The following is a 1,124,356-nucleotide window of genomic DNA, read 5'->3' as shown; positions in this document are numbered from 1 at the left end:
AACAAAAACCATAGACTGGGGGCTTAAACAACAAAGATTTCTTTCTCTTGGTTCTGGAGTCTGAAGTCCAAAGTCAAGGTGCTGGCACGATCGGGTTCTGGTGAGAGCCTGCTTCCTGCTTACAGATGTATGAGCTGTGTCTTCACAGGGCAGAGAGAGACCATCTCTCTTCTCATCTCACTCAGCTTCTCAAAGGGCACTAATCCCATTGTGAGGGGCCCACCCTCACAACCTAATCACCTTCCAAAGGCCCCCCCTAATCCATCACACTGGGGATTAGGGCTTCAGCATATGGATTTGGGGGACACATTTAATCCACAGCAGTTTCTAATCTTATTCCAATGACATTAATAACTCTCATAAAACCCCAGAAGCCTGTTCACATGTACACAATCTGCCCCATTTTAGTATACCCAGGTTTTCAAGTCAGAAACCATTCCTTTGCCCCCAAGGACTGCCTGTCGGAGGTCCTAGTTCCACCCTGAAGTATCTCTCTGTATCTCTCCATCTCAGCAGACACCGTCATGGAATTATCCAGATCAGAAAACATCCTGAGAGTGGAAGGTGGCACCCTTACCAATGACCCAGGGACACAGCATACACCTGGCCTGTCCCAGGCAAACTGGACATGTGGTCACCCTGACCATACTCCCTCCACCCTCACCTCTCACCTGGGTGAACCCAGCTTCCCAATCAGCCTTCTTTCCCACTCTCACCTCTGGACCTGTCATTTTTCACAGACAGCCAGAGTGATGCTTTGCAACCATCAGTTGGATCATGTCAAGCCCCCAACAGCACCTTCTATGACACCCTGCTCTCCCCTCTCCCTGCTCCACACAGGATCAGCCTCTGTCCCATACATCACAGCCACGCTGCCTTCCTTCGGCACAAGCCCTCAGCTTTTGCACACACTCTCCTCCCTCCTGGAGTTGGGGGCGTGCTTCTTCTCCAGGCAGGGCTCCTCTCAACCCTCTTGGTTTGGCTCTGAAGTTCCCACCTCAGACAGGCCCCTCTGCTGACTCTAGGAATTTCCCCACCAATGCTCACCCCTGTGTCAGCACATTCTTCTTCTTTTTTTCTTTTTTTCCTAAATCACAGTTTCACTTTGATTTGGGGACATCTTGTATTTTCTCCTTTTAATTTTTTTTTAACTTTTAAATTTATTTTATTGAAGTATAGTTGATTTACAATGTGGTGTTAATTTCTGCTGTGCAGCAAAGTGATTCAGTTATACCCACATGTACATTCTTTTTCATATTCTTTTCCATTATGGTTTATCACAGGATATTGAATATGGTTCCCCAGCACATTCTTCTTATCTGTTTACTGATGCTTTCCCTCCAAGAGGGCTGGCAGTTTTTATAACAGTGCTATGTGACCCATCATTGCAATATTTGGTAACAGGACTGAAGCCCAGAGTTTCTCCTGGTGTCAGTGCTTCTAGAGCAGTGCAGCCCAATAGAACTTTCTGCAAAGCATTCTGTACCCACACTGTCCAGTATGACAGCCACTAGCATTTGAAACATGACAGATGTGACTAGGGAATTAAGTTTTACGTTTTCATTAGTTTAAAGGTCAGTTTAAGTAGCCATGCGTGACAAGCAGCTGCCGATTAGACAGTGCAGACCTGGAAGATTAGAAACTTCCAGTGTCCTGAGCGGAAAGACTGGCTGCTGCAGAAGGCTCAGGACTTGGCATTCTGGCTAGTGGAGTGTCCGTTTGGTGCCTGGTGTGTAGGGTCATTTAGAGTACATTTGCTGAGCCCCCGTCTGTGCCTGGCACTGTCCCGGCTGCTGGAGGTATGCACAGCCAGCCCGTGCCCCCCAGAGCTTACATGCCCACCTGAGCCCCAGCTGTCTCGGGTTCTAAGGAGCTGCCCACCCCAAAGTCCCAAGCCAAGTCCGGCCCCATTCTCCATGCCAGCCTTGGTGTCTGCTAATGGCACCAACCTTCCCGAATTGGCCCCAGACTGGGCCTGTGTCAGGAGTCCCGAGACTGATGGGGCAGGGAGATGTCAGCCTACAGGCCTCCTTTCTGGACCCTTCTCCCCAGGGTAGCTGTGCCTTTTAAGCCACTGAAATCTCAACCCAATGCTTCAGAATTCACTGCTTTGAATGTGAGGAGGAAGAGAGGCTGGCAAATCACACAGCCCGTCCTAGGGTTTGGCTCAGAAGTGACACGTGTCACCACCAGTCAGGCCCATTGGTCAGAGTTAGTCACATGGCTCCACCCAGCTGCAAAGGCATCTGGGAAGCACGGCACCTGTGTGTTGAGAAGGGGAGAAGACCCGCTCTATTGGTGGGCACTCCCAGCTCTACAGCCCAGGCTCCCTGAGGCCTTCTTGTCCCCATGTTCAACCCCCCGTGCCTTCAGTGGCTCTTTCTATGAATCATCAGGAGGCCCCCAGCTGCCCCGGTCACCATCCTCTGCAGATGAGCTGCCCTCATTCATCAGTGCCCAGCTGCCCACCAGCACCACATGGACCCCAGTCCCTCCGAGGCTGTGCCATGTTCTGCACCCCCTCCTTAATGCGCTTTACCCACAAATCACCATGTCCTGCCCATGACCTGCTGCCCCCAGCACAGGTAACCAGACCAAGAATGGCCCCTGAGGCCCCTGCAGAGCAGACTCCCTGGTCACCCTGTGTGACATTTCTTTCCCAGCCCCAGCCCGAGAGGCTCCATTCTACGTGGAGATGGTCCACGCATTCAGCACTCTCTCAGGGAGCCGGACTATGAGATGCGTGAGTCAACCAGGGGGTGGACAGAAGCAGGGGACACCCAGCCAGAGCGCAAGCCAGCAGGGGCCACGCGGTAAAGAGAGGGCGCACAGAGAGGTCGGTCAGAAAAGCAGGAGGGGGAAGCAGGAAGGAGATGGAGCTGGAGTGGCCCGTCACAAGCATGAAGGACATCATGAGTGGCCCTGGGGGCGGCTTGGGGCTGGCCTTAAGCCCACCCACCCCTGCTCTAAGTTCTGAGCCAGGTGAGAACCAACAGGAGACGGATGAGGAACCAGGGACTGTATCAGTTTCCTTAACGCACCAGAGTCAGAAACGCCAACGCAGAGCTTCTGGAACAGCTGAGTTGGAAGACGTTGCTTAGTGTGTTTTAGCTCAGAAAAGTCTGCAAGCATGGTTCACATCCTACCCGACCCGCGCCTGGACCTAAGGTCCCACCGGCTGACAGCTAGTGGCACGGGGGGTGGTAGAAGCATCCTCGCTGGCCAGCACCACCAGGAGGGGGCCCGCCTGTGAGCCCACCTTCCCGGGGAAGCAGAGGGAGAAGGGCCTCCAGGCCCATCCCCAGAACCCAGGCCTGGGACCTGGCTTGGGCACAGCTCCCGCGGGAGGTGAAGAAGTGAATAGCGTCCATTTACAGATCTCACTGTCTGTCCCTCCCTGTTCTGAGCACCTGAGGTCCTCACAATAATACTATAAGGCGGACCCTTCCGTAATCCCCACTTTGCAGATGAGGAAACTGAGGCACAGGGAATGTCAGATAAAAGATCTAAAGCCCACCCTCTGCATTTGGATAAGGACGTTGTCCCAGGTGCCTGCCCCGAGACCCCTGGGCAGAGCTTGGGTGCAGGTCACCCTCAGACCAGGCCCACAGCTGCTCCATCTCACCATCCAGAGAAGCCTCGGTCTTTGTGGACAGTCAGGGACACTCTCCACTGCACCAGTGAGGGCGGTGGCCAGCTGTGTCCTGGATGGGGAAGATGATGTCCCAGGCCAAGAGGGAAGTCACTTCCAGTCACCCTTAGTTTATGAGGATCCCTAGACGGCCCGCCGACCCCGGTCCCAAGGGCACTGAGCGTGCCCTGCTGCTCAGTCTTCGGCAGGTGGAGGGTGGGCTCCTTCTGGCCGAGCCCCAGTTGAACCTCCCACTGCCACTGCCCCCGCCTCTCCCCCCCTCCTCCAAGGCCATCACCCCCACCTTCCTTCTGCTCCTTTCCAGGCCCCCTCCCCTACATATCTCCACCCCTTGCCATTGTCTTTCTTAGTTCCCAGGCTGCCGCTCCAGAGGGAAAGCTGTCTACTAAACAGGTGGAAGCTTGATCATTCCAGAAGCCAGTTCCCCTGGCCCCTTGTCTCCCCCTCCCCGGCCTCCACCTTCCTCACCTTCAAGAGTGGAAGAAACCCTGGTATTGAGTAAGTCATCCACCTGTGCTACGCAAGCCAGGATCTGACCCAGTTCCCAGCCCATGGGCTGAGAGGGCACGTCCCCAAGTGTGAGAGCACTTCTGACAAATTAAATGAGAAAGGAGATCAGTGCCTCCCTGGTGGCCGCCAGAGGCTGCCAGGCTATTACTGAACCAGGTTTCATGAATAATAGAGGCTTCCTTTTCTCCTGTCTGCAGCCTGAGCCCCATGAACCCTCCTCAGCTGCACATCATTTCTGAGTGCTCCACGGAGCAAGCGCCACATCCTGCCCTTGCTTCCCGCCTCCAAAGCCCCGAATCTCTCTGTCCTAATACTTACATGCCGCGTCATTCCTCCAGTCCCCCTTCTGCTCAGGGGCCTGCAGCAATTGGTCTGTAGTGCAGGCTTGACTGTTCCATCTCCTGCCTGGACACCTCACCGCAGGGACCTCTGTGGCTTGTCCTCCGACTCCTTCATGGGCACCATCTGGCCACTGATTCCCTCTCCAGACTCTTCTTTACTCCTCCATTCTGGCAGCCTTATTTCTTGAGCATCATCTTCTCACCTCCCTCCCAAACCTGGTGCCCTTAGCAAGGGCTCTTTGCTTTGCCCCATCTAGCAAACTCCTATTCATCCTTCAATACCCAGCTGAGACGTCATCCTCTCTGCAAAGACTTCCCTCTCCCCAAACTGTTACCACCCTTCCTTCCATTCAGATAACCCTGTTTATGAACAAATATTACTGAGTTGGGCGTGACAAAACAGAGATGAAGAAGATACTGTCCTTGACCTCAAGAACTGATCACAAACCCATGGAAGAGATGTGCTATGGACTAAATTGTGTCTCACACACACACACCCAAATTAATATGTTGAAACCCTAACCCCCAGTGTGACTGTATTTGGAGACGGGCCTATAATGCTGTAATTAAGGTTAAATGAGGTCATAAGGGTGGGACCCTAATCCAATAGGGTCAGTGCCTTATAAGAAGAGGAAGAAAGTTTTCTTGCACAGGCCCTAGAAAAAGGCCATGGGAGAACACAGGAGAAGGTAGCCATCTACAAGCCAGAAAGAGAACTCTCTCCAGGAACTGAATCTGCCAGCACCGTGATCTCGAACTTCCCAGCTTCCAGAACAATGAGAAATAAAATAATGTTGTTTAAGTCCCTGTCTGGGTATTTTGTTATGCAGCCTGACTGACTGGTACAAGGGTCAGAGGAACAGGCAACAGCAGCACAGGTAGAAGTGCTGTGATGGAGGGTCGGGGCATGGGAAGGACCCTAACTGGGAGCGGGGCGGGCATCTGGGAATGTTTCTTACACCCAGCCCCACCACAGCTGAGTTCAGAGGGGTGAGCAGGAGTCGGCCAGTGAAAGCTGGAGTGAGGACGGGTGGAAGAGGCATTCTAGGCTGAGGACACAGCACAGCAAAGGCTTAGGACCGGAAGCTGCCTGGAGCCTCCAGGAGCTGCACAGTATATCTGTGGTTTGGGGCCCTCCCTGCCCTGGGCTCCACAGTAGCCTGGCTGTGCCTGGGATACTTCCCACCTCGGCTCATAATGACCTGTGCACCCTGCCAGGGAGATGCTGCCGGGCCCTGCCTGGAGGCCTGGGGCCAGCAGGATCCATGAATCATCTGGAGGCTCCTATGAGACCATCTGCATCTCTGGCCTTGGGCTCTGCTCAGCCTATGTGAGGGGCAGGCCTGGAGCCCCAGGGAGTTAACCCACCTCCGGGGCAGCCCTTAACCAGTGAGGCTCCCCACACCCTCCCCCATGGGTGGGACATCTCCGAGGCTGTCCACACTGGGCTTGAGTTCCCGCTGCCCACAGCGGCCACCTGCTCCTGGACACGCCTCCCTTGGCACCTTCCTTACCTTCCCCAACCCTTCCCTCCTCCATGCTTAAACCGTTTGTACAGAGTTCTGGTTTCTGGGGCTACTTCTGGGGACACCTGTCTTCCATCAGGCCATCACTGCCGGGGGGCGGGAAAAGAAAGGTGTACTCTTACAGCCAGCCTAGTGCTCTGGCCTTCCCAGGTGTAAGCAGAGCCATGTGGCATAACCGTGCAGGGCCACAGAGGGAGCATGAGTGATTGGCACCGCTGCTGTTGCAGTAGGGCAGGGGCCCTGCACCGTGGCCTCACCCCCACTGCTGATCCCAGACTCGCTAACACATGGAGCTCTTTCTCTCTCTAGCCTACAGAAAACACTTTCCGCATCTCATGATGGATCTTTCTGGAGTACCCACAGGAAGCTTGGTAAACTAGGTAGTAGTATCTCCATTTTACAACTGAGGAAACTGAGGCTCAGAGAAGTTACATAAATGGCCCAAGAGCACACAGCTAGTAATTGGCAGACTGGGATTCAGATCAAAGCCCGTGTCTGTATCCTCCGTAATTGCCGTGTTGGAGAACGAATTGCATGTCAGGTGTGGGGCTAGGAGTGTTACGTACCTTATCATCTAGCTTAACAAGCACCCATTTCACAAATGATCAAACTGAGGCTCAGAAACATTAGGTGACTTATCTACAGTCATATGGCTGCTTAACAGAGGTGCTGGGATTCCGGCCCAGGACCACCGAGCTCTAACCCTCCTCCTTCCCTACCTCCCGCACACAAGGCTCAAATTCAGCAACTTTGAATGATGCCCGTTATGTGCTTATTTTTTTCGATAAAGAGTCCCAAGGGAAAACTACTTATTCGTACAAGTTTCTGTGTGAATCATTTTCTTGTGTAAAGATGCACAACTTACCACCGCAAGAAGATGAACATTGAATGAATGCATGCGTGCACCAATGGGTTCACACTCAATCAATCACATTCAGCCTAGTCCAGAGCAGAGTGATGTTGGTGGTGTAGAGGACCTTGGAGACCAGTCAGTCCCATATGGGGATACATTTAGGGTTTGGGGGACAAGGGCACCCATACCTTTATTTTGTCACTGGTAGGCTGGCTGGTCAGAAATCTATGTATGTACCAACCTGTGACTTAAACTTTTTTAAATAGTAAAATACAGCTTGGTGGCTTTGGTTGAAGTGGCTTAATCCACTTGCTGGGTAAAAGCATGTAAGGTTCTAGAAAATGTGGTGAGGATACTGAGAGATTTAGCAGGTCTCTCCCCTTCTGTACCAGCCCCTTCTCTGGACTCCAAGCTGATGCAGACAGGGACCAGCTCCCACTTTATGAACCAAGACCTCCTCCCACCCCAATTCTGTTCATACAAGGCTAGACTTCCACTGAAGGACAGGGAGAGAGGCCAAGGGATGAGCATCATGCTGTAACCTGGGGTTAGTGGAGGTGCTGGGCAAAGGACTGGCCTCTGGACATCCCTGTTTAAAAAGTCCCAGGCTGACTATGGACAACAGTATGGAGGTTCCTCAGAAAATTAAAAATAGAGCTACCGTATGATCCTGCAATCCCACTCCTGGGCATATACCCAGAGAAGAACATGGTCCAAAAGGATACATGCACCCATATGTTCATCTGTTTTCATTAGCCAAGACATGGAAGCAACCTAAATGTCCATCAGTAGAATGGATGAAGAGGATGTGGTACATATATACAATACTCAGCCATTAAAAAGAATGAAATAATGCCATTTGCAGCAACATGGATGGACCTAGAGATTGTCATACTGAGTGAAGTAAGTCAGACAGAGAAAGAGAAATATTGTATGATATTGCTTATGTGCAGAATCTAAAAATAATGATACAAATGAACTTATTTACAAAACAGAAACAGACTCACAAACTTAGAGAAGGAACTTCTGGTTATCGAGGAGGGAAAGGGTGGGAGGGGAGGGATAGTTAGGGAGTTTGGGCTCAACATGTACACACTGCTATATTTAAAATGGATAACCAACAAGGACCTACTGTATAGCACAGGGGACTCTGCTCAATATTCTGTAACAACCTAAATGGGAAAAGAATTTGAAAAAGAATAGATACATGTATATGTATAACTGAATCACTTTGTTGTACATCTGAAACTCACACAGCATTATTAATCAACTATACTCCAATAGAAAATGGAAAGTTAAAAAAAAAAAAAGTCCCAGGCTGTAACTGCCACTAGACATTTCCCAGCAACCAGCTTCCCGCTACGGCCCCTTTCCTCTTCTCTGCCCGCTGCCCTCACCCCTCTGCCGTCTTCATTTCCCCTTCTCTGGGGGTGCTCCTGGGTGCTCCCAAATGCAGCTGTCCATCCGTTCTTGTCCAGAGCAGTTTAGCTCTCTTTGTTTCTCTGCCTCAGCCCCTCCACTGATGACCACTGGGTCTTTATAATCAAAGCTAACCTTCAAGGTGGCTTCCCATACAAATATATGTGCTTTTCTCCGGGAAAGGAATTTTGAGGTTTGCTCTTAAAGCACTATCCCCGCCCCCTTCCTTTGCCTTGGGCTGCTCCCAGGAGAAGAGGTTGGAGGGGCCAGGCCTTGAGGCAGAGAGACTGATAGGGATGCTTTTGCCATGATGCTGGGGAGAGATGCAGCCTGGGAGGAGGTAGTGGCAGGGAGGCTGGGGTGGAGGATATGAGTTCCAGAAGGAGATTCAGCAGGACCTGCTGGTTGGGCTGGAGGATGAGGGGCCAGGAAGAGTGCAGACTGGACCCTGCTTTCCCACATGGCAATGGGAGAGATGGTGGAGGGGTGAGGAAATGGGGGGGACAGCAGGTTTGGGGTACGTGGAAGAAGACAGTTCTGTCTATTGCATGTCACGCATGAGGTACCCACCTCCACGGGGAGGTGCTCAGGAGAAAGCTGGCCGTGAGGCTCAGTGGATGTCTCAAATGTCCTCACGGATATCTACGAGGGATAAGCAGAGTCACAGGCTTGCGAGAGACTGTCCCGGGACATGGTGCCGAGTAAGCAGAGTGAACATTTCAGAGTTTGGTGGAGAAGAACAGAGTACAGAGGAGAGTAAGGAGGGGCAGCAAGACGTGGGCAGAGAACCAGGAGGGTGTGGTATGACCGAGCTCAAGGGAAGAAAGGGGGTCCAAGGAGGGAGGGATTCAGAGAGCAAATGGCGAGGTGAGGGCAGTCCGGTAGGACCCAAGTGCATCCTTTGGGTTTACTCCCAATGAGTTCGTTGATGACCTTGGCAAGGAGAGTCATGTGAGGTGGGGGGGAGGAGGTGGACAGCAGGCAGAGTGGACTGAGGCTTGGGGGGGAGGCACAGGAGGCACCTTGGGAATACACATCTGAGTCCGTATGGGGGAGAGGCTCGGGGCAGTGGCTGGAATGGTGAAGGGTGAGGCAGAGGGAGGTCCTGTCGGCATGGATGATGGTGTAGGGGATGTGTTCTTCTTTTAATGAGAGAGACGTGAGCATAAAAATACCAACGGGAAAGAGGCAGGGGAGTGATGGAGGGAGAGAGAAAGTGAGAAGAGAAAGAGAAACTAGTATGGACTAGGAGCACATGCCTGCCAGGCAGACTGTAAACGATTTGAATCTCTTCAACCCTATGAGATTAACTGACTAATTCAGCAATTATTGAGTGCTTACTATGTGCCAGGCACTCTTTTGGGATCTCAGGATACAACAGTGAACAGGATAGATAAAAATATGGAGCTTACCTTCTATCTGGGGTGGGAAGAGCAGACAGACAATACATGTGTCAGGAGAGGATAAATACTAAGGAAGAAACAAACAGGATAAAGAGAGAGACAAGAGAGGGTGTTTTTTATACAGGGTGGTCAGTCCTGGGGGAGGGGAAGTCCCTTCTTCCATAGTGACAGGGAAGGAAGGAGGAAAGGAAGGCTGAGACACTGCTTAGTCTGTGTCAGGAATAGGCTCAGCATAAGCACAAGGTCTGGACAACACGTTTTAACCGTAAATTGTTCCAATCAAATAACAAATTTCCATTAAGCACATACAATGGAGCCAGGTGCCTTGTGCGTACCAAGGAGATAAGTATGAATCAAACACACCCTGCCCTGGAGGAGCTTGCTGTTACATGGGAGAGACAGATCTGGAAACACACCATGACGGTGCAGGGTGTTAAATGTAATAATATAGGGCAGGTTGTTCAAGCAGCTGTGGGATCATGGTAGAGGCAAGGAGGCCTTCCTGGGGAGTGGAGGCAGCTTCACAGAGGTGATGACATTTAGCTGGGTCTTAAAGAATGAGTAGGAGTTTGCCAGGTCAGAGCTTGAGCTGGAAAGGAACTTACATCTATAAGGTGCCTACTAGGTGCCAGGCAATTTACATATATGATCTCATTTAATTCCCAGAAAAATCCAGCATGGTAGGTATCATGCATATTTGACTGTTGTGGCTACTGAGGCTCAGAGAAGCTAAGAGCCTTGCCAAGGTCATACAGGTGTTAGAGATGGGTTTCAAGAGATGGTTGTTATTACTCTCAAACTTATTATTTCTCCAAACACCAAGCCACCATAATAACTTGATGGGCCAGTGTTTGCAAAGGCACCAAGCAGAGCAGGAGAATGACATGCTTAGGGACAGCTGGGAAGTGGCTCTTTTCCTATCATGCCATGTGCATGAAGGAGACAGAAAACAGTACATGTAAGTGGTTGTAGCTTTTAGAGGAGACGGATTAACAGTTTTGTTTTTTATTTCAACATTATGAGACTGTTATCCCATTGTCTTTTGACTTCCATTATTTTGGGTAAGAAGTTATCTGTAAGTCTTATTCCCCAGAATATGGTGTTTGTTTTCTATGTCTGCTTTTAAGATTTTATTTTATTTCATTTCATTTCATTATTTTATTTTATTTTCCACCAGGTGGCATGTGGGATCTTAGTTCCCTGACCAGGGATCGAATCTGTGCACCCTGCTGTGGAAGCATGGAGGGTTAACCACCAGACCTCCAGGGAAGTCCCAAGATTTTATTTTAATCATGAGTTTTTAGCAGCTTGGTAGGCAGCCTCTGAGAAGACCCCCAATGATCCCTGCTTCCTGGTGTTCCCACCCTTGTGTGGTCCCCTCCCATTGAGTGCGGGCTGGACCTTCTGACTTGCTTCTGATTGAACACAGTGAAGTTGATGGTAACTTCTGGTAAGCTGTGTAGCTTCCATCTCAGGTGCTCTGGGGAAAGTCAGCTGCTGTGTTGCGAGTGGCCCTGCATAGGCTTCACATCTTGTGAGGAATGTGGCCTGTAAGAAGCCATATGAGTGACTTGGAAACAGATCCGTCCCCCAGTCAAACCTTCACATCAGACCGTGGCCTCAGCTAACAGCTTGGTGGCAACCTTGTCAGAGACCTTGAACAAGAGGCACCCAGTTGAGCTGTGCTAGATTGCTGACCCACTAAAACTGTGAGATAATGCTTATACGTTGTTTTAAGCCTCTAGGTTTTGGGGTAATATGTTATATAGCGATACATGACCAGTGTGGCAGCCCTGTGGGCTTTCAGTGCCTTGGTGAACTCACATCACATCCTAACCTGGGCTTGGATTTCCCACAGGTGCCCAGTTGCCATAGATGATATTTGCTCCCTCTAGGCTCCGGAATCTAGGAAGACTGCATCAACGGTGTCATGGAAATGCACCTTACCTTGTGACATAAATAGTTTGTAATTAATTTTCTTCCTCAAGAGATGTGTTACTGGAAGAATATGGAAGAGATCTCTGGTCACTAACCCTACCTCATAGCCCTTCACAGTATCAAACTAGGTCAGGAACTTCTACAAAGAGTGTTGGCCCAGCTCTTGGATCAATAAACCTTGATTTATTTTCCCATCAAATGAACACTCTCTTTAGATCAGAAGGGCTGTGGTGGCAAAGAGGAATTGGACTTATTTTCTGAGGTTCAAGAGGTCCCCAGATTTCAGTTTTATATAGGGAAAAACTTTCTACTAGTCAGAGCTGTGCAATCATATGCTGACTGGTTTAATGGGTGGTGAGTTTCAAGGGTCAGTGGGAGTTGGCCAGGTAGAGGGAGAAAAGTGTGTCAGGCAGAGGGCAGCATGAGCAAAGAGGCCTGGGACTGGGTGCTGTCCTTTGCAGTAACTACTTCCCTTCCTGAGATTTTTTGTTCCTGATCTCTGAGTACATCCCCCAAATATGGGGCCTGGCTGAAGAGGCATAGGGAAGTTTCTTATCTCCAGGGAGGAATTTGGCAAATCAGACTGGAAACCGGGCTTTCAGTGGTGTGCGTATGTGTGCGCGCGTGTGAGTGTGTGTGTGTGTGTGTGTGTGTGTGTAGGGAGATGGGGATAGGGTCTGCCCCAGTCACTGTCAAGACCTTATCCATGCATCCATTCCTTCTACCAGCAACCCTGAGTGCCTTCAGGGTTCCAGGCTCTGTTCTGCACAAGAAATGACTCAGACACCTGCCTTGTCCTAGAGAGGTCACACTTCATTGGGGGTGGGAGGAAACCACTCAGATGGAAAGCTCCAGCTGGTGCTGTAACTAAGGTGGCCACGGATGCGTGGCGATGCAGAGAAGGCAGGCCGGGGGCGGGGTGGGGGGTGAAGAACGCAGTCCAGGAGGATTTCAGGTTTCAAGCTGAGCACCTGGGCGGATGGTGAGGCCATTTACTGAGAAAGAAGAACGTGGAGGGGCAGGTGGGGGGCATTGAGTAAAGCACTTTGTTTTGATGGTGAGACATTTGAGATTCCTCCTGGGCGCCCAGCTGCGTAGGCAGGGGAGGTCAGGGCTGGAGATACAGAGCTGGCAGTCACCGCAGCCTATGGATGGTTGAAAGCCTGGGAGAGCCTGAGATTCTCGGTAGGAGGGTCCATGCCCGAGCCATGGGCCACCCTAACACCCCCGGCACCGAGAGGTTGGGCAGAGAAGGGGTGTATCCCGGAGACTCCCGGAGGAGGCGCTAGTGATGGGGAGGAAAACTGGGAATGCGGGGTCACAAGACGCCCAAAGATCAAAGACGGAGAGGACAGAGGTTTTATGGATGATTGGTACTTGGATATACGGAGGGTGACAGGTGGGGAGAGGGGAGCATTGCAGATGCGGAACAGCGTAGCCACAAAAGCTTTGAGGTAGGAAAGGGAAACAGCTCTGCTCTGCGCTGCTTTATCGTAGGTTAAAGTGACTCCGAGAAATCTCTGGTCCTGCCTGACGGAGCTCCTTAAGGGAGGGCCAAGTTTGCCTCTATTGCACTCCGACCGCGCACCTTACGGGCTGCGAAAATGTTTGTTTAATGAATAAAAGATAAACGAGTGAATGGGACTTTGTGACGTGGGGGGCAGGTGGTCTCGCTCCTTGGGCCTCAGTTTCCCTTTCTGTAAAGCAGGCCAATCCGATAAACTTGAGTTCCGGGTTTGGGATGAGCACGGCTTGCTGAGCGGATTCCAAGTGGACTTTACGCCCAGCCTCCCCGGGTCGGACCGGGTTGGACCGCGGATCCGGTCGCTCTGGGTCCGGCCCCCGTGGGACCCAGCAGCCCAGCCCTGGAACGGCCCCGCCCCACCTCCCTTTGTTTCTCCAGGCCCCGCCCTCTGCGCGCAGCTCCCTCTCCATTGGTTGGGGGGCGGGCCCCGAGCGCCGGGCGCCGCCGGGGGCGGGGCGGAGGGGCGCGGGCGGGGCGAGTGCGCCTGCGCGTTGTCCGAGCCCAGTTGCAACCTCTCGCCGGCAGCTCCTCCGCGCGGAGCGGGAGCCGGAGCCGGAGCCTGAGCGCGAGAAGGGCTGAGACGGCTGCGAGGCGGCCCCGCCCCGGGGCTCCATTGTTGCGGCGACTCCGGCTCTGCGGGCTGCTCGGCTCCGTCTCGCTCGGCCAGGGCACCTCCGGCAAGGAGTGAGCGCTGCCCGGGAGGCGGCCTGAGGTGAGGCGGCGGGCGGCGGGGCCGGGCCGGGCTGGAGTCCCCGGCGGACATGGGTTCCGGGGCTGGGAGAGGGTCCCACGGCGGAGGTCCCGGGGCCCGACGGGGTCCCAGGCGGCAGGGGTCCCAGCCGGGCGGGGGGTCCTAGCCGGGCGGGGGGTCCTCGGCAGGCAGGGGTCCCGGAGCCGGGCGAGGTTCTGGGCCGGACAGGGGTCTCGGGTCGGGCGGGGGTCCCAGGCTGGGCGGGGGACTCAGGCGACAGGGGTCCCAGGCCGGGCGGGGGTCCCCGAGAGGACCGAGGTCCGCGAGCCGGACGAGGTTGCCGGGCGGAGGTCCCGGGGCTGGACGGGGGTCCCAGGCGGCAGGGGTCCTGGGCCGGGCTGGGGTCCCCGCCGGGTGTGGCAGGTCCGAGAGGGGCGCCGCGAGGTCGCTGCCCGAGTTGGCGGCCGCCGCCCTGAGCGCTTGTGGGTAGGGGACGCAGAGGGGGACTGACCGGGCCGTCGCGCGTCCGGGCGCCGGGCATGGGCTCGGCCACGGGGTGGCACCGAGGGGGCACCGCGCCTGCCGCGACTCCGCGTGGATCCGCGCGTGAAGCCCCGCGCGGGGTCCTGGTGACCCTGAGGGTGGGGGACTGTCTCGGTCCCCACTCACTCCGTGGAGTGACTGGTTCGCTGTGTCACCGAAGGTAGCTCTGCGTGGGCCCTCGCGCGTGGGGATCCTGGACATCCTGAGAGTGGGAGACTGTCTCTGTCCCCCCTTCCCTTCTCCCCTGGTGTGACTGGTTCGCTGTGTCTCCTTGAGGGTGACCGCGTGGACCCTCGATCGTAGGGATCCTGGGCACTCCGAGAGTGGGGGGGGGCTTTTCTCGCTCCCCACCCCCATGATTGGTTCACTGTTTGTGTGTCACTGAGGGTGGCTCTGCGTGGACCCGCGCGCGCGGTCTCCTGGCCACCCTGCGAGTTGGAGGGCTGTGCCCCGTCCCCTCCCCCCGCGGCTCGTCGGGGTGTGATCAGTACCGGGGGCAGGCTCCCCTCTGCCCCACTCGTGCGTGCGTGTGTGTTGGGGGTTTCGTGTGTTTCGGGGTGTCTTTGTGCGGGTAGTGGCGCCCGTCGGGCTGTAGCCGACTGTGCGTGGGGCACGCAGATGGCCTGCGTCTGACAGCTGATCCGCTGTTTTATTTATTGCCTTATTTGCCACTTGAGCAGAAGCGGCTGCACTTCCCCGGAAACCCGCTCCTCTCCCCGGCCCGGTCCCCGGGGAGCGCGGGGCTGTCACCGCGCCTGGGGACCGCGAGTCAGGCCGCCGCGTTTCCTGCTCAGGCGCGAGGCTCGGCCGGCCCGGCGGGAGCCGGCTCTGATTGGAGGGAGCCTGGTCCCTCTGCCCGGCGCTTCTTGATTTCTTCCGTTAGGATTGGGAAGAAAAAAAAAAAAAAAAAAGAAGGTCTGGAAAGCCAGATTTAACTTTGCAGCTCTCTCAGCGCCTGGAGAGTGGAGGAAACTTTCCCAAGAATTTGGCGGGCTGGAAAGTGCATTTGAAGGAGGGGAATCCACACCCACGGAATGAGGCCAAGGCAGTTACAGTTAGAGGTCAGGTTTACAGAAGGCATAGCGGGGGTGAGGTTGTGGATTGGGAGACTTGGATTTCAGCCTGATGGCGAGAAGATCTGCTACTACCCTGCAGGCTGTGTATCTCTCAGCCACTTAAATAAACTGGGGTCATTCACTTACCCTTTTATCAAACTTATGAAAACACCTATTATGTTCCAGGGATGATTCTTTTCCCTGGGGAACGCAAAGTCTAACAAGCCTTGTTAGTCTTGCAAGTCTAACAAGACTCTGAAAAGTCTTTTCAGAGTGTTCTGGTCCAAGACAGAAAAGTGAGCTATAGGCACAAGTAGCTCTAATGCCCAAATGGAAATTCTTTGTGAACAAGATGGTGTATAAATAACAGGAATGCAAGATGAAAACGTGGTCCTAACTGCAGCTGTCGCTGTTATGAAGTCCAGACAGCCTGCAGGCCCTTCACTCTGCCTTCTCTGCCCTCTCTCTTCCATCTGCCCTACGCCCGGCTCCAGACCTTCACCCATTCTTACAGTCTCAGTTTAGGTGACTTCTTTCTGAAGTCTTCCCTGACGTCCTCATGCCCAGCCCTCTGAGAGCTGTGGTCTTCAAGGACAGGGTGGTTTGCTGTAGTACCCAGAGAGGAAGAGGTGTATCTAAATGAGAGGTCCTTCTAAATGAGAGGTCCTTTTTCCGTACCACGGAGCCAAGTCTTTCCTGTGATTTAAAATCTGCAATTCTTCAATTCTCCTAAGGGTTTTTAGATTAACATTTGCTGTTACTTCCTAGTGTTTGTTGCACAGTGTAGAGTACTTGATTCGAGTTTATTTGGTCTGATTCTGGCTCTGGAATAAAGTTGCCATTTTTTCCTGCAGAACCACTAGGCTTCAGTTTCCTCACCTTTGAGGGTTTTTAACTAGGTAAGAACCTTGTCAGCCCTAAACCTTTAAATTCTTTCAACCAAATAAAGCAGAGGAAAGTTCTCTTAGTGGCAGTTGTATAAATAATGGGGATCTTTGAAAATGTAGATTCTAAAGTAGAAGTTCTTTTTCTTTCTTTCCTTTTTTTTTTTTTTTCTTTCCACAGTTGCATGGGTGTATACTTTGTCTCAGAGTTGAAGGAGCAGGTCTATCATGGAAGCTTAGGCAACTTTTTTAAAAAATTAATTAATTAATTAATTTTTTGGGCTGCATTGGGTCTTCGTTGTGTGCAGGCTTTCTCTAGTTGCGGCGAGCAGGGGCTACTCTTTGTTGCGGTGGGTGGGCTTCTCATTGTGGTGGCTTCTCTTTGTTGCAGAGCACAGGCTCTAGGCGTGCGGGCTTCAGTAGTTGTGGCACACGGGCTCAGTAGTTGTGGCACGCAGGCTCAGTAGTTGTGGCTCGTGGGCACTAGAGCACAGGCTCAGTAGTTGTGGCACACAGGCTTTGTTGCTACGCGGCATGTGAGATCTTCCCGGACCAGGGCTCGAACCCATGTCCCCTGCATTGGCAGGTGGAGTCTTAACCACTGTGCCACCAGGGAAGTCCCTAGGCAGCTTTTTGATATTGTCTTGCATCTTCTTCGTAACCACATTTTGCTTGCAGCATCTGTGCTCTATCAAATTGGTTTGAAGTTTTCCTTAATGAAATTGTTGGATGCAGAACTCTTGGCAGGAGCATTTTGCTGATCTTTTGAGTGTCATATGAAGTCGGCCAACTGCAGGCTTTTTTATGCCCCAGTCTCTAACAGAGATTTTAATTTGGAGACTCTGAAATAAGTGAATTTTGGGAGTACCTTGAGTAAGTGTATGTGGCTTTGTATAATGGTTTCAAGCATAGTTTAAAATTATTACTTGCAAAAATTTACATATGTTAAATGACCTATAAGGAAGCTCTACTTCTAAGGACTCTAGTAATAAACCCTTCAAAATATTAATCTCCCAGTTTATCTGTTTGGCAAGATGGGAATTTGGTGTGCTCGATTATTTTAAAGCCACATGTCTGTCAAAAGGATCCACGATTTTCTCTGCTATTCTTTTTGTTTGTTTGTTTGGTTGGTTTTTGGCTGCGCTGCACAGCTTGTGGGATCTTAGTTCCCCGACCAGGGATTGAACCCAGGCCCTCAGCGGTGAGAGCACAGAGTCGTAACCACTGGACCTCCAGGGAATTCCCACTCTGCTATTCTTATTTGGATGATTACAGGGATTAAACATAGGTGGTAGCTGTTTGGTCAAGGAGTGATGCCATCAAATTATATTTTCATGTTAAGTAGGATTTTTGTCCTTATTTTGATTTGTGGTCTTTAATTAATTTAAAAAAAAGCACTCTGTTACATACTCCATGTGGTTTGTTTTGTTAGGGATCTTATTTTTTGGGAGGGGTCTTCAGAAACGCAAATGGATTTTCTTTGTGGTTTCCTTAGATTGTCTTTTTTCTTTGAATTTTTCCTTAGATTGTCTTAATGTTTTCACTGAAAACTAGTTAATACTTGTTCTGCAAGAAGGCCTGATTTTTATATGGATTAAATGAAAAGGGTGTTTCATGGAAGAGAATGCCTGGGGATGGAGAAGATAGCGTTTGAGCTCTGCTTTTCCATGTTGTTCCTCTTGTTCTTTACTGGAGGAAGAGGGTTTACCAGTTCTTCCCTGGTGGCCTAATCAGAGCGCTGAATCCACCCCCACCTTAAAGAACTGATGGTGCTTTCGCCATTTTTTAGATGATGATATTCTATAAGTCATCTTGTTTAAGCATTGTTTGCCTAGAACTAGAAATTCAGTGATAAATTTTTTCTTAGACTATAAATCTTAAGTCTTTGCTGTTACTTCCCCCCCATCCCACATCACCTACCAAAATTTTTTTTTAATTAATTAATTTTTGGCTGCGTTGCGTCTTCGTTGCTGCACGCGGGTTTTCTCTAGTTGCGGCGAGCCGGGGGTAGCTACTCTTTGTTGAGGTGCGCGGGCTTCTCACTGCGGTGGCTTCTCTTGTTGTGGAGCACGGGCTCTAGGCACGTGGGCTCAGTAGTTGTGGCACGAAGGTTCAGTAGTTGTGGCTCGTGGGCTCTGGAGCGCAGGCTCAGTAGTTGTGTCTTGCGGGCTCTAGAGCACAGGCTTAGTGGTTGTGGCGCACGGGCTTAGTTGCTCCGCGGCATGTGGGATCTTCCCGGGCCAGGGCTCGAACCCGTGTCCCCTGCATTGGCAGGCGGATTCTTAACCACTGTGCCACCAGGGAAGCCCTACCAAATGGTTTTTTCTTCTTTCTTTTCCATTTTAAAGATCTTATCATGTACGTGTCTATCATTGCTGGCTACATCAAAACGGTTTTGAATGTTGGTTGACAGGATGTAATATGAATAGTGTAGTAAAGATAACTTACTCCTGTCCTTTTGCACAGGAAACCTGGCCCCAGTAAGGCTTTTGTTAAGTCCAAGTACTTCTCTGAACTGCAGTTCCCTCACTTGTAAAATGGAGTTAATCGTTGGTAGTACCTGCTCTATCTAGCTCAAGAGATTGTTCTGAGGATAAAAAGAAATCATGAATGTAACGTAATTTTGTAAGTTGTAAAATATTATGTTGTCGGGCTTCCCTGGTGGCGCAGTGGTTGAGAGTCTGCCTGCTGATGCAGGGGACACGGGTTCGTGCCCCGGTCCGGGAAGATCCCACATGCCGCGGAGCGGCTGGGCCCATGAGCCATGGCCGCTGGGCCTGTGTGTCCGGAGCCTGTGCTCTGCAACGGGAGAGGCCACAACAGTGAGAGGCCCGCGTACCGAAAAAAAAAAAAAATTATGTTGTCAAGGATTAAAAAAAAGTGCTTCATTAAGAATGTAATGAATCTGGTTTTTTAAAAACTCCAAGTGTTTAATGTACAGATGATCCTTAACTTGAAGGTGTCAGGCAACTTCATTTAGGATTGTTTTCTGTCTTTCATTGGCCAGTGTTGTTTGATATCTTAGCCTTTTGGGGGAACATCAAATTCAAGTTTCAGAGACGTTAATCTTTTGTAATTAAGGCTACTGAATGTGCAGAAATGTAACCTTTAACAGTCTGTCTCATATGTTTGTTCCTATGGACCTTTCTTTCATGAAGCATAATTGCTGGGCACTTTAGTTCCTCAGTGCCCTGTCTTGAGGTTGGGAAAGGCATAGGCAGTGTGAGGCTGTGGTCAGCAAAATGCTGGTCTGTTCACCTCTGAAACTTCCAGCAGAGTGAGCAGCAGGCACCAGGGTGAACCTGACCTCAGCACCACAGTGTCCTTCTCTCCTCAAGCCACCTTGGAAACTGCAGTGCACTTTATACTTTAGATGCAGATAGTACGTTGCACTGTCATATAGTTTGACAGTCATTCAGATAGATTACCCGTGATGTGCCCGAGTATGAGCTACATGCAGAGGTTCGAAGGTGGGACCCAGTGCCTCACTGGGGAATCGCTGGAGGCTCACAGTGTAGCGGGAGAAGCAGACCTGGTATCACTCAGTGCAGGTGGTAGGTGCTGCTAGGGGTATGCAGGAGAGTTTGGGAGCCGGGTTGGTGCACACAATCCAGCATTTATTCTCCTACATGGCACTTAGAGTTTGTCAGGCAAGACAGGCAGTGAAAGGTTTATAAATTAAAGGAAGGGCAGTGAATTACCTGAAGCCTAGAATATGTAGATATTCTGGCCAATTTATAATTCCCCAAATCTGCATTTATCAGAACGAGTCTGTGGTCTGTTGTTTTGGATGGAGTATGGCCGTCCCTGTCTTTTTTTTTTTTTTTTTTTTTTTTTTTTGCTGTACGCGGGCCTCTCACTGCTGTGGCCTCTCCCCTTGCGGAGCACAGGCTCCGGACGCGCAGGCTCAGCGGCCACGGCTCACGGGCCCAGCCGCTCCGCGGCATGTGGGATCTTCCCGGACCGGGGCACGAACCCGCGTCCCCTGCATCGGCAGGCGGACTCTCAACCACTGAGCCAGCAGGGAAGCCCCCGTCCCTGTCTTTTGATTTAAGGAAGTCAGTTGACTCTTGTTGAATGTGGATGATATGACAGACACTGCTGGGTATTTTCACATATATCACCGTATGAGTTTCCTGTTTCTGCTGTAACAAATTGCCCCACACTGAGTGGTTTAAAACACCACAGATTTATTATCTTACAGTCTGTAGGTTAGAAGTCTGGCTCGGGTCTCACCGGGCAAAAATCAAGGTGTCTGCAGGGCCATGTTCCTTACTGGAGAATCTGGAGGAGAACTGCAGGAAAACTCATTCAGAATATATAGATAGCAGCTGGCACTTGTAGGACCGGGGACCCTGTTTCCTTGCTGGCTGCCAGCTGGGAGGCTGCCCCCAGCTCCTAGAGGTGTCTTCCTGGACCTTGCTCGGAACCCCCTGGTTGCCAGAGCCAGCAAGGGCCGGCCAGTCCTGCGCCAGCTGTCTGGTGTCCCCTCTGCTTCATCTCTCTTCTTCTGCCTGGAGAAAGTTCTCTGCTTTTGAGGGCTCATGCAATGAGATTGGGCCCACCTAGAACCCCAGGATAATCCCCCTATCTAATACCCCTGTCTGAGGTCTGTAGCAAAGCCCCTTTAATGTGACAGATGTGACAAATCACAGGTTCCAGGGAATGCACATGGGCCTCCCACAATTACCCAATCCACGTATGACAGCGTCCAGTGACACTGTCATTGTCACCCTCAGTTCACAGAGAAAGAAAAGGCATAGATACTTTAAGCAAATTGACAGGACCGTTAAGATCGCTGTTAAATGGCAAGACAGTTCTTCTGACTCGCCGTGGAGCTGATGGTGGGGTTTATAGCAGCAGGTCAGTCAGAAGCAGAGTAAACTTTGTGTTTTGGAGTACTTAAATGGACCACTCTGATTACAGAAGTTTCGCCAAGAAGTCATCAGAGTAATTCCTTTGTTAGAAAAAACACGCTCATGGGTGATTTGGGACGTGAAGGACTCTTCCTCATGGGGTGAAGAGTGCATAATTCCATGTCCGGTTCTAGAATGGAAACAGCTGAGTCAACCCAACAGGGATTCACATTCCTGAGCTTTAGAGGACCTGTTTCAAGGCTGAAGCAAAGTGCAGTAAACAGAGTTCATACTTTCGTTGATAGTTAGGAATGAGGTGCATCTTGTGGTCAAGGAAACAACAGGTGATGGTCACCAGCATCGAAGATCAAGCATGATCTCATTTGATCGTGTAGGTGTTTTTAATAGTTTTTCATTAGGATTTTTATTTTTTCCTCTATAAGAAAGCAGAATCTAGAAATCCTAAGGCTTTTAACCTGGCCTTCAGGAATTTACCAACTGCCTGATACCCTTTGCAGAAAGGTTGTGTGTCTGTGCCTGTGTGTGTGTTTACTGGGGGGAGGATTTATAGCTTTCTGTTCTTTTTCGAAGGGATTGGATTCCAAAAAGTTTAAGAACACACCGCTTAATCTGATATTCTTGCCGGTCAAGTATCAGATTTTGTTTAAAAATTAAATACCCCATTTTAAACAAAGTTATACAGGCGCATAGTTTTAAGCGTCAAAAGTTCTACAGGATTTAGAACAAAAAACCAGCAGTCACCTACCCCACCCTTCTCCACCCTGATTCCTGCTCCCCCGAGGCTTCCCCTTTCAACATTTTAGCTATTTCTTCCAGATTTTGGGCGAGAGACATCCTGCTAAGGAAGAAGACGATTTAGGTCACCTCCCCACTCCTTGCACTGCCCACTTCTTTTTTCCTCTCTCCTCTCAGTATAATTATGTTAAAGGTTTTGGTTAAATATTCAACGGCACTTATTATGATTATGGAAATAGTATTCACAGCTGAGATATGTAGTCTATTTTGATTACATTTCCCTTCTTCTACAGTTTTTTTTCTTCTTCCTAGAGTTGAGAATTGCCCTGCTTTGTTTTGCTTTGTTTTCTGTGCCCTCCACCCCCCACAGTTGCAGTCTCCTCTTTGTATATTCACGTACCACAGGGCATCATCCAGTTTGTCCTTTTCTTAGGATAATTCTTCCTGAACCGCTCACCAGCCTGCTTTCCTCTAAATTGGTTGCTTCCTAGACCTGCTGCACATTCCCTATCACCCTGAGAATTCCTTTCACCTCTTTCCCAGGTAAGATGCCTCCTTCTAAAGTTTTCTCTCTATTTTGGTTGAGCATGTTCACCATAGCTTTCCAAGAAATACATTTTTTTGCGATCTCGTATAATGTTGGAACATTTTACTCTCGTTTAATTGATAGTTTGGCTGAGAATAGAATCCTGGGTTAGAAATCATTTTCCTGAAGAATTGGGCAGGCACTGCTCAGTTGACTTCCAGGTTCATCGTGACACTTGATGTGTCCAGAGCCATTCCTTGGTATGTGACCCGTGTTTTCTTCTGTGTGAGTTCTTAGGCTCTTCTTGATATTCCTCATGTTGGCAGATGTCGTGGTGGCCGCCCCGTGATGTGGATCTTGTCTCATTCATTGTGATGGGAACTGGGTGGGCCTCTTCCATCTGTAGACTGCTGGTCCTCTGTTCTGATCCTGAATCTCCTTAAATGTCTTCTCTTTTCCCATTTCTTTGTCTTTTTGTTTTCCTTTTTGGGATTTCTCCAACTTCTCCTCTAAACCCTTCTCTGAATTTTGTATTGCTCTGATTATTTTAATTTCAAAGACTCCTTTATAGTCCCTGAAAATATTTTTCAAAAATACCGTCTTTCTGGGCTTCCCTGGTGGCGCAGTGGTTGAGAGTCCGCCTGCCGATGCAGGGACATGGGTTTGTGCCCCGGTCCGGGAAGATCCCACATGCCGCGGAGCGGCTGGGCCCGTGAGCCATGGCCACTGAGCCTGTGTGTCCCGAGCCTGTGCTCCGCAAGGGGAGAGGCCACAACAGTGAGAGGCCCGTGTACCGCAAAAAAAAAACCCAAAAAACCCCGTCTTTCCTTGTTTCGAGGATGTGGTCAGAGGTTTTATTACACCTGTATCCTGGAGGAAAGGTTTATCTTTTCATGGCTTTTCAGCTTGATTATCTAATAAAGCCCGAAGGATTTGAGAGTAGTTTCATGATACTTCCGTAGTTTGAAAGAAAAATTTCTGTTCCACCCATTATCTATTCTTTAATATGGAAAAAAGACTTAATTTTCAGCCCTTGGTGGTATTAGAAGGTAGCTTTTTTTTTTTTTTGGCGGTGCTGAGTGGCATGCAGGGATCTCAGTTCCCAGCCAGGGATCGAACCCGTGCCCCTCTGCAGTGGAAGTGCAGAGTCCTAACCACTGGACCACCAGGGAATTCCCTAGAAGATAGTTTTTGTATGTCCTCAGACACCTCCATTGAAAACACTTCTTTTCCATCCATGTCCACGCTGCAGCTAACTTTGCCTTTTGTTTTGTGTACTTAAGATCGTCCACTCAGTATTCTGTGAGAAGCCGCCACCAGTGAATTCAGGATTTGGAAATCCAGTTTCCTTTTACCTGACCCAGTGTCCATGGTCTATGCAGCGTCTCTGGGGGCAGTAGCATTGAGAAGGCTCCTTTGTGTGGGTTGTACTTTCATCATAAGTTTATCAAGAAAAGGAAAAAGAAGTAGTAAAAATGATGGATTCTTGCTCTGGACGTTAGATAGTGGTGTGACAAAGGAGGGTTTTTTTTTTTGGCCGTGATGCACGGCTTGTGGGATCTTAGTTCCCCGACCAGGGATCAAACCCGGGCCCTTGGCAGTGAAAGCGAGGAATCCTAACCACTGGACCGCCAGGGAATTCCCAAACGAGGGGTATTTTTTGCCATGGTAGGTGGAGCTAGGTTTGGGGACTGTCATCTAGTCTGGACCTTTCTGTCAGAAGGAGTTTATAGAAATGGCTTGTTGGGGGCGGGACACGGTGCCTCCTAGGGGGATATTTGGTGAAGAGGTTTGCGGCGGATGTCTGAAGAGAAAGGAGAATACATCTGAAAACTGTTTTGGAGCCATACTTTTTGAATGACTTTTGAAACCTGTACAGGGTTTTCCCAAACATTGACAGCATGTGATTCCGAGTTACTTTAACTGTGAGAGTCAGGATGGCTCTTGAGGATGTGGGGCATGATGCTTTCTTTTTAAATACCCTCTTCCCATGAATACAAATTTGTGTGTTGGGAGGTCCTAAGTTACGTGAGATTTTTCTCTCCAGATGGGTTGATTATTTGAGTTTTCCTGTGCTTGACGTGTGACCCTCTGTCTTAGTTTGTTCAGGTTGCCATATCAGGATGCCATAGACTGGGTGGCTCGTAAACAACAGAAATTTGTTTCTCACACTTCTGGAGGCTGGAAGTCCGAGATCAAGGTGCTGGCAGGTTTGGTGTCTGGTGAGGACCTGGTCACGACAGCATATTCTTGCCATGTCCTCGCCTGGTGGAAGGGACAACGATGCTGACTGGGGGCTCTTTTTTTTTTTTTCCCCCCGGTACGCGGGCCTCTCACTGTTGTGGCCTCTGCCGTTGCGGATCACAGCTCCGGACGCGCAGGCTCAGCTGCCATGGCTCACGGGCCCAGCTGCTCCGCGGCACGTGGGATCTTCCCGGACCAGGGCATGAACCCACATCCCCTGCATCGGCAGGCGGACTCTCAGCCACTGCGCCACCAGGGAAGTCCTGGGGTCTCTTTTATAAGGGAACTAATCCCATACAGGGGGACTCCACCCTTATGACCTATTCATTTCCCAAAGGCCCCCCTCCAAATACTGAGACACTGGAGATTATTGGAATTTTGAGGGGACACAGACATTCAGTCTGTAGGACCCTCTAAGAAGCTCAGATGTGCTGTGTCTTCACGATAAGGGAGACCAAATGGTTCAAAAAGGCTAATATTTATAGTCTTTTGGAGTTTGTATCACCACCCCCGTCACTACCGGCACTGTTTGCTGAGTGCTTACTATGTCCTAGGCACCGTGCCAGACACTTTACATCTGTATCTCTTCTGGTCTGTTCAGCAACTTCGTGGGGTAGGTAATGTTCTCAATTTGCAGTTGCCAAAATGAGACGGAAGTCTCGTGGTGGCCAGGGTTAACAATACTGTACTGTGTATTTAAAAGTTCCTGAGAGAGTAGATCTTGTGTTCATATCACACACACACACACACACACACACACGCAAAAATTGTAACTACGTGCAGTGATGGATGCTAAGGAGACTTACTGTGATCCTTTCACAGTACACATATATGTCAAATCATTATGTTGTCTGCCTGAAACTAATACAATGTAGTTAGTTACATGGCGATAAAAACAATGAGGAACTTGCTCAAGATCACGTAGTAAGTGGGATCTGACTAGCGTGTGGCACGGCCTCTTTCTCTGTTAGGGTTTTACAGCGACTGACACCAGCTGACTGGTGTGCTCGAGAGCTGTTACAATGCAACCTCTCAGAGCCGGCCAGACCTAGCTGCACAAAGACGGCTGCCACCAGCCCCGAGAGACGTTTCACCTGAAAAGACAAGACCCAGAATATTTAGTGTGTCCCCCGAATGGGATAACCTCCCAGCACGGAAGGGTTTCTACTGATTCCCACCCTGCCTCCTTCCCGAGACTGGACCATCCTTCATACCACAGCAGGAGGCATTTCTGAGGCCCCTGAAATACTGGCCATCTGTCAGCATCCATTGGGCCTTAGGGAGGGTGGCCAGCATCACAGGTCCTGTTGGACCGGGGCTGGCATTCCGGCTCTGCCACCAGTCATCAACAGTGTGGAATCTTGGGCTGGTCCCTTAACCTTCCATGAGCCGCTTCCATAGGAGGGCAGTGCAGTACCTGTCGCCAGAGGAAAAGGCCAGGATGGCTGGGCTGCCTCTCTGAGGGAAGCGGTGGACGTTGGCGGGGGCATCCGGTGAGCACTGACTGGAACGAGGCTGACTGGTGCTGTTGATAGTAGTTACAGCCTTTCCTCATGAGGAAGCTGATGAGGGGTTCTCTTGGCCGGGCCACCTTGAGGTAGGAGCCAGTGAAAGAGCTTAGAAGGTGACTTCGGGGAGAGCCTGTGGAGGAACGAAGGGGGTTTGTTACTATAAATAGGTGAAGGTTGGGCTCTTCACTAGCAGCCAGATGCCTGCTTTATCTCGGGACTCCCTGAGTCGTGCACAGCAGAGCTGGGGGATTGTGTCAGAGTGGGATTGGTGGCAGTTTCAATTTAGCTAAAGCTGCCAGTTGAAAAACGCATCGATATGATGTGAGAAAGCTTGGACTGCAAAGCAGAGCGGAGTCCAAGTTCTGGGCCTGTAACTTGAACTGTGACTTAGTAGGTAAAGGGAGGTCCACAGAACCCAAACATTTTGTATTATGACAGTAAGAAAGGACTTGGAGCGTCTGCATTGGTTGTGTACCAGTTCATTTAAATGACCTCAAAGCATTTACACTGGAACAAGACTTGATTTCTGTAATTTCTATTACTTTACCTTCCTGGAATAATCTCATTATGATTCAGAGATTTTTGGGGGTCAAAATCACATGGTCCAGCTACCTGTCTTGGAGCAAATTTAGGCACACACATTTGTTTAAATATTTCGGGTGATATAGGCATAGACACATAGAGTAAAATGCTGAAGTTTGCACCCCTCCAGGGTAACCACTGTTACTAGTGAAGCTTGTATTCCACACGTTTTTTGTGCATTATAAATATAATGGGAGTATATATATGTATTTAATAATATCTACCGTTTATTCGGTATTCAGGATGTGTCTATGGAGTTCCCTCTCCATGCCAACTCATTTTATTTTTAGAGCAGCCTCTTTTTTTTAAAATTTTTATTTATTTATTTTATTTTTGGCTGCATTGGGTCTTTGTTGCTGCACACGGGCTTTCTCTAGTTGCGGCGAGCGGGGGCTACTCTTCTTTGCGGTGCGTGGGCTTCTCATTGTGGTGGCTTCTCTTATTGCGGAGCATGGGCTCTAGGCACGCGGGCTTCAGTAGTTGTGGTACGCAGGCTTAGTAGTTGTGGCGCACGGGCTTAGCTGCTTGGCGGCATGTGGGATCTTCCCGGACCAGGGCTCGAACCCGTGTCCCCTGCATTGGCAGGCGGATTCTTAACCACTGCGCTACCAAGGAAGTCTCTAGAGCAGCCCTATTACTGTGACTGTTTTACAGTAAGCAAACTGAGGCACAGAGAGGTTGGGGGCCTTGTCCAACATCACACAGCCAGGAAGTGTTGGAGTTGGGGTGTGAGCCCAGGCAGCCTGGCTCCAGAGCTCTGAGCAATCATTCTATATTGCCCATGGAGACCTCAGGCTCGCAAACCTTGCCTCCAGCAAGAGTCCACGTGATATTTGTCAAAGTGGTGTGTCTACCTGAGGTTTCTTTACCTCTTTAAGCCTGAGCCTAGATCTTGGAATTGTTCTAAACACTGGCTGGGACCCCTTGAAGACTGAACAGAGGTACTCTTCAGGTTAGTCTAGCTGGTTGGAAGGTGGAAGGAGAAGGGGTAATATTGCCAGAGAAAGAGGCCAACGTGGCTGGGCTCACGCCTCTGACGAAGAGGCCCTGGAGCAGCCTCATGACTTGGACCACTTGGACAGAAGAGGAAGAAGGAGACCTTTACCGGTGATGGGTGACCTTGACTGCACGAACAACCTGTGTCCTGGTCCTTTTCCTGGAGCAGATGATATGAGGTGCCAATAAACCCAACTTCTGACCCTGCCAGGGCAGGGCAGGTATTTGTTCAGCCCCCTGTGAACATAAGTAATGTTCTCACGTTCTCACAGCCAGCCCAGTGTTCCAGAACTGCTTTCTTTTTTTCTTTGGACAAAAGTTCAGTTTGTCTCATAGGTCCCTTTGTGCTTATAACAGTGTCACAGATTAAAGTTTTGTTTTTGGTTCTGAAGTGGATTTAGAGTTAATAAAGTCTGCTAAAAATACAACTATGGGGTTGTGTAGAAAAATTACTTCCTTATTATGGATCATATAATGTGAGTTAGAAGTGACCCATACCCAGTTGAACAATGGAAACAAATCTTGTCTTTTGGTAGCGCTCTGGATACCACTGCGACTCGTGTGAATAAAAGGTACCCAGGTGCGGGGGTCACCAGTCTTCTCTTGGGGCGTCTTGTGTTTCTCCTTGTGGGGGAAGGTGGGCTGGGAGGAGGGGGCCCACACCTGCTGAGCACCCAATACTCGTCAGCTACCTTACATAAGTGTCCCATTTGATACAATCTTAGAGGTAAATATTTCTATTGAAGATGAAGACGGAGGCTTAGAGATGTTAAGAAAGTTGCTCAAGGTCACATAATTATAAGTGGAAAAATGAAATTCTTGATGAACTCAGGGGTTTGACCTCAAAGCCCTTGATCTTTCCTTAACACTTGGTTACTTCCCTGGACGGCAGGGGAGTGACTGAGAGCTCAAGAAAGTGAGGTTTTGTGGAAGGAGGGCCTGGTGAACAGGAAGTCTCTCCAGACTTGGAATCTGCCTCACTGGGCTTCTAAATTAGGGACTGACCATCTGGAGGGAAGCCCCTGGTTTAAGACTTCTCTTTGTGGAAATAGACAAAGAGCAACCACATGGAAAAGGCAAAAGCTATTTATTCAGAGCTGGCTTGTAGCAAGGGAGTCGGCCACAATCACTTGTGCCTGGCAGAGACCCGGAGGCAGGCAGAGGCGTGGCGAACTTCCCAGTGGAGAAAAGGGGGCTCAGGGTGTCTGCTGGGGCTGGAGGCCTGGGGGGCTGGGGGGGTCTAGAAGGGGGGGCATTCCTTGTGACTGGTCAGGGAGCAGGCGGGGCCTTCTGGGGTTGGTCCTGAGTCGGAAGCAGGACAACGATTAGGGAGGCCGTCAGTATTGATCGAGTCCTGGCCGATTGTCCAGCGGTGGCTGTTTGGCTTCCTGGCTTGTCACTAGAGACAGCAGTCTGCCCTCCTGCAGGTCCGACTCCCAGCAGGCTGGCTCCCAGGGCTGGCGGCTGTGGGCCGAGGGTCAGAGCCCTGCTTTTATATGGTCTGGCCATTGTCATTGTATATTGTCTTTCATCTTTCTCTTGTTGGTAAAAATATTAAATAAAAAATTAGATGTGTTAGGAGTTGTTTGGATGTCACGCCTTCTGGAAGAAGTTCTTCACACTCACATTCAGAGTGACTCAAAACTGTTGGGCTTGATCCTATTTTAAAGACTAGAGAACTGAAGCTAGGAGAGATTAGGCAGAACCCACAGTAGATGGTTAAGCTCAGACCTGAACTTGGCCTTCTAATTTCAAGTTTTGTTTTCTTTGGAAGCAAGCTGGTATGAAATATGTATTGCCTTTGACAAGATAATACTTACTCTCTATTTAGTCCTTCTCCTAAATTATAAGCCTTTTTTGGGGTGGGGATTTTTTGATTTAGAGAATTTTTTATTGAGAGTCTAGGACAGTCCTGAAAAGGCAATGCAGATCATAAAATAATATAGATTTTTCTGCTTTTTACTCTCAAAACATATCTAAATTGTCTTTTGATGTTGCATACCTTCTGCTATAAATATATATTCTAAGGGAGAAGTCCAGGCCACTTGTCTTTTAAGGATTGCAATTTTCTTGGTAAGAGAAAGAGAACTTTGTTAGTAACCCTTTTAATTTGGGAAGGTCTTCTGTGTTCAGTGAACTATATTTTCCATGAGTTAGAAGATTGTCTTGAGACACAAATATAGTTTAGCAATGAAGTTCACTCCCTTGATAATTAAATTATCTTTCCTTCTTTCCTTTATCCATTATAGTGATAGCATAAAATCTGCTTCTAAAGCCACTGGATTTTGCTGTCATCCAGAGAAGGGTGACCCGCAAATATGGAGCATTGAATACCAAATTATAAATTTGGTCCAAAAAGATTGTCCATGGTTATTTTGATATTGTCACACTTCCCACATATATGAACTGAATAATGTAATTCATATATGAATTGATTGTGTGCATATATGACTATAAACATATATTTATTTATTTATGATGTAGGAATCAAATAGCACTGTGTAAATAGCCTTTCTTACAAATTCCAGGTAGCCCTCTTATTCCAAAAATGGGGAAGCTTTGCATTCATCCTTAAAGTGTGCACGCGCGTATCTGATAGCTCTGTATTTTAACAATGGTGTTACTAGTGTCATGGGTCTATTTTGCATCTTTCCTACTCAGGTGGGGTTTCTTTGTTTGGTGTTTGTTTTGGTTATTGAGCTCGTGATAACCTGTGTGAATTCCCTTCCCCATCTTGGCCACATTCTCTTTGTGATGGGTCATCTTTCTATCTCATTGGACTTTACTGTTTTTCTAACAGTGTGAGTTCAGGGCTCTGGGCTGAGCAGTTTCGTGAGAAATCATCCTCATCTTCTATAGTGGTGCATGTTTTCAAGGCAGGAGAAACATCAGCAGTTCTTATGGGGCTGCATATCAACCTGGGAGTCCCGAGACCTGGCTTTGCCCTGCTTCAAGCAGGTAACTAGTTGAGTTGCCAAAAAAAGCCAGGTCCATTCCCTGGTCTGTGTCTCTGTAAGTAGAATGGCAGATGGTGTGTTCCTAAGGTGCCTTCCAGCGTGGTCAGCCTCTGACCTATTCTCTGCACCATGCCAAGTACAGTGGAAACAACAAGGAAACGCCAGGCACATTTGTAACCACTAGGGTTGCAATCTAGTTTCAGACAGAGGACGGAAGCTGACAGCGCTGGGCAGGGGTACAGACCGAAGGCATTTGGAAGGGCAGTTCCAAATCCCCCAGGGCGCTTGATGTGATCTGAGGAAGACACATGCAAAAAGGCACGAGGTGGCTGAGAAAAGTCTCAGTGTCCGTGTCCTGGATTATCTCACCAGCGGGAAGGTGGAGGACGGTGTCCTGAGTTTGCAGAAAGATGTGCTGTGGTTTACAGGGGCTTGCCCAGCCTGGACTCGACACTTAGGTTCATTCAGTTTTGTCCTCTGTTTCCACCTTCCTGATGCACCCCCCTGTTTCTCCAGAAAATTTGCAGTGAATTTTTTGGAAAAACTTTACAGAAGGAATAGATGCTCACTGAAGGTAATTGAAATAGTACATAAGATGAAGAGCAAAGGTAAATCTTTCTTTTCTTGCTGTCTTTGGAGTGACCACTATTTTTTTTTTCTTTTGGCCGTGTTGGGTCTCCATTGCTGCGCGCGGGCTTTCTCTAGTTGCGGCGAGCAGGGGCTACTCCTCGTGGTGTACGGGCCTCTCATTACGATGGCTTCTCTTGTTGCTGAGCACGGGCTCTAGGCGTGCGGGCTTCAGTAGATGCAGCACGCGGGCTCAGTAGTTGCAGCATGTGGGCCCTAGAGCACGTGGGCTTCAGTAGTTGTGGTGCACGGCCTCAGTAGTTGTGGCTCGTGGGCTCTAGAGCGCAGGCTCAGTAGTTGAGACACACGGGCTTAGTTGCTCCGCGGCATGTGGGATCTTCCTGGACCAGGGATCGAACCCGTGTCCCCTGCATTGGCAGGTGGATTCCTAACCACTGTGCCACCAGGGAAGTCTCAGGGTGACCACTATTTAACAACTGCTGTATTTCCTTTCAGATCTTTTCCAGTATACATGCAAATATATATGTACATTTTGGGGATATTTTTAAAAAACAAAATAGTATTTGATACATGCTGTCCCACAGCTCTACCCCAGCAGTACCCAGGGACAGCCTTTTATGATGATACATTTGGATATGATACACTCCTTTTGCCCTTAGAGAGCCAGGTACTAATAGCTCATGACAGCTGGCATTTACTGTGCATTCGCCGTGTGCCAGGTCCTGTTTGCTAAGCTTGCCACACGAATTAGGTCTTATGATTTTTCCCAACAGCCCTATGGATGAACACTGTTATTAAACATTTTACATGATAAAACTGTAGTAGAGAGCAGCTAAGCTGCTTGCTGAAGCTCTTGGCATTATTTCCAAGAGAGACAACACATTTTTAAAAAGTCTTGTTAAATTGAAGTAATTTACATTTGCTCATTTCAGGAAGTATTTATTGAGTGCATCCTGTGTGTTGGGTGCTGTCCTGGAAGCTTTTCCTGAAAGCACATTTGGGATGGGGTAGCAGGGAGATGGTCCACAGGCACGGGGCCCCACTTGTGCAAGGAGGGAGGGGCCCTGTGGGGAGCAGAGGGCACAGGGAGGGGGTCTCTGGACAGTGCTTGTGACATCGATGTTTGTACCAGTCTGGCCCAAGGCCCAGTTCTTGCACAGACGCTTCCAGAGAGACCTGATTTTTTTTTTTTTTCGGTACGCGGGCCTCTCACTGCTGTGGCCTCTCCCGTTGCGGAGCACAGGCTCCGGACGCGCAGGCTCAGCAGCCATGGCTCACAGGCCCAGCCGCTCCACGGCATGTGGGATCTTCCCGGACTGGGGCACAAACCCGTGTCCCCTGCATCGGCAGGCAGACTCTCAACCACTGCGCCACCAGGGAAGCCCCAGAGAGACCTGATTTTGATTTCGATTATGGCTCCCCTGAGACTGAGTGACCGTTGATTTAAAACTGCCTGAATCATGGCCTCAAAGGTTAGTGCTGGTGCCCCTCTAGCTGGCATGCTGTCACCACCCCCCCAACTCCTATGGTAGGGGAATCACCCAGGCACTAGAGTGATGTGCCTGCAAGCAGCTATGTGGGTGTCTCCTAGTAAGTGGATTTGATGGATCACACTTTCCTGCTCTTTCCCACTTGGAAGAAAAATTTTTACTTGTCTTTGGGTTTTGCTGCGGGGCTGCAGGGTTAGAGCAGGGCCTGGCAGTTTGCTGGTTGATACACATGTTCTGCGAGCGCAATCACAGAGCTTTGGGAAATGTGGAAGGAAGTAGCACTCAGGGCAGTGGGGTCATCGGTTATAAATGTTTCTGTAGCAGCGACATCAGACTTGCACACAGTGGCATGGGTTTCTGCTATATGCTTTCCCTGCTATTTTGGCAAGTTTGATTTGGGTGTGTCCCGTACAGAAGCCATGACATCAGCTTCTGCCATCAAGTATTTATAGCAGTTGGCACCTCCTACATGGGTCACTTTTTGTGCTGATTTCTGTAAGGAAGTTGTAGCTCTCCTGTCCAAAGCCTGCTGCCCGTTTCAAGGTGTTCCCGATTTCTGAGCACCTTGGGAGATGGTGCTCTGGATAGAGGAAGTACCCCTTCCGCATTTGGTGGTCTCTGATGACTGTACAAGTCAACAAGGCCTGTAATGAGTGTCGTCCTGGCATTTGCGAGGTGCCAGACCCCTGTCCTTCCTGTGCCTCCTCTTCCTTCTCCCTGTTTTCTTTCTTTCTTTCTTTTTAAAAAACATTTCTTATTAAAACTTGAGCAAGTATTTTGGTTTCCTTCATTTGCTGTTCTTTGCTAATTGCATGTAGAGTGAGCCTGGGACCGTGAAAAAGTTTTTACTTCCTTTCAATGATGATAATAGCTACTCTTTTTTAAAAAAATTATTAATTAATTTATTTATTTTTGCTGTGTTGGGTCTTTGTTTCTGTGCGAGGGCTTTCTCTAGTTGTGGCAAGCGGGGGCCACTCTTCATCGCGGTGCGCGGGCCTCTCACTATCGCGGCCTCTCTTGTTGCAGAGCACAGGCTCCAGACGCGCAGGCTCAGTAGTTGTGGCTCACGGGCCTAGTTGCTCTGCAGCATGTGGGATCCTCCCAGACCAGGGCTCGAACCCATGTCCCCTGCACTGGCAGGCAGATTCTCAACCACTGCACCACCAGGGAAGCCCGCTACTCTTAACTGAGAGGCTGACCTTGTACCAGGCATTGAGAAGTGGCTTTCAGTCCTCACACTCAACCAGCTGGGATAGGTGGTGTTTACCCCCAGTTACTGAGGTGGGTGTTTAGCTCAGAGTGCTTGAGGGGCCCTCCCAAAGTCACACAGCTAGAAAGTGGCAAAGTAGAACTAAACACAGATTGTTTGCGTCAGACAGATGGTCTGATTCCAAAATGGGCTCTTAAATCCTGGGGCCAAAGAGCTGAACTTGAATTGGAATTGCTATGGGCCTATGGAATTGCTAGATGGCCTTTTTGTATCTTTCATATTGACCCTAAACATTTCCTTGAGCTAAACTTTCCTGCCTTCAATAAATACGAAGTATTTGAAAGTGTAAATTTCAGGCCTGAATTTTGCAGTATAGAGAAATAACACTTTAGGTTTGCTTTGGATATAAGTATTTGTTATCCAGTCACAGGGCTTTACAGTGATGACCTTTTCCCCCACAATTAATGGGAAATAAAACCCTAATTAATAGACACACATACTAATCATTTTAATTTTTATACATTTTTAGCTGTTGTTCAGGCTTTGCTTGTGGTACGCATGTCAACAGGATCTGATATCATAGGTAGAAATCAGAATATTTAGGAAAAAATACTTAGAGTTATATTTTTCAAACTTTCAAACTAGACATTTTACATTGTTCAGTATACAGTTGGAATTAAAGCTTCACAAAACAATACTTACCTGTAATATGGATGACGCACTAGCATATTTTTAATTTCATTAAAGAAATGGAGCTCATTGCCTGGAGCAATTGGACATCCACAGACCAAAAAAACAAAACAAAACAAAACAAAACAAAACCTTGACCTAAACCTCACACCTTATAAACAAAAATTAACTCAGAATGGATCACAGACTTAAATGTAAACTATAAAGCTCTGAGGAAACAAAAACATAGAAACTCTTTGAGATTTAGAGCTAGGCAAAGAATTCTTCCTTGGGCTCGACACAGAAAACATAGCCCATAAAAGGAAAAAACTGATAAGTTGGATGTATTGTAGAGCACAGAGAATATAGCCAATATTTTGTGATAACTTTAAATGGAGTATGATCTATAAAACATTGAATCACTATGTTGTACACCTGAAACTAATTTAATATTGTAAATCAACTATACTTTAATAAAAATAAATAAATCAAACATGTCAGTTATCTGTGCAGAGGGAAAAGAAAAGACTGTGTTAAGAGGATGTAAAGACAAGCTACAGACCAGGAGAAAATATTTACAAACCACATGTGCTAAAGGACTAGTATTTAGAATATATATTTAAAAAAACTCGAAATTCAACAGTAAAATAAGCAATCTAATTAGCAAGTGAGTAAAAGACATGGAGACATTTCATCAAAGAGGATGTACAGATGAGAAGTATGCACATGAAAATATTTTCAACATCATTAGCCATCAGGGAAGTGCAAATTAAGACCACAGTGAGGTATCACTACCCACCTACAGGAATGGTTAAAATAAAAAATAGTGACACCACCAAATGCTGGTGAGGGAACATAAAGTGGTGCAGCCACCCTGGAAAACAGTTTGGCAGTTTCTTAAAAAAAACTAAACATGCTGGATAGTTAGGGAGTTTGGGATTGACATGTATGCACTGCTATATTTAAAATGGATAACCAACAAGGACCTACTGTAGAGCACAGGGAACTCTGCTCAATATTATGTTAACAGCTTAAATGGGCAAAGAATTTGAAAAAGAATAGATACATGTATATGTGTAACTGAATCACTTTGCTGTACACCTGAAACTAACACAACATTGTTAATCAACTATGCTCTAATATAAAATAAAAAGTTAAAAAACAAACAAACAAAAAACTAAACATGCAACTACCATAGAGCTCAGTAATTACAATCCGGGCCAGTTTTTCCAGAGAAACGAAGACTGATGTTCACACAGAAACCTGAACGTGAATGTTCATAGCAGCTTTATTCATAATACCCAGAACCTGGAGGCAACCCAGATGTTTTCAGGGGCTGAGTGGGTTTATCCCTGAAGGGCTGTGGCACATCCACTCCCATGGAACACTACTCTGCAATAAAAAGGAACATATTAATACACACAACAACCTGGATGAATCTCCAGAGAATTATACTGAGTGAAAACGAAAGCCAATTCCCAAAGTTTAAATAAGTATAGGAATCCATTTATATATAGCATCCTTGAAATGACAAAATTGTAGAAATGGTGAACAGATTAGTGGGCCAGGGGTTAAGAAGGGGGGAGGAGGTGGGTGGGGAGTGGGAGTGACTATAAAAGGGCAACGTGAGGAATCCTTGTGGTGCTGGAAATGGTCTGTAATTTGACTCTTCTGATGCCAGCATCGTGGTGTGAGATTGTACTATGGTTTTGCAAGATGTTACTACTGGGATAAATTGGGCAAAGAGTATGTGGGCTTACATGTATATGTATAAGTGAATCACTTTGCTATACCCCTGAAACTAATGCAACATTCTAAGTCAACTGTAGTCCAATATAAAATAAAAATTAAAAAGAAAAGTATATGGGATTTCTTCTTCTTTCTTATAACTGCATGTAAATCTACAATTATTTCAAAATAAAAAGTTTAATTATTAAAAACATGCTGGCTGCTAAGCATTCAACTGATTTCATTATTTACCGGAAAACTCCTCTAGAGGAATTTAAATAAGAGCTTTTGGCTTTTTGAAAATCATTAAGGTTCTTCTGAGATTTTATTTGCACATTATAAAGAAATCAAACAATGCAGAAAAGTACACACGTGAATGTTTTAAAAATCGCTCCAATCCCACCCTTCAGAAATTACCATAAATTTGAGAAGTACAATATTTCCTTCCCCACACATTTAATTTGCTTTCCTTCTGAAGGCTATCGTGGCAGTGATTACTCTCATTTTGACATTAGGAAATCAAGGCTTGGAGAATTTAGATGACTTGATCAAGGGCAAATGCTGAGTAAGTGGCCAGGAGCAGAGCTGGCTCCTCTGCGTTAAGACCCTCCCCAGTATCTTGTCTCGGGCCAGCCCTGCCCCTCCCTCTCCTAGTCCCTGGGAACAGTGATTCTCCAAGTGTGGTGCTCCGGCCCGCGCATCTCTGTCACTTGGGAGCTTGTTACAAATGCACCCACCTATGGAATCAGAATTTTTGTTTTGATAAGGCCTCTCAGTGGTTCTGAGGATACTCTGAAGGGTATCGCCTTGGTGATGTTTGAACAGCAGACTGGTGCGTATTAAAAAACAGAAAACGTGAATGAACCTTTGCCACTGCTTCTACTCCTTCACTGCGCTTACTTATGTTGTGATTCATGGATTGTCTGGTCATTTGTGTCTCTTGTTTGGGTCTGAGCTCCAGGTTGTGTAACAGGTTCTGCAGGGTCATCCAGCTCATCCAGGCACTCAGGTAGCTGTTGACTAGATAAAGGAGCCGGTGAACTTGACATTTTGATGACTGCTTAGTTTCTGTCCCAGCCTCCAGCATCTGGAGACTAGCCACCTAATGGTGGCTGCCACTGAGTTCATTTATGTGCCTTCCTTCCCTTCCACAATTTTAAGTGTCCAGTCTGGTCTGTGCTGGACTCGGGAAATCAAACATGATCACATGTGTCCCTCACCTGGAGTTGCTCCTGCATCTCAAATGCAACCTATCCACATCGTTCTTCCAGACCTGCTTCTCCTGCCTGGTTTGTTTTTACTCAGTTTGTGGAATCCTTACTCATCCGTCTCTCTGACTAGAAACCTCCATGTTCTTAATCCCCGTCTTTCACCTCTGGGTCTAATTGGACCTCACCGTACATTTCTTTCAACTGTATTTTTTCCCTCTATCTAGCCTCACGGGTATGACCCCGGGCTAGAACCTCATCGTGTTGCATTTGTTGTAATAAACATTTAATTCCTTCTCTGCCTCATCAGAGAATACTCGCCGCACTGCGTTTCCACATCGCCACTAGAATGATCTTTCCGAAACGCAAACGAGCTCCGCCTATGTAACCATCTCAATAAGTGTATGCTTTTTGTTAGAAATTTTATTACCTATCTTTGGGCATCCCAAGGATTCTAGGGAGACAAACCTGCTCATGTCTAAGATCAGGTAAGAATCCCTGGAGGGACCATGTGGGATGTTGGCAACAGTATTGGTTCTAGAATTGACACATACATACATGCTGCTGTATTGAAAATGGATAACCAACAAGGACCTACTGTAGAACACAGGGAACTCTGCTCAATATTCTGTAACAACCTAATTGGGAAAAGAATTTGAAAAAGAATAGATACATGTATATGTATCAATGTAACTGAATCACTTTGCTGTACACCTGAAACTAACACAACATTGTAAATCAACTATACTCCAATATAAAATAAAAACTTAAAAAAAAAGAAAAGAGAGGCCTCTTGTCCTGGTTCTTGTCCTCTTCGCTGGAAAAGTTACTTGATTTCTGTGAGTTTTGGTTTCATTCTCTGAAAATAGGGGTGTGATGAAACATACTCTGCAGTCACACAGGGCTGCTGGGAGGAGCAGAGGAGATGCAGGGCGGAAGTCCTTTGCAGCCTATAAAGCATTCTGTGCATGTGAGGGGTGGAGCGGTGTAAATAGCATTTCTGGAATAATTGTATGAAACGCTTTAAAGCATGGTCATAGGTCTGTCTGATGACACCCGTGGGTGCCTGCCTGATGACACCCGTGGGTGCCTCCTATGGCAGGGGAGGCCCAGCTCAGCTCAGAGTCTCTCTTGTTGCAGAGTCAGAGATGCCCAAGAGGATGCCCCTCCCCCGCCCTCAGCCTAGAAAAGAGGAGGCTCTTTCCTGCCTATATTTGGTGGCATCAGCTCAGGGCTTTAGGGACGACAGGAATGAGCAGTGGATTGTGGAGAAGAGAGCTCACTGCCCACTAGTCAGTTAGCCTGCACCCCACAGTGATGGGGCGGGGCGGGGAGAACGGGGAGGGGAAGTCTCTTCATGGTAACTTGCCAAAGGCTTTCTGAACCCATCTGCGCACAGGAGTGACCAGCATGAAAAGTAAAAGATCTGTTAGAGGCAGATGGACTGTAATAGTCCCGTACATTTATGGCTTTTGTGGCCTCAAAACAGCCCGTGACAGAGCTGCCAGGACTTGATAGCTTTCTGGGGAATGCTGGGTCAGCCAAGGGGCTGGGGAAGGGAGGGAAGATCGTCCATGCCCTGCTGCTCTGACCTGGCTGTGGTTACTGAAAAGAGACGCCTAAGTGGGATCTCTCAAGTACTTTTCTTAACCTCTTTAGGCTGCAGTAATTTTCATCGGTAACAGCAAAGGGCTTCTCTGACAATTAGATGCGATAATGCAGTAATGTATGTGGAAGTTTAGGAGGCTTGCAGGAAATGAGCTTGAATTAGGGGCAGTGGGGAGCATTTGGCACATAGGAGGTACTTCAGATATTTGAGGAATGAATGAATGAATGCATGAATGAATGTGCAAATGAATGATAATCCCTCAGCTGTTGGGGTGAGAACCAGAGCATGTGTGTCCTGCTGTCCCAGGCTACTAAGTAGGATAGGTGCTTAGTTCTCTGCTTTCCCTTTGGACTTTTTAAGAATGGGAAAAGGTCCTTCCTTGAGTTATTTTTCTGGTCAAAGGCAGAAGCTCCTTTTTATCACCGTTAGACTCTGGAGCTTGAAGTCACACCTGTCTTTTTTTATACTTGACCCTCTCATTTAACTGTTGACCACCCTGAGACCAGAGAGGAGGACAGACTGAACTAAGGTGACATTGCAAATTGGCCCCGGGGCCAGGACTAGAGTCCCCAGCCCCTTGATTCCCAAAAGCTCTGTTTTCTGTATTGTGCTGCTTTTCTGTTTCCATCCTTGACAAGACGGTAAATCTAAATTGTACTGTGCTCTTTTAGCGGGGAGGGTGCACTTTAAGAATGGCAGGTGGCCCAGACCTGACTTTTTCTTTCATGCTGTGTTCTCATGGCTCAGAGTTAATCCCTGGCTACTGACGGGGAAGATAAAGGAAGTTGTTTTGTATGTAAACTTATACAAGAGTATTTTTCCACCTGGGAGTTTATTTGGTTTGGACTGGAATACATCTCTGGCACTGGTTTCTTTATCCTAAAAGCAGAGAGAACTGTAAACACTTTTTTAGGGAGTTGAGCCTGACTTGTCTTACTTGACCTGGGTTTCTAGTGCTTATAGTCTCAATAAGTGTTGGTGAACTGGGCGGAAGTGTGCGAGTGTCAGGGCGGTGGATTGCACCGCCTCTCCTGAAGTGGAGGGTGCACGCTCACTGCACACCTGTTGAAACAGAATGGAGCCTGGGCATCTGTAAGTTTTAAAAGAGCCCCAGGTGACTGTGGTAGACAGTGAGGGTTGAGAACTCCAAGGTGAGTGGGAGTCCTAGGTAACACAGGTGTTTTCTACTTTTTCTACTTTCATCAGCTTAGAAGGGTTTTGGGTGCTTTGGGGTGATTAAAGAACATTGTGCAAATAGATGTGGAACTTACGTAAACGCCATATCCTGCTACCATCTACCATGGATATGTTTACCAGTCCCTCAGTTTATTCTGATGTCTACACATTCTACTTTCTCTTCATGGAATAACAATGTGACAGTTAGTTATGCAGGGCTACTACAAGTCTGGTTTGATTGGCATGGAATGACCTGGGGTGAAGTGCTGTGTAGGTATTTGTTGCACTCCTGTCTGGTCCAGCTCTGTGCCCGGCAGCTGATAAATAGTACCTCTAAGCAAGGGCTGTGGAGTCAGGCTGCCTCGGTCTTGCTGACCAGCCGTGCAATTTGGGGAAAGTTGTTAAACTTGTCTGAACCTCACTTTCTTCCTCTATAAAATGGGAAAACAGGTGTCACTGTCATCTCACAGGATGGTTCAGAGGTTTAAGTGCAAACATGTATATAAGTGCATAGCGTCGCGCCTGTACCTATAGCACATAGTAAGTACTCAGTAAAGTTGTCAAGTTGTCATGATTATGTCATCATCATAGTTTTTCTTTTTTTATTATGTTTTTTTAAATAGCTTAGTTTTTCAAAGTACATATTCAAAGTTAATAAATTTGTCAAAGATAATTCATCCTTAGCCCTTGAACCAAGGATTTCTCTAGTTTTAACTGGTAGGGTTAATTCACCACTTAAACACGGGCTAGCACCTTGTTTCAAATGAGTGTAGCCAAGGGATTTCACAATTGGAACCTTGCGTCTGAAAGCTGCTTTTAATCCGTATGAGTGATCAGTCCTGGAGCTCCATTTGTCTCTTTGGTTTCTTCCTGGACAGTCATCTGCGGTGAGTTCTGGTACTGAGGGGATGGTTTTATTGCGGCTTCATTAGTAACCTTAGGGAATATGATCTAATGCTGTAGGAAGCGCTGAGATGGTGTTATTTATGTGCCATCTGGGCAAAGTTATGTGCTTCCCATGGCTACCTGTGCTTTTTTCTTCTTAGCTGTCTCTCATCAAGCTGATATTTTTTTCATCCGTTCCCCATTAGACTCGAAGTTCTATTTGAACCAGGACTCTGGTTGTTCTTGTCACCGCCAGGTCCTCCGTGCCTAACAATGTCTCACACATAGTAGGTGCTCACTAAATATTTAGCGAATGATAGTCCAGCTGAACACAGGATAAATCCACAAGTTAAGATTTAAGCTGTGTGGTATGAATCCTACATCAACCCAACTTAGTACATCAGTTTTGTTAATGCAAGTTGAAAATGTTTTAGTAGCTAACTTAGTTCAGTAGTCATTTATTGAGTGTCATACAGGCCAGGCACTGGGGATAGAAGGACAATATCTGATCCCTGCCCTCATGAACAAGCAGTCTGGTGAGGTGGATGGACCCACAGCTGTGATGTAAGATGGTACGGGGCACACTGTGTGCCCTTGGAGCAGAGGGTAGAGTTTGTGCTTTATGAACACAGGTGACAAGTCCAAACACAATGGAAGTCACTTGTTACATATTCATGCTTGTATATTTTACAGGAAGCACCTACCTTTAAGTAGGTGCTAAATAAACTCTCTGATGGCTTTAATATGGATTGCATGGCTTTTGGCTGGGTCTCGTTTTTCTTTCCTTCGCTAGGAAAAAAAAACAGGGTAGCATTGCTGCAGGAGCTGTGGACCAGAGGCTAGGCGAGTAGCTTTTGGTTCTGGCTCTGTCACTAAACCAGACTATTTACTTCCATTACCTGGGCACCAGGAGGGCTGGGCCATCTGATGTCGAAGCACCTTTGAGTTCTGACTCTGAGACTGATCCTTTCAATCCATCTTCCTCGGGAGTGGAGAAAGGACAGGGCAATTTGGGAATTGTTTACCTCCGCTCCTGGGACTCTGCAGCCTAATTTTGGGTGAAGGTCGCCATCAGCAAGCTCAGGGAGAAGCATCCGCGAGCTGTCTGCTTGGAGCTCAGCTGCGAGGGGTCCGCAGTGTCTTAACTTTCCTCAGCGTTAGTGGAAGCAGCGTTGAGGTCCGGGCGTTAGCGGATGCTGAACGCATTGAAGCAGAACTCACGGAATCTCTGCCCTGAATATGTTTTCAGGATTCCACCCAGCGTGATGTCTCTGGATTCAGCACAGGAAATTGAATATCATCATGTGACATTCGAATGCTCTTTTACCTTTGCTACAGGAATGTGCAAACACAGCTGTTGAGTCTAGCGGAGGCAAACCCCTTCTCTGCTCAGCCCTGCTCTAAGTTTGGGTGACTTCAAGCCCACAGAGGAGATAAAATGTGGTCTTGTATGTCAGCTTGCTTCTCTCTTGGAGACCTTGGAGGGAGTGACTCAGTGCCAGTTGCGGGCTGTTTGCACCCGAGCCCTAGACCCCAGCTGCATGTTACGTTGGTTTTTGTTGGGAGAAGGCGGGGGTGAGGAGGGGAGGCTCTCGTCTTAACTCGATTTTACATGGTTGTTATTAATAGTAACCATGGTTTCTTACATTTGTGTTTTGCTTCATAGTTCACTAGGAATTTTAAAATCCATTATCTCATTTTATCCTCTCAGCAGTTCTGTGAAAAAGGCAGGTCCGCGTTCATGCCTTCTGTTTTCCAGTGACTTTACCGTGACTTGCAGAAGTTGAGAGCCTTGATCCAGGTCGTGGGCTGAGTTAGCGGCCGGGCTGGGAGTCGATCTCGGACCTCGGGTGACCCCGTTCCTTCCTTGCTGTCACACCGGTGCTCTGCACCCCATAACGGCACACGTTCGGGTTAGTCTTCTGTGGGTCCCTTACGTCTGGGGAGGGGTTCTGGGAGGTTTCAGTTCAGTTCAGAGCCTGTCGATGTCCCGTCCTCTGTCTCCTTCCTCCCGATGCGTGGGCATCCCTGAAGGTCGCAGGCTGACCTTGTGTGTGGGGCTGTGTGAACCTTCTGAATGAGCTGTAGACGGGGGACCCCTTGTGCCCACCTCCACATGCCCGGCTTGGACTGACCTGAACATCACTCTCGTTACAGGAATGGGGTATGGTGTGTGCTAGGTTCTTTTCTTTTTGATTCAAGCTAGTGAGGGCCAAAGTGGAAACCAGTGATGGCAGTTAGCGAGCTGCCTTGAAATCGTGATGTAGAATCTTCCGCTCCCCAGTGTGAGCTACTCAGGGCCACGGCCGGGTCACGTTCTTCTGTGTCATGGCCGCAGTGCTACCTGGTGTCTGGGTCGCAGTCAACGTGTGATCAGTGCTCGCTGTGCCTGAGTGTAAGGCCAGCAAAGATAGTAAGTCTGGAAAACGGCAAGTCAGTTAAAGGAATTTTTACTAAAGACTGTGCAAAAGAAATCTCTTTAGAAAAGTGGACCTGTTTCTCGGTTGGGATTTAATTTCAGCTCCGAAAAGCAGCTGCGTGCCCAGAGGGCTTTGGGGTTTCACTTCTTGACACATGAACTTAATTCGATGTTGTATAACTTTGTTATCCTTTTGTGGCTTTACTGGACCTTTCTCCCAAATGGAGTAGATTTTTTCTATAAAATCACACTTCCTTTTTGAGGAGTCTAAGAGTAGTTTTATGGGATGATCTCCTGCTCGCTCAACCCAAAAGATGACGACCCGCCAAGAACCAGACACACTGCTTTCGGCTCTGGGAATGGGGTCTGGTTTCCGCCTTCGCAGCCGAAGGGAGAGGGATGCTGTCAGAGCTGAAAAACAAGACACGTGTCTGCGTCCTGGTCCTTCCCCATTGCTGTTCCATGTCTCTAAGCTGGCATCTCTTTCAGCCTCTAGGAGCTGAATGGGTGTGTGTACACAGGCTGTAGGAAGTAAGGTGTCCTGGTTTCCTCCCGCCTGGCTCTCTGACTTTGGATAAGTCACATGGGGTCACTGAGTGACCTTCCCTTTCTGTCATGCTTTCCTCGAAGGGTTTTTGGAAGAGTCAGTGAGGTAATATGTGTGAAAGTGCTTTGTACTTAAAAAAAAAATTGAAGTATTGTTGATTTACACAATTATATTAGTTTCAGATGTACAGTATAGTGATTCAGTATTTTTATAGATTACACTTCATTAAAAGTTATTGGAAGAGAATGGCTCTAATTCCCTGTGCTATGTGTACTTTTAAATTTTGGAAAATTTCAAGCCTGTGTGTATTTGTGAAGCATATGTAATTGGCTGGGCTCTGGGCACTTGGATCTCAGGACAGTCCCACCTCCCTACTGGTAAGGGCGCCTCCTGGGCCTTCGCTGTTGTGCAGACAGACAGTATGGTTCGTGCCTCAACACCTGCTTTCCGTCTGGGAGTCTGGAGCTTGACACACCAGGCAGGGGGGGCCCGTGGTACCAGCCCGCAGTGAACTCTGCACTGGGTCTCTGACGAGCTTCCCTGGGGGACAGTACTTCACATGTGTTGTCACTGTGTGACTCCACTGGGAGAGGATTCTGAAGCCTGCGCCTGGTTTCCTCTGAATTTAGCCCCGTGTGCCTTGTCGGTTTGCTGACTCGCTTTGTACCTTCCCACTGTAACAAATCACAGCTCTGAGTGTGCCTGTACACTCTCTTGTGAGTCCTCCTAGCCGACCGTCGACCCTGGGGGTGGTTGACAGAGGGAGGTCCTTTTCTTTTCTAAGCATTAATAAATATGTAGATGTTTTTAGTAAAATGGGTATTGTATCTTTTTTGAGATCTCTTTTATTCAACAAATACCAATGAGCATTTTATCATATCATTAAATATTCTTTCAGAGCATGATTTATAATTATCTCAAATTGTATCTTAAAGGTTTATGCAATGTTAGGAGTTGGAATTTTCCAATTCGTAGCGCTATTATAGGTAATGAAAATCCTTGTTTGTAGAACTTGGCGTTCACCTGTGATTATTTTCCTGGGACAGATTGTTCTTGGAGTGAGAAGGTGACAGGAGGTGATCACGTGTGCGATCTGATAGACACTCTACATTGTTCATCAGAAGGGTGGTCTCCGTCCACACCAATGTGAGCGGTGCACATGGGCAGCCCTCTCCGTGCATCCCCGCTGATACTAAGTATGATCATTTAAAACAGTTATTTGTCCATTTGATAAATAACTGATGGTATATTTTAACTTGCATTTTTGAGTGTCAGCGAGGTTGAGTGGTTTGTCATGTGTTCGTTAGCTCTTTTTTCTAACTCATCTGTTCATATCTTTTGGATCGAGAGTAGTGGGCTTTTCCACCTTTTGCACAGATATCTTCCGCCTCTTATTCTGGGCTGTGGTGGTGATCTCTGAGGCAGAAGGCCCTACAGCCTCCCTCTGCTGTGTCTGCTGTATGCCTGCGCAGCTGGACGTCCACGGCCGGTGCTGGAGAAGTAGGCTTTGGTTAGGATGAGAAGCGTGGCATCTGTCACCCACTGACTCAGCGCATCCTTAAAAAAGAAGGCAGCAAGTATGCATCGCGGTTAGTATCTGCCGTGGGAAGGAGCCGGTGAAATCCCGGGGACGACAGTGATGGCGGTGGCAGCTCTTGGGAAGAGGCTGGACAGGAGGAGGCCCTCCACATGTCACTGTTGCTGTAATGGTGTCAGTATCTCCACCAGGATGGCTCCATGCCTCTATCAGGAAGTATGAAAAAGACCCACAAAGGGAGAACCTGAATAAGTGAACTAATCCTGCAGAATTGTGAAGACAACTCAGGAGATGGTTGAGGGCAGAAGCGAAAAGTCAGTTGTGCTGAGGATGTCTTCAGGGGGAGCATAGATCCCGTTACGGCTGGGTTCTGCGGAGGCATATGTGGCTGCCGGAAGATGTTAGGGTCGGCGGCAAAGTGCGATGCAGGCCTGGACCAGCTGCCAAGGCGCCCCCTTCTGGCTAAAGTGGCCTGGCCTTTTACCTCCTTTTGGGGGACAGGCTGTCCTACTCTGTTCATTTGAGGTGGTCTGGAGGTGCCTCGTGGGTTGTGGGAGTGTCGCAGCTGAAGCCCCCTCAGGCCCCTTGGGTGATGCAGCAGGGATAGCGTGTAGTATTCATCCCACGTGTGTGCAGTTATTCCTGAATGCGAGGAGGAGGACGCTCTGGAGGGACATATGACATACTGTTACCGGGATTGGGATTGGAGATTATAGTGAAGGGGGAGATTTCCCTGTCTTGTATAAGTCTGAATGTTTATTGTGCTGTTTTATTATTCTCTGAGTCTCGACTACTTTTAAGTTTTGATGACATTTGCAACTAAAGCAAGATTTGCTTTTGAAAATTTGAAAAAAAATACTGAATAACCTGTGACCATGGAGAAAATACGTGGTTGCCTCGTATTTTCCTCCTCAGTTTCCTCACCTATAACGTGGCGATGATGTGGTACTGATTTAATAGGGTTGGAGCGTGAGAAAACTCAGAGCCTGGCACCTTGTCAGTGCACAGTAAACGTTGTTATTATTTCAAGTTTTAGAGGAGAAAGTATTGTGGGCTGTTGCCGTGTTGGAAAGAACTTGAACTCAATGCCATATAAATCGTGTGGTGGAGAAAGCGTCACTTCAGGCATCAGGAGACTGCAGCTGTGTAATCCGGGCAGCTTTCTGGATTCCCGGCTCCCCTGTTCTCTCACCTGTAAAAGGGAAGCATGTCTGTGTTACAGGACTGCGGGGGAGGGTTCCAGGACACGCGACAAACCTGGAAGTTGCCTGAGGTGATGGAGCAAGAAAACGCAGGAGGCAGCATTTCTCGGGAGAGCAAAGTGTTGTCTGTGTGGGTGGCGAGCTGCTGCCTCCTGTTTTCCACGTGTCAAGGGAAAAGGGGTGTGGCCTCGTGGAATCCATCTGACAGCCGTCTGATTTGGCCAGTTGTCATTTGCTGTCATCAGAGCCGCAGTTGCTGAAGGGACAGCTTGCCTTGATCTGCATCTTTGGGTGTTTGTGCTATTTATAAACAATTAGAAAAGACGTGGAAGCCTGTGTACGCAAGCTGGCAAAGGCAGCAGAACACGGACCGTCTGTTAGCCCGGGTTGCACGTGCGCGGGCACAAGGCAGTGAAATAAACAAACACATTTGCCCCTATTTAAAAGTTTCTCTTAAAAAGAAAAAAACGCATTCAGCCATCGGCCATATGGTTTAGAGATTTTTCCTTGAAACGTGTGAGTTGGACTATCAGACATCTGAAATCTGAAGCTGTTTTAAAACATTGCCCTGATTTTGATGAGTTCCCCGCCACCGCCTCAGCACACATACGCTTTTTTTTTTCCATTATGAGGAGGGAAGGATGGAGCGGAGGAGAGTGTCAGTTTGCAAAGGCTTTTGTTCCAGTCGGTCTGTCCTGTCCTTCCTCTGGTACCTGTTCCCTGTTTACATTTCATGACGTGAGCCTCTGGGTGCCTTGTCCGGCGGTAGAGACATTCGTTCTCCCCTTTCCTGCTCTTTTTTTTCCTAGAGCATTTCTCACTCTCTAAGGTGTTTTTTGGTTTGTCTGTCTCAACCTCTCTGAAGGCCGAGATTACTGTCTGTTGTGTTCACTGCTTTGTCACCGGTGCCTGGCATGTAGATTAATCAATACTTGTTGAATGAATGGGCTGAAAAAAACCTGTTATTCTTCTTCCTTCTGCCACGTCATGAAAAATGCTTTTGGACAGAGCTGTGTGAAAGGGAACGGGGAGCAGTGTCAGCAATTGGGGTTGTGCAGGTCGCTGCCGGATGGCTTTTCATCCCAAATACTTCACCTGGAGGAAGGTGTGTGGCTGGCGTACAAGCACGGAGAGGGAACCTTTGGGAAATTAGCTCAGTGCCCCAGCTTTTCAGGTAGGGATGTGATGTTGCCGTCTGTGTTATGTGAAGAGCTGCTGGAGCCTAGAATCTCAGGCTTATAAAACCCAGTGCAGATGAAAATCGAGCTTGAGGCACAAGAAGGTGATTTGCCCAAGGTCACCCAGGTAGAGTTGGGACCAGGACCTATGCCTGTCTTCCCAGAACCTTTTAACTGCTCACCACACGCCCTCTTTACTGCTAAAGCCATCCGCCTTGACTCTGAATATGTAATAACAAGGGAGAGAATGTTCTCAGGTGTCCCAGGATGCAGAGAAAAAAAGAACAACCCAGCAGCTTAAAATAATGTTCACAAAACTTGTATCCAGAGTGAGTGGCAGTTTTCCGCAATTCCTTTACATTTCACAATGTGTTTCATTTTCTCGTAAGTTTTATAAAACAAATAAGACCAAAGAAGGAGCTGGGGGAACAGCAACTTTAGAAAAAGGAGAAAAATCAGATCAGAGAGTTACAATTTCTCCTTTATTCCCCATCTAGAACTTGAGGCTTCTGTCTGAGGTACAGCTCGGACCTGATGAGGAGCTACTGTGTGGCTGGTCATTATCCACAATTTTAGAACAACAGATGCGGCTCCGACCCTACCCTCTAATAGTGGTCTTATTAATTTTAAATTGGAAGGACGGGGGAGCAGATGGCGAGGAGGGGTGCGTATTTAGATGTTTGGCCATTGATAGCTTTTACTTGCATGCATTGCATTGGGATTTGAGACTGGCTGAGCCCACGGAGCACTGGTGATTATCTGTCCCCTCACCAGCTGGGTTCTTTTTCATCGCCTACTGGGTCCAGAAGGATTGCTCCTGTAGCAGTTAGTAAAGCTAGATTGCTGATTGTTTTGAAAGCATGAAAGTTTATTTGCACCACCCCAAATTCTGAAGCAGAGCTATCCAAAGGTTGTCTTCTCTAGTGTAGTTCAAATCTGGGTGATTTTTAAAAATTACATTAGCAAACAAAAGTCTTCTTTACTCGTTAATTGTGTATATTATTGATGTGAGTGAGGTATACTCCACTGCAGAGGCCCTGGGACTTTGTTGACACGAAGATGTGAAACTTCCAACATAAACTGGATTTTCTAAACGATTATCCGGGCATGACGCCGTGCACCAGAAACATACGTTTATTAAAGACATCTCCTTCTGTTTTGTCTGTGTTCACAGTTTACGTCAGTGTTTAAAAAACGGCAGTAGAACTAGTCCAGCCCCCTGCTCATACCTCCACAAAATCCAGAGGAGCTTGCAGGGTGGCGCGTTCCCTGCCTCTCAGAGTTGGATGGCTCAGTCATTGAAGGTCCTTTCCCGGCCACGCACCTTTCCCCTCCACCTCTGCTCTCTCAGCATAGGGATGGCCCTGCCACAGTCTTCCGAGGCCCTGCAGGCCTGCGGGGTGAGGCGTGGGGCTGCTGCAGCGCCTGCCGACCCAGCGGAGGTCAGTCTTGCCGCTGCTGCTGCATCTGCTCCTCGTGTAGCACAGTAAGCATATGTCGTTCCGCAAAACGAGATGAAGGTGGTGGGAATGGGATCTCTTCATCACAATGCTCCGGGTATTTTAATCGTGGGTGGAAAGCCATGGAAAAGTCTGTGATACCCGACATTTGATGTCAGAAGGAAGTCAGGGATGTGGAATGAGAATAGAGAAAGTTCCGGTGTAACATGTGTACCAGCTTCATTAGATGAGCCCTTCTTCCACCTCCTACGAGGCAGACACAGATGAATCGCTCCATCTCACATCTTACTTATGAATTTGCCTTATGATCATGTGCAAAGTTAGGTGATTCAGTGATACTTGTAATCATCAAGAATGTCCTTCTTGCAAGTTCTAAGAGGTCAGGATTTATTCAGTGTTAATTTGACATTGAGAGCTTTATTCCTGGTCAGATATGTAAGTTAGACGTTCTCCTGGCAGGGTTGTTGCAGGTGTTTGCTATGGCTCAGACTTAAGGGAAGTACATGAAGATTTGAATACAGTTCAAACCATGAATAACTGAAACACAGCCAGGTGCTTCGGGCCGTATTGTTTACTAATCACTGTTATGCTTCTCAATCAGGCCTAATGAATTCTTTTTTTTTTTTTAACATCTTTTTTGGAGTATAATTGCTTTTGCATTATTGTGTTAGTTGTTGCTGGATAACAAAGTGGATCAGCTATATGTAAACATACATCCCCTTATCTCTTCCTTCTTGCGTCTCCCTCCCACTCTCCCTCTCCCACCCCTCTAGGTGGTCACAAAGCACCGAGCTGATCTCCCTGTGCTATGTGGCTGCTTCCCACTAGCTATCTATTTTATGTTTAGTAGTATATATGTGTCCATGCCACTCTCTCACTTCATCACAGCTTACCCTTCCCCCTCCCCGTGTCCTCAAGTCCATTCTCTATGTCTGCATCTTTATCCCTGTCCTGCCCCTAGGTTCTTCAGAACCATTTTTTTTTCTTAGATTCCATACATATGTGTTAGCATACGGTATTTATTTTTCTCTTTCTGACTTACTTCACTCTGTATGACAGTCTCTAGGACCATCCACCTCGCTACAAATTACTCAGTTTTGTTTCTTTTTATGGCTAACAGGCCTGATGAATTCTTGAGCCCTCCTCCACACACACACACACACACACACACACACACACAAACTTTTTTTAAAAAAGACCATAGCCCGTTAGGTGGCCACTATCATTCAGGCCCCTATTTGCCATCTCTTGTTCAAACGTATCCCAAGACCAGTGTTCCTTCTGTTTCTCTCTCACTTCCCTGGTGTCACCAGTCAGCCTGCCTCTGACATCTGTCCTCAGCTCTTGGAAGCCACGGGGGCTGGGCACACCTTCACGATTACCAGGGTCTTATCCCGCCCTGGGGATGGGAGGGAGTCATCAGAGGCTGGGGCTTGTTAGGTGCATGTGCTATTTGTTAATGATGAGATTTTATTTTCTGCAGGGAACTCATAATGTGCTTAGTAGGGTGGGAAATGTTTTGACTTCTGCCCTTCTTAGGGAGAGAGAGCTTGTGAACCCACCCTTGCTTCCCACAAGAAAAATACGATTTGCATATCAGCACATCCTGTATTCCTGCACATTGACTGACCTTGACCTCGTTGTTCTGACCTTGACCTCGTTGACCTCAAGCTGTTCCTGACCTCGTCATTCACTCAGCCACTGCTTCTTGAGCAGTGCGTGTGGTCCTACCATGGTAGGTACTCCGCTAGGCTCTAGGACCAACCCGTATGAAACCCTCGGTGCAGGGAACTAATATGCATAACGGTTAGATCTTTGTAAGTGCCGTTGTGGGGATGCTGTCAGGTGCAAGACAGCTCAGGTATCACCTCATCGAGGAGGTTACACATCTTATCAGCACGCTTCCATAGCTCTGCACCCACTGTAAAGCGCTCATCACATTGTTTTGAAATTCTCTGCTCATGTATCGCTCCTTTCTGTTCAGTTGAGAACTGTCTAAGGACAGGCTGTGGGCTATGGATCCGGTTTTTTTTTTTTTTTTTTTTTTTATTCACACTGCCTAGCACAGTAGGACAAGATAGGCAAGGGCTTGTTAGTGTTTCATGAAACAATAGATGGGCTTAAGGGAGTTTGTCCCCAGGTTGGCTGGGGGGACACAGGATGGGTTCACAGAGGGAGATAGTGGGTTTTGGTTGTTTCACAAGTCTTCCATTTGAAATAATTCAGACTTATGGAAAAGCTGCAAAAACAGTGCAAAGAATTCTTGTATGCTCTTCACCCAGATTCCCCAAACATTTTACTACACTTGCTCCTTCTCTGTCTGTCTGTCTGTCTCTCTCTCTCTGTCTCTGTTTTTTTCCTGAAATGTTTGAGAGTGGAGAATAAGTTACAGGGGTGGGGTGCAGAGGTGGAAGAGAAGAGGTGAGTTGGGAGCCTTTCCAGATGCAAGAAGGTGATGGCTTGGGCCTGGCTGGGAACAGCAAGGGAAGTGAGAAGTGGTTAGGCCTGGTCCATATTTTGAAGGGAGACCTTGTAAGATTTGCTGATGAGTTGGATGACACGAGTGAGAAAAAGAAGTTCTGAGGATGGCTTCAGGAATTTTGGCCTAAGTAACCAGAAGACCAGAGATGCTGTTACTGGGATGCAGAAGACATGGGGGAGGGGGAGCGGGTTTTGGCAGTTTTTGCGGGGGGCATGCATAATCTGAGGTCCAAGTGCAGAGGCCACGAAGTGTTGGGGAGAGAAAACAGAAAGCAGGACGCCAAAGAACACAAGCAATTCATAAAGATAGAATTAGCTGCTTTTATCATTAGGGAAAACAAATACCCTGCACGTAGAGCGTAGAGCGGCACCAAAGCTGTTGGGTATTTTCAGCTCTGGTTACCTGGGGTGAAGCCTGCCGTCTCTATACATTTTCCCTCTAGTAGTAAACGGCCGGTATTCAGCTTGCATCAGCCATCGCACTGAGCTCGCTCTGACCTCCTGGTTTTCGTAAGTCGCCATCAGTTTCCTCTGGCCTCTTGTTTTCGTGATTCGTTGTCACCAGCGCCTGTCCTTTGCCCCCCACGTGTGATGTGCCATCTCCTTCAGCATCCCGCAGGAAGGTTAGATTCAGTTCAGTTTCCCCGCAGAAGGCGGCTGGAAATATGAGTTTGGAGTTGAGGGCAAGGTCTAAACTGAAGGCAGACATTTAGGGGTGACCACTGTAGTTAAAATCATGGGCTTGGAGGAAATCACCCAGGGAATGTGTATAATTAGGGGAGAAGAAAAGCCCAAACCTGGGTCACTTCAACATTTGGAGATGGGAAAGATGAAAACAGCAGAGGAAGCAAGGTGACAGAAGTAAAGGAAGGGGTGCCCGGAAACCAAGCTAGGAAGTGTTTCCAGAAGGGCGGGTGACGGGTATGCCGTCAGACGCCGCCAGGTGGGTGAAGTGAGGGTGGGGCTTGTGGTGGGTGCCACTGGTGGCTCTACAAGAGCTGTGTCAGGAGGGTGGGGACAGAGGGATGATGGAGCCGGACAGAGAAGGGGAAGTGACGTGGACGTCTCTGTGGAGGTGGTCGGTTTGACTGAGTAAGGCTTATTTTAGATGCTTGGTCACGCTGGCGTGAAGTATGACTTAGTATATCTTTTAACCTCTGACCCTTGCCCTGGGGAACAGATGAGCATCCTTTAGCCAGAAAGCTAAATGTGTATTAAAAAAATCTCTTTTAATTGTGGGTTGGAGGTGTTTTGGGCTTTACAAAGAAAATTATCTCTGTAGAAATGGGGCTCTTTGGATTAATTCTAAAAAGAAATATTTTGCAGGAAGATACACATTTTATTATGTAGATGGTAAGGTGAGAGAGTGGGGTTTTTAATTGAAGCAAAGATTATTGAGCTGGTAATATTTTTGAGAGAGAGACGTTGTTAATGAGATGTCAGTCAGTTATATATTGGTTCTGTGTCCTTAGGTAAGTTATTTATCCTTTGTGAGAGTTTTCTCTTCTACGAAATGACAGTATCTACCCTGCAAATTAGATTGTTATTAAGTTTTTTTTAATGACTTGTTTGGAAGAGCAGCTCTTCTTAGGTTTATTGGTGGTTCATGAAATATACAAGGGAGAGTAGATTTGGTTTCTCTGGGGCAGGAACAGCTATAGTTTATTGAGAGCTTACTATGTGCTGTGAATGCTCTGTATTAGGCAAGCTATTTAAAAAAAAAAAACAAAACCCAAAACCTGTTGACAAGGCTCTGCTCACCCTCATTTTATGGAGGGAGGGATAATCATGTCCCCGTGTACGCAAGGCCGCATCCAGGTAGCGGTGGAGCAGAATTTCACCCCAGTCCCTTCAGCACCAGAGTCGGTGCTCTCTCCCTGCACAGGGACCACGCTGTCCCCACAGTTCAGTGGATCCCTCCCGGATCATGTGCATTCTCTGGGCGCCGCGGCTCCAAACCCTGAAAGCTCTTGTGAGACCACCCGCCTTCCTTAATTGGCTTCCATTAACACATGGACATATGTCACCCAGACGTGGGTGCCCACTCCCTCCCCATCCGCACATCACGGTGCCGGGCCCCACCTGCCAGGGGAGCAGGGGCCGGGAGACAGACGGCCGTCCTGCCGCCTCCCTGGGGGTGAGCCCGGCAGCCCCTCCTTCCCCTCCAGTTTGAGCCTCATTCTGTACCTGCTGTCAGGAGCCCTGGAGGCTTGCCCTCTTCTGCTTTCAGAGAGACCAGGACGGAAGAAGAGCCTGGGGCCTCAGCCTCTCACGCTGGCATGTGGTAGGAACCAGATTAATTCAGAAGCCCAACTTCAGGCTTGTCCATTGGAGGCCTGTCACATAAGGGGGCCGTGAAGGAAAGGATGATGGGCCAGATTTCCATAAGGAGCGGAAACAGTTACGGAGGCTGGTGGATTCAAACACAGATCATACTCTGTCTCCCTGTGATGCAGAGTCAGCGTTAATAGCAGGAAAACGACTGCACTTGGGCAGTGGACTGGGCCTCTCATTTCTAACTGGCATCCCTGTTTTCTAGCTTTTACCGGGCTTGCCTTAAAATACAGTTCTTTTCTCCCCCCCCCCCCCATTTAATGTATGCTTTATTGGTTGTAAGTATTGGTACATATTGAATTTTTAAAATTACTGCACCATGATTTTTAAAATGAGTTTTTTCTTGTCCCTCTTATTGGGCCCGTCACAAGTTGACTGAGCACTTCAATTATGCTGTGTCCCTATCAGGAGAAGCCCCCTAAAATACAACTCTTATCTGTCCCCGAGTTTGCACTGCTCTAGTTGCTTCTGCAATGTTGGAATTGTTTCCAGTGTCTTGGACTTTAGGTTTTCCTTTTCGGAGTTTATTTCCCTGAATACCCAGATCAGAGGTGAAAAAACTTTTTCTATAAAGGGTCACATTATAAATGTTTTGGGCTTTGGGTCACTGTTGCCATCACTTTATTGTGCTCTCCTAGCATGAAAGCAGCCTTAGACAATACATAAATGAAGGGGCGTGGATGTGCCCCAGTAAAACCGTATTTACAGAAATAGGCTTCCGGCCAGATTGGGCAGTTTCCCCTCCACCCCCAACTTAGATGGATGAGGCCAAGGATAAGCTTATACACACACTGAACCGTGTATCCAGTCATCTTAGATCTGGTTGAACCTGACCGTTTGGAGAACATCAGCCAGATGCAAGCACGTCTTTGGGGGTGTTATTCCTTATGGAGCTCTCTCCTCTCCTGCCTGCTTTGCTGGTGGTTTGGATTAGGGTTCTGTTGAGGCCTCTGGTGCTCACGGAGGTTGTGGCAGGAGGGTGAGTGATGCAGCAATGTTTCTTGTCTCTTTAAGGAGCATTGTTGCTCTCCACATCTGCATTGGACACGCCCTTTCCTTGGTGCATCAGACTCAGTGTGGCTTAGGGCCTGGCTTCTCTGAGTGGGACCCGTGGACTGGGAGCTCCTGAGAAATGCAGGCTCTCAGGCCCCACCCCAGACCTGCTGAGTCAGCATCTGCATTTTCACCAGACCGCTCGGTGAGCTGTAGCCCATGAAAGTTTGAGAAGCACCAGTTTACAGTATTCCAGTCTTGAGGACAGAAAGGAAGCATTGAAAAAGACCCTTTTATCTTCAGCTGTTTAATATTGAAAGTGTGATCAACTGTAGAGCTGTGAAGGCTGTCTTATGTCTTTTCAGACATCCTATAAGTGCCATAATTGACTGTTCTTTTCCTGACTGGAAGGGGACGTCACGGCCCACTAGTGGCGTGGTGTAAAAATTCTAGACTAGTTAAGGTTTGAGGCTGCGGCACTGCCTCCCCCCCGCCACAGCATGACTGGGCAAATCCCTCCGCCTCTCTGTGCCTGAGTGTCTCCTGCGTGGTACAAGACAGTTAGGACAGGCTGATGTGTAAAGCTCTTATTGGTTGCAAGTATTCTATTTTATCTTTTACAGGCAGTGTGCTTTGATCCTTCTCCTGCCCCCGCCATCTCGGGGAGATTTGGAGATTTCCATTCCCCGTTCTCATATATGCCCCCCTCCTCCCTTTCCACTTTTGACTGATGCTCTGCAATTTCAGCACAGCTGGCAGGGGTCAAGGGTGAGATCTAAGATGGGTTGTAATTGTAGGGCTTCAGAATTGCTGAAAGGAAAAGCCAGAATGCCGAGGAGTCGCCATTTCCGTTTGTCGTTATGACATAGTGCTGGGGAGTTACAGGCGATTGAGGCTTGCTCACTGGGAAGGTCTAAAGTCTTAGAGGTTTTGTCAGCATCCAGGAAGCCTCTGCCTCGACTTCATCCACCAGATCCAAAGGTTTAGCTTCAGATGACTTAATTAGGGCAGGCTTTTTGATTCAAATAAAGAAGTGTCTGGAGAGATGCTATAATCCAGTTGGAAGTGTGAAATGACGGCGTTTTATAGGAAATACCTATTGCCTCAGTTATGGGAAACACGACATCTTACAGCTGGCAGCGCATCCCAATGACCCTGGGCCTCCCTCTCCTCTCCCCTCAGGGAGCGCAGAGCTCTGTGAGCAGCTTTCTCACCCTGGAACCTCTTGCCGCCCCTTCCTCCACAAAGCCCGCTGTCCCAGTGGTCACTCTGGACATCTGCAGAGCCTTAGGTGTTCCGACGGGGGCAGCTGGTGGCTGCAGCACAGGCTGGCGGGGCAATCTTTCATTCTGAGCAGAGAGGCCTCAGTGTCTTTTTAAACGATGCTTCTCCATTTAGAGGTGGTGCCAGGGCCCCTTTTGTGCCCGAGGGCTTGAATTAGCACCGTCCCCACGGGCTTTAGGGGCAAGCGCACTGTCGGCTCAACCAGACACACACGCGTGTGCCATCAGCTGGGCTGGGGCCTGGAAGTCCCTGTTCCTCTCTGAGCTTCCAGGGCTACATCTGTGAACCCAGAGTTTTAGGTAAGGAGCCCTTGTCGTGTCGGGAGAATTCAGCCAGTAGGATGGCAGACGCTGGGGTTAGCAAATGCTTCAGCCCCTCGCTGCTTCTGTGTGAAATTGACCACAGGAGGGATGTGTGATGGGGGGGTGCAGGGCTGGGGCTGCGAAGCGTCTCCCTCCCTGCACACCTTGCCTGGGTTTCGCTTCCTCGCCGGGTCTTTGGGGACCCAGGGGTGGCACGTGGCCTGTCTCCCTGCCTGGTGGAGAGGGACCGTGAACTCATGTAGCCAGACGTCTCCCCTCCACCTGCCCAGCGGAGAGGCTTGCACTGCAGCAGGGTCTTGTCACCTCTGGATGGAGATAGAACTGGTTGGGGTGAAATTTGTTCCTTCCTCCCAGTGGTGTGGGCTGCGTTCATCCACCTCACCCATAACACGAACATAAAGCCTGTTGTTTCAACGAGACCGTGTTTACACGTGCAGCCTTTTTTCCTTTCCCCTTTGTATTCCTTCTTCTGATTAGAAGGAAAACTCATTCATGAATAAAGATACAATGCAACTTTATGATAATGAAGAGAACTCAGCTCATTAGAGCTTTCTGAGTTTCTGCCTAAGATTAGGAACCCTGCTTTCTTCCTTGTAAACGCAGAATTAGCTCTCCATGTAATAAGCCAGTCCAGTGCTCTTACTCCCTGTTTATTGCTGTTGTGTGGCAGAATCTTTTCTTAAAATTCCATTTACCTAGATTTTCTTAAAATTCCATTTATCCAGCATTATCAGATGAAATATGCAGAGTGTCTTCTGTGTAATTTTACTTCACCTTCACCAGTTAGGTTCTTTTTTCCCTCTGACTCTTAATCCCCACCTCGAATGTACTTACCTTCAGCCCCGAGTCCCCGTCCATGAAGACAGAGGAACGTGTCCATCGCCTGCTCAGACCAAGGCGGCCACTGATCTGCTTTCTGTTAGCGCAGATTAGTTTTACTGGTTCTAGAATTTCATAAAAATGGGATCATACAAGTATGCCTTTTGTGTGTCTAGCTTCTTTCTCTTAGATTCTCTTTTGAGATTCCTCTGAGTTATGCATTGGATAGTTTGTTTCTTTTTATTGCTAAGAAATATTCCATTGTATGAATACTTTGTAATTTGTTACTGGTATGTTTGTTACTGGCTATTTAGGCTTTGTGCAGTTTTGGGCTATGATGAGTAAAGCTGCTAGTGTTTTTGTGTGGACATGTGCAATAATTTCTCCTGGGTAGATACCTGGCAGGGGAATTACTGAATCACATAGTAAACATCCATTTAACTTTGTAAGAAACCGCCAACTTTCCTAAAGTTGTACCTTGTGGACTCCCAGCAGTAGAGTGAGGATTCTGCTGCCCAGGCTTGATAAGAGCAGTCCTTCCCATTCCTGCCATTCTGGCGGATATATAGGGGTACCTCGCGATGTAAATCTGCATTAACCTGATGATTAATGACGTTAGCATCTTCTTATGTGCGTATTGGCCATTTGTGTCTTTTTTCGTGTGTGAAATGTATTTAACTCCTTGGCCTGATTCTTTAGGCAAAGAATTAGGTTGTTTATCTGTATACGTTCTCGGAATTGCGAGTATGTGTTGAATATAGGTGCTCTGTCAGCCACGTGCATTGCAGATATGATTTCTCTTAACGATTTCTCTCAAAAAGTCCAATTTATTAATTATTTTCTTTTATGTGAGTATTTGTGGTGTCCTGAGAAATCTTGGCCTACTCCAAAGTCATAAATAATTTCTCCTATGTTTTCTGCTAGACATTTGAAGTTTTACTTCTTATCTTTAGGTCTCTGGTCCATTGGAGTTAATTTTTGTGTATGGTGTGATGCACGGAGTGAGTTCAGTTTTTCCCACGTTGGGATCCACTCCTTGAGCACTATTTCTTCCAAGACTGTCCTCTCCTGTTGAATTGACATCTTCGTCAGCAGTCATTTGGCCGTTTGTGTGGGGATTTCTTTCAGGACTTTGTTCTGTTCCGCTCATCTGTCCTGACGCCGAACCACACTGGTTGGTTATTGTAGGTTGTACTGAGCCTTGCAACTAGGTGATTTGGGTTCTCCAACATTGTTCTTTTTTCTCCCCAGCGTTTGGCTATTCTAATTTGTTTCATTTTCATGTATTTTAGAATCAGCTGGTCAATGCACTTTTGCAAAAAAAGCTGCTGGGATCTTGACTGGGATTGTGTTGAGTCTATAGATTAATTTGGGGGGAGAACCTCTCAAATCAATGACTATGGTGTCTCTCCTTTTGTTTAGATCTTCACTATATTTTTTCAGCAACGTTTCTTGGTTGTCAGTTTATAGGCATCTCACTTATTTTGTTAAATCTATCCTTAAGTATTTCATGTATTTTAATGCTATTATTATAAGTAGTACTGGATTTTCTTTTTCTTTCACTTTTCAGTTGTCCCTTGCTAGTGAGGAGTTTATTGTTTTATAGACAAATTGAAAAATAAGTAGATAGATGAGGGGCATTCCCTCTCCACTGAGTTGGTTTGGGAAGGCTTTGCAGAAGAGGTGGCATTTGGTTGCACCTACAGAAATCTTGGTTGGTAGAGAAGGTGAGTGCCAGGGCGAGGGTGTTTCAGAAAAGCGTGCACTAAGGTCAGGCGGGAACACAAGGAATGTTCTGAAAATGAGTGGTAGCTGGCTCAGGCCACACCAAAACATGAAAGGTGGAATGTGGCAGGTGATGAGTTTCTAAGGACATTGGGGCCGGATTGACAAGAGGTTTACTGCTGGACAAGGTTAAAACTTTATTCAGTGGGTGATTGGGAGCCCTTGTGTGTTCATGAGCCCAGGAAATAAGCCATTCTTTTTTTTTATTTATTTATAAAAAATCATAGTAAAATATATAACAAAATTTACCATTTTAACCATCTTGAAATATATAGTTCATTGGCGTTAAGTATGTCCATGTTGTTGTGAGACCATCACCACCATCCATCTCCAGGACTTTTCCATCTTACCCAAACTGAAACTCTGCACCCATTAAACAGTAACTCCCCATTCCCCCTCCTCCAGCCCCTGGCATCCACCATCCTACTTTCTGTCTCTAGGAGTTTGACTACTCTGGGGGCCTCATATAAGTGGAATCATACAGTATTTGTCCTTTTGTGGCTGGCTTATTAACTTAGCATTATGTCCTCAAGGTCCACCCCTGTTGTAACATGTGTCAGAAGTTCCTTCCTTTTTAAGGCTGAATCATATTTCATTGTCTGGATAAAACACATTTCATTTACTCATTCATCTACTGATGGACACTCGTGTTGCTTCTACCTTTTGGCTGTTGTGCATACAGAGCCGTTCTTAAAAGCAGAGGACATCTGAGATGAAGTAGGGATTTGGAGCCAGAAACTTTGACACAAAATTGTTGGTGGGTGCTTTTTCATAGTATCCATCATAATTTCTGGCTGTTTTTATTTGCATACTGTTTGTCTCTCTGATGTGTATATAAGATCATGTTTGTCTTGCTTATCATTGTATACCCCACAATTATGCCCTCAGGTATTTTTGCGAGTTTTTTTAGTAAATATTTTAAATATCTTACAATAAATAGAGCATCAATTTGCATTTTTCTTTTCCATCCTCCTATGGCTGTCATTTTCCATATCCTTTTTTTTTTTTAACATCTCTATGGGAGTATAATTGCTTTACAATGGTGTGTTGGTTTCTGCTTTATAATGAAATGAATCATCTATACATATACATATGTCCCCATCTCTCCATATCCTTTTGACTGAGTGTGCCTCTTCCTTCTCAAGCCTCTCACTACTCCAGTTCATCCTTAGTGCCGCTGCCAGAATACATCATCTTTTCAGAGATAGAGCTCCATCAGTGGCACTTCTCCTGACCACCCGTGACTCTGTCTTTCATAGGATAATGGTTCTGTGAGTCCAGATGTTTATCTGCTACTCTAGATTGTGAACCCTTGGATGTCAGAGACTTGCCTTTGAAGACATTGAGTACAGTGTCTTAAACAAGCTCACGTTTAACAACTTGTTACTAAATTAAATTGAACTGATGTAAGTGGAATGAAAATATTTGCTCTTGATATCTTATTTAAAACTATTGTCAGCAACCAGCTTGGTTTTTGTCTTCTTTTTATTTATTTATTTATTAACATCTTTATTGGAGTATAATTGCTTTACAGTGGTATGTTAGCTTCTGTGTCAAGTCTTCTTATAGCAGCCTAGGAATCAGGCTTCATGAATCAGGAAATCTGGTTCCTGTGGTGTTGTCAGGTTACACAGATTATTATGATTAATAAAAAAACATGTCCAGATCTAGGTTTTGTCTTTTACTTTCTACAAAACAATAGCACGATATTTCTATTAAGGCTTGCATCATCCATCCCTGTATTAGTCTGACCTTTGAGAATCATGATAATTTCCGGAAGGAATTTGTTCTGTGGATTTTTATACCAGTGCCTTTGGGGACTTCTTGCTGGCTGTGTATAATCCAGAAGGGAAGAGTCTCAGGACTCAGAATGTACATGTACGCACCTACCCTTTTAAAGACACAGACTTTCCTTTAGGATATTGATAAAGCTTTTAAAGATTCAGAGTCAGTGCTGAAACTAAGCTGTGTTTGTCCTAAGTCCTGTTCAGAAACCTGACAAGTAGAGAAGAGACCTTATTTACTTTCTCTTTTCAGATTCAAATTAAACTAGCCTTGATTGAATGTCCCTGAACTCAGAGGATTTTATTCACAGTGGCTTCTGGATTCTCCACAGCAGTCTTGCTGACACAGAACTGTTATTATCCCCAAGTTACAGACAAGGGCCCCAGGAGTCAAAGAAGCTTAGTGGTTTGTGCTCAGAGTCATCTGGTCTCTCAAACAGCGGTCATCTAGAGTTTGAAGGAATTTTAGATGTAGTCTAGCCGAGGGAAACTTTCCAGCCAGACAGCATCTACAGCTGTGCAGCTTTTCTGAGATTTCTCAGATCAACTTTTAGGCAGCCCATGTGGATTATCTGCGGAGGCTGTGGAAATATTTGGAAGAGTCTGCATGAAGAGTCTTAACTGCAACCCTATAAGGGAAAATACGCAAGTGCTTTGCCTGAGTGTTGGCCGCATGGCTCAGTGCCACACCAGTCCTGCCCCTAAGCCTCTTCCGAGTGCTCTCCTGCGGTGTCTCTGCAACCTTAGCAGAACAGGGCCCTGACCAGGTGCTGGTCAAACTGAGACCGTGAACTTGTCAGAACCATTCTTTTACCACTTTTGATGTGCACGCTCTAAGAATATCCCAGGAGACGCAGTTACTAACTGTTAGAGGACGATCCATGGCATTTTTCTCTGCAACTTTCTCCTCAGAACAAATCTCAGGAACTTTGTCTATTATGGAGATCCAGAAACAAGCAAGTGAATTAATTCACCAAGCACATACTGAGTGTCTGCTGTGTTTGAGCTTCCGTGTCAGGCGGTGTGCTCAGCGTTCTAGGTACAGAGAGAAGTCAAACGTGGTCCCCGACTTCAGCCTGCCTCGTGACGGGTGGAGGGAGGGACAGATTAACCCGTCGTTACAGCATGAGGTGAGAACAGCAATGCAGGTGGCCTAGAGTCTCCAAGGGTCACCAGGTAAGAGGTCACTGGTAAAAGACGTGTGTGGGGTGTATTGGGGACGAGACAGGGACGCACTGGGTTAAGGCACAGCGCAGAGAGCAGCCGTGCGAGCCGAGGTCCAGGGCAAAAGCAAGCCTGGTGAATGTGGGAAACTGAGTCATTCAGAAGAGCTGTGGGTGGGAGGTGGAAAGAGGGGTCTGGAAAAATAAGCAAGGGCGAGTTAAGATTCTGCTGCAAGGTCAGGAGAAGTCATTGAAAAGAAGAATGAATGTAGGAGTCAGGGCAATTTTCTGAGGCGCCTGCAGCGTAGCCCAGTGGTCCTCAGTGAGAGGGATGAGATGGGATTTTATGAAACCAGTTCTCCAGGGTCCTGACCCTGGACCCAGCCTCTGGAGACAGTCAGCATAAAGTGCAGGTGCATGGCAGGCCAGGGATTTTCCATTGGCCCCAGGAGTTTATGGGATGCACTGTCTGTGTGAGTTCTGTGCAGGGCGGGTGTAGGCGATGCAGTCCGTAATTCAGTCCTTATTCTAGGCGCTTAGACTTTTATTTTCTTATAGTCTCATCAGTCAGTCTTGTCTTTTACGTCTGATTTTGAGTCAGAGTTAAAAAATCTTTTCCCATACCAAGGTTACAAAGGAGTTCACCTACTCTTTTTTCTAGGACTGGAATGGTTTCATTTACATTCTCAGGTATCTTTGGTGTTTTTTTTCTGGTGTAAGATGTACTTAATTTTATCTTTTTTTTCCCCCCCAAATGGCTACCAATTGTCCCGACCCCAATCATCAAGAGGTCCATCTTTTCCCCACAGATTTGAGATACTAGCTTTATCATAGGCTATATTTCTATATGTATTTGGGTCTATATCTGGACTTTCTATTCTATACTATTGATCTTACTGGGAATTTATGTATTAATATAACACCATTTAAATGATAGAACCTTTATATTATGTTTTAATAGAGGATATGGCTGGATCCTCTTCATTGTTCTTAGGCATCCCTTATTTTTCCCTATGAACCTTTTAGAATTAATTTGTCTAGTTCGAGACACAAAACAAAACAAAATTTGTTATATATTTATTGGACTTGCATTAGATTTAGCTGTTACCTCGGAAAGAGTTGCCATCTTTTGGATGTTAAGTTGTTCTGTTAAAGGCAAGGGGTACTTTCCGTTTGTTCAAGTTTCCTTCTTTGTCTTTCAGGAGTGTTTGAAAATTTTTCTTCTGTAAGTTTTACATGTTTCTTGCTAAATTATTTTAAGTATTTCACTTTTAATTGCTTTTTTAAATGGAATTTTCTCTTCCATTTATACCTTCTGTTTATTGTTTGGTATAAACATCACGTGCAAAGGCAATAGTTTTTTTGTTTGTTTTTTTTTTTGCGGTACGCAGGCCTCTCACTGTTGTGGCCTCTCCCGTTGCGGAGCCAGACGCGCAGGCTCAGCGGCCATGGCTCACAGGCCCAGCCGCTCCGTGGCATGTGGGATCCTCCCGGACCGGGGCACGAACCCGTGTCCCCTGCATCGGCAGGCGGACTCTCAACCACTGTGCCACCAGGGAAGCCCTAAAGCAATAGTTTTTATATATCCTACTTTATTAACATTTTTCTGGTAGTAGTTTTATCATTGATTCTCTTGGGTTTTCTAGGTATAATTTCACATCAGCTGCACATAGAGATAACTTTATTCTTTTCTATTCTGAAGTTTCTAATTGCATTGGCTAATACTTCCAGTGCAGTGTTAGAAGTGGTGGGGGAAATGGGCTTCCCTGACTTGTTTGCGACCTTACTGGGAATGCCTGCAGTGTTTCCTCATTAAGTAAGATGCAGTTTTTTGGTTTTTTTTTTTTTGCGGTACATGGGCCTCTCACTGTTGTGGCCTCTCCCGTTGCGGAGCACAGGCTCCGGACGCGCAGGCTCAGCGGCCATGGCTCACGGGCCCAGCCGCTCCGCGGCATGTGGGATCCTCCCGGACCGGGGCACAAACCCATGTCCCCTGCATCGGCAGGTGGACTCTCAACCACTGCGCCACCAGGGAAGCCCCAAGATGCAGTTTTTGTTTTATGTTAATGTCTTAGTCTGTTTGGGCTGCGGTAACAAAATACCACAGACAGGGTGGCTTATAGACAACAGAAGTGCATTTCTCACGGTTCTGGAGGCTGGATGTCCAAGGTCAGGGTGCCATCATGGTCCAAGCTCTGTTGAAGGCCCTCTTCTAGGTTGCAGACGACTGTCTTTTCGTTGTGTCCTCACATGTAGAAGGGGTGAGAGCGCTTTCTTGGGCCTCTTTTGTAAGGACACTGATCCTGGTCATGGGGACTGCACCCTCATGACCTGGTCACCTCCCAGAGGCCCCCCTCCTGACGCCGTCACACTGGGGGTTGGGATTCAACAGAATGGCAGAGGGGATGCAAGCACTCAGCCTATAACAGTTAGTGCATGTATTTCATCAAACTAAAGAAGTACATATCAGTTCCCATTGTGTTGACTTAAAAAAATCAGGAATGGGTATTGAATTTTCTTGAAGGCTTTTTCATCATTTGTGGATGATGAGAATCATATGATCTTCCTGTTAGATCTATTAATATGGTGAATGTATATTAGTAGATCTTTTGTTTGTTTGTTTTTGTTTTTGTTTTTGTTTTTTTATTAGTAGATCTTGTAATGTGGAGTCATCCTTGTATTTCTGGAATGAATTTCATTTGGTCATGTGTGCTATTAAGGTTTTCTGTTTGCTAATATTTTATTTAGGGGTTTTGCACTGATATAAGTAAGATTGGTCTTTGGTTTTCTTTTTTGTGCTATCTCTACTAGGTTTAGGCATCATTTTTTTTTTTTTTTTTTTTTTTTTTTTTGCGGTAGGCGGGCCTCTCACTGTTGTGGCCTCTCCCCTTGCAGAGCACAGGCTCCGGACGCGCAGGCTCAGCAGCCATGGCTCACGGGCCCAGCCGCTCCGCGGCACGTGGGATCCTCCCAGACCGGGGCACGAACCCGTGTCCCCTGCATCGGCAGGCGGACTCTCAACCACTGCGCCACCAGGGAAGCCCTAGGCATCATTTTTTAAAAATTATTTTATTTATTTATTTTTGGCTTCTTTGGGTCTTCGTTGCTGCGCAGGCTTTCTCTAGTTGCAGTGAGCGGGGGCTACTCTACATTGCGGTGCGCGGGCTTCTCAGTGCAGTGGCTTCTCTTGTTGTGGGGCACGGGCTCTAGGTGCGCGGGCTTCAGTAGTTGCGACACGCAGGCTCAGTAGTTGTGGCGCACGGGCGTAGTTGCTCCGCGGCATGTGGGATCTTTCCAGACCAGGGCTCAAACCTGTGTCCCCTGCATTGGCAGACGGATTCTTAACCACTGCGCCACCAGGGAAGCCCCTAGGCATCATTTTTATACCTACTCCTAAAAAAGAAAGAATTGGGCTTCCCTGGTGGCGCAGTGGTTGAGGGTACACCTGCCGATGCAGGGGACACGGGTTCGTGCCCTGGTCCGGGAAGATCCCGCATGCCGTGGAGCGGCTGGGCCCGTGGGTCATGGCCGCTGAGCCTGCGCGTCCGGTGCCTGTGCTCCGCAACGGGAGAGGCCATAGCGGTGAGAGGCCCGCGTACCTCAAAAAAAAAAAAAAGAAAGAATTGGAAAATTGTTTATCTGTTTCCATCTTCTGGAACAATTTATGTATTGATAGTAGTCTTGATGTTTAAGGTTTGGTACAATTCCCCTGTAAAACCATCTGGGTCTGGTACTTTTTTTGTGAGGACAATTCTTTGATAACTTTCTTTGCTTTCTCTGTGTAAGCTTTCTGTAATTTGGTAAATAGAGTTTGGTAAATTATATTCTTTTCTGTGAAATTGTCTATTTCACCTAGTTTCAAATGTATTTGCATAGAGTTGGACAGAATAGTCTTTCATGACTTTTCTTAAGGCGGAGGTAGATATTTAAGGACCTCCTAGTTTTAGAAGACAAGTAGTCATGGGTCATGTCCACTTGCTGTGTTTGTGGATCCCAAGGCTTAAAGTAAAGTTCTAATAGGATGAGCATATGCTATAATCATGGTAATAGCTACCATTTGTGAAGTGCTTGCCTCTGTATGGATTTCAGACTCATTACAATCCTGAGATACCTAATAATCATCTCATTTTAAGGATGATGTAATTCGGGGGAGTTACCCACTCTTCCAAAACAGAAATAGACTCACAGACAGAGAAAACAAACTTATGGTTACCAAAGGGGAAAGGGAGGGGGGAGGGATAAATTAGTAGTTTGGGGATTAAAATGTATACACTACTCTATATAAAATAGATAACCAACAAGGACCTACTGTATAGCACAGAGAACTATATATAATCTACATTTCAATAAAAATTTTTTTAAAATGCCCATAGCCACTCACCAGGCCAGTGTTATCTCAACGTAATCCATGGAGTGATTATCATGAAATAGTCAAAGCAGGGCCTTTGGAGTCAGAACTGCATTCAGATTCGTTCTGTTGCGTTCCAGCCCCGTGTGGCTCTGAGCAAGCATATTATTACCTGGAGAGGCTCAGCCACTTATTTGCTTAGCAACCTTAGGCAACCTCTCTGAGCCTCAGTTTCTTCGCCTGTAAAATGGGGATAAGACCAGTTTCTACCTCCTGGGGTTGTTGGGAACACACATGAAGTCATACGTGTAAAGGGACTAGAAATGTCCCATGCCTGTGATTGCCGTGTAAACATTTGTTTAAAGCAAGCAAACAAATGGGCCGTGGCTTCTAATTCCCCCATGTAGGGGGCCGATCACGTCTTTGCAGCATTATTGTGAGAATTAAATAAAGTGTCATGTGTAGATGCCTAGGACAATGCCTTTCACACGACAGATTCTCAGAAAATATTAATTCTCTTACTTTATTAATTTGCTCATCAAAAATCCTCGCATGCTTTCTACGTGGCTTGTACCGCTAGGCTGCTGTAAGGTACTCGCAGACAAGTAAAGCATAAAGCCTACTCTTAATGAGCCGGCTAGCTATATTGAGAAAAGAAAAAAAAAACACCTTAAGGTCACTCAGTACCCGGTTATCAGTACAGCTGGTAAGAGACAAAAGAATTCAATTACTTGGGAGGATTTTTTTGGGGAGGAGCTTGTGGAGGATGTTGACTTAGAGAAAGCTAGGAGAGAAGGGGTGTGAGTTTAGGTGTTTGAAGGGCCTGTTGAGGGTAAAATGTGGTTTGTTTAGTCCATGCAGGTCCTAGAAAGGAGGAACTTTTCTAACAACTTCATCTCTCTGATTTGGGGATGTTTTGCTTTCTGAGGTGCAAAGAGCTTTGTTTGACAATCTTTGGGGTGCAGTTTCAGGTGAATAGAAAAGCACACAGTAGCTTAATAAACAATGAAATGAAAATTCATTAGAAGGATGCAGATACTTCAGGGAATTCAGTGCAGCCCAGGTTCACAGGTAACTGAGAAAAGTCCAGGAAGGTCTCAGGAATCCATCCAGTGCCCTGTATGTGCGGCGCTTCCTCTCTCTTGCCTCTGAGTATCTGTGTGCGCTCATGAGGGTGTTAACTTCGTTCTTTCTTCCTCTATTAATGACTTTGCCCCACTGGCACATACATGCCGAAACATGGCAGCTCCGTAGCTCCGGAGTTTACTCGTCTTCAGTTCAAGAGATCCCAACTGACTAAGAGTTCCTGTCCCAGGCAGATATACAGGAAGGAGACTCTGATGGACCAGTTTGGGTTAAGGTGGTCCAATTATGACCTGGGAGCAGGAGGTGGCCTGCAGGGCTCGGTGGTGTAGATGTAGCTGCCGAGAGTCCAGCCTGTAGCTTAGGGCGCTGCTCTATGAGGAGCATGGGCCGGGCAGGAACCTGACTGGTTATGATAAACTCCCAGCCCAGAGGGGTCTGCATAAAATCCCCGATGGGAGCTCTGTAAGGGAAGCTCAGGTTGAAGACGAGATAGGACAGATGCGTGCAGTCTTTGGTCCTCTTCAGATATTTTGATGCTGCTAAGTGAAACCCAAGTGAAATCCTGCAGGATAAATATGATTTGGCTACATGCAAGAGAAGCATTTTTGATGAGTATACGAATGGGGATGGAGAATGGGTTCTGGAAGTTTAACATAGACCCATAAGCATTTTTAACATTTTTGCTTATAGCTTTTAGTAGCCCTTCCATTTTTGGACAAGGTTGATTTTGTTTTTATTGTGGTAAAATATACATAGCATAAAATTTACCATTTTAAACCTTTTTGAGTATACACTTCAGTGTCATTAAGTACATTCACATCACCACCATCCGTCACCAGAACTTTTATCGTCCCCAACTGCAACTCTGTCCCTAGCAAACACTCATTCCCCATTCCCGGCCCTGCCCCAGCACCTGGCACCTATGATTCTACTTTCTCTATGAGTTTGATGACTCTAGGGACCTCATAGAATTGGAAGCATACAGTATTTGTCCTTCTGTGTCTGGCTTATTTCACTCAGCATAATGCCCTCAAGGTTCATCCGTGGTGTGGCATGTGTCAGGATTTTCTTCCTTTTTAAGACGGAATAATATATCACTGTATGGATAGACCACATTTTATTTATTCATTCATCCATCAGTGGACATTTGGGTTGTTTCCACATTTTGGCTATTATGAATAACACTAGCAGCCCATCATTTTTAAAGTATAGATGAGATTGTTTTCTACTTAGAATCATTGGGAAATTGTTCTCCTAATGAAAAAGACCCTAAAGACTAACTTAATCCAGCCCCTTCATTGCATAGAGGGGAAATTAGGAAATTGCCCAATTAGGAAAAGTGAACAGCCTCGGACACATCTCGCCTACTCTGAACTCATTTGCAATTTCTCTGCCCACTTGTCTAAAATTATGAGAGCTTTGGTAATTATAAAAGGGTGGCCTCAGTTAGGATCTTGTATTCTGGAGTGTGTTGTAGACTTGTGGAATTGTAAATTTGGGAAGAATTTCATAGACCGGTCGTTCTTGAACTTTTTTGCTTAGGACTTTTTGGTCTCAAAATATATATTGAGGACCCTCAAGAGCTTTTATTTATGTGGTTATATCTGTAGATAGTTATCATATTAGAATTTAAACCTGACAGATTTTTAAGATATTTATTAATATATTTATGAAAAGTAACTGCATTACGAGATAATTTGTGAAAGAGTGGCATTGTTTATATTTCTACAAGTATCTTCAGTATCTGGCTTAACAGAAGAAAGCTGGATGCTCATATCTATTTCTGCATTCTGACTGTGATGAACCGCTGTTTTGGTGGAAGTACCTAAAGACGATCTGGCCTCACAAAGCTATGTACTTGGAAAAGACAAGAGTATTTTAGTGCCTTTTCAGAAAATTGTGAATATTCTTTGATACTACACCAAAACTCAACAAGTGGTAGTTTCTTAAGGTTAGTTGCAATGTGGAATCTGGCGCTGTATCAAAGAACACTTCCTTTTCTGTTACATGAAGATATTTCAGCTTATTTTTACACATTAGATGGACCTTTACCCACGTGTGCTTTTATGACATCATGGTTTCCTGAGTTGAGTAGAGCTTCCAAATGTCAACACACTGCTTTATGCACCAGGAGATGAGGTACCTCAATGTCGTTCCTGATCTCATTGGAAAAGTCTCTGTTGAGAAGCTGTCATGTTCCTAGTGGTGGATACACGTGTTCAAAATTCTGTTTTCCCGCGGAAGCTCAAATTGTGTCATTGGCGATAAATGCTGTTATTGTTTACCTGGGCATGATAAGCTCACTTTGTTCATTTTTGAGAAAATGTCACTCACATACTCAAGTCTGAATAATCGCGGTTTGTCTATCATTTCTTCTTTGGTGCTGCATGAAAAAAGTGGCTTAGTGTAACTCACAGCTCAGAAGGTTGTACACATGCTTCTTCTCTAGACAACCGTGGTACTTGAGTCCGCAAGAGAGGTGTTTCATGCGTACTTCCCACCTCACCACACAGCACGTGATAGAGGTGTATCCTCCAGGGTTGAGATCTAATGAAAGCAATGATTTTTACTGCTTCATCAAAGACACTCTTAAGTGAAAGTAGCATTTTAAAACTTTTATTTATTTACTTATTTTTACTGCTAGTGTGTAAGTGAGGGATACAGTATAGTATAGTTTGGTGTCACTGCTTTGATTTGCACTAAGATGCCAGAAGTTTAACCACCCCTTCATTTGCACCATTAGCGCAGGAAAAAGTGAATAATGTCATATATTATGAAAATAGTTTGACCTCGTGGACACCCTCAAAGGGCGTTGGCATCACTCAGAGGTTCACATCATGGGGTAAAAATTGCTGACACCAGCCCCATGGTGCAGTCTTGTGGGTGTCAGAGGGGAAGTCTGCTGTAGTCCCAGAAAGAAAAGACACGATGGAAGTCAGGATCTGAACTTATATCGAGGTCCTTCCCGGCACCCAGCATCGTTGTTGTAACTGTAAAGCGCTCACAGTCTTCCTGGGGAGGGAGCCAGCCCTGCAAAACACAGAGTTGGGTGTTGAGTTCCCATGTCCTAGTAGTTGTCTGAAGACTATTTGGCATTTTAAACTCCCGTCTCCTTCCTGACACTGAAATTTAATATCATGCAGTTGCCAGCAGATGATGCTGTCAGGCTCTCGGGTCGTGACTCCATCTGTTGGCAGTGTGGCTTCAGGGCTTCTCCCAGCCGAACACCTCTGCCTCAGAGCAGAAGTGGTGGAGGAGCACATTGGTCTAGAAGATGAGGCGTGAATCTTTCTGACGCCCCGGTTTCAGCTAACTTGTGTTTCCTGTTGGAAAACAATATTCAGCCATCAAGCTAAAAATGAAATACTTCGAGTAAAATTTAGCATTCGTGTTTTGACACCTGCAAATTGGTGGGTCTCATAGTACCTTTCCTCTCTCCTTTGTTTTCAGCAATGGAAGAGTTAATCGTTGAACTTCGTCTCTTTCTTGAACTCCTGGACCATGAATACCTAACCTCAACTGTCAGGGAGAAAAAGGCAGTTATCACAGACATCCTGCTGAGGATACAGGCATCCAAAGGTATGTCTCATTCAAACTGCTAGTCTTTCTTCTTCCAGTCTCTTTTTGCCTCTAAGCCGTCTTTAATTCTCATCTTTCCAAAACACATTCATGAATGAATGAATGTATTCATTCATCGAGTTGTCATGGAAGGCCTTACTACGTGCCAGGTACTGTGTTAGCCTCTGCGTTTAGAAAGATAAAGACCTTAGGGGTTAGGCTTAAAGTAGGTGTGTTGGGCGGGTCCCTAAGAGCGCCCCAACACTGGGGGATTCGCTAGCAGGACTCAGCATGGAGTTGTACTTTCTCATGCCTGGGATTCATCACACAGGTAGTAAGGATACAAGGCCAGATCATAAGGGCAAGAGACTCAGGCCAAGTCTGGAGGGGCCATGTGCAGGCTACTTATGCTCCTCCTCCCACGAGGGTCCCACAGATCACACTCTTTCCTCAGCAACAAAAATGCAGCAGCCTGTGTGCAATGTTTCTGTTCAGGGAAGCTCACCGGAGACTCAGTGCCTAAGGACTTTACTGGGGGCGGGTCACATAAGCACCCTCCGCCTGGCACGTACCAAAATCCCAGACACCCAGGAAAGCAGGTGTATTAGTCAGGGTTCCCCAGAGAAAGAGAACCGATAGGACAGAGAGATATAGATAGAGATAAAAGAGGAGATTTGCTGTAGGGATTGGCTTCTGTGATTACAGAGCCTCAGAAGTCCCACAGTCTGCCCTCTGCAGACTTGAGACTGAGGAAAGCCAGTTCTGTAATTCAGTTCGAGTCCAAAGGCCTGAGCATTAGGGGGGACTCATGGTTCAAGTCCTGGTCAGAGAGCTAAGAAGGCCAGCGTCCGAGGGTGGGAGAAGATGGGCGACTTGGCTCAAGCAGAGAGAGTGCACCCGCCCTTCCTCGGCCTGTTTGTTCTGTTCAGGTCCTCCATGGGTTGGATGATGTCCACCCACACTGGGGAGGACCATCCCCTTTTGAGCTCTGCAACGCAAATGCTAATCTCTTCCAGAAACATTCTCACAGATACACCCAGAAATGACGTTCTCCCAGCTCTCTGAGCATCGCTGAGCCCGGTCAGGCTGGCACACAGAATTCGCCATCACAGCAGGTGTTTGGCGTGAGATCGTGTTGTTTGCCCAAACAGTCTAGGCAGAGTAGACCAACCTTATCGATTAGGGAATGGTGGGAACACTTCTGAAAGCCGCAGCCTCAGGCCTGCTGTGTTAACTCTTTTGTTCACAGTGGGTAAGACAGAATAGCAGGGAGAGGGCATCAGTGTTAAGAGAACACCCAAGAGGAGGGTCCAAACCAATTTAGTGAGAGAGAGAGCGGGGGTCTGGGGCGGGGAGGGGCTGGGGGCCGTTCTTGGAGGATATGGTGTTAGAATCCTGACGGCTGGGTAGGAGATACCTGGATGAGATATAGAGGTTTATTGTAAACAGCTTCACTGAGATATAATTCACATACCATGCACTTCACCCATTTGAATGTACAAGTCATTGATTTTTAGCGTACGAAGCCATGATTTGACACAGTTAGATTTGCGTTCCAGAAAGCTCACCTTGTCAGTCTGGGCAGTGGGTTCAGAGATCTGGCTGCAGATTGAATGAGAGCTCTGTGAGGCCCTGGGTGGATGGTGGGACCAGTTCCTGAGGTAGGAGTGCAGGATGAGGACCATGTCTGAGGGGCAGTAGGATAGAGAGAACCAGTAGGATAGATAGAGACAGTGACAGAGATAGAGATAAAGACAGAGATGAAAGTTCACTTTGAAATGATGTTGCTGCTTCCCTGCCTTTCAGTATCTTCCGTTGCCCGTGGATGAACCCCAGGCCCCTTATGACGTGTGGTCACGCCTGTCTACTATACAGTCAAAGGGGCTTTGATTTCTGTCTCTACCTGTTACCCAGTCTGTAACCTCGAGCAAGTTACTTAATCCCTAGATGCTTCAGCTTCCTCACCTGTAAGAAGGGCGGACAGTAGCACCTACCTCGGAGGGATGTGGTACGGATTGACGAGATCATATAAAACATTTCCAAGCAGTGCCTGACACACGACAGACACTCAGCAACTATTGACTGTTATTTCCTACTGTTGATTTTACTAGTAGAAGTAGCATTTCTTTCGACCTCATCTCCTCTGCATACACCTGTTTCCCAGCCACTTCAGACTAACGGTCTGAACACACTGCTGTTTGGGCCTCCTGCCTCTGGTGTTGCTGTTTGCTTTCTCTTGATTTCCCTTCCTCTCTTGCTCTGCCCAATGAGTTTCAACCCCTTTTCTCTCCGTGCTTTGTTCTGGATGTTATTTTCCAATTCATTGATTTTTCTCTTCAGCTCTTTAATTTGCTTAAAACTCAGCCACTGATTGTTTGATGGTAGAGTTTCCACTTGTTCTTTTTCTTTCTTTCTTTCTTTTTTTTAATAAAGAATAATTCTTTATTTTATTTATTTATTTTTGGCTGTGTTGGGTCTTCGTTTCTGTGCGAGGGCTTTCTCCAGTTGCAGCAAGAAGGGGCCACTCTTCATCGCGGTGCGCGGGCCTCTTCATTATCGCGGCCTCTCTTGTTGTGAAGCACGGGCTCCAGATGCGCAGGCTCAGTAGTTGTGGCTCACGGGCCTAGTTGCTCCGCGGCATGTGGGATCTTCCCAGACTAGGGCTCGAACCTGTGTCCCCTGCATTGGTAGGCAGATTCTCAACCACTGCGCCACCAGGGAAGCCCTCTTCTCTTTTTTTATTGTTTCCAGGCCTCTGCCAAAATTCCGGTCTTGTTGTGGCTTCCGCAGGTCAGAGTCTTTGTCTTTTCCCAGCCTGCAACGTCATGCTTGACCCATCATAGGTGATCATTGTTGAGCAGTTATTTTTCTAGATCTAGAAAGGTGAGTCCTTCGCATGTAAATACCACTGTGCCCAGATTAAAGTAGTTTCCTCCTCTTTCCTGCCTTCACTGGTACAGTGCTCACCATGGTTTCTGAGAGTCTGTTGTATGTATGTTTGTCTTCCCAACTTGAATATGATGCCCTGAGGGTACGAGCTTATTATCAACCTTGTCAACAATGAGTGTGTCTGTTACAGCATCGGACCTTAGGAGGGTACTTGATGCAGACTTAATGATTCCCAGGAAAGCGTCTGCCCCCTTGGTACGTGGGTAAGTATCAGTACTAACCTGAGTGGAAGTTCGGGAGAGGCAGCTTGCCTTTGAGAGGCTGCCTGGCATTGGAAAGGATGTCGACTTTGGTGCCTGCTCCATCATTTCTACCTGTCAGGTGTTCCAATTAAGTACTTCAACCTTTTTTTTCCAGCCATAGATCCTTCACCTGTAGAATGGAGAAGAAGAATACCTACCCTGCAGGACTGTTGTAAAGGATTAGAGAGAATAAATATGTATTTGCAATGTATTCAGTATGGGGCCAAGGAGGTGATAGCTGCCAGCAGTGCCATCTTTATCTTCCTTCTCCTCCTCATCCAGTTCTGTGGTTCTGGTTGGTACAGGTTTTGAAGTGAAAGATCATGCTACGAAGCCAGAGACCCCCAACAGCCTGCCGGCCCCTCCCCAGATGCCTCTGCCAGAGATCCCGCAGCCGTGGCTGGTGAGTTAAAGCCCCACCATCACAAGAATCACCAGACGTCTGTGTTACTTTTGGTTCCAGGGGCAGGTGATAAAAGCCCAATTCTGGAAGAAAGGAAGGCCACGTTTTGCCCAAGGCACTCCTTTGAGTGTGTTTTTTGGATGCTAGTAATGGCTAAGTGGGAGGCTATAAATGTAGCCTTCTCTTAGGAGGCTGACGGTTCTTTGAAAATTGCTGGAGCTACAGGTCCATGGAAATCTGTTCTTAAGTTGGATTTTAAAAAACTCAGATGATTTAGCAGGCAAAACAATGAGAGTAGAGCCTAGGGACTTGCCCCTCTTTCTGGGTTAACTCTGAATGTGAATACCTTAGCCTGAAACTTTAATGCTCATTGCTATGCTTCTTCTGGGAGTAAGTATTCTTTTTTTCCCCCCAAGAAGAAAAATATGCACATAGTCCAGGGACGTGTGTTTTATTTGATTTTCTGCATTCAGAATTGGTTTTGGAGTTCTTTTACTCTTTTTGCAATCTGGGGATACTCACGTATGCCATTTTTCATGGACCATTCAGCTTTTTCTGCCTTTTGCTATTTTCTAATTTGCTTACTCAGGGAAATTAGGCTTTTATTCAAAATTAGAGCAAAATCAGTTATGTAGCAACTCTCTTCTTAACATTTGCTTTCTCTGTGAATCAGCTGATTATCTCTCTACCAGGAAAGGCACTGCAGGGAAGCCGGCCCCATCTCATTTGTTTCTGTTCTGCCTGGGCCCCAGCACATGGCTGAGGTCCAGTGAGTACTCAGTAATTATCATTGTAAAGGAGATGGAAGGAAATCAGTGCTTACTGGGTCCCTACCACCTGTCACAGATCATGCTTGCTCTTTTTTCACTTATAATTTCATTTAATCCTTACAACCTGACCTCAGGGAACCCCTAAAATACCCCTAAACATGTGAATAGTGTGTATTTCCATTTTCCAGAAAAGGAGGTGTGGGTCCAGTGAAGATGTGATTGCTCAAGGGCAGTAGGAAAGGTAAAAATACAGTTTTTTGTAACGTATTCTTTTGATTTCGAATCCAGCCTTTTCTCAGCAATACTATTTGGGGAGGCATGGCAACAAAGCCGATGCCAGCATGACTCACTGACGGGAGAAGGTTTTCTCAGGAACCTAAGCCTGTTCCCGAGCTGGGCTCTGGGGAGGCCGCGGGGTCCAGGGTGTGGATGGGAGCACGGTTCCTGCGTCCAAGCACCAGCTCTGACACTTACTGTGTGAGTTCAGACTGTGGCTTTCATGTCTCTGTGCCTGAGATGCCTCATTCTGAAACGAGTGTAGTAATAGTGCCCACTTAGTGTGATTCTTGTGAAGATGAAAAGAGTTGATGGAACTCAAGCGCTTGGAATATATGCCTTGCATCTGTTAAGCCCCGTGCAAGAGCCAGCTATTACTTTGTAGGGCTGTGCTTCTCAGACTTCCGGGGAGCGTGTTAAAAATGGACATTCTGATATGCTGATAACGTGAATTATATTTTAGTTATATTGAGTTAAAGAAGATGTATTAATAAAACCAATTTCATCAATTTCTATGGCTACTAGAAAAATTTAAATTACATATGTAGCTCACTTTTGTAGCTTGCTTTATTTTTCTTTTGTTTTATACATTTAATCTTTCCACTGTGGAAAGCATATTGAATATATGATTTTTATATGCTGTTTTTATTTTTTTAACATTATGTATTATGTATTTTTCCTTTATAAACTTATTTTTAGTAATTGTTTTCCTTTTTTAAAAATTTCTTCCTGTTTCTTGTAGAAACTGTGACTCAATTATAGCTCTTTTTCATTGTCTCATTTGATGTTTTTAGATATAATACAGAATCATAGTATTAATCCTGTTTACTGATATATTGTTTGTCTACAAGATAAAGAACTAGATGTGAGAAATCAGTAGTTCATGAAGCTCCTGGTTTTTGTGCTCTGGTTTACTTTTATTTTTCTTTCTAAACTGACTTTATGATCTGTCTCAATACGCTGTGTCTTGTATTTCATCAGCACAGTGCAGGTTGGGAAAGGCGTTTCAAGACTGAAGGTGAAATGCAGACCTCTCGAAGCAGCCAGAACAGTAGTGATGGTTATAGGAATTTCATGGATTGTTCTTTAGTGGTACATGAAGTGCCATCCAGCCGGCCTGGACTAAAATGCTTGTCTTTGATGTGCCAGGCCAGGAGGAGTGAATCTCAGTTTCAATGGCAATTTCAAACAGAGTAGTCATTGGATGGTCAACATTTTGTACCATTTTTGACGGTTGAATAGTCAATCCCTTTCTATGGATTTTTCCTCGAATGCAGTTTATTCTTCATCCACTATTTTCTCTCCCTCTTCTCTCCTTGTCTCCTGCCCATCTTTGGCTGCAGCGCGGCAAACTGCTGTGATTTAAGGTGGTCGAGAAGCTGTCCTACCAGTGAAGTTGGAACTGGTAGCTGGTTAATTAAAAATGTTGGTTAAATGGAGGAATTCTAAAAGGGGTATCATGTGCTTTAAACATTTCAAATTTAAGCCAATCTTTTTTTTTTTTTTTTTTGTGGTGCACGGGCCTCTCACTGTTGTGGCCTCTCCCGTTGCGGAGCACAGGCTCCAGACGCACAGGCTCAGCGGCCATGGCTCATGGGCCCAGCCGCTCCGCAGCATGTGGGATCTTCCCGGACCGGGGCACGAACCCGTGTCCCCTGCATCGGCAGGCGGACTCTCAACCACTGCGCCACCAGGGAAGCCCTAAACCAATCATTTTTGAGTAGGAGTTTGACCAGTGGGTAATTCCTCACTACTGGTTCCTAACATGGGTGTCAAGAGAGTTTTCCAAACTCAGCCTCTAAGCCAATGCTGTTTCTTGATATAAATCTCCTAAGACCTTGATGTAGGGCCAAGAGCTGCATCCTTTGAGTGTGGGGCTATGGGTTGTCTTTTCTACATAATCCATACTTGTGATATAGGACTAATAATTCCCAGTTTTTGTTTCCTAAAGTGGAGTTAAGTTCAGACACTTGCGAAACGATCTGATTTTGAGAGTCCCTAGAATTTTACCAGGGCTGCTCTTTTACAGCTGACTGGACCACTCCTAATTGAATAACTGTGTCTTTTCTTTTGTTGCCGTTTGTCTTGACTGAACCTTTCTAAAGCATCTCAGAGAATCATCAACTCTCCTTTTGCACTTGTTTTTTCCCTGATTTATTTATGTAGTAGCTAACCAAATAAAGCAAAATAAATAATTATAAGTGTAAGAATTTAAAGAACAAAGCTGACTGTTGGCGATAGTGCAGACTTAGCAGATGGCACTGTTTTGTAGGCACTCTGGACAGGAGCCCGTTGGCCACGAAGGGTGAGCATTTTATGGATATCCGTCAGGGCATTTTACAGACAGAATGAAGAACATCTGTCAGCTCAGTGAGTCAGTGAAGTGGAGAGGGGTTAAGACAGCTCGGCTGTATTTTCCTGGTAGTTTATCAGGGAATTCATTATTCAGCAAGTAAGCCTGTCATTCAGTAAATTGCCTTTGATGAGGTGGCTTTTGTCCAGTTGGTCATTCGCTGCTGGCACTCTGACTTCCAGGAGAATTAGCTGGTAGTGGACTAGAAGTGGGATTGGGTAGGAGGCTATGCCGGGCAGAGGGAGTACCACAAATTAAGGCACAGACCCGAGAGAGACCCCGATGGACTAGAGCATTACAAGCCCCTCTGCATGTCTGAATAATAGGATTTGGATGAGTTGTCCGCGGATGAGGCCAGAACACCCTGCAGGAGTTAAACCTCGAGGGGCCCGTGGGCCTGCAGAGCAGTTCGGAATGGTCCTCAAGGCAACTATGAATGACCGAAGGATTTGTTTTTAGTGTAAGACTTAGGATGCTCCAACCGGGTATTATTTCTTACTCATTTGAGCCACGATTGCATCTTTTACTCTTTCGTGGCATGTATTGAAGGAACACTGCCTTTTATCACAGCCATGTGTGTTACAATCTCTGAGAAATGAGTCCGCTTCTATCTTTTTATCCCTTTTAGTGCTGAACAGTGCTTTATGCAGTTATTGTTAACTATCTCTTGACATCCTTTTTTTTTCTGGACCCTCGAGGGGCTGGGCAGGAGGGTGGGGTCACACTGGCCACTTTCCCGAGTACGCTCGGCACCCTTCACCCCCCATTTCGGGCCTGGCGCACCCCTGGCTGAGGGCCCTCACCCGGCTCTCTGCGGCTCCCTCAGGCATCAGCGCTCCCCTCTCGCTGGCTGACACCCAGGTGGGCCCCCCACCACAGGTGTGGCAGAGACTGGACGGGTCTCTGTGCCCCGGTTGGCTGGTGAATTACACTCAGGTGGTAACAGTAAAAGAAAAAAAAAGGGGATCCAGTGGATCTCTAAAATGTGTCCATTTTGCATAACTGAAACTTTATACCCATTGATCAGCAATGCCTCATTTTGGCATTCTCTTAATTAAACTAAACTTTAACCTTTTGAAGATGATGCTTGTTTCTCTCCTTCTTTGTGTTCCTCATAATCACAAAGCAGAAGACACCGACGGCCGCTCAAGGTCAGGAGCCACATCAAAAAGTCCGTCTTGTAACGTTGATGACACTTCTGTACAGGAAGTTTCTGTTTCTGTTTCTGCACGTTTCTGTTTTGCTCTTGGAGTCAATGCGGCTGCAGCCCAGGGTCCTGGGCGAACCGGCGACCCCTTCAGTGTGGCCGGTGGAGCTTGGGCCGGGCGGCGGGAGTGTGGGTATGCGCGCCGTGGAATTCAGAACTTCCCTTGACCTTTGAGAGCGAGGTACGGTGTGCAGCGTGTTTACAGACCCATCCGCCTCCCTTGCTTTCCAGGGGAGACTGGAGCGGGCCAAAATATGCATATGCATAATGAAAACATTTCCGGGAAGGGCTGTGCTTCTCAACAGATTTTGGTTTTTGTTTCACACCGAGAGTTGTGCAGCTATCAAAGGGACGGTACGTAGTTAGCATTGCAGCCCGTGCTGAGGGAGCATTTGCGAAGGCGGCCGGTTCATCCGGAAATGGGTCCCATCTGTGTTGACACTGGCCGCCAGGCCCCACCGCCCAGCCCACCAGCCGGCTCTGATCCAGACAGTCGGGAATTGTGCTTTCTGCCCTCCCCTCCTCCGCTTAGAGGAACAGTGGGTCTACGGGACAGGGAGACTTCAGACCTTCCTAGCTGAGAGCAGAGAGCAAGGAGACCCCTTTGGGGGCTGTATATGATCTGTATGATACCCCATCAAGGCATTTTCTAGAAATATCTTTGTTGGATCATTTAAACGGCAGAGGGTTGCACTGTGTTTAGATGGGGTAGAAGACGCAAATTAGTGTTGTGCTATTTTAAGGCTAGACCTGATGTAAATGTGATGCCTTATTATACCAGCAGATAACAGCAAGGTCGTTTTTTAAAAAAATATTTATTTATTTATTTATTTAGTCTGTGCTAGGTCTTAGTTGCGGCATGCGGGATCTTTAGTTGCAGCATGTGGACTTCTCAGTTTCGGCATGCGGACTCTTAGTTGCAGCACACAGACTCCTTAGTTGCGGCATGCATGTGGGATCTAGTTCCCTGACTAAGGATCTAACCCAGACCCCTTGCACTGGGAGTGCAGAGTCTTAACCCACTGGACCACCAGGGAAGCCCCAGGTCGTTTTTTTATTGTGGTAAAATACACATAACACAGACTTTACCATTTTAACCACTTGTAAGTATCCAGTTTAGTGGTGTAAAGTACATACGTTGTTGTGCAACCATTGCCACGATCCATCTCCAGAACTGTTCATCTTTCCAAACTGAAACTCTGTCCGAAGTAAGCAATGCCTTGCACCCCTCTAGCCCCTGGTAACCAGCATCCTACTTCCTGTCTCTAGGAAACAATGATGTTTTGGTCCCAGCCCTTACCACCTGCCTGCTGATGGCATTTTATCCTTCCTAAAGTACTTTCACAGCAACTTCATTATCTCCATTTGACAGATGGGATTACGAGATTCTTTGAGATTGTATGACAAAGTCCGGTATTTTATCAGTTGCAGAGTTTTGACTAAAGCCCAAGATTTAAAACAACAAAACCATTTTATTTTCCGGAGAAGTCAGATGTGATCCTTTTAGTGGCTGTGAACCATCCTGTTCCTTTTTTCCTTGTCTTTCGAAAAATCGCAGCGTTTAGTGTCACGTCTCATTCCTGTGGCATCTTCATCTTGGATTTATTCCGTGTCCCGTTGGCACTGCTGTTGCACTGTCCTGCCTTCCCTGTGGGAGCCCGCCTCCTGCTAGAGAAGGAAGGGAAGAAGATGTGCCCCATGGACTCTCATTCTTAGTCGTGTATAAATAAAACTTGAGAAAATATGTGTGAATAATTTCCCAGTGTTTACTCAAGTGCTGTTGGCATGCAAATTAAATAGTGATCAGAATGGAAGGGGGTGTCATTTGGATAAAAACTTTTATTTTGCCAAGAAGAGTGTCTGCTCAAAATTCTTGATGTTAGGATTGAAACCATGTTTTGCACTTGAGGCCATAAACTTTTGTTATCCGTTGACAATCCCTCCCTTCCGGTCCTCGGGAAGCTTAGGTGATGCTGTGGAGTGCTGCTACCGTATTCTCGTCAGCCAAGAAGGGTTTTGCTGATATGTGGCAGAGCTAGAGCATGAACCCTTCTTGTCTTCTGTCAGGTCATATCGTTTTTAGCTGCTACTCTTAACAGATTTTAATCACTGTAACCAGAAAGATAGAATCTGGATGTATCACTGTATGTATAGAATTAAAGTCAGAAAGCCATTCCAAAGTCTAGGCTGGTGTTTTTCTCTGCTAAAATTAGGTCTCAGGGTTCATTGGTGTGTCTGGTGCAGAGGACTGAGTGATTAATGGGGGCCGGAGGAGGGGAAGGTGGGGGGCAGCAGCAGAGAGGAGAGGGAGGAAGGGCAGAGTGGGCACGGAGGTAGAGCCGCCGTGGACGTGCCTTCCTCAGGAACGCACGGATCCCGCCGTGCTGCAGGAGCCGGGAGCGTCGGGTTGGATCCAGTGGCCTTGGTGGGTTGCACGGTTCCTTCCCTGCATCCTGTCTGGCTCGACCGCCGCAGCAGTAAGCGCTCGTCTGTGCCCACCCGGCCGACTCCTGGCTTCTCCACTAAGCAGCTCTGCAGCACGGGGGTGCTGGGCAGGGTCTTGCATCCCCCTCAGTTTCCTCGTTTGTAAAATCAGAATCAGAATACCAATCTCTCAGCGTTGTTTTCTCAACAAGAGAAAAAATATATAAAGTGTTCCAGAACAATGCGTGACACACGGAAGGCAGACCGTAAATAGTCATTATTATTATTTTGTTGGAATAATAGCAATAACAATAATAATCATTGTATTTATGCCATATAATTAGATCTTAATATTTATTATTATTAATGGAAAAAATTTTCTACGAGGCTTTTCCTTTAAGTAGCAAAGACAAATACTGTGTTGGCCAAAAAGTTCGTTTGGGTTACGTGAATGAACTTTTTGGGCCAACCCAATACTAACGGGCTTTTCTTAACAAAAAGGTAGAAATTAAATTATGGCCAGTATTGTGAGCCAAGCAAGCCTCTCGATTATATTCCTGTCCAGTTGTAAGTATTGGTTTTCTCTAATAAGATGCTGACACCTTAAACGAGAAATTTACAATGCCTAAGGCAGATAAGATTTCCGGAAAAAAGTCACATTCACTTAAGCATTCATTCGTGGGAGAAATATTTCAGTGAATTTAAAGGTTATCTAGGAACTGGTACCATGCCATCTCTACTTTCCTGTCTAGGACGCAGCACAGATCAGTCATTCCTTGAGGAAAACAGTTTCTCATCCTTCTTTGTCAGTATCTGAGAAGGCTGTGAGGGTTAGACTTGAGTCCCTTATTCTATTAGTGTGTGTTTTCTGAGAGCCAGTCCAGGAAGACTCTGGTGACCAGTGCAAGATGGTGGCAGACCTTTGTGCACGGACTGGGTCTCTTCTAGCATTGAAGGGAAGCCGCCAGATCCAAAGTAGCATGATGCCACGTTGGTGTGTAGCCTTACTGTCAGAAGGTACATTTGAGTACGTGCTCTGGCCAGAGATTACAGTGTCATCAATCAGGTAGTGAGGACCCAAAGTCAACTCTCACTACAGTTTTGAAATGTGTAAAGTTGGCTTTATTGACTGATGACCTGCAACCTTATAAGGAGGCTACAGCTGGAATCTTAGAGCCGGGATGGACATCAGAGGTTATATGATCCCACGCCCTCATTTACAGGGAGGAGATTGGTACCCAGATTTAGAAGAAGGTTGCATAAACCAAGGCTGAGGCTGGAGCTAGGCCTGCCACGTGCCAAGTACTGGAACATTGGTCTTCTTCACCCTACACGCTAGTTTACTGCCTGTGCTCTGGTTTCCATGACCCCCTTTGGAAACTTGCCTTCCTCATTTTGTACTGTTTAAAATTCCTGTGAATTGTGATTTCAGCGAATTCTGACCTACTGGAAAGGATCTGACAAGTTTTTCCTCTGAAAGCAACGGTGCTAAATAGTGGTTCTGATCCACCCATGGCCTCTGTTCTCTTCCATTCTCAGCGACATCTTTCCTATTCGTTTATAGGATATAGGTGGTGTGAACTAGTTATGAAAGGGAAAACATTTTTTCTGTCTCTCCCTCATTTGCCCTTTAACAAACCATCAGACCTCTGCCCATGTCTGGAACCCCTGTGGCAGAATTTCAAGGACAAATGGCATTTGGGAGTGGAGTGTGAGATCCTTTTTGGAGAAAGAGAGTGCTTCTCTATAAGTTTTATTTTTTGAGGGGTATTACTTCAAATGAAAGTCATTTTTTTTCCTGATTTTAAAAACAATATTATGTAGAAAATGCAAGCTATATGGATGTGCATAAAAAAGCAGTAACCTCGTGTTAACATTTTGGTGAGTGACCTGCCCTTGTATAGATGTGAGCATAAGCGCAGCTCTGATAGAAAGACTAATAGGGTACCTGTTTCCTTTACTTGGCAGTATCTAGTAGAGATTTTTCAAGTAAATGACTGCAGATGTGCACTGTCCTTTTACATGTCTGCACCTGGCTGTGTCAGGATACCTAAGCATTCTTCTCTCAGGGAATGTTTAGATTGTTTTTAACTTGGGAGGGAAAAAACTTCTATTGAACATCCTTATACGTTTTTGCTTGTATGACCAGTTGACCTTCTTGGCATATATTTCTAGAAGTGGAATTGTGGATTTAAGGGCATACGTATCAAGTGGTTGTGTCGAATGCACGACCACCAGCAGGGTCTGAAAGTCTGCTAAGTCCCATCAGCTGAGAGTCAGCGCCTGGCCTTACACACCTTTGCAGCACTAGAAAGGGGCCTGTGCTAATTCGTAAACATTCGTTCGATCCAGCCACTTGTAATGCTTTTCTAGAACGTGAATAATCTGACTGTTTCAACATACTAAGGGGAAGTTGAAACACCCTCATTTCATGAGTAAAAACACTCAGGGAATCAAACAGCCCCCTTCCAAAAGCGGAGGCTTTAACCCTGGCGTAGACTCCTGTTCAGACCTCACCCGGGGAGGACAGTGTGTCAGGTTACATTGTAGGCACCACCTCTCCTCTCCAGATGATAGGAGTGGAGGATGTGGTACAGTGTGAGAGCACAGGGTGATGGCGGGCGGGCCTCAGACTGGGGAGGGGAGTGCAAGGGAATCAGGGCCCGGGAGTGGGAGGGAGATAACTGCCTTCAAGGATGGGAAGGAATACTGCGCAGATGACCTGGAGTAAATTATCTTTCTTCATCTGGCGAGAGGAAGGAGTGGGTTGAGTGCACAGTGGAGATTAGTCATTCGCAGAGGACTTCTTGGCTTCAGACTTGAGTTACAGGAAAAGTGGTGGAGTTTCACATTCTATGGAGCATTGTTCTCCTTGGAAACTGCACTTGGTCGATCTTCAGTTTGGGGCCTCTGTTCTCTTCCGTTCTCAGCGACATCTTTCCCATTAGCTTATAGGATATAGGTGGTGTGAACTAGTTATGAAAGGGAAAGAGAGAGAGAAACAGAGAATATGAATATGAAAAAGCTCTTTACTGGGCAGATCTGGTGCTTGAAAACCCCAGCTGTGTCATGGACCAGTGTCTGAACTTGAGCAGGAGGATTTAGACTACGAGCCTCACTTCCCATATCTGTAAAACATCAGGTGATGTAATATCGACCTTGAAGGATCCCTGGATGGATGCCTGATGTAGCTTGTAACTAGTGCAGAGGCTGCTTAGGACAGTGCCAGGCAGATAGCAGGTGTTGGGAGGATGTTGGCTTTCCTGCCCTTCAGCTGTTTCTGTTGACCTAAGGGCAAGTGAGGGATGGAACAAGCAGATCCCATACGTGTTCATGGAAAGAAGAGGTGGGTCTGCCTTAGAGTCATCAGGGACTTCTGAAAGAATGGTGCTTCAGCTGGTCTTGCTCGAATCTGGATGGTCCTGAGCCTGCCAGCTCTCCATGCTCTGAAGTTATGGCTTCAAAATCAGGGTGCCTCCGTCTCAGATTCCTTCTCCAGAGAATAATTTGCAGTTTCTTTTAGAGGTGGGCTCATAGGTGATTTCCTCTTCTCTTTTTTTAAACGTTTCCCTGGCACACACGAGGAGTGTGGTAAGATTGTGGGCAAACATACTCATGTGTTCAGTCTCTGTGTCATTAGTGCTTGCTCTGTGATGAGCATGGGTGGATCTGAGCCATCTCTGTGCCCCTCAGGGGTCTCCAGTGTGGGACGCAGGCCGTGAAGGGGAAAGTCAGCTTGGGCATCTGGGAGGGCAGTGGCGTGGGGTAGAGGGGAGGAGAGACGCCTGTCTCTGCTCTTGGTGGGGGGGGGGTCTGCGAGGGCCAGCGCGCGTCTGGTGACAGCCAGCAGGTCGTGTGGGTTGAGTGGCGTGGCCAGGGCTGGGCTGAGGGTGGCCGTGAGCGGGTGAGCAGCGGAGATCCTGCCAAGAGCCGAACTTTGGAGCTCTTTGGATGATGTTCTTTTTCTGCAGGGACTCTACAAAGGAGGGAGGAAAATGCCCATCGACACCTGTTAGGTGCAAATCCAGAATTTCCTGCTAATGATTGTGCTCTGTTGTTTTTTCCTTTCTTCGCTCAGCCGCCTGACAGCGGGCCACCACCGCTACCGACATCCTCTCTCCCAGAAGGCTACTATGAGGAGGCCGTGCCACTGAGTCCCGGGAAGGCTCCAGAATACATCACCTCAAGTGAGTGGCCCCCCGACCTGCCGGGCTGTTGGGGAGCCCTCCTGCTTTTCGGGTGAAGGGGAGTAGGGGCATTACACAACACCATGGAAATGTGGACTTCAGGAAATTCTGAACCCAAGGAGGGAGATACAGAAAGGGTTTTGAAAGTCTAAGGTGTCCACCAAGTACCTTCGGTAATTTCAGATTGTTGTCTTTCTTGTGACTCAGAATTAGTGAAATCTTGTTGCTGTGGGAGCATGCATCAGCCAGTGAAACGTGTTCCCTGTGGTCAGAAGAGAATGACGTTTTGAGGCATGTTTTCATGGGGTCCCTCCCCGCCACCTTGACCAGGGCACGTCCCTCTTAGGCTGCATTCATGGTGCCACCAAGAAAGCGTGTCTATAAAATAAATACAGAGCAAGCAGGCATCTCATCGTAGCTGTTTGTTTGTTTTTCAATTTATTTTTTATTGAAGTATAGTTGAATTACAATGTTGTGTTAATTATTGCTGTACAGCAAAGTGACTCAGTTATACGTATATATACATCCTTTTTCATATTCTTTTCCATTAGGGTTTATCCCAGGATATTGAACCTAGTTCCCTGTGCTGTACAGTAGGACCTTGTTGTTTATCTGTTCTGTATACACCAGTTTCCATCTACTAATCACAAAACCCCACTGCAACCCTCCCCCACCCCCCTCCCCCTTGGCAACCACCAGTCTGTTCTCTATGTCCCTGTTTCTGTTTCATAGATAGGTTCATCTGTGTCATATATTAGATTCTACATGTAAGTGATATCACATGGTATTTGTCTTTCTGACTTACTTCACTTAGTATGATCATCTCTAGCTGCATCCACGTTGCTGCAAATGGCATTATTTTGCCCTTTTTTATGGCTGAGTCATATTCCATTATGTATATGTACCACATCTTCTTTATCCATTCATCTGTCGATGGACATTTAGGTTGTTTCCTGTTTCTTTTTTTGTTCCCCATTCATACAGGTTTTACAAGAATGCTTTGGCCTACGTTAGGGCTGTCATGACATGATCGTTAGCTGCCTGCTCGCACTCAGAAGTGCCCCTTTGTAGGCAGCCGGCTTTCACAGTCACAGAAGAAGGGCAGTGGCATTGAACACCTTTTGTAACTACCTCTGGAGTTTGTTTTTAGATCTTTGCCTTTGCTTTTGCTCCCGATACTCTGGCAGCAGGCAGCGTGCTTTGTCTCATAATGAGGCAGATGTGGCCTATCTGAGTGTGCTGCCTTAGGGAATCCAGCTTGCCTTTCCTGTAAAACACGCGTAAAATGGGGAGTGAAATAGTGATCTGCTCGTGTCATGGAGAGGCTTCCGTGTCTTCGCATCTTGTGTCCCGTTCTCCCACCTCCTCCCTCTGCTCACGGAAACACTTTCCATTGTCGCCGTCTGCCTGTCCCCTGAAGTCTCTGCTTCATGTAGACTTGGAATTTTCTGATCTTTCTCTCCCCTGGCAGCAAACAAGCAGGGCCATTTCAGCAAAGCGGAATCTAACTTGACCGTTCCAGGAAATACCCCCAGGATATTTTCTGACCGTGAAGAGGGACACACAGAAGCCAGGTGAGCGGGACCTTAGGCCCTGGAGGGCAGTGGCCTTTCCCGCTCACTCGTGCCTGTTTGCTCTGGAGCAGGCCGACACAGCCTCAGCCCAGCATCAATAGATACTTGAGGGCCTCTTAGTGAATTCTGAGTGAGAGAAGGGACAGTTCTGACAGGAAGGCTGTGAAATACTGGGTTTTGAGGTCCAAATATTAAATATTTAAATTTCTCTTTCATTTTAGAACCATTTGGGAAAAACGCATTCAAGTAATTTCTGTGTCCACTGTTTCAGAAGATAGTAAATTAATTAGAAAACACAAAAAATTAAACGGCTTGATATAATTCAAAACTTCAGTGGATTCCTCTCTTTCTGAAAACAATGAATAAAGGAAAAAAAGCTGCTGATGAGTGTATTTCCCACCATTGGGAATGCTGGGTCCCAGCCTTCTCCCACCTTCCTTGTCCCGCTCCAACATACTTTCAAGACTAGAAACCGAGAGTAATTTTGTTTGACTTGCGGGGACCTTTGGTCATCTTCGGTCCGAGAAGGCCCACGCGACCACTGTGTCGTGTCCCTACGTGCTGAGGTAGGGCCCCTTTGGTTGAGCTAAGCCCGGAGGGAGGGCCGTGGAAGGGCTGCTGCCTGGGGAGGGGCAGTGGGTCCGCAGTGCCAGCACTTTGCTCAGACGTCTGTGCCTGAGCCTCGGCTGCCGGCCAGGACCCTCCGCGTGGGGAGCCGTGGCGGGGGTCTGCGGCCGGGTCGGGCCAGGGTCGCGCCGCCTTCTCTTACTCATGGGCTTCTGGCAGCTTTGTCAAGCCCCGAGTCAGGCCCGGTTTACTGAAGAAGCAGAACCACGTCGTGGGGCAGGGGCGTGTTGTAGACGCAAGACCCTGTGGGGTCGTGGGAACCGGGCTAGAGGCGTGCCGGGGGCCGGCCGGCATCAAGGGGAGCTGCACGAGGCCTGGGGGCGAGGAAGGATGCTGGGAACCCCCCTGCCTCTCACTCCTGGATGCGGGGCCCCGTGCGGGAGGCCGGAATGTGGCTCCGTGGAGCCGCACGCACCTGGCCAGGACCCAGAGGCGGCCGGGCATGGGACCCTGTGGAGCGCCGACGAGGAAGGCCTGCAGCCCAGCACCCGCGAGCGCAAGCTGCAGCACCTGACACCCTCCCGACCGGTAGCCGCTTCCCGTCGGCCGTGCAGGTTGCTCACAGCCTTCTCTTGTAGCCAGTCCTAACCCAGAAGCATCCAGCAAAGGGCATCTGGAGACATGTGTTCCAGCCTTGCTGAGTTGATACAGAATACAAGCACCACCATTGCTCCTGGGTTGGTTTGGCTTCCACGCACCTCTCTTTACACACAGAGGATTTGCAAACGAAGACGGGAGCAGAGTCGTGGTTCAGCGTAACATGGTCCAACCATGACTGGTGTGACGGAAACTCCCTGACTCCCCAGAGGGTATGACATCCTCTGTCCACTTCGGGATGACCTCGTTCTCTCCTGGCCAAGTCACACGCTCCCCTTTGGGGGCCTGCCACTAGAATATGAATCCAGGGTCAACTGCTGTTAGCACTTCTCTGTTAGATGGCAGGGGATGTGAGAGGGGAAGAAGAGGATTCGATTATACGTACACAGGTAGAGCCCTATCAAAATATGGACAAAAACCTCGTAAACGGTTCAGTCCTCGTTTCCACAAGCGGTCCATGGTCCTAACTGGTATTTATAACTTCCTGCATGTCCTCTTTGCCTTCAGCAAGCACCTTGGTTGATGGTCCAATACAGTGGCTCAGCTTTCCTTCCTGAAAGGTCGGGCCTCCAGCAGGACTACCTGTACTGGACAGTTGCCGTGTCCCGCTGACTCGAGTGCTAAGGACGTCCCAGGGATCTCCTGGACCTGGCCGTGCTCTCCTCCCCATGTGTGCTCACATCTTCTTGGTGGGCGGGACCAGTCACCCAGTCAGTGCAGTGACCACTAGTTTGTCTGTTGTCTCCACTTCTGGGTCCGTGGAGCCATCACTGCGTCCCTTAGAGGGGACATTCTGCCCCTAGAGAGTAAGACCCATGGCCAGCAGAGCCCAAATTTCCAGGAATGGAAGCAGAATTTTCGTGAGCAGATGTCTAGGGGTAATAGTGAGTGGAGTCACTACCATTTCACCCCTGGGTTCCCAGACCTGTGTTTGGAGATATTCTTGAAGATCCCCACCCCCCAGCCCCACAGGTGTGACCAATCAAGCTGGGCCTGAAACGGAGTATTCCGAAGGGATTGCACTGGTCTGCTGCGTTGGCTGCTTCAGGGTGATGAGGACAGGGCAAGACCAGTGAACTGCGTGAGCACAAACCCATTGCTGTCAACTTCAGTTGCTGTAAAATGAGTTCCCTGGTCAGAAGCAAGGCTTCAAGCCCATGGATGGCACTTTGTGCAGGAGTATCGTGGACAGCGGGTTTACTTTATCCCCTCCACTGAGAATAAGGTGCTGCCCCTTCCATGGTGCACGTGGTCCAGGGATAACCTGTGAGTAGGCGGCTGGCTGACAGCCCAGGGAACAGTGTCATGTGCAGGCAGGACACTCAGAAGTGCCGGGAGTCAGCTGGACCTTGCTGAGAGGAAGTCCATGTTGCTGAGTTCCGTGTGTCAGCTCCACCCCTGACACCAGCTGCCTGTGCAGGAGTCCATTCGGACAAGAAATCTGGGCAAAGAAGCTCACTGATGTCTGAATAGTGAGTCGTGTGGTTACCTGATTGTGATTCGGGCGAGGTTGCCCTTTGCTAAGCATTCACCTGATATGCAGGTGCTCACCTTCTGAGCCCTATTCACAGCCCCTTGCACAGACCTCCTTGCTGCCAGTCCCTCTCAAGTCTTGACCGTCCAAGCAAATGCCAGGCATGCTCACGAACCAGTGAGAGGCAGTGCAGAGAGAATAGGGGCACAGGCTCCTGAGCCACTTGCTTATGCCCCTCGCTTATGTCTTCAGGGCCTGATGGAGCCCAGTGGACACGCGCCTGCTTTGATGCAACGCCACGTGCTCCTCGGTGGGTTGGATGACCCGGAGCCCTTGCGGGGCAGCTCAGGTTGATGATCGTAACCTGGTGCTCCACAATCAAGCATTTAGACTGTACTAGGGCGGCGGCGGCGCGCCGAAGGCCATTTCTCAAAATGAAGTGGTTCTCATCAGAGGCTGCCAAAGCTGCGCTCTGCAATCCTGCGGGTCGGCCCTGAGCTTCACCTGTGAGAACCTGCCACAGGCTTCTGTTTCCAGTTTATAGAGCAGGGTTTGAGCAGAGGAGAAGAAGCACCACGATGTGGAATAGGAGATTTATTTCAGGGGTTCGACCTCACACGATAGCGGAGCTGTTGAAGGTGTTCCCCGAGCACCTGCCCAGAACGGCCGCCGGGAAGGAGAGCTGGAGGAGCTAAGGACACGCCGTCGGTGATTCTCTGCTCTCCTCCCCAGCTCTCTGTCTTTCTTAGCTTTCCACAGGGCCCTCGTTACCTCCTAACGAAATCCCGACCCCAGCCCTGACACTGGACCCCTTGACATCCTGTTACAGCCCCCAGGAGGAACCCTGGACTCTGTTGGGTGACTGCCCAAGAGACTTGCCAGTGAGTGGGTCGTCCTGTGGGCTCAGACTGCTGCTCCCGCCTGCTTGGTTTGCTGCTAAGTTGGCTGACGTTCTTCTAACGCGATTCCATCAGTCCTGCTCTCTCAGAAGAAGGTGGGCCATGAACTTACTGTCTTTTCCAGCCGTGGATCTCAACCCCCCGGTAGCCAGGGGCACGGTCTACTCTTTCAGTTCAGAATCAGGTTTTGACTTCATCCTTCATCAGGGTGAGGTCTCAGATGAGTCACCTGATCTCTCAGCATCCTTGTTCCTTTCCTCTGAGATAAGGATACTGCTCTGTGCCCGCCTCTGGGCGGCTAAGAGGACCAGCAAGGCAGGGGGTGTAAGTGCAGAGCTGGCTTCCTCTTTTCACAGCCTTATCCCACAGCGTACAGATACAAGTATAAAAAATACTGCCTGACACATAGTGAGCGCTCAATAAATATTTGTTGCATGAATGAAATGAAATGTTCCCATTTCTGACTGATTTAGTCATTAATTCTTTTGTTCATTTGTTCATTCAGTGTTTACTGAATTTGATGTTCTAGAAAATGAGCGAAGCACTGAGGGGTTCGTGGTCCCACAAGCTGCTGTGAGCATGATCTTTCTAGGATAAATTCGGACTTGTCCACCGTCCGTCTGAAATCTCTCAGCGAACCTTGGGCCGTGGAGCAGCACGTGGTCTTTCATAGTTTCATACTTCCTTCCCTGTGTACTACGTGCCCACTGTGCTAAACTTAAAAAAACTTTTATTATAAAATACATTTATCAAAAAGTGCATAAAATATGACTTGCCAGAGTTACCTCTTCGGTCATCCTAGTCTCTTGCTTAAAATCTTTCCTTGACTACTTTATCAGGATTTAAAATTCAACCTAAACTACCAGTCTTTCCATTCCCCCCCACCACCTTAGTAAATAAGTCTTTGTGGGGAAATTAACATGCAAGTGTGACCACGGAGTACAAATCACAGTCCAGTTTCCAGTGAGTTCTGCTCTGTGCAAGGTCAGCCTTTTCTACCACTTCTCCCGTTGTGTGCAACCGGTTGCTTCATCCATGGTTTCTCCTTATCTGTCGCTCATTCCTCGTTTAGGTGTTCATTCCTCACGTGTGTTATGAAAGCAAATGTATTCCAGATGTGTCCGGGGGTTGAGGGGAGTGCAAAGATGAATCAGACACGGCCTCCAGGACCTTATGATCCAGCCGGGCTGAAACTAATATCACTCGTAGTCACTAGTATTTATTCATCACTTTTAAGATGCCAGCCATCCTTCTGAGGGCTTTGCATTGAATTTCAGTCGATCTAACTGTTCTCCCTTCTATAAATATTTGTTACTTGCCCTGTGCCAGGTAGTTTGTTAAGTGCTGGGACAAGCACATCCAACAGGGTGGCCTCCCTTCCTGCAGGGGACTTATAGCCTGATGTGGGACAGGCAGACAAACAGAGGTGACAATACAGTGAGATAAGTTTTGTGTTGGGTAGTGTGGAAGCAGAGGGGAGGGGCATTCCACCTGGTGTCTTAGCTCAGGCTGCCGTAACAAAATAGCATAGACTGGGTGGTAAAACAGTAGGCATTTATTTTCTCAGAGTTCTAGAGCCTGGAAGTCCACGATCAGGGCTCTGGCATGGTCAGCTTGTGGTGAGGGCTCTCTTCCTGGCTTATGTACATCTGCCTTCTCCCCATGTCCTCATGTCAGGGAGAGAGCACGGGATCTCCCTCTTTCTTTTCTTCTAAGTGGATTACGACCTCATTTAACCGTAATTACCTCCTAAAAGTCCTGTTGCCAAATACAGTCATTTTGGGGTTTGAGCTTCAACACGTGAATTTGGGGGGCACCCAATTCAGTCTGTAGCAGTCAGTGCGGGTGATCCAGGGAGGGCTTCAGGGAGGAGGTGCTGTGAGTTAAATCCTGAGTGATGAGAGCACGTGTCCAGGCAAAGGCAGGAGACTGAGGGGGATGAGCGCGAAGCCTGGGTGAGAGCAGCGTGTGAGACCCCGAGGTAAGGGAAAGTGGGATCTAGCTGGGAGACTACAGACAACCCGGTATTTAAGTGTTGGTGCACGGCAGAGCCAGAAGGAGGTGTGAACCTTTCTGAAAATCCACGGATGACCTGAAGGAGAGGGGTGGCCTTGGGTTGGATCTCGAACCTTAGGAAGGGTTTGTGCGTGTGGCGATGCCAAGAAGGAAGAGGGCCTTGCAGACTTGAAAGGACTTTAACATGAAGGTGTGGGTGGGAGTTTTCTTTGGCGAAACTCTCTGCAAGATGGGGGTCATGGTGCCCGGCAAGAACGCAGCAAGGATTCGACAATGTAGGGTCTGCAGGTGCTGGGCCCGTATAGAACAGTCCAGAAGTGGTTTTTATAAATACAGCCTTCTTAGTCACTTCAGTTGAAAACTCTTCGTTGAGTTTCCGTTGCCCAAGCCTTAGTTATTTTTTTCCCTGTTTTTGCTAACTAGCGTTTCCCCAGTTACTCGAAGGCAGAAGCCTCTTTCTCATTTATGAATATAATAATTTGCCCTGGAGCCCATAGGTGGTCCTCAAGATAAGGCTTTTGTAACCAGGTTTATTACTTTTATTTCTTACTTTTGACAGATTATGACTCAGATGCAATGAGTAGCTCTTACGAATCATACGATGAAGAGGAAGAGGATGGAAAGGGGAAGAAAACACGGCACCAGTGGCCCTCAGAGGAGGCCTCCATGGACCTGGTAAAGGATGCCAAGATCTGTGCCTTCCTGCTACGGAAGAAACGCTTCGGGCAGTGGACCAAGTTACTCTGCGTCATCAAAGACACCAAACTACTGGTAAAGCCTTGCGACTTGGTTGCTCTTGTGTAGAGTCGGTAAGATGTGGTCGGCCGTCTAACTGGGTGGAATGTACACCCAGGCGGGTGGCGGTAACATCGGCGGGAGGGAGCGGGAACAGCGGTCAAGGGCTGGCCCGTGACAGGCCGTCAGCGAGCCCTGGCCGAGGCTACCATGGCTTTAACGCTGTGGGTTTCGCCAGCCCCCCTAAAGCAACCAGCGGGCAAAACCATCCCCATCTCGAGCCAGCGTCTGCGGTTCAGTGGAAATGCACACTGCTTTAACTTGCCAGAGGTCGCAGGATGGATTTTCTCATTTGTAGTGAGTCAGTGAATTCCTCAAAGCCAGGTCATCGAAGTGGGCCTGGCAGGCCAGGCGAGGTCTGGGGGAGAGTGCCCAGGAAAGGAAATTCTTTTGGAAAGCAAAAGGCTGACTCTTTTTTTTCTTTTCTTGTAACTCAGAGAGGCAGAATAGAAAGATAGAGCAAGTAACAGAGGAACGGAGACAGGAGAACAGAGACCCTTTGCTGTAGGCGTTAGTCTACTAGGGAACCCAGTAAGGAAGCAAGAGCCTTTGAGACACACCGTTTGTCCCTCCTCCTTTCTTCCCAGCTTCAGAAACCATGGCTGGTTATTGGCATTGTGAATGTTAAGAGTGTGTTATTGTATTTTGTTTTTCCTTCAAATTAACCCTGGGGAAAAAAATCACTCAAAAGTATATCATTAAAACAACACATGAGAATGTATGATTCTGTAACTCACTTTACAGTGGAGCAGATAACCCCCTTTTTAAAAAATAGTCTCATCTGTGAATTATGGGAATCTGATTTACTAGATTCTTAGGACATCATATGTTTTTTAATTAATGGTTTTGTTAAAAAAAATTTTTTTTAAACAGTGCAAGTACATGTTTTTTCCACATGTGTGGCCTGAATTTCTCCCAAATTTAGAATATGCCAAAAGTGATGATGCCGTGGGGGAATTTTAAAGTAAAGAACGAAAGAAAAAAAAGATGAAAAAGATTAATATGGTCCGTATTTACAATCTGACATAATGGCTGCAAGCAGTGGATATATTATATAAACATTTTAAAACTACACAGTCAACTCTCATGTAAAACGCACTATGGGAAGCTTGTGGTGGAGGGTAGGGTCAGCGGACGTCGGACCCTCTGCCCCGGCCCTGGCTCCACCCACCCCCGCTCTCGTCTCCTCCCTCCCTCCCTCCTCATCTTCTGTTTCTTGCATCACCTACCCGGTTTCCCATCTTCCAAACCGGGATGATAATGCCTACCATTTAGAGGAGTCGTAAATATTTAAGAAGAGATTAATGGAAAACCATGTGAAAGCACCGTCTTTGATGAAACGCAGAATCAAAGTTTCATTACGAAGCATTTTTTTGTTCAAAAATGACCCATGATCCAGCCGCCCGAATGACCCCTGTTGATGGTGAAAAAAAAAAAAAATTGACAGAACAGAAAGCTATGAACAGAAAACAAAACACCAGCCTCTTCCCCTAAGTGCTCCCGGCCTGTCTTCACACAGGCACCACCATGACCAGCTGTTTTGAGTAGCCTTCCAGAACCTGCCCAGGCAGCTCTCTGGTGGACACTATTGTGTGCCCAGACCCCTTCGGTTCCCTCACTTGGCGGGGTGGGGGCTGCCGGCAGACAGCTACCCAAGGTCACGTCCCTTCCCAGGGCGTCTGCATCCCCTGTGATGCCTGAGTGTGAATGCCCCGCCTTGTGGGACCAGCCTGCAGGCGCGGTCCAGTTCCAGAACTCCCGTGGGGTTCATCAGGGCCTGTATTTGAACTGCACTGAAGCTTACCTTCTTCCTCTGCCCAGTCCTCCTCCTCCTCCTACAGGTATAGCTCTTAAATAAATGCCCCTTAATAAATATCCCGTGTGCTGCTCTGTTTTAGAGTCATCTTCCCTGGGAATCCAACCTGCAGGGAGCTCCAGATGTTACTATATGGTATTACTGATAACATCCATTTTGAAGTGTTTAACTTAAGGAGAAATATAAGCTATAAAATTTCCTGGGACTTCCCTGGTGGTGCAGTGGTTAAGAATCCACCTGCCAATGCAGGAGACACGGGTTCGAGCCCTGGTCCAGGAGGATCCCACGTGCCATGGAGCAACTAAGCCCACGCGCCGCAACTACTGAGCCTGTGCTCTAGAGCCCGTGAGCCACAACTACTGAAGCCCAAGTGCCACAACTATTGAAACCTGTGAGCCTAGAGCCCGTGCGCCCCAACAAGAGAAGCCACTGCAATGAGAAGCCTGCACACCACAATGAAGAGGAGTCCCCGCTCGCCACAGCTAGAGAAAGCCTGCGTGCAGCAACGAAGACCCAACGCAGCCAAAAATAAATAAATAAATTCATTAATTAAAAAAAAAATTTCCTTTCCAATTCCTTCTACTGTTAGTTTCCTTTTCACTTTTTTTTTTTTGCACATACCGAGAATGTGAAAAGTCTGGTAAATGGTAAACATTCATAGCAACCTGAGATTAGTTGTTTTTGGTGTATTTTTTTCTTCGTTTTTAGGCAGGGTGGCCATCAGTTTTACTTCTTAAAAAAGTGGGTATCTTCCATACCCGTGCCATTTAGGAGCCAAGGTCTTAGAACTGTAAAACAGGAAAGGGCTCTAGAAATCATTTCTGAAAAGAAGTATCTGTTCATTCATTCCTTCATCAGTAGATGGATTAGGGTCCTGGGTGCAGGCTCTGCACTCACAAAGTTTGGGGCTAGAGCCCTGGCTGTGCCACTGTTCAGGATGCCTGATTTTGGACTAGTTTCCCAACCACCGGAACCTCAATTTCCTAATCTGCAAAATGGACAAGCGTGATGATTAAATGAGATGTATGAAATGCCTCATATAAGGTAGACACTCAATATTTGGTAGCCGCTGTTATTGTTGCTAATTATTTAATAATAATGTAATTCAATAAAATAATAATAAAAACAGCAATACATCATTTCACAAAAAAGGAAGCAGGCTCAGAAAGCTTAAACAACTTGTGGGAACCCAGATTAAATTAGTAACAGAGCTGGGACCCAGATACCTGAACTCTTAGCCCATGTATTGCCATTACGGGGTGTGCTTTTGGTCCCCAGTAATGCAGTGAACCCAAGGCAGGAGGGGAAGCCTTTAGACAAAGATCTGGTGTGAGAGGTCTAGATCAAGCGAGAGTGATAGGAACTCAGTGTCAGTGTCGCCACAGCACTGAAAGCTCTAGGGCGAATGTCAGTGATGCAAACGGAGCAGCATGCATTTTGGACCCTCTACTCAACCAGAAAGCACAGCTTTGCAGACATTTTTGGCCGTTATATGTTGATACGTATACTCTTCATAAAGTCATTCACCTGTCTTTCAGAAGGAGGATAGGGATGGGATAGGAGGACACCAAACAACATAGGTTGTGGAGTAAAGTATCCAAGGTCCTGTCTGCCCACATTAGGGTGGCAGCGCCATTTCAGCAAATCTAGTATATTCGTGTCGCTTAATGGGGAAGCTCCACTAGAACATAAGCTCCATCAGAGCAGGGACTTTGTTTCCCACCGAGTCATCTCCTGGGCGCTTGGTAAATTCTGCTGAATTAATGAGCAGATGTTTTTGCACGCACGTGGAGGGGAGGTGTCGGTGTGGAGCGGTGCTCTGTATGTGAGTCTCAGTGTGTGCAGGTCGCTCTTCCAGTCTCTGAGTATCTCCACCCTTCAGTCGGACCTCCAGGTGCTTCGCCAGTACTCCTGTTTTCATTGTGCTGGAGTTTTATCAGTGTTTCTGCTTGGGCTTCCTTACAGCCTAACTTTGATTTCTCCTGTTCAATGCAGTGCTACAAAAGTTCCAAGGACCAGCAGCCCCAGATGGAACTGCCGCTCCAAGGCTGCAACATTACATACATCCCAAAAGACAGCAAAAAGAAGAAGCACGAATTGAAAATTACTCAGCAGGGCACAGACCCACTAGTTCTTGCTGTCCAGAGCAAGGAGCAGGCCGAACAGTGGCTGAAGGTAACTTGTTGCTTTTGTTTCTGAGACATTTTCTTTCCGAAACCTCTTTCTGAGATCTGTTTTATTGAGTTTGTAATTTTTTCCAAGCGTAGGCAAACAATGGATTAACCTGAATAGTTTTGTCTTTGATAGCGGAAAATTCTGATTACTTTGAGGTTAATCACTTTAAATTTTCTCTTCAAAAGGCAATATACCCCCTGTTTACAGGCTGCTTCTAGAGCTTTCTCTTTTTTATTTTTTAACATCTTTATTGGAATATAATTGCTTTACATTGTTTTGTTAGTTGCTGCTGTATAACACAGTGAATCAGCTATACGTATACATATATCCCCATATCTCCTCCCTCTTGCGTCTCCCTCCCACCCGCCCCATCCCACCCCTCTAGGTGGTCACAAAGCACCAAGCTGATCTCCCTGTGCTATGCGGCTGCTTCCCACTAGCTATCTATTTTACATTTGGCGCTGTGTATATGTCCATGCCACTCTCTCACTTCGTCACAGCTTACCCTTCCTCCTCCCTATGCCCTCAAGTCCATTCTCTACGTCTGCATCTTTATTCCTGTCCTGCCCCTAGGTTCTTCAGAACCCTTTTTTTTTTTTAGGTTCCATATGTATGTGTTAGCAGACGGTATTTGTTTTTCTCTTTCTGACTTACTTCACTCTGTATGACAGACTCTAGGTCTATCCACCTCACTACAAATAAATCAGTTTCGTTTCTTTTTATGGCTGAGTAATATTCCATTGTATATACGTGCCACATCTTCTTTATCCATTCATCTGTCGATGGACACTTAGGTTGCTTCCATGTCCTGGATATTGTAAATAGTGCTACAATGAACAATGTGGTATGTGACTTTTTAAATTATGGTTTTCTCATGGTATATGCCCAGCAGTGGGATTGCTGGGTCATATGGTAGTTCTATTTTTAGTTTTTTAAGGAACCTCCATACTGTTCTCCATAGTGGCTGTATCAGTTTACATTCCCAGTGCAAGAGGGTTCCCTTTTCTCCACACCCTCTCCAGCATTTATTGTTTGTAGAGTTTTTGATGATGACCATTCTGGCCAGTGTGATGTGATACCTCATTGTAGTTTTGATTTGCATTTCCCTAATGACTAGTGATGTTGAGCATCCTTTCATGTGTTTGTTGGCAATCTGTGTATCTTCTTTGGAGAAATGTCTACAAAGCTACAGTAATCAAGACAGTATGGTACTGGCACAAAAACAGAAGTATAGATCAATGGAACAGGATAGAAAGCCCAGAGATAAACCCACGCACATATGGTCACCTTATCTTTGATAAAGGAGGCAAGAATATACAACAGAGAAAAGACAGCCTCTTCAATAAGTGGTGCTGGGAAAACTGGACAGCTACATGTGAAAGAATGAAATTAGAACACTCCCTAACACCATATACAAAAATAAACTCAAAATGGATTAAAGGCCTAAATGTAAGGCTAGACACTATAAAACTCTTAGAGGAAGACACAGGCAGAACACTCTATGACATAGATCACAGCAAGATCCTTTTTATTTTTTAATTTTTATTTATTTATTTATTTATTTATTTTTGTTTTTTTTGCGGTACGCGGGCCTCTCACTGTAGTGGCCTCTCCCGTTGCGGAGCACAGGCTCCGGATGCGCAGGCTTAGCGGCCATGGCTCACAGGCCCAGCTGCTCCGCGGCACGTGGGATCTTCCCAGACCGGGGCACGAACCCGTGTCCCCTGCATCGGCAGGCGGACTCTCAACCACTGCGCCACCAGGGAAGCCCGCAAGATCCTTTTTGATCCACCTCCTAGAGAAATGGAAATAAAAACAAAAATAAACAAATGGGACCTAATGAAACTTAAAAGCTTTTGCACAGCAAAGGAAACCATAACCAAGACGAAAAGACAACCCTCAGAATGGGAGGAAATATTTGCAAACGAAGCAGCCGACAAATGATTAATCTCCAAAGTATACAAGCAGCTCATGTAGGTCAATATCAAAAAAACAAACAACCCAATCCAAAAATGGGCAGAAGACCTAAATAGACATTTCTCCAAGGAGGATAGAGCTTTCTCTTTTTTTTTTTTGCGGTACGTGAGCCTCTCACTGTTGTGGCCTCTCCCATTGCGGAGCACAGGCTCTGGACGCGCAGGCTCAGCGGCTCTGCGGCATGTGGGATCCTCCCGGACCGGGGCACGAACCCGCGTCCCCTGCATCGGCAGGCGGACTCTCAACCACTGCGCCACCAGGGAAGCCCGTCAATTCTTTTTTATTTATTCTGCTTGGGATTCCCTGGGATTTTTAAATCTGTGGATTGGTATTTTTCTGTTTTAGAAAAAATTTTCAGCCATTTCCCTTAAAATATAACTTTGCCTCATTTCCTCCTCTCCCCCAACTAATTTAAATATATGTTAGACTTTTTCACTATATTCCACTTTCATCTTCTCTTTGTGTTTTACTATCCTTTTCTTCCCTTTAGTCTGGTTAATTTTTTCTTGTTACTTTCCAGCTCACTATGTCTCTCTTTAGCTGTATCTAATCTGCTGTTAAGTTTGTTCCCGTTCACTGGATCCTTAATTTTGTTTGTGGTAGTTTCCAGTTCTTGAATTTCTAGTTGTTTCTCCTTAGGAATGTTTGTTTGGCTTTTCTCTCCAATAACAAGCACATAACAGACATAATTGTTTTTTTGTTTTTTTGGTTTTTTTGTGTGGTACGCGGGCCTCTCACTGTTGTGACCTCTCCCATTGCAGAGCATAGGCTCCGGACGCGCAGGCTCAGCGGCCATGGCTCATGGGCCCAGCCGCTCCGCGGCATGTGGGATCCTCCCGGACCGGGGCACGAACCCACGTCCCCTGCATCGGCAGGCGGACTCTCAACCACTGCGCCACCAGGGAAGCCCGACATAATTGTTTTGACAGTGGTTTTGGTTGAGTTTGGACCTGGTTCTATTATCTGTTGTGCCTTTTCTTGTTCATGTCATTTTGTCTTCTTGCATGCCAGGTTATCTAATGATCATGCTGGGGCATTATATTTGAAAAAAAATTATTATAATTATTTTTAATAACAGCTTATTGAAGTATAATTCACATTTCATGCGATTCATCCTTTTAACATATGATTCAGTGGTTTTTAGTATATTCACGGAGTTGTGCAACTATCACCATAATCTAATTTTAGAACATTTTCATGAACCTAAAGAGAAAAACTGTCCTCACTATGCTAGCAGTCATTTCCCCTACCCCCAGCCCCAGACAACCACTCATCTGCTTTCTGTCCCTACAGATTTGCCAACACACTCGTACAACATATGTCCTTTTGTGACTGTCTTCTTTTACTTAGCATAATGTTCTCAAGGTTCATCCATGTTGTATATGTATTAATATCTCATTCCTTTTTATGGCTTTTTGTGTCATTTCTAAGAAACCATTGTTTAATCCTAGGCCTTAAGATTTACACCTATATTTTCTTGTAATAGCTTTATAGTGTTAGCTCATAAATTTAGTCTGTGATCCATTTTGATGTAGTCTTTGCTTGTAGTGTGAGGTAGGGGTCCAATTTCATTCTTTTTCTTGTGGGTAGCTAGTTGTCCCTATAGAAATAATTTGATTCTCAGCACAGTGCTTTTTCCTATCCAAGAGCATTTGCCTATGCCACATGCTTGAGGGGGCAGTAGGTCTCCAAAATCAGTTTAATTTAACTTCAGAGCTTGAGATTTTCAGAGCCATCCAGGTGACTTGAAGTCAGCCTGCAGTCCATTCAACAGCAGGCTTATTTTTATTTCAGTCTTCCTCTAGCTCCTAATCTTGGGGCCCTAATATTAAGTGTGAGGGTTTTGCCAGGGGCCTCATCCTTGGTGAGCCCTGGCCTCCAGCTTTCGGTCCCTATTCTGCCAGAGCTGTCAGAGTGCTACCTGGCTTCTTGGCTACCTCCTCTGGGGGGTATCAAAGGCAGTCCTGGCTGCTGGGCTACTTCTCCGGATTCCCATAGACTTTTGGATCATGACCAGGTAATTCCACACTATGATAATAGCTCTTTCTTGCTCTTAGGAAGATGCTGTGTATATTTCATCTTGCTTTCCTCATTGTCTTTATCAGGAGAACTGGTCCAAACCTTCTAGTCCATCATTGCCTGCTAGTACGTGCTTTGAAAAACCGGTTGGGAGTGGGTGGGAAAGCCTGATGAGATATTTTATAACAATGGTTCTTGTAACATGCCAGCATCCTTTAAACTTTGAGCCTCACTTCCCTCTCATCCCCCAGGAAAGTATAAGGGTCAGACTCTGTGATGACAACAATGATTGTTTCTGTTGGGGCAGAACACGTAGATGTGGCTTTTCTCATCTCTGTAATTTGGGAAATGGAGCAGAGCATTTTTTTTTTTTTTTTTTTTTTTTTTTTTGCTGTACGCGGGCCTCTCACTGCTGTGGCCTCTCCCGTTGCGGAGCAAAGGCTCCGGACGCGCAGGCTCAGCGGCCATGGCTCACGGGCCCAGCCGCTCCACGGCATGTGGGATCTTCCCGGACCGGGGCACGAACCCGTGTGCCCTGCATCGGCAGGCGGACTCTCAACCACTGGGCCACCAGGGAAGCCCGAGCATTTTTTTTTAATGGGAGTCCTGTGATCCGGAGTTTCTGCTGCTGAGCTTGCTTAGCCTTCCAGACACAGAATCTTAATACGTTACATGTCAACCACTGGTGTTACCAAAGTACTTTTCCATCATTATTATCTCTTAATTCTCAAAACAGCTGCCTGAAAAAGGTGTTACTATTGGCCATTTCATTTTACAGGTGAGATACCAAGTCCTAGGTAGACGGGATGTCACAGTGATCAACCAGTGATGGAGCCAGGAGTCGACCTCTGAATTTCCTGGCTTCCTTTTCATTTTCATTCTGCTGGGCCATCTTGACAATTTGCCATTTTCTCTTTTTATTCCTCACTTCTAGGTTCTTAGCACCATTCCTTCAGTAAGGAGGGAAAGAATGAGGAAATAAACGAGGAGCCTTATATATGATTCTGTTTTCTTCACCTGGTCCCACTCTTGGTTACCTGTATCTGGCCTTCTGCATTTTTGTGTTTACCTGTTCCCTAGTGGAGAACCCAAGAAAGGACACTCTGAAACCTAAGCTTTCTTCTCTTTTCCGTCTGTTCTCACAGTTTGTTGAGTATTTTATGTATACTAAAGAGTAGCTCCCTTGTTAATGATATTGGTCTAACATGAAGTTATCTAGCGTTCACTGGGTTTTACTGTTTCATTGGGAAATAGCAATAAGCGGACAGTGCAGCTCACAAATAGACAAAGACAAAACTTTTTCAAGATGTCAGGTGCTGATGGAGTGAAATAGTCTTACACCTTATTTCAGCAGATGTGAGATACAGATCACAGGCACTTAGCTAATTATAGAATGATGACTCTGTCAATGGGAGCTTAACTGCAAAAACTTTTTAGCATTTGCTGATATTGCTTTAAAAAGAAGTAAATACTTGGTAAATTATCTTTTTCTAAAGGGTTTAAATTGATTAATTACTCCACTTAATGTTTGTGCTTTACTTCCATTGCATATTGTAATACAAGAACCTAAGAAGTCTTGATTAGAAATGGAAGTCTGATGACAAAACTACTTTCAATCAATCAGTTACAGAATTTTAGTTTTTTAAAATCAGCAGAGACCTGAGATGTTTTAGTTTAGTTTCATCCAGATATTGTTGTTAGATTGGCTGCCTTATCAGAATCAACTGGAAATTAAAAAAAAAAAAAAACACCAAAAAACAGTCCTAATCCTAATCCCTAATGATTAGATTCATTTGGGACCTAAGAATTTTTTTCCTTTTTCCTTTATATCTTTTACCCTTTTTAAGATCCAAAAGGCCACAGATGTAATTGAAACATGCCTGCCCTATTAATTCTCTCTCCCTCGATTGTGTCTTTTTATTCTTTTTGAACCATTTAAAGGGCTTTATCATTAGTAAAGATGTTAATCATTAAAAATAAAAATTCTCTCCCTCTTCCAAGGTTACTTGTATCTTGAATTTGTATCTTGAATTTATTGGATTATTTATTGTATTATTGTTACTTGTATCTTGAATTTATTATTATCTAGGTATACTTTAGAAATACTTTTTACTTACAATGTCTGTACTCATAAACAAGAAATGATATTATTTTTCATGTTTAAAATTTCCATGTAAATGGCTTCAAACTGCACATGTTCTGCAGCCTGCTTTTTTCACTCACTCATTTGCTTGCACCCTCTCGCTGTCGTGGGCAGTGTTCAGTGAGCATTCTCGTGCGGGTCACCTGGTCTCGGTGTCCTGGTTTCTCTAGGATGGAGACCGTATATTGGAATTGCTGGTGTTGATATGTGCACATCTTCAACATTACTAGAGCCTCACAAATTGTTCTCCAGGGTTGTTTGTACAGTTGTCCTTCTACCAGCAATGTGTGAGAGCAATCACTTTGTATGTCTCCTTTGAGTTTCTTTGTACCTATGCAGCAAATAGAAATGCAAATTTCAATACCCATCCCCCCACCCTCATAAAAATTCTGCATCTTGTTTTTTTTTCCTAAATAGAGTATCTTGGAGATTTTTTTTCTCCAAGTTAGAGAATAGAGCACTTTTTCTCTTTTACAATACATAGCATTTCATTTTATAAATAGAATGTACTTTTTAAAAATCTTCTATTTTTGGATATTGGGTTGTTGTCATTCTTTTGATGTGACAGGGAGTTCTATAATGTTAATCCTGTGCCCGCATCATCTCACAGTTTTGCTAGTCTGTAGAGTGCATTTCCAAATAGAGGAATTGTTTGCATGAAGGTTATAAGCAATTGTAATTTTGAGATACAGTTGAATCACTTTGTAGGTTTACCAGTTTACCTTCCCACCAACAGTATGTGAGTGCGTTTCCCCCCAACAGTGTGTGAGTGCCTTTTCCTCCCAAAAGCATGTGAGTGCCTTTTCCCGCTACTGTCCTGCCAGCAGCTTGTGTTATCAACTTTTGAATTTTTGCCAGCCTGATAAGGGAAAATGATATCTCATCTAGTTTTAATCTGCATTTCTCTCATTATGAGTGACATTGAGCATCTTTTTATAGGGTTCAAGAGCCTATGGCTGTATTACTGTTTCCGTGAACTGTCTGTTTATATCCTTTGCCCTTTTTGTAGATATTCTGCTCAGAAATCTATTTTTAAGGAACTTCCCAATGCCCGAGGCCAAACCAGGTTTGGTAATCACAGCTCTAGCTCAGCCTGCTCATTTCCACTTGGATAAAAGTCCTCATGGAAGAGAGCATTTGAGAGCAAGTAAGTGTTTCTGCAGGCAGATAGGCTGTTAAGGTAAATGGCATTCCACAGCCATTTTCACTAAAGTTTTATTTGACTCTTATAACTGCTTCTGAAATTCATTATAATAATTATAAAGGAGCCGGGAAGGAGAAGGTGGTGAGCCAGCACTGTGTAGAAAGACAGTGTCGCTAGAGCTCAGACTGGAGTCCGATGCTGGGTTCTGACCACAGCCCCGCCAGTCACTCGCTGAGTGTCTTAGATGAGCTACTTGACTTCTCCGTGCCTCAGTTTTCTCATCTATGAAAATGCGAGGGGTTGAAAGTAGTGTCTGCTTTTTAGAGTTGTTGTGAGGCTGCAACCATGTTAAGATATAAAGTGTTTAGAAGAGCACCTCACCTGTATGAGCACGTATGTAAGTGCAAGCTGCTATTATTGGTGGTGTTAATAAACATACAAGCTCCTGTTGAAATCTGTTTGGAAATCAAGATGACAGCAGGATGTTTTTAGGGGCCAGAGCTACGAGTGTTCACATCCCTTCCTCCCACCCTCCTTTGCCCAGACCTGCAAGGAGTCTGGGAAACATCTTCCTGTGTGCCCATAGAGAGGAAACCATGTGCCAATCATCTGCCATATACCCTATTGCAAATAAATTAATAAACATCCCAAAACAACGCTTAAAGGTCTATACCAAAGAGAATGTTTAAGGGAAATTGGCTGCACTGTAGACACCACTGTCCTTTTCTAATGAGAATCCGTGAGAGTCCTAATGCTGACCTTGGTAAATTGCATCCGTCCTTTTCTTGCTTTTTTCCCCCCACTCCCTGCTGGGTAATGTAGGGGTTTTACAGCACCTCCTGGTTTCAAGCAGTTTTAGAGGAATACAGTTGAAAAGAGTTTTCACCATGATTTAATGTGCTAGGAGAGTATCGTTGTGGTTTTGCCAGACTTCTCAAGGAGGATCACAAACAAGTTTATTGTATACTTTAGCTCATAGAACCTGACCCTGTGTGTCCTTGAAAAAAGGTTGATCTTAGTTCCCTGACCAGGGATCAAACCTGTTCCCCCTGCAGTGGAAGAGTCTTAACCACTGGACTGCCAGGCAAGTCCCAAGAAAGGTCTTTCGTATTCTCCCAGGCATCTCCCCTTACTTTGTTTCTTCCTGAAGAAGGGCCTCCATGTAGTGTCATCATTTCCTTTCACCCTAAAGAAATTATTAAAATAAAATGATTTCTTATAGAGCAGACCTTCTAGAAATAACTCCTTTCAGCTTTTTTGTTTGTTTTTTTCTTCTCCTTTCAGCTTTGACTAGAAATGTCTTTATTTCACCTTAACTTGTGGTGAGAAGTTAGCCATCACTTGTATCAATTGTGCCTTTGAATGTGATGTGTCATTTTTTTTTGTGTGTGGCTCCCTTTAAGATTTGCTTTTTTAATCTTTGGTTTTCAGCAGTTGACTGTGAGGTGTCTGGGTGTGGCTCTATAGGTTTTTATCTTTCTCAGAGTCTTTTTTGGTTCTGTGGGTTGATGTCTTTCATCAGTTTTGGACCGTTTTTGGCCATTATCTCTTCAAATATTTTTCTGGCTCACTTTTTCTCTCCTCTCCTTTTAAAATTTGTTGGTACATGTTAGGTCATTTGGAATATCCCATGGATTTTGGATTCTCTGTTCTGTTTTTCTTCACTCTTCCGTGTGTTTCAGTTTGGGTGGATACTTTAGATTTACCCATCCTCAAGTTTACTGGTCCTTTCCTCCTCTGTGTCCAGTGTGCCCTTAAGCCCATCTTATGAATTATTCTTTTGTGACATCCTATTTTTCATTTCTAGCATTTTTCTTTTGCTTTTAAAAAAAAAATAGTTTCTGTCTCTCTTCTGATATTCCCTATCTCTTCACACATGTCTTAATGCCTTTTTCACAATCTGTTTTGACTTCCTATCATAGTTATTTTAAAGTCTTTTGTAATGCTGATGTTTGGATCATCTCTAGGACTGTTTCTATTGAATTTGTCTCATGAGTTTACATTGTATTCCATCTGCTTTGTGTAAAAGAACAGTAGAGACTGAAGTAATTACTGTTTCCTCCAGAAAAAGGTGTGCCGCTTCTCCCGTCTGCTGCTCATAGGTGGGCTGCCTCTGTCTCACTAGTTGAGGCAGATCTGGACTGGGCTGCAGCTTTACTTTGATTCACTTTGCTATTGCCTTCACATGGTTTCAGGGCTGGATCTGGAATTTTCCGTCAACGTGGCTCAGGTTCTGAGCTGTGGTGGAAGTCTGGAGGTCTCTGTGTGCTACAGACACATGGTAGCTTTCTGGACCAGCTTGGTTTTCTTTTTGGCCTGATGCTGGCCAGCTCTTTGGTTTGCTGGGGTATTCTCTCTGTTCTCTCTGAAAAATTCTCTCTGAATTTTTTTTTAGAGCTCACCCACCTTGTTTTAGTTGTCAAGGTGAGAGTGGTGGCCTGCGTGCCTTTCTATGTGGCAACCAGAAGTCAAGATGCCATGTGCTGCCCTTTTTTCTTCATCAGTCTTGCCAGAAGTTTATCCATCTTATTAGTTCTTCCAAAAAAACGAAATTTTTCCTCTGTTGATTTTTCTCTATAGTACTACTGTTTTCTATTTTATTAAGTTCTCCTCTTCTTTCACTTTGTTTTGGCTTAATTTTCTGTAATTATCCCAACTTCTTGAATTGTGTACTTAGATAATTGATTGTTAGCCCTTTCCATATGTGTGTGTGTGTGTGTGTGTGTGTGTGTGTGTATGGATTTAAAGCTATGCATTTCCCTCTAAGTACAGTTTTAGCTGCATCCTCTATTTTGATTTTTTGTGTGTGTGTTTTTATCATTCAGTTTAATGGGTTTTTGTTTTGTTTTTTGGCTGCAGTGGGTCTTTGTTACTGAGCGTGGGCTTTCTCTAGTTGCAGCGAGTGGGGACTGCTCTTCGTGGTGGTGTGTGGGCTTCTCATTGCAGTGGCTTCTCTTATTGCAGAGCACAGGCTCTAGGCGCACGGGCTTCAGTAGTTGTGGCACGTGGGCTCTAGAGCATAGGCGCAGTAGCTGTGGCACACAGGTTTAGTTGCTCCACAGCACATGGGATCTTCCCAGACCAGGAATTGAATCCGTGTCCCCTGCATTGGCAGGTGGATTCTTAACCACTGCACCACCAGGGAAGTCCCCTATCATTCAATTTGAAATATTTCCTAATTTCTGTTGTGATTCCCTTTTTAACTAATGGTTTATTTGGGAATATATTGCTTAGTTTCCAAGTATTCAGTGATTTTTAAAAAAATTATCTGATTGTTTTACATTTCTAGTTTAATTCCACTCTAGTCACAGAACTTTATATGGTTTCACAAAGTAGAAATTTATAGACTTGATTTATTGCTCAACATGTAGTCAGTTTTGGTAAGTGTTCAGTGTCTACTTGTAAGGAATGTGTATTATGCATGTGCTTGGTGTACTCTTCTATATGTGGTTGTTAGATCACAGTCATTAATTGTCATGTTCAAATCTTCTATATCCTTACTAATTTATTTATTTGTTTTATCAGTTACTCAAAGGGAGAGATGTGGGAATATCTACCACTTTGATTATGAATTTATCTATGTCTTTTTTATTTCTGTTAGTTTTTGCTTAATATTTTTGAGTCTATGTTATTTGTTGCATACAAAATTTAAATGGTTATGTTTACTGGTAGTTAAAACCTGAAATGTCCCTCTTCCTCTCAGTGTTTCTTGCCTTAAAGACTTACTCTCTGATTAATCTGTAGATTAATTATCTTCCTTAATGGTACCTTTTGATGAACAGGAATTGTTAAATCTGAAATCTGGTGTATCAGTCTTTACTTCTGTAGTCAGTACTTTCTGCATCCTGCCCACGCCGCCCCCCCCGCAAATTTTAGCATATTCCAAGTCACCAAGATAGAACCTGTATTTTCTTCCAGAATTTTACTGGCTCAGTCTTTACATTTAGGTCTCTGATTCATGCATATTGGTTTTCATGTACAGGATGAGATATGGGAGTCAAGATTCATTTCCTTCCATATGCATAGTCAGTTGTTTTAGTACCATTGAAATGAACTTAATTGCCGCAGTTGGAAATCAGTTGATTGTGTTACGTGTGGGTCCTTTTCTGGGCTCCTTCTTCTGTTTCATTCGTCTGTTTGTATATCCTCATGTCAACGCCACATTGTCTTGATTGCTGCAGCTTTAGAGACAGCCTTGAAATCAGCTAGTATGTGGCTTCCAACTTTTTTTTCCTAAATGATTAAAAACTTTGAAATCATAGTTTTATGTGGAAGAAGTCAATGCTGTCATCATGTTTTTTTTTTTATTTCACCTTGTCAAGGCCACATCTTTATGACTGAAGTAGATTCTTCTTCTTAAAGAACTATCATAAAAGAAACAACCCTTCTTTACCTTGATGATAGCGTGTTAGAGTGACAGAAGATTGAATGAAAAGTCTGGAAATCTGGAGTGTATTCTGAGAATGCCTTTAACTCATTATGATATTTTTGGTCAGAAAACTCTTTCCCATTTATCTATCAAGTGGAAATAATACTGTTCAGAATGGTCAAAAAGCTAGAATGAAAAAGTTCTATAAATGCACTCTTAGAACTGTAACAAACAGTTGAAATTTGTGATTTATTAGTATCACATCTTAGGATTCCTTCTGTGAAAATTCTAACGACTCTCTGTCATGAATTGCTTTGTGAAACAGATGCCAAGTCTTTTATTCATATAAACTCCTCTTCTCCCATACTGTCCTAAACCTATTATCCAGGTGTTCAGTATTTCGAAACGTGGCTTCCGTGTAACGATTAAAGACCTTTTTGGTAAGTCACACACACTCCCGCTGTCAGGTATGAGAAGCCTGGGGCCTTTGTTGGGCCAGTACAGGACTGGACAGACACTTCTTCAAGGATTGTTACCAAATTTGTTTCTGTCCTTTTAGTCTGCAACTTCCATTACCAGCAGCTCTTGCCAAAGTTCACTCTCAGTGTGTGTGTGTGTACAGATGCTGAAAACATGAGCCATCTTGTTGGGGTCACTCGGAAGACAAGAGTCAATATTCCCAGAAATGGAGTGGTCAGATTTCCTTAAAAAATGTGCAGAGATTGTGTTTCTGGAGATGCAGGCTGAAGTTAAAAGCAAACAAAAATACCACAGAACATATAACAATTTGTATTTTGAGGGATTTGTGATTCTGAATTTGGATCCAGTTCTCTTAAATACGTATTAAACTTCTCACAGAACATGGCTCTTTCAAAAGAAGTATATTAGTATAAAAATCTCATTTGCAGCTATTTGAGAAATCGGGTGATAAACCTTTTATTTACTACTTCTGAATGAACTCTGCAGGGGCAATATGGCAATAAACAGCAATCAGAGAAGAAAGACAGTTCCATGAAGATAACCTGAAATAATCCAACCGTTTGATAAAACCCATGGAAAGAAAGACTGGTTTCTTTCATTGATCTTTTCAGCAGTGCCTTTCTCTGTACCTGGGATGTAATTACTATTATTAAATAGTCTCATGTTGCTGGGATACCATGAATAAGCCCACCTGGCCCCAGGCGTGCTGGGTCTCCTCTGGTCTACCGAATCCACCTCATTCTATTCTCTCCACGAGGAATTTCAGTTCTAGAAGGGAGAAACTAATAGGGAGGAAGGGGTATAGTTGATCTGTGTACAGCCTTGTAAGCATGCAGATATTTGGGTTGGCTTCATCAGGAAAGGCTTCTCAGAAGGGTGATTGCATTTCGTGAGTTGGCTTTGACGGCTCGGTAAGCTCCCCTGGCTTCAGAGCTTCAGAGATTCCTCAGTTCCCCAAACGTTTGTTTGCGGGAAAAACAGGACCTGATATGGGATGGGGGAGAGTGGAGGGAACAGTCCAGTGACCAGGACAGTGGGAGGAAGTTGGTGAGGCTGGGGTGTGTTGGTGCTGCAGGCATGGCTTTTAGCTGATGCTCTTTTTCTTTCTCTCTCTCTGTTTTTTTTTTTTTAATTATTAATTAATTAGTTAAATTTTTGGCTGCGTTGGGTCTTCGTTGCTGTGCACTGGCTTTCTCTAGTTGTGGCGAGCGGGGGCTACTCCTCATTGCTGCGCGCGGGCTTCTCATTGTGGTGGCTTCTCTTGTTGCGGAGCACGGGCTCCAGGTGCGTGGGCACAGCAGTTGTGGCTCTCGAGCGCTAGAGCGCAGGCTCAGTCAGTAGTTATGGCGCACGGGCTTAGTTGCTCCACGGCATGTGGGATCTTCCCGGACAGGGCTCGAACCCGTATCCCCTGCATTGGCAGGCGGATTCTTAACCACTGCACCACCAGGGAAGCCCTCTCTCTCTTTTATTTTTTAAAACTTCCCCATCCCTGAGGATTTTAGGAATCTATGCAGAGGACTAGGGAAACTGTCACAAGGCTTTACTTTTCTCATTTGATGGCCTAGTCTCTTTCCTTCTGTTTTTCATTCACACCTTTTTTTTTTTTTTTCTCATAGGGAATTTCAGGTCGAATTTATCTCTTCACTCCCTCCTCTTTTTCTTTCATCAAACTTTTTTTAGTCGCTGTTATGTGCTAGACATTGGGGATACCAGCCTAAGTGAGACAGAGTCCCTTCTCTCAAAATGAGCCCGGCTTGATAGAAGAAGCAGACCTGCAGGTCCAGGATGCCCGTGACCAGGGCCTGAGTGCAGTGTGTGGCCCGTGGAGGGGCAGCCGCGTTGTGTCCCATGCGGGAGGGTCCGAGCAGGCTTCCTGGTCACGGGGGGCCCAGGCTGCTCATGAAGGATGAGTCCCGTCCAGCCGAGAGGGGAGCACACCTTCTCCAGAAGATACCTGAGATCTGACTGGAGCTTCGTAGATCCTTCCCCCTTTGGAAAAGAGAAAAAAAAAAAAAGGAAAGAAAAAAGACAACTGTGTTTTGCATAAAAGCTTTTGCCAGAGATAGGTTTCTGCAGGTAGTGTTTTGTGGGGTTTAGCCTTCTAGTGTGAAACAAGGACCTCGAGAGCCTTAGCGGTGTGTGTACAATTGAACGCATTTTCACGGGAAGAGAGCACACGTTGGCATCCTCGTTGAGCTGTCCCAGTGGGCGTCGCTTTCACACGTTCTGGGCAGAGATGGAGGCTCACAGCCTGGGTGGCTCAGCCATGCCTCTGGAGCTGGTGGTGGGACTGGGGTTTCAGCCCCAGCTCCCGTCAGATGCAAAAGCCCAGGAGTTTTCCATTGCATTATACTCGTTTCCAAGAGGGAAGAAAAAGTCTCATCCTTAGGTCAGATAAAAGTGTGCCTTGTCAACTGAAGGTTTGATAAACACAGGGGAGATGAGGGAATAAAGACCTGCTGCAAAAAAAGCAGCAGTGAAATTAGCATGAAACGCAAAACTGAGGGAACCTTTTCTGCTCGGAGACATTCAGGAGGTGCAGGTCACCTGGTTGGTATCACCTTTGCTTACGTTTTCACACCTCAGACTCAACAAGGAGAGGAACATTGCAGCAAGCTCTCTGGGTTTCTTCTTTTCCTTTTTTTCCTGTTTTATTCTGCAACGTGGACCTCACTCTGTTGCTTTTTCGTAAAGCAGCTGAGCAGCGGGACGGCTGGAAATACTGTCCCAGCCTCCTGTCCGTTCCTGGCTCCCATCCCAATCCCAGAGCAAGCCAAGGGAATCTGGATGTGTCTGCTGAGATCATATTGCAAAGTTACTACACAGATAGCTGGGGCTTTGGCATTGCTTTTTTATTTTTTTCTCAGAAGGCACTTGGGTTGAACCCAAATTGCAGCTTAGTTCCAAAAAGAATAGAAGACATTTTGAAAGCTTTGCCTGCTAGCTCTTCATTCACCAGAGTGTAAGTTGCACCAACCCGGGAGCTTGTCTGTCTTATTTGCTGCATGTCCCCAGTGATCAGAACCACGCCCAGCTCCTTGCAGGAGCTCAGGAAGGACGGAAGGGACAGTGGGTGGCCGCAGGGGTGGCCGTGATTGCCAGTAGCGCTGCAAGATGGTCCTGACGCCTGCGGGTCTGGACCAGGATCCCCTTCTGAGCTCTCAGCATAAACCGTACAGGTGCTGGCAGTGATGACGGTGCTGGTGACAGCAGCCACCATGACTTCAGTGTACATGTGCAGGTGCTGGCTGAGGCATCTTGCATACAGGGTCATGTTTTCTCTTCACTCAGCCATAAATACAAGGCAGGTCATGCTGATACACCTTCCTTTGCAGTGAGGACGCTGAGGTCAGAGAGGTGATGCCTCTTAGCCAGTACTGATGTGCTTGCCTCACAAAGCAGTCAGGCGCCTTCTCGGACTCCTACTGACACCTGCGCCGGCCTTCCTGCATCCTCCCCTGCTTCTCTAGAGCCCAGCCCCCTCCTGTCTCTGCAGAGTCCTTCCTCTGCTCAGCTCCTCCCTAGGTGTCCCCTCCGGCCATGCCCACCCCCTCCCTCCCTCCTGCTCCCTCTTCTTGGAGGTGAGCTCTTCTGGTTTGCTTCTGACTTCCCTGTCCATTGCAACTCTTCCAGCCGCTTCTCTCCTTTGGCTCCACCCCGTGTACTGACTGGCTCGAAGTCTTCTCCTGGGTCTCCGTCCTGCTTTGTCTCACCCTTCCCCCATTGGCTTATTCCATCCACGGCCATAAGCATCAGCCTGTTGACAGTGATCCCCTGGCTCCTGCTGGCCTCTGCCAGCCCATCTCCTGGCCTGTGGTACTCTGGGTCTTCCGTAAACTCTTCACATCCACCACAGGGCCTTGCACCTTGTCCCCTCTGCCTAGAACCCTTTCCGCCGGTTCTTCATGTGGCTGCATCCTTCTGGTCATTGAGCTCAGCTCTCAGCTTACGTGTCATCCCAGGAAGGCCTCTCTTGATCTAAATCAGCCACCCCTTTTTGTTAAAGACCCTCTTCTATTCTTTGTAGCGCTGACTGCTGTCTTACCTCCATTTTTTGGTGATATTCATTGTTTATCGTGGTATCTAACTTTTACTGGAGCTGAAGCCCCATGAGGGCAGGACTCTTACGTACACCGTTCTCTTCTGTATCCCAGAACCTCTGTCGGTACCAGGATGGGATAGACGTTTGGTGAATGATGAGTGAAAGAATGAACAAACGAGTGCCTGGCATCCTGGAGCTTAAATCCAGATGCCTCTGACCCCTCGGAACTTTCCTACCGCACCTCCTGCCTCGGCTTGGACCCTTGTGTAACCATCTCTGCCCTTGTGCACTCACCACAGGTGGTCAGAGAGATCTACAGCGGCTGCAGTGGGCCAGCAGACTCAGAATGTCCTCCCCCCTCCAGCTCCCCGGTGCACAAGGCAGAACTGGAGAAGGTAAGGGGCGTGTTTCTTTTTAGGAATTAACCTTACAGTTAACTTGGGCCTTCCTCGAAGTTTTCATAACACCTCTGATATTTCAGCACTTATGGTTGAAAGAAGAAAAAAGGAAAAAAATAATGCAGCCCTGCTTCCTCTCTGCCTGCTCTGTACGAAGCTCAAGTTAGCTGTTTTACAGATGGCATGGTTAGTTTTATTCTTCCCAGCTGTAGATGCAGGAATGGCTGTAAAGGTGGCACAGGATTTAAGGTGATCAAGGTCACCTGCTGTTACACAGCGGCATGAGATCCACAGGCAGCTCTGTGTTCTTCTGGAATACAGCAGGCACTTCGTCAGTGCACCTTCCCAGAGGTTTCTTCCCAACAGACGGGTAACACTTCCTGTCCTTCTCTGCTCTGTACTTGGGTGCCGTGAGCACACAGCAGGTGGGCAGGGCTAGCCCTTCCTGCCAGAGCGCGTGAACCCGCCACTCCTGCTGTCTGTCCCTGACGGAGCTCTGTTTGCCTGTATGTGCAGAGATCTCGTTTCCATGGAGATCCCTGGCTTCATGCCCCACCGTGTTCTGTCGGTAGCCTCTGTCTCAGGAACTTTCTGAGCTCTCCCTGTTTGGCCCCTGCCCTACCAGTGATCAGATCCTTTTTTGTCTATTCTTGTTTTAGTCAGGGTTCTCCAGAGAAACAGAACCAGTGGGGTGTGTATGTATGTATGTGTACACAAACTTTATATATATTATAAAATATACATAAAATTTCAATAAAAATAAAATTCTACATATAAAATTATATATGTAATATATATATGTAATATATATATGTAATCTCTCATATATACTGAGAGATTTATTATGAGGAATTGGCTCACAAGGTTATGGAGACAGGTGAGTCTAAAATCTGCATCGTGGGGCCTTAGGCTGGAGACCTAGGAGAGCTGATGGCGCAGGTGAAGTCTTCGGGAGGACTGCCCCCCACCACCCCTGGCTTGAGAGGCCCATTTTTTATTTTTTTAATTCAGACCTTCAACTGCTTGGGTGAGACCCACCTACACTGTGGAGGGCAATCTGCTTACTCAAAGTTCACCAATTTATATTTTTATTTTTTAAAATTTATTTTATTTATTTATCTATTTATTTAGTTTTGGCTGTGTTGGGTCTTTGTTGCGGCGCGCGGGCTCTCTCTAGTTGCGGCGAGCCAGGGCTACTCTTTGTTGTGGTGCGCGGGCTTCTCATTGCAGTGGCTTCTCTTGTTGCAGAGCACGGACTCTAGGCACGCGGGCTTCAGTAGTTGTGGCACGTGGGCTCAGTAGTTGTGGCTTGCGGGCTCTAGAGCGCAGGCTTAGTAGTTGGGGTGCACGGGCTTAGTTGCTTCACGGCATGTGAGATCTTCCCGGACCAGGGCTCGAACCCATGTCCCCTGAATTGGCAGGCGGATTCTTAACCACTGCACCACCAGGGAAGCCCCAAAGTTCACCAGTTCAAATGTTAGTTTCATCCACAAACACCCCCCAAGTTGACATATAAAGTTAACCTCACAACCCTTACCCTGATATTGTGACATAGCAGGCCTATTTCTCTTTTTTCCTGATTGCAAAACTAATGCCTGCTCACTGCAGAAAATTTAGAAAGTAAAGAACCAGAAATAGGATGGATAAAGTCACTTAGGAGTCTAGAGCTCCTCTCAAAGCTCTGCATGTTTTTAAACCAGTTTTTTTCTATTCATGTGTTTCTTTTACAGTTTGGATAATCTGATGCATAAAATTTCTTATGCTGCTTTTTTCTTTTCAGTTAACCTTTATACTATTAGCAGTTTTCCAGGTTTTTGAAAACACATAACATGCAACAAGCATGTTTGCATTTTCCTCACCTGAATAATATCGAATTCATATAACTCTATTATTTATATACCCCCCCGACTAGGCTCTTTTTTTTCTTTTTTGAGTCGTGTAAAACAACCTGACACTTTTGTGTAAATCTTTGCTGCTTCTCTGTTACCTGAGAAAAGATTCCTAGAAGCTGGCTTACTAGACCAAAGGATAGAATTTTTAAAGATTTTGATTCATGGGACTAAACAAGTTACTTTCTAAAAGTTTGATCCTATTCTGTTTCTCATCAGCAATATGTCAGGGTTCTTCTTTCACCCGTGCACACGGGAATTGGCAGTTCTCTTTTACTATCTTGGTTTCTAAGGTGGTATTGTTAGTGCCTGGCTGGACCTGTTGACCCAGATCCCAGGGGTGCTTCATGGCCTGAGAGCTGTGCTTTTAGTCCTTCAGTCACTGGAATGTGGCACATACTAGGGTCCCACTAAAGCCATAATCCTTTTACTTTGGCTCTTGCCGTTACTACTGGGGTTTACTGGCACCTGCCTGCCATCTTGGCCCAGCACTGCCTGGACCTCTTATCACTAGGTGAGCGTGTGTGTCCCTGTGTTCTGGTATCATCTGGATATTTTGATTATCTCCCCACTGGCCAGTCTCTGTGGCCCTGGGGTGTAATTTGAGGCTCTGAGGAGGGGTGTTCTGGAGCCATTTCCTTCACTGTGACTCCACAGGGTCTCTGGTTGGAATGGAAGAGGTTCTGCTCAGAACTATGTTTCTTCTCCTGATACTAACCTAGAGTCCTAATTATGCTTCTCAAATCCATGTATTAGGATTAAAATAATTACAGGTATCCCTGTGCCCTTTGATGGCTTTGATAGTAACTCATCTCTCTGTGTATATTCTGACTGTATTGTTATGAGCAGATACTTGACACTCGCCCAGTTACTGGTGAATGCTGGGAGGAAATTAAATGAATGGTGTAGGATTTATTTCTGGAAGGATAATGTGGCTTGGTGAGGGGGAATATTTTATGTACTCCTAATATTTGGTTGGCCGAAAAGTTAGTTCGGGTTTTTCCATAAGATGTTATGGAAAAACCCGAACAAATTTTTTGGCCAACCCAATATTTTTTTCAAAATTATTTGCAAGAAAAAGTGATTTGATTGAAACAAGCTTGGTACTATATATAGCGTGTGTTAGTATAACCTCAGCAACTTTTTTCTTTTTTCTTTCGATGTTTTTAAAGCTGTTGTAGCAAACCAACCAGATAGTCCGTGTTATAGTTGAGTCCTGTCTCCAGATTATTAGGAATATGGCCCACATTTTCTTTTGCTTTTGAGATGACTTTTGATTGATCCATGATGCATCACTTGGTCAGTGTGGCCATTGTAACAATAACTTAATCTTTTGATCCTCACAGAAACTGTCTTCAGAGAGACCAAGCTCAGACGGGGAGGGTGTTACAGAAAATGGAATTGCTGTGTGTAACGGAAAAGAACAAGGTGAGTTCTGTTCGTGCCAAAAATATATAAACCAAAAAAAAAAAAAAAACCCCAAAAAAACCCCAAAACAAAAGCACTGCAGCCAGGTCTGTAAACTCTGTATGGAAAATGTCCCCGGTAATTCAGTTATGCAGATGTTATCATTCTGTGTTACACTCACACAAATCCAGAGAAACCCCTTTTGTTGATACTCCTCTTCCATGTCTTTCTTTCAGTCCTACCAAACGCTGGCCTAGGTTTTCTCCTACTGTTTTGATATAGGCCCTGCGTATATTTTAATTTATGACTTACAGCAGGTTACTTCCTTACCTGATTTATCACTGAGACAAATTTGCACTGAGGGGCCGCCAGCATCTTGCTGGGAGATGTGATTTTCAGGGAAAAGAGCTTTGGATGATGAGACCAGGAACCCACGTGCCCATCCCAACGCTGCCTTTGCTGGAGAGCGAGATTGTGAGCAAGATTTTCCTCTTTGGTGAGCCTCAGTTTCTCCATCCTTAAAATGAGGAGGCCAGACTCACAGATTTCTGATCTTTTTAAAAAAAATTGTCTGGGGCTTTCCTGGTGGTGCAGTGGTTGAGAGTCCCCCTGCCGTTGCAGGGGACATGGGTTTGTGCCCCCGTCCGGGAGGATCCCACGTGCCGCAGAGCGGCTGGGCCCGTGAGCCATGGCCGCTGAGCCTGTGCGTCCGGGGCCTGTGCTCTGCAATGGGAGAGGCCACAACAGTGAGAGGCCTGCGTACCAAAAAAAAAAAAAAATCTTTTTTAATTGTGGTAAAATACAGATAACATGGAATTTACTGTCTTAACCATTTTTAAGCCCAGTTCAGTGGCATTAAGTATCTTTACAGTGTTGTGCAGCCGTCCCCACCATGGGTCTCTAGAACTTTTCTCATCTTGTAAACTGCAGCTCTGTCCCCACGAAACACTAGCTCCCCATTCTCCCCTCCCCCAACTCCTGGCAACTGCCATTCTACTTTCTGTCTCTATAATTTTTGATGACTCTAGGGACCTTATATAAATGGAATCCTGTAGTATTTGCCTTTTTCGTGACTGGCTAATGTCACGTATTTCACTTGGCATACTGTCCTCAATGTTCATCTATATTGTAGCACGTGATAGGATTTCCTTCCTTTTTAAGGCTGAATATTATTCCCTTGTGTGGATGGACCACATTTCGTTTCTTTGTTTATCCAGTCATCCATTGATGGACACTTAGGTTGCTTCCACCTTTTGGCTATGGTGAATAGTGTTGCTATGGACATGGGGGTAAAAATACTGAATTCTTTTTTTTTTTTTAAGTCAGCTTTATAAAGGTGTAAATTACTTAGAGTAATACACCCTTTTTGGTGTACGGTTCTTTGACAAACACAGGCATGCAACCTTCATCACAATCGAGATGTAGAACATTTCTGTCTCCCCAAAATGTTCCCTGGCAACCACTGGCCTGTTTTCTGTCCTGTAAGTGGAATCATACAGGGTGCAACCTTCTGGGTCTGGCTTCTCTCACTCAGTGTATTGCATTTGAGGTGCGTCCACGTGGTGGGTCAGTAGTCTGTCCCTTTTCTAGGCTGAGAGCATTCCAGTGTGGATGGACCAGTTAGTTTATCCACTCTCCGACTGAAGAACAGCTGGGCTGCTTCCAGGTTTGAGTGGTTTACAAGTAAAGCCGTCGTAGACATCCACAAACAGGCTTTTGCATGAACACGTTTTCATTTCTCTCGGCTGATAACTACGGAGTGGGACTCTTGCGGTCACAGGCATTCATGTGCCTTCTCACCAGCCTTTTATTGTCATCTTTGTTTTGTTCTTTTCTTTTTCTTTTAGCCATTTTAATAGGTGTGTAGTGCTGTGTAGTTATGACTTTAGAACACATTTCCCTATGACTAACAATGTTGAACATTTTTTAGTGTGCTTTTTTGCCAGCCATTTATTCTCTTTGCATATTCTTATTGGATTTTTTTTGTTCATACTGATTTCTGAGAATTCTTTATCTATTCTGAATGCAAGTCCTCTGTCACAGCGGTCCCCAGCCTTTTGGGCACCAGGGACCAGTTTCATGGAAAACAATTTTTCCACAGACAGGGCCGGGCCGGGGGATGATCCAGGTGGTAACGCGAGTGATGGAGAGCAGCTGTAGATACAGATGAAGCTTCGCTTGTTGCCCACCGCTCACCTTCTCCTCTGCAGCCTGGTTCCCAACAGGCTGCGGACCGGTGCTGGCCCGCGGCCTGGGGGTTGGGGACCCCTGCTCTATCAGATGTCTTTTGCACACATCTTTTCCCAGTCTGTGGCTTGACTTCTAGTTTCCTGTGCAGCGTGTGGGCCCAGAGGAGGGGTGGAGTTAGTGGGTGGTGAGGAAGTTTTCCCTGTGCAAGGCCAGAAGCCTCTGTGCTTCCCAGGTGAGTAGTTCTGTCTGCTCAGCTCAATTGCACTCAGTCACCGGGGTGGTGCAGGCGTCTTCTGGCTCAGAGACACACAGAGGTCTCCTGGCCTTAATCTGAATAGCAATCCCGGCCGCTAAGAATCTTGGAGCCTAAATCATCTGGGCTATTGTGATATTTCAAGGTTCACGCCAGAGGGTCGTGATCTCTGCCTTGGCCCATGTGATTTTCTAACCCGGTTGTATCTTGAGTGTAATTTTAGTTCTTTCCATTGGAAGTTATTCAGTGGAAGGTATCATCTGTGTCTTCACAGGGCACATTATGTGTAATCAAAGCCAGGAAAGCTATCTTTAAGTTTTGCCCTGAAACAGAACAGCATACAATCTGAGGGTTCCTGCTCAGATGCCGAGGCTCAGTGGGCATTGCTTTGGCTGGTCTCTTTTCTTGTTTGTGATTTCCTCTCCCAGTGTCCCTGCATGAAATTAGGTTCTACAGAATGATATATATATGTCTAGATATACAGGTAAGTGAATATGTCTGCATCTGATATTCTTCTGTTTCCTTTTAACAAGAGCAGCCTTCTGTGCTTTGTAAAGGTGACCTTGGTTCAAACACTTTTTGCCTGGCAATGGTGCTTTGCCTATAGTAGACCCCCAATGAATAGTCACTGAAAGAAGCTAACAGCTTAAATACATTCTGACCGTCTACCTTAGCTTTTATCCTTGCTGCGCTCTCTTGATTAGTTTGCAGTTGAGAAGTTCTAGTAAAGCTCCCTTGATCCCAGCCATGTCGTGACTCAGACAGATTTCTCTGCTGGCTGCATGGAAGAAATCCCCAACTCCTGCAGTTTCTCCTAAATGTTAGACTGTCAACTGTACATGGACACGATCCAGATTCTGTGACCAAAGCCACAGGCAATGACTCTAAAACTCTGGTTTCTTCTTTCAAGGTGTCAGACCCTGGCACGCAATGAGCCAGTATGGTGTGATTTGGGGTGAATTTAGTAGAGTTGCTACGGATACTGCAGCTGACATGAGCAAAGAGAAGTCCCTAGGGCTGATCTGTGTGGAAGTGACCGTTGTCCCCAACTAGCATTGAGCACGTGTACCATTTAATCACAGGTTAACGGGTCTGTTGGTAGACTTAGCATATCAGTAGTCTGATGATATTCCTCCCACCTGCCTAAATACCAAAACACATAGACTCCCATTTATGTAGGATAAGAGGGAACCATCTGGGTTTATGACATTTACGGCTTTAAATGCTGCGAATTAGCTTTGCTTCAGTGCCTGTCAACACCGCCTCCACCCCAGCATGCCACGTTGACAGTGATGCCATGTAAACTCTGCAGTCTTTCTATTGTACAGCTTCAGTGAGTTGAGAGTTCTGAGTTTTTAGGTTTTCCTTCATAATTCTATTATATGTGCTAAATTTTGACTTTTGTTTACTGAATAGCATCAACATATTCTTGTGATTTCTTTCTCATGTTCCTACATCCTTTGGCTTTTTCTTCCAAGGATAGCCTCACTTTTGCTTTTGCAAAAAAGCAGTGGACATTCAAGGAATTAGAAGTCTTTATTATGTCCTTTCTTTGTAGCCAGAGTCCAGCAAGTACTTTCCCAACAGGAGCAAATCCTAGTAAAATTGGAAGTAAATCTAACAACCTGGCTTTCTCACTTGTCACTTTGAGATGCAGGGAAGGAACTGATTCGTGCTGCTGAGCTTTGCAGAACGTCCCTTCCGGACACTGACTGTCCTCGCTGAGAGGATCTTCTTTTCTTAAAGCTTATTAGCTTGAGTGGGGTTCTGGTCAAAGATCAACTTCAGGCTCTTTAGAAACAGCTAAGAAAGGTCATCCACTGCTGCTTTCACTGTGGGTTTGGTTGAACTGAAATCAATGATACAGGTATTCCAACCTCGGACTCCATGTCTGATGGCAGCTGGGGAGGACATGTGCCTTCAGACCAAGAGATTAAAGTGGTTTCTTGGTGCTTTATTTTACAAGGGGTTGCGTGTGGTGGGAGAGTGTCAGGAGTGGGTGGGAGTGACAGTCCTGTGTTCTGTGTTTCTAATATGACCTGATTTGTTTAAAATAACATAGAAGTGCTTGTACTAGTCAACTCAGGCTTCCATAACAAGATACCCCAGACTGGGTGGCTTTAACAACAGAAGTTTATTTCTCACAGTTCTGGAGGCCAGAAGCCCGAGATCAAGGTACCGTCAGTGTTGGGTGCTGGTGAGGGCCCCCTTCCTGGCTTGCAGACGGCCATCCGTCACTGTGTCCTCATGTGGCCTTTCCCCACGAGTACACCAATCCTGTCGGATCAGGGCCCCACCCTTAAGACCTCATTTAACCTTCAGTGCTTCCTTAGGGACCCCATCTCCAAATACAGCCACACTATGGGGTTAGGGCTTCAGCATGTGAATTCTGGGGAGATGCAAACATTCAGTCCGTAGTGCTGATTACCCTGAAATTTAGTGCGGCTTCTTTTTAAAACTATAATGTAGCACCTCCTGCCTCAGACATTGTTAACTGTCATTTCTTTCTAGAGAGGAAATAAGTGTTCAAGCACAGTGACTGGCCTCACGGGACCTCACTGAGTCTGGGGGGTGGGGTGGGGGGAAGAAGATCTGCAGAGCCCAGATGAGGCAGACCCGGGTGAGGGTGGATGCACGCTGGCCTCGTTCCATGGGCGTGGGGCGGGTGGCAGAGTGGAACTAGAGAAGGGGACAGCTTCCCCTCACCCCACTGAGAGCAGCTGATGTGGTAGAAAGGATGGGGGAGGGTGTACGCTTTTAGAGGGTAGGTTTAGGAATGAGGCCCATAGTTTATAATCTCACATCCCTGAATCCTCTTCCTCTGAAATTATCCTGTGTGATGTTCATGCATGTTCCGTGTCCACAGGGAGAGGGGTGGGGAAGGAATTCTTGACTTTCATTACATTTTCCGAAAGGTCCGTGCCACCCTCTGAGTTACAGAGGGGTGAGGGGTCCTCCTGGAGAGGACCGAGCAGGGGCTGTTGGGGGTCTCGGGGGTTCAGGTGATGGTGCCTGGCCTTGATGCTGTGGGTCCCTCCAGGGCCTTCCCAGCCCATCCACACTGAGCGAGGCCCTTGGCCCCAGCACCAGGCACAGAACAGCCCTCAGGTGACAGCTCACCTGCCCAGAAGTGCTCTTGCGGGAAGGGTCTTGTCCCTCAGTCCTGGGCCATCCTTAGCATCCACTCTGGTTCTGCGCCTGGTCCCCACCCCTGTGATTCTGTCGGAGGTCGTAGACAAAGCGCACAGGAGCTGGAGAGAGCAGATCACCGCCACAGGTCAGGCACAGGATAGCAGCCGGCCGCTGACGCTCAATCGGCTGGGGTCCGGGGACTGTCATCAGCTGGGCACGTAGATCCTTACGCACAGCTGTGGCTTCTCAGGCCCTGTCCCCACCCGCTGTCGCTTACCAAAATGTGGGTTCAGAGTTGCCAGACCTTCCCGTTTTCCAAGGGAAGCCAGAAGTCATTCATCTTCATGCAAAACATTCATGAGTTTTGTGCATACGGTTTAGCACTGCAGGCCAAACAGAACACACGGGGCTGGAATGCAGGCTGCTGGTCTAACAGCTCCGGATGGGGCGGAATCCCATGTGAGTCTGACAGGTCAGTGAGGGGCTGGTGGAGGCTCGCTGAGTCCCCCTGTCCCCTCACCTGCCGGACCCCTCCCTGTGCAGGCCAGGTTGCAGCTCCCCGAGCCTGTCTTGTGTTTCTAGACTCCTTCCAGCGTCACAGGCTCTGTGTTGGCTGATGCTCTTCTTGCCCGGACGGCTCTCCCCTCGGGTTTCTGCACAAATGCTGCCCTTGTACTGATACTTAGCTCCTCTGCTTCCTGACGGCCCGGTCACTGTACCACGTAACCCTGGTTTAGGTCTACAAAGGCCTTTCCATCATCCGACCTCCCTCAGGGGTGTGTGTGGGTATGTGTGTGTGTGTGCGAGCACATGTGTACATGTGTGTGCATGTGCATGTGTGTGTTCTCAGCCTGCTGTGGAACACAAGCTTCCTGGGAGCGCCTGTTTTCTGCTTTGTTCTCTTGTATCTAGACGAGTAGCTGATGCACGGCAGGTGCTCAGTAAGTAGAAATTTGGGGAAAGAAAATCGGCCATGAGTCATGCTTTATTTTGATGTTTCTTTTCAGTTAAAGTCTATTGTTGAAACATGCTTTTTTGTCGTCACCTTTCTTCACAGTTAAGAGGAAAAAAAGTTCCAAATCAGAGGCTAAGGGAACTGTGTCTAAAGTCACTGGGAAAAAAATCACCAAGATCATCGGTTTGGGAAAGAAAAAGCCATCAACAGATGAACAGACCTCCTCAGCGGAGGAAGATGTGCCTACTTGTGGTAAGACAGGGGTGTGTGGGGTTGCCAGACCTGCATCCTCTCCCCGAGCACGTGGAGACCCTCTCTGGGGAGACCTCTGTATCATGTTCTTCTAAGTCTCACTGATTGGGCTCTTTTGCATTGGGCTTGTGATCAGTTAAATTGTGGAGAACGGATTACATTCTACTGCTTATTAATGAAGGCCTTGCAAGGGTTTGAGATGATCTCTGAAGTTCTCTCAAAACAAAAAACAAATTCTCTCTTTGATCTCATGAGGTTCTTCCAAATCCCTTTTTTTTTAAACTTTATCTTTTGTTGTTTGTTTATTTATTTATTTATTTATTTGGTTGCGCCGGGTCTTAGTTGCGGCAAGCGGGCTCCTTAGTTGTGGCTCAAGGGCTCCTTAGTTGCGTCATGGGAACTCTTGGTCGCGGCATGCATGCGGAATCTAGTTCCCGGACCAGGGATCGAAGCCGGGCCCCCTGCCTTGGGAGCACGGGGTCTTCACCACCGGACCGCCAGGGAAGCCCCCAAATTCCTTTTAAGTGTCTTTAAAGGGAAACGTACGCATGAGCGGTTGGCCAGCGGAGGCGGGTGTGTAACTTGTGTAAGAGCATTTACAGGGTCCCTGGCAGCCCCTTCCCTTGGCCTGACGTCACACAACTCAGCTTTCTGGGGCTGCTCCACTTCTCAAGCTTCCGCCTCAAGTCCAGTCGGGCCGGCTGACCCCTCCCCTCATGGGTCTTCGTCCAGTAAGTGTTCTCTGGGCAGCTGCTGGCGGTGGGGCTGCGTCAGCGGGGCAGGGGGCATGATGACCAGATGGCTCCTGCGATCCCACTGCATCCAGTCTAGTGCCCACAGGGCGGCCTGAGGCAAGGGGTCACAGAGACAAACGTGTGGTGACTGACTGTGATCACGAACACGGCGGGGATACGAGAGGGGCAGCGGGAGAGTCTGGCGGGGATGTGACTTACATGGAGGCACCTCAGGGAACACCTCCCTGGAGAAGTGAGACCGCACATGCGCAGTGTTTCCTAGGCAACCGCGTTTACGAGGACCGTGCGACCCCTTTAAGGAGAAACGCTTTAGAGGCTGAAAGATGGATATTTACCCTTTCAGAAAAATAAGAATGGGCTGTACTTTCCCTTGCGGACCACAGGGCGCATCCCACGTCAGTCCCGTAATGCCTTTTATGTGTGCTCGCTGTTTACCTCTCTCTCTCTCTTTTTTCCCTCTCTCATTGAGCATCTCTTCTGTCCACGGTTCTGGGTTACTGAGGATGCCAAAAGACAACAGCATTTAGATGCTGCCCGTTAGTGCCTCAGTAGGGCCACACACGCAAAAATGCATTTATTCAGCCGATATCACGTCCCAGGGTGTGGCTTGTGCTGAAAGGGCGCGGTGAGCTCAGAGCTATGCCGGTGGGCAGGAAGTGCATCTTGTGGAGTGCAGGGCAGGTAGACTTAGGGTGGGGGGCCTCCCGAGGGGAGGGCAGGGTGGACTCGCAGCTCCTCACAGGTGTGATCCCAGGAAGTCGTGATAGACTTTTGGTGACACAGTAACCCCCCTGGGGTGCTGTGCAGAAGTGCTTGTGGAGTGGAAGATGGCTGGGCGGGCAGTGGTCGAGGCCTCTCGGGGTTGAGGTGTCATCCCAGGGAGACCCCCATGAAGCGGCCGCCTGTGGGTTGAGCTGAGAGGGAAGATGGTGGCCTCAAATGGAGGCCAGCGGTCTGGGAACCCCCGTGCATGCAGAGATTGTGAACTTGCCCCGGGTCCGACGGCAGTGGGGTCACAGAAGCACGCTGACTGATGCTCTTTCCACTGAGAACAACCACCCTGCGGAAGCTGAGCCAGCTGGACAGAGCCCTGGCGGGAGGGCCGCTGCAGGGGAGCTGTGGATGCCAGGGGCCTGTGGCCCTCTGCCTTTCCTGGAGCGGCTCACAGCACTGGGAGATCTGCGGTTGTTTCCCTCTGGCATTAGCCCTGGAGAGGAGATAGGAGTCAGGGGTTAGAAATGGAAAGAGGGAATTAGCCAACAAAAAGGGAACTCCTGTTTTAGTTTTTTTGGGTTTTTTTTCTTAAAACTGCCCCAGGTCAGCGAAGGAAATAGAGGTTCTTTCATGAAAAACAATTAAACATTCATATGGAAGGCAACTTAGCAACTGTGGTCCAGACCCCTCATTTTACAGTGAGGACACCGAACTCGGGGAGGTCGTGGAACTTGCCCTGAGTCACATGGCCAGCTGGGGACAGGGCCAGGCCCGCTGGCCAACCCTGTCGCTGTCCTGAAACACAGGTCTCCCCCATCCCCCTCCCGTCCCCCAGGGCTCGCGACTCCTAATAAACAGCTGTGTGGGCACTTGGCTGGAAGGCACAGTGGAATTGCTCAGAGAGCAGGCCTGCTGGAGCTGCAGCCCCACATCACCACCTGAGGGTTTCTGCCAGGCTGTCGGTGGGCGTCTTTCGCCTCCACTAAGAGAACATCCTCTGTCCACAAGCTTTTAAAATTGTCATCTAGTTCCTTGCTGGTCCAAGGGACGGGGGAGGAGTCTGTGGAGAAATCGAGGGGGAGAATGACTGTCTTCCGTTATGTTAGGACAGCTGCAAAGTCTCAGGCAGGAAAAGTAGCTGGATGAAGGCCCAAGACCCCCATCCTGCCCAGAATGCCAAGCGGACGGGGCACAGATGAGAGCGTCCCCAGGGCAACTAGGAGCTGAGTCCAAATCCCAGCTTTTCTGGGAGATGCATCCAGGTCAGCTGGGGCTCTGGGTGTGCAGGAGAAATGCAGGCAGGTAGGAGAGGGTTCTCTGCAGTTTTCCTGCAGGTGGGGTGGAAAGAGGCGCCCACACCAGCCCCCCGCTCCGCCTCTCCTGCCTGGCTCTCACCCCTCTCTCGGGCCGTCAGCCAGCGGGTGCTGTGCTTAGCACCAGCCGGGTCCACTCCACAAACAGCCACTTGCACAGGATGATCCGAGACTTGCACACAAACCCCTAAGCAAAGATGGGTCCTTTATTTTCCCATCTCCAGTGCTCAGGAGTTCTGGAAGTATTGTCACTGTATAAAGGCATCAGGAGATGCCTTTCACGTTTTTCTCACTTCCCCAGCCCGTTTCTGTCTGTTGTTTGGACTCGTCCACAAGCCTCTCGACTGTCCACCTTCTTCTCCTCTGGATCCCTGCAGGCTACCCCATGGGAATTTTGAAACCTTGGACCAATCGTATCATCCTGTGCTCAGTCAGTTCAGGGCCTCTAACAATCTTGTCTCACTGAATTTTCCAGCTTGTTCCTCTCATTACTGGATTAAGATGCAGGTCGAATTCACCCACCACTTGTGTTCCCAGCACCACGCACACAGCCTGGTGGATAATAGCAGCTCAGTAAACACTTGTTAATTGAATGAATTAACTTAAGCAAGTCGCACACTTCTCTGAGCCTCAGGTTCCCCACCTGTGAAATAGGCTTATACTTAAACTACTTTCTTTTCCTTAGAATTGAGGATAAAATCATGAAACATTAAGCTCATTGCCTACTTCATAATTTATGCTCAGTAAATGGTCGCTATTATCATTCATTTGTTCACCTGAAAAAAGCCTAAGCATACGAGACATAGTCAAGCCGACATGAGGGCAATGCCAGATGAGTGGCATTGATAATATCGATAATAGAAATACAGAAGCTGAGTGAAAGGAATGGTCCCAGTTGCTAGGATGGAGGGCTTCCCGAGGCAGGGTAACCTGGGCTAGTTGGAAGGACCTTCTGGTTATTTCTGGGGCCCATTCTGGCTCTAATGGTCAGTGACTTTGTGAAGTTTTCAGCAGTAGTATTTTTGGTGGATGTGCAGGAAAGTTATATGCCTCTCAGTTTCTATTGTAATCCACCCGACAAAAGGTCAGGTGACATTTAATCAAGGGGGAGGGACGCGTTCTTGACGTCAGTCACCACGTCAGGGGTGTCTCGGGTTCTTTGGGTGCCCGCTGGAGGGCGCGTGCCTCTGGTGGAAGGGAGGGTTTTGGCGTCGCGGGGCGGGAATCAGCTCTCGGCAGCCCCTTTCCTCTGAGACGATCACAGTCTGAGGCTGGCTAAGATGAGACGAGCAATTCAGTGAAAGTCCTCACAAAAGTGTGACCAGAGCACAGGAGACGCTGCCCTTCCCGTCCTAGAGAAGAAGTCAGTGGACGTGGGCCCCCCTTAGGCCAGGCGGCCCTGTCTGCTCGTCTGCAGCTGCTGGACCGGAGGCGCCAGGTCCCCACGCAGCTGACCGCGAGAGCGTTCACATCTGTCCCCTCCTCCTGTGGTTGCGTGTGTTTGGTCAGCCTCAGGCCGTCCTCATGAAACCTCACACGCACTTGTCACCAAGCTTTTGCAAGAGGCCTTAGAGTTCTTTCTTTAGAATTCGGAGCAAAGATAACCTCAGAACATCAAACCGAAATTCCCAGATGGTTACAATACCGTAACGTCTCACCAGAACATGATAGGCGGGAACAGACAAACAAAAAATCAAATGATATTGGAGTCGCCTTATTAGCAGGGCGCTGACCTGACCCAGGCGAGCCTGCGAAGGGGCCCGGCTGCTCTTTGGTGCCACCTGGTGGTGGGTGTCTGCTCAGGCTGATCGTCTCGGGGCTGATGGGGTCCTGTGTCGGCAGGGATTCCATCACAGCCTAGCCGTGTCGTGACGGGGAGAAAGAATATTAGGGGACATGGGACCTGCCCTCTGAGTCCAGGGTACTTTGGTGAGCTGCCTGCCACGTCCCTGTGTGGTCTCTCCCTCATCCGGGGTCCCTACACAGAAAGTAGGAATTTCGGCCACCTCTTTGGAGAAGGCGGTGAGCCTGCCGGGGGAGGCCAAATGCCAGATGTGGGCTTGTTTCCGTGGCGTTTGCTGTTTACAGAAACAGGTGATTCTCGTTTTGCTTTTCCCTTTTGGGCAACTGTAACTCATTATGAGGAAGGCAATAAAATATGGTAATTTCCTTTGAAGTCGTGCTCTAACTAAAGTGTGGATCTGTCCAATATAATCATTCCTTTTGTGACTCACATGTCAAGAAACCCATGGTATTTGGTGACTCGGTCAGGGAAGAAAACCTGATGAGCACCTTCCCCTCTTCAGGAGATGCATCATTCACGTGGCTGGCCGAGCCGTACTCAGAAGCTGCGGCCCCCCTGTGCTGGGAACAGGTGCACCCACGTGGTGAACTCTAAGATGCAGAAGCCCTGTGGAAGTTTAGAGGAATCCCCTCACTGTTACTGAGAAGGCAGATGGGCTTAAATTCCTCAGTAAACATTTTGGCATCTCCTTCCCCATTGTGACCCCCGCCATCTTCTGCAACAAGGACAGGCCCCTCCAGTAGCTTCCGAGGTTTTCTGTGACCAGGTCGCTAGATGTCTCAGGTCTTAGTTCACCACGCTCCCCGCTTCTCCAGGCCTGAAGGGATTCCCCCCACCCCTTAAGGCCCAGGTGAGGACCCACCCCAGAGCACACGTAAGCCTCCACTCTGCCAGCCCCAGTGGTCACGTCCATCAGTGCTCTGGGCCTTAGTGCTTCCTTCTACAAACTGTTCACTCGCCTGTCGACTTTGTGTGCCCAAGAAGACTAAGTTAGTTGAAAGCCATCCCATGCTTCTATTTATTTCTTCTTAATTATATGCCATCATACCGTCCATAGACCACGTGTGTCCATTCATGCTCGGAGCATACTTACGATGGATCTGGTTGCCAGCTATTTCAAAAAAATCCAAAGATGTGGGCCTTCAGCGTGATTAATGACTTATAGATGGAGATATTAAATAGTTCTAATAGCTGTTACTCAGATGTTCAGATATTATATTTGACTATATGTTTTAAGTTGAGCTTAAAAAAATAAGTGTATCAGAACTATGTCATTTACAAATAGTATTTTCCAGAATGAAAACAGCAGCTCTTTCTCTTCCGTCTTTAACTGTCAAAAGGGCTTCAGGTCGGTCTTCGCTGGGTAGCCGTGAACAAGAAGGAAGAAGACCAGGGTGTGAGCCTCCTCCTTTTTTTAAAAATGAGGACAGTTCTTGTAATTCCATCACATTCCATCCGTAATGCACCGAGGATGTAGTGCAGCCTCAGAGACATGGGTGATGAAATTCCACATGCATCAGACTCAGGCCTTTAGACTTCAGCAGTCAGACAGAATCCTCCAGTCAGAGGGCACTGAGGAAGGGCATCTCTGGCCTCTGGGCAGGAATCTCATCCCGAGGATTTGCCGTCACCTGCTGGAATACTTCCAGTGGTGGGGAACTTATCACCTCCCAAGGCTGCCTGTTTTGTGGAAAGCTTTCATTTTCAGATAGTTTTATTCCTCATGTTAAGCCAAAATCTGCCTGTCTTGTCACTTTTGCCCTGGTGGTGTCATTTGCAGCTACTCAGAATGAACCCGAACCCTTTCCTGGGTGAAGTCCCTTCGGCTATTTGAGGACAGCAGTGTGTCCTCACAGCCTCTCTCCTGCCCACCCCTGATGGCTCAGTGACCTCTCGTACACCGGGCAAGCTCCAGGTTCCCATAGACGGTCCTCAGCACGCATCACACAGTGCATGCGGGCTCCTGGGTGGTCTGTCCTGTCTCAGCCCCCAGAGCTGATGGAGGTCAGTCATCTCGCAGTGGTGGCTCTTGTTGCTCCCAGGAGCCTGCACTTGCAGACGTGCTGTGTGCGGGGTTCGTTCCGTCTTCGTGGCCTCCCGGGGCGCATCCTTCCTGGGGAGGCTGACGGGCCTGCTCTCGTTGCAGGCTACCTGAACGTGCTCTCCAACAGCCGCTGGCGGGAGCGCTGGTGCCGCGTCAAGGAAAACAAGCTCATCCTCCACAAGGACAGGGCCGACCTGAAGGCCCACATCGTCTCCATCCCGCTCCGCGGCTGCGAGGTCATCCCAGGGCTGGACTCCAAACACCCCCTGACGTTCCGGCTGCTTCGCAACGGCCAGGAGGTGGCTGTGTTGGAGGTGGGAGCCACGGGGCATTCGCTCGCGGTGGTTTGCCTTCTAGGGTCCGGCCTGGACGCCCCGTCAGGTCCTCACAGCCGGCTGACGGCAGCTTTGGTTCTGTCCCGTCCCACGTGTCCTGCTTTTCTTCTCTGAGGGGCCCCAGCCGTGTGGACGGCACAGCCAGTTCTCTGCACAGTGTCCACGGCAGACTGCCTGCCAGGTCACCTCCTTGTCTGATATCCCCTCTGTTCGTGTTTGCGTGGAAGTTCAGTACACAATTCCAGGCAGTAGATTGCTTTCTAAAAGTGGCCACAAAACAACTTGTTTTAAAATTTCCAGTAAAGCTTCTCCCCTAACCGTGGTCTGCCTCTGAATTGGTGGCATTTCCTTCAAGCTGTCCTTTGGAATGTTCTGGGCTTCTTCACAGATGGAGCAGGTGTTTTTTGACTACCAGTTGCCTATCGACAGTGGCCAGAGAGCCAGATTACAAAAGAACAAAAAGAACACCTTTGGTTTTTAAGAACCCTTGGCTTTGCATGCATTTTATTGTTTGGCTGCTTTTTCAGACCTTATTCACGAAAGCGAAAAAGAGCAATTAAAACTAATTTCTTAGCTACACACTTAAAACTTTCTTTTTTGAAATTTAAGATTTTTATTTATAGTCTTATTATTAATTTATTTCTACCCAATATTCAGACCTTTTTTCCTTTGTCTTTTTTTTTCACTTAGCATTATCATGATTAAGATACAAAGACACACACGCATACATATGTATATCCATGCATACACAAATATCAGAATGTAGAATTTCCGGAGTACATGTAAGTATATTTATGCTATACAGTTGATAGAAATGAGGATATTTTGGGTTTGGTGGCATGGCTGATGTGTGTTCTGAATTAATCAGATGCAGAGCCTAATCTAAATGACTGCAGTGTTACTACCAGTGAAGGAAAGGACATGGGCTTGTGACCAAGATCAAAGGGGCCCCGTTAACCAACCTAGAAGGTCTTGGTAGGAGATAGGAGTTAGTTTCAGAGACTGATTTTTTTTGATGGAGACAAAAAGAGATTAACAACATAGTTCTTTCTCACACAGGGCTCCTTGCCTGATGGTTTGGATGGTTTGAGATAACAGGTCGAAGGGCTGAGCCTGCCCTAGTGGCTGACTTCCCAGAAGGGAGGCCAGGCCTGGCTGGGATCAGGATATCTGGGCCCCAGTCCTAGTTCTGTTGCAGACTTTGATCACAACCCAGTCTGTTTTCCTCTCTCGGCTTCTTTATTTGTCTGTAAAACAGAGCATTGGGCTAGAGTCCGTGTGCTTTGTAAGCATTTATGAGGGCTGAAAGCTGTAGGGTGGATGAGAGTGGAAAAAAGCCAAAAACGTAAATGAGGAAACTGTACTCTTGATGCAAACAACTCAGGTGTCACGTGAGAGCTCTGGCAGCAGATCTGAGAGAGGCTGCGAGGACAGGAAGGCACACGCTGTGGGTTGGCACACGCTGGATTTGGGGGTGAAAAGTGAGACATTGGCCTGGACACCGGGTGGTGACAGGAGCCCCCGTGGGGAGGGCAGGGGCAGGGGCAGGGGAGGAGCTGGGTGAGAAGGGCCCTGTCCTGTCTTTGCTCCCAGCCCTGTAGGTGCAGCCTCATGTCCCCCAAAAATGGTGGTTGTGTTTCATTGCCTTTTCCCTATTCCAGTTATTGAATCAAACATGCACACACGTGCACACACACACACATACGTAACCACACTCAGTGTTCCAACATAAGCAAAGAGTTTGCCTGAATCAGTTAGGAAATGCAGTGATCCGACCAGTAAAGTTGTATTCTGTACTTTTTCTAAGACCATTTTATCTTAACTTTTGAGATAATTTCAGAATTACAGAAAAGTTGTGAAACTAGTACAAATAATTCCATATACCCTTCACCCATATTCCCCAAATACTAACATTTTACCATGTTTGATATCTCTTGCATGGTCTCTTCCCCTCTCTCTCCCTCTCTCTCTTTCTCTCTCTCTGACTCTGTGTAAATTTTTTCAGAACCTTTTACAGACGTGTTGCCCCTTTATCCCTAAACACTTCAGTGTGAAGTTGCTCAAAATGAGGGTATTTCTTTACTAAAACCACTGTATAATTATCAAAATCGGGAAATTCACACTCATGCAATACAATTTTCTGACTTACAGATTTTAATCAGATTTTCCCAGTTATCCCAATAATGTCCCTTGTCAGCGGAAGGAAACCCCAGGTGGTATGTTTCATTCAGCTGCAGTCTCTTTGGCTTTCTCTGTCTGGTTTCATGACATTGATACTTGGGACGGGTACAGACCATTACTGTGTAGACGGTCCCTCAGTTTGGGCATATCTTCCATTTCCTTGAAATTCGAATCTGGGGTAGGCATGCTTGGCAGGGGCCCGTGGAAGCAGTGGCGTGTTTGACACAGCATCACTTAAGCAGGTACGCCGTCAGTTTGTCCCACGACTGGTGATGTTAACTCTGATCTCTCATGTGGGATGTCTGCACGGCTTCCCCACTGCAAAGTTACTGTGTTTACCATTTGTCTTTAATAAGCTTCATGTGGGAAGATTCTTTGAGACTCTTTCAATATCCGCTCACTCACAATTTCACCCACTAATTCTTAGCATCCGTGAATGACTCTTGCCTGATACAGTTATTAAAATGACAGCTGCTAAATGGGGACTTGCTAATTCCATTATTCCTCTACACTTATTAGTTAGTATCTACTATAAGGAAGATTTCCCTTTCTCTCAATTAATTATTCATTCATTTATATATATATATGTATATCAGCAGGGGTTCATAGATTATTGTTTTAATCAGTGATTATAATCCTTTATTGTCATGATTTATCCTGGTCAAATGAACAGAGTTGGTCAGCAGAAAGCCCTTCGAGCCATGTGGCCTTTGCTATGTCCCTGTAATAAAGACACCACAGTCTGCGGTCCCCTGCATTCTTTGAGCTCTTTCCTCATGTTGTGATGCAACAAGATGTTCCAGGCTCATCTTGTGCTTTTCTCTGCCCCAGGCCTCTTGAAATCAGCCATGTTCCGAAGAGCTTTTAGTGGACAATTCCTAGTGGATAATGGTATTTAGAAACCAGGATCTGGGTAGAGGTGTGCTCAGAGTTACTGGGGCGTCACTGCGCCTAGGCCTTTTCAGTAGTCATAGGAAATTGTGTGTATGTGTATGTTTGTACATACATATATTCAGGCATGTTTCTATGTTATACATATTACACACATATATATGCATATATACATGTATACACCTGCATGTATACCTATCTATATACTAAAGCCACAAGATCGTAACTAATACTTCTAATTTTAGTCCAACACCACAGAGTTATTATTTTTTAAAAGCCTATGAGGAAATTTCTTAAACAATGAAGAAAACAGTTAACAGTGTAATAGTATCAACCACATCTTAGATATTATGTTAACATACTTTTAAAAATGCTTAAATGAAATAGTTATAGATACATGGATATAGATTCAGTCGTAGATACATTCTTGACATAGATTTCGTTTGGGGGAGGACAAAAGACCAGTGAAGAGAACATATTTGTGATTTTTTTATTATCCAAGCACTCAAATCAATTCATTTCAATTTAGCAAACATTGATTATTACATTCTTACTCTCCGTAAGGCATGTAATTGGAATCCATTCACTTTGTCCATGGCCGCATGTGATACTGTTGCTTGTACAGTATCAGTAGCCAGTTCTATCAGCACACAAAAAACAACTTCTTCCTCATCAATGGCTCTTCCTCCCGAGAGCTTTTTGTGCCTGCCATGGGGTATATGTGATTACTTGTATTCTGATCTGTGTTCAACTCATCAAGGTTATAATGATGAAACCCAGTTTTCTTTAAGTCTTGAAGCTAAACTTACAGATCTTTCTTTATATAAAAAATTTGTAATTTTTGCAAAAAGCTAAATATTTTTTTTCTTTGACATTCAGTTAACTCACACATTTGATAGCTCAGTTTCCCCTAAACTTTAAATATGACTTACATAGTTGATTAGCCAATAGTATTTAGACATTGGAAGTACCATTATGAATGTAATGTAATTGATTTTCTAAATCACATAAGAAGGACGGCTTAAAATTTTAATGAACCAAATCTTAAAGATATATTTCAGACTTGCAAATTAGGCAGATGACATCCGGGGAGCATTTCAAACATCTTAAAAAATAACATGCACAAAGCAGCCCAACGATTATAAACATTACACCTATATAAACACAACTAATATGAAAGTGAAAGTAGGTTAATATTCTGTACCATCTAATCAGGAAAATAAAAGTGCCCTTTCAGGCCCATTCAGGAGACCACAGCAAGGGCTCCTGGTCACCAGAGTTGGTGACCTACAGGGGCCGTGGCCTGGTGTGGTTTCCAGGTTAAGCAGCTGTGGTTGGAGGGGCTCTTTCTGCTCCCCAGATTTTGTTGCCAAATTAAGGAGCCTTTCTAAACGGCCTCTTTTAGCTGAGATTTAAATAATCCCATTAATTTCCATGTCTTCCACCCTAGTGCCTTTCCCCAAAATAATTGGGAGGCATCTTAGGACCTCGGGTTTTTATTTCCTTGGGAATAACCGTTATGCAGCTTCCGCATTAAGGCTTAGAGTGAACGCGGTGTTAATCCCATGGCTCAGGCAGTGGCTGCCTCCTTGTCGTCGTCTACATCCTCAGGTGCTTCATGTTCCACCGCCTTTCCTGTTATGTTGTCTCTTTTTGGACATTTTAATGAAAATGTTAAAACTCTTTACTGTTACTTAAGTAAAATTCACTTTTCCCCCCTTCACCTCAACAGGCATCTTCTTCTGAAGACATGGGCAGGTGGATTGGTATTTTGCTGGCTGAGACGGGGTCCTCCACAGACCCTGGGGCCCTGCACTATGACTACATAGACGTGGAGATGTCGGCGAATGTCATTCAGACGGCCAAGCAAACCTTCTGGTAAGATCCACTGCCATGCGAAACGGCACTGAAATTAAACAACTTTATTTTTTCCCTAATTTTCTTTTCCTTTTATGTAAGTGTACAGCCTTCAAGGGGAAAAAAAAAAAAAACAGCTGAAGACTCTCCTTTTTGTATAATATTAACCCAAATTTTGCTGAAATGTTTGTCATTTCAACCATCTGTGTTTTCTTTTAAAACGGGTTGGCAAACTTTTTCTGCAAAAGGCAAAATAGTAATATTTTTGGCTTTGTGGACCAAATGTTCCCTGTTAAAACTACTCAGCTCTGCCACTGCAGTCACATACGTAAATGAATGGACATGGCTGTGTGCCAATAAAACTTTATTTGCAAACACAGGCAGTGGGCCAGATTTGACCCATGGGCTGTACTTTGCTGACCCCTGTATTAGGGGAACAGTTCTATAAAGCATAAATAATTCGACATATTGCTGTAGTGACGACTGAGTTTTCAAAGCCATCAACCATATACTTTTAAAACTTAAATGTGATTTTTTTTAAAGTGCTGTTATGTGCAAAAACGTTCTTTTAAACTATGAATATTTCCTTAACATAATGATGGCAAAGAAAATTATAGCAGCAGTCCTCAAAGTATGGTCCACAGACCCCTGGGGGTATTCAAGACCCTTTCAGGCAGTCCCAAAGGTCAAAACTATTCTCATAATAATGCTAAGAAATTATTTTTTTTCTTCGCTGTAGTGACATTTGCATCGATGGTGCAAAAGCAACAGCAGGGCCGGGGGACGGGGATAGATTGGCAGGAGCCTTAGGACCATCAGTGGTCATTCCATACTGTGCTGTGACCATTGCCACTGCCACTCGCTTGTAGTAAAAGGATATGCTGTGTTCACTTAAGATGTCCGTGATGGGGACTTCCCTGGCGGTTCGGGGGTTAAGACACCACGCTTTCACTGCAGGGGGTACGGGTTTGATCCTTGGCCAGGAAACTAAGATCCTGCAAGCCGTGCAGCGCGGCCAGAAGGAAAAAAAAGAAAAAAAGATGTCTGTGATGAAGCAGTACAATCATTACTTTTTCTGTAAAGGGCCAGATAGTATATATATATATATATATATATATATATATATATATATATATATTTTTTTTTTTTTTTTTTTTTTTTTTTTTTGCTGTACGCGGGCCTCTCACTGCTGTGGCCTCTCCCGTTGCGGAGCACAGGCTCCGGACGCGCAGGCTCCGCGGCCATGGCTCGCGGGCCCAGCCGCTCCGCGGCATGTGGGATCTTCCGAGATCGGGGCACGAACCCGTGTCCCCTGCATCGGCAGGCGGACTGTCAACCACTGCGCCACCAGGGAAGCCCGATAGTAGATATTTTTATTAAATCTCTCAAGTACGTGTCTTTTTAACATTTACGTAGTGGGCAGGACACACAAAGCACTTACGTTGACTGAACTGTCATGTTGTCTTGAGGAAATGCTCTTGTAAGACTGAGTTGCTAACTCAACTAGCCGCTCCCTAACCCCACCACCATTTTTTCACTTTTATTTGAAAGAACAATTAACAGGTGAACTGTGGTTATTCAGACGTAGGTATTTGCAGACACTTTTTCAGACATGAAGCTAGTGAGCCCCTCCCCTCGAGGAAAACGGTTGGCAGTGTTTGTTGCCTGCAGTGGAGTTGAGCTTGCACTCAGAAATGAGAATTTGGGGAGATTTGTATCTGCCACTGTGAGCTGACAGCTTCCCAGTACTCAGACGTTTCTGATCAGGTTGGTGGTGATATTGAGTGTGGGTTTTTTTTGATACAGTATAGTGAAGTGTGTGCATTTGACAGGTACGCGTAAGTCATGCACGGGTAAAAGGTCCCTCCCACGAGCAAGAGAAACTAATGGGTTTTCAGGTAAAAGAGGACTGAAAGTTCATTGATACAGTTTGAGATTCTACATGGCATTAATCATTAAGAAATTACCACTTATCGAGTTTTGGTGTAGCATCAAAGAATATCTACCATGACCTGGAGAAGCTATGAAAATACACCTCACTTTTACAACTGGATATCTGCGGGAGGCTAGATTTTCTTCATATGCTTCAACCAAAACAACTTGTTGCAACCGGTTGAACGTTGAAGCACGTGTGAGAATCCCGCTCTCTTCTCTTAAGCCAAACATTGAATAGATTTACAAACATGTATAACTACCACTTTTCTCACCATTTTTTTTTTATTTTGGAAAATATAGTTAACTTTTATAGAAATATGTTTAAATATGGTGGATTTATTCCCATTATTTTTAAATGAATAAAAATGAATACATTTCTGAGTTTCAATGTCAAATACAGTCAACACTGACAGCAAACACCCACATAAACCAAAGCTCTTTGGGAGTCTTCAGTAACTGCGAAGGATGTAAAGACTAAAAACACTTGACGATTGCTGCTTTGTAGGAATGGATCTGTGAAATTAAGAAGTGGCTGGTTCCTATTTCATGCTGTCCACTGTCTAAAGCAGGGGTTGGTCATACTTTTCTGTGAAGGGCAAGATGGTGAACATTTTCAGCTTTGCAGAATGTTTATTTAATGATTGCCTGGGACATTCTGGGGCTGAGTAAAATGAAGATAACGTTTGCCCATATTAGGAATCAAGCCACCATGTTACACCCAATTAAGGTCAATGGCCTTGACAAAATGAATTAATCTTGTACGACTTTACTGGGAAATCTCCAGTAATGCTGGAGGATTTCTGAAGTACACACTGCTTCTTCTCACTACTGTTCTTTTGTGCGAAAACCAGGGTGACATAGTCAAGTGCTGACTGTTCATCCTCGTTATTTTTTCCATAATAACATTCTATCTAATCAGCAAGGTGTAGGTAAATTACAGTGAAACTCCTAATTGTGCAGTAAATAGAGCACACTTAAAGTAGCTTTTTAAGAAATGTAATATCCTTAAGTCCAGTTTTGCAAAATCTACACATCTAGAGTGACATAAAAGAAAGGATCTTATGGTTGTTAACTGTACTATTTTGGACCTTATTAGTTTCCAAAAAGCCTCTCCTAAGTCCACGTGTAACTTCATCAATAATAAGCAAACTGATGAAAACACTTAAGAGAAACCCTGACTAAAAATATTCCCCCTAGAACACAAATGAGTGTGGAATATTCATCTAAACCAAATGTGGGAAGGTCCCATTTTTGAGAAAGGAATGTAGATTGCAATGCTGAAAACTGATTTATTAAAAATATGCATGTAATGAGTTTGTGGCTGCAGGAGTCTTTGCTACCCCATTAAAACCTTTATAGGAAAAACCTTTATAGGAGATGTCACTTAGCAATAAAGTTGATTTTTATTTATTAGTTTTCTGCCAAACCTTCTGTAAAAATTGAGAGAAGAGATTTAACAAGGAAACAGCGTTCAAACTATAAAATATGGTAGCTTGCCAATGTGATAATCTGAGGTTGAATTAATTTTTGCCTTTATGTAAATTGTCAGCCAGCTAATGAATCTTCCCAGGGTTATTAGGGGAAATTTTTGTACATTGGATTATGTCTGAGGGAGAAAGGTCAATGATATATTTTGGGAAGAGGACAGTAAAAGAAATAATAGTAATGTAAAGTCTCCCAGAAAAAGTGGTCTATTTAAGAGTATTAATAATGGTAAACATTTGAAACATACTTTCCTGCGGCCTATTTTTAAATGAGATGTATATAGATGATAGGATACAGGGCAAATATTCTGAAATTTTCTTCTGGAACTCTTTTCAAGTCATGCTGGGTTGGAGCCCCATAAGAAAGCTGTGACAACATTGATGGTGATAAAAGCAGTAGATCACGGTGGACACAGAGAGGGGAGCAGGCAGACTGACAGGAAACTTTCACCTTGAGTCACCCTCTCATCTGAATCCCTGGGAGGTTTTATTCTAAAATATACTTCCTGAAAACATGAATGAACCTTGAAGGTATTAACGCTAAGTGAAATAAGCCAGACACAAGAGGACACATACTGGATGATCCACTTAGGTGAGGTACCAGAGTAGGCAAATCCATAGAGGCAGGAAGTGGGGTGCTGGGTGCTGGGTGCCAGCGCTGGGGGTGGGGGAGACAGCGCTTCAGCTTTTGGGGAAGATGACAAGTTTTGGAGATGGGTGGTGGTGATGGCTGTACAGCAGTGTGAATGTACTTAGCGCCCCAGACCTGTACACTTAAAAGTGGTTAAGATGGTAGGGACTTCCCTGGTGGTCCAGTGGTTAAGACTCTGTGCTCCCAATGCGGGGCGCTGGGGTTCGATCCCTGGTCGGGGAACTAGATCCCACATGCCGCAACTAAGACCCGGTGCAGCCAAATAAATAAATAAATAAAATGTTTAAAGAAATGTTAAGATGGTGACATTTCTGTTATGTATATTTTACCTATATATATATATTTTTTTTCTGTCTTATGATTTTGGTTTAACAAGTGGCATATGGTCTGTTATCTCATTTCCACTTTCCTATTTGGCTAAAAATCCTATTTTAGGAAGAGTGCCAGGCCAGAAGGTGAGGGGCCTCTTACTCGGTCTTGGATCCACTTGCTGTTTTGGGCCCAGAGACTTGGTTTGGGGGCCCAGGTCCCTCTCTGTGAGATGAGGGGCAGCCCAGCTGGTGGCCGAGGTCTCATCCAGCTGGGACAGGACATCCTGTGTGTCTGTGACCTCCCCTTATGTTCCATGGGTCAGAAGCATCCTGCTGGTGTCTGTTCCAAGTGAGTGAGCATCCATCCTGCCCCTTCATGGTCCACGCTCCTTCCTGGCATCTGTGTCCCAGTGTGAGTGCCAGGCTGGGCGCCAGAAACCAGAGACACAGACCAGGCAGGAGACAGTCCCTGGGCAGGGGGTCCGTTTGCCAGGACGTGGAACAGATCCAGGTATCAGTGCTCACGGGCTGTGGAGCGTCCTGGGACCACAGGCATGGGGAGGGCGTGGTCATCCCATGTCCTGCCTCTCACATGACCAAACCCTCACCCCCCAAATACCCTCAAACGGGATGTTTAGACCAGAAAACTTCAAATATGTATCTAAAAACATGGAGAATCTTTCTTTCTTGTATTCTTTCTTTTCTATACATTTTCTTTTCCTAAATATATGTTAATATATTTTAAGTATAGAATAATGATATACATTTTTGTATCAGAAAAAAGCAAGAAGAGTTATTTTATAAATTAAAGAGAATACCGTGTCCAGGGTGGGACTCGCTGTGCGTGCCGTGTGGTCCCAGCAGAGGGACACCTGAGCCGCCTTCCTGCAGCCAGGGCTGGGTGAGTGGAAACTGCAGCTTGAGCCTGCAGGCTGACCCTTCATAGCCCCTTCCTCTCATTCTCTTCAGAACCAGAAATCCCAGTGTAGTTTTATTGCAAGACCTCTTGTCAGAGAGGCAGTTCTCACCTCCCCTCTTACTGCCTTCACTTTTTCTCATTTGCTCTCTTTTTTATTCATCTAGTTACCATAGAAATGTAAGATCCCAAGAAGAAGCAAAATTGGAAAAAAACCCAAAAAACTATTTTTTTCATTTCAGGCTGCTTTAGTTTTCCCAGTTAGGAGAAAAATGTTATCTAGGTTGTTTCTTCCCTAGGCATTGAGGTTTTTCTCTTATAAAATCTCGAGCAAACCATTCACGCATTCCTTCCTTCATTCATTCCCGTGTTCATTCATTCGTGCAGCTCGTATTTGCCAAGCACCTTTTGTGTGCTGGATGAACAGAATTGGCAAAAGCCATGTCCTCCTGAAGCTCATGTTCCAGTGAGGAAAGCAGACAGTAGACACATGATCGTGCAACACGTTAGGTGGTGATTAGTGGTAGGAAGGAGTAGGGGACAGGACAGGGATGCAGAGGTGGGAGGTTGGGGTGATCGGGAAGTTCCCACTGAGACTGAAAGAAGGAGGGGTCTCAGAGAAGCGCTGTGGGCAGAGGGGGTGCCCTTGGCCAGCGAGCGAGAGCTACCAGGAGCCTGGGGTGAAGGCAGCGGACGTGGCGCTCGGAGCCTCGCAGGCCATGCAGCACTGGATTGTTCTTGGAGCCACCGGGGCTTTGAGCAGAGCCATGACACGAGGGACGGAGGTGGCCACTGTCAGAGGCTCCCAGAAGTTCAGGGCCGTGCAGGGCAGAGGGGAAGGTGGGTAGTGACGCTGAACAAACACTGAGAACTCAAGAAGTGCTGTGGGATAGACGTTCTAAAACGCTTATAGAACAGGTCCGTGGACTTTTCCTGAAAAAAGCCAGAGAGCAAATATTGATACTTCAGTTTTGCAGGCCAGATGGTCTCTGCCTTTGAAAATTAACAGGCTCATGAAAGAGGCATGTGAAAAAAAAAAGCAGCCACAGACGATTCGTCAACGAGTCCAGGTAAAGAAAGGTGTTCCAGTAAAGCTTTGGTGACAGAAGCAGGCTGCTAACACAAATGGGGGTTATTTGCTGAGTGCCAGGTACGTGCAGGCCTTGCTCTGGGTACCCGGCAGGGTCATCATGGGTCCGGGCCGCAGTCCTGCGGGCGGGTGGTGTCCTGTCCTACAGGTGAGGAGTCTGCCCCGTGGCTGTAGGAACAGCCGATTCTGCCGGGCTCCTGTGCTAACACTTCTGTACCCTGCGGCCTCGGACAGAGCCTGAGCATCCATCAGAGCTCCTGCAAGCCTTGGTGATCAATTGGAGGGTTGTAACTCGTTTCCTCTCTTTCAGTTTCATGAACAGGCGTGTTCTGTCCACTAACCCGTATGTGGGGAGTACCGCCAACGGCTACGCTCACCCCAGCGGGACGGCTCTACACTACGACGACGTCCCCTGCATCAGCGGCTCGGTGAGTGCGCCGCGTGCAGAGCGAGGTCAGCCGTGCGGGAAGGCGGGGGTCTGCGGGTCTCCGTGACTTACACCCCTGCTTTCTGTCCAAACGAGAGAAAGCTTTCTTATGCTCTGAGGCAAGATGAAAACTCCACCCCATCTCTCTCCTTTTTGACACCCTGTTCATCTTAATCCGCATCTGAACACACAGGTAATCAGGCACCAGTAGACAGTTTGTCATTCCTGTCAATGCCATTAAGCACCGTCAGAACTCACCATCGGAAAGGAGACGCCACAGAGTAATGACTGTACTGCCAGCTCCAGACACCGTCCTGCATCCTCCGGGTGGGGTGCGCTTGTAGCTGGGGCCCCCGTCCGGTGGAGAAGAAGGGGAGAGGGGAGGAAGGAGCGCGATCAAGCGCAGATTAACGTGAAAGGGGCTCATGTCAGGACTTGGGTGTCGGGGCGCGGGCGCACATTGAAATCCCGTCCCAGCTGCAAAGCCCATGGGATGGTGTCCCCTCTGAGTCCGGGGTGGTCTGGGGTGACTGGGACAAGGGTCCTGTCCCACAGCAAGAACACGTTAGGCCCAGTCGGTCTCCTCCTTGCCCCTCCCCATTCCCACCACCACCTTCGCCTCGGGGTCTGCAGGGCTGGAGGGGCTCTGGTGCCCACTGTGGCCGTAGCCGTCCACCCTGCAGAGAGTCTCGTGGGAGCCACACACTCGGGGAAAGCCTGCGGTGGCCCGACAGGAGCAGGTCCCAGTTCAGTCTCTTCGCCCCTGCATCCTGGTCGCTGTGCCCTTTCCAAGAGGGCCTGGCTCTCGGTCTCTGCTTGCTGGTCTTGGTGGCACCTGCCCTCATCGTAGACCCGACTGCCACCTCATCCTCGTGGGACAGTTTGCTCCTCTGAGCCTTGATCTCAGTGCCAGCTTTTTTGGAAAGATAAAACACGCAAACCGGTCTCTGAATCTTCCTGCCCGACGGCCCCCTCGTGTACCTTTCCCCAGAAGGGTTTCTCCCCGTGCCGTGGTTTAGAGAAACCGTGGACCTACACAAACGCTGGTCTAGTTCCCCCATCCCTTCATTCCTGTTAATACTACGCAGGTTCAGGCACCCCCAGGAATGAGCTCTCTTTAAGTCATGCACAGCTTAAGCTGGTTTAGAAATGAGAAGCTGCCCTTCTCCAAGGCTCTGCATTTAGGAATCGTTTCTGTGTGTACATCACTGGGCGGGCGACATAGGTGATTAAGACAGAACGTCCAGTGCGCAGTGTTTGTGGCTCATTTGCTCGTTAAGGGCTTCCTTGACGTTCAGGCCTCTCTTTAAACTGTTGCTCTACTTGCTGGGCTCTGTGACCAGACCCTTTGTTTTGCGAGAGCCTGCACTTCTCAGTTTTACAAGGTTCATACTTTTGAGCCAACACCTGACATTTTAGCAATGTTTCAACTTCAGTAATTCTTACCCATTCAGCATTCCCCCTGAGGCCTAGATGAAAGTGAATCTCAAAAAGAATCTTCTGACAGGCACACACACACTTTTAATCTAGAAGTTCTCTGGTGTTTGTTTTCTAAGTCTTCCATGTGACTTAATCCTTTGGTATTTTAGGAAAATGATGGTCTGGTCTAGACCATTTTAATAACCCTGGACAAATATATGCTAGGTTGTCATTATGAAACTCACATCCACGCTTATCTACTTGTACCATTATTTTTAGTTTGTAGATGGGTCCCCGGCATCACAAAAATAGACACACTGAAGTGATTTCAAAGGAATAAAAAACACTCTTACTATGAAATTTTAAACCTTTTCTATGTTTATAACAAAAGGCTGTAATTACATCCTGGCAGAAAGGAACTCTGCAAGAAGGATATAAAAATAGAGTAAGATAAGTATAGTATATGAATTAATATTTTCTCTTTTTTAAAAACAAAGCAATTCCTTTAAAACTTAAAAGAATCTGGCTGTGGTTATAAATTTGGGTTTTAATTTATACTTTAATGTCCATGTTCTAAAGTGGCTTGTAGCTATTTTAATCCTTTTGTAAAAAGGTTTTCCACTAAAGTAATGCCATTCTATCATTCATAGTTTGAAACATCCTATTTTCTATGATTATTCGATTTCTTTCTTTTAACAGCCTGTGTTTTTGGTTACTGCACTTTCTTCAGGCATAACCAAGTGTGGAGCAGGGGTGACGCTGACAGTCACCCATAGAACTTAAATCCCCGATGCCTGCATAGCAGGCTTGGAAGGGTCCAGAGGTGTTCTGGCATCGAGCCCCTCATCCTATCCTGGAGGAGCCTGAGGTTCAGACCCCAAGCAGTGTGTAGTTACGAGCACAGCTCTAACCCAGCTCTGCCTCTTACAGCTGTGTGACCTCTCTGCCTCAGTTTCCCCCTACTTCATAAGATTCCTGTGAGAATTATGTGAGTCATTTTTACTGTGAAATAAGATAAGGTGCTTTGGGGACTTCCCTGGTGGTCCAGTGGTTGAGAATCCGCCTTCCAATGCAGGGGATGAGGGTTTGATCCTTGGTCTGGGAACTAAGGTCCCACATGCCACAGGGCAACTAAGCCCGTGCACTGCAACTACGGAGCCCACACGTCACAACTAGAGAGCCCATGTGCCGCAACTAGAGAGAAGCCTACACGCCGCAATGAAGAGCCCGCGTGCCACAACTAAGACCCAACGCAGCCAAAAAAATAATAATAGTAGTAAAATACAGATAATAATATCTGTCAGTATTTTTTTTAAAAAAAGGTAAAGTGCTTTGCTGGGATCTTAACGTGTTTTCTCAGTAGAATCAGAGCCCCCGGTCTCCGGATGGACCCCAGTCCAGCATTCCTTTCGTCACATCACATTGCTTCAGCTTTCTGGGTCAGGAGGACTTCCGAGTTCCAGTTCTTTAAAGAAATGTCAAATATATATATATATATATATATATATATATATATGTATAATTTTTTTGCCTGCTTTAACAAACAAAACAAAAAAAATTATCATAAGCCAATGGCCCTGGGAATGATTTAAGGAAAAAAAGAATCCTTAAGTCCCCAAAGGTAGAAAAGTTCTTCTGAATCAGTCCACCTAGTTGAGTGTGTGTGTTTTATTGGGGGTACGTGCACATGTTTTGGGGTGCTTGCTAATAACATCTCAGTGTGCTTTGCTTCCTGTGGCCGAGGCTCTAACGACAAGCTGTGTGTGTTACAGTGGGGACCCGACGGTGGCTTTCCCGCCCCCTGTGGCCGAGGCCTGGGAGAAGAGGCGCTCTATGATAACGCGGTCCTGTACGATAACTTGCCGTCTCCGAAAATCTTTGCTCGCTACCCTCCTGCTGACAGGAAGGCCGCTAGGCCATCTCCTGACAAGCTGTCCTGTAACCACTACAAACACCCTGCCTCTTCCGGTCCGCCGTCCTCCCCGTCTGTCACTAACACCTCTTCTCTGGGGAGGGCATCTCTCGGGCTCAGCTCACAGGTACAGCATCTCATTCTGTCTTCTAGAATCGCCTTAAGTCATGGTCCTCCCTCAGGGCTTTGCAGTGAGAGTCTGTTCATCAGCTTGTGGGCAGTGAGCCCCATCAAGGGTAAAGCGCAGTTTTTTCCCTCAACTAGAATATAATCTGCAAGTACACAACGTTTGGCCACCCAGGAACGGATTAAATACAGTAAGTCCCCTACATACGAACCTTCAAGTTGTAAACTTTTCAAAAATGCGAACATGCCCCTGTATGCCAGCTGTTGTACTGGGCTACTCTACTTTTCAAGGTACTGTACTGTAAGATGAAAAATGTTTTCTTTATTTTTTGTGTTTGTTTTTTATGTGTTATTTGTGTGATTATAAACCTATTATATAAACCTATACAAGTATTACTAACCTATTATATAAACCTATACAAGTATTATAAACCTATTACAGTACAGTAGTATTTAGCCAGTTGTGTTACTTGGGTACCCAGGCTAACTTTACAAACAAATTGGACTTACGAACATGCTCTTGAAACAGAACTCATTCGTATGTAGGGGACTTACTGTACACCTAACTAGTTCATGGTTTACGTTCTGTATTTCTTTGCCTGTGCCTGGCTCTCTTTCCATTCTTGGGAAGTTCCCCAGTGAATTTTGTGAATTACAGCAATTAAAGGCAAAGATGTTAAAGAGGACAGGGACAGTGGGACAGTAAAAGTTTTCAGAAGATTTTTGAGCTGCAAGTTCCTTTCCTGTGTTTCCATAACATGTAAGTGAGGAATGGTGGGCTTCACATGGCAATTGCTTTTCGATCTTTAAACATTAAATAGGATTATTCCAAGAACTACAATATTTTCCCATAATGTACTCCCCAAAAGTGTACTCCCTAAAACCAAGTAGATAATAAGGATTTTGGATTATAATTGAATGGTCAGCAACCTTGATATTGAACTATTGTCCATCTCACACCTCGTATTTGTGGCAAACGGTAACATTTCAGTGTAAATATAATTTTGTGTTTTCATGCATGTCAACCTAAGATTTTTTTATGCTTTGAGTAAAGATCTAAGCGCCACATGGAAGAATATTCTACAAACATAAAGCAGAGCAGCACATTTTTAATTATTTTCTTTTCCTTCTATTTTTGGAGTAATCTTAAGAAAATGATGAATGCCAAGTAAGATTCTAGAATTTCAGAGAGTTATAGCAGTTCTTCGAAACCAATTCTTTTCATCAAAGTCACGTGAGAAGATTTTTGTTTGTTTTTTATTTATAACAACTGTTAGAGATTCTCATTCACTGAATCTGAGTGGCCCGGGCTGATGTATGGTCAGACATGGGAGCCGTTGGCTTCTAGTTTTTTTAAATATTTACCGAAAAGTCTGGTAGGTCATGTGCTTCACCCACTAAGTGAACGTGTCTCTGGCGATGTATTTATCTGTCTTTTTATTGGTATTAGAGTTCCCTTGGGTAAAAATTATGGGACAAAATATACTATCTTATACATTTGGATTGTCCCCAGATTAGTTTGGAATCAGTCATTCGATACGTGGTTCATGTATGTTTGTATTTTGTTCATTTTTATTTTAAGTAGGAAACACATTTGCAAGCCGTTTACCTTTAGCTTTCGTGTCCTCATTTGGCCGTTTGAATGGGGGACCTACTCTTTAATGGAGAGAGCTCACACTCCCTACACACCTACCGTATGTGTGCTGTAGGTGTGTGTGCTGTGTCAATTAACCTTCTGAGGAACCGTGTGGGAGACATCAGTATCTTTATATTTTTAAATGAGCACACGGAGGCTCAGAAAGCGTTACTGATGTGCTCAGCGTCTCCTATGACGGAGCGGGAATTTGAAGCTTCCAAAACCCAGGCCCACAACAGTAAGAAACGTGGTGCAGCAGAGAAGCTCGGGCTTGGACGTGTACAGTCAGCCTTTGCCGTTCGGCTGAGCTTGTGACCCAGCCAAGGTACACGTGCATCACTTAAGCAAAATGCAGCATGGGTCGGCTTGCAGCCATCAAAGAAGTTAGGGGTATGTTGAATTTTTTTAAAAACCCTGTGGTTAGTTAAAATTTAGTTCATGCTGTTTCTATATTTTGCCTCTTTTGCTTCCTTCCTCAGACCCTGTCAGTGAATCAAAAGGTAGTTTTTTATCCAATTAGGACATCAGTATAGAAACCCTGGAAGTTGAACTCTTAAGTGCACGGTCATGCTACTTCCCCGAACCACCAAAATTAAAGCTGTTTATCTTTGGAAACACAGACTTTTAGTAATGTCAACCAAATGCTCTCAGATACCCACTGTCTGTGCCTGTGTCTTGATCGGCGTGTGTGATCTCCTGGTCGAAATAGGTGACTTTCGGTGCGTTCCAGCTGAAGACATCCTAGTGTACCTCGTTTCTTTTGAACCTCGGTGCTAGAACCTTCTTAGCTGCTCTGGGAAAGTCACAGCAGTGCAGTGTTGGGAAACCAGATTGGTTTTCTACTACCTGCCTTTTTTTCTGCCTAAGCTACGTTCTACTTGAAGAGCTAGGGACTGAAACAATTTACTGCAAAAACCCCAAGGTTTTTGTCTGTTTGTTTTTAATTCTCTCATTTGTTTATTTCAACAGTTGAAGGGTAAAAAGCCGCCCCCCGTGGCATCCAACGGGGTTACGGGAAAAGGCAAGGCTCTGAGCAGTCAGCAAAAAAAAGCTGATTCAGCGGCTGGCGTGAAGCGAACACCTTCAAGTAAGTTGATCCTTCGATTTCCCACGTTCTAGCTTTGGGTGCAGTGTGCAGTGTCAGAGCTGTCTAGCCACCTTCCTCCCTCACCTGATCAGGTGGAGAATGCCAGGTTGGGGGGCCAGCTGGAGAGAGGGCACCATTTGCATCCGCATCCTTCCTCGTTTGCTGGATTGAGGAATGACCACGATTTTTAACCCAGCTTTTATTTTATAACTGTTGCATATACCAGGAAAGAGAAAGCTGGCTTAACTGTAGAATTGGCTACGCGTATTTCTGTTTGAGGCAGTTTGTGGGTGCAGCTGGCAGTGCTGCTGTGAGTGGCCCTGGACGGTGGGTCGGGACACCTCGGTTTGTGTCCTTGATCTGCTGAGTGAGTGACTTGGGTTGGGTCACATAGACTCTCTGAAGCCAGCCTCTGTGTATTAGAGGTGTAGACAGGTGGCTGCCGTGGTTTCTGTGGCTGAGATAGTTGGGGTAATTCGTGTACCTCAGAGCACAGGAGACTATCAGGGTCTGTAAGGAATTCTTGTCCCCGCTGAGCCTCCTAGCCTTCAACCAGCTGTGATTTCTCTCCTCCTGTGTCATTCTCCTGGCCACTTGATCAGGGCGGTGGCATAATCTACCCCACTGGGCAGATGTAGACATAAGCTCAGAGAGATGGCGTGGCTTCCCCGAGGTCTCACCGCTGGCAGATGACAGAACCAGCGTGAGGACCAGGTTTTTAGGTTCCAGACCTGGCAGGGGCTGGACCGGGCAGAGGAGCAGCGAGACTCCAGTGAAAGGCAGCCCTTCAGCGCGCTCAGCTTCCTTCCCTATGTGCAGATACATGACTCTAGGGGTACTGTTATCGCATGTGTTTGCATTTACTTCAGCCCTGGATGTGTTGGGTGGATTCCTCTTCAGCCAGCCAGCCCGACAGTGTCTGTTCATTCCAGCCCTCTGCTTGCTGAGGGGACTGCAAAGATAATATAGTAGAGCAGCGGCTGGGTCCCCCATGCAGATGCAGGCTACGGGCCTCAGCACAGGCTCTTACCAGGCTCAGAAGCTCCTCAGCGGGTGTGGGCCTGTTGGGGACGGTTTCCAGGAGAGGAAGATGGGAGTTAGCCTCGAGCGCGAGTTTGATGTGAACACCTGGGAAGCTGTGTTGACACTTTCTGAACCTGGTTCAGTGTATCTGGTGGACCAGCCTCCCTCCAGGTGGTAACCCTACAGCAGGTGACAGGTCACCTAACTGCTGAGCTCCCTGTGTGCACGGCGATTGGATTTCAGAGTCTGGATTTCAGAGTCAGCACAGGGGCTGGTGAGAGGTGGCTTTGTCCTTAGCCTCACGCATGGATGAGCCCACCATTGTTCCCTGGGGCTCCTGCTTCTGCCCCGAGGAAGCGTGTGCTTTCTTTTTTTTTTTACATCTTTATTGGAGTATAATTGCTTTACAATGGTGTGTTAGTTTCTGCTGTATAACAAAATGAATCAGCTATATGTATACATATATCCCCATATGTCTTCCCTCTTGTATCTCCCTCCCTCCCACCCTCCCTATCCCACCCCTCTAGGTGGTCACAAACCACCGAGCTGATCTCCCTGTGCTATGTGGCTGCTTCCCACTAGCTATCTGTTTTACGTTTGGTAATGTATATATGTCCATGCCACTCTCTCACTTTGTCCCAGCTTACCCTTCCCCCTCCGCATATCCTCAAGTCCATTCTCTAGTAGGTCTGCGTCTTTATTCCCGTCTTGCCCCTAGGTTCTTCATGACTTTTTTTTTCTCTTAGATTCCATATATATGTGTTAGCATATGGTATTTGTTTTTCTCTTTCTGACTTACTTCACTCTGTATGACAGACTCTAGGTCCATCCACCTCACTACAAATAACTCAATTTCGTTTCTTTTTATGGCTGAGTAATATTTCATTGTATATATGTGCCACATCTTTTTTATCCATTCATCTGTTGATGGACACTTAGGTTGCTTCCATGTCCTGGCTATTGTAAACAGAGCTGCAATGAACATTGTGGTACATGTCTCTTTTTGAATTATGGTTCTCTCAGGGTATATGCTCAGTAGTGGGATTGCTGGGTCATATGGTAGTTCTATTTTTAGTTATTTAAGGAACCTCCATACTGTTCTCCATAGTGGCTGTATCAACTTACATTCCCACCAACAGTGCAAGAGGGTTCCCTTTTCTCCACACCCTCTCCAGCATTTATTGTTTCTAGATTTTTTGTTGATGGCCATTCTGACTGGTGTGAGATGATACCTCATTGTAGTTTTGATTTGCATTTCTCTAATGATGAGTGATGTTGAGCATCCTTTCATATGTTTATTGGCCATCTGTATACCTTCTTTGGAGAAATGTCTGTTTAGGTCTTCTGCCCATTTTTGGATTGGGTTGTTTGTTTTTTTGATATTGAGCTGCATGAGCTGCTTGTAAGTTTTGGAGATTAGTCCTTTGTCAGTTGCTTCATTTGCAAATATTTTCTCCCATCCTGAGGGTTGTCTTTTGGCCTTGCTTTCTTGACATCAGCTCACCTGCGCTTCCCTTCTCCTCGGACACACACTCAAGCAGCCAGTTGGGCCAGACCCTCCTCATCATCATTCATTTACTGTGCTTCTTTTTTCACCTTATTTTTCTGGCAAATCTTACTTCCCTCACGCAGTTGGGTGTATTTATATTCACTTAAAATTTGAGTGTTGTCCACTTGGGGAGGGGCAGGTGGGGGAGGGAGTAACGTGTCTGAAAAGCTTTGTTGTGTGAGACCTGAACCGCAGGAAATCTCTGTCTGCATAACATCCCTCTCTCTCTCAGCACCTGTGCTTATTTTATCTCTTAGATGATGCATTCCTGTATTTTATGAGGGCTTCTGTAGGGAATTTTTATTAACTTTGGTGACATCCAATGACAAAAAAAAGGAAACATAATTGTGCTCTGTGTTTTTTGCTGAATTCAGGCAGTTGCATTATAGCCTGGATGGGGTTTATTGCATGGGGACCAAATGATGTGGAAGGTGGTAAGTGATTGCGTACAGGTTTGTCAGGGAAGCATCTTAGATCAGAAATGGGTGGACAGAGTTTGGACTGTGCTCTGTTTATAGAACATGTGGTTACCCAGGCCACTCAGAGCAGTGCTTTCGTTTCAAGTTGTTGATTTGGTCATCCTCATGCTGCGATCCTTTTAATATCGTTCTGTGGGGGGGGTGGGTTGGTTTTTAGAGAGGGGAAGATGGAGCGGGGAGTGATGACTTTGTACCTGCCTTCATAAATGCAGTTTTCATGCAGTCACGATGGTTTGCATTGTAAGAATCGGCGAATTCGGTGTTTAGGACAGGCGCTAGAAATCGTTAGAAATGGCTCACCATTGTCTGGCAGAGTGGACAGGGTTCCGGGGGCTCCGTTATCACTGCCAGGGATGAGAGCTGCCAGGGAGTGTCCACCACGGCCCAGGCATCACATGATTCTGTTAGGTGGGTTTTAGTACATGTATCGAATTTTTTTTTTTTTAACCCCACAAGTTAGGCCTTAGCACTTCTGCTTTCTAGAGGGTGAAGCTGAGCCTTCGGGGGATTAATTGCTTGTCCACAATCATGGTCTCTTCCCTGGTCAACTGCCTTTATTATTAACCATTACACCACCCTCCATGGCTTCTCCCCAGAAGTCATTTCTAGTCTACTAAGGGAGTCAGACATGCAAATAAACCAGCATGGTATATCATGGAATGTGAGCTCACAGGTGCAGGAGGTGCAGGAGGCCTTGGGTCGTCATCAGGTTTGAGTCGTTCGCTGTCAGGGGCCGTTGGGAGGCCACAGAAGCTGCAGAATCGTGAGCCCTTATTGCTATTGAAAGGCCAGAATGATTTGAGGACAAGAGCGTTGGGTCAGGATTTTAACGCACTATTAACTAGTAGTGTGATGTTGGCCAAATCTCTACATTTTCCTTAAGGCTGGTTTCCTTTTCATTCCTTTATCCACTCACTTTATTTAATGAGCATTTACACAGTGCCCATTCTGTGCTTGCTGAGAGTTCTGTATAAGTGTTACTTTAATCCTCATAACAACCCTGTGAAGTACCTGCTCTTATTACCCCCATTGCACAGATGAGGAAACTGAGACATGGAGAGATGAAGTGCCTTGTTGAAGGTCACACAGCTCAAGTGGCAAGCTGGGATTCCCACCTAGGCGGTCGGGCTCCAGACACTGCTCTGGGTGCCCCTTCATTTTCTAATTTGCTCAGTCACTCACTCAGCGGATATTTATCGTGTGCTCTGTTCATGCCACGTACCCACCCCACTGGAGGTGGGGATAGTGCCGTCAGGTCAGCAAAAGAGTCGGACAGCACAGCTGTAAGGATCCAACGTGACAGTGTAATGGAAGTGTTCTGAAAAATACAGAGAACTACACACATCAAGAGATTATTTGTGATGTTGGTAGACCCTCTCTTTTCAGATTACAGAATGTTTTGTTCACTCTCCACCTTGCCGAAGATTATATGTTGCGTGCCTCAAAGGGAGGCGTTAAAGGAATTTCCTGACATTCTATTTTCATTTTAAAAATTTGTTTCAAAGGGGCTTCCCTGGTGGCGCAGTGGTTGGGAGTCCGCCTGCCGATGCAGGGGACGCGGGTTCGTGCCCCGGTCCAGGAAGATCCCACATGCCGCGGAGCAGGTGGGCCTGTGAGCCATGGCCGCTGAGCCTGCGCGTCCGGAGCCTGTGCTCCGCGACGGGAGAGGCCACGGCAGTGAGAGGCCCGCGTACCGCAAAAAAAAAAAAAAAAAAATTATTTCAAAGAATATTGGATAATCTGAACTGGTCACTTTTCTGTTTGGTTCAAACCTGTCCTGTTGTCTTTCTTGTTGAATTAGCAAAATGACTAGCTTTGAGTTTATTTCACTGAGTAGGCTGATTAAACAGGCTTTATGAATTACCCTATCATCTACTTGGTTAAACCTAGTTTCCTGTTGATGCTTTTTCTTTTCAAGATGCTGACCAGTACAAATATGGCAAGAACCGGGTGGAAGCAGATGCCAAGAGGCTGCAGGCCAAAGAGGAGGAGCTGCTGAAGAGGCGGGAAGGCCTGCGGGACAGGCTGGCCCAGCTGCGGAAGGAGAGGAAGGGCCTGAGGGCCGCCATCGAAGTGAACGCCGGTACGAGGGGCCTGCTTCTGCTGGCGCCAGAGTCTAGGCTTATCCTCTTGCGCCCTTGGGGTCTGGACCTCGCGAGGCTCTCCTCTTAGTAAGACCGTGTCATTCCATGCAGTGCTTCTTGCAGTTTGGAAGCCTTGGTGGTAAGCCCAGGGCAGGTGCCACAATGTGGAATAATGGACCAGGCAGGAGGAGGCCGGGCCTGGACCTCAACTCGCTGGCTGAGGCTGGGTAGGTGCCGGGGAGCTGTCCCAGCCTTGGGGGCTGATGGCAGAGCTCGTTGGCAGCACAAGCCTCCGGACTCAGAAGTTATGGTCACTGTGTGTGAGGGGTGGTATCTCAGCAGGAGGATGGGTAATACTCAGAAGCCCAGCTGAGAGGTCTTTGCGTGGATAGAAGGAGCCCTCCGTTCCCTGAGGAGGGACTGGTGAGGGCCAGACCGTGATGGATTTGTGGAAGGGACCAGGGGAGGGGGAACAACCCCAGAGAGGAAAGAAGAGGGAGACACGGGTGAGGACCACAGCAGTGTCTCTGGATCAGCCCATCTGTCCTCGTTGGCAGGAGCTGGCCATGTGGTTCCTGGCTCCGATGCTGGGGCTGCTGAAATGTATGTCTCCTCAGCTCAAGACTGAGTTGGATCCTGGGGCAAGGCTGACTCTCTAGATTTCAGTTTCTGGCCTTGGGGGGTGAGGGGGAGGAATGTAGAGACCAGGATGATCCCGAGAGGAAGAACCTGCTTTCCAGCAGCTTCTGTGCCAGAGGAGTTGGCGTGTATATAGCAGTTAGTCATCAGGTCCAGCCTTTCCTGACTTCGTGCCTATATGGTTTTTTGGGGTTTGTTTTGTTTTGTTTTGTTTTGTTTTGTTTTGTTTTGCGGTACACGGGCCTCTCACTGTTGTGGCCTCTCCCGTTGCGGAGCACAGGCTCCGGATGCGCAGGCCCAGCAGCCATGGCTCACGGTCCCACCCGCTCCACGGCAAGTGGGATCCTCCCGGACCGGGGCACGAACTCGCGTCCCCTGCATTGGCAGGCAGACTCTCTGCACCACCAGGGAAGCCCCTTATATGGTTTTTAAGAAAGAAAGTGCTTTCAGAGTTTAAAGAATGCAAGGCTGGGTGTGGGCTGAGCCTGTTCGAGACAGCCTGTAGGAGGGGCAGGAGGTGGCATCTCCCATGAGGCCCCCCGGGGGATCACAGGCTCCGTCAGAGAACTGGACGGGAGCCTCCAGGTCAGCAGGACAGGAGGAGAATTTCTTCCCGCTGTTGTTTCCAGTTTGTAGGACAGTGAAGATGCAGAAAGATGAGACCAGCTTTGGGCCTTGAAAAAGAGATTGTCATGTGCTACCAAGCAGTCGGCCAGGGCCGTGCTCACAAGTCGGTTAACCCTCAGGATCGCTTTCCTTATCTGTCCGGTGGGCAAATTGCCTGCCTTCCTGTGCCACTGTAACACATTTCAAATAAGATGAATAAAGCGAATGTGCTATGTGCTATGGAGATGCAAGCTCTACTGTATTCTGGCCATAGGGGCAAGTAAGATGACTCAGAGTAGAGAAACATATTCGGACTTTTCAAGTCAGTGGCACCTTTGGAAGGCACCTAGTCAAAGTTCCTCATTTTGAAATGAGTGTATTCATATATACAATGGAATATTACTCAGCCATAAAAAAGAAATGAAATTGAGTTATTTGTAGTGAGGTGGATGGACCTGGAGTCTGTCATACAGAGTGAAGTAAGTCAGAAAGAGAAAAACAAATACCATATGCTAACACATATATGGAATCTAAAAAAAAAAATGGTTCTGAAGAACCTAGGGGCAGGACAGGAATAAAGATGCAGATGTAGAGGATGGACTTGAGGATATGGGGAGGGGGAAGGGTAAACTGGGACGAAGTGAGAGAGTGACAGGGACATATATACACTACTAAATGTAAAATAGATAGTGGGAAGCAGCCACATAGCACAGGGAGATCAGCTCAGTGCTCTGTGACCACCTAGAGGGGTGGGGTAGGGAGGGTGGGAGTGAGACACAAGAGGGAGGGGACATGGGGATATATGTATACGTATAGCTGATTCACTATGTTATAAAGCAGAAACTAACACACCATTGTAAAGCATTTATACTCCAATAAAGATGTTTTAAAAAAAATTTTTTTAATGAAATGAGGGGCTTCCCTGGTGGCGCAGTGGTTGAGAGTCCGCCTGCCGATGCAGGGGACACAGGTTCATGCCCCGGTCCGGGAGGATCCCACATGCCGCGGAGCGGCTGGGCCCGTGAGCCATGGCCGCTGAGCCTGTGTGTCCGGAGCCTGTGCTCCGCAACGGGAGAGGCCACAACAGGGAGAGGCCACAACAGGGAGAGGCCCACGTACCGCAGGAAAAAAAAAAATTTGAAATGAGTGTTTTGGGGCCCAGACCCCAAACTCCTGGCATCTGTGAGAATCAAGATCCCGTGCTTCCTGGTCCATATTCTTCTGGCTGCAGCAAGAGAGCAGTTAGGAAGGGACCCTGCTCCTTTCAGGAAGAACTGGGTTTGAGTTTTGTGGGAAGGACCCTAGGCAGGGGAGCTCAACCCCCAGGTAGTGCGGAGCTCCTTTCAGGGGCACCGCATGTCCGTCCTCTGTTATCTTGAAACCTTTGCCTTCGGCTGGAGCAGTCGTGTTTCTCTGGGATTTCAGGCAAGAAGACCCAGGTGATCCTGGAAGAGAAGCTGAAGAAGCTGGAGGAGGAGTGCAAGCAGAGGGAGACGGAGCGCGTCAACTTGGAGCTGGAGCTGACAGAGGTCAAGGAGAGCCTCAAGAAAGCCCTGGCCGGCGGGGTCACCCTGGGGCTGGCCATCGAGCCCCGGCCGGGGACGTCGAGTCCGCAGGTAACGCCTGCCGCTCCCCGGGAGAGAGATGGGGGTTGCTTTCTCAGGTCACTGCTCCTCCGTCGTCCCCAGCATCAGCACCACAGAGACTCAGCTCCCGTGTCCATTTCAAACACTCTTCTTTCTTGACTGTGTTTTAAGTTCATGGACACGGAATTTTCTTATGTCTTTCACTGAACTTTTTCAAAGGTGGTGGAAACACTGAGTCTTTTTTTTCCCCCCTTGTGCAAAATCTGAGTGTAATGAGTACAGTTCTTTTTATCTCTTCGGAGCCATGTCCTCATTTGATGGCAGTTCATTAGATAGAAACCTTTGTTCAGTGTGGCAGAGTTTTCTAACATGTCTAGCATGTCTGTCCTGAGAACGATGCCAGGTGCTGGGGACACGGAAATGAGTGAAACCGTCTATAACCTCGGAATCTAACAGAATGAACGAATTAGACACGAATTAGCACCTCGAGTGATTTGCTGCCCACTGTCATTGGAGAACTTGCTCTTTTCCATGAGCTGTTCCGTCGAGTCAGACGTGATGGCTTCTGTTTTCCAGATGAGGAGCTGGAGGCCCAGAGAGCTTCTCTAAGAGCACAGCCCTGGGCCAGCTCCTGCCGCGTCCTGGGGCTTGGGGGGACCCACAGGCAAGGTTTCTGGGTTACGGGTGCGTGGCACCACCGAGTTCCTGTCGCCCACCCTCACCGCCGCCCCCCCCCCGCAAGCAGTGGTCACCTCATTCTCCCATTGTCTGCAGAGACCATCTCAAAACTTCTCCAGTCGCTGGTCCCTCTCCAGCGACCACCCCTCACTTTCAGAGGATTCCCCCCTCCACACCCAGACCGCTTGGCAGAGCAGATTCCAGCAGCCAAGTGCAGGCTTCCAGCACCAAAACCATGACATCAACGGAGCCACCCGTCCTCTGGGGCACGGCGTAGCAGGGTGTTGAGGAAAGCAGGCTCTGTGAGCGCAGAGGCCAGAGCTCGAGATGACTTCCCTTCTGTAGGCCTCGATTTTCCATCTGTGAAATGGGGATGGTTCTGTCGCCTCCCGCGTGGGCTCGTGTGTGCGAAAGCTCTGGGCGTGGTGCCTGGCCTACGAAAGTATCCATCCACTCATTGCGTGTTCACCAGCTCGTTGATATGTATTCACTCATTCAACAAATTAGATACACGTGTGCTGTGCCCCCTCTGTGAGCTGGAAGTGGTTCCGGGCGCAGCAGTGGACCTCGTGGATGAGAACCTCTCTTTCCGTGGAGCTCGTATTGTAGCAAGGGGGGACCGCTAGGCCAGGGGAAGACACTCACATCAGTCACGGAAAGGTGCAGGGGGGAGCAGCCCAGCAGCGGAAGGGGCTTTTCAGCATCCGGCCGAACCGGGGACCGAGGGTGTAGTAAGGTGGCCAGTTCTACCCGAAGAGTGGTGGCAGGGCTGTGAGTGCTGGCCCATGAGGGGCAGGGGGCTGTCCCAGGGGCCCCCGGGGACCCGTGTCGGAGGCAGACTGGAGGCAGGAAAGCCTCTTGACCTCCCAGGAGGGGCCTGAGGATTCGCCGGCGTCGCCGTCCTTGGTCCCATTGGATGGAGATGTGGCTCCAGATCCACCCCTCAGGCATCTGCCATGCCCTCCTGCTGTATCTTCACCTTTCCTCCCTCCTCGCTTCCTTCAGAGCATCAACAGAGTCTGTAGTGTGTCCCATCTTACAAAACAGATTCTGCCCCAGCCCCACGTCCCCTGCAGACACTGTCCTGTGTGCCCAGGTGTCCACTCACCCACCTGCTGTGGTTCGGCTGCCCTGGAGCTGCCTTCCCTGACGTGACCTCCGCCCTCACCTCCCCAGGTCTGGACGTCTCCAGGCACCGCTGGGTGACCCCGCATTCTCTGGGGCTCTCCCTCCCCCTTGAGGGTCTCCCCCTGGGCCCCCTCTTGTCAGCTCTCCTTCCTTTTGCCCTGTGCTCTTGAGGGTGCAGGCCCGGCTTGATAAAGCTCCTGCTCTCAGGCCATGGGGCTGCTGCTCCCTTCGGAGGGCCCCTCCTCGGACCTCGTGCCATGCTCTGCCTTCTCCCCACCCTGACCGCATCCTTGGGCCAGCAGCTCATTAGCCATCCTAGGGGAGCGCCATGGGCCGCCCTCCTCGGAGCCCAGCTTAGCCCCCCGGGGATGGGTGGTGTGGTCCTCTCCTTCCCACCGGCCATGGCACCCACAGCCCAGCTGGCGTGGCCTTTGGAGGCATTTCCAAGTGAGCGAGCACGTGCGGAAAGCTGGCTGCTGGGGACCCGTGGTTAGTCGCCCCCAGAGGGGTTCTAAGCAGCCCATTTCGTTCCATGTCATCTAACCGGTATTTTAAGTCACAGTTAACACAGCCAGAGCAGGGAGAGGTCAGTCCGCGGAGACCTCCTTTGGAGAGGGGGAAGTACAGCAAGTTGTCGACTTTTTCCCCAAAGAGCAGCTTGTAATCTCACCTGGAGACTTGGCGACTGCAGATTCACTTTGTTCCATCTTAAGTCTTGCTTTGACCTGCGGAGACCGTGCTGTAAACAGCTGGGAATCCGTGGTATCGATGTGTTTGGTCACTGCAGGGAGCCCCACCCTGAGGAACTGGATCCCGTGAGCTTGTGCTCCCCCATCCTGGTCACCGGTGGTTTCTGCTCCTGGTGCTATAGCCTAGGAGCTCCTTGAAATCAGAAAGGTCTTTACAGGCCTTCACGTGAGAGGCTGCCCCGCAGGACTGGGAGAGCCCGCGCTGAGTGCAGGGCAGAGCGTCCTTCAGAGCCTCAGTCTCTCCAGCTGTAAAATGCATATTTTAAAGGTGCTTTTAGAGTGGGGCTCTGTGAGGTGGTCCTATTACTGCTGTTATCATTTTTGCCTATTTCCAGAACTTGTTTTATTCTTTAAGCCATTTTCCTAGGGGAAAATACTGATGACGTGGAAACCATACCTCACCCAACGTCTTCTCTTTCCATTAACAGTCTCCAGTTTTTAGGCACCGGACTCTGGAGAACTCGCCCATGTCCAGCTGTGAGACCAGTGATGCAGAGGGCCCAGTGCCCGTGAACAGTGCGGCCATCCTGAAGAAGAACCAGCCGGCCCCCGCCAGCTCCCCCTGCCGGGGACACGTGCTTCGGAAGGCCAAGGTGAGCTCCCGCCCCTCCTGCTTGCGGGGGAACGCCAGCACTGCTGGGGAACAGGCATCCCGGGGCGGGTGGGGAACGCCAGCACTGATGGGGAACAGGCATCCCTGTTCTGGCTGGAATGCCAGCACTGGCACAGGCAAGGTGTGGTGGAGGCACTTCAGCCTCAGAGTTTGTGGGTGGGGTGCAGGAGCTCAGTGTGGCCTCCTGTTCCAGTTCTGCGGCTTCTATATTAGATGCCATTTCACGAGTATCTACCCCGTTTTTTCTAAAGTCAGACCCTCTTACAGAAATCCTCCTTTTCAAAGGCAAAAAAGACCAGAACTTGTCTCTAGGCCTGGACCATCTGTTTTCAGGAAAACCAGCAGCATGGTTCTGAGTCCTGGCTTCTCCTGACCTGTTCTTTCATTGGTGAAGTAGAGATTGGCCAGTGACCGCTGAGATCCTTTAAAAAAATCAAAAGTCGAGGCAGACTCTTCTCCATACCCTCTGCTTCCCAGCCCCGCCGCAGCCTGTAATCCTGTACCCGAGGGGCCATTCTGTAGTACCTTCCAGTCTTCTGATGGGATTGGCCACTAACGATTTTTGATGCTAAGCTTAAAAATCCCAGAAAATTTTAAAAAACTATAGTTTACCAAAGCAAACAGTTCCTGACGGTTTAACTGAAAGTGTGTGGTATGAAAAAATCCTACTTGGTACAGTCAGGCTAATGCATCCAGATGAGTTTAATTTGTTGTGATGAATGTGGAGGCCAGACATCCTCCCTTCACTGTCTCTGGGACCCTCTCTTGCTGTCCTTACCTTTGTTCTTTGGCAGCTTTGGAACCCATTCCAAATTGGCTAGAAATCTGTTGTTTTCTGAAAAGCGGATGTGGTGTCAGATGAGAATGTGAGTGTTAACCTCTGGCTGCTGTGTTCACGGAGGGTCCCTGTCAATGGTGGTTAGAAACAGCATCCTGGAATATCTGTCTTCGTAGCACGTGCATTTGACTGAGCCTGTGTGTTGATAAATTCGGGGAAAAGAAGAATTACTGTGCATCATTTGTTACTTTCCTTGGCACGCGTCAAGTGTTCTTCGTTTGCAGAGGAGTATGTTTTGCCTTGAAAGATGTTTAGAATAGAGCTGTCCCATAAAGTCCCCCTAATTATTTGCAGAAGGGAAATGCAGTAAAAATATTTCATTTATTTCTCTGCTGTCAAAGAAATCAGTTTCCAGTTCTGTCAGTCCAACCTCTGAAAGGGCTACATTTTCCATGCCTGCTCTCACCGTCCCAAGGCTCAGTACTCTGCACTTCCTGCCCCCTTTTCACGATAAATGTAAAACGTGTGGTTTTTGGCCGGTTCAGATGCACAGCTGGCCGTTCAGACCGGACCACATGCTCCCTGAAGGCATGGGATCGAGCAGGGGTTTCCCAGGATTCCTGAGAATAGTGGCAGGGGACCCACGGCTGGAGGGCGGGGTGGTGGCCTGGCCTTTTGCCTCTGGGAGCGTCCGTCCGCCTGTAGGTGCATCACACATGTGGCCTCTTTTACCCTGGCCTTTTTTCTGAGGACCTTTCTGAGTCTGACTCGTTCTGGGCTTGGAAACCGTTATCCCAGGCTGTATTCCTAGCATAATTTCCCATTCCCGATGAGGGATGCTCTGGAGTGTAAGAGAGCGTGCTCCTGAAACTCAGAGGGTTTCAAGTCACCTGTCACGGGGTTTCCCAGCCGAGAAGGGGGCTGAAGGGCCCCAACGTCCAGCTCCAGGCCCAGCATTGTCCCCGCAGCCTGGGAGCTCCGGGTGCCAAGGGATGTTCTGGGAGGCGGGGCTTGGTGGCTGCAGTGCATTCAGAGCTTACACACGTGCCCCAGGTCCCAGTGTACCAGGACTGGGCCACCCCGAGCACGGGACACCGGCCTTCGTGCAGCCTTTTCAGTGAAACACACGGCGGCCTTGGGTCCTCCCCACGTCCCTCTGGCTGGGCGTGTCCGTGGAGCTCCCTGCTTGGTGGCCAGCGTGACCTGTGCTTGGTCACACGATTACACACATAATCGTGCGTGTGAGCCTTTGGCAGCGTGTGCAGGCACATGCACATGACTTCTCTCCAAGTCGGCGCCGCTCCGGAGGCTGGCGGCTGTGGAGGGAGGCTTGCCGGGGCGCTGGGCTCCCTGCCGCCCGGAGAATCAGCTTTGCACAGAGCAGCTGAGCATCCTCTCTGGGGAGCCCGGAATTGGGGGTGGGGCTGTGGGAGAGGTCACGAGGTCATCCACACCTCTGTAGGACCAGCGCCTGCACGTGCTCACGAGGTGCAGGTGGCTCAGTTTTGGTTTTGTTTCTGCCACGTTGGCTAACGCCATGCTTTTAAACATTAATGAAGCTTGTACATTCGATGCTAGAAAAAAGGTGAGAAATTCCTAATTTGCTACAATATGAGAAGGTGTGCAGTGTACTCACGGCCCAGTTAATGACCCCCTGGGGATACAGTAGGAGTCAGGCACTTGCATCAGACCAGCACTGCCGTGCTCGGTGCCCCCAGGGCAGGCGGGAGAGCCCTGCTTGGTGCCAGGCCCTGTGTGGGGACTGCCACGCCACGCACACGTTCTCTAGATTTGCCCAGAGTCCTTAGTGGGACTCAGGCCCATCTCGGTTTGGGCCGTGTGGTGATTCTCAGCCTGTTGCCGGGGAACCTCGGCGCTGTTTCCATGGCAGCTGAGCCCTCACCCTCTAGGGCACAGGTGTGGATGGGGTGCAGCCTGACGTGTCTCAGCCCCACATGTGCCCTTTTGATCTGTACACGCTTCCTCTTGCCTCACTTGGCAGGAGTGGGAGCTGAAGAACGGGACATAGAGCTCGCGGACGCCCAGCTCGCACAGCGTCGTCCCATCGAGTGACCGCAGGGAGCTGGCCCGGGGGCTCCAGCAGCAGGACTCGGGGTTTGCGGCTGGACCAGGACCCAGGACCTGGGTGCCAGGACCTGGACCTGCCTGCTGTATCCTCTCTACTGTATAATGGTTCCCTTTAAAGAGATTTACTTGTAACACTTTGGCTTCCAACTTCATTTGTTTAAAGTCAGAAAAGGGACGGAAGGTATTGTGAGAGCCTCCCCTGGCGGATGGAGAAGCTGCATCTTCCCACCCAGGTAAATGATTGTTTTCACCAGTCTCAGCACTCCCACCCCAGACTGAAGATGAACGGCCAACGGGCCCTGGACGTGCTCCGCGCGCCCGGCAGGGGTGTGAGTGTGTGGCGTGGGCATTGGGCATTGGGCTGCCCGCCCCTCGGCCAGGAAGATCCAGGGATGTCGCTGCAGCGTGAACAGCAGGAACTCGCACCCCAAGTCTCCACGTCCCTCTCCCCACATGCCCGGCCCCCTCATCACTAAGGGTAATGGTGCGACAGAATTGTGCTGTGAAGCATTTTTTACCTTTTTAAAAAAAATTTTCTGGACAGACGCTTCTGTCACCAGGATATGAAAAGCTGCCACTCTTCTTTAAACTTTAAAAAATTTTCTCTTTTTCTCCTGTGTCACGCTTAGCTCCAAGGGTTTTTCAGAGATTCTGTATCATATTGTGTTATTTGTACTGCTTTTGAAAGGCAGCAGAGTGTTTTTGATATTTCACGCATATGTGTCCTTTCCCAGCATCCAAATCCCTTCAAAGCCAGCGGGTGGTCCTCAGAGACCTGGTCGGCCCTGGGGTGACGGTCACACTCATTCCCGAGGGGCGCGTATGCCCTTTGAAAGGCAGCACGTTCTGGGAACTGTGCAGCTTTAGGGCAAAAGAAGGACCCCCGAGAGTTTCTCTCCCACCCCCGCCCCTGTGACCTGCCTCGGGACTTGGTTTACTGTTTCCCTCAGGGCGCGGCCGCCAGGTAGGGCCTCTCTGAGTTTCCCCGTTTGCCTCCAGAGGGATGTTTCTCGAAGCTTTCAGACACTAAGGCGTGAACGGGACAGGCCAGTTCACAGGTAGAGGTAATGTGGGTCCAAGAACCAGGCCGGCTCTCCTCTGTCTGCAGAGGGACCTCTCAGGAATTCTCCTTGTGCAGCCACTGCCCAGAAAATATATCTGCCACCCCGGAGCCCTCTGCAGACTGACCGATGGGACCAAATCACACACGCAGGGATGGGCTCTTTCTGCCTGCAGTTGGTGCAGGCCTGCCGTCCTCTGCTTCTCATCAGATACAGGAGCAGGAAGCAAGAAAACCGTGCACCTGCGAGCACATCTCGGGGCGCCCACGGCTTCCGCAGGCCTTGACAGTCAGGGTTGGAGTGGCCCTCGAGGCCAGCACAGGCCCTGTTTGGTTTCACTGACCAGAGCCAGAGTGCAGTCTCGGCGGCTAAGAAAGTTCTGCAGCAGGACCTTCAGGCTGTTTAGCTGGAGTCCACCTGAAACCTGGATTTGTTGCGAAGCCATCTGCCAGGTCCGTGGGCTGCCCGCTGGCGGCCTCGCGCGCAAGCTCCTCCCCCGCTGTTTACAGGATGGGGGCGGGGGGGGTTGCGTCTCACCTGCACGTAGCACGTTGGGCCCCCCAACCCTGACCCCGGGAAATCCAAGTAGGAAGCGGGGAGCGAGGGGCCTCCCCAAGCCTCAGGCCCATCTTCCCGGCCCTGCTGGGGAGGAGGAGCCCCTCTCCCCTTGTTCTTCCATCAGCGTAGGAAGCTGGCATCATAGGAAGCTAACTTTCTGTAAAGGGGAAAAGTGTGATCTTTGCTGCCTTCCGGTCAAATGAATGTTCTCCAAATAAGGCTCTCAGGCTATTCTGGTTGGCAGCCAACTTGGCCCACGACAGCAGCCAGATTTTGATTGTTGCTCAGAAGGGAAGACATGACCTTAGCCCGGGAGCAGATGGGCACAGGTGGGTGGGCCGTTAGCAGAGGTCACTGCAAATGTCACCTTGACCATCGCTGTGGGTCACGCCCAAGGACACAGCCAACTGGTGCCAGAGCCAGGATTTGGACCCTGGCCTTAAGACTCCTGGTGTACATATTTTGTGTTTAAAAACACCAGGTTTTTAAATTCACTTTCACAACCATAAACCTTTTAAAGAGGATGGTGGATTCAATCCTGCTACGTCCCCCGGAGCCATTTAAAACAGCCCCGCGGAAGCCGAGGCCGCTAGCATCGGGCTCCTTTGATGCCCTTGAGATGTTCCCCTCGATGTCTTTAGATTTGATCAGAAAGTTTGTTTAAAGCGTTTGCTTCAAAATAAGTTATTTATTTGTATATGTTCAATAAATATAGTTTTTAATTTATATCTGTACATATTAGACACACCATGGACATCCTGCCAGCACCCTGACAGAGATCTCATTGCCCCCCTATCTCAGGGCAGCTGGGAGACAGCAGTGACAGAGCCAGGCTGTGGGGGTGGCCTGGCCTCGGCCCTCGCTCCAGGGTGCAGGTCACCATCCCCTGGGAGAAGTGGATTCTTGAGAAATGTCCCCATTCCTCTGACAGACAGTCATGGTCACAGAGTGCTGGCCAAACTGTAACAGGATCCTAACCGAAATGAGACACATGTGGTGGCCAGACCGGGGGCTGGCGTGAGGCTGCCACCCTCTGCGGGCCACGGGGCCCTTTCCTTAGAACAGAGGCCACCGTCAGCCTCAGGCTTCTGCTTCTGGCTTTGGTAAGGGGTCATCAACTTCAAAGTCCTCTCCATTTTTATATTTTTATAATGTTTTTCATTCACTCACCAGCCTTTTGCACAGAGATACATTGATGGTGAGAGGGCGCGCTGTGTCACCCCCGACGTGGGCTCAGGTGCAGGTGACCACCCCCTGCCCAGAGGCCACAGACAGTCGGCCAGGGCCGGGGAGCCAGCAGCCATCCCACCCGGCCTGGGACGGTCCTCTGCGGGGACCCGGTGGGTCTGGGGATGCTCCCAGCTTCTGGGGCTCTGCACAACGGTCTCCCAGGGGCTCTTGGCTGCATGTGTAGAGCTAGTCGTGGCCCCTCGGTTCAGACATCTTGGCGTTGTCCAGCTTGACCGTCCACCTTATTCATCTCGCTGGTCCCTGAGTCATTTTGGGCTCCTTCTGAAAACCCGAGACGACTCTGATCGGTTGGAATGTGCCACCTTTGAAAAGTGTCTCAAAAACTGTGTGTCCTGGGCCCTAAAGACCGCCCCCAGGGAGGGGCAACAGTTTGGAATTTGTGTACAGGTTTCCAAGGGGACAGCTTTGTAGCTGGGGTAGGCCCGATGGCCGTGGGCAGAACTCCTTTGTTGGCCGTCCCATTTATTCTTTCCAGAAGAGTAACTCTATCAGCACACTATTTTGAAGGAAATGTCAATTTTGCCTACGGACCTACTTCACCAGGCGGCATTCTCTGGTTATTCACCATATCCTGCAACAGGAACCTTCCCAGGCTGGGCACGAGGGTGGGCACTCGGGCAGGACCTCTCCCGCCAGAGCAATCAGGCGTCTGCGGCGGCTGCATCCCAGTCCGGCCCCTGCACAGCCCAGCAGATGCCTTTTCCAGGAGCAGGAGGCCTGTCCGTCTCCACTGTGGCTCACGTAAAGGTCACGGCAACACCTCAGTGTTAAACTATTGCCTTCCTCTTTTCTTTCTAAATTAAGTTCTTTAAATAATTTCAGATCGTGGCATAGTTTTAAAGAGGGTAATTTTATTGTTCTTGTTGTCATTACTGTCTTATTACTATCCCCACGATGGGCTGGGTTGATACTGTGAAATAAACTAAAAATAAATAAACTAACATTTTCGTGCCCCCCACACGCACACGGTGCAGCATCACAGAAAGCCTCTCAGTGACCCCGGAGCCATAGCGGGATAGCGTGTCATTCGTGAAGATGAGGGAGCTTCACGCCCAGGGAATTGGCCTCACGTGCACCCTCTTGCCAATCTTTTGTGAAATAATTCACTTACGTCCTTCCAGAAGAGCCCAACTTGACAGCATACAAGTATCACCAGGTATTTCTATTAGTTGCCATGGAAGAAATTTTTGAGACGGGGTCATCAGACCATAATTCTTAGGGACCAAAGGTGTTTTTAATAAGATAATCTTTGTATTTGATTTTTTTAACGAGAAAGGAAATATTAACTTTAAACTTTAGCATCAACTTTTAAATTATAGAGATTCAGCATTAATTGACCATGGCTATAAGTTGTAAAATGTTTTCATATTAAGAATGTAATTATTTCCTTATTGTATTTTTTAAAAACTAAAGTCATATTTAAAATACTCTGAAAGAAACAGGCAAGAAACAGGAAAGATTTTTTTAAATTAAATATGTTGGCAGTGTCCATTTTAAATAACTGTAAATATATTTTCACTGTGTTTCGCAATGTATTTAATTCATAAAGTAAAAAATTTTATCAGAAGAAACTTGCATTGGAAATATTCGTTTTCAGTCCATTTGCCCGGATTTTGTAGTAGCCTCACCTGAATTTTCTGCTTTACTAATGGATTTTTCTACAGTTTTGCACGGTGTAGCCCACAGACTGGCGCCCTCGGGCGTGCCTCATTTGTGTATTGCTAATAAACTTGCTGTTCCAACTCGGCCTCTGCGTCTTGACCAGCTAGGTTTGTGGGCAGACGGGAGGACTTTCGGATGAACGGAGGCATTTTGCTGACAAGGCATTTTGCTTGCCAGGTAGGGAGGGATGTAAGAGGGATCAAGGTGGGGCAAGTGTTTTATTTCTTTGGCAAGAATCTTCTTTCATGAAAGAAACGTGCATTTTATTTTATTTATTTATTTAATTTTTGGCTGCACTGTGCAGCACGCGGGATCTTAGTTCCCCAACCAGGGATCGAGTTCGTGCCCCTGCATTGGGAGCGCAGAGTCTGAACCACTGGACCGCCAGGGAAGTCTCAAGCATAGTGTTTTTTAAAAAGTTGCTTTTAGTCCAAGGACCCGAATATCTGGGTCAGGGAGCATCTGTGCTCCTGCTGAGTGCAGCTCTATGCCTGGTGCCCAAAACAGGACCAGATGGGATGTGACTCTGCTCTCAGGACATTCACTCCAGCCAGGGATGCAGACGTGTCAACAGGTAACTCTGAGTGTGGGACTGGAGGGTTCTGGAACCACAGGAGAAAGAGCAGCTGCCTTTCAGGCGGTTAGCGGTGGGGTTTGCGGGTATGGGTTTTTGAGCTGGGCCATGCTGTTTAAATAGGAGTTCAGCAGGGAGAGAAGCAGGGGAGGCGCAGCAGGAGCCCGCGGTGGAGGGTGAGAACATGAGCCGCAGTGGCAGGTGGCTCTAGAAGAGCGGGCTGGATCAGCTGGAGGCCTGTCTGCAGATGGAGGAGGACTCTGTGGAGTGCATGCAAGGCTTCTCTTGGGAGGGGGGTGGGTTGGCCAGGTTTCTGGTTTTAGAAAGACCACTGCCAGCGGGACGGGAGTGAGTCACACTGAGACCCAGGCAGGCATATGTGGCCACACTGGCTGGGAGCAGAAAGGCCGCCGCGGATGCACAGCCCACCCGAGGGCTAATGGAGATGCAGACGGCAGAGCCCCGAGGAGCTGGCCCCGCCGCTAGCCAATCTGTCGCCAACATAGGATACAGGGGAGTTGAGCTTGGCCAGAGCGGCAAGGGTAAGGTGTCACCTTGGGCCCCGCAGGACACCTGTGTCGACAAACGGGAGGCCAGGTCTGAGAGCGGGAGGCGTGGCCTGTGTGTGTGACTTGGGGACGTCCAGGTGACACATTATGCACCTGGACCCACCTTTCAGCGGTCGAGGACCAGGTGAGTGGGTGGTGCCTCCTTCACCCCCATTTTCCTCTCCCTGGGGATGGGGTGGTCATTGGCTGGCCGTGTCCCAGATAATGAGGGGCCTCTTCCATTGCCAGAGTGAAGCAACCGCCCTGAGTCGGAGGTGAGGTCATTTCTCCAGCCCACCTTAGATGACAGGAAAGTCACTGTCCGCGTGCTCTCAGCTTGCCTCAGTGCCCTACGAGCAGTCCTCAAAGGCGGTCCTCTGCCCCAGTATTCGCTGTCCAGTGACGGGTCATTCATCTCAGTGGTGGGCCTGGTTAAGCTTCATTAGACCTGTTTTTTGTTTGTTTGTTTCTTTCTTTCTCTGTGGTACGCGGGCCTCTCACTGTTGTGGCCTCTCCCGTTGCGGAGCACAGGCTCCGGACGCGCAGGCTCAGCGGCCATGGCTCACGGGCCCAGCCTCCCCGCGGCATGTGGGATCTTCCCGGACCGGGGCACGAACCCGTGTCCCCTGCATCGGCAGGCGGACCCTCAACCACTGCGCTACCAGGGAAGCCCAGACTTGTTTTTAATTGATGCTCCTCCTTGGGCTTGAACATGGGTCACGTCCTGGTGGCTGCCAAAGGAAAAGGAAGTGCCTCTTTAATTTCTTTTAAAACTTAGCAAAAGGACACCAGAGCTCTCGGTTTTGCTTTTTAGAACCATGGAGATGACTCAGGGATATCACGCAAGTTATAATTTTGGGAGCAGGCAATACAGAGCCTCGCTGGCATAAATCAGGAGCCCAGCTCTTTAATGGGAAGCAGGGAAAACATTAGCTGATGTCTGTGATCCAGAAATTTTATGATGGAAACTTCATCAATTTTATGATACTGTTTAAAATGGCTGGCTTTTCACACAAAGGGACCAATTAGTTAGAAAACAGGGTAGGAAACATAGCAGAGATGAAGTGGGTCAGGTATACTCATCTCCCCACCTGGGGGGCTATTTTGAGCTGATCCTGGACACTGAGAAGTTGGTCTGTCCTGGAACCACCCCCAGGGCTGGGTGGGCAGTGCAGCAGAGCTGAGAGCTAGCCGCTTCCTTCCTCAGGGAGGCTGGCCTCCGGCTGGGGGGCGGGGGGTCTGCCCGTGTGCTGAGCATCTCTTCTTTTTCTGATGCTTTGACACCTGGGACCTTGCTGACCATGAAGGGACAGCCCTTCCCAGGGCCACCCAGTTCCTGGAGACGTCAAGGACTTGCCTGCAAACAGGCCTTTCATATGTGAACCAACCAATGCAGAGTCCACACCCTAGCCAACTCCTTTATGAGGTTCACACATGCTGGACCACTATCCCCTGCCCTAATCATCCCTGGGCCAGGTGCCTGACAGCTGGGGCAGCCCCTGGTCCCAGAGCTTTTACTGAAATTATTCAGACCAGCCCATCCTCAGCCTGTTTGCCCTCCCTCACCCATTCCTTCCTGTGAAAACCACAATAAAGGCTCTTGTTCCCATTTTTCCCCCTCCCTCCACCTCTTGACCTGCCCTGGTGCTTCCCCATGTGGCCCTGTGTGACCTGGCGTGGCCTGTTGTGGTGTGGCATTATGGGGAACGGGGAGTGTGATAAACTTTCCTGCTCAATGGCAGTCATCTGCTGATCTGTTGGCCCTCCCTCCATACTGCGGGATAATAAAGCCTACAGTTTAAAACCCCCTGCTCCTGTGGAAAGGGCATGGGCTGAGTTTCATGTGTATCAAGTGATGGGAGATGACCCATCCGTGAAATATCCTGCAACACCTGTAAGACTCTAATTGAGCTGAAATCCTTTTCTCTGTGGGTTGTCTTTCCAGCAGGATAAACACTGCCATTTTCTTCAACTAATCATTCATTCATTTATTCATTCAGGGACTACTTATTGAACACCTACTGTGCTTGGGGCACTGGAGGCACAAAACTGTAAACAAAACTGTCGGCACCAGTTCCTTACTGCTGCTGGCGATCGACACGCACCTGGCACAGGCGACCTGGCTAATAAACACGTCATTATAAATTGTGAAAAGCTACGAAGAGCGACACCCGGCTTCTGGTGGTGACAGATTCGAGCCATGGGCAGCCCTCCATGGGACACAAGGAGAAGAAGTCTCCCTGGGGCGTTATCGTGCTCATTCCCATCCCTCTGCATCAGGGACCTTGCAGGTCCCAGGAACACTTCTGCACCAGTGTTGGGATAAGGTCCCTGGCACAGGGGGTGTTCTTCAAATGCTCCGTGGTGGCTGCTTTTTGCAAATCCGAGCTGAGAGTAGGAGCTCTCACCCCTGAACTTGGGTCCCTGAATTCCGTGGGATGAAGAAGATTCTGGAGGAGGAGGGCCCAGGTGATGTCAGGGTGACTCATTGATCGTAGTGTCCCTAGGATTGGGATCCACGGACATCCCTCTAAGTTCCCAACTTGACTGCTACAGAGACAACTGCAAACACACTCTGGACCTAGTGCTTCAAGACCAACTTGAGTCACCACAACAGTTGGGACCGTTAACACCTCCCAGACCTGGATGGTCACACACCTGGAGCCCCGGGAGTCCAGGGGAGGTTGCATCCCCTTGAAGCCTGATGCCGAGCTGGATCTGTAACGTGCATCCCCTCCTAACCCTCCCCACGGGTGCGCACATCGGGGGAGATTGCACTGGGGGTTGGGGGAGAGCCTGAACACTCTGGGGGTGTTGGTGGACACTGGTTCCCGTCCGAGGCAGGTTCCTGGGGATTTCCAGTTCCATTGAGACCCTCCGGCCAGAGCAGAGTTTGCGGGGGTCGGGTTCTTGGTGGAGCTTTGGCCCCTGCCTGGGCCACAGGCGGTCTGGTGTGATGATTCCCCTGGTTCCTGAAAGTGTGGGTGGAATACAGCCTGGGCCACGGGAAGAATCCCCTCTTGGTTTCCAGACACAGTCGGTTCCTGTGGTAGAAAGTGCGCCCCCCCCCACCGAAGTCCTCTTCCTCCTAAAACAGTAAACAAAGCAATCTTTCGACCCTAGAGGAACTGCAGACAGTCCTGCCCTCCGGGACCTGAAAGGTCACAGGGCAGTGACTTCGCCCACATCCCCATCCAATTGTCCATTTTCCGTGTGAGAGACGATGGTGAGCACATTGCAGCTGCTGATGCAGATGTGGCCCCTTTTACGGGAGTGTGCACAGCTCCCAGTGTCTGGGATGCAGCTGACCCTGTTGGTTCCGTGCCTGTTGGTGAAGTTGCTCCCACCTGGAGGGAAACAGTGCATCTCACAGGTCTAAGCAAACGCTTCAGCTCTTTCTAAGCGGCGAGGGAGGCTGGCATCTTCTTCTTCAGAACCTCAGCAGCATCAATCAAGCTGACTGGGTCTGGTGAGGAGAAAACAGCAAGTTCTCTCCAAGCCTTCGTGGGACACAGATGACCAGCGGCTCTGGGCATTGCACACTTGGATTTCGGAAAGGGAGCTGGAGGCTTGTGCAACTATGAGAAGGGCTGGTGGCAAGCAAGTCAGGAATCACCTTTGATTCCCTAAGTCACTGGCGCTTAAGAGGGCAGCTCTCGAGAACCAGAAGCTACTGCAAATCTCAGGAACCTCTTGGAAATTCTCAGTAACTGCCCGAATCTATGGCAGCAAAGCAAACGTTCCCAATCTCGTGTCCACCCGTACATCTACCTGTATCCAACTCCTGGGATAACGGGGCCCCAGTCTGTCCAAATCCACACACGTGTCTCTTGTCGGGCAGATGCCACCTCTGTCCCAGTTTCTCAGGAGACCTTCCAAGGGGATGTTAGTGATGCTGGGTGGGTGACAGTGCAGCACATGGAACAGTGGAACAAGTAAAGGTAGCGATGCATCACATCGTGGGCCATTCCTGTCACGACGCCAAAACAGAAGGCGCAGGAACCAGTCTAAGCACCCACATCTCACCCTGCAGTTGTCCTCAGTCTCACACCAAACCTTGGGTCTCAGGCAAGTGCACAGGGATCTTTGAGCTTCTTGCTCTCTTTTGTTTGCACATTTATTACAATGAATATTGTCACGTGGTACTGATGCCACCACCATCCCCTTCTGCCTCCTAAATGGCCCACAAGGGGAGTGCTTGCTTTTGAACCACGCCTTGGTTGATAAAAGGGTGTCTTTGAGATTTTTTTCCTTTGGAAGGTGCACAAATGATACATTTTTGAACACTTCAAATCTACGTGTGCCCTACTTCCTTTACAACGGAGTAAAACCCAGACGGAGCTGAGTCATCACAACCCTCCCAATATCTCCCGGCCTCCGGAACAGTAGAGGAGCCTCAGCCCTACTCATTCCCCCTGGTAAGTATTCTGTTTATTCTGTTTAGAACTTTGTAGGACTTTTTAATCTTTATGGTTCAAATTCTGAAATTCTTACAGGATGGACTTTGGCCCAATACTACATAGGCCTTTTGATCTGCGGGCTCGGAATTTTTCCAGCTCCGCTGTGTGCCCTGATTCCCAAGGAAGCCTGTGCTTCATGGAGACCTCCTTCCCTCTGTCTCTTACAAGGCTTTTATTTACTCTATTTCTCATTCCCTTGTTATTTTTAGAGATTTGTAATCCGTTCTCTTCCGTGGTGACATTGTCTTCCGCCTTCTTCTCTTTATTATCCTTTTTTTTTTTTTTTTTGCAGTACCCGGGCCTCTCACTGTTGTGGCCTCTCCCGTTGCGGAGCACAGGCTCCGGACGCGCAGGCTCAGTGGCCATGGCTCACGGGCCCAGCCGCTCCGCAGCATGTGGGATCTTCCCAGACTGGGGCACGAACCCGTGTCCCCTGCATCGGCAGGCAGACTCTCAACCACTGCGCCACCGCCACCGGGGAAGCCGTCTCTTTATTATCTTTAATGCAAATAAATGCTAATTCCGCTCCTGCCCTTTCACTTTCCTTCTCACTCCGATGACTCCCCTCCTACTCAGCCTGTGAACTTCTACTATCTGGTTTCAAAGAGGGCATATTTTTCTGGCATTCATATCGAGACACAATGCATACAATTTTGAGCTGTGGTTGTGTTTCTCTTCAGTTACTTATCCTTGAATGAGGAGCACTCCCTCCAGGCCAAGTGTTTTCTGGTTCACGAGCTGTGTCCTGTCTCCTCCTTGCTGCATTCTTAGCTGCTGGTGGAATCCTTCTTTTCCACGTTAATCTCAAAGGCAGCATGATGTGCACCCCAGACAAATTGTGGGTATCTAGCAGGGCATCGCTGTGTGTGCACCTCTGGAATTGACCCCGTGGTCTGGGGTTAAGACTGCAGTCGAGCGTTTACATCGGCATCGTCATCAGCCCGCTGCAGTGGTTCCTTGTCCCAAATGCAGGGATACGTGGTGACCCCATCTCTGGCTCGGGGTGAGGGTGGGGGAGCATGTAGCTCAAGATTAAGACAGTGAGCTACAGGGATTCCTCCAGGATGACCATGTGACCTGACCAGAGCCTCTAGACTTTATGAGAGGAAGATGCCCAGGCTGGAACTGCCATAGCCATTTTGTGACCTGAGGACACCTACATGGCTCTGTACCCGAGCGGTGGACTGTGGCTTGGAGAAACAGAGCCATACCAAAGATCTCCGTGTAACACTGTGATGCAAATCTTCAGTGGGGCCTCCGCACTGCTGGCAATTTTAACAACTTCCTTAGCCAATCCACTTTCTCACTCTCCTGATAAAATTTCACACCTTTGGGACTTCCCTGGTGGCGCAATGGTTAAGAATCCGCCTGCCAGTGCTGGGGACATGGGTTTGAACCCTGGTCCGGGAAGATCCCACATTCCACGGAGCAACTAAGCCCGAGCGCCACAACTACTGAGCCTGCACCCTAGAGCCCGCGAGCCACAACTACTGAGCCCACGTGCCACAACTACTGAAGCCTATGCGCCTAGAGCCCATGCCACTCGCTGCAACTAGAGAAAGCCCGCGTGCCACAACGAAGACCCAACGCAACCAAAAATAAATAATTAATTAATTAATTTAAAAAATTTCACACCTTCTCCTGTTTCCCTGGCCCCTTTCCCTCTTCTCCCTTTCAGGGATGACCTTACCTGTAACTTCCCTGAGAACACAAAGCAGCTGAAAGAGAAGCTCCCACCCCACGTGCTTCTAAGCCCTCCAGTTCTCCAGGGTCAGTGGTCCCTGCTCCCACCTGACCTGGCCCCTCAGCTCATGCTTGGGCTCTATCCCAATCACCCCTTGAGGACTTGCTGCTGGGCATTCCCTCCTCTCCCTCCTGTACCTTCTGTCTCTCCACGTCTATTAGCTCATTCTCGTCCACATGCCCCCTTAGCTGCTGCCCCAATTCTCTGCCCTTGAGTCGCCAGAAAATTCCAGAAAGCATTATTACGGGCACTGGCTGTCCAGTTCCTCACCTCCCGTGATTCCCTCGACTAGCCCCCAGGAGGGGTCTGTCCTTATGCCTGCCTGTGCTCTGTCCTCACGACTTGCCCTCTTGGCAGCCCCGGGCCTGCTGACCCAGCCCTGCTCTGAAGCATCCTTCACGTCCCAACACGGGGTCCTCCCTCTGCCTGCAGAAGTGCTGTGGTCAGCAGAGGGCCTGGGCTGCCCAGGGATGTCTGCCTGAATCCCAACTCTAGATTGCTTTGCACCTCGCTTCCCTCAACTCTGGGGCACCTTTCTGGTGGGCTTGCTGTCAGCGCGGTTTACGGGCCCGTGCTTGGAAGTTGCCCACATCGGACTTGATACACGGCGGAGACTAAGTGGGAACTGCCGTCACCACTGTGGTCACCTCGGCTTGTGGCTCTGCTGGCGGCATGGCCCCTCCCGCGCCTCCGCAGGCAGGTACTGCTGGGCCGTTGACAGGGCTGAGCACCGGGGCCTCAATCTGTGAGCTGCAAATGATGAGAACGGTGCTGCGTCCCAGCGTGGAGCCAGGGAGGGTTTTGGAACGAAGTGCCATCTGCCCAGCCCGGTACTGTCGGAGATTAACAACCTAATTATAACATCATGTGAATGCCAGTGGGTTATGAGCACAGGCTATTAAAACACCTGGGCTGGTGCACTTAGTGCCTGCAACGGGCAAGTCTGAGCTCGATGGGCTGCCAAAGCCCCTGGGCCTCGCGGGCCCCGGTCGTGGAGATGAGGCAACAATGGGCCACGCGCAGCCAGGAGAGGCTGGGAGTGGCAGGGCCGGCCCTGGGCATCGCTCCCTGGTGGAAACAGCAGCGCGTGGTGATTGTTCTAGCAGGCTGGGGCTTGTGAAGTGTTTTCACGTCTGATGGAATCGGGCTGAGCAGGGCCTGGGCTGTAGTGGCCAGAGCCCCGCCCAGCCTTACTCTCACCGCATAAGCCGGATGGGCGCACCTGGCCGCTCTCCTTGGAGCTGAGCTCGGGGGACGTGGGTCTCTCCTCTGGTTGGTCCTGCTGAGTGGACAGCAACTGCCACACAGAGACTGCTCACCCCCCAGGGCCACCCCTGTCTCTTTAGAACCAAGGATGCTGCCGCGGGCACACCTGTGGCTGGACAGCCTGGGCTGGTCCTCATGAAGCGGGGGGACCATGCACCACCGAGGCCCAGGGGCGGGTGGGGGTCCCAGAGATGCTGGGAAGGCCTGGCCGAGGGTGGGCCTGGGGAGGGGATTTGGAGAGGATGGAAGAAGCCGGATGCCTTGATGTCGGGAAGCGGGGCCACGCGGTGACTGGGCGGGTCGGTGACCTGGTCTGGAAGGAGTGGGCTCGGGGCCTGAGCCGTGATGGTGAAGGAGCCGCCCCCGCATGCTCAGCTGGACGGCGCGAGGTCATCAAGATCATCGCCGGCTGGTCTGTGTGCAGATGTGATCGCGGCTGGCTCTCAGCTCTGTCGCAGAGGCCTGGTCTGCTGCTGGTGACCCTGTCTGTGTCGGATGGGGGAAGGCCCAGGCCCGGTGCGCCCGGTGGGGCCAGAGGTCAGGGGCCGCCGTGCTCTCTCTCAACTCAGTGGGATCCTTCTTGAAAGGGTCCTGATCCTGACTTTACACGAATCCCCACCAGAATGGATGTTGGCCTTGACACAAGCCTTGGCGCCTTCCGGGGGAAGCGTCACCGTGTGCCGGGGTGTCTTCTGCAGGGGTCCCTGGGCCGTGCCACACAGGAAGGAGGTGGCCACTTCCCCTTGGGGATCCGCCGTGGGCAGGGGGTGCTCCTCCGGCCCACAGAGTCACCCGCTGGCCTTGCAGCTGCTCCCTGGCTGGAAGGAGGCCCCCAGGTCCTTGGAGGGGGACCCTCTGTTATTGACGATGTGAAACTGGTTGGGTTTCCGTTTTAGCGACAGAGCTGGAGGGACGAGCCCAGCGGATATTTGAGGAAGTATTTCTGCTCCTCTGATTCCAGTTTGTCAAGGGCATTGCACGTTTCCGTCTGCTCCTTTGAGATTCGTTGTTACCTGATGACTCTGGACGCCAAACTTGGGTGTCTTGGGTGAAAACCAGCTTGAGTCTGCCTGGGATTTGGGGTGTCTCTGGAGCTTTAGAGCAATGCCTCTTATTTGGGCTAAAAATAACTTCCCCCTCCAAGCACCTCAGTCTCCTCTGTGAACAGGGCACACTCATACCTGCCCCGCTCACAGGAAGCTCAAGAGTGATCACAGCGCCTGCACTTTGTAGCCGGCCACGTGGGCATGTTTGTGTCCTCGACGTCCTACCACGAAGCTGTCACTGACTGCGACGTGGGGCATCCTGAGAGCCAAGGCTCCCTGGCCCCAGTCTGGCCCATCATTCAGGAAAGTGTTCCAGATGGATCGACATGGGAACAGCAAACATCTTCTCACACCCACCAGCCTCTTCCAGGGAGAAGACCCCCGACAGAGCCGCCATGCACGGAAGTGGGAATCAAGATCATCCACCAGAGGGGGAAGGAATTCTCCCTGCCTCACTGCCCCAAGGCCTGGCAGTTATGACAGGAGAGGAAATGGCCAGTTTCTGAAGCTCTCCAGACGCACCGCGGGTGCCAGCTCCCAGGTTCTGTCTCTATCTCTCCACGCACACCACACAGGCACACACACACCACACACATGCCTAGACACACACACCTAGACACCCCCCCAGATACACACACACACACACACCCCTAGATGCACACACACACCACACACACCTAGACACACACACACACCCCTAGGTGCACACACACACACCTGGACACAAACACACCACACACACCTAGACACACACACGCCTAGACACACACCCCTAGACACACACACACACACATCTAGACACACACACTTAGACACACACACACCTAGACACACACACACACCTAGATGCACACACACACACCTAGACACACACATCACACATCACACACCACACAGACACACACATACCACACATCACACACCACACAGACACACACATACCACACATCACACACACACCACACACACACATCACAGGTACATGCATAGACACACACACCACACATCACACACAGACACACACACACCACACGTCACACACACGCAGAGACACACGCACACACACACACACCACCCTGGCCTCGGCACAGCACCCTCGCCCTGGATGGTCCCACACACCCCCTCCTTCTCGTCCAGCTGGCCCCACTCAAACATGGCCTCCGATGGAAGGGCTGGTTGGGGTCACTGCCCCTGGCCCTCACCTTCCTGTTGGATCCTGTGGTCACTGTCAGCTTCCCCGCCGGCCCGGGGCCTCCTTCAGGCCCAGGGACTTCGTCTCGTGTGCTCACGGCCCTGGTCCAGGGCCTGGCACGGTTTGGAGGGGCATGAGATCTGGCAGGAAGTTTTTGACGTTGTTGATACTGAACTCCACATATTATGATCCAGAGAAGGAGGGGGGTATCTGTATTTGTGTGACTCTAAGTGTGTGAGTGTGAGTGTGTGTGTGCACGGGGGTGGTGAGCTGCCCATGTCCGGCCTTCTCCTATCTGCTCCTGGCTCCTCTGTCTCCTCAAAGACAAGCGGACGGCATTTCAGGGACAAGGGGCTTCCGTCCGGCTGGGGTGCACCTGCCAGGCTCTCAACCCCTGGCCTCTGCGCCTCACCTGGCAAATGGGCTGTGCTCCAGGACCCCTCAGCCGGCCATCAGGGGAGAAGTGAGGTGACACGGGTGTGAGGATGTGGTGACATCACTGCTTTGGGGTGGCACGTCCTGATCCCATGGTGGAGATGGTCAGTGTCCCGGCACCTGGCCCACAAACTGCGAGAATTCCTCCCGGCCTCTCCCTGTGTCCCTGACACTGAAATTCTAGGGCCCTGGGTGAGTGTTTAGGGAAATGTTGACAAATAGCTTCATAATAAGGCAAACGCTGATCATATTCATTTAATCTTTGTTAAAAGCATCACAAATGATTTATTGTTTTTTAAAAAGGAAAAATAAGAAAGAATCAATCGCATCTCTGTTATGTGCATATACGAAGTATGGGCTCAACCCGGCTGAATGAAACGTTAGCTGCCCAAGCCCAGCCCGTTATTCCCAGGTGCCTGCGTGTACCTGTACACCAAATACACAGAACCTCAAATGTAGAACCAGATAAATCCATAGACCTATGTGTTGATTGATACGATTATGGGAATGGGAAAGTATCGTTATAGGTGCCGACTTATTCCCAGGTTCTTGGGTCCATTCACCCAAAATGCTCTTAATAGAAATAATGACATAAAATACATGAAAAACACAAATAGCAAAAGCGAAAACCCTACCCCAACAGAGAGAATGAAGCTGAGGGTCAAGGAAGGGCAAAGGGCTCGTCACCCGCAGGCACTGCTGAGCTGGGGGCTGTGTCCTTGCTGACCTTGACCTTGGACCTGGACAGTGCTGACACATGTCTGACCCTGGTTCTGACACTCACAGGACGGGCCGGGTGCGGGTGGACAGCAAGACACAGGGTTCCTAAGCCGTCTTTGGTGAACTCGGGCAGGCTGCGGGGAGGCAAAAGTCCCGGAGAACCCAGCCTCTCCCACACAGCCCCCCAGCTCCAGTCTGGGGTCCACTGCCCCAGCCCTTCCCCAAGGAGGGTCTTGAGGACGGCTTGCAGGGCGAGCTCTGCGGGGCTGGACCAGGAGCTCCAGGCGGTGGGCTGGCAGGGTGGGAAAAGGGATGCCTCTGTCGCCTGCCCCGTGACCTGCAGTGACCCCTTCTGAGTTGGTTTCGGGTGGTCTGAGTCCCCACAAGGAGCTGGACTCCAGGGGTCCCCCACTCCACAAGGATTCAGGGCCTCCCACGTGTTCTGGGCGTGAGGATGCATCCCTGGCCTCCCTCCCGCAGGCCACGTTTCTTTTCTGGGCAAGTGGGCTAATGCCCCCCAGTCTTCATTCTGGACTTCCCACGGCCAGCGAGTTCCTAGCCTGGGCTGTGGTGTCCCCACCTCTGAGGGGAAGGCCCCGGCCACCTGAGAGCCCAGCCTGGGGTGTGGGTAGGGGGAGGAGGGAGAGGATGGGGAGGGGATACTGATTTCCAGTTTCAAGGCAAAAGGTGAAAATCTGCCCCCATATATCCCTAGTGTCCCTGATTCTAGGCATCTGTGAGTGAGTGGAATCACACTGCACAGGGAGCAGGGGGCTGGCTCCTGGGCGCCTCTGCTGCCGTCTTGCTGTGTGACCTTGGGAAAATCATTCCCTCTCTGGGCCTCAGTTTCTCCGTCTTCAAAACGAGGAGCACACTACTTGGCGGCCCTTCGGGCTCTGCCATTCAAAACCCCGCCTGGTTCCCGGTTCCTACGTGCGTCCCTCAAGCTATGAGGAGGCACAGAACACTCTGGGCATCTAGAGGCCGTTCCCACCGCGGCCACTAAGACGGGATCTCGCAGGCGGGAACCCGTGCGAGGGCGCCGCCTGCTGGCTTCCTTCGGAAGTGCAGGCGCTGGATCCCTAGGACCCTGCGAGGGGCTGGGGCGAGCCGGCGTCGGGGGGAAGCCAGGGAGAGCCTTTGCCTTGTGGGCCGCAGGAGAGAAGGCTGCCAGAAGGGGCAGAGGAGCATCCCTGGGCATTCTGGAAAAGGGGTTCCCGAGAATGGGGCTACTGCCTGGCAATAAAAATAGGAAGTTGAACCCTCCCACCCAAAAAACGCAAACAGCTACCTAGAGAGGTATTTACATTATCTGAAGTTTAAAAAGAGGAAGGACAGCGGGAGGTGTGGAAGGCGGTATTGGGAGGGCCTACCACTGGCTTTCTGGATTCTGGCGGGGCGGTGGATACCCCTGCAGAGGGACGACCCTGCGGTGGGATCTGCCTTCCTGGAGTTTATGAGGAAGGAAGCAGGGCCCCGCTGTCCCTCTGCTGGGACGGGAGCCCGCCGCACAGGTGATGGGGCAGGTCAGCGGTGCTGAGAGCCTGGTCTCTCCCAGCCTCAGGGGGACCAGCCTCGGCCACGAGAAGTCAGGCCCGGCTGCGGTGACCAGCCGTGGGCAGCCAGGGTGGCCGTGTGAGGTCCAGAGAAGTGCCCAGAGTCTGGGAGGGCGGGCGGCTCAGCGGGTGGCACGTGGGCCTGGTGTCCGGGGGGTTGGGTGGGAGCTGGTGGGTCTCCTGGGCGGCCGTGGGCTGGGTGGGCTTGAGCTGGACAGAGGCGCATCTGTCGCCTTGCGTGGACACAGCTGGAGGAGGAGGCTTTTCCGAGGTCTTTGAGGGGACGCCGGTCCCAGCCTCGTGCCAGTGGCACGTGTAGTCCTGTGCCCTCCATGGGGGATGAAGCGGCGGAGAGGAGCGAGCTCTGGGCGCGGCCTCCAGCGGCATCAGCCCACCAGGTAGCTGTGCATCTCTCGGGAGTTGACGCTCAGGACCACGCCAGAGTGATTCCCTGGAGGCACAGAGATGCCAGGCGTGAGCACACGCCCGGCCGAGGGGCAGAGAGAGGACGGAGGGCCATGAGGGACACGGTGTGGCCTCAACCGGCGTGCAGGGCATCCTGCGCTTCCTGCAGCCCTGCAGGTCGTGCCTGGACACAGGTGCAGAGAGGTGGGCGTCTCTAGGTTTCCTGGGGGAGGTGACTGAGGGTGGGCTCTCCTGGTGCCAGCACAAGCAGTGGACCCAGGGGGCCTCCGGGGGTGAGGCCATGCCCGCCAGCAGCCACCATACTCACTGCCCTGCAGTGGCCGGCCCGGCGTCGGTGGCAGGGGGATGTAGGAGGGGCTCTGTGCCCTCCAGGCAGGGGGCACTGCAGGGTGGCGAGGCAAGGCCCCGGGAGGCAGCCGGAGGGAGAAGGGCACAGTGACGGTCAGAAGGGAAGGGGTCTGCCGGGGTCCTGGGCGGGGCTGTGTTCTGAGCCTGAGGGCCGGAGGCGTGGCCGGTGGAAGGAGCCGGCTTGGGCGGCCTGGAGCCCCCCAGACCCCCGGGCACGTGGGGAGGAAGCGGCCCAGAGCTTCCAGTGGGGCCACCGGGGGGCATGGGGTGGTGAGCCCCGCGTGCCGGGGGAGACCTCATCAAGGCGTGTCACCTCATGGCCTCGGTTTTGTCATCTGTAACTTGGGGATGATAATATGGCCTCCCCTAAAGGATGGTAGTGGGGTCCCGAAGGGACTGCCCATGAGGATTTGGGCAGGGCCTGGCACACACTAAGTGCTCCATTAAAAGAATCCCTTATTATTACGCTATCATTGCTCTTCGGGGCTTGACGGCAGAGCTGCGGAGGCAGGAGGGCCGCTCTCTCATCTCCCTGGGACGCCCACCCCTCTGTCTGAGCTTGGGAAGCCCGGGTCCACTGGGAGCCTCTGCCACCACCTTTCATGTGGGGTGTGACACCACCTGATGAAGATGGGGGTGACCACCCGGGAGGCCGCATGGGGCCCCGACACTCTCCAACCACCGCTGGCCTGGGCTGAGGGGTCTTGGGGCACACGGGGGAGCTGGCCCCGAGCCTGGGCTGCAGCGTGGGGGAGGGACACAGAATCGGCTGCGCCTCTTATCGGCTAAGTGACTTGGGAGACTGAGTGGCTGCTGTGAACCTCAGCTGTCCCATCTGTCAAGTGGACACACGGCCAGGGCCTGCCTCCCAGGCTGGCTGCAAGACTGTGTCGGGAAGCACTGGGCCTGGTGAGAAGCAAGTGCCCAGGAAATCGGAGCTATTGTCACCGTCCCGGGAGGCTGTGGACCACGGCCCTGAGAGGAACCCGGCCGTGGGAGACTGTGGGGCTGCGAGGTCAGGGAGCTGTGGAGGACGGGAGTGGTCAGCTCCCGACCACTCCAGGGAGAAAAGAGAGATGCGGGCTTTGGGGTCCGGCCGGCCCGCGTCTGGATCCCAGGCCAGCCACTTGTCCGTTGTGCTGCCTGGGTGAGCAACGTCACCTCTCTGAGCCTCACCTCCAATCATTTAAAAGGTGAGGACAGCGATTCCACCTCCCACAGCTCTGGGGACACAGTGGATACGGGTGGGAGGGGATAAAGGGGTGGTGAAAACACAACCCACGACGGTGACACGTTTCTGGAGTGTCCTCCTGGCTGCTTGTCTGAGGGTCTCACAGCAACCCAGGGGTGGGGCGGTCGCCGTGTAGAGGGTGCAGAGAGCGGCTGTTAAGGGTGGGGAGGGCCAGCGGAGGTGGGGGGCAGGTGGCGAGGGAAGGGGAGGGGGTTTTCGGGGTGGGCGTTACCTAGAGTCTGTGAGTGGAGCTCATCGTCTATAAACTCCTCACCCTGGATGGCACTCTGCACGTCCTGGCTGTGGCTCACGGGGCTCGTCATTTCCTGTTCCTTCTCGTTGTGCATCTGGGCGTACACGGTCCTGCCGGGGCGTTTCCTGCGGGACGGAGGTGGGGACTCAGGGCTCTGCCCAGGATGCCCGTCCCCAGAAGCCCCCAGCGGAGCCCTGGGCCATCCCTCTGTGTGGTGCTGACATCGCTCCTGGGTCTGCCTCCTGCCCTGCCTCTGCTCCAAGCCACCTCCTCCAGGAAGCCCTCCCTCCTGTGAGCTCCCGCAGCCCTGGGTTTCCCTCTGCCCCCGCACACGGGGTACTCGCTGTCCATCCGTCTCCCTTCAGGCATGTTGCAGGGAGAGGCTGTTTTATTTTCTTTCAGGTCCCTGTCACCTTGCACTTCAGGGCTCTGGCTGGGTTGGCATGCGTTCCCACACGGCACGTGATGTTGACCGGCTCTGAGAGGTGCTTGCTGAGCCCTGCATGGGGTTCTGGGGCTGGCTGCACCGTCCTCAAGTTCCCATACCCTCCAGGGCAGAGGGAGAGGAGAGCAAGGGCACAGCCCCCTCTGCCTCAGCTGGGACTGGGCTCAGGGCCCCTGGACCAGGCTCCTTCATGTTCAACACCCCAGTTAGTTGGAGCAAAACCCCAAAAGAGCCCATGGTCCCAATTTACAGAAGAGGGAACTAGACTCAGGGGGAGAGTGGGCTTCCTCAGAGCCACTCACCGACACTGGCAGTTCTCTGGAAATATTGAGATGGCAGGATGCACATTCAGGGCCGAGAGCAGGTTGGCCCATGTGGCCAGACCCAGTGGACTGTAGCACTTGATGGCTGTGAGCCTCTGAGACTTAGGAGCTTTTGTTACGCAGCCGGGCCCAGCCCACGCTGACTGCTGCATCAGCCAGGAGAGCCCAGCTCCCTGGGCTCACAGAGCTTAAAGCCTCTGGACAAATGGGGCATTTCTCTCTGCTGCTGCAAGTTCCTCCCCTTCCTCCTCCCTCCCCCTCCTCTGGGGACAAGGTAGTAGGTTCCTTCTGGGCCATTTACACTGTGTGTGATAAATCTGGAGCAATTTGTGGAAACTGCAATCTAGCCTTCAGGAGGTCTGAAGAAGGCAATTGAAAGAGACTGGAATTCTGCCCCTTTCACTCCCGACCTGCCAGGCCTGCCTTCTGCCCACCCCCAGGCAATCCTGCCGCCCTGCAATTCTCAAGTGCCCTGAGAAAAGCCCAAATGGGTGCACCCAAACTGTGGTCCAAGGGGTAAGAGAAAGGGGTGGGGGCAGGTCCCGACTCCAGCCATTGCCTCCAACTCGGCTCTGACTTGGGAGGCGGCGTCTAAATCGTTTTCTCATTCAGCCTCTCAGGACTCACACCCCATGGCCTGCCTCAGCCAGGCCTGAGCCGGGCGGTTTTCACAAGGTCCCAATTAAACACGGCGTTATGGCAACAAGGGAGACGGGCACAGGAGGTCTGCAGGAGCTGGGGGCCTGCGTCTGTGCCTGCCCACCCCCCTCCCCTCCCCATCTTCCCCTCCCTGCCCCCTGCCCCTCTTCCCCACCTCCTCCCCCTCTTCTTCTTCCCTCGTCCTACCCTCCTCCTGCTTAGTCTCCTTTTACAGATGAGGAAACTGAGGCTCAGGGAGGGGAAGAGACTGGCCAGGACCACAGAGCTGGTCAGCAGCCTGGTCTCCGAGGCTGACTCAGCCCTGCTGCCATCTGGGCTGCCCTGCAGGTTGGGGGGCTGCCACCCAGTGTGAACGGTGCTGGAGGACTGGGACCCAGAAATGTCCAGGGCTCGGGGGAGGAAGGACCCTCAGCCTCAGAGGAGCAGGGAGGGGAGGGTCAGCTTCGTCTCTGGTCTGTTCCCAAGGGCGACCCCAACCAGGGAGACCCCAAGGCCACTGGAGCCAAACCAGCAAGACGGGGAGAGACAATGGGCTCAGATCTGGCAGCTGCGTTTTGCAGGAAATGAGTCCGGTGACACTTTCTGGTCATTTTGCTCATTCCCAGGCCCTCGAGGGTGCCCACGAGTAACCCCAGCACCGAGGGTTATTAAACCCATTTCACAGCTGAGGACTAAGGTCAGAGGGGGAGGGAGGCACAACAACCCCTCCCGATGACCTCACGGTGTGCTTGCCACCCACCCAACCTCGGCTCAAGCCCCCACCCGCTCCCACCCTGGGTGTCAGCCGCCCCCCGCTCCGGCCCTGGGTGTCCCGTGCAGCCGCTCCATCTGGAGGCTGGAGCCCCCTCGCTGTGGAGTGCCTGGCACACGGCAGCTCTGGATCATGCTTGCAGAGGGAAGGGGTGGATGAGTGCTGGGGGAAGCATGGGGGTTGGCCACAGCCTGGGGTCAGAGCCCCACTCCTCACTCCTCAGCTGTGTGGCCCTGGGAAAATCACTTAACCTCTCTGAGCCTGGGTTTCCTCATCTGTAAAATGGGTGGGTGGAGCAGAAAGGAGGATGGGGGTGGAAGAGGCTCCTTGGGTTGTGAGCGGTCGGCTGTCTCCCTCTGGGATCAAGGTGACTCAGAACCAGGCTGTGGGTCCAGACAAGCCCACTCCCCACCCCAGGACCCATTGCAGGCACAGCCACAACTCTCCAAGAACCTGCTGGGAAGCTGCACACCCCCCAACACCAGGCCCTGCCCTCACGCCCGGTTAGCCCAGGGAGGCCGGGTGACCTTGCCTTTTGAACTTGTAGAGGATGAAGGCTCCCACCGCGAACAGCCCGATGAGAAGGAGGACTGCCACTGCCCAGTAGCCGCCACCTCCTCCCAGGCTTGGAGAATCTGTGAGCAAAGCAGCCTGTGAGTGGTCAGTGTGGGCACTGGCCAGCCTCCTGGCACCCAGGACCCCCACTGAGTAAATCCCGGCCCTGGTCCTTCCTCCTGGAAAGTGGACAGAACTCCTCCGTCCGGATTGATGCTGGCGTGGACACGTGGCTGCACAGAGCAGAATGCAGCTCTTCAGCTCCTGCAAAGATCCTTGCCCAAAGTGGGGAGGATAGTCCACGGTGGGGGGTGGGGACAGAGTCACCTGAGACTCTAAATGACATAATTAAAGCAAGAGCTCTGTGCTGTGTCCGTGGAGAGCACCGTGAGGCCCTTGGTGTGACTGGGTTTTAACCGGAGGCAACCACCCGTCCAGGAGGAGCGCGTGTGCAGGCGGCAGAGGGGTCCCTCTGACCCCAGTAATGGGTGTTGTCTGAGGGGCCTGGACACACGCCCACCCCACCCTACAGAGGTGAGCTCAGGCCAGGCCTCTCACCTGTGTCCACGTCCCTCATGGCCACCAGCACCCGGACCCCACCACGCAGGAGGAAGCTGATCTTCTGTGCGTTCAGCACCTGCTGGATGGCCATGAGCCTCTGAAAGCACAGAGCGGGGAGTGAGGGGGTCCTCGGGGACCTAGCAGAGGGAGCGGGAGAGCTGGGCAGATGTCCACCCTGACCCTCCAGAGCCATGGAGCTCAGCCTCCCTGGGCCTCAGTCGCCTCCTCTGTAAAATGGGAATACTAGCCACCAATGAACTCTCACCAAGAACCTACAATGGGACACAAGGTGACCCAAATGTGGCCCTGCCCTCAGAGCGCTCTAGTTTTAGTCAGAACCATGGAGTGTGGTAAAGTTGGGGAAACCCAGGGATGCTCCAGGAAGCCCCCAACCCCAGAAGTAATCAGGGGAGGCTTCTTGGAGGTGGAAGACCAGGAAGAAGACAAGACAGGGACAGGAGAGGTGACCCAGGCAGTCGAGTGAGCCTACACCTGAGGCAGAGAAATCCCAGGAGGTGATGTTGCTGGATCATGGTGGGGGGGAGGGGGCAGCTGGCCTCTGGGGCGCCCAGCTGGTTTGGCAGTTCAGGAGGGGGTGGTTTTCCTGGTGTTCAGAAGGGAACCACTCAGCCCACAGGGGTGTCAGTTGTCACCCTCTGCACAGGTGGGTGCGGATGGGTTGGGGGAGGGGTCCCCCTCAGGGATGGGGGCCCCGTGGCTCTGCTCCCTGGGCCTCGGGGGGATATACCCTGGGGACTCTGCTGGCTGCTTCCCTGAGCAGCGTTTCAGCACCTGGGACTCCACGAGGCCCGTTCCCTGCTCATGGAACGAGGGTCCTGAGTCGGGAACTGTGTAAACGACAGGCCAACAGCCCCAGACCTGAAGGGTCCGGGAAGACACCTGGCTCTGCCCCTTGATCTCATGGCCTGGAGGGGTCACTGCACCTTTCCGTTCTCAGGTCGACGTGAGGATTCGTAGGAGCATCGGGGGTGGCGCCCTGAGCCCCGCGCTCTGCACGCAGCAAGGCAAGCCTGCTGTCAGTGGCCGTGGCGTGTGGCTAAGTTTTCTCGCTGACTTCGGGCATGTGGCAGACTCTGAGCACTCAGGACAGTGAGGGTGGAGTCCCCCCGTCTCTCACCTCCTTCCCTTCCAGCCCTCACTCGGAAGCGCCCCGAGTGGGTGCAGCCCCTGAGCCCCATGCTGGCACCTGGGACCCCCGCAGCCTTCCCCTCTGCCCTCAGCTCCTCGTCTGAGAAGTGGGTCGATGCCTCTCAACCCGCCACTGACCCACCTCCAGAGACACCGCATCAGCGGGGGCTGGGGGCTTGGCCGGGAGCCCCCAGGTGCAGATGTGTACGCCCTTTGGGACGGGCTGTGGGTCAGGCTGACACAGGCACAGGTCCACCAGGAGGCTGCCCGGGAGTGGCTCGAGCACAGTTTGGCAGCCAGAGTGACAGTGGGGCTCCACGCCCGTGCTGTGCTTCCTGGTGGGGGCCTCAATGATCCTCACTTCCCTCGTCTGTAAAATGGGACGCTACCACCCACCCACAGGGGTCCTGCTGGTCTTGCTGTATCTGTGCCTCCGTGCGGGTCACTCTTTCCAGACCGTCTGCATGAGCATCTGTCTTCTCGATTAGCTCAGAGCTTGGCTGCGGCTCTGATTCATCTTTTTTTGAGATAACATTTACTTTCTTCAAGTGTACAATTCAATGGTTTTTAGTATATTCAGTCATGCCCATCACCACTATCTAATTCCAGAACATTTTCTTCCTCCCAAAGGAAACCCCTAAAACTGTGAGCAGTCACTCCCCAGCCCCCAGCCCCCAGCCCCCAGCAACCAGCAACCAGCAATGCACTGTCTCTGTGGATTTGCCTAATCTGGACTTTTCATATAAATGGAATCACACAATCCATGGCTTTTTGTGACCATCTTCTTTCACTTTACATCATGTTTCCAATGTTCAACCAAGTTGCAGCCTGGATCAGAATCTCATCCCTTTTGATGGCTGAATAATATTCCACTGTGTGGATGGACCACCTTCTGCTCATCCACTCATCTGTGGGTGGACATTTGGGTTGTTTCCACTTTGGGGCCGTGAACATTCAGGCACACATGTGTGTGTTCACATACATTTTCAGTTCTCTTTGGGACACTCCTGGGGGTGGGGCTGCTGCATCATTTGTTAACTCCGCATTTAACTGTTTAAAGAACCACCAGACTGTTTCCACGGTGGCTGCACCATTTTCCACTCCCCCCAGCAGTGAAGGAGGGGTCTGTTTCTCCATATCCTCGTCCACACTCATTACTGTCTGCTTGGTACGGAATTACAGCTGCCCTAGATGGCGTGAAGTTCTTCCCATTCATCTTTTTTCTTTTTTGATGTGGACCATTTTTAAAGTCTTTATTGAATTTGTTACAATGTTGCTTCTGTCTTATGTTTTGCCTTTTTGGCCGTGAGGCATGTGGGATCTTAACTCCCCGACCAGAAATCAAACCCCCAACCCCTGCATTGGAAGGTGAAGTCTTAACCGCTGGATCACGAGGGAAGTACCCCCCACATTTATCTTTTGATTCCCCATCCTAGTTGGATGTTCTGAAACTGTCGCCCAGGATCCCCTGGCCGGTGCTCACCCCTCGCAGTGAGGCTGGGGCGGTGTGACAAGCTCTAGCCAATGAAATGGGAGTGAAAGTGGAGTGTCCCCCTGAGGGGGTGGTCCTGCCCAATGCCCTGGTCCCCCCCACTCCCCCACCATTGTGACCTTGGGGTAGCCACAAGGGGGAGGAGGGACAGTGATCGGTGAGAGATAAGCCTTTACGTGATGAGGAGAGACTGAGGTCCCCGTGCTTGTCGGGAATCATCACCAAAACCTCAGCGGCGTGGGGAGGACCCGGCCCAGTGGCCGCAGGAGATACCTTGTCACTTGTGAGGCTCCTCTTCTTCGTGGGCCTGGGAGGGGGCAGGAGCACGTGCAGGTCGGCCAAGGTGGGCAGCCCTGGCTTTACAACGGTCACCAGCAGCTCCTGGGGGATGCTGGTCTCCTACGGGGACACAGACAGCCACTCTGATCCACTGGCCTTCTCTGTCCCCTGCCACACTCCAGGGGCCCAGGAATAGCCTCTCTCCCTGAGTGGCCTGAGTCTTGGCCATTCCTGACCCCTCTACACCTGGAGTTATGGCCCCAGCAGCTTATGGCACTGCCTTCTACCTACTGCAGCCTAGCACTCCTGGTCCCTCAGCCTTTGGCCTCCGCTCAGCCAGGCCTGCCCCCTTCAGCTCATTCCTCCCACCATGCTCAGGTGAGAAGACCCCTCCCTGGCTACTGTCCTCCCAAGTGTCAGGGCTCCTGGCCATGCACCTCCCTCAACCCACAAAGCTCTGTCTCCTGAAAGTCCCACTCCATGCATGTTCATCTGGCAAACTCCTATTCATCCTTCAACACCCAGGACAATATTGCCCAAATTATTAATGGGCCAAAGGGAGGCATGGCCAGGGTGGGCCTCAGTCTGTGACAGCCTTGGATGACTCTAGAGGGCTGGGTTTTCTCCCACTGGGGGCCCAAGGGCCTCAAGTGCCCTATGCCCATCCTGATGCATTGCCTTTGCTTTCTGTGAGCTCCCTGAGGGCAGCCATCACACTGACTCATCTCTCTGTCTCCAGTATCCAGCCCAGAAGAGAAACATAGTGAATAAATGAAAATCCCTTTAGATTCTGTTGTAGGACAGCAACTGTGTCTTGTGCAAACAGCTGGTGCTCACTAGATGTGCATGGAAGATGCAGTCCTGTCCCTCCTCTGCAAGGTGACAGTCTGGCTGCATGTCCCCCAGGGCCAGGTAAGAGGACCCTACATGGCTTCCAAGCACCACTGTCAGCCGACGTGAAGGACAGAGCATCAGGACTGCAGGGCAGCCCGCCTGCCCTCTCCTGGGGGCTTCACAGGCCCCGCTTCTCTGGGGGCACCCACAACCCAGAGGTGGGAAGGTGGTTTTGCCAGTGGTGGGCTGGGGGCACCTTGGAGAGGAGCCGGGACACCACGAGGCCAATGTCCTCCCTCCACTCGGGGGTGTTGGGGTTGTGAGCGTCCAGGTCCTTGGAAAACTGCAGAGGCATGACCTGAAATTGATCTGGAAAGAGGCAGAGATGGGAGAGTGGGTCAGTCCTGCGTGCCTGGCCCCGCTTCCTCTGCGGATGGTGGCCACAGCCCCTGGATGGTCCAGGGCTGGCCCTGGGTGTGGATCCTGAGGCCCACTTTCAGAAAACAAGATTCTTCCCAGTCTGTGTGCCAGCAGCTGTCCCGGGCAGGCCCACTACACTGGCTGCCATTTAATAAAAATAATAACAACAACAAAGATGACAATGACGAAGACAGCAGTGCTGCCCTGGAGGGAGGGCCAAGCCTGCTGTGTGATTTGCCCCATCAACTCACAAGGACATACACACCCTACGACGTTGACTTCTCGTCCCCCAGGGATCCATGGACTTTGACTGGGCTGGTCCCCCCACCAGAGTAAGAGTCCCTGGAGAGCAGAGTCCCCACCTTCTCTGTCTCTCACATTTCCCAGGGTCCGCAACTCAGAAACCTATTCTAGAGCCACAAGCAGCAGGGGGTAAAAAAGACCTGGCACCAGGAGTCTCAGAGTGAACTGCAATCTCTCCGTTTACCTCCCGAGCCTTGGTTTCTTGATTTGTAAAATGGGAGGAGGTTTTGCAGGGATGAGGAGCTCAAGGGACAAGTGCCTTGTGAACTGTGAGCATGCAGTGCAGGTGGAGATGACTGTTTCAAGGCTCTGGGCTCAGGGCCTGGTGCCCACATACTCGTGAATGAAGGAATGGCTGAGGGCAGTCCCCTAAATATTTAACTGATGGCTGCTGTCCACAGGAGAGGCTGTTCTTTAAGCAAAATGAGAGTTTATCAGTGTGGTGATGAGGGCAACATGGTGCTGGGGGGGGTCTCTTCCATTCTTAGGACTAATTTTCTATCGTAAATGTCTCCTGGGGGGCTCAGAGCCCCCAGTGAGCACCAATAAATGGGACACGGATTCAGAGCAGGACTCTCAACAAAATTGATATAATCACATGACAATCCTCAGATAACGGGGATGCTGAGGACAGGCACCCGCTGGGCAGGCAGAGCCGGTGCCCGATCCCAGCTCTGTTGCTGCTGGGTGACCTTGTCAAGCTCCTCAGCCGTGTCCTCATTTGTGCCATGTGGAGCCTGTGAATGCCATGGACATAGGAGTTGTCGGTATTTATTTTACAGATGGGGAAATGGAGGCCAGCAAGGCCAGGGGCATCAGAGCTGCGTTTGCTGGCCCCTCTGCCCCGCTGGGCCCTGCCTGGGATGACCAGGACATCGGTGGCATGTACACTGCCTGCCCCCGACCCTGAGCTCCTGAAAAGGAGGAGCTGTGCTGCCTGTCCCGGGGGGCAGGAGGGGGGAAACTCACCCAGCACACGGACCACCTTGGAGTCCTGCAGCACAGAGGTCCCACAGGCAGCCTGCACCGTCACACGCACGTCCCCTGTGTCCCCAAACCGCGTTGTCACAGAGTTCTCCAGGGACAGCAGGGGCTGTGGGCACGAGAGGGGGTCAGGGTTGGGCCGGAGAGCTGGCCCCAGTGTGTGGCCAGGGCTGCACTGAGAGCCCCCGGGGGATATGGAGAGAGCCCTCCAGAGACGCCCGGTCCTGAGCCCCAGCACGGACACCGTCTCCCAGTGCCCCTTCTCTCCAGAGGCTCCGAGCCCCCCTCTGTGGATGGTGTCGAAGGCACATGGTGGCTGCCAGGCAGGGCCTCCACCCTGATCCCTTTAACCTTCTCACCCCCTCCACGCTCAGCTGGGCTATGGGACCTTCATCCTTGGACCCCAGCAGCCGGCTCAGCACCCACCCTGTGGGGTGGGCACACACATCCGATTGGGCCTCACTATTACCTCGGACCTTGTAGACGGGGAGGCAGAGGCTTGGGGAGGTGCAGCGACCGGCCCCAAGAGCTCGGCTGCAAGGGGCTGGGTCGCCATTCGAACCCGGAGCCCGAGCACCTTCCTCGACCCTCCCCGACCCTCCCCATGCCAGGGAAACACAGTCTGGAGCCCAGGGCCCCTCCGGTCTGGGCCCTCAGCCGTTGTTTGGGGCTTTCTGCTTGGCGATGAAGGGCTGTCGTTTGCTGAATAAATGAAGGATCCCCCTTTGGGTCTTGAGGCACCCCCCAGCCTAAGAGTGGGCAGCTTCACCTGCAAAGGCCCTCAGGGTCTCCTACCAGGCATCTTCCCTTGGCTCCCCACTGCCCACATGATACAACCCACAGCCCTGGGTGAGGCTTCTGAGGTGGGGTCCAGCCCCAGGGACCCCCTCCTCCATGAAGGCTTCCCTGACTACTCCCGTGCTATAACTAGAAATGGCCTGATCTCTTCTGGAACTTTCAGACGTGTCACCTGACTCCTTCCTGTGACACCTGTCACACACTAACTTAGGTCACCTACTATGTTCCCACATCTTTCCCTAGGAAAAGGCAGGGTCTGATCCGATTCATCCCCCGTCCACCACACTCAGACATGGCCGGACCCCGAACAGATGCTCAGGGTGAAGGAAGAGTCGGTGTGTGCTCTCCTCACCTCCATGGTGTCACACACTGTGTCCTGCCCAGTATGGAGGGTGGGGCCTGCCCCACTCTCCACCCCAGATGGGAGCCTGTGGGAAGGAGGGACTGCCAGGGGCCTGGGGCCAGCGTACCTGCAGGCTGTGACCAATCCACCAGTAGAAGACGGTGAGGTTGGGGTTCAGGGGCAGCAGCACAGCTGTGAGGGTCACGTCCTGGTTGATGCCAACGACAGGAACCACTTCGAGGTAGAGTGCCTGCAGGGGGGCTGCAGGGGCCAGGAAAAGGTTAGGGGTTAGAGGGCATCAGGGCGCTGGCCATGTCACAGGCTGCTATCAGTCAGTGTCATAATCAACCTCATCACCACCATCACCACCATCACCATCACCATCATTACCATCATCACCACCATTACCATCAACTCTATCATCATCACCATTACCACCACCATCACCACCACCATCACAACCACCATCACCACCATCACCACCACCATCATCACCATCACCTCTATCATCACCACCATCACCACCATCATCAACACCACCACCACCATCATCACCATCATCACCACCATCACCTCTATTATCATCACCATCACCATCACCACCACCATCATCACCATCACCTCTATCATCACCACCATCACCATCACCACCACCACCATCACCACCATCATTACCATCATCTCTATCATCATCACCACCATCATCATCACCATCACCACCACCACCACCATCACCATCACCACTACCACCACCATCACCACCACCATCACCATCATCACCACCACCATTATCATCACCATCACCACCACCATCACCGTCATCACCACCACCATCATCATCACCATCACCACCATCACCACCACCATCACCATCATCCCCACCACCACCACCACCATCACCATCATCATCACCACTACCATCCCCACCACCATCACCGTCATCATCACCATCACCATCACCACTATCCCCACTGCTGCACAGACCACCATGGGTGTGGACTCGAGCCAGCCTGCCTGCCTCTCTGCCCTTGGGCTCCCTGTGCTTCCCCAAGAACCAGGTCTCTGTCACAGGGAGATACACTTGGCCTCAAAGGGACGACGGACTTACAGTTGACCTGGACAAACAGCACTGCTTCATCGTGTCCTGCCATGTTCTCCGCCCTGACAGACACGCGGTAGACACCAGGGCTCTCATAGCGGTGCCGGATGGGCTCCCCGGTCAACGTGAGGTTCACATACATGGCCTTGAAGCCGTCCCCCAGGTCCACCTGGTACTTGGTGGTCAGGACATCGCCCTGCGGGAAACACCACAGGGCCACTTAGGAGTGGCTGCAAAGCTGGGGGCCAGCGATGCGGCATTCACTCATTCATTTAATTGTTCATTCCCTCACTCCTTTCCTCAAAGTGAGTGGCCTGGGGACCCCAGGGAACCCCAGGGAACCAGATCTGTTCTGCCCTTGGGGCTCCCAGCCTGGAGGGCTGGGCTGAGAGCTGTAGGAGGTGCGTGGAAGCAGGGGCCAGGGCCAGGTTTGCATTAGAAAGATCACCCAGCTGCAGAGAGGGAGAGGGGTCAGGGCTCACGGGTGAGGGCAGGGAGGCAGTGCAGGGGTGGGGATAGGGGCCAGGGAGACCCACCGAGGCCTCAGCCAGGAGCCAGGAGGGCGGGAAGGGGCCTAGCACATGCTGGTTGGTTTCAGTAACATGTCTAGGAAGATGTGTGTGTGTAGGAAGACGCTTAGTCTCCCAGGAAATTAAGAAAACATTATTTTTCCCTCTCTGATGCTGCGATTCCTGCATTTTTCTTTTATCTCATTCTATGCAGTGCCAGGAGTGATGCTCGTATGCACGGGCTCTGTGCAGGAAGGGGCTCCCACCCACCACTGCCTCTTCCAGGCATTTCCCCACCCACACAAGCTGTCCAATCATCCGTATACTCCCGCCACGAGCCTTATCCTTCCAATAACCGTATTTTCCTCATAGAGTCGTGGGGAGGAAACTGAGTGAAGGGAACAATAACTTTTTCAAATTTCTGACAAGAAGTTCTCATATTCAGTCTCATGTTCTCCCTCCCTCCCCCACCCCGCATCGTCCCTTCCTGCCATCCCTCCCCCTGCTGCAGGAACACCCAGAAAACCATTTCCTAGTGATCCAGAACGAAGCAGGGTCATCACTAACTGTTTAGCAATCCTCTTATTTTACCCCTGCCAAACCTTAAAACTTGATAGAATACTTTTAAGTAAATTATGTTCATCTAACTTTCTTCACAAATATGGTGTAATAGGTTAAATAGTGTCCATCCCTGCCCCCGCTCCAATTCAGTCCACTTGAAACCCCAGAATGTACCTTTTTTGGAAATAGGGTGTTTACAGATGTAATTAGTTAAGATGAGGTCACACCGGATTAGAATAGGACCTAAATCCAATGACTGGGGTCTTTATAAGAAAAAGAAAGGGGATTTGAGACACAGGGGAAGCCATGTGAAGACAGAGGCTGGAGGGAATGCGGCCACAGCCCAGGGATGCCTGGAGCCCCCAGAAGCTGCAGAGACAAGGGAAGATCCTCCAGAGGGAGCCCAGACCTGCTGACACTATGATTTTGGATTTCTAGCCTCCAAAACTGTGAGAGGAGAAATGTGTGTTGTTTCAAGCCACCCAGTTTGTGGCCACTGTTGTGATGGCCTCAGGGACCTTATACAAGTACGTTCTATTATCCCCATTTTATAGGTTGGAAGACTGAGGCTCTGTGAGCCCAGAACCTGCAGGCTGACCCATGGGCCGGTGCTCTCTCTCCTTTTAAAGGCAGTCTCGTGGGGGCCGGGTGTCTCAAGTCCAATTTGTTCCGAGAGGGAGTGGTTTCCTGTATTGCATCCTGGGAGAGGAAGGTGCTTCTGACTGAGTTGGGACCTGCAGCTTTGATGGGCAGGTGCCACCCCCCTCCTGGGGACCCTGAGTCCTGCCTGCAAGCAACTAAGACAGGTGCAAGTTTAACTATTGAAACATTTCCTTGTTTAAAACACCTTGTCATAATCAGGAAAGTAATACAGTATCAATGTAGGACAAGGAGAGAATACAAAAGGCAAAGCGAAGGAGCTAGAAAGGAAAAACGGTAACATCACTGCAACACCCGCCACCCACACCATGGTGTTTCCAGGCAGATGTGTGTGTGTTTATTACTGAGTGCTTCAAAAACATTCAGATGTTTCATGCTGAGCCAACTGCCAATTCACATGTAATTGTAACGGATAATACAGAGGAGCCCCACGTCCCTGGTACCCAGTTCCCCCTGTGCTAACATCCACATCACAGATAGGGAATCCACACTGATTCAGTCACCACTGAGGTCCCTCCTGCTGCCCTTTCACAGTCATACCCGCCCTTCCATCACATCCCTGACTCCATGGGATTAGAACCTGTTCTCCATTTCTATAATTTTGTCATTTTGAGAATGTTCTAGAAATGAAATCAGAAAGTATGCAGTCATTGGGATTAGCTTTTGCATTCAGTATAGTTCTCTGGAGATTCACCCAGCTTGTGGTGTGTAGTCTGTTCCTTTTGATTTTGGAGTACCACCCACGGGATGGACGTGCCACCATGTATTATCCACTTGTCCACCCAGGACATCTGGTTGTCTGCAGATTCTGGCTGTTATGAATAAAGCTGCTGTGAACCTTGATGTATAGGTTTCCCTGTGAATGTAAGTCTTTATTTCTCAGGAGTGTAATTGCTGATTCCTATGGTAGTTGCCATGTTTAGCTTTTAAACAAACGACTAACTTTTCCAGAATGGCTATAAATTTTACGTTCCCATCAGCCATGTAGGAGGGACCCAGTTTCTCTGCATCCTCGCCTGCATTTGGTGGTGTCACTATTTTCTAGTTTGGCCGTTCCCGGAGGTGTGCAGTGACACCTCTTTGAGGGTCTGATTTGCATTTCCCTGATGGCTAATGACGGTGAACATGGTTTCATGTGCTTATTTGCCATCTGTACATCCTCTTCAGTGAAATGTCTCTCCATGTCTTTTGCCCATTTTCTGACTAGATTGTTTGTCTTCTTACTGCTGAGTTCTGAGTGTTCTTCATGTATTCTGGGTACTAGTCCTTGTTGGATGTGGTTTGTAAATATTTTCTTTTGTGGCTGCCTTTTCATCTTCTTAGGGTCTGTCGCAGAGCAAAATGTCGCCTTTTGACGAAGTCCAATTTATCAGATTTCCTTCATGGATGGGGCTTGTGGTGTCAAGTCTGAGAACTCTGTGTCTAGCCCTAGGTTCCGGCTATTTTCCTCTGTCTTTTTTCTAAAAGGTTTATAGTTTTCCATTTTCCATTTAAGTCTGTGATCCACTTTGAGCTGATTCTGCATCAGGTGTGAGGTTCATTTTTACCGGCTCTTCATGTGCTAAAGCCCATCCTCCCTCCACTGAGGTGCTTTTGCTCCTGGGCCAAAATCAGCCGGGCCTGCTTGTGTGGGTCTGTTTCTGGGTTCTCCATCAGATTTATTTTCAGTGCTTAAATATTTACAGAACTTGGGTTCCCCTAAATCCAAAGCTGTTTCCACACCTGGGTTGGGTGTGTGCGTCTGTGGCTGCGTCACAAATGTGAATGCGTGAACACGTATGTGTGTGTGTGAGTGTCTGTGTGTGTGAGAACGAGTGTGCAACAGTGTGTGTACCCACCTCAACCCTGCACCCACTCCTTCCCAAGGCTCCGACAAGGGAGCCAGCGGCCTCTTCTGGACAGCGGCGTGCACTGGACTCTCTCTCCCAAGAGCATCTTTGTGCTGCCCCCTCACCTCCACCTGCTGCAGCCGAGAGTGCCAGCCCCCTGGGGCGGTGGGCTGCCAGGCGTATCCTGTCCTGGCTCTGGATGGAGCACCGCAGGTGTGACTTAGCTGCTGGGACTCCAGGCTCTAGGGGGCAGCAGGCGGCCGTTTTTCTTGCAAATCTGTCCTGGAGCTCCGGGAGGCAGCTGGGTCCCCTCTGAGGGTCCGGGTGGTCCCAAGCCGGGCTGGGGGCTGCATCGTCCTCTGCTGTGAACAGGGTCCCCCACCACCCCAGGGCTGCCCGAGGCTGCAGCGTGACTCTCAGGACTAGGCTCAGTCGTCACGGGGACGGGGACAGGTGGGAAAGGGAGGCCACCCCAGGATCAGCTCATTTCTGGGGGCCGTGAACCAGGCGCTGTCCACACGGAGCCCCAGGCCTGGACCCAACGCCAGCTCTGTCACTGTTACTGTGTGGCCTCAGGTGAGTGGCTGCACCTGTCTGAGGCTGGGTGTCCCCAGCTACAAAGCCGGCTGATGGGAGCACAGCCCTTAGGCACGGGGAGGGATGACACACAGGCGCCCACAAGTACAGCTCTTTGCTCTGGACCAGAGCCCCCGCTTTCCAACATCAAAGACCTCTGTCAGCATCACCCTACCCCACCTGGGCACATTTTGAAGGACATCTTCTAAACGAAGCACATGCAGTTACAAAGCCCCACTCATTTCATGCTACATATTTGTTAACCGAAGACCCAAATGCGCAAGAGAGCCATGCGCCGGGAGAGGCTGGGACCCTGGGGTGGGAACAGGGGGTTCTGACCTCCCCTTTGTGATTTTCTGTCATTTTGAATTTCCTGCACGTTTGTAAGTTTTTCTAATTTCTGCTTTTGAATGTTCTATAATGAGCATTTGTTATTTCTATAATCAGAAAAATAAGCATGCTGCATATTAGTTTAAATAGACTAGAAGGAAATTTTAAAAATTAACAGTGTCTACCTTAGGAGAATAGGATTTTGGGTGATACATTCTTATGTTTTTAATGTGATTTTCCAGCGTTCTACAATGAGTATATACTGTTTTTAAAATCAGAAAAAAATGTAACACTTGTACTAAAGAAAAAAAAAGAAAGACTAGGAGGTGGGGAGGAAATTTATATATTTATATATAGGTATGTGTATATATATATTTGTGTGTATGTATATATGTGTGTATATATATATACAGACACAAAATATTTCTATATCCATCCATCTGTATTTGTATCTATGTCTATCCATTATCTATCAATCTATCATCTATCTATATGTGTTTATCATCGATATCTGTCTCTCCACTTACCTATCCATCTATCTATCATCTATTAAGGAATTTGTCTTTGGCTATGAGATTATAAGTAACGGTGGGTTTTTTGTTTTTTTGTGTTTTGGTTTGCATCATCGCATTTATTTATTTATTTATTTTTACAGTTTTTTTAAAAAAACTTCCTGCTTTTCTTATGATTCCAAAATTAACTAACTCAGTATAAGGAGAGGTTCAAAAAGTTTACGGCCGCCCACAGGAAGGCAGAAATCTGACGTCACCGCGCGGTGAACACACACACACAGAGATGTTTGAAGCCACACCCCCCTGGGCCTGTGCTTGCTGCACGCTGCTCCGTCCCCTCCCTGCCTCTGCCCTCTCTTCCGACTTTTCTGTTTCATTGTTTCAGTGCTGGTCTGGACCTGGGAAGGGGCCCCCGGCCCCTCCCGGCCCCTCCCGGCCCCCCGGCCCCCCGGCCCGCCGGCCCACTCTCTCCTCCCGCAGTTCGGGAACCGCTGGTCCAAAGACGCTGCCCTAACCGACGTTGAGGCGGAGAGAGCGCCGTCCGACACCCCGTGTGCCCGGTTGAAGCGGCGCCTCACCTGTTCCTGCCGTACCACGAACAGCACGTCCTCCCCCGGCCGCACGGCCACCGCCTCGCCGCGGATGCTGACCTGCAGGCCCCGCGGCGGCAGGAGGGGGCACTGCAGCTGCGCCGGGCTCTGCTGCGGGTCCACGCCACCTTCGCACACGTTGGACACCACCTTCCGGTACCTGCAGCCAGACAACGAGTCAGACAGGCGGCGGTGGGGCGGGCCCTGCTGCCCCACCGGACCTGCTTGTCGCCAAGAGGTGGCTCTTGGCTTGGCGAACTCCATTCTTCAACTCCCTCCCTTTTCCCGACTCCACCTGTTTGCTATTTCTACCCCATTTTGGAGATGGGAAAACTGAGGCTCAGGGGAGGGAATGACCAGTAATGGCAGGCCCTGCTTCCGTCACTGGACGTTTCCTTGGTCTGCTCGTATTCTTACAATAATGGTAACAGCTGTTGTTGCTGAGGGGAGGATTGAAGGAGTCAGTCGGAATTTTGTGGCTTTGCTGGGAAATAGGGTCCTGGGAGGACAGAGTGCCCGGGGGGGGGCGGGCCTTACCGCTGATGCACCACATGGCTGTGAGCAAACGTGCTCCCAGGGGGCTCCTCTCCCTATTACATCAAGAGAGTGGGACCAGATGACACCTGATTCACCAGCTCATTCACACAACACGAATTTACTGAGCATCTGCTACGTGCGAGGTGCTGGGGTACGAGGTCATCACTCACAGCCCTGCCCTTGCAGAGAGGACTGTCTAGTGAGGGAGGGAGCCCTCACCAAACCATCCCCCACATCAAGGCAACATCGCAACTGGGACAGGTGCTGGGGAGGGGCAGCACCTGGGAATCTGGTCCCTGAGAAAGGGGCTTTCAGCTAAGACCAGAAGGGTGAACAGGAGAGGGAAGAGCATCCTGGGCAGCGGGAACAGCATGTGCAAAGGCCCTGTGGTGGTGGTGGGGGAGCCAAAGCCCAGAGTGGGCAGCAGGTGTGGGATGAGAGTGGGGAGGGGTTGGTGGGCAGAGCCCGATGGGGTCTAGTAAATATTTAGGAGGTGACAGGAAAACCACTGCTCGAGTGGCATCTTCAGACTTGCCACTTGTGATGCTCCCTTAGGCGACACCGGGATTCTGGGTCTGCAAAACTCACATTACTGCCAAAGTGCCTGAATCTGCCCACCTCCTGTGCCTAGTGCCCCGCCTGCCCTCACGGCTCTGCCGCTGAATGAACATTCAGAAGTTTATCATGCGAAGACGCGTGTGATTAGTTTGGAAGAGAATACACTCCCTACGAGCTACCCAGCCACAGCCCCTTCACACCCGGAGTGTGCAGATGGTATGAAATGAAACCCTCTGCCCTTGATATGGGTCCTGGCTCTGCCATTTCAGACAAGAGTTCCTGCTTGCCAAGCCCTGGTGGGTGCCCTGGAGCAGCTGCTGTGGCTCCCTGAGGGAGGGAGGGAGGGATGGATGGACGATAGACGGATGATGGATGAACGGTTGGAGGGATGGGAGGATGGATGGATGATGGATGGGTGGGTGGACGGATGAATGGATGATGGATGGATGGAGGAATAAACGGATAGATGGTTGGATGACTGGATGGATGGATGGATGATGGGATTTATGCCGCTGAGGTCCAAGACTGCTTTTCTGCTTCAGCTTCTTTCTTCTCAGGCTTTGACCTTCCCCCATCCCCAGGGGCAGTAATGAGGATTTTCTAATAAGTCCATTGGCGGTTTACTCCCTCTCAAAACTTCCCAAAGGGAAGCAGAGACTTTTAGATAAAGCTTGTTTAGGGCCTCTGGAGCGGCAGGTTCACAGCCTTTACACACCTAACTTTTTTTTTTTTTTTTTTTTTGCGGTACGCGGGCCTCTCACTATTGTGGCCTCTCCCGTTGCGGAGCACAGGCACCGGACGCGCAGGCTTAGTGGCCATGGCTCACGGGCCCAGCCGCTCCGCGGCATGTGGGATCTTCCCGGACCGGGACACGAACCCATGTCCCCTGCATCGGCAGGCGGACTCTCAACCACTGCGCAACCAGGGAAGCCCCACACCTAACATTTTTATATGACATTCATCCTTGACACGCAATGTGGTCAGCCTCTGGTGGAGGAAAAGTGTCCTAACGGCTCACACCTGTGGAGCACTTAACCCTCACGTACAGCGTGAGTCCACTACACCACACACTGAGGGACCCGCTCTGTGTCGTGGAGCTAACTGTCCAGTCGGGGGGACGACTGAGTGAGTGTGACAATAACTGAGATATGTGCCCTCACAGGGTAAGCTCAGGGCCCAGGGTGAGTCAGGGAAGCCTTCCTGGAGGAGGCATCATTCAAGCTGAGACCTAAAGGGAGTGTGAGCACCTCTGGCCCAGCTCAGGCCTGCCTCACTCAGTGTTGGTAAATGGGGAAGGGTCCCAGCACTGCAGGGGCTCAGAAGGACTAGGCGAGGGGTGTTACTTCTCTGGAAGGGCTCAGCCTCTGCAGCAGGTGTGAGCTACAGAGCCCTTGGACCTTCTCTGCCTGTTGTTCTCTGTTCGGAGCCAGCTCAAGGCACCTCTTCTCCCTGACGCTGACCCACATGGGCTCTGATTGGAGAGCCCCGAGGGCTCAGTGCCTGGGGTGGCTCTCAGGAACCCCGGCACACAGGGCATTCAGCCCCGACTTCTCTTTCCCTGACTCCATGCGGGGAGCCATGGGCACCAGGCAGAAAAGCAAGGGGTCACCCTGGTTCTGCCCCGTGCTACTCACCCGAGACTGCTGGTGTAGGTCTGGCCCAGGACACAGTCGTCAGGCGGGGACAGGGGGTTAAACCAGAAGTTGGCAAAGCACTTGTCGGCATCGGACTCGGAGGAGGGGGTGCGCTCAAATCCGTAGTCACTGGGAGGAGGGAAAAACGGCCATCAGGAGACAGCATGGGTCAGGGGCCTCATGCTGAGGACGCAGAAGCGGATCCACAGGGCCCTGTCCCAGAGGGAAGACAGGACTGAAGGCCGACAGTTACGTTCCAGGTGAGAAGGGATGCAAAGGGGATTCCAGCAAATCACAGGAGAGCACTGAGCCCAGCCTGGTTGTCCTGGAGGGCTGCCTGGAGGAGGTGGGCTGAATCTCAATGGAAGATCAAGAGGCAGTCAGGGGAAGAGGGGGGGAAGGGCACTGCAGGTAGGGAATGGCCCCTTCAACACTGGTGTAGGGAGACAGTGGTGAAGGTGGCTGACGGAGAGGGGTGAGGACGGCTGGGGAGGGAGGCAGGTTCCAGAACTCAGACGGCCTCCTGTGGGCAGCAGGTGGCCACGGGAGTCCTTGAGCAGAGGCAGGGGAGTGGTCAGGGGGCTTTCGGCAGAGTCTCTGGACAGAGGAGAAGGGGCTGGGTGGTACAGCCGGCCCCCGGGATGCCCTCCCTGTTCCTCAGTTTCCCCTCCCACCTGTGAGCAGTGCCACGTGCCCTGGTTTTGAAACGAGGCCCACAAGTTCTTTAATGCAGGCTGGACCCAGTGGCTGGGTCCTAAGGCACAGAGTAAGGGGGAAGTGATGGAGTGTGACTCTTGAGACCTCCCCCGGCATCACCTGCGGGGACAGCGGCTGCCGGGTCACCAGGCTACTCAGGCAGCCCCAGGGGCCCGTGGCAGAGTGGGACCCTCACCAGAGGAAGTCCGAGTCGCGGCATTGGCACACGCGGGCCGTGAGCGCCGCCGTGAAGCTCCGACCCTTGATGCACCAGGACGTAGGCTTCCTCCTCCGGAAACTCCTCTGCTGGCCCAGGACGCAGCGGTCGCCCTGTGCAGGAAGACCAGGGTGAGGGGCCACGCTGCATGGGCTCCCACCGCTCCTGCTGCCGGGTCCTCACTCGCCCGCCAGCCGTAGGGGCTGGGAAGCCGGGGCCCGGGGGAGGGGTGTGCGTGCCTGAGGCCAACTTAGGGCAGCCTGGCTCCCATCCCACCCGCCCTAGCATTCACTGCGCTCCCACTGTGTACAGGCTCCCGTCTGGGCCCTGAGGGGTGGCAGGGCTGCTGGAAGAGGCCCCTTGCATTCACTCCTCAGTCCTGAGGGTGCCAGGTGGGCCCTGTGCAGCTGGGGTGAGCCGCAGCCTCCAGGACACACAGTAGGTCCTCAGCCAATGATCAGAAGAGGCCACACCTGTGTGAACGGGAGCCGTGGTGCAGGGTCCCCCCAGCAATTCCAGAGCCCCCCTCGCTCTGAAATCCTGTCCTGTGGCCACACCACCTGCTCTGAACTGCACTGGGAGGCCATTTCGAGTCCTCATTTATTCCTCTCTGTGTGAATATGACACATTTTGCTGTAGAAACATGTATGTGTTTGAGATTATGGGGTGGGGCTGCCCCAGTCCCACTGGGGTGTTACCTAATATATGATACACATGCCCTGTTACCTTCCCTCGATCTGAAAACTCCTGGACCCCGAGCACGCCTGTCTTCAGGCTGGCTGGGGCCCTGTGCACCTGTTCCCCTGAGTATGGCTGCAGACTCTGGCCCAGGCAGCCCCAGGCCCCAGAGGGGGCCAGAACACCCCGAAGAAGGAGTGGGCATCTGAGGGGGGCCCTCGGTCCCGCAGGACGGGGACTTTGTCTGGCAGAAGGGGCCCTGCGTGCTGCCCACCCCCAGCCTGCGGCCAGGCCCACCTGCAGGTTGGTGAGGTCCCAGGAGCTGTAGTCCTCCTCGCTGCACTGCCTGGAGAACCAGGGCCGGAAGTCCACCTTGACCAGCTCCCAGTCCGAGCGGAAGCTGATGTGGCCGAAGACGCTGGGGAGGGGAGAGGGGGAGGGGCGGGAAATCACCTTAGTCTAGCCCGTCCCCCAGGTGCCCACCGCTTCCCCTGCAGGCCTCTGTTCCCACCTGCACAGCGGGCCCCGCGGTCCCTCCCCTGCCCCCGCTGGGCTGCCCTGGGACCAGGCACCTGCCCTGGGCCTGGCTGGCCACGAGCATTTGGGCATTGGCATTAGTATTCCCACAGTCATCACATGTAATCTATGGCTCGTTGATGGCGTTGGTGCGGATCATCCCACCTGGCCCCCCGATGGACAAGGAAGCCAGCACGGTAGGGTCAGGAGCCTGGACCCTCCCACAGCCCCTATGCTAGTCCTTGCAGAATTGTTTTGCAGAATGATTCGTGGTCAGGTGTCTGCGTCCTGTGCTCACTGGCTTCTCCTCGCCTTTCTTCCCACCTGACCACTCCAGGAGGCCTGCTCTGCAGAAAGCCAGCTCTGCCTAGCTGGGCCAGAGCCTTTTGACCCCAAGCAGAACCGACAATCCAAAGAGAAGTAACGAGTCATCACACCGGCTCAGAGCGGCGGGGTGGAAAGGATCTCAGTGTGGTCCTTGCTGCGTGGCCCCAGCATCGGTGGGTGGAAGAAGCAGGGGGCGGAGCACCATGGGGGCTCTGCAAAAGCCAGTCCTCTGTGGAGCACAGGTAGTGTGCTGGGAGCCCTGATCTAATCCTCACCACAGCCCACTCTACAGAAAGGAAAACTGAGGCACAGAGAGGTTGAGTAACTTGCTCAAGGCCACACCGCTTGTTTGTGCCATTTCTTCTCCCTCAACAGGCATTGGTGGAGTGCCTACATGTACCCAGATCCCTCGCTCTCTGGGAAGGCTGCTGCTTAAGGGATTTCCACCTGATCCTCCCAACACCTCACATGTGGGCTCCAAATACCACCACAGAAGAGGAGACCAGTCTGTACTTCTCTTGTCCTTCTCCAGTCCACCCTATAGTACCCAGGCCATATTATCAGAGGTCAAGCATCTGGATGGAGGAGGTGAAGCACCCACTCTGGTCTTGGTCCCCTTCCACGCACACCGACAGGAGATACTTGGGGGAAGCCAGTCATGGTCTGAAAGGGTGCAAACCCCGTTCTAGGAGAGTAGTTGAGAAGGCTCTTGGAGTGTTTTCTGGGGGATATGATGGCTGGCTCTGAACGTTTGAGGCTGATATTTGAAGAGGAGTTTTGGAGTTTTGGCTCCATAGGGCACCTCTGAGCCAGGTAGGCCTGGGCTGATACCCATTTACTATGTCTGTGACCTTGGGCAGGTCCATTCTTCTCTGTACCTCAGTTTCCTTGGCTTTAAAATGGGGACAATAACACTGGCCTTTCAGGATCGATGGTGGATTAGCAATGGTTTGTGTAGGGTGCTTGGCACTTAGTAGGAGATTTATACACACATGCACAACACACACTCACTTGTGCACATACACCCGTGCACACGCACATGCTCACACATTCTCACGTGCACACACATTACCTCTACTGCCCAGAACAGTCCCCCAAAGCAGATACCATGATCTTTATTTTACAGACAAGACCCCGAGCCTCTGCAGGGGCTTCCTCTGATCCGAGCGGCCCCGGAGCCTCCCTCCGTCTCGGCCTTGACCTGCCTCTGTGGTCCGCCTCTCCGTCCTCCAGTCCTGGGCTCTGAGATCACTCTTCCTCCCCAATCGCCGGCAGCCCTGGCCTCTCGCCCGCTCGTGTTTGGTTGTGAATAATCCATCCTGCTTTTCTCCTGCCCGAGGTGCAAGTCGGAGCCCCTGCCGCTGTTTCTCAGCCCAGGGCCTCTCCTGATGCTGATGGACGTGGCCCAGCGAGGACCGGACGGCCCGCTTCTCCTCCGCCGGGTCCAGCGGCTCCCCCAGGTGCTGTTTCCGATAGCGAGGTTGTAGGAGGCCCGGATGGTGGCGACCGTGACCATGAAGGTGTGAAGGTGTCGTGCCGGTCCTCTGTCCCGACTCCCATCCTGACACGGACAGCCCTCTCCCTGGGAGTGTCACCACGTGGGGATTTTCTTTGTCACAGTGTCCCCTTCTCCCAAGCAACGCCTGCTGGGTTGGTTACTGAGAAAGAGAGGGTCTTAGGTCCCTGAAGGGACGTCTCTAAGGGACAATTTCCTGGTCCTCACACAGCCTGAGCTGCGTCTCTCGCTCTTCTGGAAGCCACGTTACACTGGAGGTGCCAACAGCAGTAACTGCTGGCCTGTCCTCTGCACCTGCTACGCGCTCGACCTTCCATCCTCTCCTCGCCAACCCCGTGCGGAACGTACCGTTAACGTTCCCACCTTACGGACGAGAAGACTGAGGCGAGGGAACCCCTCAGGATGGCACGGCAGCCACCCACCTCCCGGGGGAGCCAGGGTCGGTCCCCGGGTTGGCGACCACGGGGCTGGGATGCTTTGCCCGGGAAACACGCACTGGCCCGAGCGTGACCTCCACGCAGCCTCCCCGGCTGGCGGCACAGGCCCCGCCGGGCAAGTCCCTGAAAAGAGGCTGGCTTGCTTGATCTAACTAATCCCCTCCGTGTCTTTGAAGTCCTGCCTTTTATGAAACCCAAAAGCTCAGCTGATACTTCGAGAAATTTCTGTCATCTGGCTGATTCTGAGTTTTAGGAAGGAAAGGCCAGAGGGAGGCTATTTATTGCTTCACGATTAATAAGGAAAATGTGGGCCAGCCTCTGCAGGTTAAGGAGGAGCCCCACGCCCTTCAAGGAGCTCACTCCCCTCCCCTAGTGCAGCCCGGGCAGGATCTGGGAGCCCCACTATCCCGCCCCAGGCCTGGGGGGCCCTCACCCCTCTGGTGGGGACGGGAGGGTGAGCAAGGGTGATCCAAGCTGAGGGAAACATCCCTAAAGGTGACTACGGTCAGCTTGGACGTGACCTTTGGGCAAAGAACCATCTGGGGAAATGCTCTCAACTGTGCAGGAAATAGGACAGCGGGGGATAGAGAGAGAGAGAGGCAGAGAGACAGAGGATGGGGAAGGGAGGGAGAGACAGAGAGACACAGAGAGAGGGAGAGAAGGAGAGAGACAGGAAGGGAAGGAGGGGGAGTGGAGAGGATGCTAGGTCTGAGTGGGACCACTTCCAGCAGTCTGGAGAGATGAACCTTGATTCTAACATGCCAGCATGTTCCGTCTTTCAGAGTTTGAATTATTTCTGTGTCAACCGGAATTTGAAAGTGGTCTGATGATGTGGCACAGTGAAGTAGGAGGCCTGTGGGAACAGTTCTGATGCTTTAAAAAAAAAAAAAACTTGAGGTTATAGCATCTGGCTCTGAATTCTGCCAAGAGTGTTCCAGGAATAAAATGCCCCATCTGTTGATGAGTGCTGAAAACCGGGCTGTTTCTGGGGCCAAACCCAGCACTGATGCGGTGACAAAGGGCTTGACGTCCTGAAACTCCTAGGTCAATGCCCTGGGGTAGAAAGTGCTCCTATTTCTCAGCTGGGGAAGCTGAGGCCTCAGACCCAGCTGACTTGTTCAACCTCTGCAAAACCAGCACAGGCCAGCCGTCTCCTCTGGTGTTTCTGATGCTTCCCTTCTGCTCCGTGGACTCTGGTCCTGGAAAACTGGTCAACCAGCAAAGGGTCCAGGCTGAGCCCAGCCGCCACACCACAGAGAGCCCTGCATCAGCCCAGGCTGGGGTCTTCCTCCCTCCCCTGCCCACCCCAGACTGAAACCTCCAAGAGCATGAGGGGAGCATAAATACGTGATGTCCTGAAGGATTTAACTCATTCCAGGGCCAGGGAGGAGAAGAACTAGGTGTGCAGGGAGAAGCACAAGTGGGGCGTTTAGGGAATTAGAAAGGTGATGATTCCTGACCCAGTTTTTATAGGACAGCCTCTGGGGTCCCCCTTCCAGCTCTGGCTCTCCAGGAACCATGCAGAGCTAATGTGAGGGGTCCCCCTTTCCCACCACTCCCTCGGTGCAGAATTATTGAGATTTTTAGCACTTCTAGATGAAGGGGGAATAAATCCTCCCTGGAGATTTCCTATGAGAACAAAATGAGATAACGTTAAAAAAAATGGACCCATAACATATAGTATGTGCTCAATACAGCCTCATTACAGAACTTGTTGCAAGAGGCCATACTGGGAAAGATGTAGGGAGGATGCCAGGCTGCCTCAGTCCTGGTGGCAGAGGAGGCCCCCTGGAGGAGTCACTGAAGCCAGATTTAGGTCTGGCAGGAACTTAGATGGCTCTCCTGTCTCAAACGTCCTAAGAAAGGAGTCCGCACTACCGTTTCCACGTCCCTTTGCTCCATCTTCCGTTCCCAGAAGCCTGGGCGGTGGGCACACAGGCGGCCGTGGTCCCTGGTGGCCCGCGGTGGGGAGCTTACCAGAGCTGTGCTCCCAGCCCCCATCCCAGGCAGCCAGAGGAGCCTGGCGAGGGGGCGTTCACATGAGCACCCACAGGAGCCCCAGGGCAGAGGCGGGCCTGGAAGGGCAATGTCCACCCTGGGCGGTTTCCTTCCAGTTCAGGCCTCGGGCTGGGGGCCAGGCACCCCTGGGGGCTTATCCGAGTGGCCCCTCTGGGCCATTCAGAAGGGTGAGGAACTGGCTCTTCACAGGCGATGGGGAGCCGGCCGGAGCAGGGGCGTGAAAGCCATCGTGAGCTGGAAGGGCAGACAGGAGGGCATGAGTTGTTCTCTCACCAGGGACTCACTCCCAGGCAATGACTCCAGCTGGGCACACAGACCTGGGCATGATCTCCAGGCCGAGTGGGCAGGGTGAGGGGTCCTAGCACCCAGCCACTCCGCTGGGAATGGACGGAACCGGCCCGTCTGCTTCAGAAGGGCTGAGCCAGAGCTGGGGCACAGTTCCAATTCTCACGTGGAAAAGCATCAATCCTTCTGTACCCACAGCTCGTCCTTGGGCCTGGGTCTCACTGGCCCAGTCCCAGTTCAAAGGTCAGCTGCTCCGAGACTCCTTGATCACCACCCACCCCAAAAGCGACCCTTCAGCCTCCAGCCCCTCGGCTGGCTGGCCCTTTTGTATCAGCATCTTTCACGTTATCAAGGAACCATGTCACTCTTGGTTATATTTGATCTGTCTGCCTGGGCCACCAGCTCTGTGGGTCCTTGGGGTCCCTGGTGCCCAGACAGAGGGTGGCACGTGGCAGGCCAGGCTGGAATGACTGGAGAAGGGCTGGCCTTGAGATAGGCTGGGACCTGGGACCTGGGACCCTTTGCTGCAGTGCTGGCACCTGGATAAACGTCTCCTTGAGCGACAAAATACAAAGAAACTCTAAGGGACTAAAAATAACTGTGTGTATGCCCAGTTGGGGCAAATTATGGACAACAAGATACAAAAAGACCAAAACCGCAACTGCCACTTCTGAAGAGCCAGGAGCAAAAGCAGGATCCTGCGCATGCCCCCTGCATACAACCCCACCTAAGGGGTGGGCAGACCTCCTAAGCCACCCCTCCAGCTGACCCCAGGACACACCTCTACCCTCACCCCATATAAGGAAGCAGCTCGCCGCCTCCCTCCGCTGTCCTCGAGGATCAAGCAAGGGAACCTTACTTGTTTTCACTCCCTACTTCTACAGCAGGAGCCTTCCTGGGCTGGGGACTCAGACCCAGCCCTGCCCTCTGGAAGCTTCCTCAAAGTCTGCTAGGGGGAGAGAGGAAGTAACTTGGGAGGCCAACCAGAGACCGAGGTGTCCAAAGTGCCGGGTCCCCTCCCAGCATCAGTGGCCCTGGCCTACATCGGGCTATCATGAGGGGAAGAGTCATGGGGCCTTGGGTGGCTTCCTGTGGCCATCTTAACTCATTTCCACAAACTCATGCTTCAAACAATGGAACCGTATCTCCTCACTGTTCTGGAGGCCAGAAATCTGCGATGTGGGTGTTCACAGAGCGGGCTTCCTCTGCAGGCCCCAGGGGAGGCTCCTTCCTGCCTCTTCCAGCTCCTGGGGCTCCAGGCGTGCCTGGGCTGTGGTCGCATCACGCTGGCCTCTGCCACGTCTTCACATGACGTTGTGGCTGTGTATCTAACCCTAACCCTCCTCGTATAAGACACGAATCATTGGATTAGGGCCCACCCTCCTCCTGTGTGACCTCATCTCAACTAAGCATGTTGGCAAAGGCCCTGCTCCCAAGTAAGGTCACATCCACAGGTTCCGGGTGGACGTGGATTTTGGGGGACACTGCTCTCCCCAGTACAAGCATCATCAATAAAAGCCAAGCAGAGTGCACAGGGCCGGATCTCCTGCATCCAGTGCAGCCAGGCATGCACAGCATCGGCGGGACTGTTAGAAATGCAGAGTTTTAGGCCCCACCCTGGCTTGTGAATCAGCCCTGCCTGAACAAGTGCCTAGATGGGCGAATCACCCAGGAAGGAGGCTTCCAAAGGTGGACCCTCATTTCGTGGTTTCTGGGTGAGCGCCTTGTCTCCCCAGCAGGGCCATAGGGCACAGTCAAGCCCTGTGTGCCTTTTTCAATCCCCGCTTGCTCGGGCTCTGCTCCTGGGCTGTGAGCCACTCTGAACAGGGATGCGCTTGACCTAAGCCAGGGTCAAGGGGCTGGGTTCACAGCCTGGATCTGCCCTTCACTGGCCCATTTGGGTCTTAGGTCCCCTCTGTGCCATGTGCCTACAAGTTCTTCACAGGTGCCAATAGCCAATAATCATCACTACCATTATCACCCTCACCATCAGCATCACCTTCATGATCACCATCATGATCACCATCATGATCACCATCATCACCACCATCATCATCATCACCATTATCACCACCATCGCCATCATCACCATCACCACCATCACCATCATCACCACCATCACCATCAACACCATCATCACCACCATCATCACCATCAACACCATCATCACCACCATCATCACCATCAACACCATCATCACCATCATCATCCTCACCATCAGCATCACCATCATCACCATCATCCACACCATCATCATCACCATCATCACCATCAACACCATCATCACCATCATCACCACCATCACCATCATCACCATCATCATCCTCACCATCATCCTCACCACCATCACCATCAACACCACCACCACCATCATCACCATCACCATCATCACCATCAACACCATCATCACCATCATCATCACCATCATCACCATCATCACCACCATCACCACCATCACCACTATCACCACCATCATCACGATCATCACCATCATCACCATCATCGTCATCACCATCATCACATTATCATCACCACCACCACCATCATCATCAACATCTGAAAGGTTAAATGGACAGTGATCCAGAGCTGACCCTTGACTGTTGGTTCCACCCCTCACCAGCAGGTGATCATGGACAGGTGACAAATGTCCCTGACTAGGGACAGAGTGGCCACTTCCCAGTGGCTGAGGATGAGAGGAAACAGTAGATGGTAAGAGATAAGGAAGCAGGTGTGAAGATGGAGGTCAAAGCGAGGAGGATGGGGAGGAAGGCTGGGGGGTCAGTGTTGAACCTGCCTAGAGCAGCAAGGCCCACGGTGGCCCTCCGCCACGGCCCGCCTGGGGTTCGGCTCTGACCTGCCTGCCCACCTCCCGTGGGCACTCACGTCATGACCAGCGTCTCGTCCCCCGGTTCACTCAGCAGCCCGTCCACAAACACGGAGGTGCTGGTGAAATTGTGCGTGCTCCAGGTGAGGCCCTCGTCCACACTGAACCTGCCGAGAGAAGGGGAGTCACCACCTCGGGGCAGGTGGGAACACATCCTGTGTCCAGGACGAGCTGCCTCACTGGACCCAGCCCTGCCCATGCCCAGGGATCAGAGCTGTCCAGCTGAGGTGGCTGGGAAAACAGGCAAGAGCAGTGGCCAACCACAGGGCCAGTCCAGTGTCTCGGCCACAACAGGATCCCTGACCTCACGCTCTCCTGGGAGGTCACAGCAGCCACCCACCACCAGCAGATGGCATCCACATCTGCTTGGTGACACCACAGCCAAGGAGTCCTGGGTGTGTGGTCTGGGTCCCAAGCTGCTTTGTACCCCTTGAATTGCAGTTATCCAGGCCTTGGAAACATCCAGGTCAGCCCCACCCAATGCCCGAGCCCAGCCCAGGGTTTGCCGGGTCATTGATGGGAGCTTACTCTCTCTCGGTGAGGCATAACAGTATAGCCAGCTGCAGTGCAGAAAGATCTTTTTCAGACTAAAGTGATATTGGCTTCCTGGCAGCTCCCCAGCTCTGCCTTCCAAATCCAGAGTTCATATCTGCCCTCACTTCCCCACAATAAACCTTCACCTGTCTGAAGCTGATGCCAACCCCACTCTCACCTGGGCACACGCTGCTGGCTTCCTTCTCTGACCCCACCTCCTCCACTGAGCTAATTCCTGTCCATGCATAAAAGTCACCTCCTCTGAGAAGCCCTCCCTGCTCCCCCAGGATGGGGTGGGTGGGGGCCTCCTCACAGCCCCAGGCTTCCCTCTGGCCCACCCGACCATGCTGGGTCATCATTCCCCATTTCCTCACCTCTCCAGGCCTGGCCAGAAGCAGCTGTTGGGTGGGAGGACTGGGGACTGTTCTGAGGGGTTCCCAGGTGGGGAGAAAGAGCCCCTACCATCCCGCACCCAGTGTTGGGTCCCGATGGCCTTACTTGAGGATTTTCAAGGGGATGGAGGTGTCCTTGATGGCCACGATCACACCGCCGTGGTCCAGGTAGAGGATGTGATGCTCCTCCTCAAATACCTGCAGAAGACAGCAGCCGGGGGTCTCAGGGCGGGACCCTGAGGAGGGTCGGAGGTTGTTCAGGGTCTGGGGTCGCTCTCCAGTGGGGCAGAACTGCCGACCCGCTGCCTGGGGGGCAGCAGCAGAGTCCGGTTCCCTGAGGCGGGGCCGGCCTGAGGCTCCCGGTGTCCCCAGGCCATCCCCATGCTCCCCCAACCACCCAGACTCAGTACGTGTGGGATGAATGGATGCAGATGGTGATTTCTAGACCACTGACAAGAGAGAAAAATGCAAATAAACACTGCAGGTGGTCCTGCCTGAAGGAAAAACGTATGCACCAAAAAGGCCGACACATGAGGATGAGAAATAGTGGAATTTAGAAAAGCATTTAGGATAAGCATCACCAGCAAAAGCAAACCTCTATTTGACATTAAGATAGTCCACGTGCCACCTCCTTCAGGAAGCCCTCCCTGATGCCAGGTTGCGTGGGGAGCATCTCTGGGCCCCCTCTCCCAGCACTTACTGCACTAATTTGTCATTGTTTCCTCCAGCCAGGGAGCTCCTCAAAGGCCGTTCCTGCCTCTGAACCCTTTCTGTGGCCCGGCACATGCCTCAGCTCACAGCTGGGGGATGAATGAATGAGTGAATCTCCACCAAGTCCTCAGGGGACAAAAGGTCGAGTGGCCTGGACAGGGCTCTTGCAGGAGGAAATACCTCTGGTGACGTCGCTTGTCTGCAAACAGCCCTAGGATGGGGTCCCATTTTACAGATGAGCAAGCTGACGCTTGGAGCTATGGGGGCCAAGCCAAGGCCTCAGAGCTGGTGGGTGGCAGAGCCGGGTGTGGCTCTTTAGTCCTGCCAGGACACCGGGTGTCCCCTCTAGATCTTCCATGAACACAGATACCTAGACAGCCAGCCTGTGTCTTGACTCCACACAGAGGAGGGCACCAATGTCCCCTGCCACATCCCCTGCAACCCTGTACCTCGCCTACAGGAAGTGGCCCCATCACGACCACCTGCAGTGGGCCAGGGCCCCATTCACCTCCCACCCTGTCTGACCGTCTCAGGGCCTGTGGGTTCTGTAGCAGGGTTGCAGGGAAACTCAGGGGGAGACGGGATGGAGCCAGGACCCCACACCCACAGCCCCTCGCCAGGGGCTGCACGCTCACGGGTGTCAGCCGCTCCGCACAGGGGCCTGGCTAGGCCTTTGTGCCTGTGGCTCTGGGGCCCCTCCTGGGCCGGGGAGGCAGCTGCTGCAGAGCTTGGTGCCGAGCGAGGCCGGAATAAGTGCATCTCCAAGCAGATGTTGACCCAAACGTCGCTGCCTCTGCACTTGCCCTGGCAGAAAGAGCCCCGAAAGCTCCCACAACCCGGGGACCCTGTTCTAGAGCAATGAGCGAGCAGGAACGGGGAAATCATTTTTTTAAAAAACCACACACACCCACATAACTATTAACTAGCATCTTCCCCCCGATCTTCTATCTTGAGTCTTCCGTTGTTTGAATGTCTGTTTTTCCAGAGCCGGCAGGAGGCACTTGGGGAGGACCCGGAGCAGAGGCCTCACCTCTTAGGAACAGGAACTTCAGCAGAGCTGGTGGTGCCTCCAGGCCAAGCCCTCAGCCCTGACATCCCATTACCCCCACATCCCCTAACCCCACCAGAACCTTCCAATGGCCCCCATGGCCCTTAGAATCGCATCCAAACCCTTCCCTGGTCATTGGGGCTCTGTATGAGAGGCCCTTGCCCACTCTCTCCCACCTCCCGTATACCAGTCACCCTGGTCTCCTTTCCCTGAACACGTCTCAGGCCCTTTGCACATGCTGTTCCCTGCCTGCAAAGCTCTTCCCCAGATAGTTCCACCTTCTCATCATCTTGCTGGCTTTCCCGCTGCTCACAGGAACTCTCTAGGAAACCCTTCTGGCTTGACTAAAGAGGAGAGGTCCCTTACGAAGAATGGTGGAAGAGACCTGGATACCTGTGAACTGCGCCCTTAAACATGTCTGATGCGGGGGAGGGGAGAACTGGGTGACTGGCACGGGGGCGTCTGCTGCACGTACAGAGCCTTGTTTAATAGCAACCACGCTCAGAGGTCATCTCCCCATTTTCCAAAGAGAGACCAGAGGCTCAGAGACACACAGCGACTTGCCTGCAGCCACATAGCTAGCAACTGGCAGCGCTAGGGTAGACCCCGGGTCTCTGATGGACCGCCTGCCGCATCCACCAGGAGCCGCTGTCACCACGAGCAGGACATTCTCAGCAGGAGGAGGATCTGTGTCCTGCGAGTGACGAGGTCGCAGGGTGGGGTGAGGGCCCAGAGCACTAGCTTGGGGCCTCCGGGATCCACCCCTGCATCTCCCTCCCCCCAGATTCCATGGCCGCGCCTGCCGGGGTCAGAGGAGTCCCTGGGCCTGGGTGTCCTAAGCTCTGGCAGGTGCTCTGGGTGGCACTCTGGATACGTGTGCTGCCTGCGGCTACACTAACCCAGAGAGCACCTCCTGGATGAGGGAGGTGATGTCATGTGGACTTAGGTGCTGTGGGGAAGAACTTTGCACAATTCCCCTCCTCGTCTCTCCACCCGTCAGACACACCCAGTGTTTCAGGTCCTCTGTCTGGGTCCTGGGATCCAGAGGTAGAAATGAAAGCTTAACGCTCCAGAAATTCATAGCCCAGGGAAACACCCCCCGCCCCCTGCAAGGAGACAGACCACCTCCACCCAGTGACTCGCCCACTCAGATTCCAACAACAAGCAGCCCATCGAACCCACCCTCTCTGCCCAGCCCAGGTTCTGCCACAGTACAGGGCTCCCAGCCCGTGTTCTGGGGGTGAATGATGTGCTCCAGTTAAACTCGAGACCTGAGCCAGCGGGCACCCCGGGGTGGGGGGTGCGGGTCACAGCGCATCGGGCGGGGCACGAGCCACTTGCTGGGGCTGGAACTGCGGGCAGGTGGAGAGGCCCGTGGATGGGCCGGGCAGCAGGGCTCGTGGGTCAGCTGATGGTTGGGACTTCCTCCCTGCCGTAGGTGGTTGGGGACACCCGAGGTTTGCTTGGGGAGTGGGGAGAGCAGATTCCCCTTTTAGAAGCTTCCTGGGGGAGGGACGCTGAGGGGGGAGGGGGAGGTGCAGCAAGCAGACAGTCTTCTCCTCCAGGAAATAGTGAGCTCTCTGTCCTGGGGGTTATTCAAGGAGAAGCTAGGCTGCCTCCTGGGGCCTCCGGGCTGCCAGGCAGGGTGGTGGAAACCACGCTGGGTCCTGTGACATGGTCCTAGAGGCACACTGCATGCCCCAAGCACATCCGTCTCTGCCTTTGAACTTGCAGAGGCCTCTGCCCACCCGCCCGGTGGGAGCCCTCCTTCCCACTCCACTGGGGGCCTAACCCGCTTCCTTTCCTGGGGAGATCCGCAGGGTTGGTATAGTGAAAGGTAAGCCGGAAGTGGGTCCTCGGATTGCTCCCAAACAGGATTTAGCTCCGGGGCATGGCCCCGAACGTGTGCACAACCCTCACTTGCACTCAGACCCCACATCATTTGCACCCTCCTCCCGCAAGGACAGGCAGGGGGGCGTTTGTCCTGTCCATCCACTGAGGAGATGGGGTGCCTCCCAGCCATCCCAGGGGACCCCCACGGGCAATTCCACTCTCGTTAGCTTGGGACTCAGGAACAAGGGGGCTCCAACACCCACCACTGGATCACAGGGTCTTTGTACATCCGTTGCTATGGTTTTCTGTGCCTTGACCATCGCCTAGGCAGGGGTCCCCCAATCCTTTCTCTCCCACACCCTGAGTTCTAGAGGGGGCTCCTTAAACGTGTTCTGGTTATTTTTTGATCATTCCAGGGAAGTCATGTTTTTAAAATGATAAATCTCCTCCCCCAAAAATAAATAAAATAAAATGATACATCCCTTAAGCATCATGCACAGTGTTATTTGTAATTCACATTCTAAGAGTTTTCCTGTAGAGACAGCTCATTGCATCCTTGACAAACCGGCCTGAGCTCACCTGGTCGTCTGGCCTTCGTGCCTTTGTCCCACCCTGGCCTCTGCCTACTGCCCCCCACCAGTAAACGCCTTCCCTCTGACACGCACGCGCACACATGGGCATCCCCCGCTCCTCTGCCAGGCACTCGAGCCCCCCATTCCCCCACCCCTCCCCCATCACTGGGGAAGAAATGGGTACCTCAGCTCAATCTTGAACAGACATTCTCCCATTTAATTCTGACAAGTTCCCAAGTTTGAAGTCTAAGCAAATTGCTTGACAAAAGTGGCCACCGTGAATACCTTTCTCTTCTGTTTCACCTGGTCTATTAAGTCTAACAAGCCGGAAGCAGGGGGGCGATTTCTCTGATAAGTGGACAGGTGGTGACCTTTAAGAAAGTTGAGACATGTTTCACTAGTTTTAGTGAAATAGGAATATTATAACACAATAAATCTCTTGGGCCCTTTTCAAAATTCCTTGTTTCTTGCATATTATTAAAAAACACCAGGGCTTTAAACCCAGGGTACAGGTGAGCTTCACACTTTGGGGGTTAACATATTTGTCCAGAGTGGTACCTGGGCAGGGGGCTCTAAGTGGGATACTCAGGGGTGCAAAAAATTGACCTGAAAACAGAGCTTCTTACATCCACCGAAAGAGGAGATGCACACGAAAATTTAATGCATTTTCTTAAGCAGTTAAAGTAGAAACTGTCACTCCATGAAGCTGGCAGACCAGATGAGGCTTTTTTTTTGCTGGAAAGAAATAGCAAGCGTAGAGGGAGACGGGGCCTCTCCTGGGGCGGAGCGCGTGGGTTCGGCTCCTGGGCTGCCTGACTGCACAGGGCTCTGGACCGTCAGCCTTCGCTCCCCACCCGCCCTGCTCTGCGTGACGCCCACTGGCCTGCAGCATCCCGCCCTCCAGTCTGAGAATTTGAGCCGCATGTGGGCATAGCAGGGAGGGGTCCTCACAGTGTGACCCCCAGTGCTGGGGGCCGTTCCCTGCATCACTGCTTTCTCCTGTTTCTTCTCCCTTTCCTGCTTTTTCTTTTCTCGGGCCACACATCCATCATCCCATGGATGTGTCCCTGGAGGCCCAACCCAGACTCTCCGTGGCCCCCCAAAACCTGCTCTTCCCTATTTTCTCTTTCTCTCCCAAGTCTGTGCCATCCACTCAGCAGCTGTCCCTGCCAGGAACCCGGAGGTTGTCCTCGGGGCCCCCACTTCCTGGCCTTTGGGCTCAGCCAAGCTTCTGAGTCCCCGTGTGGCTTCCTGCCGGAAAGCACCTCCAGCCCGTCCCTGGCATTGATCCCCATTGCTTCGATGTTCACGGTAACCTGTCTGACCGTGGGAAGATGCGTCAGATCTGGAATTCTCCAGCAGTGGCTGCTGAAAGAACAGCAGCGGTGGCGGCAGCCTGGCCTGGGCTCTCTTTTCACAGATGGTGATGTAACATCTGCTAAAAGGAGCTGTGTGCAGCCCCTCAGGTCGGGGAAGATGAAGAAGCGTGTCTCAGAACTCCTCTGGGAGGGAGGGGATGAGAGAACAGACTCTCCCAGGAGCCTCGGCGGAGTGAGCATGGTGGGCTCCAGGCCCCTCCCTGCCACCTTACCTGCCTCCAGGTGTGCCCACAGTCTGATGTGATGTACATTTCTTCTTTATATTCCACCAGCTGGGAGCCCAGGTTACCTGGTCCAGAAGCAAAGTGGCAGGGTTGCTCTTAGGATCGGCCACTCTCCCCCTTACCAAGGTCTGAGTGTAGCCAGATCCCCAAACAAGGTTGGTGTTTGATGTGCTCTGGGTCTACACCTCCCAGCCCCAAAGCCACCCGGCGGATGCCCCTCTCTGCCCTCCTCGTATAATGATGGGCCTGCCGTCACCACTACGGGTCCTAGTCTGAGCAGTAAAAGATGAACTTTGCCCAGAGAAAGCCAGCCTCAGGCAGCTCCGGCTGAGCCCAGGTGCAGGCAGAGCTTGGGGGCTTCAGGGGGACCCACGGTGATGAGTGTGATTCAGGAATAAAAAGCGTGGAGTGGGGGTCAGGGACAGGCTAGAGAGGATGCTGGCCATGTGGCCAATGTGGGGACACGGCAGCCCCTGACGGGCTTTAAACTGCGGCTAGACATGGCTGGGCTTGCATCTGGAGGCCCCCTGGGGGCCGGGTGCAGGAGAGGCCAGAGGCAGGTCCAGGGCAGTCCGGAGCAGTCCAGGTAAGAGGCAGGGTGAGCACAAAGTAGGTGCTCATTAAATATCTGTTGAGGGGATGTTTGGGAGGATGGTGAGGTAGGCACCAAACCAGCTGGGCAGCCAGGAGGCTCCTCCTTGTTCGTGGTTCACTTGAACCCATACCAGCCTGGCAGGTGGGTCACCAGCCTTGAAGGCCACTCTGAGGGGCTGGAACTTAATCCTGGGGCTGCTGCCAGAGGGGGAAGAATCCCCACTTAGCATCCAAGGTGACTCCAGCTTACAGATAGGAAACTGAGCCTAAGTGGACCCCTACAGAAAGAACGGTGGCCACCTAGAGGACGCAGCTGTGGGACAGTCTCAGTGGTCTCTGAGCTGGGCTGGATGGCCCTAAACAGCCTCCTCGGAAGGGTCTCGGACAGTGGGATTTTCTGATGGGTCAGATTGGGCAGGTTTCTGCTGTGACCACATGAGGATGGCAAGGACCAGGGGCCTGAGCTTCCAGGATGAAGGGGACCTGTTATGAGGACACTGAAGCCGTTCTGGACTCTCTCCTGGAGCCCCTGACCTGGGCAACTTGTGCACCACTTGCACTTTGGAGACTTATTCATGTGGTGCTGTCAGAAGTCTCTCTTCCAGAGCCAAGTTTAGATGTCACTGGAAAATCCCAAAGGAGATGGATTATCCTCAAATAGATGAGGCAAAGTGAGTTCAAGTAGAGTGGCAGAGGGTTTGTGTGCCCGCCTTTTTTTGAGGTCCAACCAACCACCAAATCTTCCATCCATCCATCCATCCATCCATCCACCATCCCTCCATCCTTCATTAATTTATCATCCATCCATCCATCCATCCACCATCCATCCATCCACACATCTGTCTCTTTTTCATCAATTCCACCCACTCACCCACTGCTGCACTCATTCATCAGCATTTGCTGAGTGCCTGCTCTCTGCCCAGCCTTGTGCTGAGCCGTGGGGAATCCAAGCTGAGTAACCATGTGCCTGCTCCCAGGGAGCTCTCAACCTAGTCGAAGAAGGATGCCCTGCAGCTGTGCACAGAGCCAGGATGCCTGCGAGTTCAGGGAACTGTGAAAGCAGAGAAGGGAAAGCTAACGGACCCATGCAGGAGGGGCATCAAGGAGAGATTCCCGCAGGAAGTGACCTCTGCACTGTGCCTCAAAAGACAAATGCCACTGGCCAAGGGAAAGGGGCAGGTGTGCCAGGCAGAGGGACTGGCCCTTGGCGACAGCATGGAGGTGGGAGGCGAGGTCAGTCAGGGGAGGTGGGGCAGAGGGTCAGCTGCTGAGCTGGGTTCCCTTCTACCCGCCCGGCCACCAAAAGGTGCTGAGGAAAGGCTGCTGAATGAAAAGAGGGAGATGAGTGAGTGAACGCAACAGCTGGGCGGGGGAGAGGAAGGAAGGGGAGCCCTTTATCCCCCCATCCTTCCAGATGCCAGCAGAGACGCCAGGACCCGCGCATCAAATACAGAAGCCATGCAGCAAAGGATGCGGCGTCAGCTCAACTTCCCAGGCAAATTTGCAGTCGGTGATTTCAGGGGTACAATGTCTGTCTTTTAAGTGACGCAATCTGTTTTCCTTGTTCCGTCTACCAAGGCTGTCAGGCTGCCAGTCACCTAACAGGCACCGGGGAAAATTAAGGGGAAATTCACAGAACGCATCCACAGGCCACCAGAGTGGGAGGCTCTGCAGGAACACTGGGGCTGGTGCCCTCACTTTACAGAGGGGAAACTGAGGCCCGGGGATGAGACTAAGAAAGGCCTCCCTCTACGTCCCCTCCGGGCTGTTCTGGGGTCTCCTTGGGCCTCCTCCCCCGACAGCCCGACCTCTCCACCCCGCTTCTGTGCTCTCAGGGCCTGGTATACAGTAAGCGCTCACTGAATGTGCATTTCCTCTCCCTGCTTCCTCGATCTCAGGTTTCAGAGTGGCTCAGGCCTTAGGGCCAGAACAGAGCAAAGGGACAGCACAAGATCCACCCCAGCCCACAGCTGGCAGAGGGGGAAGGTGGCCTGGACCCCTCACTGTGGCCCCCAACGTGGCAGAGCCCTGCGGCAGCTGGAACAGGAGCAAGGGGACCGCCCCTCGGGTCCTCTGGTTGCTGCCAAGTCCCCAGCTCCAGAGGGCCCGAGTGACCCCCGCCTGGCTGATGGGCCTCAGGTCAGCTCTTGACCTGCTCACGCCCCTCGGCCTCTCACCTGGGATTGATGAGATTGATTGATGGGGATGATGGGTCCCCGACTGGCTGAGTCACAGAGGAAGGGACTCTGCAGGAGGGCTGGGAGGCAGGGCTCCTCCTGGGAGCCCCGGGGGTCTTCCTGGCACAGAGCGGGCAGGGGTGCTCCGAGCTCCCCGTCACGGCCCCTCAAGGTTTTTTCAGCCATGTGACTGTCAGAGCCAGCATCCGGGAAGCGTTTGCAGCCTGTGCTCTGTGTGGTCCTGAGGATTCACGTCCGGATGAGGAGCCAGAAGCAGCGTGTGCTGCGTGGTGGCCCAGGACGGGTGCAGGGCATTGGGGCAGAGAGGGCCTTCGACCTGCATCAGACCTTTCAGTGCCCCCAAGTCCGAGATGATTATCCTCATTTCACAGATGAAGAAACTGAGGCTCAGGGAGGTGTAGAGCCCCAGAGCAAGAGCTCAGAAAGGCCCAAGTCAGAATTGGGCCCAGCGCCCTCTGTCTCAACCATCCGTCTGTGATTTGCTACCTCTGCAGGACACATCCCCTTGACACGCCCAGTCAGGAAGAACATTCCAGCTGGCAGTCTCGGCCCGCTGGGTTTATTTCTGGGTTCACTATGGCTGTTTCTAGACCCTGGGAGTTAGAAGCTCGAGTTCCGGTCTTTGCTTCTTGAACCATCCTTTTCCCTTCCTCATTGGATTCATGGCTCCATTTTCTACATCCATCTGTGGGTCTGGCCTCTGTCCGCCGAACCGGAGGGCAGGTCCCCAGTAGAAGGGCCCTGGCATGCAGCCCGGCACAAGGGCAGTGGTGTCCAGCCACTGTTCAAATGACAGGGCCACCTGTGGAAACACACCTGGTGTTGATGCTTTCTACCTGATCCCCAAATCAGCCTTATGATGGAGGTTTCATCCTCTTTTTGCAGGTGAGGAAACTGAGGTTCAGAGGGTCCAATAAATGCCCAAGGCCCAGCAGCTGGAGGCGGTAGAACCTGGGGCTTGTAACTCCCACCTGCCTGCCTCAGGGTGGAATGAGGGATGGATGGCGGGGAGATCAGGAGAGAGACTCCCTGGAAACAGGCAGCCATCGCCCATGGCTGCCTCGGGAAGCTCAGCCAGGCACAGGCCGTCACGTGGCCCCATTGCTCCTGCCACATCGTCCAGCCCACTGTGGGGGCTGCTAGTGGGAAACTGGTCCCTGCTCAGCGGCTGCGGCGGTGCCCGAGGGAGCCCAGCTCATTCCACCTTCCCCTCTGTTCCCAGCAGACGCTCAGGGCTGGAGTGGAGGATGTAAAACACTTACACCTTAATTGGCCTACATTGCACGGATGGATCCATCTCAGAAAAGCCACGGCGAGATGAAAAAGCAGCAGAATGAAATATAAATGTAGCATCCTGCCCTTGCCAGGGACAGTGAGAGGGAGGGAGGCTGCCAGCTCGCCGTTCTCCGTGTGACTTGCATACAATGAAGTGAACTTCCTGCAGCTCCTCACAGCATCCCTGGGGGCCTGGAATGGTCGTCCAGAGCTTTCAAGGCCTTTGAGCAGTGGAAACATTTGAAATTCCGCCTTTTGTACTTTGGACAAGAATTTGGGGTTTCAACCCCTCACGAACAAGCATTTTAAATACACCATTGAGCTGGTCTCCCTGTGCGATGCGGCTGCTTCCCACTAGCTATCTATTTTACATTTGGTAGTGTATATATGTCCATGCCGGGTGGGATAGGGAGGGTGGGAGGGAGACGCAAGAGGGAGGGGATATGGGGATATATATATATACGTATAGTTGATTCACTTTGTGATACAGCAGAAACTAACACACCATTGTAAAGCAATTATACTCCAATAAAGACGTTTAAAAAAAAATACACCATCGCCCTCAGGTCCAGGGAATAGAGTCCACAAGACAGGGGGTGCCCGACATGGGCGAGCCAGCCTGTCCCTGCATGGGACCTGGAGCCCCATGAGCTGCACTGAAATCGAGGCTGATGTGTGATTTTTCATTGATTGACACACGTCCATCATTGAAGCGGGCAGACCCCGCCCCAATCACAGTCATTGACTAAGACCCCCAGGGCCGTAGATGAACAGAAGGACGCTCAGAAGATGAAAGGTTTTACTTGCAGTCTTCTCTGTCTGGTTGTGTCGCTCGCTCCCCTACTGGAAAGCCACCCTCTCCAGAATAACGTGAGACGCCCCTCGGATAACCAAGGTCTCCCGCCATCAGAGGCCCACAGAGCGGACAGGGGATCTCACCTCCTGGCCCCTTCATGGGCTCTGATTCGGTCGTTCTGAAAAACCCGTTCCCGCCTCTGCCTGGAAGGCCATTCCTGCCATCTCAGCATGGCCACTCATTTATTCATACACTCATTCACTCATTCATTCATTCATTCATTCACCCTCTCACACACAGCCAGGCCCGGGCCTCAGTGCTGGGATACGTCTGCTGAAGGGGCGGATGTGTCATCCAGCTCAGGGTCTGGGGCGCAAATCCTCCGGGTCACAGATGGTGCTGGAGTAGACAGAGGGAGGGAGCCCCTGATTCAGGAAGCTGTGAGACCCGGCCCAGGCCTTGGTGGTTCCCCCTGTGTGATGGGCAGAGACACTCTCTCTCCGACTGCCACTCGCCCCATCTGCACCCTGGCTGTGCAGAGCCTCAGCCTGGCCGTTCCACAGCCCAGAAGAGTGGCGGGCCTGATGGGCCCGCCCCAGAGCCTTGCCTTCTGCAGGTTCAAGGGGCACAGCAGCCCCTCCTGGGGCTGGGGCTTCCCTTCCCTGAGGAGCCTGGGGTGGGTCTCAAGCTTCCTGATGGAACCTTGCAAGTTGCGGGCAAGTCTTCCCTCTCCTTGGGCTCGTTTCCTCCTCCATAAAGTAGGGGCACTGACGTCTCAGGGTTGTCATGGTGATTAGAAGAGTTCAGGGACTGGCCAGGGAGAAAGGGCCACCATAGCAACTGTGGACACGATGGACACGGTCCTGCCCTCCCCGCCTTTGTCTCCATGGCGTCAGGGACCCTTCCCTGGACTTAGCTGCTGAGAGCTGGTGAGGCTATCCCCACGCTGATGGGTAAAGGGAAAACCAGATGCCAGCCGCTACCTGGCAATGGACTTGTAAAACATGTGATTTTATTTGGAATGATTCTTCTAACTCACATAAACCTTATTTTAGAGTTTTATTAGATCGGCACACATTTAGTGATCCCTGAAGAAGGTTCTAGTTTAATGGGGTAGACAGACACAATCACAATGTATACTTCTTTTGTTTCCCCTTATGTTAGTTGTATATGTGTCTCTCTCTCCCCACTAAACTAGAACCTTCTTTAGGGACCAATAGTCAACCATGATGCAAGTTGTTCTCCCGTCCATCTATCCATCCACCCATCCATCCATCCTTCTATGTATTCATTCACCATTTTGTTATCCATTCTTCCATCGGGCCATCTGACTATCCATTCTTTCAACTATCCAATTTTCCTTTCACCCATCCTCCCACCCATCCATCTATCCATCCATCCATCCTTCCTTCCATCCATCCATCCATCCATCCATCCATCCATCCATCCATCCTTCCATCCATCACCCATCCACCTTTCATTTAGTCAACGCATATCAGGTGCCCACTCTGGGCTATGCAATTACCCCTCAGGGTGATGTGCCAGGTGAGCTGGCTTCCTAGAGGTGCTGTGGCACTGCCCCCAGTGGATACACCATAGCCCCAGGCCCGTGACCATCAAGTTCTATCCTTGAAACTGGAGCATCCTGCAGGCAGTGATGGCTCCTGACCGTGATGGCAGCCTCTTACCTGCACCCATGATGAGGCCGGGGGCAGTGTCCTTGGTGTGCACAGTGCCTGACACGTAGGGGTTGTCTGCCCAGCGCAGGTGCAGGTGCAGGTGGCAGTCCGGCTGTGGGGGGGTAGAGAAGGAGCCATGGTCAGCACTTGGGAGGGAGAAGTGACCTGAGAAAAGTAAGGCTGATGTTGAATCCAGCCCTGTGGCTTTTTGGCTGTGAAGGGGGGATCAGGAGTGCTTCAGAGGGGTCGGGGGAAGGCAGACAGGAGGCTTGGAGGCTGACAGCCAGCTGAAGGCTGTCAGGTCAGGACCAGTGGAGGGTTCTCCCAGCCTGGGTGCTGGAGGGCGGGCTCCCCAACGTGGCTCCTGAGTGCAGAGCTGGGCTGCAGAACGGGACTCCGGGAGGGAGAGCGCACGGTCCATGCCCACGTTCATTCATTCATTCATCCGCCCAGAACATTTACTGGGGGTCTCTTAGGTGGGCATCAGGCGACAGCTGCGGGACACCCCGTAAGCCCTGCGCCCTATGGGAGAGGCAGGGGGTAAGGTGGGCACGCTAGAGCCCAGTTTACTCACGAGCATCAGTGCAACCTTGACACAGCCCCGGCTGGTGCCCTGGCTGGAGGGGCAGAAACACTGGTTGTATTAAGACAGCCAACGGCAACTCACAGTGCTGTTCGGCTGCCTCTGGGCCAGCGCCAGTACTTTACAAGGTGCGCATCACTGAATGCTCTCAACATCTGTACCGTCATCCCTGCTGCGCTGATGGGGAAACTGAGGCAGAGTGCATTTAAGCAACTTGCCAGGGCAGTGGTGGGGCTGGGTCCACGGCTGAGGCTGCCTGGTTCCAGAGTCCACGCTCTGAGCCCCGTGGAGGGTCTGGTACTTCCAGGCACACTGGGCCAGCAGCCCCCAGAAGGAGGACAAGTACCAGCTGTTTCCTGCCCGGAGCTGCCAGATCCGTCGTCTGTCTCCACCCCAGCTGCCTGCATCCCCACCCTCTGCTGAGACGGCAGAGGCCACAGCCAGCTCCCCTGGCCAGGGCTGGGGGATGCCGGGGGAACAGACGAGCTGAGAATGATGTGTCCTCTGGACTGACCTTCCCGAGTCTCCTCTCCCCTGGCCTCGGTGACTCAAGGCCACAATCCTTCTGTCACATCCACAATAGACCAAAAGACCACAGGGCATGGGACAAGGCCCAAGGTTTCTGCACAGCTCCCTCCAGGCCACCGGACACGGCACCGGGCAGCGACCCGCCAGCCATTAGCCGGGGCTGCCTGTCACCCACACCTCCAGGGTCATTGCTATATTCTACTGTCTACCGAAATCCACCGAGACATGTTTTTTCTCTACGGTTTATGTTTCTTTAACACTTTCTTCTGGTCCATGAACTGAGTATGTTTGATACAGATTATCTGAAGTTAAAAATAAAACCGATAGTAGGTTGGATATGGATCTGGGTCAGATGCCACCAGGGCCCGATCCAGTGGGAGATGGGCTCTATTTGTCTGTACCAGAGTTTATAAAAATGTATTTGTTGCATCACATACTGTATGGTTCCACTGACAGGATATGTCCAGAGCAGGGAAATCTATAGAGACAGAAAGTGGATTAGTGGTTGCTCAGGGCAGGGGGTGGGATGGGAGATGGGGGGTGGTGACTAAAGGGTACAGGGTTTCCTTTTGAGGTGATGAAAATGGTCTAAAATGGACTACGGTGGTGGTTGCACAGCTCATGAAGATACTAGAAACCACTGAATTGCACACTTTAAATGGGTGCATTGTATGGGATGTGATTGGTACCTCAGTCAAGCTACTAAAAACAAACAAAATAAGAGGTGGCAAAATGAGCTGAAAGAGACCCCCTCCTGAAGCAGACTTGGTAGGCTAGAGGCCCTCCCCGGCGCAGCCTGGGGAGCCCCAGGCTGAAGATGGCAGGGCTCTGTGGACCGGGGAGCCTGGTCACGGAATCACCCCGGAGGAGAGTCCCCATCCAGGAACACCTGGATTGCACAGGACAAACTTGACCCACTGTGGAAGGTGAAGCTGTCCCCCCTTCTGGATTTCTCCTGGTTTCTTACAGCTGACAAGCAGGTTGGTGAACTAATACCTGTGGTGACACCCTTCGGCCCCCTCACCCATCCAACGACCAGGAACTAACGAGGAGGGCGTGTCCAGGGGGAGGGGTGCCCGTGACCTCTCTGAGCAGGGCCAGTCTCTACCTGCAGAAGGAAGCTCTACAGCAGGAGGAATAGGACCCTCGGCAGGGACGTGGCCCGCCCTCCTGTGTCCCACTGGCACGCTCCCGGTCTGAGAAGGTCCGGCCCAGGCATGACCCTGCTCTGGTGCCCCAGAGGTCCTGGGGGGCCAGGCGGGGCCTGGAGTGGCCAAGCTTCTGGGCTGGTCTCCCCAGGCTGCAACTAGCCTTTTCCACATTCCCTGATGTGTTGTGCACACAATATCACTGTCTCTGTGTGCAGTGAACAGAGCAAGTCAGAGGCTGTGGCTCATAGAACCTGGCTGCCCCTCCCCCTCCCCAGCCCACTGCTGCTCTGTGCTGACTGCTGGTTGCCTGTTGGGGCCAGAAGTGGAACACTCCTCAGGGTTCCCTGCGGTCGGCAGTGGCCCACAGACACAGCTGCAGTCCCCTTTGGCGCCATGGAGGGCCACACAGATGCCTTCCAGCCGGTCCTGGAGCTGTGTAGCGGGTGCTCTGCTGGTATCTGACAAGCTGACGCAAGGCCCAGCCGACTGAGCTGAGCTGATAAAGGGCGTGGAAGGCCAGGCAGGCCTGGAGAGGCCGACCCCCAGGGCACTGGGCACCTGCACATGTGATGGGACGGGAAGCATTGAGTGCCAGGTTGCTTTTGGGGTGTACAGTCAGACACGGCAGGGTCCCCCGAGGACACCCAGGCCAAGGGTGGGAAGACCTCAAGGACAGGCTGGTGCCAGGGCAGTCGGTGCTGAATGCCTCGTCCTGGTGGGGTGGCCCGGGTACCTGCAGGGCTTGGATGGATGTGACGCGGACTGAGCTGGGAGGCCCACACCGTCCCAAGGCTCCCCCTTCTCGGCCCCTCTCCATGCAGGAGCTGGCTGGTGCTCTCAAGAGGCGTCCAGCAAAGACTGCCGGAGGGCTGGAGGGCCACACTGTCAGCCGTCCCTGCCGGACACCCCACTGCTAGGCTCAGTCCGGTTGCTGAGAAGAGTTGCCACAGGCAGCAAAACGAATGGGTTTTCATTCTGAATCCAGATGTCAACAGATACAAAACAGTCTTCCAACGGCCATTTCTCATCCTAAAACAGGTCTGATCCACACTCATCTATTCCCTGTCACTGGAAGGAAATCTCCCCAGCCAGAGAACTGGTCAAATGGCCCGGGAAAACCTTCATGACCCAGAGTTAAGAGAAAAATGGAAGACGCAGAAATCACACACGTGTCAGGATCCCAAAGATGACTTTTTAACGTGAATATGAGCCAAAGGATTGACCAGAAAAATGCCCGATTACCATTACTTCTGGGTGACGTGGTTACAGGTGTAACTTATTCCCCTTTTTATACATTTCTGCTTTTTCCAAGTATTCTGCAATAAGCAGGAATCACATTTCTGATGAGGAATAAACACTCAAGTGTAGCTTGCCCTGTGCAGTTGGAGGCTGTGTGGCTGAGTGGACACAGAGAAGAAACCCAGGAGAAGGGCCACGCTTGCTCACGCGGCATGCCCCCCACCCGCTGCTGCCAGGTCTGCACACACAGGGTAATGGGCCTCGCAGCCAAGGCTGTGATTTCTGTCTTTTGTGCCCAGCTGGGTGTCCCGATACTTGTCCTCTGTCCACTGTGCTCATCGGGCTCTCTGCGTGCCTGCCTGCAGCCACACACTTACCAGCTGACCCCTACTTTTATTATTTTAAGGCCAGGGCACAAATCTTGAAAGGTTATCTACTCGCTGAGCTGCATAATTGCAGACAAGAATCTATTCTTAGCGAAAACTTGCTTTGACAGATTAATATGGCTTACCTTTGTCGATGATGATACAAAAATAAGCCCTTTCACGGCAATTTTTTTCTCAGAAGAGCTTTTACAAGGGGCAGGTGCTTAATTCTCCCCGGTGGTCGACAGGTGTTATTATCCCGTTATTAGCGGGAGGGGGGCTTGCGTAGAGGCCAAGCACAGGCCCCTAGTCGGTGAGGTCAGGGAGCGAGGGACTGACACTGCCCAGGCCGAGGCTCTGCCCGGAGAGCACAGAGCCCCACCCTGGCCCTGGAGAGTGGTCAGTGGCTGTCCAGGCAGGGTGCCTACCATCTTCAGGGGCCCTGCAGAGATCCAGGCAGATCTCAAGAGGGCAGGATTGTTTGCTATTTTGTGTACTGATGTATTCCCAACACCCAGAACAGTGTTTTGCACATATAGGTCCCCTTACGTGTTTGTTGAATGACTATCCCTGTGAAATAGGCACTGTTATTCTTTCTAGTTACAGAGGCACAGCAGTGATGGGGGTCCTTGACTGTGAGGGGCTTCCGATCGAAGCCAGGGGGAAATAGAAGTAAGTGTGCCCAGTGAAGCCTTCTCAGTGGAGGGGATATCTAGACAGGGTTTTCAGGTGTCAGTAGGAGTTCACTGAATAAGAAGAAAAGGGCATTCCAGCCCTCTCCACCCTCAAGGCAGTGAAGACACTGGGGCAGCCTATACTCATATTCATGTAGAAAGGCACCCTTGGAATAGCTGGACTGGCTTAGGGCTCATGACATTTGGGCTGTGTCCTGGCTCCCCCTCACTTATCCAGCCCCTCACTTCCACAGAGTGTACTTCCTGGCCCTTGACATTGGCCAACAGGGCTTAACAGATGCACAGGCGGGCTTGCAGTGTTCTTGCAATGTTTCTGCTCACTCTCTTGCACCTCTGCTATTGCCTGAGAATGTGTCATTCTCTGGGCTGGTCCCAGAGGAGGATACTAGATCCCTTCCTAAATCGACCAACCCCCAAGGTGCATGAACGAGCCCAGCCTCTCACAGATCTCGAGAAGAGTGATTGCTGTTTGGGGTGGCTTGTTACACAGCGCTGTTGTGACAGGAGCTGACTGATACACTCCCCTCTCTGACTTGCAGTTAACTCTTCTGTAAAGCAAGGAGTTTCATGTGGCCCTCTCCACCACACCCAGAGAAATAGGTGGTTCATGTCTCCCAGATGGCCCTTCTCAGACATCAGCATCTCTGACCCCTAGGGCCTGAGGTAACGTCTAGTGCCCACCCTGGGGAAGGTGTATGCAGTGAGCAGGGCACTTACAGGCTTGCAGTTGGTTGGTTTCCCGTTCATGTCCATGCTGGGAGGCCTCAGGTAATCCCAGTCTCGGCCCTTGCTGTAGGTTATAAGCGTCACCACCTTCCCGTCGACTTTTTGGTTCGCCAGAAAGACTCCTTTCACCCCTCGGACCTGGGACAGAAGTACAAGAAGGATGGCAAAAGCCTGCCCAGCCCCTTGCTAAGAGCTCTGTGTGCACGGCCTCATTTCACCCCAAGAACAGCCCAGAGCTGAAGCTGACTATACACCCTGGAGGCAAGTGGGTCTGTGGGGAAAAGGGACCAGAGACGCTGGCCTGAGCTTTGACTGGGAGCCGGTACTGTCTGACCCTAAATTCTGAGTGCATTTCACAACACTGAGCTGTCCTCCCAGATCCAGACCCCGGCTGTTGGACGGCGAGCAGAGCCCTGGTCCCCGAGGTGCCTGTGCATTTCGGTCACGCTGTCTTTAGCTGGGGCTCCTGATTCAGAGCCCTAGCCCCTCGCCTCCCTCCCAGTGGACCCACAGGGCCTGGACCCATGGAGTCGCTCTGGGCTTTCCTCCGGGGACTGCCTCAGCTCAGCCCCACATGCAGATGCCAGACTGTGAGGACAGGGTCCGTGCTGGCCCCAGCCTGCCCTGTGCCCCCTTTCTCAGGGTTTCTTGAGGGGCCAGGGCAGTGAACACACACATCCTATCATTAGTTACTGAGTTCGCGCACAAGAAAGGGTCAGATATCAGCAATTCCCAATTGTTCAACCTCCTGGTCCCACAGAAATGAACATTTTCGGCAAGTTCCTTGGGCACGGAAGACTTGGCCCCAGTAACCGAGGCCCGCTGGTGTGGTCTGAGTTCCTCGGGGCCCCTGTGTGCCCGAAGCAGCTTTGTTTTTGTTTGTTTGTTTGTTTGTTTTTGCGGTATGCGGGCCTCTCACTGCTGTGGCCTCTCCCGTTGTGGAGCACAGGCCCTGGACGTGCAGTCTCAGCGGCCATGGCTCACGGGCCTAGCCGCTCCGCAGCATGTGGGATACTCCCGGACCGGGGCACGAACCTGTGTCCCCTGCACCGAAGCAGCTTTTGCTGCTCTATAAATAGCATGAAGCCAAGGCAACTGAGGCTGAGTTGTGGGATTTACCTGAAGTTCCATGGCCAAGTGTGATGCTTAGGCTGAGAGTGATAAAACACAGTTGTTAAGTGCCTTCTACGTGGTGGGCAAGGGAATTAATGTCCGTCTCATTAAATTATCAGACTCCAGGAGGTTGGTGCTTTCCTAAGCCTCCATACCAAATGTCTGACAGGTGGGGAGCAGGCCAGGGTGGATCCCAGAGGTTCGGATGCACAGTGAACCGTGTATGAGCTTCCTGTGGCCGCGACAACAGGTAACAGACAGAGGGGCTTAAACTACACACATTGATCATGCTATAGCTCTGGAGGCCGGAAGTCCAACACAGGTCCCATCGGGCTGAAAGCAACTGGTGTCTCCGGGGGAGACGTGTGTCCTTGCCTTTCCCCCGTGTCTAGAGGTGCTGGGGTGCTTGGTTTGCGGCCCCTCCTGCTTCTTCAAAGCCAGCGGTACAGCATCTCCCTGGCCATTCTTCCATGATTCTGTGTGTTTTTCTGCCTTTCCTTTCTGCCCCTCCTTCCACATGTGAGGACCCTAGAGATTGCAGTGGGCCTCACGGAGAATTCTGGAAAACCTTCCCATCTGCCAGTTGCTAACCTGAATCCCCCTTTGCCTGTGTCTTCCGCTAGGATGCTTCTCTCTGGGTTGGAGACCAGGGGTCTGGCCCTCATCTCCACAGACGAGGATTAGGGGATGGTCCTTCTGGGGTCAGCCCCAGGGGCAGGAGGACCGCAGCCCCTTCTCTCACTCATGGTGACATCACTGTCTCTGGCTCACCTGAGGCATCACCAGGGGGCGGGCACCTGGCCTGCTCGGTGCTGAGTCTAGATGCCTCCCCTGATGTCCTAGGGGCAGATAGGTTGCTGATTTGCCCAGTGATGGCTTGCTTTATTTGGAAAGCGCCCTTTTATATCCCCACTGGTCTCCGTGAAAACACTCAGCAGTAAATAACATGGACCCTCCCATCCCAGAAGAGGTAGTAACAGGCCGAGTTTCCCTGGGGAGGGTGTGATCAGCTGAGTGCTGGCTCCCAGTATTGATGTGCCCACTTCACATAACTGCCCTCTTCATGGCTGTGCTCACTTCCTGGGGGCTGCCGTAACAAAGCATCACAAACTGGCGGCTGGAGGGAGGGCTTAAAACAACAGAAATTTGTTCTCTCACAGTCTGGAAGCCAGAGGTCCAAAATCAAGGCGTTGGCAGGGCTGCCCTCCCTCTGAAGTTTCTCAGGGAGGATCCTTCCTGCTTCAAGTGGCTGCAGGTGTTCCTGGGCTGCGGCCACACCACCCCACTCTCTGCTCTGTCTTCACAGGGCCCTCTTTCCTGTGTGTCTGTGTCTCCTCTTCTGATCCTTACCAGGACACTTGTCATTGGTTTAGGGTCCAGCATGAGCTCATCTCAAGATCCTTCAGTTAATGACAGCTGCAAAGATCCTCTTTCCAAATTAACTCACGGTCACAGGTTCCAGGGATTCGATGTGGCTGTAGCTTTTGTGGGCCCCCATTTAGCCCACTACAATGACGGTCTCCCAGCTGTGGCCAGGGTTCCTCAGGGTCAGGGCACAAGACTGGAAGCCCCCTCAACCCCCTTCCTAACCCAAGCTCCAACACAAAGAGGCCCCCGGAAAAGGGTTGCCGTCTTGTCTGGAACCAGGACCCATCCTGCAGAGGTCAGAGCTCATAGGCCCTTGAAAGCTCAGGCCTCTCGGGGCAGTATTTGCCTGTGACGTCTGGGATAAGACATTTTTCCTGGATCTGACATGGGATGAACGATAACCATGACAGTAATGGAACTGGGGCACGTGTAGAACCTCTAGGCCAGGCCCCTCCCATGCACTATCTCAAATCCACAGAGAAGGCACCTGCAGTGAAAACTGTCGAGAGCCTGCTGAGCACTGAGTTGGCATCAGGTGCTGCTGTATGTGTTTAACGGAAACGAATTCACACAGCAACCCTCTGAGGAAGGTACTACTGTCGTCTTCATTTTGCAATGGGGACACTGAAGCACAGAGTGGTTAAGTAATGTGCCTAAGGTCACACAGCAAATACATACCAGAACTGGGATTTGAACCCCAGCAGTGGGGCTCCACAGTTGTGCTTGTAACCACTACCTGTGATCCTCATTAAGTGGATTTCAGAGAAGCACAGTCACTTGCAAGGGGGTCCAGCTTTGGATCTGGCCACTGTGAACTCCCTCCCATCCCCACGGCCTCTCACTGCCTGATCTTTGGCGTGAATCACTGTTCCCTGGCTGCTCAGCTGGCTAACTTCTGCTCAGCCTCAATTCAGTCTGCACCCCTTCCTCCAGGAAGTACTCCCTGACTTCCACCCTGGGCTGGCCGACTGCCCCTCATGGTGTCTTCTAGAGGCTGACACACCAGGTGGGAGCTGGTCTTCCTGTGGAGTCCGGAGCCCTGTGAGAGGTTGTCTACTCCTCCTTGTGTCCCGGGGGTAGGGCCTGGAGCCTGGCGTGCGGTACAGGAGCTACATATACCCGCAGTGGGCCATGGACGTTCCTGTCTGAGGTGCCCTCCTTACGTGTTGGTTACACGCCTGTCCTGTGTGTAACTTTCAGCAAGCAGCAGTGAGCCACAGGCTGTCCAGCTCGGGAAGTAAACCCTGACAAATGGGTTCTCATTGTAAACAAATGATTACATTCATTACTCCCTTGCTTCTGCTCAGCTGATGACAACTCAAAGAGGAAGGCTGCAGCTCTGGCTCTGTCCAGGAGGACGCCTCCCACCCGGATTGACCCGCACTGATGCCCAAGGCTCGGCTCGCCGCCCACGGGACACCCTCCCCAGCTCCGCAGGACAGCAGAGCCTGGCAGGACCGCCACTGGCGTTTACCATGAGAACGCATGGCCCCTGCAGGTGAGCCCACTGGCTGGGGGCTCCCTGAGGCCAGGGCATGACGGAGGAATTTAAGGGTGAATGACCTACTGAGGGAGTGCTAGCCAGGAAGATGGATGGAGCTTGGACCGACACCCCTGGGCTGCTTCTGGTTTTTCGCTGACTTCTGGTCTACCTGGGCAGGTGGCTTGCCCTTTCTGAGCCTCAGGTTCCTTACCTGTAAAGCGGCTGAGGGACCCCCTGCCCGGCTCTGGTGTGGACAAGAACAGAGGAGGTGACCGTGAAAGGCCAGGTCCAGGCTGGGCCCACGGTGGGTGAAGGATTGACATTTGCGGAATCCAAGTACAGGATGGTGCGTGGGTGTTTTCTTGGGGGAGGGAGCCTGGCGTGGGAGCCGGAAGCCCCAGTTCAGAGCCTCTGATCTGCCCCTCGGTGTCACGTGACAAGAGCAAGTGGCTTAAATGGGACACAGATGGGGGCGGGACCCCAGGGAGGGCACAGGGAGGTCTGAGGACTGCAGGCAGGGAGGCCTCAACCCCCAACCTCAGAGAGAGGAGCTGCAGGGCCAAGGGAGAGACAGAGGGAGCAAGAGACAGCCAGACGGACATGGGATACACAGAGGGGAGGGACAAGGAGACCAGGGCTGGGGCCGGGGAGGCCGTGAGGCCGGAGATGGACAGGGGAGGGTCCCAGCTTCTGTCACCTGCCTGTTTCATGCAGTGGCGTTCAGGGCAGGAACGGCTTTACAGATAACAGATGGTGATCGAGTGGATGATGGGGACCACTAACCTGAACCCCAACTCAGCAGAATGTTATCCCCCCCAATTCCATTCTTCTCATTAGCAGACCTGTATCACAAGGTACTCCATTACTGTTACTTGAATTTCATCAGAAAGAGCAAGTTTTCTCTCCTGTTCTAAAAGTACCTGCGTTGTACCCTTTTGACCGGCAGTCTAAAACATTTGGCCCTTGACAGAATTTTGGCAGGTCCCCGGGATGGAGCAGTGGAGATGGGGAGGGAAGAGGGGGGAAGCCGGGACAGGGGTGCCACCTGGCCCACCACAGACTGCACTGAGGGTCCCACCTCGAGGATATCGATGACCACGCTCTCCTCCGCTTGGCGCGAGCTGCGCACGTCCCCCAGCACCAGCGAGTAGCGTACGCCGCGCGGGTCCGACTGGTAGAGGTTGTAGGTGTCGGTCTGGTACCACTCCTGCACGGCCACGAACACCTGGCTCTCGTCTGTGCTGATGACCTGCAGATCCTGGGGACGGCGGGGGAGCCGGGGTCAGAGGCGGGCTGGGGGCCCAAGTGGGAGAGGGAAGCTGGCCTGGGGGGAGGGGGAACGGGGGGAGGGGTGAGCAGGCCTTGGGGGCGGGGCAGGCCTCAGGCCTGGCGGGAGTGAGGGGCTTGGCCACAGCCCTCTTGGAGTCAGGCTGACCTAGACTTTCATCCTGGCTCTGCCCTCTCAGCTCTATGACCTTGGCCAAGTCCCTTTACCTCCCTGGGCCTCCGTTTTCCCACCTCCGAAATGGGGATGACGTTCCCACCCTCTATACTGGGCAGGGGGAGGGATGCCCGGGCACTGGGTGGGGCGCAGTGACACCTCCTCCCATCTGCCCCTGCAGCGAGGAGGGGGAGCTTTCCTCCATGCACCCCCAGACCATCAGAATGCACCCCAGACCATCACCTCTGGGAGGCAGGGAGGCGTCTCCTCCCGGGCCCCTCCCCCATCCCATCCTGAGGATCAGGCAGGTCATCTGTCCGTTCATTCATTCAACACGTGTTCATTAAGCGCCTACTGTGTGCCAGGCACTGTTCTAGGCCCAGGGCTACACCAGGGAGCCCCACTGGCCTCTGCCCTCTGGGAACGTACGCTGGTGGGAGGGATGGATTAATTCACTCCAGCCTCACGCCCAGGACCACATCACCAGCCTGCTACGGGAGCTGCCCTTTGCCCACAGCTCCTCCTGGCCAGGCCACCGTCACCCTTGGCCCCCACCAGGCACACAGCCAACAAGGCCCCCTCCCCCAGGGCAGCGGGCTGCCCAGGACCCTATGGGAGCCGAGGGCAGGCGCCTGGCCAGTAGGCAGGCGGGGGGCTGCCCTGAGCAGGTGAGCAGCCAAGGCCAAGGCCCAGAGCCTGGGTTCCACCTGCAGCAGAAGGCCAGGCAGCACCTGAGTGGGCCGGGCAGCCGTCTGGGGCTTCAGCGCCAGATTTTACAATTCAGAATTAAAAAAAAAAAACCAACCAATTGAATAAAAAGGAAGAAGAAACCCAGGGCTAACCTTACTTTCTTGTTTTTCTTTTCATTCCCAGCCAGCACCAACTACTGCATGGGAGGCACGTGAAAAGGCATCTGAACAGGCCCATTTCAAAACCATAAGGAGCTCTTATTCTGCAGCCTCTACTGTTTGCCTTCTATCACTCCGAGACTTTTATTGCCCCTCTGGCAGTAGAGCTGCCAAGATCCAGGAGCAGAAGACGGATGGCAGAGGGAGGGGGCTGGCTACAACCCTCCGTCCCGCCCACTGCAGGTGGTGCAGTTTGGAGGTACACTTCCTTTTGCATTTCTCACCTGATGTTAGGGCACAGAGACAGGAAATGTTTCTCTTTCTCTAATAGCAGATTGGGTCCCTATTCTGTCTAGCCGAGCAAGACCTTCAATTGCGAGAAGAAGAGGCTGCCTGGGCAGGGCACAGGCTGGTGAAGGCCCCTTCCCCTCCTGCCTGCGCCACCCCCCCAAGTTGTGCAGCCAAAAGAAGGGGCTCTGCAGAAAAGGGATGCAGTGCCATGAAACACCTGCGATGCACCTCCCAACCAGGGAGAACCCTGCAGCACGAGCGGGGCGTTGGTCCGTGGCTGTAAATCTAACACACAGACATGGGTGGACCAAGCAGCTCACAGCCAGGGAGGGGTTACAGAGTCAGGGGTCACAGGCCTGGCGGTCCCAATCTGTGAAATGGGACAGTAGGGTGGCAGGGCGTCTGAGAAGATGCCTGTGAAACCCGGGAAGTGAGGTCATCTCTGTTTCTCTTGCTCACCTCCCCTCCTATTTCTCCATGCTTGGCCACAGGCCAGGCTGCACTGTGTCCATTGGGGTACTGGTCATTCTGCGGCCTCAGCAGGAAAAAGCCTTCCATTGGCCCGAGTTTCTGACCTCACGCAGTGCCCGGCATTAATCACACGAGAAGCAATCAGTATTTACTGTTATTGCATTAATTCCGACTTTGCCTCCCCCACACCTGAGTAAATGTTTACTATAATCTGGGAAACAATGAAAAATGTGTAAAGGAGCAAAAGTTTCCTGTAGTGCTACCCCTAGAGAGACCTGACATTAGCATTTAAAAATGTTTACTTCTGGTTTTTTTCCCAAGTGGGATTCATATACTTTTTCATGTATGGTTTGCAGCTTGCTTTTTCACATTATATGGGGAGCATTTTCCTCTGTCATTAACATTATTTATAAACACCACTTTTATGACTGCATGGTATTCCCTTTTGTGGATGTACCGTATTTCATTGAATATTTCCCCACTAGTGAGCTTTTAGCATCTCCAACGTTATGTGCAAGACAGTCATAAACATTCCCAAACATAGATCTCTGCACCTCTGTATTTCCTCAACATAAATCTAAGAAGGGAAATTGCTGCGTCGGAGAGTAGGAACATTTTTAAAGCTCTTGTTACATGTTGTTCAATCATCGTCCTGAGAGTATACGTTCCTTCCCCACCAGCAGGACTAGAGGGCGCTCATTTTACTTCATGCATTGAAACAGTCTTTTAAAAATCTTTGCTGATTAGAGAGTGATAAATAATATGCAATTTTTCCCTTAAATTTGCCTTTACATTATTCTTTTTTAAAAAAAGTTAGAAGCAGAGACATTTGTTGACTCCATTTTTAAACAAAAGACATTAAAAAAATTACACATATGTCTATGTGTTTGCATGTATATATAGCTATATGGCCTAGAGAAATACGTGGAGAGAAACACCAGAGTTGCCAATGTTTGTTATCAGGTAGAATTAGGTTTGATTGTAAGTAACAGAAACTGGAAAAAAAAAAGTGACTCAAGTGAGATAGAAACTCATTTCTCACGAATGTAAAAGAAGTCCAGAGATAGACATTCCAGGGTGGAAGCTGGAATCACCAGGGACAGAGGCTCCTTCTGGGTCACCATTCCACTGTCCCATGATATGGCCTATGTCCTTATGGTTCAAGATGATTGCTAGAGCTCCAGCCATCTTGTCATCATGCAAGGCAACAGGAGGGAGGGAGGAAAGAGGGAGAGAAAGGCTTGCCTTTAAAAGAGAACTCTGAGAAGTCTCCCAGATGCGACAATTCCACTTAATCTCACTGACCAGATTCTAGAAACAACCACATGTAGCTGCAAGGGAAGCTGGGAGATATAGTCCTAGCTGGAAAGCAATGCACCAGCTAAAATTTGGGGTTTGTTAAACTAAGATGAAGAAGAAAAACGAATATTGAGATGTCTCTAAGAGTTCCTACAACAGTTACTCTGAGGAATGAAGACGTGAGATTGTCATGGAAAGGAGGAATGGAGAGGTAAGCGGGTAGAAATGGTATATATTTGCATTATTCCATTAGTTGTAGTGAAAACATTTTAAAGAAGTAACTTTGGAAAGTTTAAAAACATTTTTAGCGAGCATGATAGGGGAAATTTCCCCAGAGATTTTTACATAAAATCCAGGGAACAGCCAAATGAACGAACACCTTCATCAAATTCTTTCAGCACTTTGAATATAGCAACTCACTGCCTTCTGGCCTCCAAGGTTTCTGATGAGACATCTGCTCATAATCTTCCTGATGATCCCTTGTATGTGACAAGTGGCTTCTCTTTTACTGCTTTCAAGATTCTTTCTTTGTCTTTCTACAGTTTGATTATAACGTGTCTTGGTGTGGAACTCTTAGTGTTTATACTACTTGGAGCTCACCAAGCTTTTAAAGATATTTACAGTCATGTCTTTCATCAATTTTAAGGAAGTTTTGGGCCACTATTTTTTCAAATAATTTTTCTGCTCCTTTCTCTCTCTCCTCTCCTTCTGGGACACGCATTATGGAATGCGTGTATTGGTCCACTTGATGGTGTCCCACAGGTCTCTTAGATGGTGTTCACTTTTCTTCAATCTTTTTTCTTTCTGTTCCTCAGATTTTGTAATTTCAGTTGTCTTATCTCAGGTTCTCTGACTCTTTCTTCTGTCTGCTCAAATCTGTTTTTGAATCTCTCTAGTGGAGTTTCCATTTCAATGATTGTTCCTTTTCGCTCCGGAATTTCTTCTTGGCTCCATTTCTGTTTTCTATCTATTTTTTGCTACAGGCATACCTTGGAGATACGTGCTTTCAGTTCCAGACCTCCACAATAAAGCAAATATCACAATCAAGTGAGTCACATAGAGTTTCTGGTTTCTCAGTGTATATCAAAGTGATGTTTACACTATACTGTAGTCGATTAAGTGTACAATGGCATTATGTCTTATGAAATGTACACACCTTAGTTAAAAAGTACTTTATTGCTAAAAAATGCTGACCATCATCTGAGCCTTCAGTGAGTCATAATCTTTTTTGCTAGTGGGGGGTCTTACCTCTCGATGTTGACGGCTGCCCACTGATCAGGGTGGTGGGTGCTGAAGGATGGGGTGCCTGTGGGAATTTCTTTAAAGAAGACAACAATGAAGTTTGCTGCAACAATTGACCCTTCCTTTTATGAACACTTTCTCTGTAGCAGCAGTGCTGTTTGATAGCATTTTATCCACAGTAGAACTTCCTTCAAAATTGGAGTCAGTCCTCTCAAACCCTGCCACTGCTTTACCAGCTAAGCTTATGTAATATTCTAAATCCTTTGTTGTCATTTCAGGAATCTTCACACCATCTTCACCAGGACTAGATTCCATCTCAAGAAACCACTTTCTTTGCTCATCCATAAGTAACACGTCCTCATTCCTTAAAGTTTTCTCACGAGGTTGCAGCAATTCAGTCCCATCTTCAGGCTCCACTTCCAGTTCTAGTTCTCTTGCTCTTTCCACCACATCTGCAGTGACATTCTCCATGAAGTCTTGAGCCCCTCAACGTCATCCATAAGGGTTGGACTCAACTTCTTCCAAACTCCTGTTGATATTGATACTTTGACCTCTTCCCAAGAATCACACATGTTCTTAATGGCATTTAGGATGGTGTATCCTTTCCAGAAGGTTTTCAATTGACTGCTCAAATCCATGAGAGGAATCACTGTCTATAGCAGCTATAGCCTTATGAAATGCATGTATTAAATCATAAGACTTGAAAGTCAAAATTACCCCTTGATCCATGGGCTGCCGAATGGATATTGTGTTAGCAGACATGAAAACAACGTTAATCTCATTGTATGTCTCCATTAGAGCTCTTGGGTGGCCAGGTGCATTGTCAAATGAGCAGTAATATTTTGAAAGGAATCTTTTTCTGAGCAGTAGGTCTCAACAGTGGGCAGTAAATATGCAGTAAACCATGTTGTAAACAGATGTGCTGTCATTCAGGCTTTGTTCCATTTACAGAACACAGGCAGTGTAGATTTAGCATAATTCTTAAGAGCTCTAAGAATTTGGGCATGGTAAATGAGTACTGGCTTCAACTTAAAGCCACCAGCTGCATTAGCCCTTAACAAGAGAGTCAGCCTGTCCTTTGAACCTCTGAAGCCAGGCACTGACTTCTCCTCTCTATCTATGAAAGTCCTAGATGGTATCTTCTTCCAGTGGAAGGTTTTTGTTTACATTGAAAATCTGTTGTTTAGTGTAGCCACCTTCATTAATGATCTTAGCTGGATCTTTTGGATAACCTATGGGAGATTCTACATCAGCACTTGCTGCTTCACCTTGCACTTTGATGTCATGGAGGTTGCTTCTTTCCTTAAACCTCGTGAACTGACCCCTGCTGGCTTCAAACTTTCTTCTGCAGCTTCCTCACCTCTCTCAGCCTTCATAGAATTGAAGAGAGTTACAGCCTTGCTCTGATTAGGCTTTGGTTTAAGGGAATGTTGTGGCTGATTTGATCTTCTATCCAGACGACTCAGACTTTCTCCATATAAGCAATAAGGCTGTTTTGCTTTCTTATCATTTGTGTTTTCACTGGAGTAGCACTTTTAATTTCTTTCAAGAACTTTTCCTTTGCATTCACAACCTGGCTGTTTGGTGCAAGAGGTCTAGCTCTTGGCCTGTCTTGGCTTTCAATATGCCTTCCTCACTAGGCATAATCATTTCTAGGTTTTAATACAAAGTGAAACAAGTGTGACTTATCCTTCCACTGGGACACTTAGAGGCCATTGTAAGGGTATTAATTGGCCTAATTTCAATGTTGCTGTGTCTCAGGGAATAAGGAGGTCCAAGGAGAGGGAGAGAGATGAGGGAATGGTCGGTTGGAGGAGCAGTCAGAACACACACGACATTTATCAATTAAGTTGGCCCCAAACAATTATAGTAGTAACTCCGAAGATCACTGATCAGAGTTCACCATAACAAATATGGTAATAATGAAAAATGTGAAATATTGTGAGATTTACCAAATGTGACACAAAGACACAAAGTGAGCAAATGCTGTTGGGAAAATGGCACCAATAGACTTGCTCCATGCAGGGCTAGGGTTGCCATAAACTTATAATTTGTAAAAAAAAAAAAAAAAAAAAAAAATCTGCAAGGCACAATAAAGTGAGATATGCCTATATTTCTAATTTGTTTGAACATTGTTTTCTTGACTTTCTCCACATTTCCTTTAGCTCTTTGAGCATCTTGAAGACAGTTGTATTAAAGTCTTTGTCTAGTAGAGCTGCCATCTGGTCTTTCTCAGAGACAACTTCTGTTGGTATTTTCCCCTTTGAATGGATTGTACTTTCTTTGTTTGCCTTGTGGTTTCTTTGTTATTGAAAACTGGATGTTGGAATCTAATAATGGGGTAACTCTGGAAATCAGATTCTCTCCCTTCCTCAGGGTTTGCTATTTTTTTTCATTTTTTATTTAGATTTTATTGCTGCAGGCTATCTGCATGTCAGCAATCAGCCTGAGGTGTAAACAAGTCCTCAGGTCTTCTCTGAGCCTGAGCTTTTTCCTGGGCATGCTTGGTGACTTTCTAAATTCCTCCATATGTGTGGTTGCTTTTGAATGTCCTAGTCCTTAAATGATGGCTCCCAAAAGGAAAAGAAGGAAAATAAATGTGGGGTGGCAGTGGAAACAGGTTCTGGCTGTAACTGAGCAGGACCCTGTGGGGACTTCCCAGGACAGACCCCTCCTCCATATGCTCTGCTTTAGCTCCTCTCTAAAGGACATAGATAATAGTATCTGATACACATTTTCTGAGTTGTTTTGCAGATGCTAATACCACCACCAAGTGGGAGAAGTTAACTACTTGATCATGAGCATGTTGCCCCATCCTTACCGGTGCCCAAGGATTAATAATGTTAATCCCTATGACCCTGACCTGTTACCTCACCATCAACCACGAGAATTGCACACGAGCTGATCACATACCCTGGGATGCCCCTCCCTCACCTTGCCTTTAAAAATGTTTTGCTGAAACCTGTCAGGAGTTCGGGTATTTTGAGCACTAGCTGCCTGGACTCCTTGCTTGGTGCCCTGTAATAAACACTGCACTTTCCCTCACCACAACCTGGCGTCAGTGGGTTGGCTTTGCTGCATGTGGGCGAGTAGACCCAAGTTTGGCTTGGTAACATGGCCCTTTAAATCCCTTGGAAGCTGCTTCAGCTGGTGGTGGCTGCAATAATAGCTGTGTGCCTGGGTGTCTGCATGCATGATCAGAAGCAACAATCAACAATCAGAGCACAGACTCCCAATATTGGGGGCAAGTTCCAATATTTAAGGACAAGGTCCTATGCCCATCCTGGCTCCGGCAAGCTGTGTGCCTGCTGCTCTAGGAATATGCAGCTGCGGGGCAGGAGTGGGAGATGGGTAGCTGCTTCCTTGGGAAGAACTAAAACTGTGGATATTAACCTTGATTTATGGTGCAAACCTTCCCCTGGAAGCTGCAAGCCTTTGAATAGACTCCGGAGTTCCAAAACAATTACATCAGGCAGATTCTGCCAGTGGATTGTTGTCTAAGTGAGAAGACAGACTCCTGTGCTTTCCACTCCACCCTCTCCCCTGATGTCACTTCTTCCTTTATTCTTATGCTTTATGGGTTTTATTTTATTTTATGTAAACATATTACAGATAAAAGACTATTTTTTTACTTTAATGTAAATTTGCATTTACTTTTTGCTTATGAATGTTTTTCTATAATCAATAGTTACTTGGGTATCCAAACACTGGCCAAGTTCTTAAATTGAAAGTGTTTGGATACCTTTGAACAAAGAAAAAAAAGAAATACAATTTTTATTACGCACATGCTATGTATCAATCCCTGACTTATATTTTGACGCATATAAACATGGGAAATATTGCACCTTGTAACTGAGACAATGAAGATGAGTGAGGTAGCTGGTTTTGACACTAGAGGCTGAGAAAACCATCAGCTCATAATTGTTAGAAGTCTGAAGTCGGAGGAAAAGAATCAAGAGGAAATAGTGGTAAGTGCCAGGAGCTTCTGGAAACTACATCAGAGATGAAGACTCCAGGATTGTTGAGCTTTCTAAGAGTCCCAATAACTCAGATAAAAACAGAGGGCTTAAAACTGAATCCTGGGGATATATGTATGCATATAGCTGATTCACTTTGTTACACAGCAGAAACTAACACAACACTGTAAAGCAATTATACTCCAATAAAGATGTAAAAAAAAAAAATAGTTACTTGGATTTTTCCCCTCTTTTGTCTGTTTATAGCCTTTGCCTATTTTTTTTTCTGTTAGGGAACATGAGTAATTTTTTTTTTTAATCTCTACAAGTAAACAATTTAAGCAAAGGATGCTGGCAAATATAATAAAAGCTGTTTACCCATTATAGGTTTCAGAGATAGGTGAATTAAAACAGCAGAATGGTACCTTTTATACCTTTTTAAGTATAAGGAAAATAGAATTGATACAACACAAAATTTGGCAAAGCTGTGTTGAAACTGGTCTATTCTAACTTTGCTGGTGGAACCCTTTTAGAAAGCAACTAAGCTCCACAAATATTTATATCCTTTGTCCAGAAGTTTTTCTTAGACTGACTTGAGAAAATAAAAAAAGAAATACCTGTGGGTACAAATATATTCATGGCAGCACTGTTTATAATTATGAAATATGGAAACAACCCAAATGTCTAAACAACAGGAGTTTGGCTTAGCTAAACAAGGTACAGTCTCCTGAGTTGAAAGTTTTGCAGTTGTTTAAGGTGGATATCATGTATCATTTGGGAAAAATTCTCCTGAGACATCATCATGTGAAAGCCAGGCTGTAGACAGAGTGTCTGCAATGATACAGCTACAGCAGTGTCGCCTTGGCTTGGGGCCCAGGACCGAGGGAAACCAAACAGGGCTCGGGAGGGAGGGAGGGAGGGAGAGAGGGAGGCTGTGGTGAGCTCCCCTCTGCTCTGATTTCTATTGTTTCCATGATGTTACTTGGGCAATTAAAGAAAAAAAGAAAAGATGGGGGCGGTTTGGGGGGAGGAAACAGGCAGGAGTTACAAATTCACCTTATAATAACAAAATCTGATTAGGAAATTCAATTAGCTAGCTCTCCTGTTGTTGGGGGAACACTGGGGTCTGGCTGCTCTCCTGAATTTGGTGGAGATGAAGCAGCCAGCTCCCTGGATGGGCAAGGTTCTCAGCAAAGACCAAATGTGGTCTTGAGGACCCTTCAGGACTCGGGGTGGGGGTGGGTGATCCCTGAGAGCAGCCTGACTTGTGCACGGTCCTCCACTGCCTGTCACTGGGTCCCGGGGAAGGACGCCCGAGTGAGGACACGTAGTGCCAATGCAAATGCCACCGATATAAGTGGGTTCCTGGTCATCCCTTGAAACTGGATGACAGGAGGGGCATGTCTGTTTCTGTCATCACTTATGATGCGGGGGCAGTACTAGCGTCACAGTCTCACGACTCTTTTCAATGACCCCTGATGTCCGCAGAAACGGGAAGCTAGAAGGTAGCACGTGCTGTCAAGGGCCTGCAGCGGGACTCACAATGGTGCTTCCTGCAAACGCCCCCAAAGACCAAGAACACTCACTGCCATCTCAGCCACGGACCAGGGAGGTGCAGCCAGGGCTCAAGGTCACAGAGGTCATGATTTGTGGCTGCAGTCTCCTCAGAAGACCCTCAGATGGCCTGGCCGCTGGTCCAGCCTCCCCCGTCCCAGGAAAGGGGCAGCATCTGCCCAGGTCCCAGTGCCAGAGGGGAGCAGGGAGAGACCCAAGGGTCCACTCAACCCACCCCCACCAACAGTAGGACAAAGGATGCTGCTGATGCTGCAGCCCCCAGTGGCGGAGGAAGAGCCTCTCAGAAGCTGAAAGGCCCCCCACCCTCCAGAGATGCCAAAGGCATTTGCCATAAATGAAACCATTAGCTTTTCATTTATTTACTCAGCCAACACTAGAAGGACTTTATTAAGATTTCTTCTTTTCTTTCTTTCCTTTCCTTTCCATCTTTTCCCCCTCTTCCTTTTCTTTTTCTATAGAGATGCTTTTAAAAGGTTTTAAAAGTCTCAGGAACTTTTCCCATTTCTGGCTCAGGAGGGGTCTGATGTCCCGAGCAGCGGCTCCTGCATCCAAGTCCTTTCCAGCAAGCCACAGCCCCCGGGCCTGCAGGGGCCAGGGCATCCACCTCCTCTCCACCCTCCAGCCAGGTCTCTCCTACCCCAGGGCCTTTGCACCTGCACTGTCCTACACCTGAACAGCTTTCCCCCAACCTCTGGGCTTCAGATGAAACATCCCCTTTAGGGAAGCTTCCCCCACCCTCCATCACTCTCTGCCTCGGCCTCTCATTTCCTTCGCAGTACAAATCACAGCTTGCAATTATTTCACACATTTGTCTATTTGCTTGACTTTCTGCCTGTTTCCTCTGAAAACCCAGCCAGGGCAGGAAACCGGGGTGTCTGACTCACAGCTGTAGCGTCTGTTCCTAGCTTACATTTCATGCTCGATAAGTATGTGGGGGAGAAGGGCTGCTTCAATCTGTGTTTCTGAATTATGTACATGGGATGGAGACCGTCCTCTGGAGGGAGATCTGGCAGAAGACTGGTCTCAGACTCACCTGGACCTTGGACCTCTGTTTGAAACCTGCTTTGGTTTCTTACAAGCTGTGTGACCTCAGACGAGATATTCAGCCTCTCTGAACATCAATCACCTCCTTTGTAAAGTTGGAATAAAGTATCAGTAGGGAGGGGGCTGTGGAGTTCACCCTGAGGCAGGGCAGGGGCAGGGTCTGGACAGCCTCCACGTCCCCCTTCTTTGCCTGCCAGGCAAGGGGAAGGAAGTAGCATTAATTGAACACCTACTATCTACCAGGCACTATGCTATGCAGCTGGAATGCTGAGGTGAATAAAACAGAAACTGCCCCCCAGCCCTGGAAACTCCAGTTGAAAGCAGGACGGACACAGGGGGTTCCCAGCACCCTGAGTGTCAGGAAGGAGAAAGGTCGGGTGTGAGCAGGAAACCGAGGCCTGGACCAGCCTGGAGGGTCAGTGGGAAGAGACATTTGTCTGAAACATCACATGCGCAGGAGTCTGGGGAAAAGAAAGACCAGGCAGAGGGAAGGGACATGGCAGAGGCGCTAAGACAGAATGAAGCTGGCACATGTGAGGATGGAGTGGAGGGGGAGGGGGCAGTAGCTGGAGGGGGAGGGGGGAGTAACTTGCTCTTATCCATCCTGACCTGGCCACCACCAAGCACAGGTGCAAAAGCCCTGCAGCCCCACGACTCAGGGCAGGCTCAGCACCCGGCTCAGGGCCCAGTGGAATGGGGAACCCACTCATACCTTTGGCAACGCATACTTCGGCAGCTTCATCGGGACAAATTCATTGCGACGATAAGAGATGTAGTATTTGGTCTGGTTTGTTGAGGTTGCCTAACAGGAGGGGAAAAATAAGTTTTTAAGGGACTAGGTTTCTTTTTTTTCTTTTTTTTTTTTGCCGTACGCGGGCCTCTCACTGTTGTGGCCTCTCCCGTTGCGGAGCACAGGCTCTGGACGCGCAGGCTCAGCAGCCATGGCTCACGGGCCCAGCCGCTCCACGGCATGTGGGATCTTCCCGGACCGGGGCACGAACCCGTGTCCCCTGCATCGGCAGGCAGACTCTCAACCACTGCGCCACCAGGGAAGCCCGGGACTAGGTTTCTTGTCGAGACAAATCCTGGTGAAAATGCCCTTTTACTTTGCTTATACATGCTCTGCCTGAAATGGGCAGACTCCTATTCATCCTTCAGAGCCCCACACCAAATGCCCCACCTCTGGGAAGTCTTCCTCCACCTCCCTCAGTTAGAACTAACCTCCTTCCCCATGCTCTCTCAGCACCTGGCTTCCCTACGTCTGAGTTACAGACAAGGTGAAGAAAATTCTGTTCCCCAGAACTCCTCTTAGGGAGAGTACTTGGTGAGCCACTGACTGGAGGAAGAGACAGGCCAAAGGTAAGCTGAAGCCACAAAAGATGACCACCAGACCACGAGGCAAGAGAAACAATACGGGAGGCAACACTCCTGAGACAGTCATGTGGCCAGCACTGCCCCAAACAGCTCATCGGTATCAAAACCAACAACTCCACAACCTGTGATCATTTCCATTTTAAAGATGAGAAAAGTGAGGCCCAGAGATGGAGTAACTTGTCTCTCACGGGATATAATAGAAGACCCAGCAAAAGAGCAGCATGTGCTTCTTTGGGGCAGAAGCAAGGAGGAGGGGGTGAGAAGGGAAGATGAGGAACAAGGGGGCAAACGGGTGATGGGAGAGGGGGTGGGCTGGGAGCTGGACAGGGCACGGCGGTCCCTGACCTCTGGCCCCGGCCGGGCATGCACTGCGGGCTGCGCCTTCCCCCGTCGGACACAGACAGTGTCACCAGCGGCAGACCAGGCCTCTGTGACAGAGCTGAGAGCCAGCCGTTATCACATCTGCACACAGACCAGCCAGCGATGACCACGCACCGTCCAGGCTGAGCGTGCGGGGGCGGCTCCTTCACCATCACGGCTCAGCCTCCTGAGCCCCCTCCTTCCAGACCAGGTCACTGAGCAGCCCAGTTACAGCGTGGCCCCACTTCCGACAGCACCCGATCCGGCATCTTCCATCCTCCCCGATCCCCCTCCCATGGCCCACCCTCAGCCAGGCCTTCCCAGCACCTCTAACTGAGCCCTGCACCCCATCCTGGGGCCCCGTGGTGCATGGTGCCTACTGCTGCACGAGGACCAGCCCAACCTGTCTAGCCACAGCTGTGCCCCCGGGGTCTCAGGCTTGGGGCGCTGGCAGACCAGACAATCACAACATTTAGAAAACACTCAACGTGAGATACAGTTGTCAGAGAAGCCAATGTTGTCATTGCTCCAAACCTTGGTAGGTATTTGCAGAAACACAATGGAAGGTGCTGGGAAGACAGCGGTGTTGAGAACAGACCCGGAGCCCCCACCCGCACCGGACTGCAGGGTCTACAGTAAACAGTAAAGGACGACAGTGTGGCTTGGCTGTGACAGAGGAAGGCACAGAGCTGGGGGCGCTCCAAAGAGGCAACCTGTGGGCCTGAAGTAGAGTGGAAGTCAGGGAAGGCTTCCTGGAGGAGGTGGTGCACGACAGTGTTGGGGGAGGAGGTGGAGAAGGGGGCGCAAGCGGTCCACGCCCAGGGAACAGTTGGTGCAAACACACAGAAGGGATGGGAAGCCGTGGGGCTGGGCACCAGCAGAGGGTGAAGGAGAATGGGGGTGGGGCTGGGAGTCGGGGGCGGGGCTGGGAATCAGGGCCGATGGTGGCAGGAGCCTCTTGCCTTGCCTGCTCTAATGGGGGCCGTGACGCACCCTGCCAGTTCCAGCCCCCAAATCCACAGGAGGCCCTGGTACACTCTGCGTGTGGAGAAGGGCACCTGGGGTGATGAAATGTCCCTGAGACGGGGGAGCCTTCGGGGGAGAGAACACCAGCGGCTGCCCCTAAGGGGCCATCTTCATAGGAGCCTTTGTATTTGTCTCATGGGGTCCTAGAGGGCGGAGCAGGGGTCACTGGATGAGAGTAGAGGAAACACTTTGTCTCAGTGCTGGAATGACATTTCCAAAAGATTTGAGCTATCCAGGAGAGGGGTAGGCTGTTTTAGAAGGAGTGAGCTCCTCATCGGTGGAAGTAATCAAGAAGTGGTATGACCAGCTGCTTCCTGGAGTGTCTGAACGGTCAGACCACATGGTGGTCCCAACTGTGATCTGAGTACCCGTGTGTACAGGCAGCAGGGCTTGGTCCCTGGGCTGTGGATAGCTGATGCCTGGTGGCCAAGAGAAATGACCAGAGACAACAGGTTTGAATATCATTTCAAAGTCACTGGAACCAGATGGAACAAAACGGGTCTGGGCTTGGGGGCCCTGGGCTGTGGGAAGTTCATAGTGGGCAGAAGGAGGGAGCAGGTGGCATCCCTGTGTTTTGGCCTTATGGGGTTTGGGGGGTGCCTTCCACCACCATCACAGGGGCAGGGGAAACTGAATTAAGTAGCACTTGAAAGTAAAATAGCCATTTTATTGCTTCCTGTTTGAGTGATTCCATTTTCCCCCAAGTGGCTTATATTCCACACCTATTGCCAATTTCCAAGAGCCCCAGCAGGAACCTCACCTTAACAAAGATGTAATCGTCCTGCACGGTCAGAGAACTGTGGTCAATGGGGCCCGCGAACGGCACTGCCAGCGTCTTATCGGAGCAATTGTGGATCTGGCAGGTGACGTACCGAAAACCTGCGGGAGATAAGAGCCAGCCACGCGGTGCATGAAATCTCAAAGACTCAGACTCTAGCTGAAGGAGTCAGACACAGTCTCAGACATGATTAAGTGCTGAACCTTTTTGTCTCGGTCTGCGTTCCGACACCACTGCCGCCGGTTTTGTTTGTGGGTCTGAATTTTAAACGGTGCGCCCTGTGATTACAGCTGCTGCTGAGCGGGGGCAGCTCTGTGCCAGGCGCTCTACTGAGAGGAGTTCTTTTAATACTCAGGACCATGCAGCGATGGTCCCATCTTCCAGATGTGGAAATTGTGGCTGAGCAAGGTTAGGAGACTTGTCTACCTCAGGGCCACCCGGATTGCCTCCAGCTCTTCCTAAGGGAAGTTTCACTGGAACACAGCAGTGCCTGCTGGTTTACGCGTCACCCACGGTGCCTTCACCATACAATGGCAGTCACTGGCAGCAGAGACCACACGGCCAGCCAAGCTAAACCATTTACTAGCTGGCCTTGACGGAAAGCGTTTGCTGACCCCAGGCTAAAGTCGTGCAGGGGGGCACTGCCGTGTGAGTGAAGGACTTGATCCACATTCTGTCCCATGCGCCCTCTGCCCCTGGCTTAGGGTTAGGGTTAGGGTTAGGGTTAGGCATGGCACCTGCACATCCGTGGCCACCTGTATCCTCTGTCTGGGAGAGGGACCTCGGAGCAATCCGGAGAGATGGTGGGCAGGAGACCCCCACACACACATCTCCCACCCACCAGCCTTCCCTGGGCAAGCTGGGTGCATGTGGTCACCCAGGGAAGGGACAGTGCAGGGCCATGGCAGGCATCCATGGCACCCATCATGACTCGGGATCCCTCCCACCCTCCTGGAGTCTCTCCAACTTAAACGGGTGGGTGTGGGTAGGACTCAGGGGTTCTTTCCCCTCTAACTTTAGGCAAACACTTTCATCCCTTTAGAAATATCTACGATCAAGCAAGTTGAACCCCTGTTTTGCCAGGCAGCCGCTGCTCTTACGTCAAGCCCTCTGTTTCCCGGGTTGGGGGCCCCAGCGGACTTGCGCAAAAGCCTGGAGCCTGCGCCCCGGGGGAGCTCGTCTCTACCGCTTTTGGGCAGGAGCGGCATTTAACCATGGGGACCAAATGGAGCCCAGCCAGGGCGCTCAGAGACATCAGCGCTTTCGGAGCACATCCTGCCCGCAGCCTTGGGTGGCCGGGCAGCACGGAGAGTGCCAGGGGGCGGGGCTGGGGGCCGGAGGACCTGCCCTAACTCACCGGCAGGGTCCCCTGGGTCTCAGCTCCTCCACGGTAACGTGGGTATTAATGCCCACGTCAAAAGAGCAGGTGAGCGTCTAGGAGACCGTGTGCACAGTCGGCCCGCAATCAGCCACAGCTGTGCCATGGCCCCTCCTGCACCACTCCATCTCTCCTCTGAACGGCCTGGTCACTCCCTGTGGTCAACACTGAATTTCCTGTCGTGGGCTTGCCTGGCTGGGCACGCCGTGGAGTTGAGCCCAGGCCAGACTCAAAGTGGGCCATCTGCTCACTCACCCATTCATTCATTCATTCATTTACTCACTTGCCCACTCATTCATGCATGCACGCATTCATTCATTCATTTGTTCACTCATCCCTCCCTATTCCAGCTCTACTGCCAACGAGACAGACAAAGACCCCCTTTCACAGGGCTGAAGGTTTGTGCAGTGGGAGAAATGCCGATTCACAGCGCTTGCCAATTCCTCTGGTGTAAACCACCGCCCCACCCCGGGAGGGGGGCATTCTCAAGCTGCCGAGATGAAGTTTCTGGCCACGGGGCTGAGTAGGGAGGTGGACGCTTGGCTCTCATGAACCGGCACCAGCTGCAGCTCTGGGGAGAGGCAGACGGACCGACAGTGACAACGTGGTGTGACAGGCGGTGAGCGTCCTCGTGTCCACGGCACGGATTGTGGCCGCAGGGTCCTGCCACGTTAGCGCAGGGGCCCAGCATCTGCTCAGGGCGACTGGCACCTGGTCATGTGCTTATTCATTTGGTGGCTCTACTGGGGACACAGAGGTGAATCGATCAGGCCCTGCCCTGTCCCCAAGGAGCTCCAGGCCCGGGGAAGTGTGCAGAGATGTGACAGGGCAGTCCGGGTGCTGTGGAGCCCAGGGGAGGTGGTGGGCAGCCCAAGAAAGACGTTCAAGGTGGACAGATGGGGAGCAGCCTTCCCGCAGGGGCGAGGACAGGTGTAAGGTGACCTTGGGGAATGGCCCATAGCTCAGGCTGGCCGGAGGGTAGGTGGGGCCGGTGAGTGGGGTGGGTCCTAAAGGCCCGGATGCTGTGCCACCAAGCTTGGCTGGACTGGGTTCTAACAGGGCTCTCGGGCTGGGGTGGCTGGAGGTAGGGGAGACGGGGGAGGGACACTGCTCCATCCTGGGGGCCCTTCACATGCACATCACAGCTGCTAGGCTCAGGGTCCCTCCTCCCCCGGGGTAGGTGGGCTATGTGGAATCATCGCTGGGTGAAAACGGAGCCCCTTGTTGAGGATGGAGGCCTGGCCTTCCTCCTCGCTGGAGGTGGGAGATCACGAGACATCACCCGCCTCTGCTGCATTGAGCCCTGCTGGGGATCAGGTCGCCATGAGTATGGCCTGGATGCTTTTGGATTTGTGTGTGGAGGATGATGGGGCTGTGGTCTGTACCAGCCCGTGACCCTGTGATTTGGGGCAAGCCTGGAGCCTCTGTGAGCTCTCTGCTCCTGGTCAGTGAAGCTGAAGCAACAGTGACATCCCCGCAGGATGGGGGTTGGTCCAGGGAAGAGTCGGGGGCTTGGACGTGGTAAAGGGACCCAGCACACGTTGACACACGACGTCCCCAGGCTGAGCACCACGTATGGGGCCCATTTCACAGACAAGGAGTCCGAGGTGCAGGGTCACTTCCAGGGTCGTGTGGCTGGCACGTGGCGGGCAGGGAGCTAACGCCAGCGCCTCTGTCGCCAGCCAGGACTCCGGTGCCTGGCACCACTGAACCTATGCTCTACACAGTATGGCCCAGCCAGGGGACAGCTGTTTGCACTTGTCAGCTCCCACTGTCGGTTAGGTGTGACCCTGCCCGGGTCTCCACTCCGAGAGAAACCACCAGGACGCCCCACCAGGCAAGGAGCAGGGCTGTGTCTTGTTCTTGACCCTGCTGGGGACCCTGCTGCATCCCCAGCACAGTCAGCCCTGGACCTGGTCCACAGGGGACTCAGTGAGTGTTTGTTGAATGAAGGCACAATCTACAGGTCCTCTCGGCTCTGATGTTCTAGAACATTCCGTGGTTCTGCCTCCAGTGCCACTCCTTCAGGAGCACAGAGGACACTTCTCATAGCATGCGCGGCCCCTGGGCTCATCGGCCACGACGTTCCTTGCCCCACTGGACGGGGGGAGCCATCGGAGGCCCTGCCCTACCTCAGCACTCAGCAAGCTTGGTGGGGGGCAGGGTGGGCGCTGAGAGATGGGGAAACACTCAATGCTCAGGGGCCAGAACAAGTCGTCCTCTCAATAGACTTTGCCACTGGAGTGGAGCTCCTTGACTTCAGTTTATCCCCACTTGGAAAACAAGCACATTTAAAATTATGCCACATCGTAACACAGCAAGGTCAGCCGTGCAGGGCCAGCCACGAAGGGCAAGGGCAGCCGAGCCGGCCACGGGGCGAGCAGACATGGGGTGCCTGGCTCCTGTACCCTCCCGGCTTACCTCCTCCAAGCTCCTGGGCTTCCACGTGGACCAAGTCGGGGTCAGTGTCCACTCCAGAGACAGCCCTGGAAAAGAATGGCTGAGGTTGGCGTCGGGAATGGAGCCCCCAAGCCCTTCTCGCACGGCCTGTGTGGTCCCCGAGCCCCAGGCAACCACGTGGCCTCCAGGATCTGGGGCTCAGAGGACACAGTCCTTCCCGAGAGCCCACGTGCTCCTGGGAGGCCGATGGAGCCCCGGCCTCTGTCTTGCAGGGCCCAGGGTTTGCTGGGCATTCTTCCGTTTAGAGTAGTTTAGAGAAGACTTTTACATCCGTGCGCGGAGGTGTGTGTAGGTGTGTGTGCGTGCACATGTGTGTTAGTGATCAGAACTCCCCAGAGGACGCAGACCCGGATTCACACCAGGGTCCTTCTCCCTTGTCCCTGCTCCCCTTCGAGCCCCCTTCACAGTACATCCTTGGGAAGGCACTGTTCTCAGCCACTGGCCCCTCCCTTGACCACACTGCTCCAGGGGTTCGGGCAGTGCATGGAGCACAGGGGGACCATGGCTGCCCACGATGGAGCATTCAACAAGGCCCGAGAAGAACGGGACAAAGACACACCCGGCGGGGGGGGGCAGGGACTGGGCTGCACCCTCCAGGGGAGCTGGGGACGGCGCTGACCCCCGTCAGCCCAGCACAGGGCCTGGCACCCAGGAGGTGAAGTGCAGGTTTTTCAACGGATGATGTGATGGGGTCCAGGGTTTCCCAGATTTTACCGGTTCCAGGTATCGACTGGACTTTCATCTCCTGCCATGTTCTGATGTCAGCTCCCTTTAGAACCTTCTATCTACTTCGGCCATCTCCTGAGCAAGAACACCCGGGACGTCATGGGTGTGGGGAGCTGATTATATGTGTTATAACGCACATTCCAGCCGGTGTGACTATTAAACTCCATCCACCAAGCCGACCCTCTCACGGACAGTGATCTGAGGCAGCACATTGACTTTGCCAAACAGCAAACTGAGAGTCTGATGCAGAGGTCAATTCCCACGGCCGCTCAGCACCCAGGACAGGCATCCCCGTGGCCCCTCCAGGCCAATGAGACGTCCCTGCCACTGAGTGCTCAGTCCCCACCACTGACAGCCCCCGGAGTTGGCCTCTCTCAGTTCTCAGCCCGATTCCTAACGGGCTTGGCACCAGGGTGCCTGTTTGCTTCACCTCCTCCAGGGGCCAGGTGGTCCCAGGGGGACAGGGGAAATCCACAATGCTCCCCGTGGCGGGATGTGCCGTCTGTGATGTTTCAAACCTGGCTGCCAGCATAAATCACTCTGACTTTCCATAGAGTCTCCATCGCAAGGTGAAGTGTTGATTTCGGTTTTGTGAATAAACCATTTGTAAGCTCCTTGGAAGGAGGTCCCCTGCCTGACATTTTCCTCTCTTTTCTGAATAAAGAGAGACATTGTTCCCTTTACCAGGAGCACTGACCGGTCCTCCGCTGGGCAGATGGAATTTTAGTTCGACCATCCATCATCTGTAAATGGGGTCATGACACTCGGCCTGTCACTCATCCACTCACTCACTCTCTCATTCCCTCTCTCTCTCACTCTCCATCGGAGCCTCTCCCCTGCCACTTCCCAGCACGCCCACACCAGGCCCTGCACCAGGCAGGGAACACAGTGGGCCTGAGGTCCCTGCCCCAGAAACCCTTGGTCACGGGTTTTGAAGACCACGTGAAACTCTGCATTTACACACCTCAGATGAAGCCTGGCTCCCTGTGGGAAATGACAAGCATTGAGCCCTGGGCCTTCTTGTTTGTCAAGGTCCCCAAAGATAGTATTTGGGGAAGGCCCTTGGTCTATTGTTTAGAAACAGCAGTCACACGAGAAGACCTGTGGCCATGCAGGCTCAACAAAGAGCACGGGGCGTTGATTGCTACTCCTTTGGATGCTAAGGGAAGCTCTGACGCAAACAGTTTTGGTAAACCCTCTAAGACACCACCACCAGGGCTGTTGTGGGATGAACTCTGTCTTCCCCTCACCTCCCTTCAGGACAGAAGTACTGCCACTTGCCTCACACCTGGGCAGGCACTGGAGCTCATGGAAGAGGAAGGCTGAGGCTTTACGGGTGAGGTTGGGTTCGAGGTGGGAGGAAGAATTGGAAACGCCTGGGGAAGTGCAGGCGGCCAGACTGCCCGGCAGAGAGGCCAAGGGCAAGGTCACTGGCTACGGACAGAGGCAGCCATGGCCCATGACCTAGGACAAATGCCCTGGCCTCTCTGGGCCACCGTTTCCCCCTCTGTAACGTAAGGGGAAGACAGTTGGGTGCCGTTGTGTGGATCTCATAAGAGGATGCACTCGGACCCGAGGTCTGGTGCCTGGTGCACAGTCAGTGTTCACAATGTGGCTGCTGCTGGGCGGTCCTTATAATTTTGTCCCAGTGCCATTGAGAGACTAGCAGGGAGGCGACGTGTCAGGGCATTCATGGGCCCAGAACATAGTAGGTCTCCCAGCCCCCGGCCATGGCCCCATGAGGCCAGTCTAAGGAGCTCACTTGTTTAAGCTTCTCAAAACATTAAGGGTCTGAGTCTCAGACAGAACACGGGACATCAGCGATTCCCGCTGTCAGTTCAAGGACAGAGAGCGCCTTGGAAGTGCTGTCAAAACAGCATTATTCACTGTTTACAAGAGGCGCCCGTCCCTGTGTTGTCACCACGTTCCCAGGGAGACTCCTGGGCCTCGAGCAGACAAGTGTCTGGCGTGATTATTCCTCTCGCATAACGACTTGGAGCAATTTGAGAAACCTGAGGGAAGACATAATTTGATTTGCCCGTGATAACAACGTGTCTGAATGAGCACCAACTTGGCTTTCAGTGTCTGCGGGCTGTTTCTCTCTGTGGCCCCAGGGGTCTCCAGTCTCAGAAACCCCACCTCCTGGCCCCCCTCCCCACCTCCTTGAGCCCCTGCGGGCTAACAGTTGACAAGAATGACAGGGCCTGTGATTGATGCCGCGCTCCAGTTTCTGAGGAAGGACCCGGGACCTCTCGAGGGCGGCCAGGCGGCCACGTGGAGGGAGCCCTCACACTCCCCCACCCCCTGCCCCGCGGCGGAAGGCACAGCCCCAGGCCGTTGTTCCAGAGGCGAGACCAAAGCTTCCCTTCAGGCTGTGGCCCTAAGTCTGCAAACTAGTTGCTAGCCCCGATTAGCATGAAGATGCAGAAGGAACAGGACGGGATGGGAAGCTCTTCCCACAGTGTTTGTCATGGGGACGCAGGGCTGTGCCTGGCTGGGAGGCCTGGGCATACGTGTGCAGCCCAAATGAGATAAGAAAGGAGAGGATGTGAGTGTGTGTCATTTTCACACTCAGGAAAACGCAATTTGGTGGAAAGAGCACGTGTGTCACTGCATGCATCTCCAGAGGTGGTTCAGGCCGGGGGTGGGTGGCAGCCGGGTCAGGGGCGCCAGCGTGGGCTCTGAGCCCTGCCTTTGGCTTCTGCTCCCTCTGCAAAAGCCCTGGACCTAGTCCATGTCTCATGCTCGCGGGCCTCACTCGCTTATCCAACAGGTGTTTCCTGAGCACCGGAGCCTCTCGCTGGGGCAGTGAGACTAGAGCTCCGCGCAAATCGATCGTTGAGTGGCTCCCAAGAGATGACACCAAGGCGGAGGGGGTCCGGGCACCGGCTGGGGCAGGAATGAGGGTCCAAGACCGGCAGGGGCCGAGCAAGCCATGGGGCAGGAGAGGCTGCACCGCTGGGCTGTCAGCGGGGGGCTGAGTCGGGACCAGGACAGGAGAGGCAGGGGCAGGGGGGGAGGGGGAGGGGTGTCCGTGGGGAGGGGGACAGTGGGCCTGCTGTGTGTCGGGCACTGGGCCAGCTCTATGTGCATTAGTGCCTCTCCCTACTATGGGGGAATCGGAGGTCCAGAGAGGGAGATTCACGTGTGCGAAACTGCACAGCTGGTTCGTGGGTGCGCATGTGGTCTGAGTGACACCAAGCCCCAGCTCTCAACCCTTTCCTATGCTGTCCCAGCAGAGCAGAGAGGACGCCCCGGAGGCCCCCCTGGGATGAGGAGGGCAGGGCTGGGGCAGAGAGGAGAAGGTGGGGGACCTGAGCTGGGGGCTGAGGGGGCTGACTTGGCCTCTCCGGGGCTCCCTGGGTCCTGGCAGGGCCATACTCACCAGAACACATGGTCTTTGGTCACTCGCTCCTGAAGAAGAGTCCACTTCTTCCCCAGGTCAGACGATACGTAGAGCTTTAGGGTAGAAGGAGGAGAGAGAAAAGTTTGGTCATGACATGAGGAGTGAGCCTCTTCTGAGAGCTGCATCACCCCTGGATGATGACTGCCCCAGTGGAGGCTGGCCGGTCCTGTCCAACCTGGCGAGGACCTGTTGGGGTCAGGCCCTGTACTCCAGGTGGGTGCAGACCAGCCTCCAAGCGGCAGAAGGTCAGGCACGGGGGCTCCATAAAAGGCCAGTCTCGACCCCAGGCCAGCTGGTAGGAGCCCAGAGACAGGGGCAGAGGTCCCCGGAGGAGGTGTGTCTGAGTGCAGGCACCCAGGAGGGACCTGAATGTCCTTTATGCGGTGGGGCGGAGGGAGGGCGCTCTGGAGGAGGGAGCAGGAAAGGTGAGACGGTCAGGTCAGGACACAGCAGAGACCTCTGAAGCCTGGTTGGGGCCTTGACTGCTACGGTAGCCCAGGGCCTGTGCTTGGGGTTTAATGCTCTGCGGTCGCTAACTTGAAGAACCTAATAATTTTATCTCTGAACTCAAGATCTGTGAGCAGAGCCGGACGGAGCAACGAGCCGGTGTGGGGCTCAGAGCCCAGGTTCCTGCGGCTCTGCCAGCGCCTCCAGGGCCGCTGCCGCCTTCCACCCCTGGGGGAGGCCTGGGCCTGGGGAGGGTCAAGGTTGGGTGGCTGTGCACTGAGTCCTGAGGCCCTGGGAGCCTGAGAGGTCTGCGTCAACCCTGCCTGCGTCCCTATGCACAGGGAGTATGACATTAGTAGCTCATAAAGACACCGTGACAGCTAGAGAGAGACCATGGAAGAAAGGGTTTGTCCCAATATTTAAATGTTTCTCATTTTGCACTGGACCCTGTAAAGTACACAGCCAGCCTTGTCTGAGACCACCAGGCCGCTGGACAAGATGAGGCTCTCAGGAGGGCTGAGGCCAGCTGCCATGGGGCAGAGGCAGGGAGGCCCCAAGGAGGCCAGGCCTCAGTCCGGTCCTGAGCTGCAGGCTCATGGAGAGGAGGAAAGGACTCCGGAAGGGGCCTGTTTAGAGAGCTGAACAGGTCCTAGGAGGAGGGAAGGGGGAGGCGGCGTCTAGGGCTCTGACCTGGGGACCGAGCCTCAAGCAAGCAGAGTGGGCTTGGGAAACGCCTGCAGGGGCCACAGGGCAAGACCTGAAGGGGAGGGAGGGGACAGCTCTCTGGGGATCACAGGACAGGGTGGGGTGGGGGAGCACGCACACTGGAGCGTCCGCTCCATCCTGCACCAACCTCCACTGGGACTCAATAGCTCCATTTCTTTTCTTTTCTTTTCTTTTTTTATAAATTTATTAATTAAATTAAATTAATTTATTTATTTTTGGCTGCGTTGGGTCTTCGTTGTTGAATGTGGGCTTTCCCTAGTTGCCGCAAGCAGGGGCTACTCTTTGTTGAGGTGTGCGGGCTTCTCATTGTGGTGGCTTCTCTTGTTGGGAGCACGGGCTCTAGGCGCGCGGGCTCAGTAGTTGTGGCGCACGGGCTTTGTTTCTCCGTGGCATATGGGATCTTCCCAGACCAGGGCTCGATCCTGTGTCTCCTGCATCGGCAGGTGGATTCTTAACCACTGCGCCTCCAGGGAAGCCCCTCAATAGCTGCATTTCTTAAACCAAGGCCCTGGGAGCCAGTGTGATGTGCAAGAGGTGGCCATGATGGGTGTGAGCTTCCCCATCACAGCCCTGGTGCTTTCCCAGATGCGTCTCCACACCCTGGAGGCCAAGAGAAGCCAAGTACAGCACAGGCTCCCCAGCCCAGAGCTCCGGGGCTGAGCCACAGCCGGTCCTGCGTCTGCAAAGCTCGTGGTCCAGGAGGAGAAACGACAGACCCGAAGGCAAAGGATTGTCCCTGAGCACAGACACCTGCCAGATGCTGGGGGAGCAGGAGGGAGGATGGTGCCCAGGGCCCTGGGGCAGCTCACACAGAAACACGTGTGCGAGCACCCCTACAATGCATACCTGTACTCACAGACATGCACACATGGAGACAGACACACAGAAGCCCACATGTGCACAGATACACGTATACACGCAAGCTCACACACTCAAGCATATATACACAGGGAGACACACAAGCGCATGTGCCACCCGGCCCCCAGACACAGAAGTGCACGTGCTTATACACATGCACACACGTGTGAACACACACAAACACAGAGACACAACTACGCATGCACACACCCACAGACACATACGCACACACACGAGCAAACACGTACTTTCACTTGCCCCCTGAACCTTCCAGTCCTCACTGGGGCCTGGTGGTAGGAGGGGAGCCGGGGCCTGTGGGGTCCTGGCCCCATGGGGCTGGAGCGTGCATACACACACATACACACACGCGAGCGCATGTGGGACCCTGGCCCCCACATACCCCTCCCCTCCCCTCCAGCCCAGGGGTGGCGGGGATGTCTGCAGCCTCTGTTCTGGGGGTAAACCGCCATCCTGTTTTGCTCCTGTTGCCCTTCCGATGCCTTTGTGACCAGCTCCCTGTGTTAGGGTCCCTCCGTGAGCCATCTGGAGGTTCCTTGTTCCTCCCTGGACACTGCCTGTTGCCTGGCATCAGTGCATCACTGGGGTCGTGGGGATGTCTGCAGGCAGAGGAGGGCAGAGGCCCTTCCAGGGGGAGGGAGTTCCCGAGCACAGGCCTGGGAGCAGGATGTAGGGGGGTGGGAGGTGCTCAGCAAACAGCAAGTCGGCCTCCAGGTGCTGGGCCTCAGTCTGTGCAAAAGTAAGGCTCACAGCCAGATGCTGAGGATGTGGCAGAGCTGTGACTTCATCTCTCAGGGGTGGGGAGTCAGAGAAGAGTTAAGCAGGTGGTGGCAGCTCTGCTCACGTGGTGGCCCTCTGTCTGCTCTATTTGGGAGGCTAATGGGATGGGGAGTGGTCCCTCTCCTGCTGGAGGAGGCCTGGCCTCCTCCTTCCTCTCCAGAATGGCTGGGCAGTCCCCAACGGCAACACGGAAACCCAGGCCCCTGTCTCCCAAGTTTGGGGCCGGCACACCTGGGCTCAGATCCCTGCCCTCCCTTTCTGGAGTCACCCAGGTGAACCTCGGCTTTTCTCAGTTGTAAAATGGGTGACATCCTCCTTAAGGAGGTCAGGAGGGTTCAAGCGGGTCCCGCATGTCAGGACCTCACACAGGCAAGGCGTGCGCTGAACTGGGGCTCTGAAGCCCCCGGACTGAGCGTCATGCCCACCGTCCTCCTAGACAGAGCTGCCCGGGGCGAGACGGAGACTGCAGACGTGAGCGTAACACTCCCTCTTGGCCCTGCGATCCTGTTCAGTCCTGCTCCTGCCCACAATGTCACTCTGGGGTGTCCGAATCGCCTTTCCCCCTTGCCAACAGCAGCCCTGAAAACTACAGATTCCCCGACTGCCTAGGAGAGAAATTTCAGGAAAACGTTCTCTCCCTCTTCCCCGCAGCTGCAGGATTGCAGACCGCCCCCTGCGTGAGTGATTCCTCCTTGCAAAGGTCATCTCCTAACCTCGGGGTCTTGTGAGAAGACGCCCCACTTCAGGATGGCTGTCCCTACCCGTAAAAATCACCGAGAAAGAAAGTCACTCTGAATAGTTGTCTGACTGACACTTTGTGACCTGGTGACAACTGTATAACAGTTGTCCCTTTTTCTTAAACTTGGGAGTTTTCTTTGTTAAGCTCCTCTCCTCTGCTCTCATCTGCAGGGAGAAAACACTCAGGCTGCGAGATTTTCTTACTCAAAGAGACTGAGAGTCTGCATCTTAGTCTGTCTTCCACCCGGTGCCAGCTGCTGCCCCCAGCTACCCCTCCAGGGCTCCCCAAACCCTGGCTACTTAGAGCCAGTGTCCCCTCCCCAAATTCCTCAAGCCCCAGGCTCCTGCTGTATTCAACTCTTGCTGTTTTCTGGACCCACCTTTTCTCTCTCTCTTGCCTCTAGGCCCTTTGCACGTGTTGTTCCCTCTGCCTGGAACACCCCTCTTCCCCTCTCCCACCACCCGGTGGACTCCTTCCTCTCAGGACAGTCTCACTTTACCCATCTGCCAATCGGGAGAGCACAGCTCCTATCCTCAGGCAATAAGTGAATAAAAAGGAGTCTGAGGCCATCAGTCTCAGGATTATGTAACCTCCGGATTAATGGATGGCGTTATCATTGTCATCACCACCGACGCACTTGCATTTATGATATCTGCCCCAGAACTTTATGAAGCCTTTCCAATTTGCTCTCGTGGGAGGTGATTGCATAACACACAACCAACTGCTGCAGAAATAGAACATTTCTGCTGAATAAAGGACAAACACCGGCAAATAAACACATCAGGGACATCCTAGTTACTGCAGCTAAAACCCGCACAGCCATGTCCTGGGGAAGGGTTGACTTTCTCTAGACCACTCCTCTAAGAAAAATAAAATGATCAGAAGATATTCTGATCTGATGTAAAGGTAAAATGATCAGAAGTGAGAACGAGGGAGAAATAAAGGAAAAGGAGGAGGAGGAAGTCAGAGGAAAGGTGCATTCCATTCACAGACACGTGTGCTAGTAAGTCTCACACAATTATTAGAAGCATTGCAATTCCACCCGGCTTTCAGTGGTAGGTTGGGTATGATGGTTGGAACTCAGCATCCTTCCTTCCCTTCCTGTAGGGCACCTGGGCATACTGCAAAGGCTGAAAAGCTGAGATCCAACATTGCTCAGACTCCCTTGCAGCTAGAATTCTGGGTCAGATAGATGCACGCATGCGAGGTTTGGAAGGGGACAGTGCCACGGAGGCAGTTTCCTGCTGCCTTGGGCCATTTATTTTATTTTATTATATTGAAGTACAGTTGATGTACAATGTTGTGTTAGTTTCAGGTGTACAGCACAGTGATTCAGTTTTATATATATACATAGGTATATATGTATATATATATATTCTTTTTCAGACTCTTTTCCCTTAGAAGGGAATAGATTACAAAATATTGAGTATAGTTCCCTGTGCCATACAGTAGGACCTTGTTGTTTATCTATTTTATATATAGTAGTGTGTATATGTTAATCCCAGCCTCCTAACATATCCATAGGTTTGTTTTCTATGTCTGTAGTTCTGTTTCTGTTTTGTAAATAAGTTTATTTGTATCTATTTTTTTTTTAGATTCCACATATGAGTGATGTCACATGGTATATGTCTTTCTCTGTCTGACTTACTTCACTTAGTATGATAATCTCCAGGTCCATGCATGTTGCTGCAAATGGCATTCTTTTATTCTTTTTTATGGCTGAGTAATACTCCATCATATTGTATATATTGTATATATGTACCACATCTTCTTTATCCATTCATCTGTCGATGGACATTTAGGTTGCTTCCATGTCTTGGCTATTGTGAATAATACTGCTATGAACATGGAGGGTGTATGTATCTTTTCGAGTAACAGTTTTCTCTGGATATACGCCCAGGAGTGGGATTGCTGGATCATATAGTAACTCTGTTTTGCTGGCCAGCAAGTTCCTGGGTTTGTGCTCGGCATCCATCTTCCACCTCTGTGGGGTGGAGGGGCAGATGTGGTGGGGGCGGCATCTGGACAAATCTCTGTCTTTGTGGACGTTCCCAGGCAGTGTGGGCTGCAGCAGAGGTGATTTCAGATGCCTGGACCCCGGCTTCAGCTGCATGTTCTTGACCTTGGTGACCCCAGTGGAGCTCTCAATCCCCCACCTTCCCATGCTGGTCCAGCTTCACAGGCTTCTGGGAGGATCCTTGGGAGTCTGGCCTGAAGCCGTACCTCTAGCCCTCCCAACAGTTTAGAGAGCACCCAACGCCCCACGCTAAATCCTTTTTCTGCTTAAAATATCCAGAGTGAGTTCTCTTTCCTGCCCTGAGCCTTGTCGGACACAACAGTCAGAGCAAAAAGGAACACACTCTGAGCTGTGAGATTCTCGCTGCTCACAAAGCTGTTCTCATGATGACAGCACCCTCTACTCATCCCTTTTTTTAAAAAAAGTTATTTTTAAATTAATTTATCTATTTTTTAAGATTTATTTTACTTTTGGCTGCCTTGAGTCTTTGTTGCTGTGCACAGGTTTTCTCTAGTTGCGGCGAGCGGGGGCTACTCTTGGTTGTGCTGTGTGGGCTTCTCACTGCGGTGGCTTCTCTTGCTGCCAAGCATGGGCTCTAGGCGTGCAGGCTTCAGTAGTTGTGGCACACGGGCTCAGTAGTTGTGGCTCGCAGGCTCTAGAGCACAGGCTCAGTAGTTGTGGCACACGGGCTTAATTGCTCTGTGGCATGTGGGATCTTCCCAGACCAGTGCTCGAACCCATGTCCCCTGCATTGGCAGGCTGATTCTTAACCACTGCGCCACCAGGGAAGCCCCAGACTCATCCCTTCTTAACAGAGCTTTTGCCCGCCCCACCCCACCCCCTTGATAGCACTCCTCCTCCTTTTCAAACGCAAACACGGCTTCATTTGGGCTGGAGGATTGCAGGGGTTCATTTTCTTTCTTTTCTCGTGCGACCATCTTTGTGGTTCTGAAGTTGTATTAAAAAGTAAACTTACATCCTGACTCATTCTCTAAGCCCCTGTTCAACCCCCCTCCTCCAGGAAGGTTTCCCTGATTGGCCATCCAAGGTGTCTTGTCTCCTCTACTAAGTTTCTGGAAGACAGTCTCAGGCTCAGACCAATTTCTCACAGTGCTGGGAAGCAGAGGAGGTTCTCGATGGGAAGCAGAATAAAACATGAGTGGGTCTATTGATGTTTTAGAGGTTAAGTGCCCTGGACTCTGCCTGTGAGCAGGTCTGAGGTCTGAGCAGAGGGGAACAGGCCGGTCAGTTTCGTGCCAGGGGTCCCCAGCGAGCTGGCGTGGGGAGGGACTGCCCAGCTCTCACATCCTTTTGATCCCAGGAGCCTAATGCAATTTGCTGAGCCTTGAAAGAAAAAAAAAAAACCACTGCATTCAGCTCTCACCCAAGGAGGCTGTCCAGGCTCCAAATAAGGTAGCCTCAGAGCACCCCAAATTCTAATGACACAGTAAAGGAGAGAACTAGAAGTAGGGAGACAGGGCAGTCTGAGGGGTGGAAGGACAGTCTTTGCTAGAGGAAGGGGCAGGCATCTGGGAGGAAAAGGAAGGGGAGGGAATAGAAGAGAGCGTTTGCTTTTGTAAAAATCTGCAAGTCCTTGTGAGCGAGATATTTACGTCCAGCCTGTGGACTCTGGGTTTGGCATATGACTTGCTTTGTCCAGCGGGAAAGGATGTGATGTTTTCCAGGTCAAAGCAGACACGTGGAGGTTCTCATGTGGTTTCCTCTGCCCCTCGGAGCCTCTGCCCTCCACCATGAGAACGGCATGTCTGCAAGTAACCGCTGGTTCCGGAACAAGAGACCTGAACCCTGCCAGGAGGCATGCCTGTCTAGTCAGTCCCAAGCTAGCCCGGCAGGACCCCCGCTGACTCGCACATGCAAGAATAAGAAAGAATGCTTGCTGTTGTGAGCCACTGAGGTTTGGGGCTGTGTGTTGCTCAGCATTATAGCAGCAGACGCCTACCTAACACACCAGGTCTGTTGGTATCAAAGTCAGTGTTGTCCGACCAGCCATCCTGCTGAAACCATAATGCCTAAAAAAACAGCCCTGCTCTCATTGTTATTAATGTCCTCAAATTCCTCATTCCTTTTACAACCACAGTGAAGCCTTTCTTCCCTCCTTTTTCTTTCCTCATAGTCACAGAAAAGACCCAAAGAAAATAACTGAGATTTCAGCTCCATTAATTTTTCAGGGCACCATAAATTAAAGAGCAATTGCAATGCAGTCAATCTCTGTGGGAAAATAAGTCTCTGTGATTGTGCTTTAGTCTAAATACATGGAAGGCTAAGTAGCACTATTAATACCCAGAATACACGCTGTTCCAAAGGAAAGCACCCAGAGCAGAGGCAGCCGGTGAGGCCAGGGAATTTCAGGGACATCCTGAAATTCAGTCAGTTAGCAAGGACCAGATCTTGGCACAAGACTTGCTTTGGCCAGTGATGTGTGAGTGGGTGTGATGTATTCCAGGTCAAAGCAGATACACTAAACTGAGGACCAGCAAGGAGGCCAGGTCCTGTAGACAGCCATGGATCAGGCCAGCCAGGAGTCTCCATGTGGAGGTCCCTGACCTGATTCATCCATCCATCCCCCCATGCATCCATCCATCCACCCATCCAGCCACCATCCATCCACCCCTTATCCATGCATCCATCCACACATCCATCCACCATCCTTCCATCCATCCATTCAATATTTTCAGCCAGGTACTTGAGGTAAAATGGTGAAAAAACACAGGCATAGCCCTTACCCTCAAAGAGCTTACCCCAGGTGTGTGTGTACGGTGCAGACAATAATCAAATAGTGGCACAAATACATAATTACAGTCCTGGGAAAGAGAGGCACTGGAATCTGGGAGAGCGTGGAACAGTGGGTCCCATGCAGGCCTGGGGGCTGCCAAGGAGGCTCCTGATCTAGACAGCTTCCATCTGCTCCAGACCCAGGCTCTGCCTTCTCCACCTTTATCCAACCCTGGGGGCTTGCCCTGTGTAGACGGCATCCACAGGCTCCTTCTCTCTGGCTTCTGGTGGGATTCAGACCATGGGAGGCACCAGCAGAAGACCGGAGGGCGGGAAGGGAGAGAGCTGGGTACTATGACTCCTGTTCTCCAACTGCCCAGTAGCAGTTCCTAGGGGCTGAGTGACCCTCTCCTGGACCAGCCTCCTCCTCGCCCTTTCCTTATGGCTCGGGGGATCTGGCCTCCTACTGGGCATGGTGGTTGGCTGAAAAAGGCCCCCCAAAATATCCATGTCATAATCCCTGGAACCTGTGCATGGGACCAGATGGAAGAAAAAAAGACTCTGCAGGTGTGATTCAGTGAAGACGTTTAGTTGGGAAGATTATCCTGGATCATCCGGGTGGGGCAGAGGGAACTTTCGCACACACGCGCACACGCGCGTGCACACACCCATGAGGCAACGTGAAGATGGAGCCGGAAGGGTTGAAGACACTGCCTTTGAAGATCCGAGTGACCCCTCCACACACCACAGAATTCCAGAGACTGGGAGAGGCGAGGGAGGGATCCCCCCCAGAGCCTCCAGAGGGAGTGGGGGCCCACAGGCACCTTGGTGTTCGCCCCATGAAACTGATTTTGGGCCTTTGGTCTCCGAAACTGTGAGAGAATACATTTCTATTGTTTTAAGCTATCAAGTTTGTGGTCATTTCTTACAGTGGCCGCAGGAAACTGACAGGCCTTTCCTACAGTCAGGGTGGCCCCTCCTCCACGGGCCCTTAGCAGGCTCCCTCCTCAGCCCCAGGGTCTCTCCTAGCCCACCCACAGTGGCCCTGGAGAGAGACCCCTGTTACGCTCTCCTCTGTCGCCCTGTGAAGGTGCCCTGTGTTCCTGGGGCCCTGCTGCTCAGCCCCTCAGAGCGGGGGACGCTGATCTGGGGTCTGAAGGACGATTCACTCTCGTGGTGGTGGAAGAGGCCTCCAGGCTGAGGGAAGGGCCTGGCGTGGGAGGGTGCGTGGAATGTTCTGGAAGTAGAGGAAGGCCCTGTGGCTGGAGTGCAGAGAGAGGGGGACAGAGTGGAAGGGTCCTCATAATTATCCACTATCTATCGACCAGCTCTCGGGCCCATTTGTGCCAAGCTCGGTTCTCCTGCAAAGCCTAGGGCTCCTGGTGGCATCCAACCACATGGCCCAGGGGAGAAGGGGGTGATGGGGGTTCCCAGGCCCCACATGATGGAGAGGCTCTAAGCCTGCTTACCTTGCCCTCCCGGGTGTAGGCCAGCACCTTGTCCTCCACCCGGGGGTGGAAGATGAACGTTTCCACGGAGAAGGGGATGAGCTGCTTCTGGAAGGTGGCGCCCTCGTCTGTGCTGAGGAACAGGCTCTGGTCCCGGTCGGCGAGAGAGGAGCTCACGAGGATGATCTGAAACACACAGTGGGGCGTGAGGCCTCCCCGTGGAGATCAGGCGATGCGTCTACAAGCCAAGGGCTGCTGGAGCTTCCAGAAGCCGGGAGGGGGCCTGGAATGGGTTCCCCACAGCCCCTAGAGGGAACCAGCCCTGCCGACACCTGACTTCGGACATCCGGCCTCCAGAACTGAGACAACAGATTCCTGTGGTTCGAAGCCTCATCTGCGGTACTTTGGTATGGCCACCCAAGGACACTGACCTGCCCGGCCGACAGCTCTACAGTGGGGAGGGCTTACTGTCAAGTACACCCAGGAGGTAGGGGCCATTTGGGAGGCTGCCTCGCCTTGCGGTCACTTGGTGGAATGGCAGGGCCCCTCGGAGGGACGCACGAGAGCTCCTGTGTCCCTGGTGCCAGAGAAGGTCGACCAGCCGGGTGGGCTGCGACAGTGCCAGGAGCACCGGCACGCGGGGTGGAGGGGCCGCGAGCCGCGTGGTTCACCCTCCAGCGCTGTGGCCCTGACTCCCACCTCCAGCATCATCAGAAGGTCCGTTCCCCACACAGGAAGCCCGGGGGTCTCCTACACACGGACCTTGTAGAAACTTCATGGTTCCTGGGAGCCCCAAGGAGGCACCAACCCTCCTATCAGGGTCCCCAGACCCCTCCTGGACCGGCCTCCCTCCCAGCCTCCACTTGCACCCTGGCCATGCCCAGCATGGGCCACAGCCCCACCCTGGGGTGGGCCTTCCTCACCCCAGGCTGGGTTGAGCTCCTGCCACAAGGCTGCTGGGGACCCAGGACTTGCCCATCACATGCTCACCCCATTTCATGGAAGTGGCCTCCTCCCCAGGGACTGAGGCCCTGTTGGGCCAGGGGCCGTGTCTGTGGAGGTCACTACTGACCCCCTCCCCAGCCCACCCCTGCAAGGCCTGGGCACTCCACCAGTCAGATGAACTAATGAGGGAATGAGGGGATGAATGAATGAACCATGTGTGCTGGTGGAGTAGGGGGCTGGGGGCACACACTCCGTCTCCAGATAACCCAGCTCAAATCCATGTCTCTGTGACCAAACACCCTGTGCCTCAGTTTCCTTGTCTACAAAATGGGTGGCTTTCCCCGGGAGGGCGTGGGGCAATGAGATGCCCCCCAGGATGGCCTTCCTCAACCTCGGACACTGCTCTAGAAGACAGTTAAACACACAGAGCACAAATCAATGAACTGCACAAAACTCCTGTCTCATGTGAACAAATGATAACCCAATGTGTTCTTTCTTTCCAGGGAAACATAATGAGCTCCCCAGGGGCAGTCATTCATCTCCTCCAGCACAAAAGCCTTCTGTCCCCAGCAAACGGAGGGTCGTGGAGCCTGATTCCTGCAAAGATGTGCTCGGAGATGTTCCTCATGGTGTGATTTCCATGCAGGAAAAATGGGGCAGGGGAGAATGGTCAGGGGAGCCAGAGAGCGTGTACAAATGTTTACAGAGAATGTTTAGTGACAAGAGAGCTCATGCATACGTGACATTTAAAAAGCAGGGCACAGGGCTTCCCTGGTGGTGGAATGGTTGTGAGTCCGGCTGCCGATGCAGGGGACACGGGTTCGTGCCCCGGTCCGGGAAGATCCCACATGCCGCGGAGCGGCTAGGCCCGTGAGCCATGGCCACTGCGCCTGTGCGTCCAGAGCCTGTGCTCCGCAACGGGAGAGGCCACAACAGTGAGAGACCCGCGTACCGCAAAAAAAAAAAAAAAAAAAGCAGAGCACAAAATTATAAGCGAGTCTAATTTCTGTACATTTCACATTGACAAAATTGTAAGGAAGTATATTATAATTTTGTCAATGGTAGGTGTATAAAGGTAAGTATAATTTTATCAGTGGAAAATGCATAGAAAGAAGAATGGAAGGATTATTGTTTCACCATAAAAAAAGAATGAAACTTGCCATTTGTGACAACATGGATGGGCGTTAAGGATGTTATGCTAAGTAAAATGAATCAGAAGGAGAAAGGAAGTACCATATGATCTCACTTATATATGGAATCTAAAAGGAAAAAGGGAAAAAAGAAAACAAGCTCCTAGATACAGAGAACAGACTGGTGGGGGGAGGAGGGCGGGCAAAACGGGTGAAGGGGATCAAAAGGTACAAACGTCCAGTTATAAGATAAATAAGTACGGCATGGTGAGTATAATCAATAAAACTATACTGCATATTTGAAAGTGGCTATAAGAGTAGATCTTAAAAGTTCTCATCCGAAGAAAAAACATTCTGTAACTATGTATGGTGACAGATGTCAACTGGACTTACTGTGATCATTTCACAAGACAAACATCAAATTGTTATGTTGCACGCCTGAAACTAATATAATGTTGTATTGTCAATTACATCTTCATTTCGGAAAAGAATGGAAAGAAACACAGGGGGATGTTAATCGTGGTGGGTTTAGAAGGATTTTTTAAAAATTTTAAATAAACTTTTTAGTTTAGAATAGTTCTAGATTTACGTAAAAGTTGCAAAGATAGTACAGAGAGTTCCCACATGATACACACCCCGCTTCCTCTTTCATGACTAGCTGACATCAGGATCATACATCTGTCACCACTAAGGACCCAACAGTGACGCACTGGTCTTATCTACACTACACACTACAGTTCACCCGTTGTTCCACCAGCGTCTTTTTCTGTCCCTGCTCCATGTTCCCACGTGACATTTAGTTGTCAGGTCTCCTCCGGCTCTTCTGGGCTATGACAGTTTCTCAGGCTTTCCTTGCTGTTGATGACCTTGGCAGTTTTGAGGAGGACTGGCCGGCTGTTTTGTAGTACTTACCTCCCCATTTGGGTCTGTCTGATATTTTTCTTGTGCTGATGCCGTGGTTCTGGGTTTTAGGGGGGAAAGGAGCAAAATGAGGGGTGCCTCCCTCATTGTAGTGGGCGTGCAGTGGATGTGACCTGTCACTGATGATGCTGCCCTCGCTGGCCAGGTGGCACTGGCCAGGCGTCTCCCTGTAACGTTACTCCATTCCTCCCCGCTTCCATCCTGTCCCTTTGGGAGGAAGTAGCCTTGCGCAGCCCACACCTTGGGGTGGGGAGGGGAGAGGCAGGTGGCCCTCCTGGAGGGTGGAGTAGCTACATACATTATATGGAATTCTTCTGCCTGGGAGATTTGTCTTTTCTCCCCCATTTGTTTACTTATTCAATCATGTATTTATATCACTATGAACCCACAAATATTTAGTTTATGCTTTGAGTTGTATTTCAATAATATTTTCTTATTTTGCTGCCCAAATAGGTCCAGCTCTGGCTACTGGGAAGTCTTTTGGGGTCCTGTGTCTCCTCTGGCATCGTCCTTCAACTCCTAAGTATTCTACACAGCACCTGGTTTCCCTGGATACTGAGGAAAAATGAAATAAATCACCAAGACTCCTACCACATCTTTCCCGGATACAGCACCGTTCATTCAGTATCCACTGGACACTCTCGGCCTGGCTCCACGCCCCACCCCAGGGCAGCAACTCTCACGCCCGGCTCCATCTGGGCCGTCTGGTCAGGGAAGCTCATTAAAGCCTTTTGCTCGTGATGCATTTTCCACAATGTTTTTACAATACAACTATTTGCTTATGTACCTCCCCCACTAGACTGTGCCCCCTGATCTCAGGGGTAGGGAATCTTTTGGTTTCTCCAGCACCCTGCACAGGCCTGACCCCAAGCTGTCGGTCAACCAAGCCCTGCTGGATACACGAAGGAATGCATGCATGTGTACATGCATGAATGAGCAATTCCAGCTCAGTTTGTGACTCTAAGAAAACTGTTCGTTTGTTTTTCTCCTCTGGGAGAAAACCATCCTTAGGGATATTTAAGTAGCCTGGAGAGCAGAAGGCATAAGTAATCTCATTCACTTATTCCTGTTCACCACTCGTTTCACACAGCAATGAAGGCTCATTCGTTCGTTCATTCATTCATTCTTCCACAGTTGCTAAAACTGCAAGGTCGAGCAAGGATTTAGGTATGCACAAGGCTTTCTGGGGGCAGAGCAGGGGGAAAATATCATCCAGGTGCAGAGCAAAAGGAAGGGCTTCCTGGAGGAGGTGATACCCAGATGAGACTTGAAGAATGAATGGAAATTTGATCCAGACCCAGGGGAGGGTGTTTCAGGCAGAGAGGACAGCATAACCAAAGGCAAACAGGCGGCATCCCAGCTGACACCGTTCACATCCTGACCACCTTTGTGTGTCTTGTTCCCTTTGGCTGGAATGCACAGCAGGATCAAGACACCCCCCACATCACCACTGGTAATTCAAAATCAGATTTTAAAATCTCAAAATGTCACAAAATCCAAGTGTGATAAAATGAAAATGGTTTCTTTGAAATTTTCTGAGCCCTGAATTCTGGGCAACTTCAACAAAGCTGAACGTTTCTCATTTATTTTTGGCGTCCCTGCTTTGCCAGTGCCCCCAGCATGAGTTTAGCCTGTTTTTTTATGATGGGACATCTTCCCCCTTTTATCTGCTTATCAAACGCCTCCACATCCACTGAGGCACCTTTAGAAGGTCACCTCCTCCAGGAAGCCTTCTGTGATACACATCCTCCAACAGAGTTTTTCTCATGCCTCCTCTGCCCCTTCCCCCAGCATCTTGTACATTCATTTGCTCCAGCCCAACATTCCTAGGGTTCTCCGCAGGGAACCCTCAGAGAGCCTGCCTTTCCCTCCAGGTGCGGAGGCTGTGCAGCCTGGCAGGGCCCAGGTCCTCATCATCGCCATCCAGCCCGGAGCACGGGACCTGGTCCAAGAAATGGGTGTTGGTTTTCCCACACAGAATGAGGGCTCTAGGTACCGGGTCACCTCTCCACGACAGCCCTCAGTTACAGCCAAGGCCCTACCCATGGTGGCAACTGAGGCGGAAGGAAAAAGAACCTGAGGAAGTGATTCTGGCCGGGGGCCCAGCAATCTGTGGTTGTGGGCTATTTTTGGCCTCAGAGTAGGACAAGCCAGGAAAGACGGGGGAAGGAAAAAGTGCTGACAAGGAAAGGATTATTGGAGCAAAGAAAACAAAGCAATTAGCATCGTGCAGAGAGGAGGCTAGCAGATTGTTCTTCCAAATTGGGAACCTGACTATTCTAAATGATGTATTTTCACTGCTTACTATTCTGGGGAAACATATGGCACCCGAGCTAGGTTCTGGGGGCCCTTAAGGCTGGGTGTCTCAAAATCAGAGGCAACACAGTTGAAGACAAATATTTGATAGCTTCATTGGACTAACGGCCAGCCCACCTGAAGCATGAGTTCCAGGGTTTAATTTGCCAGGCCAAGTACAAAGTGCAAAGGTGGGGCTCCTTGTTCAAAAGGAATTAGGAATTTCAAGATGGTACCAGTAGAGCATCAAACCAAGCACAGATCCTCCTGCGAATGCCTAGGTCACACACCCATAAAATGGGCTCTTTCCAAAGCTACTCAGTTAATAAACTCTGGGACCAGGCATAGCAGCCTCCCTGGCGCCTATTATGAACACTGTCTTGGCCCCATCCGGACCTGCGGGATCAGGGTCTGCATTTTCTCATGGCCCCTGGTGAGTTCTGAGCGCCCTCCCCTTGTCGGCGGGGGAGCTGCTTTAGGCCGCAGCTCCTGCTGGGTTCAGCCCCGTGTCCATTAGCTGTGCAACTCTGAGCACGCTGGTGGACCTGACTTCTGCTCCCCACCAAGTGACGAGGAGATAACCATTGTGAACTAGAGCCCCGTTCTCGGGATTTTACTCCTCCCGGCCCTGCTCTCAGCCACGCTGATGGTGTCTTGCAGGATGGGGGTGCCCATGATGGCCCCGGGAGCCTAGGCCGTGCAGCTCGTGGAACATGGAGCCCACAGCAGAGGCCTGGTTGGATGGGAGCAGTGCAGGCTCTGGAGGCCCATGGAGCTGGGCTTCAGCCCTCCTTTGCTCCTGTGAGCTGTGCAACCTTGGGAAAATTACTTCACGTCTCTGAGCTGCAATGTCCTCCTCTGTAAAATGAAGATAGGAATTACCATGGCAGAAGCGAGTTGAGAGTTAAAGGAAACAAAGTATATAACAGACTCTCCCCCAGCAGTCTGGTGGTTAAGACTCCGAGCTTCCACTGCAGGGGGCAGGGGTTTGATCCCTGGTCAGGGAACGAAGATCCTGCATGCCATGCAGTGGGGCAAAAAAAAAAAAAAACCCACAGAGGGCTTCCCTGGTGGCGTAGTGGTTGAGAGTCCGCCTGCCGATGCAGGGGACACGGGTTCGTGCCCCGGTCTGGGAAGATCCCACATGCCGCGGAGCGGCTGGGCCCATGAACCATGGCCGCTGAGCCTGCGCGTCCGGAGCCTGTGCTCCGCAATGGGAGAGGCCACAACAGTGAGAGGCCCGCGTACCGCAAAAAAACAAACAAACAAACAAAAACCAGACTTAGCATAGTCCTGGGCCATGGCGAACCTGCCGTAGATGACAGTGGGTTTATTATTGCAGCATTCTTCAAAGAAGTTTGGTTCACCAAACACCTCCGTGGTTCAGGGTCCCGGTGATGAGGCAGCTCAAAGGTGGTGGTGAGAGAGACAGTACAGGGAGCATGTGATTCCCTCGCACCAGGAAACCCCAGGACAGACGAGGACAGAAGGCAAAGAAACTGTCCCCAGGGTGAGTGCGCCGTCTCTCTGGGGGGTGAGAGGTGGGCCAGGGCACCTGAGTTTGAGTGCCTCCCTAACTGTATACCTTAGAGCCTCCCTTGCCTCGCCCTAGGCCTGACCTTGGGCTGGGGGCTTCCTGGAGGGGGTGGCACCTGAGCCAAAAGGAGTTCGCTAGGGGAAGCCAGTGACGGTGGAGCTCAGTGGGGCCGGCACATGGATTCTAAGCGGGAGTGGCAGGGCGCTTCTTCTGAAGAAAGTCACCGGCTTGGGGATTTTTTTCTTTTCAGATCACATTATTGACATGTGTTTTATTGGATATGCTTCCCCAACCACCAAAGTGTATCGGCAGGTCCGTAGATGAGATTTGCTTCCCGCTATGCAGGACTCATGGTAGAAATGGGCAGTGGAGGCCTGACACCGGGCAGCGGGCACAGAGGAGGGCCAGCCCAGTGCAGGACACAAACGTGGTACAAGTCACCGTGACACAGAGTGACAGGAGCCTCCATCGAGCTGGCATGCAGCACGGATGCGGGCAGAGAGAGAGAGAGAGCTCCCCAAGGTCCCCTCCCGCTGAGGACGGGGCAGGGGTGCTCGACTTCCCGAAGGCCGAGCTCCCCGGGCCAGTCTGCAGGTGGCTGGGCAGACAGGCCCTGTCTTCCCCCAGCCTCTGCATCACCCACACGGAACCCGTGTTAAAAACAGATCTGCTTAGCTCTCTCAGCCGGGATGCGCTGGGTGGGAAGCCTGCAAAGTGGCCGGGGCTCGGATGCGTGGTAATTAACAACCCTTCTGTTATTTCCCATCCAAGCCTGGCAGCCAGCCCCAGGGCCCTGTCAGCATCTGGTTGGAGAGATGCAGGAAGTACTAGCAGGGCAGCTCTGAGGCAGTGTAGAGATGATGGGCAGGGGCAGGTGAGGGGTGGAGTGCATCACTTCCTGCACTTAATACTCACAGCACACCTGCTAAGTAGGTGTGACCACCCCCATTTCTCAGATGGGGAAGCTGAGGCCAGACAGCCCTTGTGGGTTCACACCCAGCTCTTTGCTGTGTCACTCATCGGCACCACATCATGGCCAGTGATGTGACTACATCAGCCCGGAATGTAGCAAAAACACGGGGGTCAGCAGGCTTGGGAGAGTCCAGACAGATTCCCCCCGCTCCCATCCCAAAGACTATTAGGCATGGCTTCCAGACGTCTGCAGGTCCGTCCCGAGTTTTGGGGACGATTTCTGACCACATGAAGGGGCAGAGGAGGGCGGGGGCCGCGGGGGGAGGGCCTTTCTGTTCCTCTTCACCTTTGCTTCCTCTCCTTGGTCCACCATCCTATTCTTTAAGACTATTCACTGACTCATGCAGCTGTGCCTCGGGCCCCAGGCTGGGAGATGAACCTCACAGGATCCTTGCCCCGGAGGAGCTAATAGCAGACAAGGGAAGTCATTTACTGGTGTGAGCAGTGCCCTGGGACAGGGGACCCCGAGAAGGGAGGCCCCTCCCCCAGGTGGGACTGGAGGAGAGGACAGGCCATCTGGAAAGTTTCCCCAAAGGTGAGCTACATGCTCAGGAAGACGGCGGGAAGACTGCGTGAGATGCCCACGTGGGCCTCTTGTCTCCCTCTTGGCCAGGTCAGGAGACCTACCTGAACCTGCCACCCTGGATGCCCTAATGGGACCCTTCAACACGGGCCCGTCCCTCCCTGCGTGCCCGGATCACGTGTACCTGGCCTCCTGCTCGGACCTGCCTGCCTGAACCACCCCTGCACGAACCGGGTGCCAATTCACCTTCCCTGGTCCCCTGCTGGGCTTCTAACCCATCTCCTCCAAAAGGTGGTGCCAACGTGCCAGTCTGCCTCGCAGCAAAGCTCATGCAAATCATAGCTGTCGAACCTCCGAGTTCAAAAAGGAAAACCAACGGCATCCAGAAACCACTTCTCACGTCCGCCAGAGCTCTGGCTGGACGCGCCACAGATCTCCGGTTTCCATTCAGACTCTTTATCAAGGAGAGGATTTGTTTTTAATCTTCTCTTTACCAAGTGGAGCCCTAAAAGGGTTCCCTCCCCACCCCCGGGGCTGGGTGTCATCTGGAATTACCTTTCTATTTGAAATCCAATCGCCCAGTCTATTCCTTGCCAGACAGATGTGCCCAGCTGGGGACACAGAAAACTTGGCTTTGACGCCAGGAGAGGCAGACAGTGGAGACAAACAAATACAGCAGCATCCACCCCCGGGTCTCAAATTAGAATCTGGGCAGAGCGTCTTATACACGCCGGTGTGAGTCATGATGAGCAAAAATAACTCTCCTACCCGGTGCTTCATTCTTGTGGATGAATGCATCTTGCTGGGCTACTCAGCACAAACGCAGATGAGCTACCCAGAGTTTTAGGAGAAAATCACTCCATGCGATGGTTTTTGGTCTGAGTAGCCATAAGCAGAGGAGAAGCCACAGGATATGAGTCTGACGGAGATGCGGCTTTGCTCAGTGACCTTGGGCTAGTCACTCTCCTCACCTTGAAACTGGAGGCAATCATCTCTCTGGGCAGAGGTTCCAAATTAGGCACAACATGTGAAACTGCTGCAGAAACAGAAGGGCTCTTCACTACTTTTGTGCTTCCTTAAACCAGAAAGGTCTATCCTTGAAGAACTTATGGAGAATTGGGATTTACGTACACGCAAGCGTGCGGTATCATGTCCCTGCTTGAAACACCTCAGGGCCTCTCCTGCCCCTGCTCCGGAGACTGGCGTTCATGCCCCCCTCCCATGACCTCACCCTGCTGACCTTACCTCCACACGGCCCGGGGCCAGCCACCCCGGCCTGCTTCCAAGTCCCCAAATGTCTGCAGCAGCCTCACACTCCCTCTGCCTGGATGCCCTGGCTGTCTCCCTCTGACTGCAATGAGGAATAGGGCCTGGAGGGGGCAGGCCAGAGGCTGATTTGGAGGCCACGGGGCTCACCCAGGTGAGAGAACCTGGTGACCTGGACTGGGGCAGAGGTCGTGGAGAGGAGAGGGCGGGTGTCCATGACATTTCATAGTCAGAGTTCAGTGGGTTTGGTGAGGAGGAAAGAGACGGAGAAATAAGGGGAACACACCTAAGTTTTGAGCTCGGGCAAGTGTGGGGAGGGAGGTACCGTGGATGGAGATGAAGACACAGGAGGGAGAGCGGCTTAGGGGAGATGAAGAGGAGGCCAGTTCGAGCCTCACGCTGGAGCTGAGCCTCCTGAGGGTCACGCAGATGGAGGGAGGGGTTCGGGAGGTTGGGATATGGGGTGAGCTCTGCAGAGAAATCTGCACTGGGGTAGGTATTCGGGGTAGGTGCACAGACATGTGACTCGTGGTCCTGGGAGTGGATGAGCCCCCCTAGGGGCTGCGTAAAGTGAGAAAAGAACTGACCTGGGCTGGGGACCAGAAGGAACCCCACAGAGAGTGCGGAGGGGCAGCTGGAGGGGGGGATCTCCTGAGGGCCAGGGGGTGGGCAGGGAGAGTCCGTCTGCCACTGCCCCATCCCCTCCTCCTGCAGTCTCACCTGGGGCCGCCAGCACCCACAGATCTCCCTGCTTGTCCCCCTCGGCCCTCAGTCCCGTGTGACTGGCCCTGATGGGCTTTGCTTCACACCTGCCATCCCTCTGTCACTTGACTCCGGCCAGCCTGGCCTCGGACTGTTCCCGTTCCACGGTCTGGCTCCAGGGGGGGCCCTTTCCAGAGGCTTCGGGGCCACTTCCTTCTTCACTCAGCTCCAAGACCACCTTCTAAATCGGCTTTTCCTGATCCCACGGTCTAAATAGGCCCTGACACCAAGGTACTCTTTTACTGTCTTAAAAGCAATTATTAACACTTTCCAGAAACATCCATTTGCATTATTTTTTAAATTGTGGCAAATATACAGAACATGAAATTTATTATGTTAACTCTCTTGAGCAGACAGTTCAGTGACATTTGCATCGTTTACACTGTTGTACAATCGTCACCACGTTCCGTCTCCAGAACTTTTCCATCATCCCAAACAGAAACTCTGTCCCCACGAAACACTAACTCCCCACCCTCTCCTTCCACATTCTGTGTCCGCTTTCTTCCCGGCCAGGTCCCACACACATTCTGCCGTCAGGGAACACACGCGTCTTGCTCATTGCTGAGTCCCAGGCCCTCACGTGGCACAGAGTAGGTGCTCTGACGTTTTTGCTGAGTCCCAGGCCCTCACGTGGCACAGAGTAGGTGCTCTGACATTTTTGCTGAGTCCCAGGCCCTCACGTGGCACAGAGTAGGTGCTCTGACATTTTTGCTGAGTCCCAGGCCCTCATGTGGCACAGAGTAGGTGCTCTGACATTATCTCTTGAACACTGTGGATGGAATGTATTTAAGTCTCATTTTGGGCAAAAGTTTAACGTATAAGGGAAGGGCATTCTATCTGTGCTGATATTCAGGCCATCTCAGCCCTGCTCAGCCACCCCTGAGCCCAGGAGCTGGACGCGTGGAGACCACATTCCCAGCCTCCCCAGCGGGCGGCTTGCACATGACAGCCAGTAAGACGAGGAAGCCGTAGGCCTCCAGCAGCGTCTGCAGGCAGGCGCAGGCCCGAAGTTGTCTCCAGCATACCCTGGACTACCCACTCGGCTGCAGCGGGCAGCTGACGTCGCTGGCAGCGGTTCCCCAAGGTTCCTGGGCTCCTGACCTTCTGACGTCAGCAGCGCCCCCCTGACCTCCACCCGCAGCCTCCCATCAAGTGCGTCAGCCTCCACGTGTCTGCATTAAATCCCTCCCCACTCCAGTTGCCTCGAGTGTTCCCAATCAAGCTCTGACTGGTGATGTATATAGAACCCTTTTCCCGAATACAAGTTGATCCCAGTTCCCCTTCCCATACCCACCGGCGGCAGGCCTTCCCGTCAGCCGTTGTGTCTTCTGAACTTTTCTTTGGCTCACTCCTGCAAAAGGTCTTGAGACTTCTCAGCTCAAGGGCCAGGAGCTTTGCTAAGACCCTCCAGTGCTTCCTCAACCAACAGAAGCACATCATGAGTTACAGCGCACTTCATTGCCAACTAAAATATTAATATGATCTCTTGGTGAACTATACATCAGGACAAGAGAGACCTCCATTTGTTCAAAACATGGATCCTAAAAGAGCCTTGCAAAATATATTGAAATAGGAAGGCGAGCCCCCTGCCCCCCGTGGTATGCTCGTCTGTGGACACCTCTTGGAAACTTATTAGAAGCTCAGCAGACTGACGTCAGGGCTTAGGTGGGTGGTCTTGCCCATCCATCCTGGAGCAGGGATATTTAGAGCCTGCCATTCTGAGCAAGATGCCCCCCACTGCCCTCCGCTTAGCTGAGGGCATCTGTAAGAACCCAGGGAGCAGGAAGTTCAGGAGAAATATGCCCCAAAGACCAATATCACCGAGGAGGAGGAAAGACATACATGTGATATGCCTATTTTTCAATTTGTTGATTATGTCAACATATATTTATTGAGCACCAGTGCTGAAGAGGTGATGGTGAACAGGACAGGACAAAATCCCCCTCCCATGGGCCTTATGTCTGAGTGGGAGAGACAGGGAGGAAAACAAATGCAGGAATACGATGATTTCAGATAGTGAGAAGTACTATGAGAAAAATAAAATCAGGTGATCGAATGACTATATGCATATATGTGTGTCTATGCATACAGACACATAAACTTGCAGTATATATGACACACAAGCTTCCATATATGTATGTGTAAAGAGGTATACATATGCATGAATATATAGAAAAAGAATGAATGAAACAGTCCAGAAGGATAAAAGCACTGTGTGTTTCTGGCTGATGACACTTTGGGTATTAAGTTTTTTCTTTCTTAGAGTATGTTTCTGGTTCCATTCTTAGTATGTAATATCTGTAATCTAAGATGGGAGAGGTACTCAATACATATTTTTGGAGTGAATAAATACATTTTATAAATAAATATTTTAAGATGAAAATGTGTTAAATGTGTAATCAGAAAATAACAATAGTATACTTTTACGAAAAGAAGAATTTGTTTGTGGGCAAAAGCCTAAGAATGTGTATTCAGTTCTCTATTGAGTAGACAAGATGGGAAGAGAATTTTTTAAAAATGAAGGTTTACTTCTAGATAATCCATGAACAGTTATTAATATTTTAGTTCAACTGTATTTCCTTCCCTCTCTCTCCCCAATATCCAACCACCCATCCACCCATCCATCCATCCATCCATCCGTCCATCATCCATCCATCATCCATCATCCATTCATCATCCACTTAGCCATCCATCCAATCTTCCTTCCTTCCTTCCTTCCTTCCTTCCTCCCTTCCTTCCTCCTTCCTTCCCTCCCTCCCTCTCTCTCCCTCCTTCCCTACTCCAATTCACAATTCATCCTCCATCCATCAACCCATTGAAAATTGCTGTGGGAAGTGACTGTAAAAGCTCACAGGAAGGGAAGTTGCACACTCTGAGCCCTGTGCACACTTTAGTTACCAGCTGTAACCATCACCATGCAGCCAGCCCTGAATCCACCCTTCTTGGTGTGGGCACCAGTAGCTTGTGCCTCCCAGTCTTGTCTCTGCATAAACTTGAACTGCATCAAGTAGGGGTGGGGAAGTAAGAGGGAAATAACATTTACTGAGCACCTACTGTGTACCTGGCCCTGCACTAGGCACTGGCATTTTATCATTTTATTTTCACAACAGCAACAAGGTGGGTGTTTTTGTTTCTACTGTATAGACAGAAAACCCAGAAGCTCGGAGGCGTGAGATGACCCGCTCCAGCCCACACAGTCTGTGTGCCTTGGCCCCGGCATGGACCCGACTCTGATGCTGAGAGCACTCGTCCTGCCTCTGTGTCGAGACCGACAAGCATCCAACACGATTTAGTAAAACATCGACTCAAACACAATCATGGAACTGATTGTCAGGAAAGGATTGGTTCAGTTTTAATTACCAGCTTAACAATCACTGAAATGCCAGGAAATATCCCTGAGAACATTTGTAAATTGAACGGAGAGGCAAACCTTTTCCCTTTGGCCGGAGGCTGATTTGGAAGATCTTGTGTCTGATCGATAGTAACCAGATGAAGCAAACATATTTCAGGACATGTAAAAACAATTCATCACCAATATTTTAGAGCCTTGACTTTATTAATAATCTTGTCTGTAGCATTTGTGAAATGAGAGGCCCCCGCCTCCCCCATAATTATTGATGATCTGAGTTCTCTAAAGGGGTTTACGCTGAGGCTTTGGTGTGAGTCCAGTGTAATTGTGTTCTGTTTGGCTGTCTGAGGACATTTTGCAGACAAAGTTAATAAGCCTTCTTGCTTGGGCAGAGGGTGGCGCGGACAGTTAATTTTCTGGAGTGACTGTGTTTGGGGAGACTGTCTTTTATCAGGACAGTTGTATTAACAATGCATGATTAGATCTGTGAACAATTTATTCATTCATCTGCCCCTAATTGAACAGCAGAAAGCAAGGGACTGGATCTCAGTACCTTCGCAAGGTGCCTTTTCCATGCTGGCTTGCTTGGGCAGCCTCCTGGGTCAAGAGGGTAGCATTTGGAAATGGCTGTGGAATCTCCAAAGGCTCTCTCTTCAAACCGTTGTGATTACAGACCAAGATATTATTGCCATGTTGGTTTGGCAAAGCATGGCCAAGGCCACGGTCATCAGTGCAGGGACTGGATATTCTGTGCTCGTAGGATCAAGTAAGGACACAGCTGAAAGGCGCGTTATTGCGGCTTCCTGGTATCTGGGGGAGGAAATTGACTCTCTACCTGGGGGACTCCCAGTCAATGTCCCATAGCTGAAATCACCTGTATGATGGTTTTCCTGAATGAAACACTCCTGAATCATGTGAAACGGATAACAGCATTGGTAATAAAGTAATCTATGTGGCATTAATTGAGCACTTACTGTATGCCAGGCAGTGTACTGAATGCTTGACTCCTGTTTTCAACAGCCCTCTGATGAGGTGGTTGCTGTAATTATCCTTGTTTGACAGATGAAGCAAATGAGTCCCAGAGAGGGCAGTGACTTCCCAAGTCACACGGTGGGAGCTGAGGCCAGGATGCGGCCAAGGCAACTTCCTCCTCGCACACTGCAGAGATGGGCAGGGGTGCACGCTGCCCTTCCCTTGCTCTTTACTTGTGCATCACGGAACCGATGTCGGCTGGTGATGGGGACACAGTGAGCACAGCCTAGCTGTCCTTGGCTTCAAGGAGCACACAGTGCAGTGGCAAGACAATGACCAAAGAAGCATATAACTGGGCGATCATGGACTCTGGGGAAGGCCCAGCCACTTAACAATGGTGGGGAGCAGGGAGGGCCCTGGCAAGACCACAGAGAGAGTGAGGTGGGCCGGTTTCCAGCAGGAAGGGGATGGGGAGGCCGAAGGTGGGGAAGGGAGGACCGCGGGAGACGTGGAGAAGGTAGACCTGGGGGACTGGACACCCACTGGTTGGGGAAACAGGGAGCCTGGATGGAACCCCTGCTCCTGCCTGGGATGCTGGGAGGAAAGCAGTGAACCAAGTCGACCTGGTGCCTCGCCGGTGGCACTGACAGTCTCCCCGGTGGAAGAAGTGTTGGAGGAAAGCTGAACCAGAGAAGGAGACAGAGAAGAAGTGGGCACAGAGGTGACAGGAGGACCAGAGAGCACAGGGCCAGGGGAGCCACGGGCCAGAGGTGACGGGCACATGGCAGTGCCACGAAGAGCTCAGACATGGGGAGGATCCAGCAAGCACCATGATTGTCAAAGGTGGGGCACTTCTGTCCCCAGGCACCACTGACCGTCACAGGTGGGGCATTTGTGTCCCCAGAGGAGGGATGGTGTAGGGATGGTGCCATCTGCCATCCCTTTTTCCTGTCCTGTTAACCACGTGCCATCAGTCACCAGTGAGTCCTGTGGCTTCTACTCCTTAGGGACAAGGAGTGGCCCTGGGGTCTGGCCCACGGCCCATGTCAGAACAAATGCCTCATAAGTGAATGAATTGGACAAACATGCGGCGATAACAGGAGAGATGAGAAGTCTGTCTAGTCAATTTCTTCTCATCCGTTGGACCGCAAATGAATGATGATTTAATTAAAGTTCCTGGGGAAGGAGCTCTGCAGCAGGAGATTCCCGGGGGCTCGAGATCATGTGGAGACTGAGGTGAACACAGGCTCTGGTCTCCTGTGAGAACCATCAGTGTTGATGTTTCTGGATCGAGAAGTATGGACATTCATCCTGCATGAAGACTCCCGGGACCTCTCCCCACAGCCCTCCAGCTGGGGGCCTGGCCTTCCCCCCACCAAAGGCACAGACCGAAGAGACAGTGGTGGGTGGGAGGTGGGATGGGGCAGATCCAGCCCCTCTTGTCACTCAAGACACAGTGACGCCCAGAAATAGGTGGTCGGCCGAGTCACAGAGCCTCAGAGGTGGGCGCAGTCCCAGCCAGACTGGCACAATCTCTGACGCTGGAATGGCTGTGATACGGTCCCTGTCCCTCTGCTGGACACCCTGTGACAAGGGGCCCCTCACCTCACTCACCGGACCATACTGCATTTGCCACAATAGCATCCCTGCCCCTTTGCTTGGTTACCTCCGGTGACGAGGGGCTCCCTACTTTACTGAGCGTGTGTGTGTCTTTGAAACAAGCTCAACGCTGCAAGACACAGAACAAAGGGCTTTGCAGTCCAGCAGACCTACACTGAGTTCTGGCCCTGCTCATACAGCAGTGTGACCTTGAGTCAGTTCAGTGGACCCGGGATCCCAGACACCACCCTTTAAGAAGGAGGGGGACACCCTCCACCCTTCTTGCTCCCCTGTCGGTCTTGTTCTTCTACCCAAGCCTCAGGATGAGGTGGGAGAGTGGGTGATGGGAGATGGCCCCTGGGATGAGCACAGTGGTCCTGAACTTCCCCCACAGCTATTCTGTTGGCATCTTTCTCGGGAGCTGACCTGGGTTAGGGGTTGCCCTCTGGGGGGGCTGCGGGCATTTCTGGGCCCTGCTCAGAGCAGCACGTCATTAAAATCCCACACCATCCCTGATTATGCTGATTATTAACTCACAGGCTTGCTGTCACAGTGTGCAGAGGTGACAATGTACAGAACTCACCAAGCCAGGCAATAATCATAGCAATAACTAACAATAATAGTAACAGCACAGTGGGCACTCATTCTGGGCAGATGCTGCTCTGAGTGCTTTATTTGTGTCCAGTCACTGGCTCCTCCCGAGAAGCTGTTCTGTTATTGTCCCCACTTTCCAGAGAGGATAACCCCGTGACCAGAGGTCCCCCAGCTCACAAGAGGCTGAGCTGGTGACAGGGACTCTCCAGGCCAGCAGCCGAGCCACCTTCTCTGATCGGATTTTGCTCAGCAAAAGGTATTGATGTTAAAAAAAAAAAAAAGACATAGTTCACCACATTGATTTTGTCCAATCACCATCACGCAACACACACTCACACATACACACACCCCACATTTTACAAATGAGGGGAAGGAGTGTTTAAGAAAAGCTTCTTCAGGAGAACCGAGGAGAAGATTCCTCTCCTTCTGTGTGCTGGGCGCCACCCACGGGCCGGCTCTGGGCTGGGCAGGCTGCCCACATCCCCACTGGCCCTGAGCACACGGCCCAGGGTGGACCCACCTTCTCCCCATAGGGGACGTGTCTGAGATTCAGAGGACCCGGGGGTCCCTTCACCACGGTGGCCAGAGCTGGATGGGACCCAGACCTGTGTACCTGTCTAACCCACAGCCAGTTACCTCTCCTCTCCACTGGTCACTGCCTCCAGGGGTCTCAGGCTGGTGGATTAACTATGGGGGTGGCAGACAGGAGAAGGACTGTGGGAGGTGGACCACTCAGGGTGGCCTGGAATCCTCAGGGCGGGCCTCTTGGCCAAGAAGCAGGAGAGCCAGGGAAGAGACCCCTGCCTGGGGACCCTCAGTCTTGGCCTTCCAACTCGCCAACCCCCAGGCCCGCGCTTCAGTGTCTCATCTGTAAGAAGAGGGCAGATAACTCCCACCTTGCCAACCTGCAGGCTGGCCTATGGGAACTGAGACAAAGCCAGCTTTGTCACAGTATCAAGCTTGTAACAAACGCCCACCTTGACGGTGCCCTGAGCCTCATGGCTGATGCTGCGCTGAGTCCCAGACCTGTTAGCCGCCAGCCCCTTCCCAGAAAACTGCCCTCAGCTGATGAGAGCCCCAGCCTAGGAATTTGTACCATCCCCCGGAGGACCCCAGACAGTGCTGCATGGATGGGGAAAAGGCTACCCCTGCCTCAAGGAGGGGCAGCTCTGTGGTTCATGCTCCTGAACAGATCATGGACAGGGCCTGGGCAGACTCTGCTTGAGAGCACATCCTCCTTCGGCCACTTCTTCCCTCAGGTCCCTCCCCAGAGCTCCCCCTGAGTACACTATGTGCACCAAACCCCTGCCTCAGGCTCTGCTTCTGGGGAACCTGACTTAAGCCTGCTGCATTCTCTCCAAGCCGTGGTCTCCCAAGGCAGGGCCATGTCCTGAACAGCGGGGACCTCAGCCACACTGTCCTCATGGGCCTGGCACATGGCAGGTAGGACTCCATTAGCATGGGCTGCAGAAGTGAACGAGGACCCACTGTGAAGACTCAGGTCCATAAAAGGCTGAGAAGCCCCAGAGACCAGCGGCCACACACTGAACCACGACACAGGATCAAGCAAGCCTCTGCTCTCAGCAAAATCCCAGGACGATTGCCTCATGTTTTTAAGATGGAGGAAAACAATAAAGAGTGATACTGTGGCACGGGCTGGTCCAGGAAAGGTCTTCTCCAACCGGAACAGAGCCTTCAGTAGCTGAAGAGGTTTGGGGGTGAGAAGCGCCCAGTGGTCCCCAGCACTGGGGCTGGAAGGTGGGGCAGGCAAGAGACTCCATGGGGCCGAGCTGGGGCCCCAGCTGCATGATGCTGATGGCGGGACAGGAGACTCTCCCCTGTCCCTGAGCGTGGACTGCAGAGGCGGCTGGGCGGAGTAAGTTACTGCTGGCCTGAAGCTTCCAGGCCAGTCTAAGAAAAATGCCTGCTGGGAGGACATGGAGGCATGGGGGTGGCTTGGGCCAGGGTGCTGACCGTGGGGTGGGAAGTGGACAGGGCGGTGCAGTTTGGACACATCAGCATGGAAGTTGCCGATGTACTTGATGTAGGTGGTGGGGCAGAGGGGTGACCCCGAAGCTCTTGGCACACCTGGGGGTGGCCCGTTGGTCCGGCAAGGCAATGGGAGGAGTTCTGGCTGCAGTTGACAGCTTTGAGATGCCTGTTAGCGATGCCCTGCAGGAGTCGTGGAGACTGTGGTAGATCTGAGCATGGAGTCTGAGGGGGACACTGGGGCTGGGGGTAACTGGGGGGCATACGTGGTACGTGAAGCCATTAGACTGAGTGGGATCAGGAAATGAAAGGGAAAAGCAGGGGGATCTGGGAACATTCCATGCCCACCGCTGTGAATCCCAGAGGGAAAGTGAGCTGAGAAAGTGAAGCAGAGCTGGCATGGAGGCCAGTGAGAGGTGAGTCTCCCCTTTTACAAGTGAGGAGATGACTCCGTTCCAGAAACACAGCCAGGGATGGCAGAGCCAGAGTTTGAACTCAAGATCCTTGATCTTAAACTTCAGAATTAAAAGTTTTGCTTAGAATGCCCTTCCCTCTTCCACATGGTCAACACCTATACATCCTTCAAAGGCCAACTCAAATGTCCCCTCTTCTATGAAACACTCCTTGTTCCCTTCTGGTGCCCAATCCCCCATCGTAGTTCCATAGAAACTTAGACACACCTCCACTTCAGAACTTAGTCTACCTCAGGATCGTGGTTCATGAGCCCCCTGGGCCGTGAGCTCCTTGGGGTCAGGGAATGGGTTCTGTTCCCACCCCTCTCCCTCCATTTGCCCAGAAACTCAAATGCAAGGAGTTCTATGAAGACCTGTTGAATGGGTGGATGGATAAAGGGATGGATGGATGGGTGGGTGGGTGAAAGAGTGGGTTGGTGTGCAGGTGGATAAATGGGTGGATTTAATGGTGGGTGAACATATGGGTACGTGGCTAGATGAATGGATGGGTGAGTGGATGATGGATACATGGATGGATGGATGGAGGGATGGATGGATGGATGGATGGATAGATGACTGTATAGATAAATGGCCCATGGATGGGTGGATGGATGGATATATGGGTGAGTGTGTATCTGTATATATATATGGATGGATGGATGGATGGACATATGGATGGGTGGGTAGTTGTATGGGTGGATGGGACCATCAATGGATAGATAAATGTACAGACAAATGGCACTTGGTTCGGTGGTTGGATGGATGGGTGGATGGGTGGATGGATAGATGGTTGGATGGGTGGATGGGTGGATGGGTGGATGGGTGGATGGGTGGATGGGTGGGTGGATGGGTGGATGGGTGGATGGGTGGATGGGTGGGTGGATGGGTGGATGGGTGGATGGATGGATGGATGGATGGTTGGTTGGATGGATGGATGGAGGGATGGCAGGCATGGTAGAAAGACAACAAGATTTGTAGGCAAAATATTAAGAATTTTGTCCTGGCCTCACTCTTATGAGCTGCCTGGCAAGCATCACAAAGTTCCTGTTGCTGGTCCCTCTGCTCCGCACATTTCCTGTGGAGAGGGGTGACAAGTTGTCTGCCGGCTGGGACTCTGTGAGAGCAGCTTGGGATGGTCTGGGCCATGTACATGTGAGGCAGCCTGGCATGGTCTGCATCACCACAGAGTTCCCTTTGCCAGAAATCACCTCCAGAACGTACATCAAGGGAACATACTTTCCACATGGCTGGTTTTAAAACCAAGTAATTAAGTGGTTTTACAGTTAGTTTTTAAAACAAGCTCTTTAAGTCATGAGTATAAAGCATGTCCCTGTAATAGCCAAGTTGTTCTGTTTTGTGATTTCTGCTGCAATGGATTTTATAATTAGGCAGAAAGAAAAATCTATCCAGGGCCAAGGCCACTTTACTGAACTCCCATTTTGGCATGGTGTGATCTAACCAACCCACAGAGATGGGACTCCCTCAGGACTTGGCCCACGTGGAGGCTTGTTAGGGGATTTGAGGTGTAGAGGGTGACTGACAAGGACAAAGGACAGCCCAGCTAGGACGGAGGGAAGCCAGGGGCTGTGGCTCTGTGTGTATGTGTACATATGTATGTGTGTGCACGTAGGTGTGCATGGGGGTGCTCAAAGGAGGGGGGCATTCAAGGAAGCCTCCAGATGAAGGCTCTATCTCCAGCACCTACAGCAGTGCCAGGTAAATCTCTGATAAATTAGTATTGAGAGGGTGAGGGTGAGTAGATGGATGGATGAACGGGTGGATGGATAGATAAGTGCATGGATGGATGTATGGATGGATGCATGGGTGGATGAAGAGGTGGATGGATGGATGGATGGATGGATGGATGGATGGATGGATGAATGGATGGGTAGATGGGTGGATAGATGAATAGATGAATTGCAAGTTTCAGGATGGCAGGGCCCAGACCTTCCACCTGAATGGATTGAAGCCTCCTCCCTCCCCCTCCTCCTCCTGCTCTTCCTCCTTTTCTTCCCTCTCCCCGCCGCTTCTTCCCCCTCTTAGAGTCACAGCTATCATTTTTTCAGGTGCCTACTGTGGGTCAGGCCTGCACCAGCACTTAACTTGTATTATCTCCCTTGTCCTGGCAGCTACCCGCGGGGCAGGATTAAAGGCATCCTGGATGTGAAAGGACACGGCAAATTGGAAATTGCTGCAGTGATGTGAGGGGTTATTACTGATATTGCTTTCTGCCAACATAAGAGGCCCTTGATGGAGAGGTAAGGTGTGGAGAGGGGGCGCACCTGCAGGGACCTAACTCACCGGCCCAGCCACTCCTTTGCAGGGTTCATGGAAGGGAGGACGGGGACAGCAGAGCAGGCCTGGTTCTTGGGGGATTCAGGTGGAAGCTCCAGGGGCTGCAGACGTCACCCCCCTCCCCAGCCCAGCGGCATGCCTGGTGCGGGGCCACACTCCTGGGGACACCGAGGTGACTCAGGCAGAGGAGATAGATAGCCAAGTCTGCTCCCCTAACACTGGCGTGGACTAGGCAGGGGGGCAGCAGGAGGGCACGGCTGGCAGAGCCCTAGGGATGTGCAGGAGGGGAGTGTCTCTGCCCAAGTCGCTGGCTCCACGCCCCTCTCTTCCCTCCCAGGCCTGAGCCACCTTGCCTTCACCCCTCGGCCTCCACGAAACCATCTTGGATTCCTGTTCTGTCCTGTCCGGGTGATCTCATTGTTTTATGAAAAAACTCCAACATCCTGGCTGTAGCCACTCAGGTGGGCCTCCAGCCCAGCCTTCTCCTGAGTGCTGGACAGGAGTCTGCCAGCCCTCAGGCACAGGGAGAGACTCCTGCCCCGGACAATATGTAGTAAGCAGCCCAGGACCAGGCTTGGTGACCCTGCTCTGAAAGGACCAGAGAGTCACCCTTTTAGCCTGCAGGCTGCACAGCCTCGGTCCTAACTACTCAACTCTGCCGTGTAGCGAACATGGCCCGGAGAAGCCACGGGCAGCAGGTTGACAAACGGGGGTGGTGTGTGCCCGTAAAGCTTCACAGCTGTGCTGACACCGGACATGACATCAGCTCATGTGTTGGGAAAGATGATCATTCTTTTGATTTTTTTCAACCACTTAAATTTTGGTCCAACCGTTTGTAGAAAAAACATGCATGTCTCGATTTCCTGGGGCTGGCCCTCTGGAGGGACATGGACGGGCAGGGCGGTGATGCCTCTGATCCAGAAGTTTACGTGAATGAGTGAAAAAACCATGGATGGAGAACTTCTCCCGAGCGCTTCCTGGCTCAGCACAGCTGGGTGCTTCCATCCTGCTGGCCCAGCTGATTCCCTAAAGGGACCTGGGCGGTGGGAGGGACCCCATACGCAGGCAGTCCGGGGCTCCTCCCCCGCCACCTCAGCCCAGACTTGCCCCCGGTTGCTCTGGCTCCGAGGCCCAAGTTCCTCTGGATCTTGCTGACTTCCAAGTTCCCGGCTTCATTCAAGACTCCTTCCAATGCTAGGAAGCAGTGGTCCCACTCAGCCTACATGCAGGGTGCCAGGTGGTCACAGTTTCTTTCTTGAGATGCGTAGTCCTTTGGAGAGAACTGTCCCTCAGCCCCAGGGTGTCTGCATTTTTCACGGCACCAGCAGTTGCTAGGAGTGGGGCACTTTGTATGTGCCAGGCGCTGCGCTGCTTAGGGCCCACCCCCCCATTTCTCCTGCAACCACGTGTGTGCACAGTTGCGGGGGAGTGAGTGGGTGTGAGTGGACGGCCAGGTGCCCATTGACTAGAAATCTTCATGAACCGCTAGTAACCAAAGGATTGCATGAAATAACACATCAAAAAGGCCCAGCTCCAGGCCCTGCATACCCCTGGGGATTAAGTGCTTGTGAGTCCTTCCCTGCTTCTCCCTCCCCCTCTGCCTCTCTTCCCACAGGACAGGTGTCAATCACAGCACCAGCCATGTCGGAACATTTATTATATCTTCACTTGGTAGAGCCTTTGTTAGGTCAGGAATTCCCCACCTTTTATGGTTCTAAACCCTGAGAGAATCTGCTGGGAGTGATGGATTGGATGCCTAGGAAAAGTGAGCATCCAATATGCCCCTACACACACACCTCACACACATTACACAACACACACACACTCACACACATCATACAACACACACCACATACACACACATCACACACACATTACATACACACACACACCATACACTACACACCACACACACACACCATACAACACACACCACATACACACACACCATACAACACAAACCACATACACACACACACACCATACATCATACACCACACACCACATACACACACACACAAACACACCATACACTACACACCACCTACACACACATCACACACACACATTACATACACACACACACTATACACTACACACCACATACACACACACCATACACCACACACCACATACACACACACACACACCATACACCACATACACACACACACACACCATACACCACACACCAAGTAATACACATCACACACACATTACCTACACACACATACCATACAACACCCACCACATACACACACACACACCATACACCACACACCATACACACAACACACCACAGACACCACACACCTCACATACACACCACACACACATCACACACACACACTCCACTTGGTCTGCATTTTTAAGGCACTTGAGGACCCTAGGGACCCCCACTCACCCAACCGCAGGAGAAAGGACCTCACTGCGGACTGGGTGTTGTGTGTTTTTTTTTTTTTGCGTTACGCGGGCTTCTCACCGTTGTGGCCTCTCCCGTTGCGGAGCACACGCTCCGGACGCGCAGGCTCAGTGGTCATGGCTCACGGGCCCAGCTGCTCCGCGGCATGTGGGATCTTCCCGGACCGGGGCACGAACCCGTGTCCCCTGCATCGGCAGGCGGACTCTCAACCACTGCGCCACCAGGGAAGCCCCAGACTGGGTGTTTTTAAGACAAGAACCCGCTGCTGGTCTTGGGGACCCCAGCCAGCACAAGAGAAGAGTCAGCTTCCACTCTGCAAACAAGTCACGGAATGAAGCACGTGGGGCCTCGTTCTGAGCGCCATCCAAGCAACGGCAGAGGCGGGTGCAGACACGGGGACAGACAGTCCCGAGAGAGGACGAAGTCCGCAGCCTCTAGGGCCCAGCCCCACACGCTCACCCCCAAAGTATACCCTCCTGTAACGGGCCGCTCGGTACGACCCACCCCGTGTTTGGGGAGGGCCCACGGGGGTCTGGGCAGTGGGGTGGCTGTGAGCCCGACTCCCAAACTTCCCTTTTCCAACAAGTCCCCACTCGACACAGCTAATTGCATCTTCTGAACGCACTGACACTCAGTAATTGCACAGCTTACCAGAAAGATTTCCAAAATTCCCCGACACCGTGAACTTGACTTAGCACGTCTTGCAATAATTAGTCTGGCGGCCCCAAGGAGGCAGTCCAGGGAGAGGGCATTAGTGGGCTGATCTTCAGTCTCGTGATTGAAAAACAGGCCCGTGGATGATTATGGCCAAAAATTCACTGGAAAAACAAAATTCACTGGAGCTGTTCGCCCAGAGCACAGTTGCTAAGTAATGAAGGAAAATAAGATGCCAGGTTGCATTAGCCAAAAATAAAATACAAAGCGAGAAGCAGATAGCTTTTGTGTTTGGAGTCTGGTGGACCCCATCCAAACAGGCTGGGGCTGGGGGCACTGACCAATGATGCTCAAAAGACATGTCACTGAGGGGGTGACCAGCAGAGCCCCTCGCCCTCCTGGCTCGGCCCCATCTCACCTCCCAAAGCTTATCCTGAGCTGATGGGGTGGGGTGTGACTTGAACAGCTCCCATTCCATCCTCTGGGGCCCGTGTCAATGCTCACGGCCCCTCTGGGCCTGATGCTTCCATTCTGATCATTTATCTGCCAGGCTCTGGGCCAAGGACACAGAGCAGGACATGGTCCGTGCCCTCCGGAAGCTCAGGGTCTAGAGGAGGAAAGCCCTTTATAGCACGGTGGGGAAAGGGCGAGGGAAGGAAGCCCAGGGGTCGAGGAAGAGCCCAGAAAGGGGAGTATTTAAGTCTGTAGGGCGTATCTGGGAGGCTTTCTGGAGGTGGTGACAGCTGTGGGGGATGCCGAAGACTAAGACCTCACCAGGGAGAGCAGAGGATGGGGGAAATGGGAGTATCCTGCCGGGATGACTGGTGACCTGGCAGTAGGAAGACACGCACAGAGCATTGTAGGCACACCTGCAAGTCTGCAGGCTGAAGGGGCTCTGTTCCCACGCTTTTAGGTTCTGTGGACTGGCCATCACATTCTATGAGAACAGAAGCGTTGTTTGGGAAGCACTGGGGTGGGGTGTTTGGGGATGGCAGAGACAGGGGAGGCTGAGAAGGGGCAGGGCCAGTGGGTTTGAAGCAGGGCAGGGTGTGGTCAGATCTGGTTCTGAAGCAGGGCTGACACCTAGAGGGTGGATTAGAGGCCGGCTGCTGGCCCAGGGTGCAAGACCTCCCTGCCTGCACCCAGGAGCGGGCTGGCAGGCTCAAGCCTTGACCTTCTCATCAACAGAATGAGCAGGGGGATGGATGCTGCCCTGAGATCCCATCTGCTCTGAAATCCTGGTGATGCAGGGTGGCCCAGAGGAGAGAACCAAAGGGACTTTGCTGGAATCTCAGATCCACCAATGATTGGATGGAGTTGCCTTGAGAAAAAGTCACTTCTTTCTCTGAGCCCCAATCTTGTCTGTAAGGCCGGGATATGGATTCTTGGCACATAGAGATGTCGTAAGGATGAGATGAGGTTATCCCTGCAACAGCAGGCATCCAGAAGGCACTTGTAACCAAAGCAGGAGGGGCGGCGGGAGGATGGAGGGCTTCACGGAGGAAGAGTGACACGGGCCGAACTGGGAGGAGGGGACAGTCCATAAAATAAGAATTCTCCCAGGTGACTTCTCCACCTCACCCCGAGGACCCTGCCTCCAGAGCAGAGCACGTCTCCACAAACTCACTCATTTAAATGCTGGACACAAATTTCTTTTCATTATTGCAAGGCCAGTGAAAGATGCAAATTAACTAACACCAGAAACACAGAGAGATCACTTTCAAGGATGGCAATGCAGGTCTTCCCAAGTGTGAATCCGTGGCCAGACCACCCAGTCAATTAAAATACCCAAAGTCAAAAGCTATCAGCAAGGCTTTTCATCAATAAACAGGTGACAGGAAGATGGATCCTGGTCTTGGGGCTCTCAGGCGTTAAGCTCAACGCTCACAGTTAAATAGCTTCAAAGGAAAAGCTCAGTACGGGGGGTTATGATTCAGCAGCCCCAGCCGCAGCCCCACCCCGTTTATTCAGGAAGGCAGTCGAGGGGTCCCCAACAGCCTCGGGGGCCCCCATAACATTTTCACAGAGGATATGTGATTGCAGACGCTAATTATGCGCAGTGGATGCTATGCTTGGGGTTGCGATCAGCCACTCAGCCCTCACCATCCTGGCAGCATCGCCACGTGCCATGCCTGCTCTGCAGAACACAAGATGAAGCAGGTGCGAGTGGGGCAGGTCCAGTGGAGCCCGAAGTGACAGCCCCGAGGACACATGTCCCTGTTCTGGAGAAGGTGCAGAAGCTAACGCCTTCTTAGAAGCCTGCCACCAGAAAGGCACCTTGGAAAATTCTGAGAGGGGCGAATGAATCTTCAGGTCTGGGACGCAACCATTCCCAGCAAAAAGCCAAGAGTCAGAACGAGATGCCACAATGCCAGGGAACCGTTTCAGTGCTTGAATTACAATCGCTGGAGTCTTAAGGCCACAGAGACAATCCTTTAATAAATACCAAAAAAGTGCAATCCACAGTCAAACGGGTTTGAATGGATATTATCCATCGCTAAAAAGACCCAAGCCTCTCTTCTCCAACAGGCCATAAAGTGCAAATTGTTCTGTGATTTAAAGCAGCTCCTCATTGGAATAACTCTACCGCAGCTCAGCTTAAAGAGTCATAAGATCTTTATATCCAAGGCATTGAAACTCAGCTTTAAAGAGTAAATTATTATCAAGAAAGGATGGCTCATGGGAATGGAAATGGACTGGTCCAAGTTCAAGGGCTAGGAATTAAAGAAGCAGTGCTGTACCCCATCTCATACAGCTGGCGCCCCCTCTCTGGCACCAGGGCACCCCACTCTCCACACCCTGGGTGCCCCATGTGTGTTCTTTCAGCATCTGTGACTTTGCTGATGCCGGTCCCCCGACCATCTCCACCAAGACCACCTCTGGAGGATTGTTCGTGGGCTTTCGAGGCTGTTCTGCTGCCTGATCGCCTACTCGCAGCAGCCTACCACCCCAGGCGGGCCTATGCGACCCAGCTGTGCCTTTCCCACCCCCAACCCCAACTTAGGCCCCACCAGGATCGACATGGAGATGCACATGTGTTTGACCACTGTGTGAGGAACGGAACAGAACAGAGAGTAGAGCCAGCTGTGAAATAGCAAGTTTTCCCAAAAAAGTCCACCTGGGGAGAATTCCTTTTATGGGCGAGATGGCAGACTAAATAGCGTCGAATTCCTTACCACACAAACAAGAACCAAGCTTAATTAAATGTACCTTAAAATATTTTAAAGTGCATTGTTGAGCTGGGAAACATAGGAAACTTTAGAGGTCAAAACCCAAAGTAGTCGCAGAGCTAGCTTTGAGCCAGCTTTCCTTCGGTGTATCCACCACATCCTGGAGTGGCAGGCTCCAAAACTGCAGCCATCCTCCTCTTCTTCCTAACAACAGAACTGTCAACTTTCAGCTGGACATACGACCACACAGAATAGAGGCCACACTTCTCAGAATCCCCTGAAACTTGGGGTGACTATATAACTAAGTTTGACCCAAGAACATGAGTAGCAGTGCTGTGTGAAGTATCTAGGGAGCATCCTTAAAATGACAGCACGTTGTTCTGCACCCCCTTTCTCCTTCCCAATAACTGGAATATGGACACAATGGCTGGTATTGCAGCAGCCATTCTGGGCTGTGAGGGACCTTGAGTGAAGCATAAAGAAGAAACCTTGATCCCTTATGCTGAGGATCAGCAAACCAGCCCTGCACTGACCACTGCCAGATTTATTGGTCATAAGAGAGAAACAGACTAGTAAACATCTATCCTAAGTAAAGCGAACTGGTTTGGGTTTGTGTGCTATTATTCATGCCCGAAATGAATCCTAATACAATGGGAGATCTTGGATCTCTGTTTTGATGGCTGCATGAAAGGTGGGGGTCAGGAGACAAAGCCAAGAAAGGGAACCCAGTAAGAAGACCTCTGCTCAAAGCTGGGACCCCAGAGGGCTATATCTTTGATGTAAGGGTGAACTAGAGAGAAAATTGTGATGTAGAAGGAAACCTGCCCATCTCTACCTTGTCCCTGGGAAGAGGAGTAAAGTACATACAAACACACACACACGTGAGTCACACACACACACACACTCCAGGCAAAATCATTGCCAGATGGATGAAAGTTCACTAATTTAATGATAAAAGGTTCAATTTAAAAGAAAGATATAACAGTATATAATATTCTAACCTCAGAATATAGCCTCAAAATAAATAAATCAAAAGTTGACATAACTACAAGCAAAAAAGTCACAAATCTGCATTCAGTGTAGAAATTTTAATACATCTCTCTCAACAATCAGTAGTCAAGCAGACAAAAATCAGTGAGACTACAGGAGATTTGAATGACAGTTTAAACAAGCTTGATCAAAGGATATGTTTGGGGCACTCTAACCAGTTCTTTCGGACACTTAGGGAACAGGCAGCATAATAGACCACACACTATGTCAAAAGGCAAGTTTCTTCTGATTTAAAGGACTCATGCAGGCCACATTCTCTATTTGGCCACCTGGGGGGCTGGCAGAATAATGCCCCTACCCCCAGAGAACCTGCATCCTTGGAATGCAGGATCCTTGGAACCTGTGAGGATGTTACCTTCCATGGCCAAAGGGACTTTGCAGATGTGATTAAATTAAAGATCTTGAGAAGTGAAATTATCCTGGATTATCTGGGTGGACCCCATGTAATCACAAGGGTCCTTGTAAGAGGGAGGCAGGAGGGTCAGAGTGAGAAGAGGAGGTGTGACAATGGAAGCAGAGGGACTGAGTCAGAGAGACAGACTGAAGATGCTTTGCTGCTGGCTTTGAAGGTGAGGAAGGAGCCACAAGCCTAGGAATGCAACTAGAGGCTGGAAAAGGCCAGGAACAGAGTCCTCGCCTAGAACCTGTGCAAGGAGCATGGCCCCGTCCGCTCACTGAAACCCATTTCAGATTTCTGGCCTCCAGGCTGTAAAAGAATAGTTTTCTGCTGTTTCAAGCCACCACCTTTGTATTCATGTGTCATAGCAGCTACTGGAAACTAGTACAACATGCCATCAAATTAGAAACTGACTAAAGAAAGGTTACATAAAGACCCTCATACCTTTAAACACTCAGAAAGCCTTCCCTGGCCCTTGCTGCTGTTCTTAGAATGATGTCTAAGCTCTAGAGCAAAGACCCCGCTCTCCCCATAACCCGGCCCACACCCATCGGGCCCTCTCATCTCTCCCAGCCCTTCCCCATTAATGCCTTGCTCCAGCCAAGCTCCTCAGAGGGAGGAGGGAGCTGCCCCTGGACTGTACCAGAATCACAGTGAGAGTTGCCAAATGGAACTGTGCACGTAAGCCATGTGTGCAATTTGTGGGGCGGCCTGGGGGCAGATGCTAGAGCAGCAAAGGAATCCATGCCCTGGGGAAGCTTCGTGGTACACGGCTTGGGGCCCGGGGTGGCCCAGTTTTCTATTTGAAGGCCCCCGTGGCACACCTGTCTTCACCTGGTGCCTGCCAGCACCTTCTGCACATGGTCCCTTCCTCCGAGATCCACATCCGGGTGCAGGTGGGCAGGCTGGCATGAGGATGGGCATTTCTAAGGCTGCCAAAGAAACCACCTGTGCCAAGTGCTAAGTGCCTGGCCTGGTGCCTGGCGCGTGGACAGTGGTCACTTCCATCGTCACAGTTGCTGCTCCAAGGCCACACCAATCCCCTCCCAGCCCCAGCTGGCTAGGCTGGCAGTGGCTGAAGGCCAAGGGGAGTGCATTCTGGAGTCGGGCTGACTCTGCTCAGCCGCACGAGAGCCCTGAGGACCTGGGGGAGCCAGAACCCAGGCTTCCAGGCTGCTGTGGGTATTACTTTGCAGAAGAAAGCTTTGTCCTCTCCTGGCTTAACAGCCGGTGTCCCTGGAGGACGGGTCTCAGCAAGGCTCCCGTGTGTCAGCAGCCTCTCCTGGCCCCTCTTCTCTCGGCTGCCTTCCAGGAGAGCCTGTGCTTCAGTCCTGCAAGAGCATCACTGCCAGGCAACATCAAAGCCAAGGAGGCGGCTGCGGTACCCCACGTGGCAGGGGCTCCACGTGCTGCAACAATGGTGCCTTCGTGGCGGGACCCAGAGCAGCTCAACACTAACCCGGCTTGAGGAGATCGCCCCCACCCCTCGCAAGGTGCTCAAGGCCAGGGCAGGCTCGCTCTGGCTTCCACACTCCACTTCTGAGAAATGTGAGAATACCGTGTATTAGAAGAAACCGCTGCAGGAGGTTCTTAGGGACAGAGGTCAAGCGAGCTTGGCAGGAAGAATGTTCCAGTCGCAGAAAGACGGCGGGGGGAGGAACGTCAGCCCCAGTCTGCCTCGCCTTCTGCCATGCTTCTCCCCACCCCTCCAGGAGCCTGCCTGCGAGCGCGCCCTGCGCACAGTAGGTGCATCCCTGGCACATTTACCCACCCGCCCATTTCTGCACGTCCAGGCTGTGCCAGGCTTGGTGTGGGCTGGCCTGATGTGTGATCACAAGTGCAGATGGCTAACCCGTTCCAGATGCAGAGGGTGGCTCGGATGCAGAGCCCCTCGTCGCATTGGACCAGCTGCACCCTGAGCCCCTTGGAACCCCCTTCCCGACAGACGTACAGAACTCAGAGGGGTTTGGGCGGATGGTGGCAGAGCCGACACCTGCCCCAACCCCAGGTGAGGAAACTCTTCCTCTGACCCCGCGAAGCAGCTTGACCATGAGTCAGATCAGCGGCCCTGCGGCCTCCTCTGAGGTGACAGCGTTGAACTTGACCTGAGCCTGTGCTGCCAGAAACGCCGATGGTGAAACCCCTGCCATCTGCGCTCCAGAGAACAGCTACTGCAAGAAGCCCTGCCCGTGTGACTTAGAGGAGATGCGGGTGCCCCCTCGTGTGCTTGTGACACAGACCCCCAAGCTCCCATCCTCTGCTCATAAAAGAATTGCCAACCTGCGGACCCCACCGACCGAGCTGGACAAAATGCCGACAACGCGCCTTGACTGGCTTCTGGCAGGCCTCTCTCCCGCCTACAGGCTGGAAGTGACACCCGTTGAGGTTAGCAAACTCGGGGGCCCAGAACACCCTCTCTTCCACAGCCCTTCCTGAGAGTCAGCTGACCGCAGAGCAGACCACCACCTGCTCACGCAGCCCCATTCCACTCCTTCCGCCCCATTTACTCCTCCCCAAAAAGAAACCCTCTCCCCTCACCTGTGGGATGCTCTGGGTCTCACAGTCAGAGCCCTCGCCCAATTGTAACAGCCCCACCTTATTGTAACAGCCCCTACCCTTATTGGGATAGGCCCTCCCCCACTGTAATAGCCCTGCCCTATTGTAATAGCCCCACCTTATTGTAACAGCCCCTCCCCTTATTGGGATAGGCCCTCCCCCTATTTTAATAGCCTCTGCCCTGTTGTAATAACCTCTCCTCCTGTTGCAATAGCCCCTCCCCCTACTGCATCAGCCCCATCCCCTGACTGAGACAGTCTTTTCAAATCAAGTCTCTCCTAAGTCTGGACTTATTTTTTATTTGACAGAGGAAATCCACCCCCAGGCACAGCGTAGTGTCTCTTTTGCTGTGTGACACTGTGTCATGACTCCTTGAGGTTTCCTACTGGGATTTTCCAAATTCAAAGAGCTGAGTCCCTTACTCTTTGAAAATTCCCGGGCGTCCGGTGAGCCTGGCACCACCTGAATAGGGGTTGAGTGCCACCCTTCCACCACAGGAAGGGTTGGACTGGCCTCTAGGGTCCCCCGACACATGTCCACTCAGCTGCCCTGGGGTGGTGCATGCCGCCGGGTGCCAGGACATTTCCTGTAACTCCGGGTCGAGTGTGTGTGGACAGCAAAGACCCCAGCGCAGCGCCAAACCAGTGGAAGCTGGGAGGCCTGGGCAGAGACGCATCCATTCCCTAGAGCCATGAGGTACCAGAGCAGCTGTGCCTCAACTGCTCCCCAAAGGAAGGCGGCTTCCTCCTAGAATGTTCCTTTTATTTATTTATTTATTTATTTATTTACAACTTTATTGGAGTATAATTGCTTCACAATGGTGTATTAGTTTCTGCTTTATAACAAAGTGAATCAGTTATACATATACATCTGTTCCCATATCCCTTCCCTCTTGCGTCTCCCCCCCACCCTCCCTATCCCACCCCTCCAGGAGGTCACAAAGCACCGAGCTGATCTCCCTGTGCTATGCGGCTGCTTCCCACTAGCTATCTATTTTACATTTGGGAGTGTATATATGTCCATGCCTCTCTCTCACTTTGTCACAGCTTACCCTTCCTCCTCCCCATATCCTCAAGTCCATTCTCTAGTAGGTCTGTGTCTTTATTCCTATTTTACCCCTAGGTTCTTCAGAACCATTTTTTTTCTTAAATTCCATATATATGTGTTAGCATACGGTATTTGGCTTTCTCTTTCTGACTTACTTCACTCTGTATGACAGACTCTAGGTCTATCCACTTCATTACAAATAGCTCAATTTCGTTTCTTTTTATGGCCGAGTAATATTCCATTGTATATATGTGCCACATCTTCTTTATCCGTTCATCCGATGATGGACATTTAGGTTGTTTCCATCTCCGGACTATTGTAAATACTGCTGCAATGAACATTTTGGTACATGAGTCTTTTTGAATTATGGTTTTCTCAGGGTATATGCCCAGTAGTGGGATTGCTGGGTTATATGGTAGTTCTATTTGTAGTTTTTTAAGGAACCTCCATGCTGTTCTCCATAGTGGCTGTACCAATTCACATTCCCACCAGCAGTGCAAGAGTGTTCCCTTTTCTCCACACCCTCTCCAGCATTTATTGTTTCTAGATTTTTTGATGATGGCCATTCTGACTGGTGTGAGATGATATCTCATTGTAGTTTTGATTTGCATTTCTCTAACGATTAATGATGTTGAGCATTCTTTCATGTGTTTGTTGGCAGTCTGTATATCTTCTTTGGAGAAATGTCTATTTAGGTCTTCTGCCCATTTTTGGATTGGGTTGTTTGTTTTTTTGCTATTGAGCTGCATGAGCTGCTTATAAATTTTGGAGATTAATCCTTTGTCAGTTGCTTCATTTGCTAATATTTTCTCCCATTCTGAGGGTTGTCTTTTGGTCTTGTTTATGGTTTCCTTTGCTGTGCAAAAGCTTTGAAGTTTCATTAAGTCCCACTTGTTTATTTTTGTTTTTATTTCCATTTCTCTAGGAGGTGGGTCCAGAAGGATCTTGCTGTGATTTATGTCATAGAGTGTTCTGCCTATGTTTTCCTCTAAGAGTTTGATAGTTTCTGGCCTTACATTTAGGTCTTTAATCCATTTTGAGCTTATTTTTGTGTATGGTGTTACGGAGTGATCTAACCTCATACTTTTACATGTAGCTGTCCAGTTTTCCCAGCACCACTTATTGAAGAGGCTGTCCTTTCTCCACCATACATTCCTGCCTCCTTTATCAAAGATAAGGTGACCATATGTGCGTGGGTTTATCTCTGGGCTTTCTATCCTGTTCCATTGATCTATCTTTCTGTTTTTGTGCCAGTACCATACTGTCTTGATTACTGTAGCTATACATAAGGCAAATACTAACAGACATAAAAGGGGAAATCGATAGAACGTTCCTTTTAAATTACATTTAAAAATTAACGAGCTTGTCAGAGGGAGGATGGAAACTTGTTACTGCACAAAAGGAGAGAACATCTGAAAGAACAGGTTCTTCCAGGCCAATTTACCTAGAATTGGCTATCTTTTTGACCCTGCCAATTAAACAGCGCTTTCCCTGAGTCAAAGAGCTGAGTCTTGGCACCAAAGACACTCTGCAGACAGAATCTGACACGCAGGTCTGGCAAGCCCCTATAAAAAGCCACCTGAGCAGAGAGCACTGTCTGTGCGTCAACCAGGAGAGGAAGCTGCCCTCACGCGGGGGAGGCGTTAACCACGCCCTCTGCCTTTAGCATCTCACGGATCCCTCTGCCTCCTCTTTCCTCGCAGAAGGTCCTTGAACATCCCCCGTTGCACATTTCTGCGCCAGGCTCACAAATCCACTCTTTAATATGCTTGGTTTCTGCTAATCCAACGTAGAGTTTTTTTTATGTCTTCTGAAAGCAGCAGAACCGACTAAAAGGTGCAAAATGCTGCTGAGTCAAATCTGTGAGGAGGGGCCCTGCTCAGGCCAATGAAAGCCTCATTTGCAGTCATGCAGACTTAAGAGACACCTGCCAGTTCCTGTAGCAGTAACGCAGGATGGGGGAGATGGAGAGAGCAGTGCTGGGCACTTGTGCATCCCCACAGGCCCAGGGCAACGCAGACGCCAGACCGTGACCCCCGAGGGCAGTCACTGACCTCTGCTCCTGGTGCACCATGAAATATCCAGGTGCATCCCGGCACCTGGCACCTAGTAAGCATTCAGTGAGCACCTGTGAGAGCACGGACACTAGAATAAACAGACCCACTGCTCACCTATACCGCTGTACAGGACAGCGAAGAGATAAGGAAGCCACAGAATCCTGGCATCTGGGTACTGTGGCAGAATAAGAAGTCTCTACTTGGTCCTTGTCCGGGTTCCTGCCACACAAGTCCTAAAATGTTGGGAATCTCCGGAGTGATAAGAGCTTTTTTCATATGCTAATGAGAGGATTGGGGGTTGGGGCCCTCTGGATAGTTTCAGGATGAGGGCTGGTCACCAGCAAGACCAAGGCGAGATTAGAGGGTCTGAACTGTCAACCTCCCCCCACCCTTCTCTCCAGCAAAGCGAGAAGGGCTGGAGCTTGAGTTCAATCACCAAGGGCCAAAGATGTAAGCAGTCGTGCCTATGTAATGAAGCCTCCATACAATCCCCAAACAGTGGGTTCCAGAGCTTCTTGGTTGGCGAACACATCCAGGTGCTGGGAGGCCCCTACCCGACTCCCCCAGAGCCCACCTTGCCCTGGGCAGCTCTTCACCTGCCTGTCCTGATTTGTGTCCTTTATAACAAACCAGCAGGAGTAAGTGATGCTCTATTCTAGCTCTGTAAGTTGTTCTAGCAAATGGTCAGCCCTGGGGAAGGGGGTGTGGGAAGCCCCTGAATTAGTAGCAGATCTGTCAGAAGCACAGGTGATAACCTGGGACTTGGAACCGTTGCCTGAAGTGGGGCAGCTTTCTGCAACGGAGCCCTTAACCTGCGGGGTCTGCACTGACCCCAGGTGACAGTGTCAGAACTGAACGGAGAGTTGAGAGGCAGTGCTGGGGAGCGCGCCACGCATTTGGCCTCACGTGTTGATCCGCTACAGCTCACGTCCCATCTCCTTTAGTCCTTGAAACAGTTTCTCGAAGTTGCCACTGTCATTGTCCTGATTTTGCAGATGAGGAAGCTGAGGCACCCAGACGACGCATCCCTTGAAGCATCAGCGGCTAATGAGGGAGCATCAGACCGCAGGGCACACCTCTTAGATGCTCAGAACTCCACCTGGAACCCCCGTGTAGGGCTGGTGTTGACGAGGAAAGCCTCCAACACCCCAAATCAGCACCCCCTCTGTGACCCACGAGAGAGATGGGCAGGCCTCCATTCATTCTGTAATTTCTGAAAGTGCATTCATTTTATTTCCCACTCAAGGCCACGTGCAGATCCTGCGGCAGGCGATGACCATTTGCGTTCGTGAACCCCACCGACACCGAGGGAGACAATTGCACCTGTTTTACTAATGGCGAAACGGAGGCAAAGGGCGACTGAAGCTCAGGGGCCAAGGTGCTTCCCCAAGGCACACAGCTGTCGGCATCCGCACTGGGATGGGGGCCCAGCACCCTCACTCTGGACAATCCATCCCATCCCTCTCTGTCCTTGTTTTATTAATATTTCCCTAGAGACCAGGGACATCTGAAGCCAGGAATTGAGTGTCTTTATTTCGGTATCACCTGATCTTTCCCAGGTCCAGGCAGACAAACGTGCTCAAGAAAAGCCTAATAAATGAACAAACGGAAAACTGCCTCGAAGTGGAAAATGTCAGGATGGTTCCAATAAACGCCCATTTGGTCTGCCTTCTGTGCTTTATGAGCAGTGATTCTCCGCGTGCCATCCTCTCCTGCACAGGCTCCCAAGAGGGGCAGAGGTGTCGCTGCAGTTGACGAGTCTACCCATAATGACAGTATTATTCGTTTAAAATTAGGCAATTTCTGTACAATAAGTTACAACGGCTCAGCTGCAGGCTCCTGTATTAATTGGCGAATGGCATCTCCGCCTGCTACTGCAGAGTCTGGCCTTGTTTTCACTGTCCACCTGGGGCCGCCCCTGCCTCACAGGCGCCCTCGGTGTGGCCTGCTCTCTGCAGGGTTCTGAGCAGCAGCATCACTTGGAACTGATCTGGTCTTTAAAGGGCTGTGAGGCCCGGCCAGAGGCGAAGATGGCAGAGCCAACACTTGGAGAGTGCAAGGCGGGGGACAAGGAAGGAAGGCCTGGAAGGGGACCAGGACAGCTGGGTGAACTTATGCCCCCCGCCCCCACAGGATGAGTCCATCTGTGATGACATCAACAGGTGTTCTTGCCCCTTGATTACAGGCACCTACAGCAGACTGCATTTTCCAACAACGACTGCTGTGGTATCTCCCATCTCACCTGCTCTTGTGAGGCATGACCTGGCTGCTCCCCGACTAAGTGGCAGAGTCTCTTTCCCCTCCCCTGATTCTGGGCTGGTCTTGTTGACTTCCTTGGCCAAAGGAATGCAGCAGAAGTGATGTTCCAGGGCTTCTGAGGCTTGATCATAAGAAGTCTTTCACGTCTGTGTGGGCCTCTTGAGATGCTTAGAAATGTTCCCTCTCAGAACTCAGCCACCAGGACACCCAAGTCAATGCAGAGGTCACATATAGGTGTATAGGTGCTCCAGTGGAAGTCCAAATGAGCCCTCAGCCAACTGCTGATATCAACTGAGGGAGCAACGTCGTCCAGCCCAGTCGAGCCTTCAGATGAGAGCAGCCCAGCCAACATTCAACCAAAACTACATGGGATACTCAAGCAAGAGCCTCTCAGCTGAGCCCAGACAACCCATAGAACCCTGGGAGATAAGAACAAATTGGTGTTTTAAGCCAGTAAGTTTGGTGCTTTGTTATGCAGTGGTACAGAACCAGAGCCACCCCTGTAAACTGGCATTTACTTTCAAGTGGGGAAATTTCTAGCATTTATGGTACACCTACCAGGAGCCAGACATTCTGCTTGGTGGTTTATGTCATTAATTCATTCATTCAACAAATCCTCACAATATTATGAAATAAGGATTATATTTTAGAAAGGATAGGCTAGGTTTGGCTGCAAATTCAGGCTGCGGTCCCAGCGACCTGACACATCAAAGGTTTCTGTGTTGTTTGTGCCACGTGTCAGTCGAGGGCTGACAAAGGCTCTGCTCTAGGCAGCCATGCCGGGATCCAGGCCAGCAGAGGCTCTGCTCTCTGGACCCTTGCCCTTCCCAGTCGTTAGATGGGGAGGGGTATTGGAGATTTGCACGTGGGCTTTTTATGGTGCTCCCCTGGAAGAGACCCCCATGACTTCCCCTCCCACATGGCCACACCTGCTGTGAGGGGCTGGGGAGCTCCGATGTCCATGCAGCCGAAGGAAAGGTGAACCGGAGGTGGGGGAAGCGCTAGAAACATCGGCCCCTCTGTTCTCCTGCTTTATTCAAGGGGCGGGGGATGCCCGGGCGGGGGAGCCCAAGTTCATTACTGTGGTCACAGGATTAGTGAGCTGGTTGTAGAACTGACCTGTTTGGCTCCAGATACACCAGTGTATCCCAGTGCAGCCTGCACTTAAAAAAAAAAAAAAAAAAAAGATAATCATTAGAGTAGCAACAGAGGGCTGAAAGCGGCCAGTTGGTGGAGCCCACAAAAATAATGAACAGGACCAGCGTTATAAACAACAGAGCCCTGGAGAAAATGAAAGGGGCTTTGTTGAGAGGTCTAAACCAGAGGCTGGTCTTTTCAAACTATAAAGAAGAGAAGCTCAAGGCTGCATGTGGTGTTGAAAAACCTCAAGCCTGACAGCCTGGCGGCTTCCTGGTTGCTTTGCCAATGTAAAGGAGGCTTTTTTCCCTCACCCTCAGCCTGCTGGGGTTTTCTGTTTGTCCGCTGAAATGGCCCCATATAAACCTTTGAGGAGGTCTTGAATGTCCCTCAGAGGCTGACACAGAAGCCCAGAGAAATGGAACTGCTGATCCGAGTGCCCCAGATAAAAGTAGACACGGCCGGAGGAGGGCAGCGGGCGTTTGTAGGAAACCCACCCACCCGTCTGTGGGGTAGGCACCCCTGACCAGAGACCCGCAGGGCTGCAGGCCTGCACCGGGATTCCAGGGCCTTGGGGCTGCTTCGGGAAGCCCCGGGGTAGGGTGGGGGTGGAATAGGATTTGCATCTAATCTAACACCGCCTACCCCAATACCTCTTCAGTTCTCGAGAGCAGCTTCCAGAGCGCTGCTGGTAGGAACCTATGAGCGGCCGGGGGCTGATGGGGCTGGAGGCTCAGCCCCACGAACGCACCCCAGCCCTCCAATCCCCCACCCGCCGAGTTGGGACGAGTGTCCGCACCTCCCGGGCCCAGGGCTGGAGTTTCCTGTATTAATGGCTGAATTTGGGCCTCACTAGCTGTGCCGAAAACCACCCCCCAAAAGCCTTCCGGAGGCTCCTCCGGAGATCCCCCCGCTGGACCAGATGGAGGAGAGGGGCTGCCAGTCTTGGAGGGACTCCAGACAGCTCCCAGGCTGGGCTGCCAAATGGGGTGACAGCTCTATGTGTTGGTGGCTTAGGCTGTGGACACACCCACAGGAAGAGGGAGGCGGGAAGGAGATGGGGAGGGAAGAAACAAACGTAGGTGGTTTGGAAGAGGGAGGGAAGAGGAAGTGGAAGCAGGGGTGGGAGAGCCGTTTTGGAAGGACAGAGGGATGGAAGACAGAGAGAGTGTGTGGCTGGGTCCAGTCCCGGCTTTGCTGCCATGTGCCTGGGGGCTCTTTCAACTTGTCTCCCCGACAGAGAGCCGGCCTCTAGACAGGATACATCACCGAGCGGCCTGGGGTCAGATAACATGGCCACGCTAACATCATGTCTGCAAAACCACTTTTGGATTTAAACTGCCAGCAAGCTGCAAAGAAGATATTTCCTACATTTCAAAGATAAGAAAGTTAACTCATTTAAATACAGCGATGCCTTAGTGTTCTATTGCTCCCATGACAAATGACCACAAGCCGAGTGGCTTAAGACAAGACACTTTTATTATTTTACGGTCCTGAAGGTCAGAAGTTGAACATTAGCTCGCTGAGCTAATGTCAAGGTGTGGGCAGGGCTGAGCTCCTTCCGGAAGCTCCAGGGAGAATCTGTTTCCTTGCCTTTTCCAGCTCCCAGGGGCACCTGCACTCCTTGTATTTCTTGGCTTATGGCCCCCACCTCCATCTTCGAATCCAGTAACGCGCACCAGCTCTGCCATTCTTACAAGTCACGTCTCCCTCAACCAGGCCCAGGAACGATCTCTGCTTTCAAGGACCGGTGTGAGAGGATGGGGCCACCAGGATCCTCTGGGATCATCCTTCTGCCACGTCAGGTGACACAGGTACAGGTTCCAGGAAAGAGGGGCCATGACTCTGCCTTCCAAAGTGGGCTCTACCAACAGTGTGTAAATATGAAGCCAAATCAAACAGCTGTGCTCATGCTTAGGCTGGTTTTCTGCTCATAAGCTGTCAGGCGGGAAAGGGGTGTGGGACCCAGTTTATCCAGGGCAGCCTCTCCCATGGGCAGAGCATGAGACTAAGAGCTCAGTTCAAATCCACTCAACTCACTTCCACAGGTATTTGCCGTGAGCCTCCTATGCTGGGGGCACTGTTAGGCAACAATTGTCCTGTGCCCCTGGTGGGAGCTCGGTGACTTCTGTGGATTGGACGAGTGAATGGAGGTCTCCAGGGCAGTAAAGGGTCACAGGATGAGGTGATGCTGAGCCCAGCCCCATTCCCTATTAGCAGCGTGTCTTTGCCAGTTTCTCTCCCGCCTCAGTTTCCACATCTCAAAAATGGGTACGTTTATCTACCTCCCTCATGCACTGTGTTTGGATGTGATAAAGCATGTGAAAATGATTCACAGTTTACCCAGCGCCCCACTCCCAGCTCCTGTGAGGAGAGTCAAGCCCTGGGACTCACAAGCCCATGGAGACTGTTCACAAGCCCTTTCCTTCTTAGAGTTAGCAAATAACAAAGAGAATCCAATTGGCAAGATGAAAGCGCAGCCGTGAATATGCATGCCTCATTGAGTAATCAAACACCCCGAGTCCCTTCCAGAAGAAGGGATCACAGCGTAATTTTCCGCCACATACTTAAATTCAAATTAGTCGTTATTTAATATTGGGACAAATCGCGGGGGAAGGTCGAGCTTTCAGTTTAACGTTTCTTAATAAGCAAGGCTGACTCCCCAGCAGGGTACACATACCCCAGTAATGCCGTGTTTCCTTCTCTTGTTCTACTCATGCTGAAGAGATGCACCCTGGAAACAGTGGTAAACGGCCACCGCCATTCCCGTCTTCCTTTTCTCAACGTCCTGCCAGTCCTTTCCCTCCACGTCTCCTGGCTCCTCCAGTGGCATCATCTCTCCCCCCGACCCACCCTGGTTCACACACAGATCTGCCGAATCTTCCTGTTTGTCTCCAGACAAATCCAGACCATCTGGGTTCAAATCCTGCTCGGCCATTTCCCAGCTGTGTGACCTCAGCTATATTACTTAACCTCTCTGAGCCTCAGTTTCCTCATCTGTCAAAGGAGGATAATAGTAGTTCCTATTGCTTAGGTCACTGTGAGGATTACTATATACAACATGCTTAGAAAGGTGCTTATCCAAGGGTCACACCCATAAATGTCACCTATTACCACATGCTAGTATTGTTGCTATTACTAATACAGCCAGCCATCAATACAAATATTCCATGCCCTAAGTCTCTCCCAACCTCTCCGCCCTTATTGGCAATGTCAGATTTCACCCCTGGGCTATTGCAATGGCCTAACTGGCCTCCCACATGGAATTTGTGGGCTCTGACCAGGACAAAGAGCCCACCAGACTCTCTGACGCAGCATTCAGGGCCCTCATAATCTCACCCTGTCCTTCTGGATGCTTCATCCCATCCCTCCCCCTCCTGCCAGGGCACTAGGCTTACTGAGAGGCTCCCCATCTCCCAAACAGGCTACACTCTTTCAGTCCTCTGTGTCTTCGCACATGCTGTTCCCTGGGCCCACAATGCTTATCCACTTATCTCTGAATTGCCAGTGATCCCCCCAGAGAAGCAACTTCATTTTCAGGTCCTCTGTGAAGTGTCCCAACCCAGGCTGTGTTAGTAGCCAGCTCCTCTGTGCTCAGAGAGAAAAGGAACAGAACAAAATGAAAGCAAAATAATACAGAAATCTTTCCCACACCACTGTCTGAGCATTCACCGCACTGTATTGTGGATGGATGGGTGGATGCATGGATGCATGGATGGATGCATGGATGCATGGTTGCATGGACATGTGTCCATCTTCTCTACCAGCTCCTCCTCCTCCAAGGCAGGAGTCCTGACTAGTTTCTCCCTGAAGGCACGTCTGACACCAATTTTCCAAGATGGAAAATAAATGCCTTTACAAGGACTTTTACATCAACTACTGTCTGTGGACAAGGCAAGCCCTCGCAAGTCCCCTGAAATGCAGTCAGAAGGGGGTCTTCAACCACAGACAAACCTTGGTCCTCTGGGTATCATTCAGCAGATTCCAAACTGGGTTCCCAGCTGCAGCTCCCTTAGGACCAGGTCGACCCTAAAAGCTCTGGAAAGCTGATTCCTCGGGTCCTCAAATGTGCAGGGACCAGAGCGAACCCCAGGGCCTGCTCCCTGAGCCCAGCGACCCCAGGACACATGGAGAGATTTCCATGTATAAGAGGCCACCTACTCAGAGTCCAAGTTAAAATACAGCCTTTCCTTCTAATACAAAACAAACCAGCAGTCACATGTTTCATCAACCTATAGAAACCCAAGGCCAGCTTCGCCCAAGACATTGCACAGCCCCAAGCTGCCTCTGGCATGACACTTGAGAGATGGGACGTCACTGTGGCTTGGATGCTGAAACAAAAGAAAGGATTTGCTGACCCCGGAGGACGCTCACTTGTCAGCCAGTTCCTTATGTAGAGAGACCAGATGGGCGGCCATTCTCATGCCTGCTTGCTCCTCTCCCTGGGGACCCCGGATGGAGGACAGAGGACATTGTAGGCTGTCAGACAGACAGGAAAACTCTGTCTCTGGGAGCTGTGACAAATCCTCAGGGCCACCATTTACAGTTAAAGAAACTGGTTTTAAAGGCCTGAAAAAGTGCATTCTGTTGTCACAGAAAAGCAATTCATCTTTTTCCATTGTTGGCACTGAGATGACAAATTGATTCTTTAAAAAAGATGTCAGCTCCGTGTCCCTGAGGACAGTCCAGCTCGTAAGACACAGCACTCGAGGGAGAGGGTGCTGGAACTCTCCCAGCACAGGCCAGATCTGCTCGGAGGACCCCGCCAACCCGGGCAGGGGTGGGGCCAGCTGAGCCGCTGTCATCCTGATAGCCCCACGGGCAGGAAGTGGAGGTGGCAGGACATCTCCCTGACTGGCCACTTCCTATTCTCCAAGTGATGGGGAGACAGGCAAACAGGCTGAAGCCAGACTGAAGTGGTACCCACCTTCTCCCCTGCTGCGAGCGCCAGACTGGGGTGCCTGGGGTGGGGGGTGACTCTAGGCAGAGTGGGTCTCTATGGAAACCCTGCAGGAAACCGCCTTGGGCCTCACCAACCCACCGCCCCATGGACCAAGTACCTGCTTGAGCATGGTCCCCACCGTCAGAGAGGAGACCAGGGCTCACCCCAAGGTCACAGCGCAGGTGAGCAGGTGGCGGTTACCCACAACCCAGAAACCCTCGGCCCACCTCCTCTTCCAACCCAGACCAGCACCACAATCCAGAGACCCGACATCTGAGAGCCGAAGGAAGTCCGGCCACCATCCAAGACCAGACACATTTCCACGATATTGTTCCAAGGGGGTGCCTGGCCTCTGCTTGTATACCTCTCGAGACAGGGCATTCACCCCCTCCCGACACTGCACGTCCCATCTCTGAACACCTGTAGCTGCTAAGGGGCTGTTCTTCATTTCCGGCTGAGGTCTTGCTTCTCTGTTGCTCCCAGGCATCTGTCCCCAGTTCAGAATAGAGTGGCCTGTGGAGGGAAGAGCATGGGCCCTGGATGCCTCGTGCTGGGTTCAAATCCCCCTCTGCCATTTATTGGTTGAATGAGCTCAGGTGAGTTACTCAATATCCCTGGGCCTCAGTTTCCTCTTCCTGGGACAGGGATAATAGTGGTCTTTGCCTTGAAGGGCTGCCCTGAGGGTTGAAAGTACTCCTGTGGGTGTCCAGAACTGGACCTAGGTACTGACATCCATCACAGAGGCCCCTGGCATCACACGGAGGCTCACAGGCCTTCAACATTGTTAAAGAATAATGTTTATCTGAGATATAAATCCCCAAAGAATTAAAAACAAACAAATACACGCACATGCACATTTAGAGCAGCACTGTTTACAAGAGCCCAAAGGTGAAACAACCCACGTGTCCATCAGTGGATTAGTGGATACACAAAATGCAGCATATTCGTGCAATGGAATATTACTCGGTCGTAACAAGAAGTGAAGTTGTGACACTTGCTACAATATGGGAGAGGCTCAAAAACCGGAGGCTAAATGAAAGAAACCAGATGCCCAAGGCTACATATTCTGTGACCCCATTTCTATGCAAAGTCCAGAACAGGCAAATCCAGACAGACAGAAAGCAGATGACTGGTTGCTGGCGATGGGAGAGGTTGCTTACTGGGTGCAGAGTGTTCTTCCAGGGAGATGAACGTTTCTTGGAACTAAATACAAGTGGTGATTGCACAACACCGAGAACGCACTAAATGCCACAGAACTGTTCACTTGAAATGGTTAATTGTATGTTAAGTGAATTTCACCTCAATTAAAAAAAAAGAATATTATAGAGAGAGTGATAGAAATATAGGTCTAGTGCTTTCTCTCCAATTAGAAGAGACACGTTAATTATTGATGATATAAGAAAAAATGTAAAGTGGAAAATGAAAATAAGATATATTCATATATTGAGGCATTTTGTCTTTTTCTTGGCACACATATCTTACTTTTGGTAAATTAGGAGACGGACATGCATACTTTCAATTCCAGCTTTTTCACTCAGGTATGTTCCTGGGGTCTTAAACATTCTTTGAAACATGCTTCTAAGCAACTGGACACTTAGCCCTCGTGTGGACTCAGCACAACTATTTAACTTGGCCTGTGTTTATCTTCAGAGGGGCTAAGATAGAGCCCCTCTGAAGCGGCCACGTGGAGAAACATGGTGCCGTGTGATGAGCCCGACACCACGCTTCTCCACGGCAGTGCCCAGCACAGGATGCAGGCCACACTGTCATCCACTGGTGACCTGCAAAGGAGGGAGGGGACAGCAGGAGCAGCGCTGGCGTCAGCCAGTACAGACCTGGGTCTGCTGAGCTGTCCCTCTTCACAGTCAAGGATGCTTTTCTGAGAAAGGGACCTCAAATCCGCTCACTGAGACTCTAGACAAACTACTCACCTGCCTTTCATTGCATCTCTCATCCCTCCCGAGATCTGGGGGAAGGAGTGGGGTCTGAATCTCTGAGTACTTCTTGCTTGTCTCTGAGGGCTGAGTGTCACTTGCTGTTTTTATTATTTTTAGCTCTGAGCATGGCCTGGCCGGCTTTGGGGATGTCAGCCGAGCAGCCAGTGGAGGACTGGGGATGGGGTGTCCGTTGTCGCTTTCCCTCTGAGGCGTGTGAGGAGGGTGAGGGAGGCCCTACTACGCACCCAGCAGAGCTGGGGAAGAGATTTCTGCCCTTGCACTGGGTTGTAAGAAATGATTACGCCTAATAATACTGGTCTTATTTTTTTTTTTTTTTTTTTTGCGGTACGCGGGCCTCTCACTGCTGTGGCCTCTCCCGTTGCAGAGCACAAGTTCCGGACACACAGGCTCAGCGGCCATGGCTCACGGGCCCAACCGCTCCGCAGCATGTGGGATCTTCCCGGACCGGGGCACGAACCCGTGTTCCCTGCATCGGCAGGTGGACTCTCAACCACTGCGCCACCAGGGAAGCCCAATACTGGTCTTTATACATGAAGTACTGGAGGTGTTTGAGCTTTGTTCTAAGGGATTAGCCAATATAATTCCCATCACAACACTGGGAAGAAGCAACCATCATCATCCTCATTTTACAGACGAGGAAACTGAGGCACAGAGAGGTGAAGTGACTTGCCCAAGGTCACACAGCAGAGCCAGAGCTCACACGAACCCATCTGGCTGCATTGCCGTCCTTGACTCTCCACTGCATAGCCCTAACCCTGTGGGACCAGGGATTCCTGAGGTCCAGCCTTCCCCCACCCCATGAGTACTGACGGCCACCATGGGAATCACAGCAGAAGTCCACAGAAAACGAGCCCATTGCTGCATTTTGAACACCGCTTGAGCTCAGATACTGCCAGATAAGCTTCCTGGCTGTCAGTGGGCGCCCCTGTCCCACAGTCTCCCCATCCTCGTCCTTGCTGTTGTGACGGGAGCATGTTATGTGGAAAGGAAAGCTTGGGGACTTGTTAATTGCCTGCAATTAATTATCTGTGGGACAGCACAAAACAACAAGCAGAGAGAGGCAGATGGAGAGATGTTGGTCGTATTTTTCCTTCTTTTTTGGCAGGAAAAGAGCAAGGATCAAGAATTGGATACTCTTGGCTTCCAGCCCCTGGCTGGCCACTTGTATAGGTGTGACCGTCTCCGAGGATCCATCTCTTTATGGAGAAATGGGATCAAGAAGACGGCCCACCTTGCCAGCTCCAAGGTCCCAGTGTTATCTTCAGCATCGGGGGCTTGGCTGCCGTGCTCTGTGGGCAGATCTGAGCCTGTACACAGACGGGGCCTCGGAACACTCCAGCCTTTCAAATTCATCCCCGTCAGGAACGGCAGGGCCCGTTTGGACGTGGCTCGAGTGCTGCCCCAGACCCTCCCATCAGACTCTCTCTTGCTAAATCTCCTGGGTGACAAAAGCTCTCCAGGAGCAGGTGACAGGAGCCGGGGGGCTCTGGTAAGGGGCCCGTCGCATCCTGGCAAGAGGCAGATGTCACCGTAGGGGCAGGGCACGCTGGGTCTGTAACTTCTCGTGAATTCTCCAAGACCAGAGAGGGGGAAACACATCAAGGAGAGATGACCTCGGCCAGCGGAACTGTAGGTGCCATGGAGCACACGGAACAAGGGTCCAAATGCTGAAACTCCCTGACAGGGCCCCGAGGACCGGAATGGTTCAGACCCAAGTGGATAGCGGGTGGGGCTAAGCAAACCCACACCTCCCTTCTGCTATGGGTAACGTTCTCCTTTGTCAAAGATGGGTAAATAGAAAAATAGAAGAAAAAACTAGCATGGCACTTGTGAAAGAATGCCACAGCCGAGTTAAAGGAACATTATCCTGAAAATTCAGAGAAAGACATTCTCTCTGAAAAGGACTTACCTCCAAAACCTGGGTAACATGTAAGGAAACTTCCAGCTGGCATCCTCAGGAGGATGTGAGAACATAACAGGCTTTCAGAAAGAGGAGACTGAAAGGAAAACCTCAGGGTAAGAGTGGGATTTAAATTGTCAAGGGGGGCAGGCAGGGAAGGTAGATGTCAAAAGAGAATCAGGGATATTCAGAAATGCATGTGAAACTCTCCCAGAAGGTAGCAGAAGAAGACAGACAAATAAAATTAACAGGAGAGAAAAATGGCCTTAAAGATTAGAGCCGGGGGTCCATCCTCAAAATCGTAAGTGTTCCTGAGTAAGCAGCCAGAACAATTGTAAAGGAGAGGTCACCAAAGACGAAGAAGGAATCTTACAGGTCGGAGAAGCTCAGCTCAGCTCAGCCAGGACAAAGAGAGGAAACAAATGTCAGACCCATCCTTGTGGATGAAGACAGTTTACCATAAGGAGGGGGAACATCAGACAAAATAAATGAACAATCAGATTGGTGAAAGGCGCCTCTACAGTGCTAAGAATCAAGCAAGCCGAGCACCCCCTTTGGGTGCTTGGGACAAAAGGGGTGACTCAAAAATCTATATTGGGGGCTTCCCTGGTGGTTCAGTCGTTAAGAATCCGCCTGCCAATGCAGGGGACACAGCTTCGAGCCCTGGTCCGGGAAGATCCCACGTGCCGTGGAGCAACTAAGCCCGTGCGCCACAACTACTGAGCCTGTGCTCTAGAGCCCGTGCGCAGCAAGGAAGACCCAACGCAGCCAAAAAAGAAAATAAATAAGTAAATTTATATAAAAAAGCTATATCTTCTACATTAAAAAACAAAATCTATATTCACAAGTTGTCATTCAGTGGAGTCATTAAAAGAAACTCCCAGAATGCACGGCCAACCCACAAAGTCAGAACAAGCTGACTTCGTCACCACTGCTGTCACTGTGCCTTGTCACGGCACGATCCACGCACTCATCCTAACACAGACTTCAGGATGAATTCCAGCCAATCCAAAGGTGATTCACGACTACCTCCAGAGTGGGAGGGACTGGAATAAAAACCACTGTGAAAAGCCATTCACCTATACGGCTGCCTTCACGATGGTAGCAAATACAATTATAAAACACTGAAAATGCTGCAAGTAATTCTCGAATGCAAAGATGTATGATGAAAAAGGAATAATTCCATGACCATAATCTGTAGATTGCGTCTGCAACCCCCGGGGTCCCGTGATAGCGCAGTTATCTGTTCTGGAGTTTCAGCCACACTGGGACACAAGAGAGACACACAGAAAGATGGGGGAAGTGATTTGCCTGACGTGGGGAGGAGCACTGCCCATGAGGGTTTGCCTTCTCTGGCTGCTTCTGTGACCAGCGCTCCCCTCCCATGAGCTGGTCCAAGCCCTTCCTTTGAAGTCCGATGGCTGCTGCAGGGATGCGACCCCATTAGGGGTGAAAGTTCAGCCAAACCCTCCATCTTCCTGAGAGAAGCCACGACCCCACATCAGGGAGATGCAAGAGCCTCCACAGCCCATTATGTCCGTTTTCTGCTGCGGAATATATGGCCCAAAAGGGGAAATTACATTCTTCATTTTCATACTCTCAGATCTTTGCTTTCCTCTCCCTGATCTTCTTGTGCATCCAACAAAGCAATTTTGAGGACTTGTGACATATCGGACGAGAAGGATGTCACTTCTCTCTCCCTCAGTGTGGGGATGTGGAGAAATGAAGTGGCACCAAGAATCGCAACGAGACATGGACGACACAGGTGCACCTCCCTTTGTGTTTTGCAACGTGCTTTCCTTATTTTGACATCCCTTAGCGCCTGGCATTGGAGGCTATAAACAGAGTCCACATCATTAGGCAAATGACATTGACATTCTCAGTTCAGCTGGGCGACGGCAGCGTTTATTTCAGTTTGGAAACCTCATGTGCACTCTGTTGAGGGCTGCAGAGCTATGGCGCTCTCGGAACTCTGCCTGCAAACCTACCCAGGCTTGGATTCACTGCCTCCAGGGGAGCCCGGCTGTGGTTTCGTGGTTTCGGCCCTGGGTTGGGGAGGGGAGGTAGGCACTTGATCTCACTGGCACTTTTTGTGGCCGTGGAGGCAGCCTTATTCCCTGCAGTAGGAGCGGCAGAGGGACCGACTTGTTACCCCCAGAGCCTGAATTATCCTCATTTCTGTCACTGTACAACCTTGAGCAAGTCCCTTACGTTCTCCAGACCTCAGCGTGCCTCCTCTAAGGTGAGGGCTGGCAAGGGAGCATCTAAGTTCCTGACTAGGACTAAATGTCTATGAAGCATCTCTCTCTCAGCCTGCCGTGGCGTGGAGGCATCTTTTTCTGAAATGTACTCTCCGTTTCCAAAGCGTGACGGGTGTTGGACACAGACCTAGTTGTAGGGTCGGGAGACGGTGTCTCCAGACTCCTAACTCCACTTTACCCATGCTCCCTCCCTGCCCAGCTCAGAGGCCACTGGAATTCCCATTCTCTTGTCACTGATAAGAAGGAATTCCTACTCCTTATCAGTGACAATGATTTGTTACTACTAATAATAACGGTTTATTCCACTGGCATTTCCGGAACACCTGCCATGGGACAGACACCACGTTAGGAGCCAGCATATGGATTGTGAATGAAGAAGACGAAGACACTGCTGTAATACAAACACTTGTATGTCAGAGTCTGCAAAGCATGGCCACAGACACTGTCTCAGTCCTCCAAACATCTGTCTCTGGAGCAGGTCTTATGGATCCTATTTTACAAATGAACAAGTGAGGACATCGAGACGTCGGGGCTGCACGTAAGACACAGCATATCAGAGGCGGAATCTGGGTCTTCTGGCCCCAGACCCTGTGCTCTCTGCACTGTCCTGAGGCTGGTGATGAAATTGACCACATATGAGCCTCAAGGGGACAAGGACCCCTGGGCTGAGCGTGACGCCCAGGGTGTAGCTCTGCTTTGCTCTTACATGGTGGGTGACGTGTGCGAATCGAGTCCACGTTTTAACCTGTTTAAAAGTCCTCTAGAGAGTGGAGAGAGGGGTTGGAATTCATAATAATCTCTTATCCAGAGCAAACCACTGTGTTGCCTGCCCACTCCCGAAAGCAAGCTCTCCAGTGGCGCCCCTCACATCAGATGGAAAGGAAGACTCGACACTTGGGAATCAGATGCACCTAGGACCCTAGGACGCACCTGAGGTGGGGTCAGGATGGTGACAGGCAGGTGTGCTGGGCCCTTCCACAACCCCTGCATCTTCGCACAGGGCAGCTGCTGTCTGAGGCTGACCCGCCCTTGATCTGCCTGTTGTCCCAGGCAGAGGTGTTTCTGGGCAATTCTCTGGAGCTGGGTTAATTTTGCCAATTGTCTTCATGTCAACAAATGTGTATCGAGCATCTGCTCTGTGCCAGGTGCTGGGAAGCCACAGCCCCATGTTCAATGGATGAGCCCAGGGTGGGCGGGGACCTGACCTGAGGGGAGCCCATGCATAGGAAGGACAGTGAAGTAGGATGTGGTTGGCCGTGATCGAATGGACCACTCAGACTGCTTCTAGGCTAAAACCACAGCTGTAGTTGCTAATGGAACTGACTGGTCTAGGCAGCGGATTCAGTGGGAAGGGGGCATTCAAGCAGGGCTGCACACTCTCTTGCTGGATGTGGCATACTCATAGAGGGGGAAGGGGAAAGACTTCAATCATGCCTCGGGGTCTCCAAATCTCAAACTTCTGTGACCCTTTCATCTTTAACAATATTCTATGTGACAACACAAAGCCATCTAGATGTCCAACCACCCAGTGATGGGTAAGTGAATTATCATATATGGATGGTTTATTTAACCACTTTATGTAAAGGATTGCTGAAGGCAATTGTGTGGTGCAATGGCAAGGTCATGGCCTTTGTCATCAGACATCTACTGATTCAAAACCATCTCTTCCCCTTACTGAGCTGTGTGATCCAGGGCAATTTACTTACCCTCTCTGAGCTTCAGTTTCACGATCTGTAAAGTTGGGAATAATAACACTTTCACTTCGAAGTTCTTTTGTGTATTAGAATTAATGTTTGTAAATACCTTAAGGTCATGCTGAGAACATAAAACGTCTCCAGTAAATGGCAGCTAACTGTAAAAATGGCTACATCATCATTATCTAAATCACAGACTATTTTGAAGCCATTAAAAGGATGCTTACAAAGCATTCTTAATAATATGGGGAAAAACTCATATGATGAAAATTCAGAGTATAAAAGTGTCTCAATGACATACTAAAGATTCCTAGAAAAAAGACAAGAAGGAAATATATCAAAATATTACAGGAGACCACCTCTAGGTGGTGGATTTACAGGTATAATACTATTTTCAGTGTTTGAGTTGTCTTCAGTAAGCAAGCGACATGCAGGACTCAGGTTCAGGGTAGGTTTCTGGCAGCAGGAGTCCATGCTCAGCACAGGAGAACCTGGCTGGGGCTCCTAAGGGCACCAACCAAGTGGCATAGAGGCTTAGCTGGGTCAGCACCATGGACAGCGCCCAGGGCAGGCCCAAGCACTGGTCAGCATGGCGCTCCTGGCCCTGGCTGGGGAGGTTTTATGGGCCTCAAATGACCAGGTCCAGCCACCGTTAGGCAGGCTCCCCCTCACAGCAAGTGCTTCTGTGCCCCAGATGTCATGCCAGCCAAGAAGACGACAGATGCCTTGTTTCTTCTTTAGGACAGAGTCTGCTATGGTCTTTGATTGAAAGATCATCGACTTTGGTTCAACATTCTGTTTTAAACATAACAATAAGGTGAGGAGAAGCACATACTGCCAGAACTTCTATTTCCTCATATCCTGGTCAAAAGGGATATTATCATTGGTGGTACCTCAGTTTATTACCAACTAAAAAAAAAGTTCATCAGCTGTTTGGTTTGCTTTTCATTAAGAGGCTGAACATTTTTTCATGTTATTAAAATCTGTATTAAATTTGTTATTTTTCTGTACAATGCTTTTTTTTTTTTTTTTTTTTTTGCGGTACGCAGGCCTCTCACTGTTGTGGCCTCTCCCGTTGCGGAGCACAGGCTCCGGATGCGCAGGCTCAGCGGCCATGGCTCACGGGCCCAGCCGCTCCGCGGCATATGGGATCCTCCCAGACCGGGGCACGAACCCGTGTCCCCTGCATCGGCAGGCGGACTCTCAACCACTGCGCCACCAGGAAGGCCCTGTACAATGCTTTTTAAATGTCTTTTTCCTTAAAAAATTCTTATTGTAACTTTTTTAAAAAAATTAAGGACACGGGAAGGCCAGAAGTCTTTGGTGTTAGATCTGGGTTCAGGTCTACCCGCTCTCGCTGGATAAACTTGGGCAAATCTCTTCTCTGAGCCTCAGTTTCCTCATCTGTAAACGGATGATAGGTCTTCCTTGTAAGGCTGTTGTAAGGATTTGTGTATAAAGCAAAGAATATACAGCCCAGCACATAGGTAATAGTGACATTTGGGAATGATCCCCACTGTCCTGCACCTCCTAAAACTGGCCCACAGGTCTCTAACTTCTACACGATGCAAGAAATCCACCCTCCTCAGGTGTTTGGGAATCGTGCTTTTGTCATGCTTGGCTCCTGCCCCAGACACTGTTCCAACTCTTCCCCCATCTCCCCAAGCCCCACCATTAGGCAGGGACGTTCACTGATGCCCCAAATAGCTCCCAAACAGGTAGATATTAGAGACAATTGGCTCCTCCCTTGAGACTTTCCGTGGGAGAAATTTAAAAGATCAAGAAATAACTTTGTAAAGAAGTGGATAAATACGCAAAGCAATTTCTATCGGCTGAAGAAAAGGACTGCTTGTCGATGTGCATAGGAAGTGACAAGTTAAACCTACCTGCCATAAAATTGGAAGAGTTTGCATTAAGCCTGGGTTTTGGAAGCCCAGCCGACAGGGTGCACTGGTTTAACAACACCCGTTTACATACCTTCATATGCACATACATCTAACTGCATGAAAAAATCATGCCCAAATCTTACTATGAACACAGCTGCCTCCTCTTCCAGGAAGCCTTCCTGGGTCCCTCCAGGTGAAAGGGATCTTTATCTAAGCTCCCCTGGTACTTTGTGTCTCCATGTTCTGGGAGTCCCAGCACATGCATCGGTTTGTCTCCCTGACTAGAAGGTGAGCTCCCTAAGACAGGCCATGCCTCATTCACCTCCACACATTCAATGCTTCACACAGGGCCCAGGGCAGAGCAAGAGCTCTCCGAGTGCATTCTACTGAGAGCCAAGATGATGCAGAAGATGTAACGAGAAGCCTGGCTCATTTCTTACTGGCCCTGTGGCCTCAAGGATACTTGAGGGAGTCCTAAAAGATGAGTAGGGTTCAGGAGAGCTTGAGGAGTTTAAAAGAACCAAGCCTCGTGTCTTAATCCTGGCTCCCCCATGTACTGCTACACGGGGAAAATAAGTTCTTATCTTATGTGGGTGTAGGTGTAGAGGTGGCCTAGGAATTTTGTAGGGACTCAGCAGGTGCTGACTATTATAAAATTTAAAAATATAATGATACAAGTAAACTTTAAAACCAGCCATGCGTCATTATTCATGGATGGGAAAAGTAAAGAAAGATGGGAATTCCTCACTGAGGGATGTCGTCTGGGATCCGGGAAGCCCTGGGTGGTGTGGGTCTGAGGGGTTGGTGGATTCATGTTGGAGCCGAGAGGGGGCTACCTGGGCTTGGTCGGGCTCCATGAGATGGGCTTATATGCAGTAAATAGAAATGTGAGGTTTAAATCATCAACCTTTTCCAGGAAGTATGAAACTGAGTACGATTCCAGGACTGGGGGAAGCTTTGAGGCCAAATACTCCACTTCGTCCACTTTATAGATGGTGAAAGTAAGTCCCACAGAGGTTATGTGTCTTGGCCAAGGTCACTGGCCAGTCACGGAGCTGGAACTGGAACCCAGCTGGTCTGGCTGGCTCTGAGGCACTCAGCACTCACTCTCAGCTCTGTTTGCCTTTGACACACTTCAGAGGCACGGGGACTAAACACTCCCTTGAGCATACAATCAAAATGAAGAAAACTCCTCGACTGGCTCAAGCTGAGCCGCACAAGTTAACTGGAAGTAACTGTGATAGATAATTTGGTCGCGATTCACAGGCATGAACGTGAGCTGCTGCCAGTTCAGTGTAAACCTTTCAACGTACTTTCGATCAAGTGCCCCTTCATTTGTCTGCTCACCTGGCTTCACCTGTCTGCCATCCTACTTCATCCATATGCCCCCCTGAATTCACCTTATGCCACCTGACTTCGCCTGTTTGTTCACCTCGGTTCATCTCTATGTTCACCTGACTTCACCTGATTTCACCTGTCTGCCCAGCTGACTTCACCTGTCTGCCCACTGGAAAGCTGGTACCGGCAGATGCAAGGTGCCCTGCCTTTAAGGCACCCAGTCCTCCTTACTTACACCTGTCACCTCCCTTCTCCCCTCCCTGCTCTGGAAAAATGCTGTGATCTCCTACTTGGACCCACCTGCAGCTCATACCCTCCACGTGAGCCTTCTCGCCGCAGTGGCGGGCATCTCTCCAAAGCAGGAGCCCGACTTGATCAGGCTCCGTGAAACCTAACAGACACAGCAGACGGGCTGCCAGGTGACCCCATCTGTGCTCACGGAGTTTCAGCAATTGTGAAATTTCATATGAATATCCCCAATTCTGATCTCTCTTGTAATCTCAGAAGATAGTGGCAACGGGGCTCCATTCCCAGATGGTAAAAACTGAATGGACCTGAGTAGCTGCTGCCCTCTCTGGCGGGGCACACACAGTCCCCTGCCGCAGTCCCAGCTGGTGCCATGAGCCAGGCCAGCTCCATTTACCACCCCTGTGGCCACCGGTGCTGGCATCCTCTAGCTCTCCTGCACAGAGTCTCAACCCCTTACCTGGCTGTTCCAGCCCCTTCCTCTCTGATGCTTGCTCCATTTTCCAGATTCTGCTCTCTCTCTCCACCCCTCCTTGGCCACACCTTACAAATGTGTCCCTCTGTCACCACTTTTCAAATAAGCATACCTTTGAACACAACTTCTTTGGATCTTTTTCTGGTCAACCCTCAAAGCCCAGTATAAACGTCACCTCTGTAGTAAGATGCACGCCAGGCTGGATTCGACCTCTTCTCAGTTACACAGAGCTTGACACCCAGCAGGCAATTATCTGGTTGGCCCTTTCCTACTGCTTTCTTTTGTTAAATCCAAGGAGATGCTCATATTAATTGATTTCATCAATTCATTTTTTTAAGGTCTTCCAAAAAATGATTACTGAAAGTAAGCTCCCATTTTTAGAAGGAGATTACTCAATAACAGATTCCTACTGACTTGTTACTACGTGCAGGCAACCAGTTCCTCCCAGCCACTCACGGGGCCTGGACACACAGTTTCTCTTCGCTGCTTTGACATTTTAGCTGAGCTTGTGGCTTTGGTCAGAAAGGAGAATGTGGTGTGGAGCTCTCCCTCGTGCCTACTAACCCTCTTTCCAGGGAGAACATCCTGCTGTGGGAGCTCAAACTTGTCCGTCCTATGTCACCACATCCTAACACACAGCTGTGCACCAGTCATTAAAATCTTGTCTGTTCATTGAGATGTGACACCCCACCCCGAACGCCGAAGTGGGACAGTCTCAACTTCATCAATTCACGAACAAATGGAGTTCTGCAAAAAACTAATTTCTCAATTATGAACTCAGAGCATTCATTTGTCAACTTACCGGACAGAAGCAGAAACAACAGAGAGTTTACCTTTCTCACCGCACGGCAAACACGGGACCATAAACACCTCAGCAGTCAGACATGGATGCCTGCTTGATTCAGCTTGGAAAATGCAAAACAAGGGCAGCAGGAGTAAACACACTGGCTAATTCACTGGATAAAAAAGAGCGAGCATGGTGCCCTCCAATTGGATGCGCCCGTATGACTGAGGAACTGCCATTTTAATTTAATTTAATTTAATTTAATTTAATTTAAATTTAATTTTTTAAACTGACATTTGCTTGGGTTATCGGAAAACTCAAGTGTCTTTGGAGCAACTCGGGCATGCGAATCCACCTTTTCAACAGCGAATTCTATGAACTCTAAATGTAGATCAAGTCCTTCTAATGAAAATTTAGAAGCTGAATTAAGATGCGCTGTCAGAATAAAATATAAACTGGATTTCAAAGACTTAGTGTGAGAAAAAGAGTGTAAAAGATCTCCTTGGTTATTTTTACTTCCATTATTCATTGACCTGATAATCCTGCCTTAAATAAAATATACTCTTAAAATCGACTTCACTGTTTCTCCTTACTTTTCAAGTGTGGCTATCAGAAAATTTGAAATTTCGTATGTGGCTCGTATGGAATGTCTATGGACTGAGCTGGCATGGAACTGGGATGGAAAAGGTGGACGGAGATCTTCCTTTAACAGGAGAGCGCCTGAGGCAGGCTCTAGGGCCCGGCTCCCTCTCCTGGGGTCTCCAGTGGAGGCCCGAGCTCCCGACTCCAGCCCCAGGACCTCCTCGGTGGGCCATCACACCAGGACCCCTCTGTCGTCTGACTTTGTCTCACTGTCTACTCCGCTTGAAGGTCAGACAGCAGGACTCTCAAACCTCGGAAATGTGCACGGCGGTTAGCGCAGGCCAGAAAAGAGCCGCCCACGGTCAGGAGACAGCCATTTCTCCATCTTTAGGAGAAGAGCTAGCAAGAAAGCCTTGCAAGACTGAAACTCACTCCAGGTGTCCTGGAGCACAGCCGGCACCAGCACAGCCCCCTGCATCTTTCACCCGAACACTGCCACCTCCTGGGTTTCAGGCAACGAAGCTACAGGTTCTCCTGCTGTTGTGGGCTGACCTTTATGAGTCCTGAGCTGGGGGAAAAGGGCCTCCTCAGTAAGTGACCGCCCTCCCTCCCATTTCTCTCTCTCCTCTAACAAGACATGGTCCCAGCTGCTGCCCCACCCCGGGCATCTGCATCACACGTGTGGTCAGGGCTGGCAGGAACTGTCATGACAAGCTTGCAGCCAGGGCAGAGGAGTTGGAGAATTTCATCTCCCCTTTCAGACCTGAATATCAACAGCTCCCTGTTCTCTAAGCAAAGACACGTATTTGGCTCTAAACATGCAAACGTGCTTCTGCTCCCGGGGAAGAACCCTCCTCCCTCAGTCCATCTCTGCGATGGGCAGACGGGTCACCAAGGTCATCCATGGGGAGAAGGGCAGAAGAGCCACCAGTTACATCTTGTCACTGGGGCCTTGAAGGAACACAGGACAGAGCCCACCTGAGCTTGGCTCACACCTGAGCTTCGGGGAAAACCGGCTGAGAACAAGGAAACACGCGAACAAGATCCAGTCAGCCCTCTGTAGCCGTGAATGTGGAACCCACGGATACGCGACCCGTGGATGCGGAGGGCCGACGGTAAGGGAGTTGAGCATCCGTGGATGGTCCTGGAACCAATCCCCCATGGATACCGAGGGACAACTGTGACTTCCAAACATGACGAGAGCTTTGAAGAAAATGGAGCAATGGAAAAGGGCTGGAGAGAACCTGGGGGAGAGATGGGGGCCATTGCAGACAGCTTTCTGCAAAGGTGATGCTTGGGAAGAGACAGGAGGAGGGCCGAGGAGGGGGGGCCTGTGAGGACCTTTGAGACGATGTGCCCTGGGCAGAGGGAGGTGAGTCCCAGAAGCAAGTCTGTGCTTTCCAGGCACAGCCAGGAGGCCACAGGACCCTAGTGAGCATGGGGCGCATGGCCCTGGGGACCAGGATAGCAGTTTGAAATTAATCCAGTGTGTGTCAGTTGAGGATTCAGAAGCCTGAAGCCACCGGGGCAACTCTTTATCCAAAAGAGACCAGGAAGCTTGAAGCCTGGCAGGGGCACTGACATGTAGCTTCTGATCAGACGCTTTGCAGGAAGACTTTCCTTTGTCCTTGGAATTCCTTGAGGCCGGGGGAGGGTTATGCAACAAGAAACTAGCAGAACTCTGTTTATGCTTATTTGATCTGAAAAGTAAGGAAGAAATTGGCTTTCCTTTGAACTGGATTGACAATGGTGCCACCACTCTACCTGCCTTGTCACATGCAGTGACCAAGGTCTTACTACTGCGACCTGTTGACACTGACCTGCTAAGAGGTGTCCCAGAATTTAATTTTATAAAGACAACACCCTTCAATAGAAGACTTATTTTTTCTTTTTTGGCCATGACGCACGGCATGTGGGATCTCAGTTCCCTGACCAGGGATCGAACCGTTGTCCCCTGCAGTGGAAGCGCGGAGTCTCAACCAGTGGACCTCCAGGGAAGTCCCAGACTTTTGTAACGAGATGTGCATGGCCGCAGAGAGCGTGTGAACTTGCCAAAGTCAGGTGAGTATCTCACAAACAAGGAGCTTTCAAGAGCTGTTGAACTTGAGATGAATTCCGCATTTTTTTTTTTTTACTGAAAGACACAAGTTCCAAATGGAAACTGAATGCAGGCTGTTATCACCTGTGGGCTACTTAGATCACATTTTCAAAAAGAATCAACACAGGGCTTCCCTGGTGGCGCAGTGGTTGAGAGTCCGCCTGCCGATGCAGGGGATGCGGGTTCGTGCCCCGGTCTGGGAGGATCCCACATGCCGCGGAGCGGCTGGGCCCGTGAGCCATGGCCGCTGGGCCTGCGCGTCCGGGGCCTGTGCTCCGCGATGGGAAAGGCCACAGCAGTGAGAGGCCCGCATACCGAAAAAAAAAAAAAAAAAAAATCAACACAGGCAACTTATCCCCTCAAATCAAAGGCTACTTTAATAATAAGTGAGAAAATCCCTCTTTTCCAAAGAGATTCAGGCTGTAGTAGGAGTACTTTGAAAATGGATGTTTAGCAGTATTTCCAATGTTATGAAATGATGTCTATTGCTTATCAAATCTCTCAAAGGTGCCACCTTAAATTCTTGGAAACAAAAATATCTAGCCTGTTTCAAAATGTTCCAAAGGGGCTCAGTATGTGTATTAGCCCACTTGTTAAAAAATATTAACAATGCAGCACTTCTCAGTGAGTTTGCTGTGCAGAGGGAGGGAAGGATGTCCGCCCCCTGCTCTGGGGGGAATTCTCCTCTGCTCTCCCTCGCTGTTAGGATGATCACCCACCCCCCAGCACCAGGGGAGGACGCCCATCCCCTCCACCATCCACCCATTCAGCCTGCAGTCACTGGGTGGACAGGTGTAAAGCCACACAGCCTCTGACAAGGCACTGACAAGGACGGGACCAGCTGTGAACCAGACCAACACGGGCCCTGATCTCAGGGAGCAAATGGGCTGGAAGAAGACACAGGAAAGGGCCTCACTGTCCCGTCAACAGGTGGAACAGGAGCACGCAGGGCCCCACCGGTGCGGGGGGTGGTCAGGCTGGTCAGGCTCTGGAAGGCTGCCTGGAGGAAGTGGTTGGTTCTGAGAGCTGAAGGTGAGAAGAGGGGGTTAAGAGGGGAGCACACAGGGCTTCTCGCCCCCATGCTGGCCTGATGCAGTCAAGGCCCTTACTGAAGGGCAGAGACTGGAGCCCAGAAGGAGGTGGCGGTGGGGGGATGAGGTTTCAGAGAGGATGGGGCTCAAGGTTGGTTCTGGGGAGAAACAGGTGGCCCCTGCAGGGTCTCCAGCCCGGGAGGAACAGACAATCAGACCTGCATTTGGACCTGTGAACACACACTGCCGAGTCCTCCCACTGTGGCCAGACCACATCCAGTGCCTGACGGTACTTGGCTTGCGACGCACCCTCGCTGCATTGAGTGAAGGAGGCTGAGAAATGCTCCAAAGAGCAATTAAGTGATGTCTCATCACAGTACAGGGGTTGGTGGGTCCCAGGAAGCCAACTAGCCACACTTGTTAATAGGATAAACTTGTCCTTTCCATCACTGATGACAATCCACACTATTTTGTTGTTGTTGTTGTTGTTTTGCAGTACGTGGGCCTCTCACTGCCGTGGCCTCTCCTGTTGTGGAGCACAGGCTCCGGACGCATAGGCTCAGCGGCCATGGCTCACGGGCCCAGCCGCTCTGTGGCATGTGGGATCTTCCCGGACCGGGGCATGAACCCACGTCCCCTGCATCGGCAGGCGGACCCTCAACCACTGTGCCACCAGGGAAGCCCAATCGGCACTATTAACATGGAGTGAGGCTCATAACTTAATGCTGTGCCTCCTCTGGGGCTGAGGCTTGGAAGTGGCCTGCCTGGGGGCCGTTTTCCCCATGACACATCCTGCTGGCTTGCACAGACCCCCAGTCTCAGTCCAGCCCCCTCCTGCAGCTCTGCACCACCACCACCCCCCGGCCCCTGCTCACTCTGACCGCCTCTTGCCATTCCCCGTCGCCTCTTTCTCCTTTGCAACACACACTGGGCTGCTCTGATGGGTCCCAGTTCTCCTGTCTCATTCATCTCAGACTCCACCGCAGCTACCCACACGGGCCTGGCACAGAGCTGCAATCAGCAACCCTGGGATGAGCGGAAGTTCCCATCCAGGAACTGGTCCAGGGACCAGCTCTGTGCCTTTGCCCAGGCCGTGCCGACCCCTGGGAGGCCTTCTGCTTACTCCCCACCTGGCTCAAGTCTCCCCCTTCATGGTCCAGCTTAAAGGCTATCTTTCACGGTTTCTCCAGCCAGCAAAGACCTCTTCCCTTATCTACCTCTCCTGAGGCTGGGCCTGCATCTGCTCCACTTCCATGTCCGTGGCACACAGCTCTAGGCAGAGGTCAAGCACAGAGAGCATTTGATGAAAAAAACTAAAAGAACAAACATTGCAACAGCTCCTTGCCATTCTCTCTGCTTCTTGAACAAACAGGATTCATTATTCTAATAAACACGGGATGCTCCAGCTCGGGAGATGTGGACAGCTTGGCAAGATGCTCATTAAAGCTGCAAGCACAGATTTCCATGGAAAGCAGCTCCCTCTGAAGTCTCTCTGGGCTGCCTGGGGATGAAAAGAGGCGGCCAGCAGCCGGGGACGCAGCCCTCCCCTCAAGTCAGACTGCACACACCGTAAATAAACTTACCACATCGTTTTCTCAAAATAATACCTCTCAGGAATTTTGTTCTCATATCACTGCTCCCCCGACCCTGCCCACATTTGAATGCTGGACCATGGCTTCCTGTGCTGATGAAAACCCCCTCTTCTGGAAGAAAGCTGGAGCTTCCCAGAGACCAGAGGTTTGGTGCCAAAGCACGGCAGATGTAGTCTGGCATGAAGGAAAGGACTAAATCAGTGCCATGAAGCCACTTTCCAAGTCACGGCACCTCTCTGCATGTCCTCCCCCCGCCAGCATCCCCAGGGTCCCCGCTGGCCACATGTCCTCATTAAGGGGGGCTGGTCCACAGGGCAGTGTGGGAGGCTCATGGGATCAGATTCGCTTCCCTCTGAGAACAGTGAGAAATGGGGGATGTGGAAGGGCCACTGGCTTTCTGGTGGCATCTCCAGCCTGCACAGGAGGGTGGGTCTCAGAGGAGGGGACCAGTGTGGGCATTGAGTGGGGACGAGCAGCCTCCATCAGTGGGCGCTGAAGGATCTGAGTCACCTGCAGTGCCTGGAGTTGGGCCAGGGCTCCCCCTCCCCCACCACAGACACGCACGTTCGGTGCCCGCCTGCCCCCCGGCTCCACCCGCTGCTTTATGGGCCCATAAATCGGGACTCCACAGGAGGCAGGCCGCTTCTAATCCATTACTCACTGCCATCCCCTCCGCAGCCATCGAAACCCAAAATAATGAATTTCCTCGCTCCCTCTGGCTGGCTTTATCAATTACACCTTAGACCAGGCAATTAGCATTTAGAGCCAGGGTCAGATCTGGCCGGGGTGGCCGTTGGCGGCGGGTGTGTGTGTGTGTGTGTGTGTGTGTGTGTGTGGCCTGGTCTCATCCCCTGTAGCAGCGGATTGCGCCCCTCCCTCCTAGAAACAGGCTGTTTGCTCCTGTTTCTGCCGGCAGGGCTGGAGAACAAAGCACCTTGTGCCCCACTAACAGATCACCCCAATTGTCTTTTTTTTTAACATCTTTATTGGAGTATAATTGCTTTACAATGGTATGTTAGTTTCTGCTTTATAACAAAGTGAATCAGTTATACATATACATATGTTCCCATATCTCTTCCCTCTTGTGTCTCCCTCCCACCCTCCCTATCCCACCCCTCTAGGTGGACACAAAGCACCGAGCTGATCTCCCTGTGCTATGCGGCTGCTTCCCACTAGCTATCTACCTTACGTTTGGTAGTGTATATATGTCCATGCCACGCTCTCACTTTGTACCAGCTTCCCCTTCCCCTTCCCCGTATCCTCAAGTACATTCTCTAGTAGGTGTGTGTCTTTATTCCCATATTGCCCCCAGGTTTTTCATGACCTTTTTTTTTTTTTTTTTTAGATTCCATATATATGTGTTAGCATACGGTATTTGTTTTTCTCTTTCTGACTTACTTCACTCTGTATGCAGACTCTAGGTCCATCCACCTCACTACAAATAACTCAATTTCTTTTCTTTTTATGGCTGAGTAATATGGAATATTACCCAATTGTCTTTAAAAGCCCATCGATCCGGGTGGGGAATAGGAGGTTCCAGAGTGGCTGCATCCATCCCGTGGCTCAGAAAGGACAATTTACTTGGGCTGAGAGCAGTTAAACTGTGCCTCGCTGTTTTCAAGATACTCTGTGTCCTATATCACCCAGCCTCCCCCGGACCACTGCCCTGGGGTAGAGGGGAGTGCCTTGCCGTCCCCCACGAGGTGGGCTTGAGAAAGTCAAATTGACCTTGAGGAGGCTTTAAAAATCTCCGCAAAAGAAGGACCATCCTGTTGTGTGTGCAAGACACACACGTTTTACAAGTGGAATATTACATCTATGTGTCTATGTGTCCCTGTGCTCCAGACACATATAATACTATATGCATGGACACACATGCCCGTGCATGACATGTGCAGTGATGGACAGGATGAAATGTACATTTTTTTGCAAAATAGAACCTTACAGCCTTCGTTCTTTAAAGCTCCAGCATCACACTCAGCAGGCGGGGGCGGCCCGTGTGATAGTCACGCTGGGGAGGCTCCAAGGGCAGAGGCTCAGGGTGGGGCACTTCACCACATGCCTGGCACCTGTCCCCTGGGGCCGTGGCGAGCAGAAGCCGTGAGGTGCCGCACCTGCACCCACGTCCCTTCCCACGGGCACACGCTTGAGTTCTTGTGGGTTAAACACATGGATAAGGCCACTCGCCTGTATTGTCACACTTCTGCCCATCTTGCAGAGAAGTAAACTGAGGCTCAGTGGGCCTGGGTAGCCGCCTTGCCCAAAGTCACACAGTTAGAGAGTGGCAGAGCCCAGCCCTAATGGAGGGCTCCATGTCTGCTTCTCCCCCAGCTCCCAGCTCCTTTCAATGACGACATGCTCCCCGCGGTGGCCTCTGGGCTCAGCCACTACCCCAGGACTTGACCTGGAAGCACTAGGTGGAGGAATCGAGGGAGGTGGTGTATGACCAGGATGTGAGTCCAAGGTCTGAGAAGGTGTGCAGTGCCCAGCAGGTGCACGCACCCCATCAGCAAGTAATGGTGGAAAAAGAATGAAATAATGCCATTTGCAGCAACATGGATGGACCTAGAGATGGTCATACTAAGTGAAGTCAGACAGAGAAAGACAAATATCATATGATATCACTTATATGTGGAACCTAAAAAAAAATGATACAAATGAACTTATATACAAAACCAAAATAGACCCACAGACATAGAAAACAAACTTATAGTTACCAAAGGGGAAAAGAGGGGTAGGGATAAATTGAGAGTATGGGATTAACAGATACACACTACTATATATAAGATAGATAAATAACAAGGACCTACTGTACAGCACAGGGAATTATACTCAATATTTTGTAATAACCTATAAGGGAAAATAATCTGAAAAAATATATATATATGTATAGCTGAATCACTTTGCTGTACACCTGAAACTAACACAACATTGTAAACCAAATATACTTTAATTAAAAATTAATTAATTAATTAAAAGTAAAAATAACAGAAAATTTAAAAGTAAGTCATGGGGAAGGATGAAATGAAAATATTATATTTTCTTTCAATTTATGTGTATTTAAAAAACTGATTACTATGTTATTAGGACATATACTTATTAAGTTGTTTGGCCCTAACTACTTAATAAATAGTACTTTTAGGGTTATGGGGGTTTTGCTTTGGTCTAGGCATGCTGTGAAAAAATTACTGAGGCATTAAGTACACCATGAACTGGGAAAATCTAGGAACCTCTGGTATAGTGGGGAAAAATCACAGGTGTTGCCTAGCACTCTAATCTTGGTTTCTAACATCATTCTTCAATAAAAGGAACCAGGATTTCCTGGAGAAATGGCTGATTCTAGAACTGGGGTGGGAAATATATAAGGTGAGCCTGGAGCATCCTGTAGGACCAGAAAGTGCGGGAGTGCTGAGCACAAAAATCACAATGATGGGTAATGATGGGAGTGTGTCGAAGGGACACGGGAGCCATCTGAAAGAGCCCCCGAGGACCACAGCTGGGACAGTCTGAGCCACAAAATAACGCAGTACTGCATTATAACCCAGAGGATAAAATAAATATTCATGTTCCATCCTCATATAAATAATCGATGGAATAAATAAGTGGGGGAAAAGTCACAAATCTTTGTGAAGAAGAATTCTAAATAATTCGTGTAGACCTTCTGCCCTCAAGGAGGGGGGCATAAGTCCCCACCCCCTTAGGTGTGGGCTGCCCACAGTGACTCCATCCAAGCACGGGGAACTATACTCGATATTTTGTAATAACCTATAAGGGAAAAGAATCTGAAAAAGAATATAACTGAATTATTGTGCTGTACACCTGAAACGAACACAACATTGTAAATCAACTCTACTTCAGTTTTAAAAAATTGAATTGTTAACAATAAACCTGCATCACCTATGTAAAGAAAAAAAAAAGACAGGATGGAAAGAGAGCAAAAAAGAACTAAAGAGGAAATTAAAAAAAAAAAGTTAAGAGGAAATTTACTGTTGAGAAACCTAAAAAACAGCACCTCAGCCAGGTGATCAAGGTCAATGTCCACAGTGATAGGTCATGTTGACAGTATCTACCTTGACATGATGTGATGAAAAGGGCACTTTACCTCTGTGGGCTTCCTCCAAAAAGGCATAACTCAAGTCTAACAATAGAAAAACGTCAAACAAATCCTAATTGAGGGACATTCTTAAAAACAAAACCTGACCAGTACTCTTCAGAAATGTCAAGGTCACCAAAAACAAGGAAAGTCCTAGACCCTGTCACACTCTAGAAGAATGTAAGGAGACATGACAACTAAATATGATGTGGTATCCTGGGTGGGATCCTGGACAGAATAAGGACATAAGGTAAAAACTAAGGAAATCTGAATACAGTGTGGAGTTTCATTAATAACAGTGCATCAGTGTTGGTTCCTTATTTGTGACAGATGTACCATACTAATAAAAGATATTAATAATAGAGGAAACTCTCTATACTAGCTTTACAATTTTTCTGTAAATTTAAAACTGTTACAAAATTTAAAACTCAAAAAAAAATACACTTGAAAAATAACTATGGGTGTTGAAGTCAGCAGGCCTGGGTCCAACTCTAAGCTCAGGTGCTTCCTAGCTGGGGGGGAAGGGGAGGAACCAAGAAAGTTAGCATCCACCAGCCATCCACGGGCCCACGGCCCCCAGTCTCCCTCAGGTCAAGCTGGGCCGCGTGACTGGCTCTAGCCAATTGGCTAAGAGACAGCATGCATGTCACTTCCTGACCAAGGGAGCTAAGAACTGAGTGGCCTCAGGCTTCCTGAGTGAGAAACGGATTTGTGTTGAACAACTGGGATTTGGGGGTTGGTCTGCACGGCAGCTGGTGTAAATTACCCCAACTCTGCCCAGCTGTGAGACTTCTGCTGGTCGTTTTCCTCTCCCTTAAAATGGTGATAAAGATGAGAACATTAGGGGGCACACAGGAGGCTCAGTAAATGATAAGGGTGATGGCTATCACCATGATCATCATCTCCATCATCACCATCATCATCATCTCCATCATCATCATCACCATCATCGTTATCATCACCATCTTCATCATCATCATCTTCTTCTTCTTCTCCATCATCATCATCATCACAAGTCCCTCATCATCACCATCATCATCTCTGTCACCACCATCATCACTTTTTGATGAAGATGCGGCCCATAGCCTTTATCCCAAGGACAGGGCAAACCTCTCACCTCTCACCTTTCTGTCAGCCCGAGAGAAGGGTGGGAGTTCCCGTCTTGGGGGCAAGCCAGGAATCCGTTGTAAAACTCTTCTTCCTCAGGGACTAGTTTTTCATTTTTAAAATCGTGTCTCATCGATCCTCAGTCAGGAGAAACAAATGCGGCCTGAGCAAGCGGAGTCCCCACAGAATCCAGCGGATGTCAGGCAGCCCCTGCTCCGTCCTCCCTCCGAGCTCGTGGCAGCGAACAAATAAGCCATCAGAGTGATGTGAGGAGGAGTATCAGAGGAGGGACATTAATATCCAAAGCCTGCCGGGGCACTGCGTCGTGTCAGAGAGAGCCGAGGGCCACTCCCCAAGGTCGGCTCTTATGATAAAAAAAGAGTGGGGATGCAGGAGCAAGCCAGACATCTTCCAGAGAACTGGGGGGTCCACTCTTAATTATTGGGACCATTTGCTTCTTCTTTCTAGAACACTCAGTGTAATAGTTGCTGTGGTCCTGGCTTTCCTTCTCCAAAGAGCTTTGTGCAGCCCACTGCTGCGGAGACCAGCACAGGGTGAAGGCCTCGTGGGGCCTCTCCCCATCTCAGCAGCCTCTTCCCAGCCGTGAGCTCAGACAGCCTTCTCACCTTCTGGGGCCGTGGTGTCCTCATTCGTGAAGTGGGAAGCCCACAATCCAGGACCAACGACCCTGGGAGTGATATGCCCAAATTCCTGTGTCGGAGTCCTAACCCCCAGCACCCCAGAATGTGGCCTGATGTGGAAACAAGGTCTTTACAGAAGGAACCAAGTTGAAATGAAGTCATTGAGGCGGGTCCTGATCTAACATGACTGGTGTCCTCAATAAAAAGAGGCAGTTTGGACACAGACAGGCACACGGTGGGCAGGCCATGTGAAGATGGAGGAACAGATGGGGGTGATGCCAGCTCTGCAGGCCGGCAGCCTTCCTTCTCTCCCTCCCTCTCTCCTGCCCGCCCCCCCACTCCTTCTTCCTTTTTCTCCCTACCATGACTATTCCTATGTCCAGGCAGCAATGCAGGGGTGGGGTGCCTCAGCCGACACGACAGACGCGGGGACAGAACAAATGATCCATTCACTGCCTAGCTGTGTGTTCGCCCTCCTCGGGGAATAGAGCCCAGGGACGCAGACCCACGGACACGCGGTAGGCCTCAGGGTCCCGAGTGTTCTGGCAGAAAGAGGCTTTCCTGGAGACGGTGGAGGAGGCCACAGGGCAAAGCGCAGGAGACAGGCAGGGGGAGGGGCCTGAGGGAAGGAGCAGAGAGCCATGGGTTCTGGAGCCCTGAGGATGCCAGTGCTGGACCCCGAGGGGGTGGGGGTATTGAGGGGCTGGAGAAGGTCTCAGGAGCCAGTCCTCGGGGCCTTGGGAGAGCCAGAGAAGGAGTCCCAGGACCAGAGCCAAACTCTAGGGAGGTGAGAGGAAGCAGAAGGCCTGTGCAATTGTCCCCTGATGCGTCCCCTCCAGCCCCAGCCCTTCTGCAGGATGCAGCCCCTTCTCTCTGGAGGGAGCCACTGAGGGCCCAAGCTTCATCCTTTGAATGAGGCTATTTTCAGGGCAGAGGGAGTGGCGGCATCCCTGAAGTTAGAGGGAGGTGTGCAGCAGTAAGAGGCAGCTGCTAGCAGGGGCTGGCAGGACAGAGCATCCCCTGAGATTCGAGGAGGAAGATGGATGACAAAGACATGGGTGGGATCTGGGAACCAGGAAACAGGCTGAAAGAGTTGGCCATCCCGGGCTCAAGAAAGAGATGCAAAAGGGAGATTCTATCTTGAAACGGAGTGGATAGCCACTGGGTCCAGGAATCCAGGTTCCTGAGACCCTGCCCTGCAGCATGGGCAGGCAGGGGGAGAGGGCCTGAGGTCTGGGGCTGGAGGCGCTCGGCTCGGCACGACCCCCACGTGGGGCGGGAGCTGGTGGGTGGTCTCTGTGGGCAACAGGATGTGGAAAGCTCCTCCCCCACACACGCCCCGAGATGCAGCCACACGTGGGATTCGTGGCCGCCTGGCTGCTCCCTGCCGCTCGTGCTGGTCCCGTGTCTCATTCCTTCTCTTTCACACTCACCTAAGCGGCTCTGCCTGGGGATGCCTCCCTGTCTCTATCTGGGGTTCCTTTCTCTGACCCTCATGGGGCTGCATCACCACCCAGGGTCCCGGCTTTGTTACTGACTGGAGGCCTCACAGAACTCCCGTTCTGGGAGGTCCCTGCTTCTCTTGGTGACAAACAAGCCCTTTTCTGCTCTGACCGCCAGGGACCCACTGAGAGCCCTGGGGTGAACAGGGCTGGGGAGGGCTGGTGGGGGGAGACTCTGTTCTAGCCAGGGGTTGGGGCAGGGGACTGTCCCCTTGATGGGGGCTTCCCCAGATGGGAAACATCCATGAGCTTCTCTCTTGGGGACCCCACACCCCAGGTTCTAGGCACCCATTGGCAGGAGCTGCCTCAGAAGGTGCAGACTAGGGCAGGGGCGTGAGTTGAGGCTCTGTCACTTTCTAGCTGTGTGGCTTTGGGCCGATCACTTGACCTCTCTGAGCCCCTACTTCCTCATCTGAACGGTGAAGAGGTGAGCAGACGTGGGGAGCACCAGGCCACGTAGGTGTGGGCACCCCTCCTCAAGAAGACCCCAGAGAGGGCTCTGCACGTGGCACCTGGCTCATTGTCATGGGCTGTCAGCTCAGAGACAGGGAGGGAATGGGGGCTGGGGCTTCCCGGAGGAGGACATGGCTGTCCATGGTCCCTCCCCTTCAACGTGGCAGAGTGCCTCCTCCGACTGCGGCCCACCCCAGGGTGGTGAGGGTCGGCAGGGATTTGGTCTAGTCACTCAGAGGATGCTTGGCCAAAGCAAGTGAGGGCTGTGCAAACGGTCCTCCTTGTTTCTGAGCACCCCGAATTTTCCAGAATGCTCTGACGGATGAGGCTGCGTTCATTCATCAGGTATGTGTTGAGTGCCTCCTTCCTGCTAAAGGCAGCTCCCCGTTCCAGAGACGCAGGAATGAAAAATATCATTGTTCTTCCCATTCGAAGGTAATAATCCACAAAAACAAATGTTTTTAAGGAGAGAATTTGCTGAGCGCCAACTCCGTTTAAGGAGACACAGTGCAGTTTCACATATAATCATCTCTTTTCATCCTTGAACCGCCCAGAGAAGAGGCAGAAAAATCTCCTTTTCACAGATGGGCAGCCTCGGTTGTGAGACTCACCGACTCCTCCGCCACCAGCCGGACAGAGGACGGACAGCAGAGATTTGCAGCCGGGTCTGCGCCCCACAGCCCTCCCCGTGCAGGACATGGCCCGGCCAACAAGTACTCAGCAAAGCAGGGAGATGAAATTCTCCCCATGCCCGCCGAGAAGTATCCTTCGAGCTTAAGCTAAAGTCTTATGCCATTGCCCTGGCAGGTTTCTTTCTGCTAAAGCAAAAACACCCAACTTGGAAGAAAAGCAAAGGAGAAACATGTCATCAAATAAATTAAGCTGACATTTTATGTTTCATAAAGTAGTCTCTAACAAGTACTGTTTCACTGGAATTAGGTGGTTTACATTTTAGCCAAATTGTTCCCACTTGCCTTGCTTAGCGATAGTCAAAAGCAATAAAGCCCTCTGTACCGACAACAGTTTAAAAAATGACAAGACTGTTTTGGATTCTAGAACACGTAAGTGCACATCAGATAAACAGGCATGAATGTGTGCTGGTGTGGGGAGAGGGAATAAGCTCTCTCTTTGTAAACTAGAATGTGCAGGACTGAGCTTCCCAGCTGAGCAGTGCGTTAGAGGCAGTGAGTCCCCCGTCAGTGGAAGTATGTAAGCAAAGGAAAATGGCATCTGTTCAAGGGGAGTCCTTCTAGGAGGCGGCTGGGGTTGGTCAGACTCCCTTCCAAACCCTGGGGTTCTGGGAGCGTGCTTCCCATCCCAGTCAGCGGTGATGCCCACCCAGCAGGAAGAGAAGAGCTCCACCTGCAGAGGAAATAATCCCCCCAAAGACTTTGCTCTGCATGAAGATGGTGAGGCCTGGCCAGTGGGGAGATGGTGTAGGGTAGTTGAGACAAGGTGTGTGGACTCAGTAACAGTCGGAACTGGGGCCAGTTCAAGCCACCTCCTGTACTGCCTGCTGTACCTTGCTTGCCCTGGACAGGTCACTCACTCCCCTGAGACTCAACTTTCTTGTTGGTAAAATGGAAGAAAAGGATGGAGGCTCCAAGAGGGACTATTGTGCACAGTGTTGACTGCTCTGTTCCCAGTCCAGAGGGCAGGCCTATGGCGACACATGGTCCCCATCTGCAAGCCCATCCCTTGGCCCCTCGGTCAGCAGAGAAGGGAGGACACCCATTCTCGGCTTCTGTTCCTCTAAACCAGGGGTTGGCAAACTGCCACCTGCTGGATGAATCTTGCCTGTGGCCTGTTTTTATACAGCTGGGGAGCTAAGAATTCTTTTTACATTTTTAAAGGGTTTTGTAGTGGGTTAAATAGTGTTCCCCTCAATTCATATCCTTTCCATAACCTCAGAATGGGACCTTATTTGGAAATAAGGTCTCCACAGACATGATTCGTTAAGATGAGGTTATATTGGAGCAGGCTGAGCCCTACATCCAATGATCGTGACCTTATAAGAGGAGGTGGATTGGGACACAGACATACACGGAGGAAGAGAAGCCATGTGATGACAAAGCAGAGATTGGAAGGGTGCAGCCACAAGCCAAGGTTTGCTGACACCACCAGAAGCTGGAAGAGGCAAAGAAGGATTCTTCCCTAGAGTGTTTGGAAGGCGCATGGTCCTGCCAACACCTTGATTCCAGACTTCTGGCCTCCAGAACTGTGCAAGCATAAACTTCTGTTGTTTCAAGCCACCCAGTTTATGGGACTTTGTTACATGGTACTTTGTTACAGCAGCCGCAGGAAACAAATACAGGTTATATATTAAAAATATATAAATCAAAACAAAAAATAAAAGAAAAATATGCAACAGAGACAGTGTGTGCCCCACAAAGCCATTACTATCCAGCCTTTCATGGGAAAATGTTTGCCCACGCCTGTTCTTGAGGAAAACCAAACTCGCTATCACCACCACAGCCTCAGAGCTCACTGACCTCCCAGCCCCATCCCAGGTGTCTCCACCTCTCTGCACCCATCTCTCTGGCCCCAGGGCCTTTGCACATGCTATGATCACAGACCACACACTTCCTCAGCATAGCCCTCTCTCCCCAGCTGCTCCCAAAGTGGGTCAAGTGCTTTGCTATATGGTCACAAGGATAATTAAGTACAATTAACAGTGAGGGATAATTAGTTAAAATCGATAGTTAATTGTAATTAATCAGGCAGTTATTCAGTCAATGCTTGCTCTCACACTAGGCTCTCAACTCCATGGGGTAGAAGCTAAGTCACTGGTGTCCACCACAGTGTGCTCTGCAGATCAACTAAGCTCTTTAGAAACAGTTGAGGAAGGAGAGAAGGAAGGGAGGAAGGAAGGAAGGAGGGAAGGAAAGAAGGAAGAAAGGAAAGGAGAAAGGAAGGGAGGGAGGAAGGAAGGAAGGAAGGAAGGAAGGAAAGGGGAAAGGAAGGGAGGAAGGGAGGGGCTTACTTCCAGGAGCTCCATGTCTTCAGGCCTAATCCTGGGTTCCTACCTGGCTGGAGACTCACCTGAACCTCAGATTCGGCAGCTACGTGGGGCTCGAGTTCCCAAGCCCTGGTGGCCCTGTATGACTATATACAAAACATCACAGGTTCCAACAAAGTGACAGGAGATGCCCGCTCTGTTCCAGGCTCCCACTGGGCCCCCATCACCAAGATGAAACGTTTGCTGGACACCAGCTCTTCTCTTGGGAGACGCGTCTTAAATCACCCTGACCTGGGCAAGATCTGCTGGATGGGGGGAATGAGGGTGTGGCTAAAACTGCCTGAGGCAAGGATTTAGGGAGGAAGTGACATTCAAAGTGTTCACCGGGTGAGCTGGGAAGAAGGCTCGACTTGGAGTCAGAGTCTGGGTTCCAGCCTAGGTGTCTGCGCCTGTCGCCCATTCACCACCGTCCCCGAAAACAGCAGCCAAATCCGTCTCGCTTCTCGCAGCCACTAACTAGAAGGCTTTGCTTCCATCTCGCTTGGCAAAGCTCAGTCTCTCTAACTACCAAGCCTGCATTTTAAGCCACACCAGCCTCTGTGGATAGGGAAACAAGTGTCTATCGACAAGGGAAACAAGTGTCTCAGAGATGATCAACATGCTAAAAAGGACTCATTATTGGTCCTAAAAGGACTAACATCAAAAGAAGAAGGAAATGCTGCACAAGTATTCCCTCTCCACTACAGCAGGCGTGCAGAAAAGCCATAGAAAGGTGACAGCTTGAGGGTCTCGGCGGCCGGGCTGCCCATGCCCTGAGCCGGCTTCCTTTCCCTCCTTTGAGCCTGGCTGTGCCCAGGCAGGGGCGGGGAGAGCCCCGTGATTTGGGGGCTGTGCACGGCATGCTGGGCAGCACCTTGGATGCTGTACGTGAATCCTCTCCTTCCCTCCTCCCAGTGGCTCAGGGAATGAGCCCTGGGATCCCCTCCTCCCCTCTTGATGGCTGAGGTGCCTGCCATCGAGGAGGGGAGGCACAACCCCCGTCTGCCCAGCAGCTGGGTCCACCTTCTTCCTTCCCACGACCACCCTGCCTCCAGCCAAAGAATTCCTCAGAAATTACCTTTCGGGTGAATAACAACCAGCCCTCACTCTCCCCTTCCACCCACAATCCCACCCTCACCCTAAGATGCTGTGTTCTTTGTGGCTCCTTAGACCGTTGAGTAAATAAAGACAACCAAACCCGGACAGTCTGCCCGAAGCTCCCCAACCCCGGCCAGCCGGATAGGGATGAACGAAACAGAACAAACAGATCAATAAAGGTAATTACCAGCTCTTTCAGTGGGCTCGGCGGCCAGCATTTTTCCTGCACTTCTCAGCTGCCAGGATGGGAGCGTTTGTCAGAGCATTACATGTCCCCGGAGTCCCGGCCAGGTTTCAGCAGTTCAGCCAGCCTGATACCAACAGGCATGGAAAGGACAGTCGGTCCTGTGCCTGCTTCCCAACCAGAAGGGCAGGGAACAATGCCCCAGCTCCACAGCGTCTGTGGTATGACCGAGGGTCGCACCTCCTGACCACAGATGATAGCAGATGTGGATGTCTGTGAGTGGTCGCTGGGTACCAGCCACCGGGCTAAGCCCGTGTCGGGGCAGTTCATTCCTCTTGTACAACTACCTGGGGCACGGTACTGCTGTCATCCCCATTTTACAGATGAGGAGGCTGAGGCACAGGGCAGGTGGGAACTTGTCCGAGATTGCACCGTGGGTTCCAACCCAGGCCCTTCATGCTGTGCCACCTCCTGCAGCGCCTCGGCCCCAGCCAGGGGCTCAGGCAGCTGGAGTCCCTGGTGCAGGTGGTGACCACCTACTTGGGCCTTCCCTGATGCCATCCTCGGGACCTCTGCCTGTCCAGACTGCCTGCCCCACCATTCCGGGCCTTGAAGTCCTGCATGAGTCCTTGGCTGGGAGGGCTCTGGCATCCTCGGGGCATGCGCTGCCCTCCGTCTGTCCCTCACAAGGTGCCCATGTCACCGTTGGTCCCCTACAGTGGCTTGGGGTGTCCACCGGGCCATCTGCAGCTTCAGTGCACTTCAGTCCAGCTTTGCAGAGCCGGCCTGGGACCTGGACCATCTCACTGGGGTCAGAGATGAACCAGGCCTGGCCGGGTCTGTGCGGAGCTCACAGGGGCTGCAGGAGGGGCTCAGGGGACACTGGTGGGCGTAGGGACTGTGAGCTCTCATGGAGGAGGGGCACACAGGCTGGGCTTTGAGGGAAGAGCAGAGTCCAGCACAGGAGGGAGGGCTGGGAGCAGAGTGCCCCAGAAAGGCCCACTTCCCCGCTGCGCTGCTGGAACAGCAAAAGACACAGAGGAGACCTAGTTCCGAATGTGCAGAGAACAAGGAAACCTGGCGCCAGGGTCAGGGAAGGAGTGACATTTGGTGGATCAAAGGTTAAGGGCAAGGTGGGCCAGAGGAGGACAGAGAGGACCCCTGGGGTTAGGCCACGTCGGGGCCGGGGAAGGTCAACCCAGGATCCCAGGGGACGGGCTGGAGTCGGGAGGAGATGAGGCACGGGGCCAGAGGACTCCTCTGGGAGTCTGCGAGCCAGCCCCATCTGCCCAGGGAAGACACCAATCGTCCCTGCAGACCCGGCTGGCAGGGCGAAGGGCAGGGCACAGGCGGGGCCACACTTAACGTTAGCTCGTTCCCACATCACGTTGTCAAACGCCCAAGGTCACGGCCCAGCCCAGGGAGCTGGGATTCCCCCTGTAGCTCTGCTCTGAGAGCCGGGGTCTTGTCCTGTCACCTGGGAGAGGGGTCCCCATCAACTGGGAGGGGGACAGTTCATCTGGGTCTTCCTCAGTCTAAAGCAGTGGCTCAACTGCAGGGACTTTTACCTCCAGGGGTCAATTGGCAATCTTTGGAGACATTTTTGGTTGTCACCCGGGGAGGTGGGTACTGCTGGCATCTAGTGGGGAGAAGCCAGGGTTGCTGCTAAACACCTCCCAGCGCACAGATCAGCACCCTGCCCACGTCACAGAATGACCCAGCCCCAACGTCAACAGTGCCAAGGTTGAGAGAGCCAGACTGGCCCTAAGGACATGCCTCCAAATGGAGCTGTTTATTCATCCTTCCCCCATTTAAGTGTCTCTGGTCACCTTGGCCAGCTGAAGGCAGAGTGTTCCAGCACCCCAAGGCAGCCTTGGGAGGAGGGGACCCCTCCTCCTTCCACAGACACCCCCTGCTCTTCTGCTGCAGGAAAACCAGAAGCTTTACCAGGGAAGCCACCTGGCTGGACCCCAGCCCCATTGCTTATCTTCTCTGTGTCTGTAGGCAACTCACCCTACAGACTCCCCGAGCCTCACTTTCCTTATCTTGTTGTAGCATGAAATGTGCCAATGGATACAAAGCGCTTAGAACGTGGCTGTTGGGAGCTGCTCTTCATCCGACGCCAGCCGCTGTGCTCCCAGCTCCACTCCTTCTCCAGCGAAGGCATCGCCCAGACAGGGGGCAGCATTCCGTGGACTGAGGCTCAGCTCCAACCACTACGTTCTCCAGAGGAGCCCTGGTACCCCCCGTGCTTTTCCCAGAGGCATTTGTAAAGCAAGATGCTTCAAATGGCTCATCCATAGGAGGACGGACCCTTTTTAAAGGCACTTGACACAGGAAAAGCACTTGGTAAATATTCACTGGGTGAACAAATGATTATCATTATGATAATAGAATCTAGCCCAGAGCAGTTAACCCAATTCTCAGGCGTCATGCTTGGCTATTAATCTCTATCTACTTAATCAGTGTGATGAAGAGTCCTTGCATTGCCAGGACGCTGTACAGTCTATAAAGCACAGACAGTCTTCAAAGCCTTTTCTTACCTGTATGTCATTTGTATCACACAACAGGCAGAAGCCGGAACAGTGCCACCCACCCCAATTTACAGATGAATTAATGGAGGCTCAGGTACGAGAAGAGATATGCCTCCTCCCCATCCCCATCCTCTGCCCAGTTGGGTGATGAATCTGAGAGCAGTGTAAGAGGAAGGAACATGGAAAGACCTCAGGTTCTTTCTAGGAAGAATGACTAACTGATTGAGTGATTGATTAATTGAACTAAATGAGTGAATTCAGTGACTCTAGGCAGGTAAATGATAATTTAATATACAGACAGTTTCAAGTCCCTGCAAACACTTTAGAAGCACCAGTTGGCTCATAAACAATTGATAAGCTAATGGCAGACTCTTCTTATCTAGTTCTTGCCAATCGCCAGCCCTAAGGTGAGCCAGACCCAACCTGGGCATTCATTCTCCGAGCTGTCACACATGCAGTTCTCTCCAGGATACTGAGTACCCTTTCTCCTTTTTGGTCTCTGACAGATCCTTCACAATCCTGAGGAGTTGTCCCTCATCCAATCCCTTACCCCTACAGACAAGGCAGATTAAACTGCCCCTCCTCTGTGTCCCCACGGGAGGACTACATGGTGACAACTGCCCTCCTTGTATGTGATGTTTGCACACTTGTCTCTCCATTGAGCAGAGAGTGTCTCCGTGGTGTACCTGGCTCAGGTGAAATGGGAGAAAGGGTGGATGGATGGGATGGATGGATGGAAACAAAGAAGGAAGGGAGGGAGGGAGGGAGGGAAAGTGGATGGGTGGATGGTAGGTGGGTGGCGGATGGATGGATGGATGGATGGAAAAGTCAATGGATGGATGAATGGTGGATGGATGGGTGGATGGGTGGATGGATGGGTGGGTGGATGGCTGGATGGCTGGCTGGATGGCTGGCTGGCTGGATGGATGGATAATGGATGGGTGGGTTGATGAATGGATGGGTGGATGGATGGATGGGTGGATGAACAGCAAATTCTGGAGCCTAGTTCTGTGACTGCATCTTCTTGCAACTCTTCTTCTTGTGCAGAATGGACTTGTGTATATTTCCCACCAGCCTAGGACTGGGTCTGGGTCTCTTTTGTCTTTGCACGGTGTCTAGCTCAGCCCGTCAGCTCTGGGGCCAGGCCTCTTCCTCTCTGGCTCTCCGCATCCCCTCTGGGAGAATTCCTCAGTGCCCAAGTTCTAGCTGACACATGCTGCACAGGGTTCTCCAGCCCAGCGCTTCCTCCAAGCTCCTCACTCACACATCCAAATGTCTGCTTCCCACTCAGATGTCTCAAGGTTCTCCAAAATCAACATGCTCCGGAGAAAATTCATTATTTTCACCCACAAACCCACTCTTCCCCCAGCATCTCCCCCTTCAGAGGGGTGACCCCACTGTTCCCATTGCTGAAACCCAACTACCACAGTCCATACCTCTATCACCCCTCACCTGGATGATGGCAGTGGCCTCCAGCTGGGTCTCCTCCTACCCCACCATAGGAGACCTTTTCAAATACAACCCCAGTGTTGTCATTCTCTGTTTAACATCCTTTACTAGCTTCCATCTCTCTTGGGAGTCAATGACTGTTAAGATGTTAGTGGAGTGTGTAATACAGACTGTTTCCAGAACTCTTAACCACTTTAGATGAACCTTCTACTAGTGGGAAATTGCTATGTTAATTGCAAACCATCTCATCTATTCCTTTTGAACAATTTCCCCAGACGGCTCTGCAACCATGCTGGCTTTCCTCCAGCTCTCTCAGCCTCAGGACCTTTGCACCTGTTGTTTCCTCCCCACCTTTCACCTATGTAACTCCTGCCTTCGGATTTTGGCTCAAGTGCCACTTTTGCATGGAGAACTCCCCACAACCCTCTACCAGAGTGACTTTTAAAGCAATGTGCTCTCTTAACACTTGTGCATTTCCTCCACCACCAGAGTTTGCTTGAGTCAATGCCACTTTCCCTCAGGGGAAGGAGAGCATGCGTGCTGTCTGTTTTGTTCCTTTTCTTATCTCCAACACTAAATAATGAATGGATGAGTGAGAACGGGGTGCTTTTCCCAAATGCTGGCTTTGGGTGGAGAGATTCCCAGGGCACCACTGAGTGGACCCCACTTTGGGTCCTCCTCACCCACCTGCCTGCACAGGCTGGTGAGGATGCTGGCGTTTTCCTCTGGGTTCCACCAGCCCACGCAGGTGGGCGGGGAGTTGTGTGTCTCTGCTAGAAAGCACCATCAGAATGCTGCCCGCTGTAAGTCATTCCCAGACAATTTCGGAGGGGGTTGTACCTAACTGCTCCTCGGGAAAGTGGCCATTAAAACGAGGCAGGTTAATAGCGACCCACTCACACAGCTGGAGGTTCTGGAATGATCCTTCTCATGCAATTACCATCACGTTCATGCACAGGGTGTGTTTATCCTGAAGGGGTCCCAGCAGGTCATCTGCGTGTTTTGGATCTGAACTCCAGCTTCCAGGAGAGGCCTAAACAGGACACGCACCTGGACGATGCTTCTCCATCCTCCTCCTGTGATCAGCCCCGTGATCCGCCAGGCCAGGTGGAGGATTCCAGGCAGAGTTATGCCTGTGATGACTTCTCTTCATTTTCCCCTGAGCCTCAGCACCTCAGCCTCCAAGCACTTAGCTTGCATCCCTCACCCCTATCCATACACACCCGTCCCTACACACCTGTCTCTACACACCAGGACATTTATGTCATCAAGCCTCTCTCAAGTGCCCTGCTCACCCTGCTTTCCCTCGCATGGCCAGCTCAGCCCACGTGGCATTTCTCTCAGGGAGCTGGCCTTCCTTGAGGCTCCCACAAATCTCAACGTTGCAAAGCTCGACGTTAGCGCTTAATTCTGTGTCTCTGCCCGGTATCCAAATGCCCTGCGGTATCCACAAGCATACGTAAGCATTCAAGTTTTCCATCTCCTTCAAGATTTGAGCTTTGTCTTGTTGGAGAAATCCTTCCTTATACCAAGGTCAGGAAAATATTCTCCTGCTTCATCTTCTAAGAGATTTATGGGTTTGTCTTTCATGTACAAGTGTCTATTTCACCAGAAATGGATGTTACATAGTGAGGATGGGGGTTCAGTCTCACTTATTTTCAAGGGCATCACCAGTTACCCTGCCACCATTTTAAATACTCCATCCCTTCCCTGCCAGCCAGCAGGGCCTAAGGTTTCTGGACATATCTGGGTCTGTCTCTGGGCACTTGATTTGGTCCCATCGGTCAATTTGTCTTTCCAAAGTATGCCAATCGTTGTGATAATTCTGGGTGTTTTCAGTAAAGCAAGGCACCTGCTTCTCTCTTCAGGGGTGTTGAGTCTTCCTTGGCTATTCTTGGTCCTTTGCTCTTTGATATTCATTTCCAAATCCGCTTGCTAAGTTCAAACAAAACGAAACGACCCCAAACCTATTGGTGTTTTAACGCAGAACTGCATTGTCTACAGATACATTTGAGAAGAACTGACTTCTGTGCTAAGTTGGTTTCCCCCCCCACCCATCAACACAGTAGAGTCTTCCTTTACTGGCATCTTCTTAAATGTGTTTAAATAACTTTCTATAATTTTGTCCACAAAAAAACATGTCCTGAGGACAGTGCAGGCACCTTTTTCACCTTTCTATTTCCACATATTCTAAATAGTTTACCTCTAACTACTTCAAAGGTGTTTGTTAAGTCTACTTGGGGACTTGAAACTTTAATGGTGGTACATCTAGCACCAGAGTCACCTCCCAGGGAAGATGTTCTCAGAAAGAGGGCTGGGGTGAGTCAGCATGGAGAGGATATGGGGGGGGGGAGGGTGGTCCTTCTCTAGTCCCTCAAATAGTATCATAATGTCATTCACTGGTGTCATCTACCCATCCGTGATAAGAAACACCTTTCACACTTCACAGCTTGCAAAGCATCTTCCAGTTCACAGTATTCAATCCTCCAGCATCAGAAGTGCATCAGGTGAGACCGCCGGAAGTATTTTAAAGCAGGTGAGGTTCCCCCTTCAGCGTCCTGTGTCCCTGGTCCAGCCCTCCCAGGAGGCTGAGTGCTCAAGGGCAAGGAGTCAACATCTACTTCACGGTCATGAGTGATGTGTGACTTGTATCAGCTACGTTGTTCTAAACACTTCCTTGACATGTCAGGCACTCCTGTCTTTTGCCACGTGGTTGTTTTACTTGCATTTATCTTCTCCAGGGATGTGGGCAATGAACTTCCTGATTGGATTCAACTAAAGATTATTTAAAGTTTCTAAAAAATATTCTTCAGTTTATGTTTTTTCCAAAATAAGGAATGAAGCGTGGCTTTGACTTCCCTCAATGTCTGGAAAGGAGTCTGGAAGCTTCTCTCCCACCTTCATCTTCCTCCTCCCCATTTCCCAACATCACAGTCCTTATTAGTATTAACCAGATTTTGGATGAAAGCTTTTCCTTTCCAAAAAAAAAAAAGTATATATATATATATATATATATATATATATATATATATATATATACACACTTTTTTTTTTTTTTTGCGGTACGTGGGCCTCTCCCTGTTGTGGCCTCTCCCGTTGCAGAGCACAGGCTCTGGACGCGCAGGCTCAGCGGCCATGGCTCACGGGCCCAGCCGCTCCGCAGCATGTGGGATCTTCCTGGACCAGGGCACGAACCCACGTCCCCTGAATTGGCAGGCGGACTCTCAACCACCGTGCCACAAGGGAAGCCCCCCCCAAAAATATTTTTGACATGTGCATTTGGTTTCTATCCATTGTTACAACACCTGTTTGAGCTGCATCTGGTGTTTACCTGGCCTCAGTCCTCCCCTGCTTCCACGCCAGACCTTCTCGGCCTTCAGCTGCCCTCAGCTTAACCCATCTCTCTGCTGCCAGAAGATCTCTTCAAGGCATTTCCCTTTCAAGACTGATGCCTGGCCATATAAGTTAGATGCCTTGGTATTCCCTAAACCTACACATGACAGCTGAGATGGGGATTAAATTTTGAGATCACAGCTTTCCCGTACTTATCTGCAGACCTCGAAATCCATTCTATTATTTTGAAATTTAATACTGAAAACATGTCTGTAGTGGCCTGGCTTTTATTCTTTTATAAACAATTTTTCTCTTTTGAGAAAAAAGACATTTTCCCCTCATAATTAAAGAAAACAATTCAGAATGTGAGGGAGGCTTAACAAGGCTTTTTTATTTCACTGAAGAACTCACCCACTCCCCAAACCCCACCCCCCAATCTTTGATCACTGCTTCCGGTCCCATCGCTCCAGATTCTTAATTGGATACGCCTGTGGTTCTCAGGCAGGCCCTTTCTCTCCTTCCCAGTGTAGCATCTTCCTTCTTATGACCCTGTTGTCTCGAGCCTCTTTTTTTTTTTTTTTTTTTGCAGTACGCGGGCCTCTCACTGTTGTGGCCTCTCCTGTTGCAGAGCACAGGCTCTGGACACGCAGGCTCAGTGGCCATGGTTCACGGGCCCAGCCGCTCCGTGGCATGTGGGATCTTCCCGGACCGGGGCACGAACCCGTGTCTCCTGCATCGGCAGGCGGACTCTCAACCACTGCGCCACCAGGGAAGCCCCTCGAGCCTCTTTATTTGTGAGAACTTCCGCAGTTTCTCCTCCGCATCACTGATTCATTTTCCCCACGGTGTCCATCCTGCTTTCTCACGCCTCTGAGATGCCCTTGGTCTGTCATTGATATTTTGGTGTCTTAAAAGTGTTCCTTAACCCCCTCGCTCTCTTTCCACTTCTTCCTTCTCTCTGGGAGACGCATTTCATCACTGTCCTTTCTCCTAAACTTCCACCTTCCACCCACACTGACTGTCCTGTGGGGACTGCGAACCACAGGACATAATCTCCCCACAGAGGTACCCACACCCCACTCCTGCCTTATAGGCTGTGCAAGTACAGAGGCTCGGGGTGTAGGTGGGGCAGAGGGAGGGAGCAGCATGCCTTCGCCGAGAGGCCCACCCAGCTGGGTCTTTGATGGAGGGTTTCCCAGCCTCTTGCTGGCGGGCAGGGCTGCTCTGGTTCATTAGCGTTCTGCTAAGTGGAAGGTCTCAGGTCCCAGCTTGGTCTCTGTTTCTGGCATTTTATCTATGCTCCTTCTTCCTAGTCAGTTTAGAGGGAATTTGAGGGAGCCTGGGGCAGGGGCTGACACTGTTTTGTCTGAGAAATCAGTGCCATGGTCTAGAGATACCCCTACCCTGGCAGCCTTCCTGTCCCCATCCAGGGTTTTTTTTTTTTTTTTTTTGGCCACTCCACACAGCGTGGGGGATCTTAGTTCCCCTTCCAGGGATCGAACCCGCGCCCCCCTGCATTGGAAGCACAGAGTCTTAACCACTGGACCACCAGGGAAGTCCCAACCACCACCCAGGTTTTAGCACAGGATCACCCTCTATGCCTCGGTGAAAGTGCTGGTGCCCAGGGGGGCAAAGACCCCTTCCTGGGGATCTTTATCTTCCATGCAAAGGCTAGGAAAACGACTGGTCAGCTCAGAAAACAAAAACCCCAGTGACGTCACACACACCACTGAGGGCCCTTAGACACTTCCTCGGCTCACGAGGGCCCTCGCTCTAGGGGAGAAAAGGTGTTTATTTCCCTGCCGGTGAGGGAGATGGCCACATTTTGCTAAAAGTATCACAGGACTTTGGAGGACATAAAATGGTTAATTTATGTGGGACAAATAACTATTTAATAGCTTTCTAATTACATGACAATTAGAATTCCTATCTGGCTGTGTCCTTAGGTATCTATTTATGGGCTGTGCGGAGCAGTTATGGCGCCTGCAACCATTAAGAATACCAGGATCCGTGGGGCGGGCAGCACTGACAGCTACAGAGCATGATTCCCTGGGTAATTATTCTCCTGTATCTGAGTGATTACATGGTGGTATTATTTGTGTGGTATTACAATTTATTCATATACCTAATCACAGTCTCCTTTCACAAACTGGGACCCAGCCCAGGAGGTGCTGATCAATTTTTTAAAATAACATAAAAGTCATCTGACGAGCAGCTTGGCTACCAGGCTGCCTTGTGTTCACACGGAGAGGCGGCCAAGGTCTGGGGGGAGGGAGCTGGGAATTCACACCAGACACCAAGTTCATGGCGGCAAAGCCCACCCAACCCGACCGTGAGACATGAGACAGGAGGACGGCTGCCCTTGGCACTGTGCCCACTTGGGTGGGCTCTTCGCTGCTACGTGGCGCCGTGGTCTCTGCTTGGTGCCTCTCTGCAGGTCCCAGCCCTCAGCCACCCTCTGGCCCAGCATGCATGACCCACCTGTGTTAGGACCTCCCGTTTCCTTGTCTGTCGGCTCTCCTGGACTTTGAGACTCACCCTGGCAGGGCCTTAGGAGGATCCTTATTTTTTTCGGTAGCGCATAGAGTAGGGGGTCACCGTGTACCACCAAACCAGGCTGGAAGGACAGGTCCCACCGAGCTCTGGCCCGAGAATCCCATTTATAAAAGCAATCCTTTCTTGGGGTAGGAACGGGGGGAGGATGGGCTGAGAGGTTCAGACCAGCGATAGCAAAGTTATTTTCCCTTAAGAATTTCAATCACATTTTTTATAGCTCCATCCAGCATCTCTTGCATGGCAAGCTAAGCAATCAAGGGGGTGGCCAAAAAACTTCAGGAACAGAGTAGCAGGAAGGAGAGGCCAAGTCCCTGGCAGTCGCTACACCTGTTAGTGCAATTATCAAAGCTCAACTTTGAATCAGACACCCCAGGTAGAAAACAAAGGCTGAGACAGAAGCTGGGCAGGTGGCCCCCTGGTCCCCAGCAGCCCTGTCCCCACCCTGGGGCCCTCTTGCCGGTCCAGGGCGCTAGATCTTTTTTTTTTTTTTTTTTTTTTTTGCAGTATGCGGGCCTCTCACTGTTGTGGCCTCTCCCGTTGCGGAGCACAGGCTCCGGACGCGCAGGCTCAGCGGCCATGGCTCACGGGCCCAGCCGCTCCGCGGCATGTGGGATCTTCCCGGACCGGGGCACGAACCCGCGTCCCCTGCATCGGCAGGCGGACTCTCGACCACTGCGCCACCAGGGAAGCCCGGCGCTAGATCTTTGACCTGAACAAGGATGACCGCCCGCAGCCTGGGAAGTGCGGGTCACGGCTCCCCATTTAGCAGGCGCACCGCTCTCTCCAGACTGCAGCAGGAAGGGCCCCTCCAAAGACGGTGAGTGGCAAGAGTGTGCCAAAGGTCAGAACTTTCTCAACGTGACAGCACCAAGGATGGTGGGTCTCAGGTCTGCAGTCTTTGCCTCACGGGTGGGAGCCTCTGTGGCCACAGCACCTCGAGGCCTCCCTCGTATGGGGAAAGGGTGGAGGGAGGTGACGTTGGTTGGGAACCTGCTATGGGGCGTCTCTCCCACTGAAATGCTAGGGAAGGTGACAGCAGGTGCCGGGAGCGTGTGATATTTCCTGTACCTGCTGTAACAAAGCGTCACAAACTTAGTGGCTGTAAACAACCCCGATGTATTACCTTACCGTTCTGGAATCAGACGTCTGAAATGAAGCTTATGGGGCTCAAATCAAAATGTCAAAGTGTCAAAATGTCAGTGAGGGGCTTCCCTGGTGGCGCAGTGGTTGAGAGTCCGCCTGCCGATGCAGGCGGTGCGGGTTCGTGCCCCGGTCCGGGAGGATCCCACATGCTGTGGAGCGGCTGGGCCCGTGAGCCATGGCCGCTGATTCTGCGCATCTGGAGCCTGTGCTCCGCAACGGGAGAGGCCACAGCAGTGAGAGGCCAGCGTACCGCAAAAATAAAAAATAATAAAAAATTAAAAATATATCAGTGAGGCTGGTTCCTTCTGGAGGCCCCAGAGGAGAATCTATTTCCTTCCTTCTCCAGCTTCTCGAGGAGCCCGCATTCCCTGGCTCGTGGCCCCTCCTCTGTCTTCAAGCCAGCAGCGCAGTGTCTTCAGTCTCTCACTCGGACCCTCTGATAGGACCCTTGTGTTGACACTGGGTCCACCTGGATAATCCAGGATAATCTCCCATCTCAAGACCCTTAACCTAATCCCGTCTGCAAAATCCCTGTTCCCACCCTTTATGGTAACATTCGTAGGTTGTGGGGATTAGGATGGGGACGTCTTTAGGGGACCTTATTCAGCCCCCAGCAGTGCACAGCGGCTATGCCCCCGTGGGCCTGCTGTCATCCGTCAGTGTCACAGAGGAACCAGGAGGCCCAGACGTTACGTAACAGGTCCAAGGGCACCCTGGCTGACAAATAGGAGGGTCACATTGGAACCAACTTTGTCTTTTACCATACCCTGTGGTCCCCTGTCAGAAAGATGGACAGCAGAGGGGCTCGGACACTTGGACATTTTATTTCCCCCTTATGACAAAGGACGTGTGGTCACAGGCACCCACTCCAGTTTATTTGGAAAGACTCTCCCACCTTCCACGGCAGACTATCACACTGGGACCATCCATCAAGGTCCCTGCCTTCGCAAGTGGCAAGTCCATGATCTCTTGGAGACACGGGGGTGGGTGACACTGGGTTCTTTGTCCCTGCAGCCTCCCTGCCCTTCACCAGCCACTTTCTTGTGGTTCTAATTCCATCTGACATCTTTCCAGTAAAGATCCCTCTGCTGCTGCCTGCTTGCACTGGTTTCCGCTGACTGCCACCAAAGCCCCGCAGCCACATAAAGCTGCAGTGCTGGGGGGCCGTGGACTTGCAGGAGACTGACATTCCTCTTGCAGGTGCAGAAACTGAGGCCCAGAGAGATGCTATCCTCTGCAGGCAGCCCTGGAGAACAAGGCAGGGGCAGGCCCGGAACTCAGGTCCTCACTGACTCCCAGTCTTTACCTTCCACAGCACAGTCTTAGGGTTGCTCAGGACCAGGGAGCCCCCCTGGTACACACACACACACACACACACACACACACACACACACACGAGGAACAAAAAGACGCTGTCTCCCTGCATTGTAAACAGAAGCGGCCTTGCAAACAGGTTCATCTGTATCATTTTTCTAGATTCCACATATATGCGTTAATATACAATATTTGTTTTTCTCTTTCTGACTTACTTCACTCTCTATGACAGTCTCTAGGTCCATCCACATCTCTAAAAATGACCCAGTTTTGCTCCTTTTTATAGCTGAGTAATATTCCATTGTATATATGTACCACATCTTCTTTATAGAGACACAGACATAGAGAACAAACATAGGGACACCACCAAGCGGGGAAAGGTGGGGGTGGGATGAATTGCAGGTTGGGATTGACATATACACTAACTAATAGTATAAAATAGATAACTAATGAGAACCTGCTGTATAGCATAGGGAACTCTACTTCACTTTGCTGTACAGTAGAAACAAACACAACATTGTAAAACCACTATACCCCAATAAAAAAATAAAAAGAGGAGTGGCTATCTCCAGTCGCCACCAGCCCTCCCCCAGCCCTGCTCACCAGCAGATTTGTGTCTTAGCTATGTGGGACTCATTCCAGTCTTTGGGAACAAACGCTAGGGCTCACTCCATCTCCTGATCCCATCCCCTTGTCCCCATGCCCCCAGCACTGGGAGCTGATGTGGTACATTCTAGTCAGTTCCCAGAGGCCCATGATGTGGTCGTCCTGAATGGGCCTGGGCAGTAAAGTTGGATAAGACGTGGTGCTGGCCCAGGAGGAGCCTCCACTGGTCTGGAGAGAATGGATGAGATGGACCCTGACAACAAGCCATGTGCAAACAGTGGGCTGTGGGTGCTCATGGGAGGGAACAGGTGTTAACTGAGCACCTACTACATGCTCAGGTGGGTGCTGGGCCCTTCATAAGCTTTGACATATTTTTTCTTTCCTGTGCAGAGCACATGATGTCACATTGAGGACACAGGGTCTCGAGAGGCCAGTGGCTGCCAAAGTTCACCCCACCCCAGTAAGAGCAGGGGAAGTGACCAGTGACAGGTAGATTATCAGTGCCCCAGGTCCTGGCCTGCTGGCATGGGGAACCCCCCCCCGCCACAGCTCCTCACACAAAGCCCCCCCCCACCCCCACTGGGGTCCACATCTGGAACACTGTGAGGGGAGGGCACCTCCACGGGAAAGCAAGTTGGCTGAAAAGGCTGGCTGTGGGTCTTTCTTTCAAGCTAAAAATATACACTTATTGCTGAGTTGAAAGAGGCAAGAAGAGGGAGTTTGAGGTTTGAAAGAAAAATTCCTCAAATAAGGAATGATTTTTTTTTTAACAGTATAGTTAGAAGAAAGTCAACAGAAGCAATGTCAGTAAACGCTGGTTGACGTGGGCACATGGGCTGTTCTTTCTTCCACCTGCTCTTGTTCACAAAACCTTGCTTGCCTGGCTTGGGGACCCATCTTCCCTTTACTATATTCCACTTGGGTGGGCTGACCCTGCCCCCGCAGAGAACAGATGACCAGACCTGGCCAATCAGAGCACCAGCTCCCTCTGGCCACACCCACTGCTTCAGGAACAGGTCACATGATCCCAGCCCAGCCAATGGGAGTCTTCCTTGGGATCTGTGCTGAAACTACTGGGAAAGGACCCCTGCTCCTTCTGAGATCATGGTGCCAAGGATCACATGTGCCTGGGGCTGCCAGAGGTCATCTTTTCCACCAAACAACCCAATTGTGCCTGAAACTGAAGCCTAAGCTCAGGAGAGCAGAGCCAAGAGGTGGGGAGAGACAGACTGATCCCTGATGTCTGTCACTGTTAGAGGCCCTGGATCAAGCTGTGCCTGAAGGAAGCCCTACCCCTGGTCTTCACAGTTACATAAGCCAATGTATTACTCTTCTTGTTTGAGTGACTTCATATTACTTGCAATCAAATGAGTCAGCATGGGGGGGTATTTATTTGGTGGCTGGTTTGTCAAAGGAAGACAAGTAGAACAGAAAACACTAGAAATAGGAGGCCCCACAAAGATCACATGTGCAGACAGCTGCTATGTGACATGGGTGCTGCCACTCTATCCCTTTCACACCCAAGCCTGACACCACTGACCAATCAGGCCTCCTTCCCACTGCACTAACACGGCCCCAAGTCCTTCCCATAAAGACCTGCAGAGAATGACACAGGTAGGTGCTGATATACCTATTTCCAACCAACGTCTAGTTCAGAGAGAGGTGAAGTGGCTTGTCCCAGTCTCCTCACTAATCAAATCCATGTAGTACATTTTGTTCCCTTGATTTATATTTTTCCTGTCTGACAATTTCTCCTAGTGTGGGCAGCCACCAGATAAACCACACAACTTGCCAAATTCCCGGAAACCAGGGGTATCTGTACATGAGGGGAGGAGAGGCATGATCAGTTCCTTTGTGAATTATAGAATGCAACTGCCAAAGCTGGGTGACAGACACATACTGAAAACATGCATACAAAGCACTTTGCCTGGGCTTCCCTCTGCCTCACCATGGATTTGCCCTGTACCCCCGACAGAGCCTGGGTGGCAGGGAGGGCACAGTAAGAACCCCCGCCCAGACGGGGGTCCAGCTCCTCCACACCTCCCACACTGCCCTGACCCCGAAGAATTGCTTCATCTCTCTGAGCTGCAGGCTGCTCACCTGTAGGCGGAGGGCACCTGTGGCTCAGTTGCTGTGTGGCTTCAGTGGATAATGACCAATGTCATCTCAGCACTGCTCACGGAACGGCAATGGCTCGGTGCCCGACCCCTGCCCAGGACCCCGGAAAGCACCCCGCTCAACCTTTACAGAAACCCTGTGATGAGGAAGCCCATTTTACCAACAAGGCTCAGAGGGGCTTAGGAAATATCCCCAAGTCCCAGTTCTTCCTAGATCCAGGACCTGCGTCTCCACTGCTGGGATGTAGAGGAGCCGCACCCTCCTCTCGCCGGGGCTGCTGTCAACCCCCCACCCCGCCTGAGCCAGCATCACCAGGCCCACCAGTGTCATCCACGGGCACACGCCTGCCCACTGTTTTCCGTCCAGGCCCTCACATTACAAAGCTCCTTCTATTCCGAGGAGAAGCCCTTCAACCCTCGCCCCAGATGGCAATGGGACCAAAAGCGTGTGGGACGACCTCGACCCCGGTGGAACCCGATGGTGCCTGGCTCTCCACGGGCTCAGACACTGCGGTATTCTCAGGTCCCTGGCAGCCTGGGGACCCTGGGACTCTGGGTAATGCATGAGTTTCTTATGGTTGCTGTGGTAAATTACTACAGCTTCAGGGCTACAATAACACAGGTGTATTGTCTTACAGTTCTCCAGGTCTGAGTCCCAGATCAGTGTCGCTGGGCTGAAGCCCAGGTTGTGGGCAGGGCTGCTTCCTTTCTGAAGGCTCCAGGGGAGAATCCACTCCCAGCCTTTCCCACCTCCTAGAGCTGCCCGCATTCCTTGGCACGTGGCCCCTCCCGTCTTTAAAGCCAGCAGCGCAGCATCTTCCAGTCTCCCCACTCCCTTCTCTCCCCGACTCCCCCTACCACCCTGTGACCTTCTGCTTCCAATGTCACATCTCCTTCCCTGATCCCCCTGCCTCCTCTTACAAGAATTATTGTGACAACGGTGGGCCCAGGGGATAATCCAGGATAATCTCCCCATCTCAAGATTCTTAGCTTAATCACATCTGCACGGTCCTCTTTGCCATGAGAGGTAACATATTAACAGGTTCTGAGGATTTGGATGTAGACATCTTTGGGGGTCATTATTTGGCCCTAGCAAGGGGATGAAGAGGTGTCGTCTGTCCTAACTGCTTTGGGGGAGGTGTGGCCCAGGGAGGGTGTACCCTGAACTGGAGGAACATGGGGAAGGGCCTGAGCTGGAAGGGAGCACCACTTCTGATGGCCAGCTGGTCAGAGGGCACGGGCCTGTGGGCTGGGGAGGTGGGCAATTTGGGCTTCACACGAAGAACAACAGAAGGCCAGGCGGCCCAGGCAGAGCTGAGCTCTGGAAGCTGAGTGATGCAGGGTTAGGGGGGACTGGGGTGATGGTGGGAGGTCACTGGGCTGAGCCAGGTCAGAGGAAGGGTAGCTTGGGCGGGGGTGGCAGAGGACATGGAGAGGGGCCTAGGGCACTGGCAGGAGTCCACAATGGGTGGGGTGTGGAGGGTGAGGAATTTGGCAGCGCAGAGGCCCACGCTTGGGGTTCTGCCCGTGTGCCCACGGGGATGTGGCGCCAGCTGTGGATAAAGGCCTGGAGAAGACCAGCTTACACGTCAGGATAGGAGTTGATCTTGCAGCCTCGGGGTGGAGCCGTGGGGAAAAAAATTCAACAAAGGTGCTGATGCAAAAAAAAAGAAAAAAAAGATGCCAGAAGCTGGAGGTGCTCTTAACCTATCAAGGGCCTCCTCGCGGTGACTGGGCTTCCCCCATTGTGGAAATCACTTTCAATTTTAAGTCGTTTTTTACCAGGCTATGGTCCATCAAGCCTCCTAAGAGCCTCCACTGCACAAAGACAAACACATTATCTGCCACTCTTTTCTGAGCACTTGTCTTTGAAGGGAAGAGGGGTGAAATTCGGGCTGCAGCCAACAGCTGATCACAGGCAGTTTTCTTAAGTCCCGCCCTCCCTTAATGGGGATGCTGGACAGGGATACCGTGGGAAACTAGGCTGGGGCCTGTGCTCTTCAGGAAGCTTGTGTCAGTGTCCTCAGCCTGGAGGCAGCATCCCTTCCCACACCGGCTGCACAGGACACAGTCGATGACCTTCAGTGCCACGCGGCGTGGTCACCCTGTGTTCGTGGGTCCCCCTGGCGGCCCTCAGGCACGAGGGAAATAAACCCATCACCTGTTCTCCCATCCAGAAGACAGCACCATCCATTATTTACCTTGTATTGAGCCAGCCAGGGCTTCTGTCACTGCGATGGAGGCCACGTCTGATATAGAGATGGGGCCACGATGGGCCAGGAGGGGGGTCCACACTACAGGTGAGGAGGAAAGAGCTTTCCCATTCTGGGGTCCCCCTCTGGGCAGGCCGGCGATGCAGCTGAGCAAGCACCTCACCCCCCAGCCATCCGGGGCGGGGGAGAAAGAGCAGGACCGAGGGGGAGGAGGGGACTGGGTTCAGTGTCCACTCGCTTTCGGCTGACCTGGAGACCAAACCCGAGCCCTTCAAAGTGTCTGAGCTCCTCAGGATGGCGATCCCCCACCTCCCCGGTCTCTGTGATGCAGCAAAGGTGGTTCTGGGCCAAGGACACACACCCTGGTTTGCCCTGAAGACAGAGCCAGCCAAAGCCTTCAATTTATGGGTCAAGAGAGGGCAGCAGGTCTGGCAAACACCAGGGCCTCCCAGGGCCTGCAGCAACAGAAGAGTGGACTCATGTGACGTGGGGCCCCGAGGGACACGTCCATGTCCCGCTCACCACCCCATTGCCTCACTCCGTGAGCCTCTGTTTTCTCATCTCTAACATGTCAGCTGCAGACACTGCCTTGGGGTGCCACTGTGCCCCTGGGTGACTCCCCATTGCTCTCGCCTCCCCGGCCCCAGCCTGGCCTCTCTCCCTCTCACTCCACCCGGCCCGGATGGATGGACACGTGCACACACAGAGCACTGAGTAGAGCACAGTAGGTGTGCATCAGGGGGTCCCTGGGATCCCGTGAAAGAGGATGAAGTCCCTGACACACAGGTGGGTGGCCCTGAGACGCCCCCGGGGTGGCCTTTTTACATTCTACTTGATTTTGTGGTTGTGGTCTTTGGGGTTTCAGAATCTGCACCACCTGCAGAAGACAGAGTAAATCCAGAGTCTCTTTCCCTCTCTGTTTATTAGTTCCAGAGGCCAGAGCCCAGGAGACGTGTTTTCTGAGAAGTAAGACTTTTTCCCTTTCTCTCCTCTCTCCTGCAACAACCTACTGGCTTTAAGAGGGCATCATTTTCCAAACATGAGCTGAAGTTTCGAGAGTTTCGCTCTATTTCTGAAACAGAAGCTCTGTGTACCGACAGGCCCAATTGAGCCATTTTTCTCATGGACAGAAGAGGACACTCAGTGTTCTGGGGAAATGGAGCACATCGCTGACTGGAAGCGAAGGCCCGTGCAGCACTAGGTCTACTCCCCAGCCCCCACAGGCCCCCACAATCGGGCTTGTCTTCCCACTGGGCAGGGGCTCCCACCCCTGGTAACTGATCTCAGGGCATCTGGCCATGCCCTGAGCGCCAATCTGGGGAAGGGGGTGACACCTGGGGACCGTGCGGGCGGGGTTCGGGAGTCCTGGCTTTACCCTCAGAGAGCTGGGGGTGCTGGGGATCAGACTCCACCCCATCTGCCTCATCCATCTGCCTCGTCCTGTGTGCCGAGGCTGACCAGAGAACTCCAGAACAGGAAAGAGGCCTGTCCAGGCTGAGGGGAGTCCCCTGAGAGCCCACCCCATGGAATCAGAACAGCAGTAGGCACACACAGCTCTTCTGTACTGCCAGTCCTGACTTGTCTCCTACTCTGGCCTGGCCACCCTGAGGGCCTCCTGGGCATCACCTCTGGATGCTGCAGGCCAATGCACACAGTGTATCCCATCCTGGGTTCTTCATGCTCCCCCTAAGGTCTACCGCTTCTCTAGGGCCCCCCGTATCAGGAAACAGCACCCCCATTCATCCACTGCTCATACCAGAAGACTGGGGGCATCATCTAATCACAACATGTCTCCTGACTGTGTCCCTGCCCTCCCCGTGAACCTGCCCACCCAGGATCAGCCTCATCATTGCTCACCTGGACCCCACAGGTGTTGGAGCCACACAGATGCCCATGAGATGGCTAAATGAGTGGATGGATGGGTGGGTGGATGGGTGGGTGGATGGGTGGGTGGATGGATGGAAGGGTGGATGGATGGATGGATGGAAGGAAGGGTGGATGGATGGGTGGGTGGATGGATGGATGGAAGGGTGGATGGTTGGAAGGGTGGATGGATGGGTGGGTGGATGGATGGCTAGATGGGTGGGTGGGTGGATGGACAGGTCGATGGATGGATGGGTGGATGGACGGGTCAATGAATGGATGGGTGGATGGACGGGTCAATGGATGGATGGGTGGATGGACGGGTCAATGGATGGATGGATGGAAGGGTGGATGGATGGGTGGGTGGATGGAAGGGTGGATGGATGGGTGGGTGGGTGGATGGGTGGGTGGATGGAGGGCTAGATGGGTGGGTGGGTGGGTGGATGGGTGGATGGATGGATGGATGGATGGATGGATGTAAGGGTGGATGGATGGGTGGGTGGGTGGATGGGTGGGTGGGTGGATGGATGGATGGATGGGTGATTGGAAGGGTGGATGGATGGGTGGGTGGGTGGAGGGCTAGATGGGTGGTTGGGTGGAGGGATGGATGGGTGGGTAGATGGATGGGTGGTTGGGGTGTGGATGGATGGGTGAATGGGATGTGGATGGATGGGTGGATGGGGTGTGGATGGATGGCTGGATGGGTGTGTGGGTGGGTGGGTGGATGGATGGATGGATGCGCGGGTGAAGAGTGGACTCTCCTTCAGTCCACGCCAGTCTCTTCACCACAACAAAAGAACTTTCTTAAAAGATAAGCAAACCAGCACATCTGATCTCATCCCATGGACCCTTCCAGCCTCGTCCTTGAGAACAGCCCACTCAGGGCTCCCAGGAAGGCCTGGGTCCCCCCACCAACAGCCTGCATGCATCATGCCTGGAGAGTGTCATCCAGGCATGACTTCAATTTGCAAGCATGCAGGAGCACAGGGTGCCATGAATGCTCCCTGGCAGGCAAAAATCTACAGCAGAAACAAAAATCAACAAGACCCGCCCACCTTCCATCCCAGAGAACTAATGCTGTGGGTGCCCACCCTCTCCTCACGTCAATGGAGCACACACCAAGAGGGGGCATCTGGCGTCTCCTCGAGGTGTTTCACATTCAGGTGGCAGCCCCGCCCGGTCCAGGCCCAGGTCCCAGGGTCTGGCGACGTGTCCTGAGCGTAAGCACTACATGTGAGGGCACCACACCAGGGTGCCCATGTCCCTGTGCCATGGAAAGCCACAGATACAGATGTGGCCAGCTCTGCAGCAGCCCAGATCAGATATGGACTCCCCTGAGCTTGCTGCCTTAAGTTCAATGTGCATCTCAAGCCCATTTTCTGACAATAGGGAGAAGGTGGGTCCTCTCAGGGTGACGGGAGGACAGAGCAGGGGTCCAGGCTCAGGCCTGATGGCACTGTTAGTCCTGGGAAAGATGCGCAGTGGCAAGGTTGGTCCTCTCAGAGTCCCCGCTGTGTGCCAGGCACTGTGCCTGCAGGCCCATGCACTGGCCTGGCCCAGAGGTGGGGCACTAGCCCCCTGATGCTGTACAGCACAGACACTGCACCTTCGACACGGGGGCCAGGCGCTTTGGTACATCGTGCATCATCTCATTTACTCCCCAAATTACACCTCAGAGAACCAGGAAGGGGAGACACCAGGATGCGAACCCCCTCAAAGCTGGGTTCCCACCACTCTGTGCCTCGGTCCCTTCCTCATGGCACGTTCTTGGTCAGATGTTTGGGCCAGAACAGGGGAATGCTGGTCAACCCTCGGGAAGAAGATTTCAAAGCAAAATATAACACAATTGCACAAGCATCTCAATGAGAGGAGAAACAAACAAAACGAAGTCCTTGCTGCTTGGAACACTTTTTAAACACACAAGCAGATCCTGGGCTTCCAAGCTCCTGGAAACAGGGTCTGGGGATCCTGCAGGACACAGCGGGCAGCAAGTCTGCCAGGGGCTGCTAACTCTCCTTGTGAGGGGAACGGACAGAGACTGCCCCACCGAGCAGTCCTCTGAGCAACAGGAGGGTCTGCAGGTGGCCATGTCCATGGGACGGAGCTAACCTCGGCTCCCTCCCGAGGGCCGACCACCACCATGCACCACTGGGGCCAAAACAGGAAACAAGACAGGGACTGATCCAAGAGGTCAGCTGACAGGGAAGAGGGGGTGGGGACTCCACCCAGAAAGGGGTGGAGCCTCCACAGCAGGGTGGGGCCTATGCACTAGAGAGGAGGGGCCTCCACAGCAGGGAAGGGAAGGTGCCTCCATACTAGAAAGGGGCGGGGCCTCTATACCAGGGAAGGGGCAGGGAGGGCGTGAGGCCTCCACACTGAAGGGGAGGGGCTGCCAGGTAAGGGGCGGGGCCTCCATACCAGGAAGCGGTGGGGCGTCTATACCAGGGAAGGGGTAGGGCCTCCACAGCAGGGAGGGCCTGGAGGGGCCTCTATACTAGTGAGGGGGCTCAGGGTTGGAGACCAGGTTTAGGATAAAAGGCAGGGGAACTGAGTAGAGGAGAGAGAGACAGAGGCAGAGATGGAGAGACAGAGAGTGCCTAGGACCTGTTCTACACCTGGAACAGAAAAGACATCCAGAGACAAAGAGTGGAAGAAAGTGCTTACTTTCATGTTTTCACACACTGAGAGTCCCACGGAAGCAGACATGCCATGGGCTGTAGACTAATTCACAAGCCCTGGCCTCATCTCAGCTGCAGGACACAGTTGCACCAATGGGGCAGCAGGGGCGGGAGGCAGCGCCACCCGTCTCCCCAGGAAGAGCTCTGAGGTCCAGAGAGCTTGGTTAAACTGCTGCACTGGGATCTGAACTCGGCTCCCAGGCCTGTGCCCTCTCCCTTAGGCTTCCCGCCGCCTGGAGGGGGCGGCCTCGGTGACCCTGAGGACAGGCTGTTAGGTGTGGGAACAGAGCTGCTCAAAGGTGGACCTGGCAGTGGGAAGGACAGTGACAGTAGGGCCCCCTGGGCAGGGTGCAAACCCTGACTTGGCTGTCCACTGGCGTGTGGCCTCGGAGAAGCTCCAGGACCTGTCTGGCCTCGGTTCCTTCTCCTGTGAGATGGCGCACAAGTCCTGACTTTGCCAGGGGTTGCAAGGATCAGAGATAACGTACAAAACGCTCCTAATACAGAGCCTGATACATAAAGAGGCTTTGGAACTTGGGCTGTTCCTCATCACGACCAGTGCCGCCTCTTCCCAGCCGTGGTTTTCTCTCTGCGACGCTGAGTTTCTCAAAGGCAAGATTATGATCGGACTCATTTTTCGATCCTGAGTGCTCGGCGTGTGGCAGTTTCTCAAAATGTCTCAGGTGAGTGAGCAGAATGAATGAATAGATGAATTGATGGAGATCTTGTCCTGACCCTGTGCTTCTCAAATTAGGAGTCATGTACCCAAGAGGGTCCACGCTGGTGGCTGGGCCAGGGGTCCTGAGGCTTAAAACAAGAGCATTCTCCTGGGTCATCAGGTTAACAAAGACTTTTTGTTGAATGTGTGTGTGTGTGTGTGTGTGTGTGTGAGATTTTAGTATTCAAACCAACACCGATATATCATGAAGTAAAGTGAAAATTCACATGACACTTGAAAGCAATTCCATGCCGCGGCCAGCTCCCCGGGCTGTGCCTTCACACCCTCTCCCCGTGCCATGGGGTTCTCGTGCTGAGTCAGAAATGTGCTGCTAGTTCAAAGCCAAATCGGGTACTCAGACAGCATGGAAGGCATACGGGGGATGTTGAGGGATCCTCAGGGCCCCCAGGGTCTCAGGTCATGCCATGACAATGGTAGAATGCCTCGCCCATGGGCATCAAGGCGGGAGCTCTGATTATACTACAGGCAAGACAAAAATAAAAGGGAATTCATTTTGTAAGACAGGTTGCAAAGTGGTCTCTTAAGAAGCTATAAAGTACTGCTTAGACTGTAATTGTTGTTAAATGGACTCCTAATAGCATTCACATCTTCCTGCAAAACCTATCCATTACCGATAACTGGAGAGGTAGACCCTCTGCTCACGCTCAAGCAGGCGCCCCTGCAAATAAGGAACCCCATCTTTTCCCAGATCACACTCACTCTGGGGTAAACCTGTCCTGCTAGAGGCCAACTTTGGCCCCTTTTCTTATTCTTCCCACAAAAATGCAGCAGGAGAGGTTTGGTTTCCCAGGGCTCCACCAGAGCCTCAAAGGTTCAAGAAGGATCAAGTTGCTTGTCCAGTTCACCTTCACATCCCAGCGCCCAGCAAAGGACCCGAGCACATAGTAGGTGCTTAATGTGCAACTGATATTTACAAGATTGGACTGAGGGTTCTCACCCTCCAGCACCAAGCATGCAGCCTGGCACACAGTAGGACCCTGACCCACATCTGCTGAATGGATGGGGGTCGGAGTTGAGACAGAGCTTGGACATCTGGTGAAACCTGCCCTCTTGCGGAGGAGAAGCCAAGACACGTGGTAAACAGAGCAGAGTCTGGCCTCTGCCCACGTGCATCTCATTCCTCAGCTGCTGCTCTTCCCCTGGGAGGAGACCAGGAGAGTCCAGAATGCTGGAGATGGAAGGGGCTTTGGAGAACCCCCAGTTCAACCTCCTGATCTTATGGAGGGGGACACTGAGGCCTGGAGAAGAAACAGGATCTGCCCTGAGTCACACAACTCAGCTGTGGTCAGATTGAGCCCTGTCCAGCCACAGCGGGTTATACACTCCCCACTTCCAGCACAGCAGGCTGCGCTGGGCTTACACAGACATGGGAGACCCCATCTGCTCCCTGAAACTTTTCTGCAGAGTGCCTGGTGAGCTCAAAGGTATGACAGAGGGTGCTCTGGCATCTAGCAGAACTGGATTTAAACCCCTGATCAGTGCTAAGTACAGAGACACAATATGTTTAATGCATTGGTGACAGCTTTGCTACCTACCAGCTGGGTGACCTGGACTATTCTCCCAGCTTCCCCCGAGCCTCTGTTTTCTCATCTGGGCAATGCAGGTGATGATGTCAACCCCCAAGTCATGCCCCACCTCCACACAAATAAATGACTATGATTGACATCTGGTTCTGGCCTAGGGCCTGGCATACTGAGAATGATCGCCAGAGGGTGGCTTAGGAATTGAGAAGCTACAGATGAGCGAATAAATGAATGCAATGACAAGGGGAAATTTTTCCTTTAATTAAATGGAAATCTCTTTCCCTGAAGGGGTCCCACCCCATCTCCAGTCCAGCCCATTGCACCCGTATTTCCTGAGTGTTGGCTGAGTGCTATGGGCTGTGCACAGTTGAGGAGATGGACCTGAGTAAAATCCAGTCTCCACCAAGCAGTCTGCCTGGACTGCTTCCCGATCCCTAGGACCGCCCTTCAGAAGTTGGAAGACCAGCCCGTGGCCCCCAAATCTCCCCTCTACCTTCACCAGCCCCCGTGGCTTCCGGTTCTTTACTTGACATGGTCTCACATCAGCTTTTTCTGTGATAGGGACTGTGGCCTTTCTGCTCCTACATGCATTTAAAACATAAGGTGACATTCACAGGTGCCAGAGATTGGAAAGGGGACACACTTGGGAGCCGTGATTCAGCGGATATCTTAAGTGGCAGTAATGAGTGAGGTTCTTTCAGAATTCACCTGTCAATCTCCCCTCCATCATTGCCCCCGTTAAGAGATGAGACACCTTGGGACCTCCCTGATGTCCCCTCACTGGAGGGTCATGGCAGAACTGGACTGAGGACAGGGCTCCCCGGCCTGAGTGCTGTCCCCCAGACCACCCTACAAATGCAGGGTGCCCCACACAACCCTGGGAAGGAGCCTCGGGCTCCACGCCTACAGGCCCCATCCAGGTGCAGGGGGAGTCTGCGGATCAGGTGGGCGACTCGGCAATAGCATCCATTCGGCGGGACCGGCTGCTGCTTGTGGCACTCGCTCCTTCCTTCCTTCATTCATTCATGCATTCATTCATGCATGCATTCATCCTTTAACATTGGCTGAGTGCTTGTGCTGGGCACAGGGGCCGACCAGACCCAGCCTCTATCCCCAGCGATATTTCCAGGCTAAACGTCCAAATTATCAAATAACCTCTCACAGGCATCACCGATCAGTGTCCTATCTTTTTTTAAAGATGCACACGTCTCCCTGCCTGCATCCCTATCCCAATGTTGCCTGCAGAGGAGGTTCTGCTGAGCACCCCAATCAGAGCCCCCAGCTCTCCATCTGCCCCGAGCCCCCAGGTAACCAAAACTGATGCTTCACTCCTGGTGCCCTTTGCCTGCCCGGATGCCCTACGTGACCTAGAAGCCCCTTGGCTGAGCCCCCGCCCATCATCTCATTAACCCCCAGCCACCAGCTTTACAGCAGGACACAGGCTCAGCAACAGCTGCTTTGCACAGGACCAGGGTCTGTCTGGCCTCACTGCTGGCAGCCTGGCAGCCTTCTCTGACCTCACGCCTCAGAGACTCCCCGTTCTGTGGCTGCCACTGTTGCCTCTGCCTTTCTCGTTTCCAAAGGAGGACATGGCGTTTGGGGCCGGCCCTGGAGCCACCGTCACATCTGGGCACCTGTGGGTCCTCCCAGCTGGTGAGGGACGGCAGGGTCAGCTTGGAGGAAGCTTCCAGGACCGGGCTGGCTAGACAGACAGAAATTGGAGGACGTGCAGGAGATGGGCGGCGTGGCCTCCCATGTCCACTGCCGGCTGGAGTTTGGGGGTGATGGGGGAGCCTCTGGCTTGGGTCAGCACCAGCCCGCAGCAGCCCTCCCTTGTCTCACATCCAAATCACAGTGGCCCCAGGGAGAGAGATGACAGCGGGCAGGGAAGCAGGATGTCTGTCCTTGCCCCTTCCAAGCACTCAGCTCTCCTGGCCAACGAAGGTCTCTGTGCTATGCACATGCTGCTGCACCCAGGCCTGGGCTAGGGTGCTGCCTAGGCATTTCCCTTGCTGACCCACCCCCCGCCCCCCAAGAGAACCCTGTGGCTCAGAGGGCGGGGACGGCACGCAGGAAAAGCACTGAGCTCCCAGCAGAGCAAGGGCTGCATTCCAGCTCTGACTCCTCACCAGCCCGGGCTGGGGCCGACCAGACACGGGACGAGGACAGCTCGGGGAGCACGTGGGCTGAGCTGTGGGGAGTCAGGGTGGGGTGGTAGTTGGGGGGTCATTTCCCCGTACTTGCTCTCACTCCTGCACAAGAAAACCCCTCAGCTCTGGACCCACATGAGGCTGGGGTCAAATCCAGGCCTCCCACCACCAGCCGCGTGATTAAGTGCTAAGTCTCACCTTCCTATGCCTCAGTTTTCTGCCCTGGAAAATGGGATAATAACACCTCCTTCCTCGGCCCCCATGGGACAGAGTGAGATCGTGCACATGAAGTCCCCGAGCAGGGCCCAGGGAGACCCGGGCACCGGCAAAACCTGCCTCTCTCCGTTCAGTCCCGAGTCCCTCTGGGCAGGCACCGGTGTCCCTGTGAAGTTCCCCCCTCTCCAGCAGCCCTCCCCACCTCTGCATTCTAATTCTGTCCATCAGGAAGCTTTTACAGCAGTAAAAGTCAAGGAAGGGTGTTGGCAGAGAGGGGAGACCTGCTTTAGAAAGCCGACATCCCATTAAAAAGTGCCATCAAGACTCCCTGGACAGCTCCCAGTAAATGGCAATGCACACCAGTCCTCATGTTCTGTAAACTCTACGATGGGGCCTTGGTCCCTGCAGAACCTGCCAAGTTCACGCACACACCGACTCCCCTGAGCCCAATAATCCGCAGTCAGCGTGACCGGCAAACCCTCCAGTGCCCTCCGCATCTAGCCATCTGGCAACGATGACTCTTTTCCCGGGATGCTCATCAGTTTACAGAGGTTTTCTGGGCTCTACGTCGTGTCAGAGCATCTATCGGTGCCCGTGGGCTGGGCTCTGGGTTCTAATCCCCAATGTCACAATTCTCTGGGGTGACATCCCATTTCCCAGGAGGAACCTGATCTCCGTGACAATGACCTACTTCCCTGCATGGAGTCAAGTGCGCAGGACTGCTCTGCCCTGGGTGCTTCCTCTGACCTCAGTCTGGGGTCCCGAGGTGGCTAGGAGGCAACCATGGCTTTGCAAAAGTGTCTCCTCATGGAACCTGGTGGAGGTGGCCGTAGCCTGGAAATGACAAAGTTCCCTGAGCCACAGTCAGGCAGAGAGCAGAGTCAGAAGACACGCTCAGACCAAGAAAACAGAAAGTAAAATTCAGATGAGACACCAAAGCCAAATCAAAACCAAATCAACGAATAAAAAACCCTGCAGGAGATCGGGACTGCTCTTCAATGCTTTCCAAGGATGCCAAACCAAAAAGAGATATTCTTTCTCGCCTCCAGAGTGGCCACCCCTGCTCCTACCCCGCTTTACCTGGATGGATGCTGGCCCAGGGCAGGGGAAAACAAACGCACCAGGACAACCTTTTTCCCAAGGCCCAGCTGCTGCTTTATAACTTAATTCATCCAAATGAATTAAGGCGGAAGCGGGAAGGGTGACGCAGAGAGCTGGGAGGTAAACACCTCCGCCCCGCTCTCAGGATCCTGGAGAAGCAAGGCAGCAGCGGCTCCCGCTGCGCAGAGCCTACCTTTCTCTTGTTGGTCGGGCAGATGTAGAAGTTGTCGATGACGGTAGTGACGCCAGGCTGAAGGGTAAGCTTGGTGTAGGAGGTCCCAAAGTCCGATGACCTGGGAGGACAGGAAGACAGCTGTCAGTGACAGGCCCCTCCATGTGCAGAGTTATCCAGCCCACACAGTGTCCCCTGCCAGTGTGGGTGCAGCGCCCAGGACACCCTCAGGTGTATCTTCTCCCTTTCCCTGGAGCAGCATGCCCCAGGGGACCAGGAGGAGACTGGCGCTCCCTCGGGGACACCCAGCACTAGCCCAGGTCTGGAGCTGCGAATGCCAGCCAGTCTTCCCACGAGCCACCTGCCCTGGGCAGTCCACAGTACTCTGGCCTGTCCACAGTCTATGTTAGCTTTACTGTATCTGCGTCTCACTGGTTACGAAGGGTCTCACACGTACTGGCCGTGTCTAGGTCCTTCCATCTTTTTTTTTTTTTTTTCTTTTTGCGGTATGCGGGCCTCTCACTCTTGTGGCCCCTCCCGTTGCGGAGCACAGGCTCCGGATGCACAGGCCCAGCGGCCATGGCTCACGGGCCCAGCCGCTCCGCGGCATATGGGATCCTCCCAGACCGGGGCACGAACCCGTATCCCCTGCATCGGCAGGCGGACTCTCAACCACTGCGCCACCAGGGAGGCCCCCTTCCATCTTTTTGATTCCTCGGAAAACCTGGACAGATTACGTCACTACGTCCATCTCGAAGGTGACTAGAGGAGGAGGCTCGGAGGGGATACATTCTGGCCTGAAATCACTCAGCTAACAGGTGGCCGACTCAGGATGCGAGCACGGGCCCCCCACGAACAGCTGGAGTCCTGTTTGCTCTCTAGAAGTTCCCCGCTGCCCTGAGGCCTGTCTGCTTGTCTGTTTCCCTCTCTGGACCCTGAGTTCTTCCAGCGAGCTGCACCCTCCGCCCTGACCATGTGCACCCACAGGGCTGCAGGGGCGGCGCAGGTACCCAAGCCCCAGAGCTGCTGGGAATCAGACCCCAATCCCTGTGCCGGCCAGTGGGTGTCAGCATCCACTCGCCACAGCCGGGCCGGGGCCAGTCACTCCCGCCCAGGGGGTTGCCCACTTTCCTGTCTGTAAGGCAAGGGCTGCAGGAGAGAATCTCTGAGATCTAACCTCCGCCCAGAGCGGCCACAGCAGTGAGAGGGAGATAAGGCATCACAGGCAATTTCACAGCAACCAACACATCGGGACATGGGATGAATTCCATGCTGAAGCTCAGCCCCCTCCGCTGAGCTCAGCTCAGTGACCCTGGGCCCAGCACTCCTTGTGACCAGCTGGTTAAAACGTGCTGTGGCCGCAGAGAGCTGGAGACATGGTCAGGCCTAGGCCATACTTTGCCTCCAGTCCTTAAACCAACGTGCATTATTCCAGAGACCTCAGCTTCTCCCAGGGTGTCCTGTCTTCTGACCAGTCAGGAGACTCACCCCAAGGCGGGGCCGGGGCCAGGAATGGGAGCCCAAGGCTACTGAGGCCTGCCGGGCTGGAGCCCCTCGGGCCCATCCATCTTTCTGATCACCACTGGGACTGGCCTGCATGGAGCTGAGCTCCAGGGCCAAGGGCGGCCGATCCCAGCTGATGGGAGGTGGAAGGGGGGTGGGGCAGTCACCTGGATTCCTGTCCTTGTAGCACCGTGTGGAGCCCGGCCTGCAGGCGGCCCAAGCAGCCCCTTCCCTCTCTGGGCTCACGGAGGGGCTGGACCGGGCCGTGAGTGTCAGACTTGCCCAGTGTAGCCTGGGCTCCCGGAGCAGCTCAGCGCAGACACTGCACCCCACTGGCAGTGTTTCAATTCCATCCCATAGTACATCCTCAGCACCTTCTACAGGGATGTACTTCCTCCCTACTTCTTCCCCAAGCCTTCTGTTTCACTGAGGCTCCAGGAAGATGGGCTGTGTTTGTGGCCTTTGTGCTCAGTGGCCCCATGTCCCTGGAAGTCCTCAGGCCCCAGGGTCCTTCCCAGGCCAGGACAGAAGGCAGCCCCTGCCCTCTGACTCCCAGGGAACTCCAGCAGGGGCCACCCCGCCGGACCCCCAGCAGGGTCCCCTGGGCCTCTGCCCGCCCCTGGCCTCCCCGGGGAGGGCCGGCTGGAGAGAACAAAGCAGCCCCACTGGAGGTGTAATTGGGGAAGCACTTACTCTCAAAACCTCTGAGAATTGATTTTCTTTGGGAAGGAGGGAGTCAGAGGCCCATTAGCAGAGGACTGATCCAGAGACCCAGGAAATTCTAGAACCTCCCCCGCCCCCGACACGAATAGCTGTGCTTGGAGCTCGGTGCCTGGTAACCTCTGAGCCTCTTGGCCTCTCACCTCACACCAACAAGCATCTCTAAGACCTGCGATTGATTCTGCCTTCCAGACACCGGGCAGTCCACTCCTTCCCTCCATCCTGTTTCCCGCCCCGGCCCAGCTGCCTCCCCAGGGTCCAGCCTCCTCCCTAGTCCCCCGCCTGTGGCCACAGCAGCCTGTTCGCACCTGCTCACTCAAGGGCACCTGCTGGTGTGGGCCCACAGCAGGGAGCCAGTGGGATCTAGGCCCTGCTGCCCGGGAACCTACATTCTAGTGGGGCCCGGAGAAGGGTGATAAATAGATAAGCAAAACTATAGCCATGTCAAAGGAGACGAGGCCTGGGAAGAAGAATAAACAGGGTAGGGGGATGGAGGGGGCAGTGGAGTGCTGTCTCAGAGAGCGTGGCAGGGAAGGGCCCTCAGACCGGTGATGTCTGGGCTGAGACGGGAAGGAAGGAAGAGAAAGTGCTATGTGCCTGGCTGCGGGAAAGCCACCTGTACTGGGTTAGGTAATGTCTCCCCCAAACTTTTGTCTACCCACAACCCATGAATGTGACCTTTATTTGCAAAGAGGGCCTTTGCAGATGGAATTAAGTTAAGATGAGATCATACTAGAGTAGGATGGGCCACAATCTAATGACTGGTGTCATTCAAAGAAGGAAATGACAGACACACAGGGAGAACGTCATGTGACCATGGAGACAGGCAAGGATACCAAGGATTGCCAGCCACCCCCAGAAGATTGGAGAGGGGCATGGAGCAGATTTCCCCTAGATCCTCCAGAAGGAACCAACCCTGCTGACACCTGGATCCCAGACTTCCAGCCTCTAGACCGCAGACAACAATTTCCATTGTGTAAAGGCAGCCAGTGTGTGGTACTTTGTATGGCAGCCCGAGGAACTAGTGCAGCATCGCAGGTAGAGGGAAGGGCAGGTACAAGGGCCCTGAGGACAGGGAAGGAGGGATCTGTTTAAAGCAAAGTCTTGCCACTGCATCACCAGCAATGGCAGCGTCCGAAACACCTCACTCTGCCGGACAACGCAAATCCAATTCCTCAGAGAGCCATTAGCCCCAAGTTCCAGGCCACCTGCCAGAGACTGGGACATCAGTTCATTCATTCATTCACTCTTTCATTCAACATTTGTTCAGTTCTTTTTTTTTTTGCGGTACACGGGCCTCTCACTGCCGTGGCCTCTCCCGTTGCGGAGCACAGGCTCCGGACGCACAGGCTCAGCGGCCATGGCTCACGGGCCCAGCCGCTCCGCGGCATGTGGGATCCTCCCAGACCGGGGCACGAACCCGTGTCCCCTGCATCGGCAGACGGACTCTCAACCACTGCGCCACCAGGGAAGCCCTGTTCAGTTCTTATATGCTTTAAGCAATCACACTGGGACTGGGAATTCAGATTTCTTTATTTGTTCAGATTCATTCCTGTCACATATGTTTATTGAGTACCTACGATGCGCCAGTCACTTCATCCCCTGGTGAGTAGGACAGACACTGTGGGACAGAGAGAGCAGACAGATGGACACATCCAGAGAACCTTGGGAGACTCTAAGGGGGACGTCACACCGCCCGGGGCCAGGGGCCATCCTTGGCTGTCCCGCCCCCATACTGCCCCCACTGCCCAGCTAATCCATCTTGCTGACTCTTCCTCCTAAATCATTTACATTGCATCCCAACACCTCCATTGCCCCATCCCAGGTCCTCTTCATCTCGCACCGTCCTTGAGGGGTTCCTGGTGGACGACAGGCTCCGAGGAGAGGGAGGCCAATTTTGGCTGGGGGGCCGTCACCAAAGAGGGGACTGCAGAGTTTCCAGTGGGGGCTGGGACAAATTACCACAAACTCAGCGACTTAAAATAAGGCACATGCATTCTCATACGGTTCTGGCGGTCAGAAGTCCAAAATGGTCTTATGCGCTAAAATCAAGGCCTCTGCACCTTCTGGGAGCTTCAGGGGAAAATCTGTTTCCTTGCCTTTTCCAGCTTCCAGAGGTGCCTGCATTCTGTGGCTTGCGGCCCATCCTCTATCTTCGAAGCAAATCCTCCAGTCTCTGCTTCCATTGTCACATCTCTTTCACTTGTAGCCAAATCTCCCTTGGACTCCTCCTGTGAGGACCCTTGTGATTACACAGGGCCCACAGGGCTAATCTAGCATCATCTCCACTTTGCCCCGTCTTTTTTTTTTTTTTTTTTTTTGGCCTCGCCGCGCACGTCACAGGATCTTAGTTCCTCTAGGGCCACGGCACTGAAAGTGCGGAGTCCTAACCCCTGGACCACCAGGGATCTCCCTCCCAATCTCCCCATCTTAATCACACCTGCAAAGTCCCCTTTGCCACGTGACATATTCACAGGCTCCAGGGATTAGGATGTGCTATCTTTGGGGGGTATTATTCCTCCTTCCACAGGTGGGCTTTGGAGCCAGGTCTAAGGTAGGGCTTTGGAGCAAGAGTGGCTACAGTGAACTGTGAGAGAGATGACAGGGCCAGAGGCTGGCAAGGTGGACAGGGGCAGGTGTGAACGATCCCAGATGCCACAGAGATATCTGGATCACAGCCCCCACTAGTAGATAAAAAAGAATGTAAACTATTTTGGACTTCCCTGGTGGTGCAGTGGTTAGGAATCCACCTGCCAATGAAGGGGACATGGGTTCGAGCCCTGGTCAGGGAAGATCCTACAGGCTGTGGAGCAACTAAACCTGTGCGCCACAACTAGTGAGCCCGTGTGCCACAACTACTGAGCCCATGTGCCACAACTACTGAGCCTTCATGCCACAAGCACTGAAGCCCAAGCACCTAGAGCCCGTGCTCTGCAAGAAGAGAAGCCACCGCAATGAGAAGCCCGTGCACTGCAACAAAGAGTAGCCCCTGCTCACCGTATCTAGAGAAAGCCCACGTGCAGCAATGAAGACCCAACGGCCAAAATTAAATAAATATTTTTTTTTAAAAAAGAATGTAAACTATTTCATTACAGTGTTATATTGATTGCATGTTGACATAATATTGTGGATATACTGAGTTTAAAAGTCTATTATTAAGATTAATTGCACCTGTTTCTTTAACTAATAGAGTTAAATTTCTAAGAGCAGTTTGGGGTTCACAGCTAAACAGAGGAGGTGCAGAGATTTCCCGTGTCCCCCCTGCCCCCAAACGTGCATAATCTCCATCACATCATGCACCTCCCTCCCCCGCCAGAGCAGCATGTGTGTTAGAGCTGATGAACTGATATTGACACACCATCATTACCCAGAGTCTATAGCTTATGTGAGGGGTCACTCTTGGGTTGACATTCTATGGACAAGTGTACAGTGACATGTGTCCACCATTATAGTGTCATACAGAGTAGTGTCACTGCCCTAAAATGCCCCAGGCTCGCCTATGCACCCTCCCTCCCTGCCCACTCCCATAACCACTGATCTTTTCACCGTCTCCATAGTTCTGCCTTTTCTAGAATGTCATCTATTGGTCTGTAGCCTTTTCAGACTGGCTTTTCTCACTTAGTAAAATGCCTTTAAGGTTCCTCCAGCTCTTTTCAGGTCCCCGGTTTCTACTTTTTAATGACAATCCATGCGTGGCTTGCATCCTATTCCTACTGGACTCGCTGGTCTGGACACAGGCTGAGGCTGTGGGTGGAGTCTGCAGGGTGTTAGCGGGGTTCTGCAGGGTCTGGTCTGTGCCCCCATCTGGAAGGGGATGAGTGGAGTGCCCACGGGAAAAGTGTTCGACGGTGTCTCAAAGCCTGCATGGTAGTAGCTTGTCATCGCTACTATTTTAGGAAGACTGGGGTGACCGCGGGTGGGACAGGTGACTGAGGCAGAGGGAGTGGCAGGAGAAGAAAGGAAGGACAGGGCACACGCCCGGGAGCTGGGGATGGCAAGGTGTAAGGTCGAGGGAGGAGACGGAAGGTGACCCGGGTAACACGGAGGATGGAGGATGCTGCTTCAGATGGGGTGTGGCTCGGGGAAGTCAGGACAGCCCCTGGGTGAGGCTCACTCACCGGCACCCACTAAGCCTGCAGGACACGATGGGGCTCGAAGATGGGCAAGTTCAGAGCAGCACGTGTTTCCCTGTGTCCACAGCCTGGGCCACCTCCTTGCCTGACACTAGTCAGGGGAGTCCTGAGATCCCGTGAAGCCAAGAAGAAGGGGTCTGGCGGTCAGGGGTCTGGCCATGCCCCCTCGCTGCTACTGAGAGTGAGCTCCCGGGCACACACTCAGGATGGGGCATCGGTTTCCCCTCGAGGCATCAGAGAGTTGGAGTCAGGGGTCCCGGGGTCCCCATGAGTGGAAAAGGCAGTGGTCACATGCCCTTCACCGCAGTGTCCTTGCCTGTCCCCTGTGCTCCCAGCCTCCCCCACCCCGAGGCCAGTGCTTGGGGAAACCCTTGCCCAGGCAGACCTCATTGCCTGGGGCCACGCAGGTATCCATATTTCACTTCATTATTTCCCAAGACCCCTTGTTTCTCAAAGACTTCAAGTGAAGGAACAAGTCTAGCAGTGATGGTATCCGTGTTATGAAGAGTTATTCCAAGAAAGGAAAGTAGAAAGTGACAGAGTGTTATGTGGTCCCTGCCTCGCCCTGTGTGTCTGAGGGCTGCTGAAAACAAGCACCACTCAGGATGCAAACTGGAGATGCCCAGGGACGCTCAAGATGCCCGATGTTGGAGGATCCTGTCTCTTTCCCAGAGTGCGCAGATCTCTGTTATGAGCTCACCAAGCTTGAGACAAGGATGACTCAATTAAATGTCTTACATTCCTGACACTTATCTAAATCCCCCACAGCCCCAGGGCACCAACCCTGAATCTAATGCCGCATCCTCCTGAAGTCCCTACAGATCACCCAGTTGGAGCAAGGACAGCGGTCACCAAGATCATCGAAGTATCCACAGGTCAGGCATGCAGCCAGCACTCAGTAAATGCTTGTTGGATTCCTATGGAGGTGCACCAGGTACCAGACCCGAAGGCTGTGTGACCTTGGGTGAGAGGGTGTCCCACTCTGGGCAAATTTTCCATAGAAACTGTGGGGATTGGATTTGATTAATGTCTGAGCACCAGCCAAAAGTGACCCTTGGGGCTTCCCTGGTGGCGCAGTGGTTGAGAGTCCACCTGATGCAGGGGACACGGGTCCGGGAAGATCCCACATGCCGCGGAGCGGCTGGGCCCGTGAGCCATGGCCGCTGAGCCTGCACATCCAAAGCCTGTGTTCCGCAATGGGAGCGGCCACAACAGTGAGAGGCCCACGTACTGAAAAAAAAAAAAAAAGTGACCCTTGAACTTGCCTGTTGGGGAGAGACTCCCCTTCTCATCTCAGGATCGAGAAAATGCCTGTGAGAGCTCTCCATGCACAGAAGGAAGGATAGAAGGGAGGAAGGAGAGGAGGGATAAAGGAGGGTGGGGGAAGGGAAGAGGAGGGGGGAGGAGGGCGAAGTGAAGTGGGAGGAACAGCGCTCACCCTGGGTCTCCTCTGGGCCAGGCTTCCTCCCCACACCCACCCCAAACTTCCCCAGCACTAATACCACCTCCAAGTTCTTCTAACTGCACCTCAGAAAGCAATCATCCAATCTAGATTTATTCAAATTAAAAATTTTGGAAAAAACAAAACAGACTCTAAAATCGGGCAAATAGATACATGGAAGACCAGCGCAGTTGGAAAATTGCTATTTGAAAATCGGCTGCTTAATTGCTGAGTGTCTGTACATATTCACTTTAAAAAAATTATTTAATTAAGCCATTTTCATACTCTATAATTATTTCATGGGCAGGGACATAAGTTCAGCTCTGGCCCCTCCCCCTGTGCAGATGAGCCCCCAGCTCCCACGGTCTCCCGGCTACTTTGGGAAACCACACAGGTGGGAAAGGGGGCACCCCCTGCGTGGCTGGTACCACCTGCAAGCATGTGGCCTTGGGCAAGGCCTGGACCTCTGCGAGATTCAGTTTGTTTATTTGTAAAAGGGGTCAATGGCACAGACCTCAGATACCCACCGTGAGACTGGAGCCGGTGTGAGGAGGGAGAGCACAAGGCGGGCTCGTGGTCATGGGCAGGTGACAGGTCCCCACATCATGGAGCCTCCTGAGGGGCACTGATGCCACACCGTACCCATGTGGACCTCTCTCTGGCCAGAGGCATGGCTGTGTGGACTCTCCTCGTGCGCCCTGATGATTACCCAGAGGACCGGCACTAGCCCTGCACCGTCGGTGTGCAAAGCAGCCGGGCAGACCCCAAAGCCACACCAGGGATGGGAACTCCCACCTGCGCTTTTCATGTGGGGAAACCAAGGCCCGGCAAGGAAGGGATGTGTGCAGAGTCCCCTGGGGATCCATGGCACAGCTAGGACTCAGTCTTGGTCTCCGGGCATCCATCCCGGGCCCTCCCACCAGAGGAGGTAACGTGTGTTAGGATGGTCTCCCAGCTGACCGCCCTGCCAAACTTTAGTCTGTGATGTGAGATGAGAAAGGACGGATGTCGAGAGGCCACCACCCAGGGTCCACCCTTGTCCTCAGGAACCGACAACTCCAGGGGCCCTGGAAAGACGAGGCTTTGATCCGCTGCCCGGGACTGACAAATAAACCCTCTTGGGATCAGCCAGTGAGAGAGAATTAAGGTGGCCCGGGGCACTGATAGGCCGGTCAAGTCATTCAAGAAAATTCCGTGACGTGGCTTGACATTCTGAGTGTGAAACGGGGAGTCGGGCACCAGCCAGGTGGGTGAGCCGAGGGAAGGAGTCTCAGCCTGCCCTCAAAGGGGCATGATGGTAGTAGTGGGGCGACGCCAGGCAAGTTGCCCCGAGGATCTGAGAGCGTGGTCTCCCTGCAACGGGAAAGGCCTCTTGGGGGGATTAATAGACACAGGGGCTCACACGCTCTGGACACCAGGCCAAGGGCGGAGCTTGGCCTCCCAGGAACAGGACGATAGCATTGACCATGCCATGGGAGCATGCCTCCCCATTTTACAGGTGAGGAAACTGAGGCTCAAGGCGTATCATGTGCCTTGCTCAGGGTCACACGGCAACTACAGGAAACTCAGTTTAAGCCCAAGCTGTTGGCTCAAGTCTGCCTTCTCTGCTGTACCCCAGGCCGTCCCCCAGGCATGCACTCCTGTCCCTGGGGATGCTCATAGGTCCAGGCACCCACCCTGCGTGTCTGGACTTTCTGACTCTATTTCTTCCTCTCGCAGAGCCTGGCGGGTGATGGTCTCTGCCGTGTCAGCATTTGCACACTGACTACAGCCCTTCCCCGCTCAGTAGCCCTGTTAGTATTACTTGTGGGTTTTCTCCCTGGCTTAGGGCTTCTCCTTAACTCAAGCCCAGTCTTTTTTTTTTTTAATTTATTTTACTGAAGTATTGTTGATTTACAATGTTGTGTTAATTTCTGCTATACAGCAAAGTGATTCAGTTATGCATATATATACATTCTTTTTCATATTCTTTTCCATTTTGGTTTATCTCAGGATATTGAATATATTTCTCTGTGCTGTACAGTAGGACCTTGTTGTTTATCCATTCTCTATATAATAGCTTGCATCTGCTCATCCCAAATTCCCACTCCATCCCTCCCTCAACCCCCTCCCCCTTGGCAACCACAAGTCTGTTCTGTGAGTCTGTTTCTGTTTCATAGATAGGTTCATTTGTGTCGTATTTTAGATTCCACATGTAAGTGATATCACATGATATTTGTCTTTCTCTGCCTGACTTACTTCACTCAGTATGATCATCTCTAGGTCCATCCATGTTGCTGCAAATGGCATTATTTCATTCTTTTTTATGGCTGAGTAGTATTCCACTGCATATATGTATCACATCTTCTTTATCCATTCATCTGTCGATGGCCATTGAGGTTGTTTCCATGTCTTGAACTCAAGCCCAATCCTAAAAGAGCCCAGGCAGTGTTTTGTGCCAGCCCAGAGGAGCACCCTAGCAGGGGCCCCAGATTTTCCATGCTCGAACTCACAGTCACACTCCAGTGCCCACCTCTCTCAGTCCATCCCAGGAGCTCGTCTCCCAACCAGCCCTTCCACATGTGGTTTCTAGCCCCCCTTCCATGGCTCTGCTGAGGCTCTGTGCCCACATGTGTTAGGTGCTGTGAAGTCAGTGGATCTTTCCAGAATGTAGCTGGGCTGGGCAGGGCCTGGACCCAGGGATGGCCTCAGTATCCCTGCCTGCAGCTCTACCAACAACTTAGGGATGGAAATTGGTGCAGAGCCAGGGACCAGGCCACCCTGCAAGGCGGCTTGCAGGACGCTCTGCTCAAGCTGGCTCCCAGCCAGCTGCGTCTCCTTACTCCACAGTAAGGGTCACCTTCCTTTCAATGAATCCCTGAGATGAGTGATTCCCTCAGCTCAAGAATGCCTTCCAACACACCTTTCCCCAACGCCTATTCCGTGCCGGCTTTGTGCCAAGCGTGGAGTGCAGAGTGGGTGGGCGGGCGTTTCTGCGGCTGGCGCTGCCAGCGCAACTGTACTTCCTGTTCAGATCCTGAAATAATTCCACACCCGTCAGTCAGCAGACACTGCTCACACCCTCCTCCTGGATGCTGTCCCTCCCAAGACCTTCTCACAGGCCAGGAGGAAAGGGCTTACACCCAGCTTAGCAGGGGCCCACCAGGAGCCTGCTCTGGGCTGTGCCAGCGCCCACACTGAAGGAGCAATGCTCCTGCTACATCTGGTGTGGGGCAGGGCAGGGCAGCCGCCTCCGGGGAGCCCCAGGTCCTGGGGGCGGGGCTGAAGCACAAGAAAAGGACCTTGGATATGCAGCCAAAGAGGAGGTCAGAGCCCGGAAACGTGCCAGGAGCTCTCAAAGACTGGGGAAGGTGCCAGGAGCTCCCAGGGAAACTGGGGAGGGTGCTAGATGCTCCCAGGGAACCTGGCGAAGGCTCTGTATGTGCCTGGGGGTCTGGGGAGGCCTGGGGGAGGAGCTGGCAGGAACTGAGGAGGGAAGGGGAGGAAGAGGGTACTGGACAAAGGGGTGGGAGTGTTTCCTGAAGCGTCCCTGACAATCAGCCTCAGGTGCTGCTGGGAAGCTGGCTGCTCCATGCAGCTGTAACGAAGCAATGAGGACCCAAGTCCCAGGCAGAGGCTATGGAGTAGCCAAGGCCCAGAGCCCAGAGGAGACACAAATAACGCATGGGGACCTCAGCCCCGACCAGGCAGCCAGGGCTGAGGCTGCTCCAGGCCCAGGATAAAGACGCTGGGTGGGTGACCTCATCTAATCTCCATTCCAACCAACGATTCTCAAGGCACAAATGAAGAAACTGAGATGCAAGCAGATGGAGTCTCTTGCTCGGCTCATAAGGGACAAAGTGAGACTGTGTCCTACTCGGGCTCTAAACTGGGCACCTTCTACCAGCTTCCAGTTCTATGAATGGCTCTGTTGGTTTTATTTCCGGAGGTTTTAAGCTGACCCGAGGTGGGACCTTTGCGATGGCTCTTTTCCCAGCTGGTGGGGTCTTTAGAACTGGGTTGCAACCATCGGGACTAAATGATGTCCTGTGTCCCCGGAAGTGTCCCTGGGCACTGTCCTGGGGTGGGCAGGGCTCGCCTGGCACAAGCAGGGCTGCCTACTGCTCACCTTGACACACAGGCCTCATCAAACCCCAGCAGATGTCCCTGCTTTTACAGCCGCTCTGCAAACCCTCAGCCGGGCACACTTGCAAAGGCCAAGGCAAGTCTGGAGACCCTGACGCAGAGGGGGCGTGGAGAGGCTGGGAGAGCGGTGTTTGTCGCTTTGGATTTTGTCGGGAAGGACACACAAGCACGTCCTACAAACGGGACAGGCCAGTTGCTACCCAGGAACAGGCCCTGCCATGTCCAGCTTCTTTCCCCTGCTACCCAGGGTGAAGTGCACTGATGCACCTGATCTCCCAGGGAACCCGCCGATTTGGGAGGATGCCAGGCCCTGCTAAAGCCCAGAAGGGTCATTTCAAATAGGAAGCACCCAAATATAATGAGACAAATAATAACACAAAATGACCTGCTGCAGACCAGATACCGCAGCTGCAAAGGGTTTCCCAATCCAGCAGCTGCCTCATTGTGGAACTGGGGGTGCAGCTAGGAATTCCCAGCAGGAATGGGGAGGGCAGAGGAGCTGGAAGAAAGCTCAAGGTGGGGGAGTGGGAGCCACAAAACCTGGAACCGAGGCTTAGCATCAAAGCTGGTTGGGGGCTGGCCTGGGTTATGCTTCCCTTGTGAACTGGAATCTATCCTGAGGAAAATTCCTAAAATTTAGCAATCCACACCCAATAAAATTTCCTTCCCTCATATGCTGATACACCCTCCACTCTTCTTGGAATCATTTAAAAAATAATAGAATAAGAACAACAGAAGGCAGCTACAACAATAAGATGAAAAGAAGCTTCTATTTCAACCATCAGCTGGGTCCCGTTAATTCTCTGTACCTGTCCAGCCCTTGTCCACAGGTGAACATATTTCTAGTACGGCCATTACAACATGTGCCCAAATTTTGGTCTGATTTTATAACTAAATGGTCAGCATTTCCTGCCCGCTGTGTAATACTCCGTCCAGTGCTTGTGACATTACTGACAGGCCATTGGTTAGGATGAACTTTTTTAAAGGCTCTCTAAAAATACTGAGAGCCTAATATGTGCTGTGCATTTTGGAAACTGACTTCTTTCTATTTTCCTGTTATTTCTATTGCAAGCCCCTCTGCCCTTTATAAAAATTTTCATTGCTTTAGCACATCCTGGATCACTCCCTAGGATCAAGTCCCAGGAGTGGGGCTCTAGCTTCTGCATGGATTTTCAAAAGTGTATTCTCAGATCCAAGAAACTGTTACAAGGGCTTCCCTGGTGGCGCAGTGGTTGACAGTCTGCCTGCTGATGCAGGGGACGCGGGTTCATGCCCCAGTCCAGGAAGATCCCACATGCTGCGGAGCGGCTGGGCCTGTGAGCCATGGCCTCTGAGCCCGCACGTCCGGAGCCTGTGCTCCGCAATGGGAGAGGCCACAACAGTGAGAGGGCCGAGTACCGCAAAACAAAAAAGAAAAAAAGAAACTCTTACAAGTCAATATTTTAAAAACAAGGGTCCTCATTTATTCTCAGGGTGTCCTGGCATAAAATGGTAACATTTTTATATGCCAATTCCCGAGTTATAGAATCTGACACTCTAAATTGATTTTTTTGAGTAACTGTTGACTCTATCCAGTTTCTATTAAAGGCAGTGCAAATTATATACTGAACATTTTTAAAGAGGAAAAAGAATGTAAAGAGACATTAGCAGATGAGTATGGGCAATCTGGAAGGAAATTCTACGTTTGAATGTTCAGAGGAATATTTCAATACAAAGTCCAAAAACTGAGCAGGAAATAAGACAGGTTGAACACAACTCGGGATCTCAGTAAACATCAAAGGAATGCTGTAAGTCATGAAATTGGGGGCATTCGATTGACACTTTTTAATGGCAAAAAGATCAGGGAATACAAAACGAAGATTGATTCAATGACAAAACTGAATAGTTAAGTCAGTAACCTACAGATTTCCATTTCCAAACTGTGTCCTTAAAGACACACTCTCCCACACCTGCCCCTGGGTTTCTGCAGGCCCTTGGCCTCTCATTCCTCAGCAGGAGCCCCCTTGACCCGCTCTGGGTTGAAGGTTTGAGATCTGGGCTTGCAGATGCCCCCATCCTTTTCTAATCCTGGACCTTGGACAAGTCAACCAACATCTCTGAGACTTAACTTGCTTGTGACATCAGGTGGCAGTAATAAGAATAATGGTAATCATCATTAATTAATACTCATCAATAATTATTCCCCCCATACGTCAAGTTCCATGCTGAGTGCTTTGGATGGACCAGCTCTCTTAATCTTCCCAGCCCTCTACAAGGTAAGGACAAGGCACCATCCCATTTTCCAGAGGAGGAGACTGAGGCACAGAGAGGTGAAGTAGTAAGTGGCAGAGCTGAGTTTGAACCCCAGCGGTCTGGCCCTGAGCCCATGAACTTCAACCCCACCACATGTAGCCCCCCAGTCCTCACCAGGAACCACTTTCCAGGATGGAGGTTGTGAAAGGAGAGGCCTATCCAACCTGTACCTGCACACGTGGCTGTAGATGGGGGAGTCGAACAGGGAGACCGAAGCACCAGAGGAGAAGGTGGAGGCTCCTTGCGAATTGGGAATTTCCCTTTCCTGGTCCAGCTGGGGGCAGGAGGTGAGCCTGGCCCAGTTCCATCGGGGGTGGGGGGCACGCCGTCTCCCCAGGAAGCACCCTGTCCTCCCACTCACGCAGTCCTGCGGGGGCCCTGTGTGCATCAACCGTATGCAAGGACAGGGCCCTCCACGGAGGTAAGAGGCACCTCTGAGTTCACACCCACATGGCCTATGTTTTCCCGGCTGACAGGACCTGCAGACGTGCCAGTCAGAGGCCCACAGGGCTCTCTGTCCCTTCAACCTGCGCTGGTCTCCTCTTCTCCCAAATCAGGCAAATCACCCTCTGAGCAACCTCCAGCGTGTCCCTAGCGCCTTCAGGATGGAGCCGGAGTCCCTAACAATAGCAGGCCCCGGAAAAGCACATGAAGTGGACTCTGTCAGCTACCCATTCTGCACAGGAAGGAAGCGAGGCTCAGAGAGGAGAACCTTCCTCATGGCAGAGCCTTCGGCAGGGGAAGACAGAACGCACGAAGCCCTTGGACCCTCCCTTCCCTCCCACGCGGGTCCCCTCGCCGCTCGTCTGCATCCCACAGCCCCCATGACACCTGCTCCACCATAAATGGATTTCCTGTTTCCTTGATCCACCTGAATGCTCTTTAATGGCCAGGACAGCATCTGGCCAGCTCTCTGGCCCAACACCTCGCATGAAGTGAGTGCCAGTAAACGTTGGTTGAACGAGTGCATAAATGAATGAATGAGTGAATGAATGAATGACACACCTCTCAACCAGACGCCATCAGAGTTACTGCCGACGCCCCACATAAGCTCTCAGCACCCAACCCCGCTGTAAGAGCCAAGAGGGTCCTCGAAACCTCTGGGCCTCCGACCACACCCCTCCCATGAATACGACACAGGACCAGAGAAGAGCAGTCACTTGTTCAAGTTCACACAGCAGCTGAGCAGCCAAGGGGGTGACTCTGACTGAGGTCTCCTGGCCCCGAGGTCAGTGTTTCTTTTTTTTTTTAATATTTATTTATTTATTCATTTGGCTGTGCCGTGTCTTAGTTGCGGCATGTGGGACCTTCAGTTGCGGCATGCGAACTCTTAGTTGTGGCATGCGGGATCCAATGCCCTGACCAGGGATCGAACCCAGGCCCCCTGCATTGGGAGTGCGGAGTCTTAGCCACTGGACCACCAGTGACGTCCCCGCCAAGGTCAGCCAAGACTCCAGGCTGTCTTGGGCAGACAGCTACAGAGCGGATGTTAGAGTCATTCCCCGCTCCTGCCTACAGTCAAGAAGACAAGACAGACCCAACCCCTCACACCATCAAACTCCAGAGGCTTTTTCAAAATTCATCAGGCGAGTGATTCGGAAACAGAGCACAAGCAGTTTGCAGCAGTGCATCTGTCCCTGCAGCCCCGGGGAGTCGGCAGGACAGACAGGCATCCAGACATCTTTCTCTGAATGTGCAGAGGAGACAGCTCTGTGTCCACTGGGCAAATGCCCGAGCCTGTGCACCAGGTGCCCTGGGAGAGGGTGAGAAGGTGAGAAGCTCAGCCGAGGCCATGCAGCAGAGCAGGCCCTGCAGAGCTCCCTACCCCATCCAGGCACTTTCCTGCCTGAGCCGGCGGCCAGCCCAGGAGAGGGCCACATCTTCCCCAGAGCCAATCTCCTGCAGCCACCTCCATGGTTAAAGCATCATTTGAAGAGAGCACCCGTGGTCCACGTCATGCTCACGTGGAGGGGGCGTGGTGACAGTCTGACACCACAGGCTGTGTGACCTGGAGCTGGTCACAGGAGTTACTGGACCTCAGGTGTTCCTTCTGTACAATGGGCACACGCCTTCCACCCTAGGGTCGTCACAAGGGTTAAAGGAGGTGACAAACCTGAACCTCCCAACACAGTAACTGGCCTGGGATGCAGCCCTTCCCTTCCTCCCCGTCTGCTCCCTGCCTGGGAGCAGAAGGTACGTGATGATGGTGCAGTAAGGGGGTTAACTCAGCAGGTCTGGGTTGTCTAAACCCCGCACACTCCCAAGAAAAGTTTGGCCCTTGACTGGCACCGGGAAGGTCACATCTAAGCCTTGGAAGGTCCTGCCTGTTAAGGGTGCCTCTGTGTCCTGAGGCCTTGGGCCGACCAGTTAGTCTATGCTCACAATATGATTCCTGGCGGGGTCTTGGGTCAGCGGGTCTCAGCTTTATCTCTGGAGGGGCTGGAGACTAAGGCCAGCCACAAGGCTACATGACCGACCCCCAGTAAAAACTCTGGATACCAAGACTCGGGTGAGTTTCCCGGGTTGGGGTCCTTCCTATGTGCTGTCACATGTCATTGCTCAGAGAATGAAGCCCGGTCCACATGGCCCAGGGCCTTTGCACGTGCCGCTCTCCATCCCAGATGCCCACAGGGACTGACTCGGGACTGACTCCTCACTGCATTCCAGGCCCTACTCAAATGTTACCTCACCGAGGAGAACGCCCTGCCCCTCCTACCCCAGTAACTCTCCCGCTTGGCTTTTGTTCACGGTGCATATTGCTACCCGACACTGCACAAGCATCTTGCTGATTTACTGTCTGTCTCCCTTTAGGACATCAGCTCCTGGGAGGAGAGTGCTGGTGTCTGGTTTCCCTCCACCCTGGGAAGCTGCAGCAACATCTCCCTGCCCTGGGGGCCCCATCACTGATGCTGTCTTGGGGTTTTATTTCATGTGTGATCGAGGGTCAAGTTCTGTTTTCCCCCAAGGGCTGCTGCACTTACTGAAAATCCTCTTTCCCTCACTGCCCTGTGTAGCAACCTTTCTTGTAAGTCAGGGCTGGTCTGAGCTCACTCTGGGCCCGTAGAGCCACCGGCCCCAGGTTTGCCGCCTGTGGGTCTGTCCCCCAGCTCCTGTGACCCTGTGAAAGCTGCAGGACCACGGCCCTCACCTCTGTGTCCCCTGTTCCCAGCCGAGCAGACAGTGAAAGTTTGCTGAAGTGAATGAAGGATGCCCACACTATTTCCATCATGGCACTAAATGACAGTAAAAGTGCAGCATGGAGTCAGCAGCGTGCCCCCTCCCTTAGGCCCTCTCTCTGCAGAGGGGCCCCCTTGTTCCACCTCCACCCACGGGCGCCCTGTAATAACTTAATGCACTTGGTTCTCCAGGCAAGGAAACCAAAGTGGGTGGAAATTGGCAGAAAGTATTTCTCCAATTCCTAAGAATCCCATTTGAGAGTTAAATAATGACAAGATGCCTTTAAGCCCTTGAAAATTTTGAGCTAATGCATTCTCAGGGAAGGTGCGTCATCCAGCAAGAATTGATGGTCTGCAGGAGGGGTGGGCGGGGAGGGAAGGCTGTAAACAGGACGTCGGTCAGGCTGCGATCCGGCTCCTCCGAAGCACGCAGGCGTCACCCGGACCCGGGAATCCCACCCCACCAGCAGGACCTGCTGCCCCTGCACTGCATCGCCCTGGCTGCCTGCCAGCCTCTCTGTGCCCAGGGGCGCTAGCCAGATGGTGCCGGCAGTCCCTGGCTCTGGCCAAGGTCCTGGCAGACCCCCTAAACTCCAAGTCCTGTGAATGGAGAATGTGGCCCTTCATCCACACCTCACTCCTAGAACGAGGCTGAAACCGGGTTCCCCCTTCCAGGCGAGCTTCTGCTAGCAGTGCCATCTCAGCGGGGTGGGGTGTGAGGGCTTCTGCCGCTGGGGCTGGAACGCCCACTCATCCACAGCAAAACTATTTTTAAAAGTCATGCAACTTATATCTGTGTGCACGTCCTACTTTTTCAAAGTGCCCTCCTGCTTTGTGACCACATAGGGTCCCATTTTAGAGACTAGAAAATCAAAATCAGAGAGGTTAAGTCACTTGCTCAGGAACCCACAGCGAGCAGGTGGAGAGGCAGGGTGGACCCAGGCCTGTCGCATCCTACAGCCCTCGACCTTCCCCTTCTGCTGGCAGAGAAAACAGCGGCTATGGTCCTCCGAGCACCTGTGTTCCAGAAACAGTGCCGCGGGCTTTACCTGCAGACTCTCATCTCACCTTGCAGCCCGGAGGGAGGTGTGAGAATCTGCCATGAAAAAGGAAGAAACAAAACAGAGGTTCTGGGACCAGAAGCAGCGTGGCCAAGGCCCCATGGTCACTGACGCCCTCGGGGACAGGCTCCGATTTGGAAGAAAAGCTCCCACCACCTGGGGTTCTGCCTTGTAGAGATGCAGGGGTGCGGCTCACAGAAGGACAGCCACACCTGCATGTGCCCATCGATAGAGGGTGCGACTCCTCCCATGGTAACATGGAAAAGGAGGTGAACATGGGCCTGAGTGGGTCCTGGGAGGTGGGGATGGGGAGGGAGGGAGCCGACTTTCTCTCACGTTCTGCCCTTAAAAAGCCTGAGAGGTAGGTAGATGGTGGTGAGGATGGAGTCTGAGGGGCAGAGTTCTGGGGAGGGACCAATCCCGTGGATCCGAGCTGTAGACCAGTGAGCCATGCCTCATGGTATTCTGGGTTTGCTTTTGGTTGGACACCCCCAGCCCTCTAGGGACACTTCTGATCTGCTTCCCTTAATGACTGTCCATCCACCCAATCACCCGTCCATCCATCCATCCCCCCCTCCATCCATCCACCTCTTCATCCACCCATGCATCCATCCAGGCATCCATCCATCCACCCATCCATCCATCCATCCATCCATCCTTCCATCCTTCTGTCTGCCACCCACCTGTCCATCTACTCTTCCTTCCTTCTTTCCTCCCTTCTCTCCTTCCCTCCTCCCTCATTCCCTCCCTCCCCCTCCTCCCTACCCCCTCCCTGCCCCCCTCCCCCAGCTCACACACCACACATTACTGGGTCCCTGCCCTGTGCTTGGCCCCAGCCTGGGCTTTCAGATGGGGACACAGAACTGCCCTGGAGAGGCTCTTCCTCCAGGAGCACGGGGGTCATCTGACTGGTGACTGGGGGAGCCTTTAGGATGCTCTCCCGGTCACCGCCTGCCTGAAAGGTCATCACTGGTGCTCGTTTACTCCATCATTCTGTCCCCTGTATCCCAGGACCTGCTCCTGGACTGATTCCAGAATGTGACTCCACTTTTCTATTTTAAAGGCACCAATGTGCCACCCGTGGTGTCCTTTGGAGGGAGTGCGTGAGTGAATCTGAGGGGCCCACATTGCTGCCCAGGTTGGGGGCACCACATATCTTCAACAACAGTGTGCCACCTCCCAGGACCTGCTAAAGAAGAATGCGTGTGATTTGGGCCCGGGGTGATGTCAGTTCTGTTTTCCTCCCCATTAAGGAGATTTTCTCCCGAGGACAGATTCTTTCCTGGAAACGGGCCAGGCCAAACCTCGTCTGAATTTTCTGCGTCTGAGTGTCTGGGGGAGTGGCAGACAGCTGACGCTGGAATACCAGACACAGTGAAGGAGAGGCACTGGTTTTTCAGCGCCGTGAAGAAACATCCATTCCGGCCTTTGCCCGGCCCCGTTGGCTCATGCCTCCCAGCCCCCAGGGGTACCTCCGGCCTTCACCAGGTGCGCCTGGACCGTGTCTGCAGAGACACTCCCCAGAGCCCGCCTCTCCGTCTGTCTCTCTGGGCGTGGACCTCTGGTTCTCTTTCTGCACCTATAAATCTGTCTGTGTGTCTCTCTGTTGGTATCTCTGTCTCTCTGAGGCTCTCCTCACAGGTGCAGCTCTGTCCTTGCCTCTCTTGATCTGTCTCACTCTCTCTCCACGTGTCTCTACTTTTCTGTGTGAGCCATTCTCTCCTCCATTCACCCCTTCCACCTCCCCGTTCCCTTTCCCCTAAGGCCATCTCAAGAGCAGACGTCCCATGACAGAAAGGTCTGGGGACAACACATGGCATCTCCACTCGGCCACAGGAAAGCAGGAGATCTCCCTGCAGCGCTCTTCATCCCAGGGAGCTGACTGATGCCTTGGAGGAGCAGGCGAACGATAAATAAACAAATAAAGTGAATTCTAGTGTTGGGTACATTGTGTACTATGAATGAAAGAAAAAGGAGTGGAGATTTGGGGCAGGGGGGTGCTAGTTCAGGCAAAGTGGCCTCTCCTCAGTGAAGGGACCTTTGAACAGAGACGGGAACGCATCCAGGAGTCAGTCAATGTGGGTATCTGGAAAAGAGATGAGCACGTGCAAAGGCCCTGAGGTGGGACTCCACACCTAGGCTGCATTTCCTGGGCATGTTGCCTCTGGAACAGGACATGTCCTCTCCCTGGCTCCTTGCTCATGGTCATTGCATTCCAGGGACCTGGAGTTGGCCTGTATCATGAAGCCAGGGCCCTTTAGATTTCAACCTCAGCTGGTCTGGCCAACATGGTGACTGAGGTGCAGGAGATGGGGCTGGCGGCCGCCACACACACAGGAGCTCTGACAGCTGGGGGGCAGGGGCACCCTCTGCTCTCCAGGACAGGACTCCAGAACATTCAGCAGGGGCAGCCTCAGCCCCTGTCCACCTGCTCAACCTCCCCTGCCAGCCCGGCACTCAGGTAGGGTCCTACAAGCCCTTGGGAGGGAAGCCATTGTGTCCATGTCAGCCTCAACCCGGGGCTATGAACACAGCAAGGCCGCTGAACTGATCAGACCGCTGGTCGAAACCCGCTTCACAAGACATCCTCACACTTTCTTCAGACATCATATCCACGCTAATAAGGCAAATAAACATGGCATTTAAAGATCAGAGGCACCGCAGCTACAGTCTATTAAATTAAATTCAGCGTCAAGGGTGAAAGAGAAGACAGACTGGAATTATTCTAGTCATGGCAATGCAGACAAAAAAAAAAAAAAAAGGAAGAAAGGGGTGTTTTGAGAGATGTAATTTCGCAGTCCCTGAAGCAGTGCCGGCGGCTGCCTTGCTGCAGTCTGTGCTTGGGAGGGCGGGGCTGGAGTGGGGGGTCTCCTCTCCCTACATTCTGGCTCCACACGCCCGGTCAGGGCTCCCTCCTGAGACACAGCCTCATCCGGGGCCCCCAGGACACAGCCCGTCAGGGTGGGGAGGACGAGCCTTCTCCCCAGAGCCCAGTGTGTTCCTTGCCAAGCTGCAAGCATGGCTCTCCCGGCCTCCCCACAAGGCTGTGTCCTCTTCTCGTCCTACACAGCCTTCCTCAGCCGGCAAAGCCTTCTCCTGGTGGTTTCTCCAGCCCTCTTGAAGCTTCGCGTTTCCCATCCATGAAATGGGAATGATAAGGGTGCCCTCGGTGTCTACTTCAGAGTCCTCCTGTTTATGCGGACAAGCAGAAAGGACTTGGAAAGGTCTTTCCTGGCTGTGCCGGCCACCATCCTGTTTCCCTCCAAGTGCATTCCCTGACCCCACTCCGCTCTGAGCCATGGGAGCCCCACCCCTATCCCAGCCTGTCCATTCCCCAGCCGACTTCCTGTTGGGCTCAGCCAATGGGAGGCTCTGGTGGGAGGCTGGAGGGCGGGAGGAGGGAGAAGCTGGGGTATTTCTCCCTCTGCCCTCAACCTCGAGTGTGTGTGTCTCCAGTGTGTCTCCAGCAGAGGCTGCGTCTGCTTCTGCTCCAGCCCCTGCTGGGCCCTGGCTTCTGAGCTGCAGGAACACCACCCTCTCTCTTCATCCTGCTCCAGAGGAAGCAGCGAACCCCGCAGTCCTCATCTCCAGCTGTCTCCCTGTACCTCACCACCACCATGTAACCCACTCTCTGCCCCACGTACTTCAAGCAGGTGCTGATTTCCTGTTTGGGCCTTGACATATGCTATCTCCACCGAAATTAACAGTGACTGATGATGCTACCGTATGTACTCAGCGTGTCCACTGTCGTCCCGGGCTCCTTCACTGCCCTGCTCAGTGTGACACGCATTCCCAGGGAACGTGGTTCCCTGACGGTTCACGTCCAGACTTCCTGTTAGCCCTGCCATACTCTAGCCCTTTCCTCCTTTTTCTATTTCGTTTTCTTTCTATGATATTCTCTGTCACTTTTTTTTTAAATCAATATCAGGTTTAATTTCAATCCTTTGGGTCTCTCCTCGGAGCTCTGACACATGGTATAGTCTTTTATTCATGCAACGAAAATAGCTTTGTTGTTTAATTTCTGGTTATATCAATCACACTTGGGCATTGTAGAAACCTGAGTAATGCACACACATATAAGAAAAGAAGGATAAATAGTCTGAAATCCCACTGCCCTGATGTAACCACAATTGTAGGCGAGCTGGCAAGTGAGGACTAGGATCCACCCTTTATGCTCCTCTCTCCCTCCTTCCCTCCCTTTCTACACCTTTTATAAAATTCAGTGCCCCCACCCACTGGCCCCTGCCTATAGAGTTTCCCTCCACCCACTCCCAGATAAGCAAGTCAAAACAAATATCCCAGTAAGGACCCCTCTGCATCTTTCTACAAGCTCACATATACGTACACATAAATGTCAACACCTGGGTGGCTGTCTTTGTTTGTTTCTTTTCTCACTTAATAACGCAAAGTAGAAGCCCCTCCACGTCGCCTGAGAACACCCCCTCCATGGCTGCCTAAGGCCCCCTGATGTGGATGCACTCCCCGTGGTGTCCTGTTTATCCACCTTGTTCCCTGTTGTCCATGCTTGTTTTTGTCACTGTCAACCATGCTGGATGTAAGAAACATCCCCACCGGTAGAACCTTAAAAGCTGCTGCTTTCGCTGCTCTAGGAGAGACAGCAGGAGTGGGACTGAAGAATATGTGTCTTTCCTGGTGGCAGATGTTGCTAGCTGGCTCGCCCCACCAGGAACACGAGGGACACTCGCCTGCTCCACTCACACTGTTTCCAGAAGCTCACTGAGAAGAGGATTCCTCTCTCTCTCTCTCTCTCTCTGTCTCTCTCTCTCATTCTGTCCCCCTTATTAGTGCCTCTGTGATGGGCAAGTAGACAGTGGCAAAATCCTCTCTTTACTTTGCATCTCCCTGCCTGCTGGAGACTGAGCATCTTTCCCCTGGTAATTGTCTTTCACCAGGTAATCCTGCTGTCCTGTGACTATCTAGCCACCTCCCATCCTTCTGCCCCTCTTCCCATCCTTCTGCTATCCCCTTATAAGAGCTCTCTAGAAACACATCAGAGCTAGTTATCATTCGCTATTAAGCCTGTCCTCGTCAGGAGCGTTGAGTTTCTCATTAATCCTTTTTTTTTTTTTTTTGCGGTACGCGGGCCTCTCACTGCTGTGGCCTCTCCCGCTGCGTAGCACAGCCTCCGGACACGCAGGCTCAGTGGCCATGGCTCACAGGCCCAGCCGCTCTGCGGCATGTGGGATCCTCCCAGACCGGGGCACGAACCCGCGTCCCCTGCATCGGCAGGCGGACTCCCAACCACTGCGCCACCAGGGAAGCCCTCATTAATCCATTTTATCTGTGGATTTTAGTTTCAGTGTTTTTGTCTTACACGCAATTATGTTTTATATATCAAATGTGTCTAGATTTTCTCTTATAAATTCTGGGTTCCCTGTCTTGCTTAAATGACTGTATGTATTCTCCTTTCCTTACAGTATTTCTTTACAGTGTCTTCCTTACAATAGTCTCCAAATCCTTACAATATTTGGATTTTCTTACTTTAATTTCACTGATGTGTCTGAAGTTTTTTGGGGCACGTGGCTTCAAGCTGGACACACTACCCCATGTTCCCACCTAGTCCCTCGTCAAAAACAGGGCACAAAGTTTACCCCCGTTGGAAATGCCAAATGGGCCGGTGACATTTTTCCCCACTGACTTGATAAACCACCTTCCTTGTTAATTCTTGTCTGTCAGTGTGAGTATGTCCATTGGAGTCTATTTCAGGGTTGCTTATTCACCCACTGATAGAATATTTCTGAAGGCAGCTACTTTATGGTAAGTTTTAACAGCTTCTAAACGAGTTCCCTTTCTTTGGTATCTTTTTCTATTTTCAGAAATTTTTGCTATTCTTGAATAGTTACCCTTCCACATAAACTTTAAGAGAATTTTATCCACATTCATTTGTATACAGTAAAACATCTAAGCCTGTGGTTAAATAAATGTTGGGTTTAAAATGCCACAATCTTTGATTAAGCCAGAAATTCTCAGAAACACACTTAATTCTAATAGTCACAACCTCCTGCCAATTATCACGGATTTTGAGGGGTTTTTGGACAATTAGATGCTGGTGCTTTCATTGGTTCAAGTAAAAACCAGCTAATGTGGAGGAAATATTCCTAAACTCTCGATACAGTAGATTAATGTAGTTTTCAATCTACGGCACTTGTACTGCTTTGTTTTCTAACTATGTATTAAGGAACAAGTGTCTATCTATCTCCTAAGATCTGTCTCAGGCTTTGCTGCTCCAGGAAGCCCTCCCTGACCACCCCAAGCCTCAGGTGATGTTTATGAAGCTCCTACTACATGCACAGTCCATGCACTTTATCGAGGTTGTTCCATTCACACCTCCCAACAGCCCCACGAGGTCAGAAATAAGGACTCACCCTTTAGAGTAGGAGCACTGAGGCTCAGAGAGGGGAAGTGACCAGCCCGGGGACACACAGCCGGTTTGTAGCTCCCTCACACCACTGGTCATCTTGCTGCCCCAACAGACTAAGATCTCAGTAATGTCCACTGAGGAGTGAATGGATGAATGGATGGACGGTCACACAGGTAAAACAATTCTGTCTGCAGCTTCTGGAAACCGCCAAGTGGAAAAATACAAATCCCTTGCCGTGGGAAACAGGGAGTTAATTTTTCCCCCCCAGTGGAGCAAATATAACCATGCCAAACGCAGCTGGATGCCAAATATTTACCACCAGCCACAGCGTCCACTGTTGACATCTTCAGGCCTCATTAGGCTCAGACCATAGCCGCCTCCTGCGCTTTGGTGGAAGCAGTTTATTCAGATTTTAAAAAGTTCCTTTTCCCACACGCTGTTTCCTGAGGCTCAGGCAAGTAAGTCACCATGGCTGACAGCAGATGTAGCCCCCGGGCTGTCCCCGACTGTCCCTGCTGGCTCCCTGCAGCCTCCCCTGAAAATTAACGCCTGACTAGAGAGTGGGGATTTAACCCTTAGCTGGGCGCTGCATGACTGTTTCCTTTGCCTGGCATCCTTGCAACAACTAGGGGAGTTAGGCGCTGTTACCCCGATTTTACAGACGGGGAAGTGGAAGCAGAGAGGACTCAGGGGTTCATAATGTTCCCCGGCACATCTATTCTAAGTGTCGTTCTCGCGCCACCACCGAATCCTCACTCTGGTTCTGGGAGGACTGTTCAGCAATCACCCTATTTTTCCTATGAGAAAACTGAGGCTCTTGAGGTTCATTCACTCATGAAGGTCGCACAGCAGAAGCGGGCTTCTAACTCGAGCAGCCTGCAGCTAACCCCTCACTGTGCACCTGCTGGGAGAGATGACCTCACGTGCCAAGCTCTGGGTGCTAACTGCTTCCATGCAGGACTTTTTCTTCCTCTCTGCAACCCCAGCAAAGTGGGCTGGTCTACACAGACCGTTCAAGTGTCCTGGGCCTGGTCAGGGACAACCTAGGTGGCAATGCAGAAGGTAGGGTGGCCTGCCAGCCTGGGGGTCAGTCAGGTGAGCAGGGGAGGGGAAGAGTGCGTCGTCCCACAGCAGGGCCAGGAGCACTTTGGGGCCAGGAGCTGCCTTTGGGAACTAGCATGAAATGGGTGGGGAGATTCTGAGGACAGCGATGCTATAGCGTCTGAGCCATGGAGGGACAGAAAGAGGCTGAGACTCCCGAAGAGAAGAGGCTAGACCTAGGTCCAGCGTGGGGCAGGGTGGCTAGGGTCCCTCCTGGTGGACTAAGCTGTCTTCACGGGCACACGGGGTAGACATGGCCTGTTTTGGGGGAGGTGGCTGATGAGACAATTCACGGTGGACCGGCCCCAGGCCAGTGCCTGGCCCCCAGCAGGCGGGATAAATGGCAGCTCTCACGTCCCTGCCCCACCCCCGTGGACCCTCCCCCGCCGCGACGTTGGCTTCCCTGCACACCTTTCATGGAAAGTCGTCTGGCCCGCTGATGCAATCATACTTTCTTTTAAAATTAAGTAGGTCTCAGTGGAGGGAAACCTGTTCATCAGTTTTTCACCTTAAAGTTTCCGTAATATTTGTCGATTCATCCAGTTTTTGCCATGGGATCCATAATCATGACTCCAGTTCCCACTTTCACTCCAGATTCCTGCTTTGGTGGACCCTGTTTACTTTGCTTTACAGGTGAGAGGCCAGGGCTTTGATCCTTTGATTGGCTCTGGGGTGGAATCTCTCCACTTCTAGAAGGAGCGTGTACAACAGGTTGCCAGGAGAACCTGAGTCCCAGGCCCATCAGATGGCCCCAGGACTTTCCTTCTCACCACTGGTCTCTCCCGGTCCCTGATGGTCAGGCTCCAGCTTGACCAGAGCAAGAAGGTGACAAGTGGTGAGAGAAACATCACACATTCAGGCAGGACTGGCCCAGGGCAAAGTGACAATGCCGGCCCCTTGGTCAAAAGTTACCAGGAATTTCAGGACGGCAGCAGGAGAGCATTTAACATCGTGGATCGCGCTGAGTGTGCGGTGCTCCGGACCCCACAGGTCACCAGCCCCGGGGCCGGGAGTCATCGGAGGGGTGTGGGTTCAAATCCCAGCACAGCCACTTATTAACTGAATGATGGTAGCAGTGACTTAACCTCTCCGAGTCTGGTTGCCTAGTTTATAAAATGAACAAGGATTGGTACTAAAGTGAAATAAATTGATTTATGTCAAAGGACTTAGTGCAATCCCAACACCCGACAGATAACTAATATCGATACGTCTCTGAGCCTTCTACTCTGTACCCCCAACAAAGTCACAGGAACAAGAGAAGAACTGAGCTGAGTGCCAAAACCACTTGAAAATACTCCAGGTTCTGCACTGGGCTCTAGGTTCACCAAAGGCACGTGGGTTTGAATTTATGTTGACGAAGAGCTGAACAGCTACTTCAACAGCACATGCAGTAAAAGGAGCCCTGGGCAGGAGCCAGGACCCCCCCCCTCCCCCGCGTCATTCCCAACTCCAACCTGATGGCTGAGCTTCAGAGAGCTTAGGCTGAGACCACGACAGGCTGCATTGCAATGAGGTCCTGCCCCTCAGCCCTGGCACTTGGGCAGCAGTGAGATGACCTAGGCAGAACCAAGGTGAGGTCTGCAAGGGCTCAAGGCCAGTGGCAGAAGCTGATAACAGCACCAGCTCCTTCTCTCTGCCCAGGGCCTGGGGGATGGGGGGAGCACCACACAGTTCCGAGTCAGAGGGGAGGGGTCGGCAAAGGGAAGACTCTCTCTTCTAGGGCCCCAGAACAAGCTTCTGAGGGGCCTCAGAACCATCCCCCATGGCAACCAAGAAGCCCCTTGCACCTGGCCTCCAGCCTATGGTGCTCGGTGGAGTTTAAAATGAGAAATATTGAAATATGATATCCAGCCAGCCAGGGGTCAGGTCAGTCTGCTTAGTTCAAAGCATGCTGCATGAGCATCTCTTCTGGGCTTGGGCCTGTGTTAGCCCCTGGAGAACACATGGTCATTTCCATCTGTATCTGTACCTGCATCTATGCCCATCTGCATCTCCGACTCCATCTTCATCTGTATCTCTCCCTGTACCGCCATCTATACCCATCTCCATCTGTTACTGAATGTGTAGGTGTGTCTGTGTCTGTGTCTGTATCTGTATCATCTGTATCTGTATCGGTATCTATATCTCCATCTCATCTTCTTGTGGTTAGGGTTGAGGAATCTGCGTGGACTAGATTCAAGTCAAAGTCACCACCAACTTTGTATTTCTGAAAGATAATAAAATTTGTACCAAAAACTGTTACTTTATTTCTAAGCAAGTAGTCTCACTACTTTCTTTCAATAGGCCAGGAATCCCAAGGCCCTGAATATGAGTGACATATGTCTGTGCATTTTTTTCCCCCATTGAGTTTGGATTTCCTTGTTCTATGAAGGAATAGTTTTCCTATTTGGGGCTTCTGAAAAGATGACAAAGATAATATATATAAGTTTATGTAAAACATACATTTTTAAAAAAAAATTATTATTAGTTTTTGAATCCCCAAACCCTCAGCTGACTTTGGGCTCATGCACAGAGAAAGGCCTATGATCTAAATGCCAGGATGCTATTATGGGCAGAGCCTCTCTGCACGGCTGTTTAAGTTTAAAACATGAAATCGGGTGGAACTTGTCCAGTTAATGCACTGAGAGATAAAGAAGTAGCCAGATTCTTTTTAAAAACATGAAATAGCATTTAAATAAGTTGTGCTTCCCGTGGGTCACTCCTAATCTAATGGTTTTCTAATATTCTTTTCTCTCTCAGTTGCTGAGGCTGAAGAAATAAACCTTGCAGCAAAGCGTATCAATGGGCTGCCTCAGAGGGAAGGGCCAGCCTCTCTCTCCTGCACAGCGCATCTGAGTACAAGGGTCATATCGGTAACATGGCTTTAAATTCCAGCTTTACTCCTTCCGGCCGAGTGGCCTTGGGCAAGTCATTTCCATTCTCTGCATCTCACCTGTGCTCCCTGCCCTCAAGGTGGTGTGGGCCAGAGGGGAGACAGACCTGTAAGCAGGAGTCATGGGGAGGGACGAGGTGATCGTGGGCTCTGTGACCAAAGAGGAGAAGCAAGAAAGGCTGCCAGTGGTGGTCCCACAGACAGACCAACTGAGTCCACACATCTCCTCTTTATAAACGGTAGTAACTATTCTGATCACACCCCCGACCATCCCATTTCCACATTTTGATGGCTTTCATTTGCATTCACACAAATTATCCCTTTGAGAACAGAGACCGCTAACCAGCTCAGGGTTCAGAATTGTTGATCAACCTCATGGGGATCACTATGACCACAGGATCCTCTTCCCAGACCGGGGAGAAGTCATCCTCAGACAGAGGTGCTAGGTATGGTTTGCTGAGCCCTGCAAGGCCTTGTTCTGACCTCCCAAGAAACTTTTCCCTGGTAAGCCCCTCTGGTTCTAATCTCACACATTCCTTGTTTTGATGGACAGTTAGACCTTGAGAGCCAGAGACGGCCTACAGGCCATCTCCTCACTTCTGATGGTGCTACTCATGAAATGGGACAAGGACAACCCCAGCCACTCCGGGCTGCCTCATGAGGGACGGAGCAAGGACACCCTTAGCGCATTTGGGCCAAGCGTCTGTCTCGAGTCCACAGACAGATTTCAGGCTCCTCAGACACCCATGTTTGCTCCTGGAGCCCATGCTTCCTTCCTGGGAGATCAGGGGTGACTGTTCTTCCAATGTAATTACAGTGGAAATTAAGAAAATCACCAACCCTACTGTCAGGTGCATAATTAACTTGAGAAACTTAATTGTGTCTTAGCAGGGGAGGATCTCCCTGGTCGAGATGTACTTGAAAAAGAGAAAGAGGAAGAAGGGAAAATACACCTCCAGATTCCTTCAGTCTCAAGGCATAGAGACACAGTCAGACAACAAAAATGTCCCCTTTGTAGGTGGGGATGCCGGGGTGCAGAGAAGTCTGCTGCCTTGCCCTGTGCCCAGTTTTGGCATATTTGCCATGGAGGAAAGCGTCCAAGCCACAGTGCCCCACGAGCCTCGCCTTCAGTCCTGGCCACTAGCGCCAGCCCAATGCCCGAAAGCCAGATGGTCAAACTGCACAAAGATCCCACTGAAAACCAGGATTCCAGGAGGGTGGCGATGGCTGGCCCCCTACCCACCCCAGGCTGTCCCCTGCTAGAACAATCCAGGGCACCCCTCCCACCTCCCTGTCTTAATCCACGCACCGCCCAGGCCAGGTGGGAACCACAGCAGAAAACCATCTCTCAAAACTGTTTCTCCCATGTGCATTTGTTTCCCATTTCTACAAAGTTCCTGGCGGCCCTCTGGCTTCTGTATTTCATGGCAAGGAATTTTCTGGACAGACGATAGAACAGGTCTCCCGATTCTGAAAGTTTGTTGTATGCCACTCCGCTTTTACAAAAGATCTACATTAGTACCTGTTTTCGCTAACCGAAAGAAGTTGATTTTCATTTTTATGGAAAAAATGGTGAAAAGAGAAAATAACATTCAACATGTGTTTGCAGCTAGCTTTTAGAGAGGCGGTGCACCCCTCCAAGCAGCAAGAGCGGCACCCCCAAGCCCCTTCCCCGGCAATTGCACTCAGCATCTCAGCATCCAGCCGCCAGAGCTGAGAACCGCGTCTGTGAGCCTCTGTGCTTTATCTCGATGTGCATCCGTCAGCGAGACGCGTCCTAAGGTAATTGTTATTTCACTTTATGCCATTTTGGCTTAGGAAAGGTTTCGTAGCCAGGCTCCACTTTGGATTAGCAGGGAAACCTGTATGGGGTCTGGACCTAGCTCTCCCACTAGGCCGTGACCTGGGGCAAGCCACTTCCCCTCATGATCCTCAGTATTCCGCTCTGTGCAATGGGATCATGGAAGCACCTGCCTCCATGGGTCATGTGGGAATGAAATGTCTCAGTTCCCAAGTGCAGGGCCCAACACAGAGCGCACCCTCACTGCGGCAGGGACGGTGACTATGAACTAATGGAAAAATCCAAGCTGGGATTCTTTGGAGATGATGGTGTGACTTTTGTGACCCTCAGCTGGGACCCAGCCAGGCAACGAGCCACTGGGGTCAGGCTCTTGCTGAGGAGCTGGGATGCTCCCGGCACGTAGGGCAGCAAGACGGCCTTGTCCTCCACTCGGTGTGAGCCAGAGCCTGGCAGAGGGAGGAGCTCCGTTTAGTTTACGAAGTTGCACAGCCCTGGGCAAGTCCTGGACCTTCCAGACCCTCTGTCTCCTCATCTGACAATAGCAGCAATCCCACAGCACTGTGGGGGGAACTGGAAAAAGACCCTCCTCGTGGGAGACAGGGCTGGGTGAGAGGTACAGCAGGCCTTCCCCATCCTCCTTTCTCTCCATTCTACAGGGACAAACAGTCTGACCAAAGGATGAAGGCACGTCAGAGCATGGCAGGGGGAGGGGAAGACAGTGGGATGTGGCGCCCTCAAGCCTGAGGCCTTAGCCACTGAAACCAGCCACGTGATGCTGCTGTCCCTCTACCACTCTGACCCTCAGTGTCCTCTTCTACAGAACGCCGATAGTCATTCACAGTGTTGATGTTTGCAGTAAATGAGGTCACGTGTGTAACGATAAGGGCCCCCACCTTATCTGGTCCTCCTACTACGTGCAGGTAACTGCACAATCCAAACCGATGAGCAGGCACTGGGTACCGAGGTGCCGAGCCTGGCACTGCTGGAGTGGCAGCCCTGGCCTCTCTGATAGAGCTCAGCTGTGTTTGCAGCCACGGGATGTCCACAGCCCCTCGGCCCGCTTCCCTGATCAGCAGGTCCCTCCCCGTGGCCACGTCCCCCTGCCGGGCTCCCTGTCGAGGCCCCCTTTTCAGCCGCAGCCCTTCCACTCACGCCCACTTCCTTTCTGTGGCTTTGGCCTTTTCAAATGTGGCCCATGAATAATGAATCCCTGTTATAAATTTAGAAAACGTCCTTTCTCCCTGCAACTAGGCCTTTCTCTTTATTTTTATCATGCTGGTTTGTAAGAAAAAGAATCTCTTGAAAACATTTTTCCCTCAACTGATTTCCTGACAACCAAAATTAAGTTGCTAATTTTACAGCATCTGTGTGGAGCTCCACTGGCTTACTGCCCCGAGTCGGGGGTCAGGCAAGGGGTAGGGAGGGTCCCAATAGCTTTCCAGAAAGTTCTAATTCCTGGGGGCAGGGTGGTGCGGTGGGAAGGGCATGGGCCTTGGAGTCAGACCCAGATGGGAATCCTCGCTCCCTACTCCCTGGGCGGCCTGGGCAAGCGCCCCATTTCTCTGAGCTTTGGGTATCTTATCTGAGCGACAGGGAGAAGAGGATGTTCTTTGCAGGCTAGGGAAGTGATGATGGTGACGATGATGGTAGTGATGGTGATGACGCTGGTGGCGATAGTGCTGCTGTGATGTGTTGGGGGAAGGTAAAGGGAGCCACCGCTACGAAGGACGTCTTCGTGCCAGATGCTGTACCGGCTGCTTTACAATCATATATCAAAGCTCTGAACTTAGTGATGCCCTGATTCACTGGGTGGCCCCAGTAAAGGGCCCAAGCCCTCTGGGTCTCCGTTTCTTTCCTGGGTCCTCTGGTCTGAAATTCCTTCACAGGGTTGCCATGCAGCTCAGATAAGGAAGCAGAGTGTCAAGTGCAAAGGGTTCCTGTCGAGCCAGAGTCTGGGCCCAGGCATCAGGACTGCAGACACCAGAGGCCACTCCCCTCCCTCCTGAGTCTCAGTTTCCCATCTGCACAATGAGGCGGCTGATGTCCACGATCTGCCAGGCCCTCCTGCTGAGAGATGCCATGAGCCAGTGGTCCTCAGGGCAACTATTTATTTCCAAGATGAACGGGGGATACTGAGGCTTGGGTGGGTGGGGATATCAAGGAGGGAATCTTCATGGGTGCCACCTGTGCTGGGGACAACACGACCTCACGACAGCTGCTGTTCCCATTTAACAGATGAGGAAACTGAGGCCCAGAGAACAGGGGAGAGCTGCCCAAGGACACACAGCTGGTTGGGACAGAATCTGCCTGCAGGTCTTCCTCGGCTCATGTAGATTAAGGAGGATGTTTGAAAGGCAATCCCGGAATGTGACCAGCTCCCCCCTCACGGCCCCACGCCTGCCTGTCCTGACTTCCAAGGCCTGTGCTTCTCATTTTGTGCATTTTCGATTCCAGCCTGTTGGGTCCACCCCGTGCAATCATGTGTGATACTGGTAAGGGGAGGGGGAGGGCCTCTCCCAACAAACCACTGTGGGCTGGCTGCGAGGCCCGGCGCCCGGAGTGTATGTGCGGGGCGGGTGCTCCGGGCTCTCTCCACTCCCAGCACAGTGAGGGCAGCCTCCTCTCTTCTTCTGTTTCTTCTGGATGCTAAGCAGCTGCGTGTGCTGGCTGCCTGCACTCAGGAGCCTCAAAGGAAGCAGAAGGCCATCTCGCATCATTAACGGCCTGGCCTGAGCAGGCAGCCTGGGGTCCTGGGACTAGCGCCACACTGCAGCCAGACAGACCACAATTTGATTCCCAGTTCTGCAGCGAGGCAGCTGTGTGACCTGGGGCAAGTCACACACCCTCTCTGAGTTCCCCACTGCCGATGGGGCTCCATCACAGCACAGCCTCATGAGACTGCCTTGAGGCTGAAGGCAGAGGGCACACTTCAGGGCTTAGCGTGCCCTAGGTTCCCAGCAAACGAGAGTGCCCTTCCCCGACTCCTCAAGGGGCCACTTCCAGGGCTAAAACATGATCACTTCTGGACAGTGCTTGGCACAGACTAGGGGCTCAGGGAAGGGTACGGCCCGCAGCATCTACCATCCTTCTGAAGCCTGTTTCCTTTGTCAGCATCAGAAGTGGAGGAGGTCCCCTGCAGGGTGGGTACACCACTGTGGTCACCAGGGCCCCCCACTTTCCAGTCCACGTGATGCATCCACACACACCACCTCTCCTGTGTGAAAGGCAAGGACAGCCCAATCATTCCTGCTTTACAAATGAAGATTCTGAGATTCCAAGAGGAGCAGTGACTTGCCCAGGCTCCCAACAGGTCAGGACTGGAGCAAGGCTTGGGCTTGGGTCTGGGGAAGTCCAAACACCAAGCTCGGCCATCTCTCCAGGGTCAGTGGGCACATCCCAGTGACAGCCGGAGCCAGGGAGGGCACCAGGAGGGAGGAAAGGGTGGCCGAAGCGGGCAGCCACAGAGAAAGCTGGAGGAGGCCACAGCTCGACAGAGACCTGGCCCAGACCTGCCATGCCCGTCCCACTAGGAAGCAGGTCATGGAGGCCAGTGCCAGCCTGGAAGTCCTTCCCCCCAGACCTCAGCTGACTGCAGCCCCACCCCTGACCTGGGAGAAGATTAGCTTTAAAAGACACGAGTGCAGGGCAGTGTGTTTGCATGTGAAGGGGATAAGAAGTAACATCTACGGAGCCCAAACCACATGCTGGCCATCCCCCCATGGGCACTCACACCTCTCTGCAAGCAAGACGCGAGGGTCCCCATTTTACAGATGACGAAACTGAGTCTCAGAGAAGCGTGGAGACTTACAGGGTCACACAGTTGGAAAGAAGTAGGTGACCATTCGAGCTCAGCCTTGCTTCACTCCCAAGTCCTCGCTTTCTGCTGCGTTCTCCTTTACTCCAGTGGACGCAAGACACCCTGGGGCCTGAATCACTGCAGGTCCAAGTGGAGACAGATTCCCAGTAGTTTCCGCTGCATCCAGCATCTTATCTGGGCAAGCGAAGGCACGGCACTGAGGCTGGATTACAGTCTAAGAGCCCACACACAATCTCCAAGCCCACTGCCCTTGGCCTGTGGGACCCTGAGCCAGCTCAGTCTCCCTGGCCTCCCTAACCTTAACCGACAAACAGGGATAACTGCTGCCCCGGATGATGGCTGTGAGGTATAAATGAGTGTACCGTGCATGCAGAAAGGGCTCAGAGGAGCATGTGACACAAGGACTTAATAAATGCTTAATAAACACCACCTGCTATTGCCAAAGGAGGGTTCCTTGTACAGATGCAAACACGCAAGCTCAGAGAGGTTAGGTGATGTGCCCAAGGTCACACAGTTAGTATCAGGAAGAGTTAAATCCAAATAGATCTTTTTTTTTTTTTTTTTTTTTTTTTGTGGTACGCGGGCCTCTCACCACTGTGGCCTCTCCCGTTGTGGAGCACAGGCTCCGGACGCGCAGGCTCAGCGGCCATGGCTCACGGACCCAGCCGCTCCGCGGCATGTGGGATCTTCCCGGACCGGGGCATGAACCCACGTCCCCTGCATCGGCAGGCGGACTCTCAACCACTGCGCCACCAGGGAAGCCCCCAAATAGATCTTAATCACAGCAGTCCCTCTGCATTAATTCAGTCAACAAGCATGAGATGAGCACTTGCTATATGCCACACCCTGTGCCAGCGCCTGGGTATCTGGGGACACCAACGTGCAAAGTACAGCTGCTGTGTCTGCTCTCAGGGAGGACGTGGTTTTATAGGGACCCGGGGACAGAAGCTGCAGGTGTAATTCCTAGTCAAGTGCAGGAAACCTCGTGACCAGGGTACAGAGCTGCTGTAGGAGCAGAGGCGAGGGGGGCCCACACTGACACGGCCTCAGGGGCCACCTAGCCCCACGGACAGCCTCCTGGGGGACAGGATATCCACGCAGGACTGGACGGTGAGTACAGGTTACTCAGGTGAGAGGGTACAGGGAACAGCATGTGCTGAGGTCTGGAAAAGAAAGCCAGCATTGTGTGCTCAGAGGACGTTGAGGAGGTTCAGGATATGGGAGGAACTCAGAAGTGGGGAGGTGGAGAGCTTGGGGAAGGATTTTGTTTATACCCACATGAGGGCAGAGGGAAACCAATGAAAGGATTCACTGTCAAGAGAGGCAGCACGGTAAGGACGAGTGGAAAGGGAGGACGGGCAGCTGGTAAGGAAGGGGACAAGCAGCCTGTCCCCCATTTCACTGGGTCCCTCCGATGGAGCGGGCAGATGGGTAGGGAGTGGAAGGAAGCACTCCAGGGGCTGTGATGCTCGTGGAGCTGTCTGTCTGTCTTTCCTCTGCATGTTTGCCATCCCCACTCCTGCTGGGCATGCTCCCTGCCTCTTTTAGGGAAAGGCAGTCTCTAAGCTGGGTTCTCTGGGCTGCAGTGGCTCTGAGGCTGGTCCCCTGACAGTGGCTGTCCAGAGATGCCAGCATGGCCCCTAGGACGGATGCTTTAGAAAGCCAACCCAGGGGGCAGGGGCATTTCTGCAAGCGAGCTCTGTGGCCTCCTCAGAGGGCACCCCTGGGCTCTGCCCATCCCAGGAGGAGGGCTGCCCATGAAGGTCTCGCCCCCTCTCTTGGCCTTCACTGCCCAGGCCGGGCAGAGGGACACACACGTGGGCCCTCACCCGGCCCTGAGCTGAGTCGGGTTCCCCACACAGAATCAGAAGGGAAACCGTCGTTTCCACGATGAGGGGAGGCCGGCGCAGCTTCCGGGACCCCCAGGCAGGCAGGCGGACGGGGCCCAGAGAATAAATAACCAGTGCGGAGAACTGCAGGTCCCTCTGCAGAGCCCGGCAGTGGTCAGCACCCCTTCCCCAGCTCAGTCTCGGGCTCAAAGCCCCTCTCTGTCCCACAGCCCCTCTCTGTCCCACCCCTGCTGCCCGAGTGTGGCCCTTGGGGGTCTGGGCTCCGGGACCCAGACCCTCTCGGTCTGCCCTCCCAGGGCCCGATCTTGCCCCCTTGCATCGTGCCCTGCTGCTGCCTTGCGCTCACCACCCCTTCACACCACCCCTACCCCTCTGACCCCCTCCATGAGGCTCAAGAGCCCTTGCTGAGCTCACCCTGCCCAGTCCACGCACCTACCAGCAGGACTTCTGAGGGCTCGAGAGCCCGAGCAGGGGAACAACTTACAAGTGTTTCCCTGAAGAGGAAGGTTTTTCACTGGGCTTTGATGGGGCACCTGTGTTTCCCCAAACACAGACTCTGAACATCAGAGATGGGGCATTGATCCAAACCACGCGTGATTATTTTGATTCTGAAATTCCATGCCTCACTTCTTGTGTACAGACAGAATTTTCAAACCTGAAATAACAGGGTTCTCATTGCCTTGTTGGCATGGAACACCAAATCAACCACAAGACACCATGGGCGAGGTCCAGGGAGGCCGGCGACACATCGTGTGGATTGTTTGCCACCAGGAGGAAGGCAATGTCTTAAGAAAGAATTCCCACGTGTGTAAGACCCTCCAAAATCGTAACGCTGCCTGGAGAGCCGCAGTGGTCGGCAACGGGGGCTCCTGAAATGAGGGTGCTTAGAAATAGCAGCGTCTGATAGACACACTACTATGTAAAAGATAGATAACGAATGAGAACCTGCTGTAGAGCTCAGGGAACTCTACTCAATGTTCTATGGTGACCTAAATGGGAAGGAAACCCCAAAAAGAGGGGATATATGTATACGCAGAGCTGATTCACTTTGCTGTACAGCAGAAACCAACACAGCATTGTAAAAAGCAACTATACTCCAATAAAAATTAATTTCAAAAAGTTAAGACACGTTGAAGACTTTGACATCGTCACTTGTTCGATTTTTAAGAGAAGGCATTTTAGTCAATTGTATGAATATTCTAAACTAGTAATTAAGATTTTAAAAATGTGTTCTGGCTGGTCATGGTAGTCAGATCGCACATAGGTGTCAATCTCAGTTAATTAGGGTTGGGGGGGAGGGGGTGGGGGAGGGATGGTGTGGGAGTTTGGGATGAGCAGATGCAAGCTATCATATAGAGAATGGATAAAGAACGAGGTCCTACTGTAGAACACAGGGAACGATACTCAATATCTTGTGACAAACCATAACGGGAAGGAATTTTTTTAAATGTATATATATACATATATATGTATATATATATGTAACTGAAGCACTTTGCTGTATAGAAGAAATGAACACAACATTGTAAATCAACTATACTGCAATTAAAAATACAAAGAAAAAAAAAAGAAACAGCAGTGTCCAGAAGGGCAAATTCGGGGAGGCCAACCTGAGTGCAGGACTCCAGGCAACACACCCCTGCCAACTGGTTACTGGAGAGAAAGTCAAGGAGCTGCAGGGTCCAGAAAGACGGCTTCCGGCTCCAGCACTGCAGGAGTCTGAGGCTCCTTCTTACTGTCTCTGCAATGATTTCAAATAATTACTGAATGAATGAATGAATGAATGAGAAATGCATGGATACATGAAAGAAGCCAGTGACCCGGTGACCCTTTACCCTGAAAGTAAGTATGGGCCTGTGGGAAGACAAAGGTGGACCTACCTGCCTAGGATGTTTTAACCATGGAATTCTGTGCTCATTTATGTGGCAACTTTATGAACTGATGCCAGATTGTGATTTATAATGAGAAATATATATTCTCCCTCCATTCCTGGCACGGAGCTCCTAAAACCCTGGGAATTTCCCACATGACAGAGTCATAACTGTGTTTTCTGTTATGTCAATGAGGTGACTTTTGGAAAGACCCTAGGTCACCTAAGGATGGGAGTTGCTAGTCAGTGGAGATGACAGGTGATTGGAGGGTTGGAATTTTCAGTCCCCCCAACCCAACCTACTCCCTCCTGGGAGCAGAGAGCGGCTGGAGGTTGAATCAATCAGCCAATGGCCAATGATTTGACCAATCATGCCTGTGTAAGGAAGTCTCTATAAAAACCCCAAAAGGACAGTGTCCTAAGAGCTTCCAGTTGGTGAACCTGCAGAGGTGCAGGGCTAGTGGTGCCTGGGGGGCATGGCAGCTCCGGCCCCTTCCCCAGGCCTTGTCCTGTGCATCTCTTCCATCTGGCCACTCCTGAGTTATACCCTTTATGATAAACTGGTGATCTAGTAAGTAAAACGTTTCTCTAAGTTCTGTGAGCCATCCCAGCAAATTACTCAAACCCAAGGAGCGGGTGTTTGGAACCCCTGATCTGTAACTGGTCGGTCAGAAGCTGGTGTCTGAAGTGGGGCACAGGGGGCAGTCTTGTGGGTCTCAGCCCTCCCCCTGTGGGGTCTGACGCTCTCTCCAGGTAGACAGGGTCAGAACTGAGCTAGACTGTAGGATACCCAGCTGGGGTCGAGAACTGTTTGGTGCTGGAAAGAACCCACACATCAGAACTGTCAGAATAGCAACTACTTTGCAAGGGTCTAAGGCGCAAGGGTCTCCTCTCATCTCCTAGGTGCTCAGAAGACAGAAGAACAGGCAGCAGTCAGGACTGATTACACGTCCACAAACAGAGTGTGACGCTTTGACATGAAGTGGCAATGACGTGGGTGCTACTGGTGGTCCCTTTGTAAAAGGAGCAGGGTTCTATGGGCCCTTCCCAGGACAGACCTGCCCCCGACCATGTCCTACACCTGCCTCTTGTCTATAGAGAAACTTTAGCCAAAGAATAAATTTGATCGGAGAAGTGAGAAAATGCAGAAGAAAAGGAAAATAGTCGAACAAGAAAAAATAATAAGAGTTTAGTCATAAAACAAAGTCAAGGACCTTTAGTTCCTCCTCAAGGGCTCTAGATAATATTCTGAGCCATGTCCTATGAGCTGTCTTGTAGATACTAAAACCCCCATCAGGTGGAAGAAGTTAACTACACGCTGACCAGACTGTAGCCATGACATAAGCGGCCATAATTCTGAGAACTGGCCTCAAGAAAATGGGAACAAACCGACCCAGGAACTAAAGATTAACAGTACTTAAAACAATCAAGATGATACTGAGCAGACTACCAACAACAAATTTCAAGATGACTGTCAGAGCTGACTGTGCTGTTTCTGCATGTAGATCCCCTCCTCTGCATGTGCACCCCTGAAACTCCCCTTAAAAGCTCTTGGTCCTGTCAGCAATGGGGAGTTAGTTCTTTGGGACATGAGTCCACTTTCTTTCCAGGACTGCCAGCTTCCTCAATAAAGCTATCTTTCCTTTTACCCAACATTTGTCTCTCAATATTGGATTCTTGAGCAATGAGGAGCCAAAGCTGAGTTTGGTAACACCTTTGCTGAGCCTGTAAACAAGCAGCCACCCCTGTCCTGTGAGTCTCAGGGGATGTGGAGCCCTAGGCAGGGAGGTCTGGGAGGTGCTGTATAAGGGGTGGGGGAACACTGGGGAAATCAGGCAGACAGTCTGCAGGAGGCCGGGTCTACACCAGAGTGGGTCTGGGGCCCTATATAGGTGAGGGCGTCTATACCACATGGAGTGGCGGGGAAAGCAGGGCACGTGGGGACAACTGCCCGTTCTTTCCAACCTGATTTCCCAAACTCTGAGACTGAAGCTGACCCATGGGGCCCCAATCAGAGCCCCATGATCCACTCTGGACCCTAGCTGTGGGACCCTCCCAAAGACTGCACAGCTGTGGCCACCACTGTGGGTCTCAGTGAGCTCTGGCGGTGCTGGAAACACTCCCTTGGTGACAGCAAACCAGGGGACCAAACCTGAAGGACTTGGCCACAAAGGTAAATCGATGACGCACAAACCCCACAGCCCTCTTCCTGAGACTATGGCAGAAGTCACTAACTAATCACCATGCTGTCGCTGAGACTTCCTTAATTTCAGAATCTCTCCCAGCACCAAGTCCAGGCACCAGACGAGCTGAATTACCTTCACTGCCAAAAACTCTTACCCCCTCTAGGCTAAACTTCTGGGGAAGAAAGCTCACAACTTGCCCGTGAGCAAACCTCTCTGCCCTGGATTCTTTCTCCTTTGTCCCTAGGTGGAATCGGGCTGTGCCTGATGTCTACAAAGAGGAATTTTAATAGAATCGTGGCAAGCCTGGGAAATACTACCATTCGCCGTGACCCCTAGTTAAGACTCAGAGGGCACACAGCCAGCGTCGCTCGGTGCCTTAGCCGCTGGGGCTTAATTGAGGGAAAGAGAAGCGCAGATGTAGGTGGCCAGGCAGCATGGGGCTGGGGCGGGTAGCTGAGCCCCTCCAAGGCAGCTCTGAGCTCCTGAAATGGGGCCGGACCATCACACTGAGTCTCCTGGAAGCTGATATTAATACACGGTCTCCCCGCAGGCTGGTAATCCCCAGACAGCAGGAAGGGCAGAGGCCAGCGGAATGCTGCTTGGTGCCTCCAATACAGGCGGGTGAGAGAGAATTTTAACAGCTCCATTTTCAAAATTTTCCACACAATTTAGATCATAGCCAACAAGCCACCACCCAAGTGTCAATGCTGGCGGTGATTTTCGGGCAGCCTGGACAAGGGGCAAGGGCCTCAGGTTCAAGGCCATGCTCTGCCTCTCCCCATGGGGATCCTGGGCACGTCCCGGCCCCTCTAGCTTCCATCCCTTCCCCTGACAGATGGGGCAGCTGGACCCACAAGTGAAGGTCCTTCTGATGATGGAATGTCACAGGGACCTCAGGAAAGCAGAGCTTCGATTCACTCCTGAGATGACTCCTGCTGCTTCTGATGTCATGGGCTCCTTTGTTCAGGGAAGAGGTCACACTGAGGCCGCTCGTGCACACACGTGGAGGGTGAGTCATCCAACCCCACCTGAGAGGGGAGGGCAATGGGGCTTTTTGCCCTCTGAGCAGGCCCCTGGGGAGACAGAAGAGGGGTAACACTGGGACCAGGGAGCATCCTGGACAGGGAGGGATTGGAACCTCAGCCTCTTCCCTTTGGGATTTGTAGGGGGTTGAATAGTGACCTCCAAAAGATACGTTTTATCCTAACCCCCAGAACCTGTGAATGTGACCTTATTTGGGAAAAAAGGTCTTTGCAGATATAAGCAAGTTAAGCATCTCACAAGATCATCCTGGATTATCTGAGTGGGTCTTAAACCCAGTGACAAGTGTTCTTATAAAGAGGCAGAAAACGGGACACACAGACACACAAGGAGGAGGCCTGTGAAGACGGAAGCAGAGACTAGAGTGATGCGGCCACAAGCCAAGGAATGCCTGGGGCCACCAGAAGCTGGAAGAAGTAAGGAAGGATCCTCCACTAAAGCCTTCGGAGGCAGCACAGCCCTGCTGACACCTCGATTTTAGATGTCTGGCCTCCAGACCTAGAGAGAAGTCTGTTAATTTAAGGCCCCAATTTGTGGTAACTTGTTACAGCAGACCCAGGACACTGACCAGGCTCCAAGTTACCGGGGTGGGGGTGGGGGTCTCAGCTGGGCCAGGGGGGGATGGCTCAGCCCCAGGTGCCCCCGAATGGGACCTCCTCGTGAGAAAAGGGGCTCCATTCTGGTGACCCTGCCTGGGGCCCGGGGGTCCCGGAGGAGGAAGCTGAGTCCAGCCCCGTGTACAGCTGGGTCTGGAAGACCCTCTGCCCCCAGCCACCCTGCAGGCCTGTGTGGACTCAGGGCAGCATGTTGGGGGTCCCTCAGACTGGACAGGGCTCGTTTTCAACCGCTGAGGAGAACATTGGGAAAAAGCCTCAAGAATGCTAGAGACCCTGCTGTTATGGGCACGCAGAGCTCCAAGCAATTCAGTGGAACAGTTAAGAGATGTTTCTTCCCGCGAGCGGGAATCCAAGGCGGTGACGATGGTGACCTCGATGGGCCTTGTGGCGCCTGGTACCCGGCACGAGCTATCGGACAGCGGCCAGGATGGTGACCGTGATGCAGGCCATGGTGATGGGGCTGTGGGTGCTGGCTGGGTTTAAGGAACTCCCGGGGGCGAGCGGCCACACCCCAGTCCAGGTCCGGAGCCACCTGACGCCCAGCTCCGAGCCTCACTCCTGTCTCTTCCAGTTCCCAGGCTCTCAAGCCAGCATCTCGTCCTCCTCCTCCTCCGGGCCTTACCCAAGCCGGCTCCCCTGAGCCCAGGGCAGGCTCCCTCCTGGAGGTCCCTCCCTCCTCTCCCTCCATCTCACAAGCCGTCCCCATGGAAACCGTCCTCCCCAGAGAAGCCAGCCCTGGAGCCCCCGGCTGTGCCCCAGCTACCCACTGCCACTGCTGTGTCCACACCAAGGCCTGATCAGTAGGACCTGGAGGCCAGCCGACCCCATGACCTCTGTCTCCCCTCTCGTGTTTTCCATGGTGAGGAAAAGTAAAGAGGGTGCTGGGACGTTTAAGAGAAGAGCTGCACTCTGTATGACAGACTCTAGGTCTATCCACCTCATTACAGAGTGAAGTTAGTCAGAAAGAGAAAGACAAATACCGTATGCTAACACATATATACGGAATTAAAAAAAAAAAATGTCATGAAGAACCTAGGGGCAAAACGGGAATGAAGACGCAGACCTACTTGAGAATGGACTTGAGGATATGGGGAGGGGGAAGGGTGGGCTGTGACAAGGCGAAAGAGAGGCATGGACGTGTATACACTACCAAACGTAAGGTAGATAGATAGTGGGAAGCAGCCGCAGAGCACAGGGAGATCAGCTCGGTGCTTTGTGACCGCCTGGAGGGGTGGGATGGGGAGGGTGGGAGGGAGGGAGATGCATGAGGGAAGGGATGTGGGAACAGATGTATATGTATGACTGATTCACTTTGTTATAAAGCAGAAACTAATTTAAAAAATAAATAAATAAACTTTAAAAAAAAAAAAAAAAAAAAAAAAGAGAAGAGCTGCAGGAGGCGGCTGGCTTCCCGTCGGGCTCAGGAGGCGGACAGGAGGCGGTGTGGCGAAGAGGTCTGCAGAACCAGCCTGCTGTGGATGAAGGGGTCTCTGAAGGGCCAGGCTGGAGCCCCGTGTGATGGGGAAGTCAGGGGGGCAGCCCCCAAGGCTCCAGGCTGGGATGACCCTGGTGCTCTGCCCAGAGCCCGTCCTGCCCAAAGCAGCCATGTTCCCCATAACCTGGAACATGTGACAGTGGGACCCCACTGTCCACGGCAATAAAAGGGGCGAGCAGGTCTCCCCTGGAGATCAGGACTGCGGGTAGGCTCAGGAGGGCTGTGAGGACCCCCGGAAAGGGAATGAGGGTATGCGGGTTTCTGGCAGGATGCTCCGGGAGCCTGTGCCCCCAGGGAGGTCCTGCCTGGGGCTAGAGCCCTGCATCGCTCTCGCTCACTCATTCATTCAGCAAATGTCCCCTGAGGGACTTCCCTGGCAGTCCGCAGTGCAGTGGTTAAGACTTGGCCTTCCAATGCAGGGGATGTGGGTTCGATCCCTGGTCGGGGAGTTAAGATCCCACATGCCTCGCGGCCAAAAAACCAAAACATAAAACAGAAGCAACACTGGAACAAATTCAATAAAGACTTTAAAAATGGTCCCCATCAAAAAAAATCTTAAAACAAACAAACAAACAAACAAAAAAGCTAGCAGTCTCAGGGCTGTTATGTTAAAAAACAAAACAAAACAAAAATGCCCCTTGTGCACCCACCTCCAGCCCCTGCAGGAACCAGCCAGCCAGCCTCCACACTTGGGGAGGGGCCCCCCTTGCAGCAGGGGTGGCAGGCAACACACACACACACACACACACACACACACACACACACAGACGCACACAGGAGAAAGGAAGAGGGGACTGGCCAGAGGGACAGGGTCAGGTGCAGTGAAGGCGGTTCTCAGGAGGTGACATTTAATCTATAACATCCCTTCCAGCTCAGCATTCTCGTTTAAAGATAGCGTCATTTTGTTTTTTCCTTTTAAGTAAGATCAGAGTGGAAAAAGGAGAGGAAAACCCCCGCGGTGGTTTGAGTGAGCCACCCTGTTCTTTCCACATTATCATCAGCACTTTCTGGCCAAAGCCTTTTAGATCCTTTTGGGGCCCGCACCCCTGTTTGTTCCACAAATCTCACTAAAGCAGGCTTCGCTGCAATAGTATTCCTTCTCACGGCAATGCTACCGTAATCCCCAGCCGGCCACTACGTCCTGGCTCCATCAGAAAGAGAATCCATAAAATATCCCATCAGAAAGAGAATCCATAAAATATCCCATCAGAAAGAGAATCCATAAAATATGAAGAAGATAAACTTGATACGGTACAGGTCACTTTGGTTCCTGACTTGAGAAATATGCGAGTGTGTGAGCCGGATGACAGGCGCGGTGGCCTTTCGTAGGGAAGACAGAGATATAATTCTCAGCGCACCTAAATCAGTCACCTTGGAAAACACACTTGGATGCAGCAGGCGGCAGGTGAGTTCCCGCGAGTAGATGATGGGGGCTTCGGGGGTAGATAACTCTAAGATGCCTCTCATCACATGTTGATTTTTACTGCATGATATTTTCTAGGAAACACCGGCAAAGCAAAGAAAGGTAAAGCACCTGAGTGCTTGGAAAAAAGAAAAAAAAAAGCTGAGAAATAACATTTGTAGATATAGAACAGCCCGGCTTTCTGACTTCCAGAATTGCTACTTTCTAAGTCAGCGGGGTTTCAACCATTTTGGTTTCCATTTCCCAGGTATGGAGACTCAGTGATACCCCCTTTTTTAAGGGGCTGACAAGGGGTGCTGTCAGCCCCTAAAAAGAGAATATATTCGGGAGGCGGTTGGCCTGTGACCTGGCACGTAGTAAGTGCTCAATAAACGTGAGTTTCCCCTCTCTCTTCCCTGTAAGCCCCACCTCTGATAGATGAAAGATTTGCATTAGATTATCTCAAAGTTCCCAAATTCTAAGAATCCAGGTGGAAAAAGTTCTGCTTAGACTTGATCTCAAAGTTATTTTCCTATTTATCTTAGTGGAAAATGTTACAAAAATGCCTTATCTTTCATTCACTCATTTATTTAAAAAAACACACACGTGCACACACACATCAGGGGCTTACTGTGAGCCAGGTACTATTCAACTTTGGTTCACTGGCCCTTTCTAGCAAAGCCATGAGGCTGGCAGGGCAGCTGATACAATGACAAGAGGCGCTGAAAACCCTGAGGCCATATGGCAAATTGGTGGGAGGCAAAGATGGGCCATCCCCTACTTGAGCACCCCATGCTTGTATTGGGTTGGCCAAAAAAATTCTTTCGGGTCTTATGGGAAAACCAGAACAAACGTTTTGGCCAGCCCAATATTTCCTGCTGGGACAGCACACTGTTGGGAGGACTGTGACAGAAAACCGACATGACATGCAGGGGATTCCAAGTGCTTTTCACTGTGTTGATGCTTTAACAGAGTATCTCATTTTCCTCCATCAGCCCCCGCAAGAGGGAGTTCTAAATACCCATCCCTGTGTTTCACAGACAAGAAACTGAGGCTTGGAGCTCTCCAGGTCCACACCTAAGTCCAGCGGAGATGCACGTGATTTTCTCCAGTCCTTTCCCCTTGATGAGACTGTCCCCCACTCCCCAAGGAGGACTCTAGCCGAGTGAGCACATGCTACAGGACCCTGACCATCTGGCCACAGCTGGCTGTGCCAGGCCTGGACACTGGCCCTTGGTGAGTGTGTCATAGTCTCTTTCCTGCCCACCTGGAACTAGGTCTGAAGAAGCTGGCCGAGTGAGTCCTTGAGCTGCTCCGTGACATGGACACTTGGTCCAAGGCTGCCGTGTTGGACGGGGCATCTGTGGGGCAGGTCGAGAGTGCCCGGATGCGGGGGCCAGCGGGAAGAGTTAGTTCCCCAAGGGGAAGAGGGAGAAGCAGCCGTTTGATGAGGGAGAGAGAGCGGACAGGTCCCACCCCGCTTTCCAAGCCCCCGCACACACGCCACAGTGCTTGTCCCCCAGGGCTGTCGGCCCGTGGGTTTAGGAGCGTCTGACTTCCTGCTAGAGTCAGTTTGTTTTGCAACCTGCAGAGCCCTAACTAGGACGCGAAGTGTGGCTCCATGGTTCAACCTCGGCTCTTTCTGCTCCCAGATGCTGCAGGATTACACATCAGGAGAGAGACAGAGAGCGGGGGGAGGTCACAGAGGGGCATCCTGGCTTTGGCCGTGGCCTCAGGGTGGGTGGCATGTTTGCCTCCTTTCCCGCCCCGGTGCCCAGTATTCTATGTGTCCCTCTTCAGAGTTACCTGATTTCACACCTGCTAAGGGACAAGTCCAAGTTGTGATAAGCCTGTCATTACGTGGTCACTCCTATGCGCCCCTGTGACTGCCTGGCTAGGCTCCTCCTCCCTCAATCCCAGGGACAGGCATCAGCAAACCCAGACCAGCTCTCACATCCTGCCCTGCTCTGCGCAGGATTCAGTGCTGGCCCAGACCTCGGAGCTTCCCACCCGGGTCAGAGCTGGGATCCAGATGCCTGCGTGCCCTCACCCCTCCACGCTGGGGCTGCCCACCTGACCATGTGTCACTCTCCAGCTTGCACACTTCCTCACCACCTTGGGATCAACTCCAACTCCCTCCACAGGAATGCAGGCCTCTCTTAATGTGACCCCAACCTGACATTCAGGCCTCACCTCCTTCAGCCACCACCACGCCCAAACAGCACACCAACCGCTGGCCCAGCATTTTCCAGCCTCCCTGCCCCTGCATGTTTTGTTTTCTGTTTCCAAAGATGATGTCCTCCAGGTTGGCCTGGAAAACTCCTACACATCCCCCAAAACCCTTCTCAAATGTCACCTCCTCTTTGTGGTTCTCTCTGAAGCTCCCCAGCACACAATCCCGGCCAATATCGATTGCTCTTTCATCTTTTCTACGACGTCTCACTCTAAAGCATGGTGACAGTGCATAAGACTTCTTGGCATGTGCGTCATCCCCTCACTAGACTGTGAGCTCCTGGAGGACCGAGGACAAGTCTCTTGTCTGTGTTGGGATTCCCCAGGACTAGCGAGCCCCGGAATGTCACAGGCACTCCAAAAGTGCTGTTTGAACTAGATTAAATTACTCTGTGGGCTCCTGCCCAGCAGATAACTTTGAGTTTCGTTACCCCAGGGCTGGCTTTGAATTAGCTGAGGTGATCACTACATCAGCCTCCACAATTCCAGGAAAGCATCAGGGCAGGAAGAGAAGACAAGGTCCAAAGCCCGAGTCCTGGGTCCAGCACACCTTTCCCAGGAAGGGCGGGGGTCAGGGCAGAGCATGTGGTTTGGGGGTTACCTCCCTGCCCACCTCCCCCCAGCACGTGCTTCACCCCCGATCTCATGCTTTCACCATCCTCCCCGCTCCAGTAACCCCCTGGCAAGGCCATCTCTGACTCTATGACACGGCAAAGGTGGGGCAGCGTCTTCTATCCAACACGAAGCGAAGCAGACCCAGCGTCCAAGAATATCAAACAACAGGTTCTAACCAAGCCGACCCATTTCTGAGGCCACCCCTCCCCCGACAAAGATGGGGAGCCGACTCGGCCTGCCGGGCGGGATGGTACCAATACTTACTTACCCACGTGGTGTGACCAGCCCAGGCCACCGGCCTTGGACCCCGTGAACAGGGCAGCCCCCTCCCAGCACACACCACCGAACACTTTGCAATCCCACTTGGGCAAATTCTCGATGGAGGACCTCCAGCAAGTCTTTCTAACAGGACGGGGTTTGGGGGTAGCGTTGGGAGTGCATTCATTGAGGAAAAGTAGGCCGGGCTGGCCTCACTGCCTGCCCCTCGCATCGGGGTCAGGGGTTTAGCACAGTCGAGTTCAATAACGGCCACATGTCAGGAAGAAACCGGGTTCCTGGTACAGGCACCGACCCAGGTGACAGTGCCCGTGACAGCTCGGCCTCTGCAACAAGCCAGGCTGCTGCAGCCAAGGGCCACACGTTGGGGCTTCAAACGACACACATTTATCCCCTCACAGTCTGGGGCCGCAAGTCTATCAAGGTGTCCCCAGGGCCACACTCCCTCCGGAGGCTCCAGGGGAGGGTCCTTCCTGCCTCTCCCAGATGCTGGCGGTCCTCGGCTTGTAGACGCGCCCGTCCAACCTGCCTCCGTTGTCCCCTGGCCTCAGCCTCTGGGTCTCCTCTGTGCGCCCCTCCCCTTCTTATCAGGACCCCAGTCACTGGGTTCAGGGCCCACCTCGCTCCAGTGGGGTCTCATCTAAGTTACCTCTGCAAGGACCCCATTTCCAAATACGGTCACGTTTGGAGGTTCTGGGTGGGCAGGAATTTGGGGTGAACTATGCACCCTAGTGCAACACGCTAAGTGCGTTCTTAGGGAAGGAGGTGTGAACAGAAGCTGATGGAGGAGAGAGAGGAGGAATCCAGCAAGACTCCCGGGCACGGCCGGGTGACACGGCTGCTGACACTCTCCCGTCTTCACTGTGCACACCCTTCTCCCTTCGGACGGTCTCTAACACTGGCCTGGGCTCTGTCCACCCGGGGCACCCACTCTATTTTCCCACAAAGACCCAAGTATCCCAACAGCACATTCCCCGCCACAGGGGCTCGGAAAGCCCTTCCCTTAAGGTTCCAGAGAAGCACCTGAACCGTGGCCCGAAGTGAACTTTCACATGTTGAAACCCAGCATCTCAGCATCCCCAGTGGGCTCAGGGGTGGGTCCTGACCAGGCCGGCCATGGCGACGGTAACTCACATTCAGGACCGCCCTCAGGTCCCCCAACCTCCCCCAACCTTCAGGCTGGGGATGCCGGCCCCGACTCTGCATCTCTAATCTTGCCAGGCCCCCCCTGCCGCTCGGGCCTCCAGGACCGCGGCCTCACAGAATCCCCATGCCTGGTGTTGTCCCTCCCTGACCACAGAGCCCACCCGCCTGGCACTCGTTCTGTGCCCTCGCTCCCCTGTGTGCTCTGATGTCCCCAGGGGAGAGGACGGTAGGATGAGGTCTAGGTGCAGTGAAGACCCGTGTGCTGAATAAAATGAATAGAATCACCATGGCGGTGTAGACTCTTTTCAAGGTTGCAGACACCCTGGGCTCCGTACTCTTCCCTGCAGACATAGCTCCAGGGAGCTCACGCCCCAGCTCACAGCTGAGCCTTGGCGAGATGGGCCCGTGAACTGGCCTTTCTGCCGAGCCAGGGTCAGGTGGGGGGCGGGGCGCTCAGCATCTTCCCTGCGGCTGGACCACCAGGAGAATCACAACAGCGGCAGTAAGAGCACACCTCCGAGGGCCACTCTGCTCTGCATCGGTCACATGCAGTCCCACTTTAACTGAGCAGTCACTGATAGACAGGGAAGCCAGGGCCCCAGCAGGGCCACCATCGGCCAACACGTGGCCTCGGGGGAGTGTGGCTAATCCGTCCCCACAGCCCCGTGGCTGGCCCCGGCCTCAGAGCTTCGGGTCCCCGCCAGGTGGCTCTGGGTCCACTGGGGCAGGCTGTCTCTGTTTTGTGTAGCAGCTGTGGGGAGGGGAGCAGGACTTCACCTGGGCTGAGCGCCTAAAACACACCTGGCATGTGCCCCTGCCCCCTCTGTCTCTTCTGTACTGGTCACAGGCAGCGGGGACCGCCAGACCACTTCCTCCACATCCTGGTCACTGACCGAAGGGTCATCAGGCACCCACAGCCGGGAAGCCCTGTGGCACATGCACTGGGGGTGCAGCAGTGACTGGAGTGGACCTGTCCCCCCGCAGGGAGAGGCCCTGACACATGTGTTGGGGACCTGCCAGGTGTTTGGTCCTCACACGGGGGAGAGAACAGGACAGACGCAGCCCCTGCCTCCTGGGAAGGACAGGAGACATGCAATGAACAGCTAGATCACAGGGTCCAGAGGTGGCCGGTGCTGAGGAGGGGAAGGGATGGGTGATGAGTGCTGGACAAGGATGGTAGCAGCTGGGCCGGGGATGCCTTTTTAAAGAAGGGGGCATGGAAGGCCTCACCCAGAAGGACATTTCAACACAGACCTCAAGGAGGTGGGGCAAGTCACACAGAGCCGGGGGAAGGTCTCCTGGGCTGGTCACAGCACCCAGGAGGGAGCCCTCGATGTAAAGTTTCCTTGGCCATCACTGAGTCTTTCACCATTTCTTTCTGCTTGTTACTCACATGTTACTGCACACCTACTATGCACCGGGGCTCTTCTCAAACGGCCTCACTGAGCAGACATTCATGCCTGCACACTAATCAGGGCTCACAGGACAGGCTGACCTGCCGCCAAGGCCCTGAGCCTCTCATAGGCAGGCTGCTTAGTATGCTGCCCCTTCGCTGCGCCCCTGAACCCATCCACCTGAGGGCTAGAGGGCCCTGGGGGCCTAAGGGCAGGGATGTGGGTCCCAGGGCTCGAGGTCACGTACACGGCTGCAGGCCGGCCTCCTCCGCAGCTGACACTGAATCTCTGCACCCAGTGCCACTCTGGGAAGGGTGGTGGCTACACCCTCTGCCGGGGGTGGGGGGACTCTGTGTGGAAGTGTACTGGGGCCTCTCTGGTATCCCGGATCAAAAGCCCCCTCCACTTGGTCATCCCCAGTCACTCCACCGTCACCCAGGGGAGGCAGCGGTGCTGCCTAGCCTCAGCCTCCCTGGGGCCCAGAACCACACTTGGCTGAGCCCTCACCCAGCACGGACAAGGGATTTGCTTGCTTAGCCGCTCTGCTCTCCCTGCTGGGAGCCCTGGGCCTCCATCAGCCTGCGGGGCCATAGGGGTCACCACCCGTCTCCCCTACAAGCCCCCCCATGGCCACCAGGATCGCCCAGTGGCCTTGGCTCTGACCGACGCCCACCAGAGACTCATCCAAAGACTATGTCTCATACAGACTCACTCCTGAACACCAGTCCTGACTCTGACCCAGCCGGCTGAGCCCCTCCCCAGGGCCCAGAGGGGACCCTGAGGGCTGTTTCCAATCCTTGGTGGTCACTGATGGCCGTAAGGCCTCGCGTCGGGGGTGTCGGCACCCCAGCTATGTCCCCAGCTGGGCGCTGGGGTTCTGGCGTGGCTAAAAGGAGACAGGTAAGTTCACAGCATCTTAGGGAATTCTTTTAGATGCCAGGAGAGCCAAGCAAGTATGTGTCTCTCTGACCCAGCCCTAAGACAGGCTCTCTGAGCTGGCTACTTGAGGAAAACCTGCCCTTCCATTAAGGGAAGCGGACAATAGGCCAACGCCCGGGAATAGGATGTGAAGCCGTGACCAGGGTCACGGGGACAAGGGCAGTGCAGTGAAAGCTTGGAGTGGGTGCTGGATGGAGCTCTTCAGGGAGGGGCCGGGGGTGGGAGGAGGGGCCCGCCTGGGGACCTGTGTGCCGTGGGCCAGCATCCTGGCTTCTCTGGGGCATTTTCCACTTTGCTTTTCCCCAGGTCCATGTCCCCACTGCTTGTTGTCAGGGAAAGTGGCAGGCCACCTGTGACAGTTCATTGTCAACTGGACAAGGGCACAGCCCCAGTGATTCTATCAAACATGCGACCAGGCATTGCTGTGAAGGTATTGTTACCGACCAGGGTCCCTGGCCTCCTGTTTCAGTATTGTGTCGACATGGTTCACATCTATGGTCAGTGAGGAGATTATCCTTTATCCTGTGGAGGCCCCTTATCCAGTCTGCTCAAGGCCTTAAGAGCAAGTTTCCCAAAAAAGAAATTCTGCCTCAGGACGGCACCATAAACTCCTGCCTGAGTGTCCAGCCTGCAGACCTGCCCTACAGCTTTCTGACTCACCAATCCCCAATTACAGGGACCAAGTCCTTAAAATAAATCTATTAACCTAGCTTTGCCTATGGGTGTAGCTATCTATCTATCTTTCTATCATCTATCTATCCATCCATCCATCCATCTACCTATCTACCGGCCCATCCATCTCCTATTGCTTTTGTTTCTCTGGAGAGTCCTGGCTGACACGCCGCCTGGGCCCCATCCACCTGCGGAGCCTCTCAAGAAAGAGAACCCACTGGACGCCCACCAGAGCCTGCCCTCAGCCTCTGCCTGCTCCCCACTGGGCGTTGGCACGGTGCCCTTCTGCAGTGCCCCGTTCACTCCCCCCAGACAGCCACAGAGCCCCTGATCCTAGCCACGGAGGCCAGGGTCCTTTGTCCTAGCCCTGTGTGAGGGGCAAGAACGTGAAAATGGCAGTGGCGCCCAGGGCCAGGGACACAGTCTCTCCTTCTGATCAGTGTTTTCAGATGCTGAGCCCCTGCCTGACCTCCCTGAGTAGTGGAGGAGAGTCAGTCACTGTACTGTTTTCCGAAAGCCAAGGCCAGGCCCGTAACTGCGGCACCGCAGTCCAAGCCTGAAGCTGGGTGTGTGTGTGTGTGTGTGTGTGTGCGTGCGTGCTCGCACACGCGTACATGTGCATTCAGGGCACTTTGTGAACCCATCCCTTGTTCCAGCCTCATCCCACCAGGATCCCTATAGTATGACCCCTAGACTTCCGCCTACCCACCTACTAGAAGGTTCCAGGCACACCCGCCTCTGAACCTTTGCACCTGCTGTCACCTCTGCTCGGAGCAGCCACCCTCCAGCCCGACCTGAGCCCACGGGTCGACCCCCATCTCTGAAGCCAGCCCCAGTCAAGGCAGGCTCTTCCCCACATGTGCCTCCTGACACACCCAACCCCTTGTTGGACATCGTTGTCCCTTTAGGTATCTGAGCCACCCCACCGGCCGCTGGGCTCCAGGGGGTCACACCCTGTCCCTTGCACCTGGGTATGCCCAGCGTGGAGCAGACCTTCCCCCCTCTCCCCTGGGGCTGCGGACCCTGTCCCTCACACTCCATTTAGCAAACACATATCTGTTGATGTTTTATTGATGGGATATTTGCCCTAGAAACAGTTTTTCATGTTTACTCATTAGCTTTGGCGTTCCTAGTAACATTCCTCCTTCAGATACTTTAATACCAAAAAATTAAGAATCCATGTCCAGAACAAAGGTTGGCTGACATCGCGAGCCTAAAGGTGTTAGTTTAGCAAATTCCTCCGTGTCCAGCATTCAAAACCACACACGCCAGGGGCTCATACAATTTTTGTGAAAGAAATCAATGAAACGAAGTATCTAATGGACAATTACGGTCTCGAGGAGGAAGAGTCTTTTTTTCTTATTAACCCTTTCACCCCACGCAAGTCGTGCTTTCCTCCACAATCTGAGCTGATGACGTTTTGGCAACGAAGTTAATCCTGTCCCGCTTCCCAATCGAACCGGTTCCAGAGGGCGGGAGCCCCCCAGCGGGATGTTAACTACAAACATGATGAAGTCCCGCCCGTCCCGTCTCAGGGAGCCCTTTCCTAATGGGGTCGGCGGGACGCGTGGCCGGACACCCTCTCTGCCTCTCCGCACAGCTCCCGGCTCCTTCCGAGACGTGTGCGCACGTGGGGAGGGGCTGAGGGATGGGCGGAGGGTCTCTGTCCACCCTTCACTCCCCTCACGGGCCCCTCCTGGGGGGCAGCGACTGAGCACTTGGGTTTGGCACCAACGTGCAAGGTCCTTCGAGACCTGGGCTCGTCCTTGCCACCTGCTCCCACATGCCTGCCCCCCAACCCAGTGTGGGCTCTCTGGAGGCTCCACGTCCCCTCGTCTCCCTAAGGCGGGGAGCCCACCTAACTCGGCCCCCTCTCCTTGACCCTTCCCCACCCAGTGAATTCCCACTTGGCCACAGCCCCTCCTAACCCCTTCCCTGAATCTTCCCCAACCAGCAGGTGAGGGAGGTCCCTCTGTGCAGCCAGCCGCCGGCCCTTCCCTCTGTCCCAGCACATCCCGGGCCCGTCCATCCCCTGTAGGTTGCGGGCTCTCTGGACATGTGTCCGAGGCCCCTTTGCTGCCAGCAGCCAGCCCGGGGGCGCCGGAAACAGCAGTGGCAGCAGGAGAATCCTTGTGTGCCCTGGGCTACCTGCTGGTGTCCCAGCAACCCAGGGTGGGGATGCTCATCCCTGCTCTGTAGACAAGGAAATGGAACCCCAGCCGTCAGGGTCCGGGAGCTAGTGAAGAGCCAAGCAGACTCGGATGCCCAGGTCTTCCACAAGAGCCCGGGCTTCTACACCTTAAGTTTCAAGGCCTGGAAACCCGTGGGCAGGGGACAGGGCCGACACAGCTTGGACCTTGGCCTGCAGCAAAGCTTGTGTAAAGGCCGCCCATCGAGGGTCATTCTGCAAAGCAAGACTTGTTTCTAGACCCAGAGGAAGGAGCCTCACTGCTGACCTGGCCAGCAGCACCAAGGGCCTGCCTCGTCTGCACATGCCTGCCCGGGGAACGGCCTCCTCCCAGCACCCACACACATGCAAGGGGATGAGACCCGCTCAGGCCTCCTGTAGGTGCCCGGTCTGCTTGCTGCATGACGGTGGGGGAGGGAGCCCAGCAAGCCTCTCCTAGGAGCACTGTTGCCCCTTCCCTAGAAGGAAGGTGACGGTGATGTGGCCAGGATGCCCAGCCCGGTCCGATCACTTACAAGTGCCATTTAGAACAAATTAGGGCCCGGGTGGCAGCCACGGGTCTGAGGCTTTTCATATGAATTCATGAATGGAGCCCTGGCAGCGTCCAGGGTTTAACTGAAAAGATAATCACGGGGAAGCACAGAAGCTCCGTACTCACGAAGGGAGAAGGCATGGAACTGCTCTCTGGAATCTGAAGTGGGCTCCGTGAATCTGAAGAAGGTCTCTTCCGAGCTGCCTCTGACCCTGCAGGACCCCAACCTAGAGCTACAGAAATTCGCCCCCAGGTCCCCAGCCTTTGTCTCAGCTGTCCCCTGGCCTGGAACTCTCTCCCCTTTGGCCCCTCCAGGGCTGACAGCCTCCCTCATCGAGGGCCAGCTCAAATGTCTCCTCCTGGGGAGGAATCCCTGACCGCCTGTCTGAAACACCACCTCTTGTCCCCTCCACCGTGGTCACCTGCCTTCTCCACTCGCCACGCTGACGCCGTGGATGTTCACACTCGAAATATCTACCCGGCACCGAGCACAGCCGAGGGCTCGGGGTGAAGCATCAGTATCTCTTCTTTCAATGGGCTGTGTCTCCTGCATGGGCTCGGGAGCTCCGAGGGGCCGGGGCGCCCTGTTCAAGCGCTCAGCCCTGATGGTCCTCCTCCCGGCTCAGAGCCCGGCGCATGTGTCCCCAAGCCTCTCTCCAGGAACGTGACAACAGGCCCTCCCTCTGAAGCATCCTGTGGCTCCCTCAGCCCCAGGCAGACCAACTTCCCGCCCGGCTCGAGCCAAGGCCACCACAGCATGCCCACGCACCTGTCCAGCCGGCCCCTACTTGCGCCTCCACTCCCACCGCCCTCTGGACTCAGGACGGCCCCAAACACTCCTGCCTTCTCTTTCCTGCCCAGGCTGTCCCTCCCCCCCAGACGCCCCTTCTGCAAACCTATCCAGAGACTTAATTCAGGTGCCACCTACCTACGGTGACCTCTGAGATCAGTGCAGGCAGAATCACTTAAAAAGCTCAGCTGCCATTTAATTAGCACCTAAAATAATCACGCCCTCTCCGAATACCCCAGGGATGTACCCTCACGATGGCTCCAGTGAAGTACGAGGCAGCACCTCAGTGTGCAATTGAGGAAGAGGAGGCCCAGAGAGGTTGCGGTTTGTGTCCTGAGCCACACAGCCCTGAGCCGCTCTTCTGAAAGCTGTCTGCTCCCAGCCTCACTCCCAGCCCCGGCTCCCTGCCTGGATGCCTTCTGCTGTGCATCTCAGACAACCCTGATCACACCCCGCTGTGTCTGTCACTTGGTGTCTGCTCTTTCCCAGACACAGGTATAAGCCCCTTGAGGGCTGCACCCTGTCTTAGTCTCCTTTTAAATCCCAGCACTGCCTGGTCCACGGGCCAGGAAAGAGCACACGTGCCAATGAATGGGATGCCCCCAGGGGACTAGAACACAGGGTGCCTCCTACTCAGACTAGAACTCCTGCATTTTCTCCTCTTATAACAAGACTGGGGTGGGAAAGTGGATGGATAAGAGAATCGGAAAGTGGATGGATGGATGGATGGATGGATAGATGGATGGGAGAATGAATGGATGGGTGGTGAATGAGTGGATGGGTGGGTGGGAAGGTAGATGCAGAGATACGGTAACTTGCTGTGTGACCCTGAGCCACTCCCTTAGCCAATCTGAGTCCCATGTATTCATTTGGGGAAAAGAGATGATGAGGCCCAGGAGAAGGAAAGGTTTTTCCCTTGGCCACAAACCTGCCTGGGGAAGACTGGCCCCCCCTGGTCCTGTGACTTCAGTTCACCTGTCCCCCTCCTTTGTGACCTCTGACCTCCTCTATTTTTCTTTTCAATATGGTGAGGACCACTGTCTGATAATAGCTGCCTCCCTTTCTCTGATCACAAACTCTGGCTGGGACACTATTCTCACCTCCCTGCCAGACACCAGGTGGGAGATTGTTTTTTAAAAGCGCAGTAGTGTGAAAGAATGAAATTCCTTGAAGGGTTCTCAGCCTTGGCTGCATATGGGATCACCTGGGGAGCTTTTTAAACAGACAGGAGGGCTCCACGGCAATCTAATTTACTCAGAATCTCTGCGGGTTGGGGTCCAGGCTCGTAATTTTTAAAGCATCCCCAGAGACTGGGGACCAATTGGCTAGAGACTCAGCAGCCCTCAGCAGCTGGAAGAAAGCGACAAACTAGACAGGCATTTTGAGAGCAGAATGTGTCTGGATAAACAAGATTCTTCCTGGAGCTTCTGATCCATCACCTCCTGCTCTCCCATGAGTCATCCAGGGAGCCCGAGGGAAGAGACATGAACCACACAGTTTACACTCATGGTCTGTGCCAAGCCAGCTGTGGCTTCTCAGAGTGCTGAAGCTCTAGGAGAAACAATCCTCGTCCGGGAGATTAATCACATGATCTCTGTCTCTGTCATCCTCTTTTCAGTTCCTTGCTGTGACCTTCATTATCTTCATCACCATCACCTTCACCATCATTACCATCATCATCGGTGACATCACTGCCATGTCTAACATTCACTGTCAAACTCTGTGCTGAATGCTTCCTTGTTGTTTCTCACATCTGCCCTCACAACAACTCTTCAAGATACTGCAGTTTATTTCCCCTATTTTTCAAATGAACACATGGTAGTTCAGAGAGGTTAATCAAATTGCTCAAGGTCACACAGCCACGGGATGGTGAGGTGGGGATTTGGATGCAGGTTTGCCTGACACCCAATTTGGTGCTTTTAATGGGAAGGGGAAGATGTCAAGACCCAAACTCCTGAATGCCCAGGAACGGTCTTGTCTTTCCCTAATCGAATCCCCCCACAGGGCTGACAGTGAGAATCTCCCAAGGTAGAAGAGACAATTAGAATTCAAACAACCAACTGGGACTAGGCAGTGCATTTCAACCGAGGAAGATGAAGTTGGGTGAGGAGAAAAGCAAGGCCGTGCTCTTGTGTTGTGTAAGTTCATTCATGCATTCATTCATTCATGTATTCATGCATTCCTGCATTCCACAAACCTTCCCAAGTGCCCCCCACCCCTGCATCCAGAACCATGAGGCCGCTCCGGCTCTCACATGGGCATAGGGTAACTCCAACCCCTGATGCTTATACATGGTCTTTTTGCAGAGCAGACTCCTAAAGTCGTTCTGGAACACCTGCTCTATTCCAGTCCCCAGGCTGGTCCCAGGGATACTGACATGACTGGAAGCAGTTTAGGGACGGCCATGCGCAAAAGGCTTTGGGCGCCATGGGGCAGTGAGGCCAGTGCAATGCAGTGCAGGACTTGGCCACCGTACACAGGGCTGCAACCCGAGGCTACGTTAACAGACACAGCTCTGTAGCTAGAAGGAGTGTGGGTCATCCCACTGGGACCTGGGCTATTCACACAGAAGCCTCGTGACCAGTGACTGGGGAGAAACGGAACTGGAGCATGTTCACAAGAGGGTGACAGAGTTATCTGGGGACAGGGATCCATGCCCTGCGGTTGAGATGGAGTCAGGCGTGGAAGCTGGGTGGGGGTAGCATGAGGGGCACAGACTCGCTTCTGAAGCCAGGAGGGCGGAGCCTTAGACAGGAGCCCACCCTTAACGAACTCTGTAGGCATCTCCAATGTTGAGCACCACTGGGCTGGAGCAGCCAGGGCCCCATTAGTGGGACAGACAGCCAAGTGATGGAGTCACCCAGGGAGGATGCTCAAGGGTCCCTGTGCTGGCAAAGGTCCCGAGGCCATGGCAGCCAGGGTGTGGTGGTCTCCTCATCTCAGGGGGTTGAGAAAAAAAGAATGATGCATCCAAATGTTCCTGGGGGAAAATCCCAGTCTGCTATTGCCATCCCTGGCAAGGTCCATGCAGATGATGGTGGCAGTGTGGGGTGACAAGTCACTCGGCCACACTTGGCAGCTTCTAACATCAGCACGCAGGCCCTGTGGATAACCCAGACTGTTGTCGGATGCCCAGGGGCCTGTGTCACCTGATGCAGCCCAGAGAGCTGCAGCTGCCGGCACCTGGACAGGAGCCAGGCTGGCTGAGGCAGGGACCCCAGATGCTGGGGTGACACTAAACCATGCCACCACGTCATCCATCCATGAAGCCTTGGGCACCCACAAGCCTCACACGTCTCCAGAGCGAAAGGCAACATGTGTTCCCCGCGCCCCCTGCACCTTTCAGACCCTTCCCAGTCGGCGCTCTGTCCAGACACACCCCAAAGAGAAGCCAAGTGATGGTGTCTGGCCAGGGTCCTGGGCCCTCCTAGGGTATCTGCCTCACCAGACCCACAGCCCCCCCAGGGGATGGCTTCAGGAGTCTGCCCAGAGCCCCCTGCCCAGAACTGTGCTTCCAGATTCTCCCCACAAGCTTTTGTCCACCAGCAGCCAGAGGGATTTTACAGACATGATTCCACTTTGGGAAATGGGGTGAGTGTAGGTGGGCGGGTAGGTGTATCAGAGAAGATGCAATTTCCCTAAACTGTTCACTAAGCTGCCCCCCACCTCCCCTGCCCCCCCCCACAGTCCCAGACCACATCTCCCAGACCCCCTTGCATGAGGTATGGCCAAGTGACTGAGCCCTGGCCAGGGGGATGGGTGCCACTCTGGACTGGGCCATTAAGTCCCCCACCCTCGCCCCCTTCCCCAGGGCCTCGAGGACCTCGAGCAGGGCAGAGGAGCCACAAGATGGAAGGAGCCTGGGTCCCTGAATGACCACAGGGAGTAGAGCCCAAGGCCCCACCCACCCCACAGGCCACGCCAGGCTGGGCAAGGCCAGGAAGACACCTCCAGGTTGGGGGTTGTTGGTTAGAGCAGGTAACACCCTGAGACAATGTTTGGCTTCATGACCCTGTGCATGGAAAATAACTGGAGGAAGGCTCCCCACGTGGAGAATGGCAGTCTCCCACCAGTGAGATTTGGGGCCATTTGGTTTTAATTTCTAACAAACCGGACTCTGCAGTCTGACTTCCAGCCCTGGCCCTACCCTGGCCTCTCTGAATCTCAGTTTTCCTCATCTGCAAAATGGGAACAAGAGAGAACCCCTCCCATCCTCAGGACTATCGTGCAGTGACCCTGTGACTGTTTAGTTCCAGAACAGGCACTGCTAGTAAGTCATGCTTTCTGCTTGACTTGTTTTCTATCTTTGTCTACAGAGATCATATATTAGCCCTATTTAAAAATGCATAACTGTTAGAAGGAGCGAAGCCTCTATCTTTGGCAAGTGCGATTAAAGGTGAATCTTTTTCTTGTCAACATTTCTTACATTTTCTATAAAGACTCTGTCTTTATAAAGGAGAAAAAAACAAACTTAAAAAAAAATGATGAATGCATCTGTAGCACAGCCCGCTGGGTAGGGGAGACGTGTCACTACAAACATCAAAATCAGCAGAAACAAGAACACGTCATGCAGCCCAGCTCCTCCCACTGGCTCCCCACCCCCCAGCGGACTCACCGCCTCCCTGTACTTGACCCCATGTTCCACCTGGCTGCAGAATGAAGCCACATCACCACGCATTTTACACTGTAAAGAAACCCGCAAGATTTGTGCTGTTCTGCTAAATTAAAAAGAAAAAGAGTATTAGCAGCTCAAAGGAGAATCGCAACCACGAAAATTAAATATTTATGCCCTGGGGACTCTTTGGGGCTAAATGTAGGAGAACATTCCAGACACTGGGAAAGCTGAAACTAGCCTCATTTCAACTTCGCAAAAGTCCTGTGAGGGGGCGCTTTTAGTCCTCCTTTTACAGAGAGGTCAGGTAACTTGGCCAGGACCCCCAGGACCTGGGGCAAAGCCCCCAAGGGCCCCCTGGACCTCAGCCCGAAGTGAGGGGGAGCCAGGGGATGCCCAGGGTGCTGTGGGACCGGCTGCCCACCTCTCCCCTCCCCAGGCGCACGCTTGGGTTCCTCCCCGCTCTGCACCAGGCCCTACACCTGCCGGAGTTCCAGAAAGTCTGGGTACCGGAGGAAGTTTAGGGTGGGCTTTCATTCTGTTTTTCATTTTTCATTGATTTCAATGGAAGTGGTCCCAGCACACTGTTTCTTGGGGTCCCTATGAATGTGCGTCCCCCCAGTTCTACCTCTCACCACCACTGAATGGATACAAACACCCTCAAATAATCCATTCTTGAGGCAACACATACCTTCCCAGATGAGAAATCTAACCACAGCCCTCCTCTGCTTAAAATCCTGCTGAGCCTCCCCCTGCGGTCAGGACTCGGCCTCGGCTCATGTACCTCAGCATTCAAGGCCTCTCATCGGCTGCTCTCTCTTTATTTCTCTCTCCACTCCATCCAGCCTACTCCTTACCCACATGCCTCTCCCATTTCCCTGAATAGACCATAGTCCCTCAGGCACCCTGAGCTCAGGCTGCGCCATCTCCTATAGCACCCGATTTTCCCCCCAGTGAACTTCTATTCATCCTTCAATGCCCATCACAAAAGACCCAACCCGTCCCACTTCCATGGCGGCTTCTCTGACCCCCTCAGCTAGTCAGCAGCTCACACACGACGGTTTGGGCAGGTTCTGTGGCTGGATCCCAGCACTATGACATCACATGATAGTGAAGCTGTCTGGGTTCATTTCTCTCCTCTAGACTGGAAAGTTCTGGATTGTAAGGATTTATCCCATTCACTGTGACATCTCCAGCTCTTAGCTTACTTCTGGCCAGAGGAGATGCTCAACACATGCTTCTTGAGTGCAATAATCAAATTAATTAATACTGTGATTCACGACTGGTTCCAAAAGCCAAATCAAGAAATAAGACCCTCTTGCCGCTTCTCATTCTGCGTCCTGAGACCTGCCGGCACGGGGGTTCAGGGTGGCTCGTTTGGAATCACAGCCGCCCCACATCCTGCTCTCTGCTGCTGTACCTAGGCTCTCAGCGTGTCCACTGGGAAACCAACGTCACGCCAGTCTGGTGCGCATCAGTATGCAGGCGGCGCAGGCCTCCTGCTGAGCAATTAATCAGTCCATCTGTATGCGCTGCGCTGTGCTCTGGGACTGCGAACTAGCGGCACTGCCGTCTCCCCCAATCCACCCAACTTTCCACCCCACTATTTCCAAATTCAATAAGCACAAATCACTGATCTAACTTTTTCCCAAAGTTAAAGAGCAAATTGTTTTGCCGGCTCCAATGTCTACTGTCTTAACAGGACGTGGGGAGACAGCAAAGCATTTATGAGTGGATCAGGGTTTGTCCCCAGAGGCCCTTGAGCCGGGCCCCCCACCCAGGGAGACCAGATAAAACTCACACCTCCACTCTGGGAAGGAAACATTTACTAAGCACCTACTATGTGCCGGTGTCTCTTTTTAAAATACATGAGTGGGGCTCCAGGGAAGCCAAGTGACTGTCCCCCCTCCCACCCCCAAAGCTGGACACATGGAATATGTCCAGGATTCAGATCTAGGGCTCTGACATCAGGGCCCCATTTGCTTTCCACTAACAGGCCAGGTGGCAAATCCTATCAACGTGGGACTGAATTCCCCGGAGCCCGCGTTGATTCCTGCCGTCACTCACTCAGAAGGGCTCCCCAGCCCCAGTGTGGCAGTCAGAGCTGGCCTGGGGGCCCCACCCCTGCTCCTCACTCCCTGGGTTATATAAGGTCAGCGACTCAGTTTCCTCGCCTGTGCAACAGGGCTAAAGACAACAGGACCTCCCGGGAAGGGTGGTGGTGAGTGCTGCATGAGAAGCACTTAGAAGCGTGCCTGGCACAGAGTGAGTGCCCGGTACATGCCATCATTATCTATCCACTGGACAATCACCAGGCAGCTGCAAGGTGCTAAGCAAAGTAGGCACCGGGGACCAGCCAACCTCCCTTATTCATTTAGCTCCTCCTATGTGCCAGACCCAGAGCTGGGTCCTGAGGTCACCGAGTCCTGTCCTTGGAGAAGGTCATGCAGGGCAGCAGAGGGCACCCTGGAAACAGACCCCAGTCACACGCATGCCGAGAATGTACGTGACCTCCCCAGTGGGGCCACGAGCCCAGGATTTTGATCCAATCATCAACACAACATTTCTGGAGTGTAGACCACGTGCTAGGTGCTCTGCTTGCTGTCACCTGGTCTCCTGAACGTCAGGGATCCCCAACCTACCAATCAGCCTGGAAGAAGCACAGAGAACACTGCAGCACTCTTAGTCCTACCCCTGCCCCCCAAGCCCATCTTTAGATCTCGTGCTGCCCTTCTCCCCATTCCACAGGTGAAACAACTGAGGCTCACAAATGAAACTAATTTGCTCACAGCCCTAAACTGACTCCAAATATTCCCCACCCGCCTGCCCTTCATAGGGCACCTGGTGGGAGAGCTGGCCCCTGGTACAGCCTCAGCAAATGCCAGTCCCTGCCCTTCCTGTGGTTTCACAGTTTTCACCTGAAAACATAGGGCGCCAGCAGAGAGGGAGCCAGTGAACACACTCTCTGAGTGTCACACCGGGCATCCTCTCCGTGGCACTCGTGCTGTGGCTTTTCTTGAAGGTTTGGTTTTTATTCCTCGGAGTTTTGGGCCTGGAGACAGCCGGGCCTGATGCGGTGACTGTCAGACTCGAGCTGCGTCTGGAGGCCACAGGACAGCCGGGGATCCGAGTGATGAGACCCCAGCTTGTGCCATCAAGAACAGGGAGAGTCAGACTGGGCTTGTCTGGCAAGAAGCCACAGTCCAACTGGTGCTCGTAGCCCGACAGAAGTGCTACTTTGGCCATCCTCCCTGGCACACACACCCACCCCTCTGAGAACACACAGGCTGCTGGCTGGGCATCACCTCTTTCCTCCTGGAAACCCAGGTGACCTTTGTGTCACTGATTCATGGAGCCCCTCCCAGGAAGTCCATCTCCACGCTGTCTCCGCAAAGGACCAACATTAAAAATCCAAGCCCCTCTTCCTGAACGTGCCCCACCCCCCCTCCGCGGAAGAGGAGTGAGCACGGCAATGTTCTGGAATGTTCTCAGTGCCCTGCTCAGAAGCCTGTGTCTTTGCTCACTGCCACTCTTCCTCTCTCGGAGGAAGCACGAGGTGGACTCTCCCTGCACCGTCCTGGCCTCTAGCCCTTGGCCCAGAGCCTGGCCATGGAGGATTGGTGAGCAGAACCGACCACCTGTACATGCAAGCCCAACACTGGGCTCTTTCACAGCCACCGGTGACGTAATCCACAGATCTCTCTGGCTAGACGGGTGTCAACAACCCCACTTTACAAATACAAAAACAGATGCTTTAGGAAAATACAACACATTCTGATAATGAGTGCAGGTGCAGTGTTCATACCACAGTGCGGCAGGTCGTGAAAACACCCGCACCTTTGCCACACGACATCACTGCCCCTCCATAAGGGCAAGTCTCTTCCTCCACCTGCATTCTGCATCTGGGAGGCACGCAGCCCGGTCTTGCCCGCTCCCCAGGGACAGAGCCACTTAGCTGATCAGCAACTGACCGCAGATGCCTGGGTGAGCTCAGCCCAGAGTGCTAACCTCCAAGGTCAGCTATAGAAAGGGTTGTTTTTAAAGCCCCTAAATTTGGGAGTGGTTTGTTACACAGCAAAAGCTAACCAGCACACACAATTTTCTCATTCCAAAGCCCCCTCTTTGTACTACACCATGCTGTTTCCTGACAACCCCAAAGCAACAGGAGGCCGAGAAAGCAGCTTTATTCACATCCACCAAATGTGCATTCCTCTCCCTTTGTTTGTAAGTGGCTTTGCATATTACTGCCTGCACTCCACATGGAAACCCTCTTTCCTGCGAGTTTGTGAGGCCCCACTTCACAGATGAGGAAACTGAGGCTTGGGAGGGGTCCACATTAGCAAGTGGCAGAGTCAAGATTTGGCTTCAACCACTAACCTCACACCCCAGGATCCCCTCGCGTATCTTCCCTCCCCCCAACCAAGGCCCAGCCTCTGAGCGTCTAATTCAGGAGAACCAGGGGTGGGGATGGACACCAAAACCACAAAGGGTTAGGGCCACAGTCTAGGAGATTTCTAGCTGGTCCCACTTGTCTTGAGGACACATTGGGTGTTGTTGGTGATCCCAGCCATCTGTAATGATCTGGTAAACCTATAACACCTGCCACTTACACCACCCAGTACTCGTGCCAGGGCGAGGTCCCCTCCCTCCCGGGGAGGACACTGGGCTAATGGCCCCTCGGTTCTCACTCAGCTGAGACAGGAGGAATCCAGGCCCAGTGCATGTGAGGAAGGCGCCCTGAGCTCCGAGCCTCTGCAGCTTACTGAGGTGTGCGACCCCAAGCAAGGTGCTTCACCCCTGGCTGGGCGCCCTCACCTGTGAAATGGGAACCAGAATCTCTTGCCCTGTCTCCATGCAAATCAGACGAGGATGTAGATAGCCTTTTATATACCATCAAGTGTTGTTCTCCAACAACAGAAAAACAAACAATCTGATTAAAAAATGGACAAAGGACTTGAATAGACATTTCTCCAAAGAATATATACGAATGGCCAATAAGCACACGAAAAAGTGCTCGACATCACTAATCATCAGGGAAAGGAAAAACAAAACCACAATATGATACCACCTCACTGCTGTTAGGATGCCTCCTGTTTTAAAAAAAAAGAAAAAAGAAAACAATAAGTGCTGGCAAGGATGTGGAGAAACTGGAACCTTCGTGCACTCTTGTGAGAATAGAAAGATATTCCCTGGATATATACCCAAAAGAATTGAAAGTGGGGTCTTAAAGAGACATTTGCACACTCGTGTTCATAGCAGCATTGTTCACCATAGCTGAAACATGGAAGAAACCCAGGTGTCCACTGATGTATGGATAAGCAAAATGTGCTCTATGCATACAATGAAATATTATTCAGCCTTAACAAGGAAGGAAAGCCTGTCACATGCTACAACACGAATGAAACCTTGAGGACACTGTGATCAGTGAAGGAAGCCAGTCACAAAAAGTCAAATATGATTCCATTTATATGAGGTCCCTGGCGGAGTCAAACTCAGAAAGTAGGACGGTGGGGACTGGGGGCTGGGCAAGGGGGTGGAGAGTGAGTGAGTGATGGGGACAGAGATCACTCACTCACTCCCCAAAAGAGTTCTAGAGATGGATGACCATCCATCAGGGAAGCTTCCAGAGAGAGAGGCCTGGCTTGTGATTGGAGGAGACTTGGGGAGGGTCGGGCCGTGGGACTGGATGGACAACGCAGCCAGGGCCGGTGGCCAGGACTGGAGGGCGGGGCTGCCTGGCAGAGGCAGGGTGAGGAGAGACCCCTGGGGCCCTTAGAGCAGAGCCGCTCACCAGGCGGGGTGTCCGGACTCACCCGAGGGTCTTGTGCAAAGGTGGACTCCAACGGGGCAGGTGTGGGCAGGTTCTCAGACCACATTTGGGGTAGCAGGGGTTTGGAGAGTTAAGCAGGGGTAGGGGCGCTGCAACCAGAATGCCCTGCCCAGCTTTTGGCTCCGACCCCAGAGGAGGCCAGCGGGCCCTGGAAGGGCCTCAGCAAAGACATCTGATCACTGACTGGGTTAGCTCCTCCACCAGCGGGGTCGCCAGTAGGAGTCTCGGGCGTGTGAAACTATTAGAACTCCATTTCACATTTTATCTTGCCTTTGAAAATTTCTATTCTGTGCACAGTTTCATCACATCCATAAAATCCTAGTTCATGAATTAGAGTCCATCTCCGTAGTGGATGTTCCACCTTTTTTTTTTTTTTTTTTTTTTTTGCAGTACGTGAGCCTCTCACTGTCGCAGCCTCTCTCGTTGCGGAGCACAGGCTCCGGATGCGCAGGCTCAGTGGCCATGGCTCGTGGGCCCAGCCGCTCCGTGGCACGTGGGATCTTCCCGGACCGGGGCACAAGCCCGTGTCCCCTGCATCGGCAGGCAGACTCTCAACCACTGCGCCACCAGGGAAGCCCTGGATGTTCCACCTTTTTCCTAGTGATCACGTAGAGTCTGCGGCCACCATGCAGAGAAGGAATGGCCGGGCCGGCGGCTCAGAGGCCAAGGGGAAGCTAGGCCACTTAGGGGTGGTGGGTGAGGCTGAATCCAGGCAGAGAAAGTCAAGGTGTAGGGGGCGCAGAACTGGCCCTAGTTCTTGGCTTTAACCACTTCTTTCACATTCAGACGTGAAGTAAGTCCCTTTAGAGTAGGGGAAAAAAACAACGGCAGTAATTATTTTATTAAGGACCAGGGAATAATGAATAATTTACTTTGCAGAAAGGGTTACACCACTGATTGAACCTCCACGTCCTCAGGCCTGACATTACCTCCTTCTCTCCGGTTTCTTTTGACATTTCTGGGGGTGGGGGGGTCGGCGGGGCTCTCAGAAGCTTCCCTGCACACTGTAGCTCCGCCTCAGGGTGGGCACTCCTGACACTCCCCTGGCGGGAGGTGGCCAGAAGGGAGAAGAGGAGGCTGGAGAGGGCGGAGTGGGGAGAGAAACAAAGTCTTTACTTGAAACGTGGTGCCTTTCTCAAGCATGGGGACGTGAAACATTTCAATAACTCAGCCACGTATACTGAATGCACCGCCCTAGGCCTCAGGAAGGCCAAGACGAGTTCTTAGCAGGGTCGAGGCTGGCCACAGTCAAAATACAGCATCAGCTGGACCAGGATGGGGGTTGCAGGATGGGGGATGCGTCAGTTACTCCCAGATCCGAACATCCAGCCAAGTGGTCTTACCTCTCCCACCAAATTCCCGCTCACGAGAAACGAAATCTTGCCCAATCTCGATTACACAGCTCTCCGCGTGTAATTCTGACACGCCTGCGGTTGTTCCCACGGACACGGAAATTCATTGTGTCGCTGAGCTGCCCAGATTGCCGCGAAGGGCTCTGGATGCGGGGACACGACAGGGCTCGTTAAAGCCAAAAGGGAAAAGTGCTTTTGACGTCGCATGTAATTTAATATAAATCGGACCCTTTATGGGAGTCTGGGATTCAAGCTGCAACTTCAGGCTGCTTTTCCACCATGGGGCAGCTCTGAAGGGTGGGGCTGGCCCCCAGCCGTCTGGGCCTCAGATGGTGCATGGGGGTCTCGCGGCTGCACTGGCCACAGACTGGGGGCTGCTGCTTAGTGCCCAGGTGGGTCCCAGCGGAATTCAGTGCATGAAGTGCCCTGGGATGCGTGTGCTGTGCCTCCCTCCCTCTGGGGGTCTGTGATTAATCAGCCCCCACCGGGTAGGGGGGAAGCTGGGCTCCAAAGACAAGAATGATGCAGCATGGGAAGTGTCAACACCCACCCCTGCTCTGGAAAGCCAGCGGAAGGGGGTGGGGCACGCTTTTGGAGAGAGGATATTCACGCAGCTCAGTGCAGACAGAAAGCAAAGGCCAGAGCCACCGGCCTTTCTTTCCACCTTCCTGCACAGGTGAGGGAGCCCCTCCGAGCCTCAGTTCCCCCCTCTGTAACCTGGGGGTGATAAGCATGTGTCCTCCTTGCTTCTGGCGCCCAGCGCAGTGCCTGGCACACAGCAGACCCACGGGAGATGTTTGTTGAATGAATGAACGCCTGTTGGATGGATTGAAGAGGCTCGCTTACAAATGAGCCTGACTCGGGGGAGTCCAACGAGGGCAGCTCTGGGTCGCTGAGGTGAAAGGGTCCTAGAAAAAGCCCTTGAAATCGCATGGTCAGCCTCGCGGCGGGGGGTGGTTTCCTATCAAGGATGGCAGTGAAGCCAGAACCGGAGCATGGATCCGAGAGAGCGCTTTACACACCGGAATGGTCCACACGGGGGAGCCTGGGGTCCCTGCTGTCACAGCGGGAGTGTTGCTGCTGAAACAGGCCCAGGAGCACTAAGGCGTGTGCTTGACCCCTTGCTGGACACGGGGACCCACTCACAACAATGATTCGGGCTGGACAAGGAGCCCTGGACATCCAGGAGGAAGGGCCGTCTCTGGCCCATGGACCTTGGTCTCCCCGCTCAGGGTCTTTCTGGGCACCTGCTCGGTGCGTGTTTGCTGAGCAAGGGGGCAGGGGGATGGGAGGTGGTCTTTCCCGTCTGGCTGAACACGGATGTGGAAAGCTGGCTGGGGACAGGCCACTGGGGAACTTCAACAGGACTGTCTGTACAGATTCATCCTTCCTCAGGAATCTCTCCTGCTTCTCTGAGGCCGGATGCCCTGAGGGGTGAGAGGCTGGTGAGGTAACAAGGGTGCCGGTTCCAAAGGGCAGGGCCCCACCAGGTGGTCTGTGTGAGTCTCTGGGTGTTTGTACGTCTGCGATGCATGCCCGTCTTCCTTTTGGTCAATTTTATACAGACCAAATACAGATAAGACACAGACCAAAGGAGACTGGATAAGTCGGCCTAAAATACAAATTGCACGTGTGTTGGACCTTTCCCAAGCACGCCCACACAGAGACAACAGTGCTTTAGCCTCGTGCAGTGGGAGGTTCTGGGAGCTGGTGGTTCAGCTGAGAGGCCTCTGGGGAACATGTTAGCGTAGACTCCAGACTCCCCATGGACATCCAGGTAAGAAAATCCGTCTCAGTCTCAAAGGTAGGTCCCGGGCGAGCAGTGTACAGTCAAGGAGCCTCTGGGGCGGCCCCGGGCTGGGACTCAGGCTGGGGGCATGACTGCAGTCCCCTGATGCCAGCCTGCAGTAGGGACCCCAAGGAGGAGGGCCAGGCCTGGAGGGCAGTGATGTTGGCAGCCCAGCGGGGGAGCCTCGTGCTCCTGGGGATGGGCAGGAGCTCAAGGTCAGCCCAGTGTGTGGGCTGGAACGGGAGGTCCTGGTCCTGCCTCCCTGACGCTGAGAAGACAAGACCCCTTGAGCGTCCATCCCCATCTCAGAGTCGGGCGAGTTAGGCCAAGCTTCTTGCCACGTGAGGGCCCTCAGGGACGGCATGTCCCTCACGAGCTGCAGAGATGCAGGACAGGAATTGTGTGCCACAGGTCCTCTTGGATTCTGGCACTGTGCTCCTCAGCATGGGGACCCCAAGATGCCACTGCCCCAGCTCCCACGGGCCAGCCCAGGAGTCTGCTTGCTAGCAGAGGGCACTGGCGCCCCAGCAGGCTGCTCAGACCATCCTCCCCCAAACTCACTGAGCACCCAGGAGGGAGAATCCTCAGGGCCCCTGGGTCACAGCTGACGAGGTGGAGGAGTGCTGAGCACTGCGCCCGGCACCCCACAGCATCATGGCCTCCCTCCACACCCCCCCACTAGCTGGGACGTGGAGGACACCAGACCCTGCATGGCGGCCCCGAGCAGTGGCATCGACACAGATGGAGGACATGGTCCTCCGCTCTGTCTGCTCTGCCCAGGTTCCTGGCTGCTGCTCAGCCCCCTCCATCCCCGCCAACCCAGAGGCAGAGGCGGCCTGCCCCGGCACTTCTTCCCAAGTGGCTGGCCACTGGCTAATATCCTTGATGTGACCAGTTGGCATCTCACAAGCCCCAAGGCTCTTGAACCCAGCCAGGTCATGTCCCTGGATACCCCAGCCCTGTCCTGTCCCCTCTACTGCCCCAGAGGGTGACAGAAAAGGGGCTGGCCCTGGGGAGGCTCATCCAGAGGTGGGATACTTGAGGCCATGCTGGGAAGTCAGATGCCCCAGGACAGGGTGGGACAGCTGCCCCCAGGGAACTCAGAGCACAGAGCCTTGTCCCAGGGGCCAGGTGGCACTGCAAAGGGAAGGCTCGGATCTGACCCCGGTGTGGCCCAGTCCAATGTCACACAGTCTGCACTGCACATCTTGAGGTGGGACCCTGGAGGGCGTCCACTTTCAAGACAATGCTGAGGAACAGCAGGCTCGCTGCCTAGACAGTGGAGAAGCTTCCAGGGCTTTGCCTTAGAGCCCCCCCAGACTCGTTGCCAGCCCCTCCATATACCCCCTACTAATCCATTACTCGGACCCTGTACTCCACAGGCCAGAACCTGTGTCCTCCCCCAGCAGGCTGGTCTGTCCATCTCCAAGCCTTTGTACATGCAGTCCCACCTCCATCTCCTGCTCATTCTTCAGGGCTTTGGGTAAGCATCACTTCCACCAAGAAGCCTCCCAGGCAGGGCCCATTGTACTGGTGCTGGGGCTCCCCTTGGCCCAGCCCTGAGTCCTGGGGCTGCCCCACAAGACGGTGGGCTCCCCTTGGGCCAGGACCACATCTTGGCCATCTGACCCAGCATTGCCCAGCCCAAACCTTGGAGGGAGGAGGCTCAGGTCACATGTGATGAATGAATAAGTGAAAATGGAATCATACCACATCAGTCTTGCTTATCAAAGGATTTTAACAACTTTTAAGCTGTAGGACTCTTTGTCCCAAATAAAGTCTTACCCAGAAGCTCGTGTATCAGAAATGAAATAGATGAAAGTGAGCTGCTTGGCTCGAGGACAAAAGGGACATGAGCAGAATTCAACCTGGCTTCCCCTCATCCTGCTCAGCTCAGTGGCCCCCAAAGGGCTCAGGGGAGCACAGCTGGGGAACTACTATGGGAACGTGTAAGACTGGCTCGATAGGCAGCCTTCCCTCGCGCAACATTCAATATCTCCCCAGTACCCACAGTGCCTTGTCCTCGCCTGTTGTCCACAGCTCCCACCCTCCGACCTCAAACTTCCCTACCAGCCCAGCACTGCAGCCCCACACGCTCTGCCCGCAGCAAGGCTTCCGTGGGACCCCCGCCTTCACACAGGCTGGTCTCTATCCTCTCTTCCTGAAATGGTCTTCCCTCCCTCAGATTTTTCGCAGCAGTACTGTGCCACCCACGGTGCCCCGAGGTGGGTAGGGTACCACCCACCCAGATCAATGGCCAGGTTTGCTTCAGGGTATCCTCTTCTCCAAGACACCCCAGCCCACAGGCCAGAGATCCCCTGCCCTGCCCTGGAGCTCAGGCCCTCTCTGCAGAGGCCCAGCAGGCAACCGGAGCACGTCAGCTCAGAACTGAAGCCCAGGAACCTTCCAGTCTCCATTCCTGGCCTTTCCCCGAGGCCAAGAAATCATGTCAGGCGGAGACACGTAGACACACAAAAGGAAAATGCATTTGGTGCAGCCCCTGCTGAGTCAGGCCCCCTGCCCCAGGCCCATGTCTGTCACTTGGGATGACACTTGGGGCACTTAGCTGGCTTGCTGGCTGAAAGCTGCTTGGGGCCATGGTGTTGCTGTTCCCTCCCCACCCATGGCTGGGCCTCCGCCTCCTGTCCTTCCTGGAATGAAGTCACCGGCTCTGAGGCCAAACAGCGCTGAGATGAGAGGCCAGAATTCAGGCCGAACAAACAGGATGCTCGGGAAGAGAAAATGCCCTCGGGGAGGGCCGGGGTGGGCAGGAAATCTGTCTGCAGACCTATTAGGTGCTACACTTGTTGAGCACCTACTGTGTGTTGGGCCCCGGGAAGACCTGGGGATGCCACAGAGAGGGATGGACTGGAAGACTGCGTCTACATGGGGCTGAAATGCTGGGCGCAGGGCTTGGGCCTTCACGCTGACCCCACAGTTCAGCAGCAGGCACCCCTTCTCTTCTTCGGGGACAAAATGGAGACAGAGCAGTGGAGGGGCCAGCCTAGGTCAACACCCAGGAAACACCAGGGGGGAGCGGGCAGTGAGGTTGGAGGCCCCGTGCCCAGCGTTACCAGGTGTGAGCGTGGCGATGTGGCCAGGCACCCCGGGTCTGGGCCGCTGGGTATCAGGTTTCTCCATTTCTGCAGACCCAGAGTTGAAAAGTCTTCCATTCACGTCGGCGAAGATCCAAGCATTTGCAGCAAGAAGCTCCCTTCCTGCTTCCCTCTTCACATCCCAGGCAGAGACGGAGCTGGTGGTCACAGGAACCAAATCCTCCAGGGAAAAAGTGCTTCCCCCCCAAAACTAAAGTGGCTGCATCTCTCCTATCAAGCTTTCTCTCCTGCAAGGAGGCCCCTCCCACCCACATACACAAGCTTAGGGGTGGGAAACAGAGTGGAAAAAATACATGTAAAGACATTTGTAACTCGCCCCGAATGTAGAACAGAGACAAGCTCCTTGGTGCCTCTGATTTCAAAAAAGGAAGTATCTCATTCATTCATTCACCTCACGAACAGCAAGGGAGCACCTGTGATGGGCTGACTCGTGTCCCTACCAAAATCCATTATGTTGAAGTCCTAACCCCCAGCCCTTCAGAAAGTGGCTGTAATTAGAGATCAGGTCGTTGAAGAGGTGATTAAGATTAAATGAGGTCATTAGGGTGGGAACCAATCCAGTCTGACTGGCGTCCTTATGAGAAGAGGTGATTAGGACACAGACGTGCACAGAGGGACAACCACGTGGGGACAAAGGGAGAAGGTGAAGACGTCCGTCTACACGACACAGAGAGAGGGCTCAGGAGAACCAACCTGTTCCCACCTTGATCTCAGATTTCCAGCCTCCAGGACTGTAAAGAGATAAGTTTCTGTGCCACCCAGTCTACATACTGTTATAGTGGCCCCAGAAAAATGATGCAGCACCTGAAGTGCGTGTGTTGAGCGCCTACACCATCAGGTGCTGCTCTGATTGCTTTACCTGTGTTCCCTCATTTCATCCTCCTGGCAATCCTATGAAATAGGGCCTGTTATTAACCCATTTTGCAGAAGCAGAGACTGAGGCACCGAGCAAGTGAGTCACTGGCTAGGCACCGAGGATAAAGAGGTGGCCGTGACATTGCCCTGCCCTCAAGGACCTCGATGTCCCATCCAGGAGTCTGGGGTGTGGCTCAGGGCTGGGTCAGAAACTGCACAGGTGGGGCCACTGTTTGGGCTGAACCTAGAAAAGCATTTTAGTTTTTGGCAGGCAGGGGTCGGGGGTGGAGCCTTCCAGATGGAGGCACAGCAGTGCTGGGTGCATGGCGTGTTAAGAAAAAGATGCCAGAAGGAGCCCAAGGAATAGACTCTTGGGGTCAACCCAGAGGGGCCCGCAATGCCACGGCCAAGTGTGCACACGCCGAGAGCTTTGGGAGAATCCCCTCTCGTGAGGGAGGAGGAGGTGCCATGATGTCCAGGCGGGGAGTGTGGGTGAGGTCTCAGCTGTGTCGATGTCATGGGGGGTGGGGAAAAAGGGGTGGGTGCAGGGGTGCTGAGTTGAGCAGGAATGACAGGGGAGGGCAGGGGAGGGGCAAGTTCCGGGGGGTGGAGCAGACTGTTAGAGCAGGGCCTGCAGGCGGCACCTTCCACCCAGCTCCTCTAAGGTGGAGAAATGGGAGGCTCAGAGAGGCTGAGTCACACAGCACTGGTGGCAGGGCCTTCCCATGGATGCCTGGGTAAGCCTCTTCTCTCCAAAGGAAGGAAGGAGAGCGCCCTCAACAGGCCCCACACCAGCCACGCTGCCCAGTTCAGCTCTCTCTAGGACCTGTGCCCATTCCCCACCCACAACGGCCCACCCCAAACCCCACCTTCTGGCTTGGAATGTTCTCCGCCTTGAGGGGGAGAATGGCTCACCTTGTCACCTGCCCTTCAACCCTTGCTGCCATGCTGCTGGCTCCTTGGGGAGAGCAAAGGGAGGTGGTACATGCCAATCTGAGGGAGGCGGGGGTGTGAGCAAAGGGGAAAATTGATCCAATGGCCTGTCTGCCACTGAGGCTACCTACATGTCCAGAGGACACAAGGAATTCCTACCTGGCGGCTCTGGGGGGTGGGGGGGAAGCTTAGACACCTTGTTCCTCGGGGCCCAACTAGAAACAGAGCATCTCCTTTTGCTGTCCCTCGAGAAGCCTTGAGCTTCCTGGGAAAGCACGCTTTGTGTCCCAATTCCTAGGACTTGGGATAACTAAGATGCAGGAGGAATCAGTTTAGGCAAACCAAAGGTCAAACCAGCTGGTCTGGGCTGACTCTGGCCCCAGAAGGGGAGTTCTGAGGGGGCTGCCTGTGTGTTGGGGGACACCTGGGCTGACCATCTGGCCAGGGCCTGCGGTAGGCCAGACTCTGGGCTTCCCACAAATGCCCTGCAAGGAGCACATTGGCCCCATTTACACATGAGGAGAGTGAGGCCCAGCGTGACCAGGGGCCTTGATTAAAACCCACTGGTTGTTCAGAGCAGAGAGCGGGAGGAGAGAGGAAAACAATCCAAGTCAGGAGACAGACTCTGAATTCCAGCTCTGCCAGAAAGTCACCTGCTTCCCGGGCCTCAGTATCTTCACCTGTAAAATGGGGCTAATAACATCACCACGGCACAAGGCAGCTGCAAGGATGAAGGGGGCGCTGGTCAGCGGGGCCAGCACCAGGTAAACCCAGAGGAGAACTGGCTGGCCGCTTTTCCCAGGTTCTGTGCCAGGCATTTGACCTGTTCTACTTTACTTCCTCCCTGCCACAAACCTGCCTCTGAAGAAACGGAAGCTCAGAGGGATCGGGGTTCTCCTGAGGCCACGCAAGGAGGGAAGGAAGACAGAGAGAAGGAGAGAGAGCTGAGAGAAGCCGAGGGGCCTCACGGCCTCCCCTCTGCCGGTCAGCTGGGCTGGTGGGCCACCCCTCTGGGCTCCATTCCTTGGTCTGGTCCCCTCACGCCCTGCACTCCTGCAGAGGTTGGGCCTGGGACTCACAAGGCCAACCCCACCTGCTCCTGCCTTCAGCCCCTCCGTGGCTCCCACTGCCCTGGAGACAAAGCCCAAGCTCCCCTCAGGGGCCGTCCAGGCTCGTCCCGACCCAGCCTGGTCACAGCAGCTGTGTGCACCACTTAGCCGTCCACATCTCAGAGCCCGGCCTGTACTCTAAGGGGTGGGGACAGGCGGGCCTGGGGGCTGGGGATTCCTAACGCTCCATGGTGGGTCCCACACAGGGGTGCCCTGTGGCTATTTGTGAGAGGGTAGAATCTGGAAACTACCTTCCCTGTGCCTTAAGGGTAAACTGAGGCCCAGTGTGGGCCGTGGCTTGGCCTCGGGGCTCCAGGCTGGTCTGTGGTGGAGCCTCCCAGCCGCCAGGCCAGGCTACATCTCCTGCTGAGACCTGGGTCTGGGCCCAGGTCACTTCATTCATTCACCTACTCACCTGGTCATTCATTCATTCATTCACTCACTCACTCGTTCTGTGGCTGATGGACACCTCCCAGGTACCGGGCCCCCTCCAGGTACTGGACACCCGAGAGGAGAGCCCTGCATGATGGGGCCGCATGTGTTGCGAGGAGCGGCGATGGATTGGATCATTAAGCAAACAGCTTGCAAACGTGGTGAGCGCTACCCAGCTGGGTACAGGGCCTCCCGCTTGTGTAACTAGCTGTGGGGGTGCTGGGGGCCCCTCACGTGGTGCGGGAGAGCTTGGTGTGCAAGAACCAGGCTGCTTCTGAGCAGGAATGAAGAGGAGATTGTCTCAGCTGAAGCCTTGTTAATGAAGCCCGACCCTGCTGGGAACCGCAGGGTCCCAGGCAAGGGCGGGGGAGCGGGAGGCCAGGGCCGCTCCCCCTGTTCCAGCCATGGTGCCTCTGGTTTCTCTAGTTCTTCCCCTTGGCTGGGGAGGTGGTCTGGCACCCACCAGCGGGACACCGGGGAGCCCAGCTTCACCAGGCGGACCTCACGAGTCAGAGAAGACCCTTCGCCAAATCCCCCAGACACAGATGAGAAAACAGAGGCCAGGGAGGGCAGAGAGGCCTGGGTTCACAGCCGGTCCGCAGGCCGGGAACCAGAGCCCAGATTCGTGGCTCTGCAGGCCCCACCCACATCCATGTGAGACCCTCCATCACCACGAGCAGGAAGATGCAGCCCCCCAGTGCGTCCCGTGGGCCCTATTCTTCAGGTTGTTTGAAGGGTAAAACGAAGAGCAAATGGTATTTGTTTAAGGAATTTCAAGGATCAAGAATTTCCAGATGTTTCCCCAGGTCCCACCCCTCTGCCTGGCCCCAGGTGCCTCCCTCACAGAGGCTCCTCTGGGGGAGAAGGGGCGGCTCCCTTGGGACCCCTCGGCGTGGCGGAATTTCTGGCTGTCGAAACTCCACAGGGAGGAGGCCGTCAGATTCCTGGAAAACTGGAGTGATTTTCCAGGCCAAAGACCGCCAGAGACAACACAGAATCCACCTGAGAAGCTTGACCTCGGGGCCCAGCGGGGGGAGGGGATGTGCAGGAGGCTCCAGGGAGACTGGCGGGCAGCCAGCCCCCCAACGTGAGCAATGAAGCCTCAGGGAGTAGGTGGATGGATGGATGGGTGAATCAATGAACGAACAAATGACACCGCCGACATCTACTGAAAGCCGTGCCCTACGCATCACCCATCTGAGCGAGACTCCGGGTCCCAGGGGGAATTATCACCCCACCTTACTTACAGGCAAGAGACAGAGGCACAGCACCACGTGGAAACTTGCCTCAGTTCACCCACCAGTGGGTGGCAAAGCAAGGATTTGCATCCTGGTCAGTCTGTATGAATTCTACGCTGCACTATTGTGCAGGTGCCGGGGAGGGGTCAAGGGAAGGAAGGAAGAAAGGGGGGAAGGGAGGGAGGCAAGCAAAAATCTTCCTTTGAATACATGAACTGGAAGTCCAATCTTTGTCTCTGCCGGGCTGGCACAGGGCTCTGGAGCACACCTTGGCCACATCCAGTGACTCAGGAGATGCTCTGTGCTCCGAGCAGCAGTCCACCTCCAGAGGACCACACCTACGATCCTGGCTGGCTCCCCACGCAGGTGCGCCAGGAGACCCACACAAGGCTGTTGGCTGTGGAACTGGCCAAAATAGCAAAAAAAAGTGGGAGGAACAAAACACAGTGTCCCCCTGAAGGGAAACAGATCGACTGTGGGTTATCCATACAACGGAATCCCACCTATCAACAGGGATCCATTTCATAAACACAGCACTGAGTGAAGAAGAACAAGCCACAGGCAGAGACATCCAGCATGGGACCACTTGTGCAGATTTAAGGCGCACGATGCAACGGCATCCTTTGTTTATGGACACAGACAGATGTGGTGAAACCATGAAAACACGGGTGAGGATGGAACACATCAGAGTGAGTGCAGGGGTCACGTGGGCGGGGGACGGAATGCCTTGGCTGTGTCTGCAATGCTTCACTGCTCTCAACAATCTGCAACACGTATACAAGACGTTAACATCTGCCTAATGTCCACGGACGTACAGGGGTCAGTGACTTGGTTTCCCATGGCCTGAACTGTTTCATAACTGCAATGTTTTAATGTTAGGATCCATCTTTGATGGCAGCAGCGTCTTCCTGGCAGGTGGTAGAAGCCGGGATTCCTGTCCTGAGCCTGCTTCACTGGATGTGGAGCCAGGAGGACCCCAGATGCTGGCTCCGACTGCCATGGTTTGAAGTCCACATTCCCAACATGTGGAATCATTTACTTGTCAACTGTGCCTCTATCCCTCCATGAAAAATAGAACATTTTCCAAGATGGGATTAACAAACAAATTAGAAGTGACAGGATCCAAGATGATGGCTGAACCTGAGGAGAGTGGTTTGACCTCTCCAAGCCTCAGTTTTCCCATCTGTGAAATGGGTGAGAATGGACACTGCGATACTGCCCCACAAGGTCGTCCTGGAGAAGCGGTGACCGTATTCAAGGGGTGAACAGCTAGCACAGGGCCCTGCATGTCCTAAGTGACCAATTAAGGGGAGGACAAGGCACTGTGAGGTGGGTCCCATGAGCCGGAGCCCTGGGGACATCAGGCCCCAACAGTGAGCACTGTCCATCCGACAGCCCCTCTGGGGGCCCAGAAAGGGGGCTCTCAGCCAGGCGTCTCCATCCAGGCTTGTCAGTTGTTTCACAGACCCACCCTCTCCTCCCAGAACGAAAGGGAAGCTCCTCCTGCGGCATCGGGGCTGCTTGGGAGGGGGCAGGGACAGTGGCTGGCGGCCCTTCTACCAGTAGAGGAAGTGCCTTGGCCCCTCCTCTAAGGAGGGGTCTTCTGGTCATGCCCTGGTGAGCAGGGCCTGTATGCTCCCAGCCAGCCAGTCTCCCAGCAGAGCCCGGGACCTGTCTAGCCCCACCCCACCCCAGAGCAAGGCCCTCCTGTGCTCAGTAGCTCCCATGGCTCCCCAGTGCCCTGCCAGGCCCTTCTGGATGGAAGAAGGAGAGAACGACCTGGATCAGGAAGGCTGGGGCCCGTGCCTGCGAGCGTTCGGCCCCGGTTTCCTCAGCGGGAAGACCAGGATAACCCTAATCTCTGCTCCGCTCCCCCGGCTGCCACGGGATCCAAAGAACCCAGTGTGTGGAGAGAGGAGGAAGGCAGAGGGGCCCCAGGGAGTCAAGGCCGCGGGGCCTGGGGACTCAGAGGGCGGCTGCCTGGTGCAAACCTTGGTCGCAGCTGTCTCTGTGACCTGCAGGCTCTTAAACCGCCAGATCTCACCTTAAAATGGGGCAGGCACACGCCTCCCTCCGGGCTGAGGGGAGGACTACCCAGGGGCGTACCTGGGCAGGCTCAGCACAGCACCTGGAGCAGGTAGGCCCTACACAACCCCGTGGGCAGGACGGCAATCCCACAATCCTACATATGGAACTGGCAACAGCCCTAGAATAGACAAAACGATTTTACAAAAGGAGAACTTTAGAGGACTTATACTGCTTGCTTTCAAGGTCTACTATAATCAAGACAGTATGGTATAGACGGGAGAATTGACATATGGATCCGTGGACAGAACAGATAGTCCAGAAGTAGAGCCACCCATATATGGTCAATTGAGTTTTTGACAAAGCTGCAAAGGTAATTCAATGAGGAAATGTTAAAATGAGGTCATGCTGGAATAGGGTGAGCCCCTATCCAATATGACTGGTGTCCTTCTAAAAAGGAAGAAATGTGGGTAGACAGGCACACAGGGAGGAGGCCATGTGAAGATGGAGGAAGAGATGGGGGTGATGCTTCTAGAAAGCAAAGATCGCCAGCAAACCCCCCAGAGGCCAGGGCAGAGGCCCGGAACAGAGGCTCCCTCACAGCCTCAGAAGGAACCAACCTTGCAGACACCCTGATCTTGGCCTTCTGGCCTCCACAACTGAAGACAATAAACTTCTGTCGCTCAAGCCCCCAGCTTGCTTTGTTATGCAGCCCAGGAAACTAACACAAGGAAGGATGGAGAGGATGCCACAGGCTGGGTTCCGAGGAGAGAAATTGGGTCCTCCTGGGAGGTGGTCTGGAGAGCTGGGCGGAAGTGCAGCCACGCCACAGTCGAAGTCTTCAGATCCCTTCCACGCCCCCCTCCCCCATCAACCGTGGCTCCTCTCCACCAGTTGCCTGGTATTCTCAACCTCGGAACCTCAAAGACCACCCAGAGGCTGCGAAGCCCACACTTTCATGCCGGCCTGGACCTCCCCGCTGAGCCCCGACTGCCTGTCCCAAAGCCGCTCTCACCCTCGTCACCTCCATCCAGAGGTCACCATTTGCCGTCCCCCAACCCACCCCTCTCCTCCTGGGAGGAAGGCCTCCCACCATCCCCTCCTCCCCTGTCTCACCACCCTGGGCGAAGTTCCCATCCTCAGTGTCCCTTCCCTGTCCTCCACACCATGCCCTGGGTCAGGCACCTGCCTCTCACCTAGATGTCACAACAACAGTCCGACAGGTGTGCCTGCCTGGATCCGCCTCCCCCAGACCAGCTCCCAGCTGCTCAGGTCAAACATGTGGCTGGTCCCTGGCTCCTCCCACTCACGTTTCACATTCAAACCGGCAGCACATCCTGTTGGCACGGCCGCCACCCACCCCTGCCACTCAGACCCTCAACTGGATCTCACCTGGGTCACTGCAGCGACCTCCAACTCTTCCTGACTGGCGTAGTCTCCTGGTTGTTCCTGTACCCACCTGCCACAGGGACTTTGCACAGTCCCTCTGGAGCATGCTTTCCCCAGACACCCACCTGGTTCTCAGCCACACCTTCTCAAGGTTTGACCCTGATATTGTTGAATCACTGATCACCCCCGCTCTGACCCCCCCATGTAATTTCCCTCTCTCTCACTCATCACCTCTTTCCATCTTACAACACCTCCTTATATATTATAACTGCTGTTTAATTTCTGCTTCTTCCCACTAGTTCCAGGAACATGGGGTTTTTCTGTCTGTTTCATTCATTCAAATGTCCCCAGTACTTAGAACAGCAGCACTGAGCCCATAGTAGGGGCTCAGTACACAATTGCTGAATATGCACATGAAAGTAAAGCAAAATAGACATGGTGTGGCCCGTCCGCCCTTAGGATCTTCTTATTTTCCCTCTTCTAACAGAGTAAGAGGAACTCTGCCCACATCACCAGCCTTCTGCCTGCGCCTGTGAGGATGAGATGACCTACTTCACCTGCCGGGAAGGCCCCGTCAACTCCAACATAAATACAGAGGAAAGATGGGGTTAGCAAATGATCAGTGATGCTAACAGTGGATAAACATTTGGTGAGAACAGAATAGTTACATACTCTCAAAGTACCTTTCTAAATATTATTAATTACAAAAAGAAACAGTAACTTCACAGAGGAAGAAACAGGCAGATCTTCAGCAAGTGACCCCAGACCAGCAGTACTGTGCCAGCTCACAACCATCCTCCTCACGTGGCACACAGGGATCCTGCCACATCTGCCTGCGAGGAAACCCGGGCAGACCCAAGGGGAGGGCTTTCTGCAAAATAACCCGCCTGGACTCCGGTGTCCCAAAAGACACATGAAAGCTGACCAAGGAGCCGTGGCGAGCATGCACAGCCCGTGACCCTGGAGCTGGGACACGGACACAGCAGACCTGGGGCCACTGTGCAGTTTGAACATGGGCTACAGGTTAAACAATAGCGCTGTGTCAACGTTACAGTCCTTGATATTGATAAATGCACTGTGATTATCTGAGAAAATGTGCTTGTCCTCAGGAAACACACTGGTAGTTGGTTGTAATGGGCCACTACGTCTCCATACTCTCAACAGGTTAGGAAAAAAGTATCTGTACATATAAATGCATGAGGACGGATGGGTGGATGAGAGGAAAGCGAGCAGGGGAAACCACAAAGCCAATGGGGCAAACATGCCTCAGTGACGGGTGGCCAGCAGTTCCTTGCTCTATTTTTGCAATGGTTCTCTAAGTTTGAAATTACGCCAGGATAAAACATAGCCTCCTCCAAACAAAGCACATGTGGAGCAACCAGAACTCTCCAAACACTGCTGAGTGAGGACTGGTACAAACACCATGGGAATTTCCATATGCCGTGGAAATCCGGCATCTACTGGACGTCTGCCCGCTGACCCCCGCAATTCCGCTCCTTGAGAATATCCAGCAGAGATGGGGAAACACGCGCCCCTAGATGTGCACAGAAACATTCGGAGCGGCACCATCCATGCCAGCCCCAAACTGGACATGAGTCAAATGCCCACGAGGGTAGACTAGATTAATAAATTGTGAATTCACCCAACAGATTCTGCACAGAAATGAGGACCCGCCCAGCAGCATGGATGGATCTCATAGGCGCAATATTGCAACTTGGAAGCCAGACACGAAACAGTCCAGTTCCAGGCAGGGGTCGGGGCAAGGGTGGCCGGAAGGTGCACTGGGGGCTGCCTGGAATTGATACTCTGCTGGATCTGTGTGCTGGCTCGGTTTGTGGATCTTCACTGAGCTGAACACTTAGAATCTGTGCCTTCTCTTGTATACATGCAATTTTTTAATAAAAAGTTAAAAATTAGAGGGAATTCCCTGGTGGTCCAGTGGTTAGGACTCTGCACTTTCACTGCCTGTGGCCCAGGTTCGATCCCTGGTCAGGGAACTAAGATCCCGCAAGCCGCACTGCACGGCCGTAAATCAATCAATCAATCAATCAATCAATCAATAAAAATTAAAAAAATTAGAAAGCCCAAGAGAAAAGTCTCCTATATACTTCTTTTAACTAAAAAACAATTCTGTGTTTCATCAGTGAGAAGGTTCTGGGCCTCTGGGAAGGGCAGCACTGGGGGAAGGAGACCAAGGCAGCAGTGGTAAGGGCTGAGCAGGAGGTCAGGGGCTGTCTGGCCAGGGTCCTGGCACAGGCTGGTCCAGGCCACGGGGCAGGGCCTCCTGCCTGCCGGTTCCAGTGTCCACAGTCCTCGTAGGATGCCAGTGGGTGCTCTGGAATCTCAGGCGATGCACTGAATGAAGAGCAGGCACCCGGAAAGTGTGTTGAAGTGCCTGTCCCAGGGAACAGGAGATGGGGCACCCGCACCTCCAGCCCCACCTTTTCGGGTGAAACCCAGGAGCCGGGCAGCCACTCGCCTAGGCTCACTTCATCCCAAAGGCCATCCGTCCTCTCGTCCAAAGGAAGCACAGTCCTGGGGCCGGTGGGAAGAGCTCAGCAGATCCTGTTTTCCATATGTTCCTCTCAGCCCCGCACCCCAAAGGAAGGCAAATGGAACCAACCGGCCACATTCCTCCACCGAGGCTGCTGCAGTCTCAGGCCCCAAGGCCTGACCCACATAGCTGGGGGTGCGGAATGCCCCCTCTGAACACTCAGAGCCCCAGAATCTGAGAGATGGCACCACGCAGGGGGCTCACACCCACCGAGGGACTTGGGCGGCCCCAGGGGAGCTCCTACCCCCAGGCCCCTGACCCGTCCACCCCTGGGAAGGCCCCATGGGAGCGCTGAGCTGTGTGGAAATCAGGCCAAAGGCAAGGCTAGCTCCGGAATTCTGCATTTTAATGAACAGGTCCAAATCGGGACACCTGTGTGTATCTCCCCAGCGTTGACTCTCTTGCTTGATAATTCATTGAAAAACTAAGGAAGAAAAATGATAAAATAAAGAGTGACACAGGAATGAAAGAAATTCCTTTCGTGTATGTGTACTTTCAACCAGCACTTTCATATCAACCGTGGACCAGCCCACATTCAGCCAAGTTTCCAGAAGGAAGAAACTGACTGGGCCCAGGGGCCCATTTTCTGGTGCCTTCCTCACACGTGGCTATCCTGGGTGGCCGATGGGTGCTCTCATCACCCACCACCCACAGGGCTAGCACACAGTAGGTGCTGAAACATTCGTGGGACACACACATGAGTGTTTCAGTTGAGGCCTGGCCTGGAGAGACCCAGTGGTCACTTTCAGATGAATTCCTCTGGAGGAAGAGGGGTGCCCAGGCCTGGGTTAAGAGACCTGAGTGGGCGCTCTTTTCTGAGAAGGCACACCTGAGCTCTTAGGTTAAGTCTCCTGGGCCCCAGCCATCGCCCCAGGAAGACAGGTGCACTCGGCCTGAGTTTCCAGACTCTATGCTGATGCCTGTTGGCTGGTGCTGGGCCCACTGGTCAGCCCTGTCCAAGTCCAAGAGGAAGACCCCGTCCAAGATGGTGATCATACTGGCCCACTGACCTCGGGGCCCGGACATGGGCAGGAGAAGGCAGCTCATGCCAGGTTCCCAAACATGGATGCCTTGGGTTGGAGAGACTTGGAAATTGCTGGACTGTGCGTGAATCACATCTCTGGGAATAGCCCTAGAGGCTGTTGGTCTACTGGTGCATGTCCCCTCTCTGGGACAGGATGGGACGGCAGCCCCTCCTCTGACCTGGCTGGGGGACACCTGCTGACAGTTGTACGGCAGATTTCAGCTTCCTGGGACATCACTGGCCACACATGGCAACCTGTGAGAGCCCAGGAGGGGTGAGCACCACGTCTCACAGGTGCCCCATCCATGCAGAGCTGAGATGCCATCCCATCGCCGTCCCCCCAACCCAAAGCGACCTGAAGTGGGCAGTCAGGGCAGGGTCTCCACATGCCCCTCCCTCTGCCTGCCCCACACCCAGGTCTGGGAACTATCTGCTCCCACCAACCCACTTCAGAGCTGTGACTGCACATAAGCCCAGCCACATACCCGGGCATGCTGGTCATCCAAGGACAGTGACCAGCGATCACCTACCGAGGGCTTCCCACCTGCCCCTGCGGGGGCACTGCCCCGAGAGCTCTGCCTGGCTTCACTCCTCACCCTCCACAACCACCTTGAGGAAGGCACCATTATCACCCCATTTCATAGAGGCAGAAACAGGAACCAGAGAGGTTCAGTAACTGGCCCAAGGTCACACAGCCAGTAGGCAATGAAGCCGGGAGTCCAGCCCAGGCAGAAGCAGGCTCCAGGGCCTGTGTTCCTGACCCTCACACCCGCTGGTGGAGTTCAAGGCCTGACTCCACCAGTCCATGGCCTCTGCCTCCGTGTCCCATTCCTGAATGGATGCTCCCACCTCCAGGGTCCTCAGCAGGACCACTGACAGTGCAGGAGAAGGGTCGGCTTGATGGCTGCACCGCCAAGGATGGGGGCTTTAAAACCTCTTCCTCCCACTGGGCATGTCTTTCTGCGTTTCTAGGTTGCCTCTTAAAATGTGTTTCATTGTTTTCTTTTTGCAAATCCTCCTCCTAAGACGCATTGAGATTTCTCTGTCGGATATGGCTGATTTACTTTCCCCGAATAAGCATCTTAGCCACTCTCTGCTGTTTTCTTATAGTTTCCCTCATCAAATTTCTTTTTGATTAGAAAGCTGGGGGCCGGGTAAATTAGCTGATTCCTGCTGCTGAGGCCATGAGAGCGAGCGCGCAGGGGCGCCAGGATGCCTGGCGGTGGGGAGCCCGCCAAGGTCTCTGCCGGGAGGATGGAGGGCACCAGGGGAGTACTCGCTCAGCCTGGGCACTCGTGACCTCACCATCACCCCCAGACCTCTAGGCACAGTGTGTGTTGTAGGCGTGTGTCTGTGCACACACTCACGTGTGCACAGACGGTTTGTGCAGAGCCCTGAGTCAGGGCTGGGCCAGCCCCATCTCACCACACCCTGGGGGGATGGGGGGAGCAGTCCAGCCCTTCATGCTCCTTCCTCTGCCTTAATCTCCTTGTCTGGGAAATGGCCCCAGCAACCTCAAAAACGAATCCCGGCAGCGGAAGTGCGTCACAAGCCAGCCCCCTGGCTCACTGGGACCAGTGCAGTAGACACCACCAACCCGGGTCTTGGTCTTGCTTCCTCCATGGCTCCACCTCACCCTATCTGTCCTCACCCTCATCTCACTGACCCAGGCCTCTGCTAGGGTCCCTTCTTCCTGTGGACCTCCATCCCCATGTCACCTCCCAGTGAGGTCAGGTCTGGTCTGGTCCCCAGCTCGACACTTCCTAGCCCTGCTTGCAGCTCAGCTTCTACCTTAGCTGTTACCACCCTGGGACCGCCTGTTGATTTCACTTGCCTATATCGACTGCGGTTTGTCTCCCCTTGGGCAACATGACCCCCCGGGGGGCAGGGATTTTTTGCCTCAGTGGTCCTCAATGTGTTCCCCTCTCCCAAGACAGAGCCAGCTTAGAACCGGGCCCCGTGTTTGTCAGGTGAATTAATGAACGCTGCGTGACCACCATCTTCAGGCTAAACCTCCCTCTGCCCTGCCCTTTCTGGGCAGGGACCACCAGGGCTGAGCATCTCCATGAAGTCAGGTGGTCCTGAAAAGGCCCAGCCATGGCCAGACCCCTCAGGTATAAAATATGGACAGTCCATCCTTCAGTTAATGAAAGTGAATCAGTTCTACTCAATCCCAGCTGCCTTTCCAGGGACGCTATGAAAACAAGAGCATCCTCCATGGCCTGGGGGGAGGCCATGGCCAGATGGGCTGCATCCCAAGGACCCACGGCTGACAGCTGGCCTGGGCCTGGGTGTGCACAGGAGCGTACTTCCTTCCCAAACAGCCCTCCAAGCAGAGCCCCAGGCGAGTGTGCCCTTGCCACTCTACCAGCATCCATACTCACCCCCAGCATCATGGTCACTGTCAAAGGCTGCTGGGTCCCTGAATCCGGACACACTCCAACTCCTGGACCCTCCCCACCTTCCCACCCCACTGCTATCCCCACTTGTCCTCACTTAGACACTCTGGCCCATCCCACCCCCACAGGAGCTCAGGGGTAGTGACAGATGGTGGGCCAGGACCAGAGGCTACCCTGGACTTGAGTCACTGTTAGTTTTGCTTCACTCCCTGCCAGGTTCGAACGCTGCTAAGGGAGGGATGTTACAGATTCCCAGCCCAGCAGGCTCAAATCTCTGTGGCCCAGAAAGGGATGGGGTTCTATCTGGGCCCCACCATGGGATTCAGGCCCCAAGTTTAAGCTTCGACTGCATTTAGGGTCTGGCTCCGATGCAGGGGCTGGGGTGAGAAACAGCTGCATCTGATCCATCAAAGACCTGCAGGGGCCTGAGTGCCCCCCTCCATACACACGAGGATTTGCCCTTCCCTTCCCAAGAGGCCCCTGACACTGACACAGTTGCCTGTAACACTACCCTGGAGACCCAGTCTGTGCCAGAACTCGCCTCAGGACAGCCAGGACTCTCCAAACCCAGGCGCTACTGTAGAGGCCGTGCTGGCAGCAGGCAGCATCTGTCATGCCAGGCCCAGAAATGGCCCCATTTCCCCCATCTCCTATCACCATGGAGACCTCCCTTGTCTGGACGGCCCAGCTTCCATGGACCAACCCCGCCACCCTGGGAAGGCTGCCCTCATCACCTCGTTGCTCTGAAACCCCCCAGATTCACCGTGTCCCCACTGTCATTGGGGCTGGGCCTGATTTAGCACAATGGGACATTTCTGGAACAGTCACGGAGTCTTTGGGGCCACTTGGCAGAGCAGAGAGAGCTCAGGCTGTGCAGAGGGGCCCGTTCAAGCCTGGCTTCACCACTCACTGCTGTGTGACCTTGGGCAAGTTCCTTAACAAGTCTGAGCCTCAGTTTCCCTGTGCATACAACTTGTATAATAAAGGTACCCCTCCCGTGGCATCTGCTGGAGGATTTATCGAGGTACCACACTGGAGCTGGGCACACATGGCTGCAGATGCCTGTGTCACCCCATCGAGCTATGACACCAGCCCCTGCCTGAGCCGAACGTTTGCAAGTCCTTGCAGCTTGGAGAACACTGGAACTCGGGCCAAGGCACGCCGCCCAGAGGGAAACCCGGGTCCGAGTTCACCAGGTTGGCCTTAGAGAATCTGTTGGTCAGATGTCCTGGCCACTCCCAGAAATCCGTTCCACTGACTCAAGTCTAAATGCTGAGGTTGGCTGGGAGATTCTGACGGACACAGGAATGGTGGGTAGTGGGTAAAGAGAGAGAGGAAGTGAAGGAGACAGAGAGACAAAGAAGGAATCTTCCCGTCTCCGTGAAGTAGCCTGTTTTCCCTCCAGAAAGTGGCATCTGCAACACTTTGAAAACATATGCTTGATAACTGACCCCCAAGGGCCTCGCCCAGGTCAGCCGTGTGTGCTGGGAAGGTTCTTTCCAGAGGAAACCCCAGTGGCAAGGCCCGCACAGCCCTCCCAGTTCTCCACTGGCCCGGGGGCACCCACCAGCCGGCCCCAGGATCCAAGCACGTGCTCGCTGGCTGTGGGAAAAGATGCCCCGGGAATAACAGGGTCGACCCTGAGATCTCTCCCTGAGATAAACTGGGCCCTGGTCCCCAGCTGCAGCTCCTCAGCCATCTTCCCGGGTCTGCAGCCAGACAAGTGAGATGCTTCCTGCTGAGGAGTAAAAGCTACAGCTCTGAAAACCACCAGGCTATCCCTTCCTGGGTCCCGCGGGGAAAGGGCAGGGTTGCCCCACTGTGGACCTGGGCTGTGGGCCCGACTCTCGGGACCGGACCACCGCTCCTCTGTACCTCAGTTTCCCTTCTGTAACCGGAAGAGGTTGGATGAGATGGGGACCGAGCACAAACACCCCAGGGCCAGGGGGTGGTGGACAACAGCCGAAGCTAGGCCCCTTGTAGGGGGCAGCCCCACGGTCCTGGGAGGACGCGGCCCATTCCTCCAGAGGTCAGAACGCCAGGCTGCCTGTGGGAGATCTCTAAATGCTTAAAGACTGAAAGCTCAAGAGTCTTATTTTAAAGGCCTCTTCTGGCCAAAGCAAACATGCCTGAAGAGGAGGCCTGGCCCATAGGGCCCCAGCACGTGACCTCCACAGGCCAAGGATCTCCTGCTGGAATTCAGCACCCGGGCCTCCTGACAACTCGGTGATGCTCAGAAGCCAGCCTGTTTCTTTCTTTTTTTTAATTGAAGTTGAGTTGATTTACAATGTTGTGTTTAATCTCTGCTGTACAGCAAAGTGACTCAGTTATACACATATAGACATTCTTTTTTTAATATATTCTTTTCCATTATATTCGATATCCAGCCTGTTTCTTTCTGATTCCTCATCCAGTCCCTGAAGGCACTGGAACCCCTCTGGTGTCAGGTTGCTGATGGGAGGGGATTACGTTTCATGCAGCCATTTATTTAGGACAATGGGAGTGATCACAAAGGAAGGGAAAGCTTCATCCTCCCAAACCAGTTTCTCAGGTTGACCTTCCCAGGGGAGGGGCTAGATTAGAGAACCAGGGACAGAAGAAAGGGAGACAGGGGCCTTCCAGGGGCTGTCTTACCTAAATGTCACAGGGATGGGATGGAGAAGCTATGTACGTCGCCCAAGGCCACTCTGGCCAGTACTGGGGGTGTCCACACTGTCACTCCACAGCCGTCCAGGGACAGGGATTGGGGACACCCAGACAACACAAGGCTCCAGCATCACCCTGCTGGTTGCAGGCAATGTTAGTTTAGCAGAACCTGATGCTCTGGAACGTGACCCAATGAAGAAAGCAGAAGAGGGGTCACGGAGGGCCTTGGACTCCTCCACACAGGACTCCACCCTCACCTGTGCCCCCAGCCCCCAGGCTCCTGGGCTCAGCCCACACAGGGCCAAGGGCAGGGGCAGGGAGAGGTCTCTTCCACCCTCCTGCTGATCCCACACCCCACGTGGGCCAGAGAGCGCCCCCTCCAGCTGTCCCCAGAGCCAGCACCTGCACCTTCCGGAGGCAGGGAGCACAGGGGCTGCGGTCTGAGGTCACTTACACCCCAACTTTGGCGCTGGCTGTGATGGGCACTGGCCGGGGACCTTCCTGGGACAGGTGGGAGCCACTTACCAGGTCTCGTGTGCACCCCTTAGAGATGACGAAGCAGTGGTCCCTTGCCCTGCTTCTCCTGCTGAGACCCTCCTGGGAAAAGCCATCACCCACAGGGGCTGTGAACCGAGAAGCTGCCAGGAGCCAGCCCCGCTGGGGTGAGGAAGGGGCAGCCAAGAGGAGGGGCTGCTACAGACGTGCTGGCGGACTTTGGGCAAGCCGCTGGATCGCTCTGTTCCCCACCTAGTTCAGAGGGCTGTGTAGACCTGGGTTCTACAGCCAAGAGGCAGCCCCAGCCTCCACACTGTGCAGACAGCGGCAGTGAAGCCAAGAGAGGGAAAGGGACATCTCAGGGAACCATGGCACTCAGGCCAGGATCACCCAGGAGCTCCCCAATCCTTTCTGCCCTTGGCACTCCTGCTGGCAGAGGGTTTTCTGAAGAGGGGTGCGATTATTACCCCATTGTTCAGAAGAGGAAGAGGAACCAGAGGCAGGGTTGAGTCCCCACCACCTCCTCCTCACACACAGCTGGGAAAAATGTGAGGCACCAGGGTTACTGGCCAGGGCAAGGGGGACCAAGTCTCCTGGGAAAAGCCAGCAACATCCCGTCTGCTCAGCTGGGACAGCAGCATCCTCCCAGCCAGCTGTAATGGTAGACCTACAGACTCCTAGAAGGCTGGAGGGGTCCAGAATCTTCCCAAATGACAGTGTGCTGGTGCCAGCTCACACCAGCATCACCAGCACACATCAGCTCACACCAGCACCACCAGCTCACACCAGCTCACACCAGCTCACATCAGCACCACCAGCTCACGCCAGCTCACACCAGCTCCACTGGCACCACCAGCTCACACCAGCTCACACCAGCACCACCCGCTCACACCAGCTCACACCAGCTCCACCAGCTCACACCAGCACCACCTGCTCACACCAGCAGCACCAGCACACATCAGCTCACACCAGCACACACCAGCTCACACCAGCTCACACCAGCTCACAGCAGCACCACCAGCTCACACCAGTGAACCAGAGCTGATGGAGCTCATCTCCTCCCAAGGCTGTGTTCAGTGACTTCCTCCTGGAAGCCTGAAATCGACCGTGGTGGGAAATTTTACACCATGGACACCAGCAAGAACTTCACATTAGGTGGATTTTTGTTTTGTTTTGTTTTTTGTCTTCCTGGAGTGATGACTGTTAAACACTTACCACTGTTCCTAAAGCTCAAGAATTCAAGAACCAAAGCCAGCCTCACACCCCTGCAATACCTGCCAGGCCTCTCCAGCCTTCCTGACTACGGACTCTGCCCGACACTGGGAGAGCGTGGGCGCTGGTCCCAGGCCCAAGGCAGACCTGCCCCTCCCTCCCAGAGCAGCTCCGAGACCAGCCAAACAGAATTGCCAGTCTCTCTGCTTTCAAGTCCGCGGGTGGACCTCCTGTGTGCCAGGCACTGTTCTAGGCACTGGGACACATGCGTGAACCCCACAGGCAAGGCTGCTGCTCCCTAAGGCTGCTGCTTCCTAAGGCTGCCGCCTGATGGGGGCAGACAGACAAGCCATCTATGAAAAGATAATACCAACGTTTGGAAATGGAAATTTCATTAAAATAATATCATCACAAATAATGCATTGAAACCCTGAGAGATTATGATAAATGCAATGCAGAGAAGAGAGTGTGGAGTAACAGCATCTAACGGGAAGAGCTACTTAAGAGAGGGGTGTCAGGGACGGTGGCTCTGAGCAGGTGGCACTGAGCTAACATCTGGCTAATGGGAGCCTGCTATGTCCAGGGAAGGGTTTCCGGGAGAGGGATGAGCTGGGGCAAAGGTTGGGGAGCGGGAGAGCGGGGCGGGAAGGTGGGTGTGGCTGGAGTGAGCACCAGGGCCACGGGAGAAGTGACCCAAGAGGTAAGAGGCGTTCCTTGGGGATCCCCGTGGGATGCAGGGAGAGGCTGCAAGGACCTCCAGGTGTGATGGAAAGCCGTGGGTCGGTTATAAGCTGGGCAGTGATGGATCCCCTTTGCTCTGTGAAGTTCACGTTGGTGGCAGGTGGACCCTAAGGGGGAAGGGAAGGAGCAGGGGGGCCAGAGCAGTGGCGGGTGCGGGTGTCCAGGTGCTGGAGGTGCCATGGGGACGGAGAGGGCAGGGGTCCAGGTTCGGGATATATCCTGGAGGAAGAGCCAACAGGGCTTGCTGGTGGCTTCGATGGGGAAGAGATTTCAGAGGATGTGAGTCTGAGAAAGGGTATACAGTATGGTCCGAGTCCTAACACATCCTTCTCCCAACATACAAAGGGCCTGGGGCAGGAGCACAGATGGGGGTTGGGGGCCACCCACTTCTCCCCCCACCCAGCTCTGCCCTGCACCGTGAGGGACCTTGGGCACGTGTGCGGACTGCAGCCCGAGCTTCCCCTCTGCATCCAGACACAGCCACTGCAGCCCCCTTCCCTCAGGAAGGCCAGGGGAAGGGCCTGCCCTGGCTGTGGAAGGGGGCGGGGCCCCCACTCTCCCAGGGCTGCAGGCTCTGGGAGCAGTACATCCCCTTGGCCCGTGGGACCCTCATCCTGTGGCCAGAGGAGGCCCCGAGAAGGGTGCTCTGAAGTGAAGGGGGCCCTGGCCGCCAGGTCTAGTGGGGGGACTAGAGGTGGCACAGTCCACGGCGATGAGGAGGTGCAGGGCTGAGCGCAGGTCGTGGGATGGGGGGCAATGGGGTTCGGTTCAGACACGTCGAACCGAGGTCGCCTGTCTGATCAACCTGCACAGTTTGGCGGGCTCCGTCTCCAAAACGAGGGGTGCAGGAAAAATGACGGAAGGCACCATCGGCCAGGTTGGTCCGTCATTTCACAAGTGAGGGGTCGGGGGTCAGTGAAGGCAGTGAGTGGTTGAAGGTCACACGGAAGGAGAGAGTGACCTTTGGGTCCAGCCCTCTGCCTCTGGCCGCCCTCTCACGCAAGCCAGCCCTGCCCTCTGGATGTCCTTCTCAGAGCAGCAGGAGGACTCAGGCCATGATCTAACCTGCACAAATACCCAGGGGACTGGAGGAGGCCAAAGTGGAGACAGACTCAAAGTGAGGCCTCAGCAGTCGTCCAGCGGAGAGATGATGATGGCACAGACGAGGTGGGGACACAAGAGATGGTGACAGAGCCTCCGGACCCCTCGAGAGCCATGGCTGTGGCTAGTCACCCCACTAGCCCCAGGACCTGGTGGGCAGAGATGCTGGGCTGGTGGCTTTGGAGACCACATTCACTGCATAAAGGGACTGTCAACAACAAATTGGCACTCGCCACTGGCACTTGCCGTGTACCTCTACAAGGATTAAACTATGTGCGGAGGCAGCTGCTGACTTTCAACACCCGCTGAAAGGAGTTTAGGGTGGAGAGCAGGAAGGAGGCCCTCTGTGCTCTGGGAAAAACTGGCAGAACAGGTCTTCAGATAGTTAGATATTCTCAGGAGATGACTTTATGAGCCCAGTTCTTGTATCTCCTCATATCTAGAAAAGCACTAAATTCCTTCATGGTGACGTCTGTTCCTCATGACTAGCAGAAACCTTGTGCAAAAAATATGTGCTTGATTGCATGTATTCCCCCTTCACCAAAATCACAGATATACTGACCTTCCCCCCTACCTCTTTGGAGCAGTTTCTCAGAGCTATCTGAAATGCTGTCCCCCCGGCTATAGTCCTCATTTTGCCCCAAATACAACTTAACTCACAACTCTCACGTTGTGCTTTTTTTTTAAAGTCGACAGGACTCAGGCCTGATTCAGTAACATCCCCTCCACACTGCCTCAGCCAAGGGCAACAGTGCTGCTTAAAAAAGGACAATAATGACATAACAGCCAACGCTTCCAAGGAGCCAGGCACTGGGTTACATATTTTCCATCCCTTACCTCAATGGACCCATTTTACAGAGGGGGTAACCTGGGCTCAGAGAGGGGAAGTGACTTTCCCAAGGCCACACAGCTAATAAGACAGAGCCAGGAGGAACTCATCTCAGGCCTGAAAGCCTGGGCTTTAGCACCTCTCGTGCAGTCTTCAGGGGAGAGAAAGCTGCAGAGGAGCTGTGAGAACAGGACGTCTCTTGGGAAACGCGTGACATAGTGGCGCAGGGCAGGGGCTGTTCCCTCTGACACACCACTGAGCCCAGAGCTCTCTGGGTGCCTGCAGCCAGCATCCTGCATGGGGACCCAGGCAGAATTTCAACTTCACATACTGTGTAGGCCAGGGAAGGAGCAAAGCAGTGGCAGGGTCCCCAGTCTCCAAGGGGCTCTGTGTCCAAGGAGGAAGTAAAGCCTAGCAGAAGTGATAGCAAACATCAGCTGGGCACCCTGGGCACGGTGCCCGCCTCTCCCACGGCAGCGTGCAGCTCGGTGCCAAGCCGCAGACCCACTTAAGCTCTGTTTGGCACTGTGCATGCCATGCGGGCTCTGGCTGGCGGCGTATGACAGATGGGGTCTGAGAAGAAGCCCCAGGATCACTCCTGGGTCCCACCAACCCCCCTGAGGGATGCTCAGCACTGTGATCTCAGAGGGCACTGCTACCCTAGCACCTGGGCCCGCCACTTCCTCCCCAACAAGGCGTACACATCTTTCCTGATACTCACCCCCTCCCCCCGTGTCCGAGGTCACCCAGTCCACATGGGGGCCTCCACCATAGAAAGGCCCCCCAGGATGGAACCCCAGATCCTAGCTCTGCCTTCTGGATCCCCCAGCACTGCCCACTTCCTGGGCCCCAGGACAGCACTTGGTAGTGTGGAAACAGCCATCATGCCCTCTTTAAACCTTCTCGTCTCCAGACCAAGCCCCCCTCTTGCCAGAAATGGCCTGCATGCATGCCCCTTTGCAATGGCCCTCCCCTCCAGAGATGGAGTTATTTCCCTAACCCTTGAACGGAAGCTGGTCTTGCCCCTGCTTTGGTCAATACAACGTGCGGAAGTGATGTCATATGAGATTCAAGCCCAGGCCTGCAGCCCCATGTATTTCCCTTCTTTCTCAAATCTCTGTCCAGCTGCCATGTGTGCAAGCCAGGGCCAGCATGCTGGAGGACAAGAGGGATAAGTGGACCAGTAGCCCCTCTGTCCCAAGCACCGGCCAGTGAAGCCCCGGAAGCAGAGCTGCAGACACATGAGGGAGCCTGGCCGAGAACAGAAGCCCCACCAGGTTCACCCACCCACACTGTCCAACCACAGAAGCATAAGCCAAATGGACGGTTGTTATTTTAAGCCACTAATGTGGGGGGCCAGTCGTTACGCAGCAAAAGCTAACCCATATACCTCACCAGCCCTGCTCTGTCAGTGGTTTGTCCTGCAGAGGGCACGGCTTCCAGCTCCCTCAAGGTCTGAGCTAGACATCTTTGAGACGTGACATCATTTTTATAAGGTCCCCTGCAGAGTGGAGACCATGGCCTCTGCTGGCCTCCACACACCTGCCTCCCTGCTAGCACCAGCTGGCACAGTGTCCTTCCCACCCTGTTTCTCCAATTCTCCCCACTCTCTCCCGTTCCAGGACTTGATGTGGGTGGTCCGAATCCCCCCCAGCTGCTCGCTCACTTGGGTTCAACCCGAAGTCTCAGTTGGATGCTGCTTCCTCCAGGAAGCCCATCTAACCTCTGGTCTAGTGTCGCTCCCCTCCTCTGCACCCCACACACTTCCTCTGTGACAGACAGCATCCTGGCCACCCGTCTGCCTCCCCCTCGAATGGAAGCCCCGGGAGGGCAGGGGCCAGATGTCTCCTGGAACTCTGAGTGCCCCAGGTCTAGGAAAGAACCTGGAGCGGGTAAGTGTCCAGAAAAACTAGCTGAGGGAGGGAGGGGGCATGGAGAGGAGGCACGGGTGACAATGTCTTAGGTTGGTAAGGGCTTCGGGCTGATGGCACCTAGTAGGTGCTTCACAATCAGGTCTGACTGTGTGAAACCAGTCCAGAAACTCAACCTCATTCGGGATCCTTCCAACCCTCCGCGGGCTTTTTCCCGTATGTTCCCGCGTCGTCAGCTGCAGGTGCGCCAGCACCAGAGCCCCTTGAGGGGCTGCTCCCCCCAATCTCCTCCCATGGGCTCGTGGGGAGCCTCGCTGACCCTCCCACCCAAGGCAACAGGGCGGTCCTCGACCCACTCCCCATGAACCTGACCAAGGCTCTCGCCCCTCCCAATCCTCCAGCACTGGCATCGGCCTGAGCGCCGGGACTAGATGTCCAGAGTCAAGACATAGGTAAAGGGTCATGCCTGGCAAGGGCAGCTTCCTGGAGAAGCGTCCCCCCAGTAACCGCCGCCCCTGCTCTGCAGAGCTGGGGGAGGGAACAGACCCATCTTACAGGTGGGCAAACAGGTTGAGAAACGGTGCGCCGCTTGCCTGAGGCCAATCATGAAGGGCAGAGCTGGGACCTCCAGAATTAGGTGCCACAACAAACATTAGTTTTTAACCCAAAACAAAGTAACATTCCTAGCGTCATAAAAATGGCTCTGTGGGATGAAGTGAGAGAGTGGCATGAAGATATACATACTACGAAATGTAAAATAGATAGCTAGTGGGAAGCAGCCACATAGCACAGCGAGATCAGCTCGGTGCTTTGTGACCACCTAGAGGGGTGGGATAGGGAGGGTGGGAGGGAGACTCAAGAGGGAAGAGATACAGGGATACATGTATATGTATAGCTGATTCACTTTGTTATACAGCAGAAACTAACACACCACTGTAAGGCAATTATGCTCCAATAAAGAGGTTTAAAAAAAACAGCTCCGCATCTTGGACCCTGTACTAAGCAAACTTTACCAAGAGTATCTCGCACTCCACCCCAGCAGGTCCCTTTTTGTAGAAGAGGCAGCCAGGGCTCAGGGAGATGGACTGACTATCCCCAGCACCGACTGGTCAACGGCAGAGCTGGCCAAGCCCCTTGATGCCATTCGGCCGCTGGCACATTCCCTGGACGCTGCTTGGCCCGTAAACAGGTTTATGGCTCCATCCTTCAAAGCACACTCAGGCGAGGTTTATTACATAATAGAAAACAAAGATAGTTTTTTTCATGTTTCCCACTCAGGGAGTTTTATTAAAATGCAATAAATCTCCAGGACAGAGTGTGACTTTAATGCAAAGGGCAGGAGATGCAGCTCTGCTCTTCTGCAGACTGCAGGGAAAGGCGAGGTGGGGAGGGTGCAGGATGTGAGTGGGGGGAAGGAATGCAACATTCTGGTTCCTGCCCATCCCAGGCTCAGCCCCCCGCAAGAACCACAAGGAATGGGACTTTGTACTCAACTGGGTCCTGGAGGACAAGGAAAATGAGACTTTGTGGTCCAAGCACCTTGTCAAATACCACCTCCCTACTCCATGGCTCTGCTAAACCATGCCCCCCTACACCCTGCAGTCTTGCTGTCCCATCTCGCTGTCCCCTCCGAACGCTGCAGCCCTGTGCTCGCTCTAATCCACAAGCCCCCGCGTAGCACCCCACCGCCTATAAGACAGAGTTCAATGCTCTTGGGCTGGCACACAAGGTGTCCTTGGTCCAACCCCTGCTGGACTCCCCAGCGTGGTCTCCCACCCTCCTCTGCCCACCTCACATTTTCACCACTCCAGACTTCTTAGGATTCCTCTCACACCAGGCTGGTTCGTGCCTCTGTGCTTTTGCATATAATGTTTCCTCTGTCTCGAAGGGTCTTCCTCTGCCTGACTGCCTGGAAAACTCCTGTTCATCCTTCAAAGCCCAGTTCAGATATCACCTCCTCTGAAATGTCCAGTCACCCTCTCCCCTGGGTTCCTAAACAGTAGATAGATGTTGGTCCCTCCTTCAGCTCCTTCCTCTCTGACAAGGTTGGTGTCTCATTCATGGCCAATCCTAAGGCCTGGCAAAGTGGCCTAGAGAAAAAGAAGATGCTCAAGAAATATTTACAGAATTCGATTATCTGAAAATAGTCTTACTATCTCATGTTCAATCTTGGTGTCCCAGCCAGGCCTTCAAGTGACCAGAAACAGAGACAACCTAAGGGCCATCACCTGTGGATGCCTTCATGCCCTGTGTGGTCAAAAGAATAATGAATCCCCAAACGTGTCCACATCCTGAAGCCTGGAGCTTGTGTGTTACCTTGTAGGCAAAAGGGACTTTGATGTGTAAATTAAGGACTTTGAGATGGGGAGATTATCTTGGATTATGCAAAAGAACCTAATCGAATCACATGGGTCCTTAAAAGGGAGAAACTTTCCAAGCTATGGCTAGAGAAAGAGATGGGGAAACAAAAGAAGGAGCGGAGGGAGGCAACACAGAGGAAAAGACCACAAGCCAAGGAAGGCAGGCAGCCTCTAGCAGCTGGTAAAGGCAAGGAAAAGAGCTGCCCCTAAAGTCTCAGGAAGTCAGAGACTTAAGGAAGTCAGCCCTATTCGCACTTTCATTTTAGCCAGCGAGACCCACATCAGACTTCGCCCTCCAGAACTGTATGATAATAAATTTGTGTTGTTTTGAGCCACTACGTTTGTGGTAATTTGTTACAGCAGCACGAAAAAAACAATGCATCCTGTGCACCAGCCTGGCTGTTTACCATGGGGTTCTCCCAATCCCTGGGCATTGCCCAGCCTCTGCACCATTGCCCCACTGCCTAGATTGCCTGCTCACCCCCCCACACTTCACCTGTCCTTTTCTGCCTAGTGAACTCCTATTCATCCTTCAGAATCCACTTCCCAGGTCCCTCTGATGGGACCCTGTGCCCTGGGGTAGGCCTGGACACCGCATCCCCTGAGGCTCAGCCGTGCCTCCCACTGCACACACTGTAGGGCACCATCTTGGATTCTCTGCTCTCCCACTGGTTGGCCAGATCCTGGATGGCAAGGGCCTGTGCTCTGTTGATTCTGCATCTTTGGTGCCAAAGCAGTTCCTGACACATCGTAGGACCTCGGGAAGCAACTGGTAAGTGACCAGGGCTTGGGGTGGTCAGGGTCAGAGGCCTCCACCCATTTGTGGAATTTGTAGAACAATAAGGAGGACCTCACCTTGCTGTCGAAGCTTTCCTTTAGCTGGAGGTACACTCCCGCCAGGAAAGAAGGCACATTTATCTTATTTCCTCTTGCCTAAATGGCTCTTTAATTTCTCTGCTCCCAGTACAATCAGTAACAGCCTCAGGGACAGAATCTCCATACACTCAAATATACGGCGGAATCCCAATACCCTGTAATCCGATAGGCAGAAAAGAAAGTCCACGCTTAAAATTCATCCTAAGAAAATAATCAGAAACGTGGAATAATGTATGTACCAGGCCAAGAACACAGCTTTCTTTACATCTTTACGTTAGTGAAAACTGAAAATGACGCAGATGTCTAAAAATGAGGATTTGGCTAAATAAATAATACCTCTTTCATCTGAGGGTATATTACATGGTCACTAAAAATAGTGGTTTTGAAAATATGTGGGAGCATAAGAAAGTGTTTAATACATAATATTAAATTGGGATTCAAAATTTATAAAACATGTATATATTTATATCTTAAAAAGACTGGTGAGGGGACTTCCCTGGTGGTGCAGTGGTTAAGAATCCGCCTGCCAATGCAGGGGACACGGGTTTGAGCCCTGGTCCAGGAAGATCCAACATGCCGCAGAGCAACTAAGCCCGTGCGTCACAACTAGTGAACCTGTGCTCTAGAGCCCGCGAGCCACAACTACTGAGCCCCTGTGCTACAACTACTGAAGCCCACGCACCTAGAGCCCATGCTCCACAATGAGAGAAGCCACCGCAATGAAAAGCCGGCGCATCGCAACGAAGAGTAGCCCCCGCTCGCTGCAACTAGAGAAAGCCCGCACGCAGCAACGAAAACTCAACACTGCCAAAAATAAATAAATAATAATTTTAAAAAAAGACTGGTGAGAATATTCATCTTAAACATTAACATTTGTAATCTCATAAGGTGGCTTAACACGGGATTGTTTTTATGCTTCATTTATTTTAGTTTCTAAAATTTCTGTGATGATCACGTACTATTTTTAAAAAGGAGATTTCTTTCTCTCTTTTTTTTTTTTGCGGTACGCGGGCCTCTTACTGTTGTGGCCTCTCCCGTTGCGGAGCACAGGCTCAGGACGCGCAGGCTCAGCGGCCATGGCTCACGGGCCCAGCCGCTCCGCGGCATGTGGGATCTTCCCAGACCGGGGCATGAACCCGTGTCCCCTGCATCGGCAGGCAGACTCTCAACTACTGCGCCACCAGGGAAGCCCTAAAAAGGAGATTTTTTCAGGGAGAATTTTCTGGAAAGGAATTTAGCAACACCCTTACCAAGAATATCTTTTAAAACGTTTAATGGCATTATACAGCGGCCTATTTTGAGGAAATGGTAGGTGGTTACCACTGAATTCACCGTAGATTTCAATCAAGCTCAGTAAATCCCTGGGCACATCTCTGTTGCGAGTTTCTGCCAGGTGCAGAAACCACAGGAAACCCAGATCCCAGAAGAGATGGGGAGGCGGCTGTGGGATAGGGTCTGGGAGAGCCCAGAGAAGGGGACCGACCCAGCCAGGGCGGGGGTGGGGATGGGGGACTTGGGAAGGAGAGAGGGGGAGGGGACACCTGGGCACAGAGGGATGCGGAGACAGGGAAAGCAAGAGGGGTCCTTCAGGGGGCCGCTGCCGAAGCCTGGGGGGGCGGGCTGCTGCCCTGCCGGAGGGGTGAAGGTGAGGGTGGGGGAAGAACCCCAGAGGGAGAAGCTGCAGTGTCAATAGGACCCACAAGATGGTTCTTAGCTAAACGCAGGCCCGAGAAACAGAGCATCACCTCAAAACTCATAGGCCGCCCCTCCCCATGGAGCATCTGTCTCCCATTTCTCAAAAAAGCGTCTGGGATGATCGTATGGATTGGGAAGCTGTGCTGTGCACTCAGCATGTACAGGGTCGCCTGCGTGGGCCACGCTGTCATCATCGCTGCAAGAGAAACCAGATGCCCCTGCAAACCATCAGAAAGCTAAGTTCAGAACCAACACTCTGCTCGGGGCCATCCTGAAGAACCCGGAACCTGTATGCTTTCTGATCTTGTCTGCTCTGTCCCTGAGAACTCTTCTAGAGTCCAAGGAAGGCCTTTCCAGCCTTCAGGAATGGGGTTGGGGGAGCAGGATGTAGGAGAGGGAGAGAGGAAACCACAGATGCACACGGCACGCAGGTGAGCCCAGGTGGGCAGGGGCTCCCTAGAGGTAGGTACCACACGGGAAGCTGGGACTCGGGCCTGACTGGGATAGAGGAGGCCAGATGTTCCCATCACCTCCCAAGGCCAGCAGCTGCACTCCTATGATGCAGCCTTGGGTGCAGAAGGAGTTCTGATATGTGTTGCATGTGGATCTGGCAGAGCTTGGCAGGCTGGGTGCTGGGGAAGGTGAGAGGAGCACACATGAGATGCCACTGTGGCCATAGCAACATGGAAGGCACTGTGTAGTAGGGAGAGCTGCCCCGGAAGAGCAGGGAGCCAGTGGTGCCCGAGGACCGGGGATGAATCTTCTTCCAGGAAGTCTTCCCTGACTACCACTTCCTCTGCTCAACAGAGTGGGGCTGTCCAGCGCTCCCCTGGTTCTCTGAGCCCCATCACAGTGCGGACTACCTGCATAACCATGGGTCATTTGCTTATCTGTTAACGCTACTAAACTATGAGTCTTGGAGGGCATTACTGTACCTTACTCAAATACAGAGGCTGGACGGAAGGATGGGTGGACCCATGATGGATGCGTGGGTGAATGGGCATGCACAGATGGAGAGATAGGGGATGGATGCACCAATGGATGGATGGATGATGGATGGGAGAGAAGAGGGGAGGGAGGCAGATGGAGAGATAGGGGATGGATGCACCAATGGATGGATGGACGATGGATGGGAGAGAAGAGGGAAGGGAGGCAGATGGAGAGATAGGGGATGGATGCACCAATGGATGGATGGATGATGGATGGGAGAGAAGAGGGGAGGGAGGCAAGGGGGCTGAGGAAGAGAGGAAAGAGGCAGAAAAGGAGGGAAAGCCAGTCGGCAGAGAAGACAATCAGTTCTAGTGACTGGTGGCGGTCCTTGGAGCTGGGACAGAGGAGCCAGGACCTGAGGAAGGCCAGGTGCTGGGGTCAAGACGCAGGAAGAAGAGGCCTGGGGGTTTTGGGGATACTGAGGGATTTCCTCAAACTTTCTGTGACCTCTCGGCCACCCCAGACCTGCCCCAGAGTATTGTGCAGGCACCTCGAGGCCTTGGAGGCTGACCTCATCCAACTGTTGATTCCAATTGCATTATTTATTGAATAGACTCAAATCCTGGAAGCTTTCAAGTCAGCACCTCCCTCGATTCCTATCTGCTCTGAGTCTTGTTTAAATCAAACTCAGATCTCCATGGTGATGCTCAAGCAAACACAGAGAGAGACTGGCCCAGGGGTGGAGCACGGTTGGTGGAAAGCCAGCCGGACATTTCAGGGGAAGAGGCCGAGGCAGGAAGCAGCCCCCTGACACCTCCTAGGTGCCAAGCGTCGTACACGCAGGACCTGTTGTCATGCTCATGGCCACCGCGAGGTCTGTGCCATCAGGCTCATGATACAGATGACGCCTGGGGAGGGAAGGCACAGAGCCAGAATGGAAACCGGATCTGTCTGGGGACACTGACCACGCAGCCACCCAGACCACAAAGTAATCCCAGCACCTGGCGTCAGCCTACTGTCTAAGACTTTCTCTCTAAAATAAGGCCCGCTCTTCCCGGGCCACAAAGGGCAGGGCTTATCACCTGTTTAACGTTCCTTACGAACACTCAGCACTGTCCACCTGTAAGGACCGTAACAGCACAACAGCTCTTTGCCCAGACACTCGGGGCCCCTAAGACACAGGCTGTGATGACCGAGGCTGCCCATGGGCTTCTGGAACGCTCTGCACATGGCTTGGCTCCGCCCACCTCACCCTCAGGACAGCCCAGCTAGGCAGACGTCCCCACCCCCAGGCCATCATCCGCCTCCGCAGAGAAGAACCTTGATGCTTCTTTATGTTAGTGAATGTCAAGAGGTCATCGTCTGGGGACTTCCCTGGCGGTCCAGTAGTTAAGACTTCACCTTCCAATGCAAGGGGTACAGGTTCGATCCTTGGTCGGGAAGCTAAGACCCCACATGCCTTGCAGACAAAAAACCAAAACATAAAACAGAAGCAATGTTGGAACAAATTCAATAAAGACTTTAAAAATGGTCCACATCCAAAAAAAATCTTAAAAAAAAAGAAGTCATCGTCTAGCTGTGGTTTGATGGCTCAAATTCCCTAGACTCTGTACTCTCAACACATAACCCTAAAATTCTCTATGTTAAAAAAATGGAGAGAGAGGGAGATACCCTAGGACCGTAGAACCAAATCTGGTTTGAAACGAAATGGTATCAAAACACATTACAGGTAAAGAGAAGTGGTCTGGAAATCTCAAAGGCCAGCTCGTCTGGAATATAAAGTCTATACAGCAGAGCTTCCCAAAGCTTGTTCTGTGGAAAACCAACCCCAGGAAATGCTCAGCAGAACAAAAATAAAATAATACGTAAAAATTAAAGTGTATAAATAAAACAAAATTTAAACAATTGACACAAATAAAAATTAAATTAAAATTTAAAATCAAATTTAAAGAAAATGAAAGCTTATGGAATCAGTTGGGACGGAGAAATGCCATACGACCTTCTCCTGGAGATGTACGACGCCCATTGGTGTGTTAGAGACTCCAGTACATCCTACTGCAAAGGACCCTGATTGGTTTTCTTCCACCTAAGTAAGTTTACCTGATTTATACCACAAAACATGTATTTTCTGGAAACACCTATGACCACCTGTGATACTTCTGACTGTCATTCAGCAAACATTCACTTCACTCCCCTCCCCTCCCCCACTGGTGTTGGGTTTGACCTGTGACTTGCACTGGCTAATGGAATTTAGCAAATGTGAGTGAACAGAAGCCTTATATGTTCTTGGGGGGTGGGGAGGGCTTGACTCTCTTGCTCCCATGTTGTGCATGGGAAGAACGGGTCCTGATGGCCTTTGGCCAGTCAGCTGGGCTCCCAGCACAAATGCAGATGTAGCAGAGCCAAGCCCACCAACCTGCAGCTCAGGTGGAGCTGCCCGGCCACCCCAGCCTAAGGCAACCAAACCACAGTTGCCCCAGGGGGAGAGAAGTTCCTGGTGTTTGCCACCGAGTTTGGGGTGACTTGTTACACAGCATCATTGTCACTGCGGCTGACTAATCCACCAGCCTACAGAAATGCTCTTCTAAGAAACGCACTTCTAAGAATCGCATATTAAAAAATATGACATAGAGGAACATTCTTAGGAGGAAACATTCTTAGAAGGTGTATGGAAAGAATGAATGGCACATAGTAGGAGCTCAGGACACAGTTGGAGGACACCCATCTTAAAATTAAGGGTCCTGGAGAGGACTTGTGTTATTCACAGTGGAGAGGCAGCGTTGAAGAAAAAATTAAGCAATAGATGGGCATGAGATATGAACAGGTTAAGTCCCAGGGGAGGAGACTTGAATAGTCAATAAACAAAGGACAGTATGTTCAATCCCATGAAAAATCATGCAATTGCAAAATAAAATAATATTGAACTACGCTCTCACGTCTGCTTGAATGCAGACATATAAAGTCATGATTCCAGAGATGTGGGGCTGGAATCACTCTGCAAACAGATTGCCAAAGGCAGAGAAAAAGGAAGGTGGAGACATGGACAGATAGTCTCTGCAGCCCTGATGAGAACAGCTAAATCCGGGGGATAAAAATCCTCACGTTCCCACAGCAGGGGAAGGCTTAGCTCAACCAGCTTACGTGGCCTCCAGGGATAAATTACCAATTACTCAGCGGGAGTATCAATCACACTTCTAAAGGCAGTACGATGCCATTTACATTAATTTTTAAAACACAGTAAACCGTAGAACATATTGATTGTGGATAGACTCGTACTTGTGTACTTAACACATGATGCCCCCGTGGGGATGATCCAGGCAAGGTTACTTCTGGGATGGGGATGGTGGGGCATGGGGGAGGTGGAAGGAGGGAGGAGAGAGCTGGGCTGGATCAGGATCTGGAGCAGTGTGTTTCTTTAAGAGCTGGAGGTACCAGAAAGAAAAAAAAATTGGGCTTCCCTGGTGGCGCAGTGGTTGAGAGTCCGCCTGCCGATGCAGGGGACATGGGTTCGTGCCCCGGTCCGGGAAGATCCCACATGCCACGGAGCGGCTGGGCCCGTGAGCCATGGCCTCTGAGCCTGCGCGTCCGGAGCCTGTGCTCCGCAGGGGGAGAGGCCACAACAGTGAGAGGCCTGCGTACCGCAGGAAAAAAAAAAAAAATTTACATCTATCATAGCTAGGGAACCGGTATTGGGCTAGACTAGTCTCTGCTGCGGTAACAGCTGAAGCCCTAAATTCCAGTGACTTAACCCATATTATTCCTGTTCACCATCCACTGGCTCAAACAAATGATATGACCCCAAAATAGCCACAAGGGAGACCAGGGAAGGGAGGAAACGCTTGGATTATTTGGTGAGCACGTAGTTGTCTCTGGCACGTGGGTACCCAGGAAAGCTGGTACATCACATTCTGCGCTTTCTGTGCGTGTTAAAGATTTCATGATTAAAGTGAGGACGGCGGGAGAGAATCGCCCTCCCCCCACCCCAATAAAAGGGTGGGAGCTCCACCAAGTCACTCAGAGAAAACCTGAGACCCGCCCCATGGGTATTCCCGAGGTTGCCCCCAGCTGAAGGTCCTGCCCAAGGTCACAGGTGCGGGTAGAAGGGCAGGGCTGGCACAGCCTTCACACCGTCCAGGCACAGTGTGAACGGGGCCATGGACCAGGGGCTGCATCACAGCAGAGGGAAGGTGGGCCGAGGTCCACTTTCTCTCTGGCTCAGAATGCTCCCAGCCCCTCTTGTTCTGTCTGACGGTATCGGGGCCAACTCTGTGCTTCTGGCTCCTACACCACCTGCAGGGATGGCCTCATAGATGCGAAGGGTCTTGTAGGTCCCGGTGGTGTTTCCCAAGGACCTCATCCCCATACTTCCATCCATTGAGCCATCTGTCATCTGTCCATCCATCCCTCCATCTTCTCAGTCGTATGTTTATCGGTACATCTATCCCTACATCTGTCCACCCATCCACCCATCTGTATATGCATCCATCCATCCATCCACCCAATGTCCAACATCACCTTCCGTGCCAGATCTGATCTAGGTTCTGAGTATCGGGAGACCATCAAGGTGGACCCCACAGGTCTCCATCCTCAATCAGTGTATGTTCTGCCAGGCAGGTGGAGGAGGGAGTGGGGAGCACGGAGAGACAAACTATACACAGGAACCCCTACACTCAAGGAGTGATGAGATAAGGAATGCCTGGGGACTGCTTTACGCTGAGTAGTGGGGTGGCTTTTTTGAGGAAACAAGGTTTATGCTGAGATTGAATGTCTACAAGGAGCAGTACCTGAGAGTCAGCGCAAAGTGTACGCTGTACCAGCTGCCACAGAAGGGACGGGCCCTTGCACGGTCAAGTTTCAGCCAGCAGGCCGGGTGGCTGGAGACCAAGAAATAGGGGGGGAAGTGGAGGAGTTGGGGTGGGGGATGGGATAGGAGTCAGGGGCTCAGCGTCTCTGCAGGGAATGTGACTTGGATGCTAGTCCAAGTGCCCTGGGAAGCCGGCAGGATGCTAAGCCTCACTCCTAGCCAGCCCAGCCCCTGGCTACTCAACGTGTGGTCCCTGGACCAGCAGCCCGGGCCCATCCAGGAGCCTGTTAGAAATGCAGACCAGGGAAGTCTGAGGTGCACTGCTCTGGACCAGCCCTTCCTGGGGCTGTCTTCCCCTGGGGCACTTCTGAGACATGCCCACACTGAGTCCACATCTTCCAAGGCAGGGCCTGAGTGGTGGTAGTTTATAAGAGCTTTTTAAGTGACTTTTACATACCTCCCGCTAAGGGCCCACTGTCTACCCACTGGCCATTGCTCAGCTCTCGAGGGCTTGCGTTTACCATGTTAGAAGCATTTATGAGGCAGCCGAGTCCCACTGGCCATTTGGGATCCAGCTTCGGAGACACAAAATGGGCCTCTCAGGACCCCAGCCCGGGTTGGCCAGCAGCAATCTGGGCTCTTGAAGCTTGACCCTGCAGTTGCCCAGACCAAGTAATGCGAGCCGTGAGCATTGTCCAGCACTGCTCAGAGTTTGCCTAGCAGCCCAGCAAGCTCAGTGTCACCTGAAACTTGTTAAAAAATTGTGGAGCGTCAGGCCCCGCCCAGACCTGGGAATCAGAGTCTGAATTTCAGCCAGACCCCAGGTGATTCACACGCCCCTGAAAGTGGGAGAAGCCCTTCTTTGGGAGATGGATTTTTCACCTGGGGACAATATCGCCCCCAAGGGGGCACAAATTGGTTCTTGAGGGGTGTGAAGATTCTTCTATACACGTTCATGTATAAAGCACATATCCCACATAGAACTTAAACAGAAATACAGTGATGGGCAGAGGAGGGAAGGGGCAATCATGGAAAAACAGTGGGTCCCCATTTTCACACTGAAAGGCCGGCCTCCTGGAGCCCCCTCAGTGCCTGTCTGTCACCCACTCTGCCTGAACTCCCTCGGCACCTAGCAGAGAGCCCTGAACCACGGGAAGAACCTCTGACGTCCTCCTGCAAGACGGGGTGCAGGAATATAGGGGGACACGTACAGATCATTTCGTTCTCATTTTCATATTTCTAAGACTATGTATCCTGATCTTAAAATCGTTACAGTTCTATCATGGAGGAGATACAAATTGCACATGAGGCCTTTAGATGCTCCACGAGCATCCTTGTTCTATACTTGCCACTGCAGCTTCTGGCTCTGCCCACCAAAATCCCCCTGCCCGGACCTGGATGGGGAGTGGTGGCGATGCACGGGTGTTGGCCACGGGGGCTACCAGGGCAAGTAAGCAGGACAAGACGTGGGCGTGTGTGCATGTCAAGTCCCTAAGGCCTTGCAAGGAGAGGGGCTGGGGGGTGGAGGCAGTGAGGTGAGCTGGGATCCCCTGAGGATGCAGAGGGAAGTGTGGCTGAGGGGACAGAGGACAGGGACAGGTGCAGAAGCCATCGAGGCAAACAGATCCAGGTGTGATCCCAGAGCTTGGCGATGGACTGTGTACTGGGCTGAATGGTAGCACCAGAAAGATCTGTCCTCATCCTAACCCCCAGAGACTGTGTGCGACCTTATTTGGAAAAGAGGCCTTTGCAGATGCAATTAAGTTAGAGATCTGGAGATGAGATCACCCTGGATTACCTGGCTGTGTCGTAAATCCAAAGATAAGTGTCCTTATAAGGAACGCACAGAGGAGAGACACACGCGGTGCTGGGGGGAGGCCAGGTGAAGATGGAGGCAGAGGTGGGAGAGATTCGGCCACTAGGAGCCCCACCAGGAGCTGGAAGAGGCAGCAGAGCTCCTCCCCCAGAGCCTCCAGCGGGAGCCCGGCCCGGCCCGCATCTCGATTTCGGACTTCTGGCCTATAGGACTGTGAGAGAACAAATTCTTCCTGCTGTAAGCCCCCAGTGTTCAGTCATTTGTCCCAGCAGCCCCAGGACATTTGCACAGACTGGACATGCAGGCCGGGGCAGGGTCAGCCGGCTCCTCTAGTTACCATTCGCCTCAGGAGGCTCCAGGAGGGGAGGTGGACCAGCTCTTTCCTCATCCAACCCCTGAGGCCAACCAGCAGCTTTCTCAGTGGTGCGGGGCTCCCTCCCTCCCTCCCACCCACGCTTGCACTGATGCAAAGGGGCCCGGAGGCTGAACAGAGAACAGCACCCACGCAGAAGGAAGGGCAGAGTGCTAGACCACTGAGCCAGCCAATGAGAGACACTCCTGACAAGTGGCCCATGAAATGCAGGACAATTAAAAATGCATTCAGCTTAGATTTCGGAGAGCCATTTCCAGAATGTAAATACCACACCTGTCATTAAAAATGCATTTATTGCAATTACACAGGAGAATTCTTGGGAGGCTGGGTGCGTGTTCAATAAGTGTGTCTTTAATAACCCCACTGAATACGTGTTGCCAGGCACTGGCACCCTTAACCTCCCTCCATGTGCACCCTAAACGGCAGACAGAGGGCAGTGGCATCCCCAAAAATGACCGATGCCAATCTTTCCCCTTCCAAACAAACTCGCACAAGTCTCAAAATAGAGAGGACATGAGTAGATGATGCTCACAAGAGAGAATGCGACTAAACACAGAAACTGCCCACCCTTGCTAGGAATCACAGGCATGCAAATGAAAATGGCACTGCAGTCCCTTTGGGCCAGTAGGTTAGCAAGTTTTAGAAAAGCTGTCAGCCTTTAGCTGGCCAGGAGGCAGGGCACTGCCCCAGGTGGAGAGTTGCTTTCCTCCTGAAAAAGAATTTGGCACTTCAGCATGCCAGCCGTAAATCTGGTCAGTAAAGACGCGTCCCAGGGAACAAAATGGAAAGGAAAGCGCCATGCTGAAACTTCTTACAGCAGCAGCAGGGCTAAGTACTAGAATGAATCAATTCAAGGGGCGAGTGCAGGGCCATAAAAAATTGTGACGCGGCCCGTGGTACAACATTGAAAAACAGGAAACATCTTGTATGTGTGAAAGAAAGAAGATTCACAACTTTATTCTACGTCTCACTGTACAACTATCTCAGCATAAGAGGGATGAGATAAAGAAAGTAATTGGGCCTGACGCGTGGGGATGTGGGTGAACTTTCTTGAAATGACTGATGCTTCTGCATGTATTTTTAATAAAGGAGAGAAAACGTCTGAGCCTAGAGACAGTAATGAGAAAGGAATGTGGAAAACTAAAATCTGTTGATTTGCTTTGGAGAAAAACTAACTTTAGAAGGTGTGCTGTCCTGAGGACGATTCACAGGTAATCTCCTTCAGCTGCACAACCTCCCATCCAGGGATATTTTATCCCCATTTTTTTTTTTTTTTTTTTAATTTATTTATTTATTTATTTATTTTTGGCTGCGTTGGGTCTTCGTTTCTGTGCGAGGGCTTTCTCTAGTTGTGGCAAGTGGGGGCCACTCTTCATCGCAGTGCGCGGGCCTCTCACTGTCATGGCCTCTCTTGTTGCGGAGCACAGGCTCCAGATGCGCAGGCTCAGTAGTTGTGGCTCACGGGCCCAGTTGCTCTGCGGCATGTGGGATCTTCCCAGACCAGGGCTTGAACCCGTGTCCCCTGCATTGGCAGGCAGATTCTCAACCACTGCGCCACCAGGGAAGCCCCTATCCCCATTTTACAGACAAGGAGACTGAGGCTCTCGGGAAGAAAAAGAGGCCCCTGTGGAGCAGCTCTGAGGCGAGTGGTTTGGCCTCCTTGAGACAGGCTGGGACCTGGGACCCTTTGCTGCAGCGCTTGCACCTGGACAAACTTCTCCTGGAGCAACAAAATACAAAGAAACTATAAGGGACTAAAAATAACCGCGAGCACCTGCAGTTGGGGCAAATTATGGACAACATGGATACAAACAGACCAAAAACCCAACTGCCACTTCTGAAGAGCCTGCAGCAGAAACAGGGTGTCGGGAGCAAAAGCAGGGTCCTGAGCATGCCCCCTGCCCCCCTGCACTCAACCCCACCGAAGAGGTGGTCAAACCACTTAAGCTGCCCCTTCCCTGGGACCTGCCCCTCCCCTCACCCCATGTAAGAAACCAGCTCGCTGCCCTCAGGGAAGGAGCAAGGGAACCTGTTGTTTGTTTTCGCTCCCCCCTGCTGCAGCAGGGGCCCCAGTAAAGCCTTGCCTGAATTTCTTGTCTGGCCTCTGATCAATTTCTATTGATTAAGGAGGCCAAGAACCCTGGTCGTTCACATCCTGGTTTCCCTACCTGCTTCTGAAGATTTCTGAGTCTGGAGGCCTGGTCCCCATGCTGTGGGGCTGGCCAAGGTCCGTTCCACCCGCCACGCTACCCCGACGAGGACTCGCAGCAAATTTTAACTACATCCAGCAACTCTGTCTGAATCAGCACATATTACACCAGGAAGGCCCGTTGACTACCCGAAGCAACATTTCTGATAATTTCACTTTCTCCGTCCCCAGCGGTGCTGAGATGCTGCGAGAGAAGAGGGAAGCTGGTACCCACACTCAGGGTAGATTAGTGAACATTCATGAAGATATGGGCTGACAGGCAGGAGTTGGGGAATGCGTTCATTAGTCGAGGAATTCCGCTTGGAGGAAGAGAAGACAAGTGCCTCTCTCCACTTTGCAGCCAAGGGGACCTGTCCTTGGACCATCCACCTGGCAGGAGGGAGCCCTCTAGGGGCCGGCCCTTCCCAAGGAGACTGGCCCTGAAACCGATCCTCAAATGTGAATCTTCAAAGGGCAGCCGATGAGACGTCACTGGAACTTTAATGGTCTCACCACTTCCCGGCTCTCCTCCCAAACAATGAACGGCCTTATCGGACCCTGGAGGGGCATTTTTGAAAGCAACCTCCTTGGTGGGCGAGTTGCTTCCAGGCACGAGATCAGAACGTACCAACACATAAAGAAGCTGGGGGTCGCAGCAGGAAAACGTCTGTCGCAGACTGCTTGTCCTGAGGCCGGCGATGGAATTAGAAAGCAGGCTGGTGAGTTTGGGAGGCAAATCCACGGCTGAGAGGGGCAGGCTAGGAAAGGTGCTTCTGTTGGAAAGGGGAAGGCAAACACACAGCTCCCCAAACCCCACATCAGCACCAGGGCGACCCAGCCGGCTGGTCCAAGGCGACACTGCTCCTCATTTAGCAAAGAAAGCACCCAACTCAAGGGTCATTTCGGCAACTGGCCAAAGCATTACGGAATTCCCTCCATAAGAACCAACAATGAATCATGGAGCGCCTTCACTAAAAGCAAAGCCAAAAGTCAAAAATAAATCAACTCAAGGTGGTTGCACATAAATCAGGAGTCCCGATCAGCAGGTTTCGGAGTTTTTAATGGATTTCAAATTTAAAAACCAATTACTTATTACTCAAGAAACACATCTTGGAAAGCAAAACAATTCAACACCCAGAGAACATGGGAATGGCGCACAGGGCCCGGAGGACACAGCATCCTTGCCTGAAAGAAGCTTTGAAACCACAGCCCAAGATGCTGGGAAACTTCCTTCCCCTTCCTGGGTGAGCAGACGTAAATACAAAGGTGCTCATAACCCAAATGACTTCTCAAGGCCTCCTTCTCTCCCACCTCATTCAAAACAACAAAGAGGCTGCCTAATTCTGGGGCTGAATATTACATTTCACACATAAAGAGATAGTACCATCGTTGGCCAGGGGCTTTATTTATTTACCAAGCTCTCTGGGCTGAGCCAGGAAGAAAGAATGACACCCGGGCCGTGAGGATAATCTGCGTGTTCGGGGGACTCCAGGAGCCGTGTCGGAAGCTGAGAGCACAAGCAGAGGAAATTGTGAACTGACCTGAATTCACAATGCAAACCCCCTTCCCCAGGGGAGGAAAAAAAGCGAGGGGAGAAGAACACAGACAGAAAGGAAAGAAAGCAAAGGAGCTTTCTGAACGGTTTTCTGGTCTCCAGCCCTGTCTGTGTCACTGACGAAACACTTTATTAGCTTTCAACTTCTGAATGTATTTTCCAGCCAAAGAAAAGTCGAGAGGCCGCCAGCAAATGGGGTCTGCTCCAGCCGGGCCTTGGGATCTCAGACCCCGGCCTTGGAGACGCACAGGTATGGGAGGAGAAAAGGCCCACCCTCGGGCTGACTTACCGCCACAGAGAACTTTCCAGAACCTTCCCCATGTCTGCATGGTAATACTTCGTCAGGATCAAGATCACCTGTGGCGGCAACAAAGACAAAGGCAGAAATCAGTGGATTTCAAGGTTCTGAACGGGAAATATAATATATAATGACACTTCCCCCACCCAGGATTTGGGGTCTCTCTAGTTGACCCCGGAGTCCCGGCCACCTTGCCCCAGAGCGCTCAGACCCGGCGCTGGTTTCTGCTCCTCAGAATGATTTGGGGAACATCCCAGTCCTGTGAGGTCCACCCAGTAGCTGCCACTGGGCAGGAATCACTCCAGCTCGGGCCTGGACTATCTCAAACTGTGGTCCAAGGGATGCTGAGGTGGTGGTTCTGGTGGGCACAGAACGCATGGGGCAAGGCTTCCGAAGAGGGGCTTAGTCCCCACCAGCGCCTTCGAGAATGACCAGCAGCTGGCCAGCATGCAAGACAAGACAAGGGCATCCCCGGAAGTACATGGTGTCATTACGTTCCCCGGAGTGGCAGCTGATGACAGAGCCAGCGACAGCGGGCTGGGAAGGTGGGCGAGGACAGCTGGGACAGCGGGAGGGGCCCATAAATCATCAACGGCACACACACATTTTATTGGTGCTAAACTGTTCACTGCACACACTGGGCCCTACTTGACAAGACATCTTCATTTCATGCCTGTGCAGGAAATGCAACTGTTTATAAAAATGAAAATAAATGTGTGTAAGAACACCCCAAAACTCTCCCCTCAAAAATGTAACAATCACAAGGAAACGAGGCTTCATTCACCTGCCGGGCAGGAAAAGAGCCCCCTCCCCAATTACTTCACGAGCCACTGCATTTTCCTGTACATCAAATTTCATTTCACTCACTGCCAGACCCTATTAGCTGCTCCTAACATTCCCGTTGCCATGGGAACCCCGGGAGGTAAAGTGGGAACAGCCCCTGGGTCCCAGCGGTGCCACTGGCCTGGTTAATTTAGGGTCACCACACTGGCCATCCCCAAGTTTGGTTCCTTCTCACGAGCAGGACTTTCTCTGCTCTCTGTCCTTGGGGGCGTAGCCGCTGCAGCAGTTTGGCTGGTCTTTCTTTCCCTGGTGATTAAACCAGGGAAGATACAAGGAAGGGATGTCAAGTGAAACAGGACAGTGTGCATTTTAGAGGCAGCGATGATTAAAAAAAAAAAAAAAAACCAGAGGTCTTGTCACTGGAGGCGCGATCAGCCTGCCTTGCTCGGGAACAAAGCTATTTTCTCCTGCAGCGCTCTCAGGCTGCCCTAGTCAAGCAGGAATCCTCTGAAGATTGGGGGAAGGCAGCAGAATGACAGGCCCTGGACGCGCAGGAGACAAGCATATTTTTAACCTATTGATTTATATTTTATACTCTTGCTGTTCCCAGAGGGGGTTTCAAGAAGCGGGAGTATGACAGCTGGAAGGGACCTCAAAGTCTGTTTAATCCGGCCCCAGCCAGGGTGAAATCCTCACCCCCACAGCCTTCTTGAGCACCTGCCATCTGGGCTCTGCTCTCACACCTGGAGGGGCGGGGGGCTCAGCCCCTACCGTGGTGCCCGGGCCCCTGCGTGGGCTGAGCCCAGTCTCCCGGTAACTTCTGCCCCTGTGGACTAGTTCTGCCACTGTGGACAATCACCAAGGGGTTCCCCCTCCCACTCCCTTCTGGGTGACATTCCCCACTCATGCCCACCCCCTTCATCCTAAGCTCCAGCCATTCCTGGCCTTTGCACAAGCTGTTTCTCATCTTGGGACCCTCTTCCCCCCACCACCTCTAATGCCTTGGTTAAATGCTACTCAGCTTTCAGATCTCAGGCTAATTGACACTGCCTCCAGGAAGCCCCCCAGGCCCCTCCCCTGGATTCAATGTCCCCTCCAAAATCCTTCAGACCCTGCGCTTCCCACTCCCCCAGCACAGCTCACGGGGTCTGTTACCAACACTGGGTAATGAGCCCTTTAGGGAGGGGACTGTGTCTTGTTTTATGCCCCAGCACTGGGCATAGCGCCTGCTGTATTATGAGCACTCAAACCGCTCACTGGAAGAAACAGAGGTGGCATTTCCCAAAGTGATGATAAATAAGGCAATGAAGCCAGGCAGAGGCGATGCCCTGGGCATGCATTCACAAGCCACCCTCTTCTGTCAAGAGGGCACCATCCCTCTTCGTGCAGGGGGACGGACTCGCTCTCCTGGCACCACCCTGACCTGCTAAGCCTGAGAAGAGTCTGGGGTCCTGAGGGCAGGACCCCGGTCGTGCCTGCTCGGGGCTGACACAAGGAGCTGCCCAGCTGGTCAGCCTGGGGGATAGAGAGAGCAGGGCAGCCCCAGCCGGAACCTCTGACTCTGCAGTTGGCAGCGGGAAGGACCCCTCTGCTTTGGGGGCAGAACCTTCAAGCTCCAGGCACCTCGGTTTCTGGATCTACAATGAGGAAATAATACCCAGCATCCCCTGGGAGGATAAGGATAAAGTTGTCAGCTGCACCTGGGAAGTGACCAACACACACCTTGTTAACACTCACCAACGTCAGCTTTGTCACCGACGTGTGGGCACCAGGGCACGCGGTTCACCCACATCAACTCTACCCCTGGGAATCCTATGGGGCCACCGTGTTATGATCCCCATTTGACAGATGAAGCAACTACAGCAGAGAAAGCTTAAATACTGCGCCAAAAATGACTCATCCAGGAAACAGATGAGTGGGATGTCTGCTTCCTGGATGCAGAAACTATGGGACTTCAGAGCTTAACTGCCAGGCTAAACCCATGTTCCAGAAGAGACGTCTATTCAACGTTGTTTCCAAGAACTAAAATGTATGACATGCCTTCTGGGGCCCTCAGCTAGTGGGTCTGGAAATGAAATATCCCAGGAGCTATTTTTCCAGCAGCTGGTGTGTTACTGCAGCTCTGGGGTGCTTTGATCTGGGCGGGAGACAAATCCAGAATGTGAGTTGGGGCTTCTGTGTTCGGGCCGTTGCCAAGGGTCTCCTCCCCGCCCCAGGGGCTGCCTGAGCCCACAGCCCACTGGAGTCTCAGGACGGTAGGAAATCCAAGGAGAAGACAAGGATTGTGAGCTGCCCCTGTCCGCGGGAGGACAAGCCACAGCAGCACTATCACCACGCTATTCCGCATCACCCCCGTGTCCTGCTTTCTGCCTTCCGGCCCTCTGGGCCCTGGGGGTGGACAGGCTCATGATGGGGGTGCTGGGGGCTTACGCTGTGCCGGCTCAGCACGTTTATCATCGGGTCCTCACTCGGCCCCCCAGGGAGGGGTGGCTACTATTGTTCCCATTTTACTGATGAGGAAACCGAGTCACAGAGCTGACAACTCGCTCATCTGACATTGTACACAACAGAAGCAAGGTCTCTTGTGGTCAATCCAGGGCTTTCATTGGCTCTGTTTCCATCCCCCGACTTCTCCGTGATGTCCGCCTTCCCAGCATGGGATGCAGAGATGTCCCTGGCTGCGCCCTCACCAAGGTCCAGCCAGCAGCCCTCCGCCCCGAGAGACCAAGCCGTGACCCCAGAGGAGCCAACCTCTCTGGACTTCCCCCTGAGGGAAAAGTCCTGTCCCTGAGGCCGCTGGGCCAGAAATTCTGTGAAGGCAGAGGTTAGGGTTAGTGCTCCTTTGATCCCCGCTAAATTCCCAGAGCTTAGCTCAGAGCAAAAGCTCACCAAGGTTTGTTGAGTGAGTGAATGAATGAGTAAAGGAATGTATATCCTCGGACAGAAGCTGATGACGAGAGGAACCAGAATCTGTCCTTCAGGCCAAGCCACAGCCAACCCCACTACCCCGATGTCTGGGTTCCCTCCAGAGCCCGTCTGCCTGGACCACCCCTCCTTCCGACCCCAGCAGACACCACCCGAGGGTTCAGAGCACGCCCTGTCCTTGAGCCCTGAGGCTCACTCACAGCAATGCCCAGCCCGACCTCAGGGCAGGAAGCTCAGGAAGCCTGGTGGGCGTGAGATCCCCCAACCCCCTTACCCAGCGAGAGTGTCCCCGGCAGCCGGGCCCCGGTGGGCAGGCACCGACCTGTGCAGATATTCGGGCCTGAGCTCAGGAGGCCCTGCGCTTGGTTTAATTCTCTGCCGTCACGTCTTGAAATTCTTCAAAAGCTTGAACAGGGGCCCTAGGTTTTCACGATGCAAGGGACCCTGTGAGCAACGTAGCTGGTCCCCAGGCAGCTGCCCGCTCCTCTGACGTTCCCAAGTTCAGTGCCTCTCCGTGCCCTGGAGAGAGCGTGTCTACTGGACGCCCAGTTGTACCACGCCTGCTGAGCCCTGTATCCCTAGTCGGGGAAGCAAGGAGGGCAGGTCAAGGTCAGGGGCTGGAAGGAGGCCCACATGGGCATCAGATTAAACACCAGAGCCCATGGGAACCTGGGACAGTTTCCTCCAGTGCCTCACTCTAGAAGCGGGGAGAGTGAGGCTCAGAGAGGGAAAGGGGCTCAGTGGGGACAGACGCTGGTCCCCAGAGATCCCGGTCCGGAGCCCAGCCACGCACCCACTGCCCCTCACATTAATCCAGGGCCCGTGCCAGCCTGCTCCCTCACTGTGGGTGGCCAAGGGCTCTCTCTCTAAGAAGGAAAGGAAACCCTGGCATCCACGATCAGCTCATGCAGAGACCCCCAGCTCCATCACCACAGGCCTGTCTCTGGCCCCCACTCCACAGTTCAATTGCAAACCCCAGAGTGAGTCATTCAATGTGCTCTTCTCTCTTCTGTCCGCTGAGCCTGTTATATTCACTTTGAAACAGGGCACCGGGCCTGTGTCTCAAAGCGCCTGAAAGGGGCTTATGGTAACAGGCCGGTAGGTGGAGGAAGCCCCGCCCACCAGCCGAGGACCCTGATGTGTCATGAATGGATCTCTTGCTCTGAGGGCAGGCTGGTGTGGGGGAGTCTCGGTGCCCAGGGCTGATGGAGGCCAGTCCCACCTGGAAACAGCATCCACAGCGCTGTTTCTATTTTCTCCATCAGGTCTCGCTGGCACTCCTGGCACCGCTTCTCAGATGCATGAGAATAAAATGAGGTGGGGGCAGTGCAGTTGGACCACCCTGGCCAGTCAGTTAAACCCTCTAAGCCCCAGTTTCCTCATCTGTGACATGGAACTGATTCACATAGGACTTCATAAGGCTGCTGGGAGTGTGATGTCTATGCACACGAGCTTACACCAGAAATCAGAACACAGATGCCGGGGTTAAGGCCCCGCCCCCTGAGCGGCCACTAGCACGTTTCCAGGTCAATTATTTCTGGAGTCCTGGGGTTGGATTTACAAGAACATCACCACTGATGGAAAGTTGCTGGAGCCTCTTCCTCTCAGTCGGTACCCATCTGGGTCGGAGTCAGCAAGGCGGTGATGGCTCGAGGCACGGGCTCTCTGAGGGGCAGAGCGCTGAGCTGTGAGCTGGTCTAACCCCGGCACTGGCGTGGGTTTCACCACGCTTCATCTTCACCAAGTTTGCCATTAGGAGTGCTCAGCGCCGCCACCCAAAATGTGCCCATCTCAGAATGAGAAACATCCAGATCACCTCCAACTTAGGGCCCTGAGCCTTCTAAACAGTCAATAGGAATAGACTTTCAAGCCTCCATACACTTGTGGGCCTTCCAAGAGGTCAAGAATAATCAGAAAAAAATAACAAATACTCAGGCTCAATTCTGCTGTCAATCAATAAGCACGTTGCAAAAAAAAAAAAAGAGAGAGAGAGGGAGCAGCAAGAGCTCAGGGCTAATTGTGAACTCTGAAATCAACTTCCCATCAGAAAAAGGGAAAACTTAGAGTTGGCCCGTGAGGCCCCAGGAGGCCCCCCTGCGTCACTGATGTCCTCCAGGCCAAGCAGACAGAGCCAGCCATGGTGTGGACTAGTCTGGGGCCTCGCTACTCACAGTGGGGCCTGGACCAGACATACTGGCTCCCCAGGAGACCCTAGAAGTGCAGAGTCTGGGTGAGGTCCCACCCCAGACTTGCTGATTCAGAATCTGTGCTTTAATATTTGAGAAGCTGCACTGGCAGGTCCTCACCTCTCCAGGCCTGGATCCCCATCTGCTCACCTACATGAGAAGCTGGGTCTCCTCATATCACTCAAGAGGGCCCTGTCCTCTCCATTCTCATGCTGCTGACCTGTTCCTATTGACCTGGCAGGAAACACACTCTACCCTCAGGCATGCACTCACTGCCATGACTTTCAGTCACCCCAGAGCCTTTGCATATGCTGATACCTGTATGTAGAGCACTTCTCTGCCCCTCTGCACTATCTCCCTCCCACTGTTCAGTGAATTAATCAGTTGAAAACTGGCTCCAAAAAGCCAAGACCATCTCCTAGTGTGGCCTTTCCCCACGCCCACCCCACCTGTCCACTTGCCCAGGTGTGGAAGTTGACTCTGGAATGTGTATGACATTCCATCATCTTGGAACAATCTTGTGGGTTTAGAAGCCCACCTGAGGACTGAGGCCAGAAAGGGGAAGTATCCAGCCCAGGGTCACCTGGTAGATACGTCCTCTGGCAGAAACCCACTCCTGGCTCTCTGCACTGTGATGCACTGCTCCCTATAGGAGAGATGCTGAGGGTGGGAAGGAGGTAAGGGTCTTTCACCAAAACCTCCAGTGATGACAGCAAATGCTTATACACCACCCACTCCACACCTTATATGCACCAACTATTCCATTACACAGATGAACAAACTGAGGAACAGAGAGATAAAACAATGACCCCAAGATCATAACAACTTGTATCAATACGTGGTGGGCCTTGGATGTGGCAACAAGTACAACAAATCAGGAATCAAACATTAGCAAGAGAAAACAGAGGTCAAAAAAGAAGACAGAAAATAAGATTTTTTTATGGTGACTTCGAGTATTCATTCAGCAAACAGTCTAATCTCTCAACATGCCAGGCATGAAGATCCACAGAGAAGAAAGTAGCCAAGGACCCAGGGCCCATTGATAATGACATCGCCTCTGCACATATGCTTCCGGGATGCTCGGAAGAGCACTGCCCAGGTGTAGGTATGTTTTTCACTCTCTGTAAACATGTGTTCATGTATAGAAAGTGTGGGAGGCCAACCACATGCGGGGATTTTTACATATGATATTATGGAGGGACTGTGGATCACACCCCCACACAAAGGGATGCTTTCTGGACCGAGCGGTAAGCTAAAGGCATACCCCCCGCCCCCAGGTGAGCCTTTGTGGAGGCCTGATCCAGCCATGGCATCTTACACCCTGTTCCAAAGAAGATGAGAGTCTCAGAGAGGCCGTGGGGGCCTTCCTGGGCCCCAGCAGGGGGACCCTCACGATAAGAGGGGTTTCATCTGTCCCACTGCTGGTCATGCCCCACCGGTTGGGCATATTCTCTGTTCCCTTGAGTCTCAGTTTACTCATCTAAAAAATGGGAACAAAAGTCCCTGCTCTATCCACCCTAACCTCGTTGAAAGGTGATGGTGCATTGGAGAACGGACAGATATCAAAGGACTGTAAAAACTGTAAAGCACTCATTTACAATAGCCAAGACAATGGAAGCAACCTAAATGTCCATCAACAGAGGAATGGATAAAGATGTGGTACATATATACAATGGGATACTACTTAGCCATGAAAAAGAATGCAATAATGCCATTTGCAGCAACATGGATGGACCTAGAGATTGTCATACTGAGTGAAGTAAGTCAGACAGAGAAAGAGAAGTATCGTATGATATTGCTTATATGCGGAATCTAAAAAAAATTATACAAATGAACTTATTTACAAAACAGAAACAAACTCACAGATTTAGAAAACGAACTTATGGTTACTGGGGGAAGGGTGTGAGGGAGGGATAGTTAGGGAGTTTGGGACTGACATGTACACACTGCTGTATTTAAAATGGATAACCAACAAGGACCTACTGTAGAGCACAGGGAACTCTGCTCAATATTCTGTAACAACCTAAATGGGAAAAGCATTTGAAAAAGAATAGATACATGTATACATATAACTGCAAAAAAAAAGACTAAATAAAGAAGATTCACACTTGGTCATAATCAGGTAACCACTTTACTAGATTCCTATTTTTAAAAATAAAAGTTATTTACAAAAAAAAGAAAAGAAAACTGTAAAGCACCATCCCAGGGGAACGGGCTGATTATCAAAACCCAGGAGGGGAGATTTTCATATCGTTGACTGAAAAGAAAAATCACCCAAATATTCACAATGAATTGGGAACTGGACCAGTTTCGTGAGAGACCTGCATCTGCCCACCCTGCACTGGGCAAGGAGGCTGATCTACAATTGGTGGACGTCGGGTGGCCTCCCTCCTGTGCAAAGTCCCTCCTGGAGAAGGGGCTGCAGCCTTGGCCCAGTCAGGGCATGTCTGGGGTTGGCAGCTTGCTGGCTGACCTGGTGTGAGGCCCGAGGGCACCTTCCTGCCTTAGGTACCCATTGTCAGAGCCTGAGACCTGCCTCGTGTCACCACGTCCCTTGGCCTCTCTGAGCCCAGTGTCCTACTCTGTCTGCCCTGGGGGATGGCGCAGGACTCGGTAGATTCCTCACCCAACAGCAGAGCTGTTCCTGGGCCCACGTCTTGAGGATGAAGACGTCCTACCAGACAAGCGCCGGCTGGCCCCGGTGTCCTCGCTACCTGCACTTAGAAGGATGCCAGTCCAGGGAGGGAAAGGCTGGACCAGGACAAGGGAAAGAGCTGCAGGCAGGAGGGGCAGGAACCAAACTCGCTCACGATGGAGCCTCTTTCCAGGCCCCTGGGACCAAACAGCCAACAGAATCACAGCCCATCTACCCTGTGGCCCGGCAATTCCACTCCAGGGAGCACTTCTGTAGATGTCCTTGTGCACATGAACTGAGGGATGTCCAAAGATATTGTCCCCGATACTGTTTATAATAGCCGGAGACCAGAAACACCGTGCAGATCCACCAACAGGCCCCGCCCACTCGCCAGGGCACAGCTGCCCATGGGAACACCATGCAGCCGTCCAAGAGCAAAGATTTCCCTACGGACAAGGCAGAAATGGCCCCAGGATGGTGAGCTCAGTGAGAGGAGGTGGGGGGGTGGGGAACAGCACAGTGTGGCTTCTGTGTTAAAAACAGGAGAGGCAAAGCCACTGAATTGTACGCTTCAAAACGGTTAAAATGGTGGATTTTATGTTACTTGAATTTTACCTCAATTAAAAAAGTGAGGGTGGGGAATAAGGATGGATATTCATTTCCTCTTGAGGATGCATGATGACACGCTGGAAGGGAATATAAGAAACTTTTTAACGTGGTGGCCTTTGGAGGGGGAGGGGTGGCAGGAGGGAGGGGAGGTTTTCACTGGGGACCTTTTACTATCTGCAACCCTTTGAACCGTTGGCCTATCACCTCTTCCATCTGCACACATCAGGGGTGTGCATGCACGTCGTGCATAGGTGTGCGTGTGTGTGTGTGTGTATGTGTGTGTCACTACGGGCCGCAGGGCCACTCCTGTGCCTGTCACCTGTGATGAACGAGGCCCTCATGTCTGGCCGCAGTCTTTCTCCCTCCTGACCTCAAAACATGAGAACGATGCTCATTTTCATGCCGGTGTTGCTGGCACACGCGGCGGACAAAGACTAGACCCCGATGAAAGCATGCAGTTGGCGCTCAATAATTGTTTGCTTCCACTCCCCCAGTGAAGACCACTGAGAAATCCCTTCCTAAATGAGCAGGCTGCCTGGGCCCTGGAGCAGCCCTGCTCCCTCTGGGGCAGCGAGGTGTTGGACCAGGTGACGAAAAACTGAGGGAGGGTGCCCCCCACCGCCACGCAGACATGGCTACGAATCACGACGCAGGGGAGGGCACGGACCCCTGCCCCCGCAGAAGCACAGGGCTCTTCCCCAAGAGCTTGCCCACAGGGGTCCAGGAGAGAATGATGCACATTTTCCCATCATTTGGTTCCCTCAATAGCCCTGTAAATGGGCATCGTCGTTCCCACATCCCAGATCAGAAGCTGAGGTGGGAGGAGGGCAGTGGCCACCCCAGAGGTGCACTCGAGAGAGAGCAGAGCTGGAACCAGACAGGTCGGCCTGAGGCCAAGACCATGGCTCTTTCTAGAACCGCCCCCCTGCGGAGTTCTCCCCAGCCTGAGCAAAAGAGGAGGGGGCTTCCTGCTGACCCACAAGCTGGATGGACAGCCCACTCCCCACTTCCCCAGGAAGGCTGCCAGGCTCAGCACTGGGCGCCTTCACCCCAGAGGCATCCTCTGCAGAGGATTCCTAAGGGAATCCCTTAGGCTCAGAAAACTGCGCAGCAGGTGCTTGTTCTCCAAAGTCGGGCCTCAGTCAATCCCAGAGCCACCCGGCAGACACCCAGGGCTGCTGGCAACGGCTGCCAACCCACCTGGCTCAGTGCCGCCACCCCAGGAGCCTCACCCACCCTCTCCCCCTGCTCCTCGAAGCCCTCCTTGATGTTCCAAGCTGGGGGGGGGATCCCCACATGCTCCGGGAGCCTCCCTGGAGGTTCTCACTCCCAGTGGGCCAAGAAAGTACTTGTCAAAGCTGTTGATGTCACCAGACACGCTCCACCAAAAGAATCTTCTGCAGCGCAGAGAGCCTGGGTCCCCCCACCTGCCAGACCCTTCCTCCTGATTCAGTGCCCGGGCCCCCCTGGCTCCAGGCTCCTCTGCAGAGCCTGGAGGACTTCACAAGGGGACGACCATGTTCCTGGAGCCCGAAGAGTCTTGTCTGAATCCTGGCCCCATAGTGTACGAGCCGTGTACTCCCGGGCTTAACCTCTCGGGGGCTCAGTGTCCTCATCTGTGACACAGGGATGATGCTGCCGGCTCCCAGAGCTGAAGCAGAGATGAAATGAGTGTGGCGGGTCCATGGTGAGCTAGGGTTAGGGTCTAGGATTAGAGTTAGGACTAAAGTTAGAGTTAGTGTGAGGTTTAGGGTTAAGGACAGAGCTAGGGTTGGGTTTAAAGTGTGGGTACAAATAGGGTTACAGTAAGCGCTAGATTCGGGGGTGGGGTAGGGACTAGAGTCGGCATGGGCTCTCTCTGTGAAATACCATTCTGCAGCTGGTGGTTTGGGCAGTACTCGTTTAGTGATATTTATGAGAAATACTGTGTGTAGCAGTGTAGGTGAGGTGCTATTGTGTACAATGAAATACTCGGGGAGAAGTTTGTTAAATAAATAAATCAATGAATGGTCAGACCTACCTACTCACCACCATAGGCTCATCTGCCCACCTCTGTGCCCATCCTCCTTTCTCCCCTGGCCCAGATCCCTGCACCTTTCCACCTCCTGGGCCGGCGTAGCTGCCACCTCCTCCAGGAAGCTTTCCAGGATGTCTCCAGACTAGGTTGCTGATTTGATTACATCTGATTTTCCGGCAGGAGGCGTGAGCTCAAGCATGATGTTTTCAGGGCTGGGCCCCATCCCCTCCCTATCTGCTCTGCCCTGCAGCCCAGCACCAGGGTGAGGCTCATTGCAGGGGAAGGTGCACAGCCTTGGACCAGGCCCAGCCCAGCCCACATGCGAACCCTCAGTGCTGTGTGGCATCCCTCCCCGTTCTAGTGTCACCTGCCTGTCAGCAGCACTGGAGGATAAAGGCCACACGTCTCCGTCTCCGAGTGGCTGTGATGATGTAGTGTGATAACGTGTGTGGAGGGCCTGGCACCCCGCTGACTCGACCAAGGGGGGCGGGGCACTGATTGTCCCTTCCCTCCTCAACAACTAGCGTGAGCACAGGCAAGCTGACCTCAGTGATGCCTTGCTGCGCTCTGAGTCACCCGACCCCAAACAGGATCCCTTTCTTCCCACAGAGCTGGGACCTCATCCGGCCATTCTGTCTTGGGTGCTGGGGGCCTGGCAGCAGCCCAGCTGCAGGAACAGACGTCAGAGGCCACCCAGCAAGTCCTGAGTTGGACCTTGATCCCTCTCGCTGCTGGTGATGTGCCACCTCCCCCCACCCCCACCAACAGGCTTAGGAGAGGCGGGAGGGAGCAGCTGGTGCTTCCAGGAGCAGGGGAGGACCTGGGAGGATCTGGGAGGTCCTGGGAAAGCGAGACTGCCACTCTCTGTAGATGCAGAAGGCAGATGACCCAACGCAAGGCCCCTAGTTCCAGAAGCTTTGGCCAAGACAATGAAGCAACCCAAGGACGGCATTTTGGTGGCTTGGGGAGGGCAGAGGAGGATTTCTGATGAGGGTCTGGGGTGGGAGGGCGCTGGTTCCTCTCCCTTCTAGGAGGAATGACGTATATGCACTTAGAGGATGTTGACCAAACAAGGCATACAGGGCAGTCTGGATCTGAGCACCAGCTTTAACCCAAATGCAGGATTCCCTGCAAAATAAGCTTGACGTCAGCTTCCTGGTTCTGACAGTGGGTACATAAAGTAACGTCATCGCTGGGTGAAGGATACATGGCTCTCTGCACTATTTCTGTAACTTCTTGTTATTTTTAAATAAAATGGTGTAATAAAGAGGGAGGCTTGAGAGACAGACCAACTAGCTGCAAACAAAAATAAACGGTTTGCAACTATGCAAGCCCCCCACCTCCCCCCACCCCGAGGACCTCAGGACGTGCCCGCCTGGAGGGCCCCCTGAGACACGGCCGGGCCTGTGGCCACGCTCGAGCCTGCTGTCCAGCCGGCCCCGTGTTGGAGACCAAGGCCCATCACAAATGCCCGTCGGGGAACAGCAGCAACGGTGGGGTCCCTCCGCATGATGGGAAGGCCCTACCCAGGTGTCCCCAGCACGTGGGGTCCAGACACTGCCTGGGATCTAAGAAGTAAAAGCGGAAGTTGGAGGCAAGAAAGAGAACAACGCACAGGAGCCATGGCCTTGAACCCATTCCCGCCCCCACTGGTGGCCAGGGCCCCTTCTCCCTAGGGGAGACAGTAAAAGATGCACGGTCCCCAGCATAGGGTCCTGGGGGGGCCTTCTCCTGGCCCCTACGGTGTCCACACTGGCAGCTGAAGTGCAGTCGTCTGCAGAGGCACATGTGTTCCCCTGATGCCGCTTCCTGACGCAGCTGCCTGGCCTCCCTGGGAAGCAGGCATGGCTTTTGACTACCTTCCGGCCCACAGGGTACACAGCACACGGGCAGCAGCGTGTGTGTCTCCTGCGTGCCTGAGCCACAAAAACCTCTTTATCATCACGAGCGTTAAAATCATATGGGTTTACGCTGTCCTGGCCCCGTGCTAAGCACTTTACAGACGTTAGTTCATTTAACCCTCCCAGGAGCCCTGGTTGCTGGGAACCCCTTTGTCCCCATTTTGCAGGGGGGAACATGGAGGCACACAGAGCGAGGCTGCTATGACTCCAGAGCACAGCCACCCCGAGGCCTCTGGGGGCCCGGCTGGGAGAAAAGGCGCCCTTCGCCCTGTGCGTCCCAGTGGAACATGCCAGAGTGGAGCCAGAGGGCGGCGAAGCATGCTTCACACTGGAACCAAACTCCCGTCCCAAGCTTTGGCCTCCGGATGTGCCCAGTAAAGCAGGCTCAGGGCCACCTCCCTCACAGTGGTGCCCGGGGCTCATGGACCCCAGCGCTGCCCGATGGCCGACACACTCACTGGTTCAGTGCTGGACGCCCCATGCTGATGGGCTTTCCTTGACCTTAGTGTGTCAGGCCCCAGGAGCCAGGCTGGGCTCAGGGATTCCCAGGGACCCCAGCACCCCTCCCACCCCAGCCCGCCACGAGCTCGCTGTGACCCGGCCAGGTCCCCAGTAGGCCCTCCACCGGCTTTGCTCGGTATGTTTTACAGCTCCAATTTCAGACTGCGGCGTGGCTGTCTTTCACCACTCCTCCGAGAGCCCTCATCCAAACAAAATGCTGCATTAACGTTGATTTATTCATAAGGCCTTGATACCACCGCACAAACAGGCTGACTCCAAGTGCCTCTGGAGCCGGGGCCGGGTCTCCAGCCTTGCCTTTGTGGCAGCACTTGGCAGGGTTTGGGGAATGAATGACCTAACGAATGAACAAGAGTAGGCACAGGTGGACAGCACGCGCCAATCAGGCAGGACGGACAGCCGCCCACCTGGAACAGGCCCCGCCCCCTCGCACCTGTAGTTCTTCACCTTCACCCCGCTCTCCTCCACCCAGCCTTCAGCCCGCTGTTCCTAAACATCCTTGCCCCCCACCGCCCGTCCTCCTCCCCTCACCGGGCACATCCCCACTCCTACCAGGAGCTCACCGCAGGCACATCTGTCCGGAAAGGCTTCCTCTGCCCAACTCCAGCTCTGAGCCCCCTCAGACCCTGGACGTGGTGGTTTGGATGCAGCCCCCCAAAGGATGTCCACCTGTGAATGTGCCCTTATTTGAGAAAAGGGCCTTTGAGGATGTATCAGTGCTTGGAGGCCTCAAGATCATTCTGGATTATGTGAGTGGTCCCTAAACCCAGTGACAAGAGTTCTTATGAAGAGGAGGAGAAACGATACACAGGGAGAAGGCGATGTGAAGATGAAGGCAGAGATTGGGGTGATGCATCTACCAGCCAAGGAACTCCAAGAATGGCCAGCAAACCCTCAGGAGCTGGGGGAGACGCCTGGGACAGAGTCTCCCTCACGGCCTCGGAAGGAACCAACCCTGCCAACTCCTTGACCTTGGACTTCAGGCCTCTACACTGTGGGAGAATAAATTTCTGCTGTTTAACTGCTCAGTTTGTGGTACTTTGTTATGGCGGCCCCAGGACACTGATACAGGCACTCGCCCATTTTCCAGACGGGGACACTGAGGCTCAGCTTGTTGGAGGTGACAGCAGGGAACAGGCAGGGCTGGGGTCTCCACCAGGGGTTGCCTGACTCCAGTTAGGGACCACTCCCACTGCCCCAGGTGCCCCTTCACGCAGAGAGCTGGTCCCAGACAGAAGGGGGAATTGGGAGGCTCCACACAGCAGCCCAGCTCCCCAGGGGTCCCTACTCCCTCCCTCCCCGAGTTCCCCTCGGGAGATGCTGGGCTCCTGCCATGGGCTGTGCCCGAACAGAGAGCAAGTGAGAGAGAGCTCAGCTCCGCCATCAATCAGCTGCCTTCACAGGCACGAAGCCCAATGTTTAAAAAAAGAGTTGAGAACTAAGCTTTGAAAGCCTCCCTATAAATCGAAATCAGCCAGCAGAAAATAAATGTAGGAACATTACTGATCTGTGGAGAATGGCATTTTTCCATCAAATCTGTTTGAGGGATAAAGTATATTTTAATACGTGGGTCTTCGTAGACGTTTCCACTTCGGCTGTCTTAAAAATATTATTTACTGTCCATTTCTCATGACCCGATTGAATTTTAATTTCAGCCACCCCTCCTTTTTAATAATCACTGTAAGTAAAAATGTTTTATGAAATTACAGGATTTTTTTTCTCTTTTGGCCGTCATTATTCAAAATGATGCTCTGTCTTTCTACCTGGAAGTGTTGGCATTTTTCAGATCTATTTATGGTCATGAAAGGTAATTGGAGAAGCTGTTATGCTGCTGGTGCCGCACTTCTCTCAACATAAAAAGTGCCCGGGGTATCTCCTGGAGGTGGGTGGAAAGTGCTTATCCTGTTTTTAAAACAGAAGTCCTTCCCCGGGCTCCAGTGCCCTCCCCCTTCTCCCCACCAGTCTCCAGCCAGGAAACCACAGGTTCATTTACGTCCAAGAATTTCTCTGTGGAAATGATATTGTCGCATCAGAATAGAGAAGCCCGGAACAAAGGACACGTAGGTGATGGGATAGTGAAGCCTTTGGCTGCATCCAACTGGGAAGGCTGAGATTTGGGCCACAGCAGCCTCTGAACAAGCTCCCTTGACCTTACAGAGTCCGGACAGGCTGGTCACCCCCAAAGCCCTGTCCCTCAGGAGTGTCAGGAAAGCAGGGGGATTGGTGGATCAGTTACCAGCTTGGGAAGAAGTCACCGGGGCGCATCTGAGCCCTGCAAAGACTAATTTATCTTCTGAGAAAGCCAGGGGGAGAGACCAACAATGGATTCTGTCCTGGTTTCCAGAATCTGCTCCTCTGAGCCATCTGGGGTGCAAAATGACTTCTGGGGGCCTGAGGCATTTGGGCCTCTGTGGACCACTTCCTCCATAAAAAAAATTAACATTTCTATTTTACAGCTACACTGGTGTAAAAAAAAAAAAAGAATATATTCCTCTTATACATCAAAACATTTCCTTGACCTAAAACTTTATCTTCTTCTGATTTGAAAGGAAATTAAAACATTTTTGCGGGTCTCTAAAGGTCTTGCGCGCCCTGGCACGCAGCCCTGTTCTGCAGGAGACCCCCACTGGCCCACCACAGTCCAACCCGTCTTTCCCTCCCTGGACCCCATCCCCGCTCTCCAGGCCTGTGGCCTGCCCCCCAGCCCTCCTTGCCTGCTGGTTCTCAAGGGCAGATGCATCAGTGATACCCGTCCCCTCACCTAGGAGGACAGTTCCTTTCACATTTCCTCTGGAAGGGCACCCTGCTAAGAATCTCAGGAAATCTATAAACATATAGGCATGTAAGCACAATTTTCCACCCCATTTCAGGGTTTACAGACCAGTCTGGGACCCAATCAATCTATGGGGACAATAAGCCCTTTCCATTTCCCCCACAGGGCAGGCAGGAAATCAATTCCAAACTCATCTCAGTGGCCGTGACCTGCCTTGGGGCCCTCTCCAGAGGCGCCTGGTCTCTGTGCCTCATGGGGCCATTAAGCGTAGGGACAACCTGGAGATGTCACTTGGGAACTCGCTTTACAACCAGTGAAGCTACATCAATGCAAATGAGGATGACGAGGCCTCCACTCCCAGGTGTAAGCACCACCGGTGTCTCCCGCTGCCCAGACCCCTCACCTGCAGTCAAGACCTGCGGGACAAGACCCCCCCATCACTCCCCCACTCAGCTCCAGGCACCAGCTTTACCCCACTCCTCACCCTGAAATGCCTTCCCCAACCCAAGTGACACCACCCACCCTTCAGGGGCCTCTGGAGACCTTGGTGCCTCTCCCGTCTAGGGCTTTCCCGGTGATGCCGTGTCTTCTAACCTGTGTCACTTGCTTTCGTATCCCACCCTTGTGCACTGGCCCGTTTTCTCCCTGGAGGCTCCTCGAGGGTGGGCTTTGTGCCCACCGGCCTGGCATCAGGAGGGGCTGGTGCCATCAAGGGGGTTTGTTCCTCACCATTGCTACCGACTGCATGGCATCCTACCTCCTCTGATGGTTCACAGGTGGGATCCATCCCTCCTGGAGCACAAGGACCAAGGGCTTGCCTGTCCTGCTTCCCTAGCGCCTGGCACACAGTAGGTCCTCCCGCTGTGGGTGGCTGCAGGCCAGGGTTGCTGCACCAGAGTCTTGGGCTGTCACGGCAGAAGGGGGCGGGAATGGCCCTGCCCCTCCCACTGGGACATCTAGGGAGGCTTGGGATTAGACGTGTCCACTAGTCTAGGACATTTTTTCAAAGAAGGTTTCAATCGTACTTTGAGTAAGAAACGGTGGAGTGGGTGGGGCAGCTGGAGGAGCCTTTCCTTCTGCACCGAGATCCCTCACGCTCCCCACCCTCCATCAACAACGCCATGCTTGTGGGGAATCAGCCTGCCCCAGGGAGGAGGAGAAAGCGGAGGAGGATAGCTTTGGGAAAGTGGGCTTTCTGTGGAAAGGGGCCAGGGTGGGGTGGGGGGCAGGAGGGCCCTTTGATGTCACCTCCTGGGGAAGGCTGTCCCTAATTCGGGGTGGCCTTGAGCGCAGCCTGCTCCCCCTGGGGCTCATCTCCCAACTCTGGGCTCCCTGTCTCTCTGGCAACACCTAAGCCCGAACGCTCTCTCGGCTGGGCTGCAGGTCAAGGTGGCCACCCTGCCCCACTCCAACAGGGCCAGGAATCCTTGTCAGTGTCGGGCAGCTGAACGGCTCAAGAAACCCATGTCTGGTCATTCAGGGGCCCCTTCAGCATGTGCACCAGAATCACCTCCCATCAGGAGGGCACCTTATGAAATTTTTTTAAATCAACCCACTGCTTTTACTTAAACGGGAAACTTTCACACCATTTCTATGAGTGGAAAAGTGAGCATGTCTGACACGGAAGTCAGTGGAAAGTAACCACAAATACAACTTCAGCTTCTGTAAAACCAGGCTGAAAACAAAAGCCCATTCCCTACAAATGTTATTTCTGTAAACCCAAAAAGCTGTGGGAGCTCGCAGACAAGATCCGTATTCGTGGGCAGAGATTCTCTTCAAATAGAGCCAGGCTTGCATGGTGGCTCAGGGTAAGCCCCAAATCCCAGGATGGTGTTGAGTACGTCTTTGAGAACGGTGACCCGGCCTCTGTCGGCCCTTATCGGGGCTTTCTTTCTGCCACACAAGCACCATCACCAAGGCGGCCTCTGAAAGACTGTGCCCCTTGGGAGGAGACTCTCCTGGTGACATCCCCAGAAACCGCTTCCCTGGACAATCTCAGATGCTCACACCTTTTCTGGAAGTGGCTGCTACTGAGAAATCTTCGGGGGCCTGCGACCAGAGATGTCCCACATCTCCTAACTGTGTCCCGTATCTCCTAACCCTGGCTCGGGGCAGGTGGGAAGGCAGAATGTAGCCAGCAGACTGGATGTAGGGGGGACCAGCTCCAGGAAGAGGCAAATCATCACAGTCATGCCTTGAACATCTGAGACTAAGTATTTTAAGAAAAGCATTTTTTAAATAACATTTGGTCGTCTCTAAAAAGCAAATGTGTACAGCTGTCTTCACCGTATTTTCTAAGCATACCACAGCCTAAAAGAACACGGGACGTTCTTAGTGGTCTTAGTATAAATCCTCCAAACAAAGTGACATATTTCTACTGAGTCCCTTGCCTCTGCTTAGAAAAAGAGTCGCAGAAAATCTCAGGGTCTACAAGGTTCTGTCCCATTCTAGCTAAGCAGTCTTGGCAAGTTGTCCATCACTCGGAGCCTCGGGCATACCATCTGTAAAATGGGACTCCGATAATATCTGCACGCCTATTGTGAGAAGAATGTTTAGTGAGGAGACTAATACCATGTAAGTCTCACCTGTGGCTGGAGACGCCTCATTCATACGCCGTTATAACTGCAGCACCCCAGCCAGTGGCCTTTTAGCTTGCATACCTCATATGATGGGATGCTCCCCGCTTCCCAAAGCCCCTCCTCATCTTTAGCTGAACCTGTTTCCCCGAGTTTCTACCCATCAGTCCCAGCTCTGCCTCACGGGACCACACAGGTTGCACCTGCTGCCTGAAGTCACTCTACAGACACTGAACAGCAATCCTGACTGAGGCTCGAGCAGCCCAGCTCCCACTGAACTTGCCACAAACCAATAAACTAGGGAGTAAACCACAGCCTGCATGTGATTTCTAAAAGAGTCCTTATTTTCAAAGCAAGTCCACATGGAGAGGTGGTCCAATCTCCAATTTGCCTCTCTCCAACCCGGGCATCCTCAGCCACCCTCCCAGGCACAGGGTCCGGGGCAACAGAATTCCATGATAGCTGCCCACTTCCATTTCAAATGTGTGATTGACATACTGATTACACCAGATCAAACAAAGATGGGCTATGTATGATACTGGAAAACTGAGAGGGATCTGACAAAAGGCTCTGTTTTGCTCCCTATCTCAGCCAAAGTCAATTACAAATGCCAATAATTAATCTGAATCCATGCTGGACAATGGGACCAGAAGAGAAATATGACCCTTCCTCTAACTGAGACAGTCACAGAAGGGACCCAAGCTTGGGTGGGATGCCATGGGCAAAGCCTGGCACACGGGGTTCTCTGAGCAGCGGGGAAGGGAAGGTGTCCCATACAGGTGCTTTAAGTTATCTGAATGACCCCCTCTCCCCAATAATAAACATTAGCCAGGAGAGAAGCGATCAAGTAAACTTCAGCAGAGATGTTGGTTTCATTCAAGGTCACTTTCATCAACCAAATTGGTTTCATTTTCATGGCCAAGAAAAGCCACCATCTTCCTACATTTGTATTTGATATAAATATACCTGTAATAAATAAACATGACTCTGCTTCTTTAAATACTTCAGGTTAGCCTAAAGAATTCTAGCTAAAAGCAGAGGAAAAAAAATTATATATATATATATATATATATATATATATATATATATATATATATATATATATATATATATATAATTGAAGGATATATATATATATATTGATGAAGGATATATATATATATATCCTTCATTGTGAAAACTGGCATATATTGGTAACTTGTTTGAAGAGAAGAAAATGTTGGAAGGGTTGGGTTTCTGAACACAAAAAAAGATCTTCATTTTTGAAATCTAATTTACAAGCTCTCCCCAGGGTGAAGTCACTGTATCTTCCTCCAAAGGACGAGGCTGGGAACAATTCTGTTGAGACTCAAACATCTGGCTGAAGTGTACCTTATGTACGTGAGACAGAATGCTCCCTTCGCAGGAGTGACTTGTTATAAAGCAGGCCTGTCAAATCCAGTTCCACATGTAAACTTCCTGAGCTGATTTAGCTAAATCACAAGCCTGGGAACAATCACAAGCTATGTTGGAGGGCGTTCTACCATCCTGAGTGAAGGAGCACCCTGCCACCATCACACCAGGGCTCAAAACAGACCCATCTCCATCAGCTTGACAAAGACAAAAAAACTTGAATTAAGAGCCCTGTCTAAAATTAACAGTGATTGAAAGTTAATGATGGGGCAAATTTGGCCAGAATGATTTCAACATGCATCAAGATGTGGTCTTGGCTTTCAGACCGGAAGCTGAAGTGGTAAATGTCGCTGGAGCTCCAGCTGAGACCTCGGCCGTGTGGCTTTGTGAGATCCTTCCTTCCACTAGAATCAGACCCTCGGCTGAAGGTCTGATCTGTCAGCCCATCACCGCCCTCAGCTCTGGCGCTGGGCTAACACATCTGCTTGTCAAACATTCAAAGCTGTGTCTGCGTGTCACCTCGGCACTATTGACTTAGAATAGCAAGCCAGGAGCAGTGTCTATTGGGTGAATAAACTGTAGCGTAACCATTTAACTTAATCAGCAAACACAAATCACGGGAACAAAGTCAAACAACGGTCCGAGAAAATACTCATACGCGGTATCACGAGAGTTATTTGAGATTCTATACACAGCAGGTCCTCTCTACACTTTCACAAACACGTTGAAAATCTCTGTGTGTGTCTGTTTCCTCCATGAGACTATAAACGCTTGGAAGGTAACCACCATGACCCACATCCATGTTCCAGTCCCAGCCCTGGTGCAGGGCCAGTACCCCGTGGAGGAACCACAAACTCTTGATAAACTAACTGGGAATGTTGCTCCTTGTAACTGTTAAAAACTTCATACACGCACACCTACGTGCGAACCCACAAAGACATGGGCACGTACACACACAGATGCAGAAAACGAGCCAGATGGAAATGTGTCTGAGTGGAAGAATGGGTGTTAGTGAATTGTTTTCTTTTCTCTTTTGCACACTTGCAGGTTTTTCTGTAATAAGCATGCTTTGTAGTTACAACCTGGCGGGACATTCTGTGACAGCAGAGGTCGTGCTTGGTACAGCTGCGCACACTTACAGAGCTCTGTCCAGATGGGCTTTAAGGTGGCCAGAGGTGCAGACTCAACTAATCCAACTGCACCCCTATTACATACCAAGAATCTTCTCCACATCTTCATGCATTGAATTCACCCAGCTCTTGTGTTTATATCAAAGGCACTTATCTAGAACTTTCTAAGCTATAAGCATTCACCCAAACTAATCTTCATAACAACCCTATGATTAGGTACTATTATTCCCATTCACAGCTGATGCTCCGAGAATTTAAGTAACTTGCACACAGATACCACACAGCAGATGGTAGAGAAAGGGGCTTGAATGAGAGCGACGGACCTGCCAGGTCTACTGGACGAGAAATCAGACCCATTTGTTCCTACCCCTACCCTCATGCCGTGGACACTCACAGTTCTGTTCGCCCGAGAGCCTCACAGACACCTCTAAGGATTCTTGGGCTGGTGGAGGTTTATTTCAGCGCAGCCGAAATATGCAAACGTGCGTGCTGCTTTGTTTGTGTTTTTGTTTGACTGCTATTACCATTTCCGCTGGGCCAGCCCAGGCTGGCTCTGGGTGGCCACGCCTGAACTGAGACACTCCTCCATGCAAACCGATGTAGTGGGGTTTGGGGTCCCCTCATGCTCACCACCACTGTTCTCAAGAACTGGATGAATGAGACAAGGATCCCCACCTGCTGGCCCTGGCAAGCCCCACCCCGCTTCAGAAATCCCACAGCAGTGCACTAACCGCCAGCCCCGGAAACAGATCTCTTACCCAGCCCAAGAAGTGGAAACGTGGGAATTTTCACGCCCTGAGACACAGGTCCATGGAGCTGGCCTTGACGCTTCTGGAATTTTTCCATTTATCATCTGAATGAGACGCTGATACAGACACCCAGCACCCCTTTTCCATGATTCCACATCCCCAGCCTTGACTCGGGGGTAGGAAAAGACACAGGCGTCCCATCTGAGGCTGAGTGTCCCCTTGATCAGAGCAGTGAGCTCCTCATCACCAGGGGCGAGCAAGCAGGCACCTAGGCAGGACCTGGACGAGGTGTCCAGGGTGTTCACACAAGCTAGAGCTGGACCAGGCAGCCTCACAGGGCCTCCCCCGTCTCAGGAGCCCATCCTGCACATCTCCTTTCCTCATGGCAACACCAGGAGCCCAGTGAGGGATGGACTTGGTCAGACATTTCCCTTTGAGGCTCCCCCCAATTCCAGTCCAGATTAGCGACCTGTCGATTTGCCTGCAGCAAAATCCCAATCGAAGCACAAAGGCCCACTGTAAGGTGAGCTGTGGCTGGGATGTCCCAGCTCAAGGCCTTTCTTCCTTGAGCATTGTCCATCCAGGCAGAGATGCGGACAGGAGAACGCGGCCACTGCGTTCCTGTCGGGGAAGGGACGCGGTGCCACCAGGGCCCCTTCTGAGCACTACCCACAAAGTGTGGTCTGCTCAGTGACTGGAGGCCTCAGGCGGTGATGGCCACCAAGACGCCGGCCTTGGGCCCAGGAGGCACTAGACCACACAGGGTCAGGGGCGAATTTGGCCAGAAAATGTGACTAGAAAGGTAGAAAATGGGCAGGTCAGGACATTTCATCCAAAAAACCAGTGCCCAGGGGTCTGGGGGGTGTCCCATTACTGCTGCCTATGTGGCAACCAATTTCCACGGGAGAAACTCAGCAGAAACAAGCTACCGAGTGACGAGTGGGGACAGAACCCACGGCGAGCTGACGGGCCCCCCACCTCCGTGGCTCCTGGGGCCTGCGTGTAGGCAACCCCACGGAGGCTCAGTTCATCTACACGTCATTACAACCTACAGCTCCCGAGCCCTTGGCACACGCCAGGAATTCCAAATTGCCCACCAGCATCTCACGGTGTCCGGGCTCCTTTTCGAACACAGCGATCCTCGGTCCCCGGGGAGAAGGAAATAACTCCAGCTCTGACTCAATCCGCGTTTTCTACCAGATAATAAGTGAATACAGTCCTACCAAGACATGGAAACCTGGAGGCTGAAGAAGAAGTGCCAGACCTAATATGCAATAATGAGTTTATAATCCCTCTCAAGAGCAGTCAGAATGGAAACTGACATCGCCATGGAAACCAGGGAAGTGTCATGAGGTTCTCCCGGAGTACAGAGAAGGGCTCTTCAGATGTGCTCCAGGCTGGAAGGGGTGAGTGAGCAGCCCTTGGGCCAGGGCATCGCCGGCCTCGCCGGCCTCAGATTCTGATTGGCATCCACCCGCCAGGGTGCGAATGGGCAGCTTCTCAAACCAGGATTGGGGGGGGGGGGGCTTGTGCCCTCAGAATCTGCAGTCGGTACACAGGTGGGCACAGCCCCTTGCAAACCTCCACAGAAATGCAGCAGAAGGGTCCTCGGGACACCGTGGACCTTGGGACAAACAGCCCGGCTCTGTGCATGAGGTTCCGAGAACGTTTGGCAAATGCCCAGCTCTACTTGGTGCCGGGGAAGCCTCTCTCTGTCTTCAGGAGCCCATGGAGTAGGGAGAGAGCCCTGAGTCAGACGGAGGCCTGGGGCAGGTTCCTGGAGCGGAGACACCCGGGAGAGGCTTGACCCAGCAGCAGAGCTTCCTGGGGGACGGGGTGGGGATGCTCCGGGCAGATGGACTCAGGAAGGAGGAACAAAGCACATGGTGATGAGCAGAGGAAGTGACAGGCCATGAGCACAAAGGCAGGGACTTAGCTGGGATAAAGCATAGAAGAGAGCATAAAAGCTCTTAGAGCATAAAAGCAAGCAACTCCAGGCTGCAGCCAAAAGGCAACGGGCAAACGGAATACAGTCGATTTGCCCAGAGAAATACCACCTCAGCTGGTCATGAGGATGGTGACTGGGGCTGCAGAACAGCATGGGGTGGGTGCAGTGAAAGATGAATGGGCAGGAGACGGCCCAGGAGTTCCAACTGCAGCCCTGCAAACCGGCTGCGTTTGCACGCAGGCCATTGGAAGAGGAAAATAGTTGCCTGATGATGATGGGCGAACTTGTTTCTTTTTGGAAAAGCTTTGATAGTGTTGATGTATAATTTTTCAATAAAAATTAGTCAGCCAAACTGCCAAGGACCCTAATTTTAAATAGTTTTACTCGAGTTGTTAATCCTATTCTCAGCTTCCTTATAATTAATTATCGAGAACTGTAATGACGAAGCTCCCAGATGGCCCATCTGTCCTCTGAATACAAACTTCTCCCCTCCTCCTCGTCTTTGCCCAGCGCCAACGTGCACACGCACAGCAGGTAACTGGGGGGCCCAATGCTACCCCTCCCCCTGCCCCGGCTCATACATCAGAATAGAAGAACAACTCTGCGGCAATCCTAAGTGTTTCTCGGCCCTTTTGGTGCCATGAGCACAGCTCTGGCTGGAGGTCAGGGACTCCTACCCCAGCTCAGACGTTAGAAGCTGGTGACCTCGAGTGAGGCCTATGCCCTCTCTGGGCAACACAGTCTCCCCCAGGCCCTTCCTGGGCGTTGAAGTGGATGATCTGAAAGGAAACTCCAAGCCTGACTGTCCTGGGCGCCCAGCACAGGCCGGGCACACAGCAGACACTCCACGACACGACTTGCTCATGCTGAGTGTGCTGAGGCTTTCTGTGCATTATCTCAGCACTTCTGTTTTTATTACTGTCATCATTATCCCAATTTTATAGACGAGAAAACCAGGGCTTAGAGAGGGGGATTCACTTGCACTTGGTCGATTTCATCCTTAAACGCTGCTTCGGGGACCAAGAGTCACATCTTTCAAACCATCTGGGGGACATAACTTGGCCTGTCATTAAGGACAAAGGGGTGGTCCTCAGTGGAGGAGACATTCCAGGGGCTGCACCCGAGGTGGGTCAGGACCGAGCCCTGAAGGTGAGGCTGAAATCTCCCCTAGGCGGCCAGGCCCTGCTGTAGAATAGAGCCCCCTGCTTGCTCTCCCCTCCCCCGACACGTGAAAAGGGGACACGTAATCTGGGGTAGGTGGTGATGTCTGGAAAGCCCTTTGTAAGAAGAGGGATCCTTCAGTATTTAAGCTGCCCTCCAGTCCCCCGTAAATCTTGATGCAGCCCAGAGCAGAGGATTTAGGTCCATAGGAAGCTCAGCCATTCAGAGGCAAAGCTGAAAATGCAGCTGACACACTGCTCCCGCCCTGGGCGTTGTGGGAAGGCGGGCAGGCGGGGGCGTCTGTCACCAGCTTGAGCTCTAGAGCTGGGATCTGGGGTCAGGTTTTGGGGCGCTGCCAAAGCCTTCATTATGCTTGGAGAATGTTCTTTTTAAATTGTCTCTTTTTGTTTTCCCACTCCCCCAAATTTATTTAAAAATAAACGGCGTGAATTCAATGCACGCTTTCACAGCCCCATAATAAGCAATTTCCTAGTGAGTGTCAGAGCCAACGCCACCTCCTGAGCGCACAAGCACCCGGGCCTGTCAGCGATTTGCAGACCTGAACAACCAGCCCCCAAGGCCAGAAGGGTGACAGGGGTCCACTCGGAGGACTCACTTGGAAAACACCATTTTCTGTTGTGTCCTATCCACTCTTACTGTGCTAGCCACCTCCACACAGATGCTATTGTTTAATTCTCCAACAACTCCGAAGCATAGATAAGATCATTCCTATTTTACAGATGAGGAACTCGAGGCTCAGAGAGGTTAATGAACTCACCCAAGGTCACACAGCTAGCAGGTGGCAGAGCAGAAACTCAAGCCCAGGTTGTCCGAGTCCAACGCTCTGTGCCTCACAGCTGTGTATATGAAATTGCTGGTTCCCCATTCTGGCCACTGTGTTCTGGACACCCTGAAGATTGTCGTCACCCCTCTTAAAGTGTGACCTCACCTGAACGGTACTCAAGGTGTAGTCAGGTCATTGAAAAGTACAACAGACTATCCCTCCCTTGCCATAGACCCTATACTTCTGTTAATGCGGCCTGGGGTGGAAGTGTCACATGACTCCCCTTTGGGGAGCTTGTACTCCGTGGAGACCACGGGGCTCTTCTAAATTTCTGCTGCAGCTTGGAAAGTATTGCCACCTGCTTCTGGGACAGCTGGATTGGGAACCTGGATGCACAAATTACATCCATCCTCATAAGATTGCTTCTGTGACTTTAAGTCCCTCCAGCCAGGTCAGGCTCTGCCATTAACCTGTGCATGGACTTGAGGCAGGGCCTCCCCTCCTCTCCCAATAGCCTGGGCCATGGTTTCCTCAGCTATTAAAAGGGATCCGAAGGCTCAACCGAGTGGCTGCCCAACCGTGGCCTCTCAGGGGCAGGTGCTCAATCAGTGCTTCAGAGAATAAGTGAACAAATGAATGAAGGAATGCTTTCATCCGACAACTATATCCTGAGGACCTGCCCTGTGCCCGGCTCTGTCATGAACCGACCCCGCAGAGCAGACTGTCTCTCAGGAGGGAGGTAGACAAGCACACAGACTAGGGAGCACACAGCCTGCCGATGGCGACAAAGTCCGTGGAGGTGCCAGGGTGAGGGGCACGGACAGCGTCTCAGGGGAGGGGGAAGGGGAGGGGGGAGGGGAGGAAGGAAGAGAAGAAGGAGAGAAAGATCATGGCGGGGGGTGCCCCACCTTTCTTTCCTTGTCCACAGAAGGACAGGAGATGCAGGACACGCCGAGGAGGACAAGGGTGCTGTGCAGGGATGCTCAGAGAGCCCCACCTGGGCCCAACCCTCTGCATTTGCCTCTGGCACAGGCTTGCGTGTCCACGGTGATGGACGCTGCTGTGACACACAGAACAAGGGACACAGAGCCCACTTCCCGTACCTGTCGGTGGCAAATTGCACACACTGACAGCCCTGGGCTTGTCTGGTCTGATGGTAGGGGCAGAGGCGGCCCTGGCAGTGGCGTCTATGGTCCCTGCCAAGCGAGGCAGATGGGCAGGCCGGGGGGTGGCTGTGAATGTATGTGACACTCTGCAGATAAAGTGCCCAGTTTTCTCTCCTGGAGAGTCCCAGTGGAGCGGTCCACATGTCGCTCATCATCACTAGAGCAGCCCTGGCTGCAGCGAGTGTAATAATGAGCAGCAGGTACATGTCGGGTTCCCAGGGCCACAAAGCTGCCCCCAGTACACACGGGATCCCCACTGCTGCCCCGGGAGGCCTGGGGCTCCACACGACACCCACGGGCAGGGCCGGCTGGTAGACACAAGATCTGTTTTGCGTATCAGGCTCTGTTTGAGATCCTTTTTTACAACAAACAAAAAAGGTAAAAGAATTTTCTTTATTATTTTTTATTTTTTGGCCGTGCCGCGTGGCATGTGGGATCTTAGCTCCCCAGTCAGGGATCAAACCCACACCCCCTGCACTGGAAGCGCGGAGTCTCAACCACTGGACCGCCAGGAGAGTCCCTGAGATCCTTTTTGAAGGAATGGCTTTGGACCTGAAAAACATTTGAAAGCCGCTGAGCACCGTGTCCAAAATGGACCTCCTAACCTCACCAGATATCCCAAGCCCAGCCCTCATCCGGGTCCCCATCTCAGGCTGCAGTACCATCCACCCAGGCACCCCGAAACAGAAGCCTGGGGATGCTCTGACACCCCCTCCTCCCCCACCTCCTGCCCAAGTTACCACCAGCCCCCATCCATTCTCATTTCCCCCGCACCCTCCACTTCCCGCCTGCTCTGCTGAGGTCACCCTAGGGGATCCCCCACCCTCTCTCTCCTAGACCACTGTAGCTCTCCCGGGTCCTCACAGGCACACTTGGGCCCCCTCTCTTCCCATCTCCCACGCTGCGGCCAGGGCCATGTTTCCAAACATGTCAGTCTGATCAGGGCCCCCTTCCGTGGCCCCTCACAGCTTTCATCCCAGCTCCTAAAGCTCTACCCGCCTGGTTCCACCGACCTCTCTCCCCGCTGCGGTGACAACACAGATCACGGCTGACGTTGCTGAGCTACTGAATTACTCACAAAGCCTGACAGCATCTCTGCCAAGCAGGGCGAGCTCCAGCCCACTCCACCGATGAGATGTGAGAGGCACAGAAAGATTATGAAGCGTGCAGCTCGGATGTGGTAGAGCTGGGATTGGAACCCAGACCAGCGGGCTCCAGAGCGGGCTTCTTCCAGGCTCCTTCTGCCCAGGGACTTCAAAGCAGAGGAGGTAGAAGCGCCATGGGTGTGAACGCTGGTGAACCCATGTTCTGTCACTTATGTACTGTGTGACATCGGGTAAGGTTGTTAAGCCCCGTGCCCTAAGGTTTCTCTTCTGTAAACCGGAACTAACAACGCTGGCCTCAGCAGTCACTGCCCGGTCTAAGGAACCAACATGAATGCCGTCTGCACAACAGGGTCTGGCACATAGCAGGCACTCCAGCCAAGCTTAGTTCACCATATTTCATTCTGTTTTGTAAAGGGAAGTAAGCAAAAGCCATTCTCAAAGGGGGAGAAAACGTTATTGCCAAGATTTCTTCTCTGCCTGACCCTTTGCTAAATCGCTGTGTATCACCCTGAGCGGGAGATGGTGACAGCCCAGCAAATGGAGCACCTGTAGGCGGACACCATGAGAGGTCCTCCCCAGGCCCTCAGCAGCGGGCCGCCTGACAGCACACCTTGGGGACAAGTGGTGACCTCCAGGGACTCTGGAGCCAGCCCAGAGAAAAGGTCAGTCACATGGCTTTTATCACATTGAGAGAAATAAGAACAAAATGTCACCATGAAGACAGGTGCCTTTCCCTGTCCAAGGACAACCCAGAATATTCCCACATGGAAAGAAAGATGCTCACAAATAAACTCGACTGATCTAAGATCAGCCAGGGTGTATGAGGCACCTACTGCTAACAAGACCTGTGCCGGATCTGGATTCTAACCCCCAGCCTGTGCATAAGACTTTACAAGTTACGTAGGTGCTGGTGATGGTGGCGGTGGTAATGGTGATGGTGATGGTGATGAGGATGGTCACGATGACGACGGTGATGGTGATGGTGACGGTGGTGATGTTGATGCCGTGGTGCTGGTGGTGGTGATTAAGATGATGACTATGGTGACGTTGATGGTGGTGGTGGACGTGATGATGGTGGTGATGGTGATGACGATGCTGACCGCTAACAATTATTGAACTCTCTGCACTGTACAAAGTGCAGTAAATGCTTTGTTCCACTCAACTCTCACAACAACCCTGTGAGGGGGTAGATACTACTATTATTCCCACTTCACAGATGGACACACAAGCCCCAAAGGACTAGGTGTGTTTCTCAAGGTCACATCCCTATTCACTGGCAGAGTTGACACTTGTCCACAGGTCCGTCTGACCCCTGACTACCTGAATGTAACTGTGGGGCCCTGCCGGTTGAAGAGGCGGGCCGAGGAGCTGCAACCAGGTGAGAATTACATTTACAAGGAGTCACAAAAAGTCCCAATGTGTTAGGAGAGCCTCAGGAAGGTCCCCGAGCTGGGCGTTAGTATGGGGGCTCCTGGGCAGAAGATGTGGCTAGAGTTGGCCAGGAGAGCCTTGAAGGCCAGGCCAGGGGGCTCAGCTATCATGGCCGGGCAGTGGGGTGTCAGCAGAGGAGGCCAGCAGTTGGCACAGCCTGCACCCTGTCACGGCAAGGTTGGCCTCAGTGGTCATCCTCCACCCGGAGCTGCAGCTCTGCAGGGCAGGACCCTCTTCCTTGGCCCCAGGTCTTTGCCCCCAGCAGAGACAAGCTTGCCCCAGAAGCCCAGAAGCTGGACCAGTGGCTGGATGGGTGATGAGCGCATAGAACCAGCTCAGTGAGTACCTACAAATTAATCCATCATGAAAAGCCAAATAAAGCAAAAAACGCCAGTGGCAGCTTCTCCAGGGCCCGGGGCCAGGTCTCTGATCTTCAACTTGGCGGGTAAAATGATCTACCTGGAAGAGGTGTGAGGCAGAGGGGGATTCGTTGTGAGGACACCATTTCTTAGCAAGCCTTGAGCTCATTTGTTAAAATGCCAGGGCCCCTTACCATGCCTGCCTGAGATGCACATTCAGAGGGTACCAATCCACATCAGGCCGGCAGGTTCTGATATCTGGGATACAGGTTCGTTCACCTCAAGTCGCATCCTCCCACCGGTTCTCTCAGAGCCCCTCTGCCCTTCCACGTTCTGTCTCCCTGGACCAAGATCACAGAGCCGGTCCTGGGGTGAGGACCCAGATCCAGGCTTCCCGACTCCAAGTCCAGTGCCCTTTTAGTCCCACGCCTCCACCTGTCAGACAGGTGACATGGGGAGCTCGTGTCACAGACCAGGTCAGCACCAAGAGGACGCATGCATGCCACTTCCGGGCAGGGTCAAGCCCTGCTGGCTGTGCTGCACGCTTGCACGCCTGCCCCTCAGGGCTGCCTCAGGAGAGCACGGGGTTCCTGGAGGGCCTGGGCGTCTGCGTCAGCCTCAGCATTCAAGCGAGGTTTCCGTCATTAGCATTCAACGTGCAGCGGCTCATCAGTTTCTCTTTCCCTCCTTAGCCATCGTGTGAAGGGCAGTTTAATAAAACTTACAGCTGCCAGCAGCAGGACCCCCAGCACCCGGATGCTCCAACACCCCCTCTCTCCACATGGGGACAGCTCCTATTGTTTTGGAGTCAGGCAAGCAGGTTCTGTATTTTTTCTTTATAAAATAATGTTATTCATAATCACTGACTCCCTGGGATTGTAATCACAGAAGCAGGGGGCCAATGCTGCTACTGTGTGGTCCAGCCCACGTCAGGCAGCCAATCGTGAGACTGCACCAAGGGCCTGGCAGCCAGGTCGTGCTCCCGGTGAGAAGCTGCTAATTTGGGCAACGGCAGTAGGCGTTCACTTCCAAATGAACGCGCTAAACCCAAATCAGATCCCGCTACCTTGCCTCTCTGCTTCCTGGCAAGGGGTGACATTAATGGGGGAAGCAGTCACTGGAGACACACGCTCATTTCCAAAATCATTGTGTTGACAGTATTTCCATGAGGAAACTCATAAGCGATCATCATTTTTAAAAACTGCTTGGCATCTACGTGCCATAGGTATAATGAAGTTACCTCCCAATTATGTATTTTGTTCAGTAAAATAATGATGCTACTGACGGGGAATATGGGGGGCAGATGGGGAAGGGGTGGGGCCACCACGAAGAGTCTGATAAAAACATGAAGGAGAATCTGTAAATCCCCGTGTGGCTGCGAGGAAGCCGAAGGAAGGGGGGTGATGGGCATGGAGCCCGGGGCTGGGACACGGGAAGGGGACAGAGAAGCAGAAACCAGGGACCAAGGTCTGTCCTCTCCAAACTAGGGGACAGTTATCATCCCCAAAAGCAGAAAGATGCATGAAGAAGGGACCAGGATGGGGTTTGTGGAACCAACCCGGCTCCATCAGTCTGGCACCAAGGTCTTCCAGCAGGAAGACAAAACAGTGACCGTCTAGAACCTTCAGCCTCCAGGGACAGGGACTCGCCCCAATGGGCTGGGATAACATGGAAGAACCACCACGAACCCACGTCGGGAAGAGGGAGACGGTGGGAGGGAACCAGCGTTTGGGAGCTCTCCGTTCCCCAGACATTCACCCACATGACTCTATGAATGCTCACCCTCCACCCTTGGAGGTGGGCACCGTCATACCCATTTCACAGATGGGGAAACTGAGCCTCGGGCTCTTGGTCCAAACTCAGACGACCGGTGGCGGATCTGGGACTCCGACTGGATCCAGCTGACTCTCTGGGCCGTGTCACCTGCTCCCAGTGAGATTGGGGGGCTGCCAGAGGCCTAGAGAGGGGTAAATGTCCCCATTTCTTTAAAAGAGAGGAAATATCTGAATCCAGAAATAATAGCCTAGTGAGCTTAGCATCAATCCCAGCATAATAATGGAATCAACGTAAAACAGAGAGTTTTGAGAACTCAGAGAGAGAGACACCATCGGGACTCAAAAATATGGACTCACCAAGAACATATGGTGCCCTTGGGAGTCAGTCGGGGGACACAGGCTGAGTGGTCCATGGACTCAGAGATGCTGTGGGCCCAGAACCATGCTCAAAGGACCTGCACGTGGCCTGAGCTGTGACCATTTAGACCTGTCCTCACGGCTCTTGCATCTCTGTCTATCTCACCTAGCCCTCATGCAACACAAGGGTCCCAGCAAAGTCCCTTAAACTGAGTGCTGCCTTAGAGGGAAGACGCAGAAAGATGCACCTGAAGGTGAACAAGACAGAGCTCAGGGGTCACTGTGGCTTCCTGTCCATGTGGCCCACGGGAACGCCCATATCTGCCGCTTGACAGTCAGAGGCAGGACCCAAAAGCATATGCAACTCAGCAGGCGGGGACTCTGAAGCCAGACACAGATGAGTTCAAATCCCAGCTTTACAACCTCCTTCACTGGCCCATTCATCCACTCACCCCTTATTAGCTGGGTGACCTTGAGTAAACCACTTAACTTCTCTGAGCCGCCAATTCCTCATCTTAAAAGGGAGATAAAAACATCACCTAGTACATAGTCAGGTGTGTCGTAAATGCTCAAACATTTTTAATTTCTTTCCCCTCCTTTTGCTGTTTTTATAATCCACAAACAACTTGTGAAACGTAGCCTCACGGTCAAGTTTCAGAGGGGAGTGTCTGCCCCCGTGCCTGAGGCCTGCCTGTACAGACCCCATGGGGCCTGACCGCATCCCTGTGGTACCCAGCCTGCACAGCGCTGGCCTAAAGTCTCGCTCAACACATCAGACGTGGGAAGTTTCAGTGTCTTGTGGTCTGACACCTTCCATCCAACTGCCAAGTGAAGGGATTCCCTCCCACCAGGCTGCAGACCACACCCAAAGCAAAAGGGCGGCTGCCATGTGCTTCCTACTCCAGAGCTGGCAGTGGAAGACGCGGGCCCTCCAGGATGAGGGACAGCTCATCCCTGGCACCATGCTGCCCCCATGGGCCACAGCGCCATCTGTCTGGCCTTGGGAGGACACAGAGGGCCCATGCCCATCCTCTTAGGAGGAGACAGGAGGAAATGTATCACATACCCTCCCCCCAGGAGCCCCATCCATCCAGGCAGGTTGGAGCTGATCCTTGAGGGTGATGTCAACCTGGTCCCTGTTCCAACCACAGGCCAGGGCGGGACTGCATGGCCCTGTTGTGGGTATGAGGATGGGTCAGTCATCAGACAGTGTGATGGGCCACTTCCTGTGGCCTCCAGGAGCGGTGATGCTCACAAAGGCTTGGCGATGCACGAAGTAGGGAAGGAATGGCTCCGCTCCTCTTGGTCTGGTCGGACCACCCCTTGGAAGGGGGCCCTTCCAAGCTGGGCTTGCCCTCCAAAGGTGTCCAGGGGAGGATGCCTGGATGGTGAGGGCAAGGATGAAAGGGGCCAGGGAGGGGTGACCACAGTCAGCAGACCTCGATGCTGTCCTGGGGAAAAGGACATGGATGGCTCTACAAGACTCCAGGGGGCCCTGGGCAGGAGCTAGAGAGAGAGCCGCCCAGGATGGAATGGGCCTTGCAGGGGATGGGAGGCCACACTGGACCACCCAGCAGAAAGGGCGGGGGATGGGGGGATGATGTCAGACAAGGGTGGATCCTTTCCCTGCCGCTGTCCTGCTGTGACATGTGGGCCATGTCACCTCACCTCTCTGAGCCTCAGCTTCCTTGTCTGTAAAATGGAAATAAAGCAATACGACAGTGATATCATGAAGACTGCATAAGCTAATGCAGAAACAATGCCGTGTGTTGTCAGGCAAACAGCAGGCAGATCAATGGCATTTAATACTGATCAATGGCAGGAATATTAAAAAGATAATTATCCACCTCATGGGACATTAGCTAAAATAATAAAATACTGTGAGGATTAATTAAAATAATGCCTGTGATCCTTTTAATATGCTGGCCGTTACAGGGCACACTCTCAAAGTGATAGCTACTATTACGACCGCTCTGCGTAATTATTATACTCGCTGGCTCCTTCCCCAGTGACAGCCACAACAGCAAGCCTCCTGTGCCCCAGGTTGCCTTCCTCACTGTCCCTCTGTCACCTTCTGCAGCGGAGTCCCTTGGGGACACCATCTTGACCTCAGAAGAGCTGCCTCTCTGGCAAGGCTGGCCCCTTGGTGGCCCATTTGTATTCTTCAGGTTAAAGGGCTATTTATTCTCAATCCTCTTGACCTGGTTTTAATCCCAGGTACATTAATGTCTACAGCCACCGAATGGAATACATGCCATGGAAAAATAAATCATTCTCACAGAATGACTCTCTAACAGCAGCCGGCAAAGGTCAAAGACAGAATGCATTTTCTACCAGCTGTCAGTATCTCCAGCGTCGATCTTTAGAAACTCGATGGGCCCTTTCGAAGCGGGAGCATAGATGAGGAACTCGGCTGGGATATTTTTAGATCCTGCCATGGCCCCTGCTTACACAAAGCCAATTAAACAAACAGCGGCATCCCTGAGCACTTTTCCTGAGTGGTTTTTCCTAAAAATAAATTACCCGGAGTCACTGAGCCCGGCGTCCGCGAGTGCTAGCAATTGTCAGATAAAATATCTTGGTGGAGAAGCTTCAACACATGCATTTGCAAACGGGGACCCGTCAGTGGGGTGTGCTGAGTCTGAGCTTGACCCCGATTCTCCAGCCCCACCGGGGACTAGACATACTATTATTATCAATGATAAAGAAGACGGCCCGTCGAGGGGAGACTGTGTGCACAACCCAAGGTTCAACCGCATTAGGTCACGTGCTCCCCACCACAGCCCCAAGAGTGGAGACCGTGTGAACATGACGGACACAGCAACAAGCCTTCGGAAGGTTCTGTGACTCGCTCGAGGTCACTCAGCTGTGACGTGGGTCAGTTGGGATTTGAATCTAGGTCTGCCGGACCACACAGCCTGTGTCTGCAACCAGTGTCCCAAAGGTCACACAGTGATGCATGGGGGGGTGCAGGAAGACCCCACAGGCGAGGTGGCCGGGGTGCAGGGCCGGTGACAGCTCTGAGATGGTGCCCAATGTGGCTGGACTCTCCAGATTTTCAAGAGAACCTGAACGTCCGGACTCTGAAGCAATAGCTCCCACTTTTTAAAGGTTAGTAACTATTATGAATTGAACTGTGTCTCCCCTCAAAATTCATATCTTGATGCCCTAACCTCCCAGCACCTCAGAATGTGACCTTATCTGGAATAAGACTGTTACAGATGAAATGAGTACAATGAGGTCATGCTGGTGTAGGGTGGCCCTAACCCACTCTGACCAACAAGAGTAGGCGTGTGAAGAGACAGAGGGCAGACTGCGTCTCCAGCCAAGGAGGGAGGCCTGGAACAGACCCTCCTCCATAGCCTTGAGGAAACCAGCCCTGCTGACACCTTGGTCTTGGACTTGCAGCCTCCAGAGCTGGGAGAGAATGAGTTTCTGCTGTTTAAGCCACCAGGCTGAGGTTCTTTGTCCTGGCAGCCCTAGCAAACTGATAAAGTTGCTCATTCTCAAATGTTTGAAGTGCTGTGGGTGACAGACAGCAGCACCGTGGTCCACGGCTTTGCAGCCTCTGTCCTGTTCTGACCTGAGTGGAGTCCTGGCATAATGAGTGACGTCACCTTTACAGGGTGACAAAAAAGACTTGCAGGGCTTCCCTGGTGGCGCAGTGGTTAAGAATCCTCCTGCCAACGCAGGGGACACAGGTTCGAGCCCTGGTGCAGGAAGGTCCCACATGCCGCGGACCAACTAAGCCCGTGAGCCACAACTACTGAGCCCTCACGCCACAACCATCGAAGCCCGTGTGCCTAGAGCCCATACTCCGCAACAAGAGAAGCCACCACAATGAGAAGCCCGCACACCGCAACAAAGAGTAGCCCCCTCTCGCCGCAACTAGAGAAAGCCCGCGTGCAGCAACGAAGACCCAACGCAGCCAAAAATAAATAAATAAATAAATAAATAAGACTTTCAGAGAACAAAGCCAAGCCCCTGGTTGGGGCCTCATCAACCCCATACCTCAGATGCTTAAACCTGCAAAGTCCTGAGTCGAAGGCCCTCCCGAGTTCCAGGCCTCTCTGGAGCTGGAAAGGCCACTTAACCTCTCTGAGCTCAGATGCATCCTCTTCCTTTATAATGAAGGGCGACACCTACACCCTTGTAGGATTGTGACCACCATCCCAAGACATAGATGCATCTATTTTATTTCATGCACCTGTATGCATTTTCCAGATGTTCTGCAGCGTGTACCACTTCTACATCCAGAAAACAAGCACCAAGCCCAGCGCCTGGCCCATCGTAGGCACTTGGTAAATGCACTGCACGACGCCAACACTGTGATTCACGAGGACGGTGCGACAGTTATAAGAATTTTATCACCAAATCACATAGCATCAACATGCACTGAGCAGAAACTACAACAGATGCCAGGAGAAAGAAACCTGAGGAGATCGCGAAATTCGTGTGGGACCTTTTAATTTCCTGCTCTCAGTTCTGGTCAGAGGAGAGAAGAAAAATTAGGGCAGGACCCAAAAGACCTAAAAGATATTATTAAAAACACAGTGTTGGGACTTCCCTGGTGGTGCAGTGGTTAAGAATCTGCCTGCCAATGCAGGGGACATGGGTTTGAGCCCTGGTCCGGGAAGATCCCACATGCCGCGGAGCAACTAAGCCCGTGCACCACAACTACTGAGCCTGCGCTCTAGAGCCCGCGAGCCACAACTACTGAGCCAGTAGGCCACAACTACTGAAGCCCACGTGCCTAGAGCCCGTGCTCCACAACAAGAGAAGCCATGGCGATGAGAAACCCGCGACCACAACAAAGAGTAGCCCCTGCTCGCTGCAACTAGAGAAAGCCCACACGCAGCAACAAAAGACCCAACGCAGCCAAAAAATCGAAAACAACAACAAAAAAGAAAACCATAGTGTTAACTGATAACTTAAAGCAAAAAAAACAGCATCTTTTCTATTGCCCATCAGACAGCCACAAAAATTGACGCAATATGGGCCACGAAGAAAACCTCGATACGTTCCAAAAATTCCTTCCAGAAAAACGAATGTTGCTGTTATCAAGCTCACCCCTCTACTCATCAGATGGTCAGACTGAAATCTACATCTGTAACTACAGGTGCCTCTTAGAGGGTGTGAATCAATGCACACTGGTGTAAAGGCTTAATATTTAAAAGCCAATAGTTCAAAATTAAATAGAAAGTCAACCTCATAAAGAGGAAAGAACACAGCCTCAGTTTACTATGGGTGGACCCAGAAAATCCATTACTTTCCATGCCTCAGTCTCCTCTCCCATGAAATGGGAATAATTATAACCATAATAACAGAAGGGCTAGCCAGCCCTCAGGATTGTGACCTCTATGGGTCTCAGCCCCCTTTTCTGTGAAATGAGAATAAAGAGAATATAATCATAATGACAATACTGCCAGCCTCTCAGGATCGTGACCTTGGGAAAGGTAACCTCTCTGAGCCTCTGTGTTGTCATCTGTAAAACAGGGTTAATGGAAGTACTAACATCAACCCAGGTGGCTATTGCAGAGATAACGTAAACCAAGTGCCCAGTATGCAGCAGGTGCTCACGGATGTCAACCAGTGACCCCTCTCCTTAACCAGGTCACACCAGCTGGTCTCCTCGCCCACGCTGTCGCCACACGCTCCCGGCAGATCTGAAGTTGCACCGATGTTAAGAAAACTTGTCTCTCTGGGACCCTTCCGAAGAGAACAGATCCCACATCAGCGACACCTGGTGTAGTATTTCCTTTCCGACCTGCTGAGGAAATCCGAGCCTGCTCACTCCCTTCCTTGGGAACAGGAGATATGCAAATATTTTTCCATTGGCAGCTTGTGTGGAAGCAGAGTCCCAAGGGGCCCACCTGGAAATTGGTCCCTAACTGGAAGAACCACATTCCTCCCTGAGTAGCCATCTGAAGCCGATGCTGGCAGACAGCACTGTCCACAGACGCCCCATGCCCAGCCCCAGAAGGTAGAGCAAGCCAGGGGGTAGGGCCCGGGATCTCCCTCAGCCCCCAGCCCAGCCTGCAGCTGAAGGCCTGGACGGCAGGCGTCACGCCAAAATTAAACGTCTCATTCCAAACCAAGAAAGGATTTGTATTTCTCTATTTTCCCCCAACAGAGCTCACATTGTATTATCTCATGGAATCTTCTCAAAAACCCTCCCCTCTAAAAGGTTAAGTCACCTCGAAAGAACAAAATTATCACTCAATTAGCAGGATTAGCGATTATTATCACTTTAAGTGTGCAATTAGCACCTCCTTCAATCCAGTTCCTTAGCTAAGTGTCCCAGCCCCTGGAGTCTGGCAGGAGTCTGGCAGGAGCCGGGCCACTCAGAAAGCCACTTCAGGAACCTAGTAGCACACGTCACCGTCAGCTGACGTTTTAGACAAACTTTCAGAGACAGCAGCCTGTTATCTGCTCTCTCCCTTCATTAAGCAATCCAAATTTTCACATCTGGGATTAGGAACCAATAGTCATGCCAATATGCGAATGTTTTATACTTTTTAATTAGATTTTTCAAATAAAAGAGCAAAGGCTGAGCCCTGAAGGCAGATTTGAGCTGGAACCTTCCCAAGTCCCAGGGGCAGGCGGTCAGAGACAGGGCTGGAGATGTCCAAGTGGAAGGGACAGAAGTACACGCAAGGTCACGGGCAGAGCAGCCAGGGCTCCCGCCAGGCCCGGGGGCCGAGGGAGGAGGCAGGGCTCCGGTGAGTTCCAGCCCTCCCCCAGTTTCCTCACCTCTACAACGGGGCTCAGAATACCTTCTTCTCAGTTCATTGGGAAGATTCCATGAGATAATGGTTATAAAATGTCCAGCCCGCCTTGGGGCAGAGAAGGTGGCTGGCTGGTCGCCTCCAGGATGAACCTGGGCCCATTCAGCAGGGCAGGACCGGAGGTGTCTTCTGAAACCCTGGGATCATTCATTCACGGACACATCGGCTCATTCAGCAAACATTCCTGAGGGGCCACTAGGTGCCAGGGGCTGCCTTAGTCCCTGAAGACGTAGCTTTGAGCAGAACCAACTGGCCTCTCCCCTCTTGTCCACATTGCAGTGTGCACAGAGGGGGCCGCTATGGACTGAATGTTTGTGTCTCCCTAAAATACATCTGCTGAAGCCCTAACCCCGCATGTGGTGGATGAGGAGGTGGGGCCTTTGGGGGTGATTAGGTTTAGATGAGGTTATAAGGGTGGGGCCTACATGCCTGCTGGGGTTAGTGTCCTTATAAGAAGAGGAAGACAGAGAGATAGCTCCCTCTATGTGATGAGGGGAGGCTCTGTCAGCAAACAGCAGGACAACAGCTGTTAACAAGCCAGGAAGAGGGTCCTCCCCTAGAACTAAAACACCTCGAACCCCGTCTTCCAGCCTCCAGAACTGCGAGAAATAAATATCTGTTGTTTAAGCCCCTCTGTCTGTGGTATTTTGCTATAGCAGCCCGAGTAAACTAAGACTGGGGCCAAGACAAAAACAAACCAAATAAATAAGCCAGATACATACTATGTCAGATGGTGATAAGCTATGGGGGGAAACAGCAGAGAAGGGGCCAGCCCTGCAGGGTGACTGGCCCTGAGGGCCAGGGGACAGCCCTACTCTGGGTGGTCTGATGAGAAACCTGCTGAAGAACCGACACTCTAGACCTACAGGAAGGAGCCAGCCACATGCAGGCTGTTCCAATCAGGGGAAGTCAGTGCAAAGGCCCTGAGGCAGCTACATCCAAACTTGGGCAACCCAATGGACAGAAAGAAGGCTGGAGTGGTGGGGGCCGGGAGACCAGGGGGAGGGTGGGAGAAAGGGAGGTCAGAGAGAGTGTGGGGTTCGGAGGGATCCCAGGGCAGGACGCATCAGCTCCTGCTGGCTGGCCTAGGCCCCTTGATTTCTTCATCTCACTCAGGCAAGAAGAACTGGCTGCAAATAAAGTGTTAGGTGTTTCCCAGAGGTCATTCCCTCCTCCCCAGGACTCACACAAGACCACATTTCAGTCTCCCCGGAAGTTGAGTTGAGCCCTGGGGCAGAAAGAACGGGAGGGTGGTTTCCCCAACATTCAGCCCGAGGCTCCCTGCGATGGGAGGGCCCCCCAACAGGTTTCATTCATAATTGCTTCCGCTGGACCTTCACTCCCTTGCTACGAGCCCCCGCAGCCCTGTGCGACCCCTCCTTCCCACCCACGCGGGGGGAATGGCGGACACAGCAGAGACGCAGGGTGAAGGCACCTGGGTCCCTGCATCCCCACCTGCAGGAGCCCCAGCCCCCCAGGACCACCCCACTTGGTTGCTGCATGAACAGAAAAGTAAGCACGTCGTGTGTAAAGTTGTTAACTTTGAGGGGGATTTTTGTTACAGCAGCAAGCCTCCGCTGGCTGATAGAGATTGTGGGGCAGAGTTATTTGTCCAAAGATGTTCTAAGATTGTCCTAAACCAGAGGGATGTGCCCTGAGGCCCGGGACGGCCCCGGGGAGACCCGGGGGACACCATCAAGCCAGAGGAGCAGGAACGGGTTACCTGGAAGGTCTGTCTGAGGCGGACAGGGGAGAGGGAAGAGGGGCCTCACATTAGTGTGGCTCCCGGGCCCAGCTCGGGGTCCCTCCAAGCGAGCCCAGGGTCCCTCCCACAACTCAGGAATTATGCAAACCAATAAAACATCATTAGCTGGACAGATAAACAGAACAGATTGAGTACAGTAAAATGTGGGGTTTCTTTTCTGTGTGTATGTTTGTGTTTTTCTAGCACTTGATATTGGTTGGAAACAAAAGATGAGGTTGAGATAAACAAAATATTAATAAAAGCCACATCGTATTTAATACGGAGGTAACAGACATCCCCGACAATAAACCTCCCCATTGTGTAAAAAGGGTCAATCAGTGGTTTGGCTGATTAATGAGGTCGAATCTGGTTTTCAGGTACTTTGGAGTTCAGATTTTCCAAGTGAGCCCCAGGATCCACGGGCTGTGGGTCCACGGGGTCATTCACCCCCTTGCTCCTTCCATCGCTTGCCTTTTAACCCACGTCAGGCATGCTTTCTTATTTAATTGGTGCAGGTTTCCTCCCTGCTCTGGTTTGTAAAATGCCCTTGGAGCCCTCTGAGGAGGTCACACGAATAGAAACCAGGCCTCGCTTTATCGTGGGTGGATGGGTTCAAGGTCTGCCTTCCGATCAAGAGGTGTGCGTGTCCTCCAGCTGCCCGCCTCACTCCAGGCGGCTGGGCTGTCCCCTCGCTGCTGCCCAGCACTGCCCAGGCCTGCAGCGACTGTAGGAACTCTGGCCCCCGCTCACATGGCACGGAGCTGCCACTAGAAGCATGTTGTCACCTGAAGAGCAGAGACGTGGCTGCTCAAAACTGAAGATTCCAGAAATGGACAGAGAGAGGGCTGGGCTTCGGGTAAGGCCTGTGCACGCTTCCAGGGCTGTCCGCACAGAGATTCCCAGGCACGTGCCACTCCCAGACCCCCCAGATCCCGAGCACAGACGTCTACACACCAGAATTTACGGAAAGCTGTGATATGCCAGGTACCTCTGTATTAGGTGCTGGGCATTAGGACATAGAAAAAGACCCAGCCCAAGCTCTGGAAGCATTCAAAGTCTGGCGAGAGAGGCGGAGCTGCACAAAATATTTCACAATTTAAAAGTGATTAGGGGGCTTCCCTGGTGGCGCAGTGGTTGAGAGTCCGCCTGCCGATGCAGGGGACATGGGTTCGAGCCCTGGTCCGGGGAGATCCCACATGCCGCAGAGCAACTAAGCCCATGCGCCACAACTACTGAGCCTGTGCTCTAGAGCCCATGACCCACAACTACTGAGCCTGCGTGCCACAACTACTGAGCCCACGCGCCCTAGAGCCCATGCTCTGCAACAAGAGAACATGCTCCGCAGTGAGAAGCCCTCGCACCACTACGAAGAGTAGCCCCCACTCGCCGCAACTAGAGAAAGCCTGTGCGCAGCAACGAAGACACAGCGCAGCCAAAAATCAATCAATCAATCAATCAATAAGAGCAGTGCCAATTAAAATATATATGGAATCTAAAAAAAAAATCGTTCTGAAGAACCTAGGGGCAGGACAGGGATTAAGACGCAGACATAGAGAATGGACTTGAGGACACGGGGAGGGTGAAGGGTAAGCTGGGACGGAGTGAGAGAGTGGCATGGACATATATACACTACCAAATGTAAAACTGATAGCTAGTGGGAAGCAGCCGCATAGCACAGGGAGATCAGCTCGGTGCTTTGTGTCCACCTAGAGGGGTGGGATAGGGAGGGTGGGAGGGAGGGAGACGCAAGAGGGAAGAGATATGGGAACATATGTATATGTATAGCTGATTCACTTTGTTATATAGCAGAAACTGACACACTATTGTAAAGCAATTATACTCCAATAAAGATGTTACAAAAAAAAGAAAAAAGCAATTGTGGCCAATAGACTTATGTGTGGCCTTGGTGAAAATCTCTACCACCCAGCCCTCCCGGTGGACCTGGCCATGCCAGGCACAGGCTCCCCCCCACCTGCCTCCCCAGGTCTGGCCTTCGGGATCCCCCGGAGCATCCGCTGGGTCCAGCCAGCAGCCAGCGTGCTCCTTTGAAACACACCTACCTAACGTCCTGGGCGGCTCCGTCATCCTAGCATGCTCTCACGGAGCCCAGTCGCACCCTGGTACTCAGCTGGCCGCCAAGAATCTAGGTCCAGCCATGCCACCCTTCAGCAGCGCACAGCCTGCCAGGGGTGGGGGCCTGCAGCCCAACATCGGGGGTCAAAATTCCTAAGCACGGCATCCGACACCCTACTGAACCCGCACAAGGACACACCCCGTTATCCATGTATCATAAGCTCTTTTTCCATTGTATGGTCTTCAAAGGATCATTTGAAATTATTTAACACCAGTCATCCCCAGAAGTCAACAGATTTACTTAAGGACAGCCCCACGGTAGGGCATCGACATTGCCTCCTAATCGTCGATGCTGTAAATAACACTGATGTGAACATCTTCACGCGGAGTGTCTTCCTGATTGTGAATGATCCATTGTCTTCAGAGAAATTCCCAGAGTGGGATTCTCCAGTCACAGGGTGAGTGCGCTTCTTAAAGAGGCTGCGTCAATTTACAGCAGTGCAGAAAAATGCGTGAAAATACCCTTTCCACTGTACTTTTGCTAGCTCTAGGTACTACCTTTGGTTCACGTGATCCCAGCCCCTTTTTAAAAACTTGCCATACATTTCTGCCGCCAAGGCATCCAAGAAAATGATAACGTGTTGATTAAATGCATGTGGGGAAGGCAAAGGGATGTGCAGTGGGTTTGCAAAGGGCCCCCCCTCAGGGTGTTTAAAATAGAAAGGCTGAGACCCCTGCGCAGGTGATCTGCAATCGTCCAGAACAGTCACCGAGGCAGAGCGGCCCTCGGTCCCCCAGGCACAGAGGAAAGGGCAAGAGAGTTGGAGACGGACGAGGACTTAAATCCCAGCAACTCTGCTCAGCTGTGCCACCCCTGGGCCTCAGCTTCCCCGCATAACAACTTCTCTCTCAAAAGCTTGTTGTCAGGATGAAGCATCTCCCGTATTCGGAGCGCTAGCTTATTAACTGGCACAGGAGGTAGGTGTTCCATGAAATTGAGTTTCTCCTTTGTAGGGTAGGTAAATTACATGTATGGAGAGGTGTGTGATCTCTGCATCCTCTGTCTAGAACCGAGGAGAATGTTAGCATCATATTCCAGATGTGATTCCAGCAATGTAAACCCTGTCCTTTAATAATAGCTCACTTTCTGATAGCACAAAGGCAGAAAAAGATAACTGTTAAAAACACAGGATTCAAAACTGGTCCCAACCAGCCATGTGACTTGGTCCAGTTACTCTGCATCTGGAAACCTCAGTTTCATCAACTGCAAAGTAGGGGTTGATAAAGGAGCCAGGCTACTGGGGTCGGGGGAGCTGAATACAAGAATGCACCACGAACATCTGATTTCAGTGCCTGACATACTGTCAGAACGCAAGAAATACGAGTTATTTTTATTATTCCTCAAGTTCACAGAAGAACTTCCTCACACGATTTGCTTTCTTGGAATGAACTCCAATTTCCTAATTCTTGCAAGAGAGCCAGCAGCGTTGGAAGAATGAGCTGCCTGACGGACACTCAGTTAATGGTGAATAATTCCCCCAAGAATTCCAAAAAGGGCAACCCAGGGAGGCAAGCTGATCTCACGTCAGCTGCTTGGTCTTACACGCAGGACTCTCTCAACTAACTCCATCTTTACGGCTAATCTTAGGACATCATTAGACAATTGCAGAAACCATCCTCACTCCAGTTCGTCAAAACTGCTTGCCTGTTCATCTCACGTGATTCACAAAAAGTTGTCCTTTTGAACTAGCATGGTTTCTTGGTGTTAACTGCAAGTCTATTAGCACAGACACTGTAATAATGAATTGAAATTTACATCGTGTGTAATCTCATTAATTGTGCAGTCATATCGGGTTTGACAGTTTTAATGAATTACTAAGGGAAAACAGTCTAATACATGACATTAAAGATCTTATCAAGGTTAATTTGCCTTAAAATGTTGTTACTACATAATTTTTCATCTCCATTTTAGATGCTGTGGTTTAACACACACAGCACTTTGATGTGGGAGGAAAGTATCCACACACACCCACAGAATCAGAGTGGCGTTCCTCACCTCTCAGGGGAGAAGGGAAGAGTGGAAATAAGCATGGGATTTGGAACCACTCTGGTGAGTTTTTCAGCTCTGCACTTATGTGCTGTGTGACTTCGGGCAAAATGCTGAACCTCCCTGGGCCTTGAATTCCTCATCTGCAAAGGGCTGCAGGAATCCCTATTTCACTGGATTGTCATGAGGCTGAAACAGGTACAGAGAAGGCCCAGCAGAATACCTGGCACATAGTAGGTACTTTTTATTCTTATTCACCATCGCATTGTCAATAGCTGATACAAGGCATGGCACATGGGAAGTCCACTTTAAATGGATCCAGGGTTGCTAAGGAGACCACGTGCAAAGAGACAGATGGACAACATCAACAGACAAGCCAATGACAAGTCAAATCCAAAGAGAGAGTGGGGAAGACTGGGGCAGGTGCCCCACCTCAGACAGGTGACACTGAGTGGTCCCAAACACAGGAGACCTGGAGGAGCTGCCCTGACAGCTTCCCTCGGGACAAAGGCTTTATCCTAACTCAATTCTGTTCAAGAAGCATTTATGGGGCACCTAGGTGGACTAGGTCACATCTGTCCTCAAGCACTAATTTTTTTCACATGTTTGTAGGTGAAGACAATGCTGCATGACAGGAATAAAAATAACCAATATTAATAAAATATTCCTCATAGACATGATCTTATTCATTTGATCAGCAAATATTCACAGAGCTCCTATGACTATGTACAGGCTCTATGTTAGGTGCTGGGCATGAAGAACTGAATAGGTCTGACATTCTCGCTGGCCCCATGGATCTTTCAAGCAATTATAATACAGTTTGGTGAATGTTATTATGATGGGGAAAATACAAGAAGTCATAGGAAATCATGGCAGAGGAAACTGGTGCCATCAGATCTGGGAAGACCTCTCCGGAAAAGGGACATTTAAGTTAGGCTGAAGGATAAGAAGCGTCAATCCTTGAGGAAGATATAACAAGTACAAATGTATATGTGCCTAAAAACACAGCCCCAATATACATAAAGCAAAACTGTCAGAATTGAAAGGAGAAAAAGTAAATTCAACCATCACAGTTAGAGATTTCAATACTCCATTTTCAGTAACAGAACAACTAGACAGAAGATCAGTACAGACATAGAAGACCTGAACAACACTATCAATCAACTTGACCTAATTGGCATTTATCCAACCCTCTACCCAAAAACAGCAGGAAAAAACAGTCTTTTCTAGGGCACAGGGAACATTCTCTCATATGCTAGGCTGTAAAACAAGCTTCAATAAGTATAAAAGGGTTGCAACCATACAAGATATGTTCTCTGACCACAATGGGACTAAATTAGAGATCACAACAGAAGGAAATTTAGGAGACCCTCAAATATTGCAAAGTAAATAACATACTTCTAAACACCAATGGATCAAAGAGGAAATCACAAGGGAAATTAGAAAAGATCTTGAACTGAATGAAGATGAAGCACAACACATCATAATGTATGGGATGCAGCTAAAGCAATGTGAAAAGGAAAATTTTTAGCTTTAACTGCTTATATTAGAAAGGAAGAAAACTCTAAAATCAACCATCTAAGCTCCACCTCAAGAAGCTAGAAAAAGAAGAGAAAATCAAACCCAAAATAAGAAGAAGGAAGGAAATAATAAAGATGGGGGCAGAAATAAATGAAATAGATGACAGAAAAGCAATAGAAAGAAATCAATGAAACTTGAAGAAAATAAATTCTTGAAGAAAATAAATAGAAATGATAAACTTTTAGCTAGATTGACCTTGAAGAAAGAGAAGGAACTGGGCAGAGAAAAGATAGCAGGAAGAAGATGAAGAAAGAAGGAGGAAGAAAGTGTTCCAGGCAGAGGAACCAGCTAGAGTAAAAACCCAGAGACGAGAGAGGATGGGGGATGTGGTGACGCTCCAGAACTGAAGCATGGGGTAAGGGAGAAGGCTGAGTCTTGTGGCTTTGTCAATGTGCTTAGGTTCACCTCAAATACAATAAGCCATCACTTGAAGGTTTTAAGCAGAAAAGAGACACAGTCAGAGGTTTTTTTGGTCATTGCATCTCAAAGATGGGAAACTGAGATGCGGAGAGGTCTTGGGACTTGCCTAAGGGCACACAGCTGGCCAGTGGCATTGCTGGAGCACACAGCAATTTCCAACAAATCATCCTGGACAGAGTACTGGCGGGGCAGTCAGGATAGCCCCAAGTCGCCAGCCATCACTGGGGAGGACTGTAAGTTGATGGAGCCACTGGCAAAGCTCCTGCAGTTCCTTCCAGCAACGTCATGCACGATTCTAAATAAAGAGACAAGTTCTGCTGTCCTGAAATCATATTTAATCTGTTTTGCAGGCTTTATATTGGTCTTATGAGCACAGCACAACTCAACTTTTCCTGTGCCACACACTATGAAGTTTTAAGATTTCAAAACAGACACCAAGCAGAAATAAATACCACAGTCTCTGCTCTCTGGAACATGCTTCTGCAGCTCCCAAGTTCTCCTCGGAAAATCAGGCCCCAACGCGGTATAAGGGACATTTTTATCACAAGATAAAATCCCCATCCATCCCCATCGAATCCATCCAAATCCCTGGAGAAGAGTCACGGCCTACTCTCCCAGCCAGGGACACAAAGGAGGGCAGAGGAGGCCCCAGGCCGCACCCCCCCCACCCGCCCCGGGAGCCAAGAGCAGCTTGGAGGGGCCTCAGGAAGGAGGACCACCATGCCGTCCCCTCCCACAGTGTCGGCGTGATGTGGGCTCTGCGTGGCCCTCGGAGCTGGAAGGCAGAGCCTAAAGCTTCCAAAGCCCTCGACCCCCCCAGAATCCTGGGCCTCACCCCGGTTCAGCCGGGCTCCTCATAGAAAATGGTCCTGAACGGCTGTTTGTGCAGCTAAACGATGAGTCGGGATGCGGGGAGTCGGGTGTAAGCAGAAGGGGCTTTTTTATCAGCTTTGCAGCGTCTGCCTCACTTCCAAACCAGAACCCATTCTCCCAACTTCTCATCCGGCACGGTGCCCCCTCCCTACCTCCTGCCCCCGTCTGGAAAGGCTGGCTGGGCAAGGGCACATTTCTGCCCCTCATTTCATGCTTCCCCCTCGGCCCGAAGGGTGGCAGGGACCACCCAGACTGCTCCGCCTTTTCCCGGTGCAAGGAGAGTTGAGGGGGGATACCTGTCTCAGTCGCCTGCCCCCTCCTTGCTGCCCCCAGCCCTGCGGGAGGGGTGCTGCCATCTGGTGCATCCACTAGGGCTGTTCTGACCCCCAGATGACTAGGGCGGACCCCTGCTATAACAGAACAGCACCCTAACCCTGACCCTGACCCTGACCCTGACCCTGTCTAACCTTCTCCTTCCAGCCAGCAGCAGCAGTAAAGGCCTGGGGGTGCTGGGCAAGTCACCTGGTTTTCCTCCATTTCTACAAGGTTCCATGCGATAAGCCAGGCCCAGCCTCCTGGGGGCCCAGTGTCCCCTGGAGGACACTCAGCCTCTACTCTGAGGGCCCGACGACTGCGGACTCAGCAGAGAGAGCTCACCGAGACCCCCAGGTTGGGGGTGGGTGGGAGCAATCTCACTGGCCTGATCATTGACCAAGTCCCAGCGACTGTTCAGGTACAGACTTTACAGATGGCCACTCGGAGGTTCCTGGCAGTGCCACTTCCCAGCGGCAGGCCTTGAACCAGTCACTGCTCCTGGAAACCTCACGATCCCCCTAACAAGACCTGTCTGCCCCTCTCGGGGACACAGGTGTGACAAGGCAAGGTGCTTTGTAAGTGGAGAGAAGCTTCTATTTTGAATATTCTGTGCACTGACTCACTGAATCCTCCAAACACGATGGACATAGGTACCAGTATTATTAGCCCTATTTTCCAGATGGGGAAACTGAGGCAGGAAGGTTGGGAAACGTGCCCAGGGTCACTCAGGTAGAAATAGCCACTCCGGGCTCTGCAGCCGGAGCCGGAGGCCTCATGCTCTGTGCTGTACTGCCTGCCACTGATGGAGGTCAAGTCTTTCTGCAGAGGGAGCAAGGAAGAAGGACTCCTGGGCACCCTTCCCGTGCCAGGCACAGGGCTGTGGTGGCCACATGCCAGATTACACCTGCCCCGTCCCAGGTGTTGGGACTACTACGTCTACCTTACGTACACCAAGGCTGAGGCTCAGCTGTGTCGCCTGCTTCAATCTGTGTCACTCAGCTGAGCGAGTGGACATGCTGGGAGCCAAACCGAGACCCTCTGGTTGCAAAGTCCCAGGTGCAGCATCACACTGCCCATTGCCACTCAGAACTGCCCAGACCGTCTGAATCCCTTTGAAACCTGCACTCTCGACCATGCTCTCCACCGACCCTGCAAACGGCACAGTCCAACCGGGCCCACGCCTGGCGCTATCCTTTTAGCCGGGCAATCCTGGGCCGGACCCTTAGCTTTCTCAGGTGCAGTGTCACTTTGTCCTAACGGCAGAGTCACATGACGGGAAGAGCCTCAGTGGAGGATGCACACAGTGGTGGTCAAACGCCCTTCCATTCCCATCCCCACCTTCGCTTTCCCACACCTGTCCACACCTGTCCGCAGCCTCCACCTCACGTGACTACGGGCCCCTCCACCGCCAGGCTGGCACCCCAGGCAGCAGGCGTCTCCATCTTCAAGGTCACTGCGTCTTCTTCCTGCCTTGGCAACTGCAATTTACAACTGAACATGTCACATCGGCTCCGTCTTCCTGCTCACAGCTCCGAGGGTTAGTTAACAAGCGTTATCGTTCCTGCCCACAACAGCGGTCCATTACCCAGCTCGGGCCATTCTTTAAGGCAGATTACTTTATATGAAATTTTATAGGGGGCACTTCATTACCCAGGCTTTAGAAATCCGGCAGGGAGGGAAGTCTGGAAAAGGGAGGATGAGAAAAGCCTCGCAAGGCCTGCTCTGGGTGCTCCACTCTGGAATGCTGAGGGGGTCCTTGCAGGCACCCCGCACTGCCCTTTCAGACCCACATCTCCAAGGAACCGGGACACAGCTTGGCCTGCAAGACAGCCTCTTCCACGCATCACCACCACGCACTGCGCTTGGCTCTTGTTCGCCGAAGGAAGACCAAAGAAGTGAAGGCAGTCACACAGCCCCATTGGATCCATCCAGGGCCGGCTGCATAGCCTGTGAGGCCAAATATAAAATGAAGATGTGGGGCCTCTTGTTAAAAAATGATTAAGAACATCAAGATGGCAACAGCAGTGTAAACTAAACGCTGGGCCCTCCCACGTGTGGGGCTCCCCTGAGTGTGCAGCCCAGAGCAGGGGCCTGAGTGCAGGGACCTGCAGGACAGCCCAGTCTGCAGGTGGAGCAGCCCTGACAGGGGAACAGAAAGTACTGCCTAGAGTCTGGGGCACCCAGAGCGACAAGCTTTGGGTCACAGTGCTCTGGCCACAGGCCACTTTTGAAAGATGGCCACTTGGTTCTGCCCATCCCCAGCCCAGAGAAAGCTTTCTGAAAGTCATAGATGCTCAGACACAGAACTACCTGCAGAACCAGGAAGGCTTCCTGGAGGAGGGGCCTTGGAGCTGGGCTTTGGACAGGTAGAGGGGAAAGGACACTCCAGAGGGAAGGAACAGCTAGAGGCTGGAAGAATTCACAGATGCTCTCAGGGGTCAACCCCATGCCACTGACATGTTTCCATTCAACAAACATTTCCTGTGCACAGATGGCTGTGCCAGGCAAGGAGCTAGGGTCTGTGATGCAACAGTCACCAAGACCATCCCTCCCAGGCCGTGCATGACTTTCCTTTCTGAGGGGTAGGACCACTTCCTCCTTGCTCTTCACGCTCCCTTTGCTGCTCATGGCTGTGGCCTACAGGCTGGGTTTGTTCCAGCTGCTCTGGCCATGCAGGAGGGTTGAGGGCGGCCACAGTCCAGTGACAGGGCTCAGGGGTGAGAGAGGAGCAAGTCCTCTTGGCTACAGACCTAAAACCGCATCCTCGCAGCCACATTTGACAATAATAAAGCTGCCATTTGATCTCTGATGTCTGCCTCCTGCGTCTTGGTACTCAACTGGTCCTGAGCTCAGGATGGGAATAGGGGGTGTCACTGAATGTCCGTGGGACCCCACTTTTCCTGTTGAGGGACACATTCGCCTCTTCCTTGCCTGGCCTCTACCTCGCTTTTGGCCCCGAGTTGGGCCTGCAGCCAGGCCCCGTGGCGTTGACACCCACAGGGCTGGCGGGGAAAGGTGTGCAGGTACCACGGGCCTGAGAGCGAGCCTGCAGAGGAATAATCACATAATCGGGAAGACGTCGCCTTCAGACCCAGCAGGGAGTGAGGAAGGCCGCAGAGACTGAGCAGATTCATGAAACCCACGCGGAGGAACCTTTCCAAGGGGGAAACCTGGCACCTTTCAGGTCAGGCGCAGGCTGAGAGCCGGGCCTCTCCCACAAACACGAGGAGAGGCAGAAATGCTGCCGCAGCTCAGGCGACTGTCCCTGTCCACCTGGGGCCTGAGAACCACGCAGTCCCGGCAAACCGCCCCCGCCCAGCCTCCCTGACCATGACAGCACCGCTGAGCACGTTCACACTCCACTGCAGGAAGCGCCATGCGGGTCTCGGGTTCGAGTCCTGACCCAGCCTCTTACTAACCGTGGGGCCCCGGGCATTGGCGATCTGCCTCCCAGCCCCAGTCTCCACGCCTATTGGATGAAGATAGGGGCACCGATCAATCTTGCAGGCATTTCTGGGTCATAGAGACGCAGCGTGGCAGGGCTGACACGGTTCCTGGCGCCCCATGGGCCTGTTGTAGGTGGCAGCCTAACCTACAGCCCAACGGGCAACTCTGCTCCGAAGGCCCCCCCTTGCACCCGTGACCACCCAGGTCTGTCTCAGTCCTAAGCTGCTCCATGGGTCCCGCCCTGCTCCTCCCTCCTTCAGCCCTGTTACCAGCTGCCCCTCATGCTCATGTCCAAGTCAGAACCGGGTTAGAATCCGGGTTGTGTCATCTCTGGCCCTGGCCAGGCCCTTCGCCTCACCGAGCCTCAGGCTGCTCATCTGTAGAATGGGGGTAACTGCCCCTGGCAGCTGCTAGCTGCAACTTGGCCTCAGCCCAGGGCGGCTCCTCCCTCCAAATCTTTGTTCTTAGACCCTTGGCCTTTAGGAGACATTCATCCCCAGACTTCCCAACCCCCAAATTTACAAATATGGAAAAGTCTGAGCTGGTTTTTGGCTTTCTCCTGTTATGGGTTGAAACTCATTTTAGGGCCCTAGCCCCCGGTTCCACAGAACGTGACCTAATTTGGAGACAGGGTCTTTACCAAGGTGATCAAGTTAAAATAAGGTCATTAGGGTGGGTCCTAATCCAATATGACTGGTGTCCTTATAAAAAGGGGACGTTTAGACACAGGCACACAGGGAGAAGGCCACATGAAGATGAAGGCAGACACCAGGGCGATGAGTGTACAAGCCAAGGAACCCCAACGTTTGCCAGCAAACCCCCGTCAGCTCGGGGAGAGGCTGGGACAGATTCTTCTAGCCTCCAAAGGAGCCCGCTCAGCCCCGCCACTGATCTCAGACTTCTGCCTCCAGAGCCAGGAGGCAGTAAATGTCTGTAGTTTAAACCAGGGGTCCCCAACCCCTGAGCTATGGACCGATACCAGTCCGCGGCCTGTTGGGAACCGGGCCGCACAGCAGGAGATGAGAAGCAGGTGAGCGAGTGAAGCTTCATCTGCAGCTCCCCATGGCTCCCCGTCGCCCCCATTACCACCTGAACCATCGCTCGCAACCCGTGGAAAAACTGTCTTCCATGGAACCGGTCCCTGGTGCCAAAAAGGTTGAGGACCACTGGTTTATACCACCCAGTCTGAGGCACTTTGTTACCCAGCCCTGGCAGATGGATACACACCCCCGGTCACACTCCGGTTGGGAGTCGTGCTCCTGGGTCATGTGACAGCTGCCTGGTCAGCTGCACAGACCTCCTTCCCCGTGGGATGGCTGCTTCTCGAGGACAAAGCTGCTGACCGTGCGAGGAGAGGCTCAGGCAGTTGGCACCGGCACAGCGGTGGCTGGACTTTCTCCCCAGCAGATGGACACGCCATCTCCCAGCCCCTCTGGGCTGCACCCCAAATCCAGGCTGCAGCAACATGACAGGTGACCCCCAGGGTCACGCATGAAGCATCCAAGTCGCAAAGTTCAACCTGCTGGGAAGCCCTCAAGTGGGCCGAGGGAACCTGGGAGGCCCCTCTCAGACGGGGTCTTCATGGGGGTGGCCGACGGGCGCCGCAGTGTCCCCGCAGACTCTGCCCTGAGGCATCGCGTCTGGTCTTGGTGGATCTCCGCGTGTCTTCCATGGAGGCAATGGCTGCTGCTGTGGGAAGGGCTTCGGGGAGGCACGGGCCACGGAGGAGGAGCTGCAGACCCACCTCCAGCAGCCACTCCGAAAAAGCTCGTGGGGTCCCAGGAATTGTAACCCATCACGGCAGCTGTCTGGTGCCCTGCCACTTGGGATTAAATAAATGGCTTCCAACTGTGATTGAGGCAGTGCACAAAATTAATTTTTAAAGAATAAGTGAGGGTATTAACACTTTATGTGCGAGCTGAGAGATGGGGACAGCAGCATGGGGGGAGGGGTGGACAGGAAAGTGCTACAGAAAGAGCACTGGACCAGGAGTCCCAGAGGCTCCCTTGCGCCCCCCCCCAGGTCCTGCGGGGTGACCCTGGGCCTCGATTTCCACACCAGTTCAGAGACGCTTAGACCAGATGGCGTCTTAGTCCATGAGCTCTGTTCACACTATTCCTTCAACCTTGCAACCTTCCTTCCTTCATTCATTCAACCAGCATGCACGGTGCCCCTCCCAGGTGCCAGGCTCCGTGCTACTGCCAGGGAACTCAGATCCCAACAGGGACCCAACTACAGGGTGGGGTGGGGTATAAAGGCAGCTGCAGAACATCTGCAGGGACCCACACACCCGACCCCATGGAGAGCTCACAGGTCAGGGAAGGGTGTTTACAGTGGAGGAACAGCATGTGCAAATGCAGACACGCGGAGAGTATGCTTGCTCTGGAAACTCGAAAGAGCCCTCGGTGCCTGGAGGGGAAGACGGGAGGGAAGGCTGCAGGGCCAGCTCTCGGGCAGCCACAGACCCCCTGCTAAGGAGTGCGGACCTCACCATACACGCTGGCTGAGGGCGCTCAGACCCTGATCTTCCATCAGGCTTTACGCCCTTGCAACCGTTCTCCGCGCTGCAGCCAGGCTGCAAAGCCGGCCCTGTCGCGACACGAGGAGCCCTTCAGGGGCTGCACGCCATCTTCAAAGTCCGAGCCCCTTACTGTGGCTGCAGGGCACACTGCATGGCCTGCCTGCCACCCCCCTGGCCAGCCAGCTGACCTCCTGCCAGTGCCTCCAACAAGCCAGGTTTCCCGACCACAGGGCCTTTGCACTTGTAGTCCTGCTGCCTAGAATGCTCCTCTCCTGACTCTGCTTGAACTTCTAGCATGTATCTGTCCACAGGTCACCTTCCCAGGAAAGCCCTCCCTGTCCAGCTCCTGCCCCCCCACTTCATCCTCTCCTTCCTCCGAGCACCAATCCCTATGTCACCAATTACCTGCACAAGTAAGTACCTGCTTAGGTTCCCTCCCGGCCACCAGACTGCACTTTCCAGACAGGCAGGGACACACGCCTTCCCACCAGTACTGTGTGAGGGCCCCTCCCACCAGGCCCTGCACAGAGCAGGTATCTACTAAATCCTTGTGAGTGAATGAACGCATGGACGAAATGAATGGATTAATGGAAACCCCTCTGGTCCCAACATTCTGAGATTCTGTGACACAATGTCTGTCATACAGTAATCCTCAGGCAGATGGGGCTCTGATGTGTAGAACTGGATCTTGTCAAACTAAGCCTTCCTCCCACTTCAACCAGGAGTATTTATTAAACTCCTCGTGTATGCTCAAGCCCTTTGACACATCATCTCAATAATCCCTACCACCGCGCCGGCCGTAACAGCCATGATTCCTGTTTCTCAGGTGGACACAGGGGCTCAGGGCAGCTTCGCGACGGGTCCGGGTCCCGGGCGGTCTACCCCCAGCGCCAGGCTCTTTCTGCCTCAGCCGGCGCGGCCCTGAGTCCAAAGCACAATGATCGTCTGAACTCTGAAAGCTGCCTCAATCTCAGGCTTCGGAACAGCACCTGGGGCCCGGCTCACTCGAGCTGCTCCTGGCGGCTCTGCGAGGACCTGGGAGAACATCCTGTGACCCGAGAAACCCCATCCTGGGAGACAAGAGCCCTTCAGCCGCCTGCTCGCCGGATCCTCTTGGCCCAGGACAAAGCCCTGCAAACACCCCTCCCTCCCCAGCGCCGAGGAGGGATTACGAGAGGTTAGGGTCTCCCCCCACCCGGTCGGAGCCAGTATCACTGGACTATCTGCCAGATACACTGTCACCTCCCTGCCTTCAGCAGAGCAGGGGGTTCACAAAAGGGTGGGTAGGGGCCCACCTAGCTCATCTAGCTTCTTCCCTGGGGAAGCGGGGCAGTCCATCCCCTCCAGGACAGGAGGGCCTTTAGCTCCCAAGGCCGCTGTCCACGCCCTCGGATGACGGCACAGATCGGGGCACGGAACGAGGCGATTGTCCCCTGTCTGAGACTCCAAGTTAAAAAGTGGACCTGAGTGCACAGGCGGGGTGGGGAAGAAGTGGGTTATCAGTTACCATCCCCCAAATCGCACATGAGGAAGCCAGGCCAACCCCAGCCAGTAGGGGGCAGAGCTGAGACATGAGTCAGGCAGCCCCTAAACCCAGCGGCTGAGGTCCCTCCCCAGGCCCCAGCCTGTCCTCCGCCCCCTGCACCACCCCAGGCATCCCGACCTGCAGGAAGAGCCGCTCGGCCGCGCCCACCCAGCTGGGAACCTGGATCTTCTGACCTCACCAAGCCTCAACCTGCTTACAGGTGAATGGGCTAACGCAGCCCACAGGGCGGGCGGCTTAGAAAGATGGGAGGCGCTGCGTGCCTTTAAGGATGAGGGTTGCTGATGAAGAGCCCTGGAAATTCCACCTCCCACCAGCCTCTGGCAAGACACACCTGCCGTCCTGAAACAGCCACCTCCTGTTTGCAGGAAGATGAGAAAGTGGCGAGAGGAGAGGGAAGCGAGCGTAAGGCCCACGAGGGGGAGAGAAGCGTCCCCCGGGAGGCGGTCTCAGCAGGTCTGGGGTCTGAGGGAGGAGCTGCTCTCACGGGTTTTGGTTCTCTGCAAAATGTTCGGGGTTATCAAAGCATCCTCCCACCGTTTAAAATTCCCTTCACTCCCAGGGGAGGGTGCAGAACAAAAGCAGGTTTCTTTCTCTTTTCTTCACCCCCCTTTCCCAGACTAAGTGGAGACCTGTATAAAAACCACTAAAAACAAGACATCTCTTGCCCTGTTGTTGGGATTCAGGGGCTAAAACTCAAAGAGCAAGGAGGTGAGAACTAGAGAGGTAGGGGTGAGGAGTGTCCTGGACCAGAATTTCCAGGAATTTGGGAATTTCAATCATGAACTTGGATCTGCCTTTGCACTGTTTACCAGCTCTGGGCTGGGTGAAGGAATGTAGATGCCCTCTGTGTAAAACCCTCCATGGCTCCCCACTGCCGCCAAAATCTAGTTCAAAGTCCTTAAGCTGGTAGATTGCATCTCACTTCACCTCCTTAGCTTTATTTCCTCCTAACCTCCAGCCACAGAGCTCTCCTCTCTGTTCGGAAAATGCCTGGTACCCTGACCCACACTGTTCTCTCTGCCAAGAATTCCCACACCCACCAGCTTCACCAGCCAACACCTACTCATCCTACAAAGCCTGCTCAAATGTCACCTCTTCCGTGAAGCCTTCCTCAGCATGTCCTGAAAAATAGGTCCCTCCCTCTCTGTGTCCCACGGCACTTTATCTACCACCACTACCACCTGATCACAGTGGGCTACCATGATCTTGCCTCGTCCCACCTTCCACAATGGACGGTGAGCTCCAAGAGGGCAGGCACTGTGTCCAGCTCTGCTCTGTATCCCCAGGCCTTGGACACATCTCCTCAGCTTTGATGCTCTGTTTGTGGCCCAGGGCCACGTGGCCTCCTACAACAATCAACGAGGTCCAGGTCGCCTACCTGGCTAAGCCCAGGATTCATGTGCATCTATGAAGGGCTTCAAATTACTCACAAATAAAGCTCAGCCATGAGACTGTCCACTCACTCACCTACCCATCCAACCATCTATCCACCTATCCAGCCAGCCAGCCAGCCAGCCAGCCAGCCAGCCAGCCAACAACCCATCCACCTTCCATCCATCCATCTGTCCACCCACCCACCCACCCATCCATCCATCCATCCATCTATCCAACACGTTTCTTGAGCAACTACTATGTGCCAGGCCCTGTGCTAGGCCTGGGGAATAAACACAAGAGGCAAGTCCTGGCCCTCACAGAATTCACAGCCTCAAGGGTCTGACAGACAACAAAGAATCAAAGGGTGCGATGAGCACCCGACAGGACCACCTGGGGGCTTCGGGTGCCTGGTGGGGTCTGGGGAATCAGGAGTAGCAGCCATGACTGGCTAAGGGAAAGGGGAGGAGGGGGTTCCAGGTGAAGGAGCCAGCACAGAAGAAAGCGGGGCAAGAAAGGGACCCCAGGATGGCTGAGCTAGGGAGGGGAGGGTTGGTGGGAAAGAAGCAGGACCAGGACCAGGGCCAGGACAGCGAGGCAGCAAGGGTGCAGCGTTCTGAGGGGAACCTTTGCTCGCAGGCTCCATCCCTGAGTGAGGACCTCCTCGCATTCTGTGCCCCAGATGCCTCACCCCGGGCAGGCTTTCAGGGGGCAGGGGGTGTCAACAGGAACAAGATGATGGGCGATTCAGACGTCAGTCCAAAACAGTGGGGAGCCACATAAGGCTCTGGCACCGGACCATGTCCGGTCAGCTCTGGTTTTAGGAAACCCCCCTTGGCTGTGTGGAGGCGGCACTGAAGGGGCAGAGATGGGGGATGTTAGCTCAAAGGCCAGCCCTGCCGTCTCCCGCCCCATGAAATGCGAAGCTGGCTTCTCTCTGCCAGTTTCAGGCCCACAGTTTCCCGGGCCCCCCTCCCCAGCCCAGCTCAGCGAGGAGAAATGTTTTGACAGAAAGAAATGCTGACCACAAGATACAACTTCATGTTAAAGGTATTTCATCTGTAAGCTGCTTCCTATTACTTTCAGATGGTTTAAAATAACTGTCTTGGAGCCTTCGGTGGGGAAACCTGGGCCGTGGGGCAGGGGGCCAAGAGGCGGAGGCTGGATCTGGGTCTCAGAGAAGCACAGGCACAGGGGTCTGGGCCCTGGCTCAGCCCCAAGGGCCAGGGTCATGCGTGACCATGGGGACTCCGTTCCCCATCATGAACGGAGAGGTCTCCAAGATCAGCCCCTACGACGTGCCAGGCCCTACACAGTCCAGCAAGCGCCTCCCACCCAGACAGGTGGGGGTCCCAGCAGCCCCCAACAGAGCAGAGGAGGACTTCCTGTCCCTGGGCTGGAGCACCAGCCGGTTGTTAGAGGCCCTGCAACCAGGGAAGCTGGCATCACACGGAGGAACCCACCACCTTCTGCAACTGCATCGGTAACAGGCAGGCCCTGCAGGCCAGCCAGCCAGCAGGGCAGTTTCCTTTGGTGTGAGATGAAAGAATAAGCAGAGGACAGTGGGGGACCCAGACATTAAATTAACTCCACCCTCCACGGGCAGAGGGAGCCGACAGGCCATCCAGGGGCAGGTGTGGGCGCAGGGTCCTGGCCTGGCTTTTCCTTCCAGTCCCAAGGCAAGTCGGAAACGGGAGCCCTGGTGGGAGTCCTGGGTTGGGGGCCGTGGGCCAAGCTGCCCTCCTGCCTGCGTGGCCTCGGCCAGCACATTCCCTCTGCCTCCCGTCCTGGTGTGATGACCTCACAGTCAGGACGATGCACCGCGTGAAGGACGACACTTCCCGGCATGACCCCACGTGGGTCACTCCTGCCCTCGGTGCCACACTGCTGCCAAGCCCGACCTTCTCCTCACCTTGCTGATATAGAAGCTGAGCCTGGCCCAAGGGCTGAGTTCGGGAAAAGGCAGCGCTGGCACCTGAACCAGGTGCATCAGAACCCAGAGCCTCTCCTTGTTCTGCCTCCCCCTCCCCCAGCTCTCCCCTCCCCCGTGGCCGGGCCCCTGTGCCTAGGGCCACAGGCAACCAGAGAGGCCGAGGGCCTGGCAATTAGGCTGTGCTCCTGACGGCACGTTCGGTTAGAAGTTCTAGCCCCACCCATGGCACACTTTCCCCATCCGCCTCTGTCCAGCTGGGCCTGGTGGGTGGAGTGAGGATTAAGTCCTTCACAGTGGGCCCTCCCCATGTCCTTCCAGAACCTTTGCGGGGCTGAAAGCTGCCCCAGAGGAGGTGCCCGGCCAGGAGAGCCACTGCGACATCACCGAGGTGCGTACTCCAGTCACCCGGCCCCGGGGCCGGGAGCAGGCGGGGAAGGCGAGTTCTCGAGGCTCCTTGTGACCCCCTAGCTCTCCCCTTAAGCCCAAGTGGAGGCAAGTTTAGTGTGACAGCCGGCCGACCCACTCCCCTGCGACACCACCATTTCATCTGGAAAACAGCCACCAGCTGCAGGAGACCACGGGCGCCCGGGCGGTACTGATCCTCAGGAAGCAAACGGCCTCAGAGAAGCCGGGAGGCACACGAAGCATCTGACAAAGTCACCCGGGCTGCTGGCACGTCCAGCAGGTGCTTCTGGCCATATCATGGGCCTGGCTGGGAGATGCCCCGTCATCGTGACCTTTCCTGAGCACCTACTGTGTGCTGGATGCTGCAGGAGCCAAGAGAAAGCTGCTGTTCCTGTAACAAGGATCAACAAGGTAACACACAAGGGGCCTGGCACGTAGTAGGTGCTCATTAAACACGGATCTCTTCCCGCTTCTCCAGAGCCATGGTAAGCCTGTGGATGTTGGTTCATTCAAAAGCTACACCCTGCAAGCCATCCCCCGCCACCGTAAGAGCCTTTGCTGGGCTTCCCACCTGCCCCCCTGGACTGACCAGGCGACTTGGGCAGGCACCCTCTCTTACGATGGCCTGGTGGGGGTGGACGTTGGAGACGGTCCTGCATTCAAGCCCCCACCCCACCCCTTCCTGTGAGATCTCCAACAACTCACTTCCCCTCTCAGAGCCTCCGTGTCCCCATCCGTCACATGGGGCTCCAGAGGTCCACCCAGCAGGGTCTGGAGGTTTACACCAGATGAAGGACTGAAGCCGCTTGACCCTCGGCCTCTCACAGAGCCCCACGGAGCAGCCTCACCGGTCACCTGGGAGCTCATCAGAAACAGAATCTGGCCTCACCCAGACCCACTGAATCAGAACCTGCATTTTAACAAGATCCCAGGGGATGGTGGGTGTATGAAAATCTGAGAAGTGCTGCTAGGAAGACCCAAAAGGGTGGGCCCTTCCCTCTCACACCACGCTTGGGTTTGAAATCAATCCCCGACTCGCTCCAGCTCCTAAGCCCTTTCCTCCCACCTGTGGCTGGATTCCGCCTCAGCTCTACGAGCACCTCTCAATTCCCCAAGCCCCTCACGTGTGGGTCCCCTCACTCCTAGCTTCGCAAAGACACACACTGTCACCCACCAGGCACCGGCCCCAGATCCCAGCTGCCTTGACCGAGCTTCACGCCACCAGCCCTGGGCTCGGAGAGCAAGACCTTGCCCCAGCCCTGCCCAAAGAACCTTCTCAAGCCCGAGGCTGGCGGCGTGAATGGGCTTGGGTCACACGAGTCCCACACTGACCACGCCCCCCCCCCGGCGGTTTCCAGACCAAGGAGAAAGAAACCCAGACTCCTCCATGTGGACAAAGCCTCCACCGTGTGCCCCGACCTTCCCCCCTCCTCCACCTTGTCCCCCAGCATCCGGGCTCTGGAACACACCAAGCACAGACTCCCTCGGGCCTCTGATCTGCTGTCCCCTCTGGGTCCCACTTGTGGAATAAACATGGTGGGAGAAACCCAGCCAGCATGGGCTCACCAGGGGGCTCTGAGAACGTTCCTTCTCTCTGAGGCTGTTTCCTCCATATCATGAGCAAAACGAAACTTGCTTCTCAGGGCAGGGGCAGGGCTCCCAGGTTGGCATGGATGCGAACTGCACTGCAGGGACCAGAGGCCTGTCCACGGCGGCATTGATTTTCACTTTCAAATTCTACATTTTATTTCTAAATTCTTATTTTGCTTCTAAATTCTGGGGGCACTATACCAAGTAGAAGGAGGCCGAAGACCCGAATCCAAGGCCTGGCTGGGACACTACGTGCTGTTTCCCCATCGGGGAGACGGTGTTGGACTGGGTGTGTCCAACACGGATGCCCCACAGGCCAAGGGTGCAAGTGGTGGTGGAATCAGAGTCCCATCCTCCAGGGGGAAATGCAGACACTTTTGGCACAGCTGCCCTGACCTGGAGCTGGCCAAGAGGCTCTTTGCGGCCAGCTAATGGCCCCCAAAGATGTCCACATCCTAATCCCCTAAACCTTGAATATGTCACCTCACACGGCAAAAGGGATTTTGCAGATGCGGTTAAGGATCTTGAGATGGGGAATTATCCTGGATGATCCACGTTGGCCCCAAATGCAGTCACAGTGTCCTTATAAGAGTGAGGCTGAGGGAGATTTGACCACCAAGGAGAAAACTGGACATGTGACAATGGAGTTCGGGATGGAAGCAGTGTAAGGGAGGGGCCAAGGAATGCAGGCGTCGCCAGAGGCTGGACAAGGCAAGGCTCTGCCCTGGAGCCTCCAGAAGAAGCGGGCCCTGCACCACCTACATTTAGCTCCTTAAGACTCAATGCAGACTCCTGGCCTCCAGAACTGCAGGAGAAGAGATCTGTGTTGTTTTCAGTCACTAAATTTGGGGTCACTTATTACAGCAGCCACAGGAAACTCATATACTCTTCTTCACGTTTCCCTCCTGAACGGACTTTGGCACCAGATTTTGGGTTGAAGGTTTTCACTAAAGAAACCTGGCTGGGGATTGACACAGACACACTACCATATAGAAAATCGATAATTAATGAGAACCTACTGTCTAGCACAGGGAACTCTACTCAGTACTCTGTAATGGCCTATATGGGAAAAGAATCTAAACAGGAGTGGACATGTGTATATGTATAATTGATTCACTTTGCTGTACACCTGAAACTAACACAACATTGTATCATAAATCAACTATACCCCAATAAAAAATTTTTTTAATTAAAAAAGAAAGAGAACTGGATGTGAACTGGGCTCTCCCACAGGCTAAACTCCTGTGTTCACAGTGGGGGCGTGCCATGACCAGTGGTTCAGATGACCCCTCAGCTGCATGCATGACCAGCAGCGCAGACTCTAACCGTCTTCACGCGGCTCCGTGCGGCTGGCGGGAGCTGTCCTCGGTGGGTGGCGGACTTTCCTTTTGACATTTGGCTCTGCCCCAAGCTCGTCCCCCTCCCTCAATTCCCAGACCCCCCATGGGTCTTCCCAGGTAAGCCAAGCATTAACTCTGCTTTCCCTGTGGGGCCCGCGGACAGATTGCCCTCCCAGCAGCCGGGTCCCAGCGCAGGCGAGTTCTCAAAGCCCCTATTGAGTGCTAGAGCTTGACCCAGTGGCCTTGCTGGGGAGCTCTGAGTCACAGGACTTGGAAAGAGCCTACAGATTCTTTCCCAGAGCCAGGACACAGGCCCGGAGGGATTCAAAAGCCACTTTTGCTCCAACTTGGCCTTTGTGCATGAGGTTTCTGAGTCTGCCAGGGACTCAGGGAGAATGCACCCCACCTGACCACTGTTGTCGGCCAGCATCAGTCTGTCTGGAGCCTCTCAGGATACAGGACTCCAGTCCTGCCTGAGCTAAAGGACAGGGTGGATGCAGCGAGCAGGGCTGCTGGATGCAGAAGGCTCATTCTCAGGCCGAAAGGGCCCATAGGGATCAGCTGGCTACATGTGGGGAAACCAAGGTCCCCAGAGGGGCTGCCCTTGGCCAAGGTCACAGAAGGGGTCAGTGGCAAAATCAGTGCCCTTCACAGTGTGGTTAATGATAAGGCATTTTGTCTTTCCATCTTCACAGACCGTAAGTCCATGAGGGCAGGATAGGGGCTGCCAGCTGCCCGCTAGGTCCCTAATGCAGAGCTCACGGAAGGCGCTCAAAAAACAATTTTTGAATAAATGAACCAATTCCAGACTCTCTGCCTGGGGCTAGTCCTAAGACAGCCCACGAAGGTCACTCACTGATGGAGCTGAACAGACCTGAGTGTCAAACCAGCTAGCCTCAACCCCACTAGGCAAGTGATAACCTCTCAGAGCCTCACTTTCTTCATCTGTAAAATGGGAAGGACAATAGCCCTGCCTCCTGGGGTGGCCACGAGGACTCAACACTGAACATACGTCAGAAGCCTGTTTCAATGCCCGGCTAAGAGCAGGTGCTGGACCTGTGCGGATGGGGAGAAGAAGGAAGTTACTGAGAATGTCAGGGTGCGTCCCCAGCCTCAGGAGCCCGTGGTCCAGAGGGAGACAAGAGAAACCTTTGCATGCCTTCAACGGGGCAGAGTGTGGGCGGCGGCCCCATAGATGCCAGAGTGAGATCCGGGGCATTCACACATGAAGGGTCCACCCTCACATGCCTGAGAAAGGAAAGAGGCTTCACAGAGGAGGCCACGTGAAGACTGAGCCTCAAAGGACAGGAAAGCTTCCGACGGGCCACCTGAGGGAGAAAGCGAGAACCCACGGGTGGTTCCAGGGCAGAAAGCCGTCTGGGGCAGAAGGAGCAGTGATGCCGCCGGGCCTGGGTCTGGACGCTGAGTGTCTACCCGGGACCTCAGAACAGGAGCTTTTTCAGAAATGGCATCTTTGCAGATGTGACCACATTAAGATGGGTCCGTGCTAGATTAGGGTGGGCCCTGAATCCAATGACTGGAGTCTCATAAGAGCAAGGACGGTGGTGGCGGTGGGGGGGGTCTGGAACACAGGCCCTGGGGGAGGAAGGCCATGACGCAGCTGCAGGACAAGGAAGCCCAGGACGGCCGGGAGCCACAGAAGCCGGACAAGGCACGGAGGGATGCTTCCCAGAGCCTCCGAGGGAGCGCGGTTCAGACAGCGCATCTCAGACGTCTCCCCAGACTGTGCAAAACAAATTCTGCTGTCTTGAGCCCCCAGCTGTGGGGTTGTTCATACGGGCCGCCGGCTCTCACGTGAACCAGGTCGGAGCAGGAACAGGATGGTTGGGGCCACGGCGAGGGGACGCAGCCCCGGGAGCCCTGGCCAAGCAGCTGTGAGCAGGGCGGAGGCCCAGAGGCCCCTGAACTGCGGGGGATGGAGGACAGCAGGAAGGCCGCCGTGTCCCCACTCCCACCGCCCACCCATCAATGGGGCCCTTCACGAGCGGTCCGCTGGCCCCGCTCCAGCACCCTGCCCTTCCACCTCCGCAGCCCGTGCTTCCTGCCCAGTGCTGCCCGGGGAAGCAAGGCTGGCCTCCGGCCAGACCCAGTGGGACCACACTTCAACGTCCCTCCTGTCCGAGGCCAGGAGGTTGACAAGGACATGAGCCTGTCATCACTGTCGTCACCAGCCTGCCTGGGTGCCTTGAGGGTCTAGAGGGGCCTGGTGGGGAAAAGTGAATTAGGCTGGGGTCAGGCCTCGGGCAGGCAGTGTAGTGGGCCCCAGGCCTCAGTTTCCTCCCCTGTGGAATGGGGAGAATTCCTCTGTCCAGGGTTTGCCAGGATCAGAAAAGGCAGCATAGACTCAGGGCCTCCCAAGCCCCACACGCAGGGTGTCTAGTTCTTTTGTCACCATGTGCCTCGGTTTCTTTATTTGTAAAACCCAAGTGGAGGGGCCTGGATGATGGCTCCACGGTTCCCGAGGACACAAGCTTATGGCTCCAGAGGACACAAGCTCACACGCTATGGAGCCGACCTTCGCTGTCCAGAAAGCGGATGCCGGATGCCGAGAACCATGACGTCTCTGTTTGGGAAGAAACCTCCACCATGAGATCCCCCATCCTGGCCACTCAGAGCACGTGGATCCTACTTGGGGCCTGGCCTTGTGTCCAGCAAAGGACACAAAAGTCCCTGTGTCTCACGCCCTGGGGAAAAGGCACAGGGGCGACTGTGGGCACCCAGCTCTGTGGCCTTGGATGCCGAGCCGAGCCTTTCCGGGAGCCCCACAGCCCAGCGTGGAGTTGGCACCCCAATACTCAGCCCCCCAGTAGAGGCAGAGTGAATGCACCTTTCAAGCTCACACATTGCATCTCGGAGCTGGGGGCCCTGGGGCTGGGCTGGGAGGTCCATGCCGGCACCCAGCTCAGGGCAGCAGGTCCCTCTGAGCCCCAGTGCCCCTCAGGTGACTGACAGCAGCTCCACTTTGACGGAGACAAGAGATTCAGCTCAAGTGACCAAGTTGCCCAAGAAAAAGACCTGCGCAAAGGCCAGTGTACGTGTTGGTTTCAGCAGCAGTGACGTCACAAGCTCAAGCAGAGGAAGGGAGAAAAGTCAACGGCCATCGGCTCAGGGCCACGCACCCTGGGCTCCACTGGTACCTCACAACAGGGGGGGCCCTGCTGTCCCCAATTGGCGGGAGAGGAAACTAAAATAAATCCCAGGGTCTGCTCAGGAGTCACTCAGTGAAACAGATCCTGACACCCCTCTGCTCAAGGAGTGTCCTGATGGACACTCCTGCCTGCAGGACAAGGTCTCTTTATTTTAGGCCCCCAGGGACCTGGCCCTAACCTGCCTGAAGCCTTGCGGCTCCCACTACTCAGCTTGTGATTCGGTCAAACGCTGCTCCAGAAACTGCGGGACACAGACTCCCATCACCTGCCTCTGAGCCTCTGCAAATGCCAGTCCTTCTACCCAGAACCTTCCCTTGCTTCGACATCCCATGAAGGCCAACTGGCTCTCAAACAATGCTTCCTCTGAGAAGCACTCCCTTCTCACTCCCATGCCTCTCCTTGGGGGTGTTGGGGCTCCCATCCTCACCTGCCACCCCCAGGGGTGGACCCCCGAGGGCAGCGCCTGGCACACAGTAGGCGCACAGCACATGCTGGCTGAATGGTGATGGGTGTCATTGCAGGACGATCCGCATCTGTGTGCCTGACAAGCAGGAAAACACAGGGGAAAGCCCCAGAGCTCAGGCTGGGAGGAAACAGGTGGTCACTCAATCCCCCGATCTGAGAAGGACTGTGCCTGAGAAGCCTTGCCAAGGGTGCTTCCAGAGCTGTTTGCATAATCCCAGGGATGGTGAGATCACTCCCTCTCCAGGAAAGCTTAGTCCATATCCATAGAGTTAAAATTGTAAAATCACTGTTCAATGGAGCGGCTCCTCTCAGCCCCACCCTGGCTCTCAGGGCACCCAGCAGAGACCCCTGTGTAGATCTGTGAGGCCAACAGGATTCCCTAAACTTCTCCCTTCCGAGATATAGAAAACAAGTTACTTTCTTTGGCTGTTCCTTCCTGCCCACTTTCATTCATTCATTCATTCATTCCCTGGGGGCTAGGGACCACAAGAGGTGTCTTCACCCACATCATCTAATTTAAACCTTATAATGGCAACAAGCCCCATTTTACAGATGGACACACTGAGGCCTGTGGGGGTAGGTAGGTGTTAGAGCCACACCTGCCTCACCTGCTACTCCCATCTCACCCCCGCGCTCCACCCCATCCTCCCAGCATCTGCTGGCTTTTGTCCCAGTGGAAAAGCCCCTCTACCAGGCCCCGGGCCCCCTGTGCCTCCTCGTCTATAAGTGGAGCTCACACCCATCCCACCCAAGGGCTGAGAGGGTCCAGGAGATGGTGCCAGCAAGCCCAGCCCCACCCCCGGGGACCACACCTGTGAGCCAGCCAGTCCTGGCTTCACTTACACCAACCCACTTCCTCTGATGGGGTAGGAACCCACCCCATCCGCTTTGCCGCCTTCAGAGAGGTTAACCCACTCCTCCCTGGACAGGCAGCTCAGCAGAACCAGATTCAAACCCAGGAGCAGGACACCAGCACCCAGAGCTCAGCCACTGCACCGCGCTGCCACCAAACAGGGACAAAGGCCTAGGCCCAGGGAAGGGCAAACCCCCATCCCATCTGTTTCGGAGGAAGACAACAGCTCTTGCTGTCACTCACACGTGGCAAGTCTGTGACTTTCTAAACCCTGGTTCCCACCCCCATACCCTCACTCTGAGGCTGCCTTTAAAAGCAAATGGAACTCAAGATGGGTTTGTTTAGGAACGGGAAGGAGGGGAGCTCCTGGCAACCAGCCAGTCACACCCCTGATGCCAGGGCACCCAGGCTGGAGTGGCCCAGAGGGCAGGGGAGCACTCCTGTCCTGTCCTGTCCTGTCCTACTTCACCGTTGCTATGCTTTGCTGAGAGAATGAGGCAGCTGGGGGGAGGTGGGAACGGGGAGAGAGAGAAGGGGAAAGAGAAGAGAAAGAGGGAAAGAAGGGAGATCCCACTTCAAGGGCTCAGCTGCAGCTCCGAGCTGATATCCTCTCTGACGGCTGGGGTGGGGGGGTGGCGCTGGGAGAGCATTTAGGCCCCACAAGGATCCAGCACCTCTGAATCCCTCCCCGCTCTGCAGCCCTGCCTCACCCCTGTCATATGACAGGCCATCAGTGCAGTGACACCCCTGGGTGGCGGGGGACGGGAGAGGGACCAGAGCAAAACCCAAAGCTGTCTCGCCGAGGACTCTGCCAAGGCAGCCTGGCTTAGTGGAAAGGGAGAGGGCTTTAGAGCCAGACTGCCTGGGTTTGAATCCCAGCCCTGCCACCTGCTGGCTGTGGGGTCTGGGCACCCACCTCTCTGAGTCTGGAGCACCCCATCCATCACACAGGAGATCCCCAAGGGAGGCACCCCACCCAAGGTCGGTGTGAGCCTCCAACAACAAGTGGCACACAGTGGGCCCCTAGCAAAAGTCAGTCCTGTCCTCTCCCACAGGATGTGTGGTGCACATCTATGTCAAGAGCACAGTCCATCAAACAACAAGCACTTAAGCCGAATGATGCTTTCAGTCTCCTTGACCTTTGAAGACAATTGTCCCATCCTGGGAGGAGAAGGGGGTTCTGCTCCCACTTCCCAGATAGGGAGGATCTGGGGGGGAATTCACCTGCAAGTAGCAGATCAGGACCGGGCAACAGTGGGGAGAGGGCTGACTCCCCCGGCCCCTGGCAGTGGGCTCCCTTGTGACTGTTGGGATTCCTAGGCAGGAATCCAGGAATCAACCTGAGATGGAGTTATTAATGACCCTGCCCCTCCTTCGTGGGCTGGGGCACACTGCCTCCTCAAAGGAGCCTCCCCAGCTCCTCCCAGCCACCCTGATATTCTGCTCTCCTCACCTGCCTTCAGCTCCAGAGCCATGTGTGTGGGAGTCTGAACCTGCCTCTTGAAAGTCAAGAGCTACCTCTTAATTAATCCCTTGGGCTAACGGTGCATCACTGAGCTATTTCACACTGCGCCCCATCAGGAGGACCACAGGCTACATTTCACTCAAGCCCAGTGTCCAAAAAAGCTATGATTCTCCTGGACAGTCTGCTTGCTTTATCTATGGGCCCCAGGATGTTGTAACCAATCCTGTTACCCTTTTTGCTTTGGTTGTTAGGATGCTCATCTTACATTTGGTTTTTGTTCTTTTCCTACCATTACATGCCCTTCGTACTAATTCCCTCAACTACTTGCTATTTTCAAGTATAAATGCATATTTTAAGTAAGCCCCCTAAAGCCATTTGTGGAACTAGGCAGTTATGAATACATAAATAATATTCAGTATCATTGCAAACTGTGTAATGATGCAAAATTTACAAAGACTTTTGCTACATGTTACGACATCCAGCAAATGCACAGTTATAGGAACTAGAACTATCAGAACATCGTGTAAGAAAAAGGTCGAGGGGGTCTCAAGGACGTGGCAGATTTCAAGGGCAACAGAGCCCTTGGCCGCAGGGTGGAGTGGGGCTAGCAGGCAGGCTCCAGGCGGGCAGGGGCTGCTTGGCGCCCCCCAAGCCTTGGTGCTCTGTTCCAGACTTCCTTTCAGCACCTCATTTGAAAGTCAAAACAGGTCCTCCTCTATCTGAACCCAAAGCACAAGTTCTCCAAGAAAAAATTCTCTGCAAAGCTTAACAGAGTACATGCAGACTGGGGAGGGCCCAGGGGCTGTGACTTTTGAGGGGCTGGACCAGCGGGAGTGGGGTGTCATGGTCTCTCCCAGGACATCCCTGCCCCCTCCTTGCATTTCCAATTTCCTTTCCCTGTTAGTCATTTGATGACGTCCATCCAGCGGTCCTTGAGGGCACAACTCCCAAGACCCTGGCAAAGCCGAGATGATCCAGACACGGGCTACCCTGGAGGAAGCCACCATGCAGTGGGGAGCTGGGCACAGCACAGACACCGAGGTCATGAGGCTGAGGGGGCGGGGGCAGGGCCGACAGGAGACAGGAGTGAGGAACACGCCTAGCCACGTGCAGCCAGGCGGAGAGAGGGAGGGAGGGAACACGTTTTGTCCAGAGGAAGAGCCTGTGCTAGGGCCCAGGACAGAGGAGGGGGCCATGGGGCACCGAACAGGGCAGCGGGGAGGCGGGCTGCTCCCTGGGACCGCAGCTTCATTCCGCAAGCGGCAGAGAACCACACTTCAGGCAAATAAAGGACGTGGTCTGAATTACTCCCAGTCATGTCCAGTTATGAAAAGGCCTGGCCTCGAGGGCTCGCCTCCCAGGGCCCCTCGCTGTGCCCCCCCCAGAGTCCCTCCGCATTGCCTACTGCCCTCTGTTACATGCGTCCCCTTCCCTGCTGCCCGTTTGGACACTGCCCTCTGGCCACCCACTCAATGTCCATCACACCCGCTTCCTCGTCCTCATTGTCCTCTCTGCTCCTGAGGACCAAGCGTCGGGTCACTTGTCTGGCCATCAGATCTCATCCCCTCCGGTCAAGCAGCCTCTGGTCTGACCAGCCCACCACGGGCCCAGCCCGTCAGATGGCAGGGACGTGCTATGTGGCTCACAGCTCAGGGGACCATGACCTGTTTCTTGGTGAAATCTCACCAGGAATGAGCCAAGTGGCCCCGACGGCTTTGTCATTTTCACCCAAGAACAAAGGTCAACAGAGTCACCCAAGTGAAAAGCACTTAAGTCATGCTACTGCTCCACTGCCTCCTCTCGCACTTAGAGTAAAATCGAGCACCTTCCACATGATGAAACCCCCCTCACACCCTGACTCACCCCGGACACTCACCCTGGCACTGAACATACACAGCATGCTCCTGCCACAGGGCCTTTGCCCCAGCAGTGCCCCCACCTGGACAGTCTTGCCCCACATCCGCGGTGCTGGCTGCGCTTCATCCGGGTCTGAGGGAATCACAGACCCCCTCCTTACCCCGCCCTGCTGGTCACCCTTCAGCTCCCTGATCTGCTCCTCGGTTGCTACAGCACTTATGTCCACGTGAAATTACCTGTTCACTGACTTGTGTGCCTCCTTGTTTTGTTTCCCCTGTTAGAACATGAGCTCCATGGGAGCAGGGACTTTGCTCTGTTCACCATTATGTAAGAACAGTAAGGACGGGGAGCTTTCTTTAAGTGAATGCGCGAACGGAGTGCACGGGGGTGACCGGACGGCACAAGTGGACTGGTGCTCACATCCCTCCACCCAATCCACCCCTGACCCTTTCCAGCCTTCCATGGGCAAGTGACAGTGACATGGGGGCCCCATCTCCACGGTGTTCAGAGTAACTCTGGCCAACATCATCAAAGAACCACACGCTCTGCCCTTCCTTCCAGAAACAGCGGCTCATCCAAACACGCGGATGTGTTTGCGTTTCTAAATCCCCCACGAGTAGCCGTCTGGCATCCGTCAGCTGTCTCTCCAGCCATCTGGCAGCAGACTCAGAAAGCTGCGTCCTCTAAATAAACTGTAAGATGTGAGTCTTCCCAGCAGGTAATAACACACACCTCAGGTGGAGGTGGAAAGCCTGGGCTTTTCCGTGTTCTTTGTTTCCAGACGTCAGTAAAAAGCCTTCTCTTCTGTGGGGATCAGTGTCCATCCCTAAACCCTCAGCTCAGGTGGCAGAGGGTGTGCGATCACCTGTGCTCTGCACCGAGCCGACCCAGAGGGAATCAAGAAAGTGAGGCTTCCCTTGAGCCTCCACTGTATGGAAAGAAGGGCTCCCTGAAGTTGAGTTTTCTAAAACCTCCAGCATAAACCTCTCTAATTATTGCTTTAATTCTATCCAATGTGGTGGAAATCTATTTTTAAGTGATGCATATATTTCCCTTTCTTTTTTAGAAGAGTACACTGAATATCATTCAGTATCTGACACCACAAACCCAACCATCTGTGAGAACCAGGAAGATAGTATAGAGGAGAAGCAGGGTGGGAGTGCACCTTAGGGAGTAGGGGGGCCTGCAGCAAAGCAGAGAGCACAGGCCCTGCCCAATGTGGGGTGGCCACTATGCTGCAGAAGCTGACATGTGGTAATGAAGGACCAGTGCTACGAAACACTTGACTTACCAGTCTCTTGATTTTTCAAGAGAAACCAGAATTCCAAATTTTTATGTTAACGTTCATGCTTTTTAAAAGCTGGAAAATGCCACACTAGCTGGACAGGATGAGTCAGAGGGTCCAGTCTGGTCCTTAAGCAACAAAACTCAAACCCAGCTCAATTCCTAACTAGAAGGACTGAACCCTCCACACTAGCAGCCTGATAAAGGAGGAGGCAGGCTCATTTCCAGGCATAATACTATTTACCTCCAGTATACAAACAACGACTAGCACTCAATCAAAAATTACAAGACACGTTTTTGTGTTTTTTTTAAATAGAAACAATCCAAATGGTGAATGGAAAAGCACAAACTGTGGTCTCTCAGTACAATGGAACACTGTTCAGAAATGAAAAGGAAAAAACAACAGATACATACTACAGCATGGATGCATCTCAGAGGCATTGTATTAAGTGAGGGAAGCTAGACTCAAAGGCTACATGCCATAGATTCCACTTACATGACATCTGGAAAAGGCAAAACTATAGACAAAAACCAAATCAGCAGTTGTGTGCCTGGTTGTATCTGGCACACAGTAGGTGATCCACACCTACTTGGCTGAAGACATGGCTGGTCTCCCAGCTTCTGTATTTGGAGTCATTGGATGTTTATGCCAACCTAGCCTCCTGAACTTTGTACGGACAGAAAATTCCAAATAACTGAAGCCCAAGGCCCTACAACATCAAAGACTTAGTCAGGGACAGAGGGTTAACTTCCCATAAGGGCTAAAGCAGGAGAGAATTCACAGGGCAGTCAACACAGTCATGCTAGATGGCCATGACCTTTCATCCTGAGCAACACCACCACCTGCATCAATTATCCCAGACAGGCAAGCCACGTGCAGCCTTGTGTGTTGGTGAACTTAGAAATAATGACCTGTGCCCCCTCCCCTCCCCAAGTCCCGAGGGCTGAGGCTCCCGCAAGACCACTCGTGCTGGGCTGGTGGGTGGATGCGAGACACATACAGGGTGTGCCAGAACCCCTCCTCCACCAGCTACCTGGGCCTCCCCCTACACCCGGAGCTTGTCTGAACCTCTGTGTGAATCCCACTTGTGTCATTTACAGACTCCAGAAGCCCCATCCTGAAGGTGAAAGGACTGTCGTGCACCCATGGAGTGCCCCCCTGAGGCACCTGAGCCAGGAACAAAGTGTTGGGGGCCTTCTGCTCACCCATATTCCCATCACAGTGTACAAGAAGTGGGGAGGGGCTTCCCTGGTGGCGCAGTGGTTGAGAGTCCGCCTGCCGATGCAGGGGACACGGGTTCGTGCCCCGGTCCGGGAGGATCCCATGTGCAGTGGAGCAGCTGGGCCCATGAGCCATGGCCACTGAGCCTGCGCATCCGGAGCCTGTGCTCCGCAACGGGAGAGGCCACAACAGTGAGAGGCCTGCGTACCGAAGAATAAAAAGAAAAAAAGAAGTGGGGAGGCCCCGGGCTCTCAAAGGAGGGTCTTGGTATGGGGGTGTCACATCACGCCCACCCTGAGGGCCAGGCCGTCTTGGACTCAGGAGTGTAGACTGGGTAGCAGGCTCCAATCCTGGCTCCCCTGCCCACCGGCTAGGTAGCCTGGGGCAAGTGGCTCAGCGTCTCTGTGCCTCAGTTTCTCCAGCAGAAGATGGAGAGAATCCTGGCGAAGGTCTTAGGAGAGAGGGGAGCACAGTGAGGGAGCATTAACCGCCAGCAGCTACCAGCAGGTGCATTTCAGGCCCAGGTAAACTGTGCTCCGGCCCAGTTGTCATCGGAGAACATTGGGGCCCAGGGGTATCAGTTTGCCGGAGCTGCCGTAACAAAGTACCACAGACCAGGTGGCTCCCACAACAGGAATTGATACTCTTGATTCTGGAGTCTGAAAGCCCAAGGTCAAGGTGTGGGTAGGAACGATTTCCTCGGGCCTCTCGCCCTGGCCTGGAGATAACCACCCTCTCCCCAGGTCCTCACATGGAATTCCCTGTGTGTGTGTCTGTGTCCTGATCTCCTGGACCGGTCATACGGCAGGGTGGATCAGGTCCCACCCTAGTGACAAATTTTACCTCAATCGCCCCATAAAGGCCCTCACTTCAAATAAAGTCACATTCTGAGGTGCCAGGGGTTAGGGCTTCAGCACATGGATTTGGAAGGAAGCACTTCAGCCCATACACCTGGGCACTTGCTCAGCATTTAATCGGCTATTCCTGGGGCCCCCACCGCGTTCTCAAGCTTTTGCCTGTTTGTTTAATCCACTGAGCCCTGGGAGGTGGGCAGGGGGATGGTCCCATGACTGGGAACCCCTTCTCGCCTTCAGAACATGCACCTGGGGACCTGGAAGGGACATGGGTGAAACCCACATTTCACTGCCTCCCAGCCGGTTTAAGACAAGGGGGAGACTTAGGTCCCCGAAGTCCTAACCTTCAGCCCTGGAAAAACAGGACGGAAGAAGCCATGATCCCTACAGTGTGTCGGGGAGACAGACAGACCCCAAGAGGCACCCCCTGCTTATGCGGAAGAGGAAGGGCTGGTGCAGAGGGCGCTGGAAGCCAGGGCTGCAATCAGGCTGGGGGCGAAAGTGCTGGGTGATGCCAGGCCTCGTGGACACACGGACACCATGCAGCTGCACCCACCCCAATAGTGGTCGCCACCCAGGCCTGGAGAAGACATGAGATATGTGAGCATGCCCAGCCTCCGTGCATGCTGGTCACCCCAGCACTCGCAGGAGCCATCCCCTGCCCCAGCCCGCTTCCCAGTGCCTTACTCATCCATCTAGTCTTAGTTCAGAGGCCCCCAGGCTGGGTCCCTCCTCCGGGCTCCCCCACCCCACATGCATCCGTCACTCCTGGTGTTACTACTGCCACAGGCAGCTCTGACATTGCTGAGCCCGCGGCCCACAGCACGGCACCAGGCACGTCGTAGCTGTGCTAATATTTATTGAATGAGCAAGCTGCTGATCTGTAAACACTGTTTTCTCAGGGCACTGGAGACCCCTGAAGCTTTGCTCTGGTGCCCTTAAGGGTCTCTGATGTCGTGGCTGCTCGGGGAGAGGGACAAGGACTCAATCTGTGAAAGCTCCTGACCCGGGGGTCTCCTGTGAAGGGCTTGTGGAAGTCTGTCTGCTTCAGAAGGAGCCAGTTCCAGGGATGAAAATGGAAGCCTGAAGAGACCCCAGTTCCCTCATTCAAAAGCTCCAGAGCCTGAGGGGTCACCAGCCTCAGGGGTCTCACCTCCCTTCCACACGAGGTGGACGCCCCTCTTACCCAGCTGTGTGTCCTGCACAGGGGACTGGGGCTGGGACTTCCCGTACCGTGTTCAGAATGGCCGGGAACTATTCAGGGACACTGCTCAGAAGACACAGATAGGACTCGTGGGAGTAGAGGGCAGAAGAAGCTGAGGGACGTAAGGAAATGAAGAGCCAAGGGCCTTCAGAGGTGAGACCTCATCACTAGGAGAAAGAAAGGCTTCCTGGAAGAGGTGGCATTTGGGCTGCACCTATAAAAGTTACTGTGAGAGATCTAGGGGAAGGATCCTCCTGGAAGGAAGGAAGACATGAGCAAGGTGACAGGGTGGGAGAGAGGTGACATGCACCTTGGAGTCACCAGCCTCCTCACCTGGCTCCCTCCCCCAGCCCTGAGCCCTGTAGGTCAAGGTCCCGTCACGTCCCTCTCCTCCAGCAGCACCAGTGCTGGCCTGACCCAGGGAGTGCGCTGACAGGTGGTGTGGACTTACTGCTCCGACAGGTTCAGCTCATGCTGCGTGTCCATGTGGCCAGAGCCCAGGATGTGATAACATGAATGAACATAGAAACGACCTGGTCATGCTTACAAATGGGAGACTGGCCTGCCCTGGGTCACACAGCCAGGGGCTGGCAGAGGCTGGAAGCCCCCGACCATCTACACTGGGAGCAGGAGAGGAATAGGGTGAGCGGTGAGGCCCGAGCACAGCTACACACTGGCCTTCACGCCCATCCCTGTGCGGCACAGCAACGTCAATTTACAAGATCTCCGGGGCCCTGCTCCCTCTCCACTTAACATTTCCTAACGATTCATCAGGACGCATTAAGAAAATCCATAATTGTCTTAGGAATGCTGGAGGAAGGAGCTGTGTGAATACCGAGCCATGCATCCCGTTCTGCTGCCCCATCCTGCATCAGTGCAGAGCCGTGGACGAGGCCAGCCTGCCTGGCCTTCCCTCTCACCAGGCGGGCTGGCTCAGCCACTATCACCCCTGTCACCGCACTGTGGCCACATGAAGGAGTCAGACTCCAGGTAGAAAAGAGAAGGTGGCTGTGCAGCTGAAAGGACCACTCCTATGGGGAGAAGAGGGGCTCTGAGGTCTCCAGCCTCCACATGAGTTTCTGGAATCTTCCTGGACAGAATCCCAGCTGCTACCCAGGTGTGTCCCCTGCATGTCACTCCTGCATTCCCTGAGCGCCTGCTGGGGTAGACTCTGGGGTCTGGAGGAGGTGAACATGCTGCCATTCCTGCTTTCAAGAAGATGTCTTAGTCTGTTTGAGCTGCTACAACAAAAATTCCATCACTGTGTGGCTTAAACAACAATCATTTATTTCTCACAGCTCCAGAGGCTGGAAGTCCACAATCAGGGTACCTGCAGACCCAGCCTCTGGTGAGGACCTGCTTCCTTCTCACTGTGTCCTCACATGGTGGAACTGGGCAAGCAAGCTCTCTGGGGTCTCTTTCGTAAGGGCATGAATCCCATTCACGAGGGCCCCATCCTCATGACCTAATCACCTCCCAAAGGCTCCACCTCCCAACATCATCACATTGGAGGTTGGGATTTCAACACACGAACTGGAAGGACACAAATGTTGAGTCTGTGGAAGAGGTCCAGGTCTCTGAGGGGTCAGAGACCTTTGGATGGCCCAGGTGACAGGTGTGTGGACTCATCGCTGTGGACCAGGGAGAGGATCCAGCTTTGTGGGAGGGCCCAGGATGCCCCACAGAGGAGGCAATGCTGGAGTTTGCTGAACTGAGGAGGAAAAGCAGGGCCTTCCAGGCTAAGGGGACAGTGCATCAAAGGCAGGCTTGTGGGGAACGACCAGGGGAACTTGGTGCCTAGGAAGGACTGAGGGGGGAGATGTCCTGAAAGCAGGGCAGGGCCCAGACTGGATCCCATAAGCACTGGGGAGCCACTGAAGGCCTTGGAGCAAAGGAGTGACACCGTCAGAGCCATCTTTGGAAACATCACCCAGGACAGTGTGAATGTCGGGGAGGCTGGAACAGCAAAGTCAGTGGTGATGAGGCAGGAGATAGATGGGTGCCAGGCTGAGCAGCTGCCACTGGTCTCCTGCTGAATAAGGTACCAGCAGGAGCATTGGGCCCTGATTAGGTGAAAGACAAAGCCACCACAACTTCCCCATTCTTGTGGTCAAGGGGATTACCCCGCCCGACGCATGTGCAGAAGAGGTCCTCAGTCTAGGGGAAGGACCAAAGGAGGGAGGAGACGCCAGCCCATAATACGTCCTGCCAACCTCCCAGACACATTCACGCTGGAATCCATCTTGGCTGAGAGATGTGCATGCACCCACCAGGAAGGACCCTGAGTCAGACCAAACGTGGGCATAAGCGAGATGACTGGCCAGAGACAACCCAGAAAACTGCCCCCATATGAGCAACCTAAGCCGCCCCTATTGCACACAGCTCGCTGCAAGTTTGCCCATGTGCTTTTCCACACAGGCTTTGCTTCTAATAAACACTGTCTCTATTTCACAATTGTGGTTTCTTTGCTGAATTCTTTCTTCAAAGAAGACAAGGACCGAGGTCAGGAAATCCCCGGTCAGGGAACTAAGATCCCGCAAGCCGTGCAGTACAGCCAAAAAAAAAAAAACAAAAACACAAGGACAAGTACCGAGGTCCTTCTTCTAGCCATTCCATTACAGAATCAGTGAGGATGCTGCAAACAAACAGACAAAGCCATGCATGTGTCCAGAAAGAGCTCTCTGGGGTCTCTTTGGTAAGGGTACTAATCCCACTCATGAGGGCTGCATCCTCATGACCTAATCACCTCTCAAAGACTGCCCTTAGTGACCTCCAGCTTGGGCCAAAGGGGTCTTTCTCTCCCCAAGGCTCCCCCCCTCCTTCCTCTCCATCTTACCCCAGCCATCTCCCTGCCAGGCATCCTCTCCCAACCTCCACTCCCTGCCCGCCCCAGGCTCAGCTCCTCTGCCCTTCATCCTCAAGTACTTCTCTCTCCTGTGCTGTTCTCCTCCCTGAAAAAGGAGGGCTGTGTCCTCCTTTGCTCCCTTTGTATTCCCAGGGCCCAGCACACAGTAGGTGCTCCGCGATTTCCCAATGACTGAATGGGTGATATATGAGCATTCCACCCAGTTGGTGCCACGTGGTGTATTGATCTGAACCAACTGTGTTTACACCATTGCTTTCCCACATACTGGAGTTTAATCAGTGTGTCGGACATGGAATCCATCATCAGGCACCTCATTTGCTTGAGAGAGATTAACCATCCTGTCCTCCCCCAGTCTGGGTGCTGCACACAGTAGGGTTCCACAATTACAGGGTGGCCTGGCGGCCGCAGCACCCTAAAAAAAACCACACTGAGGCCCCTCAGGCCCCAGCAGGACTCCACCTGGCTGCACAGCCCATTCATGAGGCTTGGGGAGGTCGGCCGCCCCAGAGCCCAGCTGTGCAGGACACGTACTGCTCAGCAGGCTCTGGCTCAGCCCAGAGGCCTGGGGATTCACGGGGACACCTGGCGCTGATGCTGGAGCCTCGCAATGTCCAATTAGGCAGAACCCGTGTCATGATGCAGAGAAGGGCCCCTGATCAGTAGAGTGGACAGCTAGAGGTCTGGGGCTTCAGCCGGGACCGTGCGAGAGCTGAGCAGGGTTGTGACTTTGTCCCATCAGGCCCCCAAGTGGGCAGCAGAGTGTCTGGCGCACAGTAGGACATCTGTTCATCCCCCACCAACTCAGAAAAGTCCAAGGGCAGGACACCAGCGTGGGCTGAGCACCAACCACCTCCTCTGTCTGTGTAGCTCGTTTGATCCTTACAGCGTCTGCATGGGGTTGGTATCGTGATCCCAACGTCAGGAAACTGAGGCTCAGAACCTGGAAGCCGCCTGCCCAGGGACACGCAGACAAGAAGTGGCTGCTGCACATGTGGCTTTAGGCACCATTACAGCTTCCTGAGGCTCTTGTACCAAAATACCACAAACTAGGGGCTTAAAACAACCGAATGTGTTCTCTCACAGTCTGGAAGCCAGAAGTCCCAAATCAAGGTGCTGGCAGGGCCAGGCTGCCAGTGCCGGTTCTCGGGGAGGATCTTTCCTGCCTCTTCCAGCTTCCGGGGGCTCCAGGCATCCCTGGGCTTGTGGCCACATCACCCCAACCTCTGCCCCCATCTTCACACAGCTTCCCCTCTGCGTCTACGTCCAAATCTCCCTCTTCTTATAAAGTCATCAGATTAGGGCTCCCCCTACTGCAGCCTGTCCCCCTCTTAACTAGATCACATCTGCAAAGGCCCTACTGCTAAATAAGGTCAATTCACAGGTTCCGGGTGGACATGAACTTGGGGGAAACACTGTTTGCTACTGTGAGCAAACACTGTTGCCCGCCCTGGTCCCCGCTGGACCATTCACGTGGAAGACAGAGGCTTCTCCGCGGCTGGGGAGCTTATTTCGGTCACACCGCCAGCCTCCCCACAGAGATCTTCCGTCCATCCCCTCCCAGAGCTCAGAGCTCCAAGGCCTCCTTTCCAGAGTTCAGGTGGGCTCACGTGGGGAGCTGGTGACTCTCCAGCTCCACTGGGGTCCCCACGTATCTGGACCTTTCCGGGACATCTGGAGGGGAGGCTCCTGGCCAAGGAGGAAGCTGTTCACATCCATCACTGTCCTCGGGGAGCTGCACCTCGTGGCCGTGGCCAGACCAACTCTGCGAGGCCACGTGAGATCCCAGCTGTGGTCTCTGGCTGACCTTTCCGTGGCCCCTGTAGACGCGAAGGTTTCAGTGTCCCCAAGCGGGCCCAGGGTTTTGGGGGGAATTCATCAGCACCTCCACACAGACAGGGCCCATAAGCTCAGTTCCAGCAAGTTCTTCCTGTGAAGGATTGACAGGTGCTGTGTGGAAATGGGAAGACCACCCCCCCGCCCCGGGCCACAGGTTGCAACAAGGAGCACAGAGATGCTCCCTGAGATAAAGGGTGGGGACCCCCTCTGCATAACCTGGCTCTACAGACACCCTGCCCAGAACCGCAGCAGCAGGTGGCAGCACAAGCTCCAGGGATGGTGGCCCAGGCTGGGCACTGTGAGACGCAGGAAAGAAGGCCTGGGTCTTGCTAACACCTGAGGCAGGTACAGACAGGAGGAGGAGGTGGGATGGGAAAGAGGACAGAGGGCCCAAGGCAGAGACGGGCAGAGGGCTAATCCTCCCCCTCCCAGGGAAAAGCCACGTGGGTCCCCCAGCTCTGGCGGGGCATGAGGACAAGATTTCTTGGTTACTCCACCAAAAGCACGATGCAGAAAAGAGCAACCAAAATACAACACATAGGGCTTCCCTGGTGGCGCAGTGGTTGAGAGTCCACCTGCCAAGGCAGGGGACATGGGTTCATGCCCCGGTCTGGGAGGATCCCACATGCCGCGGAGTGGCTGGGCCCGTGAGCCATGGCCACTGAGCCTGCGCGTCCGGAGCCTGTGCTCCGCAACGGGAGAGGCCACAACAGTGAGAGGCCCGCGTACCGCAAAAAAATATATATATATAACACATAAAATTGATGGATCGCACTTCATCAAAATTGAATGCTTCTGTCTTTCAAAAGACACTGTTCTCTTCAAAAGAAGAGAAGGAAAAAGACAAGCCACAGACTGGGAGAAAGTATTTGCAAATCACACATATGATAAAGGACTCGTATCCTGCATGTATAGAGAACTCTCAAAACACAGCAACAATGACGAAATCAACAACTTCAAAGATGGACAAAGGATTCTAGCAGACGCTTCACCAAAGAAGACAGAAAGACAGATGGCAAATAAGCACAAAAAGAGATGCAGACATCATCGGTCATCAGGAAAATGCAAATCTACACCATAGTGATCCTGCCACACACCTACTAGAATGGCTGAAATCAAAAAGACAGAGCATACCAAGTGCAGACGAGGCTGGGGAGGAACTGGGATCTCATTCATTTTCATCACTGGTGGGAATGTGAAATGGTACAGTTGGCAGCTTTCTCAGAAGCTCAACCTGCTTCAGCCATCCCATCCAAGCCTAGATATTTACCCAAGAGAAAGGATGGCATGTGTCCCCCCCCCCACCAACTTGTACAGGAATGCTCGTGGCGGCTGTATTTGTAACAGCAAAAAACTAGAAACAAACCAAATGTCCATCAACAGGCTAGTGGATCAACAAATTGTGGGATGTCCAAATAGTGGGATGAAAGGAACAAACCATCGATGGATGGATATGGCAACATGGATGCATCTCAAAACAACTACGGGGAGTGAAGGGGGACAAACAAGAGGCTGATACTATATGATTCCACTTACGGAACGGTCGAGAAAGGCAAACTGATTGACGGTGATGGAGCAGTGGTTATCTGGAGAGCAGGTGGGGGGATCGTAAGAGGACACAAGGAAACCTTGGGGGTGACAGTTACCTTCCCTGATGTGACGGTGGCTTCACAGGTGTACCCGTGTGTCCAAATTTAGCAAATTGTACATTTTAAATATGCACCATTAACTGCATATCAATTAAACCTCAATAAAACTTTTTTTTAAGACCCTGATGAAGGCTGGCCGGTCCCTCTAGCTCACGCTGGGCATTTCACTCTGGACCATGTTGAGCAGCATCCCAGATGCACAGAGTGGGGGTTCCATTCACAGATTTCTCTTTGTAGATTTGCCAAGGTTTCCTGTTAAAATCCATCTTTGCAGCCTAAAATCGTCACAGACCAGGGCAGGACAAACTCACATAGAAGGTGGAGGCCATGGAGGGAAGACCCCTCCTCTTCTGACCCAGCTTCTGTCTGCCTTTTGCCCCCGACCTAGGGTGAGCCTATTGGAGGCCCAGGACGTCCCAGGGGCCACGTCCTTGCGTTTCTGGAGTTGGGGCCTGCTCAAGTCTCCTACAGGTTTCTAGCTCAGGTGGCTCACAAACCATTGTCAGAATGAAATCTGTTTGCAAAAGCCAACTTATAAAGTGGACTGAAGTACTTTATCAATATGCAAGTTTATTTAATAAATTCAGCTTTTAAGGCCAATCCACGTGGATAGGGAGGCTGCCCCCAAGAACATGCATCTCCTGGGACTGCCCCGTCCCTGCCCGTGTCCACACTGCATCCCGAGCCACCTCTGTTTTGTGGGAAACCCTGATCCAGACAGAAAAGGTGCATCACTTATGGAATCCTCCCCAAGAGACACACTCAGGCCTGAAATCTATAATCTATTTGCGGGGGCTCAGACACATGCACACTGCTGGCCGGCGGAGCTTTCTTGCATGGTCCCTACAAACACAAGGTGTCCGGGCCCAGTGGTCAGGGTATGCACATGTCTTCATTAGTGTTTAAATAGTCAAATGCCTATAAACTGACATCTGAATCAAATGTTTGTGGCACCCCTGAAGTCTGCCCCAAGGAACCCCAATCTTCAGAATCCACGTTTCATGTACACATCCATCCCATTTCGTCAATGGGCAGCTAGGGCCTGGAGGCTGCCTTCCCCAGAGACCTACTGGATGTCTTGGACACAGGAAAGGAACCTGGCCCTGGAACGATGCCTCGGGCCCTTCCTTCTTCTCCCAACTTAGCACCTCTTGTAAATGAATCAAGAGGCCAGGGCTCAAATCTCAGTCTACCACTTAGTAGCTGTGTGACCTCAGAGAACTGACTTAATCTCTCTGTGACTCAGTTTCCATGAGTTGTTGAGGAGATTAAATGTGATGCTGCAGGTGCAGGGCTTGGCAGAGACCAGGCCAGGGGTGGGGCTGGATAACCATTAGTTCTGCACGTCAACATCCCTCTGGCCCTCCCACGTCCTGCTGTCGTCCACGCTGCTCCCTGTTCCGCCAATGCCTCTCTCCCTGCTCCAAGCTCCCCAAATCCACCCATCCTTAAGCCTTCTTTAGGAAGCCTTCCCCACGCCATAGAGTGGAAAATCCACCATTTCACAATGCTGGGATCTTGGCCAATTCAGCCGCCTCCCTGAAGCCCCATTCCCTCCTCTGCCCCTTGGGGTGACACCCCAGGCTTGCAGAGCTGCTGCAGAGAGGGAATAAGCAGACACACAAAACCACCTGCCTGGTGTCCACCAAGCACATATGCCGGCGGTGCTCCCTGGATGATCTGATCTTGGCCACGTTACACAGCTCCGTCCCTCTGCCCACGACGGAGCTACACAAGGTGGGGCTGAGTCCCTGCCTCCCCCTGGAACCCAGCCCAGAGCCGAGAGGAGAGAAGATGCATTCGTAACCACTGATTGAACAGAATTCAATTCCCACAGCTTTGCAGCTCCACTTCAGAACTCAAATAAAGGAAAATATCTCAAAAACATTTAGCAGCAAGCAGAAGCAACGCGCCTGTGTGGAAGGTTCAGTTCATGCTCCCCTTACAAATGCTTCAGAAAGAGAGCCCCACCATCTCTGCTCTCCTGGTGTCAATGAGAAGTTCAAGCTGGCCCCTGACTGGGGCATCGTACAAGGAAGAGGCCTGACCTTTGGCTGTCAGGAGGGTCGAAGCCCTTGTGTGGTTTTCAGGTGCATAAAAAGCGCTCTGAATCCCTGAGTCCCCCGTTGCTAGGAAACAGACCCAGAAGTCAGAGCCCTAAACTCCATCACCTACATGCCTCCTATTTGCTGGGCCACCTAAGCAAGTCACTTGACTTCTCTGGGCTGCTTGCACATTTGTACACAGGAGATAAAGCACCCACAGTTCAAGGGAGTTCATGGCCATGCATTAAAGTGCACACAGTGCCTTAGACCCTACCAGGTGCTAGTGACCACACCATCAAGGGCCTCCAGGCTGGTGGGATGCTAGACCTGGAAGCCCACCACCCAACGTGCAGGGCCGGGATGGGTGGAAGGTGGCAGAGGGAGGGGTGATTCGCCGGGGGCTCCAGGAATGCTCCAGAACAGGGGAGGCCACCAGGTGAGCCTTGCAAAGGAGGAGAAAGCACAGGGTCCTGTGAACAGTGGGCGCCGGGATTCAGGAGGAGCCTTGGGGGCAGGAGGCCTTGGCATAGAAGGTGAAAGGTCATGGGCATGTGGACAGAGCCGCTCGCGTGGACCAGGCCAGGGTCTGCGGGTTTATCCTGGAGAGACGGGAGGAAGGGCAGAGAGAGGAGGGCGGGGCAGGGGGAGGGCGAGGGGTGGTGCATGAGGACCAGAGGTGCTGGGGTCCAGCAGGAGCTGGGGGCAGGCGGGAAAGCCAACTGACTCCTTTAGGGACAGAGATGCATCCAGCCCTGAGGTTGCTGGTGTGTCTGCAGCGTAAACCCAACTCCATCACCCTCCGCAGAAAGTCCCCAACTCTCCAGTGCTCCGGGTAGCAAGCCAGTCCAATGTTGTTCTACAGACGAGCAGGTGCTCACCCCAAATGCAGAACCCAGCGCCCCCCTTTGGCCTCCATGGCGGGGTGAGGTGGGTGGAGCTCAACCCCATTAACCCCAAGTATGCGGGTCGGTGGGAAGAACACCCAGCTGCCCCCTGGTGCCCACAAAGGTCACCAGTGACCAGGAGGCGGCTGACCAGCAGGGGAGGCTGCTCAGGCACAGCCCAAGGTCTCCAGGTGAGGCCGGCACAGAGGAAGGGAGAGGGGAGGTGGGGGGCAGGTTCCCACCGTGAGGCCAGCCAAGCATCCACCATCCTGGAGCGGGAGAGCCACCTGGGCCAGAGATGAGGAAGCGCCCCTGAATGGGGGTGGGTGAGAGGGGCCAGAGGGGCGGCTCCCCTGACACCCCGACTTGGAGCAGGGTCCACACGTCCTACCTGCACCAGAGGCATGAACAGAAGGGCTAGAGGGGAGCCACAGACAGCTGGTGAAAAAACAAAAAGGCAGAAGCCCACACCCTCACAGTAAGCTAGCCCGCACATGCACACACGCACGCACACGCACACACACACGCACACACACACGCACACACACGCGCACACACTGGTCTCAGCTCCGTGCCTGCCCGTCCAGCCCGGCTGAAGCTCTGCTCTCCTCCCCCGGTGTTTACAGAGCAGCTGTCAGCACCCACCCGCAGACATTCCCTCCCTGCGAGGAAAATGCGGAAACAATGAACAGCTCGGCACAGAGGGAAGGAGTCGGGCAAAGCCTGGCGGGAGCCATGGCCGAGGCCCAGCCCCGCATTCCGGGGTGGCCCGCGTGTCCTGGCAGGCACCTGGCCCCCGAGCCTCCACTTCCTCACTGGCAACGTGAGGGGACGCTCCCCGATGGGAGTGGTGTGAGGGCATGCACAGGAAGTTGTGCACATCCAAGCTGGCTGCTTTTCTTCTTTTCTGGATGAATTAGTTACGGAAGGTACTTCCAGGCTGCTTGGAAGTGAAGGAGAGGTGAGTTTTGCATGGAATCTTCTAGAATCCTCTCCCGGGGCCTGTGCGCGTCCTTCCAGCACAGCCCGGTCTCAGTCTGGCTCTGAGAGCAGTCGGGGGCCGGGAAAGAAGGCGTCTGCACAGCGAAAGGCCCTCGGACGTGGTCAGCCAGCTGCTCTGCCCATTCCTGGGAATCTTTTTTTTTTTTTTTGCGGTACACGGGCCTCACACTATTGTGGCCTCTCCCGTTGTGGAGCACAGGATCCGGATGCGCAAGCTCAGCGGCCATGGCCCACGGGCCCAGCCACTCCGCGGTATGTGGGATCCTCTCGGACCGGGGCACGAACCCGCGTCCCCTGCATCGGCAGGCAGACTCTCAACCACTGCGCCACCAGGGAAGCCCCATTCCTGGGAATCTTTGGTCAGACCCTGCGCCCTACCGCAGCCTCAGCCTCCCCAGAACAGAGCAGACCCTCGAGAACTGGATTGTCTCAGGAAACCCGGAGGTGGACAGCGTGACCTCCAGGCACCAAAATAGCTCTGACCCCCCAGGGGGTGAGGGTCAGACAGACCCCTCCATTGTCAAAGAACTAACTCTAGGTGCTGGCGTTGGAAAGGCGCCCCCCCCTGCATATTATGGGTCCCCTACAAGTTCTCCAGCCCACCGTCCCACTGACCTGACATCAGACCTGGTTGTCTGCACTGTGCCTGCTCCCTCCAGGGATCAGGCCACCCCTGGCCTCCAAGCAGCTCTGCACATCACCCTGAGCAGAGATCCTGTCTGCACGAATGACTCCCAGAGCAGCACAGAACACGTCTGACCTCCCCCTTCTCCTGGAACAGAGAGTGACCCCCCATGCACACGCCCAGCCCCGGGAGCCCTCCCTCCTGTGGGCCCACCGGGAATCCCGGCCCTGCTCTCCTCCAGCGTCTCTGCTCTCTACCCAGCCCAGGTCCAGCTCTTTGGAAAAGAAACCTGAGAGGGGGCCAGCCTCCACTGAATACTCACGGTGCATCACAAACACCATATCGCTCGCACAATCCTGAGGACAGGAACAGGGCCCGTGGACAACGTAGCCTCAAGAACCATCTGTTCAATGAGCGCACTGCATGGATGGGAGGAAGGCAGGCCACCCATCCACCCACATCCCACCTCTTCCCCATCAATCCTCCCACCGGCAGAGCCTGGAAGAGATGCTAAACAGGTGTTTGTGAATCAACGAATGAAGGAAGGAAGGAAGGGAGAGAAGAGAGAGGGACGGAGAAAGGACGACTTCTCTCCCCAGAGTTTCGACCATAAACCGTCCCTATTCCTAACAAGGGGGAGGGTTTTGAGTCCAACAGGTCCACCTGTCTAGCTGTTGATTGTTTCTTTATTGCCTTTGGTCTTTTATCTCTGTCCTCCATCCCCAGATGAGAATATAAGGCCAAAAAAAAGAGGAAAGGTTTGGTCTTTTGCCCTTCGCTGCATCTCCAGCACTGAGACCATGCCTGGCATACGGTAGGTGCTCTATAAGTATGTGGTGAATGAGTGAATGAACGATATGGAGTCTTAGTAAACAAACTGTGCATTGGTTTCCAGCTATAAATTGAGACTGACAATTGCATTTCCTCCCTAGAGTTCTTAGGAGAAGCCCCCAAAATCACTGTGCACAGGGCCTAGCTAACCGGGAGTACCCAGCCACTGTGACCTTTCACCCTCCTGCCTCCGGCCTCCTTCCCCCAGAGTGCTCTCACAGCGGGTCCCACAGTGGATGTCACCATCACCTGCCAGGGTGGTAAGCTCTGCTGAGTTCTGTGCCCAGCGCTTGGCTGGTTTTACATGGTGTTTTTCTTCGTCCGTGATTCAGCAAATGATGGTTAAGCACCTACTGTGTGCTGGCCCCATTCAAGGCCCAGAAACGAGGAGCAGGTGGTGGATGATGAAAAGATACTCAGAATTCAGTACCACAAATCCTCAGCTCCCCAAAGAGTTTGTGGGATACGAAGGCCACCCCAAATGCCAAAATGAACTCTTCTTCAAAAAGTTTCGTTAAACTTGGCAGTGGCACTAGGTCACCGCAGCCTAGATAAAAAAAAACAAATGCAAAGAAGAACGAACGAGAAGGGACCAAGAGGATTTGATTGCATCCTGGGATGGCGCAAATTCACACCTAACGCATTTCAAGGACCAGCAAGAGGCGTGGAGGAATCTTAAAGCAACAGAAAGCGATGAGATGGCTTTCTTTTTAGAAGAGGAAGAACGGGAGAATGGAAAAGAGAAAAAGCATGAAAGACATCATCATCACCAAAGATAAGATCCATTAACAACTCCTTAAAATCGAGTTCCCAACACAACTTAAAAGTTGCAAGAGGTGGGGCTTCCCTAGTGGCGCAGTGGTTGAGAGTCCGCCTGCCGATGCAGGGGACACAGGTTCGTGCCCCGGTCCGGGAGGATCCCACATGCCGTGGAGCGGCTGGGCCCGTGAGCCATGGCCGCTGAGCCTGCGCGTCCAGAGCCTGTGCTCCGCAACAGGAGAGGCCACAACAGGGAGAGGCCCATGTACTGCAAAAAAAATAAATAAATAATAATTTTTTAAAAGTTGCAAGAGGGAAGAGATATGGGAACATATGTATATGTATAACTGATTCACTTTGTTATAAAGCAAAACCGAACACACCATTGTAAGGCAATTATACTCCAATAAAGATGTTAAAAAAAAAAAAAAGCTGCCATCTTTACTTAATGAAGGTGGGGAAGTCTCATTGGTTTGGATATTGTGTGTCCCTGGGGAGGTGCCTCCCCTGTTCTGGCCGTCTTCTCTGACCCACCGCACCAGCTCCTTCTTGAAAAGGTCCTCCAGGGCACTAATTTTGGAAAACTGAATTAGATTTGCTTTCCATTACTCTGTCTGAGCTCTGTTCTGCACGCGGGAAGGAGGGCCACGAGCACCTGCCGTGTTAATATTTCATCATGAACATGGCACCCAGCCCACAGACACCCTCAGCCACAGAGGTTTGCTGGTGAAATCACTGCCTGGCTGAGACCCTCACACAGCCAGGGATACAAACCTAAGCTATTAATGCATGATTAGGGAAGCTCTGAAGTGCTAATCAGATGATAGTCTTATATTTATTGACACCATAAAATGCTATTTGATATCCTTATTATAGCGTATAAAAAGAGACACACATATATACACACACCACACACGTGGATTGATTGCCCACTGTGTGCTAGACATTACTGTAGAAGCTGTGGGTACGACAGCAGACAAAATGGACAAATGAGCTTTTGTCCACTGGGGGAGACAGACGGTAAACAAACAAACAGGACATGGTTATGTGTAACTGGCAAACGCATGGAGAAAAACCGAACAGAGGAGGGGCCCAGAGCAGGTGGGGTGGGCCCTGGGTTGTGATCCTAAATAAGGAGATAGGGAGGGCTCACTGAGGAGTGACGCCTGTACAGCGCCTGAAGGAGAAGGCAGCCCCGGGCAGACATTTGGCTGCAGGAAGGGCATTTGGGTGGAGGAAATGGCAAGTGCAAAGGCCCTGAGGCAGGAGTGTGCTCAGCAGGAGGCCCGTGTGCTGGAGCAGGTTGTCATAGGAGATGAGGTGGAGGAGGGGGCGGTGTGGATCTCAGAGGCCCGGTAATGAGCTTGGCTTTCTGAGATGGGAGCCCCTGCACAGAGATTACAGTCATTTATGCATCTTTTCTCCAGCCACGTGCAAGCTCTTTGAGGGAAGGGACCACGACTGACTCCACCTGCAACCAGCATCCTTGCAAATGCCTGCCCCATACATCCCGGGGAAAGGAGATGGTACCTGCAATCAGGCCCCAGGGACAAGACCAGGGACAGGAAATAGTGAACAAAATGCCACGTAATTGAGTTCTGAGCCGGGAAAGATGTTCTGCAGGTGTAGACAGTGCAGTGTAGAAGGCTGGCCCACCCACCCACTTTCTGTGCTGCCTGTGGTTCCCAGGTGGGCCACAGAGGCCCCCGCAGGGGCGACAGGAGAGGCCGGCGAGGGAAGGTGAGGACGGGGACCACGGCACATATGTGGTGCTGTGTCCGTCGGGTTTGCCCAAGAAGGAAATGAATAATGCAGGAAGAAGGGTCCTAGGTGTTAACCACATCCTTCCAGATCAACGACAGCGCAATCCAGAAACATGTGCCGAGTGACAAACCATTTGGGAGGTCAGCTCAGCTAATGGAAAAAGAGCGGAAACTGCCCATTGTCACCTCGTTTTGTTTATTTCAGAAAACACTCTCCCCTGCGCCCCCCCCACCCACCCAGGATTCACAGCACGCAGAGCAGGCGGAGGAGACAGCTGGGTGGATTTCAACCAGCCCCTGGGCTCCAGCGGCAGCGAGGGCAGCCTAGGCCTTTGCCCTGGGGGGTGGAGGGGTCAGCGAGCTCTGTCCACAGGGCTCCCCAGGCCAGGCCAGTGTGCATCTTTGCCACAGCTGGGACCACAAGCCGGGTGTCAGCCTGGCCCCCCGAGCCCTGGACTCATCCCTCTGGGATGTAGAGACCAGCTTCTGAGCACCCTGTGTGACACTGATCCGAGGCCCATTCACTCGTTCGTTTGTTCATTCTCGGGGGTGTGTGATCACCCCATTTCCATACCCCTTGTCACCCCGTAGAGGATGAAGCATTCAGCACCGGCCCCCTGACTCCCCCACCACAAGGTGTGCGCCATGAGAGTGGGGGGGTTCTCTGTTTTGATCGCTGCTGTATCTTTGATGCCTGGCACATAGTAGGTGCTAAACAAATATTCGTGGAATGAACGAATAAGGTAGGTGAAAGGACACTGAAGGCCAAGCTCTGGGCTATGTCGTAGGACCCAGAGGTGAGCCAGACAGTGCCCACCCCCTGCCCCCACTCCCACCCAGAGTGCCTCCTGCTCCATCCCTTGGAGAGGACCCTCTCCTCCCTCAGGCCCTCCCACTCCTGGGCCCCCTCCTCCAGGAAGATCTCCAGGCTCCCACACCACAAGAACCCAGCTCAGCTCCTGATCAACCCACTAGTCAGTGGCTCTGAAGGAAGGGACAATGCCTTTCCCATCTCCCAGCCGACGGGGACCAGCAGAGGGCAGGTCGTTCTCGCTTGACCCAAATCTGCCAGCCTTAGTTGTCTTATCAGCTTCCAATGAGAAAAGCCAGTTCCATCTGACCCACCCTCCTGCCCTTCTAGCTCAGAGGGGTCTCTAGAATCTACCTTGCCGCCCCTGCCCTATACTCTTGCCTCAGCTCGGAGGGCAGCCAGAGTCAGGGCAGGGTTGGTGTCTGGCGTCTCTGGGGAAAGGATGAGTCAAGGTCAAGGCCAGCTCTCTGGCTCACGTGCCTGGCTAAGTGGTGAGATGGGATCACGGAGGGCTCAGAGGTGGGTGTGCCGAGCTGGAGCCCAGGCAACAGAAACGGACCGCAGGCAGCCGGACCGGCCCATCGGGCCCCAGGGGATCAGATGAAGTGCTCGAATCACGGGTGCCCACAAGCAGAAGCCCTGGGCCACGGGGTTCCCGATTCCACGTTTTCAGACAATTGGACAACCAGGGCTGTCTAAAGGCCCTCGGCACCTTTCCCATATACCTTTAAGAAGAAAGAACAACAATAATCAACCAGGTAGGGGCTTCCCTGGTGGTGCAGTGGTTGAGAGTCCGTCTGCCGATGCAGGGGATGCGGGTTCGTGCTCCGGTCCGGTAGGATCCCACATGCCACGGAGCGGCTGGGCCCGTGAGCCATGGCCGCTAAGCCTGAGCGTCCGGAGCCTTGTGCTCCGCAACGGGAGAGGCCACAACAGTGAGAGGCCCGCGTACCGCAAAAAAAAAAAAAAAATCAACCGGGTAGAAAATTCTCCAGGCTCTAACACACTCTCACTTCACAGAAGTGTGGGTGCTTTCGCCTTGTTTTAAAAGCAAGGGAATAACATTATCTCCAGCTGTTCTTTGATGTTCCAGGCCAGATGGTCTCGGAGAGATTTACCCGGGGGCTGCGCAATCCATACCGAAAGGAACTTAGCCTTGCTCAGAGGGAGAGGCAGCTGAGGCGAACCTCTCTAAGGGGAAGGTGGTGAGTTGATTGGGGCGCGGGGCTCATCACCGACTGCTCATCACGGCCCAGCCCGCCAGCCACTCAGATGCACCCGGCGCCCACCTCCCGGGGGCTCCCAGCTGCCAGGGCAGCCCCTGCCCCCCACCAGGCCCCCCACTTTGTCTGAAAGTCCCTATTCATCTCTGCAAACCAAAACACAGTGAATCCCACCACCACAGGGCTCAATCCTCCTGCCCTCTTTTCTGCTTACCTCCCCACCGGCTCACCACCGTTCGGCTTTATGTGCTGAGCTGGGGTTTGGGGGCTGGGAGGGGTGGCAGGGCCAGGGTGGCCCTTTTGTGAGGCTTCCCGCTAATGCCCCGTTAATCCCGCAATTTGCACAACTCTGCAGTGCTGGGTCACTTTTAATTATCTTCCCACCAGGCCCTGTCCGTCCGGGAGGAGGACAAACGCCTGTGGGAAGGGAGGCCATTGGCTCTGAGAAACACACTGCCCACAGAGGCCCAGCTCCAACACATGGGGCTTCCAGGCCACTGGTACTGACGCTGGCCCAGGCCGCTCATCCCTCCGGGAGCTGGAGAAGGCTCTGGCCACCCTCCCCAGAAACGTGTGCTTTGTTGCCCGCGATTTCCGGGCATCCTGGCCTCAATGTTCATCCCAGAAGCCAGATGCGACCCCAGGAGAGACCCAGCCTGACCTCTGGCCTCCCATAACTCCCTTTCCAGCACCCCATCTCTTCCTTGTTCACCCCTGCTGGGGCTCCTCTGTGCCCGGAACTCACCCCTGCCTCCCCCAAACACGGGGAGAGCCCCGGATTCGAGGACAAGTGGATGCCCCCAAACCCCCGCTCTCTCTTCCCTCCACAGCCCCGTCCTGGACCCCGAGCGGCCTTGCACACACGGGTGTGGACACCGGCATGGACCCCAGCTCCATTCCCCTGTGCACCCATCTGTAACCTCCCTCGGCCAGACCCCGGGCTGCAGGGGCACTCACTAGCTGCACAGCCTACTCTGGGAGGACAGACCCAGAGAATAGGTTTCTCAGGCCCTGGAAGCTAGCTCGGGCCATCTGGGCACAGAATCACAGGGTCCCAGGTACCCCAGCTGTGGCCTGGAAGAGGGACCATCTCCAGGAGTCCCATTCTCCAGGCTCCCACCGACTCTTTGGCCCTCGGAGAGGTCACGGCTCGAGGAAAGGCAGAGCTGGGCCCCCCAAGTGGCATTATGGGTCCCCAGCAACTCCTTAGACAGGGCCTAAGTCTGGGGCTGGCCTGGCCCTTGGGTTCACAGAAAATATGTCTCACACTCTCTCCTCAGTGGGTCTTCTATCGCTGGGTTGGAAACACAGATTCTAAGCCTCCAGAAGCTCAGACAGGGACCTGGAAAAATGGGCCCCGTGAACACCAGACCCAGAAGGGAACTTAAAGTCACTCAGCACAACCTCTGCCTGCGACTCAGCCAGTGGCAGCAGCTGACCCAGGGCCCCAGAGCCTTAGTGGGCAGCAGGGCCAGAGTCGGGATCCCCCTCCCAAGCCAGCACACCCCACCCAGCAACATCCCCGGGGAGAACAAATACAAAAGCAGCATTCATGCACGGACGGGGCTGCAGCCTGATGACGAGAGAGGCGGGCGGATGGCCGGCTTCTCCTCCCAGCCCGATCCGCTGGCTCCTCCCGCAGCAATTGAGCACCACGTGGGACCCCGAGACGGGCAGTGGGAGTGCGGGGGTGACTCAGCTGGGGTGTCCGCCCTCCAGGAAGTAGGGAGCATGCATGAGGAATCCCTGCCCCCTCCACCAGGCACAGAGCGGAGGCCCGGAGAGCGAGCCCGCAGGCATCCGGGGAGGTGGGGAGGACACCCCCAGAGAAGGAGAGAGGTCAGCTGAGTCTTGAAGGCAGGAGACAGCGGAGCAGGGGCGCGCCAGAGGGGCACCTGCACGTGTGAATCCAGGGCCTTGAAGACACTGATGTCTGGGGAGCCAGCAGCCACAAAGCTGGTTCCGGGCATCTCAGATGCGGCCAGGCACATGGACTTTACCCAGTGGTGGCCGAGAAGTAGAGGCACCCATGTCCCACCTGTCCCCAACAGACAGGGGCTGCCGAGTGATACGAAGGCCGCTGCGGGCTCTGCCTTCTAGACAGAGTTTGCTGTTTTCGGCTGCTGACCTGCAGGAGGGAGCTTGGCCTTGTCTAATGTTTGCAGGTATTAACACATTCACCGCCTCCCCACAGCCCTGAGTGGCTGTGATACTGATTCCCATTTGACAGGTGGGGACACTGAGGCTCAGAGAGATCCAATCACCTGCCCAAGGTCCCCACTCCACCAGTGCAGAGTGTCCTCAGTGGCAAAAGAGAGGGGGCCACTCAGGGTCCCAGGGGGGTCTTTGGAGGGCCTTTGGAAAAGAGGCCACACACAAGGCTCACCACTGTCACCACTGGAGAGGAAACAGTGTCCACCAGAGAGGAAGAGACTTCCGGCTCCTAGTGGCCATGAGAGGGCAGGGGTTCAGCGGGGGTTTCCTGGGCGGCCGGCCAGACGGTGGGGGCGGGCACCAGACGGAGGAGCCCCGGCGACGGGGTCAGCCCGGGGCCGGCCAGCAGGTGGCACTGCAGCCACAGTGCTGGGCGCTGGGTTCCAATTCCCCCATGGATGCCCCGTCCATCCCATGGGGATCAGACCCGTGCTGACCTCAGGGGAGGCTGGGAGCTGCTTCCCGTCTGCAAGACAGAACTGCCCCAGCCACGGGAGGGTTGTCAGCTTTGCCTTCAAGTGTTGTAACAGAGCACCTGCCATGTGCTCGGTCCCTTGTGTCCACCACCCGGGTGGGCATACCTCAGCCCATCTGGGGAGGTCTTAGGAGGCCCGTCTGGTAGGTGAGGAAACTGAGGCTCGGGCGCAGGAAGTGTTCGCTTGCACAGCGGGGGCACCACACTTACGCTGGGCACGTCCCACCACCTCCCCGCCGCCACCATGACAAATCAGGGTGATGGAATGGTCCTGTCCACACGCGTGTACCGGGGCCGCCCTGCGGGTGCCCCCACGCACAGGACCAGAGCAGGCGGAGTCTCAAACCAGAGCGTGCAGTGCTTCTCCAACACCTCCCACCCGCAGACCCCTGCCCCGGGCTCCGGCCCCTGCGGTCCACTCCCACGGCGGGGCGGCTCAGCCTCCGCTGGGCATCCAGCCCCCACTGCCAAGGCAACATGGCACCCGGCCAGGGCTCTTCATCCGCAGACAAAGCCCCAGAGCAAACCACCCGGCCGGCCGCCCCAGCTCAGGTTGCCGCCCGCAATGGCCCTGGCCGGGACTCCGCTTGTTCATGGAAATCAGGCCTCCACCATGTTCCTGGGGTTTCTGTGGGGCTGGATTCACAATTGCCTCTTTGTGTGGGTGGCCATAATGGTGTCTCTGGAGGGGAAGAAGGAGGGAAGGAGAGGAGGAGGAGGGAGGGGAGATGGGGGAGAGGGGGGAGGAAAGGAGGGGGACTGAGGGGGGATGGACAGGAGGGAGGGGAGGGGGATGGAGGAGGGGGAGGGGTGGGGAGGGGAGGAGAGGGGAGGGGAGGAGAGGGGGAGTAAGGGAAGGGAGGAGGGGAGGGGAGGGGACAGGGAGGGGGAGGAGGGACAGGAGGAAGAGAAGGAAGATGGAGGAGGCGGGGAGAGCCAGCAGCCGGGTGAGGGCGTTCCCCTTTCCCATGGCATTTAGATACTGGCTGGGCCAGAGGGCAGAGCAGACTCTCCCCTCCACAGTTCCAGAGCCTGCACCCACACCACCAACAAGGCTGGGGTGACAGTGCTCCCTGACAAAGGTGCTCCCTGGATGCTGTCAGAAGCCACGCTGGTGATCTGAAGGTCTCCATGACCCCTCCCAGAAGGCCTCAGATGTACCTCCCAGGGTCTCCATTCTGGGGGAACGACGGCTGTGGGAGACCTGGTTCTGACCCTTGTGGGCTTTATGTGCAAGCAACATAGTCCAGGACGGCTCGACAGTTAAAGACCAGAACAACTCCCATTCATCCAGAATCCGGACGGCCAGGAAGCCCAAAGAACCAGAGTGGTTATAGAGGATAAATAACAAAGAAACGGGGTGGGGGCTTATTTTTTTTTCAAATGAACTTCTGGGAAATGAAGTCAAATTAGGCCAGAGAGCACACTGAGAGCGTGTTTGACATCTGCAGTCGAAGTCAGAGACATCTCTATCCAGAAACCGTCAACAGCTCTGCATTACCTACAGGATAAAATCCAAACCCTCACCTTAGCTGTTCAACACCTGCGAGGCTCTTCAAGTCTGGTTCTGACCCACCCCCCGCCTCATCTTCCCTCCCTCCTTCTCTTCACCTCCCAGCCCCATCCCACCTGCTCCAGAGAATGCACTGTTCTCAAGTTTATCGCCCCTCACATCCCGTCCCAGACCTTTGCTTCAGATTTTCTCTCTATAAGAAACCCACCCCATATCTGTCCATCCACACGGCTTCCAAGAAGCGCCCCCAGATCACCCCTTCTCCACTTCCCCAGCACCACTTCTTGGATCTCTCTTAGTTGCCACAGATGAGTGAGCTGTGTGTGTGCATGTATGTGATGCTCAGAACCTCTCGATTAATGAGGATGCAAATGAACCACAGCCACAGCCTTCCTCAACGGCTGCGTGGATTTGAAGGCGATAGCCGGGCCTGGCAGGAAGGCAGCACTGCGGCCTCGGAGCATGTGAAACCATGAACAAAAACAAAGTGGACAATCAGCATCAGTAATGAGGATATGCTGACTGCCTTTGGAAGGAAGGAAAGATCCCAGCAGGCCAGGCCGTACAACGCGACCTGCAGAAGGAGGCCTCGGCATGGTTAAGACCTGAGACGTTTACACCAGCAGTGCTAAGGAGAGCCGCTCGTGGGAAATGAGCCCTGTTGTCCTTCTCGGCCAAAGAAAGTATCGCATCTCGACCTCAGGGGGCCGTCCAGGGAGCAGCTCCTGGAAGGAGGGTGCCTGCACCAGCATCAGAAACATAGGCCCATGTGCGGCAGCCCGGGTGTGAGAGAGAGCCCTCCAGGGAGTGAGAGGTGGGCTTTACACACATCCCCCAGATGGTCACACCTGTGACGGGTGGTTCCACTTCTAGGAATCTCTCCTAAGGAAAGAGTCTTAAATTCCAAAAGTGGTATATCCATACTCGTGGAGAACTAAAAATAACCAACAGCGAAGGAACAGTGGAAAAAATTGGGGAATATCCACTTGATGGACATTTAGGTCGCTGTCATAAATAGTATCTGCAAGGACTGTGGAGGGACGTGGGGACTGTATATGATACAAAGTGAAGTGAAAAATAAGTCAGGACACAAATGCCTGCGGTCAGGAAAGTCTCAACCCCCAGACTCCTGAAAGGAAGAAAGACTGGAAGGAAATTTACCAAAGATAACCCGCCAGGGGGCTGTCTGCATGCGGTTGCCATGGCCACCCTCATTCTTCCTGCTTTTCTGTATTTCCTAATGAGCACACAGCGTTTTTCTTTTTTAATTACTAAGTGTCTTCTGGACAAACACATCCAGCACGCTACCAAGTTTCATAGCAACTTCATCTTCATTTCCGGCACCATTACAACTTTTCCAGGGAGCACTGGAGATTGCCGGCCCACCAGGACCACCACGCAGCCCACTCCCAGCTCTGGCCAGCCCAGAAGGATGCAACTGGGTGGCAGACAGATGTCACGGAAGTCCGCAAACCCCTCCTTTCGTTAGCTCATTTCCTCGGTGGCCCACCTCCTCTCCCTTCACGAGCTACATGGGATGATAACAGAGAAAATAAACAAGGACAACCTCAGACACACACAGCCTTTTTCTCCTGCGCATCCTGAAGACACAGTGATTGTCCCTCCCAGGTGCAGCCGGGTCCCCGTGAGTCTGTCTGTAATCGTGGCCTCCACAGTGGCCTGCTTGGGAAACGCAGGAGACAGTGGCCTCGGTACATCTCCTGTGAGGGGAGGAGGGACTCAGCTCGCCTGTCTCTGCGGGAGATGGGGGCACCCAGAGCACACTGGGTGTGCGAAAGCCAAGTCCTGGCATCCCTCAGCCTGCAAGGTTGGTCCGGTTCTCCAGGCAAGTCCCGGCCCTGAGGGACGTCCTCCCCAGACCACACACCACCTCCCCACACAGTCTCCTGCCCCTTTCCTCGGCGCTGTGGGACCAGTGTGGACACGTCCCCAACCCGGCTGCGGAGGCATTTAGGTGAAGTTGGACAAGCCGAGTGGCCTTCCTCTCTGGACATCAGCTTCCTCATCCATAAAGACAGAATTTATGCTTCATTCTCTGGGCCCTGGTGAGAATCACATGCAAAGGCCTGACCGTGATGGGGACACAGCAACTGCAGCATCTCAGTGACCTTCCTCCATTTCTCCATCCTCGGAGATTCTGATACATCAGCTCTTAGCCCTCCCCAGACTCAGTTCACTGACCCTTTCCACTCACGCTGAGGAATTTCCGCTGCTCTAGAAGAGATGCTGGCCTGGATACCCCGGGGCCCGGTCCTCAATCTCCACGAGACTTTTCTCTCCCAGGAAGGGGGCCACTATGCACCCGGGGTCCAGCCAGAAACCTGAAAGCCGTCCTGGAAGCCTCCTCCTTCGGGGGGCCCCCCGCCCATCGCCAGTCCCGTGGATTCTCCACCCCGTCCTTCTCTCCCCATACCCCCAGCCTCCAGGCTGGCCCAAGCCCCAGGCCTGGCTGGACAGCAGTGGTTGCCTCACGCCCAGGGCTCCGGCCTCCTCCCGAGGCCTCACTTCACCGGTTGTGCACCTGCAGCCAGAGAGATCGTATGGAAAGCAAGCCTGATCATATGTCCGTCCAGCTGTTCAACCCTCTCCCCCTACTTTTTACTGCTTTTGCTTAAAACTCCTCTCACTGGCTACGTGACCCTCGTGCTCTGCGCTCCTTCTCCCGCCCCATCTGCTTCTATTCTATTCCAGCCACCTCTGCCTTGAACAGCCATGGTCGTTCCCACCTCAGGACCTTTGCACATGTCACGCCCTCTGCCTGGAACACTCCTCCATGTGCAGCTTCACTCAGCCATCTCTCATCCGTCCCTGGGGAGTCTCTGCTAACACGGCCCCTCCTCAGAGAGGTCTCCTGACCCCCAGGTGAACTGCTATCCCAGCACCGTGCTCCTTTGCAGCAGTGCTCAAGGCTGGCGTAATTAAATCACTAACCGTGAAATTAGTTCTTTAATGTCAGCATCCCCTACCAAGCAGGCCTGGCCGGGACCACGTCTGCCTTGCTCCTCCTCATCTGCTCAGCAGTGCCAGGCTCAGGGCAGGCCCTCAACCTTCATTCACTGAACAAATGAATGAAGAATAAATGCTGGCTTGTACAGCCACTTCAGTCAACAAATCAACTCAGAGACCAGCCCCTGCCCCCAATCCCCCGCACGCGCACATGCACGCGCACACACACGCGCTCACACGTGACGGCACGGGAGGGACACCGGCTGGGAGTCCATAGACCTGGATTCCAGGCTCCATCCTCTCACTGAGTCTCTGTGGTTCGCAGCAAGCCCTTGGCCTTTCCAGGCCTCAGTTTCCCCATCTGGCCAATGGGTTTGTGGGACCAGGGGATCCCTAAGGGCCTCTAAGCACTAAGCTTCCATCGACGATGCTAAAACCCCTGTGGAATGCACAGGGGACCCAGCAGTGTGGAAGACGCACCCTGCCCTCGGGAGCTTAGAGCTCAGCAGTCCGTGCAGGAAGTAGGCACAGGTGGGGACGGCCCAGAGGAGCAGCCGTGGAGAAGCCTTAGTGAGGAGAGCCCGCTGGCTGTAAGGTGAGCATGGAAAGGTGAGCATTTCACAAGTGAGGAAATTGAGGTCTGAGCAGAGGCAGCAGCCACGTCTCCCCTCTCCAGGCCCCTCTGCCCCCTGGGCCCTGGCTCATGGAGCCCAGGCACAGAAGAGCAGGGAGGGTGGGACCAGAGGAAATGAAGGGAGGACCTGTCCACAGAGCAGAGAAGGGGAAAAAAAGATCTCCCAGAAGTGAGAAATGAACCCAGGAGCAGGGCTTTGTCCGCAGGTGAAGGGAGGTGTGTAAGCCCCGGCAGGTCCCCCTCACAGCCCTGGGATCACATGACAGTCAACACTCTGCACAACCAGGTAATGGTCTGTCCTCCTTCCCTCCTGTCTAAAGGGCTGAAGTCAAGGCCACGAGGTTCTGGAGCCACACAATGGAGGGGCCCAGGTCACCGGTCACTCCCCACCTGCACGAGAGCAAAGTCAACAGTCACCGTGTCAGCACACGGAGATGCTTGTTACAGCAGCCAGTGCTGGTTGTCCTGACTAGTACACAACAGACGGCAGTAATCCTAACCCCCAAGGGCCCTTCCTGTGGGCCTGCCATGCACCGTGGCCTGTGTTTTACAGCCGCTGCTGTACTTAACCCTCACAACCGCAATAGACAGTAGGGAGTATTGTCTCCATCCTACAAATGGAGAAGCTGAGGCCTGGAGAGGTTCAGTGGCTCAGCCAAGGCCACGTGGTAAGCGTGGACGTTCTCCTCCGTTGTCCCCTGACTCTGCCATCCATGGGGAGGCGGATGAGGGACCATATTCAGTGTATGAAACAAGCACAGAGAAGAAGTCCAAGTTCACAAGGATGAAAGGTTCAAAGAAAGCTGGAAATGGCAGTGGCTGTCACACCCGCCCCACGCCAATGCCCCACTCTAACCCGACCACAGCCGGTGAGGGAGGGGCAGGCCTCAGCCCCTCCCCATCACCCCAATATCAAAAATCCTGTGACAAACATAGAGAAGAGAATGGTGGTTGCCAAGGAGGAGGGAGGTTGGGGAGGGATGGGGTGGGAGTCTGGGGTTAGCAGATGTAAGCTTTCACATAGAGAACAGACAGACAACAAAGTCCTACTGTACAGCACAGGGAACTACATCCAATATCCTGTGATAAACCATAATGGAAAAGAATATATCTTTTAAAAAAGGAATATATATATATACACACACACACACACACACACACACACACACACATACATATAATTGAATCACTTTGCTGTACAGCAATAATTAACACAGCACTGTAAATCAACGATATTTCAATAAAATAAAAAAGGAAATTAATGCAAAAATACACAAAAAGTGTGTCATTAACGAGTGATGCATATCCCGTAAATCTAAGATTACTTTAATGTTTGAAAAACAAACTTATGTAATTCACACACAGACAGAACAAAGGAAAATAAATAAAATTTTCTCAATAGAGACAGAAAAAAGAGTCCTGTGACAACCTAAAAGTCTGGCCCAAGTTTGGAGCAGCAAAGTCTGACACACACCCTCCCACCCCCCCAAAATAGGAAAGGGCTGGGAGAAAGGGGGAAATGCCAAGATGGTAACAGGGGTTGCCTCAGCCTTAAAGGGACAGCTGCTCTGTGAGCTGCACTGTGCTATTCTTCTACAGCGAGCATATACAATTATTCTAACAACAGCAGGAAATTAGACAAAGAGAAGGCCACTCGGTGGGGTCTGGGGACAGGGCTAAGTCTTCGAGCTCATTCCCCAGAGCTGCGGTTCTGTGGTCCTGCTGATCTTGCTCTCAGTGACAGTGGGGATGAAAGCCTTGTGGGACTCCCCAGTAATTCCCACCAAATCCCAGACATCTTGGGGCTCACAAAGCTGGGCCATAATGGAGTTGACCGGCCTCCCCTGGGGCCGTCAGGATCCTGCAGCACGGGGTCACGCAGCTGCCTACAGCCCACCCCCATGCAGTGCCCTCCCCCAGATCCCCAGGAGGGTCAGGAGCCGACTCTGGGGGCTTCTGTTCTGGCAGTCGGAAGGGGACTCTTGTCCTTCTCCTCCAGTAGCAATCAGGTTATGTGTTAAAGGTCCTTTACAGGCCTGAGCATGGGCGGGGCCTCACCGCATCTCAGGGGAGGGCCGGCTGTGTGCCGACTTCCATCTCTATGTGGGATGTGCAAATAGCGCGTGTTTGTTCTCTGACACCAGCCTTCTGCAGCTCACAGCTTTCATCCTTGAAGAGCTGCTGATAAGAGAGTCTGAAAAATGCTAATACCAGAGGAAACTCCCTGCAGAGTTATAATGAAAAGCTTTACATAAATTGTGATATTTTACTAATGTCCCAGGTCTGGGAGGGCTTTATTAACTGCAGCTCTATCTTTTTGGCGGTTGCCACTGATCCACGTTGCCGACTTCAATGAATCCAATTCATCAAATACGTACTGAGTGCCCACTAGGTGTCAGGCACAGGTCCAGGCGTGAGAGGACGCTTCCTTCCATCAACAAATATTTACCCAGCACCCACTCGGTGGTAGACACTGAACAACAACGGGGAGGAGAGCCAGACCTTGTCTGCAAGGCACTGAAGACAGATAAGTGACTGCTCAAAGGCAGCATGGTGGGCTCTGAGCCGTGCACTCTGGAAGACTTCATGGAGGAAGAGACATGAGGCTGAGTCCCAAGGAGATGTGGGCCAAAGGGAGGGGAAAGAGGGCATTCCAGGCAGACAGACAAAGGCCCAGAGGCATGAAGCCTCACAGTGTGTCCAGAGAGTCACAGAACCAGATTAGCTCAATCACTAATCCTGAAAGCACCCAAATCTCCAGGAATACTCCCCAAACTGCATCTGGGTTCTCTGGATGGGAGATACTGGTGTACCATCCACCCTAGATAGATGGTGATTTCCAACTGTTAGCCCCTCGGGGTCTAACATTAGTGCCAAGCCCAGAGGGTGAAGGACTAATTGACCAATAAAGTCAACACAGAAGGCCACAACCCAGGACAGCACAGGGCACCCCGGAAACCTAGAGGAGAGAAGGGAAGGCTTCTTGGAGGTGGTGGTGCCTGGGCTGTAGAGCAGCCACCTCAAGCAAGGAGGGTCTCATACCCACAACTCTGCTATGGACTGAACTGTGTCCCCCCCAAATTCACAAGCTGAAGACTTAACCCCCAACGTGACTGAGGTAATTAAGGTTAAATGAGGCCACTCGGGTGGGACCCTAAACCAATAGGACTGTGTCCTTGCAAGAGGAAGAGAGAGATCTCTCTCCACCATGTGAGCACACAGTGAGAAGGCGGCGTCCGCAAATCAGGGCGCAGACTCTCACCAGCTACAGAATCGGCAGGCACCTTGATCTTGGATGTCCAGGCCCCAGAACCGTGAGAAATAACTGTCTGTGGTTGAACCCCAGTTATGGTCACAGCAGCCCGAGCAGACTGAGGCCGACCCCCTCAGCCCCCTCTCTGCCTCCAGGGGCCTCCAACACAAAAGCAGGCTGGAAAAAGAGGGGGACCATGAGGCCAGGGTCCCCGGCAGGGCACCTGCTTGCAGTGGAAGAGGCGCCTCCAGGGCCGGGTGGAAGGTTCAGGTTCTCACGGTCCAGTCGGCCTTTTCCTTCAGGTGCTGGTCTGAGAACACGGGTGACGATTCTGGCTCATTCATCGAGCTTTTCCGCGGATTAACTGGTTAATTAATATACTGCACTTTTGAATTTTTAAGCGGCGCATCAGAGCCCCAGGGACAGCTGTCTGAAACCATCGGATGCAGCTGAATGGCATGAATTGGTTTTCATAAAGGCCCCCTGCCTCCCTGAGCTGGATTAGTGGGCCAACAACCCGGGATCCTCCTCCGCACGTCCAGAGCAGCCACAACAAAGCCATCAGGAAAGGCTCCGGAGGGGGATCTGATGGGGCTTTCAATGGACAGTTTAATGCTTTCCTCCAAACAAGACACCATTTTTAAAAGAGCAGAGGAAGCGGCCTTACCTTCAAAGCGAAAACCACCTTAAATAAATCTACTGTGTCCTTCGCTCTTTTATGCCCTAAGACGGGAAACCCACCTCCGCCTGCAACATGGATCAATACTCTGAATTCCTAAGATGGTATTTTTTTCTCTCAGTCAAGTGGCAAATTAAAGACAGTCAATACTAGTATTGTAGTGTCTTTCTTTAAAAAAAAAAAAAGAAAGAAAGAGAAGACAAATAATCTTATTGGATGAACTCTAAACCTGTAAAATTAGACTTTTTCCCCAGAGGCTGGCGGGAAGCAGCTGGTGTCCGGGCCCGTGCGCTCCTTCTGTGGATGCCATGGACGTGCAGCGGGGCTCCAGCACTGGCCTTCCCACGGTAGCAGAGAAACCTGGGGACCCCCACAGACACCCCCATTCCTGCCCTCAGGGAGTGTGCAGATCAAGTCAACACAGAGGGCTGGGACCCAGGGCAGCACAGGCAGCTCGCCACCCAGAGGAGAAGGGAAGCCTTCATGGAGGAGGAGGCCCCCAGGCTGGGCCATAGCCACTGCCAGCAAGAAGGGCCCATAGCAACGCCCCCGGACTCCCATCTCTGCCCACAGTGACCAGTCCTTCCTCAATCAGACCCAGGTGCAGCGCCAAGTTCACCTTCCCGAAGCTTCCTCACAACATTCGCCTCTCACAGCCTGTGTGGATCCTGATGCCTGAGATGCCCCGTCTCTGCAGCCTGGGACCCAAGGCCCCTCTCCCAGTCTGCCTCCGTTAGCATCCTCTCTGCCCGGGCCTGCTCTGCTCTGGTCAGCCGAGGCCCATGAACACTCAGAGACCTGAGTTCCAGTCCCGACTCTGTCCAGACCTTTGTGCCCATGAGCAAGGCTCTCTCCGGGCCTGCGTTCTCCACCTCTGCAACTGGGGGCTGGCCTGGGACCAGTGGCAGCCACGCCCCCTTCTGGCCCTGGAACCAGCCCAGCTCCAGGCCAGACCAGCCTGCCACCCTTTGTCCTGCCTGGCCCCCTCGGACCTGCAAGAGGAGAAAGGAAACGGCCTGGGCAGACGGCGCAGCTCAAACTTCAGGCCTCTCCAGGACCCCTCCTTTTTCATGTACCCCCTTCCTCTCTGTTTCCCACAGCACCCGCCTTTCTGGCCAAGCCCAAGTGGGCGGCTGCCTCGCCTGCCCCCCCCGGGCACAGGCTGCTTCCACAGCTGTCCTGGCCTGTTTTCTCCTACAGCATCTCCTGTCCCGGTGCCTCCCAGGAGGCAGGGCGATGTTGCCCCCTTCACACAGGAGAAAACTGAGGGCCCGAGCGGTACAGTGAGAACAAGCACAGGCCTGGGGACCCGCTGGTGACTCTAGGAAATTGTTTACAAGCTCACGGGCTAGGGGAGGGGTGGACAGTAACACCTACCCAGGAGGGGACCCAGGAGGATGGATGCGGGACAGTAGGAGGGCAGCTGGCCCTCAGCAGGGCACAGGAAGGGCACCTGCTCATGGTGACAGTTAATGGGGGGCCAGTCCCAGCACCAGGACCCCCAGGTCTGTATCCTGGGAGCCTCGCCTGAGCCACCCAGGCTCATCAGGGCCTCACTATACATCTGAGAAACTCACCACCTCAGCAGGAGAATCTTTAATTTGCTCTCAGTTTTGCTTTAATAGCCAGTGGCCCATGTGCTCCCGGCCCCCCGGGACTCCGGAGCCTGAGCCAGACCAAAAGAAAAAGGGGTTTGACTCGGGCTGGGACTGCTCTAGAAGGCTCTGCTGGCGGTCTTGTCTCCCTGAGAGGAAGGAAGGGCTGAGCCCCCAGGCAAACAGCCCCCACCCACCCCTCCTGGGCTTCCCCGTCCCCGCTTGGCCAGCTGTCAGGACCTGGAGGGCTGGCTGCAAAGCACAGGGAAAGCCTGGGAAGGCAGGGCTCCAAGTCGCGGCTCCCGGCAGCCGTGTCTCTGGGGAGGGAAGCTGCAGAAAATTCAAATCGATCCCCCACTACGGCCAGGCTGTTGCAGCGTGGAGCTCCTGCAGAGTGTGTGAGACGGCAGGCAGGTGTGGTGGGCCGAACGGTGTCCCCTCAAAGATACGTCCACGTCCCAATACCCAGACCCTGGCCATGTGACCCGAAGTGGACAAAGGGTCTTTGCAGATGTTAAGATGTTAGTAGAAAACCAAATATGGTATAGTAACTCATATATGTGGAATCTAGAAAAATGGTACAGATGATCTTAGTTGCAAAGCAAAAATAGAGACAGAGACACAGAGAACAAATGTATGGATACCGATGGGGAAGTGCGGGGAGTGGGATGAATTGAGAGATTGGGATTGACATATATAAACTATTGATACTCTGTATAAAATAGACAATCAGTGAGAACCTACTGTACAGCACACGGAACTCTACTCAGTGCTCTCCAGTGAGCTAAGTGGGAAGGAAATCCAAAAAAGAAGGGATATATGTATACGTATAACTGATTCACTTTGCTGTACAGTAGAAACGTAACACAACATTGTAAAGCAACTATAGACCAATAAAAAATAAATAAATAAATAAATAAATAAGATGTTAGTGAAGGATCTCGAGGTGCAAGCACCCTGGCTTATCAGGTGGGCCCTAAATCCAGTGACAAGTGTCATTGGTGGGGGGGCACTGTCCTGCCCCCTTCCTGTAGCTGTTCACAGGCCACCCAGGCAGAACTGTACAAGGCAACCGTTTCACTTTGAGATGGCTCACCAGCACCTCGGGTCTCCCCAGCTTAGAGCAAACAAGCCGCGCTCTACTGGACCCCATCAGGGCGGCCAGTGAAGGAACCTACAAACAGATCCCTGGAGGCCAAAGGATGAGGCCCACAGTGCAAAGGATCCCCTCACTTCCGTGGCCCAAGTCCTTCCACGGCTCCCCAGCTCCAGCAGGAGGAGCCATAACTGGCCTCCAAGGCTCCCCACATCCCTGCCCTGCCCGCTTCTCCCACCTCCCTCTCCCCGGACTCCTCACCCTGGATGCTCCAGCCAGACTGGGCTCCTCCCAGCTCCCAAGGGTGCCTGCCCCGCATTTGGTGGCAATCGTAGGAGAGACGGATGGGCATAAATCGCCCACCTGAGCCCCTGTGCTTCAAAACCTGCCTTTGACTTAACTTCAGCCCACAGGGGCGGGCACGGCCGAAAGGGAAGGAGGCCACTCTGCAAACCTCCAGGCGACGGCCCAAACGAAATGAGCCTAGAGAAGGGAGGCCTTCCCTAGGTGGATGCCCGAGAGACGACCCATCTGGGAGTTGGGAAACTTGGATCATCATTCCAGCCCCTCCACTGCCACCCCGAGCCCGGGTGGCTTGGCTTCAGAGTGCCCTCCACTCATTCATCCATTCACCGTGCCCTTCACTCACACATTCATTCGTTCACCCGTTCATTCCTCACGGCCTCCGTGCATCCATTCATCACACCCTTCATTCGTTCATTCATTCGTTCACCCATTCTTTCCTCATGCCCTCCGTTCATCCATTCATCACAGCCTTCATTCGTTCACCCGTTCATTCCTCACACCCTCGGTTCCTCCATTCACCTTGCCCTTCATTCGTTCATTCATTCGTTCACCCGTTCCATTCCTCATGCCCTCCGTTCATCCATTCATCACACCCTTCATTCATTCATTCATTCGTTCACCCATTCTTTCCTCATGCCCTCCGTTCATCCATTCATCACACCCTTCATTCGTTCACCCGTTCATTCCTCACACCCTCGGTTCCTCCATTCACCTTGCCCTTCATTCGTTCATTCATTCGTTCACCCGTTCCATTCCTCATGCCCTCCGTTCATCCATTCATCACACTCTTCATTCATTCATTCGTTCACCCATTCTTTCCTCATGCCCTCCGTTCATCCATTCATCACAGCCTTCATTCGTTCACACGTTCATTCCTCACACCCTCGGTTCCTCCATTCACCTTGCCCTTCGTTCCTCCACTCTTTCATTCACCCATTCATTCCTCACGGCCTCCGTTCATCCATTCATCACACCCTTCATTCGCTCATTCATTCATTCACCCATTCATCCCTCACGCCCTCCATTCATCCATTCACTGTGCCTACTGTGGTGTGAAGGTCTGTGCCTCCCCCAACCCAAATTCACATGTTAAGATCTAATCCCCAATGTGACGGTGTTAAGAGGTGGGACCCGGGGAGGGGGGCGCCGTTAGTGAGGTCATGAGGATGGAGCCCTCACGAATGGGATTAACACCCTTATAAGAGGAGGCCAGACAGCCAGCTCGCCCCTTTTCCGCCACGTGAGGATACAAGGAGAAGGCAGCTGTCTGCAACCCGGAAGAGGGTTCTCACCAGAACTGGGCCATGCTGGCACCACGCTGTGGGACTCACAGCCTCCGTGACTGGGAACAAGTATGTTTCTGTTGTTGATAAGCCGCCACGCCTGTCGTATTTCGTTACGTGGCCCAAACAGATGAACACAGTGCCTCCGCTTCACTCACTCAGCACAGACTCCACTCAGTCAACACAAACACATGCACTAAGTGCCAGACATTTGTCCCACCTCCCCTCCCAGCCAACGGCCACTCCAGATGAGAACTCCACTGCCGGCTCCACCTCTCACTCCACTTTCTCCCCCATCCTCTCCCGCTGGGCGTTTGTACTCGCACTCCCTACAGCCCACAGCTGCCCTACACCATCTCCCCCGTGTTCCTGTCCATTATCTGTCCTCCCCACTAGGACACAAAGCCCAAAGCAGCAGGGACCTGGTCTGGTTCATCACGGTGTCCTAGCACAGTGCCTGGTACACAGCGGATACCCCACTTACTGAGGCAGTGAGCGAATGAGTGAGTGAAGGAATCCACGCATCAGTGAATGAATCCTCACCTTGACTTTCCACCGCAGATGTTCACACCCTCCCTCCCCGGGGCCGGCAGGGACAGACGAGCTTAGTGAGTGGTGTTTGCTGATGGAGGCCCTGCCTGCCATGTAGCCAGGGGCTGGGAACAGAGGCCTCAGGACAGACCACCTGGTTTTGATCCCAACTCCACAACCTGCTGCTGGGTGAGCCTGGCAGTGAGATTATTTCACCTCTCTCGGCCTCAGTTTCCTCATCTGTATACTGGGGACATCCAATCTGGGGGCCTAAGGCCCTGATATGACTGTCACCACACACAGACAAGCACTGCTGCCCTTAACCTCCAGCTCTTGCCAGGCTTGCCACACGATTAGTGGAGGAGCTGAGAATAGACTCTGTGATCCAGGCTGCTTTGGTGTCCCCTATAATATACAGCCACATCCTCATTAAGTCAAAATAGTATATGGCACCAAACAGTCCAGTAATACAAACTGAGTTAGTTTATACCTTGTAATCCCAAGTCCTTTGCATTCAGAATTAACAAGGTATATGGGCTTATGCATTCAAACCTTGATATTTTTCCCCAAATGTCAGTGCATGATCTACTTTGTAAGGGGTGGAGGGGGGACATTCTTTCATAAACATGTCCATAGCTCTGACAAAGCTCTAAGCCCTCCAGAAAGCGCTTGAATAATTGTATGTTGATATTTAAACATGCACTGGGAGGCAAAGGCCCCCCTGGCCAGACACAGATGCGGCAGCAACCTGCGGTGATAACATCACCCTGTCAGCAACATCAACCTTCATCTCTGGGCCACTGGCCAGGCCTGGGCATGGGGCCAGGAGGGTGCCCCAGGGCTGAGTAACATGGGAAGAACTGGAGTGAAACCAGACTCTATGGTGAGAGGGAGTGCAGAGCGAAAGGAGAGCCCGATCAGGTTCCCTTCCTGAAGGAGCCCCTGGGCAGAGCAGCTGCCCCAGTTCTGAGAAGAGCAGCTGCCCCAGATCTGAGCAAAGGAGGGACTGTCAGAATTGGATGTGTTTGTGAGGCCTGGAGCGAATGCAGCCACTGAGGCACAATGAGTACTTGAAGATGAGGATCCTCTGCATTGATTTCTGGCCCGATAAGGGATAAGAAGGAACCAGATGCCTCAGTCCCCACCAGCGGACAGCACTGAACCTCAGAGGCCCCTGCCATTATAGCACATGAGGACTCACGTCACAAGGGAGGGGACAGGAGGTGAGAGGAGGGAGGAACCGACACAATTATTCCCAACAGAATAGCCCACCAGGCTGCATCACCACGGTCTGGACACACTGCCCACCCAAATGGCCCAATGGAGGCTTGAAAGTTCTCCAGGTTTGCAAGAACCTGTTGGCATGAAATGAGCGTTCGTGACACGGGCCTGTGAGGAAGGGAGGATGGAAAGTTCTAGAATAAGAGCAAGATGACCAGATCCACGAACAGCCCAGAGCTGGAGAGTCCAGAGAAAGCCCTTGTGCTCAGAGGCTGAGGGGAAGGGGGGCAAGGGCAGGACAGGGGGACCTGGGTTTCCAGCAGGCAGCCACTGAATTCAGACCTTCAGGAGTCAAATGACACCCCAAATCCAAACGAGGGGGCTACAAAGAAATTAGGTTTGCAAACATGTCAGGCAGTACTCGGCTGAGAAGCAGAGACAGGCGAACCGGTCCACTCGAAAGATAATGATTTCTCGCCGAAACAGCATTCCCATCTCAGGAGCAGGGCGGCAGCTGTCACAAGAGTGACCCTCACACTCCGACTCCATCAGCAAGACTGACAAGTAAAAATAGTTCTGTGCAGCATGTAGAAGGCGGAAGGCCTCTGATTGTCCTCTGCTGGGTTTTACCACGTGCCTGCTTTCCCAGCGCTGTGTTTCTGCAATTCGGGGACATTCTGGATGGGGGCACAGTTCTAAGAGTGACTTGATTTGTGGTGTGGCAGGGCCATCCTGTTTTCATGGAACTAATTAAGCTCTCGCACCAGGCTCTGCAGGAGATGGGACGAACGGCCTCGATTATTCAGTCACAGGTTAATTCATTTACGTAGCTCTCTTCAGATGCCTGCTGCACGCCTGCTAGTGACTCTTCCTGGGTACCAGGCGCTGGGCGAGTGCTGTATTCGGGTTAAATCCCTCCTTCCTCACTACAATGGGACAGGGTCAGTACCGGTCATCTCTGCATTTTACAAAGGGGAGGCTGAGGCACCGAGACTTAGTCAAGTTAACTGAATCCCAGCACCTGCCCTCCTAACACATCCCAATCCACCTCCACCCACATCGCCACGTTGAATCAGACCCAAATATCCCACTAAACACTGGCCCTCCCAGAATTAGAAGCAAGGTTCCCTCCCATTTAGGACAAAAGAGAGACAATGAGTGAAAGATGGTGTTATCCTGCTTTAAGAAGGAAAAGAGGGGGGTTTCCAAATACCCATTCTGCCACAGTTTAAGAATAAAGACACTCTTTCATATAAATTCTGGAAATGCCAACCACGGTTCCAAAACCCAGGGATTTTTCAAAGGTTGACTTTGGTCTAATCCGTCCATCTTCACCTCTTGAGAATGCAATTGTTTAAAGGTGTGTCAGCACCATCATCCTTCTTCCTAAAGGGGCACAGAAATAAGAAGGTGACCTCGCGCACGTGGAGTCCCTATTGTTCTGTGGGTGCCTGACATGAAACTGCGGCGGGGGGTGTGGCCAGGCATGCTCGTTGGTCTCCACCCGAGTCCTGACTTCTTAGTCCTTAGGAATATGAGTGACATCACCCAAAGAGGAGGACAGAGGCCTGAATTCCAGGTAACTTCCTAGTACCCAGAATGTCCCAAACATGTCAGAAGCTGCAGCAGATGGCCATTTGATCTGTGTGCAGCCAGTTTTCAGAAAGGTTTGAGGTTCTAAGGTTAAGGGCAGCTCATAGTTGGGTGTAAAGACAATGTGTCTCCTGGGCAGTGATCACACATTGGAGCTGAAAGTTGCAGAAATGCAACACGGAGGACTAATCGGGCAGGAGGCAAGTTGGAGGCGAGGGGGAGTTCCAGAAATCAACACTTTTAAACCAAATTTTATTTTGAGTTTGTCCTACTAGCTATAAATACAAACGGAACCCACGACAGGTTGATGAGCATAGAGAATGCTCTCTTCATCCATGTCTCGAAATGCAGCAGATCCGTATCCCTGGATACGGGCTCTCGCAGCACCTATCCCCCGACCCTTCCGGTATGTCTCTCTGTGGTGCGAGGCTGGACAGCTACCACCTACGTTTCCTACACCACATGGAGTGGAATGCCTTCACTGTCCCTTGACAATGCAGAGACTGCTGCCTTTCAACTTGTTGTCCTGGTTTCTGGCAGAGCCACCCTGGTAAACTGGGGTTGGGGATTAAGCCACCAAACTGCATTTTGAGCCTTTATAGGTAATAACTGAATGAAACTGACCATTGCATTTTCTTCAAGGATATGGGATCAGCCCAACAGCCACTGGTATCACCATTCAGTTCAGAAAAGCTCTCCTGAGCAACGGGTTTACGTGCATCTGTTCTACTTTCCCTCTTTACTCTCACTGCTAGGAAGCTCAGAGCCACACCTTTGGCCCCCCTTTAGCAATACGGCAAGTATTTTATGCACTGAGCCTGTCCCTAGCTCTATCTTTTTTTTTTTTTTTTTTTTTTTTGCAGTACGCGGTCCTCTCACTGTTGTGGCCTCTCCTGTTGCGGAGCAAGGCTCCGGACGCACAGGCTCAGCGGCCATGGCTCACAGGCCTAGCTACTCCGCGGCATGTGGGATCTTCCCGGACCGGGGCACGAAACCGTGTCCCCTGCATCAGCAGGCGGACTCTCAACCACTGCACCACCAGGGAAGTCCCCCTAGCTCCATCTTTTTTTCTTGTTTCTTCCTTGCTTAGTTTAATTTTATGTTGCTTTTACATTTTTGTAAGCTACCTCAATTCTTCTTTTCGAAAAACAACCAGAAAAAGAGAAGGTACATTAGTAAACAGAAACACTTAAAATACATTTCTAGGACCCCCCCTTACAGCTAGGGTCACAGCCGGGATGTCAGTTCTCAGAAGCACTTCAGCAAAACTTAAATTAGTGGCTCAGTTGGGTGCGGGGGGAGGTGGTGTGTGGAGGCAGCTGCTTTGCAGGGGTGGATGGTGACCCGTGAGGGTGGCTCCACAGATGGGCTTACTGACCACTGGCTTCCTGACCACGGGCCAGGAAGGGGGTTTTCTAGAAGCTTCATCTTGGAGATCCAAGCTTTGGCTTGCTCTTCAAGCCTTTCCACGGGTTTTGAGAGCAGGTAATCCCTGAGTTAGATATCCTTTCAGGAAGTCGGATAGAAGGGTCTCCTTTCTCTGCAGCTGCATCCCGACTGATCCATTTGGTGTGAAAAGAGGGAACCTTTGGTAGCAGCAAAGGCAAAGCATAATGCCAGGCTGCTCTCTGTGCTCTAATGCCCCATCCCTGGTGGGCAGAGCTGCCCCAGGGATGTGAATACAGGTCCACACAGCAGAGACACTCCATAACGCCTGTTGAAGGAGGGGAGGGAGGGATGTCCCTGGATCTATAAACAGCTGTACTCTGGAACCTCTAACATCACAAGCCCAGCACCTTGCCCTGTTTCAAACATTATCCGAAAGGTTAGACCCATGGAAGGAAGGGCTAGGAGGCCCGTGGGTGGCTGGCATCTCTCAGAAACCGCCTTCCTCGTGGACAGCTCTCTTGGGGCATCGCAATAGTCCTGGCCTCTCTCTCTCTTTAAAAATAAATGCAGGGCCTCCCTGGTGGCGCAGTGGTTGAGAGTCCGCCTGCCGATGCAGGGGATACGGGTTCGTGCCCCGGTCTGGGAGGATCCCATATGCCGCGGAGCGGCTGGGCCCGTGAGCCATGGCCGCTGGGCCTGCGCATCCGGAGCCTGTGCTCCGCAACGGGAGAGGCCACAACAGTGAGAGGCCCGCGTACCGCAAAAAGAAAAAAAAAAAATAAATAAATAAATGCAAAGCCAGCATGATGCCCGAGAAGATGATGATTATGGAGACCCCGTCACGTTCAGGGAATTAATTCCCACCAGATAAATGCCAGTTTTGGCAAAGCACTGAGACTCCAGGTTGCTCAGGGGAGGGAGGGCTGCAGCAGGGGGCTGCAGGGGAAGGAGACATGAGCCCAGGAGCGCCCAGATGCGAGCCCGGCTCTCCCACTCCTGCACACCCTTCAGCGGGTTGCTGAGCCTCCCCGGCCCCAGTTGCTTCACCTGTCACATGCACATAATGACAGGGCTTCCTCCCCAAGGGTGAGGGACAAGCGAGCCACCCTGAGGTGTGCACAGAGGCATCCAGGGTGCAGGTGCGGCCCCCCATAGCCTCGCTCCACAAACACTTCAGAGGCCAGAAAGCCAGCGTTCAGCTCTCAGCCCTCTTTGGGCCAGAGCCCCAGGGCACAGATGAGCACAGGTGGGCCCCGGAGGAACCGCCATGCCGCTGCCCTGCGGGAGGACGGGCCATCCGGCTGCAGATCTGGCCCAGAGGATGACACGCCCGAGCCTTCCCACAAGCCAGGGCAGGGGGACATCCCACCAAGACGCTAGTCGGCATCACCCAGGAGGGGGCCTGATTGGATTCGGGGCTCAGTCAGCACCTCTGCCAGGATGCCAGGATGCCAGGGGGCCAGTGCTCACAGGAGGTGAGAACTCGGAGGCTGCAGGGGCGAGAGTGGGTCCTGAGCAGGATGGCACCACTGCCACCTTCAAGCTGAGCGACGCTTGTCAAGCCTCAGTCCCCTCACCAGTAAAGTGGGGCTGTGTCGCTCTCCCAGAGGCCACCGTGAGAATGAACATGACCTTGGACGCGAGGAGAGGCTCATAAAGTGCTGTGTACGTCCAGGGAAGTTTCGGGAGCAGCCCCCAAGCACAAGGCGCTGCCTGCAGCACATCCTGCCGTTACATTTACTTCCTGGTGACCTCAGGCAAAGCCATTTAACGCCCAGGCCTCGGTCTCCTCATCCGTGAAATGGGGAGGATGCCAGAACCCAGGCCAGTGAGTGTGCCGACAGGCCCGGCGGGATCTTAATGAGACACGTTTTGCTCACAGTAATGTTCAGTCCAGCCTCCAGATCAGAGAGCAATCTTCTACAAAACAGAAAATCCCAGAGCAAACTCTACTCCAGGAGAGGATTTATTTATGGTGCCAGGAAGGCTGTAAGGATCTTGGGTTAGAGAAGGGGGGCTGGAGGGTCCAACAGGCTGGGACCTGACTCTGGCACTGCCCAGCCCGGCCCCTTGGCCTGGCACCATGGGCTTCCACTCCAGTTTATGTGGTGGGCAGTGTGGGCTCCCTGGTGGGTGGGGTAGGGGGCATGGGTGGACAGGGACTTTTCTGCTTCCAGAAGTTCAGCTGAGAGTTGGGGAGAGCGGAGTCCAGAGTCCAGGCAGCAACTCATTTCTCTAATCTAATCTAATGATCTTTCCTTCTGACCTTCGAGCAAATCAACAGTTTCATCAACAGTTTCGTGGGCAGATAATGAGACCTTGGTTTGCCCCAGGAATTCCGAAACACAAAGGGCATGTCAGATCCTCAAAGCTCTACATTCTTCCTGGGACTCCTGGTTACCTTTTCAGGGCTGTTTTTCTTGTCTTCCTCATTTTTTTCTTGTCAAACCTGTCTGCATTCGGCAGGCAGGGCTGCACCCACGTATGAATCTGCTGCCATTTGGGGGCAACGCAGCAGCCATCAGCTGGTGACGGAACGCCTTCAGCCCAGGTCACAGAAACCTTCGGTTTTAAAGCGTCCTCCCCTCGATGGTACATTTGTATGTCAGAAAATCTACCCCCGCCCTGGCCCCTCTTCACCTCTGCTTCCCTCCTCAATCCCCTGCCTCTGCAGTCAAGTTTAAGCTGGGCTTTTTTTCTTTTTTTTTCTTTTTAACATTTTTATTGGAGTATAATTGCTTTACAGTGGTGTGTTAGTTTCTGCTGTAAAACAAGTGAATCCGCTATACACATACATATGTTCCCATACCTCTTCCCTCTTGCATCTCCCTCCCTCCCACCCTCCCTATCCCGCCCCCTTAGGTGGTCACAAAGCATGGAGCTGATCTCCTTGTGCTATGCGGCTGCTTCCCACCATAAGCTGAGCTTTTGGAAGCCAAAAGAGGCCTCCACCCACCCATGCACTAACCACTCACCGGCTATCCACCCTCCACTCAGCTGAGGGAGCCTGGGGAAGCCCTCGCCATGCCTGGGGGGCAGAGGAAGATTCCTGAGGGAGATGCCGCTGAGCTGGGTCTGGAGGGGAGCTATTAACAGAGCCCAGATGTTTAAAGGCCCAAAGCAGGTACCAGGCACTTGGTCATTCCGGTGTGGAAAGTACACCCAGAGGTCATGGGATGCGGGGCTGGAAGGTCCCGAGCAGGGAGGTGGTTTTTAGAAGCTCCCTGGGTGCAGGGTAAGTTCTGTGGGTGAGAACCAGGCCTACCTGAGTCCTCCAGGTTCCTGGAGGGAGGGGAGGCTGGGAACCAGTGGGGGGCCTGGGGCAGAAGCCCTTCACCAGATGCTGGGCCAAGGGGCTGGCGGGTAGGAGACGGCTTTGATAAACAGGAGGTTATCAGAAGTGACTGGTCTGGGGAACGACCCAGGACCAACAGACATAAAGTCCCTTCGGGTGGGTGCAGGGATTCCTGCTCTGAGCTGGAGCTGGGAGCTCAGCCCCACCCGTGTCTGCCGGCTGGGGCGGCACCGGATGCGGGGCCCGGGGCCCCTTGCACCCCAGGGTCTCCTGCACGCAGTGTAGGGGGGGCTGCCTTTCGAGCCAGGGGGTAACAGCAGTCTTTCCAATGTCCTAGGACATCTCAGCGGCATTCTGGACGATTCTCCACACCCCCAGCAAAGTGGGGCTTGCCTCTGGGAGTAACAGAGGCCACGGGTGTCCAGCGGCTGGAAGGCAACCTGGACAGTCAGTGCTCAGCTCACACGGGGCAGGGCAAGGGGAGTGTTAACTTCCAGTAATTGACAGAAATCCCCTGGTTATGCGGTTGGAGCAGCGGTACACCTCCCTCACCGGGGGTTTTGCACCTGGCACATCACATTCTCCAAGCCGAGGGTTCGGGCACTTGTGTGGATGCACTTGGCCTTGCATTCTTGCATTGGGGTGCTCAGTGCAAGTATGAGGAATAGAGAATGAGGAAATAAATAAGACAGGACACAGCAGCCAGACCCTGGAGGGAAGCCCGACGCATGTCACAGGAAACGTCACATCACTCCACCCAAAACTCACCTACCTCCATCACAGGAGAACTACCTCAAACCCTCAAACCCTCCCTCAGAGCCTATGTACTCTTAATTTGCTCACAAAGCTAGTAAATTTAGCAGCGTAGGTTTCCAGACCACAGGAGACCAGAAGCACAAAATGGGAAGGGGAAGGAATTCCAGAGGCCGCAGGAAGTGAGCGCTGAAAGCCTGGCCACTTCATTCTAAAGGAAAGGCGACCTGTGAACTTGATCCACAGAGAAACACAAGACTCCAACCTGATGAGATTTGCTTCCCGGGCACCAGGCTACATGGCCCACCTAACGCTCACAACAGCCTAGAGATGCTTACCCCCACTTTACAGATGAGGAAACTGTGACTCGCATGAGAGAATAGCCAGGACGCACTTGGCAGGCGACAGAGCTGCCCCGTGACTCCCAGAAAAGCACATAAGGCCTACTGAAAATACTGTCATCAAAAGTCATTAAAAGAAAAGAAGCACTGGCACTGAAAGTTTGCGCTTAGAGAGCCAGGGTTCATAGGCACGCCCCGCTCACCTCAAGGCCCCAGGCACCCCGAGAAATGCACACCAGCACACCCGTTCTAGGGAAGAAGAAGCCGCGCTCAGCGAGGGGCGGATGTGGTGCCGAGTGGTGTGGCCGGGACACGGACCCAAGGCTCTGAGCCCAGTGCGAGCATCTCGGTCGGGCCGGCCCACCCCTCACACTCCGAAGAACACTGACTCGTGCCGCGTGGAGCAGACTCTGTACGTAAAATTTTAGGATGAACAAATGAATGAACGAACAAGCCCTCCCTCCCCGTGACAGAGAAGTGAAGTGGAACCATATTCAATTCAAAACGCCTCCAACCTTCAAAACTTCACAGCCACTGGCCACGGGGAAAGGACACCGAGAAACGAAGCTGTTTTCAGGCTGACTGGGCAGTGACCGGACGCCAGGGAGACAGCAGAGAGGGGGTGAAAGGTCATAGGAGGGAAGATTGCAGTTAATAAAGCCCAGGCCTCAGGGCAGCCAGGGAAGATCCAATTTCGTTCGGAAACTTGCAGTGCTGGATATTAAAACACGGTGTCTGAAGCACGGTGGCTGGGCGTCTGTTCTTCCAGGAGGGGTCTACTGTAGGCCAGGCCTGTGAGCAGTGGAGACCAGGGTGCTCCCCCGGTCCCTTGGGCTCCCTCACTACCGGGCACCCAGCTTTCCTACGACCAAGCACCCAATCTTCCCAAACAGCCTGGGAAGGAGGACTGTGCCAGAACTCTGTTCACAGACGGGACACTGAGGTCCGGTTCAGAGAGGCTGGGACGGTGCCCAGAGTCACACAGCTTTCAAATGATGGAGCCAGATTTTACCCCCCAGCTGTCCTATTCCAAAGCCCTTTGATAAAGGGCCCCCTGCTCCTTGCCTGGCACACGCAGTAAACCCTGGAGATCCAGGGACTGCCTGACTTTCAATCAGATGCCAGAGGGAACAGTTCAGCAGGGCAACTTGGCCACCCTATCCCCCAGGTCCCGTTTGGTGGCTTCTGAGGTCCTAAGAGCTTTGACCTCCAAATGTGCACACACACCTGGGTCTTCCCCGCAGCACCCTGCAGCCCGGCACACACCGGGAGGTGAGCGAGGCATCCTCTGGGGCTAACACTCCCCTTTTCCGTGTGCTGCCCCCCACCATTCCCACAAAGCCCTCTCACCTCACGGTCACGGTCAGCGTTGAATTGAATCTCCCCATTTCGCAGATGTGGAAGAGGGGTATGCAGGAGGCCAGGCAGGGACCCGACTGCTCCAGTCATAGTTACAACAGTGTCAGCAAATGTGATACTCACAAGCGATGTCTTTTTTTAAAAAAACATTTTACTTTATATTGGAGGATAGCCGATTAACAATGTGTGACAGCCTCATGTGCACAGCAAAGGGACTCAGCCACACATATACACGTATTCATTCTCCCCCAGACTCCCCTCCCATCCAGGCTGCAGAGTTGAGCAGGGTTCCCCGTGCTCTACAGTAGGTCCTCGTCGGTTATCCATTTTAAATACAGCAGCGTGTACCTGTTGATCTCAAACTCCCTGACTATCCCTCCCCTATCCTCCCCCACCCCCAACCGTAAGTTCCTTCTCTAAATCTGTGAGTCTGTTTCTGTTTTGTAAATAGGTCCATTTGTATCATTTCTTTTTAGATTCCCCATTATCGTACCGTATTTCTCTTTCTCTGCCTGACTTAACTTCACTCAGTATGACAGTCTCTAGGTCCATCCATGTTGCTGCAAAAGGCATTATTTCAACGTCTTACACTTTCAAAGTTTGTGCATCTACACGCCTCAGAGGGGAGACGCCGAGACTAAGGACCGAGCACTTGGCATCCCCCTCACGTCCCCCTCCACCTCACCTCACACACTGAGGCTGCCAACCAGACATACCTGAGACCCCCGATGTGTGTTCCGCCCCGTCTCCCCAAGTCCCCGAAGGGACTGAGCCCCAGTGCCCGCAGCAGAGGCCGTGTGGCCGTGCATGCTGCTCACTCCCCGCTCCCCTAAATTCTGGGGGAAGTGAACCACAATGGGGGAAGAGACAGGACTGGCAGGCCGTTGTCCGCCAAGTCTCCATGTGGGTCCCTGGGGCAGGGGAGGACGGGGTGGAGGGCAGGACATGCTTCCACAGTCCCAGCAGGCAGAGAGCACCCGTTTTTCTTCTCTCCACCCACCTCCCCAGCCTTTCCCAGACAGGTCACATCCCCTGGTCCTGGAGACACTGCCTGCTGGTCTTCGTTTTCATTGTTGTGCTTTTGCATCTGCTTTGTGTCCTCCTAACTACTCCTAAGGGTATTGGGAGATTACATCGCAAGTTGCTGGCCAGATGCCCTTTGGAACAACTCCCGTCCCCACCTCTGGAAGCTCAGGTTCTAACAGCCACTTAAGACAACAGCGAGCTCGTCCTGTATCCCTGGATGGAAGCCCGGCACCTCCCACTCCACGCGGCTCCCCTCACCCCGCGCTTAGCCATGTCGGTCCAGGGCTCGCTGGATGGGAAATACCAGCCCCCAGGGGGATGAGTAGAAATGATGACAGAGAAAAGGGGGTGGGGGGAGTCTCGCAGAGCCCGGGCCAGTGTGGGAAGATGGAGCAGAAATGCTCTGGAAACTTTTGCTTCTCTGAACAACCTTCCGGCCTCCTTGCGAGTTCAGCTTACGCCCCGGAGCACAGGATCTGACAGGCCCCCTGCTGCAGATAGGATTATTCCATCTCAAATGGCCCGTCCCTGGGAAATCCCAAGCCCGCTTCATACAGGAGGAGTGCCCCACTCCTCCCTGCCAGGTTTCACCCGGAGGAAGCCTGCACACATGTACCCAGTGTTTTAGGGCTCATCCTAGCTTGTCTGGTTTGGTTTACCAGAACATCAGTTTGACTGGATGCATTTACAAAAGGAAACTGGCGCGCTACCCCGCATATCTGTACATTCCATTACTACCGTATCTCATAGATGCTAAGACCTGTGGGCTTTTTTTTGTTTTTCCACATTTTAACTTCTTTGGAGTTGCAATGTAGCTTATAATCAATGCCATTCCTTAGTGGTGAATAAAATAATGATGCAATTTAGAGAGCATCTAAGAGAGTTTTTAAATTGTGTGAAATACAGCAGCTGAAATGTTTAAATATAGCAAGGCTAAGATTGCACCTCTTTTTCTTGCTGACACCCTACCTTGCCGTATCCAGATCAAATCACGGCAGGGCTTTCATACCATCCGTGGTCACAAGAATGGAGTCCTTTAAAATGGACTTGCACTGGAGGTAGAAATAGTTAATAAAAGTGGCGAAGGTGACCCTGGCGAATCATAGAGACACCCCCCAACCCCATCCACGTGACCTCAGCACATGTTCACACACTTCCCCACGCCAATCTTGCTGCCTCCATGCTTAAATGCCCCAGAAGCCACCCGTTGCCCCTGGGTAAAGTCAAGACTTCTTACCAAACTCCCAGAGCCCATCCCCCTTCTGAGCTGGCTCTGCAACCTCAATCTCCCATCCAGGGCCCACCCCCTGCTTCCCTGAACACACACACTCTTTCTTGCCTCAGTCCCTTTGCACATGCTGTCCTCTCAGCTCTTCTCCAGCTGGGAAACTCCTATTCATCCTTCAAGACCTCAGGCTACTCATCACGCAATCATCATTTATTCAGCACCTGCTACATGCCAAGCCCCGTCCCAGGCACTGAGGAAGCCACAGCAAACAAAACAAGCAGAGTCCTGCCCTCCTGGAGTTTGCATTCTAGAGGGGGGGAGCCACAAGAAAAACAAGTGCTCTGGAGTGAAGCCATTGGGAAGAAGCATAAGAAGGGTTGGGGTGTTGACATCTTAGATAGAGCAGCTAGGGAAGGCTCCCTGAGAAGGTAACTTTGGAGTATAGACCTGAAGGAGGGGGGGAGGGGAGGCGTGTGGCCATCAGGGGAAGGCATTCCAGGCTGGGAGAACTGCAAGTGCAAAGGTCTGAGATGGGATCATGCCTGGAACGTTCAAGTAGTAGCGAGGAGGCCAGTGTGTTTGGGCAGGAGAGAAGCAGGAGACGAGATTGAATAGGAATGGAGACTGGACCCAGTAGAGCCTTGTGGTCCACTGAGATCATGTGACTCTTTCTCTGACAGAACTGGGGAGACCAGGGAAAGCTCAGAGCATTGCCATCCTCAGAGCTCAGGGTGATATTTTCATAGGATCCCTGAGTGCAGAGCAAACCAAAGGGACCAGGGCAGGAGCACGGAGACCAGCTGGAAGGTTGTCGCAGTAACACCTACTTCCATCATAAAGCTTCCTGCAAAAGCCTCAGCATTTGGAGTTTGGCCTGTTGTCGTCATGGAAACACCCGGTTCCCTTAGCAAGAACTGTGCTTCACCCTTCCAAGTGTCTGCCCAGTGCATGCGACCGCGACAGGCGCAGGTGTGAATGAATGAATGAACTGATGAACAGATGAAGGAATGCCTGAGAGGACATTATTATAACCAACGCTCTGCTGTCTCTCGGTGCCCAAGAGGAAGGCCAGCTCAGCTGGGGGTGGTGCGTGGCTAGTGCAGAGGGGCTGGGTTTCTAACCATGAACTTCATTCCTCGGTGGGGTGTACGGTTCTAGCTCAGAAAATAGAGGGTTTTTTCCCTTGACGTCCTGAAGCTTCTTTCTACTTATTTTACATTTGGTAAAATGCTTCACAAAAAGAACACTAAAGCTCTCTTTTGGTCCTCACCTCCTTGACAGTGGCTTTAAGGAGAACTGTTGGATCTAGGCAAGATCGTTTTTTTCATGGAAAGGCACATTTTCATTTTAGGTTAAGTTTTCTAAGCAACACTTTTCATAACAACTATTAGTCCCCAGACGTGACTTTAAAAACATCCACTTGGCAGAGATGTGGCAGTGGAATCTGTAAGTAACTGGGCTGGACCACCACGCTCCAGGTCAGAGGGACGGAGGGAGGGGTCGGGGTCCCACGCTGGAGGGGCCGGGACACGGGCCATGCCGTCATCACGGCACCGCGTGTCATGGACAGAGGGACAGGCACGGCGGCTGCCAGGCCCTCCTCCTGCTGGAGTTTAGATCAAACCCGCTCAGCGAGCCCTGTCAGGGTGAAGGCGCCAGGAGGGAGCCGGGATATTTTGGAACACAACGTGCTTGCACGGCACGCCCGCCCACGGGCGCGCACTCTGCTCCCAGGCAGCCTGCTATGCCTCCACTGTTCATCTGCAACCCGGCGCCCACAGATGTCCCTGGATGGGATGACGAGGCTTGAAGCCCACATCATGTTAATTTCCCGCGGCTGCCGTACAAATGACCACAGACCGGGGGGCTTAGAACAACAAAAATTTCTTTTCCTCGCAGTCCTGGAGACCAGAAGTCTGAAAGCAGCATCCCTGGGCAGAATCCAGGTGTGGGCAGGGCCGGGTCCCCTGGGGGAGAAGGAGCTCTAAGCCCCTTCTTATCTTTGGTGGCGTCCAGCAATTCCGGTGCTTCTGGCTTCATCCTTCCCATCTCCACCTCCGTCTCCACATGACCTTCTCCCTCTGCACGTCCCTGTGTCTCAAATCTCCTACTCCTTTCCCAGGTAAGGACACCAGTCATTGGAGTTAAGGCCTGGATGATGTCCCCCCTTAATGTGATTAATTCCTCAAGGACCCTGTTTCCAAACAAGCACACGTTCGCAGGTACCGGGGTTGGGACGTGAACACATCTCTGTGGGGGACACTATTCAACTCACTACACCCACCATCAGGCCAAGGGGACATGAGCCCCGGTCAACACTGCAACCCTACCCCCGCCGAGCGTAGGTGCCTTGCACCGACCCCCAATCTCCCTCTGCCACTGGCTGCTCGCCTATCTCACCCACTCCAGACCTCTGCTGTTTCAGAGAATGACAATGCCATCTTCCCAGGACACCACCAGCAAGCACCCTGGTGTCATCAGGTCCTCGCCCCAGCACTCAGACATCAGCTCCACCAGGCAGTGGCCCTGGGACTGTCGCCGAGCCCAACACAGGGCCTGGAAGAGGCGGTGCTCCGTGCGGCCAATGCTGAATCAATGGCCAGTGTAGCTCCTGGACCCTGCTCCCCTCCACCGCCACCTCCCCTCCGCCAACCACCAGGTCCCGACCCCTTTGCCTCCAAAAGTCTCCCTGCCAGGCCAGGCTTCCTCTCCCAGGATCCCGGCACTTGCCCCTCCCTGGAGCCCCAGCCTCAGTCCTGTCTCCTCTCTCCTTCCCTCACTAAACCCGCTCCATCCTAGAATGCCCTGATTCCCCTGCCCCTCTCCCCACTGACATTCTAACTCAGCCATCATTTGTCACCCCTCCCCCCATGCCCCAGACTGGGGTCTCCTCCAGACCCTTCCTCACACTGACCCCTCTCCCTGGAAAGCCACGGGCTTGCTACCCTCTGCATATGCTTTAAGACACATTTCCAGCGCCGCCTCCTCCAGGAAGACTTCCCTGATTCTTTTCCGTCCCCCCAGGCTGGATTCGTACCTCCTCAGTGCTCCTGCCATCTTCCCAGCTTCCTTCACTCACAGCCGGGTCCCCACTTGTCCATCAGGGAGCCCCGGAGGAGAGTGCTGAGCCTCATTCTCTGCAGAGCCCCGCCGATAAGCAGCAAGGCCGTGCCTGCCTCGGGCCCTCAGCGATCGCTGTTATTGCTACGAACGATAGTACTCAACCCTGTCTGCTCTGGGTGCCAATGCCTTCCATTAGTTGGCGGCCATTGCTTGACAGGTGGGCCATAAGGGGAGGGTGACTGACAGATTGGTATGCGGATGAACCGGGAGCTGTCTGCTTGAGCGCATTATCATCTCCTTCCAGAGAAAGCACCTTCACCAACTCTCCCAGGAGCCCCCACTAAGGGAAGGGGTTGCACAAAAGAAAGGAAGCTTTAAACAACTCGGCAGGATCCCCAGCCTGCGTCAGCGGACCCCTCCCCCTTTCAGCTCCCCTCCCTCCACAGACATGCGGACACAAGACACGTGGACCTTGCCCCGTCCAGGGGCCTGAGTCTCGGGGTCCTTCAAGGATATGGACCGGGGCTTCCCTGGTGGCGCAGTGGTTGGGAGTCTGCCTGCCAATGCAGGAGACACGGGTTCGTGCCCTGGTCTGGGAAGATCCCACATGCCGCGGAGCGGCTGGGCCCGTGAGCCATGGCCGCTGAGCCTGCGCATCCGGAGCCTGTGCTCCGCAACGGGAGAGGCCACAACAGTGAGAGGCCCGCGTACCGCAAAAAAAAAAAAAAAAAAAAAAAAAGGATATGGACCACCCCGCAGCAGAAGACCTGAGGGGTATGAGGCTCACTCTGGGGGCCTTGCAGGGGTCCAGGCCCGCTAGTCAGATCACGTTTCAGGCCGTGTAGACGGCCAACCGGGTTCCCTCCCGGAAAGCCCCTTCTCCACACGGCTGGCGCCAGCTGGCTCCAACATGCCCGAGGCAGGTGGTTTGCCAAGTTGCTTGAGCATAAAGGTCACCTACCTGTGGAGCTGTCACAAAGGCAGACCTTCACCAGCAGCAGCTGTTCCTATTACTTACTGACAGATGGACTGACAGCCCCCCACCCGCAGTGTCCAAGACAAGACCATCTTTTCAACCTTTCCCTCCTTTATCCAACAAGCAGGGCCACGGGGGCTGCCAGGACCAGATGCGGGGAAGCATATCCCCAGTCGGCTCCAAAGCGGGGGAGACAGATCCCCCCTCTGGAACGGGACCCTCAGAGCTGGAACCACCTGCCGGAGCTTCTCCAAGGACCCCAGGCTCTGCCCTTGGTTAAGCAGGTGTCTTGTGCAAAGAATTGAAATAAACATCTATGAATTTACACACCACTCTTAGGTGAAAAGGGGAAAAAAAGTTAGCGGCCGTAGTAATACTAAAAAAACAATGAAACTTTAAAGGCTTGGGGGAAAGGAAATACTTACTCGTTTCTAACAATCCCTGCGTCTGTCCCTTGTGGTAGTAATTTTCCAGCTAAACTAGGGAGGAGGTGCTTGTTTACCCCATTCATTCAATCAGTACACATTTACTGAGAAACTATCAATACTAAGTGCTTGGAGGGGGCTACAGCCCTGCGGCGGCCCTGATACCAGCCGCGCCCACTGGCAGTCCCAGGGATGCCCCAGCCTGCCACGCCTCTTCCCACCGAAACTTCAGGACACCCCGCGAGCCAGCCACAGCGAGGGGGGCACTGCGGCTCGGAGGGGGTCATGACCTTGCCTAACGCCCCCACCACAAGTGGTCAAGCTGGGACTTGAGTGCAGGCAGCCTGGCTCTGGCGTTTCAGGCTGAGCACGGCAACGCTGGACAACTGAGGCAGAAGGTGACCCGTGTCTTTACTGACATCCAAAGCAGCAGAGCCTGAGCGGCCGCTCCTATAGGTCCCAGGCAAACAGGGAAGGCCTCCTGGAAGAGCTGGCCCTGAGAACGCGGGAGGTGAGACCTGCTGAGGGACAGGCCTGCTCGTCTCCATACCCTGGTAACCAGGCCGGAGCCTGACACACCGGAGCCCAGGGAGGGTCTGTTGAATGAATGAATGAATGAATCACAGCAGACTGGTGTGGAGACAAAGAAAGAGGTCCTAATGCTGTTTTGGGTAGGAATCGCTGTTTCTGTGTCACCTTAGACACATCCCAGGAGACGATGGGAGGTCATCCTGAGCAAGCTCAGAGCACAGTGTGCATGGAAGGTCTGAGCAGAGGTCCCCTGAAGGAAGGAAAGAATGAGGGAGGGAGGGGGCGGGAGGAGGAGTCCTCAGCCTCCCATTCATTCACAGCCATTCCCCCAATCAAGGCCAGATCTCAGATATTTCAGCCACTGAGTCCACAGCCTTCCCCCGACTTCCACTGAGAAACCCTGAGCCACCAAGCTGTGCGCCCAGGCCAGGCCACCAGCTCCTCTGCAGCCCTGGTGGTGACGAGCACAGGCTTTGGGCCGAGACCCCAACTCGCGGGTGGCAAGAAAGCCCCCCCCAACACACACACACACACAGCTCTGCAGCAGCTCGGAGGGTGGGGTGCAGGACCCCAGTAAAGGGGAAAAATGCAGGGTGGGTCTGCTGAGACCACTGCCCTGTGGAAGTGGGGCTGTGGGGGAGGAAGGGGAGGAGTCTGGTGTTCCACAAACGACTGCAGCCTTGGCCCTGGTCCTGGGCTGAAGACAAAGATAGAACAGAGCCAGCCCCCTGCCCTTGGGGGAGAGAATGAGGCCCTGTGGTGGGCAAGTGCCCCCCACTCAACATACGTCCACATCCTAGTACCCCAATCCTGCCACGTGACCCGATTTGGACAAAGGGTCTTTGCAGATGTTAAGACTTAGTGAAGGATCTCGAGGTGAGATCATCCTGGACTACCCAGGTGGGCCCTAAATCCAGTGACAAGTGTCCTATGAGAGACAGAAGAGGAAAAGGAAGAGTAGCAGGCCACACGGGGACAGAGGCAGAGACTGCGGTGATGCGGCCACAAGCCAAGGAACACCTGGAGACACAGAAGCTGGAAGAGACAGGAAAGAGCCTCCCCTGGAGCCTCCTGAGGGAGCCCAGCCCTGCTGACACACCGACCTTGGACTTCTGGCCTCCAGAACGGCGAGAATAAATTCCTGCTGTTTAAGTCACCCAGTGTGTGGTACTTTGTTACAGTGTTTGAGAAAAGAACACAGTCAGGCTGGACCCTGCCATGGGAGAGCGAGACCAGAACCAAACAGAACCGGGCCACCCCCGAGGCTGGGGTCTACCTGTGGGCAGGGGCCTCCTGTCCCAGCCGGGCAGCCCGGCCTGGCGGTCCTCACCCTGGGGCACCGAAGGGCAGGACGGCAGGAAGCAGACCGCTGGCCTGTGGAAAAGGTTCCCTCGTCAGAGGGGCCCTGCTGCGCCCGCCCCCAACCCCAGTGTCTGAGGGCCTGGGAGAGACCGGCCTATTTTCAGTCACAGGAGAAAACAAACACCCTCAAACAAATGTGCCGCGTGGCACTTTACCGAGAACCACACGGCCTCGCCATCTGTAAACATGAAGCGTGCCCACTTCCCAGGGAGGGAGGATGCTCCCCTCGCTCTGTGCACAGCCGGTCGGCACGAGCCACCGCAAAGGGCTGGAGGAGGAGACAGAGGGGTCCAGGTGGCAGCGGCTTGTGCTCTGGGGACACCCGAGGCCAGGCCAGTGGGGGAGCCCGGCACCCACACCTGCAGAGTCGCACACCCCACGCCCGTGGCCAAGGGTGCGGGCAGCGGCCTGCCACCTCTTTCTCACCCGCTCACTGAACAACGTCAGCTCCAAGGTCACCTCCAACGCCCCTCCCTGGGCAGGAGAGCTCCGGCTCCCCTTCCGCATCCCGCAGCCCCACCGCTATCCTCATCTCAGCGTGGGGCCCCAGGCTGTCTCTGTGTTTACCTGTCTGCTCCCTGACCTGTCCGGGCCCCCAAGGACGCTGCCTTAGACCTGGCACACACAGGTCCTCAGGACACTTGCAGAGGATGAGTGAATGAGAGTGTGAGCGCACGAATGAAGTTCTCGGCCGGCTCCCAACATCCCCGGCGTCCCCGACGTCCCCGGCGTCCCCGACACGCCTGACGTCCCCGGCGTCCCTGACACCCCTGACGTCCCCGGCGTCACCGACATCCCCGGCGTCCCCAACGTCCCCACACCCCGGATGTCCCCGGCGTCCCCCACGTCCCCGGCATCCCCGACGTCCCCGGCGTCCCCAACGTCCCCACACCCCGGACGTCCCTGGCGCCCCAGACGTCCCCGGCATCCCCGACACGCCTGACGTCCCCGGCATCCCCAACGTCCCCGGAGTTCCCGACAACCCCGACGTCCCCCGGCGTCCCCAACACACCTGATGTCCTCGGCGTCCCCGACACCCCCGATGTCCCCGACGTCCCCGGCCAACAGCGGGGAGGAGACACAGGCCGCGGCAGGTTCGCTGAGCGACCCGCATCAATGCCAAGTAGAGCCTGGCCGCAGGCCCCTCGCCCAGCCCGGTCCTGAGGAACCCCAGGAGGTGGGTGTCCACTGTGCACCCTGCCACTCCCGCAACCCCAGCACGGAGGAGGGGCAGCCCCAGGATATTCACCGGCCTCCCGGCCATGGCCGCCTCGAAGCAGCGTGAGTGGTGAAAATGGGTTTAGTGACAGCCTCTGCCCACAAGGCTGCTCGGCCGAATGCAACAAGAGAATCCCCGAGCCGGGAGGGGACCACGCGAAATCCACGCCGAGGTCACACACACACAGCAGGTTAAACCAGGTCAAGACGTGCCTGGCTCCTTCCTGGGACAATGGGGAAGATGACAAAGCCCAGGGCGGGTGTCCTGCCCAACTTCTAACACAGTGGGCACAGAAGCAGAACTACGGGGCCTCCCTTGCAGGATCCTGCCAACCTCTCAAAGCCAGGCTTTCCACAGGTGAGGACACGGCAACCAGGGCAGAGACAGGGCTCCCCGAGGCCCGTCGGGGTGAAGCTCGACTGTGCCCTGTCTCCCGATTCCTGGCCCACGTTTCCCTCCTACCCCACGTGGCTGGCCTCACTATTGATTCCAAAGATGACTGGAACCTCTCTCATCGCTAATCCGCACAGCTGACACCGAGTATTTACCACAGTCTGGGTATTCTGCACACACACATCTGCCCCTCTCGGGGTCACTGGGCCCATTTCCCAGATACGGAAACTAAGGCTCAGTAGGGTGACATGATTCAACCCAGTTCAATCCTGGGTCTGGAACCTCTGGTTCCCTCTGCAGTGTTCTGGGAACAGCAGGTAAACATGTCAACTGTTGGGACGGGTCCCTGGAACCCCATGGGACAAAGATTCCAGCCACAGACTGCCCAGAATTCCTCCAACCCGGATGACAAAGTCCCACACTGGCTAGCTAAGTGCCGCAGTTATTTCGCCAAGAACTTCTGGGTCTGAAGACAGGCCCAGACTCCCTTCACCTCCCCGACAGCCAGGCAAGGAGAGCAATGCCCCAATCCTGGCTGGAAGGCAGGACAAGACCCCAAATGCCCAGGCCGGAGTCACCTTTGTCCCCACGGGACGAAGCCTTCCTGGTGGCCAAGGCTTTCCCAGGAAGGGAGTAGGCCAGGGCAAAAGGCCTTTTCAGTTCACCCTCAGGTGCCCAGACACTGACCCCCAGACGTCCCTGCAGGTGGAGGTCACGCGGCACTGCACAGGCTTCCTGGGAGATGCTGAGAGCAAACCGTACCCACTGAGCTCCTGGGTCTCCTGGGAAGCCCCTGGGACCCTGCAGCCTGGAAGCCTGTGTCCTGGGCCCAGCCCTTCTGCCTGCAGCCTGCATCAGCTGGGCCTCAAGCTCCCCGCCTGTGAAATGGGGGTGCTCTGCAATCCTGTCCTGCCGTCTCACGGGGAGTGAAGGGAGAACGTGGGGCACGGGCTCAGCACAGAGTCGCCATGTGTGACTCTTCGTATACCATCTAAGGGTGAAGACCCCAAAGCCCAGGGAAGGTCGGCCAGGTAGCCCCCCGACTGCCGTGGTCCACCGCTCGCCGCTCTCCTGGTTTGCAACTCAGCCCCCCAACAGCCCAGCCACGCCTGCTTCGAGGAGACAGTCCCCACCGGCGCGGGACCCGGGCACCTGACTGCAGGCGGGATCCTCTCTCGCAGATCGAGAAGAAAATTCAGTGAACTGGCTGCTGTTGAGGGGGACAGGGTTGGGGGAGCCCCGGGTGGCCCCCCTATTTCAGGCTGGGGGTGATGGCAATCACTCACTCACGTCCCAGGAAGCCAGCACAGGGAGGCTGGGTCACGGGACCGGCAGCAGAGGGGCTGGGGGAGTGGAGTGTGGTGGCAGAAGGGGCCCACGGCTGGGCAGGGAGAGGAGGAGGCCATGGGGACAAGCATGCCTGATCCACCATCTGAGTCCTTGGAGCATCTCCCCAAAAAGGAAGTTAAGGCTCAGGAAGGTTCCAGAACACATCCAAGGTCACTGGTCAGTGGAGAGGCTGGCGGCAGACGGTCCTTCCTCCACACCGCCTGGCCTCGAGGGTCAGCACTCGGGGGAGAGACAGTGCCCACCCGCATGAGGACAATCCAGAGCCTTCTTCTTGGCCAGGGGATCCAAGCGGATCCTGGCAGCCACAGTCCCTGGGGGCACTGCCCCCACTGCAGATCCGCCCGGCCTCGGCCAGCCCCACACACCACGTGCAACTGGACTCTCTCTGCTGCTCCCTCGATTCACTGTGCAGACACTCAGCCAATCCACCCATCAGAGGGACGTGATAAGCCACAGCCATGCGGTTTCCACGGCCACAGTTGCTAAGGGATACCCTGGAGGTCAGTACCACACTGTGCCCAGTGGTCCCCTCATGAGAACCCTCAGGAGGGTGGCCACGTGCTCTCAGGGGCCCCCCTTGGCCACCTCAACAAAGAGCCCCAGTCACCATCCAGCCTGACTCCTTGCATATACAGCTGACCCTTGAACAATGCGGGGTTTGGGTGCCAACCCTTTGCACAGTCAAAAATCCATGTGTACCTTATAGCCAGCCCTGCACATCCACAGTTCTGCATCGGCAGATTCGACCAACTGCAGATCTGTTATTAGCACTTCGTATTTACTATTGAAAATAACCTGCATGTAAGTGGACCCACGAAGTTCAAACCTGTGTTGCTCATGGTTCAACTGTATTTCCTTAGTAAGACCTACCCCTACCAGCAGTTACCTGGGAATCCTATTTGTTGATTTGTTTCTTGTTTTGTGTCCCTCATACCAGACTGAAAGCTCTGAGAGGACAGGGACCTATAACAGTCTTGTTATTTCTCTATCCCAGAGCTTAGACAGTGGCCTGTAGGGGGAGGCCCTCAGTGCACTGTGGATGGATGGATGGATGGATGGCCAGGTGGATGACAGATTCGTGGATGGATAGATAGGTGGGTGTGTGGATGGATGAATGGGTGGATGGGTTGGTGGTTGGGTGAATGAATGGATGGTAGCATGAGTGGATGGGTGGGTGGATAGAAAAATGGGTAGATGGGACAGACGGATGGATGGATGGGTGGATGGATAGAAGCATGAATAGAAAGAACAAAAGTCAGGAAGAAAGGAAGGAAGGATAGAAGACAGGAAGGGAGTATCAGCATCTCCTGCCACTCTTGGCAAAGAATAACAATGGAGTGCTGCACAGTTTCAAAAGGAAGAAAGGGAAATCCGGAGAGCTTCTTGGAGGAGGTGGCCTCTGAGATAACCCCTGAATGCTGGGCACAGGTTGGCTGGATGGAGAAGGGGAAGGTGCAATCAGGTTCTGCATTTCAGTTGAGGCCCTTTGGAGTTTTCATTATCACCTTCCCACTGCATTAACACCACTTTTATAAAGCTAATTTCCTAATGCACCTCCACCCGCAGGACTCCTATATCTTGCTCAAATCTATCTTGTATACACATAAAATGTATTTATCAATATTGTTTGGGTTTTTTTCCCTGGAATGGAATGTAAATTGCATTTCATATATGATGTAAATTCTCCAATCCACGCAAATCAAATGAAAAGGACCTTGGATGGCTGGTTCGCCCGTTTCTTTACAATGTCAGGACACATAGAGGGCCACATTCAGGGAACCCTGGCCTGCGCATAGCCTCTGTGCCCTCTGTCACCACCAGGTAATGCTGCTGTAAAGGGTGTTTCTTCCTTTTATTTTTTCTCAACCCAGTGTCTCAGGCAGTTTGCTGAAGAGTCAGATTCCCAATCCACTGTAATTGAATAATCAATTGCTGCTTCCTTAATAACTGAATTTATTAAATGCAGAATATATACAGCTGATCATTCAAGTAACTAATTTGCAAGTCAGAGCTTTTGAGGGATTGTTTAAAGAGATGATCCATATGTTTCATAAATCTGGAATGTGGAGGAAAGAGGGAGTAACAGCAAGACAGGGAAATAAATTTCCATGGCGTGATTTGCGTTCGATAAATATAATCTCATGCCTTGGCCCTGGGGGTCTTGGCAGACAAACGGCACACTTACTAACAAAGCAGCACGGACTGCCTGGACCAAAAGTCAAGACGTGGTGCATTGGGGCACTCACGGAGCCCCACCTGAGCTGCCTGGATCCAGACCCTCCCTTTGAGGGACCTCCGAATTTCAGCACCTAAAATCCTCTACATGGGAATTGCCAGCCCCCACGGCCTTCAAGGGCTGGACCAAATGCCTGCCTTAAAAATGTAATGTTAGGGCTTCCCTGGTGGCGCAGTGGTTGAGAGTCCGCCTGCCGATGCAGGGGACACGGGTTCGTGCCCCGGTCTGGGAAGATCCCACATGCCGCGGAGCGGCTGGGCCCGTGAGCCATGGCCGCTGAGCCTGTGCATCCAGAGCCTGTGCTCCGCAGCGGGGGAGGCCACAACAGTGAGAGGCCCGCGTACCGCAAAAAAAAAAAAAAAAGTAATGTTAGAGGGACTTCCCTGGTGGTCCAGTAGTTAAGAGTCTGTGCTTCCACTGCAGGGGGCACAGGTTCGATCCCTGGTCGGGGAACTGAGATCCCACATGTCATGTGGCCAAAAAAAAAAGAAAAACCAAACCAACAACAAGAAAAAAACACATAAGGGGAGAGAGTGTAAGAGAACCCCCAGGCATCCCAGCACCTGTCACAGTGCCCGGCATTCACAGAGGGACACAGGCAGTGAAGGAAAGTTAGGACTCTATTCTGTGAGTCAGCCTTTCGCAATCTGGTGTGTCCTACAGATGTCACAGGTGTCCTGGGGTGGGGGGAAAAACCAGGGTTTCATGATCAAGTAAGTTTGGGGACACTCTGTTAAAGTTAATACATTTCTCCACTACAGGACTTGTCAGAGCCTTTAAAGGCAGCTGGGCAAGCTGAGGCTATAGGACACTCTCCCAGCTCCTCCCAACACCTATTAGGAGAAACTAGAAACTAGACCTGCTGTTCCCTGGCACTCAGCTCAGGAAATGCTACTGAAAGAAACTGAGAGCCACCGAAGACTCATCTCCCTGACCCAAAGGATGCCTCCCATCATGAACTCTCCTTTGCTTAGAGCAGCGGCAACACTGGGCAGGCAGTCACACCAACTGGACCCAAGCACATGCGTGTTCTCCAAGAACGAAGGCACCCAGACGAGGCCAAGCCAGGAAGCTCCGTCTCCCACTGACCCAGCCAACCTGGGTCCTGGGGCAGGTCTGGGCATCACACGGCTGACATGAGCTAGGAGGTCACACATGAAGCCAGCCTCTCTGGAGGGTGGCAAGGGCACGTGGTCACTAATCCTGGAAACCCCCAATAGGTGCAGAAATGAAGAGCCAGCCCAGGGCTCCCTTGCTGGGGAGGTCACGCTCCGGGCCAACCAAGGGAGCCCACCCATGGCCAGCCTGGGCTGGATGCTGCCAACACCCTAACTGGACCACCTATGGCCTCCCCCATGGGATTCCTGGTATAAGGAGTGCCAGACAAGCCCAGAGGCAGTGATCATGCTCACAGAGCTGGGAGCAGGGCTAGGAGGGGCAAAGGGGGCAGAGACAGAGGCTGTGGGAGCTCAGAGGCTGGGCCTGATCCAGGCATGTAACCCAGGGAGGCTTCCTGGAGGCTGCATGGGGGGCAGAGGTGAGGAACTCGAAAGATCCTGGCCTGAGAGGAGCCCACGGTCCAGCTGTGGAGACATGAGAGCAGAATCGATGTCAGGCCTCGGGAATTCTGGGGCAAGTCCTGGTACCCTTCAGCTCTTTGCCAGATGAGAGGCAAACAAGGGGGCCCTGACACCGGGTATCCCCTATTTCCATCCCAGACCCCGAGACCAGAGCCCAGCCAGGCACTGGCTCACACAATCATCTGGTTTAGTCTCCCACTCTGCTTCAACCTTGGTCCAGGCCCAGGTCCCACTGCCCCCTCACACCCCACCCCACCCCACCCCTGCACATGGCCCAGCAAAGCAAGCTGCCTGTCACTCTCCCATGCTCACTTTTGCTGTTGCCTCAGCAGGGAATGCAACTCCACACATCTTAAGCCTTCAAGGACCTGCTGAAATGCCACTTTCTCCAGGAAGCCTTCCTGGTTCTCGTCTCCTCACCACACTGTTCCTTCATTCTGAGCTGGAGCAACCTCCCTTTCCCCAAAACCCTCCTGACTCTCTCTCTCTCTCTGCATCTCTCGTAGGGGGCAGAGGGCTTTCCTGCCTGGTTTAGGGTTACTACGTTGGTGCATCATCCCCAGAACAGCCCGTGAGCGTTTTGGGTAGTAATCATCTTAGCTCTCACCCACCCATTCATTCACTCCTTCCACAATCACCTGTTGAAGACCCGCTGGTGCTGGGGACACAGTGGTGAAGGCCAGGTGGGCAAATGGTGACACGCTTCTCCTCATGTTGCCCCTTCTGTCCTCATGATGCAGCGACGTGAAGGAGGAGAGGCAGCCTCCCATGGGTGGTGGGCCCGGAGGTCCTGGGGCATCCAGAGGGGCAGCCCTCATTGCTCATTTCCCTCACGCTCACAGGCAATGATAACTTCCTGCATACGGGGCTCTGTGTGTGCCGAGTCTTGGAGGAAACAAGCAGGAGGGGCTCCATCCTACCCCTCCCATCTGAGCCTTCTGGGGCCAGGAGAGGGGCAGTGGGGGTAGGAGGCGGCAGCAGCAGCAATCACAGATGGGGGAGCCTTCTGCTTTTCCCCCCAAATACCCCTCAACACCTGCCAGCTCCAGCCTGGGCATCAGGGGAAACCCTTGCCCCACCCAGCAGGCTGGGTGGTCCAATGGTGAACACTCAGGGCTTCTAGTCAGCCCAATATGGGAGCAAATCTCTGCTCCATCCTCAGTGATGCAGGGAGCTGGCTGCTCCTCTCTGAGTCTTGGGTCCTCGCCTGCAAAACAGGGAAGATGCTACAAATACCAAGGGAGGTGAAGAGTGCAAGAGATGATGACTAGGAGAGAACCAGGAATCACAAGACAGCTGGGCATGCAATCATCTCCTTAGATGCTGCAGGAGTGAACCTCTACCCCAAAGACTGGACAGGCCTGGGCAGGGCACGGGAAGCAAGAGGGGTTCTGGGAGGGGCAGCACCAAGGACTCAGGCCACTGCTGGGCCATGCAAGGACAGCTCCTGTCCCTGGGCAGCTCCACTGCTCTCACGGAGAAGCACACAACAGAGCATCCTTCCCTGAGCTCCTCCTGCAGGCTGCGAGCCTGGGAATATAACCCCTTTGAGCCCCCACGACCTCACCGGCGGGTGTGCACATGGGCCCTAAGGATGTCCTGAGTTCAAATCCCCCAGGAAAGTAACTTCACTGCCTGGCCTTCAGAGTCCACATCTAAAAGATGGGTAATAATGGTGCTTTTGCACTGGGAAGAGATACTGTGAAGATTAAACAGATAACAGGTCTGTGTCAGCTGGGTCTGTGCAAGAAACCGCAGGCCCATCAAAAGTTGATGGCAGGGGCTTCCCTGGTGGCGCAGTGGTTAAGAATCCGCCTGCCAATGCAGGGAACATGGGTTCGAGCCCTGGTCTGGGAAGCTCCCACGTGCCGCAGAGCAACTAAGCCCGTGCGCCACAATTACTGAGCCTGCGCTCTAGAGCCCATGAGCCACAACTACTGAGCCCATGTGCCACAACTACTGAGCCCGCGTGCCTAGAGCCCGTGCTCTGCAACAAGAGAAGCCACCGCAATGAGAAGCCCGTGCGCCGCGACGAAGAGTAGCCCCCGCTCACCCCAACTAGAGAAAACCCGAGCACAGCAACAAAGACCCAACACAGCCAAAAAAAAAATATATATATATATAAAGGTTAATGGCAGAGGATCTGCAGCCCGAGGACTCACAGGGATGTGGGTGGCGCTGGGGCAAAGAGCGGGGCTACTGAAGCACCCTGAGCCCACAGCCCGAAGCCTCACCACCCAACACGGAAGGGGGAAGATGCCCGAGCAGAAGATAAGGGGGCCCAGGTAAGCAAGGCCGCAAGCGCCCAGGGCACAGATCAGGATGGAGACGGGCAAGTAGCTCTGGGGGAGACCAGGGGAGCTTGAGCCCCAGAGTGTAGAGTGCCTGGCACCTCACAGGAGCCCCAAACGTGTCCAATCAAGGAGGTTAAGAGACTTGCTCGCAGACACACCCCCTCCCGGTCAGTGAAGGAGCCGGACGCCAGCCCAGGCCCTGCTCCTTGGACAGCACCGAGCAAGGCAGCCTCTTCCGGATAAGGGTTCTTACTGGCAGGTGCCCCGAGCCCAGGCATGCAAGCCTGACCCCCGGATCCATCCTGCAGGTTAGGTTACTGCCCTGCGTAAGGGAAGTGGGAGATCACTCCTCTGCATGAAAATATCACTTCTGTCCTCTGGCCAGCTGCCCACCTCCAGGGCCGGAGGGAGAGGGCCGATGATTTGCACATTCTCATCATGCCCTGCCCCCTCTCCCACCCTGTGGGCCCCAGATGTGAAAATATCAAAACCTGCTCTGTTCAAGAAGGACTGAGAAATTCCCACTGAATTTCTCAAATCACCAGCAAATGCCCCAGAGCCGTAAATTAATGATGATGCCATGTGATGGGTGACAGACTGTCTCCATGGCACCCCTGACGCCCACGTCTGCAGGGCACGGGAATGAGTGGTGCCCACACCCTGCCAGTGAGCGCCGAGTGACAGCGTGCAATGTAGACAGTATTTGGGGAGGAGCAGCAAGCAAGGATGAGGGAGATCTCCCAGGTAAGAGCGCAGCCCCTCTCACAGCGGGGCCCTTTCCTCCGTCCCCTGCCCCGCTGCAGGTGGAGGGCCCTGTGAAGCAGCATCTGCCCACAGCGACTCACAGGAGGCCTCAGTGCTCCTGAAGGAAAGGCCACTGGCACACTGGGTACAACCATGCCCTCTGGAACTGGACGGCCTGGGTTCAAAGCTCAGCTCAGCCACTTGTTAGCTGTGTGACTTGAGGCAAGCTGCTTAACCTCTCTATGCCTTGGTTTCCCCACCTGTACAATGAACCTAATAATTATAGCACCTGTCCCACTGAGGAGGTGTGAGGATGAAATGAGTCAGTTCACCGTAAGGCCTGGCACACAATACACACTCAACAAATGTGAGTCATCTGTATCATCTTCCCCCTAAGCTGCTTATAATTTGCAAGCAAGGCAGAGTCTGCTGGAAAGATTCAGTTGCTGGTACGGACCTGTCAGCACTTAGGTGCTTCTCAGCCAAGACCAGAAGTCAGCCTGCATGGCATCCTTCTAGAACAAGAGTCCTCAACTTCAGCACTACTGACATTTGGATCCAGATCATTCTTTGTCGTGGGCATGCATTGTGGGATGTTTAGCAGCATCCCTGGCCTCCACCCACTGGATGCCAGAAGCACACCCTGCCAGTCGTGACAACAGAAAACTGCCCTCGATTGAGAAGCCCTCCCTGATCTAGATGGAGGAAGGATTCCAGTGTGTCTGCGTCTAGGGGGAGAGAAGCGGGGGGGGGGGGCGGGGGAGGAGGATGGGGGGAGGGGAGAGAGAACGTCTGCCAGGAGCCACATCTCCATTCACAAAAGCCAAGTTCAAATCCTACGACCATCCTCGGGGCTGGTTCTGCAGGGGGGGGCTATGAGGGGCTCTGATACAGCGGGGACTTTGCTTTGCCCCTGGACCAAGCATGGGAAGGGATTGATCTGGGGTGTTTTGTTTTAAATAAACTTTTTTATATTAGGTGGTTTTGGAGTTATAGGAAAGTTGCAAAAATAGTGCAGAGAATTCCCGAGTCCCAAGCACCCAGTTTCCCCCAGTGTTAGCATTCTACATTTCCACAGTACATTTGTCACAGCTAGTGAGGCAAGATTGATACATTATAATTAACGAAAGCCCACACTTCATTCAGATTTCACCCGTTTTCCCCTCACGTCCCTTTTGTATCTGAGGATCCGTCCAGGACACCAGGCGACACTGGTCCTCATGCGTCCTCAGGCTCCCCTGGGCTGTGACCGTTTCTCAGACTCTCCTTGCGTTTCACGGCCTTGGCAGTTTTGAGAAGTGCTGGTCGGTGTTCCGCAGACTGTCCCTCGGCTGGGGTTCGTCGGATGCTTTTCTCATGATTGGACAGGGGTTACGGTTTGGGAGGAAGAGCACAGAGGGGACGCGCCCCCCTCCCATCACGTCAGGGGCACTGCCATCCACGTGGCTGACCACTGCGATTGACCTTGACCCCGCGGCCGAGGTCGTGCTGGCCAGGATTCTCCCCGTCCAGCTCCTCCCACACCCCCACTCTGTGCTCTTTGGGAGGGGGCCGCCATGCACAGCCCACACCCGACACGGGGCGGGGGGCCCCTCCTGGAGGGTGGAGGGTCTGCGTGAATTACTGGGGATTCTGCCTGGTTTGTCTCTTCCCTGGTCTGGGTGTTTCTGAGTTGAGTCTCTCAGGACGACCAGCCTGGCTGAGCACCGACCTCCCAAGCCCCAGACCAAGGACCCTGAGTCCCTTCTGACAAGGAGAGGGGTCACTGTGGCTGGCCCACGCCCAGGCTGGAAGCCACTCGACGAAGAAGTGGGTCCGAGCTCTTCAGCAGCTCATCACGGCCTCTGGTCACGTTCCCAGCACCGCCGATCCGCTCTGACCCCGCCTTGCCACTGCCCCAGCCCCTCCAGCCAGACAGGGCTCCCTGGCCTCCCCCACAGAGACCCCCGCTTCCCACCACTGTGCTGACTCGCCTCTCTCCCGCCACCCCTTTCTGCCAGATCCCACCGGCTCTGGGATGAGCTCGGGACCCTGGTGAGGACGGGACGGCCTGGTACCACTGCTCAGTGTAAACTGAACGTGTCATTTCCAGGGGGTGGAAGAGGCAGGATGCGGCCATGGATTCAGGATGGAACCTCGGGGCCTTCGCACCCAGAGCCAGCCTGGGGTCCCTCCTCCCGCAAAGCCTGAGCGTAGCAAACCTCGGTGGGGAGGACTCCTGGGGACGAGGGACTTGGATGGGGGGATGGTAACAGGCTGCCCAGGAAGCTCACAGGTGGGGAAGGCCGGCGGATTCACTATTTAAATGCCTAACTGCCGTCACGACCCCCCAGGTCTTTCAGATGTCTCTTGGCTGGGAGAAACCTGGCCAGGGGGGTCTGAGTCCAGCTGGGTGAGGCGGGGGCTGAATCCGAGCAGTGCAGGGGGGTTCAAGCTGGGGTGTCCACCCAAAACGCTGGCGCTGAATTGGGTCCAGCCACGCGGCTCCCCAAGGCTCCATCTGGCCAACAGAGATGATGCCGCCCGGCCCAGTGATCTGCTGGGGGGATTTTCCATTCGACTGCTCCGAATATTTCAAAACGAAATACAGCAACGATTTCGGAAGCCACCCTTGAGGACCCAGCCCGGCTGGAGATTTCTGTCTGTAATAAGTTGTAGAATTGCTCATCTACTTGGAGTTCAGCGCGGGAAGAACCAGTCGTCCCTGCACTGGTCCCTGTTTACGTCTAAAGTTCCACCGACACAGGAACATTTTAAAAAGGGGGGTGAGGAACACCCTCCTGACCCAGCCCCCCAGAGTGGACATTTCACCCCAGACACATGCACTTCTGGGCCCAGTGCCCTGAGCTCTGCCCTGCCCCATCCAGGCCCCACCCGTACTACGGCTGCGTCTCTCTATATATCCCAGCCACACCCGCGAGCTCCCCAGAGCTGCCTAGCACGGGGCCTCGGCTCAGGCAGCACACTTGCCCGGAAGGCCCTGGTCCCACCCACCCTCCTGCCTCAGCCCTCCCCTGGCCAGCCCTTCCAACCGCTCCGGAGCAGTAGTTTTCAAACTCCAGGAGCGTCAGCACCCCCCAGATGGCATGAAAACACACTGCTGGGCCGCACCCTGGAGTTCCTGATTCAGCAGGTCAGGGGGCAGGGCCGAGAGGCTGCACGGCCCAGTCGCAGGTGATGCTGCCGCTACAGCTGGTCCAGGGAACCCCATTTGAGAACCACTGTCCTAGAAGGTTTCCCCCACACCCTCCCCACCTCTGTCTCACAACAGAGGAGGCCCCGAGATGGGCCTCAGGGCCCACGCACCCCTCCACTCTGCCAGGCCACGGTGGTAACTCATCAGTTGCCCGGGGGCACTGGGCGGCCTGGGCTGTGTCTCTCCTGGTCACTGCTAGTGTCTGCAGATCTGGGCACAGTGCCTGGCAGTGGAGGTCAGTACGTATCTGCTGAGTGGAGCAGAACTTCTCAGAGTATGTTCCATGAGGGGGAACCGTCGACGGGTGATTGGAAAAGTGTCCCATCATCACGTAAGCCTGGGAGACAGCGGGTTAAGTGGAGTAAACTGCTTCTTTACAGGACTTGTCAGGGCCTTTACGGTCACTGGACAATGCGCCTCTCGAAGAGGGCACAGGACCCAATCCCCACACTTGCCTGACCGTGGATCCCTTTTTACACAGAGCAGCTTATGGGGTTCCCGTCCCAGGTAACCTGTTGTTTGGGAGGGCTGATGGCACACGCTCACTCACACACACATACACACAAGCACAATGCAATTTTACATACAAAACCAAACTAAACCGACGCCTGTGCATCAGCTTCACACTCACTACCACACGCTGGCGCCCGTTCCCGGGGCAGAAAGACACATGCTATATCCATGGCTGCAGAGACCTCATTTCTTTAACCAACCCCGTGCAGGAGACTGTGTGGGTCGTTACCAGTTTTTCACCATCATAAACAATTACAAGAGGCGTCTTCTTATCTGCGTGCATCTGGTTACTTGCCCAAGTGTCTGGGTTGCTTTGCAGAACTTCATTACACTGTAAAAAAGTTCTGTCCGAGTATGCGTGGTAGGTCTGGATACAAACAATAAAACACACGTGCCCTGGAGTCGCGGGTTCATCAACGGGCCTCGAAGTGTCCCCGGACCCCTGACGCGGTACGTGGAACTGCAGGAGGGAGCTGCCGCTTCCAGAGAATTCTTGAGGGAATGCGGAGCCCCCAGCAGGGAAGGCTTGCCCCACAGTCTGCCCTGGAGCCCATGGACGCCCCCCTCACTTCCCAGTCATGCTCCCGCCCGGCCACCATCCGGCCAGCCTGCCCACACAGACAAGGGATAGGTGACGACATCTCAGCCTCGACGGCCCCTGTGTGCCCGAGACCGACGCTGGGTGTGCCTGTGCGGCTCAGAGGACCCGGGCCTGCCCCAGGGGCAGTAACCCCACCCTCTCGCCCTCGCTGCTGGGCGTCTCATGGGGCCCCCTCCTGGGGAAGCATCTTGGGCAGCACCCCCTCCTCACCCACTTCGTCTCGGAAGGGGCCCCTGCACGCGGTGGGGCCTTTCCCTGCCCTGTTCCTCCTCCGCTGCCCCCTCTTCTGTGATGAACCTGCCCAATTCCACCCCCTTGGCGACCTGCCACGGAAGCAGCTCTGACGGAATTTCACGGATGTGCTCAAGGCTGCAGGGGCTTGGGAAAGGAGCTCTTAGCAGAGCGTGGCCTCTGGACCCCAAGTCTCTGACTAACTGGCAACCGGCTAAATTGCACACACACCCCAGTCCCTCCCCATTGCACAGATGGGGAAACTGAGGTCTGCAGATGTCCTCCTTGCCGACCTAACCCTGTTCTGTCCTGGGAAGCAACGTGCTCAGCTGAGACCCCAGCCTCCCCAGCCTCTGTGGCTCTGGGGGTGGCCGTGTGACCCAGTTCTGACCCACAAGACAGAAGCGAAAGTCACTGGGTGGGGCTCCTCAGATAGCTCTTTTAAAAGGTAAGGCTCTCTGAAGGCTTCCCTTTACTCCTCACCTCCCTACCTGCTCCTTCCTGCTTAGAATACAGACGTGATGCCTGGAGGTATGACAGCTGCCTTGTAAACCTAAGGATGAAGCCACAGGCCAAGCCAGCAGAGCAGGAAGGAGAAGGAGCCTGGGACAGAAGCTGCCACCCCAGCACTAGCTGGCTCACCCCAGACATTTTCTAGTGTGGGACAAATATACTCCTAACCAGTTTAACCACCAGTGGCCAACTGCCCCTCAGAGCAAGGGGCTGAACTAAATTCCAATCAGATGGATAAGAGGTAGCTAGAAACTGAGGCCAAAGGGACCAAGAGAGCTTTGAAGCACACAGATGTCAGGGACAGAGGTGACATTTGGGGAGCACCTGCCACACCCCAAGCACCAGTCTAAGTTATTCCTTCACAACTACCCAATCAAGGCACCAATAGATAGTATTCTATCAATTATGCAAAGAACAGGCTTAAGGAGAGAGCTCTCCCACCTGGAGTCTCAGACGCTGTGAAAATACCAGAGCAAAGCTCAACATCCTGGTCATCTTGGCCCAAAACTTTCTTCCCCACTGCGTTATAACCACCCCTTGTCCAAGAACAGCATCTTATGACTTATAGTGAGGCCTCCTGTACACCATGAGGTGAGATCCTCTAACAACTGGACAAGGCAAAATGTATCCCTGGTCCCCCAACCCATCCTCCATGTTGTTAATATACGTGTGTATATTTCTTAAAAAACAAACAAAACTACTGTTTGTTCAATTCCTTAGGAAAATTTTATGGTGACTCCTCACAAAACAAATTCCTCTAGAATTGGTTCCTTCACTTAGCAGAGACAGAACAAGAGAAAAAGACAGAGCTCAGAAGACATTGTTTGAGCCCCTGGATCAAGCCATACCTGAAGCTAAAGCTCTACGCAAATAAAAAGATATTACCCTAATGCACCCACTTTAGAGATGAAGAGACTGAGGTCCAAAGAGCTCTATCTTACCCTGAGTCAGTCAGCTTTTTGGTGGCAGAGAAGGGACTCCGCTCTAACTCCTGCTCCAGGGTCCTCACCGTCTTCCACGCCGCCTGGGGCTGCTGCCCTCCGCCGACTGGCCAGCGCCCTGGTGCTGCCGCGGCTCAGGCAACCAGTCTCTACTAAAAGGCCCAGTTCTTTTTTGGCTTCAGTGAAAGCCTGAGCTCCTCTTATTAGGCGGCAAAGCAGAAGGGAACCTGCTGTTCTTGGCAGACATACACCAACATCTAAACAGCCCCAACTGCAGATGCGACAGCCCCACGTGCCCAGATATTTCGCACCTTTTTGTACCCAACATCTCGCCTTCTCAAGTACACGAAAGACCTCAGGCTGGCTACGTCCACCCTGTCTTTATTTCATTCCCAAATATCCCCAACATCTGCCTCTCGGCCGGGGAGACCTGCAGAATATCAGGGGACGTCTGGAAGATAATTATCCCATGGGATCCAAAGATACATCTCGCAGACATAAATCGGGAAGTCTCTATGGAAACACACAAAAATGCACGTTATTTTATTAATACTCACAACGAACTGTCTCTGGAATACGCTGCTCATTTAAAACCACACCAGAAGAGCCGGCGTGTTTCTCATTAAAGAGGATCTGTGGGGTTTTTTAAATTATAGATGGAGCAGCCTACAGAGAAAAGAAATCGTGCAAGTCCAGGAGGCCCAGGTGATGGGATAACTGCTAGGTTGAAGTAGACTGTCATCCCTTTCTTACATAAGACACGTTCTTGCCTGAGCCTGCCAAGGGCAGAGTCCTGCACGCGGGGCCAGCTCGGGGCCGCTCAGGATAAACGTCCGTTCATAAATCAGCTCTTAGCGGAGAAGAGGAATCTGCAGTCCCCAGTACCTTCTTTGTTATTGTTCACACACATCTGTGCTGCAGCAGGAAGGGAGCCTGGTTCGACTCCGACTCCCCCACGTGAGGCCTTGAGCAGGTTACATCCCCCTCCACCCTTTATTTCCTCATCCATAAAATGGGCATCTCATAGTACCTATCTCTTGGAAACTTTGAGGCTTAAATGAGGTGAAAAGCCTTTGATGGGTATCTGGTCCAGGGTAAACTCTCACAGATGGTGGCCATGGAGGAATAAAAAAGGCCACAAACACTCTGGCATCACTCCCATCAAGAGGCGAAATCCATATCCCCCTCCCCTTGAACCTGGGCCGGCTCTGTACCTTCTCCAAGAACACAGCGGAAGTGACGCTGTGCCAGGGTCTGGCTTCAGGTCTTAGGAGACTAGCAGCTTCTGCTTTTTGCCTTTTGGGACACTGGCTCTTGGGACCGCCATGGTGTGAGGAAGTCCAAACCCATGAAGAGGCTGCACGGAGAGAGAGCGACACCAGCCTGCCCCAAGCTGTCCTGGCCGTTCCAGCCCAGGTACCCAAAACAAGAGTGAGGAAGCCACTGTGCACGTCCAACCCAGTCATGCCTTCAGACAGCTCCAGCCCCACCATCATCTGACTGCAACCAAGCAACACCCATGCAGGTGAGTCCAGTCTACCCGTATAACTGTAATAATAAGTGACTGTCTTAAGACAAGGAGATGGGGGGCTGTTAGTTTCTAAAGCATTGTCTAGATACCCTTGACTGATGAAACCTCATCACCCACATACCACTGCCAAAGTGACTTACAACAACAGGTAAGGGGACTGAGATGCTTCAGAAGCAGACGGTTAAATTCTGCTGGCCTGGGGACTTCCCTGGTGGTCCAGTGGTTAAGAATCTGCCTTCCAATGCACAGGACACGGGTTCGATCCCTGGTCGGGGAACTAAGATCCCACATGCCGCGGGGCAACTAAGCCCATGCGCCGCAACTACTGAGCCTGCGTGCCGCAACGAAAGTTCCCGCGTGCCGCAATGAAAGATCCTGCATGCCGCAACCAAGACCCGACACAGCCAAAAGTAAATAAATGCTTTGTAAATAAATAAATAAATAAACTCTGCTGGCCCACCAAGTCATCAGCCCCAGACACAAGCTCTCGCGGGTCCCGCCCCCTCCGTTCTCTTCAGGTCCTGACCTAACCCAGAGGCCAGCCTTTCCCACTAAGACCACGAGTGGAATGCTCCATCTCTGCAACACTGGCCCTTTTAAGGTACTGACGTATTTTTGCAAAACTCTGATTAAAGCATAGGGCTTCAAATACTATAAATGCTACAGAAGAATTATATACCTGGGAAGAGAAATAAAATTAAATAAAGGACAGAGACCTTCAAAACTCAAGTCAAGGTGAGAACACTGAGAATGAGACATGCCAGGTGCCCAGCCAAGGTCACAGAGAGTGATACTGATAATCGCCACCATTTCCAAAATGCTTTCACACGCCAGGCACTTCAGGAGGCAGTCTCTAATTCTCATCAGAAATCGTCCAGAAAAGGCTGTCATCCTCTTTTTTAGAGATAAGGAACCAGAGACCCAGAGAGGTTAAGCAACTTGCCCAAAGTCAAACAGCGAGGCCACATACCTGGTGTTTGGGTGTAAAGTCTGATTCCAGCCCACTGCCCCACGCTGCCCTGTACCTCACGAGAACGAGGGGTATGACCTGTAACCTCAGTTAACATAGGTAGAGCGCCTTCCAACTGGTAAAACCTCCGCCGTGCACCATCTCTCCATCCAGCCCTACCAGTGGGTCACGGAAGGCCCCAATTTACAGATGAGCATCCTGGGCTGGGGAAGGCCCCGTTGCCTGTGGCCACACACGGTGAGCAGCTGAGCTGGCGTTTGATCTCGGGCCGGGCGACTCTCTCCAACGCAGCCTGGGGCCCCCCAGCTATGTAAGTGCTGGGCTCAGATCTCAGGTCCTGACAACCCTGCCCAGGGCTCCCCTTCCTCAGGGCACCTCTTCACGTAACACAGGGAGTGAGGAGTCTGGCTTTTTAGGTGACTGGAGCGCACGGGGGTAGGGGTTTGGGGCAAGAAGGAATGGCACCCTCCAAGGATTTGGATTCTGGCTACAAGAAGGGTTTACAAAGCACTTCCCCGCCCCTACCGTTGTATCTGACCCCTGATGGTCCTCAAGGTGGACTCCCAGTTGACAACACTGGTGAAGAGGAGACTGAGGGCCAGCGAGGGAGGAACCTTGGCCATGACACGGCAAGGCCAGCCCTCCCTGGGCCTCAGTTTTTACAGCTGTCAAGAGAGAGTCGCCAGCCCTCCGGCTCTTCTAAGACTCTCTATGTTTACGCCCCAGATCCTCCAAAGAAAACATATAGGAAACATCCCCATGAAGGCTAATAAATTTGCCTCTTCGTTTTGTTTTACGACACCATTTAGGGCCGGCCAAACAACCAAAACGCTCCAAGTGTCGAAGAAATGTTTTTCATTATATTTTAAAGGAATGTTTGGGTACAAATATTGCATTGTTTATTCATTCCAATAATTTTCTCTTCCAAGTATTCCACTGAAAACCGGATAATGGATTTCATTACCCAGAAACATTAAAGCTTCCAATGAGCGCAAAAAACCCACTGAAGACAACATCGTCCGCCTGGAGTATGTAATTCTCACTCAGCCACATCAGCTCCACTAGAAACAGAGCCTTCCCGGCTCTGCACTCAAGCTGTGCCCTCTGCCGTGCACACCTGCTGGCCCCGGGGGCGTGGGGTTTCGCTAGAGACCAGTGCCCTCAGGGAGCACACACCAAGTCGGGGCCAGGGCAGCACGCCACCCCCCATCCCACCAAGTGCCTCTGGCCTTCAGAGCAAGGTTCTCACCTCTGCTTGCTTTGCACACAGCTCCTGAGCACTGGCTGTGTGTCCCGTGGAGAAGGCTGGGACGGGGGACATCAGAGCAGGCTCCCTGGAAGAGAAGGGAGTGGGCAGCACATGGCAGGATCGGGGTCCTGCCCATGGAGATGGCGGGGTCGCGGGTGGACAGCACTGCTGTCGGAAGGAACAGCAGGGTCATGGGGAGAGAGCGCTGGACGCTCATCACTGTCTCCTTGTGGACATTCACCTCCATGCCCGAGACGCAGGGACGGGGTAACACCGCCCTGCAGGCATCTCTTGCAGGTGAGGCGGGGCTCTGCAGGGGAGCTCAGAACAGCAGCCAAGGACTCCCCTCTGGCCCTCACCAACCCTGCCCGGTGCCGTCCATCCACAGGTACCATGGGACCCAGAGGTATTTGGTGCCAAAGAGGACAGGAAAGAGCCAGGTGGGCGGTGTGGTGCCATGTGACCTGTAACCTCTGAACCCTGAAACCTACAGATTAGACACAAGAATGCAGCTTCCGGTGAAGAAAAAAGGACAAGATAGGGTACAGGTTCCTGAGTGGATGTGGCCAAGTACCCCAAACACAGACTCAGGGGCACATGCTGGGGCACAGAGGACCCAGGCCATGGAACCTTTCGGCGCTCTCTCCTGGTGTTTTCTACACAGCTGTGGCTTTCAGTATTAGCCCAGGACTGAAACTATACAGTGTGGAATTGCTGATGGGCAGCTTGGTGGCCCCTTAAAAGGGACTTCAGGAACTCCTGGTAGCCAGGCCTTGACGCTATCCACTGAGCTGGAGCATCCAAGCCCCTGTGCAGAAAACCAGGGTGGGGTCAGCATCACGGACCTCGGCCAACACTTGGGCACTAAGTGCAGCCCGTGGTCCCCAGAACTGGGAGTCAGGCCCCACGTCCCAGCCCCGGCCTCCCCAGCACCTTTGGAAAAGTCCCGTAACTTCCCTAGGGCTCACTTTACTCATCTGTACAGTGGGACACTGGTGCCCCTTGGCCAGCCTCTCAGCACTGTTGGGTGGAGGCTGCCTCCATGCCTGCCTTGCCACCCCTCCAGGAGACGGTGTCCACCTACCGTGTCACCTTGGAAGGAGGAACAGCTGCCCTTCTCGGAGCACGTACTGCACGCCAGGCTGGCACATCTCCTGTGCCCTGTCACCCACCATGACCGGCAAAGGAGAGCTGTTGGTCATGGGGGGTGACAGGGCACAGCAGATGTGCAGGTCCGACTCCCACCTTCCAGACAAAGACAGAGTCCCGGGTGCACAAGACTCGAACCCTGGTGCCTCTGACCCGGACCTGGGCTCTCTTGCAGCATCATTGGAAGCCACTACTTTTCCATCTCTCTGATATTTGGAGGCAAAATATCCCTGACAGACCTCAGATCGCTGCAGGGAGAGCAGAAGCAAAGCTGACTGTGGCCAAACTGGGGTTCAGTGTCCTGCTTTCAGCAGATTCTCCCCATCCCACTCCCAGCTCAAGGCCCTAATGGGGTCTCCCAGGGGCCAGAGGTCTCCCCAACAGTCAGAGGTCACAAACCAGGATCCCAGGCCAAAGCTGGCCGAAAGTCAGGTTTTTTTTGACAAATCCATGGTCTTAAATCCTTTTAGGTTTGAATACCTTCAGACAGGGGGTTCTGTCCAGTTTGCCCTGCTCCCCACCACTCTCTATTGTCTCCCCCAGCCCCCTTCTCTCATTTACATGACCCGCCAGCATCTCAAGGGCAACCCCTCATCTATGACCCCTGCCCAATACTGGCATTTTTTAGAGGACTGTGGGGTGCTGTGGATGGGGAAGCTAGGGAGAGAGTGGCTGCAGCATCCCCTGCAGCTGGCAGAAGGGACCACGGGGCAGAAGCAGAGGGGTCCCGGCCTCGGGACAAGGTCCTTTTCCCTGATGTGCTGGTGGTGGTTTCACTTTGCAATCAGAGCTCAGAGGATAGAGAGGTTCCTCTGTACTCTCTACACACCCTCAAAAGCTGGAGAAAACGCCCTGATCACGTCCTGAGTTCAAGTCCTGGCTCCCTGCTTGTTTGGAGCCTCTACATTTGCGTGTTTGGTCAAGTGAGCCCCAGTTTCCACATGTGTAAAACAGGGACACCAGTAGTTCCTGTAGTGCTGGGTTACTGTGAAAATAAGTGAGTTCATGCTCATGCTGCTGTTAGAGCTGCACCCGTCCCGGAGGAACAGGTGAGCATCCTCTGAGAGGCGGCCGTTTATGGTAACACTACACCAGGATGCAAGCCCCAGGACAGCAGGATCTTCACCTCCAGGAAGTCTTCCCTGACTGCCCCGGCCCTTCCTGACGTCCATGTAACATGGATGGTCCAGCTTGTGTGACCCTGCCTTGGGACTTCACCTCTCAGGGCCTCGGCTTCTTCGTTGGTAAATGGGGGACAGCTCTTCCCCCCACGCATTGCCATGAGGACCAAACGAGATCCTGTGTCCATGTCGAGTGGCCTGTGCTGAGCACACAGTGAGGGGTCAGAGCACATTTCCAGGTTGATTTCCCAGAGTCTGCTTACAGTGAGGGACTTGAAGCTCCCACCCTCCCTGGAGCCCCCAGCAGCCCCACGTGGATCTCTAAGTGAGGCTCTTGGTCTTGGCCAAAGACAGCAAGCTCAACAGCCGGGAGGGTGCAGCGGGCCCGCGGTCAGGGCCGGGCTTGGAGCCCATGCTCGGCGTCTTCCTGTGCTCTGGCCCCGCTCTGGGCACCAGGGAACTCAGGAGTCAGAGAAATTCTACCAGGCAGACCTGCCCCCGCTACAGAAGCATCGTAATCCTACTCCCTCACTGGGGCCTCCAGCCCTGTCCCCAGAAACACATCAGAGTCTCTGAACTCACTCACTTCCTTTGCTGTGGCATCTCCCAGGCCCCGTAACGGGTCCACGTGTTAATGGGCTCCACTCCGGGGAGTTCGGCGGGCACTTCACCTCCCCTTGTTTCCGAATTAAGTCTCCTATTTCTGGAGCCAACTGTGCCCTCTCCAAGCCACCCCATCCTCTGATCCCTCGGCCCACCGAGTTTCAGGGTTCAGCCAGAGGCAGCGAAAGCCAGGGTCTTAACACAGGAGCACCTGACCTCTTTAGCGCTGCCACACCAGGAACCTGGTGGCTGTGGGCACATCTTCCAGAGCAACAAGGAAAATATCCACCCACGGGAGACTCCATCGCGGGATGTCAAGGGCTCCTGAGTTTCTGGGATTTGAGGAGAACCTCAGAAACGAGGGTTCAAGGGGCCACTGGGCCTGCAGGGCTGTGCACAGATGGCAGGGTCACCCCAAGACTCCCTGAGTGCCTCGAGGGCCCAAAGGGATCCTCCATCTCAATGCTGGGTCGCCTCCGAGCTGAATCCCAGCCCCAGGCCCCTCCATCTACCTGTCTGGGTCAGAACCAGCCCTCCTGGCCTCACTCGCAGCCCTCAGGCCTTTCTCAACCCCTCAGGCTGGAGCAGCTGGGACTCCGTGGTGACCCCAGAGCCTGGACTTCAGTGCCTCTCCCCACCTGTGAGACTGTCACTGTCCCACACCCTCCTGTGCATAGAAAACGCTCCAGCCTCACTGCAGGCCAGACACGGATCTGTGGTTTCTGTTAAGCTGACAGGTGCAAATGGTTTCCAAAGGCTAGAGAAGGCCATCCCGGCTACAGACGTAAAGTCTGAGCCCAGCTCGGAGGCAGTGCCTTTTAGGGATCCTAACTACGCTGCTTCATACGCCCCATCCATGGTCGCTCAATCCCGCGGGAGTGTCCCTCAGCCATGCCAGCAATAACTGTGACAGTCCACTCTGTCACTTACTGAATATTTGCTGAGCACACACTCTGGTGCCAACGCCGCAGCCCTGCACATTTAACCCTGAGCATTGGGAGCCTGGTTGGGAGCCCTGCACAAGTAAGTCACTCACTGTTTCCTCATCTGGAAAGCAGGGTAGTCCTGCCTACCCTTCAGGCCCCCCAACAGGGGCCATGTCCAGGCCCCCAACCCCTGGCGGAGACGTATGTGTCCACGCAGCACAGGGCCAGTCACCTGTTCCAGCCCCACGCTGACTGAGCACTTGTCCACCCCAGCCTTGCTCTGGCACCGGGGGATGGGGAGGAAATAGAACACGACCACCAATAGGGCCAGACCCTCATCCAGCCAAAGCCAGGTGCTCCCTCAGTACCCCGTGCACACTTGAAACGCTCCCCACAGGCCTGTGCGGAGGCACTGTTCCCATTTTACAGATGAAGAAACAGAGGCTCAGGGGAATAAACCGAAGCCACATGTGCAGTCAGAGCCAGAGCTGAATCCGGGTCTTTCTGAGCCTAAAGCCCGAATTATTGCAGAGAGAGACGAAATCAGGCAGGACTAATGGATCTGTCCTACAGCCAAAATCCCACATTGGTCCTAAAGCAGGTACTTAGAGCAACGCCGGGCGCATCCAACACACTACGGTAGCAAGAGTAAGGGTGTTTACTGGGCGCCAGGCCTGGCTATGCCAAGTGTTCTCCCCACAACCCGGGCGGTCGGGGTGGGGTGTGGGCACTACTGTGATTCTGCCCATTTTCTGGTCAAGGAGACCCTGTGTGTACAGGTTCCCAGCTGGTAAGAGTTGGGTGGCGATGGGGATGAAAGGGGCTTATTCCAGGCTCCTGCAGAACTCAGGTTAGGGGTGGAGATGGCCTGACCTCCCCCGCTACTCCCCCTGTCCCTACACCCTGGTACCTCCAGAGCACAGGGGGACCCATGCCATCCACACCTGCTGGAGCCTGAGCACACCTGGGCCCGGGGCGGGGAGGGCGGCCACCTTAGGTCCCAGTGGCTGCTTCCTCCCCTCCCCGCTTCCCACACAAGGACAGGCCCAGGGGCCTGGCTGACTTGCATATTAAGGCGCTATGGCTCCCTCCCCAACATTCTGGAACCTTCCGCTGGGCAGAACAATACAGTCAGAGGAGCCTGTTTGGGCTGCAACTGCCTTTTCCTAATTGCCTCAAAAGGGTTTCCCCTAGTGGTTTAAACAAGAGTCTGGGGGGTAGGCAGGGGTCGGGGTGGGAGTGGGTGGAGGTGCCAGGGGCAGCAGCTCAGAGGCAGGTCTGCCAGGGCTTACGGGCTGCCCAGCTGGTTGAACGGGGCCTTGGTGCTCAGAACCGGGGCTGCAGTGCCAAGGCCCAACTCGCACTCGCCTGCTCCAGGCTTTCCTCGCCTCTGAGAACACACGGGCCCTGAGAAGGGCCCTGGCAGGTCTGCCAGAACACACTTCACATGCAGGGCAGGTGCCAGAGGGGGCGGGGAGAGCTGCAGGGACGTCACGCCCAGGGTGGATGTCATCAGCTCCTAGAGGGACGACATCGTGTTCAACCGGCAGCCGGCAGCAGCAGCAAAAGCCAAGGCCACATAAAGCCTCACACATGAATCTTGAGAATCATCTTAGAGATAAATCACCATGTGGGTTAGCGCCTGACTCTGGCTGCCCACAGAGGATGGACGGAGAGCCAGGCTGAACCAATATGGCAGCTGGGTGGGTCTGGGAGGCCGAAGCCGACCAGGTGATGAAATAACCGAGAGAGACATCCCAGCAGGTAACTTCCTCATCAGCCAAAGTGGCAGCCTCTCCCTGGTGCTGCTGTGGTCTCTGCCAGTGTGTTTGTATCCCCAAGAGAGGACACACAACATGGTCAAGAGAGCCAAGAGGGGGCGTCCCAAAATTAACCAAACATGCAGGAAGACTTCCATTCCTCTGTCCACCCACTCTCCCATTTCCTCTGCAGCCCCATGATATCAGCAAGCAGATTCGGAGAATACAGAGAGATGTGTCCAAAATGGCGAGTGGAAGATAAAATAAAGAGGCCTGACCAGGACCACGCAGAGAGTCTGTGGTCACCAGAGGACAACCAGCCCCAACTCCTGGGCCGTCGTTGTCCAGTCCCTTCCCCATGGTGCTGGCCAGGGTCCAAGAGGGACATGGAGCAGCAAGGCCTGGACTGAGGGGAGAAGCCGGGACTTTACAAAACTTGGTGCCCTCGGCCCACCAGCCGGGCCCCCAAGAACGCCTCTTTACCTACCCCGCAGCATGAGATGGGAATCTCTGGAAGGAGCTCTGAGGCTGACAAGGGCTCATGGGGTAGATGGGACAGCAAGGTGGGCATTTACAGATGTGTGCTGGGTCACACTGCCTCACTGCTTCCAGCCACCCTGGGGAGTAAGTGCAGCAGGAATTATCACCCGCCCTCCCCTGCGTGCAGAAAGGCAGAGACCCGGCGGTTATGCAACCAGCCAAGGTCCCAGGCTACTAAGGGTACGTTGTAGATTGCAAATAAAAATATAGGACCCACAGTTAAATTTGGATTTCAGATAAACTACAGAATATTCAAGTAGCTTCTTAGTGTAAGTATGTCCCTTGCAAGATTTGAAGTTTGAATAAACATTTTTTAGTATAAGCACATCCCAAATATGACATGGGACACACTTACACTAAAAAAGTATGCATTGTTTATTTGAAATTCAAATTTAACTGAGCATCCTGTATTTTATCTGGCAACCCCAACTGAAGGTCAAGCCAGATCTGAAACCCGTGTCTCCTGCTACAGCTGCTGTCTTTAAGAACAGAGTCTGGTGTGCAGGGTCTATGATGGCTGATGTCGTGGTCACCACCGCCTCTCCAGGGAGAAGTCTATCAGTTACAGCCATAGGATTCTAACAGGAACCAGGGCTGAGAAGGTTAAATCCTCTTTAAAAGACAGCACCCCATTATCCAGCCCAGGAAACAAGAACAGGACAGAACTCATCAGGCAGCAAAGCCTCAGAGCAGGGCCCAGGGTGGCCAACCTCTGCTCCATTCCAACCTGGAGAACCAGGAATGGAGAAGTGATTTGGCAGAATCAGGGGCAGATAATCACTTCTAATTACCATCTCTCCAGCCCCCATGCTCCCCAGCAAATTAGAGTTTATCTTTCATTCCAGCTGACACCCTGATGGCTCCCCATTCTGTATCAAACAAATTACGAATCCCCAGGAAGGGCTCCTCACGGTGATTTCTGGTAAAACATTTTTTGCAGAAGTAAACCCTGATTAGAACAAAGCTTGCCCTTGTGCACCTCCCCTCCGTCCTCCAGAGCAGCTGAAATGTGAGTTGCCACTGTCGGGGCCCAGCGCTGGGTGACCAGGGCCCTCCCCAGGGAACGAAGGCTCCTCCCATCAGGGACGATGATGATTGCAGACACCTGAACGCACCCAGAGCATACCTGTGACGCCATCCCCTGTGGCCCTGGGATCACTGCCCCAGCCTTGAGCTGTGAGGTCAGGCCACTGGTCCAGTCTCCACACCTTGCAGGGGCTGAAGCTGAAATGAGAACCCACGTCCAATGTGGAGACCAGACTCCTTCCCGTGACCAGAACAGCCATCCTGCCCACAGACGGGAGACCAGCATGGTAGCTCTCCGCTAATGGTTCCACAGCAGTGTCTGTCTTCCCAGAGCAGTTCACCAGATGGATGGATGAAGGCAGCATCGCCCCCATTAACCCTCTTTGACAAATACTTGGGTTTTTATCTTCAAAGACAAAGGAATCAAAGAGTTGTTTCTTTTCCCTTTTATTCCCTTTGGTAACATCTGAAAGGGCGAGGCGGGCTTCTCAGGCCTTCCCACCCAGAACCTCTGGTTTCTAGTTCACAGGAAGGAAACAGCATGCAAAGGGCTTGACCCACTGCCAAGGTCAGGTCTTGCCCAGAGACCAGTCAGGCCCTGCCCAGCTCCTGGAAGGCCGTCCTCTCGAAGTCCCTTCCCCCAGGAGATCAGCAGCCCAGGGCCCACTTACATCTGGGGGAGGGTACAGGGAACAGGAAGATTCCAAATGGGAAACTGAAGCCCCCCCCACCCCAGGAAGCCATCAGGGCAGAGGCAGAAAGAGAAGCGCAGCTTCACGAGGGTCACTCGTTAGGGCCTTTCGGGTTCCAATTAGACTCCAATTAGACACACTGTATCAGCAAGGCAGCTATTCTCCGCAGAGAGCGTCCCCTGCCCACAGGAGGCCGGGTCACCTCGTGGCCACGGCCATACCCCAGTCCCTCGTTCCTGGCCTGCGTGGCCTCTGCGGAGGCCCAGACGCTGCTACTGTGTCCATGCGGGGCCCTGCCAGTGGGGATAAGGGCTCCCTGACACTGACCACGGGTCGAGCACAAGGAAATGCCCCGCAGGGAGTGGGGGGCAGAAGACCAGAGCGAGAAGAAGGAAATGAGGGACAGGACACGGAGAAAGACTCTCCAGGAGGCAAAGGACAGGGCCCCAGACGCAGAGAGGAGGACAAGGAGGCCCCTGGGAGGAACGGGGGCAGCTGTGTCCCGGCTCCCGGAGCAGCGGGATCCGGAGTGGCAGGTGCCCGCCCGCCGAGAGAAGCCCAGGATCGGGAGAGCACGGGTGGGTGGCAGAGGGGGGTAGGAAACAGGCCACACCACCTGCTCGGCTCCAACCAGGCGGCTGGGGGAGAGGGGGCCACGCACTCCAGACAGTGCAGGAGGCAGAAGACGGACAGCACCATGCGCGGGTCACGGGAACAGCTGGATTCATGCGCTGACGCCACGCGGGGCGGACAGCACAGCCCACACGCCTCACCACGCCACCAACACAAACCCCTGAGGACACGTGCTCCGCCCCAGCTCCGCCCTCCCCCTTCCACGCACGCACACACACGCACACGCCGGCCCCCTTCCTCCCGAGAGCAACCAAGCTGTTCTGGGCGGACAACGCCACTCAGTGGTCCACAGAAGAACTGCCTGCCCTGCCGCTCTCGGACCCCAGCCGGCCTCCTAACAGCTGCGTGGGGATATACCTTATTTCTTTAAAAAAAAGGTCGACTCAGTCTGGATTTGGTTTTATACACAGTAAAGAACATCGCCGGCAGCATCTATAGCCCTTGCAGTTCCCAGGGAGCCCCGTCGTATCCTTCGCAAATCCTCCCACTACCCCTACCACCTCTTCTAATTAAATCTGTTTTTCCTCAAGCCCCAGCATCCACAATTAATAAACCCGTTGTTTACTCTTTTGAGTACATCTGGGCCACTGAACAGTCCTGTTCTAATCATTTCATTTTGCCTCTGCAAACGCAGCCTCTTCATTCCCACCATGAGTTAAACAGAATCTTGTCTACATTGCCTTTGCATCAGAAAGAGAGCACTGTTTCTGAGAGAAAATGCATTTCACGTTTCAGATGACAGACATTCAACAATACCCTTGGTCCACAGTCCGTTAGTATCTTTAAAACCCATGAATGTTTGTTTTGGCACCGTGTTCTTTCACTTGCGTTCTCTAATTCAGAAGCAAAAGAGACCCCAAAAAATCACGTCAGGTGGATCGTGGTGCAGATCTTAGAGAAATTCAGCTCAACAAAATGTCCACAATGGAGCAACTGAAGGAAAAGGAGGAACCAAAACTCCCCATCCTTGGGACCAGCACCCTACTGCTTCCAAAGGGCTTTCTTATGTGTGATGTGAGGCGAACCCTCGAAACTCCCCTCCCCAGCCCCGCGATGGGTATTATTCTTCCCACTTTACAGTTGGAACGCCAGAGGCTCAGAGACACAAGACTGACCAAACACTCCAGGATACAGACTCATCTCTGCTCTCCTCACAACGGCATCCGTGGCACCAAGCACGATACCTGGTCTGCAGGAAGGACTCGATAAAATTGCTGAATAAATACGTGAATAAATGAAAACAGAAAACCGCTAACACCAGAGTCAGACCCCAGTCCTGGGACTCCCGGGTTCACTCCATTTGTTCCCTGGCTCCACTCTGTTGAGACAGATGGGTGGGGTCCCATCAGAGGAACAGCCGGTGCCACTGTTGACGCCTGTGAGTCAAGAGGCGTCTCTTCTGAAGAGGAGTTCGTGGGCAAGACTGGAAAGCCATCAGAAGAATGAGTGAGGTCTTTTCCCTAACCCGATAAAAATTGTTTTAAGCGGGAATCCCTTTGCATGATGAGCTTTCACTGGGCATTTTGAAAAGGCCATCTATTTTTATTGCCATCAATTTTGTTAAAGTTGGATTTCCTAAAGAAGAAGAGGGAAATTGCCCACGTTATCTGCTGCTTGTCAGAAACCACATTTCTATTTCCATTCGCGCTGTACTCGAGGCCCCTGCACCTCCGCCTGTGACTAAAAATAGCCGCCTGCCACCGAGTGGCCAGCCACAGAGGCCCATGTCGTCAGATGGCTGAAACGGAGCTCGGTGGGGGCGGGGGGAGGCCCTGCTCACCCCCAGGGGAGCCGTCCAACTCCCCGAAAGCTCAGGATCTCCATCTAGAAAATGACACCTGCTTCTCACTCCTGTGAGCTGTGAGCCTGCGTCAGAAAGTTAAAACCACAGTTAACGAGCTGTTCACAGTAACTGCAGGGCGACACGCTGAGGGGGCTGAGAACACAGCCTTCAGCCCCCCTCACCTCCTGGCCTTGTCTCCTACCACGCTCAGTCCCTCACTCACTCCCCTTCACCGACTGGAACTCCACTGGTCCTCACACAGACGGACACATTCCTGCCCCAGGGCCTTTGCACTTGCTCCCGGCCTGGGTGCTCAGGCTGCAGACACCCCTGCGGCTCATTCCCTCACTTCCCCACAGGGATGGCTCCTCTGGCCACCCTCCCTAAAGTGTCACCTGCACTTCCAGACACTTCCTTCCCCTCCCCCTCCCTTCCCCCTCCTCCTCCCCCGTCCATTTTATTTTTTCCATGGCACATTACACACCTTCACACGGGTGAATGCATGTACATGTGTGTGTGACTGTATGTAGGCACGTGTTTTCTCGTTCCTGTGATTGCAGCAGGCCCCTTCTCCACGAGGATGCCAGGAGAGAGGGAGTTTCAGCTATTTGGTTTCCTGCTTTGTTGCTTGCACCTAGGACAGTGCCTGCACGCAATCAGTGCTCAGTAAGACTTGTGGAGGTGTGCACACTCCATCAGGGCTGGGCAGTACTTACAGCTGATACTCCACAGGTGCTCATGTCCATCTGCAAATCAAATTTTGGCGCTAGCCACGTGACCAAAAGGGCTCGCCCAGCCCGAGAAGCTGCCCGTGGAATCCAGAGAGGTGCCTCACACTTGCTGTGAACTCTAAGTGTCTCCGCCCCTGAGCGCTCATCAGCATGGCCCCAGTGGACCCCAAGGGACAAGGTCAGTCCCTGCAGCAACCAGGACCTGGTTTCTCAACAGTCACTCAAGCAGCCAGGATGGATCCCAGTGGGGGCTCAGCCAGGGTCTCAACAGCACCTCCCCAGGAAGCTGTGCCCTCAGGAGCCTGGCTGCCCAAACACTTCCCTCTAATCACCCCCAGGGAGCGGTTCTCATCCACCCGCCTCCAGAGCCAAGGCACAGGCTTTGAGGCCAAAGGAACCACAACAGGACCTTCTGTGTGACCTTGGGTGAGTGGCCACACCTCTCTCACCCTGCTCTGCCCATCCTGCGGGTAAACTCCCACCTCTGTCTCTACGAGCCTCCACCCGTCTCCTCTGCAAGGCTTCCCCAGCCTCCAGCCCACAGCAGTCACTGCCGCTGACCCGTGGCTGCCGTGACAGGCTGCCTCGCGGCCGGAGCCTCGGTGGTCCTCTGTCAGGCAGCTGGAGGGGCGGCAAGCTGTACCAACAGTACCCAGAGCTTAGGGAGTCTGGATGGACCTAGCACCACCTGTGTGCTGGGCACCGTGACAACCAGACACGGGACCCTGCCCTGAGGGGCCCAGGTGGCGCCTGGGGGACAGATCACAAAGGACAGCGGCAGAGGGCAGCTCCTGGACCTCAAGCCCATAGCCGGGGTGAAGCTGGGGTTTCCTCATGCTCCGGAGGCTCCCCAGGGAGGGTGGTTGTCTGACTCTCTGGCTGTACTGCCCACGGATGCCCCAGAGCCGTCACCATGCAGGGTCACCAGGATGAGCCCCCCTGGAAATCCTCAGGCCAACAGCCCTCTGAAGGCACAGGATATAATTCAAAGTCATGCTCTCTTCCTAAAAAGAAAGACCAAGAAATTGACAATGGCTGTCAACTCCTTGGGAGCTCAGCACCGCCCTGACTCCCTTCCCCCCTGCTACTCGAAATCAGTTCAAGCCATCAAAGGAATGGGTACATTCGAGGGTGATGGACAAACCTGCCACCTTAGTGACGGTCCAAATCCTGGGTCACCATCGAGAACCCCAGCGCCTGGGGAGACTGGGCCGCCAGGCTGGGGGCTCAGTGAGGGTGACTGATCCGGCATCTGCAGCTCTCTCTTCCCCAAGTCCAGGACCACAAGGCACCCGGGCCTGCCCGCCGCAGCACGTGGCCCTTGCAGAGGCTCACGTAGCCCTCTCCCACCACTTCCAACCTGTCCCTCAGGTCCAACTGCCCCATTCTAGGAATGAGGAAACCGAGGCCTAAGAAGGGGACAGGACAGTGCATTACTCAAGTCACTCTCTGAATGTTCTCATAACCACCCTCTGATGTGTGCACGGTGATGACATCCATTTTACAGATGGGGAAACTGAGGAACGAGGGGCAGGGACTCGCCTGAGGCCCCAACAGGCAGAGCCAGGGACAGGACTCAAATGCAGGAAGGATGGCTCTGACTGACCTGGAAGGTGCCTCACGGTACAAAACAGGGGGGCCTTGTCAACGCCATCTGGGGACTTTACAATGCCCTGAGAAGCGCTCCACCATGCGGTAACCACCGGCCTCGTCTGGAGTCTTCCTCTGGGCCGCGGGAGTCTGCTGCGCTCTGAACCCCTCGAGGCGTGGTCCGCCGAGACCGAGTCCTGGCTGCAGGTGTGAGGGGTCGGGCTCCAGGTGATGCACTTAGGGCCTCTGTCCGCCATGGAGTTGGAGCTCAGCAACGGCCAGAAGACACGGTCACGGTCACCCCGACTGTGCTCATGGGGCTCCCGTCCCCTCCTAGCTTCTGCAGATCAAAGCCACAGTGGGCAGGGCGGCCCCTGGACCATTCCCCCAGCTCTCCAGGCCGGCCTGCACTTCTCCCTGCTCCAACACATCCCTGGGGCGCCTCACCTCTTGCAGCACGGGGGTGGGACCACATCTGCCTCTGGCCCATCTACCTCCACCACTGGCGGGCTACGGCATCAGACTCCTGGGTTCAAAGCCCAGCCCTGCCACTCTCATAGGTGTGACAAACCCTCTCAGTTCCTCAGCTTCCCCACTTATAAACAGGTGGTGATACAGTAATGCCGGCCCCATGGGGCTGTAATCGTAACGGATGAACTGACCTGAACCACGGGAGTCCCAGAGCGGGGCCTGGTGGAGCAGCCGTGAGGTTTGGCTACCACAGTGCTGTACCCATCACTCTGCCCCGCCATGCCTCACCGTGGCCGTGCAGCCCTGTCCCCGTGGGACCCCACGATCCCCAGGGGCAGGCATGTTCAGAGCTTTGCCCAGCCTTGCCCTTGACACCTGGTGCCTGTTGGTGCCTGACCGTCCATTAAGTGGAATTAAACTGAGCACCTGGGCTCCTCCACCGCATCTCCCACAGGTGGGAGGGGACTCACGGCATCCCTCCCACGGAGGGGGCCCACGGTGGCCCAGCCCAGGAGGGGGGATGGCAGGCGTCTGCACAGCATGGCGCCTCCCGCGGAAATGGCTGCAGCTGGCCCAGCGGGAGCCCACACCTCCTGCAAAGGCCGGCGGGCTACCGAGGCCTCCACTGAAATGTCGGAATGTTGGAGCTGAGCGGGAGTCTGAAGGTCACAGACCACGAGGCTCAGCAGGGAAGCAGACTAAGCGCTCGGGACCCGAACCCTGGAGGGCTTCAGAGATGATGAAGAATGAATCCGCCGTCCTGGGCACCGTGGGTACTGGCTTAGTGAGGCCGCGCACCATGCCTCGCTTGCTAACTGGAGCTGTCCGGTGACCAAGCGCTGGGCCAGGGCCTCAGGGCCTGGACGCCCTGGGCAGCTCACCCGGGAAGGGAAGGGGCACCGCACCATGATCCAACCACAGCAGCCTCCCAGGACGGAGGCCACGGCATCATCGGGGTTCCACCTTCCTCCCCCCTGCCAGAGCGGCCTTCCCACCTGTCCCTCCCTCCTCCTCGCTGGCCTGGCTCCAGGGGTGACAGGGCTGGCGGAGGCTCTGCCCCCGCTGCCATGCTACCAAGGGGGAACTGGGCTCCCGACCTGAGCGTGTCACACAGGGTGACGTCGAGTGCCCTCTGCCACCTCCCACCAGTAAGGGCCACCTCACTCTCAGGCCCCGCGAAACGCGGTTTCCTAGAGAAACTGAGAACCACGTGGGGTTTCTCGTCCCAGTCTCTGCAGCCGGGGCAAAGCCAGGGCCGCAGAGCGGAACGCAGAGCCAGCGGTGACCAGAGCTCCAGGCGCCCCGACGTGCACGGAAACCACGGAGGCCTCCCGCCCGCAAGGCGGTTTGAGCCGGTCTCGTCTAGATGTCAGGAGGCAGGAAAGCCACAGCCGCCGTCTGGCTTGCATCTCAGGATTGCTCAAGTAGCGGGGAGACCCGCTGGCCGGTTTCCTGAGCGTGTGTGAGTGTGCACGGGTGGTGGAGGCGTGTGTGGGCGATGAGGACACACTCATCCCAGCCCGCGATGCCCGGCCCGCTTCCAGCTACAGCCCCATGAGTCGCAGAACTAACTTGCTAGCAAAGAGCACGTCATTCAGTTTAGATGCTCGTGATCATGGCAGTAAGGAGGCCCAGAAGTGAGAAAACAAAAACAGGAAAAGCCAGCGGGCGCCCTGGCTCTTCCTGGGGGTCCTCGAAGACACAGAACAGCTGTGCCACCCATCCCCCCACCCCAGAACAGAGCAGGGCCTGGCCATGAACTCTTGACCAGCGAGACTCCCTGCCACAGTGGAGCCACTGTATCTTAACCTGAACGGTGACACTGAACAGGAGGTAGCCTGTGAAAGCGGGGACAGATGGCAGTCTGGATTAGTGGGTCTCGGGGGAGGGGCCAGTGCATTCCTTGTCTTGCACGGCATGTAGCAGTCTGTTAGGGCCTGCAGAACCACGGCCCTGCGCCCTCCACCTGTTAGGAATAAATCCGGTCATAAATATCCCCTTGCTGGGTCCGTCGCAGACATCAGGACTTAACCCTCCAGCACACAGGATGGCACCAGCCACAGCTATGGGGCACATTCAACACAGCTCCGTCACCTCCTACCCTGGACCCCCGCTGCTGGAGGGGCGTGTGGGAGCTGAGCAAGGCCGGGCTGGGGGTCAGGTGGGCTCAGGTTCAAATCCAGGCTCTGCTCCTTAGGCTTTGAGACCTCAGGCCAGCGACGTGGGCTCCCCCAGCCTCGGCCGTAAAGGAGGTGAGTGATGCCCACCTCCCTGGGTCCGGAGCAGAGATGGTCGTGCCTGCACAGCCGTGCTCCAGCACACAGGCAGAGACATACATGACCCGAGGCCTCTGACCCTCCCGGCGCGATGGAAAGCCATTACAGGAGATCAGAGGTTGGGCTTCCCTGGTGGCGCAGTGGTTGAGAGTCCGCCTGCCGATGCAGGGGACACAGGTTCGTGCCCCGGTCCGGGAAGATCCCACGTGCCACGGAGCGGCTGGGCCCGTGAGCCATGGCCGCTGAGCCTGCGCGTCCGGAGCCTGTGCTCCGCAATGGGAGAGGCCACAGCAGTGAGAGGCCCGCGTGCCGCAAAAAAAAAAAAAAAAAAAAAAGATGAGAGGCCCCTGGGCTGGGGATGGGAGGGGGTTGCAGGGGAGCTTCAGACCTGCCACAGCTGCGATTTCTCACCCTGGTAGTTTGAAAACACAGCTCCAAAAGCTAATTTTGCTCCCATGGCCTATGTTCCCTCCCCTGAACCTGGACAGGCTTGTGGCAGGTTGGTGGTGGAGGTGACACTTTGTGACTTCCAAGGCTGCGTCCCAAAACGCCACGGGGCCTCCACTTCTCTGCAGGAGCCCCGCAGTGGGGCCCAGGACAGCCACGCGCGCACTCCACTGCTCTGAGGCCACTGTGCCAAGAGGAAGCTCAAACTGGTGGGTGGGCAAAGCCCTGAGAACCCTGAGAGCTCGTGAAGAAAGGGGCGTCTACACCGACCCCAGGGACCCCCTCCAGCCCCCAACTGTGGGAGCTCAAGCCGAGGCTGCCCTGCTTGACAGACTGGGACCACAGGGGGGTGCCAGGGTCTCTGCCGCTTCCCAGGACTGGACCCAGCACACACATCGTTCCATCCTGACAACTGCCAGGCTGGCTGAGTTCAAACAACTAAGAGGAGAAAAGAGGAAGAGTTCAGTAAACAATGCAACAAGTATCCCTGCCGTGCTCTGTGTCTGGCCAAAGGCTGTTGTCAGTATTCCTTTCCATTCAACAGTGGTTGTGGCCCATTCTTAGCCAAGAGCAGTGCTGCACAAAGATGAAGATGCAGTGGTCCCTGACGTCCAGAGCTCCCGGTCCAGCAGGCCAGACCCAGACACCCAGGAACCGTAATGACGGTTGGGTATGACCCAACAATGATAAAACTGTGTGTGCAGCAAAGCACCGGTGTGAGCAATCAGTGTGACTCTGTCCAGGGGAATCAGGAAAGGCTTCATAGAGAAGGCAATACCTCGTTAGGGTTTTGAAGGATGAACAGGAGTCTGCCAACATATTTTATATAATTGGATCCTACCCTCAATCACTCCCTCTTCCTCCCTCTCTCCTCCCTCACCCACCTTCTTTGAAGCATTTTATGGGACATAACATTTGCACATCACTCCTCCATCACTAAGGTGGAGGGAAGACTGGTCTGTTTACCATCATGTAGACGAAACACCCAAGCAAAGAGGGCAAATGTCTTCCCTAAATAAAATGCATAATGAAGCTCAGAATCCTCGGATCGGCCCATGTGGCCCCCAGCAAGCTGGTGGGACAGGTCACAGCCTCAGGACTGCCCTGGAGGGGAAGGGAGGGCAGGCAGGGGAGGGGAGGGGAAGAGGATGACCTCCAGCCCCTCCCTGATTTCATGCTTCCACCGCCCCCAGCCAGGACCACCAGGATCACGAGGTGTGGGCAGAAGAAGGAGGTGACCAAAGCAAAAGACCAAAAGGCAGGGTTTTTAAGGACAGAAAAGACAGCTGCCTAGTGCCTACGGATGCAGATCCCGTGGATCTGGGATCACAGCTCTGCCTTCCAGTCACCCCACCCCCATCACAGATTATTAAAAAGTAATTCCGAGACGCCTGTTTGGCGCCTTAATGGTGCATCCGCCTCACACTAGAGGATTTGGCCAAAGGAGGCAGATTTAGAGGACAAAGTTAAACGCTGTCAAACCTGCCTTCCCCAGCCTGCTCAGCCGGGCTCCGGGGGCCGTGCCCTGCGGGGCTCCTGGCTCACCCGGCCAGGGCTGAGCTTCTCGGGAGCTTCCGTCCTCCCAGCAGGTGGGTCAGACTCGGCCTCCTACCCGCGGTGCCTGGGGGGCCCTGGAAACCAGCACGCCAGGCCACCGCAGACTTTCCCAACCAGCCCAGGGGTCCACCCCCACCTCCTGTGGCAGCCACACTCTCGTTGCACATCTCGATTCATTTGCTGATACAATTACCAATAATAAGATCGAACAGCCATCGAGCTCCTACGCTGTGCCTGGGAGGTATCAGTAACCCCGCTGAACACATGAGAAAACTGAGGCCCAGAGAAATCACCCACCTCACAGCTGCTTAAGAACATGGATTCTGGAGTGAGGCGGCCAGGTTCAAATTCCAGGGCTGCCACTGAGCTGCAATTTACTTAACTCCTTTGTGCCTTGGCTCTTCTATCTGCAAATGGGGTGAGAGCAGCACCCGCCTCGTGGGACTGCTGCAAGGACTGAATGAGTTCACTCACGTAAAGCCCGAGCACGGATCTGGAGCGACAAAGCACTGGGTGAGCACGTGTTGGGGGTTGGGAGACCCCAGCCCAGCCGGGCCACCCCCATCACCCCTGGAGCCCTGGTCTGCCTCCTTCCTTGGGTCCCTCACAGCAGCCGGGCAGCAGCGGCTCAGATCTAGGCTGAGGGTGGGCCGAGAAGAGGCTCCCCCTGCTCTTCACAACAAGCCCCTTCTCGGTGGATCCCAACCTGCACTCCAGCAAGCCTTTCAAGCAGGGGCCTCCCAGTTCAAGAGCTTGTCCTGTCCAAGGTCACACCTGGAATCAGACACACGGCAGCCTAGCCCGACCCCCAGGCCGCCACTGCCTTCCGGGGCCGTCATCCCCCTCTCCCAGCAGGCGTGTACATACCAGCGCTCCCCAGGGGCACCTATGTTTGTGCTCAATTGCAATCCATCCATGTCTCTTACCACCCATCAACTCGAGTCATTTATCTGTGGAAACCAGAGGCCCACGTGGGGGACCTCCATCTTCCCGGGACACTGGAGTGACCGCTGCCCGCTGGAGCGGCAGCTGAGAGCCACGGTCCGAGCACTGGTTGGGGGGCTGTGTGTGGGTGCATGTCCAGGGGCGCCTGGAACCTTCTCGGTAACCCAGCACCCTCCTGTGATGAGCACACCCGCCAGACCAGGCTCTGACCAATGAATGACTCCAGGAATATGCAGGTCGCTGGTGAATGGAACCAGGATGCCTTGCTGACCGGCACTCAGAACACTTCCAAACACTGAAGGAAACAGTCCGAAGGCTCAGCTATGAAAGTCATAAAAGCCTTCATTAAGTAAAGATTCCTGGATTTCTTTTTTAATCTTCCAATAAAACTTCAGCAAGACTTGGGCAGAGAGGGACTGTAGGGTAACCACAGCCACGATGAGATCACAGGAGAAACACTTCTGGGCTGGCTTCACTTCCCCAAAGTGAAGAGGCCAAACAGCCTGTAATAAGTGCAGGCCAAGGCTGACGGGTTTCACCCACATGTGAAAATAACTGGGGAATCCAGGCTCAGCGGGAGACCAGAGGCCAGCCTCGGCAGCCACGCCCACAAGAGGCTGGAGGTTGAGTCGGGGTGCTGGGCAGGGAGAAGTGAGCGGCCGGCTTCCCGGCCTGTCCATCGCTGGGGGACCACTCAGCTTTGGACCCTCAGCTCCCTCACTCCCTCCCCCAGAAAAAGGTGTGTGTTCCAGCCATGGAGACTTTGCACAAGCTGGTCCCCACTGAACCATCCCACAGTGGGCCTCGCCGGACCATGCAGCCTCCAAGAAGCCCTTCCCAAGCCCAGCCCTTCGCAGGAAGGGACCAGAGAGCCCGTGTGACACCTGCACTTGGAGCCACACTGTGACTCTGGGTCACATCAGCGGATCTTTCCAGAAAACATCTGCATAACGGCAGCTGGTGTGTTCAAGGTTCATGACCTTTGACTAGTGACCCTTTCAGGAATTTGTCCTAGGAAACTGTCAGACACATGGATAAAGAGTTGCCTCGAAAGGTGTTGATTTGGTTAGTGATTGTCAATACCATTGTTCATAATGAAAACTGAGCTTCCTTCCAAGAATACAACTATAGGAAAACAATAAAGAAATGACAGTTCTTAAGAGGTACAAACTTCCAGTTGCAAAATAAATGTCACAGGCATGAAATGTACAGTGTGGGGAATACAGTCAGTCATTATGTAATATCTTTGAACGGTGACAGATCGAATCTAGAATTATCATGGTGATGATTTTGAAATGCACAGAAATATCCAATCACTATGTTGTATAACAGGAACTAACACAGAGTTGTGGGTCAATTATACTTCAAAAACAAGCAAACAAACTCAGAGGAGAAGAGATCAGATTTGTGGCTACCATAGGTGGGGTTAGGGGGACAGGGAATTGGATGAAGGCAGTCAAAAGGTACAAACTTGCAGCTTCAAGATAAATAAGTACTAGAGATGTAATGTACAACGTGATAAATATCACTAACACTGCTGTATGTTTCACATGAAAGTTGTTAAGGGAATAAATCCTAAGAGTTCTTAGCACAAGGGAAAAGGGCGCTTTTTTTCTATTTCTTTACTGTTGTATCTATACAAGAGGACAGATGTTCACTATACTTATTGTGGTCATAATCTCACGATGTATGCAAGTCCAATCGTCACGCTGTACACCTTAAACTCATACAGCGCTGTATGTCAATTACATCTCAATAAAACTGGAAGAAAAAAAGTCTACTAAAGCTCTAAGACAACAACAACAGAAGAAGTGACAGTTCATTCACTGCAGTTTGCAAAGGGGTCCAACGACGGAGGACAACGCTAACAGCAACATACTGCTAAGTGTACCAAGAATTCCAAACTGTATCACCGGGTTCTAATCTTTGCTCAGAAAGGGAACGATCAAAAGGTTGCACGCTGTTATTTTCTGAGGGTCATCGGGAATTTCAGGTTTCCTTTTTCTTAGGACTTTCTTCTGGCAAGGTCTAAGATGAGCACGGGTTACATCCTTAATCTATCGTAACATGAGTCCGGATTTTCTGCTGTTCGGTGGGTCGTTGGTTTCTTTGTTTTGTTTTCTTTGGGCAGTACGCAGGCCTCTCACTGTTGTGGCCTCTCCCGTTGTGGAGCACAGGCTCCGGATGCGCAGGCTCAGCGGCCGTGGCTCACGGGCCCAGCCGCTCCGCGGTGTGTGGGATCTTCCCGGACCGGGGCACGAACCCGTGTCCCCTGCATCGGCAGGCGGACTCTCAACCACTGCGCCACCAGGGAAGCCCAGGTCATTGGTTTTTAATGAACTACACACCTTGGTCAATTCAGGGCTCCGGAGGTCTGAGATGTCAGCATCTGGGTGCCCCATGAGGGAGCAGGACCAAAGCAGAGGAGCCCTCCCTCCACTGTCCTGGCAGGGGTCTGCCTGAATAAGAGACAGAAGAAGGTCCTGCAGGGTAACTAGTGGATTAACTGAGGCAGAGTGGTGAAAGAAGAGCAATGGTTTTCCAGCCTCCATTTGTTTCCTCTGCAGCGAATCTCTCCAGGCCTGCCCTGTGACCACACCTGCTGTGCCTGGTCCCGCCCACCTGTGCACATCCACACCCACCTCTGCCATCCCAAGCCTCTCCAACTGTTTCCTGAGGCTCCAGCTCTCTCTAGCCACTGCCCGGGGTGCCCTTTCTCACCCAGTCTGTTCTCCCTGCCTAACCACAGCACCTGCCCCCCCATCTGCTCCAGCCATGCCACCTTCTTTTTAACAGCTTTGTTGAGATAAAATTCACACACCGTAAATGTGTCTATTTAAGGGGTACAAGTCAATGGTTCTTAGTGCATTCACAGAGTTGTGAAAACATCACCATATTCATTTAGAATATTTTCGTCATCTCAAAAAGAAACCCCAGGGCTTCCCTGGTGGTGCAGTGGTTGAGAGTTCGCCTGCCAATGCAGGGAACACGGGTTCGTGCCCCGGTCCGGGAAGATCCCACATGCCGCGGAGCGGCTGGGCCCGTGAGCCATGGCCGCTGAGCCTGCGCGTCTGGAGCCTGTGCTCCGCAGCGGGAGAGGCCACAACAAGGAGAGGCCCGAGTACCGCCAAAAAAAAAAAAAAAAAAAAGAAACCCCATACCTTTAGTTATCACTCCCCATCCCTCCATCCCTCCATCCCCCTGGCCCCTGGCAATCACTTCCCTACCTTCTGTCTCTATGGATTTGCCTATTCTGGACATTCCACACAAACGAGACCACACAATACGTGGTCTTGTGTGTCTGGCTTCCTTCACTCTGCATCGTGTTTCCAAAGTTCATCCATTCCGTGTGTCAGTACTTCATTTCTTTTAATGGCCAAATAACATTCCATTTACGGGTATAGCACATTGCTAATACATTCATCAGTTGATGGGCATTTGGGTTGTTTCCACTTTGGGCTATTGTGAATAACGCTACAATGAACAATCACGTACACATTTCTATGTGGACACAGGTTTTTACTTCTCTTGAGTAAAAACATACATATACATATATCTAGGGGTGAGATTGCTGAGTTGCGAGGCACTGCCCTTCTTTCTGTCCCCCAAACCTGCCAAGCCCATTCCCAGCTCAGACCCTGGTCTTGCATGCAGGCTCCTAAGCCATCCCTGATCACCGCAGGTCATTGTTAGTTTGATTTTCTCCGTAGCATTTACCACCATCTGAACTTACTTTGCTGGCTTTAGGTTATGTGTCTCTCTCCTCTGATAAAATGCAAGCTCCACAAAGGGTATTTGTCTGATTTGGTCATTACTGAATCTCTACCACCTAGCACAGGGCTGGAGACTCAGACGATACTCAATGCATATGGGCTTAATTTAATGTAATTTAATTTAATTCCCCACGTCTCAGTGAAGGGCCTCCTCTTCCAGGAAGCCTGCCCTGATCCTGCCCCAGCAGCCCTGGTCACTGCTTACTTGTCCATCCGCTCACTGGACTCGGGGAGGCTGGAGGGAAGGGCTTACGTGTTTTCTTTCTCTGTCTCACACGTGCCCATGCGGGCCTGGCACATAGCAGGCGTAGGTGAGTTTTGCCAGATCACGGGTCCCCCTGACACCACTCCACCTTGCGATGGTTCATACCGCTCAGAGAACTGGGTGATTTTCTCACCTGTCCCCCAATTCAATTCGCCCTCTTGCACACCTCAAATTGGAAGGACACGGAGTATAACCTCAGCCACTGAGGAAGTCCCGACCGAGTTCTCTGATCCTGCTGGCCACTGCCTGAGAGACAGCGCCCCATGGAGGGGTACAGCCCAAGAGCTCGTGGAAATCCAGGCACTGGGCCCGCCCGTCGACTCCCACTCAGGACATTGGAGGTGAGTTCTGGCCTCTGTCTTTATAACAAGCTCCCCCAGGAGAGTCTGATACACACCAGTTTGGAAATAAGTTTTCGAGGACATCAGTTCAGCAATCCGTGGGGAAAACATAAACAAAAAAGGTGAGGGCTTCCCTGGTGGCGCAGTGGTTGAGAGTCCGCTTGCCGATGCAGGGGACACGGGTTCGTGCCCCGGTCCAGGAAGATCCCACATGCCGTGGAGTGGCTGGGCCCATGAGCCATGGCCGCTGAGCCTGCGCGTCCGGAGCCTGTGCTCCGCGATGGGAGAGGCCACAACAGTGAGAGGCCCGCGTACCGCAAAAAAAAAAAAAAAGGTGATATTATTTGCCCACCAGAACGTGGGGACATCTGGTCAACCCCAGGGGTGGGGAGCCGGCTCTGTCAGTGTGAAGGAGAAAGTCAACGTGATTAAGTGCTTAATTGGGCACCTCCCTGAGCTGGTACATTTGCCCACGTAAGTAATTATGATTTCTTAAACAGCTTTCTGCTTATTAAAGCCTTCTTTCCTCTCTCTGACAAATCAGTGGGGCTTTGCTTCATTTTGGAAAATCATTCCTTTTTTAAAAAACTGTGTGGGTGCTGCTTAACTAATCATTTACTTTCTATAGCAACTTGGAAACAAACTGAATGTGCTGTGTGCTGAAATCGTTTCTTGGAAGGTTCACTCAAGCTCACCCCCTAAATCCCTTCCCACTGCACAGTACCCAGCAAGCACTTGGGAAGGGACTAAGAACAGCAGTGTCTGAGCACCAGCCTGGGGAGGGCACCCCACAGCGCTGGACACAGCATAAGGGCACCTCCCCTCTGAGCCAGGCAGCAGCCCTAGCCTTTGCCTGAATCAATCCCACCCACTGAAATGAACACTGAGCAGATAGATATGTCCAGAAAATCAGTTTGAAGGGACACCGACATGTAGGCCTGCCTGAGACACACCCACGGCCCCACTTGGGTGTAGGAATCAGGAAAGCAGGCCCCTTCCTTTTCTTCTTCCTCTCCTCCATCCATGTATTTCTATACTCCAATTATTTTCTGAGGTCCTACTATGCACCAAGCCTTAACTTAGGTATTAGGGTGCAGAGGTGAATTGGAGGCCCCTGTTCCAACACTGCACCCTCCAGTGGTGGAAGGTCACACCAACACCAATATGTACTACACACCAGGAGAGCATGACCCGGTCTCCTCTCATCCCGAGCCTCCGCCTCTGCTTCAGGAGCTGGGAAAACAGCACGGAGCTGGCCCTCCTCACTCCAGGGCAGCCTCCCCACATCAGGGCTGCAGCCAGGGCTTGATGACAAAGCCAGACTCAGAATCTGCAGCCTCAGCCCAACGCCAGCGATGCTAAGCCCGCTGGGCTGGGTGGCCAGTACCGGCTGCTGTTTTAATGCCGTGAATGCTTTTCATGGAACTAGTACTAAAATCCATTCCACAAATCTCTGGCTTCTTACACCGAGTGAGCCAAACACTCCTTTATTTTCACACGGACACGGAGGCGTGACTCTGAGGCCGCGTGGTGGCCCCGAGGGGCCTGGGCTGGGGCTGCTCCTGGCTCCACATCGGGGTCCCATCTGTCCTGCAGGGCCTCCCGCGTGCCCGCCAAGTTCCCAACCCGTGACAGCAGTTCTCAAACATGGCTGCAGGTTAGAATCATCCAGGTGCCCAGGCCTCACCCCAGTCCCACGAAACCAGGCTCCCTGGAGTGGGGCCCAGGCAGCAGAAACTCTAAAGCCAAGTTAGGGACCCCCGGATCCGGAGGACTTCGGCACCTGGGACACCTCAAACTCAGCGTGGCCCCGAAGTCTGACACTGTCCCACGTGGCACATCAAACTCAACGTGGCCCCAAAGTCTGACACCGTCCCTGTATTCAGGAAACTATTTCTGATAGAGACAGAAAAACAGACAGACAGACATGCAGACAAAAAGATAAATCAAATAGAGTTTTCACAGTGTAATTAAGGAAAAGGGTGGAGACTAAAAGAACACGTTTAAGGAGACTGATGGGAAGTCTTTGCTGAAAAGATCCCCAAAGTGAGACGGCGGGAATCGCGGGAACACGGAGGCTGAGGTGGGGAGGGCCTGCCATGTTCCAGAAGCTGAAAGAACAGGGCTCTACAGAGTGCAGAGGGCAGGGTGAGTGGAGGCCAGGCAAAGAGTCTGGATTTTATCCCAAGAACAGTGGGAAGCCCCAGGATGGCTGTCCACATGCAAACGTGGATGGAAGGATGCGTATTAGAAACAAGACATGACATCCCCATCAGGATCCATTGTCACAATATTAAAGGGTTGCCTTCTCAACCTTTATCATCAAATTCCCACCAGCTTCAGAGACTTGAAAACACACATGGAGTATGGAATCAACCATTAGTTAAATACAGGAAAGGTATCAAATCATTTTTAAATTCCCTAATCTCCTATTTCCATCCCATATGCCGAGCAGAAATAGAGAAAAAGAATACGCATTATGTTTAACAAGGCACAGCATTTTAAATGTCTTTAATCTCTGGAGAGAGGAATTATTTCAGTGGGCTGAAGCCGATACCTATAATTAATATCTATGAAAAGTTGAACCCAAGAAAAAACTTTTTCAGGCTAAAAACCCTCATGTGATTTCTAGGTAATTAACAGTTTGGTCTCCACCACGGTAAAAATAGGCTTCCACCTGAAACTAATTCCCTTCTTGGCTACCAAGGCCATTCTTTGAGTGATGGAGGAGAAGAAAGCTATTTGAATCCATTTACGCAGCACAAATAGGAAGTGACACCTGGTCGAATGGGAGGTGAGCCGGCCAAGTGCAATTTGGAGCACAGAATCTCCTTGTTTGGGTTTCTTTCACTGTTTAGCACAACCTTCTACTTCAGCCAAGTCCGACGGCTCACAAACCTCCGAAGGTGAGCTTCTGCTTCTGGAGGGGCCCTCCTGAGTCCTGGCCCATCCAGTGGCTCAGCCCACCCTGGCCATTCACCCTGGTCTGCAGGGAGAGCTCCACATCACACGTGGGGCAGCCAGGCCACCAAGAGGTACGATGGTCCGCCCAAGGTCACAGATAACCAGCAGACGGCACAGGCCTGGGACCCTGTTGCCCAAGTTCACCATGACCCCAGCTCAGCTTAGCTGTCCCTTCTCCAGGGCTCTCAACTGTCCCCCAGATCCCTCAACCCTCGCCACCCTAAAATCCAGGCATCCATTCAAGACCCCGGCCCTGCAGAAGGAGCCGCCCACCTCCCCGCCTCGAGGCTTCCTTTCCTGCTTATTCTTTAACCACTGGGTGCTTCTCCGTTTCATCCATTTGTGCACTGTTGTCACACACACATCCACACACAACTAAACAATAAGTAACTTGAGAGTAGAAGGCACAGGCCTTGGGCACTTTTGTTGTGGGTATGAGGGCCACACCCTTTCACCCACCCCGAGGGATCTGCCTTCTGTTTGCAAATATTCAACAAATATTTGCTGATTCGGTATCATTCAAAGTGGGCCATGGGACCTCCCTGGCGGTCTAGTGGTTAGGACTCCGTGTTTTCACTGCTGAGGATGCCGGTTCGATCCCTGGTCAGGGAACTAAGATCCCGTAAGCCGCGCAGCGTGGCCAAATTAAAAAGAAAAAAAACAAAGTTGGCCAAATTTTAACTCCAAGCGGCTTAAAAACCTTCACCTTAAGTAAAAGCATGCAGACTCAGGCCCCTGGTAGGGGCTGTTTGTCCCATGGACCCCCAAGCAGGTCTACAGGCAGAACGACGGACCCAAGAGGCCAAGAAGCAGCCAAGTCAGTTAAATGCGCTTTAAAAATAACTTTCATTTACCTGCAACTCACTACAACTCTTCCACTCGCCCGTCTGTTCCACAAACATTCACTAAGACCCGCTATGCCCGAGGGCTCTGGCACCTGCAAGGCCACGGGGTCCTCGGGCCCCAGGCGGGGCCATGGTGTCCCGGGGAGATGAGAGAGGGCACAGCATTATGGTCTTGAGTGTGAGCTCTGATGGGGGCAAAGCAGGGGAGGCCAGCAGTTAGGAGCCCAGGCTGGAAGGTTCCAGGTTGAGGAGACGCAGTCACAGGGGCAAAGGCCAAGAGAGAAGGGGAGGGAGGGACCTGAGAACAGTCGGTGGCAGCTGCAGCATAAAGGCCAGGCAAGGCTGGTGAGAGAAGAGGGTGGTGACAGGCTGATAACAGCCCCCAAAGATGCCCACATCCTAATGCCCAGAACTGGTACCTATGCTACCTCGTAAGGGATTTTGCAGATGTGATGAGGGATCCTGAGATGGGCAGGTTGCCCTGGACTATCCAGGTGGGCCCACTGTACTCACGAAGGTCCTTGTAAGAGGGAGGCGGACTGGACTTCAGCCCGATGAGGCTGACTGTGGACTTCTGACCTCCAGAACTGTAAGAAAATACATCTGTGCTGTTCTCAGCCACCAAGTTTGTGTTGTTTGTTACAGCAGCCAAAGGAGGAATCAGTGCAGAGAAACGTGGCCTTGGGAGAATGACCCTAGCCACAGACCCCACCCGTCTGTCCACCATTGCTGGCCCCAGGTAGACCAGTCCTGGGCTGGGTTTCCACTGGGGGCGGTGCTCACCATTCACAAAGACAAGGCAAGCTGATCTCGCCTTCGCCTCTGCTTTCTAATGTATGCCTTCACCTGACAGCAAAGCTGGGGTCACTCAGCGGTGCTGTGCATCACCCTGCTTTCCCTGAAGCTCACGAGTCAACAAGACTTACAGCCCAGAAAGCCAACCAGCAAAGACAGACATCCTTCGCATCCATCCGGATGACACACCCAGCTTGCAGCACCGCCTTCTAACACAACCTCAACTCGGTGCTGACCTCAGCTGCTCTCAGCAAGCCCAGACACCCTGGAATGTGCCGTCCCGGGAAGGGGGTGAGCCTCCCATCACTGGAAAGATCCCAGCTGGGACTCGGTGGCCTCTGAGCACCCTGGAAACTCTGAGACCTCTGAGTCCACCCCAGGACTCCTCCTTGGCAGCCATCCTGCGCACATTAGGTGCCCACGTGGCATCTGCTGAATGAATCTGCCCCGAGGGCCTTCCCACCCAACAGCTGTCCTTTCGGTAGAAGAAGCTGACTTCCTTCTCAAAGACAAGCGGAGACCCATCTGTGATTCACCTTCTCCCACGAGTCCTGTCAGACACCCAGGGCTGGAGAATGGAGGCAAAGACACCAAAACAAAGACTCGAAGCCAACTTCCTGCCAGAGGGGAGCCAAGCCCTGCCCACGGCTTGCTCACCGCAGGGAACTTCTCCCTGCAGCTCAGGGTAGAGACGGGAAATAAAAGGCTGGGAAGGCTGCTGCAGCCACCCCAATCCCTGGAGGCTCAACCAGGGCTGCTCGGGCATCTGAGAGCCTTTCCCAGGGTCCCCCCCCCAGGCCCGCTGGGTCTCCATCTGGAAAGGGCCCTGGCCCGGGACCCTGCAGACCTGGTCTAGCGCCACTCTGCCACCCGCAGCTTTGGACTCTGTTCAAACCACTCGACTTCCCAGGGCCTCAGTTTTCTCATCTGTAAAATAAGGCCACGGGGCTCTGAGATGCCTTACGACACCCACAGCCCTGCTTGAACTCAGTGGCTCTTGACTTCTTTGGGTTGAGATTTTGGCAGCACAGGGATGGAGAGACTCAAATCACAGCCGAATGACGGTAGCGCGGGGCCCCTCGGATCCAGGCCAGGATGACCACACCAAACATGGCCCACTTCCCTGACCGAATCTGTCCATGTCACCATCTGAGAGGGCCGACTCCAGCCTGCCTGGGCTGTCCTGTGGTCCACGTCCAGGGCGCCAAGACCTCGGGTGTCCCAGGAAACGCCTGCTCCTGCCCGGGGTGGCATTGGCTGCCCCATGCACTTCACCCCACATCCAGCCACCGCCACTAGGCCCCAGTGGACCTACGGTGTGCACTGACCAAAAGACAGCACAGGTAGCCTGCAAAGGAGCATCCAGGCCAGCGTGAGATGCAGTGAATGCCACATACCAGGAGTCTCCTCTACTCTGAGCTATGTGGACGTGGGCATGGCCCCTGGCAGAGCCAAGGGGCTCTGGCCAACAGGCCTGGGGCTTCACCGCTCAGCACACCATAAAAAGCAGAAGTGTGGGGCTGTCTTGGCCTTGACCATGTGGAAACCACGCAGCCCATAACTGACCCCTCTAGGAGTGCAGGGCATTGGGGGAGGGAGTGGGGTGTCATCGGCGGCCATGGGTATTCTCCCAATGTGGGAGGATGACCCTCCAACGACAAAGCCAGGAGAGACGCGAAGCTGCTGCTGGGCTCCCAACTCACAACAATGCCCTCTGCAGGGTCCTACCCAAAACTATGCTCTCGGTCTAGTCTGAGTAGGTCCAGGGTTGGGGCCCTGGCCTGACAATCAGCATGTCAGCCCTCTGGCCAGATGATGGGTCGGGGTGGGCATGTGACCCATGCCGGCCAGTGGGTCTCTGTTCTGGACTTCCATTGGGAAGCACTGGCAGACAGCAGCATTCTCTAGCCTCAGGTTCTCAGGGAGCCGTGACCCAGGTGGGCTGTCGAAGAAGGAGGCCAACACACAGGGAAGCTGAGCCCAGAGACAGAGACACAGGCTGAGGGACAAAGGCTGAGAGACTGCACCTGGGGCCCCTGGAGCCAACCATACCTGAAGCCAGAACCCTGGACTTTCCGGACCTGTGAGCCTACGAGTCCACTTTTTCACTTAGGCTAGTTGGAGTCAGGTTTCTGTGACTTGTGACCAAGTATCTTGCTTAACACACCCCCTTCTGTGCACAGCCTTACAGAAGCCATGGGAATGGCGGGAAATAAGAACACACACCACACCCTTCAGTAACCTTAGACCAAACCAGGAAGACCTGACCAGTCGGCCCAAACACACCAGGTGGGGACACAGGGTGTGACCAATACTGCCCATTAGAGGCTGGGGGAGAGGAAGACCCCGGAGGGCCGAGTGACAGGAGCCAGCTCTCACTCCTGGGCCCCCTGCACTCTGTGCTTTCTCTTCTTTCCACAAGAATTCCTCTCCCCGCTGCGGGGACGGGAACTCCACCAGGGCAGCCACGGAGTTTCAGGGCACTAAAGGAGATTTAACCACACATACTGCTGGGAACGTTCTTCAAAGAATTAGACAGAAACAGACACCAGATAATGTTCATTATATACTTGCACTACTATAGAAAATGGACATTACATTTTCCTCCAGGTGGAGCAAGAATAAAAGGGATTAAGGATTAGCTGACAGAGTCTTCGCCACTCGCCCAGGCCCCCTCCACCTCATCACACCCACTTCCCTCCTAATGATCTGGGGACGTGTACGCACTTGGTAGATGATCCACGCCTGCTAAAAGGCACCATGACATACAAAGTAACCTATCTACATAACAGAAACAGACTCACAGACATAGACAACAGACCTGTGGTTGCCAAGGCAGGGGAGGGATGGACTGGGAGTTTGGGGTTGATAGATGCAAACAATTACATTTAAAATGGATAAACAGGGCTTCCCTGGTGGCGCAGTGGTTGAGAGTCCACCTACCGATGCAGGGGACACGGGTTCGTGCCCCGGTCCGGGAAGATCCCACATGCCGCAGAGCGGCTGGGCCCGTGAGCCATGGCCACTGAGCCTGCGCGTCCAGAGCCTGTGCTCCACAAAGGGAGAGGACACAACAGTGAGAGCCCCGCGTACCGCAAAAAAAAAAAAAGTTAGAAAGATACACTGTTTATAGTAAATATTCACAAGTGATTGTTGCTGCTGTGCTTACTATCCTATTAAAGGTGTAAAATCCATAAAACACTTTAAGTTCAAAATTAAATATGAATTTTTACCTTTAAAAAAAATAAAATAAAATAAATAAAATAAAATGGATAAACAACAAGGTCCTATTGTAGAGCACAGGGAGCTATACTGAATATCCTGTGATAAACCATAATGGAAAAGAATATAAGAAAAGAATGTCTCTATGTGTATAACTGAGTCACTCTGCTGTACAGCAGAAAGTAACAGCATTGTAAATCAACTATATTTCAATTAAAAATTTATTTTTAATTAAAAAAAAACAAAGAGGGCTTTCACTAGTTAGAATTTCTGTTGTCTCTTTGTTAAAACTCTGGGAACTTTATTTGATTTCTTTGATATAGCACAGATGAAAAACAAACAAACAAAAATAAAAGGCACCATGACAAATGTTAGGTAAGTGACCCTCCCAGTGTCACCGCCTGGCTCCTCCCAGGGACCCTCCCTTCTGGGTTCTCCTTCCCCCACCCCACCCCAAATTCCCAAACCCACCAAGCTGCAACAACGGGCCCGGCCTTTGCCCTGCTGTTCCCACTACCTGGATGCCCTCCTTCCTCCCACCCTCCTTTCCCAGCCACCACCTCTGGGAAGCCTTCCCAGATTTCTCCAGGAAGGGAAGTTCAGGGGGAAGTTTTGTTCCCTGCAGTAGGATGAAGACTCAAACTCAGAATTTACTGACTTCAAGAAAAAAATGCAGACACATGAAATTTCTTGCACAGTGAGTTTGTGGCCCCGACTCAGCCCTGCTGTAAACTTTCAGGCGTTCTGAGGAGCAGAGGGAGCTCCTGGAAGAGCCCTGTGGGCACAGAGGTGCTGGCAGCTAGCAGGCCACCACCACCTCCCCCAAAATGCCTCTCTCGTAGGCTCAGGAATGGCTGATGCCCCTCAGCAGGTGGCAGATCCTTGTACCCCCTTTCTGGAATAAGAGGGGTGCCAGGCTCCGTGGGGTCTTGACTGGGAGAGGACAGGCGGCCCTGAGCACCACAGCCACCGTCCCAGGCACCCCCAGGTCCAGAGAGGACGTCGGACAGAGAGAGGGAGGGAGTAAGCGCCAAGGACAAGGGCAGCCTGGCTGCTTTCTCTGAGCGCTCCCCACTGCAGCCCTGCACAGCACTGCCCAGGTCAGCCTCCAGACCTCCTGGAAATGCCACCCCCTCCTTGGGACCCCTCCCTGACCACTAGCTCAAACGGGCCTTTGCTTCCCCTACCCCAGTTACAGACCCCATCACCTGTGCCTTCCTCCATAGCATCCCTCCCACCTGCCCCTGCCCTTGTGTCCCCAGGTCATCAGGTCATTGTCTGCCCCTCTCACCAGGCAGGGACCATGCTTCATCCTGGCCACGTCACCCCTTCCACCTGGCAGAGGGTCTGGCCCATAACTCAGTATCAATGAACGAATCAACCACTGCAAAAGCCTCTCTGAAACACTCTGGGGCAAATGCAAACTCAGGCCAAACCCCATGGGCATCAACAAAAGCTCTGGATTCGCTGGTGAGTGGGGTCATCTGGAGCTCTGCCCTCCTCCATCGCGCTGAAAACAAGCTGAAGATGGCATCGGGGTGAGTTAAGAGGGATGGCAAACACCAGACTAGAAACGCTGACCTGTGAGTTTGGGATCACCTGCACGTCAGGCCAGCTGCCACAGTTAGGGAGTTCTGCCTGCCCCGTACCCAAACACGCAACCCATCAGGGACCGAGCTTACCCACAGCATCCCAGCAGAGGGGCACGTCCCGGCGCCTCCAGCCAGCCTCACCGCTGGCGGGCCACCTTCCAGCGGGGAAGGTCCAAGGGCTTCCTACCGAGCAGGGGCATCTGGCCCAATGGTCCACACAGGCCCCCCCCAGTCCTCCCACCCACCCCAGGATGGGCCAGCCAAGCCCAGAAGGATGGGGTGGCATGGAGGGGCCGAGCAGAAGCTGGCCGCCCAGCATGGAGCCGAGCCCTAACACGCACCGGCCTTCAGTTCACAAGGCCCAAGTGGGCCTCGTCACCCGTTTTAGGATGAGAAAGACAAAGCTCCACAGGATTAGGAGCTGGCCAGGGCCACATGTGGCCGAGAGGTGACAGAGCAGAGTGGACACCCCGGTGGAGGGCGGTGGGCGTGAAGAGGGCCTGAGTGTGGTCGGGGGCAGCTGGGTGAGGCAGACAGGACCACCCTCCAGGCTCTGCCAGTCCCAAGCCAGGGCAGGGGAGCCAGGCGGCTCGCAGACCCAGCCAGCATCTCGGAGCTCCTTCCCGTGCTCACGAGACCCAGACTGGGGCATGGCTGCAGGCTCATCCAAGAGGCTAGAGAAGATTCATCCCCACAGAAGACCCCGGGGACCCTGAGGGAGACACAGCACGGCAACCCCAGCCCGGGGGTCCTGCTCGGCCCCAACTGAGGCAGAGAGGGGACAGAACCACAGCCCCTCATCCTTATAAAAGGCTGCGTGGGCCCTGCTCGCGGGCTGCGGGGCTCAGGGGCTAACGCTGCACGGGCTCTGCACTGGGCACAGGGCAGGCAGGGCTGGGGCCCCATCACGTGACAGGAGCCTCAGCCAGAGCCCCGCCTCCGGTCCCCTCCCACCAAGACCCTGCCCTGGCGATAATTCCCCATCACTCCAGTGGACAGCGTCGCTTGGATATGCTCCAGAAAATAGGACTCCCAGGAGCCCTGGAGAACTGAGGGCAATCTGCTTCCTTCCCCCATGTGCCGTGTGGATGGCCCCCAGCCCCACCCTTCTCCCAGGTCAGAGGTCAAGGTGGCCAGCACCAAAGTCGGCCAAGTCTCCACATCCCAGAAGAGTGAGGTGCCAGGTCAGGCAGGGCAGGGCAAGGCCACCTCAGTGTCCAGGGTCCGTCTGCTTGCTCCTCTGTGCCAGGGAGGGCACATGTGACTGTAGGGCCGGCTCCCCTCCCTGGGGCAGGGGAAGCTGCGGGATCTTGGGGAAGCAAGTCCCAAAGGGCCCTTCCCACCAGACCCCACCCGGAAGGCCATGGGTTTCGGGTTTTCCCTTGGCTGCCTGCCGGGCCTCTGCTCCGTGAGATGGAAAGAAAGTCTGACTTGACCTTAGGAGGTGAGCATTCCAGGCGATAATTCGTATCAGGAAACTCGCAAAAAATAACATACGTCAACGAGAAATACTCCCTTTAAAAGTGGGCTCTTGGAGCCAACACTGCTGGGCTTGACTCTGCTTTAGCAAACTACTCAGGAAATGGGACGAAAATGGAACCACATAGAACTCCGTGGTGGATGCCACCCCCAGCACATCAGCGGGGCCCTGGCCAGATGCTGGGGTGAGCTCCGAGCCCACGCATCCCTCAGCCCCCCAGGGTGTAAGGGGAAGGTGCAAGCACGCAGCCACAGCCTCCAAAGGTGGCACTTTCTCAAGCTTTAAAAAGGTAACATGCTGGGACTTCCCTGGTGGTCCAGTGGCTCCCAATGCAAGGGGCCTGGGTTCGATCCCTGGTCAGGAAACTAGATCCCCCATGCCACAGCTGAAGATTCCACACGTGGCAGCGAAGATCCCACATGCCACAATTAAGACCCGGCACAGCCAAATAAATAAATAAATAAATAAATAATTTTTTTTAAGGTAACTTGCTGATGCGACTTTAAAGAAAAGACAGAGGCAAACACAGAACGAAGGTGACAAGGACCAAAAACATTTTCGGGGGCTCCCCCCACCCCAGGGCTGATATCAGAAGCTGGTTATCCCCGTGAGGCTGGCCCAGAGGAAACGCTCAACGCAGGTCTGATGGATGGATGAATGAACGAGTGACCAAGCGAGTGACACTTAGAAAGACACCCATCAGAAAGCCAACCTTCCCAGTTTCCCCCAAGGTGGCCCTCCAGGAAAGCTCCTCCGTGTTTAAACCCACCCAAATTTGCTTATCTTTGTTGAAAAGCTAAGCCAACCATCTCCTGGGTGCTGTGTTTTGTTTTATGTGAATGAAATGAGGCTGGGAGCAGAGAAGCGATTTAAAAGCGCCAACTTAATTTTGGGACTGATGCTCTCTCCCCACTAAGCACCCTGGCTCCTGGCTGACCCACCCCAGCCAAAGGGCAGAGGCCCAGGCAGGGGGAGGCACAGGGCGCCGTGGCCTGGCTGCACGGCCACTGCTGCCAGTCGAAGCTTCTGGGCAGAAAGTTTGGGGCAAGAAGCAGTCTCTCCATCTCCCCCAAAGTGCTCTTCCCTACGGGGAAGGCTCAGGATCCTCACTGAACACAGGTGGGGACAAATTAGTGCTTTACAGAGCTTCAGAGGTCACATGGGGAGCAGGCAACTGAACAGGGAGGCCAGCCCTGTCACCCATCGGCCATGGGGTCCTTCCCAGATCCTCAGCAGAGAAGGAGGTGGGCCGGGCCTCTGAACTGATAGCCCTTCAGGACCAATGAGCCCCTTCTATCCTACTCGTCTGGTAAGTTGCCAATGTTTACTGAGCATCTGCTAAGCACCTAGCACTGGGAGACGGTAGATAACAGACAGACCAAAGCTCCGCCCTCCCGGGGTCCACACCCTTAGGGGCCTGGGGGAGACAGGACACTGGGACAGGCACTGGGGTGGGGGGTGGAGAAGAGAATCATCCCCACGGGGTGCGTCTGTCCCCTCTCTTTCCCAGGAGCCACGTCCTACCTGGCATTACCTTCACTTCTATTCACTTCACTTCTACTCACCTGTGATTCCCCGCCAGCTCTTCAGGGACCACAGAATCCAGGGACCCATGAACTTGGGTGGAGAAACAAGAACTTGGTTTATTTTCACCAACTCCAACTGAAATTGGGTGTTTCCTTCATCATGAAGTAGGCAACAAGTCACAATGTTGTCATTAGTACCTGGGACTTTGTCACCAACAGAAATCACAGGTGTTTTCCCGGGCACGTTGACAGCTGTTGCCGACCCCGAAATATCGTTTACGTTCATCACAACTTCAAAACTGTGGTACTTACCACACTTGCTGCTAACTCTTGTTGATGTGTTACTAAAGAAATTAGTTTTAGTATTCTGGTAACTTTATTGCCATAGAATTTATTTTTTAATAATCATCCTTTAATCCTATCTATTTTATGTTATGCTGGTTATAAAAACTACATTATGAGAAGCTTCATGGGCTTCTCCAGACTTGGGGTGGGGGGAGTCTATGGCACAGAAAGAGCTGAGAACCCCTGTGCCAGGATGGGGGGGTCCTTGGAGCCGGGAAGCCCCTCCACGTGTGTCCCGGGGCAGCCCGTGGTGTGACACCCAGCAAGGCACCCAGCAGCCACCTCAAACGACTGAGAGAGAACGGCTGCAGGAATTAAATAAAAACCCCGAAGCCCCTCAACGGTCAAGTGATAAATCAGAACATAAACTTGGATGGGGTGAAGCAGTATCGATGGGAATAAATTGAGAAAAACATAAGATTTTTTATTGAGTGTTTCATTTTTATGGAGTGAAAATTGTATTATTTAACTGGTCAATGAGCTAGTCAATAGGGAAAAGGGCCTAAAAGCAGGGAGGAAGTGAAATGCATGTGAACCTGAAATACAAACAGCAGGAGCTCCAGAACACGCCCCCCTGGACCATTTCCTACCCCCCGCAGGCCCCCCACCACCAGACCAGTCAGCCTATTTCTGACTTTCCAACGTTGATAGATCTGGATGTCCTGGGCTCCAAGCAACAGCCCCTCCCCTTGCGTCACACATAGCAGAATGGGGGGTTATCAGAAGAAACCAGAAACAACACCACTCCCACCCACTGTACTGTCTCCCTGCTGTGTCCTTTCCAGGTACGGGATGGCCCTTAGTGCTGTGAATATTTCTCCCCCAAAACCACAGGGCGACAGATTTCTTTGGGGATTGCAACCATGCAACTAATTAGCAAGTGGGCAAAAACTCAAAGCAGACACAAGAATGATGTCTGCTATAGTTAAGACCTCAGGCTCAATCCAAAAACTAACACAGAATTCCATAATCCCACTTCTGAGTATACACCCAGAAGAGGAGAAAGCAGGGATTTGAACAGACATTTGTACCCCAATGTCCACAGCAGCATTGTTCACAATAGCCCAGAGATGGGAGCAGCCCAAATGTCCACGGATGAATGAACAAGAAAACAAATGTGGTCCATCCACACAGTGAAATGTGATTCAGCTTTAAAAAGGAAGGCAATTCTGACACAGGCTACAACATGGATGAAGCTCGAGGATATTATGCCCAGTGACATAAGCCAGTCACATAAGGACAAACACTGTATCACTCCACTTATATAAGGTCCCTAGAAAAAACAGCCAAATCCACAAACAGAAGTAGAATGGTGGTTTGCAGGGAAAGGGGGAGACAGACAGGAGGCGATGGGGGGCTACTGTTTAATGGGGACAGAGTTTCCATCTGGGAAGATGAAAAAGTTCTGGAGATGGACGGTGGTGATGGTTGCGTAACAATGTGAATGTACTTCATGCCACTCAACTGTACACTTAAAATGGTTAAGAGGGTAAATTTTATTTGTATTTTATCACCATTAAAAAATAACAATAAAGAAAAAAAGAGTAAAAATATTTCTTGCACTAAAAAAATAGCACTCAGGGACTTCCCTGGTGGCACAGTGGTTGATAATCTGCCTGCCAAGGCAGGGGACATGGGTTCGAGCCCTGGTCCGGGAAGATCCCACATGTCACGGAGCAACTAAGCCCACACGCCACAACTACTGAGCCTGTGCTCTAGAGCCTGCGAGCCACAACTATTGAGCCCACGTGCCACAACTACTGAAGCCCGTGTGCCTAGAGCCTGTGCTCCGCAATGAGAAGCCCGCACACCGCAACGAAGAGTAGCCCCTGCTCGCCACAACTAGAGAAAAGCCCGCAGGCAGCAACGAAGACCCAACGTAGGCAAAAACAAATAAATAAATAAATTTATTTGGAAAAAAATAGCACTCCGGCTCAAGAGTGAAGGACGAAATCACATCTCAGACCCTTTTTAGCTGTGTGACTTTGGGCAAGTCCCCTGGATGCTGTGAACCTTTCTTTTCTCGTCTGTAAAATGAATATAATAATCGTATCTATTTTTTTAGGACTGTCTCCAGGACTAAATGAGTTAATGCCTGTGATGAGCTCGGCACAGCCATGGACACAGAAAAGGGGACTGTACTTATTAACTTCATTATTACTAATCAGAAGCAATATGTAAATAATGAGAAATTGTTATTATAAGATAAAATTACCTCCGAAGGAGAAGCAGGGAGGCGATCCTAAATGCCATCTCTGCAGCTAAGGCCTGGAAGATGGTATCTCTACCTCTGACGCCTCAGAAATATGCACGGCACAGAAAGCTCATAAAGAGCCCTTTCTGAATTAAAAGTGATCTGAATAGAAGCAGCCACACTTGGCCTGGCTCTTTTCTTACTTTAATTTGAACTTAATTTATCTCTGAGCATCAGGAAACGGCGTCATGCAAGAGATGTGCCCTGTCGGAGTCAAGGCAAGCTCAACATTGCAGGAAATTATCTGCTTTTGCAAGAAAATCACGAAGGAAGGAGGGTGCTGTTATTTTAAGATCTTCGAGCTGGTGTGAGAAGAAACTAATTAAATGATTGTAATTTCCTGTGCAAATGCAGTAGCTTGACTACTGCAGAGATGCAAAATAAGAAGGAACTTTTCCACCTCAAAAGAACATCGGAGTCTTAATTTTTTTTTTCTTTCCGGTTCTCCAGTGAGAGCTCACATTCAAGTACTCCTATTAAACGTTTAAAACAACAAACAGAGCTTAAGCGGGACAAAGATGATGCGCACACTGTGTGCTCTGGGAAGTGTCCTGGAATCACGGGGCTGGAGTAGAAACGGTTTTGTTGCTGCCCTCAGTGGGCTGCCTGTCAGTCGCCAGCTCACAGCGAGACTGGGAACAGGTTGCAAGAGTCTGTGCTCTGCAACCCACCGGAGCAGGTCAGGGATGGCTGCACCGTGGGAACCTGCGTGGGGCAGAAGCAGGGTCTTCGCCATCCCCACCATCCACTGGGCAGAACCAGAAGGGCCACAGGTGCATGTTTCCATGGCAGTTCTATGCCCAGCATCCAAGCTCACATCCAGAATGAGGCTTTCAAAGGGCTCCCACAGCAAAAGCAGGCTGGGGACAGACCCACACGCATGCTTCACCCTCCAGATGCTGGGATGGAGACCTTGTCGTGACCACGACGAGAGCCAGAGTTCCCCTGCTCCCTGAGCTTCCACACCTGGGCACACGCTGGCCAGGAACAGGGCTGCAGTAACAGCTGGCTTCACGGGTCATCACATCCCTCCATACTCCATAAAGCACCCGTGCAAACTCGGGAATTAGGAGCGCGAGGGCGAAACAGGCCATTGGTAAGAATCTATAAATAACTCACTCTTTGGATGCTAAAAAAAAAAAAAAAGAAAAATGAGGAAGCTCCCAAACAGAAGGCAGTTTACAAGCTCGCCCTCCGGGTCTTCCCAAAATGGAAACGCTCAGGGATGCTCAGCGTGTTGCCAGTGCGTGTTCTCATGGCTCCAGCTCTGCACTCCCACGGTGTCAGCCTTGGGGGCTTAGTCTGCCTCTGACAAATTATAATAAAGTAACATGTTAAAACAACAGGAACTCTAAAGAAGGCCTATGCAAGCACTGGGCTGCCTTCTAATCTGAAGGGGCGTGCAGAAGAATGAAGTTAATTTATGACCTCTTTAAAACACTCTCAGGAACCCTCATGCAACCACAAATTAAATAGCCACTTCATTAAAGTAAAAGTAGATTTGTGCAATGTGTTCGGGAACATTATTAACAGGGCTGTTTTTATGCCTTTGAGCCAAGCTTCTTGATTGATGGACCTGTTCTTTCTCTGCCCGGTGCTCCGGGCTTTTCAGGACCCCAGGCCTCTCCCTCAGCCTGCAGAGTCTCGCCATCCCAACCTCCTCCTCAGCCCAGGTGACACTGACTCTACCCACCCTTCAGAGCTGCTCGATCATCACCTCCTCCAGGAAGTCCTCTCTGACCTCCCCAGCACAGATCCTTAAAGCACCAGAATTCTGTAATGAATTCCTGTCCAGTCCCAATGTCCTGCCAGGACAGGGGCCATGAGTGATTTCACTTGTCACTGTACCCCGGTACCTAACAGACCCTCTTAGAAAGCAGCTGCTTTGAAGGCTAATATGAGGTCTCTTCTCACCTGGGGCTCTCAAACTTTGTGTGATCTCTCCAGGCACAGACAGAATGCAGAAGACCCTAGGTGGTCCTGGGCACAGGGCAAGCATACCCCCAAGTACAACACTGCCGCCTTGCATGCCAAGACTTCCCCAGGCTCTGCCCACAGAGCAGACGTGTCCACTGAGCATCACCTGTCCCACAACACACGTTGCCCTCGCTCTCTCATCATTCTTGGTCCAGCCGCCAGGCCCAGGGTCCCCGACAGGTGGCACAGCTGGCTTCCTGACAACAAATGTGACAGGCACTCAGTGCTGGTCACAGCATCCTGTGACCTCTGTCTGCCTCTGTCCCTCTCTGGGTGGCCACTGGCCGCCCTTGGTGAAGCTGCCACGACAGAGAAGTGCTTCATCTGGGGGCAGAGGCCCACCAGCCAAGCACTGAGCAGTCACAACTCAGCCACCCATGAACCAGACCACTCTATCCAATGGAGTCCCCACCCCAAAACGCTGGGAGGCCCGCACTGTGGTGGCCTGGAATCCCAAAATTTCTCACGGAAAGTTCATCAGACTTGGAGCCACCAAGCCTGCCCACAAGAGCAGAGTGGAGCTGTCACCACGAAACCACAGCCTTCAGACTCAAGGCTACAAATCAGCTTTGTCACTGGATTCATTCAAGAACCCAAAGGGCTTTCCACGAAGGCCTTCAGGGTCTCTGGACGCTGGAGCCTGGCCGTGAGCCGTGAGGCCTCCGTGGGGGGTTGGGGAGCCACGTCCTGTCCATCCTCACCTGAACCCTCTCTCAGACCTGCTCTTCCCTCCCTCTGTCCCCTCCAGGGCCCTGGGCCAGGCCTCACCATCACAGCAGCCTCCTCGCTGAGTCTCTGTACAGGTCTCACCTCCATGGCCCCTCACCAAGCCCACCCTGCACACTGCCCCCGGGTCACTGGTTGAAACTCGGCCCAGCCCTGCTATCACTCCCTGAGCACTTGCTGCAGGCCAGACCCTGTCCGAGCACTTTCCGTGGATTATCCTACTGAACCTGCACCACAGACAGACCTATGAGCCTTCACGTCCCCCAAATCTAAGACACTGAGGCCCAGAGAGGTCAGTCCATCCACCCCAAATCTCAGAGCCAGAAAGGAGCGGGGCCGGGTACAAACCCAGGCAGGCTGAAGCTCAAGCACCAATAACCACCACTCCCGCACTGCCATGCTAGGCTGTTCAGCCTCATATTTGGGACCCATTAGGAGTGGACTTCAACCAGTTTTTTCCAAACTTCTTTCCTCTGATTCCTCTCCACGCACAATGCACTGTCTCCGTGTATGACACAGACATACCTTCAGATTCCCACCTCCCAGATCTTGCTCAAGCAGTTCCTCCCCCAGAATGTTCCTCTCCATCTCCCATATGCTCCCCCTACTCGTTCCATAAGTCCACCCTGATGCCACCTCTTCCATGCAGTCTTCCCTGATTTCCCCACTGGGGAAGATGGTGCTCACCCCTCGTATCCCAACTGTTCACGTCCATCCCTTTTTTCCCCCACAGGACTACTCTGAGCTTCCCTGCGTTAAGCTCAGGGGATGCAAAAGTAATTGAGGCCCCTTCCCTGCTGTTACGAGCTGAACTGTGCCCCCCTCACCGCCCCCCACAAATCATATATTTAAGCCCTAACCCCCAGGACCTGAGGATGTGACTATATTTGGAGATATGGTCTTTAAAGAGGGGATTAGGGTAAAATCAGGCCATTGGAGTGGGCCCTGATTCAATATGGTTGGTGTCCTTATAAGAAGAGATTAGGACACAAACACAAAGAGAAGACAGCCATCTATAGGCCAAGGAGAGAGGCCTCAGGAGGAACCAACCCTACTGATCCCTTGATCTTGGACATCCAGCCTCTAAAATGGAGAATGCATTCTGCTATTAAAGCTGTCCAGTCTGTGGCACTTTGTTGTGGAGGCTAATACACCTGCCCACATCTGACAGCTGTGTTAGATGTGACCCATTTCACACCTTCAGAAGCTCCATGCTTCTGATTTGGAGCTCTGGCTCTCTGGGTATAAAATATGTACAGATATCAGGTTCCTGAAGATCCCTGAGCAGAGAGCATGAATAGTCAGGGCAGAAGTACCTCTGCATATGGCTCCCCTCGACATCCTCAACCCTGCAGAACAGCACAGAGCAGATGTGGAGCAGGGGTGGGGGACATGCCAATCTGCTGACCACCAGTGACAAAACTGAACCAACTGGGCCTGGCTGCAGGAAGCTCACACTCTAGTCCACTGACGCATCAAAGCTGACGTTCCAGTGCCATGAGGGAAGGCGTACAGGTGAGTTGTACTTAAGTATAACAAGCACGCAATTTCCCAGAAATGGTAAAATTGGGACAGGACACAGCACCATCCCATTGGGGTAGCATGAAACCCTGACCTCGGAGGCAGGGACCTGCATTCTGTCATACTTGTCATACTTGTCTCCAAATCACACCTCTGCCTCTGAGGGCAGCTCGGGAGACCCAGAACCTGGAGCCTCTGTGCATGACCCATTCTGGATCCACTGAAGGTAACACCAGTTGGTTTCAATGAAACATTCATTTCACACCTAACAATTCATTTCTACAGCTAAACGGCAGACAGAAAGGCAGTGTTTGAACTTCCAATCAAGTCCCCTTCTGTATCTCCATGGGAGCGGGAAGAAACCAAGCCTTTGGAAGGAAAACGCACATATGTTCTCAGTGCTACAGCGACGGGGCCTGTCCTGGAATAAGCTCGAATCCTGCCATTCCTTTCTGCAGATGCTCTAAAATACCATTTTAAAAAGTCTATCCCTCTCCAAATGCTTTTTTTAACTTTGTAAAACACCTGACATGGTAAAGCAAACACCATCTCTGCTCTCGTAGAGCACATCTGCAGAGCGTAGCTCCTTGGGTTCGGATGCCTGTGCAAATCAGATGACATAAAATTTTTAAAAGACTCTGCTCAGCAAATCAGCCTCAAGTTAGTTTCTTTTCCGTTTTAGCTTTCAAAGATGGTGCTTTCCAGCGGAGGTGAACCAAGTGCAGAATCCTGGCTAAAATCCTTAGCCCTGTGGCTGCCAGAGGGACCAAAGCGCATTTCTGAGACACTTCACGTGCGGAGAAAAGAATGCAACGCATGCGCGGAGTGCTGAGAAAATAATGGTTAGAAAAAAGGGTTTTACTTGGCTCTCGGTTGCAGCTTTCACTCCTCTTGAGTTCTTCCCAGGCAAGTGAAACTCTTAAAGCATCACCTGCTCCCCAAGTCAAAGGATGATGCGCTTTTCCAGCGAGAACTCCCGTCTCCCCGACTTCCCAAGCCTGAGAATGGGTGGGTGGCGGGGGAGGGCTGGCAAGCGAAGTGGGAGGTGCTTGAGCCAAACGCCGGGTCAGCATCTCCAGAACCACAGCCGGTAACAGTGATGAGTACTCGGGCTTCGCCTCCTGTCTGCTGAGTGCCAGGCCACGCCCTGCTCTCCACAGCCACCACTGCCCCCCATTTCCCAGCGGCCAGGGGAGAGCTGCATCTCTCAAAGCTCCTCCCCGGATCTGGACTTCCCGCTAAAGAGAAGTCAGCACCTCCCCACATTCCCACTCCCCACTCCCAAGCCCCCACTCCAGGCGTTCAGCTGCCAGCAGCCAGGAAACAGTCACACAGGAGTCACTCAACTCAGCCACTGTCCCCAAGCAGCAAAGCCAGGTGGGCTCCTCTGCCAGGCTCTGCCCCAGGGCCCCCGCCCCACTGGTCCAGACTCCTCCTCAGTCTCTCCAGGGGAGCTCTGCTCTCAGGATGGGGGTGGGCGGGCTGGGTGACAGTGAGCCCTGAAGGTGCTGGTCCCACCTGGGAAGCTGCTCTCCACCCCTCTGTGTCTCTCCCTAACTTCTTTCACCCCTACCGCCCCCCACCACGAAGCTGAAAAGAGTGAGCTTCTGGAGGAACAACCTGGAGGGAGGGGGCTTGGTTTGGATGTTCTGGCTCCACTGGTCTGACTGTTAATGTTTACTGGTTCCTTTGAGTTACTGGTGTCCGGGTTACCTTGCAGTCCCTGAGTTACAGCTTACGGTACATAGGACACGATTTGCTCCCGAGTATTGCGAAGGAAGGAAGGAAGGGAGGGAGGGAGGGAGGGAGGAAGGAAGGAAGGAAGGAAGGAAGACGGGATCCAGCTGCACGGCTGGGGTCTGACCCCTCTCTCCAGATGTACGTGGGGACGGCCCCCCAAGGGCTCTTCGAGGGAGGGGCACCTGGTCCCCTCCCTAAAGTACCGCCCCTCAGGGCCCTGCCTGCCCCCTGCTGGCCGGCGGAGCGCAGGGGGTCAGCGCCGACCCGTCCCTCCCCCAGGGCTTCCAGTCTGACTGGAGATGGCTGAAGTGACCAAGGACCAGAGACCCGGCACATGCGTGAGAAGCTGGTTGGGGAGGGGGTCCGGCAGGGCAGCGTGCTCTGGACCAATCAGGCCCATCCAGTGCTGCCCCTGCCCCAACAAGCTCATCCACCCGCCCCATCCCTTCTCCCGCAGAGTTCCCCAGCAAGCGGGGCTAGACAGAGGAGGTGGGTAAAAGTGCCGCCCAGCCCAGGCTACACCCCTGCGGTGACTAGAGAAGCACCTGCATCCCTGCCCCTCCACTCCCAATGGATGCAGGGGCCCTGGCCCAGCGCGGCTTCCCCAGAACTTTGGGAAGCCTCGGTCAAGGAAAAGGGTCGGGGGTCAGCCATTGGACAGTGAGTGGACATTGATGGAAAGGAGTGAGGAGGGGCTCCCATCTCTTCTCCCCATAACCGCGCGCACACACACACACACACACACACATACAGCTGCCACCTCCCTCCACCACTCCCTCTCCCAAAACTAGAGATGATCCACGTGGGGGTGCTGGCAGGTGACCCCAAGATAGATGACCACGGGTTATCTGCTCCGGAGGGAATAGAGCGGGGTGGGAGGGAAACGACGCTGTGGCACCCCCCGGGGAAGAATATGAGGGTATCCCCATGCCCGGGACACACCACCAAAAAGGAAGAGGCAGGATCCAAGAGGGGGCAGGACCTACAGAGCTGGTGGAAGGAGGCACCGGAGGACCTTAACAGAAGTGTGTTTGCAGGGCAAGGGGTGTCGAACTTCCCGCTGGAGCGAGGCCGAAGTAGCGGCCAAGGTGGGGGAGGGCAGGGAGTGCAAGGAGCTGGCCGCTGTGCCCTAGCCCCGCGGGTAAGCAGATCCCGGCGCATCCAGGTGCGTCCGCGGCGGGTCCTAAAGGTAGCCGCGGGTCGCACTACGGGAACGCGGGGAGAGCGATGGCCCCAGAATCGAGGGTTCCAGAATCGGACGCCGGGCTGACCGGGGAGGTCCTAGAGCCCGTGGAGGTGCCACGAGCGGGGTCCCGGGTAGACCAGGGTGGAGTGGGTCCTGGAACCAAAGCAACGCTGGGTGGACCGGGTGGAGTCTGAACGCGATAGAGGCGCAACACCGAGTCGTGAGTGATCTGAAAGGGTCTGGGGGCGTCCCAAGGTGGCCGGGGTCCCGAAACCTCCGGAGACACCCGCCCCCCAACCTGCGACCTGGAGGCCAGTGGGGCCGCCCGTGAGGTGGCTTAGGGTCCCGGAAATCAGCGGAAATGCCCCCCGAGGTGAGGCAGGGCGCTCACGTATCTGGTTCCCAAGTAACCAGTGGCCAGGGGCCAGCAGGGGCGCCGCCGAGGTGACTCGCGTCCCCAAGTCTCCGAGAATGCCCGGCGTGACCGCGGGGCCGTCCGGAAGTGGGGGCTCCGAGGTGTCCGGGGCAGGGCCCGGGGGGGACGCGCGGAGGTCACTTACGCTGCTGTTCTCGCCCGTCCAGTGCACCATCGCCTGGTTGTGCGTCGCGTCCCCCTTGAGCACGAACGACGTACTGATGAGTGAGACCTGCGCTCGCGAAGCCGCTCCGGCCACCGGCGCCGCCCGTGCCCAGCGCCCCTGGCCCGCGGCGGGGGCGCCGTCCTCGCCGGGACCCGGAGCCGGACCGGGACCCGGGGCGCCGGGCTCCGCGCCACGCGCCTGCCTGTCCTCGCCGCCGCCGGGCAGCGCGCGCCCCGCAGGCGGGCTTGGCGGAGCCCGGGTCAGCCGGGCGCGGAGACCCAGGCGCCAGGACTCGGGGGAGCGCCCCGCCGCCCCGCAGGCGGCCAGCAGCAGCAGCAGCAGCAGCAGGAGCGGCCGCGAGCGCGGCGAGCGCGGCGGCGGCGGCGCCCGGGGGCCAGGGGCTCGGGCAGCGGGGCCGGGGCCCTTCGGGGCGCGCGGGAGTCCCCGATGCGCCATGGTCGCCGAGGGGCGGCGGCGGGGCCGGCGGCGGGGCGGCGCGGGCGAGGGAGACCGCGGCCGGGAGAGCGGAGAGCGCTGGGGAGCGCGAGCGAGAGCGCAGAGAAAGGAGCCGGAGAGGGGAGGGAGCCGGCGGGAGGAGGGGACTCGCCGCTCCGCCGCCGCCACCCGCGCAGCCGAGGGCGCACCGCCACCTGCCGGCCGGCGCCGTGCCCGCCCGTGCGAGCGCCAGCCGCTCAGGAACCAGGGGCCGGAGGTCCTGGGGCAGGCCGCTACCCTCCAGGGCCACAGGCCACAGACCCCTCTCCTCCCTTCCTTGCTTCTTCCTTGCTCCTTCCCTCCTCTCCCGCCCTCTTGCCTTCCTTCCGCCCTTTCTTCTTGTATTTACTGACCACATACTCTGGGCCAGCCGAGTTCCAGGCAGTGGGGACACAGGGGTAAACACAGCCAGGTGCCTGTTCCCGCTGCTGAGAGTCTGATGTGGGAGAAAGACCACACCTAAGTGGACACGTTCACGGACAAAATCACCCCAGAGAACCAGAATGAAGCCAGACCGTAAGTGGGGAGGTGGTCTCCGGTAGGAGCCTCTGAAGGAGTAACAGTGGAGACAGGACCTAGTTCCTTCAGGGTGAGGAGGAGACCTTCTAGGCAGCCGGAGGGCCCTGTGAAGATGCTAAGGCAGCTTCCAGATGACCTACGGGTGCAGCCACTCCTGTGGCTTAGGCTTCAGGACTTGCAGACAGTGGCTTTATGGCCCAACCCCGGGGGCCACCAAGGGGGCAGCCCCTGAACATAAGGACAGACGCCTGGGTGAGGAGAGGGTGTGGGGCAAGGTCCCATTCAGAGCCTAGCAGGCCACGGTGAAGAGTTGGGGAAACAGAGGCTCAGCGCACCAAGTCCCCACCCAAGGTCATGAACCTACTATAGGTAGATTTCAATATAACTTCATTGAGCACCCACCATGTGCTCCGCACTGGCCTCAGGGAAAAGACACAGGAGCAGGAGATTCTCCGAGGCAAGGCCAGGGTCAGAGTAGCTGTGCATCCTCAGCCAGGGGCCACCCCGCCTCCTCCTTCCCCAGTGGCCCCCGCATTAGATAAAAATCCTCAGGCTTGGGCTTCCCTTGTGGCAGCGCAGTGGTTAAGAATCCACCTGCCAGTGCAGGGGACACGGGTTCTAGCCCTGGTCCAGGAAGATCCCACATGCCACGGAGCAACTAAGCCCGTGCGCCACAACTACTGAGCCTGCGCTCTAGAGCCCACGAGCCACAACTACTGAGCCCGTGTGCCACAACTACTGAAGCCCACCCACCTAGAGCTCGTGCTCCGCAGCAAGAGAAGCCACTGCAATGAGAAGCCCGCGCACCACAATGAAGAGTAGCTGCCACTCACCGCAACTAGAGAAAGCCTGTGCACAGCAACGAAGACCCAATGCAGCCAAAAATAAATAAATAAATTTTTTTAAAAAATCCTCAGGCTCAGCATCCCTGTCACACTCACCTCCCAGTTGGGTCTCTTTGCTCCAGAGAGAGAGAGAGAGCAGAGTGAGAGAGCCTAACGGGGCAAAGGAGCAAAGGCTCAAACGTTTGCGAAAGATAGACAGTGGGGCTTCCCGCTGGCCCCCAAAGAGTTGAAGCACCCAGCACCCTGTCTTCTGCTTGCTCACCCAGGCTCATCCGGAATTCATAGCCAATAACAGACTGGGCTTGCCCTCTGCCCAGCGCTGGGGTGGGGGGCGGGGCTTGGCTGGATACCTATGAAGTCTCCTACCTTGGAATGTGCCCTCGCCCCCTCCATGGTATAAATTCCCAATCTGTCAGAGTCTAAATCTCCAGCTCAGGCCCAGAGTCAGGAGAGAAGGGGGAGCCAGCAGCTGTGGGAACATCTGGTCTAGCACAGGGAGCAGAGAACAGAACAGGGTCAGTGCAGGGCTGAAGGGAGGGGAGACAAAACAAAGTGGCAGGTGGGCACTAAAAAGACGCTTACAAGCAAACCAGCACTGCAGACAGTAGCTGGCGGGAAGGTGCTCGCTGCACAGCGGTCAGAAGAGAGCTGGGTCTGTCCCGCCTTAGACTCAAATTCACCAAGAGGCTCCCTGATGCTGGCTGAGCCTCCATCTCCCCAGCTGTGAAGGAAAGGGGGCTGCACAGTCTCTAAGGTCTCTTCCAGTTGTTTGTTGGTTTGTTTTGTCTTGTTTTTAAATAAAGGAAGGCCTCCAAGTACTGTCCTCAAGAAAATTTGACAGTGATACATCGTAGAGCACCTACTGTGTGCTGGGCACTTTCCTAGGGACTGGCTGCATCCTGGAAAAGAAGATGGGGGCCTCTGCTCTTGGGGTGGGTGATGTTGCAGGTTATCATATTTAACTCTCACCATCAGGCTGTCCCCATCTTACAGACACGGAAACAGACTCAGAGTGATGACTCCCCAAGGTCACCTGGACAGAGTCAGAGGCCAGACTCCAGGCACGTTTTCTGGCCCCAAGGTAGCGCTCTTTCCACCCCACCCCGGTTACTTGCCATCTGTGCATGTTACCCCTCTGAGGCTTGGAGAGCTCAGCCAGGCAGGGAGGTAATGTGAACACACATCACCCCCAGGCTCAGACCGAGGCCACATCATTAGTGATTTGGTTAATGTCCCAACAAACTGGGGAGAGGGTCCAGGTCTGGAATGCAGATGCCATGATGCCTCACCAGTGCTCTTTCCAGAACAACTGGCTGTCTCTGCCGTAAAAAGGCCACAAGGCATTCGGAAGAGCAGGACTGATTCATCCCTTTTCTGAATCCAAATCCAGAGATGTTGTGATTCCCCAGATCTCTCAGCTCACAAACATTACTGGACCCCCAGGAACACAGTGATGAGGGAGACAGACAAGTTCCCTGTGCTGGGGAGGAGCGTCCGTCCTCATGCAGCTAGACAGATCCGGGGGAAAACCTAGACAGTGCTGCGTACCCAGGAGAAAATAAGGCAGGTGTGCGATGGCGATGAGGAGGTGCTGGGGGCCGGGTAACTTGGAGCTGAGAGGCAGAGGGCCCGGCATGAGCCTGGCGGAAAGAGCCATCCCAGCAGAGGAGGAGCACATGAGCCCCCGCCCGGCCCAGAGCAACTGGGTATTCAGAGGAGGAACTGCCGGGCTTGATTTGTATTCACAGACCGCTGCAAAGCCTCTGGAGGGTTTCAGGCAGGACAGTGAGACCAGCGGCGTTCTTACAGCATCACTCTGGCCACCAGGAGGACAGGTGCAGGAAGGCACTTAGGACACGACTGTGCAGGACAAGAGAGAAGCTGTGGCAGCTGGGCACAGGCAGCGGGCAGCGACGGAGGAGGGGGGAGTGGAGGGAAGCCCGCTTCCGGGTGCCTCCCTCACCCCAGTCTCACTCCCCCTACCCCCGCGCTCACCCTCCTTAGTGATTCACATCAGGGACTCAGGGATGCAGATGCAGGAGAAAGATGCAGGCAAGTGTAGAAAGCGAAGGAGAGCTTCGATCAGGCATCCTGTCCGACACCCCCGGTGCAGTGGGGTCTCCGGAGGCCACAGAGGCAGTGTCTGCGGCGCCCACCGAGGTGGCCGACAGCTCAGCAGGTGTCTGGGCATGAACACATGCGGGCAGGCCACGTGCAGGAGCTGGGGTTCAGCACCTGGCATCGGGGTGCATGCGTGAAATAAATATTAAACCCTCTCCAGCTCTGTAACACCTGATTCTTCACAACAGCAAGATCCTAAGACGGGGAAACCAGCCCCAGTCATCCTCTCTCTTCGCCTCCATGCAGGGCACCGGGCTCCAGACCAAGTCAGGCCTGGTCCTGCTCCTGGAAAGCTCATAGTCTGATGGGGGAGGTGCACAGGTGAATAGTGATGTCAGGGAAGCAGGCGATCCCAGGGAGGTGTCTGGGGGCCTAAAGGAAGGGGGAGCCGCCATCTGGCCTTCTGCTCAGAGGGGGTGCTCTTCCACTCATCCTTCCAGGTAACGGTAACAATAACAACTGAGACTGCCACTCGAGCAGAGGAGGCGCTGTTCCTGATGGAAGAACCCAGTGCACCTCTGACTCCCCTAGAGGGTAAGTACTGTTTTCCCCAATTTAAAGGTGAGGAAGGTGAAAGCACACAGGGGGCAGTAATTTACCCAAAGGATTCAAAGACCCACGTCCTCATGTACCAACTGGGTGTCCTGAGCGTGGTCCACCTTCACCTCTCTGTTTCATAAATTGCCTCACCTGTGAAATGGGGCCAGCACGGCCCTGACTCGGTGGCTCTCAATGTGTCATCCCTGGACCCGCAGCATCTGCATTAATGGGTTGATTCTGGGCCCACCCCAGACCTACGGAACCAGAAACTCCGGGGTGGGGACCCGATCTGTGTCCAACACGCTCTCTGGGTGGTTCTGATGCACCCAGCGGTTCTGGGCCCAGGCTGCACAATTGGCATCACTTGGAGGACTTTAGAAAAATACCGATGCCCAAGCTGCACTCCTGACCGCACCGTCTCTGTGGGGCATCGCTAAGCTCCCAGGTGATGCAAATGTGCAGCCAGCCGTGAGCCCCTGGCCTGCAGCACAGCTTTTTATAAGGGTTCGTGAGAGGACAGAGGCCAAGTGCCTGGCATACGGCTGGACCACAGTAAATGGTGCCTTTCCTGACAGGTAAGTGGGGGCCCCTGGAACCCCAGGCCAAATCTTTTAGTTTCAAGATCCAGCCTTGCTTCCCCATTCCATGACAGTGTTCTCATCCAGAAAGCAGAAGAAATACTTTGTCACTCCAACTTTTAATCAGACTGCTTGCTCATTAAAAGTCTCAAGCTTTTTTAAATGATCAAAGGTCTCTAGTGATAATATTTTAATTTCTCTTTATAATCGTGACAAAGCTCAACAGATGCGGCTCCCCGAGCAGACCCGTCTCAGAGACAGTCAAGGAATCATGAGCGATACTCACCAGGGACACTGGGGGACCCAGCAGGAGGGAGACTGAGGGAACAGGCTTTCAGGGTGCTGGTGGGGTGCTGGGCTCCACAGAGGGGAGCCCCGGCCACTCCCTCAGATGCCCAGCTCGGCCTCCAGCGACACTGAGAAGCTCTGACTGCTCCGGGCCAGGAGGGCAGCAGTGACTTGCAGACAAGTCTCCTAATGACTGTCAGGGAACAACAAGGGTTAGAGGTACCGGCTTTGAGGAGAAGGATCGACCAACGCTACAGTCTCATTACCAGGTTGGCCGGGGAGAAGGCAGCGGGGACAGCTGGTCAGGACATTAACTTGGACCAGGACAAAAGTCTGCTCCCGCAACGGCAGGGAAATACCTCCAGACGGAGGAGGAAGACGAGGCCCCACAGCAAGACAGACAGTGCGCAGGCTGCCCCAAGCCAGAGAGGGTGGGGAGACAGGGAGGAAACGGCGGCAGCTCCTTGGTGGTGCCTCTTAGGGGTGCATTATAGGCGGTGGTGATGGTGGTTGCTTTTTGGTGGTGGCAGGGATTTCCATCCCCGGAGCACCAGCACTGTGGGCCACCAAAGCCCTGACGTGTGAGAGGCTAGCCAGGCAGTAGGCCCGAACTGGACAGAGAGCAGATGACAATTGGCCATTTCCCGGCCATCAGGGCTCTCTTTAATCACAGACACCGCACAGTTAGTGCCTGCAAACAGCTTGGTTCATTTCTTCCACTCATCAAATGTTTACTTAGCACCTACTGTGTGCCTGGCATGAGTCTAGGCCCCAGGGAGAGAACAGGGAATGAACCAGACCAAATCCCTGGAGGCATAAACAGGAACTGGTGGTGAGACTGGGAAGAGTGGTCCTGGCAGAGGGACCAGCGTGTGGCACGAGCTGGAAGAAGACAGCGCAGGGACCTTAGAGGAACCAGTGGGCGAACAGCTCCAGGGAAGCTGAGTGCAGGGCAGGGCGGGCAGGGCCAGTGAGAGTGGAGGCTCCACGGTCCCTCAAGCATCCACCACAGTGTCGGGGGACCAGGCGATGACCAGAACCAGTGCCCAGCCTCAGGAAGGTCAGCGCCAGCAATGGGGACGAGGAGGTCAAAGACACTGCAGCAGAGACGTAGATACCTCCGCAGCATGGGGCACCAGCCCTGCTCCAGGCCTTTGCAGGGTTACCTTGCTCCCTGCCTCGTAGCTGGGGGGAGGGGTCCATCACCATCTCCTTTTCACACAGCAAGAAACTGCGGCACAGCATAACCAAGCAGAGGGGCTCGCCCAAGTTTACATCAGCAGCAAGAGGGTGGCAGTGGGCCATGAACCCATGCTTCCACATGTGCCAACGAGCTCTGGGGAGTGGGGTGGGCCTGGGGTGCCCCACCTCTCCCCATGCCAGGCTCTTCTGCCTCAGCTTTCATTTCTGTAATCCTCCCGACCCTGTAGGGCTGGGTTGACTGTCAGCTCCACTGATACCCCGTGAGACCAAGGCTCTCAGCGTGACAGTGACCAGGCTACCCTGTGCAGCAGGGAAGCACAGGCAGTGGGGCTTGAGCCTGGGCCACCCACAGCCCTGCTGCTGCCCACTCTCCACGTGACACAGAACACTGTGGAGACAGAGCAGAGGCAGTGACCACGCTGGCCAGTGCAGGGAGGGGGGCCACCCGATACCCCGCTCTTACTGGGTTGGAATGTGGCTCAGAAGTGAGCCCTCAGGGCCTCGGGGCACTACAGTACCTGACCATCTCCTGATGGGCACCAGGGAAGGCTGGGAAAGTAGCCCCCACGGGCCCAGGGAAGTGGGATCCCCTGTCGGTCCATCTGGGGCCAGAGCCCAGTTTGGTCACCGTACTGGGCAGGGCAGAGAGGAGGAGGGCTGGACCTGGGAGTGACATACAACCAAACAGAAACCATCCTTGGGGAAGATGGCAGAGGCTGGAGTCTTACCACTGAAGCCAAATGCACAGGCCCTGGGCTGCAGTAGGAGCTCAGTGAATGTCTAGGGACCAAAGCAGGGAGGCGGGAAACGGGGGGCACACAGCCAGCCCCGGGGGGCACAGACTCCCTCAGCCCCACCCACACGGCTGAAGGCAAGTTCCCCCACCCACCCCCCGCCCCCCACACACCAGGGTTCACCAGAAGTGGGGAGGGGGCAGAACTTGCCAATTGCCTCCCATGTGCCAGTGTTTGGGTGCATCGTTATTTTGATGTTAGAAACGGAGGAGGAAACAGAGAGGCCCAGAGAGGCTAAGTCACCTGCCTTGGATCACACAGCTGGAGAGCAGCGGCCCTTGGGACAAGGACGCTGATGGTAATGTTTCAGGTGCCGCTGTGAGGACACTGGCAACACCTGCCTCACAGGTGGGTGTCCTGCGTCTGAAAGCGCCCACCTCATCAGTGTGTAATTAGCGTGCACTGGGGGGAAATGAGCTCAGAGTGCGGGCAGGAAGCGAGGCTGGAGCTGAACCCCGTCCCAGCCCTGCAGGGCTCCGGGTGAGTCACTGAATGTCTTTGTGCCCCTGTCTCCTCATGTGTTCAATAAGAATGGTCATCGGTCGTTGTGCGGATAAATGAGTGTCTGTAAGATGCTCAGAAGGGCATTTCTGCAGAGTGTGCTGCAGAGAGAAGGCCTTCACGGGGGACAGTGACAGAACGACCCACAGTAAGTCCCGTCTGTGTCACACACACCTCATCTATGGTCTGTGACAGTCCACTCTGAAGACTCAGTCCAGACACCCAAAAGCCCCGTCTGGGATGCAGCGCATATTCATTCATAACGGAAACGTTCCCCGAGGCCGGGGTGGAGCAGTAAGTCTCACAGATGCTCAGTGGGTGGGGGTCCCTAACTCAAGGGGCCCCCCTTGGCCCGCAGGGCAGCCCCCTGGGAAGCCAGCTGCCTCAGTCTGGCCACTCAGAGCTGTGTGCCCGGGGCCTCAGTCTCCCAACGGGTGAAACGAGGGGGTGAGCCACATAAGAACTTCAGCAGGACACGAGCCCAATGAGACACCCTCCAGAAATGTACCTGTGGTTTAGGAAATGCCTCTGAATCTATCCCGTGACATGTACGTATTAAGGATGGAAAAGTTCTGCAGTTTAAAAATCTGTTTGATTTTGATTACTTCAGTTTTTCCCCCAACTTTCTGACCCTGTAGTTCTTTACTTCTATTTAACAGCATGAACAACCCAGAGAACACGGGCTATTATGGAAATATGAGCACAGAGGAAGAAATGGAGGGAAGAATGTATTCTGCCTGAAGTGTTGGTGTCAGAAAAAAATACATTTGAGCAGGTCTTGAATGATGAGTCGGGACCCAGCTGGAGTAAAAGAGAGGGTACAGTGCATACAAGGGACAAAGGAATCAGGGTGCCTGGTCCACACAGGGTGGGCACACGGGCCTGGCCCTGCAGGACGGAGCTGTGGCTACCAGACTGGAGGAGAAAGTGGGCCCAGGAGCTATGGGCTTGCGCCTTCTCCTGAGATCAAAGAGAACCTTCTGGGGTTTTCAGAAAAGGAGCAACAAGATCAGATTTGTGTTGCGGAAAGCTAATTCTGGCAGCTTCTGAAAGCTGGAGCTTGGAAGACAGACAGAGACACCAGCTGGGGGGCCACGGCATTGGTCCAGGAGAGCAATGACGAGACCTGACCAAGATCATGGGAAGTCATGGAGAAGAAGAGGTAGAGACAGGTCCCCAGAACCTCTGATTATGCAAGAGGAGAAAGGGGGAGGAGTCAAAGAGGTGCTGAGATATTTGGGAAAACAAGGATGCCATGTTCCTCATTAGGGAACAAATCTGAAGGAGAAGGTGTCTGTGGGGCACCCTGAAGGTATCAGTCAGGTGAGGCCAGGCGGCGCTGCAGTTAACGAAGAACTCCAAATCTCAGAGGGGTAACCCAAGAAAGGTGTATCTCACCCATTCACAAAGTCTTATGCAGGTCGACTGGGCCCCCTCCATCCTGTGGCCCCGCGGTCTGCAACACGTGACCTCCAGGGTCACTGAGGCAGAGGAGAAAGAAGCACACAAGATGTTTTGTGGGGGTCAGACCTGGGAGGTGCTCCATCACTCACATCCTATTGGCCAGAGTCTGAGTTCATGGCCTCCACCTACCTGCAGGGGAGGCTGCAGATATAGGAGCACATGGACATTTGGCGAGCCCTACTCAACACTGTCACACTGGCAGGGAGGCTCCAGAGGCCCTTGGAAATGGTGATCAGCAGAGAATCAGAGCCTGAGATGTAGATTTGGGCATGATTGTTGAATGAGATCACCCAGGGGAAAAAAAAAAAAAGGAAAAGAGGGCTTCCCTGGTGGCGCAGTGGTTGAGAGTCCACCTGCCGATGCAGGGGACACGGGTTTGCGCCCCAGTCCGGGAAGATCCCACATACCGCGGAGCGGCTGGGCCCGTGAGCCATGGCCGCTGAGCCTGTGCATCCGGAACCTGTGCTCCGCAACGGGAGAAGCCACAACAGTGAGAGGCCCGCGTACCGCAAAAAAAAAAAAAAAAAAGGAAAAGAGAACAGTGGGGTAAAATAGGTAACACCTCCAAGGTTGTATTTCGGAATTCCCAGAGGATGACAAGATTTAGTCCAAAGTCTCTTGTTTCCAAATATCTGATTATTTGTTGTCACATAGACAAGGCATCCAGAATTTTTCCTGAATTTTTCCGTTTCCATATGGTTCCTTGGCATCGCACAGGCAGCCAAAAGCAGCTGGCAAGTGTTTGAGTACCACACCACTCCATTAATGCTCTCTCTGTGTAAGGCCAACGGCCTCACGATGACAGATTTGTCTGGAGCAGAGGTTTTCAAAGCCTTCAATTTCAATAAACGTTTTGAAAGAGACCTCACCGTATTCTTGCCTTTAAGATTCACTTCAGAAATCAAAACTTTTGCTACAAAATTAATGAATATGAAACCGATTTTTTTTATTTAAATGCTTTGTACACTTAACATTATTTTCAAAAATAAAATTGTCCACAAATAAAATTTTGGTTGAAAATCATGGTTTGAGGGAAAACTCACTGTTTTCCTTGGAAAGTGCTCCTGCCTTAATCAAGACTACCAGAGAAGCAGGGGATGCTTCACCCAAATGGCTCCTGCAAAGCCTTTTCCTGAGGCTAGGGTCCCCACTCGGAGACCATAAGCTTCATGAGCCCTGGGACTGTGTCAGTGTTTGTTCTCCACTTATCCTCACTGTTCAGCACCGAGCTGGGCACAGAGTAGGTGCTCAGTCCATATTGGGTAGAGGGCTGGAGGGCTGGAGGGATGGATGGGCCTTACATTGAAAACCCCTAGACATTCCAATTTCTAAACTACAACTGCTAAAATGAACAGCAATTTGCTGGAAGGGAAAAGCATTGGACTAGGAGTCAGGAGACCCAGGTCCCGTGTCAGCACTCCAAGGACTGAGCTTTGGGAACTTGGGAAAATCCCTTTCCCTGTGGATACTACTCTTTTCCTCCTCTACTAAATGAGGTCTCACCACTCAAGCCAACCTTTATACCCTCATATCCCGTCACTTCTCCCCTACCCACATCCTTCCAAGGGCCCTGAACTGTGCCCCAACATTCCTAGTCGAAAATGCACTTCAGGGAGGCAGAACTTCCACTTACAGCCAAGTGAAGAAGTTGGCAAATCCTCTCTCCAAAAGTCAATTATGAAACTGCACAAATTGACAAAAACAAGCATTTCCACACTCTGGAAGTCAGCCAAGAGCATGCAACCATGGGAGAAGTGTTTATGCTTGAAAACTGCTGAACTTCAGGTACCAACACTGAGAGTCTGCAGCATTCTGGCCCAGGGCTGCTCCCATACCACCGTCCCAGCTGGGGTGACTCAGAGATCCTGCAAGGTGGGGCAGACCCTGAGGACCAGCAGCTGCCGTGCCACGGGTGAAGGGAAATCACACAGTTTGGAACAGTGGGTGATGGCCATGCCCAACAGCATTGTCCATGGCAATTACCATCTTGGAGGTTGTGTAGAACGACTGAGGCTATGTGACTCTGGAAAGGGCCCAAGCCAGCCACAGACTCCTAGCTGACCCTAAGGCCATGTATATGCACATAAGAAACATCCAAGGCCTAGTGAAAAGGAAAAGCCAGGCAGACTTGAAAATGCCTGAATTTTGAATGTGCTCCTCTTCTCTCCACACACAGGTCTTTGACCTGTGTCAGATAGTAGATAAAGGCTGACTAGATCAAGGTGTTTCAGAATGACGTCTGATCAAAAACCAGCTGACCTCTAAGCTATGCAGAAACAGGGGCTCAAAAGCCGGACTTAAAAATAAAAATTAGAAACTTAAAAAAAAAAAATCGCAACAGCAACTGCACACAGCAAGGGAGATGAAGTTCACAGATTTAACCCAGACATGTTACTAAACAAACAAACAAATGAACAAGCAAAAAATAGCAACAACCTTCTGGAGGAAATCAAAATCCAGAGTTGCTACAGTATATAACCTAAAATGGTCAGTTTCAACAACAACAAAAAATATTATAAAAAATGCAAAGAAACAGGAAAATATGAGCAATATCTGGGGGTGGGCAGTCTTTAGAGGTCTCCAGAAACTGGATTTGGTAGTGAAAGACTTCAAAGCAGCTATTAGAAATATGATCAAAGAATTAAAGGAAAGTATGACAATAATCAGTCAACAAGAGTCTCAATAAGGAGGAGAAATAATGTAAAAGAACCAATGGCAGATTTGAGATAGCAGGAGAATCAGTGAACTCGTAGAGTAATGCAAATTATCAATATGAAGAACAGAAAGAAATAAAACATTGATGAAAAATGAACAGAGCCTCAGAGACCCATAGAACAACATCAAGCACACCTATGTGTACTGTGGGTCCTAGTGGATAGGAGAGAGAGAATGGGGCTGAAAAAACACTTGAGAAATAATAGCCAAAAAGTTCTGAAGACTGATGAAAATCCTTAAACATCCAAGAAACTCAAGAAACTCCAAGTAGGTTAAATACAAAGAGATGTGCACCTAGGCACATCATAACCTGTTGAAAGACAAAGAGAAAAGCATGAAAGAAGAGAAAACCAACTTACTAGGTATTGAGGAACAATATGATCAACAGGAATTAAAACAGGACAGACACTGTGGAATGACATATTCAAAATGCTAAACGAAAAATAGCTGTCACTAAGAATTCTATATCCAGCAAGACTATCCTCCAAAAAAAGGTAGAGGAAATCAAGATATTCCCAGATAAACAAAGAGTGACAGAATTCATTGCTAACAGACTTGCCTTACAAGAAATACTGAAGGAAGTCCCTCAGGCTGAAAAGAAATAACACCAGATGGTAAATGAAATCGATAAGAAGACATAAAAAGCACCAGAAATGGTAAATATGAGGGTTAATATAAAATACTCTACAAATACTCTCTTAAATTCTTTAAAAGACATTCATAATAATCACAACTCTTGTTATTTGATTTATAACATTAAAAATGTAATATATATGTGATAATCATACCACAAAGAGGGGGAAAATTGAAACTACATTAGAGCAAAGTTTCCACATTTGATTGGAAGTAAGTTAGTATTAATCTGAAGTAGATTGTGACAAATTAAAATGTATTTTGCAGTCTCTAGAGCAACCACTAAGAAAATAATTTAAAATATATATATTTTTAAAGGGATTAAAATGGGACATTAAAAATATTTCTTTGACACAAAATAAAACAATAAAGGAAGAAGAGAAGAACCAGACAACAATAGCAACAACAAAACCCACAGGAGAAATAGAGAAAACAGCAAAATGGCCAGTGAAATGACATATATATATAAATTACATTAAATGTGAATTAGACTAGGGAACTTCCCTGGTGGCACAGTGGTTAAGAATCTGCCTGCCAATGCAGGGAACATGGGTTCGAGCCCTGGTCCAGGAAGATCCCATGTGCTGCAGAGCGACTAAGCTCATGTGCCACAACTACTGAGCCTGTGTACCTAGAGCCCGTGCTCTGCGACAAGAGAAGCCACCACAATGAGAAGCCCGCGCATTACAACAAAGAGTAGCCCCTGCTCGCCACAACTAGAGAAAGCCCGTGGGCAGCAATGCAGCCAATGCAGCCAAAAATAAATAAATAAATAATAAAAATAATAATTAAAAAAAAAACAGAAAAGCAATAGAGAAAATCAATGAAACTAAAAGCTGGTTCTTTACAAAATTAAGAAAAATTGATGAAGTTTTAGCTAGATGAACAAAAGAAAACAAAAGAGAAAAAGAGGCACAAATTACCAAAATCAAGCATGACCAATAATAGAGAAATTAATGCCAACAAATTATGCTACTTAGATAAATGGACACATTCCTAGAAATACACAAATTACCAAAACTGACACAAAATCTGAATAGACCTGCAACAAAGAACCTGAGTTAATAATTTTTTGTTTTTGGTTTGTTTTTTTTTTTTGCGGTATGCGGGCCTCTCACTGTTGTGGCCTCTCCCGTTGCGGAGCACAGGCTCCAGACGTGCAGGCTCAGCAGCCATGACTCACGGGCCCAGTCGCTCCGCGGCATGTGGGATCTTCCCGGACCAGGGCACGAACCCGTGTCCCCTGCATCAGCAGGCAGACTCTCAACCACTGCGCCACCAGGGAAGCCCCTGAGTTAATAATTTTAAATCTTCCTACAAGAAAAGCCCAGACCCACACAGCTTCACTGGTGAATTCTATCAAATATTTAAAGAAGAAATTATCAATCCTTCACAAACTCTTTCAGAAAATAGAGGAGGGAACACTTTTCAATTCATTTATTCCTCAATTTATCCCTTATTAAACTGATACCAAAACCCTTAATAAAATAGCAACAAACTGAATCCAGCAACATGCAAAAAGGATTCTACACCATGACCCAGTGGGATTTATCCTAGGAATACAAGGTTAGTTTACATCCAAATATCAATTAATGTAATACAGTGTATCAACAGAATAAAGGAAAAAATCACATGATTATCGTACAGAAAAAGCAGTTGAAAAAATTCAGTACCCACTGATGATAAAAACTCTCAGCAAAGTAGAAATAAAAGGGAATTCTTCCGCCTGATAAAGGACATCTACAAAAGTCCACGGCCAATATTACACTTAATGATGAAAACAAACAAACAACAACAACAACAAAAAAAAAACCTGAATGCTTTCCCCTCAAAGATCTGGACTAAGGCAAGGACATCTGCCTGTACCACGTTTATTCAATATTTTACTGGAGGTTCTAACCAGAGCAATAAAACAAATAATCAAAAGCGTCCAGATTCAAAATGAAAACATTAAATTATCTTTATTCACAGATGACTCGATCCTTTAGGTAGAAAATCCCCACAGATCCATAAAAACTCTATTAGAACTAACAAACAAGGTTAGCAAGGCTGCACAATACAAGATCAATATACAAAAAACAACTGTATTTCTATATACTAGCAACAAACAATCCAAAAAAGAAATTAAGAAAACAATTCCATTTATAATAACATCAAAAAGAATAAAGTGCTTAGGAATAAATTTCACAAAAGAACTGCAATACCTACACTGAAATCTACCAAACATTGCGGAGAGGGAGAAACTAAACATGCTCTAAATAAATCGAGAAATATTCCATGTTCATGGATTGGAAGACTCAATATTGTCAAGATGGTAACTCTCCACAAATTGATCAATAAATCCCATGCAATCCCTGTCAAAATCTCATTAGACTTCTTAATGGAAATTCATAAGCTGATCTTAATTTTATATGAAAATGCAAAAAGACCTAAAATTGCCAAAACAATTTTTAAAAAGAGCAAAGTTGGAAGACTTATTCTACCTTTCAGACTTCCTTTTAAGCCTCAGTAGTGAACACATTGGGGCGTTCATGGAAGGACAGATGTATAAATCAATGGAACAGAATTAAGAGTCCAGAAATAAAGCCTTACATTAGGTAACTGATTTTTGGCAAAGGTGCCAAGAGAATTCAATGGGGAGTAAAGGATAGCCTTGGATCCAGAACATATGGACTCTTAAAACTTGAGAAGACCCCCCCAAAAATAAAAAGCAATTTAAACATGGACAAAAGAATTGAATAGACATTCCACCAAAGGAGATATGCAAATGGATAATAAGCACATAAAAAAGCATTCAATACCATTAGTCATTAGGGAAATGCACATTAAAACCACAATGAGATCCTACTACATACCCACTAAAGTGACCATCATAAAAAAGACAGACGTTGGGGCCTCCCTGGTGGCGCAGTGGTTGAGAGTCCGCCTGCCGATGCAGGGGATACGGGTTCGTGCCCCGGTCCGGGAGGATCCCATATGCCGCGGAGCGGCTGGGCCCGTGAGCCATGGCCGCTGGGCCTGCGCATCCGGAGCCTGTGCTCCGCAACGGGAGAGGCCACGACAGTGAGAGGCCCGCATACCGCAAAAAGAAAAAAAAAAAAAAAAAAAAAAAAGACAGACGTGAAAAAGATATGGGAGAACTAGAGCTGCACACGTTGCTGGGGAGGGAATGTACAATGGCACAGCCACTTGGGGAAAAAAGCTGACAGTTTCTTTAAAAGTTAACATGGACTTTGCATAACACACTCAATGCCCCGGAGCCTTACTCTCCTCATCTGTAAAATGGGGGTGACTATAAGCATGCCCACCTCGCAGGGATGTGAGAGCAATTTCACTCCTAAGAATCCAACCGAGAGAAATAAAACATCCACCCACACAAAGAACATACGTGAATATTCACAGCAACATCATCCATAATAGCCCCAAACTAGAAACAACCCAAATGCCCATCAAATGAGCGGTGGATAAACAAGATATGGCAGATGCATCCAAGGAAATGCTTCTTTATCAATGAAAGGGAATGGATGAATATCTGATGCCTGCTACACCACGGACAAATCTCAGAAACATCATGCCAAGTGCAAGAAAGCCAGACTCCAAATATGACATAATGTATGATTCCAATTATTTCAAATGTGCAGACAAGGCCAACTTGTAGGAACAGAAAGCAGACCAGTGGTTGCCTGGGGCTGGGGGTGGGGACGGGGACTGATTGCAAATGGGCACAGGCTGGGGTGGTGGCCTTGCTCCAAAGCTGGATTGAGGGATGACTGCACAAATGTAGGAACGTACTGAAAGTCGCCGGATGGTACACTTAAAATGGTGGATTTTATGATGTGTACATTGTACCTCAATAAAGCTGTTTTTTAAAAAGAAAGAAAAGTGCTTCGGGCTTTCATCCTTCACTTGTTTAACCACCATTTCTTGAGTGTTTCCCCCATGTGGCCTCTGCTGGCTGCTGGGCACACGGGGTAAATTATAGTACAAGTAGCTAATGGAGACGAAAAGGCCACTGCTTATCTTAACTTGCCTCTCATCCCTCACAAGGGCCCCGTGAGGTGGGCCCTGTGACCCTCACCCCCAATTTACAGATGGGGAGAGTGAGGCTCCCAGCAGGAGTGTTGTGCAAAGAAACCCGATAACTGTCAGCGCCAAGGTTTGAACTCTCGCAGCCCGCAGCCCGGCCCTCACTCCCACCCGCTTCACCTCCCCCTTGGTCCTCACACTTGCCCCTGTTCTGATCCAGCACAGCACCACAGAGGCAGCCTGAGAGCCTTCACCCTGGGAGCTGGCCTCCGCCCCTCTGTGGGACGACCTCCCCTTGCTCCTCTGTACCTTTGCTCACACCCCTCCCACCCTGCCGCGGCCTCCGCTGGCTGCCGCCCCGAGTCCCCATCTGCCCTTCAGGACCTGCTCTCGTGTCCCGCCCATCCTGAACTTCGTCCTCCTGCAGCAGGGCATCCCACTCAGGGGGCACACCTCCTCGACTCGGCCTGACATTGGGGTCCCTGTCTTCCCCACCCCTCCCCAGACCTTGGGGGCTGGTCTAGGGGGTGAAGGTCTGTAGTGAGTTGACTTCTGTCCCCCAAGAAGATCCATCCAAATCCTAACCCCCAGAACCTGTCAATGTGACCTTATTTGGAAATAGGATCTTTGCAGATGGAATTATTTAAGGATCTGGAGGTGAGATCATCCTCGTGGTTCTAAATCTAACCACCAATCTCCTTATAAGAGACAGAAAAAAAGACAAAGAAGGGGACGGCCACGTGGAGACAGAAGCAGAGATCGCAGTGATGTGCCTACAAGCCAGGAAATGCCGCAGATTGCCAGCAACCGCCAGAAGCCAGGAGAGAGGCCTGGAACAGGTTCCCTTCAGAGCCTCCAGAAGGAACCAACTCTGCCCACCCCTCGACCTTGGCCTTCTGGCCCCTCAACTGTGAGAGAATAGCTTCCTGTTGTTTTCACACATGCAGTCTGTGGTCATCTGTTACGGCAGCACCAGGAAACTCAGACAGGGTCCATGCCCAGTGCGTGTCTGCACTGCCAGCCCTGACACAGCGCTGGCCCCATCTGGGAGAACCAGAAACGTGTTTGAGTCTAAACCTCCTTGTCCCTCTGGTTCATCAATTGGAGTTTCCTCCCTGAGACAGTCAGAGCTGCTCCAAGGATGGTTTTGTCTTTTCTAGAAAATCGGATACTGCATCCGTGATCCGCCGCCCTGCCCATCTTCACTGTGAGCTCCTCACCACTTCAGAGCAAGAGGCTCTGTCCTCACAGCAAAACCAGTCCAGGACAAAGGCCACTGAGAATGAGAACAGAAATCAGCATGTCATGGTGAAGGGCGGGGGGCGGGCACGTAAGTTACAAAGGAAAGAACAAAGAAGCTCAAGGGGGCTCCTGGAGCAGACTGCTCTCCTTCCTGCTCTGGCTGCTGGGACACAGGTGTGCTCAGCCAGGGAAATCACAGAGCTGTTTCCTCATGATACCTGCCCTTTGCAGGCTGTATACTTTACTTCCATGAAACGTTTTACAAATGGAGCCAAGAATTATGAACATGAACTTATTCTGCCCTCTATGTAACAAAACTGTAGATATAATTGGACTAAAGGGCTGATTTTTAGGACCAGTCAAATAGAAGTCAAAGCTTGCAGCGGGGTATTTTCCAGTGTAATTTTTTTTCTAAGAAAGTTCTATGATAGCGAAATACAACATCCTTCACTTTGGTTTTTTTTGTTATGACTGGCCCACTTGACACCCAGAGAGCGGGTAGAACATTACTTCTGGGTGTCTCTGTGAGGGTGTTTCCAGAAGAAATTAGCATTTGCAGCAATGGACAAAGGTAGATGGTCCCCCTGGATACAGGTGGGCCTCACCCCATCCACTGAGGGCCTGAACAGAGCTAAAGGTGGAGGGAGGGGGAATTTGCTCTCTGTCTGGCTGCTTGAGCTGGGACATTGATCTGCCCTCGGTGGACTGGTTCTCATGCCTTCAGACCCGGACTAGAATCTACACCTCCGCTCTCTGGTGCCCAGGCCTTCAAGCTACACCACCAGTTTTCCTGAGTCTCTAGCAGCAGACAGCAAGTTGTAGGGCTTCTCAGCCTCCATAATTGTGTGAGCCAACACCGAGAATGAGATTTATTATAAGATACAATATATATTCTACTTGTTCTGTTTCTCTGGAGAACCCCAATAGAACAACAGTGAAAGCAGGTCCTTTCTCCAGCATAATTGAGGGCTTCACCATATCAGAGTGTTCTTTTGGGAGCATCTTGCCGATTCCCTGTTCTTCTGTCACTTGCTGTCTAATAGCACCAGGCTCTCCTTCGCCACTTGCTTGTGACCGAAGCAGTTCCCTGACCTCACCTGCAGGACTTCATGAAACTCCGCACCTTTGCCGAGAGTCACAGCTTGCCTTTGCTGTTGGTCTGCATTGTGTTTGCCTGACTCTGGAGAAGGTCCAGAGTCCAGATATCAGAGAGACACGAGCCATGCTGACTTGGCAGGTGAGAGTGACTCCCACAGTCAGACACAGGGTGGTGATCAGGGACTAACTTATAAGTGGTCAGGTCAAAGTACCAGAAACTTGGGGCTTAAAACAACAAATTTTATTCTCTCACAGTTCTGGGGACCAGAAGTCCAAAATCAAGGTGTTGACAAGGTGGGTTCCGTCTGAAAGCTCTAGAGGAGAATCCATTTCCTTGCCTTTTCCAGCTTCTAGAGGCACCCACATTCCTTGGCTCGTGGCCCCCTCCTCCCTCTTCAAAGCCAGAAGCCTGGCATCTTCCCATCTGTCTCTGTCTGACCTCTCATTCATCATCACATCTCCTTCTCAGACCTCTTGCCTCCCTCTCAGAAGGACCCTGGTGATTACCTTAGGCCACCTGGATAATCCAGGACAATCTCTCTGTCTAAAGATCCTTAACTTTTTCATACCTGCAAAGTCCCTTTTGCCATATGAGGCAACATCATCACAGGTTCTGGGGTTTAGGGTCGGATATCCTTGTAGGGGGGAATATTCCATATTATCAGCCACCTTCACCACCCCCCAAACCCAGCCACCCCCTGCTCCTTGCTCTCCCCTAACTGCCCAGAGCCCACCCCATGCCTTCCTCCTTCTCTGGCCAACCAGCCGCCCGTGCCCTGCAGCCCCGTGCCCTGCTCGGGGATGAGTTTATCCGCGCTGAGGACTGGATGATTTCCACCACCAGTCCGTTGCCTACTCCCTGGGTGACTCAGGAGGAGGTCACTGAACATCCAAATCTCCACCCCAGTCTCTCAAAGACAAGTCTCATCTGCCTGCCATGTCCACGGCGTGCTAAGGGACATTTTCCTCTGTTCAGCCCCTCCTTAACCGCACCCCCCATTAGTCAAGGTCCAGGCAGGTGACAGGGTCATGTGGACCGGTGGGCAGGGCCCGGACATCAGTTGTGCAAATCTGCCTGCTGCTTCTGCTGTCCAGGTGGCGGGTGGGTAAATGCTCGGGACGGGGCTTCCCGTGTCCGCCTTCTCCAGCAGCATCCACAGTGTGGTGAGTCCGTGACTTAGAATCAGGAGGAGAAGGTCTCACAGCGGTTTCAACCCCAGACACATCCACTGCCCCGGCACTCACGGGAAACCCCACGTTCCGGCGCTGGACATTCATGTTGAGATGGTGAAGTGGGCTCAGCCCCCTCAGGAGCCCCAGGAGGAGGAGAAGGGCGTGGCAAGCCCCAAATTGTGAATTTCTGGGGCCCTGACTATTCAATAGCATCAAAACCAGAAACTGCTACTCCTGTATCTGCCCACCAGGGCTGTTGTGGGACTAAATGAGACTGAGGGGGGCTTAAACAAAGTACAAAGCCATGATGGACCAAGTGTCCGCCGAACGATGGATGGATAAGCAAAATGTGGTCTGTTCATACGATGGAATATTATTCAGGTTTAAAAAGGAAAGAAATCCTGATGCAGGCTGCACCCTGAGTCAAGCTGGAGGACGTGTGCTTGGACAAACAAGCCAGTCACACAAAGACAGATACTGTATGAGTCCACTTGCATGAGGGACTTGAAACAGCCAAGTCCACAGGGACAGACACTGTAAAGGTGGTTGCCAGGGGCTGGGGAAGGGGCGTGGGGAGTTGTTCACTGGATACAGTTTCAGTTTTGCAAGATGAAAAGAGTTCTGGAAATAGATGGGGGTGATGATCTCACAACAACGTGAACATGCTTACGATTTTCAACTATACACTTAAAAATGGTTAAGATGGTAAATTTTATGTTATATGTATTTTACCACAATTTTTTAAAAAACATAATGAATTACCACCACCACCTCCATCCTCTTCCCCATCTTCCTCATCCTCATCTTCATTCCCCACCGTGGATTCAGGCTGGGACGGCTAACAGTCTCCACCCACTTGCTGTCTGTGATCCAATGGGAGCGCCTGCCTGGAGCTCCCCCCTGAGATTAAGGCTTAACAGGACCTTGTGCCTGATCGATGAGTGATGTCTGCTAGGGGATTGTCAGCAGCTGTGTGGTTCATCCTTCTTGGTTTAAGGTGTTGTGCCTCCCGGGGCATTTCACTTTAACAGGAGGATTTGAGGGCTGTATGTTCAAGGGTGGCATCTGTAGCACATGTATAATGAGAGGAGCCATTTGGGGGAGGGAACTTTCCTAGGAGCTCCCACCCACCGGCGAAACTACAGAGTGATTTCCAATTCCATGGAGAGGTCAGGTCTGCCATGGAAGCTTCCACCATCCTGCAGGACACCTGATTTTCCGTGCCAAGTTGTGGGTGATTTTCCCAGCTTCCTTTTCAAATCGATGAAATCAGATATGGTTTGACTAGAGAAAGATTTGCAGGGCCGTCAAGGCAAAAGTCAATTTCCGTAATCACATGGAGATCCTGATAGGTAAGTGTGCCAACAGGTGAGTGACCGTGTGATTGAAACACATTTGTACTAAAAATATTCTAAAAGCCCTTCTCTTGATTTATACCCAAAAGAAAATATTGCAAAGGAGAATGAGTTTTCAACTCAAGTAGCACTTATGCTTGATCTAACTAAATTAAGCTCTTTTGAACAGGTGGTTTTGCTCTGTTGCCTGTAATAAAAATAACAATAATGTGCATTCAGAGGGTGTTGCATCCTCTCCAAAGCACAGATCTTTTGCAGTGTACAGTCCCTCTCATCCGTGGGGATGATCAGCAGGGTGACAGGCAAGGTGGATGGGGGTTTGAGGGCATGAGTTAACAGTAGCTGATCACATTTGGTAAAATCAGCAAATTTCAAATACACAGGAAAGCCAGTGTCACAGTGCTCTGAGGCCTGGCAGTAAAGAGGCCAGAAGGCGGGAAGTTATGGACTAAATCATTTTCCCCCCAAAATTCATACGCTGATGGTATTTGGAGGTGGGGCCTTGGAGAGGTGTTAGGTTACATGAGGTCATGAGAGTGGGGCCCACAGGATGGAATTAGTGTCCTTATAAGAAGAGGAAGAGGGACTTCCCTGGTGGCGCAGTGGTTAAGAATCCACTTTCCAATGCAGGAAACACAGGTTTGATCCCTGGTCGGGGAACTAAGATCCCACCTGCTGCAGGGCAACTAAGCCTGCACACCACAACTAGAGAGAAGCCCGTGCACCACAACAAAAGATCCCACATGCCGCAACTAAGACCTGATGCAGCCAAAAATAAAAATAAATAATTATTTTTAAAAAAGAAGAAGAGGAAGAGACATGGCCCTTCCTCTCTCCTGCAGCCATGTGATGATACCGTGAGAAGGCACCCCCCGCCAGACACTGGAACTTCTAGTAATCTTAGACCTTGACCTTGTACTCCCCAACTTCCAGAACTGTGAGAAATAAATGTCTGCTGTTCAAGGCCCCTAGTCTGCAATGCCCTGTTTTGGCAGCCTGAGCTGACCAAGACACCACCTTTTCTCTGAAGTTTGAGCTTGGGGCCCTGGTGTAGAGACGTCAGGAGGTGTAGTTTTTTTTTTTTTTTTTTTTTTTTTTCTTTTTGTGGTATGCGGGCCTCTCACTGTTGTGGCCTCTCCCGTTGCGGAGCACAGGCTCCGGACGCGCAGGCCCAGCGGCCATGGCTCACGGGCCCAGCCGCTCCGCGGCATATGGGATCCTCCCAGACCAGGGCACGAACCCGTATCCCCTGCATCGGCAGGCGGACTCTCAACCACTGCGCCACCAGGGAGGCCCAGGAGGTGTAGTTTTGAGTCTCAGGCCTGAGCTGACCCAGAGCAGCCTCGGGACACATCCCCTCCCACATGGAGAGCGCTGCCCTCCCTGTGGCTGGCCCACCCAGAAGTCGCACGGGTAAAAGGCAGGGACTGGCCCGACACCAAGCTGCTTGCAGTTCCCACCACTCCTCTCCCGTGACCCACACGTTGCTGCCTGATTTCAGGTGGTTCCTATGCACACATTCCCCGGTCCCTTCACCCCGGTTAATTCCTTCTTACTTAGCTTTTAAAACGGATGCTCATTCAATACCACCTCCTCCAAGAAGCCTGTCCTGACCAGCCACCCCTCAGAAGAGTGACGACTCCCTGCCCTCCTGCAGATCCCAGCACTCACGGTTGTCACTGTCTTTTGCACATCAGCCTCCCCCCCTGGAGCAGGAGCCGTCTGGGGCAGAGCATGGGAGTTATCCCCGTAACCGGCACAGAACAGGCTCGACAGATGCTTTGAGACCTCAGTTTAACGTGAGGCTCGCTGGTCCCCACCTGCAAGCTCAGTCCTGTCACAGGTCTGGGGGGACTTGAGGAGCCTGAAATCTACGCCAAGTGGCTTGTCATTAGTCCACAGCCCAGCCTGCAGTTCAAGGACCTACTATCGTGACTGTAAAACAAGCCCCCAATCCAAACTCAGCCCAAGACAGGGACCGGGATCCAGCTCTGCCCCTGAATACCAGCCCTAAATCACAGCCAGGACCATCTGTGGAGTGAGTCCTATGTGCCAGCCCATGTGCCAGCTCTTTACATGAGTCACCTCCCTCCATCTTGTATGACAAGCATCATCACCCCATTTCCCAGATGAAGAAACTGAGGCTCCTGGAGGGACCTGTTTGGGCTCCCATTGCTGGCAAGTGGCTGGGCTGGGATTGAATCCCACCTGACTCCACAGCCAGAGGTCCTCACCCAGTGTCTGGACCACCACAGGGGCAGCTGGGTCCAGGGGAAGAAGGGGGTGGGGCCCCTGCCAGAAAGAGTCCAGAATGTTCTACTGCTCTGGAATGCATGCTCTCCTTGCAGACACTCTCACTCATCACAAAGGAGCGAGCTCTTCTCTCCTTACCCTTGACATTTTTCTTTGTATTGAGATTATTTTGATCGCAAGCAAGGGCATCCCAGCCAGAGTGCACAGCATGGGCAAAGGCATGGAGGTGTGACACGGGATAACAGATTTAGGAAGCTATGAATCATTCAGGGCGGGGCTGCCAGCAGTGGGCACGAGGCTGGAGAGGCAAGCCCAGGCAGAGTAGTGAAGGGCTTCAGATACTATTCCCCAGGTCGCAGGAGACCCAGTGGGTCCGACACGTTGCCCTTCAGGAAGTGCCCCCTGGTGGCTGCTCAGCAAGGGGGTTGGTGGGTGATTCTGTGCCATCCCTAAATTACTCACCCAGACCTCTCCTCCAAGGAGTGTCAGCCCCAGGGCGATGCCAGTAGTAGCTGACCACAGCCCGGCCCACCACAGCATCTGGGGACCCCAAACCTGGACTCACCACCCTTCCCCTGGGTTTCCAGGCTTTCTTACCCTCAGACAGCCTCTCTCCCCACCCTCCCCATTCAATGCAGTGATAACGGAAAACACAGGTAAAGAAAACACAGGCTGGGACATGAAAGGGCATCAGCTTTCATTACAGAAAACAAACGAGGCCCCAGAATGCCAGGGAGCTTACGCTGCAGAAATTCCGAGGCTCCGTGGATGAATAATATATGAATAATCATATAACTTTGCACTTTTAAAATGCTTTAATCCAAGGGTTTCAGGCACTTTGAAAATCACACATTTGATTCAGGGAACATCCTCCAAACACCTCCTCTCTAAGCTGGGCACTGGGTAATCCGGAATCATCCATGCATTCAGGAAAGACCCAGGGGTGCTGCCTGGGTGCCTCACTCAGAGAGGTGATGACAATGGTTCAGTGAAAGGGCTTTCACACAGGCATGGGCTGGGGTTGAGGGATCCCCACAGGAAGATGTAGCTCTCCAGGGTCAACAGCAGGCAGTGTCCCACTCCTAGGCCTGAAGGAGCAAAGGGGCTGATTGTGGACACAGTGACATCTGTAGCCATGAGCGGGACCTCCGGACAGGAGAGCACAGCCTCTTCTAGGACCAAGTGCAGGCAGGTAGGAATGAAGGAGGAAATACTCTGGCCTCTCTCTCACCGGGCCTTCCAGCCTCCCGCTGGTGAATCCCATTGGCTGAACACAACAGGAAGTCAGAGCCGACTGCCTGGATGGGCACATCCATAGAGGTCAGCTTTTGGGGCTGCAGCAGGGTTGGGAAGGGGGATTGAGGGGGTCTGAGGGTGGCAAACAGACGATGGCCTGAACACTGGGAAGGTACAAGCACTCAGAGGTACAAGGGCTGCTGCTGGTCCTTGTGACATCACTAAGAGATGGATATAATTCTTACTGTCATTTTACAGTTGTAAAGGATGTTATCGGCTGAACTGTGTCCCTCCAAAATCCACATGTTGAAGTCCTAAAACCCCAGCACCTCAGAATGTGACTGTATTTGGAGACAGTGCCCATAAAGAGGTGATTAAGGTAAATGAGATGATATGGGTGGGCCCTGATCCCACATGACTGGTGTCCTTATAGGGAGAGACTAGGACACAGACACACAGGGATGACCATGTGAGGACACAGGGAGAAGACGACCGTCTACAGGCAAGGAGAGAGGCCTCAGAATAAACCAACCTGCCTTCACCTTGATTTGAGACTTCTGGCCCCCAGAACTGTGAGGAAATAAGTTTCTGTTGTTAAGTCAGTGGTCCTTTGTTATGGTGGCCCCGGGAAATGTCCTACAGAGGAACTCACCAAAAGCAGCACAGCCAGAGAGTGGGATCTAGGAGGGCAGCCAGGCCTCGCTGCCTCCAGACCCTCAGGCCAGTCCTCATCACCATGCTGCCTCCCCCCGCATCACCTCCCTCCCCCACATCCTACGTTAAGGACCTGACGTACCTCCTTCCTGCTGAACCCAGGGTGCCTCATTCCCAGTACTCCATAAAAGGCCCTTATTAGGAATGATGTCTGATACCTCTCCTGACACCACTGATGCTAAGCAGACATGCCTTATTTCTCTGGGGCGTGGTACCAGAGCAGTCTCTGCTCCCCCAGGTCAGAATTCCAGGGGAGTGGGTGACCCTGAACCAGGAATCACCAATGAGGGCTCCTCTCTAAACCCACAATGGCCCTTCTGTGGAGAACAAAGGTCTGTTTGGGGCCTCTCCCACCCAAAGGGGTGGTGAGAGCAACCCAAGGAACTGGAGCTGGGGGCACAGGTTCCATTGCTCAGCCTAACTTATATGAATCGCAGTACCCAGCCCGAGACCTGAACACCAGCCGTCTTCCTCTTAACGTCTCTGCTGTGCAGCACTTATTACTTTCCCAGGGCTGCTGGCACAAAGTATCACAAATCGAGTGGCTTAAACAGCAGAAATGTATTGTCTCCCGGATCTGGAGGTTAGAAGTTGGGGATCAGGTGTCAACAGGCTGGGTCCTTCCGAGCCAGAGGGAGGATCTGTTCTAGGACCCTCTCCTGGTTTCTGGGGGTTTGCTGGCCATCCTTGGTGTTCTTTGGCCTATAGATTTCTGCCTTCACCATCACATGGCTTTCTGTGTGTGTGTGTGACCCCATATCCAAATGTCCCCACTTTTAAAAGGACACAGTCATGTTGGATTAGGGCCCATCCTAATGACCTCACTTTAATTTGATCATCTGTAGAGACCTTGTCTCCAAATAAGGTCACATTCTGAGATCCTGGGGGTTAGGACTCCAGCATATGAATTGGTTGTGGCGGGGGGGGGGGGGTGCGGGAACCACAATTAAACCCACAGCACAGTCTAATATACACACAGAAGAGTACATGAAACGGAAATCTCCAGCTTCACCAGGACTCTCACCCAAGTGACCACAACCCAGGACAAGAAGCAGACCATGGTGGTCCCAGAGGCCCCTGTGCCTTTCCCGAGGTAGCCAGGATCTGACTGGGATGTCACGGCAGCCTTGCCGTGCTGTGTGATTCTGCACCCACAACCCATGTGCATCTAGACCCAGAGCTCAGCTGTTATGACATCACATAAATGGAGTCACACACAGAGGCTAGCTTCTTTTGCTCATCATGTTCGTCAGGTCCACCCTCTCACCGAGCATGGCTTCCCGCTGCAGGAGACTCACCCAGGGCCCCGTCGTGGGAACACAGCACTGTCTGCATCCATTTCCACTGTGTGGACACAGCACCATCCCCTCGGGCTGTCCGTGCATCCCTGTCCGTACATCCCTGCCCACGGAACGTCAGGGTGGATCTACTGGATCCGAGGAGACGAGCATCTTGACTTCCCTGGAGAACGGCAAACTGTCTTCCCAAGTGGTGGCACTGCCCGAGGGCAAGTTTCAGGGGAAGAATGGTGCACGGCATCCAGAGGAATTCGAATGTCTCTTCTCCAGAGCTGGGTTGCCGGTGCTCTCGGGAGGGGGGCCTTTTCTGGGTACCAGCTCTGGGCCAGGCATCCGTCCGCTTTGTCTGGAATCATCTCCTAACGGCCCTGGAAGGTGTGGTCCACACGTCCCCACTTCCCAGGTGAGAAGTGAGAGGGCTGAGTGACTGGTCCAGGGTCACATGGCAGATCTGAGTTTGGATCCCAGACCTGTCCGCGCACATGTGAACGTGAGGGAACGCACAGAAGGCAGTCAGGAAGAGAGAAGCTTTCAGATCTAACACCCTCATGCCAGGCGTAAGCTGAGAAGCACAGAACAGGATATGACATCTCTAAACAGGCACAATATCGCTTAATTCTCCCCGGCCCCAAATCCCTCACATTATTAGCTCCTGGACATTCGGGAGCCCGTGCTCTGACTCCAACAAGCTGCCCTAGACGTGTTCAAACCTCAGGGTGATTTAAATGTGCTTTGTGCTTCACGATTTATAGATGAAGCCCTGGAGAAAGCCTGCTCAGGTGGCCACAGCGCGCATGTTCGTAGAACAGCAGTCACGTGAGTTATTTCTGGTGTGCTGAGCGGGAGGACCACACTTCTCGCTTCTGCAAGCCTTGGAGGATCTGTCCTGACCAGGGAAATCTCAGAGAATTTATTCTTAGGTAGAATCTGGGCTTTGCTCCCAGCTTTCCTAATCATCTCTCATGCAGTTAATTTTCAACCGTTCAGAGCAGTGAGACGTGCCAGTGATTAATCTGAAACATTAATTCTCTGGAGTCCCGTTTTCAGCCCATCTTGGCACCCTGGTGAAATCGTCAACATCAGCTAAGTCTGTCCTCATAGCTCTGGGCCTCTCCTTCCCCGGGATCAGGACCTGTCCCCCAAGCACCATGGTGGCTTCCAACCCAGGATAAGTTACCCTCGGTCTGCACTTTTCAGGTTACAAAGCCCATTCACGGCGGGCGGACATGTGGGTCACCCCTTGGCGAGGAGACAACGGGTAGCCCCGTTTTACCAGATGAGGAAACTGCGTGTCTGGGAAACAAGCCGCCCGGCACAGAGCTAACATCAGGGCCGGAGCCGGGACCACACTGCTCTCCCCCACGGCTCATCTGAGCGCTGTGGTCACGGGACTATGGATATCACAGTTTCCAATCTCCTGGGAGACTGACATGGGCGGAACAACTATCGAAGCGGCAAGGTTAACAGTGCTAACTGCCTGGGATGATTTGAATTGCGTCCTTCCAGAATTCATACACTGAAGTCCCAAACCCTGTGCCTCAGAACATGACCTTATTTGGAAATAATAAGTTCCACTGCGAGAGTAATTAATTAAGATGAAGTCATGCTGGAGTTGGATGGACCTAATCCAACACCGACTGGTGTCCTTCTAATAAGGGGATATTTGGACACAGGCACTCAGGGAGGAGGCCACGTGATGATGCTGTCAGAGATTGGGGTGACGCTTCTAGAAACCAAAGATCCCCAGCAAACCCCAGAAGCCAGGGCAGAGGCCTGAGACGGAGGCGCCCTCTCGGCCTCAGAAGGAACCAACCCTGATGATACTTTGATCTCGGACTTCTGGCCTCGGGAACGTGGTGTAGGCCCCCAGTCTGTGGACCTCGTTATAGCAGGACACCAGGGCCCCGCCTCTTAGCAGGACGTGCAGGATCTTGAGGCTGGAGTCCAAACTTGGGCCCTGCGCTGCCGGCCGGGTGCCCTGGGCTGCGCCTCCCACCCCCTCGGAGCTTCAGAGTCTTTAGGAGTTAAGGTTGCCTTTGACAGCAGATTCTTAAATCTCACCCCCAAATGGCTTAAACAATAAGGAAAAGGTACTATCCTCACGTCACAAGAGGTCTGGAGGAGGGGTCACTCGGGGGCCCTAAGTGGAGACCCAGCTCACCCCGTGCAACCCCCTGGCCCTCAGAACCGGGACATAACAAGTGTGCACGGTTTTAGGCTGCTGAGTGCGGGGCTGTATGTTACGGAGCAACGGGAAGCTCATACAATGCGGAACAAGGTGAAAACGGAAGCTGGCTTGCGGTCCCTCCTCGTGGGAGCCGGGAAAGCTCATTCAGACAGGAGAACACAATTGAAATGAACTAGACCCATGTGTATCAACACAGAAAAATCTCCAGAAACATGGCGTGCAGTGAGCTGGGTGAGTTGCTAAGGGGATAACTGTGCGGCCCTCTATGTAAATGTGGGGGACAGCATGCATCACTACAGCTAAAATGCCCTTCGGTGCAAGCGCCAAGCCGCCCTGCGAATGGCAGCATCACCCTGGGAACAGGGGTTGCTTCTGGGGATGGGAGGAGGGGCAGGAGGGATCAGTACCCACGCTGTATCGGCAACATTCAGGTCCATCGATGGATCTGGAGAGAAAGAAATCTAAAACTGTAAACAGTGTCAATGGTGGGTACATGGGTGCTTTTTGGTTGTTTTCTGAATTTTTCTGCATGTGTTAAGAGTTTTAAAAACATTTACATTGGGCTTCCCTGGTGGCGCAGTGGTTGAGAGTCCGCCTGCCGATGCAGGGGACACGGGTTCGTGCCCTGGTCCGGGAAGATCCCACGTGCCGCGGAGCGGCTGGGCCCGTGGGCCGTGGCCGTTGGGCCTGCGCGTCCGGAGCCTGTGCTCCGCAACGGGAGAGGCCACGACAGTGAGAGGCCCGCATACCGCAAAAAAAAAAAAAAAACATTTACATTGGTTCTAGTACCTGGGCCTGCCACTTACAATCCAAGGATTTGGCCAAACTTGGAGAAAATCTCCAAATGTCTTGTAAACCTATGGGTGGACCCATCCCTCCATCCCTTGGCCAGCACCGTCGCCCCCGCCCCTTGCCCCCGAAGCCCTCTCACGGGTCACTGTGGTGCCCTGGCTCCTCCTCATGGAGAATCGGAGCCCTAGATCTCCCTGGGGTTGGCACTGGGTGTGAGGCAGCTCGAGGATGCACAATGCCGCCTCCTGGGGTTGTGCAAGGTTCACACGGCACAGCTTACAGGGCAGCCCAGCCCGTTAAGATCTGTGTCCAGCGCTAGCAGTTCTAATGGATGAAGGTGGAGGGCCTACGTCATCAAGGCTGTCCGAGGGGCAAGATCAAGCCCCAACCCTCCCACCAGGGGATGGGACTCCGTGTCCTGAGCCCCACCACAGGCCAGCTTCTCCTTGTGTTGTCTGTTTACCCTCCCCACTCCTCCCACCCGGGCAGAGATTAAGCTGCCCCTTACTCACAGCCTCCCCTCTGCCTCTGGAACACCTCCTAAACTGCTCCACCCCACTCCCCTTCTCCCCCATCTGCCTGGCTAAGGCCTCGAAGACTCAGCTCTGGAACCACCTCCTCCAGGAAGCCTGCCCTGATCCCTGAGTGCAGGACTCTGGGCCCCTCCCCTCTCCAGCAGGGCTTACATGTCACCCACATGGAATGAAGGATGTCAGTGTGTGTGTCGTCTTCTCCACTAGCCTGTGGGCTCCCTGAGGGCAGTGGCCACGTCTCATTCCTCACACCCAGGGCCCAGTGCAAAGTAGCCCTCCAGGGGATGATGAATGAACGAGTGAGCGAAGTGACTTGCCCAAGGTCGCACACACAGTTAATGGGTGACCCTGTACCCCTGATGCCAAGCACACCCTCCACCCTCACAGTGACAGCTCAGTAAACACGCCAGCCCCACTGGAGCAGGCGTCCTGAGCTGTCTACACGCGGCCCTCCACAAGATGCCCGTTCCAGAAGGAACCAGAGCTCCACTCCAGCCAGCCTCCCCGGGCCAGGACACCCAGGGCCCCAGAGGGCCAGTGCTCCCCAGGAGGGGCCAGCCTGGCCATGCTGCCCAGGGTTCCTCTGACCCCCGGGGCCTGAGCTGAACTCAGACTGACGGTCATTCTCCCAGAGCCTCAAGTTGGACTTCTTTCTTAAATTTAGAAATAAATTGTTGAATGTAGAAGGAATGCATTCCTGTTGAAAAAGAACCTCAGCGTTCAGATGCATGTAAATAAGCACATAAAGAGTAAGTGTGCCCTCCCCTCCCCCGCCCAGCCATTGTGAACAAGTAGGTGTGGATCCTTCCAGATGTTTGCTCCCTCCCCCCTCCACACACACACACCAGTGTTTACTTCACGACGCCTAGATTTCAACATTGACATTCTGCCCTCTAACTCCAACGAAGCCTTGTATGCTTTGTCTAAAAGTAGATTCTAAAACACAGCGTCCAACACAGAGTCTTCGTAAAGATGTGGTTAAATAAATATTATCCGCTGCCCAGAATCAAGAAAGCATTTAAGACACATAGAGAAAAAATGTAATCCAACGTCATTAAAACCACCACTCAAAAGAGACTCTTCTTTGGGTCAATGAGAGAGAATCTTCTTTCATTCTTTCACTGAACAAACATTTATTGAATGCCTATCACGGAGCGGATGCTCCTCTAACTGCTGGGCACACGGCAGGAATCCCTGCCTTCTTGAGCTTATTTTCTAGTGGAGGGAGGGAGACCATAAACAGAGAAATAAACAAAACTCTATAGTGTGTCAGACACTATGTTCCAAGGGAAAAAACAAAGGCAGGAAAGGGAGCCGGGGGTGCAGCGGGGGTCTGACCACAGATTTTGGGCACCGCTCCAATCACTGGCCCGTCTCCTGCCCCCCTCTCTGTTGGCACCCACCTGTGCCCAGGGCCCAGGCACTTTCAGATTGGGAGAAAACATCACACCCTGAGCCTGGCATCTGGGTCCCTGAATGGCCAGGGAGGGCTGGATGAAACAACACAGACCTGTGAGTGGATTAACTTCCTGGGCGTGAACCTTAACCTGTGAGAAACGGGATGGAGAGAAAAGGTAGGCAGACCCATCCCACCTCTGTGCTCTCACCTGCGGACTCCTCCAAAACACGACCCCTTCCTGCAAACTTTCTGGAGAATTCCTGTGCACTAAGCGGCCTCCTGTGCATCGTCATGGTTCACCGTGAAACCCGTGACACGGTGGTCCCTTTCCCCATCCTCGCTGGTTCCCTTTCCCCTCATCCTCCCCAGCCTGGACTGGCACCTCCCAAATGAAGCACGAACACCGCAATCCTAGCCTCAGGCTCTGCTTTCTTTAGGACCACAAGATGCAGTTTAAAACATTCCAAAAGGCACTATCCTCACTAAGAAAGGACATTTGCCAAAAGCCTCAAAGAGGAGAAAGCAGCAGCCACGCGGATATTTGGGAAAAGAGCATTCTAAGCAGAGGAAACAGCAAGTGCAAAGGCCCTGAGGCAGGAGCATTTCTGGTGGTTTCTAGAGATAGCAAGGAGGTCAGTGTGGAGGGAACACGTGAGCAGGCAGGAGAAGAAGCGGGGGTGACGTCTGAGTGAAGCAGGAACCAGCTGGAGGTCTCTGACCACGGGGTGACTTGATACAGCTCAAAGTTTTAAAAAGGTCACTCTGGCTGCTGAGTTGAAAACAGACTTAGGGGGATGCAGGGGGGAGGCAGGGAGACCTGATAATTCAATAATCCAGGTGTCAGAGGGTGGAGTTTTGAATCAGGATGGAAGTGGCAAGAAGAGGAGAGACTAGAAGAGGGATTCTGGATATATTTGGTTGGTAGAGTGAACAGGCTGTGCTGACGTATTGAAGATGGGGCATAGGAGGAAGATAAGATTCAAGGATGAGCCCCAAGACTTCCTGTCTGAGCAGGGGAAGGATGGAGTCACCATCAACTAAGATGCAAAAAAAAGAGGGAGGAGCAGTATGTGGGAAAGGACAGAAGTCTGTGTTTGGACATGTTAAGTTTGAGCATCAGTTATACTTCCAAGGTGGGAAATCATATAGGCAGCCGGACATACAAGATTTGAGCTGAGGGAGGCAAATGAGGATGGCAATGGATATGTGATAGCCTGTGTTCATGTTAGTGCTTTGAGACTAGATGAGATCACAGGGTAAAAAACATAGATTAATAAGAAAAGAGTCCGAGATGGGTGGGTGGAGGAATGGATGGATGGATGGACTGATGGGTGGGTGGAGAGATGCATGAGTGGATGAGTGGGTGGGTGGATAGGTAGATGGGTGGGTAGATATTAGAATGGATGGATATCTGCTGGGTAGATGTATAAACAAGATAGGTAGATTGATGAATGGATGTTATGATAGATGGGTATTTGTTGAATGGATGTTATGATAGATGGGTATTTGTTAGATGGATGGATGCATGGATAGGTGTTAAAATAAATGGGTTTTGTTGGATAAAGTTTGAATGAAGATATTTGTTGGGTAAATGGCTGGTTGGGTGCATGCCTGAGTAGGCGAATGAGTGGTTCCTCTTGGGATGTTTAAAATGCTTTAAGTTCTTAAAATGCAAGTGTTCAAGAAAGTTCACTGGTCAGCCTCATTTCTCTCAATGAAAATGTCTCATGGTTCGGTAGTTATTTGTGAAAAGAGCGAGCACTGGGTTAGGAGTACAGGACTGCTCTCAGGGAGTGGGCCAGGTGGCAGGTAGATGGTTCAGAAGCCTACGTGAACTGAGCACTAACTGTATGCAAGTGTCATGCAAAAGATACACATTACATTGCTGATCTTCCCAAAGCCCCTATGATTAGGATGACGGTGAAATTTATTGTCCAAACCCAGCAGGGACACCGTTGAGATGAAAGTGAGCACTCTCAGTAATTATGCCGTGATGGCATGCACACACCAGGACTGTCTCAGGCAACAGGACACATGGTCACCTATCTGTGCTGTAATATTTGTCACCCCCAATTTAAAGATGAGGAAACTGAAACTCGGGGACATCAAGCAGCATTAGAAGGTCCCCTCCTTCTCAATGGCCCCCTTCACATCATTCCCAGCACTAAATGCACCCACCTGACTGGGCAAGCCCCTCAGGGCCATCACCACTGACCTCAGACACCACTGCCCATTCGGGGGGCTCGCCCACCACCCTTGTGCAGGCACAGACATACTTCTCCACGTGACCCTCCATGGCGCTGAGACCCTCACTTCCACTGGCCCTCAGCTTGGAGAAGGCTAATCCATGCTGCTCCCCCTTCTGTTCTCAGCCACACTCTTCCCAATGCCTGTGTCTGATCCGGGGGATGGAGGATGTCCTGATGGGGGTCCCTAGCCACCCTCAGGCCCCCCACTCTGGGAGCAGCTAAGAAGGGAACTGAACAGACATCTCTTTTCCAACACCATAACCTTACTTCTTCTCTTTTTTGAAGAATAATTTATCATGAGTTGAATAATCTGTCAAAAATTTATCACAAAGTGAACAACATTCATGTAACCACCACGCAGGTCAAGAAATGGGTCATTGCCAAGTCCTCCAGCACCCCTCCTTGAGCCAGGCCCCCCCTCCTGATATAACCCCTATCAAAAGGTAACACACTGGGAACTCCCAGGCGGTCCAGTGGTTGGGACTCCGCGCTTCCTCTTCTGGGGGGCCAGGTTCGATTCCTGGTCAGGGGGCTAGGATCCCACAAGCACACGGCCAAAACAAAATTTTTTTAAACACTTCTCTTCTTTATAGATTTCTATCTAAGCCAGCATTCCAAGACACTATATATTTTAACAGCCTTATTGCAGTATAATTGACAGATGATAAACTGTACTTATTTAAGGTGTAAAATCTGATAAGTTTTGACCCTGTACAGCTCGTGAAACTATCATAATCAAGAAAATAAATCCATCACCCCAAATGTTCCCTGGTGCCCTTTGTAATCCTCTCTCCACCGCTCCCTCCTCCCCACCGCCCTAATCCCTGGGACACCACTGACTTCCTCCCTACACACCCCTGAGGTTCCCCACCAAGCCTCTGCTCCCTCTGCAGCCCCCATGCAGCTCACCTGAGCCCCAGACACCACCTTCTCTGTGCGGCAACACCGTCTGTGTTATCACTGTGTCCTAACTGCTGCCTGCTCGCCCAAAGGCTCCAGACCGGCTCTAGGTTAGGAAACCCAGCCGAGTTCTCTGCTGTCGGGTAGGCTGAGCCACATCCCCTCCAAGGCCCAAACTCGGCTCCGGTGGGAGACGGGCCCTTCCAATTCTTCTTCCTGGTTTCTCTCTCAGCCCTAAGCTACAATAATGAGTTCCCCTATACCTATGGGCAATCTTCCATCAGAATTTAACTGTTCTTTACATTCAACTTCTCTGTTTGATGCACTGTGTGGTTTTCATCTCCTGACTGGACCCAGACTGCTGCAGTGACCTTGCCCTGAAATTGGAAGGATGTTCTCTCTTGTTATAAAAGTCTAGGTTGCTGTTTATTGCTGCCAGCTCTTCAGGGATATCGTTCGCTGTCTCATGGCTTCCACTGTTTCTGTTGACAAGTCAGCTGATGCTCTAACCATTGTTCCTTGGAAGGAAAACTGTCTTTTATTGCTGGCTCTTTAAGAGTTTCTCTTTACCTTTAGTTTTTGGCAGTTTTTACCATGGGGTGGAGAGATGTGGTTTTCTTTTATTTATCCTGCTTGAGGTTCACAGAGATTCCTGAATCTATGGTGTACTGTCTTTGTTATGGCTGAACTGTGTGTCCCCCACCCCCCAAAAAAATTCCTGTGTTAAAGCTCTAATCCCTGGTACCTCCAAATATGACTGTATTTGGAGACAGGATCTTTGAAGAGGTGATTAAGTCACAATGAGGCTGTCAGGGTGGCCCTCATCTAATATGACTGTTGTTCTTATGAAAATAGGACAGTTTGACACAGACACACACAGAGGAAAGGCCATGTGAAGACACAGTGAGAAGGCGGCTGTCTGCAAACCAACAAGAGAGGCCTCAGGAGAAACCGCCCCCGCCAACACCTTGGTCTTGGACTTCCAGCCTCCAGAACCATGATAAAATAAAGTTCTGTTGCTTAAGCAATGCCCTCCTCCAAATCTGGCACTTTGTTATGGCGGCTCAAGCAAACTAATATAGTCTTCCATCAGTTCTCAGCCATTCTCTCTTCAAACATTGTTTCTACCCCATTTCTTTCCTTTTCTCCTGGAATTTCAGTTACATGTATGATAGATTTCTAACCGTATCTTATCCTCTGTTTCTTACTCTCTTCTAGTTTCTGTCCTTTGACTCTGTGCTTCATTCTGGTTATTTTCTTTCAAGCCTTCTTATGTCACCAATTCTCTCTTCAGCTGTGTCCAATCTGCAGTTAAACCCGTCCACTGGGTTCCCAACTTCATTGAGTATATTTTTGAGTTCTACAATTTCCAGTGAGCTCCTTTTTTTGTGTGTGTGTGTGGTATGCGGGCCTCTCACTGTTGTGGCCTCTCCTGTTGTGGAGCACAGGCTCCGGACGCGCAGGCTCAGCGGCCATGGCTCACGGGCTTAGTTGCTCCGCGGCACGTAGGATCTTCCCAGGCCGGGGCATGAACTCGTGTCCCCTGCATCGGCAGGCGGACTCTCAACCACTGCGCCACCAGAGAAGCCCCCAGTGAGCTCCTTTTTATAGTTTCCAGCTCTTCACTGAAATCCTCAATCCTGTTTTTTATCCCTTTGAATGCAGGAAACAGTTATTTTAAAGCTCATATCTGATAACCACTTTATCTGCATTCCCTGTGGGTCTGCTTCTTCAGTCTGTTGTTTCTGTAGCTTTTGTCATACTGCCTTGTCTCCTTACATGCCTGGTGATCTGTTATTGTGTCTAAACACTGTATTTACCGAATTGAGGTTTAGGATGATGTCATCTCTGTCCAGAAAGGATTTACATGTGTATGCTGGTTGTCTAGGGCAGCAGCTATCCCGGATGATCTCAGCACAATTTCAGGGATTAGGATTATGTGAAGTTGGTGTGAAGTGAAGTCCTGCAAGGGTCTGTCTACTCCTGTTCACCGTCACTTATGAGGTGCAGCCCTTTGGGGTCCTAACTCAAAATGAGGTGGGCTGACCAGGTCAGGTTGCCTTGGAGGGTCCCTGTACTCATTTCCTGTGGCAGCTGTAACAAATTACACACAAATTTGGTGGCTCAAGACAACATACATCTATTTTCTTACAATTCTCAAGGCCAGAAGTCTGAAATCAGTTTCTCTGGGAAAAAATCAAGGTGTAGACAGGCTTGTGCACCCTCTGGAGGCTCTGGGGAGAATCTGCTTCCTTGCCTTTTCCAGCCTCTGACATCTTCCCACATCCCTCAGCTCATGGCCCCTTCCTGCGTCTTCCAAGCCATCAGTGTGGCATCATCCTTCAGTGGCCACATGGCCTCACCTTCTGTCTCTGTCTTCTCCCTCTGCCTGCCTCTTATAAGGCAAGTGTTAGCACTTAGGGCCCAGTCAGATAATTCAGGACAATCTCCCCATCTCAAGATCCTTACTCACATCTTTAAAGCCCCTTTGCCATGGAAGGTAACACTTACAGGTTCCAGAGATTGAGACCTGATGTCTTTGGGGGCAGGGGCATTACTCAGCCGACTAGAGCCCTGGACTCCCAGTCCTGTCCCGGCACCGCATGTAGCTGTTGAGGCATCACTCAACATCTCAGAAAGCATGCTCCAGGATAACTGTGGCCCCGATGCCATGTCCCCTCCCTGAGCCTGTATCTCCCAAGGCCCTGCCCCATTGTTAGTATTGCTCCATTTTCTAGTTATCCTTCGTGGGAGGGAGAGTCCCCCTAACCCTTCTAGGAAACAGAAGTTCACCACGCTCTCTCCATGATAAAGTGACAGTGGGCAGGCGTCAGGCCCAAGTGAGATCTCCCTGAGGGCTGGGAGTTAGGTTTTCCTATGTGCCAGCCTTGGTAGTAGATCATAAGGACCCTGACTTTTATGTTTAAATTATCAACGCTTTCTAAGTATAGAGCACTTTAGGGTTCACATTAGTTACTCCATTTAGTAATATTTATAGCACTATTTATTAACTACAAGCTATGTGCCAGATTCTGGGCAAGCACTTTCCCAATTATTCTCACTTTCAACGCTCACACTGAGCCTGCAGCGTGAGGACAACGGTCATCCCTATGAGATGGAGAAACTGAGGCTCAGTGGGCATGGATAGACTGCCCAGTCTTGCACAGCCAGTGAGCAGCAAAGGGACGCTTTGGACACAAATATTTCTGACTTGAAACCCTTATGCTTCCTTATGTTGCGCCTAGGAACACAAACACGTGAGAGGCTTGAGCAATGCAGCAAAGCAAATTCCTCACTTCAAATCCTTCTCCTTCCTGTTTTTAAAAATGCTTTCTCTGGCCCAGGTGAGTCAGGGAGGGGGTCCTAGAACTTGGAAACAAGACCAGTTTGACCTACTTTGAGAGAAAATTGTACCTCCTAAGAGTTTCCAGAAAACATGGCTCACATAAGCCCCGAGCCTCAATTAAGGGGAGGTGACCCTCCCCGGGACAGAGACAAGGTGGGAGTCTTGGAAGCCTCCAGGGGCCCCAGGCAAGGAGGTAAGTCTTGAAAGCTTGTGGCCTAACCCAGGACAGTCTCTGCTTGCTGGGGACACCAGAGAGAGGAGCCGATGGGGACCAATGAGGGATTAGACTGTGTTTAATCCAGCAACATCTCTGCCAGGACAAGGGGGATCTGCTTTCAGAAAGAATCCCTGGGGGAAAGAGAAGGGTTATTCCTTGGGGGTTTCAGCCTGATAGAAGTAGCTGTTGAGAATAACTAAATCCGTGTGTCTCATTCCAAGGCTCTCCTGTGAGAAAGGAGGAATCAGTCAATAACAGATCAATCATTGTAGCTCGAAACCTTTTGATAAATGAGTTCAGCTAATACCAAGACACTGATTTCTAAAAACCACCCTCTAAAAGGTACCAAAGCTCCTAGGAAAAATGGCTAACTTCAGGTCTGGGGCAAAGAAGGTACGCTGTGGGTCTGCAACATCTTGCTGGTATGATAAAGAGTAACTAACAAAGAATCCAAAAATCATGGGGACACGTCCAAAGGACAGGACGGGCTCCCACCACTCAAATCTGGGATAGTCTGAACATTAAAAAAAATTAATGACAATGATAGATGGTAGCACACTGCAGGGGGAAAAGGGATATATACATTAGGTGTGGAGTGGGGGAGGGAACACTCTTTTCAGAAGAATGGACACGATTAAATGGAGACAGAAAAATACAACTAGAAAATCACCACTTTTGGGCCATCATTGTACTCATTGATTGAGGCAAGGACCACCGATGCATGCTGAAGCCACTGGTGAAGGGATGCTGGGTCATGAACTATTCCCACAGTCTCAGAACATTACCTGCTGGGTTACTGATGAATTACCAAGGTAAAGGCATCTTTATACCAGAGAAACCAGGTGGAGACCACCTTAACCGGGTGACCACAGGGGACAAAATGACTTCATGTGCCTCCCGGCATGACATACAGGGAAAGACACAACAAATGTTTGATCTGAATCTACAGTGAGAAAAAATCAGCTAATCCAAAGCGAGAGACACTCTGCGAAATAAGTGGCCTGAATTCTTCTAAAGCGTCAAGTTATAAACCTTTTATTGGGGGGGGGGGGGGCTGTGCTAGGTTAAAGCAGAGCAGGAGGCATGGCGACTAAACACAACCTGTGATCCCTGACTGGATCCTGGCTTAAAAAAAGAGCCATAAAGAATATTACTGGGGGGCTTCCCTGGTGGTGCAGTGGTTAGGAATCCGCCTGCCAATGAAGGGGACACGGGTTCGAGCCCTAGTCTGTGAAGATCCCACAGGCCGCGGAGCAACTAAGCCCGTGCGCCACAACTACTGAGCCTGCGCTCTAGAGCCCACAAGCCACAACTATTGAGCCCGTGAGCCACAACTACTGAGCCTGCACTCTAGAGCCCACAAGCCACAACTACTGAGCCCACGTGCCACAACTACTGAAGCCTGCACGCCTAGAGTCCATGCTCCCAACAAGAGAAGTCACCGCAACGAGAAGCCCGTGCACTGCAACGAAGAGTAGCCCCCGCTCGCCGCAACTAGAGAAAGCCCGCGCACAGCAACAAAGATCCAATACAGCCAAAAATAAATTAAATAAATAATAATAAATTTTTTTTAAAAAAGACTATTATTGAGTGGGGAAATCTGAATATGGATTTATTCTAGAAAATAATACTGTATCAATGTTAAATTTCTGGAAGGTGATCACTGTTGTGATGGTTAACTTTATGTGTCACCTTGGAGAGTGTTTTTGGATAAGATTAACATTTATATTGTTCAGTTTGGGGTAAAGTACGTTGCCCTGCATAATGGGGGTGGGGTGCATGCAATCAGTTGAAGGCCTGAATAGAACAAAAGCAGGTCTCCCCAGGGACCAGGGGATCCTCCAGCAGATGGCCTTCAGGCTCCATCTGTACCACTGACTCTCCTAGGTCTCCAGCCTGTGGGCCCACACTGCAGACTTTGGACTTGCCAGTCCCCATAATCACATGAGCCAGTTCCCTATAAAAAAAATCACGTTAGATAGATAGATAGATAGATAGATCGATCGATCCCCTTCCAATTGCTTCTGTTTCTCTGGAGAACCCTGGCTAATACAATCATGCTGTGGTTGTGCTGGAAAACATCCTTGCTCCTAGGAGATGTGGGCTAAAGGATTTAGGAGTGAAGTGTCATATGTCTGCAACTTGCTCTCAAATCGCTCAGCAAACAAGAAAGTGTGTGCAGGATGTTAGGGGGTAGGAGATGTGTGTGTGTGTGTGCGTGTGTGTGTGTGCGTGTGTGTGTGTGTGTGGAGAGAGCACGAAGGCAGCTGTGGTTCAATATTAACCATCACTAGCTCTAGGGAAGAGCACACAGAGTTACATTGTTCTATTCTTCCCATGTTTCTAGAGGTTCTAAATGTTTCAAAATAAAAAGCAGGCGGGGAGGGGGACTCCTTTGATGCCTTCCTATTTCCTTTGAGTCTAGTTAAGACTCAGCACCTTCTGGGAGGCTGCTGGGTGTTGGGGACCCAATAAGTGGCATCCCACTTCCCTGTCCTGGTGCTGAGCCAACTGAGAAAGAAGGCAAAGGAGTCAGCAGATAGGAAGCAAAATATCAGCTCGGCTATGGACAGCTGATGATGCTGGCATGGAGGAATGACCTGGTGAGAGCAGCTGGGCCCCCTGCTGTCGCCTGGCCTGGAAGCAGCCCCCCAAGGAGACGGAGTCTGCAGAGGAGAGCTGCCTTCCTGGGCTCTGGTCCAGGCGGGGGAGGGAGGGCAGGTCCAAAGAAACCGCCCCCCCCCCCAGACCTTTGATGGCAAGAAAGGTAGACCAGAGAGTCAGCCAACTGGCAGGGCAGCCCTCCTCCTCCCGGGGAGCCGAGGACGAGGCCAGGTATGGGTGCCCTGCAACAAGGGCCTCGGTCCCCCTCACGCTGCCCGTGCCCACCTGTGCTCCACAGCCTGCTCTTCCTGGGCTTCTCGTGGCCCAGAGCCACCCTGGCCTTTTTACTCAACCACTGTGGCTTCCCCCGCCTCTCCCTGCATCTCCCTGGGGGCTGCGAGCCCCCTGCACAGTGCTGCGTCCCTCCCCCGCAGTCCCCACCCCTCCCCAGTCGCTGCTGCTGTTGCTGCCCTTGCCTGCGGACATCTGTCTTGGTAAGGGGACCAGGGAGGTGGCTCGAGCCTGGTCGCCCTCCACGGTGTCCACATGGGCACAGAAAACTCACCACTTTGGCACTGCAAATCCCAACCCCGCCCCCGTGACGCTGGCTAAACCAAGCACTAGAGGCAGCTGTGACGTGGGTGTATATAAATCTGGGTATGAAATTGACCTTAGGGCCAAGTCAGCACATCTGCTGTGGGAGGGGCTCTTTCCCTCCAGGTGAGGCCTGGGGTGTACCATGTGTCTGTCCCTGTCCCTAAATTCTTCTGGTCTCTGGCCTCCTCTTGGAGCCCCAGTTCTGACTCTGGGGCAAGGGGAGACACCCTGGGTAGCACCTGGGCCCAGGTGGTGGACCACCCCGTGTACGGATGCTCACTGAAGCCACCAGAACCTCTGGATGGTTCGAAGCAGACAAGGGGGCTACTCTGTGACCAGCAATCCATCCCTGGTCATGTGGGCCAAAGAAATCCCCACACGGCTCATGAGGGGATGGTGCAAGCCTCCTCCCTCGGCGCTGCCAGGGTGCTGGGAGCTGGGGGAGACCTGCAGGCCTCCGAGGGCTCCGTGGCGGCTTAGGCCACAGAGCACGATGCAGAGTGAGGGGGAGCAGAGTAAGCACCGGGAATGCATATATGGACAAGGGCCAGAGCACGTGCGAAAGCAGGGCCTCGGCCTGCAGCCGCCAGCCCCGGGAGCCAGCCTGCTGGGAGTCGGACCTGCAGGAGGGCAGACAGCTGTCTCTAGTGACAAGCCAGGAAGCCAAACAGCCACCGCTGGACAATCGGCCAAGACTCGATCAATACTGATGGCCTCCCTAATCGTTGTCCTGCTTCCGACTCAGGACCAACCCCAGAAGGCCCCGCTTGCCCCCTGACCAGTCACCCGGGATGCACCCGCTTCAGTCACCCTGAAGACCCCTCCCCCCAGGCCCCCAGCAGGGCACCCTGAGCCCCCTTTTCTCCACTGGGAAGCTCGCCCACGCCTCTGCCTGCCGCCGGGTCTCCACCAAACACAAGTGACAGTGGCCGACCCCCTGTTCAGCCAGCTCCAAGCAAACAGACTTCACTTTTCTCCTTTGGCTGCTCTTTGTTTATTTCCTCAATGAACAGAGTAATAGGGACAAAGCTTTAAAAACACAGAACTTGGAACTTCCCTAGTGGCACAGTGGTTAAGAATCCGTCTGCCAATGCAGGGGACACAGGTTCGAGCCCTGGTCCGTGAAGATCCCACGTGCTGCGGAGCAACTAAGCCCGTGCACCACAACTACTGAGCCCGCACGCCTAGAGCCCGAGCTCCGCAACAAGAGAAGCCACCGCAGTGAGAAGCCCCCGTTCGCCGCAACTAGAGAAAGCCCGTGTGCAGCAGCGAAGACCCAACGCAACCAAAAATAAGTAAGTAAAATAACTTTTATAAATGAATGAATGAATTAATTAATTAATTAAAACCCAGAACTTAGTGAAACCACGTGAGCCATGCATCACAACTTCGCTGGCATGAATTCAACTTACACGCACACACATGTGCTCACCAGAAGCCCCAGCAAACCAGAAGCAACCCACAGACCAGCCCCTGTAGAATATGGAGGGGAACAAAGGGGCTTTGGGGGACGGTGTCATTCTGTTTCTTGACCTGGGTGCTGATCACACAGGTTTAGTAAATACGGTGAAAATCCTTCTAGCTCTACACTTAGGATCTGTGTACTTTTCTGTGTGGATTTTCTATGTGTGTGATTTTTCAATTAAAAGTTTATTCAAAATCCATGCCCAGAAAAAACCTGTGCACACTTTATAAAAATGAAGATGTGCATTAAACACTTACAACAGTCCTCTGGTGGGGAGGGGGGCAGGAAGGCGAGAGCGGGGAATGGGGATAGGGGATCATGGGCCATGAAGTGAGGACAAGCCCAACCCGGGGCCCCTCCGGACGGAGCAGAGGAACCAAGGGGTTGAAGCAGAAAAGGAGATTCACGCCGTATCACGACGTCCTGGGTTGTATTAAGAGCCTTCACTCCTCAGACAATGAGAATTGTAAAAGCTGCCAACACTCAGAGCCGTGAAAGTGTGGCTCGACCCTAACTGGGGGGTGATTTTTTGATCTCCATCAAAGCTTTAAACACGTGACTTTTTTGACCCAGCAATTCGTTCCACTTCTAGCAAGACACGTGGTTGAGAACCGGCGGGCAGGCGCTAGCAGGCAGGCACCGCGGCACCGCTGCGGCGATGTGTGTCAGCCAGGACACTGGGAAACACCGAAGTGTCTCTCAGCATCAGCCTCATGATGTGCATGGGGGACAGTCAGACCCAGACCCAGCCAGCTCCCGGCCACTGCGGAATGAGGTGGCCTCCCACCCACAGGGCAAAGGCCCAGGACAGAGCGAGCACGGAGAGCAGGTGAACAGGAGGCACCAAGTTCTGCTTCTGGAACACAGTTCGACATTCATATATGTACTGAAAAAATCACAGCAAATCTGAAAGTCCCCACCAAGCTGTGGGGTGGTCACCTCGGGGCAGCTCTGGGCGGCCGGGGAGGGTCCCCCTGTACCCTCCGATGCTCATGTTCCTCATGGCAGATGCACCGCTTCTGCAGTTTTTAGATGAAACCCGGGTGGGAAGGGACAGGGTAGCTGAACGCGACACCAGGTTCCTTGTCGTGAGAAGGGCCTGGAAGAAACACGTCCTGACTCCGTTTTGTCCTGTGCTTGCAGAAGACCCAGGCCAGGAGCAGGGAGCTGGGTTCTCGACCGCAGTGGGAACTTGACCAGGCCCCTGCTCTCCGGGCCAGGGCTCACTGGCAGATCGCAATCCCGGGAGCTGAGCAAGATCATTTCCTGCTGCCCATCAGAAGCTGCTCCCACAGTTGCCCTCTCCCCTGGCCACCTGCGTCCAGCCTCAGAAAGGCCTGTGGTTGCCCACCTGCCTGCAGGCCATCAGCCACCATGAGGACAGCAGCGGGTGGGGAGACACTGGCCTGGCCAAGCTCACCCATGCTGAGCTCGGAGCATCCGGCTCTTGGCTTCTCACTTCTGACCCTGCCCAGGCGGTTCCCTCTGGGTCCAGAGCAACCTGCCCCACCTCCTGCCCTTTCTTGCCTGGTGGGTCACCCTCACCTGCTGCCGTGCACGGACCAGCCCTCCAGCCTTCATGCGTCTGGCTCATCATCCAGGTACTTGTCAGCCAGGCCCGTGGGTCTGGAGGCCACGCTGGTGTAAGGGTGTCGACGCACCTCCTTATCCCTGGGGTTCAGATGTGGTTACTGAAGCAGGGAAGGGCCTGCAGGTCCCGACCCCAACACATCCCTGCGAACGGTGCCCTCATTAGCCCCTGTCCAGTCACTCCCCTCTGGAGAGGGGTTAAATGGGGGCCCCAGAAAGATATGCCCACATCCTCACCCCCAGAACCTGCGATTATGGCCTTATTTGGAAATAGCAGATGTAATTCAGGCTCTTGACACGAGACCATCCTGGATTTAAAATGGGCCCTAATCCAATGACCGGTGTCCTCATATGAGAAAGGAGGGAGACTGGAAACACACAGAGGAGACCGTGTGGGGACAGAGGGAGAGCCAAGCCACCCCGAGGACTGCTGGAAACGGCTGGGAGCTGGGAGAGGGGCCCGGAACAGACCCTCGATCGACGTCACCAGAGAAGCCACCCTGTAACAACCTTGCTGTGAGACTCCTGGCCTCCTGGACTGTGAGAGCAAATCTCTGTTATTTTAAGGCCCTTAGTTTGTGGCAACTTGTTCCAACAGCTCTAGGACACGGACACACCCTCTGGGGCCCCGGTGAACACATGGCCACAGAAGAGGGGCTGCGGCCCCCTCTGCTCTGGGCCCTGCACCCCAGAGAAATCACAGCACATCCAGCATCCAGCATCCAGCGGGTCTCACTTTCCCAAAGCTGATGCCACTGGGACAGATGACAGAACACAAAGCTCAACGGACCCTCTCTCCAAGGGGACCCGAAAATCTGTCTCAGAGGTGTCCCCACTCTGCATGGTGTGTGACAAGCCGACTTCATCTGTCGACAGCGCTGCTCAAGCCGCCTTTGGGGGAGGCCCACAGAATCGCGTGGCCAAGAGCGGGGCCAGTCCCACCAGCCCCACCCCACTGGCTCCCAGCGGCTTCTCCCTGCAGCTCTTGGGCTCGTGGACATGGCCAGAACTCGGCCTGCAGGGCGGATCCGGGGCCTCGTGCCAAGACATCAATCTCCGCGGCTGCAGTTTTCCCTTGTCCTTTACTGGCTCAGAACAGTGTGAAATCGCATCTGGAGATGGACACTGTTATTTAGCAAAAGCGAATGTTCTGCAGGGTCTTTCTTGTCAGGAGAAAACACAGCTGAAGCCTCTGGGTTTGGCCAATTTCATGTTCTTTCTCCTTCCTGTCAGTCTGTCATTAGTCACTGTCTGAGTCAGCTCGGCCTGTCACGTAACAAAATACCACAGATCAAGTGGATTAAATAACAGAGATATATTTTCTCACAGTTCCGGAGGCCAGAGGTCCAAGATCAAGGTGTTGTCAGGGGCAGTTTCTGGCGAGGGCCCTCTTCCTGGGGTGCAGACGTCCATCTTCTCGCTGTGACCTCACATGGTGGAGAGGGAGTGAGCTCGGGTGCCCCTTTTTATAAGGACACTAACCCCAGAGGGTCGGGGCCCCACCCTCATGGCCTCATTTAACCTTAATCAGCTCCTTAAAGCTCCCATCTCCAAATACAATCATACTGGGGGTTGTGGCTTCAACATGTGAACTTGGGGGACACAATTCAGCCCATAGCAGGTGTCTTTATCCTCTTGGGATTTCATCTTTTGCATTTGGTCCAGTACACAGGTCTCTGCAGATGGAGACAAAGGCGGGCTCTGCTGTGGACAGAAGCCCCCTCCTCCATGGAGGCTCACCCCCCCGAGAATCCCAAATCCCCACCTGGCTGGTGAAAAAGATGCCCTCCTCGATCCAACTCAAGACAGCCATCACAGAGCCCTTTCTCAGGCCTCAACCTGGGCCGGCAAAGACTTGACCAAACACCACTGTAGTTTCCAACAGCTCAAGGCAGCCTCCCTAGGAGGACCCTAGGCCCCCTTGAAGAGCCTGCTTGGGAAGCTGAAGGCTGACAAGAACTGACTGTTTTTTCCAGCCCATACCTGAGGTGGGCGTGTGTCCCGGCCTCCATGGGAGGGGAGGACCTAACTCCACAAGCACAGTCAGCAAATCCAGATGGGCGTCACATGGACCCATGCCCCGTTCCACTCGTTGTAACTTTCAGCTCCCCAACTCCACCAAGCCCCCATCTCCCTACTCCCTCTAAGACGCTCAGTCACCTCTGCACAAATCCAAGTGAAGCTCGGGACACACTGGACTCTTCCCTACTGTGACAGTTATCACTGGTTGAAATCTGTCCTTGACACTGTGGCCAATGGCCAGCTTTGTTATCTTTGACACTGGCCACCAACCCAGCGCACATGGGGTCTCCACAGTTAAGCCTCATTCTCATGCCAAACAGCAGGTCAGAGCATGAAGAATCATCCACTCGCCTATCCCTTTAACAACCCTGCCTCCTACTGTGTGCTGGCATTCGCAGTGGACACGCTTGAACTTGAACTGCTTACACTGGCAGTCCAAGGCAGTGGGTGCTGTTAGGAGGGGGCCAGCCAGCAGGGGGCTGGGGTCCCAACGGGTGCAGAGAGCCAGGCTGAGCACGGCATGTGGCGGGTGACACATGGTGTGTGGAGGTCCCCGTGCACACACACTGCTCCTGCCATGCTGACTGGCCTCTCCCCTGACATGCCATCAGAGTTCCAAAGTTCTTCCCCCACTGGAGAAGCTGCCCTCCTCACCATAGTCAGGAATCCTGACTGGCTCCCGAAAGGTCCAGGATGCCTCCCAGGGCAGCAGCCCACACCCGTGAGCAGACTGTGACCGTGGACATGACATGAGCCTTTGCAACAGGGACACGCCATGTCCACTGCCACGCCCCATGAGGGGCTCCCATGTTTCTGGACGACAGCACCACCCAGAACTGCCTGCTTCCCTAGGCGCCAAGCTGGGGGACGTGTGTTAGGGCCAGGAGCTGGGGAGAGGGCAGGTGGAAAGCCCGGCCCCAGGCCTGCATCCCCAGCACAGCGTGTCTGGGGCTCTGCCCCCATGGCTGTGTGCCCTGGGCAGGTTACTCAGCCTCTCTGAGCCAATCCACACAGAGGAGCGAACACCTGCCCTACGAGCCAGTGTGGACACACGTGCTGGGTGACAATCAGTGCACCCGGGCCCTAGGTGGAAACTATGTTCACCTTTCAAGGGACAGGAGCTACTTCTCTGAAACCCAGTGGGCTGGCTGTGGCTCATGTGGAAGGGGTGCCCCAGGGATGATGTAAGAGTTGTCTCTCTTTCCTCACAGGCTGAATATATTAACCCACCAAGGCCACTATCACTATTGCTACTATTTTATTATAAGCTGAAACCTGAACCAGGAAAGGAAGCATCATGTGCAAAGGCCCAGAGGCAAGAGAGAGGGGCTTCACCCTCAGAACCACCGGCGCAGGACCCGGCTGGAGCAGGGGCGCATGGGTGAGTGTGCCAGACAGGCCTCCAGAGTCAGGTCAGGACAGGGCCTCACGACTGCAATGGGGTTTGAACAGACATGGCAGAGTCAGATTTCCCTGTGAGCGGACTTGCTCTTGCTAAAGTGTGAAAGACACACCGGGGTGTATGAGGCCAAGGAGGAAAGAGAAGGCTCTGAGGATTCAGGTATGAGATGGTGGGTGTCCAGGCCTGGGCAGGGCCAGAGGGAGGATGCCACAGAGACCAGAGCTATCTAAGAGGAAGAAACAGCAAGGCTGGCACGTGTCAAGGTGGGTGTGGTGCGGCTGAGGGGACTGGAAGCATAGGTACCATCTTTCATCATCCATGGCACCTGGAGCCCCAGCCTTGGCTAGACAGAGCGCTCAACTCCAATTGGCCAAGGACACTGGGAATGGGTGTTGGGAGACAGACTCCCACACCACGGAGCTCCCAAATCCTACAGGGCCCCGCCTGCACTCACGGCACAGTAATTCTCATCTCCCTGTACACAAGTGAAGATAATCAGTCTCCATCTGGGGTAGGAAAAGGGGATAAGCATTGTTACCCACATGAGAGAAGTAAAAAGACCGCTCTGAGAGACAACTATGATTAATAGCAGGGGTTTTGATTTATGAGGGGAGATTAAAGGAACCCAATCTGGATTGCTAGAGGGGGTAAGATGGGCCAGAGCTGAGGGACATGCAGCAGAGGAACATCAGCCCTGAGAAATTCCATTTCAGGGCTGATCTGTGGGGTAAGACCGGCAGAAAAGCTGACAGATGAACACGCAGTTTGAAAGTACGAAATGACTTTCCAATTTTTTTTTTTTTTTTTTTTGCTGTACGCAGGCCTCTCACTGTTGTGGCCTCTCCCATTGCAGAGCACAGGCTCCAGACGCGCAGGCCCAGCGGCCATGGCTCACGGGCCCAGCCACTCCACGGTATGTGGGATCCTCCTGGACCAGGGCACGAACCCGTGTCCCCCGCATCGGTAGGCGGACTCCCAACCACTGCGCCACCAGGGAAGCCCGACTTTCCAATATTGAGAGGGGATTTCCTGCCAGGAGTGGAGAATCGCCCCACAAGCAGCAGAGAGCAGCAGCTCCCTCTCTGGACATGCAGTTAACACAGGACTGCCCACACGTCTCTCTGGTATGGAAGCCAGGCCCTTGGTGTCCAGAAGTCACTCATCCAGGGGGCCATGCAGGACTCAGGTCCTAACAGAGGTGACAGGAGGTTCTCTGACCTGGCCCTTGAAGGGGTCTGTAGCCGTCAGGGCTCTCCAGAGACACAGAACCAGCAGAGTGAATGTGCGTGTGTGTGGAGAGAGAGAGAGAGAGAGATTTATTTTAAGGAATTGGCTCGTGTAATGGTGAGGGCTGGCAAATCCAAAATCTTCAGGGCAGGCCAACGAGCTGGAGACCCTGGGAAGAGCTGAAGGCCATCTGCTGGCAGACCTCCCTCTTCCTTGGGGACTTCAGTCCTTTTCTCACTAAAGCCTTCACCTGATTGGGCAAGGCCCACCCATGCCACAGAGTGTCGTCTGCTTTACTGCAAGTCTACTGATTTAAATGTTACTTTCATCTGAAAAATACCTTCACGGTGACACCTGGACTGGCGTTTGACCAAATATCTGGGCGCCGCAGCCCAGACAAATTAACACGGCAGGCAGACTCTAGCACATGCAGGGAGTGGCCAGTCTGGGCTCCAATGTCGGGGCAGGTCACCTGACAGCTCTCTCTCCTTGACACTGGGTTGGGGCCCCAGCTCTGCCACTTACAGATGTGTGACCTAGGGCGAATCACTGAACTCCTCCGGGCCTCAGTGTCCTCATCTGTAAATGGGGACAATCACAGTGCCGACCAACAGGGATGGCTCAAATGAGATCAACACACACAAAGCACTTAGAGCTCACCTGGCTGGAAATGAGGTACCGCTCGCTGCTCCATTACCAGGCTGCCCTGTGGCACAGTTTTTCTGTTCTTAAATCAGATCTAAACTCTTACACTTTGGGAAATAAAAACCAGCTGGAGACGTCCCTGATAACATTCTGGATATTTTGAATTTATTTTTCTTCCCACACACGTATCATATGGTATAAATAATTTTGCTTTTTTCACTTAAAATGAAACCATAAGCGTTTTCCTATATTATTAAAATCTTTCATCAGCCCCATTATTATGAAAATGATATAAAATCTTCTAGCACACAAATATATAATAACTTATTTATTATCATCTATTGTTTCCAAATTTTTACTATTGTAAATGATTTTCATAAACATCTTCTCACCTCTTTATTTCTCTGTCCAAATTCTTTTTCCTCCCTTAATTCCCCAAAGTGGAATCCCTAAACCAAAGAGGAAGGCTCTTGAGAAGCAGTGATGAATCACTTCCCAAAGACTTGTTTTAATTCAGCTGCCTAAAAGCTGGGTAGTGGCCTCCTCTGCAGCTGCTCAGACCCCACAATGTGCATTTTAGGGGCTACTCTCTGGCATTGTCTTAATCTCTTTTCTTTCTTTTCCCTTTAATGCCCACAAAGTTCTAGTTGTGAAAACTTTCAATCTCAGGCAGAGCAAGGTGGCACACACGTGGGTGGGTATTCATCATTCAGAACTCACAAATGATAGATTTTTCTTACAGTTTAAGAAAGTTCTTATAGTTTCTTAAATTCTTATAGTTTCTTACAGTTCTTACTGTCATTGCTTGAGGTCTTTTTATTATAAGGAACAAAATACTGCAGACACAGGCCTCCTTCACATCCCTGGGGCCTGTCCTCCCTCCTCTCCCAGGGCAACAATTACAGTGAAGTTGGCACATGGACAGCTAGTCTACACTTTCACTACTATGTGTCCATAGAGAAATTAGAAATTGTTTTGGGGTTTTTGAAATGTATGTAAACGATGTAAAGCGTTAATTCTGCACCTTGCTCCTCCCTAAATGTTGCATTAAAACAAACTAAAACACAAAATAAACAAAAAACGCCTCTTAAGGACCCTGGCAGGACCTATATCACCTGTGCTAATAACATCAGGTCTCACCATTTCCTCTCTTCCAGAAAACAAAGCTCATCATGAGTCCAGTAAAAAACATACAGATGTTTTTAATTTCCAGAATCACATGGTAATGAAAATGCTACATATCAGAACTTGTAGAGAACAGCTAAAGTTGTTCTTACAGGGAAATGTGTAACCTTAACAGTTTACACTGGAAAAGAATGACTGAAAACCAATGAGCTTTAAGCATCTAACTTAAGACATAAAAGTAACAGCTGAATAAACCCCAAAAAAGTAGAAGGAAGAGGATAAATAAGTGAAACAGAAAACAAAGAAAAATATGAATAACCAACGTCCATTATTTGGGAAGGCTAATGAAATACATATACTAATCTCTGGCAAGAATGATCAAGAAAAAAACACATAAACAAACAATATTTGGAATTAAATGGATACAACTATAGATATATTAGAGATTAACATACTAATAAAATAATATGATAAGAATCTTCATGACAATACATTTTAAATTTAAAATAAAATAGACAGGACTTCTCTGATGGCACAATGGTTAAGAATCCCCCTGCCAATGCAGGGAACACGGGTTCGAGTCCTGGTCTGGGAAGATACCACGCGCCACGGAGCAACTAAGCCTGTGCACCACAACTACTGAGCCTGCACTCCAGAGCCTGCGAGCCACAACTACTGAGCCCACATGCCACAACTACAGAAGCCCACGCACCTAGAGCCCGTGCACTGCTACTAAGAGTAGCCCCCACTCGCCACAACTAGAGAAAGCCCACACGCAGCAACAAAGACCCAGTGCAGCCAAAAATTAATTAATTAATTAATTAATTAAAATAAATAAAATAAAATAGACAAATTCCTAACAAGAACTATGACAACTGAACTTACTGAGGAAAAAAATTAAAATTTGAAGAGCCCCATGATTTAAAGTAGGATAACTGGGGCTTCCCCAGTGGCACAGTGGTTAAAAATCCGCCTACCAATACAGCAGACATGGATTCAAGCCCTGGTCCAGGAAGATCCCACATGCCGCGGAGCAACTAAGCCCCTGAGCCACAACTACTGAGCCTGTGCTCTAGAGCCCGCGAGCCACAACTACTAAGCCTGCATGCCTAGAGCCCGTGCTCCACAACAAGAGAAGCCACTGCAATGAGAAGCCCACACACCGCAATGAAGAGTAGCCCCCGCTCGCCACAACTAAAGAAAGCCCAAACACAACAATGAAGACCCAACACAGCCAAAAATAAAATAAATAAATTTTTTTTTTTCGGTACGCGGGCCTCTCACTGTTGTGGCCTCTCCCGTTGCGGAGCACAGGCTCCGGACGTGCAGGCTCAGTGGCCGTGGCTCATGGGCCCAGCCGCTCTGCGGCATGTGGACCTTCCCGGACCGGGGCACGAACCCGTGTCCCCTGCATCGGCAGGCGGACTCTCAACCACTGTGCCACCAAGGAAGCCCCTAAAATTTTTTTAAAATAGGATAACTGAATCAATAGTTTCTTATAAAGAAAGCACCAAGCTTGAATGGTACCAAACTTTCAAGGAACAGATCATTCCAGTCTTATCCAAACTCTCCCATTCTGTGAGACTGGTATAACAATGGATGCCAAAACCAGAGACAAAATGCATGAGAAAGAAAAATTTAGCTTATTTCATTCATAAACAAAGATGGAAAAATCCTAAACAAAACATCAGCGAGCAGAATCCAGCCTTATACACAAAATAAAGGTAAAAGTGAAATGTGAATACACCATGACCAAGATGGGTTTATCCTGGTAATGCAAAGATGATGTAACATTAGAAATTCTGAAGTGTGGTTCACCATATGATCAGATTAAAGGGAAACATGATCATCTCAATAATGCATAAAAAGATTTTGATAAAACCCAACCACCATGATGTTAAATAAAACAAAAAAACATTTAGTAAATGAGAAACGGAAAGACATTTTCTTAACTTGAGAAGTATATCTACCAAAACCTAAAACAAATGTAATCTTTCCTGGGAGAAAACTTTAGAAGTGCATTCTCACTGCTTCTATTTAACACTGTACTAGAGATCCCAGCTACTCCAGTAAGGCAAGGAGAATAAATACAAGAGTAAGAAAGTAATAACGACTCTCATTCACAAACAACATATCTACATAAAGAACACAAAAGAGGCCTACCATCAAATCATTAGAAGTGCTAAGAGAATCCAGAAAGCTTTTTGGACGTAAGCTTTACAGAGAAGACTCAATTCCATTTCTATACACCAACAACAAACAGAAAATGTAATTTAAAAAATATACCATGTAGGGCTTCCCTGGTGGCGCAGTCGTTGAGAGTCCGCCTGCCGATGCAGGGGATGCGGGTTCGTGCTCCGGTCTGGGAAGATCCCACATGCCGCGGAGCGGCTGGGCCCGTGAGCCATGGCCGCTGAGCCTGCGCATCCGGAGCCTGTGCTCTGCAACGGGAGAGGCCACAACAGTGAGAGGCCCATGTACCGCAAATAAATAAATAAATAAATAAATAAATAAATAAATAAAAATAAAAATATACCATGTAGAATATCAATACAAAATATTAACTACCTAGAAATAAATCTAATAACTATGTGCCAGACTTTTATGGAAAAATACTTTTGAGATATAATGCATATACAGTTAAGTCCCCCCTTTTTGGTGTACAGTTCTGAGCCTTCATCTAACCACCAGCACAATCAGGATGGAGAGCATTTCCATCACCCCAAAAAGTTCCCTTGTGCCCCTGAAGCTGTCCTCTTGGGCCCAGTGTCCTGTGTACCCAGTGGAGTGTGTATGGTACTTAGGACAACACCATCCAATACCAAGGGGCTGAGCTAGGGAAGGCTGAGTGGTAACAAAGAACAGGATAGACAGGAATGTTCCATTACTGTGACCCTACTGGACAAAAACTAACAGGTTCTTAGGCACAAAGCAGTTGGATGTTTTTGTTCAGTGGGACAACAGCTTTCCCCACACCCATAGGTTTCTCCAACCTCTAGCCCTGAAGCCCAGAGAGGTTAAGTCATGAACCCAGAGTCACAAAGCACCTGGGTGGCAGAAGTCCCAAACTCTCTGCCCCTCCACGGCCGCAGACACCTTGCTGTCCCCCGCACAATCACAACCTCCCCACCATGAACTCTTCTTCCTGGCCTTTCTCTTCAGCCCAGAGGCCCAAGGCATAACAAGAGGAGGCAAGTGCAAACACCACGAGCTTCACACTGACTTTTTTTTTTTTTTTTTTTTTGCGGTATGCGGGCCTCTCACCGCTGTGACCCCCCCCGCTGCGGAGCACAGGCTCCGGACGCGCAGGCTCAGCGGCCATGGCTCACGGGCCCAGCCGCTCCGCGGCACATGGGACCCTCCCAGACCGGGGCCCGAACCCGCATCCCCTGCATCGGCAGGCGGACTCTCAACCACTGCGCCACCAGGGAGGCCCCACACTGACTTCTAAATGGTTTGCTGAAACAAGGCCTCTAAAGGCAGGTTTAAATTCTACCAGATGAGGTCAGGAGGGTGGCGACTTCTCAGTGGCTGCAGGGAGCGGGGTGGGAGGGACTCGGCTGCCTCTGGGCCTCGGCGCCAGGTCCACCACCAAAGCCCTTACGTCCCCAACAGAAGGGGTACCTGGCTTCCCGGCCCACCCCACCTGGAGATCAGGTGGGCCTCAGAGGAGTGGAGGACTCCATGCCCCATGCTCCTCCGGGGCTCAGCACCAAGTCTTTGGCAGTGGGCCTGCCCTTCCCACTGCCCTGGTCCCGGAAGAGCCCCCAGAGGGCAGGAGCCAACTCCATTCAGGCCGTGTGCCCAGCTCTCAGCACAGTAACCACAGGGCATGTCTGCAGGTGAGTGGGTGGCGGGTGGAGACAGGGCACCCTCAGGCCTCCCCACGTAGACCTTCCCCTCTCCCCTCCAGGATGGCCGCCCCTCCACGCATCGGCCTGCCAGGTTCCCACCTGGGTTCAGACTCCTCAGTGTTCCCCGGCGATCCCGTGGCCCATGGTGATGGACGGACTAGACCATGAACACCTCCAAGGCAGGACACAGCTGGGCTCCAACCCTGTCTTCCCCACTTATTTGCTGTGTGACCTTAAGCAAGTCACTTAACGCCCCTGTGCCTATTCCTCATTTGTAAAATGAGGTTAATAAGAGCACCTAACTTACCATCTCACACCAGTCAGAATGGCCTTCATTAAAAAGTCTACAAATAACAAATGCTGGAGAGGGTGTGGAGAAAAGGGAACCCTCCTACACTGTTGGTGGGAATATAAGTTGGTGCAGCCACTATGGAGAACAGTATGGAGGTTCCTCAGAAAACTAAAAATAGAACTACCATATGATCCAGCAATCCCACTCCTGGGCATATATCCAGACAAAACTATAATTCAAAAAGATACATGCACCGTTACGCTCATAGCAGCACTATTCACAATAGCCAAGACATGGAAACAACCTAAATGTCCATCTACAGATGAATGGGTAAAGAAGATGTGGTACATATATACAATGAAGTACTACTCAGCCATAAAAAAGAATGAAATAATGCATTTGCAGCAACATGGATGCAGCTAGAGATGATCATACTAAGTGAAGTAAATTAGAAGGAGAAAGACAAATAGCATATGATATCACTTATATGTGGAACCTAAAATATGACACAAATGAACATATTTACGAAACAGAAACAGACTCACAGACACAGAGGACAGACTTGTGGTTGCCGAGGGGGGGGTGGGGGAGGGATGGAGTGGGAGTTTGGGATGAGCAGCTGCAAACTATTACACAGAGAACGGATAAACAACAAGGTCCTACTGTATAGCACAAGGAACTATATTCAATATCCTGGGATAAACCCTACTGGAAAAGAATAATAACAATAGCACCTAACTTGCATGCATTTTACTTTAGCAAATTAAATGAGCGAATACATATAAAACGTTTTTGACATTTATCATCTGTGTCCCCAGTGCCCAGGTCTCAGAAACACTTGTTGACTGACTCACTTACTGGGCAAACAACTTTGCCCCAGTCACCTCGCCACGGCCTCTTTCTGGTAATAATGCTGCAGGTGCCCAGCAGTGATGTGGAGGCCACAGAGTATAGACTCTGGAGCCAGGCTGCCAGGTTCCAATCCCAGTCCCACCAACTTCTCGCTGTGTGACACCAGGTGGCCCCTCAACCTCTCTGTTTCTGGGCTGTAAATGGAGGTGGTCATGTTTGTGCCCTGAAGAACAGCCGGGAGACGGCACAGAGGATGCGTAAAAGGTGCACGGTGAGCCTCAAGAAGTCACTGTCGTTAGGACCATTAGTAAGGATACCTTTCCTTGCCCTCTGCCCCTCCTCCTCCCTGGAAAGGCTGGGAAAGGGAGGCGGGGAAGCGAGGACAGGAGAGTGATGAGGCCGTGATCACCCCGTCAGAAGGGGCTGATAAATGAAGCCGAATCCAGAAAGGATTTCGCAAGCCCCTCAAGTTGGCCGTAAATAAGGTGCTGGAGCCCAGGAAGGGGCTGCCTCGGCAGAGATAAATAGAGACAGACGGCCCGCCATCCGCCGCCAGCAACCCCACCGGAGGCCCCAGCTCCGGGGCTGGCGTGTCAGTGGGCTTCAGGAGGCTCAGCAATTACCCCCCTTTCAGTGGGTGCCCCCTGAAGATGGGGGGCAGGGACAAGCCAGGCTGGAGGGGACAAGCAGAGAGACTCGGCAAACAGTGGAGGGGCCTGCAGCCCCCGAACATCCCCCAAGTCCCAGCCCGGGGCCAGGCTCTGCGCTTAGCAGCAGACACGGTGGAGATGAATATGGCCCAGCCCCGTCCCCAGGGAGCCCACAGCCTGTGAGAGCCCAGCCCTGGAGCGGCTGATCCAGGGCCGGGACGCTGCCTGGAAGGAGAGCCCCTGACAGATCTCAGGCAGACCGGGTGGAGGAGCAGGTGCTGAGCATGGGGAAGGGGCCTTGGCGGGGTCCCTGGTCCTGTCCAGAGGGGGAGGTGGGGCAGGCGGACAGGCCCAGGTCATGCCCACACTGCCCTAGGGCCTCACACATTCGCTGACCTGACCCTACATCACCCTGGGGGCTGCTCTTATCCCCATGTACAGATGAGGAGACTGAGGCACAGAGAGGCTAAGAAACTTGCCCAAGGCCGCTTGGCTAATAGCTGACTGAGCCAGGATGTGACCCCACCCCCAACCCCCCAGGTGCCTTAATGCCTCTCGGGCAATAGGGAGCCACCGAAGGTTACTGAGTGAGGGAGGGGCCTGGCTGCCCTACAAGGGGCTGGGGGGAGGGGGAACAGAGGATGAGGCTGGAGGTGGAGGCCTGAGCACAATCCAGTCCGTGGCAGCGAGGAGCAGCACTGGGGCCACGTCAGAGTTTGGCAGTGATGGCAGCAGATCTGCCAACCCTGAGGGAGGGAGTGGCAGGTCTGCAAGCCTCCTCTGATTGGCATTTCCCACCCCTTCCTCACGAGGTCAAGGACAGGTGACGCACAAGTCCACTTCCCAGCTCTGCTGCCAGGCCCAGCTGGTGCCCACTTCCTCTCTCTTCCCAGAACCCACATCCCCGGTCCAAGGCCGGGGCCTTCTGGCTGCTCTGAAACACAGCGATATTGATGATGTGGCGTGGGACACCCCATTTTCAAAAGTCCCCACTTTACCTTTGCTGGGGGAGGCTGGCCCCAGTCTTTGCTGTTCTGCCTTGTTGTTCACCTGCAGCTGAACTATCCAAAAAAGAGAGAAGTTGTTTCCCTCCATCGGGTCTGCGATGGGGGCAGGGAGGACAGGTGGGTGGCGTCCTCCCAGCGAAGTCTACGCAGCCCCGCCCTGCCTGGCACAGACACAGCTGGGTCTGCAAGAGTAACAAAACATGAAATTCAGATTAATGTTCTGTTTAGTCAGGATGTGACTTCCAAATCAGGCCCCGAGTCCATTCAGATTGACTGTAAGCCATTTCCCAGAGCCCATCAATCAGCGCCTGGTCCCCACACGGCCCACCAGCCCCTTTGGCATCCAAGGAAGCGGCTTCCACAGAGAAGCCCAGCGCACCGAGACAGGCGGGCGGGGGGCTTTGTGCCAAGACAGGCTGGTTGACACGTCCCAGGCCCTGCCTTCCAAGGTCAGGGTTCCCCCACCACCCCGACCCGGGCTTCCACACCAGCCTTCCCCCATAACCTCCGGTTGATGTGGGCTCTTCCAGCTTTACTGAGGTACAACTGACAAATGTGTAAGATATTTAACGTGTATGTCATGGTGATTTGATATACGGATACACGGTGGGAAGATTCCGCCCATCTAGTTAATTAACACAGCCGTCACATCACACATTTATCATTTTTGCCTTTCTTTCTTTTTTTTTTCTTTCTTTTTTTTTTTTTTGCTGAGAACATTTAAGTTCTACTCTTTTAGCAAAGTTCAGTTATACAATACAATGTTATCAACCACAGTTACCATGTTTTATGTTAGATCCTCACCCCTTCTTCGTCCTACAGCTGAAAGTTTGTAACCTCTCACTACCTCTCCCTCTTCCCCTATTCCCCCACCCCCCCAAGCCCTATTGCCCTGGCAACAACTTTTCTACTCTCCGTTTCTAGGAATTTGACTTTTTTTTAAGATTCTGCATATAAGTGATACCAGGCAGTATTTGTCTTTCTCTGTCTGACTTATCTCACTTAGCATGGTGCCCTCAAGGTCCAGCCATGTTGTCACAAATGGCAGGATGTCCTTTCCCGTGGCTGGATGATATTTTGGTTGTTTTTTTCCCATTAATTTTGCTGCACTTTGCCATCTGCTACCATTGGTCCACATGAGAGCCAAGAGAAGATGCAGTCACTGGCCCCTGCGATGCATTCACCTTTCCATGTGGCCCCTCCGGGCCTGGCACTGGCCAGCTGAAGGCTGTCCCTGCGCTGGGACACCAAAGACACTGTGACCTGACGGTGTGCCCTGTTCCTGGAACCTCCTATCTCACGTTCACCTTTGGCAGGTGCTCGACTCTTCTGACAGCCATTTCCGCACCTGAGAAATGGGGCAACACCACCTCCTGCAGAGACCTGGCCGTGCCTGCATGTGATCGGCTCAGTGACGCTCAGCAAGTATTTATTCAGGCCTCCCATGTCCCAGGCCCCATCCTGGGCGGGTAGGGGGGTCAGGGGTGGACACTAGAGTGAACATTTGGACCAAACTTTCTGCCCTCACGCAGCTGACGTTCCAGGCAGTGGTTCTTAACAGGGATGGGTTTCTTCCCCCAGAGGCCACTTGACAATGTTGAGATGTGTCTGGTATTCACAAACCTGGGGGTGGGGCTGCTCCTGGCCCCGGGTGGGTGGAGGACACAGATGCTGCTCAACGTCCTCTAATGGACAGGGCAGGCGCCCCACAGAGGGTGACGCAGCCCAAAACAGCAAGAGTGCTAAAGCTGAGGAGCACTGTTCTAGGGCGAGAGACAGAAAACAAGACAAACGAAGAAAACGAACAGATTGCTGGAAAGTGCTAAGAGCTAAAAAGTCAGCCCCACGCATGGAAGCAAGAGCCAGGCTCCATCTTTCCCAGCACAGCAAGAATGAGATTTCGCAGGCAGGAAGTGCCCCCAAGCCTGAGACCCAGAGGCAGGCTGCCCACCTGGCACTGAACCAGGCTGGAGATGGCCCATGGTGGCTGCTGGTGGACACGCCTGGGCCCCCAGAAGCCCCGCTGCAGCCTTTACAGCAGGCCCCGGGACCCAGAAGTGAATGGGGCCAGGCCCCTGCCCCCCGAGACCACCAGACTAGGAAACACACACACCGTGCCCAGTGCCCTGGCCACCTGTGGGCTGTGTGCTCTTCAGCAGGTGGCCTGACCTCTCTCTCAGCCTCAGTTCTCCCATATGTAAAATGGGGACAGTGGTGAGACTATTTTAGAGTCAAATGGGACCTAGTCATAGGAGTTGCTCAGTCAAGGGTCACTGGTGTCATGGTACACAGTGGGGGTGGGGGGGAGGTGCTGGAACACTGAGAGGAGGGAATGGTGAGTATGCCATCGGGACACAGAGGAGCTCAGAGAGGCTTCCCTGGGAAGGGACACCCACCTGGGGTCTCAAATGCAGAAGTTCACCAGGTAGTTAGATCATGAAGGAAAGTAAGACAAAGGGACCCACTGGGTGGGTGTCACTGGGGCGTACATGTGTGTGTTTGGGAAGAAACTGGGGGACAGGGAGGGACAGGGCAGGAGATGACACTGCAGCCCAGCACCTGCAAGGCCGTGATTGTCATACCCAGGACTTGACTTTACTTCATCCTCACCTCCTAACTGCCCCTGACAGTCTGCTCTCGACTCAGCAGCCAGAGGTTCCCTTGAAACCCAAAGTCTGACCTTTCTGTCCCATCACAGGCAGTGTGCAAGCCACTTCCTTACAAAACACCACAACCTATTGGGACTGACATGCACACACCGCTGTATTTAACTTAATATTAATTCTTTAAAAAAAAAAAAAAAAAAAGCCCATCAGGGCCAAACGCCTTGCCCCACCTCCAACCCAAGGTAACCCTGTCTGGATCCAGCTGCATCACTCCCTTGCTTTCCTTCACAGGTAAGTCGGCATCATTGCCAAAAGCTCCGTATTTTGTTTTTAGATTTGTAAGTTATGGCACTTATTGACTCTATAATCTTTTAAACGTACCTTCCCTCGCAATATCATATCGTTAATTAAGATCATCTGTTTCGTCGCACACAACTGCGGCTGTTCATTTTGCCGGCTGTGTGGCATTCCACTGGGTGACTATTCCGTAGCTGACTCGTCCAATCTCCGGGTGACATACACCGGGCTGGTTCCCAGGCTCTGCGAGGGAACAAAGAGCTGCTGAAAACACTCTGCTGCGTGGCTCCTTCTGTGCAGGTGGAACTGCTGGTCCTGAGGCACTGAAGGCCCACCTTTAGGAGCTCCTACCAAGCCTGTTTCCAAAAGGGTGGCACCAACTCGCACTCCCACCTGCTACGGACAAGCCTCCCGATTGGTCCACATGCCTGCCAATGATTGGTCGGGGCATAGGCACGTAACATCCATCTGGCCAATGAGATTGAGGAGAGGGCTGCCCCAGGGGATGCCGGGAGATTCCCTTAATTCCAGGAACGACTCAGAGGCGGGGAGCGCCTCTCCTCTTCGTCTGGACGTCCTTATGTCCGGATGTGATTCTCCAGCCACCTTGTGACCACCAGGAACGCCCAGCAGAGCAGAGAAATGGAAAGATCTGGATCTTAGCGTCCATCAAGGAGCCCCTGAATTAACCACCCCTGGAGCTGCCCTGCCTTTGGATTTCCGCTTGTTACAGGGAACTGTGAATTTCTTTGTTGTTTTTAGTCATTCTGAGCCGAGTTTGCTATTACTTTCCGTTGAATGTGCCCCAGCTGCCTCCCCACCTCGCTGTCCAGCAATTCCGTGGTGACTCACTCTCCTTTGTAGCAAATTCTTTTTCTGCTTAAATCAGCCAGAGTTGATTTCGGTTACTTACAGCTTAGAACCCTGATGATACAGAGCAGAGTCTGAACGCAGGCCTGTCTGCCAACGAGCAATGGCGTTGAGACAGAAATGAGGGAGTGTGCTCGGAGGTGGAGATGAGAGAAGGTGGAGTTCCGAGGGTGAACCACCCCCTCTCAGGTGGGAACCTGGGAGGTCACAGGGCAGGAAAACAGCAGGGGGCAGATCCTGGAAGGACTTGAACACCGAGCAGAAGAATATTGAGTTTATTCTTAAGGTCATGAGATTTTGACCAAAAGGGTCACCTACTGGAATTGACATTTCAGGGAATTTGCCTGGACTTAGGGGCCTTGGGGAGGGGCCTCTGGCATCCTCTGAGCTCCTCCAGAGCCTCCAGAGCCAGTCAGGTCCCCACACCATCTCAGCGAATCCACACAGCTCCCTTCTGAGGGAGAGATTAATCTCTTTTCCAGATGAGAGGTCTGGGGTGCAAATCGGGAAGCGACCTGCCCACGCTGGCCAGCTTGGTAGGGGCACAGTGAGAATTGACAGGCACCAAACCTAGGCTCTTTCAATCACATCCTGCTGCAACCCCATGCATTAGAAGAGAGTTTGCACTCCAGGTCTGATCCTGCCAAAATCATCTGTGCTGCTCCAGGAAGGGAGAAACCTCTACACCGATCAGCAAAATGTTTCTGTAACTCTTAAGAGCCAGTGACCAGGTCACTAGCTTTAAGGCCGTCTCGTCACGCGGCTGCCAAGGCCAATAAGTGATATTTCATCTTTTTATGCAACATTAGTTTAAACAAAGCCTTTGCCAGATGACGATGCTTGTTTGTGTGTAATAAAGGCAGTTGAAGACATCTTAGAGCAACGCAGGAGCACTGAAGGAGAAAGGTCGAACTTTGTCAGGGTCTCAGGGCAACCAGGGGTAGCTCTTAGACCCTGGCCTGGGAGGCAGAGTCCAGAAGCTGTACTGCTTCTGCAGGCAGCTACAGAGAGAGGAGTCTGCCAGGAAACCCCAAGCTGAGCTCTCTGCCAGCCTCTTCCCAGCCTGAACAGGGTGCACAGGGCATGGGAGCTGTAAGCTTTTGCAGAAACTCAGGGACAGTGATGAAGAGACAGCAATTCCTGCCATCTGCAGGGACCGGGCACTCTGGGGATAGATGCTGTTTGATTCTCTCAGTCACCCCTAAGGTAAGTGCTGCCCTTACCCTCCTCATTGTATAGGTGGGAAACTGAGGTCCAGGGTTACTGGGGGACTTGCTCAAGCTCACACAGCTGACAGGGCCTGGACCCGAGCCCAGGGCTGTCTGATTCTGAGTCCAGTCCATTCACCTGCCCCTCACTGTGTGAGCACAGAATGACCAGGGAGGCTTTGTGGAGGAGGCGGCATTTGTGCTGAGCCCTGAAGGGTAAGTAAGAGCCAGAGCGGTTTAGGGCAGGAAAAGGCCTTTCCCAGAAAGGGGAGAAGGCTGAGCTTAGGCACAGAGGTAAGCAGCCAGGAGGTAAAGCTGCAGGTCAAAACAGAGTCCTTTCAACACTCCATGGTTCTCCCTTTTAAATTCATCTCAAGATGAGGAGCTGGGCTTCCCTGGTGGCGCAGTGGTTGAGAGTCCGCCTGCCGAAGCAGGGGACATGGGTTCATGCCCAGGCCCGGGAAGATCCCACATGCCGTGGAGCGGCTGGGCCCGTGAGGCATGGCCGGTGAGCCTGCGTTTCCGGAGTCTGTACTCCGCAGCGGGAGAGGCCACAACGGTGAGAGGCCCACATACCGCAAAAAAAAAAAAAAAAAAAAAAAAAGATGGGGAGCTGGAAGAAGCTACGTCCCAAAGGAAGATTTGGGGTTCACTTTCTCCCTGGAACAAAACTCATAGGCCAAAAAAAATTTTTTTTCATTTATCTATTTTTGGCTGCGTTGGGTCTTCGTTGCTGCGTGTGGGCTTTTTCTAGTTGCGGCGAGCGGGGGCTACTCTTCGTTGCGGTACGCGGGCTTCTCATTGCAGTGGCTTCTCTTGTTGCGGAGCACGGGCTCCAGGCGCGCAGGCTCAGTAGTTGTGGCACGCGGGCTTATTTGCTCCGCAGCATGTGGGATCTTCCCAGACCAGGGCTTGAACCCATGTTCCCTGCATTGACAGGCGGATACTTAACCACTGCGCCACCAGGGAAGTCCCAAGGCCAAGATTTTAAAATTCTTTTTCCTCTTGGAAAAACATCTCTGGTTTCAAGCCTGAATTTTTGGCAACCTCATTCCCAGAGCCTCTCGCCATTCAGGAGAAACAATGCACTCAGACGGAAGGCACACAGCGTGCAATGGGGAAAGAAGCCTGGGAGGCCGTGAACAGACAGGGTGGGTGCAGAGAAGGAAAAGGAAGAAAGGAGGCCTGGGAGGGGTTCTGATCCGGAGGGGGTGCCACCCAACAGGGGGAAGGAAAGGAGCACTCACTGAGCACCTACTACTATGTGCCAGCACCGCCGCCAGTACTGCTGCTCACGCCTGCCTGGCAGCCTGCTTGACCTGGATGACACCCCAAATCCCAGTCCACCTTCTGGCCAGCCAACTTTTAAAAAGCACCTGCTGGGTGCATGATGCCACTGTGTATCCGAGGCAAAGAACTCAGCCTCTGTGACTCCTTCCCCATCAGGAGAATGAATTTACTTCCTATATTAGAAGGAACTAACATAATCAATAAGATAAGTGAGGAATAGGAGACATTCATTAATTGAAGACATCCTCAATGGAAGGAGGACTTGTGTGGACAGACCTAGCAGCTGGTGAGGACAGCAACAGGCAAGCAGGTGGCCCCAGGTGGTGGGGTCAGCTCTTCAAGGACGCTGGGCACCCACTCTTCACTGGCGCTGGGACCACGTGAGACTCAGGCACAGGCCATGAGAAGCTCACAGTCCAGTGGAGGAGCCAACACATCAGCAACATGTGTGGGGGATACTTCTCTGCCCTACCAGGTTTGGCTTGGGGCCGTGGCGTGTTAGAGGACGGGATGCAAACAGAGGCTTTAAATGCACCTGTATTGCGAGACTTGGCCTCTTGTGCTCTGGTGATCCACCACAAGCCTGGTCCCCAGAATGAGACATGTGTAGGAAACCTGAAACCAACCCAAGGCTGGGAACCAAGCCCTACTGACCCGCAGCCTTGGCCAGACTTGCTGCGGCCATCCTGAAGGCCCATGAGTGAGAAAATAAGTACTTCCTGTAATAAACCACCTAATTTGGGGATAATTTTATGCAGCATTATTGTAGCCATAACTGAGTGATACATAATGACATGGTACAATCAGTGCTTAGTTAGAAGTATACCCAGGTGAGCTCAGGGGAAGCCCTGAGCAGTTAGAGAAGACTCTGGGAGGAGGTGACATGTGGACTGAGCCTTGAAGGATAAGCATGAAAAGAAAATAAGAAGTCTTTCCAGGCCAATAGAGTAACCACAGAAAAGGAACAAAGGCAGGGAAGAACATGGGCTCAGTAGGGAAGCTGCACTACAAGATGCTCGGTGTAACCAGAGCACGTGGGACATGATCAGCACAATAACAGCCCAGCTGGACATGGCAGAACAGGAAACCCACACGGTCCCTGGCAGCTGTCAAGCCTGAGCAGTAACTCTTCCTTGGTGAGCCAATGGCCACTCTCATACTGCACCTGGGAGATGTTCTGTTGCCCACTGTTCTCCACAGCCATGGCTCAGTGCTCGGTGGGGAGGGAACCTGCTGGCCCCTGGGTCTCCATGGCCACCTCTGAGATGGTCATTGGAGAGAATGCCATCATTCCTGGGGGCCAACCCCTTCACAGCCCACCTGTTTCTGGTGCAACTTGGTTGGGGAGCCCAGGGACAGCCTTAGGGGTTCAATAGCCTCAAGCCCAGACAGATCTAAGGCTGCTTTAGTAACAGAATCCCCTCAAAGAAAGCTTCCAGTCCATTCCATGTGCACACGTCCACAGTCTCGCTTAGGCTCAAAGCATGAAGACTCTAGTGTGTCCACCCTGTGCTCTGCCCAGGGCCCCAGCCTTAGCCCAGCTGTCGTCATCTTGAGGTCATTCAAGACACCAAGCTCCAGAGAGAAACACCGCCCTCAGCTGGATTATTACTGGGTTGTTCTCTCAAGAGTATGTGCTGGCAGGAGGATTAGGGTATCAGGCCCATTTCCTGCTACACCGGTGCCCCACCCCCAAGTCTGCCCACATCACTTTCAGTTTGGGGTAGAAGAGCACTGACCCTTTCACCTCTGGGAGGCCTGAGCTGGTCAACATAAACGGCGGGCACGGCCTCATACTCACTGTGTCCTCCTCCATCCCTCCTTATAGGTGGGCTGGCTCTAGTCTCAGCTTACATGTCTCTTGAGGGACCTTTCCAAAAGCCCCGAGGAACCAGCCCATGCCAACATTCTGAAACTTTCCCTCCATCTTCCTCACGCTACGACCAGACAGAACGTGGCCTTTGTCCAAAGCAGAGCAGAGAACCCTCAGATAAAATATTTCTCCACCGCATCGCATGGATCACCAGCTTTCCAACCTGTGATGAGTCTGCACTAACATCCCCTCCCGCCCTTTTCCATTCAAGCAAGTCCACACTTCCAGTGTGGTTACTCATGGCATCCGCTTCTGGGCACCAGAGTCCGCTTCGGCCAGGATTCCATTCAGCTGCTTGTAACGGCAGCCTCCTTTCCACAGCCAGAGCTCCAAGGCAGGGCTGGGCTGCATGGGACACTGACTGCACCCATGGGCACTCAGGAGCCTCCCTGGGAGGAGGACAGGCCCTCGGAATGGTACTGGTTGGGGGGATGGTGGGGGGGCGTGGACTTCCTTCTTTCACCAGAGGGTAAATTTTCAAGAACCACATCGGGGGAACTGACCCTCTAGGGTAGAATGGAGATCACCCCCCAGACTCCCCGTCGAGGAAGGAGGGAGCCAGCCTTCAATCCCCACCCCCTCAGGAAAGTCCTTGGCTGTCCGTCTCTGTGCCCAAGGCCACGCCCTTGCAGGGCAGCCCACATTCAAGGATGGTCCAGGCTGGAGTAGAAGGCCCTGACCATTCTGACCCAACATTTAACAACTCTGAAGGGCCTTTTAGCTCTAGAGCCCTCCATTAGGCTAGACAGGGCTGCCCCTGGGCCTGAGCTTAGCTGGACTTCTGCCGAATCCTGCTTCCCTCCCCTCCCTTTCCCGGGGCTTGGTTCCCAAGGGCACTCCCTGATACAACCCCGCACAATAACACCACCTCGGAGTCAGCTTCCCGGGATGCCCCGCCTGGGACACCAAGGAGTAGCATGTGCATCCCCAGAGGCGTGGTAGACACTCTCAGATACAGCACTGGAGGAACAGCGGAGTCCTGACAGCGGACCCAGGAGGAAAGATAAGGGCGCCCGCACGTCTCAGGGGCCAGAGCTGCAAAGCCCCTCCAGCATCCAGGAAGGACAGGTCCTGGAGCCGAGGGTCCTATGAGCAAGCCCAGCAGTGCAGCGGTGGGAGAGTAGGGGGTGGGCGGCAGGGGCAGGGCCTGACAATCCCAGCCTCGTAGGCAGAGCACGCACATGTGCACACACACACACACCTGTGGCTGCCGTGATGTCCCTCCAAACCTGGAGAATCAGGACAATCCTGTCTGTGTGCAGGAATGAGACACGCAAGAAGGCTGCCCAGGAAGGTGGTGCTGGGCACGGTATTTCAGTCATCAGGTGTTTGAACAGCCATGCAGTCTGGAGAGGTGCAGCAAACCATCACCCCCACCTGCCTGGATCACAGCTCCTGGCCAGGAGGAGTCGGTGGGCCGCCTGGGATGCTGGGAGCCTGTGAACCCTGCTGCCACGTTATAAATGCTCAACCCCCCTTCTCTGTGCAGCTGCGGTGTCCTGGGTCCAGGAGCCTGTGCCCTGGGACTGAGAGCCCGGCAAACTTGGGCAGCAGCCTGGGGTGGCAGAGGCTTTGCCTCCAGCTGGGGAAGAAGAAAGAACTCAGGTGGGGGGTTTCAGGGTCATCATGGAGGTGAAGGGGCCCTCAAGGACACAGAGGGGCTGAAGTTGGAGGTGAGGGCTGGGAACAGGAGGAGGGTGAGGCTGGTCTCTCCTGAGTTCATCCTGGGATGCTCCATCAGGGATAGCAAGAGCCAGAGGAAACAGGGCAGACTGCCTCAGGCAAAGAGCCCAGAAGACTTGGGGATGCATTCCATAGCTGGACTCTCCAGCTATGTTCTTATCTCCATTCCTTGGAACAGGCTGTTTTCTTTCACTGTAAGGCTTTAGAAGGCTCTCTCCCATCACCTTTTCTCAGATAACAAGCAGGCTAGATAGCAGCAGTCCAGGGATCGTCGGGAAGTTCCAGAACTTGTTCAGGGACCCAGACTCTCTGTCTCTAGGATCCTTGGGATGGTGTCTCTCCTTATGGTCACAAGATGGCTGCCAGAATACCAGGCATCCCATTGCCATTCCAGGCAGGAGGGTAGAGAACAGACTAAGTGCAAAAGGTGTTCCAGAAGCCCCACCCAGGAACTTCCACATCTCATGGCCAGCACTCAGTCCCATGGCCACCCAAACTGCAACAGAGCCTGGGGAATCTGCATTTTATCCGGACACAATGCTGCCCCCACACAAAATCAGGGTTCTGCATGATGTAAAGAGGGAAGGGACTCATCGCTGGGTAGGCAACTCATCGTCTTCCAGCTGTGTGGAGGGTGGGCGGGAAGGTTCAGAATGGAGGTGGGAGCCCAGGGGGGGGCTGGGCAATGGTCCAGAAGAGAGCTGAGAAGGCCATGGGGCAGGAGGAGAGGGCAGCATGCCACACAGCAAGGCCACCTCCCACTGGTCCATGGGAGGAGCAAGCTGGCGGGGTCTGAGCCAGCATGCAGGTGCCCCAAAGCCCGTGACCTTGCAAAGCTGGTGGTTTGGGGCCATGAACACATTCCCATAGCAGCCTGGCCCAGGCCCCCTCTCGCAAGCCCCCACCCTGGGCCCTTCCATCCTCCTCACCCCAGTTACCCTCCTGGCTTTTCCCTGGCATCCTCGTCCTGGGTGCTCAGCCCAGGCCCGGAGGAGGGGCGGGCAGGGGGGAGGTTGGCAGGACAGTCCCAGGGAGGTGCTGTTGGCCCTGCACTTGGGGCTGGGAACAGTCCTTTTCTAGAAATTCCCGAGTCAACTCCTTTCCCTGTGCGGCAGCGGGCACGTGTTAAAGCCGCCTTAGACTGGAGGGCTGTGGGTGTGGGTTGTTTGGGTGGTTTTCTTAACATCCTCCCAGGTTTTAATTCTGCGGCGTTTGCCAAAACCTCTGCCTCGGAAGCCGCTGGCTTGGGAGATCTGCGGGGGCTGTGGCAGAAGGCAGCTCAGCTTTCTTCCCGGCCCTGGTGGGACCGCCCGTGGCCACCGACCACCGGCAGAGGGAGCGGAGCGGCCTGGCCCGGGGACCTGAGCCGGGCCTTCTCCCTGCAGGGCCCTGTTCCGACCCCCCTCACCACCCCCAAGTCAACCTGTCTCAGTTTCCCTCAGCTGCCATCATCCCTTCCCTGGCATCTGCCCTGCAGCCCCACCAGCGGTGCCTCTACCTCTGCCGCCTCCACGTGCCCCAGCCCTGAGAGGACACACGTTCACACACAACTTGCACACACGTGCATGTGTACACATACACTATGCATACGTGTGTACGTGTACACACATACGCACAGGTACTCGCTCACGCGTGCGCGTGTACACACGTGCATGTGTACACACACCACACATTCCCACACGTGTGTGCACACATGCACTCATACACGCTCATGTGCACGTGTACACATACAGGTACACGCTCATGTGCATGTGTACACACACTGCACACATTCCCGCATGTGTATGCACACGTACATGCTCACGTGCACGTGTACACACATACGCACAGGTACATGCTCACATGCGCACTTGTGTACACACACCACACATTCCTACACGTGTGTGCGCACACATATGCACGTGTACACACTCTCTCATACGTCTGCATACTCACATATTCATACACACCCTCTTCTCCACATGCTGGCATGCCCATCACAGCCCATACTCACCCTGCCAGGACCATCCTGGCTCTGGCCCAGTGGCCCTGCTGCGGCCCCGACACACAGCCGGACTTCTCTCCCTCCCCCTCCTTCAGGGCAGTGCAGGGGGCCCTCACGCCTCCTCCAGCTGCGCTGCCTCCCTGGGCTCCTTTCCTCGTGCAGGCGCCGTGGTCCTGGCCCGTGACTCCAGCAGACTCCCCAGGCAGTAACTCTGTTCCAGCCATCCCAACATAGCCAAGACCCTCCACGGGCTGGTGGAGGAACTGTCTGGCTGCCTCTGTCTCCGTCAGAAAGTTCTGGTTGTGTTTGGGGGTCCCACTGTGGCCCCCCCATCTCCCACCCCAGGGCCCTTCTTAGGTCAGGGTCAGAACTGCACCATCACTCCCTCCCTGCTGGTGGTGCCAGGGTTCAGCCTCCTGCCCCTCCCTTGTAGGTGCCACAGCCTTGGGGGCCTCTCTGGTTCTGGTCCAGCTGTGTGTCTTAAGGCAGGTCACTTAACCTCTCTGAACCTCAATCTTAGACCAGGGATACTGGACTCTGCTTCAGTCCTGCGTTCAGCTTTGGCCCAATCATTGCATGTGGGGTACAGGCCACTCTGACCTGCCTGTTGAGGTCTTGTGCCCACCCTGTGGCAGGGAGGTCACGGCCCCTCCCTGACAGTCCCACTGGAGCCACACGGAAGCGTGGGGGAGTTCCCAAAACTCAGGGGTGCTGGACAGACGGATGTGCCTCTGTCTCTCCAGCATGGGGGTCATGAGGATCATTGGTTCGGTGCCCATGTAAGGCTTTCTACCTCTAAAGGGAGATTTAGCTCGTCCACTTTTCTGAGAGAAAAACAGCCACCCCTCCCAAATAAAAGCTCTTCCCGTGGCCCCAGGCTGGCTGCTGGCTGGAAACCTCTTGGTTTTAACTTAGTCCCCAGAAGGTCTGTTTTCTGGACTTGGGTCTGGAAGGAAGTGTGGACCAGATGGAGGGAAATGGGCCTGGACGGAAACTTGCTGGTCTGCAGAAGGTGCAGGCAGGGCCCCAAAGCAGGAGACACACCATAAAATTCCCACTTGGCTGAGTTACTGCCAAATTCTCATTTCCCCACAAACGGTCCCTCTCATGTGTGTGTACACACACACACACACACACACACACACACACACACTTCAAGGTGACGTTTGCATTGCCAGGTTCCAGCTGGAAACACACCCAGTGGTCAGGGTGCTCAGGGCATGGAGCAGCGTCCTTGCCAAGGAGAATCAGGCAGTCTTGTGTCGTCCTCATGCGCCCCATCAGGGCTGGGGCCTTGGTCCCTGTTACCTTTTCTATGTGCACAGAATTCACCGTACACATGGGGAGGCACCACGCAAAGTCACACACTCCTTACACACATAGAGAAGCATCACTCTGGCTCCTCCTCCCTGCCCGGCCTTTCTGGTCCACAGACCTCACAAAGTTGCAGCGAAGGCTTGCCTTCAGCATCCCAGCCCCCAGCTCGCAGGTGGACGCCACATGGAGACCAGGGAAGCAGGGGAGGGGCAGGGGGAAGGTGGGGAGAACCCGGGAGATATAAAGCTTACAGGGGTCCCCAGGATAACACATTTGCCTGGAAGAGATTCCGGAATGCCCAGGCACAGCAATGAAATTGAGCTGTTTTCCTGGGCAGTAATTGAAAGGTGCAAACTAGCAGAAACCCATTTTCCTGCAAGTATTTCCTATGAAATGACCCAAGCAAGGGGTGCTTTGAATTTAATGACATGCCCCCATCGCCATGCTGAGTTTCCCATGATTGTTAATGCTTGGGGCCCATTTTCAGAGTCATTCACCTAACAAATATACTGATTGAAAGCTTTGCTCTGTCCTTAGGCCCTGGTCTGGGCACTGGTGATACAGCAGTGACCGAGACACGCAGGACCCCTGGTCTCATGGGGCTGATGTTTTAGAGGAAAACAGTGAAGGACATGTCAGGGGAGGATGCTGTTATTGTATCTGTTCTCTCAGCAGCTTGGGAAGAGCAGCTGTGGGGCTCGGCATCTGCCTTTACTACGCTACGGCCCTCATGCAGTAGGTGTCTTGGTTGAATGAATGAATAAACAAATGGAAAATAAAATGAGATCTGTAGGACCAATTTGCTAGATAGGAATAAAGTAACCCAAACATAAGTCATCAGGAGCACAGCTGTGGCCCAGAAGTAGCTGATCCACCCCAGCCCTTGTTTTATTCCCCACGCTGAATCTCTCTCTCTCTCATGGGCCTCTTTCTCTCCTTGGCAGGCTTGCAGTTTTAGCAAATAAAAATACAGGACCTTCAGCGAGATTTGAATTTCAGATTAAGCAATGAATGATTTTTAGTAATAAGTATGTCCCATACATTGTTTGGGATATATTTATACTAAAAACGATTCCCTGGGAATTCCCTGGCTGTCCAGCGGTTAGGACTCCACGCTTCCACTGCCAGGGACCTGGGTTCAATCCCTGGTCAGGGAACTAAGATCCCACAAGCGCAGCCAACATAAAGAGTCTACAACTCAGTAAAGTAGTCATTGGAAGAAGCTAGAAACCATCAAAATAAAAATCCTACTTTGAAAAAAATACACATTAAAAAAATTAAATAAAAATGATTCACTGTTTATCTGGAATTCAAGTTTAACTGGGCGTCCTGTGTTTTACCTGGCGACCCTATTCCCCGGCCAGGGCAGGAGGTGCTGGGCTGGTGACCGTAGGGTCAGCTGAGGATGGGCTGGCAGCTCAGAGGGAGATGGATTTCTCAGGACATACCTTTTGTACATTTTGAGTCTTGTACTGTATACGTGAGTTATTTAATTTTTTTTTTTTTTTTTTTTTTTTTTTTGCGGTACGCGGGCCTCTCACTGTTGTGGCCTCTCCCATTGCGGAGCACAGGCTCCGGACGCACAGGCTCAGCGGCCATGGCTCAGGGCCCAGCCGCTCCGCGGCATGTGGGATTTTCCCGGACCAGGGCATGAACCCATGTCCCCTGCATCGACAGGCGGACTCTCAACCACTGTGCCACCAGGGAAGCCCCAGTTACTTAATTATTAAAATAATTATTCTGATACATTGTAATGAGACTCACAGTTAACATTAGGGGACGTTGATGTTCGGCTCTTTGGAAATTATCTCAAAGATAAACGTAAAGAGAGAGAGGGAGAGGGAAATTCCCTGGTGGTCCAGTGGTTAGGACTCTGTGCTTCCACTGCAGGGAGTTCAATCCCTGGTCGGGGGAACTAAGATCCTGCAAGCCAGGTGAAGCTGCCAAAAGAAAAAAAATCCCAGAGAGAGGGGGAGACTCAGCCAGGATCAGATGCACCTGAACCCACACCTCCAGCTAAGGCAGGGCTAGAAGGGAAGCTCCTCCAGCCATGGGGGCCCCCTGGTTTCCCCCGTTTTCCATTTAGGGCTGACACTCCCTATTTCTCCTTCACCAGAGTGAGGAAGATATGAACTTGAGCAGGAACTTCTGATGTGCACTGGGGCGTGACTCTCCTGCGCTCAAAATGCTGCCACCCATGAGAGCGTGTCCACACGGTACCTTGCACACGCATGTTCACAGCGGTACCACCCACAGTCGCCAAAGGTCAGGAACCAGACGCATCCACGTGGGACAAAGGGTGAACCTAATGTAGTCCAGCCACACAGCAGGATATTATTCAGCCAGAAAAAGGAATGAGGTTTACGCAGGCTACAACAGGGAGGCACCTGGAGGCCATACATGGTGCTCTGCCAGACACAAAAGGCCACACCCTATGGGATGCCATTCATAGGAAATGTTCAGAACAGGGCAGTCTACGGAGACAGAAAGCAGGTTAGTAGCTGCCCAGGGCCTGGGCCGGGGAATGGGAGGGACGGAGGCCATGGCTAAATGGTACAGGGTTTCTTTTCGAGGTGATGAAAATGTCCTGTAATTGACTGTGGTGATGGTTGCACAGCCGTCGAATGTATTAAATCTAATTGTCTATTAAACGGGTGGATTACATGGTCCGAGAATTATATCTCAATAAAACTGTTAAATCTTTTTTAAAAGACGCCGTGGCCCCTGTTCTCCTCGGAGAAAAGGCAGAAGACCTGTGTGGTCTGGCCTCCTCTCACTGCCCTCCCCACCCCCCGCCACCGCCCCTCCCCCTCCTGGAACATTCTCCCCCAGACGCAGCTCCCTCACCCCGTCCATGGGGCCTGCCCCAGCTCCCCATCTCGTCCGGCACACACCCTCAGCTCACATTCGGTGCAACCTGCTTACTTGCTTTGTTTCTTGTTTGCGGCCACTGCTCCCCACTGGACTCAGGGGAGGGGGGCTATGTCTATGTCGTTCCCAGCTGTATCCCCAGCTCCTAGGACAGGGCCCAAAACCCAGTCGGAGCTTAAAACATATCTGGGAAATGGCGAAGTTCGGGGTGGGTCGGAGGGAACAGAAGTGAGGTTCCTGAGCCCTCCAAAAGAAGCAATGACTAGAAATGTCTAAGAACTCCAGAAATAAAGCAGAGGGACTTGTAAATCCAATGGTCCCCTGGATTCCCACAGGCATCCAAACTCGGCACTTGCAGATCCAAAGGGCAGTCTTTGTCCCTCCCTGCACCCGTCTCCCTTCCCTTCCACTCATCTCAGCAAATAGACCCACTGCCCACCCAGGTTCTGCCTCATTCCCCACTCCGAGCCATGGCAACCCTGTGACGCAGCATCCCCCCCGTGGGACCTCCCTCCATGCACTCCCCATCTCACTGCCACCTCCCCAGTCCAGACCTCCAAGCATTGTCTGTCTGATGAGTAGGGTTTTTTTTTGTTTTTTGTTTTTTTGCTGTACGCGGGCCTCTCACTGCTGTGGCCTCTCCCGTTGCGGAGCACAGGCTCCGGACGCGCAGGCTCAGCGGCCATGGCTCACGGGCCCAGCCGCTCCGCAGCATGCGGGATCCTCCAGGACCGGGGCACGAACCCATGTCCCCTGCATCGGCAGGCGGACTCTCAACCACTGTGCCACCAGGGAAGCCCTGATGAGTAGGTTTTGAAGACGCCAAGGGAAGGCCCCAACAGGCAACAGCTCCACAGAAAGTCCCAGCTTTGTGGGGAGGGGTGGCCACGGGCATCCTGCCTCCCTGCTGGAAGAGTGGGTGTAGAAAACCAAAAGGTGATTTGATTCCTCCTCATTCGCTTCGTCTTCCTAGGTTGTAAAGCATCCTCGTCCAAGTTGTTTTTATTTAAACCTTACCCAGGGAGTTGTGCATAATGAGTTCCTCGTCAGAGGCCAGTGTGGACACAGAACAGGGGCCAGGTGTCCGGCTGGGGTCTCGCACTCTCCGGCCCCAGGCAGCAGGTTTGCTGGGATGGACATGGCCAGCTCAGCCTGTGGGAAACACTCAGGAAAGGAATTGGAGGAGCTCTTCTGCTTGGGAGAAAAAGTTGGCACAAGTCTGTATCTGCACATTGAAGGACCAAAGTTAAAATATTGTATCAAAAAACAAGAAAGGTTTTCATACAAGAATCCCTTTGGATGATCAACTTCCGTGAGGTGCTTGGAAAGGCAGCTATTTTTACTTCAATCCGTCCTCAGAGTGGGCTCACACATAACGAAGATAAAAAGCACGTGGGGCCTGGGACGCCCACAGTCGATGTTTCGTTTCCATCCTTGTTTGGGCTCTGCCATCAAAGCCCTCCCCGCCCTGTGAGGACTCCGTGCCTTGCCAGCCTGCCTGCCTCTCCTCCCTTAAGCGTGAGGTCTGCTGGACCTGCCAATCCAAAATCTATCTTCCTGACACATGCCTAGCTTGATCGAGCCCAGGCCTGGGAACCAAACTAGGCCCCAGAAGGTCTCCAAAGATTGGCCCCCTGGGCCAGGAGGTCTGGGGAAGCTCTCTCTTACTGTGGGATCTGAGTTCTGGGAACCATGGAAACCTGGATTTTGGGCAGTCAGCTTCCCCAGCTGCCCGGAAGAACTGCTCAATAAAGTCGAGGCCCAGTGGAAGGCAGACCCAGGAGGTGGAGAGAGAAGCACACACAGCCCTCAGCAGAGACGGGGCCAGCCCAACACCTGGCCTTGTTAATTACATGAGCCATCAACTCCCTCACTGGAGCCAGTGTGAGCTGGGTTTCTGTCACCTGCAAGTGCAGCCAAAAATTCTAAAACTAGCTGCATGGGGGATATTGTTTTTGAGAACAGCTTGGTGAATTGGGCTCCATTTACCTGAATTCTGGCACTAGCTTCACTACTAACCAGGTGATCCCAGCCAAGGCATTGCATCTTCCCACGACTCAGCTTCCCACCTATAAAATGGAGCTGATGTTCATAGCTGCTTCTCGGCACGCATGAGCAAGTGATGAAACAACAGATGTGAGAGGACGCTAGAAAGTCAAAGTGCTGCTCAGAGGAATGGTTGGCGTCTCCCACCCAGTGGCATTACCTGTCCACTTCTGCTTCCCCCTCCAGACCACAGCTCCCTGACAACAGAAGCCTCAATCTCCTCACCTCTTTGCCCCCGACACCTGGCACCAGACCTGGAAAGTGTTAAAAACCTGGGTGGGTTTACAGCCAAAGAACCAAAAGCAGGGACTAGGACAGATATTTGCACACCCATGTCCACAGCAGCATTGTTCACAACAGCCAAGAGGTAGAAGCAGCCCTGGTGTCCCTGGATGGATGAATGGATAAGCAAAATGTGGTCCATCCACACAGCAGAATAACATTCAATCTTAAAAAGGAAGGAAGTTCTGACACAGGCTACAACATGGATGATCATTGAGGACATTATGCCCAGTGAAATGTCAACCACAAAAGATAAATCCACTTATATGATTCCACTTATATAAATCCCCAGAGCAGTCAAATTCCTGGAGACAGAAAGTAGAATGGTGGGGGCCAGAGGCTGGGGGCGGGAGGATGGGGAGTTGTTGTTTAATGGGGACAGAGTTTGGGAAGATGGAAAAATTCTGGGGATGGATGGTGGTGATGGCTGCACCATCATGCCAAGAACATGCAGCAGTGAGGCCAGCACGACTTCTGTGGCTGAGCAGTCATCGTCCAACTAGAAAGGAATGTGAGCCCAGGGGCAGCCCAGCACCTGCACTTCACAATTCCAGGAGCCAGACCTTTTCTCGTCTCCTGGCTGCCTCTCACCTTCCCGACCTCTGACCTCTGTGCTCCTTTCACGCCTGTGTCATGTGAATGCACTTGATGTCACTGAACTGCACACTTAATGGTTGAGATGGTTTTATGTTATGTGTATTTTATCACAACTTTTTTAAAAACCTGGAAAGCAGGACTTGAAACACACTGAATGGGAGGCATTAAGTAACTTCAGCAAGCAAAATAGGGAAGCCCAGTGCAACTTGTTTGCCATGAAAATCGCTCTTGGAATCGTAACAGGAGTCACGATGTTTTGGGCCTTTGCAGAACGCCAGTCAAGAATCACGCCTGCTCAGTAAATGCGTCTCAGGGCTTTGAAACCACAGTTGTGGAACAAGCCGACACTGCCTGTGACAAAGCTGTGCCTAAAAAAGATCATTCGATCCCCGCACAAAAGGTAGAGACGATTCTCCTCCCCAGAGTAAACTTGGCAAAGCCGAGGCTCGGAGAGCGTCTGGAACACGCCAAGAACATGCAGCAGTGAGGCCAACACGACTTCTGTGGCTGAGCCTTCATACTTTCTAGATGTTTCTGCGTTTACCGCATGAACAAACAATGTTAACAGTGGTGAATCTTGGGATTTGGAGAGAAACCTTTTCCATTTTGTTTACCAGCTTGCATGTGGCTCAACTTTTTTCAATCCACATGTTTTAGTTTTGCAATTAAAAAAAAAACTTTAAACAAGAAAATTTCATTTACTTGGGAAGGTAGAATTCCATAAATCAAAAATGGGTGCAGCCTTTGTTATTTACAGAGACCTCATACAGCCACTGCTTTATTTGGTCTCCAAAACGACCTGGGTGGAAGGATTAGCCCATGTTAGAGATGGGGGCGGGATGGTGATAAGATTTCAGTCATCGTCCAACTAGAAAGGAATGAATTTGGCTGAGCCCAGGGCCAGCCCAGCACCTGCACTTCACAGTTCCAGGAACCAGACCTTTTCTTGTCACCTGGCTGCCTCTCACCTTCCCGACCTCTGACCTCCGTGCTCCTTTCACGCCTGTGTCATCACACCACCTTTGATGCCTGCTTTGGAGAGAATTGGAATAACCCGTAAGACCGTAACAGAAGAGCAGGCGGGTAGCCCATTCACCCCTGAACCCTGAGCACCTAACATCAAAATCAGGGACTTACAGAATGGCCATCATCAAGAAATCTAGAAACAATAAATGTTGGAGAGGGTGTGGAGAAAAGGGAACACTCTTGCACTGCTGGTGGGAATGTGAATTGGCACAGCCACTATGGAGAACAGTATGGAGGTTCCTTAAAAAACTAAAAATAGAACTACCATATGACCCAGCAATCCCACTACTAGGCATATACCCTGAGAAAACCATAATTCAAAAAGAGACATGTACCAAAATGTTCATTGCAGCTCTATTCACAATAGCCCAGAGATGGAAACAACCTAAGTGTCCATCATCGGATGAATAGATAAAGAAGATGTGGCACATATATACAATGGAATATTACTCAGCCATAAAAAGAAACGAAACTGAGCTATTTGTAATGAGGTGGATAGACCTAGAGTCTGTCATACAGAGTGAAGTAAGTCAGAAAGAGAAAGACAAATACCGTATGCTAACACATATATATAGAATTTAAGAAAAAAAAATGTCATGAAGAACCTAGGGGTAAAACGGGAATAAAGACACAGACCTACTTGAGAATGGACTTGAGGATATGGGGAGGGGGAAGGGTAAGCTGTGACAAAGCGAAAGAGAGGCATGGACATATATACACTCCCAAACGTAAAATAGATAGCTAGTGGGAAGCAGCTGCATAGCACAGGGGTGGGATAGGGAGGGTGGGAGGGAGGGAGATGCAAGAGGGAAGGGATGTGGGAACAGATGTATATGTGTGACTGATTCACTTTGTTATAAAGCAGAAACTAATAAAAAAATAAAAAACTTAAAAAAAAATCAGGGACTTAAATAAATATGGAAGGATGGGAGGGAGGGAGTGAGGAGGGAAGAGGGGGGAGGAGGAGGGCAGATGCGGGGGAGGAAAGAGAAGGAGGGATGAAGGGAGGGGGAGGGGGGGAGATTAAAGGGGCAACTGCCAGCCTGGTATTGACCCAGCAGGGGCTTTGCACATAAATCTCTAACTGCCAGTCTTTTAGGCAAAATAAAGTAGTCAAATCTGAGTCACAGGAGCATGGAAAGGAGCCAAGGTGTCTTTACACCTTTACAGGAATTCCACACTCCAAGGACCAGGCAGCTAGCGGACAGCACGGTTTCTGACCCTTCAGCACGTGCTGTCCGAGCCCTGGCTCTGGCCAACCCATGGGGTGGACGAATCACAGCTTTGCCTTCAGGGAGCCCGTGTCTGTACGATCAGAGGACAGACTGCCTGCGAGCTTCCTTGATTGCCTACAGAGCCAGCCCGGCTCACACTGCGGACACTCCTGGAGCTACCGCGGGGGACATCCGAGAATCACTAATCCTCACAAGCTCCCCATCAGGTGGGGGGTGCTGAAAGGAGGCAGAAGCGGAGGATGGGCATGGGAGAAACCTGCCAGGTCTCCAGGCAGGGCTGCGGAGGAGTTGGGATGTGAACGGAGGCAGCCCAGCTCCGGATCCCCGCGTGGTGCTGACCTGCCTCTGCCGGGGCGGGGTGGGTGTGAGCCCAGGACACTCAGGAGCCCCAGCATGGAGGGCCCTGACCCAGCCTGGGTGGGAGGGGCTGGGGAGGCTGCCAGGTGGCTGGGGCCTGAGTCAGAGAAGCAGAGGGGGGGAGGGAGGAGACAAGCTCTCAACTGGAGTGCAGCCAGGGGCCAGAGCCAAAATCCATTCCATTGGCCTGGTGTTTAGGGAATTGGGCAGGGAAGAGGTGATCTCACAGAGGAAAATGAGGACCAGACCCTGGGCCCCTGAGACTGTGTGAAGCAGAGGTATTTTACCCTAAAGGCAGTGAGGCGGCATGGCAGGGTTGAGGCAGCTCGTTGCCAGGGTCAGATCTGCCTTTTGGAAAGATGCCTCTGGATACCGCACGGAAGGTGGGTTTGAGGAGAGAGGCGAGGCTGAGGCCGGTAGAAGCCATCTAGACCACCAGGACAGTGGCCGTGAGGCTGGACAGAAGTGGACACACTCAGGTGGACCATTCTGGAGACTTCCTGGTGACTGTAGAAACTGCACTGCACATGCCCATAGCAGGCTCTGGCCTTGCCTCTGCCCCTTAAGCCATCACCAGTAAAGAAAAAATCACCCATTGCTTCCCACCAGCAGGAAAAACAAAAATAGAATGTGTTTCCGGTAAACCAACAAAAGCAAGAGAGGGCTTGCTTGGCACTCGGTACTGAGCCCGGAAAGAAGGGGGGGTCTCCTGTGGACTGAATATGTCCCCCCCAAATTCATATGATGAAGCCCTAACCCCCTCCCTTCCCCACTCCCCTCCAGCATGAGATGGTATTTGGTGGTGGGCCTTTGGGGTGATTAGGTCACGAGGTCATGAGGGTGGATCCCCTGATGGGGTTAGTGCCCTCCTAAGAGGAGGAGACACCAGTGCTCTCTTGTGAGGACACAGGGAGGAGGTGGCCATCCTCAGGTCAGGAAGAGAAACCCACCAGGAGCCCGACCATGCTGGCACCCTGATCTTGGACTTGTTGTCTCCAGAACTGTGAGAAATAAGCCTCTGCTGTCTGAGCCCCCCAGTCTGTGGTATTTTGTTCGGGCAGCTGAGCAAAAACAGGCATGACCACAGCAGCCTGGGATGTCAGCAGAGGGCCTTCTGGTCCAGGCTCACCTTCTCATTTTGAGATGCACAGCCCTGGGGGCCTGTCCCCATTTGCAGATGAGGAACTGAGAAGAGGAAAGTGACCTGTGCAAAGTCACACATTTACTGAGGGGCAGAGACACCCCTCTAGGAGATACTTGTCATAGAATACGAGACCCAGGCTCAAATCCTGAGTCACCCTCTAAAGGCATCACCCTGGGAAATTGACTTAACCTTGAGCCTCAGTTTTATTCATCCATAAAATGGGGATAATAATATTTACCACAAAGAATCATTTCAACATATAAGTGAAATTACATATAAGAAATACTGTTGTAAACCACAAAGTTCTAGGCATCCATGAGTTGTGATGCATTTTACTTCCTGAGGAAGGATGACTTTTTTATTTAGACGTCTTCTCCACTGGAAGAGCTCTTAGCCCTCTTTCAAAGCCCCTCCCCAACATCCCCCCTCTAGGATGTTTATTGTGACTCTACCCTGTGGTATTCCGGGGTACAGACCCCAGACCCAGCTTTCCCCCAGCACTGCGATGATGTGCCAACGTAGCTGTCCTCGCCAGTCCAAACTCATGGAGGGCAGGGACTGGCACCAGCTCCATGCTTGGCCCCCAGAGGGGCTCAGAAGGGCAGGGACTGGCACCAGCTCTGTGCCTGATCCCCCAGAGGGGCTCAGAAAGGTTTGCTGAATTAATGCAAAATAAAGAAATTCACATTTACCAAGCGCCTACGTGGCATAGTCCCTTAAGCTACATGCTTACTTGCTTGCTATCAGACTTGAAAGAGTCCTCCCCCACCCCCAGGTGAGGACTATCATCCCCACCCAAGAGGGCGTCTTGCAGGGCCCTCATCTGGCCACTGAGGGGCATGGGATTTGAGCAGGAAACAAGCCTTTGCTTCAAGCCCCTGGGATTGGGGAGCCATTTGTTACGGCAGCAAAACTCAGCCGAGCCAGGAACCATGAGCCAGGTTGGAGATGCAGACGTAAGGCTCAGGGAGCGAGTGGCAGAGGAGGATCAGCTCACAGCAGTGTCCCACTCCAGGGCAGGAGCCCTTAGCCACCTACCAGTGTAGGAGGAGGCGGGGAGGGAGGTGACTCCTCCCAGCCTGCAGGACCCACAGGGCCCAGGGCTCCTGGCTTCACTGTGAGCAACCAAGGCTCTGCAACTGGTCCATGCAATCCTGCATCCTGTGGCCGCTGCTCTCCTCCCCACCAGAGGCCGCTTCTGCTCTTCAACCAGACCTTGCAGACCAGCACACACGCTGGCCCAGGGTCTGGAAAAGATGACAGTCTCCTCTGGTGTTCATATTCTCCCCCTCAACAGAGCAGTATCCCCTTTCTCATCCACCTGGGGGAACGCCCACCAGCCTCTACACACAGGCACCCCACTGAGATCGGCCTTGGTGCCCCTACTTTGGACCCTCCTGGGGACAGGGTTCTGTCTCTGGTGGGGAGTTTGGAGGGAGGTTGAGGGTGAATCTTTCTTCAGACCCTCCTTGGTCGGGCCCAAGGATCATTGCCAACTCTTTGTTTTCCAGAGTCTGCAGTTTCCTGGCAGCTCTGTGCTGGCTCTGGAAATTCTCAAGGTGTTTTTTGTTAAGTACTCTTTTAGCTTTAGTGAGAGAGGAGAGAGAAGAGGGGCGAGACACAGAGACAGAGAGACAGAGAGGGAGACATCCGAAGACCCACTTGGATCTGGTTCATCTCTCACAGCCATGGGCACAAGGGCAAACCTGAGGCTGGGAGGAGGGCTACAGAGACCTGCTTAACAACTTGAAAGCCAGGGGCTGGACAAGTCCACCCCCAACCCCTGGGCCTGACTTGAAGGCTGCACTTTTACAGGCTCTTTCTCTAGACACCATGGCCAGAGTGCAGATAATGCATAAAACTTTCCTGGCTGAGTTTCCATCGTCTGTTTGTTTTCCGGCCTCCTCAGGGACTGAGAGGTTCTCCCTGTTCTCACAGTGCTTGGCCAGAGCCGCCTGGCCTGGGCTGGTGGAGAGCTCCCCGTCGCTGGAGGCGTGCAAGCCAGGGATGCCTCCGATGGAGACGGCTTCCAGGCACCCAGCTGGATGTAACCCTGCCTAAGTAACTTCTCACAGGGGACACTCCCTGCCAGAGTCTCAGCTCCAGCATCTGCCAGGGGAACGTGATCAGGAGTGGACAGTGGTGGCTTGGGGCAAGTCCCCACCAGGTGTGACCTTGCACATGGGACTGTGTCACCTGTCCTCTTTTCTCCATCTTTACAAGGGACAGGGGCGGCTCCTGCCTGGGTAAGGCCACGTGTGCCCAGACTTTGCACTGCCTCTCCGCCCCGGCCACCACCAGGCTGCAGGCAGCACCTGGAGCCTTCAGGATCTCAGAAAAGGCAGGTCCGCCCGAGAAAGGGGTGAGTCATGATTGGTCCACACCAGTCCTGGCATCACATTCCTCTGGCCTGCGATTGCTTAAAGGGTGGGCATGTATGACCCAGTGGTGACCAATGAGATAGAAGGGGACTCTGATGGAGGAGCTTCCCTTCTTGACCCCAAAAGCAAAGACCACGGAGGGAAAAGGTCTTCCTGTCCTCCATCTTCCTGCCTGGGATGTGGATGTGATGTCTGGAGACACAGCAGCCTCATCCCTGGCAGCGTGATGCAGCAGCCGAAATCATGCCAGGGGCCACTCCCTCCAGACTTCTTGTTCTTTTCCTTACAGGAGGAACATAAACTCCTATATGTTCAAGTCCCTGCTGGTCAGGTTTTCAGACTTGCAGCTAAACTCGTTCCTAACTGACCTGCTAAGGGCCTCCCCAGACCCAGTGACTACTGAGGCAGAAAGCCCAACGTTCTCACTTTCTGGGGGCCACTCAGCCTCAGCCCTGGGAAGATCAGGGAAGTGAACTTCCCAAAGAAGAGACCCAGCCTTTAGAAAAGCCCCATCTCCCTCCACCACGGGGAGCAGTGTCCCTCACACATCACTGCCCACCATCCACCCTCCTCTATCTAACCTCAAGATCACGCCCTCTTACAGATGAGGACACTGAGGCTCAGAGTGATTAAGCAATTTGTCCAAGGCCACACAGTTAGGAAGGGACAGAGCCTGTTTCAAGTAAACTAACCCAGCCAGCCTTCTCTCCCTCTCCTGCCTCCCCAGAGAGGCTAGCTGCAGGGTCTGGATCAGAGGCCAGTTCCTGGGCTTCTCAGGGGGTGCACATTTCTGGAGCATGTGGCCACGTCTTCATCCCTGTACACTGTCCTTCAGGGCCAATATCAATAGTGACTGCTGTTCTGTCTCGAGCACTTGCTCTGAGCCCCGTGCAGTGCTGAGACCTTTCATCTCCCTGAACCTGCACAGCACCCTGTGGGGCTGGTGCTGCTTCCCCTGTGTTTCTAGGGGAAGAAGTGGATGCTCGGCGTGGGGAATTACTAGCCAGGGAGGGGTGGAGGTGGGCTAAAACTTGAGTCCATCAAACTCCAACACTCATGCCCTCGCCCTACCTCAGACATCCCCAGAGAAGTTCCTGCAGGTAACGGAGCCCGGGGTGCACCCTACAGTGGCAGCGAGGGGCAGGAACCCGTCTGGGTCACCGAGAGGGCAGAGGGGAGAAGCAGGGCGGCCCCTGCCCCAGCTCCTCTCCCTGCCGTTTCCTCAAGACTTTTCAACACCTCCACTGGGCACACACGCAGCCAGCGGAAGGCTGCACTGGCTGCAGCGGGCAGCCCACTGCGTCCGCCCCTGACTGCGTGGAAGCCAGTTTTTATTAAGTTAGTTCAACTTGACACTCGTGCACCTATACCTTCCAGGTGACTGGCCCCGTGCTGGATGTTGGGGATACACAGGGCACAAGACAGAGTCCTTGGCCTCAAGGAGCTTGTAGTCCAGGGGCCAGGGTGGGGGGATGAACCCGCAAAAAGGGCTGTCACTGCACGTGGCAGGTGACTCTGCAGAGAAGGTCCTAGGGAAGGGTTCTGACTTACACATCACTTTTCTTTTTTTTTTTTTTTGCAGTACGCGGGCCTCTCACTGCTGTGGCCTCTCCCGTTGCAGAGCACAGGCTCTGGATGCGCAAGCTCAGCGGCCATGGCTCACGGGCCCAGCCGCTCTGCAGCATGTGGGATCTTCCCGGACCGGGGCACGAACCCGTGTCCCCTGCCTGTCTCACCTGGGGCACTTTGAGAGCAGGTGCGGGGCATCTCACCACCTCCTCCAGTGCTGATACCCACAGCCATGCCCGGCACAGGGCGGATACCAGTCGTGTTTGTTGAACAGGCGTCGGCCCTGGGATGGGCCAGTTCCCAGGCACTGGTGTACATGGACGGTTGGTCCCGGGAGCCCAAAGCGGACCGGGCAAAGAGAAGCAGGTACCGGGAGCTCCAAGTCAGGCCGGCACATGGGCCACAGCCCGGCCCAGGGCTTACAGGCGCCGCCCACTGCTCCACGCCCCAAGCAGCTCCCAAAACAAAGGCCCTCCACTGCACTCCGCGATTTTCTGTAAGTTAGAATTCTGCCACGTAAATTACCCTGTATGTTGCCTTTTTGAAAATCATAACCTGCGTTGTGATCGAATACAGAATATTCCCTCTCAGAGCTGCAGGAGGCACTTAGCTGCTTTTCTCTGCCTGACGATCAGGTGTTGTGTTTTGTTTTGCTTTGTTCCCGCCATACAGGCATTCCTGCTGAGGTAGCTTCGTGACACAGGGGCACGTCCCAAGCTCGGGATTCTGCAGGGAGGGCCATTCTGAGGGCATATTGTCACGTTGTTCACTCAAAACCCTCATGAGCCCAGAGGTACAAATAATACTTCCCCGGCTGCACAAAGCAACCAGAATGCCTGCTCCCCCTCAGCTCTCTGAAGACAGATTCCAAACGCCTGCAGTCATTCTCGTGGTGGACATTCATCAGCCCAGATGCCTCCCCTGCTGGCAGAAATAGGAATGCACCGGCAGAAGGAAGTCCACCTTTCCCAGCTAAGGAGTGTATTTAACATCACTTGTTGCGTGGATTTTTCAAAACATAAATAGTGTGTGTAAGATATTTCCAGGAACAAAGAAAAATTGGGGGCCACTTATTTAAATCATCCCTCTGGGCTGAACTCTTGGCAGAGCTGGGAGTGGCGGGGTGGAAGCAGCAAGGCGGCTCGGGACTGACCCGGCAACCACAGCTGGGCTGAGGCCCATTGGGCCACATTTATCACCTGCCCATGGAGCCACGTTTATCACCTTGAAGCAAATCGCTTGCCTCTAGACAGGACCCGGCAAACGGCCCGGCCCGTCCAGTAAATCAAGGCTGGTGTGGAACTGAAGGCAGGGGCAGCCCGGAGAGAAGGCTGGACTCCCAGAGGAGGTGTCAGGGGCGCGGAAGGAGGCCGCTTGCAGCTCTGTCATTATCCCGGCAGGCTAGGGAAACAACACAGTGAAGGAGGACCAGGTGAAGTTGAGGAGGAAGGAAGGGACCAGGAGGGGGCAGTGATGGGAGAAGGACGGGAGGAAAGACAGTTCCTTCTGTTCAGCTCAACGCCCTGAGAGGAGTCAAGCTGAACCCACAGCCTCAGCCAAGACAAGAGCAAAGACGCCCACACATGCACACACCCCTTTGTGGCCAGGGCCCCGATGGAGGAAGACACAGAGGAGAAACCTAAAGCAGCCTGGGCAATCTGGGCAAGCCTTCCTGGAGGAGGTGACAGCCAGGTTGGGACCTGAGTCAAAAGATAGCTATCAGCCAGGCAAAGGGATCTTGGAGTGGGGTGTTCAAGAGAGGAAGGAATGCTCCAGGCTGAGGCTCTAGAGACCAGAGGGTCTGCAAGACGTCAGTTCAGTGTGCTGATGGGGTCTGGAGGGGCACGCAGGGAGTTGAGGCTGGCCATCCTAGGGATGTGAGCTTCATCCCAGTGGCAGCAGGGAGCCGCCTGTGGGTGGCAAAAAAGAACCAGGTGATCAGATGTTCCCAGGGGCCCAGCCAATGGCTCCTCTCCTATGTTTTCAATAAGAAAAGATGTCAGGAAAATGACATGGCAGATAGAAACCAAAATAGGAAACCTCTGTTGCTGGGGAAGTTGATTTTGGAGAATGTGGCTTCTATCTGCGGGCCAGTGGGTCTCCTGACAGCGGGCCCCAGGCCTCCCCAGTGTGGGCAGGCATCCTTCATCGGGCCAAGAGAAGTGTGCTCGGTCTCTGCTGCCAGGCTTCATGTACTAGGACAGCCACCTGTCACTGGCTCAGAGCCCAGAAGCAGAGGTCTGAGTTAGTGCTAGTCAGGGTTCTCCAAAGAAACAGAAGCAGGGATAGAGAGAGATTTATATAAGAAGAGGTTTATTATAGGACTCAGCTCACGGGGTTATGGAGGCCGAGAAGACCCACAGTCTGCTGTCTGCAAGCTGGAGACCCAGGAAAGCCAATGGTGTAATTCAGTCCAAGGCCAAAGGCCTGAGAAACAGGTGGGTGTCAGGTGTAAGTCCTGGTCTGAATCCAAGAGCTGGAGACACAGGAGCCGGTGCCTGAGGGCAGGAGAAGATGGACGTCTCAGCTCAAGCACAGAGATCGAATTCCTCCTTTCTCCACCTTTTGTTTGGAATATTCTGGAATATTATTCAGCCATATAAAAGAATGCAATACTGGGACTTCCCTGGCGGTCCAGTGGGTAAGACTCTGTGCTTCCACTGCAGGGGTTCGATCCCTGGTCGGGGAACTAAGATTCCCACATGACACAGGGTACAGCCGAAAGTAAATAAATAAATAATAATAAAATAAAACAAACTTTTTTTTAAAAAGGAGGCTTTAAAAAATTGTTTTAAATAAAAGAATGCAATACTGATACATGCTACAATACAGATGAACCTTTAAAACATTCTGCTAAGTGAAAGAAACCAGTCACAAAAGACTTCATATTATATGATTCCATTTTAGGAAATGTCCCGAATAGGAAATTTTACAGAGACAGAAAGTAGATTATCAGTTGCCGGAAGCGGGAAGAGGAGGAAATGCAGAATGACAGCTAATGGGCACAGGTTTCTCTTTGCAGCGATGAAAATGTTCTAAAACTAATTGTGGTAATTGTTGTATACGTATCTATGAATATACTAAAACCACTGAATCGTAGACTTTAAAAGAGTGAATTGTATGGTATATGAATTATATCTCAATAAAGCTGTTTTTAATCTTTTAAAGAAAGGAAGGAAAGTGAAATATTGACCTCAGCTTCTACCATAAGAAACCAGAAATATAGGAAAACTGAAACCCAAAATAAACAGAAGAAAAGGAATAATAATAAAAATAAAAATCAGAGTAGAAATCAATTGAAATAGAAAACAGAAAGCAATAGAGAAAATCAAACGTTGCTTCTTTGAAAAGGTTGATAAAATTTATAACCTCTAGTTAAACTAATCAGTAAAAGAAAGAAAAAAAAACGACATAAATTACCAATATCAGGAATGACAGGTAACGTCATTACAGATCCTACAGATACTTTTAAAAAATTTTTTGCTCAGTTTGTGCCCAAACCACAAGCTTCTAATGAAAAACACTTTTCAGTTCTAAGAGATGTAAAATCTCAGGAAGAAGAAACAAAAATTCAGTGGAAACCATTTTGCTTTGTTTTACAAAATGCAACCTTGTGCATTTTTTAGATTGTTTCAGATAAATAATTATAAAACAGTGTGATAAGCATTGTGATAGAAGAAGCCAAGTATTACATTTTATTCAGATTATGTATTAATGTGTTAATTTTCCCCATCAGACTCAGGGATTCTGTCTGATTTATCTCAGGATCCCCAGGACCAGCCCACAGTAGGTGTGCCATGAACAGTGAGCGAGTGAATGAATGGGTGTGGAGGTACCCATTTCCTGAGCACCACCTCCGTGCCAGGTCTGGGACACAGAGAGGAGCACAGATTTGGGACTTTGACTTGATGGTATTTAGATGAGATTTTGGACTTAGAATTGATGCAGGAATGGTTTAGACTTGGGGGGATATTTGGATAGTGTGAACGCATTTTGCATGTGGGAAAGACGTGAATTTTGGGCAGCCAGAGGGCAGACTGTCGTGGGTTGAATTGTGTCCCCTCCAAAGATAGGTTGAACTCCTAACCCTCCCCCCACCCCATGCCCATCAATGTGACCTTACTTGGGAATGAGGTCTTTGCAGACGAATTAGTTAAGATGGAGTGGGGTGGGCCCTGATCCCATTTGACTGGTGTCCTTTAAGAAGAGGGAAATTTGAACACAGTCACAGAGGGAAGAAAAAATTTCTGTTGTTTTAAGCCACCTGTATTAGTTCCCCAGGGCTGCCATAACAAAGTATCACAGACTGGCTGGCTTAAACAATAGAAATTTATTGCTTCACAGTTCTGGAGGCCAGAAGTCCAAGGTCAAGGTGTCATCAGGGTGGTGCCTTCCAAGCTTGAGGGGAAATCTGTTCTCTGCCTCTCTCTCCCGGCTTCTGGGGGTTTGCTTGCAATGTTTGGTGTTCCTTGGCTTGTAGAAGCATCACCCCAATTTCTGCTTTCATCTTCACATGACATCTCCCTGTGTGTCTGTGTCCAAATTTCCCCTTTTTATAAGAACACCAGTCATATTGGATTACAGCCCACCCTGATGACCTCGTTTTAACTTGATTACTCTGTAAAGACCCTGTTTCCAAATAAGGTCACATCCTGAAGCACTGGGGATTAAGACTTCAACATATAAATTTTGAGGGGGGGAGACACAATTTAATTCATAACACCTGTTCAAGGCTGGTTTATTTCTCATCTTTTTTTTTTTTTTTTTGTGGTACGTGGGCCTCTCACCGTTGTGGCCTCTCCCGTTGCGGAGCACAGGCTCCGGACCCGGACGCACAGGCTCAGCGGCCATGGCTCACGGGCCCAGGCACTCCGCGGCATGTGGGATCTTCCCAGACCGGGGCACGAACCCGTGTCCCCTGCATCGGCAGGCAGACTCTCAACCACTGTGCCACCAGGGAAGCCCCTATTTCTCATCTTAATTGAAGATTTACAATGTAAATGGGCCATACAATTTATCAATCCTGTTTTTGTGAAAAGCATTTATGTTGTTGGTCTTGTATGTTTTGCTACTTAGAAGAAATTGAAATTGACTAAGCAAGAGGTCTCAAAGAGGTTTAATTTGCTTCCATTCCTCCTGATACTCTGCCAGGATTTTCCCAAGCATGTCTATGCCCATGTCTAGTAACATTTTTCCAAACCCATCCTAGGTTTTATTTTTTCTTACATTATTAATTGTTTTTGACTGTGGTAAAATATAGATAACAACATTTTCCATTTTAACCATTTTCAAGTACATAGTTCAGTGGCATTAAGTGCATTCACTTTGTTGTGTAACCGTCACCACCATCCATCTCCAGAACTTTTCGAAACAGAAACTCTGTCCCTGTTAAATAATCACTCTCCATTCTCTCTCCCCTCTCAGCCCCTGGGAACCACTATTCTATTTCTGTCTCTATGGATTTGCCTATCCTGGATATTTTCTGTAAGTGGAATCATACAGTGTTTGTCCTTTTGTGTCTGGCTTATTTCACTTAGCATAATGTTTCCAAGTTTCATCCCTGTTGTAGCATGTGTCAGAATTTTCTTCCTTTTCAAGGCTGAATAATATTCCATTGTATATACATAACACATTTTGTTTAGCCATTTATTTGCCAATGAACATTTGGGCTGTTTCCACCTTTTGGCTATTGGGAGTAACGCTGTTATTAACATGACTGTGCAAATATCTCTTTGAGTCCCAGCTTTCAATTCTTTCGGGTGAATAGCTAGGAGTGGAATTGCTCATCCCAGATGTTTAACTGTCAAAAATCTTTAGGTCTGTGCACTTGGGTCTTACCTGATAGTCTAATAAATTAGTAGAAACCAAACAGTTCCCCAGGGATTTCTACTCTGAAACTCTGGGAAACTCACCGTATCCCCTGGAAGGAAGGATGTGAGGACTGACCTCTGACGCCCCTCCTGGCATCTCTGCACAGCTTGACTCAGCTTTGATCCCTCAAGGAGGCGGGGGTAAAGTGGTAACCACCTGGGTGACTCCAGACTGGTTTGGGGTGGACTTGAGGATTTCCACACAGTTTACAATGAGCACAGATTGAATTCAGTTGGGATAAAAGCCCTGCAGGAGTGCTGTTAGGTAAAAGATCCTGGGTTGAGTAACGGGCAGCAAAAATCACAGGGGAAGTCAGACGTCTGTTATATTTGAAAAGTAAGATAACACCGGGATTAAGGCTACCAGAGCCAGAACACACACACACAGACAAGACGCACACAGACAAGACACACAGACACATAGAGGTACACACAGATACACACACAGAGATACACACACACACACACACACTCTCAGGAGGGGCCCCTGTGTGGAGCGCCCAGTGTGAAGTGAGCATCAGAGCCATCGAGGCGAGTGAGAGAAACCAGAGGCTCCTCTGTGGCCTGGGAGGGACCAGGTGGGCGGGTGGTGACAGGCATGACGGAGCAGAGACAAGGGAGAGGCCAAGGTGCCCAGAGGCGGGAGCAGCAAACACAGCTGCACAAACCAGAGGCCCGGTCACTGCCTTCACCCACTTGCTCTTCTGCTCATTCCGGTCACCCCCGAACCTGCCCCTGAGTGCCACCACCGGCTGGCCGGAGTCTGGGTGCTGGCGGGAGGGCTGAGGGTGCCCGCAGGGGAAACACCTGGTCCAGAGGCCACACCTGGGGACCCCGAGGCAGTCAGCGGGGCCCAGCCCGTCTGGTGGGAGGACTGTGCAAAGCCGCCAGGGAGGCCACACGGCCCAGATGGTGCCACAGCCCGACGGCAGGCCCTTGTCCCTGGGCTTCTGGAGCCCCCGCCCCTAGACACGGGCCGTGAGCACAGAATCCCCCTCACCACCTCATGGTAGTGATAAAAGAAATATTCACATGTTGAGGTCTGGGGAAGTCATTCTGGCTTATCCGTGAGTCACCTTGAATTTCATGCTAACTCAGCCTGTTTGTGGCCTGTCAAACATACATTGTCCATCTGTTTAATTACTGAAGAAAAGGGCACATTGACCAGATGTAAAGAATGTCCACCTTAAAAATAAAGGTTAAATGCCTCTGTTCCTGGGACGCCAACACTGGTCCTCCTTCTGTAATAGGGAAGAACATTTTTGTACTCAATTACAAGTTAATCAATAAAGGGATGTTGCCAATAAGCTTAAATTACACGTAATCGTCCATTTCTGGAAATCCTGCTTCCCAGGTAATGAGCATTAAGCTAAAATACCTTTATTCTGCTCACAGGAAACATCCTGACCGGGCCCACCTGTGAATGACTGCAGGGGGAAGAAATTAACACATCCCCTCCGGAGGCTGATGGGAACCAGGAAGTGTTTGACTTTGCTCCCTCTTCTTTTAGTATAAAAGGAGACTGAACTCTAATTCAGACAAGCTGGTTCTCTGGGGCACGAGCCCACCGTCTTCTCGGTCAGCTGGCTTCTGAATAAAGCCACACTATTCTTTGTCCCAACAACTCCATCTATTGGCCTGTCTTGCAGCAAGCAATACAAGCTTGGCCCCGGTAACAAAATGAGACATAAATAACAGAAAGGAGGATATAGAGAAGTCATAGCTGACTATACAGTTACTTGAAAAATAACGCTAATCAACTGAAAACAACTTAAATAACAATTCAGTAAGTTGTAGTGAGTTTGTAGTGAGTTTGAGGATTTCAGTTCAAGGAAAAAGATCTGACCTCAAGGTGGCAGGAGAGTGGGACGAGCATCATTTGGGCTGCCTTTTATCGTGGCTGGATGGGGGAGGGGGAAGTCCCTCACAGTGTGAAACCTTCCGGGGACTGCAGCCCAGGGCCACCAGCCAGAGAGGGAGGAGGGCACAGGAACTTCCGGGGGAATCACTGATGTCTCTCAGTACAATGTGGGACATCTCTGGGCCAGAGGGCTCTGAAGAGCGGCAGCCACCTGGAATCTTTCACAGGCCCCATTTGCTGGCAAATTTCACATGTGCAAAGGAGGCAGGCACCAAATGGCAAAAATATGCTTATATGGCGTATATTTAAAGTAACTGGATGTGTAAAAATTTGAGCTTGGGGCCAGCAGGCTTTGAGCTAACGGTCCAGGCTGCCGTGAGGAAGTAAGGAACCCAGGGCCAATATGGGGCCATCTTCAATCCATTTACATAACATGAGGTCAACATATGAACACCATAGGCTCCCTACACACCAGTGGCCAATTTGCAAGGTCATAGAACAGCTCTTTCACACAAGCAGCAAAACCTGTACAACGCCTAGGAAAACTCTACCACAATATATGTGCGAGAAAACAACAAAACCCTTCCTAAAGAAAAATTTAAGGGGATCTGAATAAAATAATTGTATCATTTTTCTGAAAGAGACAGTTTAATATTATAAAGATGCCAGTTTTCCCCCAATTAATCTATACATTTAAACCTAAATATTCCAGTTCACGGGACTAAGAAGCTGACCCTAAAGTTCACCTGAAAGAGAAAAAGAGTAAGTATAACCAAAAAATGTGGCTTTGATGATGAAAAAAAAGAAACAACCTAAATACAATATACTCATCATTAGGGAAATGGTTACATAATCAGCAGTCGCCAGTAAAGAATATATTTACCGGCATGGAAATCAGTCTTTTTATTTAAAAAAAAAAAACGCAAGTGTAGAACATAGAAATAACATGAGGAACCCATCTTTATAAAACCAAATGTATTAGCTAGTGGGAAGCAGCCGCATAGCACAGGGAGATCAGCTCGGTGCTTTTTGACCACCTAGAGGGGTGGGAGGGAGATGCAAGAGGGAGGAGATATGGGGATATATATATACATAGAGCTGATTCACTTTTTTATACAGCAGAAACTAACACAATATTGTAAAGCAATTATACTCCAATAAAGATGTTAAAATAAATAAATACATAAAATAAAGAGACGCAGTGAAGACGGAAAAAAAAATTCTATGCATTTACCTATATATCTACCTACCTATCACCTACACACATATGTAAATGGCAAGGAATGTATCTGGAAGACTACATGACGACCTTTAAAAGTAGTTGACCATTTCAGGCATGCAGACTTTCATTCTGAGTTGTTTGGATTTTCACAAGAAAGTATTCATTGACCACTTGTGTAATCAAAAAAGAAAATGTCTTTGATAATGCAGAGGATTTTACCCTCTGCCCCTGATGTGGTGGGTCCTTCTACTGCCCTGAGCACTGGGTCAGAGGGACGTGGTTCTCCCCGCCACCTCTTCACACCAATCACTCGATGAAGCCCCGCCTTGCAGAGCTGCTTCGTGCTGAGACCAAGGATGCCCTGCCCAGAGCCCAGCACGCGGCTGGTAGGTGACGTAAGCAGGAGAGGGCACGGAGGCCCCTCTTCTCATCAGTGCCATTGCTGTTGCTGAAGTTACAATCATCACACCAATAAGATGATAGTGAGAATTTCAGTGGAAGTAGATCACAGGCAGTGCCATCACTCGGGGCAGGTTTGTGGGTGTTCTGATCTCTGTCACTGCACATCACGCTCGGCCACTCACACACCTGCTGAGGTCCTCCTGCTGGCGTTATGTGTAGCATGGGGCAGTGGGTGGCACCGTGCGGGGGGCAGCCCAACCTCTGCCCCACAACTGTGCGTCGTCTGGCTCTGAGCCTCGGGTTCTTCATCTAGAAAACCCTCGCAGGGCTATGATGAAGCTGTCACACTGAGGTTGTCATGATGTAATGACACAAGAGACAGTGTGTGCTGGAAAGAGCACGAGGTCCAGAGCGAGCGAGATTGCATCTGGATCCTGGATGCACCACCTGCTCTGTCCATTGGGCTTACAGCCTTGGAAGTGACTGTCAACATGAATGTTAGGACCATCAGTTCTAAGGGACAGAAGACCAACTCAAACCAACTTAAGCAAACGGGGCTAATTCGTAGTTGGTTCTCAAGGCTGGGACAAATGCTGAAATACCTCAGGAGTGAGGAAGGGGCTGCCAGAAGTGAGGATTTGGACACTGGAACAGGGACTCAGGCTCTCAGACCTCAGTCTCTCCACCTCCCCTCTCTACTTGTCTCTGCTGGTTCCCTCTGGGAGGGGGGCGGGCAGGGATCACAGGGTCCAGATCTGTCTCCCAGCATGAAAACCCTGGCAGTGAGAGAGCTTCCTCCAGCTTCCATATAGCATTGCCAGGGAAGGATCTGATTGGCCCTGCCTGGGTCACATGGCCAGTGCCTGGACCAACCACAGTTGCCAAAAGGATGGGCATCTATAAAAGCCTGGGTCTCAGGTACAGCCTTCTGCTCAGTCTGTCACAAAAAGAAGGGAATTGAAACACATGCTGGGAAGTTCAAACAAAACAAAAAAAGCCAGTTGTAATTGTTGATTACAAAACAAGAGAAAACAACCACAGGGGCCACAGGATTCAATGAGTGAAAGTTCCTGATGCACTGGAAGAGGCCCTGGCACACAGTAGGTCCTCAACATGGGACAGAGAACATGCAAATGAGGTTCCCTTCCCCCAGCTGTCACCGCCACCCCCCACCAGCAGAAAATCCTCCTCAAAAAACACTTTAAAACATTGTGCATGTTTTTTGAACCCAGTTTTTGAGAAACAGTATCTGGACCGAGGCATGTTTGCTTTGTACTCAAGATGCTTCTTGTTCAGAAATGAAACTCAGAACCGGCCATCTGTAGAATATGAAACTGGGCAGATGGGCCGAGGCCCAGCAGGAGGGCAGGGAAGCCGGCCGGGAGTGGACGGGCTTCTCCTTGGGGTCCCAGCCCCAGCCAGGCTCCGATCAGCTTTTCTACTGCCTTGGAACGCTGGTCTTGTCTCTGTTGAAAGGAAAATCTTCAGTTTTGAAAACTCACCTTAGAGAAAGTGCTTTCTGGGGTTCCACACCTAAGGGAAAAGCAGTCAAATCCGTGAAGCAGCTATAACTTTAATCATATCATGGAGAGGGAAACAATTCTTATGTGGTCATGAAAGGGAAGTTTTCTCCCCAGACTTCATGAAGCCCTTATTCATACATCCACTCACCTACGGGCACTTGCACTGAGCCCCAGGGGCTGTCATGAGCTGTTGAGATCCACTGAACATAAAACAGACCCCTCCTGCCCTCATGGAGCTTCCGTTCTGGTCAAGAGAGGCCCACGGAGGATGAGATGAATAAGCAAGACAGATCTGCAGCGGGATGGACTGGTGGGGCGGGGGGATGTGGACAGGGGGAGCAAATGCTGGAAGAACCAGGCTGTCTGGCCAGGCGCATAGTGACCCAGTGTCCCAGCTTGCAGCCCCTTCCATGGCCCGCTGAGGACAAAAGGGGGCTGAGCTTGGGGCTGGGCTCCCCCGCCAAGCCCTGCAAGCCACGTCCTCATGGAGAGCACCTCTTTCTAACTGGCACAAAGACATCCCAGGGGCTAATGGTGGCCACCATGCCTGCTATGAGCTAGTGGACGTCAGAGGGCACAGGGGAGAGGGCAGGTGGGTCCCAACGTGGGGCTGGCCTTGTAGCCGGGACTGCGCGGGCTGGGAGCACTCTGTGCAGCGAGGGCTGGAACAGAATAGACTGGGTGGTACCACCGGGGGGGTGTGGTGGCAGGGGCTGGAGGTGGACCTGTCCCCAAGGCCGAGCAGCAGGACCTGCTGACAGATGGGGTGTCGGGGGTGAGAGTGGGAGGACCCCAGGGGTTTGGGCCAGAGATGGGGGCTGTGGTCAAGCGGGGTTGAGGCATTAGGGGTGGGGTGTGGGCCCGGGACAGACCCGGGCTCAAACCCTGGCTCCAGCACGCATTGGCTATGGACTTCACCTCTCTGGGCCTCAGTTTATCAATCAGTGGGGTGGGGAGAACGAGCAGAGCCTAGAACTCGGGGGTGTTGAATGAGAGGATGAAGAACCCACCCTCGCGGCCTGGTGAGAGCATGGACCTGGCTCGTAGGAGGGGTTTGCTCCAATCCCTGGGATGTCAGGGAGGGGGTCCCCCATACCCAGAGGGAGTGGAGGGTCACAGAAGACCCCAGGTGGAGCTGTTGCTGGTGTCCCCAAGCATCCTTTCTCCTCTGCGGGACTAGAATTTTAAGCTGGGAAGGGATCACTAGGAACAAAGACCTCCTTCCCAGACTCCCTTGCAGCTAGGTGTGGCCATGTGACTAAGGCCAATAGGGAATGAGCTGATATGGTACCTGGCACCCTGGCAACCTCCTTAGAAGACTCCTGCAGTGCGGCCTTTCCCTCCCCTCACCTCTGCCAGCCTGCTGTTTGAGATATCGCTGTCAGGACCAGAGATCCATCCTCACCGTGAGGGCGAGGGCCTTGCCCTGGGGAGGGCAGAGCTGCGAGCAGGAAGGAGCCTGGGCCCCTGAGGACCTGGAGCCACAGAGCCACCCGGACTTTTGCAGATGGGGGAAATAAACTTTTCTGGTTTGCTTTGGTTCCTGATCCAGGAGGGCTTAGGGATAAGAGCAGGGGCAGATGTGCCCGCTGCTTCCGTGGCTGCCCTGTGTGCACCCTGCATCCATGTCCATGTTTCCTGACAGGCACCTGAGGCCACTAGTGGCAGGGGAAGGAGGTTCCTAAGCACCCTGGGTTCAGCCACAGCTCCTGGGAGCCCCTCTGCCCTCGAGCCCTGCTCGTGGGAAGCCCGGGCTTTTCCCAGTAAGTCATTAGCCTCGTGATACAGGCAAGGGACCCAATCATCTCTGCTCATCACAGGGTCATGGCTGTCACCTCAAGATGCCTCTGGCTCTAGTTCTGGGTTTGTGATCAATCCAAGGTCAGGGTCAAGAGGAGACAGAGAGTGCAGGTGCCCAAGGTCCCAACAGGGATGAGAAAGAGGAACTCAGGAGGGAAAGGCTAATAGTCCTACACTCTCCTACCATCTACATTTTGTAACATTTCTATGATGAGCATCCATTATTTTTATAATGAGAAACTGTCCCTCCTGCCAACCCCCAGCCTTTGCACCCTTCTGACTTTTCTTCTGGCTAATGGCTGATTCGACGGACACACAGGAGAGTTCCAATTACAGTGGGCTTGTGATGAACAATTTAATCAGCCTCGGATTCAAACTCCCTCTGATGTCCAAGGGCTCTTTAAGACACTCTCCTCGGGATTGGGGAGTTTGCCGCTGCTCTCTCCTTCCCTGACCTTCTAGTGTCTCTGTGGGAGGAACTGATGGTGCTGAGGGCTGCACCTGAGCCATACCTGGAGGCCACTAGTTCCAGGCGGCTGCTCTCGGGGAAGCGGCTGCTAGTTAACGTGTTTGCTCGTTCCTCATGCAACTGATCGGGCTATTTCTACAGGAAGTCATTTCAGCTTGAACGTCTGTGGCCCCTTCTGGTGGCATTTTCTTACCAAGAACATGCATTTCAGTTTGGAGCCCGTGTGCTTGGGAGGAATGTCGGTGAAATCTGCTGCCGGTTTCAGGTCCCTCTTCCAGGAAAGTCTCTTAACTGGGGAGCCCCTGTTTCCTCCAGGTGAAGGTTTTTATTTGGTGGGGGTCTCCTGTAGCATGGAAACAAATGAACAAAAAAACAAAAGTGGGCCAAGAATAAGACCCCATGACGGCAATGGGAACAAGGTTTATGGTTACTCCGTTCTGTGTACTGAGATCCCAAAAACAGATAAAGTGGAGAGGAGAGAAGTAATGCCCCTCAAAAGGCTGGGCTGGGCTGTGGTCTGGGGACCCACGCAGATGGCCTGTGGAGTCCAGTGCCCTGAGAGAGCAGATCTGAGGCCCTCATGTCGTCACTGGTGGCCAGAGGGGGGCCGCCGTCTGCTCCCTGAGGCCACCTTCTCACTCCCCCATCCATCTTCGCACCAGCAGCAGTGATTCGAGTCTTTCTCATGCTGTGAAGCTCTCTGCCTCGGCCTCCTGGAGGAAACTCTCTGCTTTGAAAGGGCTCACCAAGGTCAAGCCCACCAGATACTCTCCATGAAGGTCACTGACTTGACACGCCAACTACATCTGCAAAGCCTCTTCACAGCAGCATCTAGATTAGTGTTTGACTGAATAACCAGAGGATAGGTATCTTGGGCCCATCTTTAGAATTCTGTCCACCACACCCATCATAGCCATATATATATACTTTAATTTGCTTATTTCAGAGTTAAAGGATGAAATTCCATGCTCCAGCTGAGGGACAATAATAATAATAATAATAAAGATGACAATACACCTTATGGCAGCAGCCAACATTCTGATGAGGGTTCTGGCCCTGATGGTCACATGGGCTGGGATTAGTCGGGAAAAACAGGCAAGAGCTCTGCCTTTTTCCAAGTGTGTGACGAACCTGGCCCATCCCCTGTCCCCCCATCACCGCAGGGCAGGCTGGTCCAGAAGAGGACACCTGCACGGAGCCTGGCACTTGCGGGCACTCAGCTGTCATGAGCATCACACCCACAGCCCACATGCTGTTGTGCCTTCTGCACAACCTTCTCCTGAGGACATTTTCTTTTAAACATAACCCCATCCTTTTTGGGGGCACCATGGGCTGTTTAGCTTGCTCTTCCTGCACCCCCTGTCCGGACCACCCACTCTCTTTGCTAGAAATTCGCTCCAAGGGCTGATGCAGGAGTCTTCCACACAGGCAGCTTCATCTCTGCGTGCTGATGACTTGCAATGAGGTGACAAAGAAGTTCCAGACTTCAGGGAACTACCCGAGCAGGCTCCCAAGGGCGTAGTTCCCAATGCTGCCACAAGGTGGCAGCACAGACAGGCCTCTGTTGCGGAAAATCTGCCGTTTTGGATGTAATAGTAGATCTGGGGCCTGGCCTCTTGGCTGTCCTGTACGGACCAGGGATTCAGTGTCCCAGAAACATCGCCACTGCAACAGCCAGTGCTTGTCTCTGTCTCAGGACACAGCGGTTACCACTGTTGATCGTCCCCATGCTGCACTGTGAGCTATTTACAGCAGGATTCCCATCTGATTCCCTTGAGCCCTAAGAGTTAGGAAATGAATAGTTGTACCTCTTTTAAATCTCACAATAAATGATATAATCCCAGGTCTACAGGGAGGGAATCAATGCTGAGAGCAATTAAATGACTTGCCCAAGGTCACAGCCAATGAGAAACATGACATGTTTTAAATTAAAAAAAAATTTTTTTGGAGCATAGTTGATTTACAATGTTGTGTTACTTTCAGGTGTACAGCAACGTGATTCAGTTATACATACACCTGTATTCATTCTTTTTCAGAGTCTTTTCCCATATAGGTTATTACAGAATATTGAGCAGAGTTCCCTGTGCTCTACAGTAGGTCCTTGTTGGTTATCTGTTTTATACATAGTAGTGTCTGTATGCTAATCCCAAGCTCCTAATTTCTCTCTCCCCCTGACATGTTTTACATTTTATTACAGAAAACTTCGGGGCTTCCCTGGTGGCACAGTGGTTAAGAATCCGCCTGCCAATGCAGGGGACAGGGGTTCGAGCCCTGGTCCGGGAAGACCCCACATGCCGCGGTGCAACTAAGCCCGTGCGCCACAACTACTGAGACTGCGCTCTAGAGCCCACGAGCCACAACTAGTGAAGCCGGCGTGCCTCAACTACTGAAGCCCACGCGCCTAGAGCCCATGCTCCGAAACGAGAAGCCACCCCAATGAGAAGCCTGCGTATCGCAACGAAGAGTAGCCCCCGCTCGCCGCAACTAGAGAAAACCCGCGCTTAGCAACGAAGACCCAATGCAGCCAAAAATTAATTAATTTAAAGAAAAAACAAAAAAACCCCAAATATGACATGCAGTGCATGCAGGCAGCACTGCACTTGGGACACCACGGGCTCCAGCCCCGGGATCTCAGGGACGCCGCAGGCTCCAGTCCTCCATCCCGGCGGAGAGACAGCAGGCCAGGCAGTGCTGAAGCAGGGGCCAGGCCAGAGCTCCCAGGGCGCCTCGCTGCAGGGACAGCAGCTGAGGGACACCTCCTCTTCCAGCACCTCGGCTCCTTCGTGGCACATGATACGGTAGCACTGACCTTTGATAGATTAACGAAAACATTTGGATTTATGAGCTTTGGCTGTGTCCCCAGAGCCTTCTTCGGTGCTGTTCGCATCTTGTTATGCTTTGTGCTTTACTCTGATAAAACTGAAGAAGAGCGCAAAGAGAAATCAACACACACCCAATTCCCCTCACCCAACACCAACGCCGCCGTGCTGTGTCACATCTGCCTCCTGGGTTTTGGTTTTCGCGTTAATAAAACTGACAGGTAGGGCTTCCCTGGTGGCGCATTGGTTGAGAGTCCGCCTGCCGATGCAGGGGACACGGGTAGATCCCACATGCCGCGGAGCGGCTGGGCCCGTGAGCCATGGCTGCTGAGCCTGCGCGTCCGGAGCCTGTGCTCCGCAACGGGAGAGGCCAAAACAGTGAGGGGCCCGCGTACCGCAAAAAAAACCCAAAAAACAAAAAAAAACCTGACAGGTAGCGATGGAGTCCCCTCCGGCCACCAGCCCTCGCCCCTTCCCCCTCCTCCGCCGCCGCGGAGCCGCAGGAAGGACGGGCGGTGCTCCCCTAACACTGTTTTAACCGACATTTTTAAAGTCCTGCGGTTGCCCGTGGACGTGCTTTTGTCGTTGGCCTATTTGCATTTAGCCCACACTGAGTGCCCGGTGCCCGGCAGGGTTCCAGGAGCTCGCGCTGCAAGGGAGAACGGGACAAATGCAAGCCCCGGCGCATCGCTGACCCCCAAAAGAAAGGGCGGCCCGAGGCGTGCAACGCGCGACCAGACAGGAAAGTCGACTACCCCTTCTCTGCGCTCCCTAGTCCGCACTTCCGGCGCCCCACCCCATGCTCCCTCCCTATTGGTTCTTCCTTTGACCTCGCCCCTCCGCGGAGAGTCTCCTCCCACGGTTTCCTTCACCTTTCACCTCCTCACCTTCTCGGGCTTGGAAGGCCTCAGACCCCGCCCACCGGGGGAGGGGAGAGTACGCCTCCAAGACCGGCAGTTAGTGGTGAGTATGATCTGTCCATCAGAGGAGAAGCGGTGGTGAATTGGCTGAGGGGAAGTAGTTGGGAGGGGGAAGGAAGCACAGAGTCTGCGCGAGTGGCCTGGTGGCCAAGGGAACGCGCCAGCCGCCTCCGCGCATGCTCCCTGCGCGCGCAGGCCCGGCGGCAGTGATGGCGGCTCGGTGCGTGAGGCTGGCGCGGCACAGCCTCCCGGCTTTGGCGTTGTCTCTCAGGTATGGGGCGCTGGCTGCCCGGGCTGAGGAAGGGCGCGGTGCGCGTGCCGCCCCCGTCCGCTCCGACCCGAGCCCTGCCCGGCTCCGGCCCGGGCGCTGTGGGCGGCGGTTCCCCCACGCGGGGCGCGGACACCGCGGGGCTGCCCTGCGGCCTCGCTGCCCGTGCTGCCCGCGCGGCGGGCCCGGGGAGGGTGGGACGGCGCCCCGCGCGAGCCCGAGGCCGCGCCGAGCCGCCCGCGAGCCCAGGCCGGCGCGAGGCGGCCGCGTGTGCGGGTCCCCGGAGCGCGGGGCGGGGGTGCGCTGGCTCCTTCCGCTCGGCCCGAGTCCTCGTCAACCTCCGCGTGCCCCGGAGCCTGAGGTCAGAAGGGCAGCGGCGCCTGCCCCGCCGTGGGGACAGCGGCTTATTTAGACAAGAGCGGCGACTCCGCGGCGGGAGTCACGAGGCAGTGCCCTCACCTTGGCTTTTCTTCTTCGTGTTTTTTTTTAAACCTGCGGTTTCTGCTTTTTCAAAGTCTAGCCTCATAAGTTAGTTTAGCGAGTGCTTAGCACCTTCTGCGTTGGGGGAGCTTCCCAGAACCCGGTTATCTGGTAGAAGACAGATTGGGTAGAAGCTGCGCAGAGCAGGAGCCGGGCTTTCCTCGCAGGAGCTGCTTGAGTGATGGGGAGACCGGGCCGGGCAGCGTGGACTACGGTAGTGCGCGGGGATGCAGCTGCGATTCCAGCCCGATACATGGTGTAGAACTGTGTGGGAACAAGCCCACCTGGAAAGCCCGAGTGAAAAGGCCTCTTTGCTCAAGTAATTTGTGATTTTTGTATCTGGAATTAATTGCCAGGACAGCGTGAATTTCTGCTCTGAGAACTGGGTTTGTGGCAAGAGGCTCAAGTTGGGGAGTCTAGAGAACTGAATTGTATGCGTAGCTTTCGGAGTAACTGAGCCCCCGGAGCCTCCGTCTCCCTCCCTGCAATGCAAAGCAAAGCAAGACTTGCTCTGGCTGCTGCGGGAGCCTCTGGAGCTCCAGGACGGCGTCGGCAGAGCTGAGGTGAACTGCAGAATGGCGGTGACTGTCGCACCCAGAGGTCAGAATATCTAGGAAGAAAGGCAGGCCTCACAACAGCACACTCAGTTTTCAGATTAACAGTTTTTTTCATCACGAAAGTAGAAATAACAGTAAAAAGATTATTGCATCTCACCCTCAGGGTAATAGAGTAATGTAATGAATTCTCTTACTGCTCTCTGCGGGCCTCAGACACATGTACCTACACAGGATTTCTGGTTTGAGTTTATAAAAGCGGGGTCGTGTTTTGTGCATTTCTCTAAGTTGCATTTCTTCCTGCACAGTACACCCGTGGTGTAGCCAAACGATGGCAGTTTAACATATTCTATTTGGTAGCTGCTCAGTATTCCAGATCATGGAAGTAACAGCTTGTTCAGCCATCTCCTTCTGACCAGCGATCTGTTTCCAGTTGCTGTAAACATCCTTGTACATATGTTCTGTGTACTTCTAGCTTTCCTGTTCATTGAGGCAGTTTTTTTTAATCTGGGAAGAAACTGCATGTAGTTTATTTTCAGGTTGGACTGTGGCATAATTAAGAGCTCCACTGGACTTGGTGCAGAGATGTGTATCATTCCTTAATGGCTTTGTGGCCTTGAGTTTATCACTTAACCTTTTTCACGTGGGGATCAGATTGGCTAATACTTTAAGTTCCTTGCAGCATTAGTTTTAGAGCTCTTTGTATTTCCCCTGTACATACCATCCCCATGCTTTCCAACCTCCATGCCTTTGTCCAAGCCCTTCCCTCTTCCTGAAGTCCATCTGTCTCATCCATTCCTGACTCTGTATGTGAACTCTTACTTATCCTTCAAAATCCCGCTGCACAAACCCTTTCATTGCCTTCCATTTCCCCAAAGCTAGAAATATTCTACTCTGAGCCTCCTGAAGTGCATGGTTCCTCTTTTATCACTTTCAAACCCCACATTATGGTTCTTTGTGTGTAGATATCTTTTTTGCATGACCGAAGTACCCTGTGGGCAAGATCTCTGCCCCTCCAGCTTTGTAATCAGCATCAGCACTGGGTCTCACCTCCAGTAGCAGCTACTGCATTGCTATGTGGTGGGGCTGGGTGACCATATCTCAGAAGGAGATGTTTAAAGTGGGGAGAAGAGGAGGTTAGTACCATAGCCTTGGTACACTGACATATTAGTTTAGGCATGTGTTGCGGAAGACTTTATGTCAGCAAACAGCTTCTATACATCATATGCAGTTTGCCTTTATTGGGTCTAAAATAAATCCTTTCTCCCCCATGAGTCAGTAGCAAACAGTTTTAAGTTCTTTGATTTCTGAAGTCATACATCTGACTTTACGAAGCAAAAAAACCATGATGTTAATTTCTAGCGTGTGGACTTGTCTTTAGGTCCTCTCCTCGGCTGCTGTGCACAGCTACAAAACAGAAGAACAATGGCCAGAACTTGGAAGAGGACATGGGTCAGAATGAACAGAAGACAGATCTGCCCTCTGCAGAGAAGACACTGATGGAAGAGAAGGTCAAGCTGGAAGAGCAGCTAAAGGAGACCATGGTAAGGTTGCGGGCTCTCGTGGGGAGCGTGGGCTTTCGAACTCCAGGTGAGTGTTTTCCGAGGACGTCTGGCCAGCCTCCGTGACAACAGAGACAGAGGCCAGACAAATCGCATCATTGTCCAAGGACTGCGGCTGGGTCCTACAACAAGTTATTACCGGAGAAGGGATAGAACCCAAAGCCTGTGTGGCTCTGGTTGTCATGAGGGTCATCTCTATGTGCTACCTAGATTATATTGAATTAAGGCTTAAAACGGTCTTTACAGGTGATTCAGTAGGGCCCTTTAAGCTGGTCTTAGGGAAGGACAAGGGTGGGGGGCAGAGGTACGGCCACATGGTGCTCTCCTAGGGAGGTAGGAGTTCTGTGAACTGATGAGTGATATGGATTAGGACCCCATGTGGAGAAGCATGAGTGGCACAAATGGAGCTCTGTAAGCATTTAAGAATGATAATATCAAATACCGTGTGCCGGGGCTGTTCTGACCCCTTTATTTATGTTAATTCTCACAACAGCCCTGTGAGTCAACCGTTAATATCCCTGTTTATAGATGAGGAAACTGAGGTCCAGGACGGTTTGGTAAACTTCCCAAGGTCACCTGGCCACTGAGTGGCAGGGCGAGGGCCTGAGCCTGGGAGGCCTTGCTCTTAACCACGGCTCTGGAATCGCCTGAAGGCTGAACACAGTAACCTGGGGCACACGAGAAATAGAAATTCCAGGAGATGGATGAGATTACAGGAAAAGTTGGTGCAAAATGAGGAAGATACCAGAATTCAGATGATTAGTACACAATAAATGTTTCAACTGAATCATATCTGGGCAATGTTAACAATACCAGAGGTTCATTGATGGGGTTTTTCCTCTTCTGTGGCGTAGAGGCCAAAGCTGTCCACTCAGGTTCGTTGTTCTCCTAGACGTCTCTTCAGGGTGTGGGAACTGAGGCGGGTCAGCCCCTAACCGGGGTTCTAGGATTCCCTTAAGTGGGAGATTCTTCTGAGAAAGGAATGAATGGTCCTTCCTTGAGGAGAACCATTGAACCGCGAGAAACTAGAAGCTTCTCCTTGTCCTTTCCCAGCTATACACTGCGTGAGAGTGGCCTTGTGGGCTGTATGAATATGTGACACCTGGCCATCTTATTCCCCACGTGGTGGAAATAGTGACACAGGTTAATTTGTTTTCTGTTTATTAAGCAGCAGCTGTCTGTAACCCAAAATCTCCAACGTGATGATAGCTGTTATTTGTGTTTTGACTTGGAGTTTGTTACATCAGATATGCTTTCCTATGAATTTGTTCCATATTTAATTCATGTGAATCAGTCTTTCTCTCTCCCTTTCTTTTTTTTAAGGAAAAGTATAAGCGAGCTTTAGCAGATACTGAGAACTTGCGGCAGAGGAGCCAAAAGTTGGTGGAGGAGGCGAAACTCTACGGTAACTTTCAACGTTACATCGACCGTGGGGAAACACGGGGCAAGGGAGGGGGTATCAGAGTGCCAGGCAAAGTGGCCAGCCCCATGGGGAGCCAGCTGGTTGCACTCCCTCCAGTTTTTGAGATGGGTCAGCCGTTGTCCAGAAGGAGCAAAATTGCCCTTAAGACTCGCACTCGGAGTGGTGAGCGTCATTCCTTCAGTGAGGAGTGTGTGCATTGCTCTTCCACACAAAGACCTCAGTGTGAGCCTGCAGGTAACTAGCATGTCGGCTCTGTGAGGTTCGGTTCCTTAGCTGGAGCAGCCCTAGCATTGGTCTCACTTAGGACCTCCTCAGATTCTGTCTGCATTGTCATCTTTGTATGTTTCCGTCATCATCCTTCCCGTTTTTACAGTTGAGATCAGTGAGGCTGAAATGACTTGCCGTTCAGCACAAACCTGGTAATGGCGCTGGCACTGAGGCCCATCTCCCAACCCCAGATGTGTTGTGTTGATTACCCAAAAGGCTACCATTTGAGTACCTGTGGGGACGGAGCTTTCAGTGCCCCTGTTGTAGATGCAGAACCTCAGGTTCGACCTTGGGTGCTCACAGTGGAAAGTATTGATAAGAGACGAGTTCAACACAGAGAACAAATCTCTTTTTTTTTTTAAATTTTATTGAAGCATAGTTGATGTACAATGTTGTGTTAATTTCTGCTGTACAGCAGAGTGATTCAGTTATACATGTATATATTCCCCCCCCGCCCTTTTTTTTTTTGGCGGTACGTGGGCCTCTCACTGTTGTGGCCTCTCCCGTTGCGGAGCACAGGCTCTGGCCGTGCAGACTCAGCGGCCACGGCTCACGGGCCTAGCCGCTCCGCGGCATGTGGGATCCTCCCGGACCGGGGCACGAACCCGTGTCCCCTCATTGGCAGGCGGACCCTCAACCACTGCGCCACCAGGGAAGCCCTATATTCCCTTTTTTATATTCTTTTTTTTTTAAATAAATTTATTTATTTATTTTTGGCTGTGTTGGGTCCTCGGTTTTGTGCGAGGGCCTTCTCCAGTTGCGGCAAGCGGGGGCCACTCTTCATTGCGGTGCGCGGGCCCCTCACTGTTGTGACCTCTCTTGTTGCGGAGCACAGGCTCCAGATGTGCAGGTTCAGTAGTTGTGGCTCACAGGCCAAGTCACTCCATGGCATGTGGGATCTTCCAAGACCAGGACTCGAACCCGTGTCCCCCACATTGGTAGGCAGACTCTCAACCACTGCACCACCAGGGAAGCCCTCCCTTTTTTATATTCTTTTCCATTATGGTTTATCACAGGATATTGAATGTAATTCCCTGTGCTCTACAGTAGGATCTTGTTGTTTATCCATTCCATATATAATAGTTTGCATCTGCTCATTTTAAACTCCCACTCCTTCCCTTCCCCACCCCCCTGCCTTGTCCACCACAAGTCTGTTCTCTCTGATTCTGTTTCTGTTTCATAGATAGGTTCATTTGTGCCATACTTTAGATTCCACATATAAGTGATATCATATGGTATTTGTCTTCCTCTTTCTGACTTACTTCACTTGGTATGATAATCTCTAGTTGCATCTGTGTTGCTGCAAATAGCATAATTTCGTTCTTTTTTTTATGGCTGAGTCATATTCCATTGAATATACATATATACCACATCTTCTTTATCCATTCATCTGTCATTGAACATTTCCATGTTTCCATGTCTTGGCTATTGTAAGTGGTGCAGCTGTGAACATAGGAGTGCATGTATCGTTTTGAATTATGGTTTTGTCTGGATGTATGCCCACGAGTGGGATTGCTGGGTCATATGGTAATTCTAGTTTTAGTTTTTTGAGGAGCCTCCATACTGTTCTCCATAGTAGCTGTACCAATTTACATTCCCACCAACAGTATAGGAGGGTTCCCTTTTCTCCACACCCTCTCCAGCATTTGTTATTTGTAGACTTTTTTTTTTTTTTTTTTTTTGCTGTATGCGGGCCTCTCACTGTTGTGGCCTCTCCCGTTGCGGAGCACAGGCTCCGGACGCGCAGGCTCAGCGGCCATGGCTCACGGGCCCAGCCGCTCCGCGGCATGTGGGATCTTCCCGGACCGGGGCACGAACCCGTGTCCCCTGCATCGGCAGGTGGACTCTGAACCACTGTGCCACCAGGGAAGCCCTATTTGTAGACTTTTTAATGGTGGCCATTCTGATTGGTGTGAAGTGGTACCTCATTGTAGTTTTGATTTGCATTTCTCTAGTAATTAGTGATGTTGAGCATCTTTTCATGTGCTTATTGGCCATCTGTGTGTCTTTGGAGAAATGTCTATTTCGGTTTTCTGCCCATTTTTTGATTGAGTTGTTTGGTTTTTTGTTATTGAGTTTTATGAGCTGTTTGTATATTTTGGAGATTAAGCCCTTGTAGGTTGCATCATTTGCAAATATTTTCTTCCAGTCTGTATGTTGTCTTTTTGTTTTGTTTTTAGTTTCCTTTGCTGTGCTAAAGCTTGTAAGTTTGATAGGACCCATTTGTTTATTTTTGCTTTTATCTCTGTTGCCTTGGGAGTCTGACATGAGAAAACATTGGTACAATTTATGTCAGAAAATGTTGCCTGGGCTTCCCTGGTGGCGCAGTGGTTGAGAGTCTGCCTGCCGATGCAGGGGATACGGGTTCACGTCCCGGTCTGGGAAGATCCCACATGCCGCGGAGCGGCTGGGCCTGTGAGCCATGGCCGCTGAGCCTGCGCGTCCGGAGCCTGTGCTCCGCAACGGGAGAGGCCACAGCAGTGAGAGGCCCGCGTACCGCAAAAAAAAAAAAAAAAAAAGAAAATGTTGCCTGTGTTCTTTTGTAGTTTTACGGTGTCTTGTCTTATATTTAGGTCTTTATTTAAGTCAATTTGAGTTTATTTGTGTGTATGGTGAGAGGGTGTGTTCTAACTTCATTGATTGACCTGTGGCTGTCCAACTCTAACACTACTTGCTATAGAGACTGTCTTTTCTCCATTGAATATTCTTGCCTCCTTTGTCAAAGATTAATTGACCATAGGTGTGTGGGTTTATTGCTGGGCTCTCTATTCTGTTCCATTGATCTATATGTTTGTCGTTGTGCCAGTACCATGCTGTTTTGATTACTGTAGCTTTGTAGTATTGTCTTAAGTCTGGGAGGGTTATGCCTCCAGCTTTGTTCTTTTTCCTCAGGATTGCTTTGGCAGTTCTGAGTCTTGTGGTTCCATATAAATTTTATGATTATTTGTTCTAGTTCTGTGGAAAATGTCATGGGTAATTTGATAGGGATCACGTTAAATCTGTAGATTGCTTTGGGTAGTATGGCGGTTTTAACAATGTTAATTTTTCCAGTCCAAGAGCACGGGATATCTTTCCATTTCTTTGAATCATCTTCAGTTTCCTTTACTAATGGTTTATAGTTCTCAGCATGTAAGTCTTTCACCTCCTTGTCAGGTTTATTCCTAAGTATTATTTGATGGGATTTAAGAGGTATTGTTTTTTTTACTTTCCTTTTCTGATATTTCATTGTTAATGTGAAGAAATGTAGCCAGTTTCTGTATTTTTTTTTTTTTTTTTTTTTTTTTTTTTTTTTTTTTTTTTTTGCGGTAGGCGGGCCTCTCACTGTTGTGGCCTCTCCCCTTGCGGAGCACAGGCTCCGGACGCACAGGCTCAGCGGCCATGGCTCACGGGCCTAGCCGCTCTGCGGCATGTGGGATCTTCCCAGACCGGGGCACGAACCCGTGTCCCCTGCATCGGCAGGCGGACTCTCAACCACTGCGCCACCAGGGAAGCCCTCAGTTTCTGTATTTTAATCTTGTATCCTGCTACCTTGCTGAATACCTTTATCAGTTTTTTTTTTTTTTTTTTTTTGCGATACGCAGGCCTCTCACTGTTGTGGCCTCTCCCGTTGTGGAGCACAGGCTCCGGATGCTCAGGCTCAGCGGCCATGGCTCACGGGCCCAGCTGCTCCGTGGCATGTGGGATCCTCCCGGACCAGGGCACGAACCTGTGTCCCCTGCATCGGCAGGCAGACTCTCAACCACTGCGCCAGCAGGGAAGCCCAGTTCTAGTAGTTTTTGTGTGGAGTCGTTAGGGTTTTCAAAATATAGTATCATGTCATCTGCATATAATGACAATTCTATCTCTTCCCTACCATTTTGGATACCTTTTGTTTCTTTTTCTTGTGTGATTCCTGTGGCTAGGACTTCCAATACTATGTTGAATGGAAGTGAAAGTGGGCGTCCTTGTCTTGTTCCAGATTTTAGAGGGAAGGCTTTCAGCTTTTCACCATTGAGTATTATGTTGGCTGTTTGTCGTAAATAGCTTTAATTATGTTGAGGTGTTTTCTCTATACCTACTTTCATAAGAGTTTTTATCATGAATGGTTGTTGGATTTTATCAGATGCTTTTTCTGCATCTACTGAGATGATCATGTGGTTTTTGTCTTCTCTTTTGTTGATGGGGTGTATCGCATTGATTGATTTGCATATGTTGAACCATTCTTATGACCCTGGGGTGAATCCAACTTGGTCATGGTATATGATCTTTTTTTACGTGTTGTTGGATTCGGTTTGCTAACATTTTGTTGCGAATTTTTGCATCTGTATTCATCAAAGATATTGGCCTGTAATTTTCTTTTTTGGTAGTGTCTTTGTCTGGTTTTGGTATCAGGGTGATGGTGGCTTCATAGTGTCCTTCCTCTTCAGTCTTTTGGAAGAGTTTAAGAAGTGGTATAGTTTCTTTGTGTGTTTGGTAGAATTCGCCTGTGAAGCCACCTGGTCCTGGACTTCTGTTTGTAGTGAGTTTTTTATTTTGTTTTATTTTATTTATTTTTGGCTGCATTGGGTCTTTGTTGCTGCACACGGGCTTTCTCTAGTTGTGGCTAGTGGGGGCTACTCTTTGTCATGGTGCGCGGGCTTCTCATTGTGGTGGCTTCTCTTGTTGTGGAGCACAGGCTCTAGGCGTGTGGGCTCAGTAGTTGTGGCACACGGGCTCTAGAGCATAGGCTCAGTAGTTGTGGCACATGGGCTTAGTTGCTCCGCAGCATGTGGGATCTTCCCAGACCAGGGCTCGAACCCGTGTCCCCTGCGTTGGCGGGCGGATTCTTAACCACTGCGCCACCAGGGAAGGCCCAAGGCCTGTTTTTAGTGTGGATGCCTGCCATCTCTTTCCTCATCGTGTCCTGGGCATTATCCCCTTGACAGGAGGTGTGACTGGTGGTGTGGTGACAGCGTCTGCACTCGATTTGAGCGGGGCCTCCTCTCTGCTCTGTGGTTGTCACAGCCCTGTTGGGGGCAGGTCCTGCTCCCTAGTTGTTGGAATAGAGGCCCCCAGATCCGTTTCTGAGCTGCCTTGTGGGGCAGGCAGGATTGGAGCACTCCCGCTGGAAGGGAAGCCACTCAGTATCCCTCCGCCAGAGCCATCTACCAGGGAGTGTGCTCTGTGGTGCCATCTGTCACCTGTTGTGCGGGCTCACAAAGTGCGCTGTTGTCACACTGCCCTCGGCCCCGCCTGCACTGTGGGAATGCAGGCAGTCGGCCCTGGGGTCCCTCAGGTGCTGTGTGCACAAAACCACCAGCATAGATCCACTGAGGTCAGGTACCAGGACCGGAGTAGTCGTGCGCCTGGACCTGCCGTAGGAGCCGTGGGAGCAGCCCAGACCCCGGCCCTGCCTCTGTGCGTGCCCACAAAGCCCACAGCTGCAAAGGCCGGACCCGTCCCAGCTGCGGGAGCACCCTTTCCCCTTGGATGTCCCGCACGTGCTGCTGAGTTGACAAGAGTCGGCGGCAGTGGCGTGGATCACACAGCTGCAGGGAGGGGGCTCTGTTTTCAGTCTCACCTCCGCGTGTGGGCAGCCCCCTGGCACTGGCACCTGGCGCTCCCAGAGCTCATAAAGGTGGCACCCAGCAAGAGGCTGCCGTGGCGGGCCCCACCCTTCCCCTCGCGGGCCCCTTAACAACGGTGCTTCACTTCTTCTGGGAACGCTCTTCGTTCCTGGATGCAGTCACCTCACCTCCTGTCCTTCTTCCTCTTTCTGGTCATCCCCTGCACTGGCTGTGTGTCTGTCGTGCTCCACGTGTCTGGGTTCTTCAGGGCTAGGAGCAGGCCTCCCCTCCTCCTCTCGCCGTCCCCCCGGCTGACTTGCCCTCCCACAGGTCTGAATGGCATCCACGCCCAGGTTCTCTTTGCAGTTCAGACATTTCTTCTGCGTTCTAGTCCTGTATGTCTTTACCTGGACGTCTCAGGGGTGTTTTAAACTGGATTCTCCCCTCTGCCTGTGCTTCCTCTCTTCCTCATTTGAGTAAATGCTACTGTTGCCCACCGGGTGTTTAGGTCAGGCAGGGAACTACCCTCTCCTCCCTCAAGCTCACTCCCCTCCCATCCAGTGAGTGGTGATGCCTGGACTCTCGTTCATCCACTTGTCTCTGCTGCTTCCGCTGTGGTCCAGGCCAGCTTCAGCTCTTGCAGCCCTGCTCCACACCCCAGGCAGTGTGGCCACAGCAGACCTCTACCCATTCCACTGCCCCATCTGGAACCTGCAGCTACTCCGGGTCTGCATCTTCCTGGTAGGCTGGCCGCCCTCAGTTCCTCCAGTGTGTGGCTCCCTCCCGACCCTCCAGGCCTCAGTCCCCGGAACCCTCCTCCGCCTGCCCTGCCGATCCACGTCCCTTAGGTTAATAGGTCCTCAGCACTCAGAGTGCGCCTTGTGTAAGTATCGTTGTGATTGTACTTGCCACTTGTGTGACCATTTCCTACGTGTCTCAGAAACCATATGGGAACTAGCACAGGGTTCATCCTTAATAGACGCTCCCATCTTTATCGGATAGGTGGAATTTTAATTTCATTTTAAAGCAGTGGGGTGAAAACCCTGTGTGAAAGAGGAAAGCCTAAAACGAGCGCTGCCTCCTTCGAAGCGCACAGCCTTCAAGATCCGAGAAGACTTGAGTGGGCCGCGCTAGAGCCTCACGGTTGCCGCGCTGCCGGGGCCAGGGTGGGGCGGGCCGGGGGAGCTGTCCCCGTGTGCGCTTCTCATCCGCCCTGACCGCCTTCGTTCAGCAGCTGAAGCGTTGTCTTGGAACCACAAACGTTTGTATTTATGCGAAGTTTTTTAACACGTTATTTCTTCTGTTAGATAAAGGTTAAGGCTTGGGGTGTGTCCCGGTCACTTTTACCCACGGGGCCAAATAATTGCTAACGTGTATTGAGTACTTAGTGTTCTAGGTGCTCTGAGTGTGTGTGGTTTTGTCCTCATAACCTCACTGTGTTAGGTACTGTTATCCCTGTTTTATAACCAAAGAAGCTGAGACCCAGAGGGGTTAACCGGATCACATGGGCAGTTCGGTGACAGCCAGGGATGTGGCCCCGGGCCCCATGCTCTTCAGCTGAGGCGGCCACCTGCGCCCCTTCCCGGCTCTACTGTCTGCGGGAACAACGTGCTCCGGGGTTTGCACGTTTTCTTAGCCTGGAGCAGGACTGATGGTGGTTCTGCAGGTTTTAAGTTGCTGGTCTTTATACCTCATTAGCTTTTGTCTAAACCCCAAAAAGGTATGTCTGTTTTTTAATCCAGCATTGAAATTCTAGGGCAAACTAGTGATTTGAAAAGGTGTCATTAAATACCCCGCGTGTGACGTAAACGGGGCTTACAGTGTTGAGTTGCCCATGCAGTTGATATAGAATGCAAATGCTGTTCTTCTTTAACTTTGTGTAGGCATTCAGGGCTTCTGCAAGGACTTGCTGGAGGTGGCGGACATTCTGGAGAAGGCAACACAGTGTGTCCCGAAGGAGGAGATTAGAGACGATAACCCGCACCTGAAGAACCTCTACGAGGGGCTCGTGATGACTGAGGTGCAGATCCAGAAGGTGTTCAGGAAGCACGGCTTACTCCAGCTGAACCCCGTGGGGGCCAAGTTCGACCCCTACGAGCACGAGGCCTTGTTCCACACGCCGGTTGAGGGCAAGGAGCCGGGCACGGTGGCGCTCGTTAACAAAGTGGGGTACAAGCTGCACGGGCGCACCCTGAGACCCGCCCTGGTTGGGGTGGTGAAGGAGGCTTAGCAGCCCTCACGGGCTCCAGGGCTTTGTTACGATCACTCGCTGACTCGGGCCGCTTCATCTTTTCTCAGCTGTGGGCGCGTGCGACCTTTTCCTAAACCTTGTTGCCAGGCTTTAGTGACCAGTGGCTGGACAGGAAGTAAGCCAGTTGCACAGCTGTGTTAATGAACATTCGGGAGTTACTAGTTCCACGTGCTCACAGGACAGGCCGGCGGGATGCTATCGGACCCTAGGGTATCAGGAAAAACACCGTGTCTGCTCAAACTCTGGTGACGTCAGAGTATTTCAAATGAATAAAAGGTCTTCGGGAATCCTGCTGTTTGCTAGCTGGCTGCGCCGGCTGCACCGCGTCCTCTGCGTCTCACTGTAGCACGCGAGTTCCTGGACTGCTTAGCCCACCACCCGTCACTCAGTGAAGGCAAGGCAAGAGTTTAAACATTTTTCTTGCTAAGAAAAATTGTACAACACCCTTGGTGAAGAACGTGTTTGAGTTCGTTTATGATCAGTTACTGTCTCGCTGCTAAGAGCGATCGTCTTCTGGCTTTGGGACATGTGAGACCAGTGGGCACACCCTAACGTCCTCACCTCATTTTGCCAGTAACTGAATTTGACACACTCAGTTACTTTTGTCCTGTTTTGTTCATCTCTTTATAGAAAGGTTTAAATCTATACCCGACTAGTTACTAATGACCAGAAGGTACTTTCCCTAGTAAGATGGACTTTCTTAGAAATCTGAGGACTGTGTGCTTGGTATGTTTTAAATGTTAAATTTAAAATTTTATTTCAGAGGATTAAAGCCCTGTTGTTTATTTTCCTATGTTCTGCTAGCTATGTGCTTTGGTGGAGGAGATCCCCTTACTAAGCAAAGAAGTGTGGCTTAGCTTTCCGGGTCTTTGCTCAAATCCTGCAGCTGTGCGCCTGACACGTGCAAACGTGTTGGCTTCTGTCCCGGAAGGGGACCGTGGACACTCAGAAGCAGCAGCAAGGACACATGACCGGCAAGCGCTGGCCCTGTGACTCGCCGCCGGACCCTCCGTTCCTTACGTGAGGGGAAAAGTTGAATGACTGAGGTACTCGTATAAACGAGGGAAAAAAATAACCTTCCACTAGCTTTGCTTCTAAGAGATACTTCTAGCATTAAAGGTCAATACTGTTACTTCGATTTACTGCATAAAAAAGGTGGGCAGTCGATTTGAAAGGTGTAGGTGATACTCCCATAATTAAAATTCCAATTTATACCATTTCAAGAAAAAACCCCCCTTTCGGAACTTTTTATAAATTTATTTTACTTATTTTTGGCTGCGTCGTATCTTCGTTACTGTGCACGGGCTTTCTCTAGTTGTGGCGAGCAGAGGCTGCTCTTCATTGTGGTGCGTGGGCTTCTCATTGCGGTGGCTTCTCCTGTTGCGAAGCACGGGCTCTAGGTGCGCCGGCTTCAGTAGTTGTGGCGCACGGGCTCAGTAGTTGTGGCGCACGGGCTCTAGAGCGCAGGCTCAGTAGTTGTGGCGCACAGGTTTAGTTGGTACACAGCACGTGGGATCTTCCTGGTCCCCTGCATTGGCAGGCGGATTCTTAACCACTGCACCACCAGGGAAGCCCATCCCCCTTTTCTCTTAAGCTGCTTTAAATAACTTCGTCAAGAGCATAGCCCAGAACTAAAGGTAGCAGTACAGCATTATTGAGAAACAGCCGAGAGTTATGCCTGCTCTTTACACTGTGGCTGTGAGCACAGCCTTTCGCCTCCCTGGACTCATCTGTAAAATGTGGGTGAATAAGAAAAGTAACTTCGAAACTAATTTCTTGGAACGTGTGCAGTGCAGTCCCCTCCCATCCCTTTTCACCTAGAGCTGCGCCTGCAAAAAGGTGCTAAACCTAGAGATGGTCTCGCTTAAAGGTGATCAGCTATTTGTTCACTGTTTCACTCATCCACAGTCACCGCTAACGGGAAAACATTTAATTTTGTACACACTGACACTGGCAATTAAAGACCTGTGGGCCACACTCTCGTTGAGTTCCTGGGTTTTGCGTAATCGTGGCCTGGATTCTATCTAGCACGTGTAGGTGACAGAGGCAGCACTGTCTACTCACCATAGGCTCTCCCGGCCTGGCTCCACGAGAGCTCTAGCTATTCCGCTTCTTTCAGGGAAGGAGAGTGGCGTGAAGGGGTTTCTGCTTAACTGAAATCTATTTTAACTCCCCCCAGTTTGGAGGAAAAACTGGTGTGACACGGAAGTGCCACACTAAGACGTCACGGGCTGTCCCCCATCCTGATTTTGAAGGCTGGCTCATACCATCTATGAGACTAAAAAGCTAAGGCTCCAGGGGCAGGCGGTTAAAAGCAAGCAGTGACACTATTTGGTTCTCAACCTGTTTAATATGTAAAAGGGAAATAAGAACAGTAGGCAGAATTTCAGTTTTAATACATTCTCGGAATGTTGGCCACCCAGAGCATTATTCTGAATAGCTGATTATCTTTTGTAACTCAAAGAGTTTAAATTCTGAAAAGACCTAATTAACTCCATGGGATTATGGTGACTAATTTATCATGAGAATTAAATATAGAAATTTAAAGGCTCCAAGGTAACAGCAGGGTAAGGACTAATGTGACAGTAATAGCTGGAGTTGATGGGATAAGAGGCAACCAATCATAAAATTACATTTCCCTTGTAATGAAGCATTAATACTCTAACATAAATTATACATTCATTATGGTGTTTGTTTAAAAACAGTCAAGCCTAAATAAATTCTTCATACCATCAAAAAGATACACATACTGAAAACCTGCTTAAACACAAAAGTTTTTCATTTGACAGCTCTCAGCCAGGGCCACGCACATTTACAGGGAGCTTTTGCTTCTCAAGCTTAATGAAAGTCTGGCAATCATTTTATATAAAAATAAGACTAAAGTTAAAACCTCATCAAACTAGGAATCTGATGTAGAAAATTAATGACATCAGAGTAGCTAAAGCTAGTAGTTCTCCAACTTCAGCCTGCATCCCGGTCACCTGGAAGGCCAGTAAAAACACAGCTCCACGGGCCCCACCCCTAGAGTTTCTGAGGACTGGGGCAGGGCCTGAGTACCTGAATTTCTAGCAGGTTCCCAGGGGATGCTGATGCTGCCAGTCCAGGAACCCCAGGTGAGAACCACTGGCTGGAACACCTGTGGGAACGTAGCACTGTCTCCATCTCTGCTCAGCGGTAGACAGGACCCGCTTTGCCAGCCGTCATTATCCTGGGGGGCGCCGGGAGCAACAGCACTGCCGCTCCCGCGTGCTCACAGAGACACCCTGGACTCCTCGTTAGGTCACAGGGAGCGCTTCTCTGCCAGCGAGCCCTGCAGCTTACAACTAAAGCCGTATACAGTGTATCTGAAGGGCTTATTTAATGCTGAAGATTTTACCCCTAGAGGACAGAAGAACGTAAGAAGAAAGGAAAAGGCACCGTAATTAAGTCTTTCTTGGAAATGATGAGGTTTCTTCCTTTTTCTTTCAAATGACTTCACTTTAATGTAACTTCAAGCCCAAACACTCTGGGAGGTAAACAGTCTTGGTAACTATGATGGAGGAGAGGCAGGACGTGCCCCGGGAGGAACCGACCGCTGGGCTCTGGCCACTCCACCGACTCTAAAGCAGGGCCTTGGACACAGGAGCCCTGAGCAGCGGGAAGAGGAGGGACTCCTCAGGTTCCAGAAGGAAGGTACCGTCCAGGTCCACGAAAGAGCGCCCCTGGGAGCATCTCTATAAACAGGGCCGGGCAGAAGCCACCTCTGTGGTTCAAGACGGTGACCCAGAGAAGCAGTGCCCAGGCGTCGCCCTCGCCAAGCTGAGCGCCTGACGCCACCCCAAGTAAGATGCAGGGCGAGAGTCCCAGCGAAAGAGGTACCTGCAACTGGGGTGAAAACCCTGGGGGGAGCTAACGCCAGAACCCAGAGAACTCTCAGCCGTGAACCTTCTAAAACGAGTTCTTCCAAGTAAAACGCACGCAAGTTCTCAGAGCAGCAAAAAGCAGCCCCAGCATTCTGGCAGTCTGTGCTGGGCCCGGTGTCCCCTGAGACCCAAGGAAGCCTGCCAAGGGCCGCTGCTCCTCCCTCGGTGACCCCCCCGGGAACAAGCCGGGGCGGTCGGACTCGGGAGCTATGGACGCTCCATTTGGCCCACTTGTTCCACACCAGATTCCTCCTTTCCAGTCCCTACGGACGCCCTGTCCTGTCCTTCCCCGGCCTCTCTTCCACCTGCCCTGCCTGGCCCCCATCTAAAGTGCCACGTGCCGGGCTGTGCCGGGGTGTCAGGTCACAGGGCGAAGCTGGCGGCCCGGCAGGGCAAGGCGTACCTCTGCCCACAGCACAACAGTCATGTACCAAAGGGAAGAAACTCACAAAGGGAAATTACCCAATCTCGTAATATTCTCCAAACTGAACACTTAAAGGCAAATCGTCATCTTAAAGTATTACTTTCAGGACTAAGTTAAAATAGATACTTGTCTCCCTCACGATCTGATATGAGCGTTACTATTGCTTCTAAAGAGGACCATAAAAAGAATTTATATCCCCAAAAGAACTCAATTTGTTTAAAAAAGAGCAACGGGAAAAAAGCGTTTCCTCGCCCCTCCCCTACCCCCCCCCTCCCCGTCATTTTGGCTCACAAGCTCTTTAGCATCATTCCAGGTCTCACAGCGACTCGCCTTCAGGAAGCATCCCTGGAAATCCAACCACTCTCTGTGAGGAAGTTTAAAATCCTTTTCTTCAGGACCTTGTCCAGGTAGCTGGGCAGGCGGCTTTTGGAGGGGATGCCCTGCCGCTTCTGGAGGTGGTCCTTGATGATGATGGTCTTCACGGTCACGTAGCGAGCGGGGCTCAGGTTCACGGAGCTACAGAGCACCTTCTCGCGGTCCGATAGCAGTTCGAAGCCGGGCAGGTTCTCGATGGCGGCGAACTCGCCGTCCTTGCCGTCCTCCTTCCCCCGCTTGGAGCCGGCCGTGTTCTTGTTCTCCTTCCGCTTCTCCCGCTTGTGCCGGGCTGCCTCGTACTCGGCCGACTCCTCCATCTTGGTGATGCCGTTGCGCCGGTACCGCTGCAGCTCCCGGATCTTGGCGCGCAACATCTTCTCCTTGTGCATGTTTTCAAAGAGGTCGTCGAACTCCTTGCAGGACATGAACTGGTAGAGCGGCCGCAGCTTCAGCCGCAGCTCCTTCTCCTCCTTGGTGACCTTGCGCCTGGCCGTCTTCTCTTTCTCCTTCTTGTCCTTGCCCAGGAAGGCGGGCACCAGGTTGTAGTCGCGCGCGATGTTCTTGCGCCGCTGCCGCTCCTTGAGCTTCCGCACGTACATGTCCACGTGCGCGCGTTTCAGCTCGATCTCCACGTCGTCGTCGTCGTAGTTGACCGAGAGCCCGCTGATGAGCGTCTCGGCGTCCTGGTCGTACTCGATCTCGTAGTCGTCCCGCAGCGGCATGTAGCCCAGCTGCTGCTGCTCGGCCACCGAGATGTCTAGGGGAGGTAAGGGGGTGGTGAGGCTGGGAGACAGGGGGCCTCCACTGGGGCAGGTGTGGTCTGTCACCCGATTGGGGATGGTGTCGGGGATGCAGGCTTTCCCCAGGTTTCCGTGGATGTACATGCTTACATAATGCTCCATCACTTCCTGGGGAGTCCGGGAAGCGCCAACGTGAGCAGCCATATCCTCCTGCAACGGCAAAGGTCAGAGGTCATTTCCAAAGTCAGAGTTTCAGACTCAGGGTTCGCGCGATTCCCTTACCGCTTTCACAAAGGTTCACCTGAACTACTTATTATGGCATCATTATGGTCCCCTCCCCAGAGACACTCCTCCTGCACGTTCTCTTGGGCTGGGCTGATCACGTGGAAGTCAGCGCTAGAGGGAACCTTCGAGGATTCCGCCCGTGAGAAAGGACCCAGAGAGGCGCCAACGTGCGCGGGGTCACGGTAACGTGCGCAGGTTCACGGTGCGAGCTGGCGGCTGAGTGGGGCTGGAACCCACGTCTGAGACCCCGACTCTCCTCCGGGCTCCCCAAGGGCTAGCAGAGGCCCCCGGCACGGGCCGATCTGCCCGCCGCGCACCCCGCGCTTGGGGCGGCTGTCTGGCTGAGGGGCTCACGGGACGCGGGCACACAGCCAGAGCCCTGGGGCGCCCGCCTCATCCCATCCCACCTCTCCATTCCCAGACCAGACAACAGACGCGCCCGGGTCTCCAGCGTGCTGCCCGCCTCCCAACAGAAAGGGCCGAGGCCCGGTCTTTGACACCCCGGCCCCGAGGGTCCGCCTGTCCCTTTCCTAGGGGGCGGTCGGGTTGAGTGGGAAAGAGCCTTTCAAAGGGGAAGGCGGGCCATCACTTCTGACAGCCCCCGTGGTCTGGCGGCTGGAAACGCCCGGGCTGCAAGCAGGCGTTCATTCCTACAGAAGGTAACTGCCCGCGAACACAGGATTATTAATGGGAGGAAATCGTACAACTCCCTCAATCTTTTCCTTCTGCCAAGAGGCCTCTTCCTCAAAGTCAACCGCTAAAGCCACTTCAGAAAGTAACTGCCCAGAATGCGCACTCATTCACCGGCAGCCACTCAGCACCCCGCCGGCCTCGCTCACCCCGCGCGCTGCCCTCCCAGCTCTGGCAGCCGCCGGGGCGCCGCACAGGCTGCCTTCCGCCCCCGAAACACGCGCCCCCCCCGCCCCCCCGAGATCGGGATGCTCCCTGCACCCCCAAAGGCCAAACTGGAACCCAAGAAAACAGCCGGTCCCCTCGGGCTGACGCTGCTGACAAACTGGGCGGGGAGGGGAGGGGAGGGGAGCATTAGGAAGGATCCCTGGCACAGTGACCAGACATGGCGACCCTCCCAGAGGAGCCGCGCAGAGGGCGGGGCTGAAGGGCACCGGAACAAAGGACCAGGACCAGGACCTAACTGCAAGGCCTCTTTCTGAGCACCATGCAGGGAAAAGGGAGGACCACAGCTAAAGCTAGACTCTGTCTCATGGAGAAACTACATGGTTTCTTCTTTAAAAATCACTCTTAGCGGGCTTCCCTGGTGGCACAGTGGTTGGGAATCTGCCTGCCAATGCAGGGGACACGGGTTCGAGCCCTGGTCCAGGAAGATCCCACATGCCGTGGAGCAACTAAGCCCGTGCGCCACAACTACTGAGCCCGCGCTCTAGAGCCCGTGCTCCTCAACAAGAGAAGCCACAGCAATGAGAAGCCCGCGCACGGCAACAAAGAGTAGCCCCCGCTCGCTGCAACTAGAGAAAGCCCGTGCACAGCAATGAAGACCCAACACTGCCAAAAATAAATAAATAAATTTATATATTAAAAAAAGGACACACACACACAAAAATCACTCACTCTTAGCATCAACTCTGTCATTATCCTTCCCCAGGAAGCATTTCATCCAAAAAACAAAACAAGTCACAACCATTCCCAACAGCTACTGTCACTGACCCAGGCTGGCCCCGCCCTCCTCGGAGCCTTGAGTCCCACAGTAAAGGAGCAGGAGGCCCCCCTCAGCGGCCAGTGAGGCTCTCGTGGACGGTAACGGTCTTCCCCTCACCCCACCTTGGGGCCCAGGAGCCCCTGAGACACACTGGGAAGACACTGTCCCTGACCCACGCCCTTTCGGGAGCATGTCACCCTGGTGAGCATGTCTGGGGAGCGGGATTGCCCGCCTGCGCCTGGTCTGAGCTGCCAGCTCCGGGAGCCGTGCCCCTCAGCCTCTCCCCCTCACCGCAGCTTCCACCCAGGCTGCGTGGGTAGGAACTTGGGCACCAGATCTGGGCTCCGTGCCTGGGCCGGTGCAGACCTGCTGTGAGAGCTCTGCCCTCCGGCAAGTCTGCTGTCCACCCTGAACCCCAGCGACCTGCCTCCCAGAAAGCATCAGATGCTCAGAGCACCACACTGAGGGTAAAATTTAAACCCTGAAAGAACAGAAGGGTTCTCGGCAGTAAAGTTGTATCTGACCAAACCAAGGTATTTTTATTGACCTGAGGTTCTCTCCGTCAATCCCAACACTCTGGGAACAGAGAGCAGAGGCTGTGGAGGCAGCAAGGAAGCCTGGGGGCCGCAGGCCAGGGATGCACAGTGCGTCCTCCCGGTGAGGGCTCCCGGGGCCTCACCCACGTTCGCTCCCACATGGGGCAGCTGAAAACGCACGCAGCAGAAGGGTGTGTTCACGCTGCTGCCCTCGTGCCCTCATGCCAAAACGGCTGGGAGACAGAAAGCTCTCCGCCTGTGGTGCATCAGACACCTTCTAAGGACACACGACTCCAGCCCCGTCCCCCAGGGCATCGGGTGGGGTTGGCAGGGGGCCACTTCACTGCACACCTTCTTACGACTTAGCGTTTTCAACGTTATGAGTGTACTGCCCATTTGTAAAACTAAGGAAAAGCCCCAAGCAGAGGGAAGCATCAGGAGAGGGGACCCTGGTCGGCTCTGTTCACCACTGTGAGGCCAGGGCCCGGCAGCCAACCCCGAATTGCAGACGCCCCACAAGCACTGGGCCAGCACTCCCCACAGGTGTCCCGGGCCCAGAGACTCAGAAAGAAGTGTGCAGACCCAGAGCGGATGAGACGTGGCAGCTACCTCAACGCAGGTGCTGGTGGGACCCCGGGCCGGTCTGTGCGTGAGCTAATGGCTCTGGGCCAATGCTGGCTTCCTGCACTGAGCAGATGCAACATGCTCACATTTCGCGAGGGATTCTGTGTGCTAGTTTTTCACTTCTTTTGAATAAAACTACAAGTATTTTTTAAGTAAAGTTAAATTCTGCCTCAATTCTCTGTTTACACAGGTCTAAGATTTTCATCCAAAATGTTTAAAGGAAAAACAGAGAGAGCCCTTAAAAGACACGGCTCTTGTGTTCCAGGGGGCGACACCCCAACACTTCCGTGGCTCCATGCCTTGCTCTGCAAATATCCACACTCCTGCGGCTGCGTGGAGGCCAGGCAGTTCCCAGCCTCGCCGGGCAAGAGGGCCACACACCTGTGGGCCCTGCACTGACACCTCAGTTATCCAGCTCCTCTTCAGGTAACAAAGGGGTTCTCTGGCTCCAGATGGACCCGGGGGGTTGGGTTATTTACGAAGCCACAGATCAGTGGGGCTAGCGCCCTGTCACCAGGAGCCCAGGAGCCCCCATCAGCAATGTCAGCCACTGCCTAAGACAGCCCACTGCTAGGAGAGACACTGGCCACCAGCTACTGCTGAAGAGACTTGCCTCCCCCCAGGGGCCACCACATTGCTTCATGAACATTGAGAAAGGCCCAGGAAAGCACGAAGATCCTAGTTTCCAAGGACCCTCAAACAGTGAGGGTCATAATGGAACAGTCTAAATGACGGCGATGACCCAGCTCTGATTCTAACAGGAGTCCACAGAAGGTAGACAGGTTCAGGGAAGCGAAACCATAGTAACGAACATATTTTAAAAGATGATGGTTAAAAACAGCAACAGCACTCCTACCACAGGCCGAGCACCCTGCTCATCACACCCTTCAATCTTCACATGTCAGTGTTCACACAAGACCAGCCCACACAAGTGAGAGAAGTGTCCCATCGCCAAGTTACAGCGTCCCATGTGACAGCAGGAGAGTGAATGGGAGGGAAGTTCTTTCCCTCACATGTTCAAGGTCAAAGTTGTTGCTTAATCCGTATGGATGGATAGACAGATGGATAGATAGATGGACAGAGGATGGATGGATGGATAGATGAACAGAAGGATGGATGGACAGACTGATGGCTGGGCAGGCAGAAGCAACAAAAGTGAGTTTGAGGGGAAGAGATTTGAAGAGAAAGTTCACTTCAAGTGCAACTAGGACTAAACAAGGAACACAACCGTACCCTGCGGTTGGTTCTGCTCCCACCGCAGCACACAGAAACACACCGGTGAGTAGCCCAAAGTCTAACGCTAAACGCTTAGAAAAAGAGACTCCCATCTGCAAAAAGGTAAGGAGAGTTAGGTATGCTGCTTCCTTAAGTCCTCCGAAAAATAAAGGAATACGTGTCTCTCAGACACTGGACTGGGCCCGTGAGGTCTACTTTCCAAGGTCACTAGACCCAGGCCAGGATGCAGCCTCTCCAGGAGAGGAAGGAGGCCCCAGTGGGCAACAGCTCCACTGGGCTCTCTGGCTGCTCCTGCACGCCCTCCAGCCTTTCCAGGCGCACTCGTGCCAGCCTCCAGCACCTGAGCAGGGAAAGGAAGAAAGAACAGTCCAGAACACCGTCAGCACTGCGGGCCAGCCTGCTCCGGCCAGCGGGGCTGCCTCGGGGTCTCTCCCCTCCGTGCTGGCCACTCTCGCCCGAGGCGGCCTCTGGCCCTCCTGACCTGAAGGTCTGCTCGCCGGGCTGCGGCGCCCACCTCCTCCAGACAAATGCCAACTATTCTCCACGTGCACAGGCTGGGGCCGGGCTTCGCGACCCACTCCTGGCTCCGCCCCTTCACTGCTCAGTAACTCAGACGAATGACGTCTCTGTGCCTCAGTCTCCGTGTCTGAATTACGGAGGTAATGCCACCACCTCCTTCACGGGACAGAAGGGGGAGTTAACGAGGTAATACACGCACACTGCTTAGCCCAGTGCCGGGCACAGTTTGCCCCCATGGATGTTGGCTGTTGTTACTACTACAAAGCTGTCAGCGTCACTTCCGCAACCTGTGTTTATTCTCAAGACCCAAATCATCTCCTCCAGGGAGGCTTCGATGATCCCCAGAACTAGGTTTGGATTCCGGCTCTATTACTTACTAGCGTGGGATCCTTATCCTCTCAACTTCTGCTTCGTGATCTGTAATTCCTCCTCTTAAAGGGTTTGGTCAGGATAAGACAAAAATCATCATGAATAGTAACAGTTAACGTGTACGAGCCTTTACATCTGTCACCTCATGTCATCCTCCTAGCGGTTTCCACGAGGTACCATGACTTTCACTCCCCACGTTTTACAGACTGGGAGAATAACCCCAGGTGAAGCTACCCCCGGGCACCGGCCAGCACTCATCCACCCAGTGGTGCAGGGCACACCAAGAGCAGGCCGGGCAGTCAACTGCTTTCTGAGACGCTCAAAAGGCAGCGCAAGGCCCCGCCGCCGGGCTCCCGCTCTCCTTTCCAGTCGGACCACGTCACAGAAGTGCGGCCACGGCTCCCTCTCTGACCTCCAGGATGTGTGAGGGCACTGCACGACCTACTTCTTCCCGGGTAGAGAATTCAGTCCAATCGTTGTGTACAAACCAGTGCCTTTAACAGAACGACTATCTTTAGTGTCACAGAGCATCCTTCCTGTGCAGATTGGCGGTGCTGCTCTAGAGCATCCTGAAGAGCGCACATCCTTTCTCGGCAGCAGCGTCTGCCTGGGAGGCGGAGGTCCGGAGGCTGGCTTCGCTCCGGCGGCTCAGGGGCCAGGCCTGGGGCGTGCGTGCGCTGTATCTCCCCAGAGAGGCACGGCTCCAGCTTCCTTTCTCTTTAAGGGAAGAAGCCTCAAGGGGACAGAAGCAACCCGGCAGCCCCGGGGGCTGGGGCAGAGACCCCGGGAGCAGCCAGGACGCTGCAGGGGCCCCGGGTCAGCAGAGAGCGAGTGGCCTTCGGGGCCGGGAGAGAGCGGGGTCCAGGGCCGAGGGGGGAGCCTCAGAGCCGCCGGCCCAGGAGGGCAGACTCAGAGCCCGGAGGGCGCTCCGCTCCGGAGCCGGCTCCCCCCACGGCTCTCCTCGCGCCCAGAGGAGCACCCGGGCCGCCCGCCACCGGGACGAAGGGCCGGAGCCTGTGACATGGACGCGAGCAGGAGCCCGGGCACCGGCCTCCCTCAGTCACTCCTTACACTCGTCCGCCTGCCCCATGGACTAAACCTGGGCTTCGGACCCAGACCTGCAGCCCCACCTGGGCCTCCACGCCCCCGTGTGCGCATGCGCCCTTCTCCCCGGACCGGCTGCGAGGACCCCAGGCCGGGCCAGCCCCCTGCGCCGGAGCCCCGCGCGCTCACACGGGGCCCCGGATGCGGCCATTGCCTCCTCCAGCCCCGGCCGGTCACCTTTCACAGTGAAGAAAACAGCCCGCCTGCCTCTGGGGGCTGGGAGGACGCCCTGGGTCGCCCACCCCGCATCGTAGGCCCCAGAACCTTCCCTTGCCTTCCAGCCCGACTCCTCCTCCGGGATGCACCGCTGTCCGGGTCAGGGCCGCCTCCGACCGCAGAGGTCAGTGACTAACACGGGTCTCTCGTCTGTGCTTCCAGGTCATCAGCCACTCCAGGGCCCCTGTTTCCCTGGGCCACCAATCCTGTCTGCTAGGTTTTTTAGCTGGAAAGTTCTGTAAGCCTCCCCCCAGTTCCAGGTTCCCTGTCTGCCTCCCTAAACTCACTCAGGATTCACCAGCTCACACAGGGGACTGGCCCTCAAGGGGACTAAAGCCTCTCAGGTCAAATCAGGCTACCTGTGAAAGAGCTTGAAAAAGCTGTGTGCCCCACTGCAAAAAAACAGCATGGCAGGTCCTCAAAAAAATTACACAGATCCAGCAATTCCACCTCCTGGCATTTACCCCAAATAATAAGGACTCCAACAGATATTTGCACACCTATGTTCACTGCAGCATCATTCCCAACAGCCGAAAGTGGAAGCAACCCAAGTGCCCATCGACGGAAGACTGGATGAACAAAAGGGGGTCCATCCACACAATGGAGTATCATTCAGCCTTAAAGAGGAAGGAAGGCCTGACACCTGCTACAACCCTGACGGACCTGGGGAACATCATCCTAAGTGAAACAAGCCAGTCACAAAAGCTCAAACATTATTACATGAACCCACTTACGTGAGGTCCCTAGAACAGGCAAACCCACAGGGACACAAAGTAGAAGAGCAACTACGAGGGGCTGGGGGAGGTGGAAACGGGGGACAGAGTTTCTGTCTGTGAAGATGTTCTGGGGACCATGGTGGTGATGGCTGCCCAACGTGAATGTACTAATGCTGCCGAACTGGACACTTATAAATGGTTAAAATGGCAAAGTTTACGTTATGTATGTTTCACCACAATAAAAATATATACTTTTAAAAAAATAATACAAGTTTTAAAAGTCACATGCCATACTCCACATCAGTGGTTTTTAAGTAGGGTCCCTGGGCCAGCAGCAGCTTTACCGGTGAAGTGGTCAGAAATGCAGACTCTCACACCAAGCCTCAGACCTGTGACTTCAGAACCCGGAGCGGGAGGGGGGCAGGACTCGCGTTTAACAAGCCGACCAGGGCACTCTCAGTCACACTGCTCTGCATAACCGTGCCCATTCTGGCTGGTTTCTCCATCCAGGCTCTTCCTCCCGCCGCCTCCTCCCCATCCGCAGTGACGACTGAGGACCCCGCCGTCGGGAGACTCACGGGATGGACTTACGTGCTCCCACCAACACACAGAAGGGACCTGCGCCTGGTTGAGAAGGTGACCGTTCTCATGGTCCCCAAACGAGGCTCTGCTGACCCACCGCATTAGGACTCCCGGAGAACGTCTGTAAACACCTATTTCCAGACCTCACCCAGGGGCTAATCTGTGCACCTAGCACAGGGGCTGACATAAAATGGGCCCCAAGTAAGTGCCGGATGAACAAATGAACCAACGACTGCACAGCGCAGCAACCACCTACATATCCGGCATCACCCAGGCTGCCGGATGCCCACTGTCATCTACAAGAGTGAAACTCCTTGCTCAGGACATTCCACCTGCCTCCGATAATCAGGCCGAATGTATGTGCACAAGCACAAGCCCCCGCAGAGTCCACAGAGAACTTCGCATCCTTTTCCAATTTGAAATCTAGCTTCAAGGCCAGCTTGAACCCCACCTCCTCCTGGAGTCCTCCTGACCACCGTCTGCCGGAGCCCGGGCCTCCCTCAAACTGTTCGATGCTCCAGCAACCAATCAACAAACGGAGACTATTTCACCCTTGTGTTTACATCTGTGTCTGCGCTCCTGCAGGATCCGTGTCTCATTCTGAATCTGCACAGCATCCACCACACGACCGGCTGCCCTTGGGGGAGGAGGTCTCAATACCCACGGTGATGAGACCCTGTGGGCCCACCCGCTAGTCCTTCCCCGGTCTCGCCGTCACAGCTGTGTGTCCCCCCCGGCCCCCTCGGCTCGTCCCCAAACCAACCCGGCCTTCCTGCCGGCACCCCTCGGCCGGGCCCGCAGCCCCGGGACACGGCGTGAGCAGATGACCCGGGCTTCACGGCAGCCTGTCCCCACGAAGTCCCCACGACCCCGAGCTCACACGAACCATCGGAGAAATAGGAATGAAGGCTGTCACCTTCCTCCAAGCCACCGTCCCCACTGCCTTTCTCCACACTCCACACTCAGCCCGTGAAAGCCGGTTCCTGCGCCCGCCATCACCGTCGCCCCGCCCCGTCCCACCCACTCACCTCCCGCCCCTCGCGCGTCGCTCTTTACCCCGGGAGGTTAAGGCCCAGGCTCCGGGGCCCGGGGTCAGGCCTGTGTCTAAACCCTGGCTCCACCGCGTGGAAGGCTGGGGCATCCTGCACGAGCACTTTAAGTTCTCGGAGTCGCTGTTCTTCAGCTGTAAACTAAGAGCCACCCCACAGGGCCGCTGGGAGGAGCGTCACCCAGAACCGGTGCTTGCCAACGACGGCAAACGTGGGACACGCCGCTTACGAGCACACACCGAGCGCACACCTGGAAACGACACACATCTCAGAGGAGCTTCTGATGACGCACAATGAAGCTCAGGGTAAAGCAGCCCCAAAGAGCACAGCTACAGACACTAGAGCCGGCGCCTCGGCATGGCCTGTGGGCCTCCAGGCCTGGCTACCCTCCCCCAGAAACCCACCGGCAGGGAGAAGCACCCGGCTCTGTCTGTCTCTCGTAACAGCCGAGCCTGCTGCCGGCCAGGAGTCGGAATCGCATTTTTAACAAGCTCCCCAGGTGATTCATGTGCAAGTTAAAGTTTGAAAAGTACTGCTTTCCAGAACGCCCTCCCAGCTTCCTCCAATACACTACAAATGTTTTAGTCCCCGGCTTGTTTTTCGAGTATTTTCCACAGTGCTGCAGGGCAGGCAGTGTAGACAGTGCAGCTAGGTGCACTGACTCTGAAGTCAAACTATTCAGTTTAAAACCTGCTGCTCTGGGCTGCTGGGAAGATCTCACAAGAAACTCAGGAGAGCTCAGCACGGTGCCCGGCACCCAGCAAGGCTCTCAGTCCACACTAGCTATTTTGAGCTGCTACTGTAGAGATAAGAGCTGCAAGAATGAAGTGGGGAAGGGAAGGCTCTCTAAGGCACTGATATATAAGAAGAAAGACCAGTCACGAGCCATGATCTGGGGGAAGAACTCTCTAAGCAGAAGAACTAAAAAATGATCAAGGAGGATAGCAGCTGGGATCCCAGGAGTAGGTAGGTAATGTAAGGCCTGCAGGCCCTGAAGTTTCATCTCCAGAGAACTGGAAGCCACTGAAAGCTGATGTGACGTGACGTGTCCTCAAAGATCACTCTGATCCTGTTGCCTGGAATGGGCTGCAGGGCACAAGCATGAAGCAGAGAGGCCAGTAAGGAGGCTCCCGAAGTGCTCGGGCGAGAGATAAACATCAGCCTGGACTGAGGCTGTGACAAGTGGTTCGATTCTGGAAATATTCTGAAGACAGGGCTGCTACTGAACTGGACCCAGAAGGCCCTGAGGATGGTTCTTCATGTGCAGCCCGAACAACTGCTCGAGGTGTGAGATCTGGGTCAGGGAACGTCGAGATGTCCGGGAGACAAGCACGAGGATGTCAGGGATGGGTTCGCGATCGAAGGCTGGAGCTCAGGGCAGAACTCCAGGCTCGGGAGCAACTGCTCACAACACTGTAAGCCCCTGAAGACCTGGGTGAAGCCCTTCTGTGACATGCACAGAGCAGATGCTCAATACACATCAATAAACAGCACTTCAGGACAAAGTGAGAAGGAAGGTTTTGGCGGGTGGCAATCATGATGCTGCTGCCTAGGTGAGAATTTGTACAGCAGTGTCTCTAAGGAGTTGGGGAGAAGAGTAAAGATTCCAGGGCTGTGTAACGGGTACTGGTCCCTGAAGACTGGCTCACTTTATAGAAAGAAAAGCAGACAAATAAAGGCAGGGTGTGTTTGGGAATGTGGGGAAAAGTGTGGAATGTCTTCCAGTAAGCCCAGGACGAGGGGCGTACGGTCGGCTCTTGGTATCCATGGGTTCAACCCCGCTTCGCCATTTTATACAAGGGACTGAGTACTGGAGGACTTTGGTGGCCTGGGAGGGCTCTGAAACGCATCCCTCATGGATACTGAGGGCCGGCTGTACTGCTGGAGAAGTGGCAGCAAGATGAAATACTGGTTCGGGGAAGCCAGGGGACCATCAAGTGCAAGGGTCTGGAAAGATGGGGAGCTGGGGTCAGGTCTCTTCTCCCTACTTCTCACAATGCCTGGAGGTGGCCGCACATCCTTGGCGGTTGCGGCCCAGAGTACAGCCAGGCTTTCCCCTTCTAATAGGGATGAGAGCTTCCTCTTGCAGAACGAAAAGAGCGTTCCTCAGGGACCACCTAGAGAAGCGCCGCCACGTCTCTCTCTCTCAAGGAGCCCGATGTAAACGAATCCAGTCCAGCTCTCGCCTTTTCCTCTCAGATAAGTGTCCCCATAGAAACCTCCTGACAGAGGAAGAGACCAAAACCCAGGACGGGACGTTCCTGTGGCGGAACCCACTGAGTCCTCCTCACACGAGGTCCTGGTGTCGGAGGGACGCCAGGATGAACAAGTGCCTGGCAGTGGACACAGGCCACAAAGCGAGCGGGGCCATGAAGGCAAGGTGAGCTCCTGCGAGGCGGTGGGAGAGGCCGCGGGTCCGTGTGGAGCTCGTCTGGCCTTCACCGCCACTGTCCTCCAGGCAAAACCAACTCCTTCCTCGGGAGCCTACTGCTGTCAAAAGTCTGCGGACCTGCCTGTGTCCCCCGACTCCCACTCCGTCCGGTGTCTCGCCCAAGGGGTGCACTCGGCAGACACCTACGGAAGGAATCCCAAAGGCGGGGAAAACGGCTCTGGTGTCAGACAGCCACGGTCCGAATCCCCGCTCCGCTACTTCCTGCTGTGTGACCTTGGGCGGGTGGCTTAACCTCTCTGCGCCGGGTATGGGGTGTGAACTGGCCCTGTCCCCCCGGCCCTCCGCGGCCGCGCCGAACCCGCAGGTGCGCTGGCCACCCGGCCCACTGCTCACCCAGTTTCCGAAGCCGAACTGCTCGATGGCATCCAGCAAAAGCTGCTCCTCGCGGCTGGTCCATCCGCCCTCGGCCTCGGGCCCCCACAGCGTGAAGCGCCCGCCGTCCACCAGCTGGTAGCCGTGGTAGCGGCGGTGGTGGCCGATCTCGGCGCCGGCCGAGAAGCACTCGGGGCACAGCTCGATGTCCTGGCACTCGGTGCAGCGGAAACGCAGCGGGCTCACCTCGGCCAGGCAGTACACGCAGTACTTCTTACCGAGCTCCGCCATCTTCCCCCGCCCGCCGCCCGCGCCCGCCGCCGCCGCGCCCGCCGTCAGCGCGCCGCCGCCCGGGCCCGCCGCCGCGCTCCAGCAACCGTCGCCCGCCGCCGCGGCCGCCGCCACCGCGCCGCCCCGCCCAGGCGCCGCCGGAGCCGGCCTGCCGGGCCGCGTCCCGCCTCAACACGCAGGCGCCCTCCGGCCGGCCCGGCCGCCGCCGCCGCCGTCGCCCCGCTGCACCGCGCAGGCGCCCCGCGCGCGCCACCGCGCGGGGGCCCGGCCCGCGGCTCTGCGCCTGCGCGTCCCTAGCGCCGGCCGCCCGCCGCTCCCAGAGTCTCCCCGACGCCCCGCCCCAGGCCGGGCGCGGGGAAAAGGGCGGAAAGGAAGCGCGACGGACGCGCCACGCCCCTCGTGGAGCGAGCCTACGCCCTCCCCCAATCAACGCTACCCGTCGTCCGCTCGCGGCCTCCCATTGGCCTGCTCTTGCCAGGAGGCGGGGGAAAGGGGCAGGGCGTCAGGAGGACGTCCAGCCAATCGCCGGGCCCACCGCGCGCGCCCCTGGTTGCCCCTGGAAACTTAGCCTGCAGCCGGGGTCCGCAGCGCCGGCCCGGCGGGAGGGACATGGACGACCGCTCCGACCACACTGGGGACCCCGAGAAGGAAGCTGGAGATGTGGAGAGCCTGGCTTCACGGCTGTCTGGGATCAAAACCAGCTCTGGCCTCCAGTCCCCGGCCGAACCCGCGGAGCCGGAGCCGGAGACCGTAGAGGCTTCAGAGGGAGGCGCCGATCCGGCCGAGTCCCAGGAACGGCCGGCGGCCACCGAGGTTGCTGGCGAGAAGGGGCCCGGAGAGCCGGAGTGGACGGCCGAGGCCGAGCCAGGGGACCTGGCGGAGACCGGGCCTGAGGAGCCAGCCAAGCCGGAGCCCGAAGGCGGCCCCGAGGAACCAGAGGAGGAGTGGAAGGAGGAGGACGAGGACGAGGAGGAGGCGGAGGTGGCGCCGGAGCCGAGGAGGAAGGAAATCCCGTCGCAGGTCTCTCTGCAGCAGGCCACGGCCGCCAAGGAAGAGGCTGCGCCAGACCGAGAGGCTGAGCGGGAAGGACAGCTGGCGGAAGAAGGAGAAGAGAGCGAGGAGAGCGAGAAGCAGCTTGTGCAAGGAGGCCTGGGGAAAACCGAGGGCGAGCTGGGGGATTTGGACGAGGGACTCGAGCTTGAGAGCTGCGACTGGACTGAGGAGGTGCAGAAGCAGCAGGACAAGCAGCTGCGCGCCGAGCTCCTGGAACAGTTCCGCTCCCTGACGGCGGAGCGGGAGCGCTACCAGCGCTATAGCGTCTACCTGCAGTACAGGATCTCCGAGGAGCTGCGCAAGAAGAAGGGCCTGGATGCAGCCGAGGTGCCCGAGAAGGGCGCGGAGCCTGAGGCCCCCGAGAAAGAGCAAGCGTACCTACGCCATCTGGCCCTGCTGGAGGAACTGAGGAAGCAGCGGTCAGACGACCTGCGCTGGTACCACCGCGAGCTGGACCAGCTGAGGCGGCAGTGCGAAGAGAAGCTCTCCCGGGTGGAGGAGGAATGGCGACGCTTGCAGGCACTCAAGAAGCAGGTGGTGATGCAGGCCATGGGCAGCTGCCGGATGAGGGGTGGTCGCCAGGCCGCCCTGCGAGAGGTGGAGCAGATCCAGGCGTTGGAGGATAAGAAGGAGAAGGCGATACGCGCTGTGAGGCTAGAGAACGTGCAGCTGAAGCAGAGTTTGGTGCACTTTGAAAACAGGATGAGGGCCCAGGAGGACCCGACAGAGGGCCTGCTCCTGATAGATTTTGAACAGCTTAAGACTGAGAACCAGACCTTCCATGAGAAAGTCAAGGAGCGAAATGAGGAGCTTTTGAAACTGCGCAGCAAGGTGACCAACAACGTGCAAATCATAACCCATGTGAAGGAGAAGTTATACTTTGTGGACACAGAAAATGCGTGTAAAAAGTCAGAGCTTATGAAGATTGAGGCTCAGGTGGCCCTAAAGAGGGACATCTTGACCAAGACCAAGCAAGCCCGGGAAAGCCTGCGGATTGACAACATCAAGCTGAATCAGAAGTGCGGGCTTCTGGGCAAGGAAGCACTCCTTCGGGACATGGAAGAGAAGGTGGACAGGACTGAAGAACTCAGCCAGCGCTTGGAAGCCCTGAAGCACCATCACGCTGGGCTTATCCTGTCCTGCAGAGGCGTGAAGCAGAAGATCAGGGCGGCCAAAGCCTTTCTGCCTTCTTGACAGGAAGAGTCAGCAGAGCGTCTTCAATCTCAGCAAACTTAATCCTTCGTTAACTCTTATTCTCCATTTCTCGCCATTCTTAAAAAGGCCTGTGATGTTTGGGATGGAATTGTGTTTTGTATTCTTAATTTTTCAGCTTCCCAATTAGTGCTGCGCACAAAACTGAATTAGCGCTCAGTTCATACAGCGTTAAGTAAAATAGGTACAGAGGAACAAACAGGGATGACTTACTCCTCATAAAAAGCTGTCAAAAGCCCTTTTATATCTGAGCAATTCCATAATTTCAGTGTCCTGACACTGAGAAGAACTGTTCTTCCTCCACGTGTGAGAGGGTTCGACAAATGGGCAGGGTGGCAACAACGTTCCTGTGCATGAAGCTCAGTGTGAAATCCCCTTTGAACGCATTGAACTGTGTGGTCCTGAGTCGCTGGCTCAGTTCGAACCTCACTGATTCCCTTACTCTAAAATTGTTTTGCATGTAAGTAGCACTAGCTTCTGGGGTAATAAAAAAATACTCAGGAACAGGAGGAATGAGAACCAGGGAAAGGAGCTGACGTTCCTTCGTCTCTCCTTTTCCAATGAAAGCAGGCTCTGTCTGTCTGCTTAACTGTGAATGTTTGTTTCTGGCTCAACGAGTCTTCAATTCTAATGAAACGTTTTCTTGGATCCACGAAAGAAATGCATTGATCTGTACCAAAAAAATGAAATTTTGTTTTCCAGTGAAGACAGAATGGTGACTGTATTGTGTATTTTGCCAGGTGCAAAATATATGGGCTGGTGACTGCCGACTGTCCGTAAGCCTTTTGTTTTCAGCGAGATATTTTCGGATCTTGGACCCTCACTGTGCACATGATTTTACTCTGTATCAAATATTAAAATGTCTCTCATTCCTTGAGTTCATGTAAGAAACACTGATAGATCTATCTCCTTAACCTGGAATCAGTGATGAATATTTTCCGGTTTCTTTGATGCTTTGGGGAGCTAGGGGCTTGGTTTTATTTCTTCTTAATCTTAGCTTGAATTTTGAGATGTGCAGATTTGGGATTAACAGTATTCTCCCATCCCTAAACTTAAAAATAAGAAAGATCATAAGAAGGGTGATCTCTTTTTTGGTGCTAAACACCTTTAGAAACCCTTCTCTAGGCAGATGACTCAGCTGGTCGTGAGAAAATCAAAATAACTTTCATCTTTTGATGACATGATTTTGTTTTCTAAAGTGTGTTCCCTTTAAAATTCCTTTTCTTGAGCACACTTATATGCTTTTTTATAACATTGTACTTATCAGAGCACACAACGTAACGAGGGGAGTAAAAAGCTTTGCCTTCCTACTTCCCTTCTCATCCTCTATAATTTCTGTCTTCTCTCCACCCTATTCATCAAGACCAAAGTGAAGTAGTGAATCACTGACAAATAGAACTTGGTTTTCCCGGTGCCTCAAACTGAAAGCGACACAGGCGCACTAGGTTCTGTTGTGGCTGAGGAGGCTTGAAGGTCAAACTGGCAACAGGCTCGGTGCCTTCACCAAGCGAGCAGCTTTCATTATCAGAGTGTCCAGCCCCTTGGTTCACTAGAGAGAATAGGCATTTTCAGCTGACTCTGAACCACTGGCAGTTACCCAGGTGGATCCAAACCTTTCCTCATAAGCCTTCAACCCAGTGACTAGCAGGTCTCTGAACACACAAAGATACAAAATAGACTGATGAGGCTGGCCTTGCTTTAAGCAGCAAAGCTGCCGATGGTCTCTCAAATTACATGACCTGTGCTGGAGATGTTCCAATTGACTAGAAGATAAATAATCTTCTGTTGATTGTTTCATAACGAAGTTCTTTCTAATTAGATTATAGGAGAACGCTTGATCATGAAACAGCAACACATTCATAAACTGTTTTTGATAGATTGCTGTCCGAGGAAGAATGCCAGGACCCTAAAGCATCCTCTCCCTCGTCTTACTGACAGCCCTCTGCACCCCACAGCAGCCTGCGTTTAGCCCCATGCCAGCCTTTGACCCACCGCTTTGTGACTGCTTTGTCCTCTGTGCCCCCGAGACAAAGGCCCCGGAAGACAAGGACTGTTGGCTTACCATCCTCCTTAGTGGCCAAGCACAGTGCCAAGCACACAATCAATGTTGAATAAATTTGTTGGGCTAATGCATGATGTCAGTCTCATTTTCTGAAAATAAGGGTTACTTGAATGCCTATTATATGTCAGGCACCAAGTTCTATGTCAGATTCAGAAAGAATTACAGGTAGAAAAGAGGATTTCTCACGAAGTAGAACCACTGAAGAAAATGACAGGGCAGCAGGCTTGCAGCCACAGAAGAAGGACATACACAGAGTTGTCCATTCCAGCAGAGACCCTGCCTTCCATGAGGGGAAAGTTAAAGAGTAGTGACTGAGTTTGGACTAGAAACCCCGAAAACTAAGATTATTTTTATGAACACTAAAAGGCTAAAGAGTTTTTTTTCATCTCTTTGTCAAAAAGTACAGGGCCTGGGACTTCCCTGGTGGCGCAGTGGTTAAGAATCCGCCTGCCAATGCAGGGGACATGGGTTCGAGCCCTGGTCCAGTAAGATCCCACATGCCGCAGAGCAACTAAGCCCGTGCGCCTGCGCTCTAGAGCCCGCGAGCACATCTACTGAAGCCCGCGTGAACCTCAACGAAGAGTAGCCCCCGCTCTCCGCAACTAGAGAAAGCCCACACGCACAGCAATGAAGACCCAACGCAGCCAAAAAAAAAGTACAGGGAGGGCCTGAAAAATGCAGGCACGAGAAAATTTGAATGAGGTGTTACATGAAACTAGCCTTCTGGGTTTTTCTTGTTTTCAACCCTTTATTCTAATTTCGAAATACAAATGCACAACCACTTCTTACCTTCAGGTAGACAGCCAAGGCCTTCCCTTAAGGGTAGATTCTTTGATTCTCAAATGACTGCACCCATTTTGAATTGTCTATGAATTTCAGAAACTTAAGTTTCTTGTAAAATAATCTCAGCACAGACTCCATTATTATTTTCTTTCAAAATCCTGGCCACACCACTTCCTAAATCAGGCAAGTTGCTCAGCCTCTCTGTGCCTTGGTTCTCTCAGCACCCATTTCAGGGTTACTGTGAGGGTCAAACAGATATTTTATATAAAGGCTTAACATAGCGACTGACACACAGTGAACACCCAACAGATGTTAACTATTTTCCAGTTGTCTCACCCACACCCAATTCAATAGCATTTTAAAGAGATTTGCCTTTATTGAGACTTTTCAAAGCTTTTAGTGTTCTCAGAAACAACAATTTCTTTTTGCACCATCGGTTCACATAACATTAAATTATGTAAATACAGTAACTACTACCATTGGCAAAAACAAACTTTGGAACAAGAATCACAGTGACTTACACTCAACTTGTAGATGTGGACATGCCAGAGAGCAGCCTACTGGGCCAGGAACATTCAGGGTGAACTAGCCTTTTTAAAAAAATTGGTCTGAGTTGGACGTGTCCACTGTTAGAGAGGGTTTTTTCTTTGGTTTTGGCAGCAGTTGGCAGGAGTGAAGCAGGCACTATCTGGATAGAGCTCCAGGCATCTGAAAAAGAAACACTTTTTTATTGGTAAATGAAAATCATTTTTTGGTGACATCACATTGGAAATTTTTTACTACATAAGTGGAAATACACGTTCATCTGCAGCCATAATTTAGATTTTTGCCTCTCAACAGGGGTGCCTGTCTATAAAAAGAGTTAATGCACCCCAATTTGGTACTGTTTATGTTTTAAACTTTCGGGTAAGTCTTAAGTCAGAGTGATGAAGCACGCAAATGCTATGAGTGAAAAGGACTCCAGGAGCGTACCTCCGCCGCTTCCCACCTGAGGACTTCCTTGGCTCTAAGTTCCCTCCGCTGGCCGCGCCCTTCCTCTGGTCCACCTGGTGACCAACAGCTCACCCCAAGGCCCCACTGGGTGGCCGGCACCTCCCCACCCAACTGGTAGCACCTCGTTCCCTCTCCTGCCTTCTCAGCAGGCTGCACACTGCAGGGGGTGGTTTTTGAACTGTCAGCCCCCCAGTTTCTCTCAGGAAAACGGTCCCCAACTTCCGCTCCCACCCACGGCTCGCACGTTGCAAGGGGGTCCTCCCCCCGGGGCCGGCCGTCGGGCATGTCTCTACCTCCTCCGAGCTGAGGTCAGAGGTCCCAGAGGAAAGCTTCCGAAGGCCCCAGAGCAACGTGTTCTCTGGGGAGGGGTGTTTCTGAGCAAGGGCTAGGGAGCCACAAGGCCAGAGTCTGAACCCCAGCTCTGCCACCAACTGGCTGTAGGGGCCCAAGCAGATCACTTCTGAGCCACACCTCAGAAATGGGGCAGTGACAGAGCCGCCGTGGACAGGAATGAGGTCAGCCACGGAGCACTCAGCCCAGAGCCCAGCGTGGGTGGAGCAGTGAGCGAGCCCCCGGCAGTCAACCCTCAAGCACCCTCGGCCTGCGGAGGACGGAGACCACAGGGCAGTGGCCCAGAGCCGTGAGGCAGGCCACTCGTGGAGAGAGGGCACCGTTTCTGAGCACCGTGTGAGGGCCCGAACACCCCACGAGCCGCGCGTCTCCGAGCACTGGAAGGAAGAGCGCACGAAACGTGGGCATCGCTCTGCCCAGCTCTGCGGGACCTGGTGGCCTGCTCCTTGCCCACCGCCACCACGGGCGGCACTGCTGGTCTCCACCCCAGATGGGAAGGGGCCACGGCCTCCCGCTGACGTTACGAGGCTCCCAGCAGGGTCGAGGTAGTGTCGAGAGCCCGGCGGCTGGCCCAGAAAGCCCGATGACCTGCTCGCATGGGCGGCAGGCTCAGGGATGTGAGCAGGTGAGTGTGGCAAGACACTTGGAGACGAGGGGCTAAAGCCATGGGCACTCAGGCTCGAGGGGCAGCAAGGCTGGGGCTCCCCTCCGCCTAGAAGGGGTGCAGCGCTAACTTTCCAGCCCTTGACTAAATTACCATAACTGTACCATCTTCTTTATTTAACTGAGACTAGTAAGTGGATTTTAAAATACTCAGACAGCATGATACTCAGATTTTACCATACTTCAGGGTGAGAACTCCAACTTTAAACCAAACTGCCGTGAACATAAGTAACAATTTTACATGACTTTTATTTAATAAAACCACATATTTACAATTGAAAAAGTCCTAGTTTGATACACTTTACTAAATAAAATTAAAGGTTAACTGTACAAGCAATTAAAACATGATATGTAGCAAGTGTTATCAGGGGTTTTCTATCAGCAAACTATTTAAAATAGTCCAAAACTGAGCAGTTAAAAAGTACCCTTTAAAGTGAACGTTTTTCCAGATGGGATTTCAATGACTGGTGGGGGACACAGCATCCGCCTCTGAAGTGTCAGCTGCACAGAGGTCCCAAAACCTGAAGTCTCACATCCTGAACATCAGTGGCACGGGAAGTGGAGAGGGCAGGCTTCCAGGGGCTGCACTTAAACTTCTGCTTCCAGTTTTCCTAAACGAGAACGTCAAGCAGAGAAGCACAGCCCTGTGCTGCCCGGCAGCCTTCTGCGGAAAGGAGCAAAGTGACCCTAGACTGGGACTTAGAACTTCCCGGCCTCTGAAGTGGACGCATCAAACCAGCAAGAGCTCGTGTGGTCCCTGGACAGGTCAGGAAAACCTCCTCTGAACTAAAGATGTGGAAGTATTCCAGATTGGCCTGGAATCCTGTTTAAAAATGTAATGCATATATGGTGCTATCCAAAGAGATTTATGTCAAAGGGTCTGACAATAATGTTGAGGGCTGGGGTCTGACTACACATGAAGTTGCACAAACGCATTCTCAATAACTTGCCCACGCCCCTTGCTGCGTCACGTTCTGTCACCACTTAAGGAACATCTTTATGTACAGTAAGAAAATATATACATCTTTCAAGAACAGAAAGCCCATGTCATGGAACAAAACCAAGTAGATCCGTGAGGAACGGCGTGACAGGGCTCGCGGCCCATTTCCCAGGCCGGGCTCAGCCTGGGTTATACTCAGCCGCATGAAGTCAGGGAACGGCTGTGTCTGGAAGGCTGCCGAGAGCTGGGTGGAGACAGAACACCTCCTCCAAGAGGTCAGGCAAGTCAGTGTTTAAAGGCTGAGGCAGACAGTGTACGCAAGATGCTCTGCAACCTCCCTGGAGAGTTCAGCCAGGAACACAAGGGAAAACATGACACACGGAACAGAGCTGGGACGGAGGGCATGAGGATGGCCACTGGCTCGGCACCTTGCTTTGTACCTGAAGTGTCATCGGCGGATATGGCAGATATAGAAAACCTATAAAAATAATGCCGTAGTTAGGCTCTACCCCAACCCGTGTCTCCCTGCCGCACGCTATGCTTTCAGAGCCGAGGGCGCTCCTGACATCAGGAACTAGGTCAGCTGGGGGCACTCCCTGGGGGTGGGACAGGTGGCTGAGAAGGGCTGCAGGGAAGCAGGTGCCCTTGAACCTGGCCTACTGAGCGCGCCAGAGACCAACATGCCAACGCATTAGCATGGAACCGGTTTCCATGGAGACTGGCCTGTCCTTTGGACTCTTCTGTGCCAAAACTCTTCACGTCTTTGAATTTGGATAACTGAAGTTCTCAATACAAAGTTCTCCAAATTAGTCAAGGAAAAGCTAGAACAAAAAAGTTGCTAACGAACTTGGGGAAAACCAGCTATGCGGGGGAAAGGCTGCCAGCACGGACACTGAGAATCCTGACAAGATGTGCGGGCTGCTGGATTCTCAGTCCTTACAACCGTCCGTCCGTCCGTAAGTCAAATGCGTAAGGCGGGATCACCGCACACGGGACAGCGCCTGCCATCTAGGGGACAAGGGGAGTGCGCTGCCAGAGCAAGGGAGCAGCCCCCGACCCCGCCATGCTGCACCGGCCTCCAGAGGAGCCAGGAGGGTGCACGAGGGGGCGCGTCTTAACACCCTCTTGCCTCCCCTCCGGCTCAGAGGGGCCGCCGCCGTCCGTTTCCCACCAGCGTGAAGCCCGTCTCAACTTTCGCAGCGTCTCCGTGCACACCCCCTCCTGCTTGGACCCGTCGCCACCGCTGGACAAACGTGGGCGCAGCCTCTGGGACAGCAGGGCTCCCACTGCAACCTAAGCACGCACTGTCAGCCCTCCTGCTGGAATTCTGTCAAGGCAACGTGGTGGAAGGTCGACCTGAAGGTCAGATCGTGTCCCGGGGAGCCCACGCGCACTCGTCAGCGGCTGTCCTGTGAGAACCTATTTTCCTGTAATGTTATCTTTGGTAGTTGGGCTTTAAAAACATGACCGGCGGCCCTCGAAAGATTATCTCGGTAACTAAATCAGCAATCCCTTTCTGACGAAAATATGTAAATATGAGCCAATAACATCTCTGAGGTCTCTCTCCCAAATAACATTTCTCATGCACCCTGGCTATGAAAAATTGTAATGTACTTTCCAGTAGTTGACATAAAGGCATTACAATTTAATTAACTTTTGCTGAAATGAGGGGAGGGGATTAGCCACTGCCCTATTTTTAAACCATGCAGAATATGCAGTGGTTGGCCATGGCCATCATTCCACTGAGCTTCTTAAGGCTTAGCCTTGGTTTAATTCTTTTAAAAGTTTTGTTTGCTTTGTTTTGTTTAAGGCCAACTCCAGCATTAGGAATCAAACGTGAAAATAGCCCCTGTCCTTCGGAGCTGCCAGTATGTCCGCCTGAAACAACACAGGTGCCACTTGGAGAACTGCTTCAGTGCCGAGCACAAGTCCACCTGCCGCCTCAGTGTCTGAGAGACGGGCTTCCTTTCTCCATTTCCCGGCTGTCCTTCTGCAAGGCGGTCAGTACCTGGGAATCACAGGAAGACATCAGTGGGTGATCTGCAATACACACTGAACACAGGTCCTGACAGCCTCCTATCACCCGCCACTTCTGCCTCCCCACCAGCCACTTCTCTGGTCCGTCTGCCACGCCTGCATCCAGATCCACCCTTCACCATGGAAATCCGACCACGCTGTCGCCGGGCTAACGTCTACAACCACTTCCCACCAGCCAGCAGGTACCCATGTCAAGGCAGGGCTACAGGGCTCCGCTCCTTCCACAGTCTGGCTCCAGCGCCCCACTCTAGAATGCCAACGCCCTATGGGGCCCTCACACGCAGCTGCCCCCGCTGCCCCGCCCCTCTCTCTCCACCAGCAAACGATGCAGCCTTCCAAGGCCTAAGAGACATCAGCTCCTCCTTCCAAGGCCTAAGAGGCATCAGTTCCTCGCACGGCTCCCTGGGAGTTCCCAAGGCAACTGGGCTCCTCCGACTGGGTGCTCAGCTGTTAGTTACCACCTTTGTTTTTAAAAACATTACCTTCCACCCTGATTGCTTAACAACAGCCGGGACATAACAATAGGCCCCACTTATCTCATGCCCACTCTAGGCAAGCAGGGCCCTCACCAGGCACCTCCAGCACAGCAGATGTTTAATCCACACAACACTGTAAGTCACCTGAATAACAGACACTCATACAAGTGACCTGCTAAAAGCCAAACAGCTCATATGGACTCAACCCAGATCTGTCTGATTTCAAAACCAAGGGACTCTCTGTAGCACCTGTGCTGAACTACTGGGGCCAGGCACTATGCCACTTTAATTGAATTACAAAGTACAGGGGGAAAGCAGAAACATTTTATGTGGGTTTCAAGTAAATTGTGCAGAAGGGCTAAGGGTAAAGTCCCCCTCTCTACCTCTAAGTAAATGACACTTTCAACCAAACATAAACATTTAACTGTTTTGTAAAGCTCACCAGGATCTTAACCTTAAGCACAGTGTTTAAGAGAAACGTCCATAAAGCACAATTCCCATGGGCCCTGGAACTAAATAAACTCGCTGGTGCCTACCATCAGGCTAACGCCTATTACTGTCCCACCGTTAGAAAATGTCCTACTATTTAATAACCTTTGACCTGGTTTTAACCAATAATTTTCACCTAAAATGCAAGGAGCAAAATGACAGATCTGGATTCAGTCCGTTTCTCTTTGCGTGTCTCTGTGGGTATGCGGGTGAGGGTGGGGATAGAGGGAAGGACCAGTGAAATACTGGGGTGGCCAAGAAGTTCCTTTGGGTTTTTCCGTAATCTTACAGAAAAATACTAATACTAATTAAGGATATTTCTTTTCTTTTTTTTTTTTTTTTTTTTTGCAGTACGCGGGCCTCTCACTGTTGTGGCCTCTCCCATTGCGGAGCCTAGGCTCCAGACGCGCAGGCTCAGCGCCCATGGCTCATGGGCCCAGCCGCTCCACGGTACGTGGGATCCTCCCAGACTGGGGCACGAACCCATGTCCCCTGCATCGGCAGGCGGACTCCCAACCACTGCGCCACCAGGGAGGCCCCATGTGTTTCTTAATCAGAGAAAGGCTCTTCTTCCCTCTCGCCAGATCCCTGATAATTATATAGCCAGTCCTGCTCACACTTGAGCTGAGTTGTTTTAACGGCTTTGCTGAGATACAGTTCACATACCACACAATTCACCCATTTGAAGTGCACAATTCAGTGGCTTTTAGTATATTCGTAGATATGTGCAACCCTCTCCACAGTCAATTTTAGAACATTTTCATCACCCCATCCTCCAGCTATCACAGCCCTGCCCCCCACCTCGCCCATTCCCTTGGCAACCACTAATCTACTTCCTGTCTCTACAGATTTCCCTTTCTGAAATTGCATAGAGTGGAACCACAGAGTATGTGGTCTTTAGTGTCTGGCTTTTTCACTTAACATAATGTTTTGAAGGTGCATCCATGCTGTAGCATGAGTCAGTACTTCATTCCTTTTTATAAACTGAACGTATTTATTTCAGAAATGCAACTCATGTCACACTAAGCACAAAACAGTGCCCACCCCGCCCTGTAAAACCAGGGGAGCATTTCACAGTATCACCCAAGGGCCCACTATAGCAGCTGTGCTCCTTCCCAAAAGACCCAGATAGGAAGGAAGACCACCAGCCAGAGAGCATCATATAACAGGACAAGGAAGTGAAGAAGGACCAGCCGGGAGGCAGACCAAAGGGCCCAGGTGAGAGGGGAACCTCGCTCTGGTTAATAAATAAACAGGAACTGAATTGTACACTGTTAAGAAGGTGAATTTTATGGTATGTAAATTAATAAAGCTGTTATAAAAATAAAGAGGCTGCTAACTAAGATCAAAGGGGAGAGTCTAATCACCTATGAAGTAATCTAGCCAAACATAAAAACTGACTGGGCCTTCAGATCTGTCAGTTTACAGGAAATACAGAGGAGAAGGACCGCATTAAACACCACCACAGGGGACTTCCCCGGTGGTCCAGTAGTTAAGACTCTGCGCTTTCACCGCGGGGGGAACGGGTTCAGTCCCTGATCGGGGAACTAAGATCCGCATGCTGCGCTGCGTGGCAGGTGTGAATGAATGAATGAATGAATGAATTTTTAAAACACCAGAGGGATAGAACCAGCAAAATCCAGATGGTGGGAACTGCTATTGGACAAATGACCTCGTTTCCTCAATAAATAAAGGGGGAAGGGAGAAGCGGAAAGGTGGGTAGCCTATACACTAAAAAAAAGACTTAAAAGACCTTTCAACCAACTGCAATGTGTAGACCTTATTTGGATCTTGACTTAAGCAAACTATAAAGCTACTGCTGACATTTGAAAACAGAAATCTGAAACTGACTGGATATTTGACAGGCACATGGGGGTTCGTTATTCTATTTTATTCTATTTTTGAATGTACTTTAAGTCTTCTACTAATAAAAAAGATGAATCAGGAACCAGCACTGTATGGCATACTCGAGCAAGTACAAGCCTCCCCTAGGACCTGATGCTCAGGCAGACTGAGCATATGCAGGGTCAGGAAGCAAGGTTTTATTTTTTCCCTTTCAGAATAATCAAGACTGGAACCAGACAACAACAGCCAATCCCACAGGGGATGAAACCTAAGAGGGGTGTGTCCAGAGGAGAAGAGGGGAACCTAGAAGCAGCAGGCCCGGGGTGGACGCGCGCCCGGGGTGGACGCGCGCCCGGGGTGGACGCGCGCCCGGGGTGGACGCGCGCCCGTGCCATCAGCTCAGCTGCCCCACTAACAGCTGCTAGAACCGGAGCAACATATATCCCCACATCCAGGGAAGCCCTCCTCCCGCCCTCCGCCCTCCCCCCTCCCCCTCCTCCGCCCACCCTCCTCTGCCTCTGCACCTACTGAGAACACACAGTTCACCTCTTTGGGCCTCCTTTGTTTATCAGTGAGATGGGGACAAGTTAGTTCCTTTTGTTTACTGTCTCTGACATTTAAAAAAAGGGGGGAAGGCTTGTTTTACAAAATACTATCTAACACGCAGAGAGTACTGCAACGGCAAACCAGAAGTTCTGACCTCCCAGCGCCACTGCAGAATGAGGGGGAAGGCTTTTATTCTCCAGCCCCTTCTTCTGGCAGAGACCCAGAGAGGAAACGCCTGCCCAAGACCCCCCTGTGGCAGAGCCGAGCCTCAAGCCCAGGTCACCTCACTTCCAGCCCAAGAACTACTCCAGAGAGGGCTGTTTCCTCAAAGGGCACTGGGCATAACTCACTTCCTGAATCAGACTACTGAGCCATCGCTCTAGAGAACAAAAGACCCGCTTACCTGAGCCCACTTCTTGTTTCGACTTTGCATCTGAACTGTAGCTATGGAAGCAAAAAGTTCCTCTGCAGGCAAGTCCTCGGGCAGCCTCGTTAGGAACTGAGCTATGTGAATGAAGTCCATGTGGGTCAGGATGTCCTCGAACAGCTTCAGGAGGCCCAGGGCCGTGCGGAACAGAAACTGCTCCCCGTCACGACAGAACACATCCCACACGCGGCAGGCCAGATCCAGGGGCAAAGATTTGCTATATAAAGTAAAGATCCTGGAAAAAAAGTTTGAGTTGTTCACATTCTGGATGGCACAAAGAAAGAGCTCTGAATTCAGGTCAAATCCGTTAAAATGCTCCCTGAGTTAGTCACTTTCATACTTACACCGCGGGGCAGGTGTGGGGGGAGGAGAAGCCCTAGGCCTGCAGTCACTCTGACGGTCAATTTAAACATTTTATAGAACAGCATTATCAGGGAGCTTCCCTGGTGGTGCAGGGGTTAAGACTCCGTGCTCCCAATGCAGGGGGCCTGCATTCAACCCCTGGTCAGGGAACTAGATCCCACATGCATGCCGCAACTAAGGAGCCCCTGAGCCACAACTAAGGGGCCCCCCTGCCACAACTAAGACCTGGCGCAACCAAATAAATAAATTAAAAACAGAAAACAGAAAACAGCTTTATCAGCTTTCACAGAGAATCTCAAACACCGTACAGTTTCTGAATTAGACATCAATTACTTCTACGTGCAACACATATTTACCGTGCACCTACTATGTGCTTATTACTCTGAGGTAAGTGCTAGATATAAGGTTAATAAGGCAGACAGAGCTTAGAGTCTGGTGGGGAGTAAAAACAGTAAACGGAAATGTGTAATTCAGGGACTTCCCTGGTGGTCCAGTGGTTAAGACTCCATGCCTCCACTGCAGGGGGCACAGGTTCGACCCCTGGTCAGGGAACTAAGATGCTATGTGCCACGCAGTGTGGCCACAAAAAATACACACACACACACACACACACACAATTCAGCATACACAAGTACCCATTACTTCTGAAGAGTACCATACATTTTTCTCCCAGTAGGGGTCAGCAAAGGAACAGAGTAAATTTTTCCAAATAAATCTGACAGTGGAGTACAAGAAATTGATCTTATATTTAGCAATGCAAACCATCAGATGAAAAAAATAAGTGAAACACAGATATGTATTCCCTTAAAAAACTGTGATGATCACAATTCAAACTACCAAACAATACAGTCTTAGGTGAGCAAACAGGTCTCATCATCTCTGCCCTGGACTTGGGCCTGTGTCACAAAGCAAGGCGAGTCCAGGTTGAGATGCAGGCCAAGCTGAATCTCTGTGAATCCGCCCTCCTCCCGCAGCTGTGAGACGCAGCCCGGGTGCCATCTCCGGGTGCCTCCTGACCCCCCACCCACTCCGGGCCCCGCTCTGCCCCCGTGCTTTGACCGCGAGCTGTTTGCTCCTGTCTTCCCCACGGACACTGCCCAAGAGTAGGGACCCCAGCCACTGCATCTCCATCTGCAGCATCTGGCGCAGCACCAGGCAATCTCTGCTGAGGAAGTGTGTCCACGAACCCCCAGCCCGCTTCAGGATGTCACAGGTGTTAGTGGTTCTCACTGCCTTCTTCCAGTACTAGTCCTCATCACAAGTGGGGACGTTCTCCAGCCCTCCTGGAAAATCACTTTCCCACAGGTTTCAGTATTTCCTTAGTGCCCATGCTGACTCGAGACCCACAGGGCCCGTGAAGGCAGCTGAGCTCAGGTGCTGGAGTCAGACGGCGGGGCCGCCTTGGTCAAGAGGTCATGTCACCAGGCCTTTAACAGCAGGACTCTCACTCTCCTACAACAGATCCTACCAGAAACATTACACCGGGACTTCACTGGTGGTCCAGCGGTAAAGAATCCTCCTTATAATGCAGCGGACGCGGGTTCGATCCCTGGTCAGGGAACTAAGATCTCACATGCTGTGGGTCAACTAAGCCCACGTGCGGCAACTACTGAGCCTGCGCGCCTCAACAAGAGCCCGCGAGCCACAACTAAGACCCGACGGGGCCAAAAGTAATGAATAAAGTAAATAAATAAATAAGTAATAAATCTTAAAAAAAAAAAAAGAAATGCCACCCCATGCTGGCAGACCTGCTCACAGGTTTCACAGGCACGGGCTTTCTGTCTGCCGCGAGCTCCAGGGTGCAATCTACTCTGCCTCTCTCCCCCTGGCAGGATGCTCTGCGGAGGAGCATTCACACAGCGTGCTAACTGAGACCCAGTAACCTTCAGGGCTACTACCCCCGTCAGTGCTTTACAAGGTTCAAGAAAGGCATAATAATTTAGACTTCAACTCAGATGATGGAAGAGGGAGACAGATGTCAGAGAAAAATCAGCCCAGCTCCCACCACCAGTAACAGAACCAGACCCTGAACCCATGCCCTGAATGTCCACAGTGGGCCACGTGCCCTCAGGCAACATGCTGAGGAGGACAACCTACCTTTAAAAGGTACAACAAACCTTCAGCCTGAGGGTCTTACTGTCTCAATAGACAGAAAACCATCTCATTACTCAGTCTAGAAAACACAGTTCAAGGGACACAGCCAAGAGACCTTTGTTTCGCCTCTCAGTCTAAACACTCTCAATTCTATCTAGAAGACACTTTATTCTTAAAAAATGAAAAAGAACTGACCTAATCCCCAGTACTACTTACATGCCAATTCATCAGTGGAAATCAAACCTTTACATCTTAAAAGCAGAGTCTTGAGCAAAAAAAAGATGGAAAAATTGAGTAGCTATAGGCAAAGAGGGAGAAAAACAACAAAAGAAATTTCTCAAACATAATATTCTTGAGTTCAGATTTGTGTGTGGGTCTTCATAAACTACTTCAGATATATTTTGAACTTTACAAAATTAAGCCAACATCCAAATGATGAAGAATGCCACATTCATCTGGGACACAGTAAGTTCTATACAAGTGATATTTATTATTACATTTTTTAAGAATGTATACCAAAAATGATATATATTAAACACATTCGAAGTACTGTCTATAAGGAATGGAGTGGGGATGGGACAAAAAAGATTAACGACAGACAAACAAGAGTAGCCTTGGGCTTCCCTGGTGGCACAGTGGTTGAGAGTCCGCCTGCCGATGCAGGGGACATGGGTTCGTGCCCCGGTCCGGGAGGATCCCACATGCCGCGGAGCGGCTGGGCCCGTGAGCCATGGCTGCTGAGCCTGCGCGTCCGGAGCCTGTGCTCCGCAACGGGAGAGGCCACAACAGCGAGAGGCCCGCATACCACAAAAAAACAAACAAAACAAAACAAAAAAAACAAGAGTAGCCTTGCATGAAATAGTGACACTAGTTTACCATGAACTCATTAGTATGATTAATTTAATCTTCTTCAATTTACATTTTTAAAAAAATTCACAAGAATTTACCAATCAAGCTGTTATCAACCATTTGCTTTACTGAGTTGGCAAATACGGACTATTTGCAGGTAGCATTTGTGGTAAGTCAATGGTTCAAAGTTCAAAAAACTCACCCTGAACTTAGGATGAACTTAAGATATAAAAACTGGACTTCCATGGTGGCACAGTGGTTAAGAATCCGCCTGCCAGTGCAGGGGACATGGGTTCAAGCCCTGCTCTGGGAAGATCCCACATGCCGTGGAGCAACCAAGCCCATGCGCCATGACTACTGAGACTGTGCTCTAGAGCCCGTGAGCCACAACTACTGAAGCCCACGCACCTAAAGCCCGTGCTCTGCAACAAGAGAAGCTACCACAATGAGAAGCCCACGCACCGCAACAAAGAGTAGCCCTTGCTCGCCACAACTAGAGAAAGTCCACACGCAGCAACGAAGACCCAACACAGCCAAATAAATAAATAAATAAGATATAAAAACTACAGCCATGCCCAGCCCACCCCAAAAAGAAGAAAAAAAAAAAAAAAGGGAATGCCACCCTTAATGCTTGTGATGCCCATCTGCTCAATCCTGCCAACCATCCTAGGCATTCCCATTACTCCATGAGGTAACTTCTGAGATCTGAGCCCTGCTGATTCTCATCAGGTCAGTCCATTCATCATAAATATTTTTCAAAGCCTGCTCTATGCCAGTCCCTGTTCTTTGTGCTGAGGCTATACAGCACAGAACAAAACAGACAAGTTTCCCGGCCCTCAGGGGTGGAAAGGATATGCATAGAATGTCAGATGTTGATTTAAATAAAAGCAGTGGTGGGAGATATGGACTGCCAGTTTGGGTGTGTAAACAGGATGGTCAAGGAGAGTGTGTCACTGAAAAGTGACACTTCCATAAAGCCCTGAAGAGGAAGAGGCAAGGCAGGAGAAAGGGTCAGGGAAGTACCCAGACAGAGGAAGTGGTGAGCTCACGAGCTCTGAGGCACGAGGAAACCCAGCAACATCCAAAGAAGAGCAAGGAGGCCACTGGGCTGAAGCCAAAAGCAGCCAAGGGGAGAACACGAGGATGCCTGTGGGGCCCAGGGGCCCAGCACACGGGACCTTACAGGCTGTTACCAGGCCTGCAGGTTTTATTCTATGAGTGGAGCATCTGACCAGGGGAGGGGCCTGTCCCCTGTGCTGAGAAGCGCCTGCAGGGGAACGCAGGCTTCACTGGGCGACCACTGAAACGATCAGGCAGGTCAGCACAGCACGGCAGCAGTGGAGGTGGCCTGAAGCAGAGAGACTGTGGACAGACTCTGTGATGGGTGTGTCTCACGGGAAATGCAATGGAGGGGTGGGTCTAAGATGCAATTCAAAGGATGGAGTTCTCGTTAAGGAGATGTGGGATCGCTGGTTTGGACAGGAAGGTGAAGAGTTGAGTCGGAGGCGTGTTACGTTGGTAAGCCAGACATCCAAGTGGATAAATAAATTAATCTGGAGTTCAGAGGGCTCTGGGCTGGTGACAGTTTGTGTATAGATGGTATCAGATAAAGGAAGTATTCTAGAATCAGAGAGTGAAGAATGTCAAATGCTGCTGAAAAGTCAAATAAGACTGAGAACTGATCACCAAGCACATACTTCATGCAGAAAAGTGTGATATGATACATTGTATGATATGATACAAAAGTATGATATGAAATGATACACTGTTATCATTTACTATTTTTTATGTACTGAAATGGAATTATTAAGGCCTTGAATGTACTATATCTTAAATAAAATGTGCCTTTCAAAGAAAAGCATTTAAAAATTTTCTCCTGGCAAATGTCTACTCATCCACAGCTCAGCCTAGATGACCCTCTCTGGGAAGGCTGTTTCCTGGCCCCTGGGCTAGGCTGGGTCTCTCCCGTTAGATGTTCACACTGCACCTCATACATCCCTTTTGTAACATTCATCGAATGGGGATGGACCTCCCACCCCAGCTACCTTCCATGCTCTGAGCCTCATAGGCTCTGGCAGGCCTTCCAGCAGTCAGCTGCCGGCCCCTGGGATCCAGCCCGGGCCACCTCCTGCTCAACACCAAGAGTCCAGGGTCACTGCCTCCCGGTCTCCTGCTCTGGACGGCCAGCCTCTGAGCAGGGAGGTTGTTCTCCTCCCCTCTCCCCTTCAAGCAGGGCTGCTCAGAGCACATCCGCAGGCTCCCTCCCTCTCCTCCCATCTCCCCTTTCACTGGAAAACCATTCATTACCAGCAGCTTTCAAATGCTTGACTGTATTCTAAACCACATTTAGACTCAGAACCAGCTGTGAATAGGACACTGAAACAATGCTCTCCTGGTTTCCTCTCAGAAGAGTGGTTAATCAGACTCCATTCCTGCGGGTGAAGAGCCACTCAGCTCCCGTGGGGCTGAGGTGAGCCGCACCAGCCCACAGCCCACAGCCCACAGCCCAGGAACACGAGGGCTGCTGTGTGCACAGGGCCCTCTCTGTCTGCAGTCCTGCAAGTCTGCTCCCCAAGGGGGACTCTGGGCTTCACCCTGCTCCAGCCAGGATGCGTGTGGAAGAAACAGGGGCGGACGGCGAAAGCCCCACGGGCCTTCCCGGGACTGCTGGTGGTGTTCTCCCATGGAGGAAGAGAGAATTCGAGGATTTCTCCCCCAGGACACGTTTGCTTTTCTCCCCTGGACCACTGCATATTACTGCACTGTATATGAAAGATGATAGTTTCAGGTACCGATTCAACTAATGCAAAAAAATGTCTTTTTATATTGCTAAGCTAATGAAGTGGCTATAGGCTCATAAAAGACAACAAACACAAATTGTGTGTATCTATTTCCCCCTTAATGTATGTAAGAGGAACAGTTTCTTCCCTGTCAAGCCTTCACAATTTCCAGAAAACATTCTTATCTGGCGATGCCTAATCTAACTGCTTGCCTGCAAACAGGGAGCACAGTCAGGGAAGGGAGATGGGGAGGGAGTCCACCACTTCCAAAGCCGGGCATGGAGGTAAAGCTCCTTCTCAGGAACCAGTGGTGGGAGAACGGACACCCACCCTGGTCTGCTTCTCAAAGGCCCTGGCTGCAGGTAAAACAGAGCCGCCAGGAAGCACATACTTCCCGGGGCTGGGTGCTGCTTTATAAGCTCCTACATGGATTATCCAGCTTATTCCTTGAGGAAGTACAACCATCATCTCCATTTTGCAGGTGAAGAAACCAAAAATAAAGGGAGGCTGTGGAAACACAGACTTAGCCTGAGGTAAAAGGGCAAAGGTCACCTAGCAGTCTCCCTCATGGAGAAGCCACCGTCAGAGACGTGGACCTTCATGGCCTGACATCACCGATTTCCAGCTGTGCCCACATTTTCCCATCCTGACCAGTTCCTAAGAATGAGCCTTTGTCCCCAGAGCTGGCTTAGGAAGTGGCCCTGAACCCCACTCCCAAGCCCACCATGGTGCTCCAGAAACTCAGACAAGCAGGGAAGACGCTGCTAGATAACTACCTAGCCTCCTTAGATTTTGTGAGGATTAAATAAAACAACATTAAACACCCAACGCACAGCTGCATTCATTAAAAAATTGAAGACAGCTGTATGTGTCTCGGTTCAAACTTAATTAATAAGCCCAACCCCTGACCCAATCCTGGAAGCCATCAGCCGGATCCACCTCTGAGCCCCCAGAGCACCCTCCAACTTGAGCCAAAGGTGTTCTCACCTTAGGTGCCAGCACCAAGCAGCAGGTAAATAATGTGACCCCTGCATTAGCACCTAGGCTCCATCTCAGCCAGGCTGCGGTGCGCTGGTGACCACAGGCTGTGCAGGCCCTTCCTGCAAGCAGCTTTCCCACCTGTGGGCTTGGAACCCTCCTCCAGCCCTCCATACGCGCTGAGGAAGCCCCCGCGTGGGCCAGATGCTACTTCGGATGCCGGGAGCTCAGTGAGACAACCCCACCCTGGAGGAGTTCTCAGGCAGACCTGGAAGTTAGAAGCTAATGGTAAGGGGCTTCCCTGGTGGTGCAGTGGTTAAGAATCCACCTGCCAATGCAGGGGACACGAGTTCGAGCCCTGGTCCAGAAAGACCCCACATGCCGCGGAGCAACTAAGCCCATGCGCCACAACTACTGAGCCTGCGCTCTAGAGCCCGCGAGCCACAACTACTGAGCCCATGTGCCACAACTACTGAAACCCACACACCTAGAGCCCGTGCTCCGCAACAAGAGAAGCCACCGCAATGAGAAGCCCGCGCACCGCAACAAACAGTAGCCCCTGCTCGCGGCAACTAGAGAAAGCCCGTGGCAACAACGAAGACCCAACGCAGACAAAAATAAAATGAATAAATTAATTTAAAAATAAATAAATAAAAGCTAATGGTGAAATGTATGCAAGATGCGATGGAAACTAAAATCTTCCGACGGTAATTTCACCTTCAACCTGCCTTTAAGGTAGAGACTGAGTGTAATGACAGGATCTCCAAGTATCACCAAACGTCATTCAAGAAACATTAATCAGGATAGAGAAAGTTCTGCTTGACTCTTTTATTAATTCAGGATTATATATTACAAAACCTACTCACGCCTCTGAATAATTCTGCCGTTTGACAGCAGTGGGAAATGTTTTGGTAAGTTAAATGACCACATGTCAGTCCTCTGCCTGAACACTGAAAACTCTGTAGGAAGATGAGCACAGCGGGCGAGATCCTGTTGTGACCCTCCCGTCTCCGTGTGAGCAAAGAAGAGCGACAAGCACACTAAATAAAGACCCCTTGCCAGGAAGGCGGCATCGGCAAGTGAATCTAAGTCTCAGCTGTGAAGTCTCTGTAACACTGGGCAGACGGCAGCCCCCAGTCCACGTGGGGAGGCTAGCACCCGAGTGAGCCTCGGGCTGGACTCCATGGATTTTAAACCCAGGAAGGGCCCCTCAGGAACAGATGCATTCTTGGCTCTAGGACTCTGAGCCCAGCACGGGGCCAGGCACTAGGGACACAGAGGGGACTGACAAAGCTCAGTTTGTTACCGGAGCAGCAAGAAACCAGCGATGCTCTCAGTGGGTCGGCGCCGTGATGGACGGAAGCATCAACTGCTGGGGTGGAGGGGAGAGAAAAGAGGATTCTGGAAGAATAACTCTTAAACTGGGCAAGACAATGTCCTATAAAGCTACAATGTTATAATCCAGGGGGTGGAGAAACTGTCCTGGGAGTGAAGAAGGACAACTCCTAGATGGCCTCTGGTGGGCAGACGGCGGGGCAGGAGAGGAGATTTTGTCATCTAATCTGAGCACCTACACAGCTCACCCAGGACACTCGGCGGCCAAACCACAGGGGCTCCACGACCCTCCGACATGGACAAGGAGAGTCAGCTACTGGCACCCTCTGCAGACCACACACACAGTGCAGCTCCACCAGGCGTGTGCAACTCAGGCAGGCCCTGATGTCAGGGGTGTAGACATGGCTTTGGGAAAGTGATGTGATGTAGCAGAAGAAGCAAAAGCTCTGGAAAGAGATCGATTTGGACTGCTCACTACGGGTGTGACACTGGGTAAGGGGCCTCAGTGGCTTCCTCTGTGCTAAGACGGACCTGCTCCAGATGCTGTGAAGGTGAAACAAAGCAATGAATGTATCTGAAATGCCAGCTTCTAGGGCAGGTCCTGAGCAACACCTGCTCTTTCCCTGGGCCTCCTTCCCATTGCCCACCCTGTTTCTGATCTGAGCTTTTACCAAGAGCCTGAATCACTGCAGACCATCTATAAATGTGGACTGCAAGGAATAATTCATGAATGCATTCAACTCAAATAGTTACTAAGGCCTGCGCTAGGACTGCAGATACAGGCAATGTTCTACTTGGTCCTAATTCTAGAAAGTAGTCAAGCACCTCACCAAGAATAAGCCAACACCAGCAGAGGCCTAGGCATCAAAGCACAGCGGGCGGCATTCACGAGGCATCAGGCACCGACTACATCACATCACACAGGTCTCAGGAGGGGACTCCTTGGCACTCCCTTTCCTTCAGACACCCAGTGCCCTGCTCCACGTTCACTGCCCACGTGTCTGACGCACACTGTACACTCTCTCATCAGAGTGCTGATGCATCTTTGGAGCCTGAGCTCTGGGACCCACCTCGTGGGTTATGCTGCCTTATAACTAAATCCCTTAGAGAGGACTCTGTGGGGAAGCGCACAGGCTCTGGAGCAGGCGGCTTGTGCCTGAACACCAGCGGTGCCAGCCAGCTAGCCATATGACCTTGGGCAGGTCACTCTGCCTCTCCGGGCCTCAATTTCCTCACATGTAAGACAGAGGTGTTACAATTCACTCCAAGGGCTTGTTCTAAGGGTTAAATGAGATCATGTGAGAAGCACTGGAGTCAATCAGTGCGAGTCCCCTTGGCCTCTGCCCCCACTGGATTATAGCCATCTTCGGCCTAGAAAAAAAACAGATAAGCACTCTCCAGGACAGCACGCTTCACACTGCCCGTCGTGACCATCACTGATCTCTTGCACTGTGACATCATCAGAGTGGATCAGCACCAGCTCTTTTTTTGCAAAGAAAATAGGAAATTTCAGAGCATTCTGCACATAGTAAAGGCTAGGTACTGTTTCAAAAAACCTGTCTCAGTCATATATATATATATATATTACATTGCTGCACACATGGCCACACACCAGGTCACAACATAAAGTTTATTTCCTTTTGCAAGTCAGGGTGAAAAAAGTTTGAGAGACACTATTCCAAGGCAGTGTTTTCCAAACCTCCCTTTTACCTGGAATCTTAAGAATCTAACTTGGGGGCCTAAAACAGATAAGGTAGAAGCTGAAGACTCTGGTCCCATGTGATCCTCTCCTAACAACCTCCCCGAGGGGTCACAGGCCCCAGGCCTGGGAATCTGTGAGGCCAGGGTTCATAGTCAAATTACAGCACAGGTGCACCAACAGGTGTGCAGAGGCACAGCCTATGCAGAAGTTGACTGTTCACGGGGTAGAGAAATCATTTGTTGGTTAAATTAAGGTGGCCTTTTAGGCAGGCCCCAAACACTCCCACCCGGAACAGCCAGACAGGTGAGCCCAGCACCCCAGTAGTGGCCACTTCATGGCCTGATGTCTATACTATTCTGTAGTGACGCCAGCACTTGTGGCCTCAGCTACGAGCTTTGACCTCGAAACCCTTGTTCCCAGCAAGAATTCAGCGGAGTCAGAACAGTCTCAGGGTTTAGAACAGAAGCAATGAAACGCCAAGAGTCCCAAAGGCTCACTCCCATGGGTGCAGACAAATCAGCTTTATTTAAGGGACTGAGCCTCGTTTCACATGACATTCGGACTTTACCTTCTAGAAGTAAGCCTTTTGTCTCCTGAAAAAAGTGAGCAAAAAAAAAAAAAAAAAAAGTCAAACCAGCTACACGTTCCCAGCAGTTTTAGATTCACTGCACAAATTAGTGCTGGAGCCCAAACGGGCCTTTCAGTCGAAGTACGTCTTTCCTTCTGCAGAGCCCCTTCTGCACGGTGGGGCAGGGGGATGTAGGGTGATCACCTTACAAGGCCCTGAAAGGCTAACCATCTGGGTAGACAGATGAGAAAACAGGCTCAGAGAGGCTCCATGGCCCTTGTTCAGGCCACAGCTAAGTAACGAGAGAGACCGGGGGTCGGGCGGGACTGCAGGATCCCGGAGCTGACACTCCTCCCACAGTGGGGGCCTGAGGCACTGCTCCTTCTGTGCCCCCGGCTACCGCCAGCCTTCTCAACTGGCCCTCTGCGGGTGACATCCCAGCCTTTCCCCAGGCCACCACATCCACTGTGTGAGAAGACTTGCCGGTCTACCGCTCCACCCCGGAACTCTCTGGAAGCCTGTAAGTATACTCCGACGTCCGACAGGTTCCCTAAAGCTGCCGTGTTGCCGCATCCGGCCCCTCCATGCTCTGATCTCAGCTGGTCCCGCAGCACTTGCCCTGGGACCACAGCCTGCCCTCGCCAGCGCCTCTCCCTCACCACTCTCCACCCACTTCTGCAGCCTCGGCTCAGGCCCTGCTCTTTCTGCCTTCGTCTGTCCCTGCCTCCAGGCTCCCCCGCCTCCCCTAACCTAAAAGTCACTTCCAACAGAACTCACCTCCATCCTCACCCCAAGCAAAGGCCTTCAACTGCTCCCTCTGGCCCCGGTAATCCTGCCCGAGCTCCTCAGCTTGGCATCCAAGGTGCACCAGACTCGGCCTCCCGGGCTCTCGCCTGCCATTCTCTGCCCTGTACTTTAGGCTCCCACACCACCACACCAACTTCTGCAGCCCTGATGATGCTGCAGCACCGCATGCTCACGTCATGTCTTGCTCAAATTCCCGTGTTACCTTGTGTACCCTGACCCCTCGGCCTGTCTCCAGGCCTCGGTCCTCCCCTTGTCCCAGAAACAGCATTCATCACATGCTGCGCAGCCTTGCTGTGCACGGACAGCCTCTCCCCCTGGACAGAAGCTCCAGAGAGGCAAGCGCCTGCCTGTCTCCGATCCCAGCGGAAAGCCCGCACAGACCTGGTGCTTAGTGACGCCTCGCGGAAGGAATGGGTAAACAGCACCTTGGAAACTGAGAGTCCAAGACCCCCTTCTCCCCTGGAGGGAGTTCAGGAGGACCAGTCAGAGTCACAGGCAGCGCTCAAGAGAGCAGCAGAGCCGAGCAGGCGGCCAGCAGCACGGGGCTGAGACACAGGCGCATCGTGCTCAGGGCGCTGGGGAGACTGTAAGGCAGGACGCGGGGCTCAGCTGAGCCCTGAGAGAAGCCGGCAGTGAGGAAAGAAAAATGGGGGCACGGAGATGAGAAAACACTCTGAAAACACATAAAAATGCAGTCTTACCAATCGATTAGGTAGATGTCTGGAGTTAAGTTGTTTTTCTTGAAATGAGCAAATAATTTCGGCAAATTTTCTTCAAAGAATACCTCAAATGCAGCAAAATAAGTCAACATCTAGGGAGATAATGTGAAATACACTAATAAACTCATTATCAGCACACATTTCCAATCTACCAAAAAAAGTCAATATACTTACACCTTTAGAATCTAACAATCATCTTCGTATGTAAATTCTCACACCCCTTCGTCGGCAACCCAAAACTAGGCACTACACAGGCAATTTCTAAATAAGCTCACTCTCTAACCTCATATAACGTTACCGACTACATCTTATTATTTCTTCCACTTGTAGACAACTGAAACCCAGAGCAGTTACGTAGCTTGCCTAATGAGGTCACATCACCAGCGTGTGGCAAGGCAGGGCCCTGAACCCATGCCTGTCCCGCAGGCTAGGTTGACTCCTGATGGCCTCAGTCTTTTCTAAGAACCAGGAGCGAATTAACTGTCGAAAATGATCTCAAAAAACACGTCTGCCTGCCTGCCTGCCGACCCGCAGCGTTTCCAGAGGGCACATAATGCTAATACTGAGGCAGGGCAACAGCGCTCTGGCTCAAAAGTGCAGCTCTTTTGAGGCACCGAGGGAGAAAACACTGAAGGGAAAGGAAGCGGCCACAGCCTGTTTCATGAGCACATGCTTTTCAACTTCTTACAGGGTTTGCAGGGAAACGAAACGCACAGAGCAACGGTGCGGTGCTGAAACAGAAAGAACAGCTACAAGTGGATGGGAGCGATACGAATCTGAGAGGCTGGATGCACGTGGGCAGATGGCAACTCCCGGATGCTGTCTGCACATCTTAATGAAGGCATGTACAGTAAACGAGGGGTTCCCAACTGGGGGCAATCTGCCTCCCGGAGGACACTGGGCTGTGCCTCGGGACATTTCTGGTTGCTCCATCTAGAATGGAGGTGCTACTGCATCTGGTGGGTAGAGGCCAAGGATTCTGCTAAACAGCCTCGATGCACAGGACAGCCTCCACCATCGCTATCCGGCCCCAAATGTCCACAGCGCTGCTGCAAAGAAACCCTGCTGGAAATGCAGGTCCCACTCAACGTTATGATTCTGTGATTTTTCCTTAATAATACAAGCTAAATTTTTTCAGCACAGTTTTTATCATGTATTTCCAAAGAGGAAGCTGGGATCTTATCTTCAAAATGAGGAGGTATTTAGATGTAAATCATTTTATTATATATAAAGAGTTTTTTCCTGACTACGAAAGTAGTATCTATAAAATGCTCACTGTGGAAAACTTATGAAGTACAGAAATGAATAAAGATCATCCATAAACACTGTTACTATTGTGGTATATTTCCTTTTATTGTTAAATATGGTAGCTATTTATTATGGAATACGTTCTGTTTTACATGCTTTTGAAAAAATTAGCATTTTATCTTAAATATTTCTCCAATACAATTCTTTGCAATCAGTACTGCGCTGGATATATTTCCAGATTTTAAGGAACCATTCTGCATTCCCTTAAATCCCCATTTTTAAATGTTTTCATTTTTTACAATGAAAAATAATTTTAAATTTTATTGAATAATTACAACCAACCATGTAACAACCACCTTTGTGCAGAGTGCCTTGCCCACACTTGAACTTTCTTAGAACCTATTCTTACAAGCAGAATTATATACCAACGCCATTTACTGCTACTGACATCTAACACCAAACTGTCTTCTAAAAGGACTCTGGGGCTTCCCTGGTGGCGCAGTGGTTGAGAGTCTGCCTGCCGATGCAGGGGACATGGGTTCGTGCCCCGGTCTGGGAGGATCCCACATGCCGCGGAGCGGCTGGGCCCGTGAGCCATGGCCGCTGAGCCTGCGCTCTGCAACGGGAGAGGCCACAGCAGTGAGAGGCCCGCGTACCGCTAAATAAATAAATAAATAAATAAATAAATAAATAAAAGGACTCTGCCGATTTACATTTCCCTTCACAGCCAGCATTCAGCAGCAGCTTTAAAACACTTCTTTAAAAAAAAAAACATATGTACGGCCTGAGCAAGAAATACTCAGGAGTCCTTAAGGTATCAAGGAGAAAAATTGCCTAGCTGATCTAAACTGTTAGATCGCTTTGGTCCTAAAGTACTGACGATAAATTAATTATCAGTGAACTATCAACAAATGATCAGCAAATCAAGACGTTAATTAAAAAGCTGATGATCTGTTGAACTGGTGACTCCTCGTCTGGGCTACTGGAAGCAGAGGGGCTCCGATGCCGGCTGCTCGCGGACCAGCTATGCGCCTCGATGGAACCCCGTCACTCCCGAGCCTCGCTTCCTCACCACACCAGGAGCAGGTGGGGCCTCCCCAGGGCAAGGACTGCCAACTCCTTCCTGAACAAGCCGCCGCCCATGGAGACGCTGGTCTCGAACGCGTCTCCCCTCCTGCGTACCAGCCCATCGCGTGAAGCAGAGCCCCACGTGGCAGCGGGCAGCCACGGGACCCCACTATGCGACAGGCTATTTGACAGACCCTAACGTGGGGCCTGCTCCTGAGCTTCTGCTTGGACACAAAGTGTGTACGTTTGTGCAGGAATCTCCCTCCTCCCTCACTTGAAGAATGTATTTTCAGAAATACTTTCTGAAAGAAGGTACTAAGAAATTCATGCGTATGGCTATTGACCACGTTTTTAAAGTCCAACACAACGCCCCAGGTGAGCCGCCATGTTACCTAGGGTGACTTATTCTAAGTATCTTAGTGGAGGGAGAATGCATTCTTTTTCCCGCTGAAGAGAATGATTAGGCAACGCTTGCTGTGTGTGGACGCAGCACCCAGGGCACAACACACACAGGGAATACTTACAAGGCCGTGGTCCACTCGGAAAAATGCCATTTGACAGGGTTTATTCAAGAGATTAGAAAAAGCAATGAAGGCATCTGCAGTATCTAAGTTCAAGATCAACACGGCCGCTATGAAGGACATGCCCTGAACCTGAGAGGAGAAGAGAAAGGGGCATTAAACAAATGGCAGCCACCACAGTCAGAGCAGCTCTTCCATCTTACTGAAAGAGGAACCCAAGCACCCTCACGCTGGAAGGTCCCACACTGCGCCCACCCATCGCCACCCAGCAGAGGCTGGACCGACAGCCTCATGGATCCCGACCTGCTCTGACTCGGAACCAGCGCCCTGGCGCGCCAGCCGCCTGTGTGCGCTCCTTCAGTCCCACCCCTAACACGTGGGAAACCATAACCCCCCCGCCACCTCTGCATTTGACACGCTGCCCTGCAGAATGTACAGCTTCCTGGTGCCGCAGAAATGTACGTCTGAGCGAACACGTCACTCTTTCTAAAGCCATGCATGCACATGTCTGCTAAGCCACAGAAACGTCAGCAGCATAGTTTTAAAAACTGTTACTGCTAAAAGCTTTCCTGATTTAATGCTGAGAAAAAAAAAATCACATGCAAAAAATGAAAATCAAACCCAGTTAAAATGTAGTCAATGCCACAGAGCGGCCATGTCAGCTCAATTTCTCTACGAGGAAACTGAGGCAAGTCATTTATCATGAGACTTTCCATACCGAACAAAAAATGGCATTCAACCTGACATCCGCACCTACGATGTGCCGGGCAATATAGTGACTTTCTCTCTAGAGGAGAACATTATAAAATATTGGAAAAGTTCACTTACATAACCCACATCCGGTCGGTAACAAGTGTAAGCGCCCAAAATGCTGTGCAACATGTCGTGGTACGGGCCACCCTACAGGGACCAACACACCAAAGACATGCGTCAGCAGTGTTAGTGCTTGGGTGATGGATGTCGCCGCCACCAGGCACGCCTGCTGTTTCCGAGCAGACCTCGTTGCCAAGCATTATTAAGCAGCTCGGCGCGTATCGCATGACTGGACAAACGCTACCTACCAACCCACAGCTGACCAGGTCATCTGTAGCTCTGCCTACAAAGCTGCACTGAGCTGGTGGGCTAGGTGTGAGCACTGCGCTAGAACAACCCCCTTAGTTTGGCTGCTGCTGTGTAACTGCAGTTCCCCGGCAAGTTCAGCAGGTGACCAGGTACCCAGGCTCTTCAGAGCCGGTGCGTGCCCACCGGCGCTCTGTCCCCCCAGCACGCCCCCCTCCTGACCACCCTTTCTGCCTCCTTTGCCCTAACAGCCACTGTCTGTGTTTTTTTTGTATTTTTCAGCATGGGAGGTGCAGGAGATACACTCACTCTAATTCTTAAGTCCTAATAGCTACCTTTTTCTTCTAAGCATTCTCCAGCTCACCCATCCCTCCAAGATTTCCATTTGTTCCTATAACTTCTTCCAAAAATTTTAAGTGTTGGAATTTCTTTTTCCTAACTGAGCACAGAGGTGCCTCACACTGATGCTAACGTGTCTGAAGACACTGAGCTGACGGGCTCAGCCCGCGTCACATGCTCACTGTGCACGTCTACTGTGTGGCTACACGAGAACGCCATGGCCCAGCCATCCCATCCTGACGTATAAAAAGAAGAGGCACTTCCGAATCATAGAGGGACAAAAGCAAACAGCAATGGGAGGGTAAAAAGATGACAGCCAGGGCTAAGCGGGTAAGAGAAGGGGGGACAAGGAGGGACCCTGTGGTAGCATCAAATGTCCACCTGAGGATCAGTGTCGACTGTCACCAAGTGAAATGTGGTCTAAGGCCAAATGCGAAAAAAGCAAAGGCACTATACTGAACTTTCCTTAAAGCTAAATGTTCTTAACTTAAAAGATTTTCCACCACCCTTCTGATTATGTCCCTCTAACTTTGGTGCTAAATGGCCATTGTTTGGTGAAAATATGGTGCTAGTACATGGCAGTTCCTTATTTTAAATGTCCTTAACTTGTTTTGGACATTTCATAGTTTCCCCACACTCCCCCTTTGTTTTTTTTAATACTGCCCATTTATGAAATCTAGAACTTTGGGAACCACAGATGGAGAGAGACACGCCCAAAGGAAGCCAGAGCAAAGAGGAAAGCCACTTGTCCCCAGCCTCACCCAAAAGACATCCCTAAAGCTCTCCTCCTCTTCTGAACACGTCTTTCAGCACCAAGTTAATCACCCGGTGACTCTCAAAGTCAATGATGCCGAATCCCCAAGAGATGTTCCATGGAAAACAATCTGGGGCCTGGGTCTGGGAAAGGCTGGACCTCGGTGCCCACAGGGTGCAAGCACCCTCTCAGATCCTGTGCCAGTTCTGTGACGGCCCTTCCTGGCTACACTCCAAGTGCGTCTCAAAGCTCTGCCCTTACACTCTCTTTCCTCCAGAGCAGGGACTGCCCTGCAGCTGGTTCCTACCTCAAATAGAGCAGCCAACAGTTAGTAAGTAGGGTCCACGAAATTGAGCTGTATCCTCTGTGTTCATTCCTTTAGCGAGGTTCCCTCTCCCAAAAGAAACTGGGGATTCCCTGAACCATCAGCTGTCTGGTGCTTCCATTCGGGTCCTCCTTCTGCCTGGAATGTCCTTCCCATTCTCTGGTCAGACTGTCAATTCAAACCTAGTCCAACCACAGCCCAAGAGCCACTTCCTCAGTGACAGCATGCCTGATGCCTCATCCCTGACCTCTCCCGGCTGCTGTATGTACTACCAGGAGAGTACCTGGGACACGCCACAGGTACTTGAGGTACTTTGAGAAGCCCAGCTATGTCTAAACTCTACATCTCCTGGCTCACTCTAGGTGGTCGCTAACTGATCTGTTGTAATTTATTCCACTGTCCTTTACTGGTTACCTAGTGTGTACAAGGCATGATGCTAGAAACAGGGGCATGACAGAATCAGATTGGGTATTCCTAAGTCATACTAAATATTTGTTGGAAAGGATCAGTTACCCTTATTTTTTAAAGCCTAAATGTATTAACAAAGGACCCTCCCTCCCAACAAAAATCCCTGGTACTTTTCAAACTTGATTACAAATACATGCAATTTGACATCTGTGAATTTTAGACAAAACATACTTAGAGCAACAAATCACTGCCACCACCTACTTGCTGGAAAATGCAGAGATTAGGGAACGTTCTGGAAATGTCCAGTTTAATTAGCTCCAGACTGGCTTCTCTGTCTGCTGCTGAAAAACCAGCATCTGTCAAAAGATCAAGAGTCATCACACCTCTCAGAGGTGAGCGTGTGGAATAACTGCGAGGCTTAGAACTTTTACAAGAATGAAACAAGGGAAGGAAGTTCCTCAGAAGCACATGGGCCTAATTACAACTTGAACCAACATGATCAACAGTTTGTAGGATTTCTTGCTTTAAGAGTAAAAATCTCAGAGCACCATCTAATGTTAGCCCATCATCAGACATTTTCTAGAGTCTGAAATCACAATCTAATTTGAAATTACCTTTTATCAACAACTGTCAGTGGAAGTAAGGGCAAGTCAGGGAACAGACACAAATGAATTCCAGGTGCAGAAAACACCAAAAGAATCACTGTTTAATGCAGAACATCACGGGTATGAACGTAGAATATGTGTGAGTTACTGCAGTATAACACTCATGTGTACTATTTCTAACAAATAATTATGAATAACTTGCTTTATATTTTTTAAATTCCAGTACCACATAGACAGTATTAAAAAAAGAGCTGCAAAAAAGGTACTACTTAACCAGCAGAAGTAATCATAACCATTCTTGTGTGTCATGGAAAATTCTAAAAGCATAATCTAGGAAATATGCAGTGCTCTTGTCTCTTTGGAAGTAGCTCTGATGCTCCTCTATAAACCAACACTCAAGCAATCCTGGGTGCCAGGCTACTGTACATCATGTGAGCAGTGAATAAAGGAAAAGATATTGGTCATGACCAGCCCTCCAGCATTCTAGGACACTAACAAGTCTCAGGAACTAGTATAATCTTTCTTATAAAAGTTTTCTTCTTTAAACTGTTCGCTCTAAAAACTCCCTTTTCGGGGATTCCCTGGCGGTCCAGCGGTTAGGACTCGGCACATTCACTGCTGTGGCCAGGGTTCAATCCCTGGTCAGGGAACTAAGATCCCACAAGCTGCTCTGCGTGGCCAAAAAATAAAATAAAATAAATCCCCTTTCCCATGAAGCTTTTATAAATTTGCACCAACCACTACTTCAGTTAAGTAAACCTTCCTTGTTATGTACTAAATAATGATATGTGTAACTGACCAAAGGAGCCCACCGGGGTTAGCGTCATGTATACCTTCATTCTCCACTTCAGAGCCTCCCGTGCTAAAGCACCGCCACCGCTCCTTGGCTCGGGCAAGACAGATGTCAAAGAGCTCTGGAAGAAAAGCCTTTGGGTAAGTGTCATGTGCACACGTGTCTCCTCAGCAACACCAGAGAAGACACTGCTGCCTCGTTCAAATATTTACAGTTCAACTACACACCACAGGCTTATTACAGCTACCAAAACGATCCCCCCAACTTGGCCAGAAGGTACTTCTATTGTCTATAGACATCGCTATATACAAAGAAATACATAAAATGCCTCCATGCCTGGTATTCACTCTGTTACACAACCCACCCATAAAGCTATATTGTTTGGATGCGCTTGTGAGTCTATCGCCTTATTAGACTGTGAGCTCCTTGGGGTAAGACCATTAGTCTCTCATTCATGTCTGTATCCAGAGCAAATAGCTCTGGGATTGACACAGATCAATATAATCAATGAATATCTGACTGATGAAGAAAGGGAGAAACAAGCAGAAAACCCAGAACAAGCAGAAAATCTGGTTTCAAATAAAGACAAGATGGAACCGCTACCCCCTGGCCCAGTCTTCCTAAACTTGCTGCCTGAAAATGGGATAGGGGTGCAAGCAACACAGGCAGAAGTTTCCAAAAATAAGGATTCTTGGTGGCAGAGACATATCAAGACAGGTCTCTCACAAGAGAGCTTCCAAATCTCCTCCATATTCAGAACTTATTTTTTCAATAATTCTTCTCTTTGGGTAGTTAGGCAATAGTGAAATAACTCACGCTCACAAATCTCACTTTTATACCCAGACCTCCAGGGGTATAACCATGCCCCACTCCTCCTGAAAGACTGAACCCACAGAGAGAGGCTCCCAGGCCTCTGCTGGCCCACCCGTCCGGTGGGTGCTTCCCGCTCCTCCCCGGCTCCCATGCTTCCCAGCCATCCGTTGCCCTGGATCACGAACGACCACTAGTCAATCACTAAGACTTTAATTGCAGCTACCCAGAGAATTTCTACCACTTTATTTTTTCCATCAATACTTCTGGAGAATAAAGCAGAGCACATCTGCCTTCCGGACAGTATATGCTATTTTTTAAAATACAAGTCAAATTCTAGTAACACTGTTGTGTTCCAACAAGCTAAATTTTGATTAATGACCTTCTTCTAACCTTGTGAAGGATCTGATTTACAGTCTACACTAGTCTGCAACGGCAGTACAATTATGAATTAGAACTTCATACTAACACCATCACCTGGGAGGACTGCATGCATCTTAACTCAAATGCTTATGGAACAAACCTGGAGGTGTGCTGAGCTGGAGGCTAGAGGGTCTGGGGAACTTCTGCCCACTCTCAGTTTCCAGGAGGTGGGCTTAGCTTTGCTCATTTTGGAAGGAGGTGGAGGAAAACAACTGTGTGGCCCCTGACCACTGGGAACAACTTTTCAAATGAGGTATTTGACAGTTAAAGCACAGATGCTGGCAGCCTCAGGGTAAAATGGGTCAAAGTGTCAGTTTTTAAAACACCCGCATGGTTTTACTGGCGTATGTCTGTGGGTGGAGAGGGAGTTAGAACAGTGAACACACCTTCTTTCCATACGAAGCTTCAAAGGACAAGGCTGACTTCCCGAAGAGTGAAGTTTAACAGTACGATTAGATTGACTTTCAGTGAGTTTCCAACTGCACAGCCACAAAAAGAGCAAAACCCTGGGGCTTCCCAAATCTCAACACAGGCTTCAGAGTCAGCCAGTGGCGGACTTTCTCAGTAGGGAAATAAGGTCAACAATACGTGCCCCTCAGACTGCTGCCAATGTTAACAAAGACGTGAGTAAAGAACCTAATCCGACGCCAGGCCTCAACAGCAGACTTCAAGATCATCTGTGTTGTCACATTGGCTTGAATATGCAGCAAAACTGAGGTTAAGAAGGACCCAATAAGGTGGCACTCGTTCATTCATTCATTCATTCAGCAAATACTTCCTGAGGGTCTGACTGCACAGAGAGCTGTGCTGGGCTTGGGTGACAGGAAGGAAAGCATGACAGGTGAGGCTGCAGCTTCCTGAGCATCAATTCTAGGTGGGCAACTGACATTAGGCAGCTAATTATACAAGAAAGACACAATTTAAATAAAACGAGCCAATATCAAAATTTAGACAAACTTTCAAGGCATGTGACTGATGAATTAGCCATTTAGCCTGATATACTACGATGATATGGTCTATGAAGGATTTTAATTTAAGTAAAATCAGTGCAGCCAACAGTGAGAACCAAAAATTAAAGACACACACAGAGTACCCTGCATTACATCCAACTGGTGTAGAGTTGTTGATACAGTTTAGAAATTTTCAAGAACAGGGACTGAGATAAATGGTCATCCATTTCTCCAAACATCTACTTCTAGGGAAGCCGCTGAAAAACCATTTCCACAAGTTAAATGCTATACATCTTCTCATGTACAGATGTTAAGTTTTGGGCAGGTATAGATTAGCAAAAAAAATGGAACTTTGAGGAGATCACAATGAAAGGAAACCAGTGTCCATTCACCCAACCAGCTGTCATTACTCAAGATGGAGCACACTGCTGGCCAAGGCTACCATCGCACGTGGTGAGATCAACACCTGACAAAATAAAAATTACAATAACGACACGAGCCCGAGCCACACAGAGAAGATACAACAATCTATTTTAAACTCAAGGGCCTTCAACAGGGTAAAAACTGCCACCACCAACTCCACAGCTGGGCACTAATACAAAGAAGACAAGGAAGGAGTTCGAGTCCTGAGCAGCTTAGACGGCAGAAAGGGAGGAAAAGGGAAGAAGGAAGGATTACCATTTCTTCAGCACTTAATGGTAAGTCTATGAGCTCCTAGCATCACTTGCACTCTGGGTCGCAGCCTGCAGAGCGCTGGGCAGATAGGGGAGTGAACCAGTGAACACACTGGTGGAGGAGAAGCACACCCAAACTGTACGAGTGCGTATGGCGGGACAAACAGCCCTAAGAAAGGAGGGTACGGAGCTCACCTCCCTCTGGACTCAAGCTACTAGACCCTCGAGGACCCAGTCCTAGCACAGTATGCTGTCCCCTCTAAGGTGCTGACGTATAAGATGCCTGGGGAAAAAAAAAAAAGTCACAAAAAACCCGAAGTACCCCAGATACAGCACCTCCACAGAAAGAAACATCCTTCCCTTCCACTTTCACGTCCCCATCAAGGCTCGCTTTCTGCAGGACTCTGAGAAGAGATCCGAACATGGCTCAGCCCACTAAAGCCTTGAGCCCCATGTATGCTTCCCATGTACTCAGGGAAGGTGACAGCTATCAGGAAGAAGGCCAGCGTCTGCTCTGAACTGACACCAGGTAACTGTAGCACCCAGGAGTGAGCCCCGGCTCCCCACCGGCTCCAATCCTGGAAGACACACTCACCTGGCCTCTCCGAAGACACAGCGGCGTAGCGATGGCTGCCTTTCTTCCTAACGGAGCAAATGGGACAGGAGAAGCCACAGGACCCAGGGGTGGATTCCCCAGGCCTAGGATCATGCAAGCCACTCACCGTGGGTGATGTTTAACTCGTTGCCAATGGCTAAGCTCCAGACTTTGCCTCTCACGCTGGGAGGGATTCCCTGCCACCATAAATCTCGAACTTTTCTAGAGCACCACCTGGACAAAAACGGAAGCATGAGTTTATGAGTTTGTTCTCAGTGACGAAATATTTGTCTACCCACGTGCTTAACCCCAAACCACAAAAGCGGGGGAGGCACAGTAGTTATGTCACAGCCCCTGGCCTCAGGGAGCTTACAGTCCACCGTTCCAAACAGACAGACCAGGAGGTCGACGACTACCTCCCACTGGGCCACTGGGTTACTGCTGTGCCAGGTGTGCCACAGGCACTGCACACGCAGACATGGGCGCCACAAACCAGGAGCCCAGAGTGCTATTCTGGAGCCAAATTCTCAGTGACCAGTAGCAGTCGAAGCACAGGAATGGTGGGAAGGACGTTCTGAGCAGAAAGCACAGCAACAGGAAATAACCTGGCCTGCTCCAGGAACGGCAGGCAGCTGGGCACGGTGTGGGGAGCCGGGGGCACTGCCGCAGAGCTGCCGAGGGAGGGCAGACCCCAAGGGGCCTCGAGAAGGGAGCCCGAGAGCACGGCCGCCAGCCTCTGCACAGCTGCACACACACAGGTGAAGCGCTCAGGCAAGGCGACTCTAACGGCAGGGCAGCTCTGCTAACTCAGAACATTCGGAACTGCAGAGTCGCTGAGGTCTGCTGGTCACAGTGAACACACACTGCTAACGGACTGGGACAGACATAAAGGTGCCAAAGACCCCCAACACGGTGCTCCTCAGCACAGCACAGAGGGGAGAGCACGGGCTGATGCTGCAGAAACCAGGGCTGCAGCCCCATAACACCCTCACCTGGGGAACCCGGAGCAAACTCCTTCTCCTCTCACTCAGTATCATTCTCCCTAAACCAAGATGATGGAACCTTCCCCCTGACCCCAAAGGGCTGCTGTGAGGATTAAGTGGGACAAATCAGAAAGGCGCCCGGCACCCAGCTGGTGGTCATTAAGTGGCAGTTCCCATATGAATGCACGCGTCTGGGCTACATCAAGCATCAGTCAGTGTAGGGTGGGCCAGGGCTCTGCAGCCACACAGGGAGTCAGTCCAAGGGTTCTGAGGGCCTTAACTCTTGTTACTGGCCCCACTGCCCAGAAAAGCAGGCTCTGGGCACAGCTTGTGTTCCCCGTGCAGAGCCTCAACAGGGCAATGTCCGCTCCCCCGAGACCCCACCTCCATAGTGGGAGTGAGTGACACCCAGGTAAGTGCCAGAAGCAAGTCCCCAACAACCTGACACACGGTTCAGGTTGGAAGAGAAAAAAGGAAACTGGCGTCCAAGCTCCCCCAGCTCCTGCTGATAGGGGGAGGCCCAAAAGGAGCCACCAGTCTCTGTGCATGGCTCCAGGACTGCTGTCCAGACACCAGCCCCTAACCATTCTGACCACGCAGGAGGGAAGACCTACAGCTGTCCCTCAGACGCAAAGGAGACAACAGTGCCGGACTCTACTGCGTACCAGCTACTGGGGGCTGTCACCAAAGCACACCTGGCACCCCTCCTCAGACAGGACAACAGAAACTTGAGCAGACAGATGCAGTGTACCCAGCGGGGTCCTCTACAGGCACCTGGAGCCAGGGCGAGGGCAGGAAAGGCTTCTCCAAGGAAGACTGAGCTTTAAAGGACAAAGTGTTAACCGGATGAGAAGATACAGGGCAAGAGCACTCGATGCAGAGGGAATGAGACATGCAAAGGCCCCGAGGCTCCCTAAGGAAAGGGCACTGTCCAAGCAAAGGAGAGATGAAAGGTGAGGCTACAGGGAAAGGGACGTGCCGTCCCACGAAGGGTCCTGTCAGCTAAGCTAAGCAGTTCCAATTTTACACTGAGAGTCATAGGAAGTTACTGAAATGTAAAGTATGGAAGTGACACAGATTCGTGCCTTAGAAGATCCCTCTGGCTGCTGAGCAGAAGACAGCTGGAAAGGCTGGGAGGGGAGCTGTCACAGTACCAGGTGAGAAACGACAAGGGCGGGACCAAGGCAGGGGAAGGAGACTCTGTGCAACTTAAACTTATCAGATAATTTCATCAGGGGCTGTGAGAGGAGCTACAATTAATACAGCTGCTTCCCACGAATTCTGCAAAGAATTGTAGAGTCTAGAGAGCTTACATTGTTTCCCAGTTAGGCAAAATCTCATTATTCCAAGTGAGGACAGCATTTCCAATACTTTCTTCTAATCGACATCTTTCTTCCAGCTGCTTTTTCCTCCTCTGGGCTTCTTTCAGCTCTAGAAATCACAGTTAAAAGAAGGAAAACATCTATTAATTGGTATCCACTGATTTCAAGCTAGGTGACTTTTCTCAAAGAGCCAGGCTGCAAAAACACCAGGAAGAGGGCAATGAAGTACAGCACTGAGACCTGACCTTCCAGGACTCATTTCACACCTTATGGAGTTTAGAAAGCTGAGGCGTTAGCCACCTTTTAGGAAGCTTTTTTGTAACATACATACCGTATAACATATACACAGAAAAGTATACAAATGAGAACCTAACGAAATTATCACAGAATAGACAAACCCATGAAACTACAGCCCCAGTCAAAAGACTGAACGGGAACAGACACACCAGAAGCCTCTCTGTGCTCCCCTCACCCTTTCCAATGGAACCTGCAATTTCACTTCTCACAGCTTAAGAATAACTCTTAGGGTATAACAGCAACTCTGAGAAATGCCATGCATTTTCATTTATATATACTTTTTTGTGGTAAAATACACAAAACATGAAGTTTACCATTTTAAGTGTACACCCAGTGGCATGAAGTACATTCACATTGTTACACAACCATCACCACCGTCCATCTCCAGAACTTTTTTTTTTTTTTTTTTTTTTTTTTTTTTTGCTGTATGCGGGCCTCTCACTGTTGTGGCCTCTCCCGTTGCGGAGCACAGGCTCCAGACGCGCAGGCCCAACGGCCACGGCTCACGGGCCCAACCGCTCCGCGGCATGTGGGATCTTCCCAGACCGGGGCACGAACCCGCGTCCCCTGCATCGGCAGGCGGACTCTCAACCACTGCGCCACCAGGGAAGCCCCATCTCCAGAACTTTTTCATCTTCCCCAACTGGAACTCTCTCCCCACGAAACACTAACTTCCCACCCCCCGACACACCTCCCCCGCCCTGCTCCCCAGCCCCCAGCAACCTCCATTCTACTTTCTGTCTCTATGAATCTGACTATTCTAGATACCTCATATAAGTGGAAGCATATAGCATTTGTCCTTTTGTGTGGCTTATATCACTTAGAATAATGTCTTCAAGCTTCATGTTAAGTGTGTGTCAGAATTTCATTCCTTTTTAAGGCTGAATAATATTCCATTGTACAGACAGACCACGTTTTATTATACATACTTTTTAAACAACTAAGAATCATGGGGTTTTTAGGTGTCACAAGGCACTTTATCGAATCACATCACATCTTCTTGTAAATAAGGAAAACTGAGCCCACAGAAAGAAAGAGATCTGCCTCTCCAGCATCACTGGCTAAAGCTTTCTCCAGCCTAGTACTTTTATCCTACACAGTCTCTTTCCTTGTGTAAATTCAAAGTGTTATTATCTTGAATGAAGTAACCAGGAATAAGTAGTTAGTAGAAACATACATTTTCGATGAAAAATTATAAATCTCAAAATATTAAATAAAGCATTCACCAAAGTTCAGGTTCTACAGCTCCAAAAGGTAAAGCGAAAATGTCCGTAAAGACACAAAATCTTGTGCTGACTTACATAACCAAACATATGTGAATTCCATTACCTCGTTTTTTGGCCTGAACCACCATTTCTTCATACTGTTGCCTGTGTTTCTGAGCTTCTTCAGCTGGCTTCGCCGGGAGATTTCTTGATAGAAAATAAATGATTTTTCACCATTTTAAATATTAAATAAGAGAAACTTGAAGCATCATTTACTAAAAAATGAAAAGCTCAAAGACCAAAACCACATTTGTTAGATGATAAAGACACAGCTCTTTCGTAAACTAAAAATATTTTTTTTACAAAAGTATTAAAATAAGCTCATTTTTTAAAACTTGAAGTCTAAAGATTAGCAGAAAGAAGAAAATAGCAATTAACCATAACTCCAATAGAGATAAACACTTAATCTTTGGGTGTTTTTTTTTCACCCCAGTCTCCAAAGAAACTTTGATTTGACCACACTGCACGAATACAATAATTATCAACAGTTACCCTTGAAGTAGAGTACCCTAATGGCATATATTATTGATACATCTATGTATGAACATATTCCCTGGCCAGTTTTTTTAAGTGTGTAAGTTTCATACTAGCTATGTGGTTCATCTCATTTATATATATACACACACACACAGATTCATACAATAGTTCTAAACAACTAAATGTGGTATACAACTCTGAATCCTGGTTAAAAAAATAAAACACATGTTCTCTTTCAGAAACGTGCTGGTGAATTTGCTGGCCCTTGAAAACTGGGAGGGCGGCAATGTCTGGCTGTCTGTGCACATCAGTGTTTTTGCTGCAGGAGAACAGGGCACGATTTCCCACAGCTCATGTTTTAGACAGCGTTACAAGGACGGATCCTCACAGTGTGGCGGCTCCTACCAATAATCTCTACCTACCTTCTGAATCCTCCATTTCAGGGTTTCTCTCCCCATCTACCCACACATCCACAATTTCCAAGGACCAAAAATTAACATCAGAAGACAGATTTCTTCTGCAGACTTCATCAGTTTTAAATGTCAGGGTTGGCAGGGACCTTAGGGATTCTAGCCCAATGTTTTACAATCTCTCTCTCTTTTTCTTAAAAGCTGTGGAATCTTTCTATTCAAATACAGTGTTCTATGGAAACTCGATGCTTAAATAGAGATAAGCTATGGCCTGGTACGATGGAGCAATCCCTTTCCCTTACTAAGGTCTCCAAACACGATCTACAAGCCCGTCATCAAAACCCATCTCTCCTCATCAGATGGATGGAAACCAGAGGCCCAGAAGGGAAGGGAACTTGCTGGGATCACCCAGCCTGTTTTCTGCAGATCCCAAAGAACCAGTAGGCTAGTCCAGGAATTGTTCTACAATACTGGGGTGCCTCCAAAACACACACTTTAGAGTATACTTCCTGGTGTTTCTTACCGTTACAAGCCAGTCTATAATTAATAACAGCTATTTAGGCATTTGGAAATGCTAAATTAAAGTAAAAAATCACCTGAATGGAAAATCCTGATCAAAACTTCTATGTTAAATGAAAGTTTTCCAAATTAGTCATGCTATCATATAGAATACACATTAGTAGAGGGAATGAAGAGGGGCCCTGCATTTTTAGTAAGTGACGTGCTAATTTTTCTTCCCCTTTTCTAATGAAAAGGTGACTAGCAAATGTACTTATCCCTGAAAACAAACTCTCCACAGACTCTTCTTCAGACTCACGCTGGTCTGTCTTCCAGGATGAGCGCAGTGGTGGAAAGAGGCTCAAAGTCAAGATGCTTCCTCACATTCTGCTTTGGAGAGGGTGGCCTGCTAGGTCGTCCAGCCTTGTCTTCATATTCCTAGGACAAAGAAACCAGGGATAACTCCAGGCCCGGCCAATTCTGATATTACGAAGCCCTTTTCAAAGTAAGAAAGGTGTTTTGTTATGAAGTCCTTTAAGCCGATTTTGAGGATGATGCACTGAAAATATTTCTTGCTCTTTAGAAGGAAAAACTGCCCATGAAAGGGGTTCAGCTGTGCAGTTCAGGCCATCAGTTTATGGGGACTGTGGGCTTCCCATACTGGCAGGGAAGTCACTAAGGATCTCATCATCCCAGCTGCTCCTCTAAGGGCCCGCAAACATCGACTCGGGTCTCCTAGGCTGCTTCTGGCTAAGAGGTGTGTATTCTGTCTTCTGGACACCGTAAATTTGAACTGATTATTGCAGCAGCCTCAGGGAAGCTCAGAGTCAGAGTGATAGGCAATTCTAACATTCATCTGACCCCCACCCCTGGCTTCATCTCCCACTCCCACCCTAAATTTCTAATGCATTTCCTTTTACCCCACAGCATTTTATCTATTTTTGTTTGCCTTTCAAACCTTTCCTGAAATGAGGACAGGCTTAAAAATTAAAAATCTTTTGCTTAAAGATGATTAAAGCTGTTTCATTTTCTTAAAGCAGAAACATCAAAAAAGAAATTCCTTAACATCTTGGTGTGAAGCCATCACTGCAAGCTGTTACACGAATAATTGTGCCATGTCCTGGAAATCTATGAGCGGCCTCCACACTTCCAGGTCACTTATTCGTGCTATGAACTGCAACTACAAAACCTCAGTCACACCTGGTGACCCACATTCCAAACACCCAACCAGCAGAGTTCAGGAGAGTCAAGTAATTTGTGCCAAAGAGTCCAGTTTCTGAAACTGTGTGTGTATGTATGCGTGCCTGTGCATGTGTACCCTCAGCCCTCTGCAAAAATAAAAAACCAGTATTCTCTTGTTGCCTATTAGAGACAAGGCTCTCAGGACCCTCCCTTAAGGGAAGGCAACCTAACTGGGAAGACAGGACAAACAACCGAGCAGTTCAAACTAAGATTTAAATAACCACTCCCAATACAACAGAAGCAGTATCAGGAGTAGAAAGTGATGAATTGCTAAACGAATTTTATTAACACTAGTTGTCAAGTGGGGTGTTACTGGTAAAATTATTTGGCAAGCAATTACTCTCTCAGCCAGGAAAGCCTATAGAGGCTTCTAAAAAGTTAAAAGAAAAATTTTTTCCCTCAAAACCCACAGGCTATGAGAAGCGTGTGCACCAAGAAGCAGGTGGGTGGGGCAGTTTCTGTACATCTGGCTGTACAAGGTTAGATGTCTTAACATTGTTTACCCCAGTGTAAAAGGGTTCCATTAAAATCTAAAACGACCTCCACTCACCCAAAGCTGAGAGAATGGACTCACTTTTTCATCCATTCAAACATCTGAGCACCTCCACGCGCCAAGCACTCAGCTGCAACTTCACATGGTATTAAACAGCCATCAGAAGTATCATATGTAGCACCCAATGTAAAATCTTGTATTTTATAGGAAATCTACCAAAAGTTGTGTGCTGAGAAAGATCCTGAGGCACGCTGCATATTAACAAGAATTGTTAGCAAACGCCCTGTAAGGTGCTACTTATTTGCTGATGCTGGTCTAGTGAGCTATATGCCAAGGCCAAAGATGCTGAGCCCCAAAGTAAGATGCCCCAGCATGTGGATGCCCACTTCCACTTGCTTTGTGAGCTTTACACACATAGTTTAACTTTATCTCCATAACGATCTCTATGGCAAGTGTCACCGCATTTTACAGGTAGGGCCACTGAGGTTCAGAGTGAAGTGACTTGCCCCCAAGTCCACAGCCGGCAAGGAGCTGGGCCTGCGGGACTCCCCACTCCGCCACTCTGCGCAGGTCCGACCTCTCCTGTGGATATACTCAACAAACAGGCATGCAGTTCTGGAGGGAAAAGGCCGGGTCCTACTCGAGTTAAGTGTGGTCTTTGGGGCCAGACGGGCCTGGGAGCAAATTCAGATCCACCAGGAACCAGCTGTGACCCCCGGCAAAGCACAGCTTAGAATCCCTGCACCTCATTTCCACATCTGCAAAAAGGGAAACAGCACCTAGCAGAGAGGGCTGTCTAAGGAGTGGGGAGAGGCTTGTGAAGCAGTCAGCACAAACCTCTCGGTGCAGAGGAAGTGCTCCATAAAGGCTGGCCCTGGCTGCTGTCTGCCATGACCCTTTTTCTCCTCGGGCTTGAAACTGTGTAAGGCAGAAAAAATGCTCTATGGCCAAACAAAAATCAAGGAGCCCTGCAAAGTCTGCAAAGAGCACAGATATGAAGACGCGTTGTAAAGTTAATTAAATGCCTTGATTTGTGATTTTTAAAAAATCAGTCTCTTCAGTTAGAGCTCGGAGGCTCCATCACAATCGGTAACAAGCAGCACAGTCACAACGGGCCAAGCACTTTCCAAGGGCTTTACACACGGAACTGGCTCAGCTTGCCCTTCACACTAGCTCCCCACAGCCCCGAGAGGGGGCCGGGCTGGGGCTGGAGGAGCTGGACCAGAGCCAAGCACCCTGGCTCCGCCCCCGCACTGCTCACCGCAGACTGCCACTCGCTAGAATGCAGGATCCAGTTTAATCATTTACGTTCAGTCTAAATAAAGCTTTCAACTATGACACAAACCTGTAATAGCGAATTAAGTGCAGATGCAAGGCAAATACTTATGCTTTAATCACATAGAGCCCTGCATGATTTAAAAAAAAGGAGGCCTGGTCTGTCCATACTTGAAATCCCAGGGAAAGCCTTTTCAAAATTCTAAATGGCATTTCAGAATACGAACGGCTTTGGAAACTGTTAACAGATCCTACTCCAAATGTAGTTCTCACACTGCTACCTAGAGGGGTCGACAGTAAGCTCATCTTCCAAGCCAGACAAACCAATTTCAGGGAACAAGAAAGAGGACGATTCACTCTCAGGACAAACAACTTTCAGTTGTGAGTTATCAACACTGAGGTCAGCATGTGATATGGCAAGAGCTAGGGCTTTGGAAGCAAAAAGAGTGAGTTCTAAGTCTAAGTCCTGGTTCTGATCTGGGGCAAATCATCGTGCTTCTCTCTCGGCTATAAAACGGTAGCAACTGTGAAGACTCGGGTGATGATGAGATCACGAGACATACATTCAACGGCTGCCCATAAAGTATGAGCCCTTTCCGTGTGCCAGGCAAATGGTGGGGGCGGCCCAGCCTCGGTGCAACTCCTCGTTCCAAAGTTTCTTCTCCTCTTGGGGCCCTTATGGGATCAAGTTGAAGTCTCTTGGTTTAAACCAAGTAACAATGCCATTCATTGCTGTGCTCATCAGAAGTCCTGCAGGCTAATCAGTATAAACCATCCATTCAAGGAACCTCTACGGATTCCAACACCCTGCATAACCCTAGAGGGAATTTAGAACAGGGTTCTGCAAAGTTCTAGTGGCAAATCAGTTTTACTGGTCACGACAGTATTTTTTTAAATCCAACAATACAAAAATACAGAGTGCATATAGTAAGGACAGTTTGTTTCAGTTCTATACCTACTTATAGCTATGCCTTCATGAGAGAACTGAGTCTCAACCTAAATTTTCTAACCGGGGGATGGGGGTGGGGTGTTGTGTCAGAATAAAAAGTTTACAAGTCACCAATTTAGAAGAGGTCACAGTCCCCGCCCAGAGTGGTGTGCCTTGTATCCTGCTGGGAAGGTAAGACCAACACCAGAGAGACCGCAGCTAACAAAGCCTACTGCACCCAACTGGGGGCTAAGTGTGGGGTGTGGTCTGATAATGCAGCAAAGGTTCAGGAAAAAAGCAGTAAAAGCCAGGGCAGCTGAGCAGAGCCTCAACTCCACACAGGGGCCAGGAGCTCATTTGTGAAGGGGACACATGGGGCCTGGCACTTTAGGAGACCTGCAGACCCCACCTTGAAGGGCTCACTCACTCTAGCAGGGGCAGTACAATGCCAGCAGAAGCTATGAAACCAGAGCAGACGATAAAAAATGTGGGAGCCCCAAGGACAGGACACCTATGGCTGGAGAGAATCAAAGAAAACAGCTCATAAAGGGTGCCATCTCAGTGGACAAAGGACAGGGGAGAGCTGGGCTAGAAGCCGTGAAGGAGGGGCATCCCAACAGCACAAGCAGCAGCCAGGAGATGACAGCGAACAGGCTTCTCTGTGGGTGAGCATGAACACTTCACGTGGGGAATGACACCGAGTCAAAGTTCTGTTCTAGACTCCATGGTCTCAACAACAAGCTACCCAGAGCTGATGGGACAAGCCAAGACCAAGCGAGAGAGAGAAAGGAAGAGCTAGACTGGGTGTAGAGCCAGAAAGTAAACAGTGTGAGGTGTGATGAGCCCATTAGATACATCCAATGGCAAGGTCTACATCATGTGCATGATCTGAACAGTGCTGGAGATAAGGACAGGGCATCAGACTCCTAAATAAAGAGTATAATCTGCCAGGTGAAGAAGAAAAGAAAAAAAAGTCTACCTCGACAGACATTTGTGTGAGAGGAAAAAATCAAGATTCTCAAACAGTGAAAAGAAAGTATTCCTGGTAGAATGACAAGAGGGGTGTCACTGCTACTTACAGAACTGGAAGAGTGCTGTAAAAGACAGCCAATTACGCCCAAATGTGGTAACAGAAGCCCCCTGGCTTCCTGGAAATCTATGTTAGCTACAAGGAGAGAGGGTCATCAGTTAAAATCTGTGCTTAAGCCTTGGACTCAACTGGTTACAGCATCAAGATTAGCCTTTTAAAATAACCAGGGAGTTTTAGAGGTATGTCTGGAATAAAGCATAGCAGGTCATCATGTGGCACCTATTAACAGACTGACGTGAACCAACGTGAGGGACAGAGAGCGCAGCAACCCTGTGGGCACCGGCTGAGGACCCTGCGGGGGAAGCACTGGGAGTTGGCGGCAGGCCTGGGTCTGAACCATCACCTCCACATCACCACCACCACCAGCAGCGTGACCTTGGGCATGTTCCTTCACCCCTCCAAGCCTGCCTCCCCACCTATTAAATGAGAATGAATTAACATAAGACACATGGCCACAGCAGGTGCCCCAAAATGACAGGGAGTATTACTGTCATTATTTTGCTACAAAATTACTTTTCACAACATTTCCCGCTAAGAGCGGTGCTTAATAAGGTTGCGGTGAAGAGTAGATGAAAGCAAAGAACCCAGAACACTGCAGCGGGTTTCACAATTTGCCATTTATAACAAGCAACTTTTGGGGGGAGAGGGGTGTTGTCTCACAATCTGGGACGAGATCTGTTCTATGTTGCCATTTTTAGTGGGTAAGAGTGGCCTGAACAGGTCTTACAAATGCTGGGACGCCAAAACGACAGTCCTGGTGACCAATGAGGCTGACCTCACAGTAAGAAGGACCCTCTGGAATCCTCTGAAGGGCTCCTCAGATTTCAACTCTTTTCTCTCCTTACCACAGTCTTTTTCCCAGAAAGCATCCTCTAGGTTACCAGAAATGTTGGCATTTGGGACAGCAACTCTCAGGGGGCCTTTCTAATTGTCATGTTACTTACAAAACATGTAGAACACAGAAGTTCACCTGTGGACTGGTGAATGAAATGTGTTAAAACTGAACTGCAGGTGTTAACAAGCTTGGTTACTGCTGCGATCTGACCACCTTACTCGGACCCTGAGCAAATGGGGTACAGCCTGAGCTCCGTACAAAGGCTTCTTGCCCCCAGGATCACGGGCAATGAATGCCATTCACGCCTCTAAGAGGGGTGCCTGGCCTGGACTGACCTCAGTCTGAACACAGGGTGCGATCCCCCTCTGGGTGGTAAGAATTAGGACGCGCTGGCTCTCTCTCTTACAGTCCCCCACTGTACCCATTAAAACTCAACCCTGTGAGGAAATTACATGGAATCACAGACAAAGAATGGCAGGGAGGAGGAAGGCGCATCACCGCGGCCACATGCAAGCTTCAGCTCGTTGGAACAGATGCGTGTAACACACACACATGCACACGGGCGCACCCACGCTGGGGCCTCCGGCCGGTAACGGCCGAGCAGACCCCCGGAGGGGCGCGGGCGGGGCCCCGGCCCCACTCACCATGAACGCCGCGGGGCTCAGAGGCGCGCGGCCGGCGGCTCCATGCCCGAGCGAGCGGGCGAACGAGCGAGCAAGCGGGGCTCCCCGGCGGGACCTCGGGCGGCGGCTCCGGCGGCCGGGCGGGGGCGGCAGGCCGCTCAATCGTGCGCAGATGCCGCGCAGCCGATCCGCGGCTCGGTTTCGGCGCGTCAGGCCTGGCTCGCCGGGACCCTGGGCGCCGGGCGGGACTGGGGGAGGACCCGGGCACCCCAAGTCCCGCGGGGGTCCCTCCTCTGGCCGCTCAGGTAGGGAAGGTCGCGCTGCGCCCTCCAGACAGCGGACGTGCCCACGCAGGCGGGGAGTCCAGACGCGGGATGTCCGCCCGCGCTACAAACCGGGCCTAAATGCTCGCGCTAAGCAAGTTAGGCTGCGTCCTCAGCACACACATATCACGCTGGAAAACGTACACTCCAAAAAGGAAGCGGTGACACGCCAAACAACGTTCGCCAAAGCTCTGCTTTGTGAGATTTTTTTTAAATGACACATGTACATTACCGGAAGGAACTACATAAAAATAGTAACGCTAGTAACCTCTGGGTGGTGGAGTGATTCTGAGCCATTTTATTCTCTTCTTTATACTCTACTGCGGTTCAAATGTTTTCCACAGTAAGATCAGTTCAATCAAAGCGTCAGGGTGCACACACAAACACATAATGATGGAAATCTGACTAGTGATTGCTTCTCAGGGATTGACTGGGAAGGTGCAGAACGTATCCCCAGGGCGGTGACAGAAATATTATCTTGATAAGTATTCATCAAAACTAACTGAATAGTACACTTCGGATGACAGCCTTCCACTGTTTGGAGATCATACCTCAATGTTTCAAGTCTTTAAAATCTGCATAAGGTCAAAATTATTTCTGGTCAGCCCATGGGTCCAATGTCCAAGTGCTGAACAAACTGGGTTTGAGACAACACAGACTCTCCTTCCGGAAGGAAACTCACAAGTCCCCAGACCATGGTACCACGCTTTCCGCAGCTGATTTTCTGGATAATAGCATTACCAAGTTGCCACCAGAAACTTCTTCACTCAGAAGGAGCCTACAATGTCCATCAAGCTATAATCGAGAAGACAGACAATGACAAGTGATGGCGAGAATGTGGAGAATCTGGAATTTTCATAAGTCACTGGTAGTTGCAGCCATTTTCGAAAACAATCTGGCAGTTTCTTACATAGTTCAATATACACCTACCACACTCCTAGGAACCTACCCAAGAGAAATAAAAAATACATCCACAAAAAGACTTGCATGCAAATGTTCACAGCAGCATTATTCATAAGAGCCCAACACCAAAAACAATTCCAAAAACCCATTAAGTGAGGAATGGATAAACAGCACTGACGCAACAATGAAAAGGGCACTGATACACGCTACCACATGGACACCACATGGGTGAGCCTCAGGGACATTGTGCTTAGTGAAAAGATGCCAGACTAAAGGTAATGTGCATGATTCCATTTCTATGAAATTTCTTTCTCTAGAGAGAAAGCAAATTGACGTTTGCTTGGAGCTGGAGGCGGAAGCGGAGGTCCACTGCAAACGGGACTTCGTCGAGGGGTGAAAATATTCTAAAACCGGATTGCAGTGACAGTTGCATAGCTGCATAAGTTTATTAAAAGTCATGAACATGTACAATGAGTGAATTTTATGGTATAAAAATTATACCACAATAAAGGCATTTTTAAAAAGTAATAGGAGGATAAAACTGGAGAGGCTGATTCCGGCTGGAATGATTAGGGAAAGGCTTGTTTTAAAAAAAATATTCAAAATTTGGAAATAAGACAAAAGCATGGGGGAGAGGTGCCTTTTCCATTTATACCTGGGCGTTTTTAATATGCCTGCCTGAGGTTTATTTAATTCTCTAGGAGAATGTGCCTGTGCTACTTACTACTCTATTAGAGCCCAGACACTGTGAAGTGACATATTAACTTGTGGATTTATGTCCAGTAGAATAGATAACTCTGAAGATGATGTTTTCTTAAATCTAATGTAGCAACCTTATTCTAACTTTTTTGGTTTTATGTCTATAAATGCCTAGTTCCTCAAATGCCTTTGGAATCAATTTTACCATCTTACTGGTTCATTTAACTGATTTAATGCATCTCCTCAATGTGTTAAATGAACCTTTAACCCATGATCATTCAAAAAAATAAAAAAGGTAAATGTCATGAAAGAATGGTAGAGTAACTGTTTTCTATTAAGAGAATAAAGTGACAAATAACTAAAGGCAATACACAAACCTGACTGGAGGCTGGTTCATAAAGAACAGTTTGGTGTAACTAGAGAAAGCAGAACATAATCTGGTCACGAACATGCTCTGAACATGGTCACGATAAGATGCTATTATGGAAATTAACTGATAATTTTCTTAAGCCTGATAACACCTTCATGGTTGTGTAGAGAGCTGAATGAATGCTGATGTATTTATGAATAAGATGTCATGATATCTGCAACTTACTTTCAAAGGATTCCACTTTTTAAAACTAGAAAGAGGCACAATAAATGAATATGGCAAAATGTCAACAACTGTTCAATCTAAGTGGAGCATATATGGCTGTTCATCATTAAATTATTACTTGAACCCTTCTCCAGGTTTGAAATTTTTCTTCACAAGGGGAATAAACCAGTAAGAAGGCTGATGACCAGTCCTTTAGATCTCATCTTAAATACACATCCCCACAGAAACACTTACTGCCCTACCACGTAAACTGCAGCAAGGCCCTGGTTCCTCCTCTCCTAGCATCAGGTTCTGTTTCCTCATAGCATTTAATCACAACTTGTAATTACATGACTCTGATTAATATTTATTTCCCTCAAGAGACTGTGAAACCTCTGAGGGCGGGGCCTTGCTGTAGTCTTCTCCCCACTGATTGCTAACAAAGTACACGGCACAGAGGAGACGCTCAGCATCACTGTTCCATCCTTCACTGCACCCATCCAATAAGCACCTATGGTGCTTGGCCTTAAGAATAAAGATGAACAAGGTCCCTGCCCTCGAGTCCCTCACAGGCCAGCAAACAGACAATTACCACACTATATGGGTGCTCGGTCCTATGACTGAGAGAAATCTGAGGGCTCCAGGGGCTCCAGGAGCCCCAGGAGGCAGCTGACCCGGCCTGAGGAGTTACTGGTGACTTTCCAGAAATAATTCCTGCAACTGGAAGAGAGCTGGGGTCCTTCTCACAGCGAGGCGTGGGTTCTCAGCCCCTCCATGCCTCCTACCAACACCCAGTGCCATGCATACTGTAGACATCAGCCAACCGGGGCCCACAGGCTCACTAAATGTAAATATGAGACAGACGCATTAAGCATGTGTTAAATACACATTAAGATGGGCTTCCAAAGCACAGTGCTTATCTCCTCTGACAGGCTGTAACCTGCAGGTTACTTTACCAACAGTTTCTATCACATATTTCGGGACTGGGTACCATTCATAAAGGTTTAACTATTATACCATGTGATGACAGGTTGACTTTTACTAAAGTTTGAAACAAAGCAAAAATAAGACGTTAACAGAGCCTTTTTCTCTATCTCAATCTGGCATTAGATGTGACTTCTATCCTAATCCACCTGAAAAGAATGCTTCCTCCTGAAGTTTCTGAGTTTAACCAGCACTCACCCCTTGCTTCCTGTATCCCCACCAGCACACTGGATTTACCTGCCTATCTGATTAACCTACAACATTGTTGTCTCTGTCCTTCGAGATCAAGGAGGTAAGACTGGGTGACTTGTTTGATGCAGCATCCTAAGAGACAGGCTGACAAACCCAACCTTGCTAGACCACCGAGTTTCACAGGATCAAAAGGTCACTGAAGGAACGACTTCAACCTGGGAGACTGGTTAAGTGAACCATGATACAGCTACACAAAGGCCATTACTTAGTGAGTTAAAAACAAGATCATGGAAGAATATTTAATGATATGGGGAAATGTCTCTGTTGTCATAGAGATAAGAAGAAAGTCTACAAAGCGGTATGTTTTGAAATTTTGACATTCATCCATTTAACAAACCTGTATTAACCATTCACTAAAGCTAGGTACTATTCTGGGCCCTGGAGATAAAGTGAGAACCAAACAAGGTCTGGTCCTAGGTTTCATAGGCTGTGCAGAAAATACCTGAGAGTTCTGTGACAGAGTGACAACTGATGGGGCGATGGTGGGTGGTTCTTCAGACGGGGAGGTCAGGGAAAACTTCTTAGAAGACATCACCTAGCAGGGAGCATCTGAGCTAGGACCCGATGAGTCTCATTCAACCCTAACAATCCCATGAGGTAAGTACTGTGCTAGGCTGAGTGACGGCCCCCAAACATGCCCATGTCTTAATCCCTGGGACCTGTGACTGCTACCTTACATGGCACAAGGGACTTTGCAGATGGGATTAATGTTATGGACCTTGAGATGGGGAGATTATCCTCAATTATCTGGGTGGGCCCAAAATAACCACAAGTGTCCTTAAAAGATGGAAGCAGGGACTTCCCTGGTGGCACAGTGGTTAAGAATCCGCCTGCCAATGCAGGGGACACGGGTTCGAGCCCTGATCCGGGAAGATCCCACATGCCGCGGAGCAACTAAGCCCGTGCACCACAACTACTGAGCCTGTGCTCTAGAGCCCGCGAGCCACAACTGCTGAAGCCCACGCACCTAGAGCCCGTGCTCCGCAACAAGACAAGCCACCATGACGAGAAGCCTGTGCACCACAACAAAGAGCAGCCCCCGCTCACTGCAACTCAAGGAAGCCCATGAGTAGCAACAATGACCCAGCACAGCCAAAACTAAATAAGTAAATTTATTTAAAAAAAAAAAAAAAGATGGAAGCAGAGGGAGATGTGACTATAGAAGGGGAAGGCAGTGTGTTGACGGGAAAAGAAATTCCTTGGCCACAAGCCAAGGAATGCCAGCAGCTTCTAGAATCTGGAAAAGAAAGAACAGATTCTCTCCTGGAGCTTCTAAAAAGACCAGCCCTGCCAACACTTTGATTTTAATCTGGAAGACTCATTTCAGACTTCTGACCCCCAAACTATAGGAGAATAAATCTGAATTGTTTTAAGCCACCAAGTTTGTGGTAATTTATTACAGGAGCAACAGGAAACAAATATAGGTACTATCAGCATCATCTCCCCTACCCAAGAAGCATCTCCCCTGCTGATCCAACAGTGTTTAGAGATTATCTAATACTTTAAAATCTCAACCTTCCATCAGGAATTAGATCAATGTGAAAAAAGCAGTTTTCTTTGGCTGTCAATATTTTCATATCAACACATTAAATTGCTCGGGGAAGGGCAAAAGCATCTGAAAGCTCCCAAGGGCCACTTCCCCCCAGGCCTTCCTAGGAAGCTGCCTTGATTCGGCTACTTCCATGAAACATACTTTTCTGGTTCAGCTTATTCAACAGGGCACCCAGCTGCAGACACTATCGCCTGAGCCCGGAGTCAGTCAGAAAGTGGATTCAGAACATGGATGGTCGCTTCCGAACAGCCCCAGCCACAGCACCTTCAAGGTCAGTGCTGGGCAGGTCTCCTGAGAACCGATCGTGTACACACCGAAGAGAAGCTGCACAACTCTCTCACAAACGTACGCATGTGAGTGAAACGTACACCAACGTAATCTGGCTCAGAGAAAGGCCTGGGAGGGTGGGCACTAAACGGTCAGAGACTACAACCAGGAAGGGGCTGTGGAGTCTTGGGTGAAGAGGGCTTTCCCGTTTGATTCTGCCCACCTCCATCATTTGGGTATTTTACAGGTATTTTTTCATGAACTATTTTTTATAATTTGAAAAAAAAACAATTTTTAAGCCATTTCAGATGGAATCCAAGACTGATTTTGGCAACTGCAATTTCCAAAACACACTGAACACGCCTGAGCAACAGCAAAGTTTTTGTTTTTATCCACTCAGAGGAGTAAAGATGTAGTCATGATGTAAGACCAGAATGAGAGAAACCACTGACCTTTACTGAGCTCCCACTGGACACCAACCACTGCTTCAGGAACACCCACACTTTATCCTACTGAACCTTCATGAGCACAGGCAAGAAGGGCATTATCTTTGCAGAGGAGGAGACCAAAGGTCAGAGAGGCAAAGTCAAGTCGGCGGCCTAAAGTCACACAACTGACTATGAGTGACAGAATCAGGACACAGACAAGGGGCTCTGTGATCCCAAAGTCAGAGTCCTTCCCAGGCCCCCTGCCTTCCCAAGCCTGAGACCTCTCTGACCCCAGCACTGTTAGTGGTCCCAGTAAAGATCTGTCCATTTCCTGTTCTCTGAACTCCTGTCTCTTCCTGGGAGCCACAGCGGTAAGACTGAAAGTGTGCTCTGAATGCTGCCCTCTCAGACTGACGGGGAAGTGTCCACATTAGGAAAAATAAGCAAACCTTAAGAAGCACTATGCACTAGAATTTCAGGTTATATTATTAAAGGCATCTGAGGTAAGAGAGTTATACTTCTCAGATCAACTGTTGCCACGACAACAGTAGGAGACAATCTATCCATAGAATAAAAACAAAGTTCAAATTAAATGACCACGCTGCCATTTCCCTTTCTTCTCTCTCCCCCTTTTCTTTCTCTTCCAGAAAGGCATCATGTAGAAATTTGATACGTAATTAACTTGCTGCCTCGCTAAAATCCAAAATTAATAGTAATTAGACATTTTATGAAAGGTAATTTCCTGACAGACTCACCCTCAACCGAAAGGTCCTGGTCCTGTGCAAGCGTGCCATCTACCACACTGACAAGCCAAAATTTCCAGAACAGGCTCAGCTTTCTACTCTGGATCACCACTCACTGGATAAAGTTTCCCTCTTTGCCCCACCACTAGGAAGCTCAGTGTCAAATTTGTAGTGTGCCTCTACGAGTTACATGGGAATTTGTGAGCTGTAGTTTGGGGTATCCATTAGGCTCTTGTGGTCCTCTGCCCAAATTCCTTAACACTTTTGTCTACCATTCTGCATACTTTTTAAAAACTTTTTTTAGAGTAGACATGCACACAAAATAAAATCCAAAAGGAATAAAAGGGTAAACAGTGAAAGTAGGTCTCCCTCCTCCCCCAGTTCATTTGCCTCTCCAAAGCAATGCTATTATTATCAGTTTCCTAAGGGGCCTTCCTGATACAGTATCCGCACTTACGAGCATATGCATGTATCTCATGCATATAGAGCACACTAATGGTTATTCAGCTTGCTTTTTTAAGGTATGCGCTGTATTGCATTTAGAAATTTAACCAATTCACTACTGCCAGGCATTTATATGGCTTCCGGTCTTTTCTAATCAATCTTTTTTGTAATCTTCCAATCTTTCGCAATCAATACCCTTATAAAACCATCAGTTTACCTATGCAGTAACTCATCTGTAAGATAAATTCCTAGAAGTGGAAATGCTGGGTCAAAAGTACCCTAGCTGCTTGATTGATTCATTCATTCATGTTAGTTTTATTTTTTAAATTAACATATAGTTAGCTTTTTGGTGTGTAAGTTCTATGACTATTAAAACACGCTGTCTTACAGCCATCACAATCAAGATACAGGACAGTTCCATCCTCCCCAAAACCTCGTCCATGCTCTCCCTTAGCACCCACTCCTGACACTGCAGCTTTATCTCTTCAAGCTTATCATACAAATGAAATCATACAGCACATACATAACCTTCTGAGACTGGATTCTTACAGTCAGATAATACCCGTGAGATCTGCCCAAGATTGTTAAAATAGTGGATTACACTGATTGATTTTCAAATAATAAACCAGCTTTGCACTCCTGGATAAATGCCACATTTAAATGTATTGCTGAATTCAATTTGCTGATAATGTGTTGAGGACTCTGTGTGTCTTCATAAGGGATACTGGCCTCCAATGTGCTTCTTTTGTACTGTCCTTGTCTGGTTTTGGTATCAGGGTAATACTGGCTTCATATTATGAGTCACTCCTTCCTCTTAGAAAATTGGTGTTATTTTTCTTCAAATATGCAGGAGAACTCATCAATGAAACCCCCTCTGGGCTTGGAGATTTCTTTTTGGGGAGGCTTTTAACTAAAATTTCCATTTCATTAATAATTACAGGACAACTTGGGTTATCTATTGCATCCTGGGTGAGTTTTGGTGATTTGTGATTTTCAAGGAAATGGACCATTTCATCTAAGTTATCAAACTTACGTACATAGAGTTATTTATAACATTCTCTTATTATCCTTTTAATTTCTTCAGGGTCTATAGTAGTATCTCCTTTTTTCATTCCTCTTACTGATAATTTGGTTCTCCTCTCTTTTTGTCAGTTTTGTTAGCATTTGATTTTGTTGATAATTTCCAAGAACCAGCTTTTGGTTTCACTGACTATTAATTTTTCTGCTTTCAATTTCAGTGATTTCTGTTCTTATGTGTATTATTTTCTTCCTTTTGCTTGCTTTGGGTTTATTTGCTCCTTTTACAGTTTAAGGTAGACAATTAGATTGGAGAACTTTTTTCTTTTCTAATCTGACTGGTCTAATGCTATAAATTTCCTTCTAAGCACTGCATCCCACAAATTTTGATAGACTGTGTTTTTGTTCAGTTCAAAATATTTTCTCGGGCTTCCCTGGTGGCGCAGTGGTTGAGAGTCCGCCTGCCGATGCAGGGGACGCGGGTTCGTTCCCCGGTCTGGGAAGATCCCACATGCCGCGGAGCAGCTGGTCCCGTGAGCCATGGCCGCTGAGCGTGCGCGTCCGGAGCCTGTGCTTAGCAACAGGAGAGGCCATAACAGTGAGAGGCCTGCGTACAGCAAAAATATATATATATTTTTTTTCTCATTTTCCTTGTGACATCGTTATTGTTCCAAAACATATTTAGAAGTATGTTACTTGTTTAATTTCCAAATTTGGGGAGATGTTCTTGTTATCTTTCTGTCACTGTTTTAGTGTAATTTCATTGTGGTTAGAGAACGTATTTTGTGTAATTTTAATCCTTTCCGATTTAGTTGCTTTTATAATGCAGGTTATGGTCTATCTTGGTGACCATCCACGTGTGCTTGAAAAGAATGTGTGTTGTGCTCTTGTTGGAGGGTGGAGCGTTCTCTAAATGTCCGTTAGCCTGGCTCATTGACGGTAGGTTCTTCTATGTCCTGGCTAATTCTGTCAATAGTTCTATCAATTACAAAGGGAGTGCTGACGCTTCAGTTGTAACTATGGATTTGTCTACCTGCTTCAGATCTGTCGGGTTTTGTACCATGTATTTTTGCAGGTCTTTTACTAGGTACACACTCATTTAATAGCATTATGTCTTCACCGGTAACATCTTACCTTATCCCTGGTAATTTTCTTTGCTCTGAAGTCTACATTTTCTGATACTAATGTATCTACCCCATCTTCATTTTGACTAATGTTTTCATGGTAGTGTTATCTTTTTCCATCCTTTAATTTCAACTGCCTGCTTTATATTTGAAGTGCTTTATATATATATATATATATATTTTTTTTTTTTTTTTTTTTTGCGGTACGCGGGCCTCTCACTGTTGTGGCCTCTCCTGTTGCTGAGCACAGGCTCCGGACGCGCACGCTCAGCGGCCATGGCTCACGGGACCAGCCGCTCCGCGGCATGTGGGATCTTCCCAGACCGGGGCACGAACCCGCGTCCCCTGCGTCGGCAGGTGGACTCTCAACCACTGTGCCACCAGGGAAGCCCGAAGTGAATTTCTTTTAGACAGCAATCTGTCAGGACTGAGCATTCAGACACACAATTGGTATGCTCATACCATTTACATTAAGGTAAATTATTGGTATCTTTCAATTTGGGCCTACCATCTTATTTGTTTTCTATTTTTCCTTCTTCTATTTCCTCTTTCCTATCTTGATTTCAGTTCTTGGAACTTTTGAGGATTCTATTTTAACATACTGTGTTTTTCACTCTCTCTATGTGTAGTTTAGTGGTTGATCTGAGATACAATATATATTTTTCACAATCTAATTAGAATCAATATTTTAGCACTTCAAGTGGAATGTAGAAACTTTACCATCATATCCCCTCCTCCTTCGTGTTTTATTTGTAATACGTATTACATCCACATGTGCTGAAAACCCCATACAACATTATACTTTTTGCTGAAACCAAACATATTGAAAAGAACTCACGAAGAGAACAATGGTCTACTGTATCCATGTGGACATTTACCACTTCTGTTCCTCTTCCTTCCTGATGTTTCAAGTGTCCTTCTCGTATAATGTCCCTACTGTCTGGAAAACTTCCCTTAGTAATTTTTTTAGATCTGCTGGCAACAAATTCTCTCAGTTTTCCTTTATCTGAAAAGATCTTTATTTCACTTTCATTCCTGAAGGGCATTTTTGCTGGATATAGAATTTGGGGTTGATGGTTCTTTTCTTTCAGCACTTTAAAAATGCTGAAATCACTTCCTGCTGGCCTCCATGGTTTCTGATGGGAAAATCACAGTCAGCTTCCTTTTTCTTAATTTGTTAATATCTTATACATCTTTTACATGTGAATATAACCGAGAAGTATTACTAATTTATCTAAAGGAAACCCTTCCCCACTTCCCAATCACGGACCACAAAGTCACAACCACCTCCTGCCAAGGCTACACCAGGAACACCTCTTTAGGAAGATTTCACCCACACGACCTCACCGGAGCAGAGGCTCAAAATTTCCCAGCAAGTCACTACTTCTCAAACCTTACGGCACATCGGATTCACCCACAGAGCCTCAACAAAAACAAAACACCTGTCAGACTGGAAGCGAGGTATGAGAAAGAGAAGTCAAAAGCAATTCTAAAGTTTCAGACCTGAAAAAGAAGGCTAAGGCTGTCATTTACCAAAATGGGGAAAGCTGCAAAGGTCCGACAGAGTGGAAAAGAAAATCAAGAGTTGGGACTTCCCTGGTGGCACAGTGGTTAAGAATCCGCCTGCCAATGCAGAGGACACTGGTTCGAGCCCTGTTCCGGGAAGATCCCACATGCCGCGGAGCAGCTAAGCCCGTGCACCACAACTACCGAGTCTGCGCTCTACAGCCCGCGAGCCACAAGTACTGAGCCCACGTGCTGCAACTGCTGAAGCCCTCATGCCTAGAGCCCGTGCTCCGCAACAAGAGAAGCCACTGCAGTGAGAAGCCTGTGCACCACAATGAAAGAGTAGCCCCCGCTCACCACAACTAGAGAAAGCCCGCGTGCAGCAACAAAGACCCAACACAGCCATAAATAAATAAATAAATAAATAAATAAATAAATAAATATTTTTTTAAAAAGAAAGAAAGAAAATCAGAGTTTAGCTCAGTGCTTGTTAACCACGAAATGTCTATCAGATGTCCAGGTGAAACTGTCCAGTGGGCAGCTGGCTGCCTACGTCTGGAGTTCAGGGGTGAGGGCCTGGCTGGTGGTCAGTGTAGGCATGACATTTACAGCCTGAGTCCAGCAGAGATCTCCCAGAGGCGCCCACAGATGAAGAAGCGCTCGAGAGGCATCCTAATGTTCAGAGGGCTGGAAAACTGAGGGCACCCAGCAAAGGAAACTGAAAAAGGAGGAAGAGTATGGTGACCTGGAAGCCACAGTAAGAAAGCCTCCCAAGGAGCAGAGAAGTGGACAAGGGCTGAGGGAAATAACCATTGGACCTAGCACCTGGAGGTCACCTGAAAACCAATCTCAGAGAAATGTGCTCAGTGGTACAGAAGCGTCTCAGGATGGCTGTACTCTACTTTTCCTTCACAACATTTATCACAGCTACAATTATCTGTAGAGTTATTTGTTCAAATCTTTCTTTCCCCGACCCCTGGTAAGTTCCAGTGAAGGCAGGGGCCGAATAAGTCTTTGCCCTTCATTATAATAACCAGGATTGATCCACACAGTGTCTCAAATTTGTGGAACACGTGAAAGGACCATGGAATCCAAGAAGGAAGGTTCCTCTTCATTCACAAAACAAAGGACTGTACTTCTGAGACAGCATCGCCACCCGCGCCCACCTGGCCAGAGCCCTGGTCCATACAAATGACAGGAGACCTGAAGGCAGCTATCTTCAAATACATTCTCCCCGGCTTTATTCTCAAGAGCTTCGCCAGTCCACCAGCAATTGCCAAAAGTGTACATGGCATACTTGGGCCCTTTATTTAACCTCCTGTGGGCAAAGATGGCTATTTTCCTCCTAATAGCCAGCATTCCCTTCTCACATGGCAGTGGTTCTTAAATTTTGGTGTGCATTAGAACAAATGCCTGGAGCATTGTTAAGACACAACTTGTTGTGCCCCAGCCCCAGAGTTTGTTTCAGTGTGTCTGGGGTGACAGGCCTGAGAACTTGTGTTTCTAACAAATGCCCAGGTGATGATGATGTTAGCTTGGGGACCACAATTTGAGAACCACTGGTTTAGTGTGATTCTCATAGTTATTCTTGGTCATTTTTGCTTCCCCTAGGAAAAATCATAATGCAAGCTGACAGAAAATTACTTGCATTTCAAAATTTTTATGAAATTTGAAAAGTTAACTTAAAGTATCAATAACATTGCATCATTTTAAAAATGGCAACCAAAAAAGAAGATCCAAACCAAGAGAATGTGGCCCAGTTAGAGTGAAGTCAGCTGTGCCCCAGAGCACCCTGGGCAAACCACATACAGCACCCAGTCCACTTAATGGACCAATTTATTAACAAAAAGTCATCACAGCCACACCCGAGTACTAACTCTGGGCCACACACTGTACTAAACATTGGGCAAAAATACTTCACATAAATTATCTGTTAATTTATAAATTAACAGGCCCATTCTGCAGATGAGGAAACAGAGAAGTCACTGGCCCAAGGTCATACGGACAAGAAGAGGGGATGCCGGAAATCAAACCCGAGCCTTCAAGTCCAAAGATCTTGGCTGGTGTTCGTACCTGAACCCTCGGCTCACCACGGGCTCCTTGAGACATGTCCACCCATCTGCTTTTGTGTTTCCAGTGCCCAGTACAAGACCTGGCCCCCAAATGGCGCAAGGTTTGCTGAACAAGCAAACTAAGGGATCTATGGAGGGCACAGGCTCACCCTCTCACACTGTGGTCCATTTCTCGTTCACAGGAAACGAACAATGATACCAGCAGACACTTTCTAGCACTTGGGACATTCATAACTGCTTGGAGCACATGATGTATACTCACTCATTTAATCCTCACCACCTCGGAGGCAGGTACTATTATTCTCCTAACGTTAAAGAGCAGGAAAATGAGGCTCAGAAGGGTTAAGGAACTTGCCCAAAGTCACACAGCCAAAGTGTAGCAGAGCTGGGATCCAAACACGATAAGTCTGACTCCAGAGCCCGTGCTTTTATTTATTTATTTATTTATTTTTTAATTAGTTTCTGCTTTATAACAAAGTGAATCAGTCATACATATACATCTGTTCCCACATCCCTTCCCTCATGCATCTCCCTCCCTCCCACCCTCCCCATCCCACCCCTCCAGGCGGTCACAAAGCACCGAGCTGATCTCCCTGTGCTCTGCGGCTGCTTCCCACTATCTATCTACCTTACGTTTGGTAGTGTATATATGTCCATGCCTCTCTTTCGCTTTGTCACAGCTTACCCTTCCCCCTCCCCATATCCTCAAGTCCATTCTCAAGTAGGTCTGTGTCTTTATTCCTGTTTTGCCCCTAGGTCCTTCATGACTTTTTTTTTTTTTTAAATTCCGTATATATGTGTTAGCATACGGTATTTGTCTTTCTCTTTCTGACTTACTTCACTCTGTATGACAGACTCTAGGTCTATCCACCTCATTACAAATAGCTCAGTTTCGTTTCTTTTTATGGCTGAGTAATATTCCATTGTATATATGTGCCACATCTTCTTTATCCATTCATCCGATGATGGACACTTAGGTTGTTTCCAGCTCCGGGCTATTGTGAATAGAGCTGCAATGAACATTTTGGTACATGTCTCTTTTGGAATTATGGTTTTCTCAGGGTATATGCCTAGTAGTGGGATTGCTGGGTCATATGGTAGTTCTATTTTTAGTTTTTTAAGGAACCTCCATACTGTTCTCCATAGTGGCTGTACCAATTCACATTCCCACCAGCAGTGCAAGAGTGTTCCCTTTTTTCCACACCCTCTCCAGCATTTATTGTTTCTAGATTTCTTGATGATGAGCCCGTGCTTTTAAATCACCACGTGATGCTACCTCTCTCAAGTACAAAAGACTTCCAAAGAGAAAGGGAAAAGGAATTAGAGTTTACTAAATATCTCAATTATGCTTTAGCTCTAACTAGAGGTATTGTCACCATTTGGGATCACAAGTCTGGACACTCGGACCACAGTGATGGGCTCTCTAAAGTGGGGAGGGGAGGCTGTGTGAGCCGACACCTGTGACAGCAGCCAGCTCGAGCCTGGTGCCCAGGAGCTTCCTCTCAGGGGCAGGTCCCTGGCTCTGGATCCCTCTCAGGCCTTGCCAGCTCGGGGGAGGAGGGGACAGGGTGACAAATGAGAGGGCCAGAGACACAAAGCACGAGCAAACAGGACAGAGGCAGGATTGTATGACGCATGCAGGTACGATTACATCCTTTATTATTGATGGTTAGAGCCAGATGGTCCTCTTCTTTGCAATACTGTGTTACTACATAATTAGCTGACCTAGTCACTTCAGTTCACAAAAATCCTTTAAGTCCAAGAACATAATCCATGTTCACCTTAAAAAAAACCGGGTATGACACAGATAACAAAGAAATTCAAACATGATGCAAGTGACATTAAGAGCCATGGGAGGGCTTCCCTGGTGGCGCAGTGGTTGGGAGTCCGCCTGCCGATGCAGGGGACACGGGTTTGTGCCCCGGTCCGGGAGGATCCCACATGCCGTGGAGCGGCTGGGCCCGTGAGCCATGGCCGCTGAGCCTGTGCTCCGCAACGGGAGAGGCCACAACGGTGAGAGGCCCGCGTACGGCCAAAAAAATAAATAAATAAATAAAAATAAAAAAATAAAAATAAAAAATAAAAAAAAGAGCCATGGGAAAATCTATTTAGCATAATGGTTACTTTTTTGAGAACCGTAGATTTCTTTAAGAATTTTATAACAGCTTAGCTACTGAGTTTCCTAAGAAATGTATAGCTTAGCTCTGCATACAAACACATCATATTTTAATTGTATGCTATTTTAACAAGCCTACACAATAAGTGATTCAAATTCAAAATGTAACAGTCTATAAGAATGAATTCCAACACTGATTTACTTTGTGAGTTTCCTAGGTCCAGACAACTGCTATAAGGAACACTACACAACATTCAAAACATCTTTAATTTGACGAGACATAAAAAATGAAGTATGTGCAAAGCCAGCTTGTTGTCCAAGCCAGAGCCCCAGCCCGTGCTCACACACTGCACCCCTGGACCTCACATGTTTATACTCAGAGGGCCGCAATACTCTGCAGCCCCACTGCCACCACTGCGCCGAGCCAGACCCCACTGTCTCCCACCTAGACTAGTCCAAGAGCCACACTCTCGCCAGGGGGACCTCCTCACTCCCTACAAAAGTAAAACCCTTCAGGGGCTCCCCAGAGCCTCCAGGTTAGAGACAGGTTCCGCATGCATCACATCCCACCCCACAGGTCCCACGGACAGCCCCTCTCACTGCTCCCTGGGTTCACGCTGCACGAGCCGCGCAGCGCCTGCCCCTCCCTTCCTGCAGAGGCACAGCAGCTGCGAGGGCCCTGGCGCCCAAATGCCTGGGGCTGAACTCCAGCTCTGCCGCTTACTAGTCGCACAAGTCACTCAGCCTGGTCTCAGGGCTTCTTTGGTAAAATGAAGACAGTAACAGTACATTCTTCATAAGGTTGTTGAGTTTTAAATGAACTAGAAACCCACGTGCTGGCTCATTTATCGCCAGGACATAGTAATCACTCAGTCCACGACCCCCATTACTATTAATTCTCTGTCACACCGTTAAACTCACACTTCTGTGCCGCCTCGCCCGTCAGGCCCGGCCTCCCTGCCCACACGCCTATGCTGCTCCCTGCGACACCTGCACTGGAATCACCCCCTCACCAGAGGGCTGCTCTGGAGCTTGGGTGCAGTGCCATCTCTCTTAACTCCAGTGCTCACACTTAGAAGTGTTTGTTGAACAACTGTCCGTGAATACAAAACTGAGGTTGGGGGGTAAGGCTGCTGCGGGGCAGTGTCACAGCACCGGGCAAGCACCGCACTGTTAGGATGGCTGGGACTCAGGGCCAAGCAGAAGATGCAGGTGGTAACGATCAGGGCTGCCGAGGCCGCTGACATCCCCGGCCTGGCTGAGTCTGTGCTTGAGCCCCCCTCCCTGTAAAGATGAGCGCATGCCTCCAGCAGCTAGCATCACCCCCTCCACGGGGAGCGAAGTAGCCCAGTGGTGGTGAGATTCCACAGGCCTGGCCTGACCCTGAACCCCATCCCCTCCCCGCAAGATATGTGGGCAGCATCGGCCCGCGAGGGGAGGAGGTCATACTGCAGCCTGGGTAACAGTGGCCCTAGGTTTCCTGGTCTAAGGAAGCACTGGAAGGATTAAGTCCTTCCCAAGAAACCGCTGGGATCAGAGAGGGAGAATTCTTTTTTTTTTTTTTTTTGCGGTACACGGGCCTCTCACTGTTGTGGCCTCTCCCGTTGCAGAGCACAGGCTCCGGACGCGCAGGCTCAGTGGCCATGGCTCACGGGCCCAGCCGCTCCGCGGCATGTGGGATCCTCCCGGACCGGGGCACGAACCCGGGTCCCCTGCATCAGCAGGCGGACTCTCAACCACTGCGCCACCAGGGAAGCCCAGGGAGAATTCTTTAACATCAAACACAATTAATAAAAATTTGATAGTAAACACATTTGCAACTCTTACTGAAAAAAAAACTGATTAAATTTCATCAAGTTATAAATATCTAAAGCCCAGCTCTCTCAACTGAGCTTTCCTATGTGTGCATACAAGCTATAAGAAATGAAAAAGGTTAAAGTCATCCACATTCTGAAGACAGACTTAAATTTTAGGTACTTAGCATGCAAGTTAAAACAAAGCTTTCCAATTTCAAAGCCTCAATAATGGTCATTTCTGCATGGCTCATAAATGTATGCTGCACACATATTTCAGTGTTTTGTACCTTGTATACCTTTTGTATTTTCTTTGACTCTTTCTGGGCATTCTCTCGGAGTGGTACTTTTCCAAATAACTTCCATCCCAAGTCATTTTGTTTGTCAAGTCTTGCATTTTGTTTTCTAGCAAGCAAATTCCTATCGGAAGAAAATAAAAGGGTTAGGGAATTGTTGGGTATTTACAGAAACGCTAGGACAGCCAAATCGCTCTCTAATGAAAACAAGTAGACTTTCCTTTGAGAGAACAATGTGATGAATCACAAACTTTAATTCTGCAGACTTAATTTTCATGTAGACAAAGAATTATGAAGCAGGTGAAAAGACCTTGAACCACAGTAAGTTTTTTGTTATTCAACAATAACATGTACAAGTTCTATCATTTAGAGTAAGGAAATGTATTATAGCGTAACAAAGCATATCCAAAAAAAGTGAGCTTTGAAGTCAGACCAAACTGAATTGAAACCCTGGCTCACTCACTCACTAGCTGTGTGACTCTGACTGGTATATTAACCTCTCTGAGGCTCAGTTTCCTTATGTCTAAAAGGGTCACTATATGAATTAAAATTACAGGTATATGATCAGTGCTCAAAGGATAACAGTTGTTTTAGTACTTAAACCTCTAGCTTGGTTTAAATTATCTATAAGGTAAATCTATATTATCTATTTATAAAGAGTCTCCATGTATCATAAAAAGAAAGCCACTCATGAGATAATCACAAGGTCTTCTCTCCCAACAACATGTAAACAAACCCAGATAACATAAATAAGTCCCAAATGGTACTACAAAATAAACTATGCTTTGGAATGCATTGTATTGGTGCATTCATTAAAAACAAATGGTTTCTAGGGCTCACTGGAAAGTATAAGATGAGCGTGAGGCATCTTGCGTGCTAGAAAGAAGGTGCTCAAAGAAATATGGGGACAAGTTTCATGAAAACAGTACCCAGCTTGAAAAGGGTTCTCACTAGCTAAATCCGGAACAATGTATCGTCAAAATAAATAATGGGATTATAACCCATCAAATGAAAAAGAAATCCATGAGCCCAAGTGGATATGGATACAAATACACAAATAGAGGAGGAAGGAAAACTCTCAGAATGCCCCCGAATAAGCAGAGAAAGATTGATGGGGTTAGGAATTAATCAATGGATGCTGAAACTAGTAGGTGAAAGTTGGATGAAGAAAAGGAATTTTACATAGTTTGAAAGTATCTCCCACAAATTACTTGTAATTACAAAGGCAAAAATAGTTAACTTTACAGTCGAGAAACCTCATTAGCCAAGTGATCAAAGCTGGCATCCCCAATGTCAGAATGGACAGCACATGCCACCTGCTCTGATGCTGAGAACAACACACCATGTCGATGGCAGTTACCAAAAATGCATCACCTGAATATAACCATGAGGAAATGCAGACACACCCAAACTGAGGGACAGCCTATGAAATAATGAATCTGACTCTAAAAATGTCAGTGTCACATGTGGACAAAACAATAGTGCCTGTCATTTTGGTAAACAAAGAATGTTGCAGCCATCCAGACATCAGCCACTATAGCCACCTCAACGGTGTGCCCGAGGGGATTCTGGATGGAGAAAAACTGGGATACTGGCCCTAGATAGTGAAGATGCATACCAAAGGAATAATTTCAATCAGCCCAGACTCTTACATCTTCCCATACAATCGTTAACTTGAGATGTCTGTTTTTTGTGATTAGCAGTAATCTTTTGATGTTCAACTGCATGGTTTTTTGTTTTTTGCTTTTTTCAGCAAAAACTCCTATATATCCTGGCTCCTTGCTTATCTCTTTGGAACAGTCCCTCAGAGCTATCTGAGAGGCTGCCTTCCTGGGCTATAGTCCTCAGAAAGGCCACCAAATAAAACATAATTCTCAACTTTTAGGTTGTGCATTTTTTTTTCAGTCGACAAAGAAAGGCTGAAGAATTGTTCCAGATTAAAAGGAGGCTAAAGAGACCTGACAATTAAATGCAGTAGGTGGATCCTGTACCACATCCTGGACCATGGGCCCAAAACGGTATGAAGACTATTGGGACAACGGACGCAATTTGAACATAGAGTATAGAGGAGAACAGCATTGGGTTAATATTAAATTTCCTGATCTTCATAACTGTACTACAGTTACAGAAGAGAATGCGCTTGTTCTTTGGAAACATACTGACATACTTAGGGGTAAAGAGGCATGATACCTCCAAATGATTCTTCTAATGCTTCCTCAAAATTCTTATACACTTGGGCTTCCCTGGTGGCACAGTGGTTGAGAGTCCGCCTGCTGATGCAGGGGACACGGGTTCGTGCCCCGGTCTGGGAGGGTCCCACGTGCCACGGAGCGGCTGGGCCCGTGAGCCATGGCTGCTGAGACTGCGCGTCCGGAGCCTGTGCTCCGCAAGGGGAGAGGCCACAGCAGTGAGAGGCCTGCGTACTGCAAAAAAAAAAAAAAATTCTTATACATTTACATAGAATAGATACCACACTCACAGAATGAATAAAACAATGGAGTAAAATGTAAATGGCTAGTGAATTTGGGTAAAGGACAAGGACATAAGGGAGTTCCTTGTATTTTTCTTGCAAAGTCTCAGTAAATTTGAAATTATATTAAAAAAAAAGTTATTATACAAAAACTTTCAAACAAGGTTTCTTTGTATTCTTCCTTGTTTTTCTGTTGTGGTTATAATAGAACCTATTTCAGAAATGGTTTCATACCCCAAGGCAATTTCTATTTACATTAGTAAGAAATGAAGTTTGAGGTGTCTCCAGGCCCAACCTGTTCAACATCTAAGATTCAGCCAGCCGTGAAAGACCTACGCAATTAAAACCAAGCTAAAACCTCAGCCACCCAGAACGGTTCTAAGAATTGGGGCATCCAGAGCCTGGATTCACTAATGGCTAACATTTTGCTAAAGAGGAGTTGCCTCTGAGGAAGGGAACTGGGTGCAGGGACAAAAGGTGAGGAAACCAAACGCACCCAGAAAGAGGAGGGGCCAGGAGTGAGAGGTAGGCCTCCCAAAGGACCCTGACCTTACTCTGGAGGGACATGAGTTGCTGAGGGTCTAGAGGGGTAACAGTAGAGAACCGCTCAGAAGGGACTGGGTACGGGGAAACTCAAAAGAAGCCTGGGCTTTGTGATCTGGGAGGCTGGGTGTAAACGGTCACGCTATTCGCTGAGACCGACCAGCAGGAAGTGAACCAAGGGGAACAGAAACCTTGGTTTCTCTGCCCACTGCTAAGGCTACGTAAGTTCACACAAATGTAGTGCAGATAAAGTTTATCAAAAATCAAAGTTGTATTGTGAAAATGACTCTACTACCCAAAGCAATCTACAGATTCAATGCAATCCCTATCAAACTACCACTGGCATTTTTCACAGAACTAGAGCAAAAAATTTCACAATTTGTATGGAAACACAAAAGACCCCGAATAGCCAAAGCAATCTTGAGAACGAAAAATGGAGCTGGAGGAATCAGGCTCCCTGACTTCAGACTATACTACAAAGCTACAGTAATCAAGACAGTATGGTACTGGCACAAAAACAGAAAGATAGATCAATGGAACAGGATAGAAAGCCCAGAGATAAACCCACGGACATATGGTCACCTTATCTTTGATAAAGGAGGCAGGAATGTACAGTGGAGAAAGGACAGTCTCTTCAATAAGTGGTGCTGGGAAAACTGGATAGGGACATGTAAAAGTATGAGATTAGATCACTCCCTAACACCATACACAAAAATAAGCTCAAAATGGATTAAAGACCTAAATGTAAGGCCAGACACTATCAAACTCTTAGAGGAAAACATAGGCAGAACACTCTATGACATAAATCACAGCAAGATCCTTTTTGACCCACCTCCTAGAGAAATGGAAATAAAGACAAAAATAAACACATGGGACCTAATGAAACTTAAAAGCTTTTGCACATTAAAGGAAACCATAAACAAGACCAAAAGACAACCCTCACAATGGGAGAAAATATTAGCAAATGAAGCAACTGACAAAGGATTAATCTCCAAAATTTATAAGCAGCTCAGGCAGCTCAATAACAAAAAAACAAACAACCCAATCCAAAAATGGGCAGAAGACCTAAAGAGACATTTCTCCACAGAAGATATACAGACTGCCAACAAACACATGAAAGGATGCTCAACATCTTTACTCATTAGAGAAATTCAAATCAAAACTACAATGAGATATCATCTCACACCAGTCAGAATGGCCATCATCAAAAAATCTAGAAACAATAAATGCTGGAGAGGGTGTGGAAAAAAGGGAACACTCTTGCACTGCTGGTGGGAATGTGAATTGGTACAGCCACTATGGAGAACGGTATGGAGGTTCCTTAAAAAACTACAAATAGAACTACCATATGACCCAGCAATCCCACTACTGGGCATATACCCTGAGAAAACCATAATTCAAAAAGAGACATGTACCAAAATGTTCATAGCAGCCCTATTTACAATAGCCCGGAGATGGAAACAACCTAAGTGTCCATCATCGGATGAATGGGTAAAGAAGATGTGGCACATATATACAATGGAATATTACTCAGCCATAAAAAGAAATGAAATTGAGCTATTTGTAATGAGGTGGATGGACCTAGAGTCTGTCATACAGAGTGAAGTAAGTCAGAAAGAGAGGGACAAGTGCTGTGTGCTGACACATATATATGGAATTTAAGAAAAAGAATGTCTGGGGCTTCCCTGGTGGCGCAGTGGTTGAGAGTCCGCCTGCCAATGCAGGGGACACGGGTTCGTGCCCCGGTCTGGGAAGATCCCACATGCCACGGAGCTGCTGGGCCTGTGAGCCATGGCCGCTGAGCCTGCGCATCCAGAGCCTGTGCTCCGCAACGGGAGAGGCCACAACAGTGAGAGGCCCACATACTGAAAAAAAAAAAAAAAAAAAAAAGAAAAAGAATGTCATGAGGAACATAGGGGTAGGATGGGAGTGGAGACGCGGACCTACTGGGGAATGGGCTTGGGGATGTGTGGGGGGGGGAAGGGTAGGCTGTGACGGGGTGGGGGAGCGGCATGGACATATATACACTGCCAAGCGTAAGGTGGATGGCTGGTGGGGGGCAGCTGCATAGCACAGGGAGATCAGCTCGGTGCTTTGTGGCCGCCTGGAGGGGTGGGGTGGGGAGGGTGGGAGGGAGACGCAAAAGGGAGGGGATATGGGAACATATGTCTATGTATAACTGATTTAATTTGTTATAAAGCAAAAAAAAAAAAAATCTACTCACCAGTTAAAAAAAAAAAAAAAAAAATCAAAGTTGTGGGCTTCCCTGGTGGCGTAGTGGTTGAGAGTCCGCCTGCTGATGCAGGGGACATGGGTTCGTTCCCCAGTCCGGGAAGATCCCACATGCCGCGGAGCGGCTGGGCCCGTGAGCCATGGCCGCTGAGCCTGCACGTCTGGAGCCTGTGCTCCACAACGGGAGAAGCCACAACAGTGAGAGGCCCGCATACCGCCAAAAAAAAAAAAAAAAAAAAAAATCAAAGTTGTGGGACTTCCCTGGTGGTCCAGTGGTTAAGACTCCGCACTTCCAGTGCAGGGGGCGCGGGTTCGATCCCTGGTCGGGGAACTAAGATCCCACATGCCGTGTGGCGAGGCCAAAAAAATCAGAGTTGCAGAATTATTTTTAGCATAAGAGCTTAAGCTATACATAATAGGCCATGACTTTTCAAAGGTCTGTAAAAGGTATCTTTGGATGTATTATTTTTTGTGAAGTTGAAGTACCACACGTACCAGGAGCTCTGAGCAGAAAGGAATCCCTCCCTAGCTTCAGCTGTTGTGCCACCTGCAGCCCTGGTGCAGGCACAGGGAGCGGGGAAGCCCAGCCAGAAAACGGTTCCAGCCCCTGGCTCCCCTTCCAGGTCGAGGGTCATGGGGAGCCTGGCACGGAGCTGGCTGCTGGGCCCAGGAGCCAGGTGGCCCCAAGGACCTGCCTCTGCCCATCACACGACCCAACCCCACTCCAGGGATCAGGTGCAGTGCGAGAACACGGGCGGCGGGCCGAGCCGTCCCTTCGGACCTGTGCTGCCTTCCTGACTGGGTCTCAGAGGAGCCCTCAGGGACGCCCGCAAGTGGGGAGGCTCCTCCCCAGTCCAGGAGGGCCCAGAGGGAAGACGCATCTGTGGACCCCTCAGGAGGTCCCCACATGAGCTGTGTGACCATAGCGTCAGCCCAAGCCTGGCCCTCAGATGCCTAAGAGTGCTCTCGTGCTCCTGGAGAAGGCAGTGGTCACAGCCGCCGTCCCTGACACTTCACCAGGTGGCAGAACACGGGGGCTGTGTGATTGAAGCTTCCTCTAGCAAGTCCTCACTTACTAAACTCAGGTTGCTCTGCAAAGCCTTCCCTGTCTGCCTGCCACCAGCCCAGCCCCCAGGCCTGGGCTCCCACACCAGCTGTTTCTAGAGCACTCACCAAGTTATTCTGTGTTTGTTGGCGGTACTCTGTCTGCTCCCCTCTCCACACACCTTTCCCCTGGGGTGGGGTGGCCCAGGCAGCAGGGCAGAGTCATCTCTGCATCCCCAGCGCTCTATCCAGCATGTGTCTGCTGGCAAATGGAGCAGCCAGCATAGGTGTCTGCACGGGACGCGAGTAGGCAGGGTGGGAGCCACCCCAAGGCCAGCGGGGGCCACCTCCAAGGGTGGGGCACATGCATGGGCACCCTCAAGGCAGGGCTCAAGGCAAGAGAGACGTATCTGGACAAATCAAAGCCCAGGACTGAGAATTATGCAGAGGTAGCCTCTGAGCAGAGGTAGGAGTCCCCCTGGAAAGGAGGGGCAGTGGAAGGCGGGGGGCTGGGAGAGGTCAGGGCAGGGGGTGGCAGAGGAGAGCACCACAAGCTGGCTCCTGGAGGGAAGGCAGCCAGCGGGGGATGACGGCTCCAGGGGAGCACCTGAGCACCGTGCCAAGGAGGTGATGAGAACCAGGCATCCCATTAAAGTCCCTTCAGTGCGAGGGCTAAACTCCTTCGCCATAAGGAAAGCAAGCACTTCCTCTATTGGCCGCGCTAGGGACCTCAGCTGATGGTCTCGATTCGGTCTCTGACTGAAGGGCAAAAACAACACGGAAGTGGAGGAGACTCTTACCTGCACCTGAAGGGAATCGGACCACCAAGGGCTAATAAAGAACCCGTGCCGTTCCCGGATACGTCCCCTGCCTCCAATCCATAGGGCACAGTGACAATCTTACCAAGACTGTCCGCATGGAGGTTCCCTGAGAGCCACCCAGGACTCCAGATGATGAATCCTGCCCCACCTACCCGCACATATGCAGACACAAGCACACCAACCTGGCACCCCTCACCCCACCTACCTACACACCACACACACACACACACACACAGACAGACACGAGCGTGCGCGTGCGCGGGAGAGGGCATGGCTTAACTCCTCACTAGCCCCCTTCTTCCAAGAGGCCACTCAAATCCACTCAAATCTACCCTCCTCACAGCTGGCAGCGGAAGCACCTGAAGACTCTTCCGAAGACAGAGGACAAGCACGTCTCCCAAGAGGCTGACCGTGGCGTCTAAGCCTCCACCAGCCCTGCCCCAGAAGCACCCCCTACAGGCAGGGGGCCAGAGTGGAGATGTCTCTCAACAACCCACCAGGCCTCATTCATTCAACGAATACTCTCTGAGGGCCTCAACTATACTGAACAACAGAAAAGGCAGCCTTATGTGCTTAAGAAACCTTCGGCCTCTCCTCAGGCTAACGGCAAACCGCTCGGCCCGAAGGCTATGGTCTGGCCGCCCCCTCGGGCCCGGGCCTTTAAGGGCCTGTGGTCCCGCGTGTGCTCGCCCCACCCTTTCCCCAGCTGTCCTCGGGCACGGCTCCGTGACCCAACAAACCCTGGGCGCCTGCAGAACTCCAACGCCATCTCTTCACACAGCGGCCAGGGCCGTCTCTTGAAAGCACGGATGGACCACGCAGCCCCGGCCCCAAATCCCTTCAGTGGCTTCCAGCTGCTCGTGGCACCGTCACACATGCTGTTCCCTCTGCCCTCAAAGTGCTCTTGAAAGAGGAGCCAGGAGTGCCTGCCTCACGGGGGGTCGTGAGGATTAAACGAGGCACTGGACCCCGCAGGCCGCGCGCAGGTACTTGCACACACACTTGGCCACCGAAATTCCGCTTGGGGACTGAGCGCTGGCAAGCATGGAGTGACTGTCCCCAGGCTCAACGCCCTTCAGCCGAGCCAGCCCTCTGCACCTGAAGGCAAGGCTTCAAGAACTGCGGGCTGAAGGAAGGTGACCTAGGAGGCTCCGGCTCCACCTCACGAAACACACTTTGGTGCTGTCAACGGTTAAGCCACATCCAACTGCAAGGGAAGAGCCTCATCCTGAAAGCCTGAGGGAGGCAAGAAAAAGGAGCCAGTGTCTCCCCCGGCATCTATCCCAGGGCTTTCTGCAAAATATTTACTCCTGTCTCAATACACACCAACTCAGAGGACAAGATATGGGACACCGATGACAAAGTAGTGTTCAACATAACAGTGCGTCAGGTCCTGCCAGCTCCCCCGTGAGGCTGGACGTACACAGGAACCGTGGATGCCATGCTGCAAGAAACTAGTGCCATCAGATTTAGGAGCAAGCTTGCTTATTGACATTTAACTGGGACGAGATGGACCTGTAGGATCCCAGTCCTCACCAGGAAGAGTCAGGTATGAGCCTGCTCAGATCCTGACCACACCTTCCCTTTTCTCAACCTCCTCTGCACTCTAAGTCACCAGGATCCTTACTGCTTCAGGCTTGTCCCCTGTGCCCCACTGACAGGAGGTACAGAGAAGGCTGACATCCGAAGAGGCAAAAGGCGGCGGAGTGTGAGTGGGGAAAACAACACCTGGAGACTTGAACACCCCTCACCTTCTGACGAAAGGTTTGGCCCTGCACTGACCAACACCAGAGCCACTAGCCACATGTGGCCACTGAGCACTTGAAGTGGGCACATGTTGAAATGATGTATTGGCTTAAAAAAGATTTTCTTTCAAGTGTCACAAAAAGACTGAAACAACCCAAGGGTTCATGATCTATTCATAGGCAGGCTTAAAGGATCAGGGGAGCCTTGAAGCTTATACAATTTGGGGAATCCTCTTTAAAGAAAAAAAACTAATTAGGTACACAAAATTGTACCTAATTAGGTACAAGTGAGGGGTCCTGAAGGTTAAGTATCATTAATGTTGTCATAAACCCAATTCTAGGTCTTTGGCCTCTGAAACCTGGGACGAGTGACGCAGTGGCTGCCGGTGCTCACAGGTGATGAAACTCCAACTTATGTCCAACGTTCCATGTCTCTGTTTTTAGACAAGCAATCGTAGAGCCAAAAAACCAATACCCTTTCTTCATAGGTGTTGTGAGGCTGAGGTTGTTACCTTCACCTCCACCTCGCACGAACTTAACTTTCCCAAGTTACTGAAGCCAAAAGAAGGCGATTCCAGGAGCAATTAAAAATGCTCCCTGACAGGGCTTCCCTGGTGGCGCAGTGGTTGAGAGTCCACCTGCCGATGCAGGGGACGCGGGTTCGTGCCCTGGTCCGGGAAGATCCCACATGTCGCGGAGCGGCTGGTCCTGTGAGCCATGGCCGCTGAGCCTGCGCGTCCGGAGCCTGTGCTCAGCAACGGGAGAGGCCACAACAGTGAGAGGCCCGCGTACCGCCAAAAAAAAAAAAAAAAAAAAATGCTCACTGACAAGATTATGAGGTGTTAGACGTGGGTCCCTGTGGTCGAGAACATCAAGGCGTTGTGAGTGCACTGATAGCAGTGCGGGCCCTCCAGCGGGCACTCAAGTACATTCCTAGATACTATTGACCTGTGATTTTGTCGTCACCAGAATGTAAAGTCCACGAGGGTGAATGCTGTCTCTTCTATTTACTGTGGTGCCTCTAGTGTCTGGAACAGTTCCTGGCATATAGGAAAAGACTCAAACTTACTGAATGTATGCTTTTTTCAGGGAATTTTCATAAAGATTACATGAGAATTATCCCCGCCCATTTAAAATAGGAGAAGCTAGGATTCGGAGAGGTTGAGGAGTCCTGCCCAGAAAGACACAGCTAAACGGCGCAGAGCGAGGCTGCTCCCTGACAGGTGTGGAGTCAGGGCTGTCCCAGAAGACGGAGGACAGCTGGGATGGAAAGACGCAATCCTCCCTGACCTGGTGGAGCAGGTTCCACAAGCCAGCGGCGCTCCTCAGGGGTTTCTCGAAACTTCTCAGAGTCTTAAGAAATAAACCTCTAAAGTCCTCCTCCTTCAAGACAATGTACGCCTGAACTCCCGTTTGTAATTCAGTAATTACTTGGGGCTTCTTGCCCTCGCCCTCCTGTCTCATTAACAAACTGTCAGCAAATCCTGCTTCCAAAGCAATCAGAAACAAGCAGAAACACGTAGCATTCAGCTGCCCCGAGAACTCCCTGGTCCAGATGGGTATCTTCTCTACCACTTCCTGCATCACAGATCACCTGTCAGGCACTGGTCCTGCACCAGGCACTTCCAGTGTATCTTATGTGTGAAACAACCCCACAAGAAAGGTATTAGAGTTACTACCACACAGACAGGACACAGGCTTGGTGAGGTTAAGCAATTTGCTGCTCAAGGGACATATCAATCGTGACGCTCATCTGAGGTAGAGAAGGGAAAAATCTCCACTGATTGCACTAAAGCTCCACCTCACAGGTATTCTTTCCAGATGTCCACCCCTCAAAAACTGACATGCTCCACTGCCACATATACTTACGCTGCGCCTCTGACTCCGCTCTGAAAACGCAAGGGGAAGAGGCTAGCCCACTTCAACTGCCACAGAAACACCAAAGATAAAACAGCATTCTGCAAAGCAAACCTCCTGTGTGATAAAATGCTCCCTCCCCTGTGGGAAATAGGAAGTGAGTAAGAAAGACACGGAGGCGTTATTACTGAGATCAAAATCACTGTGCCAAAAATTCCTAGTTCCACACACAACTAAAAGTACCCAGAGTCTCTCCTCTTTCAGAAAATGTTACCCAAGTAGCATCTGACGCTAACATTTAATCCCCTAAAAACAGTGATAACACGCAAGGGAGGGGGGCGCGGGCAGTGAGCACGGATGTAAACACAGGCCCGAGAACTCAGGCACACACACAGCAGACCCTTGCTGGATCAGACCCATTTTAAACTGAGGAATATCCAAGGAAACAACTCTGCCCCATGGTGGGGTGGGGTGGGCGGGCTAAATCATGTTAAATCCTCCATAATGTGGTAGAAACCTTTCTCCAGTTAAGTCTCCAATTACAAAAGCAAGAAAGGCAAGACCGCAACCACAAACCTGTCCATTAACAGGAGCGCCGGGGAGCAGGCCATCACTTCTACGGTAAGCACACAGGTCTGCAAGGCCAGCCACAGAGGCGCTGACCCTCCCCTGGAAACATTCCTGCCCAGCTGGAGCCACAGTCCCAGGAAGCACCATGGGCGCCCTTCCGAGACCTGCTCCACACCGTCTGGAAGGCTGAGGCATGCAGGGCGGAGCGGACCAGCTGGAAAGGCAGGCAGTGCGGGTAGGCAGGGCTCTGACTCCTAACTAATCACGGGGAGGGAGGGTGCGGGCAGTCTGGGAAGCAAAGCTGAGTGACCGGGTTCCTGGGCCCCAGCAAAGCTCTGCTCTCGCATCTCAGCACCCTGCCGAGACCCAGAGCCACACCACGCCAGGATAGGCAAACGACCACCAAACCCACGGGCACTGCTGACCGAGAAGCAAGGCAAAATGTATCTGGAACCACTTTGAGCTACTCCTTTGGGCCAGACCCTGCACTTTGTGAAGAAGCAACCAGGTATTTAGGTGAGTCACAAACACGGTCACATAAATCTCTGTCCAAATACCTGCATTAGAACCATCACTAGGGGATTCTCCCTCCATGACTTCAAGTAGGGTTCAAAAATTTTAAAGGACAAGATCTAACTAACAACTTCAAGGTCTATGGAACTGATCTATTCTAAATCCACAAGAAGATACTACAGGTTGGCTGGCCCTTGGGGCAAGCATCGTTCAATCATGTGTCAACAATTAGCCCATGGTAATACAATCCTCCAGGCGCCTGGCCAGGGTCCTCTTTCTAATAATTGGCTCCACCGTCCCTTTAAAAAAAGAAAAAAATCTGTCGGCATGTCTGCAACGTTTGAAACTACACAAAAAAAGTCTGACTGGAGACAGTCATTAGATGGACATCTCTGGCAAGAGGAGGTGGTGAGGACCAAAGAGGGAAATTTTACTTTTACATTACAAGTATCTGTATTGTTTTTTTAAAAAATCAAACGTTTGCAACTAAAAAGAAAAGACAATCAAATATGGGAGATAAGAGGGCACAAGAGTGGTACTGAGCACCTAGTCTGTGCCAGGCCCTGAGACCAGTGAACAAAACCAACAAAAGTCCTGCCCCAGTGTAGCTGACACTAACGAACATACTCTAACAATGCGGGGGACCCCAGAGTGGGGTGTCTGGACCAGAGGCAGCATTATCTGGGAGCTGGCTAGAAATACAAATTCTTGAGCCCCATCCCGACCTACTGAATCAGAAACTCTGGGGTAGAGCCCAGCAACCTCTGTTTAACGAGCCCTCCAGGTGGCTCTGATGCTGCTCAAGTTTGAGAAGCACTGTTCTGGACTATGTTTATACGCTTAAAATTCCTGCTACCTACTTAAAACTTCTGGTCAAATTCCTCACTGCCCAAGGAGTCAAACTGACCTTTTTTGGTCTGGCACACCAGCAGCTCAGGGTGAGCGCAGAGTAATCACTCACAAAGTGACCACAACAACAGATTGTCAGCCACCCCCAACACACAGCCCCCTTTCTTCGGGTTCATCTTTGGTCTTCTCAGGATGCTTTGTTTTCTCCTACACTACAGAAGAACCTACAGCTTCATGTGCCTACATCCTTCCAAATTTTTCCTCAACCTGTGGTATTCATGTTTTATAATTATACCTCAGCAAAAAATCTCCAAAAATATCCATAATTTTAAAACTCACAGAGAAAACTCAGGTCCAGATGGTCTCACTGGTGAATTCTTCCAAACATTTAAGGAAGAAACACACAAACTCTTCCAGAGAACAGACCTTTTAATCCCCACACACCCCCTCCCCAAAGCAAATTTATTAGGTCACTCAATGGATACATTTATAGGTATTATTCACCAAGAAAAAAACCAGGACTTTCTGATGCTCCTTCAAGGATCATTTGACATGGAGTGTGTGTATGTGTGCACGCACACACGTGCACATGTGTGTGTGTGCACGCACGTGTGTGTGTACACTTTAAAAAATTCCCATGAAAGCTTTTTATTATTTTTTTAAAATTCATATACAATAAAACTGACTTTTTGGTGTACAGGTCTATGAGTTTTAACATACTGGTCGGTTCGTTTAACCACCAGAGAAAAATCTTACAGAAACTCTTTGAGAAAACAGAAGGAAGAACATTCCTCAACCCGTTTTATAAGGTCAGCATAATCTTGATACCAAAACTTGTCAAGGACATTATAAGAAAGGCAAATTACAGGCTACACTCTTATGAATACAGAAAAAAATTTTTAAAACACAAAATATTAGCATATCAAATCCAATAACAGATATAAAGGATGATCTATCAAGAACAAGTTGGGATTATTCTAAGAATGCAAAGTTAGCTTACTTAACATTAGAAAAATATGTTATTCACCACATAAACAAAATAAAGGAGAAAACACATATAACCATCAATAGATGCAGGAAAAAAGCATTTGATAAATGCAATATATTCATGATTTTTTTAAATCATAAAACTAGGAATAAAAGGGAACTTCCTTAATCTGGTAAAAATATTTATTATAAAGTAAGATATCTGATAAAAGGTATCTTACCGCAAAAATCACACTTAATGAGGAAATGGTGAAAGCTTTCCCAGAGACCAGCACCACACGAGGCTTTCTGCCAGCACCACTTCAATTTAGCACTGTATGGGAGTTCCTAGTCATGCAATAAGGCAAGAAAACTAAATAAAATGTATAAGAATTGGAAAGAAACAAAATTCATCCACAGACAGCATGATTTTCTACAGAGAAAACCCGAAAGAATCCACAGATGAACTATCAGAACAACTGAATTTAGCAAGATCATGGGATTCAAGGTCTACACACAAAAATTAACTCCACTTCCAACTAACGTTTATAAAATGACATTTTAAAAACCATCAAAAAATAACAAATATCCTGGAATAAATTTAATGAAAGAAACACAGGACTTTTACATAAAAAAAACTATAAAGTACTGTGGAGAAATTTTTAAAAACCTAAATAAGTGGAAGGACATACCATATTCAGAGATCAGATGTCTTCATATAGTAAAAAATGGCCAACAGATTCAACGTATCCCAAACAAAATCACAGCAGATTTTTTGTGGTTAATTGCCAAATTGATTTTAACGTTTATATGGAAATGACAAGGACCTAGAATAACCAAAACAATGTTAAAGAAGAACAAGGTAGGAGGGCTTACACTATAGATAATAAGACTTATTATACAGTAATAGTAATTAAAAGAATATTAGTGAGAGGACAAATAGATGATGGAACAGATACAGTCACCTGATTTATTTCAAAGGCTCAGTGGGATGGATAATCTTTACAATAAATAAACATCAACCACTCACTACCTCACACTATAACAGAAAATTAATTCCGACAGATCATGGATCTAGTTTGTAATGGCAAAACAAAGCTTCTAGAAGATAACGCAGAATTTCTTAAACAACACAAAAGGCACTAACCATAAAAATAAAAATTCTATAAGGCAGAATTCATTACCATTAAGAACTTTTGTTAGTTAAGAAAACAAAAGTTAAAAACATTAAGAGAATAAAAACATAAGCCATAGTGCAGGAGAAGATACTGCAATACGTATGTCTCACAAAGGACTCTCCTCCTGAATACAAAAAGTATACCTACAAATCAGTAAGACAACCCCAGATAGGCAGGTCACAAAGGAAGTTGCCAAATGGTCAATATGATATAAAAAAGTGCATCAAATCATTAGTCATCAGAGCAATGTAAATTAAAACCAAATACCCTTACCCTATTACCAGAATGGAAAAAAAAAAAAAAAAACAGAAAATTGAAAATTGCTAGTCCAAGTATATACTGGTACGACCACACTGGAAAACCACTTAGCAGTGTCCACTAAAGCAGACCCAGCAATTCCACCTGAGGTATATGTGCACCAAAAGACATTATGATTAGCATTCTCCCCAGTGGTCAAAAGCGGAACAAATCAAACATCCATCCATAGGAGAACATAAAGAGATATATTTGTTCAACTGAAAACTGTACAGAATGAAAGAAAACAAATACTGCTGCCACACAATGACCACCTGGGTGAACCTCAGACAAAGTTGAGCAAAGAAAGGCAGATGCAAAAGTATATGCTGGGACCTAGAGATTGTCATACAGAGTGAAATAAGTCAGAAAGAGAAAAATAAATACCGTATGCTAACATATATATATGGAATCTAAAAAAAAAAATACATGGTTCTAAACAACCTAGGGGCAGGACAGGGATAAAGACACAGACGTACAGAATGGACTTGAGGACACGGGGAGGGGGAAGGGTTAGGTGGGACGAAGTGAGAGAGTGGCATGGACATATATACACTACCAAATGTAAAATAGCCAGTGGGAAGCAGCTGCATAGCACAGGGAGATCAGTTCCGTGCTTTGTGAGCACCTAGAGGGGTGGGATAGGGAGGGTGGGAGGGAGGAGCAAGAGGGAGGAGATATGGGGACATACGTATATGTATAGCTGATTCACTTTGTTATAAAGCAGAAACTAACATACCATTGTAAAGCAATTATACTCCAATAAAGATGTTTTTTAAAAAAGTGTATACTGTATGACTCCATTTACCTAACATCCAAAAAAAGCAAAACTCATCCAGGGAGATGGAAGTCAAAACAATGGTTGCCCCTGGGGAGTGAGGTGCTGACTAGGAAGGGGTGTGACTGGGGGCACTGGGGATACTCTCCAGGGCGCACACAAGAGAGGGCTCACATTGTCCATGTTCAACAAACACTAACAGCTCCAGTCACTCTCCTCTGGAGCCTTCTGGGCTGATGGGCCTCCCTCCTCCTGAGTCCCTCCTCTGTGCCCCCGAGAGCACTTTTACATTGATTTTACATTGATGTCTGACAGAGAGCTGGGGACTGTATGTTAGTTATTTATGCATCACCTCCCACTACATGGGGAGGGGTCCTTCTTGGTCTTTGTACTCCCAAGGCCTGGCATAAAACCTGCTGGATTGGGCTTCCCTGGTGGCGCAGTGGTTGAGAATCTGCCTGCCCATGCAGGAGACACGGGTTCGAGCCCTGGTCCGGGAAGATCCCACATGCCGCGGAGCAACTGGGCCCGTGAGCCACAACTACTGAGCCTGCACGTCTGGAGCTTGTGCTCCGCAACGAGAGGCCGCGATAGTGAGAGGCCCACGCACCGCGATGAAGAGTGGCCCCCGCTTGCCGCAACTAGAGAAAGCCCTCACACAGAAACGAAGACCCAACACAGCCATAAATAAATTAATTTAAAAAAAGAAAACCTGCTGGATTTGCTGCATTAACAGGTAATTCATTAACTAACCCTGAAACGCACTCCTGCCTGTGCGCCTCTCACTGATAAGCCAGAGTGGAATGCAAAACAAAACCCAGCGTTCTCCTGCGTCACGACCTCCTTGAAATCTCCTTCAAACACTCCCAACATCTAAATACAGGAAATAAAAATTAAATAGAGATGCCTTCTCTAACACCAGCTTAGTTTTTTACAAGGAGAGAAAGAGAAGGCAGGGTGAAAATGCCTATGTAACGTAGTACAGAACGTTGCTAAGGAAAAAAATACAAGTTTATTCTTAATCTCCGACGTAATACTAAAGAAGAGAGGAAAAGCAGAGTTGCCAGTCAGTAACAGTCTGTAAGCATCACAAGTCATGAGTGGTCTGGGGACCGCAGCGACAAGTTGAGAGAAGGGATGAAATGGCCATGTTCTTTCAAATTTAGGGAACATAATGAATAAGATCTGCCCTGAGGCGGAAAGAGCAAACACAGGATTCAGCGTCGAGCAGATGTGGCCTCAGATCCCAGCTTCACAACAAGCTGCCTGACTTTGGGTAAGAAATGAACCTCTCAGTTTTCTCAGTGGAGCAGAGGCACCACCACTCAGTTACCTGGTTTGTGACTGTTAAGTGTGCTTATCAGTAACACTAAAAGCATTCATTCATTATACAGGGCCAAGCATCTCATTTCATCCTGACCCGCGTCATACATGTTATTCTTTTCATTCGACAAGCACACATTGAGCACTGATCATGTCCGAGGCTGTGACAAGTTCAGGGAATACAATCGATGACGACCAGAGACACAGGTCCCCATCCCCCATGGGCTTACGTGTGATTTTCAAGACCAGGAAATTCAGAGACATAACCTTGCCTAAGGTCATGCAGTAAACCAAAAGGCTTGGATTTGGACTTAAGTCCCCAGTATTTTCCCCTGGTGGTTCTCAATCCTGGCTGCAAACTAGAATCACCTGGGGAGCTTTTGCAAAAATCCTAATGCCCAGCTCTCACCCCAAACCAATTAAAACTGATCTCTGAGGGCAGGGCCTGGACACTTTTTGTTTGTTTGTTTGTTAAGTTTCCTGAACAATTCTATTGTGCTGCAAGGGCTGAGAACTTTGCTCCTTAGCTAATAAATGTTCCCTTCCCATTCTATCTCGTTTCTTTAACTGATGCTTTAATCTACACATACAAATTTAAGATTAACTCCTTTTCAGCAGTTTCCATGAAGAGTGAAGTACTTTTAGATTTTGCTTTAAACGATTCCAACAGTTCTACTCACTAAAGTAAAACCAAACTGTGAACACCTGCCTTACAATGTAAACTTTTCTAGTATCTTCCAGTCTCCTCTGTTTCCACTGACCAGGCTACCTGGTCAGGTAGCTCTGGAGCTCACCTGGTGTGCCCTCTCCGTCCACTGCAGCATATCCAGGCCATGTCCCCTGGATTTGCTGGAACCCAGCAGATCCCTATCTCTTCTCATGTGGGAAACGCTTAGCCCAGAGCGTACACAAAGCAGGCCCTGCCCGTGGGCATTAAACAAACCAGTCTCTTACATGTGGCTCCAGGGACGAGAGTCCATACTGTGCAAGTGAACAGAACCAAGCCATGTTCTAATGTTCCAGGGCCAGTCAAGAACATTGACTGGACATCAGTTGGGCATCAGGGATGACAAAGACCCAGGCCCTGTCCCTGAGAGGCTCACAGTAAGAGCAGGACACAGAACAAAACTAGACTAAGCGAGGCTGCAGGAACAGAGAGCAGCGTGCCAGGAGGAGGCTGCCCCTGCCCTGGCCACACTGGGAAGGCTTCACAGAAGAGGTATCAGCTATGCCGGGCTGGAAAGCTGTGCAGAAATCGGCCAAGGGGACACAGAGCAGAGGGGAAGAGAGAATCTCAGGTAAAGGCAGGGCAGTGTGAACCAGCAATGCTGGGCTCAGAGCATTCAGTCCCATGAGCCAGAGCAAGGGCCCAGGCGAAGCAGAGGAGGACACCAAAGGCATCTCTGCATTCTGTAGCCCGTAGGACCTGGAAGGACAAATCCTCCTAAACTTCAATTTACAGTAACCTGAGGCCAGAGCTACGAGCAATTCTAACAGTCCATCAGCTCTCGTTGAGAGTTTCCTCATTCATAAAACAGAGGCTGGACTTTCACTGCCAGTAAACTTGCACCAAGGACAGAGGGCTCCCGGAGGTTTGCCGTCATCACCTCAGGAGAGGGCAGATCAGAGCTGACCGGGGTCAGGACTGTGGTCAGGAAGCAAGAAGCACTCTGGGAGTCTGTCCCAGGGAATCATCTGAAATGCACACAATGCACACTGAGGTGCACACAGGTAATTTTATCATCAAAAAGCAGGAACAAAAACTATTTCCTTATTGTTGGATAAGTAAATGATTCACTGGACGGAATGCCACAAAAATAGTAATAACTGTATGAACAATTAATTTTTAATCATGTGAGAAAATGTTTTCTATAAGTAAAAAAGCAGGATGCCAAGCTGTAGAAACAAAACCCATTTTTATGTTTAAAATTCATAGAAAGTCTGTAAGGAGATAACAGTGAAAAGGAAAATTAGTAGTAGGTGTAAAAGTGGAAAGGACAAAAACAGAATGATGAACATAAAAAGCCCAAAATTTTCCTACATATTTTTAAACAAAAAGAAGCTTTAAGAAGACATAGGTAAAAAAAGGTTTATCGTCAAAAACAAAAAACAAAAACCTCTGAGAAGAACATGCCAGTTTTGCAGACACCCCAGGTGTGGATGCCACACATGCAGTCTGAAACCTACTTTGATGGGTGACCTGACAAGGGAGACCAAACTGCTGGGGGGGAGGGTCTTCTCCCAAATTCTAGAACAGTAATATAGCCAAAAAGGAAAATATTTAGATTTTAAAAGTTAAGTATGCCAGATCTCTTTATTACTTTTTTAGACTTACAGTCTACCCCTCCATCCCTTAAGATTATTTACTGAACATCTACTAAGTGCCTGCCCTGGCTAGGAAAGGAGAATGAATAAGACGCAGCCCCTGCCTTCAAGAAGCTTGTGAAGAGGCTATGGTTGCTGTCGCAAAAGGGGGCGCTGCAGAGGGTGTGGGTGCTGTCTGAGGGCTCTGGAAGGGGGTAGGGTGATCAGAGAAGCCTTCCCAGAGGGGGTGTCACTTAAGCGGAATCCTAAAGGACAACAGGAGTTTGCCAGGCAGAGGGAGCAGAGCGGGCGAAGGTGCAGGGATAAGACACGGTTGGTTCAGAGAACTCCCTTTTTTTGTCTTTGGCTGCGCTCCACGGCATGCAGGATCTTGGTTCCCTGAGCAGGGCTCGAACCCGCGCCCCCTGCGTTGGGAGCGCGGAGTCTTACCCACTGGACCGCCAGGGAAGCGCCTAGAGAACGCTGAGGAACACTTTGTTGGGTCTGTGGCTGTAGCACAGGACAGAGCTGGAGGCCTGAGAGGAGGGCAGCGGCTGGATCCAGAATGCCCCTTACAGTCAAGTAGTTTGGAGTTTATGTTGCAGGTGTACGAACTACCATGTAAGCAAGAGAATGACACAGCATTCAACTCATGGACTCCAGGCATCTAATTCTCATGAAGAAGGGGAATCAAGAAAAATCATCCCGAAAAATGGCCAGCGAGGCTCCTAGCTCTTCACCAAACCCATTTTCTCATTATCCCAGGAACTGGTCCCATTTCCCAACCTCCTTTACAGGTAGGTGTGGCCACGGGACAGAGTCCCAGACATTAAACTGTGAGTGGAGTGATGTGTACCACATCAAGTGTGCCTAGCCCAGAAAACCTCCCACGCCCAGCGCCTTCAGGCTCTTTCCCCTCTTTGGCTTGATGCAAAGGAGCCCAGAGTCCTCAGGTGGCAATCGACAGAGCCACAGATGGAAAGAACGTGGCAGAGTGTGGAAATAAACTTCCACTGTGTCTGAGCCATTATATTTCAAGTTTGTTACAGCAGCTAGCACTCAGCTAAGTAAATATCAATACATATTCGTGTGTTCTCCTCACCAACTTTGACCACCACTCAATTTCTTCTGCTTTAAAAACAACTGCTGTCAAGGGAACTTCTAAAAAGAATGAAACCTGTTCATTCCAGGGTAAAGACTTAAAGTAAATGAACAGTCAGGTGCTAGTGTGAGGGTGCATCAGGAAATATTTTTCCTCATGTAACTGGCCTCCTGCCCTCTTCTTCCTCCTCATACTGGGCTCCCTTCCACCTGTGGACAAAAAAATGCTGCCTGCCATTCCAGTAAACAAGGAACATTGCCCACCATCAAGCCATCAAGCCATCAAGCCACTACGGCCAACCCTCTGGTGCGCCCTGAGGGGATTCAGGATGGAGAAAAACAGGATACTGGCCCTAGATAGTTAAGATGCATATCTAAGGAATAATTTCAATCAGCACAGACACTTGTATCTTCCCATACACAGAAAAGCTCTAAAATCATTAACTTGAGATATCTGGGGTCATTTTTGGTGATTTAGCAATAATCTTTTGTACCTGACTGCAAGTTTTCCTTTTTTCCCCAGCAAAAAAATCCTATATATCCTGGCTCCTTGCTTATCTCTTTGCAACAGTCCCTCAGAGCTATCTGAGAGGCTGCCTTCCTGGGCTATAGTCCTCAGTAAAGCCACCAAGTGAAACATAATTCTCAACGTTTAGGTTGCGCATCTTTTTTCAGTCAACACACCTCTGCGGGATGTGGACTGGGAGGCAGAGCCCATGCCCTCCTGACCTTTTCCCCTGGGCCCCCCCGCCTGGTGGGAAATGTGTTTAACCACCCAAATCTGAAACCTAAAGGAAATCAGGACTTAATTCCAAACCCCTACAAACATTTACTACTCCCTGTAACACCGTACACAGAGCCTGGATTCTAAAAAGCCTCTGGCTGGAAGCAAAGGGGAATTAACAGGAAAACTGGACACTTGTGGGGCCCAAAACGGCTATTAGGCAAGTCTGCCTGACTCATCATTGTTTCCATGTACAGAGCCTTACAGGAATCCTGAGAAAAACCACAACTATTCACAACAAAGAATCAGCAAAACTGGAATTGAAACAACTCTCGGTTACACACCCAGTTCCCCTCACATAAACAGGAACTAGCTGATTGGATGTGGCAATCCAGTAGGATGTGTACCACGAAAAACGCAGAAGGCTCTGATGAGCTTAATGTTAGCTGTACCAAGTACCCAGTGTTCTACAGACAAATGTGTAATCATTTTAGAATAGGCACTACTGGAGGTAGAAAACAGAATAAGGCAGTTTTAATTGTTGTATCACTCCACTAACATTTTTTTTTTTTTTTTTTTTCTTTTTGTGGTATGCGGGCCTCTCACTGTTGTGGCCTCTCCCGTTGCGGAGCACAGGCTCCGGACGCGCAGGCCCAGCGGCCACGGCTCACGGGCCCAGCCGCTCCGCGGCATATGGGATCCTCCCAGACCGGGGCACGAACCCGTATCCCCTGCATCGGCAGGCGGACTCTCAACCACTGCGCCACCAGGGAGGCCCTCCACTAACATTTTTTAAGTAGAACAGATTTTACACCCACCTGGGCAAAGGGACGTTAATTTATGAGTAGAAAGTAGCTGATGGCTGAAAGACTGCTTTGCAGGAATGCGTTTGCCTGTGGGTTTCTCACAATCCCACAAACTCCTATACCCCCCCAAAGTGTCCTGCATTTCACAGTGAATCACCCCTCCCAGGCTGACCATAACGTCAAACTTCCACAAAGACGCAGTGTATGATTTCCCGATACCGCCAGCACACTGAGGGTGTTGCATAAACTCAGGAAGCCAGATGATTCTTGCAAAGAACAAATACATTCTCCTCACCCCCACTCCCCAAAACTACCTTGCTTATGGCTGTGAAATTTCTAAGGACATGAACACCTTCCAGAAGCCAGGGCAGAAACGCAGCAGAGAAATCAGTGTAGCCTGTGAGGTTTACCAGAAACACACATGGTCTGGCTACTGAATAGGACACATATGTGCAGGCTGAAGACATTCTCTCTTGGTTCTGTTCAGGCCGCTCCTGAATTTACCGATTCCGGCACTCTGCAGCGAAAAGTCCCTGCCCTCCCCTGCTGGGGCCAACTGGCATTTCAATGTCAGCACCCAACAATAAGTGGCTGAACTTAAAAGGTTTCTTTCCTCAGATACGGACAAGTTTCCTGACCCACAAACGTGAAGGAAACAGATCATCAAACCCAGCTGGGATCTCCCAGAATATCTTCCTGTTCCCTTAAGTTCCACACCTAACAGAACTGGCTAGACCACACAAAACCAACCAGTGGCCTGATTTTAATCAAGTCGTCAGTAACGTGAAAGAAATCCATTGTGTTCAGCCTTCAGGGCTGACTGCATCCATTGTCTCTGTTTTCCCTTTCCTGATGCTCATCTCCTGGGCACGGTGGCACTTACTTACTAGCGTTCATTCATTCACTCAACCAAGAAGCAGGGACGAGACCCCTAATAAACTCTAGATAGAGGGCGCAGCACCGGCCACCGTGCCAAGCGCTTTATTATATGCGTTGCCTCCTTATCGCCACTTCAGAGATAAGGGAACCAAGGTTCAGGAAAATGAAGCAACCTGCCCGCCACCCAGCCAGAAGGGCAGAACGGATATTCACATCTTTGGCTCTACAACTGCACGCTCTGAATCCCCACTGAGTTCACTGGAGGCACAACAGACACCTTCAGGACACACCTCTGAGGGGGCAGGCTCCTCCCCATCTACTCTTGTTTTTTTTTTTTTTATACTTATTTATTTTATTTACTTATTTTCTTTATTTTTTTGGCCACATCAGGTCTTAGTTGCAGCATACAGGATCTTTTGTTGCGGCGCACAGGCCCCTCTCTAGTTGTGGCACACGGGCTCCAGAGCGCATGGGCTCTGTAGTTAGCGGCATGCGGGCTTAACTGCCCCGCGGCATGTGGCACCTTAGTTCCCCGACCAGGGATCGAACCCACATCCCCTGCATTGGAAGGCGGATTCTTTACCACTGGACTAGCAGGGAAGTCCTCCCCCTGTCCACTCTCCAGTATCTGGGGATATTGAAACCTGCACTAGAGCGCACAGGCAGTGTCCAACAGGGCCTCAGGGCAGATCCTCAACACCCTGCAAGCGGCTCTCGCTCCCCACCCCTCCGTTCCAGAGGAAGAAGCAGGCCACCCTGTTTCCTCCCTCTCTCTAGGGGTCCCGTGGATGGTCCTTTCTACAGGCTTCACTTGGCTTCATACACTTCATTACTGATTCGCTTGTTTCACAACCATCATGTGCTGCTTTTACACATGAAAACAAAGGTGAAAAATCAAGTCACAGATTGTCATCTGGACTAACTAGACCAGCGCTGGACAACAGAACATCCCACAATGATGGGAATGTATAAACCTGAGCTGTCTCATGTGACAGACCCTGGCCACGTGTGGCTACTGAGCACTGGAATGTGGCCAGTGTTACTGAGGAACCAAAGTTTCCATTTAAATTTAAATAGCTACGTGTGGCCAGTGGCTAACACGCTGGACAGCTCAGGTCTGGACTCCAGCATAAGCACCAACTGTGTCCCAACGTAAGGACCCAAACAACGAAGCAGGGCGCCTCTGCTAAAGCATGCACAAGCTGCCGGGGAACCACGGACATGGAGCCCACTGGTTTGCTTCTCAGGGAGATGGGTATAGGTCAGTGGAGCCCATAAGACACACACATCAGAGAAACAAGGCAAGTCCCCACCAACCTCAGCACCTCTGTACCTGCTGTGTCCTTCAACCAGAACACTCTTGTTCACCTCACTCGGATCTCTGCTCAGATGTCACCTGCTCAGTGATGCCCTCCCTGACCTCCCTATTTAAAATGGAACCTCCCGCAGCCCGACCCTCCACCATCCCTCATCCCTCTCCCAATACGGTGGTTTTGATCTCTCCCCAGCAGTTAAAGTCTGACATGGAGCATCTCCTGCAACCCTGTGGCCACAGTAGACTGTAAGTGCCACTCGGTACTTTTACTGGGGGAGGGGCTTGTCAGCTGCTGCATCCCCAGCACCAGGTCCTGGGTGGCTATTCACTGAGGAAATGAATGACATCTGAATTCAACTATCAGACAAGCATCTACTGAGTTCTAACTAGATGCCAGCATGGGATGAGTGAGATGTAGTCCCTAGGGGCACCCAGGCCGGGAGAGGGGGGGAACCCATCGGATGACACTGCACAATGGCAGCTGCCATAGCAACAGCACGAGCTGGGAGCCCTCCACTCTTCCCCGGGAACCTTCGGTAGATCCTTCTCAGTGAGGGGAAGAAAGGGAAACTACTCCAGGAGGGGTCAACAAGCCTGTGGGAGGAAAGCAGGGGCTGCACGCAGGTGAGACGCTGATTCAAGATGGCTCCTCCCGCTGGATCAACCGCCTGGCCCAACTCTGCATTTCACACATGGGAACGCAGCACCTGCAAAGCGACTTGCCACAGGTGCGGAGGGGGTAGGCGGCAGTGCTCTGAGGAAGAGGCCACCACCTGACGTCTGGGAGGGCTTCAATCAAGTTCCCACTGCCCTTTCCCACAGGTCACTCCAGCTGAGCCCACGCCCCACCGGGAAAGGGTAGCCACTGCTGTGTCACTGCATGTCCAGGCCTTTACTTGTGCAGTCCCCATGCTGCCCTCGAGTGGGCTCCAGCCCCGACAGACATTCTGGGAAGTGCTATTGCGGGGTGAAGGGGGGCACCCACAGACCTGGAACGGCCAGGAGATGGGGCCCACCAGGCGGAGGGCAGCCGAAGCCCCAGCACCGGGCAGCTGCGATGACGCACACAAGCTCCCCGGCCCCCAGTATCTTCCGTGAGCCCCCCTCTTGTGTGAACACAGGCTCCTCGGGGCACACAGAAGGCCCGTGAGGCTGGTCCCCACGTGGAGGCTGGACCGGCCCCTGCTGACAGTGGCTAAGCATCTACAGGCATGCTTCAGGGTGCAGATCCTCAGAGGACCATGGAGAAGGTGTCCCTGAGTGAGCAGGCCTGGGCCTGGACTGGGGGGGCCAGAGGAACATCAACACAAAGGCATGGGCGGCCAGCTGGAGTGAGGGTGGAGTCCCCTGCAGACCAAGGACTGAAGAAGACGAAGGGACACCTTGCGTCCAGCCCAATAATGGTCACGTTCCTCGCAGACCTTTCTTTGTGGCATTTCTTTCCCCTCTTGCTATCCTGGCCTGGGCGGCCACTCCAGGGCACAAAGCCCCAGAGCAGGGCACCACTGTCCCATGCAGCTCCTTAGCAGTGGGGCCTGCAGTGAGCCCCAGGGAAGGGGGAGCCACACGGCCCATTCAGTGCTATTTCCCACGGTTCTCCCCCGGCCCCAAACACAGGACCCCGCACCCCACGCCAACATCTCCCTAAGGATGGGGTGCTGTTCACAAATGGGGGGTCTTCGTATACCCATGGCCAGCCCACCAGAGCAGCGCCGATCATGACAATGTCCCTGGGACAGAACCGCTGCAGCCTTCCTCTCCCTACCCAGCACGCGAGAGGAGCAGGACGAAGGCACTTCACCGCCTTTCTTCAACCTTCCCTGACCAGAGTCATCAGACAGAGCTCTAACAATGTGGCGGCCCAGAGCAGAGCAGACAGACTGGGGCTGCGGAGGAGGCAGGCTGAGCCCCTCCAAGCCCCACTGCCAACTAGCCGTGTGACCATAAGCCCCTTTGCTCACGAGGTGAAGACACCCCACCAACCTCAAGCCTTGCGTCTTTCCAACTGGCCCCTCTAATTTCCCCACCCATGGGAGTCTCTGCTGAGCCTTCCTCCTTTCACTGACCCTCACCCTCCAGACACCCCCTACCCCCGGCTTGGCTTCAAGGCCAGGTCACAGTCTTACACATACCCTCGGCTCCCCCCCCGCCCCTCACTTCACTGGACTTAGCAAAACTACGCCCTTGCCCCACGTGCGTACCCGTGCAGGGAACCCATGGGAGAAGAGGCACAGCTGCCTGGTCTCCAGCCACGGGCCAGACCCCTGACGCCCCCGCAGTCGCGGTGCCCTGCCCTTTACTCTCCCAGCCACCCGGATGGGGTTCACACCTCTTCCCTGCTCCTCCATCCCCACCCTCACTGTCAGCTGAGGATCTTACTTCCTACTTCACCAAGAAAACGATGCAACAGAAAGAGAATTCCACTGACAACAGCAAATGCTGGCGAGGACGTGGAGCAACAGTAACTCTCGCTCACTGCTGGTGGGAACACAAAATGGTGCAGCCACATTGGAAGGCAGTGTGGCAGTTTCTTCCAAAACTAAACATACTCTTACCAGCAATTGGGCTCCTTGGTATTCACCCGAAGGAGCTGAAAACTTACGTCCACACAAAAAACCTGCAAACACATGCTTACAGCAGCTTTATTCGGAATTGCCAAAACTTGGAAGCCACCAAGATGTCCTTCAGTAGGTGAAGGGATAAATAAACCGTGGTCCGTCCAGACAGTGACTGTCACTCGGCACTAAAATGAGATGAGCCAGCAAGGCACTGAAAGCCCTGGAGGAACCTTAAACACATATCACCAAGTGAAATAAGCCAATCTGAAAAGGCTGTGTACTGTATGACCCTGATGATGGAAAAGATAAATCTATGGAGACAGTAAAAAAGCAGTCACTGGGGTTAGTGGAGAGGGAGGGATGATGAGGTGGGGCAAAGGGACTTTTAGGGCGGTGAAACTACTCTGTCTGATCCTATAATGGTGGATACATGTCATGACACACTTGTCCAAACCCACAGAATGTACAACACCAAGAGTGAACCCTCATGTAAACTATGGACTTTGGGTGATAACGATGTATCTATCGGGTTGGCCAAAAAGTTTATTCGGGTTTTTCCGAATAATGTTATGGAAAAACCAGAACGAGCTTTTTCGCCAACCCAGTATCAATTCAGGCTCACTGACTGCAACAAAGGTACCACTCTGGTGGGGATGCTGACAGTGGGGGGTGCTGCACAGGTCCCGGAGGAGGAGGTATATGGGAACTCTGCTTCATGTTGCAGTGCACCTAAAACTGCTCTAAAAAATAAAGTCTACTTTTTTTTTTTTTTTGCAGTACGCGGGCCTCTCACTATTGTGGCCTCTCCCGTTGCGGAGCACGGGCTCCAGACGCGCAGGCTCAGCGGCCATGGCTCACGGGCCCAGCCATTCCACGTCATGTGGGATCTTCCCGGACCGGGGCACAAACCCGTGTCCCCTGCATGGGCAGGCGGACTCTTAACCACTGCGCCACCAGGGAAGCCCAAAGTCTACCTTTTAAAAAGCAAATATGTTGATTAAAATCTATATTCACACACACAAAAAAAACAATGAAGCAGCATTAAAAACAATAAAGTAGGGCTTCCCTGGTGGCGCAGTGGTTAAGAGTCCACCTGCCCATGCAGGGGACACGGGTTTGTGCCCCGGTCTGGGAAGATCCCACATGCCGCGGAACGGCTGGGCCCGTGAGCCATGGCCGCTGAGCCTGCGCGTCCAGAGCCTGTGCTCTGCAACGGGAGAGGCCACAACAGTGAGAGGCCCGTGTACCGCAAAAAAAAAAAAAAAAAAAAAAAAAAACAATAAAGTAGTCTCTATGCACTGAAAAAGAGAGGACTTCCAGTCTCCTATGGCCACATCTGGCCTCCAGCATCTGTGCCCACACACTAGGCTCCGCCGCCTGTCTATCTAGATGATGCCACCCGACCAAAGCCAATTTCTCTATTTGAGCCCTAGATCGCGCTCCGGCGGAAGCAACTCAAGGACAAGGCTCCAGAATCCTCTACTCTCTCTGATATGTTCAACTTCTACTATTTTACTTCATAGTAAACAAAAACAGTAACAAAAACAAAAGGATTTCTCCAATCTTAAAAAAGAAGCAAGCTCACACCACTTCTTCCTCCAGCTATCGCCCCCTTTCTTTGCCCCCGATGCAGCTAACCCACCAAAAGAACTGCGTGTGCTTGCCACTTCCAGCTTCCCTCCTCCCATTCCCTTAACTTTGCTCCAGTTATGCTTGGCCCTGCACGGCTCCACTAGAACAGCTCTGGCCAAGGTCCTTTGCTAAAGTCACTTGTCTGTCCTCATCTCCCCTGACCCTCAAACACCCTCAGCCCAGCTGATCACACCCCACCCCCGACGCCGCCCCGTCTGCACCTGGCTTCCCTGAGCTACAGCACTCCATTCCTCCACCTCCCCGGCCCACCTCCCGCAGGGCTCCTCCTCTCCACAGGCCTCTCAGGGCTCCGTGCCTCAGGCTCACTTCTCGTTCCTCTTGGTGACCTCACCTTGTCCCAGACCCAACAACTCCAAACTCACATCCCTGCTCAGACCCAACTCCGCAAGTCCAGACTCCTCCGTCACCACCTACAGCAGCCTCCAGGCCCACACGGGACCTGGTCCCACTGACCTCAGCCCCCTCATCACTGCTCAAGCCTCTTCACTGCTCCTCAAACGCACCAGGCCTGCCTGTGCCCTTCCCTGGCCTGAGGCGCTCCTCTCCCAGGCATCTGCTCCGTGAACTTCTTTCCTTACCTGCTTCAAGTCTTTGCTTAAACCTCTCCTCTGCATTCACCCGATGGGCACTGCTTCGGCGGGCAACCCTGACCTGCCTTCTCCAGTCCCCCTGCCCCTCTTACCACCTCTACTCTCTCATTTTCCTCCCAGCACTCATCACTGCCAACATATATGCTTCACTTATTTATTAATGGTGATTATTACCTGCCTCCTCCCACTAGAATGTAAGCTCTCCAAGGACAAAGGTCTTTGGTCCACAAATCAATCCCAAGCACCTAGAACAGTGCCTTGGCATATGGTGGATGCTCAGTAAATATTTCTGGAAAGAACGTATGATGAGAAACATAATTAAGGACCTAGCTCAAGGCTTGGTACACTGCAGGCACTCAATAAATAAATTACTATGGCTGCAACTTGCTGCCAAAAGAAAACAAAGCCTAGCAAAGCACAGGGAGGCAACACACCCTCAACAAACCCAGCTGTTCTGAGCACAGCTGTATCGCTGACAGAAGGGCTCTCCAAACGGCGCCTGCGGCGGCACCCAACCTCCCCCAAGTGTCCAGCACAGACGGCCGGCCTCCTGCGGCTCCCATCACATGTCGGCAGAGGGCCACTATCTGCTGCATCCTCTCCAAACTCAAAGGACAACCTCAAACTGACCCTCACCTGGAGTGAGAGAAACATCTCTAGTCAAGGTCACTGATGACCTCCCAGGTGCCTAAACAACAGCTGCTGAGAACTGAGCTGGGCAGACAGGGGCCGGAAAAGAAGTGTAGGCTTTCCGTAATCAAGGGGGCTGGGCTACCGAAAATCCATCTGGTACAAGAATTCACATCGGAGGCACTGAAAATCCTGGGGTGCGGGTTTCAAAACAGGGTCAGAAGCCCCAGGGTAAACGTGTGCCTGTGAAAACAAGGCACACAGAAAGGGCAACACTCGGAATAACGGAGACACCTCACAGATCTTTCGATAGGGACAACAGAACCACCCTACTGGGGTCCTTGCCTGCTAAAGCCCTCCTGCTCCTCTGGCGCTCAAGGCCAAGGCGGCACCTGTCACTGACCCTGCTCTGCCGCAGCCCCCCACACCCCCGCCCCCGAGGCAGCAAGCCTCGGAGCTGACCCCAGCCCCACGCCATGCTCTGGAACACCTAGGAAAAGGCATTCTCCACCTGCCTGCCCACAACGCCCTCCTCCCCCTCAGGAGCTCCCGTGCCCTGAGGAAGTGCCACGGCCCTGTCCCCCAACCCACCCGGCTTAGTCTCTGCTTGTCCAGCCTGCAGAATCTCCACCTCCTCTCCTCCTGCCCTCCCTGCCCAAGTCCCCCCTCCCCTTTCTGATCACGAAACACACGTGACAAGGGGCAGGGCGGTGTCTTCTGTAGAAAGAGCACAGACTCTGGAGTTGGACAAGTGAAAGGTCACAATCCCTACTCGAAGGGCTGTGAAACAAACGTCTGAGGGAGAGTGAAGTGCCTGGTGTGTGCTCAGAACACGGTAGCTACTCCCTCCCCCAAGGGGAGCCCCTCCTCTAACCAGGTTCAACCCTCTCTTGTCAAGGCAGTCATCAGCTCCTGGGCAGACCTGCATCTTACTGTGTGTGGCTCTTAACGTGCTTTGAGTGCTTTGAGCCTAAATGTGGGTCCTAAAGGCCCCGCCGAATATAACCTCCTGCCCACCTTTCCATCTCCTCTCCCACCTCAGCTCTCCATCCCGAGCGCCTCCTGCTACGGTACTTTCCCAGAAATGCTGAGCTTTTCCCTGCTCCTGTGACTTTGACAAAGAAACACTGTCTCAACCGTGTGCACACGGAAGACACTTTCGAAGGCCTGCTGGCGTGGCAGCCCTGTATTTCTTTCTGGACCTCCCCAGGGCATTTGCTGCTGTGCTCGTATCTCTTTTCAAACCCTCATCACACGGCACAGTACAGGGATCTGCACAGCCACCTCCAGCTGTGTGTGCCCATCTTGTACCTTCTTGCCTGGCACTTGAGCTCAACACCTTGATCAGGTCCCCCCTTTCATTTTCACAGCTCAGAGGAGGACACCCTCAGCTCATTGTGCAGACAAGGACACTAAGCCCCAGAGAGGCTGAGTGGATGGCTTACCCAAGACCACACACCAGCAAACAGGTAGATCAAGAGAACACCAACCAGTGCTCCATCCAGGTATCACAGCGGTGCATGTGTGTACACATACACACACCCCAGAAGCTCAGATATACAGCAGGTGTTTTCTGTATATCACTAATGCCAGGTCAAAGTCACCAAGAATATTGGCAAGCACATTTTACAGAAAATTCACAGTGACAATGTTATACCTCAATTCACTGATGCTAATTCTAAAATGGTCAAAGCAGTAGAAAACTACAGTCAGGCAAAAAAAATAAACAAATAAATAAATTAGACATTAATATGCCTGCCATGTGCTGGGTGCTTCCCATCCATGTACATTTATTTCCGCCCCATTCAATCCTTTGAAGCATGAACTTATTTCTGTTTTCCAGAAAAGAAATCTAAGTTCAGAGTCCCAAACCCCATATCATCTTTGTATCCCTTGCAAGCTACTTAACCACCTCTTGCCTCAGTTTCCTCACCTATAAATGAGAATTATTACAGTACTTACCTGAATCCATCAGCTTTCAGTGCAGCATACAGAACCCACTCTAGGAATTTTAAGCAGAAAGGGATTTAACTTAAGGAATTAGATGATTTCAAAACTGTTGTAAGGGCTGCGGTAGGTGCCTCTCAACTGGGCCCCCAGGAACGGCTCCCCGAACAACACAGAACTGACGCACCAGGGGAGCTGCCACACCTGAACTGCCACTGGAATGGAATGGAATTCCAGAATGCAGGAGGATCAGGAAGCCACCACAATTCCTCTCAACCCTGGGATGCAGAACGCAGCCACCTCCTGCACCGCAGCTGCCTCTACACATTCAGGAAAGGGACACGGGGAGGATGCTGCAGGGAAGCCTCACATCTCTATGACATCACTAAACAGCAGAAAACAGCCAAAAGGGGAAGAAACATGGTCTCCGCCTGACTTCGGCCTCAAATCTTTCACAAACGGGACCTAATTCATGCCTAGAACCCTGGCGGCAAGCATCTCTGGGAAACACACATTTTTAACTCTCTGGCTCCACAGTGCAGGAAAGGCCCCTAGAAGGATGAACAAGCCAGCCCATCAAATCTAACACACCGCACTCCCTCGTGTGGCAGTTGAAGATTAAACAAGGTGACCCCTCAGAAGTGCTGAGAATGGCACCCGGCAAGCACTGGACATTGTGTTACTCCCTGTGCCAAGGGCTCTGGCTGTCATGTGTCTCTGAAGAGCGTCCACCCTGTTGGTAAGCTAACTCACCTCCCTAAAAAGAAAGCAGGGGACAGATATGTTCCTTAGCACTGCTCATGTGGCTTTTCAAATGATCAAATCCCAAATGCCTAGGTCAGTACAGGAACTAAAATTTTAGTTGAGCACTTTCCCACTGAGTCAAAGTGCCCATCTAAAGATTTATTTTTCTTAAGCCAGTGGTTTCAAGTTTTTTCACACTCCCTTTTTAAAAAAGTGAAATCTTATGGGAAACCCAACAAAAGCAGAGAGCAGGGCCAGGAATCCAACCTGCTCATACTGGGTATGTGCTCTGCCCAGAGCCTCACCTATAGGATGTCGTTTAACCTCCACATCAACTCTTCACAAGAGGTACAATTAACCCCCTGTCACCCAGTACACCCTGGGGACCACAGAGGTTATTAAGGAAGTTTCTTGAGGTCACACAGGTCAAAAATGGCAGAGCTGAGGTTCAAACCTGGGTCTGGGCAGCTCCAGCTCTGAACCACCAACTCCTCTGTCTCTATCTTTGAATTACAACTCAGTGCCAGGGCGAACCAGACACAGACTGTGCCCACAAGGACCTCTCAGCCAGGTCAGGAAGCAGACCGGAAAAATGCTTCATTACAGTCCTTTAAACACACCCAGGGGCTCCACAGCTCCCAGCCGTCCACAAGCTGTTCCCTCTGCCCCACGTCTTCGCTTGGCGAGCTCCTTCTCACCCAGTTCAAGCATCGCTTCTCAGCAAAGGATACTCAGGTCATCGCTTCTAAGAGCTTAATAAAGGGCTGCACAAAAGAAGATGTAAGTGGTCAAAGCTAATTACCACCTTCCAGCCCAGAGCAGATGAGTAGCCTTAAACCCTGGGCGTCACAGAAATCCCAACCCTATCTCCTGTGGAAAACAAGCGTGTTACTGAATTCCTCTCATATTTGCTGTCCAGCTTTTTAGATAAAGGCTGTTACACTACACTGGGTGCAGAGGAGCCCTGAACACAGTCCCTCTCTTCTATATAAGATGAGGATCCTGCTCAAAATATATTACATTAGTGGAAGTTAGCCAATATTTTATATTAAGTTTTTTTTTTTTTTTTAGTATTTATTTATTTATTTATTTATTTGGCTGCGCCGGGTCTTAGTCACAGCACACGGGATCTTCCTTGAGGCACGCGGGACCTTTAGCTGTGGCACGTGGATCTTTGGTCGCGGCATGTGGGATCTAGTTCCCTGACTAGGGATCGAACCCGGGCCCCCTGCATTAGGAGTATGGAGTCTTAGCCACTGGATCACCAGGGAAGTCCCTGTAGTAACTTTAAATGGAATAAATCTATTAAAATATTGAATCACTGAAACTAATATAATATTATAAATCAACTAGACTTTTAACCAAAAATATGCATATGTATATAACATTAGTAAATTTCCTTCAAAGAAGCAATTAAATACCAACATTTACAACCTGCTAGCTCAGCAGTTCTCAACAGCTGGGTGATTTTGCCCATCTCCCCACCCCAGCCCTCCAGGGACATCGGCGCTGTCTGAGGATATTTTTGGTTGTCACAATTGGAAAGATGCTACTGGCATCTAGTGGGTAGAGGCCAGGGATGTTGCTAAACAGCCTTCAATGCACAGGACAGTTCCCACCACAAAGATTCACCCCTCCCCAAATGTCAACAGAGCCAAAGTGGAGAAATCCTGATCTTTTTCAATCCTGGATTGATCAAAGTAAAGCACAATATGGGGATAAGAACTAGAGAAAGCTTTAGAAAACATATTTTTTAGAAATGATAATATTTATGTTAGAATCACTGACAGCTACTACTTACGGAGGGCCAGGAAGTGCGCTAGATGCTTCACCTATTTGATCTCTAACCTTGCACAGTAGTTTTATGCCCCACTTAAGGCTCAGGGAGGTGAAGTAACTTGCCCATGGTCACACAGCTATTACGTAGGACAGCTAACACTGAACCCAGCCAGCCCAACTCCTGAACCAGTGCTCCTGACCTTGGTACCCCCAACACGCACGCGTGCGCGCGCGCGCACACACACACACACACACACACACACACCCATGTCAAGACTCGTGCCCCCCACCCCTGCAGTGTGTGTCCATCTCCCCCCCGGAGGGAGCTCCTTAAGGGCAGGGACTATCTCTAAGCTCAGGGTGGAGTCTCCTAAAGAGGTGCTTACCACAGTCTATGTGAAGGAAGGGGCAAAGGCACAAACAGGAGCTGGGCCTGGGCTTCCACTGGGCAGCGGCCGGGCTCAGCCAGCGCCCCCGGCACTCCTGTTCCTGACTCGTCCAGGCCACCCTCATCAAGCAGTCAGGTTCACCAACAGGTCTGCTCCCTCAGGCCCCAAGTTCCCTGACCACCTCCACCGCTTCCTCTGAGCCCCATTCTCCTAGACTGGCCTTCCACAATGCCGCCCACGCTGCTTCCTACAACCTAGAAGTGGACTCGGTGAGGACAAGGACAACAGACGGGCACGAGGGTCAAGGGAGTCGCTGGGTTGAGGGGACAGAGTGGAGACATAGGATGACTCAGAAGCCTGGGCTGGGAACCGCGAAGGACCAGCTCCAGCCCCAGCCCTGCCCTCAACAAGAACTCACACGGTCCACCGTCCTCAAAGTACCTGCTGTGTGCCAGGCCCTGCCTATAAACTCACCTGTAAAATGTTTAGTAGGTTCCAGACATTTTTGCACAGAACCCCCTTTTTCCCCTCAAAGGAATTATGGACTGAAACTCTTCTCTAACACTTAAAGACTCTAGGACAAAAAATTCACTACACTTGGCCCACGATATCACACATCTTGATTCACTTGTCATTAATAATCCACCTGCTTCCCAAAGGTATTTAATAATGGCTCACAATAATAATGTCACAGTCATCAAAACAAGGGGAAGGAGACAAGAATTAAGAAATAAAACAAAGAGACATTTGATTTCTGTGGCACAAAGCCGAGAAAGATTTTCAAGAAACAATCTGCAGTAATTGATGGTGTTTCCTTTCAAAGGAAATGAGGCTCCAACACAGACAGTAAGACAAAGGCAAGCAGACAAAGCAAGACGCAGTCACGACCATCACAACAAGCAACTGATGCTTCAACGTTCACTCTGTCTGAGTCCGTACTAAGGCTCACACGTGTCAGCCCACTTCGTCTCCCTGACCACCGTGGGAGTAGGCCTCATCATACCCATTTTGTAGATATGAAGCTGAGACAGAAAGCAAATGACAATGGGGACAATGCAGGTAAGAGTACAAACACAGTATCAATACATCAACAACATAATAGGCATCCTGTGCTAGGCTATTTACTAACGCTATTTTAGAGATGAGAAAGTTCAGAGAGGTGAAGTAACTTGTTCAAGGTCACACAGCTAGAATGTGGATGCAGATCTGCTGAATTCCAAAGCTAAGCTCTTTCCTCTATGCTGTTTCCCAGCCACCCCCATTTTCGAGCAAGGTTTCCCAAATTTGCCAAGAACCTCAGATGATTCTAAAAACCTGTCTCCAAAGCCCTTCCCCTGAGATTCTGATCCTGGAGTTCTGGGATGGAGCCTGAAGAGCCGTATTTAACAGGCACCCAGACGGTATTCATCAACAGGCAAAGTTGAAGACACTGATCTGAGCAAAGGGAACAGTTCAGCCACACAGATCTGATCTGCAGCAGCGCTGTTTTAGGGCTATGGCCTCAGTGAGGATCGTGGGTCTCCCGCATGGTTCTTGGGTTCCTCCCACTGAAGGCAACCGTGGAGTCACTGAGTTCTGTGGCCAGGAATTCTCCTAGGAGTAGCACAATACCTGTTTGTGGGTGCATCAGAGAGAAGAGGTGCCCCATAAAACCACAGCCCCCATCGGAGAGCTTCTCACTCAGGACTGGTCTCGGCTCATCCAAGACGACCCCACCGTCAGACGATGACTGAGCCGAGGCAGCCGTAAGTGGACGTGCACGCCCACAGCCACAGAAGCCCCGGCTGATTCAAGCCAGCACGTCCACCACCTCGAAGGGACACCCGTACTGCCAAGTGTCCAACACAGGCTCCGCTACAGGCACAAACAGGGGCAGCCAAGTGGACCACGGAGGCATTCCTACCTGCCAGGCCCTGGGCCCAGGCCCTCCAGAGAGCTGCTGGGGAGCAGACGGCCCTTCTGCACACAGTCTCCAGGGCCCTCGGCCCTTCCCGGCGGCACTCCACAGTTTGGGAGTTCACGTTTGCCTATGTGACTGACTGATAGGTCCACGTCCACCACCCCCAGCCTGCAAGCCCACCCAAGGTCAGTGCCGAATTACTCCTATATTGCCTGTCAAGGGCAGAGCCCAGGACGCAAACACAAAACACTTGTTGAACGGAAACACGAGGGCACAAAAAAGAGGCTGTAGGAAGGGCTGCACAGGGCTTAAGGTGAGACACAGGGACGCCAGCATCCCGGTTCGGTGCCTGGGGACGGGGCACCACAGGGAGTGGGGTGGATGGCCTGGTCCTAACACAGGTGGGAACGCGTGTGGCCGCGGTGCAGTGACAGCGCGCATCTCAGCAGCAGGCCCAGGGCCAGAACACGGACAAAAGAGCACAGCCAGGCATGAGCACAGGGCACGCATCCAGGGGCACCCAGAAACACCGGCCCTGGGTTGTGCCAGCAGAGGCTGGAGTTACTAAGTCCGACATCGCCCTCGCCAGCACCCTCCACTTGGCCCAAGAAACTCAAGTTATCAGCATAAAGGGCCCTTTGGAGGATAAAGCTGACAAAGGCTGCTGATCTGGTAACAGTGGCCACTCACAGGTCAGCCTCAGCCACAGCAGGTCAGAGGCCAGGAAGTGACAAGAGACTGTGCGAGTGACAGGGACACAGGGGTGACAGCCAGCAGTGAGGAATCAAACAGCAGAATCACCAGTCCTGCGCACAAGTCCACAGGACTCTGGGCTACTGGAAACGGCATAATTATCTGTACGACAGCGTCTGCTCTGTGGGCAGGAAACACAGGACACACTGCAGACAAGAACAACAACGCAACTGGTCTGAACTGAATAACCTGGCTCTTCTAGAGAGATAAAGACGGCATTACCTTGTAAAGAAGTGACTAAATGGTCCCAATATTTTCAATTTCCTCCCCTCCTCAGTTTCATCAACACAGTCCTGCTGGCGTAGGTCATGGGTTTCCTTGATGGAGCTCAAGGTGACATCAGTAAACTGTGGGTCATCGTCATTCTCCAGGGTCACGATGGCACTGGAGCTGCTCGTGACCACGAGGTCCAAGATGTCCTCATTGCTGACGGACAGCGTGGTTGACAGCTCTGTGCCGAGACTGGACACGCTGCAGACTGAGACATTGTCGCTGCGGTTCAGGGTTTTGGAGGTGGGGCTGTAGAGCTTCACCGAGTCATAGCCTGTCCTGGGAAACGTGGAGGACTTCCGCACACTCCGTTCCCACTCGGCACTGCTGGGAGCTGGCGGCGCGCAGGAAGGCAGGGGGCAGGCGCTCTGGCAGGCTCGCTCAGGGATGATCTCCGACTCGGACTGCTTCCTCTTCACATGGACCACGCTGCAGGGGACAGGCTCCGGGTTGCCGATCTCTAGGGTAGGGATGCCTGAGTCCACCGATTTAAGGCTGTGCCGATCTTCTAAAGCACCAAGTTTCAGCTGGGGCCCATACTCAGGCAACGAGAGGGATCTGGGTGCCTTGAGATTCAACTGTTGCAGGTTCTGAACGTGGTTTCCTGGTCGACCGTCCAGAATGCCCATCAAGGCTACGCCATTTGTAGTGGTGGAAAGGTTTCCATCAGTCATCTTGGTCCAAGGAAAAACTAGAAAAAACACCAAAATGGAAATTAGGACAGTGAATATAAAAGCCAAAGATGCAATTCCTCTGACGCACGTTCAAATGTTCTGACACCCCTTTTAAAAGAGGAATCCTTGAAACAAGTTCTACATACACAAGTTTTAATTCAGGGCCAGAAGCTAGAGTTTTAACATATATTATCATGATATAAAACAACAAGAAGATAACTCAAACAAAGGATACATCTAGGGTAAAAATATATAAAATAACCATCTTTATCATCACCATCACTGCCCCCAGTCACATCTGTGATCCTCAAGACAGCACTGGGAGTGTGAGGGCTGTGCCGGGCAGAGAGAAGGGGTTTTGCTTTCCATGTTTTTTAAAATGATAAACAGGATACCTCTGTCAAAAGTATGTGAATTCATAACCCATACATAAGTCAAGGTTCAACTTGTTCTGAGACAGCACAAAAATCAAGATGCCTTCATCATGACAGAAAAGAAGATGAACTGTGTATGCCACGTGCAGTGAGATTACCCCAAACACATTCAAGTTAGCCATAGGTCCCCACAATGTTTTAGTCACCTTACTCAGGTCTACAAGGCGGGGCATATCATCCCCTTTACCATGGAAGAAACTGAGGCTCAGGTCAAGAAATGGGTCCATGGGACTTCCCTGGTGGTGCACTGGTTAAGAATCCACCTGCCAATGCAAGGGACACGGGTTCGAGCCCTGGTCCGGGAAGATCCCACGTGCCACAGAGCAAATAAGCCCGTGCGCCACAGCTACTGAGCTTGCGCTCTAGAGCCCGCGAGCCACAACTACTGAGCCTGCGCCCTAGAGCCCGTGCTCCGCAACAAGATAAGCTACTGCAATGAGAAGCCCGCATACCACAAGAGTCCACAAGCCCCCGCTCGCCGCAACTAGAGAAAGCCCGCGCGCAGCAACTAAGACCCAACGCAACCAAAAAAAAAAAAAGAAAGAAAGAAATGGGTCCAGGATCATATTGCTATTTAGCAGCAGAGCTGGGACCTACAGGACTGACCCCAAAATAAGCCATAGTAGTGGATGAATGGTGTAGTTTGGGGTTATAAAAACCCAGGTCAGAAGGCTGGCTCAGTGAAGACAGATGATCAATAAAGGAAAAAATAAAGGCCATGAACCTGCAGTAAACACCTGAGCAAGGAGAGTCAGAGCTGCCGGTGACTCACAGGCCCTGTCTATGGTTCTCCGGCCTAAGACTGGGGTATGAGGCGCATCAGCCTAGACAGCACAGTCCCCTGTGGACTGAGAACCCTGGGGTTTGTTACATTACCTTCTCCTGTTCTTTTAAAACATCAAAAACTAAAGAAACCTGGTGGTGCATTTAAATTTGATCCATGGAATAGAAACCACATAAAGAAGGGAACTTTGGGCTCAGTCCTTCCTGGGTTCTAATCCCAACTCCACTAGATTGCCTTGGGAGAATTAAATAAAGTGCCATGAGAAAGGCATTCAGCAGGCGCCCCCCACCGCAGGCACTGTTAGCAGCTGCTATCATAAAATAGCAAACAGTGGAAGGTCTGAAGCCTGGCAATAACACTGATAACCACTCCCTTTCGGGTGTTATTTTCGCTTTTGCAATGAGCTTCCCGCTCCCCTTCAGGAAGCCTGCCCTGCCTCTCACTGTCAACACGGGCAAAGCAAATTCATTAAAAGCAGAAAATGGGGGAGGGGTAATCTCCCTCCCTCCCAGACATTGAAGGAACCAGTCACACAGTGCAGCACTGGAGCAAAAACAGAAATAAGAAGGAATGAATTCAACTGCGGAATTCAGAAATAGACTGAACTATGTATAAAAACTTGCAATGTGACCCAGTGAGTAAGAAAGGATTATTTAATCGTGGTGTCGTACTAATTGGTTATCAATTTTTCTTGGAAGGTAGAACTACACCACAACAAAACTACAAGCAAAATTAGAGCTTAATACAAAAATGAGATTATAAAGGTATTGCACAAAATAAAGTGCTTCCCTAATCTACAGAGCAAAAACTCAGTTCATCCTCTGAAAGGATCTGGGCATCACCTCACCACATGGGAACCTGTCTTAACTGTTTTGCAGTTCACACTGCCCTGAATTTCCTGGGCTGTGGCCCCTACCCTGAGTCCCCAGCCCGGAGTTCCTCCCAGGCAAGGCCACAGCAAACTGTCTCTGGAACCCTGCGCTGGGAAAACTCCCGAACCAAACTATGCTGTGAAACAACAGGATTCACAACGGGAAGACACAGGAAGATAAATCTGTATACCAATTTGAAAGTTCTACTTTTTTGTTTTTTAATTAAGAGGAAAATCCAGCAAGAAACATTTTTAGCACATAGCTAAGAGCTAATCTTTGGCAATGTCAAAGGTAATGAGAATTAGCCAAATACCATCAACACACCAACAGGTCAAACTGGCAAAAAGCCATGAACACAAGAGGAAAAACTCACAGAAAGCAGAGCTGAGACCCTCTGACAGCCCCAGCTGAAATTCTGGCCCTACCACTTACGAGCTGGGGAGATACTCAACCTTTCTGAGCCTCAACTTCCCTCCTCCCCAGGAGTAAAAGGGGGCGATACCACATACCTCACAGGCTGGCTAAGGATAAATGAAATGAGGTTTGGTGAAGCACCGGCATACTTCTACCTGACACAGTAGGTGCCCAATAAATGTGAATTTCCTCCACTTCAGCCACATAAAGAGCTGAAGTACCTGAAAAAAAAAAAAAACCATGAATTTAAACTGAAATTTTGACACTAGAATAGGCAGCAACATGGAACAAGTGTGTGATGTGAACCCAAGGATCCCTTCTCCTCTGAGTCGCCAAGATGGAAGCACAGGGAAGAAAGAAACAAGGTCGGACAGAGTCCAAAGCCGCTTGGCGGTGGCCTCGTTCTCCGTATTCTCTCCTCTGCCTTGGGGCCACAGAGAGAAGCCCGAGGGCCTCTTCTAGGGAGAAGCTAAGGGACCTTTGGGGCCTCCGATGGTTCCAAGCCCAGCTTAAGTTCCTTAAACTTGAGGAACAGCCTCAGAGAACAGCCTTCGGAGAAATAAACCTAAAAGGGAGAAAGTACTTCCCCTTGCAACATACTCTAAGACCAAACTCGGCAAGGGCCAAGGCCAACTGTCCTCAAGCCCTTTCACCTGGTGCTACCAGTGCCATAAAACCAGAAGCCACGCTCCAGAGCACCTGCCTTCCGACGGGGCCCTGCAGGGGGAGGCTGCACAAAGCGGGTGCTTCCAAGAGAGGCTGCAGGGTGGACTCTGGAAGCCAGCCAAGGAGACCAGCTGCGGATGGCCTGCCTCCAAATCACACGTTTTCTAAAGACAGAGTAAGCCTAAATTCCCCAAGCCGGCCCAGGGCCCTCTGGATCCGTCCCTGCCAGCCACACTAGCCTCATGCTGTCACCCTCATCTCTCTCAACAACCAGCCGTCCCGCGCCACTGCCACAGGTACTCTCCCCAGCTCTGCCATAAGCGCCCCTGGGGATCTGGGAGCGTGTGCCACAAGGAGACACAGCATGCTTCCAAGGCCGCTCCTCTGAGAAGCCTTCCTCAACTCCCCAAGGAAGCTGCAGGCCCTCCTTCCTCCTGAGTTCCTTGCGGCCACACCCCACCTACAGCAGTTTCCGTATCTCTCTCCCCTGGCTCCTAACTAAGCTTCAGGCGGGCACATGCTAACAGTTTCTGGATACCACTGCCTGGTCAAATGCCTAGCATGGTTAAGGATTAAAAAATCTATTTGCAGGACTCCCCTGGCGGTCCAGTGGTCAAGACTCCACGCTTCCACTGCAGGGGGCATAAGTTCGATTCCTGGTGGGGGAACTAAGATCCCACATGCCATGCAGTGCGGCCAAAAAAAAAAAATTCTATTTGCTGAATTAATTATAACTAACAACTACATTCTAGTTGTGGGCAGGTTTCAGGGGCAATCCATCCAAGAAACATCTGTTGAGAGCTGGGTTGTGTTTCAAGAACAAGGTGAGCAGGGGAGGTCACAGAAGAGGAAGAAAATCCATCACGCTCCCAGCCGTGCGTGCAGACAGCAGACCCAGCAAGTGAGCGGTGACCGCCCTGTGCACCGTATCTGCTGCTAGACTAAACAGCGACGAACACTGTCAACACTTGACGGCTCAGGAAAGTAAAACGAAATTTCCCTCTGCAGTTGTTTCCCAAAGTCTCACACAACCCCCTGTGCAGTGGCCGCCACAGCATGCGACCTGGGCTCTCGGAGTCACCCAGGCACAGCCCGGCACCAGATCCAAGTCTGATGATGAGCAGCCATCACCGTCCGGAGGAGAGAAACACACAAAACATAATGCACAGAAAAGAGGAAGACCTTTTATTCCAGGCAGCAAGGCCACCCGAATTTTATTTACCTGCCACAAAACTAGTTCTGCAGGAAGCAAAGAGGAAAAGTGCTCAAGAGACTCAAACAACCTTCACTCCCAGGGGCCCGTCTTTAGTTTAGTACAAGTCAGAGAGTGGAGAGCAGCTCTGCCAGTGACTCTGAATAACGCTTTGGAAAACAAGTCCATCTTGAAGCAACAATTTAATTTTCTCCTCCTTAAAAAGTAATGGGACTAAGTCTTGACCAAGCCTTCATAAATAAAAGAAACAGTTTATGAAACCAAAACTAAATGATTTAGTTAGGGTCCCAGGGGAAGAAAACTCCACTCACTGGTGGCTTCAGGGAGGAATAGCTCTGCCCATCCATGCAGACATCCTCTGCACTCCTCTCCTCTCCCGTGGCTCCTTCCTGCCCACGGGGCACGTGCTATACACAGCCTCCCTCATCCCAGCTCCCCTCTGGACACTGCGGAAGAGAGCAGCCCCCTCGCACCCCCATCAGCACGAGGACAACGCCACTCTCCCTGATCCTCCAAGGAGGGTGCACTCATCTTCACTGCCAAGGCTCCTGTCAACCCAGGCCTCCTGTCAACCCAGGCCTGCCGCTGCTTGCTGTACCCTTCCGCTTAAGAGTCAGGCGCACACGGCCCCTTTCTATCAGCCATGGCCTGAGGGCACATCTGTCACAGATCCAAAGTTTCAAGACGGCAGGAACTAGGTCTGCAAGTCCTGACAACACCAGAGCACCACCATAGGGAGGGTGGGAGGGAGGGAGAAGCAAGAGGGAAGAGATATGGGGACATATGTATATGTATAACTGATTCACTTTGTTATAAAGCAGAAACTAACACACCATTGTAAAGCAATTATACTCCAATAAAGATGTAAAAAAAAAATTCCCAAATCAAAGAAAAAGAAAATAAAACTGCTAAAGGTAAAAAAAAAAAAAAAAAAAACTACAATTTCATGAGTACCAGGCACTGTTCTAAGCTCTTAACATGCCACTCTGTTTCAGAGCCCTCAGCAGCCCTCTGCGCCAGGTATTATCCCCACTGCACAGAGGAGGAAACTGAAGCACACAGCTTGCCCAGGTCTCCACTTTCACTTGGCAGCAGCTGGGGCCTGAGCCCAAGTCTGTGACCCCAAAGCCCCTTGGTAAGCTTTGCTACTTACAGCCCTAATGCAAACATCAAGCACCTCCTCAAATCCTCATCCCTCCCGTGAAAGAAGAGGATTTCACAGATGGGAACAATGTTGGGCTAAGCCAGAGGCAGCAACTTGCCCAAGGTCTTGCAGTGAGGGTCCCACCTGAGTCTTCTCTCTCCAACACCTGCGTCACCCTCCAGAAGCCCTCTCAGGGGTCCTTCACGTTTCCTGGTGAGGATGCTGGTGGAACCGCCAGACTCGCCACAGGAGTGGCTCCCTCAGGCCTTCACCTCAAGCCTGGACCAAACACCAAGGAGAACCCACTGACCTATGAGACATCTCCCATGAGAATCAGACATTTGTGTAGAGGGCTCACAAGCACCAACCACTGTGAGTCTCTTTCTCTTTTTAATTCAAGTCCTGGCTTAGGCAGAAAAGAGCCTGGAAAGAAAGGCATAGGACGTTCTGGATCTCAGGCGCCTCGGCATTAACAATTAACACAAGCAGCTGCCTCTGCTCACCGGTGCACGCTGCATGCTGGGACTATGTTCGGTGTCCACACCCACCATCTATGATCTATGTAACCTCCCCAGCAACCCCCAGAGCTGAGGACACCGTCATCACCATCTCACAGACAAGACCGAGGCGCAGATGGAACGCAGACTGAAGTGGTCCTGCTGGGGCTGACCTGGAGCCTACGCTAAGGTGCTTACTCTTTCCACTGCTGCACAAGAGGCCTAAAATAATGGATTAATGTGCATTACATAGAAAGGGAAAGTCGGGACTTCCCTGGCGGTCCAGTGGTTAAGACTCCATGCTTCCACTGCGGGGGCGGGGGTGATCCCTGGTCAGGGAACTAAGACCCGGCACGCTACGCGGCTCAGCCAAAAAAAAAAAAACCACAGAATAGGAAAGTCAACTAGAAAAGTCGTTTGTTTTTTTTAAAAAGAGTTATTCTTTAGGATAAAAACAATCCTAAAAAAGAACTTCCTAGAAGCCCTCTGGAGGGTGCATGGCAACTTTGAGGCACCTGGAACTCAACACGATGTAGTTCAGTAAGTTTCCACCCATCAGCAAACCAGGCAGAAACTGGCGTTAAACTGCTGAGGGTCTCCAGGGTCCTTCCCAACCCTAAGGAAGAGATATTTAACTTACACCGCCCAAAGGTGGTGATGTTTAAAAGGCATAGGTGGGACATTTTAAATTAAGGACTTTCAGTGCACAGGGGAGGTTTCCCCTCTACCCCAAAATGTTTCAGCTTCATAACAGTGATTTACCAAAACTAATCATCGTAAGTACCTGTAAAGTGACCGGGAGGCAACTCACAGGTTAGAAAGATAGTCCACTTAACAAAGCCAACACAATTTATAATCTTAATTATTAATAAGACAAATAAGTTACTGAATATTTACCAAACACCAAACATATTAGGAGCTATCACATGCTCTAATCATCACAAGCCTGCCAAGTACACCCAAGAAACTATGAGATTCAGAGAGGCTGAGTGACACACCCAAGGTCACACAGCAAGAGAAACAGGATTCAAACCGGGTCTGACATCAAAGGCCAAACATGGCTTGCTGGAGTGCTTAAAAGTACAGACCCTAAACTTTGTGATCATCGATAAGCTAAATACAACAATATTTAGACTTCTCCATATGTATGTTAGACCTCAATAGAAAAGTTTTACAACTAAAATACACAAGGGGAAAAAATAATGCAGGTTCTGGAGGCAGACCGCGTAGGTTCAAATCCTGGCTCCTCCGCCTAGCAGTTGTGTGACCTTGGACTAGTTTAACTTCTCTGTGCCTCAATTTCCACGTAGTAAGAGGGGGACAATAATAGACCCTATTTCATTAGGCAGTTGACAAGATGGGGGGAAGAAATCCACATAAAGCCTTTAGAATCGTGCCTTGGAAGATGCTGGCTGGCATCACTCTTCCCCGGGCACCCCACACGGCCAGCCAGCTCAGGCCCCCTATTTTAGCAACTCATTTGCATAAGCAAGCCCAGACACAGCCAGTCTGCACAGCCTCACTGTACGGCTTCGCCCTGTCACCAGCATCTCTCCTTGCACCTCCGCTGCAGCACTGACCGAGCGCTGGGCCTCAGCTTCCCCATCTGTCAAATGAGGTGATTAGCCCAGCCAAGCTACCCGAGGTCCTTCCAACCTGACAATCTAGAATTCTAAACCCAGACCCTAGAAACTTTATACCCTCCCTACAGCAAACATTAACAGACAACACGTACCCATTTTCCTAAAATCCTCTTTTACATATTAGGTATAAATGTCTGGTGTGATGACAAATCTTCTCCAAGGTCTCAAAGCTCCGTGAGCACCCACGCCATGCTGGGCAGGCATCCTCTGTGCTGAGGGTGAGGACGTGACCGTCAGAAGCTCTGACCAACAGGGAAGACAGATTCTTAAACACGTTGCTCTGATAAGCTGTGTCCTCTCTGTTGAGAGGTCTTCAGCAGAGCACAAGAAAGGGGAAGTGGAGGTATGACAGGCAGGAATTCACCCGCTGGACACAGGGGAGTAGGGCAGTGGGAGGGAGAGATGGAGAAGTGGAAGGGCAGAGGGGTGGAGAAGTAGAGAGAGGGTGCCTGAGGGGAACTGCAGGGACCCGCGGAGGGCAGGTGAGGCAGCCCTCATGCGGAGCACGAGAGGGTGGGCTGGGGGCAGCCTATAAACACTCAGTCTCGCGAGCTCAGCGAGCTCAGCGACACGCAAAGTGCTGAGCAGGGACCTGCCAGGACCTGCTGGGGCCGTGAAGGACACCGAGATGAGGGAGCCTGGCCCCGTGACCTGCCTCAGAGTGAATGTCATCCCTGCCTCTCTCCAGCTGGGTGACCCTGAACCGGTTACCAGACCGCCCTCGATGTGTCCCAAAGGGTGCATTCACTCAATAACCCTGAGCCCCAAGAACATGCCACGTTCTCACGAGGGCTGGAAATCAGGTGGAGCCCACAGTCTCAAGGGGTCACACATACCACCACCAAGACAGTAGTGAGACAGCCTTGGTTGTGGGGTGGGAGGGCGGAGCAACCCAGGTGGGACAGGGGCTAAGCAGTTGGGAAGAAGCCCTATCCAAACCTGAGACACGGGTTGGTACTGGCCAGTTAAACCGGGCCAGAGGAAGGGACTGCTGTAAGGTCTGGCCTGGTCCATGCACAGCCCCTAACAGTGCCCAGCAGCCACCCATCCTCCACAAAGGCGGCCAAGACAACGGCGAGGTGCCAACAGCCTGCAGACACGGGCCCCAAGACACCGCCCTCCCCCGTAAACGAAGGGCGTGAGTCCGTGCCCAGGAGCCTCCTGCCCACAGAACTTCCCAAAGCCAAGCTTCCACTTCCACGTCCAAGTTGGAGCAGATGGCGCCTGTGCAACTTTGAAACACACGCGGCTGCCTGTGGCCCGCTGCGCAGGCGCGAGGTCTGGGGTCCGCAGGCCGGCGATGCGGCCTCGTGAGGAGGAGCCTTCCCGGTGGCCGCAGCCCCCCAGCTCTGAGCCGCCGCCCCCCGCTCCTTCCTCGGGGCAGCTCCCTGTCCCCATACAGCTCCTGCCTCTCAGCCTCCCGCTGGGAAGCATCCCCAGGCGCGGGTCCCCGAGACTGAGGGAGCTGTAGTCCAGGTACGGGAGCCCCAGAAGCAAAAGGGAGTCCCCGGCCTGGGGAGTAGGCTGTCCCAAGAGAAGGGGGGCGTCTGCGGCCCCAGAACAGGGATCTGAGAAGCAAAGGGGTCGGGAGCTACCAGGTGGACCCAGAGGTGGAGGGGGTTCCAGGCGGTCGGAGGCTCCGAGGTGTGGGGAGAGGGGCTCCGGCGAGTCGGGGGCTGCAAAGTGCCGGGGGTCGCAAGGGTCGGGGGCCCTGAGGTGGAGGGGGTCCCGGCGGCTGGGGGGCTGCGAAGCGGCGGGATCCCGGTGTTCGGTGGCCCCGACGCCGTGGGGGCTCTCATGGGTCGGGGGGCGCCGAGCCGGCTCCTCTCCCGGCCCGGGAGCCCCGCGCATCTGAGGGGGAAAACTTTTCGTCAAGTTCCGGGAAAGGAGGGGGTCGGGGCGCGCGTCTCACCGAGGAGCGGGCGAGCCGAGCAGCCCCGGGCCCCGCGATGCTCCCCGTGCCCCACGCGCTCCCCCGGCGCGGGAGGAAGCGGCGGCCGCGCGTCGAGGGGGCGCGCAGGCAGGACCCAAACCCGCGCGGCCAGCTCCGCCCCGCCTCAGGCCGCCTCCCCGCTCCAGCCGACGCTGCAGCAGGTGGCAGCGGCCCCGCGCGCCCCGGCGCCCTCCCTCCCTCGCGGCCCGGCCCTCGCCAGAGGCCCTCAGTACCGGTGTTAGCGCGGCTCCGACGCCATCCCCGGGGCCCGCGGGCCCGCAGCCCAGGCCCTGCGGGACCCGCAACTTGCGCGGCGAAGACACCCGGCGCTGCAGACGACGGGCCGGGCCGGCAGGTGCCCGCGAGCCGCCCGCAGCCAACAGCGGCGCGCGCCCTCGCCCCGCCCCGCGCGCCCTCGCCCCGCCCCGCGCGCCCTCGCCCCGCCCCGCGCGCCCTCGCCCCGCCCCGCGCGCCCTCGCCCCGCCCCGCGCGCCCTCGCCCCGCCCCGCGCGCCCTCGCCCCGCCCCGCGCGCCCTCGCCCCGCCCCGCGCGCCCTCGCCCCGCCCCGCCCCCTGCCTGCGCGGGCTGCTCTTCCGCCTGGGCTGCCTCGGCTAGCCGGGCTGCCGCCGCTCCTCGAAGTCGACGCTCGTCCCGCTGCCCCTCCTCCGGCCCGTTCGCCCGCCCGCCACCGGCCTCGGAGCGGCGTTGCCGGACCTTTTCTCTCCCGAAGGGCAAGAGGAGCCGCGAAGGGAGGCCTGAGGGGCTTTTCATGCCCGCAGATACCCCGTGGACACCCATCAGGGTCCTCCCTACCTGGTCGGCTCCACCCGCGGCCATCTTGGAAGTGGGAAGCGCCCGGGAGGGGGAAGGGGCACGAGCGGGCAGCGACCAGGCGTGGGGAGCCGAGCAGCGGAGCGCATCGATGGGCGCCCCTGCCCCCGAGCAGGTGTGCGGGGGAGGAAGAGCCGGGCCCCCACCTGGCCGCAGGCGAGAGGCCAGGTGGGCAAGATCCGCGCTCGGGCCCGGGACGTATAGGCTCGGGAAAGTCGCTTTGAGGTCTTCCCTGCCGGGCCTTAGTCTGTTAATCTGTAAAACGGGCTTTTCTGTTAGTTGTCTTTTATCGAGCTGTTACGCAATGCATAGCGCCGTGCCTGCCCAAACTTGTCTGCACTTAAGCATCTCCTGAGGATCTTTGAAAATTTCAAAGCCCAGGCCACGCCCCAGGCCAACTAAATCAGTCTCTGGAGGTAAGGTGCAGTTTTGGAAGCTGTGTAATGTGCCGACAAGTTTAGGAGCCGTTGGCCTAGCGTTCATGTGCATTACTTCCCATCAATATTGCACAAACTCCAGAGACAGGGTCTGTGATCAAAACCGTCGTACAGAGTGGGAGATGAAGTCACTTACCCAAGGTTCAGGGCTGGTCAGTAGCTGAGAGGGGTCAGAAGCCAGATGCCCCACCCCAGACCGCCTTCCAGGATCATGCAAGGTCCTGAATAAGAAAGCTCTTGTTCGCTCGCTGTTGACCCCTACCTCATCCCCCTCGTAGAATGTAGGCTCCCTGAGCCAAACCGGGCTTATCTTGTTTACTGGTATGTTCCCTGAGCCTGAAATATTATATTCTGAGGACATCAAGGCAAGAGGAAAGACTCCAGTGGTTGGGAGCCGAAAGGCTTGGGTTCCAAGCTAGGATTGGCTCCTGCCAACCAGGACCCCTGAAGGCTGTCACGGCCAGAACTACCACAGAGGAAACCTCAGAGAGACAGCCAGCTACATCTAGCAGGGCCGTCAGGGACAGGAAGGGTGATCTCTCCATCACAGCATCTGGAAGCATGCAATGGAAGATTAATTTGGGCTGTGGTCATTAGCGTTGTGCTGAAGAGCCCCTGACTTGTTTCTCCTGCCTGGGTCATAGCTCTAATAACTCTTAGCACCTATTCTGATAGCAGGAGGGGTGAGAACTTTAAAAAGGAAATCTGTTAATAGAATACACTAACACCCTTCACAGTGCTTCTGTTATGCTTAGGGCATAATGGAGGCTTTATAAATGCTTACATTTCTGGATGTTTTAAGTAAAACTAATACTAGGTCTCCTTCAAGCCCCCCGCAGTGTGCCCTCCTGAGCTTATTTTAAGGAAGCAGGAAAGTACATACTTGCTTCAGGCCTGACTTAATTAGCAATTTAATACATCAGATTAATAAATCTGCCTTTACAGTGTTCTTTGTGACTCCCCAAATCCCTTGGAGCCCTCATTGTCAGTCTTAAGGTTTTAAAACCCCACAATGACAGGAACCATTGTTCTACATCCAGAACCGAGGAAGTTTGTGGTCCATGGGCTTGCACTTGGCGCCCTCTGTCTGCCTTCCTCACCTCTCGCCACCCTGCTGCCTCCCTGGCTCCCGTCCCTCCCCCTGCCCCAGCCCAGAGCTCCCCACTGGAGCCCATCTGTCACTTAACACCCTCAGTGTGATTTGACCTATTTCTTACCCCTTGTCATCAGCACCCAGGAGTGTTCTGGATGAATCCTCATTGCAACTTCAGCCTAACAAAATTAAAAATACAGTGAACAAGATTAGCTGCGTGGCAGTGGGCACTCATGTCACCTCTCAGAACCTCAGCACCTCCCAGCCCCTGTCTCTGATATGGAGATGAGAATTGTATCAGGGTGGTCAGCGCCGTGTCCCCCTCTGCTGGCTCACTGCTGCCTGCTTAGGGGAAGCCATCCCGGCTCCCCTGTGCAGACCTAACCGCCAGGGTCCCAGACTGATTCTCACCTGGTCGCTCCTTTGGAGGCTGTAAAGCTGCCGCTTGATGTAGAGAAGCACCAGGCCTGCAGGTGCCTCATCTCAGTTCCAGGCACAGGACTGATGGGTGGTAGCCTGGCCTGGATAAGCCCTGAAACCTTCCCTCCCTTCCCTTCCCCAACTTTCCCCATCTCAACAAGGCTCTGAGCATCTCCGCCTCCCGAACTGTGTGAGGATTAAATGTAAAACAACTGTCTGGGGAATTCCCTGGTGGTCCAGTGGTTAGGACTCCTCCGCGCTTTCACTGCTGAGGGCCCGGGGTTCAATCCCTGGTCGGGGAACTAAGATCCCACAAGCCACACGGCACGACCAAAAAAGAAAAGAAAAAACCCAGCTGTCTGGTTTTGTCAGTTTCTGGCATATTTGAGGGAGCTCTTCCTAGCAATATAATGTAGAGAAAGTCAACCCGCCAAGGTGAGGAGAGATGCTAAGATTCTCCAGGGACCCCGCGGAGGGACTTCTTCAAGCCTGACCTCTGAGCCTTCCCCAAGCTCGCCAAGCAGGAGTGGGACGCCCTTCCCAGGGTGACCGAGTCCCACAGAAGGCAGCCCTGAGCCCACTGTGTGCCGGCGCCCTGGGCTCCGGGAACAGCAGAGTGACTGACAGCCCACAGTTTCTGCGCCCACGGAGGCCCCGTGTTGAGGGGCAGACAGACGTGGCACCTCACAAATGCACTCACATCCCCTCACCAGGACAATAGGAACTGACCAGGGGCAGACCCCAGAAGGATCACCAGCAGGGTGTCAGAGCTGGCGGGACCCTTATGAGTCCTCAAGCCCACACCTCTCATTATTCAGTGGGGAAAGTGAGGCCCAGAGACAGACATGGGGAGGGGCCCAAGGTCAGGTGGGGAAGGGGGTGGGCACAGGACCCTGGCCAGCAGCCTCTGCCCTGCCAAACCCCCTGTGCGCCTCTTCTCGGGAGATGTGGGGTTCTAGTCTCCCAAAAGCATATTTTGCCCCCGACTCTTCCCCAGCCCCCGGAATGTGAGCTCCTTAAATATTTGTTGAATGCGTGAATAAACCTTTGTCATACCTGCACTCACGTGAGCCCTCCCAGGTGCCCCATGCTGTGCTGGTTGTTTCACCCCATCACCACACCTACTGGCACATTGACTCCTGCTTTACAGGTGAGGAAACAGGCGCGGTGAGGTGAGGCCGCTCAGCTTGGCTCTCACAGCTTGCCCCCCACTGTCCAAAAGCTCCTGCCCACTCGCCATCCTCCCTCCCACCCTCCTTGCCCCCAGCTTCTGTTCAGGGCCACCGGGGGCCCAGGGTGGGAATGAAAGTACCGGCGGCGGTGGTCACACTTCACTTGGGAGTGTCAGCGGGCCGTCCCCACCAGGCAGAGGCAGATTGAGCAACCATCATTTATTTCAAAAGAGCTTTCCTCTGGCCCAAGGGCTTTCAGAAATCCAGGAAAACCTATCTTTTCTGTCTTCATTCCTTGGAATAAAGGGATTCGCTGTGGAGATGGAAGTTCTCATTTTTAGGACACAATGCTTGGAACTTGGGTTTGCCTTGTTGCTTCTGAAAATTGATCAAGATGAGGAAAAAAAACAAAGTCAAGAGTAGCCCAGGTAGCTGGAGGTAAGCCTTCCAGCAACCTCAGGCCCAGAGAAGATGGCCAGAGACACAGAGACGGAAAAGTGTCATAACAACCAGAGTAGTCACCACGAACCTCTGCAGTTTGCTGCAAAGAAGCAGCATCAGACCCTCACAACCAGACCATCAACTCATATTTTACTCAGTTTTAACAAGGGCAGTTACCTGTTTCTTACCTGCAGAGGTTAAAATCAGTGAATTCAGGGAGGTGGAACTCCTAGAAGTATTGTAGCACATTTATAAAAGGGAGAAGGCGTGGCTCCAGCAAAAGAGAAAATTATAACACACTGAATCCTTTTCATCTAATAGTGCACTTGAAGGGAGCTGTCCTTATTTAAAAAATACCCCCAAATTCAGGCAAAGACTGTTGTAAAACTATGCTCACTGAAGTGTTACTTACAACGGTGAAATGGATATGATGTGGATGTCCAACCATGGGGGAAGCTTAACTAACTGGAGAGACTTCTATGCAGCCATTTAAAAAATCTTTAGGGCTTCCCTGGTGGCTCAATGGTTAAGAATCCACCTGCCAATGCAGGGAGCACGGGTTTGAACCCTGGTCCAGGAAGATCCCACATGCCGCGGAGCAACTAAGCCCTTGCGCCACAACTACTGAGCCCGCACTCTAGAGCCCACGTGCCACAGCTACTGAAACCCACGTGCCTAGAGCCGGTGCTCCACAACAAGAGAAGCCACCACAATGAAAAGCCCACGCACCGCAGGGAAGAGTAACCCCCGCTCGCCGCAACTAGAGAAAACCCACATGCAGCAACAAAGACCCAATGCAGCCAAAATTTAATTAATTAATTAATTTTTAAAAATAAAATAAAAAAATCTTCAAGTAGTTTATTATAGCAAAGAGGAAATGCATAATTTGTAAGAGTGATACTGAATTTTAAATAAAATATAATCATAGAATATGGAATGTCATCCACAGAAACAAACAGGTAGAAACACTCAAATGATATCAGAACACACATGATTACCTTCTGATTATGTATTTTGAAACTTTTAGATTTCCCGCAACAAACGAATGCTCTATTTATAGTTTTTTTGTTTTTTTTTTTTTTTTGGCCACGCCACGTGGCTTGTGGGATCTTAGTTCCCTGACCAGGGATCGAACCCATGCCCCCTGCAGTGGAAGTGCAGAGTCCTAGCCACTGGCCACCAGGGAATTCCCCTGGAATATTATTATTCTATTTATAATGTAATATTATTATTATATTATTATTACTATATTATAATAGTAATATTATTATTACTATTTAAATATTATTCTATTTATAATGAGATGTGTTAAGATGCTGACTGATGGGTGACCGACAGGATTCAAGAGGCATAGTAACCTGAGGCCATCGGATGAGGGCTCTGCACCCTGTCCCTTCTCACCAAAGCAAGACACGTCCTGTCACCATTTTGTCAGTGTCAACACTCGTGCTCCAGGGGGTTAGGTAATCAATGCACAGCCAAACACACTTGCTGTGATGGGATTGCTGACCACAGAGCCCTGTGACTATGGTCTCTGTGTTCTACCGTCTGTAACAACGTCTCTAGCTGCCCTAGCAGCCCCATGATGCTGTATTCTTGCCCCATTTTACTGGGGACACTTGAACCAGTGGGGTCTGGTGCCCAAATCAAAGGTCACTAATTCTCAGAGCATCCCAAGTAATTGCTTGGAGGAAGTAAGTTATAATGAAACCAACAGACCCTGCAAAGTATGGAATGCACAACCTGACGATGGGGATGGTGGTGGGAGGTGTGGTGCAGGAGACCCCCTGTGGCTTGCGGCTCACTGATGCTTAAGAGGAAACCAGGGCTGGAGGCCTTAAGGCTCTAGGTGCTAAGAAACCACAGAAAGCACATGGGGGTGGGGCTCTGCGTTACAGCACACCACAGTGGAATTTTCCAAATAGCCTTGTTTTTTAAAGGCATCGCCCCGTTGCCTTCTGCTGCCGCCACCCTCAGAAAGCAAAACCCGATTTAGAAGCTGCGGGATCAGGTCTCACGTGGGAGCCACGTGAGATGGGTGCAGAGGGCAGAGGTGGCAGGGGATGCAGATGCTTCTCACGCCCGATCATCCACTGCGGGAAACTCTCGCGCCCCTTCCATGCGTGAGGCTCCCCGGAAGCACCTCGAACTCTGTCAAGTCCTCCCCTTTGCACCTGCTCTGCCCTCCGCCTGGACCTCCTGGGATTCCCTTGTCCTCTACTTCCTAGTCCCCTCTGGTGTGTGGCTCAGAATGGTACCCCAGGTGCTCTGACCCTCAGAACAGCATCCCCGGGCTTCCCTGGTGGCGCGGTGGTTGAGAGTCCGCCTGCCGATGCAGGGGACACGGGTTCGTGCCCTGGTCCGGGAGGATCCCGCGTGCCGCAGAGTGGCTGGGCCCGTGAGCCATGGTGGCTGGGCCTGCACGTCCGGAGCCTGTGCTCCGCAACGGGACAGGCCGCAGCAGTGAGAGGCCCGCGTACCGCTAAAAAAAAAAAAAAAAAAAAGAACAGCATCCCCAACTCTAACCCAACTCCCACCCGAGGCCGTGCAGGGCTCCAGCAGCCCCTGGGCCACCTCCCAGATGCCTTATTGCCTTGTCTGGTCTCTGTGCAGTCCCCAGGTCCCCAGCAGGTAGCCAGGGCCCACACGGAGGAGGGGGTAAGAGCGTAGCCTGCCTGAGCCCTGCACAGTGTGTGTCTACCCTCTTCGTCCTCACAGTCGCCCATGTCGCCGAGAAGAACTGAGGCTCACGTGGGGGAACGTTCCGTGCCCAAGGCCCCATAGCTGTGAAGGACACAGGCAGGATTAGCAACCAGGCCATCTGGCTCCAGGTAACATACAGTGTGGTGCTTGTTTGGTGGTGACAGATGGGACACCTGGGGTGAGGCCCTGCCCATGCCACACTCTCCCCACCCCTCCTTCCCCACTGCCCCTCCACAAGAGACCCCATTTTTTTCCAGCCCCTGAGAAGCAGTTGATGATAGGAGAGAATGTGAGCTTTCAGGTCAGGCAGATCTGGGCTGGAATCCCAGCTCTGGTGTTTACTGTGTGACTTAACCTCTCTGAACCTCGGTTTCCTCTTTCAGAGGAAGGGGTGTCCCACATACCTCAGGTGGGGGAGGGGTTTAATACGTGTTGTCTTTCTTCCTGACGCATCTACCCACCCTGACCTAGCGACTTCAACCTCTCCCTTTGCTCCTCCATCCTGAGCCAACCTTAGGTATTGCCCACCTCAGAGGAACCTTCTTGGATGCACCCCATGTTCCTCTTCTTGCCAAACCGCAGCCCCTATCTTCTCCTAACTCATCCACCCACCAACCAACAGCTCCTGAGACACACATACACACACACACACACACACAGAGTTGGGCCCAGCTCCCTCCTGGCTACAGAAGTTGGCTTCCTAAATGTCCCAGCACAAGTCCAGCCCCTGTCCTTCCTCCATCCTGCACCTGGAGTGGAGGATGTTCTTAGCTCTCACAAAAACACCCCTGGCGGCTCCTTGCCATTTCCCCACCAGAGCAGCCGCCCCTCCTCTTTGGGGAGGGAGCAGGCCTCAGCCTCCCCAGCCCTGGGTCTCTGCCCTGAGGGGCCTCACAGAAGCCCCAGGCCGGCTGACCTTCCTCCCCCACTACTAAGTGTCACCCTTCAGGAGACCTTCCCTCCCGCTGCCAGTCCACCCCCAAGCCCCAGATACTGTAGGCAGCCTCTCTGCGCCAGGCTCCAATGCCCAGCTGATACCCGGTGAGCGCCTGAACAAGGTCTGCCTTTGCCCTTCAAGGTCTCAGAAGTCTCCAGGAAAAGCCTTGGGTTTCTGCCGGTGGCGCTGATGCTCTGAGCACTGGCTGCCCACTCCCTCCTACGGAGGGTGAGCTCATGGCTGGGAGACAGTTGGCTGCGAGGCTTTTGTTCTTGTTTGAATCTGGGCGGGGGGACTTCCCAAGGACAGGCCTGCAGAGGTGAAGGTGAGGGTGTGTGGGCCTCAGAGAAGCAGCGTAGCAGCCAGGGTGACAAGTAGACAGAGGGGGGCGGATCCACCTCCAAACTGCTGCCTCTTCATTTGCACCCACCCCCCTACAGCCACCAGGCCACCAGCCCCAACCTCTCCAGGACCCCCTCCCAGATCCGGCCCCAGCCTAAACTTGCAGCCTCGCCGCCCCCTTCCCATCCAGACTGGCATTTTCCAGACACGTCACAATCCTGGCTGCACAGAGCCCTCCTTTGCTTGTCCTGTTCCTTCTGCCTGGACCCCCTCCTGCCTTTTCCAGCCATTACAACCCTGGTCCCCTTGGCCACGTGCCACTCCCAGCTCCCACACCTGGCAGAGCTGGCCACGCACTCCTGAGAGGCCCGGGAGCCCCTTGCTCACCCCCGTGGCCCTCTGTGCTGGACACATGGCAGGTGAACCAGATTATCCGAGGGGGTGGCAGCCGCCAGATTAGGGGTCTCCCAACCCCACGCAGCCTGGCCTGGGACGCGCTCAGTCGTCAACACCCGCCGGATGGTCCAGTCCTCCTCCTGCCCTGCGGGGGTGGGGCTGGGCTTGGGGGAGGAGCTGCCCCTAAACTCTAAAATGGGCCAAGAGATTGGCCAAGAGCCACACGTGAAGTGTGCTGTCTGGAGCCACAGGGGGACCAGGCTGAGCACCCCGGCCTCTGGTTTTCTCCCGGAGATCCCTCTCTGGGCCCTCTTGACGTAGCCTCAGGTCCCAGTCAGTGGCCTCTAGAATTGTCTGTCCACCTGCCTCCCCGTTAGGCTGTGAGCCTAACCCTGGCACACAGGAAGTGCTCAGGACAGTTTGAGGATGGCTGTTCCAGGCATCAGGGTCCCCCCTCCAGGCATCCCCAATCCCAGTGGGCCTAGCCCTCCAGGGAGATCCAGGCTTCACCCAACAAGCACAACCACTCCCTGGGTGGGACGTCCAGAAACGATGGGCCTGGGGCTGCCCTGGGGCGCTGAGCAGAGCTGGGTTTGGGCTTCAGGGGCGAGAAAGAAAAAGCTGGTCACTTGGACTCCCTCAGGGTCCACCAGACCCCGGGCGCCTTCCCTGGGGGCCTCCTCGCATGCAGGGCCAGTCCCCATTTTCCTGTCCCCAACTCCAGCTTCTCCCCTGGGCCCATGCAAGGCTCAGCTGCCTCCTGTCCCAGAAGGAGACAAACCACTTCCGGGGCCTGCTCCCAGCTGCTGCCACCTCTTGCCAAAACTGCCAGCCGAGCTTCCAGAAAGAGCGGTCTGCACGCTCGGGTCCACACTGCCTCGCACCCTCTCACTGCCCTTGACATGCAGGGCCGGGCCACCCTGCTCTGCCCGCCTCTGCTCCCCCAGCACACGGTGGCGGTTGGAGACACCCGTCTGGCACTGGCTTGTCTTGACTTTGCCCTCTCTGAGCCTTGGTTTCCTCATCTGTAAAATGCGGATGACTGTTGCCACCTCCCTGGGCTCGTGGGAGCCCGTGGGGAGGTGCATCCCTGGGGAGAGGCGGGGCTGCAGTGGCAGGTGGGGTTCTGCGTGTGGAAGGGGCAGGCGCAGCACCACCTAGAGGAGCTGAGCGGGGGTGTGCCAGGGAACCCTGAGCCGGGCCCACATTCTGGGGGACACAGAGCCTCCCTCAGCGCCCCATCAAGGCTCCCCGCAGACATCTACGTTGAAGACATAGGAGGGGCCCAAGAAGCCGCCCTGAGCCCCTCCAGAGGCCTATGCAGGGAGACCACGTGGGGTCAAGAAAGAGGCCCAGGCTAAGAGCCAGGAGACTGGGGTCGGCACCCCAACCCAGTGTGATGATGGGGTGGCATATTTAACATGCCTGAACTTCAGTCTCCTCATCTGTGAAATGGGCACATCAGGAGGTGTGCGGTTTACCTAAGGCACAGAGTGTGTGGCACAGACAGAGCTCTAACGTGTGTGTGGAGTGAGACAAGCTAGAATTTCACAAGGATGATTTTAGATGTACAGGGATAAGCACTTGCATTTTTATGAGTTTTCCATATTAGAGGAAGGGACTTCCCTGGCGGTCCAGTGGTTAAGACTCTGAGCTTCCGCTGCAGGGGGCACAGGTTCGGTCCCTGGTTGTTGAAGTAAGATCCTGCATGCCATGCAGTGCAGCAGAAAAAAAGATATTAGAGGGAAAGCCTGGCCTTCCGTTTGCAGAAGATATAAAGCATCTTCACAGAGACCCTGAGTGGCCCTCGAAGGGGTGAGGGCCCAGGTAGTTTGGGTTCCTGCTCGTTAACTGGCTGGTGGTGTGATTTTTGCCCTAGGTACTTTTTACAGGTTAAAAAAAAAAGGATCTTTTATCATTACTAAAATATTTACCAAATTATCTCGTGCGTGCCAGGTCATGTGGTAAAAGCTTAGGACCAAGAAATGATTCAGAAACAATCTCTTCTCAGTTTATAGAGGAGACGTGTAAAACGATATTTTTTTTTTCAAACTTTTACTTTAGCTCCATGTGAGAGTAATAGCCACCACGGAAAATTTGGTGAATGCAGAGGAGTCCACAGAAGAAAATACACGGTGCCTGCCACCCTTCCTTCCAGAGAGAACCACTGACATGTGAGCCACTCAGACGTCCCCTTTGTCTTCTTTTCCTACGGACTACCCTCTGTGAATAACAGTCAGACAGCCCCGATGCAGTCCTTCTCTGCTGCTTATACGGTGCAAGCCGCCTCTGTGAGCTGCACCTTCCTCATCTCTGAAATAGAGCTTAAAAAGCGTTCCCTCCCCCGTGGGACAAGGTGAGTGCAGCAGTGAATGTGGAGCTCTGTAGCCGGCGGGGCGGCAGGTGCTCGGTAGACAGCGGCTGCTGTGTGACGATGAGCAGAGCGTAGGCTATTCATTTCTCTTTATCGCCCTCCGACGTCACAGCCCAACCTCTTGCTCTCCGGATGCAGAAACTGAGGCCCAGGGAGGAGAGGGTTACAGGAGCGAAGATGAGAACCCAGCCAGCCTTTTCCTCTCCTGCCTGGGACCCACCATGGCCGGGCACGGCCTTAGAACATCTAATCCGACCCCTTCTGGGCTGTGGCCCCTGCAGTAAAAAGTGAAGTTTCTCGAAGGCGCCTGCTTCTCCACGAAGCCTGCCTGTTCATCTGAGATAGTTGACAAAGCATTGCTTTTGCATAAATGACAGTGGTTCTCGAGCCCCAATGGTCTCCGGAGAGTCTAGGGAGGCGGGGCTGCTTCTCTGACGGAGGTTTTAGAACATCTTCCTGGTGTGAGACAATGCTTTGTGAACTTCCACGGAAAGCGCTGGGTGTAAAATCAAACCTATGGAATGATGTTGACTGTGAAACATGCCTATAGAAATTAGCCTGTGGTGGGGTTTTACCACATACATGTTATAATTTGTTAACTTTCAAAATTTCTATAATCTTATTTTATCTTTTTCTTTCTTTTTCTTTTATTTTTTTTAAGTTGCAGCATGCAGGGTCTTAGTTGTGGCACGTGGGATCTAGCTCTCTGACCAGGGATCGAACCCAGGCCCCCTGCATTGGGAGCGTGGAGTCTTAGGCACTGGACCACCAGGGAAGCCCCTTATTTTATCTTCATAATCAGAGTTTTTAAATCTTTACTAAAATAAGGTGGTGCAAGGGAGCAGAGTGACAGGTCTGCAGGGAGGTTACACTAACCCCCCACTGCCCCGGTTCACACATCCTCCGGGAGTGCCCATCTTGAGTGTGAGGGGCTCACGGGGAGCAGAGGCAGGCACAGTCCCAGTCTTCGTGAAGCCTGTGGTTTTAGGGGGGGAGACATGGATCAAATACTCACACAAAGTAGAGATAGGGAAACTGTGACACGTGTCACCAAAACATGTACTGGGGTTGGGGGAAGGGGGTTGTCCTGGTCCAGGAGGCTGAGACCTGAAGGCCAGTGGGAGTTAGTCGGGGAAGGGGTGGAAAGAGTGCCCAGCATAGGGACAGCATGTGCAAAGGTCTTGTGGTGGTGGCGGGAGCAACCGTGGGGAGGGTCCACCAGCACGGCTGGAGCTGAAGAGAGGGGGTAAATGTGAGCGGTGAGGTCAGCTTTGCAGTTTGCAAAGATCGCACTGTCTGCAGTGCCAAGAACGTCTGGGTGCCTTGACAGTACAGCTTCGAACGGCCAGGAGGAAGCCATCTATGAAGTTAAGCCACCCCTCGAGGGATGCAGGCAGGCGGAGGCAAACGAGAGTCCAGCGGCAAGAAGAGGTCTGCGTAGACCCGTGGAGCCTGCAAGCGCTGCTCCCCTGGCGCCCAGGTGGCTGGGGGGTGGCCCAGGGTCTGAAAGGGTGGAAGGAAGGCTCCCTCTTCTCCACCACATCTGCCGCCCAGCAAGGCGTGGGGCAGCCCAGGGAGGGGCTGGACACTGATTTTACACTCCATTCTCAAGCAGCAGGACTTTGGTTTAGAGTGCTGATGGGGAGCCCTCTCCGGGCCAGACAGGGCAAGGCTGAGCAGCTGTGCGTGTTTGCCTCTGGGAGGGGGCATGCCCTGCGTTGGGGGGCTGAGAACCCGCCGGGCTCTGAGACGGTGCAGAGCCAGCAGAGCTCCTGTCTCTGAGACAGGTGGGGATGGAGGCCCAGACGTCTCCTGCTACGCCTCCTTTGGAGCCAGCTGGACTGTTCAGCATTAGGCACCACTGCTGACTGCTGCTCACTCTGTCCACTTCTAACTTATTTGATTTTTAAGCTTGAGAGCCATTTTTATTGTGGCAAATTTCAAACATATACACAGCGAACTGTAGAGTGATACCCTATGTACCCATCTCAACACTGGTTATATTCTGCTCTTCCTGTCACCTCCCCATATTCTTGTTATTTTTATTTTTCCTGGATTCACTTAGAGTGTATCTCAGATATATCAGAGCCCATGAAAATCCTTCAGCTTGTTTCAGGCACATCTTTAGTAGTAAGGTTTTTTTTTGAGGCATAATCACAATATCGTCAGATACCTATAAAATTAACAATAATTCCTCAATGTTTTATAATTCCCCAATTATCTCTAAAAATGTCTTCTTATAGTTTGTTCATATCAGGTTCTGGGAAATTCCCTGGCGGTCCAGTGGTTAGAACTCTGCGCTTCCGCCGCAGGGGGCACGGGTTCGATCCCTGGTCAGGGAATTAAGGTTCTAAATCAGTTTCCAAAAGCAACACACTGCACTTGGTAGATGGGTCATTACGTCTCTTTTAGTCCGAAATAGTTCTCCCTTGGTTTGCTTTTCCTACACGATATATTTGATGACATTGCGTTATTTGTCTTGTAGACTTTTCTGAATTATGGATTTAGAGGACTGTACCTTTGTGGTGGTGTTGAACAAGCTCCTCTAGCCCAAGTATTTCCTATAAACTCAGTTTCATCCCAAGCAGTGGTCCTCAATTTTGCCCCCAAGGAACATTTTGCAGTATCCTCTGAAGAGAGTCCCTTAGGAGGCACTGCACTGGGGATGGGAGTGGGACCAGTAGAGTGGTCTGCATCTAGGGGTCACTCCCAGCATCCACGCATGCGTACTTCCTACATGTCCCATCAGGAGTGGACAGCTCATCCCACTCTTAGCAACATCGCCCTGGACCAGGGGGGTCCCGGTGCTGTCAGCACCTCACCTGATGATTCCACATCCATTCGTAATCATGCTCTGGATCAACCATTCGGGTTGCGGGATGGTGAGACCTATGTTTTTTTTTAGTGTAATGCAATTATGACTTTAATACCTTCTCACATACCGTTTACAAAGGGCTTTCCCATCCAGGATCGAATAACCAAACTCACAGCTATGCTGGAGGCGGGTCCAATAACCTTCCTCTTTTTTTGAAAATTCCTTTTTACTGGAGTATAGTTAATGTACAGTGTTGTGTTAGTTTCTGCTGTACAGCAAAGTGAATCAGTTATACATATACATATATCCACTCTTGTTTAGATTCTTTTCCCATATAGGTCATTACAGAGTATTAACTAGAGTTCCCTGTGCTACATAGTAGGGTTTTTTTTTAATTAATTAATTAATTAATTTGGGGGGGTGCTGCGTTGGGTCTTTGTTGCTGCACGTGGGCTTTCTCTGGTTGTGGCGAGCGGTGGCTACCCGTGGTTGCAGTGCACGGGCTTCTCATTGTGGTGGCTTCTCTTGTTGCAGAGCACAGGCTCTAGGCACGTGGGCTTCAGTAGTTGTGGCATGTGGGCTCAGTAGTTGTGGCTCGCAGGCTCTACAGCGCAGGCTCAGTAGTTGTGGCGCACGGGCTTAGCTGCTCCGCGGCATGTGGGATCTTCCCGGACCAGGGCTCGAACCCGTGTCCCCTGCACTGGCAGGCGGATTCTTAACCACTGCGCCACCAGGGAAGCCCTACACAGTAGGTTCTTATTAGTTATCTATTTTATACATAGTAGTGTGTCTAAGTCAATCCCAATCTCCCCATTTATCGATAATCTTCTGATAATTTTCTCCAGACAAGGAGGCTGAGATCAGAGAAGGGAAGGGGCACAAGACCCCACAGCTCAATAGGGGCAGCAGGCCAGGCCTGGGCAGGGCCGCCGCCCAGAGCTCCATTCACTGGAGGATGCTGAGCTCATGCAGCTGCAGGGAAGGGAGGAAAGGCCCTGTGATCTTCTTTTAAAAGCTACAAAAGTTCTAAAGGGTTCTCTGCTGTGCATCAGCTGTTTCTAGCATCCCTCTCCAACCTCAGAGACCACTGGTCACCCATGACACAAATGGTGGCCCGGTTCACACCCCTTCAGGCCTCCTGCCGCCTCCAGGATGAGACCCAAACCCTCTCAAGCCCCTCCCACGTCTCTCTTCCCATCTTTTCCCACATCACTGTCCCCACCCCAGCCAAACCCGACTGGGACACCGAACTCGGATTCTGATACACTAACAGGAGACTTCTGCTACGGCTTGACCAGCTGCTCTCGTGGGCACTAAGGAGGGGGTTAACCCCTGTCCAGCACCCATGTGTGCAGGCACGTTATTGCTTTTAACACTGGGGAGTGGGTTTCACCTTTCCAGCTTTCACATGAGAAAACTGAGGCTCGGAGAGGGTGACTGGCTTGCCAAAGTGGGCCGGAGCTCATGAGGAGGTGTGCAGGACGGCCTTGGCCCGGGCTTCTTCCAGGTGGCCCCAGGCAGCCACCTCCCCAGGGCTGGGAAAAGGTGGGCCCCAGAAAGTGTGGCGGAGAACTCCACTCCACACGCCGTCGGAGCTCCCTGTGCCGGGCCTTGATCTCCTGTGCCTTCTGTCATCTGCAGCGCACTGGAGAACGGTCACTGCCAGGAAGGAAACCATGCTGTTCACGGCAAATCTGCAGAGTGATGGGGTGGAAACGGACCCCAGTATGTTTCTTCCAGATGAAACGCGTAACTCATTCCACAGGAAGGGCCGCGGGTATGCTCTTGGAGTGTGTGAAATTGACGACTGCACCGCCTTCCTCCCCCTGCCCTGCCCAGGGACATCACGTGGCCTTGCCAAGGCCACCAGCTGTTCAGGACAGAGCTGGGCCCTGCATGCTTTACCCTGCACCCCTAGCCTGCTGACTTCCGAGGCCCCTGAGTGGGGCGGGGCTAGGAGGCCTCCAGGCAGGGAAATCTGGGGGCAAGATAAGGAAGAGCCAGCCTTCTAAGGAAGGGGGCTGCCTGGGCTTGGAGGGCTTCACCGCTTTCCTTCAAACTGCTGAAAACTTCAGATGGCCGGAGCTCAGGCAGGCTGCAGAGACCCTCCGAAGTTTATTGAGGAGAGACGAAAGAGGAAATTGTGGTATCTTTATCACCAGACAGCTAGGGCTGAGGGAGGTTTACTGACTTAGAAAAATAAAATTCATACCATTGTTATAAAGCAGAAACTAACACACCATTGTAAAGCAATTATACTCCAATAAAGATGTTAAAAAAAAAAAGATTCATACCAGCATCAGGTTGAGGGCCTGGCACATTAGTAGGCTCTTAACATGTGTTTGTTGAATGAATTAATGTTTCCAAACCCTATTTTTGCGACCAAGGCCTAGGGGCTTCCTTTTCTTCCCAATTAGTAGCTTAATGCCAACATGAAGACACGCTGGTCCCCAAAAGGCCCCAAACTGCTGTCCCTACCTCCATGTGACGGCTCAGTAAGGTCAAGACGTAGACTCCAAGGCTCCACTGCTCGCCAAGCTCGTCCAGGTAACAAAACACCCTCCCAGCACGATGGCACCAAGCCTGGGAGAAGCGTTTCTGAGCGGGGGACCCGAGTTCAGCATGAGGACATGACCCAGAGGCTCAGGTCTCCCCACTTCCTCCCCAGCTCAGGAAGGGGAGGCCCGGTGAGGGAGTGGGCCTGGGGAAGTGAGGGGCCCAGAAGGAGACCACCTGAGACCCTACCAACACCTGCTGGCAGAGAGGCCAGGCTCACCCAGCACCCCCGGTAGGGCCTTACTGGGGGGAGGTGGGGCTGCCAGCGGGACTGAGTGCCAGGCAATTTTAGGCTCCTGAGGCTGGGGCACGGAGACAGGCCCAGGTGAGTGTGAGGGCTGGTGACCAGTGCAGTGCAGCACCGCTGCTAAGAGCCAGGGCCCCCCACTGTGAGTGTGCCTCCCGAAGGGTCCCCAACCTCTCTGAGTAGTCCTGGGGTCTGCGAGCAATCGCTGCAGGCTGCAGTGAAGCCGGGGGCTCACGCAAGCCCAGAGCGGGAGCCGCTGCGGGGGCTGCTGCCTGTCGCTGGCTCACAGCTTCCGGTGTGTGGGAGGACGCCGTGATCACACCTGGCATCTGTGACCGGCAGGAACTGGGCCCTGAGCAGGGCCACAGGAGGTGCCCCTGGGGCTGGGAGGAGAAGAGCTGAGAGTCAGGCCCAGAGGGGCCAGGACGTGCTCGAGGCCCTCAGTGAGCCTGGGGTTTTCGGCACAGAGTCCAGGGTCCCTCTTCGGTAAAGGGAGGAAGCGCCCCGAAGCTGGCCGCCCGCTGAGCCAGCCAACACCCTGCGCTGTCGCCCTGGAGCTCGCGGCCTGCAGCCCCCAGGCCTCCGTGTGCCCTGGAGGAGACCCCAAGCCCGCGGTGCTGCAGTCAGCCCAGGCTCCTGCGGGGGCTCTTCTCTCTGCTGAGGGTCTGAAGGTACAGGGGTAAGGGCACGGGAGCATGGAGGCCACATGGCGGTAGGCGGCCCGACCCGGGAGTGACAGCCCAGGCCTGCTCACCCCGGCTGGTAGTGCTCCTGGCCGGGCCCCTGGACTTCCCAAGCGAGGGGCCGGAGGGGGCGGGCACGTGGCAGGTCTGCTCTGGCCATGGCGGCGGGTCAGAGCAGGAGCTCCTGGCGTGGGCCTGGTCTCCCCACCCGTCCCAGACCTGGGCATGTCCCAGACCTGCGTGCTGGCTCAGGGACAGAGAGAAGCGCATGCGTGCGAGGGGAGGGGAGGGGAGGCAGCTTTACCTGCCCGTCACCAGTCAGTGGAGAGGGTGACCAGCTCAGGGTCACACGGCTGGCCGAGGTCACTTCGCACCTCCTCAGGTGGGCAACAAGAAGCAGGGAGGAAGGGGCCCTGCTCAGGTAGGCCGGCCTCTTCCTTTGAGAGGCCCAGCGGTCAGTGTGCCCTCCTCTGCCCCCTCCCCAGTCCCCCTCTGCGACCGAGGCTGGGGTTCAGGGGAGCCAGGGCCTGTTGGGATGGCAGGCCAGAGGATGGGGCCTCCTCTGTCCCTCCCACACAGGCCTCCCCAGCTCTGGGTCCCCTGGACTTTGACATGAAGTGGCCAGCCCAGTGTGAGCTGCAGCCGGCCACGTGCCTGTCCCCCAGGGAGACAAGTGTTGGCCGGGTCCCAGCTGCCGCTTTGCCGCAGGGTCAGGGCCCTCCTGCCACCCTGGCTCCACTCCAATGGGCACACTTGGTTCTGCTGTAGCCCCGGCCCCCGCCAGGAGGAACAGTGTGATCTCGTGAGGGTGACCGGGTAGGACTGAGCAGGCCACCTGATGGCCTCGTGACCGTGGTGAGCGCCCAGGGGCACAGGCCTCTGCAGGGCCTAACCCTGAGCCCAGGGCTTTGCTGCCACTGGCTGGAGGGAGGGGAGGGGAGGAAGCGAGGGGCAGCCTGCAGAAGCTGTGATCTTCCTGAGTCACAGGGCCGGGCACGGCGGCTTGCGGCTGCGCTGTTTCACCTTTACAGCCAACCCTGATGAGAGGTCCTATCGTGATCTCCACTGACAGCCGAGGACACCGGGGCGTGGACACTCGCCCAGGAGCGCACGGCCAGCGGGTGGCAGAGCCAGGACTCACACCCCGGCACCCTGACTCAGTCTGGACTCCTGGAGATGACGCCCTTATGATTATGTAACTCATGAGGACTAGAAAGAGACGGCGGGGCAGAGGCAGCTGCTCAACACCTCCCCTCCTCTCCCCCCAGCACACTGTCCATAGTGGCATTTTGGCCAGATGGAGGCTTTGGGATGGGCTCCACCGTTCACGAGACGTGAGACCTAGGCGGGTGGTTACCTTCCCCCCGTGTGTGCTTTCTCACCCGTGAAGTGGGCCAGTTGTACCTACCCCACGGCGTTGAGAATGAACACGGAACGCTGCCTGCGAGAACGCCCCGCACATGCTCGGCTGGTACAGGTGACGCCGAGCCCGCCCGCGTGTCAGGAGCTGCTGTCAGTTCACTGAGGGAACCGTCCCTGGAAAATGCTGTCAACTCCCCGCCAGCGACGAAAGGCCAGCGGCGGGCTCCGAAGCAGAGGCTCGGGTGCTGGTCTCCGTGCTGGCAACAGCCCAGCCTGGGAGGCCGTCCACCAGCTGCTCCCGAGAGAAACGGGGGCGGGGCCCTCCTGCTGCTCGACCGCTGTGCAGCCGCCAGCCTCCCAGGCCTGGTCCCAGTCACTTCACCCACGGGCCCAGGGCCGCCGGGACGGCATCTGCAGTGGCAGAAGGGGCAAGGCCGGAACCTCAGGGACATCTAAGCAGGGGCCTTCACGCCCCTCCCTTCGCTGTTCACTCGGCTGTGACCCCACGGTTCCTGGGGACAGTAACAGGCCAGGGCCCCGCCTCCAGCCGCTGTGCACAGGGCAGCCCCGTTTCAGTCCAGCTTGACACCCCACCCTGCTTCTGCGGGTGAGGGCACTTGTGAAGCAGTTACGCTCCCAGGTCTTCAAAGCACCACGACAGGGCCTCCCTGGTGGCGCAGTGGTTGAGAGTCCGCCTGCGGATGCAGGGGATACGGGTTCGTGCCCCGGTCTGGGAGGATCCCATATGCCGCGGAGCGGCTGGGCCCGTGAGCCATGGCCACTGGGCCTGCGCGTCCGGAGCCTGTGCTCCGCAACGGGAGAGGCCACGACAGTGAGAGGCCCGCATACTGCAAAAAGAAAAAAAAAAAAAAAAAAAAAAAAAAGCACCACGACGACAGGTGGGGCCAATGGTCGGCGTGGCCACGAGGCGCACACCCGTGCAAGGAGCTGACGGACGGGAGAGGTCCTGGACGCGGCAGCGGAGGGCACACTCCTGGGACGTCTCCTGTCGCGCCCGCACATGGGGCCGCCCTGCTAGCCTCCGGTCCTGCCTCAGGGCCTCCGGCAAGGCGGCCGGCTGCCACCACACCGCCCAGCTGGGCGCCGCGGCCAGACCAAGGAAGACGTAGTTCGTTCGGCCAGTTCAGCCATTGAGGATGCAGACGCATCCCGGGATGACGCCCACCCGCTGCTCAGCCATGAGCGGCTTGCTGGGCACGAGGCGCTGCTTTAAGTGCTCAGCCCTGGGGTTCCCTTTACAGGTGTCACCTCCAGTCGGGTTGGGGAAGGATTTCACAGACAACGGTGTTGAGGCAGCCGCTCAGCTAGCTGGGAAGAGTGAAGCTGACTCCTTCAGCTTTGGTCCTTGTCTGCAAGATGCATGCTCCAGAGATTTGCTCTACCTAACGCGGGAGAGTATTTTTTTACTCTTAAGATGGAGAAGGCATTTAAAAACGTGCCTCCACATCCCAGAAACCAGAAAAAAAAAGATGGATAGAACACAATTCGAATCCTCCTGTAGAAACCCACCTCTCCTCCGTGCTGACGAAAGGCAAGTGCTCAGCTTAAGGACGGCTTAAAAAAGGATGTCTAAGCTTTCTGAGGTTGACCGTGGGTAACTGAAACCCTGGAAAGTAAAACCACGGTAAGGGTGGGCGACTGTACATGAATTTATACATGTGATAAAATGGCACAGAATTATACATACATATTTTATCAACACATATTTCCTGAGTTTGATATTGTACAATAGTTATGGAAGATGTAGACATGGGGAAAACAGTGAAGGGTTCATGAACCCTCTCTGTACTATCTTTGAAATTTCCTGTGAATCCGTAATTATTTTGAAATAAACTATCTTTAAAAGTAAAAAAAAAAAAAAGTTTAAGCTCATGCAAAGGTCTAAAGGACCTTGTGTCAGTGTGACATGGGCGACACCACGGCACCCCCAGCAGGCATCCCACGGGCTGGAACTGCCCTTCCGCAGCCATCGTCCAAGGAGATCCATGTTTAAGGACATCCACAGAAATGCTATTTAGAATAATGAACAAACACGAAAGGAACATTCTAAATGTTGATCCACGGACTTCCCTGGTGGCACAGTGGTTAAGAATCCGCCTGCCAGTGCAGGGGACACGGGTTCGATCCCCGGTCGGGGAAGATGCCACATGCCGTAGAGCACCTAAGCCCGTGTGCCACAACTACTGAGCCCACATGCTGCAACTACTGAAGCCCATGCGCTCTAGGGCCCACGTGCCTCAACTCCTGAAGCCCACATGCCTAGAGCCCACACTCCACAAGAGAAGCCACCGCAACAAAAAGCCCGCACACCGCAACAAAGAGTAGCCCCCGCTCGCCACAACTAGAGAAAAGCCCCTGCGCAGCAACGAAGACCCAGAGCAGCCAAAAAAAGAAGTCGATCCACAAGCAACCTGTTAAATTCATATAATAGAATCATACAGCTATAAAAATGACGCAGATCTATCATTACTGACATGAAAAGATGTCTGAGAAAAAAAATCTATTTCTGAAGTTACAGAAGAGCAGGTACAGTACAACCCTTTAATGTTAAATTTCTCTCTATATATATATCCATATATACATTCAGCTGTCTAGAATGGTGTTTTGCACAAATGTTAGAAGCTACCCTCTCAGGGTGATGGAGGTACAGATGAATTTTCCTTTATACTTCTTTAATAATACATTGATTTCTTTCTTACAGTGTACAGTGATCATGTTAATATACATACATGGAATTTTTTTTTTTTCAGAACAGAAAGATTAAGCTTTGTCTACCACCACAAGACAAAAATGGTGTGTGCTTTGCAAGGTTCAGGCAGTAGTTCCTAGGGGTGGGGATGGGGGGGTGTGGACTCTTTTCTCAGCAGGCCCCACCCATTTTCTTCTCCAGCAAAGCAGACGCCAGCACTTTCTGCAACGCCTATAGGAAGAGCTAACCTTCTTCTGGAATGATGTGACCTGGGCACACATAATTAAGAGGAGGCTGGGGTTCTTTATAAAAGAATCTTTGCTATGATAAATAAAGACAACCAACTGTTTTTTAAATTTTTTATTTGGTGTTAACTCCACAAGAAAACAAAAAAACCAGTTACTCTGGTGTACGTGAAATCAGAACAATACAACCACGGGGAAAAAAATAGCCCAGGAATGGAAAACTGATACTTCAGTGCTATGGATATGCAATGCGCTTCATACCACAGTGCGTTTCAGCGTTTTGCCAACTTTTTAAAAAATGCTTTTTCTTTGTGATCCATTTACAAAACTGAAAACCATACTTTCAGCTCTGTCGCTGAAAGCCTCTGGGCTTCAGCCACTTAGCTATGAAAACAAATAAATACATAATCTGTTAATCCCCTTGCCCGCTTATAATCCATTCCCATTCCCCTGTGGAAGGTGCAATGTCTTCCCACTAGCGTGTAAGGAAGTCTGCACCTCGACCACCTGGAGCCCTTTCGTGATAAAAAGCAGCTGTCCAAAATCAACTGAGCTAAAGGTTGTGTCTGAAATATATTTATTTGGTCTCGGCTACATAAGCAACGATTTCTAGGATGATCGTCACTGTAGTGATTTTAGGAATTTACAACTTCCAATTCTTTTTTGCCTTTGCTGTTAAATTATATTTCAGTGCAGATGCTAATCAATTTTTAGGAAGCTCTGGAAGAAAGAAAAATACATATAACCTTATAAAGTCTGTAAATAAATAACAGCAACATAAAACCTTACACGCGCACACACGCACACACACACAAACCCACTTTAAAGTGTCAAAGATGTGCTGTATAAAAACAAACCCTGACATGTGGTGAGACCAAACCCAACGGCCCATCAGGTTTCCCACAGGGAGGACAGACAGCGCCGGGGATGACTCCACAGCCCTGGATGGAGTTGTCTGTGTCATCAATTAAGAAAAAGGCAACAAAACCCAATGCTCGAAGCAACTGATGTATTTCTCAGCCAGTTCAGCTCCCAGCTAGTAAATTATGCGTTTACTGCCCGCCAAAATAGTGGTGAAGCTGTCTCACCCATATTAGACTTCCTGATGTTAGACATGCTAAATTGATGTCACGCATTGTTTTTTGTTTTTTAAAAAACAATGAGTTGGTTAAAAAAGAAAAACAATTTTAAACGTTTAGGTTTTGCAAATGTTGCTCCTTCTAACTTCAACCTGTTGCATGGCAGCGTGAAAGCTCAAGGAAGCGACCGTCACGAACGGACGGGACTGGATGAGAGGAACTGACCCCTGGGTTCCCGAGTGACACGGGAAAGCGGGTCCCATGAAGCAATCACACAGGTATGGGAGAAATCAGTACTCTACCCTCTGACCCGCCACACACAGAACTTGCCCAGAACATTCTCTCAAACACAAAATGAGATCTAAGCTATACTAAGTCACAGCCACAAGAGCAGCCAGGTGTAGCAGCCAAGGTCTCTTTGGGGTGCTGGTGGCCTTTATTGCGTGCCAAACGTTTACAGTCTTAAGTTCTGGGGGCTTCGATTCAATATCGGTCACCAGAAAAATCTCATCTGCAACTAAGGTCCTCATCGAGTATTGTCAGACTCACCGCAAATAACCCTGAGCGGTGCCTGGGGGAAATGTAACTGCAGCGTTAAGAGCAGGTTGGGGGTGCGTTCTCACCCCGCTTGGCCTCAAACGCTACCCTGTACCTCAAAGCCTTGGCTGCCTCAGGTGACAAGAAAGTCACAAACCATGGTATTGTCCATGATACTCTAGGGGGAAAATCCTAAGAGAGAAAACACAGTATTTTGTAAGTCTCTAAAAGCACACCCTTGTGTTTCCTACTTTAAATGTACATGAGATTTTACTGAATGAAGACCGGGGATGAGTCACCCATGCTGCCCTCTTGCCTTCAGAAAGGCACTGATCCACTGCAGGGTAAGTATTCATATCCCAGTTCTTAGAGGACAAAGCCTAAATGTTCCAAAGCTAAAGTCTCCGAATAGCGGAAGTGGTTGCTGACACTGCGATGCTAATAAGGTGATAGTGATGTGTGACTGCAGCTGGAAGGAAGGTAACTGCAGTGAAGATGCAAAAGGCAGTGATGCTTCTAAGACGAGCACATGCACACCCATTCTTGGTATGACAACACATCTAGTCTATTTCAAATAGCCAAGAATTTAACAGCTTGAAAAAAAAAATCTTCAACAGGATAGCTGTCCTCAACTCTAAAATAAGCAAGAAGAGAAAGATAATTACTGATCTGAACCAGTTAATTGAAGAAGAAACCTTAGAAACCTAAGTTGTTGTTTTAGATGAACAGGCCTCACAAAAGGGTACTTTTCGCTCACGTATCAATTTTAAAAAATAATTTGTACTACTCTGCAGGTTTAGAGATGAGTTCGAGAAAAGAGTGCCTCCTCGCTGGGCTCCACCCACGCGCCTCCACCTTCCGAGCCCGTGTCCTCCGAGGCGGAGCTGGCACTGGAGTACATCTTTCTGCGGAAGCCGTTTGATTTTGCTCCAGAATTTCTCTCTCCTGTGCACCTTGCTTCATAAACAGAAGACACCTAAGATGAAAGGAACAATTGTCAACAGGTCAAAAGCCAGGTATTTTCCCAAAAGGGCTATGTGAGACACTCTATATGTGCAGAGATTAAGAAACAAATTGTTGATGTTTTCCAGTGGAGAGTTAAAAAAATCTGAAGAGTTTTCCTGTTTGAAAGCAAAACAAACAAGCTTTCCTCCCTGATCTATACACGATCCCAAACCCTAATTCTCCTCGTTCAACCCCTTGGACAAAACGCTGCCGATGTCAGGGCTGGATGGAAACGAGTCTTTGAGCGGGGACTCCCACCGGGAGGACGGCACGGCCTTGCCCTGCTGGGGCTCACATTCCAGGGGAGAGGACAGCAAGCAGACTGACCAGCACAGCTTCCCAGCTTCCTGCTGCGCTGACCAGCTGGGGGATGTGGCTGACGGGGCTCTCCAGATAGGAGTGGCAGGGCATCCTCGCCCACAGGCCGAGAAGCAAGGTGTGCCACAGAAACAGCCAGAGCTGGCTTGGGACTTCGGGGCTGTGCTTCTGAATTGGGGGTCCATAGGTATATGGTACCTTTTGGGGATACTTTTGGCTGTGTGGGACTCTCCCCCACCCACAAGATGGTTAGCATCTCTGGCCCTCAGGACACCAAGTGCAAGTGGTAGTCCCTCCCCAGTCATAATACCTGGTGATGCCTCCCTGCAACCCCGTAATGCCTGGTGATGCTTCCCTGCACAGCAATGAGCAACATCATCCTCCCCGCAACAGTGACTAGTAATTCTTCCCCCTCCCCAAAGTGACGAGCAACGCCTCCCTAGTCACCCAGTCACAGTGACTAGCAAAATCCCCCAAGCACCTGCCCACCCCCATTTCCAGATGGCAGTACTGTCCCTGGTTGAGAGCCCCCGAGGAAGGAGGACAGAAAGACCACCACACTCCCTGAGCGGGGAGCAGAGCCCGCGGGCCCAGAGAGGCAGGCGAGAGGGCAAACACACACGGCCTGGCAGGGAGCGCGCGCGGGCGGAAGGCCACGGCGGCCGGCACTGGGAGTCGGACTCAGGGCTGAGGGTCATAGCTCAGGTCTGCACTTGGGCTGTGGCCATGTGGATACACGTTCTGAATCTTTACGGGCCTTTAGTGTTCTCTTCCGCAAAGTAATAGCACCTACCTCCCGGGGCGGCTGTGAGACTAAACGAAGTAACCCTCGCGAGGCTGTCCTGCCTCATGGTGTGGGGAGAAGACTGGGGAGGGGAAGGTGGAAGCAGGAAGGCCAAGGCGAAGCCCACGGCAGCGGTCCACAGGGGGTGGTGATGCGGAGGAAGCGAGAACGATGGAGCCGGCTGAGAGGTGGGTGGTCAGGACGGGCACACAGACTGCGTGTGTAGGTGAGAGAAAGAGGAACGAAGAACGAGCTCTGGGTCTGGGGACTGACGCTGGGGGGTGGAACATCCACGGAGATGGAGAGACGCTGGGGGATGCCCCCAGACAGCTGCCTTGATGTGTTCGGTCTGACAGGTCCACGGACATCAAGACCACAGGGCGCTTTGGGAGCAATTTCTCACGAGACTTCAACTGACAATGACAATCACACTGAGAAGCCAAAGAAGCTCCCTTCGACTCATTCACCTGCCTGCCTACCCGGGCGAGGCCTGGGCCTAGACTGGACCAGGCACAGGCCCTGTCCCTGCCCCAGGGGGCCCACAGGCGGGTTGGGAGGCGGGCGAGCAGAAAGTGCAGTCACCTGAGGGGCAGGAATGAGCACCAGAAGGGCTCCCTTGGGGTAAACACTTTGATGGGGAAAAGGGTGCCCACCCAAGGAGTTTAAGGGGAGTAACAGGGTCAGATTCGCACGGAGAAACTCCCTCTGGCGGCAGTGTGATGGACAGACTGCAGGGAGAGAGGGAAGCCTTGGCAGTAAGTGGGAGGCGATGCAGACCAAAGGGCCACGGATGAGAAAGGCCACACCCACAGAGCTTGGTGACAGGGAAAGGCAGTCACAGGACTCCCAGACTTTGGGGGTTGTGGTGGCCATTTGTAAGTTAATAATAAGGAGGAGGACAGTCCACTTACCCTATTAAAATCTAACAGACGCTCTTCATTACTGGGCATTTCTTTAACATCTGGATATTCTTCTATACCATTCTCTCCCTTGGCATTTGTATAACATTCTTAATCATTTTGAATGGAGAAGGGAAAAGAGGGAAAGGGGGGGAAATTTCATTAAGACACAGTTACGAAACATACATTCTTGTTTCATTTTTCAATGAAAAGTCAGATCAATTAGGTCTACAGCCCTTTGGAGATTTTAAGGAGTCACTAAAAGCAGACATGTTCAGCGTCAGCCAGATAGGTGTGTACGAGGAAAATGTTTGGCCAATTTAAAAATTCTTCTAACAAATTGTTCATGGAGTTAAAAAGAAAAACAAAAACACAGGCCAGCATAACCATGCATTCTTGTTATCCCACCATGAGACATTCATTCAACAAATACGTACTCACACCTCTAAGTGACAGGCCCTGGGAAAACAGGATAAAAAGACCAGCAAGGTCCGAGCTCTCAAGCGCGTACGCGGTGTGGAGGGGGACAGATGATGCACCACGCGTATGTTCACAGAACAAGTGAGCAAAGGAATTTCAGACAAGAGGGGGCGCAACGGAGAAAACAAAGCGGGGCAACATCCTGTTCTTCCTCAGCTCAGCAGCAAACTAAGCCACCTGCAGAACAGGGAGGAGGAAGGGGGCTAGTGTTCTGACCGGGTAAGCGGCTCTCGGAAGGGGACAGGACTGGAAGCTGGAACTGGAAGGAGTCAGATAAATCATTTCGTCTAATGCTTCTCAACCCTGCTTTTGCATTCAGATCACCTGGGGAGCTTTAAGAAAAGTCTGGAAGACCAGGCCCGCACCTGAGATTCTGACTGACTTAGTCTGGGTATGAGCACTTTCTGAGAAGCTCCCACGTGAGTCTGAAGCACAGCCAGGGCTGATGCCCACCGGCCTTAACCTGTACCGGCCCCCCAGTCACCTTAACTCTACAGAAAGGGTGTCAGGATTCCACCCTGGCCGCCCGCAGCAGTCACCGCGAGGTGCTGGACGAGCTGCGCGCCACCCCACGTGTACAGCAGCGGCAGGGCCAGCTCCACGACCATGGGCCCTCCTGCCACCACCGGGGGCGGGCAAGCCTGGGCCCTGCTTGGCCTCCCACAAAAGGCTGTACTCTCTGTGACCTTTAGTTCTGACAGCCTCCGGCCCTCAAACTCACTAGTGTAGGTTCACGAAAAAACCCAGGCTCTGGGATTAGACAGACGTCAGTTGATTCCTGATGATGCTACTTGTGATGTAACTTGGAGCAAATTATCGAACCTCTTGGAGTCCCAGTTCTCTCATCTCTAAAACAGGATCACCATTTGCCCTCACAGATTTCTGTGCAAATTCAGAGATCACCTGTGTGCAGCCTCAAGTTCGGGCTGGCACACTCACTAACACCTTCCACAGCTGCTACTAACGAAAGCCCTGGGCTTGGGGTCGGCCCGCCGCAGGACAGCTGGGGAGGACGACCTGCTCTCCCATGAGGCAGGGAACCCCTCACCCTCACCCTCACCCATTCTGGGCCGTCACCTTTTTCTCAGCTCGCCTACCAAGCTCTCATTATCCCCGCGCCCCACCGCGTTCGGTCACCATTCGTACGAGGTGGGGAAGGTAACCATTTCCTTGGCTCGGATATGCCCACAGATGGAGCGGATCCCCCTATTACCTATACTGTTTCGCTGCAGGCCTCTCTCTTTGAGACTCAAATAACACAAACACTTTTGTAAGTGAGCTTTCCAAATGTTCTGAATCCGGTGTATGAGCTCTGGAGATGGACGCGTGGGACAGACTGTGGCACACAGCTTGCGAGGCCCTTGTGGTCGGACTCCCTGCCGCCCGCCTGACCTGCCCCTCCCCCCGGCCCACGTGCCGGGCTCACAGGGGCCACAGCATGTGCAGTCCTGCTCCTGCCCGGACCGCGCCCCAGCCGTCAGGCACTGGTGTCCTGACTCCCTCAGGTCCTGCTCCGAGGTGAGCTGATCAGGAGGGCAGGGACAACGTCTCTGCGTCCCCAGCCCCTAGAATAGTGCCTGGCATGAGGCAAGCACGCACGAAATATGTGCAGGGTGGGTGTGTGTGTGGGCACACAGCAGGGCGGGGGCTGGGTCTTCGTGCCGACGGGGCCCTCGCTGCCCCGGCTCCAGGGCCACACTGCCTCCTCCTCCTTTGGGGCCTCCATCTCCTGACTCGTCCTCCTTGCCCTCCTTCCCAGGGAGGCTGGAGCTCCCAGGTCAGACTCAGAGCTGCACAGGCTTCTCAGTAATCATCAGCAACGTCAGAAGCTTCAGGAGCGGGGACAAGCGTCGGCAGTCACGGCTGCTGAGTGGGTGAGAAGGCCACCTGCCTCCCGGCTAAGCTTCTGCTGAGTCTGTGCCCCCACCCCACAGGCTGAAAGCACCACACTTCATAACGGCACTCCGAGGCAAGGTCGTGAGTTCAAGGTCATTCAAAAGCCCGGTCACCACACTTATCCACTGAGAGTTTCCCTGCACGCCACTCCACAATTTATAAAAAGCTGAATGGACTAACAACCACGTACAGCACCTACAGGGCACTGTACAGATAACCACGGACCTGGTTATCAGCTGACAGCTGATGCGCATTCCCCACTAACAACAGAAAACCGGACGGAGGCTGCAGAGACAGCCCGCGACACAGAGATGGAGCACCAACTCAGTGTGCTTGGAAGTCACCCCAAGCCATCCCCCACCCTGGCCCTGCCTGCTCTGCCACCACGTCCCTCCTTCCCTCTGGGTCCTTCCTGCGTGTGGGTGTCCTCTTGGTGCACTGCTCCAGGGTCCCCGGCCCTCCCCACCTGCACTCCCATTAACTGCAGTTGGGACTCACTCAGCCAGTGCACTGGACCGGACTGAGGTCAAGGTCCGGTTTGCACTCCTATCACCCTGGTGTCTCCCGGGCACCAAGTGCAGACAGCTGCTGTGGACAGCAAGCTTCTGGACCACAAGGAAACAGCCTGGACTCAAGCCTGAGCTGCATGGCTAGTGCCTGATTCTGGGCATTCAACCTGAGACTTAGCTTCCTCATCTGAAAACCAGGCTTTCACGGGGGTTGTATAAAAGACTGAAAGCACCTCGTAAATCACGAAGAACCACCCAAATACTAGCTAATGGTGGAGGGAACAGGCCTTTAATAAATGCTGTTAAATGAAAAAGATGCTGAAAATAAAGACTCTGCTCTATGCTCCCCTTATGACTCTTTGGGAAGGAGGAAGGCAGGGTTGGGGAAGCCGTTTCTTGGGCCCACAGAACAGAGAGAAGCAAACAATCCCAGCCTTCCCCCCAGTCGGCTGAGGCCAGGCTGCGAGGGCAGGCCAGTGCAGGCGTCTGGAGCCCCCAGCGTGTGCAAGGCCCCACGGGCAGTGAGGGACATCACTGCTCCAGGTTAACTACAAATGAGCTGGGGAGACGACACACACTCGAACATGCAAATACTAACAGGAGACTGACCTGCCCCCAAGGCTCTGACCGGAGAGACCCTTGACGAAGTGCTGCAGCTGACAGCCCAGGGGACCACGGAGGTCTGCACAAGCTCAGAGTCTTGAGCTGACCACTCGGGCCGCCTCCTTAGTTCTCACTTCTCCCGACATTTCAGATCAGGATCTTTTTATAGCTTCTGAGTATGTCCACCTGGGCGGCTCACAGACTAAAATCATCTTCACCAAATCCGCTACTGCTCCGATGTCCCTCTCTACCCGGTGTCCCCTAACTCCCTCCCACTGTTCACCACTCACAGAAAGTCACCCAGCCAACGCCAGCATCCTCCACAAAACCTCTCGATGCTCTTCTCTATGCCCGCCCCCCCCCCACCAGGGCCTCAGTCCAGGCCTTTATCCTGTCACACCCAGATCACTGCAAGAGCCTAAGAACCCCAGCAGGGGCTCTGCAGGTTTTCAATCCCTTCCCCCCCTCCATTCTGCTGCTAGGACTGTTTTAAAAACCACACCTGACCTGATACCCTCCAATGTGAACTCCCTTAAGTGGCCCTCTCCTCCTGCCTGTCCAACTGCGCCGAACTCAGCGCCCCCCACCTCTCTCCAGCTTCTGCTAGGACCCAGCTGGGCCCAGTGGGTCCCTGTCCCCCAGCCCGACTTGCCACAGACCCTCGGCCTTTGCTCAGGCCGCTCCTGTCACGGGGACTACCTCTCCCCAGTCCTCCCACCGGGGCCCCTCCTGCAGGTCCCCCAGAGCTAGGGACTCCCCGCTCCACCTCTCACGGGGAGCAGGCACGGAGCCCGTCAAGGCCAGTGCTGCTCCAGTGCGTTTCCACGCCCCGCCCCTCCAGGCTGATAGGGGTTAGAGCAGGGTCCAGTCCTCATGCATCTCTGCGTCCCCAGTGCCTGACAAACGCTGGCCACACAGAATGTTTCTGGACTGATTTTTACAGCAGAAGAACTTACTGCTCTTAATGAATTAGAAATCTGAGTGGATGAATGAACAACCTAATGCAGGTCTTCTTACCTTCACATTCTGAGGCAGGAAAAAGAGGAGAGTACAAGGCTTTTTCCCACCAGGTCTGTTTTTCTTGACTTCTATTCATTCCTTGTACATCAGTGTTCAATACAGGAAACTGTTTAGATCAAACCAAATACAGACAAAGTTCACAAACTTCCAAAATAAAGGGGAAAAAATTCAAGCGTTATTAACTATGGACTACAAACCCAGGATTTTTTAACTGGTGAGGTTTTGGTTTTTTGTTTTTATTGTTCTAGACAAGCTGAATACAAAAAGCCAACGTGTTCATAGCATACAAAGGAAGTTTTTCTTAAAAAGCACTTATATTGGGGCTTCCCTGGTCGCGCAGTGGTTGAGAGTCCGCCTGCCGATGCAGGGGATACGGGTTCGTGCCCCGGTGCAGGAAGATCCCACATGCCGCGGAGCGGCTGGGCCCGTGAGCCATGGCCGCCGAGCCTGTGCGTCCGGAGCCTGTGCTACGCAACGGGAAAGGCCACAACAGTGAGAGGTCCACGTACCATTAAAAAAAAAAAAAAAAAAAAAAGGCACTTATATTGGAAGTGGAATAAAAAGTCTTTTAAAAAACACAACAGGGGGGCTTCCCTGGTGGCGCAGTGGTTGAGAGTCCGCCTGCCGATGCAGGGGACACGGGTTCGTGCCCCGGTCTGGGAAGATCCCACATGCCGCAGAGCGGCTAGGCCCGTGAGCCATGGCTGCTGAGCCTGCGCGTCCGGAGCCTGTGCTCTGCAAGGGGAGAGGCCACAACAGTGAGAGGCCCGCCTACCGCAAAAAAAAAAAAAAAAAAAAAAAAAAAAAAAAAACACAACAGGGGATTTCCCTGGTGGTCCAGTGGGTGAGACTCCGCTCCCAATGCAGGGGACCCGGGTTGGATCCCTGGTCGGGGAACTAGATCCCACATGCATGCGGCGCCTAAGAAGTCTGCATGCCGCGACTAAAGATGCCGCAACCAAGATCCCGCGTGCTGCAACTAAGACCTGGCGCAGCCTAAATAAGTAAATAAAATAAATAAATATTAAAAAAAAAAAAAAAAAAAAAAAAAAACACAACAAAACTCTTACAAGGCAAACACATAAAGAAACAGCCTCAAATAAGGCAAGTTTTTAGATTCTGCAAGTACAGAGATAACGGGTGGCTAGTGTGAGGTGCTCGAGAGAAGGTGAGGAGGACCTTCTTCTCCTTCACACACTTAGGCAGGAGGGAGTCAAAGAAGAAATGGGACAGAGGAAGTTTTATAGGCAGAGTTACCAACCTAATGTCTTTATAACAATTATCTGCTTCGATGAGAACCAGAAGGAAGTTGAGACTAAAACCAAGTAATAACACTGATAGTAATTCAAATTCAAAACAGGAAACAGACGTCGAAATGAGAGGAGGGCAGGACTCCTGAGAGCAGGAGTGACCCCGTACTCCGTGCACATCCACGGCCCTGGAAGAGGGGAAGGCGCTCACGCCCATCCTTCGCTGGTGGAGCTCTCAAGTCCCAGCGGGACGTGCCCACCTGCCTGGGCAGCAAGGACTAGATGCAGTGTGGCTGTCACGCGTGATCAAGGAGTGTCTTCGTGAGCGGTCGTCAGAAGACGTAGCCAGGGGCAGCCACCCCGGGGCCATCCTGGTATGCTGGGCCTGGCAACAGGCCCTCCCAGGCTAAGTAAGGCCTGCTTTCGGCATCTCTGTAACTCCCATCACCCATCCCAGTCTCAACAAGTGTCTGCTCGATGCATACGACCTGTAAACACTGCATACACCTTTTAGAAGACATTTCATTACATGTTCAAGTTTAAAACCTGAACTGTTTTACAACTGATGATCTTCAATTCTCTAATAGGATTTTGTTACTCTCCTGAACAAAGTAAATTATTTTACTTTATCAAAAACTTTTTGATTCAGTAATGTGTGATTTTTATGACTTACTAAACGGGAAATATATTTCAAATTCTGATTTTCATTTAACTTTTCAGAAATACCCCTCAATTAGAAACTGAAGAATTGTGCTGTCTACCCAGAGTGGTCAGTTAACCTTCACCATTTTCTCCTGCAGTGTATTCCAACAATAAAAATTAGTAAACCTATTAGATAAACAGATACCAAGGGCAACAGCGACAAGGCCAGGGTTAACGCAAATGAAGCCAGCAACATGCCAGGTCTGCAGTTAATTCAAGGTTGATTCCTGCATCTGGCACATACTTCACAGCACTATAAGACCCTTCTGGAAAGGCTCTGCCTTCTCTCCAAGGCATACCTATCTGCGAACAGATGACTTGGTGCTATCCAGGAGGAGCAAGGATGGCTCCCTGGACAGAAGTCTCCCGATCATCCCCAAGGCACTCTCGAAGAGAGATGGATTTGAAGGTAACAAGTTCCTATTTAAGAAAGTGTCTGGGGCAGGCTGAGGAAGGATCAGTGTTTTATTCATTTGAGTGCAGTCACACTGCTTATCTTTAATCCATTCATGAGATTGTGTGAGTGAGGTAAAGAGTAAGAAAGGGGAGAGAATTCACTGGGACAGACAGGACGCGATGGGGGAAAGCAGGCTGGAGGGGCCGAGGTGTAGCCGGGAGGGCTGGGCCAGCATGAACAGGAGGAGGTGAGACACAGGCAGGACCAGACGGTGAGCACAAGGCAGCAAGCGCATCTTGCTGATCTTCACACCTCCAGGGACAGGGCCTGGCACAAAGTAGATACTCCAGGTCTGCCAGCCTCAAGAAAAGGTTCCCCCTGGCCAAAGTCCCTGATTATCTAGCACGCCACTTTTTCTCTCCCTCCCCTGCTGAAATCACTGTTAGATCATGCCATTTCTGGCATAGTTTTAGGATTTTTTCTGCATTCTCCATTTGAATGTCAATTCCAACAGCAAGGACTTATTTTTCCTGTTTTATGTTACACCGAATACATGGTCAACGAATATGCGTTATGACATCTTTCCACTTAGCTATTTCCAACTTTCAGGCTGCAAAAGATAACCAGGCTTTGCTTAAATAATGTCTGTTTAATGTATTAATTCAACTTCTGACTTGGTTGAGAATGAAAAGAATGAAGAAAGAATGGAAGAAATGGAAAACGGAACAGAATACAAGCTTGGAAGATCCAGGCACGCCTCTGCCTTAGCAGTGCTCTCCCGCTCCCTCCGGGTAGCCTCTTGGCTCACATGCCACCTGGAAGCCTTTCTTCAGTTGTACCTTGGCAAGGAAGCCTGCCCTTACTCCGCATTTATCATGGCAAACTCCTCCAAGCACTCCCGTCCCACCACATCCCTTACCCGGCTCTTCTTTTCCACAGCATTGGGATTCTAACATACTGTGTAACTTCATACTGTTGATTGAATATACCTCCACAAACGCAGGGGTCTTTGTCTATTCCTTTATACCTAGCACCTAGAATAGCGCCCAGACATAGTAGGCTCTTAATAAATATTTAATGTATAAAGGAAACAGTTAAAAAAAAAAAAGAGAGAGAGAGAAGAACATGTACTTAATCCAGAAAGGCTTATCAGAAACGTCTTTAGCCACAGATGTAATACTCAGTAATTCTTCAGAAGGTGAAAGTTAGGTAAAGGCTAACTGGTCTTCAGTACTAGACTGAACTCTTCCAGGGCAAGGACAGTGTCTTGTTCATCCAGGTCACTTACCTTAGCGATGGGCACAGAACATGTAAATGTTTGCTGAATTGAACTCAACTAAATCTTTGAAAAGGATCATAATTCATGTTCCTGGGTACCAATTCTATTAGAAATCCTACCTTCTAGACCACTTGCTCTCAAACAGATTGGCAGCTAGTGACTTTTAAAACAGAGCTTTGCCCTCTGTAAAGACTGCCCTCACTCAGGAAACGAGGGGAAGAAGACCCTGGCAGGAGCTCCCCCAGACTGACAGGCAGTGTGAGAGAGTGAAAAGGCACAGATTCTGGCCCCAGCCTGTCCTTTCAGGCCACCCTCAACCTTTCTGTACCTCAGATGAATCTCTGAAGTTAGCTCCAACCTGGCTCTGAACTGTAAGCGATGCTGCTGAGAGACCAGGGCTGTGAGGACCGATGACAGCTAGGATATCGGACAACCCCAGTGTCCTCTGAGGACTTTACTGGCAGCTGAGACCTTTCAAGACAACCCAGAACTGTGGTAACACATAAGTACATCAACATACTAGAAAGCTAAGGAATATGGTAATGGGATGATGCAGAATCTCGCTCCTTTCCTCTTTTTCTTTCTTCCCAATCTGGAACCAGGTGAAATACAAAGTACATAAAGGAATTTTTAAGGAAGAAAAGTGAGGCAATAAACAAACAGATAAAGCCTAACAACATTATTTTTTGTTGTTGTTCTGAGCAGTTCAGACTTCAGCGTTTCAGTGGGGTTCAACTCATGTCTAAACACCCCCAGGCCAGCTCACGGGAGCACTGATTCTCGAGCTGCCTGTGGGGCTTCCGACCATCACATGCACTCAGGTCCACACCTCAGCACCTAGCTGACAACTGAGTAAGGCATGACCTGTATCCGTAAGGAGCTTATAATCTAATGAAGAAAGTACATCAATGACTCATGAAAAAGGGCAAATGCAATTAAAAGAAGAGGCATAGAGCATGTGAAAATTAAAAGGGAGAAATGATTTCTGATGCAGGTGGGGATGCAGCAGGGGAGAGAAGAGGAATGAGGGATGCGTCAGTGGGAGACGTGGGAGCTTGAGGGAGCCTCAGGGTACCAGTGGGACTCAGCCATGTGAAGGGGGGTCGGAGTGTGCGGGGGGACAGATGGGAGGAAGGGTGACACAGCTGCTCTCCAGCCACAGGTGGCCTGACTTCTAAACACCTCCAACTGTCTTCTTAAAAGCTGCGCCTGGAAAAAGGCCAGGCACTGCTGTATCAAATAATGGCTGCAAACGGGCAGAGCGCTGTGCTTCTTTTGTGAAACGGGTGATTGCCTTAAGTGTTGTCTCTTGTATACGCACTCAGTTTAACCTCAAATCACTTCTTAGGAATAGTCAAACGGTACAGTGACTCCCATTAACAAAGCTATTACTATTAACCTCATTTGATAGGCTGACGCATATCATTCATGTAACCTCAGGAATATGTACTTTGTCTAAAGCAAAGTCCACCTGTATGGGTTCTGTAGAAGCTATTTTGTTGCATTTGGATTGTGGCTTAATTTTTACATGTACCTCGTTAAATTTTCGAGAATTCTATAGATATGTAATTTATTTTACATGTAAAACATAAGTTTCAATAAGTTAATCAGTGTTTCAGAGACAATCAGACAGGCTTCCTATGTAAAGAAACCCTTTGCTGCCACTTCTGAAGAGCAAAGGACCTTCTGAAGAGTAAACAGCGACTTCTGGATTCATCAGTTTTTGAAAGCTGGAGCACTTATATGCCAGGCTTTGCTTTAAGCATAGTACGTGCACATCAACACAGTAACATCTCATATCCTGATTTATTTAAAAATGTCTTTGCAGAAAATGTCTACTGTCTAGTTCAAATTTATGAATATCCAGTCCACGTTAAGTCCTTCCGTAAAAATCATCAGAATGCTAAGTTTTAAGACATTTAAACTAAATTCCCAATAATTTAACCCTATCTTTCACTGTCTGAAATGACTGCTCTTTAGAATTAAAGTCTGATCAAATGCTTTTACCAAATACCAATACACACTGACACATACCTCTTCCAGCTGTCCTGAAGAAACTGGATTATCTTCATAAGCAGGGAACTGACAACCTGCTTTGCAACTGCAAAAATTATTAATTTCTTCTTCACATTGTGCCATTATTTTACAATTTGCTTCTGAGCTTTCTAAATCGATTTCCAGAGACTCATTCAGGCTACATTCCAAACACTGATTCTGCTTTCCTACTGGCAGAATCCCAGCTGATTCCTCCTGGGAATCCAGTGATGTTTGAGCACTCTTTTCCATTCCAGATTTTTTTAACCTGGGAAGGAATTTTCCAGACTCAAGCTCTGATTTTCCATAGTAATGGCCTTCCTTCTCTGCATCTTCTTCCAGTGGTTTGAGATCTGCCTGTGGATCTTCAAATGCATCAACTTGAGAAGGAATGGGGATACTTGCTTCATCTTTTTCAGATTCAAATTCTGACTCGCTTCCTCCTCCTGGGGACAGTTCAGATGCAGAAATTGGGCGAAAGTGAGTCCTAGGAGAGATCCGAATAGCCCTGTATTGTGTTCTGTCAACGCCACATATCCTGGGGTGGAGAACTTCACTGTCTGAATCAGAGCAGAGGATTGATTTCGGTTTAAAACTAGGACTGAAAGATGCAATCCCTTCGGGTTCAAATGAACATTCTACATGAAGAACTTGTGAAAATGGATTGCTTAAGTCAAAGGAAGAGAATGAATATTCAAGTCCAGGATCTTCAACTTGAAAGTTACCACAAGCTCCTAATAAGTCTTCATGGAAGATAAAAGAAAACCCCTTATTCAATCCGTTTTCCCCACTCTTCGGCTGGTCATTCTGTTCAAATGACACGAAGGGTTTCCATAACTGCCTGTGACCAGGAGCAAAACTGTTTCCTGGGGTCATAAAGACATCTGTACCAGCTATTGTCACCACGTCAGAAGCTGCACACTGTAACAAACTTCCTTTTGTGTGACTGGGTGGTACTACTGCCCATTCCCCATCGCTATTAAAGGTTTTGAGCTCTCCATAAACTCCTCCAAGAATGAATGAGTTCTCTTTATCTTGGGCCACATCCCAAGGTTTAGAGGGGGTAGTATAATCACCACCATCCACCTTTGATAGCTCACCAGAAACAAAAGCTCTTTTCTCTGGGTTCTCTTTCTGTCCCTCCCACAGATGATATTCTGATCTCTGCACAGCCTTATTAGGCTCCTGGAGGGGCTCCATTTTAGCTTCAGCATCCAAACAGCAGCAGTAGTTATTTACATCTGTCGAAAACAACTCATCATCAATCCTTTCTACTTCTACCATAGCTACAGAATTTCTATCTGCCATCTTTGTCCAAATGTCTTTAATAACCCCTGAGCTGTAGCCATCTCCACGTGGGCTGCTTTCACTACATACTTGTGTAGTTTCAAAGGTTTTGTTTTCTGTTTTTTGTTCTAGCTGAATACCACAGACAGATTCTAGTTTAGATTTTTTTTGGAAAACTAATGTCGGAATTTCTCCTAAAGTTCTACTGTTTTGCTGGCAAGTTTCATCTTGCAAAAAATCTAGAAGTTCTTCATCTACATAATTTGACGAGACTCTAGGAACTACATAATTCATATCGTCTGCATTAAACTGTGTGGATTCTTCAAACTGAATGTTTAATGTCTCGTTGTCTGAACGTGTTTCTTCTGAATGGGACCATGGACTACAAGTTCTTGTTGAAAGATTAGAACAGTGTTCATTTTCTTCAAAGGCACTATTTTTGGTCCATATTAGTAATCTAGACTGTGTTTTTCCAAGCACATTAGCACTAGAATCTGTATTTTCATTTCCCAAGTTGAGTGTTTCAAAAGAAAATGGTAAAACAGAGTTACTGCATTGCACTTCAAACACTGAAAAACAAGAGTTTATACCAGATCCTTCATTAATATCTGAGAAGAGCTCTTGATTGCCAGCAAGCAAATGCGGATTGAGCACTGTGCTGTCTAAGATCGGGGAGAGTCTAATTGGAGAATCTCCTCCAAAACTCTCTCCATCGGCATCGCCAGAGCTGGATGAACAGCACTCCCAGAACTGAGCCAGACTGCCAAGGTCTTGCAGGAATAAGCCCTCAGCGCCCACAGAGCTGGTAGAATCTGTCCATATTGCACGTTCCCCTTGCAACTCCATTCCATCTAACACTATGCAACATTCTGCCTCAAAATCTGTTTTCTCTTTGCTTTTTTGTCGAATCATATTCAAAATCCGACTTTCTCCTTGCATTGTTTCTGAGGCACCAGGATCCAACATGGATTGGTCAATATCCACTTCATAGAAGTGTGTTAATTCTGATAGATGAATATCATCCAAGTATTTGTTGTCCTCTGGTAGAGAACAGAATGAGGTCCCAGTGAGGTCAATATCCTCATTTATAACTGCAGGCATTTCTACAAAATGACCATCAATGAAAGTACCTGCTGCGAGGTATGTTTTATGAATATTATTGTTGCTGATACGAAGACCGTGCACTGATTCAGACAATTCTTCTACTGCTTCTGAGGTCAGATCGCTTGTATCTTGCCTGTTTCGGTATGTGGTCTCCAGTTTACTTTTTCTGCTCAAAGGAACGAAATACTCAGCGATTGGTTCCGTGTACCACAACGGCTCCTCTTTGTACTCTCTGTCGGCTCTGCTCTCCAGGTACAGGTCTCTTCCTTCAGTGCTTCCGGCGTCTTTCCTGCCCATCTCCTTCAGCGGCCTTTTAGCCCGCTTGCACAGCTGTTTGATGGAACCACTGCTGCTGCTGCTGCTGCTGCTTCCAGCATGCATGCTTCTTTCCGCCTTTTCGCCATGCTTCAGTGAAAGCCTGCTCTGCCCATTCCGCCCTTTTCTGTTTCGGATTTCTCGTGTCTTGTGTCTCACTTTCACACACTTCATGGATGCTTTTAATTCTCCCTGATTACCACTTGAGCTCGAGCCTCCTTCGCTAGAGCCGGAAGACCAGGAGCGAGGGCGCATCTTTCCTTCAGGCTTATGTCTGATTTGCTTTTTGTACAAAGCAGGCTTCTCTTCACCTGTGCCATTCCTAAATTTGTTCTCCTTCTCATTTTGACTCTTGCTCTGGGTTTTCTCATGCACAGTGGTGGGCATGTCGCTGCTTCTCTCCTTGATGAGCTCACCTTCACTGTTGCAGTCCTTCGGGGAGGACGTGTCTGTGCTAGCTGGTGGGGCTGTGGACGATGAAGAAGAGCTAGGGTAAGAACAGACTGTAGACTTGTTCCACACAGTCAGGATTTCTTGCAGGCAAACTGGTTTCTCAGAAAGTGGTGGAAATGCTTCATAGTACCTGAAAAACAAGTAGAGAGTTCAAAAGTGGGCGCTCAGACATATCAGATATAGTAAAAACAACATCACCAATCAGAGAAATGGGATATTTCATTTCAATAGTCAGTGTTTACGTCACCCATGAATTAGTAACTTTTTAAAAATTAGTAATACCGTAAAATATACTTTATATTTAGTTCTATGGATCAAGCACTCTTACGTTCAGCAGTGAGATAAGCACTATAGGAATATTTAGAAAATACGTTAAGATGACTTTGATCTTTAAAATTTGGATTTTCGTTAAGTCACTAGTCACAAATTAATACAGTGGAAAGAATGTAATTTTTTTTTTTTTTTTTTCGCTGTACGTGGGCCTCTCACTGTTGTGGTCTCTCCCGTTGTGGAGCACAGGCTCCGGACGCGCAGGCTCAGCAGCCATGGCTCACGGGCCCAGCTGCTCCGCGGCATGTGGGATCTTCCCGGACCAGGACACGAACTCGTGTCCCCTGCATCGGCAGGCGGACTCTCAACCACTGCGCCACCAGGGAAGCCCAGAATGTAATATTTTTGATTCGAAATATCTGAATTTGAATCTCAGCTCAGTCATTTACTATGCTTGTGACTTTAAGCTAATCATGTAATGTCTTGGTCCATTTCCTCACCTATAAGATGGTGATACTATGACTTACCTCACAAGGCTGTTATGAGCACTGGAAACAGATGTAGGTGAAAAGCTGGATAGCAAAGCAGTCGAGGGCATGAGCTCTGGAAGCCACTCTCCCTGAGTTTGAATCCTCACTCTGCTATTGCCTAGCTATGTGACCTTAGGCACGGTCCTTAACCTCTCTGTGGCCTAGAAAACGGGGTAATTATAGTATCTATCTCACAGAGTTGTGAGGAGTAAAGGAATTAACATGAGAAATGAGTCAGAACGACACCTTCAGTGACTGTTGTTATTGAATCTTTTCTCAGGAGGCAAGTGCAATGCCAGGCATTAAGCAGACCCTCAGAAATGGCAGGTTTCTTGGAATTCAAGTGTTCAGAAAAGGGGATCCTGGTGAGGCCTAGAACAATCAGACAAAGCGGACCACAGCTGAGCCCTGACGTTCCAGATACGCAGCGGTTTGGTGAGTACTGTGAGGCATGGGAATCTGTGTGAGGACACGAAGATGCTGTGCCTCATTAGACCAGCAACCATGGGAAACACAGGGCAGGAAAACCAGGGAGGCTGGCTTCAGAGGGCTTGAACAGGAAAGAAGCGTTTTCAGTTTGCTAGGAAACTGGTAGCCACTGAAGATTTCAGAGCAAGACAGACTGACAAAGGAAGACTCGAGAGTCAGGATGGCTACCAAAGTGGGGATTGTCATTCTGGAGGCAAGTCAAGGTCACACATGAAGTGATAAAAGGCCAGATGTTCAAAGGGCCTATACTTGACTCTCCTTTTCAGTCTAGACCAGAGCTGTCCAATAGAAATATATTATGAGCTTCATAAGTACTTTTTAATGTTCTAGGAATCCCATTAAATGCGAAAGAAGAAAGTGAAATTAATTTCAATAATATATTTTACTTAACCAAATATATCCACATTATCATTTCACATGTAATCAACAGTAAAAACTATTAATATAGTGTTTTACATTCTTTTTAAATGAAGTCTTTGAACGCTGATGGGTATGACACACACGGCACCTCTCAGCCTGAAACAGCCACGTCGCAAACGGCCAAAAGCCGCACATGGCTACGGCTACCATGCTGGACAGCACAGCAACACAATCAACTAAGTGCTCTTTTTCCCTTAAGATTTAGAAGTTGAGAAGATTCAAATAAAATGTATAATAAGGAAGTCTCCTTACAATGCAGTCAATTTAAATACGAACCATCTACAAAGAAAGACAGAAAAGCATCTTTAGGAAACAAGTCCGACAAGGTCAACGACTTGCCCAGTTCCCTCTGTAATCAGCAAGGGGAATTCAGCTTCCTTGTGTATAAAACAAGGACAAGCTTAATTGCTTACAGCTGTCTCAAAGGACTGGCATGAATTTCAAAAGAGGTATATGAATGGACCATAAATGGCCTTGTTTGCATCATTCCGTGAATTTCACAAATATTGATTCAATATGTGTGAAAAAGATAAGACCCTCTTATTCACCTTTGATTTCTCAGCATCAAGCACACAGTAAGTGCTCAATAAATTCCTGAGTTATAAAATATCAAACTAAATAGCATATGACAAACAAAAAACTGTAAACCATGTAGCAGTCATTAGTCTGATTTTAACAAATGCATGCTTTATTACTGAATACAATCTTACATACATTTCCACTTGATCCTTTGCTGTAGGGGATAATTCTGCCTCTGGAGAGGGAGACCCCTCTAACTTTTTGTGAATCTTCTCTTCTGTTATGAAACAAAAATTCAGAAAGATTTGTCTTATATTTAGTTAATAAATGCTCCTGTTTTTTTCTTAAGTAAATTTAATCAGAAATTACATAGGCTTTTGTGGCTTTAAAAGAACTCTACACCAGTTTATCTTTTTAATAAAAATCTATTTCTTCAGTATGCCAGAGGGAACTCTGGCTAAACCACACTAACGTTGGGCTGAGAACAGAGAGAGGTTCACCTCATCACTGACAGAGGCTCTAGAGACACTTAATTAAGGGAATGAAATTCCCTGTGTACTTATTAATTACACCAGAAGGAGAGATCACCTGTTTAGATTCCAAAAATATTTTCTCACAAAATTCTGCACTGGACTTTATACTGCCTCATCTTGACTAACACTAATCTGTAAAGAAAGTTATTACAATTAGCTCTCTATTACTTAACATCTAGGTGAGGGCTGTGTTTCAACTAAAATAGAAGCAGAGGGCTATACTCTTAGCTTAGCTCATGATACTGCCCTCAGATTAGAAACAAATAAATTGTGCCCTTATTAAAAAGAAGGCTCAAGGCTTGGTGGGCAGCAAAATGACCATGAAGAGGACATGTAAAATAAAGATCCTTAACTTTATTTTTTTTTATTTTTATTTTTTTTGCGATACGCAGGCCTCTCACTGCCGTGGCCTCTCCCGCTGTGGAGCACAGGCTCCGGACGCGCAGGCTCAGCGGCCATGGCTCACGGGCCCAGCCGCTCCGCGGCACGCGGGATCCTCCCGGATCGGGGCACGAACCCGTGTCCCCTGCCATCGGCAGGCGGACTCTCAACCACTGCGCCACCAGGGAAGCCCGATCCTTAACTTTAATAGGTCACTCTTATTCTATGGGCTTGCAGGAAAGTTGAGAAAAGAAGCTGTGAGGGTTCACGAATCAAAATGACTTAATGAGCTTGTCAAGCCTGCCTTTCCAAGAACTTCAAGAGTCAAGGCAAAACTTCCTTCCAAACCTAAAATAATTAGTTGACACCTTTGCAGGCCTTGATGTCAACAGGCAAATATTAATTTGGGGGGTGGGGGGGAGGAGAAGGATGGGAAAGGTAAGAGGTTATTGCTCCAGATCCCTGAGCTTCAGTTTGAAGACAAACACAATGAAACATCTCCTTTCCATGAGGGCACTTGTGGATTAAGTCATCCCTTTGAGGGCAGGGATCTATCGACCAGTGATGGCTGTGGAATGACCCAGAAGCCACTCACAGCTAAAGACAGAGCGTGACACTGGCCTGGTGACACACTGAATACAAAGACTTTGCTCCTGCTGCCTTTTCTTTCTGATCATTTCTAAGATCTGGTGACTCCACGCCCCTGTGCGTGGATAGCCCTTGGAGGCGGCACTCTCACCTTGCTGGCTCTGCAGGTCCTTCAGCCTGGAGCAGAGCTCCTCCACTAAAGTCTCGATACCAGAGCTCTGCGTGGGAACAGAAATGCACATAGTTTACTGCCAGGTATGTAAGAGTCAGGTATTTGTATACTTTTGTCTTAATATAGAAGCTTTACAAATCTTCCATGTTTCAAAAGAAACATTATCAATATTTAAATGAACATAAGAGTTTAAAAACTATAGGTTTCTGGATTCAATTTAGTATACATATTTTACTAATAAAGTATATTCACCAGCACTTACTGATAAAATGTGAAAATACTAATGTACCTCCCAGAGTGGCTTTGTCTTCCCAGTGATACAGCATCTTGCTCACGGGGGAGAGCCTAAGGACCTAAATGCCCATCTTTCGGTTAAAAAGTCAGTCACTATCAAAACCATTATTCAATATCTGTACGAGCAAGGGCTTGTACGAGACTCAATACAAATTAAAATCACAAAAATCTCCTCGTGGTCCTCTAGGAGTACATGGTCTAAAGAAAACAGGTGACTTTTTTTTTTCTCTTAAAGTGAACACTCATGACTGGAACAAACAGAGCACGTGGAAAACATGTCACTACTGCAAGTGGATGTGAAAGCTTTACTTTAAGGGTCATGAATAGGGTATTAGCCTCTGTACAGAACTGGGGTAAAACTTAAGGAGAGTGCATGGAAGAGTCTGAAATTGGGAGGAAAGGAATAAGAGCCAAACTCTAAAGAAAAATGAATGATGGAAACAGGCATAAGCAAATCTTTTACTATGTAGACTTTTAAACTTTTAAAATTCTCTATTTCTCACAGGAGAAAAGAAAAATCTTTTACAAGGTACCAAAAAAGTGAACGTATTTCCTAGGAACTTTTTATTTATTCAGTGGCTGAAAGCCCTATTTAAATTGGAATCGAGTCTCTCTAGGTGGCCACGACCCGAACAGACGCACAGGACTCTGCCTCCTGTCGTCCTCACAGGGCCTTGAGGGGCTAAAAATAGACGCTACCCCATTCACCTCACCCAAAATGACTCAGCAAAGTATTACAGATATCCTCAACAAGAAACCGCAGTTACATAGTTTGAGCAGCAAGAAAGATTACAATGAAAACAGCTAATTGTAAACATTGATAGTTACAGTCTATCCACATCATATCACAGCTTTTAACAGGAGACAGGACAAAAGAAGAAAGGGAAATGGGCCAGAGGAGAGCTGTCCTTTCCTTAAAAACTCCTAAAAACCATGGCAGATATTAGTCATAAGCACAACTCTGACCACACAATTCCATCGGAAAGATTCTGCTTACCATAATGTTCAAGGTGTGATGAGTATGGCCGTTTTATTCCACTTCCTCCAGACCATGAACCTAACACCGGTGTCAGCTGACTCGTGGCTGCACGCTGGTCTGTACAGCAAGCCTGTGTCACTGTGTTTCTAAAGCCGGTGCCAGTCTCCAGGGCAGAACACCAAGCCCTAGGGATTGCTTATACGACTCCGCTCAATCCTCTGCAACGGCGGGCCACCTACTATTCTCCATAGAGCGCTCATTACAACAGTCACCAGATGTTACTTTTTATGCTTTGTCTTGGAAATCACTTCCAAGCAACTGTAAAATTTAGCTGTTCTGGATAGTAATGCAGCTTAGAAGTATATACATTTGCTCTCATATATAAATGGAAAATAGACAACACGCTTAGTCCTTAACCCTGTACACAAGAGCAAGCTCTACCGACCCCGCTTCTGTCTTCCTTCCTTGATTCCTGAAGCATCATAATTGTATTTTTTCAAAAAAGTCATGAGACCACTGGGTTATCATAACAGCAAACCGAGCAACAAAAAGGGGTGTCAGAAGCAGCACTGGACCCTGTCATCGCCTGGCAGGCATTCTGAAGTGTCGATTTGGTGCTGTTAATGAGAAACTTTATCCATTTTCCCAACTATGATATTAAGTACTAGATAATTTTATTAATCATATTTTAACAGTGTACCATATCCACGAGGGCATTCAAGAATACGGAGAGCCTGCAGTACATTATACTCATATCTTAGTGACAGCTCTAAGGGGAAACAATGCCGTAGGTGAAAAAACACTAACATTCTACCACTTAACTCATGAACTGCTTTTCCCAGCTGTAAGATGGCTAATACCCACTTACCTCCCAGTACCCAACCAACATGAGAAACTGCTCTGCAAACCACAGGAGCACTCTAAAATTCAAGTTATGGTATCCAAATCTGAACAGCGGGGGGCGCACACACGGAGCCGGGCACTTTTCAGGAGATGTTCAATAAGCGGTGTTCCAGACGCACGACCATTCACTCGTGTACTTCCCACTCACTCACACAGCAAATGGTCAGGGCCCCCGACGGCCAGAGAGGACACCCGGAGAGATGAGCTCCCTACCCTCAGGGAGTTTACCCTTGAATAACTGTCACTTCTCACAGTTGGGAGATGGCCGGGGGCAATGTATCTGGGCCTGCATTCCTGCCTTGCCCATACTCACTGGGCAGTGGGGTGCAGCGCCACTCCTGGTCTCTGAACACCTCCCTCTCAAGATTCCTGAGGGTAAACTAAGGTGACGTGCGTGTGAGGCACCCCTCAGAGTGCCTGTCGCATGGGTCACCTAAATACTGTGCCCCCTCTAGACTACTGATACGTTTCTCACTTCCCAGAGTCTCATTTTTGGATTCACTGCTTTTTAAAATGCCTTGAGTTTTTGCTCTGATTTGTTTGAGGGTGGAGGAGTAGGAAAGGTAACTAACCTGATCTAGATACCGCAAAGTCCTCTGGATTCTGCCGGGACTCCACAGTGCTGGCACTGCTGCCTTCCCTCTCCTAGGCTACAGGGTGGAGCCAGACACTTTCGTGATGATGCAGCCCAGGTCAAACACTGCAGCTACTGTCCCACTGCTTCTGGGAAAGATTTTTTATTTGTTCCCTGATAAACTTCTATCATTTCCCATACCACAGCGTTTCCAATGCTTCTTCCCCCTCTCTGCGCTTCCCATCCTTCTCAACTACTGACCTTAATCATCAGCATCAAGGAAACAATGGCAATCTGACTTATTCTGCCTCATTCTGTCTCCTCTCCATAGTCAAAGGCTTCTGTAGCTATATTAATCATCTCAAAGGTTAATCTTTTATGGAGAACCCTTTGGGGCTGGATATTGCCTAAATGCGTGACAGGCAGTTCCACACCAACCCTGTGATCATTAACCAATGTGGTACTCGGGGGCACTCAAGCGGTCCATGCCGCTGGGAGTCAAAAAGACATGGGTTTGAACTTCACCTCAGGGTTAGCCACATGACCCCCTTAAGCCAGTCACCTAGCAAAGCCTTACTTTTCACAGCTGGAAAATGGGAGCATACCAATGACACTTCCAAATAGCTGGGTTTTGAACTTCTTGTATTGGTCCCCTAATTTCTTTTTTCTTTCCTATTTGCCATTTCTTCTTTTTTTGGTTTTACTTCCTGTGAGATTTCCTCAGCTATACCTTCCAACCCTTCTGTTGAGTTCTTTCATTCCCATTATCATGTTTAGAATTTTCAAGAGATCATCTTGTCCCTTGGATTGCTTCTTCTTTGCAGCAACCTTTTCCTCAGAGAGAAATTCCCCAATCTTCAGAGTTCTAGCAGACAGGGAGAAGAAAGGGATGGGGATTCAACTATTTGCCACCTTCCATTTAGTCCCCAGTTTTTATTATGGTATCTCATGCTTTCTCTCAGAGGTGCCTGGAGTCCCAAGCCTGTCTGGTTTCCATCTGTCACGAAAGTACCTGTCAGGATGGGGAAAGCCTGGTACCCTCAGTGAGCCACAACTCCTGGCACTCACCCCTAGTATAGGCCCCTCCCTCAAATGTGCTAGGATTCCTCAGTGAGACACTAGCAAGTGTGATGCACGCCCTCTTGGAATGCTAACTCCCAGGCTCCATCTGCCATAGACAGAAGCCTAAGCTAGCCACACAGAGAAGGTCACAGCTCCTAGCTATCCCTCCTGAGGTGCCAGACAAGCTAAGAGAGCAATTTTGGATGTTCCAGTCCCAGCTGCCAATGACTGCAACAGTATGAGACCTCAAACAAGACCAGCGGGGGCTTCCCTGGTGGCACAGTGGTTAATGCAGGTGACACGGGTTCGATCCCTGGCCCGGGAAGAACCCACATGCCGTGGAGCAGCTAAGCCCGTGCACCACAACTACTGAGCCTGCACCACTACTGAAGCCCACGTGCCTAGAGCTCGTGTTCTGCAACAAGAGAAGCCATGACAATGAGAAGCCTGTGCACTGCAACGAAGAGTGGCCCCCGCTCGCTGCAGCTAGAGAAAGCCTGCACACAGCAACAAAGATCCAACACAGCCAAAAATAAAAACAAATAAATAAATTTATTAAACAAAAAAAACAAACAAAAGACCAGTGGGACTTCCCTAGAGGTCCAGTGGCTAAGACTCCGTGCTCCCAATGCAGGGGGGCCGGGTTCAATCCCTGGTCAGGGAACTAGATCCCACACGCCACAACTAAGAGCCCGCATGCTGCAACTAAAAGATCCCGCGTGCTGCAACTAAAAGATCCCGCACGCGCCAACTAAGACCCAGCACAGCCAAATAAATAAATATTAAAATATATATATAAATAGTTAAAAAAAACAAAACAAAAAACAAGACCAGCAAAAGAACCTCCCAGCTGAGCCCTACCCAATCCACAGACCTGTTAAGTCAATAAAAGAGCACCAGTAAGACAACTGAGAATATATACCAGGGTTCATAAACTCATGTCTTCAGTGGCCAGGGAGGTAATACAAACATGTGACAGCCAGGTATAACGCAATAGGAAGCAGTGGGGCACGTGGCTACGTGGATGGAATAAACATCCATGGCCTACAGCGATTTAAGGATAATTTTTAAACAAAAAATCCAAACAAACAAAAGGCTGTCTCTGCCAAGGCACCTGCATGAGGGCTGTGATTCCCATCCTTAAACACAGGAGGATCTACAAACATCTACCCAATGGCTTGCCTCCGGCTCTTATTTATATTCGCTCTCTAGAATGTGTTATAGAGGAGAAGGGAAGTATGCAATGGATAAATATTACTGCACACCTACTATAGGCCAAGGAGGCATATAAGAAAAGATAATCTTTCTGGTTAGGTCCATAGTTTTCATCAGATACGCAAGCCTGTGATGCTAAAATGGTGAAAAAAACAGCTGACTTTAATGTAGCAGTCTGATGCCTAAGTATATACTCTAGAAAAGGCACTGTACATATGCACAAGGGTGGGAGCACAAGAACGGTCCTTGGTGTGTTCTTTATAACAATCAAAACTGGGAAACAACTGAAAGGTCCATTACCAGAAGAATAAATAGCTTTACAGTGTTACAATGGACATTTAGCAGTGAAGAGAAACTGTAAGATCATACTAGTAACATAGATAAATCTTTCAAAATGTTAACTAAAAGAAGTTACAAAATACAGAGTATGATACCATTCATATAAAGCTAACATGCAAAACAGTCACACCTTTGTGTATCCCCTCAAACAACATTTAGTAAAAGCATAACAATGTGCACGGGAGAGAGGAAAACCAAGTCCAGAGCACTGGTAACCTCAGAGAGAGACGGAGAGAAGCGCCACGAGGAAAGGGCACTTGCAGGGCTCAAGCTGTTTTCATGATTATATGTTTCTTAAGCCACGTACACAGGTGCTCACTGTCCTGGTCTCTGTCCCTCCCCGCGTCTGCCTTCCCGCCCTCACACACTCGGTCTGTCACACCCCACTCCATAACCCCCGCGTACGCCTCTTTTTATGCCCTTTTGCTCACCTCACCCTCAGATTTTTAGAGCAGCCCCTCCCACTTGTTTCCTGTTCCATACCCTCACTTTCAGCATTTAATAGTGTAGGAAATTTCCTATAAAAATCCCAACTTTCTACCTTTTCTAAAAAGAGAGAAGACCTGGAACCACCGGGATGGCGTTTCCCACAGGCCAACCCGCTCCCCACCGCCTCATTCATTTAGCGTCCTACTCAGCCCCTGGAGACACGCCAGACGGCAAGCTCTGGCCAAACAAGCAAGTGGTCTACTGTTCAATCTCCTCCCCCAAACCACCCAGCCCATCAACCCCAGACGCGCATATCCAACTGTGTTTTCAAAATCTCCACCGGCTCTCTCTCACAGGCATCTCACGTTCAAATCCTAGTTCACACCCATCCACCCCACAAATTAGTGCTTCTTCCCCTATTTCCTTTTCCTCAGTAAATGAAGATTCCTTTCTTGCAGTTGCTCAGCCCAAAAACCTTGGCTACCTTCTCTGACTCTGCCCTCTTCCTCCACCCTACATCCAATCTTGTCAGCTCTACCTTCAAAATACATTTAGAAACTAACAAGGTCTCGTCCTCATCGGTCTGCTGGACTAATAAGGTAATAGCTCCTTACCTGCTTTCTCTGCATCTGCCTCTGCCCCTCCCCATCTACCCTGCCTCGCCCCAACCCATCTACTCTTAAATGCAGCAGCCAGCAGCACCTTATCAGCATTTAAGTCAAGTTACATCACCCCTCTGCTCCAAACTCTCCAACTTTCGAGGCTTCTCAGAGGAAAAGCCAAAGCCCTCACAGCGGCCTACAGGCTTCCTTGAATACCCAGCTCTATCTATGCCCAAGGAGATAAGGCCTAGGCTTCCTCAGGCAGGGTTGGCTGTGACAACACAGCAACTGTGAACATTCTTAGCTTTAATAACCACTGGCTTCTCAGGGGTCTGGCCTGTAGAGGGAGCACCGCGTCACCTCTTACAATGTAGACAGCGCACCCAGACGGGTACTGCACATATTTAAGGGCTCAGTAAATATTAGTTATCATTGTCTTGATGCTCATTATCCAGAATGGATAAGTTCAAACATCAGCATGCAAAGAAACAATGTATATGGTCAAAATTAACCTTGAAAGTAAATTGCCATAAATGACTTTACATGTTTTTTTAATATACAACCCTGGACAACATATAAACATACATACGCAAAATATTGAGATGTACTATGTACTTTACTGGTGAAAAGAATTTTACTGGTGAACTTAGCTGAATGTGAAAATATGAGCAGTTGCAATAAGATTTCACTGTACCGAGGACATAAATCCTCTACAAGACTCTTTAAATAACCACAGATCAAGTCAGTTACCCAGGGTAAGTTGCAGTGCTGTTACTTTCAAGACTAAGTTAATTGAAATAAGTTATCATTGCATCCTAACTTTATTCCCCAAACAGGGCCTTGTTGAGTTTCTAATATTCTAACCATTCCCAAAATGGGAGATGAAATACTAGCTCTGATTCAGTTTTAAGTAGCTCAGTAAAAATAAAACAGAAATATAACTGATTATTAAAAACAAAAACAAAACAATATGAAAAGCTCCAACTCTGGGGAAAGAGAAAACAGAACCAAGTAAACTTGAGGATTCAAAAAACAACAGTCGGCACAGTTCCACTTTTTATGTTTTTAAAAGGGAGAAAGGGAGGTGTGGATATATGTAACCACATCAGGCATGTGCCATGTCCACTGGTAACAGAAACAGAACAGCTTAGGATAACATCACGAAACTATAAAATGCCCACCTGGGGGAGGTCTGAGTGGCCTATTGCTGAGTCACAGCACCGTTCTTATTTACAGACCCCATTACTAACTGCACTCAAATCAAATGCAAACTGTTATAGCAAAAAATGAGTACCAGGGCTTCCCTGGTGGCGCAGTGGTTGAGAGTCTGCCTGCCAATGCAGGGGACATGGGTTCGTGCCCCAGTCCGGGAAGATCCCAAATGCCGCGGAGCGGCTGGGCCCGTGAGCCATGGCCGCTGAGCCTGCGCGTCCGGAGCCTGTGCTCTGCAACAGGAGAGGCCACAACAGTGAGAGGCCCGCGTACCGCAAAAAAAAAAAAAAAAAAAAAAAAGAGTACCAGAGAATTCCATGTTATTTGCATGTGTAAACGAACAGTATTAGCAAAGGCAGTTTCAGCTGGGACTTAACAAACAAACAAAGCCCATTAAAGGTCATGGTCCCCAACAGGAATAAACAATGGCTCACAGATGTTCACGGGCGTTGCCAAACTATCATCAATGTATAAAATTAAATTTGGACATAACTGAGTTTCCTTATGGTTTTGGTGACGTTTCTCAGATAAATATCGGGCTGAGCGGGTTCAGAGATGTGCTGAAATGTGGGTACAGCTTGATGCAAGGATTAAGCGGAAGCACAGCATCACACCACAGGGATGTAAAACTGCAGTCAGAGAAGTCAACCATTCTATTTAAACCATGGCGCAGCAAAGAGTCTGATAACTTTGGATGCTTTTACAGAAACAGCTAACATTGTAAATGTAACAGTCGCACATGCACACACGAAAGTAATGAGAAAAGAATTCATCTCACATGTAATGCAAAACATCACCTCTACCTACCTACCTAACATAGTGATAGCATCACCTATGTTACTGTCTTGTGATTACGTCATTAACATTTTAAGCAATTAGACTGTAAACCTGTTAATGGCTTTTGACTCTGATCAGTTAGTAGTGACTACAGAGAGCTGCACGAAGAAGGGGTCTAAGTTGGCATTAGAACTGGTGGGAAAGCAAAGCACAGAATCGCCAACATTACCATCCTCAGTATTTAGGGAATGAACAACACACCCACGTGCAAACATTCACTGTGGCAAAAATATAAGATAAAATAGAACTCTGCATTATAATTTCCTACATAGGGCCTTCTTTGCTCTCTTCTTTTCACTGAAGCCACCAGGCAGATTCTAGAAAAGAAAAACCAGCCTACAGTTCATAAGTGACCACAGTGAATCCTTTCCACTGGTACAGGCCATAGTTAGAGAGGGTTCTTTTCAACTTCTTTCCATTGGCTCCCAAGAGCCAGGTGAGCTGTCTTAGGGGGCTGTGCACTGATGCACACATAGCAGGCGGCTTGGGACAGGGCTCCGGGGCTTGAGGACTTCCTACTTCCTTTTCATTCTGACCCAAGCACTCGGCTGAGCTCCTGGTGTATGACTGGCACATTCACTTCCTCAGCCGACTTTAATTTGGTAAGATTAAAAAAACAATCCTTATTAGGAAAAAGAATGCAATAATTTTTAATAAAATGACAAGGAAAGAGTTAGGACAAATATGCTTCATTGGGTTTGAAAACAAAAATCCCGCCTTTGACAGCCAGGCAAAGGAAAGCATTTTCTAAAGCAACAACTTAAAGATCAAAGATCTGTGCAAGCCACTCTCCTCCCCTGCACTGTTTCTACCTGACACCAAGTTCTTTGTTGGCACACATCATGCTCAGCTAGGATGAATTACACACACTCAAAAAGCTGTCAGAGGAGAAGGGTCTTGCACTGCACACAACAAGGTGCCTGTGCTCCCCCTTTGCCCACAGCTGATTTCAGCTGTCCTTGTTTTTCAGTCCACTTCACCATGAGTCGAAGGCTAGAGTCATTTCTCAGCAACTGTGGTCCAAAGCAGAAATAAGATCCTTTCCCAGATTGAAACTCCCTACTAATATTTTCCTCCCAACCATGACTCAGCAGTAGCTTTTTTGGATTTTGCTCAAAGAATTTACCTGAACTAACCTCTCACTTTTAAAAACCATCTCCATTTTCAATTCCTTTAAAAGCTCTGAAATCCTTTACCAATCCATTACCCCCTTCAGTGTCACACAGAAAACACCCTTTGGGTAACTATCCAACCACCCCCTTTTCTCTGACGACTGCCCATCACTCAGCCCCTGCTGAAGGAGTGGACCTGCAGGCAACTCTGTCCCCTCGCCACAGCTTATCAAAGCACAGGTGGACAACTGGCGCAAGCCTAGCAAATCAGATTCTCCCTCAACTGAATGGGGCTGGGTACCAGACTTCAGCAGTCATGCTGGGCTGGGGCTAGAATGGTCATTTTTTCACCATGCGTGTGCCGAAGCAGAGAAAGCCAGACTTCAGGTAGAGAGGGAATGACCCAGAAGCACAGAGAGAAGCAAATGAGAGACTGTGGGTCATTAGAGAAAATGACTTCGGCTGCCAATCATTTGGTTCCCAGTTCAGGTCACTCCCCAGGCTGCTGCATTTCCAGCACTGGGTTTCAGTGAGATATCCCTGTAACCTTTATGTATATTTCCATTTTTTCTTAAACTAGGTTAATTATGTTCCTTCTCTTTGTAACAAAAAGGTACCTAAGATAACCACATGAGTGGTAACTTCCAAATTCCTATCCCATAGTCTATGAGGCAGCAGCTTCAAGAAATCAGAAGTTAAAAAAAAATCCAAGGGGTGAGGGAGAGGAAAACAGTGGGAAGGAGAAAAAGAAGGACTGGATGAAAGTGGAAGACTCTTTGGAAACTGAGGTTCAACTCAATTCAAGAGAAATGCAGTACCTTCTACACGACAGGCACTCACTCTGCTAGGCACCAGGAGATGCAAAGATGGGGAACTCACAGTCCTGGCATCCAAGAAGCACAGTCGTGAAGGGAAGACAGAAATGCACAACTGCATTTAGGATGTCAGGGTATGCACCAGGTACCATGGGCACAGGCCAGGGAGTTGGGCTCCCACAGACAACTCTGAGCAGGATGAGAACACACAGCTGAGGGAAGCACTGAACAAGTTTTCAAGGGCATGTGTGGTAGGTGGGAGACAAAACAGAACTTCTGCAGATTATCAAATGCAGCAAAGCTGGTTACCCCCAACATCAGACTGCTTGATAACTTAGGAAGGAAGTTTCTGCAGGTCGGAAGCTTCTCTACACATCTTGTATGAATCTTCTCAATTTAACTTTGAATTGTAAAGGTGCTTAAAGCACACTATCTCAAATAGCATGGTAAAAGCAAAATAATTTTCCAAGTAGTTATGATCTCAGAGATTTTATCTTATAGTGAGTAACAAAGAATAAGAATATTAATTTAAATAGGCGATTATGCTCTCAAACTATGTTGTTATTTCAGGATGCTGAAGGACATAAGAAATATTTTACATGAAACGTTAAAAGGTCACTAAAACAATCTTATAATATTTTCCTTAAAAGCAAACAAAAACTTATGAATCAAGCAAACATAGTGTTCCTAAATGTTAGAACTGCTTTCCCACTTGTAGCAATGTATCCAAAAAATATATATATACCATGGAAAAAGCCACACATGAAAATATTCTAGACAGCATAACAAAAAATCAAGAGCAATCTAAATATCCAGTAATAAAGAATATATTAGGTGGCTATTGGAATATTATTTGATGAAATATAACTTAGCCACTAAAAATAATAAAGGTAATGTATCAGTAATAACAAAATGAAATATATGTTAAATGGGGAAAAATATATATAACATTTTATGTATTCTCCAATTACAATAGTACATAAAAAATGTATTATATAAAACTCAATATATATAGAAAAATACTATAAAGGAAAACATGACAATGTTTACGTAATGGTGGTGAGATAATGAGTACTTTACTTTTCTAAGTTTTTTTGGTCAAGATGTGTTATCGGTAAACTTTTAAGACACACCACCTCCTTTTATTCTCCCTTAAGTATTAGAAATCAAATGTAAACTTACTTCATCAGAAGCAGATCGAAGACATTGGACAGCAGCCTGTTTTTTCATTTCTTCTAGAGTTAGATCTGAGCACTTTTTCTTACTCTTTCCCCATTTCTTATAAGCTCCTTTTTCCCAGCCCAGGAAGATGTCATTCTCCTACAATAAGAATAGACGAGTTTCAATGATCAACCCTGAATAACAAGTTTCAAACACTTATTATTTCCCACATACTTACACATATATTCCCCTACCAAATTATTTTCATTCACAAATTGGTACACACTAATAAATTAAGAGACCATAGGACACTGTCAATCAGAATAATCCATTGTTTTGATATCTGTTACTGAAGTAATTATTATTTAGGATGTATGATCTCAATAAATCTGACCCATTTATATTTATAGAAAATGCTAATAAACTCATTCACATGTAAAGTCAAGTGTTATCCTTTAAATTTCAGTATAAATTCTAAACTATACACACAATTAAATGTCCTCTTTTCTGTACTTCCCACTCGTCAATAATGACTGTTCATGTTACCAGCAGATTTTTTTTTTTCCAGCCGCACCACACGGCATACAGGATCCTAGCTCCCAGACCAGGAATTGAACCCGTGCCCCCTGCAGTTGAAGGGCAAAGTCCTAACCACTGGACCGCCAGGGAAGTCCCTAACAAGCAGATTTTAACATTTAACAGGTGAATGGTTCATTCCTATATCTTGCAGTCTAAAAAACAACAGATATAAAATATTTTACGTATTTTAAGTTTATTTTCCCCTTGATTATATATGCTGTTATAAAAACTAAGGAAAATTAGAAAAGCAGGAAGAAAGCAAATTATCCACGATCCTACCACCCAGCGAAAATTATAGCAATTTGGTCTGCTTCATTTGGTCTTTTTCACATGCTTTAAAAAAACACATGATTGAATTCACACTATTTGTACAATTTTGTACTTAACTTATATTGTAAACATTACCCCCATGTTACTACAATTCTTTGGTTATACAATATTCCAAGATGTAGGTTTACTTTACCTCCCTAAACTGGGACTTGAGTATTTTTAATTGCTTTGCCACTTCATTTTGTCCTTCATTTGGTAAATTATTATTAAAACCAGTGGACAGACAAGGGGGGGAAAAGATTAGAAAGAAAGACAAAGGCAAAATTAAGAAAACTCCTTAGAAGAATATTTGGCCTACAGTGGGCCCTCAGGAAATAGATATGAATTAATGAATGAGATAGAAGAAAGGAAAAGCACAACAATAATAAATTCAAAAGATCTCTTGGATCAAATCATATACCATCAACTGTGTAGCCAATCTTTACTTCGATCAAATACAAAAAATTACTTTCATGCCACCAGATAAGAGTGGGAGGACCCCTCCCCTCTATACTCATCATAATTAACATACTTTTTACTTAATTTCTTGGGCATGTTTGCAGATCTCATGAACCTGAAAAACATATTTGCTGGCTGAGTGGTGTCAATTCCATTTGCCAAGGGAAAATGTGCTTGATGGCCAAGTAAGAACTCTCAGTATATTTCCATTTATCTAATGTGTTTAGCTGGACAACACCTGAAACCTGACATTCCTTATCAGTGATATCTTCTGGAGATAGAGCTTGTCTTTTCACAGAAGCAGAAATAGAACCATAACAACGTAGATTTGAAGCTTCTGAAGACAGAGGAAAACGTTTTAATTTTCCTCTATTCACAGCGTATAAAACAAAGAAGGTAGAAAAGTTCTGTGTAATTACTGAAAACAGGACTCCTTTCTGTTTGAGTTGCTGAGACTAGCTTTCTCTCTACTCAGCATTATAAACATGTTTCTCTACTGAAGCTATATATATATATATTTAAAATATTTATTTATTTATTTATTTATATTTTGGCTGCACCAGGTCTTAGTTATGGCATGCGAGATCTTTTAGTTGTGGCATGCAGGATCTAGTTCCCCAACCAGGGATTGAACCCAGGCCCCCCACGTTGGGAGCATGAAGTCCTACCCACTGGACCACCAGGGAAGTCCACTGGTGGTCCAGTAGTGGAAGTCCACTACTGTAGCTATATTAAAGTTCAGCAGGGTTAATAACACATTCAAAGGTCCAAATAAAGTTTTATTATACAGACAGAAGGGACTTTCAAAATTCACATGGACACACAGTCCTTCTGGAGGGCAGTTTGACAATACATATCAAATATCTTAAACATGCATATGTACTTTTTTTTTTTTTTTTTTTTTTTTTTTTTTGCGGTATGCGGGCCTCTCACTGTTGTAGCCTCTCCCGTTGCAGAGCACAGGCTCCGGACGCGCAGGCTCAGCGGCCACGGCTCACGGGCCCAGCCGCTCCGCGGCATATGGGATCCTCCCAGACCGGGGCACGAACCCGTATCCCCTGCATCGGCAGGCGGACTCTCAACCACTGCGCCACCAGGGAGGCCCTGTACTTTTGATCAATAATTCTACTTCCGGGAATTTAGCCTAAGGAAAAAAAAGTCACCGAAGTGTGCATAGATTTAGCTACAGTGATGTTGATCATATAGCTGTCAATAACAGCAAACATGTAGAAACAACCTAAATGTCAAATAAGAAGGACTTGGTTAATAAGTTATAATTCATCCAGGCAATTAGATATTACAGCCATTAAAGAGATTATGAAGTGTATTTACTGACATGGGAAGCTACTCACAATATATATAAGAGAAGTAGTTTATACAACAGTATGATCTCATTTTTGGTTAAAATACACATGCACACCTATTAATGTGCATTAAAATGTCTGAGAGAAATGTACTAAGAGGCCACCAAGGAGCTTGTCTCTTGGTGAGCAGGAATAGGAATCTATAACTTTTCTTGTAACTAGGTCATACTCCTTTAACAGTTGAAAGTTTTTTTTTTAAATGGAATACTCGTAAGTCAAGAAAAGAGAAATGAGAAGAGTTCCCGTAGTTCTTCACCTAGAACATGTGTCTGGCGCTCGCTTTGTTTGTCACATACCATAGAATTTGCTTTTTAAATATACAATTCAGTGGTTTTTAGTATAATTCACAGGGTTATGCAACAATCACCATTACCTTATTTTTTTAATTAATTAATTTATTTATTTTTGGCTGCGTTGGGTCTTTGTTGCCTCACGCAGGCTTTCTCTAGTTAGGGCGAGTGGGGGCTACTCTTCATTGCGGTGCGCGGGCTTCTCATTGCGGTGGCTTCTCTTGTTTCAGAGTTCGGGCTCTAGGCACGCGGGCCTCAGTAGTTGTGGCTCGTGGGCTCAGTAGTCGTGGCTCACGGGCTCTAGAGCGCAGGCTCAGCAGTTGTGGCGCACAAGCTTAGCTGCTCCGCAGCATGTGGGATCTTCCCGGACTAGAGATCGAACCCGTGTCCCCTGCATTGGCAGGCGGATTCTTAACCACTGCGCCACCAGGGAAGTCCCACCATTACCTTATTTTGAAACATTTTTCATCACCCCAAAAAGAAGCCCTGTCCCCACTAGCAGTTACTTCCCATTCCTCTCTCTCCCAAGTCACTGGTAACTACTAATCTGTTGTCTCTATAGATTTTCCTATGCTAGACATTTCATATAAATGGAATTATACAATCCATATCCTTTCCTGCCTGGCTTCTTTTGTTTAGTGTAACGTTTTAAAGGCTCATCCATGTTGTGGCATGTATCAGTACTTCATTCCCTTTTATGACTAAATAATATTTCACTGCATGGATGTACCACACTTTGTTTATCCATTCATCCACTGGATTGTTCTCACCTTTCGGCTATTGTGAATAATACTGCTGTGAACATTCATACACAAGTTTTTGTATGCACACATATTTTCAATCTTGTTGGGGATATACCTAGGAGTGGAATTGCTGGGTCACACAGTAACTCTATATTCAACCTTCTGAAGAGCTGCCAGACTATTCTTCAAAGCAGCTATACCATTTTAAAACCACACCAGAAGTATATGAGAATTCTAATTTCTCTACATCCTCACCAACATTTGTTATTGTCTGTGTTTTTTATTTTAGCCATCCTAGTGAGGGTGAAGTGGTATCTCATCATTTTCCCTAATGATCAATGAAGTTAAGCATCTTTTAAGGTGCTTATTGGCCATTTGTATATCTTCTTTGGACAAATGTCTATTCAAATCTTTTGCCCATTTTTAAATTATCTATTCTGAATACACATCCCTATCAGATATAAATGATCTGCAAATATTTTATCTAATTCATTTTTTAAATATTTATTTATTTTCTTTATTATTATTATTTTGGCTGCGTCGGGTCTTAGTTGTGGTACATGGGACCTTCGCTGAGGCATGCAGGATCTTTTGTTGCGCGTGGGCTTCCTTCTAGTTGTGGCGTGTGGGTTTTCTCTCTCTAGTTGTGGCACGCTCTGTAGTTTGTGGCAGGCGGGCTCTCTAGTTAAGGCATGCAGGTTTAGTTGCCCCGCGGCATGTGGGATCTTAGTTCCCTGACCAGGGATTGAACCCAAGTCCCCTGCAATGGAAGGTGGATTTTTTACCACTGGACCACCAGGGAAGTCCCTATTTTATCTAATTCTATGGGTTGTCTTTTCACTTTCTTGATGATGTCCTTTGAAGTATAAAAGTTTTTCACTGTGATGAAGTTAATACACTGATATCTTCTTTGGCTGCTTACACTTTGGTATCTAAGAAACCATTGCCTAATCCAAGTCATGAAGATTTACTTTTATGTTTTCTCCTACATTTTATACTTTTAGCTCTTACATTTAGGTCTATAATCCATTTTGAGTTAATATTTGTATACGGTATGAGACAGGAGTCCAACTTCATTCTTTTACACGTGCGTATCCTGTTGTCCCAGCACCTTTTGTTAAAGACTATTCTTTCCCCCATTGAATCGTCTTGTTGGAAACTACAAAGGTTTATTTCTGAATTCTCAGTTCCATTACATACGGCCAGCCATATGTATGCCAGGATCAAACCACCTTGCTTACAGGAGCCTTGCAGTAAGTTTTAAAACTGGGAAGTGTTAGTCCTCCAACTTTGTTCTTCTTTTTTCAAATTCTTTTGGCTATTCTGGGTCCCATGCATTTCCGTATGAATTTTAGGATCAGTTGCCAATTTCTGCAACAAAGGTAGCTGGGATTTTGATAGGGATTGCCTTGAATCTGTAGATCAGTTTGGGGAGCATTGCTATGTTAACAATATTAAATAAGTCTTCTGATCATGAACATGGGATGTTTTTCCATTAGGTCTCTTTGATTTCTGTCAATGCCGTTTTATAATTTTTAGTGTGCAAGTCTTACACTTCTTTCGTTAAATTTATTCCTACATATTTTATTCTTTTTCATACTATTGTAAATGGAATTTTCTTAATTTCATTCCTTAGGATTTTCTATACACAACACCACCTCAATATGTCAATAGAGATAGTTTTCGTTCTTCCTTTCCAATCTAGATGTCTTTTTTGGTTCTTACCTAACTACCCTGTTAATGCTGATTTTTAAGATTTTATGTATTTCATCTTTGAAAATGTCTTTACTGATATTAATCCACAAGCATGGGTTCAACGGAACAGATTAGTTGCTTAGAAGGAACTTATAAAATTCTGTTAGCTTCTTCCCTTGATACGTGCCTTTTAGCATGTCATCATATTGCAGATCAATCACTCCCAAGTGAAAGTTAGGTGGGAGCTTCTCACTGAAGTTAAACAGATTCTGAGATACAGACATTTCCTTTGCACTGTGTCAAGGTGTGAAAAATGCTGCTAGAACTGCAGTTTGACCTTGGACAACATACCCAGTGCAAATTTGTGTGGGAATGGAGATTTTGCTTCTTGTTTTAACTTTCGACATAATGAAAATGCATAAAGCAGCTTGACATTATTTGTGATTCAAACAATGTTAGCTGTTAGAATGACTTTACCACATTACAAATTTTGCTTATACGTGCTGCTTTGCCTTGCAATTTTAGGCTGAATTCATTAAGAAACACCATCAAGTCTATAGCAAAAGCTATACCAACACTAGTACACTAGATATATTTTTATGCATCCTGCTCTTGCCACTTACTGTATTTGAGAGCTCCCTTATTCTATTTTTTTCTGCCTTCGTGTACTGTGTGAATGTATTATGACTTATTCATTAACCATTAGCATTGAACTAATAATTAGACCTTAAAAGAACACAGTATAAAAAAGCTCAAGATATTTCTATTTTCTGTGCTATACTAATTAAAAGTCCACTTAGACATAAACATATAATATTACGCATGTGTCATATATTTACTAGCTAAACTCAGCAAATCAAGTATGATTCTTCAAAGTCATAATCTTAAAGACAGAGCACAATTATCAAGCACCAAAAGAAGATGTGGCTAAAGGACTTCTCAGGCCGAGAATCTACTGTCAGGAGCTTTTCTAGACACTACTGTAAGGTAACATAAGGCTAGAGTTTTGATTGACTTTGTCTTGCCGTCTTCTATCAAAAAGGAAACTGAGAACTGGAGGAAGGAAAAGACCACGGCACTGTGAAATGCAGCTGGGATCAACGACTGCTGTTCGCTGCGGGGCACCCGCCTCCCACAGCTTCCCGTTAACAAGAGTCCTGAAAAACCAAACCACCAAGTGTCTGAATGGGACTAATGCCACTCCCATCTGTGGGCCTTAATCCCTCTGGCCACAAAGACTGGCTCAGAGAGAGGCATGTGACCAATCAGAAATGAGCACTTGAAAATGGGCCCTCCACACAAGATTTCTGCTGGGAATGCAGGGAACACACCCTCTGCATAGTGTGAGAGCGGGATGCTGGAAACGTGCTCATTGTCATTTGCCCTCCAGTCCCCAGCAGGGGCTGCAAAACCAAGCTGGTGCTGGGAGGTGGGCGGACGCCCTAATGACACTGTGAGCTCTGAGCTGAGCCAGGCAGGGCCAGTCCTCATTCTGGACTTGCAGCTGTACGAGAATTTCTTTTTTTCTGATTAAGGAGATTTACACCAAATTTTTGGTTGCTTGTGAATGAAAGATATAGCTAGAATCTGAGGAAAGGCCTCAGTAATAAATTCACTTCTCACTGCTCAAAGGAACTGTAAACTGCCTCTAAAAAATGAGTAGCACCAATTAAATGAGAACAACTTCAGGTTAAGTGCATCCTTTTTTTTTCCTACTAGGTCTTCAGCCAACAAGCTCCTCCCTGGCCTCCCTGTTTCCAGGTGCCCAACCCGATCACCCATTACCATGCTTGCCACTTGGTACTGCTGACTAAATATAGCAATGGGTCTCTTTGTCTCCAGGACTAAAATACAGATCCTCCAGCAGAGCACATCAGGTTCTTTGGAATCAGCTTCCTGCTTGCCTCTCTCCGTCTAATCTCCTCCCTCTCCCTCCCTATCCTCCTCTGGCCTCCCAGTATCAAGCCCCTTCCCGCTCCTGTGACCTCGTACGCACCAGCCTTTTCTTCTTCCTTCAAGGCTGTTCAACCATGATCTTGCCTGTGGTTCCCACCGCTGCTGCCCCCCAGGCCCACGTCCCGGACTGTGCACAGCCAGAGCACATCACAGACCCGAACCTGATGGCCATCTCCCAGAGCCCCCCACCAAGTCATCTCTGCAGTCCTGGTGCCTGCCGGTGTGTAGCAAGCACGTCATGGCCATTCATGTGGTGAGTAAAAACCCAGGCATTAAATGCAGTGCTGATATTCAAAACATCTTCTCTATTTTCCATGAAAAGATTTTACCAAAAAACCCCCCCACCCCTTTCACTATGTATCTGAGGGAGTCTGTGGACATGAACTTGTGCACCCACCATTAGTACTAACTCCTAAATTTTTTTTCATACTCCTTATGTATAAAGTTAATTTAAATTAATGTCTATTGAGTGAATGACTGTTGAAATACAGTATATGCAGCAAGACAACTGAGGAACCCAGGATGGGTCCACTGTTATTGTTAAAGGAAAATACTGCAAATGCTAGCTTTTCCAAGCAGTGAAGTGCTACACTAATGGGGATATACTGTAAAGTAGGTTACAAGTGGGCTGAAAGAACAAACAAGTTTTGTTGAATACAGAAATGATCCAACTCAACTAGCAATCAGTACAAGGATTATTCTTATTTAACCTGTGGGCAAAACCAGAAAGTGCAATAACTCAGCTACATTTCTAGGATGAGGGACTCTGAGGTAGAAGATACAATTAATTAGGGATTTAAAAGAAACTGCAACAAAGCTACAAAAGTCAAGACAGTGAGGTACTGGCATAAAGATAGGCATATAGACCACTGACCAGAACAGACAGCCCAGTCATAGACCTTCGCATATATGCTCAAATTATTTTCAACAAGTGTGTCAAGAGCATTCAATGAGGAAAGGACAGTCTCTTCAACAAATGGTGCTGGGAAAACTAGACACCCACATGCAGAAGAATGGAGTTTGAGTGAGTCTTACCACATACCAAATATAAAAGTTAACTCAAAATGGATCAAAGACCTATGTGTAAATAGGTAAAGCTAAAACTATAAAACTCTTGGAAGAAACATAGGGCAAAACTTCTCAGCATTGGATTTGGCAAAGATTTCCTGGATGTGACACCAAAGACACAGGTAACAAAAGAAAAAATAGACAAACTGGGCTCCATGAAAATTTTTAAATTTCGTGCAATGAAAGACACTATGAACACAGTGAAAAGGCAAACCCCATAGAAGGGGAGGAAATATTTGCAAATCATGTATCTGATAAGGGGTTAATATCCAGAACCTATAGAGAACTTCTAAACTCAACAACAACAAAACAACCAGATTCAAAAATGGGAAAAGGACTTGAAAGTCTCCAAAGAAGATATGCAAACAGACAATAAACACAAGAAGAGATGCTCAACGTCATTAATCATCAGGGAAAATGTAAATCAAAACTACAATGAGGGGCTTCCCTGGTGGCGCAGTGGTTGAGAGTCCGCCTGCCGATGCAGGGGACACGGGTTCGTGCCCCGGTCTGGGAAGATCCCACATGCCACGGAGCGGCTGGGCCCGTGAGCCATGGCTGCTGAGCCTGCGCTGTCCGGAGCCTGTGCTCCGCAACGGGAGAGGCCACAACAGTGAGAGGCTCACATACCACACACACAAAAAAAACTACAATGAGGTACCCCTCATACCAATAAGAATGGCTACTATGTAAAAAAAAAAAAAAAACAGGAAATAACAAATGTTGGTGAGGATATGTAGAAATGGAACCCTGTGCACTACTGGTGGGAATGTAAAATGGTGGAGCTAGTGTCACTTCCTCAAAAGATTAAAAACAGAATTATCGCATGATCCAGTGATTCCACTTCTAGATATATACCCCCCAAAGCTGAAATCAGGGTCTCAATGAGATATTTGTACACTCATGTTCATAGCAGCATTGTTCACAGCAGCTAAATTGTGGAAGAAACCCAAGTGTCCACTGATAGATGGATGGATAAGCAAAATGTGGCATATCCATATCATGGAATATTATTCAGCCTTAAAAAGAAAGGAAATTCTGACACCTGCTACAACATGGATGAACCCTGAAGACAACTGTGCTCAGTGAAATAAGCCAGTCACAAAAGGACAAACACTGTATGATTCCACTGATACAAGGTACTTAAGAGCAGTCAAAATCATACAGACAAAAAGTATAGGGCTTCCCTGGTGGCACAGTGGTTAAGAATCCGCCTGCCAATGCAGCAGACACGGGTTTGAGCCCTGGCCCAGGAAGATCCCACATGTGGTGGAGCAACTAAGCCCGTGCACCACAACTACTGAGCCCGCGCTCTAGAGCCCGCAAGCCACAACTAATGAGCCCGCATGCCACAACTACTGAAGCCCGCATGCCTAGAGCCCGTGCTCCGCGACAAGAGAAGCCACCGCAATGAGAAGCCCGTGCACTGCAATGAAGAATAGCCCCCGCTGGCCACAACTAGAGAAAGCCGCGCACAACAACAAAGAACCAAAGCTGCCAAAAGTAAATAAATAAATAAAATAAATTTATTAAAAAAAAAAAAAGTAGGGCTTCCCTGGCGGTGCAGTGGTTAAGAATCCACTTGCCAATGAAGGGGACACAGGTTCGAGCCCTGCTCCGGGAAGATCCCACATGCCGCAGAGCAACTAAGCCCGTGTGCCACAACTACTGAGCCTGCGCTCTAGAGCCCGTGAGCCACAACTACTAAAACCCACGTGCCACAACTACTGAAGCCCATGCTCTGCAACAAGAGAAGCCACCCAATGAGAAGCCCACACACCGCAACGAAGAGTAGCCCCCGCTCGCTGCAACTAGAGAAAAGCGCGCGTGCAGCAACAAAGACCTAACACAGCCAAAAATAAAAATAAATAAATAAATTTATTTTTTAAAAAAAGAAAAGTATAATGGTGGTTGCCAGGCGCTGTGGGGAAAGGGGAATTATAAAGTTTTCATTTTACAAGATGAAAAGAGTTCTGGAGATGGATGGTGGTGATGGCTGCACATTATGAATGCATTTAATACCACTGAACTGTACACTTAAAAATGGGAAAGATGGTGGTGGTGATGAGGGAAGAAGCTACAGTAACTTCTCTGAAGGGCAGGTAGGCCCCAGTGTGTACCTATGACATCTGCACTCACCTCCATCATGTTTCACCCTCCACACACAAGTCATACACCTGAGAAAGAAGCACACATCTATTCATGTCTTTAATAAATCTCTGAGCATCTTCTACATCCCATGAATTGCTTTAAGGGCTGGGAATACAGCAGAAAACATGGCAGACAAGGTCCCTAACTTCATGAATTGTATATTCCAGCAGAGGAGACATACAAATAAACATAAAATATCACAAATAATCATACAACTCCAGGTAGCAACAAGTGTTATGAAGGAAAATTAAGTAGAAAAGAGGACTGAGAATGGAAGGTTTCTTTTTAAATATGGTGGTCAAAGAAAGACTGAGGACAAGATAAGCAAAATAAATACCAAACTAAACAAGAAAACAAATGAACACCCTCTTTTAAAAAGTAACTGGTGGGGGCTTCCCTGGTGGCGCAGTGGTTGAGAGTCCGCCTGCCGATGCAGCGGACACGGGTTCGTGCCCCGGTCCGGGAAGATCCCACATGCCACGGAGTGGCTGGGCCCGTGAGCCATGGCTGCTGGGCCTGCGCGTCTAGAGCCTGTGCTCCACAGCGGGAGAGGCCACAACAGCGAGAGGCCCGCGTACCGCAAAAAAAAAAACAAAACAAAAAAAGTAACTGGTGGACAATCCATGAAAGAGAAAATGGGTAAGTTGGATTTCATTAAAATATAAACTGCTCTGTGAAAAACAATGTCAAGAGAATTAGAAGACAAGCCACAGACAGGTAGAAATGTTTGCAAAAGACACATCTGATTAAGGACTGCTACACAAATTCACAAAAATCTCTTAAAACTCAATAAGAAAACAAACAACCTGATTAAAAGATAGGCCAAAAGGGCTTCCCTGGTGGCGCAGTGGTTGAGAGTCCGCCTGCCGATGCAGGGGACACGGGTTCGTGCCCCGGTCCGGGAAGATCCCACATACCGCGGAGCGGCTGGGCCCGTGAGCCGTGGCCGCTGAGCCTGCGCGTCCGGAGCCTGTGCTCCACAACGGGAGAGGCCACAATAGTGAGAGGCCTGCGTACCAAAAAAAAAAAAAAAAAAGATAGGCCAAAGACCTCAACAGACACCTCATCAAAGGAGATATACAGATGGCAAATAAGCATATGAAAACATGCTCCACATAATGTCATCAGGCAAATGCAAATTAAACAACAGTGAGATACCACTACACACCTTTAGAATGGCCAAAAACTAGAACACTGACAACAGCAAATGCCGGTGAGGACGGGGAGCAACAGTAACTCTCGCTCACTGCTGGTGGGAACGCAAAATGGTGCAGCCACGTTGGAAGGCAGTGTGGCAGTCTCTTACAAAACTAAACATACTCTTACCATTCCATCCAGCAATCAGGCTTCCTTGGTATTCACCCAAAGGAGCTGAAAACTTACGTCCACACAAAAACCTGCACACGCATGCTTACAGCAGCTTTATTGGGAATTGCCAAAACTTGGAAGCAACCAGTATGTCTTTCAGTAGATGAAGGGATAAATACACCGTGGTCCATCCAGACAGTGACTGTCACTCCGCACTAAAATGAGATGAGCCAGCAAGGCACTGAAAGCCATGGAGGAACCTTAACCGCATATCACCAAGTGAAATAAGCCAATCTGAAAAGGCTGCGTATTGTATGACCCTGATGATGGAAAAGATAAATCTATGGAGACAGTAAAAAAGCAGTAACCAGGGGTTAGTGGAGAGGGAGGGATGATGAGGTGGGGCAAAGGGACTTTTAGGGCTGTGAAACTACTCTGTCTGACCCTATAATGGTGGATACATGTCATTACACACTTGTCCAAACCCAGAGAATGTACAACACCAAGAGTGAACCCTCATGTAAACTATGGACTTTAGGTAACAATGATGTCAATGCAGGTCTGTTGATTATAACAAAGGTACCACTCTGGCAAGGGGTGCTGATGGTGCGAGAAGCTGTGCATATGTGGAGGCACAGGGGATACGGGATCTCTATACTTTCTGCTCAACTGTACTATGAATCTAAAAGTGCTCTAAAAAAACTGCCTTAAAGAAAACAAACAAAAAAACCAAAAAACTGGCAGCAGATCAACTTTCCTGCCCAGACTAACCAGAAAAGCCAGATAACATACCAAACCAAACCAAACATCCAACGCCGGTGCTAAGTCATTAGTGACCTATTGAGGCACCCAGGCCTTGAGAAAGGCAGGAAGGACAACCATTCCAGGGAGGGACAGCTAAGCCTGCTTTCTCCCTTGGGAAATGTACCCAGTCCAGGCCCCGGACAAAAGGCTGAGAAAAAGGTAGCCTTTAAGAGGCAATAAACCAGTGGAGCTGGGGGTGGTCTCTCAGAGCTGGAGAGAAAAAACTAGAGATGTAGGCATCAGGATCCCAGAAAAAGGAAGGAGTGGAAAACAGAAGCCACAGTCTGCTGGATTCCCCTCTGGACACGTGAGGAATTCTAAAACTGTGTGGGGCGGGGGTGGCGGCGGCTTCTGTGTCAATGGAATGTTCTATTTATTTTTCTGGGAGTAATTACATAGATACAAGCTTTGTGAAAATTCACTAATTTGTACCCTTTCTGTATGCATTTTATACCTCAATGAAAAGTTCAATTCTTGTACAGAATCCAGAGTTGCTCTATATCTGCAACAGTTAATGAAGTCCTTGGGAGTCTTGGGACCTAAAAAAACAATCTAGCGTCGTAAGAACACCTAAAGCAATCTCACAGGTTGAGGTTCTATCATGAAAGGACAATTTCAGAGGAGGTCTGCAAAGATAAAACTCCTAGAAGTAGCAGAGAGAACAATATCATGAAGAGAGTGGATAACATTAGCAGGTGGTTTGTTTGAGGCCCAAATCTTAGAATGTAGTACAATCAGGGAATATTTACTAAAATTTAAATTTATAATAAGAAAGCGTGACTTTGTACACAGGTATTTAGAGAGCGCTTCTTTTTGATGGGTCAGCACCCTCATCATTCCAGGTTTCCTTGGGAGCCCACCCTCTCCAATTCGTAGTCCTCATGGTTCCAAGTGCTTGCAGCCCAGGCACCAAAGTCCCCTATCCTAGCAGCTGCGTCAGGGACCGGTCATGCACGGATGAGGGTGGGAGTCTGGGCTTACAGTGAGGAGGGGAGTGGGGAAGCTCGAGAATAATGGCAACAGAGAAGGCAAACTTCAAGATGAGGCACTGATTCTTTGAAGGCCCCTCAAGCTGCCGCTGAGGCCAGACCTACCCCATGGACATTTCAAATTTTAAAACCAATAAATGCTCCAATGTTTACTAGCTGTGTGATGCTGGGCAAGTTACTTAGCCACCGTGTCTAAGTACCACCACCTATGAAATGGGGACAGCAGGGTGGCTCTGAGGGTTAAATGAGTTGCCGTGTGTTGGAAGTGAGCGCTCCAGCTCAAGGCTCACATGCAGTACATGAAGCACATGGGCTTGTTTTTTACCATTACTTCTGTTTAAGACAGACCAAGCTGGGTTTTCTGTCATAATCATGGACTCCAGACAAACAGCTTTCATGATGCTGAGAACATTAAAATATAAAGACATAAGAAATGTTTTAATAAATTCTTGGATGGTGGTTTTAATGTAATTGGCTATATAGGAAAACTAAGACTGCCTGGGGTTGTATAAGAATGATGTAGTGAAAGGCAGTTCCACCTTCCTAAAATAATTCTTCCTACTCATGACAGGTTATGGGGAACTTGCTGTTGACCATGATCCTCAAGACAAGAAAAGTTAACTCCCACCTTTAAATTACAGTTTTACTATAGCTTTCCTTTCAGCCATTTTTAATAAGACTATGAAATATTTTGGAATAATGTAACACAGTCTGTTTTTGTTTTTTTGTGTGTGTGGTAGGTGGGCCTCTCACTGTTGTGGCCTCTCCCGTTGCGGAGCACAGGCTCCGGATGTGCAGGCTCAGCGGCCACGGCTCACGGGCCCAGCTGCTCCGCGGCATGTGGGATCTTCCCGGACCGGGGCACGAACACGTGTCCCCTGCATCAGCAGGCGGACTCTCAACCACTGTGCCACCAGGGAGGCCCCACAGTCTGTTTTAAGAGTTGCAGGAGCCAGGCTAATGCTCCGAGCCTCCTAGCAATGCACACCGCTGTCTGCCGCTCACTTCTGCTCCATGGGCACTCAACTCATAGTTCAACTGTGAGCTGAGAAGACAAACCAATCTTTCCCCACCTCTAAAGCCCACAGTGCATAAAAAAAACAGTAAACCAATTCCACGTAGTTTCTAAAACTTGCCTTTACAGTAGAGTGTTTTAATGTTATTCATTCAACAATTATTTGTTACATACGAAAGCCAACAAAAACAAAACTCTGACATAACAAATGGGCATGGGATTTGGCTGCCAGACATGAGTTTAAATCCTAACTCATTACTAACCACCCGGCCTTAGGCATGTCACCTAACCCCTCCGAACATATATTTCCAGGTGAGTAAAAGCAGGGAAAATACCACTTAGCTTCAAGATGTGGCAGGAAATGGCTGGCACTGCACTTGGCCTATGGCAGTGTTCTCTACAAAACAAGGAGACTAATTTTTTTTTTTTTTTTAATAAATTTATTTATTTATTTTTGGCTGTGTTGAGTCTTCGTTTCTGTGCGAGGGCTTTCTCCAGTTGCGGCGAGCGGGGGCCACTCTTCATCGCGGTGCGCGGGCCTCTCACTGTCACAGCCTCTCCTGTTGCGGAGCACAGGCTCCAGACGCACAGGCTCAGTAGTTGCGGCACACGGGCTTAGTCGCTCCGCGGCATGTGGGATCTTCCCAGACCAGGGCTCGAACCTGTGTCCCCTGCATTGGCAGGCAGACTCCGAACCACTGCGCCACCAGGGAAGCCCGAGACTAATTTTAAAAAGATGAAGGCACTGCAGCACGTGTCAATGACTAAATGTACATGGGATGTCCGAGTTAGGAAAAAAATCATCATTTTGTGACCATCAAAGTAATAATTAATTCAGGTGGGAGTCATCTATGGACGGCAAACTCAAAGTCTCCTCTGGACAGGTGACCTGAAAACTACACAGAGAAGTGTTCAGCTTTACGGTGCAGAAACCTGGCTGCCACCATGTGAACCAAAGTCAGCGTCAACAAGAATGAAACAGACTGACGTCATGTGCTGTCTACCGTAATGCACAAAAAAGAGGGAAACTCATCGCTTCAGTAACATTACACAACGTTACTCCCATAAATCATAAGCTGACTCTAAACAGGAGGAAACATCAGACAAACCCAAATAAGGGATATTCTGCAAAATAATAACTGCCCTGTTCTCTTCAAAACTGTCAACATCATGAGACACAAAGGAAAGATGAGGAACTATTCCTGATTAAAAGAAATTAAAGAGATGTGACCACGAAGGTCAATGTAGGACCCTAGATGAGGGAAACAATGACAGTGGAGGACATCAATGGGACAGCTAATAATAACTGAACATTGACAGTAGATTAGATAATAATGTGTTGGTGTTAACTTCCAGAATTTTACAACTGTTCTATGGCTAAGAGAAAATCCAGCCTTAAGAAATAATATGCTGACATTCACAGAAAGACAGACAAGATGAAAAAGCAGAGGGCTATGTACCAGATGAAGCAACAAGATAAAACCCCAGAAAAACAACTAAATGAAGTGGAGATAGGCAACTTTCCAGAAAAAGAATTGAGACTAATGATAGTGAAGATGATCCAGGACCTCGGAAAAAGAATGGAGGCAAATATCGAGAAGATGCAAGAAATGTTTAACAAAGACCTAGATGAATGAAAGAACAAACACCTAGAGGAGATAAAGAACAAACAAACAGAGATGAACAATACAATAACTGAAATGAAAAATACACTAGAAGGAATCAGTAGCAGAATAACTGAAGCAGAAGAACGGAGAAGTGACCTGGAAGACAGAATGGTGGAATTCACTGCTGCAGAACAGACTAAAGAAAAAAGAATGAAAAGAAATGAAGACAGCCTTAGAGACCTCTGGGACAACATAAAACGCAACAACATTCGCATTACAGGGGTCCCAGAAGGAAAAGAGAGAAAGTACCAGAGAAAATATTTGAAGAGATTATAGTCAAAAACTTCCCTAACATGGGAAAGGAAATAGCCACCTAAGTCCAGGAAGCACAGAGAGTCCCAGGCAGGATAAACCCAAGGAGAAACATGCCGAGACACATGGTAATCAAATTGGAAAAATTAAAGACAAAGAAAAATTATTGAAAGCAACAAGAGAAAAATGACAAATAACATACAAGGGAACTCCCATAAGGTTCACAGCTGATTTCTCAGCAGAAACTCTACAAGCCAGAAGGGAGTGGCATGACATATTTAAAGTGATGAAAGGGAGGAACCTACAACCAAGATTACTCTACCTGGCAAGGATATCATTCAGATTCGATGGAGAAATCAAAAGCTTTACAGACAAGCAAAAGCTAAGAGAATTCAGCACCACAAAACCAGCTCTACAACAAATACTAAAGGAACTTCTCTAAGTGGGAAACACAACAGAAGAAAAGGACCTACAAAAACAAACCCATAACAATTAAGGAAATGGTAAAAGGAACATACATATCGATAATTACCTTAAACGTGAATGGATTAAATGCTCCAACGAAGACACAGGCTTGCTGAATGGATACAAAAACAAGACCCATATATATGCTGTCTGCAAGAGACCCACTTCAGACCTAGGGACACATATAGACTGAAAGTGAAGGGATGAAAAAACATATTCCATGCAAATGTAAATCAAAAGAAAGCTGGAGTAGCAATACTCAGATAAGATACTTTAAAATAAAGAATGTTACAAGAGACAAGGAAGGACACTACATAATGATCAAGGAATCAATCCAAGAAGAAGATATAACAATTATAAATATATACGCACCCAACACAGAAGCACCTCAATACATAAGGCAACTGCTAACAGCTATAAATGACGAAATCGACGGTAACACAATAATAGCGGGGGACTTTAACCCCTCACTTACACCAATGGACAGATCATCCAGACAGAAAATTAATAAGGAAACACAAGCTTTAAATGACACAATAGACCAGATAGATTTAATTGATATTTATAGGACATTCCAACCAAAAACAGCAGATTACACTTTCTTCTCAAGTACACAAGGAACATTCTCCAGGACAGATCACATCTTGGGTCACAAATGAAGCCTCAGTAAATTTAAGAAAATTGAAATCATATTAACCATCTTTTCTGACCACAACGCTATGAGATTAGAAATCAATTACAGGGAAAAAAACGTAAAAAACACAAACACATGGAGGCTAAACAATACGTTACTAAATAACCAAGAGATCACTGAAGAAATCAAAGAGGAAATCAAAAAATACCTAGAGACAAATGACAATAAAAACATGATGATCCAAAACCTATGGGATGCAGCAAAAGCAGTTCTAAGAGGGAAGTTTATAGCAATACAAGCCTACCTCAAGAAACAAGAAAAACTTCAAATAAACAATCTAACCTTACACCTAAGGGAACTAGAGAAAGAAGAACAAACAAAACCCAAAGTGAGCAGAAGGAAAGAAATCATAAAGATCAGAGCAGAAATAAATGAAGTAGAAACAAAACAATAGCAAAGATCAATAAAACTAAGAGCTGGTTCTTTGAGTAGATAAACAAAATTGATAAACCATTAGCCAGACTCATCAAGAAAAAGAGGGAGAGGACTCAGAACAATAAAATTGGAAAAGGAGAAGTTACAACAGACATCGCAGAAATACAAAGCATCCTAAGAGACTACTACAAGCAACTCTATGCCAATAAATTGGACAACCTGGAAGAAATGGACAAATTCGTAAAAAGGTATAACCTTCCAAGACTGAATGAGGAAGAAATAGAAAATATGAACAGACCAATCACAAGTAATGAAATTGAAATTGTAACTTAAAATCTTCCAACAAACAAAAGTCCAGGACCAGATGGCTTCACAGGTGAATTCTATCAAACATTTAGAGAAGAGCTAACACCCATCCTTCTCAAACTCTTCCCAAAAACTGCAGAGGAAGGAACACTCCCAAACTCATTCTATGAGCTCACCATCACCCTGATACCAAAACCAGACAAAGATACTACAAAAAAAGAAAATTACAGACCAATATCACTGATTAATATAGATGCAAAAATCCTCAACAAAATACTAGCAAACAGAATCCAACAACACATTAAAAGGATCATACACCATGATCAAGTGGGATTTATCCCAGGGATGCAAGGATTCTTCAATATACGCAAATCAATCAATGTGATATACCATATTAACAAATTGAAGAAGAAAAACCATATGATCATCTCAATAGATGCAGAGAAAGCTTTTGACAAAATTCAACAGCCACTTATGATAAAAACTCTCCAGAAAGTGGGCATAGAGGGAACCTACCTCAACATAATAAAGGCCATATATGACAAACCCACAACAAACATCATTCTCAATGGTGAAAAAGTGAAAGCATTTCCTCTAAGATTAGGAACAAGACAAGGATGTCCACTCTCACCCCTATTATTCAACATAGTTTTGGAAGTCCTAGCCACGGCAATCAGAGAAGAAAAAGAAATAAAAGGAATACAAATTGTAAAAGAAGAAGTAAAACTGTCACTGTTTGCAGATGACATGATGCTATACACAGAGAATCCTAAAGATGCCACCAGAAAACTACTAGAACTAATCAATGAATTTGGTAAAGCTGCAGGATACAAAATGAATGCACAGGGACCTCTTGCATTCCTACATACTAATGACGAAAAATCTGAAAGAGAAAATAAGGAAACACTCCCATTTACCACTGCAACAAAAAGAATAAAACACCTAGGAATAAACCTACCTAGGGGGCTTCCCTGGTGGCGCAGTGGTTGAGAGTCCGCCTGCTGATGCGGGAGACGCGGGTTCATGTCCCGGGCTGGGAGGATACCACGTGCCGTGGAGTGGCTGGGCCCGTGGGCCATGGCCGCTGGGCCTGCACGTCTGGAGCCTGTGCTCCGCAGCAGGAGAGGCCACAGCAGTGAGAGGCCCGTGTACCGCAAAAAAAAACAAACAAACAAAAAAAACCTACCTAGGGAGACAAAATACCTGTATGCAGAAAACTATAAGACACGGCTGAAAGAAATTAAATATGATACAAACAGATGGAGAGATATACCATGTTCTTGGGTTGGAAGAATCAATATTGTGGAAATGACTATACGACCCAAAGTAATCTACAGATTCAATGTAACCCTTATCAAACTACCACTGGCATTTTTTACAGAACTAGAACAAAAAAATCTTAAAATTTGTATGGAGACACAAAAGACCCCAAATAGCCAAAGCAGTCTTGAGGGGAAAAAAATGGAGCTGGAGGAATTAGACTCCCTGACTTCAGACTATACTACATAGCTACAGTAACCAAGACAGTATGGTACTGGCACAAAAACAGAAATATAGAGCAATGGAACAGGTTAGAAAGCCCAGAGATAAACCCACGCACCTATGGTCAACTAATCTATGACAAAGGAGGCAAGGATATACAATGGAGAAAAGACAGTCTCTTCAATAAGTGGTGCTGGGAAAACTGGACAGCTGCATGTAAAAGAATGAACTTAGAACACTTCCTAACACCATACACAAAAATAAACTCAAACTGTATTAGAGACCTAAATGTAAGACCAGACACTATAAAACTCCTAGAGGAAATCATAGGAAGAACACTCTGACATAAATCACAGCAAGATCTTTTTTGATCCACCTCCTAGAGTAATGGAAATAAAAACAAAAATAAACAAATGGGACCTAATGAAACCTAATGAAACTTAAAACCTTTTGCAAAGCAAAGGAAACTACAAACAAAACGAAAAGACAACCCTCAGAATGGGAGAAAATATTTGCAAACGAATCAACGGACAAAGGATTCATCTCCAAAATATAAAAACAGCTCATGCAGCTCAATATTAAAAACACAAACAACCCAATGAAAAAATGGGCAGAAGGCCTAAATAGACATTTCTCCAAAGAAGACATACAGATGGCCAAGAAGCACATGAAAAGCTGCTCAACATGACTAATTATTAGAGAAATGCAAATCAAAACTACAATGAGGTATCACCTCACACCAGTTAGAATGGGCATCATCAGAAAATCTACAAACAACAAATGCTGGAGAGGGTGTGGAGAAAAGGGAACCCTCTTGCACTGTTGGTGGGAGTGTAAATTGATACAGCCACTATGGAGAACAGTACGGAGGTTCCTTAAAAAACTAAAAATAGAATTACCATATGACCCAGCAATCCCACTACTGGGCATATACCCAGAGAAAACCATAATTCAAAAAGACACATGCATCCCAGTGTTCACTGCAGCACTATTTACAATAGCCAGGTCATGGAAGCAACCTAAATGCCCATTGACAGATGAATGGATAAAGAAGTTGTGGTACATATATACAATGGAATATTACTCAGCCATAAAAAGGAACGAAGTTGGGTTATTTGTAGAGACATGGATGGATCTAGAGACTGTCACAGAGAGTGAAGTCAAAAACAGAAAAACAAATATCGTATATTAATGCATTATGTGGAACCTAGAAAAATGGTACAGATGAACCAGTTTGCAGGGCAGAAATTGAGACACAGATGTAGAGAACAAATGTATGGACACCAAGGGGGGAAAGTGGTGGGTGGAGGGTGGTGGTGGGATGAATTGGGAGATTGGGATTGACATACATACACTAATATGTATAAAATGGATAACTAATAAGAACGTGCTGTATAAAAAAATAAATAAAATAAAATTCAAAAACTCAAAAAATATAAATAAATAAATAAAATAATATGCTGATTTATGTAGGATAAACGGGCATAAAAAGGAGAGGAGAGAAATAAAGCAAAAGTGGGAAAATGTTAGCAACTGGGGCTGACTGAAGTTCTTTGTCGTACTCCTCCAATCCTTCTGATGTCTGAAATTATTTCAAAGAATAAGTTTAGGGGCTTCCCTGGTGGCGCAGTGGTTGAGAGTCTGCCTGCCGATGCAGGGGACACGGGTTCATGCCCCGGTCCAGGAAGATCCCACATGCCGTGGAGTGACTAGGCCCGTGAGCCATGGCCGCTGAGCCTGCTCGTCCGGAGCCTGTACTCTGCAACGGGAGAGGCCACAACAGTGAGAGGCCCGCGTACCGCAAAAAAAATTAATAATAAGTTTAAAAAAGATTTTAAGATGAATATATGATTTCCGCCATTAAGCATCTTATAAACTACTGGGAAAGATAATACATTCTAATAACTATAATTAAGAGCTCTATAGTAGAAATATGGTCAAGTTTGGAAGAAGAAGCCATTGTTTTCATCAGGAATTATCAGAAGTGGATTCACAGAGGAAGGTGACCTTGACCTTGAAGGATGGGTTAGAAAAGTAGTTTATATTTACATCTAAAAATGACGTATAGTGAATTCCTGATTTACCTAAGCATACGTTTATCAGAGTATGGTAATCCTGACAAAGAGAAAAAAGAAAAAAAAAAAGAATTTGTGGAAACAAAATTACTATGACCCACCTATAATATCTACGTATTAGACAGAAGGCAGTTGTTCTCCAGAACTACGCAGTACACATCTGATGCCACAACTGTATTTACAAACCTGCCCAAATCAGAGGTTTACATGTAACTCTGTTTGTTAGTCAGCCTCAAGCAAGACCAGGGCCTGATGAGCTGTACTTCCTACCCAATCACCAGGGGCTGCTGGTACAGCAGCAGTACAAAATCTGTTTCTCAGAACTCAAAAGCTCTTTGTGTGTTTCTTTTAGCCAAAACTGTGAAAAGCCATGAATTCAACATGACAAATAAGGCCAGTAGTTGAAGCAATGGCGTTAAAACTAGGCATTTTCAAGTCAAGGTTAGACTAATTCAAGGACTGAGGGGTGAGAAAAGATGCAAGGAAACAAACACCCAAAAGTGGAGTCACCTGGCCTCCAAATGAGGGGTGAGCCCACCCTCAGTGTGACCCAGGGATCAGGAGAGTGGCACGCTTGCTCGCCCACAGCAGGCTGGTGAGCATGCCCATTATTAGGTGGAGTCTGAATCACCGAAGGTCAGCTCAGGCCCTTCCCTCGGCTCTGTGCCCTGACTCTCTCTGGGATACAGTGAGCACATCCTCCTCCTTGAGTCATGGAAAAGTTATGGGTCATCTCCTATGAAAGGTCATTTTCAATTTGACCTTCCCCATCAGCATGGGACTTGGCACTGTGCTAGCCAGGGCTGAGCAGAAAAGGATTTTAGGGCCCTTTTAATTCCCTGTGGATTCTCCTTGTAATTCCAGACATGCTCTGTTTTCACTAACCTTTATCCGTCCTGTGTCCTAAAGATGAACCAGAACAGGGAGGATCAACACAGTAGGGCGCTGACAGCTGCCAAGACCCCCTCCCCGCCCCCGCCCTACAGCGAACACAGAGACCAGAGGGATTCACAAACAGGTCTCATCACGGAAGTGTGCACTATAATCTTAATAGCAGGCTTATGTTTTACCCCTTTTTCCATGTACTATAGCACCTAACACATAAATACTTTGTGTTAATAAATTTATTGGTGTTGATACTGTTAATACACAATTTTAAGAAGGGAGAAGTCTTATTAAACTCCTACTAAAAAACGATGTTTCCAACGAGTACATATTTACAGCTGAAGTACATGATTTTTGAGTTACGAGAAATATCTTCCTCATTTCTGGAAATAAAAATTCTTCTACGTTGGTAGATTTAACATTTTACTTGCCCTTAAAGTATATTTACTGGAAATATGATGGAAAATAATAGAGCTTTGGTATGAAACTTATGCAAAATACTGACCACCAAAATAACACATTTTCTGATTATTAGGTTTTAAGTCCACCCTCTCAAAGCCTTACTTGACCTAATAATCACCAGCCAGGGCAGTAAGCAACCTGGAAGCAGGGGAAATGTAGTTGTGTCCAGCTACAAAGGATGGGGAACACCAGCAGTGGAAAATACTCTGCACAACTGACATGTGACAGAATGTTAGGCATGAGAAACCCCCTGTATGTACAGGACTCTGAAACTGCTCTGTGGTTTGGAAGGTCAAAGCCAGATTCTTCCGTCAATGAAACTTTGCTCCTGTTTTCAGTGTTAGTAACAATGGTTTAAAACAACAACAACAAATACTGCCCACAAAACACTCCCTTCTTAAAAAATTGTTTATCTTTTGGCCGTGACACAAGGCATGTGGGACCTTAGTTCCCCAACCAGGGATCAAACCTGTGCCCCCTGCAATGGAAGTGCAGAGTGCTAACCACTAGACCGCCAGGGAATTCCCAAAACACTCCCTTTTACATGACATTTGTACCCGGAAGTCACCCAGAGCTCATTCGTTCAGTGCTGATGACTCTGCTTCCCTTTCAGCAAGCCTCACATTCAGGAGCTTCTCTTGGAGAGTGAGACTGAAATTGAGATTTTTTTCAAGAACATAGATTTGGTTGCTTTCTTCACCTTAAGCACCTAAGTCAAGCAAAATGTGTATTGGACACTTTAAGGTTATATGCTTTACCAAAATTTTAAGTCTACTGATTCAAAACACACGCTTTGATTAATAAGCAGTTTATCATCGTTCTTGGAGATAAAATGAAATATTAAACTCTGGAATGTTAAGAAGTATAACAGACCCAACGATTAAAACGTCTAATCACAATGTCTGATTTTCCTAAACAGTAGAAACCAACATTCTGGAGCAGTGTTAACTCAAAGGCAGCGGGTCATCTAACTATTACCATCTGTGACAAGATCCAGAGTCTGTGCCAGAATGCAATCAACATCAAGAAAATGTCAGAGAAAATGACTGAACCAAACAGTGTGTTTGGTAATGCGGCTCATCTATATTCACTGACAGCTTAAAAGTTTGTGGACCCCAGCCGTCTAACTTGTGCTAGAATACCAAAGTGCTCTTTGAAGGAAAATGTAGACACAATCATAAATTTTCACAAAACATTTACAATATGTAAATACCTGTTCCTGCAGGTCGTAGTCATAGCTGTCATGCAGCAGAAGACTGAGGACGTATCGAGTATAAATCATGGCATCAATGCCACATTTCTCTAGCTCTTGTCCCAGCCAGGTCTGCACTGGACCCAAAGCATGAAGCAGAGACATTTCAGAGACAGATACAGGGCCTGGATAAGAGCTTGAGGAGCTTTCAGATGGTAAACCATCCACAACAACGGTACAGATAGGGCGCATGAATTTAGGTTGCTGACATCCTTAAAACGCGGAGCATTTTCTGCAGTGATGTTCTGTTGGTATCTGGAGGGGATTTTCACTCCAGTAAAAAGGAGAGATGCTTGACATCTAGGGTAAGCATTTATTTTTGCTGGCAGTCAGCCATCTAGAACTGAATTTCCCTCTTCAGGCATGATCAATGAATCAACATCCTGATAGCAACATACATGTAGATGTGATTTCCTACTTTAATTTCACATTGAGGCCAAATGTAAGTCTCCAGCAGAACCTACAAAAATAAGAGAGAAAAAAGGTATGCGTCATGTATAAATATAAATTACATCATTGATCTTTTGAAAAAAATCCAAATGAACCATTCCTCTTTATTAAAATACCTTTGGTATCTTGGAACATTAATTTTTTTTTTTACTGTAATTGTTGACATTTTAAACTAAGTGACATTTTAAACTTTTAAAAGCTTAATATCATTTAAAAGTAAGGAAAACTCAGAAACTTGTATTTTTGTACTCATGCTCAATTATACTGATGTTTATTTTGCTATGTCTCAAGAGACTGGACTTGTAAAATTTTGCTATGCTGAAAGAATTTATCTCGTAACAAATCACTAGCTCATTTTAAAGTAAAACAGAAACAAGCAGCTGAACGGTAATTTCATTGAAACACTGGTAAAAAAAATTAGTCCCATAAATGTAAGTTTTACATAGGTAATCAATTTTTGTATGGCTAAAAACTTTGGACTGCTCATCACTTATTTCATAAAAATTAAGATGAAACACACATTTGTCTTATAGCCCTGCCAGGTTATACTGTTATATCTATTTTAACTTTTCTTCTTATATACCTAGGTTGACTTTCTGATTACTTGTGATAGATGCCACTCTTTTCCACTCAATTAACATACTTTAAATATGTCATACTAATCTAACAATGGCTTTATTAAGTCATAATATTCTTTATGCTAGAGTTCTGATTAATTTATGCCACTAGAAAATGAAAACTAACATAGTGATAGGTAAATCTCATGGGATCAGCTTTTGCATGAATTTTAGCAGATAATAAGAGGGTTACAAAAATGACTTTTTAAAAAGTATTAATAATTATTTTTAGTAAGAGCATCAAGTCAGAAAGACACACTCTTCACCAAAGATTTAACGCTCAGTTTCTTGCACTTCATCTAGAACTACACACTAAATGTTACAAACATTAAATATAAAGAAAATATGTTTAAATCCACCACAGGATGAAGTTACTAGATTAATGTATCACTAATACGTATACTGCTACTTCCTGAAGTCTTCTCTATAATTCTTTTCTGAATTATAAAAACTAGATAAACTAAAGATTTTCTATAATGTTTACTTGCTGAAATTTTCCAGCTGACTCTCAAAATTAAAACATTTTCCATAAATTGTTTAATACGTGTGGATCTCAGGATGCCAGACAGATCATCAATTAACCAATACATTCACTTCTGGGGACATCACCTGAAGCAGGTGGATAGCCAGCACTCATTCAGTGAAGGTTGCACCAAGACAATGAGGAGACATGAAGCGGTGGCTGAAGGAAGTAGGTCAGAGAATCTAAGGCAGCTGGAGATCACAGGAAAAGTACCGAGAGGAGAGAGCTGTCCAGAGGAAAACACCAGATACCTGCAAAGGGTTGCTCCTAAGCCTTCAACAGAGTGTTAATTGGGGCATGCATCTGAGGACCCAGCCACGGCACAGGAAAGGGTCACCATAAAGGAAAGGAGGAAACAGGCCCTAAGGCTCAGTGTGGCTGGGGATGGTGCCTGTTTTCTACCAGCCAGACTGGAAAACCTCATAATTCAGGGCACACTAGGTAGAGTGTTCAGAAGGGTCTCGACTTAGTCATGGGGAATAATTAGCCCTACACTAAACACTGCTCTGGACCTGCCTAACAAATCTTAAAATCAAGACCCAAAACACCAAACTGTTTCCAACTATTTTCACTGTGGCCCCAGAACAAAGCTCAAGGGATACAAAATATCCACCACCCAAGAAGATAAAATTTACAATGTTTGGCATCCAATCAAAAATTAGCATGCATGTGAGAATTCCCCAGCGGTCCAATGGTTAGGACTCCCATCTCACTGTCGAGGGCCTGCGTTCAATCCCTGGTAGGGGAACTAAGATGCCACAAGACCCGCGGTGGTGCTGCTGCCTAAATAAATGAATAAATAATTAGCAGGCATGCACAGAAATGGGACACAAAGGGAGTGGAAATGAGGAGAAAAATTAACTGAAACCAATCCAGAATCAACACAAAAGTTAGAATTAGCAGAAAAAGACTTTAAAAGTTATTATGACTATATCTCATATGTTTGAAAAGATATAAAAATCAAATATCTAAAGATGAAAACTACAATGTCTGAGATTAAAAATATAGGACAGGACTAATGGCAGATCAGACATTTGAGATGAAAAGATTACTGAATCTTAAACCACACACATACACAAAACTATACAAAATGAAATATGGAGAGAAAAAGAAGTTCAAAAAATTAACAGCGCTTCAGTGAGCTGTGTGATAACTTTAAGAAATCTAACATACATGTAATCAGAAGAGAGAGAGAAGGACAGAAAAAAATATTTGAATAATGGCCAAAATTTTCCCAAAACGAATGAAAACCAAAACACACAGATCCAAGAAGTTCAATGAAGTCTAAGCACAAGAAACATGTAGAAATTAACACATAATAAAACTATTCAAACCAGTAATAAAGTCGCCAGAGAAAAAAAGAAACATTAGGTAGAAGAGAAAGTTATGGATGACATCAGATTTCTTGATGGAAACCATGCAAATGAGAAGATAATGGGGCAAAAACACTTTAAAGTATTGAAAAAAAAAAACCTGTCAACTGAGAATCCTGTACTCATCAAAAGCATATTTCAAAACAAAGGTGAGGGCTTCCCTGGTGGCGCAGTGGTTGAGAGTCCGCCTGCCGATGCAGGGGACACGGGTTCGTGCCCCAGTCCGGGAAGACCCCACATGCCGCGGAGCGGCTAGGCCCGTGAGCCACGGCCACTGAGCCTGCGCGTCCGGAGCCTGTGCTCTGCAACGGGAGAGGCCACAACAGTGACAGGCCCGCATACCGCAAAAAAAAAAAAAAAAAAAAACAAAAAACAAAGGTGAAACAAACACTTTTTCAGACATGGAAAAGCTGAAAGAATTCATCACCAGCAATCCTGCCCTAAAAGAAATGTCAAAGGAAGTCCATCAATAGCTGATGCCATATAATTTTTAAATTGTCCATATCCCTAGAGTCATTAGTGACTGGGCAGAAGGAAAATGATAGGACAAAATGTCCTATCCACACAAAGGAACAAAGAGCACCAGAAACATTAACTAAAATTTTCTTGTTATTTAAGTATCTTTAAAAGATAATTGAGGGACTTCCCTGGCAGTCCAGTGGTTAGGACTCTGCGCTTCCAATACAGGGGACGTGGGTTCTATCCCTGATCAGGGAACTAAAATCCTACATGCCTTGCTGCATGGCCAAAGATTTTAAAAAGAAAGAAAGAAAGAAAGAAAGAAAATAGATAACTGACCGTTGAAACAAAAACAACAACGTATTGTGAGGTTTATAACATATGTATATATGTATAACATATGTATATAACATATGTATAAATAAAATGTATGACAACAGCAGCATAAAGACCAGGAGTGGGAAACTGGAACACTATTATAAGGTTCTTATACATCACATGAAATGGTATGTTATCTCTTGAAGACTGTGATAAGATAGCTGTTAATAATCATAATAAATTTAAATGGCTTAACCAACTAAAAGGCAGAGATGGGTCTTAAAACAACAAGTCCCAATTACAATATAGTAAAAATTCTACAATGAACGTAAAGTCACAAATAGGTTAAGTAAAGGATGGGACTTCCCTTGTGGTCCAGTGGTTAGGAATCCACCTGCCAGTGCAGGGGACACGAGTTCGAGCCCTGGTCTGGGAAGATCCCACATGCTGCGGAGCAGCAAGCCCATGACCCACAACTGCTGAGCCTGCGTGCCACAACTACTGAAGCCCGAGTGCCTAGAGCCCGTGCTCCGCAACAAGAGAAGCCAACCCAATGAGAAGCCCGTGTACCACAGCAAAGAGTAGCCCCCGCTCTCTGCAACTAGAGAAAGCCCGCACGCAGTAAGAAAGAACCAACGCAGCCAAAATTAAAAAAAAAAAAAAAAGTTAAAAAGAACATATTTCTACATAACCAACAGGGCAAAAAGAAATTAGAAAGTATTTTGAATTGAATGAAAATAAAAACATAACGTATCAATATTTTTAGGTTGCCACTAAAGCAGTATTTAGGGGAAAATTTATAGTACAAAGAGAGCCTATATTAGAAAAGGTCTCAAATCAGTTTTCATCTTAACAAACTAGAAAAAGAAGAGCAAATGAAACCTAAGCTAAGCAGAAGAGGGAAATAAAAGATGAGAGCAGAAATCAATGAAATAGAAAATGGAAAAACAATGAAACCAAAAGCTGGTTCTTTCAGACAACAAGATGGACCTCTAGCCAGACTGAGGACTGAGGAAAGAGAGAAGACAAATGACCAATATCAAGAATGAAAGAGGTGAGATCACTACAGATTCTACAGATATAAAAAAGACCATAAGGGGCTATTAGAAAAATTTTACACCAATAAAATAAACTTAGATGAATTGGACAAATTCCTTGAAAACACAAACTACCAAAGTTCACTCAAGAAGAAATAGAATTAATAACCCTGTACCTATAAAAGAAATTGGGTTTACAGTTTAAAACTTTCCCACCGGGGCTTCCCTGGTGGTGCCGTGGTTGGGAATCCACCTGCCAATGCAGGGGACACGGGTTTGAGCCCTGGTCTGGGAAGATCCCACATGCCATGGAGCGACTAGGCCTGTGTGCCTCAACTACTGAGCCTGCACTCTAGAGCCCGTGAGCCACAACTACTGAAGCCCGCGTGCTGCAACTACTGAAGCCCGTGCACCTGGAGCCTGTTCTCTGCAACAAAAGAAGCCACTGCAGTGAGAGGCCCGCGCACCGCAGCAAGGGGTGGCCCCCACTCGCCACAGCTAGAGAAAACCCACGGCATCAAATGAAGACCCAATACAGCCAAAATAAATAAACAAACAAACAAACAAAAACTTTCCCACGAAGAAATTTCCAGGCACAGTTGGCTTAAAGGTGAATTCTACCAGATATTTAAGGAAAGTATAATGCCAATTCTATACAAACTCTTCTCAAAAATTGAAGAGGAGAGAATATTTCCCAAATCATGTTAAGAGGCCAACATTACCCTAACATAAAAACCAGACTAAGATATTATAAGAAAACTACAGACCAACATGGCTCACGAACACAGATGCAAAAATTCTAACGAAATTTTAGGGAATTGAATCCAACACTATACATCAGATCCAGAGAGTACTGAGGTATCAGAAGAATGTCTTTAACGAAATGTATATAATTGTCTTTGCCAGAGAACTTCTAAAAATTAGTTTCGCTGCAAACAACTTAGTATAAGGCTTTTTCCCATTATTTAAATGCATAAAGGCCTTAAAAACTCACATATGAAAGACCTGGTTCACTGTTAAGACTGATAAAGAAAAACTGTTTTAGTTTACTATGCTTACTTTAAAACATGGTATCAACCCAACCATGGGATTCTCTCTGTTGTCATTAAGAGATTTAGACAAATGAAAGGATTCAAGAAGTAGGTGAGATGCAGAAAAAAAAAGCAAAACACATTGAACGCCCATGATCTCATCAAAGCCAGTTAAGACCTTCCCTTGCATCATTACCCCTAACAGAACTCCTGCTGTGACTTGTTCAATAGCTGATGCCATATAATTTTTAAATTGTCCATATCCCTAGAGTCATTAGTGACTATAGTTTGTTTTTACTCTCTACATAGAACAGACTCAGAGGACTGAGGAAAAGAGAGGAAAGGCTGGTTAAGTCTGGGAGCGTCAGCCTATGTAGTCATCTGGGCAGCACCTGTAACTGGACACCAGTAACAAGGGTCTGAGACAGAAGCACCCCAAGCTGGCTTCCTCCTGTACCGTGATGACATGTCTAAATGTTCCTGGGGCTCAGGAGTGTCCATTCTCCTTACTGTGAACCTAAACTGTTAACAGATGGCCCAGGTATAAATATTGGGTCATAACTAAGCTTCCCCTCCCCTAAGCTGCAAGCCCTTGGTAGCAGAGTGAACATTTGACCGAATGAGAGACTCTTTATTTCTAGTTCTGAACTGTTTCAGAAATAAAATTACCTGTTTAACTTACTTCAGGTGTGATCCACCACGTGGCCAAAACAATGGAGGGATGTGACCAGCACATGCAAAACCCACTGAACATCCACCCAGCAAGTTCAAGAACATGGCTAGCAAACACCCATATGTCAAACTCTGTCTATTCACCTTCATACTCATTTCAAATGTGAAGTTTAGTCAGTATGAAGTTAAACTGCATTTTAGTTTAACTTCTCTAAAAGTTTTAAAGAAAAAGCACCACCATATAAACTCAAAGGTTCTTCGTTTTGTTCCGTTTTTTCAACTTTTCTTTCTACAAAGGCTTATGCTGAGAAAAAAGGACCTTCAAATTGTCTTGAGCATCTTTCTCCCACGTAAAATTAACGCAAATCATCCTAAGGACTGGGCTATATAAATGATAATTTTAAAGGTCCAACAATAATACACTTATTTTAGAATTTCTCTTGTCTTTTTTACTTTAAATTTTAAATGGTTTTTATTAAGGATACCTATATATAGCTGATTAATGCCCATGGAAGCATGCATCTTCTTTAATTCAGGAAGGCAGGATGGAAGAGTGCAAAGTGCACCAGCCCAGTGGTCCATAACATGTAGGTTTTTGTAGTCAGTATCACTTCCACTACTGAATAGCTGGGTTTTCTGCCCATAACTCATCTGTAAAGGAGAATAATAAATACTTCCTCTCCTTGCCTCTCAACTTCTCTCAAGGCTGTTTCAATGAGCAAGTGAGAAATGCATCCAAGTATTGATATTTGTGACCTTTGTATTTCACAAAATGTCACACCAATGGAAGGTGCTGTTATTACAAACTACCCCCCTCAAATTGTTTATATTTGCTTACTCTAACAGGGTTCTTCACTGATATGATTATCTGAAGAATAGTAATTATGTAAAATACATTAGGCTTCTAGTACAAAAAATAATTTCGTTATCCTTAAAAAAAAAAAAACTATGAAATCATCTTCATTTACAATAAAAATCTAGTTTTAGTCATACCAAAGCCTTTCCTCTTTTTAAGTAACAGTTTGGTCTCTACTACAAATTCCAGTGCGAGGCTGCTAAGAACTCAAGGTGGTGAAGTGCAGAGGATGAACACAGAAATACCATGGCTGCTGTTTCCTGTCTTTTGGAATGTGCACATCTGCAGAGCAACCTCTGCATTTAAGCCGCACTATCCCCAAACAGTACAGACTCAGAAGCTTAGCACACACCACTTTCCTTCTGTGGCCTAGTGTGCAATTTCTAGACATTTTATGGACTCTAGAATTAAACACAGCCCTGCTGGTGAATGAAAATCACCCCCAAAGACTGGGGGATAGATGAAAGCCTCCAAGCCTAGTATTAATATGAGCCTGGAAGTGAAAGTGGAGGAGTGAGGGGGGAACATCTGTCAAGCCACGCCCACACCCATGACACCACCCCCCCCACACACCCCTCCACCCCCTCAAGAAACCCCGTGTCACCCTCAGTCTCCAGGAGTGAGGGCCCTGGGGCCTGTGGTGCTTATGATCAGACCTGGAACTAGAATGACAAACTGAATTCTAAAACCAAAAGCATTTAATTCTTTATCTAGTCCACATGTTTTCAGAGTGATAATTGGTCACAAATGATTTGTCTATTAAGGAGAAAAAACAGATCTAGGTAATGAAGTTATTACATAAATACTTTTTCAACAATAGCCAGACAAAACATAGTAATGCCACAATCTTCAAATGAGTAATTTAATAATGAAGTGGGATTTGGGGCGGGGGGCAGGGTGCTGAGGGGTGGGGTTTTTTTTAATAAATTTATTTATTTTACTTATTTATTTTTGGCGGCATTGGGTCTTCGTTGTTGCGCACGGGCTTTCTCTAGTTGCTGAGAGCGGGGGCTACTCTTCGTTGCAGTGCGTGGGCTTCCCATCATGGTGGCTTCCCTTGTTGTGGAGCAGGGCCTCTAGGCGCGTGGGCTTCAGTAGTTGTGGCACGCGCGCGGGCTTAGTAGTTGTGGCTCGCGGGCTCTAGAGCACAGGCTCAGTAGTTGGGCGCACGGGCTTAGCTGCTCCGTGGCATGTGGGATCTTCCCGGATCAGGGCTCGAACTGGTGTCTGCTGTATTGGCAGGTGGATTCTTAACCACTGTGCCACCAGGGAAGCCCCTGAGGGATGGTTTTTTGTTTTTTGTTTTTTTGCGGTACGCGGGCCTCTCACTGTTGTGGCCTCTCCCGTTGCGGAGCACAGGCTCCGGACGTGCAGGCTCAGCGGCCATGGCTCACGGGCCCAGCCACTCCGTGGCATGTGGGATCTTCCCGGACCAGGGCACGAACCCGTGTCCCCTGCATCGGCAGGGGCACTCTCAACCACTGCGCCACCAGGGAAGTCCTGAGGGGTGGTTTTGAAGAAGCTCATTGATCTTCCAAAATCTCATACCCTATGTAACAATGTGCTAAGAAATGTAGTGCCATCTTTTTATACTCTTTGTAACACCACATACATTACTGAAAATAATTCAAGTTACAGCTCCCATGAGTGCCCTTAAATAGCTGTAAGAGACATACACTCAATCTATAGCTCAGTTTCCTTAGTGCTCAAGTAGAGCAGACATGTGGCAGACATATTAAGGTACTTCCCTTCATTTTTGGTAATATATTGTACGTATTTTTAGGTTTGCTCAAAACTCATAAAAATTATTTCAAAAAGCATAATGTCTTTCTGACATGGTACACACAATATTATTTGTGGATTGTTTTCTCAATTTACTTGTGTTACAGCACAACTGATGATAAAGAGCACCAGATAGTAAACAGTTGTAAATCTGGCTTCTTCAGGCAAAATGTATTGAATAAAATGTAGATCTTGTGAAGAACTATCTGTGCAGCTCTGTTCAAGCAATATATTCACTTGCTGAAGCATTCTTTTAGTCTCAGAGCACTTTTTCTTTCTGCTCCTATATACTTTTATTATAAAAGTTCTTTAAAGTATTTTTAAATATGAAAACAGAAGGGCACCCATACACAATTTCTCTACCCTAATACAATTCACTGTTACTATTCTGGTGTGATTATCAGTGTTTTCTCCTTTGCAAAGAACTTAAAATTTTTCAATATTTCAACATGTTAAAAACAAATATATACTTTTGTATCCTGCACTTTTCACCTAGCATTATGTAATCCCAGTGTTGTTCTAGCGTCTTACTACATTGTCAGACACAGTAGTCACTAGTCACATGTGGCTACTTAAAATTTAAATTAAAAATCAGTTCCTCAGCCACACCAGCCACATTTCAAGTGCTCAATAGCCACACATGGCTAGCGGCTTCCGTGCAAATATAAAGTACAGGACATTTCCATCATCACAGTTCTACTGGACAATGCTGGCAATGATTATGTTGGGCTAAACCAAGAACTGTTAGCTCTTTTCAAGAGTTCACATGTCCTTCCTCACGTGCCTGTAGGCTGTACGAGACACTCTTCCTTATACCCGGAAGGTAGGGTACCAACCACAGTGTTATTCTGAGATAACACTGTGCCCAAGAGGAATCGTGTGAGGGAACTGGAAAGGATTTACCTTTATGTTTGAGAGGCCTCAAATGTCAACAAGTCAAATTTCGTTACGGTAGAACGCAATCATGGAAGGTTTAATGACGAAGCCAGACTGTACAGAACGGCAAGAAGAGATGAAGCTTATCAACAGAGCAAAACGAAAACTGAGAATAAATAGAATAGAGGGCCAACAGACAAAATTGGGAGGAAAGGTTATTTAGTCCAAAGAGGGTAGATGTGCTGCAGAAACAACTCCCAAATTGCCGCAGCTGAACACAAAGGTCTGTTATCTTGCTCACGCCACGTGTCCATCCCGGGTTGGCAGGGATGCCCGGCACAGTCACTCAGCAGAATCACCCTGGGACACAGGATGACTATGGCTGCCAGTCTTGAACCCTGATAATCCAGGAATGAGAGAAAAAGAAGATCTGCACCAAAGTGTGTACCAGCGCTTTGAAAGCTTCCTCCTGGAAGTGACTCACTCACACCTCATGAGTCAAACCAAGTCTCATGGCCTCACTTCACTTCCACAAGGTGGGGAGACACACTCCTCTTACAGGCTGCGAAGGAGAGGCAAGAGCAGGAACAGGTGTCAGTGGCCCTAATGACTACTTCAAGGGGCAAAAAATATGGGACTCTTCATAAAATAAAACCCTAAAGTCTAACGTTGTTGAAACCAGCCGTCTGGTAAACTTAGATGGAATATTCAAAGGCACAGGTCAATTAAAACACTGCAAAAGAAAAATCATCCATACAAGAGAGACTAAACTAACATGCTCAGAAAGGTTTCGGAAGGCATGAACATCGCTGAGACATTAACACCTAAGGGGCAGTGGAGTGGGGTCCTGCCCCATCTCCTCTAAGAAGCCTTCTCTACATTAAGGCCAGGCCGCACGGCTCTCTCCCTGCGACACTGAGAGCTCTTGCTGTCCTCATCACCCTTGCCTTTCAATGACCTCCATTCACACGATTCTCCAACTGTCTCCCTGCGTGTGGGTCCCCTCAAATGAGGCTGAAAGGTCTTTCAGGGCCAAACTGTGACATACTCTAGGTACTATTTAGCAGAATGCTTAGACCCTGACAGGTGATCAAAACTGTGTCTAGCCAAATACTTTCCAAATCTAATGGGGGGAATGAATTCCGAAGGAGAAAGTTTGGGAAATAAAACAATATTCATAACACCAGCAGAGGGCGGGGAGGGCTGGGGAGGGACTCAACTCTAGTCAAGTTCTAAACCCCCTGGAAGGGAGTAACCCTCTAAGCCAGGGCTCTCACTGATTCTCTCACCACCCACACACCTACTGGAGGCTTACTGTGTACCAGGCACTGTGCACGGTGTTAGTGATACACAGCGACGCTCAGGATTTTTCCTTCGGTGTCACCACACTGAATTAGTGGGCTTTGGTCTTCATCCTTAGGTAACCAATTTGCACTTCTTCCCACTGAAACCCACTGCCCTCCCTTTGACCTGGTATGGTACTTCTACAAATTATGCCTTCACTCTATTTTTAACTGGTCCTTTGTCACTACAAATTTCATCAAAAAAATGGTTAAAATGCTTAGTATTCATCAAAGGCCTACATTACCTGCAACTATCTTTTCATAATTCTTCAATTTGGGTGTCCATAGGATTTTCACATAAAGAAAAGCCTTTGAAGGGGAAGGGTAAAGGGTATAAGATAGAAATAGAAAAAAGAACATAGAAATGAGAATAGATGTCTGAAATAGTAAGACTCTGGCTTTTATATTCTACTACTCTCACAAATTTCCTAAATAATATTTGCCAAGCAAACCAGAGAGTGCACTCATACAATGAGATAGTTATACATATACACACAATCTTTGCCTGTTAGTTTCAGATCTCAGTGCATCAATTTGGAACACAAGGTATTGCTTTTCTCTTTAGTAGGTAGCCTGGCTCCAGAGCCAATTTATGGCCAGAAGAGAAAATCCACAGAGAATCTATAACCTAACCTACAGCCCTATCACTGAAGACAGGACCAAGGGCTAAAAGCTGGTCACGTACGTTTAGTCACCTAACTGGAAAACTGTATGGTAATGGACAATCAGACCTACAGTCTCTTCCCCATCTAGAAGTGTGTCAAGTCCTAGGAAATGAATAAAGCTCCATTTAAAAATAACGTAATCAATAAATCTAGTGTGGGACATGAGTTCCTTCTGTGCAAATAGGAAGAACTGCATAACAGATTAAGAAATTCCATTTTTATTACAGGTTATCAGAAATGAACTGATAAGTGTATATTCTCCAGTGACAAATAAAATGAATTTTTTTTATAAATGTAGGATTGTTCTTATAGATAAGACGACTACTTGATAGTAACAAGAACTAGCAGGTGTCTTCATAAACTGCAGGCATGTAACATACCTGGGTCAATATCTATGTTTAAAAGATAAGAAAAAAGGAGGAGGCTTCCCTGGTGGTGCAGTGGTTGAGAGTTCGCCTGCCGATGCAGGGCACATGGGTTCGTGCCCCGGTCCAGGAGGATCCCAAATGCCGCGGAGCAGCTGGGCCCGTGAGCCACAGCCACTGAGCCTGCGCGTCCAGAGCCTGTGCTCTGCAACGGGAGAGGCCACAACAGTGAGAGGCCTGCATACCGCAAAAAAAAAAAAGAAAAAAAAAGAAAAAAGGAAGAACCAACTATATGAAGATAAAGTATAGGTGAAAGCACTCAGTTCTACATAAGAATCAGGAGTACTAAACAGACTTCCATTAAAGCAAAACAAATGAGATGTAGATCAAGTGTGTAATGAGAATGAATAAAAGGGAAGAGCTTTCCATCCAGCTTGGATGAATTCCCCTCTACGGACTGTGCTGTTGTCAAATGCTTACAGAAATTTAAGTTTGGATCAGCCTCTATGTTCTTATAGTTTTAACTAGACTGAATATTAAGGAGATGAACTGCTTATGTAAAGTAACATTGCTTTATTTCTAACTTTTACTTGACTGGCAGTTATTTGCTGATTCATACTCATCTGTTAATATTTCTGGTTTGAAAAGGTGAACTGCTTTTCAAAGGTTATAATTTCTTTGCAGGTTATCACAGTACAGTAACCAATGAGGTGTTTAGTTCAAGATCTATTAGATGTCAGAATTCTTTAGCAGGGCTACAAAGCGATAGTTTTCATGCCTTCAAAAAAGTCCTATGGAGATTTTTTTAAATGCCCTTTTTCCCTAAAAGGGGAAAACTTCACGTCACACAGTTTACAGGATAAAAAAACACACATGAAGCCATTTGGGTCAAAAGGGAGGGGGAAATGTATACACTTACATCTGAAACAAAGAAACAGTGTAAAAGATTACAAACCAGCTACCAAACAAAATCCAAAAATCAAAACATAGTTCACTGTTATGAAATTCTAGAAAGCTTTTAGAAAAATTGTTGGAAAAGTGATGGAACAACTAAATTTTAGAAACCTAAAAACTTCAATTAAGAGAAACTTAAATTGATCTTCACTCTAAGAAATGCAAATTTTCACAAGCCCAAAGCAAGTTTATTTGGAAACAAAAAATTAGAACAAGTAGATTTTTAGAATTGTTGAAAATGCAAAAACTCTTAACATGATGAAACCCATTTCGTCAAGGATGAAACATTTTATCAAGTAAAATACTAGATCATTGTGTACTAAAATAATTTTTCAAAGTGATACTGTTGATTGTCAAAATGTCTGTGCATAAAAATTTTACAGCTTTCAACTTCTCATCTCAAAACTACAAAGTGATCTATCTTCTGAGTTTCAATGAGTGGGGGAAAATAAATGGCCTGAAATTCTACAACTCGCTGCTAAGACAGTGGGTCAATTCTTTTTTGTAGTTACTATTAAAAGCCATAATCTAAGTAATACATATTACAATTCTCTAAAATGAACTTAGGTAATAAGCAATACTTCGGTGATGTTTTAGTATCTGTTAATAAGAGATATCTAATTCAGTATAAAAATTTTATATGGATTATCTGACTCATCCAACTAGTTATAAATTTTAAAGAATCAGAATAAAATTCTCTTTGATCTTGCAAAAAGATATATATTTGAGAACTCAAAATATGTTCAAAGTACATATTTTCATTTTGCATCCATTAATTATTCAATACATGCTTCAAAGATTAAATCAAGTTTTTAGATGTAACTTTTTTTAGCTTTAAAAATGATTTTTTTTAACTTTTTATTTTATATTGGAGTATAGTCGATTAACAATGTGTGACAGTTTCAGGTGCACAGCAAAGGGACTCAGCCACACATATACACGTATCCATTCTCCCCCAGACTCCCCTCCCATCCAGGCTGCAGAGTTGAGCAGGGTTCCCCGTGCTCTACAGCAGGTCCTCGTTGGTTACCCATTTTAAATACAGCAGCGTGTACCTGTTGATCCCAAACTCCCTGATTATCCCTCCCCTATCCTCCCCCACCCCCAACCTTAAGTTCCTTCTCTAAGTCTGTGAGTCTGTTCCTGTTTTGTAAATAGGTCCATCTGTATCATTTCTTTTTAGATTCCCCATTATCTTACTGTATTTCTCTTCCTCTGCCTGACTTACTTCACTCAATATAACAATCTCTAGGTCCATCCATGTTGCTGCAAATGGCATTATTTCATTCTTTTTAATGGATGGGTAATATTTCATTGTGTTTACATACCACTAGATGTGACTCTTAACATAACGATAGTTACAGCCCCTAGGCAGCTATTTAAATGAACAGTGTCATCATTTAAAAGATAACCTGCTACAGTTTCCCTAAGGTGTATTCCAGGTGATATAAAACTATATTACTTTTGTTATAGAACTTCTTCTTTTTACATAAATTAGGGAAATACCAGAGCTGAAACAAAAGCAGGTTTATTTTGGGACACCTTGAAACTTTTAATATGGTAATGTGCCTGTGGAACCTCCCTGAAGGAAACAAAGTAGAGAGCATTTTCCATACTTGTTAAGTATCCTGTGTTCCTCAGAATATGCTCTGGTAAACATAATCTTCTAACCAGAAAGAATTAACATTTTCTCTAAGGTCCACATTATAAGCAAAACATAGATCACCTAGGGTCCTTACAGTCTCAATTTCCCAGGGTTGAAAAGTTAAACTGAAGATATAATTTTAGGAATGAGACCATTAAGTACATCCTTCTCCTTTTCTTTAAATGATCTGCATAAATTGTACTGTTCTATACAGTAAAATCAATCAGTACTCCATTTTTTAATAGTGTCAGAAACTTCCAGAATCTCCCTTTTCCCCTGGGCATGCCTCATCCTCATTTATTATCTTTGATTACATAAACCTGGAGGCTCTTGACTCCTCAATGCATTCTCTGCCGCACTGCAAGGGCAGGGTCCACTGTGACCTACCTACCTACATGACATGCGCAGCAGCAAGGCAGGCACCTGAATATTATGCGGGTGCCTACAGCCACTGAAATGGTCTCGAGTTGTTCCTATTTCACAGAACAACCAAGCTATTTTGTAGTGGATCAAGACAGACATCTGACAACAGGATGTTCATAGCAGAGCCACCACCAAGAGTGAATCCAACTGACCAGTGGATCTACAATGGAGAAAAGAGGATGGCGTTCAGAGGGCACACTCCTGGGGCTGGTGGAGACGCAAGCTAAATGCGAAGTACCTGGATTTAACAAACTTTTGCTGGATGTCAGGCACAGCTGCTAAAAAATTTAGAAATGCTACCAAATTTAAGTGTACTTTGAGGCATTCCTGAATCTGGGAAACATGCCGAGAAGCCCTACTACACTTGGAGCCCAAGTGACTACTTACGTATGGAATTCTCCCTAGATCGATGAAATAGACATACTCTTTGAACCTAAAATATAAGTACTTTAAAGACAGGTTAGGGCTTCCCTGGTGGCACAGTGGTTAAGAATCCGCCTACCAATTCAGGGGACACGGGTTCGAGCCCTGATCAGGGAAGAGCCCACATGCTGCGGAGCAACTAAGCCCGTGCGCCACAACTACTGAGCCTGCGCACTAGAGCCCGTGAGCCGCAACTACTGAAGCCCGTGCACCTAGAGCCCGTGCTCTGCAACAAGAGAAGCCACGTGCTACAACTAGAGAAAGCCGCGCACAACAAAGAACCAAAGCAGCCAAAAGTAAATTTAAAAAAAAAAAGACAGGTTAACAATGCAACATTCCTGAAAAATGTATTTAAAATACTGTACTCAGCCAAGTATGACACGCAACAAAGGTGATATATTTGAGATTGGAATTTTACACTAATTAAAACTCTTCCCCTCAAAACAACAGACTAAAAGACTATAGAGCCCAATACAGGTCAAAACTCTTTAAAACTTCACAGATACGTTCAAATCATAAGTATTACGTTACAAAGGTAAATGTAAAGGAAGGAAAAAATCAGCAGAAATATTACGCAGCATGGTTCAGAAAGGCATATAAACAAAGATGCAAGAAAAATAGTTAACTATCCAAACACTAAACAAAAAAATCAACTTTCAAACAACTCATGCCAAATATGAAATTGAGGGCTTCCCTGGTGGCGCAGTGATTGAGAGTCCGCCTGCCGATGCAGGGAACACGGGTTTGCGCCCAGGTCCGGGAGGATCCCACATGCCGCGGAGCGGCTGGGCCCGTGAGCCATGGCCGCTGAGCCTGCGCGTGCAGAGCCTGTGCTCCGCAACGGGAGAGGCCACAACAGTGAGAGGCCCGCGTATCGGAAAAAAAAAAAAAAAAAATGAAATTGATTGTTCCTTTCTTATAGATTCTGGTCAAGTTTTCTGTCATGTGAAATAGCTGATTTGGGGGTTAGAAATGAGTATTCTACTCAGATGAATATGAAATTAAACAACTCTAAAAAGAAAGAGATTATCATCCCTGAAATATTTAATAAATTAATCTTGTTCTAATGCATCTTTCAGGTGTTACCTAACTACCAGTAATTATAACTACTGGAGTGACTTTTACCTAGAGTTGTGTTATAGACCCTATGAACATTTATGTTTCAACTATTCGATGACAATGTTAAAGATCTGTGTAACTTATGCAAATGTCACCACCTACAAATCAATTCTCCTACTTTGACCTCTCAGTCTAATATTTCCAACTACCCAGAGGATATTTCCATTTGAACGTAAGTTAGCTAGGCCTCAATTTGTACAAGAATTGCACATATATGCAACTCGTATTTTTTAATTAATTTTTTTTTTTTTTACGTGGGCCTCTCACTGTTGTGGCCTCTCCCATTGCGGAGCACAGGCTCCGGACGCACAGGCCCAGCGGCCCTGGCTCACAGGCCCAGCCGCTCCGCGGCATGTGGGATCCTCCCGGACCGGGGCACGAACCCGCATCCCCTGCATCGGCAGGCGGACTCTCAACCACTGCGCCACCAGGGAAGCCCTCGTATTTTTTTTTAACATTTTTTTTTGATGTGGACCATTTTTTAAAAGTCTTTATTGAATTTGTTACAATATCGCTTCTGTTTTATGTTTTGCTTTTTGGCCAGGAGGCATGTGGAATCTTAGTTCCCTGACCAGGGATCGAACCTGCATCCCCTGCACTGGAAGGCAAAGTCTTAACCACTGGACCGCCATGCACTCATATTTAACTGTTACCGTTCCTTCAATGTTCTGTCATTCTTTCCCTGAGATAATCTCACATCAATTAATTTCATTCTTCTGCGCTCACTACCTCACCAATCCACTTCGCCTTGCTCTATACCTGAATCACCACTGTGTATCCTATTATGTTCCAGCAAAATCCCCTTTGTGTCCTTATGTCCTTGGGGGAGGGATGAAGATGAAGCACAGCAGAGCCAACACCACCCAGGCCTCCTACAAAGCTAGCTAACTAGTGCTCTGGCCTGATGGTTGCTCAGAATCATGAAACTCTGAGAACGTTAACTGAAATAGAAGGATGCCTCCCCAGGCATCTGTGATCTTTACTACAGGAGCAACTGAGGTTAAGAAGGGAGATAGTCACTATGAGGGTGAATTTTAGGTGTCAACTTGACTGGGCCACGGGTGCCCAGATATTTGCTAAACGCTTTTCTGGGCTGTGTCTGTGAGGGTGTTTTCTAGGTGAGATTAGCATTTGAATTAGTAGACTAAGTAAAACAGACAGGCCTCCCCGACATGGGTGAGCCTCACCCAGTCCACTGAAGGCCGGAGTAGAACAGAAGTCTGAGTAAGAAAAGAATTTTCTTTCTCTCTGCCCGTCCTTGAACTGGAATACTGGTCTTCTCCCGCCTTCAGACTGAACTGGAGGTACCCCATCAGCTCTCCGGGGTCTGGAACTACACCATCAGCTCTCCTGGGTCTGGACTTTTTTCTCTGGCTCCAAAATCACAAGAAACAGTTCCTTATCTCCCCACCCTCCACCCCACCCCTATCCTATTGGTTCTGCTTCTCTGGAGGACCCTGACTAACACAATCACTTAAGACAGAGTAGGCCTGTCTCTTTCATCTGTCTTCTAACGGAGCCTACTAGTGGTATTAACATTTGCTTTTATTACAGGTAAAACATCTATGCACATAACGCTTTTCAGTTATAAAACACAAAAAGGTAGTAAGTACCACCCAGCCTAGAACACATTACCATTTATTTGTCCACCTCCCCACCCCGTCCCACCCCATCCCACTGCCTCCCCATCCAACAGTGGCTACTAACCTGTGTCATTTCTTTGATTGTTTTAAAAGATAAAACTTGTCACAAATGCAGATTTGCTTAAACAATATATTTTTCAGTTGTATTTATTCTTGAGCTCTGTAAAAATGGTATTACAATGTATATAATCTCCTGGGACTTCCTTTTTTTACTCAGCATATGTTTCCAAAATTCACTCATGTTGTATGCGGAAGTTTATTCACTTTCACTATTTTATAATACTCCATTGTATAAATACCATGTTTCATTCAATCTCCTGTCAGTGAACATTTGAGTTGTTTCCAATTGCTATTATAAACACAACAGCTATGAACAGTCCGGTATATGGCTCTTGGTACACATTTCTCCTGAGGATATATACCCAAAAGTGGGACTGTCAAGTCACAGGATATACAGATGCTGGACTCTGCAACATAATGTAAAATTATTTCCCAAAGAGGTCATACCAGTACTGCACTCCAATCAGCAATGTATGTAAGTTATCCCTTAATCTACATCCTCTCTAATACATGGTACTCAGAGACATGAATTTTTGTCACTGTAGTGAATGTAAAAAAAGAAAAATACTTCATGGAGATTTAATTTGCATTTCCCTTATCATTAGTGACAAGCACCTTTTCATACACTTATTGGCTATGATTCCTCGTTATCTGAACTACTTGTGCAGTTTTTACTCATTTTTCTGTTGAATTGTTTCTTTTTTGTGGCCTTCTAGAAGTTCTTCATATAACGGACACGAATCCCTCACCAGTTATATGTGCCAGAAGTATTTTTCCCAGTGTGTGGCTCATCATTTTCTTTATGCTATCCTTTGATAAAAAATTCTAACTTTAATATGCTGAGTTTATCAATCTTCCCTTTTTATGGCTGGCACTTAGTGTGCCTTAAAGACTTTACTACTCAAAGTGTGGTGCATGCACCAGCAGCATCAGCATTCCCTGGGAGCTTGTTAGAAATGCAGACTCTGGGACTTTCCTGATGGCGCAGTGGATTGCACTCTCAATGCAGGGGGCCCGGGTTCGATCCCTGGTCAGGGAACTAGATCCCACGTGCATGCCGCAACTAAGAGTTCACATGCCACAACTAAGGAGCCCACCTGCCTCAACTAAGACCCGGTGCAACCAAATAAATAAATAAAAAGATTTTAAAAAAGAAATGCAGACTCTAAGACGTCACTCCAGATTCACTGAATCAGAATCTGCATTTTATCATGTCCCCCAGATAATACATATACTTTGAAGTTTGAGAACACTGTCTTCAGATATCCTTCCTTACCTCAAGGTCAGAAAGATACTTGTCTGCATTTTCTTCTGAAAGTATTCAAGTTTCTCTTCTTGCATTTGTGGCAGACTGCAATACTATTGTTCCCAACTATCCTTTTCCTTCCCTTATCCATCCCTTTACCCAGCAGGTCTCTACTGTCACCACGGGACAGACTGGCAGTACCTCCCTGAAGCCTCAGTACGTGCCCCTGCACTGCTCCCTATGACTGGTCAGACGTAACATACACCAGGTCCAAAGAGATGCTTTAAAAGTGATCATGGGGGCTTCCCCGGTGGCACAGTGGTTGAGAGTCCGCCTGCTGATGCAGGGGACACGGGTTCGTGCCCCGGTCCGGGAAGATCCCACATGCCGCGGAGCAGCTGGGCCCGTGAGCCATGGCCGCTGAGCCTGCGCGTCCGGAGCCTGTGCTCCGCAACGGGAGAGGCCACAGCGGTGAGAGGCCCGCGTAACGCAAAAAAAAAAAAAAAGTGATCATGGGATTCAGCCTGGCCTCTTCTGGTATCACAGAACAGCATGGGCCCCAGAATGAGAAGACACCTAAAACAGAGCCACAGCAGCCAATTCACAGCAGCCAGTATGTGATGTGAACCAGGAAGAAATGTTTGGTGTTTAAGTCTAATTATGTTAAGTCTAAAATCTAATAAAATATTCAAGTCCTTAACCCGTCCACAAGTTACCTATATCTAGAATTAGTGAAGTAGAATTGTGAAGAAGGCATCTAATTTCATTTTTTTTCTACAAGGAAAACCAACTGTCCAGCATCACTTACGGACCAGCCCTCCACCCCCATCTGTAGCACCACTTCTCTCCCGTATCAAAGTCCCACACAGTCACAGGTCTTGTGCTCAGTATACTCATCCCACGCCAGCACCATGCTGTTTTCATCACTAGACCTTTCCATGAAGTCTCGAGATTTTCCTCCAGAGGTGTCTTCCCAATCTTGGCCTTTTGCTCTTTCTTATAATTTTAGAAGCAGCCATCACATTCTATGAGAAACCCTACTGGGATTTTAACTGGAAACGCATTACATATACAGATCAATCTGAGGAGAACTGACTGCTTTGCAGTATTGAGCAAGGGCCATTTGTCCACTGAACTGGATCTCCTTTTATGTCCTTCAAATAAGTTTTAATTTTCAACACACAGACCGTGGCTATTAGATTTATTTCCAGATACTAGGTTACAGATTCTCTTAGGTCTTCTACACAATCATTGTCTGCGTATGACAACAGTTTTGTGTTCCCAGCATTCCAATCCCATTAACACTGTTCTCTCCTTGTGTGGGCTGGTGCTCAGGACCACGGTGAGGAGAAGTAGTATCAGTGGGGCACCCTTTGTCTTGTACAAGATTATACAGGAAGTGTTTCCACACTTCCTCACTAAGACGGATGTCTCTCTAAGTTTTCTGTAGACATTCTTTATTAGTTAAGAACATTTCCTTCTACTTGATATTTGCTAAGATCACAGATATAGCTCAGTCACCTATATCTAGAATTAGTGAACAAAGATACTTTCTTCCTTATAACATAAGCGTGGTTTTCTTCCAGCAACAGCAGAAGCAGCTTACGTTTACTGAATCCTTACTATCTACGTGTTCCCTTTTTACAGATGATGAAAATGAAACTTAGGAAATTAATTTCCCCAAACAGCAAGAAAAGAGGAAGAGTTCGGATTTGAAAGCAGACTGAGCTAACACCAGGGTCAAACTCTTCACCACCACAGACCATCTGATAACAACTCGCAACAACCCAGAAGGATTCTTCTGGCCCCAAAGGGGACGACTTTAGCAGCAATGGTCTCATCTAACTCTGGCTTTCCAGGAATTACACACTTTGCTCTAATGGAGTCCAATATGACCACAGATTCTGTAAAGGGTCCTTCAAATCATCAAAGCAGTACAAATCAACAGCGGAAAGAGAGAAGTAGCATAAAATGAGATGAGAATTTAAATTCACATTAAATAGGTTTAACATTTTTGAGAATGAGCTATTGCTCTGAGGACCTCAATGTCACTGATAAATATTTGAAAATAGGCAGACAGATGGCTAAAGAAAACCAAGGAAGTCTCAACCACACCAAGAAAATAGCAGGTTAGCATCGATACCACATGAAATAATGTAAGTTTAAGGACACCAGTCTGTCTAACCTGGGACAGAAAAGCTTACTGTACGCTGTAACTCTGTTTACCACCCAAGCCCACCCCTGCCACACATACATACGTATTACATACACAGTGGGGGGGGGTGAGGGGAGTCACAAAGAGGACAGACTTATCCTGTATTTCTCCAGAAGGCTAACCAATGAATCAAATCAAATCAATCAAAAATTTTCTAAGAAAAATACTGTCCAACTGTGGCAGACACTGTGATGTACCAGCCAGACTCACAACTGAAGGACACGTTGCCAGCTGCTGGGAGTGCTGTGCCAGCCCCTCAGGGACTGCCTCAGCTGCAGGGAGCTGTCCCTTCCAGCGTCCTGACCCTTCCCAGGACCGCCCCACATCTGATGACTGACTGTCGAGAGTACAGAGGTCCAACCTGGGGCAACTCTGAAGGGCTGTTCTAGCTCCACAGCTCCCCATGGCGGGTGCCAAGGCTGTGACTGGGCCTGCAAAGCAGCCCAGCTTCTCCCTTCCTTCTGCAGATTCTGCAGGTGTGGCCCCCAGGCGTACTTTTTTTTTTTTTTTTTTTTTTTTTTAATATCTACTTCTTTATTTGGCTGTGCCGGGTCTTAGTTGCAGCATGCGGGATCTTTTGACCTTCATTGCGGCATTCGGGTTCTTTAGTTGCGGCATGAGGGATCATTTAGTTGTGGCATGTGGGATCTAGTTCCCTGACCAGGGATCAAACCCAGGTCCCCTGCGTTGGCAGAACAGTACCTTAGCCACTGGACCACCAGGGAAGTCCCTCCCAGGGGTACTTCCTAATCAACATTCTGCATGCTAAACTGTCTGCAGCTGCTTTCCAGAGAACCCACCTACCAAAGAACTCATAAAGGAATCAACTGCCCCATCAGATTCATGACCCCCTTAGTCACAGTTAAATATTAGAAACAACCACCATTTGGTGTATGTTTACTTTGTGCAAGACACAGTGGGGGACACAAGGCAGCTTAACCTGGAAGGTAATGGTGGCGTGTTGTCTAGTAATTTTAAAGCTAAGAGAATGTGATTTCAGCACATGCATGAAATGATCATACTCACACATCGTTTGCTCTGCAGAAAAACCAGAATCCACCATTCCACTCTATGGAAACTCTATGTTTTATGTGTAAGAACATGAATATGCTTATCAAAGCTCTAGGCAACGTAACCACTTTCAATTAGTAACTCTTCTTCATTCTCTTACAAGCGCTATTCATTTTCAATCTACCTCTGTTCAGGCCCTAATCCAATGACTGATGTCATTATAAGAAGAAGAATATGTGGACAAAGACACACAGAGAATGTCACACGAAGACAAAGGCAAAGACTGGACTGCTGTGCCTACAAACCAAGAAATTCCAAAGATTGCCAGTGACCACCAGAAGTTAGGAGAGGGACACAGAGCAGGTCCTCCCTCAGAACCTCCAGAAGGAACCAACCCTGCTGACAACATCTGGACTGCAGACTTCTGGCCTCCAGAACTGAGAGAGAACGTCTGTTGTTCTAAGCCACCTAGTTTGTGGCACTTTATTACAGCTGCGCCAGGAAACAATACAGCACCTCTGCAGCACTTCCTACCCCGCATATGACGGCAATTGCATTTATTCTCCCACAACTTTTACCTTGGCACAAAGTATATAGGGATGTCACAGCGGGGAGCCTCGGAAGCGTGCCGTCTTCACGTTCAGAGACCGGTCTGCTAACCTAGTGAGCGTTGTGCAAACATGTCTCAAAGTAGCAGAACCCGGTACTACATCTGAGACAGGCTGAAGGGGCACAGGTGAGGGGGGGCCTGGCCAAGCACGCCTCCCTGTCGCCCCACCCTCTGCCTCATGCCCTAAGTACCTGGGCTCTCTAGAATTCTTTTATTCATCCGTTCATTCAATAAATCTTTGAGCAGACACTGCTTTCACAGCATGAACAAACACTGAGCTAAACCAAACCTCCTCATTTTATGGATTAAGAAACTTAAACATGTATTCGGGGTCCCAGGTGAGTCAAGACCAGGGCCACTGTGGGCCTAGGTCTGAAACTGGTGCCCTTTCCATCACACCATCCACCCCTCATCTAACTTGTAGCTTTGCCATCAGATAATTTTAAAGAATCAAAGCCAAGCCTTCTTACTTTGCATTTAGCGTATCCTTTTAATCAGTTCCTGGTTCAGCCATTACTGCTCACTGTCCCCACAGGCCCAGAGGCATCTTGAGAAGCTGACAGACCTGACTCCCGAGCCAGAGAGAAAGGGAGACCAGCCCTGCCCCACCACAGCCAGTGCAGACGGCAGGGCGCGACCTGAGGCTTTTCAAGGTGACCGCCAGCCTGCCCTGGCAAGGCCCAAGCGAGTTCCACTCAGAGGAGCTGCGGGTTCCATGAGAGCTTCTATCGCATGGCTAGTGAAAAAACTTGGAAACACTGTTCTTAGATGTGCAAGTGTGTTTTTGGAAATAGGAGAATGAAATGCAGGGGGGAAAAGTATAAAATCTAAGGGCAAAAACATGTGCCTGACACACATACCAACAGAGTAAAAAGAAGCCCCTGAGCGGCACCGGAAGGTCCTCAGACGGCCTGTTGCCAGTGAAGGGCCAAACCTGTTCCTCAGCTCTTGAGCCCTGTGCGCTGATCAGGCCAGAAGTGGACTGGGGCCGGGGCCGGGCAGGGAGGGGACACGTGCCAAATCACGTGACTACCACAACAGAACGAGCTGCATGTCAACCAGAAAACCCAATTGCAGGTCTAGATAATGATGGCCACGTGGAAGCTAGGTCCACTCCCCAGCTTAGAACTGGGAAAAGGAAGGTAAGAAATTCTCACAGTCGTTTCATCAAGGTAAGGTTGCAAGATGAAAGAAAGCCCTGAGAGCGAGGCTTTGAAGGTCAGAGTCACTTGCCTGCATTAACTGTGTCCAATCTTCTAAATGTGGGCTTCTTCCTACTGCGTGGCTGCATCCACAGAGAGGCTACATTTTAACTCTGGGTGAAAAGGCTGCATTCTTGTCCTGATGAGACTCACTTAAAAAACAAAAAACAGTATAGGGAAAAATCCCACTCTACAGACCACCTCCAAGACTTGTTCACTCCTAAAGCCACGGCCTTCAGTCACATGGTGGCAGGCCTAGTTGCTCTCTGGTACTTTTCTTTCGCTCAAGCTCTAGAGACCACAACTGTTACCACCCTCACTGCCCCGCCCTCTCAGCCCTTCCTCTGCAGGCCCCTCCTCTTCCCCAGCTCTCCGCCCAGGCCTCACACTTCTCTGTTTACATTCACTTCCTCCTTTGAAGCCATCCAACAGCAAAACCTGAGTCACGCCAATGTAATTTAAAAGTTTCTAGCAGCCATATTAAAAAAGAAAAACAGATGAAATTAATTTTCATAATATACTTTAACTCAATAGACCCAAAATATTATCACTCCAAATATAATCAAGGTAAAAGATCATTAATGAGCTATTTTACATTCTTTTTTCCCATACTAAGTCTTTGAAATCTGGTGTGTATGTGACACAGAACATCTCCAGTCAAACCAGCCTCATCTCACATGCTCAGAAGCCGCATGTGGCTCATGGCTACCTTACTGAACAGCACAGGCCTAGCTGATCTCCACTCCCATGATTGTAATCTCTACATCTGCCTAGAGATTACTCCGAACTTTCTCTCACCCCCGCTTCTCTCTCTTGAACCCAAAACTTACAGAGCCATCAAGCTACTAGACGGTGTCTGAGTGGCATCTCAACTTACAACATCTCTTAGAAACACAAATGAAAACCCACAAATTCTTACCACCACCATCCTTGCCAGGACCTTCCCAGTGTCAGTCAAGGGCAACTCCGTGCTTCCACTGCTCAAGTCAAAAGCTCTGGCATCATCCTTGACTCCTCCTGTTTCTCTCACATTCCAATCCAACCCGTCAGCGAATCCTCTCGGTCCCACCTTCATGATGATGCATGATCGGGGTCTTCCACTTGCTCTGCCCTCGCCCTCAATAAGGCTCTGCTCCTCCGACAGCCCCACACCTTTCTCCCTTTTCCCCTCAGGTCTCAGCTCAAGTATCATCTTAACAGAGAGCCCTTTCCTGCCCACCCTAAACACAGAGCACCCCTCCAGCCTACTTCATTTTCCCTCTCAGCACGCATCTGCACTGCACCCGTGTACCCGTCTGCTCGCTTCCCCCACCCGCCCCAGCGCTGAATGGTGTGGTGGCCATGGGCTGGTCAGGCGGACCCTCGAGATGCCCTGCCATGGGGAGCCCAGCTGACTGAGAGCCTCCACTTGCTACTACACGGTGGCAAAGACATCAGGCCACGTGTCCCTCAGGCTGCTCCCAGCAATGCTGACCAGGAAGGGGTACAGATCTGACCTGCCAAGCAGCCAGCAGCCTGGCCAAGACTGTCTCCAAACTGCCCTGGCCTGAGGCTGCTCTGGCCTGCCCTCCCCCATCTCTCCTCCCCCAGGATCACACCTGCACTCCTGCTCCCTCCCTCCCGCCCCGTGTAAGTCTCCTGTACGTCTAACCATCTTGGCATCTAGGCATAGGACACTGTGAGCAGACAAGTGCCGTGTGAACCAATGAATCTCTAGGAAGAGCCGGGCAGTGGGAAGGAAGTACGTTAACTTTAAGTTGCAAAGATAGAAGTTGGGGCTCCTGCTCTGCCATGTATTACGTGTAACCTTAGGGAAGTTTCTTGAGACCTCTGAGCTGCAGCTTCATCATCTGTAAAATGGACATAATACCTCCTCTCTCAAGAGCTGTCAGGAGGATTAAAGGAAACACTTTACCTAAGGTCCCTAACAAAAGGCCTCACATGTAGGAAGTGCTTTAACAAGCGTGAGCTCATTCTCCTCCTTACCCGTTTTCTAATAGCTACTTCTAAGAATCCCTTACCTTTCCCCTTCACCAGAAACTCTGACCACTTTTAAACTAAATAACACCCCCAAATAACCCTAAATACCCGCAGGACTACTTCAGAAAAGAAAATATCCAGCCTAATGTCTAAAATTATTAAATCTAATAAAGCCGCCAAGAAAATTTTCAATATGATCAATGATAATTTAGAGAAGTTAGAAACTTGTTTGTCAGTTTTTGTTTTGTTTTGTTTTAGGCTGCCTAGGTTAAGGAGGTTTCTCACGAAAGTTCACCAAAACATTATATATAAAAATGTTTACTGTGTTACAATAACAACATGGAAACCCACTCCATCAACTAATCAAATAAATTCTGGTGCATTCATACCACAGAATACTGGGCACATAAAAAAAAACAGTGGCACTTCCCTGGTGGCGCAGTGGTTAAGAGCCTGTCTGCCAATGCAGGAGACACGGGTTCGAGCCCTGGTCCGGGAGGATCCCACATGCCGCGGAGCAACTAAGCCCGTGCGCCACAACTACTGAGCCTGCGCTCTAGAGCCCGTGAGCCACAACTACTGAAGCCCATGAGCCTGGAGCCCGTGCTCCACAACAAGAGAGGCCGCTGCAGTGAGAGGCCCATGCCCTGCAATGAAGAGTGGCCCCCGCTTGCTGCAACTGGAGAAAGCCCACGCACAGCAACGAAGACCCAACACAGCCAAAAATAAATTTTAAAAAAACAGTGAAGTAGATCTGTACACGAGGTAGGTCTATACGTGCTGATATGGAAAGTGCTCCAAGATACAAAGTTTAGTGTTTAAACGAAGAACACTCTCTACCATAACTCCGATTTTAAAAGTACAGGCATAATCTTTTTTCTATGACATCCGAGAAGCTTATCAGTGATTTTTTCAAAATGAGTACAGGATGGGAAGGGGAGTGAAAGAGAAGACTTACTATTCATCTTATAACTTACTGCTTTTTTAGATTTAACATGAACTCTTTAAAAAATAAATAGGCTTTATAAAAGTTACTTATATTCAAAACAATGTTTTGGTAAATCATACAAAACATATTTTGATAGTTTTAAATTGAGCTTTACATCTTATAAAAACAAGAAACTCCTTCCATGGCACCAGCAAAAAACTATTAACAATACAATCAGTAATAATTATCTATGGTGGTAATCAAAGGAAGCAGTGGCAAAAACAACAACCAAAAAAAGGACCAAAAATGTGTCTATTCAATTTCAACTTTCTCGTGATCACTCTGTAATGTATAAAAATAACTGAATCACTGTGTTGTGTAGCAAAACTCATATAATATTGTAAGTCAATTATACTTCAATAAAAAAAAATTTGTTTCAACTTTCTCACCATTAAAATCTTCAGGGAAGACGCTAACAAGGAGCTAAATGTTAATCAGACCCAAGAAAAAGCTAGTTACTGAAGAAAAAAAGTAAAAAGCTTGAATAAATCCCCAAACCGGGTAAACAATTTTGAAATAGTTATGTACTGGCTATTAAGATTCCACAGGTACTTTGGAAAATGTAGTTGAGCTAGAAACAAACTCCTGGCTGAAAGGGAAAATAAATCCCTCCCACTTTCTACCTCCTCCTGTTACTGAGGTAACAACCACATCACCAAAAAAGAAATTTGAAAACGTGCTGAGGCCCATTTCTTTACACTTATTTCTCTCCATGTGTGACTGACTCATCTGACATCAGTGTGTGCTGAGTGACCACTCCCTGCGCCAGGCACCATAAAGACTATAGACACACAGTGCCTAGGTTCGCTTCCCGTCACCAGAGAACCACATACGTGTACAGACGTGTACACACACACACACAACCTGCATTCACAGAACTCACATTCCTTCATCACTCTAGCTAGGAACACCCACACATTCTCAAGCATTTTTGCAATTATTAATCTTCTAACTGTCCTACTGCTTTTATTTCTAATTGATACTAATTCATCCACTGGGATAGGCCTATCATCCCCAATTCTTTGGGGCAGGTTTTAAGAGAGATTTATTAGGAATATAATAATTCCTAATAATATAATAGGAATATAATATTTCCAATGATTTTTTAAAAGCTCATAATCGTCAATATAGTCAACGTAAGTTAAATAGCAATTAATACATATTCTTATGTTGCTGCAAGTAGGGAATTCCATATTTTGTTAGAACCAGAGATACCACTTTTTAAGGTTTCTGGATACAACCTGTCAATCAGTAACACATATAAACTTAAAAATAGTATCTAAATATTCAATTAAAAGTTTCAAAATGATAGCTGGTTTTCCTCCCCTAGCTTCTCCCTGTCTAGTCACAGGGCAAGACTGCTGAGCAGACAAAGGAAAAGATAGAAAACTACAGAGAAAGCCTAGTGGCAAGAAAAAGCTTTGGAGATGACTTCAAAAACAAAATTTCAACAGTCATTCCAAATACTAAATAAGAAGATTCTACTGCTTAATATATAATTACAAGATATAAGGTTAAAACGAAAGCATGTGCTTTACAGAAATATAACATATAGTATAACAACTGACAATCCATTTTCCACTTTCTTAAGCTACTGCAAAAAACCTGGCTCACTTACAGAAAGGTTTCCCGTCTTCAGAATAATTTAGGACCACCATCGTGAATCTGCTTATGCAAAAGCTCCCTCCAACCAAATACTCACTTTTCTGCTAATTCCCAAAACTAACGAAAAAGTGAAGATGGAGAGACCAGATGATTTTTTTTCCCTTTACACAGAAGCCAGAAATAAATCTGTGAACACTGTTACAGTAACCAGCATATACAATCCATCAACATACCGTGCTAACACATATATATGGAATCTAAAAAAAAAAAAAAAAAAAAAAATGGTTCTGAAGAACCTAGGGGCAGGACAGGAATAAAGATGCAAAGGTAGGGAATGGACATGAGGACATGGGGAGGGGGAAGGGTAGGCTGGGATGAAGTGAGAGAGTGGCATGGACTTATATATACTACCAAATGTAAAATAGCTAGCTAGTGGGAAGCAGCCTCAGAGCACAGCGAGATCAGCTCGATGCTCTGTGTGACCACCTAGAGGGGTGGGATAGGGAGGGTGGGAGGGAGATGCAAGAGGGAAGAGATATGGGGACATATGTATATGTATAACTGATTCACTTTGTTATAAAGCAGAAACTAACACACCATTGTAAAGCAATTATACTCCATAAAGATGTTTAAAAAAAAAAATCAACACACCCAACCACTAGTGTTCTCTACACCTGCTCCAACTAACAGCTAAAAGCTGCCACTTACTGGGCACTTACTACGTGCTGGGCCCTGTTCTGAGTATGCCGTGTGGATTCATGAAGCTCTCACATAAAGCCATTCCAACCCCACTCCCCCTCTGCTAAATTCAGAGAATGTAGAGTGACTGAGTTAACTCAACCAAGCATTTAAATCAACAAGTACTATGTGAAAGACTACATTACACACTAGAGGGAATCGGCAATGGATAAGATTTTCCCCTCTTCCCTTAACGAGTCTGTAATCCATGTAAAGAATAAACTAAAAAGCCAAAAAGAAAAAATAGCTGAGTGGAAGTATCCTCAAGCACTGTGTGGAAGAATAATGAAGAGTTAATTCTGAAAATCAGGAGAAGCTTCTTTCACAGAAGTAGAAGCATTTAAGCCAAGCCTTCATTCAGTATTAAGGATTTTGATAAGAAGAAAAAGGCAGAAAGTACATTCAAGAGTAAAGAAGTCAGACCAACAACCACGAAAGCGGCCAGAGGTCTAGTGTTGAAATACCAGGTAACAAGAGAGATGCAGTAAAATATGAAGCTAAAAGTTAGAATGAGGCCAGATGGCACAGTTCTTAGAATGCTTTCCTAACCCCTTAACACTAATTCTCAACCGGCCAGGTGGTGATGCCTCCAAGGTGAAAATCTTTGTAGGAGTAAGCCTACTGGACAGCACTAGGTCATAACCCCAGGTGTGATGGAAGGGGGGAGGGTGCGGGATGTCAAGAACCGCTGGTATATACCTGGGGGGCAGGGCATGATACGATTTGATTTACATATTGAATAATTCTGGGAACAGAACACAGGAGGACTAGAGAGACTAGATACAGGGAGGCCAGTCAGCAGGCCTACAGGAACAACCCCCATAAGAACTGACAAGAGCCAGGGAGGGCAGGGACAGGGGAACTGTGGAGAAAAACAAAAGCAAAAACAAAAAGGTTGATGGAAAAGACACATGGAGGCAGACCTGGTAAAAATCTGGTCAAGAAAAGGAAGCCTCAAAAAGTTTCCAGCCTGGGTGACAAGGAAGACCAATGTGCTGTGAAGTAATATCATCTTATTACCTTTATCTGAACAAGGGCATGCAGTACACAAAGAATAGCCACTCTAAGTGACACCGCAAAGCATTTCACAAAATAAAGAATCTGAAGTTCCAGAGAGATTTAACCGACTTGCCCACGGTGACCCAGGGGTGAGGAGATGGGCCAACACACAAACCTGAGTCTTTCGAATCCAGGTCTAATGCACTTAAAATAAGCGCCCTCAAAAGCAGTTTACTTTTTATGAGTATAATAAATCTCCAAAAAAGTTTCAAACAAAAAGCATGTAATCTGCTGAGAGTGCAATTACATTTTAAAGGTAAGGAATATTTTAAAACGTATGCTCTGATCCCCTCTCCCAAGAGACAGGGTGCAGTGACTTCAGTCAGCATTGCTGGTTCATGGACCCTGAAAGTTTCCACACACATGGGAGAGGTGGTTGTTTGTACTTTGTATAAAAATACCACTTGGTATTTTGTGAGAGATTAAAAATAATTGAAAAGAAATATGCTAAGTATTAACCATCTTCAATATAATAAAACCTCATTCCCAGTGCTGTGGCTGGTACTGATGTTTGTTATTAAAATCGTTTATAATAATAATAATGTCCTCCATAAGGTGGATTACAGACTTTGACTTTATTTAGCAAACATTTGAACATTTTCATGGTTAAACCCCTGAGCAAGGTGTTGGGGATAAAATAATGACAGGGTCACCACAGCCAGAGTATTACATACACAACACGTGATACAGGCAATAACGAAAGTAAAAATAGAAGATTATGACTGCAGAAATGAATAATTCACTTTGACAGGATTTCCAAAGGGCTCCAGAGAGGACATAAAATCAGATGTGGACTTTTAAAAAGTGGAGTGGGTGGAAGTGAGATGGGGCATTCCAGTCTGAGAAAAAGATATAAGGGAAGAAGGGATGAAGCAGCCTGGCCTGTTCAGAGAACCAAGAGTAGTCTCATTTGGCGGGTCAGTGTGGAAGGGGAACTGAGAAGACAGGTAAAGTTCAGAGATGACCAGGGCCAGACTGTGAGGGGCCTTGAATGTGCTGCTGCTGAGTCTGGTTCTGGCCTCCAAACAACAGGCGGTCAGTCCTTAGAAGCCTTCTGAGCCAGAGGCTGACAAGATGCAATCTGGATTTAGGAAAGATGACCTGACAGCCAAGCAAAGTGCAGACAGGAAGGGACGGGGAGGGGCCTAAGAAAGCTTTAAGCCAAGAGAGGAATCTGAAGCTTCGACACACTAGCACTACCTAGTATTTTAAAAGGGACTGAATGTTGGCATAACAATTTCACATCTCCCCTCACTTGATCATTCCAACCATGCCACGAGACAGTTATCATCACTCTTCCCATTTTAGAGATGAGAAAACTGGCCCAGAGGCCATGAACTGCTCCAAGTCAAATGCTTCTGAAACAGGGAGAACAACCCAGGCTCAGTACTTCCCACACAATGCAAAATAAAAACAACCCTACTGCTTTTGAAAAGTGCTACTATAAAATAAAGCACAGAGTGATCTATGGTATCGTTAAAGAAGCGCTAAAAATCCATTTAATTTTCTTAAATGTTTGCAACTTGTGTAACAAATAAGCTAATTGCCCTTAAAATAGTTACAGATTTGCCTTATGTTGATGCCATGGTAAAGACTGGTACTTTTCTTTAAAAACAAAACATTTGTACCTCTAATTCTACTTTCTACAAAGTTAAATATTGAAGAGTAATATTCTCTCCTTCCTTCAATGTTTCAGTGGCCAAACTGGCAGTTCATTGATGGCACAGGCTTATATAAAAACCGTAATATATGTGCCCAAACTGAAGCAGTAAATATTTTTTGAATTACTAAAAATTCATTATTTATCAAGTACAACAACTTAATATAGAACATTGCAAGAAGCTTACCTATAGGTATGCAAAGGCACAATTTCAGAAATAATTTTTGCTACCAAGAAATGTCATAAAGATCCTGAGAACCATTTATGAGTGGATCAATCCAAAATAACCGATGAGAGAATTATTTGACCTTCAGGCTGCAAAGTGATAGATTCCCGCCCCCGACCACCGCCACGTCGGATTCGAAGTCTATGAAATGGTCAAGGTGCTCTGGCCCCGGTCTTATTGCACAGGAGAAACCTACCTTAGGGATTAGGGATTTGATTGTATAGTTAGTTTTATCCACGGCATCACCTATTATCAAAACTGCTTGCCCCGACCTCTTCACCAATCTCCTACCACTGTTTTTTTTAAACAAGCAAAGACCCAGACATGTAAAGCTCAATCTTAGGAACCTGGCCGAAGTAGCCGACCTAGATATCCAAGAATCCAACCCAGATATTTATTAGCAGAAACCACATCTAGTTAAACCATTCCAAAGAACCACATGTCCCCCTACCCGCTTAATCTCCTACACTTTGTACTAGGTGAGGTCTCCATTGCTTGTCTATGGAGGGCAAAAAGTGAAAGGTGGCGAAAGTGAAATCAAAACCGGCTTCTGCCAGGATTTGGCGGGGGGGGGTCCGCCACCAGCAGTTCGGCAGGCCCGTTCAACTGCGCACCGCCCGCTAAATCCTGGGGCTGCAGGCATTTCCCTCGCGACCAGCCGTTCCTCGGGCACGGAGGAGCGCAGAGCTCCGAGGGGCTGCGGGGAACGCGTGTGCTTGGAGCCTGCCCGAGCAGGCTCAGGCCCTCCCGCGCCGCGGCCGCGGGTGACTTTGCGGGCCCGTCCCTCCCGCGGGCGGCCGTAACCTTCGCCGAACCTTGCGCCTCAGGGCCCGCCCCACCGGCAGGGCCCGCCCCGCGCGCGCAGCGCCACAGGCCCGCGCGCCCGTCCGTCCGCGCCGCCCCGCCCCTCCCCTCCCCCGCCGGCGGCTTCCCTTCCCGGGCCCCTAAAGGACAATGCAGGAGGGGAGGGGGCGGAGGGATGCAGCTGGGCGAGGGCAGCGCGGCGAGCGCCCACCCGCCGGCCGGCCGGCCGCTCCGGGTGTCCCGCGGCCGCCGCACTCTGGGCGCCGCACCCCGGCCGCACGTCCGCTCCCCGCCTCGCCGCGCCTCCCCCCAGAGAACCGCTCCCAGCGCGGCGACACCCGCCCATTGTGCGGACTCATCGTCCGCCCCGTGCGCCGGCGCCCGGCTCCCCAGGGCTGGGGTCCCCGGGCCGGCAGTCCACCGCATGCCCAGGGTCCGGCCGGGGTCCTCGCGGAGCCCGCGGCCCGGCGGGGCGGCCCGGCCTCCCTCTGGCCGGTGCCGGAGACCCTCGGCCGCGGTGGCGGCCCGCCCCAGCCGCCCGAGGGGCCGCGGCCCGCTCAGCCCGCCCAGCCCACCCGCGGTACCTGCCGAGCGGCCGGGCGTCGCGGCGGCTAGCGGGGGCGCCTCCTCGCTCCGAGGGCTCCGAGCGGCTGCCGAGCGCCGGGCAGCCCTGGCCTGCGCCTTACGTAAAGCGGCAGCGGCTCCGGCGCCACTCGGCGGAGGGCGGGAGGCGGCGCACCGCGGCCGCTCCGCTCCGTTACCCGGCAACTGGCCTCAGCGCCCAGCCAACCGGGCGCGCTCCATATCCTTCCGCCCAGGAGCCGGGATTACATCAGCGCCACCGCCCCGCCCCGGCCCCGCCCCTCCGGCCGGCGCTGGGCTTCCCGACGCGGGCGGGCGAGCAGAGGGCCTTGGAGCCTGGCGGAGCCCTGCTGCAACCTGTGGGCGCTGGGAGTCGCCGGGAGGTTGGAGGACAGGAGGCAGGAGCCCACCCGGTGTGCGGGGCGTAGGAGCGGAGACGCCCCCTGCGGAGGGGCGAGTGGGGCTCCTGAACTCCGCCGTCGCCCCTCCCCGCCTTCGGGCTGCCTCGGTCCCCGCCTTCCCGGCACACGCTCCACCTGTCTGCGGCCCCCTCCTCGCCGCGTCCTGGGATGGCTGGAGTGGGCGGTTTAAAATACAGGCTTAAAAAAAAAATTTTTTTTTAACCCAGAAGACAAGCTAAAGAAATGTGACATGGCTCTTTTTATTAAGTAGGCAAAAATAAATTCTGGAAGAATCGGAAGTGGGAACCAAAAATGTGCACTAACCTTTTAATCAAAGTCTCTTCACACCCACCCACTTTTCCTAAATGTGATTCGTAGGTCTGTCCTTAAAAAGGCAAATAAGTATCACAGGTGCCAGAGAGAAAGGAGCCTTGGAGATTGCCTATTTACTTAAGAGGGAGCGTGACCTGCCTGGGGGTCATTCTTCATTGATTTATCTGTTGAGCACCTACTACGTGCCAGGCACTGAGCTTTCCTTTCAGAACTTGCGAAGCAAGGTTCCCGCACCAGCTCCCCGGCATAGAAGAAGCTGACGTACAGGCTGGGAAGGGGCAAACTGGATATTACCGTCTGGGTGGGTGCTGGAGGGATGGACCACGAACTATTTGCACACTACCTACAAAGTGCTTTTCTGTACACCTGTGTTTTGTTCTTAAGAAGAATCCTGGGTCAAGGCATTATCATCCCCATCTCACAGGAGAGAAACCCGAGGCTCAGAGAAAGTAAATGATTTCACTTAAGTTTTCCTGCTCCGGAAGAAGTGAGGTCTTCTGACTTTCCCAAACCACACTGCCTCTTGCAGGATTTGAACCCAGGCTCCTGGCTATGAGGTCTGGGGTCTTCTCCTTTACACAGCTCTCTGCCTTCATCAGTTTGCTCCCAATTTTATTCTGTGAGGTTCATCTCAGCTGAATGTGTCTCATCATGAATCACAGTGCATTCAATCCGTGTCTTCTGAGCACCTGTTCTGGGTCTTGCTGGACGCCAGCCAGGGGTAGCCCTGCCCTCTTGGAGATCAAACTCTGAAAAGAGGGAGAGGATGAAAGGGTGTGGGAAATCCAGAGTGACCTGGGTGCAAAGAAGGGGCAAGTAATGGAGCTTTGGAGTCTAGTTCCCAGGTGCCCTCGGACCTGGGATTCACAAACCAGCCAGCGAAATTTAGCCCCCAATATAGGGGATTTGCAAAGAGTGGTCAACTTTTAATTTTTGCCACGTTAACTTCGTCGTCATCTATACTCATCATTCAGTGAAAAGGACTTATTAGTAAAAAATAAAAATACAGTCAGCCCTCTGTACCCATGGGTCTGCATCCGTGGACTCAAACAACCATGGATCAAAAATACTTGAGAAAAAAATTCCGGGAAGTTCCAAAAAGCAAATTTTGACTTCTCCACAACTATTTACATAACATTTACATTGTATTTATAACTATTTACATTGCATTAGTTGTTATAAATAATCTAGAGATGATTTAAAGTATGAAGGAGGGGAATGTGTATAGGTTATATGCAAATACTGTGCCATTTTATGTAAGGGACTTGAGTATCCTCCAATTTTGGTATTGAAAGGGTCCTGAAACCAATCCCGGCTGAACGGAGGGATGATTGTAGTAACAATATATCTCAGATATTCTCAGAGAAAGGTAACACGGTTGGCAACTTTTTAGCCACACACACACACACACACATGGGTTTTCTGACATTTTTCTCATTTTGCCACAGACCAGTTTTTATAAACCACGAACTAGTGGGACCAGAAGTCTTCTTGGAGGAAGAAGTATTTAAACTGAGTAGGAATTAACTAGTATTAGTATGATTTTGAGGTGGTGGGGGAAGATTACAGGTTAGAGAATGAAAATATCTTGTTTACTTTGTTTCCTTAACGAAACAGCCCCCTTGGGAATTCCCTGGCGGTCCAGTGGTTCGGACTCTGTTCTCACTGCTGAGGGCCCAAGTTCAATCCCTGTGGTGTGGCCAAAACAAAAGCAAAAGCAAACAAACAAAAAATCCAGCCCCCTTGCCTTCAGATTATTTGGTTTTTGTCATTTATTTATTTATTTATTTATTTATTTATTTATTTATTTATGGCTGCATTAGGTCTTTGTTGCTGCGTGTGGGCTTTCTCTAATTGCGTTGAGTGAGGGCTACTCTTCGCTGGCTGCCGTGGGCAGGTTTCTTATTGTGATGGCTTCTCTTGCAGAGCACGGGCTTCAGTAGTTGTGGCTCACGGGCTCTAGAGCACAGGCTCAGCAGTTGTGGCACACGGGCTTAGTTGCTCTGCGGCATGTGGGATCTTCCTGGACCAGGGCTCGAACCCGTGTCCCCTGCATTGGCAGGTGGATTCTTAACCACTGAGACAGCAGGAAAGTCCCAGACTATTTGTTTTGATGAAAGTCCTAGAAGGCTTGGCTGACTCCAGCCTCAGGGCTTTTGCACTTGCTGATTTCTCTTCACAGAAACTTCTCTCCCCAGATGTTTGCATAGCTGGCTCCTCCTTGTTCAAGGCTCAGCTACAATGTCACCTGCTAAGAGACACCTTCCCTGATCCCCACTTTAAAGTAACCAGGCTTCCGAGTCATGATGCCACCATCCTGTTTCGTTTTGGTTTTTATCCATAGCTCTTATCAGTATCTGAAATTATCTTGGTTGTATGTTTGTTTACTCTTTAAGCTCAGCCTCCCTTCCACCGAAGACCTGGATCCCAGGAGAGCAGTCATCTGGTCCATGGTGTTCACCGACCCACCACAGGGCCTGCCAGTTTGTAGATGAATGACTGAAAGGTCATCTGTAATGTAGTCCAAGTAGACACACGTGAGAAAACAACCCTGTGTTCACGAGAGCCATCGGGAACTGGGTTCTCAAGCATGAACCCACACCCTCTTTTTTTAATTAATTAATTAATTTGTACTTTATTTTTGGCTGCATTGGGTCTTCATTGCTGCGCGCGGGGCTCTCTCTAGTTGCGGTGAGTGCAGGCTACTCTTCGCTGCGGTGCACGGGCTTCTCATTGCGGTGGCTTCTCTTGTTGCGGAGCATGGGCTCTAGGCACACGGGCTTCAGTAGTTGTGGCTTGTGGGCTCAGTAGTTACGGCTCACAGGCTCCAGAGTGAACCACGAGCTTCCAAAGCTTTAAGGAATGTCAAAGACAGGGTGGCACAGTAAAGAGTGTGGGTTCAGACTTCCCTGGTGGCACAGTGGTTAAGAATCCGCCTGCCTGGGCTTCCCTGGTGGCGCAGTGGTTGAAAGTCCGCCTGCCGATGCAGGGGACGTGGGTTCGTGCCCCGGTCCGGGAGGATCCCACATGCAGTGGAGCGGCTGGGCCCGTGAGCCATGGCTGCTGGGCCTGTGCGTCCAGAGCCTATGCTCCACAATAGGAGAGGCCACAACAGTGAGAGGCCCACATACCGCAAAAAAAAAAAAAAAAAAGAAAGAAAAAAGAAAGAATCCGCCTGCCAATGCAGGGGACATGGGTTCAAGCCCTGGTCCAGGAAGATCCCACATGCTGCGGAGCAACTAAGCCCGTGCACCACAACTACTGAGCCTGCGCTCTGGAGCCCCACTTCAGGATTTTGTAAAGAGAAACCATCTTGGCCTCTGTGTATGTCTGTGATCATTCATTTCTCCAGTCTGAGAACCACCTGTCTCGGCTCTTTAACCCCTGCACGAGGACAAGGCAATGAGAGGGGGAATGTGACAACTTCTAGTGCCCTCTGACTTTGATGTTCTGGATTCCAGCAAGGATTTCGGTGGATGCCAGCTGGGGCAGTAGTTTTGTAACCCCATGTATGCATGGTGAACATCAGGATGAGGCTGAGTCCAGGATGCTTGGTGATGCTATGCAACCCACACTTACTGATAGAAAGCAGGGGTCAGGCCTCCTTGGATCTGTGACCTTGGGTATGTAATCTCCCTCTCTGGGCCTCAGTTTCCCCTTCTACACAGCAAGGGACTTAGGCAGGAAGGTTTCAAAAGTCTCCTGTTTGTTTTTTTTCTTTTTCCTGTGAACTTTGGAAACAAATTTTCAATGCAGCTACACTTTAATACATGGGGGGGGCTAGGGAGGGAGGGGTAGGAGGCATATGGGAAATTTCTGTCCTTTCTGCTCCATTTTGCTATGAAACTTAAATTGCTCCAGAAAATAAAGCCTGATTTTAAAAATCAAAGAATGTGTACAAACCTCAGCTGTGTCCAACACTGACAGTAGCAGCCCGTTTACTGAGCCCCCAGCTGTGTACCTGGTGCTTTACTCACACCATACTGATCCCACACATCAGCCAGCAGTGGGGAGGTTACCCCTATGTGCAGTTAGAGACGCCGAAGGCTCTGGAAGGGTTAGGTGGCCTGCCCCAGGCCATGCTGCTACTGTGTGGCAAGCACCGGGATTTGACTGTAGCCCTGCTCTGTGCCCCGCTGTGTCCTGAGAGTCCATTCCGAGCCAGCTTTTCAGTGAATGATCCCCCGACCAGAGAAGCTCCCCATTGACTCCCCTTGGGACCCATCCCCTCCTTTAGGATTCTAACGTCCATCTCAGCTTGGACGTCGTCACTCAAGGCGGCCAGTTGGGCCTACAGCCCCTCCTGACCGCCCGCCCCTCCTCTCAGCAGCCCTGCATTCCTCTTGGGGGTGCCAGATACCCTTCCAGCATCTGGAGAGTTGAGGTCGAGCCTCTGACACAACCTCACAGTATGACCTTGAGGAACCCACTGACCTTCACAAGGCTTCCATTTCCATGAGAAGATGGAGGGGTAATAGGCCTACCCTGCTTGGCTGTTAGCTGTGTTCAAGGCCAAACAAAATCAGAGGCGCAGTCTTGCCATTATTCTTCCAAATTTGTTCCGATGGCTGCTGGCTTTTTCCTCATTCCTACCTCTTCACCCCAATCCACGGAGAACTCAACAGTGGCGCCAGCGACGGGCCAATCTAGAGGTCGGGTAGTACGGTGGTTAAGCCCACTGGGTTGAAGCAGAGCTCCACCACTTATTAGCTTGCTGATGTGGATAAGCTATTTAGCCTCTCAGTTTTCTCATCTGCAAAATGGTGTAATAACAATAGTATCCACCTGGGACTTCCCTGGTGTTCCAGTGGATAAGCCTCCAAGTTCCCAATGCAGGTGGCCCGGGTTAGATCCCTGGTCAGGGAACTAGATCCCGCACGCGTGCCACAACTAAGACCCGGTGCAGCCAAAATAAATAAATAAATAAAAATAAATATGTATATTTTAAAAAAAAATAATAATAGTATCCACCTGAGAGGGTTGTTGTGGGGGGGATACGTGAATCCATGTAGAGGGTCAGAATAGTTCCCGGTGCACAGGAAACACTCCGTAAACACCAGTCCCAGCTCCGGTCCCTTCTTCCTCTGTCCCCCCTCACTCAACCGCTTCACCCCATCACTCAGCAGGCTCCTGGGGAAGTTTCATCTGCTCCACAGCTTGAACTAACATGGAGATGAGGGACACGTACATCTCTCTCCTCACCCTGACCTTTCTCTGAGGCCCCAGACTTGCCTCCTGCACTTGTCACCTTGCTGGTGGGGACCCGCACTGCAGCATGTCCACAGCTAACTCATTGCCTTCCCCAGATAATCAGTGCCCTCTCCCCAGCCGCTGAGCTAGAGCCCTCATGCTCTGCCCTATTAAATTTGCTCCAGAAATGACCTTGCAGTCAGGCTCTGAGGTCTGGCCGACCAGGGTGGGAGTCCAGTGCTGCAGCTCGGCAGCCGTGCGACCTTGAGCAAGTTACTTCCTCTCTCTGAGCTGGCTTCCAAACCTCGAGGATAGAAACACCAGAGCATCCTCCAGGAGCAAACACCAGTCTCTTGATTGCCCAGGATATGAAGCCCCTTGCTGCGATTGGGGAAACCGCCTCCCCGTTGTGAGTCTGGGTGGGAAGCAAGGCTGTCGTCCCTCTGCTGGAGCCTGAAGGCTAGACATTGACCACACCTCCCGACCTCCTGGCCTCAGCACTGATGGTTTGTTATTATTAGTAACAGAGGCTTCCTCTGCACTGGTTTGCCCTTCTACGCCCAGGAGTACCCTGCATCTGGGTGACTGACATGCAAAGAGGGCTTGGAGGTGATTTTTTTTTTTTTTTTTTTTGGCAGTACGTGGGCCTCTCACTGTTGTGGCCTCTCCCGTTGCGGAGCACGCGCAGGCTCAGCGGCCATGGCTCACGGGCCCAGCCGCTCCATGCATGTGGGATCTTCCCGGACCAGGGCACAAACCTGTGTCCCCTGCATCGGCAGGCAGACTCTCAACCACTGTGCCACCAGGGAAGCCCTGGAGGTGATTTTTAATCAAGGTATTAAACTGTGAGCATAGCCTACAAGCAGCTTGTCAGACACCAGGCCTTCCGTAGGAGAGGATGCTCTATCCAGGTGATATTTAAAAGCCCGGAGCAGGTGAGCTGGAAGGTAGTCATTCCCTCTTCTCCATCACAAGGGGCTCCCCTGCTGCCATACCAGGAGGAGGGACCGGGAAGGCATAAGAGGGGTTGCCTTTCAGGAAGGCAGGTCCCACCACTGGGAAGCCTGGGCAGACCGAGATCCTCTCCATTTACCTCCACGTCTTGGGCCAGACCAGTTCTCGCACCATTCTTGTCAGTGCACACTGTGGGGCAGTTCCCAGCCAGGAAAGGATGACAGGAAATCGGCCCTTGTCTTCCAAGCGCTAAGGGCACAGGGCCCTTACAAGGGCACTGATGTGCTTGACTCCCACCTCCTGCACTCTCAGGCCAGGGCTGTGCTATGTGGATCAGACGCGGACACTTTGAGGACCGCACCATCTCCCAGGGACTACGTGTACATAACAGAACGTGACAGAGCAAAAATTAAGGAAGGCACACTGACCTGACATTTGTTCAGTGCCTACTGTATCCATTTCCTAGTGCTGCTGTAAAAAGTGCAAGAGAAATTTGTTGTCTCACAGCAATGGAAGCTGGAAGTTTGAATTCAAGGCGTCAGCAAAGCTGTGTCCCTCTGAAGGCTCTAGGGAAGAATTCTTTCTTGTCTCTTCTGGATTCTGTTTTTTGTTTTGTTTTGGCTGCGTTGGGTCTTCACTGCTGCGTGCAGGCTTTCTCTAGTTGCAGCGAGTGGGGTCTGCTCTTCGTTGCAGTGTGCTGGCTTCTCATTGCAGTGACTTCTCTTAGGTGCGTGGGCTTCAGTAGTTGTGGCACGCAGGCTCAGTAGTTGTGGCTCGTGGGCTCTAGAGTGCAGGATCAGTAATTGTGGCACACAGGCTTAGTTGCTCCGCAGCATGTGGGATCTTCCCAGACCAGGGCTCAAACCCATGTTCCCTGCATTGGCAGGTGGATTCTTAACCACTGCGCCACCAGGGAAGTCCCTAGCTTCTGTTGTTTTCCAACCATCCTTGGCATTCCATGGCTTGTAGATGCATTACTCCAATCCCTGCTTTGGTTGTCACATGGCCATCCTTCCTCTGTCTCTCTCTCTTCTTATGAGGATGCCAATCATATTGGAGTAGGGGCCCACCCTACTCAATATGACCTCATCTTAACTAATTACATCTGCAAAGACTATTTCTGAATGAGGTCACTGAGGTACTGGGGATTAGGATTTTAACATAGCTTTTGGGGGGAACACAGTTCAACCCATAACACCTTCTATGTTCTTGGTCTTGTGTATTACACACACTATCTCATTTAATTCTCACAAGAAGGGAGGGACTATTATTATCTTTGTTTTACAGAGGGGGAAACTGAGGCTCAGGGAATTGAAGTAACTTTCACAAGTTTACAGTTCAGCTGGTTCACAGATTCAGGACTGGGAAAGAGCCAGGTCCCTGTCAATCCCAAATCTAGTTTTCTTCCCTTCCATCTTTCTGTCCATTGATTCAACAAACTTGGCAGACACTGTGTTAGACTCCTGGTACACATTGGTAAGTAAAGCGAGCATGGCTCCATGGAACTTACAACCTAAGTATGGAAACCAACTATAAAAAAAATAGAAATATATCATTACTAACCTGTTAAATGCTCTAAGAAGAAACAAACAGGGGGAATCTACTTAACTATCTACTTAGACTTTTATCAGCAAAAGGCTTCTCTGAGGAAGTGATATTCAGCTTGAGGTTTAGAAAATGAAAAGGACCCAGGTCTTTGTGATCAGTACCGGAAGGTAGGTTGAAGGGAGTATTCCAGGCAGAGGAATAGCACATACAAACGTCCTGAGGCAAGGGAGGTCATAGTGCACTGAGAAAATGAAAGCAGTTTGGCATGGCTGGAGGATTCCAGGTGACATTGGAGAGGTGGGACGTGTGTGTGTGTGTGTGTGTGTGTGTGTGTGTGAACAGAGTGCAGATCAAGCCTGGCCTTGTAGGCTATGGCAAGGAGTTTGGAATTTATTCGTAGTGTAAGTGGGAGCCGTGATTGCTCCTCTCTCCTGGGTCACCTTTCGTGTTTTCCCTCAGTAAAGTATTCAGCTCTCTTTCTGAGTGCCACGCTCTTCCCCTGAATTGTACCCATTGAACAGACATATGGCAAGGAGGTTTGTGTTGGAGAACCACTGGCTGGGAGGGGTGTCACTTTGTCCTGAGTCTGAATCCTGCCTCTCACGCTTCCCAGCAGAAGGACCTGGGCAACTTGGCTCATTTGTTTTTCCTTCTGAAAGATTTTTAATTGCCATAAAATACATGTAACATAAAATATACTATCTTAACCATTTCTAAGTACACAGTTCAGTGGTACAGTTCGGTGGTATTAAATACATTCAGTGTTGTGCAACCTTCACCACCATCCATCTCCATAATCTTCATCTTGCAAAACTGAAACTGTGCACATTAAACAATAACTTCCATTCCCCATGCCCGCTGCCCACCCCCAGCCCTTGGCAACCATTCCACTTTCTGTTTCTATGAGTTTGACTACACTGGGGACCTTGTTAAGTGAAATCATACAGGGTTTGTCTTTTGGGGACTGGATTATTTCACTTAGCATAATGTCCTCAAGGTCCATCCATGTAGACAGTGTCAGAATTTCCCTCCTTTTTAAAGCTCAATAGCATTCCATTGTATGGATCCACTTTGTTTATCGATGGACACTTGGGTTGCTTCCACCTTTTGGCTACCGTGAACAGTGTTGCCATGGTGCATTTCTTTTTAAGCCTCATTCCTCATTTGCAAAATGGTGTCCCTGTCCTGATATTTTAGATGAATTAATTTCCCTGCCATTTGCTTAACTAGCCACGGAGGCCTCATAAGCAGGCCTAGTATTTGCTGAGCACTCTCTGAGTGCTGGGTGCCCTTCTGGACTTTACATGTGTTGACGCATCAAATCCTCACAATCCTGCGAGGCAGGTGCCATTGCTCTCCCATTTTACGGAAGCAGAGAGAAGTAGCAACCTTGCCCACGGTCGAACAGCCAGGAAGTGGCTGAGCTGGGACGGGACTCACTGGCTCCAAAGCCTGATCTCCCTCAGTCATGTATTTTCCCACGTGACTGGGCTTCTCCCATCCATGGTGCTGGGGGCACTGTGTTCACAAATTCCCTGATGACCGTTCCTATGACCCCCCCCCCCGACTGCTGCTGAGTCCCTGTCTTGTCCCAAGCATTCCTGGTGGCGGGAAGTAAGCCACCGAGGGGGTCGATTCTGGTTGCCCTGGGGAAGACGATGGAGAAAAGCACTAGAAGTCTCTGCAGACAATCTAGTTGGCAGAAAGTTACCCAGCTGTTCCTGCAAAGTAAATGTTCCTTCAACCCAACTTTTGAAAAACAAAACAACAATGAAACCCACTCAGGAATCATGTGGAAATTCCTATTTCATCCATCTCTTTTGAACAAAAGGCTAAAAGAAAACCACATTCCATCCAATTGACATGATCAAGGGGAATACCTAACAATATTCACGTGGAACAGCACATTAATTTAATGCCAAAAAACATCAAAATCCATCATCTAACTTATTTCCACCGTCAAATGGAAAGAGTACATATGGTTCCATGGAAGACTTACCTGAAGGGGAAAGTTGTTATAAAATTAGACACCCTTCCCATGCGTGGCTTGATTTATAGCATTTCAAGGAGGTTTAGAATTTCTACCTCAAGACCATCGGGCCTAATTACCCTGGTGGCTGACCCAGGGCCCACTTTTGAAGCAAAGGTGCTTGTGGGTCCTCTGAAGAGCCCCCTCCTTCTCCCATGCTACCCCAACATTTCAGCTACCTTCCAGAGGGCATCAGTGTTGTCTGGGATAATTGTCAGTTGCACCAGGCTTGGAGAAATCAGCTGGTTCTTTGCATCCAGGAAACAAACAAACTTCTTCGGCCCCTAATCAGATTGGCAGTTCAGGGTGGTAGCAAAGCACTTATTTATTTATCATTAATATTTTCTATAAAAAAGATGGTAACCACCTAGGGCTAGAGCCACCTGGTCCCTGACAACAGCTCTTGTTTCCGGAGAGCCTACTGTGCTCCAGGCACTTCCCACCATCAACTCTCTAACCTGCTTAGTCACCCCTTGAGGCCCCTCACACCTTTCTCAGGTGAGGACACCGAGGCTCTGAAAGGACCAATGAGTCTTCGGAGGTCACAGAGCAAGGAAGTTGCAGAGGCAGCATTTGAACCCAGCTCTGGCAGTGACCAAAGCTGTGCCCTTGTCTCCATCCCAGGTGTTGCTCCAATTCTCTGCCTGGCTTTTTACCTCAGTTGTCCTGGTTTAAGAGAGACTCCAAGAGCTGTGGGCAAGGCCTTGGTCAGGGGGTGTGGATTTTGGAGGAGGTAATTCAGGGTGAAAGTTCAGCAAAACCCAATGTCTGTTGGAGGCTGAACTGCCAAGACTCTCAGAGAAGGGGGAGAAATGTCGACTAGAGCTGGGGCACATGGAGGGAAGCGAGGGGCTCAGGATTAAGGTTTGAGGTTCTTAGTTTGAGGCCCCTATCAGACCTTGGGGCAAGGATTCAGTGCAAATGGGTGATTCTGGAGGTGAGGTCTGCAGAATAACGGCTCCCAAAGCTGTCCACTTGCTAATCCCAGGAACCTGTGAATCTGTTACATTACACGGCAAAAGGAACTTTGCAGACGTGAATAAGGTTACAGACCACAGATGGGGAGATTATCCTGGATTATCTGGCCAGTAATCTAATCACATGAGTCCTTAAAAGTGGAAGAGGAGAGGGACAGAGGAATGGATCAGGGAGATGCGATGTGAGAAGAACTTGACCTGCTGGCTTTGAGGATGGAGGAAAGGGCCACGAGACAAGGAATGCAGGAAGCCTCTAGAAGCTGGAAAAGGAAGGGAAAAGATTCTCCCCTAGCGGTTCCAGAAAGGAACGCAATCCTGCAGACACCTTGATTTAGGAACATCTGTGCCAGACTTCTGATCCCCAGAACTATAAAATAATAAGTGTGTGCTGGACTTCCCGGGTGGCGCAGTGGTAAAGAATCCGCCTGCCAATGCAGGGGACATGGGTTCGAGCCCTGGTCCGGAAAGGTCCCACATGCCACAGAGCAACTAAGCCCGTACGCCACAACTGCTGAACCTGCGCTCTAGAGCCTGCGCGCTACAACTACCGAGCCCATGCGCCGCAACTACTGAAGCCCATCTGCCTAGAGCTGGTGCTCGGTGACAAGAGAAGTCACCTCAATGAGAGGCCCGCGCACGGCAATGAAGAGTAGCTCCCGCTCACCGCAACTAGAGAAAGCCCGTGTGCAACAACGAAGACCCAACACAGCCCAAAATAAATAAATAAATAAATTTTCTAAAAAAATAAAATAAGTGTGTGTTGTTTCAGCTGCTATGTTCGGGGTCGTTTGTTATAGCAATGACAGGCAACTAGCACAGTATGTGACCCTAGGAAAGGCTGGCAGGAGAAAAGGCAAGCAAGACGGACGAGAAGGCAGCCAGTTCAGGTGCATCATCGAACCAGTGGCCAGGGAGCACCTGGCACTCAGTCACCCCACCTGAGGCACCAGGGCTCCTAGTGGGAGTGAAAGGAGGTGGAGAGGGGGCATGCATTCCAGCAGCCAGAGAGAGCCCTCAGGAAAAGAGCTGCAGGTGCCTGAAACTGGAGGAGGCCTCCATAGCGCCTGTGGCAGGAACATGTGGAGAACAGACAGTGGAGTCTCAGCCTCGGGGTGACCGTCTCATTGAGTTCAGGAATCTGCAGTCTTTCTAAGATGCTAATCCGACGTCTCACCCCTGCTCCACACCCTCCCTTGGCTCCCCGTTGGTCCACAGTCCCATCTTGCCCTTACCATGGGGCCTGCCTTCTTCCCTAGCCAGACCCTCCTCCTCCTCTCACAGGCACCCCACCCCCCCAGATGCCCAGTTACTTGCCCTTCCTGATGGGTCACACTTGTCATACCTCTGCCTTTGCCGATGCTGTTGCCACTGCCTGGCACGTGCCCCCATACACACACCTCTTCTTTTTTTTTATTTTTTTTATTTTTTTAACATCTTTATTGGAGTATAATTGCTTTACAATGGTGTGTTAGTTTCTTCTTTATAACAAAGTGAATCAGTTATACATATACATATGTTCCCATATCTCTTCCCTCTCGCGTCTCCCTCCCTCCCACCCTCCCTATCCCACTCCTCTAGGTGGTCACAAAGTACCGAGCTGATCTCCCTGTGCCATGAGGCTGCTTCCCACTAGCTAGCTATTTTACATTTGCACACACCTCTTTTTAATTCCTGCATTCACCCATGTGACCTATTTCCGGAAGCCTTCCCTGCCCCACCCCTGTGACTGGGTGAGAGGTCTCTCTTGCACCGTCTATTGCACCTGGCCAGTGCTAGCCCCTCCCAGGCCCCGCAGGCCACGGTGCTGCCCAGGACGTGTCCCGCCCAGGCAGCTGTGCCTGACTCAGCACTGCCTCCCCGGTGCCCGGCCCAGGGCCCGGCACACAGGAGGGCTCAGGGAAGTCCTCTGCTCTGCAGGACCCAAGTCATGGGAAAGGCATGCCTTGCTGCCCACAGTTCAGCCGCTGGCCGCTCAGCCCGGCTATTTTTACTTCTTCCCCCTGCAGAGCTGAGGCCTGTGGGGCAGGTTCTCCCACCGAGCCAGTGAGACCTGCCAGATGGAGCAAAGACACTTGCGGTGCTGCCCCAGCCAGAGGCCGGCAGGAGTGGCCGTGTGGGCTTGTCCTCTGGACAGAGCACAGCCCCTTGACCGCAGCCGGGGAGCTGTAGGCTCAGAGCCACCAACCTGATGCCCCGGGAGAGTCCCCTAAGATGGAGCTGGGTTCAGGGCCCATCTTTCCCACGTTTTCCCTGAGTCACCTTGAGCAAGTCATGTCACCTTGTCTGCCAGGTGGGCAGGAGTCTAGCTCTCTCTTGCAGGTCATCCTGAGGATAGAATGATCAATATGATAAATAGATATGTCTAATTTGAATTGAGATTTTAAATAGGCAAAACAATCACATGATTCGAAATTCAAAATGTAGGGACTTCCCTGGTGGCACAGTGGTTAAGACTCCATGTTCCCAATGCAGGGGGCCCAGGTTCGATCCCTCGTCAGGGAACTAGATCCCACATGCGTGCCACGCTAAGAGTTCCCATGCCACAACTAAGGAGCCCACCTGCCGCAACTAAGACCCAGGGCAACCAAATAAATAATTAATTAATTAAAAAAAAAAAGAAATTTAAAATATAGAAAGGGGTATTTACTCAGTGCCAGTCCAGACCTTATCCCCAGACAGACAGCTACCCTCCCTGAAGTCACAAATGTGGCTGTTCTCTCTCTCTCCCTTTCTTCCTTCCCTACCTCCGTCCCTCTCGTCTTTTCTCTCTCTCTGTTTCTCTATGGATATACAGATATAGTTACATAGATAGATAAATATAGATAGGTAGATAGATAGATAGATAGGGACAGAGAGAGCAAGCCAGAGGTTATGAGAATGTATATGTTTGCATTTATATTTATACACATGCATGCACACCCTATTATGGAGTAGCTGTCCTGAGCTATGTGCTTTGGCACATAGTTGTGCTCATAAATGTTAGCTTTGATGTCTCACCCTCTGTCATCAGCAGTTTCATAATTGTCAGTGTCAACTACTGTTCATTGACTGCTCAGCTACCAGACTCTGTGCTAGGTTCCCTGCAAATATTATTCCCATTTTATAGATGAGGAAACTGAGGCTCAGGGAGGCTGGGTGACTTGGTCAAGTTCACACAGCTGGCTAGTGGCAGAGCCAGGAATCAAACCCTGGTTTTGGACCCCAAAGCCTGTGCTCAGATTCACTTGGCTTCTGATGACCTGGCCCCAGGCAAATGTCCCAGGTTCCAGGAGTGATAGGCACACCCAGGCTGTCCCCGTGAGGGCCCCACATCTCTGGACAAGCATTAGGGAGGAATGTGTCTGCCCCGCCTCCCATACAACCGATGGAGCCCCACCTTCTTCCTGGTGTCAGCAGTGTCAGGCTGGAGGACCCTGTGCCAGGCAGCCCACACCCTCGTGGTGCCTTAATGTCCACAGATGGCAGGGCCTTGCCCCAAGTGACACAGCAAGGGAGTGACAGGCCCAGAATCAGAATGCAGGGCCAGTCCCGTCCTGCCCTGTCATATGAGAAGTGTTTAATAAATGCCAGTGTGGAAAGAGTGCTCACCCGTAACTTGCTGGGGCACCTCAAAGCATCACTGGGATTCCGGTTCCCATCTAAGCTGCCCTCACTAAACCCTGAGCTTCTGGATGTCAGGGCCACCTACAGCTTATTCATCTCCAGGGGCCCATTTCCACCATGGCCCCCACCCAGGGCTCTTGGGATGGGGCCTGGAACAAGGTTGAACTAATGCACAAAAGAATTCTTCTACTCCCTTGACGTTAGATATTACTGATTTGAATCTTAAACTCTTAAAATAAGAACTCTCAGTGTGTTTAAATCCTGTAACATACTGTGTTCCCTCAGGCATAGGAGGCCCTGGACTTAGAATCAGGGGGCTTCTTTGAATTCAAGTTGTTCCATTTACCAGCTGTGTGACATTGGGCAAGTTGCTTAACCTCTCTGAGCCTCAGTTTCCTCATGTGTAAGATGCAAGTAATAAAACCTACCATACAGATCGTGGGGAGGGCAAAATCAGGTAGTACAGGTAAAAGCACCTGGCAGATAAGGATAAAATCTTATTAACCACAACAACCCTAACACACATTGGGCCCCCTTTCGGTGGAGGACAGGGACATTCATAGAACCTTTGTGGTTTGCGAGGCTTCAGACCTCTTACGTCTCTCAGTCACCTGACCTAGAATATTCTTGCTAGCTTGTTCACTGTCTATTGTCCCCCCACTGGAATGCCAAGGCTGGGAGGGCAGGGACTTATCTGTGCTGTTCACCATTCCACCCCAGGCTCCTGGAGCCTGCCTGGCCAGCACATGGTACCTGCTTGTTAAGGATTTGTTGAATGAATGCTCACTTCAGGAGCTGGGTAAGGGAGACATACTCTTTCCCATTTTACAGATGAGGAAACTGAGGCACAGATAGGTAGCCGTGGCTTCCTCTCTACACCGCATCCACAGTCCTCCCACCACAGTTTGCCTCTGGAGTTAAGGGGAGTGGAGGGGCTCAGAGTGTGGGCCCTGGAGCCAGACTGCTTGGTTTCAAAGCCTGGAGCGGCCGCCTACTAGCTGTGTAACCTCAGGCAAGCCACTCGAGCTCTCTGGTCCTCAGTTTCCTGTCTGTAAAATATCTCTGGACTTCTCTGGTAGTGCATTGGTTAAGAATCTGCCTGCCAACGCAGGGGACACGGGTTCAAGCCCTGGTCCGGGAAGATCCCACATGCTGCGGAGCAACTGGGCCCATGCGCCACAACTACTGAACCTGCGCTCTAGAGCCCACAAGCCACAACTACTGAGCCCGTGCACCACAACTACTGAAGCCCATGTGCCTAGAGCCCGTGCTCCACAAGAGAAGCCACCACAATGAGAAGCCCATGCACCACAATGAAGAGTAGCCCCTGCTCGCCACAACTAGGGAAAGCCTGCACGCAGCAACGAAGACCCAATGCGGCCAATAAATAAATAAATGTATAAAAAATAAATGAGATTATCTCTGTAAAGTGATTAGCACAGTGCATGGCAGAGAGGAATGTCAGCTGTCAAGAACACCATCCATGGGCTTCCCTGGTGGTGCAGTTGTTGGGAGTCCGCCTGCTGATGCAGGGGACATGGGTTCGTGCCCCAGTCCGGGAAGATCTCACATGCCGCGGAGCAGCTGGGCCCGTGAGCCATAGCCGCTGAGCTTGCGCGTCCGGAGCTTGTGCTCCGCAACGGGAGAGGCCATAACAGTGAGAGGCCCACGTACTGCCAAGAAAAAAAAAAAAAAGGAACACCATCCGTAATACTAGGAAGAAACAGGTCCAGGGAGATGACTCACCCACAGTCACCCTGCTAAACTCCAGGCTCTGTCCACCACCCACACACACCCCACTAGCTGCACCTGGAGACCAGCCATGGCTGGGGAGTTAGCCAGGCCAAGCGATGGGCTCCCAAGACAGTTGGGGTGTAGGGGTGCTCCATCCTGGACAAGGCCTGGCCCGGGGACTCTGCTATCAACACCACATTCAGCTCCTGGAAATGGGCACACCCAGGTTGGCCTCTATTGGTCTGTATAGGCTGCAGCTGCTCTGGCCCAAGCTGGGTAGGGAGCAGAGGTGGCTCCAGACCTGGCCAGCAGCCCAGGATGGGAGACAGGAGTGGGGAGCAAGCCGAAAGGGAGGGGCACTGCTGGAAGCCTGCCTCTGCCTCAGCTGCACCCAGGCATGGACCCCATCCTGTTAGAGGCTGCAGTTCTAGATTGTCCCCTTACTCTGCCTTGGAAGGCTGACTCATAGGGTCCAGAATCAAATTCTGGTTATGAGCTTGGATGTGGATTTCCAAGCCTCCTCTGGAATTAAGATCACCTCTGGGAGGCTTGGGACTAGCTTCTGCAAAGAGTTTGTGTGATATTGTTCAAACAATAAGGGTTTTGTTGCCATATGGACCTGCCTCTGCTGCTTACCTTTGTGTGACCTTGGACAAATAAAAACCTCCCTCAGCCTCAGTCTCCTCATCTGTAAAATGGGCATAATGACAGTTGTTCCTCATGGCTGTGTTAAGTAAGAAAGAGCCTGTAAAGCCCTTCCTTCCAGAAAATCCTCTTCCCAGCAAGGACAGCAGATCAGCAATTCTTCAGGCATCCCCAGGTGGGAACACCACTTCCTTGCCGGGTGCCCAATGGTCCTGCCTGCTACCATCACTCGACTTGATTAGAGCGATTTACTGGGAAGCCAGGTCGTCCTCAGAACTTTGCATGACCAGTATTCATCTGACTTTGATTCAGTGCCTAGTGGCACGGAGCTCTGTACGGCCCTCCCAGCTGCCCCAGGGCCCAGGGTTTATGCCCAGCTCATGTCTAAGGTGGGACAGCCTGATGCACCTCTTTCCACTGTGGAGCAGACCTGCGGGGGGGTCAGTAAGTGTCCTGAAACATCAGGGCTAAATCCAGTCCCGGCTCCACTGTGTGACGTAGTAAGGCAAGCTAATTAATCTCCCCGAGCCCGATTCCTCTTGGAAAATGGCATAACTCATCACCCTGGAAGAGGTTAGTCAGTGTCAGTGTCGAGCTTAACACAGGAAGAATATTTTCCGCCCATCTCCAAGGAGGTGGGCCCTTTCTCACCTGGCTCTGGGTACCAGGGCCACAGCATCATCCTGGACAGAAGCCCAAGACCTTAGGAGGCGACCCGGATGGCAGACCGAGCATTCACAAAGATGGGAGCTGCCTGGCGAGGAGGCCTCAAATGTGGAAACTGAGAAAAGCGGACTTGGAAGAGCATAACCTGTGCCAATGAGCTCCACCTGCCCCAGGGGAGGGTCTCATAGGAGGAAGGGCACGGATCAGGAGGGAGGGAGACCTCACAGGCTCAGGGCTACGAAAGGAAAAGCCGGCAATCTCTGATGGGTCCAGGATCCTCTCAGAGAGGGGCCGACGGTGGGGACAATAACCCTGAAAACCCTGAACCTTGGACTCTGCCCATATCTACTCCTTGTGGGCTCCAACTGGGGCTCTGCACACAGATACCAAAGTCCCGGTGCCATGCCAGCCAGATGGGCCACTCCTGCCAGACCTGGGAGAGAGGAGAGGATGGCCGTGCTCTCAGGATTCAGGCCCACCATGCATCAGGAAGCTCCCTGGACGTGGGTGACCGGCCACCCCAGATACTTACTCTGAATGCACTGGGCATGCTCCGGGGAGGAATTAGTACAGCAGAGACCTCCAAGAGAGAGGAAAAACATCCTTACCTGAGACAAGTGTGCTGGTCACTTTATGTGTCAGCTCGGCCAGGTTCCTCTCCCCAGTTATTAGGTCAAACTCGAGGGTGGGTGTTGCTGTGAATGCATCTGTCGATGTGGTTCCTTCTACAATCAGTTGACTCAAGTGAAAGAGGTCATCTCCATCACGTGGGTGGGTGTCATCCAATCAGCTGAAGACGTGAAGAGTAAACCTGAGGTTCCCTTGAAAAAGAAGAAATTCCGCCTGTGGACGGCCATTCCTGCCTGTCTCCAGCTCACAGGCCTGCCCCGCAGATTTCAGACACGCCCAGCCAGACCCCACAACTACGTAAGCCCCTTCCTTAAAATGAATCTCCATTTCTCTGCTGAACCCGGGCTGACACGGAGGAAACAGATGTCCAGTTCCAGGTTCACCTCCCCTTCCTTCTTTCCATTCATTCCTCGGAGCCCATGATGCAATAGACACCATACTAGACCCCAGGCACGTGATGGTGAGCACAGCCGACACCTTCCAGACCAGCAGGGAAAAGACACACGCACCGTGTAAGTGGCGATTCCTGCCTTTGTGGTGTGCCGTGGCTCGTGGAGTTGACACATCCCTTCCTGACTCCGCGTTCAATGATGTCACGTGGTGACTTGAAATTGGCTGTGGTATGAGTATTTACACCCCGGACATTGTCAGATGCTGCAAATTAGGGCTCTTCCCACCCCACCCTGTCTCGTGGGGCTTATAGATGAGAAAGAGGGGTGGAGGATGCCACCCATGTTTCTGGCCTAAGAAACTGGGGGACAGTGGTACATTGACAGAGATGGGAGTGTGTAGGGGCATAGGTGTTAGGGGGTGGGTATCACAGGTTCTGAATTGGCTGTGAAAAACTGAATGCATTTCTGCTTGGGGCAGTTAAAGGGTTAAGTCAGCAGTCGGCCAGACAGCCTTGGACTACTGGTCACTGGCTTGGGATCAGGAACAACTAACATATCTCTTTGCTCTGCCCTCCTGAGTCCTGGCCTCTAACCTAGAGGTCACTTCAGGGTCCAAAATAACTTGGAACTCCAAGCTTCATGTCTTCATCCCAGGTGTAAAGCAGGAGGAAGAGGGGATGGGCAGCTCTCGGCCTCCTTTTTAATGAGCTCTCCTTTCCAACTTCTCCTACGTCTCACTGGTCTGAACTAGGTCACATGCCACACCTGGCTGCAAGGGAGGCTGGGAAATGTAGTCTTTGGTGGGACACATTTAAAACAGGGTTTCGTCGGAAGAGAAGTGAGGCAGCAATCTCAGCAATACTGTCTTTCTCTCATGGCTCTCCCACTCCCTGGCTGAACAACTCCCCACACCCCTCGTGTGGACACATAAAATTCAGACTTCTTGCTCCGACCTGCAAACCCTTCACCATCTAGCTTCTACTGTCCTGTTCCACCTCTCCCAGGCCTCTCCTTCTCTTGTCCCCAGACCTGATTCTCATCACAAGGTGAAAGTCACGTTGTGGTCACTCCATGTGTCCTCAGTGCCCTGACCAGGCCAAGGCCAAGGTGTACTGAAGGAATAGGTGTTGAGGTGCTTTCTAGGGCTGTGCACGATCCCAGGGTTATTAGCGACATATAAAAAGCAGTTCTGTTCGGTGTCACCACCGTCACTGCGAGGTCCTCCCCCTGCAGATGGAAGCAGCCAGAGAGCTCTGAGAGATCGGGGTGGACGGCCGAGCCACGACCCCTCGACAGAGGAGCTGCCGGCTGCATGGTCCCAGGAAGTGAACACAGCTCAGCTGCGGACACCTCTGAACTGTACTGCGCAATTAGAAAGCAAACAAAGGAATGTTTTAAAGGTTGACATTGCCGAGGCAGGCGGCAGGATGGAGAGGCCAGTTTTAGGCAGAGATGCTTGCAGAGCTTACGGGGGACTCTCTAAGCAGCCATCAGCCCCTTATTCCTGTTCATGGTGAGGACGATGTGGTCCAGAGAGGGAGAGAGGGAGGGGACCAGAACGGCCCAGTATGTGCCCCTGGGCACCAGGCACTGTGCGCAGATTTCCAGGTGATGGTTCATTTCTGGAGATGGAGAAACTGAGGTTCACAAAGGTTAAACAACCTGGTTGAGGTCACTAGGCTGACTCCGTTTTATTTTATTTTTCTGATTCTTCATCTCGTATTATCTTATCGCTGACTTTTTCTTCCCTCCCTTCCTCTCTTAAGCTTCCTGCTTCTCTCCCTCCCTCCTTCCCTCTCACTTTTTTTAGGAATAATTTCATGTAGTAAAATGCACAGAACTTAAGTATTTGATGAGTTTCTCCAAACGTATACACTCTGTAACCACTGCTCCCATCAAGATAAAGAGCATTTCCACCTCCCAAATCCATTGCCCTCACATCCCTTTCTAGTCGACTCCCCTCTCCCTCTGAAAGCAACCCCTCTTCTGATTCCTGTCTCTGTGGGTTTGGTTTTGCCTGTTTATGAACTTCATACACATGGATTCAGGCTGGCTCTTCTTTTGTTTCCTTACAAATGGCGTGGGGACTCCAGGGCCATGTGGGGAAGGGCTGTGGTCAGGGTTTGTCAGCTAAGGGAACAAAAGGCACAACGCCCGCCGTCTGTACAGCACGTCCTTCAGCCCAGCTCCCGCAGCAGGGATGCACGCCCACATCACTCCTCTCCTTCCTGGCCAGCCGTGCTCCCAGCCTCCTCCAAGCACTGACCCACTATCTCTCTGGGAAGCGTTCCCTGACCCACCGGCTGCTGTGTGCTCCCCTTGCCCGGAACTTTCCTTCAACACCCTCAGCGCAATCGTGATGAAATCACTGGTGGTGTTATTTTTATTCAACACCTGTGTCCCCTCCACACGAGGTCAGGTGTGTCATGGTCACATCACATGCCCAGGTGTAGCTTGCTCCAGTGCTTACACATCTTCAGTAAAGACTCGTTGAACGATTGATTGTAGGAGTGTGTGTGTGTGTGTGTGTAAGGGTTGTGCTACAGGAGAGAGGAAAAGGGAGTATGGGCGAGTGTGGGCTGAGGAACACAGAGGGGCACAGGGGCAGCCCTGCCTGGGGAGGCTGCAGGGCAGCACCCCAAGGGGTGCTTATTCAACCTGGCACTGACCCATGCTTGCTCCCTTTAAATCCTTACCAGCATCCCTAAGGAAGTTACCTCGAGCACTTCCTTTTATAGACGAGGAAACGTCCGGCCTGGAGCCCATCTATCTCCTGCCTCAAGACTGCTCTGAAGAGGCAAGGGAGGAGCCAGGATACAGAGGAGTATTTGCAACAAAGACCAGAGAGTCGAACATCAAAAGATTACTTTTGGGGCTTCCCTGATGGCGCAGGGGTTAAGAATCCGCCTGCCAGTGCAGGGGACACGGGTTCGAGCCCTGATCCGGAAAGATCCCACATGCCGCGGAGCAACTAAGCCCATGCGCCACAGCTACTGAGCCTGCGCTCTAGAGCCCACGAGCCACAACTACTGAGCCCACGTGCCACAACTACTGAAGCCCGTGTGCCTAGAGCCCGTGCTCCGCAACAAGAGAAGCCACCACAATGAGAAGCCTGCGCACCGCAATGAAGAGTAGTCCCCACTTCGCTCGCTGCAACTAGAGAAAAACCTGCACGCAGCAACAAAGACCCAATGCAGCCAAAAAGATAATAATAATAAATAAATAAATCTTCCCAATTCATTCTGTGTATGTGAGGTTAAACAAGATGTCTTTAAATGAAAGAATAACAGGTATGATATTCCTGGATAACTTTTGGTCGACTCTTTTTGGCACAATTTCCTAGGAACTGAGAAAGTGAAGGACTCTAAAAACTAGGTGACGAATCCCTGTGCAAACCAGGCGTTTTCCATCAAATTGAGAAGAATCTAACCAAGTCACCCACTGACTGATCAGTAAAAATAGTTTAGATAATAAATCATTATTATGTGATTTTTTTGGGGGGGGCCACATATCTTTGAAGGAGTTCAGAGAATTAAGTGACATTTCTATAACAAAAGTGCTTCCCTTCCCATAGATGTATTTATATGAATGAATTATTTCCATGCTTATATCTATAAATACAAAAAAGAGGAATAAAACCTACCTTGAACCATGTCTCATTTTAGCTATAAGTAATATTCATCTGTGGATATCATGAACTAATTCAGCCAGCAAGGCCTGGATGGGGCCTCAAAAAATTTCTTTTTTTTTCTTTTTTAAATTTTTACTTTTATGTTCAGTAAGTATCAGAATGTGTAACATAAGAGATTTTTGCTAAGTATTTTGGTAATGGTAACTCAATCCAAAAGTAAATTTTTTAAGCCCACAGAGCCTCGGAGTGAAAGGAGATTAATTTCAATTTATATAAGGATTTTTGTTAGAGAAAAACTAATGATTGGGTAACAGTAAAATACTTTGGGCATACAAATATATGCTATTAAATTAGGATAAAATTCTGGAGGGAGTAGAATGAAAATATAAAGCCACAGAGGAAAAGAAACAAAACAGTATGTTCGATTGTCAAAGAGCTTGTTCACAAGTTTTTAAGTGGAGGGTAAGTGGGGGTCAAATTTCTACAGAATTTAGATTCCATTGATTATATTTATTTATTTATACAAATGTATTTGTTTATTTTTGGCTGCGTTGCATCTTCGTTAATGCGTGCGGGTTTTCTCTAGTTGTGGCGAGCATGGGCTACTCTTCGTGTGGTGCACGGGCTTCTCATTGCGGTGGTTTCTCTTGTTGCACAGCATGGGCTCCAGGTGCTCGGGCTTCAGTACTTGTGGCACACGGGCTCAGCAGTTGTGGCGCAAGGGCTTAGTTGCTCCACAACATGTGGGATCTTCCCGGACCAGGGCTTGAACCTGTGTCCCCTGCATTGGCAGGCAGATTCTTAACCACTGCGCCACCAGGGAAGTCCCCAATGATTATATTTAAAAGAGTGAAGTAACAATTTTATTTTAAAATGTCAATATTTTCAATACTTTGGAAGTTACGTTATTTGCAACTGTGTAAATTTAGGGTGAAGAACTGAGAACCAACTTATACAAAGTTGAGAGAGTCAAAATATACAAGGGAGTACATCGGGGGTCCCTCTCCCAAATTTTTTAAGGCTTAGATGAGCAAAAAAGTTTTGAGAGCATGACTTGAAGGATAGCTCTTCAAAAGCGGACCACGCTCCCATTTCCTCTCAAATGTTGGTGTGTTTTTTTCTCCTGAGCCGTTTATTACTCAGCCTGAGCTTTTTGAAAGGAGCCTGCACATGACATGCTGTGGAGGAGGGTCTGGTCTTTTCAGGTAGAAAGTTGCAGAGTTGATCTTAACATGTTTCAGAGGGTTTGTCTCTTTCCCAACCCTATTCCCTTGAAGAACAGAAAACCTCTGGGGTAATCTTATTTGAATCCCCAGGGCCAACATCAAGTCACCTGGGACAGGGAGATCGAAGAGAGGCTGGCATCTCTGTGCAGGGAGCCTGCAGTGAGCTTCAGGGGATGCTGTGCTCCCAGGATTGGTGTGTTGGAGACGACAAGTGTCTTATCTTGGCCTCCTGAGCCCTCTTGGAGTCTTCTCTAGGTCTTCGTGCAAACCAGTGGTCGGTAGAATAGTTGGGCTGGACCTGAGGCCAGTTCTTCAGTGTTCCTGGCAGGGTTGCTACGATGGCCACTCAAGAGAGACCCTAGGGAGCCACGGTTACTGACTAGGAAACAGTTCCTTCTTTTTTTTTTTTTATATAAATGTATTTATTTTATTTGTTTATTTTTGGCTGCCTTGGGTCTTCGTTGCTGCACATGGGCTTTCTCTAGATGCATTGAGCGGGGGCTGCTCTTTGTTGTGGTGCACGGGCTTCTCATTGCGGTGGCTTCTCTTGTTGCAGAGCACGGGCTCTAGGCGGGCAGGCTTCAGTAGTTGTGACTCGCAGGCTCTAGAGAGCAGGCTCAGTAGTTGTGGCGCACGGGCTTAGTTGCTCCACAGCTTGTGGGATCTTCCTGCACCAGGGCTTGAACCCGTGTCCCCTACATTGGCAGGCGGATTCTTAACCACTGCGCCACCAGGGAAGTCCAATACTGTTTTTTTAAAGACCATTCTCTTAGTACTTTTTAAAAACTTAAGTCAGCATTGTCTTCCAGTGTTAAAGGCACCCCTCACCTCTGCACTGAATTTAAGGTGTCAATCAGTACAAAGGAATGGAACATACATCCTAAGACAATTCCATTGTGTGTAAATTCACACTATTTTAATTTTTTATGCAATCTGATGAGGAGATGAGCTCAGATTTAAAATTCTTCAAAGCACATTTACTGTAACAAGAATTGTTATGTATTAATACTGAAGTTTTCAATAAAGACTGACTTATGTTACAAAAAAAAAAAAGAAAAAAAAAGCAGACCACAGAAGGATGAGCTCGTTTTCCTGAAGTCCCTTCAGTCAAGACTGTGTTTTGTGCTTCGTGCTTCTTTGTTTTAAAGCACGCAGGTGATGCTTGCCAATGGGATTGTCAGCTGAGAACACGTCTGCTAAGCGCAGGGAGGTTGAAGTCAGCCTGCTCTGGACAGGCCTGGCTCTCCTGCCTCGCTGGTGGGCCACAGGCTGGCTGTTGGCCTTTGGACAGGCAGGCTGGCCGGCCAGCAGGGAGAAAGGGCCACAGCCAGGCCAGGTGCTGTTCCTGAGATAGGCAGAGCTCCTGGAAGCCTCCTGATCTTCTAGTCAGGATTGGAGTCTAGTCCCTACTCTTGTTGCGATGCAGGGTGAGATGTTGATTTTCCCAAAGGACAGCTGAGCAGATGTTGGGAAGATCAGCAGTAAAGGACATACGGACCCCAAACTTCTGTCTCTGCAAGAGCCACTGGCTTCCTCTGGGCCAGGGACTGACCTAAGAGCTTTTGCACCTAATCCTCAAACAGCCTGTGAGGGCAGAGTGATTGGAAACCCAGGCAGCCTGATTCTGGGCCACATCGTGTATGAGGTGCCACCGTGAACACAGACACATTCTAGCCGCCGAAGGGGTGATTTAACTCTTACCTCTTCTACTTAAAACTCTGTGATCTGGAGTGAGGCATTAACTCTCTCCGATCCTCAGTTTTCTCATCAGCAAAATGGTCCAGGCAGTGGCGGCTGCTCTGCCTGGGAAGGACTCTGCGATATCAGAAAAGTTTGTGCCTAAAATTAGAAGGCTGAAATCTCAATTTTGACGTGTCGGATAAGATAACATAGGAGGACAAACCACACTTATTTTTGTGGCTTTCGTAGTTGGCTCTGCTTGGAACATTGTCTGGCATTTTCTATGCCTGGGGCATCCCCAGCTGCCTCTTGGGGCCTGAGAACCTTTCCTCCCAAACCCCAAATACCGTAGCAGTTGCACCAGGGCTGGCAGCCATTTGGATGATTCCCAGGTGGCCTCTTTTGGAAATTTATGGTGACTGGGCAGGAACTGTGTTCCTGCAATGGGGAGGATGAGGCCTGTCCTAGAGAGGCAGAGGTGTGGTGAGGGCAGTGGAATCCAACTCCAGAGACCTGGGTCTCGCCCTACAAAACCGCTTACTGTGTCATCTCAGGTGGGTAGCTTAACCTTTCCGAGCCTCATTCCTTCACTCAGCTGTACTCAAGGCTGAGCCCTGGGGACTCAGGAACGAGTCAAACAGGCCCTCCCCTACAGGCCCTCCCAGTTTCATGGGAGAGGCAGCCAAGGAAACAGTGACAGGCAATGGGATCCTTCTGCAGCTGAGAGGCAGTGTGCCTAGACATCAGGAGGACTTCTTGGAGGAAGTGAGGTCGGGGCGCCATTTTCCTCTTCTGTTAATTGAGAGGGCTAAAATAACTAACTTTTTTTTTTTTTTGGAGTCGAATTATGTTTTAAACTATTTTATCATAAATAATACATGCTCCTGACGAAAAATTTCAAGAGAACAGAAAGGTATTAGGTGAAATGTCTCTTTCCCTGCTCATCTCTGGAAGGAACTAAGTAGCGTCCACAGTTTCTTATGTAGCCTTCCAGAAATGTTCTATGTGCGTGGAAACCTATGTGGGCAAAACATGAAAAGCCCAAATAAATAATAATAATGGCTCCTAGCTGTTGAGTGTTTCCTAGGTGTCAGCCTCAACGATGATGCTTGCTCTTTTCAATTAATATCTCTCTGACATATTTCTTCATCCATAATCAGCTTTTCAAGATACTGCAAAAGTAGCCTGGGAGGCAAGTGAATAAACATTTCCCACTGCCTTTGTCAGAATTGCCTGGATCCCACTGAAACCTCCCTATGGTTGAGTTACTGTTAGCTCAATTTTCAGATGGGGAAACTGAGGCCCAGAAAAGCACAGTGGGGTTCTGAGTCCACACGGCAACCAGAGGCAATTCCATGCCCTGATTAACCAAGTGGGGCTCTGGGGCCAGAGGGAGGCCATACTGTCCTCAAGTTCTGGTTTCTGGAAGAGAGCAGGACTAAAGATAACCCAGGCAGGTGGGAGGTGAGTGTCAAAAGCCCCAGCTTCACTAGAAAGTGCAGGCCGGAGGGCAGGCCCGTCCTCCACCCGCAGGGGTCTGGGATCAATGCACAGGCCAGGCTCTCGGGATGCAGGCCGAGTGTCCCTGTTCCCGCCCACCCAGGTGCCCACACATCCCCAAATGCATCATTGTAGCTGCTTTGATTGTCACTAGCTGGGTGACCCTGAGCCTGGGCAAGTCACTGGCCTTTCTTTTTCCTTTCGTTTTTTTTTCCCTTTGTTTTTAAAAATTGAGGTGAGATTCATATAACACCAAATTAACTATTTCAAACTATCCAATTCGGTGGCATTTAGTGCATTCACAATGTGCAGCTGCCCCCTCTATCTCGTTCCAGAACATTTCATCACCACCAAGGAAGACTTGCACCCTTGAAGTAGTCACTCCCCAACACCCTGCCTGCCAGCCCCTGGCGGCCACCTGTCTGCTTCCTGTGTCTATGGATTTGCCTCTCCTGGACATTTCATATAAATGGAATCACACAATATGTGGTCTTTTATGACTGGTTTCTTTCACTGAACATCATGTTTTCGAAGTTCATCCATGTTGCACCGTGTATGTCAGGGTTCCATTCCTTGAAACAGATAAATAACATTCCACTGTATGAATAGACCACGTATTTTGCTTATCCATTGTTGTCTGCGGACATTAGGACTGTTTCCACCTTTTGGCTACTGTGAGTAGTGCTGCTATGACACTGCCTTTTCTCAGCCTCTGTTCTCACATCCGGAAAATTCAGATACTAAAAGTACCCCCCCTTGCCTTTCCCCGCTGGGGGCAGGGAGGGGCTGTATAGGGGGAGGGGATTAAGAGGTACAAACTATTAGGTATGAAATAAGCTACAAGGATAAATTGCACAACATGGGGAATATAGCCAATATTTTATAATAAGTATAAATGGAGTATAACATTTAAAAATTGTGAATCACTACATTGTACACCTGAAACTTATAGAATATTGTACAGCAACTATACTTCAGTTTTTGAAAAGTTTAAAAAAAAAAGTACCTACTTTGTGGGGTTCTGGGGAGGATGAAATTACTTATGGATGTAAAGCCATTACCTGGCACGCCGCGACACTCCACTACAGCTTTGGTTGGGTGTTTACTGCACAACCTAACATTGATTGAGCACTTGCTGTGTACTGTTCTCAGCACTTACCTGTTTTCAGTCATTTATGGAAATGTTCTGAACCTGAAGCCTCTGCTGGTCTACACTCGTGGGGGGTTGACACAGCTATCCTTAGTGACATCTCCTCCCGGCTGGGGACTGTGAGACACTTTCACTTTCTTTTTTCCTTTGGGCTTTCTCTGTTCCACATCTCTGTAAGTTCTTGAATTGTGTTTTGTCTTGTTTTGTTTTTTTTCTTGCAGTACGCGGGCCTCTCACTGTTGTGGCCTCTCCCACTGTGGAGAACAGGCTCCGGACGCGCAGGCTCACGGGCCCAGCCACTCCGCGGCATGTGGGAACTTCCCGGACCGGGGCACGAACCTGTGTCCCCTGCATCGGCAGGCAGACTCTCAACCACTGCGCCACCAGGGAAGCCCCTGATTTGTTTCTTTGTTTGTTTAAAATTTTATTTATTTATTTATTGGCTGCGTTAGGTCTTTTGTAGCTGCGCGCGGGCTTTCTCTAGTTGTGGCGAGCGGGGGCTACTCTTCGTTGCGGTGCGTGGGCTTCTCATTGCGGTGGCTTCTCTTGTTTTGAAGCACGGGCTCTAGGTGCGCGGGCTTCAGTAGTTGTGGCACGTGGACTCAGTAGTTGTGGCTCTTGGGCTCTAGAGCGCAGGCTCAGTAGTTGTGGCGCACGGGCTTTGTTGTTCCGCGGCATGTGGGATCTTCCCGGACCAGGGCTCAAACCCGTGTCCCCTGAATTGGCAGGCGGATTCTTAACCACTGCGCCACCAGGGAAGTCCTGCTTGATTTATTTTTACAATGAGCAGATCATAATTTTGTAATCGGAAAGAATCAGGAATGATTTTAGGTGCTGGCATGTTATATGTTATGTGAGAAGAGCTGAACCCAAAATTCCAGGTACAGCTTGATCTCAACCATCTTGAAAAGTGTACAGGAGAAACCCAGTGTGGGGTGGGGAGGGCCTGTTTGTCAACATATTAATAAGGTTTGTCTTTGGGGGTCTGGATGGGGTGATCATGTGTTTTTTCATATGGGTTTGGTCTCCTTCTAGCTTTTCCAACTTTATTTTGACGACAAACAAGTATTGCTTTTATATTCAGAGAGAAAGTGATTATAAAAACAAAAGACATTTTCTCAGCTGGGACCCATGGGTGTTTCTGCTTTGGACCCGGCCAGGCAGGTGGGTTTGATCTGCTGGGAACAGTCCAGGGAACGCATGGGAAGCTATCAGATGGGGGTTCCAGCGCCGAGGGACATGCCCAGGGACTGCCAGCCTGACGTTGTCATTTGCCACCTCACCCCCAGCCCAGGGATACAGAGAGGACACTGCAACCCCAGGGCCTCACGCTCAGCACCTAGAGCAGGGGCACCTCACCCTGGGTTGCCCACCCATCCCGGCCACCTTGCCTTTGCTTATGCACTGCTCCCACCTGGCATCCCCTCCCCCCTGCATTTTCCAAATCCTCACTCTCCTCAGGCACAATCAGCAAGACCCGGTGGAACATTAAGCAGAGCCGCCCACCTCTGAAGGTGTTTGTCCTGGCTGCGGTGGGTGAGGTGTGTCCACAGCTCTGTCCTTCTTACCTCCTGGGGAGACAGTATTGCCTGTCCTGATCACGCCTGTGTTCCAGGGTTCTGGAACTGGGCCCGGCACACAGGAGGTGTTCAGTGCATGCTGAATGGATGGTATTGTCCTATTCTTAGTCTAGAATGGCGATATCTGAGGCCCAGAGAGGTTAAGCAACTTGCCTAAAGTCACACAGGCAGAAGGATGCTGGCCGATGGAGCCTGGACTGTCACATTTGACACCAGTGCTCCTGGCCCCCACGCCTGCGCTCCTTGCTCTGGGTTCTGATTTCCAGGGGGAGCTGGTCCTCGGTGATGAACAAAGGGCTTTCGTGAAGGAGATGGGCAGCAGCACCGGAGGGCTGGAGTTTCTATCCCAGTTCTGCCACATACTAGCAGTGTGACCTCGAGCAAGCTTCCTGACCTCTCTGTGCCCCCTAGTTTCCGCATCTGTAAAATGGGTACAATGATGCTACCTACCTTGCATGACTGGCAAGGGGAGCATGCGTGGTCCAGAGTATGTCCGATGTCTGCTTATTCAAGGAAATTGAGCTTCTTAAGGGGTCAGCTGAGCTGCTGAGCAGAGCAGGGCACCCTGACCCATCGCAGCAGAGGCTGTTGGATTTTGGGCTGTGTGGTGGCAGCCAGGCCTCCTCCCACCGTGAAGTGGCCATTGAGCCTCTCAATCTGACTGGACATCTCCATAGCTCTCTCTCTCTGCGTGACACACACTTGAGTCTGGAACCACCATACCCTCACATGCCCTGATTTAAAGTGACACCCACCCACCCACCCCCACGCAGGAAAAAGAGTGAGTCAAGCCGCCCGGCAGGGTTGGGGACCTCTGCTATAACCACGACGGCCAGAGAGATGGCTAAACCCGTAATGACAATAATAGCAGGGGCAGAGCTGCCAGACTAATTCCACCTGGGGGAGTCCAGAAGCTTCCTGGAGACAGTGTCATTCCGGCAGGGCTGCGACAGCTGGGTCAGAGTTTGACAAGAGAGCCGAGAGGAGAAAGACTTCTCAGCCGTGGACGGGATGGGGTGTGCAAAGGCAGGGAGGGCAGAGGACGCTGCATGTGACCCCACGGCCACCTCTGCTTTGGCAGGACACCCAGAGCTGGCCTGACCTAACCCTGACAGCAGCTGCCAGGAAAACAGGTCAGAGCGGGATGGACCCTGGCGGCTTTGCACGCGAGCTTGGCTGGGACACGCAGCCCGAGCAGAGGAGGGGGTGTGCTGGGCAGGAGTGTGTGTCTGGGCTGCTCCCCCGCCTCCCAGGGGCTGTTACTTCCACCCTGATGTCCAGGCCTCCCAGTGAGTTTGCAGGCAGTCGCGGCTGGCTGGCCGCCGAGGGGAAGCCGGAGGGCTGCCTCAGCGCCTGCAGCGTGGGTGGGAGCCCCTTCCCTGCCCAGCGGTCCTGACGCAGCTCCGCCCAGGAACCGGGCGGGGCCTCACGTGCGATGGATCTGCCCCTTCCCGTGAGGGGAATGGGCCAAGAGTGCAGCCCTCTGAGCCTGTTTCCCTATAGCTCTGCACTGAGCTTCCAGGGAGATAAAGTTTGAGAAAGTGCATGTGTTTATTTATCTTTTTAAATTTTAACTTTTTGGCCACACCATGCGGCGTGCAGGATTTTAGTTCCCTGACCAGGGATCGAACCGGGGCCCCCTTCAGTGGGAGAGCGGAGTCCTAACCACTGGACCGCCAGGGAAGTCCCAGAGAAAGTGCGTTTAAACACGGGAAGCTCATCTGCAGAGGACCGTTGTTGCTGTTGCTACAATTATTATTACTTTGTTAGGCCTGACCCACGGGAGGCTGTTTCATTCAGTGCGAGAAGTCAGACACCTCTGGATTTGAATTCCAGTTCTGCTTCTGGGCAGCTGTGGATCTGGACGGATTACTTCTTTGATCCTCAGGTTCCCTGTCTGTGAACATCTAGCACGAGTGCATCCCTAGGCTCTGCAGTGGGGGATGGCCGGCCTCCGGGAAAGGCCAAGGTCAGCCCAGGAGGGGAGGGCCCGTCTGGGGCGGCTCCAAGTCAGAAGCAGCGTCCTCGCGGTCCAAGGCCAGGCCACTGCCCTGGCCTCCGACGCCACCCTTGCCCCGGCCTCTGACGCCACCCCTACCCCTGCTTCCCCTCCCTACCCCCACCAGTCTGAAGCGCTAACTCTCATAACCCCTCACCAGTGCATGAACCCTCGCATTTCACCTAGAAGATACTGTCAGCACCCCTTATACAAACAGCACGGTTGAGCTGCTGCCATGGGCAGGCCCCATGCTGGGCCCACGAGGCCACAGGCCAGGGAACACAGACGGACAGCCGCGGCCAGCGCCCTCCACCGAAAGGCAGGTGGGAGGGCCGCGGCTTGGGGAGGGGTCAGGCAAGGCTTTCCTGAGGCAGCAGCCTTAGGCTGGGCTTTGGAGGGCCCCATGGCCCCCCCATCACCACTTCTCAAGTCCAGGTTCATTGTGGGTCCCCAGGGCCCAACGCACGCCTGGGGTTTGGGAGGGCCCAGTGAGTGTTCATGGAATAAATGAATGAGTGAGCGAATGAGACAGGGTGGAGAACTTTTCAGTATCTTTATATCCGACTCAGAACTCTTCCCAGGGAGAGAACTCAGCTCTGGGAGGTTACTTAGTCGGGCCTCTTAGGTGGTGATGGAAGCGTCAGGGGACGTTTGGTGACTGAAGGGTGGACAGTCCCCCTTGGCTACCAGGCCCTCCTCTCACTCAAGAGGTGAGTGGGGCTCTCCCCAGTCTCAACGGCCCTCACTGTGCTGTGTGGCCTCAGGCCATCCATGGACTCTCGGCCTCAGTCTTCCCACCCATGAGATGGGGTTGTGACCGCAGTGTGCCCGGGGGCGTGCACGGGGCTCTGTGGGTGGGAGGGTGAGCAGACACAAGGCTGCGCTCCTGCAGCTTCTTGGTCTGGGCTCTCTGGAGCCCCCAGGCTCCATGGGCGGGCTCGTGGGGCATCCAGAGCAGACAGCCCCCTTTCATTCACTCTCCTGGGCACCCCGGTGCCAGCTGTGCTGGCTGCCGGCACCCTCTTTATTTTTATTTATTTATTTATTTTGCTGTATGTGGGCTTCTCACTGTTGTGGTCTCTCCCACTGCAGAGCACAGGCTCCGGACGCGCAGGCTCAACAGCCATGTCTCATGGGCCCAGCCGCTCTGTGGCATGTGGGATCCCCCCGGACCGGGGCACGAACCCGTGTCCCCTGCATCGGCAGGCAGACCCTCAACCACTGCACCACCAGGGAAGCCCTGCCCTCTTTAATTATCGTGTCTGTCCCCACACCCAGAGTGGCCCATCCACCTGAATGCAGTCATTGGAGCCCCCTAAAACCTGCGAACAGCTGGATTGTTGCCGCCAGAGAGCCTGGCAGGGCCTGGGTCAGCCCTTCCTTCCAGGGGAGGTGAATGAGAGAGAGAGAGACAGAGACAGAGAGGCAGATGGAGGGGGCTGGGTGGGGGGAAAGAGAGAGATGGAGGTCGGAAGGCCCACAGACAGGGCCGGAGACAGAGAGAGAGATGACGGGGCACCCGGGGGTGGAGGTGGGGTGTAGGCGGGGAAGGGAGGAGGGAGAGGCGGCCTGGAGAGAACGGCCTGGCCACCAAGGGTTGGGCAGCCCCGCCAGAGCACACAGAAGCCTGGGCAGCTGCTGGAGGTGGGGAGACACCCTGCAGCCCACCAGCAGCCCCCTCCTCCCTGTTCCCAGCCCTGTCCCCAGCCATGGAAAACCCTTACACTCTCTCTCGCTCCCCAGCAAACACACATGTGCCCACCGACACCCTTCATGCACACGCGGCATTCACACACTCACACACACTCACCATCACTCACGACTGCACGTGTGCCCGTGCTCAACTCAGCCCCGTGTACACGTGGCTGGCATGACCTGGGGCTCCCATCTGCCGGGGAGGTGAGAACAGACCAGGCAGGTGCATGCCTGGGACTCTGTCCCCTGAGGCTGCTGGTGCTGTGGCCCACAAGTACCCCTGAATCGCCCAGAGCGGTCCTGGGACCTCCTAGAGCTTCAGCAGGGTGGACGCTTGCCTGCAGGGGCTGCACAACCCCTGCTTCAGAGCTGATTCTGCCTCCCCGCCGCCCCGCATTCATTCCACAACCCAGACGGGCAGCCAGGGCCCCAGCTTTCAGAAAGCCTCTACCCAGGGTTTCTGCGTGGTGGGCCCACTGCCTTGTGCGACCCCGCTGCTCCTGTTGGTCCCCGTGTGACATGCAGCTCCCGGTTTACGCTGGACACCAAAAATCCACTCCCAACAGGATCGTGGAAGGAGGATCCGTGGACAGCCTCAGGGGATCCAGGGAGGGGCGGGCAGAAGGGGCCAAAGGAGCAGCGCCCACCATCCACTCTGAAGACATCCAGACGTGGACGTCCATCTGAGTGCACCGCAGCCATGGTCCATACCTGGCCACCCCTCTCTGCCCTCTGCCAAGTTCAGGGCGGACCAGAATTGCCGGGTTGACCCCATCCCACCAGCCCTCGACCACTGACAGCTCAGAATATTCTGCCTTGAGTGGACAAGTGAGCTCTCTCACTTCTATTTTGATTAATCATATCTGTGAAAATGGATTTGTAACAGTTACAAAATCCGTGCAGCAGAACAACTCAAGATGAACAGTCATTGAAGAGGGTTCCCATTGCTCTGTGCCTCGAGGATCACAAGATAACTCAAGACTGTCATTTTGGTACATTCACAAACTATTCTCCTACATTTACTTTTTTAAACCGTACTTTTTTTTTTTAATTTTATTTATTTATTTATTTATGGCTGTGTTTGGTCTTCGTTTCTGTGCGTGGGCTTTCTCTAGTTGCGGCAAGTGGGGGCCACTCCGCATCGCGGTACGCGGGCCTCTCACTATTGCGGCCTCTCTTGTTGCGGAGCACAGGCTACAGATGCGCAGGCTCAGTAATTGGGGCTCACGGGGCTAGTTGCTCCGCAGCATGTAGGATCTTCCCAGACCAGGGCTCGAACCCGTGTCCCCTGCATTGGCAGGCAGATTCTCAACCACTGCGCCACCTGGGAAGCCCTAAACCATACTTTTAATTTAGGTATAATTCACAAAACATAAAATTTGCCATTTTAAAGTACTGTACACAGTTCGGTGGTTTTTGACATATTCACAAGGCTGTGCAACCATCAGCACTGTCTAATTCTAGAACATTTTCATCACCCCCAAAAGAAACCTTGTACCCATTAACAGTCATTCGCCATTCCTCCCTCCCCCAGCCCCTGGGAATCACCAATCTACTCCCTGTTTCTATCGATTTGCCTATTTTGGAATCATACAGTATGTGGCCCTTTGTGTCTAGCTTCTTTCACTGAGCATCAAGTTTTTGAGGTTCATGCACATCTTCATATGTGTCAGGATTCTGAGGGAATAATATTCCATTGTATGGCTATCCCACATTTTGTTTACCTATTCATCTGGCAATGACTGCTTGGGTTGTTTCAAACAAACTTTTAAGATACATTGTTCCAAAATTATTTTGGAAACAGTGTGCAGTTGACAACTCTCCTTTCATATTTTCCCTCTTCTGAGGTTAAGTCCTTCCTATGTTTCAATGTTTTTTCTTTTAGGAAATAATGGTGACTCTAGAGGAAAGTCTTTATTTATTTATTTTTATTTTATTTTTTTGGCCTCGCCGCATGGCAAGGCGGCATGTGGGATCTTAGTTCCCCGGCCAGGGATCGAACCTGTGCCCCCTGCCGTGGAAGTGCGGAGTCTTAACCACTGGACCGTCAGGGAAGCCACTAGATGAAAGTCTTAAACAAAATGTCCTTGGTGGGGAGAAACAAGAGTCAGCAGCCCTAAATGGGCTCCCAAACCTTTTCTCCTCCCCTGATCTGGAAGCCATGAGGCTGATGAGCCTGCAGATCTTGTTCCGCGGTGGCATTACTGATAGCTGACACAGGGTGCCTTCCCGTTTCATTAGCGCTTCCTTGCCACGGTGTTTTCAGGAATCTGCATCTGGTTGGAGAAGGCCATTCCCAGCCTGTGGGGAAACAGACATTCTTTGTGCTCATCCTCCCCAGCCTGGAGGCTGATCTGTGCAGGGCAGGGGCTGGGAGGAGAGGCGATTACAGCCACTGTGTCACCAAGATGTGGGGAGGTCAGGCCTGTGCTTTCACCTGTGTGCCTTGTTCCCTGCCTGAGTCTTGTTGACTCAGAATAACAAGAAAGGACAGTTGTCAACTGCATACCGTGCTCCCCGGATAAGCTTAGGTCCCAGGTATCTGGGCTCGGGCTGGAATGGTGGGAAGGTGATAAGGAAAGTAGCTCCATTGGATGTGTTGACAATTACATGTACATAGAGTTTATTATAAAAGCAATACAACAAAGCACATCAACATTTTTTAAATAGGAGAAGAAAGGGAATTCCCTGGTGGTCCAGTGGTTAGGACTCCGCACTTCCACGGCAGGGGGCACAGGTTCGATCCCTGGTCAGGGAACTAAGACCCCACAAGCCGGGTGGCACGTCCAAAAAATAAAATAAAAAATAAAAAATAAAATAAAATAGGAAAAGAAAGAAAAAATTCACCTCTAATCTCACCCCAACAGGAGCACACTTATTCGCATTTTGATGAACTTTTAATTTGCCTAAGAGAAAAACAAGATTTAAAACAAAACACTTAAAAAATTATAATAATCTGATGTTGTGTAACCATCACCATTATTTATTTTTTATTTATTTATTTATTTTTTTACCATTATTTATTTCCGCAACTGTTTTCATCATCCCAAACAAAAACTCTGACACACTGAATAATAACTCCCCACTCCTCCCTGCCCTCCACCCCACATAATCTCTATTCTACTTTCTGCCTCTGTGAACTTGTCTATTCTAGGTATCTCATGTAAGTAGAATCATACAGTATTTGCTCTTTTGTGTCTGGCTTATTTCACTTAGCATGGTGTTTTCAAGGTACATCCATTTTGTAGCATGTGTCAGAACTTCATCCCTTTTTATGGCTGAATAATATTCCATCATATGGATTGACCATGTTTTGTTTATTCATCTGCTGATGGGTGCTTTGGCTGCTTCTGTCTTTTTGGCTATTGTGAATAGTGCTGAACACTGGTATATAAGTATCTGTTTGATTCCTGCTTTCAGTTCTTTTGGGTACATACCAAGGAGTGGAATTGCTGGGTCATCTGGTAATTCTGTTTCACTTTCTGAGGAACTGCCAAACTGTTTTCCACAGCAGCTGCATGACTAAAGGCCATTTAAAAAAATTTATCTTTAATATTGTTAAGACATCAATACTACCCAAAGTGATCTACAGAGTCAGTGCAATTCCCACAAAAATCCCAATAACATTTATAATAGAAATAGAAAAATCCATCCTAAAATTCATATAGAATCTCATAGACCCTGAATAGTGAAAACAATCTTAAAAAGAACAATGTTAGAAGTCTCACACTTCCTGATTTCAAAACTTATTATAAAACTCCAGTTATCAAAACAGCGTGGTAATGGCTTAAAGACAGACATGTAGACCAATGGAATAGAATAGAGAGCCGAGAAATAAAACCTTGAATACATGGGCAAATGATTTTCAATAAGAGTGTCAAGAGCATCCAATGGGGAAAGGACAGTCTTTTTGACACATGGTGTTGGGAAAACAGAATATCCACATACAAACAAAAAAGTCGGACCCTTATTTAACACCATATACAAAAATTAACTCAAAATGGATCTAAACATAGGCCTAAAAGTACAAAACGCTTAGAAGAGAACATTGGGGAAAAGCTTTATGACATTGGATTTGGCAATGATTTCTTGGATATGACACCAAAAGCACAGACAACAAAAGAAAAAATAGGTACATTGGACTTTATCAAGATTAAAAACTTTTATGCATCAAAGGACACCATCAACAGAGTGAAAAGACAACGCACAGAATGGAAGAAAATATTTACAGATCATACATCTGATAAGAAATTAAAATCCAGACTATATAAAGAACTATTACAGCTCAACAACCAAAAGTTCCCAAACAACTTGATGTAAAAATAGGGAAAGGCCTTGGTAGGTTTGATCTTCAGGTCCCACCTGGCTCTGAGCACCCTGGCTTTTCCAGTCACGGAGGCTTCTCCAAGAAGGAGGCAGCTGGCAAGAAGGAATCCTGGACTTTTCCAGCAGGCTGAGTGCACCTTGCCCCCCCGGGCAATGGGCTGGAGGCTTTGAAAGAAAAGTGGGAACCCAGAGAGAGCTAGTGGGCTCCTTTGCCTGCCTCTCCTTGACTGGCCGGGTTCCAGCTTCCCCTGGAGGACTCCGCCCACCCCCAGTTGCGGGAATGTCTCTGTCACCCTGGCAGGGGAACCAGCCCTGGGATCTGAGCAGGGCTCATCAGAGCCGGGTGGCTGCCTCAGCCTCCCTCCAATATGGGATGCCAGCTCCCTGGGAAGCCATCTCCTCATCAGGGACACCAGACAGGGGCCCTCGGCCCCCAGGTTGGGGCAAACAAGGAGCTCATTGGAGGTGAGAGAGATGTGCGGTCCTTTCTGAGGTCCCTTCTGGTCACTAGCACTTCAGGTTTAAGCCAAGAGGAGGGCTTGTTTCTTGGATTTGATGTCAAGAAAGTAGCAGGTGGTTTGGAGATCCTATGAGTGGCTGGACGGAAGCTGCAGGGGCAGGAAGAGGAGGGGGGATGACGAGAAATAACAGCACGGATGCTGGCCGGCCAGTGAGCACCGCGCCCTCATCGCTGTCTGTTTCTTGTCTCCACCCACAGACTTCTGCAGAGTACCCCTCTGCAGAGAGGCCTCCCTGGCCACGTGGCTACATTCCCCTCCTCCCTGTGGGTCCTTGCCTAGAACGATAGGTCCACTTGAGCAGCACTCTGTCCCCTGCTCTTTCCCTAGTGCCTACAGCAGCGCCTGGCGCATAGCAGGTGCACGAGAAATACACACCTGAGGAGTGAATGCATCATGTGAAGGGAGTTTACTTTCAACAGTTTTTTTCAGACAGGCTGTATAACTCCTCTGAGAGCACACAGCCAGAAAGAGGCAGGGCTACGATTTGAACCAGGTCTCTTTCCTGGAGTCAGAACCTGGGAGCCCACTGCCGGGGTGGGTAGTGTCTGCACATGCTTCTCTCTGTGCAACGTGACAGGACATCCTGTCACGTGCTAGCACATGCACATGCTCCCGGGAGCCGAGCCCTGGGATTGGCAGGAGGCTCTGTGCTGTCCTGGAGGATGACGGCCTCCTCCTCTCTCCTGCTGAGGGTTTATTCCTCCAAGCCTGGCTTAAGCGACACCTCTTCTAGGAAGGCTTCCCTGGGTGTCCCCAAGTCACCTTCCTCCTCTAGACAGTTCTAGAATCTTGTACAAACTCCTGCCAGGGAGTCCATCATGGCGAATCACAAGTACAGCAGAAAGACTTGGGGCAGGTCTGCCTGGACTAGAATCTGGACTTGCCAGCTGTGGGACCCTGGGCATATCACTTCGCCCTCCCCCCGCCCCACCAGCATGGCTCTCTCACCTGGACAGTGGAGACACTAGTACCCTCTCTGCCAGAGCCGCCGTAACACAGGACCACAGAGACGGCTTAAACAACAGAAACTCATGTTCTCACAGTTTCGGAGGCTGGAAGTCCAAGATCAAGGTGAAGGCAGGGTTGTTCTTCTGCAGCCTCTCTCCTCGGCTTGCAGATGGCTCTCTTCTCCCTGTGTCTCCATATCACCTTCTCTGTGTTTGTGTCTGGGTCCTAGTCTCCTCTTCTTATGAGGACACCAGTCCTATTGACTTAGGGCCCACCCTAGTGACCTCATTTTAACTTCATCATCTCTTTAAAGGTCCATCTCCAAATAGAGTCACATGCTGTGGTACAGGGGGTTAGGGCTGCAGCATCTGGATTTGGGGGAAACACAATTCAGCCCTTGGCATAGCCCCTAACCTGACCCTCGAATTCCCTATATAATGCCCCTGACAAGGGCTTTCCCCGCCTTGGCTTGCACACCTCCAGCGATAGGGAGCTCTGTGCCTTCCCAGATGGTAAGTGGTGATGGTGACTTCCAGCGGGTGGCCGCCATCCTTTTGAGCTGCCCCGTGTGGAAGCTAATCCCTCTGGCCCTGGAGAAGTGGAGAGGGCCATCTCACAGTCTTGAACAATTCAAAACAGGTTGGTTTCTCCCCAAACAGTGAGAGAGCTTGCTTGTTTTGGAAGACAAATTCAAAGGCAGAGACCTGTTGGTGGAGTTATCTGTGTTTTGTTATCTGCCTTGAGCAGAAGTGCTTTGGAATACCCAAACAGCATGGATGCCTTGTTTGCACAGATAAATGTCAAGTCTGCACCCAAAGGAGGATATAAAAAAGCCACCTTGGAAGGAGGGCATGGTTTTAGGGGCGGCCACTGCGAAACTGCAAATTATTTTCTTCCCCACCCAGATGAGTTGGATTGTTCTTGTGTTATCCTAGCCAGATGGCAAAAGGCTGCCACCAGGGACGTCTGATAGTCTTACGCGATTCAGTTTGGCTTTAAAAATCCATTCTCGGAGCTCAGCAAATGAAGCAATTTTTTTTACCCTGATGTCATTCTATTTTTACTTAAAGTTTTTTCACATTATAAACATAATACATGTTTTTTGTAGATAGTACAACAAAGCATAAAACAAAAATTACCTTTAATTCCATCTCCCAGGAACAATCGCTGTTAACATTTTGATGCATTTCTTGCATTTCTCTCTCCCTCTCTCCCTTTCCCTCCCTCTCATAAAAGAATACAAAAATTTAAAAAAAAAAGATTGCATTGTATCTCGTATACCCACTAGATATGACAGATAGAGCAGTGAATGAGACAGACAAGGGCCCACCCTCTTGGAGCTCAATCTAGAGGGAGACAGAAAATAAACATATAAATGAACTCTCAGGCTGTCTCCAATTTTTCCTCTGTTGCAAACAATATTGCATTGAGCATTCTTACAGCCAAGGGCCTGAATACACACATGCTGATTGCATAAAGATAACTTTCAAAAGGTGGAATTTAGGAGACAGGATGTTTTCCATTATTAAAAAACAAAACTGTGATGATCATCTGTATGCATATTTATATTAGTAGTGTATGGTTATTACCTGATAAATACCTCCTCTGCCTGTATTAGACAGTTTCCTATTATAGATCTGTAGATTCTCTGGATTAGAACAGATTTTGCAGGTTTCCTGCCTAGGCTAACCCCTCACTCCTCTCCTTATGTAGCTTTACGTACCTCCAGGGACAGACAGCTCATTCCTTTCTCTGGCAGTTCATTCCATCTTTGCATGGCTCTGTCCTGGGACAAGTCCCCCTGTGTTGAAATGAGATGGGTCCTCCTGGGCTTCCACCACTGACCCTGGTTTTCTTGAGACCGTGCAGAGCAAATCCAGGCCTCATTCTTGCACCAACCCTGCTGAGTCCAAGGCTAGCGCCACACAGCTCCCACTCCCTGCTGAACGGCAGTACCTCTCTTGGGATTCCACCCAGGGATTGTCTCACCTCCCCCAGGGAGCCTTCCCTGACCAGCCGTCCCTTAAGAGCCCCATTCCCAGTCCCCACTCCTCCAGGGAAGCACCGGCCTCTTTTCCTGCCTGCCTCCTTCTCTCGTGGCTTTAGCTCCATCTGTGTACCCCCTGGCCCCTCCACTGCCCTGGAAGGGCTTAGAGGTGAAGTGGGGAAGATCAGATGATTAAAGACAGACGGACGTATCAGGCAAGGATTCTGCCTGTGTGCCCTGATCTCATTAACGCAGTAATTGATCCATTGAATCCTGGCCTCACTGACTCATAGGTTGATTTCTCAATAGGGTGGTTGGTTTATTCATTCGTTCATCTAGTAAATCTTGACTGCGGCCTTTTTTTTTTTTTAATTTTAGGGAAGTATAGTTGATGTACAATGTGTTAATTTCTGCTATACAACAAAGTGATTCAGTTATACAAATATATATATTCTTTTTCATATTCTTTTCCAGTATGGTTTATCCCAGGATATTAAAAATAGTTCCCTGGGCTCTACAGTAGGACCTTGTTGTTGACCCATTCTCTGTACAATAGTTTGCATCTGCTCATCCCAAACTCCCACTCCATCCCTCCCCCAACCCCCTCCCCCTCGGCAACCACAAGACTCTTCTCTATGTCTGGGAGTCTGTTTCTGTTTCGTAGATAGGTTCATTTGTGTCATATTTTAGATTCGACTGTGGCCTTCTTGAGCCAGGCACCGTGCTGCGCTTTGGGGACGGGCATGAACAAGACAGCTCTTTGATCCGTGAAGCTCACCCTCTCGAGGGACAAGACAGAGGCTAAATACGTGGGGAAAATCCAACAGGGCCGCGAGACAGACAGCGGTCAATGGCGGCAGATCCCAACCCAAGGAGGAACCGCTTAAGCTCAGGCTTGCAGGCGACCAAGAGGCAGCCCCGCGAAGATCAGAGGAACAGCTCGTGCAAAGGCCCAGTGTCCGAGTGGGCTCAGCATATGCCGGGCTCAGCATGTGCCAGCCTCAGAGGGAAGCCTGCCCTTGAGCGAGCTGACTGGCGGCCCTGCCTGAGGAACACGTGTTTTGCCCTTAACAAATCACCCCCTAATTCCAAGGGGCTGCCAACGGGGAGGTGCCCTGTCTCCAGCCACACACAGCGCGCGTGTCTTCCTGGAAACCGGTAAAGGCAGCCTCCCCAAGCTTGCACAGCCTCCTCCCAGAGAGGCCGGAGGGGCGGGCGGCTGAGCGGAGGGAAGAACAGGGCCGCATTGTGAGAGTCCCACAGGCCGCTGTGGGCAAACAGAAGGCCCGAGTGTGTCCAGAGCAGGCAGGCGGGAGATCAGAATTGCTCAGTGAGCCCTCAGTCTCCAGGCCAAGTGTGCGGCCAGGAAGAAACAGGTCTTTATTACAGGGAGGCCCGGCACGGCCTGAAACGGAGGACACGCCGGGCTGTCCATCTGCAACTTTCCCGAGGCTTCACAGGGGTGGGGACTGGACACAGAGCCACAGGCGAGTATAGACACAGGGAGTCTACATTTATGATCCACGGGGGGGTTCACACACACACACACACACACACACACACACACACACACACACGCCTGGCTCCCTTCCATCTGTTGCAGCAAAAAGAGAAGTGAAGTCTTCCCTTCCCTGAGAACAAGGAAGATAAAAGGGAACAATGAACAGGCTAGAGAAGAAACATAACCTGGCCTGAAAGAGTTAATCATGTTGCAATGTAAATAGAAGTGAGACTTTTCTTTCTTCTTCTCGGGAGAGCAAGGAAAGCAAAGGGAACAGCCAACAGGCTAGAAAAGAAACATAACCTGGCCTGAAAGAGTTAATCACGCCTTGGTTTACTTTAACTGTAGCTAATTTGTAGTAACTAGATTTGTACTTTACAAAGCTAACCTCACTCCCTGACACTGTGTAATTCACATTCGGTACCCATCACCCCTAACTCTGTGTGAGTTACATCCCGTGCCTCTCACCCCCTAACCTTATTATGTCCCGGCACTTATATTCTATATGCCCCTAGTAAGAAATCACGCCCTATAGTTTTTGCATTTCAGAAACAAGGTCACCGGCCAATAAACCAGAGGCAAATGGACACAATTACCAGACTGCCGGACCCCAATTACTGGGGCGGCCTGACGCCAGCTATGACTGCTTTGAAATAATGCAAAGGAAAGGAAGAATGCAAGACTTTCACTACTTTGATTCTTATCATAGACCCCGGACTGTGAGCCTCACATATAAAATCTTCCCTGATTCCCAAGGAGGGAGGGCACAGCTCTGGAGGCGCTAGCCTGCTGTGTCTTCCCTTCTGCCTGGCAGAAAAATAAAGCCCTCTCTCTCTTCCTCCAAAATCCCTGTCTCTGTATTTCTGTTCGGCCTCGGTGCACAGGGAAGCTGATACTTCGGCAACAAAATGGGGGCTCGTCCGGGGTCTGCTCGCGGGCAGGCAGCCCCGCAGGGCCCCTCCGCTTGATCGGAAGCTCGGGGATCTCTCTGCACGCCAGGCTCCTTCGGGAGAGCGGAGGGTTGGAGGATTTCTCTGAGGCCAGATCGCCAGGGACTCCGTGCCGCAGGGCTGTGCCCCATCACACCCGGCCTGTCGACTCGGCGGCGGAACTCCGAGGCTGCGGCGGAGAACGGGGGAGAGGCTGACCTAGCAGCTGCCGAGGCTCCTTTTGCCTTGAGGGCACCTTCTCTTCTCTTGGCCGCGCCGGCCTGGACTTCCACTCCGAGAAAACACTGAATATTGGAGGACCAGAAAGAGGGCGTAGGGAAGTCGCGACGCACCCGTCAGCACCTACGGTGAGTCTCCCGGACTGCGCTCCGTGACGTTTGACGGTCCCCTTAAGGGGAGCTTCGGTACCAATTTGAGGATTTCGTGCAAAGGGAAATCCTGATGTGGAATGCTCCCTGCAAAGGGAGATTCTGATGTAAGACGCCGCTTTGGGGCAACGGTCCAGGTCGAGTGGGACTCGGAAATCACGTTTGCGCGGGTCTCCGCCATATGTTTCTCTTTTTCTTTTTTGAGCATCCCTTTGCTGTTTCCTTTTACGGTTTATGTTTTATGTGTGACTTCCAGCTGATGAGGTGAGAGTTTATTTTTATTTGAGCGTGCTAATATCAAACGTCTGTTACCAACTGCTCGAGCCAAAATGGGAAGCGCTTCCTCTAAGGTTCCACCCACCTGGGAACACTTAGGGAAAATTTTAAATGACTGGTCGACCTATAGCTATGATCCAATGACAAAGGAAAATGGCCTGAAAATGGGTCTCTTACAATTAGATCTTTATGGCCACAGGATGGGAAAAATGGACTGAGGTTCCCTTGTGTTCAGGACTTTATGCCCCTTTTATTATAATCCTGCTATAGGTGGCTCCATAATCAAAAGCCTGAGGAATCAGAAAAAAAAAAGAAAAGAAAAGAAACAAAACTCTCCTGACATTCTATATGATCCTCTTCTAACTTCTCCCAACTCTCAGGGGAGTGGGAAGGTTTCCCCAGTCCTGCAAGTTCCCTCACTCCCAGATTCTTCTGATCAAACTAAGACCCCACCTCCCCAGAGGGACAATCCCTGCTGGGACAACATTTTATCAGCCAGTCTGCTCCTGTTATCAGAGCCAATATGAGCACTGTCTGGTTTAAATTTTAGCTGTGAAACCATGACCACAGAAAGAGAAAGATGATTTTTGACAGTATGGCCACAATATTCTTTAGACTCTGGAGAAAATTGGTTAAAATAAAGCTTTTCTTAAAATTGCAAAACCAGTTCTTTTTGCATGTGCAATTAGAAAAAGCTAGCTTGTTAAAATACTTTTCTTCAAAATTCTGACCCTGAGAGAACAAAAATATGCCTAGGACAAAGCTTGAAGTTAACTGTTATCATGTCCTTGAGCTACAAACACAGCCCTCTTTGCCTGAGACTTCAGCCTTGGGTTAATTAGTAGAACTTCAAGCCAAGAAAAAAAAAAGGAGGCAAAGAGACATTTTAAATCTCAAGTGGAAACTATGAGATCTCTGTCTGTTTGGATATTTGTGTATGTCTCAGTATATGTTTCTGTCTTTGGATAATATTGCTGAGGTTAATTTGTAAATGAGCTCTATTTAATTGGCTTAAAAGAAAAGTAAGCGCTTACAAATCAAACAATTCTAAATACAAGAAAAATTAAATAAATTTCAGGTTCACGTGACCTGGGAAATATTCAATATTAAATTAATACCTGGTATTAATGTTTGTCTGTTAATCTAATTAATATAGACATGTCTTTAGAGCCATCAACATTAAGTATAATACTTTTATTGTGCCTAGGTTTAATATAAACTAAATAAGATCTTATTATATCTGTTACAAATTTGTCAGCAATGAAAATAACTCGATGTGAAGAAACTTTTAAGAAAAAAAAATTGCAAATGAGATAAGAGCTTTGGGTGAACTTTTAAGGAATACTTATGTTTTAGGAATATTTACTTAAGAATGATCTCTCCAGATATTTGATGATTTGAAAATTTAGAGTTGTGCTAAATTAAGTTAAAGGATGCAAGTTAGTAAATAACTAGGCCATTTCCAAATAAAATAAGATACTGAAACATTAATTACTGAACATCGGCTTCCTTGTACAGAGAAACAAAAGGTTTAGAACTATTAAAAAATGTGTTTGGTGCCACACTGAGATATTTTCTATAAGAAAGCACATTCTTTAAATATTATTTGGATGTACGTTTACCAGTCTACAGACTGCTGATATAAAGGACAATTCATGGTTGCTTAAGGAAAGTAGGATGTGTGTTTTTAGTAAAGAAGGTATGAGGAATAGAATTGCATTTTATTAAGGGAAAAGGAAGTAGGTCTGATTTACAGGTGGCTGTTTCTGAATGGGAAAATAAAGTGATGGATACAGAAAGTGATAAAAAAGGTTTGTGGAAAGTGGACCCTGAGAAAAGAGTTTTAGGTATGGTACAAGTTTTCTTAAGGTGTTGAACTGCCTTGGATGACAGATTTTAAGCTTCTTTCCCTTTTAAGTGATCAGTTCGATATTTGCCTTTAAATCTTTTGTCACTTTGGGTAAGTGAAAAACAATTGTTTTACAGAGATGATTGATCTTATCTGACTGAGTGTTCTAAACCCTTTTGTTTTTTTGATAAAACGTCCCAAATCAAATTGTAATGAAGTTTCTTTGACCTCTAGCTAACTTTGGGGTGCTTCAAAGGGCCTCTGAAACATCCCAAAGAGAAATGCTACACTAATTAGGTTCACTTGGTATGTTAAAATTACATGGGAAGTGTTGTCAAATGTGTAATAAATCTTCTTAGGTTATACTGTATGGTAATTGTTACTAATATAGATATTCTAGAAATTATATGGAGTTTCAAAAAAATTCTGATGTCCTGGTAAAATGTTATCAGTCATAATTCTAGTTATTATCTTAAGCATCATATGTCACAATAGTAACCAAGTTACCTTGTAAATTACATTGTAATCAGATTTTTAAACTTGCCATAAGTCTTTTGTCATTAGAGACACAGTTTCACTCTGAAGCTTTTGCAAAGATGCTTCCTCTTCAAGAAGATTTATAAAAAGAACTTTTGGATAAATACAAGTTTCTGACTTTCAGACCATAATGCTAAACTGGATATAAAGAAGCTCTTCTCCTCAAGCTACTTATGGTTTACAACAATTTGGTAATTTACAACTACGGGTAAAATTAAAACATTTATCTTTTCTCTCTATTTGCTCCCTCCAGATTGGAAGCTCTTAGGTCCCCAGCACCTTTATCAGATAAATTAGGAAGGCTACCTCACTAACAGGTACAGAAATCTCAAGGTATTTTTGGGACCTTGAAAAGGGAGGAATTCACCTACATCTGGTAAGCGAAATCTGTGACAAGCCTTTGGTGTGACTTTCCTGAGAGGTCTTTTAAAAGTTCAGTCTGAGACTCCTTATAAAAGTTTCAGGAAGCAAAAAGCCTATACGATAAATTACAGTTATATAAATCATCAGGCCAAGTTTATTGAGACCAGATTGAAATTTGGTTCTCTCTCTCTGTTAAGAGAACAAAGTTTTCTTGGGATGCTCCTTTAATAACAGACTATGTAAATTTCGTTGCCTTTAAGTGATTTACATTTTGCTTTTAAAATCTTTTGTTACTTAGGTAAAGTAAATAAGTATTATTTCACAATGATCTATGAAGATCATGGCACACATAGATAAAATTCACTCTGCTTCTACAAAAATTAACCTATCATTGTCAGACTTTTGCCATCCTGATTGTCCTTAAAACATGAAAACAGTCTACTCCTAAATCGGGGAATTTAAAATGGGTAAACAATAGCTGTAAATCAAACAGTCAGGGCTATGGAAAATCCAAGACGGCTGCTTGGCTTTTTCCGGCTCTCTGATAAACCTCATTTTTATCTGATGGGATAAAGCCTTCCCTGGTTGCGGGGTTAATGCCCTCACAATGAAGAAAAAATATATATGTTTTACTGAATATTAAATTCTAGTTTTGTTAATTAAGGTCTGTGTTTACCAAGACTCACTTCCCAGATAGTTCCTTGCAGTTACGTTACATTGCTAAAAAGTTTAATTGAATTATTAAAGGACACTCTAAGTTTGTTTCTAAAGCTTATCTCAGTAATTTTTCTTTGGATGAAGATCAGATACCCCACAATCTACAACCAGGGGATTATACATACTGGAAAAGACATAATTTAAAGGACTATCTCCAAACTGGATGGAAGGACCCTTATCGGTACTCTTAACTAGCTCATACACAGTAAAACTAAAGGGAATTAACTCTTGGATTAATTTCCACTCACAAAGGGCCCCTGCACTGGACTGGCCTATAGAGAGGATGGCTGACCTCAAAATCACCTTAAAACAATGCTCAAACAGAGGAGAAACTACACTCACACCAGGATGAGAAAAAGACAACATCAGAAGTAGACAGCTTCCCCAAGATCCTGGACCTGACTCATATGCTCATTTATAGTGTTCTCTTGACTTCTTGGACCTTTGCATATGAATCAAATGATTTTCTATCATAGGCACGATCCTATGCTAGTTTTAAAAATCAATCCAATTGTTGGGTTTGTGGCCAATTACCTACGTCTAGTACTTCTGGGTTACCTGAGTGGATTTCTCCACTCCAAGGCTCTAATTGGCTGACCCTTAGGAAATTTATCTTAAAAGGAAAATTATAGTCATGTTCAGGCCACTACTGATATGACTAGATGAGATCCTCTCACTCTGACCCGGACCATAAATATGAATTTTCCTCTATTACTCAAAGTTCAATCACAGCAACAAGCAAAATTTCAGCCAAGGAATAAAACCTCCCACAATTATGGGATGGATTTATGTAATTAACACCAGGCTATAGTAATTTAAGGTTAAAGGCTCCTCTAAAGGCTGGGAACAATTAAATCATACTAAGGATAATCAGTCTAGTAACACTAAAAAACTGGGCTGAGTACCTTATGGACAATGCCAATATATAATTTCCCTGAAGAATAGGGATTGATACAGAACAGACTAAGTCAGACGACCTGGGATATACTGGGCTGCCCCTACTGGAAGTTCTTGGCTGAATTCTTACTTATGACTTTATTAATACTGCCAGCTATGTTATTTGTATTTTGCCTATTTCAAAAAAATTATTGTTTCTTATGTTACCAAATGTGTGACTGAGCCTCTGATAAAATGATGATATATAGTTCCATATGAGATCAATGACTGCAATAGTCTAACTCTAGATATAAGAAGAAGCAACAAGAGGGAATATTGTCCTAGACCATAAGATACTAGGAAGACAGGTGGTCCAGAGACTTTTGGATACTAGTAAAGGCCTAGTCCAGTAATAGCCCATGGAATGGCCTATCAGCAAAATCTTCACCAGACCTGGGAAGGAGCATTCCTAACATCATGGGACAAAATGGTCAGGAAACGCTCCAAACCATGGTTGAAATTACGACCATAAAGGGGCCCTGCTGACTGAAAACTGACACTTGCCATCTACTTCTACAAGGATTAAATCATGAGCTGTTGTAGCTGGTGACCTTCAACACCCTCTACAAGGGCTTCAGGGCGGAGAACTGAAATGAGGGACTCTGTGCTCTGGGAAAAACTGACAGGACAGGCCTTCAGATAGTTAAATAATTTCAGGAGAAGATTTTACGAGCCCCAGTTCTTGCATCTTCTCATACCCAGAGAAACACTGACATCATTAACGGTGACACTATGGTGTGATTTTTAGGCAAGTCCTTTTATTGCTAAGAACTTGAGTTTTCTGAGCTGTTTTAGATATGGGATGCCACCAGCCAATTTCAAAACAATGTCTGCTGGAAGCTGGTAACTGCAAACTTACTTCTTAAAGGTCTCCTCTTGTAGCTATTACACTTTTAGATGATAAAATTGCTTTAGATCATATGTTAACAAAAAGAGAAAACACATATGTAGTGACCAATAGCTCCTGTTATTTATATGTTAATACCACATCAAAGGTTAAAACCTACTTTGATGAAACTAGATAACTGGCTACCTGGCTACAAGTCTCCCCAAAGCACCAGGCCTAGACTGGGTTTCAGGCTTATTCTCCTAAAAAGAAATGAGATCTATTTTGTCTATTAACATTTAGGTTGTCATGCCTCCAAATACTTCTAACAGGGTCTGTTACACCTACATCAATCACACTGGGCTAATAGAAGAGGACATAAAATTATATATATGTCACCAAATGGCTCCATTCCTTTAGACAGGGTAACACAAGCGCTGACTCTATCTAGATCAGGATCAAAATTACTACCAAACGTTACATGGCTCTTCATCCTGCTTGGGCCCCCAGCTACAATAATTCTTTTATTAATCTTTGGCCTCTGTTTTTTTAAACTACTTGCTAAGTTCTGTCTCTTCCATATTACAATAGGTTCACATCAAGATAATGATGATGCAAAGATTCCAGCCATTTCTCAGAACAGATCCTGCCAAAACAACAACAGAAGTCACCCTGGGGCCCTTAATAAGACAGGGCGAGAGCTCTGTGACCCCAACTAGGTAGGGTCTTCGAACCCCTTGCCAGCCTGAGGAACCTGCAGAAGACAGACCGTCGTCCCTCATTCTCCCAGTAAAGATTTCTTGGGGTTCACGTCTCTCAGGGGGTATTTGAAATAGGAGATAGATGGGCCCCTGGGCTGGACAGCTGGTGTTTGTCAAGTGGAGCAAAACTGAAGTTTTGTCCCCAGCCAGACAAGAACGACGCCCGTTTCCCTTCCTGCATTGATATGGAGGGAATGAACTAGCAGTGGGGAATTTGTTGCAGCAAAAATAGAAATGAAGTTTTCCCTCCCCTGAGAACAAGGAAAATAAAGGGAACAGCCAACAGGCTAGAGAAGAAACATAACCTGGCCTGAAAGAGTTAATCACGCCTTGGTTTACTTTAACTGTAGCTAATTTGTAGTAACTAGATTTGTACTTTACAAAGCTAACCTCACTCCCTGACACTGTGTAATTCACATTCGGTACCCATCATCCCTAACTCTGTGTGAGTTACATCCCGTGCCTCTCACCCCCTAACCTTATTATGTCCCGGCACTTATATTCTATATGCCCCTAGTAAGAAATCACCCCCTATAGTTTTTGCATTTCAGAAACAAGGTCACCGGCCAATAAACCAGAGGCAAATGGACACAATTACCAGACTGCCGGACCCCAATTACTGGGGCGGCCTGACACCAGCTATGACTGCTTTGAAATAATGCAAAGGAAAGGAAGAATGCAAGACTTTCACTACTTTGATCCTTATCATAGACCCCGGACTGTGAGCCTCACATATAAAATCTTCCCTGATTCCCAAGGAGGGAGGGCACAGCTCTGGAGGCGCTAGCCTGCTGTGTCTTCCCTTCTGCCTGGCAGAAAAATAAAGCCCTCTCTCTCTTCCTCCAAAATCCCTGTCTCTATTTCTGTTCGGCCTCGGTGCACAGGGGAGCTGATATTTTGGCAACACCACCTCCTCCCTCCCCTAGCTCAGAGAAAACTTCTAACATCCTTACTTAAAAGGTGCTGGCTGGTGAATAATGCCGACCACGTGGAGGGCCTCTGTGCCCCGGGGCTCAGGTGCTCTTCAACAGTCCCATGAAGCAGGTGCCTTTAGAAACCCCACTCTGCAGACGAGGAAACTGAGGGTCAGAGTCTGGGACTTGGCCAGGTTCACAGCTGGTAAATGATGGACAGGGATGGAACCCAGGCCGGTCTGAGCCCTGTACCCATGTATCTCACCACCATGGGGTGCGTGTGTGTGTGTGTGTGTGTGTGTGTGTGTGTCTAGTTGTTCCAGGGGGCATTCTGAAATCCGACTTGGTCAGGACGACACGCAGGGTGGGCTTACTCCCTGCAACTGTCGGGGAAAAGTACCCTCTAAGTGCCCCCTGTCAGTGACCAGAACAGAGCGCCTGCTTCAGTCTGGGGCATTTCCTTCATGGGGTCAAGGGTCTGGGGAGCTGGGTCAGCCCCTGGAAGGCTGGTGGGCAGGAAACGGAACAGAGCCCTGGGGGGCGGAGGGGGAGGGAGAGAGGGGGGAGGGGAGGGGGGCCTGCTGAACCTCCCCACCCTAAGGCAGACCCACCTACCTGGGAAGGGGGATCCAGTGTTCATGGGGCTGTAACCTCACAGTTCACTGGCCTCTGACCGGGACCCTCCCCCCACTCCCTCCCCCGTCCTCAGAGAGTCTCTCAATCAAATCCACCCCAGTCCGCCCCGCCCTTCGCCTTGTTTAGAGCTTCCTGGGGACAAATTCCAAGGCCGCTGGGCCCGCCCCTTCTCTCCCTCACCTCCCGCCTCCCCCGACTTTGGACTTGGCGCTCTCAGGAATCTCCCTGCCTGTGCTCCTGCGGACGCTCTGCCGGCATCCTTGCCGCGACTGCTCCACCGGGAGGGGGAGGGAGAGGGGGAGGGTCCCGTCCCCTCCGCCCGGCCCCCAGGCCCTTGCGCTTCCCCTGCCCAGTGCTGGTCACAGTGGGGATGGGTGACTCTGCTGTCCCACTCCTGGGCTGCTCCCCTCCCAAGGGTAGGATGGGGGTCCCATTACTCTGGCTGTGGAACAAATTACCCCAAGACTTCGTGGCCTGAAACCACCACTTCTTAAAGTCACGGATTCCGTGGGCTGGGAGTTTGGGCTTGTCTGGGGCCTCAGATGGAGTCACCTGAAGGTTTGTTCAGGTCGCGCGGTCGATGCTGGCTGTCCAGTGGGCCCTCCACGTGGGCTAGCAGGGGGGGCAGCACCCACCTCAAGATGTAGGCGGTCTGGGACTTCCCTGGAGGTCCAGTGGTTAGGACTCTGCACTTCCACTAAACGGGGTGCGGGTTCCATCCCTGGTGGAGGAACGAAGATCCCACATGCCATCAGCCAAAAAAAAAAAAAGGTGGAGGGGCTCTCCAAGGGGTGGGGGGCATGGAACCCCCCGACTGCTTGATGGGAGCTGTGTAGGGAGGGTCATTTAGGAAAATACAGGACCAGCCCCCAGCAGGTTCTCAGGACGTTTCTGCTGCTCTGTTGAGCCCACATAGCCCCGCTGCAGCTTCCAGAAGAGGAAACTTAGGCCCAGGGTACTCGCTCAAGGCCCTCACGTGTGGGACGCCAGTTCCACTGCAGGACACTGCCCCCTAGTGGCCAGAGACGGCATGTCCAGGAGCCGAGGCCTGAGAGCCTGTGTGGACCGGGGTGGGTAGGGGGCGGGGCTGGCCCTGCCCCTCCTGGACCAGCGGGCAAACTCTTGAACCTCGGCAGGTTCCGCAGAGTGGGGTCAGCACACATTTATATCGTCAGTCTCGGTTATCCTGGTGACCCTCCCAAGAGTGACACCCTTAGAGGTCTCCACTAGAGGTAGTGTGGTACAGACTGGACCTGCTGAGTGGCCGTGGGGTGACCGGATGGTCACAGGGTTAAAGTCCACTCTGACTTATCTGGGGAAGCCATCAGTGACTCCCGTGGTCCCCAGGATAAAGGCCACAGTCTTTGAAGTGGCTTGGGAGGCCCCACCCACCCCCGTCCTCCCCCTCAACCTCAAATTGTCAAGACCCCAGAGGTTCCCACCACTTGAAGTCCAGCATCAGCAGAACAAGAGGCCCAGGTTCTGCAGGCCTGTGGGAGCCAGACCAACAGCCCAGCTGCAGGTTCCTTGCTCCCATCTCGTGCTTAGCCTATTTCTTTTTCTTTTAAAAATGTAAAATGCAGTTTGCCAAACTGAATTATCATAAATTGATTGCACAATTATGACCCCACTGTATTATATGCTCTCTCTGTCTCTGGCTCTGTGTGTTTGCACTTGCTGTTCCCTCTGCCAGGACTGCCCTTCCCCTCAAATCTCTCTCTGGCAAACTTCTCCTCATCCAGCAAGGTTCAGCTCAGTCATCACCTCCTCCAGGGAGCCTTCCCTGACTGCCCACCCCAACCCCGGACCTCATATAGAAGGCCAAGTTTTTTCTTGTGACAACCTAGATGACTCTTTAGCTGTCTCTCTCCTTACTGTCCCTTGAGGTCAGGGACTGGGTCTTATTCACATCTGTGTCCTCCATGCCCAGACCAGCACCCAGCACGTGTTATGAACTCAAAACAGTGTTTGTTGAGAGAATGAATAAAGAATTGCCTGTAGAAATGAGACCATCCAGGGGCGTGGCTAAGAGCTCAGATGCTGGAACCAGCCTGTCTGGGTCCAACTTCCATTTTTGCCACTAATAAATAGGCTGTGTGACCTTATAGATACTTTCCTTGGCTTCTCTGGGCCTCAATCATCTCAAAGGCTAGGAGAGTCTGAAAGGAGTGGGCCAGCTCTTATCCATGCATTTTTTTAAATTAGTTTCTGCTTTATAACAAAGTGAATCAGTCATACATATACATCTGTTCCCACATCCCTTCCCTCACGCATCTCCCTCCCTCCCACCCTCCCCATCCCACCCCTCCAGGCAGTCACAAAGCACCGAGCTGATCTCCCTGTGCTCTGCGGCTGCTTCCCACTATCTACCTTACGTTTTATCCATGCATTTTCATCCAGAAGTATTTTTTTTTATCCCAGTTGATTCTAAGACTGGGAGGAAACATAAAAATGTATAAAATACAATGGGAACACTGAGATGCAGAAAGCACCCTGGAGTCGGAGCCTTGACGCAGCTGGGTGTGGCCGAGAGCAGGTCCCCTCCCTGCTCCCTTCCAGGAAATGTAAGTCCTGCCCCCCTGAAGTGCTAACTGCGGGCCAGAAAATCGATTAGCTCATTGAATCCTCACGTGATCCTTTATGAGTATGATCATTGACATTTTATAGATGGGGAAACTGCTTCCCAGGGGAAGACAGCTGCAAAGTGGTGGAGCTGGGATTTGAACCCACGCAGTCTGGCCCTTGAACCAGTCACTCAGACGCTTCACTGTACCACCCGTTGTTTGCCATTCCCTGCCTTCTCGAGATTCAGCCTCCCGCCCGCCGTGGCTGGGTCTCCCAAAGCCCTCACATTCCTCTATACTTCAATATGCAGGGGACTGTGTCTCAACACACACCTGTACATGCACATACATGCACACGTGCGTGTATCTCCACCTGAAAGAGTGTGGCTTTCTGCCCTCTCTCTCTGTGCAAGGGTCCTGGGTGAGCTCCACTGTCACCGTCCCAGGTTTATCCAGCGAAAAGTCAGGACAAATGGCCAGGAAGTGGAATCCCCACACGCAGGGGAGAGACACCCGACACCAGGGCCTTCGTCTCCGTCTTCACTGGAAACCTCACCAAGGCACTGGTGCCGCCCCTTGTTGTTCTCTGTGCCTTAGCTGCTTTGCTCCCGATCACAGTCGGGCTGTCTACCTCTCCTGGTTCTGGTCTCAGCATGGATGATACCACCTGCCAGAGGCCTTCTCCATCCTGGACCATCCCAGGAGTTGGGGGACGGGGGCGTGGCTGGAGTGCTTTTCCAGTGTGCAGGGCACCTCCTCTCACAGCCAGATTAGAAGCAAATGACATCTTCTCTGTGCTTCTGCTCTCCATCTGAAAAGTGGGGATCACCTCTGGGTCCTCACCTGGTAGAGTCTATGCTGGCTGTGGAATGTGGAGAGAGGCAGAAGGGAATCACTGGCCAGGGCCCCTGGGAGTTGAGGCCACAGAGCCCAGGGTTCTGGTGCCTGGAGCAGAGCATCCAGCCAGCACAGAGCCTGGAACCTGGGGGAGAGGAAAGGGGTCAAGGCCTCTTCCCTCGAAGGGAAGACAGACGTCGTGAGACCAAAAGGAATGAACTCTGGACACAGCCTGGGTGGAGCTCAGGGGCTTGTGCTGTGTGGACAAAGCCACTGTCAAAAGAGCACATGCGGGCTTCCCTGGTGGCACAGTGGTTGAGAGTCCGCCTGCCGATGCAGGGGACACGGGTTCGTGTCCCGGTCTGGGAGGATCCCACATGCCGCAGAGCGGCTGGGCCCGTGAGCCATGGCCGCTGAGCCTGTGCGTCTGGAGCCTGTGCTCCGCGGGAGAGGCCACAACAGTGAGAGGCCCGCGTACCGCAAAAAAAAAAAAAGAGCACATGCTGTGATTCCATTTACATAACACTCTCAAAATTAACAACAACTATGTGTGTGTGTGTCTGTGTGTGTGTGTGTCTGTGTGTGTGTGTGTGTGTGTATGGTACTGTGGAGAGCAGATCAGTGGTTGCAGGGGTTGGGATGGGGGGGGGATGGCCATAGGGAATAGCATAAGGGAATTTTTTGGAATGATGGAGCAGTTCTGTGTCCTGATTGGGGTGGTGGTTACACAAATCTATGTGCAATAAAATTCATAGAACTATATACAAAGAGAAAAGTAAGTGCATGGAAAAACAGGAGAAATCCAAATAAGGTCTGTGGTTTGGTTCATAGTATCATGCCAGTGTCAATTTCCAGGTCTTGGCCGTTGCATTATGGTTTTGTAAGATGCTGTCACTGGTGGAGCCGGGTGAAGGGCACAGGAGAGTTCTCTGAATTATTTTCGCAACTTCTCTGCAAGTCTAAAACGACTTCAAAGTAAAAACGCTAGGAGTACTTCATCCAACAACAGCAGAATATACACTCTTCTCAAGTTCACATGGAATATTCACCAAGACAGACCACAAAATACACCTTAAATTTAAAAGAATACAGATTGGGAATTCCCTGGCTGTCCAGGGGTTAGGACTCTATGCTTCCACTTCAGGGCGGAATGGGTTCGATCCCTGGTCGGGGAATTAAGATCCTGCAAGCTGTGCGGTGCGGCCAGAAAAATAAATAAATAAAAATTTAAAGATTAAAAAAATAAAAGAATACAGATCATATAATGTATACTCTCAGATCTCAATGGAATTAAACTAGAAATCAGTAACAGAAAGATAGTAGGAAAAGCCCAAGATACTTGGAGATTAAACAACACTCTTCTAAATAACACGTGAGTCAAAGAAGAAATCTCAAGAGAAATATTAAGATTTTGAACTAAATGAGATTGAAAATGCAACTTACTAGAATTTGTGGGATGCAACGAAAGCAGTTCTCAGAGGGAAATTTATAGAATTGAATGTATCTATTAGAAGACACATCTAAAATCAATCATTTCAGCTTTTAGAAAAAGAAGAGAAAATTCAATCCAGAGTAAGCACAGATGGCCAACAGGGACACGAAAAGATGCTCAGTATCACTAATCACCAGGGAAATGCAAATCAAAATCACAGTGAGATGTCACCTCACTCCGGTCAGAACGGCTTTAATTCCGTAACTCCACCCAGCTGAGAAATGAACCAGGGGTGCCCGAGGCTCGCACACAGTACTCTGATAAATCACTCCTACGGTGGCTGTTATCCCTGGTGGCACTTCCCCATCATCACCATCACCATCTACCCTGGGAAACCTTTACCTCCTCACTACCTCACGCCATCAGGATGGACACTGTCAGAACAAGTGTCGGTGAGGATGTGCGGGGACTGGAACCCTCATGCACTGATGGTGGGGATGTCAACAGAGCAGCTAGGTGGGAAATAGTATGGTGGTTCTTCAAAAAAATTGAAACTAGAACCACCATGTGATCCAGCAGTTCTACTTCCAGGTACATACCCCCCAAGATTGAAAACAGGATCTCAAAGAGATATTTATACCCCCATGTTCATAGCAGTGTTATTCATGATGGCCAAAAGGTGGAAGCCGCCCAAGTGCCCATCAACAGATGGATGGATATCAGGAATTCCCTGGCGGCCCAGTGGTTAGGACTTGGGTGTTTTTGTAACAGGAAAGAGCCAATCCTGACTCCATGTTGGATATGCTTCTTTACTTTAACCTTTGCTTCCCGTTGCTTTTGTTCACTAAAAGGATACTGCCTATACATAATGGCCTGAATCGGGGAACCCTGCCACTCTGTCTGAATGTTAAACCAAAGTGCCTTTGGTCAGGGAAGCATCCTGACCCTGTCCACCTGTGAATGGCTGCAAGAAAGATGAAATTAACACACCCCTTCCCGAAGCTGGCCATTCCAGGAGATATTTGCGAGACTTATGGTCTTCTTACTTTACTTCCCCACCTCCTCTCCCTCTCTGTTCTCTAAAAGAAACTGGCATCCAAACCCTGAGAAGATGGTGTTTTAGAGACATTAGTCTGCCGTCTTCTCAGCCTGCCGGCTTTCCAAATAAAGTCACTATTCCTTACCTCATCACCTCATCTCCTGATTTACTGGCCTGTCGTGCGGAGAGCAGAGCGAGCTTGGACTCAGTAACACTTTCACTGCCGTGAGCCCGGGTTCGATCCCTGGTTGGGGAACTAAGATCCTGCAAGTCACATGGCATGGCCAAAAACAAAAAAACAGATGGATGGATAAGCAAAGTGTGGTCTATCCATACAATGGAATATGATTTAGCCTTAAAAAGGAAGGAAATCCTGTCACAGACTACAACAGGAATGAAACTTGAAGACATTATGCTCAGTGAAATAAGCCAGTCACAAAAAGACAAATACTTAATGTGAATGCGCTCATATGAAGTCCTTCCTTAGAGCAGTCAAATCCACAGAGACAGAAACTGTAATGGTGGCCACCAGGGGCTGGGGGAGGGGAGGGAGTGCAGAGGTGTTTCATGGGGACAGAGTTTCTGTTTTGCAAAATGAAGAATTGTGGAGATGCATGGTTGTGATGGCTGCACAGCAGTGTGAATGTACTTAATGCCACTGAACTGGACACTGAAAAGCGGTTACGATGGTAGATTTATATTATGTGTATTTTACCACAATTTTTTTTTTGGAAAAAAGAATAAAAACAATGATTGAACTAAAAAATCAGTTAACAAAAATAAAAGAACACTTACATTCACAACTTAGATGCCTTCCTGAACAATCTTATAAAGCAGTAGTTCTGGCACTTGAAACTCAGGTGTCCCAAACTACTGAGAACTGTGACATCCCTAATAGCACATCACCTCCCCAAACCTCCCATCCTGCTGGTTCTTGTCGCAATTAATAGTGGCACAGGGAACAATGTGCTATTAAGAAAGTCTATGGGTAAGCATTTCCACAATCTAGAAAGTGACAGATATTTGGGGGTGAGGGGGAAGGAAGGTGACGTGTGTGTGTGTGTGTGTGTGCTTTTTTTTTTCCGAGAAAAGACTGAAATCGTTTTTCTGGTTTTGCCAGGACAAGGAGCTGAATTAACATCGGAGGAGCCTGAGAATGTGGCCCTCGCCATTTCCGCCCTCCTGGTTCTCTGCGTCTTGCTCATCCTCCTGTCTGTCCCCTTTCATTCATCCAGCAGACACGTTTGGAGTGCCTACCCTGTACCCAGCATGGTGGCAGGTGCCACTGATCCAGGACTGCACAAAACGGACAAAGACCGCTCTCCTTGCCCTAGCAGGGGAGACAGAAAAAACAAGAAAACAAATAAATGAGCATGCTCATTCCAGTAGAGAGAAGAGCTGCGAGGACAGCAAACAGGGTGAGGGGCGTTGCCCTCAGCTACCACGTCCACCCTCCCACGCCCCGGGCAAGAAGAGCAGCCAGCTGTGCCTTGGAGTACAGCTGTGGTCCTCACACTGTGTGCCCCTTGGGCGGACAGGGCCTGGTGGCTCTGACTGCCCAGGGCTGCTGCGTTTATTTCCTGAAGGCTGGGCTGTACCAGCTGCTTTCAGGCGGCCGTTCCTGTTCCCACAGCTCCCTCTGCTGGAAACGAGGGCAATCCCGTAGTTACAGGGGCAACAGTTCCCGGTTATTCCCTTCCTCTGGCCCCAGGGTGTCATGTGACCACAGACTGACCCCACCCCTTTGAGGATGAAAATCGTAACGAAAAATCTCTCATTCTAAAAGAAATGCATTTCCTTTTCTATTACTGGGACTAAGGATTTAGGTCACTTTGTAAAATTTTTTTTTAACAAATAGTTTTTAAGTTTTTGACTTTTTCAAAGTCTCTTTAGACAGTCCTACAAATTCTATATCAATATCCCTGAGGCACGGTTAAGAACGCAGCCTTCTTGGAGCCCACAGGATTGCTTGTACGGATTTAACAAGTTCAGTCCATGAAATTTGGATTGGATTAGGTTGGTGTCTGACCTTCTCTCCCACTGGCCTGTCAAGCTCTTGGGAGAAGAACCACGTCTTATTTCCCTTGGGGTCCTCAGCCCACCTGTGGTGATTGATTTCCCAGCAAACATGTGATTGAGTTACTGTATCTGCTTGCCTCTTATTCCTTTTGGGGTGTCTGGCTTTCGTCTAGCTGCTCATTCTCTCCACCAGTCTGAGTCATTCATTCAACAGGTATCTGAGTGTGCCAGGGAACGGTGAGAATACAGCCGAGAAGAAGTGGGACTGCCAGAGCCCATGCCTGCCTGGAGGTGGGCGGACAGTCATCTAATAACAACCCAGACACAGTGGTGGTGAGTGCTATGAGGGGAACACGTTGGGCATCTTCCAGGATCCAGGTGAAGCTGGAGAAATGTGAATGAGTGAGAGGAGAGAGGCCCAGGACAAGTGAGGGTGTAGGGGCCAGATCCTGCAGGCCTGGCAGGCCATAGGACAGATTTTGGATTTTATTCAAACATAACAAGAGAAACTGATGGGAGTTTCAGGCAAAACCCAATATATCCGATTTCTGGAAAGACCCCTTGCGCCGCTGTGTGCTATATGAAAAGTGGCTTGGAGAGGGGAAGGGGGAAGCAGGAAACCACTTAAGAGAGGGCTGAGTGGCCCAGGTGAGACGGGGTGGCGGTGGGGACAGACACAGAGGATGCACTGAGGATGTTTTCGGGGGGGCTGGGAGGCACACTGATGAATTGGACGTGCGCTCTTACTATTCACAGCACATCACTCCTAGTCAAAGTCTTTAGAAGATACTAGAGACAGATGTTAGACCAAGGTCATTTAGTTAGATGTTAGGACAGATGTTAGACCCAGGTCATTTTTCTGTCTCCAGAATGGAGGTTGGGGGAGCCAGGCACACCCCGCTCTGTTTGGCACTGCCCCCTTCAGACCTTCTCCTGGTTCCCTCCTCTCCCACCCCTGACCAGCTGGAGAGTTACGAGGGCCCTTCCGGATCTCGGAAAACTGTCCTTCCACCTCTTCCGAAGTCAGTAACAAGTTGAGAAGTTGCAGCTGCGCTGCACTTGCTTGTTACTTATGTCACAGCCAAGGACGGCTGGTGACGTGGACCCCGTCTGCCACCCTGAGCCCACCTTTCTCCTTAGTCACTCTCAGCAGCTGGAAGAAATCCTTACGAAATAACGCTTCAACTCTTCCTATGCTGTCCCTTCTGACAGCTATTTAGCTAAGCTAGTTTAAAACTTTAAGTTCCAGACCATTATTAGTTTTTTCCTCTCAGTATGTCCCGAGCTGTCTGACTCCAGGACCCCTCCTCTCACGTTCATGATGGACACACCTCCTTACATATGGTCCAAGGCTCATATTCCTGAAAGTTCTGGCTTGGAGGATAAAAAGCCACAAGGTACTTACCACCTTATTTCACGTGTGAATTTTATTTCTTTCTTTATTTGGTTGTTCTGGGTCTTAGTTGCTGCATGTGGGCTCCTGAGTTGTGGCATGTGAACTGTTAGTTGCAGCATGCATGTGGGATCTAGTTCCCTGACCAGGGATCGAACCCGGGATCCCTGCATTGGGAGCATGGAGTCTTTACCACTGCGCCACCAGGGAAGTCCCACATGTGTGAATTTTATGTGAATAAATAGCACCCAATTTTATGTGTGCTTCCAGGGCGACTCCTGTACGCCCGAGGCTGCCTTTGGACGCACGAGGGGATGTCCTAGGTACTCCTGAAATCTCTAAGTGGCTACTGTGCTCTTGGGTGTAGGAATGAAGAACAAGCTAATTGCACAGGGAACTCTACTCAATACTCTGTAATGACCTATATGGGAAAAGAATCTAAAAAAAACAGTGGTTGTATGTATATGAATAGCTGATTCACTGTGCTGTACAGCAGAAACTAACACAACATTGTACATCAACTAGACTCCAATAAAAATTAAAAAAAAAAAAGCTAATCGACTCTAGGGTGACGGGTGGTGTGCTCCTCTCAACCTTTATTCGACCCTATGCCCATTCCTGCTTCTTCTTCTAGAAGGTGGGGGAACTCTAGACCCCGGCAGCAGAGACAGTCTGCAGGAGTCACCAGAATGACAATACACCCCGCTCTCCCCCAGCCTCAGCACTGGGGGCCTCCCTCCCAGCTTTGCTACTGACTTCGGAAGAGGTGGAAGGACAGTTTTCCGAGATCCGGAAGGGCCCTCGTAACTCTCCAGCTGGTCAGGGGTGGGAGAAGAGGGAACCAGGAGAAGGTCTGAAGGGGGCAGTACCAAACAGAACGGGGTGTGCCTGGCTCCCCCAATCTCCATTCTGGAGACAGAAAAATGACCTGGGTCTAATATCTGTCTTGTGTGAATTTTGTGTGTGAATAAATAGCACCCAATTTTATGTGTGCTTCCAGGGCGACTCCTGTACACCCGAGGCTGCCTTTGGACAAATCAGCTTCCAGTCCCCATTCCCAATGAGGCCCTGCACTAATCTCTATGTAGAAACCTCAGAAACAACACCGAATGACTAAGAGAATTTCAGAACTCAAGGTCCCTTAGAGATACGGTGCACAGATAATGATGTAAATTATCTTCCAGGGCTTCCCTGGTGGCGCAGTGGTTAAGAATCCACCTGCCAATGCAGGGAACACGGGTTCGAGCCCTGGTCCGGGAAGATCCCACATGCCGTGGAGCAACCAAGCCTGTGCGCCACAACTACTGAGCCTGTGCTCTAGAGCCCGCGCGCCTAGAGCCCGTGCTCCGCAGCAAGAGAAGCCACCGCAATGAGAAGCCCGCGCACCGTGACAGAGTGGCCCCCGTTCGCCACAGCTAGAGAAAGCCCACGTGCAGCAACAAAGACCCAACGCAGCCAAAAATCAATAAATAAATAAATTTATTTAAAAAAAAAAATCTTCCAAACCAGGACTTTCAGGGAATTCCCTGATGGTCCAGTGGTTAGGATACTGCGCTTTCACTGTGGAGGGCCCGAGTTCCATCCCTGGTCGGGGAACTGAGATCACGCCAACTGCATGGTGTGGCAATAAATAAATAAATAGTCTATTATTAGCTTTAAAAACTGTTAAACTGAATTTCATTCTTTCACTGGTTATTATACTTTTATCAACCCAATTTACTTTTTTGTAGGTAATGAATGCAAATATCTAATATTATATATTCCTAATTAACTTTTACTTTATAGCACACTTGTTAACTTACGCTTTCTGGAATTTGGGGTTTCTATTATGCAGATATTAAATCTCACCTTTAACAATTACTCTACCTTTTCATAATTTGTCTTAATTACTAAGTACTTTTTTTTTTTGGCTGTGTCGGGTCTTCGTTGCTGCGTGCGGGCTTTCTCTAGTTGCAGCGAGCGGGGGCTACTCTTCATTGTGGTGCACGGGCTTTTTCACTGCGGTGGCTTCTCTTGTTGCAGAGCACAGGCTCTAGGCGCGTGGGCTTCAGTAGTTGCAGCAATGCGGGCTCAGCAGTTGTGGCTCTCGGGCTCTAGAGCGCAGGCTCAGTAGTTGTGGCACACGGCTTAGTTGCTTCGCGGCATGTGGGATCTTCCCAGACCAGGGATCGAACCCGTGTCCCCTGCATTGGCAGGCGGATTCTAATCCACTGTGCCACCAGGGAAGCCCCCTAACTACTTTTTAAATATTAACCACAAATTAAAAAACCATTTTAGTAATACACGTTATGTAAGGAAACTATTTTCATATTCAGTGAATATGCAATAGACATATGCTAATTACTTACAGTAGGTACCCAGCAGTCGCCAAATACTTAATGTAGGTTACCTGTTCTTTCCACTTCTAAATTCAGGAGTTCTTTAATTTGTAATCAGTGAACAACCTGAATAAAAAATGTAAATGTGTGGGACTTCCCTGGTGGTGCAGTGGTTAAGAATCTGCCTGCCAATGCAGGGGACACGGGTTTGAGCCCTGGTCTGGGAAGATCCCACATGCCGCGGAGCAACTAAGCCTGTGCGCCACAACTACTGAGCCTGCTCTCTAAAGCCACAGCTACTGACCTCACGCACCTAGAGCCCGTGCTCTGCAAAAAGAGAAGCCACCACAATGAGAAGCCTGCGCACCACAATGAAGAGTAGCCTCCGCTCGCCGAAACTAGAGAAAGCTTGCGCGAAGCAACGAAGACTCAATGCAGCCAAAAACAAATAAAATAAATTAAAAATATATATATATAAATGTGTGACACAGAAGGTCCATGAAAGCTAAGGTCGGAGATTACACAATCAGATTTTTCACAATACACAGCTGAGAATATACCTACTTTACAAACTTCAAAGATCTATGATAAATGACACAAAAGCAACCTAAGCTCTATGCTTGAGTTCTACTACCTAGGAGGAGCACCTTATAAAACAGATTAAAATCAAGATCAAAGCCTGTTGTACCTGCAAGGGATCTTTAAGATTCCACGTCGTCACCGTGAAAGAACAAAATCCTAATACCAGTCATATTACCACACAAATAATTTAACTATTCACTTTGAGGAGAAATAAATATTTAATGCTCTGAACTATCTTTATCCCACTCCTAAAATCAGATACTCAACGTGTCTATTTTCAAACAAGCAAAAAGGAAAATACATACAGTCCTTTTCAGATGGAAACCCTTTCCAATAAAATTTAAATTTTTTATTAATATTAATTATAAACCAAACGTTGGGAATCATATATAGACACGTTTGCTATGGACAAACTGTGAGGTCATACTTTCAAAAAAAAACTTCAGAATGAGTTGCAATAAATCAATACGTTTTCTCAGAAATTGTATAGTTTCCTTCGGTTTGCAATCCACTATACGGAAAGTTTAATATAATTTTAAATAATTTACCATCCTAGAATTAAGCTATTGAAAACTGAATCACTATTAGGATCGAATTAACAAGGCTTCAAAGGCTCAGTTTTCCTAACGGTATACAAATATACAAATCTTGAAAAGGTAATACTGTTAGTTGAGCTGTAAAATCCATAAAAATAACAGTTCTGCCACAGTGCCCAGGTAAGTTCATTCACTTTGCTTCCCCGATGCCCCCCACCAAGCAGCTTTGAAGTTTCAAATTTGAACTGGAAGACGTAGAAAATCACACATCCTTCGTGAAATGATGAAGATACTGAGAAATCAAGTGTGCAAAAAATAAACTTTACAATTCCATACTCCAACATCACGTATGTCTAGTAACAGGATTTTCAACTGATTTGATTACTACTCGAGAGAATTTCAGACCCGTCCTCTCGCAGCGCTGTCCCGCGGACTCAGACCTGAGGTCTTTCGCTGCAACAAGGAAAGTGGTCTTCGGTTCGAAACACGACAGGGGGTTCGTAGCTGGTCCCCTGGGACCTGCTGGAGGGTGCCTTGTTAAAGAAGGAGGGCACGTTAATTGTGCGCAGGAGTTTCCTAAACGTACTGGGGAACGTCCCCAGCTCGGCCTCCGCCCTGGAGACCTGCTCCTCCAGACTGGCTACACTGGCGCCGATCATCCTGACGAAGGCCTCCAGCCGGTCGATCTTGCTGTACACTCTCCGCATCTCGGTGGCCTTCGCGTAAATGCAAGGCATGCCCTCGCTGACCACGTGGGAGGAGTCGCCGCGCAGCATGTCCAGCATGCCCACAAACTCGTCCACCCTGGTGAGGAGGTCCTCCAGGCTCGCGTCCAGCTCCTCGACCTCGGGCCGCGGCCCCGCGCCAGGAAGCAGGCAGGCGGCGTAGCCCGCGGCGGCGCGGCGCAGCAGCGGCAGGTCCCGGCTGGCCGCGCCCGACTCCGGGCCCTCATCCTCCCACGGCACCGATGCGCTGCTGTGGCTCTGGGACACGTTACCGCTGTCCCCGCTCCAGGCCGCCACCTGGGGCTCGGCCTCCTCGGCTGGCCCCTCGCACAGCAGCCTGCAGCCCTCCGCGAAACCTTCCATGGCTCGCAACTGACCCGGAACGCCAACCCCACTTCCGGCCTCTGCGCGAGCACGTACACGCACGCACACCCGCCCTTGCTACTGGCCTCCTCTGGACCGCGCATGTGCACGCGCACCCATCTCTGCTTCCAGCCTCGGAAAGCTCATGCACGCGCGCGGCGCTGTCCGCGCACAGGTGCTCACGCTCAGAGCGTGTCGGAAAAAAACATGAGCGTGTTGGGGAAAAAAAAAACCAAAAAACCCAACGTGTTGGGACTTGCCTGGTGGCGCAGTGGTTAAGAATTCGCCTGCCAATGCAGGGGACACGGGATTGAGCCCTGGTCCGGGAAGATCCAACATGATGCGGAGCAATTAAGCCCGTGCGCCACAACTGCTGAGCCTGCGCTCTAGAGCCCGCGAGCCACAACTGCTGATCACACATACCACAACTACTGAATTCCGCGCGCCTAGAGCCCGTGCTCCACAACAAGAGAAGCCACTGCAATGAGAAGCCTGTGCACCGCAACAAAGAGCAGTCCCTGCTCGCTGCAACTAGAGAAAGCCCACGCGCAGCAACGAAGACCCAATGCAGCCAAAAATAAATAAGAATGTGTAACAGGAATACAATAAAGTTTGTGTATCTTAAGTGTACACACTGATTATTTTTTACATATCCATACAACCACATAACCTCCAACCAGGTCAAGATACAGAACATGTTCAGGAACCATGACGGTCTCCCGGCTACTGTCCCTAGTTTCTTCTTGCTGTTTATAGTTAAATGAAAGAGAAGTGAGATAAGCAAAAGGAAGGTTTGTTAAACCTTGATTTTTTTTTTGGCCGCGCGACTCGTGGAATCTTAGTTCCCCGACCAGGGATCAAACCTGTGCCCCCTGCAATGGAAAGGCAAAGTCCTAACCACTGGACCGCCAGGGAATTCCCAAACTTTGATATTCTTGATGACTCTGAAAGTTCTCAGCCTCTCCAGATGGCTAAAATAAAGAAACAGTATTAGGGACTTCCCTGGCGGTCCAGTGGTTAAGACTTCACCTTCCAATGAAGGGGGTGCAGGTTCAATCCCTGGTTGGGGAGCTGGGATCCCACATGCCTTGTGGTCAAAAAAAAAAAAGCCAGGGGCTTCCCTGGTGGCACAGTGGTTGAGAGTCCGCCTGCCGATGCAGGGGACACGGGTTTGTGCCCCCGTCTGGGAAGATCCCACATGCCGCGGAGCGGCTGGGCCCGTGAGCCATGGCCGCTGAGCCTGTGCGTCCGGAGCCTGTGCTCCTCAGCGGAAGAGGCCACAACAGTGAGAGGCCTGCGTACCGCAAAAAAAAAAAAAAAAAAAAAGCCAAGGCGTGGAACAGAGGCAATATTGTGACGGGACTTTAAAAATGGACCACATCAAAATAATCTTTTAAAAAAAGAAACAAAATTAAAAATAGCTTTATAGTAAAGATCAAATCCAGGGTACTGCCAGAAAAAAACAAGGAGTTGTGACTGTAAAATACCTCTTAATCAACAGTCAATCAAAGAAAGAAATGGAAAATTTTATTCGAGCCAACCTGCGGATTATAACCTGGGAGAGTCTTTCAGAAAGCTCTGAGAACTGTTCCACCTTTTAGAGGTCAAAGCACAATTATATGGTTTTGAGACAAAGGATTATACATCAAAGTAACATACTGACGTTTTACATAGCCCAGATCTGCACGTGCAAGGCAAGCAGTGGGTCATCATGACCCCTAACGGCAGCGTTCCGCAACCTTTTGGGCACCAGGGACCGGTTTCATGGGAGACGGACGGGGGTGTGGGATGGTTCAGGTGGTAACACGAGCGACGGGGAGCGGCCGGGAGCAGCGGGGAGTGGCAGGTGACACTTCGCTCACTGGCCTGCTGCTCATCTCCTGCTGTGCATCCCGGTTCCTAGCAGGCCAAGGACAGGTGGGGTTGGGGACCCCTGCCTCACAGGATTCAGAAAGGAATGTTTTCTCCTAAGGAGTTCCCTCGCTAATGCCAGGAGAAAATTGTTTTTTTTTTTTTTGGCAAGCAGGCACTCCTGCGTCTTCTAAGGGAAACTTGTTACTGTATAATGTAGATGCACAATGCACACTAAAGAGGGATAGTGGCCCACATAGGCAGAGAGAGAACTGTATTTAAAATTTTTTTCTTGTCCTGCCCTAAAAGTAATTGTAGGGCTTCCCTGGTGGCGCAGTGGTTGAGAGTCCGCCTGCCGATGCAGGGGACGCGGGTTCGTGCCCCGGTCCGGGAAGATTCCACATGCCGCGGAGCGGCTGGGCCCGTGAGCCATGGCCACTGAGCCTGCGCGTCCGGAGCCTGTGCTCCGCAACGGGAGAGGCCACAACAGTGAGAGGCCCGCGTACTGCAAAAAAAAAAAAAAAAAAAAAAAGTAATTGTAATTCATCAAACCCCTCCCCTTTGATTGCCCAATTTATTGTTAAATAAGAAAACATCATCTTTGTCTAAAAACTTTCCTCCCATTTTCCAGTTGCTCAATCATTATGGGTTGAATGGGGAAAACTTAGAAAACAGAGAGGCAAATGTTGTAAAATCTTTTTTAAAAATCTCAGAAAAATCAAAGATGGCAGCTCAAAGTACCATTCAATCAGAACAACTCTTTTTTTTTTTAATTTAATTTTATTTATTTATTTTTGGCTGTGTTGGGTCTTCATTGCTGCACGCAGGCTTTCTCTAGTTGCAGCGAGCGGGGGCTACTCTTAGTTGCGGTGAGCAGCTTACTTTGGTGGCTTCTCTTGTTGTGGAGCATGGGCTCTGGGCACACGGGCTTCAGTAGTTGCAGCAAGCAGGCTCAGTAGTTGTGGCTCACAGGCTTAGTTGCTCCACAGCATGTGGGATCTTCCCGGGATCGACCAGGGATCGAACCTGTGTCCCCTGCATTGGCAGGCGGATTCTCAACCACTGCGCCACCAGGAAAACCCCAGAATAACAACTCTTTAAAGAGATTAAAGATGTGCCTCTCAGAGCCTCTCAAACAATAGGGTCTTTGGGACTTTTGTCTAATAGAGTGAACCCCAATGAGATTCACAGGAAACCTATTAAGTATTTTAAGACCATATTAGAAGAAACACTGCAGCTAGAAGGGACAGAGATGGTACAAAATGAAACGCCTTTGGACACCCCAAGTTTCTAGAGCATGAAGCAGGCTGAGGAAATTATTCATCTGTAAATACATACTACCTATCATGAAAAAGGAAGTATGATTCAAAGGGCGGAACCAAGAGCCCAGATGATAAGAGCTGAGAGCCATGGAGAGTTATTCATAGACTTTGAGACTGAACTGCAGAATTACTGCGCCCCAGTGACTCCTTTGTGCCTCCCATTTCGCCCCTTATTTGAATAGGAATGTTTATAACGGTTATCCTATGCCTGTCCCACAACTGTATATTGGATGTGTCAGGGGCATATAATTTGTCTTTTTAGTTTTAAAGTTCTATAGATCAAGTAGAACTGTAGTCTAGGTGCTGGATTTAAGAAACTACGATCATGACGGCTCATCCACATCTGACCTACAGAGCAAAATTTGGACTTGGAGATGCTGCTACAATAGGATGTAACTTTTGGGGCCTTTGGGTGGGGGTGTGGCTTGCATGTTGGAGGGACAGGAATCGTTAGTGGCCAGAGAGCAGACTGTGGTAGCCAGCCTTCAAGATGAGCCCCAATGATCTCCATCTCTTGTTGTTCACACTCTTGCGTATTCCTTCCTGTTGAGTGTGTACTGGACATAGTGACTTGTTCATAATAAATAGAAAAACGCAGAAGTGGTGGTGTGTGACTTAGGGATTAGGTCGTAAGAGGAGTTGTGTTATTGTTACTCACCAGGGTTCTTGGCCTCCTTGATCTATAGAAATTGATTAAGAGGCCAGATAAGAAATTCAGGCAAGGCTTCGTTAAGTTTCCTGCTGCAGCAGTAGGGAGAGAGAACAAGTAACAAGTTCCCTTGCTCGCTCCCCGGCGGTGCAGCAGGGGGGCGAGCTGCTTCCTTATATGGGGTGAGGGTAGAGGTGTGTCCTGGGGTCAGCTGGAGGGGTGGCTTAGGAGGTTTGCCCACCCCTTAGATGGGGTTGAGTGCAGGGGGCAGGCTCAGTACCCTGCTTTTGCTCCCGGCTCTTCAGAATTGGCAGTTGGGTTTTCGGTCTTTTTGTATCTTGTTGTCCATAATTTGCCCCAACTGCACATGCATGCAGTTTTCTTTTTTTTTTAATTAATTAATTATTTTTGGGGGCTGTGCTGGGTCTTCATTTCTGTGCGTGGGCTTCCTCTAGTTGCGGCGAGTGGGGGCTACTCTTCACTGTGGTGCTTGGGTTTCTCACTGCGGTGGCTTCTCTTGTTGCAGAGCACGGGCTCCAGGCGTGTGGGCTTCAGTAGTTGTGGCACACAGGCTTAGTTGCTCCACAGCATGTGGGATCTTCCCGGACCAGGGCTCAAACCCATGTCCCCTGCATTGGCAGGACACGCAGTTACTTTTCTTTGTATTTTGTTGCTGGAGGAGATGTCTGCCCAGGTGTGCACACAGCAGCAAAGGGTCCCAGGTCCCAGCCTGTCTCATCTCTTTCTCTCCAACTGCTTGCTCTGACTTCTTGTGGACATCTATTGAGAAACTACATAGCAAGGAACTGAGGCCTTTTACCAACAGCCAGCAAAAAACAGCCTCCTTCCAGTAACAACAGGAAGTGGATCCTCCAACCCCATTCAAGCCCAGCGATAAATGCAGCCTAATTAAATGTCCTAAGCTGAAACTATGTGAGATAATAAATATCTGTTGTTTTCAGCTGCTAAATTTGGGGGTAATCTGTTATGCAGCAACAGACAATTAATCTACCATTGAAGGAATATACTACAATTTATTTGTTTATTTATTCTCTGGCTGATAAACATTTATGTTGTTTTAGCTTTAGGACTATTATAAAAAGCTCCTATGAATATTCTTCTATATATCTTTTTTAAAATAAATAAATTTATTTATTTATATTTTTGGCTGCACTGGATCTTTGGTGCTGCATGAGGGCTTTCTCTAGTTGTGGCGAGTGGGGGCCACTTTTTGTTGTGGTGCGTAGGCTTCTCATTGCGGTGGCTTCTCTTGTTGCAGAGCATGGGCTCTATGGGCGTGGGCTTCAGTAGTTGTGGCACGTGGGCTCAGTAGTTTTGGCTCAAGAGCGCAGGCTCAGTAGTTGTGGCACAAGGGCTTAACCTGTGCTTGAACCCGTGTCCCCTGCATTGGCAGGCGGATTCTTAACCACTGTGCCACCAAGGAAGTCCCATCTCCTATATATCTTTTTGTGGATAAATGTGCTCACAACTACCGAGCCTGCGCTCTAGAGCGCGCGAGCCACAACTGCTGAGCCCGTGCAGCCACAACTACTGAAGCCCATGCGCCTAGAGCCCATGCTTTGCAACAAGAGAAGCCACTGCAATGAGAAACTCGCGCACAGCAATGAAAAGTAGACCTCGCTCGCTGCAACTAGAGAAAGCCCGTGCGCAGCAACGAAGACCCAAGGCAGCCAAAAATAATTTTTTTAAAAAATAGAAGTGTCTTTAAAATCAAACAAACAAACAAAAACCTGACAGACCTTGCACTTCTCTGATGGCACAGTGGTTAAGAATCCGCCTACCAGTGCAGGGGACACGGGCTCGAGCCCTGGTCCAGGAAGATCCCACATGCCACGGAGCAACTAAGCCCGTGCACCACAACTACTGAAGTTCACGCGCCTAGACCCTATGCTCTGCAATGAGAAGCCACCACAATGAGTAGCTCCTGCTCGCCGCAACTAGAGAAAGCCAGCGTGCAGCAATGAAGACCCGACGCAGCCAAAAAAATAAATATAAAAACTAAAAAAAAAAAAACCCCAAAACATTGACAGACCTACAATGAGAGATGGACAAATCCACCACTAGAGCAGGTGACCACCACAAAGCCTCTCCCTGTGTAACTGACTGCTCAGGCAGGTAAGAAGACTTGGGACATCAGACAGGGATGATTTAAGGGGCCACATTAAGGAACTCTTCATCCATTCTTCTCTGAGTATTTATGCAACTATGGCTGTAGGAGGTAAAGAATGTGGGTGAAATGGGTGTGACGTACAGGACACTGAATAAATGGTAAGAATGTGCAGCCGGCCCCAAGTTCAGGATGCCTTTAACTAACCAAGAATGATGTCATGGGTATTACCAGATGACCATAGGGCGGCATTTGTCCAGTAGCCTTTTTCCAGTTGGAGAGAATGTCTCAAGGTCTCCCTGGAACCCAGGCATCTTCTGTCACCTAACGAAACTCTAAGTCCAAACACAGAACCTATTTGGAAGTCCCAGTGTAGCTGGACCATAAAAATAAATTCCCGAGAGACTATGAAAGGGCCTAAGACACCTGTTCTCCAAGCTCCGCCTCAAGGGGCAGGGCTAAAATTGTCCACGAGGTGGCTGGTTACTTTACAGGAATCTCGAACAAATGAAATGCCAACTCCCCAAGAAAGCTCAAAGACAAGACAGTGCAAAACCATCTTTTTTTTTTGGCTCAGAAAGAGATCGTCACTTGTCCAAAGTGTCACATTAATAAGCAAGTGGCAGAGCCAAGAGTGGAACTGGCTCTCCGACCCCAACCCATGCCTTCTGCACCATCCACTGTCTGCTGTACCGTCAGCTGAGTCAGGAGCTCTTCCCCTGAGCATCTTCCCTCCTGCTAGGCTCAGACAGCAGATACTGCCCTTGGGTCCCAAGGTGCAAATTTCATGCACCTGGTTGTCACCAGTTCACCATCATGGTGCCCAAGACCCAAAATGCCTTTGTCCAAGGGACTAACTTAGCTGACGAAACACCCAGATGCAGAGGCCTCAGCAGTTCTGTACTGAGAGATGGGGGCCAGTCAGATTGGAACCTTCCACACACCTCCTCTCCCCTGCCCACCTCTCCATACAGCTTCCATCATCTAGAGCCTTCCCCACGCCCTGGCTGGGTTAAATGCTGCCTTCCTGTTCCCCACCCCCTCCACTTCCTCAGTCTCAGCACTTTTCACTCACTGTGGCAGGGTCTGTTAAACTGGCCGTCTCACCCACTATGGTACAAGCCCTTTGAAGGCGGCAGCTGTGGAAGAGTTGGGGCTACAACGTCTAGCACATATTAGCTCTTCCATATATATTCCAGTGTGCGAATGAACGGGTCAGTGACTCACTAGGGAACCAACTGTTTGGCGGTGTCCCGTGGACCTAGTACATCGCCAGCAAAATATTTGCTGAATGAATAACTGAACAAATACATAAGCAAATGCACGCTATGAAACGAGCTGGTCAGTGTCTGCTGGAGACTCAGCAGACACCTGGAACGTGGGACCTCAGTAGAAGGAGGGACGCCTGTATTTGGGCTCCCTAATCCCACTGAGCCCCAGGGATTCCTCACACTTCTCCTCAGCCTAGACCGGGTTCATCATGGCCTATTCCAAACATCCTCGAGGCCAACCTATGCTCACTGCTGCATCCCTCTACAGAGCGCTCAGCATCATGGACTGCTGTTTAGAAAACTGCTGAAGACCAGGTTGCTGAGACAAGAGGCAGAGGTGCGCCAGGTACCAGCTGATGTTATGGAAATAGCTCCAGCGAGCTCCCGGGCAAGTTCCTGAGAGTTTTTTCAGCCCAAGTTTCCCCACCCGAACAACAAGGATAATAAAATGACTCCTGAAATGTGTGAAAATGAGGTAAGGTATGTTAAGTGCCTGATCCCAAGTAGACTCTTGTTAATACAGACTTTTGCTTCTCATTTCACACACCCAATATCCTGTTATTGGCCAGCAGGTATAGGAACTCAGCTCGGGGGGTAACAGCAGAAACAGGATCAATGCTGTTTTCACTTTTGGCCCCTTGAGTGATCTTCGAATTTGACCTATCCCATGCCACTCATATCCTGAGACTGATTTCCCCCTTCATGAGTTTGCTGAAAGCAAAGGTAACAATCCCAATTACCACTTATTAAAGAAAGGAAATGTATTTCTTTGAATTAAAAGCATGTTTGCCTCAACAGACACCATATCAAAGATAGGGACTCACAAAGAATTCCCCGTATTTCCACCCGCTGCCCTTTTCCACTTGACACTGCTGCACCGTCATCCACTGTCTGGCCAGGACAGGGACCATGGAGGGTAGGGCTCCTAGAGAGGGGACGTGCAGACCCTCAGTCCTCAACTCTGGCACCCCCAGCCGTGTTTGGCTGCATTCACAATGGTCCCGGGTATTATTCACTGGGTAACCCATGGCACCAGACATAATCATCCTTTCACTAAGCAAGACAGACAGACTTCGGGAGCGGGATGGATCTGAAACTGGTGGCTGCAGTTCCAATTCTGACAGACATCACAAGCAGGCAAAGGAAGTTAGGGCAGGGAGGTGGGTCAGGCCCTCATTTCCCTTCTGTGCAATTACAGCAGTAACACCTCCACCTTCACTGCACACCCCTGCCCTGTCCATTTTCCGCGACCATATTTGCATCTTCTAAACCACAAAGAGGAAATTGTTGTTGACCTGCTCAAACCTTTCCATGGGTCTCCATTACTCTGCTTCTCAAAAGTTTTCAGCAAACCACCCTTAACTTCAGAAGGCCTTGCTACCCGAAGCGTGGTACCTGAACCAGCAGCAATGCCATTACTTGGGAGATTGTGAGAAATGCCTAAGTCAGGTCCTTAGCTATAGGATTAGAATCTGCATTTTAACAAGACCCCAGGGGTTCAGATGTGCTTTAAGTGTGAATATCAGCATTGCTCCAGAGGCTCAGGACAGGGCAAGAAGTAGCTCCAAGTGGGAAACTTCTTTAGCCAGTGGTGTGTCATTTTAAAAATTAAAAAAATACTTTTTCTGTCAAACATTCAAGTAAGTTGACTATTCAGAATGCATCAATATATTCCTTGGCAACAGGTTCCCTACAGCGCATCTAGGTACAGCCCAGAACACAAGACCCCAGGTGGAGAAGCACGGACACACACAGAATCAAGTTTAAACTCTTCAAAGCTGTATGAAGACCTCCACAACCACGTTTCCTATGTCCCTCATTGCCTCCCTGTTCTCTCACAACACCCCAAAGCCCTCCCCACCATGCCACGCTTCTACCTGCCTATGGATCCCAGGGTCAGTACTGTACCCTTAGTCCCTGGGCCTGGGCAGTTGTGCCCATGCTTCCAGGCCCAGACCAAGAGTCCTTGGGTCTGAAAGCTTTTCCCCTCAGACTCCCCGATGCTCAGGTGACTCTCTCCTCAGTGCTCCCACCACAGCATAAACACGGGGTATCCAAACCTCTTCGATGCCTTCAGCTGTCCTGGTTTACACTTATGATCCCACACTAATTACTACTAGGGCCACCCTTCACTCTCTTTTGTTTTCTTTTCTTTTTTCCCCATTTTTCACCGTGCCTCGTGGCCTGTGGGGTCTTAGTTCCCCAACCAGGGATCAAACCCGTGCTTTCTGCAGTGAAAGCTCGGAGCCCTAACCACTGGCCTGACAGGGAGTTCCCAACACCTTTCACTTTAAAAACTGCCTCGGTTTGACAAATGACATGACCGCCCTAAACAGGCGCTCAGGCCATGAGGCCCAGAACCATGGTCGAATCCTCGCACATCCACACCCAGGCCCTCAGCATATCCCATCTGCACCGCCTTCAGGACGCAGTCCACACACGTGCCCACGCCCGCAGCGACCAGTCCGCCCCCAAGTGCCCCAGCTCTCCGTTGGCTGCTTCCCTCACTCTCATCCTTGCTCTACTCACAGTGATCAATTTTCAACAAGGCAGCCAGACAGCCTCTGCGCATGTGGTCAGATCCTGTCACTCCTCTGGTTAAACCCTCAAACTGCTCCTTCTGACCCACTGTCTACTGCTTTGTCCCACACCACTCGGGGCTCAGGCTGTTCCTCGCCTCTCTGCCCTGCTTGTCCCGCCTGCCTGGAGTGTTCTTTCCCTAGATAATCCTGTGTATATTCCACACACCCATCTTTGCCCAGATGTCACTATATCAGAGATGTCACCTGACCATCCTCTATAAGACAGCAGTGCGTCCCCAGCACCCTATCTTCCAGAGCCCCCTTCTTGCTTTTTCTACAGAACTTACCACTATCGGTGTTACTTATCCCCCTGCCTTACTACAGTCAGGCACTGTTCTAAGTTTCTTATGAATATGAGATCCAAGTGTACAAGCACTTTGTTCCCTGATGTTCCCCAGGACCTGCGGGCACTCAATTTGAACACATTTCCCAAATCAGAAGTATCTGACCTCCTTTTGACAATGACAATAATCAAGGAGACACTTTCATTCTGAAAAAAGTTTATATATCTCAACTTTTCTTGACCAACTCAATGGCTTTGGTCATTTGCACAAAGACTCTAAAAACTGGCTTTCAGCATTTGTTTTTCCGAGCCAATGAACTTCATCATAACAAGCTAGAGCTCTGACCTCAATCCCTGTGAGGTTTGCTCTGATGACCTAGCCTGGACATCATCTAAACCTGGAAGATGCCTCCTACTATCAGTTTGGGGCCTACCGTGGCCAGCTCCATGCTTTCCTCCCCAACCCTGCCAGGCTTCTGCAGAGGTCACATGCATCTAGCCCCTCAAACCATAATTATACCATATGAAATAATTTTAGCCCAAAGTCAGCAAACACATGTAGTATCCAGAACTCATCCCCCATTTCAGGTTACTCACCAGACAGGTTACAAGATGTACACCAGTTAACATGCCACAGAAAAATTATAATTCTGAAAAACCAAACAAACAAAGAAAACCAAAACAACACAGCTCCCCTCCGCTGATGTGCTGGACTGCAAAATCCCAAAATTCACACACCACCACTCGGCGTGCCCAGCAGCCCTCTGGGCCTTCTCAATCTTATCCAAAGTAGCGGCATCCACACCCTTGATTGGGGTTTGGATTCTTGCTTCGGCAGCTGCAGCCAATAGTAGTGTCTTCTTTCTTTCTTTTTTTTTCTTTTTGCGGTACGCGGGCCTCTCACTATTGTGGCCTCTCCCGTTGCGGAACACAGGCTCCGGAAGCGCAGGCTCAGCGGCCATGGCTCAAGAGCCCAGCCGCTCCGCGGCATGTGGGATCCTCCCGGACCGGGGCACGAACCCGTGTCCCCTGCATCGGCAGGCTGACTCTCAACCACTGCGCCACCAGGGAAGCCCCATTCTTTCTTGCAGAACTCTGACTTCAAGTCTGTTTCTTGGGTCCCAAATTCCAGGAAGCATTAAAAAACAGCAAAGCACAACAGTATACTTTCAAACTTTAAAAATACAATAAAATCACAGTATCAAAAATAGGACCACACAGCAGTTTACAATCTAGGCCCTGTTCCTGTTCCTTTACGTAACGGCATTTACTTTAAAAGCTGTCTTTTCCAAGCTGAATGCACCTAACAGTCAAAATCCACATATGACAATATAATACTGAAACCATCTACCATACTAGTACTGGAGATTTAGTGTCTAACAGGGCGAAAACGCAGAAAGAAACGTAGGGAGAGAAAACGAAAGACTCTTGGTTTCAGCCTCTCCAAGCAATCATCCTCCTTACCAGCTGAACGGAGTCCATCAGCTGATAATCGAGAGTACGAGCGGGGTAAGTTCATCAACACGACGTAAATTCTAAGACTCTCATACCGAGGAGGCAAACAAGCAACCGCGACCACCCGTGCAAAATGCGACCACTTGCCCTAAGGTCATCTGAGACGGTGCAGGCGCATCGCAGCCGGTCTCTAAGGCGCCCCCTCTTCTTTTTTTGGCCCTACGGCCGGGGTTTTCACCCCAGCGACTGAGCTGGTCCACACTATGCAAATATTTTACTAGAAAGGGTCTTTACGGTTCACAACAACATATCAAATCATTTTCTTCTAATTGCCAACGTTAAAAAAATAAAACGATATCTAAGCGAGAAGCTGAGCGGGGTATTATCCTTGTTCCGCCCCCGCCGCCCAGCGCGGAGGCTGCGATGCCGGGCGAGCCGGGTTCCCCTCCCCACCGCGGGCCGGGGCCCACCCGCCCCCGCGTCGTCAGTCACACCCGCTCCCGTGCATCCGCCGTTGCAGCTCCGCGGCCCTCCTCGCCGTCAGCGCGGCCTCCACCGCCTCCGCCTCCTCCGCCTCCTCCACCTCCTCGCACAGCCTCACCACCCTCTCTTCCGCCGCGGCGCCGCACTGCGGGCGGGGTCCCGGGCGCGGGCCTCCGAAACCCCCACCTCCCTCTCCCGCAGCCGGCGCGCCTTCAGATGCGCGCGCACGTGCTCGCGCTCGCGGACGGCGACGCCCCGGCGGGCGGCCGGGAGGCGTGGAGCGCGGAGCCTTGGAACCTTTCCCAGGCGTCGTCGGGCGCACGTTCCCGCTCCGCGTCCACGGGCCGCCTCGCGCCGCCACCGTCCCGCGGCCTCGAGGCCCGCTCACCGCCCCCGGGAAGGCAGCCGGCCGACCGCGAGCGCTGGGCGCGGGGCTGAGCTCCGCGAAGCGCCGCTGTAGCGGGCAACAGGTTTTTGAGTTTTGTTTGTTTTTGATAAAGCTTTGCTTTTCGCCTGAAAGCCGCGAAAGCCACACCCAAAATGGCCCCCGCCCCGTGGACTGGCGCTCTGTTGCTTTGCAACCCCTTTCACGACACGCCGGGACCCTTTTACGGCCACGCCCCGGGTGGAAACACTGAGCTGGCGCGTGCCCGCGGGAGGGGGCGGTTGTGCCGTTGTCACCGCTCTTCCCGTTTCCCGGTCACGGCCTTTCCCTTGGGTCTTGAGGGCATGGATTTTAACTCTTGAGTTGTGATAGTGATTTTTCCACACCAGAAGTACTGAGTTACACCAGACACTGTGACCAAGGGCTGCGAAGCTCCCGGCTGCCTACCTTCCCCACCTCACTGAACTCCCCAAAGCAAAGGTTGATTTGGCGCCTCAGCCCTAGCCACCTGGCACGGAGCGGGTCCTCAGGGAGAGTTTATTAAAGAGAAATCTCGTTACCAAACTAATGTCTGCGAGGAGGGCTCTAACCACCCTGTGTGTCAGGGATGAGTGATAAGTTCGTGTTCTCGCCCCGTGGCCCCTAGACACGGTAACACTAAAGATCGTGTGCCCACGCATTCCCTGTCGGGGACACAGGACGCCTGGGGGCCGGCGGGGCCGCACGAGCAGCTTTCTCCCAGGGCTCGGGCCGTCTTCCTAGTGACGTGGCATGCGCTCGTTTGGGAACCAAGCTGAATGCCTGCCAGGCAACCACAGATCTGGGTGGAGGCCGTCTCTCCCACTCAGCCCTGGGGCACCTGTCCCAGGCCGTACCCTTCCCTCCCTAGCCTGCCCTCCAGGGGCCACTTCCCAGTGTGGCTCAGACACCCGGGGGCAGGCGTCCATTCCTGGGTCCGGGTGCCTGTCTGGGTGTGTGGGTGGGAGGCTTTGCTCCCTCGCCTCGCCTCACCTTGGGGAGTCCCTTGCGCCAAGTGCCCAGGACCCTGAGGGCTGAAGGCGTCGCTGTCCTGAGCAGATGGAGGTTATCGGGCGCGGGCCGCTGTGGCTCCTGGGGGGCCGGGGATGGCTGTGTGCGTGGGCTGGGTGCACGCGGGGTCTTGGCCGCCCCGGGACTCTGCACAAAGGGCCCCTCCTCCTCTCAAAGCCATTGATGGAGCTTCTCTGGAATTGTTTGCCAAAATCCCAAGGTAGAATCCAAGGGTCCAAGACCATTTGCATCCAGCACATGTTTTCCTTTTCTGTAGGAACTTTTTTGTTGTTGTTGTTTTTTAACCAGCACCACACCATGCTTCAGAAGGCCATGTTTCATCTATCCTGGATCGCTACAGTGAAGTATTACAGTTGTACAGTTCGCAGTCTGGCCTTGGCTTGCTCGGATAAAACTTTGTATGTATTTTGTAAGGCATAGATTCTAAATTGTAATGATGTCCTGTGCAAAAAGAAAAAATATTAACTAAATTGTAAATTTTATTGTTTTAACGTATATGCGTGTTTAGCGACGTTTACGTTTTGAAATAAAATTTATGATCCATTAAAAAAAAAGATTGGGGGCTTCCCTGGTGGCGCAGTGGTTGAGAGTCCGCCTGCCGATGCAGGGGACACGAGTTCGTGCCCCGGTGCGGGAAGATCCCACATGCCGCGGAGCAACTAGGCCCGTGAGCCACAACGACTGAGCCTGTGCGTCTGGAGCCTGTGCTCCACAACAAGAGAGGCCGTGACAGTGAGAGGCCTGCGCACCGCGATGAGGAGTGGCCCCCGCTTGCCACAACTAGAGAAAGCCCTCGCACGGAAACGAAGACCCAACACAGCCATAAATAAATAAATAAATAAATAAATAAATAATCACATTACAGAAGAGTATTTAAAAAAAAAAGATTGTGTGTGTGTGTGGGGGGGGCCCTGCTTGCACAAGTGCTGTGGACTTGGGCCTCAGTTTTCCAGTGGATCATGTAAACAAAAAAAATGTTGTCTGCCATTCCAGTTCTGTTAATACAAGGATCAAGCCATTAGCCACTGTGGTTGCCCCCTCACCTCACTGTGGTGTGCCCTGAGAGGAATTCGGGATGGAAAAATAGAAAGGATTTTGTGCTTTGGACATACCAGCCCCGAGATAGTTCAGATACGTATCTAAGGGAAAATTTCATTCACCTCAGATTCTTGCATCTTTCCATGCACAGAAAAGCACTGAAGTCATTAACTTGAGATGTCTCTTTCTTTGTGATTAGCGGTAATCTTTTGATATTTGAAACATGGTTTTTTTCCAGCAAAAAAAATTCGTATATAGCCTGGCTCCTCTGTTGCCTCTTTGGAGCAGATCCTCAAGAGCCATCTGAGAGACTGTTTCCCAGGCTATAGTCCTCAGTAAGGTCCCCAAATAAAACTGAACTCACAACTTTTTTTTTTTTGAAATTTTTAGTTTTATTTAATTTTTTTATACACCAGGTTCTTATTAGTTATCCATTTTATACATATTAGTGTATACATGTCAATCCCAATCTCCCAATTCATCCCACCACCACCACCACCCCCTGCCACTTCCCCCCCTTGGTGTCCATACGTTCGTTCTCTACATCTGTGTCTCTATTTCTGCCCTGGAAACCGGTTCATCTGTACCATTTTTCTAGGTTCCACATATATGCGTTAATATACAATATTTGTTTTTCTCTTGCTGACTTACTTTACTTGGCATGACAGTCTATAGATCCATCCACGTCTCTACAAATGACCCAATTTCGTTCGTTTTTATAGCTGAGTAATATTCCATTGTATATATGTACCACATTTTCTTTATCCATTCGTCTGCCAAAGGGCATTTAGGTTGCCTCCATGACCTGGCTATTGTAAATAGTGCTGCAGTGAACATTGGGGTGCATGTGTCTTTTTTTTTTTTTTGGCTGTGTTGGGTCTTTGCTGCTGTGCACGGGCTTTCTCTAGGTGTGGTAAGCCGGGGCTACTCTTCGTTGTGGTGCGTGGGCTTCTCATTGCGGTGGCTTCTCTTGTTGTGGAGTACCGGCTCTAGGTGCGCAGGCTTCAGTAGCTGTGGCACGTGGGCTCAGTAGATGTGGCTCTCGGGTTCTAGAGCACAGGCTCAGTAGTTGCGGCACACAGGCTTAATTGCTCCGTGGCATGTGGGATCTTCCAGGACTAGGGATCGAACCCGTGTCCCCTGCATTTGTAGGCAGATTCTTAACCACTGCGCCAGCAGGGAAGTCCCAAAATGCCCATTATTGAAAATCTGAGAGCTTAAAAAGGACAAGAGAGAGGCCTCTAGGAACTGAGGGTGACCCCCAGCCGACAGCCAGCAAAGACATGGGGACCTCAGTCCTACACCCTCTAGGAACTAGATTCTGCCAACACCTTGAATGAGCCTGGAAGCAGAATCTTCCCAGAGCCTCCTGATAAGATGCCAGTCAGCTAACACTTTGCTTTTGACCTTGTCAGACCCAAAGCAGAGAAACCTGCTAAGCTGACTTTCAGAACTGTGATAATAAACTTTGTTGTTTTGAACTGCTAAATTTGTAGTAGTTTGTTACAGTAGCAGTAGAAAACTAGTGCAGGAGGGGTCTGGTTGGAAGTGGGGCTTGAAGTTTAGTCTGCAGAACATTTATAGAAAGTTAGAAGAAAGTTGATCATGAGCCTACGGATGGGGGAAAGTGAATAAAGACCCACCCCCATGCCTTATTCTCCTCTGACCTCTTTCTCTTTTTTCTTTCTTCTTCTTTTTTTTTTTTGTTGGCTGCACTGAGTGGCCTGTGGGATCATAGTTCCCCAACCAGAGATTGAACTCAGGCCCACAGCAATGGAAGTGCCTAGTCCTAACCACTGGACCACCAGGGAATTCCCCTCTGACCTCTCTTTTCATTCATTTTGGACTCTCTGTGTCTCGCTTTCTCTCTCTTTTTATTTATTTATTTATTTATTTATTTGCACCAGGTCCTCGTTGTGGCAGGCAGGCTTCTTAGTTGTGGCGTGTGAACTCTCAGTTGAGGCTTGCATGGGGGATCTAGTTCCCTGACCAGGTATTAAACCCGGACCCCCTGCATTGGGAGTGTGGGATCTTATCCACTGCGTCACCAGGGAAGTCCCTCTCTCTTTTTTTGCTAAGATGTGTGTTGCAAGTATCCTCTCCCAATTGAGACTTGACTATTTTTTCAAAATAGACTTTATTTTTTAGACCACTTTGTTTTACAGAAAAGTTGAGAAGATAGTAGAGAGTATGTGGTTCAACTTTTCACTTTGATGAAGGTTTCTTTGATAAACACAAGATTGTAGTTTAACATTAAAAAACAATTATGGTAAAGTATGGATACCATAAAATCTACCATTTTAACCATTTAAAAGTGTGCAGTTCAGTGGCATTAAGTATATTCACATTGTTGTGCAACCATTACTACCATCAATCTCCAGAACTTTTCATCTTTCCAAATTGAAACTCTGTACCTATCAACCAATAACTCCCCATTCACCTCCCCCAATCACTGGCAGCCACCATTCTGCTTTCTGTGTCTGTGAATTTTTAAAAAATTAATTAATTAATTTTTGGCTGCGTTGGGTCTTTGTTGCTACACACGGGCTTTCTCTAGTTGCCGCGAGCAGGGGCTACTCTTCGTTGCGGTGTGCAGGCCTCTCATTGCAGCGGACCAGGGCTCGAACCCGTATCCCCTGCATTGGCAGGCGGATCCTTAACCACTGCACCACCAGTAAAGTCCCTGTGTCTGTGAATTTTAATGCTTTAGCTTTAAAAAAATTGAGGTGAAATTCACGTAACATGCAATTAATCACTTTAAAGTGTAGAATTCAGTGACGTTTAGTGTATCCACAATGTTGTGTCACCAACAGCTCTCTAGTTTTAAAGCTTTTTCATCACCCCAGAAAAACACCCATTACCCATTAAGTAATCACTCCACACTCCCCTTTCCCTCATCCCCTGGAAATCACTAATTTATTTTCTGTCACTATGGATTTACCTATTCTGGATATATTGTATGTATTAGTCTGCTGGGGCTGCCACAATGGAATAGTACAGAATGGACGGTTTAAATGGCAGAAATTTATGTTCTCACAGTTTTGGCAGCTGGCAGTCCAAGATCAAGGTGAGGACAGGTTGGTTCTCTGGGTCCTCTCTCCTTGGCTTGCAGATGGCCATCTTCTCCCTGTGTCGTCACATGGCCTTTCTCTGTGCATGAGCATCCTTGGTATCTCTTCTTCTTCTTATGAGGACACCAGTCATGTTTGATTAGGATCCCACCCTTACAACCTCATTTAACCTCAGTTACCTCTTTAAAGGCTACTATGGTCTGAGTGTTTGTGTCTTCCTCAAAATTCATATGTTGAAATCTTAACTTCCAACGTCATGGTGTTAGGAGGTGGGCCTTTGGGAGGTAATGAGGGTTGTGGAATTAATTAAAGAACCCTCAGCTGAAATTGGAGTCAGGACAGGCCATGTAGTGTCAACAACTCCAAACAGGAAGAGACCTATGCCTACATCTCAGACAGGAAGGTGTTGCCTACTTTACTATCCAGCAGGAAGAAAACTCCTCTCCACCAGATGACAGCCCAGCCAACCAGAGACTATAGCAGCCCAACCAATGAGAAGCCTCCATACTTTGGATTGGACTCCCAGCTCCTCCGCTGGACTCTTTAGTTATTACAGCCCCTCCCAAATATCCCTCTTTCGCTATAAAAGCAAGTTCCTCTTCCTTGTTCTCTGGATTTGCCTATGGTACGCCAAATGCAATTCCTCTGACTATTCCTCAATAAACTCAGTTTTGCTCGTAAAATAACTGGCTATTATATTGTTAAAGTTGGCAGGATGGGGCTTCCCTTGTGGTGCAGTGGTTGAGAGTCCGCCTGCTGATGCAGGGGACACGGGTTCGTGCCCCGGTCCGGAAAGATCCCACATGGCGCGGAGCGGCTGGGCCCGTGAGCCATGGCCGCTGAGCCTGCGCATCCGGAGCCTGTGCTCCGCAGTGGGAGAGGCCACAACGGTGAGAGGCCTGCGTACCGAAAAAAAAAAAAAGTTGGCAGGGTGGAGTCCCCATAAATGGGATTAATGCTATTATCAATGAGACCCTTCAGAACTCTCTAGCCCTTTCCACCATGTGAGGACTCAGTGAGAAGACATTGGCTATAAACTAGGAAGAGAGCTCTCAGCAGAACTTGGTCATGCTGGCACCTTGATCTTGGACTTTGAGCCAATTTTATTTCTAGAACCCTAGATAAACTCTGCTACTAATGCTGAAGATTTAGCTTTAGATTCTTTCAAATCTATGAACTGTGAGAAATAAACTTCTGCTGTTTATAAGCTACCCAGTCTGTGGTATTTTGTTATAACAGCCCAAATGTTAGACAAAGCCTTACTCACATTTGGGATTACAGTTTCAACATATGAATTTTATTTATTTATTTTTCAGATTCTTTTCCATTATAGTTTATTACAAGATATTGAATATATTTCCCTGTGCTATACAGTAGGACCTTGTTGTTTTTCTGTTTTATATAAAACAGTTTGTACTTGTTAATCCCAAACTCCTAATTTATCCCTCCCTCCTTTTCCCCTCAGGTAACCACAAATTGGTTTTCTATGTCTGTGAGTTTGTTTCTGTTTTTTTTTTTTTTTTGGGCATGCCATGTGGCATGTGGGATCTTAGTTCCCCCTCCAGGGATCGAACCTGTGCCCCTTGAGGTGGAAGCACTGAGTCTTAACCACTGGACTACCAGGGAAGTCCCTGTTTCGTAAATATGTTCATTTGTATCATTTTTTTAGATTCCACATATAAGTGATATCACATGATATTTGTCTTTCTCTGTCTGACTTACTTCACTCAGTATGATAATCTCTAGGTCCTTCCATGTTGCTGCAAATGGCATTATTTCATTCTTTTTATGGCTGAGTAATATTCCATTGCGTGTATATGTGTATGTATGTATATATATATATATATATATATATATATATATATATATATGTCACATCTTCTTTATCCATTCCTCTGTTGATGGATATTTAGGTTGTTTCCATGCCTTGGCTCTTGTAAATAGTGCTGCTATGAACATTGGGGTGAATGTATTTTTTGAATTAGAGTTTTCTCTGGATATATGCCTAGGAGTGGGATTGCTGGATCATATGGTAGCTCTAATTTTTGTTTTTTAAGAAACCTCCATACCATTTTCCATAGTGGCTGAACCAATTTACATTCCCACTAACAGTGTAGGAAGGTCCCTTTTTCTCCACAGCCTCTTCAGCATTTTTTATTTGTAGACTTTTTAATGATGCCATTCTGACCAGTGTGAGGTGATAACCTCATTGTAGTTTTGATTTGCATTTCTCTAATAATTAGCGATGTTAAGCATTTTTTCATGTGCCTGTTGGCCATCTGTATGTCTTCTTTGGAGAAATGTCTGTTTAGGTCTTCCTTCTGTCCATTTTTCATTTGGGTTTTTTTGTTTGTTTGTTTTGATATTGAGTTGTATAAGCTGTTTGTATATTTTGGAAATTAGCCCCTTGTCAGTCACAGTGTTTGCAAATATTTTCTCCCAGTCTGTAAGTTGTTTTTGTTTTGTGTATGGTTTCCTTTGCTGTGCATAAGCTTTTAAGTTTGATAAGGTCCCATTTGTTTATTTTTGCTTTTATTTCTATTGCCTTGGGAGACTGACCTAAGAAAACATTGCTATGATTTATGTCAGAGAATGTTTTTCCTATGTTGTCTTCTAGGATTTTTATGGTGTCATGTCTCATATTTAAGCCTTTAAGCCATTTTGAGTTTACTTTTGTGTATGGTGTGAGGGAGTGTTCTAACTTAATTGATTTACATGTGGCTATTCAGCTTTCTCAACACCACTTGCTGAAGAGACTGTCTTTTCTCCATTGTATATTCTTGCCACCTTTGTCTAAGATTAATTGACTGTAGGTGTGTGGGTTTATTTCTGGTCTCTCTATTCTGTTCCATTGAGCCACATGTCTGTTCTGGTGCCAATGCCATGCTGTTTTGATTACTGTAGCTTTGTAGTATTGTCTGAAGTCTGGGAGGGTTACACCTCCAGCTTTGTTCTTTCTCCTCACTATTGCTGGGTGTTTTGTGTTTCCATATAAATTTTAGGATTATTTGTTCTAGTTCTGTGAAATATGTCATGGGTAATTTGATAGGGATCACATTAAATCTGTAAATTGTTTTGGGTAGTATGGCTATTTTAACAATATTAAATCTTCCAATCCAAGAGCATGGGATATCTTTCCATTTCTTTCAATCATCTTCAATTTCCTTTATCAATGTTGATCAATCCTTTATCAAGTTCTCAGCATCTTTCCCCTCTTTGGTCAGGTTTATTCCTAAGTATTTTACTTTTTTGATGCAATTTTAAAAGGGATTTTTTTTTTACTTTCCCTTTCTGATATTTCATTGTTAGTGTAAAGAAATGCAACAGATTTATGTATAAACATATAAATTTTAGGGGACACAATTCAGTCTACTTTGGTCATTTCATATAAAAGGAATAATACAATATGTGGCCTTTTGTGTCTGTCTTCTTTCAGTTAAGATAATATTTTCGAGTTTCATCCAAGTTATCACATGTATCAGTACTTCATTCCTTCTTATGGCTGAATAATATTTCATGGATGTACCACGATTTGTTTATCCATTCACCCATTGATGGCCATTTGGGTTGTTTCCATCTTTTGGCTATTATGAATAATGCTGCTCTAAACATTCTTGTAGAAGTTAATGTTTTAACTTTTATGAAGACAAAATATAAAGCTTTCCTTTTATGCTTTCTTTGGGTCTTATTTTAAGAAATCCTTCTCTACCCTGAAGTCATAAAAATGTTCCTTTATATTTTCTTTTAAAATATTTAGTGTTTGGTTTTTCTTATTTATGGATAATCCATCTGGAAATGAGGTTTGAGGCAGGAATCTAATTGCAATTTTCTCCACATGTATAGCTAGTTAGCCTAGCCCTGTTTACTGAATATTTTATCCATTCCCTCTGGTCTGCATTGTAACATCTGTCATGTGTCAAGTCTCTATTTTTGCTTGTGCCTGTATTTGTTCCATTGGTCTTTATCTCTGGGCTATGATCACACTGACAATTACTAAATTAGCTTTATAGTAAGTATTGATATCTGGTTAAGTATGGCAGATTCCCTTCCTGGATCTTCTTCAGAAATGTCCTGACTTTTGCTTGTTCATCTAAAATTTGAATCAATTTTTAAATTTTGACCCAAATGATCAAACAGACTCACCTGATGAGATTTTTTGGGGATTGAATTGATTCATTGGACCAATTTCGAGAAGAAGTACAATACTAATTCAGTCTACTTAGTTGTTCCTCATTGTGTTTTAATAGAATTTTATAATTTTATGCATAAAGATTTTACATCCATTTTGTTAAAATTTCATAGTTACCATTTGTATTGGATTGAATAGTGATCTTTCCCCAAATACATGTCCACTCTGACCCTCAGAATGTGACCTTATTGAAAATAGGTCTTTGTAGATGTAATTAGTTAAGATGAGATCATACTGGATTAGGGTGGGCTCTAAATCCATGATGGGTGTCCTTACATGAAGGCCAAGCAAAGATGCAGAAACACAGGGAAGCTGGTCGTGTGACAACAGAGACAAAGATTGGACTGATGTAGCCACAAGTCAAGGAAGGCCAAGGACTGCCAACAATCACCAGAAGCTGGAAGAGGCAAGAAAAGATTCTCTCCTAGAGGCTTCAGAGGGAACATTGTCCTGCCAACACCTTTATTTCTGACTTCTACCTTGCAGAACTGTGAGAGAATCAATTTCTATTATTTTAAGCCACCTAGTTTGTGGCAATTATGGTATCCATAGGAAAATAATCCACCATTAAAAATTTTTTTTTGAATAAACAAATGGGACCTTATCAAACTTAGAAGCTTTTGCACAGCAAAGGAAACCATAAGCAAAACTAAAAGACAACCTACAGAATGGGAGAAAATATTTGCAAATGAAGCAACAGTCAAGGTATTAATTTCCAAAATATACAAACAGCTCATAGAGCTCAACATCAAAAAACCAAACAACCCAATCAAAAAATGGGTAGAAGACATAGACAGACATTTCTCTGAAGAAGGCATACAGATGGCCAACACACACATGAAAAGATGTTCAACATTGCTAATTATTTGAGAAATGCAAATCAAAACTACAATGAGGTATCACTTCACACCAGTCAGGATGGCCATCATCAAAAAGTCTACAAATAATAAATGCTGGAGAGGGTGTGGAGAAAAAGGACCCCTCCTACACCGTTAGTGGGAATGTAAATTGGTATAGCCACTATGGAGAACAGTATGGAGGTTCCTTAAAAAACTAAAAATAGAGTTACCATATGACCCAGCAATCCCATTCCTGGGCATATATAAGGAGAAAAACTCTAATACAAAAAAGGTACATGCACCCGAATGTTCATAGCAGCACTATTTACAATAGCCAAGATGAGGAAGCAACCTAAACGTCCATCGACAGAAGAATGGATAGAGAAGATGTGGTACATATGTACAATGGAATACTACTCAGCCAGACTTACTCAGAAGTAAGTCAGACAGAGAAAGACAAATACCAAATGATATCACTTATATGTGGAATGTAAAAAATAATAGAAGTGAATTTATTTACAGAACAGAAATAGACCCACAGACATAGAAAACCAACTTATGGTTACCAAAGGGGAAAAGCGGGGTTGGGGGATAAATTAGGAGTATGGGATTAACAGATACACACCACTATATATTATATAAAATAGATAAGCAACAAAGATTTACCGTATAGCACAGGGAACTCTATTTAATATGTTTTAATAACCTATAATGAAAAAGAATCTGAAAATATATATATATAACTGAATCACTTTGCTATACACCTGAAACGAACGCAGTATTATACATCAACTATACCTCAATGAAAAAATAAAAAAATCTTTTTGGGTATTACAAGTGATAGCTTTTAGAAAATATATTTCTTTGGGGAATTCCCTGGCGGTCCAGTGGTTAGAACTCTAAGGCTTCACTGCCAAGGGCCCGGGTTAAATCCCTGGTAGGGGAACTAAGATCCCTGCGCAGTGCGGCCAAAAAAAAAAAAAAAAAGAAAGAAAAAGAAAAAAAAAGAAAATATACTTCCTCTGGTGAATAGAAACACTACTGACTTTTAGATATTGATTTTGTTTCTAGAAAACTTGCTAACCTCTACTAGTAATGCTGATAATTTATCTTTAGATTCTTTTAAATCTATGATGTTTCAAAAACATTTCATTGGAATGTAATGATAATATCAGTGGTGGTTTTAAAAATATGTCTGCAAATTCTTTGCTACTTCCCTTGTCCAGAGGTGGAACTTTTTCTTTTTTGGCTGCGCCATGCAGCATGCGGGATCTTAGTTCCCTGACCAGGGATCGAAACCACACCCCCTGCAGTGGAAGCGTCCAGTCCTAACCAGTGGACTGCCAGGGAAGTCCCAGGAGGGGGAACTTGATTCCCCTTCCTTGGAGCGTGGGCCCGACTTGCTGAAGGAGTACAGAAGAAGTGATGGTATATTTCACTTGTAATATCCAGTTGTCAAAAGACTGCAGCTTTTCAGGAATTCCCTGGCGGTCCAATGGTTAGACTCTGCGCTCTCACTGCCCAGGGCGTGGGTTCAATCCCTGGTTGGGGAACTAAGATCCCACAAGCCGCTTGGTGCAATTAAAAAAAAAAAAAAAGACTGCAGCTTTCACCTGTGCTTTCTCTGTCTCTCTTGGATCGCTCCCTTTAGGGGAAACCACCTGCCTAGGAGTTGGCACAAAACATCTGTATACAACTTGCATTCAGAAAAGGGAAGAATGGGGGGCACATAGCACCTCTAGCTGACAGGAGCCCTTAAAGTCCACAGGCGGGAGGGCAAAGCCCCAGCTCAGCCCATGCAGCACCTCCTGCTTTTGCTCCCTAAGCGGAACTACTCAAGGAGGCTCTTCCTTTTTTTTTTTTTCATTCTCCAAATATTTATTGAGCATCTAATATAAACCAGACAATGTGCTTGAAGTACACTGTTAAGACAAAGAAGCTCCTTAACCCAAGGAACTCACAGTCTAGCATAAAGGCAAATATTAATCAAATAATCCCACAAGTAAATCATCATAGACCATGATAAATGCTGTTTATCGTAAAAAGTCATGACAAACTGTGAGAGGATATCCCCTGGGGGCTTGATGTTCTCAGACAGTAGTAGGTGAGGTTTCTCCATGAAGAGACATTTACGTTCAGAAGGATGAACAGGAGTCACCTAGGACAGGGGTAGGGGTAGGGGAAGGATGGTGTGGAGCTGTCCAAGCAGAGGAACAGCGTGTGCAAAGACCCCAGGGCGGGACAGGGCACAGAGCCCCTGAGGGCCTGAACTAGAACGGAGTGGCTGACAGCAGAGAACAAACAGGAGAGTGGCCCGATATGAGAAGGGAGCTGGGTAAGGACCTTGGCCTTTATCCCAAGAGAAATGGGGGCCACTGAGGTTTTTAAGCAGGGGACTGACATGGTAAGATGTGTACTTCATGATCACTCAGCTGCTCTGTGGAGAATGAACTGGAGAGGGCCAGAGGGGAAGTGCAGATGCCAACATGGGAGATAAATAGAAGGAAAAGAGAAAATGAGAGGGTGTGAGCAACCCCATGTCAGTTGGGAGACAAACAGGTAGAGATTAAGGACTTGGGCTCAGACTCAAGTTGCCCAGTGTGTGTCCTGGCTTTGTCACTTACTCTGTGATCTTGAGCAAATTACCTGAGCTCATCTATAAAGCAGGGATAGTATCTGTCTACCTCCTAGATTGTGTGAGGATTAAATGACCAATACACCTCAAGAACTTAGAGTGGTATCTGGCACACAGGAACGTGCTGTGGCCCAAGGCCACACAGCTACTACCTAGAAACAGATAAATACTGGACTGCTCTGATTAAAGTTGGGGGTGGGCGGACTGGGCCCTGAGCCTCGTCCACTTGTCCACCCCTAACCACCACCTTGTCCTAGTCCCACCCACGCAGACCTAAATGCCTGGGACTTCACAGACTCCCTCTCTGCCAAATAAGCTTGGCCTCAGAGCGACCTGTTGGAAGCCTGTCTCCTGGGCACTGTGTGAAAAAATGGGGTGATGGCAGCTGACCTGTTTAAGCGTTCCAGCACACAGGGCCACTCTCAACTTTATAACGTAACTAGACTAAGAACCTCAGAAGGCTTTTGCTTCCCATACTTCATCTAAGGGAGGCTCTTCCTTGTCTCTCATCTTCCCAGGCCATGTATGAAATATGCCCTGGGACGTGCACCCTTTTGGGGGTAACACAGCTTTTTTTGTTTGTTTTTAGAAGACTTTTTTATTTACTTAATTTTGGGGGCTGCGTTGGGTCTTTGTTGCTGCGCGTGGGCTTTCTCTAGTTGCAACCAGTGGGAAGTTACTCTTCACTGCGGTCCATGGGCCTCTCATTGTGGTGCGCGGGCCTCTCATTGTGGTGGCTTCTCTTGTTGCGGAGCACGGGGTCTAGGTGCGCAGGGTTCAGTAGTTGCAGCACGTGGGCTCAGTAGTTGTGGCGCATGGGCTTAGTTGCTCCGTGGCATGTGGGACCTTCCTGGACCAGGGGTTGAACCCGTGTCCTCTGCATTGGCAGGCGGATTCCTAACCACTGCACCACCAAGGAAGTCCTGGAAACGCAGCTTTGGAAGCCTGCTTCCTGCTGCTGCAAGCGCCAGACTCAGGAGTTCCTCCAGACATTGGACAACCGCAGGATTTGCCACACCTGGCCTGGAATTCCTTTGGCAATGTAATTTCTTCAATACCCTACGATGCCTCCTGTCTGTGTACTTTCAGTCAGTTCCAATGCACAGGTAATCACAGACAAAAATCTCATGAAGACTCTGGTTTTTCGTTCAGTGGTCTCTGTGCCCTGTCCTTCCTGGTTCTTTCAGCTCAGTGATGTCCATGTGAACAAGTGGCTTTGATAGGAAGGTGACAGTTATCATCTGGTCTTTGCTGCTTGGCTGGCATTCACCGTCTCGGAAAGAACCT

At 51.0% G+C, this 1,124,356-nt stretch overlaps 8 protein-coding genes across 19 annotated transcripts; 3 read left to right on the top strand and 5 right to left on the bottom strand.

Moving 5' to 3' along the window:
- The first annotated feature begins 13,664 nt into the window (after nt 1–13,664).
- On the top strand, nt 13,665–168,575 carry AFAP1 (actin filament associated protein 1). 3 transcript variants are annotated; one of them, XM_081246258.1, is made up of 18 exons: nt 13,665–13,879; nt 71,525–71,653; nt 75,129–75,226; nt 86,335–86,443; nt 94,190–94,401; nt 98,237–98,416; nt 114,893–114,988; nt 118,227–118,308; nt 124,920–125,069; nt 131,802–132,013; nt 136,839–136,984; nt 143,662–143,779; nt 146,970–147,236; nt 149,841–149,958; nt 154,928–155,092; nt 157,764–157,954; nt 160,908–161,072; nt 163,873–168,575. In XM_081246258.1, exons 2-18 carry the CDS (start codon nt 71,527–71,529, stop codon nt 163,897–163,899), a joined length of 2,463 nt encoding a protein of 820 aa, XP_081102384.1. In that variant the 5' UTR covers nt 13,665–13,879; nt 71,525–71,526; the 3' UTR covers nt 163,900–168,575. The 3 variants fall into 3 exon arrangements, with proteins under 3 accessions (XP_081102384.1, XP_081102382.1, XP_081102383.1); XM_081246256.1 differs by lacking the exon at nt 146,970–147,236 and having other exon boundaries at nt 13,667–13,879; XM_081246257.1 differs by lacking the exons at nt 13,665–13,879; nt 146,970–147,236 and adding an exon at nt 60,372–60,450.
- An 11,471-nt stretch (nt 168,576–180,046) lies between these two features.
- SORCS2 (sortilin related VPS10 domain containing receptor 2) lies at nt 180,047–734,435 on the bottom strand. Of its 2 annotated transcripts, XM_081229161.1 has the most exons (27): nt 673,095–673,630; nt 482,111–482,178; nt 370,025–370,124; nt 269,105–269,269; nt 259,297–259,370; nt 255,147–255,211; nt 251,330–251,448; nt 248,522–248,611; nt 236,721–236,900; nt 231,670–231,816; nt 226,401–226,503; nt 219,838–219,914; nt 214,189–214,280; nt 213,156–213,263; nt 205,470–205,590; nt 204,474–204,607; nt 203,582–203,710; nt 200,841–201,012; nt 195,295–195,481; nt 194,314–194,447; nt 193,031–193,154; nt 191,595–191,707; nt 190,499–190,624; nt 187,582–187,681; nt 187,001–187,103; nt 184,269–184,414; nt 180,047–182,482 (listed from the first exon to the last, which is right to left on the bottom strand). In XM_081229161.1, exons 1-27 carry the CDS (start codon nt 673,569–673,571, stop codon nt 182,418–182,420), a joined length of 3,519 nt encoding a protein of 1,172 aa, XP_081085287.1. In that variant the 5' UTR covers nt 673,572–673,630; the 3' UTR covers nt 180,047–182,417. The 2 variants fall into 2 exon arrangements, with proteins under 2 accessions (XP_081085287.1, XP_081085286.1); XM_081229160.1 differs by lacking the exons at nt 180,047–182,482; nt 184,269–184,414; nt 187,001–187,103; nt 187,582–187,681; nt 673,095–673,630 and adding exons at nt 731,154–731,344; nt 734,150–734,435 and having other exon boundaries at nt 190,156–190,624.
- Nucleotides 734,436–774,849: 40,414 nt separating this feature from the next.
- Nucleotides 774,850–788,226, top strand: GRPEL1 (GrpE like 1, mitochondrial). Its single transcript, XM_081246247.1, has 4 exons — nt 774,850–774,955; nt 777,368–777,530; nt 778,872–778,953; nt 786,647–788,226. Exons 1-4 carry the CDS (start codon nt 774,861–774,863, stop codon nt 786,991–786,993), a joined length of 687 nt encoding a protein of 228 aa, XP_081102373.1. The 5' UTR covers nt 774,850–774,860; the 3' UTR covers nt 786,994–788,226.
- Nucleotides 788,227–789,344: 1,118 nt separating this feature from the next.
- Nucleotides 789,345–804,461, bottom strand: TADA2B (transcriptional adaptor 2B). Its single transcript, XM_081246235.1, has 2 exons — nt 804,152–804,461; nt 789,345–792,665 (listed from the first exon to the last, which is right to left on the bottom strand). Exons 1-2 carry the CDS (start codon nt 804,419–804,421, stop codon nt 791,673–791,675), a joined length of 1,263 nt encoding a protein of 420 aa, XP_081102361.1. The 5' UTR covers nt 804,422–804,461; the 3' UTR covers nt 789,345–791,672.
- Nucleotides 804,462–804,983: 522 nt separating this feature from the next.
- Nucleotides 804,984–808,147, top strand: CFAP184 (cilia and flagella associated protein 184). The gene has a single exon (XM_081253986.1). The coding sequence runs from the start codon at nt 805,031–805,033 to the stop codon at nt 806,666–806,668; it is 1,638 nt and encodes a 545-aa protein (XP_081110112.1). The 5' UTR covers nt 804,984–805,030; the 3' UTR covers nt 806,669–808,147.
- Nucleotides 808,148–811,767: 3,620 nt separating this feature from the next.
- TBC1D14 (TBC1 domain family member 14) lies at nt 811,768–918,586 on the bottom strand. Of its 8 annotated transcripts, XM_081253916.1 has the most exons (15): nt 917,929–918,045; nt 910,695–910,820; nt 907,374–908,112; nt 869,891–870,020; nt 846,637–846,755; nt 844,997–845,079; nt 843,362–843,479; nt 841,193–841,299; nt 837,654–837,734; nt 836,477–836,571; nt 834,159–834,230; nt 833,334–833,462; nt 830,476–830,585; nt 818,275–818,533; nt 811,768–814,486 (listed from the first exon to the last, which is right to left on the bottom strand). In XM_081253916.1, exons 3-15 carry the CDS (start codon nt 908,093–908,095, stop codon nt 814,421–814,423), a joined length of 2,091 nt encoding a protein of 696 aa, XP_081110042.1. In that variant the 5' UTR covers nt 908,096–908,112; nt 910,695–910,820; nt 917,929–918,045; the 3' UTR covers nt 811,768–814,420. The 8 variants fall into 8 exon arrangements, with proteins under 8 accessions (XP_081110042.1, XP_081110044.1, XP_081110040.1 ...); XM_081253918.1 differs by lacking the exons at nt 910,695–910,820; nt 917,929–918,045 and adding an exon at nt 918,509–918,586; XM_081253914.1 differs by lacking the exons at nt 910,695–910,820; nt 917,929–918,045 and adding an exon at nt 918,509–918,565 and having other exon boundaries at nt 869,900–870,020.
- A 20,480-nt stretch (nt 918,587–939,066) lies between these two features.
- Nucleotides 939,067–1,032,203, bottom strand: KIAA0232. Of its 2 annotated transcripts, XM_081232347.1 has the most exons (9): nt 1,032,054–1,032,203; nt 997,453–997,951; nt 972,868–973,005; nt 961,292–961,358; nt 959,834–959,915; nt 954,252–957,540; nt 948,587–948,695; nt 944,094–944,191; nt 939,067–942,051 (listed from the first exon to the last, which is right to left on the bottom strand). In XM_081232347.1, the coding sequence occupies exons 2-9, from the start codon at nt 997,681–997,683 to the stop codon at nt 941,872–941,874; spliced, it is 4,194 nt and encodes a 1,397-aa protein (XP_081088473.1). In that variant the 5' UTR covers nt 997,684–997,951; nt 1,032,054–1,032,203; the 3' UTR covers nt 939,067–941,871. The 2 variants fall into 2 exon arrangements, with proteins under 2 accessions (XP_081088473.1, XP_081088474.1); XM_081232348.1 differs by lacking the exon at nt 944,094–944,191 and having other exon boundaries at nt 941,890–942,051.
- Nucleotides 1,032,204–1,096,413: 64,210 nt separating this feature from the next.
- On the bottom strand, nt 1,096,414–1,097,885 carry BLOC1S4 (biogenesis of lysosomal organelles complex 1 subunit 4). The gene has a single exon (XM_081229139.1). It carries the CDS (start codon nt 1,097,836–1,097,838, stop codon nt 1,097,185–1,097,187), a length of 654 nt encoding a protein of 217 aa, XP_081085265.1. The 5' UTR covers nt 1,097,839–1,097,885; the 3' UTR covers nt 1,096,414–1,097,184.
- Nucleotides 1,097,886–1,124,356: the final 26,471 nt, after the last annotated feature.

This window comes from Mesoplodon bidens (assembly GCF_964165515.1).
Source record: "Mesoplodon bidens genome assembly, chromosome: 1".
NCBI classification, from domain to species: Eukaryota; Metazoa; Chordata; class Mammalia; order Artiodactyla; family Ziphiidae; genus Mesoplodon; species Mesoplodon bidens.
The sequence above is the reverse complement of the archived record's forward strand: the minus strand, read 5'-3'. Positions and strand labels throughout refer to the sequence as shown.

Coding starts and splice junctions, on each gene's coding strand:
- GRPEL1 (XM_081246247.1), top strand. CDS start 774,861: ATGCTCCCTGCGCGCGCAGGCCCGGCGGCAGTGATGGCGGCTCGGTGC. Junction 777,531..778,871: donor AGCAGCTAAAGGAGACCATG/GTAAGGTTGCGG, acceptor CTTTTTTTTAAG/GAAAAGTATAAGCGAGCTTT. Junction 778,954..786,646: donor GGAGGAGGCGAAACTCTACG/GTAACTTTCAAC, acceptor AACTTTGTGTAG/GCATTCAGGGCTTCTGCAAG.
- CFAP184 (XM_081253986.1), top strand. CDS start 805,031: ATGGACGACCGCTCCGACCACACTGGGGACCCCGAGAAGGAAGCTGGA.
- SORCS2 (XM_081229161.1), bottom strand. CDS start 673,571: ATGGCGCATCGGGGACTCCCGCGCGCCCCGAAGGGCCCCGGCCCCGCT. Junction 201,013..203,581: donor ACCTACACCAGCAGTCTCGG/GTGAGTAGCACG, acceptor GTCTGGCTGCAG/GTACCGGAAGGTGGTGTCCA. Junction 184,415..187,000: donor ATCCTCTACAAGTTCAAAAG/GCAAGGTCACCC, acceptor TCCGTCCCGCAG/GAAACGCCCCGGCAGGACCG.
- BLOC1S4 (XM_081229139.1), bottom strand. CDS start 1,097,838: ATGGAAGGTTTCGCGGAGGGCTGCAGGCTGCTGTGCGAGGGGCCAGCC.
- AFAP1 (XM_081246258.1), top strand. CDS start 71,527: ATGGAAGAGTTAATCGTTGAACTTCGTCTCTTTCTTGAACTCCTGGAC. Junction 71,654..75,128: donor GAGGATACAGGCATCCAAAG/GTATGTCTCATT, acceptor TGGTTGGTACAG/GTTTTGAAGTGAAAGATCAT. Junction 118,309..124,919: donor GTGTAACGGAAAAGAACAAG/GTGAGTTCTGTT, acceptor CTTTCTTCACAG/TTAAGAGGAAAAAAAGTTCC.
- KIAA0232 (XM_081232347.1), bottom strand. CDS start 997,683: ATGCGCCCTATCTGTACCGTTGTTGTGGATGGTTTACCATCTGAAAGC. Junction 957,541..959,833: donor GCAAAGGATCAAGTGGAAAT/GTATGTAAGATT, acceptor CTTGTTTTTCAG/GTACTATGAAGCATTTCCAC. Junction 948,696..954,251: donor CTTCAGGACAGCTGGAAGAG/GTATGTGTCAGT, acceptor TGATCTAAACAG/TTTCCTGTATTGAACACTGA.
- TADA2B (XM_081246235.1), bottom strand. CDS start 804,421: ATGGCGGAGCTCGGTAAGAAGTACTGCGTGTACTGCCTGGCCGAGGTG. Junction 792,666..804,151: donor AGTTCGGCTTCGGAAACTGG/GTGAGCAGTGGG, acceptor TTGCCGTTGCAG/GAGGATATGGCTGCTCACGT.
- TBC1D14 (XM_081253918.1), bottom strand. CDS start 908,095: ATGACTGATGGAAACCTTTCCACCACTACAAATGGCGTAGCCTTGATG. Junction 845,080..846,636: donor ATCCTGGAAGACAGACCAGC/GTGAGTCTGAAG, acceptor TTTTCTATCAAG/AAATCTCCCGGCGAAGCCAG. Junction 843,480..844,996: donor GGTTCAGGCCAAAAAACGAG/GTAATGGAATTC, acceptor TGTGATTTCTAG/AGCTGAAAGAAGCCCAGAGG.